Genomic DNA, 1063628 nt, shown 5'->3' with positions numbered 1-1063628 from the left:
GAGACAGGATCCAAACCTGTGTCTATTTAACTCCAAAGCCTATGCTCTTAACCACTTCACTATTACCTCCATCATCTGATATATCCAAATACACGGGTAATAAATTGTGCTGCTGGTCATAACTCAAGTTACAGACATTACAGAAAAATACTACTTTTTATGCAAAAAGAGCATCCTACACAAAAAGAAGGTCAAGCCCAAAAGCCAGTAAAAACATAAATCATTTGATTTACTTTCCCACTTCATAGCTGCTCACAAATAGTAATCATCAAACCTACCATTTGTTGAGCACTTAGTTTACAGCAGGCACCAATCTAAGCTTTTAATCCTCACAACCTTATCATGAGTTACTACTACTATCTGCTTTTAATAGAGTAAAAGAAGGCAGAGAGAGAGGTTAAGTAACACAGCTGAGGGCAAAACCAGGAGACACAAGTGTTTATTCTGATCCACAGTGCCCTAAATAGCATATATTTAGCTTAAACAATCTGGGAAATGAGTCAGACTTCTAAGCCACCACACTTAAAATAGAAAGCCAAAAGGTATGTATGAATTGTACTTTCAAAATAAAATAATACAGGTTGTAATCTCAATAATTTAGTTCTGCTGCCAGAGTTGTTACTAGGATAGTATCTTCATTAATAAAATAATTATAAACAGATTAAAATAATTTTTTGGCCTAGCGCGGTGACTCATGCCTGTAATCCCAGCACTTTTGGGAGGCCTAGGCAGGCAGATCATGAGGTCAGGAGATTGAGACCATCCTGGCTAACACGACGAAACCCCATCTCTACTAAAAAATACAAAAAAAGTAGCCGGGCGTGGTGGCGGGCACCTGTAGTCCCAGCTACTCTGGAGGCTGAGGCAGGAGAATGGTGTGAACCCGGGAGGCAGAGCTAGCAGTGAGCCGAGATCAGGCCACTGCACTCCAGCCTGGGCCGCAGAGCGAGACTTTGTCTCAAAATAAATAAATAAATAAGAATTTTTTATTCACCCATTAAGAGAGATTGTAGGCCAACACAGAGACTCACACCTGTAATCCCAACACTTTGGGAGGCCAAGGCAAGAGGATCAATGGAGCCCAAGTGTTTGAAACCAGCCTAGGCAACATAGTGAGACTCTGTTAAAAAAAAAAAAAAAAATTTCTTTTTAATTAGCTAGGTGTGGTGGCATTCGCCTGTAGTCCCAGCTGCTCAAGAGGCTGAGGAAGGAGAATCACTTGGAGCCCAGAAGCTGAAGGCTTCAGTGAGCTAAGATCTCGCGACTGCACTCCAGCCTGGGCAACAAAGCAAGACCCTTGTCTCTCTCTCTTTTTTTTTCCTTTTTTTGAGGCAGAGTTTCACTCTTGTTGCCCAGGCTGGAGTGCAATGGCATGATCTCGGCTCATGTCAACATCTGCCTCCTGGCTCAGCCTCCCGAGTAGCTGAGATTACAGGCGCCCGCCACCACGCCCAGTTATTTTTTTTTTCTTCTATTTCTAGTAGAGATGAGGGTTTCACCATGTTGGCCAGGCTGGTCTTGAACTCCCGACCTCAGGTGATTCGCCTGCCTTGGCCTCCCAAAGTGTTGGGATTTCAGGCGTGAGCCATCGCGTCCGGCCCCCTTGTCTCTTAAAACAAAAAAAAGAGAGAAATTGTAATTGAGGCCCAAAAGTCTCATTCTAATATAATTATCTAATGATATTTTTCTGTGATATTTTTCTCTTGTAGATGTCAACTACATGCTAGAAAGAATGCTATCTTAATGCAATGTGCAAATTATGTATTTTAGGAAACTACTGGCAAGTTCTTGATTTATTCTAGGCTAAGCAAATAGGCCTGTAGGTGGGAGTGAGCAATATGCACATGGCTTGCTCTCCAGTAGAACATTTCTTGAACTCCATCTTGGGGCATGAGAAAGATAACCAAAGGACTGAAATAGTACAACAGCTGTGATTGCCCCACTACACTCCAGCCTGGGCCGCAGAGTGAAACAACAGGCCAGGCACAGTGGCTCATGCCTGTAATCCCAACACTTTGGGAGGCCGAGGCGGGCAGATTACCTGAGGTTGGGAGTTCAAAATCAGCCTGGCCAACCTGGTGAAACCCCATCTCTACTAAAAATACAAAAATTATCTGGGTGTGGTGGCGGCCACCTGTAATCCCAGCTACTCAGAAGGCTGAGGCAGAGGCTGCAGTGAGTCAAGATTGTGCCACTGCACTCCAGCCTGGGAGACAAGAGCGAAACTCTGTCTCAAAAAAATTAAATTTAATTTAATTTAAAAAATAATAAAAACAACAAACAGAAACAGGCCGGCGTGATGGCGTATACCTTTAATCACCATACTTTGGGATTCTGAGGTGGGTGGATGGCTTGAGCCCAGGAGTTTGAGACTAGCCTGAGCAACATGACAAAACTCAATCTCTACAAAAAAATACAAAAATTAGCTGGGCATGGTGGCATGCATCTGTAGTCCCAGCTATTCAGGAGGCTGAGGTGGGAGGATAGCTTGAGCCAGGGAAGTAAAGGATGCAGTAAGCCATGATCGTGCCACTGCACTCCAGCCTGGGTGGCAGAATGAGACAGTGTCTCAATTAAAAAAAAAAAGAAAGAAATGGAAACAAGTGGAAAAAAAAAAAAAACTAACATAGCTTTGGATGGATGTAGCGCTAGACTCTTAACTCTCCCATGGCATCTTAGCTAGTTTTAGCATCTATAAAATGGGTTTACAATGCTGGCTTATTTGGTACTAAGTCAAATGGGGATGGCTGAATTTTTAAGAGCCTCTAAAGGAATATTTCAATTGAGCATATTATAATTTTTTTGTCTAATGTACTTTTCAGACCATAAAACGCTAAAGGAATCACCTAGGATCTTAAAATATTGCTAAATTGAATAGGTCTGGGGTAGGGCCTGAGAGCCTGAATTTTTTTTTTTTTTTTTTTTTTTTTGAGACGGAGTCTCACTCTGTCGCCCAGGCTGGAGTGCAGTGGCGCGATCTCTGCACACTGCAAGCTCCGCCTCCCGGGTTCACGCCATTCTCCTGCCTCAGCCTCGGGAGTAGCTGGGACTACAGGCGCCCGCTACCACGCCCAGCTAATTTTTTGTATTTTTAGTAGAGACGGGGGTTTCACAGTGTTAGCCAGAATGGCCTCGATCTCCTGACCTCGTGATCCACCCGCCTCGGCCTCCCAAAGTGCTGGGATTACAGGCGTGAGCCACCGCGCCCGGTCGAGAGCCTGCATTTTTAACAGGCTTCAGGCGACATCTATGCTACTGAGAGATTATACTTGGAATACCAAGGGTCTAGATTAGAGGATGTGCGTCTGCACCTATTTGTTCAGATGCAAAATTTTTAAAAAGTTTGACCCACGGGGGGAGATGCTAATGGCTCATCATTCACCAAATGAGTGACCACTATGTGTTAGTCACTGAGGATCAAGATTAAAGATCTTGCCCTGCCCTCATGCAGTTCCCAGTCTCACCAGGAAGCCAGACATTTAGCAGGAAACAAAGCCCTCTGCGGGAGGCTTGCGCTGGTCTTTGGCCCCCAGAGTTCCTGGGGCGCGTGCCCGAGCGCTGTACCGTCCCCTCAGCTGATTGGCTGACAGGATTTCCAGGCCTCAGCCAATGAGGCTCCGGCTTGACCAGTGCCAAGAGCAGCGGTTGTTGGAGTGTAACTGCCATGCTCAGCCGCGATGGCTGGGGCTGCCGGGCGCGTCCAAGGTCGCGCCCTGCGGCGGTTTCCCATCACCCTGCCTGTGGGCGACGTGAGTATCTGCGAGGGTAGAAGCCAGACCCTTTCCTCCCACGTTTAGGTGCCTTCCTCGCCCCTACTCCTGGGTAGAGGAATAACAATATTTCTCGAGGCTTCGGCCCAAGGTCTTAGCCTTGTGATCTAGAATCCGCCATCTGTGAGGTGGGTACTTCCTGTGATTTCAGGGGAAACTGAGACTGGCTAGGCTCACGTGGGAGTAAATGCAGGAGGCTGAATTCCAATCCAGATGCTCTTATTCCCCGAACACTCTTCTTTCCACGCCCGCTTTGGAAACCAGGTTCCTTCTTAGCCGGAGTCTCACAATGCGCAGGTGTATTGGGGGTGAACTTAGGAGACTCTGAAACCCCGATGCTATTTTTAAGTTTTTTTGTTTTTTGTTTTGTTTTGAGACAGGCTGGAGTGCAGTGGCATGATCACGACTCACTGCAGCCTTGAACTCCTGGGATCAAGTGATCCTCCCACCTCAGCCTCAGGAGTAACTGGGACTACAGGCTCACGCCACCACGCCCAGCTGCTTAAAAAAAAAATTTTTTTTTTTTTTTTGGTAAAGACGGGGTCTCCCAATGTTGCCCAGGCTTGCATATTTATTTAGTAGAAGAAAAAACACATGCTAAAATCGTGTACGGGCAGGATAAACACCAAATTTGGCATAGCTGCTGTCTTCCTGGGATGAGTATACGGAGATTATCAATTGGACCTTAGTAATTTTATTTATTAAGTTTTGAGGTGGGAATCTAAGTATTTGTTATATTATACCCTTTCTTGTTTGTCTGAAATACATTTTTAAAAGGGAAACATGGAGCCAAGCACAGCTGCACACACCTGTAGTCCCAGCTACTTGGGAAGCAGAGGCAGGTGAACCTCTTGAACTCAGGAGTTCAAGGATATAGTATGTGCTGTAATGGTGCCTGTGAATAGCCACTGCACTCCAGCCTGGGCAACATAGCAAGACCCTGTCTCTAATTTAAAAAAAACCATGCATATGGAAAATAATTTCAGAGGATAAAGCATACTCAATCCACCCCCACCCTTCTAGAGGCCCTCACCAGGGGCAGCCATGGTTATCAGTTTTGTGTGTATCTTAAGCTTTTTTTTTTTTTTTGAGACAGAGGCTCGCTCTGTTGCCCAGGCTGGAGTGCAGTGGCATGATCTCAGCTCACTGCAACCTCTGCCTCCTGGGTTCAAGCAATTCTCTGCCTCAGCCTCCCAAGTAGCTGGGATTACAGGCACCCACCACCATGCTCAGCTGATTTTTGTATTTTTAGTAGAGACAGAGTTTCACCATCTTGACCAGGCTGATCTTGAACTCCTGACCTCGTGATCCACCACCTTGGCCTCCCAAAGTGCTGGGATTACAGGCATGAGCCACCGCACCTGGCCACATTTTTTTTGTTTTTTAAGAGGCGATGGTTTCACTATGTTGTCCAGGCTGGCTTCGAACTTCTGAGCTCAGGCGATCCTCCAACCTCAGCTTCAGGAGTAGCTGGGACTGCAGACACAGGCCACTGCTCCGGTCTTCTTAGGCATTTTCCATAGTGTATAAAAGCATATATGGGAGCTTGGGGGCTTTTGGGGTGGGGGTTCCTGTTTGTTTTGTACAAGTGAACCTACTATATACGGTCCTGCAACTTGGGCGATGTAATTTTTAACCTCATTAAAATGTTTTGCAAATTTCATTAATCTCTAGCCCTGTGAAACAATATAATTTATCTGGGAAAATATCCCCAGGGTTGCTTCTGAATTGATGAGATGTAGGTCATGGCTACCAAGGTGGTGTTTGCCTTTTTCTTTTTAGCACATCCTCATGTGTAAGGTCAAAAACAAAAAACAAAAACGTCTTCTCCAGTTAACCCTGTGAGAGTGCAGGAAAAAATAATCATAGCAAGTAGAATGTTCTCTGGAACTGCTTTACCCTTTCTCAAAACGTTTTTACTCTTACAGTACTGGTAAAATTCCACAGAGAACCCACCATGGCTTGATTTTTGTTTGTTTGTTTTTATTTATGTATTTATTTGAGACAGAGTCTTGCTCTGTGGTCCAGGCTGGAGTGCAGTGGCATGATCTTGGCTCACTGCAACCTCCACCTCCCGGGTTCAAGCGATTCTCCTGCCTCAGCCTCCTGAGTAGCTGGGACTACAGGCGCCCGCCACCATGCCCGGCTAATTTTTTTTTTCTTTGTATTTTTAGTAGAGATGGGGTTTCACCATGTTAGCGAGGATGTTCTCGATCTCCTTACCTTGTGATCCGCCCACCTTAGCCTCCCAAAGTGCTGGGATTAGAGGTGTGAGCCACCGTGCCCGGCCTTTATTTATTTATTTATTTTTGAGATGGAGTTTCACTCTGTCGCCAGGCTGGAGTGCAGTGGCATCATCTCGGCTCACTGCAACCTTCACCTCCTGGGTTCAAGCGATTCTCCTGCCTCAGCCTCCCAAGTAGCTGGGACTACAGGTGCATGCCACCACACCCAGCTAATTTTTGTATTTTTAGTAGAGACAGGGTTTCACCATGTTGGTCAGGATGGTCTCAATCTCCTGACCTCGTGATCCACCTGCCTTGGCCTCCCAAAGTGCTGGGATTACAGGTGCAAGCCACCGTGCCCAGTCTATTTATTTATTTTTTTTGAGACAGAGTTTCACTCGTCGCCCAGGCTGCAGTGTGATGGCATGATCTCGGCTCACTGCAACATTTGCCTTCCGGGTTCGAGCGATTCTCCTGCCTCAGGCTTACAAGTAGCTGGGATTACAGGTGTGCACCACCATGCTTGGCTAATTTTTGTATTTTTAGTAGAGATAGGGTTTCACCATGTTGGCCAAGCTGGTCTTGATATCCTGACCTCAGGTGATCCACCCACCTCGGCCTCCCAAAGTGCTGGGATTACAGGTGTGAGCCATTGTGCCCGGCCTCATGGCTTGAAATTAACTTATTGTTGTATAATATTGGCAAAATGAAAGAGGTTGGGATTCATTTTTTTCAGATTGTAGAAAAATGCCTAGTTTCTTTCTAGGGAAGTAACAAGGGAAGAGAAGCTTCTTTGATTCTAGTTAGGAGAAAGCAGTTCTTTCATTTAATCCTTATTTTACAACTACTAAAAGCCCAAGATATTTCTTCCTATTTATTTATTTGTTTATGAGGCAGAGTCTTACTCTGTTGCCCAGACTAGAGTGCAGTGACACAAACACTGCTAACTGCAGCCTCAACTTCCTGGGCTCAAGTGATCCTCCCACCTCAGCCTCCCAAGTAGCTGGAACTGCAGGCATGTGCGATGACCCCTGGCTAATTTTTAAATTTTTCTTGTGTAAGGATAAGGCTATGTTGTTGTTTTCAAACTCCTGGATTCAAGCGATCCTCCCACCTCCACCTCCCAAAATGCTAGGATTACACATGTGAGCTACTGTGCCTGGCCAATCCTGGCACTTTGGGAGGTGGAGGTGGGAGGATCACTTGAGCTCAGGAGTTTGAGACCAGCCAGGACAACACAGCAAGATCTGTCTCTATCTTAAAAAAACAAAAGGCCGGGTGCAGTGGCTCACGCCTGTAATCCCAGCACTTTGGGAGGCCAAGGCAGGCGGATCACGAGGTCAGGAGATTGAGACCATCCTGGCCAACATGGTGAAACCCCATCTCTATTAAAAATAGAAAAACTAGCTGGGCATGGTGGCGCATGCTTGTAATCCCAGCTACTTGGGAGGCTGAAGCAAGAGAATTTCTTGAACCCAGGAGGTGGAGGTTGCAGTGAGCCGAAATCGTGCCACTGCACTCCAGCCTGGGCGACAGAGCCAGACTCAATCTCAAAAAACAAACAAAAACCCAAGTGCTGAGATTACAGGCATGAGCCACCACACCTAGCTCTATTTAATTATTTTACTATTTTAATTTTATTTATTTTTTTCCTAGACAGAGTTTTGCTCTGTCACCCAGGCTGGAGTGCAGTGGCCCTGTCATGGCTCACTGCAGCCTAGACCTCCTGGGCTCAAGTGATCCTTCCGCCTCGGCCTCCAGAAGTGCTGGGATTACATGCATGAGCCACCGCACCGTCTGTTTTCTTCCTTTTTAACATTCTCCTGATTCTACAACCCTTACATAGGAGAGCTGCAATTCCTCCTCTTGGGGTACAAATTTATGAGTGCAGGTGCAGTTTTGTTACATGCCTAACAAGATTGCATAGTGGTCAAGTGGACTTTTAACCAAATGGGTTGTCAGGGCTGATTGCCAACATCTGGACATTTTAAATTACCAATCTGAAAAGGGAAACACCTCTGTGCTTGTTTTGCATTTTGGTGACTATTGGTAATGGTTTTCTGTTTTGATATATTCAATCTGTTCAATCTGTATTAGTGCCTACTCTGCCACTGTGTTGGGCGGGAATCTGATTTTGTTCTTTGGTTGGAGATCCAAGTTAACCAGAGCTTAGGCATTTTAAGATAACTACCTCAGCTTGATAGGAAAGCTTGCTCTGCCCGGCGTTGAGGGGTACGGGTCTGAGGGCGACAGAATCGATAGCCTCAAGTGGGCAAAGGGTGGCCAAACAGGAGTGGCCTCCGACGTCACTGTGGCGCGCCGCTTCCGGTCTGCAGCCTTGTGGTGGGGCTGGAGCAGAGCCTGCCGCGAAACCCCGGAGCCCACGATCCCTCGTGCCACCCCTCGAATCCGCCAGCACGAGCGTCCCACCCGCGCCTGGGACCATGGCCACTGACTCATGGGCCCTGGCGGTGGACGAGCAGGAAGCTGCGGCTGAGTCGGTGAGTTGGCTTCAGCCCTAAAAGGGTCAGGGGACTAGTTCTGGTCGGAGACTTGGTCCCTGGGAAAGAATGCTTCCCAGGTTGATTAGAGGCTGGATGGGGTGGCGGGGAGGATAGGGATGGAGCCTGGACCCTGAGCTGGCTTTGTTTACGCAGCCGCCTCCGCGTTACGTAAGCGCAGGTGAGTGCTCCTATCGGTAAAGCGCTCAGCTGCCTGTCTGTCTTCCTGGAACCAGGAAGAATCATAGATTGCACCCATCACCCTAGATTGTGTTTTGTTTGTTTTTAATTGAAATAGAGACATGGTCTTGCTAGGTTGCCCAGGCTGGTCTGGAACTCCTGGCCTCAAGCTATCTTCCTGCCTCGGCCTTTCAAAGCTCCAGGATTACAGGCTGAGCCATTGTTCCTGGCCGCCCCGGTTTGTAATAGTTATTTTAGGTGTCATTCTCCACCTCTACATTCAGAGCTTCTTTGGCTCAGGGACCATGTCTTTGCTCATATTTGTGTGCTTCCTCAGTGATAAGTGATGGACCCAGTAGGTGTGGCAGTCAGCAAATCGTTTCCTCATCGGCTTCACTTTGTTCTTTTTTTCTGGACCTGACACATGGTAAGCAAGAGATGTGTTAAACACTACTGCGTAGAATTAATTTCTCCCACCGAAACACTTTAAATCCTAGTAGGCTTTGAACCTACTTCTGTTAGTACTTATTGCTATGACTTCCTCAAGAATAAGAACCTTGTCTTTTATTTTTATAGCTGATAAAAAATAAGTTGTATATACACATTGTTTAAAGAGTGAAGTTATTTTAAAAACAACGGTTCCCGCCAATTCTTTTCCTCCCCAGAGGCAACTCCTTTTTTTTTTTTGGAGACAGGGTCACACTCTGTTGCCCAGGCTGGGGTGCAGTGGAGTGATCTTGGCTCACTGCAGTCTCTGCCTCCCGGGCTCAAGCCATCCTCCCATTTCAGCCTCCTTAGTAACTGGGACTGTAGTCATGTGCCACTATGCCCAACTACTTTTTGTATTTTTTTTGTAGAGATGGGGACTTGCCATGTTGCCCAGGCTGGTCTCGAACTCCAGCGTGCAAGTGATCCACCTGCCTCAGCCTCCCAAAGTGCTGGGATTACAGGTGTGAGCCACTGCATTCAGCCTCTTTTTTCTGTTTCTTTCTTTCTTTACATATATTTTTTGAGAGAGGGTCTTGCCCTGTCACCCCAGCTGGAGTGCATTGACACCATCTCTTGCCAACTACAACCTCCCCTTCCCAGGCTCAAGTGATCCTCCCACCTCAGCTTCCTGAGTAACCGGGACTACAAGCATGTGCCAACATATGCAGCTAACTTTTTAATTTTTTGTGAAGACGAGGTCTCACTATATTACCCAGGTTGGTCTTGACCTGCTGGGCTCAAGCCATCCTCCCACCTCGGCCTCCCAAAGTGTTGGGATTATAGGCCTGAGCCACTTTGCCTGGCCCTTTACTTTTCTATAAAATTTATTTTACTTGGAATTCTTAATTGCCTTATGTTTATGCTTCATTTTTTTTTCTTAATTATCAATTCAACCCCAAACTGTCTTCCAGTTGTCTAAGTTTATCTCAGGATGCTTAGACTCATCAAGTATTCTATCAATTCCATTTCTCCTAGGCCTTTAAGTCTGCTTCAAATTGGACTAGTTACTCCTGTCTTTAGAGCACAGTTCATATTGGGGGATAGAGGGAACAGGGCAAATTTCCCTTCAGCCTCATTCTGCAGATTCCTTCCTCCTTTCTCTTGTCTTTTGGATCTCTTGGATCCCTTCCTTTCTGTACCCCTACTTTTCCATCTTTCTTGATTTATTCCTTATTTTAGTGCAGCCATCTGTCAGCTTTCTGGAGGTGTATGGGAAGTAAATTACTTTAAGAATATTCCATGTCTTAAAAAATCTAATTTTGCCCTGTAATTTGGATAATAGTTTGGCTGGGTATAGAATTGTAGGTTGAAAATTATTTTCCTGCCAAATTTTAAATGTATTGTTCCATTGCCTTCTAGATTTCTGTATTTGTTGTTGAAATGTTTGAGACCATCCTGATTCTTGATGTGACTTGTTTTCCCCTTTCTAAGCTTGGAGAATCTTCTGTTTGTCTTTAATATTCAGAAAATTTATGGTAATATGTCTTGGTATGGGTGTATTTTCATCCATATTACTGGCCCCTGGGTGTGGGTACTTTCAATCTGAAAAACTCTTGTTCTTCAGTTATGAGAACTTTTCTTGAATAATTTCATTGCTGATTTCTTCTTCTTTGTTTTTTCTTAATTCCCTCTTTTCCAGAACTCACTTTCTCTCTTTCTCTCTCTCTCTTTTTTTTTTTTTTTTTTAAGACAGTGTCTGTCTATGTTGCCCAGTCTGGAGTGCAGTAGCTATTCACAGGCAGAATCATAGTGTACTACAACCTTGAACTTCTGGGTCATAGTGTACTACAACCTTGAACTCCTGGGCTCAAGCGATCCTCCTGCCTCAGCCTCCCTCGTAGCTGGGACTACAGGTGCGCACCACTGCATAGCTTTTCCCAGAACTCTTATTAGAGATGAATGTTGGATCTGTTGGACTGGCCCTTTAATTTTTTTTTTTTTTGAAATGAAGTTTCGCTCTTGTCTGCCAGGCTGGAGTGCAATGGCACGATCTTGGCTCACTGCAACCTCTGCTTCTTGAGTTCAAGCGATTCTCCTGCCTCAGCCTCCCGAGTAGCTGGGATTACAGGCATGTGCCACCATGCCTGGCTACTTTTTGTATTTTTAGTAGAGGTGGGGTTTCACCATGTTGGCCGGGCTGGTCTTGAACTCCTGACCTCAAGTGATCCGCATGCCTCAGCCTCCCAAAGTCCTAGAATTACAGGCGTGAGCCACCACACCTGGCCAGCCCTTTAATTTTTTTAAAAGTCAGGTTTATGGAGGTATAATTTACACAGAGTAAAATTAAACTTTGTTAGTGTACAGTTCTATGAATTTTGACAAAAGCATACAGTTGTGTAACTACCACCACAGGCAACACATAAACCCTCTCTACAAAGAACTACAACTTCTTGTAGTTCACTCCCTCTCCTCACCCTTCTCTGGCAGCTGCTGATATGTTTTCTGTCATTATAGTTTTGCCTTTTCCAACGTGTCATAAAATGGAATCATATATATAATATGTAACCTTTTGAAAAGTCTGGCTTCTTCCACTTAGTATTATGCATTTAGAATTCAACCAAGTTGCATGTATCAGTAGTTCATTCCTTTTTATTGCTGAGTAGAATTCCACTGTGGATATATATACACAGTTTGCTTATTCTTCTATTGATGGACACTTGAGTAATTTTCAGTCTGAGACAATATGAAGAAAGCTACTCTATACATTAAGGTACAGATTTTTGTATGGACATATGTTTGCATTTCTCTTGGGTAAAGTCAATATCAAAGAGTAGGATTTACTGTGTTATGTGGTATGTGTTTAACTTTGTAAGTTATGTGCCCAACTATTTTCCAAAGTGTATCATTCTGCTTTTCCAACAGCAATGGATGAGAGCTTCAACTGCCCCACATCCTTCCCTGCACAGTATTGTCAGTTTCCTTCATTCTAATAGGTACATGCTGGTGTCTCACTGTGGTTTTAACTTATATATCTCCCTAATGACTAATGATGTTGACAATCTTTTCATGTGCTTATTTGCCATGTATGTAACATCTTTGAAGTGGCTTTTCAAACCTTTTGCCCATTTTTAAAGTAGGATTGTTTTTGTTTTTAGTTGGGAAGTTTCTTTATATATTCTGGATAGAAGTTCTGTTTTTTGTTTTTGTTTTTGTTTTTTTTGAGACAGGGTCTCACTCTGTCACCCAGGCTAGAGTCAGGCTAGAGTGCAGTGGCATGATCTTGGCTCACTGAAACCTCCACCTCCTGGGCTCAAGGGATTCTCCCACCCTGTCTCCAGAGTAGCTGGGACCACAGGCATGCGCCACCACATCTGGCTAATGTATGTATTTTTTGTAGAGACAGGGTTTTGCCATATTGTCCAGGCTGGTCTTGGAACACTTGGGTTCAAGCAATCCGCCCACCTGGGCCTCCCAGATTGCTGACATGGATTACAGGCATGATAAGTCCTTTATCGGATATGTTTTGCATATATTCTCTCAAACTACAACTTGTCTTTTTTCAACAGTACTTTTCAAATAATAGACATTTTCAACTTTGATTAACCTAATTTATCAATTTTTGTTTGTTTGTTTGTTTTTGAGATGGAGGCTTGCTCTGTCTCCTGGGCTGGAGTGCAGTGGTGCCATCTCAGCTCACTGCAAGCTCCACCTCTCAGGCTCACGCCATTCTCCTGCCTCAGCCTCCCGAGTAGCTGGGACTACAGGCGCCCACCACCACGCCAGGCTAATTTTTTTTTGTATTTTTAGTAGAGATGGGGTTTCACCATGTTAGCCAGGATGCTCTCGACCTCCCGACCTCGGGATCCGCCCACCTCGGCCTCCCAAAGTGCTGGGATTACAGGCGTGAGCCACCGCGCCCGGCCTAATTTGTCAATTTTTAGATGATTAGTTCTTTTTGTGTTCCAAGATATACACCTTATCCAAGGCCACAAAGATTTTCTCCTGTGTTCTCTAGAAGTCTTATAGTTTTAAATTTTACATTTATGTCTGTAATCCATTTTCCATTTTGAGTTAAATTTTTTCTAATAAGGGGTATGCATTGAGGTTCATCTTTTTTTTTTTTGAGGCGGAGTCTGGCTCTGTCTCCCAGGCTGGAGTGCAGTGGCGCAATCTCAGCTCACTGCAACCCCTCGCCTCCGGGGTTCAAGCAATTCTCCTGCCTCAGCTTCCCTAGTAGCTGGGATTACAGGCACCCACCACTATGCCCAGCTAATTTTTGTATTTTTAGTAGAGACAGGGTTTCACCATATTGGCCAGGCTGGTCTCAAACTGCTGACCTCATGATCTGCCCACCTCGGCCTCCCAAAGTGCTTGATTACAGGCGTGAGCCACCGTGCCTGGCCGAGGTTCATCTGTTCATCTTTTTCACATAGAGATGTCTTTTTTTTTTTTTTTTGAGACAAAGTCTCGCTCTTGTCCCCCAGGTTGGAGTGCAGTGGCGTGATCTCAGCTCACTGCAACCTCCGCCTCCCGGGTTCAAGCGATTCTCCTGCCTTAGTCCCCCGAGTAGCTGGAATTACAGGCGCCTGCCACCAAGCCTGGCTACTTTTGGTATTTTTAGTAGAGACAGGGTTTCACCATGTTGGCCAGGCTGGTCTCAAACCCCTGACCTCAGGTGATCCATCCGCCTTGGCCTCCCAAAGTGCTGGGATTACAGGCGTGAACCACCGCGCCTGGCCAGAGCTGTCTTAATTGTTCCAGCACCATTCGTTTAAAAGTCCTTTGGTTTTCTTTTTTCTTCTGTTTTTCATCTTTGTCTCTTTTTTTTTTTCTTTCTTTCTTTCTATATTTCCTGGGAGATTTTCTCAAGTACTGTCTGGTATATTTCATTTTCACTTCTACTTTCTTATTTTTAATTTCAGGAACTTTTTTCTTCTTCCTTTACTGTTCCTTTTTTACAGACAATACCCTGTACTGCTTTCATGGTCATAATATCCTCATCATTTGGAGGATATTTTTCTTCTTCTCTCTGCTCAGTCTCTGTTTCATGTGAGGCGTGTTTTATCTGTATATTTCAGTGTCTACTTTTTCGTGATGACTGTTTCTCAGATGTCTGTAATCCTTGCTTGGCCACTCATATTTAAGAGTGAGTGACTAAAAAGTTGAGTGGAAGCTGTAAACACATGAGTGGGGCTTGTCTATTCTGACCTTAACTATATATCTTTAGTGGTCTATGTCAGCATCCTGAGAACTTTCCTCCCGGTCTGGCCAGATTTTGCAGAGAGGGATCCTCTAAACTCCTGCCTAGATGGTGGAGGTCTGACTCAGTGTTCTGGAATCTAGGTGGAGGAAAGGGTGAGGGAGGTCTCAGGACCCAGAATACCTGCTTCCACTTAATGCTTCTGTTTTCATTATGGCATCCCCTCCCTTAACTGTGGCCCTTATCCATTTGAGCATTTCTCATGCCTAACCTGGCAGGCATTGTTAACTGAGTAAATGAACTGTGTAGTTTGTTATTTGTTGCAAAGAAACTTTTGATCATTCACTCTCAATATGTAAATATCTATTTATAAATTGCATACTTTACTGTTTTATTAAATATATTATGTACATTGTAAAGCAAATACAAAAGTAATAAAGGCTGAGATAAAAATGAAATAATGCTTTCCTGTGCTTCTGTGTGCTGGCTTCATATTTTTATTAGCCAATATCTCAAGGCACAATATACACTTAGAAAAAAAACACATCATTAGTCAACGTAGAGATAAATATGTGTTTCAAGTAGTTCTGAGAGGTTTTTTTTTTTTAATTATTATTTTTTAAATTTTTATGTATTTATTTTTTGAGACAGAGTCTCACTCTGTCGCCCAGGCTGGAGTACAGTGGCGCAAGCTCGGCTCACTGCAAGCTCCACCTCCTGGGTTCACGCCATTCTCCTGCCTCAGCTTCCCGAGTAGCTGGGACTACAGGCGCCCACCACCATGCCCAGCTAATTTTTCTGTATTTTTTTGGTAGAGATGAGGTTTCACCGTGTTAGCCAGGATGGTCTCGATCTTCTGACCTCGTGATCCGCCCGCCTCAGCCTCCCAAAGTGCTGGGATTACAGGCATGACCCACAGCACCCGGCCTGTTTTTTTTATTTTTTAGTTCTGAGAGTTTTGACTATTTTAACTAACTTCTTGTTAGGTCAGTTTTGTTGTTGTTGTTGTTTGTTGTTGTTGTTTTTTTTGAAATAGAGTCTTACTTTGTCACCCAGGCTGGAATGCAGTGGTGTGTACATGGCTCACTGCACCCTTGACCTCCCAGGCTCATGCAGTCCTCCCACCTCAGCCTTGCAAGTAGCTGGGACTACAGGTGTGCACCGCCACACCTGGCAAATTTTTGTATGTTTTGTAGACATAGGGTTTCACCATGTTGCTCAGGGCAGTCTCAAGTTCCTGAGCTCAAGCTATCACCTGCCTCGGCCTTCCAAAGTGCTGGGATTATAGGCATGAGCCACCGCACCCGGCCATTCAGGTCAGATTAAATTGTCATTGTTTTAACCTATTAATGTGCCTAAGAGGGTTTGTTAGGAGTAGGTAGCTTTGACATTTTCTTTTTGGCTTGAGTTTGCATCATAGAGTTATCTTTTGGATAGAACAGAAACTCATAATAATGAATCCAGTGATAATAAAAACTCAGGTATGAAATTATTAACTCTCGCTGTTTTTAGCAGGCCCAAACTAGCCATTTTATTAACCTTACAACAACAAATTCCTGCATTTTATGAAACAGAATCTTGAGACCCTATTATTATGACATTATGGTGAGATTAAAGTGTACAGTTCACTGATGGTTGATGTATTCAGAAGTGTGTAGCTTATATCACAGTCAATTTTAGAACATTTTCATCACCCCAAAAGGAAACTCTGTACACATTAGCAGTTACTCCCCGTTTCCCTACAAACTCCCCAGCTCTAGGCAATCACTAATCTACTTTCTGTCTCTTTAGATTTGCCTCTTTTAAACATTTCATATAAATGGGAACATACGGTATGTGATCCTTTGTGACTGGCTCCTTTTATTTAGTATAATGAACTAAGGTTCATTAGTTGTAGCATGTATCAGTACTTTATTCCTTATTGTTGCCAAATAATATTCCATTGTGTGGATATACCACATTTTATTTATCCACTTATCAATTTCTGGACATTTGGATTATTTCTACTTTTTAGCTACTATGAATAATACTGCTTTTGATTAATGTACAAGTTTTTGTGTGGACATATAGTTTCAATACTCGGGTATATATCTAGAAGTGGGACTGCTGGATTATATAGTAATTCTGTGTTTAACTTTTGAGAAAGTGCCAGGATGTTTTCCAAAGCAGCTGCATCATTAATCTTTAAGATTAATATTGTCTATGAAATAATATGTTTTTTTATTTTTTATTTTTTGGAGACAAGAGTCTCGCACTGTCTCCCAGGCTGGAGTGCAGTGGCACCATCTCGGCTCACTGCAACCTCTGCCTCCCGGGTTCAAGCGATTCTCATGCCTCAGCTTCCTAAGTAGGTGGGATTACAAGCACGTGCCTCCATGCCCAGCCAATTTTTCATATTTCAGTAGAGATGGGGTTTCATCATGTTGCCCACAGTGGTCTCGAACTCCTGAGCTCAGGCAATCCATCCATCTCGGCCTCCCAAAGTACTAGGATTACAGGCGTAAGCCATCACATCTGGCCATATGTATATATGTGTGTGTGTGTGTGTGTATGTATATATGTGTGTGTGTGTATATATGTGTGTATTTTTTTTAATAGAGATGGGGTCTCATTCTGTCACCCAGGCTGGAATGCAGTGGCAAGATCATAGCACGCTGTAACCTGGAACTCCTGGGCTCAAGCAATCCTCCCACCTCAGCCTCCCTGGTAGCTGGGACTATGGGCACATACCACCATGCCCAGCTAATATATTTATTTATTTTATTTTAAAATTTATTTAAATTTATTATTTATTTATGTATTTATTTTTATTTATTTATTTTTTTTGAGACGGAGTCTCACTCTGCTGCCAAGGCTGGAGTGCAGTGGCACCATGTCGGCACACTGCAACCTCTGTCTCCTGGGTTCAAGTAATTCTCCTGCCTCAGCCTCCTGAGTAGCTGGGATTACAGGCACCCACCACCATGCCCAGCTAGTTTTTATATTTTTAGTAGAGACAGGGTTTCACCATGTTGGCCAGTCTGGTCTCGAACTCCTGACCTCAGGTGATCCACCTGCCTCGGCCTCCCAAAGTGCTGGGATTACAGGCGTGAGCCACCACACCCGGTCTATTTATTTATTTATTTTTAAGACAGAGTCTCACTCTGTTGCCCAGGCTGGAGTGCAATGGTGTGATCTTGGCTCACTGCAACCTCCAACTCCCAGGTTCAAGTGATTCTCCTGCCTCAGCCTCCTGAGTAGCTGGGATTACAGGCATGCGCCACCACACCTGGCTAATTTTTTTATTTTTTTTTAGTAGAGACGGGGTTTTACCATGTTGGTCAGGCTGGTCTCGAACTCCTGACCTCAGGTGATCAGCCTGCCTCAGCCTCCCAAAGCTCTGGGATTACAGGAATGAGCCACCATGCCCAGCCTATTTATTTATTTTTTAGGAGATGGGGTCTCACTATGTTACCCAGGCTTGTCTCGAACTCCATGAGTTCCAAGGATCCTCCCTCCTTGGCCTCCAAAAGTGCTGGGATTCAAGTCACAAGCCACCATGCCCTGTCAATATTTTTATTTTTAATCTTTATAGAGGTGGAGTCTCACTGTGTTGCCCAGGCTTGTCTCAAACTCCTGGCCTCAAGGGAGCCTCCCACTTCAGCCTCCCAAAGTGCTGGGATTACAGGCGTGAGCCACTGTGCCCAGCTGTTTTTTTTTTTTTAAAGTTCTAGGGTGCATGTGCAGGATGTGCATGTTTGTTACATAGGTAAACATGTACCATGGTGGTTTGCTGCACCTATCAACCCATCACCTAAGTATTAAGCCCCACATGTATTAGCTCTTTTTCCTAATGCTGTCCCCCACTGCCCTCCCCCGTTAGTGTATTCTTTATCCTTCAGAATTAGTGAAGGATTTTTACTGCTTTATAATGATTTCTTTTTTGTTGTTTGTTTTTCAGTCGGCTTTCTCCAGTTGAATGGTTTCCTTTTTGTTAATTTGCTTTTTTCTAATCTCTTTAATGTGTTCCCTTTCTTTTTCCTCTTTCCCAACACCAAAGCAGAAAGGGACCAGAAACTTCTTGTCCATTTCCATGAATAGAAATGGGAGGCTGGGCGCGGTGGCTTATGCCTGTAATCCCAGCACTTCGGGAGGCCGAGGCGGGCAGATCACGAGGTCAGGAGATCGAGACCATCCTGGCTAACACGGTGAAACCCCGACTCTACTAAAAATATAAAAAGATAGTCGGGCATGGTGGTGGGCGCCTGTAGTCCCAGCTACTCCGGAGGCTGAGGCAGGAGAATGGCGTGAACCTGGGAGGCAGAGCTTGCAGTGAGCCAAGATCACGCCACTGCACTTCAGCCTGGGCGACAGAGCGAGACTCCATCTCAAAAAACAAAACAAACAAACAAACAAAAAGAAATGGGGCTCCTGGCTGGGTGCAGTGGCTCACGCCTGTAATCCCAGCACTTTGGTAGGCCGAGGCGGGTGGATCACGAGGTTGAGAGTTCGAGACCAGCCTGACCAACATAGTGAAACCCCGTCTCTACTAAAAATTCAAAAATTAGCTGGGCGTAATTGCACACGCCTGTAATCCCAGCTACTTGGGAGGCTGGGGTAGGAGAATTGCTTGAACCCAGGAGGCGGAGGTTGCAGTGGGCCAAGATCGCACCACTGCATTCTAGCCTGGGCGACAGGGCGAGACTCCGTCTCAAAAAAAAAAAAAAAAAAAAAGAGAAATAGAAATGGGGCTCCTCCATTCTCAACAAACCACCAATTAAAACATTTTTTTGTTCTCTCCTCTCTACCCTCCTTCCCCTTTCGCCTGTTCTTGGACTTAGAGGGACAACAGAAATGCGGCCTAATGCGTAGTTCACACTTATAATTCCAGCACTTTGGGAGGCTGAGGCAGGAGGATCGCTTGAGCCCAGGAGCTCAAGACCAGCCTGAGCAACACAGTAAGATCCCAACTCTACAATAAAAGATTAGCTGGGCAGGCTGGGCGCAGTGGCTCATGCCTGTAATCCCAGCACTTTAGGAGGCCAAGGTGGGCGGATCATGAGGTCAAGAGATTGAGACCATCCTGGCCAATGTGGTGAAACCCTGTCTCTACTAAAAATACAAAAATTAGCTGGGCATGGTGGTGCATGCCTGTAGTCTCAGCTACTTGGGAGGCTGAAGCAGGAGAATCGTTTGAACCCAGGAGGCGGAGGTTGCAGTGATCTGAGATAACACCACTGCACTCCATCCTGGCAACAGAGCAAGACTCTGCCTCAAAAAAAAAAAATTAGCTGGACATGGTGGTGAGTGCCTGTAGTCTCAGCTACTTGGGAGGCTAAGGCAGGAGGATTGCCTGAGCCTTAGGAGGTTGAGGCTTCAATGAGCCATGATCATGCCACTGCACCACTCCAGCCTGGCCAACAGAGTGAGACCTCGTCTGCAGAAAAAAAAGAAAGAACCATTAGGTTGTGATTTTCATTTTCTTTTTACTAGATGATGTCTTAGGCCCTGCTTGATATTTTATGATTAGGGTTGGCTTTAGCTTGAAAGGTTACTTACTTACGCCAGACTTTCCATCTATCTAATCCCTGTGCTGGGGTCCAAGACTTACAGATGCTTTCTGACCTTTAAAAAAGTCTTTTTTGGCCAGGTGCGGTGGCTCATGCCTGTAATCCCAGCACTTTGGGAGGCCGAGGCAGGGAGATCACGAGGTCAGGAGATTGAGAACATCCTGGCTAACATGATGAAACCCTGCCTCTACTAAAAATACAAAAAAATTAGCTGGGGGTGGTAGCGGATGCCTGTAGTCCCAGCTACTCCGGAGGCTGAGGCAGGAGAATGGCATGAACCCGGGAGGCGGAGCTTACAGTGAGCTGAGATCAGGCCACTGCACTCCAGCCTGGGCAACAGAGCGAGACTCTGTCTCAAAAAAAAAAAAAAAAGGCTTTTTTGTTTTGTTTTGTTTTTAATAAAAATGTACGACTAGAAAGGCCGGGCGCGGCAGCTCATATCTGTAATCCCAGCACTTTGGGAGGCTGAGGCAGGCGGATCACGAGGTCAGGAGATGAAGACCATCCTGACTAACACCGTGAAACCCCATCTCTTAAAAAAAAAAAATACAAAAAATCAGCCGGGCGTGGTGGCGGGTGCCTGTAGTCCCAGCTGCTCGGGAGGCTGAGGCAGTAGAATGGTGTGAACCCGGAAGGCAGAGCTTGCAGTGAGCTGAGATCGCGCCCCTACACTCCAGTCCAGGTGACAGAGCAAGACTCTGTCTCAAAAAACAAACAAACAAAAAATTTACGACTAGAGCACTTACTTTGCTCTGTACTGCATCCGAAGACCAAAAATAGAAATATGCTACTCTGGGCACATTTCCTGTGGGGTAGCCCTGCTCCTCAAGGAGCAGTAGAAAACGAAATAGGCCCTGTCAGGAAGGTATTTGCATTCTAACAGAGGAGATAAGACCTGCTAGGATATCCCTAATATACAGTATTTGATCAAAGTCTTAGTAATTATTCTTTGAAATGTCTCTTTCCTTTCTATTTCCACTTCAGCCCAGTGGGTATTTTAATTACACAGTGTGCCACAATGCTTCAGGCTGTTCCCAACTACAGTATCAGACACCAGCAAAAGGTGACTTGAATGTGAGGCTGCACATCAGCATACTGTGGTCTTACAGCTCTAACGTATCCTGCAGTATGACTGATTCCTACCCACAGATGCTTTTCTTTTCTTTTCTTTTCTTTTTTTTTTTTTTGTGAGACGGAGTTTCACTCTGTTGCCAGTCTGGGGTGTAGTGGCGTGATCTTGGCTCACTGCAACCTCCGCCTCCTGGGTTCAAGCGATTCTCCTGCCTCAGCCTCCCAAGTAGCTGGGACTACAGGCATGCACCGCCACGCCCAGCTAATTTTTGTATTTTTGGTAGAGACAGGGTTTCACCATGTTGGCCAGGATGGTCTCGATCTCTTGACCTCGTGATCTGCCTGCCTGAGCCTCCCAAAGTGTTGGGATTACAGGCGCGAGCCACCGCACCTGGCTTTACAGATGCTTTTCATCACCATCCTCCCTTCCCAGTGTTCTCCAAAGTATGACTGCATTTTTCAAAATCTCTTTAAATTTCCTCTTGTTTGAAATACGATTTGGAATGGAGCGATTCCCCCCCCCACACACAAAAGAAATATGAGAGAATGACAACTCTAATGATATTCTACAAAGAGAGAAAGTTTATAATCAGGGCATTAAGCAAACTCACAAATTACAATTCTCTCACAGAATTTTAAGTAGAAGGTACAGATTTGGAGCATTTTTTTCCATGGATGTATTTACGGGAAATTTTGTTTATTCTCATCAGACATTTAGTAAACGGAACAACCCAATGAATTGGTCCTAATGAATATACCTTGAGAATGGCTGTTTTATCCCCAGCTTCATTAGGGAGGCTCTGTTGATTCCAAATCTTTTTAAGTGCTTTTCCTGACACTTTCCCCCTCCCCCATATTCTCCATTTAGTTGAGCAACTTGCATCTTAAGGAAGAGAAAATCAAACCAGATACCAATGGTAAGTAACTAATAGCTAGTTTGAAAACAAATGTGATTTCCTTCAGTATTTTTGTTCTGGCATAACAACTGTCTGGAAAAAAAATTGTATTTGTACCAGGCAGGGCATTGGCAGATACTGGTACCATTTGATTTGTAAATCAACAAACTGGATTGTATGACCAAAGTGTTTTTATTTATTTTTTTGTTTCTGTTTACTTTTTAAGAGACAGGGTCTTGCTCTGTTGCCCAGGCTGGAGTGCAGTGGTTCAGTCATGGTTCACTGGAGCTTCAACCTCCCAGACTCAAGTGATCCTCCACCTCAGCCTCCTGAGTAGCTGGGACTACAGGCACAACCCACTACGCCCAACTAATTTTTATTTCTTATTTTTTATTTTTTTGAGACAGAGTCTCGCTCTGTTGCCCAGGCTGGAGTGCAGTGGCTCGATCTCGGCTCACTGCAAGCTCCGCCTCCCGGCTTCACACCATTCTCCTGCCTCAGCCTCCCAGGTAGCTGGGACTACAGGCACCTGCCACCACGCCTGGCTAATGTTTTGTATTTTTAGTAGAGATGGGGTTTCACTGTGTTAGCCAGGATGGTCTCAATCTCCTGACCTCATGATCCACCGGCCTCGGCCTCCCAAAGTGCTGGGATTATAGGTGTGAGCCACTGTGCCCAGGTATTTTTGTTTTTTTATAGAGATGAGGACTCCCTGCGTTGCCCAGGTTGGTTTCTAACTCCTAGGCTCAAGCAGTCCTCCCGCCTCAGCCTCCCAAAGTGCTGGGATTACAGGAGTGAGATATTACACCTGGTTTCAAAGTGTTTTTAATACAAGAATGAGGATTGCACACTGATAGCAAGGGTGTGGGGGGAACAAAGAATGAGGCTACTTAAGTGGGACTAATTATTAACCATCGGACTACATTGACAAAGACTAATTTTTTTCTTAATGTTCTCAATTTGGGATGAGATAGACAAAGTATGAGCAATCTGACAGTTTACCTATCCTAATTATTCTGAAATCATATTTATCCAAAGTTAAGATTTCCATTAAATTATTGTTGATGTACTTAATATTACAGGAAGGAAATGTAACATTTGCCTTTCTCAAAATTCACTTACAATCTTTTTTGTATGATTTTATATAACCACAGTATCATTCGACTATAAATTTATATTAATCAATTTATAGGCCGGGTGTGGTGGCTCACACCTGTAATCCCAGCACTTTGGGAAGCCAAGGCTGGCGGATAACCTGAGGTCAGGAGTTTGAAACCAGCCTGACTAACATGGTGAAACCCCATCTCTACTAAAAATACAAACATTTGCCAGGTGTGGTGGTGCACCCCTGTAATCCCAGCTACTCAGGATACTGAAACAGTGGAATCTCTTGAACCTGGGAGGCAGAGGTTGCAGTGAGCCGAGATCGCACCACTGCACTCCAGGCTGGGTAAGAGTGAGACTGCATCTCAAAAAAAGAAAAAAAAAATTTATTTGCATGAATTTTTTTTGTTGGTCTTACTGCTCATTTGTTATATACATGAATTTTAATGGCATTATTGTGTTCACCTATTGATAAAATACGATTTGCATAGATATTCCTCTGTTGAGCATCAAGGTGGTTTCTGATCACTAATTGCTCTAATCTTTCTATAATATTTAAGAAGTATTGATTCAATGAGGGAAATAACAGGTTTTGAGGTACGGAGAGGAGACCTAGAATAGGAAAGAATATGAGCAACAGAGGCCGGGCACGGTAGCTCACGCCTGTAATCCCAGCACTTTGGGAGGCCAAGGCAGGCGGATCACGAGGTCAAGAGATCAAGACCAGCCTGGCTAACATGGTGAAACCCTGTCTCTACTAAAAATACAAAAAAAATTAGCTGGGCGTGGTGGCGGGTGCCTGTAATCCCAGCTACTTGGGAGGCTGAGGCAAGAGAATGGCGTGAACCTGGGAGGCAGAGCTTGTAGTGAGTTGAGATCGCACCACTGCACTCCAGCCTGGGCGACAGAGCGAGACTCCATCTCAAAAATAAATAAATAATAAATATCTATCTATATATATATATGTGAGCAACAGTGTTTTACACCTTTGTTTATTTAGGGACAATAAAATGTTTTTATCAGCGGCTCGGTTTCCTCATTTATTTTTTGCTCCCCAGGCCTTTACAAAAACTTCTAGTGTCATAGAATTTGAATTGTCCGAACTGTTGGGTATGGGATGCGATTTTGAATGATGGCCGCTTTGTGTCTATAAAGGTGCTGTTGTCAAGACCAATGCCAATGCAGAGAAGACAGATGAAGAAGAGAAAGGTAACACAGCCGTGGAGCTTTATATAATAACAAGCTTCTACATTCTAAGAAAGTGGATTGTTATGAGGCTTCATTTTTATACCCAGTTTGGCTTGACTTTAATAGGCGATACAGTGCTAGCATAAAAGTTCAATATAGGGGCCGGGCACGGTGGCTCACGCCTGTAATCCCAGCACTTTGGGAGGCCGAGGTGGGCAGATCACGAGGTCAGGAGATCGAGACCATCCTGGCTAACACGGTGAAACCCCGTCTCCACTAAAAATACAAAAAAAAAAAAAAAAATTAGCCAGGCATGGTGGCGGATGCCTGTAATCCCAGCTACTTGGGATGCTGAGGCAGAAGAATGGCATGAACCCGGGAAGCAGAGCTTGCCGTGAGCCGAGATCGAGCCACTGCACTCTAGCCTGGGCGAAAGAGCGAGACTCTGTCTCAAAAAAAAAAAAAAAAAAAAAAAGTTCAATATAAATAGTCAGTAGGTGAAGGAGTTCTAATGGTTTACGTTTAGAGAAATTTTACATTTAACAACTGAACAGTTGAATAGGGCATTATAAAAAATTTTCAGTTGCATCTCTATTGTCCAGTAAAATTAAGCTTAATGTTATTTTGACACATTTGACATGGATGACGAGACCAACTTGTCCAATATTAAGGTACAGACTTTGTTAATTCCTGTTTTTTTTTTATTGTTGTGATTGCTACATTAATTACTTTAGGTTTATATATAGTACAAATTGGGGAGTAAATATGTGGGTCTGGATAGGAGGAATAGATAACTGCAGGAAAAGAGGGCTGTTAGAATAGAGTCTGGAAAAGAATATGAGGCCTAAATGGATGATGTATCATAACTTTTTTCTTTAATAAAACTATTTTAATTTATAAGTCAAAACTATGACGTACCTTGAATTTGAATGTTCAGTACATTATTATTTAAAATACAAATGGCAGTTGAATTAGAGTAAACGCCTGGTAGGTTTCAAGGACTTTTTAAAATTCTTTGCTTTCTTTTTCCTGACAGAGGACAGAGCTGCCCAGTCCTTACTCAACAAGCTGATCAGAAGCAACCTTGTTGATAACACAAACCAAGTGGAAGTCCTGCAGCGGGATCCAAACTCCCCTCTGTACTCGGTGAAGTCTTTTGAAGAGCTTCGGCTGTGAGTATTTATTCACCTTCTGACTCTTCCCCTTTGCACTGAAATAGAGATCCTAGGTCTGTTATAGATATCTTTTGACCACAACAGAGCAGTTTTAGCTAACCAAGTTTTTTTTTTTGTTTTTGAGACACAGTCTCACTCTGTTGCCCAGGCTGGAGTGCAGTAGCGCGATCTCGGCTCACTGCAACCTCCACCTCCCGGGTTCAAGTGATTCTCCTGCCTCGGCCTCCCAAGTAGCTGAGATTACAGGTGCACACCACCACGCCTGGCTACTTTTTGTATTTTTAGTAGAGATGGGGTTTCACTATGTTGGCCAGGCTGATCTTGATCTCCTGAACTCATGATCCACTTGCCTCGGCCTCCCAAAGCGCTGAGATTACAGGCATGAGCCACCGCACCCAGCTGCTAACCAAGTTTTATAAAAGAATTTAGCTGGGTGCCGTGGTGCACACCTGTAATCCCAGCACTTTTGGAGGCCAAGGTGAGAGGATCACTTGAGGCCAGGAGTTGCAGACCAGCCTGGGCAACATAGCGAGACCAGACTCCATCTAAAAAATATACATAAATACCGTAGATGCTTTGGGATATTTAGTAAAATTTCCAGATGATGGATAAAAGCTTTAGCTGTACTAACATGTATTCAGTTCACCACAGCTCAATTATTGTTGATTACAAACTATGTGTAGGCCAGGCATAGTGGCTCATGCCTGTAATCCCAGCACTTTGAGAGGCTAAGGCAGGCAGACCACTTGAGGTCAGGAGTTCAAGACCAGCGTGGCCAACATGGTGAAACCCTGTCTCTACTGAAAATACAAAAATTAGTCCAGGCGCGGTGGCTCACGCCTGTAATCCCAGGACTTTGGGAGGCTGAGGCAGGCAGATCACGAGGTCCAGAGATTGAGATCATCCTGGCTAACATGGTGAAACCCCATCTCTACTAAAAATACAAAAAAAATTAGCAGGGCCTGTTGGCGGGCGCCTGTAGTCCCAGGTACTCAGGAGGTTGAGGTAGGAGAATGGCGTGAACCTGGGAGACGGAGGTTGCAGTGAGCCGAGATCGCGCCACTGCACTCCAGCCTGGGTGACAGAGCGAGACTCTGTCTCAAAAAAAAAAAAAAAAAAAAAAAATTAGCGGGGCATGGTGCCATGTACCTGTAATCCCAGCTATTCGGGAGGCTGAGGCATGAGAATTGCTTGAACCCGGAAGGTGGATGTTGCAGTGAGCCGAGACGGCACCTTTGCACTGCAGCCTGGGCAATAGATCGAGACTCTGCTCAAAAACAAACAAACAAAAAACTATGTGTAAACAGTAAAAGAGAAAAATCCTCCAGATATTTTGCTGCTTTCCTCAACCAAAGAGACTGTGACTTTCATCTTTAACTGTTTTTCTAGGAAACCACAGCTTCTCCAAGGAGTCTATGCCATGGGTTTCAATCGTCCATCCAAGATACAAGAGAACGCATTGCCACTGATGCTTGCTGAGCCGTATGTGTCCTATTACAACTCCATTTCCTTTTAGATTTTCTATTTTTGAAAACTATTATTATTTTCACAGGCCAGCAAGGTGGCTTATGCCTATAATCCCAGCAACCTGAGAGGCAAGGCAGGAGGATCATTTCAGGCCAGGAGTTCAAGACCAGCCTGGGCAATGTAGCAAGACCCTGTCTCAACAAAAAAAAAACGTTATAAACGTGGCCAGGCATGGTGGCATGCAGCTGTAGTCCCAGCTACTCAGGAGGCTGAGGCAGGAGGATCACTTGAGCCCAGGAGTTTGAGGTTGCAGTGAACCATGATCATACCATTGTACTCCATTCTGGGCAACAAAGTAAGACCCTGTCTCGAAAGAGAAAAAGAAGAGGCTGAGGCACAAGATTTGCTTGAACCCGGGAGGCAGAGGTTGCAGTGAGCCGAGATCATGTCACTGCACTCCAGCCTGGGTGACAGAGCGAGACTTTGTCTCAAAAAAAAAAAAAAAAAGTCAAGGGGGCCAGGTGCAGTGGCTCATGCCTGTAATCCCAACACTTTGGGAGGCCAAGGCAGGAGGATCTCTTGAGGTCAAGTGTTCGAGACCAGCCTGGCCAACATGATGAAACCCGACTCTACTAAAAAAATACAAAAGTTAGCCAGGTGTCTTGGTGTGCTCCTGTAGTTCCAGCTACTCGGGAAGCTGAGGCACGAGAATCACTTGAACCCCGGAGGTGGAGGCTACAGGGAGCTGAGATCACACCAGTGCACTCCAGCCTGGGCAACAGAGTGAGACTCCATCTCAAAAATGAAAAAAAAAAGAAAAAAAAAGAAAAAAAATCATCTGTAATCTCCCTCTCCCCACATTATTAACATTTTGGAGTGGAGACTTCTAGACTTTTCTCTATGTAAACATATAACTTTTAAAAAAGTTGACATATATGACCGGGGTGGTGGCTCATGCCTATAATCCCAGCACTTTGGGAGGCCGAGGCAGGTGGATCACCTGACGTCAGGAGTTTGAGACCAGGCTGACCAACATGGCAAAACCCTGTCTCTACTAAAAATACAAAAAAAAAATTAGCTGGTGTGGTGGCAGGCGCCTGTAAACCCAGCTACTTGGGAGGCTGAGGCAGGAGAATCGGTTGAACCTGGGAGGCAGGGGTTACAGTGAGCTGAGATCATGCCATTGCACTCCAGCCTGGGCAACAAGAGCAAAACTCCATCTCAAAAAAAAAAAAAAAAAAAAAGTTGACATATGGCCGGGAGCAGTGGCTCATGCCTGTAATCCCAGCACTTTGGGAGGCCTAGGCAGGTGGATCACAAGCTCCGCAGATCGAGACCATCCTGGCTAACACGGTGAAACCCCATCTCTACTAAAAATACAAAAAATTAGCTGGGCGTGGTGGTGGGCGCCTGTGGTCCCAGCTACATGGGAGGCTGAGGCAGGAGAATGGCATGAACCTGGGAGGCAGAGCTTGCAGTGAGCCGAGATCACGCCACTGCACTCCAGCCTGGGCAACAGAGCGAGACTCCATCTCAAACAAACAAAAAAAGGTGACATATAAATAATGTTTTACATGCTGTGTTTTTTAATTATATGATCATCTTCCTATGTTGGTAAATATACATTTATATCGTATATGCACCATGATTTCATTGTATTGATATATAAAAGCTATTGTGTCAAATATAATAGAAGCCAAACAGCTCTAGGAGACATGAATAATACAGTTACTAAGGTGGTTTCCTGGTGCAGGGCATCTCCCACTTTCATAGGCATACAAATCTCATAGACATTTATTAAAATGCAGGGTCTGAATTTAGTAGGTCTAAGTGGGGACTGAGTGTCAACATTTCTAATAAGCTTGCAGGTGATGCTGATGCTGCTGGTTTCAGATCACATTCTGAGTAACAAGATTCTAGAGCATGATGGAATTTTAATACAGATTGATCCTATATTTTATATGATTATATACAATTCTGCATATAATGCTAAATTCTGAATCTCCTTTTTTTTTTTTTTTTTTGTCTAAAAATAGATATTTTAGGGCAAGTGTGGTGGCTCATGCCTGTAATCCCAATACTTTGAGAGGCCGAGGCAGGCAGATCGCTTGAGCCCAGGAGTTCAAGACCAGCCTGGGCAACATGGTGAGACCCTGTCTATACTATAAACATAAAAAAGTAGCCAAGTATGGTGGCATGTGCCTGTAGTCCTAGCTACTAGGGAGGCTGAAGTAGGAGGATAACCTGAGCCCAGAAGATTGAGGCTACAGTGAGCAAAGATTGTGCCACTGCCCTCCAGCCTGAGCAAGAGTGAGACCCTGTCTCAAAAAATCATAAATAAAAATAAAAATAGATATTTTAGGTCTGTATTTTCTCAAAGTTTTTTGTTCTGTGTCATAACAGTGACATTTTCTCCAGATGGATAGTGTCTTTTTTTAAGCTTGGCACTTTGAGCATGCTTAGGGTAAATAAATGGAGTATTTATTACATGGTTTCATACTGATCATTTATATTTGTGGATCTAATATTTTTGTAGATGCTAACTTTTTTTTTTTCTGGGAGATAAGGTCTCACTCTGTCACCTAGGCAGGAGTACAGCAGTGTAGTCATAGCTCACTGCACCCTGAGCACCTGGACATAAGCAATCCTCCTGCCTCAGCCTCCCAGGTAGCTAGGACTACAGGCACGTGCTGCCATGCCTGGCTAAGTTTCTTTATTTAATAGAGATGGGGTCTTGCTATGTTGCCCAGACTGGTCTTAATCTCGTGGCCTCAAGCAATCCTCCCACCTTGGCCTCCCCCAATTTTTTTTTTTTTTGAGACAGGGTCTCACTCTGTTATCCAGGCTAGGTGCACTGGCACCATCTTGGCTTACTGCAACCTCTGCCTCCTGGGCACAAGCAATCCTCCCACCTCGGCCTCCCACCCAAGTAGCTGGGGCCACAGGTGCAAGCCACCATGCCTGGCTAATTTTTATACAATTTTTTTTTTTTTGAGACAGAGTCTCGCTCTGTAGCCCAGGCTGGAGTGCAGTGGCGTGATCTTGGCTCACTGTAACCACCACCTCCCAGGTCCGGGTTCAAGTAATTCTCCTGCCTCAGCCTCCGGAGTAGCTGGGATTACAGGCACGCTCCACCATGCCCAGCTAATTTTTTTTTTTTTTTTGTATTTTTAGTAGAGATGGGGTTTCACCATGTTGGCCAGGCTGGTCTTGAACTCCTGACCTTGTGATCCAGCCGCCTCGGCCTCCCAAAGTGCTGAGATTACAGGCGTGAGCCACCGTGCCCGGCCTAATTTTTATATTTTTATCAGAGACAGAGTTGTGCTATGTTGCTCAGGCTGGTCTCAAACCCCCCAAAGTGTTGGGATTACAGGTATGAGGCACCACACTAGGCTTTTTTTTTTTTTTTTTTTTTTTTTTTGAGACGGAGTTTTGCTCTTGTTGCCCAGGCTGGAGTGCAATGGCGCAATCTCGGCTCACCGCAATCTCTGCCTTCCAGGTTCAAGCGATTCTCCTGCCTCCACCTCCCAAGTAGCTGGGATTACAGGCATGTGCCACCATGCCTGGCTAATTTTGTATTTTTAGTAGAGATGGGGTTTCTCCATGTTAATCAGGCTGGTCTCGAACTCCCAACCTCAGGTGATCCGCCTGCCTCAGCCTCCCAAAGTGCTGGGATCACAGGCGTGAGCCACTGCGCCCGGCCTTCAGGCTTTTTTTTGTTTTGTTTTGGGGTTTTCTTTTGGTGGAGATGGGGTCTTACTTTGTTGCCCAGACTTGTCTTGAACTCCTACGCTCAAGCACGCTTCCCACCTTGCCTTCCCAAAGTGCTAGGGTTACAGGCATGAGCCATTGGGCCTAGCCAAGAAGCTCATTTTTAGATTGACAGTATTAGAAGAGACCAGCATTATTACTAGAATTATCTACTACCTTTCATCATTAACAAATATTTATTGAGTGCCTGTTATATAACAGATACTATGCTAGGCACTTGGATACATTAGTCAACAACGCAGACCAAAATTCCTGCCCACAAGGAGCTTATGTTCTAGTTTGAAATATAGCTAATTCATTTTTATTAAAATATAACAGGTGATAAATTACAAACATTAATGCCACTGAATAGTACACTTAAAAGTGGGTAAAAGGGCAAATTTTATGACATATATTTTTTACTTCAAATAAAAATAAATTTTGGCCAGGCGTGGTGGCTCACGCCTGTAATCCCAGCACTTTGGGAGGCTGAGGCAGGCAGATCATTTGAGGTCAGGAGTTCGAGACCAGGCTGGCCAACATGGTGAAACCCCATCTCTACTAAAAATACAAAAAATTAGCTGGGCATGGTGGCACGTGCCTGTAATCCCAGCTACTCGGGAGGCTGAGGCAAAAGAATCGCTTGAACCTGGGAGGCGAAGGTTGCAGTGAGCTAAGATCGTGCCATTGGACTCCAGCCTGGGCGACAGAGTGAGATTCCGTCTCAAAAAAAAAAAAAAAAAAAATTAATAATAAATTTTGGCCAGGCATAGTGGCTCATGCCTATTATCCCAGCAATTTGGGAGGCCAAGGCAGGCAGATGGCTTGAGCCCAGGAGTTTGAGACCAGCCTGGGCAGCACAGTAAGACCTCATCTGTATTAAAGGGCAAAATTAAAAAAGAAATTAAATATACAACACTTTATTCTAACTACAAGGGGCAACAGATGTTTTGACAGGGAATCTAGATGTTTAAACAGAAATAGAATCAAGAGTTACCGGTGTGGCGGCTGGGCGCAGTGGCTTACAACTGTAATCCCAGGACTCTGGGAGGCTGAAGTGGGCGGATCACTTGAGGTCAGGAGTTCAAGACCAGCCTGGCCAACATGGCAAAACCCATCTCTACAAAAAAAACACAAAAATAGCCATGCATGGTGGTGCATACCAGTCCCAGCTACTCAGGAGGCTGAGGCACCGGAATTGCTTGGAATCCGCACAGTGGCGGTTGCAGTGAACTGAGATCGTGCCACTGAACTCCAGTCTGGGCGACAAAGTGAGACCTTGTCTCAAAAAAAAAAAAAAAAAAAAAAAAAGGCTGGGCGTGGTGGCTCACGACTGTAATCCCAACACTTTGGGAGGCCCAAGGCAAGTGGATCACCTGAGGTCAGCAGTTCACCAGCCTGGCCAACATGGTGAAACCCCATCTCTACTAAAAATACAAAAATTAGCCAGACGTGGTGGCAGGCATCTGTAATCCCAGCTACTCTGGAGGCTGGGGCAGAAGAATTGCTTGAACCCGGGAGGCAGAGGCTGCAGTGAGCTCAGATAGTGCCTTTGCACTCCAGCTCGGCGACAAGAGTGAAACTCCGTTGCAAAAAAAAAAAAAAAAAAAAGTCCCCATAAGGAACAGCTTACTTTTGCCAGATTTTAAAATTCCACCTGTGGCCGGGGGCCCTCCCCACGGTTTCACTTTTAGTTCATGTTTCTTCTGTTTGTTTGTTTTTTTTTTTCCCCTGCCGGAAGACCTCATTTTCCTTGTCCATATCTTTGGCCTGCTGCGGCTGCTCCGTTTTTTGTTTTTTGTTTTTTGAGACAGGGTCTTGCTCTGTCACCAGGGCTGGAGTACAGTGGCGCAGTCTCAGCTCACTGCAGCCTGCAACCTCCACCCTCCACCTCCTGGGCTCAAGAGATCCTCACATGTCAGCCTCCCAGGTAGCTGGGACTTCAGGTATGTACCACCATGTCCAGCTAATGTTTGTATCTTTTGTAGAGAAAGGGTTTCGGTATTTTGCCCAGGCTGGTCTCAAACTCCTAGGCTCAAGAAATCACCCACCTCAACCTCCCGAAGTGCTGAGATTGCAGGCATGAGCCACTGCACCTGACCTTGCCTGCTTTTTTTCTTTTTTCTTTTTTTTTTTTTTTGACACTGAGTCTCGTTCTATCACCCAGGCTGGAGTACAGTGGCGCGATCTCGGCTCACTGCAACCTCTGCCTCGTGGGTTCAAGCGATTCTCCTGCCTCAGCCTCCCAAGGAGCTGGGACTACAGGCGCCCACCACCATGCCTGGCTAATTTTTGTATTTTTAGTAGAGGCAGGGTTTTACCATGTTGGCCAGGCTGGTCTCAAATTCCTGACCTCGAATGATCCACCCACCTCGGCCTCCCAAAGTTCTGGGATTGCAGGCGTGAGCCACCGTGCCTGGACTTGCCTGCTTCTTGAGCTGCTTCAGAGGCTGCTTCTTGCCACCTTCAAGGCAAGACTTGGTTCTTGCCACTCTTACCCCCTACCCTGCTACCAAAACCTACATCTTGTTTTTTTTAGGCATTTCAAGGTAGATTACACTTTTAAATCAAGTGGTTAAGGTAGGATCTCCTGAAGTAGATATCTGGGCAAAGACTTGAAGGAGAGAAGGGAGTTAGCATGTTATCTGGGGACAGTTGTCCCAAGCAGAGCACAGCCAAGGCAGAAGCCCTAAGACAAGAGCATGACTGGCATGTTCTCTGAGCAGTACTGGGGCCCTGTGGTGGAACGAAGCAAGGGAGAGAGAGTAGTAGGAAATGAGAGCTGAGGTGTAATGGGGAGCAGATCATGCAGGACCTGTATGCCATTATGAGGGTTTCAACTTGTACTCTGAATGAAACGAGGAATTATTGGAAGGTCTTTGGGCAGAGAAGTAATGTGAGCTGACTCACATTTTAAGAATCAGTAGGCCAACTGCAGTGACTCACACCTATAATCCCAGCACTTTGGGAGGCTGAGGCAAGAGGATCACTTGAGCCCAGGAGGTTGAGGCTGCAGTGAGCCAAGATTGTGCCACTGCACTCCAGCCTGGTCAACAGAGTGAGACCTAATCTCAAAAAAAAAAAAAAAAGAAGAAGAAGAAGATGTGGAGTGCTTCAAATGCCACCAGAAAATCTTATTTCTATAGTGCCCTGTTCTTGTGAAGCTAGCATATGTAACTCTGCTACATAATCCAAGGTCTCCTATAAATGAATTTTTAATACTCATTTTTTTAAACTTTGTTAACTAAAAGGTTGAGATTTAAGCTCCTAACCAGTTTGTTTCTTGTGCAGCCCACAGAACTTAATTGCCCAATCTCAGTCTGGTACTGGTAAAACAGCTGCCTTCGTGCTGGCCATGCTTAGCCAAGTAGAACCTGCAAATAAATACCCTCAGGTAAGGATTTATGAATTTAGGTTTTCTACTAATGCATAGATAGAAGGGGATTTCCATTTGATGGATTAAAAGACAAGCTATGGGCTGGGTGCAGTGGCTCATGCCTGTAATCCCAGCACTTTGGGAGGCCGAGGTGGGCGGATCACCTGAGGTCAGGAGTTCTAGACCAGCCTGGCCAACATGGTGAAACCCTGCCTCTACTAAAAATAAAAAATTAGCTGGGCCTGGTGGCATGTGCCTGTAATCCCAGCTACTTGGGAAACTGAGGCAAGAGAATCATTTGAACCCAGGAGGCGGAGGTTGCAGTGAGCTGAGATCGCACCATTGCACTCCAGCCTGGGCAAAAAGAACGAAACTCTGTCTCAAAAAAATAAAATAAAAGCCAAGCTATGCATTACTTTTTACACAAACTGAAACTCCTTAAATTGAGCACAAATAATATGGGATATCTTCCAATGGCAATAAAAATCCTGTTTCCTTTTTCCATGGTGTGCCAGTTCTGGGATGCTTCTTACAGGCTTGGCTCCTTTACTTGCAGGAAAACCTGTTTCATCAGCAACTGCCATCCATTAGAAAGTTCTGAGAGCTTTCTGAGTAAACGAAAAGAAAGCTAATGCCAATTGGAACTTTAGATCCTTGCTCATGGGTGGGTTTTTGTATTGCAGTGGCCAGTATCTGTTTTCAAGTGTCTTTACCCAGGCAGAGTTCTGACCCCTAAGAATTCTAGCTTATGACTCTGTAGCTTAAAGAATCAAATGGTGTACATTTTAATGTACATATTCTTTCCTTCAGCTTCAGCTGGAGGAGTGGCTAAGTACTAATGGTAATTCCCCTTTGCAAAAGAGCTATTGTCTTGAATTTGCACTCTGCATTCTTTCCCTGCCAGTGTCTATGTCTCTCCCCAACGTATGAGCTCGCCCTCCAAACAGGAAAAGTGATTGAACAAATGGGCAAATTTTACCCTGAACTGAAGCTAGCTTATGCTGTTCGAGGCAATAAATGTGAGTATGTGAATGTGGTCCTAAATCATCAACCTAATTCTTTTTATTTTGAAATATTTCAAAACCCACCCAATAGTTGAAATAATACAATAAACACATGTATGTTCTCCAGCTAGATTCAAAAACTTAACATTTTGCCATATTTGCTTTACATAAATGTATACATTTTTGTCAAACCATTTGAAAGTAAACTGCAGACATGCACCTCATGAGGACATTCTTTGCCATACCTATGGATACCCTTTTATCACAACCAGGAAAATCAACAGATTTCCTAGAATAACTAATATCCAGTCCATTTTTATTCCTCCCCAGCTGTTCCCAAAGTCTTCCTTTATAGCTGTTTGGTTTTTCGACCAAGATCAAGTTAGCGTTTATACGTTGCGTTTGGTTGTTGTACTTGTTTCTTTCAATCTAGAATTGTCCCCCTACCTTTTTCTCTCCCTATTATATTTAACATTTTGCACAGACCAGACTAGTTGCTTTTCAAATATTCTACATTCTGGCCGGGCGCGGTGGCTCACGCCTGTAATCCCAGCCCTTTGGGAGGCCGAGGCGGGCAGCAGATCACGAGATCAGGAGATTAAAACCATCCTAGCTATCATGGTGAAACCCCGTATCTAATAAAAATACAAAAAAATTAGCCAGGCGTGGTGGTGGGCACCTGTAGTCCCAGCTACTTGGGAGGCTGAGGCAGGAGAATGGTGTGAACCTGGGAGGCGGAGCTTGCAGTGAGCTGAAGTAGCGCCACTGCACTCGAGCCTGGGCGACAGAGCGAGACTCCGTCTCAAAACAAGCAAACAAACAAAAAACAAACAAACAAAAATTCTACATTCTAGATTTGTTTATTTTTATTTATTTATTTTAGAAACAGGGTCTTGCTGTGTCACTCAGGCTGGAGTACAGTGGCATGATCTTGGCTCACTGCAACCTCTGCCCTCCGGGTTCAAGTGATTCTCCTGCCTCAGCCTCCCAAGTAGCTGGGATTACAGGTGCCTGCCACCATGGCTGGCTAATTTTGTATTTTTAGTAGAGATGGGGTTTCACCACGTTGGCCAGGCTGGTCTCAAACTCTTGACCTCAGGTTATCCATCTGCCTCGGCCTCCCAAAGTGCTGAGATTATAGGTGTGAGCCACTGTGCCCAGACTTCTTTCTTTTTTTTTTTTGAGACAGAGTCTCGCCCTGTCGCCCAGGCTGGAGGGCAGTGGCACAGTCTTGGCTCACTGCAAGCTCTGCCTCTGGGGTTCACACCATTCTCCTGCCTCAGCCTCCCGAGTAGCTGGGACTACAGGCGCCCACCACTACGCCCAGCTAATTTTTTGTATTTTTAGTAGAGACGGGGTTTCACTGTGTTAGCCAGGATGGTCTCTATCTGCTGACCTCGTGATCCTCCCGCCTTGGCCTCCCAAAGTGCTGGGATTACAGGCGTGAGCCACTGCGCCTGGCCGCCTTCTTTTTTTTATTTTGAGACAGTTTCGCTAGGTCGCCTAGGCTGGAGTTCTGACTCCAGGCACGAGCCACCGTGCCTGGCCACACCCAGCTAATTTTCTAAAAATTTTTTTTGTAGGCCAAACATGGTGGCTCATGCCTGTAATCCCAGCACTTTAGGAGGCCGAGGTGGGTGGATCACGAGGTCAGGAGATAGAGACCATCCTGGCCAACATGGTGAAACCCCATCTCTACTAAACATAGAAAAATTAGCCAGGTGTGGTGGCATGTGCCTGTCGTCCCAGCTACTCAGGAGGCTGAGGCAGGAGAATCACTTGAACCCGGGAGGTGGAGGTTGCAATGAGCCAAGATCGTGCCACTGCACTCCAGCCTGGGCGATAGAGCAAGACTCTGTCTCAAAACAAAACAAAAAAACAAACAAAATTTTTTTTTTTTTGTAAAGACAGTGTCTTGCTATGTTGCCCAAGCTGGTCTAGAACTCCAAGTCTCAAGCAATCCTCCTGCCTCGTACCCTCAAAGTGATGGGATTACAGGTGTGAGCCACTAGGCCAGGACTGAATTTGTTTAATTGCCTAATTTATTTATCTTCATTAGCAGAATAAAAACCCAGAATGTTTATGGCTATTGACTCTGGGGCTTATTCTGTTAATTATTTTTTGTTACTAATTTTTTCTACACTAGTTTGTTTTACAATTAATATTATTTAAGTAATTTTAAAAGTGTTGTTGGCCGGACATGATGGCTCATACCTGTAATCTCAGCACTTTGGGAGCCCAAGGTGGGTGGATCATTGTAAGGTTAGGAGTTCGAGACCAGCCTGACCAACATGATGAAACCCAGTCTCTACTAAAAATACAAAAATATTAGCTGGGCATGGTGGTGCACACCTGTAATCCCAGCTACTCAGGAGGCTGAGGCAGGAGAATTGCTTGAACCCGGGAGGGGGAGGTTGCAGTGAGCCGAGATCGCACCACTGTACTCCAGCCTGGGCGACAGAATGAGATTCTGTCTCAAAAAAAAAAAAAGTGTTAGAGGTTTGGTTGAGTTTTATGGATCTCTGAAACAAATGTGACCTTATGAAAATCAAGTCTGCATACAGTGTCCTAATGCCAACTTGAGGCCAGTTCTGAAAAGTAAATAATACAGTGAAACTTATTGGGAGATAATCATTTAAAATTTTGCAATTTGTATTCGAATTAGAAGGGTAGAGAATTCTGAATTTTTTTTTTTTTTTTTTTTTTTGAGACAGAGTCTCAGTCTGTTGCCGGGCTGGAGTGCAGTGGCGCGATCTCGGCTCACTGCAACCTCCGCCTCCTGGGTTCAAGCGATTCTCCTGCCCCAGCCTCCCAAATAGCTGAGATTACATGAGCCCACCACCACACCCAGCTAATTTTTGTATTTTTAGTGGAGATAGGGTTTCGCCATGTTGGCCAGGCTGGTCTCGAACTCCTGACCTCAGGTGATCCGCCTGCCTCAGCCTTCCAAAATGCTGGGATTACAGGCATGAGCCACCGTGCCCGGCCCTTTTAGTTATTTTTAAATGTACAATAAATTGTTGACTGTAGTCACCACATTGTGCTATCAAATGCTAGATCTTACTTATTTTAATTGTATTTTTGTACCCATTACCTTTTCAGCATTTTTGTCTGTTATTATGTCCATTAAATACTATAGTGATATCCTAACCTTTCCTTAATATATTAATGCAAACAGCAAAACATTTGCATTAAAATATATAATAGGTTTAGAATTTCTCAGAGAGAAGAGCTGGCTTTGCCTTTGAAATACCCATGGAGGCCGGGCACGGTGGCTCATGCCTGTAATCCCAGCACTTTGGGAGGCCGAGGCAGGTGGATCACCAGGTCAGGAGTTCAAGACCAGCCTGGCCAAGAGAGTGAAACCCACCTCTACTAAAAATACAAAAAAAAAAAAAATTAGCCAGGTACAGTGGCAGGTGCCTGTAATCCTAGCTACTTGGGAGGCTGAGGCAGGAGAATCGCTTGAACCTGGGCAGCAGAGGTTGCAGTGAGTCGAGATCATGCCATTGCACTCCAGCCTGGGCAACAGAGTGAGACTCTGTCTCAAAAAAAAAAAAAGAAAGAAAGAAAGAAATACCCACACATGGAAAACATCTTGGGTCTCCACAGTGGAAAGAGGCCAGAAGATCAGTGAGCAGATTGTCATTGGCACCCCTGGGACCGTGCTGGACTGGTGCTCCAAGCTCAAGTTCATTGATCCCAAGAAAATCAAGGTGTTTGTTCTGGATGAGGCTGATGTCATGATAGCCACTCAGGGCCACCAAGATCAGAGCATCCGCATCCAGAGGTAGGGATCTCGAGGGTGGGGGACTCCTCAGATTCCCCATCTGCAGTGTCTTCTCCCTTCACTTCAGATACCTCCTCTGGCTTCTGCCTGGGTCTTGGCTCTCGTACTCTCAGCAGCATTTGTTTGACGGGCCACTTCCGTGTCAGCGCTGACCACAGTCCCTCCCAGCCTGGGTTGAGAAAGGAGACCTAGGGACTCTTCCCCAACCCCTGTCCCCATCCCAGGCCTGCTGCTCCTCCTCCCCAAGACGCTCCTCTCCCATCAGCCTTCCTGGGCATCTAGACCCTCCCAGCTGGGGAGGCTGTGCTTCTGTCGCTTCCCGGGGCCACCTGGGGCCACCTACCAGGGCCTTCCCTTGCAGGATGCTGCCCAGGAACTGCCAGATGCTGCTTTTCTCTGCCACCTTTGAAGACTCTGTGTGGAAGTTTGCCCAGAAAGTGGTCCCAGACCCAAACGTTATCAAACTGAAGCGTGAGGAAGAGACCCTGGACACCATCAAGCAGTACTATGTCCTGTGCAGCAGCAGAGACGAGAAGTTCCAGGCCTTGTGTAACCTCTACGGGGCCATCACCATTGCTCAAGCCATGATCTTCTGCCATGTGAGTAGCAGCGGCAGTGGCAGGCCTGGCCCTTCCCTCTCAGCCAGCTCCCCACAGGGCTCAGGAGGACTGGATGCCCCTGGGTGCCATGGGAAGAAAGGAAGTGGTTTGTTCTCCTAAGGTTTTAGTGAGTCGTAAGAGGGAGACTTTGATTCCACTTCTTAGTGATTACTTGGAGAAAACCCCAAGTAACAGCCAATGAAATAATTTTTAGATTTTTAAGAATATAAGCTGGGCGGCTGGCACGGTGGCTCATGCCTGTAATCCCTGCACTTTGGGAGGCCAAGGCGGGTGGATCACCTGAGGTCAGGAGATCAAGACCAGCCTGGCCAACATGGTGAAACCCCATCTCTACTAAAAATACAAAAAATTAGCCGTGCATGGTGGTGTGCACCTGTAATCCCAGCTACTCAGGAGGCTGAAGCAGGAGAATCGCTTGAACCCGGGAGGTGGAGGTTGCAGTGAGCTGTGATTGCTCCATTGCACTCCAGCCTGGGTAACAAGAGCGAAACTCTGTCTCAATACAAAAACAAACAAACAAACAAAAAACCAACAACAAAAAAAGAGTATAAGCTGGGCAAGTACCTGTAGTCCCAGCTACTCAAGAGGCTGAGGTTGGAGGATCGCTTGAGCCCAGGAGTTCAGACCAGCATGGGCAACATAGTGAGACCTCATCATTAAAAATATATATATGGCTGGGCACAGTGGCTCACGCCTGTAATCCCAGCCTTTTGAGAGGCTGAGGTGGGGGGATCTTCTTGAGCCCAGGAGTTCAAGACCAGCTTGCACAACACAGCAAGACCCCATCTCTACAAAAATTTTAAAAATTAGCCAGGCGTGGTGGTGCATGCCTGTGGTCCCAGCTGCTTGGGAGGCTCAGATGGGAGGATTGATTGAGCCCAGGAGGTTGAGACTGCAGTGAGCTGTGACTGTGCCACTGCACTCCAGAGTGGGGAAGAGAATGAGATCCTGTCTCAAAAAATTTAAATTTAAAATAAAATTTTAAAATATATATGTTGTTTGTTTGTTTTTGAGATAAGGTCTTGCTCTATCATTCAGGCCAGAATACAGTGGCATGGTCATAGCTCACTGCAGCCTTGGCTCTTGTTACTGGGGCTACAGGTATGTGCCCCATGCATGTCAGCCTAATTTTTATTTTTATTTTTGTAGAGGTGGGGTCTTGCTATGTTGTCCAGGCTGGTCTCAAACTCCTGGCCTCAAGCGATCTTCCAGCCTCAGCCTCCCAAAGCCTAAGACTACAGGCACGAGCCACCATATCTGGCAAGAACATAGACTATTTAGGAATGAAGATCTTTGGCTAAAGCCACACTCTTCCTAGATACAAAACTAACAGCAGTTACGTAACTTATCTAAAAAGAAAAAAATCATATGACTAAAATTCTATTTGAAAGAAAATTTTTTTTTTGAGATGGGTTCTTGCCATGTTGTGCAGGCCAGCCTCGAACTCTTGGGCTCAAGTGTGTAGCTTGGACTACAGGTGTGTACTACCATGCTTCATTGAGAAATTTTAAGCCTAACCTCCTAACTGGATTTAGCAGGGCCTTCATGTATTTTAATCGTGGCAAGCCACTTTTTAGCAGTTGTCTTCCTTTTGTTTTTAACAGGTCTCTTCATAAAAAACAATTCTTTTCACTACAGACTCGCAAAACAGCTAGTTGGCTGGCAGCAGAGCTCTCAAAAGAAGGCCACCAGGTGGCTCTGCTGAGTGGGGAGATGATGGTGGAACAGAGGGCTGCAGTGATCGAGCGCTTCCGAGAGGGCAAAGAGAAGGTTTTGGTGACCACCAACGTGTGTGCCCGCGGTAAGCAGAGGACGTGTCCCACCTGGTCTGCCAGGCTTGGGGTCCCAGGCCCAGTTAGAGCCAGAAATCCTTGTACACAGGGAAGTCGGATGGTCTCAGGGAGATGGGTGGGGTTGGTGACACTATTCCTTTCTAGGAGAGACTGTTTGGATTTCCCTCAGGTGATAAGAACTCCCACAGAAGCCAGGAGTCCTGACTTGGTGGAAGGAAATGTACAGGCATCTGACTGGTAGAGAACGGAGCCTGCTCTTCCAGGGATGCCCATCTCCAGAACATTGTGTCTCCCAGAGGCTTACTGACTGATTTCATAATTTTGTTGGCACCTGCCAAAGTTTTGTTCTTTTCCTCCAGGTTCTGCTGTATGCCTGTATGTGCCCTCTCTTGTACCCAATTCCCAGAGTTGGCCTGTCCCAAATTTATTTATTTATTTTTTTGAGACAGAGTCTCGCTCAATGGCCCAGGCTGGAGTGCAGTGGCACAATCTCAGCTCACTGTAACCTCCGCCTCTTAGGTTTAAGTGATTCTCCCGCCTCAGCCTCCCGAGTAGCTGGGATTACAGGCGCCTGCCACCAAGCCCAGCTAATTTTTGTATTTTCAGTACAGATAGGGTTTTGCAGTGTTGGCCAGGCTAGTCTTGAACTCTTGACCTCAGATGATCTGCCTGCCTCGGCCTCCCAAAGTGCTGGGATTACCGGTATGAGCCACCGCACTCGGCCCTCCAAATTCTTTCCCTTTACCCGAAGTTGGTATGCATTGACTTACCTGTGGACGACAGTGATTTTTGTCTCCTGTCCTTACTTCTCTCTGTCTCCAACTCTCAGGGACTCATTCATCACCTCTCCCTGCACCCCACCCCCTGACCCCTGCTAGTTTGGTTTCTATGCCTGTAGCTTTGCTTTGGGGCATCATCTGAATCTCATACTGCACGGCCTTTCAGATCTGGCTTCCTGCACTCAACGTCATGCACGTCTCTTAGTGCCGTGTTCCCTTAATGCTGAGTCATGCTCCATTGTATGGATGGACCACATGACTGATTTGCCTCCTGTCCTTAGTTCTCTCAGCCTCCAACTCTCCTTCCTGCAGGCATTGATGTTGAACAAGTGTCTGTCGTCATCAACTTTGATCTTCCCGTGGACAAGGACGGGAATCCTGACAATGAGACCTACCTGCACCGGATCGGGCGCACGGGCCGCTTTGGCAAGAGGGGCCTGGCAGTGAACATGGTGGACAGCAAGCACAGCATGAACATCCTGAACAGAATCCAGGAGCATTTTAGTGAGTCCCCGGGAGGGTCCTGTGCCTGGCGCCCTTTGCTAAGTAGGGCGGGGTGGTGAAAGGGGTAGGATCTTCTGTAGCCCCAAGAGAGGCTTTGTCCCTAGCACACTCCCCTCCTTTCTAACCATATGGCAGTTCTCAGGGAGCACACCTGGAGACTTCAGGACCCAGGGACTCCAAGGACAGCTCCCCTGTGACTGGGCTTCGGGGCGTGGGGCTCTGACTGTTGCTGTCAGTGACTAGGGGCCCTGCTGCCCCCTGCTTAGGCACCCGGAGCCTTTGGGGCTGAATGAATGATTGCTGTGGCCCGAGGTGGGGCACATTCCTGGGCAGGGTAGAGACTTGTGTATCTTTCCCCCAGATAAGAAGATAGAAAGATTGGACACAGATGATTTGGACGAGATTGAGAAAATAGCCAACTGAGAAGCTCCACCAGCCACTGATGCCAGCCCTGGCACTGCCCCTGCACAGGAGACAAGTGCGTTCAGGGCACAGGCCCCGACATCACCCCAACGACAACGGCACAAGTAGAGAGAAACTACCTACCTCACTTCAAATTATGTTTGGACTTGACAAAAATGTATGCAAATGATGGGGGATGGTAGAAAAAAATTATTTACACAACCTTGGAAGATTAGGCATGAATACACAGAGATTTACCTTTTGGAAGTTTCATCTTTTAATTTGGCTAGTGTTTCCTTCATGCTAATCTAGATGCTGTGGCTGATTACTTGCCCAGGATCTCCTGTGGCAGCCTCTGCTTGTTCTCTGGCTTGGAGTGGATGGGGCAGCCTCCAGCTCCTGTGGAAGTAATGGAATAGCGGCGGAAAGGGAACACAGAGAGGGAGGCTTCCAGTAAGATAGGTGTGTAAGCCCAGCCATCATGTTTGGAATGGCATGAGGCAGCAGAGGAGGCCTGAGAGCTGCTGCTTTGGACTTGGGGGTGGGACAGCTCATCTGAGTATTGCCAGCCCCCTGTCCTAGTGCCCACAGCAGAAGGGAATTTGTTAAATAAGCATGGACCAAAATGCCAACCTCTCGGTTGTGTATATGGGTTTGTGTCACAGGACTGTGACCTGTTCTCGGTGGGTGCAGTCTGTGTAGAGTGCACATCTGATTATTGGTGGGTCCTGTGCCTGTGCTTAAGCAAGTCCTGTGGAGAAGTCATCATGGAGAATTAGTGGTGGCCCTAGCGTGCCACAAAACCTGGTCTCATGAGCATTTGCAACATCCCTTTTACATCCTTAATATCCCCTTACCCCACAGTAGCCCCAAACAAATGTGATCTGAGGTTTAGATCCTCAGTGAAAATTGTGGTTTCAAGTCTTCATGGCCAGCCTCAAGGCAGTTCTAGATGTGATCAGCAGTAGTCACAAATTCTTGTTTTGTCTCCACACCCAGAAGGCAAGTTTTGTCAGAGCTGGGGAATAATTTCAGATATTTGACATCTTGATTATAAAGGGCTTCTGAACATCTGTGTTTACTGCCTTTGGAATACAAACAGGTGCAACTGAGGGACTAGCTACACTACCACCATTTATCTGTCCAAGGCAAGAGTATAACCAAGGCCTTTGCTCCAGCCTTACTTGGCATCTTTGCGCAAGATAGTCAGAGCAAACAATAGTAATGGACACTTCTCACACCTGGCCAAGGCTGTTGGTACCCACGAAATGACAGCAAAGATGAGAGGAAACTGAATTGCAAGAGCAATATGAAACCCCAACCAAGAGGAGTACTCTGCAGTTCTTTGGCTTTGGTGTAGAGTGGCCACTTTCTCTAGGACCTGGAAGAAGAGTATGATGTGCTAAGAACGATTGTGATCCTAGGTCTTCTTTGTAGGCATCTCCGTATTTAGGCCAGATCTGCCTCCTGGGAAGGGAAGGGGCCAATGTCAGCCTCCAGGTGATTTCTTTAATCTGACATTACAAAGAGACCAACACACTGCCAATTCTACCACATTCCCCTGGTGGGTACTTGACTATGTAGTTTTCTCTATGCTTCTGGTCAACTCTGACACATCTTGGAATTCTTGTAATAAGAAAAGAAATTTTTATACTTTTTTCTCCTTCCCTGAGTCCTGTGGACCAACCCTGAAATACTAAAAACAAGGGCAATAATTAAAGAAGTATAGACTCTTTAGTAGGCCACAGGCAGAGCAGACTCCCACCTTCTCAAGCACATACAACCTCTCTACTGGTGTAGCCCCAAGTCTGAGAAGGAAAGTGGGAAGCGGGGTGCTGCAGACTCTTTGACAGCAGGAGGAATGGGAATCTGGTAGAAGTATAGGTCAACAGTTCTTTTTTTTTTTTTGGAAACGGAGTCTCACTCTGTTGCCCAGGCTGGAGTGCCGTGGCACGACCTCGGCTCACTGTAACTGCTGCCTCCCAGGTTCAAGTGATTCTCCTGCCTCGGCCTCCTAGGACTACAGGTGCACGCCACCGCGCCCAGCTAATTTTTGTATTTTTAGTAGAGATGGGGTTTCACCATGTTGGCCAGGCTGGTCTTGAACTCCTGACCTCAAGTGATCCACCCACCTTGGCCTCCCAAAGTGCCAGGATTACAGGCGTGAGCCACCGCGCCCAGCCAACAGTTATTAATCAGGGGTCTTGGACCTCTAAGAATTCACTGGATGGGTTTCATGGAGTCTATGAAGTATATATGCAGTAGTTTGAGTTTAAATGTATTTTCCTGGCTGGGTGCAGTGGCTCATGCCTGTAATACCAGCACTTTGGTAGGCCTAGGTGGGCAGATCACCTGAGATCGGGAGTTCGAGACCAGCCTGACCCACATGAAGAAACCCTATCTCTACTAAAAATACAAAATTAGCTGGGCTTGGTGGTGCATGCCTATAATCCCAGTTACTTTGGAAGGCCGAACCTGGGAGGTGGAGGTTGCGGTGAGCTGAGATTGCGCTGTTGCACTCCAGCCTGGGCAACGAGAGCAAAAATGTCTCAAAAAACAAAACAAAACAAAAAGGCCCGGCTCAATGACTCACACCTGTAATCCCAGCACTTTGGGAGGCTGAGGCGGGCAGATCACCTGAGGTCAGGAGATCAAGACCAGCCTGGCTAACACAGTGAAACCCCGTCTCTACTAAAAATACAAAAAATTAGCCGGGCGTGGTGGCAGGCGCCTGTATTCCCAGCTACTTGGGAGGCTCAGGCAGGAGAATGGCCAGAACCCAGGAGGCGGAGCTTGCAGTGAGCTGAGATCGCGCCACTGCACTCCAGCCTGGGCAACAGAGCGAGACTCCGTCTCAAAAAACAACAACAACAACAAAACATATTTTCCTGGGGAGACTCCCAAAAGATTATATGTCTTTTAAAAAGGTAAGTCCCACTGTTGTGGATGGTTCTGGAATGTTACCCCAGCGTTACTACAGCTTATATTTCTTCCTTATTCCTTCCATATTCATTCCTGCCAGTGCCTAGCTCCCAGGGCCATAGCTGCGTCTGTGACCTTGTGTAGCCTAGAGCCAACAGTGATGTAAATCTGCACTGAGCTTGGTGAGCTTTGGTCCCTAGGGATTCTTTTACTGATTTTAGTAAGTACCTATATATGAAATGATAGCTGGGTGGGTTGACTCATGCCTGTAATCCCAGCACTTTGGGAGGCTGAGGCAGGAGGACTGCTTGAGCCCAAGAGTTCAAGACCAGCCTAGGTAACAAAGTGAGACCGTGTCTCCACAAAATAATTTTTTTTTAAATTAGCCAGGCATAGTAGTTCATGCCTGGAGTCCCAGCTACTGGGGAGGCTGAGGCAGGCGGATTGCCTGAGCCCAGGAGTTCAAGGCTGCAGTGAGTTACGATTGTGCCGTTGCACTCCAGCCTGGGTGACAGAGCAAGAAAGACTCTGACTCAAAAAAAAGAGAAAAAAACACTGGGTGCAGTGGCTCATGCCTGTAATCCCAGCACTTTGGGATGCCAAGGCAGGCGAATCACCTGAGGTCAGGAGTTTGAGACCAGCCTGGCCAACATGGTGAAACTCTATCTCTACTAAAAATACAAAAATTAGCTGCGTGTGGTGGTGCATGCCTGTAATCCCAGCTACTAGGAAGGCTGAAGCAGGAGAGTTGCTTGAACCTGGGAGGCAGAGGTCGCAGTGAGCCGAGATCTTGCCACTGCACTCCAGCCTGGGCGACGGAGTGAGACTCCTTCTCAAAAAAAAAAAAAAGAAAAAAGAAATGATAAACTGCTCTAGAACAGAGAAACTTGGGAAAAGGAATGTTTGGCCCAGTGGAAAATTCTGGATATATTCATTATCTATAAATAATGCATTTTATTATTTTTCTTGAGTGTCATTCATTGGCTGTATGCATAAGAACTAATTGTTGATATATTCTTTTAATTGAAGATTAACCTGAATTGAGGATTAACATGAAGATTAATTAATAATAATTCATGTTAATTGAACTTAATTATGAAGTTTTCCTATTACCAAGAAATCATTAATGAGTATAAGAAGGAAAGAGCTGGGTGCAGAGTGTCACACCTATAATCCCAGCTACTTGGGAGGCTGAGGCAGGAGGATCACTGGAAGCCAGGAGTTCCAGATCATTCTGGGCAAACAGCGATATGTTGTTTCTTAAAAAGTTTAAAAAAGAAAATTAAGCCAGGCACAGTGGCTCACTCCTGTAATCCCAGCACTTTGAGAGGCCAGGGCAGATGGACTGCTTGAGGCCAAGGGTTTGAGAACAGCCTGGGCAACATAGTGAGACCCCATCTATAAAAAATAAAAAATTATAAAAAAATTAGCCAAGTGTGCTGACGCATGCCTATAGTCCCAGCTACCCAGGAGACTGAGGTGGGAGGATCGCCTGAGCCTGGGGGGTTGAGGCTGCAGTGAGACATGATTCATGCCACTGCACTCCAGCCTGGGCAACAGAGCAAGACCCCATCTCCTGAAAAAGAAGGTAGGAGAAACAGCAGCATGTTTTTGATTGCTGGTATTTGGGTATTTTTGTTTTAACAAGACTAATGTTGTAAAGTTTAACATTCTGTGCATTGGGATTGCCCATGGCTGAGCTCTACAGTCATTCTGAACCGGTGTGGTGGAGGTGCTCACGGTCATACTGGTTGAAGTTTTCTTGAAATATCTCAAGTTTGGTGTCAAGCACTTTATATTTTTCTTGTTGTTGAGATGGAGTCTTGCTCTGTTGCCCAGGCTGTAGTGCAGTGGCGCCATCTCAGCTCTCTGCAACCTCTGCCTCCCAGGCTCAAGCAATTCTTGTGCCTCAGCCTCCTGAGTTACTGGACCACAGGTGCCACCATGCCCGGGTAATTTTTGTATTTTTAGTAGAGATGGGGTTTCACCATGTTGGCCAAGGTCTTGAACTTCTGACCTCAGGTGATCCGCCTGCTGTGTATAGGCGTGAGCCACCATACACGGCTAATTTTTGTATTTTTAGTAGAGACGGGGTTTCACCATGTTCGCCAGACCGGTCTCGAACTCCTGGCCTCAAGCGAGCAACTCACCTCGGCCTCCCAAAGTGCTGGGATTACAAGTGTGAGCCACCATGCCTGGCCAGGTTTGTTAATTTCTATAGCAAGTAGGATTATGCCAGAGGAACAAATTAAATATTTTATTCATTTGATTTTTTTTTAACTTTCCCTACCTTCGAAAAACTCTGACTTTAACATCAATGGAAGGGACAACTTCAGAAAAAGGTGCAGTACCTCTAGTCTCATGGACCGTTCTGCTTAACTCCCCCACACTTCACTATTTCAAGACTTTCACTCACCTCATAATTCCTACCCTATCATCCCCCTCAGGTGTCAGCAAATAAGCTCCTTACTCTAAGAAAATGGCTAACATACAGAAACTCCCTCAACCTTCTGCCACCAGAACTTCCTCCATGAGCACCGGTCCTTCCCTCTCCCTCCTGTTCCAATGAGACATGTATCCCTGTTATCTAAATTTCTCAGCTGAGTGAAATTACTCACACCTAATCTCAGCAACCTCGGGAGGCCAAGGCAGGAGGATCCCTTGAGCCCAGGAGTTTGACACCAGCCTGGGCGACACAGGGAGACCTCATCTTTACAAAAAAAAATTAAAAATTAGCCAGGCATGGTGGCTCATGCCTGTAGTCCCAGCTACTTTGGAGGCTGAGGCAGGAGGATCACTTGACCCCAGGAGTTTGAGGCTGCAGTAAGCCGTGACTGCACCATTGCACTCCAGCTTGGGTAACAAAATGAAACCCTGCCTTAAAAAAAAATATATATATATATATATATATATATATATATATATATATATATGTAAATATGTACATTTTTCTGCCAATCCACCAACTTCCCTCTCCTGGCTTTTAAGAACTTGCTCTGTCAACTATCCCCTTATATTTGCTACCTCTCCCACCCCATCAGCTCTTTCTCATTGATATTTTAACATGTTCATACTTGACCGCTCTTTACAATTCAACCCTCTATTCCTCATCTTTCAGCCTAATATGTCTCCTAATGGCAGAAAGTCTTGTAAGGTTGCTTGTATGCAGAGTCTCATTCCTCATCCCTCTGCAGTCTTGACTTTTGCTCCACGACTCCCCTGAAATAGCCTTCATGAAAGACACTGATGACTTACAGGTCCGAAATCTGAAAACCACTTTTTTTTGAGATGGGGGGGTCTCACTTTGTTGCCCAGGCTGGAGTGCAGTGGCATAGTCACAGCTTACTGCAGCCTTGAACTCCAAGCTCAAGTGATCCTCCTGCCTCAGCCTCCCTAGTAGCTGTGGCTACAGATGCATGCAACCACACTCAGCTTAAAAGCTACATTTTAATCCCTGTTATATTTGCCTTCTCAGCAGCATTTAACTCTATCAACAGTCTCTTTCTCTGGCCACTCTTCTGGGGAGGAAAGTGACGCACACTTTGCTTCCTGGTCTTCTCTCTACCACTTCAGTCTTCTTGGCAGACCTCTCCTTTATTCACCTCCTAAATGGGCCTATTCCTCATGGCTCTATTCTGGGTTCTCTTTCCCTGCCAGAGGCAACACTGTTCATTCCTATGGCTTTATTTGTCTGCTGGTGACACCCAAATCTATACCAAGACCTGATCCTTGAGCTCCAGCGTCATGAAAACGAAAGCACACATGGCACTTGCACTTGGGGTGTCTTCTATGAGTCCCGTCCTCATGTCCAACATTGAACATATGCCACTACCAAGCACTCAAAAAACCCAAGCTCTGCTCTCAGCTTTTCCTCTAACTTCCCCTCACAAGATGGTACTGCAATAGCCTGTTACTCAAGCCAGAAGCCTGGGGTTCATCATGAATCTTCCTGCCCTGCCCTGCTGTCCTTTTATATCAGTTATCCACTGCTGTGTTGCAAATTGCCCCAAAACAATGGCTTAAGACAACAGCCTTTCTCACAATTCTGAGTTGTCTGGAAAGCTCTGCTGGTCTCTCCCAGGCTGGCTGAAGCAGCTGTCTTCCCCCAGCTAGTATCTGGACTCAGCTACGGCTGCTAGGCCTCTCCACGTGGCTTTCGTCTTCACAGGATGGTGGATGGTCTCTGGGCTCCTTCTCTCTTTTTTTTTTCCAGACGGAGTCTCGCTCTGTCGCCCAGGCTGGAGTGCAGTGGCGCGATCTCGGCTCACTGCAACCTCCGCCTCCCCAGTTCAAGTGTTTGTCCTGCCTCAGCCTCCCTAGTAGCTGGGATTACAGGTGCCCACCACCATGCCCAGCTATTTTATTTTATTTTTTTGTATTTTTAGTAGAGACGGGGTTTCATCATGTTGGTCAGGGTGGTCTTGAACTCCTGACCTTGTGATCTGGTCTCTGGGCTCTAAGAGGAAAGAGCAGAAGCTGCAAGGTCTGTTGAGGCCTGGGGTCAGAACTCTCCCAGTGCCACTTTTCTCACATTTTTGGGTGAAGGCTAACTACAGGGCCAGCCCAGATCCCACTGGTGGGGAAATAAACCTCATCTCCTGGTGGGGGAAGCTATGAAGTATCTGTGGCCAGCCTTCATCCTTCATGCCTATAATTCTACCATCTATTTGGTAAAACCAAATGAAATTGCCACAGTTTGGCAATTTTTGGCCTAAGCAGCAGCACTTTTATATGGCTCAATCTAATAATTTTGGCTGGGCGCAGTGGCTCATGCCTATAATCCCAGCACTTTGGAAGGCCAAGGCGGGTGGATCACCTGAAGTCTGGCTCAAGACCAGCCTGGCCAACATAGTGAAACCCCATCTCTATGAAAAATACAAAAATTAGCTGGGCATGATGGCGCATGCCTGTAATCCCAGCTACTCGGGGGGCTGAGGCACAAGAATTGCTTGAACCCGGGAGGTGGAGGTTGCAGTGAGCCAAGATCGCACCACTGCACTCCAGCCTGGGCAACAGAGCAAGACTCTGTCTGAAAAAAAAATTTAATACTTTGGAGTTTGTTTTTTAATTTTAAAGTTTTTTATAGACAGGGGTCTCACTATGTTGCCCAGGGTGGTCTCAAACTCCTGGCCTCAAGTGATCTTTCTGCCTTGGCCTCCCAAAGTGCTGGGATTACACGTGTCAGCCACCCTGTATAGCCTCAATCTAATACTTCCTGAATTCACCCTGGTCTGCACTGCCGTGGTCATCTGGTCTACTACACTAGCTTCCTAGCAGGTGCGTATGCCTCCACTGAGGTTTTCCTGCAGTTCCTTTGTCTCACAGCAGCCAGTAAGATCTCTGCTACCTTTGAGTGTGATTACCCCACTCCTGCTGAAGACTCCCAACTCATTTACATTTTTCCTAAGTGGCATGTGAGGCCCTCCAGATCAGGCACCTACTTAACTCACCTGCTCCATTTGCTTCCCAGCTCATACCCTCTGCTCCACCTCCACTATTGCAGGACTTTCCTCAGATGCTGGGCTATGTCATAGAGAAGTTGGTTGTCCTGTGACTTTTCCTCTCCAGTTTCTCAGATCTTGAGGACCGTATTTTCTCCCCCACTGCACTCTAAAGCAGAAACAAAAATTCAAAGAAACTGCCAGGACTTAAGGGTGAGGTGAAAAGTGTTCACCTCTAGGAGTCCTGCTAACATGGGCATGAGGGAAGAGAGAGGCGGCTAAAAATAGAGTCCTCTGATGCTGCAGAGGACACTCCCCTCCTCCACCCAGAGGCAAATCATCTGTGGCCAGTCTTGTCCCCTTAAGTCCTTCTCCCGCAAAGAGCTCTGGAGACCTGGACACCCTGTGTGGGAAGAGGAGCCTGGAGGGGGAGTCTTGTCGCTCCACCAAGTTGCCCCCAAACAACTTGTGAGCAGAAGCATCCCCCGCCCTTTGTGAGTAAAGTCCTCGTTCCGCCTCTGCTCTTCCATCACTGGGCTGCGAGTCCCGGGCTCTCAACGGAACTCTTTCCTCTTCACTCGGTCCTTCCCTTCCATCTCATTTTTCCTAATCCTTCCTGTTCCCAAGGTAACAATCACTTCTTCGGGAGGGGTTTTTTTTTTTTTTTTTTGAGTCTGAGTCTCACTGTCGCCCAGGCTAGAGTGTAGCAGCATGATCTCGACTCACTGCAACCTCCGCCTCCTGGGTTCAAACGATTCTCCTGCCTCAGCCTCCCGAGTAGCTGGGATTACAGGCGCCTGCCACCATACCCGGCTAATTTCTGTATTTTTAGTAGAGACGGGGGTTTCACCATGTTGGCCAAGCTGGTCTCGAACTCCTGACCTCGGGTGATCCGCCCCCACCTTGGCCTCTCAAGGTGCTAGGATTACAGGTGTGAGCTACCATGCCAGGCATGTTCCTTCATCACAATCTCCCATAGTGCCCTGTACTTCCTGAATCAGCATTATCTTAGGCAACCTCTGAAGGTCTACATAGATTCTCTCATTCACTCCTTACAACAAAGGTGTTGATTCCTATTTTACAGATAAAGAAGCAGGCACAGAGAGGTCTAGTAATTTGGCCCAGTCTGGCTCCAGGGCCCACACTCTTAACCACAAGGGTGTATTTGCCTCATGCTGCTTTTGGGACCCTTGGTTAAACATATGTCCTCACTTCTATTTGAAGTCCAGTAAGGGTAGTGAGTATATCTAACTTAATCACCACTGAATTCCTAGCTGGCAGCAGGGGGGTACTGCAGAGAAAGCTGCCCTGTTAACGTGTGTTAAGAACCAGGTGTGGTGGCTCACACCTATAATCCCAGTACTTTTGGGAGGCCAAGGCAGGAGGATCGCTTGAGGCCAGGAGTTTGAAGTTACAGTAAGCTATGATCACATCATTGTACTCCAGCCTGGGTGACAGGGCAAGGCCCTGTCTCTGTAACAACAACAACAAAAAAAAAAAACAGAAGTGGGCCTGGCTCAGTGGCTCACACCTGTAATCCCAGCACTTTGGGAGGCCAAGGTGGGAGGATGGCTTGAGCCTGGGAATTTGAGGCTGCAGTGAGCTGTTTGTGCCACTGCACTCCAGCTTGAGTGACAGAGCAAGACCCTGTCTCCCCCAACAACAACAACAAAATCCTCACACCCTCCTTTTTAATGGTACAAATAAATTTATTACTACTTGTATTTTTTAAGTTGGATTTTTTTCATTACATGGCTTTGTCTATTACCTATAGTTTACATAGAGTATAACGCAAAGATAGTAGGTATAAAATTTCATGAGTTTTGATAATTGTATACACGTATAATCACTGTTTCAATCAAGATATAGAGCATTTTTGGCTGGTGTGGTGGCTCATGCCTGTAATCCCAGCACTTTGGGAGGCCGAGGCAGGCGGATCACTTGAGGTCAGGAGTTTGAGACCAATGTGGCCAATGTGGCGAAACCCTGTGTCTACTAAAAATGCAAAAAATTAGCCAGGCCTGGTAGCGGACGCCTATAGTCCCAGCTACTCAGGAGGCTGAGACAGGAGAATCGCTTGAACTTGGGAGGTGGAGGTTGCAATGAGCTGAGATTGCGCCACTGCACTCCAGCCTTGGAAATAGAGCAAGACTCCGTCTCAAAAAAAAAAAAAAAAAAAAAAAGATACAGAGCATTTTCATCATCCCTGAAGTTCCCTTGTACCCCTTTCCAGTCAATCCTACTCACCCTATCTCATCCCCAGGCAACCACTGTTCTGACTTCTATCTCTATAGATTAGATATACCTGTTTTGGGCTTATATGAATGGAATCATGCAATATGCACTTTTTGCACCTGGGTTCTTTCACGCAATATAATGTCTATGAGATGTCAAATCTCTCCACTTGATCTTGGCCAAGAGAGCGAGACGCGATGAGATGTCAAATCTCTCATCCATGTTATTGCATGTATTTCATTCCTTTTTATTACTATTTTTTGAGACAGAGTCTTGCTCTGTCACCCAGGCTGGAGTGCAGTGGGGCAATCTTGGCTCCCGCAACCTCCGCCTACCGAGTTCAAGCGATTCTCCTGCCTCAGCCTCTCCTGAGTAGCTGGGATTACAGGCGCACCCCACCACACCTGGCTAATTTTTTTTTTTTTTTGAAACAGGGTCTCCCTCTGTTGCCCAGGCTGGAGTGCAGTGGCGCGATCTCAGCTCACTGCAAGCTCTGCCTCCTGGGTTCACACCATTCTCCTGCCTCAGCCTCCCGAGTAGCTGGGACGACAGGCACCCGCCACCACGCCCAGCTAATTTTGTTTTTGCATTTTTAGTAGAGACGGGTTTCACCGTGTTAGCCAGGCTGGTCTCGATCTCCTGACCTCAGGTGATCCACCTGCCTTGGCCTCCCAAAGTGCTGGGATTATAGGCATGAGCCACTGCACCCGGCCCTAATTTTTGTATTTTTAGTAGAGATGAGGTTTCGCCATGTTGGCCAGGCTGGTCTCGAACTCCTGACCTCAGGTGATCCACCAGCCTTGGCCTCCCAAAGTGCTAGGGTTATAGGCGTGAGCCACCGCCCCCGGCCCTTTTTTTGATTTTTAATCAACATTATTGAAAGGTATAATTTATATACCATAATATTTTAAATACACAAGTTCTCGCACAAAAATTAGCCAGGGGTGGTGGCGAAGTGCTATATTCCCAGCTACTGGGGAGCTGAGGTGCGAGGATCACTTGAGTCTGGGAGATCAAGGCTGCAGTGAGCTGTGAACGTGCCACTGCATTCCAGCCTAGGTGACAGAGCAAGACCCTGTCTCAAAAAACAAACAAAAACAGTTATTCTTCCTTGGGAACTGCTTATAAAAAAGAAAAAGCAGGTCAGCACTGTGGCTCACACCTGTAATCCCAGCACTTTGGGCGGCCCAGGCAGGCAGATCCTTGAGCTCAGGAGTTCAAGGCCAGCCTAGCCAACGTGGTGAAACTCCATCTCTACTAAAAATACAAACATTATCTGGGCGTGGTGGCGTGTGCCTGTAATCCCTGCTGCTTGGGAGGCTGAGGCAGGAGAACCGCTTGAATCCAGGAAGCAGAGGTTGCAGTGAGCCAAGACCCGGCCACTGCACTCCAGCCTGGGTGATATCTGTAAATAATGGTTCCATGAGTTTAGAAATACAAAGTAGCATGAGTTAACAAATTTACACATCTATGTAACCAGGTCCCAATCAAGATACAGAATAATTCTATCGCCCAGGAAGTTCTCTTGTGTCTGGACCAAACATCCTTCTCCACAGGTAAGCTCTGTTAGTTTTTATCACCATAGATTTTATTTGTCCTATTCTTGAATCTCATATAAATAGATTATACATTATGTATTTGGTGGTCCTTCAACATAATGGCCAGGTGTGGTGGCTCATGCCTGTAATCCCAACACTTTGAGAGGCCAAGGCAGGAGGATCTCTGGAGTTAGCAGGAGATCGAAAGCAGCCTGAGCAATATAATGAAGACTCCCGTCTCCGCAAAAAGTTTAAAAACTAGCCAGGAGTGGTGGTGCGGGCCTGTGGGCCCAGCTACCTGGGAGGCTGAGGTGGGAGGTCAAGGGTGCAGTGAGCCGAGATCACACCACTGCATTCCAGCCTGGGCGACACAATGAGACCCTGACTCAAAAAGAAACGAAAAAACGCATTGTGTGTTGTGTTTATTGGATGGTGGAATTATGGGGTTTACGGGTCTTCTGTTGCGTTTTGGTTTTTGTTTTCTTACCTGTTATCGCGTTCCTAACAGTAGAAATTGGCATCATATAGTATTCTCATGGAACTTTCCTTTGTTCAAAGCCCTACAGTTCAGAGACTTACACATTTAATGTGAGATATGACAGGCTTAAAAAGGAACGTTGGGGGCCGGGCGCGGTGGCTCACGCCTGTAATCCCAGCACTTTGGGAGGCTGAGGCGGGAGGATCACAAGGTCAGCAGTTCGAGATCAGCCTGGCCAACATGGTGAAACCCCATCTCTACTAAAAATACAAAAATTAGCCGGGCGTGGTGGCGGGCACCTGTAATCCCAGCTACTCGGGAGGCTGAGGTAGAATAGCTTGAACACGGAGGCGGAGGTTGCAGTGAGTCGAGATCCCGCCACGGCACTCCAGCCTGGGACAGAGCGAGACTCCGTCTCGAAAAAAAATAATAAAATAAATAATAAAATAAATAAAATAAAATAAACGTTGGCTTATTTCAGTGTGAAGTAAGGCAACAAACGGAGGGCTAACGGTTCCACTTCGTAGAGCTCAGACATTTTAAGAAGCGAGGAGGCCGCGTCCCGGAAGGGTGAGCAAAAAGCGCGAGGTTTGCGCACGAAGGGAAAGGCGAGGCCCCAGGAGAGACCTGGCGCCGCGCAGAATGATGATGTCGCACGCCGGGTGGGAACTGACGTCACCTGTGCTCACCGCCGCTTCCGGTCCGCGTGAGGTGCATTCTCGCGCCGGTGGCGAGGTTAGGGTCGGCGTTGAGACGTGGTGCAGCGCATATTTTCACAAGTGGGTCTCCCTTGTCCGGGACTATGGCCACCGACTCGTGGGCCCTGGCGGTGGACGAGCAGGAAGCGGCTGTCAAGTCGGTCAGTAGCTCAGCTCCTGGCGAGGAGGACGTAGCAGGGGCCCAAGCGAAACCTCCCAAAACCACAGGGAGCTCCCCGGGTTGGGGAGGCCCCTGGGCAACGCGCTCCTGGAGTTTGCTGGGGCAGTCACTTGCCCTTGATTTGCTCTTAGAGCTAAAGAGACCAATGTCGAGCTTTTTATCTCCATCTGGGCTGGTTAAGGACTTCATCCTTTGGTAAATCCGCCCCACTATGCATGCTGTCATTCCTCTATTGACCTCCTCGGTGACGATTATAAGGAAAGCCAAGTTTAGATTCTGATTCTCTTTTTCATTACGCGACCGTTCTTCGCATGTTTCTGTACTACTCTGTATTTAACATTTCTTAGATCCATGCTTAACGTGGTTGGTAGTTTGTAGCTCTTTGCAGAATAACAGATTCACTTTTGGATTTAATACCTCAATCTACTGCAGATGTTGGAAGGAGGCACTACAAATTGTTTCATTGATGTGTAAAGTAACGGTTTCATGTACTTGTTCTTTCAGTAATGAATATTCATTCAACTGGAATGTAATTACAGCGTACACTGTGGCTTTCTGTTCTTATATCTAAGACCTAAACTTTAGGTTTGTTTAGTGATAATGGACTGTCTTTTTTTTTCTTGTAGTTGTTTCTCTTTTGAGGCAGAGTTTTGCTCTTGTTGCCCAGGCTGGAGTGCAATGGCGCCATCTCGGCTCACCGCAACCTCAGCCTCCCGGGTTCAAGCGATTCTCCTGCCTCAGCCTCCTGAGTAGCTGGGATTACAGGCATGCGCCACCACGCCCGGCTAATTTTGTATTTTTTGTAGAGACGGGGTTTCTCCATGTTGGTCAGGCTGGTCTCGAACTCCCGACCTCAAGTGATCCGCCCACCTCGGCCTCCCAAAGTGCTGGGATTACAGCCGTGGGTCACCGCGCCCAGCCGGTATGGGGATTTTTGAGAGGGCTATTGACAGAATTAGACAAGGCTGGCAAGGATTTATTGAACTATGGAGAACAGAATATGTTAGAAGTGATGGCTAATAGAAATATCAGTGTAGAAGTTATTCTGATAGCCCCGAGATAGAGGGCCTATGTTGGGCAGTGGAAGTGAAAATTAAGGGATGGGTATAAGATATGAAGGTAGAATGGGTAGGACTTGCTAACATAATAAAGGAGAGAAGGGAGATAAAGCCAAAGGTTTCTGTTTTCAACCTGGATCCTATTGGTATTACTAACGTCCCAATAACAGGAATAGGAAAGTGGGAGGAAGGGCAGATTTGATAGAATGGTGAAGGCAGCCGGGCATGATGGCACCCACCTGTGATCCCAGCACTTTGGGAGGCCGAGGCGGGCAGATCACTCGAGGTCAAGAGTTTGATACCAGCCTGGCCAACATAGTGAAACCCTGTCTCTACTAAAAATACAAAAGTTAGCCAGGTGTGGTAGTGGTCCCCTGTTAATCCCAGCTACTCAGGAGGCTGAGGCACGAGAATTGCTTGAACCTGGGAGGTGGAGGTTGCAGTGAGCCAAAATTACGCCACTGCACTCCAGCCTGGGCTACTGAGTGAGACTCTGTCTTTAAAAAAAAAAAAAAAAAGAAGAAGAATGGTGAAGGCTGGGCACAGTGGCTCACACCTGTAATCCTAGCACTTTGGGAAACTGAGACAGGCAGATCAGTTGAACCCAGGAGTTCAAGACCAGTGTGGGCAACATGGCGAAACCCCATTTCTACAAAAATACAAAAAAAATTAGCTGGGCGAGGTGGTGGTACACTCCTGTAGTCCCAGTTACTCGGGATGCTGAGGTGGGAGGATCACCTGAGCCTAGGGAGGTTGAGGTTGCAGTGAGCTGTGATCACACCACTGCACTCCAGCATGGGTGACAGTGAGACCCTGTTTCAAAAAAACAAAAAAGGGAATGGTGAGTTCAGGTTTGGCTGTTCTGAATTTAAAATAAGGAAACATCTTGGTAAGTACCTGTTGTGGGAGTCCCCAAGAGATGCCAGGTTTGACGATTTGTTAGGAGAACTCACAGGCTCAGTATGTAGTTGTACTCACAACTATGATTTATTATAGTGAAAAGATACAAAGCAAGATTAGTGGAGGAAAAAGGCTCATGGGCTAAGTCCAGAGGAAACCAGGCAAACTTCCAAGTTATCTCCCAATGGAGTCCACAGAGTGTGCTTCATTCTTCCAGTAGCAAATTGTAACAGCACATATGAAGTGGTGTCAGGGAAGCTTGTTAGAGACTCTACTTGAGGCTTTTATTGGGGGCCTGTCATATAGTCACCCTGTGCCCAGCATGTACCAGAATTCCAGACTTCCAGAAGGAATGCAGGTGGTTAGCATAAATTACATGCAACTGTTTTTACAAAGAGTTGAGGCAGACTGACCCCCTCTTATCAGTTCTAGGAATGATGGGAACCTTCCCAAAGTCCAAGTTCCCAGGTGACAGCCAAGGGCCAGCCTTGCAAATAGGCTTTCCTAAGGAGAGCGGTCAGGCCTGCTGTGTTCTCTTCTGCCCGGTAGCCATCAGACATTTGGAAATACAGCCCTGGAGTTCAGGGGAAGGAGCAGGTCAGAGGTATAAAACTGGCAGTTTCCACAGAGAAATTACAAAGCATTATCAAGGGCATGGTCCTTGCACTCTGGAGTTTAAAATCTAGCGTTTAGCATCAGATCTTCTCTGAAAGAGTTACTGAGAATTGGTTTCAAACCTTGTGAAATCTGTGATCCTAACCTAGCTGTGACATGAATATCACAAATATAGGCCTAAACATACTTGTTATCTGGTTCTAAGCATCCAGCTTATCAGAAGGCTGGTATAAATAAAGGCTTCCTAATAGTTGGAGAAGACCTTTTTTTTCACCATGTAGACTTGTGTACCTTCACTTAATAAATGATTCATGGTCTTAGGTTATCATGTGGTTCTGCTCTCTAGTGTAGAGATAACCAATGAAAGTGACAGAAGGTTGGGTGCAGTGACTCACACCTGTAATCCCAGTGCTTTGGGAGGCCAAGGTGGGAGGATTGCTTGAGCCCAGGAGTTCGAGTTTGAGTTCGAGTAGGCATGGTGGTCCACACCTGTGTTCCCAGCTTCTAGGGAGGCTCAGGTGGGAGGATCGCTAGAACCCAGGAGGTTGAGGCCGCAGTGAGCCATGATCGTGCTGCTGTACTCCAGCCTAGGTGACAGAGTGAGACCTTGTCTCAGAAAATAAATAGAAAGAACTTGAGTTGGGAGATGAGCAGAGGTTGAGGTTTTCTGAAACTTTCCCCCCAACGATTATATTTAGTCCACCCCTCCCCTTGTTTTAAGGCTGTTGAAGATATTTGAAATGATGGTTTCACACAGACTTTCAGCAACTCTACTTTGAGGGAACAAACCGACTCCCTGAATACTGGTGCTGAAAGTTTCAGACTAGACTTTTACTAGAAAGTTTTTCTTTTCTTAGGGACCTTCCTTTTATTGGGTCCTTTGCTTAACTCTGTTTTCTTTTATTCCTATTCAGATGACCAATTTGCAGATCAAGGAAGAGAAAGTCAAAGCAGATACCAATGGTGAGTCACTGGTAACTACAAGCTAGAAAAGAGTTCCATGTAGGCCGCTGCTTTGCACTCATAGCTGCATTGTACAAAGAGCTGTCATTTTGTGTAAACTTCAGCTGTTTACAAGCCAGTGAATTAGATTTTGTTACTGAAGGGATATGTCGATTTTCCACATTTTATCCTTTGACTTCTTAAAATTAAGAGTCTCTCTATTGGATTGTACTGCTACTGTTCATTTGATAATATTTTGGCAAATTATTTATTTATTTATTTATTTATTTTGAGACGGAGTCTCGCTCTGTCGCCCAGGCTGGAGTGCAGTGGCACAATCTTGACTCACTGCAAGCTCTGCCTCCTGGGTTCATAACCATTCTCCTGCCTCAGCCTCCCTAGTAGCTGGGACTACAGGCGCTTGCCACCACGCGCTAGTTTTTTTTTTGTATTTTTAGTAGAGATAGGGTTTCGCCGTGTTAGCCAGGATGGTCTTGATCTCCTGTCCTTGTGATCCACCCACCTCAGCCTCCCAAAGTGCTGGGATTACAGGTGTGAGCCACTGTGCCCGGCCTAAATTTTTTATTTTTTATATTAGATTTTTAAAATTTTATTTGAGACAGAGTCTCACTCTGTCATGCAGGCTAGAGTGGAGTGGCGTGATCTTGGCTCACTGCAACCTCTGCCACCCAGGCTCAAGAGATCCTCCCACCTCAGCCTCCCAGGTAGCTGAGACTACAGGCATCCACCACCACACCTGGCTAATTTTTTATATTTTTAGTAGAGGCGGGGCTTTGTCATATTGTCCAGGCTGGTCTTGACCTCCTGAGCTCAAGCGATCTGCCTGCCTCAGCCTCCCACAGTGCTGGGATTACAGGCATGAGTCACTGCACTTGGCCTAATTTTATTATTTATTTATTTATTTTTATTTTTTTTTGAGACAGTCTCACTCTGCCACGCAGGCCGGAGTGCAGTGGTGTGATCTCGGCTTACTGCAAGCTCCGCCTCCCAGGTTCACGCCATTCTTGTGCCTCAGCCTCCCAAGTAGCTGGGACTACAGGCGCCCGCCACCATGCCCAGCTAATTTTTTTTTTGTATTTTTAGTAGAGATAGGGTTTCACCGTGTTAGCCAGGATGGTCTCGATGTCCTGACCTCGTGATCCACCCCGCTTGGCCTCCCAAAGTGCTGGGATTACAGGTGTGAGCCACCATGCCCGGCCAATTTTATTTTATTTTTTTAAATAAAATCCAGATCCTGCATGAGGTAAATTTTTTAACTTTTTGAAAAGTGAATCTGGGTTCAAAACTCAGAAAGTATAATAAAGTACAAGGATTAGGGCCCACCCTAGTGACCTCATCTTAACTACAGCTGTAGCAACCCTATTTCAAAATAAGGTCACATTCTGAGGTACTGGTTAGGACTTGAATATATGAGTTTGAGGTCAGCGGGCCACACACAATTCCGCTCATAACACCATCCTATCCCATAAGTAGCCACTGTTCATGGATTTTTAATATTCTTCCAAAGACTTTAGGCAAAGCAAATATAAGTGTAGATTCTCATATTCTCTCTCTCAACCAAAACGTGGCATGATGTATACAGTACACTTACTTTTTCACTCAACAGTATCCCTTGGCAAACTTTCCATATCAATACATGCAGTTTCATCCATGTCTTTTTTTTTTTTTTTTTTTTTTTTTTTGAGGCAGAGTCTTTCTCTGTCGCCCAGGCTGGAGTGCAGTGGTGCAATCTTGGCTCACTCCAACCTCCGCCTCCCGGGTTCAAGCGATTCTCCTGCCTCGGCTTCCTGAATAGCTGGGATTACAGGTGTCCGCCATCATGCCCAGCTAATTTTTGTATTTTTAGTGGAGATGGGGTTTCACCATGTTGGCCAGGTTGGTCTTGAACTCCTGACCTGATGATCTGCCCGCCTCGGCCTCCCAAAGTGCTGGGATTACAGGCATGAGCCACTGTGCCTGGCCCCTCCTTGTGTTTTATAATTATGTGATACTGCATTGTGTCGATCTACCACGATTTTTTTTTTTTTTTTTTTTGAGATGAAATTTCACTCGTTGCCCAGGCTGGAGTGCAATGATGCGATCTCGGCTCACCGCAACCTCCACCTCCAGGGTTCAAGCGATTCTCCTGCTTCAGCCTTCCAAGTAGCTGGGATTACAGGCATGTGCCACCACGCCTGGCTAATTTTGTGTTTTTTTAGTAGAGATGGGGTTTCTCCATCTTGGTCAGGCTGGTCTCAAACTCCTGACCTCAGGTGATCCGCCCACCTCAGCCTCCCAAAGTGCTGGGATTACAGGCTTGAGCCACCGCATCTGGCTGATATACCATGATTTTTAAAGCAATCATAGATGTTTGGGTGGTCCCATTCTTTTGCTATTATAAATAATGCTTCATGAAATAACCATGAACTTAGCTCTTTTTACATGTATGCAAGTGTCTGTAGGATAAATTCCCCAAAAATGGATTTGCTAGGTCAAAGGATATACATTTGCGATTTTTTCTTTCTTTCTTTTTTTTTTTTTTTTCTTTGAGATGGATTCTCTGTTGCCCAGGCTGGAGTACAGTGGGGGCTCACTGCCACCTCTGCCTGCCAGGTTCAAGCAATTCTTCTGTCTCTGCATCCCGAGTAGCTGGGATTACAGGTGCCTGCCTGCATGCCCAGCTAATTTTTTGTATTTAGTAGAGACAGGGTTTCACCGTATTACCCAGACTGCTCTTGAACTCCTGAGCTCAGGCAATCCGCTCGCTTGGCCTCGCAAAGTGCTAGGATTACAGGCATAAGCCACCACGCCTGGCCTTTTTTTAAAATTTTTTTTAAGACATGATCTTGTAGGTTGGACACAGTGGCTCATGCCTGTAATCCCAGCACTTTGGGAGGCCGAGGCGGGCAGATCATGAGGTCAGCCCTATCAGATTGGCAAATTCTAAAAGTTTGACTATTAATTCTGTGATGAGATTGTAGGGAAACACTCACATTCTTGCTGATGGAAATATTAATTGGTGGCCGGGCACAGCGGCTCATGCCTGTAATTCCAGCACTTTGGGAGGCTGAGGCGGGTGGATCACCTGAGGTCGGGAGTTTGAGACCAGCCTGGCCAATATGGTGAAACCCTGTCTCTACTAAAAATACAAAAATTGCCCGGGCATGGTGGTGCATGCCTGTAGTCCCAGCTACTCGGGAGGCTGAGGCAGAGGAATCATTTGAACCTGGGGGGCAAAGGTTGCAGTGAGCCGAGATCGTGCCACTGCACTCCATCCTGGGCAACAGAGTGAGACTCTGTCTCAAAAAAAAAAAAAAAAAAAAACACAGGCTCTTGCTCTGTCACCCAGGCTGCAGTGCAGTGGCTCAAACTCCTGGGCTCAAGCTGTTCTCCTGCCTCAGCCTCCTGAATAGCTGGGATTATAGGCTAATTTTTTTAATTTTTAGTAGAGACTAGGTCTTGCTATGTTGCCCAGGCTGACATTTGCAATTTTTGTCAGTATTTTCAAAGTCTTTTCCTTAGGTATTATACCAATTAATATTTCTGGGGTTTTTTTTTTTCTTTTTTTGAGACGGAGCTTTGCTCTTTTTGCCCAGGCTGGAGTGCAATGGCGTAATCTCAGCTCACTGCAACCTCCGCCTCCCAGGTTCAAGCGATTCTCCTGCCTCAGCCTTCCCTAATAGCTGGGATTACAGGCATGCGCCACCACACCCAGCTAATTTTGTATTTTTTAGTAGAGACAGGGTTTCTCCATGTTGGTCAGGCTGGTCTCAAACTCCCGACCTCAGGTGATCCACCCGCCTCAGCCTCCCAAAGTGCTGGAATTACAGGCATGAGCCGCTGTGCCCGGCCACCAATTAATATTTCCATCAGCAAGAATGAGAGTGTTTCCCTACAATCTCATCACAGAATTAATAGTCAAACTTTTAGAATTTGCCAATCTGATAGGTAAAAAAATGGTAGACTATGTTTGCTAATAAGGCTGTATTTTAAAGTAGGGCTAGTAAGAGGTAACATATTCTGATCTGTCTGAAATTAGTCAAAATTTCTAGAAATTTAAAATTTTTCACCAGGTATAGTAGTTCATGCCAGTAATCCTAGTGCTTTGGGAGGCCAAGGCAGGAGGATTACTTGAGGCCAGGAATTTGAGAACAGGCTGGGCAACATGGCAAGACTCCATCTCTACGAAAATATTTTTGTTTTAAATTAGCTGGGAATAGTGGTGCATGCCTGTAGTGCTAGCTACTCAGGAGGTTAAGGCAGGAGGATGTGGTGGCATGCACCTGTAGTCCCAGCTAAGTGGGAGCCTGGGGTGGGAGGATCACTTCAGCTCAGGAGGTTGAGGTTGTAGTGAGCTATGATTGCACCACTGCACCTTAGCCTGGGCAACAGAGGGAGACCCTGTCTCAAAAAAAAAAAATGTCTAGAAATAAAAATTCACTAAACATAAAGAAATGCCAACTATTTATATTTTGATTACTTAAAATAACTTTTCAGGCTGGGCGCTGTGGCTCACGCCTGTAATCCCAGCACTGTGGGAGGCCAAGGTGGGCGGATCACTTGATCGAGGTCAGGAGTTCAAGACCATCCTGGCCAACGTGGTGAAACCCCGTCTCTACTAAAATTACATAAATTAGCCAGGCATGGTGGTGCGTGCCTAATCCCAGCTACTCAGGCAGCTGAGGCGGGAGAATTGCTTGAACCCAGGAGGTGGAGGTTGCAGTGAGCCAAGGTTGCGCCATTGCACTCCAGCCTTGGGCTACAAGAGGAAAACTCCGTCTGAAAAATAAAAAAATAAAATAAATTTCAGTGTATTTATTTACATTGTCCCACATTTTTGGTGGTTCTCATATTTGCCTTTCTAATTATGACAATTGTTTTCTTGTGTAGGTATTATCAAAACCAGTACCACTGCCGAGAAAACAGATGAAGAGGAGAAAGGTAACTACTTTTGGATGCCCTTGGCAAGAGACGGTATGACCCAGGGCTTGCCTTCCTGGAGCCAGGGGCACTCCAAGCTACAAGATCCAGGAGATGAGAGGAATCAGAGAAGGAATAGTCAGTGAGAGGAGGAGAACAAAACAAGTCCGAAAGCGGTAGCTCACACCTGTAATCCCAGCACTTTGGGAGGCCGAGGTGGGAGGATTCCTTTGGGCCAGGAGTTCAAGACCAGCCTGGGCAACGTACTGAGACCCCATCTCTACAAAAGATTTCAAAATGAGCTGGGTGTGGTAGCACACACCTGTACTCCCAGCTACTTGGGAGGCTGAGGTGGGATGATTGCCAGAGCCCAGGAATTCTAGACTACAGTGAGCTCTGATTGCTCCACTGCACTCCAGCCTGGGTGACAGCAAGACCCCATCTCTAAAATAAATAAATAGAGACCTATCAGTGTGATGGTTTTTCTCCAGCCGTGCTTGACTGCCCAGGTGCTAGTGTGGAGAGGGAGAAAGAGTGGCTTCATAAGCGTGGGGTTTGCCAGATGAATATGAAGATCTACTGGTTTCTTCCTGACAGAGGACAGAGCTGCCCAGTCCTTACTCAACAAGCTGATCAGAAGCAACCTTGTTGATAACACAAACCAAGTGGAAGTCCTGCAGCGGGATCCAAACTCCCCTCTGTACTCAGTGAAGTCGTTTGAAGAGCTTCGGCTGTGAGTATTCGCTCCTTTCAACAGCTCTTCGTTGCCAGTCTCTCCCCACATAAAACTTAGCATCTCAGAGATTCTTGTGAGAATTTTACTTTTAAGAATTTAGTGTATTTTTTCCTTTTTTTTTTCGAGACAGAGTTTCGCTCCTGTTGCCCAGCCTGGAGTGCAATGGCGTGATCTCAGCTCACTGCAGCCTCTGCCTCCCGGGTTCAAGCGATTCTCCTGCCTCAGCCTCCCAAGTAGCTGGGATTACAGGCGCCCACCACCATGTCAAGCTAATTTTTTGTATTTTTAGTAGAGACGGGGTTTCACCATGTTGGCCAGGCTGGTCTTGAACTCCTGACCTCAGGTGATCTGCCTGCCTCGGCCTCTGAAGGTGCTGGGATTACAGGCGTGAGCCACCGTGCCTGGCTATTTTTTTTCTTTGAAAAGAAGTCACATGAATAAGTCACATGATTCAGAAGTCAAAAAGTATGAAAAAATTTGCAGTATTAATCTCCCACCCTTGTGTCTTGGCTATCCTGTTCTCTTGGTAGGAATTTTTTAATGCTTCAAATTGATTTATCATAGCTAAAAGTCTTATTTCTCTTATACTCTTAGAACTTTCAATAAAATATTGGCTGACAGGTGATTTCTGGATGTCAGGAACATTTCTGATTAGGTAAGCCCTTAAGTGAGAACATGTGCTATTTGATTTTTTTTTACAAAAAAAAAAAAAAAAAGGCCAGGCACAGTGGCTCACACCTGTAATCCCAGCACTTTGGGAGGCCAAGGCAGGCAGATCACAAGGTCAGGAGTTCAAGACCAGCCTGACCAACATGGTGAAACCCTGTCTCCACTAAAAATACAAAACTCAAAACTTAGCCAGGTGTGATGGCACAGGCCTGTAATCTCAGCTACTCAGGAGGCTGAGGCAGGAGATCACTTGAACCTGTGAGGCGGAGGTTGCAGTAAGCCAAGTTCGTGCCACTGCACTCCAGCCTGGGCAACAGAGCGAGACTCTCGCAAAAAAAAAAAAAAAAATATATATATATATATATATATATATGTATATTTAGACTATAGGGTTTACAGTCTTACAGTTTATCTGCTTTTTAAAAAATCTGTCAAATCTGTTTTTGGTTTTCTTTTTTTTTTTTTTTTTTTTTTTTTTGAGACCAAGTCGTGCTCTGTTGCATAGGCTAGAGTGCAGTGGCGTGATCTCAGCTCACCACAACCTCCGCCTCCCAGGTCCAAGCGATTCTCCTGCCTCAGCCTCCCGAGTTAGCTGGGACTACAGGCGTGTGCCACAACACCCAGCTAATTTTTGTATTTTTAGAAGAGACAGGGTTTCACTATGTTGGGCAGGCTGGTCTCGAATTCCTGATCTCATGATCTGCCCGCCTCGGCCTCCCAAAGTGCTGAGATTACAGGCATGACCCACTGTGCCCGGCCTTACGTTTTAGGTTTACTTCAGTAAATTAATAGAGGATTAAGTGTGGATCATTGTGTTATATACATGCCACTGTGCTGGGTGTTACAAGGAACACAAGACCTACTTATTATTCTTGCTGCCTGCCAGGATCACAATCATAGAAAGTAGCTGATGAATAAGAATATGGTGGAATCAATGGATTCTTTGCCTTAGTTCAGCAAAATCTATAGTATGGCCACTATGGACAAATTGAAGCCACATTCCTTCCAGCTATTACCACTGAGAAAGAGACACTTAAAACAAGAAAGCTAACTAGTTGTTAAGTAATCTTGAAGAACAATTTTTTATTTTTATTTTTTATTTCTATTCATTTATTTATTTACTTTTGAGACTGTCTCACTCTGTTGCCCAGGCTGGAGCGCAGTGGCACAATCTTGGCTCACTGCAACCTCTACCTCCCGGGTTCAAGCGATTCTCGTTCCTCAGCCTCTCACGTAGCTGGGATTACAGGCCTGAGCCACCACACCTGGCTAATTTTGGTATTTTTAGTAGAGACAGGGTTTCATCATGTTGGCCAGGCTGGTCTCAAACTCCTGGCCTCAAGCGATCTGCCCGCCTCAACCTCCCAGGCTGCTGGGATTACAGGCATGAGCTACTGCGCCCAGCCTTATTTTTTTTATTTTTAAAAATAGAGATGTGGTGTCGCTGTGTTGGCCAGGTTGCTCTTGAACTCCTGTGGTCAAAGAGTCCTCCTGCCTCAGCCTCCAAAATTGCTAGGATTACAGGTGTGAGCCATTGCACCTGGCCCAATAACTTTTTTTTTTTTTTTTTAAATAGGATGAGGTTTTACCATGTTGCCCAGGCCAGACCAAAAATGTATTTTTAAACAGTTACACTTTAGGTCGGGCACGGTGGCTCACGCCTATAATCACAGCACTTTGGGAGGTCAAGGCAGGTGGATTGCCTGAGGTCAGGAGTTCGAGACCAGACTGGTCAAAATGATGAAACCCCATCTCTACTAAAAATGCAAAAAAATTAGCCGGCTGTAATGGCACATGGCTTGTAGTCCCGGCTACTCAGGAGGCTGAGGTAGGAGAATTGCTTGAACCCAGGAGGCGGAGGTTGCAGTGAGCCGAGATCATGCCGTTGCACTCCAGCCTGGGAGATAAAAGCGAAACTCCTTCTCAAACGGAAATTATGCTTTTCTATGTGTTTTCTCTGTCAAGGACTTTATTCACCAAATCTGTCATCTCCACTTTTATTTTTAAGCTGTATCAGGACAGCTAGACATGTGGTATGATTTCCTTAGAGTGACAGTTTGCTCCTCCAAGTATCAACTGGCTTTTTAAATTTCTTCCATTTAGAAGATGTGAGCTCTCAGTTTAACCACTGATGAATTGTCCTCTGTAAAAGGCAGGTTCTCTCTGATTTAGTTGTTGGTAGGAAAAGGAAACAAAGAATGAAACCAAGATCACCTAATATACTTGGTCTGCTTTGTACCTAAAATATTTGAGTTAATCTGCAAAATCAAAGAAAACTGAGTCAGTGGAAGCTGTTGGATCATTTGAGTCCCAATTAAGTAGTGACTTTGTTTCCTTGGCAACCAAGTCAGAAGCTGCCGAGTGTCACAGCGTTTTCTCCCAAATGGAAGATATGAAAGATTATGTTTTTAAATTTCTTTGTGTCTGAGAACCAACATACGCCAGAGAATTTGCCTTTTAGAGAGCCTGCTAAACTCCAAGGAAGGCTTAGAGAACAGTTGGGTTGCCTTTTCTTTAGAAACAATCTGGTATGATTTTTCTTAAACATCTTGTCAATTTAGAGGTAGCAGAGAGCTGATTGTAAATGCAGTGTAAGAGCAACTTAAATTGATAATTCTTGTGTAGCTGTTTACATAAGAAGTTGGTGTCCAGGTGCGGTGGCTCACGCCTGTAATCCCAGCAGTTTGGGAGGCTAAGGTGAGTGGATCTCTTGAGCTCAGAAGTTCATGACCAGCCTGGGCAACATGGTGAAACCTTATCTCTACAAAAAATAAAAAAAAATTAGCCAGGTGTGGTGGCATGTGCCTGCAGCCCCAGCTACTCAAGGGTGGGAGGATCTCTTGAGGCCTGGGAGGTGTTGGTTGCAGTGAGCCCAGTTCACACAACTGCACTCCAGCCTGGGCGACAGAGTGAGAACGTCTCTCAAAAAGAAGTAGTTAGTGTTTGTCTGTTTATTTTGATTAGACCTAAGTGAATCTGAGCATTTGTAAAGTTTAGTAGGTTAATCGAACCACCTTTATTTACTGTATATCAGCTACTAGAAACTGGCTTCATCAATTTTCTTTTTTTATGGCCGGGCGCTACAGCTCATGCCTGTAATCCTAGCACTTTGGGAGGCCGAGGCAGGTGGATCACCTGAGATTAGGAGTTCAAGACCAGCCTGGCCAACATGGCGAAACCCTGTTTCTACTAAAAATACAAAAATTAGCCAGGTGTGGCAGTATGCACCTGTAATCCTAGCTCCTCAGAAGGCTGAGGTAGGAGACTCACTTGAACCCAGGAGGCAGAGGTTGCAGTGAGCCAAGATCACGCTTATTGCACTCTAGCTTGAGCAACAGAGCAAGACTCCATCTCAAAAAAAAAAAAAATTTTTTTTTCTTTTTTCTTTCTTTCTTTCTTTCTTTTTTTTTTTTTTTAAGAGATGACCTGGCCTTGTTGCCCAGCCCAGAGTGCAGCGGGGCAATCATGGCTCGCTATAGTCTCTAACTCTTAGCCTCAGGCAATCCTCCTGCCTCAATCTCCCAAGTAGCTAGGACTACAGGTGCATGCCACCATGCCCAGCTCATTTTTGTTTTTTGTTTTGTCTTGTTTTGTTTTAGAGACAGGGTCTCACTGTGTTGCCCAGGCCGGTCTTGAACGTCTGGACTCCTCAAGCAGTCGTCCCACCTAGGCCTCCCAAAGTGCTGGGATTACAGGCGTGAGCTACCACGCCCAGCCCATCAATTCCCTTACCTATTGATTGTCTGGAGTATTTGCATAGCTGGCTTTGGAAGGAACATGGAACAAAAGGACTTCTAAATCTTAGCAGTATAGTAAATAGTGTTTATTTTCATTTATTATTTACTTTAGAGTCCCACTCTGTCACCCTGGTTGGAGTGCAGTGGCTCAGTCACAGATCACTGCAGCCTTGACCTCCTGAGCTCAAGTGAGCCTCCCACCTCAGCCTCTTGAGTAGCTGGGACTACAGGTGTGTCCAGCTATTTTTTGTATTTTTTTGTAGAGACGAGGTATCACCATGTTGCCCAGGCTGTTCTCGAACTTCTGGCCTCAAGCAGTTGGCCTGCCTTGACCTCCCAAAGTGCTGAGATTACAGGCATGAGTCACTGTACCTGACCTGTTTTTAGATATATCTTTTATAATTTATGTAATGCTATGAATTAATAACCACCACCCTTGCTGTGTCCAGGGAACACTTGTCTTCCAAGGCCAGCCAGATTTGCGGGTCTGCTGAAAGCATTAATTTCTCTAAGAAAAGAAACCACTCTGTATTTTATGAATTGTAGAATAGTTGCAGATTAAGATTCCTTAGGGAAGGGCGGTAGCTTGGTTTGATTTGGTTTGGTTGTTGACAGTGTTTTCTTAAGGCATAGGAAAATACGTCTGACAGAGGTAGGAGGCATCATTCCTTTCTATAGAAAAAGATAAGATTCTAGGCCTCTAAAACAATTCTAACTTCTAGGCATCTATCCTCTGTCTTCCTGGCTTCCTAGGAAACCACAGCTTCTCCAGGGAGTCTATGCCATGGGCTTCAATCGACCCTCCAAGATACAAGAGAACGCATTACCCATGATGCTTGCTGAACCGTGAGTATGCAGATGAAGCGTATCTCACCCAGTGTGATTAGATCAATCTTCCCCAAACTGCGTTTTTGTGCCTGAGAACAGAAGGGGCTGTTTGGGGCCACGTGTTTCCTCAGGAATACAGCTTAGGCAAGTGCAGAGAGAATCGGATGGAGTTAGCTACAGTTTCTGCCTTTCCCACTTAACAATAGAAACTGATAGAGAAAGGTAGTGCTTTATTCCATGCTATCTTAAAAATTGGGCTTAAGGCCGGGCATGGTGGCTCACTCCTGTAATCCTAGCACTTTGGGAGGCCAAGGCGGGCGGATCACCTGAGGTTAGGAGTTTGAGTCCAGCCTGGCCAACATGGCAAAACCCTGTCTCTACTAAAAATACAAAAATTAGCTGGGCATGGTGGCCCACACCTGTAATCCTAGCACTTTGGGAGGCCAAGGTGGGCGGATTGCCTGAGCTCAGGAATTCGAGACCAGCCTGGGCAACATGGTGAAACCCCATCTTACTAAAATTAAAAAACATATATATATATTATCCAGGCCTGTTGGCATGTGCCTGTAGTCCCAGCTACTCAGGAGGCTAAGGCAGGAGAATTGCTTGAACCCGGGAGGCAGAGGTTGCAGTGAGCCGAGATGGTGCCACTGTACTCTAGCCTGGTGACAGCAAGACCCTGTCTCAAAAAAAAAAAAAACTAAACTAAAAATACAACAATTAGCCTGGCATGGTGGCACGTACCTGTGGTCATGTAGCTGAGGCAGGAGAATTGCTTGAACCCCAGAGGCAGAGGTTGCAGTGAGCCGAGACGTGCCACTGCACTCTAGCCTGGGAAACATAGACTCTGTCTCAAAAAAAAAAAAAAAAAAAAAAAAAAACTGGGTTTAAAATATATTATTTTGATGTGAATGGTGTTGCAGTAAATTCAAAAACAAACAAAATATTCTTTGGAAATTTTTGAGACCTACACAAAGGTGTAAAGAACAATACCAAGAACACCTCTGTAGCCCTATCCTGCCAAGAAAGGAAGCAGGTCCAGTTGATAGTTGAAGCCCCTGAATTCCCCTCCTTCCACATCCTTCTCCCACCCTGACAAGAGTAAGTTCCTTTTGAGACAGGGTCTCATTCTGTTTCCCCATCTAGAGTGCAGTGGTGCAATTATAGCCCACTGCAGCCTCGACCTCCTGGGCTGAATTAATCCTCTCACCTCAGCCTCCGGAGTAGCTGGGACTATAGTCATGTGCCACCATGCCCAGCTGACTTTAAAAAAATTTTTTTGTAGTTTGAGAAGCCGAGGCAGGTGGATCACTTGAGGTCAGGAGTTTGAGACCAGCCTGGCCAACATGGTGAAACCCCGTCTCTACAAAAAATACAAAAAAATTAGCCGGGCTTGGTGGCGCACACCTGTAATCCCAGCTGCTAGGGAGGCTGAGGTGGGAGGATCGCTTGAACCCAGGAAACAGAGGTTGCAATGAGCCAAGATTACACCACTGCACTCCAGCCTGGGCGACAGAGTAAGACTCTGTCTCAAAAAAAAAAAAAAAAAAGTTTGTAGAGACAGGGTATCACTATGTTGCCAGGGCTGGTCTCAAACTCCTGGCCTCAAGTGATTCTCCAGCCTCAGCCTCCCAAAGTGTTGGGATTATAGGCATGTGTTACTGCACCTGGCATATTTATCATTTTTTCTTTTTTGAGATGGAGTCTCCTCTGTCGCCCAGGCTGGAGTGCAGTGGTGCAATCTTGGCTCATTTCAACCTCTGCCTTCCAGGTTCAAGTGATTCTCCTGCCTCAGCCTCCTGAGTAGCTAGGATTACAGGCACACACCACCACACCTGGCTAATTTTTGTATTTTTTTGTCTGTTTGTTCGTTTGTTTTTGGGATGAAGTCTCGCTCTGTTGCCCAGGCTGGAGTGCAATGGCGCGGTCTCAGCTCACCGCAACCTTCGCCTCCCGGGTTCAAGCGATTCTCCTGGCTCAGCTTCCCCAGTAGCTGGGATTACAGGCGCCTGCCACCATGCCTGGCTAATTTTTGTATTTTTAGTAGAGATGGGGTTTTACCACGTTGGCCAGGCTGGTCTCGAACTGCTGACCTCGTGATCTGCCTGCCTCAGCCTCCCAAAGTGCTGGGATTATAGGCGTGAGCCACTGCACCCAGCCTAATTTTTGTATTTTTAATGGAGGTGGGGTTTCACCATGTTGGCCAGGCTGGTGTCGAACTCCTGACCTCAAGTGATCTGCCCACCTTAGTTTATTTATTTATTTATTTATTTATTTATTTATTTTTTTTTTGTGAGATGGAGTCTAGCTCTGTCGCCCAGGCTGGAATGCAGTGGCGCAATGTCCGCTCACTGCAAGCTCCGCCTCCCAGGTTCATGCCATTCTTCTGCCTCAACCTTCCCAGTAGCTGAGACTACAGGTACCTGCCACCACGCCCGGCTAATTTTTTATATTTTTAGTAGAGACGGGGTTTCATTGTGTTAGCCAGGGTGGTCTCGATCTCCTGATCTTGTGATCCGCCCGCCTCGGCCTCCCAAAGTGCTGGGATGACAGGCGTAAGCCATATTTATCTTTTTTAATGACAAACATGCCACCTGTTCCCATGATGCTGGGTCCCATAAAGTGGAATGTAAAAGTTCCCTCTAAAACATCCACCTGACTTAGCATCTTGTCCATAAAACTGGGGAAAGGCACACACAGAAGGAACCAAATTCTGGGAATGCATCATGGCTCAGCCAAAAATATTGCTGGGGACTTGTCTGGGCACAGATCTTACTCTGCACACTTGATTTCCCTGTGCCCCTTGGGGTGCAAAACTGGGGTCCTTTAGCTGTGCTAGAGGCTAGAATGAGAATTTCTTGGTGTGAGCCCATTTAAAATAATCATTTATTTTACAATTTAAGCAGCTTTTTAACAGCGTATAAAAAAATGTATGAAAGTAATTTGTGCTCAATGGAGAAAACCTGGGTAATATAGAGAAGCATGAAGGGGGAAATATGCCTTTCATTCAGAAAGAACATTTTGACATGTTACTGAGTTTCACCAATTTAAGTTTCATTTCTGTTCTTCCTTGATCCAGCCCACAGAATCTGATTGCCCAGTCTCAGTCTGGCACTGGTAAAACAGCTGCCTTTGTCTTAGCCATGCTCAGCCGAGTGGAGCCATCAGACAGATACCCCCAGGTGAGGGCTTGCGGGGCTGGGTGTCCTAGGTTGCCTGCCCTGGGGAGCGCAGTGCCATCTGGTGAGGAGTAACGAGAGGTCTGAAGCTTCTGACACCTTAGGCTGTGGCTCAGGCAGAGCAAGTTCCTACACCAGGCCCTGACCTGGGAGAATGTGCTTGAAAGCAGCAGCTTTAGACCATGGCTTGCAAAGGCCTCTGCCAAGCCAGGGCTACCTGCTGCAGGCTTCAGTCTATAGCTGAAAGGTGGGCCTGGATGGGAGGACATGCTTCCCTGTGCTATTCAAGTGCTAATAACATCAGCATACTGGGTGCCTTCAGGTCTGTTACCAAATGGCTCTCCTAAACTCATCCTTTATGGTTTTTCTGTCAGTGTCTGTGCCTTTCCCCAACATATGAGCTGGCGCTTCAAACAGGAAAAGTGATTGAGCAGATGGGCAAATTTTACCCAGAACTGAAACTTGCCTATGCCGTTCGAGGCAATAAATGTGAGTACGGCAGGCGACAACTGAACAGTGAGCAGGGTAGGGGGTTGGGCGTTTGAATTTTGAAGATGCGATGACCGTATTCAACTTTCTAATTCAGTCTGACCCTGGAGCCTAACTGTGTTGCTCTATTTGAATCTATTTGAATACCTGCTAATTTGTTAACAGTCTTTTTCAGTCTTAAAATAAGATTTTCGGTTGATAAAAAAAAAAAATCCACGCATGGCTCACAGAGTTCTTAATATCTAGAGTTCTTCGCTCAGAAGGTAGAGTTTTGAATTTAGCGTCCAGAGTTCTGGGACCTGCTACCAAAGAGGGATTAACAGGACTGAGGATGGAAGGTTGGGGTCAGCTCCCTTTCTTTAAAAGTAAGCAAAACCAGGTACAGTGGCTCACACCTGCAATCCCAGCCCTTTGGGAGGCCAGGGTGGGAGGACTGCTTGAGCACATGGTTTGAGACCAGCCTGGGCAACACAGTAAGACAAAAAATAAAAAAAAAAAATAGCCAAGCGTGGAAGTGCCAGCTTGTAGTCCCAGCTACGTGGGAGGCTGAGGCAGGAGGATCGCTTGAACCTGTGTGGTCAAAGCTGCAGTGAGCCATGACTGTGTCACCGCCCTCTAGTCTGGGCAACAGAGTGAGACCCTGTCTCAAAATAAATAAATAAATAAATATATAAACATAAAAAGAGTTGGATGATGTTGGATTATAGGAGGAAGAAGAAGGGAGCTGATGCTTATTGAAGGATTGCTGTGTGGGATTTGATCCTGACCACAGTGCACTGAGATAGGTGTCATTCTGCCCACTTCACAGCAGAAGAGACCAAGACTGAGGGGAACACTCATGTGTGTTTTGAAATCTGGAAATAACTTGTTCTCCTAGTCCTAGAAGGATGGGCAGGGCTTTGATTTCCAGAGCTGGCTTTGCCTTTGAAATACCTATGAAAATCACCTGGGTCTCCACAGTGGAAAGAGGCCAGAAGATCAGTGAGCAGATTGTCATTGGCACCCCTGGGACCGTGCTGGACTGGTGCTCCAAGCTCAAGTTCATTGATCCCAAGAAAATCAAGGTGTTTGTTCTGGATGAGGCTGATGTCATGATAGCCACTCAGGGCCACCAAGATCAGAGCATCCGCATCCAGAGGTAGGGATCTCGAGGGTGGGGGACTCCTCAGACTCCCCATCTGCAGTGTCTTCTCCCTTCACTTCAGACGCCTCCTCTGGCTTCTGCCTGGGTCTTGGCTCTCGTTACTCTCAGCAGCATTTGTTTGACGGGCCATTTACATGTCAGCGCTGACCACAGTCCCTCCCAGCCTGGGTTGAGAAAGGAGACCTAGGGACTCTTCCCCAACCCCTGTCCCCATCCCAGGCCTGCTGCTCCTCCTCCCCAAGACGCTCCTCTCCCATCAGCCTTCCTGGGCATCTAGACCCTCCCAGCTGGGGAGGCTGTGCTTCTGTCGCTTCCCGGGGCCACCTGGGGCCACCTACCAGGGCCTTCCCTTGCAGGATGCTGCCCAGGAACTGCCAGATGCTGCTTTTCTCTGCCACCTTTGAAGACTCTGTGTGGAAGTTTGCCCAGAAAGTGGTCCCAGACCCAAACGTTATCAAACTGAAGCGTGAGGAAGAGACCCTGGACACCATCAAGCAGTACTATGTCCTGTGCAGCAGCAGAGACGAGAAGTTCCAGGCCTTGTGTAACCTCTACGGGGCCATCACCATTGCTCAAGCCATGATCTTCTGCCATGTGAGTAGCAGCGGCAGTGGCAGGCCCGGCCCCTCCCTCTCAGCCAGCTCCCCACAGGGCTCAGGAGGACTGGATGCCCCTGAGCGCCATGGGAAGAAGGGAAGTGCTTTCTGAAGATGTAAGAGACAGGCTCTCCTTTAGTGGGGGTAATAGTAGTATCCCAAGGGATACATAGCCTAAAGATAGAGCCCCTGAACTTTATGTCTTATTTGTGGATGATGTATTGTTGCACAACCCAAGAGAATCAACTCATATTTGTAAGAAAAATAAAAAATTCAACAAGATGGCCAGGTGCGGTGGCTCATGCCTGTAATCCCAGCATTTTGGGAGGCCGAGATGGGTGGATCACGAGGTCAGGAGATCAAGACCATCCTGGCTAACACGGTGAAACCCCATCTCTACTAAAAGTACAAAAAATTAGCGCGGCGTGGTGGCGGGCGCTTGTAATCCCAGCTACTCGGGAGGCTGAGGCAGGAGAATGGTCTGAACCCGGGAGGCAGAGCTTTCAGTGAGCCGAGATCACACCACAGCACTCCAGCCTGGCAACAGAGAGAGACTCCGTCTCAAAAAAAAAAAAAGTTCAACAAGATAGTCATAACATTCACACACATAGTTTTCCAGTCTCAAACAGCAAATACTTAGAAAATGGAAGCATAGATCTCATTGATAATAGAAAAAATAAATATTTAAGATCTCTGAAGAAAATGTCAAAATGATTTTAGAATAAAAGAGACACCGGAGCACGGTGGCTCATGCCTGTAATCCTAGCACTTCGGCAGGCCGAGACAGGCGGATCACCTGAGGTCAGGAGTTGGAGACCAGCCTGACCAACATGGAGAAACCTCGTCTCTACTAAAAATACAAAATTAACTGGCTGTGGTGGTGCATGCCTGTAATCCCAGCTACTCGGGAGGCTGAGGCAACAGAATCACTTGAACCCGGGAGGCGGAGATTACAGTGAGCTGAGATCGTGCCCCTGCACCCCAGCCTGGGTGAGAGAGCGAGACTCCGTCTCAAAAAAAAAAAAAAAAGAGGCCAGGCTTAGTGGCTCACGCCTGTAATCCCAACACCTTTGGAGGCCAAGGTAGAAGGATCGCTTCAGCCCAGGAGTTTGAGACCAGCCTGGGCAACATCGGGAGACCCCATTTCTAAAACACTTAAAAAAAATTAGCTGGATGTGGTGGCACACACCTGTAGTCTCAGCTACTCGGAAGACTGAGGTGGGAGGATCCCTTGAGCCCAGGAGTTAGAGGCTGCAGTCAGCTGTGATCACGCCACTGCACTTAGCATGGGTCATAAAGCAACACTCTGTCTCAAAACAAGGAAACATACAATGCAATGATATAGTGATAACAGTAATATATCTCTCAAATATAATCCACGTTCTCCTATCTCCACTTGTGCCAAAAGTATTCTTTTTTTTTTTGAGACCGAGTCTATCTAGCTCTGTCACCCAGGCTGGAGTGCAATGGTGTGATCTCGGCTCACTGCAACCTCCGCCTCCTGGGTTCAAGCAATTCTCCTGCCCCAGCCTCCAGAGTAGCTGGGATTACCAGCGCCCGCCATCATGCCCAGCTAATTTTTGTATTTTTGGTACAGGGGGTTTCACCATGTTGCCCAGGCTTGTCTTGAACTGCTGACCACAGGTGATCCAACTGCCATGGCCTCCCAAAGTACTGGGATTACAGGCATGAGCCACTGCGCCTGATGCCAAAAAATACTATTTTTTTTTTTTTTTTTTTTTTTTAGACGGTCTCACTATCTTGCCCAGGCTAGACTCAAACTCCTGGGCTCAAGCGATTCTCCCACCTCAACCTCCCAAGTAGGTGGGACTCCAGGCACATGGCACTGTGCCCAGCTCATCTTTATTGCTTTTTGTTTTGTTAAATCCAAGAGCCAGTCAAGTTTTGCTTGTTGCATTTAGTTGTCATGTGTCTTAAGACTCCTAAATCTAGAAGAATTTCCTCACCTTTATTTTATTGCCTCTCATGACAATGACATCTTGAAGCATCCAGGGTAGTCTTTTCTTTTTGAGATGTAGTTTTGCTTTTGTTGCCCAGGCTGGAGTGCAGTGGTGCAGTCTCGGTTCACCACAACCTCTGCCTCCCGGGTTCTAGCAATTCTGCCTCAGCCTTCCCAGGTAGCTGGGATTACAGGCATGTGCCACCACACCTGGCTAATTTTGTATTTTTAGTAGAGACAGGGTTTCTCCATATTAGTCAGGCTAGTCTCAAACTTCTGACCTCAGGTGATCCGCCCGCCTCGGCCTCCCAAAGTGCTGGGATTACAGGCGTGAACCACCATGCCCGGCCAATCTGGTTTTTTTTTTTTTTGAAACGGAATCTCGCCTCTTGCCCAGGCTGGAGTGCAATGGCATGATCTTGGCTCACTGCAGCCTCTGCCTCCCGGGTTCAAGCGATTCTCCTCCCTCGGCTTCCTGAGTAGCTGAGATTACATGCACATGCCACCACGCCCAGCTAATTTTTGTATTTTTAGCAGAGACGGGGTTTCACCACGTTGGTCAGGCTTGTGTTGAACTCCTGACCTCGTGATCGGCCCACCTCGGCCTCCCGAAGTGCTGGGATTACAGGCATGAGCCACCGCGCCTGGCCCCCAGGGTAGTCTTTTACTCCTAGGCTCAAGTGATCCTTCAACTTGGTCTCCCAAATTGCTGTGGTTATAGGCGTGAGCCACCGTATCTTGCCCCAGGTTAAATATTTTTGTGGTATAAATTTTCTTTTTTTTTTTTCTTTTCTTCTTTTTTATTTTTGGAGACAGGGTCTTGCTCCGTCACCCAGGCTGGAGTGCAATGGTGCAATCTTGGCTCACCAGCCTCGACCTCTCAGGTTTAAGCGATTCTCCTGCCTCAGCTCCCTCAAGTAGCTGGGACTTATAGGCCTACACCACCATGCCTAGCTAAATTTTTTGTAGAGACAGGTTTGGCCATGTTCCCCAGGCTGGTCTCGAAGTCCTGAGTTCAAGCGATCCACGTGCCTCGTCCTCCCAAAGTGCTAGGAGTACAGGTGTGAGCCACCATGCCCAGCCAGGTACAAATATTTTTGTAAGATTACAACCCAGGTGACATTGTTACTTCCTGTTGCACTATATCGGGTTTACAATTTTAAGAAATTTAGCGTTTAGCTGCTAAGTTTCAGGTACAGTCTTCCAGATCAAAAATATCTTCAGCTGAGCGTGGTGCCTCACACCTGTACTCCCAGCCCTTTGGGAAGCCAAGGCAGGATAATGACTTGAGCCCAGGACTTTTTAGATCACCCTGAGTGACAGCAAGACTGTGTCTCAAAAAGAAAAAATATATACTCAAATACTTTCATTTCTCAATTGTTTTTTTTCTTCCAGACTCGCAAAACAGCTAGTTGGCTGGCAGCAGAGCTCTCAAAAGAAGGCCACCAGGTGGCTCTGCTGAGTGGGGAGATGATGGTGGAGCAGAGGGCTGCGGTGATTGAGCGCTTCCGAGAGGGCAAAGAGAAGGTTTTGGTGACCACCAACGTGTGTGCCCGCGGTGAGCAGAGGACGTGTCCCACCTGGTCTGCTAGGCTCGGGGTCCCAGGCCCAATTAGAGCCAGAAATCCTTGTATACAGGAAAGTCGGATGGTCTCAGGGAGATGGGTGGGGCTGGTGACACTATTCCTTTCTAGGAGAGACTGTTTGGATTTCCCTGAGGTGGTAAGAACTCACACATGCCAGGTGCGGTGGCTCATGCCTGCAATCCCAAGGCAGGAAAATTACTTGAACCCTGGAGACAGAGGTTGCAGTGAGCCGAGAATGTGCTATAGCACTCCATCCTGGGTGACAGAGTGAGACTCTGTCTCCAAAAAAAAAAAGGAAGAGGGCAGGCCCAGTGGCTCACGCCTGTAATCCCAGCACTTTGGGAGGCGGAGGTGGGCGAATCACCTGAGGTCAGGAATTCGAGACCAGCCTGACCAATATGGTGAAACCCCATCTCTACTAAAAATACAAAAATTAGCCAGGCGTGGTGGCATGCGCCTGTAATCCCAGCTACTCAGGAGGCTGAGACAGGAGAATCGCTTGAACCTGGGAGGTGGAGGTTACGGTGAGTGAGATCGTGCCATTGCACTCCAGCCTGGGCAACAAGAGCGAAACTCCGTCTCAAAAATAAAAAAAGAAAGAAAGAAAAGGAACTCCCGCAGAAACCAGTAGTCCTGACTTGGTGGAAGGAAATGTACAGGCATCTGACTGGTAGAGAACAGAGCCTGCTCTTCCAGGGGCGCCCATCTCCAGAACACTGTATCTCCCAGAGGATTACCTACTGATTTCATGATTTTGTTGGCACTTGCCAAAGTTCTCTTCTTTTCCTCTGGGTTCTGTTGCCTGCCTATATGTGCCCTCTCTTGTACCCATAGTTGGCCTGTCCCAAATTCTTTCCCTCTATCCCAAAGTTGGTACGCATTGACCTACCTATGGATGACAGTGATTTCTGTCTCCTGTCCTTAGTCCTCTCAGCCTCCAACTCTCCTTCCTGCAGGCATCGATGTTGAACAAGTGTCTGTCGTCATCAACTTTGATCTTCCCGTGGACAAGGACGGGAATCCTGACAATGAGACCTACCTGCACCGGATCGGGCGCACGGGCCGCTTTGGCAAGAGGGGCCTGGCAGTGAACATGGTGGACAGCAAGCACAGCATGAACATCCTGAACAGAATCCAGGAGCATTTTAGTGAGTCCCGGGGAGGGTCCTGTGCCTGGCGCCCTTTGCTAAGTAGGGCGGGGTGGTGAAAGGGGTAGGATCTTCTGTAGCCCCAAGAGAGGCTCTGTCCCTGGCACACTCCCCTCCTTTCTAACCATATGGCAGTTCTCAGGGAGCACACCTGGAGACTTCAGGACCCTGGGACTCCAAGGACAGCTCCCCTGTGACTGGGCTTCGGGCTCTGACTGTTGCTGTCAGTGACTAGGGGCCCTGCTGCCCCCTGCTTAGGCACCCGGAGCCTTTGGGGCTGAATGAATGATTGCTGTGGCCCGAGGTGGGGCACATTCCTGGGCAGGGTAGAGACTTGTGTATCTTTCCCCCAGATAAGAAGATAGAAAGATTGGACACAGATGATTTGGACGAGATTGAGAAAATAGCCAACTGAGAAGCTCCACCAGCCACTGATGCCAGCCCTGGCACTGCCCCTGCACAGGAGACAAGTGCATTTAGGGCACAGGCCCCGACATCACCCCAAGGACAACGGCAGGAGTAGAGAGAAACTACCTACCTCACTTCAAATTATGTTTGGACTTGACAAAAATAGGTGCAAATGATGGGGGGCAATAGAAGAAAAAATTTGCATTTTGGAGAATTGGGTCCTTTCCCCACTTTTTTAAAGCCACATTCCCCCATCTTTATAATAATCTGGTCACAGTGGTAGTCGCTGGCCCCAGGACCCCCTCCTGATTTTGGCTAGGCATCGTGGAACCAGCTCCAGCCCCTGAAGAAACGATAGATGTGCAGGTTGTGCGGAAGAGGCTGAGTGGAAAATTGTGTGAGCCCCACCGCTGTGCATCGAATGAGGGAAGTGGCAGCAGAGAGGCCAAAGCTGCCCCCTCTCTGTCTCTCCAGTGGACCCTTCACAAGTGTTTCTCCTGCCCTTGGGGCCGTCTTCCTTCTCCTGAAATCCAGAGACTTTCTTGCTCATCCCTTCTCCCTTTCACTTCTGTTCTCTGCTGCAGAAAGCAGACTTGCATATCCCTGATGAGCAGCTCGGCTACTTTTGTAAACTTCAGATTTGGAGAGAAACACGAAAGTCAGTGAATCCTGACCCCTTGAGAGAGAGTGATCTGGCGAGGGCCGATGAAGGGGCTGGGCCTGGTCTTGCCTTCTCTTCTCTCGGTGGCTCCCTCTGCTTAGGCCCCTGGTACTCAGTCACGGCAGCCAGGAGACCCCAGGTGAGTTTCTGAGCGCATACGTAGTTGGTTCTTACCCCCAGGTGTCACACGGGGCCGAGAGCTGAGCAAGAATTTGGAATGGAAGTTATGACCAAGGGAATTATGCTGTTCATTTATAATAGTGGACATTATGGAGAGCTCTGATTCCTACATAATATGAATAAGGATGGATAGGCCGGGCGTGGTGGCTCATGCCTATAATCCCAGCACGTTGGGAGGCTGAGGCGGGCGGATCGGTTGAGCTCAGGAGTTCGGGACCAGCCTGGCCAACGTGATGAAACCCCGTCTCTACCAAAAATAGAAAAAAATATAGCCGGGCGTGGTGGCGCACGCCTGTAGTCCCAGCTACTCGGGAGGCTGAGGTAGGAGGATCGCTTGAGCCTGGTTAGAGGCTGCTGTGAGCTGAAATGGCGCCACTGCACTCCAGCCTGGGTAACAGAGCGAGACCCCGACTCAATAAATAAATAAGGATGGATAAATTATAGCTGTATGCATCATTCATTATGCTAAGACATTTTAAAGTAATTATGAGAAACGCTCTACTAATGATTTGTTTTTATTTGTATTTTTCTGCTTATTAGCAAATATATACTCATTTTAAAAAGGCGTGTGTGTATATAAAGTGAGAGTGCTCTCTATCCCTTCTCTTCTGGGATCCTGATTCCTGGCAGCTTGGTGAATATTCTACCATATTGCCTTTTATTTGCATAAACCCATTTTTCTTTTACAAAAACAGGAACATTCTATTCACACTACTATGCAACCTGCTTTCACTGATCAGCATGTGTTAGACATGTTGACATGTCCAATACACACACATCTTCCTTGCCCTGGAAACACCATCCACCTTCCTTTCCGCGTGTAGCTGTCCCGGCATTTATCTCCTGGTTCCTCTAGTGACAGGCATGGGGGATTTCTAGTACATGGCTGTTATCCACAGTACCACAATGAACATTTTTTTTTCTTTTTTTGAGACAGAGTGTCACTCTGGCCCGGAGTACAGAGGCGTGATCTTGGCCCACTGCAACCTCTGCCTCCCAGCTTCAAGCAGTTCTCTTGCCTCAGCCTCCCAAGTAGCTGGGATTACAGGCACATGCCAGCATGCCCAGCTAATCTTTATATTTTCAGTAGAGATGGGGTTTTGCCATGTTGGCCAGGCTGGTCTCGAACTGACCTCAAGTGGTCTGCCTACCTCTGTCGGCCTCCCAAAGTGCTAGGATTATAGGTGGGTGCCATCACGCCTGGCCGAACATCTTTTTTTTTTTTTTTTGAGACGGAGTCTCACTCTGTCGCCCAGGCTGGAATTCCGTGGCGTGATCTCAGCTCACTGCAACCTCCACCTCCTGGGTTCAAGCGATTCTCCTGCCTCAGCCTCCTGAGTAGCTGGGATTACAGGCACATGCCACCGCACCCAGCTAATTTTCGTATTTTTAGTAGAAACGGGGTTTCACCATGTTGGTCAGACTAGTCTCAAACTCCTGACCTCGTGATCCGCCCACCTCGGTCTCCAAAAGTGCTGGGATTACAGGCGTGAGCTACTGTGCCTGGCCTGAACATCTTTTTAAAAAAGATTTATTGCTTATTTATTTTTGTAGAGATGGGGTCTCACTATGTTGCCCAGTCCAGTCTCAAACTCCTGGGCTAAAGTGATCCTCCTACCTCAACCTCCTAAGTAGTTGGGATTACAGGCATGAGCCCTTGACCCAAACTGAACATCTTTGTTCTCTTTTTTTTTTTTTTTTGAGACCAGCTCTCACTTTGTCACCCAGGCTGGAATACAGTGGCATGATGATCTCGGTTCACTGCAGCCTCGACCCAGTCTCAAGTGACCCTCCTGCCTCACCCCTCCAAGTAGATGGGACTACAGGCCTGCACCACCACACCCGGCTAATTTTTGTATTTTTTTGTAGAGATGGGGTCTCACCATGTTACCGAGGCTGGTTTTGAACTCCTGAGCTTAAGCAATCTGCCCGCCTGGGCCTCCCAAAGTGCTGGGATTACAGGCATGAGCCATTGTGCCCAACCTTATTATTTTTGAGCGTTGGTGAAAATCACTTCAGGATATTATTCCTGGAAGTAGAATTGTTGGGTCAAAGAGTAGGGACATTTAAATTTTTAATTCATTGTCATTTACACTTGCCAAAGGTTTTTACCAATTTATGTTACTGTGATACAAAAATTACGTGCTTGCCAACACTATTATCAATGTTTAAAACTTTGCCAGTCTAAGTGGCAAAAACAGATTATGTCATTGTTTGATTTTGATTTAGTGAGGCTTGGCAAACATTAAGTTTCTTAGAAAATCTTTTCTGTTGGGGAGCTGCCCATTCTTGTCTCACTACATTATTATTATTATTATTGAGACGGAGTTTTGCTCTTGTTGCCCGGGCTGGAGTGCAATGGTACAGTTTTGGCTTACTGCAACCTCTGCCTCTCCGGCTCAAGCGATTCTTCTGCCTCAGCCTCCCAAGTGGGATTACAGGCATTTGCTACCACACTGGGCTAATTTTGTATTTTAGTAGAGATGGGGTTTCTCTATGTTGGTCAGTCTGGTCTTGAACTCCCGACCTCAGGCGAACCGCCCACCTTGGCCTCCCAAAGTGCTGGGATTACAGGCGTGAGCCACTGTGCTGAGCCCTGGCCTGTGTCCTACTCTTTGAAAGGAAGTCATTATGTACATGCAGCCCACACCTCAAGGAAGTTACACGCTCTCCTTGAGGGCAGAGTAGCTACCTACATTAATTATTCAACTCTTCTGCAAGGGAGAATTCTCTCTTCTCCCCCACTGATTAATTTATTCAGTCATGTACAGAGTTTTTATTAGTATTAGACTGGTGATGTACCTTGATCATTTGGTTAAGGTGACTGATAAAAAAATTTTTTTTTTTGTTTTCTGTTTTGAGTTGGAGTCTCACTCTGTTGCCCCGGCTGGACTGCAGTGGCTTGATCTCGACTCACTGCAACCTCTGCCTCCTGAGTTCAAGTGATTCTCCTGCCTCAGCCTCTTGAGTAGCTGAGACTACAGGCACCTGCCACCACACCCAGCTGATTTTTTGTATTTTTAGTGGAGACAGGGTTTCACCATGTTGACCAGGCTGGTCTCAAACTCCTGACCTCATGACCCACCCACCTCGGCCTCCCAAAGTGCTGGGGTTACAGGCGTGAGCCACCGTGCCCGGCCTAAGTGTACTCAAGCCTTAGTTAAGGTTTATTTATTTCTATTTATAGCAAAGACAGCTGAGATGTCAAACTCTTCCCTTTCATGGTCTCCAGTGCGGTGCCCGTGGTAACAGTGTTTCACAGGAAGCACCATGGAGACGCAGCCCAGGGGACTGCCATGGCCCTGCGAAGGGGCAGCGTCTCTTCCCTCTGTGGTCCCCTTTACCCATTCCATGACAAATGGTAGGCAAAAAAAGATATCGCAGGAAGGCCCTCCGTGATTCACTTCATATGTTTATGTATTGGTTGAATTACTTTTGTAATTTTAAAAAAGGAAAGGCAAAGTCATTTTATAGCAAGGCCGGATGGAACTGGGCGCCCTGAGTGCAGATGCCATATGTTTCTTCTGCTTCACAGGCTTCCCTCTGGAGAGAACCAGGCTGCCAGAGAGTCTGTGCTGTTCTCAGCAGCACAAACAGTTGCTAGAGGAAAGGTGTTAATTCCACACTCTGAGGACCAGGCTGGCCCAGATACATACTGCTCCTCGAGCCTCACAGAGGCGGGAGAGGGGGCCTCCTCTTGGATTTTGTGGGTTGGTTGTTACCCAGGCATAGACTTGCTGCAGGAGCTGTGATTTTTTTCACAAAAGTAGTGAGAAGGAGCACTGATTCCTAATTCACACTCAAAAGGGAATACTTTTATTTTTAAAAATATAGTTTCAGTATTTTACCTTCCCTTCGCCTAGCAAGGAATGATGCATCTGACCTTGCCAGACAGTCACAGAAGGTACTTCCTTGTCTGCTGCCTGTGGATGGGTAAAATACTTTTTTTTTTTTTTGAGACGGAGTCTTACTCTGTCGCTCAGGCTGGAGTGCAGTGGCTCAATCTCGGCTCACCACAACTTCCACCTCCCAGGTTCAAGTAATTCTCTGCCTCAGTCTCCCGAGTAGCTGGGATCACAGCCGTCTGCCACTAAGCCTGGCCAATTTTTTGTATTTTTAGTAGAGACGGGGTTTCACCATCTTGGCCAGGCTGGTCTTGAACTCCTGACCTCGTGATTCACCTGCCTCAGCCTCCCAAAATGTTGGGATTATAGGTATGAGCCACCGTGCCTGGCCATAAAATGTTTTAAAAAAAATTTTTAGCTAGGCTCTAGCTGCTCTGGAGGCTGAGGTGGGAGGATCACTTGAATCCAGGAGTTTTTGAGGCTGCAGTGAGCTCTGCACCAGTCTGGGTGACGGGAGACCCTGTCTCTTAAAAAAAAAAAAAAAAAAAAAAAGGTGTGGTGGCTCACGCCTGTAATCCTACCATTTGGGAGGCCAAGGCAGGCGGATCACCTGACGTCAGGAGTTCGAGACCAGCCTGACCAACATGGAGAAACCCCGTCTCTACTAAAAATACAAAATTAGCCGGGTGTGGTAGTGCATGCCTGTAATCCCAGCTACTCAGGAGGCTGAGACAGGAGAATGGTGTGAACCCGGGAGGCGGAGCTTGCAGTGAGCGGACATCGCACCACTGCATTCCAGCCTGGGCAATGGAGCGAGACTCCATCTCAAAAAAAAAAAAAAGAGAGAAAAGCCTCCATCGTGACAAAGGGGTTAAATAAGCAACCAGAGGCTGGGCACGGTGGCTCACACCTGTAATCCCAGCACTTTGGGAGGCCAAGGTGGGCAGATCACGAGGTCAGGAGTTCAAGACCAGCCTGGCCAACATGGTGAAACCCCGTCTCTACTAAAAATACAAAAATTAGCTGGGCATGGTGGTGCGCATCTGTAATCCCAGCTATTTGGGTGGCTGAGGCAGGAGAATCGCTTGAACCCAGGAGGCAGAGGTTGCAGTGAGCCGAGATCATGCCACTGCACTCCAGCCTGGGCAACAGAGCAAAACTCCATCTCAAAAATAAAAAAATATAAGCAACCAGGAATGAAACACACCTGTGGAGGCAGGGAACTCAGGAAATCAAGGAAGAAAAAGGTGTCTAGTAAGTACAAGATGAAACATCACTTACCTAACTTCCCTTCCCACAACGTCACTAAAGCTATGGGAAAGGAATGAAAAAGGTATCAACTCACATGGGCAAATAAAATGGAAACAATAACAGCAATAGACGGGAAATTTAACAAAATATTTGGAACACACCCAAAAAACTGGATGAAAAAGCTCCCATTTTAGCAATAAAGGGAAGTAGAATGATATTTATAGGAGTTTTAAAAATCTATTATGGGCTGGGTGTGGTCAAACATTGGGAGGCCAAAGGGGGTGGATCACCTGAGGTCAGGAGTTCGAGACCAGCCTGGCCAACATGGTGAAACCCCGTCTCTACTAAAAATACAAAAATTAGCTGGGTGTGGTGGCACACCCCTGTAATTCCAGCTACTCGGGAGGTTGAGGTGGGTGAACTTGGGAGGCGGAGGTTGCAGTGAGCCAAGATCGCGCCACTGCACTCCAGCCTGGGTGACAGAGCAAGACTCCATCTCAAAAAAAAAAAAAAAAAAGCCAGGCGCGGTGGCTCACGCCTGTAATCCCAGCACTTTGGGAGGCTGAAGCGGGCAGATCACGAGGTCAGGAGATGGAGACCATCCTGGCTAACAGTGAAACCCCGTCTCTAGTAAAAATACAAAAAAACTGCCGGGCATGGTGGCGGTCGCCTGTAGTCTCAGCTACTCAGGAGACTGAGGCAGGAGAATGGCGTGAACCCGGGAGGCGGAGCTTGCAATGAGCCGAGATCCCACCACTGCACTCCAGCCTGGGTGAGAGTGAGAATCAGTCTCAAAAAAAAAAAAAAAATCGGCCAGGCACACTGGCTCACGCCTGTAATCCCAGCACTTTGGGAGGCCGAGGCGGGCAGATCACCTGAGGTCTGGAGTTCAAGACCAGCCTGACCAACATGGAGAAAACCCGTCTCTACTAAAAATATAAAATTATCCGGGCGTGGTGGTGCATGCCTGTAATCCCAGCTACTCGGGAGGCTGAGGCAGGAGAATCGCTTGAACCCAGGAGGTGGAGGTTGGGATGAGCCGACATCACGCCATTGCACTCCAGCCTGGGTAACAGAACAAGACTCTGTCTCAATAAATAAATAAATTAAATAAAAATGCGGGTTGCCTGTGGCATGGTGGAAATTGGGCTGTGGAGGCACGGCTGTGCCAGAGGGGAAAACCTGACTTAGATGCACTTCCCTGAGAGGTGGGGACAGCCCAGCCTGTGGCCACCCAAATGCATCGGAGCCTGATGGATACCTGGAGACATCATGTTGACAGAGGCCAAAGTGGTTACAGGACAGCAACTGCGAGGAGCTGCTACCAGGAATCCTCTCCAATGAACTCCTCTCCTGGAGGAAACTCAAGAGGCGACAACGAGCTGATCTTTAACCAAAATGCTTGTACCCGCTCAGATTTCAGTGTCTTGGAGCGCAGAGTCCAGGAATGAGGTGCCTCCTGTATAGGTGGGGGAGGGTATCTGGGAGTCATCTCGCCCCTCCCATATCCCCCAACGTTCTCAGCCATTATCAGTCACAGCTACCGTACCAGACCCGCCTTCTTCCATCATGCCCATTTCAGAACAATGAAGGACTAGACAGTTTTTTGTTCCTTTTAATTCAGAAAGGGAAGGAAATAAAAAAACAAAGTGTGTTTAAATTACTATTGCAGAAAAGATCTGGCTGGATGCTGGGACCTACCTCTTCCAGGATGGGGATTCATGATTTAATTTTTTTGAGACAGGGTCTTGCTCTGTCGCCCAGGCTGGAGTGCAGTGGCACAATCTCGGCTCACTGCAACCTTCGCCTCCTGGGTTCAAGGGATTCTCCTGCCTCAGCCTTCCAAGTAGCTGGGATTACAGGTGCGCACCACTGCGCCTGCCTAATTTTTGTATTTTTTTTTTTTTTTTTTTTTGGTAGAGACGAGGTTTCACCATATTGGCCAGGCTGGTGTCCAACTCCTGACCTTAAGTATTAAGTAATCCGCCCGCCTTGGCCTCCCAAAGTGCTGGGATGACAGGTGTGAGCCACCGTACCTGGCGGGATTCATGATTTAAAGCAAAAGAAAAAAAAGAAATAAATTATTCTGCTCAATACTGTTTGGCATAATTGCATTGCTTTTCATCAACACTCAAAACAGCCTCTTCAGGAAGTACTGAGATGGGAGTGGCAAGACTGGCTGAGGCCTAGCTCTCTAAAACGGTGGGGGAGGGGGGAGCGCCCTGAGAGAGGCATTCTACTAACCCCACCCCAATCACCCCTATTTTTACTCTTTCTACTTTCGGAATTGGAAAGAACGACACTCGAGCTAGGTTCCAATATATTAACTTTCAGGGGCCCACTGCCCATCCCAACCCTCCCCTAACAAAGTCCCCTGCCGGTCCCTGTTCCCTCAGCCAGCTGCAGGAACCTACCAACGGTCAGGAAGCTGCCTGGTGGTGTCAACTAAGAAAAGGGGGAGCATTTGCGCCGTCACTGTTGGGGAGGGGGCTCTATTAGTGGTTTGAGAGCTTCACAGAAGCCTTCCCCCTCCTAAACCTCCCCAGCTTCGAAGGGGGAGAATTCCACCAGCAGCCCCGCCAGGGACCTAAGCTGGGTTCAGCCATGCAAGCAGCTTCCAGGTGGAACCCCGGCCGCGAGCTTCCCAGCCCTTCTAGAGCGGGAGATGGAGAGCAGGGTGGAGGCAGGCGGCTTGCGGCGCGCAAGTCTCCTCTTCCCCGGCCGGCTCCCGGCTGCGAGCTCTGCCAGCTCAGAATTTGCAAAGAATCTGCGGTTTGGCCACCCACGGCAGCTTCAGCTTAACCAAAGAATGAGCCCCAGGCAAAGTTACCCCCAGGCAAGAGGCGATGGGTGGAGGAGGAGGTACATGCAGCGGGCAGCCGGGCCCATAGCCAGCCTCCTTCCGCCGTGCAGCCCCCTCCCCAGGGGCCAGAGCCGGCCGAAGACTGGGGGTAGGGACGGAGTCGGGGGGCAGGGGATTTTTTTCCAGAGCAACAGGTAGGCTGGTGAGGAGGCCTCGGGCCCAGGGAGAGGCGCTGAGAAGGCTGCGGGTGAACGGGAGGGTCGAGGGCACACGTGAGTGACAGCACCTTGCACTGAAGGGGACAGGGCTTCCTCGAGCTCTGCCCTGTCCCCTCCACCTGTCCGGAGTTCGGCCCGGGGGCACCCCACCCCGCAGAGGGCGCCACTCCCGGCTTCCTGGAGACGCAGGAAGCCCTGGGGGCGCAGCCATCCCACAGCGCGGCCGAGGTGGGACTGGGGGTCCCGCAGCGACCACTTTTCTTTGGTGGGTCTGCACGCACCTATCCGGGCAGGCGGGGAAAGGGGCCGGGCGGCCACCTCTCTCCTGAGGCCCGCAACGACCGCCCGCTCTCCTCCGGGTCTGGCCAGCTACTAAGACGATCCTCCGCCCGAGGCTGACGGAAGTGTTTCGCCGAGGCCCGCGCCATGCTCTCCTCCTCAGAAAGCGTGAAAGAAAACTCTAACCCAAAGCATGAGGGAGTGGGGATTGAGCGGCCGCTGGCCCGCCCCCGAAGGCCATTGATTGGAGGAGACTGGACACAGCGCCGGAAGTTTTCCTTGAGTCACATGATTGGCTGGGAGAAACAGAAGCTCCGCCCGACCGCAGCGCAGATTGGTGCCAGGCCCGGCCGGTCCCCCAGTCTCGTGATTGGCGGGGCACAGCAGACGCCCCTGGGCTGCAGCATGATTGGTCGCGGGTTGCTGGCCCCGGGTCCCGGGCCGGAGCCCCAGTGCCCGATAGATGGGCCGGAAGGGTCGCGGCGAGGCCCGGCTCAGTTGCCCCGGTAGACTTCGATCTTGCTGGCCTTGGCCAGCATGTCGATGATGTGGGCCTCGAAGTCCGCGTCGTGCACGCCAGTCTTCCGGAACTCGCCCGCGTACCGGTTGTTCTCCCAATAGTGGTGCCAGTTGCCCCGGCTGTCGGCCCCGAACCCGTACACGTTCACCTGCGGGGAAGCGCAGCGGAGCGTCACCCCAGGCGGGGACCTGGAGGATGGCGCGGGGCGGGCTCGGGATGACAGGGAGGAGAGGGGACGGGAGGCCCCGGGGAGATGCAGGAGCCCCCAGGCCTGGCCTAAGGACATGGACTCACATGGGGACACCACCTTCCCTTTGCAGCCCTTGCAAATTCCTCCTTTTTTTTTTTTTTTTTTTTTAATGGAGTACTTTGATCAGCACCACTCAGTGAAGCACTTGCCGGGCCTCAGCTCTGCTCTTCATTGCAAGGCAGCCCTGGCCACTGGTGGAACGGGTTCTCTGAACGACTGAGTTCCATTTTTACACGAAGTAGGCCTGGGGCTCAGAGCTGGTGGGGGCAGTCGTCCAGCTGAAATTCAACTACATACACTCTCCATTCTATTTATGTTTTTTTTTCTTTTCTTTTTCAAGACAGCGTCTCATTCTGTCGCCCAGGCTGGAGTGCAATGCCGCTATCTCGGCTCACTGCAACCTACGCCTCCTGGGTTCAAGCGATTTTCCTGACTCAGCCTCCCGAGTAGCTAAGATTACAGGCGTGCCCCAACACGCCTGGCTAATTTTTTGAACTTTTAGTAGAGATGGGGCTTCACCATGTTGGCCAGGCTGTGAACTCCTGACCTCAAGTAATCCGCCCGCCTCAGCTTCCCAAAGTGCTGGGATTACAGGCGTCAGCCACCGCGCACGGCCAATAACTTTTTAATGAAGAGATTTTGGATTTGGTAGAATCATGAAAGCAGAAACGTTTGGGAAAGGCATATCTATACTTTATAGCCTAGAGATGGGGGAAACCAAGGCCACATGGATTCTGCCTACAGAAGCACATTCCTCTGTTAGCCTGCTAAGACCCGAGAAGGCCTGCACTCCTCTGTTCCATGGGTTCCCACCACCCACATCACGGGCCTACCCACCTCATCACACACATGCAGGGCAAAGAAAAGCACCAGCATCCCCGTGGAAGGGTACCGCCCGTGATGCTCTGTCCACCTGTCGTGGATATACTTGAAGAAGGCTGGGTTGTAGATCTGGACCTGGGAGGAGAAGGGATGACAGGTATATGAGGGGTTTAGGGGCAGAGATTCAGGCTAGACTGAGCAGCTTCTACTTGTCTATGCCTGTCAGAGACCTGTGCATCTGTGTCTCCTGAATCGTGTGGCACCTGCTAGGGTCAGGCATCTCGGCAGATGGGGACCCTGAGGTTCTGCAGGGGAAATGGAACACCTGAGCTACAGGACCAGGCACACAGGCTGGGCCAGCACTGTTTCCACTGAGGTGGGGAAGAAGTGGGGAGCTTACCTTTTCTTTATCCACTCGAAGGAAGGATTTCACTGGGGCGTAGGTGCTGTAAGCAAAAAGAAAGAAAGATAACATTTCAGGCCGGGCGTGGTGGCTCACACCTGTAATCCCAGCACTTTGGGAGGCTGAGGCAGGTGGATCACCTGAGGCCAGGAGTTCGAGGCCAGCCGGATTACCTGAGGCCAGGAGTTTGAGGCCAGCCTGACCAACATAGTGAAACCCCATCTCTACTAAAAAAACAAAAATTAGCTGGGTGTGGTGGAGCACGGCTGTTATCCCAGCTACTTGGGAGGCTGAGGTTTCAGTGCGCCGAGATCACACCACTGCACTCCAGCCTGGGTGACAGAGTGAGACTGTCAAAAAAAAAAGGAAAGGAAAGGAAAGGAGAGGGGTGGGGAGGGGAAGGGAAAGGGAAGGAAGGGAAAGGAGAAAGGAAAAGAAGGGAAAGGAGAAAGGAAAGGAGAAAGGAAGGAGAAAGGAAAGGAGAAAGGAAAGGGAAGAAAAGATAACATTTCAGGTGGCCCCATGGGACCTAGGGATGCCCCCCACACCAGGCCTGAGCAATGTCAGCCCCACAACTTCCAGACTGCTCTGCTTCTGGACTGCTCTCCCGTGGCTTGTTCATCATTGCCATGCCTTACTCTAAAGCCTTCAACGGTCCCCACGGCATCCAAGATAAAATGGGAATGTTTTCAGCAAGCGATGGGGCCTTCCCTAGACCAGCCCCAACCTTCCTCCCCTAGCTCTCTGCTCCATTAGAGGTGGCAATCATCTCAAATCCACCATGTCTCTGCTCTCACCCCTGCCCTTGATCCACTCCCCTCAGGCTTCCCAGACCACACCTCCCTGTAGCCAGCCACGGCCCCCGTAACCTACATGCCCTTCTCTGAGTGTCTATGGTACTTCAACTCTACTGCATCCATTTTAGCCCTCAGGTCTCCCAAACATGAGATAATGAACATCCTAAAGTCAGGAAACTGTAACTCATTACTTTTGTGTTTATAAAATACATGGTGATGATACCCAAAAGGTAGAACACAAACCAAGCATCCTTGAAGGATAAACGGATAAACAAAATGGGTATATCCCTACATTGGCATAGTATTCAGCCTTTAAAAAAAAACAGGAAATTCTGACACATGCTACAACACGGATGAACTATGAGGACATTATGCTAAGTAAAGTCAGTCAGACAAAAGGACAAATACTGTTATGATCCCACTTACATGAGGCATAAAGAATAGTCAAATCAGGGCCGGGTGCGGTGGCTCACGCCTGTAATCCCAGCACTTTGAGAGGCCGAGGGGGCCAGATCACAAGGTCAAGAGATCGAGACCATCCTGGCCAACATGGTAAAACCCTGTCTCTACTAAAAATATAAAAATTAGCTGGGTGTGGTGGCGCACACCTGTAGTCCCAGCTACTTGGGAGACTGAGGCAGGAGAATCGCTTGGACCAGGGAGTCTGAGGTTGCAGTGAGCCGACATTGTGCCACACAGTACTCCAGCCTGGCGACAGAGCGAAACTCTGTCTCAAAAAAAAAAAAAAAAAAAAACAGAATAGTCAAATCAGGCTGAGTGTGGTGGCTCATGCCTGTAATCCCAGCACTTTGAGAGGCCAAGTTGGGCCGATCACCTGAGGTCAGGGGTTCGAGACCAGCCTGGCCATCTGTACTAAAAATACAAAAATTAGCCGGGCATGGTGGCCCATGCCTGTAGTCCCAGCTACTCGGGAGGCTGAGGCACGAGAATCGCTTGAACCCAGGAGGCAGAGGTTGCAGTGAGCCAAGATCATGCCATTGCACTACATGCTGGGCAACAGAGCGAGACTCAGGCTCAAAAACAAACAAACAAACAGGCCGGGTGCGGTGGCTCCTGCCTGTAATCCCAGCACTTTGGGAGGTTGAGGCGGGCAGATCACAAGGTCAGGAGATCGAGACCATCCTAGCTAACACGGTGAAACCCCGTCTCTACTAAAAATACAAAAAATCAGCTGGGTGTGGTGGTGCTTGCCTGTAGTCTCAGTTACTCGGGAGGCTGAGGCAGGAGAATCGCTTGAACCCAGGTTGCAGTGAGCCAAGAAGGCGCCATTGCACTCCAGCCTGGGTGACAGAGTGAGACTCTGTCTCCAAAAACAAACAAACAAACAAACAAAAAAGAATAGTTAAATCATAGAGACAGAAAGTAGAATAAGTTTACCTGGGGTTGAGGGGAGAATGGAGAGTTAGTGTTTAAGGTGTACAGTTTCCATTTGGGATAATGAAAACGTTCTGGAAATAGAGAGTGGTGATGGCTATACAATAATGTGAATATACTTAATGTTACTGAGCTTTACACTTAAAAATAGTTAAAATGGCAAATGTTATATTGTGTATATTTTACCACACAACAAAAATATATGGTGAGACAGAGTAGATTAATGGTTGCCTAGGGCTCGGGGTCGGAGGAGTGGGGGTGATGGCTTAGGGATCCGGGGGTATCTTTAGATTAAAGACCCTTAGAACATGAAAATGTTCCTTTTTTGGTTCTTTTTTTTTTGAGGCAGAGCCCTGCTTTGTTGCCCAGGCTGGAGTGCAGTGGCGTGATCTAAGCTCACTGCAACCTCTGCCTCCCGGGTTCAAGTGATCCGATCCTCCCACCTCATCCTTGAGTGGCTAGGACTACAGGAGCATGCCACCATGTCTGGCTAATTTTTGTATTTTTTGCAGAGACAGAGTTTCGCCATGTTGCCCAAGGTGGTCTCAAACTCTTGGGCTCAAACAATCTACCCTCCTTGGCCTCCTAGAGTGCTGGGATTACAGGTGTGAGCCACTGCACCCAGCAGAACATGAAAATTTTTTTTGTTTTGTTTTGTTTTTTTGAGACGGAATCTCTGTCGTCAGGCTTGAATGCAGTGGCACAATCTCGTCTCACTGTAACCTCTGCCTCCCAGGTTCGAGCGATTCTCCTGCCTCATCCTCCCAAGTAGCTGGGACTACAGACGTGCGCCACCACACCCAGCTAGTTTTTTTTTTTTCTTTCTGAGACGGAGTCTCGCTCTGTCACCCAGGCTGGAGTGCAGTGGCGCGATCTCGGCTCACTGCAAGCTCCGCCTCCCGGGTTCACGCCATTCTCCTGCCTCAGCCTCCCGAGTAGCTGGGACTACAGGTGCCTGCCACCACGCCCGGCTAATTTTTTTTTTTATTCTTTAGTAGAGATGGGGTTTCACGGTGTTAGCCAGGATGGTCTTGATCTCCTTACCTTGTGATCCGCCCGCCTGGTGTCTCAAAGTGCTAGGATTACAGGCGTGACTCACCACACCTGGCCGGCCACACCCAGCTAATTTTTGTATTTTTAGTAGAGACAAGGTTTCACCATGTTGGCCAGGATGGTCTTGATTTCTTGACCTCATGATCGCCCACATTGGCCTCCCAAAGGGCTGGGATTACAGGCATGAACCACCATGCCCGGCCAAAAGTTTTTATTTTTATTTTTTTTTTGAGACAGAGTTTTGCTCTTGTTGCCCAGGCTAGAGTGCAATGGTGTGGTCTTGGCTCACTGCAACCTCCACCTCCCGAGCTCAAGCGATTCTCCTGTCTCAGCATCCTGAGTAGCTGAGATTACAGGCGCATGCCACCATGCCTAGTTAATTGTTTTATTTTTAGTAGAGACGAGGTTTCACCATGTTGGCCAGGCTGGTCTCGAACTCCTGACCTTGTGATCCACCTGCCTTGGCCTCCCAAGGTGCTGGGATTACATGCGTGAGCCGCAGTGCCCGGCCATGAAAATGTTTTAAAATTAATTGTGGGGCCGGGTGTGGTGGCTCATGCCGTATAATCCCAGCACTTCGGGAGGCCAAGGTGAGCAGATCATCTGAGGTCAGAAGTTTGAGACCAGCCTGGCCAACATAGCGAAACCCCATCTCTACTAAAAATACAAAAATTAGCCAGGTCTGTGGTGACACATGCCTGTGATCCCAGCTACTCGGAAGGCCGAGGCAGGATAATCACTTGAACCTGGGAGGTGGAGGTTACAGTGAGCTGAGATTCTGCCACTGCACTCCAGTCTGGGCAACGGAGTGAGACTCCGTTTCAAAAAAAATTAATTGTGGGCCGGATGTGGTGGCTCATGCCTGTAATCTCAACACGATGGGAGCCTGAGGCAGGTGGATCACTTGACGTCAGGAGTTTGAGACCAGCCTGGCCAACATGGCAAAACACCGTCTCTACTAAAAATACAAAAATTAGCCAGGCATGGTGACATGTGCCTGTAATCCCAGCTACTCGGGAGGCTGAGGCACGAGAATCTCTTAAACTCGGGAGGTAGAGGTTTCAGTGAGCCAAGATTGCGCCACTGCACTCCAACCTGGGTAAGAGAGTGAGACTCCATCTCAAAAAAAAATAAAATTAAAAAAAATTAAAATTAATTGTAGTCATGGTTATACAACTCTGAATATATAAGAAGTTACTGGATTGTACACATTAAATAGGTGAGATGTATGGGATATGAATCATATCTTGATAAAGCTGTTAAAAAATATACTTGGTGAACTAGATTTCCCATGGTTCCCGCCTATGATGGGACAACTGCCCCCAAAGCAAGTCCTCAGAAGGCAGAGCTCCCTCAGTCAGGAGCCATCACCCAGAAAGGAGACCAAAACCAGATGGTCTGGCCGGGTGCGGGGCTCACGCCTATAATCCCAGCACTTTGGGAGCCCGAGGTAGCTGGATCATCTGAGATCAGGAGTTCCAGATCAGCCTGACCAACATGAAGAAACCTGTCTCTACTAAAATACAAAATTAGCCGGGCATGGTGGTGCATCCCTATAATCCCAGCTACTCAGGAGGCTGAGGCAAGAGAATCGCTTGAACCCGGGAGGCGGATGTTGCAGTGAGCCAAGATCGCGCCACTGCACCCCGGCCTGGGCAACAAGAGCGAAATTCTGTCTCCAAAAAAAAAAAAAAAAAAACAGATCCTTCCTCATCTTTCCACCATCAATATGCTGTGTCACCACACAGGAGGTGACACGGAGCAAGCTGTGCCTTCAGCTCACCCACCAACTTAGGCCCTCCCTTCTCACCAGCCCCTCTTGGCCAAAATGTTCAATGAAAGGAATCCTACAATCTGGCCCCTAGAAGACTCTGCCCAAGATGGTCCTGTCACCCATATTCTACCCAGGCCAGCAAGAGGCTCACAATCGGATCTGCCCCGTGGACAAGGCGCTGGCGATCCACAGAAGGTCCAGGGCCTTGAAGGGCACCAGCACGAAGCTGACGTTGGCGGGCAGGTTCTTGGCACTCTCAGGGTACATGAAATGGTGGGTGGTTCGGCTGCCAACATCCTGCTCAAAGCCCACGGTTGGCGCCTGATTCATCCTGCAGGGACAAGAGGGTGACATGAGAATCAACTGCCATGGAAACTGGTACAAGATTCTTAGAGGACAGTTCGAAGCCATCCATCAAAAATGCAAACGGGTGTATACTCCAACCTAGCAATTCCATTGCTAGAAATCTGCCCTATAAAAATGGTTACAAAGGTGTGCAAAGATGTGTATGAGGATATTCACTGCAGAATTATTTACAATAGTAACACCAGAATCAATCAAACAGGCCAGGTGTGGTGGCTCACACATGTAATCCAGGCACTTTGGGAGGCCAAGGTGGATGGACTGCTTTGAGGTCAGGAGTTCGAGACCAGCCTTAGCCAACATGGCAAAACTCCACCTTTACTAAAAAAAAAAAAACAAATATAAAATTAGCTGGGCATGGTGGCATGTACCTGTAATCCCAGCAACCTGGGAGACTGAGGCAGGTGATGTGTTTGAACCTGGAGGCAGAGATTGCAGTGAGCCGACATCGCACCACCGCACTCCAGCCTGGGTGACAGAACAAGACTCTTGTCTCCAAAAAAAAAAAAAAAAGGTTGGCCAGGCGCGGTGGCTCACACCTGTAATCCCAGCACTTTGGGAGGCTGAGGCGGGCGGATCACGAGGTCAGGAGATCGAGACCACGGTGAAACCCCATCTCTACAAAAAAAAAAAAAAAAGGTTACTAACATTGGGGGCTTAACTCATTTTTACTGTATACATTTTTATTTATTTACTTTTAATTATTATTAGTTTTGAGACAAGGTCTCACTCTGTCACCCAGGCTGGAGTGCAGTGGTGCTATCTCGGCTCACTGCAATCCCCGCCTCTGCCTCCCAGGTTCAAGCGATTCTCCTGCCTCAGCTTCCCCAGTAGATGGGACTACAAACATGTGCCAGCATTCCCAGGTAAGTTTTTGGTTGAGACGGAGTATCGCCCTGTCGCCCAGGCTGGAGTCCAGTGGTGCAATCTCACCTCACCTCCACCTCCTGGGTTCAAGGGATTCTCCTGCCTCAGCCTCCCAAGTAGCTGGGATTACAGGGGTTAGCCACTACGTCCGGCTAATTTTTTGTATTTTCAGTAGAGACGGGGTTTCACCCTGATAGCCAGGATGGTCTCCATCTACTGACCTCGTGATGCGCCCGCCTCAGCCTCCCAGAGTGCTGGGATTACAGGCGTGAGCCACCGAGCCCAGCCATTTTGTTTGTTTGGGTTTTTTGTTTGTTTGTTTGTTTTTTGAGACGGAGTCTTGCTCTGTCGCCCAGGCTGGAGTGCAGTGTCACAATCTCGGCTCACTGCAAGCTCCGCCTCCTGGGTTCACGCCATTCTCCTGCCTCAGCCTCCCAAGTAGCTGGGACTACAGGCGCCCGCCATCACGCCCGGCTAATTTTTAGCATTTTTAGTAGAGACGGGGTTTCACCGTGTTAGCCAGGATAGTCTCGATCTCCTGACCTCGTGATCCGCCCACCTCAGTCTCCCAAAGTGCTGGGATTACAGGCGTGAGCCACCACGCTCGGCCCTGTTTGTCTTTTAAGTCTCACTCTGTCACCCAGGCTGGAGTGCAGTGGCACCATCATGGCTCACTGCAGCCTCGACCTCCTGGGTTCAATCAATCCTCCAGCTTCAGCCTCCCGAGTAGCTGGGACCACAGGTCTGCATCACCACGCCTGTTTTGTTTTCTGTTTTGTAGAGATAGGGGTCTCACTGCCTTGTCCAGGCTGGTCTCAATCTCCTGAACTCAAGCAACCCTCCTGCCTCAGCCTCCTGAGTAGCCAGAACTACAGGCAGATGACACCAGGCCTGGCCTACTTTTATAATTTTTTAAAGAAACAACTTATAAAGAACAGCCTTCTGCAGCTTCCACCTCACTTGGCTGTTCTGCCCTCCTTCCTATAAGATGGTGAAAGTAAGATAGGAAGTTCAAGCCTTCCCTCAGGCCCTGGGCCGGATGGAAGCCTCTGTCCTGCCACCCACTACCACCCTATTCCTGTCTGCCGCTTTAAGACCCTGTCTGCCCTTCCACTCCAAGGCCAAGAGAAATGCCCCAAGTTCTGACGGTCTGCCCTTGCTATCTTTTTGGTGATGTGCAATGTCCCCTCTCTCCTGCTGCTGTCTGGACAGAGGGGACATTGCTGTGGCTCCTGTCTGGAAACCTTCTCTGTGGGTATAATAAGCCAAGAAGGCTTCCACTTCCTTTCAATTTGTGCAAAATACAAGACAAGTAAAAACCAAAGCTCCCCTTTTTAGTATGCATCTTACGTAACAGGTGAACCAGGTTTAAACACAAACCTGTTGGTCTTTTTTTTTCTGTTATGACTGTTTACAAGCACATTCCTGTCTCACGTGGACCACCTTGTGGAATCATGACTACCAAAGCAGGGTGACCGTCACCTGGCCCTCCACTAGGAACACAGGGAGCCAGGGAAGCAGGGAGCGCAGTCTCTAGGTGGCTCTCCTTGCTTTTTATGCCAGTTCTGTAAAACCAGCACAAACATTCCCTGTCCTTAGAGTGGCTGGCACCAGCTAGCTGGGCTGGGTGAGGACTTGCTGTGTTCCAGGGGCTCCCAAGCTGTCTTCATCAGGGACGGGACTGGGAAGGACCATGGGCTGTGCTGTCCAGGATCCCCTCGCCCTGCCAGTCACATCACTGTGCCCCCTACCTCTCATTTTCCCTTCCCTTGAGGGTCTGGAGGGTGCTTTGGGGTGGGAGGTCTCAAAACCTAGAGAACCTCTGTGTTCCTAACCACTTCCGTTCTAGCTGGCTTCAAGCAGATGCCCAGAATTTCCTCCAGAGAAACTAACATGCTCTGTCTCCAGAACAGGGATCTACTTCCAGCCTCCCTCTCCCAAATTCATGTCCTTCAGTGAACTGCCCCTTTGAGCCTGGTCTTTAGGGTTTAGAGATCCTGTCTCCTAGAAGAGCCAAGAAGTATCCTTCCCACCCCTGAATAACTCTTAATAGCTTGTGGGCTGCTAAACTCCCCATGCAGGTATTGGTGTCCTATGGTCACACTGACACAGTCTGTATCTGCCTCCTGCCAAGCACCCTGGGGCCTGTGAGGAACAGAGCAGTTGGAGAGGAAGCCTTAACAGGGGATGTCAGAGCCAGAAGTGTGTCTCAGCTGCCCAGGGTATGGCAGGGGTAAGCAGGGGGTAGAGGAATTGGGCTGGTGACACAGGCTGGCCGGGGCCTGGGCGGGGCAGGAGCTAGGATCAAGGTATGCTCTTTTTCTTCTCCTTTTTCAAATAGAGATGGGGTTTTGCCATGTTGCCCAAGCTGGTTTCGAGCTCCTGGGCTCAATCAGTTCTCTCGCCTCAGCCTCCCAATGTAGTGGGATTACAGGCGTGAGCCACTGCGCCCAGCCAAGGTGTACACTTGACCTAAGAAACAAACTTCATCTCACCAGAGATGGTGAGGCCAAGAGATCCTGCAGAGCACAGGGCTGCAGCCGGCCCAGGCTGGTTTCTGAAGACCCACCATCTGCCTTCTGCACTGACTTGGCAGCCCGAGCTGTCATGAAGTCCCCATGGGACCTGTCAGCCAGGGTCACCCTGCCTCCAGCGCCTGTGGCTGGCCATGCTGCAGAGCCTGGCCCTCCCTCATTTCCCCATGGTTGGCCAGATACCAGCTTCCAAACATCTGGGAATGAAGGGAGCAAGAGGTCCCAAAATATGTTTCACAGCCTCCGAGGGAAAGGGAAGGAACATGGCACTCTAACAGGGACAAGGTTTTGTTTCAAGGCTCTGATTCATCCTGGAGAAGCCACGCCCTGGAAAGGGGCCAGAGCAGGACGAGGAGGATGAGCTGCATCTCTGGGACTCGGGAACACAGCATTCTAGAAATCTATCTGTCCTTGGCTGCCTCCAGCAGCTAAAGAAGTATTCAGGGACAGGGGCGCAAGTGGGGTGTGTGCCCCCTGGTTAGGACCTGATGTTGGCTGCCTAGTCCCCTTCACTCCTGCATGTATCTGCGGCATGCCTACTGTCTAGCGGGCACTGTTCTTGGAGTTGTGGATGGATCTGCTGGCCAACTGAGGCAAGACCAGCTCAACTGGACTTGAAGTGGTCCACAGGGCTCAGAGAACAAATAGGAGGAGCGAGTGGCAGCGAGGTGGGTGGGGCACAGGTGGATCAGGCCATCATCTCGCTGTAACTCAGCTCAGCCCTCCAGTGGGTCTTGCTTCCAGGGCCATTGGTTCCAAACTTGGATATGTCTACAATTGGAGTCACCCCCAGTGCCATCTGTTGTTTTTGTTTTTGAGATAGGGTCTTGCTCTGTTGCCCAGGCTGGAGTGCAGTGGTGCCATCATAGCTCGCCATAGCCTCAAACTCTTGGGCTCAAACGATCCTCCTGCCTTAGCCTCCCAATTAGCTAGGACTACAGGCTCACACCAGCAAGCCCAGCTTATCCACTGCCATCCAGTTCCTCAGACCAGCAGACGGCCAATTACTACCCAGGTCACCCCTTCCAGAAAGTGATTCTGGGGTCCACTCTATACCACCCCCCTTCCTTACCTGGCCCCTGTGAGGAAGCATCTATAAATTTTTTTTTTTTTTGAGACAGAGTTTCTCTCTTGTTGCCCAGGCTGAAGTGCAATGGCATGATCTTGGCTCACTGCAACCTCCGCCTCCTGGGTTCAAGCGATTCTCCTGCCTCAGCCTCCCGAGTAGCTGGGATTATAGTTACGCACCACCACGCCCAGCTAATTTTTGTATTTTTAGTAGAGACAGGGTTTCACAATGTTGTCCAGGCTGGTCTCGAACTCCCGACCTCAGGTAATCTGCCTGCCTCAGCCTCCTAAAGTGCTGGGATTACAGGCATGAGCCACAGCATGTGCAGCCTTATAAATTTCTTTCTGCAGCCCCACCTGACAGTACCGGCCAGATGACTTAGAGGCAGTCCTTTTGGACCTGCAGGGCTTCCACCCAGGAGCTTCCTGACCATCACTGAGGTGCCTGACCAGTGAAAGCTCAAACTTGATGCAGGTGCTCTGGGCACCTAAGAGCATTGTCCTGGGCTTCCCGAGTGCGCAGAGCTGCATGAAAGTGACAGATGCCTCAATTCCCAACCTGGCCATGGTGTCTGGGGAGGGGAGAGGCCCCTCTAAGACCAGCTCCCATCCCATCTCCCTCCCATTGGGGTATGAGCAGTTGGAGGATATGGATACCCTCAGGTGGCTCCGGGGTCCTGGACAGGGTCCAGTCCAACCTGCTCACCCTCCCACTTGCACCATTTCCCAACATGAGGAAGGTCTTACATGGAATGCTGAATGCCTCCGAGACATATTGCTGCCTTCGTGTTGCTATGGAGACAGCAACAGTTTCTAAGACAAAGCCCTTCCTTCTGCCTCCTGGGAAACCTGGTCTTAACTGCAATGCTCATCCTAAGAGATGCGTGAAAACTGGGCATTGGCAGGAACTCTGTTCTTCAGGCTCTTCCTCTACCAAGGACTTGGGTAGGAGGCATTTCTTGTCCCCAGCCAAGTCAAGGGGGGATGTCAGAAAACACAGGCTCTGGAGCAGAGCAAGCAGCCCACGTTCAGGTCGTGAGCCTGCCCCCTATTCCCTGTTCACGCCCAGGCCTTCATTGCAGAGTCTCGGTCAAGACTGAACGCCCTCCCAACTCTTCTCCCTTCCTCACGGCTGGGCATAGAGGTCTTGGGAATGAATGAGCCCTACAGCAAATACCGAACAGCACCTTTCAGCACCCACATCTGCCTTCTGTGCATCTGCCAGCGAGAATCACCTGCTGTTATGAAGCAGGATGCTAGCTGGGCTTGGGGCCCTCACTCCTTGCCCAGCTGCTGAGGGGACGAGGAGGACAGGGCCGGCTTCTGATGGGAATTTTTGTTTTTGAGACAGGGTCTCAGTCTATTGCCCAGGCTGGAGTGAACTGGTGCAATCATAGCTCACTGTAGCCTCAAACTCCTGGGTTCAAGCAATCCTCCTGCCTCAGCCACCCCAGTAGCTGGAAATACAGACACGCCACAATGCCCAGCTAATCTTTAAAAATTTTTTGTAGACACAGGGTTTCGCCATGTTACCTAGGCTGGTCTCTAACTCCTGGGCTCAAGCGATCCTCCCACCTCAGCTTCTCAAAGCGCTGGAATTACAGGTGTGAGCCACCATGCCCTGCCTCTGATGGGATTTTTCACCAAACATCAGCCAGGAATCTAATGTCAGCTCTTTCCAGAGGAATTCAGAGCCTTGGAAACAGAGTGCAGGCCTCAAGCAAAGCTTAGATTTGGGATTCTGTCTCCCCATCCACCCCAAACAGGTAAAGGAGAGAGCTCCAAGCCTGCTGTGAAAGACTCTGGGAGGCAGGGCCCCACAGCACACCGGTAGCTGGCAGCATGCACCCTGCCAGACAAGGCAGAGGAGGGCAGTCCCCCTCCCGGAGGCCCATCCTGGGCCCACCCTTGGGCTCCACAGGGGCTCACCTCATGATGAAGTTGTGCCCGTCCACGTCCTGCCCATAGCCAGAGCCCCGCAGGTTGCCCGAGTTCCCCACCACGGCACAGCGCCGGCACTGGTGGGGGTCCCGGAAGCGGTAGGGGTTCTCGCCAGGCACTATCTGGAACAGCTTCTCCAGCACCTCATTGGTGTTGTGTGACTTGAACTGGGGCTGCAGCATCTGTGGAAGGGAGGGGAAGATGGGAAACGAGGAAGGGGAGAGGTGTGTGAAGAAGGAGGGGCCCGGGCCTCCCCTCCTGTGCCCTCATTATCCTGTGTCTGGGCACAGGCCTCTTTATCCAGGGCTCTGCCAGGGAACAGGGGTTCTTTCCTCTGGGCAGTGAGGGTCTCTCCCTCTCTCAACGACAGCAAAGTCCCCGGTTGTGAGTGAGTCTCAATGTCCAGAGATTGGGTGCCCTGCTAGTCACAGTTAGCTCTGATGCACTAGAAGGGGCTCAGGGATCAAGGTGCCTTTCACACATTCTCTGGGAACCTGCAGGCCTGGGCCACGGAGCAGAGCAGCCTCCTTCAGGGGATCCTTCCTGGTCAGCCTACAGGGGGCGCCCCCGGCACTCAGGCTGAGGACTGGGGTTGCAGAAGCCACGTCCAGGGTGACAGTCCAGCCACTCCCTGAGCCCCAGGGAAGGGCAGAGAGGCTGATAAATTCTTTCAGAGCCAGAATGGCTGGAATAAAACTGGTGTCCCCTCCTACCAGCGAGACCTGTACCAACCAACTAACGGTCAAAGACCATGAAACGAGGCAGCACCAACCAGATGCTTACAGGCCCAGCAAGTGCCACACAGGAGTGACATGGCAGGTAAGGTCCACAGCCAACAGATCTGAGCCCCGGCAAAGAGAGGCAACTTCAGCCAATTGCTGCCACGTGGGATCATGAGCCCAGAAGGGCCAAAGTTTCCCATTTTTCAAGACACACTGAAAATAAGGATTTCATATGAAACAAGAAAAATGAAATACTCTTTTTTTTTTTTTTTTGAGATAGAGTTTCACTCTTGTCGCCCAGGCTGGAGTGCAATGGCGCGATCTTGGCTCACCGCAACCTCCGCCTCCCGGGTTCAAGGGATTCTCCTGCCTCAGCCTCCCGAGTAGCTGCAATTACAGGCATGCTTCACCACACCCAACTAATTTTGTATTTTTAGTAGATATGGGGTTTCTTCATGTTGGTCAGGCTGGTCTCGAACTCCCGACCTCAGGTGATCCACCGCCTTGGCCTCCCAAGGTGGTGGGATTACTTTTACTCAAAAATAAATTACTTTTACTCAAAGTGCTGGAATTATTTTTACTCAAAAAAAAAAAAACCCACATAAAAATAAAATAAAACATTATGTGGATGGAGCCATAACTTGATGGGTTTGTGGGTGAGCAGGGCCTGCTCAGGGGATGGGAGATTGATCTGTAGAGGGAGCTTGGCTCCAAGATGAGAATTCCTATATAAAAATTAGCCAGGCGTGGTGGCACGTGCCTGTAGTCCCAGCTACTCTGAAGCTGAGGTGGGAGGATTGCTCGAGCCTTGGGGGTCAAGGATGCAGTGAGTCAAGACTGTGGCCACTGCAAAGACAGTGAGAACCTGTATCAAAAAAACGCTGTCACAGTAAGAGCCCACGGGGCTCCTAGTGGCCCCAGCTCTGCAGACCCTGGTCCTCGGGCACTCTTGACAGTCTAGGCTGGAAGGCAGGTTCTGTGACATCATTCTGATAAGCGTGATCACATGAGCTCATCCCTCGCAGCTTGGGAGCCTGCAGGGGCTCAGTGCTGACATGGCTCCACCTATGACATGTGTGGCAACGAGATGGCCTGCAGAGCCTGGGGAGTGACACTCCAGAGCCTTGGGGCAAGGTAGAAGGAATTAAAAGTAGCAGAAAAGTGATGACTGGAAAGATAGGGAGGACCCCCCCAGCCCCACCCCTTCACCTCCCTTAGCCCCTGAGGGTTCTTTTCATTGCTTGTTTTTTTTTAACTCTAGAATCAGACAACACATTATTTCATAAAATAGATTAAGTAGTCCCTGCACGGCTTTTCTTTTTTCTTTTTTTTTTTTTGAGACGGAGTCTCACTTTGTTGCCCAGCTGGAGTGCAATGGTGCAATCTCGGCTCACTGCAACCTCTGCCTCCCAGGTTCAAGCGATTCTCCTGCCTCAGCCTCCTGAGCAGCTGGGATTACAGGCACGCGCCACCATGCCTGGCTAATTTTTTTTTATTTTTAGTAGAGACGGGGTTTCACCACGTTGGTCAGGCTGGTCTCGAACTCCTGACCTCATGATCCGTCCGCCCTGTGCTCTCAAAGTGCTGAGATTACAGGCGTGAGCCACCACGACCGGCCTTCCCTACAAGGCTTTCTTATCCCAGCCCAGTAAAAAGTCTTCTAGCAGTTGTAAAGAACCAAGAAAGGGGCTCTCTTCTCATGGTATTTACAATTATTTTGGCTGGGCATGGTGGCTCACGCCTGTAATCCCAGCACTTTGGGAGGCTGAGGCGGGCAGATCATCTGAGGTCAGGAGTTTGAGATCAGCCTGGCCAACATGGTGAAACCCCGTCTGTACTAAAAATACAAAAAAATTAGCTGAGGGAGGTGGTGCATGCCTGTAATTCCAGCTACTCGGGAGGCTGAGGCAGGAAAATCACTTGAACCTGGGAGGCAGAAGTTACAGTGAGCCGTCACTGTGCCACTGCACTCCAGCCTGGGCGACAGAATGAGACTCCATCTCAAAAAACAAACAAACAAATAAAAAACAATTATTTTGAGCCAATGTTCATAAATTAGGATATTTAGTTTTAAAATCTGGATTTCTAGGTTTTCTTAAAAAAAAAAACAAAAAAACCCAGATCCAGCCTTGTGCAGCAACAACTGCTGGGGCCTAGGGGCGGCTGCCTCCTTCCTCTGGGGCAGGCCCCCCATGGCTGTACTCCTCACTCCCACCTGCTCCCTGTGTCCCTGCTGCCTGCCTGGTCCAGGAGGCATTTCTGGCCTATGCTCGGGTCCTACAGGCACTAGAAAATACTAGCCCCCTCCATCAGGTCAATGCTTGCTCTGCCCTTCAGTAATCTGTGATCCTATAAATGGCTTGGTCAAACAGGCATTTTGTCAAGGCTCTGGGGGCCAGAAATCCAAGAGGGGGCTCTGAGTGGCTCTAAAACTGGGGGACAGATCCCTGGAAGGGAGCAGCAGCTCTTACCATCCACCACCTCTGGACATCGGGTGGAAGATCCATGTTCTCTCGGGTCCAGACGGGGGAAATGTTACCGTCAAAGTGGCTGTCAAACCAGTCGGAGGCACCGGCATCGCCCATGCAGCGGCGACAGGCGCAGCTCTTGCCCGAGAGCCTCTCCTTGCTGAGGCGCTGCAGGCCGGCATAGCCGGGCACCAGCTTCACCCGGTGCGTCCCATCCAGGGCCCCCGAGTCCAGGTAGGGGAGCGTGGCCATGCTGTGGTGCGAGTAGGTGAAGAGTAGGGACATGATGAACACCAGCAGGAAGGCCACGGAGAGGAACCACACCCGCAGGGAGCACTTCATGGTGCCGGCAGGCGGGTGGCGGTCACCGTGGCCACTCTTTTCCCAGCCCGCTGAGGGGCCAGCCACGGCGTAGCCTGCCTATTCTGGCACCACATGCAAAGGACATAGGGTCACGTGCTGCAGCAGGGGACAGTGGCAGGGGTCCCTTGCCATGCCCTCCCTCAATGTAGGGAGAACACACGTTGGCAGGAGTGGCTGTCCTGCCCCTGAGTCAGGCGGGGCCCCTGCTTAGGGCTTCATCGGGTCTCTCCGTCACTAGCTAGGCCACAGAGGCTCTGCCTCTCCTGCCACCCTGGTGAGGGGGAGGTCAGTCCATTGCAGCCCTCTAGTCCCTTGGGATTGCTGGCTGCCAGCTCTAGGGGTCCCCCTCTTTGGCGGCTTGAAATAATCCAGTCTGGAGCAGTCGGGGTCCTTGTGGTTCATGAGCAGACAATGAGGCGGCCCCTCGTTCCCGGCAGCGGGGAAGCCCTAGAACTCCAATCACAACAGAGAGCACATGGACTTCAGGGGACTTGGGTTCCATGCAAGCGTTGTCCCACCTCCTGGCCCAAAACCTCTGCCAGAGGGGAGCCAGACCCCAACCCTGAGAGGACAAAAACAGGAAGCTCTGTGAGTGTGGGAAAACTCCGCTGCAGAGATAGAGATCCTTTCCGCAGTAGGTCTTGCCCTTCTGCTTCCCATCTGAGGTGCTGGTCCCTTCTCCTGGTGGCCCCAGCCCCAGCTGCAGTTGCGTAGGGGTCGCAAAGCTCCTACTGTGACTGTGGGGTCCTCTGGCGCTGGGAACAGCTGCTGTTCAGCGGGGCACTGTGTCCAATACCATCTGGGTCAGGCGAGCTTGTGCTGAGCTCCCCACCAGGGTCCAGGTCTCCTTCCTAATACTCCTGGCCCGGGTTCTGCCCATCCCCACTCCCCCGGGGCCAGCCTATCCTGCTGTTAGCTCACAGTAATCCCCTGGCAGGTTCCCCTTCACATGTCGGGCGCCAGGCTGCCGCAGCACGACCCTAGAATGGCAGAGAGGAGAAATAATGTGCGGATGAATCACACGGGCACCAGGCTTTGTCCCAGCCCCACCCCAAGCCCCAAAGCTAGCAGGAGAGGAGATGCCCACTTAATCAGAGGGTGGACATGACCAAGGGCTCTGCCCTCTAGCTGCACAGATAGCATCATTCTGTGGGACTCCAGGGCCTGGAGGACTAGATTAGCCCAGAGTCTTCACTTCTTAGCCAGAAGGTAAACGAGTCAAGTGATTTTCCCTAAGCCACATGCTTTCAGATTTAGAGAGTTCCTAGCCCAGCTATGTACAGTTAATTTCAGGAGAAAAGTCAGAGAAAACAGCCCAGAGAAGATTCCAGGGGACTATGGACACTGACTGCCCCCCACAGCACTCTCTGGAGCCTGTCAGTACCTGCAGAGGCCTCTCCCAATCAGAAGGGAGGGCTGGCCGGTCTCTGACCGCCCCTCTTCTCTCGACTGTGGATTATCGATGAGGCATTGCTGGGTCCACTCAATGAACCATGAACAGTCCTGTCAGCTCCGCCGTTGGGGGAGAACCTGGCTGTGTCAGGAGGTGTGGTTGCTGGGCTTGGTCCTGCCCCTGGACAGCCCTGAGGGCAGTTGTCTACATCCATCTGTACATTATGGACAAAGTGAATGCCAGGGTCCCTGGTAGCACTGACAGCCTGAGGCCTCATGCTGCCCTTGCAGGCAAGAACAGGGAGAAAAGGCCACTTGTAGGCAGTTTGGGTCTCAGCCATAAGGAAAGGAGCTCGGATCCATGCCAGGCATGAGGGAGCCACACCAGGTGAGAGGAACGCTGAGAAGGGAACCCCTGAGCACTGGCTGTGTGCCGTGGGAATCTTGCAAAGCTGGCTGCCTCGCCTCTCCCCAGCTCCCCTCCAAATCTGCCTAGCGGTGCTGCTGACCTAGCCCCTGGGCCTCTCAGTGCAGCCCTGTTGCCTGTCCTTGTTGAAGTCTCCAGCCCACTTTTGGGGTCTCCTGGCTGCTTCCAGCAGCTGCAGACAAGGCCTCTCAGGCTCTGTGTTCAAGAAACCTAGCTGCCCCTCCATTTGTGGCCACAAAGCCAGCAGGGAATGGAACGAGCATATTGCAGTAAGGACATTATTCTGGGTGGGAAATGATGTTCACAAAAGTAGAAGAACTTACCTAAGGTCACGACGTTGTGAGTGGAGGTGACTTTGGGATAGGCCATGGCACAGAAAGAAGGCTGTGGCCTCCCTGAACTACCCACGGCTCAAGGGTGAGAGGGAAGGAGATGTGGAGTTGGCTTCTCAGGGTCGAAAGTGAAGCCCCGCCCACAGGCCTCATCAGGGCTCCTGGCTCTAATCCACGGAGACCCCAGCAGCACTGGCTCAAAGGTGCTTCTTCCAATGTTCTGCTGTGCCCATTTAGCAGATCCCACTCTAGGCATGGCCTTGGCTGAACAGTCTGTAGATGGGAAGCCAGGTCCTTGTCTCCTCTCATTCTCCCTTTGCCTGCTGCATGCCCAACATCTAAGGACAGAACTCGAGTTCTTTCAGGGTCCCACTCCCAGCTTCCTGTGACCTGAGGAGAGCCAGTCATGAGGCAGGTGGCCCTGGAAGACAGTGACTTTGCAGCTGATGGGAGCGAGAGGTCCTGCCTGGGGAGACCTGTTTTCTGGCTGGGCAGCCCCGCAGTGGCCACTGAAGGCGGGGGCTGGGCAGAGCTGGCACAGGAGGCTTCCAAAGGAAGCAACTCAATCAGGGAAGTCATTAACTCCTTGGGATTCTAGATCAACGCAGGGGGCACCCGAAGGAACTGCACTGCCTGTTGGGGAGGGGAAAATCCCTGGTTTTGACATGTCTGGAAAGAGCAGAGAAGTAGAGCATCTGGCAAAGGCCCTTGCTTTGGGAACCCCAGGTCAAGGTGTTACTGCAAATACAGGATGCTCAGCTTGTTGTGGTGAGGGCAAATGGAGCCATGGGGAGGAGCTAAAAAAAAAATCAAAGGCCCCCAAACACGCACTAAAAATCCCAAAAATGACCTGGCAATGACCCTCTCACAGTTCATTTCTACCTGTGCCCCTCAGCTGCCCACCACGTCATGGGCTTGCTCCCCTTCACAGCTACTCAGATCATTTTGTTAAGCCCATGCACACCTCAATATAAAGAGCTCGGAGGAGGCAGGCCCAATGGCTCATGCCTATAATCCCACCACTTTGGGAGCCTGAGGTGGGTGTATCACCTGAGGTCAGGATTTCAAGACCAGCCTGGCCAACATGGTGAAACCCCATCTCTACTAAAAATACAAAAAATCAGCCAGGCGTTGTGGTGGCCACCTATAATTCCAGCTATGCGAGAGGCTGAGGCAGGAGAATCACTTGAACCCAGGAGGCGGAGGTTGCAGTGCGCCAAGATCACGCCATTGTACTCCAGCCTGGGCGACAAGAGCAAAACTCCGCCTCAAAAAAAAAAAAAAAAAAGACCAGGCATGGTGGCTTACACCTGTAATCCCAGCACTTTGGGAGGCCGAGGCGGGTGGATCACCTGAGGTTGGAAGTTCGAGACCAGCCTGACCAACGTGAAAAAACCCCATCTCTACCAAAAATACAAAATTAGCCGGGCATGGTGGCACATGCCTGTAATCCCACCTACTCGGGAGGCTGAGGCAGGAGAATCGCTTGAACCCAGGAGTGGGAGATCGTGCCAATGCACTCTAGCCTGGGCAACAAGAGCGAAACTCTTTCTCAAAAAAAAAAAAAAAAAAAAAAGAATGGATAAATTGTGGTGCATTTTGTACCATATAGTAAAATGAATGAACTCCGGTTTCAGACATTAACAGGGATGAATATGGCCAAAAAACATTATATCGAGCAAAAAGAGTAGTCATGGATAAATGATCACAGCATGAATCCATGAAAAGCTAAAAAATACGCAAAGCTAAGCAAGACATTTTCTATGCCTCTCTATAAAGATAATAATAGAGAAAATCAAGGAAACAACACAAAATTCAGGGAATTCCTCTGGAGGGGGAAGAGAGGTAGATGAAATAAGGAGGGCTGAAGAGGCCTCAGGAGTACTGGGTACCTTGTAATCCAGGTGGTGGGTACAGAAGTATTTTTTTTTTCTTTTGAGACGGAGTCTTGCTCTGTCACCAGGCTGGAGTGCAGTGGCGTGATCTTGGCTGACTGCAGCCTCCGCCTCCTGGGTTCAAACGATTCTCCTGTCTCAGCCTCCCAAGTAGCTGGGATTACAGGCATGTGCCACCACACCCAGCTAATTTTTTGTATTTTTAGTAGAGATGGGGTTTCACCATGTTGGCCAGGCTGGTCTTTAACTCCTGACCTCAGGTGATCCACCCGCCTCAGCCTCCCAAAGTGCTGGGATTACAGGCATGAGCCACTGCGCCCAGCCATGGAGTATTTCTTATGTTTATTCTTTAAAGAGCACAAATACGATATATACTACTTTGAGTCTATGATGCATTTCGTAGTAAAATCTAAAATGCTTTTAGGTTAAAACATGTTTTATTAAAGCACTACTCTGGCTGTTGCGTAAGACTAGCAGGGAGACCAGAAAGGAACTGTTGCAATATCCCAGGTGGTGGAGGTGGTGATAAATGGCTGGATGTACTCTGAAGGGCTTAACTAGTAGGGTAGTTGGAGGGTACAAGGAGGGGGCCCATGGGGAAGGGAAGAGGGGAGCAGGGTGGGAAGAGGAAGACAGGAATCAGGGAGATATGGAGGCTGTGGCCTGAGCAACCTTGTGGATGGGGCTGTCATTCACTATACAGAAAAGACAGAAAATTAATGGGTTTGGCTGAGAAAAAACAAAAGTTCTGGTTAAATTTAAGATGTCTTTTAGGCCAGCTGTGGTGGCTCATGTCTGTAATCCCAACATTTTGGGAGGCCAAGGCGGGAGGATCACTTGAGGTCAGGAGTTTGAGACCAGCCTGGGCAACACAGCAAGACCCCATCTCCACAAAAAACTAAAAACGTTGGGCATGAAGGCTCATGCCTGTAATCCCAAAACTTTGGGAGGCCGAGGCGGGCGGATCATGAGGTCGGGAGATTGAGACCTTCATGGCCAACATGGCGAAACCCCGTCTCTACTAAAAATACAAAATATTAGCTGGGCGTGGTGGTGGGTGCCTGTAATCCCAGCTACTCGGGAGGCTGAGGCAGGAGAATTGCTTGAACCAGGGAGTCAGAGGTTGTGTGACCTGAGATCGCACCACAGCACTCCAGTCTGGTGACAGAGTGAGACACCGTCTCAAGCAAACAAACAAACAGAAAAGTAAAAACATTAGCTGGGCATGGTGGCAGGTGCCTGTAGTCAGTCCTACCTACTCAGGAGGCTTAGGCATAAGGATCACTTGAGCCCAGGAGTTCAAGGTTGCAGTGAGCCGTGATCATGCCATGGCACTCCAGGATGGGTGACAGAGTGATACCACAACTCGAAAAAAAAAGAAACTTTTTTAGACATCCACATGCAGTTGGAAACAGGCAGTTGAACACACCTGTTTGAAGCTCATGGGTGAGGTCAGAGTTAGAGGGATATATCCGAGAGTCATCAGAGTACAGTTCATTCTTAAAACTACAGGACCAGAAGAAAAGATCTAGGGAGGGTCTACCACAGACAAGAGTAGGCGGCTCAGGACAGAGCCTGGGGTACTCTGCTGTCTGAAAGAGAAGCCAGGAAAGAAACAGCCAATGAGGCAGGGGGAAAAACAGCCCTGCATCTGGGAAGCCAAGAGAAGAAAGTTTCGAGAATGAAGGAGGAATTAACAGTGTCAAGTGTTTGAAAAAGTAAGGTGAGGACTGAGAACTGACCACTGGATGGAGGGCAGTGGTGACCTTCACAATGACTGATCCAGGGGTATTGCGAGGCTCAAGCACAGGAAAAGATGCTCAATGTCATTAATCATCAGGGAAATGCAAATCAAAACCACAATCAGATACCACTTCCTGCCCATCAGGGTGGCTGTAACCAACAAGACAGATAATAAGCAGTGTTAGTGAGGACGCAGAGACATTGGAACCCTCAGACTTTGCTATTGGGAATGTGAAATGGTGCAGTCGCTTTGGGCAACAGTCTGGCAGTTCCTCAAAAGATTAAATATACAGTCACCATAATATATGACTCAGCAATTCCACTTCTAGGTATATACTCAAGAGAAATGAAAACTTAGGTTCACATAAAAACTTGTACACATGGCCGGGCATGGTGGCTCACGCCTGTAATCCCAGCACTTTGGGAGGCCAAGATGGGCAGATCACGAAGTCAAGAGATCAAGACCATCTGGCCAACTTGGTGAAACCCCATCTCTGTTAAAAATACAAAAATTAGCTGGGCATGGCTGGCGTGTGCCTGTAGTCCCAGCTACTCAGGAGGCTGAGGCAGGAGAATCACTTGAACTTGGGAGGCAGAGGTTGCAGTGAGCCGAGATCGCACCACTGCACTCCAGCCTGGCGACAGAGTGAGACTCCATCTCAAAAAAAAAAAAAAAAAAAACAACAACAAAAAACCTCGTACACAAATGATTTATAGCAGCATTATTCATAAGAGTGCCAACATGGAAACAACTCAAAGTTCCATCAACCAATACATAAATAAACAAAATGTGGTATATCCATACAAGGGAGTATTATTCAGATATAAAAAGGAATCAAGTTCTGGTACTGCTACAGCATGGATGAACTTGAAAACCCTGTGCTAAGTGAAAGGAGCCAGGCACAGCCTGGTGCAGTGGCTCACGCCTGTAATCCCAGCACTTTGGGAGGCCAAGGCAGACGGATCACGAGGTCAGGAGATCGAGACCATCCTGGTTAACATGGTGAAACCCCATCTCTACTAAAAACACAAAAAATTAGCCGGGCATGGTGGCAGGAGCCTGTAGTACCAGATACTCGGAAGGCTGAGGCAGGAGAATGGCATGAACCCGGGAGGCGGAGCTTGCGGTGAGCCGAGATTGCGCCACTGCACTCCAGCCTGGGTGACACAGTGAGACTCCGTCTTAAAAAAAAAAAAAAAAAAAAAAAAAAAAAAGGAATAAGGTACAAAAGGCCCCATGCCAGATGATTTATGTAAAATGTACAGAATAGGCAAATCCATAGAGACAGACAGTAGATTACCAGTTGCCAGGGGCTGGAGGATAGAGGAGAATGGGGAATGACTGCCAGTGGGTTGGAGTTTTCTTCTGGGGTGATGTTCCAAAATTGTTTGTGGTGAATAGGTTAAAAGCCACTGACAGCCAGGCGCGGTGGCTCACGCCTGTAATCCCAGCACTTTGGGAGGCCGAGGCAGGTGGATCACGAGGTCAGGAGATCAAGACCATCCTGGCTAACATGGTGAAACCCCGTCTCTACTAAAAACACAAAAAAATTAGCCAGGCATGGTGGCGGGCGCCTGTGGTCCCAGCTACTCAGGAGGCTGAGGCAGGAGAATGGCGTGAACCCGGGAGGCAGAGCTTGCAGTGAGCCGAGATCATGCCACTGCACTCCGGCCTGGGCAACAGAGCGGGACTCCGTCTCAAAAAAAAACAAAAGCCACTGACTTGTATGTTTCAAAGAGATGAACTGCATGGTGTGTGAATTATAGCTCAATAAAGGTGTTACAACAAAAAGAAAGAATGGTGCTGGGTGTGGTGGCTCACACCTGTAATCCCAGCACTCTGGCAGGCCGAGGTGGGCAGATCACCTGGGGTCAGGAGTTCAAGATCGGCCTGGCCAACATGGTGAAACCCCGTCTCTACTAAAAATAACAAAACTTAGCTGTGGGTGGTGGCGGGGCCAACATGGTGAAACCCCATCTCTACTAAAAATAACAAAAATTAGCCGGGGGGTGGTGGCAGAGGCACCTGTAGTCCCAGCTACTAGGGAGGCTGAGGCAGGAGAAATGCTTGAACCCAGGAGGTGGAGGTTGCAATGAGCCGAGATTGTGCCACTGCACTCCAGCCTGGGCTGGAGTAGGGGGCCAGGCACAGTGGCTCACAGCTGTGATCCCAGCACTTTGCGATGCCGAGGGCGGCGGATCTTCTGAGGTTAGGAGTTTGAGACCAGCTTGGCCAACATGGCAAAACCCCATCTCTACTAAAAATACAAAAATTAGCTGGGTGTGGTGGCATGCGCCTGTAATCCCGCTACTTCGGAGGCTGAGGCAGGAGACTCGCTTGAACCTGGGAGGTGGAGTTTGTGGTGAGCCAAGATCGTGCCACCGCACTCCAGCCTGGGTGACAGAGTGAGACTCTGTCTCAAAAAAAAAAAAGGAATGGGATGTAAGAGAGTGGAATGTGGAATGGGATTCAGCTGAGAGATGGTCTAGAATGTGTGTACACTGATGGGAATGAATTATTAGAGAAGAAATTTATGATCCAGGAAAAAGAGGTGAACAGAGGAACAAAGGCCGGGAGCAGCACGAGATAATGGCATCGAGTGTCGTCCTGGACGGGGGCTACCTGTGGGACAGGTGGCAAAGCCGAGCAAGCGGCACAGACAGTGAGGAGTGTCCCTTTATTGTTGGGGTTGGAGATTTACAGAGAGACCAGATGTGAAATAGTCTTCTAAAAGAGAAAGGGAGTAACTAGGGAAATTTAGGAGGTGGCAAGACAACACTATGGCCTTTTTTTTTTTTTTTTATGGAGTCTCACTCGGTTGCCCAGGCTGGAGTGCAGTGGCGCAATATTGGCTCACTGCAACCTCCGCCTCCTGGGTTCAAGCAATTCTCCTGCCCCAGCCTCCCAAGCAGCTGGCACTATAGGCAAGTGCCACCACACCCAGCTAATTTTTGTATTTTCAGCAGAGATGAGGTTTCGCCATGTTGGCTAGGCTGGTCTCGAACTCCTGACCTCAAGTGATCCACCTGCCTCGGCCTCCCCAGGTGCTGGAATTACAGGTGTGAGCCACTGTGCCAATACTACAGTCTTCTAAGAAGTTTGTGGTCACAAATTTGACAAATTTGGGGAGACCATTTATCAATAAATGTCCCCTGAATGGCTGGTCCATGTCCAAGTTGCTGAGGCTGTCCAGAGGAACTGGCAGCCAGGATCCAGAGGTCAGGGACAGCAAGGGCCTTGAAGACCCCGCCTTCCATCCTCAGGAGATGCAGCCAAAGGGCTACTTCCACCTCCCAGTACAAGGAACCTCAAAGGAGACCCTCACCAGCACGCAGGTAAATGGAAGGAAAAAACAAAAGCACCTGATTGAGGAGCAAAGCAAAGAGTGCCCCAAAAGGAGAACAGCAGGGACAGTTTTGGAGGCTGTAGCAGCTTTAGAGCCAATTCTCGGTCAGATCCCAGGAGACAGCCATCAATGACTTAACCTAATGAAGCACAGGATAAGCACCACCTCAGACCAGCACAGCTGAATACAACCTTCTTGGCATGCAGAGAAAAGAAACGTCAAAATAAGGCACTGAGGCTGGGGGGATGGGTGCTGCTTGCCTCTGGGAGGGAGAGGAGAAAGACGAAAGATAAAGCCCCTCTCCACCCACTTACACACAGCCTGAGGACGTGTCCCAAAGCTCATTCTAAAGGCATGAAGCCACAGCCTACTGCTCCAATGGACCGATGCTTTATGAACCTCTGAGCAATGCTTTATGAACCTCTGAGCATTTTCGGGGGATAGCCTCTCATTTAGTATGCGCAGGAGTCCCAGGACCAGCTGAACAAGGTCAGCCAGGCGGAAGTGAAGATGCTGTAACGCCACTCCAGGTCTGATGACTTCAAGCCCAGAGCTCCTTCCACAGCCCCCACTGCCTTCCCAAAGCACTCTTCCACTAACTGGGGTACAACCATCAAAACATTCGCTGTGCCCCAGATCCCTGCCAGCCTAGCAACCCAGAACACTCCCTGCCTCCTGGGTGGGGGGCAGCACCCAAACCAGGCAGAAGGAGCTGGGGCGGGGGGGTGGGGGTTGGCGCAGGTGGCCAGTTACCGAAAGCCCCTCCCTCCCCAACAACTCAAAAGCAGCGAGGCCTGTCCTTGACTTGTCTGAGAATGGGCCGCTTCACTACCCTGCTTGGTTAACTGAGGCCACCCGCACTGCAACACCCTGGTATCAGCCTCTGGCACAGACCCCTCAGTGCTACCCTAGGGACTCAGGCCCTTTCCACTCCGCAGCACCAAACCCTCGGGCAGCCCCTCCCTTCCTGCAGGACATCCAACTTTGACTTTATATCCATCTGAAATCTCAGCTCTGGTACCTCTTGATGCCGCCCAGAGTTTGTAGCCAGAAACCCAGAAGGCAAGAGCTAACACACTTCTTCAAACCAAGAGCATAACTTGGGCTTTCAATGAAGTCCTAGAGAAATAAACTGTCAGTCTTCTCTGGACAAAGATCGAGGCTGCACCCTAACAGCCTCTTCCTGTAGGAGACAGCTCAAAGAAACAAAAAAAAAAAAAAAAAAGAAAAAATAAAGAAACGGCCTCTAAGAGGAGGAAGCTGGGCCCTGAGGCACGGGGAGAGGGTGCGGCAGGGGAGTTGGAGTGAAGGGTCCCTTCAGATCCACCACCTGCTACCTCAGGAGGGAGCCCCACTGTGTTTTGAGTCGGAGTGGGCAGGGGGAAATCCAGTATCTTGCTGTACCTATCTACACTAAGGCATGAAGTAACGTCTAGAAAAACAGTTCTCGGCTGGTTGTGGTGGCTCACACCTATAATCCCAGCACTTTGGGAGACTGAGGCTGGATGATCGCTTCAGTCCAGGGGTTGGAGCCTGGGCAACAGAGTGAGACCTCATCTCTATTTTATGAAAAAAGTTCAAACCATCTGTGTGGGGAAGACCAGGTCTCTCCACATTCTAGCTAGCTTCCCGCCTCTGGCGGCTTTTTTTTTTTGAGACAGAGTTTTGCTCTTATTGCCCAGACTGGAGTGCAATGGCGTGATCTTGGCTCACCGCAACCTCCACTTCCCAGGTTCAAGCAATTCTCCTGCCTCGGCCTCCTGAGTAGCTGGGACTACAGGCATGCGCCACCATGCCTGGCTAATTTTGTATTTTTAGTCGAGATGGGGTTTAACCATGTTGGCCAGGCTGGTCTCGAACTCCCAGCCTCAGGTGTTCCGCCCACCTCCGCCTCCCAAGGTGTTGGGATTACAGGCGTGAGCCACTGCGCCCAGGCTTTTTCCCCCTTTTTGAGACAGGAGCTCACTCTGCTGCCCAGACTGGAATGCCGGTGGTGCAATCACAGTTGACTGTAGACTCGACCACCTGGGCTCAAATGATCCTACCTCAGGCCCCCGAGTAGCTAGGACCATAGGCATACGCCAGCAGACCTAGCTTTTTTTTTTTTTTTTTTTTTCATAAAGACAGGGTCTTGCTATGTTCCCCAGGCTGGACTTGAACTCTCAGACTCCTGCCTCAGCCTCCCAAGTAGCTGGGACTACAGGTATGCACTACTTTTGTTGGTTTTTTTGTTGTTGTAGAGATGATGTCTTGCTATGTTGCCCAGGCTGATCTCCTGTTCTCAAATGATCCTCCCAACGTGGCCTCCCAAAGAGCTGAGATTGCAGGTATGAGCCACCTTGCTCAGTCCTCAGACTTCTTTGCTTTTTATTTCACCTGATGCTGTTGTTGTTTTCAAATAGATGAGTTTAATCCATTTCACTTGGACTTATGTTACTATCTTATTCAGTATTTTGTCTACTATTTTTTCTGTATTTTTTTTTCTTTTCCTGACTTGGGATGACGTATTATCTCCACCCTCACCTTTTTTTTTTTTTTTTTTTTTTGAGACGGAGTCTCACCCTGTCACCCAGGCTGGAGTGCAGTGGCTTGATCTCGGCTCACTGCAAGCTCCGCCTCCCAGGTTTATGCCATTCTCCTGCCTCAGCCTCCCCAGTAGCTGGGACCACAGATGCCCACCACCATGCCCGGCTAATTTTTTTTTGTATTTTTAGTACAGACAGGGCTTCACCATGTTAGCCAGGATGGTCTTGATCTCCTGACCTCGTGATCTGCCTGCCTCGGCCTCCTAAAGTGCTGGGATTACACTTTGGGAGAGCCACCACGCCCGGCCAACCCTCACCACTTTTTTCCCCCTCCTGGTCTGGAAATTATATTACTTTTTTTTTAGTGATTAATCTTATATTGTTAGCTTATGTACATTTTCTTGATGAAGTCTTCAGTTTTTCAGTAATGCCATTCTCTTAACAAGGCAGAAATTTGGTGTGGCTTAACAATAAAATTCTCTATTCTTATTCTTCCTTGGTAATGTGGTCAACAATTCTAGTTTTCCCTTAAAAAAAAAAAAATTAAAAGCCCATTTAGATCCTGTTTTTTTTTTTTGTCTCTGTGTTTTGCCATCTGTAGCAGACACTGTTGGCTGTCTACCAGCGGCCACTCTCTTTTTTGCTTGCCAACAGAATCCTGATTTGTTTGGGCAGCTAAGGACCCAGTCCTGGCAGATGATGCAAGACTGGCCAAAGCCAACCAGCGCCAACCACAGCAAGCCTGTCCCTTTTTCACCAGGAATTGGTTTGAGGATGGACCAGCTCAGGTCAATGAGACCCAAGGGAGTATGTGTTAGGGCCATCTTGGAAAGATTTTCCTTTCCAAATAAGCAGCCGGGCGCAGTGGCTCACGACTGTAATCCCAGCGCTTTGGGAGACTGAGGCAGGCAGATCACCTGAGGTCAGGAGTTCGAGACCAGCCTGGGCAACATGGTGAAACCCCATCTCTACTAAAAATACAAAAATTAGCTGGGCGTGGGGTCAAGTGCTTGTAATTCCAGCTACTCAGGAGGCTAAGGCACAAGAATCACTTGAACCCACGAGGTGGAAGTTGAAGTGGGCGGAGCGGAGATCACACCTTCCAGCCTGGATGACAGTGATTGCAATAAAAAATAAAAATAAAAAAAGCAGCAGCAGCACATGAAGAAAAAGCTTCCTTTCTCCGAGGATCTCTGTGCCTTCCTGCCTGGGATGTTATAGGGTGATGATATAATGTCTGGAGCTATGGCAGCCATCTCACGACCATGAGAGACATCTTGCACCCTCGTATGGCAGAGTAGAAAGATCGAGGGTCCTTCACGTTCCTATGTGAACTACTGCCCCAACTCTGGAACTACTGACCTCCACACTTCTTGTTATAAACTAATCCAGTGTTTTCCAGTTTAAGTCATCGTGGGTTACTCTGCTACTTGCATCCTAATATATTGTTAATAGTTAATTCAGGCCAGGCACGGTGGCTCACACCTGTAATCCCAGCACTTCGGGAGGCTGAGGCAGGCGGATCACCTGACGTTGGGAGTTCGAGAGCAGCCTGACCAACATGGAGAAACCCCGTCTCTACTGAAAATACAAAATTAGCCAGGTGTGGTGGCGGATGTCTGTAATCCCAGCTACTCAGGAGGGTGAGGTGGGAGAATCGCTTGAACCCGGGAGGCAGAGGTTGCCGTGAGCCGAGATCACCCCATTGCACTCCAGCCTGGGCAACAAGAGCGAAACTCTGTCTCAAAAAAAAAAAAAAAAAGTTAATTCAATTTACCAACATAATGCATCCACTTCTGTGCTCACTGTTGGCACCAACAACCTGCTCTTTCTTCAGGGGTTTACTTTTCTTCTTACTGAAGTACATCTGTAACCATTCTTTCAGCAAAGGTCTGTAGGTGATAAAACTGTCTTAGCCTGTCCAAAAATACCTTTATTTTACCTCATTCTTGAATGATAGCTGGCTATGGAATTCCAGGTTGACAAGGAGCTTCTCTAAGACATTCTTCTGTTGTTTTCTGGCATCCAATGTTGATAAGATATTATTTGTGATCTAATTGTCAATTCTTTGAATTCTTTCTTACCTCCAGTAGTTTTTAACTCTCTTGGTCTGGTCAGGTATGGCGGCTCATGCCTGTAATCCCAGCACTTTGGGAGACCACGGTGGGCAGGTTGCTTGAGCCCAGGAGTTTGAGACCAACCTGGGCAACACGACAACACCCTATCTCTACAAAAAATACAAAAATTAGCCGGGCGTGGTGGCATGTTTCTGTAGGCCCAGCTACTCAGGAGGCTGAGGTGGGAGGATCCCCTGAGCCTGGCAGGTCAAGGCCACAGTGAACCGTGATTACGCCACTGCCGCCCAACCTGGCCTCAAAAAGCAAAATAAAGTTATATTATTATCTGCAGTTTGGCTGTATTATATCTAGTGACATATTATTTATCCTGTTTGATGTTCATGCTGTTTTTTCGAATCTGAAATTTCAAGCCATTATCCCTTTAAATATTATTTCTAGGCTGGGCATGGTGGCTCATACCTATAATCCCAGCATTTTTGGAGGCCTAAGCAGGCGGATCACTTGAGCTCAGGAGTTCGAGACCAGCTTAGGCAACATGGCAAAACCGCGTCTCTATAATAAAAAATTAAAAAATTAAGCATGGTAGCGCATGCCTGTGGTCCCAGAAAGTCAAGACGCTAAGGCGAAAGGATGGCTTGAGGCTGGGCACGGTGGCACACACCTGTAATCCCAGTACTTTGGGAGGCGGAGGCAGGTGGATCAGCTGAGATCAGGAGTTCACGACCAGCCCGGCCAACATGGTGAAACCCCGTATCTACTAATAATACAAAAAATAAGCCGGGCCTGGTGGCGGATGCCTGTAATCCTAGCTACTCGGGAGGCTGAGGCAGGAGACTCACTTGAACCTGGGAGGCGGAGGTTGCAGTGAGCTAAGATCGGGCCACTGCACTCCAGCCTGGGCAACAAGAGTGAAACTCTGTCTCAAAAAAAAAAAAAAAAGTTAGCTGGGCATGGTGGCAAGTGCCTACAGCCCTAGCTACTCGGGAAGCTGAGGGGGCAGGATCATTTGAACCAGGGAAGTCAAGGCTGCATTGAGCCATGATCATGCCACTGCACACCAGCCTGGGCAACAGAGTGAGACTCTGTCTCTATAAAAAATAAAAAGCTGGCCGGGCGCGGTGGCTCGCGCCTATAATCCCAGCACTTTGGGAGGCCGAAGTAGCCAGATCACCTGAGGTCAGGAGTTCGAGACCAGCCTGACCAACATGGAGAAACCCGTCTCTACTAAAAATACACAAAAGAAAAAAAAAAAAAAAAAATTAGCCAGGCGTGGTTGCGCATGCCTGTGATCCCAGCTACTCCGGAGGCTGAGGCAGGAGAATTGCTTGAGCCCAGGAAGCGGAGGCTGCAGTGAGCAGAGATCATGCCATTACACTCCAGCCTGGGCAACAAAAGCGAAACTCCATCTCAAAAAAGAAAAAAATAATAAATAAATAAATAAATAAATAAAAGCTTTAGCCCCAGGAAATGGTCAGTAGCAACTTTTCTCAGGCTACTGTCCAGCTGTGGATTCAAGCAATTTCCTAGCTCAATTCCATGCTCCAAATGGAACACTTTATGGCTCTGTTATCCCAAATTTCTGCTTCCAGACTCAGAGACCAGCAGGCCTGCAGCTTCAGCCTGGCTTTCTTCCTTGTGTTCTTGTCTATTTCTCATCCACAGGGGTATTTATCATGTTGAGTGTGGTGGGGGGTAGAAAAGTGGAGGCGTGCATGAATATATTTTTAGAATTTTATCTTTTTATGTATTACTGCTATGTGTTTAGAGTATAAATTTACAGTGCCATCTTGACTGGATGAATTGGATTTAACTATTCGTACCAGGAAACTGGGCATCCCTGCCAATACTAATCTCTTGGGAACAGGTATCAAACCATCTCTAACAAGATTCTTAGAACTCTAGCCAACACAATGAGGGCAGGAGACTGAGATACCCTGGGGTCAACTGAAGAAAGGCCCAGTTGAAACTGCTCTCCCATTCCCACTGCTACCTTCATTCCAGTCCACAGAGGGATAGGGCAGGGCGTGCAGACATGCAAACGGGATCTTTCAGATGTGGCCTGGGCAGGCCTTCACTGACCCAGGTAACACGGGCCTTCAGTCTCTTCCACACCATTTGCCCATTTCAGTCTTTCACCTGACTAGTGAAAACTGCACACTGGCCATACAAACACCCCTGATGGAAGGCCCATCTGACTCTCTTCAAGTCCCCAGTCTGCCAGCACAGGCCCAGCCTGAAGTTCCACTGAAAATCAGAACAATTGATTCAGGAGCCAAATTCTAGTCTAGACTGTTACCAAGCAGCCAAGCAGGTTACTTTTCATTTCCAGGCCAAGATTCTTTTTTTATTTTTGAGATGGAGTCTCACTCTGTCATCCAGGCTGTAGTGCGGTAGTGTGATCTCAGCTCACTGCAACCTCCGCCTCCTGGGTTCAAGTGATACTCCTGACTCAGCCTCCCAAGTAGCTGGGACTACAGGCGCCTGCCACCACGCCCAGATAATTTTTCTATTATTATTTATTTATTTATTTATTTATTTATTTATTTTTTTGAGACGGAGTCTCACTCTGTCACCCAGGCTGGAGTGCAGTGGCACGATCTCGGCTCACTGCAAGCTCCACCTCCCAGGTTCACGCCATTCTCCTGCGTCAGCCTCCCGAGTATCTGGGACTACAGGCGTCCGCCACCAAGCCTGGCTAACTTTTTGTATTTTTTAGTAGAGACGGGGTTTCACCGTGTTAGCCAGGATGGTCTCGATCTCCTTACTTCGTGATCCACCTGCCTCAGCCTCCCAAAGTGCTGGGATTACAGGCATGAGCCACCACGCCCAGCCAATTTTTCTATTATTAGCAGAGATGGGCTTTCGCCATGTTGGCCAGGCTGGTCTCAAACTCCTGACTGTTAGGGATGAGCTGCCCCAGGACCACCCCCCCCCCGCCACAATGCAGCTGACCCTTACCGTGAATACTCTGCAGCTGCATTCCTGAACCCTTATCTAGGCACCACAGCAAGTCACCAAACTTGCTAGATTACAGCCCTCCGGGCGGCACGGGGAAGGTCACAAGAAACGGATAAACCTAAGAGGGATACACCCTCTTGTAAATTCCTATTTTCACAAGATAATATATTGCAAGCTGGTCACGATAGCAAGCTGGTCACGAGAAGATATTCGTAAAGTTAACTGACAAACAACCCCAGGGTGTTTCTCTTTCTCTCTCTCCATCTCCCGGGTTCAAGCGATTCTCCTGCCTCAGCCTCTTGAGTAGCTGGGACTACAGGAGTGTGCCACCACACCTGGCTAACTTTTCTATTTTTAGTAGAGATGGGGTTTCACCATGTTGGCTAGGCTGGTCTCAAATTCCTGACTTCAAGTGATCTACCCACCTCGGCCTCCCAAAGTGCTAGGATTACAGGCGTTGAGCCACCGTGCCCAGCTTCCAAGATTCTTTTTTTTTTTTTTTCTAAGACGGAGTCTCAGTCACCCAGCCTGGAGTGCAGTGGCACAATCTTGGGATCTTGGCTCACCGCAACCTCTGCCTCCCGGGTTCAAGCGATTCTCCTGCCTCAGCCTCCTGAGTAGCTGGGACTACAGGCACGCACCACCACGCCCAGCTAATTTTTGTATTTTTAGTAGAGATGGGGTTTCACCATGTTGCCTAGGCTGGTCTTCAATTTCTGACTTCAAGTGATCCACCCACCTCGGCCTCCCAAAGTGCTGTGATTACAGGAGTGAGCCACCGAGCCCAGCTTCCAAGATTCTTTAACAATCAAAAGGAAGCAATCCTACCTCCACTCTCTTCCTCCCGGATGATCACAGTGTTGGTTACTGCTGACCACCACTGTGATTTCCAGTTTTACCTATTTCTTTCAGCTGCTAATGTATTTCAAAAGCATGAGATGGGGTGCCCTTATTCATGCAGCGAGGTCAAGATCTTAACATAAATAGCATTCAGAGATGCCCAAACCAGGCCTCCCCAGCCTCATCTCTTACCAGACCCTATTCTCTAAGGTTTACAAACTAATTTGGATCCCAAGCCAGAACTGGCCCACATTTATTAAGATTCTACACTGAAACTAAAAAGACATGTATGTGTCTCTCACTTAAAAGAACCCTAAGAACTCTCAGGGTACAGAGACAATGCTATTTAATTCCTCATCTCTGTACCACTGTAGCGCCTAGCACTGTCCTGCATATAGGAGGCATCAATAAATGTTTGCCCAACTGAGTATCATCTCTCTACATAAGCCCAGGGCTATAAAAATCAAAAGAAATGATGGTTATAAAAAATGCTTTGAAACCATTATTATGAATTATATAAGTATGCATATGAAAGTGATAATTATATTCTGCCCCCACTTTTCCATCTCTGACATTCTAGAAGTGAGAGCTTTCTCTAACTTCTCTTGGACCACCCAGAAACATGAGGCCTCAAGTACAAACCAAATTGAGCAAATCCGAGCCTGTGGGAAAGGGGTGTGCATGTAAAGCTGAAGCAGGTGCCTGGACGACGGCAGGGACAGTGGGAGTGTGCTACTCTTAAGGGCCCAGCAACAGACACCCGGCACGGCTGCTGACCTGGAACTCCTGCAGCTCACTCCCCTAAGCACCGCGAGCTGCAGTCCTCCCAGCTGGGGCTTTCCAGATCACTCACCTGTTCACCTCGGCTCAAAGCATCTCCAGATGAACAAAGTGCGTAGAAAAACTTGGATTCACATTGTGGGTTTGCCACTCGTCAGCTACTGACCATGTAACTTCTCTCATGGTCCAGATCTGTGCAATGGGAATAGCACCCATCTCGAAGGGATTCCATGAGGATTATATAAAGGCACACATAAAGCTCCACCTCCATGGCTATGGTCATGGGTTGGGCAGATTGAGGGTCACAGCTCTGCAGGAGCCCCATGGCATCACAAGGAAGGCACAAACCCCTCCCACACAGCACTGACTCTGGCTCCACAGCGCCCCAGCCCCACCCCACCTTCCCAGCCCCCACTTCCCACAGGAACTCTCCTCCCTGGGGCCCCACTCCCAGCAGGCACCGGCCTCCAGGAAGGTTGCGGTTTCAGGGCCAGCCCTACCTTGGTTGATCCTTGCCCCTAGACCCAGCAGAGGATGGTGCGCGTCCATCCTATGGGACACGGCCGTAACCCCTTCCCCAGCCCCCACTTTAGCACACCCTGCAGAGCAGAGGCCTGACCCGAGCTGGCTCTAAACAGCTCCCTGAGGCTTGAGGCCAGACAGCCACAAGCCAGGAGCAAGATTCTAGAATACAAAGCTATTATAATAAGGAGTTTCTCTGCAGGGCCTAAAGCCTCAGACATTAATAGAGGCAGAAGATGAGTCGCAGACCCTGAAGGTAGGAGAGAGGGGGATGAACCCAAGTCTCCAGGGGAGACTTCTGGAGGAAGTGGGAAGTGGGATGAATAAACGGTGGACCAGGGGAAGCCAGAGAGGGTCTGGAGTGTATGGGGTGGCATGGCGTGGCTGGGGGGGGCGGGGGGAATGTTAGAAGTTCATCTCCCAACGCTGCCCTCTGACTGCCTCCAGGGGGCCATTAAACTGGACCACACTACCTCCCGGGGTGAAGGGACTAAAGTGCTGACAGTCCGCTCTGATTTCTTTTAAAGATAGGATTCAGAATGCCAGGTAGCTTGGCTGCTCATCACTGCTTATGATTCTGATCTTGGTCACACCGCAGATGTATAATAAGGAGCCACTGAGGAGCTGTCAGGGTCCTCTTTTTCCTTCTGTACTCGTCTGCATGTCTGGAGTATGCTTTGAATCACAAGAGAAAAACACAAGATGCGTGTGTTCTGCACAGTTATTGACCGACACCAGGCAGTGGCAGCCAGACTGGGAAGAGCCCTCACTGACCCCTTCGCCAAGCCCTTTTTCCTACGGCCTGGTGGGTCCTCTCTGGAAACAATCAGGCCAGCTTCCTGCTCTGTCAATGAGCACAGCAATGGGGCTCCTCTGTTTTGAGGACTTCCTGCAAGCCCTCAGCCTACCACAAAGTCAGGGCTCCTTGGCTTTGACAGCTATCCTTCCTCCAGGAGGGCTGCCCCTTCCAAAGGTATCAGGGGCAGCTGACCTCAGAGACTGGCATCCCAGGGTCCCAACTGGAGGCTTTTCCCTCTGTAAGGAGGCGGAGCTGGTGACAGGAATACTAACCACCAGCGGGGCACTACTGCTGAGGCCAGAGCTGGGGCTTCAAGGAGGAAAAGGCAGGTGCAGTCCTCCACTTACAGCCCCGCTTGGCGAGCAGGACCACGCTCCCTGCCAAACTCATCCTCATTGAAGTGGGCCCTCCTTGACCTTCACAGAACACGGGTCAGTCCACTCCTCCCCAAGCCCTGGCTTCCCCAGATACATAGACACGCTCTAGCCTGGTTGTGGAGGACCAGGTTGGGGGTGAGAGGATTAGAAGAGAACCTCTGTGCACTCTGCTGTCCTCCCTAGAAGAGGGGTGAAACGGAAGCAAAGCGAGCGATTTCTCCAGGTAATCTTCAACCCTCTCCTCCCCCACCCACGCACCTGGGGCAGGAAATCAGCTGGTGGCAACAGAGCCCCCCACACCAGAGGCTTCCTGGAACAACCCCGAGCAAGGGCACACAGCAGGAAGAGGAGACTCCAGGGTAGGGACACAAATGCTCTCCTAAAGAGCCCAACCCGGGCGAGTCGCACAAAGTGGCAGGGAGGGCAGGGCATTCCCTCCCCCTCTCCCAACTCTTGGATGTCAACATCAAGGCTGGACCATGGCGAGGGACTCTGGTCTGGGTCCTACCCTCCCCCACTGTAAGCTCCAGCAGGCTGGCCACCCTGGAAAAGGCTCAGGCCTGCTAGACCCCAGCAGGGGCTGATGGCAAGGGGCTAAGCTAGGGTGCCTGCAAGTCCCACCCATGCATACCAAAGGAAAGAGGAGATATGCTCCGGAACTTCAGGCCACAGTCTTTGCGGCCCAGAGTTGAAGGACTGGACTTAAAAATCCACCATCTATCCCCAGATCCTGTGAGGGATGTGAGAATAGGGGAGAGAATACCAGGAAAGAGGTCACAATCCAACCACGAGCACTGCAAATCCGCAAGACAGGGGCCCAGGCAGCAGGGGAAGTGACTGCTTCAGTGGAAAGGAAAGCTGCAAGACAGTCTGTCACTGCATAGGCACAAAGGCCCTCTGCAAACCAGAGGGCAGCGGCACAGTGACCCGGCTGGCATACTGAAACAGGCTCAGCCCAAAGCTCCAACACACAAGACAAGCTAAGCCCCTGAGAATGCTGTGAGAGCTTCTGGGACATGAGGCCCTGGGTGCAGCAGCCTCGGGTCTCAGAGGCTTCCCTGTCCCAGCCTGGCGGCCAGAGCAGCTCGCTTGCCTCGCTAGTGCTGGCATCACACTCAAAGGTACAGGTGAAAACATGGTTCTTTCTCATCATCAGCCCCAGTCATGGACCTCGCCTCCTCCACCGGGCTGGTATGACCTCTGCCTGTAATCTTTCAGTCCTCCTGCCCAGCCAAGCTACCAAGGTGGGGTGTCTGCCAGAACCACTGGGGCCAGGCAATATGATGACAGCAACAGTCCAGGCTGCAGGTATGGAGGCCTACTTTGTACCAGGCAAATCCCTCCAAAGGGCTCCTATGTTATCAGTGGGGTAGGGACACCACAACTGACCATTTGACCCCCCCTTCCCTTTTTTTTTTTTTTTTTTTGAGATGAAGTTTTGCTCTTTCACCCAAGCTAGAGTGAAATGGCATGATCTCGGTTCACTGCAACCTCTGTCCCCTGGGTTCAAGTGATTCTCCTGCCTCAGCCTACTGAGTAGCTACAATTATAGTCGCCCGCCACTATGCCCGGCTAATTTTTGTATTTTTAGTAGACACAGGGTTTCGCCATGCTGGCCAGGCTGGTCTCGAACTCTTGAACTCTGGTGATCCGCCCACCTCAACCTCCCAAAGTGCTAGGATTACAGGCATGAGCCACCACTCCTGGCCTTGACTCCCTTCTTAATCTATCCGGCCCCCACATTTCCCTGTGAGGCAGTGGTTCTTTTGATTTCTTGGGACTGCAAGTGAACACCTGGAATGAAATGGGCATACTGCGCATGCCAGCAAGCAGCAGCCTGGAGTCTGGAGCCACATCTGGCTCCTGGGCCCCCGCCCAGATGCTAAGCAGGATGCAGAGCTGACACCACAGGGTAGAAACTGAACTTTTTGGCTGGGATCTTATCTATTTCCTTCATTAACATGTGGTGGGACCTTTTTCCACCCCCCACAAACCTAGAACAAACTTTCCCCCAGCCTACCTAAAAAACTTCCATCAACTAGGCCAACTTCTTATCAGTTTCTATTCTTGTGGCCCAGTGGGAGGATGGAACCGGGTGGGGAGACTTCTATAGTTTCTGCCAAGATCAAATGTTGGAGAAAGCCTTTTGTATGGCAGTTCGTGGGCTAAACTGGCCTGAGCAGCATGGCAAGAGGTAGGTCATATTACAAGGCCTACATGGAACAAGGCTGCACTCCTAAAAGGTCCAGTCACATAGGTGCCAATCACCTGGGAGACCTAGGGAAACAGGCATCCCTCCCTCCACCACCACAGCCAAGAGCCCTGGGTAGAGAAGAGGGCAGAACAGAGATCTGACTGCAGGGTGGTCAAGTAGTCTGGAGAGGATTCCTGGTGGCATGGGTCCTACAAGACAACCTAGACAGTGGACAAGCCAGCACTAGGAGGCCAGAGAGCCTGGCAAAAGGGCCTGCAGACGTCTGCTGGCCTTGGAGGTGGTTATCTCCTGAAAGGGGAATAACAGGGCAGGGTCCGAAAGCTTTGGAAACAAACCAGTAACTTGTTCTTTGTGAGCCAGGCTGTTTTTATTCTTTGCACACCCTATCTTTAGCTTTCTTTTGTTCTCCTTTTATATTTAGTAATGTCTTTTGGAAAGGTCAGCCTGTGGCAGCTATGCTCATGGAAACTCAAGGAAGGTGTTTGCATCCATGCTTCTACCAGAAGACTAAAAGGAAGCCATGTCCTCCCACCCAGCCCTCCAGAGTGAAGGTATAGAAACGCAGAGTAAAAGATGGAGGGAACCAGAGGTGGGCCCCTTGCTCAGCTGCTGTGTCCTCTGAACACTTCCTTTCCAACAGGGACCCTGGAAGTTCCAGCTAGGAAGAGAAGTCATTGTGAGCCCACGGCCAGCCTGGTGCCATCTGGTAACTTCCAGCACCAACCCTGCAGGTGGCTTTGGGAAGCATCGCTGTCCTGCACCCTGCTTTTCCCTGTCACTAAGGTTCAGCCCTGGGAGGTGGGCTGGGGAGGACAGTGCCTGAGAGCCCAGCACACACCTGCCTTCATGGTCCCGAGCTCCAGCTGAGCAGTCTTCCTCTTTCCTGAGGAGCCGATGACATGCTGTGACCTACTCAGGCAGGGCCCCTGGTTGCTAGGGAAATCAGTTCACCACCTCTGGAAAGTGGCAATATCGCTGCTGTGAGTAGGCCCAAAGTGGGCCTTTCCCTGGCACCGCCTCTGAGCCTTATCCCTGGGGTGAGAAAAACGAAGGTTGGGGGATGCCAAGGGCCCTCCTCGGTCCCTGCTGCCCATCCTCAAGGACTGACCTACCCTCCTGGATCTGGCCTAAGCTGAGTTATAAGCTCCCTGCCAAGACAACATCCATCGTGCCATGTACTACTGTTGTCAACTTTAGGGGGATGTGGAAAGGAAGGACGCACAGACCTTGGTCCATTACAGTGGCCCCCAGGGAGCTGTCTTTGTTGTCCAGCTTTATGATACAGCTTGGGGTTACACAGGCATCGCCCACATGATGGTGCTATCAGGGACTGGGGATGTGAGGAGGTGGGGCCCAGGGCCCGCTTTCAAGCCCCACCCCTCTTTGAGACAAGGTCTTACTCCAGCCCAGGCTGGAGTGCAGTGCTGGGATCATGGCTCACTGCAGTCTTGGCCTCCTGCCTCAGCCTCAGCCTCCTGAGCAGCTGGGACCACAGGTACACACAACACCGCACCTGACTTCGCTTTCAAGCCCTTTGCCTCCCCATTGTGAGGCTAGGGCATCCCCACCCCATATGTGGTTAACTCATGCCTATGAATTACCATTTTGTTTGTTGTTATTGTTTGTTTTTGTAAAGCTAGGATCTTGCTATGCTGCCCAGGCTGGTCTTGAACTCCTGACCCCAATCCTCCCGTCTCAGCCCCCGAAAGTGCTGGAATTACGGGCCTGAGCCACCAAGCCCAGCCTGCACTAACATTTCACAGGGAATGATGGACCAATGCTGGAGGACCTTGATTCCAGGACTGGCTGTGCTCAATAGCAGAGCAGCTGTGTCTTTGGGCAAATCACACCTCTCTGGGCTGCAGGTCCTCCATTTGTAAAATGAGCACGATAATGCCTACCTACTGACCTCACGCACTCCCTGCAAAGATTAAATGAGCAATGACTGTAGGCTGTGGAGTGCTATATCTCCAAGTAACATTGACTTTCAGCCTCATAGAGAGGAAGGAAACAGGGACGAGAGGTGACACTGCGGCTAAGCCAAAGGGAACAGGTGTGTGTGACATGGGACTGGGGGACCAGTTAGAACCGGCCCCAGGCATAAACAGACAGGGTGCTCTGGGCGCTGAGCAGGAGAGGCAGACAGGTCAGTCTGGGCTGGCAGACAGTTCGGGAGAGAAATGGCTGTCAGCAAACATCTGAAGGGCAAGAGGAAAGACACAGGAGTGAGAGGCTCAGAATGCAAGAGGCATCCAGTCCCAAACTTCACTCCCGAGAACTCAGGAGCTGGTGAGCATTGCCCCAAAGCTCCCAGGCACACTAGCATTTTGCTAATACACACATAACGCCACACCCTCAGAGTCCAAAGCCCTCATAGGGGCAGCCTTGACCTCTGGCCCAGAGACCCCAGCAAAGTGACTCACCTGAGGTAAGAAGCCTGTGTAAGACTGAACTGAGGTCTCCTCTTAAGTCAGAGGCTCAAAGCCCAAAACACGCTGCTGAGCTCTTACTACAACACCCCATTCCTGGCTTTGCCAAGCTGAGTCAAATACCTGTCCCCTCACAAACTGGAAGTGACAGAGAACTGAGTCCAAAAGAGCGCTATTTTTGTTTTTCTGTACCTGAAACTGGCACCACTGTCCTGGGCATTCTCTTCCAAAGGAGGAGACAGAGGGGGAGCACGACTCACCCCAAATCCCTCAACAGAATTGAGAAAACACAGCCACACCAGAGCCATGTCCTCATCCCAGTGCCAGCAAGAAACCGCACAGGAGGGTGGGCATTCAGGAAGCTGACGTCACTGAATGTCTCCATCTCAGACCTTTCCTAACACCAGCTATCACACAGATCTCTCCCCCGGGCCATTAAGAGGAAGGGACCATTTGCCATAAAAATCAACACTTTAGGCTGGGCGCGGTGGCTCACGCCTGTAATCCCAGCACTTTGGGAGGCTGCGTCCGGCAGATCACCTGAGGTCAGGAGTTTGAATCCAGCCTGGCCAACATGGTGAAATCCCGTCTCTACTAAAAATACAAAAAATTAGCTGGGCGTGGTGGCACACGCCAGTCATCCCTGCTACTGGGGAGGCTGAGGCAGGGGAATCGCTTGAACCTGGGAGGCGGAGGCTGCAATGAGCCAAGACCAAGTTACTGCACTCCAACCTGGGTGACAGAGAAAGACTCCATCTCAAAACAAACAAACAAAAAAGTCAGTACTCCATACTGGAAAAAGCCCCCTGCCTGCAATTCAGACAACCTGGGTTCTTGCCTCAGTTCTTCTACCTCCTGGCTTGGGGATCTTGGGCAAATTTCTCAACTTCCACTTCCTGATCTGTAAATGGAATGACTCAATGATTTTTTTTTTTTTTTTTTTTTGAGATGGAGTTTCGCTCTTTTTGCCCAGGCTGGAGTGCAATGGTGTGATCTCGGCTCACCACAACCTCCACCTCCTGGGTTAAAGCGATTCTCCTGGCCGGGTGCGGTGGCTCACGCTTGTAATCCCAGCACTTTAGGAGGCTGAGGCGGGCAGATCACGAGGTCAGGAGATAGAGACCACAGTGAAACCCTGTCTCTACTAAAAATACAAAAAATTAGCCGGGCGTGGTGGCAAGCGCCTGTAGTCCCAGCTACTCAGGAGGCTGAGGCGGGAAAATGGCATGAACTCGGGAGGCAGAGCTTGCAGTGAGCCAAGATCGCGCCACTGCACTCCAGCCTGGGTGACAGAGTGAGACTCCGTCTCAAAAAAACACAACAAAACAAAACAAAAAAAGCCATTCTCCTGCCTCAGCCTCCTGAGTAGCTGGGATCACAGGCATGCGCCATGACGCCCAGCTAATTTTTTTTTTTTTTTCTGTACTTTTAGTAGAGACGGGGTTTCTCCATGTTGGTCAGACTGGTCTCGAACTCCAAACCTCAGGTGATCCACCTGCCTCGGCCTCCCAAAGTGCTGGGATTACAGGTGTGAGCCACTGCGCCCTGCCAAGTAAGTAGCTTTATAAAGTTCTTGGCTGGGCGCAATGGCTAATGCCTATAATCCCAGCACTTTGGGAGGCCAAGGCAGGCGGATCACCTGAGGTTGGGAGTTCGAGACCAGCCTGACCAACATGGAGAAACCCCGTCTCTACTAAAAATACAAAATTAGCTGGGCGTGGTGGTGCATGCCTGTAATCCCAGCTACTCGGGAGGCTGAGACAGGAGAATTGCTTGAACCCGGGAGGTGGAGGTCGTGGTGAGCCGAGATTGTGCCATGGCACTCCAGCCTGGACAATAAGAGCAAAACTCTGTCTCAAAAAAATTAAATAAATAAATAAATAAATAATAAAATAAAGTTCTTGCCAATGAAATGGAAAATGGTTGCACATGGTGTAAGACTGTATCATTTGAACTTCTTTAATTACAGTGGCTAAAAATCCAATTTGAAGTGCTCTTTGATGTAAGGGAAACCTTTAACTCAGGTGCCTGTGGGTATGACTGGCCACATGCAGGGAAAATGATGCCACTCTTGGTTCCCACATGATGGAAGGTGCCTGCTCGTGGCACAGGCCTCCTTCGTCTCAGCATCTCTTTTCAAGATGCCTGCTGGAGTCCTGGGTTCACTCTGATATGGAGTCTGTGTCCAAACCTGGACCAGGCACTGTGGCTGGGTGCATTTGGTGCCCTTATTGGCCAAGCCTGGGTTACAGGGCACAGAGATGGCAGCTGGGGAGAGATGGTTCCCCAAAGACCTGTTGTTAATGTCTTGTATTGAGCTGGGCATGGTGATGCACGCCTGTAGTCCCCACTGCTTGGGAAGCTGAGGTGGAAGGATTGCTTGAACCCAAGAGTTCAAGTACAGCCTGGGCAACATAAAAAAAAAGTGATAGGCCAGGCGCAGCTGCTCACATCTGTAATTCCAGCACTTTAGGAGGCCGAGGTGGACAGATCACCTGAGGTCAGGAGTTCAAGATCAGCCTGGTCACCATGGTGAAAGCCTGTCTCTGATAAAGATACAAAAATTAGCTGGGCGTGGTGATGTGCGCCTGTAGTTCCAGCTACTCAGGAGACTGAGGCAGGAGAATTGTTTGAACCCAGGAGGCAGAGGTTGCAGTGAGCAGAGATCGTGCCACTGCACTCCAGCCTGGGTGACAGAGTGAGACTCCGTCTCAGGACAAAAAAAAAAAACAGTGATATACTGAGGTAGTGCCAGGTACCATTTTGACCCATGGAGACCATGCTTTGCCATAGTTCTACTGCCATTTGTTAATTTACCTTGTTAAAAATTGAACGTTAGAATGTAAAATGGTAATCCAGCTACTCGGGAAGCTGACACAGGAGAATCGCTTGAACCCGAGAGGTGGAAGCTGCAGTGAACCGAGACCACTCCATTCACTCCAGCCTGGGTGGGTAACAAGAGCGAAACTCTGTCTCAAAAAAAAAACTACTTACTTGACATCTGATGCAGAAGGGCTGCCCTGAACCTGCCTCTAAAATCCCTACCCTTGATAAATCGACCCAGCTCAGAGGCCCACAAGGGCAGAAGTGGTCCGGGTACTGACGTTCAGGGATTCCTGGCAGTGGCTCAATTCTGGCCAGGACTGAAGTCCTTCTCCAGCCAGGGAACTGCCCAGACATGCGGATGGTGAGGGAGGCCCTGACTGCATGGCCTTCTGGGGTGGCCTGGAGTAAACACTGCCCACCATCAGAGTCCCCCAACCACAGGGAAGCCTCAGCAGGGGAGGGTGCCATGCCTTTTGCTGTCTAGCCATACCTTGAACCAGCTGAAGTCCTCAGGAAAAAAGAACATGACCGTGAATATAGAATGTAACAGGAAGTTAGGATCCTACGTTCCATTGCTCATCTTGCAATGCATTATGGGGGCCAAAGCCTTTTTTTTTTTGAAACTGAATCTCACTCTGTCGCCCAGGCTGGAGTGCAGTGGCGCGATCTCGGCTCACTGCAACCTCCGCCTCCCAGGTTCAAGCGATTCTCCTGCCTCAGCCTCCTGAGTAGCTGGGACCACAGGTGAATGCCACCACACCCAGCTAATTCTTTATATTTTTCGTAGACACGGGGTTTCACCAGGTTGGCCAGGCTGGTCTTGAACTCCTGACCTCAGGCAATCCGCCTGCCTCGGCCTCCCAAAGTGCTGGGATTACAGGTGTGAGCCACCACACCCGGCCCTCAGAAGTGTTTTTCTTTTTCTTTTTTGAGACAGAGTTTCACTCTTGTTGCCTAGACTGCAGTGCAATGGCGCAATCTCGGCTCACCACAACCTCTGCCTCCCGGGTTCAAGCGATTCTCCTGCCTCAGCCTCCTGAGTAGCTGGGATTACAGGCATGCACCACCATCCCGGCTAATTTTGTATTTTTAGTAGAGACGGGGTTTCTCCATGTTGGTCAGGCTGGTCTTGAACTCCCAACCTCAGGTGATCCACCCACCTCGGCCTCCCAAAGTGTTGGGATTATAGGCGTGAGCCACCGCGCCCGGCCCAAAAGTGTATTTCAACCTTTAAGAATTATCTCTGGATTTTCTTTCTTTCTTTTTTGACAAAGGGTCTCGCTCTGTCGCCCAGGCTGGAGTGCAGTGGCGCAAAAATGGTTCACTGCAGTCTTGACCTCCCAGGCTCCAGCAATCCTCCCACCTCAGCCTCCTGAGTAGCCAGGACCACAGGTATATACCACCATTCCCAGCTACTTTTTAAAATATTTTTTACCGACATGGTCTCCCTATGTTTCCCAGGCTGGTCTTGAACTCCTGGGCTTAGGCAATCCTCTTACCTCAGCATCCCAAAGTGCTGAGATTACAGACACAAGCCACCATACCTGAGCATCTCTGGCTTTTCAAATGGTGACAGTCACGCCCCTGAACACCAGACCCATCTATCCCACTAATTTCTGGATGCTATCCTTTAGACAGTATACCTCAGTAGAGGTATCCAAAAAGTATCTCAAACTCAACTTGCCCCAAACCAAACCCATGCATAATCCAAGCCCCTCAAGCCCCTCAAACCCAGTCTTCTTTTTTTTTTTTTTTTTTTTTTTGAGACTGAATCTCACTCTGTCGCCCAGGCTGGAGTGCAGTGGTGCGATCTCGGCTCACTGCAAGCTCCGCCTCCCAGATTCAAGCCATTCTCCTGCCTCAGCCTCCCAAGTAGCTGGGACTCCAGGCCCCCGCCACCACGCCTGGCTAATTTTTGTATTTTTAGTAGAGATGGGGTTTCACCGTGTTAGCCAGGATGGTCTTGATCTCCTGACCTCGTGATCCACCCGCCTCAGCCTCCCAAAGTGCTGGGATTACAGGCGTGAGCCACTGCACCTGGCCAAACCCAGTATTCTTTCTGTATTCCCAATTTCTGGGAAAGGAACCCCCATCCATCTAAGCCTGAAATGTAAGAGTCATATGTGAGCCCTCCTTCCTCAACCTCTCACAGCCAATCTATTACAAATCTCAACTAATTTTTACCACTGAAATGTCTCTCAGATCTATTTCTCTCTCTGTCTACAACCATCACTCCATCCAAGGAAATGTCATTCTTCACCTCCAGCAGTCCTAACCACTTAAGCCCCAGATCTACTAAACAGACCCCCTTCAACTCCTTCTTCATAGAGTAGCCAAAGTGGTCTTCACATAAGCAAATCTCATCAGATCCCCATCTCTAATTCCTCTCATCGCAACAGCCAGACCTCCCAATGCTCTGGGGTAAAGGCGGAACTCCCCAAAGGCCCCAGGTCTGGCTGGCTGGGCTGCAGGATAACCCTGACACCAAAATGGAACGGAAAGGTCTAGAAGTCACTGCTCTGTCCACAGCCCTGGCACCACTCCTGGGGAGGCTTCAAACTCCTGAGTCAGGCTCAGAATCAGCTCAGTCTTGCCAGGTTTGTCCCCTCCCCCAGTGCACAGCTGACCGCAGATGGGAAAGGGAGCTGGTGGCCAGGCAGGGGAAACCCAGCTGGGCCGAAGCCAGGGGCTGTGTATTTCAGGAGGAGGTGACAGAGTGGCAGCAGCACCAACTCAACTGTCAGTATCTGTGGGGCCAGCTAAGAGAAGGCAGCTATCTGGGATTACAAAACTCAAGGAGTCTATCTCTTCCCTCTTATCAGACTGACCTTTGGCAGCCTTGCAGCCTGTGAACAAACTGCCATTAACAACCCCTCCCCCGCTTCCTGTAAGCACAATTCTTTGTGACCAGCCCAGGACAGCCAGAGGCTGCCAGAAAGCCTGCCCCTTCCTCCCTGCTAGGGTGGGGCTTGGGGCCCATCTCTCCCCAGACCCCTCTATCCTATCCCTCCCTCTTGGACACAATCCAGGAAACCTTATGCTCTGCTCAAACTGGACTTCTCAAGGTCCCCACACGTCCCCTGCCTTCTCAGTTCAGGCCTTTGTATCTTGGTATGTGTGGCCTTTTCCTCACTACCTTCCTCCTCTTCTCTACAGTGAGATCCTACCCAGCCCCTTCCAAGCGGGTTCTCAACTCCTCACAGATCTGCCACGTGGCTGCGTGGCTGACCCAGCGCCTCCCAGGATCAGTCTGATTCCACCTCCCACCCTGGCTTTGGGGAAAAACCTGGCTAGAGCAGAGCACAGGATGTAAACGGGTGGGGGAGAACTTGGCAAATAAAAAAATGGGAATCCTATTAACAGTCACCCCAGGGCCTAAATGGTGGCCAGAGTAAGAAGGGAGGAAAGAGACCAGATGGAGTTTTCTGCCTGAATCCAGGACAGAGCAGGAGTTGGAAGTGGGGGTGAGGAACTACTGGATGCAGGAGAACTGAGCACAGCCCCCTCAGCTGCAGGAGCCTGAGTTCTCCAGGGAGATGCCAGAGCAGGCTGGCTGCTGCTTAACGCATCCAAACAGGTTAGGAGAAAGTTCAAGCCAATTCCCACAGACATCTGGCCCTCATGATGGCCTCCTGGGCCCCCAGTACTACCTCCCCACTCAGGCTGTGGCGGGCTTCTGTCAATCAGGTTGACCAGATGGCTGAAGAATGAATCCCTGAGGCCAGGTGAGGTGGCTCAAGCCTGTAATCCCAGCACTTTGGGAGGCGGAGGTGGGCAGATCACAAGGTCAGGAGATTGAGACCATCCTGGTTAACACGGTGAAACCCCGTCTCTACTAAAAATACAAAAAATTAGCTGGGCGTGGTGGCGGGCACCTGTAGTCCCAGCTACTCAGGAGGCTGAGGCAGGAGAATGGCGTGAACCCGGGAGGCGGAGCTTGCAGTGAGCCGAGATCGCACCACTGCACTCCAGCCTGGGCAACAGAGCAAGACTCTGTCTCAAAAAAAAAAAAAAAAAAGAGTGAATCCCTGAGCAGGGCTTTAAATTCTTTTTTTTTTTTTTTTTTTTTTTTGAGACAGAGTTTCGCTCTTATTGCCCAGGCTGGAGTGAAATGGGGTGATCACGGCTCACTGTAACCTCCACCTCCCGGGTTCAAGTGATTCTCCTGCCTCAGCCTCCCCAGTAGCTGGGATTACAGGCGCCCTCCACCACACCTGGCTAATTTTTTGTATTGTTAGTAGAGATAGGGTTTTGCCATATTGGCCAGGCTGGTCTTGAACTCCTGACCTCAGGTGATCTGCCCGCCTTGGCCTCCCAGGCTTAGAGAGGGGTAATGACTTGCCCCGGGTCACACAGCACCAAAACCCTGTGGGTAGCTAAGGCAGCAAGAATCCTATATGCATTCAACCAGACCAAGCCCTAGACTGTGAAAATCAGCTGCACCCTCATGCCCCCTGAGAATAACAAGCTGCTTTCCCTTGAGGACAGCCAAACAGACCTGCCCTGATGCTCCTGGGCCCTCGGCCAGCCCACGCCTCCACCTGGGCCTCTGGGCTGCCAAAAGAGGGCCAGCAGGCCTCACTTTGTCTGCACAGCATTAGTGGCAGGGTATGCCCAGGGATCCAGGCTGGGCAGGAACTGCCAGGACTGGCAGCATGGGTGGAAGACAATGCCCTCTAAAATACCTGAGCCAGGTCTGAAGGGGCTGAGGAATGCAGACAGCTGGGCACTGCCACTTGAGATTAAAACTCACACTCATTCTAGAAGTCTACCCACTGCTGCTTTAAGGACAAGAGTAAATTGCTTTTCAGGCACTGAGGAAAATCCTTCATCAAACAGCCACCACTGTGATCTTGGGCTGCACCTCCTTGACACAAACTATTGACCTGCTTCCCATGCCACAGCCTCTTCCCGTCTAAGGAAGTACCAGTGTTGGCCCCCTTCACGAGGGGAACCTGAATGGGATCCCCATTCCTCTCCTCACCATCTCCTCCTACCCATGGACCTGGGGTCTCCCCTGAGCCATGCTGGAGGCCCCAGAAACCAGCCAAACACTAAACAGGCCTGGATCCAGGGAAATACTAAGCCCTCTGGGACAGGAAGGAGCAGAGAGAGGGCCAGGCCCCAGAAACTCCCTTGTGGTCTGGCAACCCGAACCCAGGACTCACACTGCTCCCTAGAGCACCCAAGAGAGGTGGGAACCAAGGAGGCCGGGGTTCTCTCCTCTCCCTTTACTTTCCCACACAGCCTCATTCCCTTTGGTTGCTGCCATCTTTTCTTGTGTAGCCTAGGGACTCCACACAGGCCCACAGAAACTTTCACTTCCCCCTGAAACTCAGGTTCCAATTCACTGCCTGCATCAAATCGCTGGTGCTTTGTGTTTAACTGAACTTGGGTAGGAACAAAGGTTGGGGAAACCTGGGCAGGGGAGATTCCATATTCTACTAATGTCCCTTGCAAACAAAAAGGAAGCCTGCGAAGAAGACAGGAAGGAGGGGGCGTGGGGGAGGCAGGCAGCAGGGGGTGGAGAGGTGGGGGTGGCAGGGCGGGGCAATCTCCTGACGTGTGCCTCTCCTCATCTTCCCCTCTTCACTGTCAGCCCTAGTCCCTCTAAGTTCCCTTTAGCCACACAAATATCTTGTTGATTTTTCCACACCAAAGTAGTTCCCTGTAGACCAATTAGCTATTAACATTTGTTGCCAATTTTCTCCCTCCAAAGGCTGCTGACCTGCTGAGGCTGGGGGGCTGCTGCCTGCCAGCAGGGCTAGGACTGCTCAGTCAAGAGAGAAAAGGCAGAGCAGGTCCTTGGGTCATGCCGCAACACCTCAGGGTCCCCTCTCTGCCCCTGGGCCCCGCAATGCCACCTCCCAGGAGGACGGGCCCCTTCACCTAGAAACCAATAGCATCAGAAAGAAGAAGCTGGGTTGTTTTCAACATCTGATACCAGAACTATGTGTGTTGTGTTAATTATCACCAACATGCAAATAAAATTTAGCCAGGTGGGAGGATCACTTGAAGCCAGGAGTTCAAGACCAGCCTGGGAAACACAGCAAAACTCCCATCTCTTTTAAAAAAAAAAAAAAAATTGGCCGGGTGCAGTGGCTCACGTCTGTAATCCCAGCACTTTGGGAGGCCGAGGCGGGCAGATCACGAGGTGAGGAGATCGAGACCATCCTGGCTAATACGGTGAAACCCCGTCTCTACTAAAAATACAAGAAAATTAGCCGGGCGTGGTGGCGGGTGCCTGTAGTCCCAGCTACTCAGGAGGCTGAGGCAGGAGAATGGCATGAACCCAGGAGGCAGAGTTTGCAGTGAGCCGAGATGGCGCCACTGCACTCCAGCCTGGGCAACAGAGCGAGACTCCGTCTTAAAAAATATATATATATATATATATATATGTATATATATATATATATTTTTTTTTAACTTAGCTGGGCACAAAATAGTGTACACCTGTAGTTGCAGCTACTCAGGAAGCTGAGGTGGAAGGACCACTTGAGCCCAAGAGTTCAAGGTTGCAGTGAACTATGACAGCACCACTGTATTCCAGCCTCGGTGACACAGCGAGGCCCCATTTAGCATGATTGGTAAAATTTTTAAAAATTACATTTTTTCCTCTAGATTTACTTTGGCCCTTGTTCACCTTATTGTACATGGTAGTATCCGCTGCATTAATAGATGGTAAAACAGCACACATATTTGAATTGAGGGAAAGTCCTCTTCACTCCAGGAAGATGACCTGCTCTAAGAATCTGCAGGGATAAGGCACCCTTCAGCATAGCTCCTCCTGCCTCCACCCAAGACAACTCTGTTCCCTCCCTCCCACCCATTTCTGCAGCAGGAAACCACCAGGGCTCAGCTAGAAAGCTAGGATTGCCCAAAGCCCAGCCTGTGCCCTGGAACCCTACAAGGTCCACAACGGCAACATGGAAGCTTGACAATATGTTGTAACTACAACAATGATTTATAAATAGCAACAAGAAGTACTCTAAAATGGCTGGTTAGGGACATAGGCAGGGGTCCCTGATGAGCATGGCATAACTGGAGGAAAAAGCCTGATTTCCCCCAGATAGCAGGCAAAGTTCAGACCCCCCTTCCTGCGACATGTCACTTGGAGATGTCTACCCTAATAGCTGAATGAGGACTTATCATTAACAAGCACTCTGAGCAGAGAGGAAGGAAAACTCGGTCTCAGAAAGCAGGGCCAGGCCCTTTAGTTGGTAAGGACTCAGGTGTGTGGGACGGAAGCTGGGACACAGGAACTGAAAGCACAGAAGGGGAAGGAGGAGAAGCCCATCCCGGGCTGCATGTGGAAACAGAAGAGATGCAAAAGCACCCAGCTGGCAGAGAGCCCCAGCTGTGTCCACCACATAGAGAGCCTCTGGGGCTCGGCGGCCCCACCGCCTCAGGGCGAGGCTCCCAACCTCAGGCAGCTCACCAGGATTCCGGGTGTGCGGTCAGCATAAGCACACAGCTCCTCCAAAGCGAGGCCACATCACCTTCTCCTAAACTCTTCCTCCTCCTGACTGCCCCATTTCAGTAAAGGAACTAGCTCTCATCACCAGGCACTGAAACTCCAAGCCCCAGCCCATCAAGTGTCTGCTCCGAAGACAGCTACTTTTGCAAGCTCTCTAGACTCCGTCCCCTCTTTTCCACTTCTACTGCCAAGTGCCGGCCTGCATACCTCACCTGGACTCTATCTAGTTCTCCATCTCCTCCCTCCCTCCTCTCCCTGTCCCCTTATGACCCAGCCGTACCCTGCTGCCAGTTTGCCCTCGGTCTGCTCAGAAACTAGTCAGACTAAAGCCCCCTGCTTCACCACCTGTCAGTTCAAGTCCTTATCCAGCACCTGTCTGGACGGATTTTTTGCAGTGTGTATTTTCTCTCCTGGAGAGTTTTGCTTTTGGATGCAGGGTTGCGAGGGAACTGCCCAACATGCCACCAGCCCTTCCCTGGCCAAGGAAGGGAACAAGGGAACACGGCCCAGGCTGGGCCAACCAGACACTTCCTCCCTCAGATCTGAATCCCAAGCAGTGATGACAAAATGACTGAGCACAGCTGGAGCAGATGCATCCTGGCAACAGCGGTTCCCTGAAGAGACTGGCCTTTGGTTCCTGCTGCACCCACTCCAAGACCCTGGACGGGACCTGGGTCCTGAGTCATCACTCTGATTTTATAGTTCCCACAGCTTTCCAAGGAAGTGCTTTCCTGCCAAAGACAGCCAAGTTGCTGCTTGCAACCAAATAGGATTCCTTACTACTTTCTAAATAAATCCCCTATGCTCTAGAAAAAAGGGACAACTCCCTAAATGTGCCTTGTGATAGCCTTTCTTTGTACCTGTTGGCCTGCACACCCCCTCCAGCCCACAGGCACTGCTTGGAAACCTACCCTTAGAGGCCCATCCCAAATGCCTTTTCTGAGCTCCCTATGGGGATGACTTCGACCTCCTTTAACTGGCCACATTTCCACTGTAGATCTATTGGTGGACTCGTCTTATCCCCCTCCCAGGAACAGCAACTTGGACATTACTGTCTCCTCCACAACACTCAGCACAGTTCTCAGCTCAAAAAGACTCAGACTTGGCCAGGCACAGTGTCTCACACCTATAGTCCCAGCAGTTTGGGAGGCCGAGGCAGGCGGATCACGAGGTCAGGAGTTCGAGACCAGCCTGGCCAACATGGCAAAACCCCGTCTCTAGTAACAATACAAAAATTAGCTGGCTGTGGTGGTGCGTGCCTGTAATCCCAGCTACTCGGGAGGCTGAGGCATGAGAGTCGCTTGAACCCAGGAGTCAGAGGTTGCAGTGAGCCGAGATCACACCACTGTACTCCAGCCTGGCAACAGAACGAGACTCCATCTCAAAAAAAAAAAAAAAATTCAGACTTTTGGGGGCAGACAACCCCAAAGGACAATTAAGATTTGTTGAGCACATCAAGGAGCAGGAACTAAGAGCAGGGGCTGTGCATCAGAAATACATGAGTTTCAACCCCAGATCCTCCTGCTGTCTGTTTGGGCACGTCTGGTAAGTTCTGTAAGTCTCAGTTCTTCATCTACAAAGCAGCGGCAACAACACCCACCTTGCAGTGCTGCTGTGAGGATTCAGTAACACCTGAGAGCATCTAGCACCGTGCCTGGCTGGCAGCAAGCACTCAATGAAGAGCAGCCATAATTCAGGCTATTAGCAGCAACTGGTTTAGCAGCCACTCCGTTGGCACTGGAATCAGGAGTCCCAGGGCCACTGTGTGACCCACAGTGTATCTCTGGGTTCCTCAGTAACCCTACCTGGGTCTGTATCTGCCTTATAAATGTTCCACTGACCTGTAAAACAACAGTTGGAAAATGCTTTGCGAAGCACAATGTAAGTGATGCCTCCTGCATTTCTAAATTTCAAAGACTCCCAGGTATCCTGTCCAGTGTGCAGCCATGGCAGGACTTTACTTGGCAGGCACCCCAACCCACTTGGTTGGGGAAACAGGCACAGGCCAGACGAGGGCCCGGTTCAGCAATTTGCTTCGCTATCTTCACACAGCCACCCTTTTCCAAAGCCATGGCTCCTAAATTTCCTGCTTGGTTGTGGGGCCTTGCTTCAAGTAACCGTGGGGCAGTGTCCCCCCAGTCATTACCAATCCTGGGCAACATCAGAATGAAAGAAAAGCCAAACCAGTACAGCTGCCAGAACAGCCTGGTGGGGAAGTAAGGTGGAAGAGAGTCCCTCTTAAGACTTTACATCTAGCTGGCTGGGCGCAGTGGTTCACGCCTGTAATCCCAGCACTTTCGGAGGCTCCGGCGGGCGGATCACCTGAGGTCAGGAGTTTGAGACCAGCCTGACCAACATGGAGAAACTCCATCTCTACTAAAAATACAAAAAAATTAGATGGGCATGGTGGCGCATGCCTGTAATCCCAGCTACCTGGGAGGCTGAGTCAGGAGAATTACTTGAACCCGGGAGGTGGAGGTTGCGGTGAGCCGACATCGTGCCATTGCATTCCAGCCTGGGCAACAAGAGTGAAACTCTATCTCAAAAAATAAAATAAAAAATAAAATAAATTTTAAAAAAATACAAAAATTAGCCGGGCATGGTGGTGCATGCCTGTAATCCCAGCTATTCCAGAGGCTGAGACAGGAGAATCGCTTGAACCTGGGAGCCAGAGGTTGCAGTGAGCCGAGATCTCGCCATTGCACTCCAGCCTGGGCAACAAGAGGGAAACCCCGTCTCAAAATAAAATAAAATAAAATAAAATAAAATAAAAAAGACTACATCTAGCCGGGCGCAGTCGCTCACGCCTCTAATCCCAACAGTGAGAGGCTGAGGCGGGCAGAGCACCTGAGGTCAGGAGTTCGAGACCAGCCTGGCCAACATGAAGAAACCCCATCTCTACTACAAATACAAAAATCAGCCGGGCATGGTGGCAGATACCTGTAATCCCAGCTACTTGGGAGGCTGAGGCAGGAGAATAGCTTGAACCTGGGAGGCGGAGGTTGCAGTGAGCTGAGATCACACCACTGCACTCCAGCCTGGGTGACAGAGCAAGAATCTATCTCAAAAAAAAAAAAAAAAAAAAAGACATCTGGCCAGGAGCGGTGACTCATGCCTGTAATCCCAGCACTTTGGGAGGCCAAGGCGGGCGGATCACCTGAGGTCAGGAGTTCGAAACCAGTCTGGCAAACATGGGGAAACCCCGTCTCTACTAAAAATACAAAAAGTAGCGGGGTGTCATGGCGTATGCCTGTAATCCTAGGTTCCTGTCACCCCAGGAAGGGGTGGCCAACAAGGCCGAGACAAGAGAATTGCTTGAACCCTGGAGGCAGAGGCTGCAGTGAGCTGAGATCATGCCACTGCACTCCAGCCTGGGCAACAGAGTGAGATTTCGTCTCAAAAAAAAAAAAAAAGACTTCGCATCTGCTTGGATTAATCTCTCAAGCAATTGTGATGACCCCAAACCAGTGGTTCTCAAAGTGTTAGCCCTAGGGAGCTGGAGAGAGATGCAAAATATAGGCTCCACCCAGATTAAACCATAAAACTCTGGAGTCCCCTCACACACACACAATCTGTGCCTTAACCAGCTCTCCAGGGGACTATGACTCTCAGTCAAATGTGAAGAATCCTTCCCTAAACCTGTAACCATGAGACCTTCCGCTGTAATTCATTTACTGAACACCCACTATGTGCTAAGGACCAAGCCAGGTGGTGGTATTTCAGAAAATGAGGACACATTTGAAGAGCATCCACAGTCTAATGAGAGCCTAAATGAAGTATACAAATACTGCCAAAATAACGCAGGATGTGGTATACGACAACGCAAAATAATCCATTTCCCACCCCTCTCCCCAGGCCCTACCCCTCAGGTCTTCTTTTGCCATGAAAAGACATGGAAAAACCAAGCCTCCCCAAATCCCCAATCCTGGTATTGCAGACTCCTTAATCCCAGGTGCCTTCTCGAGAAGAGTGGTCCTTACCCTGAGGCTTGGCCGGAGTAGAAATGCTCCCCTGAGGCCATAGCCAGTGGCTCTCAGAAGCTTGGCTTTATCTGGGATTTGCACTCCAAAAGTTCCCAGGAGCCATCAGCGTGCCACAGCACATCACAACAATGCGCTCCCAGGCAGGGTCACTCCCACAGGCCCCTGCCAGGCTTGCAAGCAAGGGTGCAGAGGCAGACATAAACACCCGCACAGACAGTTGGCCCCCTGGCCTCCCTTCCTCCATTCTCAAGTTACAAGGTTAAAAGCATCCAATTCACAGCCAAGGGGGAGGGCTGGGAAGGGGGTTGCTGAAGCAGTGAACCATCTGGTTCAGATCAAGATTGCTCCCTCAGGAACCCACATAACTCCTAGAGCCTCCTGTCCCTCCTTTCCTCCACACATCCCACTGGGAAACTGGGGATTGGGGTAGAATGGATGACCATCCCCCTCTGCCCCCCCGCAAAAAAAAAATCTGAAGAGGACAAAAAACCTGAATTATACAGGCAAATCTGTGCCACCTCTCTGAGCCCTCGTTCCCTCTAAATCCTGAGTCCCACGACTAAACTTGAGATCACCGCCCACATACTCTGTGCCTTCCTCCACAGAGAGATCGGGGCAGCCAGCAGGCATCCCTCCCTGAAAGGGCAACCCCTCCAAAGTTAGCAGCAGAAGCAAGATGAAGCTTAGGGGTATGGTCTCCCAGACTCCTCTTATGCCACCATCTCTCTAAAAACCAGCGATACCTTCCACCTGAGAGGGGCTTCAGAGCCCACCAGGCAAGGAAGGGGTGGCCAACCAGCTTCCAAACATCCGTCCCAAAGACGAGGCGGGAGTGTGTTACTGGCCAGAGGTCCCAGAGTGCCCTGTACCCCCCTGGAGGCTTTGACTGAAAACAGGGCCCAGGTCCCTGCCTGCCCCCAGCACCTCTCTAGCCCCTTTCTCCAACACCACCTTTGACTCAATCCTCCGCTCCTTTACGCAGCTGTAAAGCAAGAGGCAAGATGGGAGACGGGAGATGGATGCAGTTGGCAAAAGATAAATCGAAAGGCTAACTTGAGCAAGCAAGCAATTGGTGCTGACTCCTCTACAGGCAGAGGGAACCCGGAGTGGGCTATGCGAAGGAGGGAAGGCCAACAGGAGCGGCAGGAAGCTAAGGGGAGACTCAAGTGAGCTCAGCCCAGAGCTGTAGCAGGGGGTGGGAAGTTTGGTCCAGTCACAGGGGAATGACTGGGGGGAAGAAATGACTTCCATTCCAAGGCAGAGAAGGAACAGGAGAGAGGAGAGACGAGGTTCAGACCAGCCTCCACGGGACTGGCGCTTTGGCCAAGCTTCTGGCTTCAGCCGTGCCTCAGTTTCCCCAAAGTAGGAAGGTCGAGCCGTGAGAACAGGGCCACTGAGGATGGTTAGGGAGCAGTGCCAGGTAGGGGAAAGATCACAGGGGAGAGAGGAAAGAGGTGCTGATGGGGCAGACAGGCTCTGGCCAAGAGTGGGGCCGGGGTCTCCCAGGTGGAGCAGAGGCCGGGAGACCCAGGGTTAGCGGTACGAACTAGGGAGTGGACTGGAAGTCGGGACCAGGGCAGAGAGCTCTTCCGAGGGCTGGGGCTGGGGCTGGGGCTGGGGTTGGGGTTGGGGGCTGCCGGCAAAGGAGCGGAGCGGGAGCCCTGGGAGGCTGGGAGCGGCTGGACGTGCAAAGCAGAAGGCGGGGATCCGGAATGAGGCCAACGCGCGCGGACCCCCGCCCACACGAGGGAGCCCGGCGCCCCGACCCGGGGGAAGTTGCCGGGCTGGAACGGGCCGGTCTGGGCCGCTGGGCCGCGCCAGCTGCCCGCGCAGGGGAGGTCTGAGCAGCCGGGGGCCCGGGGCGCTCTGCATCCCGCCCGCCCTCATCCCACCCGCGCACCTCAGTCAGCGCCCGGCGCGGCGCGGGCCATGCTCGCCGCTCCGGCCGCCGCCGCCGCCCGCGCAGAAAGCCGTCGCCGCCGCCGCCGCCGTCGTCCGGACCCGTTAGCTCGCAGCTCTCTCGTCCGCCCGCCGTGGGCTAGTCCCGCCCTTGCCTGGCCCAACCCTCCCCGAGCGCCGCCGCCGCCGCCGCCTCAGCCCGGCCCCTCCCCCCACCCCTGCCCGGCTTGAAGGGAAGGGTGGGGGACAGGGGCGACTGCCCCCACCCCATTCACATCCTCCCCGTCTCTCCCTCCCTCCGCCCCCCGCACGCGCGCCGGCATGCTGGGATATGGAGTCCAGCGGGCGCTGGTTCGCTAGGGGCGCCCCGCATCCAGGACTACATCTCCCAGAAGACAGCGCGCGCATCCCAGGGATTGTGGGCTTTGTAGTTTCGCTAGGGCTCGGGGGGTCCGCCGCGCAGGAGGGGAGACGGAGGGGGATGGGAAGTCTTCATTCTCAGAAGGCCGGGCTCCAGCGGCTGGAGCAGACGGCCCCGAGCCGGGTGGGATACGTGGGTTCCTAGGGAGGTGCACACTAGCCGAGGACGCCTCTCAGATGCTGCTGTGGCCAGCTGCTGACGAGCCCGGCCGGAGGGCACTGTTCCCACTCGCGCTCTCAAAGAGCCGCGACCTGAGGCCAGCTTGGCTTCACGCCCGGGCTCTGAAAGCCCGAGCTGCCGTGGGGCCGCTGCGCCCTGGCCTGAGGGGAGAGAGACCCCATCAGCGGTGCGAGCGGGGGTTTGGCCTCGCTGGACTTTGTGTTCCCCACCTAGGAAAAGAGGAAAAGGGGGCAGAGTGTCTACTGGTTCCTCATCCACCGGGGCATCTCCCCCTTGCAGGCTCTCTCTTAGATGCCCGTAGCTTCCTGCTGTTGCGGGTAAAGTGAATGCATTTTAAATATTTGCCATGTCTTTTATTAGCCTATCCTTTCCCTAACTTCCGCACCTATTTCAAAACCTTTATGAAACTCCAGGTAGACTGCAGTTTCGCCCTCCAACAGGCTGAAGTGAGGCTGAAGTGGTTCTGAATTTTTGGTGTGTATGGGATCCTCTTGGCCAGCTTGTTTAAACGCAGATTGCTGCCCCCACCCTCAGCTTCTGGTTCTTTTAGCTCTAGGGCAGGCCCCAGAATTGGCATTGCTACCCCGTTTCCAGGTGTTGCTCATGCTGCCGGTTACTACCTTGATAACCTGATAACCTCTGCTGTTGGTGTTTGCTGCTAACACACCGGTGTCCTCTTTCAAGGATGGCCCTTGTGTGGGATAATTAATAATGGCCCTGAAGAGCCAAACCCGGAAAGGCAGGGTCCCAGTCTAGTCCCCTTTAGCACAGGAACGCTCTTTGTTTTTGCTCAAGGTCTCACTGTCGCCCAGGCTGGAGTGCAGTGATGTCATCACGACTCACTGCAGCCTCAACCTCCCAGGCTCAAAAGATCTTCCCACCTCAGCCTCCTGAGTAGCTGGGACTACAGGCATGTGCCACCACACCCGGTTAATGTTTGTATTTTTTGTAGAGATGGGGTTTTCCCATGTTGCCCAGGCTGGTCTCAAACTTCTGGGCTCAAGCGAACCTCCTGCCTAAGCCTCCCAAACTGCTGGGATTACACATGTGAGCCACTGTGCTCTGTCAGGAATGTAAATCAGTACGCTTCCTAAAGGAAGATACCACTTGGGCCATCTGCCTGCAGGTGTTCCAGACCTTACCCCTTGAAATTCCCCCTAAAGCTGGGAAGGTTTTTCTCGTGCAAGGTGGGCAGCAGGAGCATGCCTGGTGCTACCTTCCAAGCCATGCATATAAGCCAGGATTTGTGATATCAAACCCCTAGGACAAGGTCAGTTTAGTAGCGTCTGCTACCTCTGGGTGGGCTATGGCATAAGACAGGCTGGGGAAGTGAGAGGTGAGGCAGTAGATTCCTGGCTTGTCAGGTACTGAGAAAGGTTCTCATTCTTTTTGTTTATTTGTTTTCAGACAGAGTCTCGCTACATCGCCCAGGCTGGAATGCAGTGGCATGATCTCGGCTCACTGCAATCTCTGCCTCCAGGGTTCAAGTGATTCCTGTGTGTCAGCCTCCGGAGCAGCAGGGATTATAGGCATGCACCACCACACCTGGCTAATTTTTGTATTTTTAATAGAGACAGGGTTTCACTATGTTGGCCAGGGTGGTCTGGAATTCCTGACCTCAAGTGATATGCCCACCTCGGCCACCCAAAGTGCCAGCACCACACCCAGCCAAGAATGGTTCTCATTTTGACCCAGGTGGGCCCTTCTTACTACCTATTATTCTGCTGTTCTTGCAGCTACAAACTATAGGTTAGTAAGCACCACCCTCAAGCCGGAGGAACCCAGACTCTTCCACCTGTCAGCTGACCAAACTCCTTGACCAAACTCTAGAAAGGCTTCCCCAAGCCCCCTTCTCAACTAGGCCTCAACCTTGGCCCATTAAAAACTACAGACTCTTGGCTGGGCTCAGTGGCTCAAGCTTGTAATCCCGGTGTCAGAGGTGTTTGAACCAGAGCGACTCCATCTTGGATAGGGGCTAAGTAAAATAAGGCCAAGACCTACTGGGCTGTGTTCCCTAAAGGTTAAGGCATTCTTCTTCCTTTTTTTTTTTTTTTTTTTGAGACGGAGTCTCGCTGTGTTGCCCAGGCTGGAGTGTGCAGTGGCGCGATCTCGGCTCACTGCAAGCTCCGCCTCCCAGGTTCACGCCATTCTCCTTCCTCAGCCTCCCGAGTAGCTGGGACTACAGGCACCCACCATGACGCCCGGCTAATTTTTTTGTATTTTTAGTAGAGACGGGGTTTCACCGTGTTAGGATGGTCTCGATCTCCTGACCTCGTGATCCACCCGCCTCGGCCTCCCAAAGTGCTGGGATTACAAGCGTGAGCCACCACGCCTGGCCGGTAAGGTTAAGGCATTCTAAGTTGCAGGATGAGATAGGAGGTCTGCACAAGACACAGGTCACAAAGACCTTGCTGATAAAACAGGTGGCAGTAAAGAAGCTGGCCAAATCCCACCAAAACCAAGACGGTGACGAAAGTAACCTCTGGTCATCCTCGCAGCTCATGATATGCTAATTAGAATGCATTAACATGCTAAGAGACACTCCCACCAGTGCCATGACAGTTCACAAATGACATGGCAACACCCGGAAGTTACCCTATATGGTCTAAAAAGTGGAGGAAGGCTGGGCGAGGTGGCTCACGCCTGTAATCCCAGCACTTTGGGAGGCTGAGGCGGGCGGATCACGAGGTCAGGAGATCGAGACCATCCTGGCTAACACGGTGAAACCCGGTCTCTACTAAAAATACAAAAAAAAAAAATTAGCCAGGGGCGGTGGCGGGCGCCTGTAGTCCCAGCTACTCGGGAGGCTGAGGCAGGAGAATGGCGTGACCTGGGAGGCGGAGCTTGCACTGAGCCGAGATAGCGCCACTGCACTCCAGCCTGGGCTATAGAGCAAGACAACATCTCAAAAAATAAAAAAATTAAAAATTAAAAAATAAAAAGTGGAGAAACCCTTAATTTGGGGAAGTGCCCACCCCTTTCCCAGAAAACTCATGAATAATCCACCCCTTGTTTAGATATACTAAAAAAAATAGGCTGGGCACTGTGGCTCACGTCTGTAACCCCAGCACTTTGGGAGGCTGAGGCAGGTGGATCACATGAGGCCAGGAGTTCAAGACCAGCCTGACCAACATGGCAAAACCCTGTCTCTACCAAAAATGCAAAAATTAGCTGGGTGTGGTAGTGCGTGCCTGTAATCCCAGCTACTTGGGAGGCTGAGGCACGAGAATTGCTTGAACCTGGGAGTTGGAGGTTACAGTGAGCTGAGATCATGCCATTGCACTCCAGCCTGGGCAACAGAGTGAGACTCTGTCTTAAACAAAAAAGGGCCAGGCGTGGTGGCTCACACCTGTAATCCCAGCACTTTGGGAGGCTGAGGCAGGTGGATCATGAGGTCAGGAGTTCAAGACCAGCCTGGCCAAGATGGTGAAACTCTGTCTCTACTAAAAATACAAAAATTAGCCGGGCATGGTGGCAGGCGCCTGTAATCCCAGCTACTCAGGAGGCTGAGGCAGGAGAATAACTTGAATCCGGGGGGATGGAGGTTTCAGTGAGCCAACGTCGCGCCACTGCACTCCAGCCTGGCCGGCAGAGCGAGACTCCGTCTCAAAAACAAACAAACAAACAAACAAACAAAACACCGGCAGACTCTCAACACAAGTGATTTTACCCACCCTCCTCCCTCCACATTAAAAGGCTTCTACAGAGGCCGGTCACAGTGGCTCACGCCTGTAATCGCAGCACTTTAGGAGGCCTAGGCATGTAGATTGTCTGAGCTTAGGAGTTTGAGACCAGCCTAGGCAACGTGGAAAAACCCTGTCTCTCTTTATAAAAAAGAAAAGAAGGCTGGGCGCCATGGCTCACGCCTGTAATCCCAACACTTTGGGAGGCCGAGGCGGGTGGATCACAAGGTCTGGAGTTCAGGGGTGGCCTGAACTCTTCCAGCCTGGCCAAGATGGTGAAACTCTGTCTCTACTGAAAATACAAAAAATTAGCAGGGCGTGGTGGCAGGCGCCTGTAATCCCAGCTACTGGGGAGGCTGAGGCAGAGAATTGCTTGAACCCAGGAGGTGGAGGTTGCAGTGAGCAGAGATTGCACCACTGCACTCCAGCCTGGACAACAGAGCGAGAATCCGTCTCAAAAAAAAAAAAAAGACTTAAACAGTAATATAGTTTCTAACAGCTCAAGGTCACATCCTGGGATGACCCAAACCCACCTTAAAGTGCCTGCCTGAGAAGGCGCACCACTGCCGAAAGAATTGACTGTTCCAGGCGATACCCAATCATAGGCTCCGACTACACTTTCTCAGAGCATTTACTAAAAAGGGCTCACAATTGTGAATTCCTTATCTGATCCTTTGAGATGTGTAAGTATCTTCCACAACTCAAGAGTGTCTTTCTCAAGGACCTGAAAGCCATTCCTTGAATGTCATCATCCTGAAGGATAAGGCCTCTGTCTCCCAGTCTTTGTGGGAGGACAGAATCCTAACTTTGATAATTGCCAGCTAGTGGACAGAGCTGTACATTGACCAATCCTTTGCAATTTTTCATGTCCCTGACTCTACTGAACCCCTGCTTGCCACCTTCCCTACTCCTTCATCCACTTTAAAACACAACTAGGCCAGGAACAGTGGCTCACACGTGTAATCCCAGCATTTTGGAAGGCCGAGGTAGGCGGAGCACTTGAGGTCAGGAGTTCGAGACCAGCCTGGCCAACATGTTGAAAGCCTATCTCTACTAAAAATACAAAACATTAGGGCCGGGCGCAGTGGCTCATGCCTGTAATCCCAGCACTTTGGGAGGCCAAGGCAGGCAGATCATGAGGTCAGGCGATCGAGACCATCCTGGCTAACACGGTGAAACCCCGTCTGTACTAATAATACAAAAAAAATTAGTCGGGCCTGGTGGCGGGCACCTGTAGTCCCAGCTACTCAGGAGGCTGAGGCAGGAGAATGGTGTGAACTCAGGAGGTGGAGCTTGCAGTGAGCTGAGATCACACCACTGCACTCCAGCCTGGACGACAGAGCGAGACTCCGTCTCAAAAAAAAAAAAAAAATACAAAAAATTAGGCAGGTGCAGTGGTGGGTGCCTGTAGTTCCAGCTGCTTGGGCGGCTGACGCAGGAGAATCACTTGAACCTGGGAGGCAGAGGTTGCAATGAGCTGAGGTTGCAATGAGCTGAGATCACACCACTGCACTCCAGCCTGGGCAACAGAGCAAGACTCTGTCACAAAACAAACAAAAAACACAAGTTATCTTGCCAGACTCACTGGCTTGTGCCTGTAATCCCAGCTACTCTAGAGGCCGAAGTGGCAGGATCACATGAGGACAGGAGTTTGAGACCAGCCTGGGCAGCATAACAAGACCCCATCTCTAAAAAATAAATTTAAATTCCCAGTCACTTTTGTACAAATCAAAGTTGGGCCAAGTTCACGCTGGACCCTCTTCCCTATTGCAATAGTATATTACAAATTAAAATCTGTTCTTACCACCTTTTTTTTTTTCTTTTTAGAGACTAGGTTTTGCTGTCTCACCCAGGCTGGAGTGCAGTGGTGTGATCATGGCTCACTGCATCCTCGAACTCCTGGACTCAAGGGATCCTTCCACCTCAGCCTCCCGAGCTGGAACTACTGGCACGCACTACCATGCCCAGCTAATTTTTGTATTTTTAGTAGAGACAGGGTTTCACCTCATTGACCAGGATGGTCTCTATCTGTTGACCTTGTGATCCGCCAGCCTCAGCCTCCCAAAATGCTGGGATTACAGGCATGAGCCACTGCTCTGGGCCTTTTTTTTTTTTTTTTAATGTCTTTTTTGACTGGGCAAGGAGGCTCATGCCTATAATCCCAGCACTTTGGAAGGCTGAGGCAGGCAGATCACTTAAGGTCAGGAGTTTGAGACCAGCCTGGCCAACATTGTGAAACCCTGTCCCTACTAAAAATACATAAGTTAGCCGGACATGGTGGCGGGTGTCTGTAATCCCAGCTACTCGGGAGGCTGAGGCAGGAGAATCACTTGAACCCTGGGGGCAGAGGTTGCCGTGAGCCAAGATCGTGCCACTGCACCCCAGCTTGTGCGACAGCCTGCCTCAGCTTCCAGAGTAGCTGGATTGTGCCACTGCACTCCAGCCTGCATGACAGAGCAAGACCTTGTCTCTCAAAAAATAAAAGAAAATGTACCAAGTAGCTAATAGGAAATGTGCAATCATACAGTACTTGTCCTCTTGTGACCAGCATATTCTACTTAGCATAATGTCCACAAGGTTCATCCATATTGTAGCATATGTCAGAATTTCCTTCCTTTGTAAAGCTGGATAATACTCTATTATATGTACATACCACGTTTTCTTTATTCATTCATCTGTCAATGATGGGTTGTTTGTAGCTCTTGGCTACTTTAAATACTACTGCTACGAACATGAGTGTACAAATATCTCTTTGAGCTCCTGCTTTCAATTGTGTTGTCTATTTTCTTTTTTTCTTCCTTTTTTTTTTTTTTTGAGACAGGGTCTTGTTCTCAATTTTTGCTTCAAAATAATCCAGGTTTGAGGTATAGGTATAGATACAACAAGGTTGGTTAAATTGATAATTATAGAAGAGATGAGGCCACGCATGGTGGCTCACACCCATAATCCCAGGACTTTGGGAGGCCGAAGCAGGCAGATCACTTGAGGTCATGAGTTTGAGACCAGCCTGGCCAACAAGGCGAAACCCTGTCTCTACTAAAAATACAAAAATTAGCCGGGCATAGTGTCACATGGCTGTAATCCCAGCTACTTGTGAGGCTGAGGCAGGAGAATGGCTTGAACCCAGGAGGCAGAGGTTGCAGTGAGCAGAGATCGTACCACTGCACTCCAGCCTGGGCAACAGAATGAGACTCTATCTCCAAAAAAAAAAAAAAAAAAAAAAGAGGGGATGAGTAGTTTCTCTGGGTTAATTAATTATAACAATTTTTCACCTTTGGATATATTTGAAGTTTCCATAATAAAATGATTTTTTGGCTGGGCAAAAACTAATCAGGCGTGGTGATGCATGCCTGTAGTCCCTACTATTTGTGAGGCTGAAGCAGGAGGATCAATTTAGCCCGGGAGGTCCAGGCTGCAGTGAACCATTATTGTGCCACTGTACGCTAGCCTGGGCAACAGATCAAGTGAAATTGCTGGATCATATAGTAATTTTTTTTTTTTGCTCATAATCTTTATTGGAAAACGGACACCAAAATAGATCAGTATCGTATACTTTGCAAAATCAAACATAATTATGAATACATTATCTTGGTAGATGAATTAGAATTGCTAGACTTATGATAAGGCTTTCTGTGAGATAACACAGATTCAGGAAGTGGTGTGGATCACTCCATTTGTGTTGCTTTCCTCTAAGTGAACACCCTCTGTGAGTCTGGGCTTTCCTTCTGTAGGCTGACACTGTTGAACAACCCACACAAAGAACCACTGTCTGAGCATGGCTGAAAACTATGGTAATCATGGGACAATCTCAACATTTTACAACCATAAAATAAGAATTTGGACTTTGAACTAGCCATTTCTTTTATGATTTTTCTTTTCCTCTTCCAAAGACGGATGTAATAAATCTGTAGCCAAAGACTTGATCCTTTCGCAAGCCCTGCCTGTCCAGTCCGGATCTAGTAATTCTAGTGTTTTTTGTTTGTTTGTTTTTTTGAGATGGTGTCTCGCTCTTTTGCCCAGGCTGGAGTGCAATGGTGCAATCTCAGCTCACTGCAACCTCCATCTCCCGGGTTCAAGCGATTCTCCTGCCTCAGCCTCCTGAGTAGCTGGGATTACAGGCACATGCCACCACACCTGGCTAATTTTTGTAGTTTTAGTAGAGATGGGGTTTCACCATATTGGTCAGGCTGGTCTTGAACTCCAGACCTCATGATCCACCTACCTCGGCCTCCCAAAGTGCTGGGATTACAGGCGTGAGCCACCGCGCCTGGCCTTCAATTTTTTTTTTTTTTTTTTTTAGTATGGAACGCTTCATGAATTTGCGTGTCATCCTTGCGCAGGGGTCATACTAATCTTCTCTGTATCGTTCCAATTTTAGTATATGTGCTGCCAAAGCGAGCACTCTAGTGTTAATTTTTTGAAGAGCACCATACTGTTTCCCGTATCTGCTGCACCATTCTCCACTCCCACCAACAGTGGACAGGCTTCCAATTTCTCCACACCTTCACTAACACTTATTTATTTGAGACAGAGTTTCGCTCTTATTGCCCGGCTGGAGTACAATGGCACGATCTCAGTTCACCGCAACCTCCACCTCCTGGGTTCAAGCGATTATCCTGCCTTAGCCTCCCGAGTAGCTGGGATTACAGGCATGCACCACCATGCTCTGCTAATTTTTGCATTTTTAGTAGAGACGGGGTTTCTCGATGTTGGTCAGGCTGGTCTTGAACTCCTGACCTCAGGTGATCCCCCTGCCTCAGCCTCCCAAAGTGCTGGGATTACAGGCGTGAGCCACCGCACCCAGCCTAACACTTGGTATTTTCTCAGAGCATCACTCTTCTTTTTTTTTTTCCCTCTGTACCTCAATGGGATGCAAAGGGAGCATCAAGTTTCCCCTTACCCTTCTCCTTCCCTTTCCTCTCCTTCTCGTTGTCCTTCCTCCTCCTTTTTTTTTTTTTTTTTTTTTGGACAGAATCTTGCTCTTTTGCCCAGGCTGGAGTGCAGTGGTGTGATCTAGGCTCGCTGCAACCTCCGCCTCCCAGGTTCAAGCAATTCTCCTGCCTCAGCCTCCCGAGTAGCTGGGATTACAGGTGCCTGCCACCATGCCCAGCTAATTTTTGTATTTTTAGTAGACACGGGGTTTCACCATGTTGGCCAAGCTGGTCTCGAACTCCTGACCTCGTGATCCGCCCGCCTTGGCCTCCCAAAGTGTTTGGATTACAGGCGTGAGCCACTGTACCTAGCCACATCACTCTTAATAAAACAAATGCAGATGAAAATCACCACACTGAGATATCATTTTTCACATACCGGATTGGCAACAATCAAAAAGCTTGATAACTATCTTGGCAAGAGTGTGGGGCATTCTTATCCACTGCTAGTGTAACTGGAAATCTGTACCACCTAATCCCAAAATTCTGGGATTACAGATGGGAGACACCATGCCCGGCCTTTTTTTTTCTTTTTTAGTTTTCTTCCTCCAGTGCCAAGGAATTGGCTTTTTTGCGGGGTGGGGGGATACAGAGTCTGGCTCTGTCACCCAGGTTGGAGTGCAGTAGCGATATCTCAGCTCACTGCATCGTACGCCTCCCAGGTTCAAGTCATTCTTTTGCCTCAGCCTCCCACGTAGCTGGGATTACAGGCACATGCCACCATGTTCGGCTACTTTTTGTATTTTAAGTAGAGATGGGGTTTCTCCATATCAGCCAGACTGATCTGGAACTCCTGCCCTCAGATGATCTGCCTGCCTCGGCCTCCCAAAATGCTGGGATTACAGGTGTGAGCCACTGCACCTGGCCTGGATTGCATTTTATGCTCCAGAGCTCCCTGTTCAATCAGATTGAGGCAAAATTTAGGTGAACTTACATCTTTACTTGGTTTCTTTCCCTGCCCTATCCTGCTTTCCCCACTCCCCTAGGAAGTCGCTTACACAAGAATTCCTGTCTCAGGCTCTGCATCTAGGGACCCAACCTAAGATATCCCTATGGGCAGTTCTGGCTCCCAGAGGGAATTTCTGCTACCAGTAACAGCCACACATCTCATCAGGGGCCTGAAGATTTCACCTTTTCCAAAAAGTCCTCCCTCCCAGACCTGGACCCTCACATTCTGGCAGTAGGTCATTTGTTTAACAATAAGGAGTTTGGATGCCTACACTGTATTAGGCACTGCGCTAAACCCTTTATGTGCATTAGCTCATGAAACCCTCCCAACAACCTAATTTGGAAATTCTATTTTAATCTCACAGATAAGGAAGTTGGGCTCAAACAGGTTGAGTGTCTTGCTCACACGGTTAGAAAGTGATGAGAGGCCAGGTGTGGTGGCTCACACCAGTAATCCCAGCACTTTTGGAGCCCAAGGTGGGAGGATCGCTTGAGCCAAGGAGTTCAAGACCAGGCTGGAGGCCAAGAGTGGTGGCTCATGCCTATAATCCTAGAATTTTGGGAGGGTGAAGCAGGCAAATCACCTGAGTTCACGAGTTCAAGACCAGCCTGGCCAGCATGATGAAACCCCATCTCTACTAAAAATACAAAAATTAGCCATGTGTTTGGCCAGGCGCGGTGGCTCATGCCTGTAATCCCAGCACTTTGGGAGGCTGAGGCGGGCGGATCATGAGGTCAGGAGATCGAGACCATCCTGGCTAACACGGTGAAACCCCGTCTCTACTAAAAATACAAAAAATTAGCCAGGCGTGGTGGCACGCACTTGTAGTCCCAGCTACTCGGGAGGCTGAGGCAGGAGAATGGCATGAACCCGGGAGGCAGAGCTTGCAGTGAGCCAAGATCATGCCACTGCACTCCAGCCTGGGCGACAGAGTGAGACTCTGCCTAAAAAAAAAAAAAAATTAGCCAAGTGTGGTGGTATGTGCCTGTAATCCTCAGGAGGCTGAGGCAGGAGAATCACTTGAACCCGGGAGGCAGAGGCTGCAGTGAGCCGAGATTGGGCCACTGCACTGCAGCCTGGGAGACACAGCAAGACTCCATCTCAAATAAAATAAAAAAACAAACAAACAAAAAAAACCACAAAAACCCCGCCTGAGCAACGTAGTGAGACCCAGTCTCTATGCTATAAGAAAAAAAATATTGTTTTTAAAGGGCTGAGTGTGGTGGCTCATGCCTGTAATCCCAGTACTTTGGGAAGCCACGGCAGGAGGATTGCTTGAACCCAGCTGTTCGAGACCAGCTTTGGCAACATAGCAAGACCCTGTGTGGTGGCACACACCTATAGTCCCAGCTACTTGGGAGGATCACTTGAGCCCAGGCGTTGGAGGCTGCTGTGAGCCGTGATTGCACCACTGCACTCCAAACTGGGCAACAGAGTGAGACCCTGTCTCAAAAGAGAGAAAAAAAGAAAAAGAAAAAAAAAAAAAAGTGGTGGCAGCTGAGCGGATTTGTCTAAGTTTAATCCTTGGATTTAATCACTAGACTCTGTTTATTTTTTGAGATGGAGTCTCGCCGTGTCACCCAGGCTGGAGTGTAGTGGCATGATCTTGACTCACTGCATCTCCTGCCTCCTGGATTCAAGCAATTCTCCTGCCTCAGCCTCCTGAGTGGCTGGGATTACAGGCACGCGCCAGCACGCCCAGCTAATTTTTGTATTTTTAGTAGAGACAGGGTTTCACCATGTTGGCCAGGCTGGTCTCAAACTCCTGACCTCAAATGATATGCCCGCCTCGGCCTCCCAAAGTACTGGGATTACAGGCATGAGCCACCATGCCCGTCCGACTGTGCTCTATTTTATTGTTATTTTTTTGAGATGGAGTTTCACTCTTGTTGCCAAGGCTGGAATGCAGTGGCATGATCTCGGCTCACTGCAACCTCCGCCACCTGGTTTCAAGCAATTCTCCTGCCTCAGCCTCCCAAGTAGCTGGGATTATAGATGCCCACCACCATGCCCTGCTAAGTTTTTGTATTTTTAGTAGAGATGGGTTTTACGTGTCGGCCAGGCTGGTCTCGAACTCCTGACCTCGTGATCCTACCGCCTCAGCCTCTCAAAGTGCTGGGATTACAGGCATGAGCCACCATGCCTGGGCGACTGTGCTTTATTTTATAACAGTTTGTGTGTATGTGTGTGTAATGGCTCTGTGTACCCCAGATGATGAGGCCATGTACAGATTTTTGGGTCTGCTGTTGCACTGAGGGCTTCATTTTACTAAAAACCTTCCTTGAGTTTCTTTGCTCCTCAGGCAAGGAGATGCCAGAGCAGCCTGGAAGCTACCTCTCCTCTACTAACCATACTGCCCTAGGAGGTAGGGTGGAGCATAAGGCCTCTAAGCTCCTTGGGGGCACATTCTTTTCTTGAGCCCCCACCAAACCTGCAGTTGCAGGCATCCCTACCTCCCACTTCACTGCAGAGCCCAGGACCTGCATTGCTGAGAACAGCAACAGTGAGAGGCAGTTCATCACCTCCCTGGAGGCCTCCTAGGTTCACAAAAGAAACAGCAGGCATTGAAGTGGGAGAAGGAGGATGAGACCTGGGCCAAGTGTAGATGGAGAATGACTCCAGTGGGAGAAGACTGAGGGAAGCAGAGAGTGTGAGGAGAAGGTGGGTGGCGAAAGCTGAGCAGAAGGTTGCTCTTCATTCATTCAACCAATTGGGTTTTTTTTTTTTTTTTTTTTGAAACAGTCTCTCGCTCTGTCGCTCAGGCTGGAGTGCAGTGGTGCAATCCCGGCTCACTGCAACCTCCACCTCCCGGCTTCCAGCGATTCTCCTGCCTCACCCTCCTGAGTAGCTAGGATTACATGCACCCACCACCATGCCCAACTAATTTTTGTATTTTTAGTAGAGAGGGGATTTCACCATGTTGGCCAGGCTGGTCTCAAACTCCTGACCTCAGGTGATCTTCCTGCCTCGGCCTCCCAAAGTGCTGGGATTATAGGTGTGGGCCACCACAACTGGCCAATCAATTGTTTTTAACCACCTACTGTGTCCGGAATTGGTGGGTTCTTGGTCTCACTAACTTCAAGAATGAAGCCGCGGACCCTCCCCGTGAGTGTTACAGCTCTTAAGGTGGTGCGTCTGGAGTTTATTCCTTCTGATGTTCGGATGGGTTTGGAGTTTCTTCTTTCTGGTGGGTTCGTGATCTCCTTGGCTCAGGAGTGAAGCTGCAGACCTTCACAGTGAGTGTTACAGCTCTTAAGGTAGCGCGTCGGGAGTTGTTGGTTCCTCTCGGTGGACTCCTAGTTTTGCATATGCTTCAAGACCAGAAGCTGTAGACCTTCGCGGTAAGCGTTACAGCTCATAAAAGCAGTGTGGACCTAAAGAGTAAGCAGAAGCAAGATTTATTGCAAAGAGCAAAATAACAAGGCCCATACAATGCCACAGGGGATCCTAGCAGGTTGCCACTGCTGGCTCCGCAGCCTGCTTTTATTCTCTTATCTGGCCCCACCCACATCCTGTTGATTGGTAGAGCTGAGTGGTCTGTTTTGACAGGGCGCTGATTGGTGTGTTTACAATCCCTGAGCTAGAGACAAAGGTTCTCCACGTCCCCACCAGATTGGTTAGATACAGAGTATCGACACAAAGGTTCTCCAAGGCCCCACCAGAGTAGCTAGATACAGAGTGTGGATTGGTGCACTCACAAACGCTGAGCTAGACACAGGGTGCTGATTGGTGTGTTTACAAACCTTGAGCTAGATACAGAGTGCCCATTGGTGTATTTACAATCCCTGAGCTAGACATAAAGGTTCTCCACGTCTCCAGCAGACTCAGGAGTCCAGCTGGCTTCACTCAGTGGATCCCGCATTGGGGCTGCAGGTGGAGCTGCCTGCCAGTCCTGCGCCCTGCGCCCGCACTCCTCAGCCTTTGGGTGGTCGATGGGGCTGGGCGCCGTGGAGCAGGGGGCGGCGCTCGTCGGGGAGGCTCTGGCGGCACAGGAGCCCACGGCGTGGCCGGGGAGGCTCAGGCATGGCGGGCTGCAGGTTCGGAGCCCTGCCCCGCGGAGAGGCAGTTAAAGCCCGGCGAGAAATCGAGCGCAGCGCTAGTGGGCCGGCACTGCTGGGGGGCCCAGCACACCCTCTGCAGCCGCTGGTCGGGGTGTTAAGCCCCTCATTGCCCGGGGCTGGCATGGTCGGCCGGCTACTCCGAGTGCGGACCCGCTAAGCCCACACCCACCCGGAACTCGTACTGGCCCGCAAGCACCGCGCACAGCCCCGGTTCCCACCCACGCCTCTCCCTCCACACCTCCCTGCAAGCTGAGGGAGCCGGCTCCGGCCTTGGCCAGCCCAAAAAGGGGCTCCCGCAGTGCAGCGGTGGGCTGAAGGGCTCCTCAAGTGCCGCCAAAGTGGGAGCCCAGGCAGAGGAGGCGCGGAGAGCGAACGAGGGCTGTGAGGACTACCAGCACGCTGTCACCTCTCACTACCATGTCCTCAGCACTGTTCTAAGGCCTGAGGATACAATGGTGAACAAACCAAACATCCTGCTTTAATGGAGCAGGATGGGAATAATGACGGTAATCATAATGGTTAATACTTTTTGAGTATTTACTATGGAGTCAAGCATTTATCCTACCCTCACAACAATCTCAGATATTTGATACTATTATTAACTTACTTATAGATGGTTACACAGAGTTAGAGCAGGGTCCATCTCCATTGTGACTGACCTCAGTGCCTCTCAGCCTCATTATTTTGTAAATTTATTTTTTTTTTAATTTTATTTGTTTTTTGAGACAGAATCTCGCTCTGTCACCCAGGCTGGAGTGCCGTGGCACGATCTCAGCTCAGTGCAATTTCCGCCTCCTGGCTTCAAATGACTCTCCTGATTCAGCTTGCCGAATAACTGAATTACAGGCTCCTGCCACCACGCCTGGCTAATTTTTGTATTTAAAAAATTGGCCATTGGCGGCCGGGCACTGTGGCTCATGCGTGTAATCCCAGCACTTTGGGAGGCCGAGGTGGGCGCATCATGAGGTCAGGAGATCAAGACCATCCTGGCTAACACGGTGAAACCCCGTCTCCACTAAAAGTACAAAAAACTAGCTGGGCGTGGTGGCGGGCGCCTGTAGTCCCAGCTACTCAGGAGGCTGAGGCAGGAGAATGGCATGAACCTGGGAGGCAGAGCTTGCAGTGAGCCGAAATGGTGCTACTGCACTCCAGCCTGGGAGACAGAGTGAGACTCCGTCTCAAAAAAAAAAAAAAAAAAAAAAAAAAAAATTGGCCACTGGCTGGGCACGGTGGCTCACGCTTGTACTCCCAACACTTTGGGAGGCCGAGGCGGGTGGATCACCTGAGGTCAGGAGTTGGAGACCAGCCTGAACATGGTGAAACCCCGTCTCTACTAAAAATACAAAAATTAGCTGGGCGTGGTGGCACATGCTTGTAATCCCAGCTACTCAGGAGGCTGAGGCAAGAGAATCACTTGAACCTGGGAGGCGGAGGTTGCAGTGAGCCGAGATCACACCACTGTACTCCAGCCTGGGCAACAGAGTGAGACTCTGTCTCACAACAACAATAACAAAAAAATTGTCCAGGCTCATCTTGAATTCCTGACCCCGAGTTTTCTGCCTGCCTTGGCCTCCCAAAGTGCTGGGATTACAGGCATGAGCCACTTCATCCGGCCCTAATTTATATATATTTTAGAGACGGGGTCTTGCTATGTTGCTCAGGCTGGTCTCAAACTCCCAAGCTCAAGCCATCCTCCCACCTTGGCCTCCCAAAGTGTTGGGTTTACAGGCGTGAGCACCTGTGCCCGGCTTTAGGCTCCTTATTAACAACAGATTTGGAAAGTACATTCTTGTAAGAAAAATTCAAACAATACAGATAAAGCTCAAGTTCTCCCCGCTTGTCCCCACGCTTAGCAATCTCTCCCTAGCATGCATTCGCTTCCAGCCGTGTTCCTGTGTATTCACACACTATCTGTCCATAAACATTATTTTTTATTTGAGGGGCTTCCCATACATATTGCTCTACAACTTGCTGCTTTTCCCTTAACCTGATGTCCTGAACATCACTCCCTACTGAACATATAGAGCATCTGTCTTGCATGGATGTGCCTAGTTTAGTTTTCCAGTTGTAAACCAAAAAGCACCAGATACTGGTCTCAATCAATTTACAAGTTTATTTTGCCAAAGTTAAGAATGTGTGCACCTGGGAGACAGGTCTGTACCTTTCTCCAAAGATGATTTTGAGGGCTTCAATATTTAAAGGGGAAAGGTCAGATATTGGGGAAAGAGGAATTTTTTTTTTTTTTTTTTTTTTTTTTTTTTAGACAGGGCCTCACTGTGTTGCCCAGGCTGGAGTGCAGTGGTGCAATCTCAGCTCACTGCAACCTCTGCCTCCCGGGTTCAAGCGATTCTCCTGCCTCAGCCTCCCAAGCTGCTGGGACTACAGGTGCGCGCCACCACGCTCAGCTAATTTTTGTATTTTTAGTAGACGGGGTTTCACCATATTGGCCAGGCTGGTCTTCAACTCCCAACCTCGTGATCCACCCGCCTTAGCCTCACCAAAGGGCTGGGACTACAGGTGCGAGCCACCGTGCCTGGCCTGAAAGAGGAAATTTTTTAAAGGCATGGGTAGGTAAGAGGCAAATGGCTGCATTCTTCTGAGTCTTTGATAAGCCTTTCACATGTTAGAGGGGGATAGAGGACTAGTCACTTATGCATTCATCTAGCTCAGTGAATATGCATTTTTACATAAGAAAAAATAAACATAGGGCAGAGGAAGCAATGAGATATGCATTTGTCTCAGGTGAGCTGAGAGATGACTTTCAGTGCTGTCAAAGCCCAGCACCTGTGAAGATAAGCTATCAATTTACATTGTCACTGAAATTCCACACAACTGTTTTAGGGTACAGATTTGGGGGCACACAAGGAATTTCCTAGTGGGCAAATTGTGAGGGCCAGGCCATATCTGGCTTTTTTATCTTTGTAGTTATCTTGTTTAGGAATAAAATGGGAGGTAGGTTTCCCTGATGCAGTTCTCAGCTTGACTTTTCCCTTTGACTTAGTGACTTTGGGGTCCTGAGATTTATTTTCCTTTCACATAGTAACCTAGAGAGAGACACTCAGAGTATTTCCAATTGTCATCTATGACAATCAATGCTGCCATTCACAACTTTCCCAAAAGGTCCGCAGATCCCCTCCCCATTACGGAGTTGGAAAGTTTCTTCCCAAAGGATCCACGTGATGAAACCAGCGCAAACCTTTCCAATTGCAAATCGAATGGCAGCTGCTTCCGCTTGGGCAAAGCATGATTTTTTTTTTCCTCCATCAGTGGATTTTTCTCCAGAGGAAAGCGGAAGCTCCTGGTGCCGTCCAGAAGGGGTTAAAAAAAAAACAAAAACAAAAACAAAACCCAAACCAGAAAACAAACAAAAAAGCTACACATTAACCTGGATCCCGGAGTCCCAGAAAACGGGCCTGTGTCTTTAAGGCGCTTCGGTCCTCTGGGAGTTGTAGTTTCGTGGGTCCTGGAGCGGCCCCGTTCCCATCTCCCTTCTGGATCGCAGCCCCGCTGCCCTTCAGGAAAGCGCTGCCCCGGCCACCCACGCTGGCCTATGCGGTGGCTCCGACCGTGTTTTTTGCCGGACGGGGGCTCGGCCTTTGGGGGGCGCGGAGGTGAAACTACACTTCCCGGAGTGCACCGCGAGGGTCGCGCAGCCTCGCGTTAAAGAGCCCGCTCCGCCGAGCGCCGAGCGCCGGGCGACGGCAGGTACGTCAGTCCGCGAGGGTCCCCGCAGCGCCCCTTGCGCCCCCTCAGCTTTCCGGTGCACCCTCCCTGACTGGGAGCACCGAGTCGACCCGCGGGCCGCCCGGTTCCTGACAGGGAAGGGTCCCCGGGAGCTCTGCGGTGCCCCGGGAGCCCACAGGTGTTTCTACGCTCCCGCGTCCACTTGGCCTGGGTCTTCCAAGGGGAGCCCCGCGACCCGGCTGGTGCGGCCGGACCTGCTGGCAGCTGGGACCGGGAGGGATGCGGGCCTCAGAGGATCCTCACCCTGAGGCAGGTGGGGCCCTGGATGCCGGCGCTGCTCTGATTTTACTTTGAGGCCGCTTCTCCTCTCTCAGTTTACCCGGCCAGGGCTCAGTATTATGCACAAATCTCAATGATGTGCTCTTGGGTAATTTACAAAACGATTTTACTCCCAAGTAACTTCTTTCGGTCTGTTATTTAGAAGGCAGCAAGTCAGAGTCCTCCGTGAGCCTTTTTTTCCTCTTTAAAGTTCTAAAATGTGCAGTCCCTGACCCACCTGTCTTCAAAAGGTTCATATGACGAGTTCTTAGTACTTTATTCTATCTCTGGCTCCCCAACACTATCCCAGTCTTGGACAGCGTGGGGCTGAGGACACTAAAAAATATTTCAACTTGATCTCAGCAGATGAGGCTGTATTGAAAGTGGGTAGAGGCTGGGCGCCAAGGCTCATGCCTGTAATCCCAGCTACTTGGGAGGCCGAGGCGAGGGAATCGCTTGAACTCAGGAGTTGGAGGTTGCAGTGAGCCAAGATCACGCCACTGCACTCCACCCTGGGCGACAGAGCGAGACTACGTCTCAAAAACAAAACAAAACAAACCACCACCACCAACAACAAAAGAACCTTAGGGCCTTAGGGCACACTTTCTCAGGACCTCTTGAGATTGTGTAACTCCAGCAAACTATTAATTAAAAAAAAAAAAAAAAAGGCCGGGCGAGGTGGCTCACGCCTGTAATCCCAGCACTGTGGGAGGCGGAAGCAGGTAGATCACCTATGGTCAGGAGTTTGAGACCAGCGTGGCCAACATGGCAAAACCCCCTCTCTACTAATAATACAAAAATTAGCTGGGCGTGGTGGTGCACGTCTGTAATCCCAGCTACTTGGGAGGGTGAGGCAGGAGAATCACTTTAACCTGGAAGGCGGAGATTGCAGTGAGCCGAGATCGCGCCATTGCACTCCAGCCTGGCGACAGAGGGAGACCCTGTCTCAAAAAAAAAAAAAAAAAAAAAAAAGCCAGGCATGGTGGCTTACACCTGTAATCCCAACACTTAGGAAGGCCAAGGCGGGAGGATTACTTGAGTCTGGGAGTTGTAGGTCAGCCTGGGCAACAAAGGGAGGCCCCATCTCAACAAAAAATAAAAAACTAGCAGGACTCATGCATAGTCCCAGCTACTTGGGAGGCTGGGATGGGAGGATCGCTGGAGCCCGGGAGTTTGAGGCTGCAGTGAGCTGTGATCACATCACTGCGTTCCGCCCTCTGGTGACAGAGCCGGACCCTGTTTCTCAAAAACAAAACAAAACAAAAGCCTAGCCTGCCTGTGCTATTAAAGCAATGGCAAAAGCCAAAATTACTTTTGCACCAACCTAATAGCTATGTTTCTGCTTTTTAAACTACAGTTTTCTTGTCTAGAGCTTCAGTGAGATAAGAACCAATTCTTAGGACTGTTGGGTGGGTCATATGAAGTGACACTGATGTGCCTTTGCCATAGTGCCTGAAAAAGCACTCCATATGTATTAGCTACTTGTATCATTTTACCTTTTGTGTTAATCTCTCAGGGGATGTCCCTCAGCCTTGCTTGATTCCTGAGGCCTTCCCTGATTTTTTTCTTCTTCAGGACAGTCTTTAACTCAGAGAATGTTTGAGAGCTTCCAGTCCTTCCTCCTTCAGGGACAGGTGAAACTCTCCTGCTTCCTTGCCTGGCTGGAAGTATTATCATTCATTGAGCCACTGGTGTGTGCCACATACTTTACATTGTATTTCATGCTGAAAACAGTCCTGGGAGGTTGATGTCTTTGGCCTTAAATTTCAGATTAGGAAACTGAGGCTTAGAGAGGTTAAGTAACTGCTGGGCATGGTGGCTCACGCCTGTAATCCCAGCACTTTGGGAGGCCGAGGCGGGCGGATCCCAAGGTCAGGAGTTTGAGACCAGCCTGGCCAGCATGGTGAAACCCTGTCTCTACTAAAAATACAAAAAATTATCCAGGCTTGGTGGTGCGCGCCTGTAGTCCCAGTTACTCGGAAGGCTGAGGCAGGAGAATGGCTTGAACCTGGGAGGCGGAGGTTGCAGTGAGCCAAGATTGCGCCACTGCACTCCAGCCTGGGTGACAGAGCGAGACTCCATCTTAAAAAAAAAAAAATAGATTAAGTAACTTGCTCAGGATCCTACAGGAAGCAGGAAGAGGTAGAGATGGGGACAGAGCCTTTTGGGACTGATACGCAACCCAGGACTGTTCCTCTGCCCCTGTCATTAGTAAGGGATACTCTCTCCACTCTGGCCATGACCTGTCACCTGCCCATGTCTCTCTATCACTATGCTGAGATGAAGACTGGGCTCAGAACTTCTGGGCCATTGGACTCTCTGGGGCATTTCTTTTTTTTCTTGAGACAGAGTCGCTCTGTTGCCCAGGCTAGAGTGCAGTGGCGTGATCTTGGCTCACTGCAGCCTCCGTCTCCTGGGTTCAAGTGATTCTCCTGCCTCAGCCTCCTGAGTAGCTGGGACTACAAGTGCGCATCACTACACCTGGCTAATTTTTGTACTTTTAAAAGAGATGGGGTTTTGGCATGTTGGCCAGGCTGGCCTTGAACTCCTGAACTCAAGTGATCTGCCCACTTTGGCCTCCCGAAGTGCTGGGATTCCGGATGTGAGCTACCACATCTGGCCATTTCAAGGGTTCCTTCCTTCCTTCCTTCCTTCCTTCCTTCCTTCCTTCCCTCCTTCCCTCCTTCCCTCCTTCCCTCCTTCCCTCCTTCCCTCCTTCCCTCCTTCCCTCCTTCCCTCCTTCCCTCCTTCCCTCCTTCCCTCCTTCCCTCCTTCCCTCCTTCCCTCCTTCCCTCCTTCCTTCCTTCCTTCCTTCCTTCCTTCCTTCCTCAGACAGGGTCTGGCTTTGTTACCCAGGGTGGAATGTATTGGTGCCAGTTTACTGCAACCTCTGTCCCCAGGGCTGAAACAATGCTTCCGCCTCAGCCTCCTGAGTAGCTGTGACTATAGGCACATTCACTGTGCCTGGCTAATTTTTGTATGTGTGTGGTTTTTTTTTTTTTTTTTTGGTAGAGATGGGGTTTGCCATGTTGCTCAGGCTGGTCTCAAACTCCTGAGTTCAAGCCATCCGCCTGTCTTGGCCTCCCAAAGTGCTGGAATTACAGGTGTGAACCACTGCGCCTGGCCTCTTGCTGTCTTTCAGTGCCTTTGCTTGGGACCAGATATCATTATCACTATCACCTGAATAAGGATCCAAAAGACCCAGGTGTGTTGCAACTTTGACTATAGCGTCTCCTGGCCTCTGTGAAGTGGAGATAATAGGAGATAATAATACTTATCTTGCAGGGTCTAAGGGTGTTGTCAAGATAAAAAAATCACAGCACCTTAACTGTGGTCCAGAGTGCTCAGTCCTAGTGGCTATTATTAATTTTTTTCTTTCTTTCTTTTTTTTTTTTTTGAGACAAAGTCTCACTCTGTCACCCAGGCTGGAGTGCAGTGGAACAATCTCTGCTCACTGCAACCACCGCTTCCCAGGTTCAAGCGATTCTCCTGCCTCAGCCTCCTGAGTAGCTGGGATTACAGGCACCCGCCACCATGCCTGGCTAATTTTTGAATTTTTGGTAGAGATGGGGTTTCACCATGTCGGCCAGGCTGGTCTCAAACTCCTGACCTCAGGTGATCCACCCGCCTCGGCCTCCCAAAGTGCTGAGATTATAGGCGTGAGTCACCATGCCTGGCCTATTAATTTTAATTTTATTTTTTTTGAGACGGAATCTCACTCTGTCGCTCAGGCTGGAGTGCAGTGGCGTGATCTTGGCTCACTGCAACCTCCACCTCCCAGGTTCAGCCTCCCGAGTAACTGGGATTACAGGTGCCTGCCACCATGCCTGGCTAATTTTTGTATTTTTAGTAGAGACAGGGTTTACCATGTTGGCGAGGCTGGTCTCGAACTCCTGACCTCAGGTAATCTTCCTGCCTTGGCCTCCCAAAGTGCTGGGATTACAGGCATAAGCCACCATGCCTGGCGTCCTAGTGGCTATTATTACTAAAATCATCCCTCCCTTGTATTTGTTTAGACTTTGTCATAATTATAATAGATAATACATACTGAGCGCTTTACATATATTTCCTCCTTTTGTACTTCAGCTCTACAAAGTAGGTTTATTGCAGTGGTTAAGCAAGTGGACCCTGTAGTGGGGAGCATGAATTTAAAAATTAATTAATTAAATTTAAAAATAAATTAATAAAAAAAAAGGCTGAGGCAGGAGGATTGCTTGAGTCCAGGAGTTTGAGACCAGCTTGGGCAACGTGGCAAGACCCAATCTCTTAAAAAGAAAACAAACAGTGAAAACCTTAGCTAGGCGTGGTGGCGTGTGCCTATGGTCCCAGCTATACAGGAGGCTGAGGTAGCAGGATTGCTTGGGCCTGGGAGGTCGAGGCTGCAGTGAGTTATGATTGCACCACTACACTCCAGTCTGGGTGACAGATTGAGACCCTGTCTTTAAAAAAAAAAAAAAAAGTAAAAAAGACAATAAAAAAAGAGGCCGGGCATGGTGGCTCATTCCCAGCATTTTGGGAAGCCGAGGCAGGTGGATCACCTGAGGTCAAAAGTTTGAGACCAGCCTGGCCAACATGGTGAAACCCTGTCTTTACTAAAAATACAAAAATTAGTCAGGCGTGGTGGCACATGCCTGTAATCCTAGCTACTCGGGAGGCTGAGGCAGGGAGAATTGCTTGAACCCAGGAGGTGGAGATTACAGTGAGCTGAGATTGTACCACTGCACTCCAGCCTGGGGGATACAGTAAGACTCCATCTCAAAAAGAAAAAGAGGTAATAAAATAGATACTCTGGAAAAAAAGTTTAGTTTCAAACTTCACTCTGCCACTTGCTAGCTTTGGCAAGTTACTTCATCTCTCTGTGCCTCATTTCTCCGTCTTTTTTTTTTTTTGTAGAGTCCAGGTCTCTGTATGTTGCCCAGGCTGGTTTCTAACTCTTGGGCTCAAGCGATCCTCCTGACATGGCCTCCCCAAATGCTGGAATTATAGACATGAGCCACCACACCCAGCAGTTTCTTCATCTTTTTTTTTTTTTCGAGATAGATTTTTGCTCTTCTTGCCCGGGCTGGAGTGCAATGGTATGGTCTCGGCTCACTGCAATCTCTGTCTCCCAGGTTGAAGTGATTCTCCTGTCTTAGCCTCCCAAATAGCTGGAATTACAGGCACCCACTACCACACCTGGCTAATTTTTGTATTTTTAATAGAGATGGGGTTTCACCATGTTGGCCAGGCTGGTCTCAAACTCCTGACCTCAGGCAGTCCTGCCCCTGTCTCCCAAAGTGCTTGGATTACAGGCGTGAGCCACCAACCACGTCTAGCCTCTTTTTTTTTTTTTTTTTTTTTTTTTTTGAGACGGTGGCTCGCTCTGTCACCCAGGCTGGAGTGGAGTGCAGTGGCATGATCTCTGCTCACTGCAAGCTCCGCCTCCCGGGTTCATGCCATTCTCTTGCCTCAGCCTCCCGAGTAGCTGGGACTACAGGCACCCGCCACCACGCCCAGCTAATTTTTTGTATTTTTAGTAGAGACGGGGTTTCACTGCATTAGCCAGGATGGTCTCGATCTCCTGACCTTGTGATCCACCCTCCTCAGCCTCCCAAAGTGCTGGGATTACAGGCGTGAGCCACCGTGCCTGGACTTCTTTTTTTTTGAGACAGAATCTCGCTCTGTCGCCCAGGCTGGAGTGCAGTGGTGTGATCTTGGCTCACTGCAACCTTTGCCTCCTGGGTTCAAGTGATTATTCTGACTCAGCCTCCTGAGTAGCTGGGACTACAGGCACGTGCCACCACACCTGGCTAATTTTTGTATTTTTATTAGAGATGGGGTTTCACCATATTGGCCAGGCTGGTCTCGTACTCCTGACCTCGTGATCTGCCCGCCTTGGCCTCCCAAAGTGCTGGGATTACAGATGTGAGCCACTGCGCCCAGGTGGCAGTGCAGTTCTAAGCTGCCTGCCAGAGGAGTCTGGAATTTCACAGGAATAGGTCTGTTTCAGTGTCCCAGCTGTGCTCAGTCACTGGTTGTGAGAAGGTTCTTCAAAGCGTGGCCTCCATGTAAACAAGGTGGGAGATTCAGATCGTAGCAGCTGGGGGCGTCTGTTAGTTACACTCCCTGCTGCAGCTGACCTGAGGGTTAGACGTTCCTACGGCCGTACAGTAAATTGGTGGCAAAGTTGGAGGGAGGGCTTGGTGGGCATCCTGGGAGAAGCCTTCACCCTCAAGTGCCTGGCTGGGATCTCTAGCTGGAATTTCCCCTCTGGATTTCCCTTCTGGGCTGAGTAGGGAATGGAGCAATTTCTGACAGAGGCTTTTCCTGAAGGCGTGGGTGTTGCTGAGTGGTGGTGTCCTGTCAGCCTCTTCTCTTCTGGTGGCAGCAGAGCCTGGCACTGGAATAGCCTGTGGCTGAGCTTCAGGTTTCCTGTCACTTTGGCTGGGGTGTGGGCTGACCACCAGATGTGTGCTCAGGGCGCAGCTCAGCCAGTGGTGAGCAGCTTACTTGCATGGGCTTTTCCCATGCTGAGTTTTGAGGGGTGGAGGGAGGAAATGGGGGTGCTGCTTTGTGGGACAGCAGTGGGAGCCCTGCCAGAGGTGAATGTGTGGGTGCTCCTGGGGGACTCGGTCTCGGGGAGGCCAGGGGCTCAGGAGTCAGATTGGTTTTCCATCTGGCAGGAGTGCTGGCAGGTTGGGGGAGACAGGGGTGGGGGTGAAGCCAAATCTTTGGTCTTGCTTTCCCCCTACTTGCTGAGAGTGCCCTGGAGGAAGATGGCGGGCGGGTAGGGCTGCAGCCCCCGCTGGGCTGGCTGAGACCCCTGGGAAGGGAGGTCTCCAAGTGCCTGCTCCTGCAGCTCTGAGTGCATATGCGCTCCCCACAGCTGCCCCCTTCTCCGGGGAACCCCCATCAGCTTGAGGAGCCTGGGGGGTGGGGTTAGGCATTTGCTCTCGCCTTCCTTTCCCCCGTGCTTTGGGTGGCCCCAACTCTTACCCCATCCTGCTGCCCTCCCTTCCTCCTTCCTGGGCACACTCCCTGGGGAAATCACACCCATCCACATTTTGGAATGTCAGCAGACACGCTGACCACGTGACCCAGCCATCCGCCTTGGTGTCCACCTAGGGAGATGAAATCTTCTGTTCACACGAACCTATCTCCGGAGGTTCATAGCAGGACTATTCACATCTGCCAAAAACTGGAGATGGCCCAGATGCTCTTCAGTGGGTAAATGGAGAAACAGATGCGGCCCATCCATGCGAGGGATCACTGCTCCTCCGAAAAAAGGCTTGGGCCACAGATATGTACAATGACTTGGATACATCTCAGAGGCATCATGTTGGATGAAAGAAGCTAATCTCAAAAGATTATATTCCATTTTATTTGACTTTTTTTTGTTTTGTTTTGTTTTGAGGGTCTTGCTCTGTCAGCCAGGCTGGAGTGCAGTGGAGTGATCATGGCTCACTGCAGCCTTAACCTCCTGGGCTCAAGCAGTCCTCCCGCCTTGGTCTTCCAAAGTGCTGGGATTATAGACGTGAGCCACTACACCTGTCCTGGCCTTTATTTTATTTTAGTTAATTAATTAGAGATAGGGTCTTATTCTGTGACCCAGGCTGGAGTGCAGTGGTACAGTCATAGCCCACTACAGCCATAATCTCCCAGGCTCAAGCAGTCCTCCCACCTTAGCTTCCTGAGTAGCTGGAACTACAGGCACACGCCACCACGCCTGCCTAATTTTTGTATTTGTAGTAGTTAAGAGGTTTTGCCATGTTGGTCAGGCTGGTCTCGAACTCCTGACCTCAGGTGATCTGTCCACCTCGGCCTCCCAAAGTGCTGGAATTACAGATGTAAGCTACTATACCTGGCCTGTTTGACATTTTTTCTTTTATTTATTTATTTTTTTTGAGACGGAGTCTCCCTCTGTCGCCCAGGTTGGAGTGCAGTGGCGCGATCTTGGCCCACTGCAGCCTCCGCCTCCTGGGTTCAAGCGATTCTCCTGCTTCAGCCTCCCGAGTAGCTGGGATTACAGGCATGCCCCGCCACACCCGGCTAATTTTTGTATTTTTAGTAGAGACGGGGTTTCACCATGTTGGCCAGGCTGGTCTCCAACTCCTGACCTCAGGTGATCCCCCCACCTCAGCCTCCCAAAGTGCTAGGATTGCAGGCGTGAGCCTCTGCACCCAGCTGACATTTTCTAAGTTGATGATACTATAGCTTTAGAGAGCAAATCAGTGGTTGTCAGGGCGTAGGCGGGGAGGAGAGGTTGCATGAGGAAGTTTTTTTGAGTGTAGATGGTGATACCAACACGAATCTATACACATGTTAAAATCATAGAATTGTATATAAAATTAATTAATTTTAGTTATGATGGTTTAAAAAATAGTCACATCTACCCATATTGCTGTCTCAGGAAGCCCCTCCGCTTGGCCAGAATGGAGCAGCCGAAGGGAGTTGATTGGACAGTCATCATCCTGACCTGCCAGTACAAGGACAGTGTCCAGGTCTTTCAGAGAGGTAGGGGACTCCCCTTCCCACCTTGCCCCTAATGGAGAACCTCCCTCCCCTTCCTGGCTATGTCCCTCCAACCCCAGGTGCCAGGCCAACCTGGGTTCAAACCCAGATTGCACTTCTCCCTAGCCATGTGACAGCATACGTGGCATGTCATTCCTTGTGCCTTAGTTTTCTCATCTGTAAGATGGGAGTAATATGACTTCTCTCACTAAGTTGGGTGAAGATCTAGTGGCCTCCTACATGGAAAGCTAAGTCAAGGAAGATCAAACACTGATGATCAGTAGGCTTGCTCACGTGCTTTGGGCCAGGGCAGAGAGCTGGGGGGCAGGTCCCAGTGTCTCTTCTGACCCTAGAACTGGAAGTGCGGCAGAAGCGGGAGCAGATCCCTGCTGGGACGCTGTTACTGGCCGTGGAGGACCCAGAGAAGCGTGTGGGCAGCGGAGGAGCCACCCTCAACGCCCTGCTGGTGGCTGCTGAACACCTGAGTGCCCGGGCAGGCTTCACTGTGAGTGCTCACCAGGGCCACCTCCCTGGTCTGTGTCCCTGCTGGAACCAGGTCATTTCTGAGATCCCCAGCTACTCTGGCTCCATCGCCCTGGCCAACTCAGCATTGGTCTCAGTTTTTGTTTCTGTAAATTGGGCGGACTCATCTCTGCCTTGCCGTTCAAGTGAGGGCAGAAGGCAGGGCCAGCTTTTGCAGTGTTTTTAGAGAGTTGGAGCCAATATCTCAAAGTGAGGCTTTCTGGCTTCTCTTGAAACATTCAAAGGTCTTGCTAGCCTGGGCTGTCATCCCCATATGGCAACGAACTGTTCACTGGAACTGAGCTGCGGCTGCCTGCTTTGGGCAGGCCATGTGAGTCAGCATCCCTGCTGGTCCCGTGTCTCCCATGCAACCAGCCACTTCACCCGGTCACCTTGTCTGCATAGCACCTTTGTGTGCAGAGTGAGGGTGAGCACAGACTTGGACATGCTCTGCAGAGGGAGATGGCACCAGCAGGGGAGGGGACCACTGTAGCTGCCATGGTGCTGACTCCCCTAAGTCACCCAGCCAGCCCCCAACTGTTGTTGCCTGTAACCTCCCCTTCAAAACAGACAGCAGAGGCCGGGCGCGGTGGCTCATGCCTTTAATCCCAGCACTTTGGGAGGCCGAGGTGGGTGGATCACCTGAGGTCAGGAGTTGGAGACCAGCCTGACCAACGTGATGAAACCCCGTCTCTACTAAAAATACAAAAATTAGCTGGGCCTGGTTGCACACACCTGTAATCCCAGCTACTCGGGAGGCTGAGGCAGGAGAGTCGCTTGAACCCGGGAGGTGGAGGTTGCAGTGAGCTGAGATCATGCCGTTGCAGTGAGCTGAGATCATGCCATTGCACTCCATTCTGGGCAACAGAGCGAGACTGCATCTCAAAAAAAAAAAAAAAAAAAAATTAAGAGGTAGCCAGGCGTGGCAGTGCACACCTGTAGTCCCAGCTAGTTAAGAGGCTGAGGTGGGAGGCTCGCTTGAGCCCAAGAGACCGAGGCTGCAGTGAGCTGGGATCATACCACTGCACTCCAGACTGGGTGACAGAGTGAGACCCTGTCTCAAAACAACAACAACAACAGCAACAAACCAGCCAGCAAGAAGGTGGCCCAGGTGGAGGGCCCTGGGATCCCTTATCCAGGAGGGACCAGGGCTGCCCCTTGTCTGCCTGTGGCCATTGGTTTGACCTTGCCTTTTGTCCCTTGGGTACCTGAGTGGATTTGTGTTGGAGTCTCTCTCTGGATTCGAGGGTGCCATCCTCCAGGGCATCTGCCTGAGGCCTCTGTTCACAGGGCTTTCCCACTCCTGCAGGTGGTCACATCCGATGTCCTGCACTCGGCCTGGATCCTCATTCTGCACATGGTAAATGAACTTTGGGGCAGGGGCCAAGCAGAAGGCCAGAATCCCAGTTCGTGGAGTTGAGCAGGACTTCAGGGGTGTTCTGCCACTGTGTGTGTGCAAGATGAAATCTGAAAGATTCTAAATGTCCAAAAATTGGGAATTGGCTAAATATATACCACATATTTTCCCAGCAGAATATTAGATTGAAAGGTCCATCTAGGGCCGGGCGCAGTGGCTCATGCCTGTAAATCTCAGCACTTTGGGAGGCCAAGGCGGGAGGATTGCTTGAGCCCAGGAGATCGAGACCAGCCTGGGCAACATGGTGAAACCTCATCTCTATAAGAAATACAAAAATTAGCCGCCATGGTGGTGCACACCTGTAGTCCCAGCTACTCAGGAGGCTGAGGTGGGAGGATCACTTGAGCCTGGGAGGTTGAGGCTGCAGTGAGTTATGATTACACCACTGCACTCCAGCCTGTGTGACCCTTTCTCAAAAAATAAAATTATAGGCTGGGCGCAGTGGCTCACATCTGTAATCTCAGCGCTTTGGGAGGTTGAGGCGGGCAGATCACAAGGTCAGGAGTTTGAGATCAGCCTGGCCAGCATGGTGAAACTCTGTCTTTACTAAAAATACAAAAAATTAGCCAGGCATGGTGGTGCATGCCTGTAGTCCCAGCTACTTGGGAGGCTGAGGCATGAGAATTGCTTGAACCCAGGAGGCGGAGGTTGCAGTGAGCCAAGATCGCGCTACTGCACTACAGCCTGGGCAACAGAGCAAGACTTAGTCTAAAAAATTGCAGTGCAATGCAATGCAATGCAATGCATAATATAAAAATATATTGTAGGAGAAAATATCAAGAGAACATTTTTTATCAGCCCTCCACTGGATGGCTTTCTGCCTGCACAGCTGATGAGGTGGCCTTGGGCTCTGTGCACTGAGGCTTCCTCACCAGCCCCCCGACTTCCAGGGTCGAGACTTCCCCTTTGATGACTGTGGCAGGGCCTTCACCTGCCTCCCCATGGAGAACCCCGAGGGCCCCGTGGAAGCCTTGGTCTGCAACCTGGACTGCCTGCTGGACATCATGACCTATCGGGTGAGGCTGGGTGGTGGCCCGTGGTGCCTCGTCCCAGATAGAGCCACTTCCCTCCCACTGTTCCCCCAGGTATGATCTATGCTGGCTCAGCTGGGAGAAGGAATGGTTTTGAGGGTGCCTAGTGTTAGTTAAGAGCTTCAAGAAGTTAGTTGTGTCTGGGGGCGGTGGCTCATGCCTGTAATTTCAGCACTTTGAGAAGCCAAAGTGGGAGGATCGCTTGAGGCCAAGAGTTCATGACCAGCCTGGGCAACACAGCAAGACCCCATCTCTACAAAAAGATTTTTAAAAAATTACCTGGGCATGATGGCATGCACTTGTAGTCCCAGCTACTCAAGAGGCTGAGGCAGGAAGATCGCTTGAGCCCAGGAGTTTGAGGCTGCAGTGAGCTACGATCGCACTACTGCACTCCAGCCTGGGTGACAGTGAGACCCTGTCGCAATAACAACAAATAAGTTAGTCTTGGTCACATGGGGAAAGTTGTAAACCCAGGTCAGACAGTGGGTGGGGGCAGACCAGGTCTTGGAGGCCCTCGTTACTTCAACAGCACAGTATCCTTGGGCAAGGAGGGGGCAGGTGAAGGGCTGGGCCAGGCACCAGCTGTGTTCTGTCTCCTTCCCCCCACAGCTAGGCCCGGGCTCCCCGCCAGGCGTGTGGGTCTGCAGCACCGACATGCTGCTGTCTGTTCCTGCAAATCCTGGTGAGCCTGAGACTACCTGGGACCGCCTTCCCTCGTCACAGCCACAGCAAGAAGCCTGCTCTGCCCTTCTTGCCCACCCTGCCTCTGGGCCTGCCCTGCTGCCCTATTAGACGGGAAGCTGGAGGGTGTGGAGAATGAAGCCTGGTGGAGGCAGGGCTTCTCCTGCTGTGCTTCAGTCTGTCTGTCTATAGGATGGACAGAATCAGCCCTGCCCCTTCTGTCCCACAGGGCTCTGCGGAAGAACTTTGGGAGAGGAGGGTTGTCATTCTCCCAGGCGAATGTCCATTTGGCTTGGAAACCGTATTTCCCTTTTAGAGGTGCCCAGGTGCCGCAGCCCTGGGCTCTTGCTTCCTCCTGGTGGGGAAATCCGTGCCTTGGGTGGAGGCCCCTGGGAGCCTCCTGACTGCCCCACCCCACAGGGATCAGCTGGGACAGCTTCCGGGGAGCCAGAGTGATCGCCCTCCCAGGGAGCCCGGCCTACGCTCAGAATCATGGCGTCTACCTAACTGACCCCCAGGTAGTGCCCCTGGGGGCAGTGGAGCCGGCTGGGGCAGCCTTCCTCCTGTCAGTGGGCAGCGTCCTCCCTGTCAGTGGGCAACCTCTCATCCTGGATTTCCTCGCATGTTCCTGAATCCAAGGAGTTTCCTCTGTGGCAGTGGCACCGGTGCTCCCTTACTCTCGCCAAAAATACATTTCACACCGACCGCCTGTCCAGTCTCTGTGCCCGGGCTCAGGGCTGCAAAGACCTTTAAAGCCTGCCCTCTGCCATCATGGAGTAGAAATCTCAGGCCCCCCTGAGAATGCCAGCAACTGCCAGCCTTGCATCCTCAGCTTTCCTTTGGAGAATGCCCTTGCTGCCACCTGTGGCTGTGGCCTCCTTCCAGATCCCTTCCTGCTCCCTCCGCTGATTCTGTTTCTCCCTGCACATAGGGCCTTGTTTTGGACATTTACTACCAGGGCACTGAGGCAGAGATTCAGCGGTGTGTCAGGCCTGATGGGCGGGTGCCACTGGTATGGCTGCTGGGCCCAGGTTGTGGGGCTTTGGGGACCTTATGGGACAGGGAGGGAGGGTCTGACTTCCTTCGATTCCTTCTAGAAGCCTCCAGGACAAGCTAGAGCTAGAATCTGAGGACAGGGTAGCCTTGGAATTCAGGGTCTTGTCCTGAGCCAGAAAGCCTAGAACCAGGCGGGCAGGGTGGCTAACGCCTGTAATCCCAGCACTTTAGGAGGCTGAGGCAGGTGGATCAGTTGAGGTCAGGAGTTCGAGACCAGTCTGGGCTACGTGGTGAAACCCTGTCTCTACTAAATACAACAATTAGCTGAGCATGGTGGTGTGTGCCTGTAATCCCAACTACTTGAGAGGTAGAGGCTCGAGAATCGCTTGAACCCAGGAGGCAGAGGTTGCAGTGAACAGAGATCGTGCCACTGCACTTCAGCCAGGGTGACAGAGCGAGACTCTGAATCAATCCCCTGCCCACTGTAAAACAAAACAAAGCAAACCTCAAAAACTCAAACGAAAAAAGAAAGCCTAGAACCAGAATGTGAGCAAGTTAGGGAGTGCGGTTGGGAGGAGGCCTAGAGCCAGACTCCGGGAATGCTTCCATCATGAGGGGCAAGGATTGGAGAGGCATGGAAATCTGGGAGTGGACCATGGCGAGGGTGGAGAACTGGGTTCGGGAGAAGGCCTGACAGTTGAGGGTGTCCCAGAAGGTGTCTTGGTGGGAGCTACCCCAAGTAAGCCTGGAGTCTGGGTGCTGGAGTGGTCAGAAGGTGACACTCCCTGCCTGGTATGGCACTCAGCTTCATGTGGCCCATCTGCATGTGCCCTCCCTGACTTGTACCAGGGCCTGGTCCAGGGCCCTCTGTCTCTGATCCTTTTGGGGTCCCTTCCAGGTCTCTGGGGTTGTCTTCTTCTCTGTGGAGACTGCCGAGCGCCTCCTAGCCACCCACGTGAGCCCGCCCCTGGATGCCTGCACCTACCTAGGCTTGGACTCCGGAGCCCGGCCTGTCCAGGTGACTGGGGGAGGGCAGCTAGGTGGGGCCTGGCTTGGGGGCGAGGCACTGTGTGACCTCAGGCCAGCCACTTCCCCTCTCTGGGGCAGAGTCTCCGCAGACGGGACTGCCCTGGTTCAGCCTCAGAACTTGGGGGCTGAACCCCTGCCATGCCAATAGCTGTGCTTCTTCCCCTTCCCCCAGCTGTCTCTGTTTTTTGACATTCTCCACTGCATGGCTGAGAACGTGACCAGGGAGGACTTCCTGGTTGGGAGGCCCCCAGAGTTGGGGCAAGGCGATGCAGATGTAGCGGGTTATCTGCAGAGCGCCCGGGCCCAGCTGTGGAGGGAGCTTCGCGATCAGCCCCTTACCATGGGTGGGTACTGCCTCTCAGCTCCCTGGGGTGGGGAGACCATGGGAGTGAGGACCCCAAGAATGGAGCTGCTCACTGCACGCTGGGCCAGGCAGCCCAGCACAGGGACTGGGCAGTTCTCCTGTTCTGTGCCAGAGCCCCCCACTGAGCTACCTCCTTCCCCTTCTTGTCTTCCTTTTGTCTCATTCCTGGGCTCTCCCAGCCTGTCCACTTTTGTTTCTGTTTTGTTTGTTTGTTTGTTTTGTTTTTTGAGACGGACTCTCTCTTTGTCGCCCCGGCTAGAGTGAGGTGGTGCGATCTCAGCTCACTGCAACCTCCGCCTCCTGGGTTCAAGCGATTCTCCTGCCTCAGCCTCCTGAGTACCTGGGATAATAGCCATGCATCATCACACTCGGCTAATTTTTCTATTTTTAGTTGGTCAGGCTGGTCTTGAACTCCTGGCCTCAGGTGACCCGCCTGCCTTGGCCTCCCAAAGTGCTGGGCTTACAGGCATGAGCCACCATGCCCGGCCCTAACCTGTCTGCTTTCTTTTTTTTTTTTTGAGACAGAGTATGGCTCTGTTGCCCAGGCTGGAGTGCAGTGGCGTAATTTCGGCTCACTGCAACCTCTGCATCTCAGGTTCAAGCGATTCTCCTGCCTCAGCTGCCTGAGTAGCTGGGATTACAGGTGCGTGGCACCATGCCTGGCTAATTTTTGTATTTTTAGTAAAGACGGGATTTCACCATGTTGGTCAGGCTGGTCTCGAACTCCTGACCTCGTGATCTGCCTGCCTCGGCCTCCCAAAGTGCTGGGATTACAGGCGTGAGCCACTGCGCCCGGCCAACCTGTCTACTTTCTAGCTGTGTTGTGGGGCTTTGGGCAGGTTCCTGACTCAGCTTCCCCTAACAGGCTCATGGCCACACCTGCCCCCATGTGTCTCTGCTGCTGGGAGGCAGCCTGGCCCCTGAGTCGCAGCAGGCATGGGGTTGGGTTCAGTACTTATGTCTTTACAGCCTATGTCTCCAGCGGCAGCTACAGCTACATGACCTCCTCAGCCAGTGAGTTCCTGCTCAGCCTCACACTCCCCGGGGCTCCTGGGGCCCAGATTGTGCACTCCCAGGTGGAGGTGAGACCTCCCTGCCCCTCCGGTGCCTGCTGGTTGCCTGGGGTCAGGTGGGATGTGGATTCCCGGGAAGAAAATAGCCGGCACTTGAAACAGATGACCCGAGTGCAGGTGTTACCCTGGTTTACACATGAAGTGCTGGAGGCTCAGAGAGGCTAAGTAACTTGCCTAAGGCCACAGAGCCAGTAAGTGGCCAACTCAGGATTCTGCATTGAGCTTGCCTGATTGAGAAGCTAAAGGAGACCTTTATTTGGGGTCTGCCTGGGGTGACAGTGGTGGGCCTGGGTCAGTGCCGTGCTGCTGAGGAAGGGGACAGGTAGGGTTCAGAGGTGGCCCCCAGGGTGGCAAGGTTGGGCGTAGTTGGACAGGTGGGATGGAAATAGGTCTCAGGCTGGGGCCAAGGCAGGTCCAGAGAGGAGTCTAGGGTGCTGCAGGGCAGGGGAGCAGTAGGCCTGGACGCTTTGCCCCTGGATGCTTGGCTTGGGAGGAGAGCTGGGGCAGCCCTGGGCCTCGACCCTCATGCTCCTCCTACCTGGCTGCACAGGAGCAGCAGCTCCTGGCGGCCGGGAGCTCTGTGGTCAGCTGCCTGCTGGAGGGCCCTGTCCGGCTGGGTCCTGGGAGCGTCCTGCAGCACTGCCACCTGCGGGTGAGGCCTGAGCGTGTGGGCAGATTGGGGCGAGGGTGCTGGCATCCCGCATGTGTTGGGGGGTGTTGGGTGCCTGCCCACCCAGGATGCCTGCCCTGTCCCCTGCCAGGGCCCCATTCACATAGGTGCTGGCTGCTTGGTGACTGGTCTGGATGCAGCCCACTCCAAGGCCCTGCATGGCCGGGAGCTGCGTGACCTTGTCCTGCAGGGACACCACACGCGGCTACACGGCTCCCTGGGCCATGCCTTCACCCTCGTTGGCCGTCTGGACAGCTGGGAGGTAGGCAGTCACCCTGCATTCCCTCACCCCCATCTTCAGGCTTTGGGGAGCCCAAGGAGTCCTGGCCCCCACCCCACTGCGGGGTTCTCTGAGCACTGGCCCGTGGGACAGGCTGTGAGGAGGGTCGGATGTACGGAGGAGAGGATGAGGGAGGAGATAGGGTGAAGATAGGCTATGAGACCAGCAGAGTCTCCACAGGCCTTTACCTCCCTCCTTGCATCTGCTCTGCCAGGTGGGATGGGTGGGGATTTTATTTTTTTTCTGGAGATAGAGTCTTGCTCTATCACCAAGGCTGGAGTGCAGTGGCCCAATCTCAGCTCACTGCAATCTCTGCCTCCCAGGTTCAAGCGATTCTCCTGCCTCAGCCTCGCGAATAGCTGGGACTACCAGCGTGCACCACCACGCCCAGCTTAGTAGAGATGGGGTTTCGCCGTGCTAGTCTGGTTGGGTGGGGTTGTTTTTTTTTTTTTTTTTTTTTTTTGAGACTCACTCTGTCTCCCAGGCCGGAGTGCAGTGGCGCAATCTTGGCTCACTGCAAGCTCTGCCTCCCGGGTTCACGCCATTTTCCTGCCTCAGCCTCCTGAGTAGCTGGGAGTACAGGCGCCCACCACCACGCCCGGCAAATTTTTTTGTATTTTTTAGTATAGATGGGGTTTCACCGTGTTAGCCAGGATGGTCTCAATCTCCCGACCTCAACTGATCTGCCCGCCTCGGCCTCCCAAAGTGCTGGGATTATAGGTGTGAGCCACCGCGCACGGCTGGGTGGGGGTTTTTATCCTTATTTGACAGGCTAAAGACTGAGGTTCAGAGAGGGAGGTAACCCGCCTTGGGCTGCAGCCTGCTGTGGTGGGCTGGGCCTGGAACCCAGGGTTCTGCTCCAGATTTCAGGCACTTTGGCAGGAGTGTTGGGGCTGCAGGGCTGAAAACAATTTCAGAAATTGCTCCATGGCTGGGTGTAGTAGCTCACGCCTGTAATCTCAACACTCTGGGAGGCCGAGGTGAGAGGCCAGGAGTTCATACCTGCAGTGAGCTGACCACACCACTGCACTCCAGCCTGGGTGGGTCAAGTATGTTCTTTGTCTGTCTTCCTGCCCTCATATGAGCACTTGAGCAGCTCCTGGCCCCCTGTCCTAGTGTCTCTAACCCTTTCCTGTGGCCCCTGCAGCCCTGACTGCTTCTTCCTCTCCCCCAGAGACAGGGGGCAGGCACATATCTCAACGTGCCCTGGAGTGAATTCTTCAAGAGGACAGGTGTTCGGTAAGGTGGACACTCCTAGGGCCTCTGTGGGCCTGGGCAGCTGGGGTGACTGCTGCTCTTTGAGGTGTGTCCCTCCCCTGCCCCAGAGCAGCACGGGCCGTGCTACCATCCAGGGGCCTGGGTGGTTTTGGGCAGCCGGATTCTCTCCAGTACTTTCCCCCGGGCAGCTCCCAGTCTCTGGCTGTGCTGACTTTGGCTTTCTTGTTCAATGGTCTGGGAAAGGATGCCAGGCAGCCTGGCCCCCGACCTGAATTGCCCACTTATGCTACCTCGGAGTCTGTCCTGTCCCCATGAACTGACAGGCGGCTCAGGGCTTGGGGAAGAGACTGGAGCTTTTGCTTCCCTCCTGGGAATGTGCCTTCTCCCCACATCAGAGCCTGGGACCTGTGGGACCCCGACACGCTGCCCGCAGAGTACTGCCTTCCCAGCGCCCGCCTCTTTCCTGTGCTCCACCCCTCGAGGGAGCTGGGACCCCAGGACCTGCTGTGGATGCTGGACCACCAGGAGGATGGGGGCGAGGCCCTGCGAGCCTGGCGAGCCTCCTGGCGCCTGTCCTGGGAGCAGCTGCAGCCGTGCCTGGATCGGGCTGCCACGCTGGCCTCTCGCCGGGACCTGTTCTTCCGCCAGGCCCTGCATAAGGCGCGGCACGTGCTGGAGGCCCAGCAGGACCTCAGCCTGCGCCCGCTGATCTGGGCTGCTGTCCGCGAGGGCTGCCCCAGGCCCCTGCTGGCCACGCTGGACCAGGGTGAGTGTGCAGGCTGGTAGTGCTGCAGAATCAGGCCAGGGGCACCTGCCCTCCCTGTCCTCTGGGCCATCCCCTGAGGGGACTAGGGGACCATGAGGTGCTCAAGCAGGGAAGGGGCATGCTGGAGTCTACTTTTAGGATTCTGGAAGGCCTCATCCTTGTCGGTGGGGTTTGGTCTGAGGTTGAGGCATGTTCATCCCTGTCGGTGGGGTTTGGTCTGAGGTTGAGGCATGTTCATCCCTGTCAGTGGGGTTTGGTCAGAGGTTGAGGCCTGGCAGCTGAGCTCTAGGTCCTGGGCACATCGGCAAACCCTGCGTGTTCTGTACTGGGTGCCAGGATGTGGGTGCAGAGCATGGCGAGGGGACAGAGCCCCCAGGGGACATGGTCATCTCTGCATGAGGTCCCAGGCACACTTCTGGGGGCTCACAGCCTTAGCCTCCTAGGCTGAACCTCATGGAAGGTCCCAGGGACCGTGGACATGAATGGTATTGAAGCCACTCACCCAGAGCCACACGGCTAGCTGGTGGTGAGGCTGAGACCTGAGCCCAGGTGGTTTGAGCCCAGAGCCTGAGCTCTTCACCACTATGGGTGTCCTGGGTGGGGGTGAAGAGACACCTATGGGCTGGGACTGGCAAGACGAGAGGATCGCTGCCAGGCAGAGAGTAGGAGTGCAGTTACAGTCAAAGATACATTGTGGGCAAAAGCCAGGAGGTGTGAGGGGTCTGGCGCATTTAGGGACTGTTGAGTAGCCTCTCGTGGCAGAGGATTTTGAAGACAGGCCTCCTCCCCTGCCACCCCCAACTCCTTGTCCCTCAGTTGCAGCTGGGGCAGGAGACCCTGGCGTGGCAGCACGGGCACTGGCCTGTGTGGCGGATGTCCTGGGCTGCATGGCAGAGGGCCGTGGGGGCTTGCGGAGCGGGCCAGCTGCCAACCCTGAGTGGATGCGGCCCTTCTCATACCTGGAGTGTGGAGACCTGGCAGCGGGCGTGGAGGCGCTTGCCCAGGAGAGGGACAAGTGGCTAAGCAGGTGTGTACTAATGGAGGTCAGATCCCTTGGATAAGCCCCTTGCTGTCTGGGAAGTGGACCCTGATGGAGGAAGCCCAGAGAGAGGTGGGGCTCCCTTGGGTACCCCGGGACAGTCAGGTCCCCAAAGCCAGGCAATCTGCCCCCAGCTTGGGGCTGCATGCCACCATCCCTCCCCCTTCTCTTGGCAGGCCAGCCTTGCTGGTGCGAGCGGCCCGCCACTATGAGGGGGCTGGTCAGATCCTGATCCGCCAGGCTGTGATGTCAGCGCAGCACTTTGTCTCCACAGAGCAGGTGGAACTGCCGGGACCTGGGCAGTGGGTGGTGGCTGAGTGCCCGGCCCGTGTGGATTTCTCTGGTGAGCCCCTTGTGGCAGGTGGGGTTGAGGGTAGCTGCCCCAGAGCCAGGCTGGCAGCTTCTGTGACCAGCTTGAGTCTTGCCACACTGCCATAGGGGGCTGGAGTGACACGCCACCCCTTGCCTATGAGCTTGGCGGGGCTGTGCTGGGCCTGGCTGTGCGAGTGGACGGCCGCCGGCCCATCGGAGCCAGGGCACGCCGCATCCAGGAGCCTGAGCTGTGGCTGGCGGTGGGGCCTCGGCAGGATGAGATGACTGTGAAGATAGTGTGCCGGTGCCTGGCTGACCTGCGGGACTACTGCCAGCCTCATGCCCCAGGTCAGGCACCCTGGGACCTCTGCAGGTGGGGCTGGCCAGCTGGGGGCTCGGGGCAGAAGCTAGAGACTGCAGGCCAGTGGGGTCTGGCCTGAGGGCCAGCCAGTCTGGCTGAGGAGCCTGAAGGGAAGGAAGGGGCTGGGAGTCAACCTGCAAAGATGACACGTGTCCCTGTCTGGGAGCCCAGAGGCCCTTTTGTGGCTTGGGGATGGGGCCAGTACTGCTGCTGGGCTTTTGTCCCACCGGATGAGTCCCGCACTGGGCTGGGAAGTCCAGGGTGGGTGGGTGCCTGCGTCTGCCCTTCGAGACTGAATTCCTTTCTCATGCCTGTCCTTCTGCAGGGGCCCTGCTGAAGGCGGCCTTCATCTGTGCAGGGATTGTGCATGTCCACTCGGAACTCCAGCTGAGTGAGCAGCTGCTCCGCACCTTCGGGGGCGGCTTTGAGCTGCACACCTGGTCTGAGCTGCCCCACGGCTCTGGCCTGGGTGAGCGGGCCCTGCCTCCTGCTACCCACCGACTGTTACAGCCCTCCAGCCTTGCCTGTGATCCCCCTTCCTGGCCTCTGCCCTTAGAGGGAGTCAGGCAGGCCTGGGCAGGGTGGAGGCGTTTCATGTCTGCTCTCTCCTCTCCGCCCCGCAGGCACCAGCAGCATCCTGGCAGGCACTGCCCTGGCTGCCTTGCAGCGAGCCGCAGGCCGGGTGGTGGGCACCGAAGCCCTGATCCACGCAGTGCTGCACCTGGAGCAGGTGCTCACCACTGGTATGTGACTGCCCTGGAGTTGGAGGAGGTCACTGACACTTTCCCAAGGGCCCGCGGGGGGAGTGGGGCTCCCCTGGATTTGCATGTGATTGGCCAACAGCCACAAGACTGTGCTGCTGTTGAAAATACTTTCCTTCTAGTCACTTTGACCTTCTCTGGTCGTTTTCAACCTGAAATGTTCTACCTCCCAACGAGCTGTTTCACAAGCATCTACTGAGTGCCAGATTCTGTGCTGTGCCCTTTTTTTTTTTTTTGAGATGGAGTCTCGCTCTGTCGCCCAGGCTGGAGTGCAGTGGTGCGATCTCAGCTCACTGCAAGCTCTGCCTCCCGGGTTCACGCCATTCTCCTGCCTCAGCCTCCCGAGTAGCTGGGACTACAGGCGCCCGCCACCACGCCCAGCTAATTTTTTTGTATTTTTAGTAGAGACGGGGTTTCACCGTGTTAGCCAGGATGGTCTCGATCTCCTGACCTCATGATCTGCCTGCCTCGGCCTCCCAAAGTGCTGGGATTACAGGCGTGAGCCACCGCGCCCGGCCTGTGCTGTGCCTCTCATGCTTGTTGGAACCAGGTGCTATGCTTCGTGACTGTGCCTTTCCAGGGCTGTGCTGGGGTAGGGCTGGGCAGAGCTGCTTTGGACCTTCCGCCTGTCCTGGCATCGTGCCCTTACTTGAGATATGATCACCTGTGCCCCCGCCCCCACCCCCTGGCCATATGGTGGGACAGCAAGAGCCCAACAATGACTATGATCTAATGAATGTCACCAGCGCCAGGCTTCTCACTCCTCCTGGCCACCGAGCCCCCTGGAACCCATGGCCAGTGTAGAGCAGCTACAGCTTGTCTGGTTTCAGGTCCACCTCAGGGTGTCAGGCCCCGTCTCCAGCACACCCCTGGAAAGAAACTGCTGCAAAGGCCTACTGAAGCCTGACTGTGGTGTTTTCTGTCACTCTGCAGCTCAAGCCTCACATTTCACTGTAGTGACTCATATCCCATAATCGGTAGTCATTAGCAAAAGGAGCAGATGGGGAAGCATTTTCAGTTTTCTTTTGAGGTGTACCATTCAAGTTCTACATTTGGCCAACGGACAACTATTTGTTGAGAACCCACTTTGTGGGGCCCCAGGGATAAAATGAGCAAAAATGGGGTCCCTGCCCTCAAAAGTCCTGTGGTCTCCTGGAGACAGACATTAATCAATAACTACTCAGGTGCATGTGTATTACAAACTGTGCCAAGTGCTTTGAAGCAGAGGGGCACAGTTAAGTCTTGACATTTCAAGACTTAGCCACTTTGCAACTACCAGGTTTTGGCTGCAAAGTTCCAGATGGCTCCTGTCTTTTGCATTTCATACTTTAAACCCTTGCAGGCCCTTCCCTAACTATCAAGGGCCTGTCCCAGAAGCAACTCAAGTTTTGTTATTTTTAATTTTTTTTTATTTTTGAGATGGAGTCTAGCTCTGTCACCCAGATTGGAGTGTAGTGGTGCGATCTCAGCCCACTGCAACCTCTACCTCCCGGGTTCAAGAGATTCTCCTGCCTCAGCCTCCCAAGTAGCTGGGATTACAGGTGCCTGCCACCATGCCCAGCTAATTTTTTGTATTTTTAGTAGAGATGGGGTTTCACTGTGTTGGCCAGGCTCGTCTTGAACTCCTGACCTCATGATCCGCCCGCCTTGGCCTCCCAAAGTGCTGGGATTACAAGCGTGAGCCACCATGCCCGGACTAGTTTTGTTATTTTTATGCAGCTACAAGGAGGAAAATGATACATAGCTTTCATTACTGAAGATGGAAAGATGTGTAAGTTAGATAAGAGAAAAACAGATCCTGATGACCTTCCTTCCAACATAAACCACCTGTCAGAAGACGGTGCAGGGAGACTCAGGCCAAAGGGAAGGTATCTGTCAGCCTCTCCTCTGACTAAAACTCCCCTAGGAGGGGCAGAGGTCAGTGTAAAATATGTATTTTTTGAGACAGAGTCTCACATTGTCACCCAGGCTGGAGTGCAGTGGTGCGATCTCAGCTCACTGCAACCTTTGCCTCAGCCTCCCTAGAAGCTGGGATTACAGGGCATGCACCACCATGCCTGGCTAATTTTTGTATTTTTGGTAGAGACTGGATTTCACCATGTTGGCCAGGTTGGTCTCAAACTCCTGACCTCAAATGATCTGCCCGCCTTAGCCTCCCAAAGTGCTGTGATTACAGGCGTGTGCCACCGTGCCCGGCCATAGTGTAAAATCTTTATTCTTCAATGTGGTTTATCCCAATTCCAATTATACATTAGGTCTAAAACAAAACTCAGGCCCTGGGAATTCCAAGCTTTGCCCTGGAGTGAAGCCCATTCCCTTGCTGGGATTGTTCTGGGGACAGAAGCTGCATAGCTCACTGTCCTGTGGAGTTGAGGGAAGCTATCTTTCCACACTGGTCCCAGCAAGGGGTGCAGGGCCGGGAGCCTAGGCTGGGAGAGTGAAGCTGGGCCAGATAGACTCCAACAGTGACAGTCCCTGGGCTCACAGGAGGTGGCTGGCAGGACCAAGTAGGTGGCCTAATGCCTGGCATCAAGGTGGGGCGCTCCCGGGCTCAGCTGCCACTGAAGGTGGAGGTAGAAGAGGTCACGGTGCCTGAGGGCTTTGTCCAGAAGCTCAATGACCACCTGCTCTTGGTGTACACTGGCAAGACCCGCCTGGCTCGGAACCTGCTGCAGGTGAGCTCTGGCCCCAGCATGAGGGAGGCAGGCAGGGGGCCTGCCGGCTGGGCCTGGGTCCTCACCGCCCCTTCTCCTGCGCCGTCCGCAGGATGTGCTGAGGAGCTGGTATGCCCGACTTCCTGCTGTGGTGCAGAATGCCCACAGCCTGGTGCGGCAAACTGAGGAGTGTGCTGAAGGCTTCCGCCAAGGTGAGGGGCTTCCTCTGGGGGGGTCAGGGCACTGGGAGCGAGTATTCTGTCACTTGTGGGTTTGAGGCCAGGGTCATCTGCAGGCTTGGCACAAGCTCGAGATATTCGGCCTCTGGGAACAGAAGCCTACTGTCTGTCCTCTCCAGGGTCTCACATTTAGGGGAAAGCTACATCTGAGGACAAAATTTTCATGATGGGAAAGGCCCTCCAGCCCTAACAGGAAGCAGAGAGGGGAAGGGACTCAACCCATGGCTGAGTTCCAAGGAAGTCTGAGCTGGGCAGTGTCCCCAGTGTGTGGCGTCACAGCTCCCTAGGTGCCGACTATGCTGGGTGTGGTGTTGGTTGCTTCCTGCACATTGGTCCTCAGGCAGTCCTGGGAAGTGGGTTACTCCCGGCTCCAGCCGGCACTAGAATCTGGCTTCTTTACCATTACACTGGCTCAGCAGCACGTCTTGGCACTTCATGCAATCTCCAGATGGGTGCTGAGTATCTTGGCCCAGGCACGTCACTCCCCTCTGCCCCACCTCAGGAAGCCTGCCTCTGCTGGGCCAGTGCCTGACCTCATACTGGGAGCAGAAGAAGCTCATGGCTCCAGGCTGTGAGCCCCTGACTGTGCGGCGTATGATGGATGTCCTGGCCCCCCACGTGCATGGCCAGAGCCTGGCTGGGGCAGGCGGTGGAGGCTTTCTCTATCTGTTGACCAAGGAGCCACAGCAAAAGGAGGCCTTGGAGGCGGTGCTGGCCAAGACCGAGGTACTGATGGGGCTGGGGTTGGTAAAGAGACCTCTGGGGGCAAGAGACCTGACTGTGGCCCACCAGTTAACCAGGGGCTATATCTGTAAGTCCCCCTGGTCCTGCAGGCCCAGTCCAGCCTCCAGAAGGCCTGAGATTTGTCCAGAGCCTTCTAAATACTTCCTGTCTTGTCCAGGGCCTTGGGAATTACAGCATCCACCTGGTTGAAGTGGACACTCAGGGCCTGAGCCTGAAGCTGCTGGGGACCGAGGCCTCAACCTGTTGCCCTTTCCCATGAAGCTGGCTTCTCTCTGCAACAGGAGAAAACCTGGAGCTACAGTGTCCCCCACCTTCCTTGCCCCATGGGAACCTCCACCTCCTACTCCCCACCCACCTCTGCGAATCTGCTCCCAAAGGGAGCTGACCAGAGCAAGATCTGGGCAAGCAGAGAGTGCCTGGGACAGGACTGTGACCTGGTGGACAGTGGCCTAGGTGTAGCCTCTGTTCCTCCTGGACATAGGAAGGTCCCAAGCTTAGTATCCCACGTGGCCTTTACAAATCCTATGGCTGGCCTTCTCATTCCACAAGGGCCCTGGAAAGGGTTGACAGCCAGCCTTGGCATATGGCTGGGAGTCCCTTAGCAAGGCCAACCCTGAAGAGGCCCTTCGAGACATTCCCTATGGCTTAGAGTTGTAAACTTACACTCAACCCTCATGTGAGCGTGGGAGTGAGGGTGGCGGTCCCTTGCCAAGTTGGTAGCAGTGACCCAGTGATTCACTGCCATCCCAGGCCTTAACTAGCAAAACTACGGAGCGTGCCAAGTGACCTGGTGCCTGTGGGAAGTGGGTTCTCAGGACTGGCATTCTTGGAATAAATTCACTCTGTCCTTGCAGGTGGTCCTCGTAAAGTCACTTTTGCTCCTGCTGGGAGCAGTTCCCACTTCTCTACACCATGGGGAACTGGCCCTGGGGTGATCCAGCTTGTGGTGCTGGGGGCCCAAGAGGGGCACAAGGGTCTGGGACTGGATGGGGGCTCCTGCCATCATGTGGGCCCCGGGCACAGCTGTGTGCTGCACTGTGTGTGGGAGCAGGCTGAGGTCTTGGGTTTTACCTTCCTATTTCAGTGCAACTGATAGACCTGCCCTGCCCCATAGCATCTGGCCCTCCCTGGTAACAGCACACTGGCATCTCTCCAAGGAGTAGCTTTATTCAGGGATCATAAACATCACAGCCTCTCCTCAAAGTCAAGCCTAACTGCTAGGTCCCCAGATGTACCCAAGTTGTCTAGGGCTGGCAGGGGTAGCTTGTTTGCTGTAGTGTTTGAGGGCAAGAGACTGACCATCCATGCAGAAAGCTGGCCTGGGCTGCTCGCTGCCTGCCGTGGCTTTCCTACCTCATTAGGAGCCCGCTTCTCTCGGTGGGGAGATGCTGCCCCCAGAGCATCACCTGGCCAGGTCTGAGGGCAGAGCATGGAGTGGGTCCAGATTTTGTTTCTCTGCTGCCAGCCGTAGAAAGGTCTGGGCTGTCAGATCTCCCCCAAGCCAGACAGCCTCGCTCAGCTCCTTGGCTGGGGCCCCTTAGGGAACAGGCCTGGAAGTGTGATGAGCCAGGTGTGCTCATCCAGGCAGCTACAGGCGCAGCCTCTTGATATCTTCACTGCGGAAGTCTATCCGCAGGGCCAGCACCTGGCGCACTTCAGCAGGGGTGAGGCGCCACGTCAACGGGCCGGAATTGGGTCCCCAGTAATCGAGGATCTCGGTCACCTGTGGGGAAGGACATAGAGACCAGTCAGCAAGGTGGGGTTATTCTGAAAGAGGGCTCTGGCCTCTACCAGGGGCAGAGCAGGGGCACCCGGGAAGGGGAAGGTGTCCTATAGAGCTGGCTGCTGGCAGACATGGTTTAGAGGGAAGTGGCGGGGATCCATCTTTGCCTCTTTCAGTCACCCCTCCCTGGCTGGGCCAAGGGTGCCCCACCTACCCGCTCCAGATTGAGGATGGTGGCCATCTGGGAGAGCCGGGCAAACTTGTCTCGGATGGTCCAGGTGGTCACCGTGGTAAGGTAGGCAATGAGTGACCTCAGCTCCTTGTCAAACTGCAGACCACCCAGCTGCAGGAGAACCCAAGCCCAGTCACTACTTAGGCCTGGCCAAGCAGAACTGGCCTCCAGTTGCCCCCAGAGCTGGGTGGCAAGGCCCGCCAGGCCTCAGGTGGTGCCCTGTGGCTTGTTTGCTCTACAGCTTCAGAAGCCAGAGCAGGACTGGACCCAGACATGCAGGGCCTGTGGGCAGCAGACAGAGGGGATGCAAGTCCTTGGGGGGTGGCATGACATGTCTTCCTCAGAGGAGAAACGAGAGCCGCAGACCCATGACCCCTTTACCTTACCCGGTTAAAGGTGGATTTCAGCACCACTTTCTCCAACTCGACGGCAACAAGGCTAGTCATGAGGCCGGTTAGGCTGTCGTAGATGACCGGGGACAGGCTGGCCTGCACACAGAGGGTTGACATCAGCCAAGCCCCACCTAACTCCTCTGCCTCTATGCTGGAGTCTTAGGTGGTGAGGATAGTAGCGTGAGGCCACGGGGGAGTTTCTATAGGTGAGGGTTGGAAGGGCTTTCAGGGTCCCCAGAAGGAATGTGATGAGACCCTGCAGGCTGCTGGTTTGGGCTGAGGTGGGTAATTCCCTAAGTGGATCCCTAGGGCCCCTGCTCACCTTGAACTCTGCCATTTGCTGCTCCAGGTTAAGGATGAACTGTTGTACCCAAGGGTCGTTGGCCTCATAGTCATTGAATTCTTCCTGTTGTCAGGAAGCAGGGCTGGTCACCATGGGCCTCATAAGAAGTACCATTCACTGCCACCCACCTCTATCCCTCTAAGAAAATAATGTAAAACATTCTTCCTTCCCTGTGCCTTCTGACTCATCTAGTTTAAAACCAGCTCAGACACCCAGGCTGGCAGAAACTGACCAGCAAACAGCCCAGGGCTGTAGCAGTGGCCCACATAACATGGTAAAGTTCCTGGCATTTTATTCCTTCTTGGATCTCTTGTTCTACAGGAATGAAATCACTAGGCCAGGATGAAAAAAAACGCTTCTAAGTCTATCATAGGCGGGGCAAAAAGAGCTCCAATAAGGGAATAAGTTAGGTCAAGGCAAACTCCATGTCTTTCTGACCCCTTCTGACTAGGGACAAACTGTTTCCTGGGAGGAACCTAGTCTTCATGGGTCAGGGTGGGGGAAGTGGGCCTGGGAAGCATGGAAGGTCTAGTCTGTTCAGATGGCTCTGCTCCCTCTAGCTGGGGCTAGGGATGAGGGGTCATCGGGGCTTGATGGCTGCCTGTGGCCAGGCTAACCTCCTCGATGTTGTGGGAGACGGAGAAAAAGCTGTTGATCCAAGGCTGCACCTGTGGCTTGATGGCTGTGCTGTTGAGCTCCGTCAGCCCTTCCTGCACAAGGACAAGGTGGAGACATGTGACACAGAAGGCACGCCTCATCCCTTCCCTCTCTCTTCTCCCCATCCCTTCCCTCTATCCTCTCCCCATCCCTTTCCTCTCTTCTCCCCATCCCTTCTTTCTCTCCTCTCCCCATCCCTTCCTTCTCTCCTCTCCCCATTTCTTCCTTCTCTCCTCTCCCCACCCCTTCCCTCTCCTCTCCCCACCCCTTCCCTCTCCTCTCCCCACTCCTTCCCTCTCTTCTCCCCACCCCATCCCTCTCTTCTCCCCACCCCATCCCTCTTTTCTCCCTACCCCTTCCCTCTCTCCTCTCCCCACCCCATCCCTCTCTTCTCCCCACCCCATCCCTCTTTTCTCCCTACCCCTTCCCTCTCTCCTCTCCCCAACCCATCCCTCTCTCCTCTCCCCACCACATCCCTCTCTCGTCTCCCCACCCCTTCCCTCTCTCCTCTCCCCACCCCATCCCTCTCTCCTCTCCCCACCACATCCCTCTCTCGTCTCCCCACCCCTTCCCTCTCTCCTCTCCCCACCCCTCTCTCATCTCCCCACCCCTTCCCTCTCTCCTCTCCCCACCCCATCCCTCTCTCATCTCCCCACCCCTTCCCTCTCTCCTCTCCCCACCGCATCCCCTTCTCCTCTCCCCATCCCTTCCTTCTCTCCTCTCCCCACCCCATCCCCTTCTCCTCTCCCCATCCCTTCCTTCTCTCCTCTCCCCACCCCATCCTCCTCTCCTCTCCCCATCCCTTCCCTCTCTCCTCTCCCCATCCCTTGACTGCAGGGCGTTCTTCCAGCCCTGAGGCTTTCTGCAGGCCCTGTTGGAGGTTATAACAGAGCTAGTGCTAATGAAAGGAGGAGCCAGGAACATGCCCCTTTCCAGATCTCAGCTGATTCAGGTCCAGGGTAACGATGAGGCCTTGAGACTGTTCTGATAAACTCTCACAAGAGATTTCAGAATGCCCGATGTTAGGCAGCACCTGCGGCTAGGTCAGAACAACCATGTGGCTCCACTTCCTCTGAGCATCTTCTGAGAGCTCTTGTCATTGTGGGGCCAAGTGCAAAGTCTAGAGCACCAGATGTTGGCTTGTCAGTGTGACAACTTCACTGCTGAGAAACCAACAGGGCCTTCAGTCTCAAGGGACCTGCACAACTCCAGGCTCCAGGGCTTGCGTGCTGCTCCCTCACCCGTCCTCCTGGCTTCCTTGCACACGATGAGCCAGCTAACAATCTTCTCAGAGCAACACACAGGCACAGGATTCAGTCAGCAGTTGAACCTGGGGCTTACCTGCAAGAGGTCTCGGAATTTGTTGGACACGGCGGCCAAGTCAGAAAGGCAGCTGTCAAACTTGGCCTGGGCCTGCTCCCCTCCAATGCCCTGGCTGAAGAGCTTGGTGCAGTCACTCTAGGGGAGAACACTGCTGTAAGACCACCGAGCACGCGTGGGCCATGGGAGTGTGAGGAGCCACCAGCCAGTTCTACTCCTCCAGCCAGCTATGGCCTGTCAAGAGCCCGGATGGGTTTCAGAAAACCTGGATTCTATCCTGGTGGTTATCCACTTGGCTCCCACTTCCCCCTCTGTAATATGGGGGTACCAATGTCGGGGAAGTGAGTAAGAAACAGAAATACCAGAAAGTTTTTCCTGTCTTTAGAGTCAGACATTCCTAGGTTCAAGTCCTGGCTCAGTCATGTATTAGTTGAGTGACCCTGGGCAAATGATTTAAAGTTTCTGAGCTTCAATTTTCCTGTCTATAAAATGGGAACACCAATTCCTGCTCCTCATGTATGAGATGAAGCACAACGTGCCTAGCTCAGTGCCTGGCACAGGAGACACTAGCTATTATTGCTATAGTTCCTCCTTTCCCCCCCTTTTATATTTATTTACTTCTTCTTAAATTTTATTTAAATTTACCAAAAAACCACAAAAGTCAGTTTCTGCTTCTTAAATATTTTGGTATGGCTACCAAAGGGGATGGTCAAGATCATAGCTAAGGTTTAAGGGCGTACTGTATACCTGGCTTTGTTCTAAGCATTTCACTTTTACTAAAGTACCAGGCTGGGCGAGGTGGCTCATGCGGGTAATTCTAGCACTTTGGGAGGCCAAGGTGCAAGGACCACTTGCGGCCAGAGTTTAAGAACAGCAGGGAAACATAGTGAGAAGCCGTCTCCACAGAAAATTAAAGAATTAGCTGGATGTAGTGGTGCGCCCCTGCATCCCTAGCTACTCAGGAGGCTGAGGTGAGAGGATCCCTTGAGCCCAAGGGTTCAAGGTTGCAGAGAGCTATGACTGCCACTGCACTCCAGCCCGGGCAGCAGAGTGAGAACAAAGTACCTATTCTACTTAAAAACAAAACAAAATGAAAGCCAAAAAACCCCCACAACTATTGTAAGTTACTTTGACCTTCATAAAAAAAAGTATCTCCTTTATGAAATAGGTAAAATTATTATCCCCATTGTACAGATGAGGAAACTGAGGCACAGAAGTTAATAATTTATTCAAAGCCATGGCAATAAGTCAGGAAAGGCTGAGCATGGTGGCTCACTATTGTAATCCTAGGACTTTGTGAGGCCAAGGTAGGAGGATCGCTGGAGCCCAGGAGCTCAAGACCAGCCTGGGCAACAAAGTGAGACCCTGTCTCTCTCTTTTTTTTTTTTTTTTTTTGAGACAGTCTCACTCTGTCGCCCTGGCTGGAGTGCAGTGGCATGATCTCGGCTCACTGCAACCTCCACCTCCTGGGTTCAAGCGATTCTCGTGCCTCAGCCTCCCGAGTAGCTGGGACTACAGGCGCCTGCCACCACACCCAACTAATTTTTGTATTTTTAGTAGAGACAGGGTTTCACCATGTTGGCCAGGCTGGTCTCGAACTCCTGACCTCAGGTGATCCACCCGCCTCAGCCTCCCAAAGTGCTGGATTTACAGGTGTGAGCCACCGCGCCTGGCAGAGACCCTGTCTTTTAACATAGATAAATCATGGAGCTGGGACTCTAGGCCAGGTATTCTGACTCCAAAAATCCTGTTTTTTTTTTGTTTTGTTTTGTTTTTTTTGAGACAGAGTCTTGCTGTGTCACCCAGGCTGGAGTGCAACGACATGATCTTGGCTGACTGCAACCTCTGTCTCCCGGGTCCAAGTGATTCTCCCACCTCAGCCTCCAGAGTAGCTGGGATTACGGGCACCCACCATCATGCCCAGCTAATTATTGTATTTTTGTAGAGATGGGGTTTCACCATGTTGGCCAGGCTGGTCTTGAACTCCTGACTGCAGGTGATCTGCCCGCCTGAGCCTCCCAAAGTGCTGAGATTACAGGCGTGAACCACCGTGTATGGCCCAGAATGCCTGTTTCTTTTTTTCTTTTGAGACGGAGTCTTGCTCTATAACCCAGGCTGGAGTGCAGTGGCTTGATCTCGGTTCACTGCAAGCTCCGCCTCCTGGGTTCACGCCATTCTCCTGCCTCAGTCTCCCAAGTAGCTGGGACTACAGGCGCCCACCACCACGCTCTGCTAATTTTTTGTATTTTTAGTAGAGATGGGGTTTCACCATGTTAGCCAGGATGGTCTCGATCTCCTGACCTTGTGATCCGCCCACCTTGGCCTCCCAAAGTGCTAGGATTACAGGTGTGAGCCACCGCGCCCAGCCCAGAATGCCTGTTTCTAATCACCACACTACAGCGTAGGTGTAGAGACCTCTCCAGGGGGAACTGCCTGAAACTCATGTTTTGGGTTGCCAGGAGCTGCCGCATTGCTCGTAGCCTCCTTAGAAAGTTCATGCTGTTTTGGCTCCAGAGGGGAAGCAGAGTGGAAGAACTAAGAGGGACTCTTCTAGCAGACAAAGGCCCTTCACTCCCACAGTATTCCTGACACTTACTGTCTTTGAGTAGTCTTGTAACCTTCCCTGTAAGCTGAACGTCATGCCACCTGATCTGCCTATCTCAAAGGGCTGCTGATGGGGCTAAGAAAGAACATCTGTGAAATGCAAATCTAAGGGCAGCTGGGATTTATGGGAATAGGTTTTTCAGCTCTTTTACTTGGCTAATTCTACCAGCTCACTTATGAATTTCTAATATTTCCCCAAATTTTACTTCCAAAACCCAACAGACTCATGTTAAGGATGAGGTCAGAAATAGTCTAAAGTGCCATGACTTACAAACAATGATGTCGGCCGGGCGCCGTGGCTCACGCCACGGCCCAGCACTTTGGGAGGCCGAGGCGGGCAGATCACGAGGTGAAGAGATCAAGACCATCCTGGCCAAAATGGTGAAACCCTGTCTCCACTAAAAAATACAAAAATTAGCTAGGTGTGGTGGCGCACACCTGTAGTCTCAGCTACTTGGGAGCTGAGGCAGGAGAATCGCTTGAATCCGGGAGGTGGAGGTTGCAGTAAGCCGAGACTGCGCCATTGCACTCCAGCCTGGGCAACAAGAGCGAAACTTCATCTCAAAAAAAAAAAAAAAGCCAGGCATGGTGGCTCACACCTGTAATCCCAGCACTATGGGACGCTGAGGTGGGCGGATCGCCTGAGGTCGGGAATTTGAGACCAGCCTAGACAGCATGGTGAAACCTCGTTTCTACTAAAAATACAAAAATCAGCTGGGCATGGTGTCAGGCGCCTGTAATCCCAGCAACTTAGGAAGCTGAGGCAGGAGAATCGCCGAGGTTGCAGTGAGCCAAGATCATGCCACTGCACTACAGCCTGGGCAACAGAGTGAGAATCGGTCTCAAAAAATAAAAATAAAAAATAAAAATAAAAAAAAGACAAGGCCAGGCAAGGTGGTTCATGCCTGTAATCCCAGCACTTTGGGATGCCAAGGCGGGTGGATCACTTGAGGCCAGGAGTTCGAGACCAGCCTGGCCAACATGGCAAAACCCCATCCCTACTAAAAATACAAAAATTAGCTGGGCGTGGTGGCAGGTGCTTATAATCCCAGCTACTCCAGAGCCTGAGGCAGGAGAATCACAGAAGTTGCAGTGAGCTGAGATCGCGCCATTGCACTCTAGCCTGGGCGACAGAGCGAGACTCCGTCTCAAAAAAAAAACCAACAATGATGACAGCCAACTTGTTGAACACATATGATGTGACAGATACTATGTTATGTTGTACAAGTGTTCACTGTGGAGGCAGGGCCCTGGCCTCACTTCTTTCCCAGAGGCTGAGTTTGGGAGTGGGGAAGAACTGGGCCCCTCATTTTCCAATAGTTCACAAAGTGATCCCTCCATGCTGTTATTTTTATTTTGTTAATTTTAAATTTATTTTTACTATTTTTACTTTTTTTTTTCTGTTTTTTTGAGACGGAGTCTTACTCTGTTGCCTAGGCTGGAGTGCAGGTGCAAGATCTCGGCTTGCTGCAACCTCTGCCTCCCAGGTTCAAGCGATTCTCCTGTCTCAGCTTCCTGAGTAGCCAGGATTACAGGTGTGCACCACCACAACCGGCTAATTTTTGTATTTTTAGTAGAGATGGGGTTTCACTATGTTTGCCAGGCTGGTCTCAAACTCCTGACCTCAGGTAATCCACCCGCCTTGGCATCCCAAAGTGCTGGGGTTATAGGTGTGAGCCACCACACCTGGCTATTATTTTTACCTTTTTTTTTCTTTTGAGATGGAGTCTTGCTCTGTTGCCCAGGCTAGAGTGAAGTGGCGTGATCTTGACTCACTGCAACCTCCGCCTCCTGGGTTCAAGCAATTCTCCTGCCTCAGCCTCCTGAGTAGCTGGTATTACAGGCGCCCGCCACCATGCCCAGCTAATTTTTGTATTTTTAGTAGAGACAGGACTTCACCATCTTGGCCAGGCTTGAATGCCTGATCTTGTGATCCACCTGCCTTGGCCTCCCAAAGTGCTGGGATTATAGGCGTGAGCCACTGCGCCCAGCCTATTATTACTTTTTAAGTGATGGGGTCTCATTATGTTGCCCAGGCTGGCCTCGAACTCCTGGCCTCAAGCAATCCTCCTGACTCAGGGTCCCAAGTAGCTGAGACTACAGGCACGAGCCACCCAGCTATTGTTATTTTGAGATGGAGTTTCGCTCTTGTTGCCCAGGCTGGAGTGCAGTGACGCAATCTCAGCTCACTGCAACCTCCACCTCCGGGGTTCAAACAATTCTCCTGCCTCAGCCTCCCGAGTAGCTGGGATTATGGGCACATGTCACCACACCCAGCTAATTTTTTTTTGTATTTTTAGTAGAGACAGGGTTTCATCATGTTGGCCAGACTGGTCTCGAATTCCTGACCTCAGGTGATCCACCTGCCTCGGCCTCCCAAAGTGCTGGGATTATAGGCATGAGCCACCACACCCGGCCCAGCTACTGTTATTTTTAACTGTTAATACAACTAATAAGTACCACTGCATGCCTCTCATGTACTAAGTGGTTCATATTACCACATTCCTCTCATAACAGTCATGTGGCACAGAGGTCATTATCCCTGCTTTATGAATGACAAGACTGAGGTTACAGAACTTTTGCCTAAGGTCACACAGCTGGGCAGTGGTCAAGTGAAGATTTGAACTTGGGGTATCTGGCTTCAAAGCCCAAGCAATTTCCACTATACTCTGCTGCCTTCCTCTAAAAATAACAGCTACTAGCTTTGTATAGGATTAGGAAAACCTTATCTTAATCTCCTACATTTATACAGGGATTTGTCATTTTTATAAGGTGCTTTTGATCCTGATTTTTTTTTTTTTTTTTTGAGACAGAATCTCCCTCTGTCGCCCAGGCTGGAGTGCAGTGGCGTGATCTCGGCTCACTGCAACCTCTGCCTCCCGGGTTCAAGCAGTTCTCTGCCTCAGCTCCCGAGTAGCTGGGATTACAGGCGCCTGCCACCATGGCTGGCTCATTTTTTGTATTTTTAGTAGAGATGGGGTTTCACCATCTTGCCAGGCTGGTCTTGAAGTCCTGACCTCATGATCCACCCGCCTCAGCCTCCCAAAGTGTTAGGATTACAGGCATGAGCCACCTCACCCGGCCTTGATCCTGATTAAAAAAAAAAAAAGTTTTTTTTTTTTTGTAGAGATGAGGTCTCACCATATTGCCCAGGCTGGTCTCAAACTCCTGGCCTCAAGTAATCCTCCTGCCTTGGCCTCCCAAAATGTTGAGCTTACAGGTATGAGCCACTTGGCCTCAATCCTGTTTTTTCATTAGGCTACCCAAGAAACACAAGCTAGGGCTGGATGGAGCTATGCATCTCATTTCGTAGATGAGAGGACTGAGGCTCAGAGGGCTAAGGGACTTGTCCAAGGCCACACGCCAACTATGTGCTGGAAGATCTAATTTGTGTGTTATTTTGAGATAGAGTCTGCTCTGTCGCCCAGGCTGGAGTGCAGTGGCACCATCTCAGCTCACTGCAACCTCTGCCTCCCGGGTTCAAGTGATTCTCCTGCCTCAGTTTCCCAAGCAGCTGGGATTACAGGTGTCTGCCACCATGCCCAGCTAATTTTTGTATTTTTAGTAGAGATGGGGTTTCGCCATGTTGGCTAGGCTGGTCTCGAACTCCTGACCTCAAGTGATCCACCCGCCTTGGCCTCCGAAAGTGCTGGGATTACAGGAATGAGCCACCGTGCCTTGCCTGGAAGATCTAATTTGAATTCTGATCTTCCAACTCCTGAGCTTTTCCCCCTGGTCCAAGGATACCTTGCTATCATGTCAGTCACCAAAGAATCCCCTCAAGTGTGGCTCAATGTCACCAAGATAAGTGTCTTCACCATGATGTTTGTATAGGGCTCTATCTCAACATGGGAAAAGATGGCTGCTGACCACTGATAGGCAATTTCCCTCATACCTCCAGTGTCTTCTTCAGAGTGGAGATGTTTTCACTGCAGACTTCCACGTTGTTCAGAGTCACCTGGGAGATGAGGAAGGAAGAACGTGACTTCCTGCTGACTGTGCCTGCCACCCACTCCAATGCCAGACTGGCTGACAGCTGTGCTCCATGAAGCTCAGAGAAGGGCTGGCTGGAGTTCAGACTTGCGCTAATGAAAACCCACACTGCTACATCTGAGCAGGACGCTCAGATCTTGGATTGGGCAGAATGGGGAAGCAGGCTCACCCTTTCTTCTGTGCCTGATGACAGGGAGCCTAAAGCTATCAGGACCTCAGAGGTAGTGAGCTCAGGTTTCAGGTCTTCTTTTTTTGTTTGTTTGTTTTTTGTTTTTTTGAGACGGAGTCTGGCTCTGTCACCCAGGCTGGACTGCAAGCTCTGCCTCCCGGGTTCATGCCATTCTCCTGCCTCAGCCACCCGAGTAGCTGGGACAACAGGCGCCCGCCACTACGCCAGGCTAATTTTTTGTATTTTTAGTAGAGACGGGGTTTCACCATGTTAGCCAGGATGGTCTTGATCTCCTGACCTCGTGATCTGCCCACCTTGGCCTCCCAAAGTGCTGGGATTACAGGCGTGAGCCACTGCACCCGGCGAGGTTTCAGGTCTTCTTGTACTGTGTTACCTACAGAGCAGAAATGACTCAGGCATACAGGTCCGGGATAAGTTCTGAGGCTCCAAACGGTCAAGCCCCAGGTCAGTGATACAAAGCCTGACATTCATTAAAGAAAAGCTTCCAGAGAGCCTGCCACCTCTGAGGTATTTTCTCATTCTTTATCTCATGGAGTCTGCTAAATACCCCCATAGAACATGTATTATCAAGCCCAGTGCACGGGAGGAAATGAGACTCCTCAGAAGGTAAAATGATTTGGCCAGGCACGGTGGCTCACGCCTGTAATCCCAGCACTTTGGGAGGCCAAGGCGGGTGGATCACCTGAGGTCAGGAGTTCAAGAACAGCCTGGCCAACATGGTGAAACCCTGTCTCTAATAAAAATACACACAAAAAAATTAGCCAGGCGTGGTGGTGCACACCTGTAGTCCCAGCTACCAGGAGGCTGAGGCAGGAGAATCACTTGAACCTGGGAGATGGAGGTTGCAGTGAGCTGAAATTGTGTCACTGCACTCCAGCCTGTATGACAGAGCAAGACTCTGTCTCAAAAAAAAAAAAAAAAAAAAAAAGCTGGGGCAGGGTGGCTCATGCCTGTAATCCCAGCACTTTGGGAGGCCAAAGCAGGTGGATCAAGAGGTCAGGAGTTTGAGACCAGCCTGCCCAACATGGCGAAACCCCGTCTCTACTAAAAATACAAAAAATTAGCCAGGCGTGGTGGCGGGTGCCTGTAATCCCAGCTACTCGGGAGGCTGAGGCAGGAGAATTGCTTGAACTTGGGAGGCGTAGGTTGCAGTGAGCTGAGATCACGCCACTGCACTCTAGCCTCGGTGACAAGAACAAAACTACGTCTCAAAAAAAAAAAAAAAAAAAAAAGTAAAATGATTCACGAAGGTCTGACAGCAACTGATTCAGCAAATATTTACTGAGCACCTGGATGTGCCAGGCACAGTTCTAGGCACTGAGAGAAAGAAATTAACAAAAAAGACATGGTCCACTCCTCACAGAGCTGACATTCCAGATGGGAAGCCAGATAGTAAACAAATGCATTATATAATGCCAGGAAGAATAATAAAGCAGGAAAAGGGACAGACACTCAGAGTGACAAGGCCACAAAGCTGGAGCCAGGCTTAGAATTCGGGTCTCTGAGCTTCCAGATGGATAAACAGGTGGAGGTTCCTGGACAGTGGCCACCTGGGGAGGGCATGGAAGCTCCATACCCCTTCCCCCATACTTTCCCCTATTCATCTCTTCATCTGTATCCTATATAATATCCTTTATAATAAACAAATAAACTAAAAAAATGAATTCAGGTCTCCCTACTCTGGTCCAAAGATGACTTTTTTCATAACACGACTGTCTTACAGACTAGGTGCAGAAATACCAATGATAAAAGTAGCATGGAGGCCAGGCGCAGTGGCTCATGCCTGTAATCACAGCAGTTTGGGAGGCCGATGCGGGCGGATCACCTGAGGTTGGGAGTTCGGGACTAGCCTGACCAACATGGAGAAACCGCGTCTCTACTAAAAAAAATACAAAATTAGCCAGGCGTGGTGGTGCATGCCTGTAATCCCAGCTACTTGGGAGGCTGAGGCAGAAGAATCACTTGAACCCAGGGGGCGGAGGTTGCAGCGAGCCAAGATCGCGCCATTGCACTCCAGCCCGTGCAACAACAGCAAAACTCCGTCTCAAAAAAAAAAAAAAAAGGTAGCATGGGCACGGTGGCTCACACCTGTAATCCCAGCACTTTGGGAGGCTGAGACGGGTGGATCACCTGAGGTCAGGAGTTCGAGACCATCCTGGCCAACATGGCAAAACCCCGTCTCTACTAAAAATACAAAAATTAGTCGGGTGTGGTGGCAGGTGCCTGTAATCCCAGCTACTTGGGGGGCTGAGGCAGGAGAATCGCTTGAACCTATGAGGCGGAGGTTGCAGTGAGCCAAGATCGCGCCATTGCACCCCAGCTGGAGCAACAAGAACGAAACTCCATCTCCAAAAAAAAAAGTAGCATGGGGCAAAATTATTAAGGCACTAATTGCTCTGGCCATTCAGAGGAAAGAACAAACTGTTTTGGTGTAAGGCATTCAAGGAAGGTTCCATGACAGGGTTGGTAGCTGAGCTGAACATAAAAGGGTAGAACATAATTCTGACAGGAGATGAAGGTGAGAACATTTCTCCACCCCCAGCAGCCTCTCTCCAGCACACTGTCCTATTTGATATTTTCTTAATAGTCCTTAGGATTTCCTGACATTCTCTGGTTTATCTATTTCTTGTCTGCATGGATCTAGCCTGTTTTCTTCACCACTGCGTCTCTATACAGCACCGTCTACCTTTCTGCTTGATGGAAATATTCTAACTGCACTGTCTGGTATGGTAGCCCCCAGCCATGTGTGGCTATTGAGCACCTGAAGCATAGCTAGTACAACTCAGGAAGTGGATTTTTAATTTAAATGTAAATTTCAATAGCCACCTGTGGCTGGTGACTACCATGTTGGGCAGTGTAGCTCTAGAACCCAGAACAGTGCCTGATATTTAGAAGTTTCTCAATAAATATTTGTGCAATGAGTAAGAGAGTGAATGAACATATTCTGGAAAGGGGATAATATAAGCAAGTGCAGAATGGCACAAAACCCAAAAAGGTATTTGAGAAATAGCAGAGTCAGTTCACAGACACGTGCAGGGAAGTGGCAGGAGGTAGAGCTGCGAGGGGCAGAGACTGACGGGGACTTGGGTGCTCTGCTGCAGAGTTAGCCCTGTGACCTGTGGACAGTGGGCTGGCACTGAGGATTTTTAAAGCAGGTGAATGCCACATGAGCACAGCTGTGGTTCAGGAATACTCATCTAGAGGCCGTGGGAGGGAGGAAATAGAGGGCCTGGGGATCCCACTGCCTGTAAACTGGTCTGCTGGTGGCATGATGAGGAAGGCAGGGGTGAGGTAAGGAGGAGCCAGTCTTCGAGACATGAGTCAGGAGCTTCAGGATTTCAGGGTAAAAGGAGGATCTCAGAACCCCAGGGGCTGTGATTAGGAAGTCCCTCTCATCTTGCCCAGAGTGCTTCCCTTGTCGGTGTCCTGCAGCCAGTGCTGAAAGTCATGATGCTGACAGTGCTGCTTAGACCACTCTGATTGTGGACAGATAAGCCTAAAGGTCTTTCTTTAATATGCCACAACATGAGGCCTCTAATGTCACAAGTTTCCAAATAACTGTCCTGTCCTGACAGCTGAAGGATGAAGGCCATAAGTGTTTCCAAGGCATTTAAGAGCACCAAGAATAACTGTCATGAGGACTTATGGATTTGAGTTCAAATGGTATTGATTTCAAAGTTTCCCCTGTACTGACAGCCCTAGTAAGCGTGGATTCACTGGGTTTATTCCCTGCCCACAGTGCATGATGTCAGTACATTTGGAGAATTCATCTAGACAGCCAAATGAATCAAGGTGACATAAAAAATAGGCCCTGCAATGGGAGTGATGACATTTTAAATACTTGGTGTCAGGAAAACCAGAAACCTGTCACCAAGCATTTAGCATCGCCTCTCTTTTTGGTCTTATCTTCTGGGGCCTCAAACAATGAAACTGTGTTAATGGGAGGTCCTCACAGAGCGAACATGCACTGGCCGGTTTTGGAGACATGTAGTCAAGTGGTGGAAAACGGAACTGGAAAGGTGGTATGGGTTAGAGTTAGGAGGCTTAAACAAAGACATCTAGCTTTGATGTGGTAGGCAGCAAGCAGCCAATGATTATTTCTGAGCACAGAAATGAAAGTAAGTTCTGTAAAAAAAATCACAAACAAAATAAAAATTTAAGTTGGTTCATGATGTGATGCTGGTTGCTGGGCATTTTGGCAAAGTTCTCCAAAGGTAACAACTTTCACAGGCAACAGTTTTTTGGATCTGATCTTTTTTTGGCAGCAACCATGATATCCTAGATTGACAGAAACCATACACAGGGCAAATATTTTCTATGACAGGAAGAGAGTGGGGCTGCCTAAACAGCTTTCACATTGGATCTGTCTCATAACTAGTTACTATGGGTTCCTCTGCACAGGGCTTGGTAGATATTAGCAAGTTTAGGCTTCTCTCTCTGCAAGTAACAGCTCTGAACTCCTTTGGGGGTCACAGATCCTTTTAAGAATATGATAACCAGGCATGGTAGCTCATGCCTGTAATCCCAACGCTTTGGGAGGCCAAGACAGGTGGATCACTTGAGGTCAGAAGTTCAAGACCAGCCTGGCCAACATGGCGAAACCCAGTCTTTACTAAAAAAAAAAAAAAAAAAAAAAAATTAGCCAGGTATGGTGGCGCATGCCTGTAATCCCAGCTACTCGGGAGGCTAAAGCAGGAGAATCGCTTGAACCTGTGAGGCGGAGGTTGCAGTGAGCCAAGGTCATGCCATTGCACTCCAGCCTGGGGAACAAGAGCAAGACTCCATCTCAAAAAAAAAAAGAATCTGATAAAAGCTAAGGAAGGACCCTGTGACCCAAAAATGCACGTGAACATTTTTGCATCCAACCCCACTTGTGGGCTACAGATGCTACTAGATGTTTCTTTGAGGCTCTGAGCCTCAGGAGTCAAGACTCAGGGTGCGGCCAATGTGGGGGATGGAGCAGAATGGACCTCGGACTGTGCTACTCCCATGCGTGCTAAGACAGCGTGTGCCAGAGAGGCCTGATCTTGAGCTTAGGATTCATTTGTGGTCTCTCTGGCTCATCACAAACTGGTTGTTGCTTTGTACAAATCCTTTCATCCTTCTGTGCTCCTCCTTTCCAAGCTGTCACACAATGGAAGGCTTGCTGCTTTATCACATCTGTCATTCTGGGTAGCAAAGGGCTTTAATAAAGCCTCCTTTCCAAAGGAAGTTGAAAGCCTAAGACATGTGCTAGCAGAGCAGTGATGGCAGGCCCGAAGGACTGGCGCCTGCCCATGCTGCGGGCCTCTCCTCAGAGAAGCAGTCTGGTGGCCTGGCACAGATGGTAGAGCTGGTTCTGTGGCAGATGCAAGCCAAGCTTGGCACTCAGTGGGCTCCTGAGCAGCTGGCCAGTGCTCTGGGGAATGAATGCTAGGTGACAGTTGGACAGCCCAGCCTCTATCGTGGCTCAGGCTGCTCAGAATATGTCCCTGAGTAAGAAATAGTTTCAGAACCTTCTGGGAGGAAATTCCCTTAAAGGAGGAATTTTCCTTCTATATAGACACTGGAGGAAAAGTCTCTAGCTAGAGGCCAATTATACTGTGGCTTAGCAGTGATAGTGTAACCTCTCGAGATAAACCAACCCAGCTCGTGAGCTGTGGGGTACCTACCAGGAAGGACATCTTCGCCTCGTCAGTACTCTCGATGCCTTTTGTGTCAAATTTGCCTTGCTGGAGGCTGCTGTGCATGATGTTCACGGCACTTGTCACCCCGCGCTGGATGTCCTGGAAGGTGGTGGCAGGAAAGCCCATCCGCAGCTTATTACACAGAACATCCCTGGGGGGCAGGATTGCATAGAGGGATTGACAGTGCTCAACTTGGCCACCAGGACAGAAGGGCCAGTCTTCACCACTCTGACCCAGCAGCACAAGGTGCTCTTTTAGGGGGGATAACCAGTCCTTAAGACCACTGTAGGAGACCTGAGGAGCCAGGGTATGAAAGTAACCAGCACCCCGTCAAGGACACTGATGTGACAAGAACATAAAGGGGAGACTGGCCAATCTCTACTGTTTATGAGGCTTTTAGCCATCACCACTGCACTCCCAACAAAGCTGTGCGGCTTAGTGAACGCAGTACCATGTAGGAGTTGAGAACAGGTTTTGAGTCACTCAGTTCTGGATTCCACCACTGACTCCTAAGTGGTGGATCTTTGACGAGGACAGAATCTCCCTAAAGCACAGTTTCTTCATCTATAAAACAGAGCTAACAGTTCCTACTTCATAGGGTTGTTATTAGGACCTCAAAAGCGCAGGAGATTAGCATAGTGCTGGGCCTGTAGCAATGGTACCTATTGGTGGTATTATTCATCTGAACTGCCTGTTCTCTTTCCTACGTCTAAGGGCCCATAGCTCCTTCAGTCTAGTCCAGGGAACAGAAATTTGGCCCATGAGATATATGGCTGACCAACAGCTTCCTGGAGCCAAGGATACTATCTTAGGGATAGGAGCTGATGTCCTGTATAGAACTTAACTAGAATCATGAGGACAAAGGGCAGAAACAAATGGGCCTCAGGAATCAACAGGAAGGGCCTTTCTGCCTAGAAAGGAGAAAGGGAGTCAACTGTACCTGAAGTCAGACTCCAGCTCTGTGGTGGCGAGGTTGATCATGGCACAGAGACAGTCAATGCTGGAGCTGGACAGAGCCCGCCCAATGCACTTCTTAACAATGTAGAAGACATCATCCACCATGCTGGATGTCAACTGGCCCTTCTCATAGGTGTCCAGAGCCACAGCCTACCCAAAAGGCAAAGCCAACACTGAGAGTCCCAGTTGTGCATGTCATGTTCTAGATGATTCTGGGTACACTGGCCCTAGCTCTGCTCCCTTTTCTGTACCTTGTCCATGTTTCTCCCAACATGGCGTGTTCTGGTCATGGATTGGTGTGCATCCTCCTTGTCAAAATAGCTCACTTCCCTATTGATCACTAGGTGAACAAATTAAATATTTCGGGCCTTAGCCCTGCAGAGATCCATTACCTGGGGAGTGTAAGATATCTGCAGAGGCCCTACTTCCCTGAGGCTCCTTACCCACAAACCTTCAGGGAGGTAGGGAACAAGTGGGCTCCCTGAAGAGCTGAGTTGAGCTGTTCTTTTTTAATTCTTGGGAAGGAAGTCCTAGCTGGGTATACAAAGAACACAACGACTCCAAAGATGCTCTCTAAACATACAAAGTGGTACCACTCAATCTGCATGCAAGAGTATTCTCAAAGCAGGACCAAGAAATATGACATGCCTCAGCCATTTCCCTCAGCCTGGCTTCTTGGACCGGAAGCCCCATTTCCAAGAGATGCGTCCTATGTCCTACCTTATTGACAGTCTCCCTCATGAAGTACTCCTCCATGGTAACATATAAGCCAATTAGCTCCTGCATGGTACAGCTCAAAAGGCAGTTATTGAGGAGTTTGTCCAGACACTTCTGGTGCTCTAGGGGACAGCCAAGAAAGGAATACTCATTTTTTTTTCCCCAAGGGAAACAGAGCAACTTTTTTCATTTTTTCAGGTTCCTTTCTAGTCTTTCTTTGAAATATGTACATATTTTACATCGTTATAATCATGATACAGATAGCAATTTTGAATTCTGTTTTAAAAAAGTATATCATAAATATTTTCCATGTTTTCACCTACCTTATTTTTCATAACTATGTGGCATTTCATCAGGTGCATAATCCACATTTTAAAAACTACTTTTTTTATTTTTAACTATTTTTTTTTTTGAGACGGAGTTTCACTCTTGTTGCCCAGGCTGGAGTGCAATGGCGTGATCTTGGCTCACCGCAACCCCTGCCTCCCAGGTTCAAACAATTCTCCTGCCTCAGCCTCCCGAGTAGCTGGGATTACAGGCATGCACCACCACGCCCGGCAAATTTTGTATTTTTAGTAGAGACAGGGTTTCTCCATGTTGAGGTTGGTCTCGAACTCCTGACCTTAGGTGATCCGCCTGCCTCGGCCTCTCAAATTGCTGGGATTACAGGCGTGAACCACCATGCCCGGCCTTATTTTTAACTTTTATGTTGTTTCATGTGAAATTGAGAAAATAACCACTCTATTTTTAGACACCTGGTTATTTCCAAATGTTTTGCCATTACTGGAGATAACAGAATATCACAATAATTGGAGATTATAGTGAATACTTTTGTATGAAAAACTTTTTACTCCTTTTCCATTATTCCCTTAGGATTAATTAATAGGAGTCAAAAGATGTAAGTTTCCATGGCAAAGATAAAAATATATTGGATATAGAATATTTCATTCTCTACACCAGTACTGTCCAGTAGAATTTCTGTGATAATGAAAATATTCTGGTCAGGTGTGGTGGCTCACACCTGTAATCCCAGCACTTTGGGAGGCCAAGGTGGGAGGATCGCTTGGGTCCAGGAGTTTTGAGACCAGCCTGGGCAACACAGCAATACTCTGTCTCTACAAAAAATGAACAAACAACAAGAAAAGAGAAAATATTCCGTATCTGTTATCTGATATAGTAGCCATTAGCCATGTTAGCGATTGAGCACTTGAAATGTGATGAACATAACTTAGGAACTGAATATTTTTTTTTTATTAAATTTTTTTTTCTCAGAATCCAGGTGAGAAAGATGAATTTAAAATTTTATTTAATTGTAATTAAATTTGAATTTGAATTTGAATTCATGAATGGCTACGTATTGGGCAGCACAGCTCTGAATAGTGATAGTCATCATTATTGCTTTTCAGTCTTTTGGCTAAGATCAAGTGATAGTCATCACTGACATTGACAAGCAAACTCCAAATGAGCACACAATTTCCTTTATACACTGATTCTGTAACGCCCCTGCCACATATTATTGGCACAAGCCATGCAGAATGCCACAGATGCTGGGTGGGTCTCAAGTCCCAGCCCAAAGAACCCTGCATATATTTGCCCAGCAGGATTTTTATTTTTTTTAATTTTTTTCCTTTAATTCTTACTTTAGTAGCCAGCAGGAATTAAATGGTCATCTTAAAAACCTAGCGAGTCAATCTGTAAATGAAATGGGACTCTGGCATACCTTTTAAACAATTTATTTATTTATTTATTTTTGAGACAGAGTCTCGCTTGTCACCCAGGCTGGAGTGCAGTGGCGTGATCTTGGCTCACTGCAAGCTCCGCCTCCCGGGTTCACGCCATTCTCCTGCCTCAGCCTCCAGAGTAGCTGGGACTGCAGGCACCCGCCACCACGCCCGGCTAATTTTTTTGTATTTTTAGTAGAGACGGAGTTTCACCACGTTAGCCAGGACGGTCTTGATCTCCTGACCTTGTGATCCGCCTGCCTCGGCCTCCCAAAGTGCTGGGATTACAGGCGTGAGCCACCGCGCCCGACCTAAAAATTTTTTTAAATGTTTATCTTTTATTATTTAATTTAATTTAATTTTTTAGAGATGGGGTTTCACTATGTTGACCAGGCTGGTCTCAAACTCCTAGGCTCAAGCATCCTTCCTCCTCGGCCTCCCAAAGTTTTGGGATTATGCGTGAGCCACCATACCCAGTCAAAATTTTTATCTTTTAATATAGTGACAGGGTCTTGTCGTGTTGCCCAGGCTGGTCTTGAACTCTTGAGCTCAAGCGATTCTCCTGCCTCAGCCTCCCAAAGTGTTGGGATTACAGGTGTGAGCCACTGCACCCAGCCCCCTTTCTTATCAATGTCAATTATTCCTTGAAAAATTGTGACTGGGGGAACTGGGAGACTGAGAGGGATGAGAGGATTCCTGTACATTATATACTCTTTTTTTTTTTTTTTTTTTTGAGACAGAGTCTGGCTCTGTCACCCAGGCTGGAGTGCAGTGGCGTGATCTTGGCCCTATGCCCCCCAGGGTTCAAGCAATTCTCCCGTCTCAACCTCCCGAGTAGCTGGGACTACAGGTGCATTGCACCACGCTCAGCTAATTTTTGTATTTTTAGTAAAGATGGGGTTTCACCATATTGGTCAGGCTGGTCTCGAACTCCTGACCTCCGGTAATCCACCCGCCTCAGTCTCCCAAAGTGCTGGGATTACAGATGTGAGCCACCGTACCTGGCCTATGTACTCCTTAAAAAAAAAAAAAAAAAGAACACTTCATTGAAGTATAATTTATATCCCATAAAATTTAAAACAGGGCACCAGTGTCCTCATCTGTAAAGTGATTAGATGGCCTCAAAGATCTAGTCCAATTCTAAAATCCAGTAAATTTAGATTTCTTCCTGGGAGTCAATTTGCCTACAGACCACCAGGGGCTAATAAGTTCCAATTGTTTCCTTAATAAGAGATTTGTGGCTTAACTATTAAGAAACACTGCCAATTATATCTCAACCCTCCCCAAAAATATGGGAAACATTTTTACCTTGCTTTACTTCCTCTGAGGCCATGGAGTCTCCCACCTCAAAATCAGAGCTAATCCTCTTCTTGAGGAAGCGTAAGTATAGCTCACTGCGGGCATTCATCAGGGTGACCTCAGTCAGGATGGGGTCCAGTTCTCTGAGACACATGGAGCAGAAGGAACAGGACGACAATGGATTACCTTAGACACAAGAGCTACAGGGCAAAGAGAGTCCCAAATTCCCCCTCCCCACTGGGCCCATAAGGAACAGCTCTGCCAGATGGCCCTCCTAGCTCTGCTGGCCCAATTAGAATCAGAGATAGCTGTCAATCACATTTTCCATTTACCTGCTTCACCTAAATCATTCACTCCCTAAAATTCTGCCAGACCTAAATAAAAGGTTGGGAGATGTGTCTTCTTTTCTTTACTTTTTTTTTGAGATGGAGTCTTGCTCTGTTGCCCAGGCTGGAGTGCAGTGGCTCGATCTCAGCTCCCTGCAAGCTCCGCCTCCTGGGTTCACGCCATTTCTCCTGCCTCAGCCTCCTGAGTAGCTGGGACTACAGGTGCCCACCACCATGCCCGGCTAATTTTTTGTATTTTTAGTAGAGACGGGGTTTCACTGTATTAGCGAGGATGGTCTCGATCTCCTGACCTCGTGATCCGCCCGCCTCAACCTCCCAAAGTGCTGGAATTACAGATGTGAGCCACTGCGCCCGGCCTATTTTCTTTTCTTTTTGAGACAGAGTCTTGCTCTGTTGCCCAGGCTGGAGTGCAGTGGTGCAATCTTGGCTCACTGCAACCTCCGCCTCTAGGTTGAAGTGAGTCTCATGCCTTGGCCACATGAGTAGCTGGGATTACGGGAGTGTGCCACCCCACCTGGCAGATTTTTTTTTTTTTTTCAGATTTTTGTATCTTTAGTAGAATTGGGATTTTGCCATGTTGGCTAGGCCAGTCTCGAACTCCTGGCCTCAAGTGATCCTCCTGCCTTGGCCTCTTGAAGTGCTGGGATTACAGGCATGAGCTACAGTGCCTGGCCTCTTTTGTGGTTTGAATAAAGATTACCTATGACCAGGCATGGTGGCTCACGCCTGTAATCCCAACACTTTGGGAGGCTGAGGCGGGCGGATCATGAGGTCAAGAGATCGAGACCATCCCGGCCAACATGGTGAAACCCCATTTCTACTAAAAATACAAAAATTAGCTGGGTGTGGTGGCGCATGCCTGTAGTCCCAGCTACTTGGGAGGCCAAGGCAGGAGAATCGCTTGAACCCGGGAGGCGGAGGTTGCAGTGAGCCAAGATCGCGCCACTGCACTCCAGCCTGGAGACAGAGCAAGACTCCGTCTCAAAAAAAAAAAAAAAAAAAAAAAGAGGCCGGGCGCAGTGGCTCACGCCTGTAATCCCAGCACTTTGGGAGGCTGAGGTGGGCGGATCACCTGAGGTCGGGAGTTCGAGACCAGTCTAACCTAACCAAAACATGGAGAAACCCCGTCTCCACTAAAAATACAAAATAGCCAGGCGTGGTGGCACATGCCTGTGATCCCAGCTACTAGGGAGGCTGAGGCGGGAGAGTCGCTTGAACCCGGGAGACGGAGGTTGCAGTGAGCTGAGATCACGCCATTGCACTCCAGCCTGGGCAACAAGAGTGAAACTCCGTCTTAAAAAAAAAAAAAAAAAAAAAAATTATCAGTGTCTCATGTGAAAGAAAACTCTCCAATCTCTAATTTAGCCCTGGCAGGATGTTAGGAAATACCATTAAACTGCCCTACACCCATTCATTTATCCTGATGAATAGCCAAAATAATCTTGAAAAATACAAAGTTGGAGGAATCCCACTTTCTAATTTCAAAACTAACTACAAAGCCACAGCAATCAAGACTATGTGGTACTGGCATATGAATAGATATATGGATTAATGGAACAGAACTGTGAGTCCAGATGGTTGACTGATTTTCAATGAGCGCTAGGACAATTCAATAAACAACGAAGGGTCTTTTCAGCAAATTGTGCTAGGACAACTGAGATCCACATGAAAAAGAATCAAGTTGAACCCCTACCTCACATAATATAAAAAAATTAACTTCCTTTGCACACTGAAGTCCAAGAGGTCTTTTCTTTCTTTTTTTGTTTTGAGATAGGGTCACTGTCTCCCAGGCTGGAGTACAGTGGCACAATCACAGCTCACTGCAGGCTCAGCTTCCCTGGGATCAGGCAATCCTCCCACCTCAGCCTCCCAAGTAGCTGGGATTATAGACATGTGCCACCATGTCTGGCTAATTTTTGTATTTTTGGTAAAGACGGGGTTTCCCCATGTTGTCCAGGCTGGTCTCAAACTCCTGGGCTCAAGTGATCTGCCCACCTCTGCCTCCCAAAGTGCTGGGGCTACAGGTGTGAGCCACCTTGGCACCTGACCCCAAGACATCTTTACAAACATAAATCTGGTCATATCATATAGTTTCCATACCTCTCAGAATACAAGACTCTGAACAGCCTGACTCTAATGATCTCTCCATATCCACCATTTCAGGCTCTCCTCTACTCTTTGAACTTCAGCTACACTGGCCTTCTTTCAGTTTTTAAAATACACATGACCTTTGCACATGCTTTCCTTGCTCTATCTGGAATACTCCTCACATCTTAAGTCCTACTTACTCTTAAGGTCTCAGATCTAAGGTCATTTCCTCAGGAATTATTTCTTCAACTTTCCCATACTAGGCTACATCTCTTTATGACATGCTGTCCTGCACCCTACACTCAGTATATCACAGTGGCTGACAGCATCCACTCTAGAGTCAGACTGCTTGGATTCCATTTCTCACAGCCATTTTCTAGCTGCATGACCTTGGGCAAGTCATCTGACCTCTCCAGCCTTCAGTTTCTTCCTCTGGAAAATGTTTATGGATTAAATCAGTGATTTTCTACTGAGGGCGATTTTATTCCCAGCTCCCCCATTCCCCTACCCATACCCCCCTGGGGTATTTTAGCATCTAGTGGATAGAGGCCAGGGATGCTGCTAACCATCTTACAATGCGTAGAACAGTCCCCACCTAACAAAAAATTATCCAGTCAAGGCTGGGTGCAGTCGTTCACGACTGTAATCCCACTACTTTGGGAGGCTGAGAGGTTAGGAGTTCAAGACCTGCCTAGACAATATGGTGAAACCCCCTCTCCACTAAAAATATAAAAATTAGCCAGACATAGTGGTGAGTGCCTGTAAGCTCAGCTACTCGGGAGGCAGAGGCACGAGAACTGCTTGATCCTGGGAGGCGGAGATTGCAGTGAGCCGAAATTGAGCCACTGCACTCCAGCCTGGGTGACGGAGTGAGTGAGATTCTATTAAAAAAAAAAAAAAAAAAGAGGCCGGGCACGGTGGCTCACTCCTGTAATCCCAGCACTTGGGAGGCCGAGGCGGGTGGATCACAAGGTCAGGAGTTTGAGACCAGCCTAGCCAAGATGGTGAAACCCCGTCTCTACTAAAAATACAAAAATTAGCCAGGCACACTGGTGGGGCGCCTGTAATCCCAGCTACTTGGGAGGCTGAGGCAGGAGAATTGCTTGAACCCGGGAGGCGTAGGTTGCAGTGAGCCGAGATCATGCCACTGTACTCTAGCTTGGGTGACAGAGCAAGACTGTCTCAAAAAAAAAAAAAAAAATCCAGTCAAAATGCCGTTAGTGCAGAAGTTAAGAAACCTTGGATTAAATGATTTAATATTTGTTAAGTGTTCAGAATAGTGTCTGGCATACAGTTGACATTACATATGTATTAGCTATTGCTATTATCTACTTTATAGACCATAGATGCCACGAAGAAAAAATTATGTTTGCTTGCTCACTTTGCTTGTTGCCATATCAAGGACTAGTATCTGGCACATGTGTACTCAGTAAAACTTTGATTGAATGAATATATTTTATGTTTGGATTTTCTTCTTTTTTTTTTTTTTTTTTTTTTTTTGAGACAGTCTCACTCTGTCACCCAGGCTGGAGTGCAGTGGCACGATCTTGGCTCACTGCAACCTCCACCTCCCGGGTTCACGCCATTCTCCTGCCTCAGCCTCCCAAGTAGCTGGGACTACAGGCACCCGCCAACACGCCCAGCTAATTTTTTGTATTTTTTTTTAGTAGAGACAGGGTTTCACCGCGTTAGCCAGGATGGTCTTGATTTCCTGACCTCGTGATCCACCCGCCTTGGCCTCCCAAAGTGCTAGGATTACAGGCGTGAGCCACCGCGCCCACTGGATTTTCTTCTAAGAAGCACGTTATTTTTATTGTAAAAAAGTAGGCTGGGTGCGGTGGCTCACACCTGTAATCCCAGCACTTTGGGAGGCTGAAGGCAGGCAGATCATGAGGTCAGGAGATCGAGACCATCCTGGCTAACACGGTGAAACCCCGTCTCTACTAAAAATACAAAAAATTAGCCGGGCATGGTGGCGGGCACCTATACTCCCGGCTACTCAGGAGGCTGAGGCAGGAGAATGGCGTGAACCCGGGAGGTGGAGCTTGCAGTGAGCCGAGATAGCGCCACTGCACTTCAGCCTGGGCGAAAGAGTGAGACTCTGTCTCAAAAAAAGAAAATAAATAAAATAAATAAAAGTTTGGCTGGATACAGCGGCTTATGCCTGTAATTCCAGTGCTTTGGGAGGCTGAGGCAGGGGGAATCACTTGAGATCTGGGGTTCAAGACCATCCTGGGCAACATAGCAAGCCCTCATCTCTACAAAAAATTAAAAAATTGGCCGGGTATGGTGGCTCATGCCTGTAATTCCAGCACTTTGGGAGGCCGAGGTGGGTGGATCACCTGAGGTCAGGAGTTTGAGACCAGCCTGGCCAACATGGCAAAACCTCATCTCAGCCGGGTGCGGTGGCTCATGCCTGTAATCCCAGCATTTTGGGAGGCTGAGGTGGGTGGATCATGAGGGTCAGGAGATCGAGACCATCCTGGCTAACACAGTAAAACCCTGTCTCTACTAAAAATACAAAAAAAAAAATTAGCTGGGCATGGTGGTGGGCGACTGTAGTCCCAGCTACACGGGAGGCTGAGGCAGGAGAATGGCGTGAATCCAGGAGGCGGAGCTTGCAGGGAGCCAAGATCGTGCCACTGCACTACAGCCTGGGTGACAGAGCGAGACGCCGTCTAAATAAAAAAAAACCTCATCTCTACTAAAAATACAAAAAAATTAACCGGGCGTGGTGGCACCTGCCTACAGTCCCAGCTACTTGGGAGGCTGAGGCAGGAGAATCGCTAAACCTAGCAGGTGGAGGTTTTCGTGAGTCGATATCACACCATGCCACTGCACTCCAGCCTGGGCAACAGAGCGAGACTGCCTCAAAAAAAAAAAAAAAAAAAAAAAAAAACATTTAGCTGGGAGTGGTGACTGTAATCCTAGCTAGTCAGGAGCTACTCGGGAGGCTGAGGCTGGAGGATCACCTGAGTCCACGAATTGGTGGTTACAGTGTGCTGTGATTGTGTCACTGTACCACTTCACTCCAGCCTGGGAAACAGAGACCCTGTTTCTAATTTAAAAGAAAAAGTAAAAGTTTAAAATTTTAGGATAGTAGTTACCTTTGTGGGAAGGGAAAAGGAGAGTCACTCTGGGGGCTTCAAAAGTGTAGTCATGCTACATAAGAACATTTTGGTCAAAAATGAACTGCTGGGCTGGGCATGGTGGCTCATGCCTGTAATCCCATCACTTTGGGAAGACTTTGGGAGGTGAGAGGATCACTTGAGCCCAGGAGTTCGAGACCAGCCTAGGCAACATGGCAAAACCTCGTCTCTACAAAAAAATACAAAAATTAGCCCAGCATGGTGGTGTACAATATGTGTACACCAGCTACTGATATGTGTCCCAGTTACTCGGGAGGCCGAGGTGGGAGGATTGCTTGAGCCCAGAAGGTCAAGGCTGCAGTGAGCCAGGATCATACCACCGTACTGCAGTCTGGCCTGGGCAACAAAATAAGACCCTATCTCAAAAAAGCAAAAAAAACCCCAAAACAACAACAAAAAAAACTGTATCGGTATACACAAGAGTGTTCCCATAATATTATACCTTTTCTATGTTTCTATGGTACAGTACATAATACTGTACCTCTTCTATGTTTAGATATGTTTAGATATACAAGTACTTACCATCGTGTTATAATTGTCTATGGTATTCAGTATAGTAATATGCCATACAGGTTTATACCCTAGGAGCAATAGTTTGTATCATATAGCCTAGGTGTGTAGTAGGCTAAGTACACCCTACGATGTTGACACATTGGAAATCGTCTAATGATGTATTTCTCAGAATGTACTCCAGTTGTTGGCAGGGTATGGTGGCTCATGCCTATAATCTCAGCATTTTGGGAGGCCGAGGTGGGCGGATCACTTAAGGTCAGGAGTTTGAGACTAACCTGGCCATCATGGCAAAACCCTGTCTCTACTAAAATTAAAAAACTAGCTGGGAATGGTGGTGCACGCCTGTAGTTCCAGCTACTTGGGAGGCTGAGGGAGTAGAATCGCTTGAACCTGGGAGGCAGGGGCTGTAGTGAGCCAAGATAATGCTACTGCACTCCAGCGTGGGTGACAGAGTGAGACTCTGTCTCAAAAAAAAAAAAAAAAAGTATTCCAGTCATTAAATGACACGTGATTGTACTGATTATAATTTATTATTTATTTATTTTTTGAGACAGAGTCTCGCTCTGTAACCCAGGCTGGAGTGCAGTGGTGCAATCTTGGCTCACTGCAACCTCCGCCTCCTGGGTTGAAGTGATTCTCCTGCCTCAGCCTCCCGAGTAGCTGGGACTACAGGCGCGCACCACCATGCCCAGCTAATTTTTGTATTTTTAGTAGAGATGGCGTTTCACCATATTGGCCAGGCTGGTCTCGAACTCCCGACCTTGTGATCCGCCTGCCTTGGTCTCCCAAAGTGCTGGGATTACAGGCGTGAGCCACCGCGCCCGGCTGATTATGATTGATTACACAATTTATTTATATATACTTTTGTTCATATGATACATTGCACTGAAAAATAAGAGTAATTGATAAAATATTTTAAAAACACAGACCACACTGTAACAGAGTAGTCTGAATTATATTACATGATTACCAATTCAAACTCTTGTGGGCTGAAGAAGAGAGAAGGATTATTACCTTGGTTCGATTTTTTCTGTTGTAGAATTTCTCATCAAGTTGTTCTGAACATGCCGGAACTGCAACATACCACAGGAATGAGAATATTCTTCCCCACCCCCACATCTATTGGCCTCTTGCTGGTCACTCCAAACTTTTGGCATACAAGAACATTTAGATTTAGTTTGCTTACCAGGTTTACCTTCCCTTCAAGCCAGCAGTGGGCTTTCAGGATGACAGGCCAAAGATTTGTTTTTGGGTTGGATGCTAATAATACTCACCTCTATTACTGTGCTTAAAAGTCATGCTAATGGTGTTCCAATAGACTACTGTTTATAGTCTCCTAGTCTGGAGTTCTAGAAATACAATTGTATGAGGCCACTCCTATTTCTATGTCGTACTTTTACTTTCTCTGCTCAAAAGAAGGAAAAAATAAAGTTCTGAAAAAGCAAACGTTAAAGAAGGGGAAATTGGAGACAATAACTTGGACACTTAATAGGACCTCAAGAAATAGAATTGTCATTATATCATTAGAGGGCACTGTTGCACATTTTGTGATAGAGAACTGGTTTACTACTTCTGCTGTGTTCTTTTCAGGAAGCTCTTTTTATTTCCGTTTTGGTCTTGAACTGAGGCCATCATCATCTCGACAACACCTCAAGTCCAAAGTAAGCTGGCAATGGGCAAGATGCAGGCCAGTGTGCGCTTAGCATTTATTTTTCTCCTGTCTGCACCTTTTTTTTCACTTTTTCAAACCCTACAATTTATTCTACTCAGTGTTCCTCGCTAAAGCTGCTACCAAACCCCACCTGTAGCTTCCCCTGCTCACCTGCTGGTGGTAGTCCCTTTGCTTGATGAACTTGTCTACCACCTTCTCCACCTGTCTGTCACATTCCACCTGCAGATATTTGATCAGGGTATAGAGTCTCCCTGGCCCATAATAGGTCTCCACTATTGGCTGGTGGGTCTCCACAATGCGGGCAATCCCTAGAAGGGAGGAATCAATAGGGTTATATTCCAAGTATTCTTCCTACAAAATAAACTTGCTCCCATCCAGGACTAACTGAAGGTCTAGCTCAATCCTTTTGGCTGCTTCACTTTCTAAAATGAACACAAATAGGCCTAGTCAATGCTAGGGGTTGCTAGGCAAATATGTTAAATACGTACAGTGCTTGGTACACCAGCAGGCATTTGGTAAGTTACATTGATACTGTTTTCTACAGCAGCATCTTTGGAAATCAGCATCACTCGCTTTCCAGTAATTTATTTTAGGGTTAAATTTATTCTTACAGAGTTTGGGGTTTGAGGGTTAGGCAGGATCAAAACACTGGAGAGACTCTAATCTTTGCTAATCAGGCACTGAATCTGGAAGTTATTTAATTCTCCAATCAATTAATACACAATAAACTACATGATTAAATTAAAGTCATCAGGCTAGAAGGGTGAGAAGAAAGGCTAGGATGCAGGTGTCATATACAGTCTCCAGTCTCTCTAGAGTGGAGAAAGAGGCTCACCTTCAAACAGAAGAGTAAGTGTATCTGCAAAGATGACTGCAGCTCTCCGATCACTCATGTCTGTCCCCAGCACCATGAGCAGATTCTCCTCAGCTTTACTGGCCACCTAAAAAAGGAGAAAACCCACACACATTCCTCAGAAAGGTCACCCTCACACCAGGTATATCTCAGTTTTCCAAAAATCCTCCCATTGGCTTTCTTTTTTTTCACATTTCCCTTGATGTCTGGAAGCCCAGGCAGCACAGAGGAAACTCCCTTGAGAGACAGTCTGAGCATCAGGCAGGACAAGGAAAGTGAGCATGGTGTAGCTCTTCTTCCATTATTTTCTTCTCTTGGAAAATATGGACTGCCATTAGCCAAGGGAGAGAGTCCCCAGTTTCAACAATCTTCTCAAAGGGTAACTTTCTATTATTTTTTAAAATAAGACAGAAACTCACTCTGTTGCCCAGGGTGGAGTACAAGGGAGCCACAGTCATAGTTCACTGTGGCCTTGAACTCCTGGACTCAAGTGATCCTCTCACCTCAGCCTCCTCAGTAGCTGGAACTATAGGCGAGAGCCACCATGCCCGGCTAATTTTTTAAAAATTTCTGTAGAGATGGGGTCCTGCTATGTTGCCCAGACTGGTCTGGAACTCCTGGCCTCAAGCAATCCTCTTGCCTCAGCATCCCAAAGTGTTGGAATTACAGGCGTGAGCCATTATGCCTGGCATGTTATCATTAATAGTGCTTTCTCAAGCACGACAAAACCTGGGTACTGCAGAAGGGACTTTTACTGGATTAAAGGTAGAAGCCATTTCTAGGTCCCAGATGTCAAAGTATACTGATAAAAAAAGTACCATAGAGCAGGTTTCCTTTCTTTTTTTTTTTTTTTTTTGAAATGGAATTTCGCTGGTCGCCCAGGCTGGAGTGCAATGGCACAATCTCGACTCACTGCAACCTCTGCCTCCCCGGCTCAAGCGATTCTCCTGTCTCAGCTTCCCGAGTGGTTGGGCTTACAGGCACCCGCCAACATGCCCGGCTAATTTTTGTATTTTTTAGTAGACACAGGGTTTCACCATGTTGGCCAGGCTGGTCCTGAACTTCTGATCTGAGGTGATCCACCCGCCTCAGCCTCCCAAAGTGCTGGGATTACAGGCGTGAGTCACCGCGCCTGGCCTGTATTTTGTTTTTAATTAACTTTTTAGAATGAGTAAAATGCACACTTAAACATTCCAAAGGAACAAAGGAATATTCAGTGAAAACTGGTTCTTCTTCTACCCTGTGTCTCTTAATTTCCCAATTTTCTTCAGAGGTGACCATTGTTAACCCTTCCAAAAGAAATCCTCTGCTTATATAAATATATCTTGATTGCTAACTCGCTCATTTTAAACAGGAATGACAACATATTGTTTTGTGCCCTGTTTAACAAACCACATGTTACAGAATAAAATATGTCAGCACTTAGGGAACGGTATCATTTTTCTTAACGGCATAATAATGGTCTGATAATTTTTTTGTGGGAGGGGAGTGACACACACAGACATATAACTAAAAAACGGCCAGGTGGGGTGGTAGTCCCAGGACTTTGGGAGGCTGAGGTGGGAGGACTGCTTGAGGCCAGGAGTTCGAGACCAGCCTGGGTAACACAGTGAGACCGTTTCTATAAAAAAAAAAAAAAAAAATTGCAACGCATGGTGGCATGTGCCTGCAGTCTCAACTGCTTGGGAGGCTGAGGCAGGAGGATTGCTTGAGCTTTAAAAGAGTGATTCAGGCTGGGCGTGGTTGCTCACACCTGTAATCCCAGCACTTTGGGAGGCCGAGGTGGGCGGATCACCTGACGTTGGGAGTTCGAGACTAGCCTGACCAACATGGAGAAACCCAGTCTCTACTAAAAATATAAAATTAGCTGGGCGTGGTAGCATATGCCTGTAATCCCAGCTACTCGGGAGGCTGAGGCAGGAGAATAGCTTGAACCAGGGAGGTGGAGGTTGCAGTGAGCTGACATCATGCCATTGTACTCCAGCCTGAGCAACAAGAGTGAAACTCCATCTCAAAAAAAAAAAAAAAAGAGTGATTCAACTTGTCAGAGAACTTGCATTTTAATTTCACATGCTTTCGCCTGGTCTGTTGGAAATGAATGTGCACTGGCAGATGTCTTGGCCATGCCTGGTACACAGTAGGCTGGCAACAGGTGTGTTGAATGAACACATGCATCCAGTCCCGCATGGCTACACAGCAAGGGCAGGAAGCGGAGTCATATCCAGAAGAGAGAAAGTATCCATGGAAACTGGATCCATCCAGTGCCCCAATCTGCAGGCAGACAGCCACACAATTATCCTGCCAAGCAATCAGGGTCCATACCTGCTTGCAAAGGTACTCCGAGAACTTTCTTAATCCCTCCTCATGCAAACCCAGCAGTGGGAAGATCTTGAAGAAGCGCTCCACCTGGGGCAGATCACCTTCCTTGGTGGCAATGGCAAACTTCTCTGCCACAATGGCTTTGAGACGTTGCTCAGCTTCCTGCAGCAATTTCAGGTTGGCATCAATCATGCTCCCTGCTCAACAGGGAGAAAATGAAAATTCAAGTAAAGAATAGTACTGTGGCAGGTCCATGCCACTTTGTGTAATACTATTCATCCAGCAAATACGTATTAAGCACTTACTATGTGCAAGATGCTGTGCTAGTAATATGCATGATTACAAGATGAATCAGCCCTGATCCTACCATCACAGAAGTTAGGATCAGGTAGAAGAGATAGTTTGTGCACAAATCAAGATGATGAAATACAGTACATGATGTGTCATAAGAAAGGTGCCAAAGTCCGGGCACGGTGGCTCATGCCTGTAATCCCAGCACTTTGGAAGGCCGAGATGGCTGAATCACGAGGTCAAGGGATTGAGACCATCCTGGCCAACATGGTGAAACCCTGTCTCTACTAAAAATAGAAAAATTAGCTGGGCATGGTGGCGTGCGCCTGTAGTCCCAGTTACTCAGGAGGCTGAGGCAGAAGAATCCCTTGAACCTGGGTGGCAGAGGTTGCAGTGAGCCAAGATCATGCCACTGCACTCCAGCCTGGCAAAAGAGTGAGACTCCGTCTCAAAAAAAAGAAAGGTGTCAAAAAGTCACATTTCTGGTTAAAGTAATCAGAAAAGGCTTCCTAGAGAAGGTGACATCCCACGTCTCAAAGATGGGCAGGATTCTGATACCTGCACAGGAGAACAAACATTCCAGGCAAAGGGAATGAAATACATGAATAGAAGCAGAAAGATGAAAAGAATATTTGCAGATTATTCCAAGTAGCATATTCCTTGGCATATGGAGGAGCTTGAGAAATACTTGCACAATGAGTGGATGCATAAGTGAATAACATTAAACAAGTCTAGAAGGACAGAGTGTGTAAAGATCATGGAAGATCTAAAATATCAGGCTAAGAATTTCATTTTATGAGTAGGCAATATGGCCAAGTGCAAAGAACCCGCTGGCCAGAGAATCAGTAGATCTGGATTCAGTTCCCTTTTCCATAAAATGGGAATACAGTAGTCTCTTCTTATCTGTAGGGGATCCATTCCAAGACCATTATGGATGCCTGAAACCATCGACAGTACTGAACCTTAAATATACTATGTTTTTTCCTATACATACATACCTACGATAAAGTTTAATTTGTAAATTAGACATAGTAAGAGATTAACAATAATATATAATAAGATATAACAACGTACCATGATAAAGTTATGCAAATGTGGCCTCTCTCTTAAAATATCTTACTGTACTGTACTTACCCTTCTTGTGATGAAGGGACAGACAGGGTGGTACAAGATTTTATCACACTACTTAGAACAGCAAGCAATTTAAAACTAGTAAGATGTTTATTTCTGGAATTTTCCCTTAATATTTTTGGACTAAGGTTGACCATGAATAACTGAAGCTGCAGGTAACTGAAATGGCAGAAAGTGAAACCACACATAGGGGAGACTGCTTTAACAAAGCCTGCCCCAGGATGGTACAGGACCTACGTATGGCCTATTACCAGACAAGAAAACTTCCTGGCTGGGCGCAGTAGCTTACACCTGTAATCCCAGCACTTTGGGAGGCCAAGGCGGGCAGATCACCAGAGATCAGGAGTTCAAGACTACTCTGTCCACATGGTGAAACCCCATCTCTACTAAAAATACAAAAAACATTAGCGAGGTGTGGTGGTGTGCACCTGTAGTCCCAGCTACTCAGGAGGCTGAGGCAGGAGAATCGCTTGAACCCAGAAGGCGGAGGTTGCAGTAAGCCAAGATGGCGCCACTGCACACTATCCTGACAAGAGCAAGACTCCGTCTCAAAAAAAAGAAGAAAAAGAAAAAAGAAAACTTCCTAAAAACTGATGTGTTTTTATTGGTCGAGTCTGCTTACTTCAGATTACAGATGATTTTAACTAAACTAAAAACCAACAGTTTCGGATGCTGACCCTCTTTGCCCTGTCGGCTGAGCTCAATGACCGACTTGTCCAGGCACAAGTAGCGATGAATATGTGCTGCAGCCTGCTCATAATCTTCATTCCTCAAAGCAGTCTGAACTCCATCCATGCAGAACTTCAGGTCCAAGATGTCATCAGCTCTCTGAATGGCCTGATAGAGGCGGTTCTGCAAAAAGATTTGGTACTTAGAAACAATGTCCTATTCTTTCAAAAACACCCCTCAAGAAGGTAGGGAGATTCAGGAGCTGAATCTGATCAACCATATGTCAATAGCAATCTCACAAACACCACCACTACTGTTAACGCAACTGTTATTGATGATGATCAAGACCATTGACAGGTATCATACAATGTTAATAACGTGATCAAATCATTCTCTCTTTTTTTTTAGACAGAGTCTCACTCTGTTACCCAGGCTGGAGTGCAGTGGCGCAATCATGGCTCACTGTAACCTCTGCCTCCCGGGCCTAAGCTATCCTCCCACCTCAGCCTCCCAACTAGCTGGGATTACAGGCATGTGCCACCATGCCTGGCTAGTTTTTGTATTTTTTGTAGAGGCAGGGTTTCACCATGTTTCCCAGGCTGGTCTCAAACTCCTGAGCTCAAGCTATCCGCCTGCCTTGGCTTCCCAAAGTGCTGGGATTACAGGTCTGAGTCACAGAGCCCAACTTTTTTTTTTTTTTTTCTTCTTGAGACAAAGTCTCACTCTGTTGCCCAGGCTAGAGTACAGTGGTGCAATCTTGGCTCACTGCAACCTCTGCCTCCTGGGTTCAAGCAATCCTCCCACCTCAGCCTCCCAAATACCTGGGATTACATGTGCACACAACCACAACCTGCTAATTTTTGTAATTTTTGTAGAGACAAGGTTTTGCCATGTTGCCCAAACCCAGGCTGGCCCTGAACTCTTGAGCTCAAGCAACTCATTCTCCTCGGCCTCCCAAAGTGCTGAGATTACAGGAGTAAGCCAGCACGCCTGGCCTACTTCATTTTCTTACCTAATTGCCCTGGATAGAACCATACAGCCACCAACTCACTACTAAGGTTTTTTTAGAACATGCTTGCGCCAGGCGTGGTGGCTCACGCCTGTAATCCCAGCACTTTGGGAAGCCGAGGTGGGTGGATCACGAGGTCAGGAGTTTGAGACCAGCCTGACCAACATGGTGAAACCCCATTTCTACTAAAAATACAAAAATTAGCCAGGCCTGGTGGCGCATGCCTGTAATCCCAGCTACTCGGGAGGCTGAGACAGGAGAATTGCTTGAACCCGGGAGGTGGAGGTTGCACAAGCTGAGATCAAGCCATTGCACTCCAGCCTGGGCAACAGAGTGAGACTCTGTCTCAAAATCAATCAATCAATCAATCAATCAATAATACATGCTTGCTTGTTCTAGAGACATAGTAAGAGAAGACACCCTTGTCTTGTTCCTCATCTTAGGGGGAAAGAATCACATGTTTCACCAGTAAGTATGATGTTAGCTGAGGGTTGTTTTTTTAAAAAATTTTTTGTAGGACAGGGTCTTACTGTGTTCCAAGGTTTGGTCTCCAACTTCTGGCCTCAAGAGATCCTACTGCTTTGGTCTCCCAAAGTGTTAGGATTGCAGGCATGAGCCACCACACCTGGCCAGCTGTGGTTTTTCACAGATGCTCTTTATCAGGCTGAGAAGTTCCCCTCTATTCCAAATTTGTTGAGTGTTTCTACCACGAAAGGACATTGAATTTTGTTAAATGTTTTCTTCTGAGTCTATGAGGTGATCATGTGTTTTTTGTCCTTTTTTCTATTAATATGGTGTATTATTAGGATGGTGCAAAAGTAATTGCGGTCTTGGCCACTACTTTTAATTGATTTTCAGATGTTAAATCAACCTTGTGTTCCTAGGATAAATTCCACTTGGTCATAGTATATAATCCTCTTTATATATTGCTAGACTTGCTTTACTAGGGTTTTGTTGAGTTAACTTTTTTTTTTTTTTTTTTTGAGACAGAATCTCACTCTGTCGCCCAGGCTGGAGTGCAGAGGCGCCATCTCGGCTCACTGTAAGCTCTGCCTTCTGGGTTCACGCTATTCTCCTGCCTCAGAATCCCGAGTAGCTGGGACTACAGGCGCCTGTCACCACCGGCTAATTTTTTGTATTTTTAGTACAGACGGGGTTTCACGGTGTTAGCCAGGATGGTCTCGATCTCCTGACCTCGTGATCTGTCCGCCTTGGCCTCCCAAAGTGCTGGGACTACAGGCGTGAGCCACCGTGCCCAGCCTTGTTGAGTACCTTTATGTCTATATTCATAAGAGCTACTGGTCTGAAGTTTTCTGTGATATTTTTGTCTGGCTTTGTTATCTCACATTATATTTCTATTGAATGGTGCTCTTCTAATCTCTAATGTGGTAGCTTTTTTTTTTAAATAGAAGCTGGTATTTATTAACTTATTTATTTATTTATTTTTAATTTGCAACTCCACTCTGCAACTCAGGCTGGAGTACAGTGGCATGACCTTGGCTCACTGCAATCTCTGTCTCTTGGGGTTAAGCGATCCTCCTGCCTTAGCCTCCCAAGTAGCTGGAATTACAGGTGTGCATTACCACACCTGGCTAATTTTTGTACTTTTTGGTAGAGACACGGCTTCGCCATGTTGCCTAGGCTGGTCTCAAACTCCTGGACTCAAGCAATTAGCCTGCCTCAATCTCCCAAAGTACTGGGATACAGGTGTGCACCATCATGTCCAGCTAATTTTTGTATTTTTTGTAGAGACGGGGTTTTCCCATGTTGCCCAGGCTGGTTTTGAACTTCTGGGCTCAAGCAATCCTCCTGTTCTGGCCTCCTAAAGTGATGGGATGGTAGGTGTTAGTCACCACGCAAAGCCCCATAGACATTTTGATGTTGTAGTTAGTAGAGGGCAGTAAAGAAGCTATTGGCCAGGCAAGGTGGTTCACACCTGTAATCCCAGCATGTTGGGAGGCCGAGGCGGGCAGATCACCTGAGGTCAGGAGTTTGAGGCCAGCCTGGCTAACATGGCGAAAGGTGGAAGGATAACTTGAGCCCAGGGGTTCAGGACCAGCCCGGGGAACATGGCAAAACCCCATCTCTACAAAAAATACAAAAACTAGCTGGGCATAGTGGTGGATGCCCGTAGTCCTAGCTCCTCAGGAGGCTGAGGTGGGAGAATTGCTTGAGCCCAGGGAGTTGGGGCTGTAGTGAGCTGTCATTGTACCACTGTACTCCAGCCTAGGCGAAAGAGCAAGACCCTGTCTCAAAAAAAAAAAAAAAAAAAAAAAGCTTGATGTATTACCTTGGCCAGGTCAAGCTGACGAACTTTGCTGGACACATTCTCAGCCAGGTTGCAGGTAAAGGTGATCATTCCAGCCAGCTGCTTTGCATCTCCCTCAATCAGCTGCAGATTAGGACTGGAGAAATACATTGTTAGCATACACATAACCATAGGGCAGAGAAGAGATAGAAACTTTTTTTTGCATATGGACACTATGTCTTCTACTTCTTTCATACCTACCTATAACTCTTAGCTCAGTTTGCTCTATACTCAGCTTTTTCTCAAGAACGTTTGACTGTAAACTCAGACCTATACCTGATAAAAAATTAACTCTTCTTTTTTTTTTTTTGAGACGGAGTCTTGCTTTGTCGCCAGGCTGGAGTGCAGTGGCGCAATCTCAGCTCACTGCAACCTCCGCCTCCCGGGTTCAAGCGATTCTCCTGCCTCAGCCTCCTGAGTAGCTGGGACTACAGGTGCGTGCCACCAAGCCCAGATACTTTTTGTATTTGTAGTAGAGACGGGGTTTCACCATGTTGGCCAGGAGATGGTCTTGAACTCCTGACCTTGTGATTCAGCCTCCCAAAGTGCTGGGATTATAGGCGTGAGCTACTGCACCTGGCCAAAATTAACTTCTAAAACCAATAAAGACACACCTAAATAGGTACAGCCAAAGAACTAGAGAACAAATTCTCTCAATTGCTAAGTGAGCATAAGATGCACTAACCAGTACCATGTGAGAGGATGGTGAGATCAAGGAACAATTTTTGTTTTTGTTCGAGACAGGTTCTCACTCTGCCACTCAGGCTAGAATGCAGTGGCACGATCATAGCTCACTGCAGTTTCCAACTTCTGGGCTCAAATGATCCTCCTGTCTTAGCCTCCTGAGTAGCTGAGACTACAGGCGCACACCACCATGCCCAACTAATTTATTTATTTATTTATTTTTACTTTTTGTTTTTGAGACAGGGTCAAAAGTGATCCTCTAGATGAGGCCTCCCACCGTGCTGGAATTACAAGTATGAGCCACTACACGCAGCCAGGGAACAATTTTTATGACTAACAAATATACCCAGTCTGTAAAAATGGTGGTTCTCGGCCGGGCATGGTGGCTTACTCCTGTAATACTAACACTTCGGGAGGCCAGGCGGGCAGATCACTTGAGGTCAGGAGTTTGAGACCAGCCTGGCCAACATGGTGAAACCCTGTCTCTACTAAAAATACAAAAATTAGCTGGGCGTGGTGGCACATGCCTGGAATCCCAGCTACTCGAGAGGCTGAGGCAGGAGAATCGCTTGAACCTGGGAGGCAGAGGTTGCAGTGAGCCGAGATCATGCCACTGCACTCCAGCCTGGGGGACAAAAACGAAGCTCCATCTCAAAAAAAAAAAAAAAGGTGGTTCTCAAACTTGAGCTGTGCATTAGAATCACTTGGTAGGCTTGTCAAAACACATCTTCCTGGACCCCACCCCTAGACTTTCTGATTTTGTAAGTTTGGAGTGGGGCCCTAGGATTTGCATTTCTAACAAGGTGTGATGCTGGTACAACTGGTCCAAGGACTCTTTGAAAACCATCAAACTAATACCCTTAGGTGTTCACTTTATCTTGAGATAATACCCTTTACATTTCAAGCTGAACTGGTGTTTATAACAGAAAGTTTAAAAAATGGTCACTTGTCCAATTGACCCTGTTGGAATTTACATTAGCTTTTGCTGAGATGCACAGACTCACCCCATTCGGTGGAGAGTGACCATCTTACTTTCAATGGTGTTTTGCTGTTCCAAAAGAGCATCCAGCTCTCTCTCCACCACTTTCTGAAACACAGAGAAACATCCTGTCAGCAGAATGATCAGAAGGAACCTTAAGAGTTATCTAATCCAATCACTTAGCTGAAGGGTGAATCTCATTTCCAAGTCCTTTTTTCCTTCCACTATGTTCTCCTTAGACTTTAACAATGCTTCATTTTGCACTTATGTTGCATGATTGTTATCTTACATATATCTTATTCCACCTGGCAGATGAGCACCATAATAGGAAGAAATAAACTTTTAGTCAGTATCATTAGCATAGTGCCTAATACAGGAAGGCATTTAAAATACAATGCCTGGCCAGCACTGGATCCCAAAGTAATCCCAGCTCTTTGGGAGGCCCAGGTGGGTGGATCACCTGAGGTCAGGAGTTCATGACCAGCCTGGCCACATGGTGAAACCCCATCTCTACTAAAAATACAAAATTAGGCTGGGCGCGGCGGCTTACGTCAGTAATCCCAGCACTTTGGGAGGCCAAGGCAGGCGGATCACGAGGTCAGGAGACCGAAACCATCCTGGATAACACGGTGAAACCCTGTCTCTACTAAAAATACAAAAAATTAGCCGGGTGTGGTGGCGGGCGCCTGTAGTCCAAGCTGCTCAGGAGGCTGAGGCAGGAGAATGACATGAACCCGGGGGGGGCGGAGCTTGCAGTGAGCCGAGATCATGCCACTGCACTCCAGCTTGGGCAACAAAGTGAGACTCCGTCTCAAAAACAAAAAACAAAAAACAAAAAACAAAATTAGCTGGGTGTGGTAATCCCAGCTACACAGGAGGCTGAGGTAGGAGAATCACTTGAACCCGGGAGGTGGAGGTTGCAGTGAGCCGAGATCGTGCCATTTCACTCCAACCTGGGTAACAAGAGTGAAACGCTGTCTCAAAAAAAAAAAAAAAAAAGAAAAATACAATGCCTAAACAAAAAACACCACACACATCTTGCTGAAATGAAATTTCCAGTGACAGTTACCAAAATTTTTCTTCTTGGTGCATAGTCAGTAGCCAGGGGTTATAAATATAATTATCTCTCATTCAAGCCATTTATTGTGCAACCTCAATTTATGTAACATTTTTATGCTTCGGTTTTTTCATCTGTAAAACTAGGATAGCAATACCAATCTCACTGGGCTGTTGAATGAGTCAAACAGGAAACCACACAAAGTGCTTAACATGGTATGTGGCATATAGTTCAACAACAGCCATTAAAATTAACCATACATTTTTATTTTTTGCGGGGGCTCAAGTGCTCTTCCTACCTCAGCCCCCCAAATATCTGTGACTATAGGTGTGCACAACCCTGGTCCACTGTTTAATTTTTTTGTAGCCACGAGGTCTCACTATATTGCCCAGGCTGGTCCCCAACTATCTGCTATTGCCCAGGCTGGTCTCCAACTATAGCTCAAGCCAGCTGCCCATCTCAGCCTCCCAAAGAACTGCGATTAGAGGCATGAGCCACTTGTGCCCAGGCAGCTATACTTTTTTTTCTTTTGAGACGAGTTTCGCTCTTTCACCCAGGCTGGAGTGAAGTGGCCTGATCTTGGCTCACTGCAACCTCCCTGCCCTGGGGTTCAAGCGATTTTCATGCCTCTGCCTCCCAATTAGCTGGGATTACAGACGCCCACCATCACACCCGGCTAACTTTTGCATTTTTAGTAGAGACTAACATGGTTTCGCCACGTTGGCCAGGTTGGTCTCGAACTCCTGACCTCGGGTGATCCACCCGCCTCGGCCTCCCAAACTGCTGGTATTACAGGCACGAGCCACCAAGCCCGGCCATATACATTTTTATTAAAATCGTTCTGTAGGTTCCAGAGGAAAACGTCCTCTTGACAGTCATGGAATACAAATACAGTACTTATATCATTTTGTCTGTAAGATTTCCATAATTTTCCACCCAACATATTAAATGACTGAATGAATGCGAGCTTAGGAATGTTAAGATACTAAATTTTTTTTTTTTTTTTTTTTGGGGACAGAGTCTCACTCTGTCGCCCAGGCTGGAGTGCAGTGGTGCGATCTCGGCTCACTGCAAGCTCCTTCTACCTGGTTCACGCCATTCTCCTGCCTCAGCCTCCCGAGTAGCTGGGACTACAGGCGCCCGCCACCACGCCCGGCTAATTTTTTGTATTTTTAGTAGAGACGGGGTTTCACTGTGTTAGCCAGGATGATCTCGATTTCCTGACCTCGTGATCCATCCGCCTCAGCCTCCCAAAGTGCTGGGGTTACAGGAGTGAGCTACCGCGCCCGGCTTTTTTTTTTTTTTTTAAGAGACACAATTTTGCTCTTGTTGCCCAGGCTAGAGTGTAATGGCGCTATCTTGGTTCACTGCAACCTCCGCCTCCTGGGTTCAAGCAATTCTCCTGCCTCAGCCTCCCGAGTAGCTGGGATTACAGGCATGCGTCACCACGCCCGGCTAATTTTGTATTTTCAGTAGTGATGGTTTTCACCATTTTGGTCATGCTGGTCTCGAACTCCTGACTCAGGTGATCCTCCCGTCTTGGCCTCCCAAAGTGCTGGGATGGCAGGCGTGAGCCACCGCGCCCCGCAAGATACTAAATTTTAAAACACATCTTGCTGAGGCCAGACAAAAAAAGCCCCACACACTAAACTAGCCAGGCACGGTGGTGTGCGCCTCTGGTTTCATCGATTCTGATTGCAGCACAACAGCACTCCAGCCTGCGCAACAGAGAGCGGCCCTGTTTCTAAAAATAACAAAAGAAAACAAAAAACACCACACACATCTTGCTGAAAAACGTATCAGAAACTGCTAGAGTTAGTGCAAGTTTATACTTGAAAATACTCAAAGATATCAACGATCACCTCTCCCTCAGGCTGAAACTGCCTTTTGTGCTCAACTTTGCTAGAAGTTTGGTCTGGGAAACAGCTGACAAGCTTAGAGCTTAGATCTCTTTTGACTAGCAAGGAACCCAACTGACATTCGAAAGTGAATTGACAGCATCGAGTTGCCACTGAAAATTAAAGGAGGCAGGAGATAGAACGTTATGAACTGAAAGGAATTGGAGAATAGTCCACACCCCTCATTTGATAAAATATCAAGGGTACCAGAGATGAAGTGACTTGTCCAAGATTAGAGAATTGTGTCTGAGTCTTAAAAGCTCAAACCTCTACAAAGATGTGCATTTGACCAAAACGCTAAAATCACACCCCCAAATCACTCCCCACAAGAGGAAGTCTTAAAACGTTTCAAGAAGTTAATCTGCAAAGGCTTCCCTCTTAAATAACAGGATGAGAGCGTTTCATAATTTGTAAATTAAGCCAATGCAAAAGGGCGCTTATTATTTTGAGAACCAAGCACTTTGGCAAATACTCTCAGACTAACTTTACTCCCGTGGAGAAACTGGTGATCATGGATCAGGGAAATCAACGGGGGTCTAGGGAGGAGAGGCTGCAGATCGCCCAGGTATCAGGGAAGACAAGCTCGGCGCGTCCGACAGCGTGAAAAGAGTTGACAGGACTACTCATATACCCGACTAGCTTCCGCTTCTTTGTTTCCCCGCTTTTTTGTATCCCCCAGCAAGGAGAGTTTCCCACAGCCCGGATTTCCCGACTGAAGGCTCCCACTCTCCCTAGATCCTCCATGAAAAAGAGGAGGCTCGACCCCGCACCTCCTCGCCGCAGAGCCGTTCGTATACAGCCTCCAGCTCCTGCAGCTCTGTCAGGGAGCGAATGAGCTCAGCGGAGATTTCGGAGCAGCGGCCACCTCCCACCCCCTCAGACGGCGGCTGCACCCCTGACAGCTTCGGAGGCGAATCAAGGTCCGCCATCTTGGTCCCCATTCGGCACTTCCGGTCCCGCGAGGCCCCCTCTTCGTTGGCGCCTATTTGGGGCTGCCCACAGAAGTGCCCAATGAACTCTAATGGTTTTTTTTTTAAGTCTACTTCTAAAAACGTATTAATTTTCTATTCTCCTGGAAAAAGCAAAGCAATAAAGCATGTTTAAATAATTTGTAATGCCGTGTGGAAGCAAGACGGAAGCATTTTTTAAAAATTATATATATTCTTCAGGCGCGGATTGGGTGCCTTTTTCCGCCGCGCGCCACCAGAATGTCCCTGTCTTGAGGTCTAATGGCGGACGCCAGTATGTTGGAGTTGGTGGTGGCTTAAGTTTTGAAGGGAGGTAGCATCCGTTGGATATCCACACCATCCTTCTCGCTGCAGGGTAAAAAAACAGCCTGGAGACTTCCCCGGGCCCGGGGAGGCGGAGAGCGGCCATATGGAAGGGGGACCCGAGACTTTGGCGGGGGTCACGGGCAGTCTAGGCCCGAGAGGCTGGGGACCAGGAGGAGGTACCGAGGGATGGTTGAGGCGCCAAAACGGCTTCCTGCAGTTATCTCTCGCTTCCATCCACAGTGTGGGAACGTATTCTATCTCAAAATAGGGCTCGTGGAGATTGCTTTTAACTTCTGGGGACTCTGAGACGGGGGAGGTGTGACAAGCAGCGGGAGGCATGGATGTCTCCCTCTGGGTAGAGTAAATGGTACACCGATGGGAAAATAGAAAGATGGAGCGTGTTAAAAGCGTAAATAACGGAAACAGTCTTTAGAGCCAAGACTCTGGTTTGAATTTGTATTTTGGTAGTTGGGCAACTTGTCTCCTCCTCTGAATCTCTATTTTCTCGTTTGCGTAATGGAGGACAGAGTTTAAATGCGATGATGTTTCCTTGGAGGATGGAGAAGATGCAGTGAGCAATCATACAAGCTTTTTGTAATAATGGTAAACAGACGTGGGGGAAATTTTTTTTGTTTTGTTTTGTTTTTGTGATGGAGTCACAGTCTGTCGCCCAGACTGGAGAGCAGTGGCGCGATCTCGGCTCACTGCATCTCTGCCTCCCGGGTTCCACCGATTCTCTTACCTCAGCCTCCCGAGTAGACTAGCTGGGATTACGGGCGCGTGCCACCACGCTCGGCTAATTTTTCTTCTTTTGAGACGGTGTCTCGCTTTGTCGCCCAGGCTGGAGTGCAGTGGCGCGATCTCTGCTCACTGCAAGCTCCGCTTTCCGGGTTCACGCCATTCTCCTGCCTCAGCCTCCCGAGTAGCTGGAACTACAGGCGCCCGCCACCGCGCCCAGCTAATTTTTTGTATTTTTAGTAGAGACGGGGTTTCACGGTGTTAGCCAGGATGGCCTCGATCTCCTGACCTTGATCCACCTGCCTTGGCCTCCCAAAGTGTTGGGATTACAGGTGTGAGACACCGCGCCCGGCCCAGACGTGGGGGAAGTTTTAAAGCTTACCACATTTATCTGGTATATATTTTTTGTTTGTTTGTTTTGTTTTTGAGACGAAGTCTCGCTGTCGCCCAGGCTGGAGCGCAGCGGCTTGATCTCGGCTTACTGCAGCCTCCTCCTCCTTGGTTCTAGCTATTCTCACGCCTCAGCTTCCCGAGTAGCTGAGATTAAAGGCGTGTGCCACCGCGCCCGGCTAGTTTTTGCATTTTTAGTAGAGGGGTTTTCACTGTTTTGGCCAGGCTGGTCTCAATTCCTGACCTCAATTGACCCATTTGCCTCGGCCTCCCAAAGTGCTGGGATTACAGGCGTGAGCCACCACTGCGCCTGGCCTCGTATATAGTTTTTCTAGTACTGGACTGATCCTCCGAAATGCACCTTCCTCCACGACCCAAAGTTAAGGTGTCGCTGGAGAACCTGAATCCAACTAGATTTGGGAAAAAATGAATTCCAAAGGTTTGTAATGGATTGTATCAGTTATAAGGAAAGGGGAAAGTAGACTGTTTTGATCAGCTACAAAACATGAAAAGTAACTTGCGGGGAGCTGTTCAGGGATTCAGAAGCAGCTCCTAGCTTCCTCTCTTTTGCTTTTTTTGTTGTTTCTCCACTCCCTGGTCTTTCAACATCGGTCCTTTTCGTTCATCTTTTCCTGTGGTCCTAGAACGTTAAACATATACCTTAGTCTATGGGCGGGCGCGGTGGCTCAACGCCTGTAATCCTAGCACTTTGGGAGGCGGAGGCGGGCGGATCACAAAGTCAGGAGATCGAGACCATCCTGGCTAACATGGTGAAACCCCGTCGCTACTAAAAATACAAAAAATTAGCCGGGTGTGGTGGCGGGCGCCAGTTGTCCCAGCTACTCGGGAGCCTGAGGCAGGAGAATGGTGTGAACCCGGGAGGCGGAGCTTGCCGTGAGCCAAGATGGCGCCCCTGCACTCCAGCCTGGGCGACAGATTGAGACGCCTCAAAAAAAAAAAAAAAGATATACCTTAGTCTCAAGTAGAAAATTTTATATCTCTCAGGACCCATTTCTAGCCTGGAGCATTGATCTTGCCACCCTGCTTTTACTCAGCCCAGAAAGTTATTTATAAGGACGTTTACTCATAATTCTCTCTTCTCGTTTAACAATAAAATCAAATATGTATGTTAATTCTATACTAATGACCTTGGATTTCTCAAGGTCCCGTGCTTTTTATTTATTTATTTATTTATTTTTGAGACGAGGTCTCATTCTGTCGCCCAGCCTGGAGTGCAGTGGCATGATGTTGGCTCACCACAACCTCCGCCTCCCAGGTTCAAGCGATTCTCCTGCCTCAGCCTCCCGAGTAGCTGGGACTACAGGCGCACAGCACCATGCCCAGCTAATTTTTGTATTTTTAGTAGAGACGGGGTTTCACTATGTTGGCCAAGCTGGTCTCGAACTCCTGACCTCGTGAGCCACCACGCCCGGTCACATATGTTGTTTCTTAATAGGGCTTGCTCTGCTGGTTCTGCTGTCTTCATCCAGAATTTCCCATACAGAAATGTCTGTTGAAGTAATAGTCTCCCAGCTATTTTTCTGTTTTCTGTTTTCTTAGCTTTCTTGGACTCCGTACTGTTGGTGTAACCAAGGCCTGGAGGTCTGGGTGGCTCAGGTTTCCTGCAACCATGTTTCTGTACAACTTAACCTTGCAGAGAGCCACTGGCATCAGCTTTGCCATTCATGGAAACTTTTCTGGTAAGTTCTCTCGTTACCATCTTTTGAAATTTTAAGTGAATTAATACATATCTTGCTTAGTCTCTTGTGCAGGAAATGTTTTCCATTTATGACGAAACAGTTGTTGGTAGATGTAAACAATTCAAATTATGAGATGAGGTGTTAAGTTCTGGTGCATTATCTGTTACCTATTTCAGATGCATTTCCTAGCTCACAAATTGTGTAATGATTCTTGTCAGGGCACACTTTTCTTGGCTGCTTACCTAGTGCCAAGTCGTGTGCCTATTGCTGTAAGACATACTGAGATGTGTAAGACCTGATCCTTGATCTTGAATTTGACATCAGGTTGGGTAAAAAGAATGTCTGAAGGTGTTTGTCTGGTTATCAGGGAGTAATTTAAATAAAGGGAAGGTTGGACCTTGGTTTGGTGCTTGAAGAGATAGAACTTTTGTATGAGAGAAAAGGGAAAATGCAGTTTAGGTAGGGAGTGCTGTCTGCATAGAAACAGATAATTTGCTTACGTTTACCATGTGGGGAATATTTTTGTAAAGATGGATTAAGGCTAGGTTTGAATTGTGTGAAATTTCAAATATTGGATTAGGAAATACAAAGTTACTGAAAGTGAGGTACTAATGTTTATAAAATAAAAACTTTTTCTTGCCATTTGCAGATTTAACATTTTTGAGTCAATCCAAGTAATGCAGGAGGTTCATGATTGTGTAGAGTAAGACATAATTTTGTTGAGGTTTAACTCTGAATGCTTAATGTGGTACTGAATACTTAATGTGGTACTGAGAGGCAGCCTAACTGACCACACAGCATTCATATTTCATGTTGTTATTTTCTCTGATCCTCATTATGGCTCTTCCTGCGGGTTTGAGGCTTCATTTGGGTAATTTAGTTATTCTTTGCTGCATTTGATTAAGGAAATATGTATATGGGAATTTGGAGATTTGTGACTGACTTCACTATGTAATGCAATGAATCTCAGCTGGAGTTTGGATAGAATTTTTGAAAGCACGTTTTTGTTTTTTGTTTGTTTTGTTTTTGTTTTTGTTTTTTCCTTGAAACAGAGTCCTGCTCTGTCACCCAGGCTGGAGTTCAGTGGTGTGATCTTGGCTCACTGCAACCTCCGCCTCCTGGGTTCAAGCGATTCTCCTGCCTCAGCCTCCTGAGTAGCTGGGATTACATGCGTGCACCACCATGCCCGGCTAATTTTTCATATTTTTAGTAGAGATGAGGTTTCACCATATTGGCCAGGCTGATCTCGAATTCCTGACCTCGTGATCCACCCACCTTAGCCTCCCAAAGTGCTGGGATTACAGGCATGAGCTACTGTGCCCTGCAGAAAGCACATTTTTAATACTAATTTTATCTTTCAAATTCCTTTTCCAATTCAGTCTTCCTTTTTATCTAAAATGATGGAGAAGTTTTCTTTTTTTTTTTTTTTTTGAGACGTAGTCTTGCTGTGTTGCCCAGGCTGGAGTACAGTAGTGCGACCTCGGCTCACTGCAAACTCCGTCTCCCAGGTTCAAGCGATTCTCCTGTGTCAGCCTCTGGAGTAGCTGGGATTATAGGCACGTGCCACCACACCTGGCTAATTTTTGTATTTTTAGTAGAGATGGGATCCCACCATGTTGGCCAGGCTGGTTTCAAACTCCTGACCTCAAGTGATCTCCCTGCCTCAGCCTCCCAAAGTGCTGGGATTACAGGTGCACTGTGCCTGGCCTTTTTTTTTTTTTTTAGAGACGAGATCTTGCTGCGTTTCCCAGGATGGAGTGCAATGGCAGGATTATAACCCACTACATTCTCTGAACTCCTGGGTTCAAACTGTCCTTGCACTGTAGCCTCCCACGTAGCTGGGACTAGAGGCACATGCCACCACACCTGACTAATTTTTTGAGTCGGAGTTTTGCTCTGTTGCCCAGGCCGGAGTGCAGTGGCATAATCTTGGCTCACAGCAACCTCTACCTCCTGGGTTCAAGCGATTCTCCTGCCTTAGCCTCCCGAGTAGCTGGGATTACAGGCATGTGCCACCACGCCTGGCTAATTTTTGTATTTTTAGTAGAGACGGGGTTTCACCATGGTGGCCAGGCTGGGTTCTGGTTGTTTATGATCTTTATTTTTTGGTGATCTAGGAACCAAACAACAAGAAATTGTTGTTTCCCGTGGGAAGATCTTGGAGCTGCTTCGCCCAGACCCCAACACTGGCAAAGTACATACCCTACTCACTGTGGAAGTATTCGGTGTTATCCGGTCACTCATGGCCTTTAGGCTGACAGGTGGCACCAAAGACTACATTGTAGTTGGCAGTGACTCTGGTCGAATTGTTATTTTGGAATACCAACCATCTAAGAATATGTTTGAGAAGATTCACCAAGAAACCTTTGGCAAGAGTGGATGCCGTCGCATCGTTCCTGGCCAGTTCTTAGCTGTGGATCCCAAAGGGCGAGCCGTTATGATTAGTAAGTGATTTACTCTACTTGCTGTATATGCCTAGTTTAGGATAACAATGCTGTGCTCTTGGTGGTGTGCCAGTGCCAGTTAATTACTTATGTGGGTTTGGCATCATGTTTGCATTTACTCTAGGTTTAAAGTTGCATTTCCTTTTTAAAAGAGTTGCATTTTCTTTTAAAACAATGGGAAAAATCTTAACACACCTTTCTACTTCCCATCTAGTTGGAAATGGGTGTTTTTCAATTTCTTTTTCTTTGGCAAAAAGACTACAATGAAATGATCTTATGTTATTAGACAGTGAATATCGTTGCTTTCATCAGCCTGAAGTGATGATTCACATTCATGTCTCTTCTCTGATAAATTCTTGAAGAAAATTTTTGTGTGTCTGATCAGGCCTCTAGAGGGCAGTCATAAATCGTTACATCTATTTCAGAGAATAAGGCTAATGATAATTTTATGAATTACTGTTTTTCAGTATCCTTAAATGTAGGACTCATTAAAAAATTTTGACTAGTTAGTGGGATATTTAAGACCCGTATTAGGAAGAAGGGGGCCACAATGATGCCATTGTCTTTAAAAAAAATTTATTTATTTATTTTTAAGAGATGGGGGTCTCAGCCGGGCACGGTGGCTATTTATCTTTAAAAGAGATGGGGGTCTCAGCCAGGTGCGGTGGCTCACACCTGTAATCCCAGCACTTTGGGAGGCCAAGGTGGGAGGATCACGTGAGGTCAGGAGTTTGAGACCAGCCTGGCCAACATGGTGAAACCCAGTCTCTACCAAAAATACAAAAAATTAGCTGGGTGTGGTGGTGGGTGCCTGTAATCCCAGCTACTTGGGAGGCTGAGGCAGGAGAATCGCTTGAACCCGGGAGGCAAAGGTTGCAGTGAGCCGAGATAGCGCTACTGCACTCCAGCCTGGATGACAGAGTGAGACTGCATCTCAAAAATAAATAAATAAATAAATAAATAAATAAGAGAGAGATGGGGATCTCACAATGCTGCCCAGGATGGTCTTGAATTCCTGGGCTCAAGCAATCCTTCCTTCTGTCTTGGCCTCCCAAAGTGCTGGGATTACAGACTTGAGCCACTGTGCCCAGCTCCACTATTGTCTATTCTTTTTTTTTTTTTTTTAAATGAGGCAGAGTTTCGCACTTGTTGCCCAGGCTGGAGTGCGGTGGTGCGATCTCAGCTCATTGCAACCTTTGCGTCTCAGGTTCAAGCAATTCTCCTGCCGCAGCCTCCCAAGTAGCTGGGATTAGAGGCATGCACCACCACACCTAGCTAATTTTTTGTATTTAGTAGAGACAAGGTTTTACCGTGTTAGTCAGGCTGGTCTTGAACTCCTGACCTCAGGTGATCCACCCACCTCAGCCTCCCAAAGTGCTATTCTGATGATAGAAAACAGAATCCTGAGTTTTTATACTTGTAGAGTTACTGCTGTTAATAATGATTAAAAGAAAAGCATGATGTGACTCTAGCTGTTCTATAAGTCTCTCTTCTCATTATCTGGGAATCTTGTATGTTTTATCTCCTTCAACTACAGGTGCCATTGAGAAACAGAAATTGGTGTATATTTTGAACAGAGATGCTGCAGCCCGACTTACCATTTCATCTCCCCTGGAAGCCCACAAAGCAAACACTTTAGTGTATCATGTAGTTGGAGTAGATGTCGGATTTGAAAATCCAATGTTTGCTTGTCTGGAAATGGATTATGAGGTAATGGGGACCCTGTCTCTTTGCGTTTCTTTCAGTCACCTCAGTGTTTTTTTTTTAAGATTGTTTTCCGGCCGGGCGTGGTGGCTCACGCCTGTAATCCCAGCACTTTGGGAGGCAAGGCTGGCGGATCACGAGGTCAGGAGATCGAGACCATTCTGGCTAACACAGTGAAACCCCGTCTCTACTAAAAATACAAAAAGAAAATAGCCGGGCATCGTGGCGGGCGCCTGTGGTCCAGCTACTCGGGAAGCTGAGGCAGGAGAATGGCGTGAACCCGGGAGGTGGAGCTTGCAGTGAGCCGAGATCTCGCCACTGCACTCCAGCCTGGGCGACAGAGTGAGACTCCATCTCAAAAAAAAAGAAAAGATCGTTTTCTTCCTTGTGCATACCTTTTTTTCTTTTTTTGAGACAGTCTTGCTCTGTTGCCCAGGCTGGGGTGCAGTGGCACAATCTCAGCTCACTGCAACCTCTGCCTCAGCCTCCTGAGTAGCTGGGACTACAGGTGCTGCCACAACGCCCAGCTAATTTTTGTATTTTTAGTAGAGATGGGGTTTCACTATGTTGGCCAGGCTGGTCTTCTGACCCCAGGTGATTGGCCCACCTCAGCCTTCCAGAGTGCTGGGATTATAGGCCTGAGCCACCTCACCCAGGCCCAGCCCCTTATGCATATCTTAATTCTGTCCTGCTAGCAGATCTTCATATTCCAAATGCCTTACTGAAATTCTTTGGAATGCTTCAGAGGTTAACCAACTATTTAATAGTCTTTCTCTGATTTAAGTAATCTCCCTATGGAAACGAGATATTTATTGGGAAAAGCTTCATGAAAAACGTGAAGTTATGTTTAAGGTATTTTTTCACAGAGCATACTATTGTTTTCCTTTAATGGAAGGCAGTATCCTCTAGTAGAGAGCTCCCTGGATCCAGAATTTGGAGATTGCAGTTCTCGTTCTAGCTCTGCCATTATCTTATAGCATAAACTTTGTCAAACTATTTGGCGTCAGCCAGGTGTGGTGGCATGTGCCTGTAGTCCTAGCTGCTTGGGAGCCTGAGGCCCAGGAATTCTAGGCTGCAGTGAGATAAGATTGTACCACTGCAGTCGTGTACAGTGGCTCACGCCTGTAATCCAAGTTTGGGAGGCCGAGGCGGGCGGATCACCTGAGGTCAGGAGTTTGAGACCAGCCTGACCAACATGGAGAAACCCCATCTCTACTAAAAATACAAAATTAGCCAGGCGTGGTGGCACATGCTTGTAATCCCAGCAACTCGGGAGGCTGAGGCAGGAGAATCACTTGAACCTGGGAGGTGGAGGTTGTGGTGAGCTGAGATCGTGCCATTGCACTCCAGCCTGGGCAATGAGCAAAACTCCGTCTCAAAAAAAAAAAAGATCATACCTCTGTGCACTGCAGCCTGGGTGACATAGTGAGAACCTGTCTCTCCAAAAAAAAAAAAAAAAAAAAGAAGACATTTGTGGACTTCTGTTTCCTCATTTGTAAATTGGAGTCCTGATGTCCTTTCCAGATCTTCGATTTTATGCTGATGATTAGTTTTTATGCCACTGTTCTCTGTAGGAAGCAGACAATGATCCAACAGGGGAAGCAGCAGCTAATACCCAGCAGACACTTACTTTCTATGAGCTAGACCTTGGTTTAAATCACGTGGTCCGAAAATACAGTGAACCTTTGGAGGAACACGGCAACTTCCTTATTACAGGTACTTTTCTTTCAGAGCTGCTTTGTACCCTTTTACTTGGTTCATTTTATGCCCAAACCTAATAGGTTTTACTTAAAGGGTTTGGGAATTAATCCATTTGTTGTGAACCTGAATACCTTGTTTATCTTTTGGACAGGTTAGAAGTTCATGTGGTGGAGTGATTTTAAAAAGTGTTGGGGATAAAGACTGCCTAGCTCCTTAATAACTCATATTCTACTGAGGGCAGGGAAGAGAAGTTGAAGGGAGCAGTCAGCTTGGAATATTGATTACTGTTAGTTGCTGTGACAGTTTGGCTGTAGTCAGTCTTTGCCTCTCATTCAAACCTAACTCTTTGAAAAGCCAAACAAAATGGACAGACCCCACAAGATGGAACTTGTGAATTTGAAAACTTAAACAAAATAGAAATATTTTTGAAGACGATTACCAGATTGATCCAAAAATAAATTAAGAACTTCAATAGACCAGCGTTAGAGAAATTGAAGCAGTAGTCCAAAGTCACTCTCCCAAAAGATTGAGGTCCAGGATTTTCAGGAAAGCTTTTATCTTCTTGTTGAGGGACATGTATGTATTCTGTTTTAAAACAAGTTTCTCGGCTGGGCATGGTGGCTCACGCCTATAACCCTAGCACTTTAGGAGGCTGAGGCAGGAGCATCACTTGATCTCAGGAGTTTGAGACCATCCTGGGAAACAAGGTGAGATCTTGTCTCAATGAAAAAGTAAATATTAAAAAAAAAAAGTAAAACAGATTTCTCTAGAGTAGAAAAAGAGTAAATGCTACTGTGCCACTCTCTGAGTCTAGTATGACTACAGTATCAAAACTAGGGATGGACAGTAACAAAAAAAATTTGCAGGCTAGTTCATACGGTTGTAGATAGGAAAAGCTAACATTCCAGCAAATCAGTTTCAGTGTTTTAAATGCACATGGCTAAGTAACGTTTTTGGAGGAGCTAAAAAATGGAAAATATTTTCATGGTTGGAAATCAGTTCACCATTGGAAAATACACGTTGCTAATTGATTATATTAAAAGACTAAAGGAGTACAGCTACATTTGTGGTCATCTGCATTTCAGCAGGCTTGGGGAAAACTGATCTAGTTCTATTTTGAATCATTTGCACTTCAACTGATGTCTAAAATAAGATGCTGTTTGGGGAAGATACTGGAGAATAAAAATAAAGGACAGCACTTACCTTTGTTAATACGTTAAGCAGATGAATTTTTGATCACACATCTCATTACTTGTAACATATTACCATACCTTTCATTTACAAGGGCTTTTTCATTATTTCAACACATTTTTATTGAGCCTTTGCAGTCAGTATGTGCTAAGTCAGTCTGCTGGATCTTGGGACTTCAGTGGTGAAAAATTAGACGTGGTGCTGCCTTTGTGCAAGATTGAGTCTGGTGGTGAATACAGATAAATAACCAAAACAATTACCAGAAACTGTGCCAAATGCCATGACAGTACAGAGAAGAGGTTCCCTAAACAGGGAAAGGAAACGAATGTGTTACAGAAAGCTTGCTGGAGTCTCTAAGCTGAGATCTGAGGGCTAGTTAGAAGTTAGCTGGGTGCAGTTGGAGTGGGAGAGGAAGTTTCAGTTGTAGGCAAAGGGAACAGCATTTACAAAAGCCTAAATACAAGAAATAACATGGTCCATTCAAATAATTAAAAGCTCATTATGATTTAATTATTAAGGGACTGGGGTAGGAGTAGGGGTGGGGTGAAAGCTACTGAAGGATTCTAAGTAGGGAAATAATCTGATAGGTTGACAACCTTAGAAAGATTAATTGCTTACATTTTGGCTAATGAAATGGAGGATATTAAGACTGTAAGGGGGGAGACTGATGAGGACATTAAGAGATACTGGTAGCTGCTAAGGAGGTAGAATCAATAGGGCTTTGGGAGGAGAGAATTGAAGGATTATACTCAGGTGTCTGGTTTGGTCTGTTGATGGTAGTATTCTCTAAGGTGGAGAATCTAGGAGGTGGAGCAGGGTTGGGAAGGAACTTGAGTTTGTTTATGAACATGCTGTTACTTTATTTTATTTTTATTTTATTTATTTACGTTTTTGAGACAGAATCTCGCACTGTTGCCCAGGCTAGAGCACAGTGGCACGATCTTGGCTCACTACAACCTCCACCTCCTGGGTTTAAGCAGTTCTCCTGCCTCAGCCTCCCGAGTAGCTGGGATTACAGGCGCCCACCACCATGCCTGGCTAATTTTTGTAGTTTTAGTAGAGACGGGATTTCACCGTGTTGGCCAGGCTGGTCTCGAACTCCTGACCTCAGGTGATCTGCCTTTGGTCTCCCAAAGTGCTGGGATTACAGGCATGAGCCACCATGCCCGGCCTGAACACACTGTATTTTTAAAATACCGGTGGAAGGTCCATGTCCAGTAGGTGATTTGATGTATTATAGGTCTGAAGATGGGGTCTGAAGATGAGAACTGCATTTGGGCTTGGAGGTAAACATTTGGATATGTTATCCAGGCTGAGACCAAACCTTCCATGTAAACACAAACTATGCTTCATCCTTATCTACCATGAACATAAGGGAGGAGAAACACATGAAATGTTTCTTAGCATCAGGCACATTACCATCATCAAGTTGTGCTGAAAGAGAGGAGGAGTTGAAAGCTGAAGAAATTCATGTCTGAGTCAAAGTCACTGCTAAGTTTTATTTTCTTTCACAGTTCCAGGAGGGTCAGATGGTCCAAGTGGAGTACTGATCTGCTCTGAAAACTATATTACTTACAAGAACTTTGGTGACCAGCCAGATATCCGCTGTCCAATTCCCAGGAGGCGGGTAAGATCTTTGATATAAGAAGAGAGAGATTTGTGTTTAATTTTTGTGATTACAGTGTAGTCTCTTAGTTTGTTACCAATTTAGTTTTTCTGTAAATTAAAAAAAAAAATTCAGTGACCCTGGGGCAGGGACGTAAATGTTGTTTTTAATAAAGCTGGTGAAATATTTTAGTAAAAGCCAAACAAATTCTCTTAGAAAGGGAATTAAAACTAATCTAATTTCTATTTCAGAGGAACCTGTGGACAATTATTAATTTGAAATTCCTGAATGTTTCTAGTTTGGAGAAACCAGGCATATTTGTTAGAGATAGGTTGCCTTTTATTCTATTTGGTTTGTTTTTTTTTTTCCAACATTTTTATTTTGAAAATTCCAACATACAGAAAGTTTAAAAACAATGAACAATGAACTCCCACGTGCCTGTCATTTAGATTAATCCGTTATTAATATTTTGCTACATTTGTTTTTTCTTTCTCATGATATATCCATATACTTTCTAGGCTAAGCAATTTGAAAAGAAGTTACAGGCATTATGATGCCTCACTCCAGTAATCTTCTAAGATAATGGCTCCCGCGAACAAGGACATTTTCCTACATTACCAGATTGCCAATATCATACCCAAGAAATTGTAACATTTTGTGTAGTATAGTTACCTTATGTATAGTTCATATTCATATTTCTCTCATTATCCCAAAAAGTTCCTTTGTAATTGGCCTTTAGTCTCCCTTAGTTTAGGATATTTCCCTCTCGCCTTTTTTTCTTTTTTTTTGAGATGGAGTCTCGCCCTGTTGCCCATGCTGGAGTGCAGTGTTGTGATCTTGGCTCACTGAAACCTCTGCCCCCTGGGTTCAAGTGATTTTCCCACCTCAGCCTCCCATGTAGCCAGGATTACAGGCATGCACTGCCACACCTGGCTAAATTTTTTTTGTATTTTTATTTTTTGTATTTTATTTATTTATTTATTTGAGACGGAGTCTCGCTCTGTCACCCAGGTTAGAGTGTAGTGGTGCGATCTGGGCTCACTGCAAGCTCCACCTCCCGGGTTCACGCCATTCTCCTGCCTCAGCCTCTTGGGTAGCTGGGACTACAGGCGCCCACCACCACGCCTGGCTAATTTTTTTTTTTTTGTATTTTTAGTAGAGATTGGGTTTCACCGTGATCTCAATTTCCTGACCTCGTGATCTGCCCGCCTCGGCCTCCCAAAGTGCTGGGATTACAGGCGTGAGCCACCGCACCCGGCCTTTTTTTTTTTGTATTTTTAATAGAGACGGGGTTTGCCATGTTGGCCATTCTCGTCCCAAACTCCTGACCTCAAGTCATCTGCCTGCCTTGGCCTCTCAAGGTGCTGGGATTACAGGCATGAAGTGCCCTGCCAGTCTGGGCTAATTTTCTTTCTTTTTTTTTTTTTTTAAGATGGTGTTTTGCTCTGTTGTCCAGGCTGGAGTGCAGTGGTGCAATCTTGGCTCACTGCATCCTTGACCTCCCAGTCTCAAGTGATCCTTCCATCTCAGCCTCCCAAGTAGCTGGGACTACAGGCACCTGCTACCATGCCCAGCTAATTTTTATATTTTTAGTAGAGATGGGGTCTCACCATATTGGCCAGGCTGGTATCGAACTCGTGACCTTGTGATCTGCCTGCCTCAGCCTCCCAAAGTGTTGGGATTACAGGCGTGAGCCACTGTGCCTGGCCAGCTAATTCTCTTATAGTCTGTCCCATAGTTTGTTTCCTCATGATTATATTGAGTTTAATATTTCTGATATAATTACTACATAGGGAGTGATGTATAGGTGATACATATTCTCCACTATGTCACACATTGTGTGTACATAATGTTGGTTTATCTGATTGAGACATTAAATTGGTAACTTTGTTAAGGTGGTGCCTGCCCATTGTCTTCATTGTAATGGTATTGTTTCTTTTTTGGTAACTGATAATGGAATTTGATGGTGATCTTTGAGACTAGTGAATATCCCTCTTCCCCGGCGTCTTTTCACCTTGTGGTTTTGGTGTGGATTCTTTGAATCATTTACTGCCATCTCTCCCCTCAATCCCCTGGATTATTTATTTGCTGTTAAATATTTATCTGTTCTGGGGTTGAACTTTAGGATTTAATTTAATGTAATATGTAGTATGTAAGATTCCAGCAATTTTAGAAAACCTTAGAAGAAATTTGGCAAGTTAAATTCTTCTTGTTAAGGGATAGGAAGTCACTAAGTTGATTAGACATTGAGCACCTAACTGTGCCAGGCACTGTATTTGGCTTTGCAATAACAAAGTCTAAAACTTCTTACAGAGTAGAGCTTACTCGGTGGGAGAAATAGAAACTGTTGGAAACGTTAAAAAACGCAAGCCAGGTGCAGTGGTGTGCCTCTGATCCCCAGCTACTTGAGAGGCTGAGGCGGGAGGATCCCTTGAGCCCAGGAGTTAGAGACTAGTCTGGGCAACATAGTGAGACCTTGTCTTTAAAAGAAAAAAAATTCAAAGTCATATCTAAGGAGGTGCCTTTTAGGAATCAGGCATTTGATGTAGAACAGGGAAGTTTGGATGGAGCAGTGTTTCACAGCCTGAAATGATGACTCTTTAAAAAATTTCATGTCTCTTCTCTGACATTTTTCTCTGGAGACAGTTTTTGCCTTATGAATCTGATCAGGCTGTAGAGTGGAATTGGGACTCTTTTGGTTACCCAGATTTTATTAGATATTTATATTAGAATTTTGAGCTGTGGGGTTCCAGTGCTCTGGCTGGCAGGACACTGTGGATCAAAGCTTGTGCCTTTAGGCCTTTAATGTCATTTGTAATCCCTATTGGTAAAGTGCTGAATTCCAGAACTAAGAAGTACCCATTTCTAAGATGTCGATTGTGTTTTTGACTTTGCTAGAATGACCTGGATGACCCTGAAAGAGGAATGATTTTTGTCTGCTCTGCAACCCATAAAACCAAATCGATGTTCTTCTTTTTGGCTCAAACTGAGCAGGGAGATATCTTTAAGATCACTTTGGAGACAGATGAAGATATGGTAAGTAGACCATGGATGGACCAGTATAGCCACTCTATGAGATGAGATAGGCAAGACAGGTAATACTTTACAAGTTAAAAAAATGAGAACTTAGAAAGTAGTTGCCCTTGGAACCAGTATATGAGTATAGATTTTCTCTCTGGTTATCAGATTTTTGGTCTAGTAATCTTACATACAATATAAGAGCGGTAATGCCACTTGTAGTGATTATTTTTAGGTGATAATAATTGGTGTGAAGAAGATAAAGGTCTCTGTTTCTGCTGAAAACTGGTAATAAACATGATCTGTTACTTGTTTTATCCTATGGACGAGCTCTGTGAATTGTTGGGCAATTTCTTAGATAGCTGTTTGGATCAGGAATTGGCAAACATTTTTTTGTAAAGGCCACATAGTAAATACTTGCAGCTTTTGTGAGCTACGTAGTCTCCGTCTCAATTACTCAACTCTGCCATTATAGTACAAGACAGCCACAGCCAGTAATGATTGGCATGACTGGCCCATGAGCCGGAGTTTGTTGACCCCTGGTCAGATATGAAATACAGTATTTTATTTGCTACTCAGCCTGTGCTGTCTTATAATACGGGGCTCACTTCACTTTGTTTGTACACCAGAATGTTTGTTTTCTCACCAGGTTACTGAGATCCGGCTCAAGTATTTTGATACTGTACCCGTTGCTGCTGCCATGTGTGTGCTTAAAACAGGGTTCCTTTTTGTAGCATCAGAATTTGGAAACCAGTGAGTAATCCTTCTGTTACCCTAGTTCACCCTGGTTGGGATAAAAGTTGGCAGCAGAAGCTGGGTGCAGTGGCTCACGCCCATAATCCTAGCACTTTGGGAGGCTGAGGTGGGTGAATCACCTGAGGTAAGGAGTTGGAGACCAGCCTGGCCAACATGGTGAAACCCCATCTCTACCTAAAATACAAAAATTAGCTGGACATGGTGGCGGGCACCTGTAATCCCAGCTACCGGGGAGGCTGAGGCAGGAGAATCACCTGAATCTGGGAGGTGGAGATTGCAGTGAGCTGAGATCACGCCACTGCACTCCAGCCTGGGTAACAAGAGCGAAACTCTCTCTCAAAAAAAAATAGTTGGCAGTAGGAGGGTGCGGCTTTGAGGCTTAGGGAGCTTTTCACAAGAATGTGTTAGTTCTTTCAAAAGAAGTTTGTTCTATCCCTGTAGATTCTTTCTTTTTCTTACCTTCCTTTATTTTAGTGGCTTCAGGCAGTACCTCTGTAGGTATCTCCAGAACTATCTTTAGATTTGATGTCTCTTCTGAGCTTTTTGCTGAATATTTCATCAAATAAATTTTTTTTTTTTTTTTGAAGTGGAGTTTTGCCCTTGTTGCCCAGACTGGAGTGCAATGGTGTGATCTCGGCTCACCGCAACCTCTGCCTCCCAGGTTCAAGCAATTCTCCTGCCTCAGCCTCCTGAGTTGCTGGGATTGCAGGCATGCGTCACCATACCCAGCTCATTTTGTCCTTTTAGTAGAGACAGGGTTTCTCCATGTTGGTCAGGCTGGTCTCGAACTTCCGACCTCAGGTGATCGCCTGCCTCGACCTCCCAAAGTGGTTGGATTACAGGCGTGAGCCACTGCGCCCAGCAGTACTTAAGTATTTCAGTAAGTATTTATTTGATGAAATGGCCAGGCACGGTGGCTCACGCCTGTAATCCAAGCACTTTGGGAGGTTGAGGCGGGCGGATCACCTGAGGTTGGGAGGTTGAGGCGGGCGGATCACCTGAGGTCGGGAGTTCGAGACCAGCCTGACCAACATGGAGAAACCCTGTCTCTACTAAAAGTACTAAATGAGCTGGTCTCAAACCAGCTGGCCAAGCTGGTCTCAAACTCCTGACCTCAAGTGATCCATCCACCTTGGCCTTCCCGAAGTGTTGGGACTACAGGCGTGTGCCACCGTGCCCAGCCGAGCCTTCTTAGCTTTTTGGGGTTTTTTTGGTTGTTTGTTTGTTTAAGACAGAGTCTTACTCTGTTTCCCAGGATGCTGGAGTGCAGGGGTGCAATCTCGGCTCACTGCATCCTCGACCTCCCAGGCTCAAGGTGATCCTTCCATCTCAGCCTCCCAAGTAGCTGGGACTATTAGCAAGGTGCATGCCTGGCTAATATTTGTATTTCTTGTAAAGTCTCAAACTTCTGGGCTTAAGCAATCCAAGCAATCCACCTGCCTCAGTCTCCCAATGTGCTGGGATTACAGGCTTGAGCCATAGCGCCTGGCTGATATTTGTCCCTTTGTGTCTAGCTCATTTTACTTGGCATAATATTTAGAAGATTCATGTTTAAAAAAAAAAAAAGAAAAAGATTCATGTTTTGGTAGCCTATATCAGAACTTCGTTCCTTTTTATGGCGGAATAACTCATTGTATGTACATACTGCATTTTGTTTATCCATTCTGCTGATGTACACTTGGATTGTTTCTACCTTTCACTATTGGGAACAATGCTGTGGTAGATGTTGCTGTGCTAATACCTATTTGATTCCCCATTTTAAATTTTTTTGGGTATATATGTAGGAGTGGAATTACTGGGTCATGGTAATTCTGTGTTTAACTTTTCGAGAAACCACCAAACTTTCTCGTAGCAGCCACACCATTTTACATTCCCAACAGCAGTATATGAGGGTTCCAGTTTCTCCACATCCTTGCCAACTTGTTTTCCACGTTTGTGATTATAGCCATCCTGCTAAGTATGCAGTGGTGGTATGAAGTGGTAGCTCATTGTGGTTTGCCTTTCCCCAGTGATGAGTGATGTTGAGCATCTTTTTGTGTTTATTGGCCATTTGTGTATCTTTGGAGAAATGTCTATTCAAATCCCATTGCCCATTTTTTAAGAGTTGTCTTTTTATTTTTGAGTTCTCTATGTGTTCTGGGTACTAGACCCTTGTCAGAAATATGAATTGCAAATATTTTCTCTCATTTTGTGGGTTGTCATCTTACTTTCTTCCTTTGATGCAAAAAAGTTTTAAATTTTGATAAAGTCCAGTTTATCTATATTTTCTTTGTTGCTTGTGCTATAAATAAAATACTCACTGCACTTCCCAGATCTTTTCCCTGAATTGTTTTGAAACAAATCCTAGCTGTCGTACTTAGTGATAACACCTAAAAATAATAACAATAGTATCTTAATATAATCAAATAGCTTGTGCTTTATGTTGATGCCAGACATTATCGTCAGGCAGAGAACTCGTTACCGAAAGTTTCTCTTCTCTGCTTCTTCCCAGTTACTTATATCAAATTGCACATCTTGGAGATGATGATGAAGAACCTGAGTTTTCATCAGCCATGCCTCTGGAAGAAGGAGACACATTCTTTTTTCAGCCAAGACCACTTAAAAACCTTGTGCTGGTTGATGAGTTGGACAGCCTCTCTCCCATTCTGTTTTGCCAGGTTGGTGGGCCTTTCCAGCCCCTTCCACAATAGATCTAAAGTTAAACTGAGGTCTAGTCTAAGAAATAGCTTTATTAGTATTTCCATGAACTCGCCAGTGTGTAAAGCAGTTAGTGGTAGAAGTTTGAGCATAAAAAACCATTAATAAGTCCTCGGGCTTTTTTTCCCATAATGACAAAACTCACGTTTAATTTAAAAATGCAGATCATATTCCTGTACAGCTTGCAGGGGAGGAAAAAAATCAGACCATACAAGAAGTGAGAAGTAAAAGTCCTCCCCATAATCTTCTCACCTGTCTGCTCCATTGAGCCATATTGCTTGTATTAACACCTTCTTGTGACTGCTTCTAAGTGTTTTCTCTGCATTTACAATCATGTATATGTTTATGTGTTCTATCTTTTTAAAATAAGTGGATTCATATACTCCACAGTATTCTGTGGTTGACCTCTTGTCATGTAACAGTCTACAGATAGCTGTATTTATTTAATTTTACCACAGTTCCTCTTTAAAATAGTTCTGAGACATTGGGATCAGTTGGTAACAGGTAGTTTTGAATCACATTCTCAAGGAGGAACCTGAAGTGGCTCAGAATGGAGTTTGTGTCTCTCATTGCTGGTGCTCAGTTGTGACAGCCAGGAATTTGATCATGTTGCTGCATCCTCAATTGCCAGGGTTTGAGTGACCATTAGGGACCACCTGTGTAGTTAATCACACTTCTGATGGGAGAGGAGTTTGTTCACTGGGTACTGGGGAAACAAGTCAGCATTCAGACAGGTTTAATTAAACCCATCTGAAATTAATTGCTTTGTTCTTCCTTTCTGAGAAACGATTAGTCTTGAGGGCAACAGAAAATAAATGTGACTAATTTCTTTTTTTTTCTTTTTTTTTTGAGATGGAGTCTCGCTCTGTTGCCCAGGCTGGAGTGCAGTGGCGTGATCTCGGCTCACTGCAAGTTCCGCCTCCCAGGTTCACGCCATTCTCCTGCCTTAGCCTCCCTAGTAGCTGGGACTACAAGCGCCCGCCACCATGCCCAGCTAATTTTTTGTATTTTTAGTAGAGACAGGGTTTCACTGTTAACTAGCCAGGATGGTCTCAATATTCTGACCTCGTGATCCGCCTGCCTTGGTCTCCCAAAGTGCTGGGATTATAGGTGTGAGCCACCACGCCCGGCCAAGTGTGACTAATTTCTAATTTGATTTTTAGTGATTTTTTTCACCTTCATTGGAATTTGAATAAATAATGTGTGTAAATAGTTTATTCATCAAGAATAAAATTAGCCAGGCATGGTGGCTCATGCTTGTAATCCCAGCACTTTGGGAGGCCGAGGTGGGCAGATCACCTGAGGTTGGGAGTTTGAGACCAGCCTGACCAACATGGAGAAACCCTGTCTCTACTAAAAGAAATACAAAATTAGCCAGGCGTGGTGGCGCATGCCTGTAATCGCAGCTACTTAGGAGGCCGAGGCAAGAGAATCGCTTGAACTTGGGAGGCAGAGGTTGCGGTGAGCTGAGATCGCACCATTGTACTCCAGCCTGGGTAACAAGAGCGAAACCCCGTCTCAAAAAAAAAAAAAAAAGAAAAAAAAAAGGCCGGTCACGATGGCTCACACCTGTAATCCCAGCACTTTGGGAGGCCGAGGCGGGTAGATGACCTGAGGTCAGGAATTCGAGACTGTCCTGGCCAACACGGTGAAACCCCGTCTCTACTAAAAATATAAAAACTAGCGGGGCATGGTGGTGGGTGCTTGTAATCCCACCTACTTGGGAGGTTGAGGCAGGAGAATCGCTTGAACCCAGGAGATGGAGGTTGCAGTGAGCTTACACAGTGCCACTGTACTCTAACCTCGGTGACAGAGTGAGACTCTGTCTTTAAAAAAATAAAATAAATAAAATGGGAAGTTAAAGTGTGTATAGCAGGGCTTCTTAACATTTCTTTCTGCCATGGATCTTTTTGCTAGCCTAAAGCATCTGGATCCGATCTGAATAATGTTTTACTGTTTTTTGTTTTTTGTTTTTTTTTTAATTTTTTTTTGAGACAAGAATCTCACTCTGTCACCCAGGCTAGAGTGCAGTGGCACAGTTACGACTCACTGTAGCCTCAGCCTCCTGGGCTGAAGCGATTTTCCCGCCTCCGCCTCCTCAGTAGCTGGGACTATAGACACAAGCCACCATACCCAGCTAATGAATGATATTTTTAAATGCATATGAAAATATACATAGAATCAGAATAGCAAAATATTTTTTAAAGTTGTGGAAAACAGATGTGCTTTATTGAGGTTTTATAAATAATAAGATGATACACTTAAAATGGGTGTGTTAATTTTTTTTAGGAGACTGGTGTGATGGCTGTATACCCTCAGTACTCACATGTGCGTCTATGTTACAGTAGACTCCATTGCTCTGCAGAGAGAGTAAAGAATTTTCATTTGAACTGTCCAGTTTGTCAAAACTACAATACAGATCATTCACCTCTTTTCACATATTGATCAACAGATAATTGTATTGGAAAGCAGCTGGATGTCTGGGATACTAGAGAATCAGAGTTGTGTTTGAAAACAGCACTGGAGACATTTTTTCCTCTAATTTTTTCTCTGTGCAGATAGCTGATCTGGCCAATGAAGATACTCCACAGTTGTATGTGGCCTGTGGTAGGGGACCCCGATCATCTCTGAGAGTCCTAAGACATGGACTTGAGGTAAGGTTGCAATTTCTAGATAATCTGCAGGGTTTGGAGGGAAGCACTGACAAAGTAGTTTATGGGTTTACTCTGATGTTGTCAAAGACATAGTTAAGGTGTCTGTGAAAAAGTATGTTCTTTCTCCCTGACTTCCCCGAAGTTTATACTTCAGATTTTCTTTTTTTTTTGTCTCCAAAACAGGGTCTCACTGTGTTGCCCAGGCTGGTGTGCAATGACATGATCTTGGCTCACTGCAGCCTTGACCTCTTGAGCTCAAGTGATTATTCTGCCTCAGCCTCCCAAAGTGTTGATTACAGGTGTAAGCCACTGTGCCCAGCCTGTGCTTTTTTCTATTCCTCAACTTGTTAGCATGATAGCCCACATGGTCACTAGTCATGACATGGAGGCTAGGAAATCTATATGGAATATTTCACTCTCTGTATACATCTAGTCTTAGTTAAATCAACTATATCAATGCTATATATATTTTTGTATCTTATTAAATTTATTCCTTATTACTATATACTCCTAAATAGCATACTTTTTATTTATTTATTCATTTATTTTTGAGATGGGGTCCCACTCTGTCTCCCATGCTGGAGTGCAGTGGCTCCATCATGGCTCACTGCAGCCTTGACCTTCCTGGGATCAGGTGATCCTCCCACCTCAGCCTCCTGAATAACTGGGGACTGCAGGCACGTGCCACAACACCCAGCTAATTTTTGTATTTTTTGTAGAGACAGAGTCTTATCATGTTGCCCTGGCTGGTCTTGACCTCCTGAGGTCAAGCAATCTGCCTGCCTTGGCTTCCCAAAGTGCTGGGATCACAGCCGTGAGCCACCGCACCTGGCCAAGTAGCATAATTTTTAGTGTTTCTGCAGTGTTTCACCAAAGTGGGTAGATCATAATTTATTTAGTGAATCTTTTATTGCTGGACTTTTTAGGTAATGTGGACACTAAAAGTTATCTTCTTGAATCCCATATTCTCTGTGTATCATAGTCCTAATGTTAATGCTTTCTAGTGAGGGCCCTGAACTTGAACTTGTTAGGAATAAAATAAAAAGCTTCCTATAACAGTTTGTTTTGAGCGCTTGGGAATGGCAAGCTGAGCTCTCAAGAGGCCTGCTACCTGTTTCTGTAAATTTTTATTGGAACACGCCCAAGATAATCTGGGTTTTGAATTCTGGCTCTACCACTTAATAGCTATTACTAAGTTTTTGTTTCTTCTGTTAAATGGACTTAATAATGGTACCTGCCATAAAGAATTATGTGAATTAAATGAGTTGATAACAAACAAAGCACTTAGCTTAAGGTATGGCATGAAGTGTTCGATAAATGTTAGCTGTTAACATTGCTGTTTCAGGGAATTTGAAAATGTTTTGTCTCTGCCAAAATATATTCATCAGTTCACCAAAATTTCAATGACTCAGACCCAATTTAGAGCCATAGATCTGGTTTTTGGTTTTTTGTTGTTGTTGTTTTTGTTTTTGTTTTTTTGAGTGCAGTGGTGAGACTTTGCTTCACTGTAGCTTCCAACGCTCAGTCTCAAGCAAGCAGTTCTCCCACCTTAGCTTCTGGAGTAGCTGGGACTACAGGTGTGCGCCATCATGCTTGGCTAATTTATTTATTTATTTTTGGTAGAGACAGGGTCTTGCTATTTTGCCAGGGCTGGTCTTGAACTCCTGGGCTCAAGTGATCCTCCCACTTCACCCTCCCAAATTGTTACGATTACAAGCGTGAGCCACCGCGCCTGGCCCAGAGCCATTGCTCTTGATTCGTTAGTTACTTATTTCTCATTGGATCCTAGTGAGCATATGATGAAAGCTAGTGCTTTACACAAAAAAATGCATATGTGTGGCTGGGCACGGTGGCGCACGCCTGTAATTCCAGCACTTTAGGAGGCTGAAGCAGCTGGATCACCCGAGGTCAGGAGTTCGAGACCAGCCTGGCCAACATGGTGAAACCCCTTCTCTACTAAAACTACAAAAATGAGCCAAGAGTGGTGGTGGGTGTCTGTAATCCCAGCTACTCAGGAGACTAAGGCAGGAGAATAGCTTGAACTGGGAGGTAGAGGTTGCAGTGAGCTGAGATCACGCCACTGTACTCCAGCTTGGGCAGAAGAGTGAGACTGTCTCTAAAAAAAAATGCATATGTGCATTAACAGAAAATTTTTGTATAGTGTAAGAGATAAATGACTCAAGAATCATTTGTTAGTTTCCTGCTACTTCTCTCCCCACTTCAAATCTATAGACAAACCTTTGTTATATATAAAAATATTTTCTGAGGCGGGCAGATCACGAGGTCAGGAGATCGAGACCATCTTGGCTAACACGGTGAAACCCCGTCTCTACTAAAAATACAAAAAGATTAGTCAGGCTTGGTGGCGGGCGCCTGTAGTCCCAGCTACTCAGGAGGCTGAGGCAGGAGAATGGCGTGAACCCGGAAGGTGGAGCTTGCAGTGAGCCGAGATCGCGCCATTGCACTCGAGCCTGGGCGACAGATCGAGACTCCGTCTCAAAAAAAAAAAATTTTTTTTTAAATTGTTGAACGTTGCTTTATTCCTATATGTCTATTTGTTACACCTTGTTGTCTAACTAGATTGTGGTCTCAATTGAGCCAGGGTGACTGACAGTTTTACATTTGGTATAGACTATAGCATAGTTGACAGTTGAATTTTATTGATGATGAAGTTCTTAGGTCTTCTTTCTAATTATACCAGTAAACTACGAAAAGGGCTAGTCTTTCTGTGAATATACATGAGTTCTTCCTATAAGATGTGGGTTACACGTTATATATAAGTGGCTAGTTTATTGTCTCTAGATCATTTAAAAACATTCAATACTTTTAATTTTATAATGATTTTACATTTATAAAAAAATTGCAAAGACAGTACAGAGAGTTCCTGTATAACCTACACCTAGTTTTCCCCTCTAGATCATTTTGAATTTGGCTTAGATGTTTTGTTTACTCTTATGTTTGAGAACCTATAGGACATGTAGAGAATCATTCACTCTTGACTTTAAGGAGCATAAAAATCTAATCAGAAAGACAAAACAGTTAGTGCCCTAAGAGGTGATGACCGATTTCTTTCTTTTTTTTGGAGACGGAGTCTCGCTCAGTCACCCAGGCTGGAGTGCAATGATGCAATCTCAGCTCACTGCAACCTCCGCCTCCCGGGTTCAAGCGATTCTCCCGCCTCAGCCTCCCGAGTAGCTGGGATTACGGCACCCGCCATCATGCCTGGCTAATTTTTATATTTTTGCAGAGACGGGTTTCACCGTGTTGGCCAGCTGGTCTTGAACTCCTGACCTAAGGCGATCCACCCGCCTCGGCATCCCAAAGTGCTGGGATTTCAGGTGTGAGCCACTGGGCCCAGCCGGTGGTGACTGATTTCTATGAGTGCTTATAGAAGGGAGAGGTGACTGCCAGCCAAGGGGATAAGGGAATAATTTTGTTAAAGGAGGTGGCATTTGAATTGGTCCACGTGGGATTTGGCCTTATGGGAGCTGGGGAAAGAAAGGGGATGCTAATTTAGATGGCCTGATTGATTCCCAGTGGTTACTGCTATTCTGAGGATGATCAAGGCATATTGTACTTGAAGGAAAGGGGTATGGTTTTGCCTGCAGCAACTGTACCCTCTCAGACATCCTGTGACTTTTGCTTAAGACTGTCATGGGGATTGCCACTAAGAACCAGCCTGTTTGGTTCTTAGATTCTTCTTTCACTAGGTGGTTTCATCCTTTAAATACAGCATACGTTGTGAACCCTGCCTTTGAGACCTTATTTTTTGATGTGATTGTAAGCAGGTAGCTGAGTTGCATGCTCACTGGATCTGTGACTTCCCTCTTCTCCTGTCAGGTGTCAGAAATGGCTGTTTCTGAGCTACCTGGTAACCCCAACGCTGTCTGGACAGTGCGTCGACACATTGAAGGTAAGCAGCTTTTTCCCAATAGTCAAAATGAGGATCTGGGTGCCATTGACATAGAAGGCTTAAAAGGCTGCGTTCATAATACTTCTGTATCATTTCATTTAGCACCATATACCAGAAACTTCCTGGCCCAACACTGTTTTTGAGGCTCTTCCGTTCAGGATGCCTTCACCTACCATTTCTTTTTGTGCAGGTGGGAAAGGGGGAACATAGGTTGGCTGTTATATTTTAGTACATAAAGGTTTCAAAATCATAGAGCTGTCAAATGTGGTAGTGACTTTATATTCATAAAGGTACTGGTTTCATCTGTAAGAGGTATGATATGAGGGAAAGTTGTGCTTTTTCATTCTTCTTCAACTATATTCTTTTAAATTGTTTTGAAAACACAGTGAAATTGAAGGTGGTGGTCTAGGAATTAAGAGATTTGGGAAAGCTTGTTAGTCAGTCTTGCTAGTGCTTAAGGAAAGCAGAGTGGAATTGAGTGGAATTCGAATTTTAGTGTGAGTAGAAAAGCGGGGATGGAGAAGGAGAAGGGAGTTTGAGCTCCTGGATATAAATGGTCACCTGATCCTAAAACTTTGAAAGTAATAGGAGAATGCCTAGTAGTTACTGCAATAGCAGGGAAGTCTTGTGACAATTGAATTGCAGCCTCATAGAAAGAAAGCTCAGTCTCATTTTTCCCTTGATTCACATTGGAGCTACGTTTTTCTCTTGTTCTCTCAGGAATGTGGGATGGGTGAGTAACATCATCCTTGCCAGCAGACAGGTTTTTCAAGAAAACAGCTGTAATTCTGTCTGATATTTAGATATTCTGCCTGTATGAAACAGATTGAAGGAGTTGGGAGACATGTAGGAGGAAAACAACTTACTATTAGTAGAATACTCATTTTTGTGGATTTAATTTTCATTGTAGGCATTTGAATCATATCCAAGTTGAGTAGAAAGGGAAAATTGTGAATAGGAAACGGGTAGGCTTATAAGCTGAAGAGATAATTATTAGGCACCTGGTTTTATGTGTAGTATCTACATAGAAGTTGGTCCGTGTTGGTGTTTTACTTTGGCTTGGTGGCTTGTTGATATTCATGGCCCTTGAAAGCATTGCCTAGACTGTTTGAATTAGAAACACATTTTAAGATAACCTATTGTGTTCTTTCTTTTTTCCTTTTAACTTTTTAAATAAACTTTTTATTTTAAAACAGATTTAGGGCCAGGTGCGGTGGCTCATGCCTGTAATCCCAGCATATTGGGAGGCCGAGGTGGGCGGATCACCTGAGGTCAGAGTTTGAGACCAGTCTGGCCAACATGGTGAAACCCCGTCTCTACTAAAAATACAAAAATTAGCTGGGCGTGGTGGTGCAGGCCTGTAATCCCAGCTACTTAAGGGGCTGAGGCAGGAGAATCACTTGAACCTGGGAGGCGGAGGTTGCAGTGAGCCGAGATTGCACCACTGCCTTCCAGCCTGGGTGACAGAGCGAGACTCCATCTCAAAAAAAGAGAAAGAAAAGAGATTTAGGTTTACAGAAAAGTTAACTCTCACTTTTATGAAGAAGACAGGAAGTTATAGGGGTTGAGTGTCTCAAGACACAGTCTAGGTAATGGGGACAGAATATCCTGGCTTCTGAATCTCAGCTGAATGCCCATTTTGATTAACTGCAGTGAGATTCTGTGGGTCTTGGTGGTTTCTTTCAGGATAAGTTTAGTTTTTGAGTGCCCACCATGTACTCAGTGATTAAGATAGACTCTGCCTCAGAGCACTTGCCATCTAAAAAAAGAAGACGAGTATACAAAAGTGTTGTGTGTTGTGATGTGGTGAAAGGCACAGGTACATTGCTGGGAGGGGTTAAAGGAGAGGGCATGTGTTTGAAGGTCAGGGCAGGCTCTTTAGAGGGATAGCATTTGCTAACTTAGTGATAGGCAGTTTGTTGCATTATGGAACTTGTAGTTGAACATTTTTCTCCTTTATTAAATGTTAGAAGTCTTGGAAAGGACTATATCCTGCTAAATTTTACCCTTTAGGTACTGTAATTTGGGAGTCACCTATAAATACAGGTCGGGTTCTCTTGGTTCACTCACTTTCCAGATACCCGAAGTTACTATTGAGTGAACATTCCTTCTGCCTGCACATGCAGCAGTCTTCCAGGCAAATACTAACCTTGGCTGGTACTTGGTGATGCACACTACCAATACCAAGCCTTTTTTTCTCTTCCACAGGTGGCTGGTGAAGGTGCTGATCACCACAGGTGTGTACCTACTGCTAGGGTCGATGTGGGGTCTTATAGTTTATCCAAGGAGAGGGACCTGCACAAAATATTGAGGCTGCCCTGATGGTGTCTTTCAGAGGGTAACTTTGCAGTTGGATGTCACTGGGCATAATAGTGCTGCACACCGTCTGCCTGTGCATCAGATGGTCTGAGGCAGGAGTCTGCCTCTCTACTTCCTCCCACAGAATTTGTCATATATGGTTAATTTGCCTTTTACTAAGCTAAAAGAGTCTCTAGCTAGAGAACTTTAGCTTCATACTCTCATAGAGTTGTACATTCCAGGTGTACTGACTGAAAGATCAGGACCGGGAGAAAGCTTTTGAGTATATTCAGGACTTGCTGAAGCAAGATAAGTATCAGATACCCTTGTCTATGAAGTGAGAGGGAGTTACTGGAGCTTCAGGTATCTGGATGGTCGCTCACTTTACCTTTTGGAGTGAGCTGCTGGTTGAGCCTTAAATCCTAAGGCAAGGCAAGTAGAAGAAAAAAGCATTCCCTCCTCTGGGGTCCTTAGCAGTGTTCAGACAGATGGGAGCCCTGTTGAACTGTGACCTAAAGATACAGTCTCATACCCGTATGGATTCTTCATTGAGGTATGAACTATTGTTTTTTCACATGAGACTTGAATTCCTTAGAATGCAGTGTGTATGGTACAGTTCCTAGTCATTTACCTTGACTAAAGCTTGGCTTTGTTCTGAACTCCAGCGTTTTTTTAAAAATAGTGTTTTGGGCTGGGCGCGGTGGCTCACGCCAGCACTTTGGGAGGCTGAGGTGGGTGGATCACCTGAGGTTGGGAATTTGAGACCAACCTGACCAATATGGAGAAACCCTGTCTCTACTAAAAATATAAAATTAGCTGGGTGTGGTGGCACATGCCTGTAATCCTAGCTACTAGAGAGGCTGAGGCAGGAGAATCGCTTGAACCTGGGAGGCGGAGGTTGCAGTGAGCTGAGATTGCGCCATTGTACTCCAGCCTGGGCAACCAGAGCGAAACTCTCTCCAAAAAAAAACTAATAAATTTTTTATAGAATTGGGGTCTTGTTATGTTGCCCAGGCTGGTCTTGAGCTCCTGAACTCAAGTGATCCTCCCTCCCCAGCCTCCCAAAGTGCTTGAACCACCGTGCCCAGCTTGGACTCCAACTTTTAATCTGCAGTCACTCTAGTACATAAGAATTAACCTGCTGCAAGTCCTCTTCACTGTAGAAGGAAGGGGTGGAAGTTACAATGTGCTTGGTATTCACAGGGCAGTGTTTATTTTGAGGAAGTCTGTGATGTAAAGCAGCTTTGAGATGTCGTTGGCTCTCCCACTTGTTGAATTGTCTAGCAAAAGTATGACCCTATTTAAGTTCACTGAGCATTTATTCTCTTATGTTTGAGTAGTCTGAAGTCTTGGTCGAAGGAAAGGCACCCCTCCTCCCTTCTTTGCCCCATTCTCTCCCATGAAAGTCAAAAGTTGTGTGGTCTGTCTTTTGGAAGGTCACCTTTTCCCCTTGGTGAAGATCTGAGAGCAGAAATCCTGGCCAGTTACAGCCTTTTGTTGTTTGGCTTTAATTTGCTTTGACACAGCTTTTAGGGTTATTAGGTTTCAGTAATGAGAACATGGGAAATGATACTGTATTCATATAATATTAAAATTAAACAACTGTTATTTTTACACAACAAAAATTTCCAGTACAAAAACTGAGAACTGGAGTAAAGGTTCCAAACTTGGTGTTATGTAGAGATGGATTTTGGTTTCGTTGAAAGCTACTGAGACATCCATTTCAGAGATAACCATGTCCTTACTTGTTTTATGATAGTGAGTAGTGCTTAGTCTTACAAAGCCATCTTATAAGACGTTCCCAAAGCATTTGATATATGTTGACAGTTCTAGCAAAATAACCAAAAACCAAGTATCTATCTTCTTGTCCTGTATTATTCCTTATGATTTGGAAATTGAACCTTTACTCTGTGGATTCCTGGTCTAACCATTAGAGCATGCCCATTGGGAAAGATCTTTAATCCTTGTTTTTCAGCCACCACGGTAGGTACATATATATGCAATGTTAACTGAAACAAAAGTTTCACAAAACAGTAATTATCCTACTATATATGAAGCAACTTCATAAATTACATTTATTTCTGTTATGAAGTGCCTATTGTGCAACACATTAAATTGATTTTACGTCCTGCTAATAGGGCAGAACACTACTGTAGGCCATGCCAATGATACATCTTTTTTGTTTGTTTTGAGACAGTCTCATTCTGTCACCCAGATTGGAGTGCAGTGGGGCGATCTCGGCTCACTGCAGCCTCCGCCTCCCGGGTTCAGGCAATTCTGCTCAGCCTCCCGAGTAGTTGGAATTACAGGCGCCCACCACCACACCCAGCTAATTTTTGTATTTTATTTTATTTATTTTTTAGTAGAGACGGGGTTTCACCATGTTGGTCAGGCTGGTTTCTAACTCCTGACCTCAGGTGATCTACCCACCTTGGCCTCCCAAAGTGCTGGGATTACAGGCATGAGCCATCATGCCTGGTCGAATGATACATCTTCATTTGACCCCTGCTTCTGTAAAGAATGCTGATTCTGCAGAACTGATCTAGTAACCTTAATCTAGCTGAACCTCATTTGAAGTCATCAGAACCAAAAGTATGCCCTTCATGTGGGTGGGTGGGTGGGTGGACCAGCCCTGTGGCATTGAGCTCTTGACAAGTGCTTAGGCAGACAGGGGTCCTATAGCTGCTGCTGCTAGGAGTGAGGCAGCCACTACATTGTGTGGTGCCTTGTCTTGTTCTGTCCTTTTTTTTTAACCTGATTTCTGGTTAAGGGGGTGTTAAAACAAAAATTCAAATGTAAACTAGGAAAATCTCAACTCTTTTAAAAAATTAGCATGCCTTTAGTCAACATTTATCAAGCTTTATGCCAAACGTACTGGATGGGGACACTTGTAGAAGCTGTTGTATGTTGTAGGGTGAGATACATGGAAAATAGATGGCCTTTATGGGATCTGTAGAAGAAACTTTGAGGGTTTCTGGTATACCTCAAGTCCTCTGACTTCCTTGAGAAACTCATTAGTGTTTATTCAACTACATTTAATTAGAAAAAGCAAATTCTAATAGGATTGCTCATGACCACAGGATTGTTCTGTTTCTAAATAGTGAAAAACCAGAGAGGTCACGGAATAACAATATAAACAACCCCCACCCTCCATTTCCTGGTTATCTAGTTTTCTTACATCATTCCCATTGGGACTAGGATTCTCAGCTTCCAACCCTAGAATGAGTTAGTCTCACAGAGGCTTAAGTAATCTCTATTTTATTCATTAGAGCTTGTGTTCATTTCTACATAAGCTGCTTTTGGAAGAAGTTAGGGGTCTTTCCTAGTTAGAAGGAGTATCTCTTCTTAGGAAGGGGTTGTGTGATTGACAACTGGCACAAATAAATGAAGCTCTAGTTCAGTATGTTCATGTATCAATATTGTAGTATTTAAAATGTCCTCATGTCTCCGATTCTCTTGCTTTGTCCTCTCACTTCTTTAGCAGATGTCTCAAGAAAATGTTGATGAAGCAGAGTATATCTGTAGGCTCTTATGACCCCTAGTTTTCTTCTGGATCATTTTGATCTGTGTGCATGTGTGTGTGTGTATGTGTGTAATAACTACACATAGAAGAACTGCCTTGGAAGGTTTCTGAAGAGAACTCTTAGTGTTTCATTTGGCTTTGTAATTCTAATGAGTTCTTATCTAACCAACTCCCTTCTTTTCTTTTTCAGATGAGTTTGATGCCTACATCATTGTGTCTTTCGTGAATGCCACCCTAGTGTTGTCCATTGGAGAAACTGTAGAAGAAGTGACTGACTCTGGGTTCCTGGGGACCACCCCGACCTTGTCCTGCTCCTTATTAGGAGATGATGCCTTGGTGCAGGTGAGGGTTCTCAGAGCTTACCTACTTGGCCTGCTTTGTTCTTTCTTGGCCTTCATTGTGATGCAGGCTGCTGTGTTCATGTCTCTTCACCCTCACCTTCCAGCAAGCCTTAGGGGTAGGGAACATATGATTTGGGCACATAACATCCCTCTCTGTATTTGCCATTTTTCTGTTACAGAGCCACATCACTGCAGCTTTCATCTCTAATAAAGATCTTTATAAGTGTTTTGTTAATAAGCTTTGAACTTCTTTGAAGTGGACACTGCAAAACATGAACTATTTAAAAGTTGACCTTGCCTGAGGCCTACTAACTCTTTTGTCTTTGATTCAACTGGTGCCTCAAATGCAGTGGCCCCAGGTCTGATTTTAATGACAGATCTGATAGATGTGAGGGTCATTCTGAGTGATGAATCAAATTGTTAAAGTCAGGTTTCTTTCTGTTACTGACTCTAGGTCTATCCAGATGGCATTCGGCACATACGAGCAGACAAGAGAGTCAATGAGTGGAAGACCCCTGGAAAGAAAACAATTGTGAAGTGTGCAGTGAACCAGCGACAAGTGGTGATTGCCCTGACAGGAGGAGAGCTGGTCTATTTCGAGATGGATCCTGTATGTTATTTTATCATTCACTGTGGGACTTATTGTAGGGTCCAGAGGGAAAGATGGGCATTGTAGTCTAGTCATTTAGATGATAGTATGGTGAAATCCTGTCTCTACTAAAAATACAAAAATTAGCTGGGCGTGGTGGCATGCACCTTGTAGTCCTAGCTACTCAGGAGGCTGAGGCAGGAGAATTGCTTGAACCCGGGAGGCAGAGGTTACGGTGAGCTGAGATTGCGCCACTGCACTCCAGCCTGGCGACAGAGCAAGACTCCGTCTCAAAAAAAAAAAAAAAAGCGAGCTGGAGTGACAGTGTTCACAAACCAGTTTGGTCCCTTACAGAGATGGGGAAAAGGGGTAATTTGATGTCTAATTCTAGGTAGAGTTATGAAATCCCCTCTTAGCAGTGAAACACTTGCTCCTCCTGCATTTCACTCTCTACTTTTCCAACAAATATTTGGCATAGATTTAATTTCTGCAGTCTGAATCCATTTCAGAAAACTTCTATATGGAAGGATGTTCAGTACACTTAATTATCTTGCTCTCAGGATGTCTCTAGTGTGGCCAAATTTGTAGCCTGCCTGTACCTTTGGTTGAAATTTCTCTGTCTTTAACCATATTTGAATTCCCTTCACCCAGAATATTCTTGTAAAACACAGACAGTTTTATATATCTCCATTTCCTGAGAACAAAGTTGGCTCAGAAAATTTGTGGCACATTGACCTTGTCAAAGGTCTGTTCATTCTCTTATTGATGGAAGATACTCATTTTGCTTGCTGTGAGCCTGTTAACTTCAGTCTTGAGAACTCAGATAAATTCTTGTCATTTACTATAGTAAGAGGAGTGAGAGGAAACAGAACAAAATACAACAGCCCTCCTTCATTCTCTGGATCCAGGGTTTTGGGGTGAATTGGAGTGTCTAGACCCATCCCTCTGTAGTTTTGACCTCGCTGTGTCTTTCCTCCTATAGTCAGGACAGCTGAATGAGTACACAGAACGGAAGGAGATGTCAGCAGATGTGGTGTGCATGAGTCTGGCCAATGTACCCCCTGGAGAGCAGCGGTCTCGCTTCCTGGCTGTGGGGCTTGTGGACAACACTGTCAGAATCATCTCCCTGGATCCCTCAGTGAGTGACACTCTGAGCTTCAAGGATCATCTGGTTGGAACCTGAGCATCTGGCTCCTGATGTCTATCTCTGAGATCCATTCCTGATGTCTATCTCTGAGATCAGCTGGGTTAGACCCCAGAATCCATACCTGCTGCTTCTCTTGTCATTGCAGTGTGTTTCAGGAGTTTCCTGCTGTGGTTTAAGGATATGATCTGAGACTACAGAAATGTTTCTTTGGCTTAAGCCTCAACTCCCTTTTTTAAGTTAACAACCAAGACTGCATAAATTTGACTTGCTGCAGGACCCTAGGTGACTTTTCAGGAGGTGTGCTTTGCTTAATTACCTTTGCCATTATCTTCTTTGACAAAAGGAGGAAAGCATGATTTTCCCGAAGCTTATTCTGAAATTGGGTGTAACTAATAACTCAGTACTCTCTTAGAACTCACTCCCCGGGTTTTTTCTGTGCATAAGGGAGTACTTTTTCAATCCTAGAAGTAGATTTCTCTGGGTATGTTGTTTTCCTAAAATTGTCATTTTCTGTGTTTTTATGATTTTTCTCTCCCTCTCAGGACTGTTTGCAACCTCTAAGCATGCAGGCTCTCCCAGCCCAGCCTGAGTCCTTGTGTATCGTGGAAATGGGTGGGACTGAGAAGCAGGATGAGCTGGGTGAGAGGGGCTCGATTGGCTTCCTATACCTGAATATTGGGCTACAGGTAAGAGATCCAGAGGCCCACATTGTGGACATTAGGCCTTCTGTACGTTTCACACACTCCTTTGTTTGATAACAGGGATTTTCTCTGCCCATGGTTTCAGATCCTCACCTTATGAAAAGTGAACAGTGTCACTCTGGGTTCCATTTTTCTCAGCTCTTTAATTCGAACAAATCAGGCTGAGAAAGAAATACTTTGATAAAGAGTCTTCACATCTGATAAATGCTGTTTGATAGCTACTCTAAGTCAGAACTGGATGGGTTCCTGAAGGATCAACTGTAGTTCCCACTATTCACTAGTTTCAAAAGCAGCAATGAATACCTCTCAGTTCATAATTGGCTTCATTAGCAATAAAGGACCCCTAAATGTTCCCTGTTGTCAAAGTTGCTGAGCTCTTTGTGCCGTGAAGAAAAGGTGTGCTTTAACGCTAAGATAGTGTCAGGATTCTTGATCATATGCTTTTCATTTTCCTTAATGATTATTGACTCAGACATCTAAGTAATCTAGCCCAGGTACTTTTTGCTTTTTAATTTTACTTCCTAATTTAGAAATCTCAAACATAGCCAGAAGTTAGAGATACTAATACAGTGAACTTCCATGTACCCAGTTTTTTTGGGGGAGGGTTGTTGTTATTTTTTTAGTTTTTTTTCTTTTGTTGGATTTTTATGGGCTGCCACATGGGTTTTCGGTCTATTTTTTTCTTTTTTAGTTTTAACAGCTATCAGCAACATTCTGCTGTTCTTATTTTATCTTTTCCCTGGACTATTTTAAAGCAAATCCAAGATCTATCATTTCATCTATAAATACTTGATAATGTAGTTCCAACAGATGTCTGTTTTTGTAAGATACTAGTATTATCATGCTCAGCAAAATATAACAATAGTTCCTTATTACCATGTTCCAGTTTTCCCTGTTCTTCTTTCCCCCAATGTGGCTTTATAGTTGGTTGTGCTCAGGACCTCAGCATAGCAGTCCACGCTTTTTCCATTTGCTTCATCTTTCTTTTTATGTCTCTTAAACTGTTCTACCCCATTTTGAAGCATTACAAGATCAGATCATTTGTCTTGTAGAATTTCCCACCTTCTGGACTTAATAAAGTCATTCCTTATGTGTTCAAGTTCCTGTATCCTCTGTATCAAGCTGGTGGGTAGAGTTAGACCATGCCGTCCATTAGAAATGTAAGGTGAACTACAGGTGTAATTTAAATTTTCTAGTAGCCACGAATAGGAAAAAAGTAATTTTAATGTTTTTTTTTTTTTTCTTTAAAAAAAAATAGAGGTAGGGTCTCGCTGTGTTGCTCAGACTGGTCTTGAACTCCTGGCCTCAAGTGGTCCTCCTACATTGGCCTCCAAAAGTGCTGGTAGGAATGCAGGCATGAACCACTGTGCCTGGCCAGTTTTAATGTTTTATTAACTCTGTATATCTGAAATCATTCTAACATGTAGTTAATATAAAAATTGCTGAGCTATTTCACCTTTTTTTCTCTCTTTTTTAAACCAAGTCTGAAATCTGGTATTGGCACTTTACACTTAACAGTCTTAGTTCTCTTTAAAATTTTATTTATCTTTATTTTAAAAAAATTTCTTCCTTGACACAGAGTCTTGCTCTGTTGCCCAGGCTGGAGTGCAGTGGTGTGATCTCAGCTCACTGCAGCCTCTGCCTCCTGGGTTCAAGCGATTCTCATGCCTCAGCCTCCTGAGTAGCTGGGTTTATGGTGTGCACCACTACGCCCGGCTAATTTTTCTTGTTTCTAGTAGAGATGGGGTTTTGCCATGTTGCTCAGGCTGGTCTTGAACTCCTGAGCTCAAGCGATCCACCCGCCTTGGCCTCCCAAAGGGCTGGGATTACAGGTGTGAGACACCATGCCTGGTCCTGTCTCAGTTCTGACTAGCCACATGTGGCTTGGGGTAGCTATAGTATCGGACATTGCAGAAGAAGAAGTTGGTTAGATTCAGATTTAATTATTGGGGGAGGGGGACAGGAATACTTAATAGGTGGTGCTGTTTACTCCTGTTGCATCACGTCAGGAGGTGTGTAGTGTCTGGTTGTCCCACTCACAGTGGTGTTGGGATGTTTGTCTGTATCTGTGTTAAAGTTCCCGTCAACCCTTTACTTACAGCTATTACACATATTGCCTAGGTTCATTCTTTCATTAGTGGTTGGAAAATGATTTATTTCTTTTTGGATTTAATTAGTTGGGATTCTAAAGATAAAATTCGCATCATTTCTTTGCTTACTATAAGTACGGTTCATACAGGAAAAGGATAAATACTTTTTTTCCCATTGTTCACCTGTTTTCAGAGTAAGGAGTGAGGGCCACAGCACTCCTTTCAGTGGGGCCCAGTAAAGTGGGTTTTTTGCTGTTTTTTAGAGTAACATTGGTCAGGTGCTGTGGCTCACACCTGTAATCCCAGGGCTTTGCGAGGCTGAGGTGGGTGGATTGCTTGAGCTCAGGAGTTCGAGACTAGCCTGGGCAACATGGCGAAACCTCATTTCCACCAAAAATACAAAAAATAGTTGGGAATGGTGGCTCATGCCTGTAGTCCCAGCTACTTGGGAAGCTGAAGTGGGAGGATTGCTTGAGCCTGGGAGGTGGAGGCTGCAGTGAGCCAAGATTGTGGCACTGTACTCCAGCTTGGGTGACAGAGTGAGAACCTGTCTCAATAAATAAATAAATAAAAATTAAAAAAAATAGAGTAACATCATAAACTTGTGGATTTTTATACATTTGTGCTGAAAACTCCTCTTTTTTTTTTTTAAACAGAGACAGAGTCTCGCTATGTTGGCCAGGTTGGTCTTTAGCTCTTGGCCTCAAGCAGTCGTCCTTCCTTGGCTTCCACAGTGCTGTGATTACAGATGTGAGCCACCTCACCTGGCTTCTTTTTTTTTGAGGGGTGCGGGGGGTGGTAAATTGACTCATTCTAGAAAAGTGGGAATTTCTATTTGAAGTTAGTTCCTTTGTCCTTTTAACATGACCCCACTATTTGTAGGGGTTTCCTTGCCTTGTTGCACAATAAAGTATCCCCACATGTGTCTGGAACATTCTTGCCCATGCCCCAAACTAGTCATTCCTTTTAGGAACCTTGTTCCTTTAAGAGGAAATGCTGTTTAGGGACCATGGTCTTTGTGGTTATTTAATTATTTATTTGAAATATACAGTAGTGAAGAAGGATTTAATATACATGGTAAAAAGAAATATTAAGAAGATATAGTGAAAAATAAGTGTGTTTTTACTTAGTAGATGCTCCATAACTTTGAATGATTAAGTGATTTAGTGAGAGAATGAAATGAATGGCTATCGGATTATTAGGATCTTTTTTAAACGCCCAAGTCATTTCTTTCTATCTGCTCTAATTTCTTATGTGAAGTACCCAAGGGAGAGGTTTTCCCATCATAGCTGATAAACTTCCATCAGGCTTCACCTGCTCCTCTCCTTTTGATTAGAACGGTGTGCTGCTGAGGACTGTCTTGGACCCTGTCACTGGGGATTTGTCTGATACTCGCACTCGGTACCTGGGGTCCCGTCCTGTGAAGCTCTTCCGAGTCCGAATGCAAGGCCAGGAGGCAGTAAGTAATGAAGGTTGGGGACAGGCAACATCTTTGGGATTTTAGTGGCACCATCTGAGAACAATCTTTGCTGTAAGCTTTACTGTCACTAATTTGCCACTCCATCTTGATTGGTTTCCTTCATGTGAGAAGTCCTGAGTTTTCCTAACCTAGAGCTTCCTCATTGGGGCTCCATCGCACCATGTCATGATTTGGTTATAGCTGGGTAGAGATATCGATCCCTTTAGCCCTCTGGCTGGTCAAATAGGGCTGGAAACCTCCCCTCTAGGACACCACTAGCCATGAGAATTCTCAGGTTTTATCCCAGTCTTAGATCAGTGTCACATTTACTACCTAATGTGAAAGAGACTGGGAAACATTGTGTCCTTTGTAGTTAAGAATGTTAGTGTTTCTGGGCACTGTGCTAATTGATTCCATTTAATTCTGTTTTTTGTTGTTTTTTTTTTGAGATGGAGTCTCACTCTGTCGCCCAGGCTGGAATGCAGTGGTGCAAGCTTGGCTCACTGCAACCTCCGCCTCCTGGGTTCAACCAGTTCTCTTTCCTCAGCCTCCCTAGTAGCTGGGATTACAGGCGCATGCCACCATGCCCAGCTAATTTTTGTATTTTTAGTAGAGATGAGGTTTCACTATGTTGGCCAGGTTGGCCTCGAACTCCTGACTTCAGGTGATCCGCCTGCCGTGGCCTCCCAAAGTGCTGGGATTACAGGCATGAGCCACCGCACCTGGCCTTCATTCCATTTAATTCTTGCAGCTGTCCAGCCTTGTGGTACTGTTTTCATTTTACACACGTGGAAGCAGGCTTAGAGAGATGAAATGGTGAGTCTAGATCATATGGCTCGTAGCCCATGCTTTTCACATATGCTAAGCCATAGTGCCTCTCTCTAGCCCTCTTTTTCTTAAGATAGCCTGTTAGATTTCTAGAATATCTTAGGATACTCTGCAGACTGAAATTTGGGGATAGGGCTTTTGTTCAGCTTATACCATATTTGTATTTTTTCCCAAACCTTATTGGAGCTGGGTTTTTTTTTTCCCCTCAGGTATTGGCCATGTCAAGCCGCTCATGGTTGAGCTATTCTTACCAATCTCGCTTCCATCTCACCCCACTGTCTTACGAGACACTGGAATTTGCATCGGGTTTTGCCTCGGAACAGTGTCCCGAGGGCATTGTGGCCATCTCCACCAACACCCTACGGTGAGTGAGTCTCATGTTTGAAGCTCAGCAGGAAGCCTTTCTGCCAAGGGCTCAGACTGGTTCTGCCAGAGTGTTGGAGGAGGCTGTGAAGAGGTGGCAGAGAGCCGACTTCACCATGAAGCTTGTGTGTTGCAATTGAAACCTTCATTTGGCTCAGCATTTTAGTACCGGAGAGCCAAGTTTCGGTGTTTTAGCTTCTGTTAAGACTTTCAAGGCCAAGCTTTCATACAGTCCAATCTTCCTGAGATTTCAGATTTTTGTTTTCTAGCAAAAGGGTATTGCCATTGGATTAGTTTTAGAGCAAGTATTGGATCACTGCATTGATAACCTTTCTTACTCTGTCTTGTCATTTGCGGTATTAAATCTTAAATTTTAACCTATGTATAAGTTATTTAGACCTTTTTCAAGTTGACAAAACTGTTCTTCCTGGTAATATTGATGTGAAGTTTGAGCACTGTATGTAATATTCTTTGCAAGATGGAAAAGAACCTAAAATAATTCAGTCAGTTTGGCTTCCTCAAGTTTTGGGGGGCTTTTAAAATTAAGCCACCAAAGTTGTTCACATCCTGGTTATAACTATTGGCTGTTCATAATGAAACTATGGCCTCTTGATAGATTAATCACTATTGCTTATCAAATGAGCTCCCAAAATTTCTTTGCAACAACTTTCAGGGTCTTTTCATGGTCATTGTCCTTTTTCTTTCCGTCATCTTTGTATTTATCTTCTGCTCCAGCAGAATTGATCTCCCTGCACTGCTCTACATCACTTAATATTTTTTTAATCTCTACCTGTGCTAGAATGCTTCACCCACATACATACCTGCCTGTCAGTGTTCCCCTTGTCTTTTAAGCCAGCCTTGTTGTAGCCTCATCTGTGGCCCCTACCTCCTGAATTGCTATAGATTTAGACAATCCCTACAGATTTTTAGGCTTTCCTAGCAGCAGAACTTACTTCCCCCCAAAACTAAATCAGGGAAGATGACTTATGAGACATAAAAGCAGAGTTCTTGGCAGGCAGTTTATTTTTTTATTTAATTATTTTTATTTTTAAATTTTTTTTTTGAGACAAGGTCTTACTCTGTTGTACAGGTTGGAGTGCAGTGGTGTGATCATGGCTCACTGCAGCCCCAACTTCCTGGGCTCAAGCTATTTCTGCCTCAACCTCCCAAGTACCTGGTGGGACTGTAGGCGCATGCCATCATGCGTGGCTAATTTTTGTGTTCTATTTTATAGAGACAGGATTTCACCTTGGTGCCCAGGCTGGTCTTGAGCTCCTGGGCTCAAGAGATTCTCCCACCTCAGCCTCCCAAGTAGCTGGGACTACAGGCGTGTGCCACCATACTTGGCTTTTTTTTGGTATTTTCAACAGAGTTGGTGTTTCACCATGTTACCCAGGCTTGTCTTGAACTCCTAGCCTTAGGTGATCTGCCTGCTTCGGCCTCCCAAAGTGCTGAGATTACAGGCGTGAGCCACCACACGCAGCCCCTATCTTTTTTAATGTAGAGAATAAACTACAAATAAAACTCCATCATTAGAGATCAGGTAACTATATTTTTCAGAGTACCTGGGTTCTGCTCATTTTGCACATAGTTTGGCTTATGTGTACATCTCTGTCCCATTTGACAGAAATTTGTAGGTCCCTTATTTGCTGTCTCTTGCATTGTCATAGTTTTCCTGAACTGAGGTGATTTTTGTTCACAAAGGTATCCACTTTATTTTATGAAGCACAATCACTACAAATACCATATATGTTTAGGTAATTGCAGTGTTTCACAACAAATTTGGGATTGGGCTCTTTATTATCATTGGAGTGATTAAAAAAAAACTTTTGACAATCGTTTGTGTTTCATTGGTAGGAACTAGAACTGCTGTGAATTGTGGTAGGGTGTTGCCAAATGGGAAGGCCCTTCCTGGATCTCTGTGTCTGCATCGCAGAGTTTTCTAGAGTAGGAGGCTGTTGTTTAATGTTGCCTAATGCCAACGTTAGAGCTCCAGGGATTGACGTGTTTGCTGACTGCTCAAAGTCTATTTCAACACGAATTTCTGGGTCCGAGTGAGTATTAAATAACTGCCTTGCTTTTTTGTCATAGGATTTTGGCATTAGAGAAGCTCGGTGCTGTCTTCAATCAAGTAGCCTTCCCACTGCAGTACACACCCAGGAAATTTGTCATCCACCCTGAGAGTAACAACCTTATTATCATTGAAACGGACCACAATGCCTACACTGAGGCCACGAAAGCTCAGAGAAAGCAGCAGATGGCAGAGGTAATGAGACTAATGTTCAGGGGTTCTATTAAAAGATGTGTGAAATTATGTTGAAAAGTTTAAACTGCCCGGCACTTTGGGAGGCTGAGGTGGGAGGATTGCTTGAGGCCACTAGTTCGAGACCAGCCTGGGCAACATAGCAAAACTGCACCTCTATTAAAAATTTTAAAAGATAGCCTGGTGTGTTGGTGCACTCCTGTAGTCCCAGCTACTTGGGAGGCTGAGGCAGGAGGATCACTTGAGCCCAGGAGTTCAAGACTGCCGTGAGCCATGATCATGCCACTGCATACCAGTGGCACTCTGGACACGAGACTCTATCAAAAGTTTAAACTCCTGTAATTGTTAGTATATTCTTTGTTTTTAAAGATCTAGGCTTTTTTCAGCTTTTTTAAGCAGAGGCCTTTGCCCCAAAGTACTTCATTTTAGAGCCTTTCTTGTAACCCAGGACTATACTCTGACCTCCATTTATTCACAATTAAGTTCCCTCTCTGAAACAGAATTCTCCCGTCCTTGAGCTTCCAAAATAGACTGTATTTCCTTTATTTGGGCCCAAAAGAGACAGCTTTCATGTTCTCCACAACACCAGCTCTTTCTAGAACTCATTGCCTAGCAAAAACCAAATAGCTACAACCACGTAGAACTGTATCCATCCTTAAAGAGTGGAGACAGAGTAGTTTTAGTAAGGGAAATCAGATGGGTTGGATAGAAAAGTGGAGTTTCCGTTGTCATTTTTCTCAAGCCACTAGTCCAATATTTGTCACAGCTATTGTTATTTTTGGTGTTTTCTGCTAATATGTAACTAGCAATGTCTGGATTTCCCTTTCTGATCTTCTGTCTTCCCTAGTCTGTACACCTCTCCCTTTAATAGTCATGTCGGGAAATCCTGGCTGGGATGGCTGACTTTGCTGCTTTATGTATTAAGAACCCCCTGGAGTGTTCTTGCTACCTGTCCTCTTCTCAGCCAGCCCCTACCTCTGAGCACGCCAACTCAGTTACTCATTTTTTTGGGTTTAGGAAATGGTGGAAGCAGCAGGGGAGGATGAGCGGGAGCTGGCCGCAGAGATGGCAGCAGCATTCCTCAATGAAAACCTCCCTGAATCCATCTTTGGAGCTCCCAAGGCTGGCAATGGGCAGTGGGCCTCTGTGATCCGAGTGATGAATCCCATTCAGGGGAACACACTGGACCTTGTCCAGCTGGAACAGAATGAGGCAGCTTTTAGGTAAGCAGCCCAGGACAGTCCAGGGTTTGGCGGGCTGGAACAGGAGCTCTCTGAGTTTTGACTAAGGCCTTACTCTTGCTTCTTATTCTGTGTGTAGTGTGGCTGTGTGCAGGTTTTCCAACACTGGTGAAGACTGGTATGTGCTGGTGGGTGTGGCCAAGGACCTGATACTAAACCCCCGATCTGTGGCAGGGGGCTTCGTCTATACTTACAAGCTTGTGAACAATGGGGAAAAACTGGAGTTTTTGCACAAGGTAGGAATCTGCCAGTGGTTCTCCTAGATTTTAAGTCCCATTGAATTCTCTCACTTTTGCTTATGTTATGGATCAGGTCTTTTGGGGACTAGCTCCTTGATTCCAATCTCTCTCTTACCAGCACATGGAAAATGCTGGGGCCTTCTAGCTGCGGTGATGTTCTTGTGCCTGTGCATTCCACAGGAAGGCTTTGTGCTAACCATCCATAATGGGGAGATAGATGCACATTCAACTGGTCTCTTTCTTACTGTTTTAATAAGCAGGCAACAATTTGTGACCAAAATTCAGCAGTTTAAATAATTAATATTCTGGCTGGGCGCAGTGGCTCATGCCTGTAATCCCAGCACTTTGGGAGGCCGAGGCAGGCAGATCACCTGAGGTCAGGAGTTCGAGACCAGCTCGGCCAACATGGTGAAAGCCTGTCTCTACTAAAAATACAAAAATCAGCCAGGCATGGCGGCATGCACCTGTAATCCCAGCTGTCGGGAGGCTAAGACAGGAGAATCGCTTGAACCCGGGAGGCGGAGGTTGCAGTGAGCCGAGATTGCGCCATTGCACTCTAGCCTGGGTGACAAGAGTGAGACTGTCAAAAAAAAAAAAAAAGATTTAATATTCTTTTCCACCTGCATTCTCTGGGAAGTTACTGTTTAATGGGTACAGAGTTTCAGTTTGGGAAGATGAAAAAAATTCTGGAGGTGATAGTTACACAACAGTAAATGTGCTTAATGCCACTGAAGTGTATACTTAAAAATGATTGGCTGGGCATGGTGTCTCACGCCTGTAATCCCAGCACTTTGGAAGGCCGAGGTGGGCGGGTCACCTGAGCTCAGGAGTTCAAAACCAGTCTGGTCAACGTGGTGAAATCCCATCTCTATTAAAAATAAAAAATCAGCCAGGCATGGTGGTGGGCGCCTGTAACCCTAGCTATTCCAGAGGCTAAGGCAGGAGAATCGCTTGAACCCGGGAGGCAGAGGTTGCAGTGAGCCGAGATTGCGCCACTGCACTCCAGCCTGGGTGACAGAGCGAGACTCTGTCTCAAAAAAAAGAAAAGGATTAAGATGGTAAACTTTATGTTATGACTATTTTACCATAATTTTTAAAATAAAAAGAATATTCTCCTCTCCACACTGAGAGCATGTGGATTCCTTCAACCCTACCATAAGGGGAGTATCCTCTAAGAAATACTTCATAGACCCTTTTGCATATTAAATTTGTCTCTCCTTTACAACTGAGATGTCACTAGGCTGGGTGCAGTGGCTCACGCTTGTAATCCCAGCATTTTGGGAATCTGAGTCGAGCAGGTCACTTGAGCCCAAGAGTTTGAGACCAGCCTGGGCAATGTGGTGAAACTCAGTTTCTACAAAAAATACAGATAATTAGTCAGGCTTGATGGCACATGCCTGTAGTCCCAGCTACTCGGGAGTCTGAGGTGGGAGGATCACCTGAGCCCAGGAAGTCCAGGCTATAGTGAGCCATGATTGCACCTGCCACAGCCCTTCAGCCTGAGCAGTAGTGAGACCCTGTCTCAAAAAAAAAAAAAAAAGTCACTTTTCACTAGCATTTCTTTCCTGTCCCTCCACAAATTACAGTCACTTGGCTACTAAGGCTTCAGTGTTGAAATAACACCAGTTAAACAGAGCACAAGCTCTGGATAGCAGTCGTCTGGTACCAGAACTTCTTGTCACTTACAGCATTGATCCCTCTACTGAGTGAATGCAGCATGCGGGACTTGTTCACCCCAACACCCTGATTCATTAGCAAAATAAGCTTACTGGTGTGTTTCTTAATGATAGGCTCCTGTGGAAGTAGGCATTTCTGGGCAGAGAGGTGGGGCCTGTGTCTGGCTGGCATTTATAATAGCTGTATTACCTGCTTTTCCTCTATAGACTCCTGTGGAAGAGGTCCCTGCTGCTATTGCCCCATTCCAGGGGAGGGTGTTGATTGGTGTGGGGAAGCTGTTGCGTGTCTATGACCTGGGAAAGAAGAAGTTACTCCGAAAATGTGAGAATAAGGTAAGTGTGCTGGCATTGGTGCTGAGATCTAGCTCATGTGTCAAGGGTGGGGGCATTGGTGGGGTGGTGGGCATTGAGTTTTAAAATCTTATCTTTATTAGGACTTGTTGTGTTACCCCAATTCCAGCTTCAGAATTATGCCCTTGTTTTTTTGTTTTTTGGTTTTTGAGACGGAGTCTCGCCCTGTTGCCCAGGCCGGAGTGCAGTGGCGCAATCTTGGCTCACTGCAACCTCTGCCTCCTGGGTTCAAGCGATTCTCCTGCCTCAGCCTCCCAAGTAGCTGGGATTACAGATGCGCGCCACCACGCCTGGCAAATTTTTTGTATCTTTAGTAGAGACAGGGTTTTACCATGTTGGCCAGGCTAGTCTCTTAACTCCTGATCTCATGATCTACCCGCCTTAGTCTCCCAAAGTCCTGGGTTTACAGGCGTGAGCCACCGCACCGGCCCTTGAGTTTTGAGAGGAGCAGGAGTAGAGGGATCTCATTTCTTGACTTACCAAACAAGAACCAGCTTTCTATCTTGCTAGCTTCTATAAGGAAAGTAAATGTGAGAGTTAGGCATATATTTGCACTATATTAAAAGCTATTTGGCTCTTTTTTCCCACCTAGAATTCATTGCTAACTGCTGGTTTTTGGTATTTGCTGTTCTGCTGACCCTACGTATGTCATACGGAAAGCTGGGCTTTCTTTGGGTTCTGAACCCCAAGATTACACCCACCATCACTATTGTCTTTGTTTTTCCCAGCATATTGCCAATTATATCTCTGGGATCCAGACTATTGGACATAGGGTAATTGTATCTGATGTCCAAGAAAGTTTCATCTGGGTTCGCTACAAGCGTAATGAAAACCAGCTTATCATCTTTGCCGATGATACCTACCCCCGATGGGTCACTACAGCCAGCCTCCTGGACTATGACACTGTGGCTGGGGCAGACAAGTTTGGCAACATATGTGTGGTGAGTTGATGTTGTTAACTTGGGTTACAGTGATGTGTAGGAAAGCTGGCTCAGTTTCTTGTGGGTAAAGCCAAGGACGAATCAAATCTGAGAAGTAAAAATGGATATAAAATTCCATCCTACTAAAGCTAACTCTACAAGCAATCTGTTCTTTAAGCCTTCTTACTAGTCTTTTGGATTTTTCTCTGTGGTTTATCTCCCTCCTCCCTATTGAACGTGATTTAATGATAGGTTTAGTTTGAGCTAATGGCTAATATTTCTTTTTACGTTTTATAAGAACTTTGGAATGTCTAGTCTATGTTGTGTGGTTTTGGTTTTACCCTTAGCTGTGTTAAACTCTTGCTCATGGGTCGATTCTTTTGAGTTTCTTGCTCCTCAGACACAGCTCCTGCCCACCAGAGCAGGTGCAGGACACGTGGGCTCAGGCCTCTGTCTAGGCACTGCCCCTGTGGCTGACTTGCAAAGACCTGGCCAGACCTGTTGCTTGGTGACCCAGGTGAGCAGGTCCGGGCCCCAGCAGTGTGACTTCTGTCACTTCCTTGTAGGTGAGGCTCCCACCTAACACCAATGATGAAGTAGATGAGGACCCTACAGGAAACAAAGCCCTATGGGACCGTGGCTTGCTCAATGGGGCCTCCCAGAAGGTAAGACTGCAGAATGGGCCCCAGGGAGAACACTGCTTAGCACTTTTCCTGTTGCCCTCACTGAAGAAATTGCCTTTGGTGAATTATTCATAGTGCACACGACTGTGCTGAGTGCTGTCCATCCACAGTCCTTTCTTACCAATCTGCAAAAAATCTCCTTGGAGAGTAGCGAGTTCCTTAGAGAGAGTCCATTCCCAGTCCTCTGCTCTGAGGTGTGTCCTGGGCTTTACTTTCTCCTGTAGGCATGTGCTGCTTTAATAGAGCATCTCTGGACTTTTGGGCAAATCTGTTTTAGAAGACAAGCCTAGTGATTGCTGTTTTCTATAATTTTCTTTGTGTTTTCCTTTTTTTATGGCAAGCTTGATAAATTTAACAAAATGATTCTTATCGTAAGAAATGATGAACAGTAACTTTAGCATGTTTTATGAGGCATTAAGCTTTAAGTAAATGTGAGAATTTTAAAGTATTTATAGGTTTTAATAATTTTTGGATTTATTGTTTGTTTTTGAGACAAGGTCTCACTCAGTCGCCCGGGCTGGAGTGTGGTGGTACAATCACAGATCACTGCAGCTTCCACCTCCTGGGCTCAAGTGATCCTTCCCCCTCAGCCTCCTGAGTAGCTGGGACTATAGTACATGCCACCAAACCTGGCAGATTTTGTGGGTATGGGTATACGAGACCTCACTGTGTTGCCCAGGCTGGTCTTGAAATCCTGGGCTCAAGCAATCCTCCCACGTTGGCCTCTATAATAATTTTTGGATGTTAATAGATGATGAAATGTGCCTTAGGGAGCACTGCTTGCCCTTGGGAGTCCAGGGAGGCTCCTGAGGGTGCACACAGTCACTAGTCTGTTTGTGACTCACAGGCAGAGGTGATCATGAACTACCATGTCGGGGAGACGGTGCTGTCCTTACAGAAGACCACGCTGATCCCCGGAGGCTCAGAATCACTTGTCTATACCACCTTGTCTGGAGGAATTGGCATCCTTGTGCCATTCACGTCCCATGAGGTGAGAGCGCCCACATTACTCTGGCCTTGACTTTTAAGGTTGTTTCTTGGTGCTGAATCTACCTAAGAGGTCAAATTCATTTGTCCCCACATATAATTAATAATCTTCTGGGAATTATAAAGTGACAGAAGTACTTGGGGAGATAGGAATCTTGATTCCCCCGCACCCAGGGAAGGCCATTTGGTTTTTTTTTTTTGCGACGGAGTCTCACTGTTACCCGGGCTGGAGTGCAGTGGCGCAATCTCAGCTCATTGCAAACTCCACCTCCCAGGTTCACGCCATTTTCCTGCCTCAGCCTCCCGAGTAGCTGGGAATACAGGCGCCCGCCACCACGCCCGGCTAATTTTTTGTATTTTTAGTAGAGATGGGGTTTCACCGTGTTAGCCAGGATGGTCTCGATCTCTTGACCTCGTGATCTGCCTGCCTCAGCCTCCCAAAGTGCTGGGATTACAGGCGTGAGCCACCGCGCCCGGCCGGGCCGTTTGTTGTTATAGTGTCCTAGGGTTTGCTTCAGTCTGATGCGAGTTTACAAGGTTAGCCTGAGCCCAGAGCTTTAGAACTGGACTCCACAGACTAGGATTGCCAGAATTGATGGGATGATCCCTCCTGGGGCACACACTGCCATATGGAATCAACTCTAGGTTTGCCAGAGTTTGGCATGTTTTATTCCAGCCAAGGAAGCTGGGATCAGGAATCTGACCTCACAAACCATTCTTTATGTGTGGCATTCTCTCTTGCACTGCAGACAACATGTGGTCTCCTTTTGGGTTTTAACTATCGTGTTGTAGCAGAAAAACCTGTGATTATCAGAAAGTGATTAGATATTTACCGTGTGTTTGTGTAGTAAAAATGAATGGCTTGTCTGTTCGTTGTGCTTGTGGAAACTCTAGACTAGTTGAAATCACTTCTCAGTGACAGATTTTTTGTTTCTTCTGCCAGGACCATGACTTCTTCCAGCATGTGGAAATGCACCTGCGGTCTGAACATCCCCCTCTCTGTGGGCGGGACCACCTCAGCTTTCGCTCCTACTACTTCCCTGTGAAGGTAGGTTGGGGGAATCTGAGCTGAAAAGGGAGATCTGAGAAAGGAGCAGCACAGGGAGTGGATTGATGGGAATAGTACCAGGGAGGGTGCTCCCCTCAGGGCAGACCACAACCAGAGCAAAGGCTTCACCTGCTTCTGCCAATCTGAACTCTGAGTACCAAGAGTCAACTTAAGATAGTGTTCCTGGATCTACAAGTGGGGTTCAAGTATCGAGTGGAGAATAAAAAGTTTTCCCGGTCTGGGCGTAGTGGCACACATTTGTGGTCCCAGCCAATCGGGAGGCTGAGCCCCAGATTTTGAGAGTGCAGTGAGCTAAGATTATCCCACTGCACTGCAACCTGGATGATAGGGTGAGACCCTGTCTCAAAAACTAAAAAATAAAAACAGCTTTCCCTACAAGTGCTGCTTCAGCATGTGCCATTTTCTTTGGGCATCTCACCATTTTTTTTCTTTCTGCTTTCTCCATATCTTAGAATGTGATTGATGGAGACCTCTGTGAGCAGTTCAATTCCATGGAACCCAACAAACAAAAGAACGTCTCTGAAGAACTGGACCGAACCCCACCTGAGGTGTCCAAGAAACTCGAGGATATCCGGACCCGCTACGCCTTCTGAGCCCTCCTTTCCCCGTGGGGCTTGCCAGAGACTGTGTGTTTTGTTTCCCCCACCACCATCACTGCCACCTGGCTTCTGCCATGTGGCAGGAGGGTGACTGGATAATTAAGACTGCATTATGAAAGTCAACAGCTCTTTACCCTTAGCTCTTCTCCTGGAATGACTGGCTTCCCCTCAAATTGGCACTGAGATTTGCTACACTTCTCCCCACCTGGTACATGATACATGACCCCAGGTTCCAGTGTAGAACCTGAGTCCCCCATTCCCCAAAGCCATCCCTACATTGATATGTCTTGACTCTCCTGTCTACTTTTGCACACACCCTTAATTTTTAATTGGTTTTCTTGTAAATACAGTTTTGTACAATGTTATCTCTGTGGGAGGAAGGAGGCAGGCTGTGGTGGGACTGGGTAGGGTATAGTATCACTCCTGAGTTCCACTGCTCTAGAATCTAACCAGAAATAGAAACCTAGTTTTTAAGGTGACTGGCGTCCATGTGTCTTGTTCTGGAGATGAGGATGTAGGTGGGAGGTTTGAACCCAAGTTAGAGCAGGAAGAACTGAGTAGACTCCTTCCTTCCAGATGCCGACTTGGACTTGCGGCACTCTGTGGCTCCCCACCCCCAGGTCTGTGGTGGTTTCTTTGTTTTTTCCTGGTTCTTTTTGCTGTGCTGATGAAACATGGCCTCAATAACCATGTGTATACCCACCCCTCTTCCCACTGGGTATTGAGGAAGGGTGGCTGATTCTTCCTCCTCTTCTACTCTGAGGATGTTAGTATGGGGATTTTAGCATGAATTCCAGCTGGGGAGTCTTAACAGATGCCCCTTTTACTGATACAGCACCTAAAGAGATCTTTGGCTCCATAGGACCATAGGAAGGGTCAGTACAGAAGAACCTAGATACTGCCCTGCCCCTGAGAACTGTGTATATGTGGGGCCTGTCTGCAGCACCCATCTCAGGTGGGTTCCAGAGGGCCTTTAGGGTATAATGAGAGCCTGTTAGGTGGAAGAGGCCCAGTTCAGAAATGTTCCAGCCCACCCCTGAGAATTCCTCCTGTTTAGTTGTGTGGGAAGCCCTCGTCTTCCAGGCTGTCCTTGCGCCTTGAACCTGGAGAAGTGAGCTCACTGTTCTCAATACTTCATGAATGTAAAACATTCTTTCGTCTGCATGTGCTCAGCCATCTAAATTGAGCAAATGATCTGGTGAGCACTGGGTTAGAATCAGGAATGGTGGAATACAATCTGAACCTCTCAGAGCCCAGAACAGAGGGTTCCTGACACTGTGACACTGTCTCCTGGAACTAAGTATCTCTTGAATCATGACTTGGTTTTAGATCAGTCAAGAGAGACCCAGGTTTTGCCAGGAATCGAATCCCTAAATAACATGCTTTTTTCTCACTTAGCTCATGAATTTGCATAGTAGATAGTAGTTCTGAATTAGATTTTGAAAACCTAATTTCAGGGCTCATTTTTTCCTGTGGCCCTAAATCCATTCTATCAAATTGTGTGATACTGACATGCAGTCATCTGAGGAACTCAGCGTAGATACTTGAGCAGCTCCTCGCCTCTTTTCTAACTCAAGTTTGACTAAAATACATACACTCCGTACAGAAGGTAGGGGGTTATGTAAGAAAGGAAAACCTAATCTATGGAATCAGGAGTTGTCACCACCGAGCTTCCTCTGGAAGTCTGCCCATCAGCTTGCTTGTTCTCTGTTAAGAGGAAGGGCTAGGACAAGGATTTGGGCTTGAATATGTGGAAAGGAATTTTCATAGTTGTTGCTGCAGGACCTACAAAAGTTTAAAATTTGATTGGATGTGACTCAATGACAAGTCCCATCTGTGTAATTGTTAAGGGGACCTGATTGACTCCTGTGGTTTGATTGAGCAACCAGGTAAATAGAGACCTCTCTCCAGCTTTGGCAAAACCCATCAGAGGCTGCTGCAGAACTCAGACAGAGGGATCTGCCCTTGGGTTTGCTTCCATCCTGTTCCATTGCTAAGCCCTTGTGACTTGGATCCTAGGACTGAAAAGTTTTTAGCTGCCTCAGCTTTCCCCTGACCTTACTGGCAGAGGTTCTGCAGATGTTTCCTTTGGAAGATCTCTTGCCAAGAATAGCATTCCTTTGGAGGTGGGGGGTTCTAGTTGGAATGTTGCTTTTCTTGGTTAGTGTAAATGTATTGCTAGTGAGACAGCTGCCGGCGCTGGAAAAGGCTCGTCTCACAGGGAGAGTGCTGGTCCCCAGAATGTGTGCTGTTCCCACGCTGCTGCCTTGCTTGAGCTTGTTAGAGGAAAGCCAGAAAGGCATTCAGATGGGATCAGTCTGGCTTTCAAATTTTTTTTAATTCCTAAGTTCTGTTTTATTTTTTAATTTTTAAAAAAAATTTTTATTAGAGACAGTCTCACTCTCTTGCCTAGCTGGGAGTGCAGTGGAGTGATTATAGCTCACTGAGGCTTGAACTCCTGGGCTCGAGCAATCCACCTCAGCCTCCAGAGTAGGGGAGACTACAGATGTGTGCCACCATACTCAGCTAATTTTTAAACTTTTGTAGAGACAGGGTCTCCCTGTGTTGCCCAGGCTGGTCTCGAACTCCTGACCTCAAACAATCTTCCTGCCTTGGCCTCCCAAAGCACTGGGATTATAGGTGTGAGCCATTGCACCTGGTCATAAATTCTTGTTTTTTTGTTTGTTTGTTTATTAGAGATGGAATCTCTCTCTCTTGACTAGGCTAGAGGGCTGTGGTGCGATCTCAGCCCACTGCAACCTCTATCTCCTGAGCTCAAGCAATCCTCCTTAGCTTCCCAAATAGCTGGAACTACAGGCATGTGCCATCACATCCAGCTAATTTTTGTATTTTTAGTAGAGAAGGTTTTACCATGTTGGACAGGGTGGTCTCGAACTCCTGGCCTAAAGTGGTCCACCCAGCTCAGCCTACCAAAGTGCTGTGATTACAGGCGTGAGCCACCATGCCCAGCCTCTAAATTCTGTTTTTATTCAAAGTAAAAATGACATGTGTTTGAGTCATCCACTTGCTCATTTGCATATGGAATATTGTATGTGAATATTTTATTACACCCTTAAAATTAATTTTCAAGGGCTATATGTAGAGCTCAGAAGAAACATCTCTGCTGCTGAAATCAAACCTGGTCCAAAAAACGTCACAACGGAGGAAAGGAACAGATGGCTCTCGAGGACAAGGTAGGGACTCTTAAAACACCTGCTTGGCCATGGTTGATTGACATTTGAGTGATCTGGTAGCCCAACACGCCCTGTGAAGTTCAGGTGAACTGAAATGGGCAGGTGTAGGCTACACACCAGTCTAAACCAGCACAACCAAGAGTTGTTTCTCTTTTTTTTTCTTTTTCTTTTTTTTCTTTTTTTTTTTTTTTGAGATGAAGTCTTACTCTGTTGCCCAGGCTAGAGTACAGAGGCACAATCTCGGCTCACCACAGCCTCCGCTTCCCGGGTTCGAGCAATTCTCCTGCCTCAGCCTCCCAAGTAGCTGGGACTACAGGCATGCACCACCATGCCTGGCTAATTTTTGTATTTTTAGTAGAGATGGCGTTTCACCATGTTGGCCAGGCTGGTTTCGAACTCGTGACCTCAGGTGATCCACCCACCTTGGTCTCCCAAAGCGCTGGGATTACAGGCGTGAGCCACTGCACTTGGCCAGGAGCTGTTTAAGCCATCAGGAGACATGCTGACCCACTAGAAGAGGCTGCTATGTTCATTTCTTCCACAAACGTTTACTGGGCACCTACCATGAACCACCACCTCCCAGCTCTGTTCTGCACCCAGAGGTTGGAGGAGAGTTTATAACCTGGCAGTCTCTGTCGCTGTGAGGTTGGTGGTGAGGTGAGTCTGCCAGAGGGCCTGCCACCAGTTTCAGAAGAGCCTGCAGCCTGCATCTGATTTCCTCAGCCACAACCTTGGGACTTCAGGAAAAATCAGAAGGTCCCAAGTCTGAAAAATGAAGAGGTGGGGAGTGGGCAGCAGGGGTTTTAGGTCAGGAAATCGTAGGAAACCTGTAGTTGTGGCTCATAATCCCAGTGGGATATTAGAACCCTCTTCATTTGTCAGAACAGATTCCTGGTGTCTGCTCCCAATTATTCACACGGTGGCTCATGCCTGGTAATCCCAGCACTTTGAGCGGCCAGAGGCAGGCAGATTGCTTGAGCCCAGAAGTTTAAGACCAGCCTAGGAAACAGACCCCATCTCTACAAAAAATTCAAAAAGCCGGGCGTGAAGCCCTGTTTTTTAAAAAAAAAAAAAAAAAAAAAAAGAGTCTGCTGGTGATGTCCGGGCATGTGTCTGCTTCACAGTCCAGTGTTATGATCAGTAGCTGTGATGGACAATGAACATTGCTGCTTGTTCAAAATGAAGAAAAAAAATATCAAAGAAAACCAGGTTTGGAAGTTTCAGATTTGGAAAAGGAGCTGGGCCAGCCCATCTGGAATAGCTGAGGGGCCCTGTTAGCCCCACCCTACCCCACCCCACCCCCGTATGCAGCATCTCTGGCGGTGCCCAGAGGCAAGCCCCCTTCAGTTTCCCACCTCTCACTCTGCCTTCCAGAGCCTAGTCAAGTTTTAAATTCCCAGGTCCACTCAGCAGAACTTGCTCCCTTCTGTGACTGCAGTCTCATAATGAAAGGAGAGGTGCTTTCAGTTGGGTCATTTGGTAGCGTTTAGGCTTAGAAGTTACTAATTTGGAGCCGTGAGTATATGTGTATAAGCTAGTAACACGTGATGGTCAAGGGAAGTACTACCATTTCCTGTGGGTTATTAGGGCCTCCAGCTGTTATGAGGACACACTGGGGAATCTCAGCTTTAGGGAGTCGATGTAACTGGAGAAAGGCAATGCTGCCCTCATAAAGCAATCAGAAACGAGATTCCACCTGCCAAATGCCAAGAGGCAGCAAAGTCCATGAAGAGAGCACTGTATACAGAGTCAGATGACCTGGGCTCACTAGCCTCTAAGCATAGTCTTGGTTTCCTGCCTGTAAATTGGTAGAATAAGACTGATTTACTGGGCCTGGCATGGTGGCTCACACCTGTAATCCCAGCACTTTGAGAGGCTGAGGCAGGAGGATCCCTTGAGCCCAGGAGTTTGAGACCAGCCTGGGCAACATGACAAAACCCCATCTCTCCAAAAATATAAAAATTAGCCAGGCATGGTGGTGCACACTTGTAGTCCCAGTAATTAGGGGGCTGAGACAGGAGGATCACTTCAGCCTATGAGTTTGAGGCTGCAGTGAGCTGTGATTGCGCCACTACACTCCAGCCTGGATGACAGGACGAAACCTGTCTCAAAAACACCAAAAAACAAAAACCGGTCTCCTGGGGTCATGGTAGCACAAAGGCACATGACTGAGTGCTCAGGGGTTCTGAGGCTTGTCCGCTGACCTGGGGCTCTGGCCCTGGGAGATCTGGGGGACCTGCTGTCCGATTTGTGATGCTTTGAAAGAAAGGGGCATCATTCCAAGCCAAGAGGCCCCAGAGAGGGCACCGTGGGGTGTTCAGGCTTCTGTGAGGCCCCAGTGAGATCCTGTGGCTGTGCCCCCATCACCTCCACCCACTCTGCCCTCCCACGAGCTGCCCAACGGATGAATCAACGCCTTGGCAGAGTTTTCCAGCAGGGCCTTGCAGAGAGTGTGTGTGACCTGTGTGGCCACTGCCTTGGGGACGGGTGAGGAGTTAGCCTGGAACATTCCAGCGTGGGCATTATTGTCCTATTGCAAGTTCAGGGCAAAACCAGGAATCCAGTTTTGTCGATCCAATTGAGAAAACATTTCATGAACAACTACTTGTGGCATGCATTGGCACTCGGAATAAAGCGCACTATTGTCACTAGGTTGGCATTTCTTTTTCTTCTTTTTTTTTTTGTTTTTTTTATTTTTGAGACCGAGTCTCACTCTGTCGCTCAGGGTGGAGTGCAGTGATCTTGGTTCACTGCAACCTCTGCCTGCCGGGTTCAAGCGATTCTCCTGCCTCAGCCTCCCGAGTAGCTGGGATTACAGGCGCCTGCCACCACGCCCGGCTAATTTTTGTATTTTTAGTAGAGACGGGGTTTCACCATGTTGGCCAGGCTGGTCTCGAACTCCTGATCTCAGATGATCCACCCACCTCGACCTCCCAAAGTGCGGGGATTACAGGCGTGAGCCATCGCATCCAGCCAGGTCACCACTCCAGACTAGGTTGGCTGTGGAAGACTGGGTGTTAATAAGGGGTTCCTAAATCCAGGATTCTGTGCTCACATTCAGTGAAACACTACAGACTCCCCTCTTGGATAGTTTGAGGCTTTGAACACAGCCCTTCTCCTATCCTCCCTCCCCCACTGGCCCATCCCTAATGAATCCAAATGCAGTCTAGTAAAATCAGGAAGCCTGCTATGAAAACTTGACAGACATCCTGAAGATGCCCCTGCAGTTGCCCACTCTGACCCAGGTGAAGGGAGAATGGCTGTACCTTTGGTGATGGTGCTGAGGGAAAGGACCTCAACTCCCGTAAGTGCTGGGTCTGAGGCCACGTGTTACACCAGGACAGGTCCTGTGTCCCTCAGGAAAGCCTGGCTTTGGGGTCAGACCTCAGTAACCAGCTGGGGAATCTTAGGTAAGATTCTCTCTCTCTCTCTCTCAATCTCTCTCTTTTTTTTTTTTTTTCCTAAGAAAAGAGACAAGGTCTTGCTCTGTCATCCAGGCTGGAGTGCAGTGGCTTGGTCATAGCTTAGTGCAGCCTCGACCTCCAGGGCTCAAGTGATCCTCCTGCCTCAGCCTCCCGAGTAGTTATAACTACAGGCATGAGCCACCATGATGCCTGGCTAATTTTTAATAATTTATTTATTTGCAGAGATGGGAATCTTTCTATGTTGCACAGGCTGGTCTCTAACTCCTGGGCTCAAGCCCCAGAAAAGGGGTGAGGAATCTTACCCAAGGCCAGGCACAGTGGCTCAAGCCCCAGAAAAGGGGTGAGGAATCTTACCCAAGGCCAGGCACAGTGGCTCAAGCCTGAAATCCCAGCACTTTGGGAGGCTAAGGCAGGAGGATTCCTTGAGGCCAGCAGTTTGAGACCAGCCTGGGCAACATAGGGAGACATCTGTATCTACAAAAAAAAATAATAATAAAATTTAAAAAAATAAAAATAAAAATTAGCTGGGTGTAGTGGTCCCAGCTACTTGGGAGGCTGAGGTGGGAGGATCGATTGAGCCCAGGAGGTCAAGACCACAGTGGGTTGTGATCGTGCCACTGCACTCTAGCCTGGGCAATAGAGTGAGACATTGTCTAAAAAAAAGGCAAGGCATGCCGGGTCATGCCTGTAATCCCAGCACTTGGGAGGCTGACATGGGCGGATCACCTGAGGTCAGGAGTTCAAGACCAGCCTGGCCGACATGGCGAAACCCCATCTCTACTAAAAATGCAAAATTAGCTGGGCATGGTGGAGCGTGCCTGTAGTCCCTGCTGTGAAACTCCGTCTCAAAAAATAAAAATTAAAATTAAAAAAAAGATTATTCACCTTTTGGAGCTCATGTCTCTTCATCTGTAGACTGGGTAACTCATTGGTGCTCAACAGGGATGATGTATCAGAGAAAGGCCTTTTCTTCCACCTAATGGACCCCCATTCACACACACACACACACACACACACACACACACACACACACACACACTCCAGTCACCACCACATCACTCAGTTTTGTGTTTTGTTTCGTTTTTTTAGAGACAGGATCTCGCTATATTGCCCAGGCTGGAGCACAGTGGTTATTCACAGGTGCAATTGCAGCTCACTGCAGCCTCGAACTCTTGGCCTCAAGAGAGTCTCCTGCCTCAGCTCCCTGAGGCTCATGTCACTACACCCAACTCCCCATCACCTGGCTTTTAGTTTTATGAGACGAAGCTTTTGTCTAGGCCGAGTGTTCTGGAGAGGAGCTGGGGTAGTCCCTTAGAACAGTCCAAGCTGCCTGGGAGCCAGGGCCTGGGTTTGGGGGACTTCTTGTAGTCAACTGGCTGGCGCCCTCAGTCAGAGCAGTCGCCTGGCTGGTCCTCTGGGTTGAAGACTTCCTCCTACTTCACAGTCCAAGGCAGGCGGGGGCCACGTGGCCCTGCCCCGCCCCTGCTGGCTTCGGTTCCTGAGCAGAGCTGCAGTGGCCTGCTTTCCCCGCCCTTCTCATCAGACGGGAAGCCTGGACTGTGGGTTGGGGGCAGCCTCAGCCTCTCCAACCTGGCACCCACTGCCCGTGGCCCTTAGGCACCTGCTTGGGGTCCTGGAGCCCCTTAAGGCCACCAGCAAATCCTAGGAGACCGAGTCTTGGCACGTGAACAGGTAAGAAGGCAGCAGGCTTTCTCTCCTATGCCTGGCTTTCCTCTGCCTCTGACGGCCTGGCTTCCCCACCCCGATTCTGCTGCTGCTTCACTGATCCCAGGAAGAGGGACCTGAGCTAGACTTGACAAAGACAGTCCCAGCCAAGATGCTCTGAAGTATGCCTCAGAGAAGTATGCCTCAGCAGAACTGTCTGCTCTGGGTTTCAATTTTTAACCTTTGCCTTCATCAGCCTTGCAGGAAAAAGCAGATCCACATAACCATAAAGCAAGTCACTTCTCTGTGTGTGCCCTTCAGAGTTTAGTCAATTGACAAACCTACATTCTCAAATGGTTGGCATGGGCCGTGGGGCGCTGCTCCACTATATATTGCCGTAGGTCTTTGGACCTTAATGTACTGTGTGTGTGGACTATCACTTGCATGTATTACTTTATCAAAAATTAATTGACTTGGCCAGGCGCAGTGGCTCACGCCTGTAATCCCAGCACTCTGGGAGGCTGAGGCGAGCGGATCACTTGAGGTCAGGAGTTTGAGACCAGCCTGGCCAACAAGATGAAACCCTGTCTCTACTAAAAATACAAAAGTTAGCCGGGTGTGGTGGTACATGCCTGTAATCCCAGCTACTTGGGAGGCTGAGGCAGGAGACACACTTGAACCCAGGAGGTGGAGGTTGCAGTGAGCCGAGATCACACCACTCCAGCCTGGGTAACAGAGTGAGACTATGTCTCAAAAAAAAAAAAAAAAAAAATTAATTGATTTTAAGTTCTTTAAAGGAAAGAGGCAAAAAAGTCAACGAGCGTGAACCACCGTGCCTGGCCCAGGGCAATTAGGCTTCTTACAGCTCTTTCCTTCCAGGGTTCTGTACAATGTTTCTGAAAGCCACAACTCCCCTTCCCCTGCCCCCAAGGCAATACTGTCCTGTGGCCTTCCCTGACCCAGCCGTAGGAGGGAGAGACATCTCGTCCCAGTTGGGCAGTGTGGCACTTTGACCTTGAGAGAGACTCCATGGAAGTCTGAGAACTATGGCCTCCAGGTGTGGGACAATCCTGGGGCGGTTCTGGGCTCCAGCTGTCATGCATGCTTGCGTGTGAGGGCCACGTCTCATAAGTAAGGGGCAGTGTCCCCTGGGAACTGGGCTGCAACTGGCCTGGGAACCTGCTTCCTGAGCTTCCCAGGGGCTACCTGGACAGCTCCGTCTGTGCATCCCAGCACGCCTGGAAAACAGCCAGGCTTTCCCCTTGGCATCCTTTCCACACTGGGGGATGTGGATGGGTCGAGACTTGCCTATAGCTAGAAAGGTTCAGGTCAAAATGATGAATTGGAAAGGCCAAAGACTTCCAATGTGAACTTCCCAGCAGCCACTGGGAAAAGTCAGCGCTCTGCTGCAGAGCTTTCTGGGGTGCTCATGCCTTTCCCAGCATGAGAAAGTCCACACTCTGGTCAAGACTTCACCACCAAGTCCCAGCTGCCCTTTGGCTTTGTCACCCAGGCATCTTCTCAATTATTCCCTTGCCTCTTTCCCAAGAGCCAGCACTTTGCTGTTTCCTTGTCTTCCTGCTTTCTCTCTCTCTCTCTTTTTTTTTTTTTTTTGAGACAGAGCCTTGGTCTGTCACCGAAGCTAGAGTCCAGTGGCATGATCCTGGCTCACTGCAACCTCTGCCTCCTTGGTTCAAGCGATTCTCCTGCCTCAGCCTCTGGAGTGGCTGGGATTACAGGCTCCTGCCACCACGCCCGGCTAATTTTTGTATTTTTAGTAGAGACAGGGTTTCACCATGTTGGCCAGGCTGGTCTTGAACTCCTGACCTCAGGCAATCTGCCCGCTTTGGTGTCTCAAAGTGCTGGGATTACAGGTGTGAGCCACTGTGCCCAGCCATCTTAATTATTTTTAAGGTTAAGAGAATCCACGTTGTACCACAGATCTCCAGAACTTTTTTCATCTTGCCAAACAGAAACTCTCTATTAAATGACTCCCCAAACTCCCCATTTCCCTACCCCCAACCTCTGGGCACCACCTTTCAGATGTCTGTCTCTATGAGTTTCACTGCTGTAAGTGCCTCATGTAAGTGGAATCATAATCAAACAATATTTGTCTTTTTGTGACTGGCTCATTTCACTTAGCATAATGTCCTCAAGGAGTCTTGCTCTGTCATCCAGGCTTGAGCGCAGTGGCACAAACATGGTTCACTGCAGGCTCAAGCGATCCTCCCGCCTCAGCCTCCCAGGTTGCTGAGACCACAGGCAAGTGCTACCATACCTGGCCAATTAAAAAATAGTTTTTTTGAGGCTGGGCGCGGTGGCTCACGCCTGTAATCCCAGCACTTTGGGAGGCTGAGGCAGATGGATTATGAGGAGATTGAGACCATCCTGGCCAACATGATGAAACCTTGTCTCTACTAAAAATACAAAATTAGCCAGGCCTGGTGGTGCACACCTGTAGTCCCAGCTACTCAGGAGGCTGAGGCAGGAAAATTGCTTGAATCCGGGAGGCAGATGTTGCAGTGAGCTGAGATTGTGCCACTCACTGTACTCCAGCCTGGGTGACAGAGGGAGACTCTGTCTTAAAAAAAAAAAAATTTTTTTTTTTTAGAGACAGGGTCTCCCTATGTTGCACAGGCTCGTCTTGAACTCCTGGGCTTAAGCAGTCCTCCCACTTCAGCCTCCCAAAGTGCTGGGATTACAGGCGTGAGCCACTGCATCCAGCCTCCTTGTTTTTTTTTTTTTTTTTGAGACCGAGTCTCACTCTGTCACCCAGGCTGGAGTGCAGTGGCGCAATCTTGGCTCACTGCAAGCTCCGCCTCCCAGGTTCATGCCATTCTCCTGCCTCAGCCTCCCAAGTAGCTGGGACTACAGGCGCCCACCACCATGCCCGGCTAATTTTTGTATTTTTAGTAGAGACAGCGTTTTACCATGTTAGCCAGGATGGTCTCGATCTCCTGACTTTGTGATCCGCCTGCCTTGGCCTCCCAAAGTGCTGGGATTACAGGCATGAGCCACCGCCCCCAGCCCTGGCCTCCTTGTTTTTAAGACTGAATGAAACCTTATTGTATGTATATACACCATATTTTGTTTATCTATTTACCTGTCAACAGATACTTGGGTTGCTTCCATCTCTTAGCTATTGTGAATAACGCTTCTACAAACATGGGTGTACAAAAATCCCTTCAAGGCCTGGCCTGGTGGCTCACATCTGTAATCCAGCACTTTGGGAAGCCAAGACGGATCACTTGAGTCCAGGAGTTGGAGATCAGCCTGGGCAACATGGAAAGACTTCGTCTATACAAAAGATAACTGGTGGTATGTGTGCCTGTAGTTCCAGCTACTTGGGAGGCTGAGGTGGGAGGATTGCTTGAGCCCTGGAGGTTGAGGCTGCAGTGAGCTGTGTTTGCGCCACTGCACTCCAGCCTGGGTGACAGAGCAAGACCCAGCCTCAAACCAAACCAAACAAAAACAAATGTGTTACCACTCAGAGGAGCCTTAGTCCTAAGGCTCTGCCAACCCCTCCCGTGGTGAGGGGCAGAGTGGCGTGGGGTAGATGTGGGGTAGAGAGAAATGGCAGGCACCGTCCTGGACCTGTCCTCCAGCCTGGCATTGCACATCTGCTGCTCACTGAACGCTCACAGCTCCTTGCAAGGTGCAACTGAGTCTCCCCCATTTTACAGATGAAGAAATCGAGGTTCAGGGAAGTCTCCCAGCTTGCCCACGGTCACGCAGGCGGGAGGTGGCAGTGATGAGATGTGACCCCAGATGGGCTGTGCCCTGATTCACCTGTGGCGGCCACCTGGTTTGGTCACCTTGCTGGAGGGCCCCCTGCTCTCCTGCAAGATAATCCAAGATGTTGCCGGCTCATTTGGGGGCTGCCGAGCTAGCCCTGGGGCCCTGCTCCTGCCTGCATGAGATGGAGGCCCCTCCCAGAATGCTAGCTAGTGTCAGGGTCAAGTAGGTCAAGGGGATCCAGGGGTTGGGGTTAGTCTTGCAACTCTCAGGGGTGGTCTCCTTTGGAGTCACTGCCTCCTCCCTGGCCAGGCCCTGGGTGGAGATCAATGCTGGAGGCCCTAGGGTGGCCACTGAGCCACCCTAGTGACACAGCGAGGATTTGTGGGGATGGGGGCTGCTGAGAGCACCACACAGCTGCAGACAGCGCTGAGTTTTGTTTTTGTTTTTTTCTTTGAGACAGAGCCTCACTCTGTTGCCCAGGCTGGAGTGCAGTGGCGCAATCTGAGCTCACTGCAAGCTCCGCCTCCCGGGTTCACGCCATTCTCCTGTCTCAGCCTCCCGAGTAGCTGGGACTACAGACGCCCGCCACCACACCCAGCTAATTTTTTATATTTTTTTTAGTAGAGACGGGGTTTCACCGTTTTAGCCAGGATGGTCTTGATCTTCTGACCTCATGATCCGCCCGCCTCGGCCTCCCAAAGGGCTGGGATTACAGGTGTGAGCCACTGCGCCCCGCTGACAGTGCTGAGTTTGAATCCCAGCTCTGCCACCTGCCGCCTATAGGACCTTGGCAGAGTCACCATGCCTCTCCAGTCCTACTTTCCTAAGCTTAAAATGGGGAAAAATACACAATCTGCCTACAATACACTACCCCACACCCTTCAGGATGGCTGCTATCAAAAAAAAGAAAGAAAGAAAGAAAGAAAATAGCCGGGCGCAGTGGCTCATGCCTGTAATCTCAGCACTTTGGGAGGCCGAGGCGAGCAGATCACTTGAGGCCAAGAGTTTGAGACCAGCCTGGCAAACAGGGTGAGATCCTGGCTCCACTAAAAATACAAAAATTAGCGGGCTGTGGTGGCACACGCCTGTAGTCCCAGTTACTCAGGAGGCTGAGGAATGAGAATCACTTGAACCCAGGAGATGGAGGTCTCAGTGAGCAGAGGTCGCGCCACTGCACTCTAGCCTGGGTGACAGAGTGAGACCCTGTCTCAGAAACAAACAGAAAGCAATATGTGTTGGTGGGATGCGGAGGAACTGGCACCTTGAGCACTGTTGGTGGGGATGTTAACTGGTGCAGCTGCTGTGGAAACTAGTTTAACTGGTGCAGCTGCTGTGGAAACTCGTTTAGTGGTTCCTGAAAAAATTAACAAATAGAGGCCAGGTGCGGTGGCTCATGCGTGTAATCCCAGCACTTTGGGAGGCTGAGGTGGGTGGATCACCTGAAGGTCAGGAGTTCAAGACCCGAGACCAGCCTGGCCAACATGGCAAAACCCCATACATACTAAAAATACAAAAATTAGCCAGGCGTGGTGGCACATGTCTGTAATCCCAGTTACTCGGGAGGCTGAGGCAGGAGAATCACTTGAACCTGGGAGGTGGAGGTTACATTGAGCTGAGATCACGCCATTTCACTCCAAGCCTGGGTAACAAGAGTGAAACTTCATTTCAAAAAAAAAAAAACATTAAAAATAGAATCACCATACAATCCAGCAATCCCACTTCTGGATATATACCAAAAAGAACTAAAAGCAGAGTCTCAAAGAGATATTTACCCACCCATGTTCATAGCAGCATCAATCATAGTAGCTAAAAGGTAAAAGCAATTCAAGTGTTCATCAACAGATGAATGGAAAAACAAAATGTGCCGTAAATATACACAATGTGGTATGATTCAGCCTTACAAAGGAAGGGAATTCTGACACATGCTACAACGTGAATGAACTTTGAGGAAATCAAGTGAAATTAGCCAGGCACAAAAGATAAATACTGTATGATTCTACTTATGTAACGGAGCCAGAGTAGCCAGGTTCATAGAAACAGAAAGTACAATGTTTCTATGGTGGTTGCCAGGGGCTGGGGGTAGGGAAGGAGGAATGGATATAAAGTTTTGGTTTTATAAGATGAAAAGTTCTGGAAATGGATGGTGGTGATGGTAACACAGTAATATAAATGTATTTAATGCCACTGGAAAAAAAATGCTAGCTGAGAGCAGTGGCAAAAATGCTAGCTGAGCGTGGTGGCGGGCACCTGTAATCCCAGCTACTCAGGAGGCTCAGGCAGGAGAATCGCCTGAACCCGGGAGGTGGAGGTTGCAGTGAGCCAAGGTCACACCATTGCACTCCAGTCTGGGGAACATAGTGAGACTCTGTCACAAAAAAAAAAAAAAAAATAAGAAAAGAAAAAAATGGTTAAGATGGTTAATTTTTTTTTTAACTTTTATTTTAGGTTCAGGGGTACATGTGCAGGTTTGTTACACAGGCAAACTCATGGGGGTTTGTTGTATTTCATCACCCAGGAATTAAGCCCAGTACCCAATAGTTATCTTTTCTGTTCCTCTCCCTCCTCCCACCCTCCACCTTCAGATAGACCCCAGTGTCTGTTGTCCCCTCTATGTGTCCCTGAGTTCTCATCATTTAGCTCCCACTTATAAGTGAGAAAGTGCAGTATTTGGTTTTCTGCTCTGTGCTACTTTGCTGAGAATAATGGCCTCCAGCTCCATCCATGTTCCTATAAAAGACATGATCTCATTCTTTTTTATAGATGTGGTACATTTCACCTTATGTGTTTTTTTACCATGATTTTTTTTTTTTTGAGACAGAGTTTTGCTCTTGTTACCCAGGGTGGAGTCCAGTGGTATGACCTCAGTTCACCGCAACTTCAGCCTCCTGGGTTCAAGTGATTCTCTTGCCTCAGCCTCCCAAGTAGCTGGGATTACAGGTGCCCGCCACCACGCCCAGCTATTTTTTGTATTTTTAGTAGAGATGGGGTTTCACCATGTTGGCCAGGCTGGTCTTGAACTCCTGACCTCAAATGATCCGCCTGCCTCGGCCTCCCAGAGTGTTGGGATTACAGGCGTGAGCCACTGCACCCGGCCTTACCATGATTTTTAAAAACAAAGGAAAAAATAGTAGATCTTTTACAGGGTTCGTGAGGACGGGATGAGGCAACGCATGTGAACTGTGTTATTAGCCTCAGGTCTGTGGGAATACAAGGCTTTCTGCCTTCGGGGAGGTGTTGCTGGAGAGATGGACAGACCCACCCAGGGGACGGGCGTCTGTGTCCCTGTGGAAGTCATTACTCCATTCAGCAGAAGCTGCTCACAGCGGGAGAGGGCTGGGGTTCAGGGAATCCTTCCTGGAGCCGTGATGGGGCCCTGCTTGGGGGATTCCTAGCGTGTGTGGGATGGGCAGATTCCAGACATTGGAAAGTCCCTGGCAGAAAAATCACTCCCACTAAGGGGCAGTTGTAGGGAAGAGATTTGGGCTCACGCTAGAGAACTCATGATCAGATATGTCTGCATGAGGAACAGAGGCTGCTTTGTGGATTGGGGAGCTCCCCATTAGCGGAGGCAGGTAAGGAGGTGCCTGTGCGAGGTGGGGGTGGAGCCAAGGCTGTGTACCTCCGACGCTGTGCACCTCTCTGATGGGACCCAGTCCAGACAAAAATCGTATATAACAAGCCCTTGTAAAGGTGGTGCTCGGGTCAGAGGGAGGGGGCAGCCGGGTGGGAAGGCTTGTCCCAGGTCTAGCCCAATAGCACGGAAGTAGCTGGTGCTGTTTTCACTGGGCCAGGTGCTGTGTTAAGCTGAACAGGCTTGATCTCAAATCCTCACCATAGCCCTGTGTGGTAGGGGCTGTCAACACCTGGGAACCAAGGCTCAGAGGTTAAGTCACCTGCCCAAGGTTAGCCAGCAGCTGGCGTTGCTGGGATTCGAACCCAGGCAGTCCGGCTTGAGCCCTCCATCCTGGGTGGAAGTCTCCCAAACCCATCCCCCAGCAAGCTGGACTCTCCCTGCCCCCGCCCCTGGCAGTCAGTTCCTGGGGTCAGGGGTGCGCTGCCACCCCCACAGTACAGATGTAGCTGCTGTGCCCTCCCCGTCGTCAGTGCGCTGCCCCTCCCTCTGGCTGCCTTCACACTGTCAGCGCTGGCTGCTCTGTGGAGTCAGAGCCAGCCCCAGCCTGCTCGGGTCTCCGGGGTCTCAGGACAGCACTGTGGGGACCATGCCAAGCGAGAATGGGAGAGCCAGGCTCCGTGTCACTCAGTGCCTTCCTTCTCCTGCCATTCAATGAGACACTCCTAATAACTCTCTTGCAGGCCTCTAAGTCTGTCCCATAGCTGTTGAGCTGATTTTGCCTTTTGTGCAACTGTGTTTTCCAACTCAGCTCTCTGGGTGCCAAGACCTTGTCCACATGATTCAATCTGTCCAACTCCAACCTGGCCCCTGATAGGCCATAAATACCATTCCTGATGGCAGTGATCCAGTGCCCTCCTTTGTCCCCAGCTGAGGCAGGATGACCACCACGCTTATAGCTAGGACAGAGGGTGACTCTGGCAGGGACAGCAGTTTATCCAGAATGACCCAGTTAGCCGGGTGTGGTGGCACGTACCTGTAGTCCCAGCTACTCAGGAGGCTGAGGTGGGAGGATCGCTTGAACCCAGGAGGTCGAGGCTTCAGTTAGCCATGATCACACCATTGTACTCCAGCCTGAGTAGTGGAGTGAGATCCTGTCTCTTAAAAAAAAAAAAAAAAAAAAGAATGGCCCTCACCGTCCTCCCACCCCGCCCCTGTTAGCTTGCCTGGCAGTCACCTTGTATGGAGGCACAGGGAGCTGTCATTTACCTCTGTGCCAGGCAGGGTGCTCAGCCCTATACAGGCACCATCTCCCCGGATTCTTACAGGGCCCAGCTGGTGACGTGCAGCTGATATTCCCATACTGCAGATGAGGAAACTGAGGATCAGAGAGGTTAAGTCATGCCTAGGAGCCTGGCTTCTCCCTTCCCCCGGCTGTTGCCCTGAGGCTCGGTGCTGGGGCTGGGCTGGGGCCAGGCTGGGGCCAACGGCAGTGGTGTTTGTGCTCCTTGCTGCTTGGAGGAGCAAAGTGCATTTGATCTTTCTCTTCTCACCACTGTCCTGGGTGGGGGCCCTGGTAGTACTAGGTAGTGGTGAAGAAGCTGCTTAGGGTCTCCTCCAAGGTTCCACAGTGGGAAGGGGCATGGGGGCGGCGGGGAGGTGGTGGTCCTTCTACTCCCCCACCACCTGCTCCAGGTTCATTCTTGTCTCTACCATTCTGGGTCACTCCATAGCCCTCCTCCTGGCTTCCCAGGCCCCAGTAAAGCCATACAATGCATAAAGGCCAGCAGACCTGCTGGCCCGGCTGAGGCTGGGCGGGGGCCAGGCACTTTCCAGTGTCTTCTCACAGGCAGGAAACCTTTGTTGGATGATGTCACTGGAGCGGGTGCCTCCTGTTCTACTCGCCCTCGTTCTTCTCCCCAGTGCACCCCACCCTGACCGCCTCCTGAGGTATAATAGAAGGCCCCTCCTCTTTCTGCCCATGAGAATCAGGTAGCAACATAACTTTTGACTCTCATGCTGCTGTGGGTTCTGGGACCCTTAACCCAACCCTGGAAGGTGTGGCTGTAATCCCCAGAGGAGGAAGCTTGGCAGGCTCAGGGTTCTGAGACTTGAATCCTGGGCTGTCTGCCTGCAAAGCCTATACCAGTTGCTGAATAATTATTTTAAAAATAGCTTTTAAACTTCCTTAAAAAAAATCAGTAGACTTTTACAAAGCAGTTTTATTTATTTATTTATTGGTTTATTTTTTCTTTTTCTTTTTTTGAGATGGAGTCTCACTCTGTCGTCCAGGCTGGAGTACAGTGGCGCGATCTGGGCTCACTGCAGCCTCTGCCTCCTGGGTGCAAGCGATTCTCCTGCCTCAGCCTCCTGAGTAGCTGGGATTACAGGCACATGCCACCATGCCCAGCTAATTTTTGTATTTTTAGTAGAGACGGGGTTTCAGCATGTTGGTCAGGCTGGTCTGGAACTCCTGACTTAATGATCTGCCCGCCTCGGCCTCCCAAAGTACTGGGATTACAGGCGTGAGCCACCGTGCCGGCCCTATTTTTTAAATTTTTCTTAAAAACACAGTTTTATTCTTTTTCTTTTTTTGATAAATAGAGACGGGGTTTCACCATATTGGCCAGGCTGGTCTCGAACTGCTGGCCTCAGGCGATCCTCCTGTGTCAGCCTCCTAAAGTGCTGGGATTACAGGCATGAGCTACTGCGCCTGGCCCTATTGTCCATTTTTTAACTGGGTTGTTTGTTTTCTTATTGTTGAGTTTTAAGAGTTCTTTGTATATTTTAGATTCAAGGTCTTTATCAATATGTCTTTTGCAAATATTTTATCATTTTTCCTAGCAATAGTGTCTTTTGCAGAGCAGAAGCTTTTAATTTTAATAAAGTCTAATGTCAATTTTTTATTTCAAGGATCATGCTTTTGATATATAGAAAAACATCACCAAACCCAAGATCAGCTAGATTTTCTTCCTATGTTATCTTCTAGAAGTTTTATAGTTTTGCATTTTATGTTTAGGTTCAAGTTTCATTTTGAATAAATTTTTGTGAAAGGTCTAAGGTCTAAGGTCAGACCTTGGAATCAAGATTTCTTAGTACCTAGTTTGTTGTTGTTTTTTGAGACAGGATCTCACTCTGTTGTCAAGGCTGGAGTGCAGCGGCATGATTGTGGCTCATAGCAGTCTTGAACTCTGGGCTCAAGTGATCCTCCCACCTCAGCCTCCCGAGTAGCTGGGACTACAGGTGCATGCCACCATGCTGGGCTATTTTTTTTGTATTTTTTTTTTGTGGTGATGGGGTCTTGCTGTGTTGCCCAGCCTGATCTCAGACTCCTGCCCTCAAGCAATCCTCCTGCTTTAGCTTCTTGGAGCACTAGGATCAGAGGTGTGAGCTAGTGTACCTGGCAATATCTAGATTTTTTCTTGCATGTGGATGATCAATCATTCCAGCACCATTTGTTGAAAAGACTATCCTTTTTCCATTGAATTGCCTTTGCTCCTTTGTCAAAGATCAGTTGACTATATTTGTGTGAGTCTATTCTTGGTTCCCTATTGTTCCACTGATCTATTTGTCTGTTCTTTCACCAATACCACACTATCTTGATTGCTATAGCTTTAAGTAAGTCTTGAAGTCAGGGAGTGTCAGTTCTCTAATTCCATTCTTCTTTTTCAGCATTGTGTTGTCCTTCTAGGTCTTTTGCTACTCTGTGTAAACTTTAGAATCACCTTGTAGATATTACAAAATAACTTTCTGGGATTTTTATTGTGTTGCATTGAATCTACAAAGTTGGGGAGAACAAACATCTTAACAATATTGAATCATCCTATCCATGAACATGGAATATCTCTCCATTTATTTAGATCTTCTTTGCTTTCTTTCATCAGGGTTGTATAGTACTCCTCATACAGATCTTGTACATATTTTGTTAGATTTATAGTGAAGAATTTTATTTTTAGGGTGCTAATATAAATGGCATTGTGCTTTCAATTTCAAATAGGTAATATGTGCATACAGTAAAAACATTCAATAGAGAGATATTGGTTTATAGTGAAAAGTGGCTTCCTCTACTTCTCATTCCCTAGGCCTCCATTCATCTATCCAAAGACAGTTACTGATGCCTGGTTCTTATGGGTCCTTCCAAAGATTGTATGTGTATATTCAAGCTCTAATCTAATTCAAGCTCAATATCTAATCCTCACAAGAATTCTGCCTGGCAGGTCTTATTATCTCTGAGGGAGGGTCAAGGGCCCAAAGAGGACTTTCTGGGGAGGACTCTCTTCCTCTTCAAGAGCTCAAGCAGAACACACTGGTCCTGCCAAGATCTAGGGGCAGGGCTGCTACTGCTCAAGGCCAGAGGAAACAGGTTTTGGAAGGGAGGGCTTCTTGCCAAGCCAGTGGGTACAGATGAGGAGGAGGTGAGGAGGAGGCTTTGGGAGGCTGCCAGTCTACTCTGGGCAGATTCATATCAAATATTCTAGGCCTTGGGAAACCCTCATATTTCCAGGTGGCTGCATTTCAATTTATCTCTCTCTCTCTCTTTTTTTTTTTTTTTTTCTGAGACAGAGTCTCCCTCTGTCGCCCAGGCTGGAGTGCAGTGGTGCGATCTCGGCTCACTGCAACCTCTGCCTCCAGGGTTCAAGCAATTCTCCTGCCTCAGGCTCCCAAGTAGCTGGGGTAACAGGCGCCCGCCACCACACCCAACTAATTTTTTTTCTGGTATTTTTAGTAGAGATGGGGTTTTGCCATGTTGGCCAGGTTGGTCTGGAACTCCTGACCTGAGGTGATCCGCCCACCTCGGCCTCCCAAAGTGCTGGGATTACAGGTGTGAGCCACCGTGCCTGGCCTGCATTTCAATTTCTTAGTTCTGTTTCCTCTCTAGTTTTCTTCTCCTTCTTCTTCCTCCTCCTCTAATTCCTTCTCCTTCTTTTTCTTCTTATTCTTCTGAGACAGGATCTCACTCTGTCACCCTGGCTGGAGTACATGACTCACTGCAGCCTTGACCTCCTAGGTTCAATTAATCCTCCTGCCTCAGCCTCTCGTGTAGCTGGACCACAGGTGTGCACCACTGTGCCCTGCTAATTTTTATTTTTAATAGCGATGGGTTCTCACTTTGTTTCCCAGGCTGGTCTTGAACTCCTGGACTCATGTGATCCTCCCACTTCAACCTCCCACAGTGCTGGGATTACAGACATGAGCCACTGCGCCAGGGCTCCTCTCTCGTTTCGTAGGAACATTCTTCTGGGGAGTAGTCTAACCTTGTTTGGCTGACCTCAGGAGAAATGGGATTTGTCTTAGTCTGTTTGGGCTGCCATAAGAAAATCCGGCTGGGCGTGGTGGCTCATGCCTGTAATCCCAGCACTTTGGGAGGCCGAGACAGATGGATTACTTGAGGTCAAGAGTTCGAGACCAGCTGGGCCAACATGGTGAAACCCCATTTCTACTAAAAATAAAAAATTAGCTGGGCATGGTGGTGTGCACCTGTAGTCTCAGCTACTCAGGAGGCTGAGACAGGAGAATTGCTGGAACTTGGGAGGCAGAGGTTGTAGTGAGCTGAGATTGTGCCACTGCACTCCAGCATGGGCGAGACCCCATCTCAAAAAAAAAAAGAGAGAAAGTTGTATAGACTGGGAGGCTTGTAAACAACAGAAGTGTATTGTTCTAGAGCCTGGGAAGACCAAGATCAAGGCGCTGACAGATTCGGTGTCTGGTGTGGGCCCTTGTCCTAGGCGGCTGTCTTTTCCCTGTAGCCTTAGAGGCAGGAGGGGTGAGGGATCTCTCTGGGGTCTCTTTTATAAGGGCACTAAATCCATTCAAAAGGCCCACCATCACGACCTCATCATCTTCCAAAGACTTCACCTTCTAATACCTTCACCTTGAGGTGATGAATTTTGGGGGAGACACAGATATTCAGACTATAGCAGCATTTATTTATGCCAAGACTAAGACTGCCCGGAAAGGTGGCTAGGGCATCTCCAGAGGCACAAAGAGGACCGTGGTCATGACAGGCTGTGATATGGAGCCAGGGAGCGTGAGTTGCTGCAAAGCAGGCATCTGAGTGGCAGATCTGGGCCAAATCAACTTCTCCCCACGTCTTCCTCCCAGGCTGGAGGTGACTGTCTTCCACATGGCGTTGGGCACACTGGCATCCCATTTCCCACCACTGCCTCAGAAACTGGAGCCCCTGAAGCCACGCATATGCCTCTCTGTACCCGTCCCCCACACCCTGCCAAAAATATTTGTGCCCAGTTGCAGTGGGGGTGGAGCGACTGTTGCCTGTGTGTGTCATGCTTATAGTAATGATAGCTTACCACTGACTGCAAATTTCATTCCCTCTTTATTAAAAAAATTGGTTTTTTGTAGAGACAAGGTCTGGCTATGTTGCCCATGCTGGTCTCAAACTTCTGGTCTCAAGTGATTTCCCTTGGCCGCCCAAAGTGCTGGGATTACAGGCATGAGCCACCGCGACCAGCCTCATTTCCATTTTACAGAGGAGGATGTGACTCTGAAGCCAGACCTGTACTTGTACCCACAATACTCCATTGCCTCCACAGGGTCCCAGCACCCAGGGTATAGGCACGCTCAGTAGAGGCCGTCCCCAGCTCAACCTGTTTGTATGTGGATCACTTGAGCAGCTCAGGTGGGTGCCTGCTGCTTAACCCTCCTAGTGAACTGAGCCCCTTCTCCTCCATTGTGCTCTGGGGTAGTTCCCAAGTGGCACTGCTTTGGGCCATTATTGACTTCCTTATTTCCTAGGGGCCCATCTCCTAAAGTGAAGTTACCCCGTCACAGAGTTCAGCCAGTTTTTTAGCTTTTTTTTTTTTTTTGGAGACAGTGTCTTGCTCTGTTGTCCAGGCTGTAGTCCAGTGGCACGATCATGGCTCCCTGTAGCCTTGAGCTCCTGGGCTTAAGCGATACTCCTGCCTCAGCCTCCCATGTAGCTGGGACCACTGGCACATGCCACCATGCCTGGCCAATTATTAATTTTTTCGTAGAGATGGGGGTCTCTCCATGTTGCCCAGGCTGGTCTCGAACTCCTGGGCTCAAGTGATCCTTCTGCCTTGGTCTCCCAAAGTGCTAGGGTTAAAAGTGCTGGGGTTATGAGTGTGAGCCACTGCCTCTAGCCCAGTTTTTTAGTTCTTGTTACAAATTGCCAAGTAAGGACTAATCCAGAAAGACTGGAGTATTTTATCAATGAACATGTTTCAAACATATGTATCTCTTACAAAATGCAGCTGTTTAATTCCTAAAGGCAGAATGTGTTTTCTTACATGATGACGTACACTCTATACAAATGTAAGCAGTGTGTTTTTTAGCCCCTGCATCTATTAAATGGTATCCATTTTGTTGTTAAGGAGCTGATTCTTTATATAGCTGTCCCTCTCCAGAATAGGCCAGGAAATGCCTGGGTGGCCCAGGCCTTGGAGATGCAGTTCTTTTTTTTTGAGATGGAGTTTTGCTCTTGTCGTCCAGGCTGGAGTGCAATGGCGCGATCTTGGCTCACTGTAACCTCTGCCTCCTGAGTTCAAGCTATTCTCCTGCCTCAGCCCTCCAAGTAGCTGGTAGCTGGGATTACAGGTGCCCGCCACCATGTCTGGCTAATTTTTTATATTTTTAGTAGAAACGGGGTTTTGCCATGTTCGCCAGGCTGATCTCAAACTCCTGACCTCAGGTGATCTGCCCTCTTCAGCCTCCCAAAGTGCTGGGATTACAGGCATAAGGCACCGCGCCTGGTTGAAGGGACAGTTCCTTAAAGGGTCTGAGATGCTTCTCCATCTTGGCATGGCTCAAACCGTCTGCCCCCCAGAACTTCTTGCCAGGCCCTTCCAGGCACACCATCCTCCATTAGCGACCTCTTAGAGGTCACCTTCCTATATCACAGGACTTGAGGGAATGGTTGGTGTCCTGGCCTCTAGCTTTTGCCTCCAGTTCACCTTGCATATTAGTATTTCATAAAGTAATGTTTTCCTCAGGCCGCGCCCCTGCTCAAGAACCTGCACTGCTCCTGGTGCTTCTGTCAACTAAAGAAAAAAAAAATCAATCTTTTGGCTGGGCGCAGTGGCTCACACCTGTAATCCCAGCACTTTGGGAGGCCAAGGCTGGTGGATCACCTGAGGTCAAGAGTTTGAGACTAGCCTGGCCAACAGGGTGAAACCCCGACTCTATTAAAAATACAAAAATTAGCCAGGCATGGTGGCGCATACCTATAATCCCAGCTACTTGGGAGGCTGATGTAGGAGAATCGCTTGAACCCAGGACACGGAGGCTCCAGTGAGCCGAGATTGCACCACTGCACTCCAGCCTGGGCGACAGAGTGAAACTCTGTCTCATAAAATTAAAAAAAGAAATCATTCTTTTAAAGAATGAAAATTAGTTTTATTCAGAAGTTTTACTGAGGACGATAGACGGATGCCTGCAGTCCAGGAGCAGTTCTGTCAGACTGCTCTAAGGCAAGTGTTTCAGCTCATAGCTCAAGCATAGGCAGTGGGGGTCCGGAAGATGCAAAATCACATCAGTCCTGCTCAGAAGTTACATAAAGTAGAATCACATCAAGGTTGAGTGTAAGAGTCCATCCGGTTATAGATTAGAGGCATTATCACTAACCTTGTAAGATGTTATCTCATGTTCAGCAAAAGGCAAGGCTAGGGTCATGCATGTTTTAAGGAATATACTGACTCAGGCAAGAGATGGTGGGGGTCAAGTGCTCTATCCTGTTTTGTCTTCAAGCATCTTTCTGGAGAGCTGCACGTTGTCAGAGAGCCAAGGGGCTTTGTGAAATTCTGCTGGCAAGCAGAAATGAGCAAATAGGCCTTCTTAGGTTTATTACTTTGTCTTATACCTGTTATGTCAAGAACTGTCTTTCTTTCTTTCTTTCTTTCTTTCTGTCTGTCTGTCTGTCTTTCTTTCTTTCTTTCTTCTGTTTCTTTCCTTCTTTCTTTCTTTCTTTTCTTTCTTTCTCTCTCTCTTTCTTTCTTTCTTCTTTCTCTCTCTCTTTCTTTCTTTAACAAATTCTCATGGTGAGATCTAGGCTCACTGCAACCTTTGCCACCCGGGTTCAAGCGATTCTCCTGCCTCATCCTCCAAAGTAGCTGTGACTACAGGCGTGTGCCAACACGCCCAGTTAATTTTTGTATTTTTTTTTTTAGTAGAGACGGGGTTTCGCCATGTTGGCCAGGTTGGTCTCAGGTCTCGAACTCCTGACCTTCAGGTGATCGCCCGCCTCGGCAGTCCAAAGTGTGCTGGGATTACAGGAATGAACCACTGCACCCGGCCTTTTTTTTTTTTTTTTTTGGAGACAGGGTCTTGCTTTGTCGCCCAGGATAGAGTATAGTGGTGTGATCACAGCTTACTGAAGCTTCGACCTCCTGGGCCCAAGCAATCCTCCTACTTTAGCCTCCCAAGAAGCTAGAACCATAAGCACACACTACTACACCTGGCCAGGTTTTTAATTTTTAATTTTGTAGAGATGGGGTCTCCCTATGTTGCCCAGGCTGGTCTCAAGTTCCTGGACTCAAGTGATGCTCCCACCTCGGCTTCTCAAAGTGCTGGGATTACAGGTATGAGTCATGGCACCTGACCCTGCTTGGCTTCCAAGTCCCTCTGTAGTCTGGCCTTGTCCTGGCTGTCCAATGTAGAGTCCCCTGACACCCTGACATGGCTTCTCTGTCCCAGACAAGCCCAACTTTCTCCTTGATGTCCTGAGTGTCTGCTATGTGAGCTTCATCTCCATTCTTTGTTCACTTTATCCCCACTTCTCTCTTCCCATGTCTTCTCTCGTTCCTATTTTCCACCCTTCAGCCTCTAGTGTAAGTCTCTACCCCTCTCTACCCCCTGCCACAAAGCCTGCTTGACCACCTTGGTCAACTCTAATCCATCCCTTCTCCAATCACCTCTTTCATTTATTGTCCACACCACAGAGATTAGCCTTGAACTGTTTTGTAGATGTTCTCTGGATTGTCCTTGAAGATCATCAACTACCCTGTGATTTCCATAAAGGCAGAGAACTGAATCCCATGTCTAGGACGGTGCTAGGCACATGGCATCTGCTTACCAAACATTGACAGAACACAGCGCTGCACATGGAACTATTCTGTAAGCCCCAAGCAAGACATGAAATGCACAGTGGGGCTCTTAGTCTTACCACATTCTACTAATTCTAACTTCCCCCTATCTTAGCATCCCCTCTGAAATTAGAATCAATGGTGTATCATAATTTAATTGGCAGTTTCCCCCCATCTTTCTCAATGGTGCATAAAATAATGTGCATTTTACAATCAGTCGTGCATTAGGCTTGACGAAATGAGGTGTAACTGGTTGATATGACAATATGTTGGTAGCTGTTTCTGGCTTGGACGTGGAAAAAAGTATTTGGGAGAAACAGGGGATGCTGGGAGAGATGGGGATGCTGGGAGAAATGAGGAGATGCTAGGAGAAGCAGGGGATGCGGGGAGAAATGAGGGGATGCTAGGAGAAGTAGGGGATGCTGGGAGAAGTCGGAGATGCTGGGAGAAATGAGGAGATGCTGGGAGAAATGAGAAGATGCTGGCAGAAGCAGGGCTGCTGGGAGGAGTAGGGGATGCTGGGAGAAGTAGGGGATGCTGGGAGAAGTAGGGGATGCTAAGAGACGTGGGAGATGCTGGGAGAAGTAGGGGATGAGGGGAGAAGTAGGGGATGCTGGGAGAAGTGAGGGATACTGACAGAGATGGAGAATACTGGGAGAAATAAGGAATGCTGAGAGAAGTGGGGGAATGCTGGGAAAGGAGGTGAGGGTGCCCTACTAGGCCCAGAGTTTCTGAATCACTCTGCATGGATTCAGCATTCCTCCTCTCCATTCTCCTGTCCTCTGTGCATGTGCTGCCTCAGAGACTGACTCTTTATTTATTTATTTAAAAATAATAAGAAAAAAATTGTAGAGACAGGGTCTTGCTATGTTTCACAGGCTGTTCTTGAACTCCTGGCCTCAAGGGATCCTCCCACCTTGGCCTTCCAAAGTGCTGGGATTACAGGTGTGCCCCACCAAGCCTAGCCTGATTCCTTCTTTTTCTTTTTTTGAGACAAAGTCTTGCTCTGTTGCCCAGGCTGGAGTTCAGTGGCACAATCTCAGCTCAGTGCAACCTCTGCCTCCTGGGCTCAAACAATTCTCCCACCTCAGCCTCATGAATAGCTGGTACCACCCTGCCCGGCTATTTTTTTGTATGTTTAGTAGAGACGGGGTTTTGCCATGTTGCCCAGGCTGGTCTTGAACTCCTGACCTCAAGTGATTTGCCTGTCTTGGCCTCCCCAAGTACTGAGATTATAGGCATGAGCCACTGCCATCTGGCCCCAATCCCTTTTTAATCAGAAGCCAGCCTCCTGCTGGGTTTCCCAGCAGCCCCAGGTGGGGTGGGGACAGAGGGAATGAAAGGCTATCTTCCCTTACCTGGGAGGGGCCTTCTCATGGCCCTGGCAGAGCCAAGGATGCCTTTGTCCAGTTGGCTGCCTGGCCGGAGACAAGGACACTGAGCTGCCAGCCCCAGCCCGAGCCCAGACAGAGAGGGCTTCAGGGAGACCGAAGGGCAAGGGCCACACACTTTCCAGCTTTTGAGGAGGTAAAGATGGCAAACCCATCCATGGTGAAGTTGAATTGCTCCTCTCCAGGCCCAGCAGCTCTGGGCTACAGCTGGAGTGGACTGCCCTGACAAGCTCAAGGTAGGGCATGCAGCTCCTGTGTTGAGACTCTGAAGTTGCAGGACTCAGGTCTCCCTGCTCCAGTGCCAGATCCTCATGGTTGCAGTGAGCCGTGGAGGCCAGGTTCCTTTGGCCTCACAATCAGGCTTTTGAGCTGCACAGAATTGCTGGGCTGGGGGAATGTGGTCTCTTCCTTTGCTTTCAAACCATTGCTGGGATGTAGAGTGACAGCAAGAGCAATCTAGATTTCATACTTGCTCCCCAACTTGCCAGCTGCGTGGCTTTAAGAAAAGTTGCCAAACTTTCTGAGCTTTGGTTTCCTTATCTTTAAAATGAGGGTGAGCCGGGAACAGTGGCTCATGCCCGTGGTCCCAGCTACTCAGGAGGCTGAGGTGGAAAGATCACTTGAGCCCTGGAGGTTGAGGCTGCAGTGAGCCGCGATCATGCCACTGCACCCGGGCCTGGGCAACAGAGCCAGACGCTGCCTCAAAAATAAAATAAATTAAAATGAGAGTGAGAATTCCTAGCTTTGGAATTGATGTGTGTGTGTGTGTGTTTGTGTTGGGGGAGGGGTGGTAGCCATAGTAGGGAGGGAGGATTAAATGACATAAAGTGACTAACATTAACTATTAATTAACTAATTAATTAATTTTTAGAGATGAGATTTCCTTATGTTGCCCAGGTTGATCTTGAACTCCTGAGCTCAAGGGATCCTCCTGCTTCAGTCTCCCAAGTGGCTAGGACACTAGGTGTGCACCATGCCCAGCAGATTTTATTATTGTTATTATTCTTATCTTTTTCCTGTAGTTATTTTATTCCAGCGGAGGTAGCCTTAGCTTTGTCCTGGGGGCCACTGCCAGCATGAATCCATGTTTCACGGCCCCCAAACATCCCTGAAATGAGGTAGCACCATCTCTGTGGCCCCCCAACCCCAGCCCTGAGTGGGAGCCCCGGCTGTTTTTCTTTCATTCTATTAGTTTTTCCGTGAGCATCTCCTATGTGGCCACCAGGGAGCTGGGCCCTGTGACTGACATCTGCGCTGTAGTTCCACTGGAGAAAAAAAAGACAAAAAAATCAATGCAAAAACAAGGAAATGTAAGAGACAGTTCTTCTCAGCCAGATGGAAGATTAGATAGTTTGGAGGGAAACACTATAAAACATGTTCAAATTTAGATACAACATAATAAATATACCATTTATTTATTTTTTATTTGTTATTATTTTTTTGAAATGGAGTTTCGCTCTTGTTGCCCAGGCTAGAGTGCAGTGGTGCGATCTCGGCTCACCGCAACCTCCACCTCTCGGATTCAAGCGATTCTCCTGCCTCAGCCTCCTGAGTAGCTGGGACTACAGCCATGGGCCACCACGCCCAGCAAATTTTGTATTTTTAGTAGAGATGGGGTTTCTCACGTTGGTCAGGCTGGTCTCGAACTCCTGACCTCAAGTGACCCACCCGCCTCAGCCTCCCAGAGTGCTAGGGTTACAGGTGTGAGTCACCGTGCCCGGCCTATTTATTTTTTAGTGTCAGGGTCTCACTCTGTCACCCAGGCTGGAATACAGTGGCATGATCTTGGCTCACTGTAGCCTCAATGTCCTGGGCCCAGATGATGATTCTCCCACCTCAGCCTCCTGAACAACTGGGACTACACACAGGTGTGCACCACTGTGCCCAGATAATTTTTAAATTTTTTCTGTAGAGACGGGTTCTCATCATGTTGCCCAGGCTGGTCTTGAACTCCTGGGCTCAAGCAATCCTCCTGCTTCAGCCTCCCAAAGGGCTGTGATTGCAGATGTGCACCACTGCACCTGCCTGATTCTTTCTATTGCTGAGTAGATTCCATCGTATGGACATACCACAATTTTTTCCCTGGTTGATACATGTTAGCAGAGAAGATTTGCCAGCCCTTGACTGTGCCTGCCTGCATTAATTGCTTTAATTAGTGCAGTGAAGCTCTAAGGTGCCTGGAATTCAGTGGGGCTGCTGTTCCAGTGAAGGAGAAATATGTGAAACTATGAATGAATGATTGATTATTTAATTACAGTTGCCCATCGCTTTGGAAGATATAACAGCAAATCCAACCATGAACCGGAATAGCAAAGCCTGTAAGCCAGGCCCTGGGAGGGGCAGGGATGTCCTCCACCAGCATCCTTTGAAGAGCAAGACTTGAACCCAAAATAAAAAAATGTGAGGCCAAACCTGGGAACAAACCTTTGCAAACAGGGCTTGTGTGCCCAAGACTGTACTCACAAGTGGGGACCTCTGCAAACACCCATTTCCCCTACACCACTGGCCCCATCAAATTTGAGGAGGAGTTTCTCAAGTTCCATTTTTCAGATGAGTAAAGTGAGGCCTAGAGTAAGGAAATGATTTGCTCTCTAGGTCCCAAGTCAGGAAGGGGAAACCAAAACCAGGCGTCCAGCAGCCTGTGGGTGTCTGCCTAAGTCCCCACAGCCCATCCTCTGTCTGCCAACACATTTGAAACAAAGATGCTCTGTTCACCAAGAATTCCATTTTCCCCATTGTTCTCCACTAGGGACATTTCTGGGTTAGTCAAAAGAGGGACTGGTTCAGCCCAATCCCTGGCAGTGGATCAGCCGTGCCAGGTCTAGATTGGACTTAAAATGTCAGGAGACAGAAAGGAGTTAGGCAAAGTCCGATAAGGAGCTCCCGGCCTGGGCCCCAGGCACAAAGTGACGTGCAGGATACTTCCAGTAGGCTAAAGGAAGAGCGGGGACCGAGGGCCTGGGGACACAGAAAGGTAGCCCCTTGGAGAGGCTGGCAGCCTCCTGTGGCTCAAGGGATAAAGTCAGAGAGCCTGGGGGTTTGTGTGCATGCGTGTGTGTGCATGTGTGTGTGTGCATGTCTGTGTGTGTCGGGGGTGGTTCTGCTGCTGGTGAGGGAGGAGGCAAGGCCTCTCAGAACCAGGATTAGGCTGGTGGGGGAAGGGAGAAGGGTGTTTTGCTTATTGGAAACAGCAGGTGCAAAGGGGCTGAGGCCAGTCAGTCATCAGGGAGAGAGGTGGGGACTGCAGAGGTGGAGATCTGACTCCCTGGAGATCCTGGGTCTGTGGAGCAAAGGATCCCGAGAGCCTTGCCCTGGGAGAGGGGAAGGCTGTCTGTCCTATGAGAAGAAAGGCTGTTGTGAGTCTCTGAGGACAAGAGGCCCCTCAGGAGGTTGAGAAGAGCCCAGGACCCTCTTCCTTCTCATCAAATGCAAGTGTCCACTTCTATGTGATTCAAATTTTTAAATAACTTTTTATTGTGGTAAATACATACATGAAACATAAAACTTACTATCTTAGCCATTTTTAAGTGTACAATTCAGTCACATCAGTGCATTCACTGTGTTGTGTAATCATCATCGCTATCCAGTTCCAGAACTTTTCATCATCCCAAATGAAACTCTACCCATTAAACAACTCCTCTTCCCTTCTCCCCAGCCCTGGTAACCTCTATGCTGCTTTTTGCCTTTATGAATTAGCCTTTTCTAGATACCTCAGTTTATAAACAATTTAAGAAAACAGCTTATTGAGGTTCTTTTATTATTATTATTTGTTACAATGAGACCTCTTCTCTCTTCTCTTCTCTTCTTTTTTTTCTTTCATGGAGTTTCACTCTTGTTGCCCAGACCAGAGTGCAGCAGCGCAATCTCGGCTCACTGCAACATCTGCCTCCCGGGTTCAAGCGATTTTCCTGCCTCAGCCTCCTGAGTAGCCGGGATTACAGGCGCCCGTCACCACGCCCAGCTAATTTTTTGTGTTTTTAGTAGAGACGGGGTTTCATCATGTTGGCCAGGCTGGTCTCAACCTCCTGACCTCAGGTGATCCACCTGCCTCGGTATCCCAAAGTGCTGGGATTACAGGCGTGAGCCACCGCACCTGGTTTTTTTTTTTTTTTTTTTTTAACAATGCTGAATAAAAGGAGTGATGGCAGACATCACTATCTTGTCCCGTTTTAGAGGAAGAAATTTACATGCAATAAACTGCACAAAAGTGCATACTTGATAACTTTTAAATATGCATATTGGCCAGGCGCAGTGGCTCACGCCTGTAATCCTAGCACGTTGGGAGGCCAAGGCAGATGGATTGCCTGAGCTTGGGAGTTCGAGACCAGCCTGGGCAACATGGCGAAACCCCGTCTCTACTAAAAATACAAAAAATTAGCCAGGCGTGGTGGTGGGTGCCTGTAGTCCCACCTACTTGGGAGGCTGAGGCACGAGAATCACTTGAACCTGGGAGGTGGAGGCTGCATGAGCTGAGATCGCACCACTGCACTCCAGCCTGGGCAACAGAGCAAGACTCTGTCTCAAAAAACAAAAATAAAAATAAATAAATATGTAGATCATAAATCAAGATAGTGAACCTATTAATCACTGCCCAAATTCCCTCAAACCTTCATGTAGTTCCTCCCTCCCGACTCTCCACCCTCAACCAACCACCACCCTCCACCTCCAAACAACCACTGATCTGTCTTCTGTCATTTTAGATTCGTTTGGATTTTCTAGATTTTTTTTTTGAGACAAGATCTCGTTCTGTTGTCCAGGCTGGATTGCAGTGGCTCAGTCATGGCTCACTACAGCCTTAACCTCCTGGGCTTAATTGATCCTTCCACTTCAGCCTCCTGAGTAGCTGTAACCGCAAGTATGTGCCACCATGCCCGGCTAATTTTTGTATTTTTTGTAGAGGCAAGGTCTCACTATGTTGCCCAGGCTGTTTTTGAACTCCTAGGCTCAGATGATCCTCCTGCCCCAGCCTCCTAAAGTGGTGGGGTTACAGGTGTAAGCCATCGTGCCCAGACAGTTCTTTTTATTGCTGAGTAGTATTCTGTTGTATGGACATACTATAATTTTTTTACCCATTCATCTGCTGATGGACATTTAGGTTGTTTCCAGCTTTTGGTGCTAGTCTGTAGACACACAATTGATTTTTGTTATGTCGATCTGGTGTTCTGAAACCTTGCTGAATTCATTTACTAGCTTTACAGTTTTATGGATTCCTTAGGATTTTCTTTTCTTTTCTTTTCTTTTTTTGAGACAGAGTCTCGCTCAGTCGCCCAGGCTGGAGTGCAGTGGCTCGATCTCTGCTCACTGCAAGCTCTACCTCCTGGGTTCACGCTATTCTCCTGCCTCAGCCTCCCGAGTAGCCGGGACTACAGGTGCCCACCACCACACCCAGCAAATTTTTTTGTATTTTTTTAGTAGAGACGGGGTTTCACTGTGTTAGCCAGGATGGTCGTGATCTCCTGACCTCGTGATCCGCCCTCCTTGGCTTCCCAAAGTGCTGGGAGTACAGGCATTGAGCCACCGCACCCGGCTGGATTTTCTATATAGATGATCCTATCATCTGGGAATAAAGATAGTTTTACTTCTTCCTTTCCAATATGCATCCCTCCCCCTTTTTCTGGCCTGATTGCACTGGCTGGAATCTCCAGCACAAAGCTGAATAGAAGGGATTAGAGTGGACATCACTGTCTTGTCTTGATCTTGATCTTGGAGAGCAAGCCTAAGTCTTTCACTGTGTATCCATAATTTTTCGAAGATGCCCCTTTTCAGGTTAAGGAAGTTCCCTTCTCTGCATAATTGGCTGAGTGTTTTTATTGGGGATAAATGTTGGATTTTGTCACAGGCTTTCTGCATCACTGAGATGACCATGTGGTTTTTCTTTTTTTTTTTTTTAATTTTTAATTTTTTGAGACAGAGTCTTGCTCTGTTACCTAGGCTGGAGTGCAGTGGCGTGATCTCGGCTCACTGTAACCTCTGCCTCCTGGGTTCAAGCAATTTTCCTCCTGCCTCAGCCTCCCTAGTTGTTGGGATTACAGGCGAGGGTCACCATGCCTGGCTAATTTTTGTATTTTTAGTAGAGACGGGGTTTTGCCATGTTGGCCAGGCTGGTCCCGAACTCCTGACCTTAGGTGATCTGCCGGCCTCAGCTTCCCAAAGTGCTGGGATTACAGGCGTGAGCCACCTTGCCCGGCCGGTTTTTCTTTTTTTAGTTTGTTAACATGGTGAATTATGATGATTGATTTTCTTTTTTTCTTTTTTTGAGATAGAGTCTTGCTCTGTTGCCCAGGCTGGAGGGCAGTGGTGTGCTCTCAGCTCACTGCAACCTCTGACTCCCGGGTTTAAGCCATTCTCCTGCCTTAGCCTCATTTGTAGCTGGGATTACAGGCATGCACCACCATGCCCAGCTAATTTTTGTATTTTTAGTAGGGTCAGTGTTTCACCATGTTGGCAAGGCTGGTCTTGAACTCCTGACCTCAGCTGATCCACCCGCCTTGGCCTCCCAAAGTGCTGGGATTATGGCTTGAGCCACCATGACCGGCCTTGATTTTCAAATATTAAACTAATTTTTCGTTCCTGAAATTGCATATGGGATTAGGAGATTAGGATACACGGATCTAGGTGCCCCCAGCACATGGTGGGTCTGGTTCCTCAGTAAAACCCAGTTTTGGGCCTGGTCATCTGGTAGAGGGAGGGAGGAGGCACAGATCAAGTGTGGGGAGAGGGCTGACCTCCAGACACTATAGCCTCTGCCGCCAACTCTGAGCAGCACAGGTGAGTCAGCCCAGGTGAGCCTTAGGCCAAGGCCGTGCAGGCGACTGCTTCCCACAGCAGGTTCAGGTGGGGCAGGCTCTGCTGCCTCTCTCTCTTGCCTGGAGAGGCACCTGGGGCTCATCATGGGTTCAGTGCGCAGACTTGCACCTCAGCCTCACGCCTCAGTCTCTGCATCTGGGAAGCTGGGAAGCAGAGCTGGCCCCAGGGAAAGCTCAGGCAGCGAGGAAGGCGGGGTGTGGGGGCGGGTGTTGCCACTCAGACCTGGTTCCAATTGTGCTTCCCTTCTCTGTAAAATGGAGGCAATCATGCCTTCCTTCCATGTGATATGAGCCGATGGTGACAAGCCACTTAAATACATGAGATGAAAGCATAATTCTTTTATTTTTTATTTTTATTTTTTAAAAATTATGTTTATTTATTATTATTTTTTGAGATGGAATCTTGCTCCGTCGCCCAGGCTGAAGTGCAGTGGTGCGATCTCAGCTCACTGCAACCTCCGCCTCCCTGGTTCAAGCAATTCTCCCTGCCTCAGCCTTCCATGTAGCTGGGATTTCAGGTGTGTGCCACCACGCCTACCTAATGTTTGTATATTTAGTAGAGACGGGGTTTCGCCATGTTGGCCAGGATGGTCTTGAACTCCTGACCTCAGGTGATCTGCCCGCTTCTGCTTCCCAAAGTGCTGGGATTACAGGTGTGAGCCACCGCGCTTGGCCTGAAAGTGGGATTCTTGAATCTTATGCCACAGCTCGCAAGCTGTTAAGTCCTGGGACCAGTGCTTTTAATCTCTCAGCCTTAGTCTTCTGTTTGTAAAATGGAGATGATGACACCCGGAGGTGTGGGGCTTCCAGGATAAATTAATGTCACTGTGCAGATCAAGCAACAAGCAAGTGCGTACCAAGTGCATGGCACAGCGCCTGGCACCTGGGAAATGCTGGGGGATATTAGGGGATCTCACAGGTGCCCAGAGACAGGTGCACTGAGGCAGAGACTGTCTGGGACTACAGCCTGGAGGTGTATGGTTGCTCTGAGGGGTAGGGATTTATCCTGCCTTGGTTTCAATTTGCAGAGGCCTGTGCCTGAGTGAGTGATATTACCCATGAGGCCAGTGCTTTCAGCAACCCCATGAGGCTGGCATGGTCACCGTGCCTCTTGCAGGTGCCAGTGGGGAGAGAGAGGCTCAGATCTATAGCTAGAATTGGAACCCAGATGCCTCTGGATGTTTTGAGAGGTTTGCACCATTTAAAATGTGAATGTCAGGCTGGACGTGGTGGCTCATGCCTGTAATCCCAGCACTTTGGGAGGCCAAGGCAGGTGGATCACCTGAGGTCTGGAGTTTGAGACCAGCCTGGCCAACATGGCGAAACCGTCTCTACTAAAAATACAAAAATTAGCCAGGTGTGGTGGCGGGCGTCTGTAATCCCAGCCACTCTGGAGGCTGAGGCAGGAGAATCACTTGAACCTGGGAGGTGGAGGTTGCAGTGAGCCAAGATTGCGCCACTCCACTCCAGCCTGGGCGAAAGAGCGAGACTCTATCTCAGGAAAAAAAAAAAAAGTGAACGTCTTTCCAAGGTAGGAGCTGAGAGAGGGATCTGGGAGAGGAGGGAGGAATCAAAGGGCCAAGAAAACTCTTGGTGGATTCTCTCCTTCATCCCCATCCTAGTCTTGTGCCTGTTTTCCTCCAGCGTCTGGGAGTGCCGAGTGTTCAGTTGACCCAGTTCTCCTTCTCTGCTGGAATTTTGGCATCTGGCCCATGTGTCCAGTTCATTCACTCAGATATGATTTGCCAGAAGTTATAGAGTTTCCTATGTGTCAAGCAGGTGCCAGGCTCTGAGGACACAATGATGACACCAGAACCAGGCTCTGTCCCCAGAGCCTGTGGTCATTCCTGTGGGGAGAACGACACACAACACACAACTGAATGCAGTTAGGATAACGTCGAGTGGCCAGTGCTGTGTGGAAAGTGCCGCAGAGGGAGTGACAGGGGTGGCCTGGTGGCCAGAGAAGGCATCTCTACGGAGGTGATGTTTGAGCTGACAAGAAGAAACCAGCTGGGGAGAAATCTCTTGTGGAATATTCCAGGAAGAGATAAGGCAAAGTCCTCAGGGAGCAGCCGTCGGTGCGGGACAGTGGGTGAAGCTAGGGTGAGGAGGAAGGAGGGGCCCCCTCAAGCCTGCTGGGAAGCCACGGGGAGCAGTTAGGGTTGATTCTGAGGGCAGATTCCAAGATTCTTCTGGAAATGAAAAAACTGCTTGCGTTCTTTCTCCCCCTTCCATCCTTTGTGATTTTGGGGGCTTCTTCTTTCTTTCTTCTTTTTGTTGTTGTTGTTTGAGACAGGGTCTTGCTCTGTGGCCCAGGCTGGAGCACAGTGGCCTAGCACAATCTCAGCTCACTGCAACCTCCACGTCCCTGGTTCAGGCAGTCCTCCCGCCTCAGCCTCCTGAGTAGCTGAGAATACAGGTGCGCACCACCACGCCTGTCTAATTTTTCTGTTTTTAGTAGAGATGGGTTTCTCCATGTTGCCCAGGCTGGTCTTGAACTCCTGTGCTCAGGGGCTTTGTATTTTGAAACACATGTGAGAGGCTCTTGGAACTGGAAGGAAGGGTTGGTGCCCCCAGATTGCCTGAACTCGCTCTTGTATCCACTTCCTAGTTGCTGTGAAGGGGGAGGGGCTGCCAGGTACGGCAGATTCGTGTCCTTCTCCCCGCCACTTTGCTGGAGATACCTGGGAGTTTCTACCATTCTACACCTGCAGGGGGGCCACTGACTGAATTAGGGGTGCAAAAGCCTGACCTCTTTGCCTCAAATAGAACAACGCTGTGGTGGTATTTAAAAATAGCCTTCGGGCTGGGTGCAGTGGCTCACACCTGTAATCCCAGCTCTTTGGGAGGCTGAGGCAGGTGGATCGCTTGAGCTCAGGGGTTTGAGACTAGCCTGGGGCAACATGGTAAGACCCCATATCTACACAAAATTTAAAAAAGTTACCAGCCTGACCAACATGGTGAAACCCCGTTTCTACTAAAAATACAAAAATTAGCTGGGCATGGTGGCAGGCACCTGTAATCCCAGCTATTCCGGAGGCTGAGACAGGAGAATCGCTGGAACCCAAGAGGCAGAGGTTGCAGTGAGCCGAGATCACACCACTGCACTGCAGCCTGGGTGACAGAGCAAGACTCTGTCTTAAATAAATAAATAAATAAATAAATAAATAGCTGGATGTGGTGACAAACACCTGTGGTCCCAGCTCTTCGGGAGGAGCAGGAGGATTGCTTGAGATTGGAGGATTGCCTGAGCCCAGGAGGTCAAGGATGCAGTGAGCCATGATTGCACCTCTGCACTCCAGCCTGGGCAATACAGTGAGACCCTGTGTAAAAATAAAAGATAGCCTTCTGTCTTGAGGTTCCCTCCCTTCATTAATCATGTGAAGCCCAAAGCCTGTCTCAGGCTCTGCTTCCAGGAGAGCCAGCCTCCAACAGGCCGATAGGGGCTGTGTGTTCTGTAGTCTAGAAATTGGGGTTCTGGGATCATGGAACCAGCTGACCCCTGGGGGCTTTTCCTTCCAGCTTTAAGAGTCTCTAAAGCTGCGTGATTTCCTCAAGTCACATAGCAAGTTATTGGCAGAGCCAGGCCCACAAACTACTCACAGCCTGAAGGCACTGGGGGCTGGGGGCTGGGGGCTAGGGGGATCTGCTGGTGAATGGTGAGTATGGTGCAGAGGCCAAGGCCCAAGCTGTGGTTCATCCAAGGCTGTGCTCCCAGATGAAGCTCTGGATCTCAGGTAAGGCCCACTCTGCCGTAATTACTCCAGAGACTTTAGTTTCCTGAATTCTGCTCCCTTTACCTCTGTATTAGAATGATTCACACTAAAGTGTGAAAGATTGTCAGCTCAGAACCCTCCCAGAAGCAATGCATCCTGAAAAGAAAGTGCTTGTTAACCCACATCAATCTCTAATTGAAGGGACTTTTTGACAGGTATAAAGGGAGTTGGAAAAACGCACACAGTGTAAATCTGGAGCCTTTGGGGCTCAGGAGGGATTCCTCAGCTTCCCCACCCCCATTTCTGCTTCTCCCAATTAGAACACATGTTTTTTGTTTGTTTTGAGACAGAGTCTCACTCTATTGCCCAGGGTGGAGTCCAGTGGTACAATCTCAACTCACTGCAACCTCTGCCTCCCCGGTTAAAGCGATTCTCCTGCCTCAGCCTCCCAAGTAGCTGGGATCACCACGCCCAGCTAATTTTTATATGTTTAGTAGAGGCGGGGCTTCACTGTGTTGGCCAGGCTGGTCTCGAACTCCTGACCTCAAATGATCTGCCTGCCTTGGCCTCCCAAAGTGCTGGGATTACAGGCCTGAGCCACTGTGCCCGGCCTCAGACCACATCTGTTGAGAAATGCATGTCGTCTTCTTCAGGTTCCCACAGCAGGGCCGGTCAAAGGGGTGTCACTGGAAGTGAAGGTGACGCAACTGAAAAAATAATTTTGTGAGAAGTGTATTTTTGCAGAGGCTGGTGGTTTGAACTAATCTCCCTGGTAAGTGGTTTATTTCTCCGGAGAGTGAAGGACTGTGCATGATTTAGTAAATTTCCATGCCATGTTCTGAAGGGCTGGCATCCCTTCTTGGCTCAGGCAGGCTTGTAGCGTAGACTGGGGACATGGGGTTGGAGCGGGGCGGTTTCCTGAGGCATGGCGGCCACACTGGATGGGGCCTCACCTGGTCTCCACCCTTACTGTGCAAGTGCCCTTGGCAAGTCACTTACCTTTTCCAAGGCGCAGTTTCCTCATCTGTGAAACAACTGGAGTTGGCTATTCCGGAACCTTGGTACTCAAAGTGTGGTCTGCAGACCAGTGGTATCTGCAGCACCTGGGAGCTTGTCAGAAATGCAGAGTCCAGCCAGGAGTGGTGGCTCACACCTGTAATCCCAACACTTTGGGAGGCTGAGGTAGGTGGATCACCAGAGGTCAGGAGTTCAAAACCAGCCTGGCCAGCACAGTGAAACCCTATCTCTACTAAAAATACAAAAATTAGCCAGGCATGGTGGCGTGCACCTGTAGTCCCAGCTACTTGGGAAGCTGAGGCAGGAGGATTGCTTGAACCTGGGAGGTGGAGGTTGCAGTGAGCTGAGGTTGCGCCACTGTACTCCAGCCTGGGTGACAGAGTGAGACTCTGTCTCAGGAAAAAAAAAAAAAAGAAAGAAAGAAATGCAGAGTCCAGCCAGGCACGGTGGCTCACCCCTGTAATCCCAGTGCTCTGGGAGGCTGAGGCAGGAGGATTGCTTGAGGCCAGGAGTTTGAGACCAGCCTGGGCAATACAACAAGACTTTGTCTCTTAAAAAAAAAAAAATATCCAGGCGTGGTGGTGCACGCCTGTAGCCCCAGCTACTCAGGAGGCTGAGGTGGGAGGACTGTTTGAACCCAGGAGTCTGAGGCTGTTGTGAGCTGTGATCATGCCCCTGCACTCCAGCCTGGGCAATGGAGCAAAACCCTGTCTCAAAAAAAAAAAAAAAAAAAGAAGAAGTGCAGTATCCCAGGCCCTACCCCAGACTTTCTGAGTGAGTCTATATTTTAACAAGATTCCAGGTAATGTGTCTGCATGGCACAGTTTGAGGAACCCTTCTTTGGAGCAGACTCCTCAAATGTGGTCCTTGCACCAGCCCCATCAGTGTCATCTGAGAGACAAAGCATGCTGGAAATGCAAGTTCATGGGCCCCTGACCTACTGAATTGTATGTCTGAGGGAGGGGCCTGGAGCCTGTGTTTTTAACAGTCTCTCCAGGTGGTTCTTAAGCCCGCTGAGGTTTGAGAAGCATGGAAGCTCAGATTCAACAGTGATGGGAGCCGAGGTTTAGCTGTGGTGCAGCTGCTGAACGCGGAACCTGTTTTGTTTTTGTGCTGCTTTCAGAAATGTGCACACACTTGCCTTTCACAGCAATTTCATGATGTTGTTTGTCCTTATCTTTGCTCTGCCTAAGAGATAACTGGGTTTTAAGGGAAGTTATGTGAATTGCCTACACTCTTTCTGTCTCACAGTGTCTTGCAATAGGAATATTCACATAAAACATTTCTGGCAAGTGTCAGTGAGCTATTACAGGTGATAAAACTTCTTGTAAATATTTGTTCCTTGATTATAAATGACAGAGGCTCTGTTGGAACAGGACCTGGGGTAGATCTTGTAGGTCTTGCCCAAGGCTCAGGAGCTGATGAACTGCAACTCCTCTGTTTTACTGCTTAGTATGTTGATTAGAGAATAAACTCATATGGTTTCAACATCATGTAAAATAGAACTATAGCGAAGAGTTTTCTTCCTGCTCCTGTCCCATAACCGGCCTCACCGGGTAACTGTTTTTATTTTATTGGGTCTAATCTAATTAGAGCTGACCCTCAGGAAAACAGAAACTCCTGATGTATGGCTCCCCGTTACCCCCCAAATCTCTGGACTTACAGTGTATGCATTTTTGCAACTTATTTTACTACCCTGACAAAAAGTCCATCGAATTCTAGACTTATTTGGGTTAACAAACATCTTCTTTTAAAGATACACTGGCCAGGTGTGGTGGCTCACGCCTGTAATCCCAGCACCTTGGGAGGCCAAGGTGGGTGGATCAAGAGGTCAAGAGATCGAAACCATTCTGGCTAACATGGTGAAACCCCGTCTCTACTAAAAGTACAAAAATTAGCTGGGCGTGGTGGTGCTCACCTGTAGTCCCAGCTACTCGGGAGGTTGAGGCAGGAGAATTGCTTGAACCTGGGAGGCGGAGGTTGCAGTAAGCCGAGATTGCGCCACTGCACTCCAGCCTGGCAACAGAGCGAGACTCCGTCTCAAAATAAATAAATAAATAAATAAATAAATAAAATAAAGATACACTGTCTCTGAAAGGTGTCTGAGTTGCCAATCTTTCACGCTTTAGTGTGAATTATTCTAATATGTTCACTTTATGCAAATGCAAGCATATACAAATATATAGATATAGATAGATGAAAGTGCCGGGCGCAGTGGCACATGCCTGTAATCTCAGCACTTTGGGAGTCTGAGGTGGGCAAATCACTTGAGCTTAGGAGTTTGAAACCAGCCTGGGCAACACGGTGAAGTCCCATCTCTACCAAAAATACAAAAAATTAGCTGTGTGTGGTGGTGCACACCCGTGGTCTCAGCTACTCGGAAGACTGAGGTGGGAGGATCTCTTGAGCCCAGGCAGTGGAGGTTGTGGCAAGCTGAGATGGCACCACTGCACTCCAGCCTGGGTGACAGATTGAGATCCTGTCTCAATAAAAAACATCCGTCCCCCCTCAAACTCCTTCCACAGATATTTATAGATAAAAGCTTTGCCACCTCTGCTGAACACAGCTTCCAACATAGAAAACACATCATTCAGTGTCTTGCTTGTTTTACTGAATCTATCATGCTGTACTACTGTGTGGTGAACATGCAGGTTATACCATCTGCTATCACAGACGCTGATGAGATGAAAAATCTCATACATGTGGCCTGTTGCAGGTGCATACTGTATATGCAGGATAAATTCCCAGAAACAGTATTGCTAAGTATCTGCATTTGTGATTTGAGAGATATTGCCAATTTCCACTCCATAAGGTTAATACCAATTTGCACTTCCATCAGCTTTGGATGAAAAATTAGTTCGCCCACATCATTGCCAACACATTAAATTGAATTTATATCATTGGATTTTTACCAATCTGATAGGTGAAAAACAGTGACTCAATGTAGTCTTAATTTAAATTTGTTATGAAAAAATTTTAATTTATAATGTGTTTAAGGCCTATGTATTTTTCTATGACCGTCTTACTCATATTGTTTTGCTTATTTTATTTATTTATTTTTTTTGTGAGCAACATGTCTGTTTATTTCACCTGGGTGCAGGCGGGCTGAGTCGGAAAAGAGAGTCAGCAAAGCGTGGTGGATTATCATTAGTTCTTATAGGTTTTGGGATAGGCGGTGAAATTAAGAGCAATGTTTTGCGGGCAGGGGTGGATCTCACACAGTACATTCTCAAGGGTGGGGAGAATTACAAACAACCTGCTTAAGGGTGGGGGAGATTACAAAGTACATTGATCAGTTAGGTGGGGCAGGAACAAATCACAATGGTGGAATGTCATCAGTTAAGGCTATTTTTACTTCTTTTGTGGATCTTCAGTTACTTCAGGCCATCTGGATGTATACGTGCAAGTCACAGGGGATGCGATGGCTTGGCTTGGGCTCAGAGGCCTGACATTCCTGCCGCCTTATATTAATAAGAAAAATCAAAATAGTGTTGAAGTCTTGGGGCGGCAAAAATTTTTGGGGGGTGGTATGGAGAGAGAATGGGCGATGTTTCTCAGGGCTGCTTCAAGCAGGATTAGGGGTGGCGTGGGAACCTAAAGTGGGAGAGATTAAGCTGAAGGAAGATTTTGTGGTAAGGGGTGATATTGTGGGGTTGTTAGAAGAAACATTTGTTGTGTAGAATTATTGGAGATGGCCTGGATACAGTTTTGTATGAATTGAAAAACTAAATGGAATAAGAGAAGGAGAAAAACAGGTATAAAAGGTCGAAGAATTGGGAGGACCTAGGACATCTGATTAGAGAGTGCCTAAGGAGATTCAGCATAGTCCTGCCAGCAAAGATTATTTATTTACTTCAAGAGTTAAGAGTGGCAGTTTGGGGATAGCACGAGGAGATATCAGCTGTGATGGCTTGGAGAAACAGTGTAAACCGGCAGTGTAAACAAGAGCAGGGCATGTATGAGTAGTTGAGAACGGAGAATAGGAGTATGACTAGACAGAAGATAGTAGGGATGACAAGTTTTTTGGGGGCACAGTCTAAGTTGGTCTGGTGTCTGGAACGAGACTGGGGCCTAATAAAAAGGACCGTCTATACAGGAGCTTAAATGGGCTGTACCCTGTAGCATTCCGAAGACAGGCCTGAATTCTGAGAAGGGAAAGTGGTAAAAGTATTGTCCAGTCCTTTTTAAGTTGGTGGCTGAGCTTGGTGAGGTGTGTTTTTAAAAGACCTTTAGTCCATTCTACTTTTCTTGAAGATGGAGGACCGTAAGGGATATAAAGGTTTCACTGAATACTAAGAGCCTGAAAAACTGCTTGGCTGATTTGACTAATAAAGGCTCGTCTGTTATCAGACTGTATTGAGGTGGGAAGGTTAAACTGAGGAATTATGTCTGACAGAAGGGAAGAAATGACTGCGGTGGCCTTCTCAGACCCTGTAGGAAAGGCCTCTACCTATCCAGTGAAAGTATCTACCTAGACTAAGAGGTATTTTAGTTATCTGACTCAGGGCATGTTGAGTAAAGCTAATTTGCCAGTCCTGGGTGGGGCAAATCCTCCAGCTTGATGTGTAGAGAAGGGAGGGGGCCTGAATAATCCCTGAGGAGTAGTAGAATAGCAGATGGAACACTGAGAAGTTATTTCCTTGAGGATAGATTTCCACAATGGAAAGGAAATGAGAGGTTCTAGGAGGTGGGCTAGTGGCTTATACTATAGCACAACCTGCCTTTGCTGGTGTGTGGTGATTAGGCCTGGTGGAACTGCCATCAATAAATCAAGCGTGATCAGGGTGAGGAACAGGAAAGAAGGAAATTTGGGGAAATGGGGTTAATGTCAGGTGGATCTGAGAGATACAGTCATGGGGGTCAGGTGTGGTATCAGGAATAATGTGGGAGGCCGGATTGAAGTCTGGGCCAGGAACAACGGTAATTGTGGGAGACTCAACAAAGAGTGAGTATAGCTGAAGGAGCCGGGAAGCAGAAATTATATGCGTCAGGTATGAGGAAGAAAATAGATTTTGGAAGTTATGAGAAATGTAGAGTGAGTTGAGCATAGTTTGTGATTTTGAGGGCCTCTAAAAGTATTAATGCAGCGGCAGCCGCTGCACGCAGACATGAGGGCTAGGCTAAAACAGTAAGGTCAAGTTGTTTGGACAGAAAGGTTACAGGGTGTGGTCCTGGCTCTTGTGTAAGAATTCTGACCACGCTAACCATGCCTAGGGAGGAAAGGAATTGTTGTTTTGTAGAAGGTGCTGGGGTTTGAGAGATCAGTCGGAGAGGGAGATCACATGTGTTTTTATGAGAATTATGCAGAGATAGGTAACAGATGAGGAAGAAATTTGGGCTTGATTGAAGTAATGGGGGCTGTCTGTGAAGCTTTGCAGCAGTACAGCCTAGGTAATTTGCTGAGCTTGATGGGTGTCAGGGTCAGTCCAAGTGAAAGTGAAGAGAGGCTGGGATTAACGGTGCAAAGGAATAGTAAAGAAAGCATGTTTGAGATATAGAACAGAATAATGGGTTATAGAGGCAGGTATTGAGGATAGGAGAGTATATGGGTTTGGCACCACGGGGTGGATAGGCAAAACAATTTGGTTGATAAGGCATAGATCCTGAACTAACTTGTAAGGCTTGTCTGGTTTTAGGACAGGCAAAATGGGAGAATTGTAAGGAGAGTTTATAGGCTTTAAAAGGCCATGCTGTAGCAGGCGAGTGATAACAGGCTTTAATCTTTTTAAAGCGTGCTGCGGGATGGGATATTGGCATTGAGCGGGGTAAGGGTGATTAGGTTTTAATGAGATGGTAAGGGGTGCATGATCGGTCGGCAAGGAGGGAGTAGAGGTATCTTGTGGGTTAAGGTGGGGGGATACAAGAGGAGGACGCAAAGGAGGCTTTGGATTGGGAAGAAGGGCGGCAATGAGATATAGCTGTAGTCCAGGAATAGTCAGGGAAGCAGATAATTTAGTTAAAGTGTCTCGGCCTAATAAGGGAACTGGGCAGGTGGGGATAATTAAAAGGAGTGCTTAAAAGAGTATTGCCTAAGTTGGCATCAGAGTTGGGGAGTTTTAAGAGGTTTAGAAGCCTGGCCGTCAATACCGACAACAGTTATGGAGGCAAGGGAAACAGGCCCTTGAAAAGAAGGTAATGTGGAGTGGGTAGCCTCCGTATTGATTAAGAAAGGAAAGGGCTTACCTTCCACTGTGAGAGTTACTGGAAGCTCGGCGTCCGTGATGGTCTACGGGGCTTTCGAGGCGATTGGGCAGTGTCAGTCTTCAGCCACCAAGCCGAGAAGATCTGGGAAGGAGTCAGTCAGAGAGGCTTGGGCCAGAGTTCCAGGGGCTCTGGGAGTGGCTGCCAGGTGAGTTGAACAGTCCGATTTTCAGTGGGGTCCCACACAGATGGGACGCGGCTTAGGAGGAATCCCGGGCTGCGGGCATTCCTTGGCCCGGTGGTCAGATTTCCGGCACATGTAGCAAGCTCCTGGGGGAGGAGGTTCTGGAGGAACGCCTGGCCGCTGCGGTTCAGGCGTTTGGAAGTTCTTGTGTGCTGGAGATGTGGCTGGGGTTTGTCTCACAGTGGAGGCAAGGAATTGCAACTGTTTTCTATTATTGTACACCTTGAAGGCGAGGTTAATTAAATCCTGTTGTGGGGTTTCAGGGCTGGAATTTAATTTTTGGAGTTTTATTTAATGTCAGGAGCAGATTGGGTAATAAAATGTATTTTGAGAATAAGATGGCCTTTTGACCTTTTAGGGTCTAGGGCTGTAAAGTGTCTCAGGGTTGCTGCCAAACAAGTCATGAACTGGGCTGGATTTTTATATTTGATGAAAAACAGCCTAAACGCTATCTGATTTGGGATAAAGAAAAAGGAGCATTCACCTTGACTATGCCTTTGGCTCCAGCCACCTTTTTAAGAGTGAATTGCTGGGCAGGTGGGGGAGGGCTAGTCACGGAACGAAACTGTAAGCCGGACCAGGTGTGAGGAGGGGAGGTGATAAAAAGATTACAGGGTGCAGGAGCCGAGGCTGAGGAAGAATTGGGACCTAGCTCGGCCTGGCGAGGAGGGGAGAGGTCAGATAGGTCTGTAGAAAAGGAAGATTAGAAAGACTCAGCAACGCTTGGGGTTGGGACTGAGGGGACAGGCGGGAGGGAAAGAAAGATTTGGTACGAGTTGCATTGGGCACAGAGACTAGGAAGGGACTGATGTGTAAAAGAATGCCTGGACGTCAGGCACCTCAGACCTTCTGCGTATTTTACAACAAGAATTATTTAGATTTTGCAGGATGGAAAAATTCAAAGTGCCATTTTTTGGCTATTTGGAACTACTGTCGAGTTTGTATTGGGATCAAGGGGCATTGCAGAAGAAAAGGCATTTAGGTTTTAGGTCAGGTGTGAGTTGAAGAGGTTTTAAGTTTTTGAGAACACAGGCTAAGGGAGAAGAAGGAGGAATGGAAGGTGGAATCTTACGTATAGTGAAGGAGGCAAGCCCAGAGAAAAGAGTAGAGACACGGAGAAGGGGTGGAGGGTTCTTGCCCTCCAGAAAAGCAGAGAAGGGGTTGGGGCACGGAAATAAGGGATTGGGACACAGAGATAAGAGTTTGGGTGTGGAAATAAGCAATTAGGGGGTTCTTGCCCCCTAGGAAAGTGGGACTTGCTGCTAAGGGTGAAGGAGAAGGGGTTGAGGGGTACTTGCCCCTGCCCCAGGAAAGCGGGACTTGCCGCTAAGGTTGAAGGACCAAGGCAGGCGTCCCTGCATGGTCTGACACCCTTGAAGCGTGGCTGTATAATCAGAGAGGCGTCCCTGCAATGATTAAACACCAAGGGAAGGCTGCCTTCCCAGTCCGTGACTGGCACCGGAGTTTTGGGTCCACGGATAAAACGTGTCTCCTTCGTCTCTCCCAGAAAATGAAAGGAATTGAAATTAAGAGAAGGGAGAGATTGAAGAGTGGAAAGAAGAAAGTGGTTGAGGGACAGTGAGAGAGGTTGGAGAAGAGTAAGAAGGGGCCGCTTACCTGATTTAAAATTGGTGAGATATTCCTTGGGCTGGTCGGTCTGAGGACCTGAGGTCGTAGGTGGATCTTTCTCATGGAGCAGAGAGCAGGAGGACAGGGGATTGATCTCCCAAGGGAGGTCCCCCGATCCGAGTCATGGCACCAAATTTCATGCGCGTCCGTGTGAAGAGACCATCAAACAGGCTTTGTGTGAGCAACATGGCTGTTTATTTCACCTGGGTGCAGGCGGGCTGAGTCCGAAAAGAGAGTCAGTGAAGGGAGATAAGGGCGGGGCCGTTTTATAGGATTTGGGTAGGTAAAGGAAAATTACAGTCAAAGAGGGTTTGTTCTCTGGCGGGCAGGAGTGGGGGTCGCAAGGTGCTCAGTGGGGGTGTTTTTGAGCCAGGATGAGCCAGGAAAAGGACTTTCACAAGGTAATGTCATCACTTAAGGCAAGGACCGGCCATTTACACTTCTTTTGTGGTGGAATGTCATCAGTTAAGGCGGGGAAGGGCATATTCACTTCTTTTGTGATTCTTCAGTTACTTCAGGCCATCTGGGCGTATATACATGCAAGTCACAGGGGATGTGATGGCTTGGCTTGGGCTCAGAGGCCTGACAGGTTTCACTGAATACTAAGAGCCTGAAAAACTGCTTGGCTGATTTGACTAATAAAGGCTGGTCTGTTATCAGACTGTATAGAGGGGGGAAGGCTAAACTGAGGAATTATGTCTGACAGAAGGGAAAAAATGACTGTGGTGGCCTTCTCAGACCCTGTAGGAAAGGCCTTTGCTTATTCAGTGAAAGTGTCTATTTAGACTAAAAGGTATTTTAGTTGTCTGACACAGGGCATGTTGAGTAAAGCTAATTTGCCAGTCCTGGGTGGGGGCAAATCCCTGAGCTTGATGTGTAGGGAAGGGAGGAGGCCTGAATAATCCCTGAGGAGTAGTAGAACAGCAGATGGAACACTGAGAAGTTATTTCCTTGAGGATAGATTTCCACGATGGAAAGGAAATGAGAGGTTCTGAGAGGCGGGCTAGTGGCTTGTACTATAGCATAGCCTGCCTTTGCTGGTGTGTGGCGATTAGGCCTGGTGGAACTGCCATCAATAAGCGTGATCAGGGTGAGGAACAGGAAAGAAGGAAATTTGGGGAAATGGGGTTAATGTCAGGTGGATCAGAGAGATACAGTCATGGGGGTCAGGTGTGGTATCAGGAATAATGTGGGGGGCCAGATTGAAGTCCGGGCCAGGAACAATGGTAATTGTGGGACTTAAAGAGTGAGTACAGCTGAAGGAGCCGGGGAGCAGAAAGTATATGCTTCAGGTATGAGGAAGAAAATAGATTTTGGAAGTTATGAGAAATGCAGAGAGTGAGTTGAGCATAGTTTGCGATTTTGAGGGCCTCTAAAAGTATTAAAGCAGTGGCACCCGCTGTATGCAGACATGAGGGCTAGGCTAAAACACTAAGGTCAAATTGTTTGGACAGGAAGGCTACAGGGTGCGGTCCTGGCTCTTGTATAAGAATTCTGACCGCACTAACCATACCTAGGAAGGAAAGGAGTTGTTTTGTAAGGGATTGAGGTTTGGGGGATTAATCGGACACGAGCAGCAGGGGGAGCACCTGTGTTTTTATGAAGAATTATGCTGAGATAGGTAACAGATGAGGATGAAATTTGGGCTTGATTGAAGTAATGGGGGCTGTCTGTGAAGCCTTGCAGCAGTACAGCCCAGGTAATTTGCTGAGCCTAATGGGTGTCAGGGTCAGTCCAAGTGAAAGCGAAGAGAGGCTGGGATGATGGGAGCAAAGGAATAGTAAAGAAAGCATGCTTGAGATCCAGAACATAATAATGGATTGTGGAGGGAGGTATGGAGGATAGTAGAGTATATGGGTTTGACACCATAGGGTGGATAGGCAAAACAATTTGGTTGATAAGGCTCAGGTCCTGAACTAACTTGTAAGGCTTGTCTGGTTTTAGGACAGGCAAAATGGGGGAATTGTAAGGAGAGTTTATAGGCTTTAAAAGGCCATGCTGTAGCAGGCGAGTGATAACAGGCTTTAATCCTTTCAAAGCATGCTGTGGGATGGGATATTGGCATTGAGCAGGGTAAGGGTGATAAGGTTTTAATGAGATGGTAAGGGGTGCATGATCGGTCGCCAAGGAGGGAGTAGAGGTATCTTATATTTGTGGGTTAAGGTGGGGGAATACAAGAGGAGGACGCAAAGGAGGCTTTGGATTGGGAAGAAGGGTGGCAATGAGATGTAGCTGTAATCCAGGAATAGTCAGGGAAGCAGATAATTTAGTTAAAGTGTCTCGGCCTAATAAGGGAACTGGGCAGGTGGGGATAACTAAAAGGAGTGCTTAAAAGAGTATCATCTAAGTTGGCACCAGAGTTGGGGAGTTTTAAGAGGTTTAGAAGCCTGGCTGTCAATACTCACAACAGTTACGGAGGCAAGGGAAACAGGCCCTTGAAAAGAAGGTAATGTGGAGTGGGTAGCCTCCGTATTGATTAAGGCGACGGACTTACCTTCCACTGTGAGAGTTACTCGAAGCTCGGCGTCTGTGATGGTCTACGGGGCTTTCGAGGTGATCGGGCAGCGTCAGTCTTCAGCCGCTAAGCCGAGAAGGAGTCAGTCAGAGAGCCTTGGGCCAGAGTTCCAGGGGCTCTGGGAGTGGCTGCCAGGTGAGTTGAACAGTCCGATTTTCAGTGGGGTCCCACACAGATGGGACGCGGCTTAGGAGGAATCCCGGGCTGCGGGCATTCCTTGGCCCAGTGGCCAGATTTCTGGCACGTGTAGCAAGCTCCTGGGGGAGGAGGTTCTGGAGGAACGCCTGGCCGCTGCGGTTCAGGCATTTGGAAGTTCTTGTGTGCTGGAGATGTGGCTGGGGTTTGTCTCACAGTGGAGGCAAGGAATTGCAACTGTTTTTCTGTTACTGTACACCTTGAAGGTGAGGTTAATTAAATCCTGTTGTGGGGTTTGAGGGCCGGAATTTAATTTTTGGAGTTTTATTTAATGTCAGGAGCAGATGGGGTAATAAAATGTATTTTGAGAATAAGATGGCCTTTTGACCTTTTAGGGTCTAGGGCTGTAAAGCGTCTCAGGGTTGCTGCCAAACGAGCCATGAACTGGGCTGGATTTTTATATTTGATGAAAAAGAGCCTAAATGCTGTCTGATTTGGGATAAAGAAAAAGGAGCATTAACCTTGACTATGCCTTTAGCTTCAGCCACCTTTTTAAGAATAAATTGCTGGGCAGGTGGGGAAGGGCTAGTCACTGAACGAAACTGTAAGCCAGACAGGGTGTGAGGAGGGGAGGTGATAAAAGGATTATAGGGTGGAGTAGGGGAGGCTGAGGAAGAATTGGGACCTAGCTTGGCCTGGAGAGGAGGGGAGAGGTCAGATGGGTCTGTAGAAAAGGAAGATTAGAAAGACTCAGTGACGCTTGGGGTTGGGACTGAGGGGACAGGCGGGAGGGAAAGAAGATTTGGTACGAGTTGCACTGGGCACAGAGACTAGGAAGGGACTGATGTGTAAAAGAATGCCTGGACGTCAGGCACCTCAGACCATTTGTCTATTTTACAGCAAGAATTATTTAGATTTTGCAGGATGGAAAAATTCAAAGTGCCATTTTTTGGCTATTTGGAACTACTGTTGAGTTTGTATTGGGGTCAAGCAGCATTGCAGAAGAAAATAAGGTTTTTAGGTTTTAGGTCAGGTGTGAGTTGAAGAGGTTTTAAGTTCGTGAGAAGACAGGCTAAGGGAGAAGGAGGAATGGATGGTGGAAGGTTGCCCATAGTGAAGGAGGCAAACCCAGAGAAAAGAGAGCATAGAGATACGGAGGGAAGGGGTTCGGGGGTTCTTACCCTCCAGAAAAGTGGGAAGGGGGGTCGGGGCACGGAAATAAGGGATTGGGGCACAGAAATAAGAGGTTGGGGTGCGGAAATAAGGGATTGGGGGTTCTTGCCCCCTAGAAAAGCAGGACTTGCCACTAAGGGTGAAGGAGAAGGGGTTGAGGGGTACTTGCCCCTTCCCCAGAAAAGTAGAGAAGGGGTAGAGAGGGAGAGAAGGAGTTGGGGAACTTGCCCCTCCCCCAGAAAAGCGGGACTTGCTGCTAAGGGTGAAGGACCAAGGCAGGCGTCCCTGCGTGGTCTGACACCTTTGAAACGTGGGTGAATAATCAGAGAGTTGTCCCTGCAATGATTAAACACCAAGGGAAGGCTGCCTTCCCAGTCTGTGACAGGCGCTGGAGTTTTGGGTCCACGGATAAAACGTGTCTGCTTTGTCTCTCCCAGAAAATGAAAGGAATTGAAATTAAGAGAAGGGAGAGATTGAAGTGTGACGCCAAGATTGAAAGGAGAAAGAGGTTGAGGGATAGTGAGGGAGATTGGAAAAGAGAGTAAAAAGTGGCCACTTACCGGATTGGAAATTGGTGAGATGTTTCTTGGGTTTGTCTGTCTAAGGACCTGAGGTCGTAGGTGGATCTTTCTCACAGAGCAAAGAGCAGGAGGACAGGGGATTGATCTCCCAAGGGAGGTCCCCGGATCCGAGTCACGGCACCGAATTTCATGCGCGTCCATGAGAAGAGACCACCAAACAGGCTTTGTGTGACCAACATGGCTGTTTATTTCACCTGGGTGCAGGTGGGCTGAATCCAAAAAGAGAGTCAGCCTGTTTTGCTTATTTTTAAAATTACATTGTTGGCTTTTTCTTTTTTATTTCTATGAGCTGTTTACATATTAGTGAGATCAGTCTTTTGTGCCTTTGATATAAATTGCATTCAGTTTAGTGTGTCTCTTATTTTATTAATTTTTCGGTTTAGTATATACAAGTTTTTATTTCTATGGAGTCAAATTTATCAGTCTTTTATGGTTTCTGAATGTTTAATCGTAGGTACCAAAACCTTCCCACTTTAAGAAAACACGATGTGTGTGGGTTTGTTTGTTTTTGTTTTTGTTTTTTTGAATCAGAGTTTTGCTTTTGTTGCCCAGGCTGGAATGGAATGGTGCAATCCTGGCTCACTGCAACCTCTGCCTCCCAGGTTCAAGTGATTGTCCTGCCTCAGCCTCCCAAGTAGCTGGGATTACAGGCATGCGCCACCACGCCCGGCTAATTTTGTATTTTTAGTGGAGATGGGGTTTCACCATGTTGATCAGGCTGGTCTCGACTCCTGACCTCAGGTGATCTGCCCGCCTCAGCCTCCCAAAGTGCTGGGATTCCAGGCGTAAGCCACCACACCCGGCCAAAAACATGATGTCGCCTATGTTTTCTTCTATTATTTTATATTCAAATTTTGATCCTTTTGGAATTTATCCTGATGTGTGCTCTGAGGAGTAGGTCTAATTGTATTTTTTCTTCCAGATGACTTTTTTCAGCTAAATTGAGAAGCTATTTTATCATAAGCCATTTATCATGAGCTCTTTTCTCTATATGTATTTGAGTCTATTTCAGAACTTGCTACTCTTTTCCATTAGTTTCTCTTTCTGTTCATGTTCATTCAAGTTCCCACTGTTCTGTTTATTAAGGTTGATAATATTAAAAAATATATATATTTCTTATAGAGACAGGGTCTCCCTATGTTGCCCAGGCTGGTCTTGAACTTCTGGACTCAGGGGATCCTTCTACCTCAGCCTCCCAAAGTGCTGGGATTATAGGCCTGAGCCACTAAGCCTGGCCCTAAAAAATATATTTTAATATATGAAAGGGATGTTCTTCCCCTCATATGTTGAGCTCTTTCAGGCTATTCCTGCTCATTTTTTTCCATTTGAACTTTAAAATCTAGTATCTAATTACACAAACACACAGGAAAGCTGAAGTATAACACACATACAGAAAAGTAAATAAATTGGAAGTATACAGCTTGATGAGCTATCACAAAGTGAACACACCCTTGCAACTATTACCAGCGTGTAGAAGCCCCCCACCAGATCCCCAAACAGTCACTATCCCTCCCTCCCTCCAAAGGTGCATCCCTCCTCTCCCCTCCGATCCCCTCCCCCTCCTTCTCCCCCTTCCCTCCCCTCTTCTTTTTCTTTCTCTTTCTTTGAGACAGGCTTTCTCTCTGTTACCCAGGCTAGAGCACAGTGGTGCTATCTAGGCTCACTGCAGCCTCTGTCTCCCGGACTCAAGCAATCCTCCCAAGTAGCTGGGACTACAGGCACAAGCCAGCATACCTGGGTAATCTTTTTATTTTTTTGTAGAGATGGGATCTCACTATGTTGTCCAAGCTGGTCTCGAGCTCCAGGGCTCAAGAGATCTGCCTACTTCAGATCCCAAAGTGCTGGGGTTGCAGGTGTGAGCCAGTGTGCCTGGCCCTTATTTCTTGTCACAGATTGGTTTTGCTGTGTTTTTTAAAAAAACTTTAAACACATGTATTCTTTTGTATCTGGTTTCTTTTGCTCAACATTTTATTTGTGAGGTTTATTTATCCACATGCCATGAACATTGTAACACATGGCTTTTGGTGCCCATGTATACAGATTTCTGTTGGATATTTACTTACGAAAGAAATTGCTAAGCTGTGGGATATGCACACGTTCAATTTCAGAAAATACTGCCAAACTGTTCTCCAAGTAGATATGTGACAATTTACCTTCCTTCCAGAAATGTCTAAGAATTCCAATTATTCCACATCCTTGCAACACTTGGATTTTTTTGGTCTTTTTAATTTTATTCACTCTTGTGTGTGTGTGTAGTGGTAATTAATTGTGGTTGAGCACCTTATTATATATTTATTGGCCATTTAAATATACTGTCTTGTGAAATGCATTGGGATTGCTTTAAATTTATACATTAACTTCAGAGAATTGGACCTACTTATGATGTTAAATCTTCCCATCCAAGAACACAGTATATCTTTTTCCATTTGTTTAACTCTTCTGTGTCCTTTAGCATTGTTTACAGTTTTTTAGTATATATCTTGCACATTTCTTGATAAGTTTATTTCTAGGTATTTTACATTTTTTGTTGTTATGTAAGTGGTCTCTTTTCTAACTGGCTAGTGTGTGGGTATTTATTTATTTATTTATTTATTTATTTATTTATTTATTTTTTGAGACAGAGTCTTGCTCTGTTGCCCAGGCTGGAATGCAATGGTATGATCTTGGCTCACTGCAACCTCCGGCTCGCGGGTTCAAGCGATTCTCCTACCTCAGCCTCCCAAGCAGCTGGGATTACAGGCACCCGCCACCATGCCTGGCTAATTTTTGTATTTTTAGTAGAGATGGGGTCTCACCTTGTTGACCAAGCTGGTCTTGAACTCCTGACCTTAATTGATCCACCTGCCTTGGCCTCCCAAAGTCCTGGGATTACAGGCATGAGCCATCACACCTGGTCTTTTTTTTTTTTTTTTTTTGAGACAGGGTCTTACTGTGTGCCCAGGCTGAAGTGCAGTGGCTTAATCACAGCTCACTATAGCTTTGAACTCCTGGGTTCAAATGATCCTTCCACCTCGGCCTCCCAAGGAGCTGGGACAACAAGCATGTACCATTGTGTCCAACTAACTTTTGTATTTTTAATGTATAGACAGGGTCTTGGTATGTTGCCCAGGCTGGTCTCAAACTCCTGGCCTCAAGTGATCCTCCCAAAGCACTGAGATTATAGGCATGAGTCACTGTACCTGGCCCCTGGCTATTGTTTATAGTAGTTTGTTAGTTGATTCTCTTGGATGTTCTAGATTTATAATCATCTCATGTACAAGTGGAAATAACTTCACCTCCTCCTATTTAACTCTTGTATCTCTAATTTTGTTTGCTGATGTAATTGCATTGGCTATTACCTTCTGTGTAATGGTAGTGAGCATACTTGTATTGCTTCTTTCTTTAGTGGGAATGCCTCTAGTGATTCTAAGTTATGCAAAATGCTGGCCTTTATCTGAGGTTGAGGTATTTTATCATGTTAGGTAATTATCCATCAATTCCTACTTTTCCTGATTTTTATCTAGCATTTACAGATCTCCAGAACCTACTACAGTTGTCCTTTTGTATACTTGCGGAACTGGTTCCAGAACCCCCCAAAGATACCAAAATCCATGGATGCTCAGGTCCCTTATGTAAAATGGCATAGTATTTGCATATAACCTACTTACACCCTCCCGTGTAATTAAAATTATCTCTAAATTACTTATAATAACTAATACAATGTAGATACTATATAAATAGTTGTTATACTATATTGTTTGGGGAGTAATGACAAGAAAAATGTCTGTACATGTTCAGTACAGAAACAATCATTGTAGACCTCACTACATTTTTTTCTTTTTTTTTTAATTTGAAATGTTTGTGGGTACATAGTAGATATATATATTTATGGGGTACATGAGATATTTTGATACGGGAATTCAATGCTTAATAATCACATGAGTGTACATGGGGTCTCCATTTTCTCAAGCATTTTTATCTTTTGTGTTACGATTCAGTTATACTGTTTCAGTAATTAAAAAATGTACAATTACATTATTGACTCTAGTCACCCTGTTGTGCTATCAAATACTAGCTCTTATTCATTCTGTCTATGTTTTTGTACCAACCAACCATCATTTCCACTTCCTCCCACCCAGCAACAATTCTTCCAGCCTCTGGTAACTGTCCTTCTACTCTCTATCTCCATGAGTTTGTTTTAATTTTTAGCACCCACATACAAGTGAAAACATGTAATGTTTATCTTTCTGTGCCTGGCTTATTTCACTTAACATAATGATGAACTCATGTGGTTACAAATGACAGGATCTCATTCTTTTAATGGCTGAATAGTACTCCATTCTGTATATGTTCTACATTTTCTTTCCTTCTTTCTTTTTAATTTTTTTTGGAGATGGAGTCTCTCTGTCGCACAGGCTGGAATGCACTGACGTGATCCCAGCTTATTGCAACATTTGCCTCCCCAGCGATTCTCCTGCCTCAGCCTCCCGAGTAGCTGGGATTACAGGTGTGCACCACCATGCCTGGCTAATTTTTGTATTTTTAGTAGAGACGAGGTTTCACCATGTTGGGCAGGCTGGTCTCGAATTCCTGACCTCAGGTGATCTGCCAGCGTCGGCCTCCCAAAGTGCTGGGATTACAGGAATGAACCACTGCGCCTGGCCCCTCCCTTCCCCTCCTCTCCCCTCCCCTCTCCTCTCCTTTTCTTTCTTTTTTCTTTTTTTTTTTTTCTGAGGTAGGGTCTCATTCTGTCACCCAGGCATGATCAGTGCAATCATGGCTCACTGCAGCCTCAGTCTCCCAGGCTCAATTGATCCTCCTACCTCAGCTTCCCAAGTAGCTGTGACTACAGGCACACCACCATGCCTGGCTAATTTTTATATTTTTTTTGTAGAGACGGGGTTTTGCCATGTTGCCCAGGCTGGCCTCAAACTCCTGGTTCAAGTGATCCTCTGGTCTCAGTTTTCCAAAGTGTCGAGATTATAGGAGTGAGCCACCAAGCTCGGGTCACATTTTCTTTATTCATCTGCTGATGGGCACTCAGTTTGCTTCCAAATCTTGGCTATTGTGAATAGTGCTGCAATAAACATGGGAGTGCAGATATGTCTTCAATATACTGATTTCCTTTCTTTTGGGTATATACCTGGCAGTGAAGTTGCTGGATCATATAGTAGCCTAAACTACATTTTCAATTTGTGGTTGGTTGAAACTGAAGATGCAAAATCCATGGACACAGAAGACTGACTGTGTTATGTTATATTAAGAAGCTTCCTTATATTGAACCATCCTTGCACTCATGGAATAAAGTCTCTTTGGTTTTTCTAGTGTCTTGTGCCCCCAGCTGGAGAAGCTCCTTTGAGCCAATAGCTACTGTGGACTGTTGTGGACATGGTCTGTGGACATGGACAGGGCCAGTACCCATAGGCCTAAGTCTCCTTTCCTGCAGTAAATTATTGGTTTGATTCTCTTCTGAGAAACCCAGCTCAACGTCCTTTCTGTTGTCAGGGAGAATAGAAATTGGGTTTTCCCACGGAGTTAGAAAAAACTACAGTCTTTTCCAATTTATTCTTGTTTTTATTAACTTTTAAAACAAAACAAAACATATTAAATGTTTTTTTAATATGTTAAAAACAAAACCAAAGAATCTTTATCCTGTTATACTCAGCTTTGTTTATATAATGTTTTGGAGGATGTCCCAATGACCTTTTAGAGTCTCTGGGCTGTTATAAAACTAAACTTGGGACTCACTTCCCTAGTTTTTCTCAAGAAGAGTGGAAAAATAAAAAAGTTAAAATAGTTTTGGCCAGTAACAAAGAAAAACCTTTAGGTTCTTGGTCACTGGAGAATATGGTACTTAATCCCTAGAAGCAGGTATACACTGGGCGGGATAGCCCAGTGGTTAAGACGTTCCCTGCTGTGCAGCTTACTGTTGTGTGTAACCTCAGACAAGTTACCTCATCCCTCTGGTCCTTCATTTGCTCATCAGTAAGAGAAGATAATATTATTGAGCCCAGGAGTTCGAGACCAGCCTGGGTACCATGGCAAAACCCTGTCTCTACAAAAAAAAAATTATAATACAAAAAATTAGCTGAGTGTGCTGTTGTGTACCTGTAATCCCAGCTACTTGGGAGGCTGAGGTGGGAGGATTACCTGAGCCTGGGGAGGTCAAGGCTGCAGTGAGTGGAGATCGTGCCACTGCACTTCAGCCTGGGTGATAGAGTGAGACCCTGTCTCAAAAAAAAAAAAAAAAAAAAAAAAAAGAGAGAGAAGATAATAGTTCCCAACTCCAGCCTTGTTGGGAGGCAATTAGTTAATGCTTGAAAGTTCCTTGGGACATGGTAAGCACCAGTGAATATGGAGGAGCCTGTGGGGATGAGATCATGCTGTAGGGATTGGGCCAGGTGGTCTTAGCATTCAGCGGCCATTTCTGACCTTCGCTGACCCTAATCCTCATGCAGATATCTGCATGGTGTGCTTAGACAAATGACGGGCCTGTTCTCAAGGTCTAGGCTTCTACCATGAAGCAAAATAATGAAGTTAAAAACAAAATCTCCTTTTGTAGGTGTTGAGGCTATAAGAACCAAAGGAATGGAGCTGAAGATTTCTTCAGGTGGGCATTTTGGGGAACACATCTGTGAATGAATGGGAAGAGGAGCTGGGCCAATGCTTTCGGCTCTTGACCAGGTGGTCCTGAGGGCTTAAACTCCAAGGAAGGGAGTGCTCTTATAAGCGGGCCAGTGGCTTTCCAATGGAGCATCTGCAAAGTGGGTCTCTGGGGTGGTGCTGCACAGAGACCATGTGGTGTTTGTGTTTGAGAGAGTGAAGAGGGTATTTCTGCTGTGGGCAGAAGGGACAGTTTTTTTGTGATAGATGAGCAAGAAGGGAGAGCTATGGGAGGGATCTGTCTGGTCAGTGGCCAAGTACTGCCTCTCAAGGTGAATTCAGAGTAGCATTGGGCTGGCTTTCTTTTGGGGGTTTTGTCTTATTTGATGAAGCACGAGCCAGGTTGGAGCCTTTGTCCCAGCTTGCTGTTTCCAACCAGCAATTTTCTATTGTTAAAATTGGAGTATAACTTACTTAAAATAAAATCCTTACTTAAAATGTGTCTTATCAGGACATATTTTTTTTTTTGAAACAGCGTCTCTGTCACCCATGCTGGGGTGCAGAGGCACAACCATGGCTCACTGCAACCTCGATCTCCTGGGCTCAAGTGATCCTCCCACCTTAGCCTCCTTAGCAGCTGAGACCACAGGTGCATGCCACCATGCCTGGCTAATTTTCGTATTTTTAGTAGAGACAGGGTTTCGCCATGTTGCCCAGGCATGTCTCAAACTCCTGAGCTCAAGTGATCTGTCCTCCTTGGCTTCCCAAAGTGCTGGGATTACAAGTGGCCAGACTGTTTTTTTTTTTTCTTTTAAGACAGGGTCTCACTCTGTTGCTCATGCTGGAGTGCAGTGACACGATCATGGCTCACTGCAGCTTTGACCTCCCAGGCTAAAGCGATCCACCTGCCTCAGCCTCCTGAGTAGCTGGGACCACAGGCGAGCACCACCATGCCTGGCTAATTAAAAAAAATTATTATTATTTTTTTCTCTAGAGACGTGGTCTCCCTATGTTGCCCAGTCTGGTTTCAAACTTCAGACCTCAAATGATCCTCCAACCTCGGCCTCCCAAAGTGCTGGGATTCCAGGTGTGAACCATTGTGCCTGGCCAAAATACACAATCTTAAATGTTCAGTTGGGTGGTATAGTAGTTTCCCAGAGCTTCTGTAAGAAAGTACCATATTTGGTTCCTTAAAGCAACAGAAATGTATTCTGTCATAGATCTGGAGGCTAGAAATTCAAGATCAAGGTGTTGGCAAGCCCATGATCTCTGTGAAGGCTCGAGGGGAGGATCTTTTCCTGTCTCTTCCCAGGTTCTGGTGTACAATTCCTGGTGCTGTGTGGCCTGTGGACCTCACTGCAGTTTCTCAATCATCACGTGGTCTTCTCCCTGAGTCTCTCTCTTTTTTTTTTTTTGAGACAGAGTCTGGCACTGTCGCCCAGGCTGGAGTGTGGTGGCGTGATCTTGGCTCACTGCAACCTCCGCCTCCTGGGTTCAAGCGTTTCTGCTGCCTCAGCCTCCTGAGTAGCTGGAATTATAGGCGTGCACCACCACGCCCAGCTAATTTTTGTATTTTTAGTAGAGACAGGGTTTCACCATGTTGGCCAGGCTAGTCTCAAACACCTGACCTCAAGTCATCTGCCCGCCTCGGCCTCCCAAAATGCTGGGATTACAGGCGTGAGCCACCGTGCCCGGCAATCTCTCTCTTCTTATCAGGACACCAGTCATTGGATTGGGCCTACTAATCTGGTATGATCTCACTCTAATTTGACTAATGATGTATGCAAATACTCTGTTTCCAAACAAGGTCATATTCTGAGATTCCAGGTAAGATATGAACTGGGGGCAGGCGGCACTGTTCAACCCAGTACAGATATGTTTTATTGACAATTATATATACCCATGTGACCACCACTCTAACAAAGAAGAGACAGAACATTTCCAGGCTGGGCGCAGTGGCTCATGCCTGTAATCCCAGCACTTTGCAGGGCCAAGGCAGGCAGATCACCTGAGGTCAGGAGTTCGAGACCAGCCTGACCAACAAGGTGAAACCCCATCTCTACTAAAAATACAAAAATTAGCTGGGTGTGGTGGCACGTGTCTATAATCCCAGGTACTCAGGAGGCTGAGGCAGGAGAATTCCTTGAACCCAGGAGGCGGAGGTTGCAGTGAGCCGAGATCGTGTCACTGAACTCCAGCCTGGGCGACAGAGCGAGATTCCGAATCAAAAAAAAAAAAAAAGAAAGAAAATTTCCAAAGTTCCCTAATGCCCCTTTCCAGTCAGATCCTTACCACCACCAGCCACCTGGGATAGCCACAGTTCTGATACCTATCACCATAGATTAGTTTATTGGCCTGTTCTTGCATTCAAATAGCTGGAATTATGTAGTGTGCACGCTTTTGTGTCGGGTTGCTTTTGCTCAAAATAATGTTTTTGAGATTCATCCATGTTGCTGCACAGATCAGCAGTTTGTTCCTTTTAATTTCAGAGTAATATTCCACTGTCGGATTATGGCACAGTTCATACGTCCAGTCTTCTGTTGGCAGATATTTGGATGGTTTTCAGTTTTAGAAGTGCCTATGATTCATAGTATGAATACAGCAGCAATACGCATTCTTGGTCATTCGTCTTATGGCCATAGAGTTTGATTTTTCTAGGTTAAATTCTAGGAGTGGGATTGCTGGGTCAGAGGCTAGGTATGTGTTTAACTTTGTTAGAATCGCCAGTCTTCCGAAATGACAATCCCAGCTTATACTCTCAAGGGTAACGTGGAGGGCCCCATTACCATGCATCCTGAGAACTCAAACAGTGATTTTCTTGGCGACAGATATTTTCTTTGATCCATAGAGGGGATAATCCCTCTGCAGAGGTTTCCATCACAGAGCTGTCAAGCTAAACACCCTCCAGCTGCTGCAGCCTACCCTGCTCGTTTTTGCTTTGTTTTCTTTTGTCTCCTGCTGCTCTCAGGAAGCACAAAGGCCTGTTGGAGGCCCTTTGTCTACTGTCCCAGTACCAGTGTGGATGCTCCACAGTCTGTTCTTGTATTCTTGAGTCCCCTTGCTAGTCACAGGTCACAGGTTGGAGGTCAGGGGTCAGAGGTCGGAAGCTGGAGTCCTTCAGAACATCAGCAGCTTCCTTGAGCAGGAGCTGTTTCCAGTGTTCAAGGGTCCCATTGACTGGTCCCACGCTGGGTTTCTTTCTTGCCTTCTTTCACAATCAAGTAAGTATTTTGCTCACAGACCTCTATTGATAGTGCAAAAACAACAGCAAAAGGGGAAATGATTCAAATATAAAAGAAAAAGCCTACGTTTTTCCAAAACCCATTTTTTTACTATTAGTAATACGAGTGAGTAATTGTAACAATAGCAAATACCAAGATAGCATGTACTTTATGCCAGCTCATGTTCTAAGTCTTCTGTATATAGAAATCCAGTAAATCCTTACATAGCCCTTTGAGGTCAGAATCTCATATCAAGCCCATTTTACAGATGGGGAGGCTGAGGCAAAAGAGGATCCTCACCTTGCCCAAGGCAAGGTGGAGTCAGAGTTTGAATCCAAAAGGTGTAGCTTCAGGGTCTGTATCTTTTTTTTTTTTTTAATTTTTATTTTTGAGACAGAGTCTCGCTCTGTTGCCCAGGTTGGAGTGCAGTGGCATGATCTCAACTCAATGTAGCCTTCACCTCCCAGGTTCAAGTAATTCTCTTGCCTCAGCCTCCTGAGTAGCTGGGATTACAGGTGTGTGCCACCACGCCCAGCTAATTTTTGTGTTTTTAGTAGAGACAGAGCTTCTCCATATTGAGACTGGTGTCAAACACCTGGCCTCAAGTGATCCCCCTGCCTCAGCCTCCCAAAGTGCTGGGATTACAGGTGTGAGCCACTGCGCCAGGCCCAGGGTCTGTATTTTATACCTGCATGTTTTCCTTTGGTTCATTTACAGTCTAGAAACTTAACCACATTTATTTTAAAAGGAAACTTTGTATCACTAGCATAAATGGAAGATCCACATTGCTTGACATAGATAGTAACTGTAAAAAATGAATACTCTGACCTAGTGTCGTGGCTCATGCCTACAATCCCAGCACTTGGGGAGGCTGAGACCAGGAGCTTGAGACCAGCCTGGACAACATAGCAAACCCTGTCTCTCTCTCACACACACACACACACACACACACACACACACACACACACACACACACACAAAATTAGCTGGGCATGATTGAGTGCACCTGTGGTCCTAGCAGTGTGGGAAGATGCCTTGAGCCCAGGAGTTGGAGGCTGCAGTGAGCCTGATTGTGCCACTGCACTCCATCCTTGGCAACAGAGAGAAACCCTGTCTCAAACAAACAAAACAAAACAAAACAAAAAACAAAACAAAACAGAATGAATATGAATACTCTAATATAACAACATAACATGATTCTAAATAGTACCTATTGCCCCTTCCCTATTTTATTTTTTTTTTGAGACGGGGTTTCGTTCTGTCGCCCAGGCTGGAGTACAGTGGCGTAATCTCGGCTCACTGCAAGTTCCGCCTCCCAGGTTCATGCCATTCTCCTGCCTCAGCCTCCCCAGTAGCTGGGACTACAGGCTAATTTTTTGTATTTTTAGTAGAGACGGGGTTTCACTGTGTTAGCCAGGATGGTCTCAATCTCCTGACCTCGTGATCTGCCTGCCTCGGCCTCTCAAAGTGCTGGGATTACAGGTGTGAGCTGCCGTGCCTGGCCGCCCCTTCCCCATTTTTAATTTTTTCAGTTTATTTTTTCTTTTTGCCTCTAGCTTTGCATGGATGATCCTTCCCCATTTTTTAAAGCAGTTTGTGCTTTTGGTGTCATATATAAGAATCAAATCAAAGTTACCAAGATTTTGTCCTAGAAGTTTTAGGTTTTACAATTAATTCTATGGTCCATGTCAAGTTGATTTCTTTTTATTTACTTATTTATTTTTTGAGATGATTTTCTTGTTTGCCAGGCTGGAATGGTGTGATCTCAGCTCACTGCAACCTCTGCCTCTCGGGTTCAAGTAATTCTCCTGCCTCAGCCTCCCCAGCTGGGATTACAGGCATACACCATCAGGCCCGGCTAATTTTATATTTTTAGTAGAGACGGGGTTTGGCCAGGCAGGTCTCAAACTCCTGACCTCAGATGATCTGCCCCCCTCGACCTCCCAAAATGCTGGGATTACAGGTGTGAGCCACCGCGCCTGGCCAAGTTAATTTCTATACGTGGTATGAGATAAGGGTTGAGTTTAATTTTTTATATACATATATAAGGATGTCAGATAGTTTCCCCAGTGTTGATTGAAGAGACTTCTTTCCTCTGTCTTCTTTGAGTCTGACTTTTTTCAGAGACTGGGAGGTTTGATTCTCATAGTTGCTGCAAGGATAAAAAGATATAATTATTTTGCTATGCTCTATTTAAAGCAATCGGCACATGGTCAGCACTCAGTATATACCAGTTCTCAGATTTTGCTAACTGCTTTTCTGTGGTTTGACATTTAGGTGGTTTCCAGGTTTTTTTGTTTTGTTTTGTTTTGTTTTTTGCTTCACGTGTAAACAGAAGTGCAATGGATATCCCAGGCATTCAGCTTTGTTTTCTTCTTTAAAATTATTTTAGAGTATATTTCTGGGTCTTTCTCCATACTACAAATCAGTGTAAAAAGTGGACCCATGCACTCTGCCAGAAGCCATGGGCTGCTTTTGAATTAGCCCTGCTTCCAACCAGAGGGAGCTCTATGGGAGGTTTAAAAACTGGAATCAGGCTGGGTGCGATGGCTCATGCCTGTAACCCCAGCACTTTGGGAGGCCAAGGTAGGAGGACCACTTGAGCCTGGGAGTTCAAGACCAGCCTGGGCAACTTAGCAAGACCTTGTCTCTACAAAAGAACTGTAAAACTTAGCTAGGCATGGTGGTGCACACCTATAGTCCCAGCAACTTGGGAGACCGAGGCAGAAGGATCACTTGAGCCCAGGAGTTTGAGGCAACAGAGTGAAGATCCTATCAAAAAAAAAAAGAAAAAAGAAAAAAAGAAAAGAACTGGAGTCATCCCCTTCCCTGGGGAAACTTTCCTGCCTTCTGACCCCCCCACTCTCTCCCTGGTCCCCTGGTTGGTGGCTTCTTATCCTCCCAATATCTGCATATGCTTTCCCATGATATTTTATACTTATTTATTATTTTTTTGAGAGAAGGCCTTTCTCTGTCACCTGGGCTGGTCTTTCTGTGTCAGCCACGGCTCACTGCAGCTTGGACCTCCCGGGATCAAGCCTCTTGAGTACCTGGGACTGTGGGTATGCCACCACATCTAGCTAATTTAAAAAAATTATTTGTAGAGATTAGGTCTCTCTGTGTTGCCCAGGCTGGTCTCATACTCCTGGGCTCAAGCGATCCTCTTGCCTCAGCCTCCGAAAATGCTGGAATTACAGGTGTGTGCCACTGCACCAGCCCAGTTTGTTTGTTTTTAAACAAATAAACTGGTTTAAGTAAAAAAAGTGAGTGAATGCAGGGAAATCTATCTCCATGTAGGTAGATCTGGCTCAGGGGTGTTGTGGTAGACACCTGGCTCTTAGTTAGGAAATGCTGACTAAGGCGTCGCCCTGTTTTGGTGATTCTGTTGCTTGTAAAGCTGGCATGGATTTTCATGTTTTATTTCACCTGAGAACACTCCAGCTTGGGAGATGCCCTTGGGATATGGTGTGGCACTGAGCTTTCCAGATGTGCTGACATTGATCACAGATAGGTGGCACCCACCAGAAATGTACAGCCCGGATCCAGGAGTGTATTTGATCAAATTCATTCAGATGTCTTTGGGTCATAATGGGAAAATGAACGTCCAGAACCCAGCCAATCTTGTTTGAGAAGCAGGCATTTGAAAACAAATTACACGGGCCTGGAGACTGTCTGATTTCAGGCAGAGGCCAGAAATAGGAGGAAAGCACAATATTGCATTTATATCAGACATCTTGGCAAAGCTGTTGATCTGCTACTGCCTCTGCTTGCCTCATGGGGAAAGGCTTGATCAGAAAGTGAGATGAATTAGAATATCACATTTAGCAGCCCTCAGTGAATTAATGGATCTAGGCATTAAGTGGCATTGCCTGCCAACATCAGCAAAGAGTGGAGTGCAGTTGTCATGTGCCTTCTGTTGAAAGAACACAGCACCGCTTGTATCGTGACAAAGGGCTTGAGCTTGAGCCTGTTCTCACTGCAAACATGCAGAAAGAGAAGACAGAGGAGGCCAGGCGTGGTGACTCACGCCTCTAATCCCAGCACTTAGGGAGGCCGGGGTCGAGGATTGCTTGAGCCCAGGAGTTTGAGACCAGCTTGAGCAACATAGTGAGACCCTGTCTCTACAAAAACTAAAAATAAAAATTAGCCAGGTGTGGTGGTGCATGCCTGTAGTCCGAGCTACTCGGGAGGCTAAGGTGAGAGGATCACTTGAGCCCAAGAGGTAGAGGCTTCAGTGACCTGTGATTACGCCTCTGCACTCCAGCCTGGGTGACAAAGGGAGACCCTGTCTCCGAAAAAAAAAGACAGAGGAACACGTTGAAGTGGACCATGAATCTGCAATCAGGAAACTCTAGGCTGTAGACCAGGGACACTTGTTAAAAGAAAAACTTTAGAAAGAATAAATTTAATAGTTTACTATCATGATCAAGTATTAGGTAGTGTACATAATTGTATGTGCTAGACTTTGTTTTGTTTTCTTTTGTTTTGCTTTGAGACAGGGTCTCACTCTATCACCCAGGCTGGAGTGCAGTGGTGCCATCGTGGCTCACTGCAGCCTTGGCCTCCTGGGCTCAAGCAATTATCCTGCCTTAGCCTTCTGAGTACCTGGGATTACCGGTGCACACCACCATGCCCGGCTAATTTTGTATTTTTTATTATTGTAGAGACAGCGTCTTGCTATATTACCTTGTGTCAACTGTAATCACAGCACTTTGGGAGGCCGAGGTGGGTGGATCACATGAGGCCAGGAGATCAAGAGCAGCCTGGCCAACAAGATGAAACCCTGTCTCTACTAAAAATACAAAAGTTAGCCGGGTGTGGTGGTGCATGCCTGTAATCCCAGCTACTTGGGACGCTGAGGCAGGAGAATCTCTTGAACCCGGGAGGTGGAGGTTGTAGTGAGCCGAGATCTTGCCACTGCACTCCAGCCTGGGTGACAGAGCAAGACTCCGTCTCAAAAAAAAAAAAAAAAAAAAAAAAGTTAGTTTTTAAATATATATATTTCAATCAATTAAAGTTATTTTTAAGTCAGGCCTTTTGAAGTATAGTTGATGTATGGTAAAGCTCATCCTCTTTAAGCATACAGTTGGATAAATTTCAACAAATAATATACCAACACTTCATTCAGGATTTAAAGCATTTCTTTCACCTCCCAAAATTCCCTTGTGCCCCTTCTCAGTCAATCCCCTTCCCCACTCCCCATTTTGGGATATCACTGATATAATTTCTGTCCCTGGAGTTTTGCTTTTTCCAGAAAAGGCTGAATGTACATACAGGGTATATAGGTGTATACTCCTAGGTATATACTCTAGAGAATTGAAAGTGTTGCCTGGGCGTGGTGGCTCACACCTGTAATCCCAGCACGTTGGGAGGCCGAGGCAGGCAGATCACTTGAGGTCAGAAATTTGAGACCAGCCTGGCCAACATGGTGAAATCCTGTCTCTACTAAACATACAAAAAAATCAGCCAGAAGTGGTGGTGCACGCCTGTAATCATAGCTGCTTGGGAGGCTAAGCAGGGGAATCACTTGGACCTGGGAGGCAGAGGTTGCAGTGAGCTGAGATCACACCACTGTACTCAAGCTTGGGCAACAGAGCGAGACTCCATCTCAAAACAACAACAACAACAAGAAAATGTTATGCCTACACAAAAACTTGCACATGGATTTTCATAGCCATATTATTCATAATGGCCAAAAGGTGGAAACAGCCCAAAAGTTCACCAACCAAGGGCACTGTATACTTAAAGAAGGTGAGCTTCACTGTCCATCAATTACACCTCAATAAGCCTGACTTTAAAGTAACTTCAATGGATTGAAATACATAAATTAAAAAAAATTCTTTCCCTCCCTCCCTCCCTCCCTCCCTCCCTCCCTCCCTCCCTCCCTCCCTCCCTCCCTCCCTCCCTCCCTCCCTTCCTCCCTTCCTCCCTTCCTCCCTTCCTCCCCGCCTTTCTTTCTTTTCTTTTTTTTTTTTTACTTTTTGAGATGGAATCTCACTCTGTTGCCAAGGCTGGAGTGCAGTGGCATGATCATGGCCTGTTGCTGCCTCCACCTCCCCAGATTCAAGTGATCTTCCCACCTCAGCCTCCCTAGCAGCTGGGAGTACAGGTGCATGCCTCCTTGTCCGGCTAATTTTTGTATTTTTTGTAGACACAGGGTTTTGCTGTGTTGCCCAGGCTGGTCTTGAACTCCTGGGCTCAAGCAATCCACCCCCCGCAACCTCCCAAAGTGTTGGAATTATAGGCATGAGCCACTGCGCCTGGCCAAAATTAATAATTTCAAAATGATACTAAAAATCCTCATTAGTTATTTTGGAGGAAGCCAGAAAACAATACAATCTGAAATGGACAAAGAAAATGTGGGATATTCATGCAAGGGAGCATTATTTGACAATAAAAAGAGTAAAGTACGGATACATGCTGTGTCTTAGTTTACCTGGCCTTCCATAAAAAAATACCATAGACCGGGTGGCTTAAACAACAGAAATCTGTTTTGTCACCGTTCTCTGGGCTGGAACTTTGAGATCAGGGCACCAGCATGATTGATTTCCGGTGAGGGCTCTTCCCTTGGGTTGCAGATGGCCACCTTCTCACTATGTACTCACATGACCAGTTCTTTGTGTGAGTATGGGAAGAGACAGAGAGAGAGAAAGAGACAGAGAGAGTGAGCGTACTCTGATGTCTTTTTTTTTTTTTTTTTTTTGAGACGGAGTGTCACTCTGTTACCCAGGCTGGAGTGCAGTGGCATGATCTCGGCTCACTGCAAACTTTGCCCTCTGAGTTCAAGCGATTCTCCTGCCTCAACCTCCTGAGTAGCTGGGATTACAGGCACCTGCCACTGCGCCCGCCTAATTTTTATATTTTCAGTGGAGACGGGGTTTCACCATGTTGGTCAGGCTTGTCTTGAACTCCTTACCTTGTGATCCGCCTGCCTTGGCCTCCCAAAGTGCTGGGATTACAGGCGTGAGCCACTGAGCCCGGCCTGATTTCTTTTCTTATAAAGGCATTATCCCACCATAAGGACCCCATCCTTGTGACCTCATCCAAGCCTAATTATCTCCCAAGGCCTCATCTCCAGGAACCACCACATTAGGGGTTACAACTTCAACACATGTATTTTGGAGAGACACAAACATTCAGTTCATAACATGCTACAAAATGAATGAACCCTGAAAACATGCTAAGCGAAAGAAGCCAGACATGAAAGGTCCAGTATTGCATAATCAATCCCATTTATATGAAATGTACAGAATAGGCAAATCCATAGAGACGGAAAGAATATTAGTGGTTGCCAGGGGCTGGGAGGAAGAGGGAATAGGGGGTGACTGCTAATGAGTTCAGAGTTTATTTTGGGGGTGATGAAAATGTTCTGTAATTAAATAATGGTGACTGCTGCACAACTTAGTACACTAAAAACCCACAAAGTTGTACACTTTATTATTTATTATTATTTTTATTTATTTATTTGTTTTTGAGACGGAGTCTCACTCTGTCACCCAGGCGGGAGTGCAGTGGGACTACCTCGGCTCACTGCAACCTCTGCCCCCCGGGTTCAAGTGATTCTCCTGCCTCAGCCTCCTGAGTAGCTGGGATTACAGGTGCGCACCACCACGCCTGGCTAATCTTTTGTATGTTTAGTAGAGATAGGGTTTTGCCATATTGGCCAGGCTGGTCTCGAATTCCTGACCTCAGGTGATCCACCTGCCTTGGCCTCCCAAACTGCAGGGATGACAGGAGTGAGCCACTGCACCTGGCTGTTGCACACTTTATTTATTTATTTTGAGACAGGGTCTTGCTTTGTCACCCATGCTGGAGTGCAGTGGCGTGATCATGGTTCACTGCAGCCTTGACCTCCCTGGCTCAAGTGATCCTCCCATCTCAGCCTCCCAAGTAGCTGGGACCACAGGCCCATGCCACTACACCCACCTAATTAAAAAAATTTTTGTTGGCAGATAGGGGTTCTCACTATGTTGCCCAGGCTGGTCTCAAAGCCCTGGGCTGAAGCGATCCCCCAGCCTTGGCCTCCCAAAGTGCTGGGATTACAAGTGTGAGCCATCACACGCAGCCTGTACACTTTAAAATGGTAAATTTTATGGCATGCAAATTATATATTGATTTTTAAAAAGAAAGAAAAAAGACTTAAGATGCACATCAGAGATTTAAAAAATAACCAGGGAAAATTGAACATGGATTCTATATGAAATCATATTAAAGAGTTATTAATTTGAGGGTTGTGTGATGATAATATTATGATTATATATTTTAAAAATCCCTACATACTGGTGAAATGGCATGTTTGAGATTTGCTTTAAAATATTCCTGGAAAAAAAAATTGGGGGATGAGTGAAGCTGGAATGACAGAAGAGTGATCATTTTTTTCTTTTGTTTTGAGACAGAATCTCGCTCTGTTGCCCCGACTGGAGGGCAGTGGAGCAATCTTGGCTCACTGCAACCTCCGCTTCCTGGGTTGCAGTGATTCTCCTGCCTCAGCCTCCTGAGTAGCTGGGATTACAGGCATGCACCACCACACCTGGCTAATTTTTGTATTTTTAGTAGAGACAGGGTTTCACCATGTTGGCCAGGCTGGTCTCAAAGTCCTGACCTTTTATGGACAACTCTGTGGAAATAACTTTTTTGTTTTTCTATTGGTATTTGAAGTTGTTAGTTTTTTCCCCTTCTCCTTGGAGTTTATTCTGCCTCAACTGATTCACCCGCCTCGGCCTCCCAAAGTGCTGGGATTACAGGTGTGAGACACTGCACCCAGCCAGATTGACAATTTTTGAATCTGAGTAACTGCTATATGAGGGTCTGTTATACTATTCTACCTCATTTCAGTTTGTTTAGACAACTTCCATTATAAAGGAATGAATTTTTTGGGTAGATGGAAATGTTTTGTATCTTGATTATTATAGTAATTACACAGCTCTATAAATGTGCTAAAAATTTTTAGAAATGTATACTGAAAAGGGTAAAATGTAGTATATGTAAATTAGCCCTCAATAAACCTGAAAAAAATCCCCAAACTAATGACAACTAAATGTTCTATATACGTTAGTGTTTGTAGTGATGCTGTAACAGCAGGGGAATTGCCAGGGTGAGGAGGAGGGGGAGGGGGAGGAGGGAGGAGGAAGGAAAAGGAGGAGGGAGGAGGAAAGAGGAGGAAGGAAGAGAAGGAAGTAGGAAGAGGAAGGAGGTGGAAGAGGAGGGAGGAGAAGGAGGAGGAGGGAGGAGGAAGGAGGAAGAGGAGGAGGAAGGAGGAAGAGGAGGAGGAAGGAGGAAGAGGAGGAGGAAGGAGGAGGAGGAAGAAAGAGGAAAAGGAAGGAGGGAGGAGGAAGGAGGAAGAGAAAGAGGGAGTAGGAGGAAGAGGAGGAGGAGGAAGGAGGAAGAGAAGGAAGGAGAAAGGAAGAGGGAAGAGTAGGAAGGAGGAGGGGGAAAGAGGAGGAAGAAGAGGAAGGAGGAAGGAGGAAGAAGAGGAAGGAGGAGGAGGAAGAGAAGGAGGAAGAGGAAGGAGGAAAAGGAGGAAGGACAAGGAAAAGAGCAGCAGCAGGCAGCGACTGGGGCTGAGATTCAGGGTGACTGCATAAGGGATTAACTTGAACAACCCATGTTCTCTCTATAAGGTCCTGCCTGCCTGCTGGGCACCTCTTAGGGTAAGGGCCAACATTCTTTGGTGACACCATGGATCACACAATGAAGAAGATGCCCAAGTCATACCTGCTCTCCCCCGATGGTGTCACTCTGTAGCCATTTTCCCCCACCAGAGGGGAGACAGGGAGGAGGCGAGGGGATGGAAGAGAACTAAATCAGAGACGGAATTCCAGACTGATCTGCAGAGCAGACACAATGGTCCAGACCTTGCAGAGTCCAGAGGGGCAGATGGGAGGACCACGCACACACGCTGAGCCCTGTGTGGGTGTCGAATTTTGGGAGCAGCCACCAGCCCACAGGATTTGAATTCCTGTCACACTTCTTACAAGCTGTATGACCTTGGACAAGTGTCTTAACCTTTCTGGGCCTCAGTTTCCTCATTGATAAACTGAGATTTTGCTTTTCCATGAGATTGTTGTGAGAGATTCAATGAATGTAAAGACCTTAGTCCTGGCCGGGTGCGGTGGCTCACGCCTGTAATCCCAGCACTTTGGGAGGCCAAGACAGCAGATCACTTGAGTCCAGGAGTTTGAGACCAGCCTGGCCAACATGGTGAAACCCCATCTCTACTAAAAATACAAAAATTAGCCAGGCATGGTGGTGCACATCTGTAATCCCAGCTACTTGGGAGGCTGAAGCAGGAGAATTGCTTGAACCCGGGAGGTGGAGGCTGCAGTGAGCCAAAATCACGCCACTGCACTCCAGCCTGGATGACAGAGTCTGAGACTCCGTCTCAAAAAAAATTTTTTTTTCTTAATTTTTTTTTTATTAATAGAACTGAGGTCTTACTATGCTGACCAGGCTGGTCTCGAACTCCTGGGCTCACGCAATCCTCCCACCTTGGCCTCCCAAAGTGCTGGGATTACAGGCATGAGCCATTGCGTCCGGCTTGTTTTCGGAGTGGGAGCTCATCTGCTTTTTTAACCTGTCCTTTAGCCTGAGTCATTCATGGACTCTACCATGGCTCTCGATGTGTGAACTCAAACCACCTGTTCATTCCTTGGTCCTGTTTTTGTTCAGGCCCCAGGCTGCCAGCTGGTGTCATCATAACTCACTCATGGGCCAGGGCCGTTCGGACATCCTGAAGTCATTTCTCACGTGAGCCGTGTCCAGCTGCCAGGGCCGGGTGGTCCTGTGCAGGCCGTGGGTGCGGTGTGCACTGTGGCTGATGGCTGAGTGGCAGCGCTGCTCTTACATAATCAGTTTCTCTCCTCCTTTCTCTTCCTAGAGCCAGATTTCACACTGAGCAGCTGCAGTCGGAGAAATCAGAGAAAGCGTCACCCAGCCCCAGATTCCGAGGGGCCTGCCAGGGACTCTCTCCTCCTGCTCCTTGGAAAGGAAGACCCCGAAAGACCCCCAAGCCACCGGCTCAGACCTGCTTCTGGGCTGCCATGGGACTCGCAGCCACTGCCCCCCGGCTGTCCTCCACGCTGCCGGGCAGATAAGGGCAGCTGCTGCCCTTGGGGCACCTGCTCGCTCCCACAGCCCAGCCACTCCTCCAGGGCCAGCCCTTCCCTGACTCAGTGACCACCTCTGCTGCCCCGAGGCCATGTAGGCCGTGCTTAGGCCTCTGTGGACACACTGCTGGGGACGGCGCCTGAGCTCTCAGGGGGACGAGGAACACCACCATGCCCCGGGGCTTCACCTGGCTGCGCTGTGAGTACTGGGGGGTCCCTAGGGACCTGCATTGGGAGGCCTTGGCCTAGATCCAGGATCTGCCGTAACCATAGCAACCAGGGCATTCTTGCTGGTGAGAAGTTGCGATGCTTCCCAGCCGGACTGCAGACACCCTCTGAGATTCCCACGGCCACCGTCTGCCCTGTCTGCCACTGACTTCAGGCTCTGACGGGCAAGCTGGGTGGGCAGTTCTGGCTGGGCGGGCATGGTCCTCAGGGTGGTCTTAGGTCGGGGCAGGCACTGGGGGTAGGTGGCAGCATCTCACTTTTCCAGGCTTGTGGGTGCTGGGGAGCCCCGGGCGGGCAGCAGCGGCCCAGTCCTGGGTATGGCCGGTGGAGAGGGGCAGGGACTGGTGAAAGTGTCTAGGGACCCAAGACCCACGGCAGAAGAGCAGCCAGGTGCCTGGAGAAGGCAGCCTGTTCCTCTCCAACCCTCCCTCCATAACAGAACAGAATTAAAAAGCAGAAAGATAACACTGTTGGTAAAAAGAAAAATAAGTTGAAATGAGGACAGAAAGGAAAAAAAGGATCTGGAAGCCTCTTATGCCTGCTGGCTGGGAGGCCAGACCAAGATCCCCTCAGTCTCCAAGATTCAGTTCAATTGACTCAAATTCAACACATTTTTCTGGTGCCTCTCACGTGCCCACTGCAGAGTCACTGCCATGACAACAAGGACCTTGCTGTCTCATGCCTCTGTCTCCAACGCCTGGCACAGGGTTGGGTGCTCAGGAACTGTTTGAGGTTCGGGGTATGAGCCTGCGAGGGATTGAAAGAAGAGTTGGGTCCACCCTGGCCCTTGTGGAAATAGACAACAAAGGGTTGGGACATTAAGGATGGGTGGAAGGACCCAGCTGGACCCAGTGTTCTGGAAACCCCTAGGTCATGAGAAGCAGGGGTGCAGCATGGGGGAGGGGCTACTGGAAATGGTCTAGAAGGTGGGGTGGTGTTCACACAGGTAGACCTGGGGTCGTGAGGCCCATGTTCCAGGAAGAGGGGCCAGTGTGAGCAAAGGTTCGGCGGTGGGATGGTGAGGCCAGGCTGGGAGCTGGTTTGGACCCGGCTGGCTGAGGCCTTGAGAACCAAGCAAAGTGTGCCTCCCTCCCCATAGCAGGCAGCCCTGGAGGATTTGAGAGCCCGGCGGGGGTGGAATCGTGATTGGGAGTTCCTCTGCTCTTGAAGATCAGTCTGGTGGTGTTTGTAGGAGTTACTGCTGTCACCGTCTGTGCAGGAGGGAATGAGGGTCATTCTGGAGGTGGAGGTGCGAATGAAAGGCAAGGGATGCTGGGCTGGTGGCTCACGCCTGTGATCCCAGCACTGTGGGAGGCCAAGGCAGGAGGATGGCTTGAGGCCAGGAGTTTGAAACCAGGCTGGGCAGCATAGCGAGACTCCATCTCTAAAAAAAGGAAAATTAGCCAGGTGTGGTGGCATACATCTGTAATCCCAGCTACTCAGGAGGCTGAGGTGGGAGGATCACTTGAGCCCAGGAGGTTGAGGCTGCAGTAGCAAGGATCGCATCAGTGCACCGCAGCCTGGGCAACAGGGTGAGACTGTGTCTTTAAAAAAAAAAAAAAAAAGGAGAAAAGAAAAAGAGAGAAAGAAAAGCAAGGGAGAGGGGAAAAAGCTCCAGGAGGGGTGGGTCTTAGGACCAGGCAAAGACTGGCTGGGGGATGAGGGAGAAGGAGAGCAGCAGATTGAGGTGGGGGCTGGTGCCCAGGGGCTGGGGTGCTGAGGAAGTTGGGCTGCCATAACCAATTAGAAAGCTTCGGGTGGCTTAGAGCAACAGGAATGTATCGTCTCACAGTTCTGGAGACCGGAAGTGTGAGATCAGGGTGCCTGCAGGGCTGCGTTCCCTCCAAAGGTGCTGAGGAGCCTCCCTTGCCTCTTCCAGCTCCTGGTGGCTCCTGGCTTCCTTGGCTTGTGGCCTAGTCACTCAGATCTCCCTCTGTCTTTGCGTGGCCTTTCCCTTTGTGTGTCTCTGTGTCCTCTCCTCTTCTTCCTAGGACACTAGTCACTGGATTTAGGGACCTGCCTAAATCCAGGATGGCCTAATCTTGACATCCTTCATTTAATAATGCCTGTAAGTGGCACAGGACAGGCGAGCCCCCAAGGGGGCTTAGCCTGCAAGGGTTCTTGGCTTTGCCTAGGAGAGAATTCAAGGCAAGCTGGTGGTAGAAGAAAACAGCTTTACTGAAGAGATGTTATAGCTCCGTGCCAGCTCCTGCAGAGCAGGGCTGTGCCAGAGGAAGCGTACTGAGGAGCAGCTCGGGGTCGTTTGCAGTCATATTTATACCCACTTTTAATTGCATGCAGATTAAGGGGCAGTTTATGCAGACATTTCTAGGGAAGGGGTAGTAACTTTTGGGGCATTGGGTCATTGCTATGGAAAGCGGTGGTAACTCCCAGGCGTTGCCATGGCAATGGTAAACTGACATGGCACACTGCTGGGCATGTCTTTTGGAATGCTGCTTCTGCCCCGTCCACCCCTGTTTTCACTAGTCCTCAATTTGGTCCAGTGTCAGGGCTCTGCCTCTGGAGTCGGTCCTACCTCCTACTTCACAAAGACCCCATTTCCAAACAAGGTCACACTCGGGTTCGGGTGAATGTGGATTTGGAGGAGATGCTATTTAACCCACTGCACAGGTTCAGATTTGGTCCCCGGGGCTGGGGGTGACAAGCCTCACTTGTCACTGCACATAGGGTCAACCCAGGGCCAGGGAACCAGGAAGGGAGTACCGTACTCACACAGATCTTTCTTCAGCTTCCTCTTTGTCTTGCAGGTTGTTTTATTATTTTATTTTTATTTTTATTTTTATTTTTTGAGACGGAGTCTCACTCTGTCACCCAGGCTGGAGTGCTGTGGCATGTTCTCAGCTCACTGCATCCTCTGCCTCTTGGGTTCAGATGATTCTTGTGTCTCAGCCTCCCGAGTAGCTGGGACTACAGGCACCTGCCACTGCGCCTGGCTAATTTTTGTATTTTTAGTAGCAATGGGGTTTCACCATGTTGGCCAGACTGGTCTTGAACTCCTGACCTCAGGTGATCCACCCACCTTGGCCTTCCAAAGTGCTGGGATTACAGGTGTGAGCCTCCGTGCCCAGCCTGTCTTGTGGGTTCTTACCTCTGGGCTAAGGCAAGGGCAGGGTGGGTCTCCTGACCAAGGTCAGGGGTGGCACTGGCTGTGGGGTTCCTGGTGTGCAGAGCATGTGGGGGACAGTGGTCTTGAGGGTGGGGCTGTGCTGTCCCTGCCTGGTCCCTGTTTGTTAACCTGTTTCTCTGGGTGGGTGGAGGCAGCAAAAAAAGAAACTTGCCCTTAGCAATGATGTTTGGGCTGCACTCAGAGGAAGGCTGCCCAGTTGGGGGAGAGGCAGATCATCTGTGGACAGGGTTTCCCGGGCAGCTGTGTCCCCACCGTGTCAGGCTGGGAGGCTCAGTGTCACTCCAAGGCACAGTCCCTGCCTTGAGGCCACAGCTGCCGGGTCCCCAGGGCCCCAGAACGGGACACAGAGAAGGGCAGGTGCTGTAGGGTTGGGAGGTGAAGTAGACGGCCAATGGTGATGGCCACACAGGAAAAAAGACCCAGTGTGGACAGAGATACTGATTTTTTTAAAGAAAAGCTGAAATTTTGAATTGTTATGTGAAATCCTTATGGACCAGAGGTGGCCCTCGGGACACCAGCTTGCAACTGTTGCTCTAGGTCTGTGGTTCCAGACCCCCAGCCACAGCTTTACCTGGGACCTTGTTAGAAAGGTAGACTCTCTGCATCCTAGACTGGTTGAGCAGAGACTCTGGGGCAGGCCGGACAACCTGTGCCTTAACGAGCTCTGCAAGGGATGTCAATGTCTGCTCCCATTTCTACTGCTTGAGGCAAATCCCCAAATGCACATATGAAGTTCTCAGCACGCTGGGCTGTGCAGTGTTTAACTGCGTTATGGATTCACATACAGGCTCACGCCTGTAATCCCAGCACTTTGGGAAGCCGAGGTGGGTGGATCACAAGGTCAGGAGTTCAAGACCAGCCTGGCCAACCTGGTGAAACGCCGTCTCTACTAAAAATACAAAAAAAATTAGCCGGATGTGGTGGCGCACACCTGTAATCCCAGGTCATGAGTGAATGGGGAAGGTGGTGCTGGAGACAGAGACCAATGGGGGCTGGTGCAGGAAGGGGAGACCCTGGCGTGGTGATGGGGGGGAGAGAAGAGTCTCTGGGAGGCTTCGAAAGAGGTCTGTGTTGTGAGAGGGTACCTAGCGCAGGGCAAAACATGAGCCCAGGAGGCAGGGATGATCTTGACCTGCAAGGGTAGATGCTAAGCTGAGGGGTTCAGGACTTAGGACAGAAAGTAAGCAGATGTTAAAGGGCCAAACACTGGTTCAGTTCATGTTTATCTGTTCTTCTCACCCAATACTGTATCAGGCACAGGGGAAGAGAGAGAGAGGAAGTGCAAGATAGATTGCAGACTTGCAACTTAGCAAAAAATGTGGGGCTATATGGGGTACAGGGCTTGAGGAGACCTGAGGCTCTGAGCTGAGCAAGGGCACTCCTGGTGGGAGGTCCTGCAGGGACAAAGGCGAGGCAGGAGGCCTGAGCAGGGCAGGTTTGGAGAAGGCAGTGGGGAGGTAGCAAATGGGTGGTGTGGCCCAGACCAGAGGGGCTGCAAGGACAAAGTCTTCCAAGATGCTGGGGAGTGGGGAAAATCCAATCAGTAATTCCTGCTCATAGCTGGGGGTGGCTCAGGGAGGTGACTCAGCCTGCCTGACTGCTTTTGTAAAAAAAAAAAAAAAAAAGAGGATGGTTATTGCTTTTGTCTGTAACAATAATACATATGGATTATAGAATATAAAAAATGTCCTGGGTGGGTGCGGTGGCTTATGCCTGTAATCCCAGCACTTTGGGAGGCTGAGGTGGGTGGATCACGAGGTCAGCAGTTCAAGACCAGCCTGGCCAACCTGGTGAAACCCCGTCTCTACTAAAAATACAAAAAAAATTAGCCGGATGTGGTGGCGCACACCTTGTAATCCCAGCTACTCGGGAGGCTGAGGCAGGAGAATGGCATGAACCCAGGAAGCGGAGGTTGCAGTGAGCCAAGATTGCGCCACGGCACTCCAGCCTGGGCGACAGACCAGGACTCCGTCTCAAAAATAAATAAATAAAAATAAAAATAAATGTCCTGCAAGGCCAAGGCCAGGTGTGGTGGCTCATGCCTGTAATCCCAGCACTTTTGGAGGCCAAGGTGGGAGCATCACTTGAGCGTAGGAGTTCAAAACCAGCCTGGGCAAGACAGCAAGACCTCCTCTCTACAAAAAATTTTAAAAAAAATTAGCTGGGTGTGGTGGTGGCACCTGTAGTACCAGTTACTGGGAGGCTGAGGCAGGAGGATTGCTTGAACCCAGGAGTTTGAGATTGCAGTGAACAATGATGGTGCCGCTGCACTCCAGCCTGGGCGACAGAGCAAGACCCTATTTGAAAAGAAAAACATGAAAAAATCTCCCATAGAGATTTGGTAGTCATGCTATGAACACAGATAGTGTTGAGTCATGCTGTTTTTAAGCTTCACTAAGCATATCTAATTGTTCTCATAGCACAGCCATATCTTTGACAATGTGATTTTTATTGGCTACATGCACTATTATGGAACGTCTAGGCCATTTCCAGATTTTCACTGTTATAAAATAAATGCTGCTCTGTACATCTTTGTTCATAATTTATTGGTTATATCTTTTTTGCTTTTCTTCCAATTTATTCCTAGAAGTGTATTTACTGGGTGAAAGAGTATAGACATTTTTAAGGCTTAGTGGTTTGAAGGGTGCAGATACTATTAAATCCATTAATAACAGAAATTGCTAAATTGCTTTCCAGGACAGCACTTGTCTCACTACTTGGCCAACATCAAGTATTAATTGTTAAAACGAAATGAGCTGGGTGTATGACCGGGCATGGTGGCTCATGCCTGTAAATCCAGCACTTTGGGAGGCAGAGGCAGGGAGATCAACTTGAGGTCAGGAGTTTGAGAACAGCCTGGCCAACATGGTGAAACCCCATCTCTACTAAAAATACAAAATATTGGCCGGGTGTAGTAGCCCCTGCTTGTAATCCCAGCTACTTGGGAGGCTGAGGCCTGAGGCACGAGAATTGCTTGAGCCTGGGAGGTGGAGGTTACGGTGAGCTGAGATTGTGCCACTGTACTCTAGCCTGGGTGACAGAGAAAGATTCTGTCTAAAAAAGAAAAAGCTAGGAAGCTGGGTGTAGTGGCACATGCCTGTCATCCCAGCTACTCAGGAGGCCATGACGGAAGGACCGCTTGACACTAGGAGTTTCAGACAAGCCTGGGCAACATAGCAAAACCCTGTCTCAAAAAAAAAAAAAAAAAAAAAAAAGCCCCAACAACCCAAAACCACAAACACAAAAACTTTTTCATTTGAATAAAATGGGCCAGGCACAGTGGCTCACACCTATAATCCCAGCACTTTGGGAGGCTGAGGCAGGAGAATTGCTTGAGCTCAGGAGTTCGAGGCAAGTCTGGCCAACATGGCGATACCGGGTCTCTACAAAAAATAGAAAAATTAGCAGGCGTAGTAGCGTGCAACTGTAGTCCTAGCTACTCTGGAGGCTGAGGCAGAAGGATCGCTTGAGTCTGGGAGTTCTAGAATGCAATGAGTCTTGATCCCACTACTGCACTCCAGCCAGGGTGACCAAAAAAAAAAAAAAAAAAGAAAAATTATATCTGATTGTTTTAATGTGAATTTATTTATCTAGTTAGTGAGTCTGATATTTTGGGTAGTTGCTGGCCTACTTCTGTTTTATTCTTTCTGCTCTGATGGACTTAACCTTTATTCATATTTGTTGCGAATTCTCTCCTTTTTTTTCTGTTCAGTCACATGGAAATCGTATAGGCTGTTTTTGGAGTCACAGTGACCCCCAGTGGCAAAGGATGGTAATGTTTCAGCGGCTCGTTTGTTGCAGGAAGAGAGGCAGCCAAGTATGAGATCTGCTTAACGTCCTAGAATGACCAGACTGGAAGGCGCTACAGACCCGCTGGCATAGTTAGCTGGGAGGGACACTAAGATCAGATAGAGCAGGAAGGAAAGTGGTGTGGGGCGTGGGTGACTGAAGAGTCATTTGTCAAGTTGAAACCAGAATCCAGGATGATTCGATCTCCTGAATGCCGGGCTGGAAAACCCAGCAACGAGCTTTGAAAACATATCACCCGGACACCAGGGGCAGAGGCTGTCCTGGGCGGGATGTTGTGCCTGCCCCACGGAGCGAGAGAAGCGGGGAGACCAGACGTCGACCCTGAGGCGTGCCTCCTGGGGGGCTCCAGTGGCCGGCATGGGGTGGGTGTGGACTCTCTGCACTGCTCGTGCCTGCCTGACCTTGCTGTTCTGGAGCCAGACCCCAGGGAAAGCATTCCAGATCCCGTGCCCCCCACCACACCTTTCCCATCGGTGCTTGTCACCTATGCAAATGGATGATGGTTGTGCTCGGCTTTGCATGTTGTGGACGGCGTGGATGAGATGGAAGGTGCTCATGTGCTCTTGTCGGGTGTGGTCCACAGATCTTGGGATCTTCCTTGGCGTGGCCTTGGGGAATGAGCCTTTGGAGATGTGGCCCTTGACGCAGAATGAGGAGTGCACCGTCACGGGTTTTCTGCGGGACAAGCTGCAGTACAGGAGCCGACTTCAGTACATGGTAACCACGTGGGCACCAGCTGTGTCCCTGTCCCCGCGTCCCGGGGTTCACCTGGCATAGGCCTCTGGACATTCAGAGCCCTTCTTAGGACCTGTGTCAGTCCTGAGCCGACCATGGCCTGTTTCTCTGCCTTTCTCCGAAACCTACCCATGCACCTGGTCTGCACTTACTGACCCCCCTCCTGCCATCTCCTGGGGCCTCCACCCCTCCTCCTCGATCTCACTTTAATCCCACCTCCACGTTGGCAGTCACCATATGACTCAGGAATGGACACCTGGAGCTCTTTGACGAACCCCAGGCACTTATTAGCCAGGGAGCTAAAGACCTAGAAATCGGAATGTTTGGTTCTTTTTGCAGAGTGGAGATGTCTGTGTGGCTTTATGCATCTTTTTTTTTTTGAGACGGAGTCTTGGTCTGTCACCAGGCTGGAGTGCAGTGGCTCAATCTTGGCTCACTGCAACCTCCACCTCCCCGGTTCAAGTGATTCTCCTGCCTCAGCCTCCCGAGTAGCTGGGACTACAGGTGCGCGCCACCATGCCCAGCTAATTTTTGTAATTTTAGTAGAGACGGGGTTTCACCATGTTAGTCAGGATGGTCTCCATCTCTTGACCTCGTGATCCGCCTGCCTCAGCCTCCCAAAGTGCTGGGATTACAGGCGTGAGCCACTGCGCCCGGCCCTTTTTTTTTTTTTAATTTTTTAACTTTTCCTAAAAATCCTTTTCTTTTCTTTTGAGACAGGGTCTTGCTCTGTTGCCCAGGCTGGAGTGCAGTGGATAATTTCAGCTCACTGCAACCTCCACCTCCAAGGCTCAAATGATCCTCCCCCCTCAGCCTCCCAAGTAGCTGGGACTACAGGCATGCGCCACCATGCCCAGCTAATTAAAACTTTTTTTTGAGTAGAGACAGGGGTTCACCATGTTGCCCAGGGTGGTCTTGAACTCCTGGGCTCAAGCAATATGCCCACCTTGGCCTCCCTAAGTGCTGGGATTATAGGTGTGAGCCACCATGCCTGACCGATGTATCTTTTTAAATTAATTAATTTAATTTTTAGAGACAGGGTGTCACTCTGTTGTCCAGGCTGAAGTGTAGTGGCGGGATTATAGCTCAATGTAAACGTAAACTCCTGCGCTCAAGTGACTGTCTCTCCTCAGCCTCCCAAGGTGCTGGGATTACAGGCGTGAGCCACTGCACCTGGCTTGTGTCTTTTTTATTTTAACAGCTTTACTGAGATATAATTTACATATTTATATATAAAAGACATAATTTACTCATTTAAAGTGCACAACTCAAAGAGTAAAAGTTCACAGAGTTGTGCAACCATCACCATCATAGGTTTTAGAACATTCTCACCCACAAAATAACATGTTTTTCTTGAAGTAACATGTCCTCACTCTTGAGCCTGAAATTTCTGCCTTAACAGGAACTGTGTATTTTGTTTCACCCTCCCTGAGTCCCAGAGGAAAGTGAAGTGTTTCTATCCCAGTTGGGAGCCAGGCATACCTCTCTGCACAGGACCACCTCTGCCATCGAAGGTCTGGGCCCTGAGTTCTCTCCTCCTACATCAAAATTCATCTGGAGGCCGGGCGTGGTGGCTCATACCTATAACCCCAGCACTTTGAGGGGCTTGAGCCCGGGGTTCAAGACCAGCCTGGGCAACATGAAGAAACCCCATCTCTACAAAAAATAAAAAAATCATCTGGGCGTGGTGGCACACACCTGTAGTCCCACCTACTTGGGAGGCTGAGGTGGAAGGATTGCTTGAGCCTGGGAGGTCAAGCCTTCCGTGAGCCATGATGCTGCCCCTGCACTCCATACTGGGTGACAGAGTGAGACTAACTGTTAAAAAAACATCATTTGGGAGGTTGGGGAGCCTGCTGGTCATTTCTACTTCTGGCCTCATAGTTTGTTCTTGTGCCTCTCCAGAAACACTACTTCCCCATCAACTACAAGATCAGTGTGCCTTACGAGGGGGTGTTCAGAATCGCCAACGTCACCAGGCTGGTGAGAATCCCTTCCTGGGCTGGGGGGACCCTGCCTCCTGCGACATCCGGTGGTCCCCAGCCTCAGAGGCGCGCTGGGACTGGCAGGTGGTGCTGCTGGCCTGGGGCCTCTCCTCAGCCCCGAGAGCAGGCTGGCCCTTGGCCCAGGCACATGTTTGTCCACTGTCCACAGCGGACGGCCCACGTCTGCTCCCTATGCAGGGGCAAGTCCCTGGTGAGGGGGTGGTCAGAGCCCAGAGGCCCATGTCTCCCGAGTTGCAGTGACTTCCCTGTTTCCGCAGCAGAGGGCCCAGGTGAGCGAGCGGGAGCTGCGGTATCTGTGGGTCTTGGTGAGTCTCAGTGCCACTGAGTCGGTGCAGGACGTGCTGCTCGAGGGCCACCCATCCTGGAAGTACCTGCAGGAGGTGCAGATGCTGCTGCTGAATGTCCAGCAGGGCCTCACGGTGAGTTGTGCGGAGGAGTGGCAGGTGGGGGTGTGTGTGTGCACACGTGTGTGCATGTGTGTGAGGTGTGGCCAAAGGCTAGTGAGGGAAAGGGTGAATACACGGAAAGATGGGCACAAGCAGAGGGACGTGGGAGAAGTGGGGGAGGGGTGCAGGAAAAGAGGCCTGTGGAAGGAAGAGGCAGCCGTGGTGGTCATGAGAGCCGGGCTCGGGGTGCAGGCGATGCCTCTGAGACTCTGTTCTAGGCTCTGCCTCTCTCCCTCTAGATCCTGGGCAAGTCATCGTACCCTCTTTGTTTCTGCAACACGAGGGTCCTGGAGGTGGGGTAGGGGGAGAGGGGAAGAATGGATGGAGCACAGGGAATGTTTAGGGCAGTAAAACATGCTGCAGGCCGGGCGCGGCGGCTCACGACTGTAATCCCAGCACTTTGGGAGGCCGAGGCGGGTGGGTCACCTAAGGTCAGGAGTTCGAGACCAGCCTGGCCAAATGGTGAAACCCCGTCTCTACTAAAAATACAAAAATAAGCCAGGCCTGGTGGTGGGCACCTGTCATCCCAGCTACTCAGGAGGCTGAGGCAGGAGAATCGCTTGAACCTGGGAGGCAGAGGTTGCAGTGAGCTGAGATTGCACCATGGCACTCCAGCTTGGGCGACAAGAACGAAAAACTCCATCTCGAAACAAAAAACAAAAAACTATGCTGTATAATGCATTCATGGTGTATACATGACATCATGCATTTGTCACAACCCACAGAACTGTACAACAGAGAGTGTGAACCCTAATGTAAATTATGGACTTTAGTTAATTAAAAAAAGAGGTCCCCCATCCCTGCCCCGCTCAGAGAAATTGATCTGAGGCCTCAGGGATATTATCCTCTAAAATGCCTGAGTTGTAGTAAAAAAGGAAGGTGGCGAGATGACCCATGCAGGCCGTGTGTGCTGTGGGACCTCTCCCCGTCCCCACCAGACCTCCTCAGGACTCTGGTGCACACCTGTCCCTGGGATCCACCTGCTGCCCTGCCCAGCCAGCTGCTGACAAGGCCCAGCCTGTGGGGAGAACATCCCAGGCCAACTGTGAGCTTCCGATGGTGAAAGGGCTTAGGGACTAGCACCTGTTTTGCAGCTGCCTGGAGCTTTCCTGGAACCAGACTGGTGGGGAGGCTGTCAATTCTTACAAAGTCAGGAGACCCCTTGATCTGCTTGGTGGCTCTTTTTCTTGTTTATTTCATTTTATTTCTTTTTTATTGTTTTAGAGATGGGGGTCTCGCTATGTTGCCCAGGCTGGTCTTGAACCCCTGGCCTCAAGTGATCTTTCTGCCTCAGCCTCCCAAAGTCCTGGGATTACACCCTGCCTGGCCTCTGTGGTGGCTTTTTTTTTTTTTTGATGTGGAGTCTCACTGTGTCGCCCAGGTGCATTGCAGTGGGGCAATCTTGGCTCACTGCAACCTCCGTCTCCCAGGTTCAAGCAATTCTCCTGCCTCAGCCTCCCAAGTAGCTGGGATTATAGATGCCTGCCACCACACCTGTATTTTTAGTAGAGATGGGGTTCTGCCATGTTGGTTAGGCTGGTCTTGAACTCCTGGCCTCAAGTGATATGCCTCCCTCAGCCTCCCAAAGTGCTGGGATTACAGGTTGAACCACCATGCCTGGCCGTCTCAGTCTTTTCATGGCCTTCTGCCCTGTTTCCATGTCTGTCACCTTTCTCTTACAAGGACATCAGGCATTGGATTTAGGGCCCACCCGAAATCCAGGATGATGTCCTTCTAAGATCCTGAACTTAATTACCTCTGCAAAGAATCTATTTCCAAATAGGGTCACATTCACGGGTACCAAGGGGTAGGACCAAGACAGCTTTTTGGGGGAGGAGAGGGACAATTTGGCCCAGGACACGTTGCCTTGTTGTCGCCCCCTTCCAGAAGATCACCCCCCACGTTTCCCATGATGCTTTCTACAGTGGCCCTGACCTCCTGTTCAGGGACTTGCTTCCCTTGGTGCCACGGTGCACCCCACATGACCCTGTTGTTGCGTATCGTGGAGAGAAACCACCCCAGCTTGAAGCTGGACACCCTGCCCTGTGTATGTGACTTAAGCCTCAGTGTCTCTGTGAGGACCTTCTCTTGTTCCTTGGAGTTGATGGAGATGTCTGCTTCTTGAGGGACAGTTTTCCCCAGGTCAGGGGGTCCTCACGCAGTGGTGGGTGGCCGTGCCTGGGTGCGGTTTGCCCCACTTTCCTCACTGTCCTGGTCTACGCCCTTTACTCATTTATCAAGGATGGAAAAGCGAAGCCTCTGAGTTGTACATGGGTGAGGGGTGGCATCTGGGACCCTCCCCATGCCCACAGGAAGAAGATGGTGAGAAATAGCTATCCAGGCTCATGGTCACAGGAAGTCTGGTCCTTCTTCCGGGGTTTGGGCACCTCCAGGTGACTGGACAGCCCTCACGGCTCTCCTGGGGTGCGGCCCCATCTCGCCACCGCTCCTGACGGTTTCCCCCTTTCCAGGATGTGGAGGTCAGCCCCAAGGTGGAATCCGTGTTGTCCCTCTTGAATGCCCCAGGGCCGAACTTGAAGCTGGTGCGGCCCAAAGCCCTGCTGGACAACTGCTTCCGGGTCATGGAGCTGCTGTACTGCTCCTGCTGTAAGGAGCTCTCAGGGGATGGCGCCTGGGGGTGGGAGGCCAGGCATCTGGGCCCACCCAGGCCAGCTGGCAGAGCTGGCGTCCTCCCGGACATATCCTCTGCTCCCCGGGGCTACAAGCCATTTCTGGAAGCCAGGATGGGCCCTGGGTAGAGTGGGGGACAAGCACATGTGGCTTGGTTTAGTGGGGAGGGTGGTCTTGAACACTGCTGCAGTCTTTTCTTTTTTTTTTTTCCCCCTATCTCTTGCAGGTAAACAAAGCTCCGTCCTAAACTGGCAGGACTGTGAGGTGCCAAGTCCTCAGTCTTGCAGCCCAGAGCCCTCATTGCAGTATGCGGCCACCCAGCTGTACCCTCCGCCCCCGTGGTCCCCCAGCTCCCCGCCTCACTCCACGGGCTCGGTGAGGCCGGTCAGGGCACAGGGCGAGGGCCTCTTGCCCTGAGCACCCTGGATGGTGACTGCGGATAGGGGCAGCCAGACCAGCTCCCACAGGAGTTCAACTGGGTCTGAGACTTCAAGGGGTGATGGTGGGAGCCCCCCTTGGGAGAGGACCCCTGGGAAGGGTGTTTTTCCTTTGAGGGGGATTCTGTGCCACAGCAGGGCTCAGCTTCCTGCCTTCCATAGCTGTCATGGCCTCACCTGGAGCGGAGGGGACCTGGGGACCTGAAGGTGGATGGGGACACAGCTCCTGGCTTCTCCTGGCGCTGCCCTCACTGTCCCCCCGCCTAAAGGGGGTGCTGAGCCTCCTGTGGCCCGCAGCAGTGAGGGCACAGCTGTGGGTTGCAGGGGAGACAGGCAGCACGGCGTGGCCATTCTATGACCCCCCAGCCTGGCAGACTGGGGAGCTGGGGGCAGAGGGCGGTGCCAAGTGCCACATCTTGCCATAGTGGATGCTCTTCCAGTTTCTTTTTTCTATTAAACACCCCACTTCTTTTGGTTTGCTTTACTTTGCATCTTCAGGGGTGAACCTGGCGGGGATGGGAGGTGGCCAAGTGCAGGAAGTGGAGGGGGGCAGGGCTGAGGATGCAGATTTGGAGTGGATGGAGCCTGCCCAAGGGATGTGGAATGAGAGGGATGCCAGGGATGGAGTTCCGGCCCGGCCCGGCCCAGCCCAGCCCAGCCCAGCCCAGCCCAGCCCAGGGGCCTCTGCAAGCCTGGGTTGGGGGAGGCAGTGTTGGGCTGATACCCTGGCTTTGACTCTTGCCATCCTCCCTCCGTCCCTCCGTCCCTCCGTCCCTCCGTCCCTCCGTCCCTCCGTCCCTCCGTCCCTCCGTCCCTCCCTCCCTCCCTCCGTCCCTCCCTCCGTCCCTCCCTCCCTCCCTCCCTCCCTCTGGCTGCCCCCAGGCAGCCCCTAGCAGGGACACATGTGGGACATTTCAGAGACCCAGGTCTGGCCCTGGCACCCACATTGAGATCTGAGAGATCCTCTGGGAACCCCCAGCCTGGCCCCCTGCAGCTGGGATCTGGGGTAGGAAAGGTGAGGTGTGGGGATGGGGTAGGAAGCAGCCAGGCAGAGGCAGGGGTGTTAATTACAGTACACCTTTATTAATACTGGAATCTTCACAGTGCATCTGTTACTTGTAGCAGTGACTATATTTAAATCGGGGAGGATGGTGTGGAGGGGGCGGGGAGGAGAGGAGAATTTTTCCAAAATCTGACAGAAAGAAAAGAAACAAATGGTTCAGATGGGACGGGGGAGGGGGGAAGGGTGAGTAGGAACCAGGAGGGCTGCCTGGGGTGGGGGAATAAATTAAAAAAAGGAACGAGTTAACAACAGCACCAGGAAAGTTACTTCAGTCAAAAGACGCTTTTGAAAAGAATATTTCTCTGTACAAAATGAGAAATTAAACGAACGTAAAGAAGTCCCCCAAACCAAAGTTTGTGATGTGGGATGGTTGGCTCGGATCCCGAGGTGGGTGGGCCTATGAGGTGGTTGCTAAGTCAACGCAAGGGCGGCGGGGGTGGTCTCAGGGATGGACAAGGGGATGGAGTAGAGTATGTACAGCCCCCGGGGCTCACAGGGGAGGGGGACAGCGGAGTTGGTGGGGGCTGTGCCACACTAGCCCCCCCCCTCTGGGAAGCCCCTGCCTCCTTTCCCATCAGGACCTCTGACACCCAGGTCTGCCCACCCACTGCCCCTCACACTATTCCCACCACATCCTGAATCCTGCTCTACCGCCCTGCCTCGGCAGACCCCTGCAGCCCTGGGGAGAATGTGTGGCAGAAATTCCACCAAAGACTCCCCAAATAATTGGTCACCTGCTCTCCTGGCCCCTAAAACCGGGGCTCTGGTGTTGGCCTGAGCTCCACGGGCTGAGTGCTCGGCCAGGCAGTTGTTGAACCTAGTGACTTACTTACAGGGACCATTCTTCATCAGCTCCCTCTGATGGGACTCTGTCCACATCAGGGCCTGCTTGGTGCCCGGACCTACCCAGGAGCTGCCCAGCTCACCGCACAAGAACTCCCAGGAGCTCAAGCCTGGGAGGCTCAGACCCAGCTCCATTCTATCAAGACCAAGGTGCTCCTGACCCCCAGGTAGGACCCTGCCCTGGGGCCACGATGCCCTCTGAGCCCTGCTTTCCCTCCTGACTTGCGGGGCCACCAGGACTCCCTCCGCTCGCCCTAGGCTCACGTGCTTTTACCTGCTGAGACTTGGCGTGACTTGGTGCGTGGGGTGGGGGCAGCCTTGCCCCTACCCCTGCCCCCGCTGCCACCACAAGCCTGGACTACAGTGGGGGCCGTGCTGGGATGGCATCTCCTCTGGCAACAGAGAGTCAAAGCCAATCTTCCCAGACTCGCTCCCCCACCTGGGCTTGCAGCCAGCTCAGACCACAGCAGACAGGCCGGGAGCCTCCCAACCTTATTTTGGCTACGCTCAAGACACTGGAGAGAACAGTAGCTTCCCCGGGGCTCTGGGGGAGCCAAGTCCCTCCCTTCTCATCCTGCCATAGGACCACCAGGCCACTGGGGGGGGGGGGCCCTGTCCCCCAGGCACTCCCAGACACACACCCTGTATCGTCCCCTCACCCCCACACTTAGTCCTCGTCCACAGTCAGCTCCATTTTATTATATTCATAAAATGACCCCACACCCCCTACTGCTCCAGTCACCCCCCAAAAGGTGGCTAAAACTGTGACCCCCAAAGTTAAAAGATTGATGTACCCAATGAGAAGTGGACATCTGAAAACGGTGCCTGTGTGGCTGGTCGGTGACCCCAGGGCCTCCGGCCTCCTGACCCTGCTGCCCTAGTTTCCAAGGAGCTGCTCTGGCCCCCTCCAGCCAGCCTCACGGGGTGGGGGAGGCGAGGGGTGGGAGCCACCACAGGGCCCCCAAGACCCCCCCCCGCCCAAGCAGCCCCTGGTTTCCTCCCTGAGACTCGGCGTGGGCCCTGGAACTCCCTTCCCACACTGGGGGCCTGGCTGCCCAACTCCAACCTGCTGCCCAACTCCAACCTGCCGCCCTGGCCCCCAGCCCCCAGCAGACATCCAGCCCAGCGCGCACCTGGCCCCTCCACAGCCGCCCCGCCTCCTGGAGGGAGAGGGGCCTGGGAGAGGCAGAGAGAAGGCAAGAGGGGAGGAGGGGGCTCAGGCAGGGGAGAGGGGGGCCAGCATTCCAGGAGGAGCTGAGGCAGGACCAGCCCTGGGAGAGGCCGGGATGGTGAAAGGGAGGCCAGCCTGGCCCCTCTGTCATGGGCGGCGGCCCTGGCTCTGGTGCTTATGGGTATGGAAGAGGCAGGGCCCGAGAGGAGGAAGAGGAGGGACCGAAGAGCATAAAACAGACCCCGAACCAGGCCCAGGCCTGCAGGCTCCGTCCTGGCCAGGCTTGCTAAGAAGTCACTTCCTGTTTAAATGCTGGAATCCAAGTGTGGTGTCTTTCCGTAAAGTGGCATGGCCTCTGCCCTGGCTCTGTCCTCTCTCCTGGCTGGGCCTTTGCTCTGAGTGCCTGCGGCTCACAGACCAGGCCACCTGCTCGCACTGGGGCCTGAGAGGATGGGGAGGGTGGCGCCATCATAAGATGCGGGGCGCCGACCTGTCGTTGGTGACGGTCCTGCGGAGCCGGACCCCACGCCGGATGGCCACCAGCATGTCTTCGGCCGGGGGGTCGCTGGTGGCGGCTGGGGGGGGGGTGGGCGTCTCCTCCGTGGGGGTGGCCGACAGAGCAGTGGGGAAGGGGAACTGGCCCTCGCCCAGTGCGTGGGCACCCGCCACCAGCTCCCCCAGCTTCTCCACCAGGCTGTGCCGGTTGGCCGCCAGCTGCTGCTGCTCGTCCTCGGCCCCTGCCCCAGGGTACCCGGCTGCCTCTGGGGATGGGCTGCCCCAGGCTGTGTTGGGCAGGCTGAGCCTCTTTGGGGAGGCCTTGGTGAGGTCCGGTGCCAGGGGTGAGGCGGTCTCGTCGGTATAGAAGACGCACTCCTCACTGCCCGCCCGTGTGGGCCCCATGTAGCCGGGGGAGTCAGGCACCGTGGGCGTCTTCACAGGGACGATGGGCGGCCGGATGGGGATGGGGCCAGCGCTGGACAGGGCGCGGCGCACGGTGGGCTTGGTGGAGGGCGTGCGGCGGATGGTGGCCACGCCGGGGGGTGCGCCCGAGGGCAGGCCAGTGGCCGTGGGCAGCCCCGCGGTGGGCAGCCCCGCGGTGGGCAGCCCCGCGGTGGGCAGCCCTGCAGTGGAGGCTGGGCGCTTGGTCTGGATCAGGCGGCGGTAGTTCTGGGCGATGTTGCTGTTGCGCGGGATGGTGGATGACTTGTCAAACTCGGGCGGGCCCTCGCTGTCCGCATCCCCATTCACGGAGTAGCAGTCGTAGTCGGAGCCTGGGGGCACGGGACACAGTGAGGCCCAGGGCCCAGGTGGCCCCTTGCCCCCAGCCCACCAGGGTGAGCACAGAGGGGGAAGGACGGGGCCCTCCTGGATGGCTAAGTCCCAGCTGTCCCTGGTCCCACCCCAGCCCCGCGGGCCTGCCTTGGGAGGGGATGGTGTCCTCAGAGCAGGAGGGCGTGGTGGTCTGTGTGCTGTAGCCGCTGGAGTACTGCAGCGAGTCCCGGCTGCTCTTCTGGTGCTCCAGGCTCAGGCCGCGCGTCAGCACCATGGCCAGGTCACTGGCTGCAGGGGACACCTCCTCGCCGTGCTGAGGGTGGAAAAGTGCAGGCTGAAGCCTTGCGCCCCCAATCCCCTCTGCCCAAATTCCAGGCAGCCCTGCCAGGTGGTTGGAGCCGGCCCTGAGGCCACTGGCTGGGCCTCCTGGGACTGACCTGGGCGTGAAGGGGGGCCCTGGCCAGCCTACCTTGGCTGCGATGGTGGCAGGGGACATCCGGGGTCGCGGTGCCTCTTCCCCGCTGGGGCCCAGGGTGCCCCCACTGGCGGGGCCTGGCTCTGTGTCTCGCAGGAGCTCCACTCGGTCCTTCCTCCGCTGCAGAGTGGCGCCTGAGGGCTGCTCATGGGAGCCGACCTTGGACCAGTCCTGCAGGGAGGGTGTGGCAGGTCAGGGGGACCACTGGCCCTACCACCTATGGCCCGGGGGCCCCTCACTGTGGCTGAGGCTCAGGGTGTCCAGGGCTATGAGGGGTCTCTGGTTCGCAATCACAGCCAAGGGCAGAGCATGGAGTGTGACTGTGGCCCCTCAGTCCCACCAGGCCCAGGGGTAAGATGTGGCTGTGTGGGCAGTGACTGTAGGAAATGGCCAGGTGGCTTGTCTCTTGGGGACAGGTGCTGTGTGCACGCACCCCTGGCTGAACCCAGGCCCTTTGTGCAGTAATGGCACCAGGTGGGGAGGGCATGGATGGGAGGGGCAGCTGGTGACTGTCCTGGGGCCGGGCTGGGAGCACTGACCGAGGTGGGGGAGCTGCACTCGCTAACGGACTGGCAGGTTTCCGAGGCCTCGGAAGATGCAGAGCTGGAGGACTTCTGCCACGCAGAGACCAGCAGGCGGTTGCAGACAGAGGGGCCGGCAGGCAGCAAGGAGGAGAGGAAAGAACAGTTTTGGTCACAGAGCTGGCATGCAGGGGGGCGGTTCAATTCAGCGCCTTGCCCAGCACCCACCCTCCCTACCCCAGGGCCACGGCCGCTGAGTGTCTGCAGCAGCACACAGCAGCCCAGGGTGCACACGGTGAACGCTGACCCACCTGACAGCCCAGCCCTGCGCATTTTGAAGACTGACCACAGGACTCACTGCTGACGGCCTGGATATGGCCACTGAGGGGAAAAAGAGATACTAACGGCGGCAGCTGGGTGTTTGGTCTGAGCAGTTGGGTTGATGGTGTCACAGTTTCCTCAGACAGGACACGGGGGAAGTGTGAAGCCCCGAGTGCCACGCTGAGCACTGAGCTGAGCTGCCTCTGAGGTCTCTGCATGGATGCAATGAGGGCCGTCGAATTCATAAGCTGAGTGCAGGGAGAAGTTGGGATTGGAGCCATCAGTGCAGTGGTCTTGGGGTGGGATGAGGCCACCAGGCAGCGAGTGCAGTTAGACAAGATTCAAGGGCCAGGCCCGTGGCTGCTGATGCGCATCAGGTGGGAGGGAAGAGGAGAGTCCCGTAAAGGAGAGCAACAGGGAGCGGCTGGAGAAGTGGGAGGAGAACCATGAGCAGGCGATGCCCCAGAAATCAAGAGAGCCTGCTCTGCGGAGAAGGGGGGCAGCTGTGCTGATGCTGCTGGGTGGGGCCATCGGCTTGGGGCACAGGGTGTCCATGGAGACCCCGAGGAGAACTGCTTCCATAGAAGGGGGTGAGGGAAGCCTGTTTTAAAGTGGACTGAAGTACGAAAGGGACACACCTGCTCTGGGCAGTGGGGTGGACTAGGTGTTCTGCGAGGCCCCCCACTCCTAAACAACTACAAAGAATAAAGAAAAAAGCAGGGTAGACACAGGCCCATGAAATCCTGAGCATCTGTGACGGGCAGGGTTCCCTGGGGCAGACGCCAGCTTCAGCACAGCAGTGGGGATGTGGATCACGGTGAGGTGTTGGCCTGGGAATGAGCCAAGTTAAGCCAGGGCAGCCCCCTTCCTCCAGCTCTCTGAATCATTCTGGATTTAGATCCCCAGATTTCCTGCAGATTCGAATGAACCAAGATCACCAAAATAAAAGGAAACCAGGCACCACCTGTGAGGATTTGGAGGAAATAACAAATGCAGACTTTTGGCAATATGACGGTTTAAAGTAAAAAAACTCAATGGAAAGAGTATTTGGAAAACTCAGTGAAAAAGTTCAACACTTGCTCATGAAAAACAATACAAAGACACAAGCTGCTAGAAAGGAAGCTAATCTGATAAAGAATATCTACAAATGCATTGATACTTTTCCCTCTGAGGTTGGGAGAAAGACAAGGATGCCCACTGTCATCACTCCTATTCAGCAGTGGAAATCTAACCAGTGCAATAAAGCAAGGAAAAGAAATAAAAAACAAATGGATTGGAAAGGAAAGAAGGCCAAGTGTGGTGGCTCACACCTGTAATCCCAGCACTTTGGGAGGCTGATGCATAAGGATCACTTGAGCCCAGGAGTTCAAGACCAGCCTAACATAGTGAGACCCCTGACTCTACAAAAAATTAAAAAGTTAGCTAGGTGTGGTGGCACGTGCCTGTGGTCCCAGCTACACAGGAAGCTGAGGCAGGAGGATATCTTGAGCCTAGGAATTCAAGGCTGCAGTGAGCTGTGATCACACCACTGAACTCCTGCACTCCAGTGTGGGTGACAGAGCAAGACTCTGTCTCAAAAAAAAAAAAAAAAAAAAAAATCACTATTTACAAGTAACATAATAGTATATGTAGAATATTAAAAAGAATCTACAAATTATTAGAATTAGTAAGGGATTAACCCTTTAACAAGATTATTAGAACAAAATCCGAAAAAGATCAATCACATTTCTAAATACCAGCAGCTAACAGGAAAACAACACAAAACAAAAAAATAAAACCACCCTAAAACATCAATGTAATTTACAATAACATCAATAAACACCAAATACCTAGGGAAAAAATTCCAATGACAGATATGCAAGATCTTTACACAAAAACTACAGAACAAGCTGGGCATGGTGGCTCACACCTACACTCCCAGCACTTTGGGAGGCCAAGACGGGAGGATCACATGAGGCCACAAGTTTGAGACCAGCCTGGCCAACATGGTGAAACACCGTCTCTACTAAAAATACAGAAATTAGCCTGGCGTGGTGGTACATGTCTATAATTCCAGCTACTCGGGAGGCTGAGGCACGAGAATAGCTTGAACCCAGGAGGCTGAGGTTGCAATGAGCTGAGATAGCGCCACTGCACTCCAGCCTGGGTGACAGAGTGAGACTCTGCCTCAGGAAAAAAACCAAAAAACCAAAAACCTCTAGAAAACATTACTGAGAGGCAGTAAAGCCTAAACAAACAGAGGGATATCTGCAATTCCATTCAAATCCCAGGAGTTTTTTTTTTTTTCCTTTTGGTAGGAACTGACAAGCTGATCCTAAAAGTTACATGGAAATGGAAAGGGCCGAAAATAGACAAAGCAGTACCAAAAAAAAAATAATAATAATAACCAAGCTAGGGGACTTCCATGACCAGATATCAAGATTTTCTATAAAGTCTGGCTGGGTGCAGTGGCTAATGCCTATAATCCCAGCAATTTGGGAGGCTGAGGTGGGTGGATTGCTTGAGAGTAGGAGTTTGAGACCAGCCTGGCCAACATGACAAAACCCCAATACAAAAAATACAAAAAATTAGCTGGCTGTGGTGGTGCACATGTAATCCCAGCTACTCAGGAGGCTGAGGCATGAGAATTGCTTAAGCCTGGGGACAGAGGTTGCAGTGAGCCAATACTGTACCTCTGCACTCCAGCCTGGGGGACAGAGTGAGACTGTATCAAAAAAAAAAAAAAAGACTTTTTATAAATAAGATGGTTACAATAATTAAGATGGTGTGGCATTGGTATAAGGCAGAGAAATCAACAAGTAGGACACAGTGCCAAGTGCAGAAATAGCCACACACCTACAGACACCTGACTGATGATGAAGGCAGCACTGCTGTGCACTGAGGAAAAGAAGATGCTATGCTCCAAATGTCTATGTCTTCCCCCAAATTCCTCTGTTCAAATCTTAACCCCCAAGATAAGGTATTGAGAGGTGATTAGATCATTAGGGTGAAGCCCTCATTAAAGGTTTTAGGGATCTTATAAAAAGAGGTTTAAGGGAGCTAGTTTGCCCCTTCCACCACTGAGGACACAGCAAGAAGGTGACATCTATGAACCACAAAGTGGGTCCTCACCAGACACCGAATCTGCTGGTGTCTTGATCCTGGCCTTCCAGCCTCCAGAGCTGTGAGCGCTACATTTCTGTAGTCTAAGCCACCCAGGTTATGGTATTTTGTTACAGCAGTCCAAATTGACTAAGACAGATTTTTTTTTCAATACACTGTTCTGGGTCAATTGGATATCCATATGAAAAAAAGGACCCCTACCTCACACCACACACACACCACACACTCAATTCCAGATGAGCTGCAGATCTAAAACAAAAGGGCAAAACCAAAAGGCTTTTAGAGGAAAACATCTCTGTGACCTTGCAGTAGGCAAAAATCTCTCAAGCAGGACACAAATAGCACTAACAATTTAAAAATGGATAAACTGGACTATTTTAAAACTAAGAACTTCTGGTCATTAAAAGACCCCCATTAAGACAATAGAAAGGTACCCAATAGAAGGAGAGAAGATATCCGATGAGGAACTTTATCTGCAATACTCAAAAGTTCTATAAATTGGTAAGAAGACGACAGATAATCCAGTAGAAAAATGGGCAAACAATTTAAAAAGGTCCTTCATGAAAGGGAATATTCTAACGGTCTTTAAAGGTATGAAAAGGTATCTGGGTTCAATGGCACACATCTGTAGTCTCAGCTATTCAGGAGGCTGAGGTAGGAGGATTGCTTGAGCCCAAGAGTATGAGGCCAGCCTGGGCAACATAGCAAGACACTATCTATCTCTTAAAGTATGAAAGCTGGGCATGGTGGTTCATGCCTGTAATCCCAGCACTTTGGGAGGCCAAGGTGGGCGGATTACCTGAGGTCATGAGTTCAAGACCAGCCTGGCCAACATGGTGAAACCCCGTCTCTACTAAAAATACAAAAATTAGCCAGGTGTGGTGGCACACGCCTGTAATCCCAGCTACTCGGGAGGCTGAGGCAGGAGAATTGCCTGAGCCCGGGAGGCGGAGGTTGCAGTGAGCTGAGATCATGCCACTGCACTCCAGCCTGGGCAACAGAGTGAGACTCCGTCTCATAAAAAAAAAAAAATATGAAAAGGTGTTCAATCTCATTAGCATTAGAGAAATGCAAATAAAATATACAGGGAACTACTATTACTCTGCACCCACTAGAATGGCTAAAATGAAATCAATATAAAATGCCAAGGGCTGGTGAGGATGTGGAACAGCAATGAACTGTCATAATCTTGGCCAGGTGTGGTAGCTCATGCCTGTAATCCCAGTACTTTGGGAGGCTGAGGGGGGTGGACTGCCTGAGGTCAGGAGTTTGAGACCTGCCTGGCCAACATGGCAAAACCCCATCTCTACTAAAAATACAAAAATTAGCCAGGTGTGGTGGCATGCGCCTGTAATCCCAGCTACTCGGGAGTCTGAGGCAGGACAATCACTTGAACCCCAAGGATGGAGGTTGCAGTGAGCTGAAATTGCACCACTGCACTCCAGCCTGGGCAACAGAGCAAGACTCTGTCTCAAAAACAAAACAAGACACAAAACAAAACACTGTCCTAATCTTGCTAACAGGAGGGTAAATTGGTATGAGCACTTGGCTTACTGTCTGGTAGTACCTATCAAATCTGAAGATGTGCATATCCCATGACTTTGCGATTCTGCTTCTAGGAATGTGCCCCACAGAACTGCATACTAGAATGTTCACAGCAGCACTATTAGCAACATCATAGCCAAAAAACTGGAAACTATGCAAATGTCCATCAAAATGGTTAAATTACATATTCACACAATAGAATGCCATATAGCAATGAGCATGATCTATATTTCTACCTAAAACATGGCTGAATCTCATAAACATAACTGAGCAAAAAGAAGCCAGACATAAAGGATACATACTATATGATTCCATATATACATGTAGAAAGGATAAAAAGGGCAAAACTAGGCCAGGCAGTGTGGCTCATGCCTGAAATCCCAGTGATTTGGGAAGCTGAAGAGGAAGGATTGCTTGAAGGTAGGAGTTCGAGACCAGCCTAGGAAACATAGTGAGACCCCCCCCCCCAATCTCTATAAAAGACAAAATATAAAAATTAGCCAGGCATGATACTGCACACTCGTAGTCCCAGCTAATTGGGAGGCTGAGGCAGGAAGATTGCTTGAACCCAGGAGTTTGAGACTGCACTGAGCAAGGATTGTGCCACTGCACTCCAGCCTGGGTGACAGAGTGAGACCCTGTCTGTCTCAAAAAAAAAAAAAAAAAAAAAAGTCAAAAGTAGTCAGGATAGCAGTTACCCTTGGGTGTGTAGTGACTTAACAGAGCACTGCTGGCTTCAAGAGTGGTGGTTATCCTGCTTATGTTCTTGTTCTCGGTGTGTTTAGAATACCTCAATAAAAAAGTTCCTTGGGCAGGTGTGGCAGGTCATGCCTGTAACCCCAGCACTTGGGAGGCTGGCACAGGTGGATCACTTGAGATTAGGAGTGATCCAACATGGCAAAACCCCGCCTCTGCTAAAAATACAAAAATTAGCTGGGTGTGGTGGCGTGTGCCTGTAATCCCAGCTACTTAGGAGGCTGAGGCAGGGGAATGGCTTGAACCTGGGAGGCAGACGTTGCAGTAGCCAAGATCGCACCATTGCACTCCAGCCTGGGCAATGGAGCGAGAGTCTGTGTCAAAAAAAAAAAAAAAAAGTTCCTGAAAGACTCAATGGTGATGGGTTATAACCCATAGAATAAAAGAAATATTTATGAGTCCATATTGATATAAATTAAAAATTGAATATATAAATAAATGGGGGAGAAGGGACAGATCTTTTTATGGTAGAATCTCAATTAATAAATGTAGGAGAAATGACAGAAATAGAAAGTCACCTATTTTAACAAGCAAGAATCATCAGTGGATGCCAAAATTAGAGAGCAAAAGTACAAGGAGAAACAGGACATTTTCATCCTCTCAAAAGTATCCCTTCACAGGATATTTTATTAATTAAAAAGGGAGAAATAATGACTCCGCAGTGGAGAAACTTGGCACACGCCACCTTAACTAAGGATCAAGGTGAACATCAGCAGTCACACGGCGCAGTGACATTGTGCAGCATTTAGGATGCACTGAGATGGGGACAACCACACTTCTGTGGTACTCTTGCCAAAACTGTATGGCTTCTAATTCTGAATGAAAAGGCATCAGACAAAGCCAGATTTAGAGGCATCCTACAAAACATCTGACCGATATTCTTCAAAAGTATCAAAGTCATGAAAAACAAAGAGGGACAGGTGTGAGAAACTGTCACGAGCTGGAGAAACTGAGGTGACACCAACACGAAACACTATGTAGGGTCCTAGCCAGGGGCAGTGGCTCATGCCTGTAATCCCAGCACTTTGGGAGGCCGAAGTGGGCATATCACCTGAGGTCAGGAATTCGAGACCAGCCTGACCAATACGGTGAAACCCCGTCTCTGCTAAACACAAAAAGTTAGCTGGGCATGGTGGCGCATGCCTGTAATCCCAGCTACTTGGGAGGCTGAGGCAGGAGAATCACTTGAACCTGGGAGGCAGAGGTTGCAGTGAGCCGAGATTGCCCCACTGCACTCCAGCCTGGGTGATAAGAGCAAAACTCAAAAAAAAAAAAAAAAAAAGGAAAAGAGAAAAACCCGGGAACATTATGTAGGGTCCTGAATTGGGTCATGGACCCCTGGACCAGCAGGACAGGAGAGAGAAAACTGGCAAAAATAGAAGACTGTACATTACTTAGTATTATACCAGTGTTAATTTCTTGGTTTTAAAAATGTTTTTGGTGGTTACACAAAGTAAGATGTCAACACTGGGGAGATTCTGGGAAGAGTATATGGGAACTCTACATATTTTACAACTTTTCTACAAGTCTAAAATTATTTCAAAATAAAAAGTTAAAAAAAACCCCAAACAAAAAACCCTCAGTGGGTAGGTTAAATAGCAAAAAAAAAAAAAAAAAAAAAGAAAAAGTCGACTGTAAGATAACACTGAAGAAATGATCCAGAATATATCCGAAGAAACAAGGAGATAGAAAATATGAGCTCAGAGATGCCTAAGATAGAAAGAGAGGGCTGGACATGCATCCAACTGGAATAGAAAGCATCAAAGTGGAAGTAAAGAGATAATGACTGGCTGGGCGCGGTTGCTCACACCTGTAATCCCAGCACTTTGGGAGGCTAAGGCAGGCAGATCCCTTGAGCCCAGGAGTTCAAGACCAGCCTGGGCAACATGGCAAAATGTTGTCTCTACTAAAAATACAAAAATTAGCTGGGCATGGTGGTGCATGCCTATAGTCCCAGCTGCTTCGGAGGGTGAGGTGGGAGGATCGCTTGAGCCTGGCAGGAGGAGGAGGTTGCAGTGAGCCAAGATCGCGCCACTGTGCTCCAGCCTAGGTGACAGAGTAAGATCGTGTCTCAAAACAAAACAAAATGAAATAATGACTGAAAATTCCCAGGACAAATGAAAGACATGAATACCAACAAGGAGAGGTTAAATAAAAATAAATCCACATTGTAGACACGCTGTAGCAAAACTAAAGAGAAGGCCTAAAAGTGCCCAGAGAGAGACTCAGATTCCTCAGAAAGAAGCATCAGTGACTGACAGCTGACTTTCCAACCAATGGTGGAAGCCAGAACACAGCGGAAAAATACCTTCACAGTGTGGATGGAAGACAACTGTCACCCCAGAATAGTGTTCCTGGCAAAACGAACTTTCAAGAAGAGGACAAAATAAAACATGTTTACAGACAAACAAAAACAGCGTTTACAACTACAGATCTATTCTAAAAGAACTTCTAAAAGATGTTTTTTACTTCAGAAAGAAAGAAAATAAGCTTTGGAGGATTTGAGATGCAAGAAAAAAATGACAAGAAATGTGTATTAACATATGGGTAAATCTAAATAAGTACTGTATGTATAAAATAAAGAAATTAAGAAGAAAAATGTCATTTGTGGGTACTGTAAAAAAAAGAGAAAATAATATAGCTTGTAAGTTTGAGAAGGAATGGGTGACAAGTAAAAAAATATATATTAAGGGCCTTGAATTACTCAGGAGGTGGGGTTGTGTTAAGTATGCATATGTAAGATTTCAAGGTAACCTATAAAAGAAAAGAGACAGAATATAACTTACAATCCAGCAGACGGGGAATAAGAGAAAAGAAACAACAAAGTCAAGGGTAGAGACAAGAATTCAGGACAAATAGAAAGAAGAAAGCCAGAAGTCCAAATATGTCAGTAAATACAAAGGGGCTAAAAATGCCAATTAAAAGATAGAGGTTGTCAGATTGGATAAAAAAAGAAAATCTAGGCATTATGCTGCTTACAAGAGACCCATTTAAGATATAAAAATATGTGAATTTAAAAGCAGAGATAGAAAATAATAATAAAAATACTGAACAGAATAAAGGCCTTGGGGGCCTTCAGGCCAGTCTCAACAGCTATAGTAGTCCCGCATGTGGCTTGCCTGATGCTGGCATAAGGCTGCTGCACCCCACCCTGACTGATCCTCCTAATGCCCCCTCACCTGGCTGGTGATGTCTGAAGGCATAGGCGAGGGGGGCTTGGAGTAGGTGGCGTCCTGGGAGACGAAGCCAGAGTCATGGGAGGAAACGCTGGAGAGGCGAGCGGTGGTGGTGGCTGGCTGCGCCAGGCTGCGGTAGCGACAGGTGGAACTGGGTGAGTATGTTTGGGCACCCCCAGGCCATGGGGCTCCGCCACCCTTGGCACTGCTACTGCTGCTGGGGGCACTAGGGGAGTGAAGGAAGAGGGCACAGCAGCCAGACAGGGAGACAGAGGGGTGTGTGTTTGGGGGAGGTTGACAGACGAGGGTGGGGAAAGAGGTGAGGGGCAAAGGAAGGAAAAGACAATGTCAGACTAGGAGGTCCTGAGACCCAGGTGCTACAGAGGAGCTGTGTTCTGGGACGGTGTGGAAGGGGAGGGCCAGAGCAGGGTACCCCCAGCCCCAGTGCGGAGGGGAGCCGTGGTCAGGGAATGCCCAGGGTGAGGCAACCTCTCTGCCTCCTATTCTGCCACTAAGAACAGTTGTCCAGGCCGGGCACAGTGGCTCATGTCTGTAATCCCAGAACTTTGGGAGACCAAGGCGGGTGGATCATTTGAGGACAGGAGTTCAAGACCAGCCTGGAGAACATAGCGAAACCCCATCACCACTAAAAATGCAAAAGTTAGCTGGGCATGGTGGCGCATGCCTGTAATCTCAGCTACTTGGCAGGCTGAGGCACGAGAATCACTTGAACCTGGGAGGCGGAGGTTGCAGTGAGCCAAGATTATGCCACTGCACTCCAGCCTAGGAGAGCAAGGCTCTGTCTTGAAAAAAAAAAAAAGAAACAAGAAACATTTGTCCTGTCTGGGTGTGGTGGCTCACACCTGTCCCAGCACTTTGGGAGTCTGAGGTGGGTGGATTGCTTGAGTCCAGGAATTTGAGACCAGCCTGGGCAATAGGGTGAGACCCTGTCTCTACAAAATATATGAAAATTAGCCAGGCGTGGTGGTGCACACCTGTATTCCCAGCTACTTGGGAAGCTAAGGCAGGAGAATCGCTTGGACCCGGGAGATCGAGGCCACAGTGAGCCATGATTGTGCCACTGCACTCCAGCCTGGGTGACAGAGCGAGACCCTGTCTCACAATGACAACAAAACCCAAAAAACCTATTGGTTTCACCAAAGATCTTAATCTAGATTCCTATATCCTAAAGAATATATCTTTATCACTGAGGCCTCAGCCTCCTGAGTAGCTGGGACTACAGGCACACACCACCATGCCTGGCTAATTTTTTGTATTTTTTAGTAAAGACGGGGTTTCACCGTTTTTACCAGGATGGTCTCAATCTCCTGACCTCGTGATCCGCCTGCCTCGGCCTCCCGAACTGCTGGGATTACAGGCGTGAGCGACTGCCCCCGGCGAGTCCAATCATTTCTAAACCACCTTCTCAAAATCTGGTATTTGTCCTAACTGGATGTCTAGCATATGGTGCTGGTGTGTGTGCGTACAGAGGTCACCTTCCAAGTGGGTCCTGCACCCACCATCACCCTCACCCTCTCCAATCCCTCAAAGGTGTCCAGCCCTCTATGGCTCACACCCTCAGCACAGCAATTCAACCCTTGGGTGGTGTTCCTGGCTAAGCGTGACCCTGAAGCCTCCCAGCCTCTGCCCCTGCTCATGGCTGTCCCCTGCAATCAGCCCCTTCACTGTGGGACGGCCACCCACGCAGGGTCTGAAGAGCCTCTCTCTGAGGTAGTAGCTGATTGCTGTGCCTGGCTTCTCCCAAGCTCTGGATGTCCAGCCAGTGATTCTGGGGAGAGGGGTGCCTGGCAAAGGGGGGCCCCCACCAGCACTTCACTCTGTGCTTACTGTCCTCCCCACCCAAGGAAGCTTGAACCATCAATGTCTCCTCCAAACCCAGCCCCAGTGCCCAGCCAAGGAAAGGCCCCTGATCCTGAGCCTGGCTAATGACTGCGAGATCCTTGGCCTCTCCCCAGATGTGTGAGGCTCCCGGGGCTAGCCTGGGCCAAGGCTCCAAATGCGGCAGCTGCCTCCATGGGAACCAGCTCTTAGGAGCCAGCCAGGCTGGAGTGTCCTATACCTTATGGCCCCAGCACTTGTTTCTAGAAGCCTTCCCATCTCTCCCTGATCTTTGACTCTTACTATGACCCCACACGGTGCTAGGCCTGGCAGAGTCCAGTGGTTAAATGCTGGGACTTCATGTGTCAGTTTCCCCTTCTGTAAAATGGAGATGACACCATTCCTGATACAGCAGTGTTAGGATTCAATGAGAAAAAATGCATAAAGCACTTAGCACAGCACCTGGCACATAGTGGATGCCCCATAAATGAAGCTGCTACTGCCCCTGCTTCCTATTCTGCCAACAAATGCCTGTGCCAGTAGCAGTCTTGGGATGACAGGGCACATTTTCCCTCTACATATGCAAATTCCTCGGATGATGTAAAAGTTGTGAATTTTGAGGCCCTGAAGCAATTTCTGATGCAATTTTGCTGGGAACATCCCCACTTCCTCTTGGGATACTGCCCCCCACACCCCTGGGAACCCCACCCCCACTGACCTGCACATGCTGGACTTCCGGGAGCTGGAGCTGCTGGGTGATGAGGGTGGGGTCTGGTAGGACCAGCTGTAGTCCGAGCCCTTTAGGTCTTTGATTACCTGGACAGGGACATGGATGGGGGTCACTGGAGGCAGCTCCTCAGAGCTAGTAGGGCCAGAGGCCCCCGCACTCTCTTTCTCATTGTGAACCACACCCCAGGAGAAGACCCAGAAATCTGAAGCCCCCTCCCCCAGGCTCCTCCTAATGTGGGGAGCAGGGAGACACCAGAGGACACAGCCTTCTCGGAGCCCCTTCAGCTAACATGTACTGAGTACAGATTCCGAGCCCAGCCTGGGCTGGGCGAGCGTGACCCTGACACCATGGGGTGCAGGTTGCTCCTGCGCCTCCCTGAGTTTGTTTTCTCCTCTTCCTGTCTTAGAGTGGAAGATTCCCTGAGATAACGTGGCAGATGCTGGGCATGCAACAAGTGCCTCTGGAGCGTGCTGCCCGCAGGCTGTGGGACAGGACTGGTCTGAGTGCAGTGGCAGCAGGGCTGGGGTGGGGTGGCCAGGTACGCCTGGGTCTAGGGGAGGGGATGGGGTTTCTGGCCATGAAGGGAGGTGGGGCGTCTCCAGGTTCGGCAGGTGGTCTGCCCACATGGAGCAGGGCAGGCAGACTCTGGGCCTGACTCCATGGATCCAGGACTTCACCCATCTACTCTGAGTCTGAGAACGCTGCTGGCCAGGGCATACCCTCCCCGACCCGGGCAGGTGCTCCGGGATGGCCTGCAGTGGGTGTCAGAAGGGGTCTGGTCTTATGCCCCTAGCTGCCTCCCCCAAATGCCATCCTCTTTTCCCCTTTACTGTTCCCAACCTAGGGCAGCCCATCTCCTCCCTGCCCCTGGCCCTGGCCCTTGGCCAGAGGGCTCCCGCACCTGCTCGCTGGCGGGAGGCAGTTTGTGGGGTTCTGCTGTCAGCACCACCAAGTCGTCGATGATGCCCTGCAGGTGGGTGATCTCTCCCAGCATGGTCAGCTCTCCATTCTGAGGAAGCAGCGAGTCAGACCTGCTGGCCCTATCGCCCACCTGCCCGCCTGCCCAGCGCCCCTGGAGAAGCAGCAGGCCTTGTCGGGCCTCTCCTCTCTCACCCCTCCTCGCTAACCAATGCTGCTTGGGGCTGGTGCAGGTGGGGCCCACACAGCCCAGAGGGCTGGCACGATGGTCTGTCCAGACCAAATCAGTGCATGGTGAGCTATGAGACCTGCCTTTGGGCCAGGGGCATGTGGCCTTGATGCCCCCAGCCAGGGACTGCTGAGAAGTGACCCTTCTTGGAGGTCAGAAGTTCAACCCTGGGCCCAGCCCACCCCTCTGGGGTCTGAGTCCCCAGGAGTCCCACCACCACAGGCTGCAGGAAGGTGATGAAGGTGCAGAAGCGGCCCCGCTCCTCGATCAGCGCCCGGCGCACGGCCTGCTTCTCCGTCTCCTCCAGCAGCAGGTACATGTCGTTGACGTCCTGCAGGGCACTGTCCAGCTGGGGCTGCAGGTCTCCTTTCCCTGGAGGGGTGGGGAGGAGAGGCCTTGCTGGGGATGCCAGCCTGGCTTGCCACACCCACGAATGGGCTCAGACCCTGGTGGTGGCATCTCTCGGCCGTTGGGCTGGGTGTTGCCCTGGGGCCAGGGGACTGCAGAGGGCAGTGAGGACTCTGGGGCTTGTGGAAGGGCTAGTCCCACCAAAGCAGGCAGAGAGGACAGACACACGCACAAGAAAGAGGCCAAAGCTGCAAAGCCACTCTGGATCGGGGCATCTCCGTGGGAGGCTCTTGGCGCCCAGGAGCTCTGCCAACACGGAGACTCGCTGGCCTCCACCTGGGGTACCCTCACTGTCCCGGGATGGCGCCCCTCACCTCACAAGGTCCAGGGAGGTGGGGCAGAAGCGGGACAAGAGAGAGTGTGGGGCTCAGCTGTAGGCCAGGCCACAGGGGGCGGGGGCCAGGAGAGCTAGGGCTGGGCCTTGGAGGCAGGGAAGGGGTCTCAGTGTGGGTCCCCACTCAGCTCAGGGAGCAGAGCACACAGCAACAGCGACACAAGAAGCAGCGAGAAAGAGAGAGGCGAGAGGTTGATGCAGAGGAGATGATGAGATGGCAGGTGAGGAGGTGACAAGTAAGGACGCAGGCCAGCCTGGTGGGGGCGGGGCAGCCAGGGCCTGTGGCCCCCATCCCGCCCTGGCCAACCCCTCCTGGCCTGGCAGACTGACCCAGCAGTGGCCTGGGACTCATCCCTGGCCAGGGGCCCCGGGGGCCCCAGGGGGACTGTGCCCCAGGCCCCTCCCTCGTGGACCGACCGCCTTCCTCGCTTCTCCTTGGCCTGGAGAGGTTCCTTCCAATGGCCCTGAGCTGGGGGAGACAGACAAATGCGACAAGGACGGGAGGAGCAGCTGGAGGGACCGACATTTGACTTACCAAGTAGCTCTACAGGAAGGATGTGGGAGGAGAGGAGGAGAGACAGAGAAAGAAAGAATGTGTGAAAGACGCCGGATGGACAGAGCCACTCCTGGGGCGGGGGTGCCTGGGCCTCCTGCTGCCTCCCATAGGGAGGTTCTGGACCAGGTTTGGGGGGAAGGGCAGCTCCCTCTGTCCCACCCAACAGGTTGGAGGGTCCTGTGTCGGGTTCAGCGCCCCTCTGGCTGGGATGAAGGCTTTGGGGCGCCCCACGGGGCGGTGGGGCTGTGGAGCGGGGCCGTGGGGCTGTGGCTGGGGGGCCGCGCCAGGCACTACCTTTGCGCGCCTTCTTCTGCAGCTTCAGCGTGTCCGACGACTTCTTTTTGATCTCATGCCGGGCTCGTTTGTACTCTGCAGAAGGAGAGTGCGGAGAGCTCTAATGGGGTCCCTGCGGAGTGGGGGGTGGGAAGCCCGGCTCCGCGCCACCCTCACCTTTCGCGTGGTCCTTGTCCAGCTGGTTGGCCGCCTTCTTCCAGTCCTCGATGCGCTCCTGCAGCGGGTTGATGAGGCTCTCCAGCAGTGCGCTGCGGAGGGCGGGCGGGAGCGCAGGTCAGGGCCGGGCTCCCCCGCGACGCCCCGTCCCCCCGCCCCCCTGCCCGCCCGCAGCGCCCACTCACTTGGTGAACTGCCGCAGCTTGGTCTCGATGCTGCGGTGGCGCATGCACATGCGTGTGAGCGCCGAGCCGATGTCCCTCGTGGCCCCTGGCGAGGCAAGCGCGGGGTGGGAAGGGGCCCGCTGGGGCCTGCGCAGTCCCGGCCTCGGGCCAGGAGGGGGCGCCCCGGCCGCGCAGGCGGAGCCCGCAGCCCGCGCCCTGCCCCCGCCGAGCCGCAGTCCCGCCGGCCCTGGGGGATTCGGGGCCTCCTCCATCTCCACCAGCTCTTCCTCCGCCATCCCAGCCGCGCCAGCCTCCTGCGGCGGCCTCCCCTCTCTCCCAGTTGGGAGAGGCCGGCGCCAAAGACCGTTCCAGGAGCCGGCCAAACGACCCTCCAGGTGTGCCCAGATGCAGGTGCGGGAGTGTGAGCACGCCCAGGGCCCGAAGGAGCGGGAGCCCCAGGTCTCTGCCACTCGGACCAGAGGGCAGAGGCCGCGCCAAGCCCAACGGCGCGCTCACCTGACCCTGCGTGCTCTTAGAAGGACACGAGGGCATGAGTGGGAAGAAGCCCTAAGGAGAATCTCCGTGCTGGGGGGTCACATGAACAGCCCACAGCAAAAAGGGAATCCCCGGGGAACACTCCTGTCACTACTTACCCACTCCTGCTTGCATGCCTCTTGTGACGAGGGGCTCACTCTCTCCACAACCAGCCCACTCCACTAAGGAGCAGAACTCAAGGTTCTGGGCTTGGCGTCCCGTCCTTTCCCTGGCCCATCCCCTACTCTTCCTTTCCAGCCTCCAGGCCCACCCTGGGGCAACCCCAACCTCCAGCCACGCGCCTCCCCACCTCGGGTGTTGGTAGCCATGTCAGCCACTTTCTGGAAGGCATCCAGGAAGGCCACAGCAGCCAGCACGGTGGTCCTGGGGAGAGGGACAACGGCATGGATGGTCAGAAGGACAACAGCATGGATGGTCGGTGGTTGGGCGGGGGGGGCCTCTGCCTGCCCCTCCCCTGCTGGGGTGCCCTGGGCCACCTCACCTCAGCTGGGAATGCAGCTTCGTGGCCTTGGAGTTGAAGTCCTCCCAGATGGGGTAGGAGCTCTGCCGGGCAAATGGGAGAGAAAGTGAGCTTCTTGTGGGGCGGTTGCAGGGCTGGACCTGGGCCGGGCTCCCTGCATGCTCCATCCAGACTTGGGGCAGTTTCTAAGACAGCAGCCCTGCCCCATGGAGAGGGTCCTCTCGGAGGGCAGAGGACCAAGGACAGAGCCATCAGCATGAGGAAAGCCTGTCCCTGGGAACGGGCGCCTTTGCCAAGCCCTCCCTCCCTGACATCAGGACATCCACCCTACAGGCTACAGGGGGCCCACATCCTCCCTCAGGGGAAATGGAGCAGGAAGTGGCAGGTCCTGTCCCCTCGGGGTTTCCCAAGGGCCTGGCAGGGGATCTGGGCTGAGCCCAATGAGAGGCATCGTGTCTCCCGGACATGTGCCTAGGACACTGGCACTGACCTGCCCACCAGGGGCAGAGGCACAGTGTGGAGGGTAGGGGGTGGCAGGGCTGAAGGCACACCAGGTGTAGACTGGGGCCTCCGGGGCCCCTGCCCTGTGTCCTGGAAGCTGCCATCCCAGGCCAGCAGCAGTGGCTCCCAGGGCCGAGGAGGCTGTGGCTGCTGCAGGGCCCAGCTAGCCTGCCTGGGACAACCAGGCCCTGGGCTGAATGGGGCCTTGTGCGGCCAACAGAGACACCTTTCTCCACCCCCTGCTCCCCTCCCCTCCTGGGGAAACAGTGTGGCCTTTATCCCAGCCTGGCCCAAGGCTCCAAGTTGGGAGGGGGTTTCCCAATAGGGAGGTCGGGCTCCTGGCCACCGAGTTGTCCAATCTGATTTTGGGGCTTTTCTGGTTAACGCATGCCCCGGGGTCCTGGAGAAACCTCAGCCCTGGCCCAAGGGCCCTGTGGAGGTTTTGCCCCTTGACGGGCAGCCCTGGGCCAGCCAAGCCCCAGCCCACAGGGGCTTCTGACCCTCCCTTCCATGTAGGATGGGGCGTTGGAGGCTGGGGCTTTTCCTGAGGAAAGGGGAAAGCGGAGACCCTGGCCCTCAGGGCCTCAGAGGGAGGCTCTGCCTGGCTGCAACCCAGGAGCAGGCTAGGGCTTGCCCTGCCAGGCTAGGAGAGCTTGCAGAGGTGGGAAGGAGACAGGGCGGCTTAGGGGGCCTCAGAATCTCCCTCCCCTCCCAGCCCAACCAAACCAGTGTCCAGAGAAAGCAAATATTTGCAAAGTCCACAGAGGCTGAAGCAAGAGTGGGTAAGCTGTGGGTGGGCTGTTCCCAAATGGGCACAGCTCAGGGTGAAGGGGCCTGGGAAGCTGTTCCTAGCCGTCCCAAGGAGTGGACTCATGCCACCTATGCCTGGAGTACCCCTTGGGGGTCTTCTAAAAGGGGGCGCTCTCCCCCCGCCTGGACCCCCACCCCCACTCAGCCTTGAAACCTTGCTAAGATCTCCCTTTAGGGAGCAGAGAAGTTGCTAGGGGTAGAGGGGGGTCCAGAGCCAGCTGCCCTGGCACCCAGGAACCTTCTTAGCCCCTGAGCAGCCCTGGGGCAGTCTCAGAGATTAAAGGCTCTCCCCATGGGGAGGGGACAAGATGGGGCGCAGGGGAGGCCAGGCCATTTCCCCTCAGCAGATGGACCTAGATGCCTCAGTCTCTAAGGGCCTGGACCCGCCCCCCTCCCCACGGTAACCACATAAAGGACCCCAGAGACAAAGAGCTTATGTCTTATTTGTTTATATCCGCCTCTTCATGGATAGGTCAATTTCACTGATTAAAAATAAGAGATAGGGCTCCAGCAGCCAGTGCCCCAGGAACAGCATCCTCAGCCTTCACCTGGGACAGGCCCAGGTAAACCTTCCCAACAGCCCCATTTCACCAACAAGGAAACAGAAGCCCGTAGAGGTTAGCTCATTTGCCCACGGCCACAGGGTGGCAGGGTCAGGACCTGATCCCATGTCTGCCTGGTCACTGCACGCCAGGTAGAGGGACTCCCTTACAAAGCAGGGAGACAGGCACTGAACGTCAAGGCTGGGGAGGCAGCAGGGACTGCTGGGATGTGAGAGACACCCAGTTCTGCCCCAAGCACAGTGGCTGCTCTGGAGTAGGGAGGTGAGGGGCTTATCATTAGAGGCGCCCAAGTGGACAGGGATGAGGGGACTCTGTCTCTGTCCCGGCAGTGGCTGTGGTTCAGATGTGGAGTGTGGGTGAGCAATCCAGCCTCCAATCCCAGGGAGTGGGCTTTCCAGGTGCCCCTGGGCAAGGGCCCCCTGTCTGAGCCTCAGTTTCTTCACCTGTAAAATCAGGAGAGGAGGAGCACCTGCCCCACTGGGTCAGTGTGGAAATTGAAGCAGGTGCTGCTCAGCCAGCACTCCTCGCAGCGCCCAGCATGCAGTAAGTGCTCAGTTAACACCAGCTAACAGTACGCAAGCCCTGCCCTCTGCAGGGGCCCCTAGCAGAGGCCTGGCCAGGCCTATGTGTCCAGGTGACACTCCCCACTCTTGAGGGGTGGGTGAAGAGTATGACCCCATTTTCTGGCTGAGCCAGCACTGGGTGGAGGCCCCATTCACCTTGCTGAAGGTGCTGTGCCCAGGCCTATGACCTTTGGCAAGTCTCTGCCCCTCTCTGGGTTTCAGTGGGCAGCCTGACACCAGTGGGCATCTGACCTTGGCCCCCGCTCAGCCCAAGGTCAGGGCCTCCCAGAGGCCCAGGGGAGGGCTTCTGTGGGGCCTGTGGACTCACTGTGGGGTGGCCTCACGGGGCAAGCTCAGTCTCCTCAACCTGGCTGCTGATGGCCGCCCTTCCTCTACGGAGGCCCTGCTGCTCAGGCCACCGAGGGGAAAATCCAGAAGCTGCCCCCCCAAATCCAGGTGGTCAGCTTCCAGGGCCTCATCCCCTTCTCTGCCCCTGGTCATGGCCCCTGAACACATGCCTGTGTCATAGGTAGGGGCGAATCTGTCCTTGGCATCATCCCAGGTGAAGCCTCTCCTGTTTTGCCTCCACATGTCAGCAAATCATGCCCGATGTCTGGCTTGAACCTCTTGCTATGATCTGGGCCCACTTCCTTCTGTCTCATCCCAAAGTTCCTTGCAAATTGGCTGGAGAGGGAGAGAGACTGTCCTGGTCCGCTTCCACGAGCAAAATCTGCTGCTCTCTGCAGTGGTTGCCATGAGGCTGCCAGTGGTGGTGGGTGGTGGGGTGCGGGAAGGCCCATCCGGAGCCAGCTCTGGGATCGGCCAGGGGAGGGTGGTCTGTGTTGCCCAGTCCCTTAACAGGATCCTGGGGCCAGGGCTGTGATGTCCACAGGACAGGCGGGGACTGCTGGGGGCCAGCGGAGGGGCCCAGATGTACAGTTGCAAGAGATGGGGGTCCCAGGGGGAGTGCACCATGAGGGGCAGGGGGTGGGGGGCATCTACAAGCCGCTAACCGGGTAGTCCCAGGCCAGGCTGGCTTCAGGCCTCTTCCGGGGGCAGAGATCTGGCAGCTGTCCCTGGGGCTGTTGTCCTGGCAGCACCGGGAGCCTCGAACTCCAACCTGCCAGCAACCCCCACCCCTCACGGGGCCTGTCCTAGCAGCACTGTACTGGGTGGTGTCACCCCCATCCCTGGCCTGGTGGGATTCTGTGTTGTGCACTTGGAGAATCTGCGCTGGGGTGTGGGGGTGGGGGCCCTTGGGAGATCCTGTGGGGTGCCTCGTTCTTTCCCTTCTCCTCCCAGCCCCCAAATCCTGCCCCTTCATCCTAGGCTAAGGAAAGGGGGCACGGCAGGAGGGCAGGAATACTGGTTCCTGGCCCCCACCCTATCACTGGAGCTGGGCCCTCTCTGCCTAGTCAGCGTAGGGCAGCCCTGCCAAACCCTGGCCTCATTTGGGGAGAGGAACCCACTAATTTTCGCAGGAGGAAAAATGGGGGCTGAGGTCAGGGGAAGGGTCCAATAGTCTCCTTAACGACCTTGAGCCATTTCCAGGCCTCAGTTTCCCCACCTGGTGGGGTGAGGAATGAATGGGTGGTTGGATCCAGCCTGACCTTAAGCAATCCTGGGAGACAGGAAGGGCTCGGAGCTGAGAGCCCAGGGTGGTAATGGGGTAGGAAAAGCGCTCCCTTGGGGTTGCTCCACCGACCCCAGCCTTCATCCCGCCTCCTCCCAAGGTGATGATCAAGGCCTATCCTTGGGATGCAGGGACATTCAGCCTGGAGACCTTGGAGTCCTGGAGCTTCCTGGGGCTGTGGGGGTGGGGCGGGGCTGGGGGACGCAGTCTCACGGTCGGGTGCAGAGGCCTAGGTCGGCGGGGAAGGAGTTAACGGTTCTCCGCTTTATTATTTTTTCCTGCTTTGGCGGTGACAGCATTGTCTGGGCCGTGGGGGAACATGGTGGTGGAAGGGGGCGGAGGCCGGTAAGACCCCGGACTCGTTAAAGGGCCCTAGAGTCGGTCCTGGATCCAAACCCCATTCATGGTTTGGCGGTCTGGGGCGCAGGGAGCCTGCGTGTGCACAGGCTCGGGTCAGGACCCCACGGGGCCACCGCGGGCACCGCACGGACACCCCGACACACGAGCACCCACACCCCCAGACGGGCACCCGGAGACACGGGCGCCCAGCAGACGCAGGCAGGACGCGCTCAGACAAGGACACACAGACACCGCGGCGCGCGGCCACACGAGGCTCGGCCACCCGCCGCCACGCGTCCCCGGGGGGTCCCGCACCCGTCGCCGCGCGCCCGGCCCCGCCGCGCCCCGGTTACCTTCATGTCGTTGACTATGGCCTGGAAGAGCCCGCCTAGGGCGCCGCACTCCTTCTCCGCCGTCTCCATGCTCTGGCTGGGCCGGGCCGCGGCGGCGGCTAGGCGCACGGAGCGCGGGGAGCCGCGCAAGGGAGGGGGCCAGGCCGCGCGGGCGCTCGCTCCGAGGCCGGGCCGGGCCTCCCGCCTCCAGGCTGCGCTCAGCGGCCGGCCGCGCCGCGCTCCGGGGTCGCGGGCCTCCGGCGGGCGGCGCGGGCCATGTCGCAGCGGGGCTGGCGGGCGGCGCGGGGGGCGCGGCGCGGGCAGCTCGCGGCGCAGCCTCGGCGCGGGGACTGACGGCGGCGGTAATCCGAGCCGCCGAGGATCGGGCGTCACGTGGGCGCGGCGGAGGGGGGACCGCGAGGAGGGAGGGAAGGAGGGCGGGCCGCGCGGGAGGGGGCTGTGGGAACGGCCGCGCGGGCGCAGGCCCATTCACGGCCAGAAACCAGGGCTTTGAAATCCGAGGCCGGGCGCTGCCAGACTGGTCCGGCGAGCGGGGCCGACGGGCGCGGGCGCCACCGAGGGTCGGGGGGCGGCGCTGGGGCGGGGCCCGCCCTGCCCACGCAGGAGCGGGACTGGCGGTTGGGCCTCGGCCCCCGGGCAGGGGCTCCACGATCTCTTCTGGCCTTTGGTCTGGGGCGGGGGGCTTCTCGCGCTTCTAAAGACAGGCAGTGGGTACAGTGGCGGGATGGGGTCGGTGCATCGGCTGGATGGGTGGGATACACCGCACACATCAGGGCGCGGGGTATCGTGGAGCCGCCCGCCTTGGGACGTTTCATCGCAGGCACAGACCTTCCTCAAGTTCGCACCCTTCCAAGTTCCTTGGCTCCTTCTCCAAGTGGTGCCGATGCCACCCGGATGGGGTGCCCGAGGCTGGGCATTTGGGGGGCAGTGGTAGTCTCCTGGGCCTTGAACAATCTCCTTCTTCGCGGGTGGGGGCTAATGTCGGACCTGCAGAGCAGAGCTGGACTGTCCTTGGTCTCTGCTGCCTGAGTCCACGGTGGGTGCGATGCACACACGTGCATGGGGTAGCAATGTCAAGCACAGCCTGTCCTGGAGACTCCAGGCAGGGAAACCCACCCTGGGGGGCAGCACGATGGGGGAGCGCACTCTGGGGAAGAGCAGGCACAAGCTCCTTCTCCCCTACTCCATGGGCCGGAGGGAGCCAATTACAAGCTCATTAGGAGACCAAGCCCAGGGTTCCCAAAGCCTGGGGGCAGGTGGTACCACTCCCGGTGAGGAAGGGCTTTCAGCTGCAGCAGTGGTTGGGGCACCTGCCCCTCCCTGGACTGCTCTGGGCTTTTCCTCCCCTTGCCCCGTGATCTGCAAAGTGTTCTGCAGTGTGCATTGCCCTTTCATCCAGGAACTCCTGGGGCTCAGCTCCCATGTCCCCAGTGGGGAACTCCCATTGCCCCAGGGAGTCAGGATGAGAAAGGCAGATTGGGGAAGGCAGGGTTCAGGATTCCAGGGCAGGCAGTGCATGGTGCTCTCTAGGAGGGTGCAGGTTCCAGAGGTGGGGACCTAGGCTCTAGGCCCATGGCTCCACTCAGGTGAGTGCAGGGACCAGGCCCTGGGGCAGCCAGTACTCCTTGAGGCCATCATGAAACCCGATCTCCAGGACAGGGTGAGGCCCCCGGACAGCTGCACGTGTCAGCTGGGAAGGAGCAGGCCGGCTCGGGTTGAGGGTTTTCTGTTATTTCTTTATTGGGGTGGGGGTGGGGTGCATCATTCAGATCTTTGTGCTGGTGCCTACGTGCATACAAGTACACACACACACACATAGGCATGTGTTCACGTATGTATACATATACACACAAGGCCAGAGCTCTAGTGTGCTGGAGGAGGGGCAAGCTCTTTTTCCAAGAGGGTATTAGAAAGAGGTTGATTCCAGAGGATGAGTGGTCTCTGAGGCTATAGCCCCCCACTGGGTGGGCAGCCAGCTCTGTGTGAATGCCAGGGTGCAGCTGACAGCGCTGGAGGCCTGGGGACTGGACTCTCAGAGGAGCTTGGGCAGACACAGCAGCCTCCGGCCCCAACACTGCCCTGGGTTGGCAGGCCCAGCCCTGGTCCTGACAGGCAGGTCCTTGAGCTCCTCGGGAGGGCGTGACGACCCTGAGTGTTTCATAGGACCACTCGGTGGGCCCTCCTCCGTGCCAGGCCTGTCAGAGGACAACCCTCCGGTCCAGGTGGTCCCCACGCCCGCTCCGCTGGTGCCGCACTTCCAGGTGCTTGTTCTGGACCTTCTCAAAGTGCTGCAGCAGCTCTGCGTAGTCGATGCTAGGGGAGTCAGCTCTCTGGGACTTGGGGGCTGCCTTTAGACTGTCTCTGGGAAGAGGGAGCAGAAATGCTCAGTGTCAGGGATCAGCTCACAGGGGGGTTACTGCTGGAGGGCAGTGGGGTCAGAGGCAGAGCCACAGGCTGGTGGGCTCGGCCTCTGGGCGTCTGTCTCAGGCCTGGCAACTCTTCCCTCATGGCCGGCCCCAGAGCTGGGAAGCCCCTGAGCATCCCCCTCTTCCGCAGTTGGTGGGAACAGCTAACACTGCTGCTTGGCTATTGCCCTCGGCCTGTGGGCTGGCGATGGCGCCCAGAGCAGGCATCGCATTGGGAAGCATTTCCTGTTTACGAGTGGCTCCCTTTGGGGTGAAAGCCAGGGCTAGCAGCCAGCCAGGAAGCCAGCTGGGGCCTGGAACAGGGTCTGGGGAGAAGGGGGAGGTGGCAGCTTGGCCCTTTCTCTGAGAGGCAGGGCTAGGACTGGGGAAATGGGAATTGCTGAAGAGCCTCTGCCGGGCCCTCCACTTGGCAGGACATTTGTTTTTGAGTGTTGGGGCCCCAAGGCCTGCAGTCACTCACTGTCCCTGGGAGGAGGAATGCCGGTCTCACCACTGGACATGCCTACAGCTCCTACATTCCTGTTGCTGCCACCCTCTCCAGTTGCTCTGTACAGCAACACAGGTTGTGCACTGCACAGCTAGTGTGCATGATGCTCCCTATAATGGTGCAATGCGGTAGCCTTGCTGTCCCTGTCAAGCCCAGTGCTTAGCTTGCCCCTGGGGATGAGATCCCCTTGGGCTCCTGTCCTGTTCCTACTCACCCTCCAGCAGTGTCTCATGAAATGTTCTGCTCCCTCCCTTTGGCCTCACTGGTTTGGAGGAGCAGATCCATGTGGGCTAGGAAGTATCTGTTTCCAGGCCCTGAGGCCTGGTGGCCCTGGGAAGGGGTCTCAGGAAGACTGTGGGCTGCTCAGCTAAGCAGAGAGTCTTGGGGCCCTTCAAGTTTATGAAAAGATGCCAATCGGCAGGGCCGGGAAGCGGGGTGCAGGCAGTGGCAGAGCACAGGATCTAGACAGACCTGGACCCAACCATAACTCCACCGCTTCCTAGCGGTGTGACTTGAGCACGTGACTGTTTCCTCATCTGCAAAGCGAGGGCTACCTAAGGAGCGGCCCTGGGGTGGCTGCCAAGATGCCTTGACACGATGTGTAAGAGCTTCACCTGGTATCCAGCCCCAGCTTAGGTACCTGGCAGGTGCCACTGTGGCTACAGTTCTGCCCCTCCAACGTGAGGCCAGCCGGGGCCCAGCAGCTTGAGGGTGGAAATAAAGGAGGCCATTTTGGGGGAGACAAAATGGAGCTCCCCCAAAACGAACTCTTGGCCATGAGTTCAGTCCAGCAGGAAGAGTCAACGGCCAGAGCCTGACAGTTGCTTCAGGTGGCCCACCAGCCTGCTGGGCAGGACCGGGGCAGGGGGACTCTTCCCACAGTTGAGATGCCATCTGGGGCCCGGAGGCGGCCTCCTGCACCCCTGCTCAGCTCTGCCTGCCCACACCTGTTCCCTTCCTGCCTCCCTGCTGAAGATGCACCACCAGAAAACATCTTGGACATGTCTACGGCTGCGGCTGCTGCTTTTCTGGGCCTGGCGCTCCTGCCTCCCTAGCGGGGCTCAGCTGACTTTAGTTCAACAAAGATCAAAAGCAGCTGGGCGGGGCCCATTCTAGAGGGCCAGGCTGTGGGCAGTGTTCTAGGCTGTGGTTGCTACTGGGAAGGGACCTCCCAGGCATAGTAACCTTGGGAACCAGGTGCCACTGCTCCAAGAGAGCAGCTTGGACTTCTAAGGAGGCCAAGGGCCACCCCGGAACTTGCAGCCCTAAGTCCAGGGTGTGGCCAGACGCTCCTCTAACCCACTTAGGCCAAGGCCACAGGTGTGACCCTAAAGTGTGTCTTCTGGTGCTGGGCACCCACAGGTCTGTGCGTTGCTCCCCATGACACTCCTGGCAAGCCAAGGCCTTAGGTTAGGGGAGCTTAGGGGCCTTTAGAGAGATGCTTTCAGCACTGGATGGCAAACCCGGGAAGATGGCGTCGGTGTGGCAGGGTTGGTGGGGGTGGGAAGAGTGGGCCACATCTGCTCCCTGGGCCCTTAGGGTGGCAAGAAGTCCTGCTCCCTGTGATGGGCAGACCCTTCCTGGCCTGAGATCTTGGGAGCAGGGCGGGCTGTGTCACCAGGGGTGGGTGACACTGCCTGGGCTGCTGAGCACAGAGGCCAGGCCCGCTCTCCCTGTCCCACCTAATGCAGATGGCTGCTCTCAGGCCCTGCACATCTTCTGTAGGTCCATAACCACCCTCGGGCACCGAGGCTGAGGCCAGCCAGCCCACAGCACAGTGTGGCGAGTCCAGGACTCAGGGCCGGCTCTCACTCTTGCCATCCCACCCATGCACCTGTTGCCAGCTTTTTCTTAGAGGTTCCCTCCTGCCTTACTGAGGAGACAGTCCCTGGGGAGTGGCCCAGAAGCCAGGGGGTGGGGGAGCTGAGGTCCCCAGGGCCTTGATGGCACTTGGAGCACACAGAACCAGGGATGGGCGAGGAGTGTACAAAACTCTCCCAGCTGTTCCCAGCTCCAAGGCCTGCCCCGCAACTCGACACTGTCTGCCAGCTGTCTGCCCCTCCCAGGGCTGGGACTGTCCTCAGCTCCCTTCCCAGGGTGTGAGCCGTCCTCTGGGCCCCACCCTGCAATCTGACCCCTCCCCCAGCTGTTCTGAAGTCCCCTGGCATGCCCACTGCTTCTGTGCCCCTATCTATGGTATCTCTTCCTAGGTCGTTGCAAAGTAAGGCTGGGGGTCCAGGGCATTGAAGGCTAGGGGGTGCCTCACACACCCATTTAGTCCAAATGTGTATTTACTGACCAAGTAACCAAGAACCCAGAGAGGGCACTGGGCTTGCTGGAGGTCACATAGCAAATCCATGGCAGAGCTCACACCAGATCCTACTCTAGGCCTGCAAAGCATCCACTGACCCTCAGAATCTTCTACCCAGAGGCCTCAACCCCTTGGCTCAAGACTTCCCTGACTGACCGTGGGAGATTCTGAGGAAAGCCTCATTTTCCCAGCTTCCCTCTGCAAACTTGTTCTACCCTGGTTTGAGGAGTCTGACTGCTCTGAGCCTCTGCTCCCCTCCGAAGACGAGGAGATCAGCACTCGGAGCCCCGGGAGAGGCTGGGCTGGCTCCCTGGCCAGGAGGACTCCCAGGAAGGCAGGCTGGTTCCCACAGGGAGACTGGAGGTCACAGGGAAGCAGCCCTTCCTGCCTCCTCCCTGCTTCCGGCTGCACCTTCCCCTCCTGGGTGCCTGCCAGGTTGACCCTAACACTATGGGGCGTTGAAGGGCCAAGGCAAAGGCTGGGCCAGCAAGGCCCGGGGTGGCTTCTAGGCCTCTCTCGGAGTCTCTCGGGAGCTGACAGCACTCCGGCCCCAGGAACCCACACATGCGCCCCCGCTCCATGGCTGACCCTGCTCCCCTGGGGACACTGCATCAGGTGCTGTCTTCTGGGGACCACCTGGCAGCACTCTGAGCAGCTGGGGTGGCAACCGGCTCAAGGCCTAGTCCTGCCACTGCAGGGCACTGCCTTCTGGGGAAATGGGGCAGGGAAGGCACGAGCCTGTCTTGGTTGGGGCCACACTTTCTAGGGGTTCAGCCTCTCCAGCTGGCCTGGGGCAGAGAGCCTATCAGGTGCCCCACACTCAGCCACCCGAGGGCCAGTCTGGGTGGGAGGGGCAGTGGGAGCCGATGCCAGCGGTGTGGAGGGCACAGGGCCTCCGGGCAGGCCTGTCTCAAGGCTGCCTGTGTCCATCGCAAAGGCGAGCACCCGAGGCCCTTTGCTGGAGCAAGGCGCCAGGCCTGCTGAGTGGCTCTAACAGCCTGGGAGGGAATTCTAGACACACAGGGCATCTGATGCAAGCTGGGCGCGCTCCATTCAGCGTAAATCTTCTCAGTGGCTCTGCTGGTTTCCATGGCGACCTGACAAGTGAAATTTTCCATCTCGGATGCCAAATGCCTGTGGATGAGGCAAAGCCTCCAAGGGTTACCAAATATAGATGCAGCCCTACAGGCTCTGGGGTAGGGGCCAGCCGTGGGTTCAGGGTGGGAGCCGGCACTCCTCTGACCAGAGGCTGCCAAGCTGGGCCTCTTGGTGGAGAGGTGCCTAGGACCTGTTCCTTCCATGGGCAGGACCTGAGCAGGGGAGCCTTGAGTGTACCCCTGCCTCCCACCCCAACCCGGAAGTGGCTGAGAAGGTCCTAGCAATGATGGGGTCTCCCAGTGACCCAGGGTTGAGCCTCTGCCACAGACAGGGTGGGGAGGGGCTATGTGAGGCCTGGGAGGTGCCCAGAACAGACAGCCACTGGGGCCCCCATCTCTAAGCTGGGGCAGGAACTCCTCCCCGTGCCCGGTGTTTCTCTCCAGGGTCCTCTGTCTGGGTAACTCCAGATGCCCTCAGAGTTTTTAGATTTTGCATAGCCTCACTGAGCTGGACCCTGATTGCCTGGAAGTGTTGCTACTCCTGGCCACCGTGTGAGGGCTCCCAGAATCCCTTGCTCGGTGCTCTGATGTGGACACAAGAGGCCAAGGGGCAAGTGGCTGCGGGGGGGATGGTGGTCACAGTGACAAAAGGGGTGGGATGCTGAAGTGAGGGAGGCCTCAGCAGCCCCTGGCAAGGCCCTTCCTCACCAGGCTCCTCTGGGCCTGTCCCTGCTCAGGGGGCGGGGGCAGCAGTCCCCAGCCGGCACTCACTCGGTCTGCAGCAGCTCAGGGTTGGGCACGCACTGGAGCCGGTGCGAGAGCAGCTGGAAGGCGCTGCTCTGCGGCAGGAGCATGAGCAGGCCGTAGAGGGCCTTGATCAGGTAGGGGTTGTTCTTCACGTCCAGCAGCTGCAGGCGCAGATCTGGGGTAGGCAGAGGGCAGGGGTCAGGGACCTGGCACTGCTCTGGGACACGCCCAGCCCACACTCCCTGCCTCCGACTGGCCAGGACCACCTGGGACTTGGCGCCATGGCACCCACAGCCCAAGGACCCAGCTGTGTGGACCCAGCCAGGTGGCTGTGGCTTCCAGCGAGTCAGGGGCTCCTTCACAGCCAGTCGCGCTGCCCCCGCCTCCCCCAGGAGTGTCCTAGCCGTTTCCATGATCTCATCTTCCTTTCCACCTGCCCACCTGCCTGTCTGATCTTTCCAACAGTCACCTCAGCCCCACAACCCCGAGACACGCTGTGGGGCCTGGTCTGTTTCCCGCCCCCCGCTCAGCTGCCTCCCTGGTGATATGAGGGCTCGGGGCCTGTAGTGTAACATATTCTCCAGTCGGCTCCACACGTGCCAGCACGGGGGAGCTATAAATAGGGTGTGCTGGAGAGAAAGACGGTGGATTAGGACAGCTTTAAGAGAGGGCAGGATGGAAAAACGCTTTTGTGTGTAGCGAGACACACACCAAAGCCCCGGAGCGTCTGGGAGGTGCTTCTGGGGCTCCAGCTCACATGCCAGCCCTGCCACCACCCTGCCAGGGGAAAGAGATGCACCCGGGGGGCTGCCCAGCACTCATTCCAGCCCAAGCTGCAGTACGGACCCCGCTGGTGGCTGGCTATACCACAAGGCAGTCCCAGCTTCCCCAAGGCGCACAGGGGAGGTGGGATTGGAAACGGGCTCACTTTTCTTCTGCGAGCCTCTCCAGGAGAATCACTGGCTTCTACTTCCTTGTGTCCCTAGGCCCAGTCCAAGCATTGTTTGTGGAGGATGTGCCATGTGCTTTGGGAGAGGGACTATGTCACCCCTGGAGCGGCCACACAGGGGGTCCCGCTGACAAAGGGAACCTGAGCACCAGGCCTTAGGGCCAGGGTGTTGGTGAGCAGGGAGCAGAGGAATGGAGGCCTGCTGGCGCCCTCCAGAGGAGACCCCCACCACCACTGTCCTAGGCCTGGCTGCCCAGCAGAAGCGCGAGCCTGTTTCCAGTCCTTTCTTCCCTTTGGGCCTTTGGGAAGTGGGCATTGCCGGTGGCCAGACCAGCCACCTCTAGGATCCAGGCGACTCAGGGCTGGGACGGTGTTGGGCGAGACCAGGGTGTGTTTCTTCTGTTACCCTGCCCCAGCAAAGCCCTGGGCTTGAGGAGAAGGTGCTTGGAGTTCCTCCAGGGTCAGGGAGGGAGGGCAGTCATCCTAGGGATGCTTCTGGAATGCCAAGAATGTACAACTGGAGAGATGAGTCAGGACAGACCAGCAGCAGGAGCAGGGTCTTTTTAGGATCTGACCTCAGGCGGCCGTGTGGGTGCCTGTGTCCCTGGGAGGCCCTCGGGGAAGTGTCACGCTGGGCACACCTGGGACAGGCTTTAGCGCACTCTGCGGAGAGCAGGGTCTCCCCCCTGCTCTTCTGTCTCCAGGGCATCAGTTCCTACGGCACCCTGCTGCTTGATGAGGCTGCCCTTTGAAGGGGGCTCAGGAGGGGATGGGAACGGGTGTTCTTCAGCCCCTGCATTCAATTCAGGCTCCAGGGCTCAGGCTGATGGGCTTAGGCCGGGCGGGTCAGAGACGCTGCCAGAGAGTGGGAGAGGCCGGGTGGCCAGCTTGGCAGGGAAGGTGGCCACCAGCAGAGTGGCCTCCTGGCTTCTCTGCACATTATAAACACATAAGCGTCATTCAAAGTGTGTATGTTGAGGTGCTGAGAGCTGTGCTCGCCCCAGCCAGCTGCCACTTTTGCACATTCAGCCTGGGTGTTACTAAGCAGGCAGCTCCTGCCCACTGGCTCCCAGCAAATGCCAACTCTTCTTTCAGAGAGGTACAGGCATGGCTCTTGGGCCAACAGGAGCACCTGCAGAGGGACTCGGGACCCACAACTTCAGAGAGCCAGAGCAGAGGCAGCAGACCCGGAGGGGTGGCTGGGGACAGCCCAGGGGCCTGGTATCAGCCTTCAAGGGGGTTCTGCTGTCAGCGCTGGCTCATGTCCAGGAGACTCACTGTGAGGGATACAGGCAGGACCCAGGTTCTGATGCCACGTGCCCCAGCCCTGCTCTGGCTGGCCTTGCAGGCCTATCATCCCAGTCTTTTTTTTTTTTTTTTCTGAGGCAGGGTCTTGCTCTGTCGCCCAGGCTGGAGTGCAGTGGTGCAGTCACAGATCACTGTAGTCTCAACCTCCTGGGCTCAAGTGATCCTCCTACCTCAGCCTTCTGAGTAGTGGTGACTATAGGCATGCACTCTCATGCCTGGCTAATTTTTAAAAAATTTTGTGCAGATGAGATCTCACTATGGTGCCCAGGCTGGTCTCGAACTCCTGCCGTTAAGAGATGCTCCAGCCTCAGCCTCCAAAGTGCTGGGATTATAGGTCTCACATTCTCAACATTCCAGAAGCTTCCCTGGGGTGACTGCTCTTCCTCCCTCCCCAGCCAAAAGAGACCAACTGGAGCTTGACTCCACCCACCCCACTCCAGGGCAGCCTTGGACTCATGGCGCGAGGTGTGGTGGGAGGTGGTTCTTACACGTGAAGATGGGGCACTCAATCAGCTGCACCAGCTTGTCCACCTCTGCGAGGAAGTCCACGGTGACCTCCAGGTCCCCACTGGGTGTGCAGTCAAGGAAAGTCTGTCTGCTGGGCCAGCACAGCCCCAGCTCAGAGCACCACATGCCCTCCCCACCTGCACCTGGCTTCCTGTGCGCAGAGCCTGGTTGTGGTGAAGCAGGATTTGGCGCACAAAGGACACCAGGCTCTTCCCTGTTCCTCGCCTTTCTGTCCTAAATGGAACTCCCCTGTTCGGGAGTTCCAGGTTCCACTCTAGCAGCTGTCTCCTCTGCACCCTCCCGGGCTGGGAGAGGCTCTTATCACAGCGCTGCAGCCCGTTGGAGGAGGGCTGGGCAGGAAGGGTTCTCTCCTTTCCCGCCAGCAGGGCTGCAGCAAGCTTGCGGCACTGGGCAGTGGCCTGCCAGTCTCTGGGTGACAGAAGTGGCTGAGAGGAGCAAATCTAGGTTGTAGAAGGGAAGCAGGCACACTGTGGGGAGCCAGGCAGGGCCACACCTAGCCCTCCACGAGGCACCTCCTGGTCCCTTCTTCCTTACTCCCAACTCCTGGCTGGTCATGTTGCCTTCTAAATAGCACTCCAATCCTGGGTTACATGTCAGGCACCCATGGATGGGGCTAGTTTGCTTATTGGTGTTTTAAAAAAAATCTGGCCAGGCGCGGTGGCTCACACCTGTAATCCCAGCACTTTGGGAGGCCGAGATGGGCAGATCGCTTGAGGTCAGGAGTGTGAGACTAGCCTGGCCAACATGGTGAGACCCTGTCTCTACTAAAAATACAAAAATTAGCCGGGCATGGTGGTGAACGCCTGTAATCCCAGCTACCTGGGAGGCTGAGGCAGGAGAATCACTTAAACCCAGGAGGCGGAGGTTGCAATGGGCCAAGATCACCCCACTGCACTCCAGCTTGGGTGACAAAGCAAGACTCCGTCTCAAAAAACAAAACATCTAACTCTGGATGCCTTTTGAGGAGCGCAGTGCTGAGGTGAGAATGGGTGCCTCCTGCTTCTGAGGCCTCTGCCCAGCCTGCTTCTCCCCAGTGTGTCATCCTCAAGCCTGTCGGGCTCTAGCTCTGTGGCCCCCGAAGGCCCACGCCTGGGCTGAAGCCTGCAGACTCACCCAGCCATCCACCCATATTCCCAGCTCCAGGCCTTCTCCCCCACCCCCACACCAGACCCAGGAGGAACTACAATGAGCAGAGGGCAGCCACCTTCTCCCAGGGGCAGGAGCTGGGGTTCTCTCCCACCCCAGCAAGATGGTCCAGCATCACCCGCTGGCACCCGCCGGGCTGGGCCTACTCAGTCCCAATCCCAACCCACAGGGTTTCTCCCGGGCCAGCTCCCCCTCCAAGAGCCCCTCTTTGCTGCCAATCTCGCTCTCCCAAATATGTCCCTCCCCTCCCAGTGTCCTGGCAGCCCTGATGTCACAAGCCCTGAGGCTGAGTGGAGGGGTGGGGACAGGAGCATGGCTCTTGGGCCCGCCTGTTGGGTGGAAAGCGGGCAGCCGGCCCCTTCCTGCCCCTCAGAGGCTCAACCCCAACCACAGTGAGAGGAAGGATACAACTTCTGGATGAGGTCATAGGCGTGCCGGTAGTTCTGGGTGAGGAAGCAGAGGGACACCGTGGTGACTGGGTTGTGGCACCAGGAGCGGTACAGGCAGCAGAACAGGTTCTGGCTCTCCTGTGGGGGAACAGGCATGAGCCGTGAGGACACGCCTGCTCCTTGCCCCTTCCCGGTCCACGTGGGGACCTGAGGGAAGGGCCACAGGTCTAAGTCCCAGGGGCCTTCAGTCGGGGGCAGCCAGAGCCAGCTTAGCACCCCGGCTGTTTGGCAACCCGGCTGGGAATGAGCCGTCACAAAGGAAATGCTGACAGCTCCTCCGCAGACCCTGTCATTACCTCCCAGTCCCAGAGCTGTGTGGTGGCTGCGAGGGCCTGGCTGGGAGTGGCTGTCCTTTGTGCTGGCATGTCTGCCCTTGGCAAAATCACAGTAATTGTCCCCCCTCCCCACCCCAAAGAACTCTGTGGTCCCGGAGCCCCATGGGGCTGGGATGATGATGGGGAGTGGGCAGGGAAGGGAGGAAGCACACTTAAATGCCATCTCCTCCCCACCTCTGCAGTCCACTTCGAACACTTGGAAACCACCCAGGAACCCAGCCCACACTTGGGGGAGCCCTTGCCCCCGAGGAAAATTCTTAAGGCCTCTGTGAATGTCTGGAAGGAACCACAGGAGGGAGGCAGGGCTGTGGCCTGGATCGTGCAGAGCCACTTGGCCCCAGATGCCCCTGGACATGGGCCTGGATATCCCTGAGGCTCCTGGGGAGGGTGTAAGCAGGGTCTGAGCCGGCAGGGGACCTGGGAAATGAAACCCCTGGAGTCCCTGCCTCCAGGATGACGCCTGTCCCTGCACGGCCTCTGCAGCCACCACCCTCAGCCGGGACACGAGAGGTCTGGGACCCGCGTCTCTCCTTGTTCATAGGGGAGTGAGAGTGAGTGAGTGTCCTTTCTGCTCTCTCTGACCAGTCGTTGGTGCATCCCCATCCAAAGCCTGGGACGGATGGGCAACAAACTTGACACCTTGGCTTATGACAGGTGCCTTAGGAGCCAGATGTGCCCAGCTGTGGGAGAGAGGGGCCAAGCCAAGGAGGGCGAGAAGAGCTGTTAACCCCTGATTCGCCAGCAAGGTTATAATCCAGAGGCCTGGCCCTAAGAGGGTGGCACCACCACGCAGGGTGGGCCCACGGCCAGCAGAGCCTCTGTTTTCAAGGGGGCGGTGCCTGGAGTGGGACTGGGGTGTCAACCAATGGAAAAGGCAGGGCTGTTGGGGGGTCAGGGTGGACACGTGGACCCTCCTGCGGGCAGAGACCTCAGTGTGGGTGACGTGACGCACCCATGGTTAGTGCTGCGCAGCCACTCACCCGGGATCCCTATTTCCCAGTGGACCAGGGGAAGTCTCGATTTCAACCCCATCTTCTCCCTGAGAGCCTCCTGGGGCCAGCCGAGGGGCGGGCTCACACAGGGTGTGCCCCCTGGCATGCAGGAGACGCCTGAGGATGGAGTCCCGGACGCAGCCTACCAGGGTCTTCAGGTCCTTCAGCTGGTTCCTTAGCTGGAAGAGCTCTGTGGAGGTCAGCAGGATGGTGTTGAGGGCGTGGACCATGGTCGAGGCGAACTTGAGGTCCTCCTCCCGCAGCAGGATGTCTGCCATCGAGTGGAAGATGTTCTCCGCATTCAGCAGGAGGCACAGCTGCCTGGAGAGCAGGCAGACTGGGGTCAGGGCGCAGGCCGACCTGGAAGCCTCTGTGTCTCAGCCTGGGAGGCCTCCTCTTGGTTTTGCAGCGTCCTGGGGAAACTGCTCTTTCCTGAGGCCGGTGTGGAGCCATGACTCTGAGGCCTGTGGTCGTGGGAGGTCGGGGAAGGGTGGGGGGAATGCCACACCTGCCTCTAGGCCTCCCAGCACTGCCTACCTGGGCCTAGCCACGCCAGGGCGCCCCACGCTATATTAATCTCCTGGCACAAGAGAAACAGCTGGGCCTCCAGCTACCCAAAATAGTTCCTGGGATCCCGTCACCTTCCTGAACTCCCACATGCCTGGGCAATGCCCCCCACCCCAGGCCAAGACACGCCTGTCCCCTGCTGGGCTTTCTTCTCTTGCTAGAACTCATCTTCATCCAGCCAATTCTCCACACATCGGTCACCTGTTTACTGCCCCACTCCTCCTCCTGGAAGCCCCTGAGGTCAGGGATTTGCACTGTTCGGGCTGTACCCTGCGGCCTGGAGCACAGATCCGTGTGGGATCAGCGTTATGACCCTGAGTTTTTTCTTCACTGCACGGATGGTGAAACTCTGGTGAAGTGACTTGACTAAGGTCGCAGAGTCACTTACGGCCAGAGTCACTTAGGGCTCGCTGGTCCCTGGGCCATGACCCCTTTCCCATCTCTTGTCTAGTTAAGAGTCGTTCAGGGCTAAGGATCGGACTCTGTGAAGAGAAGCCTCCCTGTTATACAAAAGGCAAAAAGGGAACCCAGAGGATGAAGAAAAGCAGATTCCTCAGGGTCCCTGGGCCGGATGACACGAGCAGTGAGAAGTGGGTGGTGAGGACAGGCTTGGAGGAATCCGCGCTGCTTTTCCACGTGCCCTTGGAGGCCTGGCCTGCAGGGGAAGGGCACCTGGGCAATGCTTCCCAGCTGGAGTCCCAGGGATTCGGAAGCTTCCCCAAAACAGCATGATGCAGGCAGGATGGGGCATGAGCGGGGTGGCTGGTGAGAGGGTGGTGTGCAGCACTGCGCTTCCTGAGTGCTGGGCTGGCGGCAGCGTGGCACCCCTGCCCACACCACCTTCCGTCTGGGGCTAAGCTCTAGTGCCTGACGCCGCGTCCCGTCTCCAGGGAAGCATCACCACAGTTCCAACACGGCGTCGGAGGCCCCGAGGTCTTGGGTGCTCAGTGACGTGAGCCACATTTCTTGGTGGGAGGCCTGAAACACCTCCATCTCCTCCTAGGTCGCTGGACTCAGCCTCCGCTCCGCATGACCTGGGCCCAGCTTCCCAAATGCCCCTGAATGCCAGCCATGGCTCTGGGGCCAGGCTGGAGAAGATTCCTCCCCACCCCCAGCCCCAAAGCAACCCCAGAGCATTTGGTAACAAAGAGGCCAGACCACAAAGCGCAAACAGTAGGCAGGCCGTTCCAGCCTGCCCCGGCTGGAGCCTGCAGGCCTGGGCAAGAAACCACGAGAAACAGAAACAAGCGGCGCAGGGAGGGGGTGGCGGCCGCACGAGTGAGGGCCGCTTCATCTCCCCGCGCATGCCACCAGGACCCTGCCATGCCGGGGGCTCCCCTGGGGTTAGGTGGGAGGTGAAGGCCTCAGCCTGGTGTCCCCAACTACCAGCGGTGTGATCTCAATGTCTCCGCACAATTTTTCCACCTTAATTAGGGGCAATACCTATCTGTGAAATAGGGGGAAGTTCTCAGAGGGCAGCCTGAGGATGAGGAACAAGCCATGTAAGGCTAGTCCTCTGGGGAGCTGCTGGCTGCAGAGGGAAAGCCCAGCCAGGCAGCCTCAAGCCAAAGGCCAGGAGGTGGTGGCCCTGCTGCAGAGCCCAGACAGTGCTTCCTGGCCCCTCCCGGTCCCCCAACCCCTCCATGAGCCCTGTCTCCATGGCTGTGGGACAGAAATGTTCCAGAAGGGCAGGCACAGGAGGAAGGGGGGCGTTCTGACAAATGGTCACAAGTGCCCGTCGCCGGCAGCTGGTGCCGTCTCCATGACAGAGGCCAACAGCTGAGCCGCTGCCAGGCAGCGCTCTCCAGGGATCCAGGCCGGCAGGCGGGACCTGTGGCAGCAGAGGGCAGGGTGGTGCCCATGTGAGGGCAGGCTGAGGAGGGTGCGGAGGGAGGGACGGAAGAGGGGCTGGTGGTGAGGAGAAGCGGGCACCCAGGCCTCCTGGTGTCCCAGAGAAGCTGGGGAATGCTGACTGTGTTACAGAAGGTCAGGAATAGTGGAGTTTTCTGGAAACTCTTCTCTTGCCACCAGTGATACCACCCTCTCCTGGTTTTCCTCCCACCTCTCCCCCAGGGCTGGGGTAGCCCCTCCGCTCTTCTCTCTCTAGTCTGTGCCTCTTGGTAGTCTGTGGTCCCAATCAGTGACTCCCACACGTGCCCTCCGGCCCTGAGCCCCTGCTGGGCTCTAGATGGAACAGCTGCTTGCCTGGTGGAAGGCCCTGCCTGGCCACCTAGCAGGCATTTCAAACCTTGCTGGGCCACAACCAGCCCTTGGTGTCCCCATAGACTTGCCAACCCCCTCCTCATCTCAGTAAACGGTGGCACTGCCCACCCAGCTGCTCAGGCCCAAACCACGAGTCATCCTGACCCCCAGTCCCTCTGCTGGGTCCACTGGCACGTATGGGGGCCTTACCCTGGGAGCACAACCTACATGGCCACCCTGCCCCACACACCCGCCCCCATGCCTAGGGGGCTGTCAGCATCTCCTGCCTGGTCCATCTCCCCATGTCTCAGGATCTGCCTCCTGCTGCTTCTCCTGCCCCCACAGTCCACCCTCCACACACCAACTGGACAATCCTAAAACAGGCCCATCAGAACATGCCCCTCCCTGCTGGGATTTGCTAGCGGCTTCCTCCTGGATCTGAAACAAACCCAGCCCCTCACCTCGGCCTATAGGGTCTCACACCTCTCGCTGGTTCCTCTCCAGCCTCCCTCTTGCTGTCCCTCCTCCACTCATGGCATTCTAGCCTCTTGGGTTTTTTGGTTCCTGACCTCGCCAAGCCCACGTGGCCCTAGAGGCTCTGCCTGCTCTGCCCTGGCCAGATGGCTTGGCCAGGAATGGCACGTGGCAGGCTCCTCCCAGACATCGAGGCCTGGGCTCCAACCTCAGGTCCTGATGAAGCCTCAGTCTGAAATGCAGGCCCCTCCTACCAGCCCCTTCTAAGAGAAAGTTCTAGTTCTTTCAGGGCACTCATCCCCAAGAAGCAAGGGTCTCCCGAACGGAACGGTAGGTGCACTGACCCTCCACCCCCTCCGCCAGGCCAGCGCATTCTCTCCGTTCATGCCCAGGCAGGCCTTTTTGTGCTGTGCAAACACCAGTGTGTGGAAAACGGCAGTCTGATGTTACATTTTTGCCCTTGTCACCCATCAGGCCAAGCCCTGGCCTGGCTGCCCTGCCCTGCCCAGATCTTGCACTCTCTTGCTGGCTGAAGAGGCCTGGGAAGCCAGCTCATCCCAGGAGACTCTGGAGCACAAGCCTCCTCATGAGGTGTCTCCCTCTGAGTGAGGTGTCTCCCTCTGAGCATTGCTAATTAAAGCACCACAAGAGGGAAAGGGAGAGGAGAGACCGGGAGCAGGCACCACAGAGAGCAGTGCTGAGGCCATGTCATGCTCCAGCCGCTCGCTCAACCACCCTTGCTCCAGGAGGAAGAGCCTGGAGAGGCTGCTCTGGGGCTGACAGCGGAGGGGCCTCCACTGAGGATGACTCCCATCCTACTGCTGGGAAGGAGGTGGGGGCCGCATCCTGCCTGACCCCAGGTCACCCTAGGTTTGGGGAGAAGGAAAACCCAGATCACTGCGTTGCAAAGCCTCAAGAAGACAGTAATAATAGCGGAAGTGTTGGCCAGCTCACGGGGCCCTTACTACAGGCAAGGCTCAGGGCAGAGGATGTGAGAAGTGGGCCCTTGAGTCAGGAAGCTGGGGAGGGAGGAAAGAGGGCCCATTTTCCACTACAGTCCCTAGTCCACACCGGGATCTGTACAGACAGGTGGCCTTGGAGTTCCCACGCACCTGGCACTGGGCTCTGGGTTAGCTCCACTCGCAGTGTCATGCTGAGTCCTCACATAACCTGGGCAGGGTTATCACCCCCACTGCAGAGAAGAGGAATCTGAGGTTCAGAGAGGACCCACAGCTGACCGGAGGAGGAGGAACAGAGTATTCAGACCTAGAAGAATTGACTTCCAGAACCTGAGTTCTTCCTCACCACTCTGCTTCCCCAGTGCCTGCTGTGAGTGGGCACCAGGGGCTGTCCCTGCTCGGCAGAGGCCTGGCAGATGGCTGCCTTGCAGGGCTGCTGCATCATCACTTCTTTGCTGAGCCCCAGCCCAGCTTGAGTTGCCTGCCTGGCTCCCAAGCGCAGCGTCAACAGTGGAGCACAGCTTGCAAGCATTAAACATGTGCCCATATTTTCCAACACCCGCATGAAAACGCTATTCGTCATGAGACAATGGCCTGGAATGTGCTTGGAAACAAGGCAGAGAGCTGGGGTGGGAGGGAACCTGAACAGGGTCTGGGAGGGCATAGGGGACCTCTTGTACCACCCTGGAGACCCACCATGGGGCTGGAGGAGGGCAGGGGTCCACAGGGGAGTGTGTCGAGTCAGTAAGGGGGCCTCTGGTGTATCCCGATGACTCAGGCACAGGCAGGGGGGATGTGGCCAGAAGGCAAGGACACACGCCATTTAGGAAAGGCTCCTCCCTCAGTGGCAATGGAGCTTTTGGCCCAGCAGGGGCTGTGTCACTGGTTGTGTCCTTCACACACAGCCCAGAGGCCCTGTGGACCCAGCTCTGCCTCCCCGTCTTGGGCTGCTGGCTGCCACCTGGACAGCTGCTCCCCCTTTCAGGTCTGGTTTTGTGCTGGGGGCGGGACCAGCTTCTCTTTGGTTTCTCTGCCACATACCCAGGCGCTCTCAAAAGAGCAACCTGCCCTCGGCCTGCTCTGAACTTCCCGGAGCCCAGCAGAGGGGGCGGTCACTTAGCCTTAAGAACTGAGACTACACAGCCTTGCCCATGAACATTCCCTTTGGGGCAGCCTCCCAAGGCCAAGGCTAAGGCTCATGCTGAGACCAGGGTAGGAGAGACGTGGCTCTGCATCCCCCTGCAGCCTTCCCCACTGCTCTGGAGCAGCATCTGCCTGGAGGTGACTGCACCACACCTGCCAGGCTGGTGTGAGCCTTCGTGTCACCGTCCCTCCCATCACTAACACTGGCAAGCATCAGCACACATCAGGTGCCAGCCATGGACAGCCGCAGGCCTCTGTGGGAGATGCTCTCCCAAACCCCTACCTGGCATCCACACACAGCCCCTGCTTCAGGTGAAACCTGGGCCAGGGTGGGCAGGAGGAGTAAGGTGTCAACTGGCTTTGTAGGTGCCGCAGTGTCTGGGTGGCTCTAGACTGGCCAGTCACGCCCTAAGGTCATGTGGTCCAGGCTGGCAGGAGCCCTGCCTCATGGTAACAGAAGGGGCGGTGGGAGAAAGGCATGGATGGGAGCCTGGAGCCTGGCACTGTCTTCTTTGTCCTGTCCTGGGTTGGGGGCAGGGGCCACACACTGCATCTCCTCCAGGGATAAGACAGGTCACTGATTTGGGCAAAGCCAGGCCTTGGTTTGGAGGACAAGACTTCCTGGGGGCTTTACCCCCCAACACCCCTCCTGCCTGGGGCTGTGTGCAGAGCAGCAGAAGAGGGGCTGTGCAAACACTGCTGTCTGAGGGTGCAGCTGGCTGTGGCCAGTGGCCTCTCCCCACCTGGTTAGTTCCTGCAGGCCTGGAGCAGGGCATGAGGAGGGCCAGCTCACAGTGGGAGAGAGGGAGCAGTTCCTTTTAGGACAGACTCATTGTGGGAGCCTGGGGAGGGCAGAGCCTGGCACGTTAGAGGCTAGGGACAGCTGGAGCCCGCTCGGGAGGAGCTGGGGAATGGCTCCTTCGCCAGGTGTCTGTAGGAGCAGAGCCCCGTGCTGCAGGTGAGGCCCAGGAGGGCAGAGGACGGAGCTTGGGTCTCCTTGTGGGGAGTTGACATTCTGGCTCCCTGCCGTGCTCCGCCCTAGGGAAGCTGGACTCTGCCATGTGGCTTCAGGGAAGACATGAAACTTCCCATGATCTCATGTCCCTGCACCCTCTGAAAACAGGACCAGCGAAGTGACCAAGGCCAGAAACACTTCCCCATCCTCACTGTTGGCTGATCCTTCCCAGGTCCCTCTGCTGTTTGCTCGGGATACTTGTGCCGGCTCCCTTTGGGGACCCTCCTCTGGCTCTGGTCACCAAGCAGGGGCATGCTACTGGCCCCCCGCCCCCACCTGCCCAGTGACTGTTAGGACGCTGAGCCATCTGCTGGGGATGGGAACCCATGCACTCACTGGGTGCAGGCTCTGCCCTCCCCACCCCTCCTTCCTTGGGCCTGGCTTCTTAAGAGGGTGACCAAGGCAGCAGCGGATGATGCATCTGACCCGTCGTGGGGGTGTTTTGGGTGAGTGTTCAGCCTGGGAGGAGGAGAGGCCGAGGGCCCAGGAATGCCCTTCTGCCAGCACTGGCCTGCAGGGCCCTTGGTGGACGCAGCCTGCCTCTCTGCCCAGGTGGGCCAACCTGGCGCTCAAGGGCAGGGATGTGGACAGGACATCAGATGAACTCAAGAGAAGTTCATGGGGAAATGGAGACTGAAGCAACCATCCCCTCCCAGGGGCCTCTGACATTCTTGACTATCCCAAACAATAAGCCACCAGCAGCGTGGAAAACAGCTGGCCTGGCGGGGACAGACCCTGGACTCAAACCCTAGAAAGAGACAGCAAGGTTGAGAGATGAGCGTGGAGGCTGGGGGCGCCTGCTCCCGCCCGGCATGCCCTCAGCTGCTCTCTCTACTCCAGCCCTCACTGGCCCCGCAACGCTGCCCTCCCCATGATGAACAGAGGACTCAGAAGAAGCCTCAGCTGGCAAGTTCCAGGAGGGGTGGGTGTACCCCACCTCCTCAGTTTTCCGCTATGCTCCACCTTGTCCACTCTCGCGTGCCATCGATGGGACATCCTTCCCAGTGGAGCCTTGTTGGTGGCCCCATGAGAGGCAAGAGTGTGGGTGATTTTGCTCGGTACCTCCTGTTAGACTAGTTCACACAAGTGGCCTCACTGGATACAGATACAGGAAGGTCTCCTCCTACTGCCCAACCACCCCCTGCAACTACCCTATCGGGTTCTTCATGCCTCTGCTTCTCCAGTCTGGCACCAGGACCCTCTGGTGGTGCTCATCTCCCACCCCAGCAGGTCCAATTCTCTAGCCCCACTGGCCTGGTGGGGAACCTGCCTGCAAGCCCAGCTCTTTGGTCAGAGGGTGTCATGGGGCATGGGGTCAGTGATCGCTGTGCTCCCTGGCAGGCTGTTGGCAGCTCTGGATGGGGATGGGGTTCTTACATGGGTGACTGGGCAGGTAGTCCTGGCTCCAGGTCCCTCAGAGGCTGGGCTGGATGCTGATTCTGAGGACAGTGTGGGCTGGGTGGACTCCACCGGTCTCTCTGCAAGTCGCCTTAGGACTGGGCAAACCAGCAGGAGGGCAACAGGCTTCAGGTGCCTGCTGAGGGCAGGGCATCCTGGCTCAGAGGCCCCTCCCTTCTCCCTATGGCCAGGCCTCCTTCCTTCATTTCCATCCCCAGCTGCCTGTGGCTCACTGACCATGCACAGAGGGGCGAGCCCTTGTTTATTTTCTTTTTTGAGACGGAATCTTGCTCTGTCACCCAGGCTGGAGTGCCATGGTGCGATCTTAGCTCACTGCAACCTCTGCCTCCCGGGTTCAAGCGATTCTCTTGCCTTGGTGGCTGGGATTACAGGCATGTGCCACGATACTAGGCAAATTTTTCTATTTTTAGTAGCGACATGTTGACCAGGCTGGTCTTGAACTCCTGACCTCAAGTGATCCACCCGCCTCGGCCTCCCTAAGTGCTGGGATTACAGGTGTGAACCACCACGCCTGGATAGCCCTTGTTTCTTTTCTACATTGGATGCTGGATGGTGCCCACATCCATCCCCTTCAGTGGTCCAAGGCCAATGGACCCCAGTACTTTCCTAGGAGATACCTGGAGTCTCACAGCCAATAAATCTGAGGTGCAACCTAATATCAAGGCTACAAACTACAGAGAAGGCCTGGACCGCTCCCACCGGAAAAGGGCCTCCTCCTTGCCTTGTTCCTGCCCCACAGCTGGGATCCTTTAGGAATTTAAAGAGAAAGCAGCTTTTGGGTCAGTATAACCTTAGGATAGGGAGAGGAGGGAGTAGCCTCCCATCTCTAGTCCAGAACGCTCCAGAATCTCACTGCATCCTGCCCCTCCCCCTCTGCTCTCTTCCCTTCCAACTCTCTGCTTCCAAGTATGAAAACTGTAAATCTGTTTTATTTATTTCAATCAATCCTCGGCAGTGTGCCCCTCAGGGCAAAGGCAGCCATGGTAACCCTGCCAACTCATGCCTTAAAAATTCATCGTGTTTAATGCAGTCGATGTGTCTGGTACACTTAAAAGTTTCTTGCAGGGAGTGGGGTGGGAGGAGGAGGAGGAGGATGCGGAACTTGTTTTTCTGGGCTTTGTAGGGAGCTGGTGGAAAGGGGATGGAGGGAGGAGGGGCACAGGAAGAGGCCTTCAGTCCTCTTAGCCATCTGTCCCTCTGTGCAAGAGGAGGTGCCATCGGGCTCTGGGAGGTCCCAGACACCTGTGCTGGGCTCATCTAGAGATCTCCATAGAAGGTCTCATCTGGGTGGGAGCTGCCACAGAAAACGAAACAGTCTCACAGAGGCAGCTGAAGCCTCAGCCCCCCAGGATTAGCAGGTCCCCACCCTAAGTTTGGGGCTTGCTCTAGAGAGCAAGTTGACTCCCGCTTTCTGAACTGCCCAGGGTGGAGTCAGATGACCCTTGCTGCCACGGGAGGGGCTCTGCCTTCTCAGAATGGAAGTCATCTTCTACCTTGGCCCATCGGGCTGGCTTGGCCTTTTTTCTTTTTTTTTTTTTTAAGATGGAGTCTCGCTCTGTCATCCAGTGCACTGGTGTGATCTTGGCTCGCTGCAACCTCTGCCTCCTGGGTTCAAGTGATTCTCCTGCCTCAGCCTCCTGAGTAGCTGGGATTACAGGCGCCCGTCACCACACCTGGCTAATTTTTGTATTTTTAGTAGAGACTGGGTTTCACCATGTTGGCCAGGCTGGTCTTGAACTCCTGACCTCAGGTGATCTGCCGCTTTGGCCTTCCAAAATGCTGGGATGACAGGCGTGAGCCACCGCACCTGCCTTGGCCTTATTTTCCATGTGTCTTTTCAGTCTGACCACCCCGTCCCCTGTGTCCATTCACAGGTACTCAAGCCCCCTGTTCTTTCCCAGGACAGCCCTCCCCTGTCTCCTGCCTCACCTGCTGCTAGTTCCCACCAATTTCCTTCCTAAAGTGGTACTTGGCCCCTGGGCCCTCCCTGAGCCCTGGTTCCTTTTCAGCTTACACCACAAGGCCTAGGGCTGGGCCCCTACAGGCAATGGGGGAGATGAATGCTTGTGGGACAGAAAATTAACTTCCAGGAAGGGACAAGGTGGCCTGGGTTACTTTGGCCGTGGGGCTGGGCATGCACATGGAACTGCAGGCCAAGGGGCTTCAGAGTCAGGTGGGTTCTGAACTGTGTTATCAGGGTTCTTGGCGGGTGTCTGGCTCTGGCGGAAGCATTTCACATTCTGCAAGGAGTCCCTGTGAGGGAACTCAGCAGGTGTATGACTCACAATGAGGTCTGCGTTTGTGTCTTAGAAAAGAGGCTGCGCCTTCTATCCCACATAGACACACCCCAGAACACGGCTGGATGCAGGTCAGATGGCGAGGGCTGGGGACAGGCGTGTAACCCTGTGCTGGAGGCTCTGAAGCCGAGATAGCAGGGAGGACCGATGGGGTATCTGCTGAGATAGTGTCTTGGTGTTGGAGAAAAACGCAGTGTGAGGAGGGCAAGGCCGGGGTGAGGAGACAGCTGGGTGCGGGGAGGAGGGGCAAGAGTGCGGCCGGTCTGGCCCCTGCCTGGAGACCATTGTCCCCCAGCCATAAAGCCGTGGCACGGCCGCAGGGACCTTCTTGCATGCTGAATCCTCAGTGCAAATGAAAACAAAGGGACTGGCCACTAAAGGAAATCCTGTTGTCTCCATGATAATCAACTCCAAGAAGTGCTGAGAAGTGCCCAAGCCCTTGGGTCCCTGCTGGGCTCCTGCCCTCTCTTGCCACAGGGATTTCCTCCAAGCTGGAATCACCATTTCCTTCCTAATCCTGGCCACAAATGACAGTACATTAGGAACATCGTGTACATTCAACTCCTCAGCATGGGCCACTTGTGATTTCAGCCCAGAGCCCTTTCTAGCAGAGAATGCCATGTGCGGCACAGATGAGAGGCCTTGCCAAAGACCCCCTCGGTCAGCCTAACCCCAGCACCAAGTACTCACTGCTGCCCACCCACCCCTTTGTCCCCCAACAAGCTCCAGGGCCCACACAGCACAGAGCCTTAGACACACTTTTCCGGGAAGACAGTTTGGACCTCCTGAGCTGCAGAGATCACTGGGGCCTTCTGGTGTGGACTGGAGCGAGTTTCTCCAGAAGCTTCCTGTGGCTCCGGGGCAGCATATCTGTAGCCAGCTCCTTTTACCCCACTCTCCCGCTGGAGCCACCTCTGTGGGTGGATGGCACTGACCACACCTGGCTGGGATGGTGTTGGCCTGTGATCCACACTTAGTTCTACCCTCCTAGGGCAATGGTTTGTCTCCAAGGGTACGAGAGGGAAGCAGGGCCTTGAAACTGCAGCCATAGTTCTGTGGCCTGGACCCAAACTCTGACCCAGTGGAGAAAGTCCACTGGGCTGACTCCAACAGCAGGTTCCCGGAAACCAGTTGGGAGCAGCAGCTCCTGAGTATGGGAGTCAGGCCAGCTACTGCCTGAGGTCCAGGCTGGGGTGATTTTAATATAAAGATTCCTGGTGCCCAGGGAGACATGGCCAAGGCTGGTGCTCTGAACTGGCTGATACATTCCCTGGCTGACACTGCCAGGGAAATGGCCAGGGAAATGGCATCCCTGAACCCTACCTGCCCTGGGGCCTCCTGGGCTCTGCTGGAGAACTGCAGCTGTAACCTTTCTCTCCCTTTGAAGCCCTCTGGGCTTGAACCCTCTAAGCAGGATTTCCTCCTGAGGATGTGCTCAGCTGCCCCCGTGGAGGCCAGCCCTGCCCACGAGGAGGCCGCCACCGCCTGGCACGCTGCTTCCTGGCCCTGCCTGCCCTTGCATGCCCCTGCCACCCGCATGGGACAGGAAGGAACTGAAGCCAAGGACTGGTCCCAGGCCACACAGCCAGGGCCACAGAGGGGCCAGAACTTGGGTTTCTGACCTGGCACTCATGTTCCCATGAACATGTTCCCATGCTCTGTGGCATCTGCAAGGGACACAGACCTCCCTTCCCTGGCTGGCTCCCCTTCCCACCCATTCCCTGCAGCTTGTATGCCCAGGGCAGAGACACCCCTTCACCCTGTGGCATGTGACCTCACACGGGGTCCTCTGAGATTGAGTCTGTCTTGGGACAGGTAATGGAAAGGCATCCCTGCATCTCTGCCATTTTCCCCTGCAAACCGCGGGGGGACTTGTGAGGAATGAGGCGGGTGAGGGACAGCAGTGCTGGGACCCGAGTAAGGTGGCCAGAGCTACTCCGGCCCCAACAATGTCTGGCGACACCCCTTGCCCGTGTTCTGATCACCAAGCTGTTTGTTTTCCTTTACTTCAGGCGACGATTCCCAAACTAGTCCCTTTGTTCCAGGCCAGGGAGCACTCCAGCTGCTGCGTATTCCACAGTTTACAGATGGCGAGCCTCCCCTTCTGCCTCGTCGGTGCTGGACCAAGACACGGAGGCCTCGGCAGGGCCCACACTCGGCCCCTCTGGCCTTGAAGCCACGTGCCCAACTTGGGTCCAGCAGCCCCAGTGTTCATATGGCCATAGCCCCGTGTCAACATTTCCCTCCCCCAAATTATTTAACCAGATGGGCTGTCCTCTTGGTCATGGGCCCTGGGTGATTACAGTGATTCACTAGTCTCTCGTGTTCCCATGGCAACTTTCCTTCAAAGGACCTCCTGCGCTCTGAAGGAGTTCCGGCCAGGGGCTGCCATTCTGGTTTCTGGGGGCACCTTGAGTGCTCTGCCCTGGGCGCCATGCACATGGCTTCAGCTCCACGTCCCTCAGCGGGGAGCCGCTAGCCCCTGTCCCATCAGTGTCCTCGTCCACCCAGAAGGCTGCGCATTTACCCTCTAGAACAAGGAGGGTCCCTCAATCCAGGAATACCCTAACTGAGGGACCCCAGAGCCTGGCTGTATGCATGGACCACGCGCGGGCCTCACCTCCAGGAGGCCCACCATCTGTACTCTCAGCAAGCTTCCGGGGCGGCCAGAGACCTGCTGCCTGCAACTGCCTCACCAGGCCCGATCGCTTCAGGCATGGCGATGCCCTCCTGAGGGAAGGAGGAGACTCTGGCAGGAGTCTGAGAGGATGGGTGGCAGCAGGGCCTGGATCGGCCTTGGAGCTCTAGGCGGAAGGCCCTGACACTTGCCTTCTTGAGGCCCCACCCCCGCCTGTGCAGAGTCTGGGTCCTGGTTTACGTTTCTGCTTGGCATTTCACTGTTTCCCTGCTGGTCTCTACCTTCACGGTCCCGAGCCTGCTGTGCACAGCCCTGGCCTCCTCTGTTCAAACAGAAAGATAAAGAGGTCAGCTCTTGGGCAAGACCTGTGCTTGGACTCTTCCTGGCCTCCTGACAGCCATGTGGCCTGGCCCACCTGCATAGCCCCAGCACCCCGAGAGGAAGCACAGCTCACAGCTGCTGCCCTGGGCACGGGCCATTCCTGCCTTTCTGGCTGTGATTAGGAGCTAGAGCCATGAGTGCCTTTCTTGTCTTCACATCTTTAGTCCAGGGGTTTTGTGAAATTTTATGAACTGAGATGGCTTTCTCTAGGCTTTATAAGTGCCCACTTAAAGAGCACTGAGATAAGTGTCAGGAAACAGGACGAGAAGTTAAACATGAATGCTCACCAGTGGTAACAAAGAGCAAATATCAGAGCAGCCCCACGGCAGCCTCTGAGAGGCCGGTAAAAAGATCAGAGTCTCAAAGGACTGGGAGGATGGAGGTGCCACAGCCGTAGTGGTGGGCCACAGCATGGCTGGGAGGGGGCTCCTTCAGTTATTCTCGGCCAAATGGAAGGGGAGGGGTTCTCCTATTTGTACCCTCCCCCACCCCCTCCCGGGAGGCTGAAAAAATTCCTTTTGTGATCAGCCCTTTTCAGAGAATTTTAAGACGGATGAAATAGGCTTTTCATCCACATGTTCCCTGCCAGCCCAGGAAATCTTCCCTGGATTAAACGCGTGAGAAATAAGAGGGCCGCAGACATGAGGCGTCCTTGGAAGTCACCCGAGGGGACATGTCTTAGTCCTAGCTCTGGGTTACAGGCGAGGCGCCCTATAGCAGAACTTGCGCTGGTGGGCAAGAGGCCTGCTCCCTCCACTCCCCACCAGGATCACGCCACTGCCCCTCTGAGCAAAGACACGAGGTAACCACCGACAGAGAAAGGCGGGTGGACAGATTTAATACTGGGATATGGCAGCCTCCGTGGGGAGGGACAGTGACCCTGAGCCATTGGGCTCAGGCTGGGAGCGTAGAGGCAGTGTCTAGCCGGGCTCAGGATCCGGAGGGAGATGTGTTCTGCACAAAGACAGTGAAGGCGGTGGACCTGGGCAAGCTGCAGAGCTCTCCGAGTCCAGAGACCACTGCTGCCAAACCAGCACCAGACCAAGCCTCATGCTGATAAATGCACAGAAAGGGCTGCAGAAAGAAACACACCAAGCTGAGACCCAGAGGCTACTTCTGAGGGAGGAGGTGGCAGGTGGTCAGGGGTCTTTCCCATTTACTGCTATACCATTCTGCATTATTTCAGTTTTTATTTTATGTGGTTTAATATTTCTAAACAGAAAATAAAGTATTGAGAATCCTCTGTGTGCTTCTCTTGGACTCCTTCTTGGAGAGGGTTGGCGACGGAGCCCACGGGCAGGGCTGGGGAAGGTGCTACCTCCCCAGGGCATGGGTGCTCCAGCCTGGCCACGATAGTGGAGCTTTCCTCTCTAGAGGGGCTGCTGCAGGTTTAACAATGGAAACATGCATTTTACAAATGAGAGGATCAACAGCCGGGAAAAGGTATTTTTAGCTACGGTGGCTCTTTGCTTCAAAGGCGTATGTTTCATCTAAAACCAGGCAAACCTCCTACAAAGTCTGCCTGCTTGCAAGGAGTGATTAGCATAATACAAGCACGAAAAAAGAGGCCTGGCTCCACTTTGAGGCAGGAGTGCCTACTACAGGGGGAGGCTTTCTCCTAAAATAGAATCGCCAGCAGATGAGGAAAGTCTTATCAATGGAGACGAAGCCCCCATCTCCACTTAGAGCAAAAAAGCTACCGTGCGCGAACAGCCTGGCTATGATGGGCGCGCTGCAGCCACCAGCATAGAGCGGGGTCTGAGGATGGAAACGCTGACCACAGTTCCGCCCTGAAGACCACCATTCTGGGTGCTGTTTGAATCACTTTTGCCTCAGGCTCCCACCTTCTTCCAATTAAAGTACAAAGGGTTTCGGGCTGCCTTTCCAGACGTCCTTCCCCTGGGGGTAGGGAAGAGCCCAGTCAAGAATGGCCAGGGGAATGGACGTGGAAGAGGGCAGGCTTGAGGAGACACAGATGATGAAATCTTAGGGAGGCACCTTCCCCAGAGGCCACACCACTGTGAGTCAGATGTCTGCTCCTCTGGGCCCCTCTATCAACCCAGAGCACTTGCCTCCTGGGCTCCCCACTCTCCTGCTCAGGAGCATCTTTGTTTTTGTTTTTGTTTTTTTTTTTTTTGTAGGGATGGGGTCTTGCCATGTTGCCCAGGTTGGTCTTGAACTCCTGGGCTTAAGTGATCCACCCACCTCTGCCTACCAAAGTGCTGGGATTCTGGCGTGAGCCACTACGCCCAGCCTGTGGGCACATATTTGATTGCTATCTTTTCTCTCCTAGAAACCCATTAGCTGGCTGTGGGAAGCCCGAATCTGGGCCTGTGGGCCTGTGTATACGTGGAGAGAGGCTTGAACTCTTCTCCAAACACCACAAAAATGAAACGGAGGCTGTGACCCTCCAGGAGCGGTAACTGCAGATACAAATCTCTGCAGCTGCTGGAAACAGGGCACTCGGCAGCTGCTCCAGTGCCCCTCTCCTGTGGCCTGCTTGCTTACCAGGCCCAGGGCCCATCCTGGGGGCCTGCGACCTTGGGCTGCGGGGGTCGGGGAGGGGGCTGGGGCAGAGAGGTGGCATTTTTGCTCTCTATTTTAGGCATCACTGGCAGGAATGACAGAAGAAACTGGAAGGATCAGTCATCTCTCCATCATCTCTCTCCCCTGAGGATCCCCACAGGGGTAAGATCATAGATGGGTCTTCCTGCGAGGGTCAGGGACTGGGAAATATTCACAGACGGGGCACACAGCTGAAGATCTGAGAAACCAATTACTATGCTACTGGGGGGCCCAGGAGAAGCAGAAACAACTGGACCGGGACAGCCGCTCAGGCTTCAAGGGCAGGAATGGAGGTGACTCCAGGAACCTGTCAACTGTGGGGGCAGGGGGCTTCCGACAGAGGTAGGTGGGGGTCTTCTTCAGGAAAAGGGCTGGAAGGAGGGGCTCAGCTCATGGGAGAGGAAGGAAAAAGCTGACTCTTCTCAGGAAAAATGAGTGGACAAGGAAAGTTGGCCGAGTTCACAGGCACCTGGCATTAGCTGACTGAAGCCAGCGTACCCTGAAGAGCCAAACAAGTCCATGGCAGGGATGTCTGCGGTGTCGAGATGGTTTTAAACTTAGTCCAGATTATCTGCTTAAACTGCCTGTCCTAGCAGCACTGAACCTTCCAGAATGACACAGCAGCAAGAACCCTGGTCAAGCCAGCTTCCTGAGCCGGCTTCCTAACTAGCCTGTGGTGTTTCACGAGACTAATGGCAGAGGAGAGTGTGTAGGGCCACAGCTGTCATGGTGAACAAGTGAGGGTCTCACCACCTGCCCCCACTGGCGAGCCCTGGGCCCCACTTCCCTCCGTCCCACTGGAAGCTCTGTGAGCCAGCCACCTCAGGCACAGCCTGGCACATGCCCACTGCCTATCTGAAGGCCTATCTCAGGGACTTGGGCACCCTCACACAGGGGGAGGAGGTTTTCTGAACCTGCTTCAGCCCTCCACTGGCTCACAGGGTACCTCAGAGGTGAGGCCACCAGGGGCCTCCCAGCCACACTCCAGGTTGCCCAGAGGGTGTGGGGACTGGCCTCTGGGCTTCTGAGCAGACTGCTTGCTGTGTCAGAAACACCTCCCCCACTCCTTCCCCGACCAGTTCCTACTCATCTTTCCTGGCTCAGCTTAGATGTCACGTTTCAGAAGCTTTCCCAGACCCCCCCAACAGGCTGGGCACCCCCTCCCCCACATCTGTTTCACCAAGCATCACCACTCTGCGATGCTATGCTTGCAATCGTGACTAACCCTGGCGGGCAGGGACTAGCTCTGCCCACTGCGGTGTTCCCACTGGTGGGCACTGTGCCAGGCACTGACGGACACCCAGGACAGGGTTGCTCAGTGATACATGGCGCTTCCTGGCTCCCCTGCCTGCCTAGCACAGCAGCAGCGCCCTACCGCCCCCTGGGTGAAACTCTGATCTACCCTTACAGGGAGGGGGCCGAGCCCTTGCTCCTGGCGGTTCCATTCTCAGAGAGGCGAGCACTCTTGCCCGGCCTGACAGCTGTGGCCTAATTTCCAGGGCTATAACCGGGCTCCTTATTTTTACCCACTTGGTATTTTTCATTACTGATGCATGGGAGATGGCCAGGGATTGGGAATGGGGGAGGTGTGGGCTAATGGAAGACGCGTATGCGGTGGAGTCGGGGCTGTCGGGCCAAGGTGAGGGCCTGCAGGCGGGATAGAGAAGGGGTGGGGACAGACCAGACAGATACATGTATTTTTAAATTTTACAAGGGAAAAAGAAAATCCCAAATCCCACCCCCTTGTTTTTCCTCAGTAAGCATTTTCAACAAGGTCACAAATGCGCTGGCTCTATAGATTTTTGGCTCCAAACCACATTTCAGGCAGCCTTTAAAAGCCAATTCTTGGCATAGCTTCAGTGGAGCCTGAGGAGAGGGGAAAACTAGGGCACTTTTATGCTTTCAGAAAACCTCGGATCCAGGTCACAGCTTCCTGGCTCTGCTGACGCTGTGGGGCACCCCCATTCTCACAGGCCTGACCTCAGGACCCCCCTCCACCTCCCCCAGTGTTTTCTTCAGAGCATGGATCACAAGACCAGGTCACCTGTTTCTTCGTTACTTGTCCCTGTGGGCCCCTCCCATGAGGCTGCAGCCCCGGGGGAGGCGTGAGCCATGCCACAGCTGGCATGGGGCCTGGCACATCCCAGGCACTCAGGAATATTTGCGGAATGCCCCTCTGTGTGGAGTGAGTGAATCTTTGACCCCTGTTCCCCAGCCAGGGAGCTCTCTCCTTATGAACTCCCCAGTGCTCTTGTCCAGCCCCTATAAGATGTTCCCATCTCCCTGAAATACCTTCTCCCCGGTCTGTGGAGGCTGGGCCCATGTTGGCCTGGCCCAGGCCCTCCTCCGTACAAAGGCAGCAGGCAGCAAATATTTACAGGAGAAATCAAAGCCTCAGTTTCTTTCTGTATGAAAGAACCCAACTGGCCCATAAGGTCCCTCCTGGCTTCTCCCTGACTGAGACTCTCTGGGACTCTGATCAGTTTTGGCCCTGCGGCTACCCAGGCCTGGGTCACATGTATGGAGACAGGGCCCCAAGCGGGCCCTGCTATGAGGTGCTGGGCCTGCGTCCACTCCCAATTCCACACACGACAAAGGGTAGAAGACCCATCCGCTCTGCCTGCATGGATGCTTCCAGAAATAGTGCTGTTGGCGGAAGGAGGCCACAAAGGAGGAATCAGCTGGAGGCCATACCTGGCCACCACCTCCTCACTGCCTGCTCCCACTGTGGATCTGGAGGGTCACTGGGTCACATATACAGCTTCACCCTCCCACTTTCCTGCAGGAAGGAAGGAGTTGGCTGCTTGGAGGTGAAAAAGTCACTCCCTCAGTTACCCCCATGGTGGCCCTTGGTAGGGCCTGCTTCACACTCCTCCTCTGTGAGCATTTAAACCCAGACCACCAGGTCCACACCATTGTTGGCTCTGCCTCCTGATGTCCATGGCCTTGGATTCTGGTTCCAGAACCATGACGGCCCATGACACCTGCTCCTGTGTCTGAGGGTGGGCACCCGACCCTTTTCAGGGCAATCAGCACCAGCGCACTCTGGCCACACTGATGGGTCCCATGGGACATGAGCCCAGGACAGGTGCTGAAGGCTGGGGTGCCGAGAGGGCCGGAGCGAGCCATCTGGCCACAAAGCGGGTGGCCTGTCCACTAATGGGGCAGATGGAGGAGGAAGAGCCAGCTGTGGCGGGGGAGAGGAGGACTTGAGGACAGGAGGTGGCCTGAGCCTTGAACTTCTAGTTTTAAATGAGCCCATCCTCGCCTCTGCCTGCACACTACCTTTATTTTTCTTTTTTTAAAAAAGTATAGAATGTATTTTCTGGATATAGATCGGCACACTGAATAGTATTGATACCTTTGTTTTTCTTCCTGTAAGGGTGAGAATTGGTTTTCTGCCATGTGCCGTCCAGAGTCCTGACTGCACAGAACTGGACAAGAGCTAGTTGCTGGGTGGGTTGGGGGACAGAAGACGGGAGAGTGCTGGGGTTTGAGTATTCATTTTTTTCTTTTTCTTTTTTTTGAGACAGGGGTCTCACTCTGTCACCCAGGCTGGAGTGCAGTGGCGCAATCTCAGCTCACTGCAACCTCTGCTTAAGCCTCCCTCTCGCCTCAGCTTCCTGAGTAGCTGAGACCACAGGCGCATGCCACCATGCTCAGTTAATTATATTTCTCTTTTTTTGTAGGGCGGCAAGGGTTTCACCATGTTGCTCAGGCTGGTCTTGCACTCCTGGGCTCAAGTGATCTGCCTGCCTTGGCCTCCCAACGTGTGGGGTTACTGGCATGAGCCACCGCGCCCGGCCTTAAGTATTCATCTGAATGACTCTATAACTTTCTCTCTTACTCTTCTCTAGAAACAGGAGAAAGTGAGTCAACCCCAGAACACCTGCGTTCCAGGAGCTGAGCCCGAGGGAGCAGTTGGGCCAAGCCTGGCTCTGTGACCAGCCACTGCTCACCCCGGGAGCTCCTCGGCTCCTCACAGTTATCTACTAGTTGCTTCTGGTACTGAGTGCACAAGTTACTAGGTGCCAGGCTGTCTCCTAAGCACTTTCCATATGCTTCGTCACTCAGTCTCACAGGGATTAGGAGGAGATAGTGATGATCCCCGTCTGCATTTCTCTTTTAAGAAAACTGTGCTTGGGGCTGGGTGCGGTGGCTCATGCCTGTAATCCCAGCACTTTGGGAGGCCAAGGCGGGCGGATCACGGGATCAGGAGATTGAGACCATCCTGGCTAACATGGTGAAACCCTGTCTCTACTAAAAATACAAAAAATTAGCCGGGTGTGGTCGTGGGCGCCTGTAGTCCCAGCTACTCGGGAGGCTGAGGCAGGAGAATGGCATGAACCCAGGAGGCAGAGCTTGCAGTGAGACAAGATTGCGCCACTGCACTCCAGTCTGGGTGACAGAATGAGACTCCTTCTTAAAAAAAAAAAAAGAAAGAAAGAAAACTGTGCTTGGGAAGGCAGCCACATGGCCAGCCCCTGTGGTTCTCCTGGCTCAGCATCTCGTGGGAAGAGTGACCCCTTTCCTTAGGTGTGCTGTTGCTCCCCAACTCCACGTGGGGTTCTGTTAGGGCTGCCACTCACAGCACCCCTCAGCCCCACCTCCCTGCCACTGGCCCTGTCTGGGCCAATCAGAGCTTCCCTCTGGATCATAACTGGCTGGGATGCAATGCCCAGGTGATGTGGTGGCCGTGTCTCTGCCACTTGGAAGAGACCAAAACAGCATGGCTGACCTCAAAGACTACAGAGATCTTGCTGACCCTGGTCTTGGTCTGGATACAGAGGCCAGTGAAGTTCCTTTGCTCATTTTGGTGCCTTTGACCTGGGTTCCTACCACATGCCACCCAAAGGGTGCTGCCCAATACAGTAAGATTAGTGGTTCCCAGCTCCAGGCTGCAGACCACTGCTGGCCTGGCTGCCGCAGAAGCCCCTTGGATTCTGGCAGGTCGGGAGGGCTGGCAGGATGGCTAGGAAACTTTGCTTTTACAAAGCACAAACAGGCTGGACTAGCTGGTTTCCAAGACCCTGTCAAGAATTAAGAAAAAACACCTCTTGATTCCAGGTGGATCATGCTCAGCATCCGCTTACTGGGAATGCGGAACAATCATCACTCAGAAACAGGCGGCTTCATGGGTATGTTTCCATGAGCTCCTAATTCCCCGAAAAAGCATCACAAAACAAAAAAAAATGCTAACTGTAAAGAAAAATTGATTACCTGGACTAGATTAAAAATAAAGAACGTCTGTTCATCAAAGGACATCATTAAGGGAGTGATAAGGCATGCCACAGAATAGGAGAAGATAATGACAGTATATACAACTGAGAAAGACTCAGATTCAGAATATACAAAGGACTTCCACAAATCAATAAGAAAAACACCAAAAACTCAGTGGGAAAATGAGACTTGAACAGACTCGTCACAAAAGAGGATATCCAAAAGGCCACTAAGCTATGAAAAGTTGTTCAACTTCATTAGTCTTTAGGGAAATGCATATTAAAACCACAAGATGATACTACTGTACCCCTAATCAGAATGGCTAAAATCAAAGACTGATGATACCAAGTGTTGGTGAGGACGTGGAACAACTGGAACTCTCCCACAATGCTGACGGGAGTGGAAGCTGGCACAAGCACTTTGGACAGTACCTCCCTAAGCCCATGGTATGTCTGCTTGCCAATCCAGCAATTCCTAGGTATATACCTAATAGAAATGTGTCTATATGCTTATCAAAAGGCACATAAGAAAGCATTATCCATAATAGTGTCAAACCGAAAATAACCCCCATGCCCATCAATACTAGAAGAGATAAATAAATCACGGTATCGTCATACAGAATATTCCATGGAAATGTGAACTACTGTGACATCCAACACAGACGAATCTCACAAACCCAGTGTGGATCCAAAGAAGCCAGGCTTTGTGAAAAGAGCACCAGCTGTACGGTTCCATTTATATGAAGCTCAAAACCAGGCAAGATGAACCTCTTGTGTTGGAGTCAGTACTTGAGGGAGGCGGGGAGGGGCTGTCACTTGCAGGAGACGTGAAAATGACCTCTCTGGTGCTGGAAATGTTCTATTTCTTGATCAGAGGGCTCATTCCCTGGTGTCACAGTTAGTGAAAATTTACAAGAGCACACTCATGATTTGTGCACTTTCAAATAGTATGTTCTTTAAATTTACAGTCACCAAAGACATCCAGGCATCGAGCCTGGAGGGAGTTGAGGCTGCCACACCGCTTTCATCAGGACGAGGAAAGAAGACACATCTGGGGTGCTGAAGCATGTGTTATGTGGTAAGAAAGGGAGAACGCTTCCCGGGCAGACGGCAAGACCAAGCTGAAAACAAGACAGTGTCTCGGGCACGGTGGAGCTTCCAAGGCACCTTCCTCTCTGAAGCAGTGGGAAGGGCTGGGAGTTGTCAAGTTTGGATGACTGTTCTTCCTTCAGAGGGAAAGGAGTGGATATGCAAATAGCAAGCCTGGGGGCAGAAGGGCCCATCTGAGGACACAGGTTTACTGATGACGAGGTGGATGGTGAAACGGAGACACAAGTGCCACAATCAGGTGGAAGAAAATGCTCTCCTGGGGTACTGAGGAGGCCCCGATGGCCCCATGTTGGGGCTATCCGCCCATGTGGTCTGGAGCTGGAGCTCAAGACTGGGGCCGGGGCAGGTCACACCCCTTCTGAGGGAATAAAGAGACACAAAACTTAGCACTTAAGGAAGCAGCTTGCGAAAAAGGAAAGTGAGAGACGGGGCTCAAAACAGACTGGTGGAGGACTAGAAAAAATGAGCGCTGACTTGAGTGCACTTGAATCATCTCAGCTTGGCTTCAAAGAGGCCAAAGTGGATGATGCGAGCCACTGCGATAAGCCAGGGGAAAAACACATCCCTGAGAAGAGGGGGTGACACATGTCCTATTGAGCAAGAGTCAAAAGGGAGATTCAGACCTGGAGAGATGTTCACCGTCAAAGTGCCAGGGAGCTCCTGGGAGAGTATGCCGGCTACAGACCAGAAGTGGGCCAGAATAAGGGACAGGCCGGCATGGTGGGGCTGGGGCCTAGAAGGAAGCCAGAAAGGATGTATAGATTGACTTGGTGCTTCACCTCTGCCTGAGTGGGTGGAGTCAGTGGGAGCCATCCTGGGCAGGGATGAGAGCCCTGGGGATGGGGATGGGAGGAAGGGAAGAGGAGAAACAGGAAGCCGAGGAAGAGGAGGAGAAAGAAGAGGAAGAGGAGGAGGTGGGGAAGGAAAAAGGAGGATGAGGACGAGAAAGACGAGGGGGAGGAAGGAAGAGGAAGCAGAGGAGGAGAAGAAGAGAAGGAAGAGGAGGACAAGGATGGCGTCACATCAGGAGAGGTCTCTGTGGGGATTTTCCTCAGGCTAAATAACCCTGGGTAGGATGGCGACCCCATGGGAGGGCCCGGCTTCTCTCTAATGAGGCTGAGCCCCTGGCTGCCAGGTCTGAGGTCCTGTCCTGGTGTGTGGAGATCAGGAGACGTGGCTCTCGTCTCAGCTCTGTCCCCGTCTGCTGCATGGGACAGCCATTGTGCCTCTCTGGGCTGCAGAATACGAACCCTCCAGGCCCCTCCAGCTGTGGATTGCGGGCTGGCGGATCTGGTGCTGCTCTGCAGACAGGGTTAGGTGAATCCCATGGTGCCAGTCCTGGATAGCACGTGTCCTCTGGGCCTGTGTGATGGTGCTCATGGCAGGCGTGTCCCCCCACATCGGTCTCACCATCAGGCCATCACTCTCTCTTTCCCCACAGCACAGGAGCACAGGACCCCAGGCCCGGTGGAGGGCACCTCAGCTCTGGGGTCTTTGGATGGCTATGCAGTACCCTGCAGATCACCTCCCAATGCCACAGTTGAGAACCTAGGACTGGGGACGAGGGCAGATGCTCAGGTGCCACAGGTGCCTTTAAAAGATGGAACAATGACGAGGACAACGGCAAATGACCCAAGGCCCCCACTCTCCTGGGACTCACTGCATCTGAGCCCTGAACTACAGAAAACTCCCTCATCCACTCAGATCCCAAGAGCCGCTTTGGTGGCCATCCCTGCCTGGGCTATGAAGTGGACTTGGCCCATCCAGGACTCTTCCCCGGGCACTGCATGCTCCCTTGCAGGGTGGCGAGTGCCACCTGAGGCGGAATTCTGTGCCATGGGTCCCCCAGGCCAGGCCCCTCCGAGGGCCACATCACCCCTGCTCAGAGACAGGAGCTCTCTCCTTCCCCATGGAAGAGGTGCCTGGTCTGGGCGGCCTTTCACAAACCGCATGCAGCAGAAACCCTTTTGGGTGTGTTTCTGTGACGGGGCCAGGGTTGTGGGGGTTCTGTGATCTTCGTGACTCTGCTAAATCGCATGCGGAGAGAGAAGGGAGAAGCGCACGGGGCTGTCCAAGGGCAACCCAGGGAAACACGCTGAAAGGACACCGGGACAAGAGAAAGAGCTTCCTGAGAAACGCATTCTACAACGATGGACAAGACACGCTCGGTGTTTAAATACACTGAAGACAAAGGGCACCCACATTTGTCTGTCCTGGCTCAGATGCAGGCAGGGCCCAAGGAGGCAGAGGATGGAAAATGGCTTCTAGGGGCCAGTTCCGAACCTACCACTGTATATGCATTTTTTAATGATACTGACTGACTGCGGTAGCTCATGCCTGTAATCCTAGCACTTTGAGAGGCCAAGACAGGAGGACAGTTTGAGCCCAGGAGTTCAAGACCAGCCTGGGCAACATAGTGAGACCCCATCTCTACAACAAAATAAAAAATGTAGCCAGGTGAGGTGGCTCATGACTGTAATCTCAGCTCTTTGGGAGGCTGGGGTGGGTGGATCACCTGAGGTCAGGAGTTTGAGACCAACCTGGCCAACATGGTGAAACCCCATCTCTACTAAAAACACAAAAATTAGCCAGGCATGGTGGTGCACACCTGTAATTCCAGCTACTCGGGAGGCTGAGGCATGAGAACTGCTTGAACCCGGGGGGTGGAGGTTGCAGTGAGCTGAGATTGCACCACAGCACTTGATTCTGGGTGACTGAGTGAGACCCTGTCTCAAAAGAAAAAAAAAAAAAGATTTACCAAGTACAAGAAAAATGCATAACTGACTTCCTCTTACTCCAAAATAAAAAATAATAGGCATGGTGGTGTGTGCCTATAGTCCCAGCTACTTGAGAGGCTGAGGCAGGAGGTCACAGCGAGGTGAGCCGTGATTGTGCCACTGCACTCCACATAGCCCAGTGACTGGCTATGAAGCCCAGTCACCCTTCATAGCCTGGGTGACTGAGTGAGACCCTGTCTCAAAAAATAAATAAATGATACCACATTATGGTACACATTAGCTACTTGTTAATTAATGAAGCTGCTGGAGTGACCAATGTCAAATCTTTCCAAGTTTCCTGGCATCCTTAGGTGAAGTCTAAATAGTGAGATCCAGAGAATACTGCAGGTCCCATCTAGAAACAACTTCTCAAGCTTCAGAAAGAAATTCATTATCAAGTTCTCAGCCCCTGAAAACTGTTCCTGACCATCACCCTACCAGCCCTGCTGGTTGCCTGAGCTATGGGGCTGGGGGAGGTGATGCTTCTCAGGTGTGCAGACAACAAAGAACATGCTTTTAGTGAAAGACTGGCAAGGGGCCAGCGTGAACCTGATGAGGGGTCTGACCACGTGTGCCGTGTGGTGGCCACCGAGGAGGGGAGCTTTCCCACCAATCTGCTGCCAGGTCCTCCCCTCCATCACAGGGGCTCCTGGAAGTGGGGGTGACCGCTGATTCAGTGGGAGCATGGCTGCTTGGGCTGTGGGGACAGGGGTCACCCTGAAGGACACATGGCCACCTCTTGCCAAGTTCACCTGTGACCTCTAGTCTCCTCCCACCAGCCCTGCTCAAAGCCCAGTGGACCCCGCAAACACCAAGATGCCACCCCTTTGAGGCTCTTGGGCCCCCTAGGCACACTGTGCAGGGCTCCCTCTGGCCAGCATTTCCTCTACTCCCCTCATACCCCAGGTCAGACCTAATTCATCCCAGCCTGGTCTAGCAAGGCCTGCCACATGTGGTATCCATTTTGCAGGAGAAAAGCCATCCCTTGTTACAGGGAGTGCCAGTGTGTATGACACCGTGGGGACTGCTTGGAGGAGGCAGAGCAAGGCCAGGACCACCCCCCACTCCATCTCCAGCCACTTCTGGGTCAACAGGGAACAACCTCCGATGGTTCTGTGAGGTGCAGGGACGCTGGTCATTTTGCCATGGACTAGGGAACAATGGAATGCAGGCTGGGCCAGGCTCTCTGGGCTCCCTGAACTTTGCACCTCACAAGGTCATCTTTTCACCTGGGAAGGCAGCACTCTTTTTCTCCCAACAGTCTTTTCTGTGTGTCAGACTGGGCCTCTTGGGCCTGCTGGGTCCCCCTGCCATTCCCATTGCAAAGGGGTCTCTAATTAGGAGATGAGAAGCCGAGAGCCGGTTGTGTAAAGCGGCTCCTGCTGCACACACTCCTCTGCGTCCCTTGCATGGCGACAAAAACACTTCAGCCCTGGCCCCTGGGCAGGGAACGGCTGTGGAAAGCTCCAGAAGATTCACACAAGGAGCTGGACAGACAACTCAAGCCAGCAAGAAGAGAAGCTTCTGCTGAGAGGGAAGCAGGAAGCTCTGTGGAAGAATTCCTCCTGCCTGTTCAATGTCCTCTCTCCCTCCCCTCAGCTGGGGGCCCAATCGATACGGCTACGGACTTATGAAAGATCAAAACCCATCTGCATTTGAGTAGGGGGATCGGGGCCTCTTCTAGCAAACAGACTTAGGTTGGTGCACATTTGCCACAGCAATTTATTTTTATCCCGAACAAATGAACGCAATCCATTAAAAGGGTGAGAGGAAGAGTGGGGCCGCCTAGAAGCTCTAGCTTGTGAGCTGGGGCCAGAGGCAAACAGGGATCTGGTCTGGCCACTTCACTCTAATTCGCCATCCATTAGCACCAGCACAATGGGCTTCTGGGGGCCCGGCCAATGTCTCCAGGCAGGTGAGGGGGCACGCACAAAGACTCACAGAGTGAGGAGGGGGTCCCGATGCCAAATGGACTCGAGATTCGGCAGCTGCGGGGGATGACAGAGCCTGATGTGGGAGCTGGGCTTGGGAGGGGCGCCAGTGGTGCAGACGGCCGGTGGCCTTGGACACCTTGGTGATTTGGCCCCAGCCAAGGGCCCTGTCCACAGGGCAGAATGCACGAGGCCAGCAAAGTGGAATTTCCCAATTACGGCATGAAAGAGAGTTTCTTCTCAGGCCCTTCCCCCAGGCCCCACAATTAAAAACAAGTCCAGTTTCTAGCGGCTGCCCGGCCCCCCACCCCCTCAGTGACCAATCAGCTCCCCACTCCACCTATTCCCCCTCTTCCCAACACAAGGGCTCTTATGCAAACCCAGGACACTGGGGAGGGGCAGTAGCAGAGGCACATATTAGGGACTGAGCATTTGCTCAGCTGGACAGGCTGCCACGCCTGTCTGTAGCAGAGGTGAGAGGAGGCCCAGAATGAACCGGAAGCCTTGCTGCTGGGCTTCTCTGGGTCAGGATCTCATGAAAGAAGTCCCATGACTGCTTCCTCCTTTCCCTTGTGGGCCCCATCCTCTCCAAATGCCCGCCTCATCTTAGGAGTGCCCTGTTCCCCTGGGAGGTGGCTCGGACCTCATCTACCATTAACTGGGCCGGTTCGGATCAGGCCCTGGCATTCACCACATACAGTGGCTCATTACAGATGCAAGCATTCTCCACCAGTCCTCTCTGCAAGGCGGCAGGGAGGAAGAGGAGGGGAAAAATGCACAGTCGCTGAAGCCAAAGTGCGGCTGGCCGGAGGGCCGTGTTGGCAGGCAGAGCGACTGTCTTCAGACTTGCTCGCTTCCCAGCACAGAAGCAGGCCTTGTAAAGATCACAGCTGTCGGGTCACGCTGGAGTTCATATCACAGTTTATCAAAGAGGCTGGGTTTTCTCCCTCCTCTCCTTTCTACTGAGTATAAGTGGATGGTTCACGGGGAGACAAGGCCTGGGCTTGTTCTGCCTGCATTAGCATGGAGGGTGGGAAGAGGCCGGGGGAAGGCAACGCACACCAACACCTACTCCGGGCAGAGTTGTTTTAGCGGAGCCGGGCCGGGCCGCTGGTGGGTGCCCTGGGCACTGGGGCAACAGGGCCGGTGCACTGGAGCCAGCTCTCGGCACGGAAGGTGCCATGATTTCATCCCCTCAGGGGTGTGGTTCCCCCTCCACAGACCACCCTGGGAAGCACAAGCCCTGTGGGGAGGCTGAACAACAGCCCCGCTTTATCAGACACAGCCAGCACTGGGGCTGAGACATGCGCCATTTATATAACCCCACCACACTATGACATGGCAGGCACTATCATCGCTGTGTCACAGACAAAGCAGAAAGGCCTTGGAAACAGGTCACACAGTTAAAAATGGGAGGAATTGGGGTTTGAGCCCCAAACGAGTGCCTCAGGAGGCTCATCTGCCTTAGTCCTGCAAAGTCCTGTGGAGGGAGTGGGGGTACAGCACCCCACCACACATGTCGCCATCTTCGCTCTATCTGTGAGCTTGGCCTCAACTCCCTGCTGCTAAGGAAAGGGCCTGGAGCCAGAGTAGCTGGCTAAAAAATGAAGGTTTTAAAGCCATTGGCTTCACCTTGACATGCATCTCAACCGTTATGTCCACCAGAAAAGGAGGCTGTGTGGACACCGACAGGAAGTCCAACCCACTCAAGCCTGGCTGGAGCTTGGGTACCCGGTTCTCACCCCCACTGACTCCGACATGGAGGTGTGGCCTGGGAAAGCTGCCTGGGGAAGAGGAAACGCTCCCAGGGTCTTTAGGGAAATCATGCATCTTCCTCAATGCCAAGAACCCCCACCAGATGTGTGTCTTCAAGAACTCCCGATGCCTCTGTCTTTCTATAGCAGCCGCTCCAGGTCCCAGAGCTAAACACACTCCTGCCAAAAGAACAGCTTTTCACTTGCTGGCCAGAAGAATCTCTTTCCTTTCTTTCTCAGTGTGCAATCTTGGAGGCTGAGAAGAACAACTTAGAGTTTGCCTAACAGCTAAAGAGGGGGTTAAGAAATCATTGTGCTCCTCATCAGGCCTGTGGCTTCATGCCAGCATCTGCGGAACCATCGCGATGCCTCTCTTTATTTATTTATTTATTTATTTTTTTGAGACGAAGTCTTGCTCTGTCGCACAGGCTGGAGTGCAGTGGTGCGATCTCGGCTCACTGCAACCTCCGCCTCCTGGGTTCAAGCGATCCTCCTGCCTCAGTCTACCGAGTAGCTGGGATTACAGGCATGTGCCACCATGCCTGGCTAATTTTTATATTTTTAGTAGAGACGGGGTTTTGCTATGTTGGCCAGGCTGGTCTCGAACTCCTGACCTCGTGATCTGCACACCTCGGCCTCCCAAAGTGCTGGGATTACAGGCATGAGCCACTGCACCCAGCCAACGATGCCCCTCTTTAAAGTCATCGCAGGAGAAAAGGAAGTGCAATGGAGAAGCAGGAGGGCAGGTGGATACCCGCCCCCTACCTCAACAAAGCTCTTTGGAAGGGCCTCAGCCCCCCACAGGAGCATGGGGAGGATGGAGGAAGCCACATGTTTGCAGGGCCTTTTCCATGTCAGATGCTGTGTGTGCCCCCAGACTGGGTGGCTGGGCCTGCAACCCTGAGGCTGGTTGACAATGGCTTGGTATGCTGGCAGAGTGGGCAGCAGGTTCCCGAACCAGCTGGGCCAGGTGGCTGTCTGCCAGGATGCACATTGACAGGTGTGGGTGCTGCTTTTGGGGGACAGCAGTCTGGAGAAACCGGGTGAAGGACTAGGAGAGACCCAGTCCTCTGTGAAAGGCCCAGCCACAAGGTTCCTTCCGTCCCGGCCCACTGGGCTTCTAGTGGGGATGCCAATGGCTAAGAGACCTTCTGTGGCTGTGCGGGTGGGAGTGAGGCCTGGAGGCCAGCCTCAATTTCCACTGAGAACCCAGTGTGGTCCATGGCAGGTTTGAGCCCCAGAAGAGCAAGCGATCGCCATACTGAGCCCCTGGAGGGTGGGAAGGGAGGACCCACTGGCCCAGCTCCTGAGCACACTGAGGAGCTGGGCCTCAGGTGGTCCTGGCACACAGGATGTTCAGGGCCTCTCACGGCACCAGGCTCTGCACTCCCACACAGAAGGGACAAAGTGGCGGCTGCTGAATTAGCAGAGTGCAGGAGTTTGCAGCCCAGCTCCTGCCCAGCCCAGTGGGCACGTTACTTCCTCTTATTTTCCCTTCTGCAAAATGACGATTCCCGTGAGCCCAGGAAGCCCAGGAGATGCACTGCAAAGCAAGCAAAGCCTCCCTGGCCTGGAGTCTGCACCTGGGAACATGGCAGTGGGCTGGCCTCCAGCTTCACAGAGCCTCAGGCCCTGAGCGGGTAGGGAGGGCATGCAAGCATGCCCATGGGGCCTGCACTTCTGCTCCATGCAGCCTGGAGATGCTGGTTACTACCCCAAACTCCTTCTCGCCATGCGTCTTGGTCATGTGGGGCTGAGACAGGGTGGAAAACCCACCTCAGCCCAGTTCTCCAGAGGGGACGCTAGCTATAGATTCCTCCTCCAAAGGCCTCTCCCTCCACTGACTCCCTGTAAGTCGTCCAGGCAAGGAGAGCTCATCATGAGTACTGATGCCTCTGCAATTTGGAAAACCACATGATGTTAACTGTCACTCTTGTGGGAACATTCCGCTGCTTTCCTGGTGGGGGGGGGCCTCTTGCACCATAGCTAACCTCTACCTCAATTCCCTACCTGAAACTGGACAACGTGATGGGAAGAAACACCATGGAAATCTTCCTCTTTTGGCCAATGAAGGTTAAGAATCCATTTCTGTCTCTCTGACACGGTGGTTCTCAACTGGGGTGATTCTCCTCCCTAGGGGACCTCTGGCAATGTTTAGAGACATTTCAGACGGTCCCAACTGGGTGAATGCAAGTGCTGCTGGCATCCAGGGGGCAGAGGCCTGGGATGCTGCTGACATCCTACAGGGCGCAGGACAGCTGCCATCCCGAAGAGCTATCCAGCTCCAATGCCAACGGCGCTGAGTTCGAGAAGCCCTGCTCTAGAAGAGCCCAGAGAAGCAAGAGGGTGGTGACAGCCTCCCCACTATCACAGGGGCATCCTTTTGGTGGCCAGACCATCAGAAGCCCTGTCCCCCACTGTGGTCCTGCTCTTTGTCTTTCTGGTCAGGCAGGCCTGTCCTCTCCCACAACTCAATTCTGCGGCCCCATCCCCAGGGTGCCCTCAACTCCACCTCAGCTCCTGAGCTGGCCGGTCACCTCCTGTACGCTCCACTCCCTCAACTCCCCCAGCAGCATTCAGGCTCCTGCAGCGGCTCGCAGCAGACCATCCCCGGGTCTCACCTCCCTCACTGCCTCCTGCCATCTCCCTGCTTGGCTGCTTCCTTTACCTCTCTGGCCCTTCGTCATAGCCTCCTTTTCTGACTTCTCCTTCTTTCCCCAATCATTACAGTCTGGAACACGTAGGGTTCAGCCTCAGACCCCTTCCCTCTCACTCTACCTCTTCTTAAGAACTCCCTAAGAATGAAAGCTCCACAAGTGCAGAACCATCTAGAATGGTCCCTTGCACAGAGTTAGTGTTCAGTAAACATCTGTTGAATGAATGAATGAATGAATGACTATGCCATCAATTTCGAGATTGTATCTTGGGCCTCGGTACCCCCTTGGAGAGCCTGGTACAGCAAACTACTTCTTCAATACCTTCTTTTTGATGTCCCCAAAGTAATTCAAACTCAAACATGCACCCCCTCCTCACTCCCTGCCACTCTTCTGGGGCTCCCACCTCGGGGACTGGCATCACCATCCACCCGCTGCCCAAACCAGAGGCCTGGACACCCTGACACTCCCAGCTCCCTCTCCCCTCACTCTCTCCACATCAGTCACCAGACAAATCTACTTCCTACTCAGTCTCGAATCCTCATTCTCGAATCCGGCTGCAGCTTCCCATCCCCCTCACAAGCTGCCACAGTCTCTGCTTGGACAACAGCCTCCCAGCTGGCTCCACCTCAGCCCCTCCAACCCATTCGCCCCAGCAACAGTTGTCTTTCAAGCCAGAAATCCAGTCACATTGATCCCCTGCTCAAGCCCTGTCAGTGCCTCCGTGCTGACCCCTGAGTAAGGTCTCTGATCCTCACTGTGGCCCACAGGCTGAAGCTGCTTATTAGTTTACAGCAAGATGAGCTCCCCAGGCTCTTTCTTGCCTTGAAGCCCCATACAGCCTAGGCCCCTGCCGGGACTCCTTCAACTCCTGACCCCCAGACCATGGTAGTCGGTAGTCTACTCAGTCCCCAAGCACCCCAGACCACTTTAATAACCCCATCACCCCAGGGGTTCCGATTTCACTCATCAGAGGGAGGCCCAGGCTTTTTTTTTTTTTTTTTTTTTTTGGAGAGAGTCTTGCTCTTTCGCCCAGGCTGGAGTGCAGTGGTGTGATCTCGGCTCACTGCAACGTCCACCTCCCGGGTTCAGGCGATTTGTGTGTCTCAGCCTCTTGAGTAGCTGGGATTACAGGCATGTACCACCACACCTGGCTAATTTTGTATAAGGCATCTTTTTTTAAAGCCTCTCCAGTGATCTAACATGCAGGGCTGAGAACCACGGCTGGACAGCACCTAGGGCCATACAGACTACTCTAGAAATCTCCTCCACCTGGCTTTGGTGTAGAAGCTGGAGGAATTTGTGCCCTGCTCTAGCTTTCACCAGGCTGAGGGTGACACTGGGCCACTCTTCTGCTACTTCTTGGAGCTGAGTTGGAGGCAAAAGACCAGCCCCAGCCATGCTGCTGGTGATGACAGTTCTAGATGCCTCCAGCCTCTGGGGCTGGTGCCCTGGCACTATCCTGGGCTGGGCTCACATGACTCAGGAGCCTGGCTCCACCAAGCCTGGCTAAATCCCGCACTGGGGGCTGGGCCTGGAGCACAGCCCCATGTCCCATGCCATCTGGCTCACCTCCTTTCCTCTCCAAAAGCCTGACAATGGCATTGAATAAGAGGCTATTCCACCTCAGGGGAAGATAGTAACTCAGGAAGCAAAAAATGAATTCAGTTTTGCGGAAAAACATCAACACTGACCTGTCTGTTTCATGTCAGAAGCATCAGCAACTAGTATGAAGGGGCAACCTTCTTCATTTCTTTTAAGAACAGATCCAAAGGTCAGGAAAAGGAGGAGAGAGAAGGGAAAGAGAAGGTGGCTGCTTTGACACTTGAATGGCGTGAAAGTGAAAAGCCGGGGCCGTGGGAGGAAGAGGAGAAAGCGCGCCGCCAAGGCTGACCTGATGATGAAAGGGCCTCTGACCTCCAGGAGCTTCCGTTCGCTGCTGAATCTCTTGAGAAGGTTGATCATGAACTTATAAAAGTAAGAATTCATGGTGGGAGTGGAAGGAGAACATTCTAAGCCTTTGGTACCTGTAGAGAAAGGGATAGAGCCAGCATTTATTCTGATTATGTGTCCACAGGGTGATGAGATCCACACAGAATATAAACAACTATAAATGCCAAAAAGATGTGTGTGTGGGGTGTTATAACAAGATGAGGGAAAATCTCTAATCAAGAGCCATGGAGCAACAGAGAAAAAGGCAAGTCTGCACAAGCAAATACAACTTGGCTTACTGCAAAAATGCCCACTAGTTAAAGTCCTACTCGTAACATGAAAAAAAAAAAATCCCATTACTGTCCACCCTTTCATCCAAGCCTAAACCACTTAGTGAACATCTCATGCGTATAAGACCCTGCTAGGTGCTATGATTTTTTTTAAAAAACAAATTCTACTCATTATCCCAGTAAATGAAATACACTCGAGATCTATTTGGGCCATTAAGGACAAACAAGAAGTCAAAGAGAATAAATGGGTAAGGTACTTGTGTCAGTGAGTCAAGTCATTGTGGCTCAATGGTCAACAAAACTGATGGACCCACACGAGGCAAAAGCCAAGCTCCTTTCCTAATGTGACCTGAGGAAAAGGAATGATGCGCACAGCCACTCGATTACAGACAGCAGACACTGACAAATGTTACACAGTGTTTTAAACTTTACTTTTGAAATCAAAAGTTCTTTCTTCCTCATCCTCAGGCAAAGATGCTCTTTTAGGATAGAACTCTGAAAACTTTCAAAGCCTGAGGTGACTTTCTAACCAGGAGCACAAATGTCTCTGACGCGTGTCCCAGCTAGAAAACACACCGAAGTACAGATACCACCATCCCTTCCAGACCTCCCAGGCACACATGCCCCTTGGTAAAGTACCCAGCACCAAGGGGACAAGGGAAAGGCTGGTGGAATACTTGGATGGTCTGGGGTAGCGTATCTGTATGCCCGTTGGTATCTTCCCTGGACATCCCTTCTAATATATGCCAACCTCCACAGCTCTGTGAAAGGAGTTACCAAGGGATGGAAGGGATCCTCACTCACTGTGCCTGAGGCAGGAATTTTTTTTTTTTTTTTTTTAAGACTGAGTCTTGGTTTGTTGCCCAGGCTGGAGTGCAGTGGTGTGATCTTGGCTCACTGCAACCTCTGCCTCCTGGATTCAAGCTATCCTCTTGTCCCAGCCTCTTGAGTGCTGAGATTACAGGCATGCGCCACCACGCCCAGTTAATTTTTGTAATTTTTTTTTTTTTAGTAGAGGTGGGGTTTCACCATGTTGGCCAAGCTGGTCTCGAACTCCTGACCTCAGGTGATCCACCTGCCTTGGCCTCCCAAAGTGCTGGGATTACAGGTGTGAGCCACCACACCCGGCCCAAGGCAGGACATCTTTAAAAAGAAAACAGCTTTATTGAGATATCATCCATATACCGTAAGGTTAATCCTTCTAAAGTGTGCAATTCAGTAGTTTTCAGGACATTCACAAAGTTGTGCAGCCATCACCACTAATTTCAGAACATTTTTATCAACTCCCAAAAGGAACCCCATACTGATTAGCAGTCATTCACCATTCTCACTTCCATGGCCCCTAGCGATCACTCATCTACCTTCTGTCTCTATGGATTTGCCTATTCTGGATGTTTCCTATAAATAGAACTAAGCAGTAGGTGGCTTCTTTCACTCAGCACGTTTTCAAAGTTCATCTATGTTGTAGTATGTATCAGTTCTGTATTCATTTTTAGGGTTGAATAATATTCCACTTTATATTCCAAAATATGGAATATGGCTATTCTATATTTTGTTTGTCCATTCATCAGCTGGTATTTTCTCCCATTCTGTTGATTTTTTTTTTTTTTGAGACAGGGTGATACTATAGTTTGATTATTTGTCCCCACCCAAATCTCATGTTGAAATTTAATTCCCAGTGTTGGAAGTGGGGCCTGGTGGGAGGTTACTGGATGATGGGGGTGGATTTCTCATGAATGGGTTAGCACCATCCCCTTAGTGTTATCTTTGAGACAGCAAGTTCTGCTGAGATCTGGCTGTTTAAAAGCGTGGGGCACCTTCCTCTTACTCTCTTGCTCCTGCTTTGGCCTCCTCTGCCTGCTGCCCCTTTGCCTTCCACTATGATTGTAAACTTCCTGAGGCCGCCTCAGGAACCAAGCAGATGCTAACACCATGCTTTCTATAAAGCCTGCAGAACTGTAAGCCAATTAAATCTCTTTATAAATTACCTACTCTCAATCAGGTTTTTTTGTTTTTGTTTTTGTTTTTGAGACAGAGTCTTGCTTTGTCTCCCAGGCTTGAGTACAATGGCACGGTCTTGGCTCACTGCAACCTCCGCCTCCCGGGTTCAAGCAATTCTCCTGCATCAGCCTCCCAAGTAGCTGGGACTACAGGCGTGTGCCACCAGACCTGACTAATTTTTTCTATTTTTAGTAGAGGTGGGGTTTCACCATGTTAGCCAGGATGGTCTCGATCTCCTGATCTCGTGATCTGCCTCCCTTGGCCTCCCAAAGTGCTGGGATTACAAGTGTGAGCCACTGCGCCCAGCCATGTATTTTTTTATAGTAATGCAAGAACAGCCTAATAAACAGTGTCTTGCTCTGTTGCCCAGGCTGTAGTGCACTGAAGTGATTACAGTTCACTGCAGCCTCAAACTCCTGGGCTCGAGCAATCCTCCCACCTCAGCCTCTCAAGTAGCTAGGACTACAGGCGTGTGCCATCACACCCAGCTAAATTTTTTCTTTGAGATGGGGTCTCCCTATGTTGCCCAGGCTAGTCTCAAACTCCTGGGCCCAAGTGACCCTTCTGCCTTGGCCTCCCAAAGTGTTGGGATTATAGGTATTAGCCACTGTGCCCAGCCTCTTTTTATTAAAAAAATTTTTTTGAAGCACAAAATTTTTAACTCTGATTAAGCCCAATGTGTCTATTTTTTCTTTGGTTGCTTGTGCCTTTGGTGTCATAGCTATGAAATTACCTAATCTAAGGTCATAAAGATTTGCTGATATATTTTAGGTCTCTGGTCTATTTTGAGTTACTTTTTATATACAGTGTGAGGAAAGGGTCTAAATCCTTTTGCATATGGATATCTAATTGTTCCAGTATAACATGATATCTTAATAGCCAATTCATAGCTACCATTTATTGAGCACCTACTATGTGCTTGACCTGCCTAAACCCTTCACACATAGTATCTAACACCCTAAAAACCAACCAACAAAGAAACAAACAAAAAAAACACTTGAAAAATATGCACCATTACCATTTCCATTATATACACAGAGGAGCTGTGAATTTGGGTAAGGATTATCCAAAGTCACATAGCTGGTGAGTGCTAGAGTTGCTGACCCAGGCAGCTGTTCTTCAGAGCCCATGTCCTTTGCAGCTCTGCCAGGCTGCCTGTCTCTTCGACACTAATGTTCGGACATGTTTAGGGCTCACAGATTAGGAGGTGGTGCCTTGCTATGCAGGAGGGCAGAAGATGGCATAAAGACGGAAACCCAGGTCCTGCCAAGCTGAGACTGAGGATGCGGGAAATGACGCTGTGAAGAGCTATGGAGCCAGCACCTGGCCGCAGCTCTCTGGAAACCCAGGGAGGACACTGGGGGATGCAGAGCGGCCAACAGAGGCATCTGGGACCATCATTTTCCAGGCTGGCCCCTTTCTGGTCCAGAAGTTGCGTGGGAGCCATCACTTTCTCCCTGGACCAGTGAGGAAATGGCCAGGCACAAGCACAAGATAGGCAGGATGTGGAGGATCTGGGAACCAAACTTGGCCAGAAGCATCAGATGTGGCCAGAAGCATCAGATGTTCCCAGAAGCATCAGCCCAAAGCACAAAACAAGAATGTGCAGAACCATCCAGAGTATTCCAAGTGAATCTCACGGAGGCGTCTGGACAGACTGACTGTATTTGATGCCAGCGGGCAGGAAGCAGCAGCAAGACTCTCCTCCCAGGAGCTCCGTCTTTTTTGCTGAGCTCAGACTTCCCGTATGTCCTCTCATGGTCCTTCCGGGGAGATGGCTGGGTCTAGAAAAGGCATTTTTCTGTGCTGTTTTTCCCAGCTGTGAATCACTCTATAAGGGATTCCTTACCAAGAGCCACACCTCCAAACTGTAGCATCCTCAATCCCAAGAACCTCCTAGACAGCTCGCGTGAGCGGCATGAAGGAGCCCTGAGTGAGAAGGCCAGTTCAAGGAAAGGCCTCATTCCACTTCTTGTTTGGACTGCATTGTGCTGGGTCCCTGCCTGAATCAGCCTGGCTTGGGAGGTCCTGAGTGACTCTGGAATGGCAAAGAGTCTCTGCTCCCTGGCCCAAAGGGGCTGTTTGCAGAATCAAGTGTCACATTCTTATAGATCGAGTTACCCCAGGCCCAGCTGGGGGCTGATCTCTAAAGAGGTGGCTGCAGAGACAGCTGTTGAGACAGCCCTGCCTCACTGTTCCCACCCTCAGGAGATGAATTTGGTAGGCCGTGGTGGCCTGGCTGGAGGGCACTGGCTTCATGCTGCCCACACTGGAGGCACCCAGTTCACTGCAAGCTTCTCCCAGGTGCTTGTTTGGAGTGGGGAGAGGTGCGGGGCCGTTCCAGCCTCACAGGGGCAGTAGGAAGCACTGAGCATGGTGTTTAAGCCTCAGTTTCCTCATCTGTAAAGTGAGTGCAGTAAGAGCCCCTATTAAATGAGATAAAAACATGTAATGTGCCGGGTCCGGAGCCTGCCGCACAGTCTGCACTCAATACATGGGGGCTCCTTTTTATTGGCAAGTGTCCCATAGCGCAGAGCACTGCGCAGGGCAGACTGTTCTCATTCTGAGTCTCAGAATGGATGTCTGGGGGCTGGTCTGAAATGTCTGAGTGGGGAGATTTCATTTCTGGCACAAATTCACAGTGCTCTATCAGGATGCTCTGAGGAAGAAGGGGGGCCACCTGTGACCCCCACACATCTGGGGAGGGAGATCAGCCCATCTCTCCGCTGACAGTCTGGCTAAAGATGGCAGAAGAGAAGGGCTGGGCTGCTCTGGACACAACTCTGGTCTCCTTAGCCACAGCCCCTAGTGTGGACCCAAAATGGACTCTCAATGTCCAGGCTGCCCCTTGGACCCTGGAGCTGAGGCCCTTAGTGGAAGGGAGGAGGGCAGTGTCACAGCTGCGAGAAGCCGCAGCAAGCGATTCACATCCTCAGCTGAGTGCAGCTCAGCCCTCACAGTGCTCCCACGGCTTAAAGACTTTCTGCCCTCCCCAAGACAGGGTTGGGAGCCTTGGGAGGGGCTGCATTGAGACCACAGGTTTGAGCAGGGCAGTCTTTTCCCAGCAGGGGAGGTGGGGAAAGGGGCCACACTTGAAGGGGCAGGGAGGGCGGGCTGGACAGGGATGGGAAAGGCCTCAGTGCTTAGCAGGACAGGGTGGGGGCTGCTTGCTCTTTCCCAGCCTCAGTGGCCCCCATCGCCCCCAGCCACTCTGTTGATCTGAGCTGCCCTTTGGCTTGAGATGCTCTCTGAGGCAGGGCTGCAGGCTCAGGAGGAGGAGATGGGTGGAGAGAGAACAAGCTCGCCCCGGGAGGGTGACTACAGGAGAAATGGGCCCCTCAAGTATGCTGATTTCTGCCTCACTGCTGCCTGCTCTTCCGCCCACCTCCGGCTCTGGCTCATCTGCTCTTGTAAGCAGGGTCCTGGGCTGGGTGCTGCAGGCGCATGAGGAAAGTGGGAGCCGGGACAGGGCAGCTCAGGGCACGCCCTCCAACACTGCGCTCCGAGGACCTCAGCGGTTTTACTCAGGGGTGCCACTGAGGCACAGCCCCCTGTAGATGGTGGGCAGCTGCTGCAGCGGGGGGCGAGGGAGAGGGGGGCCCACAACCTGGCTGTGTGTCTCGGGAGACAGGCTCTCTTTGAGGGGCCCAGGAGAGTGGGATTTCCATTCCCCAATACTGCAGAGGGCAGGAGCATGAGGGAGAGCGCCATCCCTCAGCCGAAGGCCGCTGTGCCTTGCATTTCTGGTTTGGGCAAGTGAGGAGCCTGCCAGGCCCTGGCAGGAAGTGCACGTGACCGGCGGCTGGCCAGGGGCACAGAGATGCACTCCACACAGAAACCCAGGCTGGCGGGGTGGGCGGCCGGGGGGCCAGCCCTGCAGATGTTACTAAGTGAAACCTGATGTGGTGACATGAGAATCCACAGAACGTCTCACAAACAACCTGCCCCGGGATGTTTTGGATTGAGTTTTGTGGTTATGACGTGAAGGAACCTCACATGTCAGGATAAAAATAACCCTGGCTTCAGTACATAACGCGAGTTACAGTTCAACAGAACCAGATGTGAAAACGTCAGCCACCCAGTTCAGGCCCAGCAGGGTCCCTGCTCCACTCCGGCCTCCCTCCCTGCTGGGGTTGGGGTCCATGTGCCCGGACAGCCCGTTGTGGGCTCAAGATCTGCTGCCTGGAGGATACAAGGGAAGGGCCAGAGGCCGCTCAGGGGAGGCAGCGCCACCTTCTCCGAGGCCAGCTCCTCTCCTGTGAACCAGGCAGGGCTAAAGAGCATCAAGTCATGCTTGGCACAGGAAGTGGTCCACAGAAGGGGTGGGTGATGGAGAGGCTGGTATGGAACCAAGAGGACAGGGTGGGGAAGGGGCAGTTTCCCCCCAGAATCAAGTGGCTGGGAGAAAGGGAGGCTGAGCAGGGTCTTGGGGGTGTAGAGTCTGCAGAACTGGAGGGGGTGCACAGCTACGTAGACAAAGGCCGCCGCAATGGCACCAACTCGGGAACCCACTCAAGGGGCAATCACTTTCTCATCTGTGGGCCGGCCTGGGTCGGCAGGACAGGAGCGCCGGAGGCATCAATCATAGCCAGGAGACTTTGCAGCTGCTCAGGTCAGAGCGAGAGAGAAGCCGATGGGATGCAGCAGGGCCCAGTGGGGACTTCCAGCTGACGCGGCAGTGGAGAGGTCATATAGCAGTCTGCCACCGGGAAAGAGCTATTGCTGCAGGGTGAGGGCTGGGGCCAAAGGCAGCGAGGAGAGGGTGTGGAGGAAGGCACCCCCTGCTGGTGGAGCAGGGGGGCTGGACTGCTGGGGCTTCCAACTGGACAAGGGAGGGCCTGGAAGCACGGGTATGAGAGGATGTCATTCTGGGCAGCAGTGCCGGGGGCCTCAGGCTCAGGTGATTGGTGCCCCTGCCTTCCATTATTTTAATAAACTTTCAAAAATGGGTACTGACCCTTACTGGGCACCTGGTGCCAGGGATTCCGGGGTAAGTAAACTTGGCCTGTGTGGCCTGCCATGACGCTATTCAAACTGAGCTGATCACACAAATCACCCAGCACTGGGCGACGCTGAGGAGCCTCCGCATGCACTTTCAGCTGGGGGTCTAAGAGGTCACAGCCAGGAGGGAACAGATGTGAACTCCACCACCCACCCAGGCAGCCTGAGATAAGCAAGTGTGTTGGAACAGAGGGGCAGGAGAAGCTGGGATCTCCAGGGAAGCCTCCCATAGGGGCCCTCTGCACCGGCCTGTAATAACTAGGACACAAGCAAAGGCCCCCTTCACATGCAGGGAGCATTTAGCCTAGCCCTTGCCATGTGGGAGCTCAAAGAGCCCCCAGGCACCCCAGCACCTGGTTTATAGAGAGGGAAGAGGTAGCAGTGAGGTAGGACCCTTGTCCGAGGTCACGGGATGGATGGGCAAAGCAGGGCTGTGAACCTAGATCTCTCTGACCCCAGTGCTCGTGATCCCTACTGCTGCTTCCTGAGGCTGGGAGGGGTGAGTGGGAGGAAGGGGCTTCAAGAGAAACAGGTGCTTTCCTGGGGCTGGTGTGGCTGGAGGAAGTGGTGGCGGGCAGCAAAAGACAAGAGATGAGGCATTGCCGTGGCCTGAGGCCAGGAAGGGGTCTCTGAAGTCACTGTGAAGAGAGGAGAGATGCCCCCATCACTGCCAGGTTGTGCCCATGGCCTGGCCCCTCTCCTCCTCCCCTCTGGCTGTGGAAGCTTCCAGTGCTGGCGCAGGTGGGATTCCTGAGTGGGGTGAGGAGTGTGGGCTCTCGGGCCAGGCTCCTGGCCCAAACAAGTGGGGAATGACACAGTGCTGGCCTCTCAGAGCTGCTGTGAGGACCCCAGGGGCTCACCGAAAAAGCCAGCACGCGTGAGTGCTCAGAGCAGGGCAGGGCCTAACGTGACCTCAGCCAGTGCTGGCAGCCACGATGATTGTTGCCGTGATTACTTGGGAAAATGGCTTTCTGGCTTTCTGCTAGAACTTGTTTCTGTCTGGTGACATGAAGATGCTGCTGACATTTGGCTACAATACACTGTCCTGGGCTACAAGGAATGAAACCAAATAAGAACAGGTCATTATCACCCGTTTTTAGAGCCAGGGATAAAAACACCTTGGACCACTGAGCCCCGCAAGGTATACTGACATGAACAGTTTTTTTGTTTTATTTTTTTTGAGATGTAGTCTCGCTCTGTTGCCCAGGCTAGTGTGCAGTGGTGTGATCTCGGCTCTCTGCAACCTCCACCTGCTGGGTTCAAGCGATTCTCCTGCCTCAGCCTGCCGAGTAGCTGGGATTACAGGCACGCACCACTACGCCCAGCTAAATTTTGTATTTTCAGTAGAGACAGGGTTTCACCATGCTGGCCAGGCTGGTCTCAAACTCCTGACCTCAGGTGATCCATCTGCCTTAGCCTCCCAAAGTGCTGGGACTATAGGAGTGAGCCAACGTGGCTTACGACATGAAGAGTTTTATCCCAGCAGCATTGGGCCCCGTGGCAGGCAAAGTCAGGGAAAACTGGGTTTTAGGGGCAAACGTCAGTCCTAGGGTGACCTTTGGCCTCAGACTGACACATTACTGTGCATGGCTAAGGATCCTAAAGGCTGATTGGGTCTCCCCAGGCCTGGCTGCACCCTCTCTGGCAGCATAGATGTCCAGGCCCCGGGAGGAAAGGCATGTCTCTGACAAAGGGCTCATCCCAGAGGCCTCCTCTGTCCTTTGAAGTTTTTTGCACAGGCTCAGGGTACGGCGGGCCCACAGGCCTGTCTGACATCCCTGTCCCCAGAGCCAGCAGGACCTCCGCAGACTCCCCTGAGTGGAGACAGGAAATACAAAAGGAGGAGACACAGGAGATCCCAGGGGTGGGAGACAGGAAAGTGTGGTGTCCCTCAGCCAGCTTCCCTCACAGCTGCCCGCCCAGGCTGCTCCCCATCCTGTTTGCCCCCAGGCCACTCTCTCCCCGATTCTGGGGCTCTGCACAGGTGAGGAATGAGGGAGGCAGGGTGGGAAAAGCCTCTGCCTTCACTGCTCTGCGAGGGAGGGAGAGATGTTTATGCAAGGCCAGGCGAGAGGAAAATCCCATGTGGGCGACTCTGCCTCGGGGGGCCCTGGCAACCATGGCTGTGGTGCATTAGGCCAACACGGCAGCTACCCAGGCATGTGATGGACTTGCTTCTCCACTGCTGCGTGTGATCCGCACCATGTGGTTCCCTACAGATGCCACCGACTTCACCTTTGCTAGGCTCCCTGCCTCCGAGGCTTTCCAGACAGTCCCTTTGTGCCTTTGGGGCAATCTCCCCTACAGGGACACAGCACTGCTGCCTCCAAGTTCTCCAAGTTCTCAGGGCTGCGCCCTGGAGAGCCAGAGGCAGGCAGAATCCAAACAGGAAGAGGGTATGGCTTCACAGCCTTGTCCATGTGCATGGCCAGATGGAAACAGACAGAAAGAGCCCCTTGCATGCCTGAGAAGCAGTCTGGGAAGGAGCAGCTTGCGGAGGGATGAATGTGCACTTCCTGCATGCCTTCTGACCTCAGCACCACCCCACACATCCTCAGTGCCTGGCACGTGCCCTCCCGGGGCAGCGGAGGTGGGGGTGCGGGGAGGCAGGGCACACTCTGGCTCCCCTGGCTGTTCTCTTACTGGTTTAAGCTGACCTTTTAAAATCATGGCCCCATTTGTAAAATCTGATGCCAGCTGTGGACACGCGCATGTGCACACACATGGATCTGCTTGGAGCCTTGAGGCCCACACGTGAGTCTCAGGTTAAGAGCTCCTGGCCCAGAGAGTTGTGGATTCTCCTTCCTCAGCCCCCACTTCTCCTTGGCTGTGGATTCTTGAAGCAAGAAGTGTGACTGGCTGCAGGCACTTCCTTGGTGTTCTTTCCAGGATGGAGTTTCTTCCCATCTGGCATGCTTTGCTGCTGTTCTATGAATTCCGAGTGAGTCCCTGGCTGATGTGAGCTAATCTGACAGCCTCGGTGAGTTGGGGCAAGAGTCTCTACTGCCATAGCCTCGTTCATGGCCTGCCTATCTTGGCATGGCCAGGAGCTGGGGTTCAGAGTGCCCTGCCATATAGTGCCCCTGGCCCTGCTGCCCAAGCAGCGCAAAGGGCTTGATGCTGCAGGGCCCACCAGGGACCCCCTGGGTCAGGTTCTGCTCCCCCAGGGCACACATCCTACTCCCTCCAGCCCAGGCTGCCCTCGGCAGTCTCCTGGTCCTCCTTCCATGAGCAGGAGCCTAAATCACAGTCATCAGCTTCTCTGTGCCCGGGAGGAAGAGATAAAACATAGGGAAGACAGGTCACAGAGGGCCTGGGAGGCCTGGGTGTCCTGGCCCTGTCACAAGGCTGTGCTGCCTTCAAGTTCTCTGCTGCTGCCACTTTGAGGAGGAGAGAAGAGGCTGTGGCGCCTGCTTCCTGGGGAGGGAGAGCCGAGGGTGCACCCCCAGGGATCCTCTGCCCAGGCCTCCTCCCTGCAGGATGCCTCCTCTTGGCTGCTGCCCGTCTTCCGGTCAGTTCTTGCTGCTCCTCCCCACCCGACCCTCCCTTCCTAAGGAAGAGATATCCTTTTCTCTCTTCCTTTCCTACCCCCTTTGCTGGGCCCCCACACTCCACCTCTGGCATTCCTGCCATCTGTCCCAAGGACTTAAGGTTGGCCCCCATGTACTGACTTGGGGACACAGGATGGAGAATGGACTCATTTGCCGAGGGACAGAGGGTGGGAGTCCCAGCAGGGGTCCCAGGGTCAGGATGTGGGAACCACTTCCCCGACCACGGCCACTGACTGCCTAGAACTGGGCTCCTGGGCAAGGCCCCACATGGGCCTTCTATGACTTGACCTGGCATGTCCCGGGGCACAGGCAGCCCTGCAGGTCTCTGGCCGCCCCTTGAACTTCTCAGGCACTGGGCCTGGTCTTAGGGCCAAAAAGGGCTGGGGCGCCTCCCACTGAGGCCAAGGAAGTACTCTCAGGCTGGGACCAGCCCGGCTGGGCTGTGGCGGGAGGCTGAGGCTGTAAGGCCCCTAAACCTTTATGACACGTGAGGCTGCATCAAAGTGAGAGGTGAAGGCAGCTGGACTTCCTCGGTCTAGTGGGGACTTGGAGAACTTTTCTGTCTAGCTAGAGGATTGTAAACACACCAATCAGTGCTCTGTGTCTAGCTAAATGCACCAATCAGCACTCTGTAAAAACACTAGCTAAAGGACTGTAAATGCACCAATCAGCACTCTGTAAAAACGCACCAATCAGCACTGTGTGTCTAAAGGATTGTAAACACACCAATCAGCACTCTGTAAAAACGCACCAATCAGCACTCTGTGTCTAGCTAAAGGATTGTAAACGCACCAATCAGCACTCTGTAAAAACGCACCAATCAGCACTCTGTGTCTAGCTAAAGGATTGTAAACGCACCAATCAGCACTCTATAAAAATGCACCAATCAGCACTCTGCGTCTAGCTAAAGGATTGTAAACGTACCAATCAGTACTCTGTAAAATGGACTAATCAGCACTCTGCAAAATGGACCAATCAGCAGGACGTGAGTGGGGCCAAAAAAGGGAATAAAAGCTGGCCACCCGAGCCAGCAGTGGCAACCCTCTCGGGTCCTCTTCCACGCTGTGGAAGCTTTGTTCTTTTGTTCTTCACAATAAATCTTGCTGCTGCTCACTCTTTGAGTCCGCACCACTTTAACAGCTGTAACACTTGCCGCAAAGGTCCGTGGCTTCATTCTTGAAGTCAGCAAGACCACGAACCCACCGGAAGGAAGAAACTCCGGACACATCTGAACATCTGAAGAACCAAACTCCGGACACACCATCTTTAAGAGCTGTAACACTCACTGTGAAGGTCCGTAGCTTCACTCTTGAAGTCAGCGAAACCAAGAACCCACCAGAAGGAATAAATTCCGGACACAAAAGCATGGGCCAACTAGGAGCCCTGTGTGGATGTCCAGAGGGGCGCAATGGACAGAGACCCCCATGGAGACACCTGAGATTCACTGGGAACTTTACTACCAAACGTGTCCTCAGGCATTTTCCAGAACTGCATCGCCAGAGGGAAGTGGCGTCTGCCGAGGCCTAGGGAGAAGAGCTGGCCTGCCGTCTGGAAGGGACCGAGGGGCGAGTGCTGGGGGTGCTACGGCCACCTTTACTTCCAAGGACTGCCCAGAAACAGCCTGTGTGAATGACGCCATCTCCTGCCTGGGCTGCCTGCCACGTGCAGTGCTATTTTTAGCTTCTCAGAGAGGAAGGGAATGGCCACCTAGTCTTCCACCTGTTAGACCCCAAGACCGAAGCCCCTGGATTCCAGACTGGAGAGATGCTGCCTAGGCAGAGAGACCAGCAGCCGACCCAGATGGTTTTATGTTTAGCCAATGGCTCAAAAGCATCAAAGGTGCAGGGAGATGCAGAGGAAGTCCTGTGAGGGTCTCTGGAGGCTGCTAGAGGACTAGGGCTGCCTGCCTCTGGGCGGTCTTGAGGTGGGAGATCGCCAGTAGCAACCCACAGACCCCTCACACCCTGGCAGAGCTCCACAGCTCCTGAGCAACAACCCAAAGGACCGCCATGGTCCAGCCTAAGACCCGGCACTGGCACTAAGGCCCCTGAGGCTAGAACCTTCAGGAGAAGACTTACCGGAGGTGTTCAGTAGGCCGGCTCTGCCAGGGGTGGGCACCTGGAGCTCTGAGTGGCTGGCCTGGAGGTCAGGGCCATCGAGGGGGCCTGGGTCATCCGTCTGGCCTGCGGGGGAGGAAGCGATTTCTGCCAGCACCTCCAGGTCCTTCAGGATCACCTGGGGAGAGAAGCGGGGCAGGAGGGATGAGCTCTCCGCTGAGAGCTGTGCTGACCTGGGCAGAGGTGCGGTTGGTGGCACACAGCCACCTGCAGGGGTGGGAGGGGTCTGCAGATGACAGCAGGCTGGGAAGAGCCACTAAGGCCACAGCTGGGGCATGCTCAGAAAAGTGAAACAAAGGATCCAGAATGAAGGGAACACAGACTACAGTGAATGGGGCCTCTGGAGGAAGGAAACTGGAATCTGAGGTTCGGCGAGTCAGCTTCCCCACGATCCCTCTCTCGGGTCCCTTGAACAGGGCTCTGAGGGTCCCCAGGAGTCCCAGGACTCAGGAAGCAGGGTGTTATCTGCACAGTGTGCACTTCAAGGCCCGCAGGCTGCGCAAGGCTCCCAAAGTGCCCTCCAGACCATGTTCTATTGTGTGCGGTAGCCACGGCCCCACCCACCATTGGGCCACAGAACAGCTGCTTCTGCAGAGGTGACACCAGGCCACTGCAGACCCTAAAGGGCCCTCCACATTTGGCGTGCTACTCTGGTCTCCAAGGTAAAGGACTTCCTAGTGTCCAGACATGTCAGGTGGTCCTCGGTGGCTCTAAAGTGTCCCTGCACAGATGTGGGTGGGGTGAGGCCCCAGCCTGACCACCTGCCTGCTGAGTTCTTCCGAGACAGAGGCAGAGTGGGGCGTGGGACCAGTGCTGAGTGTGAGCGCAGGTCAGCACTGTGTCACAATGTCCCCAGGGCTGCTCTACAGCCCCCGTATCCTTAGAAGCTGCCTCTCCTCGCACAGCACCCATCTTTGCCTGGCACCAAGAGCTGGCAGGGCGGCAAAGTCCAGCCCACCACTCTGCTGCAATGGGCAATAGGGAGAGGGGCCATGGACCTGCCCTGCTGGGAGGGACTTCAGTGTGTGTGTGTGTGTGTGTGTGTGTGCGCTTGTGTGCATGCACCTGCCCCAGGGGCTGCTGAGGCTTCCTGGCCACCTTCTGCTGGCTGTGTTTATCCTGCAGGGAACTCCTCACACTGCAGGTGGTCGCCTGCTCTTTCTGCCCCTCACTCCTCTCTTGCTCTGGGCTAGGGACTATGCCTGTCCCCCCAAACGGTGTATCTCCAGGACTGCCCCTGCGCCCAGCAGATGCCCAACAAACATCAGTTGACTGGGTGCTTGCCTGTGCCTCTTCCTGGGCTACTCTGAGCCCAGGCCAAGAATAACGACGGCAACCGGGGCTTCAGCCCTGGACCAGGGAAAGTGGGACAGAGCCTGATGGGCAGGGCCATGTGGGCCAGGACCGGCCAGGTGGCTGGAATACGGGAATACAAGATAAGGTTAGCACTGTAGGGCTCCTACTGAGGGATTAAAATGTTGTGGAATTAGACGGGGGTAATGGTTGCAAAAAGCTTGTGAGTCTATTAAAAGCCAGTGAATTCTATGCTTCAAAAGGGCAAATTTTATCTAGAAAACAAAAAAGATAAGGCCTACCCCCTCAAAAGCCATTCCTGTCAATGCAAACACAGTGCCAGTGCCTCCCCCACACTGCCCAATTGTCACTTCTCCTCCTGGTTCCTCTAGGCCAGCCCTGGCACACCTGGCCGGGAACCCCTTTGCTTGCTCACCCATTCCCGCCCCCTCAGTCTTCAAACAGTGTCACGTGTTGGCACGCAATCTCCCAGCCTCATCCAGGCAGGAGCTGGCACTCGCTCACACAGACTCACTCTCACAGACTCCCCTCCTACTGTCCAATTCTGTCCTTCCCTTCATCCCTCTCCCACTCATGGAGACTGGGATGTCTGTGGGCCCCTGGGACCCTGCTCTGTGCCAGCGGCTGCGTTGGGTTCTGGGGCTGTAAAGGTGAGTCACAGCCACCCCTGCCCGTGGCCTGGCACACAGAGTGGAGAGCTGATGAATCCACGTGGCTGAGACACATGGCTGCCACACAGCCCAGTCATATGGCAGGAGCAAGGGGTGCCCCTGCACCCAGGCCAGGAGCCGGGGAGCCCTGGGTGGGTCTCAGCCTAGAAGTAGGGAGGGCCGAGGCCTCTGCTTCCACTGAGGACAGAGCCTCCAGGGATTCTTTGCTTCAGCCACAGAAGAAAGACACAGGGCGGAGGGCAGGATGGGGAAGTGGCACAGCAATGAATGACGCCGCGGTCCTGCCCGATTCAGCCCCTGCACACCTGCCACGGCAGGATGTACAAAGGCCATGCACACCAATGCTTGCTGGACTGTCCAAGCACGGCCAGGGAGGGGACCTGAGACCAGGAAATGGAGGTGGGGGGAGGGTGGGGGAATGACTCATCCAAAATTAAACAGTGAGGCAAGAGTCAAGCCAACAGCTCCTCAAACAGTTACCCAGAGAGCTGCCATAGGTATACTCCCACTCCTAGGCAGTTACCAAGAGAACTGCAAACGTCTGTGCACATCAAACTTATATATAAATGCTCACAGCGGCATTTTTCCTAATAGCTACAAAATGGAAATAACCCAAAGGCCCTGCAGTGGAGACAAGAAGAAATGGAAGGTGGCACATCCACACCAGGGAATATTATTTGGTAATAAAAAGAAATGAAGTACCTGCTACACGTGGATGAACCTTGAAAACACCTGCCGAGAAGCCAGCCACAAAGTCCACATCCTGTATGATGACTCCATTAACAGGCAAATCCACAGAGACAGAGGGTGGATTTGTGGTCGCCAGGCGCGTGGGGAGGGAGGCATGGGGAGTGACTCCTAATGGGTGCAGGGTACATACAGGGCTTCTTTCTGGGGTCATGAAAATGTTCTGGAATTAGTACTGATGGTTGTATAATCTTGCGAAAAATACTAAAAGTTACTCTATGGTATACTTTTAAAGTATACAATAGAGTCGTTTTTATGAATTTTATGGTATGTGAATTGTACAAAAAAAGGGGGGGGGCCAAAACCCTAAATCAGCAACCTAATTCCTAACCCATTTGCTCTTGCTCTGCCCACAGCCCGAGGTGGTGGGGTCTCACCCACTCCCTGGTGTCTCTTGCCTGATCCAGGGGAGAGGCGGAGCACGGTGAGGAGACCTGTGTCTCTTTACATCACTTTGCCCCCTCGCCCCCATGCTGCCCATCCCACCCAGGTCTGTCTGCACAGGGGGACAGAGGCACATGCCTCTGGGCAGCCAACACTGGTGGCCACGTGCAGCAGGGGAGGAAAGTGAGGAGAAAGTGTGATCCAGCGGGGTGGCTGGGTCCAGGCCAGCACTCGGCAAGATCCCTGTGCCATGGGGACAAACTGATTCATGCTGGGTATCCGGCAGGTACCTACTTCCCTGTCAGAAAAGAGGCCTGGAAAAAGCCACCGAGAGGCCTGGCCTGTGCAAGGTTGTCTCCACCCCTCGAGTGGCTCCAGGGCCAGAGGAGCAGGCTGTCCTCGCTCCCGGCCACAATGAATGCCCTCACTTGTCACCAGTCTCACCTCACAGGATACACACAAGGGAACTGAGACTTGGACAGTCACCTGCTCAAGGTAACAGTGAGTCCACCTCAAACCCAGCTCTGGTCCCCAAACCTGAGCCTGCTGATAACACTACACAGGGTGCTGTGGTCAGACAGTCCTGACATCCAATCCTGACCCTGGACCAGTTAACTTCAACCACACAATGCTCCCTCTCCAGACAGCTGCTGAGCAGCTGCTGTGGGCTAGTCCTGTGCTGGGTATAAGAGACACAAGGCCAGACAGGTCAGGCTCTGCCTTCAGTGAGGTCATGGACTCCCGGAGGAGTCAGGCGGTGAGCATTTACTGATAATACAGGGCGGGTGCCAGGGACCCAGTGATGATGCCTGGGGGGGAGCCAGGAGGCTCTGGAAGTAGTTGAGCATGAGTTGGCCAAGGGAGTAAGAAGGGAGAGAATGGCATTCAAAGTACTCTCTTACCTAGCATAAGCCATTCATGGATGCAGAACCACGTGGCACATTCCAGGAAACTAGGCTTTGGGGCCAGCTCCAGAGTGGGGAATGGGGCCAGAGGTGAGGGTATGGCCAGAAATCAGGCCAAAGTGGTAGGCAGGGCCAGATCTTCAAGAGCTCATGACACAAGGCCAGGTGCGGTGGCTCATGCCTGTAATCCCAGCACTTTGGGAGACCGAGGCAGGCAGATCACTTGACGTCAGGAATTCAAGACCAGCCTGGCCAACATGGTGAAACCCCCTCTCTCCTAAAAATACAAAAATTAGTTGGTGCGGTGGTGCGAATCTGTAATCCTAGCTACTCGGGAGGCTGAGGCAGGAGAATTGCTTGAGCAGAGGCTGTAGTGAGCTGAGATCGCACTACTTCACTCCGGTCTGGGCAATAGAGTGAGACTCTGTCTCAAAAACAAAACAAAACAAAAAAACAAAACCATAAACCAAAAAAGAGCTCATGACACAAAGAAGTCTGAACTTCATTTTGCAGAGGATGGGAGCCTCAGTTTCCCTATATGCGCAATGGAGATTTGACCTTGCCAGGCTGTTGTGAAGATTACAAGAGATACTTGATGTGCAAAGCACGAAAAGCGGGCACACAAGAAAGGCTGGCTCACCACTTCCATTCCAAGATTTCTGGTCCCACAGCTGAGCTGTTCCCTGGCCCAGGCTTAGTGACTGAGCGTGGACAGCAGTGCCCACACCAAGGGCTTCCAACACCGCTTTCTCCCCTGCAGAGAATGTGCTTAGCCCACCTCAGTACTACTGCCTCCCACCCCACTGCAGAGCACAGCCAGCAAAGCTGCATATTTTACATTTTCAATTCTCTTATTTTAGAAAGTTTAACACCAAATGGCAAATGAATGCAAATTACACTTCAATTGCACAATTAAAGCCGGAAATGTTGTCTACAGGTTCGTTCAGTAATCCCAGCCACTCCTCTTGTGCTTACATATCATAGGATTTGTCTCTGGTCCCCAGAGGCTGGCAAAAAGCCCACAGCCCTGCCTGGGACAACACTGTGTGCGCTTGTGCGCACAGACACACACACACAGCACCCCTCCAGCACCTTAAATAAAGCAGGACCCCGAAACAGCATCCCCATCCCCATCTTCCCTCAGTCTCCTAGAGGTGAGGAGAAGGGGCCACCCAGATGGAGGGCAAGGAATGGCTTGAGGTGGGGCCTGGGGTGTGGGGAGCCGGCTGATACCCGGCTTCTGTGCCCCTCCAGTCCGGCTGCTGCTTCGCTCCCAGTTGCTAGCAAACCTGACTCAGCCCAGGGGGTGACCTTGAGGCTCTGGAGCACCAATCTCGATGCACACCTTGGCCAGGACTCTGCCTCTGCCTGGGGTGGAAGAGAGGCCCTGGTGAGAGGAAGGCCCTGGGAGGCAACCTCAACAGGGGGCCTGGGTCCCAGCAACAGAGACCGTGGGGAGCTGCTCTTCCAGCTGCACCTGGCTTTGAGCCTCTGTGCTGGGCCAGAGTTTTGGTGCTCTAGCCACCTGGAGACCCTGCAACCCTTGGTGTATAGGTAGAAACCTCCGGAGGAGAAGGCGATCTCAGTGGCCGGGCTTACTGTGCGCCCCTCTCAAGGCCTGGAGGAAAGGCCCCAGAGCTAAGGACACGCTTCTAGGCCACTCCTGCCTCAGCTTCCAGGAAAACAGACCTAGTCCTCCTTCCAGTGAGCAGGCTGGCTGGGCCTGTAGTCCTGGCTCTGACGATGAGAAAAGGCTCAAAGAAAGCGGGAGGAAGCCACACCAATTAGTATGCGCTACACAGCTTTTTTGCAAAATGAATATAAAACACTTGTGCTTTCTTTTTGTGTGAGAGAAAGAAGGGAGGAAAGAGAGGGAGGGAGGAAGGACAAGAAAGCAATATTCTGCAGGAGCAGGAGCGCCTGCCGTTACCATGGTGACAGGCGGGGGTGGGGAAGGCCCATCAGCTGGCCCCTGGTTTTGGAGTGGAGTGAGCTGGCCATTGGTGGAGTGAAAGGGTCAGGGTTGGTGGCACCTGGGTGTGGGCAGCATCTCACAAAGCAGCTCTGGAGGGGGTGCTCAGGGCGAGGGGAGAGGGCTTCTTGCCTTCCACGGTGGTGACTTTACACCAGCAAAGGGCATATTTCAATGTGGGAGGAGGGTGAGTGTCTGGGTGGGGCCACCACAGGCTGTCGCCCCAGTGCATTCTAGCAGGTGAAGTCTAGTCTCTCCGGGATGGTGGCTGCTCCTTCTCTTCTCTGATTGGTCCATCCAGGCCCTCACTGTCCCAACACCTGGTCCCAGACCAGCCCTAGGAGACCTCGGTGTGGAAGGCTCCCAGCTCTCACTCTCCCCAGGGTGCCGCGGCAGCTCCTTTACCATCCTGGGAACAGCTGGGGACTGGACACCATATTTGCAAGGTCAAGTGTCGAGGCTGGGAGGCTCGTTCTCACCTCCCACCAAGATTCCTGAACATAAAGTCCCAGGGCGAGGCACTCAGTCTCAACTGAATAAATACTTGCTGACCTGCAGCGCTGGACAGGAAATGGAAGATGGATGGCTCTGAGCAGCTCCTGCCAAGGAGGATGGACGGAGAGGCCGCCCACTTCACTCTACCCACTTATCCTTAAGAAACTTGGTCAAACGTTCACACAGGCCATTGGTCGGCTGATGAGCCCTAGGAGTCAACTGACTCAGCCTTCTAGCTACTGAAGAGGGAACCCTTCTTGTGTTGACAGGAAATCCCCAAGCTGGGCCCTCTCCAGGCCTGGCCAGGAAGAAGCTGCAAGAATGTTTCCGACGGACACACTTGGTACTGGCGGGGAGAGGTGAATTCAGGCTAAAGGCCTTGGAAGCTGAGGTCTGGCCAGTGCAGGCCACTGCCAAAGGCTATCTGATGCCTCTGCCTGGAGCGGTCAGGTCACAGGGCCTTGCCTGAAATCTGGGTCAGGTCCAGCAGCTACTTCTTCTGAGGTGGAGCTGATGTGAAGTACACAGGCCCCGAGGGCAGGTATTCCTGGAAAACCTTGGGGTCTTCTGCTCCCCTCCAAGCAGGAGCCTGGCCCCTTCCTTCGTGAGGGGTGCAGGCTGGCTGGCCAAGCCTCTTCAGTCCCTGACCACATATGGAATGGCTCTTGTTGCCCTGGTTTAGGGGCATTAGCCAGAGAGCTCACCCTAGGAAGCCGGGCTGCTGTACCCAGGAAGGGTCCCCTGGGGGAGCCACAGGAAGGACAGTAGGGCTTCCACTGCTGAGAGCATGGAAGAAGGCATTGGCACCAGCTGGCACCGGGGCCAGAGGCCTCCGCCCTGGACACAAAGTAAACATGAGCTGCAGAAGGCAGCAATCGGGCCCTGGCCCTGGCCTGGGAAAGGGGTGGCATCCTGAGAAACGCCCTGGTCTGCACGGGGTCACAGCAGCCCTGCCTTCTGCAACAAGGGAGGAAAGTGTTGCCTAAAAGAACGCTTAGCTTTGGTGGTGGGAAAGAAGCACTACTTAGGCCTAGACCCATTTTATTTCCCATTGAGAAAACTGCCTTGATAGAAAACGTTTTGTCTTAGTAAAGCAAAAGCAACCTAAAAAAAAATCATAAATCTTAGTTTGTGTTGCGTGACTTTGAACACAAACCCTGGGGGATGAGGACAGCATTCTGTGTTTAAACATTTTGCCACCTTTCCTTCAGTGTCCAGCACTGTGCCACATATGCCAGAGGCCAGCGCCTAACGCTGACTGTTAGGTTCCACTGATTAACAGTGACAGCACTATTAGTGCCAGCACTGGGTCTGGCAGCTGAGAACACTCTAGCGGCCATTCCTCTTAGGGTAAAGGAGAAAAGAAAGGCCAGCCTCAGGTAAGACACCTTTGAGACCAGATCCCTGATCTCCGTCTTCTCTCCCACCCATTCCAAGGTCTCCCCTCCTTCCAGCTGATTCCAGCCATTGCTCACTTGCACCATCCTGGGCCCTGACCCAGAGGGTACATTCTCAGGGTTATAAATTCTCTCCATGAGCTGGGCAGGGAACGGGGTGGTGCCTGCTGCACTGAAGGCAGCACGAGAGTGGTGCCCACTCATACCCGCTATGGCTCCGTTACCAGGAGATGAGCCTAGGGGCCACGGCAGCCAGGAGAAGGCTCCTGCCTCCCTCCAGGGCCCCGCTTCATTGTGGTTTACTTGCAAGCTATGCACAGTCCCCGAGCGAAGGATGCAGGCTCTACCCCATAGGCCTCGCTTCCAATCTGCTGTGGGAGGGCCCAATGCAGCAGGACAGGCCCCAGATGTGGGGCACGTCCAAGGAGATGAGCTCCTCATCCAACCAAACTCTTATTTGTTCACTTTCTCAGAGGACGCTTCTGAGCACCTACTGTGGGCTGAACGGACTGTCCTCACAGAACTCCCAGCCAACAGGCCACGATGGAGAGGGATTAGGGCTAGGAGAGGGTCTGAGTGGACGGGGGGACATAAAGACACAGAGGGAACCTGGCCCAGCCTTGATGTGCAGGAGGAGGGGGTGTGTGTGTGTGTGTGTGTGTGTGTGTGTGTGTGTGTCAGACAGATGGACAGATAAACAAGGCTTCATGGAGCATATAAGTGAGATCTGGCCCAAGTTACTTAACTTCTACAGTTTCCTCTTAGGGGAAATGGGGAAAATTAGAGAACCTACCCTCACAGGGTTGTCTGATCGTGAAGATGAACTAAGATCACTCACAAGGGGCAGAGCGCAGGGTGTGGAACAGAGCAAGTCAGTGTGAAAATGGTGGGTCTCATTAGCAGTGGGGGGACGGTCCCAGTCCTCTACATCTCTGGGCTCACCTGGGCTCACCCAGGCTCACCCAAGCTCCTGCCCAGTCTGTGGGCCTTGTGACTTGCCAACAGGGAGGTGCCTGGGAAATCCAGCTGATTCAGCCTTGGCCATCTCCAGAGGAGGAAAAATCAACACATGACTTGCAAGAAATTTTGGCTTCTGAGGATGCAGGAACGCTAAGTGGGGTGAAAACCGGGGGCCCTGGCTTGGCTGCCTCGCCTAGGGCTGCATGGAGAGGGCACCAGGGCTGAGAGCTGGGGGTATATGGCCTACAGTCTCTAAGCAAGATCTCATGCTGGTCTGTATCTGTGCTCCCAACTAGAGATGTGCACCAAACCCACTGGGAAGCATGTGAAAAATACCAGCCCCTGGGCACCCAGGCTCTGCTTGAGGGACGACTGAGGAAGGCCGGGAGTGAGGCCCAAGCAGCTGGATTTTAAAAGCTCCAGGGAATTCTGGTGACAGTCCTGGTTTAGATGGCTCTGCTGTGTGGCTTGAGCCGGGGCTGGATAGTGTGCTCAGTCCTGCAGGCAACTCGCCCTGCAGCTTGGCTCTAGGAGGTATGAGTGAGAGCGCCCATTCCTGCCTCAGGGAAAGGCTGGCTGGGCTGGCTCCTCTTTGTGGGGTTCCTCCTACCCCAGAGGCCCTGCCGCTGGGAGAGCCGCCTCCCTTTCCACCATGCTTCTCAGCCCAACCTCTGCCTTCACCAGGAGCTAGGCAGCACCCTCCTGGCCCCCAATCCATTCATACCAGTTACTGTGCCCAGCTCTGGGTCCTCACTGGTCCATCTGCCCAGGGCAAGGAACATGGAGAGGTAAATACTCAAGCCCTCCTGGCACACAGTCCTGTCTTCCCTGGAAGGAGGTGGCAAGGCTGGCCGCAGTTACTCTGGGTCCCCCTGTGCTCTGGGGTGGCTGCTGTGGGCACTGACACCACAAGGTGGGAACATCTGGAAGAATGAGGGGTGGGTAGAGGCCCTCTCAGTGGGTACAGTTCTGGGACTGTTACCTTGCCATTCCCCTGTCTTCCCTAGCAACGATTTGCTGCCAAGCCTCATTTTAGAAGACCACAGTCCTCTCTGAACCCCCAGCAGTGGCTGCCGGTACCTCTGCTGGGCCTGGGGCCTAGCTGTCCCCGAAGAGGAAGGCTCAGGGCCGTGGCTGGAGTCTAGCTGCTTTGCTAGCTGGCGGTGGCCCTTCTCCCTGGCCCATGACTCCCTCTCACTTGTTCTCAGAAGCCCCCAAAAGAAGCTGCAGGGACAGCCGCGGGGAGAGGGGACAGAGGGCAGTGTCCCCTGCCCATGGCAGGGCCAGGGGAGGGTGCCTCAGGAAGAGGGTCCCCGGGCCATCAGTGCCCACCCAGCTCCTCTCCCCTGCAGGCTGGGCTCTTGCAAGAGGAGTCAAGTTCTTTGGGCACCGACAAGGCACCCCTCCATTCTCTGGGCTGAGGCTGTATCTTACTGTGTGATCTGATTTTAAAGATATCTGTGGAATTGAGGTGGGGGTGGAGGGGTGTTTTTGTTTGTTTTGGAGAGTGGATGGAATGAAAATTGGAGGGAAGTGAACACTGAGGCAAGAATCTGAGGAGGAAAAACAAGTACTGTTCTTACGGAAGACTGTCCGCTTCTGAGCAGGCAGCATTAGTATTCCAGGGAGTGGAGTCAGGACCACACAGATTCAGGGCTGGAAGGGATCTCAGACCATCCAGTCCAACCCCAGTACCCTGGGAAGAAAACCGAGGTGAGGCGGTGTCATGTGACCTGCCTGGTCCCGTGGAGAGCCGGGCAGCGTGGGGACAGAGGCTGGCCCTCCTGATCTGCACCCAGGCGGCTTCTACACCACCCTGCAGCAGGCCTGGCCACCGGCCTCAGCGCTTCTGGGAGAAGGTCAGCCAGGTGGAAGATGGAGAGGGCTTCTGGACTGAGCCCTGGAGGGGGGCTAGGGGCCACCAGGTCAGTGAGCAGCCAGGGACAGCCCATGGGGCCTGGGAAGGAAGGTGCAGGAGAATGAGGTCAAAGTTAAATGCACAGAGGGAGAAGGTGCATTTAGAACTGAAGGTCAGCCAAGGACAAAACCCTATGGGGTCAGCGGAGGGCCTGGGCCTGGATAAGGCAGTGCCTCCACCCTGGGCCGGGTCCCTGCTCTGCAGTGAGGTGACACCTTGTGTGAGGTTTTCGATGCTCTGGAATCAGACAGATTTGACTGTCAATTCTGGCTGCTGACAGTGTGACCTTAGGCAAGTGATCCTTCTCACACCTCGGGATAACTGAGATCACTCCTGGACCACCATGTGGATTCATTAAGACACAGATGCAATGCACTCAGAATGGGGCACAAGACCCGCAGACTTCAGCTGGGGCCCTCTCCTCCTCCTAGTCTCCTCCCACTGATACGAGGGGTTGACACATGACCCACCACGGTTCCTAAAGAAAGCTGCAGCGGGGGTGGTGGAGGGGCCGTCATTGGCTCTCTAAGCTGCCCTCAAATGAAGGGGCCTCTACTTTAGTGGAAGCCCCCATTTTGGGGTAGACACTGAGGGATGGCAGTAACAGCTCCTCTCTTTGGGGGACGGGAGAGAGCAGCCCCAGCCACCTGGGAACCTAGGGGCACTCTGCTTCCTCCCACCATTCCTCACAGCACAGCTCTGGGGTTTGGGGCTTCCCCCAGGTGGGACCCCAGGCCAAAGTCCCTGTCATCAAGAATTAAATCCCTTTAAAGCAGGCAGATGAGCCCTGGGACCCAGCTGGCCAACCCACCTGACCACGGTGACAAGGACTGCTTGGGAAGGATAAGGTAAGGGAGTACATCTGTGGACCGGATGGCATGAGGCTGGAGAAAGAAAGGGGCACGCTGGGCTGATACACAGGGCTGCTTCTGCCCTGAGGCAGGAAGCCAGGCAGCCTCACCCCAGCTCTGCTCTGCTCTGCTCTGGGCTGGGCTGAGGCTCCAGGCAGGCGTGGCAGCAGCAATGGCACTGCCAGCCCAAGTTGGGCCGTTCCTCTGGGCTCCTAGGCAAGCCCCGATCTGCTTCTCTTTCTGGCAACTCGGCCTGGCCCCAGTGAGTGCTCTCCTTTCAGATCTCTGAACCTCCTGAGTTTTTCCGATCCATTTCTCCTGGGACCTGCACCATGAAAACAAATGAACTCTCCCCTTCCTCCCCTACCAAAGCAAATCGCACCTTAAAATACAGTCTAGGGCATGGCAGGGGGTGCTTCCCAGCGCCTACCCTGCTGGTGAGGGGCTGAGAAGCCCAAGACCAAGGAGGGCTGGATAGGGCATCTGCCACCAGTGAAGAGCCCCTCAAGGCGTCCCATTCCTCTCCCCTCAGGACTCAGCAGAGGCTGGGACAGCCCTTGCGGTTCTACCCCATGGGTCAGGCACTTCTGCTACCTGTCTTCAACCCAGGTACCACTGGGTTGGGGAGGCACCGGGCCACCTTGGACTGGGTACATCGCTGTACCCATGGTGTACCTTACGAAACTTACAACAAAAGCTCCTTTTCAGATGCCCTTACACCACTCCCTAGACCCTGCCCCCTACCATCCTTTCCTCCTGAGTCATGGCCGTGCCGCAGTGGGTGTGATGGGTGGCCCATGTTCTTCATGCAGTGAGTGGGTTCCCGAACTAGAAACGCTACCACTGCCATGAATACTGTCCTCAGAATCCTACTTTCCAATTTTTCCAGAAAGGTGGTTCTCATTTCTTTTCTTTGCATCTACACCAGTCACAAAAGCCACAAACTCCCATCAGCAATTTTTCTGTTACTCTGAAGCTACGGGAGGGGGAAGAGAGGAGTTCCTCCTGGGTTGAGACTCTTCTCCAAAGTGTTAAGGACGCCCCGGCTCTGAGATGCTGGGAAGACTCTGGGGAGACTTTCTCTGTAGGCCCAACTGCAAAGAAAACAGTTCATGATGGTGACTGAGCCCAGCAGGGCATGCCTTCTCGATCTCAAAGGTTTTGCTTTTGTGGCTGTGGAGGCTCCAATGCAGGTCCTCTGCTGACGACGCCATTTCTCTTCCTCTCCCTGGACTCAGGGCGGCCAGCTGGAGCCCTTCCGCCTGCGAGTCGGGGAAGTGGCGCTGTGAACCTGCTGACAATGGGGCTCTAATGAGTAGGGCTCATGCTGAATGCAGCCTTGCTCCTGCTCTGGGCAGCCTCAGCCCAGGAGTGCTGGGGAAGCTGGAGAAGGGAAGACGGGAGGGGAGACAAATGCACAGAAGGCCAGTCCTGTGGCCCACTGTGTCCTTGTCTGCCTTTCTATGACCTCAAAATGGAACTCAAGTCCCTCAAACACCCCTGAGGTCCTCCGGCCTCTAGAGACAGGCAGGAAAACAGAGAGCAGCTTCTGTCCCGGGTTTTGCTGCTGAAGCAGAAGCAGGGAGGACCCGGAACAGATGCAGAGCCCATTGCCTTGATCTCAATGTGCATCTCCAGGCCCTTTACAGAAATGACCTCCTGCATCGGAGGAGCTACTGCTTATCGTGGGTTTATGTGTGCTGGGTCCCGAGGGGAGCATTTGACATTCATGATCTCATTTCATCCTTATAACAAACCTGGGAGCAAGCTTCCATTATTATTTTCTGTTTACAAACAAGGAACCTAAAGCTCAGAGAGGCTAGGTTACCAACCATCAAGTGGCAGAGCCCAAGGTGGACTCCTAGACTTCCTGAACCCAAAGCCCACGCTCTTAACCACCAGGCCTCAGTGTCACCTGGGTAGAGAAGGAAGAACCAGAGAGGGAAGTCATTCAGAATCACATCAAAATTACAAAACACTGAGAGTACTCATCATAAGTGAATAAAACCTACAAAAAAAGACTCTAAAGCACTACTGAAGGACATCAAGATGGCTCACAGGACTGAGAAAGAGCCTGGCTCCTGGGTGGGGGAGTTCACCACAGCGAGACGCCAAGTTCCCCCAACATACTTGTAACGACAGACAGGTCATTACAATGGGCCAGGGTCTGGGTGAGGGGGTTACGCTTTCTCTTTAAACACGCCTATGAGGCTGGTGTAGACATCATTATCCCCTTTTCACAGGCCCAGGGAGGGTAAACTCCTTGGCCAGGGTCCCCGGTAAGGAAGGTTTAGAGCTAGGATTCAAGCCAGGGTCATGGCCACCTGTCTGGGACGTTCATGTTCACTCACAGGGGAATAGACATCCTTCCAGGATTTTCTGGAGACTGTGATCACCCTGAGAGTTCCAAAAGCAGGCTGGGAGGCAGCTGTGCCTAGGAGTTGTGGACTACCTGAGGTCCCACCATCGGGACCATGGAGAGGGCCCCCATCCCGTGGATATTCACAGGTGGGGGTATGGCCATCTTACAGGCAGAACTCACTCAGGCAGCATGGCGGCTGCCCAGCTGCCAGGCAGCCAACAACTGGCATCTTCTGGGCAGGGGAAGCAGCAGTCTCACCTCCCAGACAGGGACCCAGCAGGATGCAGTGAGCACGCACCCTGCATTCTGCACTGTGGAAATCAGGGTCACATTTTCACTTAAAAAACAATCAGATCTCTAGCTATGGGAGGATTTCTACTCCAGTGCCAGGAATATTAATTTGACACCTGCAAATTCTTTTTGACAAAAGGAATTTTCAGATAACGTCTGCAAGGAGCAGGTGGTGCTGAGGAAACAGCCACTTATCTTGAATAATGGGAAGGCAGAGACAACTGAGGATGCCAGAAGGTGGAGACTAACGAGGTGTCACTCGGTGGAACTGAGGAACAATGGCAGACGAGACACCCCAGCGAGGCCACGCACCCGTGGGACTGACAGAGATGGTGGTGGCAGCAGAGCTGGGTCTCTGAGGCTCTGCTGCGCCAGCTCTTGCATCACCAACACCTGAGCACACTGTCCCCTGCGAGCAGTGGCTCTCAGCGAGAGGGAGGAGCATGTGGGTTTATCACAACCATCCTGGGAGAGCAAGACATTTGCAACACAGATGACAAAGTGAATGTCCCAAATACACAAAGAGCTGCTACAGATCAATAAGAAAAGTGGACGAAGGATCTGGGGGCTGAAGGGGGAGCTTTTTCAAAGTACACATACCAGCTGGGCATAGTGGCTCATGCCTGTAATCCCAGCACTTCGGGAGGCCAAGGCAAGCAGATCACTTGAGGTCAGGAGTTCAAGACCAGCCTGGCCAACGTGGTGAAAGCCCGTCTCTACTAAAAATGCAAAAAGTTAGTCAGGTGTGGTGGTACATGCCTGTAATCCCAGATACTTGGGAGGCTGAGGCAGGAGGACTGCTTGAACCCCGGAGGTGGAGGTTGCAGTGAGCCGACATCACACCACCGCACTCTAGCCTGGGCGAGAGTGAGATTCCATGTCAAAAAAACAAACAAACAAAAACAAAAAACTCACAAAAACAACAAAAAACACATACACCTCTCCATACTCTCCACGCTCAAGAACTTCTGGAACAAGACCACAAAACCTTCCCCTGATGAAATCCTGAGGAAATGAGGAGGAAGATACAACCACACACAAGCTCGCCTCCTGCTGCTGACATGGGCTGGGAGCATGCTGGGTGAGACTCAGGCCTGGTGAGGAAGCGATTAAGGGCCCAAGCTTTGGTGCCAAACAGATCTGGCTCTGGGTTTGGGCTCTACCACCTCCTAGCTGTGTGCAGGTCACGTGACCTCCTCAGGCCATAGTTTTTAGAAATGCAAAATGGAAGTAAGACGACTCCCCCCAGAGAACCATCGTGAGGGTTCTACAGACACAAGTGAAGGGTCTAGCGCGATTCCTCCCATGGTAATGACTTCCTACAGTTAAGAATCTTCCACGACAACCTGTGCCGCGGGGCTGCCTAGCTGGAAGTGAGAGCCTTCGCAGCGAGCACTGAGGTTAACTTCCATGAGTGAGGACTTTGGTAGGAGAGGACCTGCCTGTCTGGCTGTGTTCCTGCTTAACCTAACAAGCTTTCATAGTCTTGAATCCCAGAGAGCTCCAATTCGAGATCAGGGCTGTTTGGAAATATTTGAAAAATCCTGAGAGGGCACTTTCTAGATATCCTAGAAAGGAAGTTTCAGGAGAAGATGGGCTTTGTCTTGTTCATGGTTGTCTTCCCATTGCCAAGTACACAGTACACCCTCAGGCCCACCAAAGATTAAGCAGGGGACACTTAGGAATGTGATTCTGGAAAGCAACCGGATGGGGTAAGATCAGGACTCATCACTAATGATTAAGGTCCCCAAATCCCTCCTCTAGAGAGAAGGGGAAGCAGAGGCTCTTCACTGCTGTTATGGTACCCCTCAACTGTCCCCAACTGTCCCCCAGAGCAGTTTCCACGCCCTCCCCAGTGCAGGCCCACAAGACGTGCCCCAAAGCCCTGACAACATTTGGCACTTCAGCAAATCGAGTTTCCACAGCCACAGCCTGAACAGCGCTGTTTAATGGACTGCATCTCCGCCTGCTCTCTTTAAATGCGCACACACAAAAACCAATTTCAAGCACAGAAAGCTGGATGGGATTAAACAACTCAGTTTAAAGGACTGAAAACTCAGCTGCTTCCAGTGAAGTCCTAGGGAAGGAACCAATCAGCAAAGTTCTGCTCTTCTTTTTTGTATTGAAATGAGGGCTGTGACTGTGCAGTGAGTCACTCCCAACTCGCAGGCAGAACGGGGCCAAGTCCACCTGGGCCTCGCGCTGCAGGGGGTGGTGCGTGGAGAGAGGGGGGGTGTGTGTGTGTGTGTGTGTGTGCGCGCGCGCGCGCGCATGGGGGCGGGGGGGTAGGCAGGAGAGGCCAAGGGCATACTCACAGACCATCTGTTTTGGATTTTTCTGGTAATACAGAAAACCTCAGAGGACCTAGAGGTTGATACCTGCCTGTCCATTTCTCTCTTCAGCCCAGGTTCGGGAAAGCAAATTCAGGCTGCAGGACAGCTGCCCCGGCCCCCCACAAGCCTGGCACCAGCCCAGGGAAGACTGAGGAGCCTCACTCCATGGGGACTGGTGAGCAATAGCCCTCTCCCATTCCCCCCACCCAGCCTCATCCACTCTCTGCAGTGTGGGCAGGTCTGTTGATTCACGAGCTGGCTGCCTCATGGAGATACAGCTCTGCCTACAGCTCACAGTGCCTTGGCGCTCAGAAGAGGAAAGTGGGCTGAGGCTCAGCTTGGACCGTCAGCATCTGAGATGCAGCCTGAAGAGCTGGTATGGATGGAGGGATGGGATGCTGCCGTGCAATGGGCACGCGCAGCTGCAAACCCTGCCGCTTGGCTGGGAGGCAGGGGAACCCGGTAAAGGAACACCACGCAATGGGCATGGCTGAGAATGGAGTGTGGAAAGGTGTGTGTGGCTGGGGCAGACTCCTGCCCAGATGACAGGAAGAGCCAGGGGCCCCCTCCACCTCCCAGGCCAGCCTCTGTACTCCAGCTCTCTCAGAGGGCTCACTCCTGCTGCCTGGGATCTGGGTCAGCCTCTCCCTCTGCACCAGCAGCTCTTGGTGGCCCCAAAAAGGCAAAGCTTAAGGGTCCAATTTCAAACTAGAGGTCATAATGGAGTCCAGCTGAAATGAGTAACACAACCAACGCTAACTGAGCGTGCAGCAGGGGCCCGGCCCAGTGCTTAGCATTTTACATGGATCATTTCCCTCTCACATCCCCCTATGGTTACTGCCCTCATTGAACAGAGGAAAACTGAGATGCTGAGATGCAGAGATACTAAGTGTCTTGCCTTTGGGCAGCCTCACTCCAAGCCAAGCTCCCCGCCTGTCCTGTGCTGCCTCCCTCACTGACACTCTGCCCCAGCTGCTCCAGAAGGGACTACAGAAGAGTCCTCACTCCTAAAGTGAGTTTTTTTTTTGTTTTTGTTTTTGTTTTTTTGAGACAGGGTCTCACTCTGTCGCCCAAGCTGGAGTGCAGTGGCACGATCTCTGCTCACTGCAACTTCTGCCTCCTGGGTTCAAGCAATTCTCCCACCTCAACCTCCTGAGCAGCTGGGAGTACAGGCATGCACCACCACGCCTGGCTAATTTTTGTATTTTGAGTAGAGACGGAGTTTCACCATGTTGGCCAGGCTAGTCTCGAACTCCTGGCCTCAAGTGATCCACCCACCTTGGCCTCCCAGAGTGCTGGAAAAACAGGTGTGAGCCACTGCACCTGGCCCCAAAGTGAGTATTAAACACAGCTTTACCTCTAGGAAGGATGCACTGTACCAAAATAAGCATATCTCAGTCACTAACAAGGGGAGGCAGGGCAGCCGATGTTCCATAAGTACGGGTGGCGTTGGTGACCTACCTCATCCGATTCATCCGATAACGTCTGCAGTAGGATGGGAAAGAGGCTGTCCGTGTGCCGGAACATCTGGAGAGCAGAGAAGCAGGGGTGCCCGTGAGTGCTCCCTTTGCCCCGGGACTGTGTGCAGTGCAGTGTCCCGCTGGTGTGCACGGACCCACTGGTCTGCACGGACCACTTCCCTCCCCGACACAATGAGGGCTCCTCGCAGCACCTGTCACTTCTCTGCCGGCCAGGGTTTCCCTAGAAGGGCAATGACCAAAATGCTACCAACTATGGGCAGGCCCTGGAAAACCAAGGTGGACCCAGAAGAGGCCCCTGGCTTGGAGGGGCCCGGGGCTCACCTTCCGAGGAGTTTTGATGTAGAGGTGGTAGAGCCACTTGAGAACTGCAATCCTGGTCATCATCCCAATGGCCGTGTCACTGAGGTGGCAGTTTAGGACCTGCACGATCCCGTCGAGGTGAAGGGTCACTGGGGCTCTTTCAGTGCTGTGGGTAAGATCGGGAGGGAGAGCAGAGGTGAAGCCCACCATAGCCCTCTCCCATGGAGTCATGGCACCACCCTGGGCCTGCACATCCTGAGTCACACACTGCTAACCACCGTCAAGGGGGATCGGGGGTCAGGGATAACCTGATCCCACACATCCTTGCTGGTCTCCCACCATCCCAGCTCAGCCCAGCCCAGGGGTTTGAAGGGGGCTTCTCTCTCTCCCTTTCCAAAGAAGTTTGGAGCTTGCTGCTGGGCTGGAACCATGATAACCATGTTTTGGGGGACGAGGACCAGTCTGCTGGGCTCCCACTCACTTTTCCTTTTCTTTCTCCAGCACCAGCCTGGCTTGCACAGGAGGAGAAACCCTCTCCCAGTCACTGAGCTGACCTGACCAGGCTCAAGGCATTAAGTTCAGACCCTTTCTTGGAAAAACAAAACCACCAGGTCTGGACTGTATGAGGGAAGGTCCCGATAACAACTGTTGACCTCCGCCAGGCCCTTCACTGGCCATCTGAAGGATGTTTCTCAAGTGAGGTCAGGGATCGAGGCTTGTCATTGTGCCTTGCCACTGCACCAGGGCACTCAGCACATTTGGCCTAGGAGAGACACCCTTGAGAGTTGTGACCAAAATGCGCTCCTTTGAGTTGGGGAAGGGGTAACACAGCCTCTGCCTATGAGAAACGGATATTGTTCAGGAGGTACTTTTGTTCTGGTGGGCACAGGAAGCCCCCTGGCTTCTGCGGACTGAAGTCCTGCGGGTCCCCAAAGTTCTGCTAAGCAGCCTGTGGGATGGCGGGTGCTGCTGGGAGGCTTGAGTTGGTTTTTTGCCCAAAGCACTGCTCCCTGGCACAGGCTGGGTTTTCAAGGTGGGGGCAGCATGGGTAGAAAAACCTTGGGATATCGGGGAGGGGCTCCCTTCCTACCGAGGCACTACACTGTACTTCCCAAACGGTGCCAACAGGTGCAGGCGAGGGGTTGCATTTCCTAAGGACCTGGGCCAGCAGATCAGTCCCCTGCCGGTATAAAACCGTCTCTTCGTGGCATTTCTAGGCTGCTCAATTATTCATTTGCATCAGGAACTGATGGCTGTGCCTTCCTCACTCGCCTGCAGCCTCTCTGAAGCTCATTTGATGTGAATCCCTAAAGGGCACGATTCTGCGCTCTGTAATTGCTAAGAGGAATTGCTATTTAATATGGTTTGATGATCCCCATGGTGCACATTTCAGGGGCAAGAGTGGGCACATCTATCCTCTGGTGGCCAGGAGCTCCGGGCATGTGATACAGCCACAGAGCCTGGAACTGAGTCTCTGGGCGGGTGGCCACTGTGATATCCCTAGCGGTCACGTGGCTGGAAGTTCCTGGTGTCTTCTGAGGATATCGAAACACTTAAATCTTTGCTAGCCTGAGACAGACGGGGACAGTACTGTGCAGGTAGAGGAGTCTAGGGCGGTAAACACTGGCCCCGTCAATCTCTTAATCAGTTTCTCTCAAGTCCACTGTCCCGCAGAAATACAACGCAAGTCACAGATATAATTTTACATCTTCCAGTTTTCAATTAAAAAGGAGAAACAGGTGAAATGAATTTCAATGCTGTTTTAATTGACCCAATGTATCTAAAATATTAGCATCTCAACATGTAATCAATATAACAGTGAATGTAAACATTCCCAACAAAATCTATTCTCTTTTGTGTCCTAAGCCTTTGGGACCTGGCGTGCATTTCACCGTTACGGTGCACCTCGGTTCAGAGTAGCCAACAGGCACTCAGTAGCCACATGGCTGCCGCAGAGGCCCACACAACAGTCCACGCCAGGACTTTCTGAGTGTTTCCTTGTCATCTCTGGCAGTTTCCTAGCCACTCCCTTAGCTGACGGCCAGCATTTACTGTTTTATCTCCCATTCCCTCTTTTTCCCGTCCTGCAGAGCTCCTTCCCTTGCATTCTGTTCCACACACTTTTTGGGCTGGAAGAATCCCCTGGCTAGAGAAGCTCATGTCCTGGTGGTGGAAGAGATGCCGCCCTACAGCCCAAGGCCTTATGCAAAGCAGGTGAACAGAAGCCACCCCCACCCCAACCTGGTCTTTCCTGACCCTGTGAGCCCCAAAGTCTGTAGTGAGCCCCCTTCCATCAGAAGCCACAGGGACATGTAGGCTGCCAGGGTCCAGGGTGTCACGAGGACCCCGTGCCTGGCAAATCACTGTGACAAGCTTGGCTGAAACAGTACCCCCTGGGAGGAAGGCCTTGTTTTTCCTTGTTTCCCTGGGATCCTTGGAACTGCTCTGGAGCTGCTGGTGAGGAGGAGGGCGGTGCCGTGACCAGGTCCCCTACTCCACTGGCATGGGGCAGGATCAGTGGTGTGTGTGAGCCCCTGGGGGGAATAACAGCTCTGATAACAATGGCAGCCATGATGGTTGTGAAAAGTGAAAGCTCTCCTGGGCGCTTTCCTACACAGCCTCATGTCACTCCTTAAAAAGCCCTATGGCCTAAAGCATGCCACTTCCATTTCGGAGAAGAGGGAACTGAAGCACACAGATAGGAAGTCACCTGGCCAAGATTACACGGCCAGGGAATGGTGGGGCCGCACTTTGGATCCGATCAGTCTGACTCCAGAATAATCTCACCCGCCACACGGCACAGCCTTCTGACCAGGGCAGCAGGCTCAGAGAGAGTCCCTGGTGGCATCGCCTCCACTGTATCCTGGGAGGGGCAGCAGAACGGCAGCTCCAGTGTGGACCAGCCCCTCTGCACCCAGGGGATACCTGGCAGCTCCAGGTGTCCGTGGAAGGAGGTTAGCACACATTTTTCAGTGTAATTTTGTATCAGAAGGGTAGACAGTGGCTCACACCTGAAATCCCAGCACTTTGGGAGGCCGAGGCAGGAGGATGATTTGAGGCCATGAGTTTGAGACCAGCTTGGGCAACACAGCAAGACCCTGTCTCTGTGAAAAATTTTAAAAATTAGCTGGGTGTGGTGGTACATTCCTATGGTCCCAGCCACTCGGGAGGCTGAAGTGGGAGGATTATAAGATCCCAGCTGCTGCCAGCTCCTAGCTGTCAGCTCACCTATGGTGAGCTATGACTGTGTCACTGTACTCCAGCCTGGGTGACAGAGCAAGACCCTGTCCCAAAAGGAAAAAAAAAAAAAAAAAGAAAATCAAGGGGAGGCAGAGGACACGGGGGAAGCCTGGTGCTCCCCACCGGTGCACTAAGAATCCAAAAGGGCCAAGATGTCAGGCTGGATGGCCCCTCGGCAAGCTGAGCTCTGTGGCTCACAGTGGCCCTAAGATGCTGCTGGCCAGCCTGTGGGGCCTCTCCTGCAAGTGGTGCTGTGTCAGGGCCAAAGAACGGCAGCATATCACGGAGCTGGTATGTGAACTGGCAGCATTTCGTGTATTAACATTCTCCAACTTTCTCCACAGCAAACACCTGAACACAGCGAACCTGAAGGTATAGGGCATCTTCAGGCTGCTACTGAGGCAGTCCTGCCGCACTCAACCCAGAACCTCATCACTGAAAGGAACCTCACGGTTCAGGTAACACAATCCTTCAAGGTACGGATGAGCAAGCCCAGGTCCAGAGGCAGTACGGGACCCATCTGACATGTACCAAGCAGTCATTCCCTGGGCTGGAGACACTCTCCCTGGGCTTTTCTTCCCTTGCCTGGCTGGAGGTGGAGGTCATGGGAAGCAGGTGGACCCTAGAGGACCAGGCAGACTGATCTTAGTGCCTGGGAAAGGGAGGGTCAAGATCCCAGCTGCTGTCGGCTCCCAGCTGCTCTGCTGGGCAGGGTTGGCTGCTGCTGCTGAGCTCTGCGCATGCTCAGCAGGGGAACTGGGGCTCTGGGACCCTGCACTCTTCCTAGAGGGCACACTGCATGATGTGCTCAGTTTCCCAGCTGCTGGGCCGGAGCCTGAGAGGTAGCACCCTGCTGTCGTGGCTTACCTTACCCATCAAGAACAGAGGGAGCTCACTCAGTTTAAAATACATTTCTGCATCAGTTCCAAAAAGTCTAGACGAGTCACTCCTGGGGGCTTCTGAGTTATTTCAAGGTGTCTGCAAAATTCCATTTTCATGGAGCATTTTCTCATAAAGCATCTTATAATGAATGTCTTACACATACGCGTACTACAGTTTCCAAATGCATGGCGCTGCTGTGACTATTAAAATATAGATTTACTGAATAATGCTTCTGATATTACCAATAAATAATAATAAGTTCCAGTTGTTCTCTCGGGGAGACAGCATTTCATTTCTGTAACGTCTAACTTTTTACGGTGTTCGGGTTACATCTCTAATCAAATCAGAAGAAAGGTAAATCTAAAAATAGAATTGCTTCTGAAATTGAACTTGCTCTTTAAAATACAGATAATTATAAATTTTTTCAATCAGCAGAGGCTACAAGCTGGGAAATACTGATTTCTAGAACTTTCTGCCTGCTTATTTACAGGGCAGCTAGCTACACCAGGAGAGCTGGTGTCACTGAAGACATCATGACCCTTGGCAACAGCCTGAGCCTCATAGTGGGGACTTCATACAACACCTGTTTGAGAACTCCTAAATCAAATGAGTTAGGGAGGCCAACTGCAAAAGTGGAACTCTCCAACTGCAACTAATAAAGTTAAATGCACGGGCTCTGGAGTCAGACAGATCTAGCTTGAATTCCAGCTTGGCTACTAATTAGTTGAGTGACTCTGGGCAAGAAGTTAACCTCTCTGGGTCTGTTTCCTCATTTGTAAGATGGGGATAATAACAAGGTTCTTGTACTAACAATTGTAGCTAAAGTGTGTAAAGTGCTTTCTGCGGCCCAGGCACCATGTTATGTTCTTTACATACTTAAAAAGCTTTTAAAAATTATTATTATTATTATTGAGACAGGGTCTTGCTCTGTCACCCAGGCTGGAGTGCAGTGGTGCAATCATGACTCACTGCACCCTCAAGCTCCGGGGCTCAACTGATCCTTCCACCTCAGCCTCCTAAGCAGTGGGAACTACAGGAATGTGCCACCACACCCAGCTCATTTTTGTATGTTTTGTAGAAACAGGTTTTCACCATGTTGCCCTGGACTGGTCTCTAACTCCTGGGCTCAAGCAACCAGCCTGCCTTGGCCTCCCAAAGTGCTGGGACTACAGGCGTGAGCCACTGTGCCTGGCTGTTCTTTACATACTTTAACTCATTGAAGCCCCATATCCCTTTGAGGTCAGTACTATCATTACACTGAGTTTAAAGATGAGGAAACTGAGGCGGGGGAAATCACGCTACTTGACCAAGGCCACAGCCAGGCATGCTGGAGTTAGGGCATGAATCCAGGCAGTTGGCTCCACCAGGCAGAGCAGTCACGAGAGAGAACACACCCAGTGGAGACATTTCTCTCTTAACCCTTTCCTCAGCTGGCAAGCATGCTTCCTCCATCCGGGTTCCTTCACGTTCCACTTCTCCCTGGGGAGTCCAATTTTCCACCTCCCATGTATTTCCCATGCTCTGGAGGGTGGAGGAACCCAGACCTACAGCCACCTCACCACCTGCTGCTTTTCCAGGTGGCATTCTTCCATGGCTAAGCCTGGGGCCACCAGGGGCTTCCCGAGTATCGCAGGAAGAGGGGAGATGAGGGAGGGGGAAGACAGCTTCTGCTCTCAGGTTTAGTCAGTTAATTCTCCCTGTGTTTCGGTCCAAGTGAGAAATCTTTTATAAAAAATCTGGGATGCAAGGATTGCTTCCATGGTGATCCTTGAACCCCTGAAAGTGAATTCAGAATTTCATGTGGATGTGCATTTTTTTGGTGTGTGTGTGACAGAGTCTCGCTCTGTCACCCAGGCTAGAGTGCAGTGGCGCGATCTCGGCTCACTGAAACCTCCGCCTCCCAGGTTCAAGCAATTCTCCTGCTTCAGCCTCCCAAGTAGCTAGGAGTACAGGTAAGTGCCACCACGCCTGGCTTTTTTTTTTTTTTTTAATTTTTATTTTTAGTAGAGATAGGGTTTCACTATGTTGGCCAGGCTGATCTCGAACTCCTGACCTCAGGTGATCCACCTGCCTTGGCCTCCCAAAATGCTGGGATTATAAGCGTGAGCCACCGTGCCCAGCTGTGGATGTACATTTTTTTTGGAAGAGGGTCCATAGCTTTCATCAGGCTCTCCAAGGGTCAATGGCCACTCAGAGGCACAGGACTGCCACCACTATGGCAGTTTCCAGCCAGGTGGGAATGCCTTTCTGCCGTGGGAGGAGTCTCCAGTCTGGCCACCACCCTGGGCAGACCTGAACTGAGTGAAACTGGTGGCCTCACGTGGTGCCTTGGGCAAGCGGCGCAGCTGAAGAATCACAGGGTGGGTCTGGCTACCTGGCAACTCTGCACGATCCCATCCGTGTCCAAGCTCAGTCTCACTGTGTCAATACCCGCTGTGGGAAGAAGGTGGTGGGCTGGAGCCCGGGCATGTTGGCTCTGGTTTTACAACTCTGAAGGTGCCCAGCTCTTGAGCACAGCTGGTGACACTGACTGTGCAGCTGCCATGTGGGGACCTCTGTCACCAAAAGTCAGGAAGCACTAGATCATTTGTTCTTGTTTGGTTTTTTAGGTAGGATGGTTTGGATTTTAGGTAGGATTTGGCATTGGCTCCTGAATGACAAGTATAAACCAAAACCCTGGTCCAGTCTAGCAGTTCCTGGCCTTGGCACAAGAACTGAGGGCTCCTGTAGGCTCATCCCAGCCGACAGTAGCGCAGTCTCCCCAGCGAGGCAGCGGACAGCGGTGCCCCTCTGCAGCCCATGGCTTAAGCCTACCTCTGCCTTCTCCTAGATCTCCCCGACCTCCCCCTCAATCCCCATAGCCCAGATTACAGAGACAAGTCTACAACAGGCTTTTGGCTGCCAGAGGGAGGCTTTTAAATCCCAGATCAGATCCTGCCATTCCCACTTGTGACACTGTCTCCACAGCCTCCAGCGCAAAAGCTAAGCCCTCTGCAGGATACACAAGTCCTCGTATGTCTGTCCAGACCGTTCCCCGAGTTCCAGGACCCAGTACCTGAGTCTGCCTCCCCCCTTCTCCTGGGATGCTCAGAGCCACCTGGAACGAGCTCTTGACCACCCCACCCACACCTGCTCCTCCTTCCAGCCCTGGTGTGCAAATGACACTAGGATAGCGGGGGTCTGGCTCACACCAAATTTCTAGAAGGCAGTCTTTCCCTCACCTCTCTCCTGCCTACCCCATCCCACCCATCAGTGAGTCCTGTGGTTCTCAACACAGAGCTCAAACCCACCCAACTTTCTCCACATGCTGCTCCTCCCCAGCCTGAGCCCCCATCCCCTCTGATGGGGACAACGGTGACAGCTCCCTAGCAGGTCTGCATCCACCGGGCCCCTCCTAGATCCACTGTCCACAGAGCAGCCCCATTCTTCCTCCCTTCTCGTCCCTACCATGAAAGTAATACTACTGACCCCACGGGACTCAGACAAAGCTGAAGGATCCGACGTAAAGGTTTAGCACTGCGCTGGGGCCCTGGAAGCCTGGCTATGTTGACTGGCATTAGCTGTTATTCCCAGCCAGTCTTCTCATTGCCTGGGCTCAGGCACCATGGCCCTCCCTTTCTGGTAACTTCACCCCTCACATCAATCACTCCTCTTTCCAGAAACTTCCTGGCTACTTCTCTGCCTCACCACTGGAGTAAATGAATGAAGGTCAGGGACACATTCAGGGGCCAGCTCTTATTTTGGAGCCTACAGGGGTGAGAACAGGCAGGTGCACTGGAACACGTGGCAGCTATGTGAAAACGAGAGAATGGCAACATTCGCTGATCTCCTCCATCAACGTAGGGGGCTCCTAGTGGTACATTTCATAATCGGCTGCACCTGCGTGCTTGGAAAACATGCTCAGGGTGCTGAGGGATGAGGATAAGTTCACAAATGACATCGACGAGGGAAGAACCCTAGCTAGGGGTCTGGGGGGAAGAGCCTCTTGGGGTAGAGTGCACACTTTCTCTTCATGAGTGATTGGCTCTCCCAGGGTCCAGGTTCACTGTCAAGTTCAGGGGAAAGAAACCCCTGTAGGAGACCCACCATCCACTCTAGCCCCAGAGATGCCAAGGTCACCCAAAGAAAAAGTGACATGGGGCAAGTCCAGGGGACTCAGACCAGGGCAGAACCGTTACAGTACCTTCCGTACCTTCCGCGGGGAGTCCCTTCACCTTGCAGGGAGTATGGAGGGAGCCCTAAGGAAGAGAATTATTTTGCTGCCTGGTCTGCACTGCCCCCATGTGGAAGACTGCGCCATTACAGCTGACCTGGGCGCACAGGAGACGACAGCTCCTGGGGCCGGTGATTTATCCTTAATCTTGGACATGATTCATGACTGCCCATGCTCAGGCTGTCCTTGAACAGACTTCCCCTTGTGGGTCTTGTTGGCCCCCCATCATCCTGGACAAACAGACAGCGCTGAGTCAAGGCAACTGTGTCTCACTGCAGTCACCATGTATTAGCTGTACTTTTATTATTATAACTTGCGTTTACTGACCTCCAATAGCTTAATTTTTTTTTAATATTTAAAAATAAGTAAGAACAATCCATTTTCTTTCATTCCTTTTTTTTTTTTTTTTAAAGACATGGTCTCACTCTGTTATCCAGGCTAGAGTGCAGTGGTGTGATCTCAGCTCACTTCAACCTCTGGCTCAAGTGATCCTCCCACCTCAGCCTCCCCAAGTAGCTGGGACTACAGGCACACGCCACCAGGCCCAGATAATTTTTTGTATTTTCAGTAAAAACAGGGTCTCGCCATGTTGCCCAGACTGGTCTTAAACTCCTGAGCTCAAGCGATCTGCCTGCCTCGGCCTCCCCAAGTGCTGGGATTAGAGGCATAAGCCACCATGTCTGGCCCCCAGTGGCTTCTAATCCGCCCTATCTATCCATCAAGCCTGGGTGGGGTGGGCTTTCTCAGTGTCCTTCAGATTCCTTCATCAATTAACTCTTTTGTGTACAAGGGTGTCCCAAAAGCGCAGCCGCGAGTAGAATTTGCCTTGGGTCATTGCTGTAGTCTCCCGCATCCAGGAAAGATCTAGGCCGCTCGCTTTCCACAAACCTTCTGGCTGAAACAAGCCACTTACCTGGCTGCAGTGAAGACACTGATGCCGCTACTGAAGCTGGAGTCACAGGAACCATCTGGACCTCCTGGGAGAGGAAGAGGAACAAGGGGTCATGAAAGGCTGTTGGCGCTCTTGAATAAACAAGACCCCTGTGACAAGCACACACAGAACTCTCCAGAGCCCCATACCTTGATTCAGGCTCTTCAAAAGGACCATGGCTCTGGAGCCCTGAGGACCCAACCAACGCCCAGTCATTCTCGATAGTCCCCAAGCTTGTAAGTCTGTAGTCACAGTGATCTCACAAGGAGGGGACACCAGTGCTAAACACATCTGGCAAATCTCAGAAGGGATCACTGGCCTGAGGGGAATGGATGTTTAAAATGACAGATAATACCCAGCATCCTTAGCTATCAGGAAAATGCAAATCCAAACCACAAGATACTACTGTACACCCATCAGGATGGCTAAAATAAAAGACAGATAATAGCAAGTGTTGATGAGAATGTGGAGAAACTGGAACCCTCGTACATTGCTGGTGGGAATGTAAAATGGTGCAAGCTGCTTTGGAAAACAGTCTGGCCATTCCTCCAAAGGCTAAACATAGTCACCACATGACTCAGCAGCTCCACTCCTAGGTATATACCAAAGAGAAATGAAAACTTATGGACACATGAAACCTTGTACATCAATCATGTTCACATCAGCATTATCTACAATAGCCAAAAAGCAGAAGCAACCCAAATACCTATCAACAGATGAATGGATAAATGAGGTGTGGTATAGCCATACAATGGACTATTATTTGGCAATAAAAAGGGATGAAGTACTGATGCACGCCATAAAAATGAACTTTAAAAACATTGTGTTAAGTGAAAGAAGCCAGTCATAAAAGACTACATATTGTATCCCTTTCTCGAAAGTGTTTAGAACAGGCAAACCTATGGAGACGGAAAATGGACTGGAGGTTGCCTAGGACTGGAGGAGACGGGGGAATAGGGTATAATGGCTAATGGATTCTTTCAAGGGCATGGAAAATATTCTAAAATTGATTGTGGTGATGGTTACATAACCCTGTGAATCTACAAAGTCACTGAATTGTACACTTGATGTTGGGTGAATTGTGTGGTACATGAATTCTATCTCAATAAAGGGCTTAAAAAATGACTTTGGGGAAAGGACTGTGACTACACTGTGTCTGCGCCCGAGTCTTCCTCCAAGTGGCCAACTCAATACCTGTCTTAGTATTTAACTTACCATCATATAACCCAGGGTAGAAAAGCATCTACCTGGCATCGACTACTTCTTTTTCCCAGTTAAGGAATAACCTTTAAATTCCAACTTTTTTCTTTTGGCATCTAATCAAGTTTCCTAAAGAGCCAAGATGTTCTAGATCTGGAAAGCTGGATCCTGTTCCGCCTTCAGTCCCCGTCTAGGCACTGGCCACAGCTCTCACTGCACTGAGGAGGGAAGAGGGGGCTGGCAGTCCTGCAGTGCTTGGGGTGGGAGGTGCTATGGGAAAAAATTCCAGACTCCTGATACTAATTTTTTGTAGTTGTGAAATAATTTTAGATGTACAGAAAAGTTGCAAAAAGAGTAAAGAATTCTTTTTATACCCTTTAGCCAGCTGTCCCTAATGCTAACATTGTACATACCCATAGTTCAATTATCTTTTTTTTTTTTTTTGAGATAGAGTCTTGGCTCTGTTGCCCAGGCTGGAGTGTAGTGGCACAACCTTGACTCACTGCAATCTTTGCCTCCTGCACTCAAGAGACTGAGCCTACCTCAGCTTCCAGGGTAGCTGGGACTATAGGCACGTACCATTAAGCCCGGATAGTTTTGTGTTTTTTTTTTGTATTTTCAGTAGAGATGGGGTTTTGTCGTGTTACCCAGGCTGGTTACAAACTCCTGGGCTCAAGTGATCCACCCACCTCAGCCTCCCAAAGTGCTGGGATTACAGGCGTGAGCCACCATGCCCGGCTCCATAGTTCAATGATCAAACCCAGAAGGTTAACATCGATACACTACCATTAACTAAATGATTACCCTAATTTGAACATCACGAGTTTTTCCATTCCTGGCCTTTTGTTCCAGGATCTCACACTGCATTTAGCTAAACTGTCTTCTTTGTCTCCTCCAATCTGTTGCAGCCCCTCAATCTGTGTGTCTTTCATAAACTTGACACTTTTGAAGCGCTGGTCACTCTGCAGAATGTCTCCCCGTTTGGGTTGGTCTCACGTTTTCTCACGAGTAAGGAGTTGCGCATCTTTGGAGGAATGTCACGGAAGTGCTGCGCCTCAGTGCACCCTATCGGGGGAACGTGTTGTCTGTTAGCCTCATTACTGGTGACGTTAACCTCATCGCCTGACGCACAGTGTCTGCTGGGTTTCTCCCCTGTAAGGTTACTGTTTTTCTGTTTGTAATTAATAAATAACTTGGGGGAAGATACTTAAGATTGGAAAAATATTCTGTTTTCCCTCAAAATGTCCCCAGTGATTGACCGCAGCACTCAGGGCTGGAGCTTGCCTATAACAAATATTACTGTGGAATTTGCCTGATGGTGATTTCTGTCTCCCCTTTTCCTCCATTATTGACTAAAATTTTCTTTTCTCTTTCTCCCCCTCTCCCCTCTCCCCTCCCTCCCTTCCTTCCTTTTTTTTTTTTTTTTTTTTGATACAGTTTGACTCTGTCACCCAGGATGAAGTGCAATGGCATGATCTTGGCTTACTGCAACCTCCGCCTCCCGGGTTCAAATGATTCTCATGCCTCAGCTTCCCAAGTAGCTGAGATTACAGTGGCGCGCCACCATGCCTGGCTAATTTTTTTTTGTATTACTAGTAGAGATAGGGTTTCACCATGTTGGCCAGGCTGGTGTCAAACTCCTGACCTCACGTGATTGACCCACCTCAGCCTCTGAAAGTGCTGGGATTACAGGCGTGAGCCACCATGCCCAGCGTATTGACTGAAGTTTTCTGTAAGGAAGAGCTGTCCCTTCTCCACCATTAATCAATTCAATTATTTATGTCATTATGGACTCCTGGATATTGATATTATTCCATGGGTTACAAATCAAAATGATCATTATTTATATTGTTGTTCAAGTGATACCAGCCTTGGCCTCTTAAAAGTTTTAAATTATACAAGTAAAATATATCCTCATTCTAAAATTTTCAAACACAAAGCAAAACCTCTTTCTCTCCTTAATCTTCAATCTTACTTTTCTCTACCTGCCCATCACCGCTCCCCGGGGTAGGCAAGTCTCTTGCGCTGGCTTGTGCTGTCCTACTTCTTATTTTGTAAACATAAATGGGATCACAAAACTTATTTTCTGCAACTTGCATCTTTCACTCTGTCCTATGGCTTAGAGCAGTGCTATTCTAGGTGCGGGCCATAGACCTTTTCTCCTAGTAAAGGGGGCCTTTATTTCCATGTCTGTACTGCTGCCTGCCCCCTGTAGACCCAGGACGCAGCTCAGAGGGGACAGGGGCAGCTGTGGCAGGGGGCTGGGCCCGCTCAGATGCTCGTCCTCCTAGTGCCAAGGCCCAGGCAGCCTGGTGTCTGTCTGATGGACCAGGGCCTGGGGAAAAGTGAGGAAAAGCTGGGGAAAGCTGGGCAGGATAGACTGGAACAGCAGCCAGGACTCCATGCCCCTGGAGGGCATCTTTTAGAAATACCCACATTTATAGATGAAATAATGTGGCATCAGAAATTGGTCTCAAATTAATTTAGATTGTCTCCTGATTTTCACTCTTACATCTCTCCTGTGCTTTCATGCAGGGTGGGACTGCTGAGGGGAAGGATTGGGCACTTCTTATTTTAACAGGTATTGTCCTTTAGGTTCTACCAATTTATGTGTATTTCCAAATTGGAAGAGCAGTTACCCCTTCTAAAGCCTTTCTTCACCTGTACAATGGGGGTAATGACAGTACCTATACCCTAAGCTTGCTATGACAATGAATGAGCTAACATTTGTTAGGTGTTTAAAATGACACCCACCATATCATAAGAACTATTGTAGCATTTTTTGTTTGTTTTTTAGAAATGGGGTCTCATTCTGTCCCCCAGGCTGTAGTGGCGTGATCATGGCTCACTGCAGCCTCGAGCTCCTGGGCTCAGCAGATCCTCCTGCCTCAGTCTCCCAAGTAGCTGTGACTAAAGGTGTGTGCCACCTCACCCAGCTAATTTTTTAAAATTATTATTTTTGTAGAGACAGGGTCTCTCACTTTGTTGCCCAGGCTGGTCTCAAACTCCTGGCTTTAAGCAATCCTCCCGCCTCAGCCTCCCAAAGTATTGGGATTACAGGCATGAGCCACTGCACCTGGCCCATTTGTTACATAAAGGATTAATGGCCCTGTCATGGACTTTCACATTTTTCTTCCATTTCTTTCTTCTGACTTAAAGGAGCTCTTTCTTGTGTTTGGATACTAACTCTTTAATGACAAAATACATTGCAAATATCTTCTCCCAGTCTGGGCCTTGCCTTGTAACTTTTAACCTTTTTTCAGTTACACCAATTTTATTTTGTTTTGAGATGGGGTCTCGCTATATTGCCCAGGCTGGACTTAAATTCCTGGGCTCAAGGGATCCTTGTACCTCAGCAAATTGAGTAGCTGGGATTAAAGATACGCACCACCACACCAGCTTCAGTTTTTAATTTAAATATGGTTTGTTTCAATTTTTTCTTTTTTTTTTTTTAATAATTTTTGCTTGTGGGTCTTGTTTAAAAAATTCTACCAGGTTTTTTTTTTTTTTTTTTTTTTTTGAGATGGAGTCTTGCTCTGTTGCCTATGCTGCAGTGGTGTGATCTCGGCTCACTGCAACCTCTGCCTTCCAGGTTCAAGCAATTCTCCTGCCTCAGCTTCCCAAGTAGCTTGGACTATAGGCATGCACCACCATGACTGGCTAATTTTTTGTATTTTTAGTAGAGATGGGGTTCCACCATGCTGGCCAGGCTGGTCTCAAACTCCTGACCTCGTGATCCGCCCACCTCAGCCTCCCAAAGTGCTGGGATTACAGGTGTGAGCCACCGCGTCTGGCCCCTAATTTTTGTATTTTTAGTAGAGACGGGGTTTCACCATGTTGGCCGGGCTGGTCTCGAACTCTTGACCTCAAATGATCCGCCTGCCTTAGCCTCCCAAAGTGCTGGAATTACAGGCATGAGTCACCATGCCCAGCCATAAACATGTATTAAAACAACACTGAAGCACCCGTTAGTGTTTGTCATGTGCTAAGTGATTTACATGCAAAAATTTTGTCTGAAACACACAACCACACTATAGGTTAGGTATTACTATTGTTACCCTACTTAACAAATAAGAAATCTGAGGCTCAGAAAGGGCAGGCAGCTGTCTGAGGGGAACAGATATAAAGTCAGCAGAGCCAGGACTCATAGGCAGGTTGTTCAGACCCCAGAAGCTCTGCTGCCATTCCTGAGACAATCAGGACACGTCCTGGAGGGGACCAGGCTGGACACGCAAAGTGCCATAAGAGCTCAGAACCAGGGAAATGGCACTGTGCTGTGGATGGCCCCAAGTGGCAGGCCAAGGGGGAGTCGGAGCAAGTGAAGAGGCACAGATGAGGGGCTGCCCTGACTGGAGGTCCTGTGGTTAGAGGAGGAGGGAGAAGATGCGGAGGTGGGGCAGGGGTGCAAATATGCACACACACAAAGGTTCTTGCCCGGAGGTGTGCCATGAGGAACGTGGTGCTGTCGGCGGATCAACACAAGTAAACAAAGAAGGCCAGGCAGGAGGTCCTGTCTCCAGCCAGGTGGACCAGAGTGGGAACAGAGGGAGCAGAGAGGGAAGAGTGAGCAGGAGAGGCTGTGATGAACTTGTCCCCGACCAGCGAAGCTATCTCTGTCCTGCGGCTGGCAGGGACTGTCTCCTGGGCACCTTGGTAAAAGACTGGTGATTAGTTAGTTACAAGCTAAGCAGGGCTAAGAGTGGATGTAAAGGCGCCAAATTAGCTCTTACCATCTCTGGGAACTAGTACAAAGTGAGCTTTTCATCTGCTGAAATGCTGTTTACGAGGCAGTAAAATCCAGAGCCAAGAGGCATGAATGTATCGTGGTTAGGGTAATACTCTTCTGGGCAAGCAGCTGTGTGAAAAAATGCTTAGGAAAACCATCTAAAAAGGTAGATAGGCTGCACTGGCCGGGAATCAAACCCGGGCCTCCCGCGTGGCAGGCGAGAATTCTACCACTGAACCACCAATGCTCCAGCTGGCAGAGATGTTTTTAGTTGAGGCCACGACCCACAGGATGGAGTGGTTCCTTTCTAGCGGGCTTGACTTCTTGCCACATAAGCAGAAAGGTGGCAGGGGCTGTTGGGTTCTAATTTAGAGGAATAGGCACTGACTTTTTTTTTTTTAAATTGAGATATAATTCATATAACATTTCACATAACAAAAATTTCACCATTTTCAAGTGTTCAACTAGGTAGTTTTTAGTACATTCACAAAGTTGCGCACCCATCACCTCTATTTAATTCTAGAACATCTCCATAACCCCAAAAAGAAACCGGGCATCTGTAAGCAGTCAGTCCCAATTCTCCTTTTCTTCAAACCCAGGCAACTGTTACTCTATTTTCTGACTATGGATTAAGAGGCACTGTGAACTTCAAACAAACAGAGCAGAAGGTGAAGCTGTGTAAGTTCTATGATCTTAACTACGTATATATATTAAAAACTGGAAAAAATACATCAAAATTTGAACATTCATTGTCTCTTGGGGATAGTCTTGTTTCTTTGCATTTTTCTCTACTTTCCAAATTTTCTAAAATTAGAATTAGAAAACAAAAATCAAACACTCATATTTCAGTGAGAGGTCACAAAATATGTATCCCCGAGTCTTCTAGTTTCTCCCAGTAAAAAAAGCTCCTCCCTTTGAAGGCCCGCACTAGCTTATCCCTCCAAGTTAACTTATTTCTCCAAGTTTTCTTTTTCCAGGAGCTGCCAAAAAGCTTTCCGCTGCTGCATTGGCCGGGAATCGAACCCGGGCCTCCCGCGTGGCAGGCGAGAATTCTACCACTGAACCACCAATGCTCCAGCTGAGTGCTGTTCTGCCTCCAGCTGTTTTGTTGCTCCGATTCACAGTGGTGATGGCACAGCTGTAACCTGACACCTGAGATGGGTCCAGCATGGACAGCTGCTGGATTTTACCAGCCAAACCCATGGGAGGAGGTGGGGCATGCATGCTTGACATTCTGCTCAGCTGTTCAAAAGAGAAGTCCATGAATGGCAATGGGAGAATGCTCAGCAATTCTTTTGGCTCCTGTGGGCAGGTTCCAGACCTTACTCTGTTATCCTTAAAGATCTGAGTAGGCTTAGTCTTCCCTATAAAAAATTTCTTGACAAATTAGCTGAAACTGTCATTCACTTGTTTCTCTTGTTTTATGGCCTTGTGGGTTATTCTACTGAATGCTGTGATTTCTTTTACCACTGGTTGATTTGTCTTGTTTTGCTGTCTTGCCTCCTTGACTAGACTGTAAGCCTCTGGAGCACAAGGACTTTGTCTGGTAAACACAACTTGATGTATAACAGATGTTTGCTAAATGTTAGATTTGTAATAAATGGAATTTAACTGGAAAAAAAAAAGATCTGAGTAGGTTATATCTCAGTTTACTCTCTGGCTGCTTCGGCAAAGGAGGACATCACCCCAAAGCTGATCAGTGACCTCTTGGTGAGGACAGAGACCCAAGAAATATGAAAGCATCAGGGTTCTAGATTACATCTGGAGTCAAATTCCAGATGCCAGTCAGCATAAATGTGGTTTCTTTTTTCTTTTTTTTTTTTTTGAGATAGGGTCTTTCTCTGTTGCCTAGGTTGGAATACAGCGGTGTGATCATAGCTCACTGCAACTTCTGCCTCCTGGGCTCAAGTGATCCTCCCGCTTCAGCCTCCTGAGGAGCTGGGACTATAGGCGTGCACCACCATACCTGGCTAATTTTTGTAATTTTTTTTTTTTTTTTTTGGTAGAGATGGGGTTTTGCCATGTTGCCCAGGCTGGTCTCAAACTCCTGAGTTCATGCAGATTGCCTCAGACTCCCAAAGTGCTGGGATTACCCAGCCCGGCCATAAATGTGGTTTCTTATAATGCAGTTTTCTTTACCTTACAGGTAAACAAGAAAATTATGTTAGAGGAGTCTGAAAGGAGAGCAGAGCAACTTCACTTTTTAAAGGCACTTATTTGGGCAAGAGAATTTTCAAGTACAGAATAAATCAAAGCTAGAGCTTTCTTAACCCTCCCACCCTGAGAATGACCCGCATGGTAAAGGCAGCCAGGCTTCTTGGTGGCTGGATGTCTACGGCCAAGAATCAAGTGCCCCCTGAATCCTGGTACTCCTCCCATGCTCCAAACCTTCCTGCCCTGAAAACAACTCTTTCCCGTGAATCCAGGAAAAAGATGAAGGAAAGGCTTCATGGTCTTTGAGGCAGGAAGGGTTAAGATCATGGCTGCTGGAGACAGCCTGCCTGGGTTCCAATCTGGTTCCAGTCTTCACTAGCTGCGAGTGTGTGGCCATGGTACTCAGCTTCTCTGTGTCCTGTCTGCAGAATGGGGGAGAACCACTGCTGCCACTGCGCTGGGTTGCTGCTACAATTATGTGAGTGACATACATAAAGTAGTCCTGGTTGCTTAAGTGAGGCCCCAAGGCAACTCCTATGACATCTGGCTCCCTGGGCCCCCGACAGGAGGTGAGGGGTAGGGACGGAGTCCACTCACCACTGGCTGTGCCCTCCTGCTTTGGCAGGGCATCGTCAGGGGTGGGCTCTGCCTGCCTCTGCCCAGGTCTCAGCTCATCCGGCTCGTCGTCCTCGGGGGTGACCAGCTTCATCAGGCTCTGGTTGCACACGTTGGCCACTTCTTTGATGCCTGAGTCCACTGATGTAAGGAGCGTGATCTGGTTTGGATGCCTGTCTCTCTAAATCTCTTGCTGAAATGTGATTCCCAGTGTTGGAGGTGGGGCCTGGTGGGAGGGGTTTCGGTCATTGCGGTGGATCCCTCACGAATGGCTTGGTGCCCTCCCCATGGTACTGAGCGAGTTGAGTGAGTTCTTGCTCTATTATTATTCATGAGGGGGCTCGTTCTTTCAAAAAGCCTCCCACCTCTCTTGCTCCCTCTCTTGCCATGTGACCTGCTGGCTTCCTCTTCGCCTCTGCCATGACTAAAAGCTTCCTGAGGCCTCACCAGAAGCCAAGCAGATGCTGGCACCATGCCTCCTGTACAGTCTGCAGAACCGGGAGCTGAAGCAACCTCTTTTCTTTATAAATTACCCAGCCTCAGGTATTCCTTTATAGCAACGCAAAATGGGTTAATATAGAGTGGTCCCAGCCGGGGGAGGCTTCTCTGAACCTCGTATTCCTAGTCTGGAGCTCAGTCGTCTCAGGGCTACGTTAGGCAGACAGGCTGTCCGAACTGAGCCCCTGCTCTCCTTGTCATACTGGTGCCCCTGTGAAATGCGCCTATTTCTTCTCTTAGGACCCCTTCCTAAACCCTCCCACCAACAGGATCTCCCCAGCCCAAGGTGGGGCAGTATGAACTCAGAGGGTTGGAACTTTGGGGCCCCCGAGAGCTGCTCCAGATCTGCAAGTAACCAGGCAAGGTGTGGGGACAGCCAGCATCAGCCCCAGGTCCCTGGCTTTCCTAATCCACGTTTGGCTCCATCTCTTTTTCCCGAGCTGCTAGGGACTATGGAAGTGTGATGGATCCTAAGAGAGCCCCCAGCCCCCAGTGCAGGGTCCCTCAACTTCATAATCCCTTTGGGGCTTCTCTCAATTATTCTCTCCCAAAGCAAAGGATACTTTTCTTGCGGTCATCGTAGGCCAGGCAGGGCAAGACAGCAGTCAGGATCCCGGAGGAGTAAGGCAGCATGACGCGGCCCGCCAGCTGGATGAACTCCCGCATCCAGCACATGGCTGTCAGCTGGATGAGGTCATCTGGAAGGGGAATCAGGGGGTTCAGAGGGGCCAGCACGCGCAGCCCGAGTGCTCCCTCCCACCCATACACGTGGGATGGGGCTGGCGGCCTGTGGAACCCAAGCGCCTGACGGCTTCCAGCCTCACCAATGCTCTACTACCTGTGTGCTTTGCCTTCCAAAGGTGGAGACACAGGCTGGGACGGAGCAACAATCCTGTGCTAGACTGTAAGGGCAGCCGCATCCCTGCCCCTCTGCACTGGGACTCTGCTCCTCCTCTCATCAAGAGTGGAATTAACTTCTCCACCCCTTGAATCTGGGCTGGCCTTGCTTCCTTGGCCAATGAGACGTGGTGGAAGTGATGATGTGGCTGGATCAAGCCTAGGCCTCAACAGGCCTTGCTCACTTCTACTGTCTGTCTTGGAATCCCACTGATGCCATATGAGCATGCCCAGGCTAGCCTGCTGGACGATGAGACATGTGGTCCAGCTGCCCCCATGGTCCCGGCATGACATGAGCCAGACAACTGCCAGACATAAGTGAGGCCACTGTGGCCCATCCACCCCAGCAACCCTACAGTTAACAGCAGGTACTTGATTGAGCCTAGCCAAGCCTGGCCCAGGTGAGTGGAACCACTCAGGTGACCCACAGACTTATGATAAGTGACTGTTGTTTTAGGGAATGACGTTTTGTGGTGGTTTGATACTCAGCAGAAGTGAACAGATACATAATCCCAAGCTCCAAGCATTTCAAGTCTCAGGGCTAAGGCCAAGTTCACCAGTAAGGAAACCTCCAGATCTTACTCCACACAGGCCACACACACCAGGTGAAAGGACCTCTGTGTCTCTGTGGTGACAGAACCCAGACCTCCCTCTGTGAGACCCAGCACTCCACCTCTCCCAGGGCCCACTGTCACACTGGCTAATATTCCTACCAGGAATCTCCCCTGCCCCCTCACTGAAGCTGAGATGGTGAAAGGGGCTTCTGCGGAGGTGGCAGTGGCAGTAGCAGTGGCAGCCGTGGCTGTGGGCCCTCCCCCAATACTCACCCGTGGTCTGGCAGTGGATCACCAGGATGTTGGCCATCTCAGCAAACTTCACACTGGAGGGGTTCTTCTTAATTTCTTTTAAGAATTCTCCAAGAACAACCTCACACCTATGAACAAGAACAGGAAAGTGGAAACAGCGAGGGTCAGCCAGGGCTGGAGGAGCCTCAAACCAGCCCCATTTCCGTGCTGGGTCAGCCACCCAGAGGGCGGCTTGGCTTTTGGACTTGTCAGGTGATCATTTTCAGATGCTGGGGGTTGATGGGCTCTTGGCTCCTCAAAGCGGGAAGCACAAGAGCCAGGAAGAAGAGGTGATTTCCTGCCCTCCTGCCGCGGCCTCTCTGTGGGCATGCAGCGCATGGGCACAGCTGGGGGTGGCAGCAGGCAGCAGCTTCCTGCCCCTTACTCCACTCACATTTTGCGAATCTCTTTGCCATTGTCGCCCAGGATCTGGAAGAGTCCATCCAGGATCTCCGGCAGGTAATCCAGCAGGTTAATGTCTGGCACCGACTCCAGAACCAGGATCTGACCAGGGGAAGGGAACAGGAGGGGAAGTCAGCTCCAGAACCCTGTTTCCTGCTCACCAAGCCTCTGGGACTGGGCTGTAGGAAGGGGACCCTGCTGAGACAGCATTTCCCTGCAGTGCAGGTGTCCCATGCGGGAGGAAGGTGCTGGCAAGGACAGCCAGCATTTTTTGTTTAATGTGCAGGGGAATGGCAATTTGACTCTAAGGAAATTCGGATGCCCAGGGGAGAAGGGGATGGATGGGGAAGGACAGAAAAGGCTAGAAAAAGTGAGATTGCTGGAAGTAGCACTGCTGGCTTTAAAGGAAACTCGGGTGTTTTCTGGGACAAGGAAAGAACTGGACTCCCTTCCAGGGCAACAAGAACCTGATCCCTTCAGGGCCAACATGGTGGGTTTCGGGGGCAAAGCTGAATAAGGTGTTTTTGAATTATCAGGTGTTAATGGCTATTCGAGGGAGAACATGGAGGGTTCCTATAGCCAAAGGGCCTGACAAGGGTGTGCTAGAGAGCAGATTTTCCAAACTGGAGGCTGGAGAAACGGTGTCCGGCCAGGCCTTACCCAGGAGATGATGAACTGCCGGGCATACTGGTTGTTGGAGTAAATCCTCTCTCGCAACAAGGGGATGAAGCTCACCAGGTCAAACTTGTTGCTCTCAGTCACAATGTCCTGTAGATCAGAGGAAAGTGAGCTGCCGAGAGCCCGAGACCAGGGCTGCCTGACCTCGCTGAATCACTTGCCCAGGGCTGGCTCCAGCGCTCAGGCGGCCACCAAGGAAAATGGCCGATCCTGAGCTAGGCATAAGAGGTCTCTGGAGTATTCATCCTGTTCCAGTCCACGGGATACGAAAAACGGGTAGATTGAAAGCAGGAATCAAAGTCGAGAGAACCAACTGAATGGCAAGACCCTACTCTCTGTGGTCTGGATGGAATGCCCAGGCCCCTGCTGTCAGGGCCAGAGTGGTGTGGAAAGTGACAGGCAAGCTTCTTTGCTCTAGGTGGCGGCAACAAAAGGGGACATTTTGGGTGATGGCACAGTTCTGTATTTGATAGTGGTGATTGAGCTCTATATTCTTGTCATAGAACTGCACACCAGGGAGTACATGTACATTTAAAATATAGTTTAAATTCAAGAAGAACATTCCCAATGACAGAATTTCTAAGCTTTACAGACAGACGGGAGAAACAGATTGTAGAAATAAAAGTGGGGACAAAGTACAAATACCTTTAAAAGGCGGTCTAGGAGCTCAGATCCGCTTTTCACATTGGGGTCTGGGTCGGCCGCCAGCTACAAGAGGCACAGACAGGGGAGGGACACAGAGGCGAGGGTCACGGTTGGATGCAAGACCAGGGATTTCCTGCAAATCCGCAGCCGAGGCCTTGGTGCAGCCCGGAACATCTAGCAGGAACATCACCCTTTCGGTGAACACATTTGAGAAAGGCTGGGAAAGTGGGAGTGGGTACAGTGGAGTTGGCTGAGGAGCAGATTCAGGAAATATCCTTCTGTTCAGGGACTTCTCCCATGACCCGCTGGGGTTCCTGTTCCCTGTTGCGACTGGGTCACGGGGTTGCTTCCCATCAGCCTTCCCCAGGGGTTTCCAATCTTAAAGCGCTGGGTCCTCGTTCCACTCCTCGAGGAGGGGACAGGGTAGCTGCGAGGCTGATACTCTAGAAACTTCCGTGGCATTCTGCAGGGGCAGCAGCATTGCAGGGCTGCTCCGTGCCTGGGAGGGGAACTCCACCAGGCTGCAAGAGGCACGGAGGAGAGCATGAGCTTTTTCTAGGGCACTTATGAGCTAGACTAAGTGCAGCCCTCCCTAAAAGGAAAGTATGGTCTGGACGATGGCGTCAGCATCATCCCCTTCTACCAGCGAGGCGAGTGTTTCACAGACTATCAGCTTCTTCCCTCTGCTGTGTGGCAGACTGATACTTATATTAAATGCAATCAAAATGAATTAAAAGAGAAATGAAAAAAGCTATAAATGCAAGTCCATTAAAAATGATTAGATTCAACAGACAGTAAGTGTCCCTTGCAGCCACATGCTTGTTTGCTCTGCTTGCATCTGGGAAAAGGGGTCCAAGGTTCCAGAAGGTCAAGTGAGGTGGGTGAACCAAGCGCAGCTCAGTGAGGAGGAGGAGGAGGGCGGTTACCTTGCTCAGCCCGTCAAAGAGCACGTTGAAGTGGGGCAGCACAGCGCCCCGGGCCACCTTGACGATGTTGTAGAGGGCCTCGCAGGCATAGTAGCGCAGCCTGCTGTCTGCATCATTGAAGCAGGTCAGCACTGGCTCGATCAGCTCCTTCAGGTAGAGCCCTGAGTCCTGCAAGGGGGCAGGAGGAGGAGAAGACAGATCAGAATGGGTTGGAGCCCAGGCCCTGCAGCCTGCAGTGCCAGCTGACATCCCAGCTCCCTTGAAGGTGCTCAGGCCTTTGTGTGAGGGCTGGGCTCAAAGACCCTTCCCAAGCCTGCTTCCCAGGAGAGGGCCCATGCCTAGGGGACCAGGCTGCAAGGCCGCAAAGCCAGCCTTGCTGGTCTCAGGTGTGGACAGAGTGGTAATAAAACATAGGTCTGCAATGCCCTACTGGGTCTTGACAGGGAAGGCATCGGGATGGCTTGGTCAGCGTCAAGGCCAGGACTGGTATGTCTGTCCCTTGGGTGAAAGGCCCACCTTGCCCAGTGCGATGGAGCAGGCGGCCAGGCCGATGAGGCCCCCTTTCCGGCTGTGGGGGTGCTGAGACAGGGCAAACTCCTGGGACAGGGTCTGGATCACATGCTTGATTTGCACGGTATTGTTCTGGGCCACGAACTCCCGGACCAGCCTGGAGAGAGAGGAGAGAGGGGCTGTGGGAATCAGGCTACCTCTGCTGTGGCCTCCAGGGCCTGGGGCGGCAATGAGGAAGGGAGATGACCTGTTTGGAAAGAGGAAATGGGAGACAGGCGTCTCAGGGCAGGTCTCAGTTCTGTTGCTGGCTGAGTCATCGTTGCTTCCCTATTCTGGGTCTCAGTTTCCCTTTGTGTACAATGGAATAAGGAACAGTGGTGCTATCTCACTTCTGGGAATCTGAGAGAATGCAAATCAATGTGTCACTGGGGACCAAAAAAGTGCAATGCATTATCAGTTGATCAACTGTCTTTATTCAACACTTACTCAGCTTTCCACTCGTGCATCTCAGAAATTCTCTGCGTCTGAGCAACTATTTCCAGGGACGTTGCTGGGACACATAGCTGAATCAGGCCCCAGTGTAATGGGTAAGATCCACATGCCAACAAATAATTGTAGCAAAGTGGCACCAGTGATATCACAGAAGCAAGAAAATGCAATGGGCTCAGTCTCCTCGGGCCGTCCAGGAGGGCTACAGGGAGGTGCCAGCTAAGTCAGATCTTAAAAACAGTAACAGGCACTTTCCAGGTAAAGAAAGGAAGGCAGAGCACCTCGGGCATAGGGAACAGCCTGGCCAAGGCCACGCAAGCTGACATGGCACATCTGGGACAGGATGAGGGCTCCAGCGTGTGGAAGGAGTGGCTAGAGACAGGTAAAGAAAAGATGAGGCGGTGAAAGTTTTCCAGCAAGGGATGACACGCTCAGCCCCATGTTCCAACTGGACATCTCTGGTGGTGGCTTGGAGAAGCTGGGCTGGGGCAGGCATGGGTTTGATGGGAGACTGATGCCGGGGATGTTTAGGAGAACACTGTAGCTATGGGGTAAGGAGGTCCTGAAATGTGACTGAGGCAGTGGGAAAGAGCAGCAGGGACTGTTTCTAGAATTAAATGGAAAAGCACTAATAGCTGATATAAGAGGAGAGAGGAGGGTAGGGTAGATGGTGCCCCCAGGTGTCTCCCTGGACAGTGATGTTGACAGGGAGAGGAGCAGGTTGGAGGGAGGCTGCCTTCGTGGGAGGGAGGGGCTGCTGGTCACCCAGGGAGGATGACTCCCAAGGCAGGCCCTGCCCTGACTGGAGGAGCTGAGGGAGGCCTGGCTCCACAACAGACTAGTCTGTTTTCAGAGCCCCATGGACACAAAGGCCAGGCCTCTGCCCTCCCAAATCTCACATGGCATGTGGTGGCAGGAGTGCCCCAGATCACTGATGGAGGAGAGGCAGCTGGGGTGGTCAGGGGAGTTTTCCTGGAAGTGGGATGGAGCCGGATCTTCAAGGAGGCAGAAGGGAAAGACACAGGCCTTCCTGGCAAAAGGAACTCTGTTAGCAGAGGTGAGGATGCGGAAGTAGCCAACCTTGTCTGGGGCCCCAGAGAACAGTACAGCAGCGGGATGGGCTGCTGGTGGTAACTGGGGAATCTCCAGTTAGAAGAATAGATTTCATGTACCAGGGAGCTGGGCATATGAAAGACTGTCTTAAGGAGCCTGGAGATGCTTGTGAAATGAGGACAGGAAGCGTGAGGGATGACACTGGTGGAGCCACTGAAGGTGGAAAAAGGGCAGTCTAGAGACCTCAGACTTTAAAAAGTAACGCAGGCACTCTCTCTCCTTGCTTTGCATCAAATCATGGCAGGTATCTTGCTCACCTGTTCCACAAATGGGGTCTCAAGTTGACTTGAAGAATTTTAAGAACAGTCATGTCCAAAAGGTGTCCATTAGTCTGTGTGGTTCCAGCTCAGGAGCTTTCTAATAGTTAGAGCTAGGACTTTCTAGTAATTAAAACCAAATGTGCTGTCCTGTGAGACAGCGAGCACTCTGGCAAAAAGGCTGTTCAAAGAGGGACCGGGCAGTGGTTCGGTAAAGATTTAATACAGCCAATCATATGGAGCACCTATCATGCGCCAGGCACTGTTCACGCAAGAGGTGACAAAATAGGTCTCGCTCTGGGCTGGTGGACGTTGGAGAGGAGATGGGTGCTTCAGGAAGGAGCTGTACAAGTGGCCTGTGAGTTGCCCCTTGCTTTCGTCTTTATGGGACTGGGACTGTGGATGAACCCAGGGCCTCTGGATAGAATGTGAACTCCAGTTCATAGGCCTCAACTCTCAAAACTGCGTACTAAGGCCTGGCAAGGATGGTTCTACATCAACTTGTTTGGTCTCCCAAACTGGACAAACCAGCCAGGTGAGACCCAATCATCTGGCAGAGTGCCTAAGTATTGACAGACACAGCCCCTTGCCAAAAGCCCTGCAGATGCTCTACCAAACAGCTAGAGCATTGGTGGTTCAGTGGTAGAATTCTCGCCTGCCATGCGGGCGGCCGGGGTTGGATTCCTGGCCAATGCAATGCAGTGTTGCTTTTTCTGCCTTTTGCTGGCCAGTTTTCCTCACAGAGAGATCCTGCTAGAGGAGCCAGTCAGTCTCTCCAACTACACCAGACCTGCAGCAGCCAAGGGTGCCCACAAATCTGGAACCACACTTCCCTGCTAAGTGCACACATGAGAGCTGCTGGGTTCTCCAGAGAAACACTCACTATGGCTGTGGAGCCATGAACTTGATGCCTTCACCTTAAGGGGACTCCTGTTGTGCTGTCCTCAGCCTTGGCCAGTCTTCCGCAGGAAGCTGGCATGAAACCTGAGAACAGTAACACAGTTTAACACAAGACTAAACGCAGAATGCGGTGGGAGGACTCAAACAGTAACAGTTTAACACAAGACTAAACGCAGAATGCGGTGGGAGGACTCAAACAGCAACACAGTTTAACACAAGACTAAACACAGAAGGCGGTGGGAGGACTCAAACATCAGAGGGGGAAAAAGCCCCCCAAAGTTTTAATATACTTTTGCTACCAAGAAAGACTCAAGCTCTAGTTTCTGTCACAAGGTCTGAAGGCAAATCAACTGGACACGTACACCCTCCTGCTTCCTGCCTTCTCCCTCCTGCTCTGCAGCCTGAGTGTTCCATTCTTGCAACTGTGCTGATGTGGCAGCATCAGAGACTGGCTTCATATTCTGTTAATCAACTTATATGCAAGGAGGCCCAGGAATGGGGTTAAAGGGAGGTGCGCACACAGCTGCTCACATCTGGGGCATTGGTGGTTCAGTGGTAGAATTCTCGCCTGCCACGCGGGAGGCCCGGGTTCGATTCCCGGCCAATGCAGCAGACCTTTTCTTTTAATCCTAAGAGACTGAATTTGAGATTTCACACTGCCTAAAGAATTTATAAATCCACTCTGAGAACTGAGAATGACTTGTTTCTAGTTGGATTTCAAATGCCTTTGATGAAAACACTTATTTTCCTAAATTCTGCGAAGATCTAGAACCTGGTCTCCTTGTTCTTGAAGAATCCAGGATGTGGGATGCACCTAGGCCCGCTAAAGCAGCTGTGCCTCCCCACGCCTGCCCAGGAAGCCAGGACATGTTTCCGCTTGGTACAAGTTACAGCGGAACTCCCACTAGGAGTGGGAGTGGGGACATCCTCGAGGCTTCAGCAAGGGGTCCAAAGGAAAGCCAACCTGCACGGCAGCGAAGGCCACCCTGGAGCCACCACCTCTCCTGTCTCCTTGTTTCAGGTCGCAAACATTCCCCGAGCAACTGGAGAGGAGACTCCTCCTGTGCGATGGCCAGTGGATGAGAGCTATTCCCTGCCCCCAAGGAGCTCTCTGCCAGCGTGGGAAGAGGAGGAAAGAAGAGAGGGCTTAAGGAATACTGTGCAAACAGAAAAAACACTTGGTAAGAAGAGCATGAGGTGACTCGGGGCAGGCCAGAAAGAGAACGACCCGTGTCTGCCGGGCAGGGATGTACTAGGGCTCTATAAGGGTCAGCATTGTAGACGGGTTTTGAAGGATGAGTAGATGTTCGTTCTGGAGCTGGTTAGGATGAGGCTGAACAAAGGCTCAGAGGAAGGAGGAGCAGGCATTTGGTTTGGCAGAAAGAAAAGCCACAGGTGGAGGGGAAGTAGGTGACAGGGTTGGAAAAGCTGCTCCCAGTCATGCAGCATGGGACCCTGGACACTTGGCAAAGGGACTGGCATTTAGCCCCGGTGGATGTGAGGAGCTGCAGAAGACCATGAGCTCGCGCGTGATGTGAACTTTAGGAAGGGCAGTCTGCACCAGTGGGTGGTATGGGTTTGAATGGCACTTAGGAAGCTTTGAAGAGTACGAGGAAAGTGGCTCTGATGTCGGAGTGACAGCCTGCAAAAGTAACAGGGCCTCCTGAGGGAGGCAAGGGGGATTTCTGTGCTGGGCATTCCCTCCCCACCCCCTCACCTTTGCAAAGAGCAAACGTCTTCTTGCTTGGCACCAGCCGGAAGGCCTCCCCCACCAGAGTCCTACTAGGACTCAATTCAGAGCACCCCAGGCCACTACAAAAATGACAGCCCATTCAGGCCCTGTGGCCCCAGGAACTCCAAGTTTCTACTGTTTCCGCCCCTGCACTTAAGGGTAGAATATTCTTCATCTCCAGGAAAACAGGCGTCAGGCAGACAAACAATGGCTGGAGGGAAAACCATGGAACACGTCCTTACCAATATGTCAGTCTGGAGAGCACCGGGCCTGGGGTCAACCCCTGGGCCACCGGCAGGAAGAATCTGTTCCACGAATCAAGCCTACCCTCCTTATCTGACACTTGGGGCAAGCAAAACAGGGCCAGGCCGACCTCTGACCTCTGCAGCCTTCCTGCCGGGCTCCCAGCACAGGCTTCTACTCCAGCCAGGCCTGCCTTCTTACTGCGCCCTGCCTGGCCCATGCTGCACCTCCCATCTGCCCACTCTCTAGAAAAGCTCCTGGTCCCTTAAACATTCTACCCAGCCCTCAAAGTTCAGCTCAAATCCCACCCCCTGCCTTTCCTGATGATCCCACGAAGTGAGCGCAGAAGGACTCAGGACCCCTCATTCTGTGCCCAGCAACATGCTGTCGAATGTCAGCAGGTAAATTCCTTCTAATTCCTTCTCAGGCGTGATTCCTACCTCCACAACTTTTTTTTTCCCTTTGAGACAGAGTCTCGCTCTGTTGCCCAGGCTGGAGTGCAGTGGTGCGATCTCGGCTCACTGCAGCCTCTGCCTCTCAGGTTCAAGCGATCCTCCTGCCTCAACCTCCTGAGTAGCTGGAGTCACAGGCACCTGCCATCACGCCTGGCTAATTTTTTCTATTTTTAGTAGAGACGGGGTTTCACCATGTTGGCCAGGCTGGTCTCGAGCTCCTGGCCTCCAGTGATCCGCCCACCTTGGCCTCGTAAGTGCTGGGATTATAGGCATGAGCCACCATGCCTGGACCCTCCACAACTTCTTGATAAAGTCCTTGAGGACTGGCACCATGTGTCTGCATCTCTAGCACTAGGCCTCTCTCTGAGTTCAGAACTTTGAGTGCAGTAGGTGGGGAAACACTTGTCAAGACAGGCAGGGGTGACAGGCAGCTTGAGCTGCGGGGAAAACCTGGGCAAGACCCCACACTGCCATATTGGTGACATGGGAGTGCTTTGCAAACCCAAACCTAACCTGCTGGGTTAATCAATACTGCATTTGGACGGTCCTCACCCTCTACTCTTATAGTCCAGGTTAGCAGGAGCAAAGGGCACCATTACTAGGACCCAAAAATGCACACCAAGAAGGGCTCAGGTCACCAGAGCTGTGGCTGCTGGCCGGGGAAAGGTGCACAGCCTTGGATGACGCCTGAAGGACAGCTGAAGGCGTCCTCTAACCCCTCGCTAGGTGCTCCAGAACTGCCCTAGTCAGCCAGCCTGTGGTGTGGTCTCTACTTCACAGGGCAAGTGCAGAGACAAAAAAAGCAACTACAAGGGGAAGCAGAGTAAGTGCAGTTGAAAACCTGGGCAGCCCCAGTTCCAGGTTTAGTGTCTCTTCAAAAGACCACACTATCCCTCCTTTCATCTACAGGTTGGGAGCCAGAGGTGGGGGATCTGAGGCTGAACTAGTTTTGAAGTTAGTATCTGGCCCAGAAACTCTCACGATCACAAATCCCTGGAGACCTTCACTAATGTGAAGGGCATGGACATCGCTGTCTTATACACCAGAGCAGGGAATCCACTTCTGCCTGGTTTCCTCCAAAAAGTGCTAAAGAACCCTGTGGAGAGGTGTCCTCTAGAGGCTGCTCAGAGCCTGGGTTCTCAGCTGGCCAGTGGCATTGCAGGATGGCAGGAACACCCATTCCCCAGAAGATACAAGCCCCAAGGGGGGCCAACATCAAGCTCTTGACGCCACCCTCAATGTCTCAAAGACTGCCACACCGACTACCTGACAGGAGAAGCAGCCACGGACACTGCAAGACACATCTGGACTTTCATGAGCCAAGGGAGAGCCTGGAGCCATCCAGCACAGCCACAGGACCCCTTAGCTTAACTCTGTACCACAGCACGGTGACAGTCGCAGGAGACTGTCACAGGTCACACGAGGACTACTGAGTTGACCACTTCCTAAGCACTCACACTCTGCTGAGTATTCCAGGGGTCAGTTATTCCCGACGATACCTCCTGCTGTAGCTATTATTATTTTACTCCCATCTTCCAGATCTGAAACAGTTGTAGAGAAATCAAGCCCCTTTCCTAGGGTCACAAAAGGTCTGAACCCTTGACATCTACCAAGTCCATATCCCTTCAACTATGTCACAGTCCCTCCCTCCCATCTCCCTAAGCCACTTCAGCTGCAAACCAATTGCACCCAATTACAGATGGCAATTCCCTTGTGCAGAACTAAGGCCCCCAAGTGAAACGCAGCTTTCTCTATACACTTTCACACAGTGCTCGGTCACCGCCAAGGCATTCCTTCCATACACAGGGAGTACAGAGGAGGTGCCTACTTGAGATGCTTTGAAATAAGGCTCTAGCGCTGGTCTTCTGTGAACGCAGGACAGAGTGAGTAACCATCAGCTGAGTACTTACTATTTGCCAGGCAACGTGCTGCATGTTTACATACAGGGTCTAACTGAAACCTTAAAACAAGCCACTGAGTTAAGTACCATTACACCCATTTTACAGTTTGTGGAAACTGAGGCTCAGAGAAGTTAAGAAATATACACAAAGTCATGCAAGTTGTAGATGATGGATCTAAAAATCAAATCTAGGCTTTTCTAACCCCAAGATCTAAAATCTTATCCACTATATTAGACTAGCCCCTCCCCAAATAGCACAGCTACCACCAGCTGGGTGCCCACTGTGTGCCAGGCACATGATTTCATTTAACTCCAATCCCATGTCATTTGGTGATGGCCCTATGTCCCAACCTCTGTCCTAGGTGGCAGAGGTTTTAGCCACTGAACTCAGGTTCCCATGTGTTCAGAGGGAACATCCTCAGCTGTAGGTGGGTTAATCATGACAATGACTTTACAGGGCTTTTAGAGAATTAAATTAGGTAACTGCATTCTGTGCTCTGTACTGCACATGCTCAAATAACAGTATTAGTGCAAAGTCAGAATCAGAGACAAGCTGTGATCTTATACATAGCACACGAGGTTGTGCTCATTCCATAAATGTTGGCTGGGCACCCACCAACCAACCTAGGTTGGACCTAGGAATGAACTGATTAGAAATGAGCAGATATGACGTAGGAATGAGCATGTACTGAGCATATAGTGGATCCAACCAGTGGAAAAAACTACAAAGGAGAAGCAAGAGTCACTGACAGCAGGAGGCTTGTTTTGATCTCGGGTGACAGTAGTTGTGACTACTGAATAAGTGCTTCCCTCAGACTGTAACAAAACAGCACTAATTTAAATATTGGGACACAATTCACATACCATAAATTCACTCTTTTAGAGTGTAGGTGTCAGCAGCCTTTTGTATATTCACGAAGCTGTGCAACCATCACCACCGTCAATTGTAGAACATTTTTTTACCATCCCCAAAAGAAACCCTGCACCCACTGGCAGTCACTCCCCATTCCCCCGCGCCCTAGGCAAGCCCGAGTCTACTTTCTGTTTCTATAGATTTGCCTATTCTGGCCATTTTATATAAATAGAATCACACAATATGTGGCCTTTTATGGTTGGCTTCTTTCACTTAGCATAATGTTTTCAAGGGGCTTTTTTTTAAAATAAGAAAACTGAGGCACAAAGAGGTTAAATCAGAGATCACAAACTCAAATGCCCACACGGGCCAGGCAGGAGATATGGGGGAAGCCCAGGAGGTAAAACAGGCTCTGGTTAATCTGCCAACAGGTGGCAAAGCTCCCGACGATTTGCTTTGCAGGAATGCGGGCCCCCAAAGCCACATCTCCCAAGTCCGTAAGATAATCCAGAAACCTGAATTTCACCGTGAAATTTCTCAATTTAAAATACTTTGTGATCCAGGCCAAACCAAACAGGTCTGCGTGTAGGTCACAGCCCCCAGGGGCCAGCCTGTGACCCCGGAATTAAACAATTTAAACAGGGTCCCACTGCTGATAAACAGCCAAGCTGGGTGGAATTCTGACCTGCACTCCAAAAATTACCTTGAGCCACTGGGTAATAAATACAGTTATGTGCCACATAAGGACATTTTGGTCAACAACAGACTGCATATTCCACAGTGGTCCCGTAAGATGATAATGTTATATTTTTACTATACTATTTCTATGTTCAGATATATTGGGGTACACACATACCACTGTGTTACAATTGCCTAAGTATTCAGCAGTCACATGCTGTGCAGGTTTGTAGACTAGGGACAGTAGGCTCTACCATATAGCCTAGTGTGTGGCAGACTGCACCATCTAGGTTTGTGTGAGTAACTCTATGTTGTTCACACAATGATGAAACTGCCCAACAACACACTTCTCAGAATGCATCCCCCTAAGCCGGGTGCAGTGGCTCATGCCTGTAATCCCAGCACTTTGGGAGGCTGAGGCGGGTGGATCACGAGGTCAGGAGATCGAGACTATCCTGCCTAACATGGTGAAACCCCATCCTTACTAAAAATTAAAAACAACAACAACAAAAAAAAACCAAGCAAAAAAATTAGCCAGGCGTTGTGGTGGGCGCCTGTAGTCCCAGCTACTAGGGAGGCTGAGGCAGGAGAATGGCGTGAACCCGAGAGGCGGAGTTTGCAGTGAGCCGTGAGATCACACCACTGGACTCCAGCCTGGGCGACAGAGCGAGACTCTGTCTAAAAAAAAAAGAATGCATCCCTCTGAAGCGATGCATGACTCTGGCACCTTCCCCACAGAGGTGGTAGGCTCCGAAGAACCAGGTCAACCTTCACCTGTTCAACTTTCACCTGTTCACAGAGCTCCAGGGACTCACCTCCCCCACAGCCAGCAGGCAGGGAGGCGTGATTCAGGAGCTCTGCTCCCAGCAGCCCTCCCTGGGGCTTTGGGCTCTCAGGGGGCATGGCCTGGGCCACCTAGCAGGACAGTTACATTTGCTGGCTTTGAACTCAAAGTTCAAAGACAAGATCAGGTGCGTTCAGGGAGGTAGGACCACAGATGGAACTCAAAGCTCAGGACCACTAGAGACTTGACCACGAGTGGCGCTGTCTCTCCCAGCCAGCAATGAGACAGTGGGGGCCCTGCCTCCATGATGCCTGGCAGAGTGAGCACCCACCACACTGATCAGAGTGCCTGCTAGCATTTCTCCCCCACATTAGACTCTTCTGGGAAGACAGCCTGGCATCTTCCCACTCTTTTCATTACGACTGATCAATGACTATATTAAAATTGAAAACCCACAAAACCAGCAACAGCCATGATAAAAATCCTAACCTGACTGCCTTATCCTATAGGAAATTGTGTGGTCCTGTGGGAATAAGGTTGTAGGGGCAAAAGTTCTCCAGAACTTTGTACAGCTGGATCCCAACACTTAGACAGTTAGTGTGGTCACTTAACACCACACTGGTGGTCTTAAGATTCTGGATCTGGGGGTCCTTCAGTTGAGGCAAGCATCCATCTCTGCATTTTTAGTGTCTGAGAGGCCTGTCATCATGATACAATCCCCTCTTATTAGTGGTTTTAATGCCTCACTGGAACACCATAGGCAGGACTGGCTCTGTCACCTGAGCTCTGGAGAACTGAAAGTGGCAGCTAAAACCACTGTGGAGAATTTCAAGTATCAAATTCCTTTTATTATAAGTATGTCCCCTTTCTGGTAGGGAAAACCAGTCATGCAGTGGGGACGTCTTCTGAGACACATGAACCTGAGTTTTCTTGCTAGGTTCTAGCTGTGAAACCACGGGAAGATTACTTAACCTCAAGGAGCCTGTTTCCTCATCTGTGAAACAGGGTAACACCACCACGCCCATAGGGCAGCGATGCAAAATAAATGAGATGAGGGGTATACGATGGCCAAACCAAAGGAAGCTTTTCTATATCCTCCCAACCATCCAAAATGGGGCAGACAGCACTTTATATACGTGCACTCCCAGGCTTCACTATGATCACTGTGATGGACTGAACAGTCCCCCAACCCCCAGATTCATAGATTGAAGTTCTGATCCACAGTGTGACTGGATTTGGAGAGAGGGCCTATAAGGAAGTAATTAAGGTTAAAAGAGGTCCTAAGGGTGGGGCCCTTGATTCCACAGGATCAGTGTCCTCATAAAAGGAGACACCAGGCTGGGGCAGTGGCTCTTGCCTGTAATCCCAGCACTTTGGGAGGCTGCAGTGGGAGGATTGTTTCAGCCTAGGAGTTCAAGACCAGCCTGGGCAACATAGTGAGACCCCCATCTCTATAAAATAAATTAAAAAATTAAAAAAATTCAAGAACAACGCATTTGTTACTATGGGTCTTACTGAGCTAAAATCAAGATGTTGGCAGGCTATGTTATTTTGTGACGCTCTAGGGGAAAATCCACTTTCTTGCCAGCTTCTAGAGGCTGCCAGCATTCCTTGGCTGGTGGTTCCCTTCCATCTTCAAAGCCAGTGATGATCTGGGTAAGTTTTCTCACATCACATCACTCTGACACTGACTCTTCTGGTTAGGGTTACATTGGACCCACCTCGATAATACAGGATAATCTCTCTATTTTTAAGGTTAGTGATTAGCAACCTTAATTCCCCCTTGCTGTGTAACATAACATATTCACAGGCTCCAGGGATTAGCATGGCGCAAACATAGGAGGCTATCATTCTCCCTACCAAAAAGTGGTAACAGCAGTACTGACAGAGGACAACTATGTGATATACGTATGTTAGAAATAATTAGGGCAATTACATAACAACTCTCTCTCTATGTATACAGTTTGTAACAATTACAATGTGCCCACTACTACACTAAATACTTGATATGGTTTGGATCTGTGTCCCCACCAAATCTCTTGTTGAACTGTAGTTCCCAGTGTTGGAGATGGGGCCTGGTGGAGGTGGCTGGATCATGGGGGTGGATTTCTCCCATGATGATGAATGGCCTAGCACCATCTTCTTGGTGCTGTTCTTGTGATAGTGAGTGAGTTCTCAAGAGATCTGGTTGTTTGAAAGTGTGCAGCACCTCCCTGCTCACCCTCTTTTGCTCCTGCTCCCGCCATGTGGGACGCCTTGCTCCCTCTTTGCCCTCCATCATGATTGGAAGCATCCTGAGGCCCCGCCAGAAGCAGAAGCCGCTATGCTTTCTGTACAGCTTGCAGAACCGTGAGCCAAATAAATCTCTTTTCTTTATAAATTACCCAGTCTCAGGTATTTGTTTATAGCAGAGTAAGAACAGACTAACACAGCACTTTACAACATTAGCTCAAACAACTCTATGCATATTATTATTATTCTCATTTTACAGATGAAGAAATTGAGGCACAGAGGTTAATTAGCTTGCTCAGGGTCACCTATCCAGTAAATGGGAGCTTGAACCCCAGTTCCAGAGCCTGCTCTTAAACACCATGCCACGCAGCCTCTCAGGAAATAGGGTATCTTAAAGGGGCAACTTACCTAAGAACAGGACTAAGCACTTTCATTTAGGGAGCACATGAACTGACTCATTTACACTACATAGATAAGTGCCAATATTCGGACTCTTCTTTTATTGGGCATCTGCAGTCTGATTAATGAGAGATTAATTAATAGTCTGTGTTTGCTGAGGGTCACTTTGACCAGGCCAAATGAAGAATATATTAAAACATACAATATCCTATGTGTACCTGACACATAGAAAGTGCTCAGACAAGCAAAATGCTGGTGCTGGTGAAGCACAGATAAGTAAGTCAGTATCTATCTCTAAGCAATTTGTGAAGCATATGTTCTGAGGAAGGCATTGAACTAACCAGCCATTCTTCATTCTAAGCATGACTGGAGAAGGCTGGAAACAGATGAGAGGGTCTTTGAGGCCAGTGCTTCTCAAACTTTAAGGTGCACACAAATCACCCAGGGATCTTGTTAAAATGCAGATTCTGATTCCATAGGTCTGGAGCAAAGCTGCAGAGCCTCTAACAAGCTCCCAGGTGATCCTGATGCTGCTGTCTGCAGGCCACGCTTTTGGGCAGCAAGGTCCTGAGCCTGCAATGTTATTTCCCCACCGAAAATGTACAGTCATTCATTTATTCGGACACCAGCTGTCAAGTGCTGCCAGGCTAAGTGCTAAGGATAAATAAAACAGATACATAAACAGAACTCTCTGCTCTTAAGGAGTTCACAGTCAAGGCACTGCTGAGTTTCTCTAAATTCCACAAATCAAGGGCAATGTCCAATACAAAATGAACTCAATCAAAGACAAAACCCTTACAGAACTGTGTGCAGAGTGAGAACAGATACACAGGTTGCGCTGGAAGCAACAATAATGTTGAGATGAATACCTCTCTCTTCAAGGACTCAACAGATGACTCAAGCTACAATAAAACCGGATATTCCTGAGAAGCAGAGTGGGTGAGGGACAAAACTAGGTGTCAAGGCAACTTCAAAGCCAACAAAACCCCATGGACACGGAATCATGCCTATATATCATCTCTGGGTCCCTCTATTCAGTATGACAATGTGCAATAAGACTTGCTAGCATTCGTGAGAGTCAGGCATAAACAAAAAGCTATATAAAAGGAGCAGTCAAGAAAGTGGTGTCTGATGAGAGAAGGAGCTAGATGGTTGTGGACATACTGAGTATGAGAGCTGAATGGAGGCAGGGTGGGGGATTTCTTATCAAGGTCCGAACCCTTTAGTTTAGGAGGAAACTAAAATCCAAAGCAACATTTGATTTGGATTGCAAGCAGCAGTTGTCAACCGGGGCAATTTTGCTCCTTCAGGGGACATTTAGCAATGTCTGAAGACATTTTTGATTGTTACAACGGATGGAGCGCTACTGGCATCCAGTGGGAAGAGGTCAGAGACGCTGTTAAAAATCCTGCAAGGCACAGGACAGCCCACTACAACCAAAAATCATCTGCCCCAAAATGTGAATGGTGCAGAGGCTGAGAAACCCTGAGTTAAGGAATTTGCCCCAGGTTAACGAATGAATGTCACACCACGGAATAGATTAGAGCAGTCCAATAGAGCATTCTGCAATGATGGAAACAGTCTATAATCTGTGCTGCCCTATATAGTAGCCAATAGCTACATGTGGCTATTGAACACTTGAAATACGGGTAGTGTGACTGAGAAACTAAAGTTTAATCTTTAATAATTTAAATGTATAATAGCTACGCACGGCCAAGGGCTACTCTACTGGACAGAACAGAACTACAATTCACCTTTTCTGACTCGCAGATTGGTATTCTTCCAGTTTCACAGCCTGCTTCTTTCCAATTTTCTGAAATCACTCACTCACTTGACTTTAACACTAAAATGTGACTGGGAAAAAACCCACAAAAGTAAAATAATACTGCAGAAAAAAAATAAATAAAACATCCCCAGTTAAACTTTCGCTGTTTTGTACATTGGGAAATAAAGTAAAATATCAGATCATTGTTACACATACATGTAACAAGACTGCAGAAGCAAGAAAGGTCAAATTATTTCTACTTCCACTTGCAGGGAAGGGTGTTATAACACAGATAAAACAAACAACTCTCTGAGCCTTGAGATCACGAGTTTTCCGACCTGATTTCTCTACTTGGTCACTAACAATCTCCTTCACTTCTCAGAAGCTGGGTAAGAAACCAGGCTGGTCAGCATCACCTGCAAATTCTCCGGCTTCTGACTTCTCTCTCACCACAGAGACAACTCTCTGATTTGCTGGTTTGGGTGGCACCGCACCGAAGACTCACCATGTGCCATGCACTGTGCAAAGCACTACCCATACATGATGTCACTTCATTCTCACTGCAGCCCTTTGTGGCACCGGGAGGTTAAAAAGCTGGGACCAAATCACACAGCTAGTCAGGAGTAAAGCAGGGACTCCCAGATATGGCTCCCAATCTGCTCTTAAACACTGCGCTAAGGTAAGGGCCTAAAACCTGCGAAAGTAACCCTGGCTGGGAAGGCGTGAGGAGTCCCCCTGGGGAGCAGAGCAGTCAGGGGCTGCATAGCCAGGGAGGGGTCCTGGCGGCTCTTACTTCTCGATCTCCAGCGCTGCCACCTTCCGCTTTTCGTACAGCTTGTCATTGAGGGCGCGCACGATGTTAGGCGTGAGCGGCGCGAAATCCTTCTCGGGGTTCATGGTGGCAGCTGGGGGAGCCTCGCGACTCCTTAGCCCGCGGCTGCCGGGGCCGCGCCGGGGCCAGGGGAGTCTGTGGCTCCGCTCTGCCCCCGGCGCCGGCGCATGGACCACGCCGCTCTAGGCTTGCCTGCCACGCTCCGCCGCCTCGCCCTGGAACCCGGGCCCGGACCCCGCTCCAGCACACCTGACCCTGGCCGCTTAACAACTCCCGCCCGGCACTAGCGGGACTCACGAGACAGCGGCCATGTTACTCGAGTCACATGACTCTACAGCACTTCCGCCTTCCGTCGCGAGGACCCGCCCCTCGCCAGCCACGCCCCCACCGCAGGCCGCAGGTGGATTGGCCACGCCCTCGGAAGGCTCCACCCACACTGCGCACACTATCGCGCTGCGCTCCAGGTAGCTGGAGTGTGGTTTGAGACGTGCTTAATGGGTGTGTAGCTCACGCCCAATTGATGGCACGTGGTGGGCTTCTGTAGACGTTCGTAAGACCGAATGGGTTCTTGGAGTCGGATTCACTTAACATAATTTATTCAATAGTCACCGAATTCACTAGTTCATTGAGTAGTCGGTCACTTACCAATTTCCTAGATGCAGACGTTTCCCTAACTGCAGTAACACTGTCATCACTTTCACCATATTTTAGCCACTTGTATTATCTATTTAATGTTTTCCTCAAATCAACTCACTTTAAAAAATACCTTAAATCTCTTTTAGCTTTGCTTATGCCCTAAAACCATGAGTTTGAATAGGTATATTTTTTCTAAGACACGTCAAAATAAATTCTCAGTTAAAAATGGCACTACCTGTCTACCACCTAAGATCTCAGGTACCACCAGTGTCTGTCACTCCACCATTTGGGGGTGTGTTTACCATGCTCTGATGCCTAGGAGGGCTGGTTACAGACAGAGAGAAAGGCCCCAGATCTGCTGAGTGCGGGTCTCTAGATAGGTCCCCTGGAAAGCAGCCCCTTCAGCTGCTTCGGGAATCACATTACATGGTGAGACAGAAATCCCAACTATGTGGCAAAATATTTAAAAGCAATTTATGGCCGGAGTGTGGTAAACATGCAGTTAACAGGGAGGTGCATCAGCCTTTCCTATCATAAGCTTTCAGAGTGAACAGGGACTTAGGACAAGGGCTAGATTACAGTGGAGTTCAAAGAATAACAGTTTCAGAATGCATGGTGATACTTTTCTTTAATGAATGAAAAGTGCATATATAGGCCTTATAACAGTCTTGAAAATGGAGTATTTTCCTCAACAGAAACAGGGACACAATGAGTAAAGGACAAAGGTAGGCAGAATTCTAGGATGACCTCCAATATTCCCACCCCTTCGTGTTCATGCCCTGTATTATACCCTCTTTCAGTGTGAACGACTTGTAAATATGATGGGCTATGCATCACTCACATGATTATATTATGTAATATCGCAGAAGAGATTTTGCAGATGTAATTAAGGTCCCTAATCAGCAGACATTGAATTAATAAAAAGAGAGATTAACTTGAGTGGGCCTGACTGAATCAAGTGAGTACTTAAAAGAGATTAGAAGAAATTTGAAGTGGAAGAGAGACTCTCCTGTAAGGACTTTAGTCATATGCCCACAAAGGAATGAATTTTGCCAACACATTGAGGGTCCTTGGAAGCAGATCTTTCCCTAGTTGAGCCTCCTGATGAGGATGCAGCTGGCCAGCACCTTGATTTCAGCCTTGTGGAACCCTGAGCTGAGAATCCAGTTCACACTGGGCTCTCAACCCATGGAAACTGTGAGATAATAAATTTGTGTTGTTTTGCTCTCCTAGTTTTGTGGTAATTTGTTATGCAGCTATAGAAAATGAATACAAAGGCTAATCCAAAACTCTGCAAGTCATGGATATATCACGTCTAGAAAAAGCCATAAAAAATGTATTCTCCTATACTGGTGGGGTTTTCATAGTTGTTAAAATCTTTGCTGACACAATCCTATGAATGAAGGTAGGTGCGCTAACAAGTAGTAGTAGTACTGCCAAGGACATCTCCAAATGTCTTGCAAAGTTTGGTTTTAGGATTTTGATGATGGTTGATGAAAAACACTGAAAAAACGTAAATCAATGGGAATGATTTGGTTCTATTTCTCCAATGTGTGTGCATTTCCACGGGACCCATATCTAATATATTTCATGTTTCTTTTGCTTTTTGGTTTGGCTTTTTCTTAGAGGTGAACTGAATTTCCCAAGGGTAATGATACAATTTTTAATAATTCAAAACAATAAGGATTTTTTTTTTTTTACCAGAAGTATTCTTTTCTCCTGAAATTATATTCTGGCTCAGGTTGCTAAGTAACCAGTTTTTTATTCAAGGCCCAGACCAATGCCTACCTTTAGGTCAGAAGTTCCTAGGAAGAAGTGGTTCTTTTCTCTAATATCTTGAAAAATGCCAACTAGGTAAGATTATTTATGCATAATTGAGCTAGCAGTGGTGGTAAAAATAAAGCCCAAAGGCTACCCTTGCCTTCCACCCTTGTTCCTCTTCTCTGACCTGTGACCATTCCTGTTGAAACTCTTCTAGACTAGGGGATAACTGATGTGCCTGACTGCATACTAGTCATCATTTCACAGTTACAGTTCATCTGCATCTGTGTGATGCTTGGTTGTCATGCTAGAACTTGTAATAGTTCTGTAACAACTATTCATAATAGCTATTACAAGTATGTAAAAGTTATGACATAACTTGTAGCAAGAGGCTGCTGATGACATTGTAAGAAATTGTACCAAAATCTTGAACTGTGCAAAGCAGTTTCTCCAACAGCAATGTAATTGTAGCTGGAGTTTCAGGGCAACAGGGTTTAAGGTATTAGGTAGAGGTCTTGAAATGTGGCAGGCCCTCACCAATGTTACAGTATTGTCACCTCTGACTTGAGGCTCCTAAAGAAGTGGTTAGACTTAGCATGCCACACTCACTGGGGGCCCAGTGTGGAACGAGGCCAGGGAGCCTCATTCCCATGGTATTCTGTGCACAGTGCTCCTTGGAGTTCTGCCACACAGCTACCCTGACATTTTCTGAACATCCCCCAGTTAGAAGTCTCCTGGTCTGCTTTGCTGAGAATGGATTCTCCAATGTAACTTCCACAAGCATGTGTTGGAAGGGTTATTTTCATCAAGCCTGCTGTTAAGCTACTTTGCCATTCCAAATTTGCTAATATAAGACTATTTTGTTATTGTTTGAGGCTAAGGAAGCACAAGAAAAACCTAAAGGGAAGAAATGCACCCAATCTCAAACCAGCCTGGAAGAGGGTTCACACTGGGGCAGGATCTGAGCTTGGCTCTTGGTCCCAGGGAGAAGGAACTTCCTCCTCTCTCAGGGGCTAGGAGGATTTGGACCCTAGACTCAGTGGTGTTATAGGACCAACACGTTTGTGTGCCCACTGTGCAGTAACAGACCAATGCACAGAGACAGTGGGGATGCAGCAGAGAAAGTGATGATCAAAGGTCACTGAGTGATGAGATGGGAGGATACCCTCAAATCCATCTCCCGGAAGAGTTCTGGGCTGGGGTTTTTAAGGGGATCCTGGAGGGTGAAGGACTGAAAAACCAGGTGACTGATTGGTTGGGTAAGATGGATGAAATCATCAGGATGTGGAAACTGCATTCTTTGGTGAATCAGCTTCTCGTGAGGTCCTTCAGATCAGCTGATGTCAGTTGTTTCACTGGTACACAGGACCAAGAATAAATATCTCAAACGGAAAACTTAACGTTTCCTAATGTTCAAGTTGTTATCTCCAGAGCATTGAGGGGAACTATGATCTTTAGCAGGGTCTACGTGATTCTGAAACAGCAGGCACCAAACAGCTATGAGGAAGCAGGTCTGAGCGCAGGCTGATCTAGTGATTAATGCTGAGTGTGCTGCAACCTGGGTTCGTTTTTGTTTCTCCCCCTCCCTTCTCCCTGATCAATTTTATAAAATGTATATGGACAGCTTCAGTGGCTTGGGGAAGCACTGGAACAGGTCTGAAGTTGGGGGAGTTGCCCCTAGCCACCCGAAGGCTGGCTATAAGCCATGCTAGGGCTGGTGGCATGTTAGCCAAGATTTCACACAGCTTCTTCCACCTTTTCTTTAGTCTTAGGGATCACTTGGTGTACCACATTGACCATTACTGAAAAAGTACACCCTTTTGAAGAGTAGGGTGAGGAACCAATTGCTTCCCTTCTCCTAACCTATACCTCTGGTGAATAGGTGGAAGGAGGCACATTTTGGGGAGGGTTAATTTCATCAACTAGGTCCTATGCAGATTTGGTAAGACTTCTCAGGACTGTAATGAAAGAGTTATGGCTGTGGGTTTGGCAAATGTCAAGTTTTGCCAGGTACCTTAAAGTAGCACTCTCAGCTGCAATGTGCATGCAAATCGCCTGGAGGTCCATGAAAATGCAGATTCTGATTCAACAGGTCTAGGGTGGGGCCTGAGGGCCTGCCTTTCTAACAAATTCCCAGGTGATGCTGATGCTGCAGGTCCATAGGCCACTCCGAATAACCAGGAGGCTCGAGGCTTTAGAGTCGTGGTTCTCACAGTCTGATTGGTCTCACCAACGAGCATCACCAAGAACTGGTTAGAAATGCAGATTCTCAAGCCCCACCCAAATCTCCTAGATCGGACTTCCTGAGGGTGGGGCTCAGCAATCTGTTTTAGTAAGCCCTCCAGGGGATGCTGATGTATACTAATATTTCAGAAGCACTGACTTTATACAGATGCTGTATATTTGCAAGTCATCACTCTTGCTCATTGATCTTAGCATCCTCTCAGATTATTGGTCAGAGCGATCTTTGCTCACTTAACCATTGCGAAAATCTGTCATCTGGTTGTCTTTAGACCTATCAGTAGTGTCTTTAGAGGTTATAAGAATAAATTGTCTATTAAGTATGGCAGTCCTCCTCATCTATGGCTTCAGTTACCTGTGGTCAACTGTGGAATGAAAATATTTAATGAAAAATTCCAGAAATAAACAATTCATACTTTTTAAATGGCATGCTGTTCTGAATAGCTTGAGGAAATCTCATGCCATCCCACTCCATCCTGCTCAGGATGTGAACCCTCGTCTAGCGTATGCATGCTGTAGACACAACCTACTTGATAGTCACTGAGTAGATGACTTGGGGTTAGCAGGTCAACTGTCATGGGATCGCAATGCTTGTGTTCAAGGAAACCTTATTTAGTTTAATAATGGCCCCAAAGCACATGGGTAGTGATGCTGGCATATTATTATAATTATTCCATTTTATTATTATTGTTGTTAATCTCTTACTGTGCCTAATTTATAAATTAATCAAAGGTATGTATGTAAAGGAAAATACCACAGTATATGGAGTGTTCAGTACTATCTGTGGTTTCAGGCATCTACTGGGCACCTTGGAATGTATCCCCTGAGGATGAAGGAGGACTATTGTAAAGGTCTGTGTTTATAGACATTCTAGAAAAAGCTTTTTTGGTCCTAGAGTATACTGGGCTAGGGTTGTGGGGAGGTACAGAAGAAGTAGAAGAGTCTCCCTCCATGAAAGCCACCTCTGACAGGTATAAGGGCTTGCTAAAAGATTGCCGGGCCACACCCACAGACTTTTGATTCAGTCGATCTGACATGGGGACTGAGAGTTTGGATTTTTAATAAATTCCCAGGTGATAGTACTGCTGCTGGCCCAGGGACCATTTTTGAGACCCACTTCTTTACGGCATTCATTCCCAAGACGCCATCTTCTTCCAGTCTCCTGCCCCTCTTGTAGGAGGGCTGTGGGGGATGAGTGTGGGGAGCAGGTAGAGGCAGGGGGACCCTCCATCAGAGGTGTATGTCTGCAGAAGCAAACCCATGCCAGGGCCAGACTTTAACCATCTGCTATACAAGTTAAATATATATAATAAAGATGCCCACACCCCTCTCCAGACCAATTACATCAGATGGGGACTGGGCACGTTCAGAGTGAGAGTTAGGTGGTCCTGATATGCAGATGGGTTGAGAATCCCTGCTCTCCTGCTGAATGCTATCCAAGGCGGGGTGTGTGTGTGTGGTGGGGGGAGCTGGGATCTCTATTAGCCTTTCTCCAGGGCCTAGACTTCAGTGAGAACTTTCTGTGTAGGGCAGATGTGGGATTCAGACACTGATGGTATAAAAGCCAAGAGAAAAAGTGATGAGAGTGTCCCTGGATTGCCCTAATGTTATCTGCTCATCCCTTTGAAAATATTTATTTGGCTTTTATGTGAAAGCAGAATAAAATGCCACATCAAAATAGTCATGTCTAAGGGCTTTTTAAACCATTTTGGATTTTAAAAAGAAACTGCAGTACCCAGCGTCACGCATTGCTAAGTGTTGTAGAGTAGAAGGTCATTAGTGTGATACCTGTGCCTTCTTGATAAAAATGGGAATTATTACAAAGTACTTGAGCTTTGGGGCTATGTCAAGAAACTCAATTTAGGGACTTACAAGGATTCAGTTGTCTAAAATATAGAGCTGTTGTGTGTAGTTATAATGTTTAATATGGAATAGATATTTCATATCTATATTTGGAAAACACATAATAGGGAAATCACTGCCCTATAATTGTATGAGAAGAATAAAAACAGTTCCTTTAGAATTCTTATTGTTTTCTCTATTCTTTTTCAGGCTAAGACAATGCATAGCTTTTGGTTGATACAGGTAACCCTGGTTACCACTAAAGGGTGATCCCCTTCAGATAATAAACCCATTTAACTCCAGTTTCACTCCCTTCACCAGGAGGGCAGCTCACAGTCAGCTTGGTGGTGATGGGGGTTTTGCTGCCAGATGGGTTTCCTTCAAAGGAGACTGTGATGTTGTTGACCTTCTTGGGCCGCACAGACTCTCCAGCGCGAATGGTGAAGGCTGGGTTATCCACGATGATGGAGAAGGTCACCATGTGATAGAAGACATTCTTGAAGGGGATGATTATGCTGTACCCGGCTCGGATCGAGAAGGGACCTTGGGGCTTGGGAGGCAGAGCCATTCCAAAGAGGGGGATGATATACTCTCCACCTGCAAGCGATGATAGGATCAGGATGCCCTTGGTCTCACCCAGGTGGCTGGGCTCGAATAAGACTTCCACACTGGCTTCAGTGCCTCCCTGGCCTCCTGGGGCTGCATTAATGAGTTTTTCTGCATGGAAGTCTGTACAGTCGGTCTGAAAGGGGAACAAACAAACTCAGCTCACGTGAGATCCTGATGAAGAGCACACCAGGAGCTCAAGTCTACCCCAGCCCCTCCACTCCTGGACATCAAGCAACTATGTCTATGTGAGACTGGGAATGTTATAAAGTTGTGTCCTTATAACTCCCTTGTAGGGTAGGTATTACTAATTATTATTTCTATTTTGCTACAAAGAAACAAAGGCAAAGAGATGTTAATAATGTGTACTGAGACACACAGCCACATTATGTCAATAGGGCAGTCATGGATGCTGATCCCCTATATTCGGTTCTTTCCTTCCATGCACATGGAAGACCAAACATTCTGGTTCCTTGCAGATGGGTGGTGCTAGTTCCAGACAACTAGCTGTGAGCAGAAGTGAAAGGTGTCACTTCCATGCTAGAGCCTTTCATTGCCAATTTAACTCTTGTCAGGGTGCTTTCACCGCTCTAATACTGTACTGGAAATATTTGAGATGGTGCTTGAATCCCAAGGGACTGAGATGAGCAGGGTCCCCTGCTGGCCTCTCTGGAAAATTGCTCAAATGAGAAACAAGCCTTCATCTTAAGCCCCTGTGATTGCTACTGCACCTAACCTAGCATCTCTTGGCTGATACAACTGATAAAGAGCCTCTGCCTCTTGGCTACAGCCACAAGATCTCTGATTTTACCTGGGTATGTGACTGCCCAGTACAAAAGCTACCTTTCCTAGCTCCTTTGTTGATAGGTGTGGTCCTGTGAAGTTTTGTTCCATGGAATATTAGTAGAGGTGATATATACAACTGTCCCCTCTTCCCTTGTAGCTGGCTGGAATGTGGATGTCCTGATAAACTATCTTGGCCCACGTGGACCAAAGCAGCTCCCTTCAGAGGGCAGAGCATCGGGACAGAAAGTGTCTGGGTGCCTGGTGTCAGCGAGCTGCCATTCCAGCTCAAACTGCTTATGCCCAGACTGTTATTTGTGAGAGAAACCGACATCTAACTTGCTGTTATTTGTGGTTTCTGTTTTTTAGAATTTTATTTTATTTTTTTAAATAGAGATGAGGTCTCGCTATGTTGCCCAGGCTGGTCTTCAACTCCTGGCTATAGCGATCTTCCCACCTGAGCCTCCCAAAGTGCTAGGATTGCAGATGTGAACCACTGTGTCTAGCTTTGGGTTTCTGTTTTAGTAGTTGAACCTATATTCCAACTGATGTAACAGCTAATGTATATGGAGCACTTACTATAGGCTAGGCTCTAAGAAAATGGCTTTAGATACATATTTAAAATCCTTATAGCAATCCTGCAAGGTTGGGGGTATTATCCCCATTTATAAATAAGCTTAGAGAGCTTAAGCAAATTATTCATACAAAGAGTAAGTGGTGAAGCCAGGACTCAAACCCATGTCTGTTTGATTCCACAGCCAATACCATGACTACTAAGCTATACTGTCTCCCTCTGTGGATCACTGGGCGTGCTGTGTGAAACAAAACTCCCCTACACTCCATCACAGCTTGTTAAGACAGAAAGTCTATAAGGGAAGAACCCAGGCCTGGTGCTGTTTGTTTCTAGCTGGGAGTTTCCAGGCTAGATTCAGGCGTCTGAGGCAGCTGTCACCATGACAACGAAGCACCTGAGTCTCTCTGAGTCTCACATTCATGCTCCCTGTGTCTCCTCTCATTGTTTTTGAACCCAGCGTTCATGTGAGGGAAGGGCAGAAGGTAGAGCAGGGGCCACTCACCCTGCAGTAGTATTCTGTCCTCTGCCGTGTGTAATTGATGAACTTCACAAGGATGATTTGGCTGCTGCCAAGGACAGTCTGGAAGTGAACGGGCTTTTCCGGAAGTGCTGGCGTGGCTTTCAGATAGAGCTCATACTGGTAGTAACCCAAGTCAGTGTTGTGCAAAGTTAGTCTTCCGAAGGTTTCTCCAGCTTTCAGGGGCTGGAATTCAAATGAGAACGTGCCCTGGAAGAGAAAACAGAGGATCCTGTCATGCTGAAAGGCTAATTCATCACCTGCCACCTAGAGAACTGACCAAGGCTCCATAGCAGGTTGGGGGCAGAAATAGTGCACATGATCATGCTGTTCTTGCTCCTGGGGAACCTCTGTCCAAACCAGCCCACCCTCTCTCCCCTGTACCTCTCCTAGCTTTCTCTAGTTCAGGTGATTCTATATCTGGGATCTCTATGAATCTAAGTGCAGGTGTTGGACCGTCTCCTGAGAAGCGCACATAGGGAGATGTGGAGATGGGTGAGTGCTGCCAGTAGGAGGGCTGAAGCTTAGGCAGCTCCTTCTTTGCTCATGGCCAATCTCAGAACAGCGTCCTGGGTTCTGCCATCCTCCATTATTACCCATGGCGAAACAAAGCAAGAACAGAAAGCATTTCTTATATAGCAAAACAAGGGAAACAATTCGAATGTATTATTAGTAGAAGATTAGTTAAACAAATTATGGTTTTCTTATTTCAGTGGAATATTGTGTAGCCACTAGAAAGGATGAGGTAGAGCGGGGCCTGGTGCGGTGGCTCATGCCTGTAATCCTAGCACTTTGGGAGGCTGAGGCGGGTGGATCACAAGGTCAGGAGTTCGAAACCAGGCTGACCAACATGGTGAAACCCCATTTCTAAAAAAAACACAAAAATTAGCTGGGCGCAGTGGTGCGCGCCTGTAGTCCCAGCTACTCAGGAGGCTGAGGCAGGAGAATCGCTTGAACCCGGGAAGGAGAGGTTGCAGTGAGCCAAGATCGTGTCACTCTAGTCCACAGCCTGGGCAACAGAGTGAGACTCCATCTCAAAAAAAAAAAAACCAGAGGTGTAGAGCAATACACATCGAAATGAAACGTGTTGATGTTGATGATATTTTAAGTGGAAGAAAGCAGGTTCCAGAAATGCATATATAGTATGAGCTCTTTTTTGTGAAGAATATGTCTATGGATGTATAGAAAGAGACTGTAAGAATATATACCACACTATTACCAGTAGTTACGTTAGGGTGGGAAAATGGGATTCTGGAGACTTATTTTCAATTTCATATACTTTTATATAGGTAAAATTTGGTTTTACTATGAGTAAGTATTTAAAAAAATAACTAGTTCTTATTGAAAAATATCAGAGGCTGGGCTCAGTGGCTCACACCTGTGCTTTGGGTGAGTGAGGCAGGAAGATCACTTGAGCCCAGGAGTTTGAGACCAGCCTGGGCAGCATAGCGAGAGCCTGTTTCTACAAAAAAAAAAAAAAAAAAAATTAGCTGAGTGTAGCAGCACACACCTGTAGTCCTAGCTACTCAGGAGGCTGAGGCAGGAGGAGTCCTTGATTGTAGGAGTTTAAGGCTGCAGGGAGCTATGATCATACCACTGCACTCCAGCCTGGAAGACGCAGTGAGACCCCATCTCTAAAAAAGTTTTTTAAAAAAGAAAAATATCAGAATAAAAAGAGGATATCGCTGAAGTTATAGTTGTTTAACAAAAAAGAATATAGTATAAGAATTTAGATAATTTTACCACAATTTAAAAACTAGATAAAATAGACATGTGTATAAACAAATATAACCTATAAAAACAGACCTCACTTTGGGAGGCCGAGGCAGGTGGATCACCTGAGATTGGGAGTTTGAGACCAGCCTGACCAACATGGAGAAACCCCGTCTCTACTAAAAATACAAAATCAGCTGGGCGTGGTGGCGCATGCCTGTGATCTTAGCTACTCGGGAGGCTGAGGCAGGAGAATTGCTTGAACTCGGGAGGCGGAGGTTGTGGTGAGCCGAGATCACGCCATTGCACTCCAGCCTGGGCCACAAGAGCAAAACTCCATCTTGGGGAAAAAAAAAATCAGACCCAAGAACATATAGAAAATCCACTTAGTTCTATTAATATAACCGCTAGAGAAATGTAATCAATAGTAAAAAAAATCCTTAAAGAAATTCAGGTTCATAAATGTTTACTCGTAAGTTATACCAGACAATCAAGGATGAAAGAATACTAGTATTCCACAAATTCTTTCAGAGAAAAGACTAAGAGGGAACCCGTTCCAACCAGCATAAAGTTGATACCAAAATCCAACAATAATAGGAGAAAGAAAAATTGGATGCCAGTCTTTCTCCTGAACATAGTGAATTTTAGAAGATGGTTGGGTACAAAGTCATTATACAGAATAAATGAATTGTAGCCAGGTGTGGTGGCTCACGCCTGTAATCCCAGCACTTTGGGAGGCTGAGGCAGGAGGATCACTTGAGGCCAGGAGTTCAAGACCAGCCTGGCCAACATGGTGAAACCCTGTCTCTACTAAAAATACAAAAATAGCCATGCATGGTGGCACATATCTGTAATCCCACCTACTCAGGAGGTTGAGGCATGAGAATCGCTTGAACCCGGGAGCTGGAGGTTGCAGTGAGCCTGATCACACCACTGCATTTCAGCCTGGGTGACAAAGCGAGACTCTGTCACAAACAAACAAACCCGAAATAAGTGAATTGTAAAAGATGATGGGGTACAAAATCAATATACAAAAATCAATTATATTTCTATATTCTTACAACAAATAATGAAATTTTAAAAAGATACTATTTGTAATAGCATCAAAATGTATAAAACCTAGAAATAAGCCTAATAAAAGATGAATAAAGTCTCTACATAGAAAACCAAATAAATGCTATTGAGAGAAATTAAAAAGGACTTAAATAAGTGGAGATTTGCTCATGGATTGGAAATCTCAATATTGTAAAGATATTAATTTTCCTTCTGATAGACAGGCCCAAGATGGTCCTCAATAATCCCCACCTCTGGGGATTCCCAGCCTCGTGTAGTCTTCTCCCATATGATACCAGGGGCTGACCTGTGTGACCACCGGCATATGGCAGAAAAGATGGCATGTCACTTCTGAGATTAAATGATGAAAGACTGTGGCTTCTATTCTTTTTTTTTTTTTTTGAGACAGAGTCTCGCTCTGTCACCCAGGCTGGGATGCAGTGTTGCCATCTCGGCTCACTGCAATCTCTGCTTCCCAGGTTCAAGCGATTCACTTGCCTCACCCTCCTGAGTAGCTAGGAATACAGGCACATGCCACCATGGCCGGCTAATTTTTGTATTTTTAGTAGAAATGGGGTTTCACTATGTTGGCCAGACTGGTCTCGAACTCCTGACCTTGTGATCCGCCTGCCTCGGCCTCCCACAGTGCTGGGATTACAGGTGTGAGCCACCGCGCCCGGCCTGTGGCTTCTATTCTTGTGCACTCTTTCTCTTAGATCTCTCATCCTAGGGGAAGTGAGCGAGCTGCCATGTTGAAAGCAGCTCTAGGGAGAGGCCCGCATAGTGAGGAACTGAAGCCTCCAGCCAACAGCCAGCAGGGAGCTAAGGCCTTTCCAGCAACCACACGAGTGAGTTTGGAGACAGAAAATCTAGCCCCAGTCATGCTTCGAGATGACTAGCGTCCTGGCTGACAACCTGATTCCAGTCTCCTGAGAGACCCTGAGCCCAAACCACCTGGCCAAGGTGCTGCTCTTAAATCCTGATCCTCAGAAACTGCGCAGACAGTAAATGTCTGTTGTTTTAAGTTGCTAAGTTTTGGTTCATTTGTTACAGATCAACAAATAACTAATATATTCTCAAAATAATCTATAGATTCAATGTAATCCAAATCAAAATCCCAACAGGTTATTTTTCTTTTCTTTTTATTTTTTATTGAGGAACTTGACAAGCTGATTTCAAAATTGATATGTAAATGTAAAGGGCCAAGAATAGCTAAGATACTCCAGCAGAACAACAATATAAGAGGTTACTAAGTCTCAACATAAAGCTGGAATAATTGCTTGCTTTACCAGACATCAAACCTTACTCTAAGTAGGTAGTAATTAGGATGCTCTGATATTGGCACAAATTCAGTAATTAGATCATTATGATATCATAGAAAAGCTAGAACAGACCCATGCATAGATGAACTTGATTTATTTCATAAACGGCCCTGCAGAGCAGTGGGGGAAAAGATGGCCTTTTAAGTAAAAACAGTATGAGACAATTTATATCCATTTGGAAAAAAAGAAAACTTGACTTCTGCTCACATATGAAAGCAATTTCAGGCTTTAGGCAAGATGATTGCAGCAGCGTAGTTTGGTATCTCCCCAAATCTCCCCACGAAATGCACAGATCTACTAGGTTAACAGCAGCAAGAACACATGGCCACGATTTATAACAAAACTCAGTGAAAAGGTAACCCCTCAAATCCCAAAATACTAGTGGGTAGGACCAAATTACTAACAGCTAGCAGATGGATGCGGTATCAGCCACTATAGAGGAAAAGCAGGAGGAAGGCAAAACAGCATCAGTCTCGAGAGCCCAAGAACCCAGAATCGCCTCTGAATTGGGGGCTCTCATGCAACCTGGAAAACTTTTCTTCCCTTGACATTGCATGAACAGGCAAAACCTGGAAAACCCGATAGGACAATTTGACAATAGCAGCCTAAGCTGGAGGAATATTTCGGGCTCCAGTTTATAGTTAATTGCAAAAACTGTTGCGATAAGATTGGACAATATGGGGCAGTATAGGCCATTTGAATGCACAAAACCAAGTGACTGAAGCTCCTTTCTAAGATAAAACTCCTGCACTGAGAGAAATTTATGAAAGTAGAATCTATTTGACCACAACAGAGACACTAGGGGTAAAGGAAAGATAGAGCTCAGAAAAAGGTGGGGATGAGAGCAGAGAAAATAAATCTTAAAAGCATAAGGCTGTATTTGAAAAAAAAATCAACATTTTGCAGTTACAACAGAGGAGAGAGCCTTAGATAAACAGGTTACCTTCTCCTTCCAAGAGTATGGAAAAACCTAACATGAGCAATGGAAAAGGAGGATGGTACAATTATACACAAAGTTATCATCTTAAAAAAGTGAATGTGAGTGAGTAACAATGAAGACAAGATGGGAAGAGATATCTACAAAACAAAAGAGAAAAAGAAAACAGAACACCCCAGATAACGAGAAAGCACAGGGGGGAATATAAACTTGACTATGTCAGTATATTAAATACAAATAATATAAATACTCCAGTGAAAAGTAAAGATTGCTAGGATGGATTAAAAAAACAAATCTGGCTGGACGTGGTGGCTCACACCTGTAACTCTTGGGCTCAAGCAATCCACCCGCCTTGGCACGTTGGGAAGCTGAGGTGGGTGGATTGCTTGAGCCGGGGAGTTTGAGATGAGCCTACAAAAAAATATAAAAATTAGCCAGGTATGGTGACACGCACCTGTAGTGCCAGCTACTCGGGAGGCTGAGTTGGGAGGATCACCTGAGCCTGGGGAGGTTGAAGCTACAGTGAGCTGTGATCACCCACTGCACTCCAGCCTGGGTGTCAGAGTGAGACCCTGTCTCAATCCCCTCTCCACCCCCTTCTCTTAAAATCTATCTCATCTATATGCTGTTTATAAAAGACACATTTAAATTATAAGGGCACAGAAAGGTTGAAAGTATGACAATTAAAACATACACTATGCAAATACTAACAAGAAGAAAGTTGTATTAATAGCCGACAAAATGATCTTCAAGGCAAAATCATTAGTAGAGACAAAGAAGATCACTTCGTAATGAAAACAGTTTCAAGTTACCAGAAAAATACTATCATTTTTACTTTACCAAAATATAGTTCAAAGTATATGAAGCAAAACATGACAAACTACAAGAAGAAACAAACAGATCCACAATCATAGTGATATACTTTAATGTATTCTCTTAACTGATTAAAAAAAAAAAAGCAGACAAAAATGTCAGTAAGAATACAGGAAATTGAACCCGGCTGCGCACAGTGGCTCACGCCTGTAATCCCAGTAGCACTTTCGGAGGCTGAGGTGGGCAGATCATGTGAGGTAAGGAGTTTCAGGTGAGCCTGGCCAACATGGCAAAACCCCATCTGTACTAAAAATATAAAAATTAGCAGGGCGTAGTGGTGTGCGCCTGTAATCCCAGCTACTCGGGAGGCTGAGGCAAGAGCATTGCTTGAACCTGGGAGGCAGAGGCTGCAGTGAGCTGAGATTGCGCCACTGCACTCCAGCTGACTGAGTGAGACTCTGTCTCAAAAATAAACCTCAAAATGGCAAACGCATCCTTTTAAAAAATAGATGGAGGATAAACAACAACAACAACAACAACAAAAAACCACCCCACAGAACCACACACTGGGCCATAAAAACAAGTCTAAACACATTCTAGAGAACTGAAATAATATAGAATATGTTCTCAGATCACAACGTAATTTAAAAAATAACTAGAAAAATCCACATGTTCAGAAATTAAGAAACTCTTCTAATAACCATTAGTTGAAAAAGAAGTATTAATCACAAAAATTAGAACCTTTTTGAACTGAATAAAAAACACTACCATCACAATTTGTATAACTGCTAAAGCAGTACTTAGATATTTATAATTTTAAATGTATAGCTTGGAAAATCAAGAAGACTAGAAGTCAAAGCACTAAGCCTTCATCTTAGAAATTAAATAAGCCCCCAGTATCCCAAAGGAAGCAGAAGGAAGGAAATAATAAAGACAAGAGCAGAAATCAAGTAACCAGAAAGCAAGCATACAATAGAGTCACAATGGAGACAAAAGATGCATTTTGGAAAGAAACCTCTGGTAAGACTAAGAAACAGAGAGAAGGCACAATAACCAATATTAGAAATGAAAAAGCGACGTCACATTACAAAGGTAATATGACATTAACAACTTTATACCAACATTTTAATATATGGATGCAATGAACATGGTCTTATTACTGATGCAAGAAGAAACAGAAAATCTAAGTAGTCCAATAACCCATTAAAGGAATTGAATAGTAGTAGACAAATAAGTAGCAGACAATCTCTCCCACCTCCACACATACAAAAACCCACTAGGCCTAGGTGGCTTCATCTGTGAGTTCAAGAAAGACGTAATTTCAATCTTTTGTAAACTCACAGAATCCAGAAAGTGAGAAAATGCCTGACTCTATATGGCTTGCAAAACTTTGATATGCAAACTGGACAGAGACAGTACGAGAGAGGAAAACGGTGGTCTAAGCTCACTCATGAACACAGATGCAGATCTCCTATATATAATATTACCCAACTGAAATCAATCTGTTTGTAAAAAGGGAAATTAAGTCCACGAGGAGTTAGCAGTTTATCAGATTAGTAACCTTAAAAAACCCGACAATACCAAGGGTTGGTGAAGACGTTGAACATTAGGAACTCTCATCACTAATTGGCAATTACCTACTAAAGTGAAAGCTATGCACACTCTATGACCTGTGGTTCTACTCCTAGGCATATGCTGTGGAACAACGTATGCCTATGCGCATTGGGAGGATACATGTACCAGGAGATCCATGGCCACATTTTTCAGGATAACTAGACATTGAAACCAACACAAATGACCAGCCACTGAAGAAGGAAGTCGGCTGGAGCTGGAGTGAGGGGAACTCATCAGGTGGGCTGAAGGTGGAAAAACAGAAGAGATTTGATAGAATCTGGACAGTGAGAGTTTGGAGAGATAACCAGATAAAAAGACTCCAAAGAAAGTTCCTCTCCCTGCCAGTTCACAATTCTGTAATTCCAGCCATGCCCTCCTAACCACTGTCAAAGTTTTCTTGTGCTCCTTCCTGAAGTAGTGTGTGTGTGCGCACACTATTACATACCTTGTTTTCCTTTTCACCACACCTATTCTATACTATTTTATTTTATTATTTTATTTTATTTTATTTTATATTATTTTGAGATAGAGTCTTACTCTGTTGCCCAGGCTGCAGTGCAGTGGCACAATCTCGGCTCACTGCAGCATCCACCTCCCGGGTTCAAGCAATTCTTCTGCCTCAGCCTCCTGAGTAGCTGGGATTACAGGCGCCCACCACCATGCTGGGCTAATTTTTGTATTTTTAGTAGAGATGGGGTTTCACCATGTTAGCCAGGCTAGTCTCAAACTCCTGACCTCAAGTGATCTGCCCTCCCTGGCCTCCCAAAGCGGTGGGATTATAGGTGTGAGCCACTGCGCCTGGACTCTATACTACTTTTATAATTAAGAAAAAACAAGAAAAATAGTTTTAGCTGGAACAAAGAAAACAAACAAATCACAGAGACAAGGTTCGTAAGAGAGAATTCCAAACGATGTGCCCAAGCTCCTATGAGGACTTTAGCAACAAGAAAAGGAACATGAGGGTGATTGTCCCATCCCCTGCCTTCCTGACCACTGTCAGGGCTGGCCCACCCTCTGGGGATGCAGAGTGTGGATCCAGAGATCTCATGGGTGGAAGCCACTCTCACAGCTCTCAGGGAGCCCCCGACAGCCAAGGGGCCGTACCTCGGAGTTGGCAGGCACCACAAACTGGGAGGGCAGGGTGATGTCGGGCATCCGGCATTCCGTGGAGAAGGTCACCGAGTAGGGCAGAGGGTTCTCCAACTTGATGGAGGCTGACGCAACTTGCCGGACTGGGGTCACCATCTCGATGGTTTTGTTGATGCCTGAAGGGATGACCCTGAAACTCACATTGTAGTACAAGAACTCATTTGTCACCTCGTTTCGGAAGATCACCTGCATTCACGGGGAGAGAGGGAGGAAGGAGGGAAGAGTAGGGGTGAGCCGAGGGTCCTCTGCACATTTTCAGAGGCTCCTTCTCTTTTTTAGCATTGTTTGGCACATGAAGCACAGGTACCAGGCTGACAGGACCCTCGCAGCCTACCCGGATCCCTGCCAGCCAGACTTTCTAGTTAGGGATTCCGGCTCCTCCCAGATGAGAGATTATTAAATAGCCTGGGCTTGCTTTAGAAGAGGCTAGATAGAGCAGGACTGTCCAACGCCAGCACTTCCCTGGTGGGGACAGCTGGCCGGCTCTGGAAAACAAGCGAGACCTTTGAGGTACGTTTCAATGGGCTTTCTTTCTTTCTTTCTTTCTTTCTTTCTTTCTTTCTTTCTTTCTTTCTTTCTTTCTTTCTTTCTTTCTTTCTTTCTTTCTTTCTTTCTTTCTTTCTTTCTTTCTTTCTTTCTTTCTTTCTTTCTTTCTTTCTTTCTTTCTTTCTTTCTTTCTTTCTTTCTTTCTTTCTTTCTTTCTTTCTTTCTTTCTTTCTTTCTTTCTTTCTTTCTTTCTTTCTTTCTTTCTTTCTTTCTTTCTTTCTTTCTTTCTTTCTTTCTTTCTTTCTTTCTTTCTTTCTTTCTCTTTTGAGAGGGAGTCTCACTCTGTTGCCCAGGCTGGAGTGCAATGGCATGACTCGGCTCACTGCAACTCCCACCTTCCGGGTTCAAGTGATTCTCCTGCATCAGCCTCACAAGTAGCTGGGATTACAGGCGCCTGCCACCATGCCTGGCTAATTTTTGCAGTTTTAGTAGAGACGGGGTTTCATCATGTTGGCCAGGCTGGTCCTGAACTCCTGACCTCGAGTGATCTGTCCGTGTTGGCCTCCCAAAGTGCTAGGATTATAGGTGTGAGCCACTGTGCCTGGCCACAATGGGCTTTCTTCCTATTCCTGTTGCTGCTGGGATAGTTTAAAAACAACAATAGCATCTGACACTTAATTAATGATTATTGTATGCCAGGCAATAAATAGAAATGCTTAATTAGTTAATTCACACAATTCGTAGGAACTGTTATTATGCCACTTAACCTTTTTAAATTAAATTAAATTAAATTTAATTTAATTTAATTTTTATTTTATAAAGATGAGGGAACTGAGGCTTAGCAAACTCAAGTATCTTGCCCAAGGTCACACGTAAAGAAGAGTCAGGACCAAGATTTGAACCCAGGTTAGACTGACTCCAGAGCTCACACTTGTTAACGACACTATACTGTCCCTTCACCCCTGCAACGGACTTCTTGTGCTGCTCACCTCTTTAAGTTCTTTTCCCTGGTGACTGATAATGTTCAGCATCTTCTCGTGTTTTTATTGGTCATTCACATAGCTGCTTTTATGCAATAGGGTCTATTCAAGTGGTTTGTCCTTTGTAACATATTGGGTTGTTTTATCTTATTAGGAGTTAATAGTTCTTTATATAGTCTGGCTTTTTACTTTCAACTTCTTTGTGTCTTGAAGAGCTTCTAACATTCCCTTTTTTTTTTTTTTTGAGATGGAGTCTTGCTCTGTCACCCAGCCTGGAGTGCAGTGGCGCCATCTCAGCTCACTGCAAGCTCTGCCTCCCGGGTTCACACCATTCTCCTGCCTCAGCCTCCCAAGCAGCTAGGACTACAGGCGTCCGCCATCACGCCTGACTAATTTTTTTTTTTTTTTGTATTTTTAGTAGAGACGGGGTTTCACCGTGTTAGTCAGGATGGTCTCTATCTCCTGACCTCGTGATCCGCCCGCCTTGGCCTCCCAAAGTGCTGAGTTTACAGGCTTGAGCCACCGCGCCTGGCCTTCGCTCCCTGTCTTTTAATTGGAGTGTTTAGCGTTTTACATTTAAAGTGATTTTTTTTTCTTTTTTTTTTTTTTTGAGATGGAGTCTCGCTCTGTCGCCCAGGCTGGAGTGCAGTGGCGCAATCTTGGCTCCCGGCAAGCTCCCCATCCTGGGTTCACGTCATTCTCCTGCTTCAGCCTCCCAAGTAGCTGGGACTACAGGCACCCACCACCGCGCCTGGCTAATTTTTTTGTGTTTTTAGTAGAGATGGGGTTTCACTATGGTCTCGATCTCCTGACCTTGTGATCTGCTCGCCTCGGCCTCCCAAAGTACTGGGATTACAGGTGTGAGCCACCGCGCCGGGCCTAAAGTGACTGTTTATATGTTTGGCCCGAAGTCTGCTTCCTTGCTAGTTATTTTCCACTTGTCCCTTTTATTTTTCATTTTTCTGTTGTTACTTTCCTGCTTTCGTTTGGATTGATACACAATCTTTTGGCATATATTTTACTTCCTCTACTGGCTTCTTAGTCATATTTTAAAACATATTTTTTTTTTTGAGATGGAGTCTTACTCTGTCACCCAGGTTGGAGTGCAGTGGTGCGATCTCAGCTCACTGCAACCTCCACCTCCTGGGTTCAAGTGACTCTCCAGCCTCAGCCTCCCGAGTAGCTGAGATTACAGGCATGTGCCACCACGCCTGCCTAATTTTTGTATTTTTAGTAGAGACGGGGTTTCACCACATTGGCCAGGCGGGTCTTGAACTCCTGATCTCAGTTGATCCGCCTGCCTCAGCCTCCCAAAGTGCTGGGATTACAGGTGTGAGCCACTGCACCTGGCCTTTAAAACAATGTTTAGTGGTTGTTCCAGAGCTAAAAATGAATCCTTATCAACATTTATTAAATGTTAATATTTTATCACTTCCCACTTGACAATGGATGCTTCCTGGTCCCTACCTCACACTTAATAATAACCTTGCCTTAGCATCACTTCATTTGCCTGTCCACCCCATCTTTTGTGCTTTTGTTATCATATCTTTTATTTCTATATACATAAGAACATCCACCTTAGAATGTTATTATATTTGTTATAAACTGTCAGTAATCTTTTAAGAAATCCAAGAAAAAACCCTCCAAATATATATTTTGCATTTCCCTAGGTATTGACCATTTCTAGAGCCCCTCTTTTCTTCTTGCAGACTGGAGTTCCCATCTGGTACCATTTCCCTTCAGACTGAAGAAGATCTATTAACATGTTTTGCAGTAATGTAAATCTGCTGACAATGAATGTTCTCAGGTTCTTTTATATGAAAATGTCTATTTCACTCTCAGTTTTAAAGGACATTTTTAGTGGATAAAGAATTTTTAGATGGACTGTTTCCTTTCCTTTCAGCGCTTTACAGATAGCTTCCATTATTTCCTAGGTGAAGCCAGAACTCTAGGATAGCCATTGTTATCGCTGTCCCTCTCTCTGTAATATGTATTTTTTCCCCCTGGCTGCTTTAAGCTTTTCTCTTTATCTTTGTTTTTTGGCAGTTTGAAAATGAAACGATGCCTGATGTGTACAGGCATAGTTTTCTTTGTATTTCTCCTGCTTGAAGTTTGCCAAGTTTCTTGGATCTATAGTTTTTTTAAAAAAACTAATTTTTAAAAAAATATCCAATTAGGAAAATATCAGTAATTATTTTTTCAAATACAGCCACACCTCCATTGATTGCACTTCACTTTATTGTACATTGCGGATATTGCATTTTTAAAAATAAATTGAAGTTTGTGACAACCCTGTGTTGAACAAGTCTATTAGTACCATTTTTCCAACAGCATGTGCTCACTTTGTATCTCCGTGTCACATTTAGGTAATTCATATTTGAACATTTTCCATTATTTTTATTTTTCATAAATATGGGGTCTGACTGTGTTTCCCAGGCTGGTCTTGAACTCCTGACTTCAAGCAATTCTCCTGCCTTGGTCTCTCAAAGTGTTGGGATTATGGGCATGAGCCACCATGCCTGGTTGTTTCATTTTTTTGATATCTGTTATGATGATCTGTGATCAGTGATTCTGGATATTGATATAGCTTGGCTTTGTGTCCCCACCCAAATCTCATCTTGAATTGTAATCCCCACATGTCAAGGGAGAGACCTGGTGGGAGGTGATTGGATCATGGGGGTGATTTCCCCCATGCTGTTCTCATGACAGTGAGTGAGTTCTCAGGACATCTGATGGTTTTATAAGGGGCTCTTCCTGTTTGCTCACCACTCTCTCTTGCCTGCCACCATGTGAGATGTGCCTCTTCCCCTTTTGTCATGATTGTAAGTCTCCTGAGGCCTCCCCAGCCCTGTGGAACTGTGAGTTAATTAAACCTCTTTTCTTTAGAAATTACCCAGTCTTCGGTATGCTTTATAGCAGTGTGAAAATGGACTAATATAAATGTTACTATTGTAATTGTTTTGGGGTGCTATAAACTGTGCCATACAAGATGGTGAACTTAATCAGTAAATGTTGTGTGTGTTTGGACTGCTCCACTGCCTGCCTATTCCCTCATCTCTATCCCTTCCTCGGGCCTCCCTATTCCTTGAGACATAACAACATTGAAATTAGGCAAATTAATAACCCTATAATGGCATCTAAGTTAAAGTGAAAGGAAGTGTCACATGGCTCTCACTTTAAGTCAAAAGCTAGAAATGATTAAGCTTAGTGAGGAAAACGTGTCAAAACCCGAGGTAGGCAGAAATCTAGGCCTCGTGCACCAAACACTTAGCCAAATGAAGAATGCAAAGGAAAAGTTCTTAAAGGAAATTAAAAGAGCTACTCCAGTGAACTCACCAATAATAATAATTATATAATAAGAATTATTGCTGATATGGATAAAGCGTTAGTGGTCTGGATAGAAAATCAAACGAGTTATAGCATTCCCTTAAGCCAAAGCCTAATCCAGAACAAGGATCTAACTCTCTTGAATTCTATGAAGGCTGAAGAAGTAAGGAAACTGCAGAAAAAAGTTTGAAGCCAGCAGATGTTGGTTCATAAGGTTTATGTAAAGAAGCTGTTGCCATAACATAAAAATATAAGGTGAAGCAGCAGGTGCTGACGTAGATGCTGCAGCAAGTTATCCAAAAGATCTAGCTAAGATAATTGTTAAAGGTAGCTACACTAAACGACAGATTTTCAATGCAGATAAGCCAGCTTTCTATTGGAAGAAGATGTCATTTAGGACTTTCATAGCTAGAGAAGAGAAATCAATGCCTGGCTTCAAAGTTTCAAAGGACAGGCTGACTCTTGTTCAGGGCAAATGCACCTGGTGACTTTCAGTTGAAGCCAATGCTCACTGACTATTCTGAAAATCTTAAGGCCTTTAAGAATTATGTTAAATCTACTCTGCCTATGCTCTAGAAATGGAACAACAAATCCTGGATGACAGCACATCTGATTTCTAATTACAGGGTGGCTTACTGAATATTTTAAGCCCACTGTTGAGACCTACTGCTCAGAAAATAGATTCCTTTCAAAATATTACTTCTCTTTAATAATGCACCTGGACACCCAGGAGCTCTGATGGAACTGTACAGGAGATGAATGTTGTTTTCATGCCTGCTATTCTGCAGCCCACAGATGAAGGAGTCATTTTGACTTTCAAGTCTTGTTATTTAAGAAATACATTTCATAGGGCAATAGTTGCCATAGATAATGATTCTTCTGATGGGTCTGGGCAAGGTAAACTGAAAACCTTCTGGAAAGGATTTGCCATTCTAGATGCCATTAAGAACATCTGTGATTCACTGGAGAAGGTCAAACCCTCATGTATGCCTTTGAGGAGTTCAAGACTTCAGTAACTTGAGAAGTAGAGGAAGTAAACTGTAGATGTAGCAGAAATAGCAAGAGAACTAGAATTAGAGGTGGAGCTTGAAGATATGACTGAATTGCTACAATCTCATTATAAAACTTGAATGAATGTTGAGTTGCTTCTTATGGATGAGCAAAGGAAGTGGTTTCTCAAGATGGGATTTATTCATGGTGAAGATGCCATGAACATTGTTGAAATGACAACAAAGGATTTAGAATATTCACAAACTTAATTGATAAAGCAGCAGCAGGATTTGAGAGGACTGACTCCGATTTTGGAAGAAGTTATATTGTGGGTAAAATGCTTTCAAACAGCATCACATGTTACAGAGTAATTTTTCATGAAAGGAAGAGTTAATTTATATGGCAAATTTCATTGTTGTCTAATTTTAGGAAATTGCCACAGTCACCCCCACCTTCAGTAACCACCACCCTGATCAGTCAGCAGCCATCAACATCGAGGCAAGACCCTCCACCAGCATAAAGATTATGACTCACTGAAGGCTCAGATGATCATTAGGATTTTTAAGCAAATAAGTAATTTATAATTCAGGTATGTACGTTACTTTTAAAGACCTAATGTTATTGTACACTTAATAGACTACAGTACAATGTAAACATAACCTTTATATGTACCAGGAAACAAAAAATATTGTGACTCACTTTATTGCAATATTAGCTTTGTCATGGTGGCCTGGAACCGAACCCACAGTATTTCTGAGGTATGTCTGTAATTTAATTTTCTGCCTCATTCACATTCTCTCTCATTCTCTTCTTCCCAGAGAATGTTATGTTATGTTTAGAACAGTTGCTGTGAAGTCTGCCTGCTAAATCCAACATCTGGCCCGTCTTGGAGTCAGTTTCCATTGACTTCTTTTTTTCTTGACTATGGATCCCATTTTTCTGATTCTCCACAGGTCTAGTAATTTTTATTTGTGTACTGGACAATGCTGATGATCATTGTAGAGATTCTGGATTCTGTTGTCTTCCTTTTAACAGTGTTGATTTTGTTGTAGGAGGTAGTTGAATCACTGACTTAAATTTGTGTGGGTTTGGTTTTATGCTTTGTTAGAGCACATCCGTGTAAAGCTCAAGGTATTTATCAGGACCTTCTGACTTGCTGGGATTCAATCTCCAGATTTTGTCCTCCCTGTAGAACTTGCAGGTGCTTAGTTTTAGGCTATTTTAAAGGGCTGATAAAGAGAAGGCCTTATACTAAGGGAATGGCCCTTTCTCCTAAGTCTTTCTTCTGGCTTTTCTAGTATTTTAGCTGGGTTCTCAGGATTTTAATGAGGTATTAATGCAATCTCTTTACTTTGGCTGGGCCAGACCTCTAATGTTCCCCAGCACTGATTAACACATAGTATTGCTATTCCTTTATCAACCACATAGCAGCTGCTCCCTGGTAAATCTCATGTTGTCTCACCCTGCACATGTGCAACTCTTAGCCAAGGATAGTGAAGGGAACGCTCATGCTGTCTTCTGACCTGTCCTCTTTACTCATGCACTGGTCCCTTCTCTCTGGTGTCCTACCCTGTAGAGACTAGCCTTTTTGAATGTCCCAAACTCTGATTTCTGCCTCCTCAGCTCCTTGGCGGCTGCTGTGCTTTGCTTGGACTCTAGCTCACTGAATTGTAGTCAGGAAATTGTCCTTAGGCAGAGAACCAGGATAATCATGGGGATTCGTCATGAGTTTTCCTTCCTTTTCGAGGATTGCAGTATTGTGCTGCCTGTTGTCCAATGCCTGAGAAAAGTTGCCTCAGAGATTTTGTTGAGTTTTATATGTTTTTTTTTAATAGTGGGAGGAGTATAAAATGGAGTATTATAATCATTATAACCAGAAGCAGAAATGCTTTTTATTCTTTGAAAAATGTTTGTTATTATTTTTAATTTCAATATGTATTACTGTAAGGAGACTGGTGATTTGGGTTCACTCTGTCATTTTTACTCCAAAGTCTTTTCACTTATATTTTTACATATCTTTATTTTGTTTAAATCTACAGTTTATGAATATCTCTATTCTCTTCCTACTCTTCTCTCTGAATGAGAAACCTTCTCTTATTTCCCCCATTCAATTCCTCCAGAATGAGGAAATGCTTCTCATTGCCTTATTTTATTCTTCCCCTTGCTATTTTCTATGTTCAGGTCATATGAAATATTTATCTTAGATTGTCTTTCAACAATTGTTTAAAATTACCTATCAATTTAATTTTGATTATTTGCTTATTATATCCTTGTACTTTCCTCTTTGATTCACTTTTTTTTTTTTTTGAGACAGGGTCTTGCTCTGTTGCCCAGGCTGGAGTGCAGTGGTGTGATCTCGGCTCACTGCAACCTCTGCCTCCTGGGTTCAAGCAATTCTCTTGCCTCAATATGGGGTTTCACCATGTTGGCTAGGCTGGTCTTGAACTCCTAACCTCAAGTGATCCACCCACCTCAGCCTCCCAAAGTGCTGGAATTACAGGCATGAGCCACTGCACATGGCTCACTTACTTATTTTTTAAGGTTTCTAATTCAGAAAGTTTTAATTTTGTATTTATTTTCAGATAGAATTTGTGCATATGGGTGGGTTACTTTTTTTTTTTCTTTTTTTTGAGACACAGTTTTGTTCTGTTGCCCAGGTGGAGTGCAGTGGTGTCACCTCGGCTCACTGCAGCCTCAATCTCCTGGGCTCAATCAGTCCTCCTACCTCAGCCTCCTGAGTAGCTGGGACTATAGGTGCGTGCCAGCCCACCTTGGCCTCCCAAAGTGTTGGGATTACAGACGTGAGCCACTGTGCCTGGCCCTGGGTCAGTTACTTTGAGTCCCTGCATGTCCAAGTTTTGCTGTCATAAGAGTTTTGTCTGGAAAAAGAGTTCTAGATTGACAATCATTCTCACTCTGAAATTTGGATAGCTTATTCCATTATCTTCTTGTATTTAGTGTTGCCACAAGAAGTCTTATGTTACCATGATTATTAGTTCCTTTTATTTCCTCTAGAATCATTTAGGACTTTCTCTTTCATCCCGGTTTTCTGAAACGTTGCTCTAATGTATTTAGATGTGAGTATTTTTTTCATTCACCCTGTTTGGCAACTTGATGGACCCATTCGATTAGAAGACTTGATCTTCTTAAAAAGCCCTGGAAATATTTCTTCAGTTATTTTGTTGAATACTTTCTTCCTTCCAGTATCTTGTTTCTCTTTCAGGAGCTCCCATTACATATATATTAGAACTTCTTGATTTATACATTGTCTCATATTTCCTTTCATTCTGTTTTTGAAACAGCTTTATTGAGATATAACTCACATACCATACAATCCCTCATTTAAAGTGTTCTATTTAGTGGTTTGCAGTATATTCACAAGGCAGCGTAGCCATCACCACAATAAACTTTAGAACATTTTCATAATCCCTAAAACCCTATAACCATTAAGTCACTCCCCTTTTCCCCAACCCATCCTCTCCAGCCCTTGGTACCATGAATCGACTTTCTGTTTCTGTAGATTGGCTTATTCTTCAAATTTCATACACCCGGAATCATACAATATGTGAATGGCTTCTTTCACCTATATTTCAAAGCATACATTCACTTTCATTTCAAATCATACATTTGTTACTGGCTTCATTCACTTAGCATAATGTTTTATAGCAGGTATCAATATTTTATTTCCATTTCTTTTTATTGTCAAATTCCATTCTATTTATACACTTACCAGTTCATCGAAATTTGGGTTGTCTCTACGTTTTGGCTCTTATAAATAATGCTGCTATGAATATTTGTGTATAGATCTTTGTGTGCACATATGTTTTCATTTCTCTAGGGTATTACCTAGGAGTTAAATTGGTGAATCATATGGTAACTCTATGTTTAACCATTTGAGGAACTGCCAGACTGTTTTCCAGGGCAGCTGCACCATGTTATACTCCCACCTGCAGTGTATGAGGGTCCCAATTTCTCCACATCCTTGCTGATGCTTGTTATTATTTCATTTCATTCCATTTCTTTGTCCTCAGGGGCTAAGGTCTGGTGATATTACTCAGCTCCATCTTGTAACTTATTAGTAATCTCCATTATAAAGTCCATCCCTCCTGCATGGTTTTCTAAATATTTTATTTTTCATTTCTAGAGTCTCTAATTGATTCTTTTTCACAATAGCTTATCCTTATTTCATGAGTATGATTTTCTCCCTTTGGGGATATAAATAATATTCACTTAAAGTTTTCTGTTTGCTTTAATAACTCTTTCTTTTCAGAGGTGATTTACTCATTTATTGAGTAGGTGTTTCTATTTTATGGTAACTTTTTTTAGATGTTTCATGATGTCTTGTTTTGAGGTTCTCTTAAAATCTTGTCTGTCTGTGAATGCTGATCTGATGAGATGTGATTGGAGCATCCTACTCAGTTATTGTAGAAAAGGAGATCTCACACTGCTGGATGCGTCTTGCCAGCATTTCTCTCTCTCTCTCTCTCTCTCTCTCTCTCTCTCTCTCTCTCTCTCTGTGTGTGTGTTCCTAGATACTTTTTTCTTTTTCTTTTTACTTTAAAATGTTTCCCCAAGTGATTCTATCCCACATCTTAGCTCCAAATGCTATCTATAAATGAAAAATTCCCAAATGTTATCTTTAGTCCCGGCCTCTCCCATGAGCTACAGATCCACACATGCTCCTTTTCTTCAAAGCACTTATCTCATTTTGTAATTATACATCCATAGTGCAATTATTTGAGCAATGCCCATCTCTCTCCACTAGACTGTGTGTTCTGTGAGAACAGAGATTGTGCCTATTCAGGTCGCTGATGTGTTACCAGCCATCAGTATAGTACATGGCATATGTGCTCAACAGATACTTGTTAAACCACTGAATGAATGAGGTGAAACAACTCATGTGTGAGAGACCCTGTGATGTCTTGGAGCAGTGACTATGGGGGCCATCTTTACTTGCTAACACCAGGATCAAACTCAGGGCCAAATGTCCTGAGTTCCAGGGTGGTGCCTTTGCTATGTAGATACCTTTGCAGTGTACGTTCCCTCCTTGTGGGAAAAGAAGTTCAGCTTATAGTCTTTCTTAGAGCCAGACAGTACATCAATGTAATCAAGGCCCTTCATAGTGATGCTTAGGTCCGGCTTCTCTGGTTTCAGTATTTCCACGATGACCCGGAATCTGGGGCATCATAGGAGAACACAAGAGGGGAGAGGAAATGAGACCGTTAACCCATAGGAAAAAAGGAGAAGTGCCAGCTGTACTCTTGATTTTATGGGAAGTGCATGGCTCCAGGGTTCTAGTCTTCACCCTGTCACTAACAATAATGGGAACTGCCATTTACTGGCCACCTATTATGTGCCAGGGACTGAGTGAGTGGCCTGTGTGTTACAGGCATTAATCCTTGCAGTATCTGTAGGAGGTATTAATACATATCACTATCATGTCCACATCACTAAATAGAGGCCAAGAGAAGGAAGATAAGATGCTCCAAGAGAAGGAAGGTAAGATGACTGGTTACTGGCAGAACCAGGATTCAAATTTAGGTCAGGCCTTTACCCACTATGCTAAGCAGGAAGCCTTCAGTACATTGTGCCTGGTCTCCCAGTCTAGAGTTCCTTCTCTGTAAAAGAAGGGGACCATGCTTGTTGGCCTTGAGCTTTCCTGGTGCCCGATTTCCACTCTGCTCCTACTGCAAGGACAAGATCCAAGGACTTGCTTCTCTGGCCAGTGGCTTAGGTGATAACACAGAACACTCAGCAATAACAGTGGTAATTATCATTATGATAATAACAGCTAACATTTATCAAATGGTTATTTTGTGCCAGGAGACTTACAAGTAACTAAGCACAGAAAAGAGAATCTCGCTAGAGGCTTAGTGTTCAGGAAATGCCTGGTCACATCAGGGAACTTTGTCTCTAACTCCTTGAGCCCCTCAACATCCTCTAGAGGTCCTAAGTAGGGGAAGGACCAGGCTAGATGGTGAAAGTCCTCCTTTCATCTCCCCACCCAGCCCCCTAGCCCCACCCCCTTACCTCTGGGGCTTGTTCAGCCAGTTGGTGACTGGCAGAAGCTCAGTGTAGGGGGTCTTACATGGCACTTCACGATAGATATTGGCTACAGCTTTGGGGAGCTCAGAAGTCCCATGCAGAGCATACAGCCAGCCGGTCCCATCTGGGAGGGGGAAGAAGAGGGTGCCCTAAGGAGAAGAAGGATGTGATCAGAATGACACACAGCATTCTTTACTAGGTACTTATTGGACACGTAGAGACCCAGGATTAATGGAGGATAATGGAGGCTCTGGAAAGAAACATAATACTTTGGAAGACATCTTGGTGATATAGTTCAGGAGATAGAAAAATGTTCATATGTATCCGAGCCAGGAATCCTATCCCAGAGAGCCTATTGAAGAAAAATCCCTCCAAAGAAAAAAGTTATGCATATATATAAGAACCATTTATAATGTTGATGAAAATTTGTAGATAAACATTCAACAAATGGGACTGTAAAACAAATTGTGGAATTCTCATTCAGTGAAATATCGGGCAGTTATTAAAAATATATTATCATAAAGACCGCATAGTTAAATAGAAAAATGCTACTGCTATACTGTAAAGTGAAAACAAACTGAATGTAAGATTGGGTATGTTATGATGATAGTTATGGCTGTATCTGAATAAGGATTGGTAGTGAAGATAGAAAAGAAAAGTTCATTTTTTAATAGGGTGGAATATTGTGGCCACTTTTTTTTGTTTTGTTACAGTCACCATTATGTTATTTATGCAATTAAGTGAAACATTAATTACTTGATGCTTGGTCTGCACTCCAATTCAGAACTGAGCCCCTGGCTCTACGAGAATCCCTGTACATTAAAATAAAAAATGAAAAAAGGAAGCCAAAGCTTGATAATCTGCACAATTCCCAAATCCTCACTATTCCAACATGATCTGGGTGTTCCCCACCTAACATTCTCTGAGCTCTCAGCTTCCAAAGTGTTTTTTAATTTAATTTTTATTTTTTTGAGATGGAGTCTCACTCTGTTGCCCAGGCTGGAGTGCAATGGCATGATCTTGGCTCACTGAAACCTCTGCCTCCTGGGTTCAAGCAATTCTCCTGCCTCAGCCTCCCAAGTAGCTGGGATTACAGGTGTGCACCACCATGCCTGGCTAATTTTTGTATTTTTAGTAGAGACAGGGTTTCACCTTGTTGGCCAGGCTGGTCTTGAACTCCTGACCTCAGGTGATCCACCCTCCTCAGCCTCCCAAAGTGCTGGGATTACAGGCATGAGCCACCACGCCCAGCCCCAAAGTGTCTTTTAACCTCATTCACACAGTGCCACCTTCAACTATGCCAGGAAACCAATGGGGGTGGGGGGACCTCAGCCTACCTGGTGCTTGCGGTTCTCCAAGTTCATGGTGAGGGGCCTGTAGGTGATCTCATAGGGCTTGTTTTGCTGGTGGGCCTCCAGGGTGATGAACTCAGGCCCCTCCCAGTGCTCGCCCTCAAAGATGGGGTGCAGATTCCAGGTCTGGTTGGTGCGGTTTGACAGCAGGATGGTCTGTGTGTGCTTGGAGCGCACCTGGCACGTGAAATTCACTACCTGGAAGAAAGCAGGCACCTCATCTTCCATGGCACTTCCCCCTGGTCTGTCTCCAGGGCCAGAGGTACAGAATGTGCGCTGGGGAAGACTGACTTTGACAGTGCTTCCCATCATGAGTTTCAGTGGGTCCGTTTCTTTTTCTTTCATTCACTCAACACATACTTACGGGTACCTTCTATGTGCTAGGCACTGTTCTTGGTGGTAGAGATGTAGCAATGAACGAAATAACAAAAATCTCTGCCCTTGAGCTGAGATTCTAGTAGGGGGAGACAGACACACAAGTGGAATGTAGAGCGTGCAGGATAGAAATAAGTGCCAAGGGGAAAGACAAAGTAGAGGGGGTGCCAGATTGGGAGTGGGTTTGAGTTTTTACACAGTGTGATCAGGAAGGGCCTAACTGAGCATATGTATTTGATTAAAGACCAAGAAGGATGAAGCAGGGGAGACCTGGGGAAGAGCCTGAGTGAGCCTGAGTGTAACTGGCAGAGGAAATGCCAGTTACAAAGCTCCTGGTTTTGACAAAAGGCAGGCAGGCCAGTGTGGCAAATGTGAAGTGAGTGAGGGGGAGATAAAGTGACAGGGGACAGCACGCAGGGTCTTGGAGTCATGGTAGACACTTTTTTTTTTTTTTTTAGTTGAAAAAGGAGGACTTACGAGTATTTTGAGTAGAGTGACCTGATCTGATCTATGCTCTAACAGAACTGCTCTAGATGCTTAGAGGTGACAGAGAAAGAGAGATTAACTAGAAGACACTTGCAATAGGCCAGGTGGGGGATGACGGTGGCTTAGGTGGCACTGGTAGCACTGGGGATGGTGGAAAGTGGGTATATTCCAGTTGTACTTGGAAGAGCCAATAGCATTTACTTCTGTATGGTATGTTGGGTATAGGTGGAAGAAGGCTCAAGAATGACACCCAAGTTTTTAGTCTGAGCAATGAGCAGAATGGAGATGCCCTTTACTGATGTGGGATTGACTGTGGGAGGAGCAGGTTTCAGTGAGAGATCGGGAGCTCAGGTTTCATACATGTTAAATTTGAGATGCCTATTCGTCAAGCAGGAAGTAGAATTTAGAAATCTGGGGTTCAAGGGAAGAGTCCAGGCTGGAGATAAAGATTTGGGAGTTGTCAGTAGAGCAATTTCATTGTTGTTATTACTGTTGTTGTTTTATACAGATAGGGTCTCACTATGTTGTCCAGGCTGGTCTTGAACTCCTGAGCTCAAGCGATCCTCCTGCTTCAGCCTCCCAAAGTGCTGGGATTACAGGCACGAACTACTGTGTCCAGCCTAACAGTGTTTTTTTTTTAGGCCAAGAAACTGGCTGAAATCAACAAGAAATGATGGTATGTAGAAGAAAGAAGGAATCTAAGGACTAGTTCTTGACTGACAAACTCCAATGTTAAGAAGAATCAGAAGGCCAGGCTTGGTGGCTCATGCCTGAAATCCCAGCACTTTGGGAGGCCAAGGTGAGTGGATCACCTGAGGTCAGGAGTTTGAGACCAACCCGGCCAACATGGCAAAACCCTGTCTCTACTAAAAATATAAAAATTAGCTAGGCGTGATGGTGGGGGCCTGTAATTCCAGCTACTTAGGAGCTGAGTTAGGAGAATTGCTTGAATCTGGGAGGCAGAGGTTGCAGTGAGCCGAGATCATGCCACTGCACTCCAGCCTGGGGAACAGAGTGAGACTCTGTCTCAGAAAAAAACAAAAACAAAAAAAACAGAAACAAACAGAAGATGAGAAGGAGAAGCCGGTGAGTAGGAAGAAACCCAGGAGAGAGTGGTGTGCTGGAGCCAAGTGAAGGAAGTGTTTGCAGGAGGAGGAACGGGTTTATGGTGTCAAATGCTCCCTATAGTTAAAGAAAGAACTGGCTATTGGATTGGTATTGGCATAAAGATGGTCAAATAGATCAATAGATGAGAACAGAACCCACATATATATGATCAATTGATTCTCATTTACAATCAATGACAAAGGTGCCAAGGCAATTCAGTAGAGAAAAGAGTCTTTTCAACAAGTGGTACTAGAATAATTGGATATCCATGTACAAAAAATTTTTGATCCATATCTCACACTATATACAGAAATTAACTCCGAATAGACTAAAGACCTAAACACAAAACTTATATTCGGAATATATAAAGAGCTCTCGAAACTTTAATAAGAAGACCAACGACCTAATTAAAAATAAACAGAAGATTTGAACAGACACTTTAACTAAGACAATACAGGGCTGGCAAATAAGTACTTGAAAAGTTGCTTAACATCATTAGTCATTAGGAAAATAAAGCCTCCATGAGATACCTCTACATACTGATTAGAATGGCTGAAATTTAAAACAACTGACTATCAACTGTTGACGAGGATGTGAAGTAAGTGGAGATGTCAGACATTGCTGGTGGCATTGTAAAAGGACACAACCGCTTTGGAAAATAGTTTGGCAGTTTCTTACAAAGGTAAACATACGCCTACCACATGACCCAGCCATTCCACAACTAGGTATTTATCCAAGAGAAATGAAAGCATATGTTCCTGCTGAGACTTATAAATACAAGTTCATAGCATACTGTATGATTCCATTCATATAACATTCTTTAACAAAATTATAGACAGGAAGATTGGGTGTCATTTCTACCATAAGCAGTGTTGCTAGGTAACACAGCTGATGGTTCAGTTAGGTTCCCAGGAACAAGGCTAGCAGAGGGATATACCAAGGCCATTTTTTTTTTAAACCATAGAAAAGGAGAAAGGTGTTAATGCTTTACTCATAGATCTTAGAATGTGATCTAGCCAGGGATGTCAAAGCAGGCTTCCTTGAGAATGTAATGTTTCAGATGAGAGCTGAAGAATGGAAAGGAATAAACCAAATGAAGAGGGGAGAATGAATATTCCAGCAGTGGAAACGGTGTATTCACAGGCCTCATGGAGGGAGGGGGCAGGCCTGCATGTTTGAAGGAGGCCTGGCTGAGTTCACTTGCTGGGGTCACTCCTGCCACTGGGCCACCCCGGGCAGCACCTACTAACCTCTTTTACTGCAGGTGGTCCCACGCAGACTCCAGACAGGGTTAGGCTCAGAGGACTGCCTCCCTGGATGTAGCAGAGAATGTTTTTACAAAGGCTCTCCTTTCCCACCTCGGTGGGATGGTAGGTCACTTCAAAAGAAACCTCCATGCCTGAGGTAATATAGCCTTCTTCTGGGCTAATGGAGAAATGAGGCTCAAATTTTTTGATGTCCCATTTAAACCTTTTCCAAGACAAAAGAAGACAAGAAAGAGAGTTTATGGATGTTGTAAGGGTGTCCTCAATGCTACTGAGAACAAGAGACTGCCTGGGCTGAGGTTCACCTCCCTTGAGTCTATCCTAGCACCTAGGAGGAGAAAGATCTGCCAGACAGAGCAGAAGCACTGGGGAATGTGGGCTAAGGTCACTTCCTGGGTAGGTGGACTTGGTTCCTTTGCAGAGCTGAGCCAAGGGCAGGAAGTGGCTGCATCTTATTATCCATGAGTGACACATCAGGGAACATATGCAAGAACACACATACACATGTGTCGTGTACTTAAGGTCATACAGCTAGGAAGTGGCTGGGCTAGGACAGAAATCCTTCTGGGACTGTGGTCTTAACTGTTCCCTGCACTGCTTCTTGGTTCAGATCCCGGGGGATGGCGACAATCCCTTCCTGTGAGAGTTGCCTCTGTTCTGGGTGGCACTGGTATCCCATGGTCCTGTGTGGTCCTCCCTCTGTGGTTGGGCACTCGCTTATCTGTGAAATGGGTAGGTAGCAGTCTTGGTCTCATAGAACTGTAGTTGGATTAAATGATGTGTGCCATGTCAAGGCAGGAAACAGGCATGGACTAAATATCTTCTGTTATCTCAACTGTAGTAATCATAGTAGCAGCAATCACCCCAGTGAGGCCACTGCTGTCACATCTTGAGGGAAGTAGGGGGATGTAAAAGGGAGAGGACAGAAGTAAAAAGTGACTGCACTTGCAGAACAAGTCCAGGGCAGATACAGGGATAGGAGCCTCTGGGGCAGCCTCAGGGTGGGAGACACCGCTCCCTTACCTTGCACCCACATCGCCTGTGTTCAACATGAGGATGCGACGCGTGGCTTGCGTCTGATACACCACGGGTCCAAAGGGAATATGTTCCTGGTCCAGTGAGATCTCCAGGGCCTGGCAGCAGCCGCTAAGGAGGAAGAGGGGGCGCAGGAGCCCCATGCATTCCATGAACACTTCCTCAGAGAAGGGAGGGACACGCTTCTTCGGGGCAAAGATGACTTCCAGTTTACAGACTTCTTTGGGCTTCAGTGCGATGTTGTGGAAGGGCGCCAGGGTGAGGACCTGAATGAAATAGCACCCAGAGTCAGCAGCTGAGGGTGGGAGGCCCTTAAGGCCTCGGTTCCTGGAGGTCTTGCTGCTGCGATTGGAACAGGGGTCAGATCTCACTCCTGCTCTCCCATCAGCTGTGTATGCTTTGGTAAATGACTTCAACTTTCTGTGACTTACTCTATGTTGAAGATTAAGATCATCTCTATAAAATTTGTAGCACATAATAGATATTTAATAAGTATCATTTCCCTTTCCTGACCCTTTCCTAACTTATTCTGTGTACTTCCTTCTTTCTTCCTCCTCCCCGATACAGGAAATAGTAATGGGAAATAAGAAACACTTAGAGCTCTGGCATTTCTCAAGGAGTGTTCCCTGACTCAGTTTCCCTGTGTGGTTGTTAAAATGCAGATTCTGGTTGGGTGCCGTGGCTCACGCCTGTAATCCCAGCACTTTGGGAGGCCGAGGCAGGTGGATCACTTGAGGTCAGGAGTTCGACAACAGCCTGGCCAACATGGCGAAACCCCGTCTCTACTAAAAATACAAAAATTAGCCGGGCTTCGTGGTTCATGCCTGCAGTCCCAGCTACTCAGGAGGCTGAGGCAGGAGAATCACTTGAACCCAGGAGGTGGAGATTGCAGTGAGCTGAGATCACACCAGTGCACTCCAGCCTGGTCGACAGAGTGAGACTCCGACTCAAAAAAAACCAAACAAACATATATATGTGTGTGTGTGTATATATATACACACACACATATATATACACACACATATATGTATATATATACACACATATATGTATATATATACACACATATATGTATATATATACACACATATATGTGTATATATATATACACACACACATATATATACACACACACACACATATATATGTTTTTTTTTTTTTTGAGATGGAGCCTTGCTGTGTTGCCCAGGCTGGAGTGCCGTGGCGCGATCTCGACTCACTGCAACCTCCGCCTCCTGGGTTCAAACAATTGTCTGCCGCAGTCTCCTGAATAGCTGGGATTACAGGCACCCGCCACCATACCTGGCTAATTTTTTGTATTTTTAGTAGAGACGGGGTTTCACCATCTTGGCCAGGCTAGTCTTGAACTCCTGGCCTTGTGATCCACCTGCCTCAGCCTCCCAAAGTGTTGGGATTACAGGCGTGAGCCACTATGCCCAGCCTAGGAATGTATCTTAAGCACAGAGTCATGGATGCACAAAGGCTTAAGGAGAAACACCTGAAATGAACGAAAATAGAGAACTGGGCTGTCTACACAATGGAGATGTAAATAAACAAATGACAATGAATGACATGGAAAATGAAATGAAAATGCAAAATGAAAATAATGTTCGTTTTCACAAAAACAGTATGGGACTAGTGCACCCTGTAAAGCCCTATACTGTTTTTGTGAAAATGAACAGAGGGAGCACAGGGAAGGCTCTTAGAATGGTCTGGCACATTACAGATGCACAAGAAATGTGAGCTGCTAGCGTTGCCAGCATGGCCATCCTCATCATCAGGGAGCATGAAGGGGCCGCTAGGAGCCCCTCTGAGCACCAACCTTGGGTTCCTGGAGTTCTGGAATTGTGAACAGAATGGACTGATTAAATGTGAGCTGGGCCAGGCTGTTGTTCATGATGGAAACTGTTCTTTTCACAACCTGCCCTGGTAGGACAGCTCCCAACTTCACAATCCTGTTGGCTGGATCTAGGACTAAAATCTGTGGGACAAGAAAGAGTAGGAAGAAGAGTTCATTAGTTAAAGGGAAAAATAAACATTATATGTCTACTCTGGTGAGGCAAGGGTGGTTCCTTCTCTTTCTGTGCCCTCACTTCTTCATATTGGGTGGGCATCTGCCTACTCAATAAGCATTTAAGTGCCTCAAGTGCCCAGTGAACTCCTCATCACACAATTATACAAGTACAACTGGGTTAAAATATACGTAGGAAAATCTCAGGGCACCTTGAGAGCATATTACATGGGGCTGAAACTAGGCTAGGGGGCTCAGGGGGCCTTTCCGAAGATGGCATGTATACATCGAGAGCTAAAGAAAGGTATGAGCTAGTCAGTTTGAGCCAGAGTGAGTGTGGAATTGGGGAACAACCTAAGGCAGGGAGACAACCTGTGGCCAGGCCCTGAGCCAGAGGGAGTGGCCCAGTGAAGGCCTGAGGCTGGGAGCTAGGACCTGAGAAGATGACTTCAGAGAGGTGGCCAGGTCTTGCAAGGCCTTTTAGGCCATTGCTGAGTGAGAAGTGGGAGAACTGGGCTTCATTCTGGGAGCAATGGGAAGTCAGTGAAGTATGGAGTGTTTGTGAGAGAGCTCTGGCTTCTTTACGGAGACTGGGCTTGAAGAGGGCAAGAAAGAAAGCAGGAGGGAGAGATGATGGTGGTTGGACTAGAACAGTGGCAGTAGAGGCAGAGAAAAGTAGTTATGCTTCCAAGTCCTCAGGTAAGACACTGATTAAAATGGTGTCTGGGTCAGGCCAGGGCCACGCTGAGCCTGCCCTCCAGAATGGCACTGACCCACAATGAGCAGCACCCACTGGTCACTGTCATGGTCAGTCATTAAATTGCACCCCTCCACCCAACTATATTTAAACCTAGCCCACATGTTTCCATTTTGTCTAAAAAGGCAAGAGAGTCTGTCCCACCAGTCATGAGCTCTTGGATGTCTGAGAACATGTGTAAGTCACTTCTGCATCTTCCCAAAATATCCAATACATAATGGGTGCTAAATGAACAAGTGAAAGACCAATAGGAAAATGAATGAATCAATGGCATCAGAAGTGACCTTGTCTCTAGCTTGGGTCCAGACACATTAGCTGGTAATGTCCTGTTGCTCCTATGGCTTGATGGGAAGGCTGCCAGGAATACACCCCTCCCCTGGTTGCTGAAATATGCTATGCATTCCTGAAAGTCTTGGAAGGATTTTAATCTTCCAAAACCTTCTATTAAAATACAGATAATCCCATCAGACAAGCACCTTACACATTTACTAGACACAAGAAGGAAATGAATGAGCAGCAGAATATGACCATTCCCTTTCTATCCAGAGTGCCTGGGTAAAAGAAATGCCTTGAACCAAATATCATCCAGGGATCTGTGGCTGGCTGGAGAATGCTAATCAATGGGGTGTTAAGGAAAGATGTCCCATCACTGAAACACATGTCTGTGTACATTGCTTAAAAATGTTAAAAAAAAATGTTATCTATTAAACCTGAAAACAAACATGCCCTGATGCAGGAGGAAAAGGATATACTTGGGGTGCTGAGTCTGAAAGTCTCAAATTTCTCCAAGAAAAAGAATATTTCTCTAGTGTCTGTGATTACCTGTATCCTTTGATACAGTAAAGTTTGGTATTGAATAAGATCTATGATTCAGTGAGTCTGATCTGGTGATTTGCCCCTTTGTGTTATTAGGAACATCATCTCAGTGGGACTCGCTGACCTACAATAGAGCAGCCTGGGGCAGAGAAGCAGAGGGGCTGGAAGGGTGAAGGGGTTCTGGGGGGCAAAGAAGGATAAGGGTAGAAAGGAGGGTGCCACACCTGAAGGCCTCCCGACTGTCTGTTACCTTCATTTCGGTACCCTTCCCTTTGATTTCGACTGTTTGTTGTGAGAGCCCATTGATTTCAAAGGGAATAAGTTCTTGATAGTTGATACTTTCTCGAGGATAAAAAGTTATCGGAATCTCCAATGTGTTTCTTGGCTTTACCACATCAACACGGCAGTTCACCTCGAGGTGAGTGGTGTTGGTGTACAGACAATCTATGCTGCAGAAAATCAAGAGGAAGAGGCGTAAGCTCCAAGAAGTCTGACCCAGAGGGGCAGATGCTGTCTCCTTGTCTCTTTGGGCTGCACACTGATGGGTTTCCTGCCCTGCTGTCCTAGAGCCACAGAAGTCATTTAAGAGCTAGAAGGGAGCTCAGCAATGACCCAGCCCATGCTCTCTTAGGCACAACCAAGTTGCTCCAAGTCACATCCTGAGATCCTGGCTGAACTGGGTTTCAAACTCAAGGCTCATCACCCTTTGCCCAATATTCTTCACTCTACTGATTCTGTATTTCTTTCTTTCTTTCTTTCTTTTTTTTGGAGACAGAGTCTCACTCTGTCACCCAGGCTGGAGTGCAGTGGCATGATCTCAACTCACTGCAACCTCCACCTCCCAGGTTCAAGTGATTCTCTTGTCTCAGCCTCCTGAGTAGCTGGGATTATAGGTGCATGCCACTGTGCCCAACTAATTTTTGTATTTTTAGTAGATGCAGGGTTTCACCATGTTGGCCAGGCTGATCTTGAACTTCTGACCTCAGGTGATCCACCCACCTCGACCTCCCAAAGTGCTGGGATTACAGGCCACCGCGCCCAGCCTGATTCTCGATTTCTTGATAATGAATCTCATGGTTTTCTACACGAGAGTTTTGTACCCTCTCATAAGAAGGAAGTGCTTCCAGAAGTAATTAGGTAACAAAGCACAGTAGGGAGGAGTATATGTTCTAGAGTCAGGCAGAGAGGAGTCTGGATCCAGGCTCTATCACTAATTACCCAAATGATCTCTGAAGAGTTATGTGGCCCACTTGGGTCTCTGTTTTCTTATCTGTAAAATGGGGGTAATGATAACTATTTCTTAGGGCTGTTGTGAGGATTAAATGAGATTAAGTGACTGAAACAGTCATTAAATAGGGCACAGAGGAAATATTCCATAAAGTGAGCTATTATTATTATGACTAATTGTTCAACCAGAAGGGATCTTAAAAGATCATGTCCACCCTACTCCACATGTGGGTAGGAAGGCACCTAGGCCTTTTCATTACAACCTCTCCTTGTCTGCCTTACAGTCTGTAGAGAAGGAGTCTAGCTAGGCCAACATATAGAGCTCAATGCCTTAAGCAAAGTAAGACTGAGATTACATCAAATCATGCAAGAAGTATAGATAGATAAGATTTAAAATTAGTATTTAAAATTACATGACACACTTATAATTTAATATTCAGGGTACTAATAATAATCATAACAGCAGCAGCAGCAGCTAACAATAACTGGGCATTTCTTATGTTCCAGGCAGTGTTCTAAGCACTGTTCCTAGGTGAACTAATGTAATCATCCTAATAGTCTTATATAGACGGTATTATTATGACTACCATTTCAGGCAAGGAGACAGAGGCATAGAGAGTTTTAAAAATTTGCCCAAGGTCACACAACTAGGGAAGAGTTGAAATTTGAACTTAGATCTGTGCTAGCCAATATGGTGGCCACTAGACACATGTGGTTATTAAAATTAAAATTAACATTAATTAAAATAAAATAAAAAATCAGTTCTTTAGTTTCGCTAGCCACATTTTAAGTGCTCTGAAGCCACATTCAGCTATAGGCCACCATATTGGACAATGCAAAAATACAACATTTTCATCATGATGGAAAGTTCTCTAAAGTACTGATAGATAGCTTTGAGTAAACACAGGTCTTTGGGCCAGCCTTTGGAGATTCTATCTCATTAGGTCTTGAATGGGGCTCAGAACCTTGGACTAGAACATCCCACACAGGGATGGTGCCGAGAGGCTGGATTTGAATCAGAAAGCTTAGGCTCAGTACAGGTCTGCTATTTACTGCAAAGCCACTGGCCTGACAAATTTACCTTTTAACTCTTCAAACCTCAGTTTCCAAGTCTATTGCACGACAAGATAAATGGAAGTCATAAAACCTCTCATTAGGTCATTTGGCATTGCTCTACATACTTCACAAAGAGGATTTTTAGCAGGGTAGCTTGTGGCTATCCAAGTATTAGTGTTAGTTATGGGGACAGGGACCTAGGATTCATAGCCACTTTTGTTTGACTCTTTCCCATAATCATTTTTTTTTTTTTTTTGTCTTGGCAGGGCTTCACCTGTGTGGAATCTGTAGGACCCACAAGCAGCTAGAGAATCATCTGGAGGCTCTGGGAAGCCTGCTTACCTCATAGGTGTTTCTTCCTTGTTGGTAATTACCAGGGTTTGTTTGTATGGGGGCATCCCAGCTTGATAGATAAAGCAGGTCCCAAAGTTGTAGCTGGTGAAGGAGAAATGGATAGCTGGGCTCACAGCACAGCCTGAGATGCTGCACATAAATGTTGGACCATGGCTGATCTGTGAGGAGGAAATGGCAGGGGGACCATGATTAGGAGAAGTAGGAGGAGAGGGCTCTTAAGTCCTCAGGTGAAGCAGGAAAGCAGTTGGTGCTTTAACAAATACAGGTCTCAGGGTGCCATTTCCAGAGATTCCGATTCAGTAGGTTAGAAGTTTGTGTATTGAAGAAAAGTTCCTCTGTAATCAGGCCCTACACTGCCTGCCACTTTGCTCTTGCAGCAATGATTCAGCTTGAAGGCTCAGGGGTATACCAGGCACTGCTAGTTACTACCCAATATCCGCTCCCCATGGCTTCCTTCCTAGCAGGACTCTGATTGGATGCCCATGTGCCTAGGTGCAAATGCTTCATTTTACACCTTCCTTTGAAGCTCAGGATGGCCATCAGACATAGTTCCAGTCATTGAGATGTAAACAGAAGAGGACAAGAGGGTGTTCTATCTTGAATAAAGAGGCAAAGCCTTTCTGGGGAAGTTCTTTGCCTTCACACTCTTCCCCTTTCTTTTCACTCTGGAATGCAGATATAGGATGTCAGGTAGAATGGTCATCTTGTGACCAGGAGATGACAAGAAGGAGAACAAGGCTAATATGCCAAGGATGAAAGAGTGGAAAGATGGAAAGAGCACAGGTCATCATCTGGACTCTCAATCACAAGGTAATATGTGACTCATTGGTACATGAAGTTAATTTGCTCTTCACAAACTCCTCATAACGTGAATTTTCATAAATTGATAATTGATTTCAAATAAATTATCTATTATTCATTCTAAGCATCATTAGAATAAACATTATTAGAATAAACGTAGAATAAACATTCATTTTAAACATTATTAGAATAAGTCAGCAGTCATTGGTACAAGCTATCATAAACAACTTTATACATTTAAAAACATTTTCTTATTCAAAGCTTTTATTTTTCTTTTCTTTCAACTTTTAAGTTCAGGGGTACATGTGCAGGATATGCAGGTTTGTTACATAGATAAATGTCCAAGGCTTTTAAAGTGTTTACATTTTGTGGCTGATTCAATGAAAAGGATGTAAATTTATCATCTTCAACTCTTCTGCCAACCAGAGTAGAAAGATCTTGTAACATGTTACGTTTCTGTTTGCTCTAAGAAATGTAAGTTCTGAAAAAGTTCTCAAAAGGAATAGGTCCCTTCTGAAGCCACAAACCGGGCTTTTCTCAGAGAAGATGGCTGCAACTTTGCTGCTGAGTTCCAGGCCAAGAAAACAGTGGAGCTTCCTGAACTCTCAATGACCAGTGATGCACCTTGGATTTTTTCATGGCTTGAATGTTTGTCTCCTCCAAAACTCATGCTGAAATTTAATTGCCATTGTGATGGTATTGGGAAGTGGGACCTTTAAGAAGTGATTGGTCATGAGGGCTTGCCCTCATGAATGGACTAATGCCATCACCGTAGGAGCGCGTTTGCTATGGCAGGAATAAGTTCACTCCTTCTTGCTCTCTCTCTCTGTCTCTCTCTTCCTCCTGCCCCATCCCCGAACTTTCTTCCCCTAACCATTGCCCTTTCATCATGTGATGCCATCTGCCATGTTATGATGCAGCCATAAGGCCCTCACCAGATGCTGGCAACTTGATATTGAACTTCCCAGGGTCCAGAACCATGATCCTAAACATTTCTATTCCTTATAAATTACCCAGTCTCAGGTATTCTGTTATAGAAGTGCAAAACAGATGAAGACAGGTTCCAGTGGTTTTACACCCATCTTTCTATCAATCACCTTCTTCCTGAGGATTTGATAAAGATGATGTGTTAGGCTGGGCATCCCAAATTTCTTTCCATTGTGGTTGAAGAACATACTTTGCATGATTTCAATCCTTTTAATTTATTGAGGTATGTTTTATGGCCTAATATCTGGTCAATCCTGGACAATGTTCCATGTTCACTTGAAAAGAATGTCTATTCTCCTGCTGTTAGATGAAATGTTCTGTATATGTCTGTTAGGCCTAGAGCTTTCATAGTGCTATTCAAGTCTTCTTATTTCCTTGCTGACCTTCTGTCTAGTTATATCTGTTGTTTAAAACTAGGTACTGAAATCTCCAACTATGATTGTTGAATTGTTTATTTCTTCCTTCAATTCTGTCAGTTTTGTTTCATGTATTTTGGGACTCTGTTGTTACATGCATGTTTATAATTGCTATGTCTTCTTGATGGAGTGATTCCTTTATCATTATAAAATATCTTTATCTCTAGGAATAATTTTCAATCATTGAAAAATGTCTTTATCTATCGCTAGGAATAGTTTTTGTCTGTAAGTCTATTTTGTTTGACATTAGCATAGGTACCCTAGCTCTTGTTGGTTACTATTTAAATGCTATATGTTTTTCTATTGTTTTACTTTAAATCTATTTGTGTCTTTGAATCCAAAGTGAGTCTCTTGTAGTAGACAGCACATAGTTGGATCATGATTTTTCCCATTATTCTGCCAATTTTTATCTTTCTATTGAAGGGTTTAACTCATTTAAATTTAATCTAATTACTGATAAGGTAAAATTTATGTCTTTTTTCTATTTGCTTTCTATATATCATGTCTTTTAAAAAAAATTACTAGTCAATTATGTCTTTTTTATTCTTCTATTCCTCCATTACTGCCTTCTTTTGTGTTAAATAGATATTTTCTAGTGTACCATTTAAATTCCCTTGCCATTTGTTTTACTATATTCTTTTGAGTTGTTGTATTAGTCGTTGCAAGGAAGATTACAATTAACATCTACATTTAAAACAATCTAGTTTGAGTTAATAACAACTTAATTTCAATAATAGGCAAAACTTTTGCTCTTATATAGCTCTGTTACTTCCTCTTTCTTTGCGCTATTACCACACAAATTGCGTCTTTATATAAGGCCCACTAATACAGATTTATAGTTATTGCTATATGCAGTTGTCTTTTAAATCAGATAGAAAAAGTTATAAATAAAAATACATTTATACTGATTTTATATAACCTATGCAGTTACCTTTACTGGTGATCTATATTTCTTCATGTGGATTTGAGTTATCCTTTAGTGTCCTTTCTTTTCAGTCTGAAGGATTCCCTTTATTATTTCTTGTAGGCCAGTCTGTTAGTGATGAATTCTTTCAGGTTTTATTTATCTGAGAGTGTCCTGGTTTATCCTTCATTTTTAAATTGTTCCCCAAAATTGGCAGAATAATGGGAACTATTTAGAAATAGTTTTACTAGATATAAAATTCCTTGTTGATAATTTTTTTTTCCAGCACCACACTGTCTTCAGGCCTCCAAAGTTTCTAATGAGAAACCAGCCATTAATCCTTCTGCCTTCCAGATGATCTGTCTTTGTCTTTCAACAGTTTGGTAATGATGTGTCTAGGTGTGGATTTTTTGAGTTTATCCTACTCAGAATTCAGCTTTCTGGATATTTAATTGTTTTCATTAAATTTGGGAAGTTTTAGGGTGTTATTTCTTGAAATATTTTTTCTCTTATTTTCTCTCTTCTCTCCTTCTGAGATTCCCATTACATGTATTTTGCTATGCTTGATAATCTCTTATGGGAATCTGAACTTCTGTTCATTTTTCTTCATGCTTTTTTCTTTTTGTTCTTCATATTAGATAATCTCAATTGCTCCATCTTCAAGTTTGCTGATTTTTTCTTTTTCTTTTCAACAATTTTATCCCATCTGCCACAGCTGATTTTCTTTTACCATAACAAATCTGCTACTGAGCCCCTGTTGTGAATGTTTTCATTTCAGCGATTATGTTTTTCAACTCCAAAATGTATATTTTTATAATTTCTATATCTTTATTGATATTCTCTATTTGGTGAGACATTGTTCTCATACTTTGCTTTAGTTATCTAGACATGGTGTCCTATAGTTCTTTGAACATATTTTAAATAGATGATTTCAAGTATTTGTCTATTAAGTCCAACATCTGGGCTCCCTCAGAGACAATTTCTATTCATTGCTTTTTTCCCCGTATATGAGTTATATGTTCTTGTTTCTTTTCATGGCTCATATTTTTTTAGTCGGAAACTGGAGATTTAAAATAATAAATGTGGCAACTGTGAAAATCAGATCCTCCCTCCCCCAGGGTTGGTTACTGTTGTTACTCTTAGTTTGTTTAGTAACTTTTTCAGTAAAGTCTATATTCTTATTTATGCATGGCCAATAAAGTTTCTGCTCAGTTAGTTTAGTGGTCAGCTTATGACTGAACAGAGATTTCCTTAAATGCCTGGAACCAATAAGTCTCCCAGCTTTTGCTGAGGGGCTGTGTGTGTGTGGCAGGACATGCCTTTGACACTCAGGCAGGCAGTTGCCAATTCTGCTTTATCTTTCCCGGGACCCAAAGGTTAGTCAGAGGTAAGAGCTTAGGGCCTTCTCAGGTCTTTCCTGAGCAGTAACAGAGCCTGGAGGTACACACATCTTACACATGCATGGCTGTCTAGATTCCAGGGAATATGTTGAAGCTTTTCAGAGCCCCCCATGAATATCTTCTTCCCAGTCTCTCCTTTTAAATTTTTTTTATTGTTATGAATATTTTATTTTATTTTATTTTATTTATTTATTTTTTTTATTGATCATTCTTGGGTGTTTCTCACAGAGGGGGATTTGGCAGGGTCATAGGACAATAGTGGAGGGAAGGTCAGCAGATAAACCAATGAACAAAGGTCTCTGGTTTTCCTAGGCAGAGGACCCTGCGGCCTTCCGCAGTGTTTGTGTCCCTGGGTACTTGAGATTAGGGAGTGGTGATGACTCTTAACGAGCATGCTGCCTTCAAGCATCTGTTTAACAAAGCACATCTTCCACCGCACTTAATCCATTTAACCCTGAGTGGACACAGCACATGTTTCAGAGAGCACAGGGTTGGGGGTAAGGTGACAGATCAACAGGATCCCAAGGCAGAAGAATTTTTCTTAGTACAGAACAAAATGAAAAGTCTCCCATGTCTACTTCTTTCCACACAGACACGGCAACCATCCGATTTCTCAATCTTTTCCCCACCTTTGCCCCCTTTCTATTCCACAAAACCGCAGTTGTCATCATGGCCCGTTCTCAATGAGCTGTTGGGTACACCTCCCAGATGGGGTGGTGGCCGGGCAGAGGGGCTCCTCACTTCCCAGTAGGGGCGGCTGGGCAGAGGCGCCCCTCACCTCCCGGACAGGGCGGCTGGCCGGGCGGGGGGCTGACCCCCCACCTCCCTCCCGGATGGAGTGGCTGGCCGGGCGGGGTCTGACCCCCCCACCTCCCTCCCGGATGGAGCGGCTGGCCGGGCAGAGGGGCTCCTCACTTCCCAGTAGGGCGGCTGGGCAGAGGCGCCCCTCACCTCCCGGATGGGGTGGCTGGCCGGGCAGGGGGCTGACCCCCCCACCTCCCTGCTGGACGGGGCGGCTGGCCGGGTGGGGGGCTGACCCCCCCACCTCCCTCCTGGACGGGGCGGCTGGCCGGGCGGGGGGCTGACCCCCCCCACCTCCCTCCCGGATGGGGTGGCTGGCCAGGCAGAGGGGCTCCTCACTTCCCAGTAGGGGCGGCCGGGCAGAGGCGCCCCTCACCTCCCAGACGAGGCGACTGGCCGGGCGGGGGGCTGACCCCCTCACCTCCCTCCCAGATGGGGCGGCTGGCCGGGCGGGGGGCTGACCCCCCCACTTCCCTCCTGGACTGGGCGGCTGGCCGGGCGGGGGGCTGACCCCCCGACCTCCCTCCCGGATGGGGTGGCTGGCCGGGCGGGGTCTGACCCCCCCACCTCCCTCCCGGACAGAGTGGCTGGCCAGGCAGAGGGGCTCCTCACTTCCCAGTAGGGGTGGCTGGGCAGAGGCGCCCCTCACCTCCCGGATGGGGCGGCTGGCCGGGCCGGGGGCTGACCCCCCACCTCCCTCCCGGACAGGGCGGCTGGCCAGGCTGGGGGCTGAACCCCCCACCTCCCTCCCGGATGGGGCGGCTGGCTGGGCGGGGGGCTGACCCCCCCCACCTCCCTCCTGGATGGGGCGGCTGGCTGGGCGGGGTCTTACCCCCCCACCTCCCTCCCGGACGGAGCGGCTGGCCGGGCAGAGGGGCTCCTCACTTCCCAGTAAGGGCGGCTGGGCAGAGGCGCCCCTCACCTCCCGGATGGGGCGGCTGGCCGGGCGGGGGGCTGACCCCCCAACCTTCCTCCCGGATGGGGTGGCTGGCCTGGCGGGGGCTGACCCCCACCTCCCTCCCGGACGGGGTGGCTGCCGGGCGGAGACGCTCCTCACTTCCCAGACGGGGTGGCTGCCGGGCGGAGGGGCTTCTCACTTCTCAGACGGGGCAGCTGCTGGGCGGAGGGGCTCCTCACTTCTCAGACAGGGCGGTTGCCAGGCGGAGGGTCTCCTCCCTTCTCAGACGGGGCGGCTGGGCAGAGACGCTCCTCACCTCCCAGACGGGGTCGCGGCCGGGCAGAGGCGCTCCTCACATCCCAGACGGGGCGGTGAGGCAAAGGCGCTCCCCACATCTCAGACGATGGGCGGCCGGGCAGAGACGCTCCTCACTTCCTAGATGGGATGGCAGCCGGGAAGAGGCGCTCCTCACTTCCTAGATGGGATGGCGGCCGGGCAGAGACGCTCCTCACTTTCCAGACTGGGCAGCCAGGCAGAGGGGCTCCTCATGTCCCAGACGATAGGCAGCCAGGCAGAGACGCTCCTCCCTTCCCAGACGGGGTGGCGGCCAGGCAGAGGCTGCAATCTCAGCACTTTGGGAGGCCAAGGCAGGCGGCTGGGAGGTGGAGGTTGCAGCGAGCCGAGACCACGCCACTGCACCCCAGCCTGGGCACCATTGAGCACTCTATTTTTTTTTTTTTTTTTTGAGACGGGGTCTCACTCTGTCGCCCAGGCTGGAGTGCAATGGCACGATCTTGGCTCGCTGCAACCTTCGTCTCCCAGGTTCATGCGATTCACCATGTTGGCCAGGCTGGTCTGGAACTCATGACCTCAGGTGATCCACCAGCCTCGGCCTCCCAAAGTGCTGGGATTTCAGGCATAAGCCCTCCTTTTAAATTTTTAAATGAACTTCTTGTTTGCTCCTAAGGTCAATGCTCCCTCAGTCAGCTGCAGTGTTAAACAATTACAACTGATTGATTTTGAGCAAGCCTGGAGTCAGGTCAAATAAAAGCTATCCCTATGAGGGGGGTTCCACTGAACTTCTAGACAGGTCAAATAGTGACAATTCTTTTAGAATGGGGGCTTTTGGGGAGTTGCAATCTGTTCTACCTCCTCCAGGGTCTGATGATTGCTGACTTTCACTTTGATTGCCGAATTGTTGGTTTTCAAGGCTACTGCAGAGCTGGGATGAGGGAGGAGCGAGAGAATAGGGCAAATCAAAATACCACAAAGCTCACTGCCTTTATGGGTATTCAGTCATTTTTCTTGAATAAATACTCCTAGAATTGTTGCAAGCCTATTATTAATTTTCAGAGTTCTGAAAAAGTTGATTTCGAAAATTTTTTCCAGTGGTCTCATTGCTATTGAAAAGCAGCATTTTGGATGTCCTTCTCTGCCATTCCTGCTGACATCACCATTCTTTTTTTTTCATTCAATAATTCATCTTAGAAAATGTTGTACATATACTTTCCCTGCCCCATCTATCACTTTTATTTATTTTAGTGGGTGAATGTATTGCAATATAATTGCTTTTCAATCCATACTTACTCCCCAGGCACCTAACCATTGTTGAAGCCTTTGTACTAGACATTGTGAGGCTGTGTCCAACACAGCTACCCTCTAGGAGCTTCTGGACACATGGAGAAGACAAAGAACACACAAGAGAATTAACCTGCCAAGGCAGCATGCTGAGAGTACTTTTGGAGTTTGGACAATGTTAAATGGACTGACCTTGATTATGAGTTCCAGGTCTGTCAAGACACACTTCTTTAATGGTTGAAAAGACAGGGTGGCATGTACACTCTGTCCTACATCCACAGTGCTGTCGATGGGTGAAAATTCCAAGTACTGCAGCAAGGTTTTGGAGCCACACAGCTGTGCCTGGAAGCTGAAGGTGAACTTTCCAGTGTTGATAAAGTTGAATTCACACTGGACACATTCATTTAACTCCACCTAGGAGACAGAGAACAGAGCAATGAATGCAAACCATAGTTCCCTTGTCTGGGGTCAGCATTTGTAACATGTTGATGAAAAATATCCTTTGGGAAATAAGGATGGCAGATGATGTTGGTGATTTGACTATCTTTAGCTTAATGGAGTCAGATATTCCAGCAGGAGCTACTAAGTGTTGGGGTTCTTTCAATATCTCATGGAGCAAAGTGGCAATTTAGTTCTTAGACCTTTGTTGGTAGTCAAATATCCTTCCTGTATGTTTAACACAAGCACTCTTCTCCCCACCATCTCTCCACCCCCCTGAAAATAAAATAAGAAAAGCATTCACATCATATCTACATACATTCTGGGGATAGAGCTGCTCTTGGAGTGTTTCTGTTTTCCTGGTCTCTCTGGCATTTGAAGCAGAAAGACTCAGCTCATATTCATTTTTACTACTTTCCCCAGTCAGAATGGAAGCTGAGATAGATAGCAAGGTCTTCTTACACCTTTACCTCATAGAAGTTGATGATGTTAGTCTGGTTGGGAGTCAACAGAGTGATGGAGCCTGTCCTGTCCTTGCACTTGATCTCTGCATTCATAGTATAGCCCTCGGCCTTGACATTTAATTTCACAGGGTGGACTTTCTTTTCCACATTGCAGATCAAATTAAAGTTCACATCTCCTTCCTGCTTTGGTGTGAAGAAAATATCAATTGGGAACCTGGTTGGGGAACAAAACAGCAGATTACCTGACTAGGCCAACTTGTCAAAACCTTAAAAAATATGAGCCTACTGAATTAGCAGATTCATTATGAGGAAAAGGAAACTCCAAATTATGATGACATTTTAAGATTTGTGGCTATAGTAACCAAAACAGCGTGGTACTGGCATAAAAACAGACACACAGACTAATGGAAAAAGATAGAGATCCCAGAAATAAAGCCACACACCTACAATCATCTGATCTTTGAAAAAGTCAACAAAAATAAGCAATGAGGAAAGGATTCCCTAGTCAATAAATGATGCTGGGATAGCTGGCTAGCCATAAGCCAGAAGAATAATATAGGAACCTTACTTTTCACCATATACAAATATTAACTCAAGATGGATCAAAGATTTAAATGTAAGACCTCAAACTATATGAAAACTAGAAGAAAACCTAGAAAACACCATTGTAGACATCAGCCTTGGGAAAGAATTTATGACTGAGTCTTCAAAAGCACTTGCAATAAAAACAAAAATCGACAAGTGGGACCCAATTAATCCTGCAAAAAAAAAAAAAAAAAAGGAGTAAGAAAGGAAAAAAGCTGCTGCATAGCAAAAGAAACTACAAACAGAGAAAAAATGCAACCTACAGAATGGGAGGAATTATTCAGAAACTATGCATCTCACACAGGTCTAATATCCAGAATCTCTAAAGAACTTAAACAATTGAACAAGCAAAAAACAAGTAACGCCATTAAAAAATGGGCAAAAGACATGAATAGACACTTCTCAAAAGGAAACAGAAAAGTGGCCAACAAACATATAAAGAAATGCTTCACATTACTAATCATCAGAGAAATGCAAGTCAAAACCACAATGAGATAACATCTCACACCAGTCAGAATGGCTATGATTAAGAAATAAAAAACAACAGATCCTGGCGAGGCTGCAGAGAAAAGGGAACACTTATACACTATTGGTGGGAATGTAAACTCGTTCTGCCACTGTGGAAAGCAGTTTGGAGATTTCTCTAAGAACTTAAAACAGAACTATCATTCAACACAGCAATCTCATTACAAAAAACAAAGCAATCTCATAAAAAACAAAACAAAACCAAAAAACCAAAAAACCCAAAGTCATTCTACCAAAAAGACAACATGCACTCTCATGTTCATTGCAGCACTATTCACAATAGCAAAGACATGGAATCAATCTAGGTGCCTATCAACTGTAGACTGGATAAAGAAAGTGTGGTACATATACACCATAGAATACTACACAGCCACAAAAAGAATGAGGTAATTCTTTGCTGCAACATGGATGCAGCTGGAGGCCATTATCCTAAGCAAATTAATGCAGGAACAGAAAACGAAATACCTCATGTTCTTATTTATAAGTTGCAGCTAAACATCAGGTACACATGGACGTAAAGATGGCAACAATAGAAGCTGGGGATTACTAGGGGGAGGGGAGGAAGGGAGGCAAGAGTTGAAAAACTAACGATTGGGTACTAAGCTCAGTACCTGGGTGATGGGACCATGTGTACCCCAAACCTATACAGTAAATCCAGTAGCAAACCTGCATGCATATCCCTTGAAACTAAAATAAAAGTTGAAAAAACCCCACAAAACTTTGACGTAAGTCTCATACCTTATAAGTTAATAAAAAAGGGGTTACAGACTGAAATGTAAAGCTACACAACTTACGGAAAAAATAATGGAAGGACATTTTCTGAATCTAGGGCTATTCGGAGATATAGAACAGACACTAAAAGGACAGTCCATAAAAGGACAAATAGATAATTTGGACTTCATCAAGAATAAAAGGTTTTGCTCTGTGAATGACCTTGTTAAGAAGAGCAAAAGACAAGCTACAGATTGGGAGAAGATATTTGCAGATCAGGTATCCACCAAAGGAGCACTACCTAAACATGTAAAGAACTCTCAAAAATCAACAATAAAAAACAAACAGGCTGAGCAGGAAACTGGGAAGAGACATGAAGAGACATTTCACTGAGGAGGATCCATAGAAGGAAAACAAGCACATATGTGTTGTATGAAGGGAGAGAAGGTTAGCACTTCCCTTGACAATGATGGAAGAGGCCCTCAGGCCTGACAACACACATACAGAAAATAAGCACATGTAAAGATGTCCGACATTATTAGTCATTAGGAAAATGCTAATTAAAACTACAATGAGATATCATTACACATCTATCAGAAAAGCTAAAATAAAAAATTGTTGCCGGTTGCAGTGGCTCATTCCTGTAATCCCAGCACTTTGGGAAGCCAAGGTGGGTGGATCACTTGAGGTCAGGAGCTCGAGACCAGCCTGGCCAACATGGTGAAACCCCGTCTCTACTAAAAAAAAAAAAAAAAAAATTAGCCGAGCATAGTGGTGCGTGCCTGTAGCCCTAGCTACTCGGGAGGCTGAGGCAAGAGAATTGCTTGAACCTGGGAGGCGGGGGTTGCAGTGAGCCAAGATCACACCACTGCACTCCAGCCTGGGCAACAGAGCGAGACTCTGTCTAAAAATAGTAATAAAAAAATTGTGACACCACTAAATTTTGGTGATGTTGTGGAGATTCTGGAACATTCAGAGATAACTGGTGGAATGTAAAATGGTTCAGCCAGTCTGGAAAGCATTTTCACAGTTTTTTCTTTTCTTTTTTTTTTCTGGAAACATGCCATTATCGTATGTCCATTAATTGCACTCTTGCTCATTTTCCCCAGTGACATGAAGACACAAAAAATCTGTACATGAAAGTTTATAGTAGCTTTATTCATAACAGCCCAAACCAGGAACAATCCAGATGTCCTCCAATGGGTGAATAGTTCAACTAACTGTGGTGCATCCCTACTATGGAATGGTAGCCAGTCATAAAAAGGAAGAAACTCTCAAAACTACCTGGATGTATGTCGGAGAATTATGAGTGAAAAAAGCCAATCACAAAAGGAATGTATGTGTCTGTGAATACAACATTCCTGAAATGACAAAATGATAGACACAGAGGAAAGTATTGGATTCCAGAGGGTGAGGAGGTGTTGCTTGGGGGAAGGGAAAGGGTGTGGCAACAAAAGGGTCACATGAGGAATCCTGCGGCAAGGGATCTGTTCTGTGTCTTGACTCGTCAATGTCAATACCAGGTTGTGACATTTTACTGAAGCTTTGCAAGATGTCACCCTTGGGAGAAATTTGGTAAACAGTACAGAGTTATCTTTGTCTTATTTCTTCTTCTTTCTTTCTTTTCTTTTTTTTTGAGACAAAGTCTTGCTCTGGAGTTCAGTGAGGTAATCTTGGCTCACTGCAACCTCTGCCTCCCGGGTTCAAGCGATTCTCCTGCCTCAGCCTCCCAAGTAGCTGGGATTACAGGAATGTGCCACCACGCCTGGCTAATGTTTGTAGTTTTAGTAAAGACGGGGTTTCACCATGTTGGCCAGGCTAGTCTCGAACTCCTGACCTCAGGTGATCCACCCGCCTTGACCTCCCAAAGTGCTGGGATTACAGGTGTAAGCCACCACGCCCGGCAGTCTTTCTATTATTTCTTACAACTACATGTGAATTTACAATTACTTCAAATTTTTAAATTTTATTATTAGTTTTTGAGAGAGTCTCACTCCATTGTCCAAGCTGGAGTGCAGTGGTGCAATCTCAGCTCACTGCAACCTCTGCCTCCTGGGTTCAAGTGATTCTCATGCCTCAGCCTCCCAAGTAGCTGGGATTACAGGTGTGTGCCACCACACCCGGCTAATTATTGTATTTATTTATTAATTTTTTTTTTTTGAGAGGGAGTATCGCTCTTGTCACCCTGGCCAGAGTGCAGTGGTGCGATCTCAGCTCATTGCAACCTATGCCTCCCGGGTTCAAGCGATTCTGCTGCCTCAGTCTCTCGAGTAGCTGGGATTACAGGCGCCCGCCAACACGCCTGGCTAATTTTGGTATTTTTAGTAGAGATGGGGTTTCACCATGTTGGCCAGGCTGGTCTCAAACTCCTGACCTCAAGTGATTCGCCTGCCTCAGCCTCCCAAAGTGCTGGGATTATAGGCATGAGCCACCATGCCTGGCCTGAAAATTAAATGTTTAATTGAAAAAGAGACTTGCCAGGCAAGCCTGAACATTGCACTGTGGATTCACATATACAGTGAATATAGCAAGGAAAAGAATACAAAGAGAAAATATTGAGATAAAGGGCTTAGAATTCTCAATGCTCCATATTCATCAGGAAAACAGATATCAGGGAGTAAGTAGGATGGAGATGGAATTGTTATGATCTAATCTTAGAGTTGAAAGCAATTATATAAATGGGGCACTGTAAGCACTGGCAGGCTTGGGGTCCTGGGCATGTCAGGAGGATGCAAACAAAATGAGACCTTCATTTTTGTTTACCTGGACAGTGGTGGGATCCAGCCTTCCATGGGACATACAAGCAGGCTGTTGCTGAAACCTTCAGAATAGCGGGAGTTGTCCTGGAAGGAAAAATCGAACCCCTGCTCCTCCTTGTTGATGATCTGCACAGTCTCCCTGGCTTCTCTGCCTGAGGAGGAAACACCAGCCCTTAGTGGGGGCCTCCTGACTGCCTGCTGGAGTCTCTCAGCAGACACCGCTTCACAGGCAAGACATTTAGAAGACATTCCCCAACCTCTTCCGCCTTTGTCTACCTCTCTTCTTTCCTTTTCCTCTACAAGTCACCTTCCTTCTTTCGGGGATTCCATGTCTTTCTTCATCAGTTGCCTGCTTCTGCTGAGTGGCTCCTCTGCCCTGGCCACAGCTCTCCTGGGATTCTGGTGACATCGTTTTCTTCCCTTGCTCCTTTAGACCCAAGAATTGTAATGCCTTCCTGAATTTGTTAATGGGGGCTTCACTCTCCTTGGTTGACCCCCTTAACTGCCCATGTATCTGTAAATAATTCTTGCATCGAATTCTTTGAAAATAGACCTTTGGTATTGGCATGAGTTTCCTGCCCAGGGCTCTGACTAATACATTTTCTCTCACTATCATCTTACGCTTTCCTCTTGGCTATTAGACCATTCATTTTCCCACATAAACTTTAGAATCATTTTATCCAATTCTCTCCCCTTCCAATTCTTTTGGGATTTGGTTGACAGATTTAGCAAATAATTTTTTGGTATAAATATGTCCCGAGCAATATTTGGACATACTCAAAATTATTAATTGCTATTTGAAATTAAAATTTATGCATCCTGTATTTTATCTGGCAACCCTAGTTGGGATTCTAATTGGAACTTGATTAAATTTGCATTTAATTTTAGGAGAACTAACAAATGATCAGATCTTGTTTGGGGGATTTTAATCAGATTTGATAGTTTTCTTCATGTAGGTCTTTTCTTGTGCATGTCTTATTACATTTATCCTTAGCTATTTTATAGGTTTTGCCAGTACCAAGTGGATGTTTTCTTTGGTTTTCTGTTTCTAGGTGCTAGTGCTAAAAAAGAAGACACTATTTTTGCATATTTGTCTTGCATCTGCCCATCTTACCGCATTATTCTGTTGAGTCTAGTAGTTTGTTTTGCTTTTTCTCTAGAGCCTCTTGTGGTTTTATGTGTATAAAATCATCAGTAAAAGCAAAACAAGATGATTTTATCCCTTTTTTCCCCAATGTTTATGCAAATTATTTAATTTTCTTGTTTTGTCATATTTGCTAAAGTCTCTAAGCAAGTGTTCAATAATAAGGGTGATAATGAACACCCTTACCTAATTCCTCATTTTAATTGAAGCAGTTTTAGTCATTTATTACAGGATCATATCTGCCTCTTGATTTTGGTTAACCTTTTTTTCCATCAATGTCCATTTTGCTATTAGAGTTTTTGTTGGGAATGTCTGCTAAATTTTGGCAATGCCTTTTCAGTGTATATTAACATGATCACATGGTTGTTCTTCTTTAATCTATTGATGTAATGATTACATTGAAACATACCACTGTTGAATTCCTGGATTAAACTCTGTCTCACTGTTGTTATTCTTATGCTACATTGCTTATTTGTTCAAAATCTTAATAAATGCCATAATTCCCCCTCCCACCTAATTATGTGTATCGGTAAAATACACATCCAGCAGTTAACACTGCTTTCCTTTGGAGTGGAAAGAGAAAGATGAGACAGGATGAATGTGGAGAGATTAAACTTTTTCTTATGCAACACCACATTGGTGGATTTACTATAAAGAATATTATGTTATAAATACAAATCTAACATATTATTAAAAAATACACTGGCTTTAGTTGTATTTTATAGACACAGCAGAGATGTCACAACCATGGGAAAGATACATGGGGTTATAAGGGACATGACAATTACTTCGTTTCACCTTCCCACTGCCTCCTGGCCTTCCTTATTCTCCCTACCCTGCTGTCCTCTTCTCTAAAGCACTTATTACCATCTGACATGGTGTATAGTTTCCTTATGTTTCTTTTGGTAGCCTGTTTCTTATTTCTAGAATGTAAGCATCAGGAAGGTACGGACTTTGGGCTTTATCCATTAGTGTAATCCCAGCCCATAGAAAAGTACCGAGGGCATTCTACAGACTCAGTGATATTTGTTGAACCAAATAAATGCATGAAAGGATGAGAGAGAAATCTGACCACTGTGGCACAGACCAAGAAGCATACAGATACCCCCCATAATCTGGGGGCAAATGCAAGAAGGATGGGCCAACTTGAGGCTCTAGAAATAAACAGTCAGCCCATGCCTTAAAGGAATCTGCCAAGTAGGATCTTTAACAAGGCTCCTAAATTTCCTTAAGCTATTAATTGTAGGTTTAAAAGATACTTGGTGGAAATTAGATTGAGCAGTAAATATTTTGTGGCCTTTTAAAAACTGATTGAGACCCTCTGATATGCTTCTGGAAGGGACCAGGAGAGGTTTCTTTTTTTTTTTTTTGAGACGGAGTCTCGCTCTGTCGCCCAGGCTGGAGTGCAGTGGCGCGATCTAGGCTCACTGCAAGCTCCGCCTCCCGGGTTCACGCCATTCTCCTGCCTCAGCCTCCCGAGTAGCTGGGACTACAGGCGCCCGCTACCACGCCCGGCTAATTTTTTGTATTTTTAGTAGAGACGGGGTTTCACCGTGTTAGCCAGGATGGTCTCGATCTCCTGACCTCGTGATCCACCCGCCTCGGCCTCCCAAAGTGCTGGGATTACAGGCGTGAGCCACCGCGCCCGGCCCGAGAGGTTTCTTATGCAAGGCTGCTCCCAGAGCTCTTGATGACCTTGCCCAGATCATGCCAACTCTAAATACATACCATCAGGACAGCCTTACCAATGAGGAGAGAGCTGAAGTTGAGGTGTGACTTGTTCAGAGAGATGAGAGGTTCGGTAGTTTTGCCTACCAGCAGGAAAGGGACTGTGATGTTGTGCTCGGGAATTAGGAAGGTCCATGATGACTCAGTGATGCCCAGATGGAAAGGTGTGAACTGGAACACGATCTAAGAAGACAATTTGGAACAGAGTGGTAAAAGACACTTCTGTATGCTTAGTCCACATGTCCCTGGAGACTTGTCAGCACGAGGGTCATGAGAGTTGATGTTACCAGGCTATTGCTACCTTTCTATAGTCCATGTAAGGGCATGTAGGTGTGGCTGTACCAGAAACGTCAATGTCTATCTGACCTGCCCACATGTCCTTCTAAGGGAGTCTCCCCCATCCACAGCTTCTGCTGGCTAAGCTGTCGTGTTTTGTGCCATGTCTTTGGATGGCATGGCTGTGCCATAGCTGACTGGACCAAAGAGTTGGTACCCATTCCAAGGAAAGACAATCCCCATACTTGTCAATAGCTGGGCACACAGCCAAAGACAATATGATTAACCGGGCCAGCCAGATTTCTCTCTCAGAAGTTTGAAATTAGAAAATGAGTGGCCAGGCCAGCTGGCAGTGGAGCTGATGGTGAAAGGTACCATGCAGGTGAGCTGGGCCATGGCATGCCATAACCAACTAGCTAAGTGATATTACAAAGTAACTGAAGAATAAATCAATCAATCAAGAGTGAAGAAACTGGTCAGTGGAGAGAGAATGGAGTAGATGGGAAGAGAGAAGCAGGCAGTCCCAGGAGGAAAGTCCAACCTCAAAAGCTACTCCTGGTTCTCTCTGTCTCTTTTTTGAGCTAACCTGAGTGAGTCTCTTTGCAATCAATCAACCAGGACTGAATGAAAGAATAATGGCATTTGGCCAAAAAAGAACCACACAGGTTAACATGCATGGTCTATACCACTGCCAGGACAATGTGGGCAGGTGCTCTGGAGGTGTGTCGCCTCAATGATATGACTGTCACTTAAAGACCAGCATGACTTTGGATGACAGATTTTGGAACTTGCCTCTTGGAACCGAGCTCACATTTGAAACATTTCTGGGCTGAAGTGGGGGCCATGATCCAGGTAGGATTGTCTCTATGGTGGACCCAGCTCCTGGACCTTGTCACATTTAACTAGATGGCCTGGGTACTGACATTATGCAGAGGTCAAAACCAGGTGAAGAGTCTACAAATATGTTTTGTTTGGTTTGGGAATTGTTAAAAAAAAAAAAAAATTGAACTAGCTACCAGCATGTAAAATAGGGCTTCACATAGAACTTTGGAATTTTGGTCAGGCGCAGTGGCTCACACCTGTAATCCCAGCACTTTGGGAGGCCGAGACGGGCAGATCACGAGGTCAGGAGATTGAGACCATCCTGGCTAACACGGTGAAACACTGTCTCTACTAAAAATACAAAAAATTAGCTGGGCGTGGTGGCGGGCGCCTGTAGTCCCAGCTACTCGGAAGGCTGAGTCAGGAGAATAGCGTGAACCCAGGAGGCGGAGCATATAGTGAGCCGAGATCGCGCCACTGCACTCCAGCCTGGGGGACAGAGCAAGACTCCGTCTCAAAAACAAAAACGAAAAAAAAGAAATTTGGAATTTTGTATTTTCCACAGTTTGGGTGAGTTGGCCCCCTTGGCCCCCATTGTCTGCAAAGTGGTCATCTACCAGAGAAGCCCTGTGGCCAGTGGCCCTGGTACCCCGTATTACCCACAAATGTCTCCTTGGCCCACTCTATTCACTTGTGTGACCCTCCTGAGGGCACAGGAATTCATAATTTTTGTTTCACGGATTTATTTCTGTCTTCAAGATTCTCTGCAACTGGCTGGACATGGGGCTCACAGATCCGTTTTGGCCAGCAAGTCTGTATTTCTTTAATTCTGCTCCATATCATTTGTGTAAACATTTAGGATGAAGCCATGGGACATGGCTCCACTCTACTTTGCCCTTTGCCTAACCAAGTAAAAACACATCGTGTCCTTTCACCATTTTTGGTCCTTTTGACAAAGATAACTTTTTATGCTACTCTATAAGTCCCAGGGTCCCCAGGCATTTGTGTCCAGTTACCTTTTGCTGCTTAAATGTTCTGTTTTTAAAAATTGCAAATATTAGAGCTCTCTGCTTCTCCATGGCTAGCCAAGAGAGCTCAGGTCTGTCTTGTCATCAGCATTGCCCAATGCATATGGCAGCCATTCACTAAATACTTGTTGATTGATGCACTACACCCTCAGGCAGTTCTTCCTGTCTATGGCACACTTTCTACACAGCAATGGCTAGAGTGATCTAAGCCTTGGGTTGAGTGGTTCTCATCTGCACATACCTCGGCTTTCTTTTCAGGGTGGATGAAGCCCTTTTCTGTAAGGCATGTGAATGCTGCAGGGTTCTGGAGACTTTCAATTTCTTCAGAGATCCAGCAGAAGGAGTAGGTGCTATTGGTTGGGTTTAGGATGGTAAAGGTCCTGGCCAGGGTGGGGAGAATTGACAGAAGAGAGTGGGACAGGGGATTGAGGATTAAGAGAAATTTCTTAGAACCTGGCCCTAACCCAGTCCCCCATCTGGGAAGCAGAACTGTTCAGAGCACTTTGTTACTGTGGAAATGAAAACTCCATCTCCTCTAGCGATCCACAGTCAGGGTAGGGTTCTGGACTTTGGAATAACAATGCTGCCAAGGGCACAACTGTGCCAATGATCCTCTGTGGTTAAGGAGGTGGTCAGGGATTATACTTTTGTGTCTTCCATATTTTCCTCAGTGGCAAAACTAAGGAGACAGAATTCAGCTTTCTTAACGTAACAGTTCTCAAAAGTCAAACCTCTAAAACTCAGGTCAAACCCCAGGATATCAAGCCTGCTTATAGGAATAGACCTAGCTCATCTATCTGAATTCTTTTAGAGTTCTTTAGGACCGATGTGAATTCAATCAATGTAAACCTAAGCAACTCACCGGAGATTCTTCCCTCCTATGCCCACAGTGGTGAACTCAATCACCCGGGTGTTTGGATCCAGAGCTCCCCCACTGGACCCTCGGAGCTCTGGGTTGCGCTGATGGCCGCTTATGTAGTCCGAGTCTTTCAGATCAAAATGGCAGATGGGCAAGGTGCTCCGCCCTTTTGCTACCAGGACCGGACCTTGCTCTCCAGGTGGCAGGTTGGGAATCCTGAGAGGATAAGGTTATTTTTATTTGTTTTATTTAGTCATCAGTTGTTGCTTTCTTAGTTGGTTGGAAATGAATATTATATCCACCAGAATGTGAGCTCTATGGGAGCAGAGGCTGGGTCTGTCTTGGTCAATAGCATCACTCAGTGCCTTGAATGCATGACTGGGCTGAGCATAAGCAGCCTGAATTTGGCTCCTTCTGTGTACCTAAGTATGGCCGCAGGTTACTTCCCCCATCAATGTTGAGAAAATATTCCTGCTGCAAAATGAGCACAGTCTTACCCTCTGGTCTCTCTCATAGGCATTTAGTGGGATATGGAAAGTGACCTGGAAATCCTAAAAAAGTATCCTGAGCTCCTCGGAAAAGGTGAACTGGATATGAGCAGATGCTCAGCTCCAGGACCAAGCTGAGGTGGCCTAGGTGTGGGAGGGGTCTCAGTGGTATGACTGCAGGAGGTCAAGGAGGCCCCAGCAGCTCACTTAGGTCTCTGCCACCCTAGGCCACAGCTCACAGGATTTTTCTGTAAGGCGATTGTACTCCTTCAAGCTTTCCTGGGAGCAAGTACCTCATCAGGGACTTTCATTGTCAGATGTCATTGGGTTAGCTTTTCTCTCACTGCTATGTACCAGGTCCACCAACTCCACCACCGCCACCACTACCACCTAATGTTTATCGTGCTTATTGTGTGCCAGGCACTGTTGTAAGCACTTTATTTGAATTAACTCATTTAACTTTCCCAACAATTCCACCAGCTGGGTATTATATTTACATTTTATGTATGAGGAAACTGTGTCTCAGAGAAGGTACAAGAAAGCTTTCCTAAGTTCATGCTTGCACAAGGACTGAAACCCACCTGGCTGTCACCAGTCTGTTGCTCAGTGGAATCCTACATGCAGCTGGGAAGGGGAAAGTAAGCAGGGGGAAGCATCTGGAGAGGTTGATGAGCAGGACAAAGACCATATTCTCCTTGTTCTCTAAAGGGTGGACCCTTTAGATCCTTCCAAAAGGAAAAGGGATAATTTGGGGCTGTGCAGGGATCTAGGGCCAGAAAGGATGGTGGCAGTGGTTGGACAGAAAAGGGGATAAGAGCCACAGAGCTTTGTGCCTGCCAAGAAGGGTGTTGTGGCGAGCACATTTTCTTACTGGCAGAAAAGGTTGCTCTCGAAGTCTCCAATGTCCAACGGGGAGAATTTTACTTTGAACTTCTGAATCTTCCCCACCAGCACGATTCCCGAAGAGGGCTCCACAGAGAAGGGCTGTGGGGAACCCTCGGCCCAGTGGTCCATGGTGCTGTCCAGGGTGCTGCCTGTGTGCATCGTGCCCTGACTAAGCTGATCTTTTTGAGCTGAACCTGGGGACAGAGAGGGAGTGGGTGATATTCTGCATTTGCAGTGAGAGGCAGGTGGAAGGGAGCCCACTTACAGGTCCTTAGGGGCCCTCTGCGGATATGGTGGATATGGACTCACCTTTTGTAGCAGCTGTACTTAACCTTGGGTACTAGAGGTAGGGAATTGCTCATATAGCTTACAGGAGACTCATGAAAAATGTTTCTATTTATTCCATAGGGTTTTCAAATTTGTTTCCTTTTGGTTCAAGCGGGTGGGTCAAGAAGATGTTTGTGCCCTAGAATAATGCGCTGTGAACATATTTTTTTGAGAATCATTGTTCTAAAGTAGGGGTTTACAATCTGGGGACCCATGGATAAGGGCCCATTCAAAAGGTCTGTGCATCTCCAAAGTTGAAATAACAATAATAATAATAATAATAATGATAGCAACTTGCCTACCAAGTGTTGGTTCCTTTTCTAGTGCTTCATATGTACCAACTGAGAACTTGGGCATGGGTGTGTATCTTCCTGGGAAAATGATTCATAACTTTCAAAAGTTTCTCCAAGGGATCTATAATCTCCCACAAGGTTAAGACCTAAGAGACAAGATTCCTAGTTATCTTGAGATGGGGCATTGGCTTAGTGCAGGGACAGAGTTCAGACTCCAGGAGGGTGGAGGTAAGTTTTGGAGTCCCTCAGGCCCATTTGGCTCTACAGACACCACAAGGTCTCTGCTTTGCTTTTCTTTAGCTACTTAGGAGACCCTCTGAGCAGTGCTGGCCTCTCCATGAACAAGGCTCTTCTAACTGGTGACTCAGGCCAGGCCCTGGGTTTTACTTGTCATTGAATTTACCTTGGTGATCTGGTTTTGCAAAGCTGACTGCCTTTGAGGTATCTTCTGAGACCCAGCTGAATTCCAGCTGCACACGTCCTGAATTAATCACATCGAACCTGCAAATCGATCAGGGAGCAGATTTGAGAAATGTGCTGCAGGTGGTTTTGGTCCTGGCTGCATGTCATCTATACTGTACTTAACCTTTTGAAGTCATGTCACTTTGTTTCTTAAATATTTTTTAAAAGGCACATTTTAAGTAATTTTATTAGAAATCATGCATATGATATACTCGAACAAGAAAATATATAGTGATTAAAAGTAAAAATATAAAAAATATTTAGCACTTAAAAGTATTTTGCATTCTTCCAACACCCTGTGCAGCAAGCTCTCAGCATGCATTGCAGTAATCCTAAACCCCCCCATGAGAGAGGAAACAAAATCTATTTCACAAGACAGCACCTCCCTCAGGAACAAATTCTATAGGCCCTCCCTTTCTGAATCACCTCCCATCAGAAACAGTGTCCCTGGCTGGGCAGGGTGGCTCACACCTGTAATCCCAGCACTTTGGGAGGCCAAGGCAGACAGCTCACTTGAGGCCAAGAATTTGAGACCAGCCTGGCCAACATGGTGAAACCCCATCTCTACTAAAAATATAAAAATTAGCCAGGTGTGGTGGCACATGCCTGCAGTCCCAACTACTCAGCTACTCAGGAGGCTGAGGCACGAGAATCGTTTGAACCCAGGAGATGGAGGTTGCAGTGAGCTGAGATCATGCCACTGGGCCACAGAGCGAGACTCTGTCGAAAGAAAAGAAAAGAAAAGAAAAGAAAGGAAGGAAGTCCCTGTGATCAGAAGCCATTTGACCCCTGCCTGTGACCCCTTTCCTGACTGAGGCACAGATTTGAATTTTAGTTACTTCAAACTCAAATTCTAAATCAGCAGAGGCTTTTCCTGCCTCAAATTTTCCTGCTTTAAGACAAGAACAGGGCTGGGTGCGGTGGCTCATGCCTGAAATCCCAGCACTTTGAGAGGCCAGGGCAAGGTGGATCACCTGAGGTCAGGAGTTCGAGACCAGCTTGGCCAACATAGTGAAACTCTGTCTCTTCTAAAAATACAAAAATTAGCTTGGCGTGGTGGCGTGCACCTATAGTCCCAGCTACTCGGGAGGCTAAGGCAGGAGAATCACTTGAACCCAGAAGGTGGAGGTTGCAGTGAGCTGAGATCGCACCATTGCACTCCAGCCTGGGTGACAGAGCAAGACTCCGGCTCAAAAAAAAAAAAAAAAAAAAAAAAAAAAAAAGAACAGGGAGGCAGAGTTTTTTTCTGGGATCACTATTAAACTTGATCACAGTTAACAGTAGAAAGATGAAACCTTGGTACAAGAAAAAGAGAATGATGATGAAATAAATCCACATGCCCTTCCTGGTTTTAGGGGAATAGTAAGAGTTAGGAGTTTGGGTGAGGAGTAGGTCTACAGTGGGATGTAGAGATTAGATTTCCACTCTCTAGTCCAGGTAGACAGACCATCTAGTTTCACCTGAAATCAAGTGCTTTGACCACAGTGGCTTGTGTTTATTTTGTAAATTTATGAGCACTTGTATTTATTCTAAAGATAATTTTTATAAAGTGAAGAAATCTCAGTGGCACAGAGTACTTTTTATAAAAAGAGTTCTCAGTTTAGGGGTTGGCAAACTTTTCTAAAGGGCCAGATAGTAAGTTTTTTGTCTTTGTGTCCCATACGGTCTCTGCAATGACTCAGCTCTGCCTTTGTAGTAGGAACGCAGCCACAGATAGGTCATAAATGAATGGGCATAGCTGCATGCCAGCAAAACTTTATCTACAAAAACAGGCTACAGGCCACAGTTTGCTGACCCCTGCTTTAGGTGAAATGATCATCAGCAGAAGATCACATTTCCTGACATTTATCTTTTGGTTCTATCGTAATTTGCAAAGATGTTTAGAATTCAACAAATGCACGATGAGTTGAATGAGCTAATTACTAACTTGTATGCAGTAGAAATGTCAGTGGCTTACATTTTTGTCCTTGTATGTGTTGCACATGTTGCTCTCTCTGCCTAGAGAGAGCCCTTCATTCTCGCTTCTTCACTTGGCTACCCCTATTCTCACTTCTTTCACTCTCACTTTGTTCTCACTTCTTTACTTGGTTACCTCCTATCTGTCCTCTAAAGTTCAGCTGGGGAACTACCTTGTCCAGGAAGCCTTCCTTGACTCTCTTGATCTGCTTTAAACACCCCTTTGCTTCATGCACATGACATCATGCTGTAATGAAAAATTCTCCTGTTTCTATCTGTCCCCCGGCTGCCACCCTCAGATTATGAGCTCTTTGAAGGCAGGGCCCATGGCATCCTTGAGTCCCTGTGTCTGAATGTGGGTGAAGGGTTAACATAACCTTTTCTCCTTCTCAAAGATGAATTTGACTCTGAAATAGCTTTCTAGGTCTGTTCCCCTGGAGACTTGATAAGGGAGGAATGTCAGTTGTATTATTAGGTGACATTGTTTATACTAAAAATGGCCCCGATGAGTAAATGACATGTGGACTGGGAGGAACTATGACCACCTAGAGGGAAGCCATAGCTGTGGGGTTCTCTGAGTGTAGTGACTCTTGTAACTGGGCATATTGTCTGCAGGGACCCCAGAAGATATATCTGCAGAGTGGTTAGGAGAAATGGTGGTCTTTTGGGTCTGGGCTTCTAAGCTTAGATGGACCCTATACCCACCAGTGTGGATATTGTCTGGGTTACCACTTGGTGCATGGGCAAAAAGAACAGATCCTGGGTGGCTGTGTAGACTGCTGCAAGGACTGCTCCCACTAAAGTGGATTGCCTGATGCCGCCCTCCTGGTGTACTACATTTCCTGGCCTATATCTTGATTTCAAGTGTGAATTTCAATAGCTCTGTGGGCCTGAATGTTTCATTGGACCTAAGACAACACTCTGGTGCATGCCACACAGATACGATGCCTAGTAGATGCTGCTGTAGATAATAGACATTTGATGAGTGAGTGAGTGAATGATGGAATGAAAGAGCTTTCCATCTAGTGTCATGAGACTTTTGATGACTCACTCAAACACTCGGGTCTGGTAAACCAAGGTTTCCTTAAAGCGCACATCTCTTGCTTGGCAATGGTATGAAGCGAAATCCACATTGGCACTGATTTGAAGCTGCAGTTCTTGGTAGTTTTCTTCTAGTACTGAGTGAGCAGGTTCCGGATCCGTCTCTATCACCTGTAACAAAGGCAGCTGTGTCCTCAGAGATGCAGAGCACAGGGACAGAAAAACTGACAATGGAAGAGAATAGAGAGACCAGAAACATTCTAGGCATATATAAAATTTAGGTACACTATGTGACAATAAAGTCCTGGCAGATCACTAGGGAACAGACAGGCTAAATGAAAAAGGGATCTAGTAAGATTAGTCATCTAGATGAAAAATATGAAATTGGATCCTTGCTTCACAACATACATAAAATCCAGGTGGGCCAAGAGCTGAAATATCAAAAAAACAAAAGTCTTAAAAATATATAAGTGAACATCTTTCCGGGAGGAAAGAGTTTTAAAAATAAGACACAAAAAGTAATACATATAAAAGAAGGGATTAATAAACTTGATGATATTCAAATTAATAACAGAAAAGATAAACTAGGCCAGGCATGGTGGCTCACGCCTATAATCCCAGCACTTTGGGAGGCCGAGGTGGGTGGATCACTTGAGGCTAGGAGTTTGAGACCAGCCTGGCCAACATGGTGAAACCCTGTCTCTGCTAAAAGTACAAAAGTTAGCCGGGTGTGGTGGTGCATGCTTGTAATCCCAGCTACTTGGGAGGCTGGGGCATGAGACTCTCTTGAACCTAGGAGGTGGAGGTTGCAGTGAGCCGAGATTGTGTCACTGTATTCTGGCCTGGGCGAAAGAGCAAAACTCTGTCCCCCTCAAAAAAAAAAAAAAAAAAAAAAAAGATAAACTATAAATTTGGTAAGGATATTTGCAGACAAATAATACGAACAGAAGAGTTTATAAAAAATAAAACAACTCACACAAAGTATAAGTATCATAATTGAAAAATGAGCAAAAGGCACGAAAAGGCATTCCTGCAAGGGATAACTTGTATGACTAGTAATCATATGAAAAAATACTCAGCCTTATTTGTGATCAGAGATCAGGACAATGCAAAATAGGCTCATAATGAGACCATTTCCCATTCATTCAAATGATAAAAATCAAGAAGTCTGACAATACCAAGTGTTGGAGAGGACATGGATCAATAAGCTCTCTGCTGTAGGAGTATAAATTGGTACAGCTACTCTGGAAAATACTGGGGGATTATCTTGGCAAGTTGAACATTCATATATCCAATGAGTCAGCAATTCCACTTCTAGGAATATAAACTCTAACAAATGAACACCATGTGAATAATACATCTGTGATAGCAAAACCCCAAATAATTTTCAAAAGGAGAAGGGAGAAATCATAATGGAATTTTATGTAGAAGTGAAATGGATACACTACAGCCACATGCAACAATATGGATGATCACATACAATAACATTTTTTAAAAGTTAAAACTACAACTAACAATATATGTTTTATTTTTATTTTTTGAGAAAGAGTCTCACACTGTGTATTCCAGGTTGGAGTACAGTGGTGCAATCATGGCCCACTGCAGCCTTGACCTCCCAGAGCTCAGATGATCCTCTCACCTCAGCCTCCTGAGTAGCTGGGACTATAGGCATGCACCATCACGCCCAGCTAATTTTTGGTAGAGATGGGATTTCACCATGTTGCCCAGGTTGGTCTCAAACTCCTGGGCTCAAGCAATCTGCTTGCCTCAGCCTCCCAAAGTTTTGGGATTACAGGCATGAGCCACTGTGCCTGGCCTGATATACCTTTTAGTGTGCATAGATTAAAAAAAGAACAAAAAACAAAAACCAAGGGAGTAAACAAGTCAAGTCAAGATAGTGATTACTTCTAGGATGGAGGCAGAGGGTGGAATGGCTGAGAATTACACAGGTAGTCAATATTCTACTTCCCGTGTTGGGTGTGGGTTTGTCTCTGTGTATTATATTGTTTTTAAAAAAACTAACCAAGGAATGAATAAAAGAAGGGCACACATGGACCAAAGATGAGATCCTGTCATGAACCAAAGATTATTACAAATGTGATTCTGGACACCTGAGGGAAAAGGGAAACAACCAAAAGATTAGCATTGACATTTTTGAAGAAGGAAAAGGTGGGAGGACTTGCTCAACTGCTTATCAAGACTTAAGCTAAAGGTCTACCAGTGAAGATGTGTGGTATGTGTAGCATTGATGGCAGGCAGCATGTGTAGAAGTTTAGTTTGTCACTTTTGGAATCAAGGTCAAGTAGAATGGGAACCTTTTCTTTTTTCTGTGAAAAAAGGAAATGATGAGGGACTTGAGACCAGTAGGAATCCAAGCATGGAGGCCTGGTCAGATTGGTGCTTGATGTCCCCACTTACTTTTCGTTTTGTAGTGAAAGTCCCAGGCATGTTTCTGGGTACGTCCACCCACTTGACTGTGTGCATGTGGTCATCCCAGTCGGGGACCTGGTCTGCAGGGAGCTGGAACATAATCCTGGAGAGCTTGCACCTGATCCGCATATTCTTTAGGTTGATGGGTACATCTGACTTCATGGTCACCACTATGTCCTTGGCACACCCAGGGTGGAGGTGGCCCATCTAGGGAAGAGCCTGGTATTAGTATTTTTGAGAATCCAATCTTGAGGACTCTTGATACCTGCTGGTGATATTCTAGAGAAGGGAAGGAGCCAAAGGTCTTGGCAAAAAATGCATCAGTTAAGCCTGTGTATGTAGACAGAATTAAATATGTACAAGAGGATCTTAGGTAGAAACATAATAATAATAACAAGAACAACTAATATTTATCAAATGTACTTGCTTCAGGCACTATTCTAAACCTTTACACAATTCTACGAATCCCTACAACAACCCTATGAGGGGTACAGCTATTATTCTTATTTTATAGACAATGAAACTTGTAACTTGGTTGAGGTCATTAATTTTTGAGGAGTTGGATTCAGACCCAGGCAATCTGGCTCCAAATGCCATACTCTTAATCAATATGATCTATACAAATTATGGACGGAGGAATACAGTACACTAGCAGTTCTCCAAAGGTGTTCTGGTGACCTTGGGATCCCCAAGACCTTTTCAGGGGATAAATGAGGTCAAGACTATTTTCATAGTAATATGAAGATGTTATTTGACTTTTTCACTCTCATTTTCTCATAAGTGTACAATGGAGTTTTCTAGAGGTTATGTGATATATGGTGATATGGTCTGGCTGTGTCTCCACCCAAATCTCATCTTGAACTGTAGATCCTATAATCCCCACATGTTGTGGGAGGGACCTGGTGGGAGATAATTGAATCATGGGGGCAGTTTTCCCCATACTGTTCTTGTGGTAGTGAATAAGTCTCACAAAATCTGATGGTTTTATAAGGGGTTTCCCCTTTTGCTTGACTCCCATTTTTCTCTCTTGTCTGCTACCATGTAAAATGTGCCTTTTGCCTTCTGCCATGATTGTGAGGCATCCCCAGCTATGTGGAACTGTGAGTCCATTAGCCTCTTTATAAATTACCCAGTCTCGGGTATGTCTTTATCAGCAACGTGAAAATGAACAAATATAGTAAATTGGTACTGGTATAGTGAGTGGGGCACTGCTGTAAAGATACCTGAAAATGTGGAAGTGACTTTGGAACTGGGTAACAGGCAGAGGTTGGAACTGTTTGGAGGGCTCAGGAGAAGACAGGAAAATGTGGGAAAGTTTGGAACTTCTTAGAGACTTGTTGAATGGCTTTGACCAAAACGCTGATGATATGGACAATGAAATCCAGGCTGAGATGGTCTCAGATGGAGATGAGAAACTTGTTGGGAACTGGAGCAAAGGTGACTCTTGCTATGTTTTAGCAAAGAGACTGGTGGCATTTGGCCTTGCCCTAGAGATCTGTGGAACTTTGAACTTGAGGGAGATGATTTAGGTTATCTGGCATAAAAAAATTTCTAAGCAGCAAGACGTTCAAGAGGTTCCTTGGGTGCTCTTAAAAGCATTCAGTTTTAAAAGGGAAACAGAGCATAAAAGTTCAGAAAACTTTCAGCCTGATGATAGAAAAGAAAAACCCATTTTCTGAGGAGAAATTCAAGCGGGCTTCAGAAGTTTGCAAAAGTAGTGAGGAGCCAAATGTTAATGGCCAAAACAATGGGGAAAATGTCTCTAGGGCATGTCAGAGACCTTTGTGGCAGCCCCTCCCATCACAGACCCAGAGGCCTGGGAGGAGAAAATGGTTTTGTGGGTGGCCCAGGGACCCCCCTGCTGTGTGCAGCCTAAGGATGTAGAGCTCTGCATCCCAGCCACTCTGGTCATGGCTAAAAGGGGCCAAGGTGTGGCTCAGGACATGGCTGCAGAGGGTGCAAGCCCCAAGACTTGGCAGCTTCCATGTGGTGTTGAGCCTGTGGGTGCATAGAAGTCAAGAATTGAGGTTGGGAACCTCCACTGTGCCCAGCCTCTCTTCCTTCTTTGATTAAGGCTTTGGTAATAAAAATAATGCACAAAAGCAGATTACCCTATTATATTATACTGTGTTTGTTTCTTCACAGGCAAAATGCAGATAATAGTAGTATCTATGGCTGGGCACAGTGGCTCATGCCTATAATCCCAGCATTTTGGGAGGCCGAGGCAGGTGGATTGCTTGAGCTCAGGAGTTTGAGACCAGACTGGACAACACGGTGAAACCTGTCTCTGCCAAAAATACAAAAAAATTAGCCAGGTGTGGTGGTGTGCATCTGTTGTCCCAGCTACTTGGGGGGCTGAGGTGGGAGAATCACTTGATCTTGGGAAGTGGAGGTTGCAATGAGCCAAGATTGTGACACTGCACTCCATCCTGGGTGACCGAGTGAGACTATCTCAACAAACAAACAAAAACAAAAAAAAGTAGTATCTGCCTTATAGCATTGTTCAGAGGATTAACCATGGTCTTAGAACTATTTTTGGCATATAGTAACCACTCAATTTACAAATAAAGTGGTATACCAGCTCTATTCAGGGTTGGATTTGGACCATGACGAAACGGAATGGTCAGGGTCCTAATGAACTTTACATCACTCCAAAAAGCAAAATTTATCCCTAATAGCGCTCAAAGATTTAAAGATGACAAAGTCCCCAATGCCTTTGCTCCATCCCCCTTGAATACTGTGCTTGAGCAGACTCACTGGCTGTGTGTCAACAGAGCAGGAGGCAGTGAAGACACTGGGGTGTGCCAGTGCTCTGGGAACTCAGAAATGAACTATCTACAAAAAGCAACCACTGGCCAGAGGCAACGATCTGCTAGAACGTTATCCTAGGCCTTGTTCAATGTCAAGCTTTAGTCAGCAATTCAAAAAAAAATGTGTGCTGTGGAGATGCTAAATGAAGAGGTTAGAAAATTCCAGGTAAAACAAAATTAACAAGGTTTTAACATGCCAAAGAGAACCAGGAATATTTAAGGAAGGATGGAGCTTGGAACATTTTCTAAATCTCACTTGTCCACAGAACCCATCACCCCCATTCTAGCTTTTGGCGAAGCATTTTGAAGGACTGATACTCTAAAGGACACACACTTAGGAGGACACAGCTCCACAATCTGGGATAGGAAGACTAGGACCTGTATTCATCTATACAGGCCTCCACAGGGCCCCTTGACAGCAGCCTAGCAACAGTTTTGGTCAACTTCATTCTCCGTCTTCCCCTCTTAACCAGGAGAGACATGAACAGTGTTCTTTGCTACTAGGTATGAGTGAGGGATGATTCCTGGGCTGTCTCTCAGCTTGAGATGCATTAATTCCATTCCATGCATCCACGGGAAAGGGCTGACAATCAGTCTGGGGTTGGCTTAGGACTAAGGGATTCCAAAAAATGATGAATGACTTTTATTTACCTGTGGGGAGAAAGCAATTGTAGCTGAAACAGGCCATTCAAACCGTATCAAGTTCACTTGGCTGTGATTTGTGACTGTGAAGCTCGCATTATAGCTGTGTCCAATGTGGCAGTCCCCAAATTGGATGTGGTCCACCAGAGCAGCTAGGGATTAGAAGCAGAAGGCTGTGAGTCCTCCCTGGCCTCCACTGAGGGCCTGCTTCCTTAAGGAGGCATAGTGCTTCACTCACATGCAGTCCTTCCATCCTTGGATGGCTATATTTGAAAAACCTAGAATCTCTGAGTAACAAGATTTCTATCCTCAAGGAATCTATCTATCCACCCATCCATCCATCTATCCACCCATCCATCCATCCATCATCATCCACCCACCCATCCATCCATCCATCATCCACCCACCCATCATCTACCCATCCATCATCTATCTATCCATCCATCCCTCTCATCCATCCATTATCCACCCATCCATCATCCACCTATCCATCACTCACCTATCCACCCATCCATCCATCATCCATCCATCCTCCACCATCCACCCTCCCCCATCCTGCCATCATCCATCCACCCACCCATCCAGCCATCATCCACCCACCCACCCATCATCCATCCACCCTCGCATCCATCCATCATCCACCCATCCACCATCCGCCTATCCACCCATCCATCATCTCCCTACCCACCCATCCATCCATCCATCCATTATCCACCCTCCCATCCATCCATCATCCACCTGCTCACTCACTCAACCATCCATCATCCACCCATCCATCATCCATCCATCCATGCATCCATCCATATATCCATCCATCATCCACCCACCCATCCATCCATCCATCATCCACCCATCCATCCATTAATTCATCTATCATCTACCTACCCACTCACCCATCATCCACCTACCCACTCACCTATCTACCCATCATCATCCACCCATCCATCCATCATCTACTCATCCATGCATGCATGCATGTATCCGTCCATCCATTCATCTATCATCTACCCATCCATCCCTCTATCCCTTCATCCATCCATCCATCATCCATTCACCCACCTTAGCCCTCACCTCCATTTGTACAAGAGAAAACATAGGTCCCCAACTCTATTTGTTTGGTGAGAAAATATTATAAAGGATTGGGATTGCCAGATAAAATATAGGAGTCCTGGTTAAATTTGAATTACAGATAAGAAATGAATAATTTTTAGGATAAGTATGTCCCATGCCATGTTTGGGATATACATGTACTAAAAATTATTCATAGTCTAACCAAAATTCCAATTTATTGAGGAGTCTTGTATTCTGATTTGCTAACTCTGGCAATCCTATTATGGGCATGAAATCTGAGTTCTGAACTTAGATTCACTGCTGGCTCCTGCTTGAGCCTTGGTAAGAGAGATGTCACCCTGTAGCCTCAAACAGGGCTGAAACACCAGGTATATGAGGAGTGTTGATTTCAACCCATGTTGTGTAGACCACCTAACGGTACATTCCAGGACTTTAATTAAGCTTCTAGGTAAACTATGGGACTCTGTTTATAACTCACTTTTTAGCAACCAACCACATAATTAGGGCGCTTAACCAATGCCTTCTGATGATAACAATTTGATGATAAATTTTTCCAATCCCCAAAAATGTCAACTAAATGAAGCTTTAGTGCTTGATAGATTGCAGCACAACATGTCTTAAGCTTTAGTATAAAAACACGTCACCTGGGGCCTTGTTAAAATGTGGATTCTGATTCAGTAGGGCAGGGGGGTCTGAAACCCCCATTTCTAACAAGCTCCCAGGTGATGCTGATGCCATAGGATCTCAAACTGCTCATTGAGTAGTGGGGCTGTGCAGAGTGATGTTCTAGAAGTGCCCAAACCTATACTCTCTCTAATAAACAGACAATGCCAACACAAGCCAGCTAATAAATGCAGACAGGAAAAACTGCAAGGCATTTATTTGCTTATTAGTTGAACCAGAATTTGAATATCAAACTATAAGCTCCTTAAGAGTAGAGACTTCCTTGTTAATTTTGAAACTCCAGGGATCAGCATGCCTGGAACATGTACTTGGTGATCAATACATATTCATCGAGTGAACACATGAATAAATGGAAGGATGGATGCCATGACTGAGCCAGGCATGCCAGAGCATAGAGTAATGAAGAGGAGAGTCAGTCCTAAATTCTCAGGGAGCTAACCAACCTGTTATTTAAATTTACTCTCATTTAAAACAAATGACCCAGTAGCCAACACTTGCCAACACTTCACTGCTGTTTCTCCCACCTGCCGCCAAGTCTTCCATATCATTGTCCTCGATGATCTCTGTGAACTCAGAGATACTTATGTCTTCCTGGCTGGTGGGGGCCACCAGCCCATGGATGTTGTCCAAGGTGATGTCATCCTCATAGCCCTCTCCCACCATGTGGATGGAGGTCTCCTCATATTGGTTGTTGATCACTGACAAGTGGATGATACCTCTCATCCTCCCAACCTTCTGGGAGTGGAAAACGACATCAAATTCAGCTGTATCTCCAGGAGAAACAACCAAGGAGGCTGTGTGAGCTTTCTTTGCTGCAAAGAGAAGAGAGAAGATATGATTTAGAACTAGTTTCAAGAAATGTGTATCTATAAAGACCCCTGTTGAAGGGAAAGTAACCCTAGAATGGGAACGAGCCTTAGCTAGAGGCCAGTGGTGACGAGACTGGGCATTCCCCTCTGGCTGGGCCTTGAGTGGTCCCCTAATGAAGCAGCTACTGAGATCCATTGCCCTCTAGAAGCACCCTCCCCACACTTACCTTTTACATGTGGTTTGTTTTCCTCTGTGATGTAGATGTACGCGGTGGTGGGCCTCCCTTTCAGGGAGAAGACTCCTAGCTCATCCTGCAGGTCAACATGCAGCTGGCAGAAGGAAAGCAGGGATGAGTGCTAGGCTTACAGGCTGCTCATGGGCTTTGAGTCTGGGGTGAGATACTGTGCTGTGTTTGGGGCAGGACCCCAAAAAGGTATTATGCCTAGTATTCACTTTTTTGAATTTCTTATTAAGAGAGATAAATAATAAATATTAGACCTGGAGAGGACAGAAGAACATTCAGTCAGATCAGCCCTTGATATCTGAGTGAGGAACTGGAGGTCCAAGGAGTATGCAGAACTTTCCAGATCATGTAGGTAGTGTCAAAATGTGGTTGCCAACACCTCTGTCATTAACAGAGGCAGTTATAAAATATACGCTAGGCTAATAAAATGCAAATGAATACTTGTAATTCTATAAGGGCCTGCATTAATGTCAATTCCTAAAAACCAGTATCTCCTAGGTGCTATGCATTAGTTTAGTTGCCTGATAGTGTCATGTTGAGCATCCTACCACGATAAGAGAAAAAACAAGGTGGTCATTTGACCTACTTGGAGAAAGTGGTGGTTTCTGGCCCATTATAAGGAAGATAAGACTAAAGCCATGCATCTGATTTCGGATATGAGACATCAGCAGGCATTGAAGACAGTAATGCTGGCACCATCATGAAAAAGATTGAATAATATAAAATATGAGGCATGGAGAAGGCAGAAATAGTGATATCACACGGGAAGCTTCTGAGATAAAAAATTATGTATTTAGAAACAACTTTAATAAGAAACTATATGGAAGAATTATATGTAAGAATATTGACATAAAAGATCTAAATAAATGGGTGGAAATCCTAAATGTTCCTGGTGGAGAGTCTAAATACTCCGCAAGCAGAAATCCTACCAGATTCAGAGGCTTCCCGATGGGATTTTTAAAGGAACGTTATAAAATAATTATAAAGCTTATTTGAGAGATTAATAGGTGAAAATTGTTAAGAAAAATGGCAAAAACAGGGAATGGGTGGATAGGAATTCACTGAACTAGATGCTAAAACATATTATAAAGCCACAATAATGGAAACGATGCAGGGTAATGGTAAACTAGGTAACCTGAGCTCAAGGCAACAACAATTGCCAGACTAAATATATAAAAAAAATTTTTTTTAAAGCATAACAGAGCTATGAAGAGAATGAGGAGTAAATAGACCAGGATCTGTGAGAGTATAGAAATCCAGCACGGTCAGTCTCACTTTCTGGGCAGTTTTTGTCCGCCCAGAGCATTTGCCAGTCAGGAAAAGGTAGACAGGAGGCTTGTCTGCACATTTTTTTTTTTTTAAATTTTGATATGGAATCTCACTCTGTCACCCAGGCCGGAGCGCAGTGGTGAAATCTTGGCTCACTGCAACCTTTGTCTCCCGGGTTCTGGCAATTCTCCTGCCTCAGCCTCCAGAGTAGCTAGGATTACAGGCGCGAGTCACCATGCCCAGCTAATTTTTGTATGTTTTTAGTAAAGATGGGATTTTACCAGGTTGTCCAGGCTGGTCTCAAAATCCTGATCTGCCCACCTCAGCCTCCCAAGTTGCTGGGATTACAGGCGTTGTCTGTACTTTTTATGGTCTTTTGGTGCTAAGAGGGCAAAAGTTCAAGGCCTGTGGAAGGTGACAATGCTTTCTTCTGGGCTGGGACCTCATAAGATGAAAGGTGAGCTGGATATAAACCAGCTTTCCCAAGGGTGGCAATCCTGCTCTGAGTCATCTGGGTAATCCAGAAAATCTCAAACCCTAACACTGGCTTAAAGTGATCCTGAATTTCTAGTGCCCCCAAGTGTTGGGCAGAAGCAAATGAAAATTGCCTCTGAAGAAAAATATGATCCTTAGTTTAATGATTTCTAAATAACTTTTACAATATAATACCCAACACATGAACAGAAGATAACCAGGCACATGAGGAGGCAGGGCAACATGGGCAAAGATGAGTAGAAATAGTAGAAAAAGATGAGTAGAAATACCAGAAAGAGCCACAATGACTGTGGATTTTGGAATTATCTGGTATAGACTGTAAAATGCCTATGATTACTGTGTTCAAGAAATAAAAGTCATGTCTGACAGTTTCAGCTAGAAACTAGAAACAGTAAACATGAATTATTCAGATTTTTAAAACAGCCTAATAGAAATTCTAAGACTGAAAAATATAATAACTTAAGGACTTAATGGAAACTTTAACAGTAGATTCAATACAGCTAAAGGGAGAGTTAATAAACTGAAGACAGGTCAAAAGAAATTATGCAGAATGAAGCCCAGAGGAAAAGTGAGTGGAAAATATAGTGAGACTAGAGACACAGAAGATATAGTGAGAAGGTCTTCTATATATTTAATTATCATCCCAGAAGTAGAGATTAGAGAGAATGAAATAGAAACAATATTTAAAGACATGTCTAGAAATTTTCCAAAATTGACTTAATTTTAATCCACAGAATCAAGAAGTCTAGTGAATTCTAACAAGGATAAATTAAAAGAACTCCACACCTGGACATATCATAGTAAAACTGTAGAAAACAAAGTGAAAATGTAAAAGGCAGTCAGAAAAAAAGAATGCCTTAAAGTAGCAGTCCCCAACCTTTTTGGCACCAGCAACTGGTTTCATGGAAGACAATTTTTCCATGGACCAGGCAATGGGGAATGGTTTTGGGTTGAAACTGTTCCACTTCAGATAATCAGGCATTAGATTCTTATAAGGAGCACGCAGCCTAGATCCCTCACACATGCAGTTCAAAATAGGGTTTGCACTCCTATGAGAATCTAATGCCACTGCTGATCTGAGAGGAAGGGAGCTCAGGTGGTAATGTGAGTGATGGGGTGTGGCTGTAAATACAGATGAGCTTTTGCTCATGAGTCTGTGGCCTGGGGGTTGGGGACCCCTGTCTTAAAACATTTTAGGCTTATAGCTGACAACTCAGCAGTTAACAACGGAAACCGGAATACATTGGAATAATATCTCCCATTTGCTGAAAGAAAACAACTGCCAAACCAGAACTCTATAGCCAGTAAAAACGATGTTTAAAATGAAGGAGAAATAGAGACTTCACCACCAGCAGACCCCCATTAAGGAAATACTGAAGAGTATTCTTCAGTTGGTAGGAAAAGGGTCTAAGATGGTGATACAGTTTGGCTGTGTCCCCATCCAAGTCTCATCTTGAATTGTAGCTCCCATAACTCCCACGTGTTGTGGGAGGGACCTGGTGGGAGGTAAATGAATCATGGGGGCGGGTCTTTCCCAGGCTGTTCTCGTGATAGTGAATAAGTCTCACAAGATCTGATGGTTTTATAAATGGGAGTTCCCCTGCACAAGCTCTCTTGCCTGCCACCACGTAAGACATGTTTTTCTCCTCCTTTGCCTTCCACTGTGATAGTGAGGCCTCCCCAGCCATGTGGAACTGTGAGTCCTATTTTTTCTTTATAAATTACCCAGTCTCAGGTATGTCTTTATTGGTAGCATGAGAACTGACAAATACAGATGGGAAATTGGAGACCCAGGAATAAAGAGCAATAAAAATGATTAATAAATGAGTAAACCTAAATGGGCCATAAATGTATAAACAATAACAACAACAGCAGCAAGAACAATAGTGGCAATGTCTTGTAGGGTTTAAAATATTTAGAGAATCCCAAGCCTTCCACAAGTTGCTCCATTACTGTATCCTTTCATTTTTATCTTCCTTGCTCTTCTACCTATACCTATGCTCTCATGAAGCTGGGTGCTTACTAGCTCCTGTAGTAGTGTGCACGTTTTGTTTTGTTTTGTTTTTTGGCTTCTGCATCTTTGAAGCTTTCCCTCTATTTCTGGTTTGCATGGACTGCCAAATGCCCACTGAAGGCACTGCTGAAACCCAACTCCTACAATGAGCCCTGTTCAAATGTCATTTACAGTGAATTTTCCCTTCATTGTCTAGATGGGAATAGATCTTTTTCAAAAGTCCTACAGTCCCTTGTAGAGCACAATACATCACGTTTTGTAAAATAAAACCATAATTTAATCATTGAATCAAAATACATTTGAATGCTGTATTTTTCACCCCTACTGAAGTTTCTTTTATCATCTTATCCTCATTGCAAATGCAATGTTCATTACAGAAAACAATTAAAAAAATAAAGAAGATATTAAGAACACCCATAATCCTACCCACTCAGCTTGGTGCACATCACTGCACACTACCTTGGACAGTAGTTAATGATATATTGTGGAATCTGGTTTCTTACTTTCCTTGAGGACAAATGTCATGCCAGATTCCCCTCTGCATGTCCCTGACACATAGGTTAATGTATGTGGATCAACAGAGAAGTCCTCATACATTAGGCATGGCAGAGGCCCCAGTGGCAGAAGTGTAACTTCTGGATTCTTCTCCCTTTCAGCCTCATGCTTCACCCTCGAGTATTACCTGGGCAGGGAGGACACCATTGTTCTTGAGGATGAGAGGCAGCTTCTCTGAATGACCAAGGAGAAGCCTCTTAAAGAGGAGCAAGGGGTTTCCATATTGGTTATGAAGAACTGGCCGCACAACCGTCACTCGAGGGAGGTTCCCCTCACCAGCGATGTCAAATACGAGGCCTCGGCTCTTGGCCAGGGTGCTGTAGGGGACAGGAAGATTGTAGCCTGTCAGCCTGGCATGGTGGGAATGACACTCCCTACAGAGTGTGGCCTGCAGCCCTGCTGCAGGAGAGGGAGCTGGGAGCTGGGAGCTGGTACCTGGGCAAGCCATCCAAGGTAGCCTCAAAGATGCACTGGTAGTTCTGCATGATCTGCGGGGTGAAGGACACCGTGGCAAAGGCATGGGAATGACTGGCAATGCACATCTTGCTGGGTTCCACTTCAAAAATGTCGACGATGCGGGCAAAGGGCTGGTGATGCGGGCAGAGACCAGAGTGTGTCAGTGCCTTTGTATTCTCACCAGGCTTACTCCTTATTTTCAGGAGTCCCCCACCTCTCATCTAAGTGCTGTGGTGGACATGCTCCACTGCCTGCAGGGTGAGGGGCTCTGGAGGGAACAGCCTGGGACCCACCCCTGAATGATGCCTGGCTAGATTTGGCTAGACCTATGATTTTTGACTCAAATTGATGAACTAAGCCAGGAATCCAGATATTCTCCCAGCTACCCCACCCCTGTCAACTAAATTGGGATGCCCAAAGATTGGTGTTGGTTGGTTTTTAAATTCTTTCTGTGATAGGATCTTGCTCTGTCACTCATGTTGGAGTGCAGTGGCATGATCATGGTTCACTGCAGCCTCGACCTCCTGGACCCAGGCAATCCTCCCACCTCAGCCTCCCGAGTAGCTGGGACTACAGGAGTGTGCCACTATGCCCAGCTAATTTTTTTTTTTGTACATATGGGGTTTCATCATGTTTCCCAGGCTGGTCTCAAACTCCTGGGCTCAAGTAATCTGCCTGCCTCGGCCTCCCATAGTGCTGGGATTACAGGTGTAAGCCGCCGGGCCGGTGCTGGTTGTTAAAATGTGGAGCTGAGCTGGGAGCTGGCTGAATCACATGCAAGATGAGAAAGCTGGATGAGAGAATGGAGCAGTGGAAACCCTGTGAGAGAGACATGTGGCTCTTGAGAGATGGACAGAGCATCCACTGGTCTTCTAAAGGGCGGACTTCAGGTGATGGTGCCAGTCCCAAGGAGTCCCGGCCACGTGATGTGTTCTGACCTGTGCCTGAGGTGTCTGATTCACTGCAGTAAGCCTTGCTTTGTCTGGGCTAATCTGAGAGGGTTTCTGCTCCTTGTAACTCCAAGAGCCTTGGCTAGAACAACCTCCCACAGCACTTTATCTGTTCCCAACTTGTGGCAGTGTTTTGGGACTGTAGGGAGCCCTGGCATGGCCTTAAAAGGATTTTTCATTCTCATGGGAAGTAGGTGGGATTCAAGACTGACTATTCCCTCTTGTTCTTAAACCGAGGGCACTCAGGTTTCTCTTTGCTTTTTCCAAAGGATAGCCTTCAAGTCTGCAAACTAGGGTGGAGGAGAACATGTGATATCTGCAAATCCTCTTATAAAGTCTCTCTTTAGAAATAAGACTTGTGGCTGGGTGTGGTGGCTCACTCTTGTAATCCTAGCACTTTGGGAGGCTGAGGCGGGAGGATCGCTTGAGCCCAGGAGTTCGAGACCAACCTGGCCAACATGGTGAAACCCTGTCTCTACAAAAAATACAAAAACTAGCCAAGCATGATGGTGCATGCCTGTAGTCCCAGCTACTCAGGAGGCTGAGGTGGGAGGATCACTTGAGCCCAGGAAGTCGAGGCTGCAGTGAGCCATGATGGCGCCATTGCACTCCAGCCTGGGCAACGAGAGTGAGACTGTCTCAAAAAAAAAAAAAAAAAAATCAGTCTTCCTCACTTTTTATGTTTCTAGTACAGAAGAGGAAGAAAGCTGCCCCTTAGTATCCCAAATAAGATTAGAGAATAGGCCGGGTGCGGTGGCTCATGCCCATAACCCCAGCACTTTGGGAGGCCGAGGCGGGTGGATCACGAGGTCAGGAGATCGTGACCATCCTGGCTAACACGGTGAAACCCCGTCTCTACTAAAAATACAAAAAATTAGCCGGGCATGGTGGTGGGTGCCTGTAGTCCCAGCTACTTGGGAGGCTGAGGCAGGAGAATGGCGTGAACCTGGGAGGCAGAGCTTGCAGTGAGCTGAGATTGTGCCACTGCACTCCAGCCTGGGCGACAGAGCAAGACTCCGTCTCAAAAAAAAAAAAAAAAAAAAAAAAAAAATCAGAGAATAATGACTGGGAGTCACCAGGGCCTGAAGGAAGTCATAAAACGGATTATGTAATCTCCCCAACCATACCTCTCTGCATTGACATTCCCCAGGAATGCACGCTCCATATGTAGCTCTAGGCTGATACCAGCACCCTTGGTGACCTCCCCACCACCCTCAACTGTGAACAATGCCAGCTCTGGGGCCTGAGGACCTCCTGGGCCCAGATTCTATTTTCAGGCAGAGAACTGAAGCAGCCGTCATAAAACTAGAGTATTTGCCGCACATTGGATTGGAAATTAAGGGTGACGGAAACCCATTGATTAAGACCTCTCTTGGTATCCTGAATTTTCTGTTCTGCTGTGAAAAAAAGTATGATCTGACTCAGAGAGAAAAGGCAGTTTCGAGCCTGGCAGCCCCCTGAGATGGGCAATTATTTCATCTTGTATGTGGATGAAGCTTGGCTTTAAGCCCAGCCCTATATTCTCAGGCTCCGGGACCTAGGGGAAGGATTTAGCTTTTTAAGCCTCAGTTTCCCTAACTGTAGAATCGGGATAATAATACAAAGTCGGAAGAGTTGTTGTGAGGGCAAAAGGAGGCAGTAAATATAAATCACTTAGCACAGTGCTTGTCACATGGGAAGGGCTAAAACATGCTCATCATTTCACCTTATCCTCAGAATCTGATGCCCCCAAATCTCCCTTACCAGCAGAATATGCAGCTGGAGGTAGGCCTGTCTGGAGCTGGCACTCACCTTAGCCTCTCCCCACCATGCTTTGTCTATTTTAGGCACATAGTGAGCATTCAATGGAGGAATGCGGTTTGCTCGTCCATGCGTACTTATCACAAAGGTACCCGGAGGAGACACACACTGGGACAAATGTATCACCACTGGCCTAGGGGAAAGCCCCCGGTTACTTCACATAACTTCCAGCAGGGCCAGATAATTTCCACTCACGCATACAGGCTCCAGAGCAGAGGATGCTGAGAGCCGTTTTTCCAGCTTTATGTGAACCACGCTGGGCCAGGGGCCATTGGGAGCGTCTTACCTTATTGGAGATAGGCCTGACTACAATGTTGACATCACAGGTGATCTTTCCCACGTTGCTGATCTTGAAACGAGCCTTGGCTTGGCGGCCCACCAGGACATTGCAGAAGATGAACTTGTTCTCATCCTCGACGAACAGCCCCCCGCTCTCTATGGTCTGCAGGATGTGGTGCAGGTTGGCACTGGTACATATCTGGTGCTCTTCAAATATCAAGGCATTGTTTTCGGTCACGAAGGCTGGGGAGTGAAGGGGAGACTATGAGATGCTGCCTGATTGCTGGATTCCCGCTCTGTGATTCCTAATTTGGAACTCTGGATTCTCACAAAGGAGAATTGTGGAGGACACATAGGGGAAGTCATGCAAGGGGGTGTGAGGGATGGGAAACATTCTGTCTTGTCTTCCTCTTTTGTACAGTCCTTGCTGGTTGCCACACTCCAGTGAGCGTTTTTCTCCCAATGGTAAGATCCAAGATCTGGGGTGTGCTATGGAGGGAAGGAGGCAACTGGCCCACTATGCTTCAAGGCTCCAGGGATCCTATCGTCAAAGCATGAGGCATTCTCTTTGCACCTCATCTGCCCTCCTGCTGGGTTACAGATTTTGCATGCTCAGTAACTGAACATTGTTCTCTGTGGACATGTTGCCCACCGGGAGTGGCCTGGCCATGAGCGGGACTCAGTGCTCCTGGGTCCTGTGCCACAGCCCATCCCATCATGATTCTCAGATAACACTATTCATCTGGGAATCCAGGACCAGCCTGCTGGGAGTGTGAAGCTGCACCTCCTCCCTTAGGTATATGCCCTGGAAAAATACAACTGAAGACACTAGAGGAAGTTCTAGGACCCCGAAGGAAGCATCCCAGCCATGTCTGCCAGAAATCTTTGGAAAAACTTGCAAGAAAGAAGGTAGAAGTGTTACAGATGAAGGTCTTTTATTTATGTATTTGTTTTTTTGAGACAGACTCTCACTCTGTTGTGGAGTACAGTGGCGTGATCTCGGCTCACTGCAAACTCCACCTCCTGGGTTCAAATGCCTCCTGAGTAGCTGGGATTACAGGCATGTGCCACCACACCCAGCTAATTTTTTGTATTTTTAGTAGAGACGGGGTTTTGCCATGTTGGCCAGGCTGGTCTCAAACTCCTGACCTTAGGTGATCTGCCCGCCTTGGCCTCCCAAAGTGCTGGGATCACAAGCGTGAGCCACTGCACCAGGTCTCAGATGAACATCTTTTAAGTGGTGCTGTCCAATGTGAGTGGTCAGTACCTGGTAGACAGGCTTCAGCTAGCAAAGTGTAAGGAATGCCGGCAGGGTGGACTGCAGGGTCTCGGCCGGAGATATCGATGGCTATAAACTCCTCACACTTTCCCATGGGGTCAGCCACACAGTCAACGTTGATGACCTGCTGTCCTCCGGAAGGAATGGAGCCAAACCCAGGGTACACGGTGAACATGCCATGGGCGAAGCGGGCCTGCAGGACAAGGGTGGGAGGGATAGGAGGCTTGGAGGCAGAGTGAGTGACAGCCAGACTATGGGGGCTGTTAGACGGTGTGGAGAGGGGGAGGGACATGTGGGGCTTCTTCTCACAGGCACTCTCTGGGCCCTCTTTCCTCTCCTCCTGGAGGGACAGAGGGCCAGGGATGGGAAGGGGGTCTTCAGTGATAGGTTGCTCTCTCAGTGCTTCCTTCTATGCAAATTCGTTTAGACCAATCATGTTTGAACTAAGGGTTTAAAGGAACAGATAGACTCCACATCATATAGCACTTATTCAGCTGGGCATCTTGAAGCAGAGGGGTGCAGAATGGCGTAGTGGGTGAGGTTATGGGCCTTTGAGTGACACACACTTGGGTTTGAATCCCAGCCCTGCTAAATATTGACTGTTTGACCTTAAACAAATGACTTCTCTGAGTCTCAGTTTATTTATCTATAAAATGGGGCTAAAGCCCCGACCCCAGAGATTGCTGGAGGTTTAAATGAAAGAACAGGTGTGAAGCATGTAGCATAGCATCTGGTATGGAATTAGTGCTAAAACAAAACAAAACAAAACAGGATGTTGGTGCAATCCTTAGATGTCCCGGCTCTTCTCTCTCCTGCTTGTAGTTTTCCAGATGACCGTAGAATGTGCTGACAGTGCAGTGGCCTGAGATAAGGGAAGGGTCTGGAACAGCCCAGGCTCTGTTCTCATCCTTCCTAGAACAGAATGTCCTGCAGTGCTTCAGCTCAGAGATCCACATTTCCTCTGGAGCACAAAATCCAGGGCAGAATGCTTTTGGTGTGCTTCAGCTGCAGTGTGAAGTGGGGCATGCATTGACAGGACTTCATCTATCCAAGGCAGCTTTCTTGAGCCTTGGGGGACCAGCTGTCCATGAATATGAGTCTTCTGTTGGTTCTTGCTACCTATCCGTGAGTGATAACTTGCTTTGTGTGACTTGTGTGAGTGTTCTGCTGCACTGGACTCATACTCTGGCAGTTGGATTTGTGCAAAACCTCTGGCAGCTGGGGTTTGTGAAGGACATCCTGCCAGATCTAGGAACCACAGCAGAAATCAGTGCTGAGTCTAGTGGCACTCTTCACACAGGCATCTGTGTGGATGCAGCCCCTAGCATTGTGCAGTGTGACTGCACAGACATACACGGAAGCTGCTATTAACTGACTTGGTCACTATTTACAGAATACCTACTATGTGCTAGGAGATGTCCTGGGCACTGGTGATTCCCAGATAAACCATCCTGACAGAAGAGAAGGTTGAAGAATAGTAGAAAATGGCATGATGTTGTCTCAAAGGAGCAAGGTCATAGTGAGGGCAAAGAACAGCTGAAATGAGTGGAACTGAGGCAGCAGAAAGCTAGAAGAGATGGAAGCAGTCAGAGAAAGAGGTCTTGGAAATCAAGGATTCAGAAGCACCTCAGTTTCTTGTGATGTAAGATCCAGGCTCTGACCATTAAAATAAGTTGCCAATGTAGAGGAGAGGATAAGTTCATTGCAACTGAAAGGCAGAGTGCTGGAGAGGCTGTTTCACTGAAGGCTGAGAAGATATGGTAGGCAAAGAAGGAAAAAAAATCTGTAGAACAGATGAGAGTTATAGAAACATATGTAGAAAATTATGTTTGTTAATGAAATAGAAGCCTTTGCTTGACAAGTGGAAACCACTTGAAAAGACATAAAAACCAACATGTAGAAAACCCAGTTCACTTCAATCAATAATTATTGCTGTTCATAGAGTGCAGAATACCTGCTTCTCTCATTGCCTTCAATGCAGAGGTGGTGGCTGGAGTTGCAGAGGCCACCTTGCAACCATGAGGGAAAGGCCAAGAGAATCACAAGCAACAATAAACTATTAAACCAAGATCAGCAATTGCCTACCCCATTTAAATATGCCATATTTGTTTAAACCACTAATGTTGGATTTTCTGCTATCTGCAGCCAAACGTGATTCTGATACACAAATCAAGCACCTCCTCCTCTGTGAAGCCTTCAATGACTCTTCACAGCTACCTGGAACAGCAAGACTTCGTTCTTCAATTTTTCTAGAGTCTATCCATGTACATGCACCTCAATTATAGTACATGCACCTCAATTATAGTATTTACCATCTTGCTTAACAACTGCTCATTCACCTGCTTTTTATAAAGAATTCCTATTGTCTGTCTTCAAGTTCACTGATTCTTTCCCCGCTCTGTCTAAAATATTTCCTCTACATCCATTTAAAACCATATCAGACAGTATTATATAGTTTTGCTTCCATTGACAAACATAATTTAGAAAACCCAGGAAGAGAAGTAAGGTCTACTGAATTTACCTACATTATTGCTTACCATGTTTTTTTCTTCCTTGTTGATGTCCCATGATTTTATCTTCTGTTATTTACTTTCTGTTTTGAGAACTTCCTTTAGCCATTCTTATAGGGTAAGTCTACTGGTGACAAATTCTTTTAGCTTTGTTTCATTTGAGAAAGTCGATTTTCCATTTATCCCTGAGAAATATTTTTGCTGGATATAAGATTCTGGGTTCACAGTTATTGGTTCTCTACACTTGAAAATATTGTGCCACTTTCTTTTGGGTCTCTATGGTTTTTGTAAGAAATCTGCTTTCATTCAAGGTTCATTTCTCTCAATGTGTTCAAGATTTTTTTTTCTTTTCTTTAATTTTCGGAAGTTTGACTATGATGTGTGTTGGTAAGGATTTCTTTTGGTTTCTCCTATTTGGGTTTGCTCAGATTCTTGAGTCTGTAGGTTTACATCTTTTGCCAAATTTGAAAAGTTTTCTGTCATTATTCCTTTGAGTATATTTTCAGTCCCACCCTCTTTTGTAACTCTTTCTGGAACTCCAATGACAAGAGCATTAGATCTTTTGTTATGGTTCCACAGATCCCTGAGCATCTATTCATTTTTTCTCATTAGACTTAAATAGACTTTCAAGGGACTCAAAACAGAGTCTACTTTCTCTCTTTTGTTTAGACTGGGCAGAATAATGGCCTCCGAAAGATGTCCACATCCTAATCTCTGGAACCTGTGAATATGTTACCTTATACAGCAAAAGGACTTGGTTGACATGATTACATTAAGAACCTTGTGATGAGGAGATTATTCTGGATTATAATGGGCCCAATGTAATCACAAGGGTCCTTAGAAATGGAAGAGAGTTAGAAGGAGATATGACTATGGAGGAGGTTGGAGTAATGTGATGTGAGAAGGATTCGATCCTCTGTTGCTGGCTTTGAGGATGATAGAAGGGGACTACAAGCCAAGGAATGTGGGCTGCCTCCAGAAGCTAAAAAAACAATGAAAAGGATTCTTTCCTGGTGTCTCCAGAAAAGAATACAGCCCTTCCAACACCTTGATTTTAGCACTTCTGACCTACAGAACTATAAGATAAAAAATGTGTAATACTTTAAGCTTCTAAATTTGAGGTAATTTGTTGTGAGAACAATAAGAAACAAACACAGGAATCCCTATTGTCTGTCTTCAAGTTCACTGATTCTTTTCTTTTCTTTTCTTTTTTGAGGTGGAGTCTCACTCTGTTGCCCCAGGTGGAGTGCAGTGGTGCGATCTCAGCTCACTGCAAACTCTGCCTCCCGGGTTCATGCCATTCTCCTGCCTCAGCCTCTCGAGTAGCTGGGACTACAGGCACCTGCCACCACGCCCAGCTATTTTTTTGTATTTTTAGTAGAGACAGGGTTTCACTGTGTTATCCAGGATGGTCTCGATCCCCTTACCTCGTGATCCGCCTGCCTCGGCCTCCCAAAGTGCTGGGATTACAGGCACGAGCCACCGCACCTGGCCCAAGTTCACTGATTCTTTTCCTCTGTTCCCTCTGTGTTGTTGAGCCCATCCATTGAGTTCTAAATTTGTTTATTTATCTTCAATTCCAGAATCTCCATTTGCTTCTTCTCTACATCTTCTGTCTTTGCTGAGACATACGATTTTAAAAATTTTCCAAGCATGCTTATAATTGCTCATTGAAACATTTTCAGATAATTCTAACACCTCTCTCATCTCAGTGTTGTCATCTAGCATTTATCTATTTTCCTTCAGTTTCAATTCTTCCTGGTTCTTGGTATGATGAGTGATTTTCAACTGAAACCTGGACATTTTGGGTGTTATGCTATGAGACTTGGGATCTGATTTAAATCTTCTGTTTGGGCTGGCTTTCTTTTGGCACTGCCCTGGCAGGGGAAGGTAGTACACTGCCTTGCTACTGCCAGATGGGGGCAGTAGTCCAGATTCCCCACTCAGACCCATCATTCCTGCTGGGCAGGGGTGGGCGTCCCAGCTCTCCACTAGTCCTCAACTGATACGTGCCTGGTGGGGATTGGTGAGTGCCTGTTACTATTCTGTTGATGCCATGGGAGATGGAGGGGTCCTCTGACACCATTCCAGCAGGAGACGGGGGAATGTCTCATTACCACTAGGTTGGGGTGGACGTCATGGTTCCCCATGTGGTATCTCCACAAACAGCACAGGAGGTGGTGGGGGACACTTGTTACCACCCATGGGAATGAAAGTCTTGGCTTTGTATTCGACCTTCTCCGACGCCACCCTGGCAAGGGGGTGGGGCACCTCAAGACAGCTTGGAGAGGGTGGAGTCTAGACTCTCTATTTGGCCTTTGCTAGCAGAGGTGGCGTGGGGCCAAATATTTTTCTTTGGTGTTGGCTGTGGTAGAACAGTTATTATATAGAAGTTTTCTGTCTTTCTAGGTTAACTGTTGTCTTTTGGTTACTGTCTAGAGGTTTTCTGTCTTTCTAGGGGCAACCTAGAAAGGCAGAAAGAAAGTAGGAGTAGGCTTCTGTTGGGGCTTTCTTTTTGTCTGTGTCTGTTGATGTTTTAGGGTTGCTGGCTGCTTCAGCACCCAGTCTGGGAGATATGAGGCAAAAAGAAAACTTGGGAACTCACCACCTTGATCTTCCTTGGGTCCCAAAGTCCCTGGGGCTGGTCTGGTTTCTTCTCTCTACCTTTCAGAGTCTGAAGTCTGTTTTATACATGATGCCCAGGGTTTTTAGTTGTACTTAGTTGGGAAGAATAGGGAAAAGTACATCTAGTTGATCTTGCCAGAAGCAGAAATCCTTGAATCTCCTTTTATTTAAGCCTGTTTGAATGGGCTTCTCTTTCTTATAAGCAAATTATTCTTGATTAAAATACATATGAAGAGTAGAAACAATTTTAAGGCAGTGGCAAGCCAATGAAGGTTTTAAAGCAAAAGAGGATATCCAAATTAAAGGTCATAACATCTTAGCTTAAAATGAAAGTGACATTTCAGTATAATTATTTCATATTCCTGCCATGATGGATTCAAATCCTGTTATCCTAGGGAGGTATTTGGTGTCAAGAGCTAATTGGGAGTTGGCCTTACTGGGTATCTGTAAGAACAGGGAAGAGGACACGCACCTGGCCTGTGGTGGTTACTTCTTTCTGAATCGTGTCAGAGAACTTGGCTGCTCTGGAAGAGCCAGTTTTGTAGAAGCTCTCACTTTCTCGGGATCTTGCATGTCTGACGTGGCTGGCTCTGATTAAAGAAGCAAGAGTATACCCTTAGATTGTGGGGTCGGGGGTAACATTAGACACCACCTGTCTGTTTTCTTGCAAGGGCCCTTCTCCCAGGAATGGGGGAAGGGGCCCTTCTTTGCCCAAGAGGACACTGGAGTGGCATAGTTAGCTAGTTAATCACTGACCAAACTCATTTAGCAACTGTAAGGAAACTAGGCGGTAATTATACTTATTAAATATGATTTATAGGGACACCGAAAATTACTGCAAGAAGATAGTAAGTTTTAAATGCCTACTTGAGTTCACTGGAAAGCAGTGTGCAGAAAATTACTTGTGGATGTCAAATGTTTTACTTAATCTGATTTTAAAAAATGAAATGGCAAATAAATTAAGCTCTTTTCTGTATCTTCACATTTATAGTTGTGATGTTTTTAAGGTTTAGTATAAGCAGTAGTTCAAATATAGGTCTTGGTAGTTGTCCACTTGCCTTGAAACTAGTTTATCCAATAATTAGTTTGCCTAGAGACCAGTTCACCTAAAATAGTCAAATGTACCTGAAATGCATCTTAAACTTTTGAGAATTTTATATATTCAAGCATTCACTTGCTTAATGACCAGAACACCTGAAGTTCAACCCCCTTTCGTGTGTTTTGTATGAACTTGTGCATGCTAAAATAAAAAATAAATAAAAACCAATGTAAAGCAAAACAGAATTAAGTCATAATCATTATAGACATTACATTGTTATAAATTGTAAAAAAATTCAGTTGAAATTAAACTAGGAAGAAAGAGACTTTACACAATTCAACTCTACATTTTAAAAAATGTTCAAATTTTGTCAAAACAGAAAAGAATAGCTACAGAAATATAAAACAACTACAATGTAAAGCCATACATCTTATTTAAAAGAATTAACTAGAAAGTCAAAATTAAATCAGAAGTGCCTCAGGAATCGGTAAAAACCATCCTTAATTTGCCCGAAAAAGAGTATGGCAGCCCAGTAGAAGCCAAAAGCACTCAAAAGACAAATTGTTTTGGGTGAATTGATTGACAGCCTCCTTTTGAAGAACATGGAATTTTGCTGTTGGAACAACTATTAAGGTAGCTTTGTGACGGTGTCTTCATGGGGAGAAGGCAATAATAGTAACAGGCAATAACAATAATAGTCCCTGGTAGGCTGAAGGCATCACCGCACTTCCTCTCTTCCACGCTTCCAGAGCAGCCCCACCATGAAGCACTGCTACGATTTCTTTTGATTTAGCTTCCTATGATAATAATTTCTTGGCGTTGTACAGAATGACACATAGGACAATGATCTAACAAGTCCTTCAGCATGCCAGAAGCACCAGGACAACAGACAAAATTCCAGGCATAAGACTGTGTTTGTTCAACTAAAATTTATGATATATTCTACAGGAAATCTATGAAACCTGGAGTCAGAAGATGTGGGCTCACACCAAGATCTACTGGTGATTTCGTGTATAATATTTTTAAAAAAATTTTTTATTTTTTATTCTTTTGAGACGGAGTCTCGTTCTGTCGCCCAAACTGGAGTGCAGTGGCGCGATCTCGGCTCACTGCAACCTCCGCCTCTCAGGTTCAAGCGATTCTCCTGCCTCAGCCTCCCGAGTAGCTGGGATTACAGGCATGTGCCACCACACTCGGCTAATTTTTGTACTGTTAGTAGAGATGGGGTTTCACCACATTGGCCAGGCTGGTCTCGACCTCCTGATCTCAGGTGATCTGCCCGCCTTGGCCTCCCAAAGCGCTGCGATTACAGGTGTGAGCCACTGCGCCCAGCTTTTGTGCATAATCTAAATGAGCCATTTCTAAATCTTACTGATCTCACCCACAAAACGGGATTGGGTGAATTTAAGTATGATATACGAAAGCTCTTTATAAAATATAAAGCATAAATTAAAGAGGGAATGGAATGAGTTAAGTAAATATTTGTCTTACGCTTTCTTTTGATGAATGGGGCTCTCCCCTGTCAGCTTATAAAGGGCGAACTTGAAGTCAGTAACACCTTGATTTTCTATGGTGAAGGTGGTGCTTTTACGAGTGCCACAGATCAAAGCTCCAAAGTTGATGACAGAGGAGGGGGTGATGTTGTATTTGGAATATACTGCATTTGCGGAAAACTTAATTGGGATGCTGGCAATGATCTCACCTCCTTCTGAAATATTGGGCTCAATAATCTAAAATGGGAAGAAGAATGAGCAAGTCAGCCACTGCTGTAGCTACAGAATTCCCATGATTATCTGCCCCATTCCCTATTTTCATCATTGACATGACGCCATGTTCTTTATTTCACTGTCTTTGTATTATTGCAAACACTAAAACAGAGTTTACTGTGTACCAGCCAAGGGTCAACATAGCCAACTTTTCCTCATGTTTTCAGTTCCCTGCTCATCCTTTGCACTTGATGATGGGACTCAGCTTCCCTGCCTCTGATGCTCCCCAAAGACCTGGGGGCACATTTCCTCACTGGATCTAATTCTGATGACTTTGCCTGATAGTTAGGACAGAACCCCGGTGTATCCTATCTGGTTGCCACCCAGGCCAGCCTTCCCCTTTTCTCCCTGGAGCATGGATTAGGTCATGTATCCTTCTTTGAAACAGGAGTCCTACGATCCTGCCATTGAGGCAGCCCCTCCCTTTGGAGCTCTCTTACCTGACAGCGCAGAACAGGCTGGTGCTCAATCTTCACTTCCTTTTTTGCATGGAAGAAAACTTGGACATTTGTGGGTTTTTCTGTTGGGGTCAGTGTACCCTTTTTGGGTTGGACTGAGATCATGGAATTTATATTAGGTGTTGAAATCCCTACAGAGTCCACGGAAAAGCTGAAAGACAAGAATAAAAAGTCAGCCTAGGTCATTATCCCGGGAACTCAAGATCCGAGAGAGGAGACTCTAGATGGTTGAGTGCCTGCTGTGTTTCCAGCCCTGTTTAGCCACTACGTCCGGCAGAGTCCACTGTGCTTTGTACATCGTGATCGCCTCTCCTTAGCCAGGATTGACCAGGCTAGGAATTGATGCTTACGGCAAAGACAGGCATACTCTATCCCATGGTCAAGAGAGCCCATTGCAGGAGATCTCTGTCCAACAGGGACATTGGATACTGAAAAAGGACCAACTAAATTAATTCTCTCTTTCTCTGTTTGTGTCTGTCTGGCTTTCAGCACATGCAGAGCGAACAGTGACACAGAAACCAGAGAACCTGGGGAGAGAGACAGCAGGGAGGGGGCAGGGGTCCTGTAACAGAGGTACTAGGGAGGGAAGCCCATGGCCTACTGGAGGTGAGGCAAGAACCACAGGAAGAAGCTGGCTCATGAGACCGACAGAGGGACTGCTGTAGGCTCAAGATGTATCCCACCTAGGCAGAGGTGGGATGCCCGGAGTTGCTGTGGGGCTCTGAATGTCACCGCCATGCTCCAGGAGACCCTGGCTGCCCAATTACTTGCACCCCTGTGCTTCCTTGCTTCCCTGCACATTCTTTCAACAAACCCTCTATCACCTGTTCCAACCTGAGAGTGACTCCATTCCATGCAACCTCAAAGAGCACAGCTAATGCCCCTGTCTTAATCTAAAAGAAAACTCACCAACAGGCAAGATTCCACTTAGCACTAGTTCCAAACTGACAAGGGAAAAGTCTCTTTGTCATCTGTGAATTCTTGGGGAATTCCATGGAATGAAAAGTGTGGGCACTGCCATGAAGGGCTGTGTGGCCCTGTCTGAGGGGTGTTTCCCTCCCTCCTCCCGTGTGCCACCCTTTCCTTGCTGAGGAGCCTCCCTGATTTTGTGTTACTTTTTTTTTTCTTTTCTTTTCTTTTCTTTTTTTTTTTTTTTGAGACAGGGTCTCGCTCTGTTGCTGAGGCTGGAGTGCAGTGGCACGATCACGGCTCACTGCAGCCTTGACCTCTCTGGGCTCAAGCGATCCTCCCATTCCAGTCTCCCAAGTAGATGGGACTACAAGTGATATGACCACCATGCCTAGCTAACTTTTTTTGTATTTTGTAGAGGCAGGGGGGTCTTGCCACTTTGCTCAGGCTGGTCTCGAACTCCTGGGCTCAAGCAATCTGCCTGCCTTGGCCTCCTACAGTACTGGGATTACAGGCATGAGCCATCACACCCAGCCTCTGTGTTTCATTTTTTATCTCAGGGGATGAGCACAAGCCAGAGCTCTATTCTACCAAGCTACTATTTGGATTGTACAATATCATGATTCTTAGAATGTAATGAAAAAGGAAAGCCCTTTCTTCACATGAAATCTGCTGAAGAAGGTCTCCTTGTAAAGCAGATAAGAGCTGGCAGAAGGCAGGACAGCTTGAGGCCAGGTCGCCCATCTCCAGTCTCTCCCTCCACCCTGGGACCTCTTCTCACCCCTAGAATCTCCCCCTCCCGGCCTCTTCCCCTAAGTCTCTTCCTCCATTCCCAGACACCTATGGTTCCAACTGGCCAGGTACATCCGGGCCACTTAAAGGCCCCTGTTAAGCTGCAGAGTTGAGAGCAGTGTGAGAATCTCTGCTCCCTTAGCAGGTGGAATTCCATTCTTTTGAAGCCAAGGGAGGCAAAAAAGCAGAGACGGTTCTTATGATTTCCTTGACTGACTGATAAGTTTCCCAGACACACTCTTCCCCACGGTGGACTTGACGGCCGCAAACCCTATGGGATTCAGGTTACCTGAACACGATCTCATATTTCCCCACATTCCTCCCCACGGCAGACTTGATGGCCTTACATCTGATGGGATTCCAGTTACCTGAACGCGATCTCATATTTCCCACGGTTCTTCAATTGCAGGGGCTGCTTCGCCTCCTCTGTGACCCTGACAATCCCAAAATCCAGTCCCCCTTCAGCTCCTGCAGAGACCAGGGGCCAGGGCAGAGAGGGGTGAATGGGCATGAGAGTGGGAAGCAGGGGAAGTGCCTGTTGAAATTCACATGGAAAACACATGGTGACAGTTTAAGAGAATTTGTTTTCTGAAAGTACTGTGGCTAGAAAAGCCTCTTATAATTGAATCTGGGCAAACAAACAACAGATGCTGCTCTTGATGCACTCTACAGGGCTGGTCCCTCTGGATTCCCTCCATCCTAGGATCATTGCCTTTCAAGTCTACCATCAGCTAAAACTTTCAGTATTTAAAAAAGTCTTGCATAAAGTTGGGATATTACACATATATTTATGTTGTTTTACTTAGTATTACTTCATAAGCATTTCCCCCAAATAATTAAAAACTCCTCATAAGTGTGTTCTTTGTGGCTGCATAATATCCCACGATATGGTGGTTCCATAATTCATGATATTATTCCTACAATACTATTATTTCATTATTGATGGGCATTTAGGTTTTTCCAACTTTTCATTGTTATAAAAAATGCTGCAATAAAAGATCTTTGTACATGAGACTCATGACATCTAAACACGTGGCTCTAACATTCTATGAGTTTTGCTGAGGAGACCTCTTGGGGAAAGGAGGGAAATGCAGAGCTGTAGGCTAAAGGGAGAGCTGAAACTCGGGTGTTAGGGCAGTGCAGGGACAGATAACAGCCTCAGCCCCACCTCCCAATTCCTGGAATCTGTGAGTATGCTACCTTACATGGCACAGGGGAATTAAAGAAGCAGATGGAATTAATTCACTGACCTACAAATACAGAGATTAATTTGGAATATCTTGGTCAGCTCAATATAATCACAAGGGGGCTTAAGAGCAAAAGAGGAAGGCAGGGTGGGAGAACCAGAGAAAAGGCAACGTGAGATGGAGTTGGCCCAACCTTGCTGTCTTTGAATGTGGAGGAAGGGGACCATGTGGGCGGCCTCTAGGAGTTGGAAACGGTATGGAAATGGATTCTCCCCCAGAGCTTCCAGAAGGGAAGGCAGCCCTGCTGACACCTTGATTTTAGCCCAGTGAGACCCATTTTGCACTTGTGACTTCCAGAACTGTAGGGCAATATGTTTGTGTTGTTTTAAGCCAGAAAGCTTATGGGGACATTTTATGGCAGTGACAGAAAACTAATACAGGAAAGAGGAGAGGTGTTTACTGTAAATGACTGCTCTGAAAAGAGCTCTGCAAATTTTACATCTATGACCACCCGCTTTCTACCTCTGGTTGGAGAAATTACGATTTGTAGTCATGTTGCTAATATCACTCTGGGGCTCACATTATTATTTATTAAAATTGCCCCACCCCCAATCCCTGCAATACTAACAACACACTAGCCTTTCTCTACACAGAAATACACTATACAAAAGACCCAACTTCCAAACACCCTGTCCTTGAAGGGCCCAACAGACCTTTGGGGAAGGTGATGTCCAAGGCGATGTCGTATGCCTCTGCAAAGACCATGATATTTTCAATCTGAACAACACCAAGAAGATTTTCTGCATCTAAAACCTGGCAGGGAAAGGGAAATTCTTCAGTAAAAGCAAGACCTATAGGCGCTTGGAGCCTGAAACATGTAATATCCTAAAGGGGATACGGCAGGGAACGTTTTGAAGTGTATTCCCCTGTAGGTATTTTATCTTCGCCAAGCATTTGGTAGGATTTGTGCTCCTCTTAATACTCTGGGGAATGCTGGTATAAAGAATACAAGAATGGGGAAAAGGGACTGACTTTTTTATTGTTGCTACATTACTGAAGTTTGGGCTTGGGGTAGACATTACAGGAAAGTGGTTTTCTTTTTTGAGGCAGGCTCTCACTCTGTCACCCAGGCTGGAGTGCAGTGGCGCAATCTCGGCTCACTGCAGCCTCGACCTCCCGGGCTCAAGCCATCCTCCCATCTCAGCCTCCCGAGTAGCTGGGACTACAGGAGTGCATCATCATGCTCGGCTAATTTTTGTATTGTTTTTTATAGAGATGGGGTTTCACCATGTTGCCTAGGCTGGTCTTGAACTCTTGAACTCAAACAATCCTCCCGTCTCAGCCTCCAAAAGTGTTGGGGTTATAGATGTGAGCCATCATGCCCAACTGTTTTTTTTTTTTTTTTTAACTTCTAAATCAAATGAACCTAGTGAGCACTGCCCTGACAGTTGAAATGGAAAACCTTTATGCTCCAGGTCATCCTTGCTCTACTCATTTTATAAATTTGAATCATTCTGTTCTTTGTTTGTGGCTCAGCCTGTGGGGAAAGTGCTAGACTTTTCGTAGAAAGCAAGTGTTTAATGTTTGGAAATACCCAATGTTTTATTTCTGTGAATATCGTGGACCCCTCTGTTGTCATGCCTGGGGATGGTCTCTCCCTCATTGTTCTCTGGCACCTCTAAACTGCTGCAGCTGTCAGCCTGACCTGATTGCTGACTCTTTTTTTCCCTCTTCTTTATATGTACATATATTTTATTTTGATAGCTTTTGGGGGTACAAACGGTTAGACTGACAACCCACAGAATGGCAGAAAATATTTGCAAACTATGCATCTGACAAAGGACTAATATCCAGAATATACAAGGAACTCAATCAAATCAACAAAAAAATCCCCAAATAATCCCATCAAAAAGTGGGTAAATGACATAAACCAACTGTTGCCTCTTGAGGCTAACTAGGAGGCGGTAAAGGGTCCATCTGTCCAGAACTGGGGGGCAGTGGGGGAAGCTCTCCTGGGTCTGCTCTGGGGAGTCCACCTCTGTTTCTGCTCCAGTTGAAAGCCCAAGCCACCCACTCCCTATTGCATGTGCTTTGGGTGCCAGGAGGAAATTTGCAGCTGTCACCAAACTCAAGTTTTAATTCAGAATTTCCATCTTCTCTTTCATTAGATGCTTGCCAATGTTTCACAGAGCAAACTGGACCGACTTGAGTTTCGCCTTCTTTCTCTGACTGCTTGCCCTCTGACAGATGACAAGATGGGCTGACAGGATGTGTGTAGTGCCTCCCTCTTGAGGGATGCCAAGTGCCTGGAGCCTTCTATTTCTTGGCTTCCCCAGGGTGGGTCGGAGGCAGTGGGGAGGCTGAATTTTGAATTGAGGAAAATAAGAAGGACAATTGAAGAGTTATACAGATGAAATAAAACAAGTTCACCAAAGGCTTTCAAAAGGGACTGGAGATGAAGGCATTTCCTTCTGTGGATGTGGAAGTGAATATAAGTTCACTTTGCGGGGCTCTACGGAGGTCCACGCTGCTTTGTTCAGAGCCCTAATCAGGCTGCTGTTTGGCTGGGACACATGGAGATGGTCACAACAGTCGTGAAAATACAAAAACGTGGCCGGTTGCAGTGGCTCACGCCTGTAATCCCAGCACTTTGGGAGGACAAGGGGGGCAGATCGCTTGAGCTCAGGAGTTTGGGACCTGCCTGGGCAACATGGCAAGACCTCATCTCTACAAAAAATACAAAAATTAGCTGGGTGTGGTGGTGCACGCCTGTGGTCCTAGCTACTCAGGAGGCTGAGGTGGGAGGATCGCTTGAGCCCAGGAGGTGGAAGTTGCAGTGAGCTGAGATTGCACCATTGCACTCCAGCCTGAGCAACAGAGTGAGACCCTGTGTCAAGAAAAATACAACAAAATAATAATAAAAACAAAAACCTTTCTGTACCAGTTGGTAAGCAGCTGTCATGATGACCTCTCCAATATCCCCTTGCTGCCTGCCTCCTGTGCATCCCCACCACAGGAACCCCTGGACTCCCCATGATCCAGCAACTAAAGGACGAAGCTGGCACAGCTGTGGGACTCCAGGCCCTACACCAGCCAGGGGTCTGGGTACCTGGTGCAGAGCCCTGTGCCTGTGCAGAGGCTGGTGCTAAAAGCGTTGACCAGAACCTCTGGGCTTCTACACATTCATGGAGTGAATGAATCTATCAATATCTGTTTTCAGCCCTTTCAGTGAAGGGCTGTCATTGATAAGGGATAAGAGAGATTAGATCCACTGAGTGGCCCCAAAAGGTAGAAACATGATTCATGCATGTAATTGACAGGAAGAATTCTGAGCTCAACCCAAAGAAGAATTGACAGACCTGTTTAAAGGGAGAACAGGCTGCTTTAAGCGGTAGTGGTAAATTTTCTGTTCCAGGAAGCATTCAAAGAGAAGCTGGGATGATCCCTTGAATGTCAAAGAATCAGTTCAAGTATTTTTTTTTTTTTTTTGAGACAGAGTCTTGCTCTCTTGCCCAGGCTGGAGTGCAGTGGTGCGATCTTGGCTCATTGCAACCTCCGCCTCCAGGGTTCAAGTGATTCTCCTGCCTCAGCCTCCCGAGTAGCTGGGGTTACAGGCGTGCGCCACCACATCCGGCTAATTTTTGTAATTTGTAATTTTTGTAATTTTGTATTTTTGTATTTAGAGGCGCAATTTCACCATGTTGGCCAGGCTGGTCTTGAACTCCTGACCTCAAGTGATCTACCCACCTAGGCCTCCCAAAATGATGGGATTACAGGCGTTAGCCACCATGCCCGGCCTAGTTCAAGTACTAAAACTCAATGGCATTCATTCATTCATTAGATTCTGCTGAGTGCCTACTTCATCCAATCCCATGCTAGACACTGGGAATATGATGGTATGGGGGGTTGAACTGTGGTCCCCCAAAAAGTATGTCTACTTCTTAACTCCTGGAGCCTGTGAATATGACCTTATTTGGAAAAAAGGGTATTTGTGGATTTAATTAAGTCAAAGATCTAGAGATGAGATCGTCTTAGATTATCTGAGTGTGCCTTAAATCCAATGATAAATATTCTTATAAGAGACAGAAGAGAAGACACAGACAGAAGAGGTGTTGTGATGATGACAGAGGCAGAGACTGGAGTGATGCAGCCACAAGCTGAGAACACTCGCAGGAGACCCCAGAAGCTGAAGGGGAGAGAGAGGAAGGGTTCTTCCCTGGAGCCTTCAGAGAGAGCATGGCCCTGCCGGCACCTTGATTTTGGACATCTCGCCTCCAGAACGGTGAGAGAGGAATGTCTGTTTTTTAGTCACCCAGTATACGCTAATTTGTTGTAGTAGCCTTGGGGAACTAAGACAGATGTTAAGTCAGGTGAGATCCTGCCCGGATGCAGTTCATATAAGAAAGTAAAGAAAGAAGCAGGATAATGTTAGGAAAAGGTGGTGCTCTGAAGGATGGAAGACGGGGCGGGTTATTGCACATAAGAGGGATTCTCTCAAAGGGATGATTAGAGAAGCCCAGTTGAAACAGCAATGCTGGGGGACCCTAAAGCTGGAGCCTAAGGGCAGATTCCCAGCAGGGTTGCAACAAGGTCAGCGGCTTGAGCCAAGAAAGAGCCAAGACAGTGCGTGGGAGCCAATGATTGAGGGCAAGGGTGGAGCAAGTTGCGATGTGGAGGCAGGCATTGTCTCAGAGGCAGGTGAGGACCCCGGGCTTTATTCCTACTGCAGTGGGAAGCCAGGAGAGTGCGTTAGGTGGGGCATAACCTGTCTGAATGACATTGTAAAGATCCCTCTGGACACTGTGGCGAATGCCAACAGGGAAGCCAGTTAGGAAACCTCTGTAGAAGTCCAGGTGAGAGAAGCTGCAGGTGGCCTGGACAAGGTGGTGGCAACAGCGAGGAGAAAGAAGTGGATGGGAAAGATACATCGGGAGGCACCATGCCTGTAATCCCAGCACTTTGGGAGGCCGAGGCAGGAGGATCACTTGAGGTCAGGAGTTTGAGGCCAGCCTGGCCAACATGGTGAAACCCCGTCTCTACTAAAAATACAAAAAGTTAGCTGGGTGTAGTGGCGCGTGCCTGTAGTCCCAGCTACTCTGGAGGCTGAGGCAGGAGAATTGCTTGAACCCTGGAGGTGGAGGTTGCAGTAAGCCGAGATCACGCCACTGCACTCCAGCCAGGGTGACAGAGCGAGACTCCATCTCAAAAAAAAAAAAAAAAAAAGATACATTGGGAGGTAAAATTAGCAACCTTTGTTGGAGGCCTGCGTTGGAAGGGAGGCCATTAAGAAAAGGGGGAATTAAGGCTGATCCCCAGGCGTCTGTTGGGAGCAACAAGGTGGAGGGTGACATTTCCCCAGATAGGAATCCGACAGGTGACTGGGTTTAGGAGTATGAAATCAGGACTCTGATGCTTACCTAGGTATAGCAACACCATTTGTTCATTTGTTCATTAATTAATTAATTCATTCATTCATTTATTTGTTCCTTCCTTCCACATTGATTGCTCTGTTCCTGGCACTGGGGAATCAGCCATAAGCAATATTGCCTCTATGGAGCTTGCAGTTGTGTGCACAGCAAGAGATTGTGGACTGGGGATATCAGAAGGGGATCAGATAGGAGCATGTAACAGGGAGACCTCTGTGTGTGTGTGTGTGTGTGTGTGTGTGTGTGTGTGTGTGTGTGTGTGTACATGTTTTCATAACCAAGTCTGTGGATGTGTGAAGCCTCACCTCCAACCGAATAGCCTTCTTGATGTTGACAGGCTTGGTGGGCTGAAAGTACAGGTGCAGGCCGTACTCAGCCTCAGGGGGGATGGTCCCCTGCATCAGGGATACAGTGAAATCATCACCCAAGTGCTCCAGGCTGGTGATCCGCCAGGCCACAGGCAGGAGCGTAACATTGCGGAGAAGAACTACCCTGGATTCCTGTCTGCAGAGACAAAAGGAAAGTTGCAATTTCATTTCAAATTTTGTAGTTTCATATGTTTTTTTTTTAACTTTTGTTTTAGGTTCAGGGGTTCATGTGCAGGTTTGTTGTATAGGTAAACTCATGTCATGGGGGTTTGCTGTACAGATTATTCCATCACCCAGGTCCTAAGCCTAGTACCCAATAGTTATTTTTTCTCCTCTTCTCCCTCCTCCCACCCTCCACCCACAAGCATCCTCAAGTGTCTGTTGCTCCCCATTTTGTGCCCACTGGTTCTCATCACTTAGCTCCCACTTCTAAGTGAGAACATGGGGTATTTGGTTTTCCGTTCCTGCATTAGTTTGCTAAGGATAATGGCCATAATCCTTAGCATATAGTTTTTTTTTCTTTCTTTCTTTCTTTCTTTTTTTTTGGAGATGGAGTCTTGCTCTGTCATCCAGTCTGGAGTGCAGTGGTGTGATCTCGGCTCACTGCAACCTCTGCCTCCCAGGCTCAAGCAATTCTCCTGCCTCAGCCTCCTGAGTAGCTGGGATTATAGGCACCCGCCACCATGCCTGGCTAATTTTTGTATTTTTAGTACAGACGGGGTTTCACTGTGTTAGCCAGGCTGGTCTTGAACTCCTGACCTCGTGATCTGCCCGTCTCGGCCTCCCAAAGTTCTGGGATTATAGGCGTGAGCCACTGCACCCGGCCAAGCATATGATTTTTAAAAATTGCAGTTTCTCTTTCATGTGTGGGTGCTGAACAACATTTCTTAACCCTTTTTTGAATTGTTTTATTTAGGTCTACCATATTTTTACTTTGTGTTTCATTGAAAAAAAAATTCACATATAAGCAGACCCACCCAGTTCAAACCTGCATTGTTCAAAGGTCAACCGTATTTTCCTTTAGCACATTAAAAATGCCATTCTATTGTCTTCCAGCTTCCTTTGTTACTGATGAAGCGTCAGTCATATTGTATTTCATTTTATCCTGGCTGCTTTCAAGATTTTCTCTTAATTTCTGCTTTTAAGTAGTTGGACTAAACTTTGACTTAATGTGTTGACTTAATGTGTTATTTCTTGGTTATTAATCTATTATATAACATAGGTGGAGTTGATATTATTAACCCCAGATGACCTATAAAAAACCTGAAACATCCAGGCACAGTGGCTCAGCCTGTAATCCCAGCACTTCAGGAGGTTGGGATGGGTGAATTACCGGAGCTCAGGAGTTGAGACCAGCCTGGGCAACATGGCAAAACCCTGTCTCTACTAAAAAAAAAAATACAAAAAGTTAGCTGGGTGTGGTGGCACATGCCCACCCATAATCCCAGCTACTCAGGAGGCTGAGGCAGGAGAATCGCTTGAATCTGGGAGGCAGAGGTTGCAGCAAGCCGAGATCGCACCACTGTACTCCAGCCTGGGCGACAGAGTGAGACTCTGTCTCGAAACAAAAAAAATCCCTGAAGCTTAGAGAGGTTAATTGATGGCCCCGAAGTCACAGATTTAGTGGTAAGACTTGGGCTATAACTATATTTATCCAGCTTAAGGTTTGCTAAGCTTCTTGGAACTATAAGTTTTTGCTTTTTCACCAAATTTGGGAAAGTTCCATCTACTCTTTAAATATATATATATATATATATATATATATATATTTTTTTTTTTTTTTTTTTTTTGGTCCCACTCTCTCTCTTTTCCTTCTGGGACTCCAATCACAAATATGTTAGTTAGACTGCTTGATGTTGTCCCACTATTTACTGGGGTTCTGCTCATTTTTACCAATATTTTTCTCTCTATGCTTTTTTTTTTTTTTTGAGACAAGGTTTCACTCTATCACCCAGGCTAGAGTGTAGTGGCATGATCATGACTCACTGGAGGTAAGAAAAAGCACTTTTGGTTACTTCAGTTATTACTTAGTTCTTTAATTAGTATTTATCAGGAAATGGGGCTGGTGGTGGTGATTAAAGAATGCAGGACATGTATCATAACAATATTCTCTCCCAGAAGCCCCAGAAATAAACATTTTTCTATTTAGAATAATAATACCAATTCCAGTAATAATTCCAATTAATGAATATGTAAGTTCTAGTTTCGGTCTAATGTTCTGCTTCTACTCTAACTTCTAGAGCAAAGATTCTTAACCTCTTGGGCAATAGACTGCTTTGAGAATCTGAAGAAAGCTGGCCCTTCTGCAGAAACACAGACATACGCATATTTTGGTAGTTGATCTTAGGGGGGTCCTTGGCCCTGCTGAAGTTCATCCACTGAACCCAAGTTAACAATCTGTTAATTAAATAGGTTTACTAACCATCCTGGTTTGCATAGGACCAAGGAGTTTCCCAGGGTGCAGAACTTTCAGTGCTAAAACCAGGAGAGTCTGGAGTAAATCAGGATGAGTTGGTTACCCTAGAACTAAACGCTCTTTAAATTCCCTTCCAGTCCTGACATGATCTAGAACTCTGACCTGTGCAGCAAGAGCCGGTCAAAATGTAATTGCCTGGGTTCCAGCTCTAGTTCCGGGCGGACCCCCTGGCAGCTTAATTGGAAGATGGCTGGCTCTGGGTTGTCATTGATGCAGCAGACAATGCTGTCTTCAAAGACACCAACTGAAGTAGGGTAGGCCCATACGTTTAATATCTGATGGAAGGAAAAGTCAAAAGAAAGTACATTTACACCAAGGATGCCAAGGCCTCAGATTTCCCAAGAAAGCCTTGCCCTGGTGACTTGTGTCCACATGACCGTACCTGCTTCTCATTGGGTTTCAGGACCATGGTGTTGGGTTCCAGGAAGTACGTGTTTGCTTTGACATCATTCTGAAAATAGAAGGATGCCTCCACCACCATTAAGGAAGTGTTCAGGATTGTCAGCGTCTCCATGTTGCCTGGGAATAAGGATGACTTGTACCTGGGGATGAACAAGAATGGGGTTAAGGGTATGAAGACTGAATGAGAATGCAGGTGGAAAAGAAGGCTGTGATGAGAAAGGTAATTCAGAGGGACAGTGTGGCTGCATGGAGGCAGTGGCATGGTGGCTAAGAACATGAGATCTGTAGTTGTGCAGACTTGCCTTTGAGAATAAATGCTACACTGTGACTTGACTCCCTCAAGCCTTGGTCTCCTTATCTCTAAAATGAGGTGATAATACCACTTAGGACTGCTGAGTAGGAAGTGAGATCACACATCTAAAGCTCTCAGGACAGCTGTGGATAGCAAATGCCCAGTGAATGTTAGCTATGATTATTGCAAAGAATTCTGAGAAATATGTAGATCTATCCTTACACCTGCTTATATCCCTGAGAGAGATTATCACTTGAGTAATTTATTTATTTATTTATTTTTTTGTGAGGGAGTTTCGTTCTTGTTGCCCAAGTTGGAGTGCAGTGGCGCAATCTCAGCTCACTGCAACCTCCACCTCCTGGGTTCAAGCAATTCTCCTGCTTCAGCCTCCCAAGTAGCTGGGATTACAGGAGCATGCCACCACACCTGGCTAACTTTTTGTATTTTTAGTAGAAATGGGGTTTCACCATGTTAGCCAGGCTGGTCTCGAACTGCTGACCTCAGATGATCCGCCTGCCTGGGCCTCCCAAAGTGCTGGGATTACAGGCATGAGCCACCGTGCCCGGCCTCACTTGAGTAATTTTTTATTTCACATCTGTTTTAGAGATGACCTCATTCACCTCCTTCTCCCAAACCCTCAGAGAATGTTACTGTTCTGACATGAATTCATTTGGCCTTGTTCACTGTTAGGAGGCAGTTTCTGTTCCTTAGTACCTTAAGGAGAGATCTGCAGAGTTGAGCACTGTGGGCACTGAGGGAGACTCAGTTAATAGTAACTGAGCGAAGCAAACCAGAAGGCCCAAGGGAAAAAGAGGCACATCATCAGAGGTCACGGCACAGGCTAGGAAAGCAGAAACACTCTGAAAAAGGTTTTAGATAGGCCATGATGGAGGATGAAAGGAGAGAGAATGACAGAGACCAAATGAGAGTCAGAGAAACAGAGAACACTCCATATGAATATCTGCCAAAGGGGTGCCGCCTTCTCACTTAACCGCTAATCACTTCCATCCGGCACTGTGCTAAAGGCTCCAGGTGCGTTACCCAGTTCAGTTCTCACGAATTTGTTGCTTTCCCATTTTGCAGATGAGGACACTGAGGCTCAGCACGGTTTAAAATAATAAGTGAACAGGCTTGGCACAGTGGCTCACGCCTGTAATCCAGCACTTTGAGAGGCTGAGGTGGGCAGATTGCTTGAGCTCGGAGTTCGAGACCAGCCTGGGCAACATGGTGAAACCCCATCTCTACAAAAATTAGCCAGGTGCGGTTGCACACACCTGTAGTCCCAGCTACTGGGGAGGCAGAGGTGGGAGGACTGCTTGAGCCTGGGAGCTCAAGGCTGCAGTGAGCTGAGATTGCACCACTGCATTCCAGCCTGGGTGACGGAGTAAGACCCTATCTTAAAAAAAAAAAAAAAAAGACAAGAAAAGAAAAGAATGAGTGAATAATACCCAGTTGTACTGGAACTTATTTTGGATTACCATAGTCACTGTCCTTCCCACATCAGTGTCATCTGGCCCAACATCCTGGTTAATTCCAATGCTGCCCCAAACATGTGCCTCTTTGAACAACCATCATTTCCCTGACTCCCACTCCCAGACTGTTCTGTACCTCATGTCCATCAACCTGACCATACTTTTCCCTCCTAAGCCCTCCTGTCGGGCTTTGAAGATCTCCATCATCAGCAAATTCCCTTCACCTTCAATTTTTAATCCAGCATCTCAGGGAATAAAGTGGAGGTAATAAGGGAATGGAGGACAAAGATGGCCCATAAGCTGCACCGAGAAAGCCCAGAAATTAACACCCTCTACTTAGCACAAGAAACATTGTATTGAATGAAGACATGGTGGAGACCTTGGTTCCAGTTTTGGTTTCACTCCCTGCCTATATGATAAGAAATTTGTATATAACTGAAAAAAACTAGTATCGCTAAGAATGGCTGATCATCAGTCTCATCTGTGGGTCCCCAATTCTGCCTAAAAATCTCCGTCTGTTTCTCTAACATGCTCCCTCTCCTACTTTCCACAAAAACTGTTTTTCATACCCCCTCTATTTCCTCAAGATTTTAAACTTTCGCCACTCCCCTCACTTGCAAGGGATGACCACACATCATTTGTCAAGGAGAAAAAGACATGATTGCGTAGGAGTCTCCTCACCCTTCCAATCAAATTGTAAACCTACCTTCTGCAATGCCATCTCGCCTTTCTCCCCGTTGGCATGCAGTGACAGTCCCTCTTCCTGGCACAAGCCAGCCTCCCCACATCCCACTGTGTTGTCTCAAGGAGCTATGCCATTGACGGCCCTTCCCGTCTCCTGAAATTCCAACCTCTTCCTTCCATTTCCTCTCGGCATGCAAGCCTCATAAGAATAACAGCGCACGAACAGCCTGCCCTGCACTCCAGGCTTTCCTCCCATCTCCCTTCAGAGCCAAGCTTCTCCAAAGAGTTATCTTCTTCACATCTGACTTCTCACTTCACTTTGCTTGGGCACAGAACTCTTGCTAAGGCCCCTAGTGACCTCCATGTTGTTGAACCCTGTGGACATCTATGCCCTCATCCTTCTGCCCTCTCCTCAGTATTCAATGTAGCAACCATGTCCTCTCTTCATGGCTCCATAACACTGGTCTTTTTGGTTTCCCCAATAGCGCTAGCTCTCTTTCTCATCTCCTGGCTCCTCCTTTTGTGCATATTGGAGTTATTCAGGGCTTCTTTTCTTCTTACCTGTACAGTCCTCTCTCAGGCAATCTCATCTACGTCTGTGGCTTTTGTTGCCTTGAAGAGTGATCTCTCCTTTGAGAACCAAAGCTGTATAACCTATTCTCTGCTTCATGTAACTACAGAAATATCTTCCCAGCCTCTTAAACTGAACATAAGCTAAAGCAAACTCTTGATCCTACCCTGATCAAGCCTGAAACCTCTCCTAGGCTTTCCCATATGGGAACATGGCACCCTCATTCCTCTGGGTGTCCAGCAGGGAGTTGGGACACAAGAACCCAGTTCTCCTGATTTGTGGTTGGGGCTAAGAGAGGCAGCATTAGTAAAAGCTACATCTATGTACACAGGAATCCTACTTGCACTGTTCATGAGCCCAACCCAGCAGTCTGAAATCTGCTTTAAAATAATGGAACACTTACTTATCTCTTGATTTTCCACAAAGTAGTGGCCCAAAGTAGTACGTCTCCGTGCTCATAACATACTTCTTAAAGATGACCTCATTTGTCTTCATGTCCATCTTCCGCTGAGGAAATACCACTCTGAACACAGGAGAGGAAAAGGTGAGAGGCTGCCTGAACAGAAGTTTGATGCTGCCACGTGATGTTTACATAAACCCAATATTCCCTGCTCAACACGGGATCCGGGCATCTGGAGACAGAGTGACTCTTCTTTGTCCCAGCTCCTTCCCACCACCAGAGAAGACAGTATGAAATGAACTTGAAAAAAAAGACTCCCAGTGGTGTCTTCTATAATGAGGAGCGGTGACAGAGCTGAGTCAGATATTCTGTCCCAGTGCACCCAGCTGAAAACATTCCTGAGAATCCCTATGGAAAATTGGTTCTGGGAGATATGAATTAGCTTCTGAGTCCCTTGGTCTAATATGGCCAGTTGCTCAGCCAGGTGCTTTTCTGTAGTGTAGGAGCTCTACAGTGGTGTTCAGTAGCTTGGAAAAATTTCACCCATGCAGAGTCACACATGGTTTCTATACTACAGGATAGAACTGCTTTAAATTTGCTTAATAGTTAAATAAGCAAACTAATTTGCCAAAGGAAGACTTTTTTCCTCCCCCTTTGCACCTATGATCATTCTCTTTATTGCAGTCTGGGAATCCTGGTAGTATCATGTCCTCCCTGTGGCTCTTGGTCAATATTCAAGACATGGAAGCTGATACGACAAGAGGGGCTGGGGTGCTGCCCCAGCTCCATGTTATGGTAAGAGCCACCTTGTTCAAAATGCCATGGAGGAAAATGAAAACACATCTGTCAACCTTTTCTTTTAAAATGAAACACACTTACTTTGGGTCTTGGCAAATGTATGGGTAAGTGCAGATGCCTCGGCAGTAGAGCTGGTACTGGCAGCAAGTTCCTAGGATCTCAAAGTTAAAGGTTTGGTCAAAGTTCCCAAACTCATCAGAAGAGAAGTGCACCTGCAACGTTACCTCGCCATTGGCTGGCACGATCCACCGGAAGTGATTCAGTCTGCAAATGACCACACAGGTTTGTAAAGTGAGAGTGCTCCCCTCTGGCCAACAGCAGACAGGAGAGCTGCCTGGAAGTCCTGTCCTGTTGGGGTAGGCATGGTGGCCCCTGGAGCCCCACAGGCAGGACAGCTCTGTTCCCCTCCAGTGCTGTGACAGTCACACCCTCAATGTGGGCTTTGGCCCAGATTCCCCTCCCTGGGTTGCTGGAAGGCCCACCTGGTGAATTTCTCCTGGGAGTGCTGCCCGTTGAAGTTGTCCAGGTCTGTATCTGACAGCTGGGAAATGGTTCCAGCAGGTTCCCCAGAAAGGACCTTCCTGTTTAAGGCCATGTGACGCTTGTCTTTCTGAGTCTCGAAGACTTGGTCTATCTTTTCTTTCATTTTCTGTTTGCCCCCCTTAGATGAGCTGGTCTGCTCCTCTTGAGCCTTAATTAAAAACGAGCATGAGGTCTTAAATATTCACTTTTTGTACACACAAACAGAAGACAGAGATGGCCACATGTCTGTCATCTGGGGAGATGGTGCTGCAGGGTCAGGAAGGCTAGAGCAGGGCAGGGTCTAGTCTTGGGTAGTGACAAGACCAGTGCATTCCTTGGCACCCTAGTCCCTCAGAAGGAGGATGAAACCCTAGAGAAAGCTGGAAGCTGGAGGGTGTGCGTGGAACTCAAGTCTTAGCTCCTGGCAGAACCCACAATGGACAGCGGGGCTTGTAGCCTTCTTGGTACCACTAAGCCAGTTATCCCCATCTGCTTGATGTCTACTTCCTAATACTTTGTTGGCATATACCCCTCACCACCAGCTCTCTCTCCTTCTCTTTATTCTTAGAATTATACATGAAAAGAAAATCTTACTGTTTTGGGAGAGGTAGAGATAAACATGTGTTTAATCTGCTGTGTTTAATAAGAAGTTCCCATTTTTCTAGTGGTATTTTCATGTTTCCTGATCAAAAAAAATTTTTTGCCTTTAATTTATTTATCATTTCCACCATCTTTTAAAAAAGAAAACTTTAAGAGTTGAAGGCCTGGTACAGTAATAACTAGTTTTAACAGTTGCCACTTTTTCTCCTGAGCCATTTGAAGATACCTTGCAGACATGATGACTCCTTGCCTCTAAATACACCTCCTCAAGAAAGGACTTTCTCCTGCAATCCTGCACAATACTGTCATCACACCTAAGAAAATGAACAATAATTCCACACTATCGTTCTGGCACACAGTCTATATTAAAATTTTCCTATTTGTCTCAGGCATGTCTTTTTTTTTTTTTTTTTGAGATAGAGTCTCGCTTTGTCGCCCAGGCTGGAGTGCAGTGGTGCCATCTCAGCTCACTGCAAGCTCCGCCTCCTGGGTTCACGCCATTTTCTTGCCTCAGCCTCCGAAGTAGCTGGGACTACAGGCGCCCGCCACCACGCCCGACTAATTTTGTGTATTTTTAGTAGAGACGGGGTTTCACCATGTTAGCCAGGATGGTCTCGATCTCCTGACCTCGCGATCCACCTGCCTCAGCCTCCCAAAGTGCTGGGATTACAGGCGTGAGCCACCGCGCCTGGCCTCAGGCATGTCTTTATTTATAGACATTTTTTCCCAAATAAGTATTAATCAAAGTTCCTATATTGTGTTTTGTTATGTTTCTTTTTTAATTTTTTATTATTTTTCTATTTTTTATAGGTTATTGGGGTACAGGTGGTATTTGGTTACATGAGTAAGTTTTCTGGTGGCAATTTGTGAGATTTTGGTGCACCCATCACCCAAGCAGTATACACTGCACCCTATTTGTAGTCTTTTATCTCTTGCCCTCTCCCACCCTTCCCCCCAAGTCCCCAAAGTCCATTGTATCATTCTTATGCCTTTGTGTCCCCATAGCTTGGCTACCACATATCAGTGAGAACATACGATGTTTCCCATTCCTGAGTTACTTCACTTAGAATAATAGTCTCTGATATCATTCAGGTAGCTGTGAATGCCGTTAATTCATTCCTTCTTATGGCTGAGTAGTATTCCTTTGTGTATATATATACCACAGTTTCTTTATCCACTTGTTGACTGATGGGCATTTGGGATGGTTCCACCATTTTGCAATTGTGAATTCTGCTGCTATAAACATGTGTGTGCAAGTATCTTTTTCGTATAATGACTTCTTTTCCTCTGGGTAGATATGCAGTATCTAGATCCAGATCTGCTGGATCAAATTGCAGTTCTACTTTTAGTTCTTTAAGGAATGTCCACATTGTTTTCCATAGTGGTTGTACTAGTTTACATTCCTATCAGCAGTGTAGAAGGGTGTTTCTTGATGCACCGCATCCATGCCAACAGTTACTGTTTTTATTTATTTATTTATTTTTTATTTTTTGATTATGGTCATTCTTGCGGGAGTAAGGTGGTATCACATTGTGGTTTTGATTTGCATTTCCCTGATCATTAGTGATGTTGAGCATTTTTTCATATGCTTGTTGGCCATTTGTATATCTTCTTTTGTGAATTGTCTATTCATGTCTTTAGCCCACTTTTTGATGGGATTATTTGTTTTTTTCTTGCTGATTTGTTTCAGTTCATTGTAGATTCTGGATATTAGTCCTTTGTCAGATGTACAGATTGTGAAGATTTTCTCCCACTCTGTAGGTTGTCTGTTTACTCTGCTGACTACTACCTTTGCCATGCAAAAGTTCTTTAGTTTAATTAAGTTCCAGCTAATTATCTTTGTTTTTATTGCATTTGCTTTTGGGTTCTTGGTGATGAAATCCTTGCCTACGCCAATGTCTAGAAGGGTTTTTCCAATGTTATCTTCTAGAATTTTTATAGTTTCAGGTCTTAGATTTAAGTCCTTAATCCATCTTGAGTTGATTTTTGTATAAGGTGAGAGATGAGGATCCAGTTTCATTCTCCTACATGTGGCTAGCCAATTATCCCAGCACTATTTGTTGAAAAGGATGTCCTTTCCCCACTTTATGTTTTTGTTTGCTTTGTCGAAGACCAGTTGGCTGTAAGTATTTGGGTTTCTTTCTGGGTTCTCTATTCTGTTCCATTGGTCTATATGCCTATTTTTAGATCAGTAACATGCTGTTTTGGTGACTATGGCCTTATAGTATAGTTTGAAATCAGGTAGTGTGATGCCTCCAGATTTGTTCTTTTTGCTTAGTCTTGCTTTGGCTATGTGGGCTCTTTTTTGGTTCCATATGAATTTTATAATTTTTTCCTAATTCTGTGAAGAATGATGGTGGTATTTTGATGGAAATTGCGTTGAATTTGTAGATTGCTTTTGGCAGTATGGTCATTTTCACAATATTGATTCTACCCATCCATGAGCATGAGATGTTTCCATTTGTTTGTGTCATCTATGATTTCTTTCAGCAGTGTTTTGTAGTTTTCCTTGCAGAGGTCTTTCACCTCCTTGGTTAGGTATATTCCTAAGTATTTTATTTGTTTTTTTGCAGCTATTGTAAAAGAGGTTGAGTTATTGATTTGATTCTCTGCTTGGTCATTGTTGGTGTATAGAAGAGCTACTGATTTGTGTACATTAATTTTGTATCCAGAAACTGCTGAATTCTTTTGTCAGTTCTAGGATCTTTCTAGGGAGTCTTCAGGGTTTTCAAAGTAAATGACCACGTCATCAGCAAACAGTGAGAGTTTGACTTCCTCTTTGCCGATTTGGATACCCTTTATTTCTCTCTCTTGTCTGATTGTTATGGCGAGGATTTCCAGTACAATGTTGAAGAGGAGTGATGAGAGTGGGCATCCTTGTCTTGTTCCAGTCCTTGGAGGGAACACTTTCAACTTTTCCTCATTCAGTATTATGTTGGCTTTGGGTTTGTCACAGATGGCTTTTTTTTACATTGAGGTGTGTTCCTTGTGTGCTGATTTTGCGAGAGTTTTAATCATAAAGGGATGTTGGATTTTGTCAAAGGCTTTTTCTGCATCTATTGAAATGATCATGTGATTTTTGTTTTTAATTCTGTTAATGTGGTATATCACATTTATTGACTTGCATATGTTAAACCATCCCTGAATCCCTGGTATGAAACCCACTTGATCATTGTGGATTAACTTTTTGATATGCTGTTGGATTTGATTAGCTAAATGTTAAGGATTTTGGTTAGCTAAATGTTAAGGATTTTAGCATCTATGTTCATCAGGCATATCGGCCTGCAGTTTTCTTTTTTTGGTTGTGTCCCTTCCTGGTTTTGGAATTAGGGTGATGCTGGCTTCGTAGAATGAATTAGGGAGGGTTCCCTCTTTCTCTATCTTGTGGAATAGGGTCAATAGGATGGGTATCCATTCTTCTTTGAATGTCTGGTAGAATTCTGCTGTGAATCCATGTGGTCCTGGACTTTTTTTTGGTGGTAATTTTTAAATTACCATTTCAATCTCACTGCTTGTTACTGGTCAGTTCAGGGTATCTAGTTCTTCCTGATTTAAGCTAGGAGGTTGTATTTTTCCAGGAGTTTATCCATCTCTTCCAGGTTTCCTAGTTTGTGAGTGTAAAGGTGTTCATAGTAGCCTTGAATGATCTTTTGTATTTCTGTGGTGTCAGTTGTAATATCTCCTGTTTGTTTCTTATTGAGGTTATTTGGATTTTTCTCTCTTCTTTTCTTGGTTAGTCTTGCTAATGGTCTATCAATTTTATTTATCTTTTCAAAGAACTAGCTTTTTGTTTCATTTATCTTTCGTATTGCTTTTTTTTTTGTTTCAATTTCATTTAGTTCTGCTCTGATCTTGGTTATTTCCTTTCTTCTGCTGGGTTTGGGTTTGATTTGTTCTTGTTTCTCTAGTTCCTTGAGGTGTGACCTTAGATTGGCAGTTAGTGCTCTTTCAGTCTTTTTGATGCGGGCATTTAGGGCTATGAACTTTCTGCTTAGCATCACCTTTGCTGTATCCCAGAGATTTTGATAGGTTGTGTCATTCAGTTCTATGAAGTTTTAAATTTCCATCTTGATTTTGTTTTTGACCCAGTGATCATTCGGGAGCAGGTTATTTAATTTTCATGTATTTGCATGGCTTTGAAGGTTCCTTCTGGAGTTGATTTCAGTTTTATTCCACTGTGGTCTGAGAGAGTGCTTGATATAATTTCAATTTTCTTAAATTTATTGAGGCTCATTTTGCGGCCTATCATATGGTCTATGTTGGAGAAAGTTCCATGAACTGTTGAGTAGCATGTGTATTCTGTGGCTGTTGGATGGAATGTTCTGTATGTATCTGTTAAGTCCATTTGTTCCAAGGTATAGTTTAAATTCATGTTTCTTTGTTGACTTTCTGTCTTGATGGCCTGTCTTGTGCTGTCAGTGGAGTACTGAAGTCCCCCACTATTATTGTGTTGCTGTCTATCTCATTTCTTAGGTCTATTAGTAATTGTTTTATAAATTTGGGAGCTCCAGTGTTAGGTGCATCTGTGTTTAGGACTGTGGTATTTTCTGGTTGGACAGGGCTTTTACCATTATATAATGTCCCTCTTTGTCTTTTTAAACTGCTGTTGCTTTAAAGCTCATTTTGTCTGATATAAGAATAGCTGTCCCTGCTCTCTTTTGGTGTCCATTTGCATGAAAACCTTTTTCCACCCTTTTACTTTATGTGAGTCCTTATATGTTAGGTGAGTCTCTTGAAGGCAGCAGATAGTTGGTTGGTGAATTCTTATCCATTCTGCAGTTCTGTATCTTTTAAGTAAAGCATTTAGGCATTTACATTCAATGTTAGTATTGAGATGTGAGGTACCATTCCATTAATTGTGCTATTTGTTGCCTGTGTACCTTGGTTTTTTGCTTTTTTGTTTTTTTTTTAATTGTATTTTTGTTTTATAGGTCCTGTGAGGTTTATGCTTTAAAGAAGTTCTGTTTTGATGTGTTTCCAGGATTTGTTTCAAGATTTAGAGCTCCTTTTAGCAGTTCTTATAATACTGGCATGGTAGTGGCAAATTCTCTCAGCATTTGTTTGTCTGAAAAAGACTGTATCTTTCCTTCACATACGATGCTTAGTTTTGCTGGATACAAAATTCTTGGCTGATACTTCTTTTGTTTGAGGAGTCTGAAGATAGGGCCCCAATCCCTTCTATCTTGTAGGGTTTCTGCTGAGAAATCTGCTGTTAATCTGATAGGTTTTCCTTTGATGATTATGTTGTTTTTGTCTCACAGCTCTTAAGATTCTTTCCTTCGTCTTAACTTTAAATAAGCTGATGACAATGTGCCTAAGTGATGATCTTTCTGTGATGAATTTTCCAGGTGTTCTTTGTGCTTCTTGTATTTGGATGTCTAGGTCTCTAGCAAGGCTGGGGAAGTTTTCCTCGATTATTCCCCCAGATATGTTTTCCAAACTTTTAGATTTCTCTTCTTCCTCAGGAACACTGATTATTCTTAGGTTTGGTCATTTAACATAATCCCAGACTTCTTGGAGGCTTTGTTCATATTTTCTTATTCTTTTTTCTTTGTCTTTGTTGGATTGGGTTAATTAGAAGACCTTGTCTTTGAGCTCTGAATTTCTTTCTTCTACTTGTTCAATTCTATTGTTGAGACTTTCCAGAGCATTTTGCATTTCTCTAAGTGTGTTCAATATTTCCTCCAGTTTTGATTGTTTTTTATTTACACTGTGTATTTCATTGAATATTTCTCCCTTCACTTCTTCTATCATTTTTTGGATTTCCTGGAACTAGGCTTCACCTTTCTCTGGTTACTCTCTGATTGGCTTAATAACTAACCTCCTGAATTCTTTTTCAGGTAAATCAGGGATTTCTTCTTGGTTTGAATCCATTGCTAGTGAGCTACTGTGATTTTGGGGGGCTACTAAAGGGCCTTGTTTTGTCATATTATCAGAGTTGGTTTTCTGGTTCCTTCTCATTTGGGTAGGCTCTGTCAGAGGGAAAGTCTATGGCTGAAGGCTGTTGTTCAGATTCTTTTGTCCCACAGGGTGTTCCCTTGATGTAGTATGCTCCCCCTTTTCCTATGGATGTGGCTTCCTGAGAGCCGAGCTGTGCTGATGGTTACCTCTCTTCTGGGTCTAGCCACCCAGCAAGTCTACCAGGCTCTGGGCTTGTGCGGGGGTTGTCTGCACAGAGTCCTGTGATGTGAAACATCTATGGGTCTCTCAGTCATGGACACCAGCACCTCTTCTGGTGGAGGTGGCAGGGGGGTGAAATGAACTCTGTGAGGATTCTTAGCTTTGGTGGTTTAATGCTCTATTTCTGTGCTGGTTGGCTTCCTGATGGGAGGTGGCACTTTCCAGAGACCATCAGCTGTGGTAATATGGAGAGGAAGGAACCAGTGGTGGGTAGTGCCCTAGAACTCCCAAGAATATATGCTGTTTGTGTTCAGGTACCAGGGTGGGTAGGGAAGGACCATCAGTTGGGGACAGGGCTAGGCATGTCTGAGCTCAGACTCTCTTTGGGCTGGTCTTGCTGTGGCTGCTGTGGAGGATGGGGGTGAGGTTCCTAGGTCAATGGAGTTATGTACCTAGGAGGATTATGCCTCCCTCTGCTGAGTTGTGCAGGTTGTCAGGGAAGTGGGCAAAAGCCAGCAGTTACAGGCCTCACCCAGCTCCCATGCAATCCAAAGGGCTGGTCTTACTCCCACCATGCCCCCACCAACAGCATTGAGTCTGTTTCCAGGCAGTGGGCAAGCAGGGCTGAGAACTTGCCCCAGGCTACCCACCTCCCAGCTGTGAAAGCAAGTATGGCTTTAGTTCTTCCCCTGCCTGTGGAGTCTGCATGCTGGATTTGTGCCCTTCCCAGAGTCCTGGCCAGGAGGCTTCTCATCCAGTTCAAATTGTTACAAAGTTCAGCTGGAGACTTCCTTCTCCCTGTGGCATTTTCCCTGGGCCTCTGGCTGTCCTCCTGAAAGATCCCTGTGATGCCAGACAGGAATGGCCTGCTTGGGGACCTAGGGAGCTCCCAGGGCCTTTCCTGCTGCTTCCTCTACCCCTGTATTTTGCTCAACTCTCTAAATTGACTCAGCTCCAGGTAAGGTTGGAATCTTCTCCTTTAAACTAGACCTTCAGTTTCCCCAGTTGGGGTGTGTATCCAGGGGCGGAGGATCTTCCTTTCCCACTTCTGCAGTTTGGGCACTCACAGTATTTGGGGTGTCTCCTGGGTCCTGCAGGAGCAGTCTGCTGCTTGCTTCAGAGGGTCTGTGGTTCCCTTCAGGTTTCTTGATTTATTCCTGCAGTTGTTCTGGAGCTAAAATTCACAATGCGAGACTTGCTGCTCTGTCCACCCGAGTTGGAGTTGCATCTAGTCCTGCCTCCTGTCTGCCATGATCTGTTATGTTTCTTTAGTATCTTTCAATCTAGACCCTCCTGCCCCCTCTCCCAATCACACTGCCTTTTTAGAGAGACCAGATTTGTGTTCTTACAAAATACCCCATAGTCTGAATTCTTCTGAGCATTCTTACGTGCCATTTCTTTTTCTTTTCTTTTTCTCTTTCTCTCTTTTTCCTTCCTTCCTTGCTTCCTTCCTTTGTTTTTCTTTCTTTCTTTCCCCTCTCTCTCTTCTATTCCTTCCGTCTTTCTTTTCTTTTTCTTTTGAGACAGGATCTCACTCTATTGCCCAGGCTGGAGTGCAGTGGTGCCATCTCAACTCACTATAACTCTGACTCCAGGGCTCAAGCGATCCTCCCACCTCAGCCTCCTGAGTAGCTGGGACTACAGGTGCATGCCACCATGCCCGGCTAATTTTTGTATTTTTTGTAGAGATGGGGTTTCACCATATTCCCAGGGTGGTCTCAAACATCTGGGCTCAAGCAATCTGCCCACCTCAACCTCCCAAAGTGTGGGGATTACAGGCGTGAGCCACAGTGCCCAGCCGGCTGATTTTCAAAATAAGGGGTTGATGGCAAGTTTTTCTTCTTTATCTTTTCAATTTGAAATTTCACCAGGGACTGTCTGCTTGGGTGAGGCATGCCCACTGACGCTACTGATCTCAGATGTTGATTTCCTTCTTACTTGTAAACTGAGGTTTGGGGTAGTCTCTATCCCCAATTTACATGTAAGCAGGACTTATAGGTGAAGTTACGAGCTCTCTTTGCTGATGTGCATGGTTTATAGAAGGCTGTGTGCAGAGATTCAAATTGTGGGCCACCCTTCTCCTCTGGGAATAAAAAAACCTTCTATAATTTTAAATATACACACTTGCTGCATATTATTGGTTAAATTTATTTTTCTTGTGATTTATTCTATTAATTGCATATATTTTCTTCTATTTCTGCACAATTTTATTTTGATTATTTATATTTTAACCCAGCTGGAATGTATTTTACTGTATTGTGTCACAAACAGTGACTTTACCCCAAACATCCAATCTTCCCATCCTAATTTCTTTAATAATTTATCCTTTCTGCAGTGGCGCATGTCTCCTTAACTTGTGTGTGTTGATTCTTATATTCTTACACACTATGCGAATCACCTTAGCTTCAAAACACATTTTTATGTTTTAAAAAAGATTAGATAGCTTTTTAAGAGTGCTAGTTTTGCTTATTTTCTTATTGTGGATGTGCTGCAGAGTAACTTGACAAGTTCCCTAAACCCTCCAATGGGGACTGCAAAGGTTGTTAGGTGAGAATCAATCATTATCCGTTTCCTCTTAGGAGGTAGGACAAGTCAGAGCCAGGGAAGGTGCAGTTCAGGGATGCTCACATGAGGTTTTCAGGTAGGATCCCCAACGAGTCAAGGGAAAATAACCCAGTGAGCAGAACACCTCATGCCAGGCTCCATTTTTGGTCTGGTGGAGGGTAACCTTCTCTCCCTGCCCCCTGAAGTCCTGCCAAGGTTAGGAGAATAAACTGCTCCTGTGTTACCTTTGTAGTGTTTGTGGTGGCCAAAAAGTCTGATTCTATTTCCATTTCTTTTTTTTCATCCAGAGATATATCTTCGGATGGTGGGATCACAAATACAAAATGCTCCAGGTCGTCTGTCATGGTCAAAGGTGGCCGCTTCACCGGGTAGGAGACGATTGAGAATAAGGCAGGAGGCGGGATGGGTGGTCCGGAGGAACCCAGACCCAAGATGTCTAGGATCTAAAGGAAAGGCCCATTGTGAATTTCCTGTGCAAAACCCTATGCCTCTCTTACCATAGCCTTTGTTACACTTTATGGCAATTGTTTAATTGTCTGCCTTTGCAACTGGGCTGTAAACTCCATTAGGATGGTTAGCAGGTGGATATGGCACACAGCCTAGCACATAGCAGGCAATCAATAAATCTCTGTTTAATATGAAGAGGCCAGCTCTTAACGTTCTAATATCTAGAGTACAGAGTTTTTCCATCTATTTTCAGATTCCATGTTAATTTTTCTTTTTGCATTAAATGTTCCTTCCTTCCAAGGTGAAAGAAAGTTGGGATAGGAGCAAGTCAAATGCAGCAAAGAAAATAATAAAGCAAAGGTTCTGGGACTGGGGATGAGAATGGGAATGAAGAGAGAAGTGAAAAATAACCTGAGAGAGAAAACATTTATTCCTCCAGCATTTTCCCATCCTGCTCTCATATATAATGAATGAGCAATTTCCAGAGCAAATGGTTTGAAAATTTAACAGCTACTTCCTGCCTCAGAATAAGCATGTTGCCTCTAGACTAATAGCCATTATCACAACAGTAAAGGTTACAGCCCACCTGAGGGCCCAGCCTGTGGACCACTGGGCCTGTGAGGCCCAGCAAGTAACTAAATATCTTCATGTAATCCTGTGCTTCTCATCCTGTGTGTCAAGGAGCTAAAGGCATTTCCTGACAAATACGCAGCTGAGTTAACTCCCAGGATTTAGAATGTCTATGAAGAAAGGCAAGAATGATTTGTAGCAATTGTTGAATTACCAGAGCCAGGGAGTTCTTCAAGCAGCAGTCTAACCTATGATTTGGAAGGTGGAGAGTATAAAACAAGGCAAGAAGATGTTCTTGTTATAGTCCTTTTTTTAAAAAAAAACATTTCCAGGGAAAAAATCACAATTCCTTAGCTAAGGCTGGCCTGAGGTGAAACTGGGAAGGGCGTAGAGCTGATGTTGTGTGTCCCCCAGCAGTCCTTCCCGCCTGTGGTGCCACCCGGGACCACTGTGGCAAGGCTTCTACTGTGGGCCGCGGCACATGGAAGTCACATGGATTGCAGGGATGACTCTGATCCTCCCGTCATCCCTGACCTGCCACATATCCCTCCCAGGCTCTAGTCTCTACTTTTAAAAGTTGACTCATGCCTGTAATCCCAGCACTTTGGGAGGCTGAGGCTGATCATTTAAGGTCAGGAGTTTAAGACCAGCCTGACCAACATGGTGAAACCCTGTCTCTACTAAAGATACAAAAAAATTAGCTAGTCGTGCTAGTGCATGCCTATAGTCCCAGCTACTTAGGAGGCTGAGGCAGGAGAATCGCTTGAACACCAGAGGCAGAGGTTGCAGTGAGCTGATATTGTGCCACTGCACTCCAGCCTGGGCAACAGAGTGAGACTCCATCTCAAAAAAAAAAAAAAGAAAAAGAAAAAAAGAAAAAAAGTTGCATCTAGTTTGTCATGAACGAAACCAGAGGGCAGCAAACTGTGGTGCCCTGGCTGAATCTGGCCTGCTACTTTTTCTAAATAAACTTGAATTGGAACACGGCCATGCCCATTCATTTACATGTTGCTGGTGGTCACTTTTACCCTCTGAAGGCCAAGTGGAGTAGTTTTGATAGAAGTGGTATCACCCGCAGCCTAAAATGCTTACTTTCTGGTCCTTTACAGAAAAAACCTGTCCCTGGAGAAAAGGCTATAATAAGCCTCTCCTCCAAACTGCTAGCAAAGGTGGCTTTTGGATACACAATACTTTTGTTTATAGGAAAGAAGAGCTGTCTTATAGGATAATTTCTGTCACTGTGGGAGGTCTGTGGGAAGATTTTGGAGTGGATGGGTCTCCTGCTTCACCCCAAAGCCTCACCTGCCTTGCCATTCTGTAGCACCCATATTATCAATATTAAAAACCAACCATTACAGGTGGCTTCCCATAAGGTTGGATGGACTAATCTAGATGTGTGACATTTCCTACGAATTTTTTCTTGCCAAGTAGAAAAGGTCCTTTAGTCATTATTGTCTTAATTCCAAGGGAGCATCAGAGATGCATGCAATTGAGGGGATATGGGTTTCAGGTAGGGAGAAGCACCCCTGATGATCTTAGCACAGCGCCTGCTGCCTGACTTGAGACTTCCCCACCCTGGAGGAGAGTCCATACCTGCTCTCCTTTGGGAAGCTTGTCGCTCTCTAGGGCCTGCTTCCAGCTCAAGCCTTCAAAGTCTGGTGTCTGGATGTTAAGGAAGGGTACGCCCAGGTCCTTCTCCTTCTTCCCTTCGTGGTCCTCCTCCCCTTCCCCCTCCCAGTCGCTCCGCTCCTCCAGGGCTCGCAGCTTCTCCAGGCGCTCCCGCTCCGCCTTCTCCCTCTCCAGGCGCTCCTTCTCCGTGCGCTCCTTCTCCAGGCGCTCTCTCTCCCGGTCCTTGCGGCCCCTGCGCCCACCCGAGGGGACCTGGCGCTGGTCGTCGGGCTCATGGGGCGCTTCCTCCATCCCTGCAGGAGGCAGCTGGACTCCTTGCTTCCGGTCCCAGTACATGAGGATGTTCTGGACATCCTTCAGTGTCAATTCGTAGGCCTTAAACTTCTGGGCCAGTTGCTTGTCGGGGTCCTTTGAGATGTCCCCTTCACTGTCCTCTTGGTCCTGGACAAGAGGAAGCCCATGTATGCTGACATCGCCCATGTTCCTTTTCTTCTTATTTAGCTCTTCCTTCTCAGACATTGTTTGTTCCCTAACAGATATTTTCCTTTCGATTGTCTCCATCTTGACATCCACTTTGGTGAGCGGAGGAACCTAGAAGGCATGACACAGAAAAGATGCGTCAAACAGTTTTTTACGGGGTAGTAAATTGCCTAAGGAGGAGCAAAAGGACATTTTGTCTCATGAGAAGGTCTCCGAGGATCTGGGCACCTCCTCTGCACGCTAAGATTGTGCCTGGGAATCATCTTGGGGGTTTTAATCTAAATATCTATTCCATGGTCCTTCTCTGTTTGAGATCTGGCTGGGTCCTGGCATTGTGCATTTTGGAAAAGGTGCAGAGTGACTTTGATGTGTACTCCTGGTTGAGAGCTGCTGTTCTGCAGGATCAAGGGGAAAAGACTAGCAGATGCAAGCCATATGCACCTGCCTCAGGTGCCCTGGGATAGGCCACAGCGTGTAGTGGTCCAATCCCAGCTGCACTGCTTGGTAGCTGTGACCCTGGGAGAGGACTCAGCCTCTCTCTGCCTCATCTGTAAAACGGAGATAGCAACATTAATACCTACTCCAGAGGACTCCTGAAGATTAAATGTGTGAATGCACGTAAAAAGCTTACAACAGTGCCTTTTCAGTTATTAAAACCACACACGTATTGTATACAATGGATATTGTTGGGAACAAATGGGGGTTTAGAATTTGGCTGCACCTCAGGCTTTTAAAATATGTATTTATTTAATGCTCTGAGCATAGAGAAACCAACTTTATTCTTTTTCTTACTGCACTTTTAAACTTGTTTTGTGGACTCTGATTTTCTCCTCCCCTGGATGAAATCCTCGGGTAGGCTCCATCGTTTTTTGGGTCATTCTTTGATGATATTATGCAAAGTCCATTCCAGTCTAGTGACTGCTATCTGCAGTGCAGCCAGTGTCTCCCTTTCCAGGTCTAGCTCTCCTCCTCTGTAAGTTCAGGCCAGCATCAGGCTTGGAGACATGAACGACCAGGGGCTGGCTTTTCCCCTCATCTTGCTGCCCTTCCTCCTTCTTTGCTTCTCCATCTCCAACACAGCCTGGGGAGGCAGCAACACTGCAGGCTGGCACGGTGCCTCATGTGGGGGAGGCAGGGACTTGGCTCCTACTCCTTCACGCTCTGCCAAGACACCTGGGTTTGCACGGAAGATGGGGCCCAGTGAGGGAAGGACTTGTACTTGCAAGACTGTGGGAGCCCAGCGTAGAGCGGCTGGAGGCTAACAGTAAACTATGAAGAATATGGACAATTTTAACAACATGATTAATGGACTTGGGCAAATAGATGCAGAAAGAAAATACACACACTATTCAAACACATGTGGAACATTTACAGAAACCAGTCACCGATGAGGCCAAACAGCAAGGCTCCACAGATGCAAAAGATCAATATGACATAGAGCATGTACTCTGCGGATAGTTATCAAAATCAGGACTAAAAAGAGAAGGCAAAATGAAGCTGTTCATTTGGAAATTAGAAAATATACTTGGAAATAATTCATGGATTAAAGAAGCAGCCATAAAGGAGAGTAGAAAATATTTAGAATTGAACAATGAAAACACTGAATATCAACAAATGAGGACTATATCTAAAACAATGTTTGGAAGTTTATATGTCTTTAAATGCTTTTATAACCTATTTTTTTTTTTTTTTTTTTTTTTAGACAAGCTGGAGTGTAGTGGTATGATCACAGCTTACTGTGGCCTCAATTTTCTGGGCTCGGTAATTCTCCCACCTCAGCCTCCCAAGTAGCTTGGGACTACAGGCATGCGCCACCATGCCTGGCTAATTTTTAATTTTTTTGTAGAGACACGGTTTTGCCATGTTGCCCAGGCTGGTCTTGAACCCCTGAGTTCAAGTGATCTGCCTGTCTCAGCCTCCCAAAGTGTTGGGATTAGAGGCATAAGCCACTATGCCTGGCCCCTTTTATAACTTTTCATAAATTGCAAAAGAAAAACGATTGAAAATTAATAAGATAAGCATCACTTCAAGAAGTTAGAAAAAGAACGGAATAATAACACAAATAAAGTAGAAAGAAGGGGCCAGGCATGGTGGCTTACACCTGTAATCCCAGCGCTTTGGGAGGCCGAGGTGGGCAGATCACCTGAGGTCAGGAGTTCTAGACCAGCCTGGCCAACATGACGAAAGCCCATTTCTACTAAAAACACAAAAATTAGCCAGGCATGGTGGTGGGCACCTGTAATCTCAGCTACTTGGGAGGGTGAGGCAGGAGAATTGCTTGAACCCGGGAGGTGGAGGTTGCAGTAAGCTGAGATTGCACCATTGCACTCCAGCCTCGGCAACAAGAGTGAAACTCCATCTCCAAAAAAAAAAAAAAAGAAAGAAGGATATTATTAAAAAATAAGAACAGGCCAGGCATGGTGGCTCAAGCCTGTAATCCCAGCACTTTGGGAGGCCGAGGTGGGCGGATCACGAGGTCAGGAGATCTAGACCATCCTGGCTAACACGGTGAAACCCTGTCTCTACTAAAAAATACAAAAAAAAAAAAAAAAAAAAATTAGCTGGGTGTGGTGGCAGGTGCCTGTAGTCCCAGCTACTCGGGAGGCTGAAGCAGGAGAATGGCATGAACCCGGGAGGGAGAGCTTGCAGTGAGCCGAGATCATGCCACTGCACTCCAGCCTGGGCGACAGAGCAAGACTCTGTCTCAAAAAAAAAAAAAAAAAAAAGAACAGAAACTAATGAAACAGAAAACATAAAATGAAGATAATCCACAAAGGCAAAAGTTGTTTCTTTGGAAAGATAATAAAAATGACAAACTTCTAGTAAGGTTGATTGAGAAAAAACAAAGAGAAAGGTACAAATAAACAACATGTGAAATGTCCGAGAGGACATAATAGAAATAATACAAGAATAACAGAAATAATGGAAGAGGTTAAAAAGATAGTAAGACAAAACCATTAATTTCCTCATGCCAATAAATGTGAAAATCTGATAAAAAATTAATACTTTTTCAGAAATCATGAATGACCAAATTAACTCGGAAAGCAAAAGGTAAAAGCTGAATAAACATTTAAGCCCCAAACAAACTGATTCAATAATGTAATATGTAACCCACTGTGTGGTCCTACCAAAGAAGAAAAAGAAATACAATCATGTCAATGGATGCAGAAAAATCACTTGATAAAATTCCACACCCACAAGTAGAAAATCTTTACAAAACGTTTTGAAAACCTATGTGTCTGAAAGCACTGGAGAGCCACAAAGGCAGTCATGAGCTGCAGGCTAAGATCTGGGAGAGGAAACAAATATAGAGAAGTGGGCCCAGCATTTGGGGCTGCTCTTCCCTCAAGGGTATTTGTAGCTGACAGTGTGGTTGAGAAGCTGAGCAAAACTTCTGACAGACTCATGGGGCTGGGGTTCAAAAATTAAGACTCCAGGCCTGCCAAGGAAAAGAGGTCCTGGTAAATCCCCTGGCCTTTGGGTTAGGTCTCCGAAAGGCTCCATATTAGGAATAAGGGTCAACCTGTCCTTTGCAGGGACATGGATGGAGCTGGAAGGCTATTATCCTCAGCAAACTAATGCAGGAACAGAAAACCAAATATTACGTGTTCTCCCTTATAAGTGGGAGCTGAATGATGAGGACACATGGACACATGGGTCAGGGGACAATACACACTGTGGTCTGTCAGGGGTTGGGGGGCAGGACGAGGGAGAGCATCAGGAAGAATAGTTAATAAACGCTGGGCTTAACATCTAGGTGATGGGATGATCTGTGCAGCAAACCATGGCGGCAAACGTTTACCTATGTAACAAACCTGCACATCCTGCACGTGTACCCCCGTACTTAAAATAACAGTGGAAAAAAGAAAAAGAAAAAGAAAAAAAAAGGTCCACCTGAAATAGCCCCACCCTCCCAGGGACTGAAGCTCAGTTTAAAATGATCTCAGTCCTGATTGAGTCAAGGTTTCTAGTGCTCCTAGCCTAGCTGACTGCCAGCATCAAACAGTGATTCTCTCTGGAGGGAGACAATATCTTCCAGAGCCTCAAAACGTTTTTTCTGTTCAATATCTGGCCCTTGATAAAAACCTGGGGTGGGCATGGTGGCTCATGCCTGTAATCTCAGCAGTTTGGGAGGCTGAGATGGGAGGATTGCTTGAGGCCAGCAGTCCTAGACCAGCCTGGGCAAGCAGGACCCCTATCTTTAAAAAAACACTTGGCATCTTTCTACATATGGCTAGCCAGTTTTCCCAGCACCATTTATTAAATAGGGAATCCTTTCCCCATTGCTTGTTTTTCTCAGGTTTGTCAACTGGATCCCTTCCTTACACCTTATACAAAAATCAATTCAAGATGGATTAAAGACTTCAATGTTAGACCTAAAACCATAAAAACCCTAGGAGAAAACCTAGGCATTACCATTCAGGACATAGGCATGGGCAAGGGCTTCATGTCTAAAACACCAAAAGCAATGGCAACAAAAGCCAAAATTGACAAATGGGATCTAATTAAACTAAAGAGCTTCTGCACAGCAAAAGAAACTACCATCAGGGTGAACAGGCAACCTACAAAATGGGAGAAAATTTTCGCAACCTACTCATCTGACAAAGGGCAAATATCCAGAATCTACAATGAACTCAAACAAATTTACAAGAAAAAAACAAACAACCCCATAAAAAGTGGGCGAAGGACATGAACAGACACTTCTCAAAAGAAGACATTTATGCAGCCAAAAAACACATGAAAAAATGCTCACCATCACTGGCCATCAGAGAAATGCAAATCAAAACCACAATGAGATACCATCTCACACCAGTTAGAATGGCAATCATTCAAAAGTCAGGAAACAACAGGTGCTGGAGAGGATGTGGAGAAATAGGAACACTTTTACACTGTTGGTGGGACGGTAAACTAGTTCAACCATTGTGGAAGTCAGTGTGGCGATTCCTCAGGGATCTAGAACTAGAAATACCATTTGACCCAGCCATCCCATTACTGGGTATATACCCAAAGGACTATAAATCATGCTGCTATAAAGACACATGCACACGTATGTTTATTGCGGCACTATTCACAATAGCAAAGACTTGGAACCAACCCAAATGTCCAATGATAGACTGGATTAAGAAAATGTGGCACATAGACACCATGGAATACTATGCAGCCATAAAAAATGATGAGCTCATGTCCTTTGTAGGGACATGGATGAAATTGGAAATCATCATTCTCAGTAAACTATCACAAGGACAAAAAACCAAACACCGCATGTTCTCACTCATAGGTGGGAATTGAACAATGAGAACACATGGACACAGGAAGGGGAACCTCACACTCTGGGGACTGTTGTGGGGTTGGGGGAGAGGGGAGGGATAGCATTAGGAGATATACCTAATGCTAAATGACGAGTTAATGGGTGCAGCACACCAGCATGGCACAGGTATACATATGTAACTAACCTGCACATTGTACACATGTACCCTAAAACTTAAAGTATAATAATAAAAAAAAATACTTGGCATCTAAAGAGACAAAACCATGCGACCATAAAGCAAGAGCAAAAGACAGACAGGAGACCAGACTGCTGGGGATCTATGCATGGCACTATAAGACAAGGACTTTAAAACATATTTAATATGCTGAGGGAATTAAGACACTATTGAGAAGTGAGAATTTTAAAGATAACTAGAAATAGTAAGAAAAGAATTAATGGCTTTTTAATGCAATAACAAAATGAAAAACTGAAAGGAAGTTTGAATAGCAGGTTAGACCTCACTGAAAAAAAGACAGTGAACTAGACCATATGTCAGAAGAAAATATTCAGTATAAAGAGAGGACAAAAGTATGTAGAACATAGAAAAAGCACAACGGACATATATTACTGTGAAAGGTTTGCAAAAAGGCCTAGCACATTTATGATTGGAATCCTAGACGGAGAGGAGAGAAAGAATGGAGAAGAAATCTGGAAGAGTTAGTGGCTAATGGTTCCCAGCCCACATATTCAAGAATCACTATAAACCCCAAGTAGGATAAAATACAAAGAAAACCACACCTAGGCAAATCATAGTAAATTACTGAATGAAGACTCGACATCTTAAAGGTGTTGAGACCTTAAAAACAAAGAGAAACATCTTAAAGGCAGTTAGAGTCAGAATGAGGTAGGAGGCGGGGCTCAGACACTGGACCAGATTGAGGACTCGCTAAAACAGGGTGGGGGTGGAAACAGCTTTCCAATCAGACATGCCCACCAGTGTGCCATGTCAATATATCATTGCCATGGCAACACCCAGGAGTTACCACCCCTTTCATGGCAATGACTCAATGACCCAAAAGACCTCTTCCCTAGAAATTTCTGCTATACTGCCCCTTCATCTGCATGCAATTACAGTCGTATAAATATGACTGTAAACTGTCCTGGGCTGCTACTCTCTGCCTACAGGGTAGCCCTGCTGGGCAGGAGCAGTCAAAGTGCTGGGCAGGAGCAGTCACAGAACGATCACACTGCCTCCTCAATAAAGCTGTTTTCTTCCACCTCCAGCTTGCCCTTGAATACTTTCCTGGGCAAAGCCAAGAACCCTCCGGGCTAAGCCTCACTGTGGGGCTCACCTGCCCTGCATCAAGGCTAACACAGAAGGAGCACAATCATGCTGACAGCCAACATCTCAACAGCCACATGGAAGACAAAGATAGAAAAATAATATCATCAAAGTGCTGAAGAAAAATGGCTGGCAACCTAGAGGCCTGCCTAGAAAAAAACACCCTTGAAACATCAAGGTGAAGTAAAGACATTTCGGACAAGCAAAACTTGAGTAATTTGTTGCCAAAGAACCTGTACCTAAAAAAAAACAAAAAAACAAAAAAAAAAACAAACACCCAGGAATGTTCTTTAGGTAAAAGAAAACAGACACAAGAGATGTAGAAAGGAGTTAAAGAGTGTTTAGGAGGGTGCTGAGAAATGCATATTGATAAATATTGATAAATGGGCATTTAGGTAAAAATAAATGCAAATTGATTGTTTTAATCGATAATGTTTGTGCATTAAAAAATATATAGTGAGAATTCAAATACATAACTACATTAGCATATAATTTAGAAGAGGGTAGCACTTTGGGAGGCCGAGGCGGGTGGACTGCTTGAGCCCGGGAGTTTGAGAACAGCTTGGGCAACATGGCAAAACCACATTTCTACAAAAAAATTAGCCAGACGTGGTGGTGCACGCCTGCAGTCCCAGCTACTCGGGAGGCTGAGGTGGGAGGATCACCTGAGCCTGGGGGAGATCAAGGCTGCAGTGAGTGGTGATCACGCCAAGCACTCCAGCACCTGGGTGATGGAGACAGACCCTGCCTAAAAAAAAACAAAAAACAAAAAACAGGGTCAAAGGGTCCATGTGGTTAAATGAAGTTAAATTATTCTAAGACTCTTGCATCTTCAACAGAAACACTTGAAGGTGATGGCTGAGGAAAATAAGACTCTTTTTAGTCTATTAACACACTATTTAGTCAAGTGATTACATGGATCAAATTTCCACTAGGCTTTGTTCAATTGTACTTTAGTAAATAACAGCCAATACAAAAGAAACCATTGATCCAAAATATAAACATAAAGGTAAACTTTCTTTTTAAGGAATAACATTTGGGAGAAATTTGCTTTTATAGATTTGGAGTAAGAAATTATGGCTGGCAAGGGCTTATTTGAGGGAGGAAGGCAAATTGAGAGGGATGGAATTGGGTTTAAGATTGAGCTGGAGGATAGAGAGGAAGATTTTTGACAGAAAAGAGAAAGAAGAAGGAAGCAAAGGAAAGTTCAAAGTAGAAACAAGGACGATGGCCAGATGCAAGGCTTTCTTCTTCTTCAGTGAGAAATCATCATCCATTTGTTTAAAACAGGATTATTTTTGTTGGGCGCGGTGGCTCATGCCTGTAATCCCAGCACTTTGGGAGGCCAAGGCAGGTGGATCACCTGAGGTCAGGAGTTTGAGACCAGGCTGATCAACATGGTGAAACCTTGTCTCTACTAAAAATACAAAAATTAGCTGGGCGTGGTGGTGCATGCCTGTAATCCCAGCTACTCGGGAGGCTGAGGCAGGAGAATAGCTTGAACCTGGGAGGTAGAGGTTGCAGTGAGCAGAGATTGTGCCATTGCACCCCAGCCTGGGCGACAAGAGTGAAACTCCATCTGAAGAAACAAAACAAAACAAAACAACAACAACGAGGATCAGATTTAGTTGAAGTGCACTTTTTTGGTTAGATTTCTGAAACAAAAATTTTAAGAGATAACAGGCTTTTCAAGAGGACAGAGAAGACTGGAGCAGGAAGGGAACTTAGAGATCATCTAGGGATGAGATAAGGAAACTTTGGCCCAGAGGGTATATGACAAATTCATAGCTTCACAGATTAGTCTTTGAGTTTCCAGACTGACAGGTGTATTTCTCACTTCCTTTCCTGTCTCCCATTATAGCTGGTTCTGTGATGTTTTTTTCTTTTCCAACATCCCTTTATTTTCCCATCCTTGATTCTTGCTCTGTGCAATACCTCTTCCTCCAGGAGCAAGCAGATTCAGAACTGACCAGTCACAGAATGGCATCCCCCTGGCCAAGGGGACTGGTTCAGAGCAGGCACATGGCACTCTCCAGTGAGAGTGAAAGCCAGCACTGTGGCCAAAATGGTGTTTAACGAAGCACTCCTTTCCAGCTGGGTTTGGATTTAGGCGAATCTAAGCCAGAACTTTCGGGGGCTCTCACGTGGAGGGCATCAGTCAGAGACTGGAACCAGCACAGGTGAGCCAAGAGATGCAGGCAAAGAACTCTGCATGGGGGTTTATGGTTCTCATGCGTGGGAATGAACAACCAGCAAACTGATTGTCCCATACATAACAGCTACAGACTGAATGAAATAGAAATATAACTACCTGAGAGCTCTAGAGACTAAAAACAAATTAGGCAGTTTTTAAAGGGGCTGTTGAAACTCGGAATAAGAGAGTTGCATAAAGTAAGTCCTCTTCCTCCTTTTTCGTGGCTTTACACTGAAGATAGTCATGGCAGTGTAGTGGCTGGTGGCCACACCACAATAGAAAAAACCACCAACCGGGCTGGGCACAGTGGCTCACGCCTGTAATCCCAGCACTTTCAGAGGCCGAGGTAGGAGGGTCACCTGAGGTCAGGAGTTCCACACCATCTTGGCCAACATGGCGAAACCCCGTCTCTACTAAAAATACAAAAATTAGCCGGGCATGGTGGCACACGTCTGCAGTCCCAGCTACTTGGGAGGCTGAGGCAGGAGAATGGCTTGAACCTGGGAGGCGGAGGTTGCAGTGAGCCAAGATTGAGCCACTGCACTCCAGCCTAGGCAACTGAGTGAGACTCTGTCTCAAAAGAAAAAAAAAAGAAAAACCCACCAACCTTCATTCTAGAGGAGCCATAGAAAGAAGTCCTGGAGCATTCAGAGCCTCCAGAGAGTGAAGGGGAAACCCCAGAAAGGAGAGAGAGCCAAAGAAGAGGAACCCCGCATTTTCTGTATAAGCAGCCTAAATCTCTGGCTGGCTGACTCTTGAACTATGTGTGTGTGGGGCAAACTGGAAGCAATTTGTAATTAAGGTCTAAGGAACGGAACTGACATCTTAGTCACTGACCACTGCAGATGCAAAAGACCAAAACTTGATCCAACCAAGATTAATTGTCTGTTAAACCTAAAATATCAACATTCTTTGGAGAATTATAATACAATACAGAGTCTGCAACATAACATTAAAAAATTCCAGGATGTGATACAAAATTACGTGTCATATGAAGAGTCAGGAAACTGTGACAAATTCTCAAAGGAAAAGACAGTCAACTATGCCAACCCTGAGATGACTCAGATGGAGGAACTGTCAGACAAGAACTATATGCAGCTATTATAACTATGATCAGTAAGGCAGAAGGAAATCCAAGCAGATAAATTGAAAAATTTAAAAAGAACCAAGTGGAAATTTTAGAAGTGAAAAATACAGTATCTGAAATAAGAATTCAGGAAGGAACAAGCCATGAATTTTCATACATGTGAGCAAATAAATTTTTTTTAACGTTTTTTGAATTGGGTTTTCTGTCTCTCTTTCTTCTGTTTTTTTTTTTTTTTTTTTTTTTTAATACAGGGTCTTGCTGTGTTGTCCAGGCTGGATTCAAATTCCTGAGCTCATGCAGTCCTCCTGTTTCAGCCTCCTGAGTGGCTGGGACTACAGGTGCACACCACCACAGATGGCCTGAATTGAGTCTTCTATTTCTTGCAGTTTAAAGATTCCTGACAATATATCCACTTGAGACTGTGCTTTTGCTAACGTTAGTGTTGGCTGCTAGGCAACTGCTTAGAGCCTTGCTACTCAGAGTGTGACCCAAGAGCCAGCAGCATGAATGTGACCTGGGACTTGTTAGAAATATAGTCTCATGCCCCAGCCCAGACCTATGGAATCGGAACCTCTCTGCATATTAACAGGATCCCTAGGTGATTTGCGTGCATATTCAGATTTGAAAAGCTGATATAGGGAAAATCAGAATCACCAGCAGATTTCATTTTATAGGATAAACAGTTAAAGAGCAGTAGGCTATTAGATGGAAGGAAATCTTCCGATTAGAAAGGTAAAAACAGGCTGGGTGTGGTGGCTCCTGCCTGTAATCCCAGCACTTTGGGAGGCCAAGGTGGATGGATCACTTGAGGTCAGGAGTTCAAGACCAGCCTGGCCAATATGGTGAAATCCTGTCTCTACAAAAAATACTAAAATTAGCCAAGCATGGTGGTGGGTGCCTATAATCCCAGCTACTTGGGAAGCTGAGACAGGAGAAGCGCTTGAACCCAGGAGGTGGAGGTTGCGGCCGAGATCCCACCACTGCACTATAGCCTGGGCGACAGAGCGAGACTTGTATCAAAAAAAAAAAAAAAAAAAAAAAAAAAGGTAAAAACAATCCACAAAATAAAAAAAAAAAATGATTGGCCAGGCGCAGTGGCTCACACCTGTAATCCCAGCACTTTGGGAGGCTGAGGTGGGTGGATCACCTGAGGTCAGGAGTTCGAGACCAGCCTAGCCAACATGGTGAAAGCCTGTCTCTACTAAAAATATAAAAATTAGCCGAGTGTGGTGGCGGGCGCCTGTAATCCCAGCTACCCGGGACGCTGAGGCAGGAGAATCACTTGAACATGGGAAGCGGAGGTTGCAGTGAGCCGAGATCAAGCCACTGCATTCCAGCTTAGATGACAGAGCAAGATTCTGTCTCAAAAAATAAAGAAATAAAAAATAAACAAAAACATACCCACACATAAAACAAATATTTTTGAGCACCTTTCTGCCAGGTGGGAGACTCATTAAGTGATCAAAACAGACAAAAGCCTCAGCCTTCATGAGGCTTATATTTTGCAGGGGCAGGTAGGCAGACAAAATCACATAAAAATCTATGGTATGTGAGATGGTGATGAGTGCTAAGAAGACAGGGAAGGGGCTAAGAAGTGGGGTTTTTTTTTTGTTGTTGGTTTTCGTTTGTTTTGTTTTTGCTTTTGTCTTATTCAATTTTAAATAGAGTGGCCAGGGAAGGCCTTGCTGGGATGTTTAAATAAAATCCTGAAGAGGAGTTCAGTGGCCAACCAGCATGTTTTTTTTTAAAGGTTCACCTCATTAACAATTCAAGAAATGCAAATCCAAGCAATAAAAATATTCAGTTGTTCACCCATCGAATCTAATCAGCAAGGATTAAAAGGAATGCTAAAACCTATAGCCTGTGAGGTCAGGGGTAAAATACACACCTTTCAACCCTGGAATGACATGTTTAGAAATGTATCCTAAGGAAGTAAGCATGGATATGTGCAAAGATTCCGCTCTAAGTGAGACACTTTTGGTCTCTCCACTATGATTTCCTTCCATGGATATTAAACTAATTTGGCAACAAGCAAGAAAAACAGAAAAATACACTTTATGTTTCTGCAAACTGTGTCCTCTTCCCCATCCTGTTTCCAGAACCAGAAAACCAGGGGGTGTGATAATGGAATTACCATGTAGCTACACAGTACCACAGCAAAGACGGGTGAGACAGCTGGGGACGGGGAAGAAAGGAGAGCCCTAGTCTGGGACGGGCTTGAGAACAATTTAGGAGGGGGACTCCCTCACAGGGCTCCTGGTTGGTCACGGGGTGAAGGTGCAGAAGTGACAGGGTCAGGGTGACTCTGGGATTTGGGCCTGGGAGCTGAAAGAAGGGTTGGGGAGGAATATAGGGCCAGGAAGAGTTCTGGAAGAAAGGCAGCATAGATGATGAGCTTGGTGTGGGCCGTGTTGAGTTACCAGTGTCCGAGGGACAACCTGAAGAAGTGTCAGGAGCCATGGATGGACTAAGGACTTGGGAGGCAGTGCAAGAACCAGGAAAAGGAGTGCCTGCTTTGGAGTTGGACAAATTGGGCCTGCCTCCACTGCCTTCTGGCCATGTGACCTTGGGTGCATCACTTAACTGTGCTGCATTCCAGCTTCCTCATCTCCAAAATGATGGTGATGATCATATCTCCCTCAGCGGGTGTTGTGGAGACTGGAGGTAGATGGTGATGGGATCTATTCACAGTTCCCAGCAGGGAGTGTCACATAGCAGGAATTCAGCACACAGTAGCTATTAGTTGTTAAAACATTGGTTTAGCTCTTTTTCATGTGGCTCCTGCCTTTCTCTCCTCCCTCTTTTGGGCTGTCCCTCTGCCTGGAATGCCCTTCACTTCGCTTTGGAATTTGCAAGCTTTTCCTGACTCCCCTCCTCTCTTCCTCCAACCCATTATGTATGATCAGGTAGCACTGAAGTCACGCATGGGATGGGGGTCAGCCTTAGACCAAGCAGGAAGAGACAAAGGCTGACGCTGGAAACCTGCAGAGTGACTAAGGATGGATGGAGGCGGGTCCAGAAAGAAACCAGGGAGAAGGAGGAAAGCCAGAAAGGGCGGACGAGGATGCTAGGAAAGAAGAGCGATCCAAGGAGGGTACGATCCACAGTGTGAAGCTCATGGAGGAGGACGTCAAGCAAGCCAAGGCCTAACCCATGCCCATTAGATCTGGAAATGGAGAGGCTGGAGCCTTGGATTCGAGGGAGTGGTGGAGACAGGAATCAGGGTAGGAAACGGGGAGGCAGAAATGAGGGGTGACGAGGCAAAGCCAGCAAGTGGAGACAAGCATGAAGGGAAGGAGAGAAATGGGGTGCTCGTCGGGGGCAGCAGGGTTGAAGAAAACTTTTTTTTTTTTTCATTTTAAAGGTGGGTGATTCTGGAGAACATCTTCAAAGCCTGTGAGAAGAGCTGAAGCCAGAGCAGAGAGGAAAACAGGTGTGCTGACAGTCCAAGACATAGAGCAGTCCTTTTGATGAGGAAGCAGGAAGGTCTTTAGTCATTCCCTTTCACCTTGGCACTCCCCCTGGAATTTTCTTTCACTTCCTGAGAATGCATCTAGTCTCAGCAGTTTTTCTTCAGCTTAAGTGTTTTCAGACCAGGCAACCGCATTAGTCCAAGAGTCTCAAGAAGTCCCCCCAGGGAACATGATTGATTGTGTTTTGTACTAAGCTCAAGTGATACACAAGCCTGTCTCCAAATGGATGACTGTCATAAGGTCCTTATCACCTCCATCCAAGGTCAGCAGAGCACATACAAAAGTACCTGCCCTGAATCTGGTAGTGGGGTCTGGGGTCGGGGGCTGGGGGTGGGTGGTCAGGTGACAGCAACTTGAACTGAGACTAAAATAGGAAAATCCACATGCTCCTACTTAAAACAGATTCCAGATGGAGACACCAATGATGGAGTCAGTGGATATAATTTGAGGTTAATTGTGCTGCAAATAGTCTTTCTTTTAATGATGAATGAAATGTAGTCTTTTAAAAGTAAGCTTGGTAAGATAACTTCTGCATAGATTATCCTGAACTTATGCCACATAAGAAATTGACTTTGTTTAATGGCAAAAATAATGGCTGAAACACACAGGTACACAAATTCTCCCTGCTGGCTTCATGTACAAAATCACTGGGGAGAGGCAGGGATCAATCCTGGTAATTTTTTCTTAGGGACCCCCTTTTGTTCTCAGCCTGAGATGTCATAGATTTCCTTCAGGTCAGTATCAGGCATCCCAAATCTGTGCCTAGTTCTGTATGCTTAGATCCTGCTCCTTCCTGAGCACTCCCTGGTTGAGACCCCTGCACACTAATTTCTCTGCCCAGCCACTGTCACTGTCTTTCACTCACCTACTTGGACCAGTCTGTACCCTGTCTGGAGACTGGTTATAGCTTCACCCTCAGGACTCGTGGCTGCCCACACCAGCTGGTCACAACCTTCAGCCAGGATCACCACTCTGGGGGCTCCTCTAGCCACTCTGCCCTTCCAGTGCCACAGGGAGCAGGGAGGTGACTGCTGTGCTTGGCAGGCTGATAAACTACTGGCACTTGCCTGCGAGGATAGGCTCATGCCGAAACATCTCCTTGACGGTTGCCAAGGGTATGCTCCTGATTGGACACATGGGCTCACTGGCTTTGTGGCTTCCTGGGAACACATCTTTAATAGTAGCCTATTTGGCACCATCCTGGGCCCTGCAGGGGGCAGTGGAAGGAGCAAGGGCTGTGGCCAGACCCAACTGGGTGAGGACCTGGATCTGCATCTTCATATCTCTGAACCTCACACGGTGAGAGGATTATGTATGACACAGGCACAGCACTTCACATACAATCAACATTCAACAAACGTTGGTCCCTTTCCTCCTGCCTTCTGCCCCACCACAAAATCCCAACATGATCAGGCTAATTTCCTGGAAGGGGAATGCACCAGGCTGCCCTCTGCTTCTGTCTCCCGGCAAGGAGTAAGTGAGGCTGTTACCTGCTTGTTTGCCGCTTGAGATTTCTTCATGGGGGGCTCCTCCTTAATGGGTCCCTGCTTTCCTTTTTTGACCCTCCGTTTCAGCTCATCCTCTTCCTTTTGTCGCTCCAGCTCCTGCTGTAGCTTCTTTTCTTGCATTTCCTTTGCCAGCTTCTCCTGCTCCCTTCATCAAACCAGGCAGAGAAAAAACAGTTCAGGGGACCCCATGCCTCGCCCCTCTGCTGCCTGGGATTTCCAGGTGGAGGGACATTGGGCAGAGCTTTTCTTGGGCATAAAAGGAAAGAACAAAGTAAGCTGGATATGTGGAAGGAAAGGAGAAAGGAAGAGAAGGAAAGAAAGAAACAATGACTACCATCTATGAATGGTCATTCATCAAGACTCTGATTTATTGAAACTCAACTAGGAGGAACTCTCCATTAATCTGTATTTTGAGTCCAATCTCCTCTCATGGGAGAGTGAGAAAAAGGCTGAAAATAAGCTTGATATTAGCACTTAAAAAAAGCAACTTTCAAAGATTGTTCTGGTATTAGTGCAGATGAGGCCCGCCTCCCATAGCTGAGCATGTTTGCTGTTCAGAAAATAAGAATTTTTTTTTTTTTGACAGAGTCTCGCTCTGTCACCCAGGCTGGAGTGCAGTGGTGTGATCAACTCACTGCAACCTCCACCTCCCGGGTTCAAGCGATTCTCCTGCCTAAGCCTCCTGAGTAGCTAGGATTACAGGTGTGCACCAACATGCCCGGCTAACTTGTATTTTTAGTAGAGACGGGGTTTCGCCATGTTGGCCAGGCTGGTCTCGAACTCATGACCTCAGGTGATCCTCCTACCTTGACCTCCCAAAGTGCTAGTATTACAGGCATGAGCCACTGCGCCCAGCCAGAAACGGTATTTTCAAAGCAGTTTCTATGGTGGCTAGCTCAGAGCCATGGTGCTCAGTCTGAAAGCCGTGTTCCCCTCCTCCACCCTCTCTTTCCCTTTCCGCTGTCATTCAACTGCTCCTGCCCCTGCTGCTGACAGCAGAGAGTGGACCAAAGCCAAGCACCAAGCACAAACAAGTGAGGGAATGGTACTTCTGAAAATAGTTAACCCAGCTATTTTCATCCAGGAATTCCTAATTGTTTCCGGTTGCCATGGCTCTCTGCCCACTGAAGCAAACTCATTTACTTCATGCTGTGTGTGTGTGCGTGTGTGTGTGTGTGTGTGTGTGGTGTGACACAAACAAGTTGTTGCTGCACTTTGAGAATCAAATTTGCATTTTCCAAGTCCACCATGAGATGAATGCCTGAAAGCAACAGCCCTGGTGAAAAACGAGTTTCCTCTAAAATCTCAAAGCAAGGCTTTCTGTAACTCTGGAGGACTGGGCATTTCTATAGTGGACCATACCACAGAAAGATCAGGGCACACCCGGCTGGGCGCTGTGGCTCACGCCTGTAATCTCAGCACACTGGGAGGCTGAGGCAGGCAGATCACCTGATCCCAGGAGTTCAGTTCGAGACCAGCCTGGCCAACATGATGAAAACCCGTCTCTACTAAAAATACAAAAAAATTGGCCGGGCATGGTGGTACATGCCTGTAATCCTAGCTACTTGGGAGAGTGAGGCAGGAGAATTGCTTGAACCCAGGAGGTGGAGGTTGCAGTGAACTGAGATTGTGCCACTCAAGGCGTGATGGAGGAACTCCAGCCTGGATGACAGAGCAAGAGTCTGTCTCAAAAAAAAAAAAAAAAAAAAAAAAAGATTAGGACATACTGTAGCGGCAGGGAGGGCGAAAGCTGTTTCAGGTCAGTGGAAGAAGTGTGGAGCTGGAGGAGAGAACAGGGTAAATAGTAGGTGAGTATCTAGGCTCTGTACCTCCAGCGCCTGAAATCCCAGGGAGGAGGTAGGAAATAGAACCACTGCCCCCCACCCCATCCCTGCAATCTTTGAAGATCTGAGGGCAGAAAGGACACATGTCCCACTGTTCCCATCCCTCTGAGATAGCCCGAGGTGACAGTCCTAAGTATCCCGGGCACTAGGAGGCATCGGGGGATTGAGTAGTTTCTGTGTGGTTCCCAGTGAGGGGCAGAGAAAGTGGCTGAGGGTGCTGGCTTGTGAGCCTGCCCACAGTCCCAGGATTGAGGATCTGCCCAGGCTGAGGATCCCATGGCAGCTAGACCTCAGGGGATGGGCAGCACCACCCAAGGCCAAGAAGGGGACCCAGGCAGGGGGAGGAAGGGCTGAGATTTGGGGAGCAGTCACTATGCCCAGGTCAAGAGAGTGGACCCTGGATCACCAGCTGTGGACACTGAAGCACCGAGGCAGTGAGCACAGAGGCTGATAAGCCACACGCGGGGGTGCTGGTCAGGGGGGGCCAGCAGGGGCCCCAGGGCAGCACAGAGGCCAGTGGCCCCTCTCCCAGGGCCACCCATGACATTACAGCCTGGTCCCAAATGCCCGCCAGTGAGAAGTAAGGAGAGTGGGAGAAACCCTGAATGGTGCAGCAGCCAGCACCCTCGATGGGCGGGATGCATCTTTCTGCTCCTTGCAGGTCACCTTCCAGGGCCTTCTGCAGCTCCTGCTGCCTGCCTGGAAGATGGCTTGGGCTCACACCCCGGTCCTGGTCACTCTTTGGGGACGGTCCCGGGGGAATGGCTTCTGCTCTGGCCAGCCCTTGGACCTGACCTCTTCTTCCACTCGCGGAGAGCCTGCTGAATCCCCCGATCGAATGTGAGTTTCTCCTCCTCAGTCAGGGCATCATATTCTTCCTCATCCATGTTTTGGAGACGCTCCTTCTCTTTCTCAAGAGCTTCCTTGTGCTTGCGTTCTGTGAGGGGAACAGAGACGGGAAGGTGAGGAAAAGTCCTTCCCAGTCTCGCCAGCAGCCTAAGCAGGCGGAGTAGGGTCTTAGTGTGGGGCAGCTGGTGCGGCGCCTGGTCTGCCTCATCCCTGGTTGCAGGGGTGGGGGGGGTCCCTTCATCCATGCACTTCCACATTTGGGCTCTGTCTGCAGGTGGCTGAACAGTGGCCCCCAAAGATGCCCATATCAGATTACTCAGAACCTGTGACTGTGTTGTCTTCCATAGCAGAGGGACTCTGCAGATGTGATTAAATTTAAGGATCTTGAGGTGTGCAGATTATTTTGGGGGGCCCAGTCTAATTATAAGGGTCCTTTCGAGGGATGCAGGAGAGTCAGTCAGAGATGGTGATGATGTGATAGTAGGAGCAGGGGTCAGAGGGCTGCAAGGAAGGGGCCAGGAGCCAAGGAGTGCAGAAGGCCTCTAGAAGCCAGAAAAGACAAGAAAAAGGGGCTACCTAACAGCCAAAAAAGGAACGTGGCCCTGCTGAGAAAAGTCCGGAGCAATGACCAGGCATCCCTCAGCAGTCATCAAGCCTCCAGCTGCCTCGTTTTCCAGAAAGTTCATTTCTCCATAATGATCCACTTGAAAATAATTACCACTTCTCATTTTCCCCGTTATCTTTGGAATGAAATTTCTCCTGGTTAAATTGTGGGCTCTTCTCCCCGAAATCATCTGCATTTGAAATGTCCTAAGGTAGCATACCATCATACTACTATTACATTAAAATCTCATGTTTGTTAACATGTATGAACATGCCAGGCACTGGGGAAGGCACTTTACATGATCGCTTATTTAATCTCCACGACAGCCCTATGAGGGAGGAGTTATCATTCTTATCTGTGATTACCCCTTAATAAGTGGCAGGGAAAGATGTTAGGACTTCTGACCCCGGAAGTGTAAGACAATACATTTCTATGTTGTGTTAAGTAACCAAGTTTGTGGTTGCTATGGTGTAAATGTTTGTGGCCCCTCGAAATTCCTATGTTGAAACTGAATTCCCCAAGGGGATGGTATTAAGAAGGGCCTTAGGGAGGTGACTAGGTCACAAGGATAGAGTCCTCATGGCTGGGATTAGTGTCCTTATAAGAGGCCTGAGGGAGCTTGTTTCAGGACTTAGTGAGAAGATGCTTTCTGTGACCAGAAGGTGACACTGTTTCTGTTGGCACCTTGATCTTGGACTTGCCAGCCTCCAGAACTGTGAGAAATAAATGTCTGTTGTTGATAAGCGACCCAATCTATGGAATTTTGTTATGGCAGTCTGAAAAGACTAAGACAGTGGTCATTTGTCACAGCAATGATAGAAGACTCATATACCACCCACTGACTTGACTCATTATGAGCATATGCCACTAACGGGTTCATGGTTACAGGGCCATTTGCACACCAAGGGAAATTCCCTGCCCTGCCCTACGGATTCCAGGTCTAGGCATGTGATTCACACTTAGGACAAAGGCACCAGCTCCTTCCTCACACCTCCCTAGCACAGCATTCTCACCGTCATCCTCGCAAGTTTGAGCTGTGGACTCAGACACCTGCATTTGAGCTCCTTCCCGGCCACTTATCAAGAGATAATCACAGATAAGAATAATAACATACGGCCGTTGTAGAGATTAAATAAGCGATCATGTAAAGCGTTTTCCCCAGTGCCTGGCATGTTCATAGATGTTCGACAAACATGAGATTTTAGTGTAATAATAGTGTGACCGTATACCATCTTAGGACATTTCAATTTAGATGATTTAGGGGAGAGGAGCCCACAGTTTAACTGGGAGAAATTTCATTCTGAAGATAAGCGGGAAAAGGAGAAGTGGTAATTATTTTCAAGTGGATCAGTATGGAGAAATGAGCTTTCTGGAAATCTAGGCAGCTGGAGGCTGGATGACTGCTGAGGGATGCCTGGTCACTGCTCCAGATTTTTCTCAGGATGAGACTATAAAGAAGCTGACTTTGAGTTCTGTTCAAGGACTTAGACAGCCCAGTGTTTGTAAGTATTTCCTTAATTGGAAAAGCATTATGATTTGAGTAGGTAGTGTTAGAAGGGAGCGGTAAGCCAGAGTGAGGAAGGGCAGTCGTGTGGCTGGAGCCGAAGCTCCTGGGAGGTGGGGCTCTGACTCCCGTGGACAGCGCCACCAGCCTCTGTCCTTCAACCCCTGCCCTGGGGGGCCAAGATTTGCTGGGGCTGCTTCTGACTACATTGGGAACTTAAGCTAACATTACTTGTGTGTGTGTGTACCTATCTTTCAATCAAACCTTTCAGTTATTAAATTTTTTCTCAGGCCATTGGTATAAAGATAGGAAAAGCAAAGGGTTTAGAATTACATGCACCCGGTTCTCCTACTAATTGGCAATGTGATTTGGCACAAGACTTTTGCTATCTCTGAGCTACATTCTCCTTTAGTGTAAAATGGGGACAAGATTCACAGGGTAATTGTGAGGATTAAATGTTCCAAAGTATACAAAATGTCTGCTACGGTGCCTGGTGTGCAGCAGGCTAAGGTGTAAATGTTTTGGAAAATGTATTAGCACCGTGAGTTTTATGAGAAATGCACAGTTGGCTTAAACAAAACCAACAAGGAAATCAGTTGCCTGAGTCAGGATGGGACCCATAATGGCTGTAATTGCAGAAAGGATGGAGGGGTACAGTGTGATGGGAGGGAAGCAGGAATGCACCTGCTGTCAGCAGAGCGTTCATTATAGAACTTCCCAGCCGGCCACTCGCGTCCCAGTTCCCTCCTAGCAAAGCAGAAATACAACTCCTGGCCACCTTACAGGGCAGAGGTGAGGCGCCAACGGAATAGCAAATGTCAAAGTTTCACTTAAGCCCAATGGAAAGGTAGGAGGCCTTGCCTTCTTGCTCCTTTTTGGCTTTCTCCTGGGCCTTCATGGCTGCGTAATCCTGGGCCATGTTGAGAATGTATATATGCTCCCGGCTGCCAATGGCCTTCAGCAGGCAGAGAAGGGCAGCTGCAGCATTCGGAGCAAAGAGAGTGTCGAGGCCATCAAACACCACTCCTCGGTAGCAGTCACTCAGCTGAAACCAGAGAGAGCAAAGACAGTTACTATGGCCACAACCTCATTTGTTCTGTTTATGCTTTTACTGGGGCTGCAAAGGGTTCTGCAGACCTACTGGGCCCCAATGCAAATACCATGCCTTTCTGCTTGCTAAATCCAAGGTGCTGTCATAAAATAAAAGAAAAGAATAAAAATGTTTAATCAGCCAGTCTTTTTTTTTTTTTTTTTTTTTTTGAGACAGAGTCTCCCTCGGTCACTCCAGCGCCCAGGCTGGAGTGCAGTGGTGCAATCTCGGCTCACTGCAACCTCTGTCTCCCGGGTTCAGGTGATTCTCCTGCCTCAGCCTCCCAAGTAGCTGGGATTACAGGTGCCCACCACCAGGCCCGGCTAATTTTTGTATTTTTAGTAGAGACAGGGTTTCACCATGTTGACCAGATTAGTCTCGAACTCCTGACCTCAGGTGATCCACCTGCCTCGGCCTCCCAAAGTGCTGGAATTACAGGCATGAGCCACTGCGCCCAGCCAGATGGTCTTTATTACAATAATAAGGGTTTATTCTGTCTGTAGAAATAAATGAACAAACAAAAATGTTAAAGGGCCGATCTGGGAAGATCCATGAGGTACACAAAAATGAGATGGAAAGGGAAAGATGCTCCCAAGCACAGAGTCACAGGCAGCAGGGGCAGCAGCTGGGCCTTTTGTATTTTTCTTATTAGTCTTACTGCCTTGGAGCGTAATGATTTTGGTAACAGTAACCATTGAAGAACAGCCTCTGCCTTACTCAGTGTTACTCAAAGTGTAGCCCATAGACTGGCCACCAGTGAATGAGCGTTAGGTTTTTGATGAGACAAGAAGCTTGTGTCAGAATGTAAATGACCTGTATCACTAAACACACTATTTGGTTCAGCTGGCAACTGAACAGGTACCGTGGCCACATCATTCCTTCTCTGCAGCTAAACTTTGTAGCAAGACTTTGTTGATGAAAGAAGCCCTGTAAGCTCCATGTGTCATCAGTGACCAGCACTTTGAGTAGCACAGCTCCACTGGCTTACTTCGGGGTCTTACCAGTGTTTCTCAGCCTTTACTCTGGGTATCTAAAACATTGGCACACTTATGGGAACACCTTGTTCAAATCAGTTGAAAGTGATGTACCTTTAATGTAGTAGCAGTGCAAATCTTAACATAAAAACTTTCTTGTGATGATATTCCTCGTCTTCTGGGAACGTCAAGTTAATTTTGTTGTATTTAAATCTGCAATTAATATTGTGGCCCTAGTTGAAAACACAAAGCAAACACCCAGCTCCAGGACCTGGTAAGCAATGTAGCTGTGTCTGCAAACCATGAGCAGAAACAGGCTTAAGTGATACCCTCCTCAATCCTGCTGATCTTATTTTCTTGTCTTTAACTGTAGAGTTCTTATGGGAAAAAAATTAAAAATTAGAAAGAGTGTTACTGTTTTTCTGACTTTAAAAGCAATATGTCATTGTAAAATAATTCAGAAATGTATAAAGAAGACTAAAATTCTATAATCCTGCTACCTAAACATAACCATGGTTAACATGTATTTAAAAAGTTTTTACTATATGTGTAGTATACATTTCTAAATATTTATATAGAATGTTATTATATTTTAACCAGTATTTCCTAGTTAACTTCTTTTTCACTTAATAACATTGAAAATGTGTTTTTGAAGCCACTAACATAGCTCCAAATTCTAACTTTTAGAATGGCTCCACATTGTAATTTTTAACACATCACTCTGTTTCTGGTCATTAAAAAAACTTTTGTGTAGTCTTCTGCTCTCTGGTCCTTTAAGAAGGTGAATGGCTTCAGGCTGTAGACTGGGCCAGGGTCAGGGGTTGACAACAGCTGTCAAAAAGACAAGCAAATGACTGCCTTCTGGGCTGCCGAGCTGCCGTGGGTGGCTGATGGCCCAGAACCTCTGTCCAGGGTGTGGGGATGGTGCGTGAATGCCAAGCCCTGCAGCTCTGTGCAGGTGGCATGGACCCACCTGTATCCGCTCTGCCAGGATCTGCACGAGAAGTTCATCCGGGAGCACACAGCTCATCAGCCCGGTCTCGCCTCCGACACTGGGACTAACACTGAGCCGGCGGTGGAGGGGCCCCGGCGGGAGAGGGCTGGAAGAAATCTGTTGAGTGGGAGAAGGATCAGGAGTCAGAATCTGGCCTTGTATCTCAACAACTCCTACACTTACCAGCCACAGGACCTTGGGAAGATCACATAATCTGTCATTTCCTCATCTGTACAATGGGAATTGCATTATAAAATGGAAGGATCCTGTCTTCCTTAAAGAACCACTGTAAGTTTCAAGTGGGAATAGCATGGAAGGTACGTTGTTTGTGTACTGAACTGCACGCAGCTTTTCATTCATTCGATAATTATTCACTGAGCACCTATCTTGCGCCAGGCATGCTTAGGTACTAGGGATATAACAACAAACAATGGCGCTGCCCCCAGGCATTCCAATGCAATCCACCATTGCATTCCAATGGAAGAGAGAGAAAAGGCCACCTTCCTTCACAAATCAATACAATTTCAGAAAGTGATGAGTGCTAGGAAGGAAATAACTAGGTAAGGGAATAAGGAACCATAACAGGGTTGGGGAAAGACTATGTAGAGAGGATGCTCATGTTACCTGGGTTACGTGAAAGAATGAGACAAGATCTTGGGAGCAGAGCCTTTCTGGGAGTGGACAGCAAGCTCTTTCAACACAAGTGTGCTCAGGGAATCTGGGGGGCACATGGAGCCCAGTGGGGCTGGAACTGAGTGAGCAATGGGGAAGACAGTCAGGCTGAAGGTTAAAGACACCACACCGCCAGGACCAGAATACGCAGGGCCTTGTAGGCCATGGTCAGCAATTTGTATTTTATTCCAAGTATTATGGGAAGTTGGTGTGTTTCAGCAGACAAATAATCTGATTTATATTTATATTTATTTTATTATATTTTTGAGATGGAGTCTCACTCTGTTGCCCAGGCTGGAGTGCAATGGTGCCATCTTGGCTCACTGCAACCTCCGCCTCTCGGGTTTAAGTGATTCTCCTGCCTCAGTCTCCCGAGTAGCTGGAATTACAGGTGTGCACCACCATGCCTTGCTAATTTTTGTATTTTTAGTAGAGACAGGGTTTCGCCATGTTGGCTAGGCTGGTCTCGAACTCCTGACCTCAGGTGATCTGCCTGCCTCGGCCTCCCAAAGTGCTGGGATTACAGGCATGAGCCATTGCACCCAGCCTGATTTTTATTTTTAAAAGACCACCCTACCCGTCACATGAGGTGACATGAGTGGAAACAGGAAGATGTCACTGTGGTCAGGGCAGGAGATGATGGCAACACGGATGAGGATGGTGGTGGTGACTGAGACGAAAATGGTGGTGGCGAGAAGTGGCTCATACAGGATATGTTTTGGAAGTAGGGCCAGTAGGACTTCGGATGGAACATAAAGAAAGAGTCACCAAAACATGATTCTTTGAGTTTTGACCTTAGCAACCTGGAAAATGGTGAAATTATTTACTAAGAAACGAAAGTGGGAGAAGAACAATTTTTGGGGAGCAGTGGAAGCAAGAATCACTTTTTGGATATAAACATTTTGAGATGCCTCTAAGCCCTTCGAGAGAGATTGAAAGGATACATGAACCTGCACTCGGGAAGAAATTAGAGCTGGCAATAGAATTTCGGGAGTCATAAGCATGTTAAAGGTATTTAAATATTTAAGTAATGCAACTGAGTGAGATCGCCTGCAAAGACAATGTAGGAAACAAAAAGGAGAGTAGTAGAAGACTTTGTCTCAGCCTACTCCAATGACTAGGAATTTGGAGATTGAGAAGCTGGAGAAGTAGAGGAAGGAGTTGCTAATGAGGTAGAAGGGAAGGTGGAGGAGTGTGGTGTCTGAAAGCCACACGAAGAAAGCGTTTCCAAGAGGAGGGGGTGATCAGCTGCCAAGAAGTCATGTGAGATGAAGACAGAAAACTGACCTCTGTATTTGTCCAGGTGAAGACTGCCAAGGACCTTGAGAAGAGCAGCCATGGAATGGTGGGGACAAAGGCCCCACTGGAAGCAGTGAAACAGAGGATGGGGGTGGGTGTGAGGACGAGGAGGCAGGCAATGCGGCAATTCTTTGGAGGAACAGCAGAGGAGGGGAGCTGAGAGAGGAGGTAATAGGCGGAGGGGGATGTGGGGTCACGGGAAAGCATTTTTAATGATGGGAATAATAATACAGCATGCATAGATGCTGACAGAAGTAGAGTAGGGGAAAAATGGGAGAGAGGGGACAACTGCAGGAATTTAGCCATTGGATAAGAGAAGGGGTGGGGCCGGGTGCCCATGTGCAGGGATCAGCCCTGGGTGAAGGCAGGGCAGACACTCAGCTGTCGAGAAGGCACAGCCCTGTGTGTGGATGGAGGCTGCTGGAAGACTTGGTGGCCGGAAGATGAGGTCATTGTCTTCTGATTGCTGCAGCTTTCTTGGTGAAATCAGAATAGAGATCATCGGCTGAGAATGAGGAAGAGGAAAATATTTTGGAGGCCAGGAGAGTGATGAGAGCAATAAAGCAGTCATCTTGAATAGATGCAGGGCTGAGCCAGACCAAAGGGCCCATTGGAGACCTGTGGTCTTAAATTTAAATTAAGATCCTTCAGGAGAGGTGAGAGTCTTCCCCAGCTATGCTCAGCTGGTCTGCATGGAGTAGGTGGAGGATTAGGTTTGCCAGGGTTGAAGCTTTGCTTGAGAGTGTGGTGAAGGGCAAGTTGCAAGGGGGTGCTATGGTGGCAGACCGTGGCATCCAGACTGGATAGGGAGGGCACAAGGTGGGTGCTAGGTAGTGAGGATGAGGACTGGAGGTTTCGATGGGGCCAGGTGCTTACCAGAGTTAGTCATCTGTAAAGTGAGAAGATGGCTATGGGAAAGCAGGATTGTGATAGAGACATCTTGGAGTTTATGGGTAGTGATGAACAATGTCTAGGATGTGGTCAGGGAGGTGAGTAGCTGAGGAGGCCATGAAATTGAGAAGCAAGAGTGTTGGATTAAATATCATTCAAAAGATCAGGATTGTGATTTTTGTACATTGATTTTGTATCCTGAGACTTTGCTGAAGTTGCTTATCAGCTTAAGGAGATTTTGGGCTGAGACAGTGGGGTTTTCTAGATATAAAATCATGTCGTCTACAAACAGGGACAATTTGACTTCCTCTTTTCCTAATTGAATACCCTTTATTTCCTTCTCCTGCCTAATTGCCCTGGCCAGAACTTCCAACACTATGTTGAATAGGAGCGGTGAGAGACGGCATCTCTGTCTTGTGCCAGTTTTCAAAGGGAATGCTTCCAGTTTTTGCCCATTCAGTATGCTATTGGCTGTGGGTTTGTCATAGATAGCTCTTATTATTTTGAGATACGTCCCATCAATACCTAATTTATTGAGAGTTTTTAGCATGAAGGGTTGTTGAATTTTGTCAAAGGCCTTTTCTGCATCTATTGAGATAATCATGTGGTTTTTGTCTTTGGTTCTGTTTATATGCTGGATTACATTTATTGATTTGCGTATATTGAACCAGCCTTGCATCCCAGGGATGAAGCCCACTTGATCATGGTGGAAAAGCTTTTTGATGTGCTGCTGGATTCGGTTTGCCAGTATTTTATTAAGGATTTTTGCATCAATGTTCATCAAGGATATTGGTCTAAAATTCTCTTTTTTGGTTGTTTCTCTGCCTGGCTTTGGTATCAGGATGATGCTGGCCTCATAAAATGAGTTAGGGAGGATTCCCTCTTTTTCTATTGATTGGAATAGTTTCAGAAGGAATGGTACCAGTTCCTCCTTATACCTCTGGTAGCATTCTTATACACCAATAACAGACAAACAGAGAGCCAAATCATGAGTGAACTCCCATTCACAATTGCTTCAAAGAGAATAAAATACCTAGGAATCCACCTTACAAGGGACGTGAAGGACCTCTTCAGGGAGAACTACAAACCACTGCTCAATGAAATTAAAGAGGATACAAACAAATGGAAGAACATTCCATGCTCATGGGCAGGAAGAATCAATATAGTGAAAATGACCATACTGCCCAAGGTAATTTATAGATTCAATGCCATCCCCATCAAGCTACCAATGACTTTCTTCACAGAATTGGAAAAAACTACTTTAAAGTTCATATGGAACCAAAAAAGAGCCCGCATCACCAAGTCAATCCGAAGCCAAAAGAACAAAGCTGGAGGCATCATGCTACCTGACTTCAAACTATACTACAAGGCTACAGTAACCAAAACAGCATGGTACTGGTACCAAAACAGAGATATAGATCAATGGAACAGAACAGAGCCCTCAGAAATAACGCCGCATATCTACAACTATCTGATCTTTGACAAACCTGAGAAAAACAAGCAACGGGGAAAGGATTCCCTATTTAATAAATGGTGCTGGGAAAACTGGCTAGCCATATGTAGAAAGCTGAAACTGGATCCCTTCCTTACACCTTATACAAAAATCAATTCAAGATGGATTAAAGACTTCAATGTTAGACCTAAAACCATAAAAACCCTAGAAAAAAACCTAGGCATTACCATTCAGGACATAGGCATGGGCAAGGACTTCATATCTAAAACACCAAAAGCAATGGCAACAAAAGCCAAAATTGACAAATGGGATCTAATTAAACTAAAGAGCTTCTGCACAGCAAAAGAAACTACCATCAGAGTGAACAGGCAATCTACAAAATGGGAGAAAATTTTTGCAACCTACTCATCTGACAAAGGGCTAATATCCAGAATCTACAATGAACTCAAACAAATTTACAAGAAAAAAACAAACAACCCCATCAAAAAGTGGGCGAAGGACATGAACAGACACTTCTCAAAAGAAGACATTTATGCAGCCAAAAAACACATGAAAAAATGCTCACCATCACTGGCCATCAGAGAAATGCAAATCAAAACCACAATGAGATATCATCTCACACCAGTTAGAATGGCAATCATTAAAAAGTCAGGAAACAACAGGTGCTGGAGAGGATGTGGAGAAATAGGAACACTTTTACACTGTTGGTGGGACTGTAAACTAGTTCAACCATTGTGGAAGTCAGTGTGGCGATTCCTCAGGGATCTAGAATTAGACATACCATTTGACCCAGCCATCCCATTACTGGGTATATACCCAAAGGACTATAAATCATGCTGCTATAAAGACACATGGACACGTATGTTTATTGCGGCACTATTCACAATAGCAAAGACTTGGAACCAACCCAAATGTCCAACAATGATAGACTGGATTAAGAAAATGTGGCACATAGACACCATGGAATACTATGCAGCCATAAAAAATGATGAGTTCATAACCTTTGTAGGGACATGGATGAAATTGGAAATCATCATTCTCAGTAAACTATCACAAGAACAAAAAAACAAACACCGCATATTCTCACTCATAGGTGGGAACTGAACAATGAAAACACATGGACACAGGAAGGGGAACATCACACTCTGGGGACTGTTGTGGGGTGGGGGGAGGGGGGAGGGATAGCACTGGGAGATATACCTAATGCTAGATGACGAGTTAGTGGGTGCAGCACACCAGCATGGCACAGGTATACATATGTAACTAACCTGCACATTGTGCACATGTACCCTAAAACTTAAAGTATAATAATAATAAAAACAAAAACAAAAACAAAAAAAACAAAAGATCGGGATTTCTAACTGGTGCTTTCCTGGATAGAGGTGATTTATAAATAAATGAGCTTATGGGCCACATCTTCATTATATAATATACTTACACATTTTTTCCCATTTGCAACATGACTGAAATATCAGTCATTGGAAAACTCATGCTTTATGAGAGCTTCAAGAAGACCAATCGCCATCTCCCTGGGTAAGTGCTTTCACAGGGGGACTCTGTTGTCCAGATCATTTGAGTCTTGTCACACTGGGGCAGTGCAGGCAGCCACATATGGGGTCTATGAGCTCTGATTTCTACTGTGATCTTTAGGTTACCTTACTGAAAGGAGTTTGGAGTCAGAATTGGGATGTTCTACTGCCTTTGAAGAATTCTAAAAAGCTTTATTTCCCTGTTCAGATGGACAGAACAAAACCAAAGGAAATGAGTCTTGATAACACCCTATATGGTAACAGAGAAACAAGTTTTAGTTCATCCATAAACGTTTGGGTAAAGAACACTATACTGGATCCTGGAAAAGAGGGTGAAAAGGATAGTGCTCCATAAGAAAATGAATCAATGGTTTCTGTTTTCACGGTGTCAGAAGAACGTAAGACTGAAGTGACAATCAGATATCACCTGGCACAAATTCAGCCCTGTGGGCTGTTCCATCCAACCTGCAGGTCTCCTCTCCCTTGAAGACCTTTGCCTCTGCTCCATCCTCTTACCTGATCTAACTTGAGGGCCTCCTCTCCTACAAGAACCTACATCGTTAATTTTATTTTTTTATGTACTTTTTTTGAGACAGAGTCTTACTCTGTTGCCTAGGCTGGAGTGCAGTGGTGCCATCTTGGCTCACTGCAACCTCCACCTTCTGGGTTCAAGTGATTCTCGTGCTTCAGCCTCTTGAGAAGCTGGGATTACAGGTGTGCACCACTAAGCCCAGCTAATTTTTTTATTTTTTATTTTTAGTAGAGACGGGGTTTCATCACGTTGGCCAGGCTGGCCTTGAACTCCTGGCCTAAAGTGATCCACCCACCTCAGCCTCCCGAAGTGCTGGGATTACAGGTGTGAGCCACTGCACCCGGCCTAACGACCTACATCTTTATTCCACCCACCTGCTCTATCCAATACACAGGTCTCATTTCCCATGAAGACCTACAACTCTTCTCCATCCATCTGCTCTTCCCAGTGGATGGGCCTCCTCTCCTACCAGTACTTTCACTTCTGCTCCATCCACCTCCCCCACTGTCCCTATAGCACTCTCAGGCTATAACGAGATCCACCCTTAACCCTTCCTGTTTCTCCCATTCTATGTTCTCTTCTTAATTCCTTCTCTACTGAGGCTGGGCTTCCCATACTGATGGCACCCTCAGCTCTCTTGCCCCTCGTTATAAGAGCACACCCCCTCTCCTCAATGATGACATTCTTCTCTCTCCACTCCTGAATGGGAGCTGCCAGGTCCACTTAGAGAAATCTTGCCAGGTGTGGTGGTTCATGCCTGTAATCCTAGTGCTTTGGGAGGCAGAGGCAGAGCCAGGAGGATTGCTTGAGGCCAAGAGTTCAAGACCAGCCTGGGCAACACAGCGAGATCCCATCCCTACAAAAATTTAAAAAATTAGCCAGGCATGGTGGGACATACCTGTAGTCTCAGCTACTTGGGAGGCTGGGGTGGAAGGATTGCTTGAGCCCAGGAGTTCAAGGCCGCAGTGAACAAAGACTGTGCCACTGTACTCCAGCCTGGGTGACACAGTGAGACCCTGACTCTAGGGAAAAGAGACAGAGAGAGAGAGAGAGAGAGAGAGAGAGAAACTTCACAACTATGAAGTTATAGTTTCCAGTCTTGGTTGGGCCATGATCATTCCCAACTATTTATTCCTTGTCCATCACCAATTTCTGCTTCTATACACCATAGTGGAAGCAGTGCTCTGCCACTCCCCTCAAGCATGCTCTGCAGCCCCAGCCTCCTTGTTGCTTCCTTCAAAAGACCATGCCTCCTACATGCATTACAGCACCATTCAACAAGGCCTTCTCCAACCTCCATTCTCCACTTGGCTTCTCCCACCCTTAGCTGTGTCTGTTTTTTACCTTTACTGACCCCAAAGGAAGCCGGTTCTCTTCTCCTTTAATTGTGCTGAATTCTGCCCTTCCTACTACCTCCCAAGATCTCATTCCCTCTTGAGTGGATCGCCACATGACACTTCTCCAGGGGCTCCATTCTTTACAGACCTGCTTCTACTTCTTTTCTGGGAATGGACTCTCCTGACCCTGGCTTTGCCCCTCTACTACTCTCTCATTTTTTCCCCTTCACTTTCAAACATCATAAAAGCCTACACTCACTTGATTTCACTTCTCCACCTACAACTCACTACTCACTGCACCCACTGTCTCTGGCTTCAGCAGCACCGGCCAGTCGGCTGAGACTGCTAAGTTCCTTGGCGCATTGCTCAAATGCTGCAACTTCTTTCTGACGTTCCAGGACTCCCACTGCAGCCCTCCCACAACTTAGATTAATGGTTTCATCTTTAACTTCCTTTAGAATTTAGGTTGAGCCATAGGAAATTGCTGTTATGGAGTTCTAAAAGGATTGAATTTTGGCAATTTTCTGTGGCTCAGCCTAATTCCCTTTTCACACTTCTTTTGTAACTAATTTCACTTTATTGCAAATGTTTGCAAATGTGGTTATCTCCTTCATCAGACTCTTAGTGCAGGGATTCTGCTTTCTTTATTTGCACTTTGCCAGTGCCTACAGCATAAAAGATGCTTGCTGAGCACCAGCTGGGTGAATGCCCCTTTCAGAAGGAGGGGCGCAGGGACAGCGCTCAGGCTGGCCTGGTAAGAACACTGCAGGGATGAAGAGCACTGATCTGGCTGCAGGATGCTGGGGAGGAGGAAGATCCCAGCCCTCCTGCGGTAGAGCCCTGATTTGTACCTGTGGTGTTTCAGACTGGTGTGAGTGATGCTGCTTCTGTGACCCGGAGCCATGGCTGTCTGCCTTGCTTTTGGTGATCACCACGCTCCCACGAACACTCTTTCCAGGTTTAATTTCCGGGGCCACCAGAGTCATCTCGGAGGCTAACTTGCCCAAGGTGTCAGTGCTCAGTCGTCCTTGCCCTATGACGTTTTGACCCACAGCTGCCTCCTGGGCTATAAGGAGAGGGTGAATTTTTATTAAAAGTCACCTTAGAATCACAAAAAATGACAGTGGGGATGGCACTCTGAAGTCCGTTCTGTCCAATAGACATATAATGTGAACCACATATGTATGTAATTTAAACATTTCTAGTTGCCACATTAAAAAGGTAAAAATTAATTTTAGTGACATATTTTAACCCAATATATACAAAATGTGATCATTTTAACATGTAATGTATAAAAATTGCTACTGTGTTATTTCCAAGTCTTTTCTTTATATCACATCTTCAGGGTTCCCATGGGTGCTGTACATTCACCGCACACCTCTGTTTGGACCAGCTGGGTTCACGTGCTCAGCAGCCCCCAGGGCCAGTGGCTACTGTATGGCACAGGCAGGTTCGGGTTCACTGCCACCACTTCATTCCAGCCTACCAACTCCACAGTGACAACAGATGCAGGAGAGATGTGAGGGCCTAACCCCTCCATTGCAAAGGCTCTATCCAAAGACCCCAGGGACCTCCCAACTGGGAAATTCAGCCACCTTCTACTCAGGGCTCATTCTATTTGGGCTTCCGGCAGTCTCTAATTCTGTTCATTTCTTGATTCAATGAATCCTTTATGAATCTTTATTATGTGTCAACTATGCCAGGCATTCTTCCAGGTGCTGGGACTACAGTGGGGAAAATTAACACAAGCCCCTGCCTCCAGAGCTTACATGGGGTCGGGGCAGACAATAAAGGAGGTAGATCAGTATTAGGTTAGCTAGACAAGTGGGCTGTGAGATTAGGCCAGCAGGAAGGCTCCCTGTCCAGCAGGGCTCTGAGGGACGTGAAACTCCTCCTCGCTTCTCCCTTTCCTAAGGCTCTGGGGCCCTTTCCTTGACTTCCCTGACAGTCCCTGTGACCCTGGCTCTGCTGTCTCTGCTTCCCGGCTTCCCCATGACCCCTCCTGAAATGTAGGTGTTCCCCATGGTCCTAACCTGCCTCATCCAGCAAACATTCCTCCTGGCTCATTCTGGGCTTTTCTGGCTGCTTCATCTACCCTAGTGGTTTCATGGAGAAAGACTCTCCCAGCTGTGTCTCTAACTTGATGTTATTTTCTCAGACCAGGAACTCAAATTCACCCTTAGGCACAGGACATAAACATGGCTCCACAGATCACTATGAAATGTAGACTATTTCACAGAAAAGGAAATAAAAAATTTAAGAGAACCAGCATTAGGGCAAAGCCAGAGGTTCTCACTAAAGAGCTATTTCTCTTATCTTCCCAGCAAAGAATCTTCCATTTCCCTAAGTGTCCCACGCAGAGGTATTGAGGGGAGAGGACAACCCTGAAAGTCCCAGCCAGTTTTATCAACTAGCAGGCTGGAAGCCTTCTTGGGATGACGTCATGCCATGGGCACTGACATAGGAATACTTCCCCTCTAAGCAGGCGCTCTGCTTGGTGTTTAGTATATTTTCCCATCAAGCAGCTGCTCGCCTGCCTTGAAGGTCCTCAAATAACCTGATGGAGCCAGAATTCTCAACTTTTTGTAGGAAGGTCACACCAGACCTCCCCACTATGGGATTCCAAAACTCAATTCAGGCTAGGCACAGTGGCTCAATCTTGTAATCCCAGCACTTTGGGAGGATTGCTTGAGGCCAGGAGTTTGAGACCAGCCTGGACAACATAGCGAGACCCTAAAAATTAGCCAGGCATGGTGGTGCATGTCTGTAATCCCAGCTACTCTGGAGGCGAATGTGGGAGGATCGCTTGAGCCCAGGAAGCTGCAGTGAGCTATGATGGTGCCACTGTACTCCAGCTTGGGTGACAGAGAGATACCTTGTCTCAAAAAAAAAAAAAAAAAGAAAGAAAGAAAGAAAGAAAACAACCCCCCTCCCCCAAACCCAACCCAATTTATTTTCTTCTCCAGCAAACTTTTTCTTCCTCCTGTGTTCCCTATCTAGGTACATGACATCACTCTCTCCTGGTTTCTGTGGCTAGGAAGCTGGGCGTGGCCATCTTGAATCCCTCTTACTCCTTCAATTCTCCACCATGCAGGTGGCTGTCGGGTTGGCCGGCCCAGGCCCATTTGTCTGCAGCTTCACTATCGCTTCCTTTACATGATAGTCAAGGGCTACCTTCTTATTGTGATTTTCTGATCATTTCTCCATACTGTGAAACTGTCCCAATAGCTCTTTTCCTTGAACATAAAACTCAAATTCCTAATCTTGGCATTCAAGGTCAACAATGATTGGCCTCAACCTGCCTTCCCACCCCTAATTTATGACCAGTTTCCCTGCTTTTTTGGTCTTGAATGTCCTTGTCCCCATCTTTGCCTACTAATATTCTCTTGCTTCTTCAAACCCATTTCCTTGAAAACTTCCCAAATCACCCTTGTTGGAACCCATTCATCCCAAAGTCGCTCTTTCAAAGAAGCTGGTATTTCTGTTGCAAAATTATTTTCCTCTGCTCTGAGTGATGGCATGTCTGCTTCCCCCACCAGGTGTCAGACTTCCAAAGGTGTGGGCTGTGTCTTATTCATTGTCCTGGTCCCCACAGTGGCAAGAGCACGCTGGCATTGGGCAGGGCAGGAGACCCAGGAATGCTTCGTGAAGAGAATTCTCCTCTGGGCTATGAAGTTGGCAGCATGCTGTAGGGCAGACTTCAACCAGGCTGTGGGAGGAGAGCTCAGTGGGGCACAGAGAAGATGGGTGTTGCCAGTGGGGGTGTTGGTGACTTGACCACAAAAACCCAAGAGAATGGGCTCTTACCAGCCTCCTCTCCTTCCTTCATGGACTGCTCTATGGCAGCCCTGATGCAGAGCTCACGGGCCCGGATCCCTGGGATGTTGTTGCTGTTGGCCACAGCTTCCAGCACAATGGAGTCGATGCTCAGGCAGGCTGCGTTGTAGTACTTGGCCACGCTAACGGCGTTGGCTGACTTTCCTATTAAAAAGACCAGGGGGTTGAATTTCATGGTGCTCATTTGCTCAGTGTCCCAGAGAGAAAAGGGCTCAAGAGCAGAGGTCCCTGCAAAGTGATCTCTCTGAGTGCTCTGCCTCCTTCCCATGTGGCTGGAGGTGTTAGCAGCAAAGAGAAGGAAGACCTCAGCCTGGAGTCAGGGCTGTGGGTCTGATTCTAACCCTGCCACTGATGCGTGCGTGCTGTGGCAATCTGCATCCTCGCTGGGTTTTCCCTCAGTTTAAAAAACAGATTCTTTTTTTCTTTTTTTTTGAGATGGAGTCTCACTCTGTCACCCAGGCTGGAGTGCAGTGGTGAGATCTCAGCTCACTGTAACCTCCGCCTCCTGGTTTCAAGTGATTCTCCTGCCTCAGCCTCCCAAGTAGCTGGGATTACAGGCACCCACCACTATATCTGGTTAATTTTTTGTATTTTTAGTAGAGATGGGATTTCACCATGTTGGCCAGGCTGGTCTCGAACTCCTAACCTCAAATGATCCACCTGCCTTGGCCTCCCAAAGTGCTGGGATTACAGGTGTCAGCCACTGCACAGGGTCTGTTTAAGAAACAGGTTCTATCAGATGATCTTTAAAATACTTTGTAGTTCCTCCTGTCTCTGATTCTAATAGGAAAACTTTTTTATTTTAAAGAATAACTTGTGTTGATTTCTTTTCTCATTTCAAGGTACTTTCATTACAAAAAAAAAAAGCAGACAATTCAGATATAACAGACAAGAGAAAAGAAAAAAAAATCCATCATCCACTCATTCAGGGATAGTACAGTTAGCCTATGGTCGCTAAGTACACATGTAACTGTTATTTCTTATTTAAAAAAACAGGTTATGTGGTAGGCTGAATAATGGCTCCTCCAAAGATTTCCACCTGCAAATATGTTACCTTTTAGGGTAAAAGAGACTTTGCAGATGTGATTAATTTACAGATCTTGATATGGGGGGTTAGCCTGGATTATCCAACCGGGTGCAATCGGTCCCCATGAGAGGAGAGCAGGAGGGTTGGAGTCAGAGCATGTCAATCAACCATGGAAGTAGCAGGAGAGACTGGGAGATGCTATGCTGATGGCTGGGAAGGAGGAGGAAGGAGCCAGGAACCAAGGGTTGCAGGCAACATTTCTAGAAGCTAGAAGAGACAAGGAAACAGATTGTCCCCCAGATCCTCCAAGAAGGAACACAGCCATGCTCACCCATTTTAGACTTCTGTCCTCCAGACCTATGAGAGTATAAATTTGCATTATGTGAAGCCATGAAGTCTGTGGTCACTTGTTATAGTAGCAACGGGACACTAATACTAACTACACACCGTGAGTATGGCACCCTTTCTCATGTAAAATGATATATCATGAACAACTTTCCATTAATTCAATACACTTGTATGACACTGTTTTTATTTTGGTAAAATATACATAACAGTTGTCACTTAAATCATTTATAAGTATATGGTTTAGTGGTTCTAAGTACATTCACACTGCTGTGCCCCCATCACCACCATCCACCTACAGAATGTTGTCATCTTCCCGAACTGAAACTCTGTACCCATTAAACTATAACTCCCCAGTACCCACCACCCTCCCAGCCCCTTGGAAACCATCATTCTGTTTCTCTTTCTAGCTCTATGAATTTGACCAGTCTGGGTACCTCATCTAAGCGGAGTCATACAGTGTTTGTCCTTTTGTGACTGTCCTATTTCACCTTGCATAAGGTCCTCAAGGTTCTTCCGTGTTGTAGCATGTGTCAGAATTTCCTTCCTATTTTTTTTTTTTTTTTGAGATGGAGTCTTGCCCTGTAGCCCAGGCTGGAGTGCAATGGCACGATCTTGGCTCACTGCAACCTCCGCCTCCCGGGTTCAAATGATTCTCCTGCCTCAGCCTCCTAAGTAGCTGGGATTACAGGCGCCTGCTACCATGCCCGGCTAATTTTTGTATTTTTAGTAGAGACAGGGTTTCACCATGTTGGCCAGGCTGGTCTTGAACTCCTGACTTCATGATCTACCCACCTCAGCCTCCCAAAACGCTGGGATTACAGGCGTGAGCCACCACACCCTGTCCATTTCCTTCCTTGTCAAGGCTGAATAGCATTGCGTCATACCATATTTTGTTTTTTCCATTCAGCCACTGATGGCCATTTGGATTGTTTCCACCTTTTGGCTATTGTGATTAATGCTGCTATGAACATGGGTGTACAAGACACTGTTTTTAATGGCAATAAAATTCACCATATAAATGTACTGTGGCCTGATCAACCAGTCCCCCATATTGAATGTTGTAATTGCTCCCGAGTTTCGATTACAGCATACAGTGCTGCAGTGAACATTCAAGCAGTTCATCTTGTCCACATCATTAATTATTTTTCCTAAGAAAATTTTAGAAGTAACATTGTCAGGTCAGAGTCTGCACATATATTTCTTTCTCTTTTTAAATAATTTAATGTCTTGGATTTTTTTCTCTAATATTTTAATATTTTTAAATTACGGAAAGAATACAATTCAAACAATTCAGAGATGTATACGTTCCAAATGAGGTGTCTTCCCTCTCCTTCTTAATCCCCTCTCTGAGGTCAGCAATTTAACAGTTTGGGGATAATCCTTAAGTATATGGATTATAAACAAAAGAGTCTCTTACTGCCTTCAAAAGTTGTATGTTCTAACTTCACCATAAACAAAAGGGGAAAAATAACTTATATTGATCAGTCTGATTTTGACATAGGCTGTTAAGCTGTTCTTCATGAAGATTCTGTGAAAGCTGTAAGGTTCCATAAAAATGTCATGCTTGTTATTACTGTAGTTCACACTCTAATAGGCTTTTCACCTGCAGATGAGAAGTGACTGAGCCTCCACTAGAACAGGGCTGGTGGCTCTTTCCAGGTCAGTGCCTTTTTGGTGTTAACTCTCCAGCTGTCTGCAGTTTCTATGGATCCATCAACCATCCTTCCGACATTCCTTTTAGTGCAACACTAAAATGGCCTGAGCCTCTGCAGGTGTGTTTGTGTAGGGGGTCTTCAAAACATTTCCAGTTACGTTCTTACTTGCCTTGTTTGATTTCTGCCTGTTGCCCACACATCTGGCCTTCTACTTTTTAGGTCCTGGTTTACAACTTCTCAAGGAAAGGTTCTTCAAAGGAAGGGGTAATGAATTGTGACATTTTTAGATTCCTGGACCTCTCAGTGATTAGAACATCAAAAATGCTCCATAAATGTTGTCTGTATGAATGAATGATAGTAATTGGGTCAGAACAAGATTTCATGGCCCTTCGTCAAGTAAGCTGAAGCTAAGAGAGGTGGCAGGGCATCCTCCCAATATCCCTCTGCTCTGCCGCTTTCTAACTGGGTGACCTTGGGCAGATGTCCTTGAATTTCTCTGAACCTTAGCTTCCCAAAAGGTAGGGGAAGTCAAATTCTCTTTTCTGAGTGGTTACGAAGTTTAAATAGACAAATGGATGGGAAGGAGCTCTGTGAACTGCAAATTACTATACAAATAAGATTTTTTTTTTTCCCAATGTAGGTGATTCTGCTCCTTTGGGTTTATGGTGAAGTTAGCACATGTAATTTTGGAGGTAATAAAGGATTCTTGTTAAAAAATCCTTTCTTTATCAAGGGCTCACCCCTTGACTGGTTTATGGTTAGGAAAATATTCCTTGAGAATATTTAGCATGTGATGGAAGTTTCTCTTCAATGAGGATTCACACTGCAGGTATGGTTATAATTGTGAATGCCAATAGTCATCATAGTAATAATAATGATAACATCAACAGCTTTTCGTTTGAGTATTTACTATGTGCCAAGTATTGAGATAAACATTTTATATAAATGTTCTCATTAAATTCTCATGACTACCCTATAAAATAGATAGCATTAATACCACTTTACGGACAGGGAAACTGAGCACAGACAATTTAGTTAATTTTCCCAAAGGCACACAGCTATTAATGTATATTCACTACCCTATGCAGTTCCTCAAATAAAGTCATTAGTATTTGCCATGACCACACAGCTGATGTTGCCACTCTGGAAGCCGCAGAGTTTACAGAGAAGACATGGCACTGCTGGTCTTAACCTCCCCTCAGAATTGTTGCCTACCTGACAAGGGTGTCCCGTGAATGATAATGGCGATGCCTTTCCGGTTCTTGGCCAGGCGGCCTTCTGCAGAAATGTCAATGCCCAGGTGGCGAGCGATTGCTTTGCTCACTGGGTTGTTTTCCACCTCTCCAACTTCCTCCATGGAGTGGCTGTCAATGCTCTGAAGCTTGTCAGCTACAAATTTAAAATATATGTGTGTGCACACATGGCATGCATGCTACACAGCCGGAATTTACATGGGTACTGACGGAAATGGGAATGGATATTTCTTTTTAAATGCTGTTTTTTTTAAATGGCAAATATTGCAGCAGTCCCCACTTGTAGTGTACAAGAAGGCCCTTTTGGGCTAATAATTTGTTTATAGCTACTAAAATAAAAAAACGGATTTTTTGACCCCACTTTCATTTTGGGGAATCTCTCTTGCTGAAAAGTAGAAAGGACATTTGTGTGGAGAGGAGGATGGCTTACAGTGCAAAATATTAGAAACCAGTGAAATCTGCAGCATTAAGGGAAATGGCTGAATAAATGATGGTAAATTCATATTATAGAACCAATACACAGCAGCTATTAAAATGATGACCTCGGTATCACAGACTAGTCAACTATAGCCCACAGGCCAAATCTGTCCTGCTGCTTGTTTTCGTAAATCAAGTTGTATTGGAACATAGCCACGTCCTTTGATTACATATTGTCTTTGTCATCACAGCCACCCTCCAAAGGCAGGGTTGAGTAGTTTCGGCAGAGACTGTATAGCCTTCAAAGCCCCAAATATTTACTATCTGGCCTTTTATGGGAAAAGTTTGCCAAACCTTGATTTATCAAATGCATTGGCCTAGAGGAACGTCTAGAAAAAAGCAAGCTGCAGGATCATATGTGTATTAATTGTAGGGTAGTGGGCAGCCAGATACATATAGTCATCCCAAATACATTCAGTGTTTTAATAACAAAACTAGGATGACACTCTGAATTTTGCTCTGTAACTTGCTTTTCACATAATATATCTTGGACATCTTTCCATTTACTTAAATACAGGTCTAGCTCATTCTGTTTTTCTTTTTTTTCTTGAGATGGCATCTCGCTCTGTTGCCAGGCTAGAGTGCAATGGCACAATCTTGGCTCACTGCAACCTCTGCCTCCTGGGTTCAAGTGATTCTCCTGCCTCAGCCTCCCAAGTAGCTGGGACTACAGGCATGTGCCACCATGCCCGGCTAATTTTTTGTATTTTTAGTACAGACAGGGTTTCATCGTGTTAGCCAGGATGGCCTCGAACTCCTGACCTCATGATCCGCCTGCCTTGGCCTCCCAAAGTGCTGGAATTACAGGCGTGAGCCACCTTGCCCGGCCTAGCTCATTCTTTTTAAATAGCTGCTAAATAACTCCCACTGTATGGCTTTGTCACAATTTCACTAGTTCCCTACTGGTGGGCATTTAGATGGTTTTCATGTTTTTTCATCCTAAGCATTGTGGTATGCTTTCTTCTCCGTGGGATGTCCAGGGTCAGCCCTGGAGGAGCCCAGGCATGGGGAGCAGAGTCAGGGTGTATGGGGTGGGGAGGGCTGCTCGGAGAGACCAGGAACCACTTGGGGGCCCATCAACATAGCCAGGGTGGATTAAATATGAGGCATGGAGCCAGAAATTTCTGTCTTTAATCTCAGTTTTGCCATTACATGTTCCTGACTTCATTTACTCACCTGGTTGATGAGGGCTATGAATGATGACTTAGCTCCCTAAAGATCTCCTGAGCCTCACCCATGATTCCTATTCTGGGGGTGGGCACAGGACAAGGTTGCTTATGCCTTATCATGGTTTATAATGACCAGCAAATGGCCCCCATGAACCCAGTTTCACTGAATCTAATTTTCTGAATATGGTTCCAACATCTTGTAAAACTTGGGGAAAATAAATGCCAGAAAATGGGGCCATAATGCTGGGAGGTCAAGAGAAGAGCTCTCTAATGGCCCAACTCGGGGGACACTGGGGAGAATGTCCCCCATCCCCATAATGTTTCTCTAAATACCTCCCAGTCTGCCGGAATCTTAGCAGGAAAGATTCAGGCCTTCATTTAGTCTAGTTGAAACACAAATTACTGTGCCAAGAATGTATTATATGCTAAGCTCATCAGCCAACTCTCAAGCTTGTATCCTACTGTGAGTGGCAGATCAGAGCTTCTCCGGAGGGCAGCTGTGGTGGGCAGGGCAGGATGGGCTAGGAGCCATACTAGGAGGCTTGGAGAAAGTGACAAGGTACTGAATATTGTCTTCCTATTTCTGCTTGGAGAGAACTAGTATCAAAACATTAAAATGCTCGGTTACTTTGGAAAATGATTTTTTCCAGGCTTTCCTCATCCTCCTCTTCCTCTAGGTAGGTTTTGGACTCGACCAACAGGGCGTGCCATTCTTCCAGGTTGGATGTGACAGAGACCCCTCGGCTCAGCGATGTCCTCTTCGTGCTATTGGAGGTTCCCTGATCTGATGAGGTTATATCTTCCTCTTCTGCCAGGTAGCAAAGGATGAAAACACCAGGGGAAGAGTTGGGAGGGGGACAAGGGAGATGGAGGCAGAAAAGGAAAAAAAAAGATGAAGAAGAGATTCACCATACGGGCTCCCATCACCCTGGACCATTCAACCCAAATAAACAAGAACTGCAGTCAGTCGGCTATTCCTCAGTCTCTCTGTGCACAGTGTTTCTACATTTTAACATTTGTTTAGCAACTAAAATTATACATTTGCTTAGAAAATGTGGAAAACTCAGAAGAGCCAAAAATGATGGAATTCAGCTACAAAAAGAGTTGGAGATAGACAAAGAAATGGTGACAGAGAAATTGTACCAAATTTTATCATACCAGCACAGGAGAGCTGCAACCTCTCAGATTTTTAATTTTTAATTGTTTGAAACTAAGCTTGGGGTTATATTGTACATACTGATGTGTAGCCTGCTTTCCCTTTTAATTTATCATGACCATTTCCTGTGTCATTGTTAGGGACAGCTATCCTTTCGTTGGCCCAACACCCTCCTCATTGATTGCCCATTGTTCTATAGCATTTCAGGGGTGCAATGGGCTGTGACTGTATGAGGTGATCCCCCTCTACTACAGGGCAAGACATTCCCTTTGTCACACAAGGTAGAAATTGAGCCTGAGGGGTTGCAGCTCTCTCATGAATGGTGGTCCTGTGACTTGGGGCTGTGGGCCTTCCCTGGAAGGAAGGGAAGCAGAGAAGGATGATCTATAGCGTGAGAGCAGAGCGAGTAGACAAAGCTCATCAGAGAGGCACTGGTGAGAAGCAGGGAGTGTGCCTTTCTGGGTTCCCTCTGCACCCACTGATCCTGGCTTAGATCACCTTCCATTGGGCCAGATGGGTAAGGGAGCCCGCAATCATGGTGTGTGAGGACAAGGGGAGCACCAAGGCCTTCTCTGCCTTTGGGAGGTCCTTTGTACATTGCAGCCCTTGCCGCCCTGCCTTGGGCTGCTGGGCAGTCTCTCTGATGGTGTGTCTCTCCTCACACTCTCTTCATGACTGTGAGCTCTCAAAGGTAGGGATTCGTTGCGTTTTCTGATTTTTTTTCCCCCGGCACTTTTTTCACTAATTTTTTTTTCCCACCACTTTAGCTCAGTGCTTGCAACACAGTGGGTCCTTGTGATGGGCTTAATGGTGTCCTTTCCCAATTCATATGTGGAAGTCCTAACACCCGAGTATCTCAGAATGTGACTGCATTTGGAGATAGGACCTTTGAAAAGGTAATTAAGGTAAGATGAGGTCACATGGGTGGGTGCCAATCCAGTAGGACTGGTGTCCTTATGAGGAGAGGAGATTAGGACACAGACACACACAGAAGGAAGACCAGGTGAAGACACAGGGAGAAGACAGCCAACTGCAAGATGGGATTCAGAAGAAAGCAACCCTGCTGCCACTCAGCCTTGGACTTCTAGCCTTCAGATTTGGGAGAAAAGAAACTTCTGTTGGTTAGGCCACCCAGTGTGTGGTATTTGCAATGGCAGCCCTAGCAAACTCAAGGAACGTGACTAGGAGACGGGGTGGGTGGCAGCTGTCTTCTCTCATCTTCTCCTTTTAAGCCAAACTAGTGGTCTCTGATTAGCTTCTATTTCCTGGACAATGAGACAGGTCCAAGGGCAGGAAAAATAACTTCATTCAATCCATTAATGCATTCACTCACATAGCACCCATTTATTGGGCACTATTGGGTCTACTGCTGTTCCATGCACTAGTTTTACACATGGGGAATATTTGATCAATGCCTTTACGGGGACTTCTTGGCTAGTGGTGGAGGCAGTGTGAAGAAAATAATTACTTGTATGACTGTTACACAGATGAAAGCAAGTAAAAACAAGGTGGGTACATTTCTAGGATGAGGTTACAGAGAAGCAGGAAAGAGAAGATGCATCCTCATAAGTGACACAGTCCCACAAGTCAGCGAGGAACCTTTATGGCCAAGCACACAAGAGCCCCTGGGCAGATGATGGGATAACTCAGGGGTGGTGGGCCAGAAAGGGCACAATTCTGAGAGCACAGGACAGCTCTGCGATTGGAGTTTGGCCTGAGGACTATGGAGGGGCTCGTCTTCTGCTTGTGTGAATGCCCACCCCCTGCTTTTAGGACACCAGTTTCTACCTTGTGTGACACATTACTTTGCCTTACCTAGGTCTACCCATAGGAAGCAGTGGTTACCATCATGGACTCTGGAGTCAGAGAGCCCTGGGCTGGAATCCTGATTCTGCCACTTAAAACTGTGGACGTGGCCTCTCTGCGCTTCAGTTTCTCATCTGTACGTCCAAAGCCCTCAACATGGCATCCAGCAAGTGTTCTTCCATCTGTATTAGCTGTTTTTAGGTCATACTACCCCAATTGGGCCCTAGTGACAGCAGAATGTGTTCCAGCCTCTGCATCCATAAAATGGGGATAACGCGACCCATTTTGTAAGGGTTAGAAATAAAATACACAAGGCAGGCAGCACCTGCCTGGCACCTGGCAGGTACTCAGAAACAGGTGGGTCCCAGGGCAGGGGTAATTCAGAGGGGCAAAGGCAATGGTTAGCACGAGGTGTTCTCCACGTTGAGTTCTCACCATTCTCCTGTGCCAGATTCTCCAGATATTTTGCCCTCATCTGCTCCTCTTTTGACTTCTTTATCTCTTTGAAGTACTCGTACAGTTCTGGGGGCAGCTTCTCCCCAGGGTTGCGGGGAGGCAGCAGCAGGGTGTTGTAGGAATCATAGCCCTTCAGCTTCCGCAAGATCTGCTCGAGGGGAGAAAGGGAATCCTGTTGGTCTCACTAGAAATCTCCCTGCAGCTCTAAGTGGGTCTGCTCACTGATTTTATAAAACTCCTGCTCCTGCCTGAGGCTGAGACTTGTACAAATACTTTCTGGATTTCAAAGAGTGGGGCCCTTTGGAGAGGTGTCAGAAGTAGGGCTGAGCTCTAAGCCTGTGGGGATACACGATCTTTATTTTGCTCCATTTCAGCCTGGGCATTTCACCTGTGGAAATATGTTTTCTTCTTGTTTTAAAACTAATATACACTCTTTTCCTTTTTTCCCCATGACAAAATTTCAGAACTCCATTATCTACCTTGAGTGACAATTCATTCTTAAACAATATTGTGGTTAGCAATTTTACATTAAGCAAGGGTGTGGTCTCATAAACAGAGGATCCAGGGGAAAAAAAGGAGGTAAAATAGTATTAAGTACGTGTATGTGTGCACATGTGTGTGAATGTGTATTAGGGCTGCCAGATAAAATACAAGATGCCTAGTTAAATTTGAGTTTCAGATAAACAATGAATAACTTTTTAGTATAAATATGTCCAGTGTAATATTTGAGACATACTAAAAAATATTTGTTATTTATCTGAAATTCAAATTTAACTAGACAGCCTGTATTTTTTTCTCCTAAATCTGGCAATCCTAGTGTGTATGTGTATTTATAAGACACAGCAAAATTAAGTTTTAAAAAGCATTTACTTCTTCTACAACCTGATTTATTGGTATCAAAAATCTGTTTTGTTAGGTAACCCTTCTTCAGGATCCCCATTTTTAGTTATTTGAACACCACTGCTAATAAGCTCCATGTAAATATTTGAACACCACTGCTAATAAGCTCCATGTAAAATAAGATCCATGTAAATTTTAGAATTTATATGGAAGGGCAAAATTAAAGCATTAATGAAAAGGAATAAAAGAAGGGTATTGCCCTACCAGATGACAAGCCTTATCAGGAAGCTGTAGTAATAGACAGAGTGGCAATGATGCTGGGAAAGACACATTGACCACTGAAATAGAAGAGAAAGCTCAGAATTGACCCATTTATTTATGGAACTGTGATAAAGCATAGAGATGGCATAGAGAATCCGTGGGCAAAGGAGGCAATATGCCAAAGACTGGCTGATACAGGGCACAAAGGCCTGGCAAACAAGCAGCAACTGGGGCAACTCCAAAGGGCCAACCCAGCCCCAGAGCTTCCTGTGCGATTAGCTGAAGTCTCCATTGCCATCTCATCACAGTTCATCCCCCTCCGCCCAACTCTGCTGTCCTATTCTTCACAGATGTTCCTGAGAGTGCCCCCAAGAAACCTCCCACATGCAAATCTCAAGTCTTAGATTGTGCTTTCCACAGAGCCTGACTCTTGATAGAAGGTGCTGTGCCAACAGAAGCCACTAAGGATCTCATAAATTCCTAATGAAAAGACTCTCCCCAAAGGGGCAGATTCCCATTCTGAGAAAAACTTCTGGGAGCAGACTGCAAACTAAGCAGGGTATCAACACTGGAAGTAAAGAAGACAGAAGATTCAAAGGCTGAGTGGGGGAGGGTCCAGAGGAAGCAGAACCCCCACTCAGCTAAGCCACCTTCAAATTTCTGACCCACAGAAAGCACGAGATGACAAATGTTTATTGTTTTAAGTTGGTAAGTTTGGGGCTAATTTGTTATGCAGCAAAAGATAACAAATACAGCGTTGGGCTTCATGGACAGGAATACCTTATGAGGAAACAATGGAGCAACATATTTAAAATAGTCAAGTGAAGAAAATGTAAGCCAAGAATATTGTATCTGATCTTCAAAAGTCACAGATAAATGGTTACGAATGTTTGAATACTCAGAGAATATCATTCCCATGATCCCTGCCTGAGAAATCCACCAGAGAATGAACTGTAGACAACCCAGAAGTGACTGGAGAAGCTCCACTGTAAGGATTGGTGTTGGGAATTCAATATGTCTTAGTGTAAAACTAAGACTCCATGATGGAAATTAAGTCCTGATACCTTAATACTATAAGCTCTGACAATATAGATAAAATACAAGTAGGAAATATGGGGGAAGGGTACATGAGATGACTACTCAGCTGGTATTAACTGGAAATAAAATCATTTTAAATTAGAGGATGGAAAGGGGAGAAGGAAAAAGAGATTACTAGCTAATTTTAATATTGCTCACAAGAGGGAATTAAGAGGCCGTTTCAAAGAGCAGGGCACTAAGGTTATTAGACAAAGGTGTAGCTCAAGGTAGGGCAGCAGGGTGGGAGCATGAGATGTGGATTTGGGGGAGCTGCTGGAACACAGCACAGAGGCCTCACCATGCTTATGGATAATAGGACTCAGTAGCCTTACTGTTAGTAGGAATATTGATATTACTATTTTGAAGCTATTTTATTAATTTACTTATTTTATTTTGAGACAGCGTCTCACTCTGTCACCCAGGCTGGAGTGCAGTGGTATGATCTTGGTTTACTGCAGCCTCGACCTCCCAGGCTCAACTGAACTCCCACCTCAGCCCCTCGAGTAGCTGGAACTATAAGCATGTGTCACCATGTCCAGCTAAATTATTTTGTTGTTTTTTTTTTTTTTTGAGACAGAGTCTCGCTCTGTCGCCCAGGCTGGAGTGCAGTGGCGCGATCACAGCTCACTGCAACCTCCGCCTCCTGGGTTCATGCCATTCCCCCGCCTCAGCCTCCTGAGTAGCTGGGACTACAGGTGCCTTCCACCACACCTGGCTAATTTTTTTTTTTTTTGTATTTTTTAGTAGACACGGGGTTTCACCGTGTTAGCCAGGATGGTCTCAATCTCCTGACCTTGTGATCCACCCGCCTTGGCCTCCCAAAGAATTTTGTAGAGATAGGGTTTGGCTATGTTGCCCAGGCTGGGCTCAAACTCAATCCTCAAGTAATCCTCCTGCCTTGGCCTCCCAAAATGCTAGGATTATAGGTGTGTAAACTGTGCCTGGCTAAATGTATATTTTATAAGATAAATTGATAAGTAAGTTTATATCCATGATTTTCAAGAGAAAGCAGAAACAAATGTATCATTGAAGAATTTAGATAAAATCCTATAATCTTAAATTGGAATTTGAAACATCATTATGTGTTATGATTTTTTTCCCCTCTTAAAAATCACATTTCCTAATTCTATTTACTAAAAAGACCTAGAAAGTCACAATCCAGTGGTCCAGACTGTGATCTCTAAATGCTATTTCATACTAAAAGGAACAAGGGCTCCTTGGAGAAATGATTGACTCCAGGTCTGGGCAGGAAATGAACCCGTCGAGTCTGGGACATCTTAGGAGTGTCCTCCCTGCCAGTGGGTAACAAGACTTCACCTCCCCCCAAATCTGTCAGTAAAGCCCATGTAGGGAGCCTGGACTTCCACGTCCATCTGGTGGTACAGAAATGCCCCTCCTCCCCTCTGCTGGGGTGGTGTCAGCTGAGGTCTAGTGGGAGTCAGAACTTTTGTCATTACCCAGTGGTCCTGGGTAGTACGGCTACCCCTCTATTTTTCCATGCAGAGTCAGTGGAATCCGTGTGGAGAGTAGTAACAAGGCACTCCTGCCCCTCCCAGCCAGGAAGGTATCAATGGAGGCCTTGCGGAGAGCCAGAAATACCACTCCTGCCCAGCAGTAATGAAGAGCTCCTCCTACTGTTTGTCAAAGAAGGCCAAGGAGGGAACCTAGACTATTACCTGCATCTGGCAGTAAGAAGGCAGTGCCCCCTTCTCCTTGCCCAAGTCATTTCAGAAAAGGCCAGTTAAAACAAAATTTAAATAAGGTCCAGAGTCTCATAACATAATACCAAAAACGCCCAGGTTTTAACTAAAAATCCTTCATCATAGTAACAACCAGGAAAACTTCAGCTTGAATGACAAAAGAAAATGAATAGATATCAACTTCAAGGTAATAGTGATATTAGTTATCTTTCAAAGATTCTAAAGCAGCCATCATTGTAATGCTTTAGTGAACAATTATGAACATACTTGAAGTAAATAAAAAAAAGAAAGTCTTAGCAAAGAAACACAAGATATAAAAAAGAACCAAATGAAAATTTTAGAACGTAAAAATATAGTTACCAAAATAAAAACTCAATATGTGGGCAGAATGAAATGGATGGAGAAGAAAATCAGCGAACTTGAAGATAAAATAATAGAAATTACTTACTCTGGATAACAGAGAAAATAGACTTAAAAAAAAGAAAAGAGCCTCAAAGAACTGTAAAACTGTAACAAAACAAAATATGAGTGTCATTTGAGCCCTGGAAGGAGAGTAGAAAGCGCATGAGGCTGAAAAAGGTACTTGAATAATGCCTGAAAATTTTCCAAGTTGGAAAGAAGATAAAGATCAACAGATTCAAGAAACTCAGCAAATCCCAAAATCAATAAACCAAAGAAATTTATGCCAAGACACATTATAGTCAAACTTCTGTAAACTAAGACACAGAAAAATTCCTGAAAGCAGTGAGAGAGAGAAGAAATCTTCCCTACAGAGGAAAAAAAATAATTCAAATGACATTGGATTTCTCATTAGACCATGGAGGCCAGAAGAAAGTGGCATATATTTCAAGGGATGAAAGAACTGTCCGCTCAGAATTCTATATCCAGTGAGCAAATCCTTCAAAGATGAGAGGGGAAGTCAAGGCATTCTCAGATGAAGGAAAACTAAGAAATTTCTATCAGCAGGCATACCCTAACAACAGAGCTAAAGGTAGCTCTCTAAACAGAAAGTTAATAATAAAAGAAGAAATCTTGGCGTATCAGAAAGGAAGAAAGAACAGAAAGAGTAAAAAGAGAGACAAATATAATACATTTTCTCTTTCCTCTGGGGTCTTCAAATGTATGTTTGACAGTTGAAACAATAATTATAGTGCTAGCTAATATAAGAAAAATATTTAAGACAGTTATATTAAAAATTGGAAGGCTGAAGGGAGTTAAATGGAGGAAAGTTTTCTAAATTACACTAGAACTGCTAAAATGTCAATACCAGTGATTGACATTTAATCATTGACAGTCAATGATTATAATGTTATGTATAGATAATGTAATACCTACAGCAATAACTAAAGGAGCTATACAAAGAGATACACCCAAAAAACACTCTGGGTAAATAAAAATGGAATTTTAAATAATGTTGAAGCAACTGATAGGAAAGTAGGAAAAAGTAAACAAAAAATTCCTGAAAGCAAAAAATTCCAAAAAACAATAAAACATGCAATGGCAGACTTAAGTCCTGAAATAGCAATAACTACACTAAATGTAAACTAAATATATCAACTAAAGTCTAAATATATCAACTAAAGTTAGAGACTGACAGCATATTTTTAAAAATGACCCAATTACATGCTGTCTACAAATAACTCAACTTCAAATACAATGATATTGACAAGTTGCTATATACGGTTCTTTACTGTTGGAATTTTAACCATGAACATGCATTAGCTTTTCAATTAGTTGCTTAAAATGTATAGGATTTTACTCAGGTCAAGGGAAGTAGGTCAGAAAAGGCTATAGGGAAGTAATCACTAAATTGACAAGGAAGAATTCAAGGGGAAAAAGATGGGAAAGGCCAGGAGGATGTTATTGCATGCAGAGAAAAGAGCATGAGTACATAGCAGGGTCCAGCACGTGTAGAAAAACAGTTTGGTTTGACCTCTGCTCACCTTTTCTTCTATGAGATACTGCTGATCAAATTCTAAGGAATAAAACTCAATGGGGAAGTTGCAGGGATTCTTCACTATCACCTCGGCCTCGTCTCCAGGTGCACAAAGTAGCAGTGGCCCCAGATCCAGGACTGAAGGACTAAATTCCAGGCGTGGCTCTAGACCTTGCCCACGTGCCAGCAGGGTAAGCTTTTGAGCACTCTGGGCAATCTGAAACACCAGGGTTTGGCTGTAGAATTTCTGGAAAACATAAAAACAAAACAAGCATCTGAATTTATTTCCATTACATGTCATGTAAAACAAAACACCGCTGAGGGGAAAAAACTTATCTATTTAGATGAAGGGAGAAAACTTATTATAAAATTGCATAAGAGTAATTTATATTACCGAATTAACATAAGTACTGGGTATTTAGCATGCCAAGCATTGTACCAAGTGCTAGATATCAAATAAATTCTGGGTATCTAGCATTCTAGCACTTGTATCAAGTGCTTCATCGTTTGTAGCAAGCCCTCTGAGTATCACTTTCACATCCCTCAAATCTTCCAGTGTGCTCAGACTTCCAGCTGCCACTGTCTGCATCTCTGGGCCTGAAGGTTCTCATTTCATGGACCCTTCTGTCCATGGGCAGGGGAGGGCAGGGCAAAAATGCCAGGGAAATGATACCACCTGGAATTAGTTATTAAGCAATGACTCTGGGGATTTAGGTAAAAAGACCCCAGCTCCCTTGCTCCTGAGGAGTGATGATTCTGAAGTGTGTACTTTGTGTATTTTCCCAGAGTTTGGCAGAATGCCAGAGCTGGGGCATTCAGTTCATCAGATACAATCACAACCAGATGCTGGTTAATAGTGATATCATAACTACTCACATGTTTTCTCAAAATGGTACCCAAATCTACATTGCATCCCATAGTTCCTAGTCTGATTTCACTGGGGAACCTATTAAACATGCAGATCCTCAGATTCCATCCCTAGAAATCCTGACTCTGTAGGGGCAGAGTAAGGCTGGGATTCAGCATTTTTAACCAGATGCCTAGGTTATTCTGGTATAGCTGGACTTGTGGCTTGGTTTGAGAGGAAATTACGCAAATCACAATCTGAAGACCTCCTATCTTAGCTTGAAGGGGAAAAAGCAAATGGATGGAATGTATACAGACATACACACAGAAATATCTATTTCTGGACACAAAAAGATAAATTACTGGCTAAGAAGGGTTTCTCTATAGTTATGGGCTTAGTACCTTATGATTCAAACTTCTGTATTTTAATTGCTCCTTATGGAAATCTTTCTAAAACATTTCATTCATTTTCTTGAACATGTTATCATGCCTAAGAATTGTTGGTGTGGATGTCACTGATTTCTTGGTGCTGCTGATGTTGATGATGATGCAGATATATGGATCGTATGGGTTGCAGGGCTAACCAATTCCTTGTATACAGCTAATAAATTTCTCTCTTAATTGGTGGAAACATTTTACTAACTTTGACCAATTCCAACTCAACATTCATGAAACTGCTTGAACAAATCTATTTTTTTTACTATATTTCCCTCATTAAGAAATGGAAAAAAAATCCACAATCTTGAGTAAACCCTTTGAAAATTTTAAGACTCTTTAAGAATGACAAACATATTACTAATTTTCTTTTAAATGGACTGGGAAGATTTTGATAATGATAAAAACATGGGTTTTATTTTAGAATGAGATAGGAAGTCATTTGCTTTTTCTCTTTCTCACTGAAGGGGCTTAAGCATTTCCTCAAAGCGATTACAAGGAAAATGGGAGTTAACCATAGCTCTTCTATAAAACACAAATCAATTTTTCTTTTAAAATAACAGAATAGAGAAAAATATATTTCCCAAGTGCCTTAGGCTTTGAATAAAAGTCTTTACAGTGCAACCTCTTGAGATTCTCTGGTTCGAGGATTTTATTAATTTTATTATGTTCCTGGTCAGAAGTAGCTTTGAGTTGATTATGTTCACAAAAGAAACATTTATGAGGCTCCGGGAGGCCATCTACTGGGACGTACTTTTCACGGCTACTGATGATTATAGTTAATAGTTATTGACAGATTTACTTACATAGAGCAGCACACTGTGTACTTTATTCAATACTATGCATTTAATCTTCAAAATGACCTCAGGAGGTAGTCATTACAGGTTGACAATAAGTTATCTGAAACCCAGGGGCCAGATACTTTCAAATTCAGATTTTTCAAATAGTAAACACAGTGCATATACCCTATGTTACCTAATACCCTCAGCAGGGTCTGGGGCAGGTCCCCTGTAATCAAACACATTAACAGTTGTTGGCAATGTTTGACTCTGAAAACTAAGTGGTACAAATAAAGGTTAAATGGTGTCATGTCAGTTCAGATGAGATTTGTCTGCCAAATGAGTTTTAGTGCGAAGCTTATGAAATCTCAAACCCCCCAACCCCGGTTTTGGATCTTACTGGGTTTCAGAATTTCAATAAGGACTTCTGATATGCAACATTACTATTTTTTCTTTTATCTATGAGTGAACTGAGACTGAATGAGGCTAAGTAATTTCCTCAAAGACACACAGCATGTAAGTGTGCAGAGGCAGAAGGCTACTAACCCAGGCCTTCTGATAAAAACTGATGTGTTAGTCCGATGATTCCAGACCACCAGGCCACACAGCTCCTATGTGAACCAGAAGTGCTTGAGGTGCCATATTCAGAAAAGCAAGGCACAGGTCACTCGAAGCTTCCCTTGAGACCCAAACAAGCATGGACTTTGAGTAAAGCTCAAAGAGGTCCAGAGAATCTAAATGAAGCCACATTTCTTTAAAGCTCACCTCTTCTTTTGGCATGAATTTCACTTGCACGTTGGACTTCTCACCAGGATCCAAGACTCCAGAAATGGGCTGGATTTCGAAGATCCGTGTCTTTGGCTTTAATTCAGCACGTAGTTTCTGTCTTAAGTACTTCGGCATGTGTTTCTCCAGCTGGTTTATAAATATTAGAGAATTAGATCATCTTCTATGGGAAATGAGCTCATTCACCTTCCACTCACACAACCCACATTTCCTGAGTACCTCTCAGGTGTCGGGGAATGTGTAGATACCAGAGGTGCAAAGATGAATAAGACATTCCACCCGACAGCATGGCCTGATAGGACCTCAAGCGCTGGGCTAAGGGCCCAGGTTTTATTCAGGAGGCAATGGTTGCCACTGAAAGTCTTTGAGCAGGAGATTGAAATGATGAGCGCCAAGACCTAGAGTTACAAATCTGGCTGCAATGGAGATGGAGAAAGGAGGGCCAATGGGCCACAGCTCATTTACCTTGTCAACAGGCTTTTGGCTCTGGACGAACCATTCACAAGGGACTTGGAGATGATTGGAAAGCTGAATAGTTTCCACCAGGCACTGTCCACACTGAATTGTGGCAAAGTCCACTTTTCCATGAGAGAGAGTCATGGTTGGAATGGTCACCTTGGCTTGGAGACAGATGTGAACTGTTGGCCCTCCAACCACCTAGAGAGGGTATAAACTGCAGTTATCATGTGTCATGGGGTTGGGGAAAGGAAGAATCATGGCTCTGACATAATAACTGGATTATCCCAGGGGCCATCAGCAAGCAGAGCTGGAAACCTGCAGGTCCGGGTGGGCCCAGCGGTGCCTTGTACCTTGATGGGCAGAATGACTTCTTTGCTTCCAACAGGAAGATTGGCCCCCTGTGGGTCAAATCTCACTTCAAATATTTCCGTTTCACAATGAGGCAGATTCTTTACACGATCTAGCTCAGTACTGAATCCTGGACCAAGACAAAAAAAATTTTCTTCATGGAAAAGAGAAACAGCAAACAAGAGCTGCTCTAGAGAAAGCCCCCACTGGGTCAGAATGACTGCTCAAAGCATCACTGAATAGCCCAAGAATCCTTTTAGCTGATCCCAGCGGCACAAATGCTGCTCCAGGAGGACAGTACTGATGGGTTCCTTGCGAGAAATGACCAAGTGCAATAGGAAAGAGTCTCCCCAGCCTGGGTACCTGTCTCATGAAGGACACGCTTGTCTGCATGGAATGACACTGGAAAGTGACTGGTGTTGATGATCTTGATGATGTGGGTTCGGACTTCGCCAAGGATGATGTAGCCAAAGTCCAGGATGTACTCTGGTAGCTGGATTCTGAAATGGTTAATAGACCTTACTAGTCACTTTCAAACCTGGAAGCCTACTTTTCCAAAAGTGAGTGAGTCTGATTTTTTTTTTCTACCTCCTGTGCACAGTTTTATTCTCCAGAGTGGAGAACAACCAATGGCTACCCAAATGGAGACTAGAAACAACGTTAACTCCCCCAGAGATTCACACCACTGTTTTGGCCATTATCTCAGAACATGTTCAGCATGGGCCCTTATGGACCTGAAGTGAAGCCTGTCCATTAGACATAGCTGTAATGTTCTCACTCTAAGAGGCAGAAACCTGCCCAGTTGGCTTGATGCTAGGGGATGGCGGATAAGTGAGGAGAGTGGATTTCATCGCGAGATGATCAGCCAGTGTTTCAGGGAGTGTGCTGCATGAGGCAGCACTGCTTGCTCTGCTACACTCTGAAACAAGCACAGCACAGAAAGGCAGTCACTGGAAACCACTCACTTGGCCAGTTTGCGGCGACTCCGATGGCTGAAGCAGGGGTCATCCATAGGATCAGGGGTGGTTGTTTTCTGATGTTCTAGGACATAGCTTTGGACTATAAGTCTTTCTACCTCCATCTGGAGATGAGCACTTACCTGAAGCAAGAGGGAAGAGCAAATCAGCAAATTCTTTAGGAACATGCATTCTCAACAGGGACAATATCACCCCTAAAGAGGCAAAAATTAGTTCTTGGAGGGTGGTGGAAAATATCTTAAATATTACAATGGTTTGCGGCCCCCAAAGAGCCACAGAACATAAACAGATACATGGTATGTTTAAAGCATTACATTTTTCCTGGGAAGGGCGTGGGGAGGGTAAGCAAATCGGTATATCCACACCATGGAATACTCAGCAGTAAAAGGGAATGAATTATTGAGGTGCATAACTTGAATGGATTACAAGGGCATTATGTGGAATGAAAAAAGCCAATCTCAAAAGGCGATGTGCTGTATGATTCCATTTATATAATATTCTTGAAATAACAAAAGGCTCAAGATGGAGAACAGATGAGTGGCTGCCAGAGGTAAGGGACAGGGAGAGAGGGGTGGATGTGGTTATAACCTGAGCACATGTAAGGCCAAACACAAATGGAAAATGAGGCTTAGTTCTCCTTGTTGAAAATAAGGGAAGAGACTTCTCTTCCTCCCCTTAGAGTATTTAGTTTAGAACATTTGTAATTTTAAGTTCTTTGAAATGTTACCGCTTTGAAATGTAGATAAATCTTTTTAAAAGTGAAATAAGCCTCTTGCCAGCTTTAGGACCCAGAAGTGTCTTTCTCAAGGACCTGGGAACCATCTCTTTGACACGTAATCAACAAGAAAGGTGAAGTCCCTACTTCCAGTTTCTGTGAGAGGATGGGAGCCTAGCTTCCATGGGGCCCTGCTAGAAAGACAAGTTTGTTTTTCCTTTGGATAAAGCCAATTAGCTAACACAGTTGGTCACCTCAATTACCATGTTGATTTAGGATAAACTATGTGTGACAAGTGATGGTGTCAAGTCCTCTTACTTGAGACTAGCTATTTTTTACTCTGAGAACAGGAATGAAAAGGCTTGGATCTGGTTGGCTCTATAGGAGGGGCAGACTTCCTTCTGTCTTTGCAATCTCTCAGCAGATTGCCTGTGATGGGCATCACATTCTGGTTTAATGCTTATTCAATAATAAAATTGTTTTCTTTCTCTTCTACCTTTGTGGATAGATTTTCTGGGTTGGAGGGAGATTTTGTTTTTAATTTTATTTCCCCAAGAAGCACGAGTAATCTTGGTGGTAATGGAATAGTTCTGGATCTTAATTGCGGTGGTGGGTTCACAAATCTACATGTGATAAAATTGCACAGAACTACACCACACACATACACGCATGCATGTAAAAGTGGTGAAATCTGAATAAGCTCTGTGGCTTGTACAAATGTCAATTTCATGGATTTGATGTTGTACTATAGTTATACGAGACGTTACTGCTGGGAAAACCCTTTTTTTTCAATTCCCTGTAAATATATTATTTCAAAATAAAAAGTTAAAAAGTATATGTCAAACTATTCAAGGAGATTCCATTTTGTATATAATAAATAAAAATATTTCATGGGGAATATTAGGAAAAAAGGTCTAAAATGGATTTTTAGGGAGTGATAATGGAAAAGGTTGAGAAATACTGTTTGAAAAGGGCTAATCCTTAAGTCTAAGGCCCAGCAGGGAAGGTTAATGTGTGCCATGGCCCACAGTGAGGCACAGGAGGTGAGAGTGGAAGTGTGACAAACTGGGAGAGGAGCAGTGTCTGCTGACAGCCTTCCCAGTTGTCTGGATTCTAGAGCAGCAAAGCCAACTCTGTGCTTGGCTCCTGAGCCATGAGTGGTCCACCCTGCCCTACTCAAGGGAACCAGCTTGGCTCTGCACGTACCATCATATTCACAGAAACCCCACCCCACTGCTCTCCTAGGCTTTGATAAGGTGCAGCCTGGGAACCCAATAAGCAGGTGGAGACACATCATTGCTTCCAGTGGGCAGCCCGGGGCTGGCAGGAGAAGGCAGAGGCTAAGGGCACCATCTTAGCAGCCGGGCAGGCCTGGATTCAAATCCTAGCTCTGTGCTTGCCTTGGGACATGCACTTCACTTCTGTAAAACTAAAATTTAGATGACAGCGGCACCATTCTCCCCCCACCCTCATTGTGGGAGGATTTAACAAGATAACAGTACAGGTTAACAGTATGGCACAGGCTTAGTATAAGAGTCCAATAAGATCTTAGTAACGAGATGAGGGGCCATGCTGCTCCATCAATAAGAAATAAAGGCTGTTAGAAATGCCAGAAAAAGCTCTCCCTCTCCCTCTCCCTCTCCCCACGGTCTCCCTCTCCCTCTCTTTCCACGGTCTCCCTCTGATGCCGAGCCGAAGCTGGACGGTACTGCTGCCATCTCGGCTCACTGCAACCTCCCTGCCTGATTCTCCTGCCTCAGCCTGCCGAGTGCCTGCGATTGCAGGCGCGCGCCACCACGCCTGACTGGTTTTCGTATTTTTTTGGTGGAGATGGGGTTTCGCTGTGTTGGCCGGGCTGGTCTCCAGCTCCTAACTGCGAGTGATCCACCAGCCTCGGCCTCCCGAGGTGCCAGGATTGCAGACGGAGTCTCGTTCACTCAGTGCTCAATGGTGCCCAGGCTGGAGTGCAGTGGCGTGATCTCGGCTCGCTACAACCTCCACCTCCCAGCAGCCTGCCTTGGCCTCCCAAAGTGCCGAGATTGCAGCCTCTGCCCGGCCGCCACCCCATCTGGGAAGTGAGGAGCGTCTCTGCCCGGCCGCCCATCGTCTGGGATGTGAGGAGCCCCTCTGCCTGGCTGCCTAGTCTGGAAAGTGAGGAGCGTCTCTGCCCGGCCGCCATCCCATCTAGGAAGTGAGGAGCGCCTCTTCCCGGCCGCCATCCCATCTGGGAAGTGAGAAGCATCTCTGCCCGGCCGCCCATTGTCTGAGATGTGGGGAGCAACTCTGCCCTGCCGCCCCGTCTGGGATGTGAGGAGCGTCTCTGCCCGGCCGCCCCGTCTGAGAAGTGAGGAGACCCTCTGCCTGGCAACCGCCCCGTCTGAGAAGTGAGGAGCCCCTCCGCCCGGCAGCCGCCCGGTCTGAGAAGTGAGGAGCCCCTCCGCCCAGCAGCCACCCCGTCTGGGAAGTGAGGAGCGTCTCTGCCCGGCAGCCACCTCGTCTGGGAGGGAGGTGGGGGGGTCAGCCCCCCGCCCGGCCAGCCGCCCCGTCTGGGAGGGAGGTGGGGGGGTCAGTCTCCCGCCCGGCCAGCCGCCCCGTCCGGGAGGTGAGGGGCACCTCTGCCCGGCCGCCCCTACTGGGAAGTGAGGAGCCCCTCTGCCCGGCCAGCCACCCCATCCGGGAGGGAGGTGGGGGGGTCAGCCCCCCGCCCGGCCAGCCGCCCCGTCCGGGAGGTGAGGGGCGCCTCTGCCCAGCCACCCCTACTGGGAAGTGAGGAGCCCCTCTGCCCGGCCACCACCCCGTCTGGGAGGTGTACCCAACAGCTCGTTGAGAATGGGCCATGATGACAATGGCAGTTTTGTGGAATAGAAAGGGGGGAAAGGTGGGGAAAAGATTGAGAAATCGGATGGTTGCTGTGTCTGTGTAGAAAGAGGTAGACATGGGAGACTTTTCATTTTGTTCTGTACTAAGAAAAATTCTTCTGCCTTGGGATCCTGTAGATCTGTGACCTTACCCCCAACCCTGTGCTCTCTGAAACATGTGCTGTATCCACTCAGGGTTGAATGGATTAAAGGTGGTGCAAGATGTGCTTTGTTAAACAGATGCTTGAAGGCAGCATGCTCCTTAAGAGTCATCACCACTCCCTAATCTCAAGTACCCAGGGACACAAACACTGCGGAAGGCCACAGGGTCCTCTGCCTAGGAAAACCAGAGACCTTTGTTCACTTGTTTATCTGCTGACCTTCCCTCCACTATTGTCCTGTGACCCTGCCAAATCCCCCTCTGTGAGAAACACCCAAGAATGATCAATTAAAAAAAAAAAAAAAAAAAAAAGAAATGCCAGAAAAAACAAATGAGCTGCACAAGAAAAAAAAAAAAAAGAGTCCAATAAATGGTAACTGATGTTATTAATTATGATCATCCTTGGTGCTAAGGTTCACTTTTAGCATCTTGTACTTGAACCAGCTTTCTGCAAAACAAATAATACCCGGTGGGCTTTGGTGCTTCCAGTCTCCCCCATGACACCTTTCTCCCCCACATTAGAGCCCCCTCTTAACCAACCTAAGGGCTCTCTAGCCACATATATGATTCTTCCTTAGAACAATATTCGCAAGCACATTTGCATTTGGAAAGAACAGCATGGGGGATGGCAGCTGTCAGGGTCAGGAACAGACTTTTAAAACAGGACTTTCAGCGGTGATGAGGGAGGATATATTGGGATTTTGTCTTCCTATCCCAGCCTTTATTTACAAGCTGAGAAGCTCTCTCCTCCAGAGACCCTGGCTTGGCTCCCACCTCTGTGGCACCACATGCTCCTGACTTTTCCAGAATCTTTTGGCCACCCCTCTCCCCCACTCAGATGCTGGGGTATTTTGGGGCTACATTCTGAATCTGCCTTTTTTCCTGCTCACTAGACATAATTCCTAGGGAATCTCCCCATTTCCTGTGATTGCAATGATCATCTGATGACTCTCAAGTCACCTTCTCCAACCTCTCTCTCCCCGAGGTGCCCAGCGGTGGCTCCGGTTCCCTACTGGCTGCTCTACGCAGATGATGCACAGAAATCTCACATTCGGTAGCCACGGGAAGCAGCTGAACTCCTTTCCCTTCCCTCCCCTCCCACCAAGACCTCGCTTCTCCTCCTGAGTTGCCTGTCTCAGTCCCCCTCCTTACCTCGTCATCCAAGCAAGAGTTAGAGGTCCCCTCCACCCCATGCCCATATCCAATCAATCCCTAAGTCTTGACCATTCCACTTCTGGAATATTCCTTGAACCCACCCAGTTCGCCCTGTCCCCACTGTCATCACCATTGCTTACAGCACCACCATCTCTCACCTAGAATTACTCCATCAGCTTAAAAAAATTGTAGAGATGGAGTTTCACCACGTTGTCCAGGCTGGTCTCAAATTCCTGGCCTCAGGCCATCCTTGGCTTCCCAAAGTACTGGGATTACAGGAACGGGCCACTGCACCTGGCCCTCCGTCAGCTTCTAAAAAAACTGATCTCTCGAATCTACTCTCATCATCCCCAAGTTCCTGTCCCCTCAAAGCTCCACATGGCAGCCAGAGGGATCTCTTAAAGATGGAAAGTCGATTGGGCCACACCTCTCGTTGCCCTCAGGATGAAGTCCAAAAACCTTAATAGATCAGCCATCTGATACCTCACCTCCTGGGCTCATCTTGCCTCTCCTAGCTTCCTGATTCTTTGCCTTATCTCTGTCTTTCTCCTTTCTGTACCTCAGAGACCATGTCCTTGCCCCTGGGCTTCTGCACACAGTGCCCTTCTGCGCACACACCCCACACACTGTGCACACAGTGCCCTCTGCACACAACTCCTATGCACTCTACACGCACCACCCTCCTGCACAGGCGTCCCATGCAGGCTGGAGCTGTCTTACCTCAGCAGGCTCGTCTTCTGGCACTTCCTCAGTTATTATGTCAAAGTGATCGAGCGTTTCACATTTGTTATACTCTTTGTCTGTGTTTTTCCTGGCTTGATTCAAGAACATTTCATACTTTTCATTTGCTGTACCAGGGTGGGGAGTGGGGGTTGGAAGGAGAGCAGAATCAGGAAGGTCAGAAAAATATGAATAATGTCGCAAACACAGACCCTCAGCTCCTGGTAAAGTGGGAAGGGAAGTGGACTTTTGGATACTTCGTCTGCCCTGCTTTCCCTGCTTCAGAGGGTGAGGTGATTTGAGAGTTGAATCTGTATTAGAGACCTCACTGAGTTGAATGAGATTATGCTTTAGTGAAGGACTGGCTGGTTCTCCAGAACTTGAAGTTAGTTACATTCGAAGCCACTCATAGGGTGACCCACTTGATCCTGGCTTGCTTGGGGTTTTCTTGGTTCTAGCACTTAAACCCCTACACCCTGGAGCTCTCCCAGTGCTGGACAAACCCAGACAGCCGGTCACCCTTTAAGTCCCTTTTTATGTTTATTAAATCTCAATTAACAAAAGATATGTTTGGGTCAAGTTGTTTTAATTAACACTAAATATGCCACATTATCCTGAATCAGGGAGGGTAGGTAATCGGTGGAGAGATTCCCACCCGAATTTACCACTACGCCAGTGCAAATTCAAATACTTTGAAAGGCAAAGGTAGGAAAGTCATTTAAAATGCCCACTATAGGCCAGGTGTGGTGGCTCACGCCTGTAATCCTAGCACTTTGGGAGGTTGAGGGCGGGTAGATTGCCTGAGCTCAGGAGTTCAAGACCAGCCTGGGCAACATGGCAAAACCCCGTCTCTACAAAAAATTAGCTGGGCATGGTGGTGTGTGGCTGTAATCCCAGCTACTGGGGAGCCTGAGGCATGAGAATCGCTTGAGCCCTGGAGGTGGAGGTTGCAGTGAGCTGAGACCCCGTCACTGAACTCCAGCCTGGGTGACAGAGCAAGACTCTGTATCAAAAAAAAAAAAAAAGCCTATTATAAAACAATAGGAAATGCTGTGAGTGTAGTGAACTGGAGAACAGAAGACCCAACTAATGGTGTTCAAATTTAAATTATTTTAAAGCCCTTACTGGCCAAACCATGTCTACTGCCCTGATGAGGCCAGCTGGGTGCCCAGTTTCAACCGTATGGCAAAGGTTTTCCTTCCTGAAATTATATATGGAGCTGGAGTAACCCTCATCTGGCTGGAACTCTAGATACAAGAGTGTAACATGGTCTTAGCATTAGTGACATTTATTGCCAGGCATTGTGGCTCAACACCTGTAATCTTAGTGCTTTGGCAGGCTGAGATGGGAGGATCACTTGAGACCAGGAATGCAAGACTAGCCTGGGTAACAAAGTGAGATCCTATCTTAAAAAAAAAAAAATTAAAAAATTAGCCAGGCATGGCAGTGCACATCTTTAGTCCCAGCTACTCAAGAAGCTGAAGCGGGAGGATCCCTTGAGCCTAAGAGTTAAGATTACAGTGAGCTCTGATTGCACCACTGTATTTCAGCCTGGGTAACAGAGCAAGACCTTTTTAAAATAGAGACAGTGTCTTGCATATATATAAATATAAATATAAATGCAAGTTTTCAGGGAGCAGACAATTAGAACAGGAGAGTTAGTAACTTCAGGGAATGGGGTAACAGGAAAGGCTGGGTGGGAGGACTTAGTCTGAAGCTTTTTAGGGAAAGTAGATTTCAAGGAGCTTGAATAGAGATTCATAAAGAGTGAGAGGTTTCCCTGATCCATCGTCCTGTACCTGACGTCAGGAAGAAAGAGGCAGAGACAGTCTATGGCTAAAAGGGCTGCTCAGCTGAGGTTCGGAATCTGCCAAGACAGAAATATTCTGGTACAAAAGGATAGTCCTGGGGGCCAGATGTAACTGGGAAATGTAAGTGGGAAGACAATTATTCAAGTCTAATTTAGCCTTCACCCTGTGTAATGCCAAAATAAGGGCTCAGAATCTGTGTCCGCCCTTCTGTGCAGTTTATACTTTGAGAATTCTACTCCTGGAAGCTCATTGGCTCTTACCTTCCCAGTGGCATCTAGGAGAATGTCACAGGGAAAGGACAGCTCGGGGAAAGACTGGGGCCAGAAGGAAAGTGCATGGGGGGAGGAAAAGCTTTTGGAGGTAAATTTCCTGATCCCTCTGTCAGTAATTCAATAATGGCCAAATTGGCCAGGGTTCTTCATTTGGGGCTGCCATAGACGATTTCTTGTCTCAGTAAACTCAGGTCACCAATTTGGCAATTGCAGAATAACGTGGAAGAGAACCACAGGGGATTTCTAAGCAAATAAAGTAAGTAGCCAGCAATCTTCCAATAAGCAAAGCTAAAATGCTTGTTTTGTCCCCAGTGGGGAACTACTCCAGTGTGAAGTAGTACCTGTGAGGTTCCTGGGGAGATCGAGGCAGATTTGGGGAAAGATTCCCTCTCCGCTCAGAGTGATATTTTCTGGGTCCAGGTGGGCGATCTGTATCTGGAAACTCCTTTTAAAGACCTCAGGTACTCCAGGTAGGTAGTAAACTTTTAATACCTGCTCTTGATGTGAACTGATAAAGCCCTATGCGGTAGAAAGACCAGAAAAGGGAAAACGAATGTGCTACAGTACAGGTTCAACTCATTAAATTACTTAAAACAACAACAACAATGACAAAGTAAACCTAAAAAAAGAAGGAAAGGAGTAAGAGATTTAATGAAATGAGTGCAAAGAAACAGAAGAGGTTCATAAATCCACAAACTGGTTCTTTGAAAAAAGACAAATAAAATACACAAAACTGGCAAGACTGATTAAGAAGATAAGGAGAAAAGTCACCAAAAACGTAAAAAGAAAAATGGTTCGGCCGGGCGTGGTGGCTCACGCCTGTAATCCCAGCACTTTGGGAGGCTGAGGTGGGTGGATCACGAGGTCAGGAGATCGAGACTATCCTGGCTAACATGGTAAAACCCCGTCTCTGCTAAAAATACAAAAAATTAGCCAGGCATGGTGGCGGGCACCTGTAGTCCCAGCTACTCGGGAGGCTGAGGCAGAAGAATGGCGTGAACCTGGGAGGCGGAGCTTGCAGTGAGCCGAGATCGCGCCACTGCACTCCAACCTGAGTGACAGAGCGAGACTCCGTCTCAAAAAAAAAAAAAGAAAAAGAAAAATCGTTCATAAATATATAGTAAAATAGTACATAAATCATATACAATTATGAGAAAACTTTACGTCAATATATTAAAACATTTTTGTGAAATTAACAATTTCCTAGAAAAATATGAATAACAAAACTCAAAAACCTTAGAGTGATCTGTATCCTATACAGAAGCTGAAAAATGAAGACAATTACCCTGACAAAGGAATATATGGCATTGGAAGCAAGTTCTGCTACTCCTTCAAAAACAGATAATCACTTCAGTTTATGAGCCATTCAGGAAATAGAAGAGAGAGAAATGCCTATTTATTTATTCTGATATCCAAACTGATCAAATGCAGCATGAAGAAGAAAATTTATGAACCAATGATCACTTAACAAAGGTGCAAAAATTGTAAGTAAAATGTTAGCTGAGTGAATCCAGCAATATACATATATATATATATATTTAAATGCAGATGGTAGCATATAGAGTGTTTTTCGTCTTCCTTTTCTTTTCATTTTACCTAACAATATATTTTACGATTAATTCAATATTAGTACATCTAGAGCTGCTCCATCCTTTTTAGTTGCTACATATTATTCCATTACATAGTTTTAATATATTTTTAAAAACTAGTTTCCTACTGATAGACATTTAGTTTGTTTCTGGTCTTTTGCTATTGCCATTACAGATTATATAGGAAATAATCTTATAAACACATCATTTTGCAAATGTGGGAACGTGTATGTAGAATAAATTCTTAGAAATGAAATTTCTAGGTCAAAGTGTAATTTTGATAGATAAGGCCAAATTATTCTCTATAGAGTTGTTATCAATTTACAATAACTGCAGCAATGTAAATTCAAATGCTTAAAAATCTTTAGGAAAAGGGCAAGGAAAACATAGCAATTATGATAAAAAGATGGAATAGAAGGAAAACACTGAGTAAATTTAAAAAATAGACAAAATACGATGAAAGAAATAATAGCAAGCATTTCAGTTTTGCTAATCATAAGAATGTGTTAAATGTTCCTATTGAAACTTAAGGACTCTCAGAGAAGATTAAAAAATAAAATCCAAATAAGTATGTTTTATGAATGATAAGCCTAAAACAAAATGAAATAAGACTATGGGCAAATTATGTAAGGCAAAAAGAAAGCAGCAATCACAATATTAAGACCAAACAAAGGGGAATTCAAAGAAGAGCATTCAAAGGGAACAAGAAGGCAATTGAAGGTAGACAGAACACACAGTCCATGATGAACACTTAATAGTCACGAGATCTTCTGTGTCAACACAGAAACGAAAGGGTATAAACAAAAAGGTGTATGTATTTGTAGAAAACAATAGAGAAATGGACAAAAGTTTTATATACCACTCTTGAGTCTTAGAAAAATTAAACAGAAAAAGATATAGAAGATTTTAATGTTATAATTATTTGGGTTAATTTAGTAGGGAATCCAGATATGATAATCTGGATTCTATAGCCCAGGTAACATTATTTTCAAACATTTATTAGTATTAAAAATTACTTTAGGTCACTAAAATATATTAATAAATTCACTAAGTAGGAATTTAGAGGGCCATATTATCTGATCATGATTCAAAAAAACCTCAATATTAGTAACAATATAAGTAACAAAAGCAAAAATCATAATCATTTGGAAATTAAAAAAAGAAAAATATATTTTAAATTACACTTGTAAGTAAAACTATAATTTAAGACAACTTAGAAAATAATGAAAATCATAATAGTAAATATTAACATGTATAAAACACACAAAAATTGTCATCTACTTTTTTATCTGTAATTTTCTTAAAATATAAGGGGTAAGGCTAAAGGTGTCCTTAGGCAAATGAATAGTCTTACATTTTTTCATTATTAACTAAGAAAAACAATAAAAGTAGGCATTCAAGTCACGAAGTTAGAGAAACAAAACACAAGAGTGAATTTGGGCTGGGCGAGATGGGGCTCACGCCTGTAATCCCAGCACTTTGGGATGCCAAGGCAGGCAGACACCTTGAGTTCAGGAGTTCAAGACCAGCCTGGGCAACATGGCAAGACCCTGTCTCTAAAAAACAAAAAATAAATAAATAAAATAAACAATAAATACAAAAATTAGCTGGGTGTGGTGGTGCATGCCTGTGGTCCCAGCTATGTGGGAGGCTAAGGTGGGAGGATTGCTTGAGCCCAGGAGGCAGCGGTTGCAGTGAGTCGAGGTCTGCACTCCAGTCTAGGTGACAGAGCCAGACCTGGTCTTAAAAAAAAAAAAAAAAAAGTGAATTCGAAAAATTAGCTAAGATAAATTGGGAAAAAAAACCAAAAGGGGAGTTGACCTAACAGATATTAAGATGTATTTCTAAAGCCATAGCAGCTAAAATAGTACAGTATTAATGTAGGGACAAACAGAGCAATGAAGAATAAAGAGACCAGCAGTAAACCCAAATATGTGAGATGATTTAGGGGAAGAACAGACTTTATCATCAAAGATGATGGTGCTCATTATCTTTGGATTTACAAGATTATGAATAATTACACTTTAAAAATATTTTCCTTTTTTTATAACAATTATGTGCTATTTTCATAATGAGAAAAATTCAACAAATGTTCCTTAAAACTGGTAGATCAACGTAATATGAACAAGGAACCACTTTCTCTGTTTGCTTCTGAAACCAGTTTGGCTCAGCGCAGTCTGCTAGTGTTTTCACACCTGCTGAAGTCAGTGGAGAGGAAGCCCTCGGGAATTACAAGGGCAGCGTGAAGACATCGGTGGAAATAAATTAGTCTCATTATCATGGAAAAAAAAAATCCATGGGTTGCATCTGTCTTGTTGATTGCTGTATCCCTGGTGCCTGGAAACTGGTTACTGTGGGACTAAATAAATACTTGTTTAATAAATGAGCGAAGTGGCTTGGATTTATTTTTTTTTTCCTGCTTCTGAGAGTTCTTTAGTTTTAATAAAAAGAAAAAATCACACTTGTAATCCTGGTCGTGAATACTCACCTGCATCTGAGTGGGGCTCATAAGTTTGAATTCGGGCCCCTCCCACCATTTACTTACAGACACAGGCAGGATTAGTGGCACTCCAGGGAGAAGGGTGTCTGGAGAAGACTGGTGGTCAGTCAGAACCTTGAACTCAAAGCCAACTTTCCCCATGTTCGTCAGCGTGATATCCCTCTCTGTGACATGTTCAAACAGCTTGAGAAGAGAAGGAGAAGAGTGACTCCATCTTGGGATGCGGCTTTGATAGTGACAAAGGTGCAGAAACATGCCTCATGGATAAGGGTGTGACAGCTCCTGATATAAATACTGGTCAGTCTACATCTCAGCATCACAACAAATGCCTACTGGGGCACTAGACTCTGGAAACCTGGCTCTTAGTTCTTCTAAGAACCGATTTAGTTTAGGTATGGCTGTGGGGCTGAGCATTTCACCTTCCTGGGTCTCAGTTTTTTCACTACAGGAACTTGTAATAGAGAATCTTAAAGTAAGCTTTCTACATTAAAAAGATTTGCCTAGTATTCCATGGTGTATATGTGCCACATTTTCTTAATCCAGTCTATCATTGTTGGACATTTGGGTTGGTTCCAAGTCTTTGCTATTGTGAACAGTGAGAAAGTAAGCTCGTAAGGCCCCAGCGAGATGCAGCCATAAAAAATGATGAGTTCATGTCTTTGTAGGGACATGGATGAAGCTGGAAACCATCATTCTCTGCAAACTATCGCAAGGACAAAAAAACCAAACACCGCATGTTCTCACTCATAGGTGGGAATTGAACAATGAGAACACTTGGACACAGGAAGGGGAACATCACACACCAGGGCCTGTTGTGGGGTCGGAGGGAGGGGGGAGGGATAGCATTAGGCGATATACCTAATGTAAATGACAAGTTAATGGGTGCAGCACACCAACATGGCACATGTATACATATGCAACAAACCTGCACGTTGTGTACATATACCCTAGAACTTAAAGTATAATAAAAAGAATTAAAATAAATAAATTTAAAAAAAAAGATTTGCCTTCTGGATTCTGTCCTGTAAGAAAAACAAAAGATTTGAGTTTAGAATGTTCTAGAATGAACTTTTCCATTCAAATGGAGAACCATGGGTGTAACAGGCCAGTCATGTTCTTTTTCCTGGAATTTTGCTAACATAATTCACCAGCTGGGTTAGCAGGCCCAATAACCACAAACAGCCCACTTTGGGGGTCCTTAGGAAAAGCCAGGGTGAGGTCTGACTGCTTCAAAGACTATACTCAGAGATGAGCCGAAACCAAGTGCCCAAAGGACCCTGGAGACGATGAAGGAAAGAGAATTCTATTTGGTCAGCATCATGGAGATGGTCTCAGTAGGTGTTGGGTGAATCAGATTTTAGGCACAATCTTTGATCTATAAACACATATGCATGCACACAATTCAGTAATGATACTTGCAGGAGCTATGTAATGGAGAGTCAATCCTCATTGAAATTTGGTAGGAGATATGGTCTCCGAGTGCATAACACAAAATCTGATTGGGAAGAGAACGTGTACTGATGGAATTAATTGACAATTATTCCAAAACAAAAATGGGAAAGTATATTATATTATGGCAAAGACTATCATTAAGTGCCAAGGGAATGTAAAGTAAAAGATAACCCTAGAAGGAGCTGAGCTGGGTCTTATAGGATGTAAAGGTTTGGGCTTGGCAGAGTGGAGGATGAGAGGGATAAGGTAAGACAAAGTGTAGCTGCATGAAGCACTGGGGTGCACTGGGGCCGGTGGGTAGACCAGCTTGGCCACAGTGAAATGTATGGACTACAAGAGGGAATTATGGGAAGTGAAACTTCCAGTGTAAAGATCACCAGTTAATAGAGAGGCTTAGGATAGCCTCACCCAGGTGAGGAATGGGCTCTGACCCAAAGGAACTCATGACAATTGACAGCCAACTCTGACCCAGCACAGCACTGACCAGATGCTTTAAGCAATGACAACTCCTGGTGGGATGGGCTTGCTACTCCGTTCCCACCTTATAGATGAGGGACACTGAGGCTTGGAGAGGTGATGTGCCCAAGGTAATGCAGTCGGGAGGAAGTAAAACTGGAATAGGAAGAGGAAGTAAATCCGGAATACAAAGAGGAAGTAGAACCGGAATACGAAACCATGCTCTTTGGTCAATATCACATTGCTTTGCCAAATGCTGCTGGGATTAATTGGTCAGGGACTGACAGGATGACAACACCATTTTGGAAAATGTCGCTGGACTTACTGAATCAGAATCTGCACTTGAACAAAACTCCCAGGTGATTCATAGGCACATTACAGTGTGGGAGGAACTGCTGTAATAATTTAGGCATGGCTTGATGAGACCCTGTAATGTGATATCAGTGGCAATGGGAAGAGAAAACTGACTCAGAGAGGGACGCTGGTGATGAGTCAGCAAACCCTGGAGGCTTAGAAGGATGTGGAGAGGTGAAGGAGAGAGTGCAGCAGAAAAGCCTTGGAGATTGTGAACCCAAGGGTGGAGAAAATGGTAATGCTATTGAAAGAAATGCAGAAGTTGGAACAGGCTCCTGGATTGAAAGGGAAGAAGTGACCTTGAGCATCTAACATGCTGAGTTTCAGGAGACGATAAGAAAAGCAAGTGTAAGTATCTGGCAAACAGTTGGCAGCAGGAGGATGGTCAGGGTTAGGGAGGCTGATGGGAGATCAAGGACGGGGTGATGGCGAGACTATGATGATTGGGGTTCAGGAGAGATTTGTTTAAGATGCTTAAGACAAAACCAGAAAATCTCTACCCGATAGTTTGTGATACCTGTAATCCGTAGTGAATATCCTTGGTGTCAAAGGAATAGTTGACCAGGGATGCCTCTCCCTTCAGTGTTATTTCGTAGGTGGGTCCTTCTTCCACTTCACACAGAGCTTTAGCTTGTGCAATGATGTTAGCGTGTCCATAGAAGGTGAACGATATTTGGTGGCTACTGTGTGGCTGCAACACTCCAAACAGGGGCAAAATATCAAACACCTGCAGAGAAAGTCATTCTGTAAGAGAGCAGCTGTTGGGATGAATGCCTGCCAAGGATAAGTGAAAGTTATATCAATTTACACATTAATTCCAGTCTTTAACTCATTTGATAGAAGGTAGCCCAGCACCCTGAAAACACATAATGGTAATGATGGTAACAGTGCTCTGGTGAGATTTAAGTTTCTAATGTGGGGCAGCTGCTCAGTTAGAAAGTAAAGTTAGTGTCTGATAAGGTCAGGACTCACACGGTGTCACTTACTTCTTCTATCCCAATGGAAAGCATCTCATTCTGTTCACAGGTCTGTAGGGATTCCTGATCCTCCACCTGGCTCTGGCTTGAGTATATTCTTTCTATTTCAGTAGAGCTAACTTTTATTTCCTAGAAATTAAAGATGTGAGGAAAAGCTGGCAAGCATTCAAAATGGATCATCAATTGACAGAAAAATAAAGTATGTTGTATATGATTATAAAAATAGTACATTTTTTCCCAGGGAGATAATTGAGCAAGTGACTATAATGTACATACGAGGATGTTTACTGCAGCATTATTTATAACAGCAAAACTTTGGAAGCCAACTCAGTGCCCATCAATAGGGGGTCACTTTAAATGAAGTGTGTGTGGTACACCTATCCATGAAGGATAATGCATGTATATTTATGGATAGGGATGATGTGCACAACGTATTATTGAGTGAAAAGCAGCTCTATTCATGTAAAATTACATATGCCTCATGTGTCTGAAGGTGTGTGTGTGTAAATTCCTTCAGAGATTTGCATTGGCAAATAGAAATATCTGGGAGGTTGTTTGCTAAGAATTTCGTAGCATTTTTCTCAGTGGGGTAGAAAGAAGATGGGAATTTTGAGGATGTTTGCTTTAATTTTTCTGTATTCTTGAGTTTATATGTACACATATGTACATATATATGTACATACATATTTTATTTTTGAGACAAGATGTCTGTCTCTGTCACCCAGGCTGGAATGCAGTGGCATGATCAGAGCTCACTGCAGCCTTGAATGCCTGGGCTCAAGTGACCTTCCCACCTCAGCCTCCCTAAAGTAGCCAGGACTGCAGGCGTGCACCACCACACCCTGGAGTCTCGTTATGTTGCCCAGGCTGGTCTTGAACTCGTGGCCTCAAGCCATCCTCCTGCCTTGGCTCCCAAAGTACTGGGGTTACAGGCGTGAACCACTGTTTCTGGCCTATTCTTGAGTTTTCTATGACACGCATCTTTGAAAATAGAAAAAGAAGAATTAATATTTAAAAGACAAATATTTTATATACTCACACATACTCATTCTAAAAAATTTTTTAAATATAGAAAGCTCCAAGGAAAGAAATAAAAGTCCATCTCAGGTTATACTGTAGATAAATATTATTATATGTATGTGTGTATATATAGTGTATTATGTGTGCATATATATTTGTATTCTGATTTTTCAGTTGACCTAATATGAGTGCCATCTTCCCATATGACTGAATATTCTTCACAAACATCACTTAAAGTATTTTAGAAAGTTGATTGTACATGATACAAATTTAAAATATTCAAAAGGATATATGGTAAAAAGATTAAAAAAAGACTTCTATCCCTACAGTTCTCCGGTTCTCCCCTCCTGAGGTACCCACTGTCCAGTTTCCTATATGTTGAATTTAGTTATTCCTCTTCATTCAGCTGATATTTACTGGAGACTTACTAAGAACCAGTTCTATATCCTGAGGATATGACGATGAACAAAACAGAAAAAAAATTCCTGCCCTCATGAAGATTAAATTCCAGAGATATTCCATGCACAAGCAAAGATATCTATGTAACTGTTTGAGAGGTAACACAGTAGCTAAGAGCAAGCAAGATGGTCAAGTCTTCCAGCTCCACTGCTTGATGGACGTGTCCCTGCATTGGTAAAATGGGGAAAGATAGTGGTACCCACCTCACAGGGGTGTTGGGAAAAGTAAAAGAGTTAATGTAAAAAATTGCTTAGCTGGGGGCGATGGCTCATGGCTGTAATCCCAGGACTTTGGGAGGCTGAGGCAGGTGGATTGCCTGAGCTCAGATGTTCAAGACCACCCCGGGCAACATGGTGAAACCCTGTCTCTACTGAAATACAAAAATTAGCCAGGCATGATGGCAAGTGCCTGTAATCCCAGCTATTTGGGAGGCTGAAGCAAGAGAATTGCTTGAACCCAGGAGGTGGAGGTTGCAGTGGGTCAAGATGGTACCACTTCACTCTGGCCTGGGCAACAGAGTGAGACTCTGCCTCAAAAAAAAAAAAAAAAAAAAAAGCTTAGGTCAGTGCTCAGTTAAGTGTTGGTTGCTTTCATAGACTTTTTTCTTTATACAAATGGTAGCACACAGTGTACTTTGTTTTGCACTGGGTATTTTTTCTTAATATATCAAAGATTGTGCCAAATTAGTATGTAGAGAACTTTCTCATTTTTAAAAAAGAATTTCATAGTATTGCCTTGTGCAGATGTAATTTAGTTTATTCAGACGGTCTCCTATTGGTGGAATTAAGTTGTTTCCAATATTTCTTGCTTTTACAAACAAAGCTGCAGTGTACAAGGATGGTTACACGCTTTATGCAAGTGCAGAGGTGTATCTGGAGGATAATTTCTAGAAGGGGGACAATGCATTTTAAATTTTGATCTACTTGCAAAGTTGTATGTTATAGGGGTTATGCCAATTCATACTCCTACCCACACCATAGGAAAATCCCACTCAACACTATTTTAAAAGATTGCATCACATCATGGACATACAGTAATTTATCTTTCTTTTTTTTTTTTCATTTTTTGCTGTTTCTAAAATGTTGTAACAAGCATCTTTGTATGCACATCTTTGTATCTCCAATCGTTTACTTAGGCCATCATTCTAGAAGGAGAATTTAAGGGTATTAATTTTTAAGCCCCCTTTGTTTTTGCTACAGAATTATTAAGAAAATATTTTTCCTTTAGTATCCTCTATCTAGGGTGTAGGAACATCACAAGTGTAGGCTCTCACTGAGTGTTGGCTCTGGGGTGTTTGGCTGGGAAGAAATGTGGGTAAAGCTGTACGGCTTTGTCCCAATTAAACCCAAGCATTGTACTGGCCACTCTGCTCCTGATTCTGCCTTTGTTTTATGGGAAGGACCCTTGACCTGCCTACCCTCCCCATGGAAAGGACACCGTACATCTGAGATCACACTGGAAGCTTTCGTTTTTCTTAGTTCTTTTTCTTCAGGCCTGGCATCTTCATCCACAAGGACAGTCCTAGGAAGTTTAATGAAATGCAGAGATTCACTCAATGGGCTGTCATCGCCACACAGTCTCAGGTGCATAACAGCCCTGTCTTCCTCTTCTCCCTCTACCACACCCCCAAACGTAAGGGGGATTCTCAATCAAGGGACACCTTTCTCAAGAGGTCAGCTGGTCATGGCCATGTTGCCCTATGCCCCCAAACATGTGGTCTAGGCCACTGAACTGGTCAATTTTTCACGGGGCTCAACCCTTTTTTACTGGCCCACCAAGCCCATGTTCAACTTACAAAAAGTCCTAGGAAGCTCTAGCAATTCTTCAGACAATGTGGGTGTTCTATGTGCTCAATGCTGTTTCCCTATTTATTGGAGCATTTTATTGTGAGGACATAATGTTTGGTGAATTGATATATCCTTTCCTGCTTGCTACCCTGGACCCAATCCTGACTGTAGACCTTGGACATACAGAGAGGACAATATGATAGGAAGGGCTCAGTCCCCCAGGACTCATGATGGTACCCTCTCCCTATCCCAGATGTCTAGTCTGCGGCCTACACATAGAAGACATTTATTAAACTGTTGACTGGGGACTGGATGAATGAACCAATGAGGGATGAGTATTGAGAATGTAAGTCCGTGTAAAGAAAAGAAAAGCTACTACAAAAAATCTATGTTGGCTTTGCACTTACTTAACAAAATCATTTAAATCCATCTCGGGGGACTCTACTGTAACTAGGATTGCTGGTGGGCTGGCAGCCTCTGAGGTTGCTGGGATGGACTCCATCTGGGACAGTGGGGCACTGTAGGGCTTCTTCGGCAATGTCACAAACCTACCAAAGCATGGGACAGGGAATAGGGGGAGACAGGAGACATCAGTTTTTGCAAATCAGTGTTCAGTGGGCTCTCAGTTTCTAAGGCCAAACTCCAAATCCTAGACCAGGCAGATCTAGTAGGGACCACCCTACACCCTCCCTTGAACTTGCCTTCTTCAAATCTCAGCTAAAGTTTCACTTGCTCTTAAAAAGTTTTCTGACTACCAGTCTAGGCCCAGCTTCTTTCCTCTGAGTGTCCATAGCCCCCTGGGCTTCCCCTTTCACACTTATTTTTACCATCCCTGTTAGATGTGGACTCGCTGAGGACTGGTATCCAATATGGTGTCTAATCCAGTGCCTGGCCTGGAATAAGTAGTTGGCATGGTCATGAATGAATGAGCCACTGGGGATCCTGCTCCTAGCTCACCGGAAAGCAGGGCTAAGACTCAGCTGAGGCCTGGGAAGCACTCTCTGTTAGGGGCCTGGAAGTGCAGGCTCGGGTTTCTTACATGACCTTGCCTCCTACAATGTGACCTCAGTGCCTTGCTCGCCACACCCTAGTCCTGGTCCCACCAATGAGCTGTGCTGCCACTCAAGTTCTCTGAGCAGAGGAACCCAGGGGAAAAGCAACTGTACCGGCTGGTGCTGAAGCCCATATGTCCAGGTTCCACTGATTAAAAAGGCCTTTGGATGTCACAAAGGCCAAGGTTGTGGGGTCACCCCCATTCTTCCTGTTTCCCCTTGCTGCATGGCTTTTTCTGGACCCCTCTCTGACCCTCCCCAACCTATCTCAAGCCCTTGATGTTAATTTCAATCTATTTCACTTATATACTCATTCTGGCCCCATCTGTACTCAGAGGCTCAGCACAAATGTCATCTATTATGTGAAGCTCCCACCACTGGCCTATCTTCCCACCGGAAGAAATTCTCCCTCCCTTGGAAGCTTCAGAGCATTTCATCTGCATCTCTTTTAGGACACTGTCCACTCTAACCATGTCCTAGAGTATCATTTCCTAAATTTCAGGGATCCTAGAGTATCATTTCCTAAATTTCAGGGATCCCACTACCATCTTCGTGATTTGTAAGCACACAGTTTGATGAGTTGTATACACATCTGTGGAACTATCACCACATTAATAAACAGAATGTTTCCATCATCCTAAAAAGTTGCTTTGTGCAAACACTCATCTGCTTAATATCACTAGAGATTAATTTGCCCACACTTTCATAGAAATGAAATTGGAAACATGCACAAATTTGTGTCTGACTTCCTCTGTTTGGCATGATGTTTTTGAGATTTGTCCATGTTGTTGCATGGAGCAATGATTCTGTTCTTTCTTTGGAGCAGTATTCCATAGTGTGGATGTTTTCCCATCTTTTTGTTGATGGACACCTTTACTATTTCTAGCTTTTAGATACTATGAATCAAGTTGCTATGAACATCTGTGTACAAGTCTTTTTGTAGACATATGTTTTCATTCTTCTTGGGTAAATTCCTTGGAAGCGAATTGCTGGGTTGTATGGTATATGTATATTTAACATTACAAGAAACTGCCAACCAGTTTTCCAAAATTGTTGTACCACTTTACGCTACCACCTGCATTGTATGAGAGTTCTCGTTGGTCTGCATTCTCATCCACACTTGGTATTTAGTCTTTTATATTTTAGCCATTCAAATGAGCATACGGTGATATCACATTGTGGTATTCATTAATAGGCTTATTTTAAAGGAAAATTCTATGTCATTTACTATATAATATAGTAAATGATATAGTCTATGTCTATTTCATTTACTATAAATGAAAACACAGGATTATCTAGCATATTTAGAAAAATCAACACAATGGAAAAAAATCAATGTAATTATTTTCTTGCCTGGTGAAGGCTCTGAGCTGAGCTCTGGTTGCTCTTTTTAAGAAGGGAAAACACTGGGCTGGCATGATCTTGGCTGGGCTTATCACTGTATGGAAGGAGGATCCACGGTGTCCCCTCTTTACATACCCTATTGCACAGGGTCTTATACATACAGCCCAAGCTCAACAGATGTTTGGTTGATTGAATGAATGGATGGATGCATGGATGGATGGATGGATGGATGGATGGATGGATGGATGGGTGTGTGGAATGTTGAATGAGAACAGTTGAATAGCATAGAGGGTAATCTGACTATTCTGCACCTTGTCTGTCAACCTGGGATAAAGAGTGGGGATGGGAAAGCATGGAGAATTCACAGAGTATGGAAAAGCTCTTTTCATTTTTGGCCTGAGCTTCCATTTGACTTGTTCCAGACCAGATGTCTCTAGCTGACTTTACCTCTGGCTGAAACCACTCCATTAGGGGCAGAGAATGCATGTTGGGCTGGGTGCTAACAAATCTCCCGGGAAGCTCGTTAAAATAAAGATTCCTGAACCTTGTCCTCTGACAGATTACAATTCAGCAGGTCTCAGGAGTTAGATTTTTAACAGCCTTCCCAGGCAATTCTAATGGGTAGCCAGATTTAGGAGCTGCCGTGGGTAGGAATGGCAGCATGACAGCTGAGGATGGAGCTGATAATTAATATGGGGCTATCACTGCAGCCTTAACAGCTAGGGACAGTGAAAATCAGCCGAGGACAATTCTGAACACTTATGAAATCACTCCAGGTCAGCAGAGACGCCTGGCGAGGCTTTGCCGGCTCGCTGCCCCACATAATAGCACTCACCCATCCAGCCTTTGCACCCCTGTGGGATGTGCTGCATAAAGAGAAAACAAATGGGAATTTCTGTAATGGAAAAATACAAAGCTGTAGAGGGTCTTCATACCTGAGGAAAAACAACACCTCAGTTGACAATGCTACCTGGACAATTGGGAAGTAAGAGGTCTTTCTGGAAATCAATAGAGGAAGGCAGAGCCGCCCTCCCTGCTTGCCCCCTGAGCCACAGGAGACAGTGAAACATTTACTGTAATGAGGACTTTACGTTATTAAAACCAGAAAACCTGCTCCAAAATATTGAAATAGAATGCTGGTAGAGTTTTTTTGGATCAGATTTCCTTTTACCCTCAGGAACAGGTGATTACTTTCCTGGTATGCTGACCCAAACAGGAGTAGATTCAGTTATTTTTAAAAGGGAGTGCATAGCAAACAAGAACAATCGATACTGTTCCAATTCCAGAGCTCCCCGTATCAGAATCATGAGAGAAGCCAGGAAAGAAATGTTCCCTGTAGCTGCCAGAGAATCACATGCATGTCAGACACCCGCTCATCAGCAGCACTGGCTTTGGGGGCAGTGGTTTCCCTCCTCATGTTTTATTTTCAACTCTTGGGGAAGGATCACCACAGTCTTTTGTGCTACAAAGTTAAAAAAAAAATCCACCATACTTCTTTCCTGTCCTTTCTTCACTGGAAGCAGTGTGGTGCTAAAATAAAACCCTGATGAACAAGCTTGTATTTCAGTTAATGTTCTGTGTTGCAGCTTCCGTGATCTTTGCAGATGGGATGGTGGATGCTGGACACCCATTGAAGTCTGCGCAGTGTAGTCTTGTGGGAAAAGGTGGCAGGGGTGGGCAGCCCGGCAGGAGACACATTGATTTCTAATTCATTGATTAATTAGACTTGGCTTCTGGGAGTGTCCACTACAAAGGATGAAATCAGCTGGACAAGAAGGGCCTGCATATGCTGTTTAATATTTTTTTAAAACTGATGACTGCAGCAGATGCTGCCAGTGCACTTCATTAGGGTGATGCCCCCAGGTGCTGTGGGTGTGGCTGTACCTTCCTCTGGAGCATTGCCCTGGCCTGATGGGAGATGTCTCACTCACCCTGAGCTGCCTTCCCTCTCATTAGGGTATGACTTATAGGAAGGAGTGACTGATAGGGCTGGCAGCTATGAGAGCCCAGCCTCCTTGTCTCTGAGTGGGACAAACTGTGATGTAATTTACACTCCAAAGCTCCCCACGGGATCAGGCAGAGGTGAGACTTCTGAAATCACATCTTCCCCTAGTTTTCTTCTGGCCCTATCTTGCTTCCCTTAATTTCTTATAGTTCTCCTGAGAGCCCTCCCTCAATAAATCACCTCAAGAACCACACTCTCGGGCTCTCCTAGGGAATCCACTACAGTGTTGTAGGATTCTAAAGATGAGAAACCCAACCCTTGCTTCAAGGAGCTAAGAGGCCAGTGGATCAGAGTCAGAGCCACAGGAGTGGCTGTGCTTTAGGGTACAAGTGTTCCAGCAGGGAGCCAGGCAGTGCACAGGGGTTCTGAGCATGGCTGTGGGGTCAGAGGGCTTGGGTTTGAATTCCAGCTTCCCCACTTGTGCACTATGGGGCCTGGGGGCTGTGTTAGTAAGAGAACCCTCCGCATCTGATTGCTGTGAGCCATAGTTCACATAATGAGCCCCATGGTGCCAGGGTCATAGCAAATGTCCAATGAATGTGAGCTGCTCTTGTGTGGGGTTGGTGAGGATTACCATCATTTTTGGAATTCAAATGAGGGAGGTACTAACTCTTCTTGGATGCATACAGAAGTCTTCATGGAGGAGGATATGGTCTAACTATGCCTGGGAGAAAGAATGGAAGAAGAGTGGGGGAAACGTGCCTGCAAAGCAGCGGTCCCCAACCTTTTTGGCACCAGGGACTGGTTTCATGGAAGACAATTTTTCCATGGACTGGGTCGGGTGGTGGGGGGATGGTTTCAGGATGATTCAAGCACATTACACTTATTGTGCACTTTATTTCTATTATTATTACATTGTAATATATGATGAAACAATTATACAACTCACCATCATGTAGAATCAGTGGGAGCCCTGAGCTTGTTTTCCTGCAACTAGATGGTCCCATCAGGGGGTGATGGGAGACAGTGACAGATCATCAGGCATTAGATCCTCATAAGAAGCATGCAACCGGGATCCCTTACATGTGCAGTTCACAATAGGGTTTGTGCTCCTGTGAGAATCTAATGCCGCTGGATACCTGACAGGAGGAAGAGCTCAGGTAGTAATGCGAGTGGTGGGGAGTGGCTGTAAATACAGATGAAGCTTCGCTTGCTCACCCGCCACTCACCTTCTGCCGTGTGGCTCAGTTCCTAACAGGCCACAAACTGGTACTGTTCCTTGGGGAGTTGAGAACCCCTGCTGTAAAGGAAATAGGATTCCCCAGGGACAGGGAAGAAGTCTGTTGTGGGAGCAGCGTATGTGTAGGTGCCAAACGGAAGCAGGTGATGGTGATGACAATGATGATGCAGAATACAGAAGCAATGAGGTGGGGCCAGTGATGGTCAGCAGTGGGAGCAGGCATGACAGGAAGGGGGATAGTAGCCATGGGGACTAGCACTGACCCCAGCAGTCACTTTGACTGCTCTCATGCACCTCTTCCTCCTGGCAGTGAGCAGTTAACATCTACCTAATCTTTAAGCATTAGCTTAGATGTTACTTTCACCGGAACATCTTCCCTGACCCCCAGGTCCAGGTTCAGGGGTCATCTCCATGCTTCTACATCCCACACTGTAATTTACTCATCAGCAGGGGCAGAAGCCATGTCTGTCTGTCTCACCACGGTCTCCAGCACTGGGCACCATACCAAGCTTAGAGTCAAGCCTAACATTTGTTGAATGAAATTCTAGTCAAGAGTACTGTAGTTAACTCCCTGTAGTAAAAAGGGTTATAAAGATCTTGTTTTGCTCAAATGTTATATCAGATGGTCTACTATTTGTAAAAAAGTAATCTGTCCAATTCCAGTAAGCACAACTGTTTGTAATACAACTTTGCTTCTCCTCCCATCAACAGATGGAGTCTATTTTCTTCAGGCCTTGCATCTGGGCTTGGCTTGACTCCTTTGGCCAATGAGGCATTCAAAAATGTGATGCAAACGGCAACTTGAAAACTACCTAGGCAATTCACAGATTCATGAGAACTAACACATATTTTCTGTTTAGACAATTATGTTTCGGGTATTTTGTTGCGTGATGAAAGCTAACATATACAGATTGGTTTTATTCTCCCTAGCACAGTGCCCTGCACAATTACCCTCAATAAACAACTACAGAATGAACAAGTGGAATGAAAACATTTCAAGTATATGGAAAGAAAATGTCAATATTCTTAGTGGTGCAAGCTGGTCATCACCCTTATAAATCACTGATATCAAAATGAGAAAATGATCCACAGTAGCCACTGGTGCCTTGCATGGTCAGAGGTCCAGTTATGAGAGCATCCAGCACTTCAAAGGTCTGAGTGTGCGCTAGTGGCCTCTGTGAATTAATTTCATTGCTGAGATTATTTTCTCCTGCAGTTCCAATCTCATATTTCCATTGTTCCTAATTTATAATCTAATGCAAACCATGCATCTTTACTTGTCAGATCTTATCAAGTGGCTTCCCAAATTCCTATTCTTGCTCTCAGCTATCTAACTTTGCTTTTCTCATTTTGTAAACCCCCTGCCTCTCATCCATCCTTCCTTCCTTCCTCCGACTCTACACATCGCAAATCTGCTCCAGATTAGGCAAGCCCCTGACTGCTGTTTCTAAAGGGAGCAGATTATAATATTGCTTTAAATTATATTAAAAGTGGGCATATTTCTAAGCCCCTCTGGGTGCAGACACAAAGTCCCTGCCATGTTTCCATATTTATTGTCTAGATTTGTGGTCCTACACTTGCTGATCATCCTACATTGGGAAGCAAATGACAGATGGAAACAGATGGGCTGGCCCAGTGCCTTCTCTAGCGGCATGGTCTAGCTCTGCCACGTGAGAAGGGGAAGCCAACTAAAGACATGTCTCTATTATGGAAAGCAGCCTCCCCTAGCCCTCTGACATTATTATACCACAGAATACTTCCAACTGGTCATGTGTGCTAAGGTAGAAACTGACGAGAGATCGCTGAGAGGCTGAAACTCAAGTTACTCAGAGCTTAGGAGATGAAAACCATCTTTTTAAAAGGTTCTCAAAAGGAGTTGCAATTGGAGCCTCTAGAACAGTGGTTCTCAGTGTTGGCTGGCCATTGGGATCTTTCATGGACCCTTAAGAAAGACTGAAGCCTGAATCCCAACCATAGAGATTCTGGTTTACTTGGCTTCAATCTATTTGAAACTTCCCAAGGTGATTCTAATGTGCATTCATGGCTGAGAACCACTGACCTAGAAGATGGTACTGAGAAGGTCATGAATAGTGGTAAAGCAACTGTATCAAGTAAGAGCCCCAATTAAGTAACTGCAGCTGACCTTATCATCACTATTCCCTACCAGGAACTATGAAGCACTTGATAAGCACTGCCTAATTTAATCTTCACAACAGATTGAGGAGGAAGCCATTATGATTATCCTGTCTTCAGATGACAAAACTGAGGCTCAGAGGACAGGTGAATGGCTGCGTTAGACCCACACCAAAGCTCATGCTCTTAGTGACTTTGCTGGAGAGTCTAGCCAATCCACAGGTGAGGGTTTCTCCTGGGTCCCTTCATGTCATGCCATACCCAGGGCAGCGACTCCCAAAGCAGGTCTTCTCATTCCAAAAGTAACTGGAACCCACAACGTAAGGAATATACAATGTGTTGTCTAGAACCTTTGGAAGAAGAGGAACCCATTCTGATTGTAATCTGAATGAGCAAAAGCAAGACACCATTGACCTTGCCCTTGAAGTAACTTTGCAGAAACAGTTTTGCTGTCAGGTGAGTAGTGGAGGAATGTGCCCAGAATCTACCTCGAAGCTCTCTAGTCTAGATGGATTTCTGTGTAAAAAGGCCACTTCTATAAAGCTCCAGAAGGTGTCCCCACTGCTACATGATCTTAGAAAGGCTGCCAAACAGGCTGTGAAATCTCCCTTATCAGCTTCATAGCTCTTTAGAAATACTTTCAAAACAGGTTGGTTTTTAAAGTCAATTTCTTTTAATGTCTGGCTTTCAGTAGATTGTAGCTAGCTTTGGGAGGATTTTAATTAATATGAACATGTAGACCAACCAAATGAGCCCTTTTTACGAACATCACTCCATGAACCAAGCGGACACAACCCTGACTTAGGTTCAGATATGTACTGATAGTTTCCGCTGATTTCATTAGAAGCTGGCTTAGCTCACATTGAATCTCTGGAAGTCTGATGCCCTCCTCTGATACTGGAAACATCGGGAAAATGCCTTAAAAAGAATGAAGCTATAATAAGGTGACTAGAGTTCTATAACAACACAAAAGCAGGAGAAAAAGTTTTATAACACTCACAATTGAAATGAAAAACAGTCCAATTCAGTTACCTATGGGGTAATGGATATGGTAACTCAGGAAATGAGACTAAGCTGAATTGCAAATAGAAGTAGACTGTATGGGCCCTAACATGGAGATAGCTTCAAATAGAAGTAGACTGTATGGGCCCCAACATGGAGATAGCTTTTAAGTTAAATATAAAGAGAGCTAAAGGCCTACCCCCGCTCCATAAGTTTCCCTGTGCTTGGCCCTGAGTCACTTGCAGGTCGACTACAAAGGCAGGAAACTTGTCTCTGGAAGCTCAGATTTCAGAGATGGCAGACAGTCCTCTCATTAGCCTCAGTGGGTAATTTGACCCCCCGGTCAGATAAATTAGCTGACCCACCGCAGCAGAAGAGGAGATTCTAGATGAACAGGCTATAGGAGGCCTGGATGATGAAGGCCCTGGGAAGGTTCTGGGGACACCAGAGATGGAGTGTAAAGTGGTCTACTGCTCTCAGGGGACTTCAAATTTACTAACAGTATCGTATTTGTAATGGGGATCATGAGTGCGGACATTGATTATGCTTCTCAAACTATGTATCTATGTTACAAATACTTTTGCACATACAATGTAGTTTCATAATAAAATCATTGCTGACCTTCTGCAGGGGCAGTTTCAGTCAAGTGAGGAGCCAGTTTAAATTGGGTTGGGGAATGAATGGAGGCAACTAGGGTACTCTGTTTTCTTCCATTGCCTGGTAGAGAGTTGGTAATTAATGCAAGAGGATTAAGAGAAGGGCTTTCTAAGAGGTGAAGCACTTGTGCTGTAGGCAAAGGAATGGGAAGCTTGAAGATACTGAAAGTGAGAGGAGATTATTGCTAGAGAGGAGAACAGACAGAAAGCTTGGCCTGGAAAGGCAATAGATGCTTTTTTTCTGTACAGTCACTCTCTGCATCCGTGGGTACCGCATCCAGTGATTCAACCAACCAGGAATCAAAAACTTCTGAGAAAAGAAAAATGACAAAACCCAACAATACAACAATTAAAAAAAACACATAAAAAATGAATACAATACTGCAACTATTTACATAGATTTACATGAGCTATTATGGGTAATCTAGAGTCTACAGGAGGGTGTTGGAAGGCTATAGGCAAATAGAACACCATTTTATATAAGAGACTTGAGCATCTGTGGATTTTGGTATTCTCAAGGGCCCCAACCTTCAGTGGATACCTGAAAGACAACTGTAGATTTGAAAACATTCATGTATTTCTAAAAAGTGAAAGGCTCATTTTCCTCTTGAGTCACAGGGAAGGAAATGGGGTGGTGAAAGCAACAGCTCAAAGAAAAGTAATCTCAGGTTGGTCTGCAGCCAGGGGAGACCAGAGGGAAGAAAGCCACCAGCAGAGTGAGGTAGGGAGCCTGGAGGGAGGATTCCTGGGAAAGATGATGAAAGGCAAGGCAGATCCAGGAAACACTGTGGAGGAAATGCTGGTGGAAACACTTGGTATGATCATATTTAATTTTGTCCAATCTGGTGGGTATGTAATGGTGTCTAGTTGTAAATGTTTTAATTTTCATTTACAAGATTACTAATGAGGTGGAACATCTTTTTATTCTTTATTGGCCATTCATATCTGTTCTTCTGTGAAATACCTGCTCATTCTTCTCTCCTGGGTTTTAGTTGAATTCTGTCTTTTCCTTCAAGGGCATTATTTATGTAGTATGTAGACTGATCATCTGCAGGTGGTTTGTATGCCAAAACTGCTCTCTGTTGGTGCCTTGTCTTTGCACTCTTTTAATGGTATCTCTTGATGCAGAAAGTTCTCAAATTCAACATAGAGATTACGGATAGTTTCACTATGATTTTGTGCTTTTTGTATCTTGTTTAAGAAATTCTGAGGCTAGGCAAGGTGGCTGACACCTGTAATCCCAGTACTTTGGGAGCCCAAGGTAGGAGGATTGCCTGAGGCTGGGAGTTTGAGACCAGCCTTGGCAACATAATGAGACCCCCATCTCTACAAAAAATTTACAAAGAGCATTAGCCAGGTGTGGTGGTGTGTGTCTGTCATCCCAGCTAGTTGGAGGGCTGAGGCAGGAGAATCACTTGAGCCCAGGAGTTTGAGGTTGCAGTGGGCCATGATCATGTCACCACATTCCAGCCTGGACAGCAAAGTGAGACCCTGTCTGTTAAAAAAAAAAAAATTCTTCCTTATTCAGAGTCAGAGATCATCAAAGCATTACCCTACATTTTCTTCAAATTAAAAAACTTGACTTACACTTTTCACGTTTGTATCTTTAACCCATTTGGAATTAATTTTTTTTTTTTGAGATAGAGTCTCACTCTATTGCCCAGGCTGGAGTGCAGTGACACAATTTCGGCTCACTGCAACCTTTGCCTCCTGGGTTCAAGCAATTCTCCTGCCTCAGCCTCCCAAGTAGCTGGGATTACAGGCACATGCCACCATGCCCGGTTAATTTTTGTATTTTTAGTAGAGATGGAGTTTCACCATGTTGGCCAGGCTGGTCTCAAACTCCTGACCTTGTGTAACCTGCCTTGGCCTCCCAAAGTGCTGGGATTACAGGTGTGATTTTGTATAGTGTGAGTTTAAGGATCTGTTTATGCCTTTTTCTATATAGATGACATATTGTTTCTGGATCATTTACTGAATAGGCCATCCCTTCTCCTTTATTCAAATATTTCAATTTTGTCATGTTTCCATACATGTAAGGGCCTGTTTCTGGGGTCTTTGTTCTGTTCCTTTATTCTATTTGCCTATCTGTGCACAAATACCACACATTAAACTTTATTATATTTTTACAATAAGGCTTGATATCTAGGAGCTTGGCTAGTCTTATCCCTCTTCTATATAAAGTTTAGGATCAACCTGTCAGGATTCTGATTGGAAGTACATTTAAACTATAGATCATTCTGGGGAAAAATGACATCTTTACTGAACTGAGCCTTTTAAATCAATGAAACAAGTATGTCTCACCATTTATTTAGGTCTTATTTAATGACTTTAAATAAAATTATCATTTATCCATAAATATTGTGTTTTTATGTTACATTTATTTCTAAGTACTTTTTTTTTTTACTGCATTCTATTTTCTAGTTGTTGCTGCTATACAGAAATGCAATTGAGGTTGGGTGTGTTGGCTCATGCCTGTAAGCAATCCCAGCACTTTGGGAGGCTGAGGTGGGTGGATCACCTGAGGTCAGCAGTTTGAGACCAGCCTGACCAACATGGTAAAACCCTGTCTCTATTAAAAATACAAAATTAGCTGGGCGTGGTGGCAGGCACCTGTAATCCCAGCTACTCAGGAGGTTGAGGCAGGAGAATTGCTAGAACCCAGGAGGCGGAGGCTGCAGTGAGCCAAGATCGCACCATTGCACTCCAGCCCAGGGGACAGGGCGAGACTCCATCTCAAAAAAAAAAATGCAATTGAATTTTATAACTTTATATCAATCCATCCTCCTCACTCGATTCTTTCATTAATTCTAGTAATTTGTCTGTTGATTATTTTGCGTTTTCCATGTAGATAATAATTACATGACTTTTGTTTCTTCCTTTCCAAATCTAGTCTCTTTTATTTACTTTCCTATCTTCCTACACTGGCTAGGATCTTTAGTAAATTGTTGAATAGAAATGGAACTCTTGGCTAGGTGCGGTGACTCACGCCTGTAATCCCAGCACTTTGGGAGGCTGAGGTGGGCAGATCACCTGAGGTCAGGAGTTCAGGACCAGCCTGACCAACATGGAGAAATCCCATCTCTACTGAAAATACAAAATTAGCCAGGTACAGTGGCGCATGCCTGTAATCTCAGCTACTCAGGAGGCTGAGGCAGGAGAATCACTTGAACCTGGGAGGCGGAGGTTGTAGTGAGCCGAGATCATGCCATTGCACTCCATCCTGGGCAACAAGAGCGAAACTCCATTTCAAAAAAAAAAAAAAAAAAAGGAACTCTTGTCTTATTTTTGATTTTTAAAGGAAATGACTTTAACATGTCTTCATATTTTAAAAAGTTATCCTTGATCAGGTTAAGGAATTTTCACATGAATAGTTGTTTGGTTCTACTGAAATTTTTCCTGGATTTATTGAGATGATCATATGTTTTTTCTTCTTTAATGGGGTAGTATAGTAAATTGAATCACCGGATTTTGTAATGTTAAACCAACCTTGCATTCCTGGAATAAACTCAACCTCATTATATCTTATCTTTTTATGCTTTGCTGGATTCAGTTTGTTAAGATTTTGGTGAATGTTTTACATTTATATTTTTGAATTAATGAGTGTGAAATGGCCTGAAATCTTTATGTCTGTGACCTGGTTTAATGGGTTTTGGTATAAAAATTAAGTTAGTTTTATAAAATAAATTGGGTAATATTGTCTTTTATATTTTTCTCTGAAAAGAGTTTAAGTTTGAAATAATTTATTTCTTAAATCATTGGATGAACTCTTCTGTATCTATCAGGACTTAGTGGGTTCTTAAAAATGGAGATATTTGAAACTATTTCTTTAATGGTTATAAGACCATTTAGATTTCTTTTTTTATAAAAGTCAGTTTTGGCAAGTTGTATTTTTCTAAGAATTTGTCCATTTTATCTAAGGCTATTCAGAAGTATGTTTTAAAATGTCTAAGCCTGTGTTTTTGTTTACTTGTTTGTTTCTTGTTATCTATTTGCTATTGATTTCTGACAGAACAGATTCTTTGTTGAGATCTGCTTTAAGCCCTAGTATACAGTAATTTTTCATAACTGTAGCATGGGGCCAGAAGATTTTTTTTAGTGCAGTGTTCTACATATGTCAATTACAGTAAGCCTATTAAATGCATTCAAATTGTCTATAATAGAGTTGTTTGCTAGAACTTTAAGCAATGATAGAAATATTCTCTATCTGTGCTGTCCAATACATAGCCACTAGCCACATGTGGCCAACTAGTACTTGAGAGGTAATTTGGTTTAGATGAGGTCATGAGGGTGAGACCAGCCTCACGGAATTAGTGCCCTTATAAGAAGGGACACCAGAGTGTTCTCTCTCTCCTTTTGCTATATGATCACATGGTGAGAAGGTGGCTGTCTACAAGTCAGGAGGATAGCCTTCATCAGAACTTGACTATGCTGGCACTGTGATCTCAGACTACCAGTCTCCAGAACTGAGAAATAAATATCTCTTGTTTAAGTCACACACTCTATGATATTTTGTTACGGCAGCCTGAGCTCAGTAATATAGTATAATACATTACACTTAAGTGTAGAAATTTCAACATTGCTTTGTGACTTAATGTAATTCTTAAATAGTAATTAGGCATCAGCTAACTCAGCCCTAGCTACAGATGTGAGGGTTCCTTGGAGGAAGCCCAGGAACTAATGGGGCTGGGAAGAAGGAGAAAGAAGGACTCCTTTACACTTTCTTTCACTCAGCATGTCTGTTCTGAAGTGATTTACATAAAAAGTGTTCTGCTGTAAAAAGCCTGAACACAACTGTGTTAAATAATACATATATATGTTTGTGTGTCTATTTGAGAATTTGCTTTATAGCAAACCTGATTAATTTATATATCATACGTAATACACCTATTATATTTAATTATAATTATACATGTATTTCAAGTCTATTTAAATAAGTGATATTCCTTCTCAAGGAGCAAAGTAAACCTATAGATCTTAGATATTTGATATTGCCCCTCCCTCAATGGCAGTGAACCAAACTGTAGGAATGATGTCTAGAAGAAAAAACAATTCCACCCCTATGACATGGGGCTGAACTTGAATTTCCAAACCTGTTAATAGAAGGACAGAGTCAGAGGTTTCAAGCCCTTCGGAACAGATGCAGGATGGCTTCTCCAAGAGCTACCTACTTCCTCCCCTAAAGGATGGTCAGTTAGAAGCTGGTGATGAACCTGTGGGCAGAATCCCATGGCAAGGCAACAGCCCCACAGGAACAGTCTACCCAGTCTGTGGCAACAAGTAGGGAATATTGCCCTCCTGTGATGGTATCGTGGCCTCAAAAGAGAGGGTCAATGGGAAAGAGCAGCAGGAAGCAGGCTTTGCTGCCAACATGCTCCCTGGTGGGGCCTCACCCAGTTAAGGCAAAAACTAAGAGGATCCCTGAGGTTCCTGGTAACTCTGGTATGGAGCCAGCCAGGCCAAGGAAATCCTCAGTTCCTGCCTGAATCAGGAACCACTGGCTATCACAGGCAGTTGGGGTATGATTATCACTAAAAATCCCCTGTAGGGCACAGTCTCAGGATGAGAGCTCCCACCTCTAGCAGCTGTCACATGTTGATTCAGGGACTCAGGATAAGGCTGGGAGCCACCACCCAGAGGATCCTTCCCTCCACCCTGCACTCAGCCCTCTAGGGGCAGCAGGCGTCTCTTCACCCTGCTGGGACTGATCATCTAGCCCACCCCAGCAGACCCCGTCAGTATTCCCACCAGATTTCTTCACTGGGTAATATTTGCAAGGCTGAGGAGTAGAGGGCAAAGTGCTGAACTGTGGAACAAACAGTAGCTGTGGATTTTTATGAACCTCTTGTTTCCTCGTTCAGCTTATAAACTCTTGATGGGAAAAGACTGTGCTTCCTACTTATCCTCACCCCACCCCTTTCTCTCCCTCTCTCCCTGTCTCTTCCCTCCCTCCCTCCCTCCCTTCCTCTATCCCTCTCTTCTCTCCTTCTTGCCCTTTTCCCTGCCTCCCTCCCTCCCTTCCTTCCTTCCTTCCTTCCTTCCCATTTTTATCTAGTGCTTATTTACTTCACTGTGCTGCCCTTCCCTTATTTGTAAAATCACAATAATAACAGTGTTTCCTAAACAGCTGCCATGTAAATCAGCTTACTGAGAATATGAAGTGAAGCCATCTTTGGAAATGTCTGGCACACAGTCACTGCTTATCCACCCACCTTGTGCCCCATGAACGGTTTCCATGTTTGTCTTTGGGGGCTCATCAATTCCATGCACAGCAATAAGTCTTATTTATCTTTGTAGTCCCCATCACATATAGCACAATGTTCAGGTAGAGTGTTCAGAGAAGGTTCGTTTAAACATAAAATAGATATATAGTAATAAGATATACAGAAAAATTGGGCTTTGATATGTCAGTAGAAGACAGTGGTTAAAACAGGGGCTTTGCAGTCAGTGCAGAAATGGGGTCTTGGACTTCTCAAAAGAAGATATAGCAGTGACCAAGAAATACGAAAAAACGTTCATTGTCACTAATAATCAGAGAAATGCAAATCAAAACCACAATGAGATAATGTCTCATACCAGTCAGAATGGCGATTATTAAAAAAATAACACGCTGGTGAGGCAGAGGAAAAAAGGGAATGCTTATACATTGTTGGTGGGAATATAAATTACTTCAGCCATTGTGAAAGCAGTTTGGAGACTTCCCAAATAACTTAAAACAGGGCTACCATTTGACCCAGCAATTCCATTACTAGGTACAAACCCAAAGGAATATAAATTATTCTACCAAAAAGACACATGCACACATGCACTTATATGTTCATTGCAGTGCTAGTCACAATAGCAAAGACATGGAGTCAATCCAGGTGCCCATCAACAAAGGATTGGATAAAGAAAATGTGGTACATAAACACCATGAGTACTATGCAGCCATAAATCATACAGCAACATGGATGCAGCTGGAAGCCATAATCCTACATGAATTAATGCAGGAACAGAAAACCGAATACTACATGTTCTCACTTATAAGTGGGAGCTAAACACTGAGCACACATGGACATGAACAGGGGAACAACAGACACTATGAACTACTAGAGGGGGTAATAAGGGAGTGAGGCATGGGTTGAAAAACTACCTGTTGAGTAGTATGCTCAGTACCTGGGTGACGGGATCCATACCCCAAACTTTAGCCTCATGCAATATTGCCATGTAACAAATCTGCACATGTATCCCCTGAATTTAAAATCAAAGTTGAAATGATTAACAAAAACAAATGGGGTCTGGGATCTGCTGTGTGGGCTCAGGTGCCTGGATCCCTAAAAGCGGGTATTCATCCTCACTCTCTGGGGTTGCTGTATGACATGTAATGAGTTAGAATGATGCCTGGCACATGGTGGGTAGTCAATCATAGTTACTGCTATTGGTCAAGATTACGGCAGCTTCCTTTCATTGCTCCCAATAGCTCCATGTTGAAGATTTGGCCATATACATCTGTCTACAGGAAATATTTCCTACTTGGACATATTCTTTGTGGTCTGGAAAGCTGTTAAAAGAGATTTTCCCAATGTAAAGATGTGAATTGTTCACACTGTACCGATGGTCTTACTCTAAAGCTTCAAAAATAGGCAGGTTGCCTTTCATACAGAAAACGGGAAGGTGCCTGCACAGCTGGTGCTTAGGGCTGCATGTTGACGGGGCTATTCTGGGAATGAAGTCTGGTTGTGAGTTGCTTTTCCACAGTGCCTGAGGAGTAAACCAGCTTATCAGGTCTCAGGGCATTGGTAAGGTGGTCTTGTTCCTCAAATACCCTTCCACGCAGGTGGTACCTAATTTCACAATTAGATGTCCATCTCTTTGGCTTAGGACTAGCAAGAGAAATGCAATGAGCCTGATCAGTCACGAAGGTGGAATCTTTGTTCTTTGCTGCCCAGCATCCATTCTCCCTTTCTTTGGTCAGGTACCTTCCATTTCCCTCTGTGAACTAGCCTATCTCTGACATTCAGCCTGGCTCAGGAGTAGCAGTGAGTTCCCCAGACCATAGTTGAGGGACACAGGATTCAACCAGTGCCAGTGAGTTACAGCAAAAAATTTCCTAGGACTCTACTTCCTCCCACTAGACTTGAACCTGGCATATGAAGAGCTGGAGCTGCTGAGTCATCTTGCAACCATGTGCGTATAGGACCCGACTGAGAATGGAGGTAATATGGCAGAGGGAAGAGCCAAGGGATGATGGAAGAGACACTAGATGCAGGTGATGTTATTCAAGTCCTGGATCAAACTGTGCCTGAAGCCTGAACCTAGACTTTCCAGATGCATGAACCAACAAATTCTGTTTTTCTTTTCTTTTTTTTTTTTTGTAAGTTTGAGTCAGGATTACTGTTGCTTACAACCAAAGCTTCTAATGATATGGTCATTAATAGAGGATCCATTTTTAAAGAGAGTAAAGGGAGCACAAGAACTCAATGCCAGTAATGTTGGAGGCTCTGAATAGGTTGGATAAGGGACATCCTCAAGATGTCCATGTTTGAATCCCTGGAACCTGTGAATGTTACCTTATATGGCAAAAGGGACTTTGCAGATGTGATTAAGTTGAGGATCTAGAGAAGGGGTGATTATCCTGGAGTATATGAGTCAGCCCAGTGATCTAACCACAGGTGCCCTTATATGAGGGAGGCAGAGGGCCATGTTCCTCCAGAGAGGGGAGAAGGGGATGGTATGCAGTCAGCTTTGAAGGTGGTGGAAGGGCCAGAGACTAGGAATGCAAAGAGTGAAAGGAACAAAGCTCTGGAATTCAGCAAAGGCAGGGGATTTTCCCTGCAGCTTCCGGAGGGAGCAGAGGGAGAGTGGCCCTGTCCATACCTTGGTTCTGGCCCAGTGAAACTGATTTCAGACTTCCGGCCTCCAGAATGGGAAGAGAAGAGATCTGTGTTGTTCTAATACCCCCAGCTTGTGGTGACCTGTTACAGCAGCCACAGGAAGTTGCTAGGGGGAGGGACCCATTCCCATTGGGTTCACTCTTGGGGCTGTAAGTCTGTCATCCTAGCTCAGACACAGCAGGGAGAGAGTCGGGGAAGAAAGGGGGCTGAGGGGGCAGAAAATAGGCTGTGGCCCCTGATTCTGTTTCCCCTTCATGACCTTTTTGCCCCCTCCTCAGGCCTGTCTTCCCTCTGGCCCCAGGGCTAAATGCTTACTTTTGGCTCCAATCCAAACTTTTCCCTGGGAGGTGAAAAAGAAAAACGCAAATACTTGAGCTCACAGCGTTCTGAGAGGTACAAAGCTGGTGAGGAAGACAGGATGTTTATGGAAGGGACAAAAGCTTAGATCAGTGAGAGGTACCTGCGGCCCTTGGACCCTGTGAGACCTCCCCACATCCTGAAATGGCCTCAGACTGATTGTGGGAGAAAATATCTCAAAGCTGCCTCTGGGGTACTCAAATATGGCCTGGTATCAACATCAGAGAGGCATCCATCTCCTCAATTTCTTCAATAACAAAGAGGCCTTAGCATCCTCACCACATTCCTCTGTGGAAGGCACGATTATTAACCTCCTTCATTTCACACAAGAGCCGAGGCTCAGGGAGGCTCAGCCACCCAGCAGGGTCACATGGGGCAGGTGGCTGAGCCAAAGTCTGACTCGGACACCAGCACCCTGAGCTACCCAGGGACAGCTGTGGTTTAAGGGTACTTAGTGCCTGCCCTTGTGGGATTCAATAAAGTAATGCTTATTCTGAAAGAAAAAATAATCACATTTCCCCTAAACATTTTTATTTTCTTATTGGGCCCTTGGGCAGAACAAGGAACTGCCTCTAAGCCAAGGTCTGGGCTTATCTGGCTGCAGGGAGGAGTGATAGGTAGGGAGGGGAGGCCTGCCTGGCCCTGGCCCCCTTAAGCCACACACAGGCCACGGCGAAGCTTGGCTAAAGCCTGGCTTTGGCCTTGATGAAAGCAGCCTGGTATAAGAAAAGGATTTTCTATCATTTGTTGGAAGTAAAAGGAATCTGGGTCCATCTGTGGTTGTCTAAGGACCCTAGAGCTCCTACAGGAGGACCCGTAGGAGCCCTTATAGGATTCCGGGGCTGCTTCACTTAGCAGCATTTGGTACAAAGGAAGAGACCCTTAGAGAACCTAAAAACAGCCACCAATTTGGGAGTGCTTGGCATGTCTCAGGGACATATGCATGTTAAGATACACTTCATTTAATCCTCACAGCAACTCTTTTAGACTACCATTTTACAGGTAAGTCAACTGCGGCACAAGGTCACATGGCTAGGAGGAGCACAGCGCTTGGATTCTAACCAGCCACATCTGATTCGGCAGCCCAGGACCCCAACTACCACTAACACACCACATCTTAGAAAAGTTCCACTTTTGGGCCAGGAACAGTGGCTCACACTTGTAATCCTAGCACTTCGGGAGACTGAGGTAGGAGGATCACTTGAGCCTAGGAGATTGAGACTAGCCTGGGAAACATAGAAAGACCCTGTCTCTACAAAACAAACAAACAAACAAAAAACAACAACAAAAAAAACAGAAATTAGCCAGGTATAATGGTGCACGCCTGTAGTCTCAGCTACAGTAGTCCTTGGCTTGTGCCCAGGAGTTTAAGGGTGTGGTGAACCAAGATTGTGCCACTGCACTCCAGCCTGGGTGACAGAGTGAGACTTTGTTTAAAAAAAAAAATCTACTTTTGAAGCAACAGAAATTGAGGAATGATGAAGACATAGATGGAAGCATCCAGAAAATGAGGCTCTTTCTCCAGCCTCCTTCCAGGCCTTCCACCCTCCTCTTCCAATCTCCATATTGGCTGGCTGGCGCTCATCATAGAAAAATCAGTGTGAGAATAACATGTTCCTTTGCTGCAGGACTTGGCTCCCTTTAGGCCCTTGTATTCGATTTATTTATAATCTGATTCAGAAACGAAGAGCCAAAGCTGTCCGTGGAGACCACTTGGCCCACATGCTCTAAGTTCTAGTGCGGCCTCAGCTTCCCCGCTCTGAGACTGGGCAGAGATGCCAGCCAAGCCAGAGGCTGCTCGGCTCCCTGACGGTTGGCTCTCTAGTCTGGCCTCTTAAAGGTAAAAGCTGGTTCAAGTGCACCGTTTCCTTGTGCTTCTCTTTCACACAGGTGCCATGAAGCATTGTGTTGTTATCAAGCTGATCAGTTAGACTGAAGAGATGGACCTAATAAAAGGGTGGCTCCTGCAGCGACAGCTGTGTGGTCATGAATGGCCAGCCCCGGCACTTCATGCCAGCTTTCTCATTACATGCAGATGTGGGAGGGGGAGAGACCACCATCCACCATGGTTGACCCAGGTTCCTGTCACGGGCACAAACTCACAGGCTTCAAAGGCAATGGCTGCCTTTTCCTCTTACCGAGGACTTATTTAGCATGCTTGTCCATTTTACTTCTTTCTTTGTTCTTAGATGTGACATGAGGGCCAACTTGGGGGAAAAAATGTGTGCTCAAACAAGAGGGATGCTTTAAATAGATGAGTGAGAATTGCCTACAAAGTCACATGCACACATGTGCATGCACACGCACCGCAGATGTACATGTGTTGTGAAGGAACATGAGAGTGTCTAGGCGACCTCAGACCTACCTAATAAAAGAAAAAGAAAACCCTCTGTTACACTTCTGTTTCTTTTACTAACTGTAAGGCTTAGAAGAATCCTAACTGGATAAGAAAGGTTAGTGTTCGTGTATATCTGATAAAAGTGACCTTTAGCCAGAGTGGTTTATGTTTTTCAGACGTCCTACACAGAGACAGTCTGTCTGGAAACCAGGTGGCTTTTTTTTTTTTCTTTTTTTTTTTGGTCTATTCTAGGTGACATTTATGCCTGGAACCTTTCTCTTTGGCGGGTGCCAGGAAGCTGAGAGAGAGGAATCTCAAGCTAGGTATGAAATGATCTCCTTCTCTCTACAAATACCCAGGTGGGAGCAGCTGATTCACCAAGAAACATCCTTTGAGGATGTACTCTGTGCTGGGGACTGTGCTGGGCTCTGGGGCTCCAGAGGTGATAGGGCAGGTGTGCTTGCTGGCCTCACAGGGATTAAGAGATGCTGGGAAGATGGACACTGAGCCATAAGCAGAGGCGTGATGTGAATCACCAAGGAGATGGGAGTACCAATGTCCATGACAGGGGATTTGGCCTAAGGATGGATCTTGGAAAAGGCTTCCCTGCAGAAGGATGGTGAAGCTGAAGTCTGAAGAAGGGGAAGGGACAGCTAGGTGGGGCTGGGGAGGAGCTTCCAGCAAAGAAGGGGGCAGTTGGACAGGAACAGCACTGGGCAGGACAGAGGCCGGTGTGTTGGGTAAACAGAAAGGTCAGTGCCAGAAGCACAGAGCAAATCTGGAGAGGAACGCAGGGACCAGCACATGCTGAGCCTTGCAGAATAGAGTGAGTGCTCTGTACTTTATTCCAAGAAGCACAGGTAGTTACTAAAGGCTTAACGCCAGGGCAGTGGCATGGCTACTGAGGGGAGTAGGAGCTGTGGTGCATGCGTAGAAGCAGAAAGCCCAGGTAGGGCTGTGACCACAGTAACAGGCAATGGTGGCTTGAGCCAGGGTAACAGCAGTGGAAATGGGAATGAGGTTTTCAGAAGGCAGAATAGGTAGAAGTTGGTGGTGGATTTGATAGGGTGGGTGGGGTTAGAGAGAGGAAGAAATCCTAATGCCTCCCAGGAGAGCAGTGATGTCATTTACTGGGACAGGGTGCCCTGGAGGAGAGTCTGGGGGTGAGCAGGGAGGGAACAGAGCTTATGTGGAACACGCTAGGCATAAATCACCTGGGAGGCATCGAAGGGATGTCCAAGAGGAGACGTCAAGAAGGCAACAGACTTGGAACTCAGCAGAGGGGGCTTGGTGAAGACAGGCACTGGGAAGCCTTAGCAAAAGAAGCTGACTGGAGCTATGGGGGTGCATCAATTTCCAGGAAGAGGAGAAAGCCTAGGATGGAGCCCTCCATCCTTCTACTCCAGTGGAGTTGTTGCTGGCAGAGAACTGAGAAGTTGTTGAGGGGACAAGAGGAAAATCAGGAGAATACGGTGTTCTGCAAGGCGAGAAAGGAATGTATTTCAGGAAGGTGGGGTTGGTCGCTGTGCTGAATGCTGCTAAGCGTTACCTTTCTGCAAAAACCTTTGTCACCTTCTTGATTACAAATCCCACCACTGCCTCCAAGAAAGAGCGTTAATTCCTTCTGGAATATCAGGTCTCTCACACACTTCTGCCAACATACCTCTCCAGACTCACCTCCCACAACTTCTCCCACCCAGTGAGGTCTGCCCACCAGCCACGCTGACGTACCCTCCGCCAACATCATGGTAGAAGCGTGTCATTTGCTCTCCAGCATCGATTCTCCCTCTGTCAGTTTTTGTTTGGTGACCCCATTCCCACCCCCTCCAGTCCATCTGGTTCTGAGATCATGATCCACAGCCTTTGGTGGTGGGCATGTGACCAGGTCAACCATGATGAGTGCATCACCCTCCCCTGACAGTGACTGATGAGGAGTGGGGACAGAAATGTGACTCAGTTAGTTTGATCGGAGTGAATCTCCTGGAAGTTGTGGGAGAAAGACCTCATATTGTTTTCCAGTGGATCGGAGTGTAAAAGGACATGGCCCCAGCAGTGCTGGCAGCCACTGGGTGATTAGGAGAGAAAAGCTAATCTGGGAATGAGGTTAACACAAGAAACTGAGCAGAGCTGAGAGACAGAGAACCTGGCTCCAATGATGACATTGTATGATCCTTGCTTTAAGCCAGGCCAGAAGCCAAAGCGAATCTGGAATTTTGAGTCGTGAAAACCAGTGAATTTCCTTTCCTTTAATTTTTGCTTAGGGTCAGGTTTTCAATGACTTGCAATAGAGTGAACCCATGAATTCTAACTAATAGATACATGCTATTCCTGTTACTCAGAATGTCTTCCTGCCTCTCCATCTGGAATATTTAACTGTGGCTCCTCAATGCAGCCTTTTCTGACTTCTCTGGGCACAGGCCTCCCACCCACAGAGCCCAGCATGGCCACATGTCCATTTTGGTACATGTCTGCTTTCTCCACTAGCCTGAGGACAAGGGTCACGTCTTGTTCACTTTTATAGTGCTGATTCCTCAATATGTGGCTCACAATAATCACTTATCAAATGTTTTCTGACTGACTCTCTGATTGAGTAAATGAATGAACAAACAAGTTATAAGCAGAGGCTCAATATTAAGAGATAGGAAGATGCTGAAGAAAGAGAAAAACAGTTAAATAAATGCTTAAACCAATGAAAAATTAAGTGTATCATCTTCAGTAGTGGCCAAGTACATTTTCAAAAGTTCATCACTTTAATTATGAAAGTAGCCTCTCAAAAATAAAAAAATAAATGAAGCATGTCCTTGCTCCCAGATGGAATAAACTCATTTAGCTATGTTACATCAGAATCACTTCAGAAAATCTGGTATTTGAAGTGCATTAGGTCGGGTTGGCTGATTTTTCCATAATTATATTAAATGTTCACCATCTACAGAATTTCATTCCAAACCCAAACAGTCCCTGGCACTTAATGAGCAGACTCCAATGCTCAGGCCCAGGACCGGCTGCTGGCTTCAGTGCTTCGCTAGGTCATTGTTAGATGTCTACGGAAAACATTCAGAGCGAGCCATCGTTACCGTGGTAACAAGTGCAGGAGAGAAGAGGGTGACTGTCATACATAAGATGAGGATTATGGACAGGAAGCACTGACAAGCCCCTAAGGAAACAACATGAGGTTTCCTCAGTTAAGAATGGCCGTCCAATATTCACATGCCAACAACTGAGAGTCACAACATCCAATAAGGAAATATACAAAGCCCATTAGTTCTGGTTGCCAACTAAGAAGAAAATGCAGCAATCGCTGCCTCCCACTATTTTATAATTATGTGTATGTCTATACATATACATAAATGAACCAGAACAGAAACCCATTGGAATATGTACAACAGGCAACATGGAGCTCAGTGCTACACATACTCAATGTAGGGTCCTACTCAGTCTGTGCTTTGAGTTTGAAATGCTTTTCAAGAAAATTCTGCAGCAACAAAACCAAAAGTAAACAAGTATGACCACATCAAACTAAAAAGCTTCTGCGCAGCAAAGGAAAGAATAGAGTGAAAATTCAACCTATGGAAAGGGAGAAAATATTTGCAAACCATATATCTGATAAGGGGTTAATCTCCAAAATACATAAGAACTCCAACTCAATAGCAAAAAACCACTAATACCTAATTTAAAAATGGGCTAAGGACTTAAATAGACATTTCTCCAGAGAAGATCTACAAATGACAACAGGTATAGAAAATATGCTCAATGTCATTAAATATCAGGGAAATTCAAATAAAAACCCCAATGAGATATCACCTCATACCTGTTAGGACGGCAGTTACTAAAGAAACAATAGACAAGTGTTGGTGAGGATGCGGAGAAACTGAAACCCTGGTGCACTGTTACTGGGAATGCAAAATGGTGCAGCCACTGTGAAAAACAGTATGGAAGTTCCTTAAAAAACTAAAAATAAAGCTACCATGTGATTCTGCAATCCCACTTCTGGGTATTTATCCAAGAATTGAAATCAGAATCTCAAAGTGATATTAGCACTCTCATGTTCATTGCAGCAATATTCACAATAGCCAAGATGTAGAAAAAAGCTAAATGTCCATCAACAGGTGGATGGATAAAGAAAATTTGTTATATACATACAAGGGGCTAGAATTTTGTTCAAACTTAAAAAAGAAGGAAATTCTGCAATATGTAATGACATGGATGAACCTTGAGGACATTATGCTCAATGAAATAAGCCAGTCACAGGAAGATACTGCATGACGTGGTTTGGCTCTCTGTCCTCATCCAAATCTCATCTCAAAATGTGTTCCCCACATGCTGAGGGAGGGACCTGATGAGAGGTGATTGGATCACGCAGGTGGTTTCCCCCATGCTGTTCTCGTGATTGTGAGTGAGTTCTCATGAGATCTGATGGTTTAAAAAGTGTTTGGCAGGGCTGGGTACGGTGGCCCACACCTGTAATCCCAGCACCTTGGCAGGCCGAGGCGGGCGGATTACCTGAGGTCAAGAGTTCGAGACCAGCCTGGCCAACATGGTGAAACCCCATCTCTACTAAAAATACAAAAAAAAAAAAAAATTGCCAGGCGTGGTGGCAGGCACCTGTAATCCCAGCTACTTGGGAGGCTGAGGCAGGGGAATCGCTTGAACCTGGGAGGCAGAGGTTGCAGTGAGCCCAGATAGTGCCATTGCACTCCAGCCTGGGCGACAAGAGCAAAACTCTGTCTCAAAAAAAAAAAAAAAAAAAAAAAGTGTTTGGCAGTTCCCCTCTCACTTGCTGTCTCTCCTGCCATCATGAAAGATATGCCTTGCTTCCCCTTCACCTTCTGCCGTGGTTGTAAATTTCCTGAGGCCTCCCCAGCTGTGTAGAACTGTGAGTCAATTAAAACTTTTTTCTTCATAAATTACTCATTCTCAGGCAGTTCTTTATAACAGTGTGAAAAAGACTAATATACTGCATGATTCCACTTATATGAGGTAGTTAAAATAGTTAAATTAATAAAATCAAAGAGTAGAATGGTGGTTGCGGGGGCTGGGGAGAAAGGAGAATGGGCAACAGGCATAAAGTTTCAGTGCAGCAAGATAAGTTCTAGAAATCTGGTTTACTTATAGTCAATAATACTGTATTGTACACTTAAAAATTTGTTAAGTTGTATATATATTACCACAATAAAATAATAATTTAAACAATTCTACAAAGACTTTATTTTTTAGTGATGAATTTCTAATGATCTTATCACTAGACTCAAAATTAAAGTGGGCTTATGGATATTGCTTTGTTAATTCGGTGGTGATTGGGACTTCCAAAGATGTTTTATCTATGTTTCCTGTTAGGAAATCGAGGATGGATCGTGATTGTAAGCTCCTTATTAATTCTGTCAATAATTAGTTGTCAAAACGGAAAATATTCATGAATGGCCAGTACATGGAATACAGAAAACCCCATGAAAAGCCTGAAAGAGAAAACAAATGAAAAGCAGAGTTCTGTGCTGGGGGTACCTTATCTGATTTTCCTCATCATTCACCAAGAAGAACCAGCGAAACTTCACAACCAACGGGCTGCAGTTGGTGATGGTAACGTAGCGAATGAGCTCAGTATCGTTCAGGATGCAGCCAAAATCCAGCTCCATTGTCTCAAAGCTGAGGTTGGGGTAATGCACTTCTCCGCGCAGGTCCAGGCTGTCTATCTGAGGGTGTTCGACATACTTAATTGCTAGAATTTCTTCTGCCACCCAGTTGTTCAGATCGTTTCTGTAGGAAGGGTCAAACTTGATCAGCAGGTTTTTTTCTTCATCAGTTTCCAGTTTAATAGGCTACAAACAAGATAATGGGGAAATTACTAACTTTTGTACTATGCATTTCCACGCTGGTACATGAAACAGGACAGCCAGGTATTTACACATACACATTACATGTATTTATGCACACACAGATACATGCATATTTGTGCATACACATATAAACACACATATTAGTATGAAAAACATACACATACACATTCATATGTAAACAGCTAGTACATCTAAGTATAGACACTTACGTATATGGATACACATTTTATTAGTTGAAAATGAAAGCATGGAAAATCTGGAATTATTTAAAGGAAGAGATTTTGATAAGTGTTGTGTGGGGTTATAAGAATTGAGGAGTTGTAAAGGAAAAGTCTACAATGAATAACTATTATAAAATATTCTTAACTAAAAATAAATTTCGTTGTGAAATGCCCTTAGGCAAGTGGGAAAAATTCTTTGCTTAAGAAATTTTTAAAAGGGTTTTCTAAAGCACTGGGGAGTGGGGGTGGGGGTGGGGGGCTCTGTAGAGAGTGACCCAGAAAGGGACAGATTAGGTAATTTAATTTCTTTTCTAATGTCAGCAATCCTAACTTTTAAGCACAGTGTCATCCACTTTCTGCTGCTTTCTATTCAACTTAAAATGACAGTCCAGAGCTGAACAGCGTTTGTTCAGTACATTTTATTTGTTCTTTTCTGTCTTTGATTCCAATCCCTATGTGTTCCTTGATGCCAGTGTCTGCAGTAACACCTTCCTGTAGAAAGGCTGGCTATGAGTTGGCTTTTTTAGGCATTGCTCAATTCCCACATTTAATGGGCATGAAAGCCACCTCGTGGTTTTGCAGCAAGTGCCCTAAGGCAGTTGGGAAGAATGGACACAGGAATGAATCTGTTTTCAGTGCACCTCATCTTTCCACTGGGCTTAAACGATTCTGGTATTTAACTGTGCATTTAATGACATGATTAGATGGTTTCGGTTGATAAAGCCACTCACCTGATTCAACAGTCAGAGAGAGAGTAATGACTCTTCAGCATTGGCCTAATCCCAGCTGAAAGCCAGGCCAGCCACTTGGCCTTTAATCTTACCACTGGCACAAGGGGCTGGGCATAAGTTAGGACCCACCCTTGTAGATCATGGCATCTGTAGCACTCGGTATCGCCATGCTTGGTGATTAAATGTTTTGAAGATTGACTTAACTTTTTTTTTTCCAGGAAAATGACATTATTGTTTTGTAGAAATGATACAAAAATCTACATTATATATAAAAGCACAAAGAAGAAACAAGAAATTTATCCCAAATTTCACAATACATTATTTCTCAGAGTTACCATTTGGTAGATGTTAGTCCAGACGTGAGAGAGGAATAATAGGATTTTACAAAAATGGAATTAGACTACATTATTTTCTAAAAAACACCATATTTGAATTTTTTCTCAAAAAAGACTTGAAGAAATGTTTCATATACAAGGGATATTAATTCCTAAGATTAAAGGCTCTGGAGCCAGAGTAGTTAGGTCCAAATCCTGGTTCTGCCACTTACTAGCTGTGAGACCTTGGGCAAAATACTGGGCCTCAGTTTCTCCATCTGATTTACCACTCATTTTAAATTTTCTGTAGTCTTCCTGTTTGCTTCCTGGATCCTTTACATCTTTCTGAGCTGAAGTTGGGTGGTGTATCATTACTCTTCTCTTCCTTTATCACACCCCGCCCCACCCCAGACAGCTTGCCAGAACAGCCCCCTGTTAAGGTACCTCAGGAGTTGCCGGCAGCAGGGATTTATCAGTCTCACATATAAAGAAGGGTCCAGATGTTGACAGCAACAAGTTCACGGGCAGGGTGGAAATGTTCTTTATGGCCAAGGGCTGGTAATCAGGTTTCAGGATACTGTTAGGTTTCTGCAAAAACAGAAAAAGAGGAAAAAAGAGGAAACAAATCAACTTATGGTAAATACAGTAAGCTTTTAGCAACAAGTCTCAGGTTCATTGTTTAGAACAAATTTAGCAATCTTTCTTTTTCTTTGTGTGTGTGTGTGTATATATATATGCATATATACGTAGACGTATACATACATTTTTCTCCCTTGTAGAACTTTAGATTAATCATGTGGAGGCCGGGCGCAGAGGCTCATGCCTGTAATCCCAGCACTTTGGGAGGCCGAGGCCAGTGGATTACTTGAGGTCAGGAGTTTGAGACCAGCCTGGCCAACATGGTGAAACCCCGTCTCTACTAAAAATACAAAAATTAGCCAGTCATGGTGGCAGGCACCTGTAATCCCAGCTACTTGGGAGGCTGAGGCATGAAGATCACTTGAACCCAGGAGGCAGAGGTGGCACTGAGTCGAGATCACACCACTGTACTCCAGCCTGGGTGATAGAGTAGGACTCAGTCTCAAGGAAAAAAAAAAAAGATAAATCATGTGGAATGATGTATAGTGGACTACTGAAAAGTGGACCTACATCACCCAGACAACACAGATTAGATTTTTTTACCCCCTTGGTGCCTAATTGAGAAAACCTACAGAAGCCATGCTTCTGGATAGAACTATTATTATAGGGCCTTCCACAGTGTCATAAGACAAAGTCTAAAAAGTTAGTTATATTTTATGCATAAATATAGCTATCATTATAATGAATAAAACATTTTTCCCTTGTATAATATTTTTCCAGGCTTAAAATACCTGATTTGCCTATATCTTGTTATACTGACAAATGATCAGACCTATTTCCTGTAAACTTTTCCTGATAATACCAGGATAGTTGATTTAGAAGTATCTTTTTACTCTGTTAGATACATTAGATTTAATTTTTCTTTTTTTTTTTTTTTGAGACAGAGTCTTGCTCTGTCACCCAGGCTGGAATGCAGTGGTGTGATCTCAGCTCACTGCAACCTCTGCCTCTCGAGTACAAGTGATTCTCTTGCCTCAGCCTCCCAAGTAGCTGGGATTACAGGCACGTGCCACCATGCCCAGCTAATTTTTGTATTTTTTGTAGAGATGGGGTTTCACTATGTTGGCCAGGATGGTCTCGATATCTTGACCTCATGATCCACCCGCCTCAGCCTCCCAAAGTGCTGGGATTACAGGTGTGAGCCACCGCGCCCGGCCCAGATTTAATTTTTCAACTAGAGAAGGCATCGGAAATGAATCTCGAGTTGAGAGTTTCTGGCCAGACTGGCTTTTTCTCATTCTGATGTTGGGGCCCACATTATTTCTTGTATTCCCTAGAAAGAGGGTTCTTTAGTATCATCAGGGGGTGACCAGGAGCCTCAATCTTTGGCCTCCAAAAAGAACCTCCCTCCAATCATCCCCTGGGTCTTCTGACAACTCTAGTCTGTCTTTCCTAGGCCTCCTTGTTTTCATTTGCCTTTTCTCTTTGTGCCAATGTCAGTTAAGCCCTCCTAATTTCATACTTTGATATGACTCTGTCTTCCAGTTCTATGCCTAGCACAGTCTTCCTTCCATTGTGGTTCCTGGGTGAGCTCAGGTGACCAGTGTCCCTTGGCTCGAGCCTCATGCCTTGGTTGTACTCTATGAGTCTCCCTGTGCACTCCCAGGGTGACTTTAGGGATTAGGTCTGGAGTTTACCATGAGATACCAGCCTTTGTTTCCCTCCCTCTAATATGGGGTAGCATGGAAGCGGACTCACCTTGCCTCTGAGGGTTGTATACTATGGTTTAGGGAGGGATGAAGCAGTACTCTGGGCCCTACTAAGGCTGCATGGAGAACTGTCCACCCAGTGACCTTCCCTGAAGGCTGCTGTGTCACTGCAGATGGCTTTGAAGTACAGAAGCCACACTTGGTTGGTTTTGGCAAGAGGCCATTTAGAGGCTACTGATGAGAAGGAGTCAAGCACAGAGAGGCCATTCTATTTTAAAATGACCCCTTCTCTTTGAGTTGTTCGTCTCCCCAAATATCAGCAGACAGAATGTGCTGCTGGAACTTCATGAAGAAAAGTGGCTGCTAGTTTCAATTGACCTTTTCAATCCCACAGAGATGTGGTTTCATCTCCGTGGCTTATGAATGGTACGATAGTTATAAAGTAGACCAAATCTGAGGAAACAGCTATAGAAAAATTCTTCCCATAGACAGGGTTGGTACCATTATATTCTAAAGTACCAAATCAGATCCACTGCCCTTGAGCTGAAATCAGGGAGACAGAACAGATAATTGGATGTTATACAATTAAATCTGAATACTGAGACCTAACAAGTCTCTTGCATATGCTGGGTAATGAAGTTGCATTTCTTCATTGTCCCTGTTGTGGATTAAATGTGAGCAGGAAATGAAAATGAAAAACACAGTAATAGGACAGATTTCAAACTTCTCATCTTTGTGGGGAAGGAGAGAAGGGTGGAAAAAAATAAGCAGGGAACTGTGGCTCAATTCACTTTTTGATTGAATAAGAAGTTACTGCCATATTCCAAATATGTACATATTTTAATCTAGTAATAAATTCAAACAGTAGACATTTAAATAAAAACATCCCCCCCCCAAAAGGCATAAGGATATAAAGAGAAGAAAAAGAGCACTACCCACACATTTTTATTAGTGTTTATGGGCTTAGAGAAATCTAATAAGAAACTAGGCTGCATATTTAACATATATTACGTCTTGCCCAGAATAGCTATTCAATAAATATTCACTGAGTTTTCTCCCAGTAATGGCATTCAGGGAAAATACAATGCCACCAACTTCAGTGCAGCTGTTGCCAATAAATATCTTTCCTGATTACTTAAAAATGAAGAATTTAAAATAGAGCAATAAAGCTTAATAACTGTAGCAGGAACTCTTGTCGTATTTTCCTTTTACATGTCTCATGGAGCTTGTTGGCTTCGGGTTTAGCTTGGGTTTCAGTGACGGGAAGCTAAACTAACAATGTCCACCTTCCCCACTCATCTATTAAGCCAAGCCATGGATATTTTATTTTATTTTATTTTAAGTCCTGGGATACATGTGCAGAACGTGCAGGTTTGTTATATGGGTATACATGTGCCATGGTGGTTTGCTGCGCCTATCAACCCATCATCTAGGTTTTAAGCCCCACATGCATTAGGTATTTGTCCTAATGCTCTCCCTCCTCTTGCCCCTGACCCCACGACAGGCCCCAGTGTGTGATGTTCCCCTCCCTGTGTCCACGTATTCTCACTGTTCAACTCTTACTTATGAGTGAGAACACGCAGTGTTTGGTTTTCTGTTCCTGTGTAAGTTTCCTGAGACTGATAAACAATGGTCTTTGCTGTGTCTTTTCTGCTTATATATTGTAGGTGACCGATACACCTGCTCAAAAGTTACTTGTTGATTTGAATTGAACTTGTACCTCTCACCTCTCCTACTGGACCACAAGCTGTTTTTTTCATCTCCTAGCAGAACATCTTTCCCATGGTGATAATCAACAGATACTAATTTGTTTTAATGAACAAAATATGATGGAATCCACTACCAAAATAAATGGTCTTGAACATTCTTCTGCAAACCTCCAGGTAATGAAAGGAACCCCAGTTGATACCTCATGACTGGTTAGGCACTGCCACACCCAATGTTTTTGTGTGACAGCAAAGATCACACTGTGGGGCAGTGACTTACTTAATGCTTGGTCTTCCCAGCAGGCTGTGAAATTTATCAGGGAGGACTGTTCTCACTGTTGTATCTCTAGCCCCCAACACTGTGCCTAGCACATGATAGGCCTTAATAAACATTCCATTCAGCGGCCAGCATGATGGTTTCAGTGAATCTGACCATGTCACTCCCTTCCTGGAAGCCCTCCAATGGCCATCCAGAACAAAACCCAAAGTTCAGATAATGCCTTCCAGGCAGACTGCACGTCTTCAGATGGACTTTTGCCATCCTTGGCACATTCTCTGTCCAAGGTGGCCTTTCCTAACTCGAGCCCTTTGTGTGAGCTAGTCCCTCTGCCTACAATTCTCTCCCCCTCCCTTGTCACCAGACTAGCTTCTATTTTTACTTATAGTCTCAACTTGAGGCACTTGCTCAAGAAAGCCATTCATGACCACATGGACGAACAAAATCATGTCTCCTAATACATGCCCTCCCAGCACCTTGCACCTCTTCTTAATAGCAATGTTTATAATGGTGACTTCAACAATTAAATTTTAATAATTTGTTTAAAGTCAACCAGCTTAGCTTTGGTTATGTTTGTCTGGTTCACTAGATTTCCAGTACCAGCTCAATCCCCAACTCAGAACAGACATTCCTTACATGTCTTGAATGGTAATTAATTTTGGATGGAAGCCTATCTAGGGGCAGGTCAAGCCTATTGTGATATCTCCTCCACCCCATCTCTTCACTATCCTGACCCCCCGCCCTGAGCAGCAGCCACTACCTTCTCTCCCTTGTCCCCTGACTCTGACATTTACTGTCTACCCTTATGTAGAGCCATTTAAGTTAAAGAGTGTGAATCTAATACTTTAAGTTGATTATTCTCCAGCTTAACCTGTATCTCAGTTTGCTCGTGTGCATCACATCACACATCATTTCCTCGTGTGATAACAGAACCTGCTGCATACGGTTGTTGTGAGGGACTACTGGGTAAATGTACGTAATGAACATGGCTCCATGTCTAGCACGTACTAATCAATCAGTGGTAGATACTCTTACTGATAATTATAATTATCAATAATTCTACTCCAATCCTTCCTCTGCCTTGGGTTTATTTTACCTGATTAAAGTAAGATGATTGACTAAAATGCATATTCAGTGCACTGGAATACCACTTCCTTAGGTCTTAGACATCAGGAATGATGGAAATAGAATTTCCACAGCAACTTACATGTCAAAGGATTGTAGGTTTAGATTCAGAATTTTTAGTTGAATGTGTACTGGCCTCTGAAGCTTAAAAAACATGGGCTGAGTAATGGGTGGAAAAGGATGCCCATTAATTCAGCTTTCAAAATGAAAATGTAAACATGCTGACCCTAGTCGAAGCACCCAGCCCTCGCCAGCACACCTCACTGACCTTCTCCAGTCGGTAGATGAGCTGCTTGGTGGAGAGCTGGATGAGAGGTGCGACGAACTCACAGGTGATGTTCACAGCCATCACCAAGCTCTTCCCCTTCTGTGCCCCGATGATGGCGTGGCACACCAGCTTCTCTTTCACTATCTGCCAATGAGATAAGCCAGCATTTGGAGAAAAACTATAACTTAATACTTACTCAGAATACTTATTTACCCACTGAGAGAAAATGGATTTCTGACTACCTGCCTGGGGACACAAGGAAGAGCACACTTTTCTGAACAGCACGTTTCAGGGACTGCTCTTTGTCACATGATTATGTTTTTGTTAGTTACACATGGCCTTGATGGATTCTGTATTTATTTCTGACTGCCCTGAGGCAGTTGATTTACATTCAGTTCTATATACATATGTATAGTTATATTATGATTATGCATTAGGAGCTGTGTTGGGTGCTGGGAGTAAAAACATTGATGAACAAGACAGATAAAATCTTTCATGGGGCTTATAGTTCAAAGGTGGTTATATGATTTCTTAATAAACTATTGAAAACTGTAGTTGGAAAGTTTTTGTCTTTTTCTTCCTTTTTTTTTTTTTCAGATGGCGTTTGCTCTTGTCGCCCAGGCTGGAGTGCAATGGTGCAATCTCAGCTCACTGCAACCTCTGCCTCCCCGGTTCAAGCAATTCTCCTGCCTCAGCCTCCCAAGTAGCTGCGATTACAGGCATGTGCCACCACGCCTGGCTAATTTTGTATTTTTAGTAGACACGGGGTTTCTCCATGTTGGTCAGGCTGGTCTCGAACTCCCAACCACAGGTGACCCACCCACCTCGGCCTCCCAAAGTGCTGGGATTACAGGCGTGAGCCACCGTGCCCGGCCAAATTTTTGCCTTTTATACTTAAACATTTAAAAATCATGCATTAGGAATTAATATTTCTTTGGACTCAAAAAGCCTAGATTTTTATAAAGCAGAAAGGATCAAAAGTGAATTTACAGCATGAATAGGTTATATAGAAGAGTGCTCAGGTTAGGGATGTTAATGCATTCCAGTCTCTTCTCAATTATGTAGCATGATTTAGAAGAACATTTGGGGATGCTTTTAATAAAGCTTAAGCTGAGTTTAGTCCCCCAGCAGCTCAGAATTAATGCCTTCAAAAATATGGACAACTCTTGATAACCACATCATAAATATGCTCTTCCAACAGCTGTCAGTGTCTTGAGATAAGGGCCTGTGTTCTATTCATCTTTACATCCTCAGTGCCTAGCACAGTATTTGTCACATGGTATACACACAATAAAAGTTGGCTGATCACCTGAATAACAGAGAGAAGGAACACATTACCTTTTCCACAATGAGAGATAACCCCCCCTTTTGTTGAACTGAGGATGCGTTTTACCTGAAAATGCTCTATGAAGAAATAATCTAATGAAATAAAGTGGAATCTGTGACCTTAGAGAAGCTAAGCAAGGGACTAGCTTTCCAGCTGTGTCTACTGGGAGACAAAGTTCTTTTTGCTTCCTATTTAATGTGGGGAAAAGGCAGTATCACCTCCAAATTTGGCAACACAAGCAGGATCTTAAGCAAGCATCATTTCTCATCTACAAGGTCTGCATTTTGTCGGGAGGGAGAGACTCTTAAGTGACTTTGAAAGCCTTTCCTTTAGGTTTTTAATGGTTTCCACACTCTGTGAGAGAATAGGGATAAAGAAACACACATGATTTGGATCTACTGAAATATTTTACGTAGAGTGTATGGAGATCATGTAAATAAAAGCAGGGAATCAGAGTTGCTGAAGATAAATGTGGCTCTTTTATTAATGCATAAAAAGAAGATGTGTTGAAATGTGAGTTGCAGTCAGGCTGGAAAGAAAGGAACAGGGATGTCCCAATACCTGAATAGGAGAGGCAGCCCAGAGTGTCGATATAAACACCCTTTTTGAATGAATATTAAATTCATCCTGCTAAGTGTTAATAGGAGAATTTGCTTTGGCTAAAAACTGGGTGTTTTTCTACCAGAGACTTGCTGGCTGGTCACTGTGGACCCTGGGCATGAGAACCTCCTTTAAGATTGGGTTCACAGGAGCTACAGAAACAAATCGAAGACTGAGCAGAGCTGCACCCCGAAAGCAACGGATGCTACCATGGTAACTCAGGATTGTACACAATCCTTGAGAAACCATATCCCTCCTCAGATAAATGTCAAGGGACTTTCCTAAGAAATAGATACAGTAGAGATTTATTTAGGAAAAAACAATAGCTTCCAAATGTGCTGTCCCCTTACCCTGGGAGTAGCAGAATAGCCTTCGAGTATCACATCAATTGCCTGGCCTGGGTACAGCTCCATGCTGGCGGGGTGGAGATGAAACACGGGGCTCTGTGGATCCCTGGGCTCCTGAGAGCCACTGGGCTGGGGTTGGACATGAGCATGTCCCTTCTTAACCCGGCCCTTCTTACTCAGCTTGGCCTGGGGTCGGAAGCTATCATTCATCCAGAACAACTGTTGGATCCGACGTCCCTTGTTGATCAACTTAAAGTGGTAATAGTGGGTATCCAGGCTGGAAAAGACGAGGCAGGTGTTGAGAGGATTCCATTTAGGGATGTTCTGTTCAGCTCTACACCCTTGGGATTTACTCTTCTGGAAGTATTTAAAATGGTGAGCAACAATATAAGACTTTTTTTTTTTTTTAATGTAGGAAGACTAAGTCACGATGCCACTAGGAACTAACACAGCGTTGGCATCACCAGGTAAGGGGCTGTGGAAAATCTCCACTCCCCGTAAGTCTTCCCCAGCAGGCCCCACACACTGCAGGACACACACAGTTCATGTGAAAAGCAATCCCATTTAGAAAAATAGCTCTGAGGAGTGAAAGGAAAGCAAAATACCTACTGGAGGAGAAGTGAGTTTCAAGCTGTGCTGAGAAAATTACTAGTGACTGAGTGGAATGTCCCATAATGATGGGCTCAATTTGAAGGAAGCTTTGAAGAAAAACCATGCATATTCTCTAAGCTTTAACAGAGGCCAGGGGGACTGCAATGGGCCAGAACACCACCGGGATTGGTCACCCATCTCAGACTAATGTGCTTTAAAGATGTTGCAATTTCATGTATTCATTTGTTCATCATGCATTCACATATTCCACAAATATTTACTAAGAACGTCCCGACTGCCTGGCTATTTGCTAAAAAAAACCTGGGATTTCTAAGATCTTGGATATGGTTCAAATGTGTTTTTGTTTGGGATTTTTTTTTTCCCCCACAGGCTTACTTTAAAATATTTTCTTAGGGAAAAACTCATCTCGGGACTGTTTTTTATTTTTTAAATTTTACTAGGCTTTGAGGTTTCATCCCATCTGTTCCTCCTTAGGAAATGACATCATGCCTGGTAAGTTGAACCATGAAATAAACAATCAGAAGGAAGATTTGCTAGTTGTCAGGTATAACCATTTCTAGCTACATATGTTGTGAATCTGTGTCCACGGGGCACGCTCAAGGGAGCTTCTTTACTTGGTAGTTTATGGCTAACAGCAGGCTTTTGGGGGAAATAATAAACAACATATACTGTTTATAAAAACCATATACTGTTTATAAAAAACACATACTGTTTATAAAGACTAGGCAGGATGTCTGCTACTTATTCACAGTATATCTTTCAATCATCACAGCAATCCAGTCATGATAAGTATATTTACTACCATTTTATAGATCAAGAAATGGAAGCTCTGAAAACCTAAGGGAGTTGTCTAAAAATATGCAATTAGAAGCGGCAGCGTATGGCTATTTCTTTAGACCAGACGTTGGCAAACTTTTTCTTTAAAGGGCTAAATAACAAATATTTTAGGCTTTTTGGGCCACACGGTCTCTGTAACAGCTACTCAACTTACCCTTGTAGTGTGAAAGCAGCCATAGACAATATGTTAAGAAATGGGCATGGCTGTGTTCCAATAAAACTTTATTTACAAAAGCAGGCAGAGGGTTGTAGTTTACCCAGCCCTGCTTTTGACAATTCTTCTGGAGACTGCAGGCATAGTGATTTTATGTCAAAAAGTTTAGGCAGAGGGCAAATTAGCAACTAAAGCTATAGTTTGCTTTTATATTCATAGAAAACTGTTAGCTAACCCTCCAATTCCATATGTCAGAATATCCTTTGAAGGCTACTTGACACTATTTGTAGATTTAAAAGAACATGTAATTAGGTCTGGTTTGCCACATATTGTTTTCTACAATTGTATTTGAGTGCACGAAAAGAAATTTGAAACTAGAAGCACTGGTATGCAATGACAAACTACCCTCGCTTACGGCCAATAGACAGGCAGAGAGGACAATCCTTATATTTAGTCGACTTGAAAAATATAATTGGATACTTGTCTAAAAGCATGCAATTCAACCATGTGACTTGCTTTTTACTTAATTTTCTACTAGTTTATGGTATTTTCAATCAAGTCCCATATTTTGTAGATGGAGCAGAGGGAAGGATTCTGGGGAGGGCTCCTAACTGATTAATGTCAGTCACATCTCCAAGCACAGCATATATGACTTGATTTCAGGGCCTGTGAGCCCAGAAGGCAGGGGGAATACCTTCTGAGATCTGTTCACAGTACTGCAACAGATAAGTTCAAATTCAACTGGCCCCCAAGAGCCAACTAGTGATGGCGACATGACTCTCCTGAGGAATCAAGAATCCCCACACATAACCTCTACACTTAGCACTCAAACCTCATATATATATTTATTTATTTATTTAATTTGAGATGAAGTCTTGCTCTGTTGCCCATGCTGGAGTTGCAGTGGTGTGATCCTGGTTCACTGTAGCCTCAACCTCCCGGGTACAAGCAATCCTCTCACCTCAGCCTCCCAAGTAGGTAGGACAACAGGCATGTGACATCATGCGAGGCTAATTTTTTTATTTTGTAGAGATGGGGGGTCTCCCTATGTTGCCCAGGCTGGTCTCCAATTCCTGGGCTCAAGCAATCCTCCCATCTCAGCCTCCCAAAGTAAAGTGCTGGGATCATAGGCATAAACCACTGCTCCCAGCCCAAACCTTATATATGTGTGTGTATACATATATATGTGTGTGTGTATATGTATATGTGTGTGTTGTTCTTCTTTTCTTTCTTTCTTTTTTTTTTTAAGACAGGGTCTCACTCTGTCACCCAGGCTGGAGTGCAGTGGTACGACCTTGGCTCACTGCAACCTCTGCCTCTTGGGCTCAAGTGATTCTCCCACCTCAGCCTCCTGAGTAGCTGGGACTACACGCACCCGCCACCATGCCCAGAATTTTTTGTACTTTTGTAGAGATGGGGTTTTACCATGTTGTCCAGGCTGGTCTTGAATTCCTGAACTCAAGTGATCCTCCTGCCTTGGCCTCCCAAACTGCTAGGATTATAGGCGTGGGCTACTGTGCCTGGTCCAAACCTGATTTTTATGTCCACATTTAGATTGTTCTGCTCAGAGGTGTCTATACTGTACCACAGCTTATTTAGATATTTAGACCCTCTAGCTTTTCCTGGGTAATCAGGCAAAGCCAATGGAAACCATCTCAGTTGTCGGTACTATGGGAGTCAAGTAGAGGACATAAGCTTTGCAAAAGCTGCTAGTGACCGGGCACGGTGGCTCATGCCTGTAATCCCAGCACTTTGGGAGGCCGAGGCAGGTGGATCATGAGGTCAGGAGATCGAGACCATCCTGGCTAACATGGTGAAACCCCTTCTCTACTAAAAATACAAAAAATTAGCCGGGCGTGGTGGTGGGCACCTGTAGTCCCAGCTACTTGGGAGGCTGAGGCAGGAGAATGGCGTGAACCCGGGAGGCGGAGCTTGCAGTGAGCAGAGATCGCACCGCTGCACTCCAGCCTAGGCCACAGAGCAAGACTCCGTCTCAAAAAAAAAAAAAAAAAAAAAGCTGCTGGCTCTGCAATAGCTGATAAAATACACTTGCAATAAATTTTTACCTTCCTAGGTATGTTCTGCTTAGGTTACCACTAAGCTGTATCTGTATTTTCTACATTTGTGGAGAGGGATTAACAGTGTATTGGAATCAAAGAGGAGAAATTACGGTTGAGAGTCTAAATTAATCACAGAGTAGCCAGTTTGAGAAAAGAATGCATTTCCTACAAACCATATTCTTCTCGCATGTAGAGGGACACGGATTAGAGAATGCAACCAAGTTATGGCTAGAAAATGTCTTCTTGTTGCTGACATACACATCAGGAGGTGGAAGAGTGAGGATGGGAAAGGAGAGGGACTGAGGTGGCTAGTTTTAATTACTTAAAATAATTTTCTAAAGTAGAGGTGATGCTCAGCATATGTAACATATGTGATATCTATAAAAATTGGTCCATGAGATTTCCTTACCTAAAATGTGCCCCCAAATTGAGTTCTGGAGCAAAGGGCTTATCTGAAACAATAGTGGAACCAGTTCCGGAAGCCTGAACAGGAATCCGATAGGTACTGCTATTTTCAATGTCCAAAATAACACAGTCTTTGAATGTCAGTGTGTCATTCAGGTTGGCGGTCAGTGCCAGTTGAACATCAGTTTCTGGAGGAACCATGCCTTCATTGGGTTCAATCGTCCAAAGGGATTTTTTGTGTGCCTGCAACACAAGAGTACAAGTTAACAGGGAAGATATTCTTGGCTTTTCGTTCTATAGATGTCAAAGCCCTCTACACTTCAAATGGGTGGCATTGTGGAATTCAACATCAGAGACAAACATTATTTTTTGAATTAAAGCAGCTGGATGTTTGTTGGTTTTCCTTTTTTTCAAAAAGCAATCTGATTCTGAAGAGCAAACCTACGATTTTACTTTTGAATTCTTTGTGAAGATTCTTTACATCTCTTTCCCAAGATAACAGTCCAATTCTCAAACAAGCTTATAATTATTATCTACTATAATCTCCAGATTCTGAGATACCAACAGAAGGCACAATATTCTTTATGGAGTTTGAAATTTTTATTTTTTATTCTTATTTATTTTTCCTTTTTGTTTTTTTTTTTTTTTGGAGTTTGAAATTTTTAAAAGAAACGTTTTTCAAATGCAAAATTTCTAGTGTTATAGTGAGGATGAACCAATTTCATTAATACAATATAAGAAGTCATCTGGATTTCTACTAATTTATAATAATTAATAATTAGCCTCATCAGAATTTCATTAGCTAAAATTGCAAACTTATTTTGAAATACAGACATGTGTTACTTAATGACAGGGAAACATTCTAAGAAATGTGTCATTAGGTGATTTCGTTGCTGTGCGAACATTGTAGAGCGAGACAGTGGAGTCTACTACACACCTAGGCTATACGGTATAACCTGTTGCTCCTAGGCTGAAAACCCGTGCAGCATGTTTCTGTACTGAATACTGTAGGCAACTATAACACAGTAGTATTTGTATTTCTGTCTCTGTTTCTGAGCCTCATCTGCATTTTCTCTTTGTTGTTTTCTGTGCTTCATTTTTGATCCTTTCTTTTGAGCTCTCTTCCAATTCACTAGCTCTCTCTTCAGCTATGTGTAATATGCTATTAAACACATCTATTCTCTCCTTAATTTTGATTTCTGTATTTTTGAATTCAGGTGTTGGTATTTTTGATTTTTATAAGGTTTTCATCTTTTGACAACTTTTATAATTCTGACTATGACATTCAACTTACTAGCTACTACAACTAATAATTAGGGACCACTCCTCCTAGCCCCTCCAAGTCTTCTACAAATTTAATGAGCAAATTGTTTTTGGACTTTTCAAGTAAATATACCAAATACATATTCAATGGCTCTGAGGTCCAGGTGTTGTGGGAAATACATAAACACCCCGAGGAGCTGACAGCAATGACATTAGTGAGACCAATATTTCAACAACAAAAATGGAATTCAGAAGGAGGCCAGAGTGAAACTACTTCAGGGGAATCTAAAGAACAAGAGCAAAGGATGTTGAAACCCTTTGAATGTCTGACAAATGTACCACACACATTTTCTTTTCCCTCCAAATATGAAATTGGGCTTAATTATCAGGTGATGTGATTCCTAATTATATTGCACTGTATTATTAATACTATTAAAATTCTAATTTGTTTAATTGCCTATATAAACAATTATCTCAAAGTTAATAAAAAGCATCAAAGAAAAAACATCCTTTTGAATGAGGTCATGTCCTTTGCAGGGACATGGATGGAACTGGAAGCCATTATCCCCAGCAAACAAACACAGGAACATAAAACCAAACACTACATGTTCTCACTCATAAGTGGGAGCTGAACAATGAGAACACATGGACACAGGGAGGGGAACATCACACACCAGGGCGTGTCAGGGGTCGGGGGGCAGGGGGGCGGAGAGCATCAGGAAAAATAGCTAATGCATGCTGGGTTTAATACTTAGATGGTAGGTTGATAGGTGCAGCAAACTACCATGGCACACGTTTACCTATGCAACAAACCTGCACATCCTGCACAAGTACCCTAGAACTTAAAAGAAAATAAATCATTTCCCCATTTTAATTGCTTTGTCATTTAGATCAATTATGAAAGTCCTGTTTTATTTTGGGAAAGACATTACTCAGAAGTACTTATGTGGATTAATCTTTATAGAAAATATTTAGTTATTACCAATATGCACTGAGAAAAAGCTGCAAAAGAAGAGATGTGGAGAGTATTTAGATGCTTCCAGGATAATAACTGAGAGGAAAAGCCACACTCTCCAGTTCATCAGAAAAGAGTTTGATTATTCCTTCATGAATCTTCCTTGTGAATCTCCCAGGAAGCTTCATGAAGCTCCCTGAGTTTGGTACCGCAGAAGAAGCCCTCCAAAGTAACGCATACAGTAGAAAACAATGGATTTGAAAACAAATGCAAATTTTACTATTTGAGCGGGGCTCTAGAGGACATTCCAGTCTAAGATTATCCTTTCATTTAATTCTATGATATACTTCTTCTAGCAAAAGGAGAAAAAAGAGAAATGTAAAAACACATGTAGCTCTATGGGGGCTCAGGTACAATGGACTGGAAACCTCCTGACAAACTTAGGTCAGAGTTGCACTGATGATCTCTGTAAGTGACATAAACGTACATTGCAGATTGCAAGCAAGAGTTAGAGATTTCAGCCAGGCAGAATCTCACAGGGTGGCAGTGCCTTGGAATGTCACCAAAATCCTGGTCTGGCGCCACTGCAGATTAAAAAAATAGATTCAGTCAGTGGGCCCGATGGTCACTCTCTTAGGAATAGGCTCACAGGTACTTAAATAAGGAAAATCTAATATTTAAAGCAAAATGTCAATTTCCCAATTTATAATTAAGGACAAATGTAAGACAGAGCAGAAAGCTAGTTATATTTCTTCCTGGTTTGAAAATCTACATGGGAAATAAGTAAATTGCATTTTAAAATTTAAATGAATTAAATAAAGGAAAGAAGAACATTTTTCAAGGTTTTAAATTGTATATAAATGAGGATGTAGATGAATGATAATGAGGAAATTTTAATTTTTGGTATTAATGGAAACTATAGATATAACTCTAAGTCAAGAGTCCTATTATTACTCATAATCTTCAAATATGGAAAATCCCAAAAAGACATAGAAATAGAAAAAAAAAAACAATTAAACATTAAATACCACACTAGATAAAGTAGGACCTGGATGGAGATGTTTGTATCATTGTCTGTATTCAAAGGATGCGCATGAAAAAAATGCTGAATCTTGCAAGAGGCATCTATTTTTCAAAATTTTCTCGATAACTTTCCTATTCGTAGTAACTTGGTTCTAGTAGAGTACTAAAATAATCAGAAAACAGTAAACAAAGTCTCTGTCTCTCCAGAGCATTAATCTGTATTTGTTTATAATTTTGTATTAAAATATTAGTAAAAGATAATAATCCTATTAAATTTAATTTTCAGGACTGTATCTCAATTATTATTGCCAAGAGAAACTATAAGGATTGAATGTTACAATGTTCTATCCATACTTAGGTTCAAAGAAATAATTTCTGATGCATCTTCCTAATTTATCAAAAGAAACATTTTAACAGCCTTAAAGTGACAACACTAAAATCCTCTAAGACATTAATCATAGAAAATGACATAAAATATGTTCTAAAAGAGCTATAAGTGCAAATTCAATTTTCTATAGACATTTTAAAATGGATCAAGGTAGCTTCATTTCATCTTGAATTTATATTACAGTAGATAGGAATCTTTGACTTTTATCATTTTCAGTTGGCATACACAATCAAAGCAATACATGGAAATGGATTTCTCATGCTTGAGTAACCAGACGTTCTCCTTTCTTAGAACTGTTTTCCCTACTTGCTGTTTTGAAATTCTAGGCTATTATTTTAGATAAGTTTATGGTAGCTTTACAACAGAAAGACCCCTGATGCTCAATGGCTTTATACAACAGAAGCTTTTTTTGGGCCCACACGAATTCCAACTGGTGACAGGTGTGAGGATGGGCTTCTGCTCCATTTAGTCATCCAAGGGTCTCTACTAAACGGATTCTGACATATTTAACTCTTGGTTTCTAAGATATCCATATTGACATCCAGCTGGCCAGTAAGAGAAGAAAGAGAAAGGAGGGTTGTGTGCTAGGATTTTATGCACCATGCCTGGAAGTGGTGCACATCACTTCTGTTCACTTCCACTGGCCAGAACTGAGTCAATGCAGCCTAACCCCAATGGAGGTTAGGAAATGTAGTCTAGCCCTGGGTCTACAGTAAAGAGAGTTGAGTGTGCCAAGCTGCTAGCTGCTCTCTGCCAAAGTCTCCTTGTTGGTTCACTTTACTGCCACATCCTCATATCTTCCCCCAACTCTCCCAGATCTCAGATTTTGAAAGGTGAAGAGCTTACTCCATCAGAACACAGATCCTATGGGAATTGCCTTTCAGATCCTATGGGAACTGCAGGCTTAAATTTCACATCCATCTGCTTTTAGGACAAATGGAGGGGCAGCTAGAGAGAAACTAAGAAAGTTCTGGGCAAGAAGATCTCACTTTGTTGACCCTTCTTCCCAAATTGGTGGCCTGTTAGCATCCTACACAGCTTTGCTCATTTATGAGACTCAGCTTACAACGAAAACATAAACCAATGCCATTTTTGTCGTTTTATCAAAAAGCAAAATGCCTTGCAGAGAGAGTACTGTCAATGTCATCTTTCCTATTCCAATCATTTGTTTTCCTCCTCTAGCTGGTAGCACAGGCCAATCCTCTGTTCACGATGAAGTGAGGGTGTCATCAGCATAAGTGCTCTTTCAAGTCAGGGGACATTAGTTTTCAATGGATGTGTACCATTTCTCTTCTGTTTCCTGCTGACACAGGTTGGCTCTTCTGGAAAGACCTGAAGTTGTTCTTCAGGGCTGAATTGGTGAGTTTTCTGATGAAGCTTATTAATCAATGCTTGGCATAAAACCAGACAGCAAAATATATCATAGAATGCAAGACAAAGACACATTAAAATGCCAGATGTTAAGGCACTGGACTGCTCTTACCTTACACGAGTCAGCCTCGAAACTACTCTATCATCCTTGTGTCTCTTTGGTGGTTGACTTTTAGGGCTATCCTTTGCTTTTAGGGAGGGCTTGGTCATTGTGATATTTCCTGTTATTAAATGGAAAATTTGACTAAAAAAGGAAAGGATGAATGATAATCATCATAGCTATGGAGGGCATTTTGTAACTCTTTCAAAACCACAATATGGCAAAATAGCAGCTGACAGAAATAGGGTGGGAGGGAGGGCGCTGAAGGAAAGGGATGTGGGTTTGAGTCCCTGCTCTGCTGCTTTCCAGCTGTGGAACTTTGGGGATGTCTCCTAACTATGTATGCCTGGTCTCAGGTTTCTCATCTGTAGCTCAGGATATTGACTGTACCTTCCATATAGAGCTGTGGGGACGGATGAGTGAGAGAGTGCAGGTAAAATCTCAGCACAATGTTGGGCACAAAGCAAGTCCTCAAGAACGAAAGCTATCGTCATCATTTTCCCCAAATCTGAAATGCCCCACGTGACATACAATTATCAGCTCAAAACAGAAAACAAAGATGGATGCTAAGGAAGCATTTAACATACAAGACTCTTGCCAGAAAAGGAGCGGCTATGGGGTTGTGATAGGCAGAATTCTAAGTTGGCCCCCAGGATCTCCACCTCTTGGAGCACGATTATCCTCCCCCAGTTACTTAGTCAAACACAAATCCAGGTGTTGCTGTGAAGGGATTTAGCACATGTAGGTAAGGTCCCAAATCAGCTGACTTTCAGATAGGGAGATTATCCTCAGCGGTCGTGACTTAACCAGACTATACTCTTCCTGGTGAAAAGATTCCAAGCATAGAGGGCCTATGGGAGGGGCCACATGGCAAGGAACAGCGGCTCCAAAGTGGCTGAAAGCAGTCCCTGACCGAGGGCCAAGAAAAAAACTGAGGGACTCTGTCATTCAACTGCAAGGAAAAAAATTCTGCCAATGACCTGGGGGGCCCAGTAGTGGATCTTTCCCTCACCAAGACTCCCGAAAGGAATGCAGCTCGGCTAACCTTGATCTCAGCCTCTTGAGATCCTAAGGAGAGAATCCAGCCTGACTACGGCTGGACCCCTTACCCACGGAAACTGAGATCATAAGTTAGCATTGCCTTAAGCCGCTATATTTGTGATAATTTGTTACCCAGCAAGAGAAACCTAATACAGGGTTCCATCTATTTGTTCCAAAGATGATAAAAAATGAGCCTTCCTAAGCTTTCCATGAAAATGTCAGCCATAGCTGCCTTTGCTTTTTCTGCAGTCTGGGGCCAGAAAGCCAGAGTCGTTTGAGCAGCTCGTAAACAACATGTACAGGAGGTATGTGCATGCCTGCAGGGAATATGACTGTGCGAAAGATGGAATATTTGCGATCTTTTGTAATTCAGAATTCCGTGACCACTGGTGATGAGTGTTAAGCCCTCCCCTCTGAGGTTTCATATATCTAAGGATAACATTTGCCTTTTATTTGACAATACGGCAGCAGCACACTTATGCAGTGCTGAGCTCCCAAGGTAAAGCAGCCAGAGCTTTATAGGTTTCCTTATTGTGTGTTTAATATTTGCCACAAAAGGCAGAAGTGAACACCATTGTTTGCACATGTCACCGCAACAATCACCGGGAGTGTGGCTAATAACTAGGAAGCTTGAAGAAAATAGCACTGTGCACTTTTCTTCCAAATAACTCATTTGCCAGTTGAAATCTGCAAGAATCTCCTTCCATGAAATAAAGAGAGCAAATAACAATAGGAAGCAATGTGCAGAGTGAGGGATTTCTTTGGAGTTACACTATTATCTCAGCAGATGACCAGCACTATGTGGAACAAGAACAATGAAGGGTCACCAAGGCATTTCTCTTTTTTAAAAAAAATTTCTTTTGAGAAGAAGTCTCACTCTGTCACCCAGGCTAGAGTGCAGTGGCGCCATCTCGGACCACTGCAACCTCCGCCTCCTAGGTCCAAGCAATTCTCCTGCCTCAGCCTCCAGAGTAGCTGGGATTACAGGCATGTGCCGCCATGCCTGGCTTATTTTTATATTTTTTGTAGGGACAGGGTTTCATCCTGTTGGCCAGGCTGATCTGTAACTCCTGACCTCAAGTGAACTGCCCATCTCAGCCTCCCAAAGTGCTGGGATTACAGGCCCTTTCTCCTGTTCGTCTTCTAAATGGGGTCTCTGGTCACATAGTTCTTTTCCCCGAAGTGAGTCACTTTGCTGCTTAAGAAAGTTAACTGAAAATTAGGAGATGAGATGCAGAAGAAATGGTGTAGAGCTTTACACGGGAGGCAATTTAAGGTCATAATCAGAAGTGTGGGCTTGAGAGTCTCATAACCTGGTAGTCAACTATGGACTCTGCCATTCATAGCCAAGTGACCTTGCACTAATTTTAAAATCTAGGTTTCGGTTTCCTTTTATGTTAAATGTTAACTTGAAGATAAAATAAAAGGGTGCTAAGCATCTAGCACCTCGTCTATCATAGATTACATGCTCAGTCAGTGGTGATCATTACTAACGTTATTTTCCAAACTTCCCATCCAGTTCTCCTTCCTGCTGGTACCCTCCCCAGTCTACACTGTTGACAGTGATAGGGACGGGGGGCAGAGGAATTCTAGAAAAGGGTGGGTCCCTGGCGAAACCCTACCTTTAAGCTGAAAAGCCGGAACCTGTGGCCCAAAGTGAGAACTTATATCTCTGTTTTCCCACTTGAATGTTGCCTTTCCCTTAACCACCCATGGCCCCACCCCATGCCCCAGCCTGTGCCTATAAAGACTCCAGACTCAGCCAGCAGAGAGGAGAGGCAGCTGGATGTTGGGGATTACAGAGGGGACACTTTGATGGCATAACTTCAGAGAAGAAGCTGGCTGCAGATGGCCGGACTTCAGGGGAAGATCACCTACCTGCCTCATCTCCTTTTCAGCTCCCTTTCCCCCTGAGAGCCACTTTCATCGGCAATTAAATCTCCCACATTTACCATCCTTAAATTTGTTCATGTGACCTCATTTTTCCTGGCTGCAGGACCAGAGCTCGGGATCCCTGAGTGCAGATACAAAAGGCTGTCACACTGGCCCTTTGCCCTCATTGGCAGAGGGCAGCTGCCCCATGGGACAAGGCAAAGGGCCCACTGAGCTGTTAACACCTAAGGTGTCCACAGACGGCAGAGCTAAAACAGCACTGTAACACACCCTCTGGGGCTTCAGGGATTGCAGGCACTGCCCCCGCCCACCGCCACCAAGATGCTGCCACAGGGCTTGCATGTAGTTTGCTCCTGCTGGCACCCAGGAGTGCTCACTCTGGCTCCTGCACCCACTCACCTGTTCACTCCCACCTGTGAGGGGTGGAGTGCAGCAGGTCCCAGTAAGTGGAGTTTGATCTTGCTGGTGCCGATGTGGTTGGCTGGTTTCAGCACTCATGCATTCCAGTTCCCACCTCATTCGCTTGCGTGCTCCCTCCAGCAAGGTGTTGAGAGCAGCAGCAGAGTAAGGGACACACTCCCTTCGTGAGTCCCATGAAGGGGTCAGGGAAATATCCTGCTTCAACAGGTTTATCTTTCAGTGATCTGATCCTGCTGCTCTCCTGCTGGGGATTCTGCATGGCTCTCCAGTGTCTGGATCAGAGGCACTGAGTCTTTTTATCCTCTTTGAGAAAGCCAGGAACCCCTTCATCAAAAAATGCACATACCCCACCCCGCCCCACCCCCACACACAGCTTTACATACAAGTTCCAGAGCTCAGGGATCCCAGTTTTTTCTGTTTGATCCATACGTGGACTCACTTTTTATATCTGGGGAATCCATGATTTTGTGTGAATCTCGGTAGGAGGCAGGCTCTCACTGCCATTTGAGAAGTCACCCAGACTCTCTGCAAACATGGCGGCCCACAATCCAGACTGGTGTACCAGATGAGCTTCTGGTCTGGAGGATCTACTCCCAAATCTTCATAAGACTTAGGGCCCCACTGCATTTTCTAGGCTTAGTTTCCGGGACACCAGGTCATTTACCTTTCCCAAGTGTCCCAAGTGTCATCTGCATTTAAATATGCTGCTCTCAGAAAGCGTATCCCCATTTCTCTGCTTTTTTTCTCCTTGGCCTTCAAGTCTCCACTCAAATGTTCCGACCCACGAAAAACTTAAATCTGACAGAAGAATGAATCACGTCCTCCTCTGCGCTTCACATTATAACCCAGCTGTATTGTTTGTATATTTGTTTCTTTTATGAGATTATAAACTCTTTGAAGAAGGAAACTATTTTTTTTACCCTTTATCTCTCCCCTTAGTACCAGGTATAGGAAAAGGGCTCAAAAGTAGTATTTATTTGTTGGTCAGTAAATATATGGAAGGTGTCCAGCCTCACCAGTAAGCCAAATAAACACAAACTTAAATAACAACAAAATATTTTTTCATCTGTCAGACTTGGCCGAAAAAATCCACAAAAATGTTAGCAAGAATCTAGGAGTGATATTTTCCAACACTGCTAGAGGGTAGGACATAAACTGTACAAGTTCTCTGGGACAGAATTCACAAGATGTATCAAGACTTTTAGTTACATACATGTCATTTGACCCAGCAACTGCATTTCTAGAAATTTAGTCAAAGAAAACAATTACAGATGTCAGCAAAATTAAGACACAAGCATTGCTTATAGTAGTAAAAAACTGGGAACAATCTATCAGTAGGGGATTAGTTAAATCAACTGTGGTAGAGTCAAATGATGCAATAAAACTAGCCAGTAAAAATGACCTGTAGACGAATATTCATTAATAATTCATATTAAGTGACTACAATACATTGTTGAGTGAAAATAACTGGTAACAAAATAGTATTGTCCCATGGGAGGGAGTAGGAATACAGACAGACCACACACACCATAAAAAATTCAGAAGATACACACCAAAAATTTAATAGTGGTTATCTGCATGATGTGATGACAAGTGATTTTTTTTGTTATCTTTAACTTCTGTTTGTTCTATAAAGATAATGTTACTTGTGTAACAAGGAGACACACATATATATTTATTGAATAAATAACTCAACTTAAAAGGATATGGTCACTCTTTTTAGAGCTCACTTAATTTTAACTTTATTTGCTCTCTTGCTGCAGTCTCATTCCCAGTTTGTTTCTTAGAAGCTTTTAAAAAAATAAATAATACATGTAGACAGTGTAACATTCAAATGGATTCAAAGGGTGAAGAGTTTTTCTTCTGCCAGTGCATGGTCACTAGTTACCATCCCCAGAGGTAGCCATTGTTACAGTTTTCTAAGGATCCTTCCAGATATACTTTATGATCAATATTTGCATACGTTTTTTCTTACATAAATGGTGCAATACTCTACAGACTGTTTTGCACTGTGATTTAAATTTTTAAAGTTTGTATCAAAGGTATACATACACACAATTTCAAAAGCCAAATGGTTCTGGAAAAGTTATATTGTAAAAAGCAGCAGCCCTTGGAATCCACTCTCCCATCTTCCCCATTGCACGAATCCTTGCCTGTCAACACAGTCCACCACTGTCAGTTCTTTTAGCCTTTGCTTTTTGGATTTGCCTCTATATTGCTAAGTACTCTACTGCTACTTCTTAAGTTTTCAGTTTGCACATTATTCATTTATTTTTCCCCATGGTAAATAATAATAGCTTTTTTCTTGCCCACTCTCCATGTCTCTCTTTCTCTCTCTCTTTCACTTTCTTCTCTTCATCCTCCCAATATAGTTAACATTTACTTTTTGGTGAGATAGATATTTGCATTTGCACCATCATGAGTATGCAAACACTAAACTCAGCTGAGCTATAAAAAAATGGCCTATGACGACGTTTCCTTTCTTATACAACGTTCAGGTTCCCAGGAATTGTTTTCATGTGGTTTTCATGTATCTATCATGGACATCACATTCATCACAAACTCATCCCCAAACTCTCAACCAAAGAGGCAAATTGTCTCTCAATACTTTCAGAAGCATCTTCTACACAGGTTCCATCTTCTTGGAGACAAATCTCTCCTGGAGCTGCCTGTTCTCCAACTCCCATCTGGACAGGCTGCCCTCTGGGCCTGCAATGTGGCTGGCATCCTAGGACTGGCAGGCAGCAATATCCTGTGCACCCCTCAGCATTCTCTCCTGTGTTTGAGCCCCTGTTTGCTGAATCCGTGCCTTCCTAACTGTGGTACAGCACTCTTCAGCGGCCTCCTGACAAAAGGTATGTGGAGTGTAAATTTTTTGAGATTTTTTATATCTGAAATGTATTTTATCCCCAGATTTTGTTAGTCTTTTGGCTAGATGATGAATTTAAGATTAGGATTTATTTTCCTTCAGAAAGTAATTTTTTTTTTCCTCTAGTGTTTCTGTCAAGAAGTCTGATGCCACTCTGGTTCATAATTTTTTTGGTTTTGACCATGATTTTTTTTTAATCTGGAAGTTTCTGCAGCCTTCTCTTTGTGTCCAGTGTTCTGGAACTTAGTTATGGTGTGCCTCGACATGGGCCTGTTTCCATCCACCGTGCAGCATATTTGATGAACCTTCTCCATAAATTCCTTTCCTCTGTTCTGAAAACATTCCTTCAATTATTTCTTGGGTAACTTTTTCATCTGCATTTAAGAATCTGCTCTTTTGCAGCACATATTGCGTCTTAGAACTCCTGAACAAACTGCCTAATTTTCTCGTCTTTCTCCTAATCTTTTTCTTCTTTTTCTACTTTCTGATAGTTCCTCAATTTTATTTTCCAGATATTCTATCAAATTTTAAACTTCTGGCATTATATTTTTAGTATCTATGAGCTTACTTTTGTTCTTGTTCTTTTAAAAATATCATTCTGCTCTTGTTCATGGATACAAAGTCATCTTTACTTTCCTGAGATTTTTAATTATCATTTTGTTTTATTTTAAACTTTCTTCTTGTATTGTATTTATTTTCTCCAAGTTCTCATTTTTATGTTTTTGGTTTCTTTCTTCTGCATTACAGGTTTTCTTGGTGGAGCCTGGTTAAGTATTTATGTTTAAGAGTAAAGCACTAAGGCTGAGTGCAGTGGCTCATGCCTGTAATCCCAGCACTTTGGGAGGCCAAGGTGGGAGGATTATTTCAGCCCAGGAGCTCAAGACCAGCCTGGGTAAAATAGTGAGACCTCATCTAAAAAAAAAAGAAAGAAAGAAAGAAAGAAAGAGAGAGAGGAAGAGGGAGAGGTGGAGAGAGAGAGAGAAAAAGAGAGAGAGAGAAAGCAAGCAAGCAAGCAAGCAAGGAAGCCTGCCTGCCTCTGTGTGCTTGGGTGCCAGCCCACCAAAGGCCACCAGACATTTTAGATGCCCAACTAACAGTTTATTTCTGCCCTTCCTTGTGGCTGGTCAAATTGCCCACAGAAGAACCTTCCAATTTTCTGGCCATATTCTGAGAATTGGGGGAGAAGGGCGCTAGAATTGTACCTTTCAGTGTGAAGACTTTTTTGTAGTTCATTTGTTTTCATAATGGTATCCTGCCCTCAGCAGTGTCTGTGAAATCAGCTCTCAGTTTAATATTATTCCTTTTAAGGGAAAAAACCTTTTTTCCCTGATGCTTTAAGATTTACTCTTTGGTCTTCAGCATCTTTACAAGAATGTGCCTAGATGTGGTTTTGTGGTTTTATCTTGCCTGGTTTTCATAATGCATTTTGATAGCTTGGTCTCAGCCTTTATCTATTCTTCCTCATCTCGCCTCTTCTCTGGTAACTCCAGTAACCATACCCCCCATGTTTGTTTGCTTTATCATCTATTCTGTATTTCTCATCCTTTTATCTCTGCAGGTTTCATTTTGGGTAGTTTCTTCAGACCTATCTTTGACTTCCAGAAGACTCTACTCATCTGGGTCTAATATACAGTTTAATCCATCTATTGAGTCTTTAATTTCAATCATATTTTTCAGGTCTATAATTCTCATTTGTTCTTTTTTATAGTCTCCAGAACGCCATCGCATTTCTAAAATTTACTTTTTATTTCATTGAACATATTGAGCATATTTTAGTTTTCTACTAAGTTGTCTTGTCTCCTTATATGCCTGGTTATTTTAAGACTAACTATTGGATATTGTATATACAAATTGTAGAGGTATTTTGAGGCCTAGAATAAAGTTTTCTTCTTCCAGTGATGATATAGGTTTGCTTCTGGGAAAGCTGTTGGGGGAACTAGAATTTCCATCTTTCAGGCAGAGATTGGCATGATTTGAATTGAGGGTCTGTTCTAGTTTATCCTTGTTCCTAGTGTGCATCCTTTCAGAGTCCCAACCAAAAGTCCAGACATTTTACCAGAGCCCATCCTCTTCTAATTTTTATCTCCCTAGCCTGACTTGACTCCAATTTTTATCTCCCTGGACATGTAGGTCTTTAGAAAGCTACTTTTAACTTTTCAATGTCTTCTGGAGACATATAGGAAAAGCAGTCCTAAATGCTGGGCGTACATCTCTTGGTTTTTTCCTTTTGTGTTGTCACTAGCTTTGTTGCTCCCCAGTTTCTCAAACTCATGATTTTCTCATTTTGTCCAGCTTTTCTCCTTGTTCTTAGAGGGAAATAGTTTGGAATGACAGATTAAATAGAAAGGCCTTGAACCCTGATGTGCTAAGAGTCCCTTTTGGTCAAGCAATTGTTCTACTGCTTGATTTCTCTATTTGTTGAAAAAGTAGTCTGTAAAAATTATGAGGTTAATGGACTTTATTTGTTGAAAAAGTAGTCTGTAAAAATTATGAGGTTAATGGACTTTGATTATTAGGGAGGCAAGTATATCTAATTCACATTGTTTTCAAGTAATATGTACCAATAATCTTTTAGGTTACTAGCTTAGCATCCTTGAACAAAGACCATCATCTTTTGAGAGTCATCACCTTCGCAAGACTCAGTGAAAGGTGTCAGATCAAATGCAAGGCATGATGGTTAAAATAAAAGGAAAGATGGTTAAATAAAAGGAAACAGGACAGCTCCTGAGCACACAGGCATGATTTACACAGTGCTAGGAAGCATCTTTACAAACAAGTAAGCTTCAAGATAGAAAATCAGAAAGCTAATGGACCTAAATTTTCTAAATAGCAAATTATTTCTTAATAAACCCATTTTCTTTGTTATGGAAGGACATATGTACACTCATCAATACAGATGTTTTATATTTTATAAGATGGCTTCACTGTCAAAAATTAAGAGAAACAAGTCAAGAGTATGGAAAAGACAGCATTAGAGCTCCCATTTCACAGACATCTGTACTATGTGGATCAGTTTGTTCTAAACCTTAAGGCCTCTCTGAGTGTCCCTTATTTCTTTTCCTTTTCCTTATCTGAGAAAAATAAAAGACCTTCAAATGTAGTGTCACAAAAAGTTATGTCTTTTCACAAGCCATTTCACTTGGCTCTTTTTGTCTGTCAACATTAATAATCAAAGCTACCATTTGTTGAATGCTTTTTTTCAACAGGTACTTTTTACATATATTTGCATATTTAATCTCCTAAATGCCATTATTAGTTCCATTTAAAGAGAAGGAACCAAAGGCTCAGAAAGGTTAAATAACTTGCCTAGAGTTAGTGAATGCAGAACCAGGACAATTTCAGATCTGTCTGAAAACAACATCCTCACTTTTGATGGTACAGTATACTATCTCAGTACTCATACACTGAATAACTGCTTGTTGAATGACTACATATGTAAGGCAACTGTGCATGGCACATGATCATGTCTGCCCTCATATAATGTTGCCCTTCCCTCCCGGATGCATCCCAATTCAATGTCCTAACACCCCAGAGGGAGATTTTTTCCTTCCAAAGCACAAAACTTATTGTTGCATGCAATTTCATTGCAACTGACATTAAAAGAAGACATACTCCAGGTGCCATCCTAAAAAGAGTTTTGTAATGTCACATACACTTCTTCAGTCTCTGTCCTTTCGTTTGTGACAGGGAAGAGAAAACGAAACAGAGGTAGAATAAAATTTTTTCCTTGATAAACATCATATAATCTAGATGGATGTGTGTAGGGGATTTAATATCATTAATAAATCTCTATACTATGCTACTTAATGTATTTCTTCTTGTTTTTGTTCATTACATAAAAACATTTATTTGATTTTGTACTGGCTTAATGTTGAATATGACTGTATACTATCAGTGCACAAAACAGGAAGAGTCAATGCTTTAGTTGATAATGACCATGACAGCCATCTCTTTTTTTTTTTTTTTTTTTTTTATTTTTTATTTTTCTTTTTTATTGATCATTCTTGGGTGTTTCTCGCAGAGGGGGATTTGGCAGGGTCACAGGACAATAGTGGAGGGAAGGTCAGCAGATAAACAAGTGAACAAAGGTCTCTGGTTTTCCTAGGCAGAGGACCCTGCGGCCTTCCGCAGTGTTTGTGTCCCTGGGTACTTGAGATTAGGGAGTGGTGATGACTCTTAACGAACATGCTGCCTTCAAGCATCTGTTTAACAAAGCACATCTTGCACCGCCCTTAATCCATTCAACCCTGAGTGGATACAGCACATGTTTCAGAGAGCACAGGGTTGGGGGTAAGGTCACAGATCTACAGGATCCCAAGGCAGAAGAATTTTTCTTAGTACAGAACAAAATGAAAAGTCTCCCATGTCTACCTCTTTCTACACAGACACGGCAACCATCCGATTTCTCAATCTTTTCCCCACCTTTCCCCCCTTTCTATTCCACAAAACCGCCATTGTCTTCATGGCCCGTTCTCAATGAGCTGTTGAGTACACCTCCCAGATGGGGTGGTGGCCGGGCAGAGGAGCTCCTCACTTCCCAGTAGGGGCGGCCGGGCAGAAGCGCCCCTCACCTCCCGGACGGGACGGGACAGCCATCTCTTAAAAGGGACATAAATCGGGTTGATGATGCTGGTAATGGGGAAGAAACATAAATTTTTATGGGGGAGAGAAGGTGGGATTTAAATAAAACCCACAACAGATCCATAAAAGGAAGTTTTACCTTAATTTCCTTTTGTAATGATAGGTGCTAGCTGTATAATTTAGTTAGAAAAAATATTTTTAAAAAACTAATTAAGAGCTGAGATAGACAAAATGAAGATGGACAGGCTTGCAAGGAATGCAGGAGACCAAGGTATTTTCCTTTTGTCTTCTGAACAGCCCTTAGTGACAAGGAAACCAAACTCCCTCCTTTAATTTTGGCTTCATATTATTCTCAGATGAATCATATTCAATCAGTAGAGCTTTCATTCTAAATTCAAGGAAGGTGCTGACCCATCATGTTAAGTAACACTCCATCAATAGCTTTCTTTCTCTCAGTGTGGTTTATAATCAATATAAACTGCTGGAATCTATCTTTTGGGTTTTACATTAAGCTTTGGCAAAATGAAAAAGGTCTCAGGTGGGGTTGGGGGTGGGGGTGAGGGGCTCACAGCTCTCTGTTAAGCACAAACCTTTGCTTCTGGAAGTCTCTTAATACTATTATTACTGTTATCACTGTTATCCTCTTTGGCACTAAACGGGTCACTTCAGATGGCTCAGGAAGAACCCAATCCATTTTGGAATGACCATGACTTTTATGTGGCAAAAGAATAGATGCCCACCAAGATAAACTAGAATTTTCTTCTCTTCTTATTCCCTTATTCCAGTCAGTTTCTTTTTTAAATGATATATTTTTCCTTTTTATTTGACATGTAATAATTGTGCATATTTATGGAGTACAGAGTGATACTTTGATACATGTATACAATGTGCAATGATCAAATCAGGGTAATTAGCATATCCAGCTCCTCAAACATTTATCATTCTTTGGGTTGACAACATTCACGTTCTAGCTATTTGAAAATATACAATACAATATTGTTAACCAGTCACCCCACAGTGCTACAGAACACTAGAGCTTATTCCTCTTATCTAGTTGTAATTTTGTATCTGTTAACCAACCTCTCCTTTCTCCACCTCCCCTCTACCCTTCTTATCCTCTGTGGCCACAATTTTACTCTCTACTTCTATGATCTCAATTTTCTTTTAGCTCCCACATATGAGTGAGAACATGTGGTATTTATCTTTCTGTGCCTGGCTTATTTCACTTAATGTAATATCCTCCAGGCTCATCTATGCTGCTGGAATTAACAAGATCTCATTTCTTTTTATGCCTGAGTAGTATTATGCTGTATATATATATCACATTTTCTTTATCCATTCATCTGTTGATGGACACTTAGGTTGGTTCCACATCTTGGCTTTTGTGAGTAGTGCTGCAGTAAGAATGTGGGTGCAGCCATCTCTACAACACTGATCTCCTTCCCTGTGGATAAGTACCCAGTAGTGGGATTGCTGGATCATAGGATAGTTCTATTTTTAGTTTTTTGAGCAGTCTCCATATTATTTTCAATAGTAGCTGTACTAATTTACATTCCTACTAACAGTGGATAAAAGCTCACTTTTCTCAGCATTATTGCCAGTATTTGCTATTTTTTGTCCTTTTAATAATAGACATCCTAACTGGGGTGAGATGCTATCTCACTGTTTTGATATGCATGTGAGTTTCTTTTATAGATGTTTCACTATTAAGGCAAAGATAAAAAATGTAGGAACAGAAAACCAAATACCACATGTAAGTGGGAGCTAAACATTGAGTAGGCATGGACACAAAGAAGGGAACAAAAGATTCTGGAACCTACTTGAGGTGGAAGGTGGAAGGAGAGAGACGGTCAAAAAACTATCTATTGGGTATTATTTTATTACCTGGGTGACAAAATAATCTGTACACCAAATCCCCACGACACATAATTTTCCTATATAACAAACCGGCACATGTACCCCTGAATCTAAAGTAAAAGTTAAAAAAAGAACTCTGCTCTCTTATGCCAACTGAAAACACATTTTACCATCCTTTTGTAAGTGTTCATGTGATAATACCCAAAACACTAAAAAGTAGTTAAGAGGGCTGACTATAAACCAACGAGTTGAAGCTTTAAAACATGTCCCTTACATAGAAAAAGAGGCGCAATTTTGAAAAAATGAAAAACTAGGTATAGCTTTACTCCAAACCAAGATAAACATCATATGGGCCACAAGTAGAACAGAAACAATAGAGAGGCCTGAACCTACAGACCTACTGGGCTCTAGGTTCTGAAACCAGTAAAGGCAGCTTGAGAAAGAAAAACAGGAACGAAAATGATCCTGCAGGAAGCAAGGAATGAGGCCTAATGTTCCCTGCTAAGACAGCCTCCCGGCATTTGAAAGAAGGCTGAACAAAGTTGTGATGTTCCTGAAGCTATACCTTATACACAGACTGTGCCAGTGGTGGTGGACGTGGTGGTGTTAAAGTAGAGACTGCTATGTAGACAAACCTGAGGCCAAGCCACTGGCCACTGCAGTGACTCAATCTGTGATTTCCCCAACATCCCCATGGGAGGAGAAGCCCAAATTTGATTCTGGATTAGTGGTCACTGTCTAGGCTGAAGACAAATGTAAAAATGCTAGAAAAGAAGGTGTGAGCACTGAGAAGGAGAAAGAAACATCCCCCATATCAGATTGATTTATAATTTAAAATTCCAAATGCTCAGAAGAACAGCTGCAAACAATCAGGTAATGAATTCATTCTGGAACAATCAATAGTGCAAACTGAAATTGATTAGAAAATGCACCCGAGATTCTTAAAGAGATACAGAATAGGAGAATATACATAAAACAAAGATTGTGAAACCACAGCAGTGAGGTAAGACTCAAGAATAAGCGGCTATAACCAATTACAAATCTTGGAATTGAAAAATATAGTCATTAAAATTAAACTGCCAATGTAAATAGATGGAATAAACTTTAGACTTGCCAAAATCAGACAGAATTTGCAAATTGAAACATACTGAAGAGGCAACAGAGAGAGATGAAGAGGTGAAAAATATATATGAGAAGTAAAATAAAAACAGACATGTAGGATAGTACAAGAATATATATATATTATATATATAATATATATATATAATATACACACACTGGTTGGGGTGTGTGTGTGTGTGTGGGTGTGTGTGAGTGGGTGTGTGTGTGTGTGTTTTCTTAATGAAGGTAACAGAAAGAATGTCAGAGAAGAAACATTTGAAGAGATAATGGCTGAGACATTCCGGAATTTAAGGCTCAAATCCTCTGATATATTAAAGAGAAAATTTAAGAAAATCAAGGATAAAAACATAGTCTTAAGAGCAACTAGTGAGAAAAGACAAGTTACTTATAAAGGAACAATAATCAGACTAACAGCAAAATTTTTACCACCAACAATTAATGCCAGAGGTCAATCTTCAAAGAGTTGAAAGAAAAGAGAAAAACCATCAAATAGAATCATATGCTCAGCTAAACTAAGCATCATAAACTACGGATCTCTAGCATTAGAAAGACATAATTTAGTAGAAAGAAACATAACCACAAAAAAGCACAGAAATACAAGAAATAAAACAAGAAAAAAATCAACCAACTATTTTGGTAACTAGTGAGTGATACAGAATAGACTCATAGCCCCAAAATTCCTCTGTGCTCTGCCTATTTATCCATCCCTCCCACTAATCCCTGGCAACCACTGATCTTTTTACTGTCTCCATAGTTTTGCCTTTTCTAGAACGTCATACAATTGGAATCATACATATGTAGCCTTTTCAGGTTGGCTTCTTTCAGTTGGTAATATGCATTTAAGTTTCCTCCATGTTTTTTAGCATTTAAAATCATAAGACAATATTTGGAATAATTTTTTACCAATACATTTGCAAACTTTGATAAAATTAAAAATTCTAGAAAAATTTAAATCTGAATAGTCATTATAGAAAATGATTCATTAGTTACAATTTCCATACATTTCCATGCATCTCCTAACATCCATAGACACACCACGATCCTGAGACTAAATGGTTTTATCATTAAGCAATAGATCCTACTTTATATAATGATTATATAAGATCTTTTCCAAGGATTAAAAAAAGAGGTAAGGATAACTCACATTCTAAGAATGCAGTATTTTTGGTATCAAAACCAGAGAAATGCAACATAAAAAAAAGTAAAACAACAAATGCAAAAATATAATATGATAGCAATCATATCAACAGCATACTCAAATAATAGTATATTATAATTGGTTGGATTCATCCTAGGAATGTAAAAGTGATTCACAACCAGAGAATCTGTTAATTTAATTTGTTATATTAACAGATAAGGAAAAAAATCATATAATCATCTGGATAGATACAGGAAATGCATTACATTTCAGCACGTGTTAATGATAACAAATAAGAAAGGATTAGAACTTTCTTAATGTGACATAGGTGTTTACCAAAAACCTATAAGAGATGTTATGCTTAAAATGAAACATTTGGCCGGGCGCAGTGGCTCACACCTGTAATCCCAGCACTTTGGGAGGCCGAGGCAGATGGACCACGAGGTCAGGAGATCGAGACCATCCTGGCTCACACGGTGAGACCCCGTCTCTACTAAAAATACAAAATATTAGCCGGACATGGTGGCGGGCGCCTGTAGTCCCAGCTACTCGGGAGGCTGAGGCAGGAGAATGGCATGAACCCAGGAGGCGGAGCTTGCAGTGAGCTGAGATCACGCTACTGCACTCCAGCCTGGGCGACAGAGCGAGACTCTGTCTCAAAAAAAAAAACAAAAAAACAAAAAAAAAAGAAACATTTGAGGCTTTTTCATTAATGTGAGGAATAAGAGCGTCTACTCTAACCTCTACTATTCAGCATTGCATTGAAAAGCCTATCTAATGCAATGAGTCAGGAAAAAGCAGCAAAGAATTAAGGATTGAAAAGGAAGCTTGCAGATAAAAGTCTACGAACAGAATTAATGAAGAGATGTGTGGCAAAATTGAAAGCTGATACAAGAAAATTCAATAGTGCTCCTATAAATTATTATCTAGTTAGAAAATTCAATGCAAAAAGGTACCATTCACCAAAAGGAACTTAGGAGAGATGACAAAGGAAGTGTAAGACCTTTATGAAGAAAATTATAAGCCTTAATTAAAGGATATAAAAGAAATCCCAGTAGATATTCATAGTAAAGCTCCAGTGTTTATTTTCTAGGTATGCAAATTTGAGCTACTTATTTATCATCCCTGTGCCTCAATTTCCACATTGGTAAAATAGACATAATAATAAAATCTACCTAATCAAGTTGTTGAGGATCATGTAAAATAATACATACAAAAGGACTTAGAACAGTGCCTGATACATAACAAGTGTTATTGTTATCGTTAAGCTGTAGCTTTTAAGACAGTAAGGGTAGTGACACTGAGATAGATAAATGGAATATAACAGAAAGCTCAGAAACCCACCTAGGCACATACTAAGTCTGAAGTATAACAGAGGAAGCAATATCAATGCATGAAAAAAGGAAAGAGTATGCAAGAACTGGTGATAGGACGAATGGCTTTCTTCATGAAAAAAATAGACTTTACTTGCATTAGATAAAAAAATAAACTTAGCTGGATTAAAGACATGAAAAATAGGAGTCTAAAACTATTCAAATAGAAGGACAGGGATTGATTTCCTAAACCACACACAGAAAACAGTTATGGCTGGCCGCAGTGGCTCACACGTGTAATCCCAGCACTGGCTGAGGCGGGTGGATTACTTGAACCCAAGAGTTTGAGACCAGCCAAGGCAACATGGTGAAACCCCATCTCTACAAAAATTACAAAACTTAGCAGGGCGTGGTGGCGTGTGCCTGTAGTCCCAGCTACTTGGTGGCTGAGGTGGGAGGATGGTTTGAATCTGGGAGGTGGAAGGCTGCAGTGCGCTGTGATTGTGCCACTGCACTCCAGCCTGGGTGACAGAGTAAGAACCTGAAAAAAAAAGACAGTAAGAAAAGAACGAAACAAAGAAAGAAAGAGAAAGAAGGAAAGAAAGAAAGAAAAGGGATACAGTGAAGAAAATGATTCATAAAATTGACATCAAAACTAAAAACATCTTTAAAAAATCCAAAACTTCATTACAAAGAAAGGGCTAGTATCCACAATATATAACATCTATAAATAAATAATTGATAATAGATAATTGACAGAAGAGGACACCCGAATGAAAATTCTCAATCTCAATAGTAATAAGGGATATACAAATTAAAACTACATAAGATATCATTTCATGTTCAGACTGGCAAGAACTTGAGTTGGACCATACTAAGTTTTAGCCACTACATAAATAGATACCTCAAACACTCCTGGAAGGGCACATTGATATAATCACTTTGGAGAGTAATTTGGCAACATCTAATGAGGTTGAAAATGTACCTATCTGAAGAGTCAACAAATTCCACTCCTAGATATACTCCCTATTTGTATATACCCAAAAACTCTTGCCTATGTACACAAGGAGACAAGTATTCTGTTCACTGCAGCATTGTTATAATAACCCAATTGTCAACAAGTAGGCAAAGAAATAAACATAATAAATGGTAAATGGAGTATCCACAGCAATTAAAATGAAATAACTAGATATATAGGCATTAACATGGATAGATGTTGGAAACATAATTTTGAGCCTGAAAAATAAGTTGCAGAATGTCACATACAGTGATATGATTTATATACATTTTAGAAGCAACAACATGCCACAATATAGTATTTATGAATGCATATAACATATATTATGTAATAAATATAAAAACATGGTTTGGACACACATCAAATTCATGATACGGTTGCCTATGGGCAGAGAGAAAGGACATAGGACTGGCAAGGAGAATCTATGGAACTCCATAGACATTAACATTAATATATGATTTCTTTAAGTAAAAGATCTGAGGTAAATAAATGTGGGGAAAGATTAACATGTGTTAATTTCTGTATCAAGTATATCTCTTGATTTTTTTCTGTATTAAAATATGTTTCATATACATAGTGTCTGACCTCCAGAATTAAATACTTCTATGGTAGAACAGACAGAAAATAGACTAAAATGTAGAGAAGCTGAGTGATGGCTGACTTTTATCATGCAACCTTGGCCAGTTCTCTTAACCAAGAGAATCTCGGTTATCTGATCTGCTGAATGAGGACACTGCAAACCTTAAGGGGAGTGGGTATGTGTTGAGAACACAGCACGTGCTAGGCATGAATCACATTAACACAAGAGTTGGGCTGTGAGCTAAAAACTAAATAGTATATTGTAAATTCATCTTAGGAAACAAAGCTACTATTTTGTAAAACCCATCAGAAACAAAAAGAATATAAAGAAGCTTAACAACTGTAGTTGCTGCCTGATTCATGCACATTTCTTTCCTTTTTCCTTATGCCTTTTTCCTCATCATTTCCCTCCACAGATGTAACAACTTAGAGGGCAGAGCTAATCTACTCATTGAAGCCTGAGAAACAGCCCATTCTATCTCCTCTTCACACACATTGTGGGGTGGAATAGCTTAATGATGTCATCTGTCAAAAGGCCCTGGAGTCATATTGTTTGTCTATTAGAAATGTCTGTAGCATGGAATCTTCTAATACAGTCAATTCCCCAAGGAGAAGACAGAGTTCCAGATCTACAGTGAGCCCCAGTATGCAGGGGTGATGCAGTGTACAAGGCATAGCTGCAGTTTTCTACGGACCAGTTGCTATAAGAAGTTTAAAATGAGCTCTCCGGTAATAGCCACAATTTTCACTCTCTCTGAAAATGGATAGAGTCCAGCACTGACAATCTCCCTTGATGTTAAATGCCTGCCAGCCAATTTCTTTCTGTTTGTCTATTTCTTTTGTTAAAGTAGGGGACACAACTTTGAATTTTAAACTTCTACTAGCTGTATAGTGAAGAATTTTTACACACATTTACATACATAACTAAATGCTCTATGTTATACTACAAAGGATAAAAAAGAAAGTGAAAAAGTAAATTATGTGTCTTTATTTCAGATATACAATTGAAGGCATTTTGGTTGGCGGAAAAATGGCATTGTGGAGATAATTTATATATGTACATTTCAACACCCCTCTGCATAAAATGAAGTACATACAGTCATATTCTGTACTTCAGAAACACTCCTTAATTTCTTCTCCTGCCCTTTTAACAAATCCTACTCCTCTAGGTGTGTCTACCTTAAAGGGCCATTTATGAACATGAAACCGTGCTCCTTTCACCATTTCCAAGTCCATTTTCATAATCACTGATGGGGTAAAGTTAGGCGGTTCATTAGCGCAGAGGAAAAGAGAAGGAATTTGAAAGTCAGACCACTGGGGCCAGAACCAGGCCTGCCACTTACAAGTTGTGGCGATTAACTTAACCTATTTCTACCTAGTTAAAATGGGAATAATAACAGTATTTTCTCACAGAATTGTAGAAAATGAAATACTGTATATAAAGTGGCAAATAGAATGAAATAGATGTTAGTCAGAATTAACTTAGTGTCACCATATTGCCATCATTATAATTGTTAAGCCAGCTGCTACGTGCTGGAAAGTCAGTGCAGAGACTACTGTCATTTAAAGGAGACAGACACATCAACAAATACATACAGAAAGGGGGTCCCTATTTAAATGAGGAAATAACCCAGTGGCTGAGGGTCTGAAGGAGCTTTGAAAGCCCAATAATTCTCCCTTGCTGCCATATCACTGTGTATGGCTGTGGCAAGTGATGAAGAAAAATAAACGTTTTAAAAGAACCATGCTTGGATGAGGCATCTGAATTCCTGTTTCCTGGATCCAGGAATTCTAAGTATCTCATTACAATGGCCTTTCTCTGCAGATCACGGAGGCAGAAGGCCACTACAAAGATGTCTTGGTGCCATCTGAGTCCCAAGGTGTCACTGACATCTGGACCCAAGGTTTGAGCTAAAGGTAGCCAAGGCTGAATTAGAGCCAAGAGCAAAAAGAAAATGATTCCAGATGCTTCCAAACAACTGCCGAGCAAGGCACTTCCTCTGCCTAGCAAGGGGCACCCATTAAAAGGAGGCATCTGTCCTCCAGCCCAGTGCTGAGGTCCCTAGGGCCCTGGGGCACTGCTGCATCCTCACCCTTATTTCCGCTGCTCATAGGGAGGGGAAAGTCTCTCTTCCTGATAGAGCTCCCTGCATACAAGCAGAGTGCGCATTCTCCTGTCAACAGGACCTTTCCATTCTCCGTTCCCACATTCTGAGATTTTTTTTTTTTTTTTAACTCCTTCAAACCAGAGGTGCCTTATTTGATTGTTCCAAAGAAGTCAGCCTGCTGGGAACTGTTGGTGGAGGCTGATATTCCAGGCGCAGGCATTCCAAAGCAAAGGAGAGTCTACTGTTCCAGGTCACAGAACATTCTTCCTTGTACTAATCAACTTTTTTTACACTGAAAATAAATTAAGTTTTAATAGAATATAAAAAATATAATCTTCACTGTTTCTTCATTCCATACTATATGAAGAAGTCCCAGGTGTTTTTAAAAATCATTTTTTTGTATAGTATTTGTTTCTGAGGAATTCCAAATTGCTCTAAGTGTCATTTATCTTCCAATATCACTATGGAGGTAGGCTTCGGCTTCCCATCTCCTGACCCCTCTGGCTGATAACAAACAGATGTTTCTTGCGAAGGGTAAATCTAATCACAGTGGTGCTGTGCTGTGTGGCCGCACATGAGGCTGAGTGTGACAGATGGCTGACAGTGAGTGCCACATCTGGGAAGGGCTGACATTCACCCTATGGCCAAAAGAGGACAGAGAATGGCCCCTCCTGTCACAGCATCCAACAAGAAAAGAGAAGAACTTCCAGCACCTGAATTTGTAATAGGCTTGGGGAATAAACTATTAATTGAAGCTCTCTCCTAATGCTTAGTAATTCCTGTAAGAATGCATTTGAAGGTTTGGTACTGTACATCAAGTTGAAATTTTTCAGTTTCCTTCCACTGTACTTAATTTCAAATTAGCATAGTTCAATTTTTATAACGTTAATACATATCATATTTACTAGGACATCCAACAAAAATCTCGGCTGAAATAAGCGTTTAATTTTCCCCTGTGAGAACTACCTGAAGTTGAAACCACTTTTCTTTTCTTCTTTTGTTTTTTTTTGAGATGGAGTTTCGCTCTGTCACCCAGGCTGGAGTGCAGTGGTATGATCTCGGCTCACTGGACAGAGATTGACTCTTCCTCTCCCAGCATCAACTCGGTACTGAACCAGGAAGCAACACTTCCTAAGCAGTACCCTGTGCTTTCTACCAAACACATCAATTAACTAATTGGATAAAGACTAGTAAAAATGTCTTTTCTATAGGATTTTTCTTTAAACATTATGAAACAATATTCTTTACATGAGATCCACACAGTGCTAGAGCACGATTGGAGTTGTGTGAAAACTTCTATTAAAAAGACCAGTGACCATATGTGAATGTGGCTGCCTTCATAATGAGTAAAGATAAATGATAATAAAAATAAATAATGATGATAAATGGCTGCTAACTGGGACCAATGTCTCTGGTGAGCTGTCACAAGTCAGCAGAAAATGCCATTCCTTAAATTTTATGAAATTAATAATACTTGATTATTCAGAAATATCTGACAAATGCTGAAACTAAATGTTAGTTCTCATCCAAATGCAATAATTTGACGATAGGCAGAGGGCTATACAATTAAACATTTTATATTTAAATTTAGAAAACTATTTCTAAAATCAAGAATACTTCCAATTATTGAATTAGAAATTCCTACAAAATGGGAGAAAATTTTCGCAACCTACTCATCTGACAAAGGGCTAATATCCAGAATCTACAATGAACTCAAACAAATTTACAAGAAAAAAACAACCCCATCAAAAAGTGGGCGAAGGACATGAACAGACACTTCTCAAAAGAAGACATTTATGCAGCCAAAAAACACATGAAAAAATGCTCATCATCACTGGCCATCAGAGAAATGCAAATCAAAACCACAATGAGATACCATCTCACACCAGTTAGAATGGCAATCATTAAAAAGTCAGGAAACAACAGGTGCTGGAGAGGATGTGGAGAAATAGGAACACTTTTACACTGTTGGTGGGACGGTAAACTAGTTCAACCATTGTGGAAGTCAGTGTGGCGATTCCTCAGGGATCTAGAACTAGAAATACCATTTGACCCAGCCATCCCATTACTGGGTATATACCCAAAGGACTATAAATCATGCTGCTATAAAGACACATGCACACGTATGTTTATTGCGGCATTATTCACAATAGCAAAGACTTGGAACCAACCCAAATGTCCAACAATAATAGACTGGATTAAGAAAATGTGGCACATATACACCATGGAATACTATGCAGCCATAAAAAATGATGAGTTCATGTCCTTTGTAGGGACGTGGATGAAATTGGAAATCATCATTCTCAGTAAACTATCGAAGAACAAAAAAACAAACACCGCATATTCTCACTCATAGGTGGGAATTGAACAATGAAAACACATGGACACAGGAAGGGGAACATCACACTCTGGGGACTGTGGTGGGGTGGGGGGAGGGGGGAGGGATAGCACTGGGAGATATACCTAATGCTAGATGACGAGTTAGTGGGTGCAGCACACCATGGCACATGTATACATATGTAACTAACCTGCACAATGTGCACATGTACCCTAAAACTTAAAGTATAATTAAAAAAATAAATAAATAAAATAAAATTTAAAAAAAAAAGAAATTCCTAAACTCTACAAAACCCCCACCATTTCATGTCTGTTCTTGTGCAAAAATAAAATAAAAATTAGCTTATAGAAGACTAGCAGGTCTAAATGTCATTATGAAATACAGTTGACCCTTGAACAACATGAGTTTGAACTGCATCAGTCCACTTTTATGTGGATTTTCTTCCACCTCTGCCACCGATGGGACAGTAAGATCAACCCCTTCTCTCCCTCCTCCTCCTCAGTCTACTTAATGTGAAGATGATGAGGATGAAGATCTTTATGATGATTACCTGCACTTAATGACTAAGTATGTTTTTGCTTCCTTATGATTTTCTTAATAACCTTTCTTTTCTCTAGCTTACTTTATTGTAAGATACAGTATGTGATACATATAACATAGAAAATATGCATTAATCGACTGTTATTGGAAAGGCTTCTGGTCAACAGTAGGCTGTTAGCAGATAAGTTTTTGAGAGGTCAAAAGTTGTATGTTTCTTTTGCTGTGCTGAAGCTCTTTAGTTTAATTAGGACCCATTTGTCAATTTTTGTTTTTGTTGTAATTTCTTTTAGAATCTTTGTCATAAAATCTTTGCTAGGGTCCATGTGCAGAATGGTATTTTCTAGGTTATCTTCCAGGATTTTTATAGTTTTAGGTTTTACATGTAAGTCTTTCATCCATCTTATTTTTGCATATGGTGTGAGGAAGGGGTCTAGTTTCAATCTCCTGCATATGACTAGCCAGTTATGCAAATGCCATTTATTGACTAGAGAATCTTTTCCCCATTGCTTTTGTCAACTTTGTCAAAGATAAGATGGTTGTAAGCTGTGTGGCATTATTTCTGGGCTCTCTATTCTGTTGCATTGGTCTATGTGTCTGGAATGAAATCATGTCCTTTGCAGCAACATGGATGGAGCTGGAGGCCATTATCCTAAGCAAATTAACACAGGAACAGAAAACCAAATGTCACACAAAGAAGGGAACAAGAGACACTGGGGCCTACTTGAGGGTGAAGGATGGGAGGAAGAGAGAATATAAAAACTACCTATTGGATACTATGCTTATTACCTGTGTGATAAAATAATCTGCACACCAAACCTGTGACATACAATTTACCTGTGTAACAAACCTGCACATGTACCTCCTGAAACTAAAATAAAAGTTTAAAAAAAAGTTATATGTGAATTTTCAACTGCATGGGGGTTTGGTGTCCCTAATCCTCACATTGTTCAAGGGTCAACTGTACATAGAAATGAGACAAATCCATTTCTAAACCCATTTTACATCTATTTTGTATCTGTCTTTGCTGTTCACTTTAATTTCTGTTTTTGGTGAATACTCTCCTGTATTTCATACATCCTCACAAACTACCTTAAAATATTGCTAGAAGGAAGAGAGGAAAAAAATAGAATAAACACACCAACATATGTATAGCCAAAAGGACTCAAATTAAAGGGAGCACTTCTAGTTAAAGAGACATCTAAAAAGTGTTTTTTTGAGGGCTGGGGCTGGGCTTAGGTACAGTTCAGTAGGGGAGCCTGTTGACCTCCGAAGCATCTTCCTGAACTGGGATTCTATTGACTGTACTTGCCTGTTTACCAAAAGACATGCACACTGTGTTTCTTAATCAACAAAAAGTATTATAATAGGCATCCCTTGAGCTAAGGCGTCCCTTAATCAACAAAATTATTAATTGATGCATACATTATTATGTTAATGTATTATAATAAAGAAGAATTGGGGATGGGAATGACGTGGTTTAATACAACAACATAACCATGCAAATCTCTGCTTCTGGTGATCATTTTCAAAGACATGTTGCAAAAATAGGGCCATTGCCTGTAAGCCAAAGCTGTGTTTCATCATGTCCCATGACTTACCATGTGTGCCTGGAAAAATGCGGGAATGAAGGACTGGTTGCATAGGTTGAGAATCCTGGAAGAGTCTTTTAGGACGTAGATATTCCCGAAGTCCACTTGATTGGGATGGACGTAGATAACTGGGCCTTCTCCAGCGCTCTTTAAGTGACATACCTGAGTTCCGCCAGAGAGAAAGAACACAGGAACAGCTGGAAATGGCTAGCCACTTTTAGCCATTCCTTCAATAAAAAGCAAGGGCAAAAGAGGATGCTTATGAGAACTGGCACCCCTTCCCACTGGTGTGCTGTGGTCTCGGGAACACAGCGAGGGCCATGCTGGTCAGACCTGTGAATCCAGCCTGGATTTCCTCCCCGGAAAGAATGAGCAGCTTCCCCAGGTCAGCCCAGAGCCATGCATTGAGGGGAAACCAGAATCTGGGTCCCCTGCATCCCACACAGCACTCCAGCCTCAACGACACTTAGTACGGGGTTAAGGGTCAGCACTTCAAAGTCAGATGTGGCTGGGTTTGAGTTCTAGTTCTGTTGCTTTACAAGTGGTGTGGCAGGGCAGGGCCACTGTACATAGTTGTGAGGGTTGGAGATTGAAATCCACTTTGCTCTACTCTCTTCTTCCTGTCCCCGGAGCCAGGCACTGTGTCTGCCTGAGGAAGGTGGCCCTTTTCTTTCACAAAGTTCTGGCTGCTCAGCAAGCTACCCTCTCATGGGCTGCATCTGTGCATGGGGGTAGGACAGCAGCACAGTGAGCCTCGTGGGGGACCTGAACTGGTGGCATGTTTTGGGGTTGGCCTGCCTTGGTGATGCTGCTTTATAAGTTAAGTGGCTTATTTACGGCATCTTATATGGAAGAGATAAAAGCAAAATCCTAGTGTTTTACGCTGTCTAAGCAATCAGAGTCACAACAAAGAAACGTAAGGTGACATCACTAGTTCCCAAGTAAACCACATGTCTAGGAATACAGAGCCTGTTGGGCAACCTCCTGTAGGATTCGATGTTTATCCTTCAACTCAGCCTAAGCAGTGGAGAGCTTTCCATGAATCCCTCTTCCTCTTCCTCTTGGAGAGAGACTATTTCTCTTAACAGCTTGAGTAGGCTGATGGCACATTAGCTTGAGTAGGCTAATATGAGCCATGAGTCAAGTCAATATACAAGAAAAGCTCAGGTGAGCAGTGAAGGAAACTGATCTCCCAGCCTACAGGTGACAAACCAGTGATACCCAAACCCAGCTTTGCACCAGGAACAACCAAGGAGCTTATTAAAAATACAGATGTGCTGGCTCCCGTACAGATGTGCTGGCTTCCTCCCCTCAGAGTTTCTGATTTAAAAGGACTGGAGAGGGGTCAGGCATGTGTGACAGTGTGTGTGTGTGTGTGTGTGTGTGTGTGTGTGTGTGTGTGTGTGTCAGAGAGAGAGAGAGAGAGAGAAACTCCTGGTATCCTGTTAGGTTTAAGGATGATTGCTATAAAACACCGCTTCTGTTAGATGTAGCCATAAACAGATTCTGTAAAGTCACATAGCACCGGTATTTTACCATTGCAGAGTAAAAACATAAAACCCTACAACTCCAAGCAACTGGGGTGTATGTGAATACGGTGTGGGCCTCAAATGAGAAAGCTCAAAATGTTTGAGAAGAAGCACAGCAATTTCAATTGCAGTTCTGAAAATGGACTCTCACCAAAGGGGGGTCCTGGCTCCCAAAGACTGAGATGTAAACCGTGGATCTGTGTTCTCCAGTGACCTGGGTCTCCAGGACCAGTGGTATGTGGATGGTGCTGCTTGGGGAGATGACCCCACTGGGGGTGGGGCTGGAAAACAGCACAGTAGGCACCTCCTCACACACCTGGGGGAGAGAAAACCAGAGGGGTAAGGACAGCACAGCATGGAACAAATAGCGTATTTGCTTATTTTGAAGTGTTTTCCTGAGTCCATAGAGGTGTTTTAGAAATGTCTTATTATTCAAGCAAGTAAATAGGGATGAGCACCCCAATTCGGCCAAAAGGAAGTTTGGTTAAGTGGGATGTGCATGAGGCCCAAAATTCAAAGTGCCCAGCACAGCAAGATGCAGAATTATCCGCAACACAAATAAGTTCAGGGCAACAGCTTTCCACTTTCCTTAGGAAAAGGAAAAGGTCCACTTTCCACTTTCCAAGTTCCTTAACCTGGCCCTCTGCACCCTCACGCATCATCCCCACTCCCTTGCCCTTTGTGCTCCATCAATAGAGGCTGCTGGTGTTTCCTGAATCCATGATGCTGCTTCTGACCTCCAGTCCTTTGCACTTGTGGTGACTCCTCCTAGAACGCCCATACCCGTCAACCCATCTGGCACACTCATCCTGAATTCTCCCTCTGTTCCTCAAGGGCCCTAGGGTGGGAACCTTTCCTCTGTCCCCAGGGAGTATCCTGTGCAGTCCTTTTCCACAGCATGCACTGGACAGCACCATGCCACCTGCATTTCCCGCTGACAACTTCTTAGCATACAGCTGGGCCTCTCCTCTCTACATGACCACTTTCTGACCCAAAGCATATGCTCAGTTTTTAAAGTGAGGAATGAATGAATGAATGAACAACTGTCCAGTATTGACCAATTTGTGTTTCTCAGAACCCTGTTCTGCACCATATTACCAGCTTTTATGCATCAAGAACGCAAATAAAATTTTTAAAATGCTACTATATAACTCTGGGAACCATTTCTCAGAGCCTCTGCTGCTGGGGAGGACGACAGAGCATGCAGGTGTCACCTGCCTGGGGTACGCCACAGTCTCTCTGCATCTGGTCTGGCCTAACATGGCCCAGTCTAACTCCTCCCTGTGCCGCAGTGCTCCGCCGAGCCTTATGACAGCCTGAGGTCGGACTGATCTCTTTACCTAGGTTTTGGTATCTTGTTTATTATGGATTTTTTGGAATTAATTTTGATTTCTTACAATATGTAATGGAAATACTAAGTATCTTGAGTGTTTGGCTTCCCCTTAAATTTTGTGCCCAAGGCAAGTGCCTCATCCTATGCCCAGTCCTGCTGTGCAGAAACAATTTCCCCTGACCCCAGATGCACACTCTACTCTGAGTTCTTGAAATGATCATGCACTGTGCAGGGCTGGCCTGGCCTGCTGTGGAGCATCTGAGTGTTAGACCTTGTCTCCTGTCACCCTAACCCTTGGCTTCTAGTTCTGTCTCAGAGAAACCCATAGAACCATTCTATTTCTCTCTTACGTAACAGCCCCGTGACTTGTGAAAGGTAGCTGTGTTATCCTAGCTAATTCTATTCTGTTTCAGATTAAACACACATATGATTGGATTTGCAGATGCCATGGATTGCCATTTTGGTTACTGTGAACATGGTGCTTTTTCTTCTTCAAGTTTCCATTAGAAAAATACAATGACAACATCTGAAGACAAAATTCTGGCTGTGTTCTGACCAGGAGCTATCACCTTCCTTTACCTAAAGGTGGTAATTCTCTGCGGCAGCCTAAACTTGCCTTGGTTCTGTGGCCTCCATATTGCTGTTTTAACTCCCATTGATCTTGTAGCCAACTAAACCCCCATATGACATTTTTGCATACATTTTAGTTAGAATATTGTACTTCTATAACTGAGTTTTATACCCAAATGCATTCTTGGTAAACTGCATCTCAGTAGTAACCTTCCATTACTCTAATCTGTACAGATTTTTAAAAAATTGTTTATCCATCTGTGTTTAACTCCTTAGTCTCCCACTTAGCTGGGTGTAGTGGCATATGGACAGACACATTTCATAAAACATGAAGAGATAATTCCTCCTTTCTTATTCCTGTATTGTCTCTAGCTTTCTGGTCCAACAAATCTACTTATAAATATTGCATTACTTACTGATGCCATTCAACTCACAGCCATGGACATAATGAAAACTCCTAGCTCATTTCCCATGCATGGTTAGTTCACAGGCAATTATTTGCAGGTGCAATTCTGCATGTTGGCTTAATTGACACTTTCCCTTGTTTATCAAGGGTAATTTCTCTGGGAAATTAACAACGGTTTACACCTGCAGCTGCTCAGGCATGCAGCTAGCAATCCAACTGTGACTTTATAACCCGATCCTTAGACTATCTAAGGGTTAAAAATCAGCATTACTTAAGGTCATGTGTTCAGGAATGTGGCACTTCAGAGGGATTTCTCTTTCTCATCAAGGGAACTCAACGGAAGAATAATTAATACTGAAGAAGGAGAAAGGAACTCACCTGAGGCTGGACCTCATAGAATCCTGGGAGGTCATCTTGATTGGCAAGCTGGAGTGTTTTCTCATACGGGTACTTCAGGAAGCAGTGCCCAAAGTCCACCTCTGTATTGACCAGATGGAGGGCAGGTACAACACACCTGCTCGGAGGAGCCCATCACACAATTCAAAACAGAGAGCTTGTTTACATACAGAAAACGCAGAGCCCCAAGTGAGATACATTTGTCAGTGTCACATAGTAGTTTTTCTCTAATAACCACATTAGTCACTTTCAAAGCTTCTCTCCTCCTCTCTTCCCTGTCTCTTGGCCCCCAGTCACCACTTTTTAATCAAAAAAGGACTAGAAGCAGAACTCCTTGAAGAGCTGTCTGGTGGGTAATGACTCACATTTCCATTGTTTTATATATTTGGCCTTCTTTGGGCAAGGGGTCCCCATCGCGCAAGATCCTTAGGGTAGTGAATCTGTTTCCATGCCAAACAGGGCCAATGCCACCAGCATGTGGTCCTAACTAGCTGTGACACTTTGGACCAGTCAGAAAGCCCCCCAAGGACTAGCGACAGCTCACATCATCTAAATAACAATAATAATGCTAATTCCTATGCAGAACAGCTGTCTTGGATGCAGAGGCTCAGGTGGCTGCTTGGTCCAGAACTGGCACTGTGACGGGGTTGTCACTGTGCCAACATGGCAGGGGTGAGGTGGGGGGAGAGGGAGGGAGGGTTGTATGCAGAAAAGAGGGGAGTTGAAGCCCTGTGTTTACCATTGGTCTGTTATTAGGTGACTTGGATTTTATTTGCCGTCTGTGACTTTCAATGTCTATCCTACCCTTTGTCATTGCTTCAGTATAGTGCAATGGTGAAGAGTACCAGCTTTTGAATTTGCAGAGCCAGCTTCAAAGACTGACCTTACTAAGTACAACCTGTGTAACCTTGGGCAAGCTGCTTTCTGTCTCAGAGTCCCATTTCTCTCATAGGTAAAATGAGGATAATTCTAGGGATTGATATTGGCATTATAAACTCTTCTTAGGGTGCTGGAAGGGCATAGCCCAGCACCAGGTAAGTGCCCAGTAAAAGGGAGTGAGCCTGTGGCAGAATCATGGCAAGCTGTCACTGCTGGCTCTCTGGAGAGAGTTACTTGAGGCTGCAGTTCTAAAAGCAATTCTTCTGTTAAGAGTCAGTGAGTAGTTCCTACAGATTACACCAAAAATAAGGACATGAAAGAGCCTTTCTTTAATCGCAAAGTTTGTGATTTTGCATGAGTGTTCATTTCTAGCTGGAATGGAAGTTGTCTGTTGACCCAGTGACTTTCTTAAAGCTAATCCTTTACTACCTGAAATACTGTGACTGAGAGGGCTTATACTACTTGACTTGGGTCACAGAATATAAGTAGAAAACTCATAGCCTCTTTAGACCTTTTTTTTTTAAATTTAGAATTTCCTATCGATAGCTGTAGGGAAAGGGGCTAGAAAGTATCTGAATAAGCCTGCATAGACAAGAAATGCAGGACTAGACTGAAAGGCAAATCTGGGCATAGAAAGGACCACATTAGGGTTTTTACTGTTTGTAAACAAAGGAAAAAATAAGTCTTGAAGGAATACTAAGTAGGTCACAGTGGGAACCCTAATTTAAGTTATTTCCGCACTGCTATTTATCTTCATCCAAGCCCAAGACACGTGAAATAGTGTCAGTTACTAACTCCCCACCAACCAGCACATCTGCCCCATCTTTAAAGTGTATGTCTTCCTAAGATTCACAAGAGATCAGAATTCCAGAGATTGACATATTAGCATGATTATCAGTTTTCCTAAGTCATTTTCTCTATTTCCTATACATAGCATTTGCATACATACAACTTAAAGTCCCAGATCTGGACACTGATTGCTTTGGGAAGAGTGTGGCCCCAGGATTTTATTTGGGATCACATCATCATTAGTCGATGACACCACCATCCTCATCAGCAGTACTGCAATGACTGTAGCTTGGTCAAAAAGACACAGTCAACAAATGGCTGAGCCAGGATTTTAACCCAGCTGCCTCTCTCAAAAAGAGAGAGGAGTTGGAGATGGTTCTGAGGAGTATACATTGTTAAAGATGAGCCTCATCTTGGGGGCCCACTCCTAGCCTGAAATTCAAGTCACAGCAACAGTGTCCCGGGGCAGGGACCTCTTGGCTCTATGGATCTTCCACTGCAGGACTGACAGCATCACCTTCCTATTGCATAACTCTGGAGCACTATGTTGAAAGATGAAAATAAAAACGAGCAGCTCTTCACCTCTTCCTGCTAAAACCTTTCTGGTTACATACTTTGAAAGTCAAACCCATTAGAGAGGGTCTGACCCGTTTCTTCACTATTCTTAGGATTCTCTGCCTAAACTCTACAAAACACACACACTTCTTATCTCCACCAAAGGTGCTTTAGAAACATTTGCTGCTTTGTCATTTGAATGTCAGATTCAACTTCCCTTCCCAGGAAGGCAGGACAAACTCAGTGTGCTTGGGTTGGCAGGCCAGCTGCCTTCTGGGAGGCAGCCCATTACTGGAGGCTCGGGGGCGACTCAGGAGAAGAGCAAGCTGGGGAGCAATACCTTGCTGTAATTAAGAGCGCCAGCACCTCTTCTCCGATGCCCTCCACGTCCACCACGAGTGCCAGCTCGTATTTCTGTACAGTGTTGGAGCATAATGTCACCTGGAAAGAAAAAGGTGACAAGTTGGTCTTCGAAAAAGCACGTTCTCTCTACACGGGGGAGGGGAGCCTCCGGAGGACTACGCTGATCAGAGTGGTTTCTAAGTGCTTTCGCTGATCAGAGTGGTTTCTAAGTGCTTTATGGATATATAGCATTTTACATTTTTAGTTGAACAAGTTACATTGTGGGGTCAGGGCATGCTGAGTGTTTTCAAAGGCCAGGGTAGAAACCAAATGGCTGTTAGTACAATGGCTTTGCTCATTTCTGAGGAGGTTTTGTCAAAGAAGTCACATACCTGCATAAGGGGAAAAATGAGCATGAACGATGAGCAATATCGAACCAACTTTAATTACTGCAATTTAAATTGTTCCCTACCTCTGGGCTATATGAATTATGAAAATGTAATATACTAGTAAAACACTATAGCACAAGTTCTCTTACAGTAAAATAAATGGAAATAACCATGTCAGTTCCAGAAAATGGTGTAAGTAATCAGTCTGCTTTACCAAAATCTTGCCCCCACCATCCCACATTCTTTATTAAAGCAGAAAATAGAAAGTTCCAAAGAAAGGTCTATTTGAGGACAATAGAACATGGTCAAACCATAAACAGATTTCAGAACTCATTGGTACTTAGATTTCAATTCCAGCAAGTTGGAGTTAAGCACTAATGAATTGCACAGACAATTCATTTAAGAAGTTTAGCAGTTGCTAGGAGAGATTGAGGGTCAAGGGAGGCTCTTGGGGGGCTCAGAACATTTTACCCTGTGTTTTTATTTCCTGCTGTGAAGCTGTACATTTAGGCTTTCAGAAGCCTTGTTACGATTTTTAATTGCTTCAAAATTATATGTACTGGAAGAGATAGTTTCAAGTCTAGAAAACAGCTTCTGGCATGAGTTAAGGCTTTTCTATCTATAAATTATGCATCTGGTACTAATTAAAATGTTTTCAGTTGCAGAGGGAATCACTGGATGCAAATTTGAGTCCACACAGACCTGGCTGAAGTGCAGATCAGGAGGGAAAACTGGAGCTTGGAGAAAGCTTTTCCAAATATAAAGGAAAAATAAAGTGAAGATGAAGTCATTGATTTGGAAAGAAACAGAGAATCCTAGTGTGACTGTAACCCCTTGTTTACGTATCTGGGCTGTGGCTAGAAGGAAGAACAAGTGGTTTTGGCAGAAGGCTGCTAGCAAGACACTGTGTCTTTTAAAATCTTCCTGAGATATCTGGGAAGCAACAACAACAACAAACAACAACAGCAGAAGAAAAGAGGGAAGACAGTTAAGGGTGAAATAATTCCACTGGTGGCACTGTGAGGCGATAACCAAGGCAAAGCACTATCCTGATTGCAGACAAAACATGGAAGGATGAGTATTCCTCAGGATGAGGAAGCTGAATTCTCATGGCTTTTCCTGCAGAACTCAAGATAAGACACTGTTAGTGATATCACATCCACATCCACCATGAATGAAGCCTGGATTCGGATTACAAAGCTGAATAAACCAGTTATCATCTTTGGCATAAGTGTGGCTATTTATTGGTATCTAAAGGATCTGAGTCTGAAGGAAAGATAAACCTAAGTATCAATAAGTTGTGAAATCTGTTTATATTAGTACCGCTGGGAGTACTGTCTGGATAGCAGTGGCTTCACTAGAAATGCCTAGAACCCACTCTTCTGGTGAAGGCAATGCATCTAGATTAAGGTAAAGCCACTGGCACAGTGCCCATTGCTTTGCCCAATGTATTTGTGTCTGATTTATTTCCTTATAGGCCCACGTTTCCCTGTAAATTGACAGGCACCCCCTCCTGCTGACACTGGACATACTAGAGCAAACCCTAGATGAGGGCCCATGGCTATTTTGAAGGCTCAGCTGCTTAGCTGTGTGTGCAGGAAGGCCATGCACTTTACCCTGATAGCAGCAAATCCCTGGGGGCGAATGGTGCCACAGTCAGGAGTGATGGTGAATTCTTTTGGTTTCATTGAGGATATTTCTTCCTTGGTCCAAGACGGTCTTTTGTAGTCCACATGCTGCTCACAATATGAAATGCTTTTATGGCCAAGGCCATCCCCAGGGATACGCAGTTTGTAAGTCATGGGGATCAAAGAGGTATTATTGAGGGAACATATCAAGGTATGAGGAAACCCTGGAAAACAAAATATGATGTGAGAAATAAAAGCCCCCCCAACACCTCCCTTGACCCTCAATCTCCCCTAGAAACTGCTAAGCTTCTTGAATGAACTGTCTGTGCTATTCATTACTACTTAACTCCAACTTGCCCTAAATATTATTTTTATTGTTTCATTCCATCAATAAATACATTTTCATTCATTAATGTATCTATTTTTTCATTTATGCATTCACTTAGTGAATATTTACTATGCATTTACAATGTGGGAGATTAAACACCACATATAAAACAAGCCCCTTGATTGCCACTCAGGCCCTTCCAGGGAGGCAGCCTCTGTTAGTAGTTTGCTGAGTAGTCTTGCAGAAGTATATTTTGCATTTATTTCTTACACAAAAATATACATTTTTACATTGAATCATGCTTGCTGTTTTTATTTGCCAGTGTGTGAAAGAAAAAGCCTGCATGGTTTTGCCCGCTGGGTGACCCAGAGCTTGCCAAGACATATTAGAGTGTGTCCTAGACCTGTCTGGGTATCACGCTCTTAGGGCTGATGACACAGTATCAAAAAATAGCCTTTCCCAAGAGAGACTTTACAAACTGCTTTAGAGCCAGCCAGAGACTAACACCTGGCTTTTACCTCTCTTAGACAAAGCTGCTTTGTCATCGTATCCAGCTTCGTTCCGTGAGACTCCTCTCTTAAGAGATGTGGACCTTTCTTGCTTGGCAAGCAATACACTAAGCTCTGATTTTCTTTCTTTTCTTTCTTTCTTTCTCTCTCCTTCCTTCCTTCCTTCCTTCCTTCCTTCCTCCCTCCTTCCTTCCTTCCTTTCTTTTTTTTTTTTTTTTTGAGACAGAGTCTTGCTCTGTCACCCAGGCTGGAGTGCAGTGGTACAATCTTAACTCACCTCAACCTCCACCTCCCAGGTTCAAGTGATTCTCCTGCCTCAGCCTCCTGAGTAGCTGGGATTACAGGTGTGCACCACCATGCACCACCACGCCCATCCAATTTTTGTATTTTTAGTAGAGACGGGGTTTCACCATGTTGGCCAGGCTGCTCTTGAACTCTTGACCTCAGGTGATCCACCTGCCTTGGCCTCCCAAAGTGCTGGGATTACAGGTGTGAGCAACAGTGCCCGGCCACTAAACTCTGATTTTCGATTCCCTAGGCAGCTATTGTATCTGATACCACTTTCAGAACAAGAAGAATAATCTATAGACACAGGAGAACAAAAATACATATTTCTACTGGATGGAAATGCTACTCTTCTACCTTGAACTCTGCTGTAATAAAATGTACTTGGTCTCTTGGAGTAATGACTGTTGCTGTCGGGGCTATTTTGAGTTGATCTACTTCTGCCTCATGTCTCAGCTTTTGTCTACACATTAGGCCATTGGAGGAAACACATTCATGTATCCTTTGTGATAACACACCTGCCAACCTACTTGGAAGATATCTTTCATGGAAAAAGAACTGTGAGATTGAGTGCACTTGAAGGGTTATTCTTGGAAATTCCAGAGGAACTGCTTGGAAGGCAGCTTCACAATCATGCTACATGTGACTTTCCTGGACTTACCAAATAATGACTCTGGAAACTGTAGATGGCTTAGCCTTATTTGATCTGACCATTTATGAGTTAGACGATCTGTGAATGTGGAGCGTATTATGGAAAGTGGGTATTATAAAGATTCATGTGGTCTTCCAAACCATTGCCCAGACTGCTTCCTTAAAGCCAGAACTTTTTCACAGAATAAAGCCAATTATGACCTCCTAGTTACAACAATTTCTTGTACTAGTACCTGTAATATCCCATATTGCTTGTCAAGAAGCCTAAAGGAAGGGGATGCTGATTTGTTAAAGACTGAAGGTCATTAATAAGAATGTTACTCCTAGGTTTCTAGTTGCAACCAATCCTAATACTATTCTATCTACAGTTCCACCTGAATGCAAGTACTTTACAGTTGTAGACCTCTATGCTCCCTTTTATAGGGTCTAGTAGATAAAAAGTCAATATTTATTTGCCTTCTCTTCAAATAATTAACAACACAATTGCACAGAATGTCTCAAGGATTCACAGAGGCACCTGATCTTTCTCCCAATACTTGTATAATGTTTTAAAACACAACATTCTCAAGAGATTCAATTCTCCTTCAAGATGCTTATTTTCACCTGACCTAAAAAGCTCCTAAGAAGACTAGCAGAAACTAGCAGCGGAAGATCACAAGGCTGTAAAGGAAAAATTACAGTTCTTTAAAAATATGGTATATTATTTGGAACATGACGTCTCTACTAGAGAAAGGACCCTATCTAATGAGAGTATTAAATTGATTCATCAACACGCAGGACAAAATGCTAAATTATAATTGAGAGACTGGGGAATTCATGGAATATTTTAGACAATGGATTCTTTATTTTTCTAGTAAAGTAAAAATCTCCACAAAGCAAAGGGAACTGTGTTGGCAGATCATTATGCAAATCAGGTGGCATTTTTGTCATTGGCCATAGAAATAATTCAGAATATGGGAATCAATAAGCACATATATCCAACTCATTTTGGACATAGAAAATTTAGCCTCAGATTCAGAAAACAAACGTTGCCTAAAATTGGGAACCTCTGTTCATTCCACTGGTCTCTGGAATACCAACTATGCCCCCAAATCTAAGTGGTCTTTGACAAAAATGTTTTATCATACATAAAACATCACCACCATAGAAGAGAGGAAATAATCTCTGAATAAGAATCAATGGGAAAATCTCTCCTCTGTAGCTGGGGATGTGGCTGGCTCCTGCCTCCCATCCTGATACCATATCCAGAAACATTGTACAAGTGGGATGTGAGTCTCTGGAATATATGTGGATTAGGCCCAGCTCACAAAGTTCAGAATATGTGCTTGTAACTGTAAATTCTTTGGATGGGTTTGAGCCTTTCTGTACAGAAAGACCACTGCTGTGACTGTGACTAAGAAATTGTAGACTATAATTTTCCCACCTGGGGAATGTTACCTTACACTACAAGAGTTAAAAAGAATTTTATAGTGCGTTAGCCCTTTGATAAAAAATTTCACAATCTTTGGGAAATGTAGAGCATAAAAATAGTATTACTGATCTTAAGTTGGCCCAGTTCTCTGAGGTTCTGAGTTCCTTGATGAAGAGTTTTACCTTTAGCTCTGATGGCCATCAGATATGATTAGCTCCCTCTGTAACTCATAGACTATTCACTTTATGAAATAATAACTAGAAGATCCATGTGATTACAAGTATTTCATCAATTTGGGTCAACCTTGCTTCATGCAGACATAACAAAATATTGTGAGAACCAGTTCATCTATAAGTTTAAAAAGTCTTCCCTAAAATACCACCCTCAGAAGCCCTCCCCTCTTTCTAACTGAAGAATGAGTACCCTGAAAAATACACCAATGAAGATCTTCTTCAGAGCCTTCTAACAACTGACCTTGCAGTTAAATTATGAGGTGGACCTCTGAGGAAAAAGATGCCCATAGAAGCTAAATTATTGGCTGAAGACGTGTTGAAAAATACTCTCACTGGGGATCTTAAGTAGAGGTTTTCTAAAAAAACAGAAAAAACCTTCAGAAGCAGATGACCTTCAGAAATAGACTGCTATTTCAAGTCCCTCAGAACAAGCAGACTTTACCCACAGTAGATAGCTTCTGCTCAAGACTGATGGGATGAGATTTTGTTAGATGCCTGACGTTACTGATTCTCACACTCTCCCTTGCGTGCTTTTGTTTTTCATCATTTTGCCATATTAATCCTTGTTTCTTATCTTAAGGTTATACAATTTTGATACACTCTGTGATGGCTCCCTTACTGTTATTGACAACTTGTTTTGGGCATGCTTTGCTCACACCTACTATGATCTCTTCTGCCAACCCTTCTAAGATCATTCTGTGATCATTACAATCCGGTTTTGCTTCCGACTCCTTACTTTACACCCTCCGAAGGTCAACTTAGATATTTCTCCTTCAGCTACATACTGCCAGTTTATATCAGTGCCATAGAAGAGACACCGGTAATGCATCTTTCGATGCTTTATTTGAACAACTCTGTCCCCAAATCCCAGACAGGTTATCATATTTTGCAATAACTTCTCTGTCCACATTATTCAATGGCCGAGTTCAATAAATGCTTGGAGGTTTTCAAACTCCTTATTCTCATTCAACACATCCTTGTATCTCCTGAAAAATAGTGGGTTTGCAGATATTTACCTGGGCCTTTAGTGTATCAGCTAGCATGCCAGTTGTTACTTGGTCCATTTATTCTTTAACCCATCCAAGGATTCATCTATGCCTCAATGTTCCTTCAAGGACAATCACCACCCAATTCTATTATCTGACTCTCTCATGCTACTGCAGCTGTAGTCAACAGAACTAATTATTTCTGGGTAGGTCATCCAACATCCAATCCTACCATCAAAAATCTTTATAGCCATAGAAATTTTAGAAACCAACATATAGTACTATTACCCACCACCCATCTATCACAACATCATCAATTCCAACAGTCCCTGATGCAAAATCCATATCTTCACCACCAAGCAAATAAATGCCACATCTCCAACACTAATCTATAACAGACTCCTTTTTAGGAATGGAACTTAGTGTCAATACAGGGATAATACTGTCAACTTTAGTTAGCTTAATGTATTCCCCACTATATTAGCCTCTGCAAACCTTTTTAAACCCCACATAATATGTCCATCATTCTGAAATAACTAAAATATTCCTCCAATTCTTGGCTTATTCCTGGAATGATCAGTTTCACTTTTGCATCAGGAACTATATGCATCCCTATTAGTCTTTCATTCCTGAGCTAATAACAAGCTTATGCTCATCTGTCTCATTAACGCCTCCCTACTTGCATATGTGGGGTAATAATTAGAAAGTTTCAAATGTGGCCAGGCACGGTGGCTCACACCTGTAATCCCAGCACATGGGAGGCAGAGGCAGGTGGATCACCTGAGGTCAGGAGTTCGAGACCAGCCTGGCCAACATGGTGAAACCCCGTCTCTACAAAGAATATTAAAAAATTAGCCAGGTGTGGTGGTATGCACCTGTAATCCCAGCTACTCGGGAGGCTGAGGCAGGAGAATTGCTTGCTCCAGAGGCGGAGATTGCAATGAGCCAACATGGTGCCACTGCACTCCAGCCTGGGCAACAGAGACTCTGTCTCAAAACAAAACAAAACAAAACACACCCAAAAAAAAAAAGAAAAGAAAAGAAAAGAAAGTTTCAAATGCCTCTCCACATCCTCCAGTGCTACCATGCTTCTTTGTGAAGAGTCTATTTGATGAGAGACCAATCCACCTGGGGAAATAATGGTACTTTGTTGGAGTCATGAGGCTTAAATTGTGGGGGTCATATAATTGGAAATTAACACAAAATTGCCCCTCGCTTTGGCTGATGCAGTACAGACTCCAGAAGCAAAGCAAAGTAGCCTAAACCCACTGACCCATGTGGTTTTGAAAACCAGATCGCCTTAGATTTCCTGTTGGCAAGCCCAAAAGGGATGATATTGCTGACATTTCCTGCCACAATACAGAGAAGATTAAAGAATTTATAGCATTCATAGCTAAACTAAAAGAAAAGATAATTTGGGTTTTGAAGGTGGATTAAGTTGGTTTTTGAGATAAGTTTCCATGTCTCAGGTTTGGGAAATCTTGGGGGTCATGGTTCTGCAGTGTCTTCTGGCCTCTTGCATAGCTGCCATATCATCAAATGGTTCAATAAGATATTATACAACAAAAGAAAAGTAAATTGTTTCTAATTTTCGGCTAAGCTAATTACCAAAACTTTCAGCTGAACCAACTATGAGGAACAGCTGTTGATTTTTATTTCTATAGCTCAAGGAAACTATGGATAAATTACCCAATGATAATCTTTCCTGCGTCCTAATAAAGGGGGCCCAAATGGAAGATGGTTAAGGGAAAAACCTATCTAACCTTGGAGCATGCGTACCTGGTTTCGTGTGAGCCAGAGCTCCCTAACATCAAAAATCCCATTCTAGATCTGATGGAGAATAATGTTATCAGTGTCATTGTTTTGAGGATGAATAAGAGCCTTTAAATTGACACACAGGTTATTCTTTAAATGGACACACAGGTTATTTTCTTATTTGGCATACAGCACATAGGAAAAGGAGGCGATGATATGAGAGTTCTGGCAAACAGGAAGAGGAAGTGGAAAGGCTACTCCTTTTGTCTCAGTTGAGTATGGGAAGGGGAAGAATAACAGAGTGGCCACATGTGTACATCATGGCATCTGCCTTACAGGCCAGAATCTCAGGGATAGGGTGGCTAAATAGGTTGAGGGGATGTTGGAAGCAAAGGGACTTCTGCCTGGCTTTCTTGTTGGGAATCTCAGAGCAGACCACTTCACAGAATATTCTCATACCTGCCTGGGGCAGCTAACTCAGGATAAAAATGGTATGCTTACGCTGAAAGGGAATCAGTACTTGAGGATCTCTCAGTTCCTGTGTGGCTGGAGAAGGACCCAGGCATTACACATGGATACATGGCACCCTTCCTCCCACTCATGGTTCTGGAAGGTAGTTGGGTTGAGAACAGTGAACTTGCCATGGGTCTGCAACAGGGCTGCCATAGCAAAAGGCCAGGCAACCATACCTCAATGGCTATGAAGGGAGAAGAGAGATTAGCTTTACACTGTCCAACGGAAATACAATGCAAAACACAAATAGGTGACATTAATTTTAACAACATAGTGCATTTAACCCAACATGTCAGAAATATTATTTCAACATGTAATCAATAGTATTTTACACTTACAGCACATCTCAGTGTGCTCAGTAGCTTCATGGGGGAAGCACAGGTCTAGCTCTAGGGAGAATGGAGTCAGTGGAAGCCAAGTCAGTGTTGGCTCTGCTGGAGCTGAAAGGACAAGCCATCAGTGTTCCCACAATACCTCAGGGGAAATGGGCGCCACGGGTAAGTGGTTAGCTAGATGAGGCACCCCCAGGCCAGTGCCTCAGTGCCCCCCAACTCCTGCCATGCTTGCTTGGTAGTGTGGGAACACATGAGAAATACTAGTTGGGTTATAAAAAAATACTTAAATTTTCTTCACAAAAAACATCTAAGATGATTGAGATTAAGCATCTTTTAATATGTCTTTCATAGACCTTCTATTCTGTTTAAACACTTACCAATTCATACATGTCTATTCATCTATTTGCCAATTTTTCTATTGGATAATTTCACTTTTCCTCATGAATTAGCAGGAGTTAGTTTCATGTATTCTGAAGGTTCATGTATTCTGATTTTAATACTTTGCCTATTATTTATGTTGCAAGCATTGTCTTTTTACTGTGTTCATGAAATCTTTTTGTTTGGAAATTTGCTTAATGTTAGGGAGCCACACTTACTAACCTTTTTCTTTATGGCTTTTGCATTGGGCATCTTGTTTAAGACCTTCACACTTGCTAGCATATAAACATAACCACCTATATTTTCTCCTGATATTTTAAAAAGTTTGTTTTTCATTGTTAGCTGTTTAATAGATCTGAGATTTTTTTCTGTGAAAGATGTGAGGTAAAAGTCTAACTTTTCTATTATTTCCAATGGATAACAAATTGTTTCTTTGCCTTTTATGAAGCAGCCCATGCCTCCACTGATCTGAAATTTCACATTGAGCATGTGTAAATTCCCCTGTGGTCATGGCTTTGTTTCTATTAGTCTATTTGCCTATGCTTTAAAGTACATTATAATATCTGATAAAGTCCACAGTCACTGGTCTTTGTTTCAAAAATTTATTGGCTCTTTCTGTGAATTTTTCCCCAGGGAATTAACCAATTATCTTCTTCCTGTAGTGTCTGCACATTTATTGTTAGGTTATTTTATAGTTTTATATTCTTAAATGATATTTTTCTATTATATTTTCTAGTTAATCATTGCTGATATATTTAAAAATCTACTTTTTAATAATATTTTGCTTGAATATCTTGCTAAACTCTTATTAGTTCTAATGCCTTGTCAGTTAATTACCACAGTTTTTCTAGGTAGAGAATAATACATTCTATAAACCATGATAGTTTTGTTTTTTTCTTTTCAACTACTTATCTTTTATTTCCTTTTATTTTCTTATCACAATGGTTTGGACCTCAAGGACAATGTTATATGATAGCTTGAGAAGAGTTTTTTGTTTTTTGTTTTTTTTTGTCTCTGAAAATGAATCAGAATGCTTTCAACATTAAATTGTAATATCCCAGTCCCCAGAATAGTGTCTAGAACATAGCTAAACTAATATTACTAAATATACGTTACTAAATGAATAAAGGTCCCCATTAAATACATTTTCCCACTGTAGGTTTTTTCTATTTTTCATTCATCATATTAAGGAATTTCCCTCCTACTCCTAGTTTTCTAAGAATTTTTATTTCTCATTATGAATGAGTGTTGGATTCTGTGGAATATTTTTCTCAGCATGAACTGAGATGATATAAATTGTGGTAAATTACATGAATGGATTTCCTGTTACTAAACCATTTTTGGATTTCTGGGATAAATTCTACTTGGTCATGATGTAATTTTAAAAATGCCTCTCTATGCATGTGATTTGCTAATGCTTTAAAATCAATGTTCATAAGAGAGATGGGTCTATATTTTTCTTTTCTTGTGTTGTTTTACTGTGAATATATTTGTCTCCTAAAACGAGTTAATAGCTTTCTACATTTTTCTGTGATGTGAGATACATCCATTTCTTCACCATTTGGTAGAACTCACTTGTAAAGCTGTTTGACCTAGCGTCTTTTCTTCAGGGGTAGATATTTGACTTCTTTTTCAGTATATTCTATGATTATTTTTCTATTCAGGTTTTCTACTCCTTGCGGTAATTTTAATAACATATGTTTTCCCCCAACTCATCCATTTCTCCTATTTTTTAAAGAAGTTGTATATAGCATTCTCTTATCTGTTTTTACTGCCTTAAATATCTGCAATTGTATTTCTTTCCTGGTTCCTAATAAGAGTTATGAGGGTTTTTTTGTTGTTTATTTGTTTTTTAGAGACAGGGTCTTGCTCTTTTGCCTAGGCTAGATTGCAGTGGTGCAATCACAGCTCACTGCAGCCTCCAACTCCTGGGCTCAAGAGATCCTCCTGCTTCAGCCTCTTAGGTAGCTGGGGCGACAGGTACGTACCACTACACTCAGCTGATTGTTTTGGTTTTTTGTAGAGATGGGGTCTTGCTATGTTGCCTGGGCTGGTCTTGAACTCCTGGGCTCAAGCAATCCTCCCGCCTCGCCCTCCCAAAGTGGCGGGATTATAGATGTGAGCCACTATGCCTGGCTGATTCTTAATTGATGTTGCCCAGATTTGCTAAGTTACAGCAAAATTGCTGGTTATCTCCCACTATCCTTTTCCTTCTTCAGGAAGTAATGAAATCCCTAAGTTTTGGTTGTGAATGTGGCCAACAAGAATGAGGCTGTATTTCCTAGCCTTATGTGCAGCTTGGTTGTGGCCACACAACTAAGTACTCACCAATGGGATATAACCATATGTGGCATGTACAACTTCTAGGAAGTGTCCTTAAAAGGAAGGGGTGTACTCTTTTCCTGTCTCTTCCTCCTTTCTGCTGGCTGGAATGTGAGTATGACGGCTAAGGTTAGGGCAGAAAACTTGACCAAGACATAGAAGCTACATGCTACCTATGATGGAGTTACAGAATTGAAAGAGCATCCAGTTGCACACTATAAGGACAAATGTTTTTCTTCAGTTTAGAAATTCTCAGCCGCCATCTCTTCAAATATTGCTCTTTGGCCATTTTCATTCTTTCTCCATCTAGCATTTCTGTTAGATACAAGTTAGAACTTTTAAACCTTTAAACTTAGAACTTGTATCTATTAGATACAAGTTAGTTAGTTAGTTAGAACTTTTAAATCTTACTTTCCATGTCCCTTTATTTCCCTTTCATGTAGTCTAACTCTTTTGCTTTCAGTGCTACATTCTGGATGAATTTCTCAACATTAGTTACTTGTCAATATATAAGTTTTATGCCTGACTGTCAGTGTTTGGGGTGCTCAAGTGGAGAAGACTTCTAGATAAAAGAGTTTTAGATATTCTTGGAGCTCAATAATGGGCTTACCACTGGTATATAGCATTTACATTAACATTTCAGAGCTGAACTATAGAGTAGATTCCAAACAATGAATCAGTATAAGATTTCTTGGCAGTAACTGACTTGGGATGGTTATGTGGACTCTGTTTTCTTATGCAGGGCAATCAGATATAGGGCACATGTTCTGAATGTCCTTGTGCTGGACTTCCTATTCCAGTGCTGTGGAACGGGGGTTCTTTGTAAACCTTCCTCCTTCCACGTAGAGAAAAGGAATCCTATTCAATTTCTAATTTAAAAAGGAAAATTACTCACCAAAGGAAACATCACCAAAGTGCAGAGCTGGAACATTAAAATGGAAGGTAGGTCCAATGACACAGCCTCTGGAAGGAGGAATACAAGGTGGGGGAGAGGGAGAGAATCCAGTGAATCAGAGTCACAATCAGGAAGTAGGGCAAGGATAAGTACAAAAACCATACCTTGACTTTATGTCAATTATAGTATCCAGGATTTAAAGAAATGATGACATGATGGTCTATCACAGTGGTTCTTAAAATTCTTTTTCATGATTCAAACCATGGGTTTTGACAAACAATGCTGTGGTTAACTTATTATCTTATTTCTACCAATGAATAGGTGAGAGGCAGAGCAGATAGATCACCAAACAAGGGCACAAAATGTTGTTATTTTGAATGAGACACATATCATGTAAAGTTATTAATGTGTCAAGAAATAAAAATTATAGGTCTAAACATGTAATACACATCAAAGACTATCATTGATACTAGTAATCCCTGTCCATGCTTTCATATAAACTGTTCCAATTCCACTCTTACCACTGTGACATTCCTACCACTGTGACATTCACTCACTGTGATGTTGGCCAGCCACTTTATCTCTATCAGCTTCTGTTTCTCTTCCTCGTGTATAAAAGAGAGGACTGGACTAGGTGACACTGAATGACTCTTTACTCTAAATGTTGGTCTATTTCTCTCTCAGTGTAAAGCTTTATGATCTTGGAGAGATGCTGTAGCTTAAAATAAATAATAGAGAGATTCTATGACTTCTAGCTTAGAAGGTATTGTAGGTAGAATAATGGCTCCCAGAGATATCTATGTCCTAATTCCCAGAACCTATGAATATATTAGGTTACATGGCAAAGAGGAATTAAGGTAGCAGATGGAATTAGGGTTGCTAATTAACTGAATTTAAGATGAGGAGATTATCCTGTCTTATCCTAGTAGGCCCACTGTAATCACAAGGGTGATTTTAAAAATAGAGGAAAGAGACAGAAGAGGAGGTCAGAGTGCTGCAATCTGAGAACTCAACCTGGCTTTGAACACAGAAGAAGGAAACTTTGAACACAGAAGAAGGAATCCAGGAATGTGAGCAGCCTCAGAAAGCCAAAAAAGGTTAGGAAATGGGTTCCCCTCTAGAGCCTTCAGAAGGAAACACAGCCCTGCCAACACTGATTTTAGCCTAGTTAGACCTGCATTAAGTCTATAAAACTGTAAAATATTAAGTATGTGTTGTTTGAAGCTACTAAATTTGTGATAATTTGTTACAACAGCAAAAGAAAACTATTCAGTTATCTTGTTTACCTTCAGAGCAATAATATTTTTCTCCATGATCCATGTAAAGACATGGATTGGTGCCTTAGTGATACTTCCGGTTGCTTCAGCTCTGACTATAATGTGATGAGAGGTTGTTGTAAGCCTGGGAGGAATGGCCACAGCAAAGACTCACTGCAACAAGTTTCAGGTCTAACTTTCTCATGAGCATTTATTATATCTCATGCTAACGATCTGAAGTGATTTTAAAGGGAGTGGTTGGGACTCAGCCTGGAATTGGGATCCAGTTGAGAATGAAGTCAACAAACAGGCCGACAGGCTATATGCTTCACTTGAAAAAAAGCTTTTAGGGACCAAAGTAACAAATAGATCAAAAGTGTCTGACATGCGCAAGATGCTAAAGAAAGTAGGAAAGAAGTTTAAAAAATTTACACAAAGCAGACATTTAATCAATGCAGAAGTTTAAACAACCAGAGATACATGACACTTGTTCAAAGGCACATGTAACTGAGGGAATTGTGGCTGAACCATCCCATCTGGACTTAAGATATGGTCACATTAATTCTCACAGGGATTCAGAATGTTAGGACAATCTATGCCAAGGTTGTACCATAAATCACTGCAGGGGTCTGTTAAAACTATAATTTGAAAGACAAGAGAGAGAATGATTCAATTATTACAATATGTAAGTGAGACAAGTTGAATACAAAATGTATCTGTGCTATGGTTCAAACTTTATAAAATCACATACATAAAAATAGGAGGGAAGAAAATTGCTTGTGGGTAATTTAAAAAATCACACTAATTTTACAGTGTTGTTTATCCAACCACTGAAAATATTGTGTTATATAACTGGAAGAGTAAACAGAAAGAGAGAAAGTATAATATTTGTTATGATCTTTCAAGGCACACTAGCTAAAATACTAGCTTATGCAGTACTGAGAAATGAGTACCTGGCAATAAAAAAGTAAGAAACAAAATTCCAGAACCTACGATATTAACTTTATAGACATTTCCTGGGCTACGAGGCCCAAGAAAGTATTTCTGACAAAGTAAAATAACAAGTCAAGTCAGTGTTAATGTGTGGAGCTGAGAACAGATGATGTATTATACATGCATTTTTACCCTTTATGAATAGACATTTATTCATGACACTAGATTTTTAACAGGTTTTCAAAATTATTGTTAGTGGTTTGAAATGCTACAAACCACTAACAATGCAACACTATCGGACAAATGAAACACTGAGCTTTAAAGGAAGTGAACTGAGGAGGAAATTTATGTAAGTCTATTTCTCTTAGCAATTGATCATGAGTTTGGTGATAAATCCCCATAAAGATTCTTTCCATAGTCAGGTTTGTTGAAGGAAACTAGAAATGAACATCCAAAATCAAGAAGTGGCATGTGAATTTTGGTAAATGGAAATGTCCAGAAGATAGAACAAGAGGCTTACCCTGCACAGAGCAGGTGGAGTACTAACTAGTCCAAGTTCACTTGTGAGCAGATTCCTGGGAGATCCCTAAATCCTATTATTCCCAATGGAAAACCCAAGTACACCTTAACCTATTTAGACATTGCAAGTGACATGCATGACTACTCTGGGATCTTTAGGAGAACAGATCAGAGATTTAAAAAATTCACCCAGGAAATTACAGAAGTATTATTCACTATTACAGCCTCCTGGAATTTCTTTTTAAATGACAGCTTCATTGAGATATAATTCACACATCATACAATTCACACATTTAAAGTGTACAAATCAATGTTTTTTGTATATTCACAAATATATGCAACCATCACTACAGTCAATTTGAGAACATTTTTATCACCTCAAAAAGAAACCTCATGCCCTTTAGCTGTCACCCACTATCCTGCACCCTCCAGCCCTAAGCAACCACTAATCTACCTCAGATCTATATAGATTTGCCTACTTTAACCATTTCATATAAATGGAATCATGTAATGTGGTCTTTTGTGACTGGGTTCTTTCATAATGTTTTCAAGGTTCATAATGGATGAACCTTATTTTCAAGGTTTATAATGGTGTCATTATGGCTGAACCTTGAAATCATTATGACAAGTGAAAGAAGCTAGTCACAAAAGACCGTAGTAGCAAGGTTCATTCATGCTACCATGTTGTAGCATCTATCAGTGCTTCATTTTTTTTCATTCCTTTTTATGGTCAAATAGCATTCCACTGTATAGATATAACACATTTCATTTATCTTTGGCTACTATGAATGATACTGTTATAAACATTCATGTACAAGTTTTTGTGTGGATATATGCTTTCATTCCTCTTGGGTATATACCTAGGAGTGGAATTGCTGGTCATATGGTAACTCAGTGTTTACCTGTTTGAGGTGCTGATAAATCATCTTCTAAAGTGGCTGCCATGTCTTACATTCCTAATTACCAGTGTATGGGAGTTCTCATTCCTCCACCTTTTCACCAATACTTACAGTAGTTCCTTATCTGTAGTTTTGATTTTCTGTTGTTTCAGTTACTTATGGTCAACACGGTCCAAAAATATTAAATAAAAAATTTCCAGAAACCAATCAGTCATACATTGTTAAGTGCCTGTCACTTTGCGTAGTGTGATGAAGTCTTGTGTCATCCACTCTCTGTCCAGCCGAGGTCATGAGTCACCCTTTTGTCCAGTGTATCGATGCTGCATATGCTACCCGCTCTTTAGTCACTTAGTAGCTGTCTTGGTTATCAGATCAACTGCCACAGTATTGCAGTGCTTGTGTCTGAGTAACCCTAATTTTACTTTTGCGCTTTGGGGCCTAAAAATGCAGATAAAGGGAAACTACTGTATTTTCCATTTTAAGATTATAGCCATCCAAGTGAGTGTGAAGTAGTATCTCATTGTGGGGTTTTGATTTATATCTCCCTGAGGATTAATGATATTGACAGTCTTTTCATGTGTTATTGGCCTCTTGTATATCTTCTTTGAGAAATGTCTGCTTAAACGCTTTGTCCATTTTTAAATTGAATTATTTATTGAGTTATAATTGTCCAATAATTTATTGTCCCTTATCAGATATATGAGTTGCACATACTTTCTCCCATTGTGAAGGTTGTCTTTTCACTTTCTTGACAGTATCCCCTTTGAAGCACAAACTTTTTTACATTCTGATGAAGTCTAATTTATTTATTTTTTCTTTGGTTGCTTGTGCTTAGATGCTGATTATCTGAAAACTATTGCTTATTTGGTTTTTGGATATGGATATTTAACCCTATTTTTTTTGTTTGTTTGTTTTTGAGACAGAGTCTCACTCTGTCACCCAGGCTGCAGTGCAGTGGCACAATCTCCGCTCACTGCAATCTCCGCCTCCTGGGTTCAAGTGATTCTCCTGCCTCAGCCTCTCAAGTAGCTGGAATTACAGGCATGCATCACCATGCCCAGTTAATTTTTTTGTATTTTTAGTAGAGACAGGGTTTCACCATATTGGCCAGGCTGGTCTCGAACTCCTGGCCTCAGGTAATCTGCCTGCCTCAGCCTCCCAAAGTGCTGAGATTACAGGCATGAGCCACCACACCGGGCCTATCCATATGTTGTCTTCTAACAGTTTTATAGTTTCAGCCCTTACATTTCAGTCTTTGATCCACGTAGAGGCAGTTCCCTTCTACTCCTAGTTTGTTACTTTTTTTTTTAATCATAAAAGGGTGCTAAATTTTGGCAAATGCTTTTTCTGTGTTTACTGAAATAATCATGTGGTTTTTGTCCTTTATTCTATTAATATGTTGTATTACATTGATTGATTTTCTTATGTTAAGCCAACCTTTCATCATTCAGGATAAATCCCACTTCGTCATGGGGTATAATCCTTTCCACATGTTGCTGGATTTGGTTTGCTAGTATTTTGTCAAAGATTTTTGGGTCTAAATCCATAAAGGTTATGGGTTTTTAGCTTTCTTTTCTTGTAATGTTTTCATTTGGTTTTGGTATCAGGGTAATACTGGCCTCATAAAATGAGTTGAAAAGTGTTCCCACCTTCTTATTTTTTGGAAGAGTTTGTGAAAGATTTATGACAATTCTTCATTAAACATTCAGTAGAAATTACCAGTGAAGCCACTTGATCTTGTTTTTTGTTTGTTTGTTTTTTTGTTGGAATGTATTACAGGTCTATTCAGATTTTCTATTTCTTCTTGAGTCAGTTTTGGTAGTTCGTGTCTTTCTAGGAATTTGTTCATATCATCTACATTATCTAATTTTTGGCATACAATTGTTCATAGCATTATCCACGAATCCTTTTAATTTCTGTAAGGTTGGTAGTAATGTCCTTTCTTTTATTCCTGTTGGATAGAGTGTGCTGTAGATGTCTGTTAGGTCTAGGTGGTTTATAGTGTTCAACTCTTCTATTTCCTTTGTGATCTTCTGCTTAGTTTTTTATTATTGAAAGTGGGGTATTGACATCCCCTACTATTTTGCTGAATTGTCTATTTCTCCCTTCAATTCTGTCTGTCTGCACTTCACATATTTTGGTGCTCTGTTATTAGATGTGTGTTTATAATTGCCATATCTTTTTGATGAATTCACTATCTTATCATTGTAAAATGCCCTTCTTTGTCTTGAGTAACAATTTTTATTTTAAAGTCTATTTTGTCTGATATAACATAGACTCTCCAGCTTTCTTTTGGTACTGTTTGCATGGTGTATATATTTCCATCCTTTTGGTTTCAACCTATTCATATCTTTAAATCTAAAGTGTGGTTATCTTGTAAAAAGCATATAGATACAAGATAGATATCTTGTAAAAAGCAAAAAGATATAGATTTTTGGCGGGGTTGTTTGTTTTGTTCTAATCCATTCTGCCATTCTCTAACTTTTAATTGAAGTATTTAATACATTGACATTTTAATGTAATTGTTGATAGGGCAGGACTCATGCTACTTATTTTCTGTATGTCTCATGTCTTTTCTGTTCCTCTATTCCTCCATTACTGCCTTTCTTTGTGTTAAATGGATATTTTCTACCCTTTTGAATTCCTTTGTTATTTCTTTTACTGTATTTTTAAGTTTCTTCAGGGAATAGTTTAAAGAATGGGCAATCCTGAATTTGGGTAAATAATTCAGAGTCAAAAGTGAGGGCAGTAGTATTCATGCATCAGGAATGTCTAACAAACCCAAATACATGAGTTCTTGCACCTAATATACAACCTTGCTTGAAGGAGGTACTCAATAAGAGTTTATTTAACAAATATTCAAAATACATATTTATTCCTAAAAGGGGTAGCTATGTATGTTGATGGTAAGACACAGTATTATTAGGCCTGAACTTAAAATAGGGAATGGCCAGGTGAAATTGGGATGGGCTTTCTTATTAAACTTGAGGGGCAGTTAGCCTTCCTTGGCTAGCACTTTCCCTTTCTTTCATCTACCTGAAAAGTAAAACTGCTCCTTTAATATCCTATACTTTCCTTCCTACAGATAGGGCCATTATTCCTTCTATCTTAAATGTTTTTAGAGCAGAGCTTAAAGGTTTTATCTTTGCTGCTTATGTATGAAGGCTTGCTTATGATACTGGATGTTGTCAAGGGTGCTTATGACTCAGAGCAATACTTCCTGATGCCCAGTAGTCAGCTTCCAAGAGTTGATCTGCTGGATCTTATCAAAGGCCCTCATGGGACTAGAGGAGCCGCGAATTGGAGACAAGGTTATATTCACAAGTTTGTTCTTCCTACTTCTTCAGAGAACCACCCTTCACTGCTTGTCATGAGAGATGAGATGTTATGAAGGTAGGAAGTGGGCTGAAGTTCATATAAATGAAAGTGTATTCCCACCCTTCTCATGTTGTATACATACCCAAAGGATGTTAACCATGGGCTGGGATAAGCACGGCACACATTCGTGAAGAGTCAATGTTATTCAAATATTTGGAAAACAACCCTCATTTTTCTCTTATAACAAACACACAGGTATTATGGAAGAGAACGTAAATGCCTTGTGAATGTTTCAGATAAGTCTTGAGACTTAAAAATAAAAAAGATTATGATTGTGACAGGCTGCTTTGGTCATGCCATAGAACCCTTGAGGCACACACGTTCACTCTCCTTAGTTGTTGGGGGTTGTATGACTTTGCTAGGGCTGCCATAACAAAGTACCCTAGACTGGGTGGCTTAAACAACAGAAGTTTATTTCTGTTGCTGTCAGAAGTGTTGGTGATTGCAGGGTTATTTTTTTCTGAGGGTCTCTCGCTTCAGCTTCTCTTTATTTTTTCACATGGCCCTTTTCTATGTGTATGTCTGTGTCCTAATGTCCTCTCCTTATAAGGACATCAATCATATTGGATTAAAGCCCACCCATCTGACCTCATTTTGCCTTAATTACCTCTTTAAAGGCTCTATGTCCAAGAAGAGTTACATTCCGAGGCACTGGGTGTTAGGACTTCAACATATAAATTCTGCGGGAAACAATTCAGTGCATAACAGGGACACTGAGGTGCAAGAGTTGAGAATAAATAGTAATCACCTTTCAGCTAATCTTGAGATTCTGAATGTATAGTATATATCATGAGATCAGTACATTTTCCTTGGATCCTTCAGGTCATATGTCTCTATCTCTTTTCTATGTTATCCCCAGGGCTTGCCCCAAGGGAGACCTCAGCTTGTAGATGGAGGGAGGTCTTGCTAGCAGTTACCAGAATAAGAGAAACTGCCATGGTAATTAACAACCTGCTGCTGTGGGAATCCACATAGAGTCAGAGCAATGTGTTTACAATGCTTGGAGACATAATAGTGAGATCATGTAAGTAATTTCCTTAAAATAAGAACAAAAGACAAAAGTTTAGAGAAACTGTGATAATGGCCAAAGCTTAGCCCAGATGATTTTATTCAGGTGTTACTGTAATAACTTATTTTCTCTAAACATCCTAAGACATAGAGAGTAGCTAGAAGCTAGTTTAATGTCTAAATCCTTATTTTATAAGACTATAACTTGTAGAAAAACTAGATCCCCAAACAGCATCTGTATCTATAATAACTTATACATGTTCACTAGGGAAACACTGATGGAAATTTAACACACTCTATTATGCTGATGTGTTCATATCAACAAAGATAGTCATCAGCATCCAAGACAGGATCTACTTAAAAAGCTAAAAAGGCAATAGGTTAAAACTTCTGTTAGTTTCTACATTCATTATAAATGTACCTTACCTAATGGTCAGTTTCACAGGCTCAGGTGACCCATTGACATTGACCAGGAACTCTTCTTCAAAGTTTCCCAGGATGGTAGAGCTGAAGGAGATCTGGATAGCTTGGACTCCACTTGGTTCAATGATGCCTTCCTTGGGACTGAAAACAAAGCAGGCCCCCAAAGCTGAAGTTGGAGGGGTCATGTTGAAGAGAGCATCGATGCTGCCTTTGTTGTACAGTATCGCCTATATCAATAAAAGGCAAGAATGTGAAGGTCAATGGGCCTCTGACCTATTTTCATATAAGCATGTGTCTGTACTGTTTAACAGCAACAAAGGGAAAGTTGCAGAATTAGAACCAAAGAAGAACACTCAGGGACAAATGAACAGTCTGATGCCTTGAGTGTTTGAAGATAGAACTCCCAAACCAGAAAGTAATTTTACATTTTTAGTCTCCTCTTTAACATGAAATTAGTCATATATATTATGCTTGTGCTATAAAGACTGATCATAATCACATATACTGATGAAGAGCCTTAAAATATTCCCTTTTTTGCTACTCTGTATAAAGTAACCAAGGGAAAGTAAGTATTTCTCTTATACGCATGAGAAGGCTGAGGTTAAGCAGCATACTTAAAAATAAAAAGCAAGTTAGAATAGCAGAGTGAGAATTACCTAAACCTATGTTTATAATGTAGCTTGAAGAATGTAAATGAGACATCACTGTGGATCCCAGATGACAAGGGTTCTCTTTGTTGTGCTATCAGATTTCATCCTATTGAGATATTTTCATCTCAGATTCTACTGGATGGATGATTGTTTTGAGATTCTTATGCAAGCAACTGTTTTACTATAGAAAAGTTGTACTCCTATATTCTAGTGTTCTGGAAGCATGTTATTGCCCATATGTGGTTGCACACTGGGTTTAGTGTGTGCATGTAAAGAGCTCATGCCTGAGCTCCTTCATGCACACTTGTGACATTAGGCGTCCTACATGGCAGGCCTCAGTCTACTGTCCCTACAATTCTTGTGCACGAACCTTCACTACAGCCATGTTGTTCTATCCTGGCTTCCAAAGACACCACCTCTGATCCTTGCCAATGCTGTCCTTACACCTAGAGGGTGAACAGCATGTTTTCCTGATTTATATAGGAACCACCCTCAACCTACACATAAGGCTTTGGAGGACAAAGAGCATGAGAGATCTCAAAGAAACTTTCAGAAGGTTAGCAGGCAAATGTGACGTGTGTCAGGAATGCGGAAGCTGAGGGAGGAGGATTCCCGGAAGAAGTCAGATGCAGACAGAGGTCAGGAGAGTAAGTTTGGAGCAAAGGTTACAGACATTATTTTTAGTTAGAGATTATTGTCATCCCTGACCTTGAGGAAGAGAGTAATTCTAGTGGGGCATGACTGCAGAATCCAGAGGACAAATATTTAGGGAATTGAGTGGGTGTACAGGAAATAGTAGCTGACTATTTTAGATTCCTGTTTTGAGAAGATGAGTGGTGAAAGGTGAGAATGGGAGTGGCAAGACTGTGGGGAGGTACTGTGGAGGAGACAGCATATTTATAATAAATGAGATAATGCATATTCAGTGCTCAGCCTAGAGGAAACACTCACCAAAGTGCTGCCTGTTGTTGTTGTAAGAGAAGAGAGCTTGGTAACTAAGGGAATGGGGTCTGAGTGGAGGCAGAGGAGGATGAGTTCAGGGGCTCAGGTTGCAGGGAAGAGGGCATCCAGAATATATGATGGAGAGAAAGAGTCGGCAGCAGAGGCAGAGCAGAGGAAGACAGCCTCTTCTGCCAAGAGAAGACGGACAATGCACCAAAATAGAAGCATAAATAATTGCTGCTTGCTATTTTATTCATCTTTTTATGTTTCTTTCGCATCTCCCTCATTCTAAGGTCCCTGGTAGCAGGAACCAGGCTTCACCCTTCATTCCGTTTAAAGAGACCATGTAGAAAAGTGATTATGGCCAGCGACTCTGAAGCCAAACTGCCTGGGTTCAAATCTCAGCTTTGCCATTGACTTACTAGCTCTGTAACCTTGGACAATCTACTTAGTTTCTCTGTGTTCCAGTTTCCCCATGTGTAAAATGTAAGTACTACTAACTTCTCATATTGCTGTAAAATTAAATTTATTAATTTATGTAATTTTTAGAATAGTGCTTGGCAAATAGTGCTTAAAAATGACAGAGACTGTTGTTATGTTTTCATTTGTTTGTTTGTTTTTTGTTTTTTAAGAGACAGGGTCTGGGTCTGTTGTCCAGGCTGGAGTGCAGTGGCGCCATCATAGCTCACTGTACCCTTGAACTCCTAGGCTCAAGTGATCGTCCTGCCTCTGCCTTCTGAGTAGCTGGGGCTATAGGTATGTGCCACCACACCCAACTAATTTTTGTGGGGTTTTTTTTGTAGAGATGGGGTCTTTCTGTATTGCCCAGGCTGGTCTTGAACTCCTGGGCTCAAGTGATCCTTCCACCTCAGCCTCCCAAAGCACTGGAATTACAGACATGAGCCACCACACATAGTCAGTGACTGCTATTTATATCCCCAGTGCCTATTAGAATGGGTTTAAATTTTACCTGTGCTTAAGAAGTGACTAGTACGTACTAGTGGTAACATGAAGGCAAATTGAAGGCATTAGTGGTAACTTGGAGGACCCTGTTCTTCTCTTTCAGAAGATGCATGCATTGCCTTTTAGTTTTTTTGGTTAGCAGAAATGTTTTGCCCATATTTTCTGTATGGTGAGAATTCCTCCATTTTTAAGAATATGACATCATTCTTCTCCTCCTGAGAAATAAGCACCTACTTACGAATACAGAAACCAGCAATAGTTTTGGGACACAATTCAGAGGCCTTTTGATTACTGATAATACTCTTTCCCTTGAGGTCTAGCTCCTTGGAGAGAAGAAAATTTATAATCAAACTTTGCCTCTCATTTGTTTTCCTTCTTAATTACACTGGGGAATAGGGTATACTCTTGGGGTTAATGGTTTATTCTTTATGTATCTGCTATTGTTCAGCAATGACTAAGGGCAATAGCTAGTTATTCAAATTTGTCTCAAGTAGGTAATGCAATAAATTGAAACAGAGATGCAATGAAGCATCAGCATTAAATATGCAGACAGTGCAAAATATTCCCATAAGAAGCACCTTACCGTGTCCTTCTCTGCCACTGCACAGCTCTCCAAACTGTCCAGTCTGATGCATCACCTCATTGAACACTTATTTAACTGGCTGTGGTTTGCTTTACTATTAAAATTAGGGAGGGTGGGAAGTGGTGGCCTCAAGTACACTTCTGCTAAATTTACATTCAGGGAAACCCTATCCATTTTGCATCAGAACTAAAGCTTCTTTTCTGATGTGGCACTCATAAGTTCAGTCTGTAAGATACAGGAAATTCACACTGGATGAATTACAGACAAAATATCAGTTTAATGAGAACTACTGGACTTTTTTTCCTTCTCCCCAAGTGACCTCTCAAATGCAATCCAGGACAGTATGGGATATAGCTGTGTCACTTGTCATTTCACGACAGCCATGCGACTGACTTCTTCATTTACACAGGGTTCCTATGCATAGTCCACCTCAGTGTGACATTACCATCTCTGTTTACCTTCTGCATCATCCCATTTAGGCCACAGTTACTTTGTGAATGTGGGGGATGCAGGGTACTGTCCCCACACCAGGTTAGGCTGGGCTAAGAGCCAAGTGGTTTGGAGGCTGGGTTTACCCGAGGTGAGAGGTTGGGATGCTGAGAACCTGAAGGGTTGAGAGGCCAGCAAAGGCCTTCTTTTCCCAGAACAGGAGAGAGAGCCCTAGTCCCCCAGGACTCACTAACATTACATGCTGCAGGACCCTGCCAAGTTACTTAACTACCCTGGCATTCAGGTTTGCCGTTCCTTGAATGCACTTCCTCTTTTACTGTGCATACAGCTAATGGAATATGAATGTAAGTGAAATGTGCTACCATCTATAAAAATATCATATACGTTCCCCCATGCCCTTTCCCCTTCCACAATCTTGTAGACCACGTGGTAGGGGTGGCCAAGCATGAGACGTTCCAGCTTCTCTGCTGGAAGAGAGCACCTGCTCACTAGAAACCTTTGTTTTGGACTTTATGTAAGGTGTAAAAGAAACTTCTAGCATATTTGAGACATTATGTATTTTTGTATTTGTTTGTTACAATATCTAGCACTACCTTAACTTCTCTAAGACTCAGTTTACCCAGCTATGAAATGGAAATAGTTAATCGTACCTCACAAATAGTTCTCACAAATAGGTTTTTATTGTTTTGGGGTGGTTTTTGTTTTTTGTTTTTTGTTTTTTTTGAGACAGAGTCTCACTCTGTTGCCCAGGCTGGAGTGCAGTGGCGCGATCTTGGCTCACTGTAACCTCCACCTCCTGAGTTCAAGTGATTCTCCTGCTTCAGTCTTCCAAGTAGTTGGGATTACAGGTGCCTGCCAACATGCCCTGGTAATTTTTGTATTTTTAGTAGTGATTGAATTTCACCATATTGGCCAGGCTGGTCTTGAACTCCTGACCTCAAGTGATCCACTGCTTTGGCCTCCCAAAGTGCTAGGATACAAATTGGGTTTTTGTGAGGACTAAATGAATGACTGAAGGTCAAAGCACTAGCACTGTGCTCAACACACATTAAGGGAGATGTGTATGATATTAACTACTACACGATCCACATTTCTCATATGCAAAATAGATGTAATAAAGCCTAACTTTCACAATTTGGTAAGGATTAGAAATCACACACACACACACACACACATAGACATGCACACACAATAAAGTATGAATCTGAATCTGGCACCTATTTGTCACTCATTAAATAATTGTTTAAAATACCTCTATAAAAATACAAACATATACAATGAAGGAACTTTCCCAAAATGAAGTTTCAAGGGTTATAGTCTGATGTAATGTAAAAAATGTGCCCTAGATACAAATTTAGTGATGGGGAGACACTGAAGTAAACACTGATCCTGAATAACTCATGCATACATCCTGTAAAATTTCATTTTCTAATTAATTGGAAAGATAAAGCAGGAAAGACTCTTCCAGAAACTGATTGGTTTTTAAAACATGGATTGGAGACTAGTGCATTAAGAGAAAATTCTGAAGTGTGAAAACAGCTATGCTCATTAGGACGTTCTAGAAAATGTAAAAGGTTATCTATCCTCTGATCTGTGGAATTTATGTTGTCAGAGAACAAGCACTAAACAGATGGGGAGATGTATTTATGAGTTTTCCCTTTGCAATCTACAAAACAATGAGGATACAACCAGTGAAACTATGGCTTTGATGCTTTTTATCTTTTACTAAAGTGAAGGAGGGCTAATGAAGATAAAAAAGTTGTTCCCCTCATGATGGCCAGGCAGGAGGAGGAAGAATCTGAGCACTCCAGGGTCTCAACAAGGATGAGTAACGGCGAATAAATGTGATTGCATACTCTTTCCATCAAATAAAAACATATAAGATAAAACAAACCCCAAAAGCCAAGTACTGTTTGAAGTATCAACGAACAACTCTAGTGCTTACCTCATAACAATGTGCAGATCCAGTGAAAACTTTCCCAATATCCAGCAATTCAAAGTTGAAGTGAATCTTAGGTCCCATGCCTTCCCCTTTGATTCGGAGGGGCAGACGGATTTCTCGGCCTAGAAAAACAATTCAGACTTTATCATCCAAATGGTGCTTCATTTACCCCAAATCATGTTCCCTCATGTACGTTACCAATATAAATAATCAAAATTATTAAATAGCTCCCTGCATTGCACCGAGGGAACTGCAATTTAACTAACGCTGAAGATTCATCCTATATGGGAGCCAATCATAATCCTGAATGCCAAAATCCTGACTGCCGAAATTGTGAAAGACCAAAATCCCAAAGATATAATTCTGGAAAAACAAAAGACATTCTTTACAATATATTTATTTACATTTTAAAGAGGGATTTACTTGAGAAACATATAAAAACACAACAGAACACTTCAAAGGCCACTTTATGCAATAAAATAGGCAATAATAGAATGCATATTTTTGCAAGCATAAACACAGGTAGACTAACAACAGTCACATGGGTATAACAGTTATGAGCATACAAGCTTTATTTATAAAGGAATAGGTGAAAAAGGGCAAAGTACAAATGCATGTCATTATGGTTGGTAACTGCAGACACCCAGCTTTATAACTGTGATCACCTGAAATACCATATGAACAACTTAAGTCTTTTGAGAAGATGGATCAAAAACCATGATGGGTCACCCCCACTTAGGCAGTTTCCCAAAGAGCTGAGATCTCCAGAAATTTTACCTCTCACAAATTCAGATGTACAAAAAGACTATCTCTTCATGTATTGAGGAAGTGTCAGCATTTTTACGTACACACACAATGCTTACGCACAAAGGCAACGTCGTGATAATGCACTTGCATGGAGTCAAATTTCTATGTCCAAAGCAGCAGAGGAAAAGTCTGTCCCAGCTCTCAGAGACAAACCAATGTGCCTTCTGTATTTGTTCTCTCCCAAGTCCCTGGCTGGTTGGATGGGGCCTGTCAGCATTGAGGGCAGATTTTCCCCATCAAGTCCACTCAGACTTACACACAAATCTCCTCTGGAAACACTCACAGATATACCCAAAATTATGCTTTACCAGGTTTCCACCAGTTTTTACTGGTCAAGTTGACATCTAAAATGAAGTCCACAAGCCCATCCCTTGTCAACCTGGCACCCATGTGTTAAACCATACTAAATTTCCCAGTAAAGACAAGGTAATAGTTCCACCTAACATGGTACAATCAGCATAATGCAACTATCCTGTGTGCAGCTGAAAACACACTAATCCCTTCCCTAGACTTTGGTTTTCAGGATTTCAACATTTGGGATTTTAATCTTTCAGGACTGTGATTTTTGGGATTTTAGACACCAGGGATGTTAGACTTTAGGGATTTTGATCCTTAGGGGTTTTGATCTTTCAGGAACTCAAGATTTGGGATTATGGCATTTTAAATTGTGTCTTTTGGTATTGTGATCCAAATATTTTAAGAAAATAAGAATACTGCTAGTTTCTTATCTTTAGGGAGCAGACTGTATTGCAATTTACATTTTAGCAGGAAAAAAATTAAAAATTTTAACCCAATTCTTAACATTATTCCAAAGTTTCTTACAAAGAAAAGTAATTCTAAATCAGAGAAGGGTGACCATTGATTGATGCTTCTCATAAAATGAGAGCCAACCTGGGGCTCCAAGGGACATTATTCACATTGATCTTCCTTAGATTTAGGAAGATCCAGAATATTAGGGATCTGAGTCTAGGGATCTTACCCGATGCTTACTTTTGCTGAATTTCTTCCATGTAGAGATAATGAAATGCACTTAACAATATCCGTTATAACAATTCTACAATGAACTCACGGTCAATACAGAGCACACAACCTTTGAAGTACTGACTGGTTTTGTTCCCCCTTTTTAAAATGAAACTATCTTTGTTCGATAATACGTGATCATTACAAAATTTAAAGAGAATATGAATAAAATTATCTTATAATTGCATCATCCAAAGATAACTACTGTTAACATTTTGGTGCCTATCCTTTTATATTTAATTGTATCACAATACTGCTAATGCAAACGGGAATGTATACTATGTTATTTTGCAACCTGCTTTTTTCATTTAATAATACCTTTGGAACATTTTAACATATCATTAACATATCATACCTAAAGATCTCCCTTATTCTTCTTAATGGTTATATGGTCCACTGTTGGGAGGCAAATATGTTTAAAACTCTTACTGGACATTTAAGTGGCTTCCAACCTTTCATTACAATTTGTAGTGTAATTACTATCATCGAACATGTATCCGTGAACAATTTTTCCATATTTTCTTCCAGCACTTTGAAGATATTATAGCTTTCCACTGTTTCTGTTGAGAGGACAGCTCATACTCTTATTGCTCAATTGAAACAATCTATCTTGTCTTCTGATAGATTTAATTTTTATGCACACATATTTATTTTTGTCTTTAGCTTTCAGTGATTTTACTATAATGTTCCTAGGCATGGTTGCATTTATCCTTTCAGGGGCTTGTAGCACTTATTGAATATGTGAATAAATGTCTTTCATCAATTCTGAAAAATTTTGAGTCAATATCTTTTCAAATATTGTTTCTTCTCCACTTTTCACCTCTGTCTTTTGTGTGTGTGTGTGTGTGTGTTCTTTTTCTATATTTTGTCTCTGCATGCTTCAGTATTTTCAGATATTTTATTTGATTTATCTAATTTCCACTTTACAAAATCTCTCTGGCTATACCTAACAAGCGGTTAAATTCATCCACTGAGTTTTTAATTTGTTATTATAACTTCTTAGTTCTAGACTTTTCATTAGAATGTTTCTAGTTTTCAGATCTCTGCTTAATTTTGATAAAAACATTTTTAAAATCTGTGTCTGATAATTCTATGATCTGGTTCTCCTGGGTTTGTTTCTATTGTTTACTCTGGTTTTCTATCAGATTGTCTTACCTCCTCATGTGCTTGGTCATTTTTTGATTGAGTGCTGATCAGTATATATAAAAGTTATAGACATAATTTAAAGCCATAAGAAGATAACTCCCTCCGGCTTCTAGCTGGTGACTGGGGGGCATTAGTAATCCCAGACAACCTAATTTAGCTGTTCTCAGCTAAGGTTTTGTGAGAGAATTAAGCCCTGCAGCAAATCATTTGAGTGATTATTTTCTCAACTCTCCCAAGAAGGGTAGGTAGCTAGCATCATCCTAGGTACAACAGAGATAAATTAATTCCTCATAAACAATAGACACCTTAGAACGTTAGGGATTAATTATCTTCTGGATCTCCAGTGGAAAACTGTTTGAAATTAAACCAATAACAACAATGATTCAAAGCTGAACTTCAGTCTCTTTGAGGACTGGCCCATTTCTAATTCACTGGGTCCTACTCTAAAGTCTGGGGGATTAGATTACTAGGGCCTTTCCTCCTGGGACATACCACGGACTTTTGTTTTCTTCTTTAACCTTACTTATCTTTTTAGCCTCTCTGCAGTTTTTACCAAAAAGGCAGTGTCTTTAAGGATAAAGTGGCCCCCAAAGTCTGATGGTCTTGATTTCCTTCTCTTGGATCTTGGCCCCATGTTCCAGTAGTTCTCTCTTGCCTTAAAAAACAGACTCTAAAAAATATTTTGCCTTGCTTTCCTAGGTGTTCTTAGAGAGAAAGAGTTAATTCAAATTACCCAGCTTATCATTTATGAAACATTTCCAGAACAAAGGGATGCACATTTGACATTGTGACAGCTGTAGCCATACTGCTCTCAAGAATGGTTGTGCTAATTCCACACAAACATCTGTAGTATTTACGGGTTCTTTCTCTCCACATTCTCCCCAGCAGTGGGGATATCACCACTTTGAAAATCTTTGATAGTTCGATGGTTTTCCTTAAATGTATACCATATAATTTCAAGTTCTCTAAGGAAAGAGGATATATTTGTTCTGTATGGACATTTTGAATGTTCAAAATACTTTTGATGCTTTGTTGATGTAGTTTTCAGTATTACAGAAAGTATGCTTAGAACAGCCAAGTGATATTTCTAATTCATTATCATCATTTTAACGCCTTGTGACATTTTATGTTCCACTGTCTTCTGTTGCTGTTTAGCTTTTGTATCTTTAATGCTTTTTCCCCATGAATGTCCGTTAAAGACAGAATACTTGTCCTTTTGTTCCTTCTAGTGCTTGGCAACACAGTGGTCATTAGACAAGCATTACTTTGATTATAAGAAGCAAAAGCCATACTTAGGATGACTGATTTATTCAAAGGGTTCCCCTGCTCCATCCGATCCCTGGAAAAGAGGTTCCTCTAAAGATCAGGTGTTAGCTGTGGCAATACTCTAAACTATAGATAAAACTTTCCTTTTTTTTTTTTTTTTGAGACGGAGTCTCGCTCTGTCACCCAGGCTGGAGTGCAGTGGCACGATCTCGGCTCACTGCAAGCTCTGCCTCCTAGGTTCACGCCATTCTCCTGCCTCAGCCTCCCGAGTAGCTGGGACTACAGACACCCGCCACCACGCCCGGCTAATATTTTTGTATTTTTAGTAGAAACGGGGTTTCACTGTGTTAGCCAGGATGGTCTCGATCTCCTGACCTCATGATCCGCCCGCCTCAGCCTCCCAAAGTGCTGGGATTACAGGCGTGAGCCACCGCGCCCGGCCAATAAAACTTTCAAAGGGCCCAAACTGCATTACCCTACTCTATTATTTTTGAGGTCTAGACTATTGGGAATAATTTACACTCTTTGGTCAAGAGAAAAGTATTTTGATTGAGATCCAACTTTCAGAATGGCAAAGAAAGAGAACTGCAAATATATCATGGAATAAACTGCAGGACTATTTATAACTGTCAGGCCTAAAACTTTCTCCATCTGTTACCTTGACTGCCTTTTTTTAAAAAAAAAAAAAAAAAAGGAGATATGTTGTAATAAAGTAGTGAGCCAATGTTTCTTTGGTAGTTATTAATTACTTCAAAGGAGTTTGTCTTATTTGTTGCTAGCCACTCCCCTCACCCAGAACAGGAGTACAAGTAATGCCCAGCCTTGAGTTTCTAAGTGTTAGTATAAATTTTAGGGTCACATTACAAATGCTACTTTTCCACAAGATTTTCTAAGCAGATATTTTTCTTGTCTTGGCAAAAGGCAGCAAGAGATACAAGCATGGAGGAACTAGTAAACTTTAAGGGCAGACTCCTTATTAAAAGACCAAAATATTTTAAAACATAGAGCAGTCCTCATCTATGACTGCAGCGTTCTGATTTCACACATGAGAAGTAGGGAGATGCACTACAGAACCCCTTTAATGACCCTGAAGTCCCCAAATGCAACAGATCCCATTGCATTATGTACCAGGAAATGCAAACCATGGGCTTTCAAAAACTTTCCATCTGCTATGGTCTGAATGTTAGCGTCCCCTGAACCCCAAGTTCATATGTTGAAATCTTAACTCCCAAGATGATGGCATTAAGACGTGAGGCCTTTAGGAGGTGATATGATCATGAGGGTGTAGCCCTTAAGAATGGGATTAGTGCCTTATAAAAGCTGCCTCAGCAAGCTCGTCTGCACCTTCCACCATCTGCTGGTGCCTTGATCTTGGAATCTCCAGCCTCCAGAATTGTGTTGGATAAATTTCTGTTTTTCATAAACCACCAAGTCTATGGCATTTTATTATAGCAGCCTGAACAGACTAAAATACCATCTAAGATATCCTAGATGTTCCATATTATACTTGAGTTCCATTCCTGTGCAGTAAGAAAAAATTCAGAGGAAAAAAGTATAAATAGAAGAATAAACAGACATTATTCACTCATATTAAGACTGTCAACCTGGAAAATAAAAAAGAATTTATAAATAAATTTTTAAAATTAATAAGAGAGGGACTGTGTATGATGGCTCATGCCTGTAATCCTAGTGCTTTGAGAGGACAAGGTAGGAGGAACAATTGAGGCCAGGAGTTCAAGATCAGCCTGGGCAACATAGCAAGACCTCGTCTCTACAACTTTTTAAAAAAGTTAGCCAGGCATCATGGAGTGAGCCTGTAGTCCCAGCTATTTGGGAGGCTGAGGCAAGAGGATCACTTGAGCCCAGGAGTTCAAGGCTGCAGTGAGCTATGATCACATCACTTCCACTCCAGCCTGGGCAACAGAGCAAGAAGTGGTCTCAAAAAATAAATAAAATAAAATAAACAAGAGAGTAAGATTCAGGATTAGCAAACATTTACGAAGGTCAACTGTATTTCTATATCCAGCAACAGTCAGAAAAATTTAGTTTTCAAGGTTCTATTTATAATAGCAACAAAAATATAAAGTACGTAAAAATAAATCAACAAAACATACTTGAAACCTTCAAAGCAAAAGTTGTAAAACTTTATGGGAAGACATTAACAAGGATTTAAATAAATGAATGAATAAATAGAGAACTAGACTATATTCTTGAAAAGGAAGATTCAATGTCATCGAGAGTGTCCATTTTTTCCCAACAGATTTATATCTATAAATTCAATGTACTGCTAAACAAAACGCCAGCAGGTAGAATTTGGTGGAGTGTGGTGGGTTGATTTTAAAATTTAAATGGAAAATCAAAGGGCCAATAAAAAGAAGACATGCCGAAGGAAAAACAAATTGGGAGAACTTGCCCTTTCATAGACTCAAATCTAGTGGAAAGCTACTGTAATTAAGATAGTGTGGTACTGGGGCAGAAAGTGCAAAATGACAAAGGAAACAGAAGAGAAACTCAGAATAGATGCACAAATACATGTGAATTTGATTTATATCAGAGTAGGTGTTGAATATCAGTGAGGAAAGATGGCTACATAGTGTGGGGAGCTAAATCAGCTGATATCCACATGGGATCTGTGGTAGGCTGAATAATGGCCTCCAAAGATATTTACATTCTCACTCCTGAATCTAAATATTGCCTTATATGGCAAAAGGGTGAATGTTGCCTTATATGTCAAAAGAGGTAATTAAATTAATAATTTAGACATGGGGAGATTATCCTAGACTATCTTCGTGGGCCCTAATATAATCACAAATGTCCTTAAGAGGAAAGCAGAGGGAAGCTTGACACAGAAGATGAAAAGACAATGCAATGATGCAACCAGATTAGAGTGATGCAACCACAAGCCATGGAATGCTGGCAACTTTAAAAGCTGGAAAAAGGAACAAATTTTTCCCAGGAATCTCCAAAAGGAACCAGCCCTGTTGACACCTGATTTTAGCTCAGTGAAACTGATTTCAGACTTCTGAATTCCAGAACTGTAAGAGAATAAATGTGTGTTGTTTTAAGTCACTAAGTAACTCGTAACTTGTTTCAGCAGCAATAACAAACTGACACAGAGTCCCTCCCATCTACTCTACACAAAAGTCAACTCAAGTTGGATCAATGTGATGGTAAACTATGAAACTTTTTAGAAAGAAATATAGAATGATCTCTTTACCAACTTGGTGTAGACAAAGGGATTTTAACAATAAAAGTGAGCAAATTATAAAATAAAAGATTATCAAATGCAATTACATTAAAACTCTTGTTCACTAAAATCACCTTAATGAGAGTGAACAGACAAGACACAAACTGGGAGAAGATATTTGCAGGACATATCAAGCCAGTTACATCCCAAATACATCAAAAGCCCCTATGAATCAACAATACAAAGACAACACAATAGAAAAATGGGCAAAGGCCAAATACGAATTTCACAGGAGATGAAACACAAATGGCCAGTCAATATAACATGCTATTTTCATTAACATAATGAAATTCATAATTGCAGAAATATTAATCAAAGCCACAGTGAGATTCCATTTCACAACTAGCGGAGGAGCAAAATTTTAAAAGTTGATCAATACTAAGAGAAGTCAAGGTTATGGAGTAAGGTTATAGGCACATCTCCTGCAGGTAGGAAAGTAGACTGGCACAACCCCTTTGGAGAAGTCTGATTACCTAGTAAATCTGAGTGTATACATCCTGTATGTCCTGGAGTTGCCACTCCTGGGGATATATCCTAGAAAAATTTGGCACCATGTACCTGAAAACATGTTCAAGAATGTTCATAAGAGCATTATTCTCAATAGCATAACAGCATTAAGTTAGAAACAACACAAATGTCCAACTGGATAGGAATTTTTATATATTCAAATAATAGAATATTAACTGTTAAACTAGAGTCTCATGCATGACATGAGTGAATCTCAGAAAAACAAATATAGTATGATAATATTTATGTAAAGTTTAAAACATGCAAAAATAAGTTATATATTGTTATGGGTTATACCCACATATGGCTAAAAAGCAGTATGAAGAAAACCAAGGAAATGATTAACTGACTACACAAAATTTTAAATGGATAGTTACCTCTCTGCAGGAAACAGAAGGACACAGATATTCTAAAATATGGTAGAGTCCCATTTCTTAATGTGGGTGACAGGTTCACAGTTGTTTATCTTACTATTATTCCTTATACCTTAACTATATAATACAAATATTATTTTGTGTAATTTCAATATAAATTTTAAAAACACAAAACTTGCTGAAATGTTAACTAATACATTTTGTTGTGTGTTTGTGTGCACAAAATTGTTTATTATATGGGTATTTCTTGGAACCCCAAAGCTCATTATCAGAATTTTCACATTTAATAATAATATGATGTAAGTTGTTTTACCTAAATTCATTATCTAAATGAAAACAATATTATAAGTATGATATGAATGTATGCATGTGCCAGCAAAAACATTTATGTTTGCTTGAGTTTCAGCAGTAAAATGTATTGTGTGTTACAGCCCGACCTTCAGCTGTTCTGACAAGACAGATTTGTTTCGTGCTTTCCTCGTTTAAAATGTGTTATGCATTATCAGCTCATCTTCCCACAATTTCCCTGATGGTTTAGTCTTTCATGGGTCCTAGAGTTTGTTTCTGCCAGGTACTGAGGGCAACTACCAACCAGGGAATAATTTAAACAAAATCTTTAGATCCTAGACTTTTAGAATCTTTAATACTTATTTTATTGTTTGTATTACAGTTCATGTTTACAGCAGTGCAGAAAGAAAATGTAATTCATGTCTAAAATTGTACAGTATCTTTACATGCTACAAACCAATACACCCATTTATATACTTACTTATTTAAGCATTATAGAGGTAATTTGAATATTTTAAATGCCTTGTGTTATACAGGAATCTTTGATGAGTTGTTATATAGGTATTCTAAAATGTTTTAGAAAAACTGGATAGAGTTTCTGGATGGGCTGGGAACCTGACTGTTTCTGAGAGTTACAAGAATGGAATATGGGTTGCACTATTTCAGCGGAACCATGTCTTTATGGGGTAGTGTGGTACAGGACAGGGATCAGGACTGTCACAACCTAGAATTCAAATCTTGGATTAAGAAGCCCCACAGACAACTCACCTAAATTCTCTAAGCTTTAGCCTTCTCATCTGTAAAATAAAGAGAATAATTCCAGCCTACCTTACTGAATTATTGAGACACAAATAAGATTAATCTGCAAGTGTCTTTGTGTTTATATACAAATGCGTTCATATACTATAATGTGAACATAAAATTATTATGTAAATTTGATTTATGAGAGAGCTGATGTTGAATATCAGTGAGAAAAGATGGATCATTTAGTGTAAAGAGCTAAAACAGCTGGAAATCCACATGAGATCTATGGCAGGCTGAATAATGGCCTCCAAAGATATTCACATTCTCATTCCTGAATCTGTAAATATTACCTTATAAGTCAAAAGATGTGATTAAGAGTTTTGAAATGGGGAGATTATCCTGGATTATCTTGATTATGGTAGCTTAAAAATCATCTTGAACTCTGGTAGTAGGAGTCCTTTCATTTTATTCTTCTTTTCCAAAGTTGTTTCAGCTATTCTAGGTTGTTTGCATTTCCATGTGAATTTTAGAATCAGCTTGTCAATTTCTACAAAAAAACCATCTTGGATTTTAATTTTGATTTCAATTAAATCTATAGATGAATTTGGGGGAGAAATGGCATTAAGATGTCATTAAGATATTATTGAATAGCCATATTGAATTTACCAATCTATGAACAAGCTATAGTTTTCTATTTGTTTAGGTCTTTAATTTCTCTCATTAATCTTTCATAGTTTTCAGTATATGGGTCTTATATACATTTTGTCAAATTTATCTCTAATTATTTTATATTTCTCAATGTTATTGTAAGTGATACTGCCTTTTAAAATTTCAGTCCTCTATATAGATCTCATATCCTGCAACCTTGTACTAGTTACTACACTTACTTTGTAGTCTTTGCTTAAAATGAATATTCTCCAGCATCGTCTCCACAGGTTTTGATTCAATAAAACATATATAAAACCCAATAATCTACATTCTTAATGAGTAGCCAGGGGGATTCTGATACAGATTCTCTAAGGACATTACTTTGAGAAAGATATGAAAATTAATAACATTAACTTCTGATGGTATGTCCAAGTTAACTGATGCAGCCCATTCTTCCACCCAAAATACAAAAAAAATAGAATTGATTAAAAACATGGCAAATAAATATTTTTAATGCTTTTCCAGGTTCAAAATAAAGGAAAGAAAATAACAGGTTCTAGAAATAAAAAGGGAACTCAGCTAGCATAGTAAACTAGTGAGATGACCCAAAGAAGGCCCAGAGATGTGTAGAGTAGATACAGGACTTATGGTTTAGTGGGTCCAGTTATACCCTCACAGAGAGAGGACACAGCCTTGTTCCCATCTGGGAATGGAGAATTAAACTAAGATTCTAGCATAAATCCAGGACCGTAGAAAAACTACCTCTTTTCACAAAGGCAACTAGAATAATTCTACTCATTGGTCTAGGGAAGCAGTGATGAAGCCTGTCTTCTACTTAGAATTCTGAATAGGAGGGAGAGCCTCCTATGATAAATCAAAATCCCATGTACATATATAATATCGAAATTTAGACTATCTGATAGGTGCAAGAATCAGAAGCTGAGAAAATAAAAAATCACAGGACCCTTGGCAGAAGAAATAAAAATCTGCTCTGAGGGAATAGTTTCATAACTCGGTACCCAAGCTAAAATTGAGTTCATAATACAAACATTTCAAGCCATCTGAAGAAACAATCTAGTAGGAGGAAAATCAGTGATTACTACAAACATGTGAGCTGGTATCCTAAGAGTTTGAGGTAATAAAAAAAAGTCTCATATAGCATTCTTAAAATCTTTGAAGAGATAAATGAAGAAATAGAAAGCATAATGAAGGAATAAAATATGAAAATATTCAAACTATATATAACTTCTAAAAATAAAAAGCCAAGTCAATGAATTAAAAACTGAACAGATGAATACACTGAAGAGTAGATATAGCTGAAGAAAGAATTAGTCAACTAGAAGAAAGATCTTAGAAAAATACCCAGAATACATCATAGTGAGACCAGAAATGTGCAGAGACGTTTAAGAGACATGGTAATTCCACGGGAAACACATATATCTAAAAAAAAAAATTCCAAAAGGAGAAATTTGAGATAAGAGGAAAACAACATTGGAGAGATGCTGAGTAACCAATATGTAGCATATTACTTACTTATTACCCTGAAAACTCAAAAGTGTTTTCAATGATTGGGGTGATTTTCTTTTTAATAAATCTAATTCAATCTCCATTCTTTAATTCAATTAAGATAAAAATCAGAAGCCCTGAATTGTCTTTAAAATTCAAAATTTTCCCTTTTATGACTCACAGAAAGCAAATGGACAATGAGGTTTCATCTTAATTGGATCTCTGAAGGAAGTGGGAGCATCTGGAATCATTTCCACCATGCTGCTTTTCTGCATTTGACTCCGTTACCTAGCAATGCATTTCACAATGTTACCTAGCAATGCATTTCACAGTTTAAATTAGAGAGTATTACTTCTTTTTGAAGTTCCCATATGCTGATCCAAACCAAATATATGTAGCTTCCCTTTGCATTTTTTTAAAAAGGTAATCTTCCTGATAAAGTTAGGTATTTCCACATTCCATTAGAAAGTCAAAATAGATGAAAGATCAGTTTCAAGAGCCAGATCAAACCATCAGCAAGTCTTTATAAATATCTAGCATACAGATTTAACTATTTCTAAGAAAACAGAATGACTTAAAATGCAGAAAAATTATTCAGTTTCAGATTAATGGAAAGGCTTTTCATGATGTTATATTTGCCATAACATGCTTAGGGTGCTTCAGTGACTGCCAACTGTACTCAGCAGAAAGTCCAATGTCCTTAGGCTGGCATCCAAGGGCAGCCCTTTATGAATGGATCCTACCTACTACTCTAGCTTTCAGCTTCATTTTCCTTCCCTCTCTCTCTCTCTCTCTCTCAATCTCCATAGCAGTCACACACTAAGAACTTGCAATTCTTTGCCACTTCATGTTCTTGCTATGTATTTTCACATAATGCTTCTTTATGTATTTTCACAAAGTATTTCCCTGACTTACATGCCCAGCCTTTGTTTATGTTTTTACGTGCTTAACAAATACTTCAAGGGTCACTTTCTCTGGAAAGCTTTCCTTGACATCCCAAGCCTGAGCTGTGTACCCTGTATCCGCTTCTATAATAATAATCAACTTCTATAGTAGCAGTGCACTATAACTGTTGGCTATGTGTCAGTTTCCTCCACTGAATTCTATGCTTTCTCAGGGCAGGAACTATGCTTTTGTACCTCTTTCTACTCATGGTGCCTAGATATCAAAAGCTTTCAAAAGAAAAGAGGATTGCAGTTGGAGACGTGGGTTAAATCTCATGCATCCTCAGAGGCCTCCCTTATGACCAGTAGCCTTCCCTGTTATTTCCTGTCTCTGAACATATATTTACATAATGGAACACTGTACAACAATGAAAATGAAATACAACTAGAGCAAAAGTAGCAACATAGATGAGACATGTAGGCTCATTTCAGATATGTACATTTCAAAACAGGCATTACTAAATTGTATTGTTTAGAGATACATACATTGGGTAAAAACTATACATGAAAGCAATTGCAACAAAAGCAAAAATTGACAAATGATATCTAATTAAGACTTGGAACCAACCCAAATGTCCAACAATGATAGACTGGATTAAGAAAATGTGGCACATATAAACTACGGAATACTATGCAGCCATAAAAAATGATGAGTTCATGTCCTTTGTAGGGACATGGATGAAGCTGGAAACCATCATTCTCAGCAAACTATCACAAGGACAAAAAACCAAACACTGCATGTTCTCACTCATAGGTGGGAATTGAACAATGAGAACACATGGACACAGGAAGAAGAACATCACACACTGGGGCCTGTTGTGGGGTGGGGGGAGGGAAAGCATTAGGAGATATACCTAATGTTAAATGACGAGTTAATGGGTGCAGCCCACCAACATGGCACATGTATACATATGTAACAAACCTGCACGTTGTGCACATGTACCCTAGCACTTAAAGCATAATAAAAAACAAGTAAAATTAAATTTAAAAAAAAAAGCTTAAGAGCTTCTGCACAGCAAAAGAAACTATGGGCAGACTAAAGAGGCAAAACCCACAGAATGGGAAAAAATATTTGCAAACTATGCATCTGACAAAGATTTAAAATCCAGCATCTATAAGGAACTTAAACCAATTTATAAGAAAAAAACAAACAATCCTATTAAAAAGTGGGCAAAAAAATGAACAAATACTTTTCAAAAGAAGACATATATGTGGCCAACAAGCATATGAAAAAAAGCTCAATATCACTGATCATTAGAGAAATGGAAGTCAAAACCACAATGAGATATCATCTCATATAGTCAGAATGGCTATTACTAAAAAGTCAAAAATAACATGCTGGTGAGGTTGTAAAGAAAAGGGAACACTTATACACTGTTGGTGGGAGTGTAAATTAGTTCAACCATTATGGAAAGCAGTGTGGTGATTCTTCAAAGAACAAAAAATAGAACTACCATTCGACCCAGCAATACCATTACTGGGTATAAACCCAAAAGGATATAAATTGTTCTACCATGAAAACATGCATGTATATGTTCATTGCAGCACTAGTCACAATAGCAAAGATGGAATCAACTTAAAAGCCCATCAATGGTAGACTGGATAAAGAAAATGTGATACATATACACTACAAAATACTACGCAGCCATAAAAAAGAATGAGATCATGTCCTCTGCAGGAATGTGGATGAAGCTGGAGGCCATCATCCCTAGCAAACTAATGCAGAAACAGAAAAACAAAATACTGCATATTCTCACTTATAAGTGGGAGCTAAATGATGAGAACACACGGACACAAAGAGGGGAACAACAGACACTGGGGCCTAGTGGAGGGTGGAGGGTGAGAGGAGGAAGAGGATCAGGAAAAATAACTATTGGGTACTAGGCTTAGAACCTGTGTGACAAAAATCTGTACAACAAAAACAAAACTTCACACGTACCCCTGAACCTAAAAGTTAATTTTTTGTTTAAATCATAAGCAAAAAACCAAAAACAAAAAACAACAACAAAAAAAGCAAGGATATGATGGTCATCAAGAACAGAATGGTGGTGATTTCAGGGGAGGCTGCAGTGAGAGGAGTATGATTGGGAAGGAACACACTGAGGCTTCTAGGGGCTGAAAATATTCTATTATTGATCTCGGTGGCAATAACATAGTGCTTGCCTTATAATAATTTGTTATAATGTACCGGTATGTGTATAAGTTTCCAATTGTTGCTACAAGAAACTGTCACAAACTTAGTGGCTTACTGCACAAATGTATTATCTGAAAGTTCTGGACGTCAAAAGTCCAAAGTGATCTGATCGCTGTACATTATGCATATTGAAACATCACTATGTACCCCATGAATATGTATGGTTATTATTTGTCAATTAAAAAAAATTTTTTAAGATGAAAATACACAACTAGAAACAAAGTCCAAAGTGGGTCTCACTGGGCTAAAATCAACATATTCCCAGGGCTGCATTCCTTCCTGGAGACCCTGGGGTAGGGGGAATTCATTTTCTTGCATTTTCCAGTTTCTGGAGGCTCCCTGAATTCCTTACCTTGTCCATCTTTACTGCCTGGGAATGACTGGTTGAGACTTTCTCATATCACAGACCTCTGACACTGAGACCAATCCTTCTGCCTACTTCTTGGGCATTTATGGACCCTTGTGATTATACTGAGCCACCAACATGATGCAGGATAGTCTCCCTATCTTAAAGTCAGCTCATTAGTAACTTTAATTGCATCTGCTGCCTTGATTCGTCTTTGCCATTTAATGTAACATGTCCCCAGATTCTGGGGGTCACGACCTGGACATCTTTGGGAGGCCACTTCTGTGCTTACCACTAAATGTATTATGTAATTTCTGAATCTGCATTCTATTCAATAATGACACAAGGTTAAAAATTAAATTGCAGTATGTAAATGCAAAGGGTTCCTATGCAATCATGAAAAGAATGACATCTTTTATTTAGTATTGTATATAATCCCTGGGAAATATTTTAAAAGCAATGTTAAAACCATTATGTAAAGTATACTGTCGTTTACGCAAAACGACATGAGGTGGAAAGAATTATTTATATGTATTTGCTTCTACATGCCACGTATATCTTAAAGCAAAGGAAAACAAAACAAAACAAGGGAAGGAGATTTTTTATCTGTCTAACAAGTATTTCTTAGTGACCTAAGACCAAGAGGTTTTACCAACTCATTGAAGATAATAGTAAGGAATCATCAACAGCTCTTGAAAAGACACAGAGAATTGCACAGAATTTACAGGGAAGATAATATGGAATTACTATGTAAGCAAAGCTCTTCCCTGGCAAGCATATCTTTTAATAATCCACTAACAAAATAAAGAAGAATGTCATGCAGATGGAAAATTATACTATTCGGCTTACCCAGGATGTGAATTCTGTGGGAGAATTCAGAATTACAAACAAAACAATAGGGAAATCTCACTTGTTGTGTAATGGTTGGGAACCTCCTGGAGAGTAGCCAACCCCTTGGAATAAGGCCAAGCACAACGTCCACAGGGAGCTGCAGATGGGAGGGAGGTCCCACCACCTGTGGCACAGGGGCCACTGGAGCATTTCCAGCCCATGTCTGACACTGCTGTGCTAACATTTCCTCTAGACCTATTAGGTTGTCCATTGTAGGTGATGCTCGTCTGCAGGATGGAGACAGACCTATGTCAATCCAAAAACTCCTAGTCCATTCTGCATTCATTCTGGGGACGTCTGGAGAATTCTACATTCACATGCAAGGGAGAGGTCAAATCAAAACAGGATTCACTTAGTCATTTTTTTCCAGTTATTTGCTTATTCATTTAATCAACATTTATTGAGTAGCTTTATTTTCTTGGTGCTAGCAGCGTAAGATATACAGGATGAGTCCTGTATGTATGTGTGTATATATATATTATATTATATATAATTATGATATACATAATATATAATAGATATAAAAAATATATGTAATAAATAAATATAATAAAAATATATAAATTTATATATAAATAAAAGTTATATATTTATATATATTTTATATATATTTTTATATATAAATAAAATAAAATGCATATAATATATTTTTATATATCTTTATATATAATATATTTATATATAATTATAAATATATAAATAATATAATATATAAATATATAATATATTTATATATAATTATAAATATATAAATAATATAATATATAAATATATATAAACATATATAAATATATATATAATATATATATTTCATATATATATCAATATATCAATTTCCAAAACAGGCAAAACTATACTATTTTGCTTAGGGATGAATATGTAGGTGGCAAAATTATACATGAAAGCAAGGAAACAACTATCATAAAAGTCAAGGTGATGGTTATATCGAGGGAAGGTGAGGGAAACTTCATTGGGAGAAGACACACACCTGGGGGAGGTGCAGGGTAGCACAGGCTTGGGTCAGGGAGCCCATACTTCTGCACATTCCTAGACTGCCTGAGCCTCTTTTACACAGAAAAAAGTGACTGCATAGATATGGACCGAAAACAGCAGGGTGTGGCAGAATAGGGGAATTGTTGCACTTGAAGGATGCAAATGATGTGCATTCTTGCTGACAGTGCACTCTTATACTCTCCCCCCAGGTTTAAAACAAACACAGCAGCCATACTTTCCTGGGAAACCTAGATATAAAACAGCAGAGGTAAGCAGCACTAGCTACCATCAACGTGAAAGCCATTTTCTCATTCTTACATACGAATGAATGACCATGGACCAGAAGGCATTGGAAGGAACCCCATGAATGCATGAAAGACAAACAGCTGAAAATTATGGGCAATTCAGAGAACATAAGATTTATTTTTTAAGAAACGAAAGTTCAAATGATTATCCCCAGATCAATGAGAAGAAGTTGCATCCATAAACAAACAGTTATGAAACAGGAATAGAGGACAAAAGAGGTCTTGAAAATTAAAAATATTATTGCAGAAATGAAAGATCGCTAGGAAGTATTCAGAAAAAAACTGAGCTGAGTCTCTTGCAAAGCAATTGGCAAATGCTAAAGTTCAGTGCTTGACCTTGACCACAAAGAAGAAAACTTTCCAAGTTTTTGAGTAACACCTGCTTGTACCTCTGCAAGAAAGTTCCAAAATGGAAGATGCCCGGAAACCACTGTGGCAAAATGCTTTCTTGAATCTGTTCAAGACAGGCAAGGAAATTCCTGGATAACAACTGTTCATTCAGGAGGTGACTGATCTGAATTAAAATAAGAAGGTGATAGGCTCTGATCAGTATCTTCAAAGAGAAGAAGAGAATGAATTATAAAATTAGATAGGAGTGAAGAAATAAGGAATTAGAAACCACAGGGGGGAATCAAAAGCTGTACAAAAGAGTCAGTTAAGAAGTAAACTAAAATGAGGCATAGTTGTGAGTAACTGATAAATTGGTAAAAAAAGAACATACTTGATATGGACCTTAGGGACATTCTTTGAGTGACTAGGAACCAGAGCACTGAACAAACAGGTTAAAATGTAATCCCAGAACCTATTTGGCTCTGCAGTGTATAATATTTATGTAAGAAGAAGACTTAACAGTGGTTATCAATAATGATTATGTAAAAATGGAATAGCTCACAGAGGTTAGAGGGAGAAGGCTAGTGGACTAGTCGGGGATAACCTAGTTATAGGCACCAAAATCCTTACACATCAAGAGATAATGTAAAGTTGATGGAACAAAAAATACAGGCTTAAGTGTATTATTTAAGGCTATAAATAAACCTCATAAGATAAAATAAAACAATTGGGTTGTCAGGGGCTGAGGTTGGGGGACAGGATTGTCTGCAAAGAAGCATAGGGAACTTTATGGGGTGATCTCAGATACACATTTCCACATCTTGATTTTGGTGGTTATATGACTATTTAGGTTTGTCAAAATTCACAGAACCATGCTCCAAACAATGATGAATTTCACTGCATGTAAATCCTAACTCAGTAAACTTAGGAAGGGGAAAAACCTAGGAACAGAAAAGTGAACTAAACCCTCATCTTTCATACTGGGGCGTCAAAAGAAAATGTACGAAGTTAATAAATCCACCAAAAGCAACATAAGCATAGAGCTGGCAAGGGAAACCACCATCACAAGAAACAGCCAAAAGAACTTTTTGGAAGTAGCAGTGGTGACACAGACTAACATTTAGCTTCATAATTTTACTATCTACATGTTTTACTTATTTATTGGCAATGGCATTTAAACACAATTCTGAAACATTTTTAAAATGCAGAAAGGTTTCCAGAGTAGTACAAGAACTTCTATTAAATATCTATCCCATGCCCAATAATGTCCTTTATAGCAAAGGGCCCAATCCAGGATCACATTTTGCACCCAATTACCATGTCTCTCTAGTCTCCTTCAACCTGGAACAGTTCTTTGGGATTTCTTGACTTTCATGATCTTGATTTTTTTTTTTTTTTTTTTTTGAGACAGGGTCTCACTCTGTCACCCAGGCTGGTGTGCCGTGGTGCAATCACAGCTCACTGCAGCCTCAAACTTCTGGGCTTAAGTGATCCTCCCACTTTAGCCTACTGAGTAGCTAGGACTACAGGCATGTGCCACCACACTTGATTAAGTTTTTAATTTTTTGTAGAGATGGGGTCTCACTATGTTTCCCAGGACCATCTTGAATTCCTGGACTCAAGAAATCCTCTCACATCAGCCTCCCAAAGTGCTGGGATTATAGCCGGAAGTCACCGTGCCTGGCCGTCACAACCTTGATATTTTTAAAGATTACAGGCTGGTCATTTAATTTTGTTCTTCAATTTGGGATTGCCTGATGTTTCCTCCTGATTAGATCCAATTTAGGTATCTTGGCCCTGATATCATAGAAGGGATGCTGTGTTCTCACTGCATCCTGGCATGTGATCTGAGAGGTTGATTTGCTGTATTATTACTGGGATAAACCAAGATAGCATCTCCCAGGCTTCTTCACTGCAAAGTTAGTTTTCTTCCCTTTATAAAAAGTATTTTGAGGAAAGATGTTTTGAGACTATTCCATGCCCTACTTTCACCCATTTTCTTAAGATCCACTGACGCTTTTACCTGAATTGGTTATTGCAATGATGATTGCCAAGTAGTACATTAAATGGATTCACAGATTCCTATTTATTCAATGGATTATAATAATCTATTAGTATCATTATTTTGATTCTTGACTCATTCCAAATGTGGTCAGTGGGAGTTTCTTTGCTGTCTTCTGTGTCACTTCGACATGTGCCTATCATTCTTTGAGCATTTCCTTACTGTCTAGCAAAGGAGATAATCCAGGCTCATCTTATTCTTTCCCTACCTTGGTCCTGGAGTTAACCAGTTCCTTTCACTAAAGAGTGGCATTTAGAAACCAAGCTTTGGGTGATCGGTGTGCTCACTGCTATAGAGTCTCAAAGCTTCCAGGACTTCTCAATGGACCTAGCTAGGAAATACACATATGCATGTACACATGCATATACACACATTTACATGTATATTTATTTTTATATCTATCTATACATGTCAGTATGAACTCAACAACTCTGAGTTCACATTGACAACTCTAATTCCATTCCAATTTCAAAGGGTTTGGCTTCACCCTATTTTCCATGTTTGTATCTCCTTCCTCCAAGAGTGAGAAACACTGGCTCCCATCATCCTCAATGTATTTACTTTTCTGCTTAATTCCCTGTATGTATCAAATCTCCTGATGTCATCATCAGGTTGCCATCCCACCTGTGCACCCTCCTGGTTGCTCTGGCCTCTGACAGGCTGCCTTCCCATCCCACTTGGAATTATTTTGGTAAAACTTAAAAAGAAAAAAATTAGTAACCAAATACTATAAAAGGAACAAAAAAGGAGATTGTGGGAATTGGTCATAAGCAATATTTTTACTGCTCTAAGAGCCATGGTCCCTGATATGGTTAGGTTTTGTGTCCCCACTCAAATCTCATCTTGAATTATAATTCCCATAATTCCCACGTGTCAAGGGAAAGACTATGTGGAGGTAACTGAATCATGGGGGCAGTTTCCCCCTTGTTGTTTTTGTGATAGTGAGTGAGTTTTCACGAGATCTGATGGTTTTATAAGGGGCTCTTTCCTCCTTTACTCGGCACTTCTCCCTCCTGCTGCCTTGTGAAGAAGGTGCCTTGCTTCCTCTTTGCCTTTCACCATGATTGTAAGTTTCCTGAGGTCTCCCCAGTCGTGCTGATCTGTGAGTCAATTAAACCTCTTTCCTTTATCAATTACCCAGTCTCGGGCAGTTATTATCAGCAGTATGAAAATGGACTAATACAGTTTCCATTTCCTCCACATGCCACCACAATTGTAAAGCACTTTAAAGTTTGATCTGTTATAGGAAGAAGTGAGAGGGGCATAGCTTGGCTTCATAATTCCCCTAATCAATATAATCAATATCATGTACCGCCCATGGCATGATCCCACATGCACATGTGCACACACACACACACTCAGGCACCACACTTCATGCTCTGGGTGCCTGGTAACCTGAGTTTACCACTTGGAGGAGGTCACTACCTAAAATGTCGCAGTAAATGGTCTGTTGATAGAGCTTGGCTTCTAGTGGGTTAAAGTACACGGTGATTTCAGCTGATGAGTTGGGCCAGACATCACCTTCCTGAAAAACATGAAAGAATCATTAAAAAACAATATGACAAAAGAAAGACACTGCTTGTAAGTGTTATTACATTAAAACTCCACGAAATTTTTTTTTCATAAAATTGTATATGTTTAAGGTATACAACATGTTTTGATATATATTTGTATAGTGAAATGATTACTGCAGTCAAGGAAATTAACACATCTATCTCCTCACATAGTTAACTTGTGTGTGTGTGGTGAGAGCACCTGGTCTGTCTACTCTCTTAGCAAGTGCCCAACATATCATACATTATTATTAACTATAGTCACCATGCACTACATTAGGTCTCCAGAACTTATAACTACAAGTTTGTACCCTTTGACCAACATCTCCCCATTTCCGCCCCCAACCCCACCCTCTGATGCCTGGTAACCACCAATCTCTTACCAAACTGTTTCTATGAGTTAGACCTTTTTTTTTTTTTTTTTTTTTTAAAGATTTCACACACATATAAGTGAGATCATGTGGTATTTGTCTTTCTGTGTCTGGCTTATTTCACTTAGCACAATGTCTCCAGATTCATCCATGTAGTCACAAGTGGCAGGAACTCTTTCTTAGTAAGAGTGAATAATATTCCATTGTATGTACACACTTCTTTTTTCATTCTTCTGTCGCTGGACACTTAGGTTGCTTCCACAGCTTGGCCATTGTGAATAATGCTGCAATGAACATGGGGGTGCAGAGCTCTCTTCGAGATCCTGATTTCATTTCCTTTGGGGATATACCCAGATGAGGGATTGTGGGATCACATGACAGTTCTATTTATGATTTTTTGAGGAATCTCTATACTGTTTTCCATAATGTCCGTACCAATCTACAGTCCCACCAACAGTGTACAAGCGTTCAATTCCAGGAAACTTAAAGAGAACATTTTTCTAATAAGTACAAGAAAGCATTCTTTCACCAGCAGATAGTAAATGTATACTTCTTGATAACTTATGAGGTGGTACAAGTTGGAAACAAACTTCAAAGATAACTTCAGTGAATTTATGAACATATAATGAGTTACTAAAGGAAACTAGGGTGTATAAGACATTTTAAAATTAAATGTGTATTCAGTGGCTATTCACTCTTTGCCCAATGTGTTCCCAGTACCGGGGCTTCAGAGAAGCAGAAAGGTGTGGGCCGTGACTGCAGGGAACTCATACCTTAGTGGGATGATAAACATGTATACAAACATTTAACAGTATATGAGGTAAGTGCTGTGTCTATATAAATACAGCCCAGAGGGGTCACAGAGGAAGAAGTACTTGACTTCCTTGCTGGAGGCACCACATTCTTAACTTTTGAGGTGACAGCATAAGGAAACACTCTTACTCTACAAAAACATAGCAATGGCCCAAGGTAGAACAATAGCTTGATCAAACCCTGCTTCTACTCCAGTGTGGCATTTCTCCCTTTAATTGGAACTACCAAAAAGTCATAATCAGGAAACCAAGTTTTAAAATGGTAATGCAAAATGCAATGTATCAGAATCTCCTCGTTAGGTATACTTTGATTAGTATTTTTAACTATGTAATCTGCGGCCTCTTCATTAGCTTCTCAAGGCTGTAAAAAGAGATGCTGATAGCACTTGCCTCAAAGGGGTTCCTAAGGTCTGACAAAGTCATGCAGGTCAAACACTTTGCCCCATGCTCAGTCAGAACTCAGTAAATAACTGACTACTATGATCGATGTTATTTTTGTGCTACTTAGAAGGACTAAGATGAAAGTATTGAAAAGGGGAAAAGACGTGTGTGTTTTTTGTATGATTTTTGTAAATAGGGCCAAGTGAGCATAAACAATCAACCCATCCAGAAATCTATAAACAGTCCCGCCAGCTAAATAGAAAACTAAGGAAAGACAACTTGATAAATAATTAGGCTCCAGCTCCAGACAGTCCCTGGTGCATTCTCTATTTGCAGTCTGGCTAGAAAGAACATACTTCTGGAATAAAGAATTTCGAAAAGAACAAAATGGTTTCAAAATGCAGATATCAAACAAGAGGGAGAAAATAAAAATCTAGAGCCAATTTGGGTTTATTAATTAACACAATCAGTCTTATCAGTATACTTTGCAGGCAGTGTCTTTCCTAACTTCAGAATGAAGGAGGCACAAGGGCTTAAGGGGGAGCAGAGAGGGCTGTAAATATTATGCAGGTATGATACCTCGGGCCATTGCTCTGTTTTTATAGAGTAAGAATGTTTCCTTATGCTGTCACCTCAAAAGTTAGAAACGTGGTGCCTCCACCAAGGAAGTCAAGTACTTCTTCCTCCGTGACCCCCTCTGGGCTGTATTTATATAGACACAGCACTTACTGTAAAATGTTTGTATATATGTTTATCATCCCACTAAGGTATGAGTTCTCTGCAGTCATGGCCCACACCTTTCTGCTTCTCTGAAGCCCTGGTACTGGGAATGCATTGGGCAGACAGTGAATAGTCACTCAATGTACATTTTAAAATGTCGTATACATCCTAGTTTCCTTTAGATCTCACATCCCCAGATCAGCCTGTGAGAATGAAGGTTCCATAAGGGTAGCTGCCGTTCTACCCCCACCCAAACCAGAGTAAGCCATCCCTGGTTTGGGTAGGGGCAGAACAGCAACTACCCTCAGGGAAGCTTCATTCTTCATGGCTCTTAGTAGGTGCTCAATAAATATTTGTTGAATCTGCAATATCTACTCAGTTTGCACACTGTGTAGTCAGTAGCAGATACCTATTCATCTCTGCAACCTACTTCTACCATTTTCTCTTCATCCAGAACCTCAAAAGTCACACAACTGTAAAGCCAAAAGAGACCTATGAGAGCATATGAGGAACAGAGAAGTCCTAAGCACTTTGATGTATTTAGGCATTTCACTGTGGCACCTTTCCAATCTTGAAATAAGTATCTGTTTTCTTCTGATAAATGATAAATATCTGGCCCCTTTTGATTGGTGGGGGTTTTAGTGATATGCAGTGTTAGAAACACTCATGGCTAGACTCAACTGGCAAGGCCAGGCAGATGAGGCAGCTCAGCCAATCAGTGGTGTATCAGTAGTTATCTCATCTCAGGACTACTGAAATCCTGGGCTTCTTACTCACCCATGACACAAACATATTCCTTTGGTGCGTTAATACTCTGCTGTGTTTGGGTAAACAGAATGGACACCGCTAACCTGCTCCTACACAAATGGAATGACCAAAGGGCCAGGGGCTATCTTAGATCCTGAGAGAACCCAGGCTAGAGAAGTCTCACCAGAATTGTAGGAAGTGGCCCCCACTGGAAATCACATAAGCTCAGTGCATGTGGGCAAGTCAGGGTCTTATGGTTTGAAGTGGACCAGGAATGCTTTCAAAAGTATGATCCCAGCAATCCAGGGTCCATGTGCAGAAGAGGGTAACACACTTCAGTTTCTCTCAGAACACTCTTGGACTGCCATCATCAAAGAGGTCTGATTAGCAGAACTGGAGGGATGGGAGTGAGTGGTGATAGACACACTCCAGAGAGGTGACTGGAATCTCTCCAGAGGAGGAAGCGTTGACATTCAGAAGCCATCAGTGAGAGATCATCTGATGTGGAGGCTCCTGGGAGATGGAGAAGCCTTTCTGCTTGGTGAGAAGACCAGCACAAAGAAATCCGAATCGACAGGGTTCAGACTGAGCAAATGGAGCTGTGGGCTCAGTGCTTACTTATTGTGGGCTGCAGCTGTCTTACTCTGCCTGTGACATCCACTTGTAACTTGCAGCCTTCACTGAGCCCGAGAGATAAAGGAAGGACAAACCCTATTTATTCTAAACTCCTCTCCTGGGCTTGGAGCAGGTACCGTGTATTAAGACGGTTGTGTGTACCTGAAAACAGCGTGCTCATTCGGTTTCCTCTCACAGAAGGATGCTTTCAATGTGATTTCATTTGAAGGAGTAAGGAACATGCAGGATATTTCTACTTTTCAGTTGGGATTTAAGTAAAAGAGAAAGAACTTCTATTTCCTTATAGCAAAAACTCAATATAGCATTTTCTATCAAATGGGAGAGCAAACCTCAGAAATAGGTAACAAGCCTCAACTTTAGACCCCACTTCCAGTTTCACGTCTTTGAAAGATTTCATATGACTTCTTTAACACTTCTGAAATTAAATTCCATGTCATTTATGTCTCTGAAAAAAAAACTTTCTTTCTTTATTACTCAGTTCTAACATTTCTGAAAATCAAAACATGCAGAAATTTCCTTCCTGGCTCTGACATCAATATCCCTTCTTCCCAGTTCTACAAAACCTGCCTCATCACACGGATCCGCGTCCCCCATTCTGCGAGCCTTCTACATGTGACCCCTCTCCCATGACTGCCCATTTTCCTGCTCCAAATGAGAGGTTGAGTACATAGGATTGAATCTGTAAGTGACTATGACCTTCTTTGTTGAAAAGAATTGTCAAAATGGCCTTCAGTTATACTGTAATTATCTTCCTTCTTGGTCTTAATGTTTTCTTTCAGATTCGCAATGAGTAAAGTAATTGCATTTTACTTATTAATAAAGTGACCTACTAGAAAAAAATCAACTTTAAATTTTCAAGCCTAAAGCTAATTCCCATATTGCGATTTTTGCCCAAATTATTAAATATCTCTGGACACGGAATTTCATGCTTCCTTCTGGAACAAGAATAAACAACCAAGTGACTCGATGGCCACAGTTCTGAGACTTTCTGAAAGCTGTCTATGAACAAACAGCCACTGGTTTGTGATAGATGATAAATATGATCATGAGAAAGGTGTCATTTAAAAGTGTTCACCTTTTAAAAATTATATCAGCAATACTTAAAGGGGATCTTTAAAAAAAACTCCCTTGAAAATCCTTAAACAAACATCTTTTTTAAAAATTGCCTTCCTTCCCCTCTATTACCCCTCTACCTCCTTTCCTTCGTTTCTCCCTTCCTTCCTTCCTTCCTTGAAAGATTATTTCTTACAAATCTTGTCCCCCTCCCAAAAAAAAAAACCAAAGTGCAAGAACAGAGACTTATATACATATGTAATTTTCCTGGTTTATCTAAAAAGTAGTTTACGACTCAACTTTTACATTTATCAAATAAAATGGTTATGTTCTAGTTCCCAACTTACATTTAGAAGAATGATCCACGTTTGCCCACTCAAATGCTATGCTTTCCAATCATACTCTCTAATCTGACAAGACAAATGTATTTAACTACAAATCATAATATACGTAACCACCCACTGAGAGCTCATGTTCCACACTGTGTAAAGTGCTTATACACATTAACTAGTTCAATCACTACCACCTTGTGAAGTAGTATTATTACTTTAAAGATGAGAAAATCAAGGCAAAAAGAAGTATCTTACCCAAAGCCAGACCAATAGTTTAAGTAGCAGAGCTAAGATTCTGTAATAATTTTTTCCCTGACTTCTCTAAACCCACTGCAATTACAAAAAGAGTCAGGCCTCAACTTCTTCACAATATCATAAAAAAGGCCAGAAGAAGTTGAAAAATACTACAACTCAAGCAGGCTTCGTGAGACCTGGTGTTCCTGTCTGGAAAACATAGCACGGCCCCCTGCATGCTTGTATCCTTCCAGTTACTTCTGGAAGGTGACTCATGGGAGGTTCCTTTGGATGACAAAGTCAACATTAGTACATTGCAGCTCTTGAGAAATGCATGGTGGATCTGTATCAAGCTATCCTGGTGTGGTGCAGGTCAGGGTCCAGTCAGCTCACAGCAGCGGGGGTGAATAATGATGTCAAGAGTAACTATAATAGGTGATGAATTCTACCATGTTTCACCCAAGTGGAAATGTTCTTCACCACAAAAACAAATATTTTCAGCTATCTTATAGTTTTCCTTAAAATATTAGAAAAATATCAACATAAAGAATTTCTCTTGGGAAATGAAAACATGCTCTAAAAGCCACATTTCTATCAAAGAATAAGCAAAAAAACCCATAGATTATAGAAGCTATAATCCATTTCATTACCCACAACTGCTCGTCTAGATCCTTCCAGATCAATAAGAGAAATCATGGCTCTCTATAACGTCACCCAGGGCAAACAGCAGTTGTCTCAAAGAGGAACAGAAAAATAGACAGAAGCTAAAAAACTGAAGCCAAACCATCTTAGTTATCACTGACAGAAAAGTTCAAATTGACACATGACATGCAAAGAGATTTTTCTGCTTCATTATTTTCCTGGGACAAGAAACTATGAATCAAGTTAAGTTATGATTCTCAAAATAATGACCATAAAAGTTTCTAAGAGAGGGCTCTAAGATTTCACCTTCTGTCAGAGGAAGCTTCACAAAAGGAGTATTCTATCTTGATCTCACCTCCAACCCAAATACAGTGAAAAGTGCACAGAGGTTCTATAGAGCGGAGGTAGTTGTGTGTGATGTTCATGCCTTTCTCTGGAGAGAACAGAACTGTGTCTTGTCTAGCAGGGAAGGTTGTTAAGTTATTTAATGAGCCCCGAGGAACCATGCTGTTTCTAAGGCTTCCCCAGGCCTCCTGCCACCTATACTGGTTCTCCAATACAACAGCGAATGTACCAATTGGAAAAAGTGTCGCTGAGCACAAGGATCCGAAAGGATGATCCTGATAAACAAAGGCTGAGGAGTGGGAAAACCACACTGATGGAGAAGCTGTGACTTGTCAAGGCCAGTTTGCTCTCAGCAGATTCCTGTCCTTCTTTCTCCTTTCTGGCTTCCATTTCCAAAGAGTCAGCTTCCACATGTTTGCAATGTGACTCAAGGCTATAATGGTAGGAGAAGTGGAAGGAGTGTGTAGTGAAAAGCTGAGTCTTTCTTCTCTGCTAGCCATCTGGACTTCCACCCAACCTGGTTCTGCTGAGCTCACATGCTATGCCCGCTTGGGAAAAATAAAGTAAACTAAATTTGAGCTGTGCTCTCAAAGTCTGAATTGCTGGAACAGCATGTTTTCTGCAGGCTTAGATGACGACAAAGCATGGTTTACTATTACTTATATGGTAATAAAGAAATTATCAGGTTTCTCTCTCTTTTTAAGGCTTAGTTAAATTAAGCTTAAGCTTCCCTAGGGATACCAAATGAAGTTTTCTTTGATCGAGGAGACACTTGCTAACAGAAGCAGAAATGTTCCCCTGCTCGCTGATGTCCGTCAATCAGCTAGGAGCAGTTTAGGTAAATACCTTTAAATTCTCAGACCTTTCTTTTTGGGAAAATATCAAGGGTTCAGTATTCAGAAAATTGCTGCATCTTCAAAGCATGACCTCAGCCAGCAGCATCAGGGTTCAGATACAAGGCCAGCACATTTGTGCTGCCATTCCTCAAATGACTCCTCGATGCCCATGGAAAGCAAAAGCTTGATTCTCTCTTTCTGCCCTATGATACTCTCAGCTTTTCAATTCTCAGGACTGTTTTTTATCTTTGAATCTCTCCCTCTCAGGTTACCCAAGAGACCCAAGCAGAGAAAATAACAGAATGAGACTGTCAACATTCTGTAAAGCCAGAGTCCATCCAATACAAATAGGATATTATATTTCTGAAAGTAGCCAATTACACTTGATTTTCTGGAAGGCACAAAACATGCATAACAGAACTTCAACTTGGCAGTTCTTTTCCAAAGGGGAAAAAAACCCATATGGAAATAGGTGGCTTGAGAATGATCAGTATTCTACAGAACCCAGTACCTTCCCTAGGTAAGGAACAAATGGAAAAATTTAGTCTAATGAAAAACTTGACAGAAACAATGATAACACATCCCATGCTTTAATGACTAGAAAAACAATTCTTCGGATGCTTCAACAATATAAATAAACTATCAAGTAAAGATTTTTAAAAATTCCTCCCAGCCCTCTGTACTGGACTGTCTTCTGCCTGTGGTCACTCTGTGATATGGTTTGGCTGTGTCCCCACCCAAATCTCAACTTGAATTGTGCTCCCATAATTACCACATGTTGTGGGAGGGACCTGGTGGGAGATAATTGAATCATAGGGGTGGTTTCCCCCATACTGTTCTCATGGTAGTGAGTAAGTCTCATGAGATCTGATGGTTTTATAATGGGAAACCCCTTTCACTTGGTTCTCATTCTTTCTTGTCTGCCACCATGTAAGACATGCCTTTCACCATCTGCCATGATTATGAGGCCTCCCCAGCCACATGGAACTGTGAGTCCATTAAACCTCTTTCCTTTCTAAATTACCCAGTCTCAGATGTGTCTTTATCACCAGCGTGAGAACAGATTAATATTCTCTGGGTCATTACTCCCTTTCTCCACCAATGAACACCTCTGGGGTCTCTCAAAAGACAAACTCCCACCTCTGAGCCCTGGAGCAGCTACCAGCCTCCGTCTGTTCGATCACAAGGAAGAGAGGGAACCAAGCAGCCCTGGTACTGTGCAGTGACATCAATGCCCAGGATGCCCAACACTAACTCCTCAAGGCTTGAGCAATGGACCCTACAGCCTTGTTAAATGATGAGCATGATGAGAAGGTGACGGAAGGGACACAACCTGCGGCCACATGGTTGGCAGGTGGTAAGACAGAGGAAGGACTTGCAGTTCGAAAGTTTTGAGTCTGTCATTCTTATAGTATTGAGTCAAACTGCTTTTCACATGATACTATTCACAAGATTTTATTTAAATTCAAACCAATCATCGCCTCTTGGCAACTTAGGGACAGGGTCTAATCTCTTGATCTTGAATCTCCTTGCTTTAAATTGAAAGAGCCTCTGAAACAGGAACAATGCTTCCATAAAATACTTGATATGCAGGGAACACAACCAGGACTAAACTAACCTTTTGTTTTCCCTGATGCATTTGAAGATGTGAGATAGATAGATATAGGTCTGAGAAAATAAGCCTGTTTCTTATTTCTTTCCAGACCTTGAGGTAATAGTTTTAGTTTTTCTTTTTAAGTTTATCTCATTTGAACACAGTGTCTTTCCTCAGTGGTCAGGAGCTGAAGAGTCCATCAGAAAGCAAGGTGGTCTCTAAGCCTCTTCATCACCCTTTTCTTTTCTTTTTACTTTTTGAGCAGAGTATCAATTAGAGATTGATTATTAGATTAGCAGGAAACACTGCTTGGTTCCAATCTCCTCTGCTTCTACTGTGAACTCAACTCATACCAACAAGCTAATTAAAATGAATCACACCCTAAGAAATAACCAATCACCGATGCATAGGTCCACTCTCAGAAATTAAGTAGTAGCCACTTAGCACAACTGACCTGAGAGTAAGCAAGATTCAGAAGAGACCTTCAGAAGCAAATGGTGCTGAACATATAGTAGACAAATATGTAAGCCATGACAGGCTGTCAGCTGGCCAGCACGCCTCCTGATGGCTTCTCTGTGAAGTCACAGCCTCTCCTCTCTCTGCAGAGCCTCTAAATGTGAGGGCCTGGAAGCCCTCTTCAGCCCTCTGCAATTTCCTTTTCGCTCTGCTCTTAAGAGTTTTCACCTGCTTTTCATGGCTTCAGTGAAGATCTCCACAGCACACTCACAAATCTTGCTTCCAGTCCTGAATCCCCTCCCACAAATTTTAGTCCTGCATTTGCCAAATTTTTTGGATATCTATAGTCATCTCAAATTCAACATGTTCAGAGCCAAACTCATCATCATTTATTCATTTAAATTTGTTCATTCATTCATTCGTTTATTAGCACTGGCCACAAATGAGGATAAGGACCTCCCTGACCTCAAGAAGCTCAGAGTCTGATCCTAAATTGGAGAGTCAGAATTTGTAGATCAAAAAGGATCAATGTGACTTAACTGCAATACCCTGTTTGTGTACAAGGCAACTGAAGCCATGGAAGATCAAATGGCTTGTTTAAGCTTATATTGCTATTGGCAAAGCTAGCAGTTAAACTGAGGACTCCTGACTTGCTCCTTTCTATCAAAGACATCATAATTCTCCCAATATCTTCCGCACAGCTTTGGAGAAACACAAATGAAATTCCTCACAATGTCTCACCTCACCATCAACAGCCAGTTGATCAAAAAGCACTTTAGTGTCTTTCTTTTGAACATCTTGGATTTCTGCCATTTCCTTCCTTTCTGACCACCCCTGGGCTGTTCCAGGTCAGCAGCACCCTCATGCATCACCCAACCTTGCCTGCAGAGATGGTCAGTCTCTCTGACCCTTCCTGCACCGGGCATTTCCACTATCTGACCTGCACCACCCATCTCACCCTCTGTCTGTGTCCACGTTCCACAGAACATGGACCCCAGTGGATGCTCTGTGGAGGGGGAGTCTGTGGTCATAGGGAAATGCTGCTTGCACTCCAATGCTTGGAGAGTCACCTTCTCTTGAACCAGTATTTCTTAAGCTTATTTGACCACAGAACTCCCTCTTTGCAAGGAACGCACATGACCACCCCCTAGATCCAGTGTTTCTGCAAAAGCATGGTGGGAGATGGCAGCCTGCAGTCTAAAGCACAGTGGGTTGGTCAGGTAGCTCCTTCCCTAATGGTCTGTTTTTGTAATGTTCCCAATTGGAAACATTCTCCAACATTGCTTGAAGTCAAGTGTTCATGTAGGGAAAGAAGGTTGGAGATGCGTGTCGAGGCTGAAACTTCTGTCACGTCAGAGGACTATCCAGGGCTCAAGTGAGCAAAGGGATCTCCACATACAATGGGTTAGATCAAGATGAGGACCAAAAATGTAAATAGGTCAAGACCAGAGACATGGAAAGGTCAGGAAGGAATCATTGGTGCACGCAGCCAGGTGGCTGAGCTGGGCTGAGGCAGGGAAGAGCTGTCAGTCGTGGTAATCTTAGATGTACTGGTAAGGTCCACATGGTCCAAGTCTCTTCCCAGCTGCAGTGGAGATCGAGGCTGATGACTGCTCCTCCTGAGGATGGGTGGCCCTGGGACCACAACATGGCCAGTCAGGAGGGGGCTGGGGGTAGGCCACTAGTGAGTCCTGCCCATTTCTATTTCAGAAGCAGGAAAAACGGAATTGCCTAGGATATGTTTCTTTGTTTTTGTAATTTTCCCAATTGGAAACATTCTCTGTCTCCTTTTCCACTTAATTAAATCTTACCCTTCCTCCAATCTTCAGTTCAGATCTCATTTCTTCTAAAAATCCTTTCCCAACTCACTCATCTGAGACTACTGTAGCATTTATTTACCTGAATCAGAAAACCAAAATTTCAACAGTAAAAAGCACCCTTGGCTTGCATTTGTGCCAAGAAGTCTGTGAAATGGTAGAATTTTCCCATTAAATACCTTTAAAAGTAATGTATAAGGTAAGATTATAGTACTTTCACAAATGAGAACTGTATTTATATAAAACTTTCAGGAACTATAGTTTTTAAGTAAGGAGATTTAACATAAATAAAGAATTCATTATAACTGATATTGAGTTCTGCTGTTTTGACCAGAATAACTTTGGGAAAACTAGGAAAGTTTCATGCCTTCATTTTCACTTTGCAAAAATTGTCAACCAGCTAATGAATACCATTATGAGAAGAAAGACTAAATAGCACAGGAGGAAAACAAAATCATGATAGATTCCATAAAGACCATTTATATTGGAAGTGAATATTTCTGCCTATTTCTGGCATCACCTCCCCCCCGACAATACAAATAAAATTAGTCTCATTTGCTTAAAAATTATCATTTTGGTACCATTTCTGTGTATTACTAAAACGTTTCTCTTCCTAAGGATAAAAAAAGGCTTCGTGACAAGAATGCTTAATTCAGTTCCCACTTGGAATTCAAAAACTATCATATTAGATGCCATATTTTAACATACATACATCTCCTTCATTGAACTGTGGGTTATGGAAGGAAACATAAGGAGAAGCTCATTGGAGGTAATTCCAGTGTTCCTACTTCTGAAATAGAAATGGGCAGGACTTACCTATGGCTTATCCCTGGCCTCCTCCTGACCACCATGTTGTGGTCCCAGGGCTGCCCAGGGGGAGCAGTCATCAGCCTGGATGTCCAGTGCAGCTGGGAACAGTCTTGGACCGCATGAACCTTACCAGTATGTTTAAGATTAGCACAACTGACGGCTCTTCCCTGCCTCAGCCCAGCTCAGCCACCTGCTTGCATGCACCAATCAATAATCTCTTCTTGACCTTTTCCATATCTCTGGGCTTGACCTATTTTCACTTTTGGTCCTCATCTTGATCTAACCCATTATATTTGGAGATCCCTTTGCTCACTTGAGCCCTAGATAGTCCTCTGACATAACAAAAGTCTCAGCCTTGGCACACATCTTCCAACCTTCTTTCCCTACGTGAACCCTTGACTTCAAGAAACTAGTCTACTCATAGAGCCTTGGGTGAACCATGCCATGCACATCGACAATTTCATTCTCCGAAAGGCCTGTCCTGTGAGACTCAGGCCCAGATTCTTCTCTCAAGAAGCCTTCTCCAACTTCTTTGCCTATGAAAATCACCTCAGCCTCTGAACTAGAATACCTTACTGTCTTCTCCAGTGACTCACATAGCCGGCCCCAGAAAAGTGTCCCAGAGGATGTCTCCAAGGGAAAAGCTCCCTCTTGGAGATTAACAACACACATTAGCATATTAAAGACTTTCCAAAGTCTTATAACCAAGAAACCTTTCAAACAATATTGACTCTCACATTTCTCAAACGTACTTAGCCATGGAGCTCCTTTTCCATGTTATATCCTTTAACAACAATTTAGAAGTGCAGATGGAAGGAAAATGAGCCTGCATAAGTCAATGGCATTTCTCACAAGTGACCTTGTATTCTAAAGTGTCCTCGTGTCCATGTCTCTTCTGTATCTGATTTAAATGGCAACAATTCGGCAGCGCTAACAAGCTGCGGGCTTCCTCACCTCCTATTGCTGTTTTTTTTGTTTGTTTTTTGTTTTTTGTTTTTTGAGATGGAGTCTCCTTTGTCGCCCAGGCTGGAGTACAATGGTGCAATCTCGGCTCACTGCAAGCTCCGTCTCCTGGGTTCACGCCATTCTCCTGCCTCAGCCTTCCTATCGCTGTTTTGATCCTCATATCACTCTCTGCCTGGTGGGAGTGAGCTAATACACAGGAAGCCTGTAGTACAGCACCTAGCATACAGTAAATAACAAAGCTGCTATTTCTTTGATTTGGGGGCAGTAGGGAGAAAGAGTGCTTAAGAGTTTAGTCTGTGGAATCAGACAGATCCCATTCTAATTCTGGCACAGCTCTCACTAGAAAGACTACGAGGTCAAGGATCATGTCTGTTTTGTCCATCAATGTCTGGTACACACACAGTGCCTGATACAGGCCATGCAGTCAATGAGTATTCAATGAATGAATGAAAGACAAAGCAGGTCTCAACCCAGGTGATTTTGCCCAACAGAGCATATTTGGCGGTGTACAGAGATAGTTTTGGCTGTCACACTAGCATCTAGTGGGTAAAAGTAAGGATGTTTTGCATGAAACATCCTACAATGTATAGGACAAAGAATGACCCAGCCCCAAATGTCAACAGTGCCAGGGTTGAGAAGTCCTGCTGTACAGTCAGGCCAAACAGGGATGGATTTCTAACCACTGACCCCAGCTGTTAGGCCTTGAGCAAGTCACAAAATTTCTGTCTTAATTTCCTCATCTGTTGAATGGGATTCTAATGGGATCTTGTATTGTACACTTGTAAGCTAATACATATTCAAATGAGAAGAACTGCATAATCCCTAGGAAGTGGTTAACACAGTGACTGGTGCATGGAAATTGTGACCTATATATGTGTCCCATGACATTCTTACCATTACCTTCTATATAATGTCTCACAGTGATGGTGAGTTTCTTCAGGTGGACTCTTCACTCTCTTGCAACTCACTGTCTCAATCCCCAAGTGAGCGCTCTTATCAAAGCAAGCCTGTGCTCCCACTTACATTTCCTGTATGGTCAGCTTTTATTTATATGCTCACCAGGGGCTCCACAGTGAAAACGTTATTGAAGAACAGCTTGCTGTCTCCCTGCACCAGCCTCCTCTGATTCGCAAAGGTTCGGGACAGAACAGAAAGATGTTCTCGGAGTAAAGGATCAGTAATGCACTCTTCAAAAAACTCATCAGTCTCATCCTTCTCCTCTTTGATCAGATCATCACAGACCCTAAAGAAAACAGGCAATGTGAGATTCATGTGGGTACTCCCATGAAGAACTTTGTAAAGGGCTTCCCTCTAGTACCTCCTCCTGGAAATGTCCTCAGCCACCACCCTGGGGTGGTCCCTCCTTGCCCTGAGTCTGTAACCTGCTGCCCTTGCACTCAGTCCTCAAACCTCTCAGAGCCTCTGTTTGCTCATCTTCAACCACCTTCTTTAAGAGATCCTCCCTGGATTCCTTTCCTATTCAATACTCATTGCTTTACTCCTGAGCCCTTATGTATATCTGGACAAATATTTTCTTTCAGGTAATCGTGTTTTCCAGGCTGCTTTTTAAATATTTAACATCTATTCTGCCCCTCACATGGCAAGGACAATTTTGTTCCTTTTAAATTTGCTTAGCTTTAATTCTTTCTTAGCTGTTAGTTACCTGGAGCATAGGACCTGGGGCCGGCAGGGACTAGGTTTGCATACTAATTCTGTGATCTGTTTACTAGCTCTGTGACTTTGGCAGTTCCCTGATTCCTCTAAGCCTCAGTGCCTTCTCCTTCTAGAGACCATAGGAGCTGCTCCATCAGAAAGATGTGTTGAGGGTTAAATGTAATCAAGGCTCTAGTGCAGTTCCTGGGACAAAGCTGGCAACTCCATATATACCGGTTTTCTCCCTCTGTCAACCATAGGCAATCACCAAGCTGTCAGCTTACAAAATGCTCAAGCTATGCCTTAAGGCACCTCCTTTTCTCTCTTTTTCTAGCTTTTAATATCCATCGTGATAAGAGAGAACAGCAGCTTTCCCCAATCCTCCACTCATTGCCCCTACCAGGGCTATGTTCACATTTCTCCTGAACTTTGCAGACTGAATTTTATCTCCTTCCAGGACATACGACCATATTCCCATCATTGTACTGGTATTACCAGGGGTGAGAGACAAATTATTTAGCAACATAAGTGCTGAGTGGGAGCCTAGGATCACTGAATTCCTGTCCCAGTTCCAACTCCTGTCAGTATTGTCAAATAACTCTTTTTAAATAACGTATGTGTTCAGGGTGCTTTGATCACACACTGCAAAAAGAAGTCAAAGAAATGGGCTCGGTGTGTTCTGGTTCCAAGGAAGAAAGCATCTTGTGCTTGATTTTTATTGCCAGGTAGGAGGCAGTGTCCAAGGTGACTGGCAGCATTCCTTCCACACTGCTGGGCACGGCAGGGCAAATTAAAGACAGCTCAGTTTGCAGAAAGAAAGGAATCCATTTCTTTTTTATTTCATATTTTTGTTATCTGATACTGATCTGGAAAACTTACAGATTATATACCCTTAGAAACCAAAAAATTCCACTTGCAGGAATAAATCCTTAAAAACAATCATGGATATAAACAAAGACACAGCTACAAAGATGTCCATTAAAGTGCTGGAATGATACCAGATCAAGTGAGTAAATTTGATGTAAGATAATGAAGCACTGGTTGAACAAAAATGGGAATCATGAACATTACATTTATTGGGTACCTGTCAAACTTTGCACATGCATCATATAATTTAACACTCATAACTACCGGAAGGGTCATTAGCATTATAAGCATCATTCCCACTATATAGATGATGAAACTGAGGCTTAGAAAGGTTAAGTAACTTGCCCCAGATCACATAGCTGAAAGATAGCCTGGACTTCAGGGTCTTTGGAGGTTTGAATCCCCTGGTGCTAACCAATATGCACACTGCCTCCCAGGAATCCAGGGAATATTAGGGAATAATAAGCAGCCAGTAAAGTGGTATTAAATGGAATATTTAACATCATTTTCAAATGTCTGAAATGTTTTAAGGTGAAAAACAAAGTGGCAAAATGTAACATATACAATAATCCCACTTTTGTAATAAAAAAGCAAAAGAAAAATACATACTTATTAGGGAAAAAATACAGACTTAGACATACCAAAATATTGACTGTGGTTTCCCTGGTTGGAAGGATTAGAATGGATTTTTGCCCTCATCTTTGTGCTTAATATTTTCTAAATTTTATTAGTGCACAATGTATTTCTTTTTAAACCAGAAAACAAGTCATTTAAGAAATCAAATGTTAATTAATTCTCAGGCTGAGGCACTAAGATTTTGACCTGGTTGCCTAACATGCCTGCATTGGCATGAGCCTGTGGATGCCACCCCTGGAAGAGTGCACAGGTGGAATGTGGGGGTGACACAATGTGGTCTGGTCTGCAGAAGGTGGAGGCAATGGATTAGATATACACATAGCAACATGAATGGATCTTAAGCACACAACCTCGTGAGAAAAAGGAGAAAATGGAATACAAAATATGACTTCTCTCTGTCTCTCCCCCAAGACAATATACATTTTGAAAGAACAGATTCATATAAAAAGATAGACACATTAACATATTAGAATGGCATCTTTGGGGGAATTAACAGGAGTGGGGTGTGGGGATGTAAGAGAATTTTTGTATAAACCCTAGGGAAGGAAAAGGGCCTCTAAACATAACTGAGATTAAGTTTATTATGACACAGGTGGTAGGCTCAAAGCCCAATTAAAACTGATTTATCTAAGGAAACATGTCATTTCCTCCATCTGCACATTATAGAATAAATCCATGCTGACCACTCTGAGGGGCTCCATTGAGAATTGTAGGAGCTCTTGTACAGAGCAAATCTAGAATTAGAGCTGACTGCTATTGAGAAAATGGCTGTGACCTTGCTGGGGAAATGGGGAGAAAAATCCTTAAAGCCCATGCCAAGTCTCTGAATACAGTGAACGTGATAAGAATGAGTATGAAAGAATCTTGCAGAATGTTTTAAAATCCCTCAGGACAAGGTTGAGGAAGCAAGGAGGGATGAATGCAGCCTCCATTTCTGAAGAGATTAATTTCTCTGCAAGTCTCAGGAAAACATCAAAAGAAAGAAAGAAAGGTGATCTTTTAAAGGTCCCTATACATCTGATTATCAAGTTAAAAAAAAATTTTAAAGTACAGAACTTCTTCCTACGGGGAGGAATGTCATTGCCCAAGTGTGTAGCATGGGAACAACCCTCTGTCCCCAAACCTGGACATGTGTCCTAAGGTTTTTAGCAATACTTTGAGGTAGGTGTGGAGGAAGGCCAAACGGTAAACTGCTGGAAACGAATAGGTATTCCTGGGGCTGAAATTCCTCCACTGCAAGAAGAGATATCCAAGTCTTTGCTCATCAAGATACAAGAGGACAAGAAACCTTCATGGCTACAACGGGACTTGAGTGTATCTGTTGAAGCTATTAGCATTATTGAAGCGACCTTAGAGCAACTTTCAGCCCCTGGAGATGAATGCCACAGGACATGCTTTAAGCCATGTTAAAATGCTAGAAAAACAGTGGACAGGCTCTTCACTCTGACCTGAAAGTTTACCAGAAGATAAATCTTTTAACTATAGAGGTTGCTGAAGGAGGGGGAACAAAGGAAGAAGGTGCACCCCATTATGAGCAAGAGAGTGAGACATCAAGAGAATAACGCCTGATTCAGCTCTGCAGGCCTTGCTGGGGTGCTCAAGAGAGGATTCACCCCATTCGCTAAAGATCTCGCTGCTGCTTTTCAGGGATGGGCGGGTCTCTGCCCATAAGCAAGCTACCAAAGAACATTCTGCTTTCTTGACCCCTGATGTGTGGCCTGGGACACGATCTGAGAATTTGTGACATGGAGGAGGAGGGGCCTAAACTCACAGCAAGAGCACCACTGCCCTGTCCAGAAAGCAGGAGTTAAATGTTTAGTAAAGGGCAAACTTGTCTGTACTTGCCTTCCTTTCCAAGAGGTTGGGCATTTCATGACAGTTACTTCAAGGACAAGAATTCACGGCTTATAATAGGAAAGTTGTTTGCTTTCTTATTATTATGCTTGGGCTGTATCGAGGAACAATGGAGAGAAGAGCAAGAAGTGCCACCCTGGTGCAACAAGAGATCAGCATGACTGGTATCCTTTTTCCCTCTTGGCCAAGCTCCTGGCACTCAGGAGAGAGGTGGGAGGAAGAGAAGGGACAGCACGTCGTAGACTCTTTACCGAGATAAAACAATACAGTTTCAAGAAACAGGAGTTCTGGGCCTGTATGTCACACAGAGTGAAAGTCGTGGTATTCTTATGTATATGAAGCCACTTTTCAAGTCTATTAGTTAAAAGAGGGTCATGATTCTAGATGATAAAATCAGGCTTCCAATCATGGTTATAAAAATGCTATCCTATATTTTTCCCCTTGTTACAAAGAAGTTGCCAGAAGAAATAATAGAAAGAGCAAGGGAGATAGTAAAAGAAAATGATGCAAGAGAAAGGGAAGAATAAAAGACAATATTAAAGAGATAGGGGTGTGAGTGTCAGGGGAGGTGAAGTGGGGAAAAAACTAAAATCAATGCCCATCCACTGTGGCTGAATTATATTCTCTATAGTTTAGCATCTCTGATAACCATTGGTTTAAATTTTTTTAGAGTTTAACTGCTGAAATTAACGTCCTTACATAGTTTTTGGTATTGGCATGGCATCAATCACATATTATCCATATAGCCAAACACACAGACATGGCTGAAATTAAAGCTGGCTTTCCCTCTTACAATGGGTACTCACTCTCCACAAAGGGTTATGCCCATAGGACAAGAATGATACTGAAACACTACTTTGCTATTTTACTTTCTTTACTTGGATCTCCTTTCCAACTTTCCCTTCAAGCATGTTGGGCCATTTTGATCGCTGGTGAGCACATGTGAGTCGGGGAACCAGGGCAAAGGAAGCAGTACTGGATCCTTTTCCTTGTGCCTTTTAAAACCACAGATATTTCTATGCCATAAAGCCAGAGGAAGATTTTAGGCATAAGTGGTTTTTCTTTCCTCATTTTTTAAAAGATGGCACAGTGGCAATTCAGTGATTAAAGCTCATTGTCTGAATGACAAAGCTTCTGGCCCACTGTGTCCTGTCATTGTCGTGGCTTCTGATTCAATTAGGGACTGCACACTGGGGGGGTTCTTCCTGGTTTCCACGGACCTAAGACTTATATTTTTATCACATATGAACTTGGTTTTAAACAAAGCTTTGAAGCTTCCCAGGGCTAATCTTTAATGAAAATGGAAAGGCAAATAAAAAAGGCTGAAATAAATTCCAATGAAAGCAGCAAAAGTGTTAATTCAGGGAGGTTGGAAGGAGATAAAAATGAAAATGGAGCTTAAAAGAGGCAAGCATGGATTCAGTAAAAAGAAATCTTCAAAATTTAACAGTGATGAGATTAGCTACAACAGTTTGGTTTTACATTTTATTAATTTTCTCCACTGCCTGAAGTGCCATTTTTAAAAGCGTAATATTAAAGATACCAATAAGAAATCATTATTAACTTATATAGCTTGCAGGGACTGGAGCAATGCTACTAAAACCAAGAATATAAAAGCCATTATATCTAAGCCCTTCTTTTTCCTCAATCTTCATATTTTCTACAAGTATCTTTTCACTGAAAAAAATTCCACATTGATGCCAATCCAAAATGGATTATTTTTAGGAACTCTTTATAAAAGCTGATCAACCTGGCTGGGCATAGTGGCTCACGCTTGTAATCCCAACATTTTGAGAGGGTGAGGCAGGCAGATCATGAGGTCAAGGAGCTTGAGACCAGCCTGGCCAACATATTGAAACCCCATGTCTCTACTAAAAGTACAAAAAATTAGCCGGTCGTGGTGGTGGGTGCCTGTAATCCTAGCTACTCAGGAGGCTGAGGCAGGAGAATTGCTTGAACCCAGGAGGCAGAGGTTGTAGTGAGCTGAGATCGCGCCACTGCACACCAGCCCTGGTGACAGTACGAGACTCCATCTCAAAACAAAAACAAAAACAAAACAAAAAAAAAACCTGATCAACCTAGTTAGGGTTATGAAAAGTAATACAGACAGGTAGACTTGTTTTGAAAGAATAGTGAAGAATGATAGGTTTTGTCTTCAAAATCTAGGCATTCCATTACTGCTAAACTATAACCAGGTTACATCAACTCAGGATGGACATTCTGTTCCACATAGCTCAGCTCAGATCGTTCAAATGAGCAACTTCAAAAGAGGATCTTACACCAGAACCAAGTTAGAAAAATGTGACATTGGTTGAGTTGGCTAAAAATGTAGTACAAAATTCACTGATTTTTCATAATAACTGAGTTTTACATTCCCCCCTCCAAATTACTGCATATAGGTGATTTTTGTTACAGACCTATATTTTTCTCTGTCCTCTTCTTGCTGGGTAGCAAATACCTTCCACAGGAAATGGGCAATGATATTACTGCGATTGTGAATGGTTATAGTTCGCTGATTGGCCAGAGATATGTAGGTTTTCTCGATGGTCAAGGAATTCTTATCCAGCCTTATATTCATGTCTATGGCAGCTCCATAGAGAGATACAAACACCTTTTCACCTAGGAATTAACAAAGTACAAACACACTTCAAGATTTATTCTAAAATTACACACCTAGGCTATCTTTTTTTCAAGATGAAGTTAGGCAAAATAGCATAAGCATCAGGATTTCATTCTTTCCACTGTACCCCCATCAGTTCAGAGATGAGATATGATCAGAAAACAAATATTATGCTTGGTGCAGTTATAGAAAAATCAAGCTATCTTGCCTGGTCATTGTAAGAAATATATAAAATATGTATTGTTGTTGTGGGCACTCCAAAACTTTTTCTTTTTTGTAAATAGCTTTCAATCCTACAGCCTGACCAGGAGGGCAATCGAGTTATAGAATTTTACTCTATGCCTCATCTTTAGCTCATGCATGAGCTTGATTTGTCATTCTTAAAAATGCTTGTACCAACTATACTTAAGAAGAGCTGCTCAATATGAGAGAATTTAAGTCCATTTGAGAACAGTGATCAGGAGGGAAAATTCAGTAACTTCAAAAATAGAAAACTGACTACTTAAAAGAAACCACATCCCTAAACAGCGATTAAAACAAAACAAAACAAAAGAAACACACACACACATACACACACACACACACCCCTGACATGTCTGGATAGTGGCCACATAAAAAGAAAACAAAAATAGACAAAAATTGTACTAAAAATTTAAAAATTTTAAATATTAGGAATATCTTTATTCAGTATAGCAATTTAAGCCCTTGACTTTATTCAGGATGCACCAATTACCTTGATGCTTAGTATATAAGTGAGTTTTCAAGAAGACACAAACCTATAAACTATATTTGATTTGATCTCTGCAATGTCACAGCAGGTGCATTACTCTGACATCATATAGAAAAAATAAATATCGAAATACCATGAATGTTTTGTTGATTTATGTTGCTAAAGTTTTAAAGCATCATTACTTACATCTTATTTTTTAGCAAACATTTCTGCTCCATTCACTGTTGTATGAACCAGTCATTCAGGAAATCAACAACCCTTTATACATTTTAAATGTTCTTTAGGCTCAATAACTTTGGATGCAGAAAAAACTTTCCCCAAAGAAAGAAAAAGTAAGCATCTAGGCATTTGACTTTAAAATTTTTATTTCAAAAACTTATATAGAGAGTCAAAATTTCAAGTACTATAAAAGCAAATACAATGAAACTAAAAAATATATTTCTCCCCTTCACCTAACTCCAGGTCTGATTTTTAGAGGTAAGAACTGTCAATATTTTCATGCACATCCTTTCCAAAAAAAAGGTATGCACTCTTGTCAACTTTTAAACTTTCTTTGAGTGAAATGTAACAATCTGGTAAGTGAAAACTCATTGTTACTTTAATTGGAATATCCTTAATTATGGATGGTGTTGAACACCTTTTCATAAATTAATTGGCTTAAACCAAAGAGAAAACCCCTCCTCCAAATAAGTTAATACTCAAAGAACTATGCCTTCTGCTGGTTGTGGTGGCTCATGCATGTAATCCCAGCACTTCAGGAGGCCGAGGCAGGCAGATCACCCGAGGTCGGGAGTTCAAGACCAGCCTCATCCACATGGAGAAACTCCATCTCTACTAAAAAATACAAAATTAGCTGGGCATGGTGGCGCATGCCTGTAGTCCCAGCTACTCAGGCGGCTGAGGCAGGAGAATCACTTGAACCCGGGAGGCGGAGGTTGTGGTGAGCCAAGATCGTCCCATTGCACTCTACCCTGGGCAACAAGAGCAAAACTCTGTCTCAAAAAAAGAAAGAAAAAAAAAAAAAAAGAACTATGCCTTCAAGATGAGGGTGAACTGGAAGCAGATTAGCCTTAGTGCAGAGTTGAATATCATGCTGGAATTGCCTATGTCTTGCAAATAACTTCAAACCTTGAATTTGATAATTATTGACTGGTTAGACACTTGGTGAAAGAAACTCAATTTTTTGGGGGGGGAAAGGTACTTGCATCCAAAGTTTCAAAATTTTCAACATTGTTTAAAAAGCACATAACCAAAACATAATGATGCAATGCAAGGAAATAAAACTCCATGTGTTGGAACCAGCAGGTACAAGAAAAATGCAAATAGGCCCACAAAAATATCAGACACTAGGAATCATCAGATAGAAACTATGAACTAATTATACATACTATGTTTAAAGAAACAAATGGATTGCTGAAGCCATATGTAGGAAATAGAAAATCAATAGGATCTTTAAAAATTTTGAAAAAAGCCACACTCCAGGACTTACAGAAATAAAATAGTCTAAATTAGAAAAAACTCAAAATAAATATTTAATAAAATAATTTTATTATTTTTCATGACAAATTAGTGAAATGGGAGGTAGTTCAGAAAACACAAAAGGCAATATGAAGAAATAAGAATATATGAAAAATACAGTGGATAAGATACAAGGAAGATAAAGTTAGAAGGTCTAAAAGTATTGAATTGGAAACTCTCAGAAGGAGAGGAAAGAGATAATGAAGCAAAGACAGTATTTCAAAAGATGATGGCTAAGAATTTTGTTTGGAATTAAAGACATCAGTTCACAGTTCAAAAGGCCAGTGGAAGTCAAATTGGATAAATTTTTTAAAAATCAGACCTAAATATATTGCAGTGAAACTGAAGAAAACCAAAGACAAACAAAAAATCCTGAAAGCAGCCTGAGGAAAAAAACATTATTTTTAAAGTTTCCACACTTGGAATTACACCTAACTTTTGAACTGAAACAATGGAAACTAAAAAATAATGGAATGATATCTTCAATATGACGAAGGTGAAAACAATGCCATTCAAGAGTTCTACACAAATTTTCCAGCTTTTTTTTGTCTGCAAATATCTTTCTTTTGTCTTCACTTTTAAAGAATACTTTAAAAGTGGTATAAATTTGCATTGTTTTCTTTCAGTGCTTCAACAGTGCCATTTGACTGTCTTCCAGCTTCCATAATTTCAGCAGAAAATTTTGCCATCAGTATTCTTAGTGTTCCTGTTAAGGTAATGTATCTTTTTTCTCTGGGTACTTTTATAATGTGCTCTTTGCTTCAGATTTCAGCCATTTAACCATAATATGCCTAAGTTTGGTTTTCTTTGTACTTGTACCACCACAGGCTTGCTCAGTGTTTATAAACCTCTGGATTAAGGTCATGTATCATTTCTGGAAAATTCTCAGCCATTATTGCTTAAAATATTTTCTACTCCATTCTTCCTCCTCCACTTTTGAGACTCCAGTTACATGTATGTTGACCTTCTGACTGTGTACCACTTGGCTGTTCTATTTTTTCCCCATTCTTTCCTATTTCTCTCTGTGCTTCCATTTGGGTATTTTCTATTGACCTGTCTTCAGGTTCACTAATTCTATCTTTTGCAGTATCCATTTTGCTGCTAAAGTCATACCATTAGTTCTTAATTTCCAACACTTTATTTTTCAGTATAACATTGTTATTAAAATCTGATAAAGATATAACAATGATATAGGCCAATCTATAGGCCAATTGCACTTGTGAATAACAATGTAAAATTTCTGAATAAAAATAGCTAATCATTATATATCAGCACATTAAAGGAATGATACTTCATAACCAAGTGGAATTTATTCCAGAAATGCAATAATGTCCCACTACTAGAAATCTGTTTATGTAGCAATAGATCTAAGGGAAAAAAATGGTATGATCCTCACTGATGCTGAAAAAGAATTTGACAAAACTCAAAACGCATTTTAAAAACATCTATAAAATAGAAATTGATAGAATTAAAATATAGTAAAGTCTCGGTAATTAAAATATTAATAGCATGGTAGCAGTGCATGAAGAGACAGATCAGTGGAATAGAATGAAGTCAAAACAGACCCAAATGCACACTGGAATTTAGTATATTATAAAGGCAGTATCTCAAATCATTGGTATAAAGACATATTTGTAAAAAAAAAAAAAAAAAGTATTGTTAGGACAACTTCATAGCCATATGAAAAAACATACCTCATATCTTATATCAGAATAAATGTCAAGTGAGTCAAATATTTAAATGTTCAATATGAAGCCATATATATAAAACAATATAAATGAGAATTTCTTCATAACTTTAGAGAGGGAAAAGTTTTCTAACTATGACTCAAAATCCAGATCCCTCTAAAAAACTAAGAAATTTGATTACCTAAAAATGAAAAAGAAACTCATTCAAAAGAAATAAATACATGACCCATCCAAAAACTTGACTGTAAAAGGGATACAGGACCTCTAAGAAACATGTACAGCTGCAAGATAGCACTAGTAATAAAAGAAATATAAAATATCATTTCATGACCATCAAATTAACAAACAAAAATCAAACAGTTTTATAATATCGTTTTAGCAATATATTGGCAAGAATATGGAAAAAGAATTTTTGTATACTTCTGATGAAAGTATAAATTGCCACAACTTGACAAGCCAATTTAGTGTCCAGTAAAGCTCAGGATAATTTTGCCCTACACCCCAGCAATTGCACTTGTAGGTATTTATCCTAAAGGAAAATCTCACACAGCTGCCCAAGAAGACACTGCACGAAGCTGCTCAATGCAACACTGTTTTTAGAAGCAAAGAAGTAAATATTCAATTTTCACATACTGGAATGTGGCACATTCATTAAAATGAATCAGAGTAATGTGTATCTACGTGTTTAAATATTTAAAACAACATTGAATGAAAAAAGCAAGTTGGAGAATTTTATGTACAGTATGATACCATTTATGCGAACTTTAAAACTGCTCAAGACAATACTATATATTGTTTATGGATAAGTAAATATGTAGGAATAGCATTAAAATGCACCCAGTAAAGCTCCTCTGAGGAGCAAGATATGGGAATTAGATCAGAAAAGGGTAACAAAGTGGCTTCAGGTCTGTAATCAGTTTGATTATCCAAAAAAAATAAAACCTCTAGAAAGAAATGTGTACGGCAAAAGGTTGAGATGTGTTACATGTAACAGGTGTTGATTATATTATTCTCTGTGTTTTTGTGGTTATCTGAAATATGTCGTTGTTTAAAAAAATAATCAAAGGGAATAAAAGATCCAAGGGCTTATTTCATGCAACCTAGGGGTCAGAGAGACTAATGTCATTAATTTGAGCTGCTCACTGCAAAAGTCTTCCTTCCCAGAAATATAGCAAAAGCTATTTTTTTTCAAGAACCATCCAATATTGATTTTTTTCACCACTATCTTCCAAAACTCATCAGCTCCACAAAGTGAAGGAAGCAATAACTCTTCTCTTATCCCCAAAGCTGTTGAAGTATTTGGTTTTTATAATACCTACTTTTATAGAGACAACCTGAAAAAGGTTCCCCAACCCTTAGCTACTTTGAAGTGGTTGGAAGTGGTGTCATGTCTCCAGGAATGGATGGGGAAGCTGTTCCTCAACATTAGCATTCTTTGTGTCCTTGGAGGACCTGTTCCCGCACTGGTGCCTTTTTGGTTTCCGGAGTTGCATGCTGCAATCATTGTAGATAGGCTTAGGAACAATCTTTTACTACATCCCAATACAGACATATTTTGTGGAAGGTCTCACTATCTCTTGCCAGGTTTGCTACCATCAATCAAGTAAAAACAAATAAGAACAAAACTAATTTTACAAAAATGAATGTGAAGGTAACTATATATATAATACACTTCATACTATGGTTTCAGTACTCTCAGACAACAGAGGACACTAAGTTAAATTTGTGGGTGGAGCCATAGATTTTCCAGGGAACTAACAAGTTGATGGAAAGTTTTTCATCACTTGGTGACAACAGGGTCAAATTCACTACGGTAGTGCATTGCTGAACCGAACTTCTTTGGAAGTGCTCTTTGTTCAGGAAACTTAAGCAACTTGATGGCTCACCTGGCATGTCAGTGGCAATGCCAAAACCGGTATTCTCAGTCTGCACAGAAGGCAGTGTGAAATGCAGAAAGTGTACTGGCCTCAGGGGGTCCCAAAGACCTGGGTTCAAATTCCAGCTTTACTGAGCTGTAAAGTCATTTAACGTCTCTGGGCTTCAGTTTACTTATCACTAAAATGAAGGGAGTTAAAGAAACGTCCCTTTAAATACTAACACCTGCTAATTTGCAAGTCTTCACTTGCTATGAACTTATGGAAACCTTATCTCACTTCCCTAAACATTTAAAGCCCTGACAATCACAGTGTCTTAACTTCTGCTACTTCCTATTCTAAGCTATGGAATAAGAAACAAAGAAAAGAAAACAAGGTCAAGTAATGTTTCCATTGCTTCTAAAGCCATGTTAAAACATTTGCTTCTTTTACAATACCTCTGTTTGGCTAGATTTTCTAGTTATAACAGCACACATTTATAATTAATAATAATCCCACCATTGAAACAAAGTGATGCGGTTAAGTCTGCATAGATATTAATAGATTCAGATAGATATTATTTAGCATTTTCAACTGCAAAGCAGCAACACTGCAGTCAATTACTGACTATATTATATTTTGGTATGCCTCTATTGGCCTTTATGAGGAAAAAAAGAAAAATTCTTTATGGTTTTAGAAAGCTTACTAGAGTAAAATATGTAAATTACTATAAAGCTGCCATGTGAAGCACTAATATTATGACTGTGTGTATATTTAATAATAACACACCATCACACCTTTGGGGAAAAAGGTTACTTGCCAACTGCTGACTCCTAAAGTATCTCCTCTTCAGTAAGAGACATAATACTTTAAAAAACGCTGAATACGTGCATCAACTCTATTTCCTGAGTATGCCAATGGTTAATGTCACTTCTAAGGTGAGAAGAGTAACCTCATCAGGCATTGAAGAAGAAACCCCCTACACTACTATTTCTGGTACTCATTCTAGTAAGCAAAGTTTCAATACAAATATCTTTTTTCTTTTTCTTTTTTTTATTATGTTCAAATGTCTTTTTTGAAATGCTGTTCTGAATAGTAATATCTCCTTGAATCCTGTGATTATATTAATTTCTCAAGACTCAGTTGAAAAGTGCAAAACTTCAGCAATTAACCATTTGTTTGTCTCTTCAGAGGCAAATGATACTTCCAGTTATTTGTTTGGTTTTGGATTTGGTTTTGGTTTGGTTTTGTTGTTATCAATGTAGCCTTGAGTAATTGTATTTTTAATCTCTTCTGGAGGGATGAGTTTATAAAAGGTATCACCTTGCATCAGTTCTTTCTCAATTTTAGACTATAATAAAAAAGATAATTAAATCATTTCTCAGGTAAAATCAACTGCTTAAACAAACTTGATTTTACTATACGCAGGCACCCACAGGGAGAAAGAAGAAAAGAGAAAGGAGGGGAGAATTCTGGTTCAGAAAAACATTAATGGGTAAAATATTAGATATTGCTGAAACTTTTTTATGCTCAACCTCCTTAATTGCTAGAGCACTGGTTCAAACTCTGGTTGTCAGAAAAAGCAAAGAAATCTCCTAACTTCATTTAATCAAGAATATATTCAGCGGAGGGCCAGAAACGGAAGGAACAAATGCCACTGTTAGGAACGTGATTGAGTACTTCCTGCTGAGGAGTGTCAATGCTGCTCCTTCTGGAACATTGTTTTAGGAATTATAAAGAAAAGACTCATCAACAGCCCATGTTAAATTTCCTTCCCCAAATAAATTCATATTTCAAACAGCTGCAGAAAGTTCAATCGGATGCTTATTTAATGAAATGAAAAGCCAATGATCATGGCTGCTTGGAAAAGCTTCATGATTAATTGTGTTTAGGCAGTTATTAGCATTTTTCACTAATGAAAGGTTATGGATTCTGGTCATTAACAACCCACAATAAAGATTGAAAGCATATTCTTAGCAGCAGTTCATTTCATGTAAGGAAAAATGCTATAAGACAGTTTACCTCTGCAATCTTCAGAATATGACTTTATTCATTCACCAAAGGTGACATCAGAACCTCAGGGGGTAGAAACCAACTTTTCTATGAATGATTAATTTTTTTTTTTTTTTTGAGATGGAGTCTAGCTCTGTCGCCAGGCTGGAGTGTAGTGGCACAATCTTGCCTCACTGTAACCTCCGACTCCCTGGTTCAAGAAATTCTCTTGCCTCAGCCTCCCAAGTAGCTGGAATTACAGGCACACGCCATCACACCCAGCTAATTTTTGTATTTTTAGTAGAGATGGGGTTTCACCATGTTGGCCAGGATGGTCTCGATCTTCTGACCTTGTGATCTGCCTGCCTTGGCCTCCCGATTACAGGCGTGAGTCACCACCCCTGGCTGAATGATTAAATTTTAATACACAAATATTTATTGTGGTTCAACCTATCTTTCCTTTAGCACAGCAGTATATATGTAAGTATGGGTGTCATTCCAAATGCTTACATAAAAGTAAAATTGAGATCCAGGGAGGCTGGCAAAATGCAGCCGCATTTCAAAGGCAGCACACCAAGAGAGCACAAATGCACACAGAGTTATATGGGAGATGAGACGATCTGCTATAGTGAAAGAACACTGCCCAGGAGGTAAGAGGCTGAGTCTGGCTTCTAACTGGGCTTCTATTTGGGCTTCTGATTAGTTCTGTGACCTTGGGTGAGCCACTTAATTTCTTAGGGCTTTAGTTTCTCTATCTGTAAAATCTAAGGGTTAGATGAGGTTATCACTGAAGTCGTCACTCAAGTTTTGATTCTATTGAGCTATAAGCACTCTAAATCAGCTGAACTCAAAACTCAACAAATAGCGTTTTTTGAAATTATACCCCAAAATATGTAGAGTTGTTTATTTATAAATTATACCCATATGCTAGATTGCTCATGTGTCAAATGTATTAAAAATACCCCCAAATGTTTAAAAGAATGAGATAAAGATGAAATAAACAATTATTTTAAAGATAATGTATTTACTATTTTTACCAACAATTATTTTATTAAGAGAAAAAGGGTTGACTATGCTTCATTCTTTTTCAAACTCCTGATTTAAAATCTTGTGATACAGTGACCCAAATCTAATTCTAAGGCCACATTTATTCTGACACTTCGTTTCAGCAACTAACATAAGCAAAATCAACAAGGATATAAGACATAAGATGTATGCAAAATCAACAAAAATATGGAGATCCAGACAGAAAAAAAAATGTATCACTGACCATATTTATTAGCAGGCATATGTTTCTTCAGTTTCATCCACTATCAGTACCAGTAACACAATGGTTTTTGCTGAAATTCAGCTAATAATTTTACCATAATGGGAACAATTACTTAATAGTCAAACAGGAGGTTCAAATATATCTATAATTGCATTTAACATAAAATGACTGAATAGTACAATTAAAAGACAAAGATTTTCGGACCGGATTTAATAATCAGCCTCATTGGTGATGCTTCCAAATGTCATACTTTAAATGTGAGGAAGGTTGAAAGTGAAAGGATAAACAGATTGTACTATGTCCACACTAATCAAAAGAAAGCTTCTATGTTGTATAAATATCAGATCGAGTAGACTTTAGTGTCATAAATCTTACTAAAGATTGAGACATTTTATAATAAAATGGTTAATTCAACAGGAAGTTATAATAATCCTACATGTGTATACGTCAAGTATCACGGCCTCGAAATATATAAAATGAAAATTATTAGCACCAAAAAAGAGGAACACCTAAGTTGTAGTTGTGGATTTTAATGACATCTTCTAATAACTGATACAACAAGGAGACAAAACGTTAGTAAAGATATAGATTGAATGGCATCATTATTAACAAATTTGACCTAATTGACATTTATGGAAGGTGTACCCTTTTGAAGCGTACAGGGAACATTTACCAAAATGGAACATATTTTGGGTCATAATGTAAGTCTCAACTAATTTCAAGGCCTGAAATCATATAGAACTTGCTTTCTGTCACTGGTAGGATTAAACAAGAAATCAATAACAAAAAGAGACCTAGAAAATTCCCTAATGTTTGAATATTAATCAACACATTGCTAAATAGCCCATGTGTCAAAAAAGAAATAAAAATGTAAATTCTAAAATATTTTCAATCAAGTGTTAAAAACAAAATATGTAAAAACATATGGGCTGAAGATTGAGTCAATTTTAGAGGAAAATGTATTGTCTTAAATGCATGTATTATAAAAGAAGAAAGGCTGAACATCAATATTCTGAGCATCCCTGTTAAGATCTAGAAAAATCATAACAAATCAAACCTAAAGAAAGTAGAAGGCCTGAAAAAATGAAGAGGTGAAATCAATGAAATTGAGAAGTGAACAATAAAAATAATCAACTAAGAGTTGGTTCTTTGAATAAACTAAAAAAAACTGATAAACCCCTAACAATATAGATCAAGAAAAAAAAAAAAAGAGGAGGATACAAATTACCAATAAGAAAAGAGGAGATATCACCAAGGATCCTATAGCAAACAATGATTAAGAAGGGTTCTGAACAACTTTATGCCAAAATTTTAAGATTTTAGATTAAATGGAAAAGTTTATTGAAAAAGTTTAACAGAATCAATCATTAAAAAGCTGCCCCCCTTTTAAAAAGTGAGGTTAAACAAATGGCTTAAAGAATAAAATTTTCAATTATTTAAGGAAGAAATAACATGACTCTCTAAAACAATTTCTCTAGAGAATTAAAAAGAGAGAACAATTCCCAACTTGTTTTATGAGACCAATTTGTTTTGTTCTGACAAGGGCATTACATGAACAGAAAATTACAGGCCAATCTTTCTCATTAATTTGGATGCCAAATTCTTGAACAAAATATTAGCAAATATAATCCAATGATGTATTAAAATGATAATATACAAACTTGAGTTTATCCCAGAACACAGCAGGAATCTAGCATTTCAAAATCAACCATCGCATTAGAAGAATAAAGGTGAAATAATGTATAATCATGTCAACAAATGCAGAGTATTTGAAAAAATTAAACATCTATTCAAGATTAAAAGTCTTAGAAACCTAGAGATAGAAGGAAATTTTTTTAACCTGATAGAGTCTCCACTAAAAACCTATAGCAAACATCATACTAAATGATGAAATACTGAGCACTTCTCTTCTGAGACTGAGAACAAGAGAAAGATATTTGCTGTCATTACTTCCAATGCACAGCATACTAATGTCTAGCCTGTGGAAGAAAGAATAAGAAATGAAGAGCATAAGGATTGAACAAAATAAAAACTATTATTATCTGCAGATGACCTGTTTGTGTATATACAAAATCCAAAATCATCTACAGATAAGTCAGAAGTAAATTTAGCAAAGTCTGCAGATAAAAGCTCAATATACAAAACTTAACTGTAGTTTAATAAAGCCACATAAATTTAGAAAATAAGCTTGGGAAAAAATACCACACTAGCTATAAAATTAAAATAGATAAACTGTACTTCATCAAAATTAAATTGCTCTGCTAATAAAAAGACATTAAGAAAATTAATTTTTCACTGTGAGAAAATATTCACAATAATTATTTCTGAAAGACTTATATAAAGAATATATATCTATATTTCTTTTTCTTTTTTAAGATGGAGTCTCACTCTGTCACCCAGGCTGGAGTGCAATGGCTTGGTCTCAGCTCACTGCAACCTCTGCCTCCCGGGTTCAAGCTATTCTCCCGCCTCAGCTTCCTGATTAGCTGGGACTACAGGTGCATGCCACCACACCCGGCTAATTTTTGTAGTTTTAGTAGAGATGGGATTTCACTATGTTGGCCAGGCTGGTCTTGAACTCCTGACCTCGTGATCCATTCACCTTGGCCTCCCAAAGTGCTGGGATTACAGGCCACCATGCCCGGCCAAGAATATATTTTTTAAAACTACAAGTCAACAACAAAATGATAAACTACCCCATAAAGAATGGGCAAAAGACTTAAACATGTACTTCAGAAAAAAAGACATCAAAATAGGCAAAAGCACATGAAAAGACACTCAACATCATTCATTATTAGAAAAATGCAAATTAAAACCAAAATAAGGTACCACTTTATACCGAGTAGAATGGCTAAAATTAAAAGACTGACGTCACCAAGAGTTGATGAGAATGTGGAATTTCATACCTTCATTGCTGGTGGGAATATAAATAAAATGGTTCAACCACTTTAGAAAACCATTTGGAAGTTTCTTACAAAGTTAAGCATATGATGACTATATCACTCAGCAATTCTACTTTTAAATATTTACCCAAGAGAAATAAAAACATATGTATATCTGCACACACACACACACGCACACACACACGATGTGTACAAGAATGGTTATTTTATTTTTTATTTTTTATTTTTGGAGATGGAGTCTCGCTCTGTTGCCCAGGCTGGAGTGCAGTAGTGCGATCTCTGCTCACTATAACCTCCGCCTCCCGGGTTCAAGCAATTCTCCTGCCTCAGCCTCCTGAGTGGCTGGGACCACAGGCACATGCCGCCATGCCTGCCTAATTTTTTTCTATTTTAGTACAGACATGGTTTCACCACGTTGCCCAGGCTGGTCTCAAACTCCTGAGCTCAGGCAATTCGCCTGCCTTGGCCTCCCAAAGAATGGTTACTAAAGCTTTACTCATAATAGCCCAAAACTTCAAAAATCCATATTTACATTAATAGGGGAATGAATAAATTATATGTAACCATACAGTAGAATACTTCTTAGCAATAAAAAGGGAGTTACTGCCGTACACAAGGACATGGATAAATCTCAAAAACATTATGTTCAGGGAAAGAAACAAGACACAGAAGAGTAGATACTATATGAGTGCATTTATTTGAAGTCCAAGAAGAAGGAAAATTAATATAGGGTGATAGAAATCAGAGCCTCTAGGTGGAGGATGGAGGGGTTGCCTGGGAATCAGCATGAGGCAGTGGCTGTTCTGTCTCTTGAATTGGGCAGTGGGTACATAGGTAGATAACTTGTCAAAACTTATCAAACTGTATATGCTCTGTGCATTTTATATTTAAATTATACCTCAATAAAAATACAATAAAAAACCACTTATACTAACATCAAAAACCACTGAATGCTTACAAATCAATAATTAAAGAACAAGTGAAGAAAGGACTTGAATAGGAATAGATCTAATGAAAATATTCAAGGCTTCTACATAGAAAACTACTGCTGAGAAAAAGTAAAGAAAACCAAATACATGGAAGGATAAACTATGTTTATAACACGATGGAGAGACAGGACTATAAAGTAGTAGGAAAGAAGGAACTAGTCTATAAATAATAATGAACAATGTGAAAAAGGCATACACTGGAGTCACTTTCAGGCAGCCAATGAAACTAGGGACTTCATCAAAATACTTGAGAAAATATTTTTATTTGTTTTATTTATTAATTAATTTATTTTTAGAGACAGACTCTCGCTCTGTTGCCCAGGCTGGAGTATAGTGGCAGGATCACCACAGCCTTGACTCCCAGGCTCAAGCAATCCTCCCACCTCATCTTCCCAAGTAGCTGGGACCACAGGCATGCACCACCACACCCAGCTAATTTGTGTTTATTTTTGTAAAGACGAAGTCTGGCTGTGTTGCCCAGGCTGGTCTCAAACTCCTGGGCTCAAGCAATGCTCCTGCTGTAGCCTCTTAAAATGTTGGAATTACAGGTGTGAGCCACCGCAGTCGGCTGAGAAAGTATTTTTACAAATACTTTTAAATTGATCACTAACCTGATAGGACAATAAGGACATCAATGTGAAGACAAGCATACCAAGAAATAGTCTAGTGCCAAGGCTAGCCTTTGCCCTAATGGCTTTTGTGAACCTTCGGATTTCTGCTTTAAAGATTGCATTATGTGCCGAGGACAGCAGATAAAGTTCAGGGCCTGCCCAGAGTTGGAATTTCAAATCCAAAAATCACAAAACACAAAAAGACATAAGATACCCTGGTTGAAAACCAGCAGAAACAATAAACAGCAAACTAAGTAAGTAGACTTAATTTGAATTATCAGATACAAAATATAAAAAAACCACATTTAATATATTTAAGAAATCAAAGGGAAACTTGAAAAATAAAAGAGGGGAGAGCAGTCAGATTTGATAAGAACTAAATAAAACTTCCAGAAATAAAAACAATAATAATAATTAAAAAGTTAAAACTCAGCAGGTGAGACTTCACTGAAGAGGGGATTATTGAATGGAATAATGAATAAAAAGAAAGTATCCAGATCAGTCTACAAAGGAAAAGAAATGGAAAATATAGAGGTAAAAATCAATGAATAACAGTGCAATAATAGATTAAGTATTGGAATAAGAGTATTCCATATTCCAGAACAAGACAGAAAACAGCAAATAATGCATATGGGGAAACAATGACACACGGCCTCTACATCACACATACACAAAAATTAAATAAAAGATGAGGCATTAACCTAAAGACAGGAGCTAAAACTATAACCCTTCCAGAAGTAAACATGGGAGATTATATTCATGATCTTGCAGAAGGCAAAGATTTCCTAGCACGGAGGCAAAAAGTGTTAATCTTGTAAGAAAAGAAAACTGATAACATGGATTTTGTCAAAATTCAAACTCGCTGCTTATTAAGAAATATTATCAAGGAAATGAAAAGGCAAGCTACAGACTTGGAGAAAATATTAATAATACATATATCTGACAAATGACTAGTATTTAGAATACTGAGTAATAAAAGGTACTTACAAATTAATAACAAAAGAATAAGCAAAGAAAGGTCTTGAACAGACACTTAAAAAGATAAATGAATGGCCAGTAAGCACCTGAGAAGGCACGCAACATCATTAATCATTAGGGACATGAAAATTAAAACCACTGATAGACATCACTTTACACCACTAGTATGTCTAAAATTGACAAAACAGCACTACATGTTGGTGAGGATGTGAAGCAACTAGAACTCTCATGCCTTGCTGGTGGGAATGTAAAATGACACAACTATCTTGGAAAACTGATGCCCCAATGTGTTATGAGCTGTGCTTTCAGCCTTCTACCCTTTGGTTATATGGGTCAAACGTTCCCCCTTTTCTTAAGCTAGTTTCTCTTGCTAGCAGCCAGCGAGTGTGGCTAAAACTAATAGACAAAACAGATAGACCACATCACTGGCTGGTCTGTGGCATTGTTCTGCTGAGCAATGTGGAGCTAGGGCCACTTAACCATGGGACCTAAGGCAAGGGCTTGAGTCGTCCTGCTCAAATACACGTCCACAAAGCCAGCAACTCTGAACTACACTCTAGATGCCTTGTGCTGCTCCCTCTCTGGGTGTACCTTCAAGTTTCTATCTACACACAGATCACCCCAATCTACCAGTGTGACTTCCAGGGATGGGTTCTTTCCTGAGCCCTGCATTCCTCAAGTTTTCAAGCATCAATGACACCAGTTAGGTTGGATTTCTATCTGACTCCACATCATTTCTGTGGGTTCTTCATCTTGTGGATCTTAGCTTACTCTTTCCCCGGCTGTGCGCCTCTGTTTTCTCCCTACAACGCCATTCTGCAGATAATCTGGGTCAATCAACATGAATGGGTGAAGCAGAAGTGAGAAGGAAATGAGAAAAAGCATAAAATAATAAATGGCAATGTAAAATATTAATTTGGAAGCCAACTTTGGAGACTGCATAATGTACATGCCATCTACATGACCATAAATTAAATATTTGCAACAATGTGTAATTTTCATGATTATGGAGGGTGTGGCCTTCAAGAAAATACTAGTGGCAACAGAGACAGTCCTATATTCCTGTAAGATGTTACGTAGGATATTTGCACGTTCTAAGGATTAAAGTAACCGGATCTTAATAGACTAGTGGGCACATATCAGAACATTCTGAATTGGGGTTTACATTTTTAAAATGTTAGACAAATATCACAATAAGTCAAATGGAAAACCCACGGGGCATTAAATTACCTGCAAATTTTAATATACAGACAACCTCAATCCACCAGTGTGGCTCCTGGGGATGGGCTCCTTCCTGAGTCCTGTATTCCTCAGGCTTTCAAGCACTGGGGACACCAGTTAGGGGGATTTCTGACTCCACATCATTTCTACTGGAGGCATTCATTTTTTTTTTTTATCTTGTGGATCTTAGCTTACTCAAATGTAGCCAAAATAACCATTTCCTATTCAGCTTTATCATATTTCCCATCTGACCTTTTCAAATTTTTTTAAATTGATTTTATTATTATTTATTTATTTTTAATTTCAGTGGTTTTTTGGAGGAACAGGTGGTGTTTAGTTACATGAATAAGTTCTTTCGTAGTGATTTCTGAGATTTTGGTGCACCCATCTCCTGAGCAGTGTACACTGTACTCAGTGTGTAGTCTTTTATCCCTCACCCTCCTCCTGCCCTCTCCCCCAAGTCTGCAAAATCCATTGTATCATTCTTATGCCTTTGCATCCTCGTAGCTTGGTTCTCACTTATGAGTGAGAACATTCTCATCTGACCTTTCTTAATATGTAGAACTTTTAACAAAGAATACTGCATACCTGTGTCATAACACACGATAAGTCTTCCACTGTGATCGCCCACACTCTGTGGCTCAAACTCCACTTCCAGTTGCATGGACTCTCCCACATTAAGAGTTCCAACAGCTGGTTCTATAGAGAAAGGCCTGCAACACACAGAGAGGCACATCATCAGAGCATATTTCTGACTAGTGTGAGACGGGGAGGAAAGGAGACAGGAGTTCTAGTTCTGCAGACAGCTCAGACCCAGCACTGCAATTTCATAATCCAGAAGTGAAGTAGACTTTTGCTACTTAATGTGAAAGAACTTTAGTTTTAATGTTAAAATGACAGCATTAGATTAGCAAGCGTAAGGGCAACTTAAACAATGCAACAATATTCTTGTTTGTGTCCTTGCCATTCAGCCCTGCTTTTAACATTCATTGAGTATCCCTGCTGGGCTCAGGCACTCAAGTTAGGGTGACTGCAAATGAATAAAATCCAGCCTTTGTCCTCAAACACTGAGATTGCTGTAAGGAACAGACTTAAAATATGTATGCAAATATTGTCATTTTCAAAAGAACAGTGCCTTCAAAGGGATAAAAATCGAGTTTTGTGAGAGTTCACAGGAGAGAGGGCATCATAGTGGAAAAATATATCTGAGCCCCAAAAGGAAAGGGATAGCACCCTCACTCGCCTTAGGATAATTCAGGACAGATGAACAGAGGGTCTATATTAAAAGGGTGGGAGGGGTGTAGAGGAACTACAGGAGATGATGCAATAGCCCAGGTGGTAACAGTAGCGCTGCCACAAAAGAGCCATGGAGAGAAGGCATGGTTTTTAAAACCGCAAAGAGAGGCTTAAGAGAAGGCTGCCTTATGGGGAGCAAGGAGACGTAGCCAAGGGAGACAGCAGCCCAGGTGGTCTCCCAGGGAAGACAATGGGGAAAAAATATCCTGACTTCACATCCCCTCCCATCTCATTGTCTACCAGACCCTCACTGGGTGAACACAACCAGAGCCAGAAATGCGAGTCGAGGGCTGTTGACCCAGGCTGTAGAAGCCAGCCTCCGGGGCTAGAGCAAACTGAAGAAGGGTGGAGAGTGCATTTGAAAAGGCAAACTGAGGACAAATTCTGTGTCTTGAAAATATAATTTGGGATGCAGACATTGTGGGGAGTGAGGGTTGATTTGGAAACAGGAAATAGTTTAATTGTTTTGGAAGAGAATAGTAAGAGGGAAGCTGGATCTGATGGTGAAATACCTTAAATAACTTAGAGAGTTCTTCCTAAATAGGAAACCCAGCCCATGTAATTATTTTCATGGTCCATTTCACTTCTTTAAATTGCTAGTTTTTCAAAGTAATGTGTTGTGTAATGCATCTGGCAGACGGAGCTGTTTCTGATTATTTACTTCGATCACAACAGTTCTTAGAGTTGTCATTCCTTAAATCTTCCCTTAGATGATGAACTCAGTTTCAGAAAATCTAAGCTTTCGGCTATAAGGATACAGAGTTTATGTCAGGGGTAGCACTGGGTGGCATCTGAGAGTATTACTACAGGACCTCAGGTGCTCCCTACTGTGAGCAATTGGTTATTTTCTCTGGTACTTTCTACTTGATCTCCTCTCTTTTCTTTTTTTAAGTTTAAAAAAAAATTTACTTTTTGTGGGTACATAGTAGGTATATGTATTTATGGGGTACGTGAGATGTTTTGATACAGGCATGCACTGTGAAGTAATCCCATCATGGAGAATGCATATCCATCCCCTCAAGCATTTGTCCTTTGTGTTACAAACAATACAATTACACTCTTTTAGCTATTTTAAAATGTAAGTTATTGACTATAGTAACCTTGTTGTGCTATCAAATAGTCTTACTCATTTTTTCTAACTATTTTTTAATACCCACTAACCTTCCCCAACTCCCCACCCAACCCCCACTACCCTTCCCACCTCCAGTAACCATTCTACTCTCTATGTCCGTGAGTTCAATTGTTTTGATTTTTAGATCCCATGAATAAGTGGATCTCCTCTCCTTTCACTTCCTGATTTTCCTGCTTCCTTTCCTTTTTCCTGTCCCCATACCTGTAGCACTGATCCACCAGTGAACCCCAGGCATTGCTGCAGAGGCACTCTGGGGCAGTGGTTACTAGCCTGACCTCTGGAGCCAACCGAATGAGTTCAAAACCCAGCTCTGCCACAACCTTGGGCAAGTCACCTAACCTTCAGTTTCCTTATCTGTAAAAGGAGGGTAATGATAGCACCTACTTCATATGGTTATAGTGAGGATTAAAGGGGTTGATACAGGTCAAGTGCTTAGAATAATGCCTGGCACAAAGGAAATGCTATACAAGTGTTTATTATTCTTTTTGTTATGGCTATTTTTATCTCCCTCACTGGCAGCCTCTAGATGCTGTGTGATGAATCTGTGGATGTGTTTGGGTGTTTCAATGAGTTCAAGCTTTTATCATTCCCCCCTCACTCCTTCACACTGCTCTACAGAGAGTGTAAAAAACACACACAGGTCATAACACATCAATCTCTTGTTCAAACACCTTCAGCGGTCCTCATCACCTGTGCAATCAAGTTCAAACTCCTAGGCATTTCAGGTCCCACACAATCTGCTCCCAGTAGGTTTTTGCATTTTCATTACACACATACATCTGTCCAAATATCCTATACACCTGTCATGTTCCAAGGCAGTGCTGGGGTGGGATGGGAGGCAGGCTTTAGTCTCTTCACCCACAACCTCCCCCAGCACTGCACCTGCTTTCTCTTCCCACCAGATTGTGGCCCCCACATAGACAATCGGAACTGCTAGGATCACATCAGGTGACTTGCCATTTCCCACATGCCATACTCCTTCTGAAGCCACCTCTCACAGCCCAGACTCAAAGTCACCTCTTAAATAGAATCTTTCCTGATTCTCCCTTTTGTGAATAGTATCTCTTTCCTCTCAGAGACTATAACTTCCCTTTTAGTTTTTACAGTGGTTTACTTTGTACTTGAGTTGGTTTTCATGCCTGCCTCTCTCAATAGCTAGAAACTCTTGAGAAGAGAGGGAAGGGAAAACACAATCACGAGTCACCCCATACATGGTTCTTTACTCAGGAGCCTCTCAGAAGAGGTTCTTAATTGAATTACAATAAACTCTTAAAGGTAAATAAAAATATTTGTAATCAACTATCAGTGTTTATGACATCGTGGTGGAATGAGAAGGAGCAAACCTTCAGTAGAATCTGTGCCTTGTGGGAAGTGACGGTGAGTCTCCCAGTCTCAAAGTTTCTTCCTTCCTTATGGCCTCAGTGAGAATCGGAAGAAGTGAGAACTGGGCCCAGTTTCCCAGCTTTAGGAACAACACCACCATATTTACTTCTATCCTTTGCCTCCCTACTTCCTAATATTTTTCTTCCTGCATTGTACTTTCATTTTATTTTCAAATATTTCTTGGTAGCAAAAGAATAGTTTTAAAATGAATTGGATATTATTATATTGCAGTACCTAAACTATTAATAATTTTTACAGAAAAAGTGATACTAGTATCCCATCTGTACGACCTCCAGGAATCCAAGTTCCATGGAATGGTAAGGGTTACTTTGCCTTTGTGCTAATCGTTGGGTTTAGGTTACACAAACTTCTTCAGTAGTTATAATCACCTGGGATTGCCATTGCTACTTACAGCTGCCTAATAGATGTTAATTGGGTAGAGTGTGTTAAGTTCTGGTGGTTACACATTGTCTATAATTTGATTTTGTACTTCATTTTACTAAAATGCAGACAGGCTGAACGGGCTAGAAAATATCAAGTATCAGAAAATGCTCTTACAAAGAAGTAAAAGGTGTTGTTCTTCAAGGGTATAAGGATGGTTCAGTCTAACAAAATATTTGGTTTTGATATCATATCTTGATTAATACCAAATAATTATGGAGGGAGTTTGGCTTTGTGAAAAATCATGAGCCATGAGAAAGATTTGAGTTTTTGTTCCATCAATTATGAGTTCTTCTTAAGAACTAAAACCATCCAAATGATTCAATATTTTAGCAGAAGACTAAATATGGATCCTACAATATTAAATATTGAATATAATATTAGTATTTATTCTTCAGATGATCTTTCTTGTTTAATTCCTTACTTGAGTTTTTAGATTTTGAAATTGCTTCTTAATCCTCTCTATTTCACCTTCCAATGTTAATCCTACTTTAATCATCAAAGTTATTGTGATACCTACTAGAGTTTTAGGTCAAATTTAACAATAATTGCTTATGTTCTCTGTACATTTTATAGCCCATTGCAGCCTCTTTTATTAGTGTAAAATTATTATGCTTATTTTATAGCAGTTGGAGAATGTGTTTTATTTTATTTTATTGTAGAGGTCTATAGTTGTAGTTTTGCCTTTGTGATATATTGTTGGTTAGGCATCTTATAAACATTTATTGGGTGTTTATTTATTCTAGACAGATGCTGGGGACATACAAATGAAAAGAGTTAGATACAATCCTTCCATTTGAGAAGCTCACATTCGAATAAGGGTAACAGACATGCAAAGAAAGTTTTAGTTTTTGTGATTTATAAGAACCTAAGCATTTTATAAACTTAACCACTAATAAAATCATTATTTCAACGAGAAAAGGATGATCTGTTTTTTTAAACAATTTCCTGTGGGACATTATTTCTAGCTGTATATTGACACTAAAAGTGGGAGGACCATGGGCTTTTGACTCCAAATTCTCAGACTATATCCACTGCTCTACCATGTCTATTAACAACCATATTAACTGAAGAACACTGTCTAGGAACAGAAACATCTGTGTGGTTTTTAGAACGGATCCTTGTCAGGGGATCTCCTTAGAGATTCTAACTCAATATGATGTGACCACAAATTCAACCACATTCTTTCTCATTGAAGCCATCAGCGTTCTCAGTTGCAAACAACAGAAGCCAGCTGTGGCCAATTTAAACAGAAAAGGGACTGACTGGAAGGACTTGAGGCAACTCACAGAATCAATGATAGTTGAAAAACATGCATTTTGTGGAGAAAACATAAAGCCATTATTTCATGAAGAGTCTAAACAGGAAAACAAAAATATTTGCAAACAGGGAATTTGAGAGACTTGGTTACACAGAAGATGGGAGAGGTGAGAACTCCAACTGAAGAAGGTGAGACAGCTCCGAGATTCATAACAGCGGTAAGCTTTTTCCACCCCTGGACTGGAAGCAAAAGGAGAGGAGGAAGTGTTATCAAATCCTGGGGACCAGGGTCACCTGGCAGAAGTTAGAACCGTGGCAGGCCAGCCTGACAGTGGCTAGAACCATGGAGGAGGTGCAGTGGTGGCTGGGGACTCTGCTGAAGACAAAGAGGGAAGAGGCTTCTTCCTTCTTCCTACTCTCCAGTCTCCTGCTAGTGTCCCTGACTGGTCAAACCTAGCTGGAATCTGGCTGAGCCAGGAGGCTAGGAAGGCTCAGGAAGCCCCACAGGGACACTGAGCAGCGCAGGGGAATGGTGAGACATGTACCTGAGGGCAAACAAGCCCAGAGCTAGCCCATGTTTGCACGAATCCAGGTTTTGATGTTAACTTACTGGGGGAGTTTGGGTAAGTCATTTAACTCCTCAGGCTTTACTCCCTTCACAGTAAAATGGCAATGCTGGGCCAGCATATCTACTGTTGACAAATCCTGGCCAGTCCCTGAGTTGCCTCCCATTTTACCTTAGAATTGTTTCTACATTAGGAAAACATAATTCATATTCATAGGTAGATGGATAGAAAGATTTTAGATTTTTTTTGCAACTTCACACTATTAAATCTGTGAAGTGATTTTTGCTTCACATTTACATGAATCTGAAATATACGAAATTGCCATTTTGGGGTGGTTTTTTTCAAATTCAGCCAAACAGCGCAGGAAGATATGTTCCCGCACTTGCATATCCACCTTAGGTAGATTCTTTTTTTCATAGAAAAAAAAAATACCATTGTAACAGTTTTTAATGCGTATTGTGAATGGTGGTTGTGGGAGACCATTTTTTCAATTGAAAAAGATGGTTTTTTTTTTTTTTTTTTTTTTGAGACATGGTTTTTCTCTGTCACCCAGGCTGGAGTGCAGTGGCATGATCATGGCTCACTGCAACCTCGAGCTCCTGGGCTCAACCAATCCTCTTACCTTGGCCTCCCAAGTAGCTGGAACTGCAGGTATGGACCACTACACCCAGCTTATTTTTTTGTTTTTTGTATTTTTTGTAGAGATGGGGTTTTACCATGTTGCCCAAGCTGGTCTCAAACTCCTGGGCTCAAGTGCTCCACTCGCCTTGGCCTCCCAAAGTGCTGAAATTACAGGCATAAGCCACCATGCCAGGCCAAGATGGGTTATTTCTAATTCATGGGAAGCCAGCTGAACAACCTGTTTCCTTCTCCTCCATCAAAATATGTGAGGTTTGCCATGAGACAACAAACAAGGCCTGTAGAGAATTTATGACCAATGTCTGGAGACACTGAGTTCCAAAAGAACTTTTCCTTTGCCTTTAGTGGTTGATTTATTTAAGGTGGTTTAGAATCTTGCTTCTACCTAGAATGCAGAAAGCTGGAAAGAATGTTTCTTTTACCCTAACCATAAGAAAAAGTGAGATAAATAACAAAATCACAACCTTTCTTGTGCCTGTCAGAGAGCGGAGGTAGCACATCAAATAGCCTGAAATCTAAAGACAGACCAACCCATTTCCCCCGAGGGGGATGGGATATGCACATACGGTTTAGACTGTGGCTTTCGCCTGTGGCAGGCAGAACTTTCCTGCAAGCAGAAGAAAAAGTGAAAGAGGATAGAACAAAAAAAAAATTTGGAGAGATAATAGCTGAGATTTTCCAAAATTAATGAAAGATTCAGGAAGCTCAGAGAACCTCAAGCAAAATTAAAACCCAAACCAAGCAAAAGCAAAACAAAATCCTTAAAACAAAAAGCAAAACATAAACAAAACTTACACCTAGACACATCATTTCCAAACTGCAAAAACCAAATAAATCAGCAAGTAGCCCAAGAAAAAGAGACAATTACATACAGAGGAACAAAGATAAGAATCACAGCAGACTTCTCATTAGAAAAATGTAAGTCAAAGGACAATTGAGTGACATATTTAAAGTACTGAGGAAAAAAATCTATATATAATTGTTGGCCCAGAATTCTATATGGTGAAAAAAAAATCTTCCAAAAATGAAGGAAAAATAAACACTTTTTTCCAGATAAACAAAAACAGGGAATTTACAGTAGACTTGTGCTACAAGACATATTAAAGGTAGTTTTAAGCCAGGAGAAATAGGATATCAGACAGAAATGTGGATCTACACGAAATAGTTCAGAGAGAGTGATTCACCTAGAGTACTTGGAGAAATAAACACAAATTCCCTCCCAAAGGATGTGCCCTCAACTGGCAATATGGCAGTGCTGCTACCTACAGTATGGCAAAGTGGGTCACTTGATAACCCTCCCACCAGAAAATACCTAGAAAGACTGGATAAAAGATAATGTAAATAAATGCATAACTGAGCATGCACAAAAATAAGAAAAACTCATACCATTCCAAAACAAAGAGGAAGCTAAGAACCACAGCAGTAAGCCACTGAGCTAATGATAGGTCTGCCCTGGGTTCCCAGTAGCCCAGAAGCCTGGGTTTTTAATAGCCCTGCTGGAGCAGGAGACAAGGCCTCACAATGGTCAAGTTAGGGGACTGGTACCAGATCCCCGTATAAACCTGAGAAATGTGAAGGACTCCCCAAACACACTCCCATCAGCAAAAGAAAAAGTGTGTATCTGAGTTTTTAATTAAAGGAACAAAGTTTCTCTAGGACATTCATAACTTGAACTTGTGTCGTATGAAGGTGTGGGATTTGCATATGAGCTATCAGTCCAGGAACTCCTAAGGCAGGAAATTACCAAAAGAGTACTCCATGGTAGCCTAACTTTTGGGAATCAAGTAGAAGCAAATTCTAATCCCTTTTGGACAAATGAGTCATTAAGTCAGCAAAGGATGCCACAGATAATGCCCTTCTGAAAGAGAACTTAAATCCAGTATATACACACTACTTTTTAAAAACAGAACTTAAATCCAGTATATACATACCACTTTTTATAGAAAAGAACTTGAACCCCTGCTTCCTGTCTTCCCAAGCTGGTTGTTCTTTTTAAGACCCCACTGGTCAGCCACTTGCTCTCATGCCCCAAAACAAATCCTTCTTTCCCATCTTATAAGAGAGGTCCTTGAGAGATGGGGTTGTTTCATCATTCTTATACCAGCAGTCCCCAACCTTTTTGGCACCAGAGACTAGTTTCATGGAAGGCAATTTTTCCACAGATTGGGGGTGGGGTGGATATTTTCAGGATGATTCAAGCGCATTACATTTATTGCACACATTATTTCTATCTTATCACATTGTAATATATAATGAAATGATTACACAACTCACCATAATGTAGATCAGTGGAAGCCCTGAGCTTGTTTTCCTGCAACTAGACGTTCCCATCTGGGGGTGATGGGAGACAGTGACAGATCACTGGGCATTAGGAGCATGCAACCTAGATATCTCTTACACGCACAGTTCACAATAGGGTGTGTGCTCCTATGAGAATCTAATGCCGCGGCTGATCTGACAGAAGGCGGAGCTCAGGCGGTAACACAAGTGATGGGGAGCAGCTGTAAATACAGATAAAGCTTTGCTCTCTTGTCCACCACTCACCTCCTGCTGTGCAGCCTGATTCCTAAAAGGCCACGGACTGGACCGGTACCAGTCCATGGCCCGGGGGTTGGGGACACCTGCTTTATACTGTCCCATGGTGTCTACACTGTGGTTAGTCCACAAATACTCAGATTAAAATCCAGCTCTATCACTTACTAGCTCTGTGCTCTTCAGGAAATGATGTGACCTCTCTATCCCTCAGTTTTCTCATCCTCCAAAGCCAGCAACAGCAGATTGAGTCCCTCTCACAGCTCACCACGCTGAACTCTTCTGCTTCCTTCTTCTATTTTTAAAAGCCCTTGTTGGTTACATTGGGCTCATCCAGTGAATCCAGGATTATCTCCCAATTTTTAACATTAGCTGATCAGCAAATTTAATTATATCTGCAATATTAATTCCCCTTTGCCATACAACATGATACAGTCACAGGTTCTGGGGATTAGGATATGGACATGTCTGGAGAGCCATCATTCTGTCTACCACACTGGTCATAGCTCATTTGAAGGAAAAAGAAAAGAGCAAACACCGATTATATAGCACTTGATATATACCAGCAGTTTCTGTTGATTATCCCAACAACCTTATGAAGTGGCTGGTATACTTTTCCCCATTTTTCAGAGAAGAAAACTGAGGGCCATGAGCCAAGGAATGTGGGCGGCCCCTAGAAACTGGAAAAGGCAAAGAAATGTACTCTCCCCTCAAGCCTCCAGAAAGGAATGCAGCCCTGCTCTCACTTTGATTTTAGCCCAGTGCAACTCCTGACCCACTGAAAAGTAAGATAATAAATTTGTGTTGTTTTAAGCTACTGAGTTTGTGACAATTTGTTACAATGGCAACAGAAAACTAATCAAGCCAGTTATAAAAATTCTCAGTCAAGACAAATTTATTTCTATATTCTCATGGGCCATTCTCTGTACTAAAAGAAGGACTTTTATCCAGCATTTTGAAGAACCAAAAAGAGGATTTAGTATAATATGGATATAAGATATTAAACCTTGAATTTTTGTTTCCTCTGAGGATGAAGAGGAAGTCTACCCTACATCAGTGAGGTCTCCCAGCTTTGCAACTGAAGATTGTAACAAGCAATTCCACCCCCCAATGTTATGGTAGCAAATTACTTGAGCTGACTAGATTTAGCTATAATCAATCAAAAACAAGAGCTAAAGGCATGCATACCTACAAGTTTTGATGTGAAATACAGCATTTTTGTTGCCAATGTTTCGTACCAGCAGAATCTTCTGGGTGCTGTATTTGACAGGACAAGTGGAAAAATTCAGCTTGTCAGGAAAATCGAGAATGGCTCGTGCCCCTCTAGCTTTGATGGGTACAATAAACTTTTCTCTTTCAGTAACACAGGTCAACGTATGGGCGTAATCCTACAAGGGAAGGGTATGATCATTATTTGTGGAAAAAGCAACATGGTCACGATAACTGTTCAAGAAAAGGGTCGATGAGAGGCATTTTGCAAAACAACTTTTAGTATAGTTCCATGAAAACATCTTAAAACAATTACAGAAGTACTTTCAAATGAGATTGTCTTTTCTGAGAGAGAGAGAGAGAGAGAGAGAACAGATCTAGTGTTAAAACCTACAGCTGGTAGAGAAGCTATGCTTCATGTGTCTGTCAGGCAATAGGGAGGTAGGATGAAGGTCAGTGGAAGGCCAGGCCCATTTCTCCTGTAGATCCAAGAAGATTCACAACAGTTCCCTCAGGTCCTCCTTCCAAACCCTAGTTCTCCTTCAAGCCCATGTATTAGAATGATGTTTCTTTTTCTTTTTCTTTTTTTTTTTTTTTTGAGACAGAGTCTCGCTCTGTCGCCCAGGCTGGAGTGCAGTGGCGCAATCTCTGCTCACTACAAGCTCCGCCTCCCGGGTTCACGCCATTCTCCTGCCTCAGCCTCCCGAGTAGCTGGGACTAGAGGCACCCGCCACCACGCCCGGCTAATTTTTTGTATTTTTAGTAGAGACGGGGTTTCACCATATTAGCCAGGATGGGTCTCGATATCCTGACCTCGTGATCCGCCTGCCTCGGCCTCCCAAAGTGCTGGGATTACAGGCGTGAGCCACCGTGCCCGGCCGATGTTTCTAACTAATGGCCTCTTTCTGCCTATACTCTTTGCAATGTGACTTCGCAGCTCCTCCATCAAGTAATGAGTCTCCATTCCACTTGCTTTCAGCAATACAAGGTGGCCGAAGTTATGCTATGCCAGTTTCAAGCTGAGACCTCAAGAAGCTTTGGGTCTACCCAGTCTTGTTCTTGGAACCCTGCCAATGGCATGTGAACAAGCCTGGTCCAGCCTACTGCAGGATGTGCACCTGGATGCTCCAACCAAGACCATGCTAGACCAGCCTAGAGCCAGCTGATCCCCAGATATGTAAGCCCAGCCACAATAAGCAGAGTTCCCTACCTGATGAGAGGGCCCAGGCAACACCAGAAAAACCACCCAGCTGAACCACAGTCTTGTGAGCAATAATAAGTGCTTTATTATTTTAAGCCACTAAATGTGGGATTGTTTGTAATCATACAGAACTAGCTAACTGATGCGTAAGTCAGTTGAAACCTCACTTCTTGCACAAAGCCATTTCTGACCATTCCAAATAAAAATGCTGAGGCCCTAGGCATCTCTCTTCCCCAGTCATGAGTTTAAATGCAACAGAAATGCTGAATAAAGTCACTCTTTATGCCATCTCATAAGATAGAAATAGAATATTTGCCTGCAATGTAGCAAAGAAAAAGTTAAAAGAAGTCACCATAAAAGGTATCTGATATCTAAAAAAAGCTTTGTTTTCCTTCATTTTCTCATCCTTTTATAGTGTGTTTTAGCTGCAAGGCAGTCTTGATTAATGAAAAGTCATTTTGAACAGAAATTTCCTTTTGGTAACCATGTGATAAACAGTAGTAAGTGGTGGAGGTTTTAAAAAAAGCTCTTTTTGGGCTTTGGACATAGAATAAGAATGGGACCATCTGGCATACAAATTGGCATAGAGGGCTGGCCACATACTCAACCTCATGAAGCCACAGGACAAGCATAAAGCAGTGGCATCCCCAGTTTATTCATTCAACTATGTTCATTAAGTGCCCAGGTGCCAGCACGGCACTGTGCTAGGTCTAGGAATACAACCAATTAGGAAATGCAGACATGGTCACGGTCCTCCTCCAGCTCACATCAGGATGGAGGAGACAATGAACAGATGAATAAAGGATATGTAATGTACAGTGCAACTCACATATAAATAAATATAAAGCTAAAACTGCCAGGAATGCTCACAAATAGCCTTTACGCCTGTAGTTCTATCTGTCCCCTTGGGCTCCAAACTCATAACCAGCTGCCCAGTCAGCATCTCATTGGATATAAACTTATGTCCCAAACCAAAGCTCCTGATGAATGTCACTGCCTGCTACTGTGCATAAAGATTTCTGCTGAGGGCCAGGAATGGAGGCAAAACAGCTTCAGCCCAAAGGGGGAACCTTTTTCTAGTACCCACAAAGGCTCCACAAAGACAGCTAAGGTCTGACCCTCTCTCCAACTGCAGGATCTCTCCAGCGGTCTGGCTTTAGAACCCTGAAATGAGGCATCCTTTCATGCTCTATTTCTCAATTTCTTGATACAATCCATAGGATCTACCTTCAAAATATATCCAAACTGCAATCACTCTTCACCACCTCCACCCCCGCCACCCTGGTCCTAGCCACTCCAATCTTTCCCAGGCTAACAGGACTTTTTATTTCAACCGTTGCTCTCCTAAAGTCTATTTTCCACCCAAGGGTCAGAGGGACCCAGTAAAAATGTAAGTCGGCTCAGGCTGCTTCTCTGCTGAAAAGTACCTAGGCTGGGCTGGCGCACTTGCGAAGGTCCCGTGGCCTGGTGCGCCCATCGTTTCTCTGGCCACATCTCCTCCTCTCCCCTGGTTCCCCCTGCAGCCACAGGTTTCCCCTTCAGAGCCTTTGCACATGATGTTCTCTCCTTCCCTCTACTTATTCATGGTGCTCACCCCCTCACCTCTTCAGTGCTTGGCACAGCGATCCACTGTCTCCCCGAGGCTTCCCCTGACTGCCCTATTTTCAATGGAACTCTCCCTCTCCTGCCCCATCACTCCCTTACCTTCTGTCCAGCTTTAGTCTTGCCCAGAGCCATCTAGTATATCGTATATTCTACCTCCCCAGTGAGTGTAGTGCATGTCTCCCCCGTATTTCCATGTCAAGAGGGATTTGCCCATCTTCTTGCCTTCTGTATACCCAGTACCTAGAACAGAGCCTAGTATCTAGCAACTATTCAACAAATACTTCCCGAAGGAAGGAAAGTCGGTAACGGAACATTTGGTAGTGATGAGTGACGGGAAATAAATCATGATATGGGGACAGAGAGTCTGGAGAGCTCTTTTACATGGGGGGGGGGGGCGCGGTCAGGAAAGGCCTCTATGAGGAGGTGACACTTCAGCAGAGACATGAGTGACAAATGAAGCCATGTGGATGGATGGCTGTCTGGGGGAAGTGTGATTTGGAACCTGTGGCCAGAGGGGAACAAGGGAAGGAGTGTGGTTAGACACATGGCCAACAGGTTGTGGCGGCCAGATCCCAGAGATCTTGTAAGCCATTGTTAGGACGTGAGAGGGCTGAAGGCATTCCCAAGGCTGAAAGCTGATCTTGATGTAACCTGAGTAACGTTTTAGAAAAAGCGCTGGCTGCTATGTGGGCCACGGACTGCAGCGGGAAGAGGGAGGCCAGTTAGGAAGCCACTGCTATAGTCCAGGCATGAGATGACACAGATGTGGACTTGTGTGGGCAAGTACTTAGCCTAGCATTTAGCAAGTAGTAAGTACTCAATAAATGTTAACTGTCCTTATCAGACTTTTGTATTAAGTACAATTTGTGTAAGGCATATAGAAAAAATTCAACATATGTTTACTCTTGTTGGTAGGGAGCCATCTAGCCATCTATATACTGATAAGGATAATAATAATAGAACAAGATAATTTCAGAAAGTGATGAGGGCTTTGAAGAAAATAAAGCACAGGAAAGTGATAATATCGGATGGGGTTGATTTAGGTTAGAATAACTAAAGAGGTCTTCCTGAGGAGGTGACCTTCGGATGGGGACCTGAACAGCAAAAGGAGCCAGTTGGGTGAGATCTAGGAACAGAGTGCTCCTGCCAAGGGGAACTGCAAACATACAAGTCCTAAGGCAGGAGTGAGTCATAAAAAGGAATAAATAGGATTCAAGAAATTGATTAAAACTGGGTTGCTAGTATATTTTTAAATAACTTAAAGAATGTAACTGGATTGTGTGTAACTCAAAGGATAAATGCTTGAGGGGATGAAACCCCATTCTCCATGAAGTGCTTATTTCACATTGCATGCTTACATCAAAACATCTCATGTACCCCATAAATATATATATCTACTGTGTACCCACAAAAATACTTTTTATTTAAAATATATTTTTTAAAATGGCTGGGCGTGGTGGCTCAAGTCTATAATCCCAGCATTTTGAGAGGCTGAGGCAGGTGGATCACTTCAGGCCAGGAGTTCAAGACCAGCCTCGCCAACATGGCAAAACCCAGCCTCTATAAAAATTAGCTGGGCATGGTGGCTCACACCTGTAGTCTCAGCTACTCAGTAAGCTGAGGCAGAGAACTGCTTGAACCCGGGAGATGGAGGCTGCAGTGAGCCGAGATCGCACCACTGCACCCCAGCCTGGGCGACAGAGTGAGACTCTGTCTCAAAAAAATTAATAAATAAATAAAATAAAAACAAAAATAAAAATAAAATTTTAAAAATTGAGTTGTTAGACTCTTAGCTCTGCAATTGATTCTGGTTTCCAGATGGTAATGCCAGACTCAAAACTTATGCTATCTAGACATGAGGAAGCACAAATTGCACTAAGCACACTTGATCTTAGAAAACCCCACATAATTCAACAATGCAACAGCCTAGTCTGATTACTACAGAATCCTAAAGAGATAAGTACTATTTTCGCTTTTTCTTAGGCAATCAAATCCAGCCAGCACATGTTTTGTTGGGAATTATAAACTGAAAAGCCCCTGGCACATGTGGAGACTGAGCATTAACTGAGGCGTTGAGGGCTAGAACAAAAGATGCTGCTGAATCCAGGATAAGAGGAGATCCTGAAGTGTTTGTCTCATTTTATTCTATACTCACATATCCGCTGCCTTGTTCTAGAAGGAATTAAAGGCAGCTGTAAATAGTTTAGGAGGCTAATTGAAATACTGAAAGAGATGTTTTCAGACCTTTTCAAGTTCCCAAATGAGGAAGGTTTGAAGTTTGATTTGCATTATACATTTTTTCATAATCAATTCACACACCCATAAAAGAATATAAGGTTCTTTAAACAAGTCCCTTAAAATGTATTCCAATCTCTGAAGTTATGCACTTAATATGACTATATTAGATCATACATCATTATATATTGCTCTGCTGGCTTACAATTAATTCAGATGTTATGACTAGGGAGGCTCTGATGGCCTGCAGGCTTAAGCAATCACTTCAGTTGATGAACTGAACACCCAGCCTCACAAACCTGCTTTCCTCCTCTGTTCCCTATCTCTGTAAATGACACCACCATTTGACCAGTTGTTAGCCAAAATCCTACAGTTCAAACTAGGTGCATTTCTTTCTCGTATCATCAGTCCATCAGTAAATCCTGGCAGCTGTACAATAAAAGTATACATCCGGCTGGGCACAGTGGCTCATGCCTGTAATCTCAGCGCTTTGGGAGGCTGAGGTGGGTGGATCGCCTGAGGTCAGGAGTTCGGGACCAGCCTGGCCAACATAGTGAAACCCCACCTCTACTAAAAATACAAAAAATTAGTTGGGCGTGGTGGCAGGTGCCTATAATGCCAGCTACTTGGGAGGCTGAGGCAGGAGAATAGCTTGAACCCAGGAGGCGGAGGTTGCAGTGAGCAGAGATCACACCATTGCACTCCAGCCTAGGCAACAAGAGCAAAACTCTGCTTCAAAAAAAAAAAAAAAAAAAAAGTATACATCCTTACTCCTCCTACTTCTCATCACCTTCACTGTCACCACCCTCATCCAAACTTCCTTATCTTTTACCTGAACTACTATAGTAGCCTCTGCCCCCTGTATGCATCAGGGATCAGTCAGCTACGTTATAAAAGGAAAAAGAGCAAAATCAGAGCAGTTTACACTAGGCAGAAGTTTATTTATCTTATACAAAGAAGTCCAGAGGTAGGTAGGCCAGGTCGGTAGGGTGGCTCAACAGTGTCATCAGAGACTCAAATTCCTAAATTCCTGCTCTACCATTCTAGCATGCAGTTCCCATCCTCGATGTCACCCTGTGGGGCAGAGTAATTCCTGGGACCCAACTCTTTCATAGCCAAGCTGCAGGGCAGAAGGAGGAGGGCAGAAGGGACAGGTCACCTCCTGCTGTTGTCAGCTCTCTTCAACCAGGTGCCTTGGAGTCCTACTCACATCTCATTGGCCGACACTTACATGCAGCTGTAAAGGAGGCTGGGAAATGTAATTTCTTATTTCAGGCAGAAATGTCCAATCAAAATTTGTGGTTCTCCCTGTACACTGATGATGGGAATGTAAATTAGTACAGCCATTATGGAAGACAATATGGCAGTTCATCAAAAAATTAAAAATAGAACTACCATATGATCTAGCAATTCCACTTCTGGGTATATATCCAAAGGAAATGAAATCAGTATGTGGAAGAGCTACCTGAACCCCCATGTTCACTGCAGCACTGTTCACGATAGCCAACATGTTGAATCAACCCAAGTGTCCATCAATGGATGAACATACAAAGAAAATGTAGGCTGGGCACAGTGGCTCATGCCTGTAATCCTAGTACTTTGGGAGGCTAAGATGGGCAGATCACTTGAGCTCAGGAGTTCGAGACCAGCCTGGACAACGTGGAGAAACCCCATCTCTACTAAAAATAAAATTTAAAAAAATTAGCTGGGCATGGTGGCAGGTGCCTATAATCCTAGCTACCAGGGAGGCTGAGGTGGGAGGATTGTTTGAGCCTGGGAGGTAGAGGCTGCAGTGAGCTGAGATTGCCCCACTGCACTCCAGCCTGGGCAACAGAGTGAGACTCTGTTAAAAAGAAAAAGAAAAGAAAATGTGGCATATATATACAATGGAATACTATGTAATCTTAAAAAAGAAGGAAATTCCATCATTTGTGACAACATGGATGAAACTGAGGCAATTATGCTAAGTAAAATAAGCCAGGCAAAAGAGGTACAAATACTACATGATCTGACTTATATGTGGAATCTAAAACAGTCAAATGCATAGAAGCAGAGAGTAGAACAGTGATTCCCAGGGGCTGGGGTTGGAGAATTGGGGGATGCTGGTCAGAGGGTACAAAATTTCAGTTAGACAAGGAGAAGTTCAGGAGACCTATTATACAACATGGTTAATAACCATGTATTGTAAAATTGAAAATTGCTAAGAAAGCAGATTTTAAATGTTCTCACTACAAAAAAAATTATAAGTATGTGAGGTAATGTATATATTAATTAGATAATGTATATATTAATTAGCTTTATTTAGCCATTCCAATGTGTATATTAAAACCTCATGTTGAACACCACAAATATATACAATTTTTGTCAATTACAAATAATTATTTTTTTAAATTGTGGTTCTCTTACCAATGAGGAAAGAGAAAATGAATGTCAAGGGGAGGCTACTAGCAGTGATGCCTCACGTGGCCCTGCTTCAGCCTATTCTCTACTTGGCAGCCAGAGTGGTCCCAAAATGTAAGTCAGATTGTGTCATCCCTAATCACAACCCATCAGGCTGGATAAAAGGAGAGGATCAAGCATTTCTCCTATCTTTCCTGAATGGACTATACCTCAGGGGAGCTGAAAAGCTGGTGAGGGAAAGTTTTGGTTTTGTTGTTGTTATTGTTTTTAGAATAATTCCAACCAGTAAGTGCAAAATAAATTATGGAATTAGAAACTTAACCCTCAGTGATGTAGGGAATGATCTTTATTGGATCATTACAAAAACAAAACAAAACATAACAGACATTTTGTGCCTCTTGATATAATGCACTAGGAAGTACCACATCACCTGTGAAGGATTCTTGATCAAAAAGAAAAAATTGAATCTAATCAAGGCTATAGATCTAACTATCAGTTACAGGCAACAGGCAGCAAGGGGCCATTCTAAACAATGTGATAGGAATGCAATCAGCAAACCTTGTTTGGATCTTGATTTAAGAAAACCAACTTTAAAAAAAAACAAACTTTTTCTTAATTGTGAACCATTGTTGCACTTGGTATGCAATGGTTTTTTTAAAAACCAACTTCTTAAAGTTGGTTTTCTTAAATCAAGATCCAAACTACTGACTGGATATGTAATGATATTAAGGAGTGACTGTGGTTTTTTAGGCACAATCATGGTACTGTGGTTATGCTAACTTTTAAAAAGGCCCTTATCTTTAAGAGAAAAATCACAAAATATTTACAGATGAAATTACATGCTGTATGGGACTTGCTTCAAAATCTACTGGGGGAAGGGGCAGGACAGATGAAGCCAGACTGGTCATGCGCTGAGATTTGAAAAGGTGGGTGATGACAGCAGAAAGTAGAAAGACACTCTGCTGTTCTTTCTACTTCATATGAGGAAAAGAAAGCCTTCCATAATAAAAATATTTGAAGTACTTTATGGTGGCTTCCTATCCCACTTTGCATGGCTTCTAAGATCCTTCATGAGCTCACCTGCTGGAATCTCATTTCCTACCATGTTTCCAACAGCTTCCTCTGCTCCAGCCCCACTGGCCTTCTCGTACTTTCCCGAGCTGGCTGCCAAGCGTGTTTCTGCCACAAGGCCTTTGCACTTGCTGTTCCCGCTCCTAGACAGCCCTTCCCTCAGATATTTGCATGGCTTAAATTAGTTATCTTAAGTTAGCCGAAATGTCACCTCAACAGGAGAGCCTTCCCTTGACTTTCCTATCAGAGAAGTCTTCCTTGACCTTACTTTTGAAAGAAAGCAGAGCCCTTATCATTCCCTACCCCCTACTATGTCAATTCCTGACATTAAATTATATATATTTGTTTGTTTGTTTGCTTATTCATTGTGAAATGTAAGCTCCATGAAGGCTAAAGCTTGTTCTATTCTCCATTGGATCTGGCTCAGAAAACTGGGCCTGGCACTGAGTAAATGAAATAATATTATTCATTTGTAATCTTTTCTGGGTACTACACTATCAGGAGTTTTTATAAAGAAATTTCCTAAAATCCTTGTTAGCCCTATTATCAAATTACATTTATGAAGTCCATAAAGCTAAAAAGTATGGATGTGACTATCTGGAAATATGAAACAAAATAAAGAGAAACTCTTTTTAGAGAAGACTTCCTAGACATCTTACTGTTAATTGAAGTGACAAAGAAGAAAGTTAATATCTAATATATTCATGACACAAAAAGATAATTGAGCCCTTTTTACATGCTGTTCTCATCTGCAGGCCAACCTCAAGTCAAAGAAACTTCTTTATATTTTCTTAGATTAACTTTTACTTACTTATCTCACTCCACAAATATTTACTGCACCCTTTCTATGTATCAGGCCCTGTGCCAGGTACTGGGGCTACAGGGGTGATCCAGATAGAACTGGGGAGGGCGAATTTCAGGCAGGAGGAAAACAAAATCCTGATCCTTATTTTTGCCAACAAAAGTCATTGATTGTGGACAATTTTATGATACTGACATTTAAATTCAAATTGCTGGCAATATAGTTTTATTATTATTGTATACATAGATAACATAGAACATGTTAACATTTTCTATTCTTTTTGGGCTATGGTTTTTAAATTTCATAGTGACAAACTGGAAAAACCATTTTGAGAACAAATTAGACATTTTCTTAAACCATAACTGAGCCACCCAGTTGCACCACTGCATGCTTTCTTCAAAGCTTGCTGCCTTTTCCGTATGACAACACATTGCAAACAGATGCTTTCTTAAGTCCAAGGAAGTACTTTGTTTTGCTTTCCCACAAAAGCCTAATATTTTTCTTTCTCATTTTAATGGTAAAGATACAAATTTAAGAGGTCAAGAAAAATGTCAGGCTCTAGAATTTTATAGTGTTATTTTATGATGACACTGGCTATTACATTTCTACAGTATATGATAGGTACACTAGGATTATTACATTAATAACATATCCAATCATTTTTTTTAAAAGTCTGAGTGAGGAGAGAGAAGGAAAGCCAAAGTAAATTTGCTGCACCTGTTATCTGGGCATTTGGCATTCTTAACAAGTTCCATCCCTAGGCAGCCAGATTAATAGATGATGGGCGGGAGGGAAATGTAAATTGCATTATCATCTTCGACATGCTAATATACATGGGTACTGAAAATCCAATTGAAAGAGGGCTGGCTTAACTGTGGCATGCTGCAATTTACATATCTTACCATCCAGATGTGAGGAGAGTAAATGAGAATGGAGAGTGCTCAGATCAGCAGGGGATAAGAAAGAAAAAAGCATGTACTTTGGCTATCAATTTGGCCAAGTGAAGAAACAGTGACACTTGGTGAAATGAATGACTTTTATTTTTCCTAAAATAAATCTGGCTCTAGTCACTCGTTGGCTGCATTCTGGAGCAGCCCGAAAGACAGCATGCCTAACCCTAGCAGGTCATTCTGCGCACTGCCCTGGGGAAATGATGTTTCTAAGGAAGACTTTCCAACAGTGAAAGCGAATGTAGATAACTGACTACGCCATCATCAGTGCTAGCTAGCCAGCAAAATAAGAAAACAACTCTGTCTTTTGAAATAAATTATATAGTTTAGAGCCAAGTCCAACACAAGATCTTAATGTCTCCAAAATTGGACAGCTGAATTTCTCATAGGTAAACATTATCCTCACTATGTCTCCTCAAACATGCATTCAGCTTTTGATAACTTTCAAACATTTAGAAGTAACAGTATAACAACATTTAACTTAGTTAATTTTTTTAATTAGGGGTTTCCCAATAAACATGCAATGCTGGATAAGTGGAACGGTAAGAAGGAATAAAAGAGCTGAGAGTAAGATAAGCAGCTACAAAACACAGTGAAGCAATAATCCTCACCAGAAATGTTAGCATTTCATATTTATAAACTACATAGCAACATATTTTAAATACATTTCAACTATTTCTTTGCAGGATAAACAGTAATAAAATCTCTCTCTTCTTCTAGCTTTTGATTATGGAAAATTTAAAACATGCACAAAGAAGACAGACTAGCATGACAAACCCCCAATGTACCCATCACTCAAATTCAACAACTCTTAACATTCTATCATTCTGGTTCCCTCTATACCTCTATCCACTCCCTCCCCCTTCTATTGTTATACAGGATTTTTAGCTAAAATTTATGTATATACTGAAAAGCACAAATATAAATGTTTTGACAAATGAATTCAGCCACATAATCCTCATGCCAATATAGAACATTCCATCTCCAGAAAGTCTCGTGTATCCCTTTTTCAGTCAGATGAGGTACAGATACAACGATACTTATCCAACAGAAGACCTATTTTCTCCAGCACAGAAAAAAACTAAGGAAAGCCACCTCCTCAAATCCAGCATGCTTTGTATTTCAAGCTGCACAAAGGATTATAATCAGCTTCCTACAAAAATGACGGTGTAGGAATCTCACACCCACAGTAAATCCAGACCCTGTTCTCCCCACAGACAATATTCAGATATAGAGCCTCCAGAAAAAATGAGGACTTCAACAATATGCAACAAAAAGCCCTACATCTGGAGTTATTTATCTTTTTATTTATTTCAGTAGAACCTCAAACAAAATTGTAGTTTCCTAAACACAACCTAACATATAAATGGTAATACTATAAAGTGGCAAAATTATAGCAATGGTATTATTATAACGGAATTTTTAACCACTCACCACAAGGAGTACATACTTAACAAACCACATTAAATTCTCTATCCTTGCTCTCCAGAAAAGTAGTAACAACAGCAATAGTAGAGGGAATACTGGTAATGATATTGACAGCAGCCGATAGGTACTAGCGGTGGAAAAGCAAGGACTCCAAGCTAGTTCTGTCTGACTCCACTGTGCTCTACTGACTCCAACCATAAGAGTGCAACACAGATAAGCATGCCTGCTATTAACATGATACACAGCCTGCATTTTGTTCTGCATATTTAAGACTTGTTCTCCGTCCTCACTCCTTCAATCATGCTGGTAAAACTCTTCTCCTCCTCCTAAGTCCCCATTTAGGCCCACAGAGAACAAAACCTGACCAACAATTCTACTCCCTGGAGAAGGGGTGGGGAGGAAGCCTCCACCCTCAGGCCCCCATACCTGCTCCTTCTCTCCTAGAAGGAACTGGAATTTCCATGACTGAGGAGAGTGAGATTGGGCTCCATTCCCCTCCCCACCACTGCAGTGGTACTGAGAGAAAATGGCCTCCTTTTTGACTGCAGGCTCTTCTTAGACTGCCTGTGAGCTGATGGGGGTGAGCAGGCCAGGCAGGCCTCTGCTCTCAGCTCTAGCTTTACCATTACTGAGGCTGAAACTATGATATTATCTCTATGTTTGAGTCTTGGATCTCTTTTGCAAACTAGTTAGAATCTGGGGAGGAAAGTCATAACCAATTAAGGCCCGAAACTTCCTAGAAGCCAAAATCTTTAACCTTTGTCTCAGCATTCCTCTCGTGACTACCACCGCCTATACTACCATCAATGACAGCACCACCACCATCTACACCACCATCACCACCACCATCTACACCACCACCACCCACCAACTCTACAAATACTAACATCACCACTACCACCATCAGTGACAATACCACCACCATCTACACCACCACCACCACTACCACTATCAATGACAACAATATTACCACCAACTACACTACCATACTACTAATACCAATACCATCTACACACACCAGCACCATCACCCACCAATACCCACCAACACTACTAATAGTAACAACACCAGTACCAACATCAATAACACCACCACTACCATCTATACCATCACCACCATCAATGACAACAATACCACCACCATCTATACTACCAACACCAACACTACCACCACTACCCACCACCCTCCAGCACTACCACCAATACCACCACCAACAACAACACAAATGTCAATACCAAGACCACCACCAATACCACCACCACCACCACCACCACCACCACCGCCAGCACCACCAGCACTACCGCCTCTGTAAATATTCAGAATTGAACTGCAATCTGCCAGTACAAATGTCCAATTTCTTGCCATTCCTGGTATTACCTTGTTCTCCTCTGGAGTAAAGAGGATTCGGAATACGGAAGGCACTCCAGGAGCCACTTTGTGGCCAGTATCTTTGGGGCTGATTACTTTAAAGTAAGGCGAACTTTCTTCCACAACTTTCACCAACCTTGGAATCTGCAGGGAAACACATGATGATGAACATCGTGCATGTGAAAAAGCAGAGTTAAACACAGACTGAAATCCATCAACTACTTACTAGACGTGTGACCTTGGTCAGGTCTGAACTTCAGTCTTCTCAACTATAAAAGGAGATGATAGTACTTATCTTTATCCCATACAAAGTAAGCACCCAATACCTTCTAGCTTTCATTTTTATTAACATTATTATTCTTAGTTATTTTTATTATTATTACAAGTCTTTGTTCATTTTAAAATTAAATCATTTAAAAGTGACTATCAGCCAGGCGCAGTGGCTCACCCCTGTTATCCCAGCATTTTGGGAGGCCGAGGCAGGCGGATCACGAGGTCAGGAGATCAAGACCATCCTGACTAATACAGTGAAACCTCATCTCTACTAAAAATACAAAAAATTAGCCGGGTGTGGTAGCATGCGCCTGTAGTCCCAGCTACTGGGGAGGCTGAGGCAGGAGAATCACTTGAACCCAGGAGACAGAGGTTCCAGTGAGCCGAGATCGGGCCACTGCACTCCAGCCTGGGAGCAAAGAGCAAGACTCTGTCTCAAAAACAAACAAACAAAAAAAAGTGACTATCTTCAAGGGCTCTTTAATCAGCTAAAACCTCACCCACATAGTGGAGTTAAGCTGGATTTCCCAACATTTGAGCATTTGAGAACTGCTCTGAGAGAAGTCACACTTCCTGCACCCCTTCAATGGCCCATCTATAGCACATTATATGCCACCTCATCCTCACCATAATCTTTGAGCTTCATTTTGACTCCCATGCTACAGACACTTGCCCACAGTGGTACAGCTCCACCAAGCAAAGGTGCTGGGAGTCAAGTCCCAGCCAAACTCCACCCCACCTCTCCATGGGATGGTCCTGAGTAAACACCACAAAGCAAGAGCAAAGAGCAGCAGGATATCCCCCAGAGCAGTCTCAGAGCAGCTCCCAACAGCTCCATTCTTTTAAAGTCTTATTCTTCTGCTGGAATCTGAACCCAGATTAGTCTGACTCTGGAGTGTGGGTCCTTATCATTTTAACCCAATTAAAATCACAAGTGTTCTGGCTTATTCTCATCCTCTGTGTCTGAGGGACGGAGACACAAAAGTAATAACCTGACAGGCTCTATCTTTTGTACCCCACGACAGTGAGGAAGCAAATAAAAGGTGAACAGCACAGAAGGCATTTCTCAGGGCCCCAAATCTCTCCCCATGGTTCTTTATGAAACTGTGAACTAAAGAAGCAGAGGAGCAGGGTCACATCAGCCACCTGGCATGAGGGTCCTGGAGTCACCAGAGGACAAGCCTGCCTCGCCTGGAGAGAACTGTCTGCCTCTTGGTAGCTGGACGTTCCTAGGATGGGACCCTCTTTCCATGTGGCCAGCACTCTGGCTGCATCTTATCAAGAGATGTTGGTTATCCATGAGAACTGAGTGTCTGGCAGACAAAACTCACACGTGTCCTTTACCCCGACTTGCTATTAAACAACCACTGATGACCATTTCTTGTTTAAGGTCAGAGAGGATGCTTTGGACTGTACCACTTTAGTAGGCTAAAAATACCTCAGCAAGAGTCAAAAAGTAATATAGGGCCGGGCGCGGTGGCTCACGCCTGTAATCCCAGCACTTTGGGAGGCCGAGGCGGGCGGATCACGAGGTCAGGAGATCGAGACCATCCTGGCTAACACGGTGAAACCCCGTCTCTACTAAAAATACAAAAAATTAGCCGGGCGTGGTAGCGGGCGCCTGTAGTCCCAGCTACTCGGGAGGCTGAGGCAGGAGAATGGCGTGAACCCGGGAGGCGGAGCTTGCAGTGAGCCGAGATCGCGCCACTGCACTCCAGCCTGGGCGACAGAGCGAGACTCCGTCTCAAAAAAAAAAAAAAAAAAAAAAAAAAAAGTAATATAGAAAGGGATAAGAGAGTCAGAAGTGAGAACTGAACTGCATGAAAAGATAGAGCCCTAATGTCTGTGCAATGCACCTCTTCTTGAGGTCTAGGAACACAATCTTGTGTACCTCCAGTTCTTTTCCTTCCCTTTCATTTCTGACCCATGAGCTTCTCTTACTAATGCTACTGCAGAAAAGAATGAAACAGACCATTTTCTCCAGAGTCTGGCTTTGCTGTCACTAAATCACCCCACTGATCTCTGCAAGGCATCGCTGATTCCCTTAATGAGCTGCTGTACCAAATATAACTGCAAGTCCATTTGCTTTGGATTCTTGCATAGTCTTTACTTAATTTCTATTTTGTCTTATAGCTAGAATTTTTTGTCTCCACATTCTTAGACCCCTGAAAGTATTCCTCCTTGTCTTTATACCCAGATTTCCCATCTCTCCAATGCCTTCCTCCCCATCTGATTACTTTTCACACTCAAGTATGCTTCATGCTGAACTTCTGCATTACTTTCTTTCATTATTGTTAAGTGTCAAGAAACTCTTCAGGCATTTAATATCTTTTCTTGAAATAAACCCTAATTTATCTCTAAAGAAAAAGTCATAAGGCTGAAAAAGAAATCTTCCATTACAATTGCAAAGAGACAAGACATAGACAGTGAGAGAAGCCTTCAAAACTGACTGTAGACAAACTTTGAAGGCTATCTTCTATAGAAAGAAGAAGACAGAAAAAAAGGAAAGGGACCTACATTTTTTAGAAGTGAAAAGAAGGCTTTTAAAAAGGTACAATTTGCAGACTATAAATGCATTGTAAAATAGAAATATAAATGCTCGGCCAGGCACGGTGGCTCACGCCTATAATCCCAGCACTTTGGGAGACCGAAGTGGGTGGATCACCTGAGTTCAGGAGCTTGAGAGCAGCCTGACCAACATGGAGAAACCCTGTTTCTACTAAAAATACAAAATTAGTTGCGTGTGGTGGCGCATGCCTGTAGTCCCAGCTACTGGGGAGGCCGAGGCAGGAGAATCGCTTGAACCCAGGAGGCGGAGGTTGCAGTGAGCCGAGATTATACCATTGCACTCCAGCCTGGGCAACAAGAGTGAAACTCTGTCTCAAAAAAAAATATATATATATATATGTATATATATACACACACACACATACATATATATATATACACACATACATATATATATGCTCAACAATTGCAATTCTCATGAGTAGAGTTTATATCTTGAATTGGGGAAATGATGTCTCTAAGGAAGACTACATAAACATTAATAGTAATTTCCCTATCTTAAATAAAAACCTAGCCCAATTTGTCATACATAAGAACCCCGTGACATTCATCTGGTCAATCCTTTAATCAACAAAAGTTAGTGCACATGTTGGGAGTTCACTACGTGTTAGGCACTGGTTAGGACTCAACATATAGCAACAAACAGACACAGCCTTGTCGTCATTAAGTTTATAATCAAAGAACATGTTTTCATACTATTTTCCTAAGTCTATCAAATTAAAGAACTTATCAAAGATTCCTCAAGATCTCATTTTACTTTAACCCATTCTCATATATCCTGGAAGAGTTCACCCACCCCAGTGAACATACTCACTTTGTCATTGTTCCTCAAAATCAGTGGAACTTCATAGACTTCACAGGGAGTGTAGTTCTGAAATATAATTTCTGATGGAAAGGGCTGGAATAATGCCTGATCCAGGTCAATTCCTGAAAACTTCAGTTGAAAGAGTAAATTATTGTTATAGTCACACATTGACAAAAATGACTGGGGAAGATAAGAAAATACTACGTAGACCTGTGGATATTAAAACTAAACATGGGAAATATTCAAAAAGAAATCCATACCCAAGTACATCATTGTAAAAGCACTAAAACACAGGACAAAAGAATGTGTAAAAGAAACTGGAGGGAAAAATAGAATATTTAACTTTCAAGGAGCAAAAACACATTTTTTTTTTGTATTGTGTTGTATTGTAGAAAAATACAATAAAAATGTATCAAAACTGGCACAAGAAGAAACAGAACATCTGAATAGTTCTAAAACTGTTACAGAAATTATATCTGTAAACAAACCCTTTTACAGAGAAAATTTCAAACCCAGATAGCTTTACAAGCAAATTCTACCAAACATAAAAGAAACAACTCAAGTATTATAGAAACTGTCCCAAAGAAAAGAAAAACAAAAAAATGAAATGTCTCCCAACTCAGTCTATAACGTTAGCATAACCTCCTTTATATATCTGAGAAAGACACTAAGGGAAAAGAAAACTATAGGCCAGTCTCATTCATAAACCATAGACAGATAGACAGATAGATGAAAGAAAGAGAGAGAAAAAAAATTTGCAAACTGAAACTGAAACTGGCACTATATAAAAATGATAACACATCATGACCAAGTTGGGTTCATCTCAGAAATTCGAGGTTGTTTTAGTACTAGAAATCAAACAAGAAGAAACAAAACTGTCATTTTCCCCAGGCAAAGTAATTGCTTATTTCAAAAATTCAAAATAACCTACAAATAAATCATTCTAATAATTCTTTTATTAGAATTAATAAGTGATTTATCAAGGTCATTGAGTACAAGGTCAACATACCAAAACCAATTCTATTTTTAGGTACTAGCAATGAACATTTAGGAAATGAAATTTATAAGCAATATTACTTAAAATAGTATCCTAAAATGTAAAACACATAGAAACAAATCCAATGAAAGATGTATAAGACCTTTATCCAGAAACTAAAAACATTATTGTTTTAAGGAATTAAGGAAGACCTTAACTGAAATTAAGGAAGACCTAACTGAATGCAGGAATATACTATTTTCATAAATTAAAAGAAATTTTTTCAGGATGTCAAATACTCCCCAAATTTATCTGAAAATTCAATGCAATACATTAAAAAAAAATCCCAGCAGTTTTTTTTTTTTGAAAAAAAAAGCTGACTGAATTTATATGGAAATGCAAAGGACCAAGAATAGACAAGATACATTTGAAGAACAAGATAGGAGGATTTGCTGTATCAGGTAGCACAACATGATAATTATATTATTACATATCATATACTGTTACTTACCACAGTAATGATAATGAGATATTAGCACAAGATTTATCAGAAAAATAAATGTACCAGATTAGAAAGCCCCCAAACCAATTATTAAATATATGGTCACTTGATTTATGACAAAGGTAACACAGCTAATCTACTTCTCACATCTTAGGTTAGTTTTCTTGATTATATAAGTGGAATAATACAGTATATACTCTTTAATTTCTGGCTAATTGAATTTCTGCCATTAAGCAATCAGTCTTAACTACATCATTTCACCATAAGCTCAAAGAGCATAATGGAAAAAAAAAGTCAAAGAGCACAAAGCAAATATTTAAGAATGTAAAGAAGTGAGCAGTTAGGAGAGATTAAAAATTCATGTCTTCATTCAATAAATATTGAGTTTCCAACATGTGCCACATTCTTTTTTGTATGCTGAATATAGTGAACAAAGCCAAAAAAGCCCTAACCTCATGAAGTTGACATTCTTGAAGCTCAAGCGATCATACAAAAAATATAGAAATACAGAACATAAAGTCAGGTAGTGAAAAGGCCGTGAAAAAAAGCTAAAGCAGGACAAGGAGATGGCAGACTGGGAGGTGGCTGCTCTTTTAGATAGGCAGTCAAGAGAAGGCCTCTCTGAGATGACTTCTAAGTAGAGGTCTGAAGCAAGTCACGCTAAGATTTTAGAATAGCACTCCAGTTAGAAGGGAAAGCAAGTGCAAAGTCCTTCAGGTGGAAATTACCTTTGAGTGTCTGAAGAGCAGCATAGGGAAGATTCACTGAGAAGAGACTGAGAGGGAGAAGAGTAGAAGGCAAAGAGGTCCGTGAGGAAGGCAGGACTAGATGGTACAGGACCTTGGAGGTTTTGGCACTGAGTTTAGATTTTATTATGTGAGTAATGGGAAGTCACTGGATGGTTTTAAACATGGAAGTAACATGTTCTGATCTACATTTTAAAAAAACATTCTTACTGCTTTGTGATAATGGGGGCAGGGGGAGAACGAGATGGAAACAGGGAGGCAATTTTGATATTCTAGATAATGGTGGCTTAAACTGGAATGGTGGTGGAGAACATGGTGAGAAGCAGTATGATTAAAGACACATTTGTGAAGGCAGAATTCATAGCACTTATCATTGGATCATAAGATGTAAAATAGAGAGGCATCAGGAATACAACTCCAAAGTGTTTGGTCTAGGAAAACATATAAGTGGGGGTATGAAAAGCAGGAAGAAAGAGACAAAGAGGAAAGATCAGGCTTTTAGAGATGGAATGTAAAGCTACAATTAGATCTTAAATATATTAAGTTTGAGCTGCCAACCATACATTAAGCTGACTATATGATCCAGAGTTCAGGGGATAGACAGTGGCAGGAGATATAAATATAAAAGTAAACAACAAAAAGTAGAATTTAAAGCCTTTTTTCCTAGAAGAAGTCACCTAAGTTGTGAGTTCACAAGAGAAAGAAGTTCAAGTACCAAGTACTGGGAGCTCTAATATTTAGTGATCAGAAATGAGTGAATAATCCAACAAATAAGATAAGCAAAAATCAACCAGTGAAAAGTAGAAAGAAAATCAAATGAGTATGCCATGTCAGATACAAGTGAATAAAAGGGTACAAAAAAGAGATGCTCACTGTATCAAATGCTATGAGACAACATGGAAGCAATATGTTCTGATTTACATTTAAAAAATTACTTTTACTGCTTTGTGATAATGGGGGCAGAGGGAGAATGAGATGGAAATAGGAAGGCTATGTCAGTATTCTAGATAATGGTGGCTTAAACTGGAATGGTGGTGGAGGAAGTGGTGAGAAGCGGGATGATTAAAGAGGTCTGTTGAACCAGGTCTGGTCTGGTAAACAATGAAGCATAAAGGAAATATATACATAACTCAAAGTAAAGGACACAGAGGATAGCCTAATGAATGTAATGACAATGCAATGGAAATGAACAGAAAGTTAAAAATGAATGAGAGAGGAAATGCAAGCTGTAGAAGGGCAGACAAAGAAGGTCCAACATACTCATCGCTGAAAAATGATATGAAAAAAATACTTGATAATTCAAGAAAAACTTTCTAAAAATAAAATAAAGGCCCACAGTACCTCAGGAAAAATGTAGTGTATCCTAATACTGAACTTTAAATAATAACAAACAATCTTTGGGCACATGGGCTAAAAGATTAACTTATAGGGGGAGAAATCAGGCTGGCTTCCGACTTCTACATACCATCATTTAGAGTCAGAAGGTCATAGGGAAAATGCCTGCAAAGCTGTTATGAAAATTTGTGGCCCAAGAATTTCATAAGTAACAAATCTGCAGTTCAGTATAAAGGCAAGACACAAATATTATCAAACACATAAAACAAAGAAATACAGTCTTCATAAGCTCTTATTGAAGAAATTAGTAGATGACTGCCACCCATCTAAGAGATAAATGATTAAATTTCAGCATATAAATTAAAAATAACCAACTGAATTAAAGAGAAGAGGAAAGTGTAAAGTATCTGATTTCCTCATCCTTTATAGGAGAGTCAAAACACATTAAAATACACTAGTAGTACACATGAAAAACTCCTCATAGCCTGTTACGTGTTATGCTTTCAGAAAAGAGGAAATGGTCCTTAATTAGAAGAAATGTCTTGGAAAAGACCATGTTCCCTCCACTCAAATTTGGAGAGTGGTTGTGGGAAACAGACAAAACAATAAAAAGCTAGCAATGCTCAGAACAGTGAAGTTTATGCATATCCTAGACAAAGGAAGCAATGGTGTAGCAGTAACAGCAGACAAGCCTCAAAGACTCATTCTTCATGAGGAACATAACATTGAAAAACTCTCAGGAATTTTCAGAGGAAAATTCTGAGGAACTCTTTGAGAAGAGGTTAATCTGCCCAGCAGCCCAACTATTGGAGGTTCATACCATAATTTGTGCATTAAAAGTAAAGGATATAATTTAAGAAATTAATTAAAAAATAGGAAACCAGACCTTCTATAATCACATGCTCCTAAAGCCTGGAAGGTATGGTTTACATTAGAATATAGAAACATGATAAAATCACTATTCTTTAGAGACAAAAGGATATGTCTGTTACTGGAAATGAGCCAGAATAGACAACGAATGCCTACTTTAATTAACAATTCCAACTCCTTCTTTTCTAGTGGGCAGCTCAGATAAGGAGAGATTACTTGTTACACTAAGACAATAACTTAATTGGGTTTGAATAATATAATTCTTAGAATTACTCCTAACCTGTGTAAACTATAGCGTCAAATAGTATTCAGAAGTAGCTAAGAAAGAAGTATAACTAGTCAAAAGTTATTTTAAAAGAGGTTTGCACTTGCAGTCTTCACCATACCAAATCACAGATATGAAGACATTCAGAGTCAGAAAAGGAGGATTGAAAACAAACCCAATAAAGGATTAGGTAGCCAAGAAACAAATTTTACTTATTGTTCTGGAATTTTGGTGCTGTGCCAGGGCCCACTTTATATGCGAGTACGACAGAGAGCAGCTACCTTCTGATGTGTTGTTTCCCCCATATCTAAGAGTTCGATGATCTGTGGTCGGCACATCAAACGTGTTTTTGCCAGTCTCTGCTCGGTGGTCAGGGACATTTCCTTCAGGAACTCTGAGGGTGTAAGCTAGAATGTAAAACAATAAGAACCAAAGACTCATAAGTGGTTATACTGAAAAAGTGTTTTCATAAGTACCAGTAATGAATAATTTGTGTTTGCAGCTTTCAGGATAATTCTGGAATGCCACTAAGTTCCCTTATAAAATATTTAAAATAAGTAAATTATATAAGAGAAGTACCCACGCACTTTTGAGGTCTTTGCACGGTAATTGAAAATGACATGTGTTTGCTGTTTCCTTATGATTTTGAAGGAATCACACAAAAGAACCTGAGAGAAAAAAGTCAAGAAATTGCACAGGAATATGTCCAAAGAGCTTAACATTTATGCTCAGAAGAGGCATCTGTGCATAAAACTCTCAGTTTGTAAAGTCACTCAAGGGCTTCAAAAACCAGGAGTTTGAAATACCTCTATTTCTCAACTAACATTACAATATGCAAACAAAGCTTTTGGGTGTTTAACTATGATATGATGTTAGAGAGAAATCTTATAAAATTGCAAAGATCTAGGAAGTGTGACTACATCACTTAGGAATGAGTTTGAACTTTAGAGACATCACAAGGGTGCATTTAGACCTCGCTTTGAAAGAGCTCTGAGCTAATCAGCAGATCCCACAGCCAGTCACATTCACACACCCCAGTAAGAACACAAAATGCTTTTACCCTTTCCAATGTTATGAGAAAAAAAAAGTAACCTAGCATTTAAATAAAACTAACCCAACAAGGGATTAGTTACCCAGAACCAATGTTATTGTGGTTCTAGAATGTTCCTACTATATATGCAGGGAGAGTATGATCATTGGCAGCTACATAATGCTTAAGTATATGCCAAGATTTTTACAAAACATTTGAGGGTATATAACTTAGCTGCTTTATGTTGCCTTGGGTTAAACACAATGTACTTTAAAAATGCTTATTTTTCTACAAATTTTATTTCTGTGATTGAATCCATTTAAATGAAGGTATATTTCTAATACAGCTTTCAACTTGGTTAAGATCTTTTTGATTGGAACCCAGATAAGAATAATAAAATGTTAAGACGTGTCAGCTATATTGTGATTTAAATTAAAATAATTAGGTCTTAAAAGCAAAATGCCAGGAGTTTCTTTAAATATGTACCAACAACCATCACAAAAGAGAATAATGATTGATTTTATTTCTCTAATTGGAATGTAACTTAAGATTAGTTTTTAAAATGTAGTGAATACTATCCCTGGCACTATACATTTTTACTAATATTTTCTACAGCATGTGGTTCATAAATTATCACCAATCATTATAAATAATTAAAGCTATAAATATGTTTTATTTTAAAGAACAGGAAAAATACCTATTTTTCTTAAATACCACTTAGTCATTATTTTAATGCTCTGTGTTCTATAAATATACAAACAAAAATTACTCTTGCCAATCAGCAGGTAGTAAATAATTAGGTTGAATCCTATGAAATTCTGATATTTGACTGTTTTTGAACTAAACAAATGACAGTTTGTCATGGTGCTACCTAATATTTAGAAAATCTTAATAGTTCATTTGTGAAGTCTCACTTCAACTGATTAGTTTAAGCAAATCAAGCCTCTACTTTGAAGTATGTATGCAATTTCAAAACTTCTCAGGCTTTAAAAGGTATCTACACTCTGCAGAAAGCTACCATTATAACTAAATTGATATTAATCAGTCAGTAATTCTGTTTGGCATTCTGAGAATGCCAAGTAGCAACTGTCATTCTCCTAAGGAGATTGCATTAAGTATTTTACATATTAATTCCCGGATACATTACCATTCGGTTTACTTCTTCTTCTGTAACCACCTTTGGACTCAGGGGTGGCAAAACCTTGCTTTGAAATCCTTTGAACATATTGACCAATCCCATCTGAACAGCCCCCATGGACTCCTCAAGTCTTCTACTTGTCATTTTTAGTAATTTTTTTTTCTCACCTAAGAGTGAAACAAAAATGTCTTAGAACAAATACAGTTAATTCCTGAATACAGGTCACAATTTTTTTTAAGCTTTTTCAAATACAGGAAGGTTTAGAAAATACTGATCTTCCAAAATCCAAATGCTTGGAACAAATATCTCAACAAAGGATTCTATTCCATATAACTAGATTTATCCTTCTCCCAAGATCTGGAATCCATTTTAGACAAAATAAGGGATTCTAGACTAAGCTCAGGAAGACATGGAAATACAAGTTACTTCTACATTTTGCCCCTTTTATCTTCCCAATGAGAAAAACAAACACTGCCCAATAAACATACTAAATAGTTTGATAATTTATCTACATATTTGAAAGCGCTCTCTTACGAGAATCGACCCTTCAAACAGAATAAACACAAGGTTACAGGGCTTCACAGCTGGACAGAGATTCAAAATAGCATGAGATAAGACAGGCAAAGGAAATTTCTGGGGAAAGTTTTAAAGCTTATAGTCATAAATAAGCCAGTGAATAGCCACCCAATATCTCTGAATCAAAGAAATATGGCATCTCCCTTTTGCATATTCTTGCTCAGACTTCTGGTAGAACACTTGCAACTTCAGAAAACCATCTATGACTAGGTAGGGATTTCTATTTTTATTGATAGCAGGCTAGGTTATCCAATCATTGTGCTAAAAAAGAGAACTAAAAATTATTGATAAAATATCAAATTAAAAACCCTAAAACCATTAAAAACAAACAAACAAACAAACAAAAAAAAACCTCACAAGACAGTAAGGAAGTACCAGACCAAGACATAGGAGGAAGAGCTGTATAAAGGAAAGTAGATTTGAAGGAAAATGTAATAAGGCACACTGAAATAAAGCAGTAAAACACCCAAGGAAATGAATATGAAATTTTAAAAAAGGAAAAAGGGGTCATTACGGCAGAAAGCCTCTAAGATGGCAATCAATGAAACAGAAGACAGTCAAGGAAGATCCACCATGCTATAATTGGAGCTCCTGAAGAAGAGAATAAAGTAATGGAATGAAACTAATATTGCCCTACCTTTGGACAAGCTGATAAGAAAGCTCAGGTGTTCCTTCCTTTGGTTCCAGTGGAAAGTTCAAACAACACAAGGCCCAGACTGCATAAGAACTATTATTATAGCCCCACCCTTAACCACAATAAAAGCCAAACCAGTATCTTTTCCCTATTCTCAAGTTATTTATTTTTTTTAAATACTTCTTCCCAAGAAGAGGATTTCTATCTTTTTCCCCCTGCCCTAGGTTTTTGCTATGTTGACCAGGCTGGTCTTGAACACCTAGGCTCAAGCAATCCTCCAACCTAGGCCTCCCAAGCAGCTGGCACTACTGGATTCAAGCTATTTTTCAACCTGTTTGGAAGCCTGCCCTGCTCTCACAGAAAGCCTCATTATGTGAACCATAACCTTTTCATATCTTCTAGGTGCATGAGTGGCATCACCAATCTTGACATCCAAACCAAATTTTGGTTGGGGAGCCCATTCTATCACAGCTGGGTAGTGACAACAACAGAAGCAATAAAAAAGCAACGATTGTGGTCTTGATTTTAAGACAGATTTTTAAAAAATCATTAACAACACAAAGAAGAATATTTTAGAGTGTGAAACACCATAATTCAAAATGATGATATAACAGTTATTATTATCTATGCACCAAAATAGCACAAAAACCATCCATATAAAGCAGAAATTATGGGAGATGCAAGGAAAAACAAATACACAAATAACAGGAGATTTTAATAAACTACTCTTAGTAAGACCTGTTAGGTGGACAAAAAATAAGTAAGACCATAAAAGATTTGAATGACATAACACATTAAATAGGTTTAGGAATATGTATCAAACACTACATCCTAGTAATGGAAAATATGCCTCCTCAATAGCAAATAGAATGGTGACAAAAATTTGGTTATATATTAAAAGTATAATACCAAAGAAAATACCAGTGGTTCTATAATCTAGAAATATTAGAAGCAACAGTCTGATCATAATACAACAAAGCTAGAAACTTAAAAAACAAAACAAAGAAACAGGAAGGTCCATTCTCCTGGAAATTTTAAAGTCTTCTATTAAAGGACAACAAAGTAAAAATTCATGAAAGGAAGAAACTACATTATCCTTTTTGATTATATGATTACAGTTACAAAGAGCTAAAAATATGGTGTTATAAAATATCTAGCAAAGTTACATATGCATGTACATCTGACTCAGCAATCCCTATTCTAGGAATCTATCCAAATGATACACTAGCTAAAATATGAAACGATACATAAACCAGTAACAGTGGTTACCTACAGAAGGAGTAAAGGAACAGGGTAGAGGAGATAGGAATGAAAGAGAGATTTCTCTGAATGTACCTCACTATATAGTGTTGATTTTGAACCATGTAAGTGTTTTACATATCAAAAATGAAAAAAGAAACGGGAAAATCAATTCTTAAAAATAAAAAAGAAACTGAAACAAATGAACCTTGCTGTACATCCAGCTGGTGTCATAACCACAGAGAGAAAACAATTATTCCAACCAACCTTAAAACATAATATTTTTGGCTGGGCGCAGTGGCTCACACCCGTAATCTCAGCACTTTGGGAGGCCGAGGCAGGTGGATCACGCGGTCAGGAGATTGAGACCATCCTGGCTAACACAGTGAAACCCTGCCTCTACTAAAAATACAAAAAATTAGCTAGGCATAGTGGCACGTGCCTGTAGTCCCAACTACTCAGGAGGCTGAGGCAGGAGAATCACTTGAACCTGAGGAGTGGAGGTTGCAGTGAGCCGTGATGGTGCCACTACACTCTAGCCTGGGCAACACAGCAAGACTCTGCCTCAAAAAAAAAAAAAAAACAACAACAATATTTTGACTGTATTCTCAATGAGATATGCTGTCAAAACACAGAGAAGAGCCGAGAAATCTTATCATTTATCCAGTAGTCTTGCTGTTGGTCATGATATTAGTAATAATATTTTTAAAACAAATAAGTAGCTACATCAATATAGTTAGGAACCAAGCATTTCAGTATTTTTAAAAGTATAAATGAAGAAAAGTTTTTATATTAAGAAACCCTATAATCTTAACATTTAAATTGAAAATAAATACAAGCTTGCAATGATTTTCTCTTTTTAAATAATCTGCCCACTGAAAAAGCCCATAAGCAATGAAAGTCCGGTGGCAATGACAGCGCAGAGACCTGGATTGTAGTATTCAAACACCATTTACCACTAAAAGAAATCACAACTCCTTGGAGAAATGGGTAATTTGAGGACAAGGGTACAAAATGTATACAGTGAACTTGGCACATTGTCTCATACCATAAAACAAGAACGTTATCAAGAGCTACCAGGGTTGTCAGGGATCCAGAGCAACTTGAAAGCATTCCCATTAACCAAAGATGAGACAATTTGAGCATAAAAAAAAAAAAAGTCGGCAATAGATTCGTTCTTTTAAATCTAAATTTAAATGATACTTTAAAAAAATAATTGGTCACCTTTGGAAGTTGCTAAAGCACCAAACTAATTATTTTGGAAATAATAAAAGGAAAGAACCATTTATTTTGCACTATTTTAGTATAAATTGCATTGTTGGTTAACCAAATAGTTGATGAAAGAAAATTACTCTTTATAAAAGAATTCCAACTAATAAATGCAGAAAAATCACAGAAAAATAATTACCATTTTGCAGCCCCTAATGAAATGAAGGATCTTCAGTGCTAAAATAATTAGGTAAGATGTTGCTGAAGAACCTGACAATGGCTCAATCAGGCTGACAACACCGGAGTCCTCTAAATTAATCTTAACACTAAAAGAGTAAAACACAGGCATTATGTGCCTCCTGATGTGACGCAGTACACAGCACCACTTATGTAGTGTTATTGACACAAATCTAAGCCTCTGACCTACCAGCCCAATTGCAGGAGATAGAGGGAAAGGAGGAACGTGTATGTTCTGTAAGAATACAATTAATCTAAATCCAGGATGTGAAAAATGTTATAGGAAAATGACTCAGTTTATTCACAATAAACATAGCATGAAAGAGAGTGGAGCAGGAGAGAAGGGTGAGAAGGAGAAAAGAAGGGAAGGAGAGAGAGAAGTTACGAATTAAAAGAGTCTTACACCAACCAAATACAAGAGTAGACCTTGTTTGGATTATGATTTTAAAAACTGAATAATGGATGATATAAAATAATTACTGCTCATCAGATTAAACATTTTTATTTTAAATTCATTAACTAATACTCCTATCAAACTATACCCATTCCAAAAAATTAGTGTTGCTATTGTTGTTGTTATTTGCTAAGTATGTCAATAAACATAAAATAGTTTTTAAAATCATTGTTTGTTTTGTTGAGAAGGATAACAGCATTATGGGTCTGATTTTTTGTAAAAGTTATTACCTGATATTTAGTGAATTATTTACAGGTAAAAATAAATATTGTCTGAGATATACTTTAAAATACTACAGGAAAAAATGCACGTGTTTGCATTTACCTAGGTAACAAACCTGTGTATCCTGGACATGTACCCCAGAACTTAAAAAAAAAAATTGAAAAATTTAAGAAAAGGCTGTTATAACCAGCAAAACCCTAACACTGGTCAATCCAGCTGTTCCAGTCCTCTACCACACCCAGGCTGTTAGGACTGCCAGAGAAAACCACACAGCAGCCTAGACTAACAACCTTGCAAATTCAGTGTCTGCAGCCTCTGCTGGGCCCCTTAGACCACCTCATCTGTTTCCTTTATTAGCTCTCTTCCCGGCAGCTATTTCTCTTCCTGCCATTCTAGAGGGTTTATCCCACTCAGATCTCTTCTGATTTCCAGCTCCACCGACCCAGCTGCCTACAAGATGCTTCCACTTAGGGTGTCCACAGGCACCTCAAGCTCAGCATGTTCCCCCAGCTCTGCTTTCTCCTATATTCCCTCTGTGAATGAATTATCATTCACACAATTGCCCATATCCCAAGTGTAGGCATCACCTATGACTTCTCTTTCCTCAAATTAACCATATAATACATACTTGTGGACTACTTACTATGTGCCTGACAATGTTCCAAGCATTATATGTTTTAGTTACTTTAATCCCCACAGCAACCCTAGATGAAGGTATTATTACCCTTCCCATATCACAGATAAGGAAACTGAGGCACAGAGGAGGTAAGTAACCTGCCCCAGTTCACACAGTAGCAAAGCATAGAGCCCGGAATAGAACCAGTCATTATGGTCCCAGAGTCCACACTTTTGATCATGACATGATTCTGCCCTCACCTTGCTTGTAACTCTACCTCCTTAGTATCTCACAAATTCACCACTGTTTTCCATCCCTGCTGCCCCTCCTTCGTTAATGTCACTACCACATCTTGCCTGGGTAACTGCAACACCTAACTGACCTATCCAACTCCAGAATCATGCCTTTCCCATACCCCAGCCATTCTCCACGCTGCAGCCACAGTGACCTTTCCAAAGGGAAAATTTGGTCATGCCATTTCTCTGCCTAAAATCGTTTCGTCCGGAACACTCTCCACGCTCCTTAGCATGCTGTTCATCCCCGGAATTTGCCTATCTTACACTTGATGCTCTACCAGCAGTTCAGAATGTGTCCTGTGCTCACACACCGCAGACTCACATGTAACACCAGGAATGCCTTTCTTGCTCTCCCACCCCATGGCAGCTAATTCCCATTTGTCTTTCCAGATTCAGCTGTCACCTCTTTCAGAAAGCTGTGAATGACTCCCAAGGCTGCCCCTTCCTTATGATCTCACAGGTCCTCGTGCTCACTCCTATCATGGTTATTGATCTATCTCTCTCCCTCACCGGACTCTTAAGTTTTTTGAGGACAGGAACTTTGTCTTTTTCATCACTGTATTCCCAGCACCCTGTACATGGCCTCATACATATACTAATCTAATAAATGTGGTTAATTAATTAATTAATCCATCCATCATAATGACTTTTCCCAAATCTCCAAATATGCCAGCCTATTTCATACCTCTAACAGGCTCATCCTTTCCTCTCACATCCTGATCCCCATCTGCCTAGCAAACTTCTGTTCATCCTACAAAACCCATCTCAAGAATCTGCAGAAGGAAGGCTTTCTCTAGCGCACTCGAGGAGTGCCATAACTGTCCTTTGCATATGCCCCTCTAATTAAATGCATCAAATACATTGCATTGTAATTATTTGCTTACAAGCCTGTTTCTAACTCCAGAATGTAAGCTTCTTGCCTATAGGGATCATGTGTAATTGGCACATACAAGGAGTTCAGTAAATAATTGTTGAATGAATATTAAATTGCATTTATTAAAAGAGAATTTTCACTAGGCCAAAACACTTCTCAGAGGAACTATTTCGCTCATTTGGTTTGTTTTTCTTAATTTAAAATGTCAGTCTTTGGCTCCTTCCAATGTTTCTACTTAACAGAGTCCAGGTTAAGTAAGAGTTCAGTATCTGTGATGTAATGTCTTCTTTCAGAGAATATTAAAAAGAAAAGTTAGAAAAATATATTCTCAGCTAACTCTTAGGAAGGAGAACCAGATAGAATAGGGTTTGCCATTAAAGCTCTGTCTTTATAGATTTGCACTACTGAATTCTAAAAGACAGAAAAAAAAAAAAGAAACGTTTTAGAGTAGACATCCTTAGGCACAAAATTCCTTTTCTGTAGGGAATTGAGTTCTGTTCACCTCTAGGAACTCATAAGGAGCTGAGTCTAAAAGAGTTCAAATTTAGAGTAGACTGCAGCCTTGTAAAGCAGAATCTCATAATGTATATTATTAAATTAGTGAATGCTTCCAGATGCTGCAGGGACGTGTATGTGTCACATTAATAACTATCATGATCACCATAATCATACCCTCACCCCCATCTCTATCATCTCTCTTTGCTTTTTCTTTATCTTAAATGTCTCAAAAAACTCATTTCCTATACTTTTTTTTCTGCCATCTTCTATTCCCAAGCCCCTCCCTTCTTTGCAGAAAAGCCAGCAAAAGTTTTTTTGCTCCCAGTTAAATCTTTGAACAAGTTAAAATCCTTTCTACCCAATACACAACATGTAAAATGTAAACAAATCCCAAAGAACTTTAATGTCAAACACTGCCTCTTCTATTTACACATGCGTTACAGTAGCCCAGATCCTTTAACACACTTAAATAAATATAAACATTGCTTGATAAAAATGTTTTCCCCCAGTTTTAAAAAAATAATTTTTGGGCCGGGTGCGGTGGCTCGCGCCTGTAATCCCAGCACTTTGGGAGGCTGAAGCGGGTGGATCACAAGGTCAGGAGATCGAGACCATCATGGCAAATGTGGTTAAACCCCATCTCTACTAAAAATACAAAAATTAGCTGGGCGTGGTGGCACGGGCCTGTAATCCCAGCTACTCAGGGGGCTGAGGCAGGAGAATCGCTTGAACCAGGGAGGCGGAGGTTGCAGTGAGCCAAGATCGCACCACTGCACTCCAGCCCAGCAACAGAGTGAGACTCCATCCCAAAAATAAAATAAAATAATTTTTGTTTTCCTCTCAGAAAGAGCTGTTAGCAGTAATAAACCAAAACTCTGAGAAACTTATTTCCACTAAGACCAAAGGCTTGGGGTCATCAGACCTAGGTTTAAATCTTCTTTAGCCTCAGTTTCCTCACTAAATAATGGAGATAACAATAAAAAGAGTGAGCCTACTCTAACAATTACCTATTGGCATCTAACAAATTGCCCCAAAACTTAATGTTAAAAACAACAATAATAAACACTACTTATTTATTATAGTTTCCATGATTCAAGAATTCAAAAGAAGTTTGGCTACGTGATTCTGGCTTGGAGTCTCTCATGAGATTGTAGTCAAAGATACAGCCAGGTCTACAGTCATCTGAAGGGTTGACTAAGGTTGGAGAATCCACTTCCAAGATGGCTTATGACCAGCAAATTGGTTCTGACTGTTGGTGGGAGGACTCAGTTCCTCCTCTCACAAGTCCTTTAACATGGCTGCTTGAGTGTCCTCAAAGCATGATGACTGGCTACCTCCAGGGTAAGCAAGCCAAGAGACGATGGGAGAAGCTACAGTGTTCTTTTTGACCCAGAAGTCACACACTGTCACTTGCACAACATCTATTAGTCACACAGATCAGCCCTATTCAATGTGAAATAGGCCACACATTTACATGAATGTAAATACCAGAAAGTGATAATAACTTGGAGCCATCTTGGAATCCATCTATCACATCCATCTCATGCATTTATTAAGAAGATTAAATGAGATAATGTTTGTAAAGTACTTCACTTTGCACAGTGCCTGGCATGTAATTGTTACTGGTGTTATTATTAGCAGAAAGTTTGGTTTAAAAAAAAAAAGAAAAGAAAAAACTAAAGCGAAAGGAATTCTATGCAATTAACTTTGCTTTCTGGAAGTAAATGTGAATGCATAAAACTGTTCACATGTCTTCAACTTTGGCTTCTGCTACAGTGAGGGCAAGGGCTACTATACTCTGGAATGTTGATAAATATTATTTTTACCCCCAAACACCATTTTCACAAGAAAATATCAAATTAAAAACAAGGAAAATACTCAAATACCATATGACTTTGGTTGTCAGTGGGGGGTTTTCTAGGCATTCACTGAGTATAAGGATTAATTTTCACTTTTTAATCCTGCTTCATCTTCTAGCTTTCTACTGTCTCTAAAGCTGTTATGTGCTATGGTTTTCTATTTATTTGATCTTTTTAAAACTGGATTATTTCAGGTTTTATAGGTTTCACATTGGCCTCTGCTCTCTTCCCCTTGAAAAGCTTCTTAAAAACAATCTGTCTCTGCAGGATATGTGCCTTCTTATATCTTAGGGAGATAAAAGAAAGACAGATTCCATTAAGAATTCACTTATTTGACCCATGTTAAAGAAAAGGATAATGCAGATGTATAATGAAAAGGAGTTTTTCCAAAGCCTCAAATTACAAAATGAACTGCTTCTCCATAGGAAAGTATCAGGTACTGGAAACTTGTTCAAACTGTAGAAGTTTCCAGGTCAGACACAGGCAAAGAAAAAAATCAAATAGCCAACTAAGGACCATGTAGGAAGAAGGAAAAAACAGAAACAGAGAAAGGTATGGTTGCAAAAAGTGCTTATTATTTGTGAGCCCCAATTTACATCATTTTCATGACTCATACCAAGAATCTACAAGTATTATAGTTTCAAAACAGACTACTTTTGTCACAAGGAAATTCAATTATCTTATTTTTCAATTTAATAAGTAGTAGATGTGATAGGCAATTTTATGTGTCAACTTGACTGGGACACGAGATGCCCAGATATCCAGCTAAACATTATTTCTGGGCATGTCTATCTAGATGTTTCTGGAAGAGATTAGCATTTGAATCAATGGGCTGTGTAAAGTTCATTGCCATCCCCAATATGAGTGAGCAGCATCCAATTAACTGAGTGCCTCAATAGAACAAAAAGTTGGAGGAAGGGAGGATTTACCCTCCCTGCCTGACTGCTTGAGCTGAGATATCAATCTCTTGCCCTCAGTGCTCACGGTTCTCAGGCCTACAGATGCAAACTGGAATCTACACCATTGGCTCTCCAGCTCTCAGGCCTTCAAACCACACCGTCAGCTTTCCTGGATCTTCACCTTGCAGACAGTATATTTGTTAGGGGAGTTTGAATCAGGGTAACTCCATGCTGAATAGGGGCTAGGTAAAATGAGGCTGAGACCTCCTAGGCTTCATTCCCAGCCAGTTAGGCATTCTAAGTCACAGGACGAGATAGAAGGTCAGCACAAGATACAGGTCATAAAGACCTTGCTGATAAAACAGGCTGCAGTAAATAAAGCCAGCTAAAACCCACCAAAACCAAGATGGTGATGAGAGTGACCTGTGGTTGTCCTCACTGCTACACTTCCACCAGTGCCATGAAAGTTTACAAATGCCATGTCAATGTCAGGATGTTACCCTATATGGTCTAAAAAGGGGAGGCATGAATAATCCACCCCTTGTTTAGCATATAATCAATAAATAAACATAAAAATGGGTAACCAGCAGCCCTCAGGGGTGCTCTGCCTATAGGGTAGCCATTCTTTATCCCTTTACTTTCCTAATAAGCTTGCTTTCACTTTATTCTGTGGACTTGACCTGAATTCTTTCTTGTGTGAAATCCAAGAACCCTCTCTTGGGGTCTGGATTGGGACCCCTTTCCAAAAACATATTGTGGGACTTCTCAGCCTCCATAATCCCACAAATCAATACCTTATCGTAAATGTCTTCCTAGATACAGATATAAACACAGATATGGATATGCTATTTGTTCTGTTTCCCTAGAAAACCCTGACTTAAAATAGTACAGTATCTACTATATGCAAAGAACTATGTTAATTAATTCTAAATAAAAACATATTGTTTTTGAGGAGTAAAGACGAAACTCAGTGATACGGTTACTAGCATATGGTAATAAGCACCTAGAAATCCAACAGAATTTTGACCTTGACTCTGCATATCTGCCAACATTCAGGCTTGGTTCACATCTCTAAGTGAAAAGCATTGTTACAGTTTGATTGAGCAGGTGATAAATTTTAATTTCAGTTTCAATGAGGTAGATAAGAGATAAAGTGATATCACCTTTTAAAAGATTTTATTGTGAAATATAATGTGCATACAGAAAAGTGCCTCACATAAAGAATTATTACAAAGTGAACACCTGTATAATAATCACCGAGGTTAAGAAACAGAGCACTGCCAACACCCCAGAAGACCCCTCTCACCCGTAGACGCTCTCTCCCCATTAAAGGTAACCACTATCCTCACTTTTTGTAGACATCACTTTCCTTGATTTGATTCTCTTTTTTTGTTTGTTTGTTTGTTTGTTTGAGACAGAGTCTTACCCACCCCGGCTGGGGTGCAGTGGTGCAATCTTGGCTCACTGCAACCTCCACCTCCCAGGTTCATGCAATTCTCATGCCTCAGCCTCCCGACTAGCTGGGATTACAGGCATCTGCCACCATACCTAGCTAATTTTTGTATTTTTAGTGGAGATGGGGTTTCACCATGTTGGCCAGCTGGTCTCAAACTCCTGACCTCAAGTGATCTGCCCGCCTCAGTCTCCCAAAGTGCTGGGATTACAGGCGTGAGCCACAGAGCCCAGCCCCTTAATTCTCTTTTATGACTTAAGCATGCATCCCTAAATATTAGAGTTTTGCCTGGCTTTTAATATCTAGATGAATGGAATCACATATTATGTACGTTTTGTGTCTAGATTATTTAACTGTAATGTATCTATTTTATTACATACAGCTGTAGTCCATTTTGTGTATAATAATCCACCATTTGAATTTACTGCAATTTATTTATCCATTCTACCACCAATTAACATTTGGGTTGTTTCCAACTTGAGGTTGTTTCCTATTATTCTATGATGCTATGAACATTTTTGCAAATGTCTTTCCATGCACAAAGGTAATCAGAGTCTATATCTAGGAAAGAAACTGCTGGATCATAGAGTATGTGCAGGATAGGCTCTCTGTGTGGTCTTGGACTGACTCTGTCCTCCCCCATCTCTTGCTTGTAGTTGTGAAGAATAACTGTAGAATATGCTAGGAATGCAACATCCTGAGATGGAAAGGGAATGGCTGGAACTCTCTGGGCTCTGTTCTACTACCCCCCCGCCAGAACAGGATGTCTTTCAATGCTTTAGACCAGTGAGTCATATTATTCCAGGGTATAAAAACCAGGGAGGGCTACTTTCCAGGGTCCCTCAGCTGTGGTGCAAAGTGAGACTCCATCTGCCTTGGGATGGAGATGATATTTCCTGAGACTTGGGGGACTGGATTGCAATGAATCCTGGGTTTCTGGGTTCCTGGGTTTCTGCTGTCCCTTGTAATAAACTCACTTCATGTGATCTGTTGTATGTGAGTGTTCTGTCTTAACAAACTCAGACAAGTTGGTAATCGGTGCACAGTGAATCTCCTTCATAGTATGCATATCTTAAGCTATAGTAGTTGAGACTGAATAGTTTTCCAAAGTGGTTGTACCTATTTATACTCCCATCAGCAGTATATGAGAGATCTGGTTGCCATCCAAACTTGCAAGCACTTGTTATTGACAATCTTAATTTTAGCTATCTGGTGGATGTGTCATGATAGCTCATTGTGGTTTTAATTTGCATTTCCCTGATTACTAATGAGACGGCATATCTTTTCATACATTTGTTGGTCATTTGGATCTCCTCTTTTGTGAAAAGCCTTGTGAAGTGTTCAAGTCTCTTGGCTTTTTTCTATTAGGTTATCTTTTTCTTACTGATGTGCAGAAGTCCTTTAAATATTTTAAATAGAAGCCCTTTGTCAGTTAAATGTTTTTACAAATATCTTTTCCCACTCTACAGCTTGTTTTTGCATTTCAAATGGCTTCATGGGCCTACTTCCAGTTTATCCCTACTCCTTTGAAGCAGCCCTTTGAAATAGAAACCCAAAGAGATGGGGGTTCACTAGGCTCCCTCTATCCTTGGCAGGCTCTGGTCATCAATCCCTGTTGCATTAGCCCCAAAAGGCTGCCCATCCACTTAAGTCTCACAGCTCTTCCTTGAAATTTTCATGTGCTCTCAGGGAAAGAAGGGGCTCCAATTTTGGGGTTCACCTCCCTGGGCCTCTACCCTCCCCTAGACTTGGCCTGGTAATCCTTCACCATCTTGTAAGCCTTCTAAAGCTTTGAAGCAAGCTTTGGTTTATAATCTGTCCAGCCTTTCTAGTCACCTTCAGGAGGGGGGTGGGCCTGAATTACCTAGCCTACCATTATCAGAAGCAGAAATCTCTCATTCATAACGTGAAGATGGTATACAGGGACAGATATTAATCTATGCCTAAAGAACTTTCCAATTCAGAAAAGGAATTTTTTTTTAAAAATTTGAAGACAAAATGGCAAATTGAATGAAGCACAATACAAGTGTCAGAGGCGTGTGAACCAGAGCAACTCCATCTTGAGTAGGAGCTGGGTAAAATGAGGCTGAGACCTACTGGGCTGCATTCTCAGACAGTTAAGGCAGTCTAAGTCACATGATGAGACAGGAGGTCAGCACAAGATACAGGTCATAAAGACCTTGCTAATAAAACAGTTTGCAGTAAAGAAGCCGGCTAAAGCCCACCAAAACCAAGATGGCCACGAGAATGACCTCTGGTCGTCTTCACTGCTACACTCCCAACAGCGCCATGACAGTTTAAAAATGCCATGACAACATCAGGAAGTTACCGTATATGGTCTAAAAAGGGGAGGCATGAATAATCTGCCCCTTGTTTAGCATATCATCAAAGAAATAACCCATAAAAATGGGCAACCAGCAGCCCTCGGGGCTGCTCTGTCTATGGAGTAGCCATTCTTTTATTCCTTTACTTTACTAATAAACTTGCTTTCAGTTTACTCTATGGACTTGCCCTGAATTCCTTCTTGCACAAGATCCCAGAACCCTCTCTTGGGGTCTGGATCGGGACCCCTTTCCAGTAACACAGGAAGTGCCCAGGACTAGTAAAAGTCTACTGAGAGCATGGCTTAGGTTTCTGAAATTAACCTGGATCATCCATTCATGCCACCTAATCCAAGACTTGTACAGCTGAAGTCTTGCCATCTTGATTGCTTCATTTTAGGTATCAGGCTGAGATACAATTCCTGTTACCTGAGATGGACATTTAGTATATCAACACTGAATGGCTGAATTACAGTGGCCAAAAGTGAATTTTTTATTTATCTACCAAGCAAGAAAGGGCACATTTTCCAGACTCTTCTCACTTGAAGAACACAAAAGAACAATACATGTTTTTGAAAATACATTAAAATTGAGGTTCTCTGAACTTTATCAAATTCAAGCCTGGGCTACTGATCTTCTTTCAGAAAGAGTCTTGATCCATGCATGGATCTAGACTGGGAAACTCACTATCATGAACACCCTCAGACACCCTGGGGAAAGGCAAAGTACTTATCTCTGAAACATCCAGCCTCTCGTTCCAAGTCCATTAACCCAATTGGTATACTCTCTCCCTCCTCTGTCTGGGCTCTCCCTGTTTCCTTTGATCAAACTGTTTAAGGGTAAAATGCCTGGAACTTTCTTCTTCCATCCTGTTCCCTTGTCCATGCTTAGACTCACCCCACAGATCTCAGCTGAAACAGCACTTAATCTAGAAATCCTTTCTCTGAAGGCTTTCTAGACCCTTGACCTCTCTGACATCCCCTTCTTATATGTCCTCACAGCAATGCACTTTTCACATAAGATATAAATATGTAACTAAATTTTTATGTCTTCCTTCCCTACCAGAGAGCAAGCTTCAGGAGGTCAGAGATCTCAACCAGCTTGTTCATTGCTGTTATACATGCCTTGCATAGTGATTGGCATAGAGTCAATAAATATTTGTTGAATGACTGGATTGACAGCTGAATCACTGATCTGTTCATTACATTTTCCTTCTCAAAGATATCTTCATTTAAAAAAAGAATAATTTGGCAGATATTTATTGGTTTTTACTATCCTGCATCCATCCCCCCAATCTCTTGCTGGAAACAATGTCATGGGTTTCCCTAAGGAAACCCCTCACTCCAATCCAGGAGTGGCCTATCCCAGTATTGCACCTCCCTAGCTATATGGTTCAGAACACAGCACATGACCCAAGCCAAGCCCACCAAAGCCAATGAGGCTTAATTCTGATTTTGGGGTGAACTGCTGCAAGAGAGGCAATGCTTTCTTTGTATTGAGGTGCTGAAATCGGGATTTGAGCCTGAAGCTGCTGGCAGCCATTTTGCCCCTAGGAGGGGAGAGGCTGTCTGAGAACAAAGCCACACAAATGACAGCAGTGCCAACAGACTGACTTCTTAGGCCATCATTTGAATTCTTAGATCCAGCCACGAACTTTTGAGTCATCTGAGCCAGTCAATGTTTTTTGACACAAGTGTCATCTGAGCTGTATGCTGTGACCATAGTATCTTGACAAAGTGAATTCCTTATAAATAATTGCAGTCCATCTATTATTTGTAATGTATCATTGCATGAATAACTTGAATAACCATCTAGACTGTAACTTGCAAAAGCAGTTTTTGATGGTCTTTCTCAATTTGTCAAATATGCTAATTTAAACATGGCAGACAAGCTATTTTAAAGCCATGTTTGCCTTACTAAAATATAATAACTTCTATCTTATATGCCTTTGATTCTGTCAACACCAGAGTCTGAAAGACTGGTAGGATTTCAGGAGCACACAGTGAGAACACCTTTTGTTACTACAGCCATCACACATGACGAATGTTCATTTGGAGAATTTGCTTCAACTATTACAGACACATGCATGGTATGTGCATGTGTATACACACCACTTAAGCTAATCTATTTTATAAGATTCTTATGAATGCTATGCAATTCATATTATTTTCATTGCAGCAAATTCTTAAACAAATACACATTTGTTTACACATTTGCTACAATGAAGAACGGGTATTGAAATTACCATTTATTATAACTAAAATTCCTTACTTTGGATGCAACTATCAAATCAATGAAGGCTTATTCATATTTTAATGTAAACAAGAGATGTAATGGCCCTCTTTTGCTTGTTTAACAATAAATAAATAAGCTGCAGTCTACCATTTCTTAGTGACTTCTTTATGAAAGAAATCTAAGCAACAGAAATCCTGAGCATATTAATTTCTTTTCCTAACACCTGCAACAATCCATCCTTTCATCCAGTTGTTGTACCAGTTTTTCTAATCTATAGAATTTTCTAACATGAGAAAATGTCTTCTCATATGCATATATAATGAATTTAGTAGATCATTTTCTCAAACCTATTTATCTTGCTTGGATTCAAGTTTGTGTTTTCAATTAAAAATACTCTTTAACTGCTCCTAACCCTTTTAAACAATCTATTAAAATATTTCTTTTGGCTATCCAGTGTAATTCCCTCTCCCTTGTCCCTCCCCTACTCTCCTTCTGGTAAGAACCCACTGCCCTCTCCAGAGAGGTAGGCAGACATAGCCAATCATAGTATCCTATACTCTTCTGCTCTGATTGGTCTTGGGGGTGTACATGTGACCCTAACAATGCCTGTCATAATCCTTCCCTTGAATGATGGCTAGATTTTGGGAAAGAGAAGTTATTTCTTTGGGCTTGCTGGGCCAAAAATGAATTTAAAGGTATTGGTAGCCTCATCACATGGAGAAGTCCTTCTGTAGAGCAAAGCCAAGTATATAAAAGCAGAGATGTGAGCAGGGTGGATAGATGCATAGATGGATGGAAGGAGGTAAGAAAGATGAATACAAGTGAATCATAGCAGACATTGAGAGCAGTTCCAAACTTTGAGACCCTGATGTCTGTGGTTCATCTTTTGATCCTGTGAACCATCCTAGTGTCCTAACTAAACGGACTAATAAATTTATTATTTTGATTAAGCTGTATTGAAGCAAGTTTCTGTCACTTGAAATCTAGCATTCTCTATGACAATTACTATATTTGTAGGCATCATACATTTACCTAAAATTTATTCCTGGAGTTTATTAGGAAGATTTGCAAATAACCACTATGCAATGGTATGAATTGCTATTTCCAAGCAAGTTAAAAATGCCTCATTTCTATTAGAATAGGAGAGAATAAGCTTATACTTTTTGTACCTATATATAATATATAGACTAATTAATCTGTGCCAAGGACAGTTAAGTATGCTTTACAATGCCTGGAAATTCAGGAATTAAGAAAAATTGCTGGATCTCTGGATTAGGTAACCCAGGACAGGTAATTCCATACACAAATTATTCTATTCTTATGAAGCTCACATTTGAATATGACCAGCACATACCATGTCTTTGCAGAGGCTCATATGGGTCCAAAGAATTCCGGTCATCCAGAATGTGTGAGTCCAGAACAGATAATAGAAAATAGTTCCCCAGCACATTGGGAGGCCGAGGTGGGCAGATCACTTGAGCTCAGGAGTTTAAGACCAGCCTGCGAAATATGGTGAAACCCCATCTCCACAAAAAATACCAAGATTAGCTGCGCATGGTGGTGCACACCTTTAGTCCCGGCTACTTGGGAGACTGAAGTGGGAGGATGGCTTGAGCCTGAGAAGCAGAGGTTGCAGTGAGCTGGGATCGTGCCACTGCACTCCAGCCTGGGTGACAGAGTCAGACTCTGTCTCAAAAAAGAAAAGAAAATATTTCATTATCAGGTTCTAAAGATTGGAAAACTGACACATTTTACATGCATTTTCTCCAAGTGCTAACAATGTGAGTTATTTTTGCAAACATTATTAAACATATTAATAGTTTGCAAACATTATTAAAAATTGATCTTGTTTGTTAACCAAATTCTGACAAAAAAGTAACACCTGGGAATCAGATTTCCCTTCACAGAAAAATGCTTAGAATTCTTTTAATAAAGCCAGCTATACACAGAAGAGCAAACTTGGATTTACTCATTGACACTTCCATGGCTCCAACTGAAATCAGTAGAGAAAGGGACCAGTGCTTTCATCAATCTCCACCAGCCATTAGGGATGTGGCAATTTCCAGAAGCAAGTGAACAGCAAGCTAGTTTGACCCTTCTCGATTGAGTGCTTTCAACATTGATCACTGGCTCTTACATCCTTACTAGCAGATACTTGTTAAATGCTGCATGTCTACCTTTTATTAAAATGTCAAATGTAATTCTTTTAATTCATATTGGATGGGTGTCATAACAGAATTCAGTAATGAAAACCAATGACAGAGATTGGTTACATAATGTAACACTGTACTTGAGCTGTCTGGCATATAACAGGGCCATTTTTCTTCTTTCAGTTATCACGTTGGTAAATATTGAGAGGAAATTCTTAGTGTGCTGCTTTCACAGGGTTTGGCCAGATCAATACCCATTAACAGCATGAAAAATATCTGTTTCCACTCTATATCTCTAACAAGGAAAACAATAAGATATTCTTCTAAAAGTGAAGAGGACTTCCACTTCTAGTAATGGCAACTAACAGTTGAACCAACCATCCATGTAAACACAATGAAAAGCTCTAGGTGAAAAAAAAATTAATCTCCTTAAAGAGCTGTCAAGATAGTAAATGATTACCAGACCAAACAATAAAAGAAATCAAGCACCACAGAAGTAAGCAAAGCCCTAGAACACCATAGTCACTTCTGCCCTTAGGGCATTTGCTGATCCAGAAAAATCTGGGCCTTGGTTTTGGTGGCCTTACCAGCCAATGAGATAGAAGTCGGACGCTACAATGGCAGACTAGAAGGAGCTCATGTGTGCCACTCTCAGAGAGGGAACAAAAAGGCCAATGAATACAGACCCTACATAGTGATCATCTGAGAAACCACATTGGGATGCATCAGGGCAACAGGGGAAAACAGAGAATAGAGAGGAGCAAAGCTGGGCACCAGCCTGTCTGGGCTCAGCGTGGAGCCAGGAGAGGCTCTCCAACACGGGAAAGGGGAAGTGAGTGAGAACCCCTGGGGGATTCATGCTCTCTACAGAGGCCTGTGCAAGACTGGGAATGAGAGAATCATCCTGTCCCCCTGAAACCCATCTCCAACACTTATAGAATGAGGCAGAGAGCCACCCCAGCATTTTGCAGGGGTAATTCCGAGTCCAAGGGGACCCCCACAAGCCTTGGGCCCCAGAGCAGACCAGCACCAGTGCCACAGCTCCAACAGAGGCCACAGTTGTAGTTCCGAGGAGCACCAACATTGTTCTGCCACTGCTTGCCTGCCAGGGCTCAGTGTCAGCTTCTGGCCCACCTCCAGCCTGAAATTGGCTGGCCACCTCTCCTACCCTGCCATTGATAGCCAGCTACGCAACACTTGCTGGAGCCTCCAGCTCAGTGGTTTCATTTTTGCGTGAACTCAGCTGGAGGGCACAGCCTCCTGTTGTCACAGGAAGACCCTACCCGCCCCTGCCACTGGTAGCCAAGTGGACAACTAAGTAGAGCTTCTAGCCCAGCAGCCTTGCTTCTGTGTGAACTCAGCTAAAGAGCACAGCCTCCTGTTGTCCTGGAGAGCAGAGCATGTGACCCTACTGACCTCAACCACTGATAACCAGGCAGACAACACCTGCTAGAGCTTCTAGCCCTGCAGCCCTATGTCTCCCTGAATTTGCTGAGAGGTGCAGCCTCCTATTGCTTTGGAAACACCCAGACAGTAGGGCTGGCAATCCTACCCACCCCAAAGGCCCATAGCCAGATGGGCCACACCCACTAGAGTTTCCAACTCAGCAGTCCCATTTCCACCTGAACTCTGTGGGTGGACACAACCCTGTGTTTCCCCAGGAAGCACATGAACAGCAGATTAGGGCTGACCTGGCAAGGACATGTCTTGTTGGCCAACTGCAGCCCCAGCCTGAGGGAGCCCTGTAGACCAGAATATCCAACAAAAGAAAGCAGACACAGAGACAGTAATAGGAGGAGGCTCCTCTAAGACCCAGAAGACTAGAATCGAAGCCAGTCAATCAAACTTGCCTTATACAATCAAACATTCAAAGGCATCAAAGAAAATAAAAATCAAAACAATCCATCCAAAAGGACAAAGACTGAAGGAACATTGGCCCACACAGCTGAGAGAGAACCAACGCAAGAACTCCAGCAACTCAAAAAGTCAGAGTGTCTTCTTTCCTCCCAACCACACTAGTTCTCCAGCAAGGGTTCTTAACCAGGCTGAGATGGCTGAAATGACAGAAATAGAATTCAGAATATGGATAGAAACTAAGATCATCAAGATTCAGGAGAATGTTGAAACCCAATCCAAGGAAGCTAAGAATCATAATAAAACAATACAGAGCTGACACACAAAATAGCCAGTATAGAAAAGAATGTAACTGACCTGATAGAGCTGAAAAACACATTACAACAATTTCATAAAGCAATCACAAGTATTAACAGCAACACAGACTAGGCTGAGGAAAGACTCTCAGAGCTTGAAGACTGACTTTCTGAAATATAACAGTCAGATAAGAATAAAGAAAACAGAATAAAAATGAATGAACAAAACCTCCAAGAAATATGGGATTATGGAAAGAGACCAAATCTATGACTCACTGGTGTCCATGAAAGAGACTGGGAGAAAGGAAGCAACCTGGAAAATGTGTTTCAGGATACCATCCATGAAAACTTCCCCAACCTAGCTAGAGAGGCCAACATTCAAATTCAGAAAACGCAGAGAACCTCCAAAAGACACTTCACAAGAAGATCATCCCTAAGACACATAATCATGAGCCCTCCAAGGTTGAAATGAAGGAAAAAATGTTAAAGGCAGCTAGAGATAAAGGACAGGTCACCTACAAAGGGGAAACCCATCAGACTAACAGCATATTTCTCAGCAGAAACCCTATAAGCCAGAAGAGATTGGGGGTCTATATTCAACATTCTTAAAGAAAAGAAATTCAAACCAAAAATTTCATATCTGCTCAAACTAAACTTCATAAGCAAAGGAGAAATAAGACCCTTTTCAGACAAGCAAATGCTGACAGAATTTGTTACTATCACAACTGCCTTACAAGAGCTCCTGAAAGAAGCAGTCAATATAGAAAGACCATTACCAGCCATTACAATAACACTCTAAGCTACACAAACCAGTGAGACTATAAAGCAACCACACAAACAAGTCTTCATAATAACCAGCTAACAATATGATAACAGAATCAAATCCACACATATCAATACTAACCTTGAATGTAAGTGGGCTTGATGCCCCAGTTAAAAGGCACAGAGTGGCAAGCTGAATGAAGAAGCAAGACCCAATGGTATGCTGTCTTCAAGAGACCCATCTCACATGCAATGACACCCATAGGCTTGAAGTCAAGGGATGGAGAAAAATCTACTAAGCAAATGGAAACAAAAAAAAAGCAGAGGTTGCAATACTAATTTCAGACAAAACAGACTTTAAACCAACAAAGATCAAAAAGGACAAAGTAGGGCATTACATAATGATGAAAGGTTTAATTTAACAAGAAGACCTAACTACCCTAAATCTATATGCAGCCAACACAGGTGCACCCAGATTCATAAAGCAAGTTTTTAGAGATCTATGAATAGGCTTAGTTTCACAAACAATAATAGTTAGAGATTTCAATACCCTACTGACAGCATTAGACAGATAAGGCAGAAAATTAACAAAGAAAGTCAGGACCTAAACTCAACACTAGATCAAATGGACCTAGTACACAGCTACAGAACTCTCTGCCCAAAGACAACAGAATATACATTCTTTTCATCACCACATGGTACATATTCTAAAATTGACCATGCAATCTGACATAAAACAATCCTCAGCAAACACACAAAAAAACGAAATCATACTGACCACATTCTCAGACAACAGCACAATATAAATAGAAATCAAAGCCAAGAAAGTCACTCAAAACCATACAACTGTATGAAAGTTAAACAACCTGCTGCCAAATGAGTCTTGGGTAAATAATGAAATCAAGAAGTTATTTGAAACTAATGAGAACAAAGACACAACATGCCAGAATCTCTGGGAAACAGCTAAGGCAGTGTTAAGAGGGAAATTTATAGCACTAAATGCCCACATCAAAAAGTTAGAAAGATCTCAAATTAACAACCTAACATCACAATTAGAACTAAAGAAGCAAGAGCAAACCAACCCCAAAGCTAGCAGGAGACAAGAAGTAACCAAAATCAGAGCTGAACTGAAGGAGATAGAGATATTAAAAAAATACAAAAGATAAACAAATCCAGAGGTTTATTTTTTGAAACAATTAATAAGATAGATAGACCACCAGCTAGAAGAATGAAGAAGAAAAGAGAGAAGATCCAAATAAACACAATGAGAAATGACAAAGGGGATATTACCACTGACCCCACAGAAATACAAACAACCATCAGAGACTCCTTTATGCATACAAATTAGAAAATCTAGAAGAAATGGATAAATTTCTGGATACATACATCCTCCCAAGACTGAATCAGGGAGAAACTGAATCCCTAAACAGACTAATAACAAGCTCTGAAATTGAATCAGTAAAAAATAGCCTACAAACCAAAGAAAGCCCAGGACCAGACAGATTCACAGCCAAATTCTGCCAGATGTACAAAGAAGAATGGGTACCATTCCTACTGAAACTATTCCAAACAATTGAAGGGGAGGGAGTCATCTCCAACTCATTCTATGAGGCCAGCATCATCCTGATACCAAAACATGGCAGAGATAAAACAAAAAAAGAAAATGTCAGGCCAATATTCTAGATAAGCATAGATGAAAAATCCTCAGCAAAATACTAGCAAACTGAATCCAGTAGCACATCAAAAAACTAATCTACCACCATCTAGTAGGCTTTATCCCCATGATGCAAGGTTGGTTCAACATATGCAAATCAATAAATGTGATTCATCACATAAACAGAACTAAAGACAAAAACCACATGATTATCTCAATAGATGAAGAAAAGGCTTTCAGTAAAATTCAACATCCCTTCATGTTGAAAACCATCACTAAACTAGGCATTGAAGGAACATACCTCAAAATAATGAGAGCTGTGCATGACAAACTCAGAGCCAACATCATACTGAATGGGCAAAAGCTGGAAGCATTCCCTTGAAACCTGGAACAAGACAAAGGATGCCCACTCTCACCACTTCCAGTACTGGAAGTCCTGGCCAGAGCAATCAGGCAAGAGAAAGAAATAAAAGGCATCAAAATAGGAAGAGAGGAAGTCAAACTATCCCTGTTTGCAGATGACATAATTCTGTATCTAGAAAACCCCACGGTCTCTGCCCCAAAGCTCCGTGAGCTGATAAGCAACTTCAGCAAAGTTTTGGGATACTAAATCAATTTACAAAAATCAGTAGCATTCATATACACTAACGGCATCCAAGCCAAGATCCAAATCAGGAATGCAATCCCATTAACAATTACCACAAAAACAAAACAATACCTAGGAGCACAGCTAACCAGGGAGGTGAAAATCTCTATAATGACAATTACAAAACACTGTTCAAAGAAATCAGAGACAACACAAACAAATGGAAGGATATTACATGCTCATGGGTAGAAAGAAGAAATATCATTAAAGGGGCCATACTGCCCAAAGCAATTTATAGATTCAGTGCTATTTCTATCATACTAGCGGTAATTAAAACATTCTTCACGGAACTAGAAAAAACTAATGTTTATATACTTCTGGTGGGAGAGTAAATTAGCTCAACCATTCTAGAAATCAGTGTGGCAATTCCTCAAAGAACTGAAAACAGAACTACCATTCAACCTAGCAATCCCACTACTGAGTATGGTCCCAAAGGAATACAAATCATTCTACCATAAAGACACATGCACATGTATGTTCACTGCAGCACTAATCACAATAGCAAAGACATGGATCAACCTAAATGCTCATCAATGGTAGACTCAATAAAGAAAATATGGTATATATAGACCATGGAATACCATGCAGCCATAAAAAAGAATGAGATCATGTCCTTTGCAGGAACATGGATGGAACGTTAGACCATTATGCTCAGCAAACTAACACAGGAACAGAAAACCAGATACCGTCTGTTCTCACTTATAAGAGCTAAATAACAAGAACACATGGACAGAAGGAGGGGAACAACAGACATTGTGCCTACTTGAGGGAGGAGGGTGGGAGGAGTGAGAGGTTCAGAAAAAAAAAAGCTATCAGGTACTATGCTTAGAACCAGGGTGATGAAATAATCTGTACATTCAACCCCCAAATCACGAGTTTCTTATATAACAAGCCACACATGTACCCCTGAACCTAAAATAAAAGTTAAGATATTTAAAAAAACAAATTGTCTATGAATGCCAGGTATGTCAGCATGTCATTAATTTCTATCTATAATTAGACTAAAATTTCACTCATTTAGATGAAATGAAAAATCTTTATTAGTAAAACCTTTGTTACTTGGCCCTACAGAATAATAAATGCAACTGTATTGATTTCAAAAAAAATTTCTTATTGTTAGTAGTCATATTAATATAATAATTTTTTACAAATTTACGTATATTATATGATAAAGCAAATAATATGTTGTCAGTTAGCACCAAGGTATAATCTGTAAAAGGGATAAATATAAAATAAAACAAGTTAATAAAAATCATATAACATGACATAAGAAATATTACACACACACAGAGAGAGATAGAAGTCAATGATCAGAGCCTGCAAAAGATGGGAAGTATGAGGAACCTTCTCTACCTTAGACTGGGACCCAAAATTAAAGCTGGCCACTGCATTACCATCTCTAGCAAGTCATAAAACCTGTCGTGGTGCTGAGCAGAAAAAGAGAATAAAAAGAAAGAGGAAAAATACCCAAAAAGTTGAGGTAAATTCTGACTCAAATTTGCAGCCCAGGTCCACATCACTTAAACTGTCCAGAGAACTTCAAGCCATGAGCTAGGCTTGGGGTAGTCCCAGACTAAAAGATGCTGAGGTACCTGGTAAATATAAATCTCCCCTAGAGGGACCGGGTACAGTGACTCACACCTGTAATCCCAGCACTTTGGGAGGCCAAGGCGGGCGGATCACGAGGTCAGGAGATCGAGACCATCCTGGCTAACAAGGTGAAATCCCGTCTCTACTAAAAATACAAAAAACATTAGCCGGGCATGGTGGGGGGCACCTGTAGTCCCAGCTACTGGGGAGGCTGAGGCAGGAGAATGGCTTGAACCCGGGAGGCGGAGTTTGCAGTGAGCCAAGATTGCGCCACTGCACTCCAGCCTGGGCGACAGAGTGAGACTCCATCTCAAAAAAAAAAAAAAAAAAATCTCCCCTGGAGGAAGGCACCATCATTCAAGACCACAAAGAATAAGAATACCTACAGATAATATTTCAAGGACAGTGAGGAACACATAGTAAGAAATAAACAAACACACAAGAAAATAAGACACCATGAGCAAAAATTTGCAGAAACTAAAGATAGCAGAAATACCATGAAAGGCTTCACATAGGGGAATTATTAGATACAGATTACAAAAAAACCATGTTTAATATGTTTGAAGTACTAACATACAAGCTTGATGATATCTGCAAGGCACAGGAATCTAAGAAAAAATGATACAGCAATTCTGTAAAACAACTGGACTCTTCAAAAACGTCAATGTGCTGAAAAACAAAAATCAACAACAATCAGAAGAAGTCAAAGGGCAACTGTTCTGCACCAAAAAAGACTGTAAAAATTCAACAACTTAATGCAGCATATGATCTTTGACGGGATCCTTGAAAAATTGTTAAAAACACTATAGTGGACATTATTGAAAAATCAGAAAAATATGAATATGGATTGTAAATTAGATAATACTGTTTCCATTTTAAATTTGTAGGCTGTGATAACAGTATTGTGGTTATGCAAGAGAATGTTCTTGGTCTTAGGAGATACCAGCTAATGTATATAAGGGATAAGTGTCATGATATCTCCCTTACCTAAGTCATAAACTTACTTTCAAATGATTCAAGAAAGAGAAAGAGAACCACGAGCAAATGTGGCAGAATGTTAACAAGGAATGACTCTAATTAAAGGGTATATGGGTTTTCATTGTACTATTATTTCAAGTTTTCTTTAGGTATGAAATCGTTTAAACAAAATGTTATAGGGGTAAGTTGTATAGAAGATTTGAAAAGGATTCAAATATAACATCCAGCAATAAAAGATAAAATAATGGAATTTAGATATTCCATGTAAGTAAATAGTATATTTTAAATGGCTGAAGAGAAAAATTACTAAAGTAGAAAATAGATCAGAAGGATTATGCAGGACAGTACATGGAGGGACAAAAAGATAAAAAAAATAAACAAGAAACATGGAGGACAAAGATCTGATATCATTGAAGGCTTGAGTGAAGTAAGAGAAGAGAGATAATGAGTCAGAGGCAACATCTAACAAATAACAACTGATAATTTACCGAAGTGTTGAAAACAACCAAAATGAAGATTCAAGAAGCTCAAAAAGTCTCAAACTAGATAAACGGGGAAAAAAGTCGTATCTAGACTCATCCTAGTGAGGGTGAAGAAAACCAAAAATAAGGAGAAAATTACTAAAGGAGCCAGTAAAAAAATAATCTCCAAATGAGACATGGTTAGATTGGGAGCTAACTTCTCAATAGATTGGAAGCCAGAAGACAGTAGGATGATGCATTCAAATGTAGTGAAAGGAAAAACTGTCATCTTTTAATTCTAAAACCAGGAAAAATATGTCCCAAGAATAAGGGCAAATAAAAGACAATTTAAGACAAACAAACCTGGGGGATTCACCTTGGCAGACTCTCAATAAAGAAAAATCTAAAGGATGCAATTCAGGCAAAACGAAAGTGATCCCAAATGGAAAAATCTAAGAGGCAAGAAGAAATGGCGGGGGAAACATGGTCAACAGTGAAGTGATTTAAAATGAACATGAGTGCTGTCATGAATTTAAAAAATAATAATAGCGTTTATAATATTAACAGTAAAAATAGGCTTTAAATAGATTTTAACGTAAACAATATCAACATTTAAGTCAGGAGGTGGGTACACGGAGTTAAAGAGTTCTGAGATCTCTCTAATGTCCAGGAGAAATAGGACAGTTTTTATTAACTTAGTTAAGTATACATACATGTTGGATTCTTAAGGAAGTACTAAATTAATAGAATGAGAATGACAATGCCCAAACTAGAAGAGGGAAAAACTGAATATTAAAAAGAATACTAATCCAGCAATAATATATTGAAATATGTTGAATTTTAACCAAGAATGTAAAGTTATATTAACATTAGCAAAACAATGTAGTTCAACATTCAACAAAAATTATATATAGCCTCAACAGATGCAGAAAAAGAATATGATAAAATTCAAAGCCATTTATGATTTTTAAAAGTTATTAGCAAATTAAAAATAGAAGTAACTTCCCCAAACTAATAATGCATATCTACAATGTATAAAAATCTACAGCAGGCATAATGCTTAATCAATAAACATTGAAAAATTTTACTTGATATCAAGAACAAGATCCTTATCTATTAATACCCATTATCACCATTCCAATCAACAGAAATTTAAGGTCCTATCTAATGCTGGAAGACAAAAAAGACTCAAGAAAAGGACAAAACAAAACTCAAATTTTTAGCAGATAATATGAATATATAACGTTTTTAGAAAATCCAAAAAGCTGACATAAATTATTAGAATCAATAGGTTTAGCAATATTGCTAAATATAAAATAAATATATCCTAAAATTGCATTTCTATATACTCAAAAAAGTTTTTAAAAAATCAACCTAACAGTTAATTACAATACCATAAAAAGTTCAAATTCCTAGGGCTATACCACAGATGAAATGATAATACATTATTAAGATTCAAGATGACCTAAGTAATAAAGAGATATACCACACTCATTGGTTAGAAAATTCAGTATTGTAAAAGGTATTTTTCCAGATCAAACTGGAAATGGAACTTCAAATAAATCAAAACTTGAAAAAATTTAGTCCTCAAAAAAACAGAATTTTAGATGAGACTTGACATGCTGAGTCTAAGATTTTTATGAGAATGAAAAGGGCCAAGAATAACAAAGATTATATTGAAGAAGAACAAATTAAATTATTGGAGGATTTTTGTACCCAACCTCACATCCTTTAGGCCCACCAATAGCTTCCCACAGTGTAAGTTGGAAGCACCCTCTCAGCTGCACTGCATTATTTCACTTTTTCTGTCCTTGGTTTATCTGACAGGAACCTCCTAGTGCTCACACATATGCAGCCTGGAAGTGTGAAGGACATATTCCTTGACCAGTGGGAGACAGACAGAAATTAGTGCGTAAAAGCTACATTCTTCTATTCTTTGGGCAGACAATTTTGAGGTACATCCTATAAGGCTCTTCAGAGGGTCCCAGTGGGACAAAACCTCAGTTGTCCATGTTGATAGCCAACTTAAGAACACAGCCTTAAACTGCTTTTATTTCCTTCCCTGCCTCATTCTTTCAGTCCCTCACTCCTCCCCCGCAATCACTTAGCAAAAATAAACTACCAACACTCAAGTCGTAGACTCAGGCTCTGTCTCCTTGGCAGAGATCCAGGATAAGATAATGGAGAGATCTGCTCTATCAGACATCAACACTTATTATAAAACCAAGTCTGGGGCAGGAAATAGACAAGATGAGCCTGAAACACCTGGTCATGCCTGAAAGCAAGGAAACTATCACAGACTGTACAATCAATTCATCAATCAAATAACATAGAGGCCAACTTGCAGGGTTCTCCCATTGGCCAAAGACAGGATAAAACTAATTAGTCACCTTTAGAGGTCACTAGAGTACCAATTCATTATTCTGAAGAAGGAAGGAAAGAAGGGAGGAAGGGAGAAAGGGAGAAACGGAGAAAGGAGGAAGAAAGGGAGGAAGGAAGGGGGAAGGAAGGAGGGAGGGAAGGAGGAAGGGAGGAGAATTCATGCCTTTCTTGTATAAAATGTATTTCATGGTAGCAAAATAGTAAATGAGAAAAAGTTCTTTAAAGAAAAATTCTAGCTGATGAATGAATGTACAAGAAATATGATAGCACTATTTGAAAATCATCACACTGCCACTCCTACTGAAAGGATTTAAGCTCTTATGCTAAAACTTTGGGGCGAAATCTTGATGGGGAACATTATAATCAATCAATCTGGCTGACAACACGTAAATCCTGTAATCAATCTTAATGCCATTAAAAAAAAAAAATACTAGCCAGGTGTGGTGGCTCATGCCTGTGATCCCAGCACTTTGGGAGGCCAAGGCAAGAGGATCACTTGAGCCCAGGAGTTTGAAACACCATATAAAAAATAAAAGGACAAGTCTCAAAATGGGAAAAGGTACTTGTGACACATAACCAACAAAACTACTGTACCAGAATATTTAAAGAACTCCTACAAAACAATATTTAAAAAAAAACCAGACAATCCAATAGGGGAAAAAAGCAAAAGAACAGGCTGTTTACACTAGAGAATATCTAAATGGCTAATAAATATATGAAACATGCCCAAACTAATAAAAAACCAGGGAAATGCAATTAAAACCACAAGATGCCCCTACACATGTACTAGATAGGCAAAATCTGAGTCTGATAATTCTGAATATTGGCTCCTCTGTGTTGTAATGGGAAATGCCAAGCACTTGCTGGTCGGGCTGTAACTACGTAAAACAACTTCAGAAAACATATTCCATCATCTAGTAAACTTAAAGATACGTATGTTCTATGACCCAGCAGTTTTACCCTGGTAGACAGTCCAGAGAAATGTATGCACATGCTACAGAGATACGAGTAAGACTGTTCATAGCAGTGTTATTCATAATAGTGGAATATTGGAAACAACCCAAGTTTTTATTGATAGCATATAGAAAAAATTGCTATATTCCTATAATACAATATCACAAATCAATAAAGATGATCTAAACAGAGACCAACAATATGGATGAATTTTACATCAAGTTGAGGGGAGAAAAGCAACATGAAACATGAATACATACAGTGTGATTCAATTTATATAAAGTACAGACAAAGGAAAAACTGAACTACATTTCTAGGAATGTATACAAAATGGCAAAACTATATTAGAACCCAAGAATGACTGTAAAGGTCAGGATAGCAGTTACCTCTGAGGTGGGGAAGAGGAGGGCTATGATGGAGAAGGATTCCAGGATACCCACATCCTAATCCTTGCCCAGGTGGTGGTTATACATCTGTTCCCTTTATTTGTTAAATGGTAACAATGTGTTTCATACGTTTACGTTTATGTTCTATTCCACAACTAAAATTCTAAGGAGAGTTCATTTTGAAAATTAAATATTTCTTAAAATTTGGAAAGCATCTTTGAAATTCTGCAACCCAGTTTTTCCCAGGGTAGCATCACCTGAGGATCACCTAGTCCTACCCTAGAGATTCTGATTCAGTCAATCTACAGTCGGTCCTGGGCATCGGTATTTTCAAATAGGTCGCCTAAGTTTGGGAAGTGCTTAGCCGAGTCCAGACTCCATGGGTGGTTAAGGCATTTGCCCTGTGCTTCCCAACCCCACCACAAGGCTCTCTCCACTGTATCAGTGAGGACTAGACATCCCTTGCCTTTGGGCTCAACTCTTGTCCTACAAAAGAGTTTTACAGCCAGCAGGCTCACAGGTTTGGCACAGGAACTGATAGCAGTAGGTACCTTTTGGACAGGTTCCTGTAAGTCTCCAGTTAAATGATGCTTTCTATCCAGCAAACTTGCATTGACTGTTAATTTAACCTACATAAAATTTAAGGTTCTCCTTTCCAGTATTCTGCTGTTCTTCTCTCAAATAGTCCATCCAATAGATCATAAGAATAATGTACAACTATTGGCAAAAATGATTTTGAACTGACTTATGCACAAATTTACCCCCATTTTAAGTCTCGATGATGCCCCAAGTTGTCGTTCAGACAAGTTCATGAATACAGGTACCTCTACATTGATGGACCTTTCTCCAGAATGAGGAGCCAAAATCATCTGAATTAAGTAGAGATCTCATTTGTCCTTGACTCATGATAATGTCTGTGCTACAGTCCTGCATTAATTACTTTGCCCAAGTAGAAATACACTATCCATATAAGAATTTCACTTCTGAACAAAACAAAATAAAAATCCACGAGTGGTGACCTCAAAATGAACTGGTTAAATTTAAGGACTCATTTTTAAAGGTCAATGTCCTTTTGCTGCAAATACAGTTCCTATGCAGATGAGAAGTTGAACCTGACCTATGGAGCCGAGCATAATTAGCCAGCTGCACCCTCATAATAAGGTGCAGATGGTTAATTGCACCAGCAAATAACTGCTTACTTGTGGGCACAAAAGCCTGTACCTAAAATCATTGAAAGTATACTTGGGACTATTTATGCTCATGGCAAACAAAACACATTTCCAAGGTTTCATCTGCGAACAGATCACAGCCAGCTCCAAATTCCTGCTTTGCGGGAGAGCCATTCACGCTGCTGAGGTCTGGTCCAAGAGAGGGACCACTGGCCACAAAGCCACATATCAACTGGTGAAATATTTCTTGGGGTGCTGAATCGTTGTTGAAAAATCTCCTGAATTTGTTGTAATAGGGATGAGGGGATCAGTCAATAAGGTGAGACTTTGGTTTCCCTAGAACGCAAAGTAAATTCTGTATTCTTTTGATTACAAACTCTGAAATGATTTTTTCATAAACAAACATCTCATCATTAGTTTTCTGAATAAGAAAAAAAAAAGACCAATTTTCCTGTGCCCTTGAGGAATTTCATGCACTAGCCAAGCTCCTAGAATTTCGCAAGCTGTATTAGATTCAACACACCCAGTGGTTGTTAGCGACTGTTCCAAAGATCTACTCTAAAACATATTCTATTAATCCCAATGTGGTAAGAATAAGATATGGGGAGAAAACAGAGAAGGGATAACTACTCCATAAAACCCATGTTTGGAAGTCCTCAGCCAGCTGCAAAGCTTTCAGCTGGGCAAGAGGTCAAGATGACAGGGCTGGGGAGCAGAATACTAATCTACTGGAATCCACACAGAACCTTTCTTCTGAAGAACCCCCTGGGTTACGTGATTCTATTCAGTTTAATTGTATACTGGGGAGGAGGAAAAGCTATTTGTCATGGTTTTAATTGCTAAGAACACACTATCTTTTTCAGAACCATCTGTTTAATTGTAATTACAAACAGCGATGTAAAAACGCAAATGATTAACAAGTACAAAATTCCCTACTAATAACAGTTTTAACATAACAAGCCATATTGTGAAAGAGTATGTTGCCTTTTCCCTCCCTGCAATATTTCATGATTTGGCAACTGACAACCCACCATTTTTTACAGAATCTCATTCTGGTAGAGCTAAAGGTATTAATTAGTATTCTTAGAGTACATCCTCCTGTTATTGCTTTTTATTAAATCGTAATTCCCTCTAGGAGCAAAAGGATTATATCAGAAATGAAATGCATAAGGCCCCTTTGTTTCCATCTCCCACCAAAATCTTTGAGGTTTCATATGATACACATCATCTATAATTAATTACCAGGCATATTCCAAAGCACTGCAAGACTACTTTTGGCTTCATAAACACAAATTTCTGCTTTCCTGGTTTTCAAATATGCTTCCCACACTGTCATTATTTTAAAAGCCATGAGTACTGGTAATTGTTTTCAGACATCAATAAAAATAGCTTAACCTTGAAATTTATTTTAATTAGGGATTTTTTCAAAGCCACTGCTGCAAATTTGGGTGGATTGTTTATAATAAAAATGAGCATCAACAACATAGTTGTACAGAACATAGAATTAGGCAAAGTTGTTTAACTTAGGCTCATAATAGCAGTTTAAAGAAATAAAAACAGACACAGATACAGTCAGATCATAATGTTATTACAGCAACTTTACATTCAGGACATTTTAGATAGCTTATTAAAGCAAGAAGACGCCATTTTAAAAAAATAAGGGGCGGATTTATGCATTGCCAGTGAAATTACAAGAGATTGCTTTTTCTAGTCATTTCACACTAATTTTTCTTTAAAGTCAACCAAGTTGACTTTTTGGTATTAAGAGGAAGACCACCACTTTAAGAATATAGGATTTAGTATAGGATTTGGTATTCATATTAAGATGAATATCACCCCTTTAAGAATATAGGATCTAACATAGGATATGCTGGTTTATTTGAACCAATACTTTCTAACAAGCCTTTCTATCAAGCACAGAACACTTTTTAAAAGTCCACTTTTCCTCCATACCACCTCAAGGGATAAATATGACCCTTTAAAAAAATCAGATAACTAAAACACTTTGAATCCAAATAAATTGAAAGATTGCACAGTTTTTCAAATTAAATTGCATTAGAGGCATTTTATGATATGTCAATTTTCCTCACCTGAAACCCTTCCAGCAATAATCCTACAATTATTTTTGCCTTATTCCAAGCCCCCATCCCTCTCAAACGACATTTTGTATGAAGAGCAGCCAAATGCTAAGTGCTTCTGCAGTGTTAATGAGGAAACAGATCTTGGAAGAAATTATTTGAAAGAAAAAGTTTGCCCTCAGGAATGAGTTGTCCTTTCACTTTTAATGATGGTAACTGTGGTTCAGCATATTTCGGTCCATTGCGTTCTGAAATGTACTCATCCCAAACCAGTGATCTTTAACCTTTGTGGTCCAGGTCCTACTGGAAATCTGATGATGGCTATGAACACTATCCCCCAGAAGATTAACATAAACATAAAATCTGAGGGCTGACACATCCAGGGTCAAGAATCTATTACACAGATCCCGAATGTGTACCAATTAAAACATGGTTTCAATACTAACAGGCTATGAGTTTCTTTCAAACCTGATGAGCGTTTTCATGTTCTAAATGTTTCTGCTGCTAAAGTGAAGAAACATTCTCAAAACTATTCTTAAAGCCTGTGAAACTATATAACTACTAAGGGGTAATAACTTCCTTCTACTTTGTGATTGCATAAATCATTCTCACACACAAGCCAGAAGTATTCCTTCCCCCAAATAACTCTAATTTGGCCTTGTATACAAGACATAAAATGAAATACCAACTTACAAGTATCATTTTCTAAGAGCTTCTGACATGCATTCATTGTCACATCTTTAGATATAATATAGAATAAAATACACACTTCACATAAAAAGAAAATATTTAAGTCACTAGTCTGCATGTATATATTCTTCAGCTGGCATTTGCTAAACCTGAATTTTTCCATCTTTGTCACACATGTATACAGCGAATACATCCAGGTTTCACGAAAGATTTACTCTGATGCTCTCAATAAATGATTCAATACAAAAATTATTAAGAATAGTTACCTCTGGGGAACCAGACTAGGGGAGAGAGTGGAGTAATGAGAAGCCTTTCATGTTTACGTTTCTAAGGTATTTAATTTTTTACAAGGAGTATGTAAATGACTGTGCTAAAAATTAAGATTACAAAGTAATACATTGTTTTCTAATATAGGTTATGCTGGCTTGTTTGAACCAACTCTCCTGCTGAAAACAACTAAAAATGCTGGCTAAAATATTTTTTCAGCTTCTCAAAAGCATCAAAAAGCTAACAAGACCATAAGGAATTATCTAGCCAACATCTAACTGAAAACAGGAACCAAGAAAGGTAAGTGGAGCACTGAAACAAATTTGGTAGGAGATAATCCTCTAGACAAGGACACCCTGAGCTCTGCTTGTGGCTGCCTGGTAGGGCTTCCAGGAAAGGTCAACACCCAGGACCCATCAAAGGTGGGGAGACTGATAGGAGACTCCACTCCAAAGGTGTACACTTTCAACGTTTGGGTCAAAAATAAAGCCTTCCTATCCCACCATTCCCAGCTGAATGCAGGGGACGATTCCTTGGCACCTAACAGAGAGAGAGGTATAAAGAAAAAAAAAAAAACCCTGAAAGGTTAGAATAACAGCCAACTCTCTTAGAGATGTACAGCCCAAATTCATTATCACCCGTGAGCTCCAAAAGCCTCAAAGTGTGATTTTTACTTTAAAATAAGCCTGGACAGGTAGTTCCCTGAGGTACCTAACAGAGGCAAATGCAAACCCTCTCTGATGATCCTCCTTCTCTGAGGACCTCTCTGAGGTCCTCCTTCATTTTAGTCATCAAACACTTCCCATAAATAATTTTCCAAGGACGATAAGCAGCTCTTGGTCAAAATAAACAAGCATACTAAGAGAGTGGGAAAAGCACCCTGAACAAGAACCAGCAAAAACATCCTGTAGGAAAAGAAATTCAAGAAATGAAAATTAAAATAATTAAAATTAAAACTCAATGAATAGAATATCTAATTCTAAGAAGAATGTATTTGATAGCATCTACTTCAACAATTAGAAAATAAAATAGATAAATTACAAAAAGCATATACTTTAAGATATTAGAGAGGTATAGAAGAAATATAGTGTTAAATCAAGTTTAGCCTAAAGCTGCCTCCTTACATATTTTAAGTTTGGCCTAAAGGTTTCTCTGTACATTGTGAACTATAACCTAAATGAAGCTGTAAACAGACCATAGCCTACTCTTGTGCCAATCACTGAGTTTTGGCCAAAGGTGGCCAACTTTTCAAACCGTGTTCAAATAAGGCAAGCAATGAGCTGTAACTAATCTGGCTATTTTTGTACCTCATTTCCATTTTCTGTACATCACTTTCTTTTTTCAATCCACAAATCATCTTCTACCACATGGCTCCGCTGGAGTCTTTCTGAGCCTACTCTGGCTCAAGAGGCTGCCCACAGCACACCAAAAGGATAACACATCATGATCAAGTGGGTTTCATCCCAGGAATGCAGGGATGGTTTAATATACACAAGTCAATAAATGTGATATATCACATAAACAAAATTAAAAACAAAAACCATAGATTATCTCAGTAGATGAAGAAAAAGCATTTGAAAAAATCCAGCATCCCTTTATGGTAAAAACCCTCAACAAAATAAGCATAGAAGGGACTTATCTCAAAATAATAAAAGCCATATACAACAAACCCACAGCCAACATCATACTGAATGCGGAAAAGTTGAAAGCCTTCCCTGTGAGAACTAGAACAAGACAAGGATGCCCACTTTCACCACTTTTATTTGACATAATACTGGAAGTCCCAGTCAGAGCAACCAGCAAGAGAAAAAAATAAAGGGCATCCAAATTGGAAAAGAAGTCAAACTGTCACTGTTTGCCAGTTATATGATTATATACCTAGAAAACCCTAAAGACTCATCCAAAAGGCTCCTAGATCTGATGAACGAATTCAGTAAAGTCTGAGGTTACAAAATTAATGTACACAAATCAGTAGCACTGCTATACACCAACAACAACCATGCTGAGAATCAAATCAAGAGCTCAATCTCTTTTACAACAGCTGCAAAAAAATAAAATAAAATAAAATACATATGAATATACTTAACCAAGTAGGGGAAAGACCCCTACGAGGAAAACTAAAAAGCACTGCTGAAATAAATAATAGATGACACAAACAAATGGATACACATCCTATGCTCACGAATGGGAAGAATCAACATTGTGAAAATGACCATACTACCCAAAGCGATTCCCATCAAAATACCAACATCATTCTTCACAGAACTACAACAAACAATTCTAAAATTCACATGGAACCAAAAAAGAGCTCACAAAGCTAAAGCAATACTAAGCAAAAAGAACAAATCTAGAGGCATCACATTACAATACTTCAAATTATACTACAAGGTTATAGTTACCAAAACAGCATGGTACTGGTATAAAAATGGGCACATAGACCAATAGAACAGAACAGACAACCCAAAAATAAAGCCAAATAATTACAGCCAACTGATATTTGACAAAGCATATAAAGACATAAATTGGAGAAAGGACACCCTATGCAATAATGGTGCTGGGAAAACTGGCAAGCCACATGTAGAAGAATGAAACTGGGTCCCCATTTCTTACCTTATAAAAAACATTAACTCCCAATGGATCAAAGACTTAAATCTAAGACATGAAACCATAAAAATCCTAGAAGATAACATTGGAAAAACTCTTCTGGCATTGGCTTAGGCAGAAATTCAGGACTAAGACCCTAAACGCAAATGTGACAAAAACAAAAACAAATAAATGGGTCCTAATTAAACTAAAAAGCTTCTGCAAAGCAAAAGAAATAATAAGAAGAGTAAACAGACAACCCACAGGGTGGGAGAAAGTATTTGCAAGCTATGCATCCAACAAAGGACTAGCATCCGGAATCTACAAGGAGCTCAAACAAATAAGCAAGAAAAAAAAAACAAATAATCCCTTCAAAAAGTGAGCTAAAACATGAAGAGACATTTCTCAAAAGAAAATATACAAACAGCCAACAAATATGAAAAAATGCTCATCAGTAGTTGTCAGGGAAATGCAAATTAAAACCACAATGAGATACCACCTTACTCTTGCAAGAACGGCCATAATTAAAAAGTCAAAAAACAATAGATGTTGGTTGGGATGTGGTGAAAAGGGAATACTTCTACACTACTGGTGGGAATGCAAATTAGTACAACCACTAAAAGTAGATCTACCATTTCATCCAGCAATCCCACTACTGGGTATCTACCCAAAGGAAAAGAAGTCATTATATGAAAAAGACACATTCACATGCATGTTTACAGCAACACAATTTGCAATTGCAAAGATATGGAACCAACCTAAGTGCCCATTGATCAACAGGTGGATAAAGAAAATGTAAAATGTGTATACCATGGAATACTACTCAACCATAAGGAGGGACAAAATAATGTCTTTTGCAGCAACTTGGATGCAGCTGGAGGCCATTATTCTAAGTGAAGTAACCCAGGAGTGAAAAACCAAATACCATACGTTCTCCCTTATAAGTGGGAGCTAAGCTATGAGATGCAAAGACATACAGAGTGATGAAATTTGGGAACTCAGTTGGGGAAGTCAGAAGTAGGGTAAGGGATAAAAGACTACATATTGGGTATAGTGTACACTGCTCAGGTGACAGGTGCACTGAAATCTCAGAATTCACCACTAAAGAACTCATCCATGTAACGAAAAACCACTTGTACTTCAAAAATGATTGAAATATAAAATTATTTAAAAAGAGGCTGCTCAATTTGCAAATTGTTCTTTGCTCTGAAATGATTCATGAATCATTCTTTAATTAAATTAAACTCTGTTAAATTTAATTTGGCTAAGGTTTTTCTTTTAACAATGGACTACAAGAACTAAAATTTCAGAAGGGAAATGGCCTCTCATCAATGAGTTGAAGTTACTGGTCATGTTTTTCTCTGGGGACATTTGCTAATTCTAGGCACAGGGAGACAATCCAGCTTGGCTCAGGCAGAGGATTCTTAAGGTAAGAGGAGGCACCAACAGAATAGCTGATGGTTGTAAAATCTGGCAAGACGAACAGGAACCTAAAAAGCGAGGGCCAGATTCCCCTACGGGTGATTTTCTGAGAAGTGGAACAGCATGAGAGCTCTGAAGTTGAATGAGAAAGAGTGTAGGGTTCTCCGTTCCCCACTACTTTCTTTCTGTGTCCTGACTGCTCTGTAATCTATCCAGTTGCAGGTTTTTTGTAGCAGACTTGAGCCCAAACCTGGGCCTGGAACATTCCTAGGCACTGATAAAGGTATCTAGGTTGCTGCCCACAACACTGAAAAAGAAACTAGCCCTGGCCCTGAGCCAAATTCCTTAAACTCTCACCCTGACCCCCTCACTGCAGTCATACCTAGGTAGAACACCTGTTTTCTCTTGCTGTTCATTTTGAGGACTGCTGCAGCACTCTGTAAGTTTCCCCAATAAATGCTTTGGATTGACCACTCTGGCATTTAGTCTTTCCTTCTTTCTTTGGAATCCCAACCGGCCCCATCTCTGGACAGTTTGGGGCACTCCCTTGTGGGGAATCTCCTGCCATCATTTTCGGGGTGATTCTGGCCATAGGCATTGTGGGATGAAACACAGAGTGAAATCTGCTATAGTCTCTTGGTGCTTAGAACTTGAGGTTCAGAAAGAAGGAGGAGGGGCTTGCAACAAACACAACACAGTTCTCCCCGCCAAGACATTTGAATGAGGTTTAACATTTGATTGGGTATGAAACAAGGAATGAACAACTGGAAACTGAAAATTTTAAAACAGTATCATATACAATAGCATCAAAAAACATAAAATAAAAACAGAGCTAACAAAACATGTGCAAAAGTTGCATGTTAAAAATTATAAAACATCATTGAGAGAAATTAAAGAGGACTAAATCAAAGGAGGTATACCATGTTCATAAATTGGAAGATTCAGTATTGCTAAGATGCCAATTCTCCCCAAATTAATCTATACTCCAATGAAATCTAATCAAAATGCCAGCAGATATTTTTGGAGATGTTAACCTTTAATTCTAAAGTTTGTATGGAAAGGTAAAGGAACCAATGTTGCCAATTCAATTTTGAAAAATAAGAACAAAGTAGAAGGACTCAAACTACCAGATTTCAAAATTCACTGTAAAGTTATCAAGAAATCGATTTTATGCTGTTAAAATGACTGGCAGTTCATTCGAGAAACAAAAATTATTCATATTTTTCTGGAATATTCTGTTACATTGATAAATCAGAAACATGTATTCACACATACATGGTCAATTGATTTTTGACAAAGGTGCCAAGGTAAGTGGAGAGAGGAGAGTCTCTTTAACAAATGGGGTTGGAACATTCAGCATTATGAAAAAAAACACCTCAACTCTTGCCTGACGTCATACATAAAAATTAACTCAAAACTCATCAAAGACCTACATGTGAAACCCAAAGCTATGAAAGTCTGAGAAAAAAACATTGAGGAAAATCTTGTTACCTCGTGTTAGGCCAAAGGTTTTTAGATATCACACAAAACATAAAAGAAAAAATTAGTAAGATTAGACTTCATCAAAACTTTTGACTTCAAAGACATTATGAAGAAAATTGAAACCAGCCCAATTTCCTCACAGAACTGATGTTTATGGTCTTTTTAAATAAACAGAAATTGGCCCTCTTGGTCTTAAGCCTGAAACTTACATTTATCTTATCTGAGTTCCTTTCTTAAAAAACTGACGCTCGGGCCTCCCAGATAGTATAAAGGAACTGAAACTCACCAGATCACCGCATCCAGACAGTGAGAGACCAGATTCCTCTTCCTTACCCCTCCCTAATTCCTGTTTTCTACATTCTTTCCCTGGTATTTAAATCTCCAATTTTAGTCAGTTAGTGAGACAATTTGAGACTATCTCCCATCTCCACAGCTGCAGCACCCAAATAAAGCCTTCTTCCCTGGCAGTACTCTTTGTTCCAGTGATTGGATTTCTGTGCTGTAAACAATGAGATCTAGATCAAACCCCTGGCATTTCAGTAACAAAATGTTTTAAAAAGGAAAGATGTGTCACATACTGGGAGAAATTATTCGCAAATTAAATATCTGACTTTTGTCATATATATATGTATATATATATGTGTATGTGTGTGTGTGTGTGTGTGTGTGTGTGTGTGTGTGTGTATGAATGATATGGGCAAAAGATACAAACAGAAACTTCACCAAGTTCACCAAACTTCTTCACCAAAGATATAATAACAAGTAAGCATGTTATTCAACATCATTAATCACCAGGAAATGCAAATTAAAAGCAGAATGAGATACCACTACACAGCTATAAGAATAAAGTGTATTCAACTAGAAAAAGAGGAAGTCAAATTGTCCCTGTTTGCAGATGACATGATTGTATATCTAGGAAACCCCATCTTCTCAGGCCAAAATCTCCTTAAGCTGATAAGCAACTTCAGCAAACTCTCAGGATACAAAATCAATGTGCAAAAATCACAAGCATTCTTATACACCAATAACAGACAAACAGAGAGCCAAATCATGAGTGAACTCCCATTCACAATTGCTTCAAAGAGAATAAAATACCTAGGAATCCACCTTACAAGGGATGTGAAGGAACTCTTCAAGGAGAACTACAAACCACTGCTCAACGAAATAAAAGAGGACACAAATGGAAGAACATTCCATGCTCATGGATAGGAATAATCAATATCGTGAAAATGGCCATACTGCCCAAGGTAATTTATAGATTCAGTGCCATCCCCATCAAGCTACCAATGACTTTATTCACAGAATTGGAAAAAACTGCTTTAAAGTTCATATGGAACCAAAAAAGAGCCTGCAGTGCCAAGACAATCCTAAGCCAAAAGAACAAAGCCGGAGGCATCATGCTACCTGACTTCAAACTATACTACAAGGCTACAGTAACCAAAACAGCATGGCACTGGTACCAAAACAGAGATATAGACCAATGGAACAGAACGGAGCCCTCAGAAATAATACCACACATCTACAACCATCTCATCTTTGACAAACCTGACAAAAACAAGCGATGGGGAAAGGATTCCCTATTTAATAAATGGTGCTGGGAAAACTGGCTAGCCATATGTAGAAAGCTGAAACTGGATCCCTTCCTTACACCTTATACAAAAATTAATTCAAGATGGATTAAAGACTTACATGTTAGACCTAAAACCATAAAAACCCTAGAAGAAAACCTAGGCAATACCATTCAGGACATAGGCATGGGCAAGGACTTCATGTCTAAAACACCAAAAGCAATGGCAACAAAAGGTCAAAACTGACAAATGGGATCTAATTAAACTAAAGAGCTTCTGCACAGCAAAAGAAACTACCAGAGTTAACAGGCAATCTACAGAATGGGAGAAAATTTTTGCAATCTACTCATCTGACAAAGGGCTAATATCCAGAACCTACAAAGAACTCAATCAAATTTACAAGAAAAAAACAAACCCATCAGAAAGTGGGCAAAGGATATGAACAGACACTTCTCAAAAGAAGACATTTATGCAGCCAACAGACACATGAAAAAATGCTCATCATCACTGGCCATCAGAGAAATGCAAATCAAAACCACAATAAGATACCATCTCACACCAGTTAGAATGGCAATTAAAAAGTCAGGAAACAACAGGTGCTGGAGAGGATGTGGAGAAATAGGAACACTTTTACACTGTTGGTGGGACTGTAAACTAGTTCAACCATTGTGGAAGACAGTGTGGCAATTCCCCAAGGATCTAGAATTAGAAATACCATTTGACCCAGCCATCCCATTACTGGGTATATGCCCAAAGGATTATAAATAATGCTGCTATAAAGACACATGCACACATATGTTTATTGCGGCACTATTCACAATAGCAAAGACTTGGAACCAACCCAAATGTCCATCAACGATAGACTGAGTTAAGAAAATGTGGCACATATATACCATGGAATACTATGCAGCCATAAAAAAGGATGAGTTCATGTCCTTCGTAGGGACATGGATGAAGCTGGAAACCATCATTCTCAGCAAACTATCACAAGGACAAAAAACCAAACACCACATGTTCTCACTCATAGGTGGGCAACGAACAATGAGAACACTTGGACACAGGAAGGGGAACATCACACACCGGGGCCTGTTGTGGGGTGGGGGGAGGGGGGAGGGATAGCATTTGGAGATATACCTAATGTAAATGACTAGTTAATGGGTGCAGCACACCAATATGGCACATGTATACATATGTAACAAACCTGCACGTTGTGCACATATACCCTAGAACTTAAAGGAGAATAAAAATATATACATATAAAAAAAAGATCACCTGCTAACAAGGTTGCAATTTGGCAGTTTCTTGTAAAATTAATACTTACCATATAACCTATCAATCCTACTCCCAGGTATTTATCAAAATAATAACATATGTCCATACAAATACCTGTATGGGAATATTTATAACAGTTTTACTTATTAATAATTACCAAATACTGGAAGCAATCCTAATGTCCATCAGCTGATGGTACATCCATTCAACAGAATAGTACGCAGCAATGAAAAGAAATGAGCTACTGTTACATACAACAACATGGTTAAATCTCAAAAGCAATAGGCTAAGTATAACAAGCCAGACAAAAAGTGCTATGTATGTTATAATTTCATTTATGTGACGTTCTGGATAACGCAGAATCAGAAAACAGATCATTTCATTAGTTGCTATGGGCTGGAAGTGGGGAAGGGGCATTGACTACAATGAGGTACAAGAGATACTTTCTGAGCTAATGGAATCATTCTACATACTTATTGCAGTAAGTACATGATATGGTTTGGCTGTGTCCCCATCCAAATATCATCTTGAATTATAACTCCCATAATCCCCACGTGTCATGGGAGGGACCCCATGGTGGGTAACTTAATCATGGGGGTGGGTTTTCCTGGGTTGTTCTCATGATAGTGACTGAGTCTGACGAGATTTGATGGTTTTATAAAGGGGAGGTTCCCCTGCACATGCTCTCTTGCCTGCCGCCATATAAGACACGACTTTGCTCCTCCTTTGCCTTCCACCATGATTGTGAGGCCTCCCCAGCCAAGTGGAACTGTGAGTCAATTAAACCTCTTTTCTTTGTAATTAGCCTCAGATATGTCTTTATTAGCAGAATGATAACAGATTAATACAGTACAGAACTTTATATTTTCAAAACTCTTGGAACTGTACACCTAAAAGAGGTGAATTTTACCGTTTTCCCAGGTAAGACGGGAAATGATTCGTCCAAGGCCTGGGGCTAATTCGAAGTTGGAAGCGAGGCAGCACCTCAGGCCTTCTGCCCTTCAGGCTACCTGTCTGGCAGGGGAATCCCAAGAACAAAAATCCGAGGTCCCGTAACTTTCATGGGAGTGAGAAGTGGCTAGGGAAGGCTGAGGAGGGGAGGGGTCTGGAAAGTCTGGAGAACGCCTGGGACGCAGGGCGAGGACGAAAAGAGGGGACGCCCGGGTTAGCCCCCATGTCCCTCACACTTTGACCCCACAATCTCTGCGAGGACCTCTGACCTTGGTGCACTCCGGGTCCCACGTTTATTCTACCTCCATTCCCCGCCAAGACCCCGCGTCCAACTCACAGACCCCGCCGCCGCTGAGGGGCTCCATACCCAGCTTGAAGCCGCCCGCGCTCTTCCTGCGCCGCCCGAGCTGTTGCCGTCCGTTGCCACGGTAACCACGGAGCCGCACAGCCTAGCAAGCCGCGCGATGATTGGAGGAGGCAAGCGTCTATAGCAACCACCGCCCCAGCTGCTAGGTGCAAAAGAATTTGGTTTCCAAGGATTCTTCGGACACCACCTCTCCCCAAAGCCACACTTCGCCAGGCCTAGTTCTTTAAAGATGCTTCGTGCATTATCTCATTGAACACCTGCCTCCTGCCTCCCAGTGTTGCTGTGGAAATCTCTTATCTCTACAGGAATTTTTAACCTGTGGTCCTTTGACCTCTTCAGGAGGTCCACGAACCCCCTTAAGTTATAAGCAAAAATTTGTGGCCATTTACCCGGTCAGATGGTCCATAGCTGTAGATTCTCAAAGGAGCTGGAACCAAAACTCAGGTTGCCCCATGCCCGAGACGGCGCAAGAGTATAAATCCCACATCCATTAACCCCATCTTCCTTCTCAGAGAAACCAGACAAATAGAGTGTGGTTCTTCCTAGACTTCATTTACATTTATTCAAATCATGACTTGAGACATCTCCCAAATGCTTTAACTCTTGACCTTCAGTCATTCATTCATTTAATAAATATCTATTGATCACTAATTGTGGGTCATATATTTGTCATAGGGACACTTTTCTCAGCATTGAAAGATAGCAATTGTCAAGGCAATTTCATAGAAGCATAAACAAGATCATTTCAGGTTGTGGTACTAAACAAAATGTCAGGATGTGATAGAAGTGTCAAGGGTGATGAGCCCAGTAGACAGGTGGTTAGGGAGGGTGTCTTTGAGGAGACAGTTGCGTTTGAGCTGAGACATGGGAAGATACCAGCTATAGAAGAGCAAGGGAGAGGGTGGGCAGCACAAGAAAAAGGAATAGAAAGTTACAGGCAGAAATGAGTTTGGAGAATTCGAGAAAATGAAAAGTCAATGTGGCTGCCTCAAAAAGACACACTCAGATTGCCCTTCCCTGGCTCTTCACAATACTGTCTCCTTCTCCTCCGTACTTCCTTGCTCTGTCCTCCATCACACTCTCTCATGTCACCTTATTTATTTCCTTCAAAGCTCTTGTAACTTTTTCCTGTCTGTGAGCTCCATGAGAACAGAGACTGTGTCTCCCTTATAGTATCCCCAGCACCTAAAATAGTAACTGGCCTGGCGTGGACACTAAATAAATATTTGTTGATTGCATGAATCTACACATCACAATACTAAGAACTGTGGTTGACTGGGAGATAAAACAGATAACAAGATGAAGATGCTTCCTCCTTTGTGAAGCTTAAATGCTTGTGGAATAATTTAATTACAAACTATGTGGGCCAACTAATTGCGTGCAGAATTGAATGATTTAGACTGTAAGTGCTGTGGGGAGACATTGAAGGATTCCTTTGGTAATTTCTTCATTCTTTCAATTATATTTCAGTTCAATTTCACAATATTGAATGCCTACTCTATGCCAAACACTGTTGTTTATAACAATGAACAAGACAGACACCAACTTTGCCTACAGAACTTACAGTCTACTGCTGTACTACTGCTCCACTACAGTTGCCTCTCATCATTTATGGCTATCGACCACTGAATGTGTAGCTGGTCCTAAATGGAATGTGGAGTAAGTGTAGACTCCAAATTTCAAAGACCTAGTGCAAAACAAGAATGTAGAATATCTCATTAGTATTTTTAAATTGATTTCATATTGAAATGATAATGCTTCAGATATATTATGTTAAATAAGATATATTATTAAAACTCATTTCCCCTGTTTTTTTCTTTTTTTAAATCTGGCTGCTAGAAAGTGTTAAATTACATATGCACCTTGTATTATATTGCTAGTGGACTGTGCTGGTCTAGTGGGAGCTTAATGCTATTTGAATAAACAAGTGAAATCTCATTACAGATGTTAAAATAGACATTTTGGTAGAGGCATGATAAATAGCAAATTTCAAATAAAGAACATAGATGAAGAATTTAGAAGTAAAACAAGTTAGGCAACTCTTAAATCTTCCGCACACTGAGTGTATAAAAGAGTCAGGAGAAGGCCGGGTGCAGTGGCTCACGCCTGTAATCCGAACACTTTGGGAGGCTGAGGCGGGTGGATCACCTGAGGTCAGGAGTTCAAGACCAGCCTGGCCAACATGATGAAACCCCATTTCTACTAAAAATATAAAAAATTAGCTGGGCATGGTGGCGGGGGGGGGGGGGGGGGGCGGTGCCTGTAATCCCAGCTACTTAGGAGGATGAGGCAGGAGAATAGCTTGAATCCAGGAGGCGGAGGTTGCAGTGAGCCAAGATCACGCCATTGCACTCCATCCTGGGTGACAAGAGCGAAACACCGTCTCAAAAAAAAGGGGGGTAGGGGCCAGGAGTGGGGGATTTAAGAGGATTTCTAAAGAAGATCTTCATGAAGGATTTCTTCAAAAAGAGCTGAGCTGTAAGTCCCACCTCCAAATCTCCAGTCAAAAGAAACGGGCTTTGAGGAAGCCACTGGGTGTTTAATATGTGGCATCTACAGTTCAGAGGGCACAGTGGGCTTGTGTCTGAATCCTACCTGGAAATGCTAAAAAGGGCAAGAGATATGCTCACTAGTCAGCAGTCAGCGGTGCAAAGAAGAACTGCTTGGTTAGGAACAACCCTCCTTTTCCCCTAGGATTTACAGATAAAAGATGTGTGAGTGCTTTCTATGAAGGAGATGAAGTTCATTCAAGAGAGATTGTACAGGGTCATTTTAGACCCTTTCCATCTCTTAGATAAAGAGGTTTCAGAAAAGGAAAACTGAGTGCTATGGTTTGAAAGTGTCCCCTCCAAATTCATGTGTTGAAATTCAGTGGCCAATGTGATACTATTAACAGGTGAAGCCTTAAAGAGGTGATTAGGTCATGAGGGCTCCTCCCGCATGTATGGGGTTAATGACCTTATAAAAGGGCTTGATGGAGGGAGTTCATGCCTCTTACTCTTCTGCCTTCTGCCATGTGAAGACACAGTGTTCCTCCCCTCTAGAGGATGCAGCATTCAAGGTGCCATCTTGGAAGCAGAGACTGCCCACTCACCAAACAACAAACCTGTTGTTGCCTTGATCTTGGACTTCCCAGCCTCCAGAACCATGAAAAATAAATTTCTGTTCTTTATAAATCACCCAGTCTTGGGTATTTTCTTACACCAGCACAAACTGACTAACATACTGAGGGTATCGCTAGTTACCCAGGGGTCAAGAAAAAGGAAAGAACCAGCCAAAAGAAAGATGCCCCAGTAAGAGAACTGCAGGATATGGATTTCCAGCAACGAGGGTAAGTTATCTTGAAAGACTCTTGAAAATGCCCCACCAGAGGATGTATCAGCTTAATCACAGCAGTATCAGACAAGTAAAAACTTTCTTATTGTCCTTTCCTCTCCTCCACCCGTGCCCCAATGCCAGAGAGGCCAGGAAAGAGTTCTCCAGCTGAGGGTACAGGTGTAGAGATGTCAATGAACCCACGAAAAGGCAACAAAAAGGAGAGAAGAAGGTGGCTATGCTTCCATTCTCCAACTGTAGGTCTCTTGTCTGCAGCAGGCCTAAAATAAAATAGGAGAGAAGCTGCAACTTTTTAACAGTTTTGATTATCACCTTAGACAGAACATTTGAGCAATTGTATTGAGGCTGTGTTTTAACACCTACAAAGGTCCATAAAAGTCTCAGCATCTAACTGAGTTTACCCACAGGCAGGGAAATAATTGGCCACACAGAGGAAATTTAAAGAGAGACTAGAAGACAATTATTAAGTTGCTTTATGACTGCCACCCACAAGTCATGCTTGTTTGGCTCAAGGGCTTCCTAAAAATACAAAATAGGCTATAAATAAAGACAGAAACATGTATTCATCTTGAAGTATACAGAACAGTAGAATATGTATAAAGTTAAATATTAAAGTGCATATTATTTCAGGGAGGAATATGGATTATCTAAAGTCACATAGCACCTGCACCTCAGACCTAAGACCAGTGTTTAATCTCCCATCCCCAAGGGGTTAGGGGTGCTGAGGCTGCAAAAACCAGTGGCCAGCAGCTATGGGGTTGCTCCTCTGAGGCTGTTCACAGCAACTCCCCAATGATAGAAGGCTGGTATGTTCTTAGTGCCAGATAGACAGGCAGACAGGCATGCAGCCTTCCCAGGAAAAGCAACACAAAAACAAAAAAGCCACTCAGCTAGAAATGGATAGCCCACTGAAGGTTAATTATACTATTAGAAAGTAAATCAGATTTGAAAATCTTTTTTTGTTGTTAACTTACATTTCCCCTAAATTAAAGAGGCTAACTGAAAGGATGAAGACTTCTCCATTCTTAATGAGAGATGTCTGACTCCTAAGGAACAACATACTTGGATTGAGTTGGAGAGATGAGGCCAGTGCTTTGTCTTTTCTAAGGTGTGAGCAGATAACTGAGTCAATGAGCAGTGAAAACTGAACTACTTCAGACTTCAGAATGGTAAAGGAAGCTGGTTATGCTGAGGGCCCCAAGCCTCTGACTTACCCAGGCAGAGGACGGTCCTGGGCAAGAACATGGGTGGCAGATATCAAGAAATCATAGACTCATCATTGTAAAACACCTTAGAGATCAACGTGTATAAAACTCTTAGAACATGGTAATTGTTCAATACATGTGCAGTAATTTTTCTGACTATTAGGAGATGACTCAAATTCTGCCACTTACTGCCTGTGTAGAGTTTTCTACTTAACATCCCTGTGTTGCAGTTCCCACTTCTGCAAAACAGGGGCAACTACCATATAAGGTTCTTGAAGATTAAATAAGATGATAACGGCTGGGCATGGTGGCTCACACCTGTAATCCTAGCACTTTGGGAGGCTGAGGCAGGCGGATGGCTTGAGCTCAGGGGTTCAAGACCAGCCTGGGAAACATGGCAAAACTCCATCTCTACAAAAAAATACAAAGATTAGCCGGGTGTGGTGGTGCATACCTATAGTCCCAGCTACTTGGGAGGCTTAGGTGGAAGGATTGCTTGAGCCCAGGCGGTAGAAGTTTCAGTGAGCCAAGATCATGCCACTGCACTCCAGCCTGGGCAACAGAGCCAGACCCTGCCTCAATCAATCAATAAGATAACACAAACCAAAGTCTTAATAAATGAAAGCTGTCATTATTATTAATAATCATTATTCTTCAGTCCAGTCTTCTATCTCTTTGACATCACCCCAAATAGTCACTCAACTTCTGTTAAAACTTCTGCTCTTAATTCTTTTATTTATTAAGCAAGCATTGACAGAGAACCTGCTAAGCACTAGACCCTGTGTTAGGTACTGAGAATACCAAGATGAACAAGACACAGTCCCTGAACTCAAGGGCCTCCTGGTCTTTTTTTAGGATGCTTACTTCTTACACTTTCTCAAATCTAAGATCAAGCACCAGGCTGCTCCATTTTTGAACCACTAAAATTTTTAGAAACTTCTTCCTAAATTAACTCAGAATGTGACTCCCAATAAAACATCTAATTATTCTTATATAGGATGGTCTTTCAAGTTCAAAAACCATCCATCACAGCCCTTTGTTTTTTGGGGTAAACTTCCTAAGCATCTTCAGCAGCTTCTCATGTGATATGATTTCTGGCAATATTATGTCTAGAAACAACTTCTGTTTTGTGTAAAACAAAAAAAAATTTTGCTCATCCTCTTTTTGTGAGTAGCCACTATCAGAATTTTCTGTTAATGTTTGTGTGGCATTAATTACAGTCTTAAGAAGACTGAAGGTTTACCAACTTCCCTACTTGTCCAGCTGTTCTATTTTGTCTTAGTCAAGTTGTTATAAATTACAGAAACCCACTCAAACCAGCAAATAGAAAAATTTGCTGAAAAATTCAAGTAAATTGTGGAACCTGAAAATGGCTGGGCTTCCTGAGAGACTCATACTAAGAACTAGAAAGTTAAACAGAAACAAAGCAGAGCCTGTCTCTTGGTCTCTCTTTGCTCTCAAATGTCCCTTTATTCTTGCTTCTCTCTCCACATCACTTTTCTCCTTCACCTTAGACCTGTGTTTCTCTACTTCTCTACCTAAATCTTGCGAAATAGTCATCCCAGTCCCCCACATATCTGTCTTCTCACATGCATCTCTAAGTATAGTGGATTGAACAGTGGCCCCAAGAAAGATGTCTACAGCCTGATACCAAGACTGAATGTTCCTTTATTCAGAAAATGGGTCTTTGCAGATGTAATTAAGATAAGGATCTTGAGATGAGATCACTCTGAATTACTTACTTTGTGGGCCCTAAATCCAATGACCTTGTAAGAGACAGAATAGGAGAAGACAAAAACATAATAAGGACGAAGCAATGTGATCACAGAGTCAGAGATTGGAGCAGTGCAGCCACAGAAGCCAAGGAACACCAACAGCCAGAAGAAGCTGGAAGAGGCAAGGAAGTGACGCAGGGCAGGCAAGCCCAAAACTGGGGCTTAGCCCAGGAGGGTTCTTGGCTTCACCCAGGGAAGAATTCAAGGGTAAGGAAGTGGTGTTAGACAGCAACTTTCACTGAAGTAGCGGTGTTCAGCAAAGGTACTTTGCTTGCAGAGCAGGACTACCCCATAGGCAGTGTGGCCAGAGTAGCAGCTCCAGGGCAGTTCTGCAGTCATAGTTATACCCACTGTAAATTATATGCAAATTAAGGGGCAGGTTATGCAAAAATTTCTAGAAAAAGGGTGGTAACTTCAGATCATTGGTTTGTTGCCATGGAAAGGGGCAGTAACTTACAGGTGTTGCCATGGCAAGGGTAAACTGACATGGCACACTGATGGGCAAGTCTTATGGAAAGTTGCTTCTGTGTCCCTGTTTTAGCTAGTCTTCCATTTTTTTCTGGTGTCCAAGCACCACCCCCAGAGTGGAGTCCTGCCTCCAGAGTTGAGTCTGGCCTTCTATCTCAGGAGGGCTTTCCCCTAGAGCTTCCAGAGGGAGTACGGCCATGCTGACACATAAAGTATGGACTTCTGGCCTCCAGAACTATCAGAGAATAAATTTCTGTTGTTTGAACCACTCAGTCTGTGGTCATTTCCTGAAGCAACCATAGAAAACTCAAACAAGTCTTAACTGCAGATTCTTAGGAGAGAATCTGATTGGTTTAGGCTGACTCAAATGCAACAGATCCCTTGGTCCAATTATCTTCTGCCAGAGAGCTGAGTCTCATGAGATTAATATGACTGCCAGGGCCCAGTCCTATGTGGAGGATGGGTGTCATTCTCGAGAAAGTGGAGGTGGAGCTAAGAGCTACCTACTGCATTGGAGTTGGCCAGTCACCCAGGTCCAAACTCCATTTCCCAAACTTCTTTCCTCCATCTCCATATCCTGTTCATTCAGGATTTTTGGACCAGTTCTCCCTGCCTCCAACTTTTCACTTGTAAATATTTTTCAAATTTTCCCTTCTTTTTAACTCCTCTGCCACTGCTCTACCTCGCACCAGCATTGTACCTTGCCTTGCTCCCCTGCCAGTTTTCAAACTGCACTGGGCACCTGAGGGTGTACAGTGAACTCAAAGGAGTGTCTCAGGATGTTTTTGATTTTCAAGGGAATCACAGCAACATTTGTCAGATACCATACAAACTACTAACTTGAGGTAGTTCACAGTTTCAAAATTAGGTTATTATATTTCTTCCAGTGACATCAAATCTCTTCAAAGCTAGGTTTCTAGCAATGGCTGTGATGAAAGGCAAGCACCCCTAAAAAATCAGTGTGGAACAAGAAATGAGAGTGATGGTGTCTGATCAAATTCCAAGGCATGAGACTGTGCAGTGTCCAACAGGCACTAAATTGTTTGTATATAAATTCTTACTAAGCTATTTCTACCTGACTACTTCATAAATGGAACTGTTAGTTCTTTCTTTTGGCCCAGAGATTTTGTGAAACAATTACTAAGACACTAAAAACATTACTCACCTTTTCTTCCTTATTTTATTGAGAGTAGGAGATGAAACTGACTCCCATTTTAAGGGTAAGCCATGTATAACCCATCATTAATGCCCCCTGAGAAAGAAGATTAGCTGGACTCTTCTGAAAAGAATGACTTCCTGAGATCATTTGCTGTGTCACTTAGAAAATACACTTTTTCTTTGCTTCCTCTTGTGGGAACATCTAATATGTTCAAGTCAATTCAAAAAGCACGTATGGAACATTTACTGGGTAGCTTAGAATAAAAAACACGAGACTCAGGGGAAACAGAAGTTGGAGACTCAGTTCTACTGTCGATTAACCTTATGCCCTGAGGCTAGCTACTTCACCTCTCTGAACTTCAGTTTTTGCAGCTATTAAAGGGTATGTTTAATCATTAAAAGATGTTATTGATGAATCTACTATATGCTCAGGACTCAACAGAGTACTCAATCATTTTCTTTTCATTATCCTAAGGAGACTTTTAAAATATTTTTGTCCTCATTATGTCCCAAATGCTGATACCATGTATACACTATATACCTATTTGTGTGCTGTATTTGTGCTTTATACATGAAAAAGTAATATATACAACTATTATGGAGCCATAATAATTAAATTTTTTTCAGACAGAGTCTCACTCTGTTGCCCAGGCTGGAGTGCAGTGGCATGATCTTGGCTCACTGCAATCTCTGCCTCCTGGGTTCAAGCGATTCTCTAGCCTCAGCCTCCCGAGTAGCTGGGACCACAGGAGCATGCCAACACCCTTGGCTAATTTTTGCATTTTTTGTAGAGACGGGGTTTTGCCATGTTGCCCAGGCTGGCCTCGAACTCCTGAGCTCAAAGTGATCCACCTGCCTTGGCCTTTCAAAGTGCTGGGATTACAGGTGTGAGCCACTGCAGCCAGCCAAAAATTTTAAAAACATTTTTTTAAAAAAGAGGAGGATGTTTTTGGCCCCTCAAGAACCAACTTTTGCCCCTTTGAGGGTGCTATTGCCCCCGCTGATAACGCACATCCTAAGGAGACAAAGTAGGCAAAATTTCTGTCCTCACAAAGTTTATATTCTAAGGTGAGAAGCTGGATAATAAGTCAAATATCAGAGAGTGAAAAATGCAATGAAATAGTAAAATAAGGTGCTATGATGCAGAGTGACTGGGGGATGGAAGCTCAAGGCCTCTCTGAAGTAACCCCAGTGGTAAGGTCTGAATGAGGAGTTAAGGGTCAGCAAGGGGGAGCCTCACAGACCAGGAGCCCCCAGCATAGAGCCTCCTTGCTGAGCAGGAGCTTGAGGAGCGAGGACAGGAAGGCAGAGGCCAGTGGGCGCAAGGTGACACAATCCCCCATGGGGCGTTTTGAAGACTTTGTAAACGACAGACTGCTAAATGAATGGGAGGGGTTATTAGGCACAAGACACTTCTTTTAGGCACAAGACACTTCTCTTAGGCAAGTAGGAGCAGAAAATGACTAAGCTCTGGCCCCAGAGGTCAAAAAGAGTTGTCTTTAGAAAACAGCTAAAGAGGTTGAATTCTGGGAGAAGGTGAACACAACCGAAGACATCAGATATCTAGATATCTAGACAGAACTAGAAGAGAGAGAAATGTTAGAAGTAAAGAAATGATATCTAACATTTCTGAAGTGCTTACTAGATGGGTCTGTGCTAAGAGCTTTATGCTCACGAATCCTCACAACCTCATGGGGTTATTCTCTTCATTTCACAAATGAAGAACTAAGGCTCAGAAAGCATACATGACTTACCTCAAATCACCCAGGTTTTAAGAGGCAGGACTTAGGTCTGTCCGACTCACATCTAATCTCTTAATCAAGATAACACAACCTCCAGTTTCTCCCAACACCATCTGTTCTTTGTTGCACTCCATCCTTCCACACCCACCCCTCTGCTATCAATGATTTATGTTCATTCAATCTGTAGAACTGGACTTATCCTGCTAGAACATCAGACTCAAGTTTAACAATGAAAAGACTAATTATAATACTCCCACAAGGGCCTAGGAACAGGAGCTATGGGTACCATGTTTAATTACCCAGCCTCTTGCTTACAGAGGGAAAATATATCTTACTTTATGTCCTATTAGTCAATATGGACTATGTCTGGTTGGAAGAAAGTTTAAAAGCAGATTTTATTCCACTTTGGACTTCCTAAAAATGCAAATCTAAGGACTGCCAACAAGAGTATACTGCCAGAGATTAACTGTCAAGAGGACAGCCAGAGAGAAACACTTGTCAAAAGGAGACACCAGACACTTACTGTGTCTGATGTGGCCCTGGGACAAAATGTAAAGAGCAGTAGACACGAACATCCAGGATCCTGGATTGATTCATGCTGTGACCGTGCCATAGGGTTCTGGAACTGGAAGCACCTGGCTGAGAAGACCTAAGGTTAAAAGAGAGTGGAACTAGAAGCTAGGCTGTCAAAAATTCTTCCAATCAAGGTTCAGGTGTGTACAAATGCAGCAAGAGGATTTGATCTTTCCAACACCCAGGCAAAGGCAAAGTTGTTTTCTGTTAGGAAAATACTTGATACTGTAGTACATACAATTAGAGATGCACTATCCTTTTCCCCCCCAGAATTATATAAGCTTCAAACCCTCCAAAATCTGAATTAGCCCCTGGATAGAATTTATAATCAAGGGGAGAGGAGGCACACAGACATGCAAATATTAATAGACAATATATTGCAGAATGAATAACATTGTGATAACCCACAAAAACATTCAATAGGCCAGGCGCAGTGACTCTTGTCTGTAATCCCAGCACTTTGGGAGGCTGAGGCAGGTGGATTGCTTGAGGCCAGGGGTTCAAGACCAGCCTGGCCAACATGGCGAAACCCTGTCTCTACAAAAAATACAAAAATTAACCAAGTGTAATTGTGCATGCCTGTAATCCCAGCTTCTTGGGAAGCTGAGGTGCGAGAATTGTTTGAATCTGGGAGGCAGAGGTTGCAGTGAGCCAAGATTGCATCACTGCATTCCAGCCTGGGCGACAGAACAAGACCCTGTCTCAAAAAAATAAAAAATAAAAATCAGTAAACACAAGAGTGGTTAAGAAAGGAAAGACCATGGTTGGCTGGAGTTATCAGGAAGACTTCAGGGGAGGTTGAACTTGAAATGGCCATTGAGGTGGCCACCAGTAAAATTGTGATTCACTTCCAAAATGTTCTCTGACTGATTCATCAAATATTATATTCGATTTTAGTTTTAGAGCAGATTGTGCCAACTACTGTGAGGCCACTGAAAGCCCTCAGCCCCCTCCATTTATTTACTTGACATCTTCGGTGCTATTCAGCGAGCACTTTCTCCATACCAGGCACTGAGGACTGATGGTGAACAAGTTAGAGCTCACCAGCACAGAGGAAAGAAGGGGTGAGGCTTTCAGATTTGCAGGGAGAGTGTCACATATCTGTAAGCAGCTCATCAGGCTCACCCATGGTGAAGATGACAATTTCAGATAAAATTTAATCTTACAGACAAGAACAAAAGTCTGGAAAGCAAAAACAAACAAGCAAACAAAAAACATTAAGCACTGCACAAAGGGGAAATTCATGATGGGCTACTGCTTTGAGTCTAGAGGGAAGTGGTTGAGACATATCTGCTTCACTTTTCTTTTTCTGGAAAACTGAGGAAGGATTTGTGAAATGCCCAGACAAGATGACCTAGACGAGAAGAAGGAAATGTTTGAGCCTATGTAAGAATTTTCCTCTGATAATTACGGTATCCCTGTTACAGAAATAGAGAGGAAGATGCGAGAACTCGTTCCTTCATTCATGTGAGCAAACATCCCCAGATACTGGGCATTCAAGGCCATATCAGATATGCCACATACCTGTGTGGGCACAGAGAGGAAAATCCTCACTTATGTATTATCCAGCTAGACTAGATCTGAAGGGGGACAGTCTCTATAATAGCACCTTGGCCACACTTCCTGAGAAATTCATCCTTATTTCCATCCCATTTATAGCTGTCATCATAAAGTAGGTCATCCTTACAACTCACTTTGGGAAGTAATGCAGGGCAAGTGAGGTTAGTTCCAGTTTAAAGGTGGAGAAACAGGATCAAGGACTTGACCAAATCCCAGCATTATTTAGTAGGGGAACACAGAATGGCATTTGCAGTTCACAGGTCCAAAGGCCAGCCTACTCCACATTTTCTTATCTTTAAATAACACTTCACGCCCAGGAAAGCCTCGAGGCCACAGGAGGACTCTAACAGCCTGATTAGTGGAGCTGCTTATAACTTATTGGACACAGCCCTGTCCCACACGAGGCTGAGCACCAGGCCTGTCTTTTAAGTGGAACCCAATGGGAGTCCCAAGACTCTTGGTCTTCCCTCATTAACAGAAAAGAGAAATAGTTAAGAAAAGTCACTAGGGAAAGAGTCATCAAGAACTGAGATGAAAAGATGAGCAAAGCACTCTAGAGAAAGATTCATTTCCTGAGTCACTCTCCACAACTGAATTAAAGGGACCAGGCCACACTGATGGGCAAAGGCAACAGCAAGTGTGGGAGTGTTCTGTTCTGGGAGATTGCACTCACTCCTGCACAAACAGGCACACTGTGGGTTCTGGTCCGTCTTCAGCCTAGAGGAAAAGGAAGAAGAATCACAATACATAATTTCTTTTCTGTGGGCCTTTATGGTTTATGAAAGCACATTTTGAAAAGTTTAAGGTTTCTGTAGGTACCTCAAGGGGAAATCCTGGGTTATCAGAGGAATCTTTCATTCATTTATTCATCCAGCCAGTGTTATTTGAATATTTCTGGGTCCAGATGCTGTAAAAGGCACTGAGAATACAAAGATTATTAAGAGATAGGCCCTGCCCCAAAAGCCATGTTGTAATGGAAGGAGTCCTAGACCTTCAAGTCCTGCTCTGCTAGTTACTAACCAAGTCATTTCAGGCACATCGCTTGTCCTCTCTGAATATTAGTTCTGAAGTCTATGAAATAAGTCTAATCATACCTGCCTTTCCCATTCGAAAGTGTTTGTAAGTTCGAGGGAGGTCATGGACATGAAGGCATTTTATAAACTACAAAGTTCCCACCTGGCAATCTTGCCCTGTGCTGACAGAGGGATGCATGGCTGTCTGCAGATTCATTATCCAGATGTGGTGACAATCATGTGGGGGCCAGAAATTGGCTGACACGGAGTCAGTGATCTTTCATAAATGGACTGGGATGGATATTAGGAGGAAACAAGAAAGTCAAACTTAAAAGCACCCCATTACCCTCATCCTCCCAATAAGACCAAGCCTGAGGCTTTGATGAGTCGTCAGGCCTCTGGCCTCATTAGAAAAGCAGATGGATATATCAGAGGGGTTAATGGCAGCCAGTGATGACCGTGATCTGATTTAGTCCTAGCTCTTGACCCTCCAGAGATGATGATGACTTTGAAAACTGAAGGACTGACTTTTGGTGGGGAATGAACAAGGCAAAATGTAAAATTATGTTATGATTTAAAAAAAAAAAGAAAAAGAACCCCCCCATACAGGAATAGAACAAAAAAAAGGAGAAACAAAAATTAAAACAGAATAATAGCAATGTTGCAGACTGTTTGTTAAATATTGCCTACCTGCACTAAGAAAAGTAGTCATGCCGCGAATAAAACAGCAAAAAAAAAAAAAAGAAAGAAAGAAAAAAAAGCATTTCAAAATATTCTTAGTGGTTCCATTAATGAGGGCAAAATTGAAGTCTAGTGGAAGAACATAGTGGCTGACGTGTGTGTGTGTGTGTGCACGCGCACGCACGCCCATGCTCATGCATACCTCTTGAGAGCCGAGGTAAAGATGAGGACACAAACCTAAATCCACATAAAGTGGAATACAGGCCATGTTTTTCTGCGTGTTCTTCGTCTTTCTGACCAATTTGGTCTATATCAATGTCTGCACCCTGCCACAAAACCCTTAATAAACAGTCTTAACTTACGCTACTGGCAACTGTAACTGCCAGAGTTATCAAGAGCCATGGAAGACTGAAACCTTCTCTACCATGAATAAATGGGACTCCCAAAGAGGGTGACAATACCAGTGGTTTGGTTACAGCTGCTGCTTGTATCAGATGATCCATGGATGTTTTCCTACCCCAGAATAACAGTTTTTGTTCCTCTCTCAGAAATGAGTTTGGTTATTAGCTCAGGAAATGAAACAGTTTCCAAATCAGTGGTGACTATTTCTGCACAGTCTCTGCCTTTTCCCATAGCACAGCTTCATTGAGCTGGTAACAGCTCAGTCTTCATAAATATGTAAAGACAGCATTCATCTTCCTGATTAATTAATCCAGTAACTGATCCAAGCTCTTGCCTATGAGTGCTCTTGGACCCATGGCTCCTATTCTCTCCACTCTGGTTTCCCCACCTGGGTCAGCCCTTCTCTTCATCTATTGTTGGGCAGCGTATAACAAAAGGGGTCCCTGGTCTAGACTGTGCCCACGTTCTCCAGCAGGCTGCCTATGAGAATTTCACAAATTCCTCATGCACTTTTAAATTTTAATAACGAAGATTGTGGATTTATGTGAATAGCGACAGATGGAATTTGAAAGCCAATTAATTTTGTCATTAAAGTATAATATAGGACAGCCGTATTACACAATCAAGCATGATGAATTATTTTTACATCCTGTGACATAGACAACTGGCTATCCCATGAAAGAAGGAATTCAATTTGCATTTAAATGCCATTCCCAGAATGTGACAGAGGCTCTCTGCATTATATCAGTTTCAAGAAGTTGAGGTTTGGCCAATTAATTTTAAGAAGTGTTTGTGATTGAAGTGCAAAAATGAATGGAGAAGTCAATACCTCAATGAAGGATCTTGTGAATGGCCCTCAGCCAGGGGAACCAGCCGTGCTGTGCAGGGGATTCCTGACCCACAGCAACCAGGAGATAAAAGGTGCTCTTGTTTTAAGCCACTAAAAAAGAAAAAATGAGTTGGGATCTTGTTGAACATCCACACACACACTTCTGGGCAAGTATATTTTCTCCTTACCATCTTCTCAGCTTTTCTAAACTTGATACAAACGATGCAGCAAGTGGGCAGGGTGTGTTCACCACCCTTTGGGCCATGGGTACCTGGAGAGAGATATGCATCCCCAGTGAGGTCTACACATTGTACACGCATGTGCATGTATGCACACACACAAATATACACACAGTTTCATTAACTCTTCTGGAGAAAACAATTTAAGAAAATGCCAACTTCTTTTTCAGCTAATTAAATGCCTATAGCCCATTAATTATAGATTAAGGGAACTAGTGTTTACCACAAAGTCATTTGGAGCTAGCATCTGAAGAGGTTGAATTCCATACTGAGAAGTTGGAACATTATTCTGTATGTGACAGAAAACCATTCTAAGATTTATGAAGATGGAGTTGGTATTAAACCACTAGTAAGTTGAAACTACTAAGAAGAATAAAATGGAGAGGTAGGGAAGTGGAACCTGGCAAACCAGTTGGGGCTATGGTAATCATTTATGGAAAAAATAATACGGGGTTAACCAGAGGCAGTATGGATAAGAGAAGGGGGGGAATGTGGAAGCTCTGGGGCAATGGCTTCTTAGAAATTGACTAGGTGGATGGAGGATGGAGAAGAAAGAGTAGATGCAATTTCTAGCCTTCATGACTGTGTGTGTGATGAGGCCATTAATAGAAACAGCAACTATAGGAGGAAACACAGGTTTGAGGAAGAGGGAAAAACGATCATACTCTCACTTTTTAAACAACTTGCTTACTCCTTTGATATGATGGGATGACAATACTACTTTACCTCTATGATCTTCCTCCCCCAAACCCATAACCCCAGTTTAATTATGTGAAAAACAACAGAAACGGTCCAATAGAGGGGCACCCTATAATACCCTTGACCAGAACCCCTTAAAACTGTCAAGGTCAGCAAGAAAAGTCGGAGAAACTGTCAGACGAGAGAGGAGCCAAGGGGGACAGGATGGCTGAATGCAATGTGGGACCCTGGAGGGGATCCTTGAATAGAGAAGGTCAGATATTAAGTAAAAACTAAGGAAATCTGAATACATTGTAAACTTTAATTAATAATAATGCATCAGTATTGGTTCATTAATTGCAACAAATGTATCATAGTAATGTAAAATGTTAATAATAGGAGAAACTGGAGAGTGGGGTTTGGGGAGAACCTATGAGAACTCTGTAAAAACCCCCTTATAAAGAGGGGCGGGAGGCTTGCTTACTAAAGTTTTGTTTGTTTGGTTAGTTGATATTTTTTTCTTTTTGGGGACAAAGTCTTGCTCTGTTGCCCAGGCTGGAGTGCAGTGGCACCATCACAGCTCACTGCAGCCTTGATCTCCCAGGCACAAGTCATCCTCCCGCCGCGGCCTCCTGAGTTGCTGGGACTACAGGTGCATGCCACCACGTCTGAATAATTTTAACATTTTTCTGTGGCGATGTGGTCTCACTGTGTTTCCCAGGTTGGCCTCAACTGGTCCTCCTGCCTTGTCCTCCCAAACTGCTGGGATTATACGTGTGAGCCCCCATTCCCGGCCATTTTAAAAACTTTTGTGGCCGGGCGTGGTGGCTCATGCCTGTAATCCCAGCACTTTGGGAGGCCGAAGTGGGTGGATCATGAGGTAAGGAGTTCAAGACCAGCCTAGCCAAGATGGTGAAACCCTGTCTCTACTAAAAATACAAAAATTAGCTGGGCATGGTGGTATGCACCTGTAATCCCAGCTATTAGGGAGGCTGAGGCAGAGAATTGCTTGAACCCAGGAGGCGGAGGTTGCAGTGACCCAAGATCACGCCTCTGCACTCCAGCCTGGGGTACAGAGCAAGACTCCGTCTAAAAACAAACAAACAAACAAACAAAAAACACCTTTTGCTATCGGTAACCCATCATGGGAGTTGGGGGACACCGATTAAATAAGCTCTTGTTCCCCATGTGCAATTACTCCATTACAGATTAGACCACATCACTGATAACAACCACCTACCTGGATGAGAAAGCTGAGATGGCCGAAAGCAACTCGTTGCCTTGCGTAAAAGCTACAGTTTCTTGTACTGATGTTGAAATGGCCAGAAGGGGCATGTATGAGTGACGTAGTCATGTGACTGCAGAGGGGAAAGCCAGCCTGAGAAGGACATATTTTTTTCAATGGCCGAGTTGGAGCTGCAAAGGTACTATGAATTCATACTTCAAAACTGTGCCTTTGAGTTTGTTTGCTTGTTTGTTCTCTGTGTGTATGTGTGTGTGTGTGTAGATGAGGTCTCACTATGTTGCCCAGGCTAGTCTCAAACTCTGGGGCTCAAGCAATCTTCCTGCCTTAGCCTCCCAAAGTGTTGGGATTACAGACAGGCATGAGCCACTGCACCCTGTGTGCGTGGCAGGGGGAGGGGGTGAGTGGCTGGGTGGGCGTGTGATTGCTGGGCCTTTGGATTTCATCCAGCAAACACTCACCTCCTGGGCAAGCTGGGTACTGTTAGATATTAGGGATATGAGGATAAATGTGTGAATGCGCCATGTCTGCTGCCCATAAGGAGCTCACAGTCTACTCTACAGACAGGATGGCGAATAATTACAGTACATTGCTAGAGCCAGGATGTTCTGTGTTAAAAAGAAAAAGAGTGTTTTGCAAGTGCTAAGACAGGAACAATGAACTCTACCCAGGAGGGTGGTGAGAGAAGGCAACACCAAAGAAAAAGCTTGTGAACTGGGCCTCCAAAAATAAGTAGGTTCTTGCCATGTTGAGTGGGAAAGGTACTGTAGGCAGATGATTCAACATTTGCAAAACACAAAGACATTCAACAACATCATGTGCTTGGGTAAGTGGCAGCTGGAGCATCCGGCAAGGGATTCACAACCTGGGAGCTGTGAGAAAGGTCTATTAGGGAGAAGAAGGGCTGAAATCAGGGAGACCAGGTAGGAGGCTACTGTCTAATTAAGGCTGGAGAGGATGAAGCTCTACAATCATGGGATAATGTTAAAAGATGCCCTCACTCCTACCTTCTCATTTCTCCACCAACACATTCAAGCCAAACAAACTTGAGTCCCCAAAGGCCTCTGCTCTTGGCAATGCAGGAAGGCCTAGCATCTGTTTCTTGAGCAGCAGAAGCCAGATGTTGGCAGGGCCCAGACTTCTTATTCGAGAGCCCCAAGGTACAGGCCCGTGCCCATTCCAGAGCTCACTGGGGAATTCCACGCACATGCCCACCATATGCTAGGTAACTTTTTCTCTCCAGCACAAGTCCTCTCTGTTCTGCCTGCTAGAAGGGGCCCTTTCTAGCAGGCAGAACTGCTAGAAAGCAGCTTTTCCAGGAGCACTTCGACATAGCTTCCAATTTTGAAGCTGAGAAGCTGTAGAGAGGACTGTTTAACAGTCTTTTTTGTTTCCAAGAAGACATAGACAGCGCCATGGACATGCCCGTTTCCTCCTCTCTTGAAAACAGTGAAGAAAACCTATGGCAGAGAGTTTGCTCAGAAGCCAGGTGGCCTCATGAAACCTCAAGTGTTTAGCCTCAAATCTCCATTGTTGTTGTCAAGGGACAGCTCGAGGAACTCAAGCCCTGTGATCTGGTACGATGGTTCCTGTTGGCACTGTGGCCCCATGGCTTTGCTGTCCTATTGGTGCTGAGAAGAGCCAGGTAGCGGGATGGGGAAGCCTTACTTTGAATCCTGGCTCTATCACACACTAGATGCAGAGAGGTAGCTAAGGTCATACAACCTCAGATGACTGACTTTACCTCTCTGCATCTGTTTTCCCTTTTGTAGAAATGGGCATGTTGACAGAACCCACTGCAAAGGGCTGTTGTGAGGATTAAACCTTATGCTCTAAGTAATGTTAATATACAAAGCCTAACACATGGTAGTCAAAGTTAGCTGATAGATGCCTTCTGCAAAGTCAGCCTGCACTACTTCTACCCCCCACACACATACCAAACACAGGCTGCTTGTATGAGTAGAGGCCTAGGGGGCAGTGGTGCATCCTGGTGAAGGGTTGGAATTCAATAGCCAGGGTTTGAATCCTAGCTACTGCACTTCCCAGTTTACAAATGAGGAATCCAGAGCCCTCACTACCATTTTTGCTCATACCAAACAGCTTAATTTTTTCTGTGCCCTCTTTTGTAGCTCCTATAGTCAGGCCTTCCTATTTCTACCTCTGGGGGACCTGCATGCAAAGCTTAATTCCTTTATGGATTTCTGCAAAATATTCACTCTCACTATGCATTTAATGAAGTAAGCAGCTTCCCTTATCAGTAAAATGGGAGTAATCATAGGAACTGCTTCATAGGGTTACTATAAGGAGTAAGTGAGACTCACCCATAGTGTCACGTGTAGTTAGAGTTCATTCATTCTCATTGCTATGTAATAGTTCATGTTACAAATAGAGTATTATTTATTAATCCATTCTACTGTTGATGAAGATTGGGACTGTTTCCAGTTTGGAGCTATTACAAATAGTGGTGCTATGAAAATTCTTGTACTCATCTTTTGGTGAACATACATTTACAATTTCTGGATCAGAGGTATCAGCTTTAGTGGATACTGCCAGCAAGTTTTCCAAAGTGGTTGTTCCCATTTAAATCCAAACTAGCAGTGTATGAGAATTCAGTTGCTCCACATCTTTACCAACACTTAGTATTTTTCTGATGTTTTCACTTTAGCCATTCTAGTGCATCTGTAGAGCTATCATATTGTGGTTGCAATTCGCATTTCCCTGGTGACCAATCAAGTTGAACATCTTTTCATGTGTGGACTAAACACAGTGTTGGCACACAGTTAGCATTCAACAAATGTTAGCTATTATCATTAGTACTGTTGTTCTCTGATCAGTGAAACTCAGCTTTTTCTAATGGGGACATGGGCAGAGACTTGGGGAAGGTTTTCAAATGTTAAACTTTCTTGGCCTACCATTATCATCCATGTGTGCGTTTCCCTATGCCTCCCTCTTCTCCTGGTTTATTTCTCTGTAAATAACACACATCGCCTCTCCCAGAGTGCAGACATGCTGAATAATAGGAAGCGAAAGCCAGGTGAAACTTCTGACCGGCACCCCAAACAGGTTCCCCCGCTTCACAGATGTGTCACCTCCAAGAGAAGCAGAAAGGATCCTCCCCTAGAAACCGCCTGGAATCTCATCTATCTGGCCCCACTCCCTCTAGCTTCTTCCTGATGAATGGCTTTGACAACTTTCTCATTATTAGGGCCTCTTATCCAAGTCTGACTTGAATCTTTAATGCCTTCTGTTAGGAAAGATGCATCACTTGATTTTTAGGATGCACACACAATTCCCCTTGCAGAGCCAGTATCCTGAGGGGTTCATTAATGCACCAAACCATGGACCTCTGAGGAAAATTCCTTGTCCCCAAAACAAGAAGACAGTTAAGCTGTACCCTCAGTTTAGCTCCCACTGGTAAACTCCATGAGAAAAGAAAATAACCAGCATTGTGTAATTGGGGGTGGAGTTACATCTTACAGAATCTTTGTGAAAGGGAGAAAAGGAAGCCAGCTTAATAATTCCCAAACTAGGTCAAAAATTTATATCCATGTGTATATAAAATAGTCTTCATTATCTTTTGTAATAAACATGATTTTATTATCTCAGTCACTGGGTTAAGAATTCCTTTTAGTGAGACCCAACTTTGTTGGGAAGACTTCTTGGTATAATCTCCTCATGAAATAAAACGTGAGGACCCCTGCTACCAGGGACCTTGGGGGGCAGGAATACTCCAGATAAGATAGAGAACAAATTTCCTGATTGCAACAAAGATTGAAGGGAGGAGAAAGAAAAAGAGGAATAGTGAGAAATGGAATGGATGATTAAAGGCTGTTCAGTGGAATCTGCGACCCCCTTAAGTCTCCTAGAAAGCTGCTTACTTCGTTAAATGCAGAGTGAGAGTGAATCCTTTGCAAAAACCCATGAAGGAATTCAACTTTGCATGCAGGTCCCCCAGAGGTAGAATTTAAGAAAGCCTGAATACGGGAGCCACAAAGAAGGGGGCAAAAAAAAATTAAGCTGTTCAGAATGAGCAAAAATAGTGGTGAGGGCTCTGGATTCAGATAAGCTCAGGGTGACCAACTTGTCACAGTTTGTCCAGGATTTTTCCAGTGTTAGCCTTGAGAGTCTCACAACTCAGGAAACCCCTCTGTCCCAGGCAGATTTTAGCCAGAATGTACAATTGAAGGTTTGAGTTTTATCTAAATTTCTTAGGACCAAGGACGTCCAGTTGATAACTGAATTATAATTAAAATGGCACCTAGACTGTTCAACTTTTGGTTTCTGGGTTTGACAACGTTTGACACACGAACATATATACAGAAACACAAATACCAAAAGTACATGCTCAGATGTTAGGTGCGTCATGACAAGTGAAATCCCCCTCCTGGTCCAGAATTTCAGTTTCACCACAGTTTACTTAAGAGTTTTCTTTCCTTTGTGCATTGAGAAGGAGCCATGGCTTTGCCAGTTCCTGTCCAAACCCCCCAACTCAGCAGCCTTTCCATGGAAAGACATTCCTTCTGACCTTGATTCTTTTGAGAGAGAAAGAATAAATAGCAAGAGGCAGGCCAGGCACAATGGTTCACGCCTGTATTGCCAGGACTTTGGGAGGCCGAGGCAGGCAGATCATTTGGGGTCAGGAGTTCAAGACCAGCCTGGCCAACATGGCGAAACCCTGTCCCTGCTAAAAATACAAAATTAGCCGGCCTGATGGTACGCACCTGTAATCCCAGCTACTCAGGAGGCTGAAGCACGAGAATCACTTGAACCTGAGAGGTGGAGGTTGCAGTGAGTCAAGATTGGGCAACTGCACTCCATCCTGGGCGATAGAGCAAGACTCTGTCTCAAAAAATAAAAAAAGTAAAAAATTGCAAGAGGCTCCTTTCCCAGACTCATTACCTCCCTTCCATTTTTCTCCCTCTGCCATTCTTCCCCTACCTCATTTGCATGCAATGTGGAAGAACTGATCTAGGGAAGATTTGTGTGCTTTCAAGATACTGGGTCCACTGAGATCAGCTACAATTAAATTATGTCTTCAATATGTTTAACTCAGACTCTGGATTTTTGTAGTCCTAGAAACCAGTAGAAATAAATTTATTAAGAATGTGATCTCATCACTAAACATTCACTCAGCCCATTGACTCCCAAATTAGAGGACACATTTCAGGGATTGGGTCAGAATTCTATTTTCAGTTAGAATAAGGGGTTAGAATAAGGCAGTATAACCTAGGTGTGCTTTACAGAAAGACATGCCTGGATTTCAGTTCACACCTGGCAGTATGGGCTTGGGCGTATTCCCTATCAATGAGGTATATGATTGAAAGGAATCAAGGATTCAGGCCTGAAGAATTAAGTAACCCACTGAGATGGTGAAGGCTATAGGTAGAGCAGGTTGAGGATGAAAGATCAAAAGTTCAGCATAGGATATGTTAAGGAGAGAGTCCTAAGCTGAAAATAGAAGTTTGGGAGTCACTGATATATCAGTGGTATTCAAAGCTATGACCAGATGAGATCACTAAGGAAGTGACAGCAGAGAGAGAAATGTCTGTATGGCCATGGCTGTGCTACCTAGGATGAAGTTTGCTGGCCAATATTCCCTCCATAGCCTCTCTACCTACGTTCAATGGATCCATCACAGCAGAAGGCTCAGTGCACGTTCATGGGGAGGCAGTAGGTGCAGGACAAGGAATCTCAGGTTTGGAGACAGAAGAGGGCCTGGAGGGCCAGACACGGTGGTTATGCCTGTAATCCCAGTGCTTTGGGAGGCCAAGGCAGGCAGATCACTTGAGGTCAGGAATTCAAGACCAGCCTGGCCAACATGACAAAGCCCCATCTCTACCAAAAAAAAAAAAAAAATATATATATATATATATATGCGTGTGTGTGTATATGTATATATATGTGTATATACACATAAATATATACACATATATATATACACACATATATATATGTATAAATTAGCCAGGCATGGTAGCGTGTGCCTGTAATCCCAACTACTCAGGAGACTGAGGCATGAGAATTGCTTGAACCCAGGAGGTGGAGGCTGCAGTAAGCAGAGATTGAGCCACCGTGCTCCAGCCTGGGCAACAGAGTGAGACTCTGCCTCAAAAAAAAAAAAAAAAAAAAAAAAAAAATGGAGAAGAGGGCCTGGAGCTTAGCTCAGCTCTGCTGCTTCTGGGCTCTGGGCTATGTTATTTTGGGAAAATCACTTAATCTCAGTGAGCTTCAATTTCTTCACCTGTAAATTGGAGATAACATTGCCTCCCTCAATGACTGCTCGTTCGGACAGCTATAACAAAATACCATGGACTGCGCGGCTTACACAACAAACATCTATTTTTCATAGTCATGGAGGTTGGGAAGTCCAAGACCAAAGTTACAGCAGGTTTGGTGTCTGGTGGGGGCCCACTTCTTGGTTCATAGATGTCCATCTTCTCACTGGGGTGAGGGAACTCTCTGAGGTTTCTTTCACAAGGGCATTAATCCCATTTATAAGGCTCCACTCTCATAACTTAATCACCTTCCAAAGGACCCTCCTCCTAATACCACTCCTAATACCACCATCTCAACCTATTAATTTGGAGGGTGAGTGGGACACAAACATTCAGTCCATAACACTCCCTTACAGAATACCTGTCAGTGTTAAATAAATTGAACAAAAATACTTTGTAAAATACCTTACACTTTACACTTCAGTTATCATTTATCCCATATAATTTCTGATAATTTCAGGGAGAAAATGCTTTAGTGATTAGATGTAAAGTTTAGGACATTATCTACCAATGTTTAAAATTCCTATACCATACCCTTCGACGCAGCCATTCCAACTCTCCTACAGATACAGTTGTACATGTATAAAGATAAATGTGCTAGACATTGGTAATAATAATGAGAAATTGGAAACAATATGTATCAGCAATGGACTGAGTAAATAAGCCATATATATGCACACTGTGGAATACCAGTTGTTAAACGTAATGAGAAAATGTACGTATACTGACATGAAAAGATGCCCAGGATATTTATTTAAAGTAATAATAAGCAAGTTGCAGGTGTATATATGGCATGATCCCATTTCTATGTATTTATATTACACATTTGGATGCATGCACACCAAAAAGACCGAAGGCCATGCATGACACTGGAGAACAGTCACTAGGGTCTCTATGTGTGTCACTTACCTCTGGGGAAAGTGACTGGTGTTGCAGAGAATTACTTTCACTTCCTCCTTTATATGCTTAGGAATTCTTTGAATTTGTGTAACAAACAAAATATATTTAAAGACATACCACAAACCAATCCCTGAGCCCTGAGATTCTTAAGAGGATGGGGGCACCAGGAACATAAATCATACTACCAGGCCAGAAAACAATGTCTCGGTTGGGTTCCCAACTATATTTCAATTCTGCAAGCCACAGCTGTGCTTCCCACCAACCCAGGCGCTAACACAACAGCAGCAGTCCAGAAAGGGGAAAACATAGGCCCTAGAGTAGGGCCACTTTGGGTAGGAAAAAAAAGTGCAAATGTATTCTGAAAGCAGATGGTGTCTGGAAGAGAAAGTGTGTTTGGCAACAAGAAGGGAATCACAGGGGAAGGAGAGAAAAGCAGTAAAAGAGAGACAGCCAAAGGAGGTGGTAATTAAGTGCAAAGCTGAAGATTTCCAAGGGATTTTTCAGCATTGGCAAGAGTCGGGCCTCTGGACAATTCTGTGGAAGTGTGTAGAGATTGTTTTTCATTTCTTTTCTTTATTAAAAGTATTCCACTAGAACAGTGCCTCTGAACCATGATATTCTGACAAGAGTTTGTTAGCAATGCTCCAAGTATTAAAGTTTTCCAATAATTTACTTTTCTTTATAAAGAGGAGCTGAGGTTGGCTGTCTCCTTGCTGCCATTCTGATATGCTTCCTAGGGTGGGAGACAAAGCCACAGCCAGCCAGGGTTGAGCGAGTTGTGTACAACCCACACACTATTTGTCTCACCACCTCCTGACACTGTCACTCTTCTCCGGGCTCTGGAGCTTCCTGTGGGGTCATTGTCTGTAACAGACAAGAGTCACACCCTTCTCAACCCTTTTACAGCATTAACCTAGGCACAAGCGTCTGAACTGTCCAATAACAAAGAGATTAATTGATGGATTGTTTTGTACCAAATTGCTTGCTGCCACAGCTGCTCAAAATGTTAATAAGCACTGCTGAACTATGGCCGCTCCAGCAGGGAACAGCTGTAGAGGCTAGAGGCCAGCTCCCCTGCCCAGTGAGGGACAGATGTCCTTATGTCTATATCGGCCCCTGTGCTCAAACCAGCAACAGTTCACAGACAGGATTATGAAAGATAGGTTTTGCATTTGGTCCTAAGTAATCTTTTAATGTCACATAACCTGAACCAAAGCCAAGAATACATTATGACAGTACAAATTATCAACTCTATCTTTGGGATAAGATGTATATTATGCACTAAACTCAAGGTCAGGAGACAAGTCTTCTACTCCAGACATATCAAAGCCTTTCTGGGTCTTATAAAATGGGGCTTGTGATTCAAGTTTACTTTCAACAGGAAGCTTTTGGTTTAAATGAGCTCAAACGTTGCATGTAAAGCGCTGAGACTTCAGATACTTGTAAAATAAGCTCAAGTTTAATCTCACATTATATATATATAATGTATAATAAGCTCAAGTTTAATCTCACATTTTATATCTATACATACGTGTGTATGTATGTGTGTGTGTGTATATATAGATATGGAATAATAAATTAGATAGTCCTTTCTATATTCCACCTGTATCTCACTTACCCCACTTGAAGGTAGAGTTCACTTGTAAATATGTCAGCTGCCTCTCTCAGATAAGGACTTCTTTTTTTTTTAACATGACTACAATGACTTTGTCACGTATAACAAAATTAACAAGTCCTTGATATCATCTAATTCTCAGTTCATATAAACTTCCCGCAACTCTCTCAAAATGTGTTTTTACAATTGGTTCATTTGAACCAGAATACACACAAGGTTCACTCATTGCATTACACACACACACACACTCACACACACTCATACACACTTACATATTTTTCTCTAGTTCTATCCACTAGGAGTGTAAAAGGGGCTGGGAGCAATAATGCCCTAATGGTAATGACACCTGATCTTGGTTTCTAAATACTATTCTTTACTAAAAGGAATCAGAAGTCCTTGGAGAAATGTCTGTTTCAAGAGTTGGAGTAAAGAGAACACCAGATATGCCTGAACATGCTGAGCCAGAAAGCAAGGATGCACTCATGCACTCAAAGAAAGATGGGGTGTGCCAAGTGGACACAGAAGCCAGATTGATGGAGGGCTGACATTTCTAATCTGAGAAATGTGAGCGTCAAAATCAATGATGATAGTAACAAATTATCTACAACTCATTGAATAAAATGAGAATCCAGGAGTCCTACTGATATAAATAAATGAATAAAATGAATGTTTGACGAGGAACAGGATATTTAAATATTTTCAAAGTATCTCCTCATAAAATACTTGTTAGTTACAAAGAGAAGAGAAACTTCACAGTGAAGAAGGCTGACAGGAACTGCCTTAATCAAGTGATCAAAGTGAACCTCATCAGAGATGGGACACACCAAAACAATGTTTCATGGGATAATAAGATGCAAAAGGAACAACACAGCTTCAGTTCTGTGATATTCCTTCCAAAATTGCACGACCTGAATCTCATCACAAGGAAGCATCAAACAAATCCAAGTTGAAGGACAGTCTACAAAGTAACTGACCTGTAATCATCAAAAGTGCCAAGGTCATGAAAGTCAGAGATTAAGAAACTATTCCAGAATGAAAAAGACTAAAGAAACTTAGGAAATAAATGCACCACATGATTGCAAGAAAAGGATCCTTTTGCTACAAAGGATGTTATTGGAACAACTGGCTTAACAGTGTTAAATTTCCTAATTTTACTGATTGGACCATGGTTATCTAAGAGTGTCCTTGTTTGTAGGAAATGCACACTGAAGTGTTCAGGAGTGATGGGCATCAGGTTGGTAACTGACTCTCAAATGGCCCAGGAGGAAAAAAGTAGTTTCTTATGCTCTACCCTGACATCTTCAGTAACTTTCAAAATCAGAAAAAGAAAAAATACAAATACAAATACAAAGAACAACTTGCCTCATCAGCTATTTTTCCCTGAACAGAGTTCATATAGAAAAAAACAGAATAAATTCTTGATTCTGAACCTTCATTAATTTCCAGAGTAATGAGTTGGTACCATAGAAATTTAGAATGACAGTTTCTAACGTATCATAATGAGCTCAGATATTTTTATGTTTGATATGCTTCAGTCAATTGCAGTGATTATTCTTTTTGATTCTCGTAATTGTTCCTGTTCCATTCACCACAACTCTGGCAGTCAATGGTTTTCTTCCTTCCTGAACATAACAAAAGGTTCCAGGTTCATCATTTACATTTCCTACCCCAAACCTGGAATCAATTTTTAGACCTTGAATTCAGAGGAGAATTCCTTCCCTTTTAAATGAACGTAATTAATTCCTCTTTAAAAAAATAGATGGGCATGTTGGCTCACACCTGTAGTCTCAGCTACTCTGGGAGGATTGCTTGAGCCCAGAAGTTCAAGGTCAGCCTGGTAAACAAAGCAATAGGGAGAAAAAAATTCAGAACACTGCATTTTCTCAACTCCCTTGAAATTTGTTCCTTTTTTTCCCCTCAAATGTCTGGCTAGTTTTGGACTCCTTCCAAGAGGAATGGCACACAGAAAAGAGCTTACTCCAAGTCAGACTCTGTGGGCATGACAACCTGCTTCTTAGTGTAGGGAGAAGCTGGTAGAGGAGGACTAATCTAATCCTTTTATAAACTCCCTTGAATCAGAAATGACAGACAGTGATTAAATTTTGTAACTTTTCTCATTGCAAGCACTGAGAGACGGATCAGTGGGTTGACTTGTCTGTTTTATTTCTTCAGTAAAAAACATGTACAAGTAGTAAGCAGGTCAATTTTCAGAAGCCTCTCATCCTAAAACGAGAGCTGGCCAGTGTTGCATTGTTCATCCCAGCCTCCCAGTGATCAAGTGAGGTCTTCATTATTTTGATGGAAGGAAGGAGAAAACAAAATCCACTCACTGATGCTAGAGAGAATTCATTCACTCATTCACGCACCCATTTAATTGAGAATCCACTACGCGCTGTTCTTAGTACTGAGGATATGCAGCGAACACAAAGAATAAACTCCTTCCTTTGTGGAGTTTACTTTCTAATGGAGGAAATAGACCATAGCAAGATAGATAAGTAAATTATAAAGTGCAGGAAAAACAAAGCATAAAAGGGCAATGTAAGAGAGAAACAATTTTAAATAAAAGGTTTCGGGATGGCTCCCACTAAAAAGGCGACATTTGAACAAACACTTGGAGGAGGTGACAGAGTAAGCCATGTGGTTTTTTAGAGGCAGAGAGTTCCAGGCAGAGGAAACAGCTTGTGTGAAGATCTTGACGTGTGAAAGTGCTTTGAATATTTGTGAAATTGTAAGGAAGCTGCTGTGGCTGGATGGCTCGTGCAAGGTGAAGAGAGAAGGCCAAAGACAGAATGTGAGGGCTGGGGACACAAAGCACCTAGCGCCTTGTAGGCCATTTTAAGGACTTGGACTTTTGCTCCAAGTGACATGGAAATTTGTCTCTGGTTTTTGAACAGAGGAATGACTTTACCCAACTTATTTTTCAATGAGATCACTTTGGCTGCTGTGTTGGGTATAGAATGAAAGGGAGCAAGACAGACACAAAGACACCATTAGAAAGCTATTGTAATGGTCTATGGGAGGTGATGGTTGCTAAGAAAGGGCAATAGCAGTGAAGGAGGTGAAAAGTTGTCACACTATCAATAACTTTTAAAAGTAGAGCCAACAGGATTTGCTGAAAGACTAGATACAGGAGCAAAAGGAAGAGAGGAGTCAAGGGTAATCCTTAGAGTTTTGGCCTGAGCAATTTGAAGGGCAGAGGTTCCATCCACTGACATGGTGAAGAATGTGAGAAAAGCAGGTTTTGGGGAGGTTGCTCAAGAGCTCAGTTTTGGACAAGGTAGGTTGGAGATGTCTACCAAACAGCCAAACGGAGATGCCAAGTAGGTGATTGAATATACAGTTCTGGAGTTCAGGAGAATGGTCTAGTCTGGAGACATATATTTGGCCATTGTTGTAGGCAGAACAATGTCCTCCCAAAAGATGTTCATGGGCCAATCCTCAGAACCTGTGAATATATTTCCTTACACGGCAACAAAAGGACTTTGCCAATGTGATTAAAGGATGGACCTTGAGATGGGTGATTATCCTGGATTCTCTGGGCAGGCCCAGTGGAATCAAATGGGTCCTTACAAGCAGAGAACTCTTCCTGCTGTGGCCAAAGAAGGCTCCAAGAGATAAGATTTTGTGGGCTTTGAAAATAAAGGAAGGTAGCCACAAGCTCAGAAATGCAGGAAGCATCTGGAAGCTGAAAAAGGCAAGGAAACAAATTCTTCCCTAGAACCTCTAGAAAGGAAGGCAGCCCCACTGACAGGTTGATTTCAGCCCAGTGAGACCCATGTCAAACATCTGACCTAAAAACTGTAAGGTGAATTCATGTTGTTTTAAGCTGCTATAGAAAATTAATGCCAACATCATCAATATAGAGATGATATTTAAATCCATAAGAGACAGAAGGGAGACGATGTCTTGGGACTGAGCCTTGGGGTATTTGAATGTTAAGTCGGGGAAATGAGGACCCAACAGAGATGACTGAGAAGCAGTGGACACAAGATAGGAGGCAAACAGGAGAAAATGGTGCTCTAGAGGTCAAGACAAGAATCTGTGTCACATGCTGCTACATGGTTAAGTAAGATGGGGATCAAATTAGGAAACAAGACAGAACAGGGAGAGCATATGTGCTTAGGCCAGCTGCTATAGAGAAGGAAGAATGTGGACCCTGGTACTTACTACAGGAGAGACAGGCAGGGTGCAGTGGCTCATACCTATAATCCCAGCACTCTGGAAGGCTGAGATCATGGGAGGATCACCTGAGTCCAGGAGTTCAAAACCAGACTGGGCAACACAGTAAGACCCTCATCTTTACAAAAAATACAAAAATTAGCTGGGAGTGGTGGCACACACCTATAGTCTCAGCTACTCACGAGGCTGAGATGAGATGATTGCTTGAGCCTGGAGGTTGAGGCTGCAATGAGCTGTGATTGCACCACTGCACACCAGCCTGAGCAATGGAGGGAGACCTTGTCTCAAAACAAAACAAAACTAAACAAAGCAAAAACTTACAGAAGAAACACATGAATGGCACCCACTCAGAGTGCAGACTTTTTCATACAGAGGGACTCTGGTCACTAGGAAACTTGGCCCAACTAGAATACTGGAATATTTGCAATCATATTGGCACTCCTTCCCTTTGGGGAGGGAGGGTATGAAAGTCAGCAGTACAGAGGAAAGAAGAGGAAAGAGGAACAGAATGAACTTTCAACTTTCTTTTACATCATTGCCTTTCCTTTTACCACCCAACATAGTCTTAGCCCTCCAAGGCCATTACTTGTTAAATAGCACATTCCCTAACCCCAGGGGAGTTAACATAATAGCTCAAGACCAGAATATCGTTTTCTCTTAAAGAAAATATGACCAGCCGGGCACGGTGGCTCACGCCTGTAATCCCAGCACTTTGGGAGGCCGAGGCGGGTGAATCACGAGGTCAGGAGTTCAAGACCAGCCTGGACAAGATGGCGAAACCCCGTCTCTACTAAAAATACAAAAATTAGCCCGGCATGGTGGCAGGCTCCTGTAATCCCAGCTACTGGGGAGGCTGCGGCAGAGAATTGCTTGAACACGGGAGGTGGAGGTTGCAGTGAGCCGAGATTGTGCCACTGCACTCCAGCCTGGGTGACAGAGCAAGATTCTGTTTAAAAAAAAGAAAAAAAGAAAAAAGGAAAAGAAAATATGACCTCATCAAAATTAAAATACACAACCTTCCAGTACCTGGCATTTTATATCAACCACAGCTTCAGACAATGTTTTGTTTTGCCTTCCTTCACCTCAAAACTCAAGTTAGCTGATCATCTCTAAGAGACTGATTGAAGTCAGGTGAGGAGAACCCTTGTGACTTCAGACAAATATAGCCCTTATCACACTGTCTCATACTGAGCTGTAGTTATTTGTATACTTGTTCATCTTCTTCACCAGACTTGAAGTCCTCTGAGAGGGGAGACTGTGCCCTTTCATCACTGAATTACAAGAACAATAATTCCTGAACTTCCCATTCATTGAACTTGTCATACAAGTCAGACATGGTGCTAATTGCTTTCAGGCATTTAATTGTCAGGCAACTCTGTGAGATGGGCATTATTTATTCCATTTTGCAGGAAGGTTAAGAAATTTACATAATAGTCATATTAAATTGGAGAGTGACAGAGCAGTCCAATGCCCAAATCTGTGCTGAATGATGGCCCCACAAAGATGTCCACATCCTCGTTCCTGGAACCCATGAACGCTACTTAATATGGAAAATTGGACTTTGCAGATGTGATTAAATTAAGGATTTTTGAGATGGGAAGTTTATTCTGGATTATCCAACTTGGCTCAATGTAATCACAGGGGTCCTTCTGAGAGGGAGGCAGGAAGTCAGGTTGAGTAAGAGGAGATGCGAAGAGAGAAGCAAAAGTTGAAGGGATGATGAAGGAGCCATGAGCCAAGGAATGCAGATGGTCTCAAGAAGCCGCAAAAGACCAGGAAACAGATTCTTCCCTAGAACCTCCAGAAAGGAACAGAAATAGCCCTGCTAACATCTTGATTTTGGATTTCCGGACTTCAGAACAGTAAGATAAGAAATTTGTGTTGTTTTAAGCCACTGAGTTCATGGGAATTTGTTACAGCATCCATAGGAAACAGACGCAGTGCTCTTTGCCTCTGTCATTCTGTGATCCTTACACCCCAGGACCTAAGGCAGTGCCGGACATGCAGAGCACTCCATGAATGTTTGCTAAGTGAAGTGCTGAAGGAGGAGGAGATTCTCCTCTAAGCCTTCTCCTGCCTGGCACAACCTAAACTCCTGACCAAGAGAATCCAGCCCACCCCAGAAAGAGGCAGGAAGGAGCAGCCCAGGTAAATCTGAGTTGATATGTCTTTTCCTTATTGCTAAGTTGGATGGATTAGCTAATTATAGTCTGAACCGTGTTTTGTGTCAGTCATTGCACCCCTGGAAGACATGACAAAATATAAACCTAATTTACAGCTGTGATTTAGAGCTCCAGGGCTGGAGGTAGGTCAAAGAAAGAGAATTATCTATTTTTATATCAACAACTTAGGACATTTTTTCCATTTTCTACAGCACTGCATTAAGCATCACAAATGATCCAGTTGAAATTATAAGCAGTTAGTAAAAAGATGAGCAGAGATCATATTTCACAATCGAATTCCTTTATAAAAGTATTTCATGGCAAATTGGAGAAACAAATACACACATATATATGTAATGCAAATAACTACCTTCTCCTTTCTCTGAAACCATCCTTGCCTGTCCTTTAAACAAGGAAGGTAATATTTTCTATGTCAATATTCATAAGGGTAAAGTTTTCCAAATTAATAAAATCAATATGTCAGAGGCATTCAAGCCAGAGCGACTCCATCTTGAATAGGGGCTGGGTAAAATGAGGCTGAGACCTGCTGGGCTGTATTCCCAGGAGGTGAGGCATTCTTAGTCACAGGATGAGACTGGGGATTGGCACAAGATGCAGGTCACAAAGACCTCACTGATAAAACAAGATGTGGTAAAGAAGCCGGCCAAAACCCACCAAAATCAAGAGGGGGACAAAAGTGACCTCTGGCTATCCTCACTGCTTATTTTATGTTAATTATAATGCATCAGCATGCTAAAAGACACTCCCACCAGCACCATGACAGTTTACAAATGCCATGGCAACATTGGGAAGTTACCCTATATGGTCTAAAATGGGAAGAATCCTCAGTTCTGGGAATCCCCGCCCCTTTCTTGGAAAACTCATGAATAATCCACCCCTTATTTAGCATATGATCAAGAAATAAACATAAAAATGCCAACCCGCTTTTTATGGAGCAGCCATTCTTTTGCTTCTTTACTTCCCTAATAAACTTGCTTTCACTTTACTCTATGGACTCCCCCAGAACTCTTTATTGCAAAAGATCCAAGAACCCTTTCTTGGGGGTCTAGATTGGGACTGCTTTCCAGTAAGAAATACACCCCATAGCTTAGGGGCTTAAGAAATGAAGCTGCTTTGGAAACCTGAAAATTATTTAGATTTCACAAATGACTCATGATGCCATGGAGAGTTATTTCCCTTTTGGCATCCTGGTTTCTCTAGTCAGTGAAAATCCTACACTTACAAAGTAGAAAGTTCAAAACAGTTTCTGATCTTTTAAACACACGTACTATATAAGCACAAAGATAGTTACAACCCCAACTAAAAACAATCATTTAGAACTGAATCTCAAATTCATATGTTTGTAGTTCATAATCTATCTGTAGTTGACCAAGAAGGTAAAATAAATTATTGGGTAGATGTAAGCTAAGATCAGTCATTGCCCTTAGTCTAGAACTTCTGATTAGATTGGTAACTCCCATGGCATTCCCCCAAGGCTCTAAGTGGTCCTGAGTAGCTTTAGAATCTGAATAAATCACACATACTAGGGATCCATCGAGACCACTAGAAACTCAATTTATTTGTGACCTGAGGCAGGATTTTATTGCTTCTCAGATTAACAGTTAAAAACGTTTTGCTTTTCTGCCTCAGGGGTATTCGTTTGATGTATGAGGCAGGGAGATTATTAAATCTTTGCTACCTTCCAAAGATGTAAATTAAACCACAGCACCTCCTTAGCCACTTTCCCTGAATGAACTGCTTATTTATTAACTTGTCACTCTTGCATGCTCATCAAAACAACCACACCTATGATTAATTATTCCTGTTTATTTAAGGGTGCTTGTCATTCTAACTTTTTGCGGACAGGATATTTACAAAGTCTCCTGATTTCTTTGCAGAACTGTGGCATGAAGACTTTTAAAGGACTAATCATTTCTATGGATATATTTTAAAAGAACAGTGGCATGAATGTAACTATATCTTGTTCTATTCATTTTAAATAAAGCTGCCCTTCATTTTGGCTTCCCTTGCCTGGTCATGAACATCACATTGGCTGATTTTGTCCATCTGGACATCTCCAAAAGACTTTGAAGAGGTTCGACATTAAATGGTCCAACATAAACTCTAAAGTTATTTTTTCAATTTTGTCACTCACAATTCAATTCAATGTAGACAGTATTTATTTATCTTCTATGTGGCAAGCAGCAAATATGGATTTGTTCATTCATTCCTTCATACAATATTTATTTAATGTATTTTATCTGCCAGTAATGGCAGTAGGCATATTGTTCACTGTTCAAAACAGTGAACAGTCCTTTCCTCCACTGGATTTACAGCCTTGTTACTACCCTTCCCAAGGCATTTGTCTCTACATATTATGAGCAGGAGATAATAAAACGACAATGAGAACCTGGATAAAAGGGAAGAAAAGCACAGCGTTCTCCCTCTGAAGTTTGCACAGAATACACAGTAAGTTGAGTCAGGTTTAAGAAGACATCTGCAAGGCTCTTCCCCCATCCTGGTCCAGAGTGGGTCTGCAGGACTGAACTGCATTGAAACTATGGCATTTCACCTCTTTCTGTTCTCCTTGACCTGCCATATCATAGATCATCTGGTTTACTGAATAATCACTGAACCAAAAAGTTTTCAAATGAATTTTGGAGGCACAGCTGCCTAGCCTCTGCCACAAGAAAAAAATCACCTTACTAGTTTAAATGGTTGAATAATCATCTTTTTTTTTTTTTTTAAGATATAGGTTCCTGATCATATCCTTGTCTCTCTTTAAAAGTTTTTATTTTCTTGGGAGGCCAAGGGAGGAGGATCACTTGAGGCCAGACGTTCAAGACCAGCCTGGTCAACATATCAAGATCCCGTATCTACGAAATGTAAAAAATTAGCCAGGTATGGCAGTGCACATCTGTAGTCCTAGCTACTCGGGAGGCTAAAGCAGGAGGATCGCATGAGCCCAGGAATTCAATGCTGCAGTGAGCTGTGATCGTGCCACTGCACTCCAGCCAGGGCGATAGAGTGAGACTTTGTCTCAAAACAGAAAGTTTTATTATGGAAATTGTCAAACAGAAAACAATTAAGATAATAAGATAATGAATCCCCAAATACCTATCACCTAGCTTCAGTGATTATCAAAATTTTGCTGTTCTTGTCTTTACCTACCACCTTTCTCTCTCCCTTCACTTTTCTTTTTGTGTTTGAGTATTTTAAAATAAACCTCTAGCTGGACATGGTGACTCACGCCTGTAATCCCAACACTTTGGGAGGCTGAGGGGGGTGGATCACCTGAGGTCGGTACTTTGAGACCAGCCTGACCAAAATGAAGAAACCCCGTCTCTATTAAAAATACAAAATTAGCCAGGCGTGGTGGCGCATGCCTGTAATCCCAGCTACTCGGGAGGCTGAGGCAGGAGAATTGCCTGAAGCCAGGAGGCAGAGCTTGCAGTGAGCCAAGATCGCGCCATTGCACTCCAGTCTGGGCAACAAAAGTGAAACTCTGTCTCAAAAAAACAAACAAAAAGAAACCTCTGCTATCATACCATTAAACCTCCAAATCCATTAGAACGTATCTCTAACAAAAAATAAGATTTTAATAACATAACTATAATATCATTGCAATATCTAACAAAATAATAACATTACTTTAATACCTTGTAATCCCTAGCCCAAGTTCGAATGCGCCTGATTCTCTAAAAAAAAATCCTTTTGGATTGAAATAGGATCCAAACAAGGTCTACACATTAGATTTGGCTGATATGTCTTTCACTTACACCTGTTCTCTCCATGTCCTTTTGAATATCACCAAAATGATCTTCAATATTTGATTTTTATCCAGGATAACTAAATCTGTCCAAACCTAACATATGCTGCTGGTGAAACCTCATTATGTAATATTTTTCAAGGACAAACTACCAAAAGAAAAGGTGATCATACAAGTTATCATGCAAACAGACAAACTGAGTGAAAAGTGAGTGCTGTTAATAATTATACTGGTGTAAACCAGGACGAACAGTCACCCTATGAATAGAAGATATTAGGGGTAAAAAGGAGGATCAGGTTTCTGGTTTCAACTCTGGAGCTGGGGAGCTGGAAAAGAACTAGAAAGAATACCTCTCCCACCCTTAAAATTAATAAAAAAAATAAGTTGAATGAACTTCAAGTTAACAACTTTTCTTGGATCCATCAAAGAGTTGAAGAAACAACTAGTTTATTTGAAGAATCACCAACTAGCCCAAAATCAAAGGAAAGAGAAGTGCCTACAGGAAAAGTCAGATGCAAGCATTTGTTTACGTGGGGCAGTTGAACACCCAGAAGAACTGTGAAGAAACTGGTGGAATCTGAGTATTGGCAGGTGACAGAATATGGCCTCAGATACAAAGAGAGTTTACACCACTCACAGGCTTCTCTCTACAGGCCCTAGTGGGTGCTCATAAACAATGATGGCAGCAGTGCTGAGAAGACATGCTTAGGGGAGGGGAGAAGCAGTTGTTGCAGGAAGGGCGTGGATACCTGCCCAGATCCTTCTTCCCTATCTCCCCTGTTAAAACAAAAGCAATACAAGAAAACCCAACAACTTCACCTAGAGTGGGGAATAAGAGCAACAAGCACTATTGCCCTTAGAGCACTCCTGAATACCAACTGCAGCTTTAGGAAGGAAATTGTTAAAAAAAAAAAAAAAATCCTCCACACCTCAGGGAGGAGCAGGAGTATATGCTGGGCTCAGAACTATCACTGGGGAGAAACAGAAGCATGAAAAAGGTCACACTCCTGAGACCCAGAGACACAGTATCCACTCAACACTGAGGCTTAGTCAGAACAACAGGGAACACTTCCTTCACCTGCCACCACCAGAGCAAGAAGCATCACACAGCAACAGCAGATGACTGCTGAGAGGGCCCAGAGAGAAGCAAGGACATGGAGAGAAACTCTCTGGGGTCACTGCATAAGGAGAAAGTGTAAGGCTAAGGGTAGGCCCAACATTGAGAAAAGTCTATTCAGTGGGTAAACCAGCCTTGCTCCTAATACAACATTTTATTAGAAGAATTTGAAGTCTCTGGTACACTGAGGATAGCCCTATGAACAACAAACCCCCAAAGCCACCTCAACGCCTGTCTAGGTTGATTCACATTCCACACTAAAAATCTAGAAAAAGAGGCCAGGCACGGTGGCTCACGCCTGTAATCCTAGCACTTTGGGAGGCCAAGGTGGGTGGATAGCCTGAGGTCAGGAGTTCAAGACCAGCCTGGCCAACATAGTGAAACCCTGTCTCTACTAAAAAATATATAAAAAATTAGCTGGGCGTGGTCGTGGGCGCCTGTAATCCCAGCTACTAGGGAGGCTGAGGCAGAAGAATCGCTTGAACCTAGGAGGCAATGGTTGCAGTGAGCCAAGATAGTGCCATTTCACTCCAGCCTGGGCAACAAGAGTGAAACTCCATCTCAAAAAAAAAAAAAAAAATCTAGAAAAGGAAAAAATGTACCCCATTTGCAGGCATAAAAACTATTTACCTCTATCAGTGCTGTCCAGTGTTCAATAAAAAAGTAAATAAAGTACGTGGTATATAAAACAAAAACAAAAATAAAAAGCCCCACAATGCCAAGAGACAAAGCAATCAACGGAACCAGACTCATATATGACACAGATATCAGAACTATTAGATAAGGAATTTAAAATAGCTATAAATATATTGAAGTGTCCAGTGAAAGAACTGGACAACACGCATTGTCAGATGGGTAATTTCAGTAGAGATAATGAGAACTGTAAGAAAAAAATCTAATGATGCTGTTAAAAGTGAAAAACGCAGTAAAAGATCAAGACCAAGTGACATCAAGACTGTCACTGACAGGCTCATCAGTAGACTTGACAGTGCTAAGGGGAGAATTGGTGAACTTGAAATCATCCAACCTGAAAGAGAATAAAGAGTAAAAAATAAAAACAGCACCAAAGTGTTTTTATTTGGTGCTGTTTTTATTTTATATAGGACAATATATTTTATATAGGACAATATAAAATATTTATATATTTTATATAGGACAATATAAAATGATCTAACAGATGTATAGCTAGAATTCCAGAAGGAAAAAAGAGACAGAAATGAGGTAGCATAAATATAAGAAGGGATAATGCCTGAGAATTTCCAACATTAATGACATACATTGAACTACAGATCCAAAACAACAACCAAGATAAATACCAAGCCAGAGATAGACATATCATATTCAGGTTCTGAAAACACAAAACAAAGTCTTGAAGGAAACCAGCAGGGGTAAAAAAGACACATTAACACAGAGAAATAAACAGCCCATCTTATTAGAAAGCATGCAAGTCGGAAGACAATAGAGTAACATTTTCAAAGGACTAAAAGAAAAAATAGTGTCAATACAGAATTCCCTACCTGGTGAAAATATCTTTCAAAAATAAATGATAAAAAGACTTTCTTAGAAAAAAAAACTAATTAAATTAACTGTCATCAGGACTAAACCATAAAAATTTAAAAGAATATTCTTCAGAAAAGAGGAATTTGATACCAGATACATACATTTAGATGAAGAAACAAATAATGCTAGATATGGCATAAATAAAAATAACAATTTTGCTTTTATCAGTTTTAATTGCTCTGAAAAGGAACAATTTAAGCAAAAAAAGTGGAACTATATTGTGCCTTGTAGCATACATAGAAGTAACATAGGAGACAAAAATAGCACAAAGAATGAGACAGACTGATTGGAAACATGAGTATAAGGACCTCATAGCACACATAGGAGTATAATATTACTTGAGGGTAGACTTTGATTAATGTGTTATATTGTAACTACTAAAAACTTTTTAAGAGCTATAGGTAGTAAGTCAATACTATAGATAAATAGATGAAATAATAAAAACTGCTCACTTAACCCAAAAAAGGCAGAAAAAATGAAACATAAAGAATTTATAGAAAACAGGTAGCAAGACAGATTTTAATCCAATATCAGTATTCACATTAAATGCAAGCAGTTAAAACATCAATTGAAAGGAAGATTTTCAGATTAGATTAAAAAGCAACCGTATGCTGTCTACAAGAAACCCACTTTAAATATTTTGAAAATGAAAACTAAACACATGAGATGCCGCTAAAACCATGCTTAGAAGAAAATTCATTGCATACAGTGCTTATATTTAAAAAGAAGAAAGATCTCAAGAAACTAGACAAAGAAGAGCAAATAAAATCCAAAACAAGCAGAAAGGAGATTTTAAAATACAGCAGAAATCAATAAAATTGGGACAAAGTACACAAAAATAAATAAAACCAAAACCTGTGTTTTTAAAGAGATCAATAAAGTTGATAAAAACCCTAGCCAGATGGAGAAGGAGGAGGAGGAGGAAGAGGAGGAGGAGGAAGGGAGGGAGGGGGAGAAAGAAAGAGGAAAAAGAAAGAGACAGAGAGAGAGGAAGGAAGGAAAGAAAGAAAGAGGGAGGGAGGGAGGGACGGAAAGAAAGGAAAGAAAGGAAGGGAGGGAGGGAGGAAGGAAGGAAGGAAAAAAAGGAAGGAAGGAAGGAGAAAAAGGAGAAGGAGAAAACTGAAATTACGAATTTCAGGAGTTAAAAAGAGGATGTCACTACAGATGCCACAGATATTAATAAGATAAAAGAATAGTATGAAAGACTCAATGCCCATAAATGTAAAAACTTGCATGATATGGAGCAATTCCCTGAATGATATCAACTACCAAAACTCACTTAACAAGTCAACCAGGACAGTTGTATATCGATTAAAGAAATGAAATTTGTAGTTAAAAACCTTCTAACAAACAGAAATTCCAGTCCCAGATGGTTTCACTAGAGAATTATACCAAACACTTAAGAAAGAAAAATCAATTCTACAGAATTTTTTCCAGAAAAATAGAAGAAAAGAGAATGCTTCCCAGAAAATAGAAGAAAAGAGAACACTTCCCAAAGCATTTTATGAGGCCAGCATTACTCTGATGCCAAAACCAGACATTACAAGAAAAGAAAACTGCAGACCAATATTTATTATGAACATAGATATCAAAATTCTCCAAGAAATTTATCAAATCAAATCCAGAAATATATGAAAGAGATAAGCCAAGTGGAGTTTATCCCAGGAATACAAAGCAGATTCAACATTCAAAAATTAGCCAATACAGCTGGGTGCAGTGGCCTCACGCTTGTAATCCCAGTGCTTTGGGAAGCCAACAGGGAGGATGGTTTGAGCCCAAGAGTTCAAGACCAGCCTGGACAACATAGTGAGACCCTCATCTCTACCAAAAAAAAAGTTGTTTTTTAATCAGCCAATATAATTCACCATCTTAACAGTCTAAAGAAGAAAAACCACATGGTCACCTCTACAGTTACAGAAAAGGCATTTGACAAAATTCAACATCCATTCATGTGTTTTCTTTTAATCTCAACAAAATAGGAATAGAAGGAAACTTTCTTAGTAGGATGAAGGACTTTTACTGAAAAACCCTACATCTAATACCATAATTATAAAAGACCATTTCTTCCTAAGATTAGGACTAAGGCAAGGAAGTACTTCCTTACAGCACTCCTACTCAACATCATAGTGGAAGTCCTAGCTAGAGCAAAAAGGCAAGAAAATGAAATAAAAAGCAGAGAGAGTGGAATAGAAGAAATAATAAGTACACAAATGAACGACTCAAACTAAGAAAAACAAAACCAGATTCTGTGTTACAGAATGGTGATGGTTGGGGAAGGTGAATGGGGCTAGGGCTTAGGTGATCTGTGAAAGTCTTTCTGAGAAGATGATATTTGAGCTGAAATTTTAAGGATAGAGTAAAGCCAGCCATGAAAAAAAAATTACACACACACACAATGAATTTGTATGTTATGATCTATCCAGGATTTCTTACATCCTAAACTAACAGCTTCAGAACTCACTCCTCACTGCCTCTCTCTAAGTTCTCCAATTGCAAAAGACTCTGATCAGCTGAAATCATCTCTTGGTCTTACATTCCAGAGAGCTGACCAAACTTGGTCCAATCAACTGATAAGGGAGAGGGTGGGCTGGAAGGTAAGAAGGTCACAAGGTTTAAGCAACAGGAATTAGGCAGGCAAATCTTAAAAGGTGATGGGGAGCAGTTTAGCGATTATTGACACTTCTCTGCAGGAACAAAATTAATAAGCCTCTATCCTTATGTAAAAACTAATTGACCAATAAATTCCAAATATTGAAAATTGATAAATCCAGATGAAGGATGTAAGACAGTCATTGTACAATTCTTGCATGTTTTCTGTAGGTTTCAAATTTTTCAAAAAATAAAGTTGGAGGGAAAAAAACCTGCATATCTTGAATTATACATTCTTGAATACATGTTACAGATGACATAATTTGGAACTCTTTGTGAGTCAAAGCAACTTTAAACAAAATACAAAGATTAGAAAACAACTTACCTGTATACTATTGCATTCCTGGTCTTTGAAATCCTAGTTAAAATTCCTCTGCTAACTATCAGAGTCTCCAAAATTCACCCCCTTAATTGCAGAGTTTACAGAAAAAAAAAAAGTCTTTAACATTATCTGCCATTTCAATAGGACAAGGGCAGAAATAATATTTAAGTAAGCAAAGTACAGTGTAACTCTGGAAGTCTAGTTAATGAAACCTTGGAAATTAAAAAGCATAATTACTTGCCCCTTATTCTGCTAATTGATTTAGGAACCAGAAATACAATAATACAGCTATTTCACACAGAGACCTATTTAGCCTGAAATGAACTCCAAGTTTTCTGTACCACCTCAATTTTCATAAGAGATTTAATCAACATTAGCAGAAATATGCATATTCTTAAAACTGACGTGCTTAGGCATTAGTAACTATGTTCAAATACCACAGGTTCTTTGGTGACTAATTCGTGACTACTAGGCCAGGTGTGAACTACATTAATAAAACCACTTTCATTACTGTAATTAAATTTAAGTATAGAGAAGCTAAAAACAAATACTGTTCTAAAATACCTCTGCATTTATAGTGGAGTAGCTTGTATAGGTTTAACTCTCTCTAGCAGATAATAATTATAACTCTGAATGAAATGTTTTTTTGAAAACAGTTATTTGAAGGCACTGGAGAGAGACAGACCAAAAGGTGGCAGAAACTAGAGGGGAGTTGACCTCTAAACTAAGGTAACTAAGATGGAGGAATATTTGTATTTCAAAGGCTTTTTGCTTAAGGATACTCTCTAGTCTGTTCCCCATAGGGAGGCTAAAATGCAAGCAGAAATCTGTAATCCTATTGGCTTACTGAGTCAGATAATACAGTTGAGGTCTCCAATAGTAGCTGAAATGGGGGGAATCCCAATAAGAAGGAGGTTAAAGAAATAGGAGTTCTAAAATCTCTCTATATTTTCTACCCAATCTTTGACCAACCTTTGAACTACAAATACACAGAGAAGACTATGAGGCTGCCAGCAAATGACAACAGCTGGAAAGGCTGAAAAAACTAAGCAGAACTTTCAGGGGCTGCCCAAAACATGTGAGTAGTCTGGAATTTGAGCCAGCCAAGTTAACTGCCCATCAGAACAAAAATCCACACTCTTCAGAGTAATACAAGAGATTCAGAAATTATCACAACATATCACCCACAATGTCTGGTGGCCAAAACAATTACTAGACATGTGAGGGTACATTGTAATCCACAGTTAAGAGAAAAACCAGTCAATAAAATCTGACCCTAAGAGGACCCAATTGCTAGAATTAGTAGAAAAGAAGTTTAAAGTCACTATTATAAGTAGGTTAAAAGACTTAAAGAAAAATATGATCATATGATATGAACATATGGAGGATATCAGCAGAAAAATAGAAACTATAAAAGAGAATCAAATGGGAATCACAGAACTGAAAACTAAAACACCTGAGATGAAAAATTTTCTAGATGGAATTAACAGATTGAAGATGGCAGAAAAAAGAATCAGTAAATCAAGGCTAGTAATGTCATGGAGAAACTTGGCAGACAACATCTTAACCAAGTGATCAAAGTTAACATTACTAACATTGGGAAAAAACCAACATCCTGTGCCTCCTGACATGATGCACTGAAAAGGAAATACTATCAGTTTTATGGGGTTTTGCCAAAAATCTATAACTTGAATCAAAATACGAGGAAACATAAAGCAAATGCAAATTGAGGGCCAATATATAAAATAACTGACCTAAACACTTTGAAAATTCCAAGGCCAAGAAGACAAAGATTGGCTGAGAAATTCTTCCAGATTCAAATAGACTAAACAGACATAAAAACCAATACAATGAATGACCATGGATCAGATCTGGACTAGGGACAGAGGGGCAGAGGAGCTATAAAGAACATTAATTAGACACTTACTGAAATTTGAATATGGACTATGGATTAGATAATAGTACTACATCAATGTTAAATAGTCTGACTTTGATCATTACACTGTGGTTATATAAGAGAATATCCTTGTTTTTAGAAAATGTATAACTAGGTATTTAAGGGGGCAAAATGTCTCCAAGTTACTCTCGAATGGTTCAGATAATAAAATTATATGCACCCACAGAATGATAAATCAAATAGGGAAAAATGTAAACAACTGATGAATCTTGATAGAGGACACGTGGGAGTTCCTTGTACTATTCTTGCAATTCTTCTGTTCATTTTGAAATTATACTGAACTAAATAAGGTGCCAAACACTACTACACCCTATTGGAAGTCTGACACATGACTACTTGGAGTGTAGATTAGTATACTACTGTGGAAAACTGTTGGTAGTATCTACTAGCCACTTGATAATTTAGCAATTCCACTTCTAGGTATATACCTGTCATGGTCTAAATTGTGTCTGCCAAAAATTCGTATGTTGAACTGCTAACCCCAGTACCACAGAATGTGACCTTATTTGGAAATAGAGTTGTTGCAAATGTAGATAGCTGGTGTCCTTATGAAAAGGGGGAATTTGAACCCAGAAGCACTTACATAGGGAAAATTCCCTGTGAAAACTGGAGTTACGCTACTGCAAGTCAAAGCTGTCCCAGAAGCTAAGAGAGAAGCCTGGAACAGATCCTTCCCTAGTGCCTTCAGAGTGAGGACAGGCCTGGCTAACATCTTCATCCTGGAGTTCTGGCCACCAAAACCGTGAGATAATAAATTTCTGTTGTTTAAGTCACTTAGTTTGTGGTACTTTGTTATAGCAGCCCCAGATAATTAATCCAATATCCAACAGAAATGCATTCATATGAGCATCAAATGGTATATAGAAGAATGTTTATAGCAGCCCAAACTGAAAATATCCCAAGTATCAGGCAATAGTAGAATAAATAAGTTATATATTTATATAATGGAATCCTATACATGAAACAACATAAATTAATCTCACAAACATAATGAGTGAAAGAAGCCAGACATAGACGAGGTAAAAGAAAAGAGAAGGTTCAGATACTGGTGAGGGAGAGAACCAGGGAAGACATAGCTTAAAAAGCACTATAAAGGTGGCTACACACAGAGGGCATATTTTAAAATCTTTTAAAGTAACACTAAAGGAGAAAGCCCTGAAAATACTGTGCTAGGAAAGCTATCTATTTTGGTCCACTTCCACTATCACACAGGAACCTAAAACTTCCTAAAAGTTCAGGAAAATGCATCTCATTTAAACAAGAGCCATAGAAAATGATTGTAATTAAACATATATATAGTGATATTGCAAGGAAAAGGCAGAAAATGATATGAGAAACATACCCCAAAGGAAGCACACTAAGAAAAGTCACAAGATGTGAACCCGGGAGGCGGAGCTTGCAGTGAGCCGAGATCGCGCCACCACACTCCAGCCTGGGTGACAGCGTGAGACCCCATCTCAAAAAAAAAAAAAAAAAAAAAAGTCACAAGATGGATTTAAGTGATATTAAAGAAGAAAACAGAAGCTCTAAAAGAACAACATAAATTAAAATAGAAAAATACAGTTTACATGATTAGTCAGCAGGAAGATTAAAAAAAATAGAGCTCAGTAATGTTAAATCAAGTTTAGCCTGAAGCTGCCACCTTACATATTTTAAGTTCAGCCTAAAGGTTTCTCTGTACATCATGAGCTATAACAAGTGGAGGTATAAACAGATCATAGCTTACACTTGTGCCAGTCACCGAGTTTTGGCCAATCAAATGTAGCCAACTGTTTGAACCCTGTTCAAATAAGGCAAATGCCAATCTGTAACCAATCCAGCTGTTTCTGTACCTCACTTCTGTTTTCTGTATATCACTTTCCTTTTTCTATCTATAAATCTTCTTCCACCACATGGCTGCACTGGAGTCTCTAAGCCTACTCTGGCTCAGGAGGCTGCCCAATTCACAAATTGTCTATTGCTGAATTAAATGCCTTTAAATTTAATTCAGCTGAAGTTTTTCTTTCATCAGTAAGGAAATAAGAAGAAACCAATTACTTCACATATGAATGTTAAACATAAGAGCTAACATACATAATGGAAAACAGTAACAGAAATAGAAAAAGGAAATTAAAAATCAAACAAAAATAAAAAGATAAAAAATAATTTAAGAGAAAGTAATAGATACAGAAGACAGGTGCTAATATACAACATACATTAACAGCAGTCCCTAAACAAGGCAATCAAAGAAATAATGTAATTAAAACAATTAATTATATTAACAGAATTAAAGAGAATATGTTCATATCCACTGATTTAAAAAATGGAAACATTTAAACAAACATTTGTTTTTTAAAAACTCCAAAAACTAGGAAAACCTCCTTAATAAAAATAGTAAACTAAAAAATCAGCACCTAATGGGGAAACACTAGAGTAACAGTTCTAAAAGTGTGGCCCATGGACCTTTTCAAGAGTCTGTGAGATCAAAAACTATTTTCATGGTAAAACTGAGACAGGAGATCAGCAGGACTTGTGTTCCCAGCACCTGACTCAGCAAAGAAACCAGCGAAAACCAAGATGGTGACTACAGCAACCTCTAGTTGCCCTCATTGCTCATTATATGCTAATTATAATTAATTTGCATGCTAAAAGACACTCCTACCAGTGGCTTGACAGATTACAAATGCCATGGCAACCCCTAGAAGTTACCTTATGTGGTTTAAAAGGGGAGGAATCGTTGGTTCCAGGAACTCCCCAGCTCTTTTCCAGAAAAGTCATGAATAAACTGCCCCTTACGTAGCATATAGTCAAGGAATAGCCATATATACTGCTAGCCAGCAATCCACAGGGCTGCTGCTGCTGTCTGTTGTTCAAATAAACTTGCTTTGGTTTTGCTCTGTTGGTTCACGCATGAATTATTTCCTGTGTGAAGCCAAGAACCCTCCTGGGCTGAGCCCCAATTTTGGGGTTTGCCTGCATTGAAACTAAGACATTATGCATCTTTTCACAATGTCAGTAGTTGCACTGATGGTGCAAAGCAGTGGTGAGCAAAACTGCTGTTGCCTTAGCACAAATCAAGGCAGGGCACCAAACTATACTAGTAGGCATTGTATTCTTCATCATACATGCTCATAATGGGGGTCAGAGGGAGCCATTTTTACTTAAGAATGTCCTTGATGAAGTAGCAAAAAATATTAATTGTATTAAGTCTTGCTCTTAAGAGTACATGACTTTAATAATATTGAAGAAATGGAAAGTTGTGTACACATAAAGCTCTTGCTGCACCCCAAAGTAGAACGAGTGTCTCCAGGAAAAGCATTTGTGTAACTGAGTTGCAAAGTCAAATGGTGCATTTTTCATGAAATACCATTTTTACTGGAAAGAAAAACTGGCAAACGATAGTTATTGAGACTTGAGTATTTGGCAGATATTTTCTCAAAAATGAATAAAGTAAGCAACGCTTCAAGGAAAACAACTGTCAGTATTGTTTGACATGATAAAATTTGAGCATTCAAGGAAAAATTAGAATTTTATAAAACATGTGTCCATCACTCTGAGCTTGACAGCTTCCCAATACTTAGATTTGTTTGATGAGATCAGTGGTGATGTTTTAAAATGTAATTTTTTGCATAATGTATAATCAAATGTGTCAACATTTGCATGATCTGCATAACTCAGTGAACCAATATTTTTCAAATGACAAATTCATGGTGTTAAAAAAACCACATATGGGTAAATGATCCATTCAAAGTACAAGACAGATCAATGGATTTTAGTGTAAGAGTCGAAAAAATTCATAATATAGCTTGATTCTTCATTGCAACCAATGTTTAAGAAACTATTACCTGCCAAATTTTGATGTAACATCAAAAAAATCCATAATTACCTTAAAGGTTATTAAAATACTCCTCCCTTTCCCAACTTCATATCTATATGAGGCCATATTTTCTTAAATATTTCAACCAAAACAATGTATTCCGACAGATTGTAGAATCAGATGAGAATCCAGCTGTCTCCTATTATAAAGACAAAAATTATTCGCAAGAATGTAAATATCACATTTCTCACTACATTTTGTTTTGAAAGATATTTTTCATAAAAAATTATGACATGCAATAGTTTTATCATTGTTATATTAACATTAATAAAATTTGTCTCAGTTATTAATCTGACATGAATTATATCAACAGATATAACTCTCAAACAAAAGCTCTTTGGGTTCCTTGATAATTATTGAGAGACTAAATTTTGAGGCCCAACATTTTGAGATCCACTGCACTATAGCCACTAAAATCAGGGGGATGTGAGCCCTGGGAAGAAAATATACACAATGAAACAGGTGCATATTATGCCAGAATGTGTGAAAGCTATCAGACTGTTGAATTACATTTTAAAAAATGACACAGGCATCAACATGAAGGAGCCCTTCCCCTACCCACCCAAGCCAAATTTGAGTAATTTGAACATCAAGTAAGAATAGTCATAATTGATTAAAATGTATCCAGTATACAACCAACCATGAGTTCCTAGAGAGTTTAAAAACAACCACAACCACAACAACGAAATCTCATTGGTCACCTTTCAAGGTTGGTAAGATACAAACTTATCTTTCTGAAAATTGATAAAGGTTAAAGAAATTAAACATCTGTCCAGCTTTTCCTAAACTACTTCAGAAAAAAAATAGTTGATGAATTCATCTTCATTAAAGTTCAGTTAATACAGAAGGAACCTGGTTAGGAAAACACTGCTTGCAACCCTTAATAAATAGAGCTAGTATCAATATTCAGTGGATGCTAAACCTATTAAGTGAAAGATAGAAAATTTAATTGATGGATCAGGTTGACAATATCTAAACTGATTAACCTTAATATCACTGAGGGAAGCAGCTAGCCATTTTGTGCTTGTGAAGTGATGAAAAGAAAGTACACACCGCCCTCACGAACTATTCTTGCAAAAAGCAATCAATTCTGCAAATCTACCTACCAATCTATGGGAAATCTGTGGCATAGAAATGCAATTAAAAAGTAATCACAAATAACTAATCAGCCAAATTCAGATTATAAAAAAGGTTACAGGATGAATAACCAGTTCTTCAGCCATTTAAATGGCATGGCCAACAAAATGTTGGGGCTGGGCTCGGGGACAGGGACTAAATCGATTAAGAGAGACCTCAGAGACATCAAATAAACAGAAGAACCTTATTTGGCTCCTTATCTGAAAGGAAACAACAACAACAACAACAACAATAAAAAGGTATTTCTGAGACAACCTGGAAAATAGGCATTGGGTGATATTGAAAATGGGTATTAAACATGGACTGGGTATTGGGTGATATTGTTAGGTGTGGTAAATTGCTTATCTGTGAAAGATATGTATTTGTATGTCTGTATGTATTTAGAGGTATGTATTTCATGAATTTAAAATACTCCAAGAAAAAAAGTGGAGGGTGAAACAAGTTCAGTAAAATGCTGATAGTTACGAAAACTGGGTGCAGGTACATGGGGTGAGGGTGGGGGTTGTTATATCATTTTAATTTTGTGTATGTCTGAAGGTTTTCTATAATAAAAACAAAATCAAATAGCATTCTGTAGAAACCTATATTGATGATATAGCATACAAAATAAGTACATATCATATACTTATTCACAATGAGCACGTGCTTGAATTTATAATCCTAAAAAAAAGAAAATGAAAAAAGACATAACAACGTAAGATCACTCAAAGTAATGCTGAATCTGAATGATGCAAGCAAGTTAAGTGCAATAGCTCCACAAAGATTAACATTACTGTAGTTGCAGGCATATTGTTTACCCTATTAAAAAGAAATCCACTCAAAAATATTTCTGCTTGTTTTCAATTTTCCCAGCTATTCTATTATAGATACAGATTTTTCAATCCTGGGATTCAATGGAAACAAAATAGAAACTCTCAAAAGTAGACAGAAAAAACACATCTGTCTTGCCCAGTAAAATAATTTGGTGTTGAAGCACAATCTTAAATAGCAAAAAAATGCAGAAACACATAAAATATGTTTATCAGCAAAGATCAGTATAATATTTCAAGGTAATGAACACAAATAGTTTAAAGAAAAATCTTTACAAACGTTTTCCTTAAATCACAACAATCCAAGCCGTAAATTAAAATATGGCCACAATATTAATACTACATGTCCCATAATAAGCTAAACTGATGTGCTGCACTTGGTATGAACATAGAATGATCACACCTAGTTGATATGGCTCTGAAAAGACACAAAGATCAAGATCTCAAAAAATTCTGAGAAATATTATCATGGATACAATTTGTAAATGAGTACACAACCTACATGTGAAACAAGCAGATTGGACTAAAATTTTCAGTTGAGTGAAATTAGACCGCTCAGCCACACTATCACCCACAGGCTGGGTTGAGTGAAATTAAATGCTAACTATGCTTAATGACAGATAATTTTTAAATCTTTTCACTAATAATGCACTTTCATGTATCTGTGGTCATAAAGAAGCTTCACCTCCTCCCAAATCATTCCAGCATAAACTTATAGTTATCAAAACTAACTTATTTGCATTTCTGTTTTGGCCAACAAAGAAAAAGCAAATATTAAACAGACAATAAGAGAATAAGGAGGCAGGGGAGAACTCATGATTCAAGGCCTGCAATTTTATATAAACTAAAAAATGCATTAGAGGCTCAAAATAATAACAACCCATATACATCTATTGAGGATTATTCTTTTAATTGCATGTCCTAAAACATACCTACATACTATGAGTTACCATACGTAGTATCAAGCTTTGAGTTTACTTGCTACTTGGCCCATTAGGCCAACCCTAAAAAATGCTTACCATTGAAATGGAAATTCATTTTCTATTTCAATATTGAATTTGAAATATTCATATTTTGTTCCATATTGAAATTTTTGCCTTGTATTGAGTTCTGCTCCTAAGATCAGTCCGAAATGTTTTATCCAGTTTTTTTTTAAAGGTGTGGGAAGCCTATTATAAAATAATTGAGTCTCTCTTTTCAGTGTCAACTATGTAGTAAACAAATTTGCAGCCAGGTCTTGCATATCTGTCCCATCTCGATATAATAATTTGTCATCATTTTAAGAGTATAATACTTACACTAAGTGTATGTTTTGTTCAAATTAAACAGATTACAAAGGAAACAATTTGATGTTTGTTTTTTAATAGATATTACAAATTAAAAATCTCAAAACCTGTGGAAAAAAGTTTTTAAGAACAGTCTACCTTGGTAAAACATGCATACTCTCACCTCTTCCTGTCTTCTTCTACTTTTCCATTCATCTTTTGAATAGCATTTTTCCTCTCCTTTCTCTTAGAGAGAAATTCATATAAATCATTAGTACCTGTCATCTATTAATATATCCAGTTCAATCTGAACCTTCCTCAAGTCATGCCTAACCTCTAAAGCAATTTGAATCCAATGAATCAGATGAGCAATTGATTCCAAAACCCATGTTAAAAAGCAAAATACATTTGAGAATACTTCAGTGTTATATATTCCAGTACAGATTAGTGTCAACAAAACACTAAGCATTCAATACTTATTTGAAGGGCTTAAAGACAGTAATAATGCTAGAATCTGGACCCATGCCTTCAACTTCATTCTTATCAAATAGTTAAAATAAGTAAAAAATAAGCGGCATTATTAGTATATTGAATCCCACTTAGCAAGGCATAAAGACTATTAAGTGCAAAACGGTTTTCCAAGAGTGTTTTTTTTTTTTTCCTCCTGGTAATCAACCTTCTGTCAGACTTCCATCATCATACAACTGGAATTGCTTCCATAGAGTCACCAGTAGGAAATCAGATTTCTTTCAAAAATCTACTTCCAGGCCTCCACACACTCCTCTTCCAATCCCCCTTAAGTATTCAATTTCTTTCCTGAAGTAGGCCTTCCATAAATATTACAATATTAAGGACTAAATTTTAATGAATGCAAATCAGAGAAAATGAAAGAACATTAACTATCATTCAAAACTCCCTTTAAAAATGTCTGTTTCCAACTTATATTTTTAACTTCTCCCATAATTCCATTTAAAAAAGATGAACACAAAATCTCTCTAGTAATGACTTTATTCATGAATCTATAATGGAATTCAAAATAGCAAAGAACATGAAAATTTTCAGATTAATATTTATTAACCAAATGCATCAGAAAATACATCTATTTTCACATATCAAAAGTGCCTAAAATGCATGTGAGAATATAAATATTCTCCACTTTGTGGAACTTCAAGATAATGAAAAATTGCTTAATACACTTTGCCACAAAAACTCATTACACTGCAAATACAGAAGAAATAAAATAACTCATTACATTGCAGATACAAAAGAAATCAAATGTAACTGGCAAAATAACCATTTCATGGCTAATCTTTTGGTAAAGTGCTATTTTCACACTGAAAAAAAGAAATTAGAAAAGATTAAAAATTTTAAATTCTGAACCATCATTCTGAAAGTCTGAAGCGTTTTCTTTAGTATTCACTATGTTCATCACATTCATGTGTTCCCAACATGAGACTAAACACTATCTCAAAATCTTAAAAAATCTTTCCATTCACAGATTATTTCCTGGAAGTTAAAAATTATTACATCATTGCTAAATGAAGCTTTTCACAATACAGGCGTGTATTAGATACAACAAATAATTTTTCATTGTTCTAAACATGATCTTTGGTTTAAAGCTGTCCCGTTATATTTTTATAGTTGGATGGTGTGGTCAGTAAAAGATTCATACAACAGCATACTAGTTTTATTTGAGCCATATAAGAAAATAGGGTCAATCACCTAAGGGCAATGAATGGCATGTTATCAAGAATCTGGTGAGATGAATTCCCTGAAATTCATAACTGATGTGTTAACGGAAATCAGTGTTGCTGAACAGTGATTTACCCATTTCCTTTCCTCAATTACCTCTCTCAATTCATTAACAACATTAACCAATGAGAGGAAATTAGTTGGAAAATTCACTAACAGCATTAGCCACTAAGAGGAAATCGGCTGGAAAAAAAAACTAATCTGAACAAAGGTACACCGATGCAAATCTTAAGCAGATTAAGTAAGAACAACTAAATGGCATAGGTAAGCATGGCTGTGGCCACCCATACACATACACACACCTCATAGAGTGTGAATATCTATCATTGCATAGATTCCACCACGTGGAAGAGCTCTATGCCTGTGGGTGTATATACCCTCGAGATCAGAATGGATGGTTTTCCAGAATTAATGAGACTTTGAATGATGCAAATGTTGGCCTTTCCCCAAAATAAAAGGTTTTTAAATTAATAGAGCAACAGGATGCAAATACTGGGCAAATTATAAGAAGTCATAAAGTTGAATCTCAGAAAGAATATGTTCAGTTTTGTAACTGAAGGCTGTTGATAATTTCTTCTCTCTCTCTTTGAATAATGAAATGCAAATGCCTTTTCGCAATAGCAGCATTCAAATCCCACAAAAAATCAAGCAGGGCCCCCTTAAGGAGTACCTCCATTGGCACAAACTGTAAAACCTGCTGGGGTGAGTCAGAGTTGAGTAAAGTGCTCAACAATTCATTCACACTCTGCAAATATTGGAAAACTGGATTTGGAAGGTCCTGATAACCAACACATAGCAGGACTGCGCAGGTCCTCAGGGGATCAGAGGATGTGGGACAAACAAAAGTGATGAATCTAAAACAACTGTGGAGTACAAAGATCAAACCAGCCATAAATCTTGTGAAGCAAGAAAGTACAGGCAAAATCATAACATCTCCTGTATGAAGCTCCCGCAATGAATGTAGAAGGCAGTCCAAAAATAAACGCTGGTAAGTTGGATCTCCATCATGAAGCAATGAACAGCTAAAAGTTGTGAGTTCAGCTGATTCTAGGAGTCGAACTTCCAACGGTATATGCATTTTGATATTATGGAGAGTCGAAAAGCCCACCAGCAGGCACTTTATTTGATTGCTGGGTTCTACAACCTGCTCATCCTGAAGGCACTCAGTAAGGCTACACAACTCGGAAAATATCAGTTCTTCAGAAAAAACATGACAAGAACAAGAATACTGCTGTTTTGGCCTAAACTTGGAATCCAAATTAAAAGCTCCTCCTAATGACTTTTCAATTGCTTCATTAAGAGTTTTTAAAATTTCACCATTGCAAAAAGGAGAACATTTTACCTTTGGCAGTTTCTTTCCCTCCAAAATATGCCATAAGTGACACTCAAGATTGGAAGCTGTTCCTTCTAAAATAGAACTCTGCCCAGGATGATATACACCATGTTCTTCAGCCCAACTATTAAAGTATCCTTTGGCTACTTTATCTTTCCATGAAAGGGCTTCTAGCATCTTCCTTTCATTATAAGTTTTAAAATATTTGTTCCTCTGCCCAAACCATTTTGTATTTGTACTACAACCAATACTAGATTTTTTTACTAGCCAATTATTTCTGGAAAGATGTTTCAGTTGAAATTTTTGCATAAAATATTGTATAGCACAATCCCTTAAATTATTCAGCTTTTCTTGTTCCGCCTTTCCCATGCACTCAAATAGACGAATGTTTTCAGAAATAGTCTCTAGCTGATATTTATGAAAGAACACACAACATTCTTCATGTCTCTTAAGAAAAGAATCAGGAATCACATGATGGGGAAAAAGGGCTTTCCTTTTCATTTCAGTCCCAAAATTCAAGGTCATCTTAGATAACAGAGGATGGATGGCCTCTCTCCCCTTATAGTGGAGGCAAACCACATAGACTTCGGAGTTTCCTGCCTTGCTAGTAGCAGGTTTGAAAACATGGACTTGGTCAAAACAACAGTTTAGCAGGTACATCAAGTTTATGGAACAATGTTCGAACATAGTAAACATCTTTAGAACAAAAGAGCCACCATTTCCGAGAGTGGTCAGAGCAGTGACAACTTCACAGTAATGCAAAGAAGAAACTAAAGCTTCTTGTTCACCTGGGTTTCCTTGGCAATCAAAACTCCCATCTGCAGTGACCAAGTGAACAGTAGCCATGCTGCTTATGAAATTCTGAAGTCCAGTCAAGAATTTCAGGGTCATGATATCACCAGTGTTATCTGGACCAAAGTACCACCAGTGCAAGGTATTTGCAATAAGCCGGTCATCCATAATCATCATGAGGTCGTCATTTGCTTCATGGTATGGATTCAGAGTATTCGCTACCCAACTCCAATGACAAGGAAACCGATGGGATTTTAAGTAGTGGTTGAGACTAGCTATAAAAGCTCCTGGAGCTTCACAAAGGTGTAGCGAATTCAGTTTTCCATTCTGAAAAGCTTCCTGTGGAATAAGTGGAAAGCTGCACAAAATCTCATGGAACTTACACCATGCTTGAGTACAAAGTTCAGCATTCACAGATTTTCTAACATGAGAAATGATTTTCCCTGCTTTATTAGTGAAAGCAGTGTGCTCATGCCACTCATCCAGTTTCTTATCACTTAGTAGGTTTTTTACTTCATTTAGGGAGTTCTTCAAATCAAGAAATGCATTAAATTCAGTGTGGTCACAGGTGAAAATCTCACTGGGATCTGGTAACTGCCACTCATTATTAAGTGGCTTGCCATAAGAAAAGTTCTTGGCAAAGAGTTCAAAAATGTCAGCAAGAATATCTGGGCTGAATGACGCGGCACTTGCTAGCTGCTGAACTTGTGTCTTTCTGCACTTACTCATTTTCAAAACAAATTAAAATCTAGGAAGAGAAAACACATAATTAAATGAATCAAATTTATTAGTGAGCGAAATCTCATGAGCAGCAAATACGATCACACTCATGACAAACTCCATAAAATGGGAAGGCTAAAGTCAGCATACTCTGTTATTTAACCAAGTAATTTGGAATAATGAAAAAGGCTTTGATATCCAAGACCTGGGTTCAAGTTCCAGCTCTGCTAATTATGGCTTAATAAGCACCCTTGGGCAAATTCCATCTCTTGGATTTGGTTTCTTCTCATTAAAAAAAAAAAAAAAGCGTATCATTTTTTTAAGAAGAAGATAAAACATACTAGCATATAAAAAACATATAACAAAGCATAATCATCAGTGAATGACAGCTCTGATTATCATAGTAACCCATCTAACTCTTCCCCAAAGTTCTTGCCCTACCAATGACTGTGACAACACCTACATGACCTCAAACAAATCCATCCTTAGAGATTCATCCCTGGACATGACCTTTGTTCAAGCTCTAACATGTGACTTTTCGTTTTTTTTTTTTAGTTCCCGTCATACTTTACCTCCTTCAGGGAGAGGATCATGCACCTGAACCCAGTACTGATCCTGCCACAAGCCACTTACCTCCCTAGTAGGATTGTTGAATACATCCTCTGTCCAGATTTCATTCTCTAAGACAGGCACTTTGGTGGTACCAATCACCTATACAGGTCATCAACTAACGTTCATCATCATACTGCTTGTAAACTGTGCTGTACTTGAGTGGTTAGCCTTTTTCTGCTTGATGCTGAAAGTGACCAACTGTTTACCCGGTATGTCTCAAACTATAGATTCCTGGCTTTCATATGGTTCAGACAGCTCCACACTTCCACCATAACATATCATTATTTCTTCTAGCCACTAAAACTTAACACTTGGATAGCAGAATTTTATACTGAAGAAATATACGTATTGAATATACAAATTACAAATAGTCACTCTACATACTCTGGCAGTCAACACTGCCCAAGAAACCAGAAACAAAGAAACCTCTTCCTTCTGAAGAGGAAAAAGGATATGAGAAGTATGGCTTAATGGCATAGTTTTGGAAAAGTTACAAATGCCAGCAGGGAGAGCAATGAATATTACATGGTACCTGTTAGTGCAATGTTAATCAATAGATGCTTTAGTTCACAAATTCTGCACTTATTTAGCATACACAATGCATTCTACAAATGATTTTCAAAAAAATCTAAATTTGTTAAATATGAAAAAATTGGCAATCAAATCATCACTCCAGAAAAGCAGATGTTCAAGGACAAAATGAGAAACAAAGGGAACTACTGCTGTAATACATACAATAATATTCAGATGATGTTTCTTTTAGCATTTACTTTGTACTGTTCTTTTAGCACACTTTTTTCATTCTTTCTTATTTTGTTTAAATTATTTGCAAGTCTACTCTACCAGTTTGTAATTTCCTTGAAGTAACAGGTGTCTTCTTAGTCATTTGTTTGCCACGGTATATTTATATTTAAAAAAAGTTTTTTTTTGAGACAGGGTCTCACTCTGCTACCCAGGCTGGAGTGCAGTGGCACAGGTCATATAGCTCCCTGCAGCCTTGACCTCTTCCCAGGCTCAAAGGATCCTCCCACCTCAGCCTCCAAAGGAGCTGGGACTACAGACATGCACCACCACACCCAGTTAGTTAAAAAAAAAAAATTGTGGAGATGGGGTCTTGCTCTGTTGCCCAGGCTGGTCTCAAAATCCTGGGCTCAAGCAATCCCTCCAACTCGGCCTTCCAAGGTGCTGGGATTACAGGTGTCAGCCACTATGGCTGTTTTTTGTTTGTTTCTTTTTTACTGGTAGAGCTATATTTAGACAAATTTCTAAAGGAAGACAAAATTGAGGTGTTTCCACATTCACTAAAATCTTAAATAAGGGCAAATAAAAGTTTTTTTTCAACAAGCTCCTCTGTCTTAATTCGCATTGTGCTTGCTGGAAACTACAGCCATGTTTAGATCTCACCTATACTCTATTTTGGAAAAAGTCTAATTTTAATCATTAACTTCACATACTAATTAATGGCTGTAGTTAAGCTGTGAAACCTTACCTAAGCTAATAGGAAATTACCTTCACATGAGGACAACTTAAGTGATTCAGACACTCCACCGTTCTGACTATACTTTTGCTGTGTTGCCACCTAATTTTTATTACTACTCCCTTACTCACTACTCGAGCCAAACAGGCCTTTCTGCTGTTCACTGAAGACACCAAGCACATTCCAAGCCAAAAGTCTTTCTGCATTGGTGGTCCCTCTGCCTGGAATGCTCTTTCCCCAGCTGTCAGCACAGCTAACTCCTTCACCTCCTTCCAATATTTGCTCAAATGTCATTTTCTCAGTGAAGCCTACCTAAGATTGCATCTTGCATTCCCCATGCCTCTTACCTCGCTGTATTTTTTTCCTATGGTACTCATGTACTTCCAACCTATAACTTCTTTTTGTTTACTGTTTATTATTTGTCTTCCCCAAACTAGAATGTAAGCTCCACAGGACAGAGATCTTTGTTTTGTTTACACATAGACCATTCCAAGAAGTTGGACATTGCCTGGTACACAGTAAGCACTCAGTATTACTGAATAAATGAGTGGATATCATACTTAGCACAAAAGGCATCTCTCTCTTCAGGTTCTGAATATGAGTCATTAATAGTGCACCTCAACTTCACTCCAGCACTTAAATGCATGACTTAAAAAAAAAAAAAAAAAAAAAGCATGTGGCTTACAGGGTGTGTGGAAAAATTTTCCAGTATATGATCCTCTGAGCCTTTCATTAAACAGTCCTTTGAGCTTTGTGACATCATAATTCTGCTAAGTGGGTCGCTATTACCATTCTCATATTGCAAACTCAAGTAGGCAGTTATGTAGCCCCCGCCCAAATTCGTGAACCCAAAACAAAACCCACAAGATCTCATCAACAGTTTTTACCTCACAGCTGACACTTATAAATGAGTTCCAAGTGCTTCCGCCAACTCCTCCTACCAGCAACTGTGAAAACAACGGCCAGTGAGTATCCAGGGCTGACTTTGGGCCGGGCACCCCATATCTCATTTCATCTAGTGAAGTAAGTCCCAAACCCCACTCCAGAGGCCCGGTCCCTGACCTGGAGGAAACTCAGTCCCAGCCCCTGGCTCACCCGCTGGGAAGTCGAAGGAGGGCCCGGAATCGTACCCAGGCCTGGATTACCTTCGCCCACGCCCACCTGGGCCCCAGTGTCTGGAGAGGCTGCACTTTACTCTCTCGAGGAAGCCATTCTGCACTTCCGCTCTCGGGGCTGCTTCCCGGGATGGTCCCTCCCTTTGGGTCCGCGGCGCCTCCAGCCACAAGGCAGGGAGATGGTGCGCCGGACTCGGGGGGAGGCTGTCCGGACCCGCCCTCGCGGCACCGGGAAGCCAGTCCCACCTCCGGGCCCCGCAGCCGCGAATGCCGGCAGACAGGGACCAGGAGGCACGCAAGTCCCACTGCGCACGCGCCCTGTAGGCCGGGCCGGAGTCACGTGCGCCAACGTTACGCACGCCGGCGACTCTCGCCTCGCCTAGGCCTCCGCTCCCTAGGTTTTGCTTCGCGGAGTACAGAAGCTGGGAGGCGCCAGCCTCCCGCCCCCGGCCACTATGGCAACGGAAGCGGCGCGCGCAGGCGGAGCGTTCTTTGGCTCCGTCCCGAAGAGGGGTGAAAGGGAGAGGGACGGGGAGGCGAAGGGGAGGGGGAGTGGGAGGGGGAGGGAGGGAAGGGACGGGGCAAACCTGTCTGTCAGGACGTGCTGGTTCCGCTCACTGGCTGCTGGCCCCAAGGGCTTTCAGACGCTTCTGGACAGTTGTTACTTCCTGTACAGACTGGGTTAAAACTGCAGCTCAAAAGACGATAGGTTAAAAGCCAAACTAGGGAACTGCAAGATAAGATTGTTTATATATACATGACATAATATATATTAATTATGTTGCTTAATAAGCCAATAAGAAAAAGGCCAACAACCCCAGAAGGAAAATGAGCAAATATTAGAACAGGCCTCCCAAAAAACAAAAAAGTCAAACAAATAGCCACTAAGGATATACAAAACTGTTTAAACTATTAATAGACAAGAATGGAAATGAAAACAGTAAGTTTTCTTTTTACTCGGTTTAGCAAAGATGTAAAACCTTGGTAATGACCACTGTTGGTGTGACTATGGGGAAACAGGTTTACATCTGTGGATGGAAGAAAAACGTTATTAGAAACCTTACGGAAGGCAAACTTTATTTATTTGTTTGTTTACTGAAACAAGGTCTCACCCTCACCCAGGCTGGTGTGCAGTGGCTCGATCTCGGCTCACTGCAGCCTCAACTCCCCCGGGCTCACGCGATCCTCCTAGAGAGATGGCATCTCCCTATCTTAGGCTGGTCTGGAACTCCTGGACTCAAGCGATCCGTTGGTCTCGGCCACCCAAAGTGCTGGGATTACAGGCATGAGCCAAGCCGCCTAGCCAAGAAGGCAAACGTTGAAAAGAGACATGCACTTTGGCTGGGCGCAGTGGCTCACGCCTGTAATCCCAGCACTTTGAGAGGCCGAGGCGAGCGGATCACGAGGTCAGGAGTCCGAGACCAGCCTGACCAACATAGTGAAACCCCGTCTCTACTAATAATACAAAAAATTAGCCAGGCGTGGTGGCGGGCGCCTGTAATCCTAGCTACTTGGGAGGCTGAGGCAGGAGAATCGCTTGAACCCGGGAGGCGGAGGTTGGAGCGAGCCGAGATCGCACCACTGCACACCAGCCCGGGCGACAGTGCGAGACTCTGTCTCGGAAAAAAAAGAGGACATGCATTTTAACCCGGCAATTCCTCCTCCTCGCAGTTTATCCTTAGGAGATAATTAAACAGCTGGCACTCACTTTAGACAAAACGTTCATTTCAGCATCTCAATAACATAGCCAAATGGAAATACTCTAAATGTCTACTTTAAGAGAATTAATTAAATTATTACAGTACATCTATATAATGCACATATATGCATTATATGCAGCCATTAATAGGCTGTATGTGTCAACAGTATTGCACGAAAATAGAAGAATATTAGAATTATGTGTAGAGTTTTTAACCATTTGTGTAAATAGATATATAGACATAAATGTAAAATTCATTTTTTACAAGTCTTCCAGAACATGGACCAATGGAGAAAAGATTATATTTTCACAAAATAGTGGTAGGTCATTTGTGTCTCTCCATGCAAAAAAAAATTGTATTTGGACCCTCCTCACATCATAAACAAAAATACATTTCATTTGGATTGTCAGTCTGTATTTTAAAAGTTAATAAGAAAACATAAGAGAACATCTTTGCAACCTTGAAGTAGTCAAAAAGTTTATAACAGGACACAAAATACTAATCATAAAGGAAAAATGTATAAATTGAACTATATTAAAACTAAAAATATCTATTCAAAAGACACCATTCAGAGTGAAAAGGCAACCTACAGAGTGGGAGAAGATGTGTGTGTGTGTGTGTGTGTATGTGTATATATACAGTAGAAAAATGGACAGAGGCTGGCTGTGGTGGCTCATGCCTGTAATCCCAGCACTTCGGGAGGCCGAGGTGAGCAGATCACTTGAGGTCAGGAGTTAGAGACCAGCCTGGACAACATGGCGAAACCCCATCTCTACTAAAAATATTTTTAAAAATTAGCCGGGCTTGGTGGTGGGCACCTATAAACCCAGCTACTCTGGAGGCTGAGGCAGGAGAATCTCTTGAACCTGGGAGGCAGAGGTTGTAGTCAGCCAAGATCGCACCACTGCACTCCAGCCTAGATGACAGAGTGAGACTCTGTCTCAAAAAAAACACAACAACAACAAAAAAAAAAAGAAAAATGGACAGACACTTCAAAAAGATATATCCAAAAGGCCTATAAACATATGAAAACGTGTTAAACCTCATTAGTGTTTGGGAAAATGCAAACCAAAACCACAATAAGATACCATTACACACCCACCAGAATGGCTAAAATGACAAAGACTGAAAACGTGTTAGGGAAGATGGAGAGAAACCACTGAAAAACTGTTTGAAAGAAAATGATCTTCCAGACTCACTGGTTGGTTGCCTTTTCTTCTTCTTCTTTTTTTTTTTAATATTTCAGTTTTTTGAGGTGTACATATATACAGTGAAATGCTCAGATCATAAGTGTTCTATTCAACTACTTTTGACAAATGCCTATTAAATATTCCAGAAAGTACCCTTGTGCTCCATCCCAATCCATCTCCCACCTTCAAGAAGCACCCACCCATCTGTTTTCTGTTGTCATAGTTTAGTTCTACCTATTCCAGAATTTTATATAAATTCAATCATTACAGCTTATGCCTTTTTGTTTCCAGCCCCTTTAGATTCAGTTAAATATTTATCCATGCTGTTGTATGTGTCTAGTATTTCCCTTAACATATAAAACAGAGCTCTGAGTGAGCATTGAGTGAACAGCATCGGACTTGGTGGAGACAAGAGGAATGTTCTTTTTTATTATTATTATACTTTAAGTTCTAGGGTACATGTGCACAACATGCCAGTTTGTTACATATTTATACATGTGCCATGTTGGTGTGCTGCACCCATTAACTCGTCATTTGCATTAGGTATATCTCCCAATGCTATCCTTCCCCCTCCCCCCACCCCACAACAGGCTCCAGTGTGTGATGTTCCCCATCCTGTGTCCAAGTGTTCTCATTGTTCAATTCCCACCTATGAGTGAGAACATGCGGTGTTTGGTTTTCTATCCTTGCGATAGTTTGCTCAGAATGACGGTTTCTGGAATGTTCTTGTAGTTTATATGTTTGATCTGTTTGTCTGATTCAGTGGAACACCACACAGCATTGGTATTGACTATTATACAATCTTAAATTGTTCCTATTCTTTGTCACTTGGTGTTCCATTTAGTCTCTTCTTGCTGCATGGAATGGACCACTGGTTAAAGGCAGCAAAGACAGTGCTCCTAAGGGAACACTAATGTTGAAATCCAGAAGTTGATAAGAATTTTGAACCTGATAATTCTTTCAGTTTCTCTTAAGAGCTTCATTAGATCTCTTTCCTTCTTCCTTTTTCTTTTCTCTTCTTTCTTTCTCTTTCTTTCTTTCTTTTTCTTTTCTTTCTTCTTTCTTTCTTCCTTTTCCCTCCCTCCCTCCCTCCCTCCCTCCCTTCCTTCCTTGAGACAGGGTCTTGCTCTGTTGCCCAGGCTGGAGTGCAGTGGCACCACCATAGCTCACTGCCACGTCAAACTCCTGGGCTCAAGGGATGGTCTCACTTGGGCCTCCCAAAGTGCTGAGATTCCAGGCATGAGCCACCGCACCCAGCCCTTCACTAGATCTTTGTATAGCATTCTGATCGAAATTTTCACACAGCACTTATGCTATCAAAACACAATGTTAAGAGAAAATATAGTAAAAACTATAACCAATTCGTGTGTTATACTATTGGGTAGAACATCTACATTGTGGTATTTGTGGGAAAGTGCTTGTAAGCAGCAGCCTGAATCTTTTTTCTTAGTATTTAGAAGCAAAAGTTATGAAAACAAATTAATTGATCTGTAAGGATAAATACAAGAATTCTAAACATCAGGTCAGGAAAGCAGTTTTTGTCTACTTTTAATGCTGTAACACACAATTAAACTTCACTTTGTGCATTATACATTCAGTACTAAAATTCAATGTGAAATGTCTTTCTTAAAATTTATTTCTCAGTAATTCATGTTTTTCTTTCTTACATAGTGAATTTCAAGTTAACTAAACAGTGTGAGTCACTAAGTTGGGGAAAACTCAAAGTGTATTTTATATGTTATAAATATCATTAAAAATTATGTTTGGGAGCGCGCGCGGGCGCGTGCGGGAGGGGGCGGGTGGGGAAGGATCGCAGGCGAGATTACGAGGGAGGCTTGCGCGCCCGCCCCCGCCCTGGCCCCCAGTGCCCACCCGGTCGGCCCGGCACAGCCATGATCAAGGCGATCCTAATCTTCAACAACCACGGGAAGCCGCGGCTCTCCAAGTTCTACCAGCCCTACAGTGAAGATACACAACAGCAAATCATCAGGGAGACTTTCCATCTGGTATCTAAGAGAGATGAAAATGTTTGTAATTTCCTAGAAGGAGGATTATTAATTGGAGGATCTGACAACAAACTGATTTATAGACATTATGCAACGTTATATTTTGTCTTCTGTGTGGATTCTTCAGAAAGTGAACTTGGCATTTTAGATCTAATTCAAGTATTTGTGGAAACATTAGACAAATGTTTTGAAAATGTCTGTGAGCTGGATTTGATTTTCCATGTAGACAAGGTTCACAATATTCTTGCAGAAATGGTGATGGCGGGAATGGTATTGGAGACAAATATGAATGAGATTGTTACACAAATTGATGCACAAAATAAGCTGGAAAAATCTGAGGCTGGCTTAGCAGGAGCTCTAGCCCGTGCTGTATCAGCTGTAAAGAATATGAATCTTCCTGAGATCCCAAGAAATATTAACACTGGTGACATCAGTATAAAAGTGCCAAACCTGCCCTCTTTTAAATAAAAATGTAAAAAGGCCACTCCCAGGTAAAATCCAGGGGAAAGAGTCATCTAAGTTTACCATGCAGTTGTTTACCAAAAATAGAGGAGGAGAGTCTTAACTTTTGCTCTTGGATTTAAGTCAAGGTACTGTATAGAAGTTGTGTAAAATCAGTATGAAAGTTCAATGTTGCTGTTCTTGCTCAGTGATTTTAAAGAAATTGAGTAGTTCCTATGTGATTTTTTTTTCTTTTCTAAACTGCATTCCTGTGCCCACCTACGGCATGCCTCTATGTATTGGCTACTACAGTGTTTTAAAAAGTGTTTCAGATATTTCTCTAATTATGTACAACCTAAAATGTTGGTGTTTTGTATGGATCACAAGTGCAGCATTCCTTAATTCCTTCTGCTATATGTCACACAATTGTTATTTAAAGAACCAAGTATGTATTGCATGAAAACATTATGACCTTTTTCTCTTAGTTTAAATAAACTCCAAGGTAACTGGACTTCTAAAAAAAAAAAGATGATGTTTAAGATTAATCTTAAAATAAGATTTATAATACAGTCATTAATAATATGCTGACCCAAAATACATTTTTACTTAAAATAGTTTTTTATGGACTGAATGGTGCCCCCCCCAACCGGATGCTTCTGTTGAAGTTCTAACTCCTGAATGGATTTGGAGCTAGGGCCTTAAAGGAGGTAATTAAGGTTACAAAGATTCTAAGGGTGGCACCCTAACCTGACAGGGTGGCACCCTAACCTGACAGGGTGGCGCCCTAACCTGATAGGACTGATGCCCTTATAAAAAGAGGAACAGACACCAGAAATCTCAATCTCTCTCTCTCTCTCTCTCTGTCTCCACACACACACACCGAGGAAAGGCCATGTGAGGACACAGCAAGAAGACAGCTGTCTGCAAGCCAGGAAGAGAAGCCTCACTAGAAACCAGCCCTGCCAGCACTTTGATCTTTGATCTTGGACTTATAGCCCCTAGAACTGTGAGAAAATAAACTTCTGTTGTTTAAGTCACTGTGTCTTGCAATATTTTGTTATGGCAGCCAAGGTAGACTAATACACACTTCTTTATTTTCTTTCATGCAAAAATGACCAATAGACTCTTGAAGAAAAAATTGTTAAGAGTTTAATAGAGAATGTATATTGCACCTAATGTAGATAACAGGTTGATGGGTGCAGCAAACCACCGTGGCACATATATACCTATGTAACAAACCTGCATATTCTGCTTTATGTATCTCAAAACATAAAGTATAGTAATAATAATAAAAAGAACAGAAAAAAAGAGAGAGAATGTGTATTGCTATGAGATGGGCTCAGACATTTAAAAATATTGGGAAACACTGATACGTGGAAGAAGAATGCAATATATGGCCCTCCCTTGAAGAGTTTATCATTTCATTGCAGACACAAGATGTTTAAAAATAAATAGCATTTTAAAAAAATAATGAAAGCATGGGCACCAGGCGCGGTGGCTCACGCCTGTAATTCCAGCACTTTAGGAGGCTGAGGCAGGCAGATCACAAGGTCAGGAGATCAAGACCATCCTGGCTAACATGGTGATGTTACTAAAAATACAAAAAAATTAGCCAGGTGTGGTGGCGGGTGCCTGTAGTCCCAGCTCTAGGGAGGCTGAGGCAGGAGGATGGCATGAACCCAGGAGGTGGAACTTGCAGTGAACCAAGATTGCACCACTGCACTCCAGCCTGGGTGACAGAGCGAGACTCCGTGTCACAAAAAAAAAAAAAAAAGAAAGCATGGGCTGGGTGTGGTGGCTTATGCCTGTAATCCCAGCATTCTGGGAGGCCAAGGCGGGCAGACTGCTTGAGTCCAGGAGTTTGAGACCAGCCTAGGCAACATAGTGAAACCCCGTCTCTACTGAAAAACAAAAAATTAATCTGGCGTGGTGGTGTGCACCTGTAATCTCAGCTACAAGGGAGGCTGAGGTGGATCACCTGAGCCCAGGAGGTTGAGGATGCAGTGAGCTGAGATCACACCACTGCACTCTAGCCAGTGCAACAGAGTGAGACCCTGTCTCAAAATAATAATAAAGAAAGTACAGGGATTTATTGCAAAGTGAATAGCATTTATACAAGTAAGTGCTATATTGTGTGGTACAAGTTAAGTGTTGTAGGAGTCTAAAGAATGTGAAGTTAGTAGGAAAAATATAGGAAAAGACTAGGGAAAAAGGAACTTTAATTTCTGTTCTTTTAAGGGTGAAGTTACGTGGGGAAGGGGAGTGCCAGCCTAGCTCAGGAAAATAATGAGTGAAAAAACAGGCAAGAGGACAGGTAATGTAGATTTGCAGAAAAGGGATGGAAAGTTAATACGTTTAAATGCTAAATAGGTGGCTTAGGTGCTATATATAGTGTCTTAGCTTGGGCTGTGTATTAGTCTGTTCTCATGCTGCTAATACAGACATACCTGAGACTGGGTAATTTATAAAGGAAAGAGGTTTAATGGACTCACAGTTCCACATGCCTGGGGAGGCCTCACAATCATGGCAGAAGGCAAAGGAGAAGCAAAGGCACATCTTACATGGCAGTAGGCAAGAGAACTTGTGCAAGGGAACTCCCCTTTATAAAACCATCAGATCTCATGAGACTTATTTACTATCATGAGAACAGCATGGGAAAAACCTGCCCCCCATAATTAAATTACCTCCCACCAGCTCTCTCCCACAACATGTGGGGATTATTACTTTAAGAGTTAAAGAAAGAGGAAAGAAATATGAAACAAGGCTTAACAGTCAAAGGCAGGTTTATTTTAGAGAAAAAACCTGAGGGGGCTTCTGGCTGATTTTGGTCAGGAGCACTTTCTCTTACCGACTAAAAGTATAAATTGGTTTTAGGGTGAGCAGGTTTATCACAAGCTTGGATGTTTCTTTAGGGGTGGGGGGAGAAGTTTATGGTGGGGTTGGAATGTTTCTGTTATCTTGGGCTGACATCTTCCTGGCCAGAGGGGAGTTATCTGAGGCTGGCATCTTCCTGGCCAGAGGGGGCTTATCTTGGGGCTAGCATGTTTCTGATCAGGGAGGAGTTTGGAATGTTTCTGGTCAGAGATGTTATTTGTGGTTTATGTTCATGCTGACCTTAGCCATTAGGCTGATGCCCTTTGGATTTAGGCGGTTGTTGATTAAGGTGAATTTTTAAATGACGGTCCTTGTCCAAGATGGCGATACTCCTGCTCTGTCCATTACAATTCAAAGTGAGATTTGGGTGGGGACACGGAACCAAACCATATCAGGCTGTTACAACAAATACCAGAGAGTGTGGCTTAAACATCAGAAATTTGTTTTCTCAAGTGGGAGATTAGAAGTTCGAGATTGAGGCTCTCTTACTGGCTTGCAGATGGCCAGCTTCTTGCTGTATTCTCACATGGTGGAGAGAAAGCAAGCTCTCTTGTCTCTTCTTCAAGAAGGGCACTAATCCCATCATGAGGACCACATCCCCCTGGCTTCACCTAAACCTAATTACCTCCCAAAGGCCCCATTTCCAAATACCATCACACTGGGGATTAGGGAATTTGGGAGGGTGGTGGGATTCAGTCTTTAGCAGGTATTGAGGAACCAGAGTACAGAAGACCATGGAAGGCAGACTGAGGCACCAGATCTGCTGCAATAAGAAATGGTCAAGAGGGAAAGAAATAACTAAGATTGGTTCTTACAGAGTTAGGAACAGTCGTGGCATAGTCAAATGGAAATATCCATAGGGGAGTTGGAAATCAATGGGTGGCTAAAGTTCAGGTGAGAAAACTGAACTGAGGTAACACTCAGCCTGTGGATTTTCAAGTACCTACTTTATTATTATTCATTATTAGCAATCATTATGATACTTAATTTAGTAGTGGAATCACTACCCAAAATTGTTAAAGCACTAGCCCTGGGGACTCTCACTTTTCATAGTTTGCCTAACACTGTGGGAGGCTGGGATCAACATGACTTTTTATTTTGAATAGGGAAGGGCATCAGCTCTGGCATCTCAATGCCTGGGTTAAAATCACCACCTACCCTGGGCTAGGAAGACACCTCTGTCCACTAGGTTGTATTGAAGATTACCAAATAAATGTAAAGTGCTTAGAACAGATTCTTGCACTTCGCTGGTATCTGACAAATGTTAGCTGCTCCAAAAAAAAAGTCCGTTCTTTTTTGGAAGATAAGGTGCTAAATTCAGACCCTCCATGAAGAGTTTTCTCTCTTCTGCTATTTCCTTTTATATTCAAAATCCTTAATAGAGCAGAAGAGGAAAGGGGAGGGGAGAGACTAAGAAGAAAAAAGGGAAAAAAGAGAAAACAATTGAGACCAAATGATTTCATATCTGCTACAGAGAAGCTGTCGGATATATCTGCTTTCTGTCTTCAACAATTTGGACAGGTTTCAAAGAATAGAAAGAAGACAGGCTATAAAATGAATGAACACATGAATCAACACAAAGGCATTTCAAAAACATAGTATGGAATGATAAAGGCAAGCTGCAGAACAATTTTACGTTGCCTTAGCATTTTTGTAATGTTTAAAAACATGTGAAACAATTCTGTTTAGTGTTCATTTATATAAATATAGTAAAAATATAAAGACGTGGATGAAGAGGATACACACCACCCTCTGAAGAGTGGTAACCTCCAGGGAGAAGGAGAGAATTCAGGATGGGAAGAAGGCATAAAATGAACACCAACTGTATCTGTAATAATTGTATTCTTTTCATTAATCTCTGATGCAATGGCAAAATGCTAGTACAGATGGCCCTCTGTATCTCTGGCTTCTACATCTGTGGATTCTGCCAATCACAGAAATATTTTGAGGAAAAAATCTATGTGGCATCTGTAGTGAACATGTACAGACTCTTTTTCTTATCATTATTCCCTAAACAATACAGCATAGCAACTAGTTGCACAGTATTTACATCGTATTAGGTATTACAAGTAATCTAGAGATAACTGAAAGTATATGGAAGGAAGTGCATTGGTTATATGCAAATACTCCACTATTTTATATAAAGGACTTGAGCATCCATGGATTTTGGTATGCTGGTAGGGAGGTCCTGAAACAAATCCCTCATGGATACTGAGGGATGCCTACTTTTAAAATCTAGGTAGTGAATACATGGGTGTTATACTTTTCTCTTTACTGAATGTTTGAAATATTTCCTTAAAATGTTAAACATAATAAAGGGGACTATCTGCCCCATTCCTAAATCCATTCAATCTCCCGTACATTTTAGAAATTCCTTATTTGCTCAGTTAAATTACATGTAGGAATGATTTCCAGGGATGAGTATGCATCCTAGACTCAATTTGAAAAGAGTATAATGAATTTATTAAAGATCAGTTATGTATTTGTGTTACATTTACATTGCCAAAATATATTCCAGATTCCAAAACATCTAGGTTGAATGTCACACATATTATCATGCCATTGTTAGGTTTTTATTTTGTTTAATTTTATTAATAATCAATAGTAATAGTAATACCACATTTTAAGGCAGGGGTGCTTTGTACTTTACAAACTGCTTGGGTATGCATTAAGACAGGGGATAACACATTACTGGGTATATACCCAAAGGATTATAAATCATGCCGCTATAAAGACACATGCACATGTATGTTTATTGCGGCACTATTCACAATAGCAAAGACTTGGAGCCAAGCCAAATGTCCAACAATGATAGACTAGATTAAGAAAATGTGGCACATATATACCATGGAATACTATGCAGCCATAAAGAATGATGAGTTTGTGTCCTTTGTAGGGACATGGATGAAGCTGGAAACCATCATTCTCAGCAAACTATCACAAGGACAAAAAACCAAACACCACATGTTCTCACTCATAGGTGGGAATTGAACAATGAGAACACATGGACACAGGAAGGGGAACATCACACACTGGGGCCTGTTGTGGGGTGGGGGGAGTGGGGAGGGATAGCATTAGGAGATATACCTAATGTTAAATGACGAGATAATGGGTGCAGCACACCAACATGGCACATGTATACATATGTAACAAACCTGCACGTTGTGCACATATACCCTAAAACTTAAAGTATAATTTAAAAAAAAGAAAATGTGCTTAAGAAGGCAGTAGCTGAAAATGGAAAGAAAGAAAAACACTGTTTGCCATCTTCAAAGAGTTTGATCAATGCTAAATTAAATAATGGAAAATCAAGTGCAAAATTTTTATCAAATACAACCAGTAGCATTTTTACAGAGTTTTTTTTTTTGTAATGGGAAATTCAAAAACATAGATTCTAAAAACTAAAAAAAAAAAAAAAAAAAAAAAAAAAGACGGGATAAAAAATAAGATAGATTTCATTTCAGGGGCCAACTCCAACTGATTGGTGGTGGCTGCCCAGAAAGCTCTGTTGAGACACATTGTGAAGCCACATCTGGACTCAGCAGGGAGGGCAATGATCAGCTAGGGAGGTGTGTCAAGGGCAGAGTGATAGAGTGGTATCCTATGTGTGTCCCATTGATATTTCACCTACTAGTTGTATAACCCTGGGCTAGGAAGACATCCCCCTCCCACCAGCTTGTATTGAGGATTACCAAATGAATGTAAAGTACTTAGAACAGATTCTTGCACTTAGCCAGTATCTGATAAATGTTAGGCTCTGGAAAAATGTCTGTTCTTTTTTGGAAGATAGGGTGCTATAGTTCTAAAATCAACCAGGAACACGTTCCTTGTTCTCCTTCTACCTCTCTCACTGCTCCTTCTCAGTCTCCCTTCCCTTAGCCCTTCTATCTTAGTGCTTTCCAGAATTCTTCCTCTTTGATTCTCTTTGATCTTTACTTGTGCCACACTAATCACTGACTGGCTTCATTCTCAACCATAGCAACCTCATATGCCAATGATTCCTTCCCAGCCCCATCCAAGCCAGGTAAAATGCCTCCCCTTCATCTGCATAGCATGCACATAGCATTGGACTCTAAGTATTCCAACTATTTGTTTATCCATCTATCTCTGCTACTAGACCATGGGCTTTCAAAGGACAAGGCTAGATCTTATTGATCTCTGCACTCCCAGCTTCTGGCACATAGTAGCAATCAATCAATATTTGTGAAATGAAAGACTGATTTAATGAATGGTGTCCTTATTTTGCAGAAAAGGAAACAGACTCAGAAGTTGGATTTTTCTGAAGCTTGCCTTTTCTCCAAAACCTTCCCATCTTTCCTATAGAACAGGGATTGACAAAAATTCTCTGTAAAGGGCCGATAGTAAAACTTCTGTCTTTGCAGATCATAAGGTCTCTGTCACAACCACTCAACTCTGATGTAACTGTAAGGCAGCCATAGACAATGTGTTAACAGGTGGGTGTGGCTGAATTGCAATCAAACTTTATCGCAAAAACAGGCAGTGGGCTGGATTTGGCCGGTGGATCCTTATTTGTGGAAGCTTGCTGTAGAAGATGATAAATAGACACTCTTGCATGTCTAGTTTCTTTTTCTTTGTTGAACATTCTCTTGTTACCTAGCAAAAGCGGCTCAATGCTCAGTGTGTTAGAAGCCAATACTATGATACTGGGTGTTTGAGAAGAGAATGGCTTTTATTACAAGTTGGCAAATGAGAAGAGAGGAGTCCAGCTCAAATCTGTCTCCCTGTGCTGGCTTCAAGGCAGTAATTGCATTAGAAACTGTTTGGGAGTGGATTCTGGGATTAGCCGCCGGTGATTGGTGGAAGGAAAGGGGAGGTCTGGAAGGTCCTTGGGCATGCACAGTTAATGCTTTATACTTCCTGATGGGAAAGTATGCAGCGGAAATTCAGGCTATGATGTCAGCAAGCTCAGTCCATTGCCATATTGGTTCCAACTGATTTCAGATAGTTTTATTATTTCATAAGTGGAGGAAGTTTCAGAGTTCTTTCTCCTCTCCTCCCCTCCTCCCCTCCTTTTTCCTCCCCTGCCTTCCTCTCCCCACCCTTCCCTGCCTTCCTCTCCCCACTCTCCCCTCTCTCCATCTCTCTTTTTCTCCTGGAAACCTTCCATCAACGTTTAGTCATGCATAGCTCTACCATCTTGAAAGTAAGTCTCTCCTCCTCCAATTGTTGCCCTTTCTCTCGCTCTACCTCCTTCACAGTCAAAAGTTCTTGATAGGGTTCTGTGTTCACTGTCTCCAGTTCATCATTCCAATAATTTCTCAACTAATGACAAATCTCCTTCTCTTCCATTATATTCCTGAAACGTTCTCCTTGAAGATCCCAAATAACTTCCTATGGTGCTACATCCAACTTAGAATTCTTTGCTCTTTACTAAATCTCTGGCACTCATCAACCCTATTGAAATGAAACATTCTCTTCCGTGGTTCTGGTGACAACATGATCTCCTGATTTTACTCCTGTGGTCATTCTCCTTTAGGCTTCTTTGTTGGCTTTGTAGACCTACAAAGAAGCCTACAGAAGAATGACCATAGGAGGAAACCATGCCCCCAACACTCTGAAGATACAGATTTTTAACAACTAACTCTGCCTATTTGTTAAAAAACTGTATCTTCAGGGTTCTCTGCTAGGCCCTTGACTCTTAGTCTACATACTCCCCTAGGACATATCATCTCATCTCTAGGCTTTTTTTTTTTTTTTTTGAGACAGGGTCTGGTTCTGTCACCCAGGCTGGAGTGCAGTGGCTCGATCTCACCTTATTGCAACCTCCGCCTCCCAGGCTCAAGCGACCCCTCTTCAACCTCAGTCTTCCAAGTAGCTGAGACTACACGTGCACGCCACCATGCCCAGCTAATTTTTGTATTTTTTGTAGAGACAGGGTTTCGCCATATTGCCCAGGCTGCTCTTGAACTCCTAAGCTCGATACCCCTGCCTTGGCCCCCCAAAGTGCTAGGATTACAGCATAAATCACTTCACTGGGCCATCTCTAGGCAATTTTAAATCTAATGATGATCCTCAAGTTTATTTTTCCAACCCAGAGCTCATTACTGAGGCTAGAATCAGCTGGCCAATTGCCTAACAGAATTAGAAATCACCCCTCTTAATCTTACTCACCACATCCAGTTCCATCTTGAAAAAATAATTATCTTGGCCGGGCGCGGTGGCTCACACCTGTAATCTCAGCACTTTGGGAGGCCGAGGAGGGTGAATCATGAGGTCAGGAGATTGAGACCATCCTGGCTAACAGTGAAACCCGTCTCTACTGAAAATACAAAAAATTAGCTGGGCGTGGTGGCAGGCGCCTGTAGCCCCAGCTACTCGGGAGGCTGAGGCAGGAGAATGGCGTGAACCCAGGAGGTGGAGCTTACAGTGAGCCAAGATAGTGCCACTGCACTCCAGCCTGGGCGACAGGGCAAGACTCCATCTCAAAAAAAAAAAAAAAAAAATTATCTCAACCCCACCACCCCAGCCAGCTTTCACCTATTTATCTGCCCCATTTGCAGCAAAACTTCTTGAAAAACTTGTCTATATTTACTGCTCCAATTCCTCTCCAACTCTTTCTCTTAAACTCCCTCCAAGCCGGCTTTCAACTCGACAGCTCCAGCTCCACTGAAACACTCTTGTCAAAGTCGCCCATGACTTCTGCATTGCTAAAAACAGTGGATAAGCCTCAGATCTCATCTTACTTTGATCTTTCAGCCACAGTTGACACAGCTGATAGCATTTCTGCTTGATACCCGTCCTTCACTTGGCCTTCCAGATACCACCCTCTTCTGGTTTTCTTCCTTCCTCACTGACTTTCCACCTCAGTCTTCTTTGCTCATTCCTCCTCCTCTTCCTGATTTCTTAATACTGGAGTGAACAAAGACTTATTCCTTGGCCTTCTTCTCTACACCCTTTGAGTGATCTCATCCACTCTCAAGCCTTAAATACCACCTGTATGTCTATGACTCCCAAATGTGTATCTTCATCCCAGACCTGTCTTCCAACTTCTAGTCTCTTAGATCCAACTCCCTATTCAACATCTCCACTGGGATGCCTCGTAAGCTTCTCAAATGGAGTTAAAATTGAATTTCAGTTCCAAACACCTCTTCCACCCATAGCCTCCCACAGTCAACTGTTTGGGACTGGAATGAGATGGTAACTCATTCTCCAAGTTGTGCAAATGCAAATCTTTTTATCATCGTATATAAAAGTTGATTCCCTTTGAATCCTTTAGTAAAAGGACTCTATGGTTTTTCCATTTATGCTTTTTTCAAGAGGGTTCATAGATGCCAAGTTTAAATAGGGCAAGTTTAAAATGTCTCCTATTGGCCAGGCATGGTGGCTCACACCTACAATCCCAGCACTTTGGGAGGCCGTGGTGGGAGGATAGCTTAAGCTCAGGAGTTTGAGACCAGCCTGGGCAACATAGTGAGACCTCATCTCTACAAAAAATAAACAAAATTAAACAGGCATGGTGGTACGTGCCTGTAGTCCCGGCTACTCAGGAGGTTGAGGTGAGAATATTGCTTGAGCCCTGGAGGTCAAGGCTGCGATGAGCTATGAACATGCCACTGCATTCTAGCCTGGATGACAGAGCGAGACTCTGCCTTAAAAAATAAAAATAAATGTCTCCTATTGCCTTTATCCCCAAAGGACATTTATACTTTCTTTCCCCCACAGGTTTGCAGAAGTTGCTCCAAGATTGCCTGGGAATGAGTGTTGCATTCATTCTTCTTTCTTTGGCTTCTCCGTTTGTCTTTTGGTTTGTTGAATTTCATCACTGAAGTATTTGGGTTTTGTTTGGTTTTGATTTTGGCTCTTGTCTTATTGAATTCATGTTTTTAACAATTTCCTCTGCAGCTTGAGGCAATTGCAAGAAACTTTTCCTAGGTTCCTTGGGTTATTGTTTCTTGCAGTCTCTCCTCTGTTTTATGCCTGCCATGCTTATTTAAGTCTTTGCTTTCATTGTATTCTTCTGCAAAATGCTTGCTTAGTAACCATATTGCTTCTTTTCATCTTGCTCATGCTTCAAGCAGACAGCTCTGTCCAGTTCTTCTTTTGGCTCTGACAAAAAGAAGAGTAATTATCAGTGAAACCCTCCCAACCTTACCTGGGGTCTTTTTTCCCTTCCAGATACTATTTTAATGCCAGGGACAGGAACTTGGAAAAAGCTTGGCAAACTTTCTGCAGCCTTTGGTATAGTACTGGGCTTACCCTCTCTTCTAAGGTTTTGGTAATGTCCAGTTTGGGGTACTCCCTTTCTCCCTCTTCTCATGGAGTGGGAGTATTCTCAGACTTCAGATCAGTCCCTGGATTCAGCACGGGGTCCTGGGAGATGGTAACACTTTGGGGCTTTTCCTGGCTCAACTTGTATTGAGCCAGGAAATACTGAAACCACACATAGGAGCCTCTGCACTTAGGAAGATTTCTTTGACTTTTTTCTAAGCCCCCTATTCCCAACTTTGTCTGCTTCTATCCAAATCGGGGGTATTTGGTGAGAATTTTCAAGGTTTTGTGACTCACTTACTTTTGTATCATTCTGTAGGAAGAGGGGCTACATTAAGTCACACTAAAATCTCCTGCTTTTCTTCTTGTTGGATACTTTTCAGTTTATAGCAAGAGGATCGCCTCTTTCCTTGTCTAGTTGTTACTGGTAATTTTTTTAATTGGTTTATTTCATTGAGGATTGGAGGAGGGTGATTCTGGAAGCAAAAACAAATATCGATAGATAGATAGATAGATAGATATAGATAGATAGATAGATAGATAGATAGATAGATAGATAGACAGACAGACAGACAGACAGATAGATATACCGTCAATTTTTTTCTAGCATCCTTAGGGGCAGGGTTGGGGTGAGGGAGATGAAATGCAGTGACCCCCACCAGACCCCAGAAGCACCCAGCTTCATGGCAGAGACAGTCTGTCCTCAGGGGGCTTGGCATTTTTTTTGTAAAGGGTACCTGCCCACCATACTTCTCATTCAATCTTTCTGCTGCCCTTTGTTTTCTCAGCAAGGAGTAATGCTGCTTTTCACACAGAAAGGGCTTCTACTGTGCCTGACCTTAAGACAGGAAAAGTAGGGGAGCTAAGGAAGCTACCTACACCGCCCTCACCCCCAGTAGCCAGGCTCAGGAAGGAAGAGGCACAGCGGTGTGAATGGATGGAGAAGAGGAGGCCGGTAGGCTGAGCCCCTGGCTCCTGGAACGAACACACAGCCATGGCAGGTAGGAAATCTGGGCTCCAACAGTGGCCTTGGGCTGGAGCAGTGAAAGGATGAAGGTGAGGTGGGATTGGGGATCTGCAAATCTAGCCTCTCTCACTACTAAACAAGGTTTACAGCTCCCAGTGGTAGAAAGACCACATCTCAAGGAGGAATGAAAACACAGGAACTGAGCATTTGTGCTTGGAATTAATAAGCAAATCCCATCAAACCCTTGACATCATGGATTTTGGCCTCAGAAGGCAGAAACCTTGAAAGTTCCAGTGACAACCCCTGTGCCCCTCAACTTCAGGCTCGTCTCTGTGGTGGATTGCCACCTGCACAGCGCCCTGGCATTTCCATGCACAAAATAATTGGCTGCAGAAAGTTGTCAGATGCCTTGCTGTGGGAGGAAACTACCAAATTTTATTCCATCAACTCAAATTGTTTTTTTATATTTCAAATCTGAGAGCACTGGTTCAATTTCTATTTGTCTTCTCCATGATATGCAATTGTCCTTTGCTGTATGACCAAAATGAGTTAAATGAAAATAGCTCTGTATATTTAGTAGTTAAATAGCCATTTGCTTCAAGATTTTTGGATATTTTATGTTTCTTTCCATATCATTTCTGTAAAGAGCATAAAATTCTCCAGATTTCTTTGAAGATGGCACTGAGGCACCAATGACCCAAATATGTAGGGTTAGAAGAGCTGTGACAGCTCACTAACAATAGCTAAACTTTATTGATATTGCTAATATTCATTTTAATTAGTCAATATTAATTTACCTAAACTAAGTGGAAGCACTGGGTTTATATTATCTCATTTAGTCCTCACAGCAACCATATTGTTATTATTATCTCTATTTTACAGAGGAGAATGTGGCTTGAATAGGTTCCATGACTTGTACAAGACCACAGCTGGTACATGATGAAGCAAGGACAAGACACGGGCATCTGACCTCAAGAGTTTCTCCAATCATGAAATACCTGTATGAGTTATCTATTGCTGCATAACAAATTGCCCCAATATTTAGTAGCTTAGGAGCAGGATTGCTGGAATGGTGGGATAAAACTTAGTGGCTTAAAACAACATCTGTTATCTCACAGTTTCTGTGGGTCAGGAATCTGTGCATGGCTTAGCAGGGTGACTCTACCTCACGGTCTCTCATGAGGCTACTATCAAGGTGACAGGCAAGGCTGCAGCCATCTCAAGGCTGGACTGGGGAAGGGTCCACTCCCAATCTCTCTCTTTGGTTGTTAGCAGGATTTAGTCCCTCACTGGCACTAGGCCAGAGGCCACCCTCTGTCCCTTGCCACATGGACCTCTCCCCAGGGCACACACAGCAGCTTGCTTTCTCAGAGCAAGTGAACAAGAAGAACCAGAGAGAAAGAGCATGCAAAATGGAAGTCATGGTCTTTTGTAACCTAATTTTGGAAGTGACAGCTCCTTACTATTGGCAGAGTTGATTCATTAGAAGTGAGCCACCACGTCCAGCCCTTACTCAAGGGGTAGTGATTACACAGAGGTGTCGATACCAGTAGGTCGGGATCATTGGGAGGCATTTCAGAAGCCGCCTACCACCGCGCCTTTCTCAGACAACTGCCCGCCCCATCACTCCCAGGGGCAGGCTAAATGGTGTGCTTGTGTTCTGTGACTGTGACCACCCCCCACCCCGCCCCTAGCCACAGCTGACTGGACCAGAGATGGACACCTGATCCAACCTAGGCCAATTAGATTCTCTCCCTCAGGAATTCTGAATTGCAATTCAGAGACCCTGGTTGGTTTCTGCTAGAGGTCTGAAATGAAATAATTGGGAGCTTTGGGACAGCCATTTTCTGCTGTGTTCAAAAATAAGTAGAGATGGCTGGATAGGAGTGTGAGAGAGAGAGAGAGGCATAGAGACAGAGAGGATGGTTGTGGTTCCTCCCCTGGGTTTGGAAAGGTACAATAAAAACTAGGTTTCTGTCACATGCAACCAGCGGTGATATTTCCATTTTTTTGAATCAGTAATTTTGCCCCAGGAGAGATTTTGAATTGAAGTATATAGTATATGTTACTTTTTTAACTAAAGGAAAAACAGAATATATATATATATATATATATGCAATGATAATTCTTTTTTCAAAGCTTTAGATGAATTAATGTTAACATTTAACAACCAATAAGGTCCAAATACCAACCAATCCAGAAGGAGCTCACCATAAATAGGTGGTGTGGTCCCACTGCTGAGTGCTGGGTACCCACCAGCTGTCTGCCATCTCAAGGCCACTGCAATCTGGCCTCGACCACACTGCAGCCCGAAGGCAGGCAGGCTGGGGAAAGATGGGGCTTAAGAACCTCAGATCACCAGCAGTGAGTCACAGTGGCGTAGCACAGAAACCTCTGTATGATTGCAGATTTGCTCTGTAACCCACTGGGGTGTCAGTATCTGTGGCAGACAACTCACAGTGGAGGCTTTCGAGACAATGTCCAGTGCTTTTCTGGTTCACTCACTGTGATTCCCGGAAGAACACACACCAGTATCCTACAGAGGGATGAAAAGCCTACATCTGATATGAGTGAGAAGAGGCTGGAAAGAGCCACCTCTGGGTGGTGGGATTTAAGAAACTTGCCACTTCCTCTAAAACAGGACCTGCAACCTGGGTCTGTGGATAGTAAAGCCCTTGATCTTTTTTTTTTTTTAACTATACTTTAAGTTCTAGGGTACATGTGCACAACGTGCAGATTTGTTACATATGTATACATGTGCCATGTTGGTGTGCTGCACCCATTAACTCGTCATTTACATTAGGTATGTCTCCTAATGCTATGCCTCCCCACTCCCCCAACCCCATAACAGGCCCGGGTGTGTGATGTTCCCCTTCCTGTGTGAACAATGAGTCCAAGTGTTCTCAATGTTCAATTCCCACCTATGAGTGAGAACATGTGGTGTTTGGTTTTTTGTCCTTGCGATAGTTTGCTGAGAATGATGGTTTCTAGCCTCATCCATGTCCCTACAAAGGACATGAACTCATCCTTTTTTATGGCTGCATAGTATTCCATGGTGTATATATGCCATATTTACTTAATCCAGTCTATCGCTGATGGACATTTGGGTTGGTTCCAAGTCTTTGCTATTGTGAATAGTGCCGCAATAAACATACGTGTGCGTGTGTCTTTATAGCAGCATGATTTATAGTCCTTTGGGCATATACCCAGTAATGGGATGGCTGGGTCAAATGGTATTTCTAGTTCTAGACCCTTGAGGAATCGCCACACTGTCTCCCACAATGGTTGAACTAGTTTACAGTCCCACCAACAGTGTAAAAGTGTTCCTATTTCTCCACATCCTCTCCAGCACCTGTTGTTTCCTGACTTTTTAATGATTGCCATTCTAACTGGTGTGAGGTGGTATTTTATTGTGGTTTTGACTTGCATTTCTCTGATGGCCAGTGATGATGAGCATTTTTTCATGTGTCTGTTGGCTGCATAAATATCTCTTTTGAGAAGTGTCTGTTCATATCCTTCACCCACTTCTTGATGGGGTTGTTTTTTTTCTTGTAAATTTGATTGAGTTCTTTGTAGATTCTGGATATTACCCTTTCTCAGATGAGTAGATTGCAAAAATTTTCTCCCATTCTGTAGATTGCCTGTTAACTCTGGTAGTTTCTTTTGCTGTGCAGAAGCTCTTTAGTTTAATTAGATCCCATTTGTCAATTTTGACCTTTTGTTGCCATTGCTTTTGGTGTTTTAGACATGAAGTCCTTGCCCATGCCTATGTCCTGAATGGTATTGCCTAGGTTTTCTTCTAGGGTTTTTATGGTTTTAGGTCTAACATGTAAGTCTTTAATCCATCTTGAATTAATTTTTGTATAAGGTGTAAGGAAGGGATCCAGTTTCAGCTTTCTACATATGGCTAGCCAGTTTTCCCAGCACCATTTATTAAATAGGGAATCCTTTCCCCATCACTTGTTTTTGTCAGGTTTGTCAAAGATGAGATGGTTGTAGATGTGTGGTATTATTTCTGAGGGATATTATTATTTCCATTGGTCTATATCTCTGTTTTGGTACCAGTGCCATCCTGTTTTGGTTACTGTAGCCTTGTAGTATAGTTTGAAGTCAGGTAGCATGATGCCTCCGGCTTTGTTCTTTTGGCTTAGGATTGTCTTGGCAATGCAGGCTCTTTTTTGGTTCCATATGAACTTTAAAGTAGTTTTTTCCAATTCTGTGAAGAAAGTCATTCGTAGCTTGATGGGGATAGCACTGAATCTATAAATTACCTTGGACAGTATGGCCATTTTCACGATACTGATTATTCCTATCCATGAGCATGGAATGTTCTTCTCTTTGTTTGTGTCCTCTTTTATTTCGTTGAGCAGTGGTTTGTAGTTCTCCTTGAAGAGGTCCTTCACATCCCTTGTAAGTTGGATTCCTAGGTATTTTATTCTCTTTGAAGCAATTGTGAGTGGGAGTTCACTCATGATTTGGCTCTCTGTTTGTCTGTTATTGGTGTATAAGACTGCTTGTGATATTTGCACATTGATTTTGTATCCTGAGAGTTTGCTGAAGTTGCTTATCAGCTTAAGGAGATTTTGGCCTGAGACGATGGGGTTTTCTAAATATATAATCATGTCATCTGCAAACAGGGACAATTTGACTTCCTCTTTTCCTAATTGAATATCCTTTATTTCTTTCTCTTGCCTGATTGCCCTGGCCAGAACTTCCAACACTATGTTGAATAGGAGTGGTGAGAGATGGCATCCCTGTCTTGTGCCAGTTTTCAAAGGGAATGCTTCCAGTTTTTGCCCATTCAGTATGATATTGGCTGTGGGTTTGTCATAAATAGCTCTTATTATTTTGATATATGTCCCATCAATACCTAATTTATTGAGAGTTTTTAGCATGAAGGGCTGTTGAATTTTATCAAAGGCCTTTTCTGCACCTATTGAGATAATCATGTGGTTTTTGTCATTGGTTCTGTTTATATGCTGGATTACGTTTATTGATTTGCATATGTTGAACCAGCCTTGCATCCCAGGGATGAAGCCCACTTGATCGTGGTGGATAAGCTTTTTGATGTGCTGCTGGATTTGGCTTGCCAGTATTTTATTGAGGATTTTTGCATCAATGTTCATCAGGGATATTGGTCTAAAATTCTCTTTTTTTGTCGTGTCTCTGCCAGGCTTTGGTATCAGGATGATGCTGGCCTCATAAAATGAGTTAGGGAGGATTCCCTCTTTTTCTATTGATTGGAATAGTTTCAGAAGGAATGGTACCAGCTCCTCCTTGTACCTCTGATAGAATTCGGCTGTGAATCCATCTGGTCTTGGACTTTTTTTGGTTGGTAGGTTCTTAATTATTGCCTCAATTTCAGAACCTGTTATTGGTCTATTCAGAGATTCAACTTCTTCCTGGTTTAGTCTTGGGAGGGTGTAAATGTCCAGGAATTTACCCATTTCTTCTAGATTTTCTAGTTTACTTGCGTAGAAGTATATATAGTATTCTCTGATGTTAGTTTGTAATTCTGTGGGATCGGTGGTGATATCCCCTTTATCATTTTTTATTGCATCTATTTGATTCTTCTCTCTTTTCTTCTTTATTAGTCTTGCTAGCAGTCTATCAATTTCATTGATCTTTTCAAAAAACCACCTCCTGGATTCATTGGTTTGTTGAAGGGTTTTTTGTGTCTCTATCTCCTTCAGTTCTGCTCTGATCTTAGTTATTTCTTGCCTTCTGATAGCTTTTGAATGTGTTTGCTCTTGCTTCTCTAGTTCTTTTAATTGTGATGTTAGGGTGTCAATTTTAGATCTTTCCTGCTTTCTCTTGTGGGCATTTAGTGCTATAAATTTCCCTCTACACACTGCTTTAAATGTGTCCCAGAGATTCTGGTATGTTGTGTCTTTGTTCTCATTGGTTTCAAAGAACATCTTTATTTCTACCTTCATTTCGTTATGTACCCAGTAGTCATTCAGGACCAGGTTGTTCAGTTTCCATGTAGTTGAGCAGTTTTGAGTGAGTTTCTTAATCCTGAGTTCTAGTTTGATTGCACTGTGGTCTGAGAGACAGTTTGTTATAATTTCTGTTCTTTACATTTGCTGAGGAGAGCTTTACTTCCAACTATGTGGTCAATTTTGGAATAAGTGCAATGTGGTGCTGAGAAGAATGTATATTCTATTGATTTGGGGTGGAGAGTTCTGTAGATGTCTATTAGGTCTGCTTGGTGCAGAGGTGAGTTCAATCCATAATTATCAGATTCACCAAAGTTGAAATGAAGGAAAAAATGTTAAGGGCAGCCAGAGAGAAAGGTCGGGTTACCCACAAAGGGAAGCCCATCAGACTAACAGCAGATCTCTTGGCAGAAACTCTGCAGGTCAGAAGAGAGTGGGGGCCAATATTCAACATTCTTAAAGAAAGGAATTTTCAACCCAGAATTTCATATCCAGCCAAACTAAGCTTCAAAAGTGAAGGAGAAATAAAATCCTTTACAGACAAGCAAATGCTGAGAGATTTTGTCGCCACCAGGCCCACCCTACAAGAGTTCCTGAAGGAAGCACTAAACATGGAGAGGAATAACTGGTACCAGCCACTGCAAAAACATGCCAATTGTAAAGAGCATTGAGGCTAGGAAGAAACTGCATCAACTAATGAGCAAAATAACCAGCTAACATCATAATGACACGATCAAATTCACACATAACAATATTAACCTTAAGTGTAAAAGGGCTAAATTCTCCAATTAAAAGATGCAGACTGGCAAATTGGATAGAGTCAAGACCGATCAGTGTGCTGTATTCAGGAAACCCATCTCATGTGCAGAGACACACATAGGCTCAAAATAAAGGGATGGAGGAAGACCTACCAAGCAAATGGAAAACAAAAAAAGGCAGGGGTTGCAATCCTAGTCTCTGATAAAACAGACTTTAAGCCAACAAAGATCAAGAGAGACAAAGAAGGCCATTACATAATGGTAAAGGGATCAATTCAACAAGAAGAGCTAACTATCCTAAATATATATGCACCCAATACAGGAGCACCCAGATTCATAAAGCAAGTCCTTAGATACTTACAAAGAGACTTAGACTCCCACACAATAATAATGGAAGACTTTAACACCCCACTGTCAACATTAGACAGATCAATGAGACAGAAAGTTAAAAAGTATATCCAGGAAAATCCCTTGATCTTATGTGCAACATCCACAAGCATGTAGCTAACACCAGATAGGACAGGACAGGAATCCAAAGACAGAACCAAGATAAGACAAAAAAGTGGAAGAGCCAGTGTTTGGGGAGAGGGTCAAGTTTATTTTTACCTTTTTTTTTTTTTTTTTTAAATTAACTGAGAATCAACAAAATCAGTGAGTGTTCACACAGCATAATTCTGTCCGGGAAAGAGGAGTTGACACAGCATTCCTCTGTAAACTGGAGAATTTCTCCATGACTCCTATCTGCTCCCCAGTTTCTCTTCTCCATGAGGAATAAACACCATGTACAATCTGAAAGCTGGTAAGGGACTGATCCTTGAAGTGTCATCCTGAATTTGAATTAAACCTAAGTCTAGTTTCCTTTTGAGATCTCCTGATGAGTTAAACCTTTACACAAGAGCTACCTAGTCGGATGATTTTTTTCTCACCTGAGCTATTGTGGATAATTGCTCTGCTTCCTTGTTCAACAAAATATAAGGTAAATCATTACCACTCACAACCCGAAGAGATTTATGCCATCGTCTAACAGAAGAGCACAGTGTGCACGTTTCTTTTCTAAGAAAATAAAGTTGACCTCAATGCAACGAAGTGGAGTTTGATTTTCATAATTATAAGTCATAACTCACAATTCAAATTTTTTTGAATCAGCATTTTTGCCCTAGGAGAAATTTTGGATTCAGGTATATAGTATACGTTACCTTTTTAATTAAAGAAAGAAGGAAATATGTATATGTGTTGGAATATATATATATAGCAACATGTATGTTACTTTTTTAATTAAAGAAAGAAGGAAATATATATATATATACACACATACATATACAATATATATGTAATTGTAATTCTTCTTTTTTCATAGCTTTAAATGCATTAATTGCAAAATTCTATCCTGGATTATCAACTGGATCTGCAGCAAACACATGGTGGTGTGTAGAGATGTTCTTTGAAGATTTAATTCATCACTATTAATAAAAATGTTTAACCTTTACAGAGTGCTTACTATGAGCCAGGCACCATGCTAAACACTCTACATAGATTATCCCATGTAATTCCCCCCACTATTCTTCCCATCAACTATTATCATCCCCACTTTGCAGAAGAAGAGATCGAGGCATACAGCAGTTCCCAAATTTGGTCAAAGGTGGAGCAGGCATTTGGAATCAGGACTGTCTTATTCCAGTGTTTACTCTGAATCATCATGCACTTATCATTAAACTTGAGACTTTAAAAATATCACTACTGACTTAAGTATTTAGTAATATAGCTAATACGTTGGTCACTTTTCAGATAGTCCTACCCAGCATTTCCCCCCTCCTTCAATGAAACGCTGTAAAACTTTAAGTAGTGGATCATTAGCTATGCTGTGAAACAGACTCTCAAAAGTAAGTGGCATCAAACAATAAGTATTTATGATTGTTCCCAAGTCGGTATGGGTCAGCTGAGAAGTTCTTCTGGTGGCAGGTGGACCTACTCATGTACCTGGGTCAGCTGTAGTCAGGTGGCAGTTCTGCTGATGTTAGCTGGGCTCTCCCACATGACTGGAAGTCCAGTGTCTGAGCCTGGTCCAATAATAACCTCAGTTAGGAAACTGGACTCGCTCTGCTCCATGTCATTCTCATCCTCCACTAGGCTAGCCTGGGCTTTTCCCTACAGTGGTGGCAATGTTTCAAGAGCAAGCAAGAGAGAACAGAAGAGTTCAAGGATACTGGAAGCCAGGCTTGAAACTATCACAGAGTCCCTTTAGCCAAAGTCACTTTGGCATTCTATTGGCCAAAGCAAGACCCAAGTCCAGTTTGGACTCAGAGTGGGCAGAGACTAGAAGGTCCCATAGCAAAGGGTAGCTACAAGCAGGCATTAACCAAGACCATCAATATAATCAATCTTTCACACAGAGTAGCTATGAAAACAGTCAGTTTCTTATTTTGATACTAATAGCAATATTGATTGAATGCAGAGTATGTGCAGGACTCCATCAAAACTGCTCTGTGAGATCAACACTGTTACAATCACCCCTCATATGAGAGGAAACCAAGGTTTAAAGAGATGGAGGAAGGCACTCATAGTCTCACACTCCTGTACGGAGGATGTAGTCTTAGCTTTCACTGGCTCGGTCCGGCCACCGAGCCCTGATCCAGGAGCACTGGTGACGTATTTTCTTAACAAGCACAAAGAAAGATTTCTTCCCACCTTGTCCCAAGTGTGTCTTCAAAGGATATATAGTCCTTTGACTTTTCATCCTTTCCGTGGAGGGCCTGATGAAATTGACGGTACCCCAGAGTCCATGCCTCTGAACAAGCCCCTTCTCAATTTATTACTTTGGCAGCTCTTGCTCTAATTCCAACGTGTGTGTGCAGTGCCCCTGGGGGTAGAAGAGCCTTCTCTGCAATGAAAAACAATGTAACCCTGGGCTGTTGACTTTCATGTCCCCTAAGTGTATGGGAAGAAAGAACGGGGGCTAGGGACCAGGCGCCTCTCTGGGTCTCTGTTTCTTCATCTGCAAAATGTTCGATATTTAACCTGGCCCCATCTCTCATAGAATATCTGGGAGGACCCAAGAAGGCAATGGGTATGAGCATGCTTTGCAAAGATAAAAGGTAGGCGGCTGAGCAGAGGGAGCAAGGAAGCGAAATAGAAGAAGAGACAAGAGAGGGAAGAGTAGAATCCTGGAGGCGAGAAAGGGAAAAGGTAGAGTCTTCTACTCAGAGCCTGCACAGCTAGGCGCAGTTTTACGTTGCATGAACTTTTTCCCCAGACCCTCCTGTGGAAAGCAGACAGCCCCTCACTCACAAGTAATATGTTGGCTACACTGCCCCCTGCTGATCATTATGTGTAACAGCACAGATGCCGACAGCCAGTTGAAATAATGAGCTTGGGTTTCCGAGACCAGCAGAGGCTGCAAGGGGGTGAGAGGCTGGTGGTCTTTGAGACCACACATATACCAAGGAACCTATGAGGACTTCTGCCTGACCAGTCCCAAAGCCACTTATTAGCCCTAAGTTCAATGAAACTCCCCCTCCTCCACTTTCCTTTTTCTTTTGCCCCAGGGAGCCAGAGAATCAGCGTTTTCCCTTTCTTTCAGGCATTGCTGCCATATCCATTCTACAAACTGTGGCTGTTACATGGGACCCAGCTTCTCCGTTTTTCCATCCTTTGCAAAGACAAAGTTCAGGGGTCATATTTCTTTCCCGAGTTTTATTATAATACTAATCACCATGGGAACACGGGGAGGGGAAAGGATGCAAGATAGTAAACATTGCAATCACATCACAAAAGTTCTAGAATCTCGTTAGGTCATTGGATTTTTGTCTTGGTTCCGAATCTAGAGTGTCTGGCTCTCCCTGAAATGTTACCTGAAAATGAAAGCCTTAAATATTTTTCTCTTTGTTTTTATGCCTGAGGAGGGACCTCTGTAAACAATTTCCCTAACCACCACCTGACATGAAGCTCGATCCCCAGGACTCACTTCCTCCCTTCTCCTCCTCTTGTTCTGAGGATGAAGCTGTGGCAGTTACTCAGTTGCCCCCTAGACAAAGCAGAGTTTCCAAGGGGGACACACCCAAAACTAGGGAACACTAGCAGAGACGGATCACTTGCATACTTCCTCCCAGCTCACCTGGAATCCAAATGAGTAAGAAGTTCATCTGGCCTCAAGAAAACAATATCTTCAAACAAATGTCTCTTGAGCCCCTGCTCTGGGCTGAGCATTTCAGTTACCCAGAAGATGAAGGGAGGAGCTTCTTTGCATTATAGTCTAAAATGTGGCTCATATTCACATGGTGTGACTAAACAGCAATGACAGTATTTGCTAAATGCTTCCTATGTGCCAAACACCATTCTAAACTCTGTGCATATGTTAAATCAATGAGTCTATGAAGCATAATCTACTCTTCTTCTTCTTCCTAGTTTATAGATGAGGAAATAAAGGCAATGAGAAGTTAATGAAGTGATTCACCCAAGGTCACAGGGTTCATAAGCAAGACAGCTGGGATTTGAATGCAGGCTTTCTGGCTCCAATACCCACCTGCATGACCACCCTGCTATCTGCCCCTCACTACAACTAGTGAGACTGGTCTTTGAGGCTTATGGGTTCTGGGACAGTCTAGGTTGTAGCCCCACCCTGCCACTCTGTCACTTGATATCTGTGTAAACATGGGAAACACACTTAAATTCTTGAGGCTTCAGTTTCCTCATCTGTAAAATAGAAAGAATAGATTCCACCTCAGAGAATTATGACAAATATTAAATAAAATGGTGCTTAGAAAGCAGTCAATTAAAGTGATGCCTATAAAGGATCTGGCAAACACTAAGCACTTAATAAATATTAACTACTCTTTTATTTGATATTTTTTAACTTCACTGAATTCATTTGTTGTTGGAGGAAACCTGAATTTTTACCCTAGGATCTGCCAGTAAGTCACTATACGATTGAGGATTTATCTCTCATTTAGATCATAGCATAGCCTCTTACCTATACTTTTCCCATGCCAACCCCAATGGACTAGTTTCTTCTTGGACAGCTAGAGTAATCTTTAAAAAATAAATACATCACTTTACTTCCCTGCTTAAAGCTTTCCAGTGGTTTCCCATTGCACAAAGAATGAAACCCAAAATGCTTGGCCTGATTTACACAGCTATACCTGACACAACCATTGCCCATACCTGACACAGCCACTGTCTCTCTCCTCCCCATTCCTCACTATGATCCAGGCAAACCGGCTTTCTGATTTGAATTTAGCAACTTATTCCTACCTTGTGATATTTACCAGAGAGGCAGCCAGAAAATCCTTCACCTTGAACTCTCCAAGCCTGGCTCCTTCTTGTCAGAGCTCAAATCAGATATCATTACTTGTCGAGGCGTGTTCCCTTATTCTTGTGTCCATCCCTTGCTTTATCTTCTCCACAGTATTCACCACTGTCTGAAACTATGCTACTCATTTATTTATCAACTGGTTTTCTCTTCTGTGTCATTCTACCAGAATGCAAACTACATAAGAATAAAGAGTGTGGTTAGGAGAACCTTTTTAGTTGTGATATTGTAGTCCATGAGTTCAGTGCCTGGCATCTAGGAGATCTTCAATACATAGATGTTGAATAAATGGAGGAGTTTATTAGCTCAAGACTCATTTATGAAACACAGTAACTTGGATACAGTAATATTGAAATTTCTTTCTGGCTCTAAATTCCAAGAATCTTAAGGCATTTTGGGGTCCTAAGCCAACAGAGAGATGAGAGAAAGGTCTGGATTGTGGAATCCTAGGACATGCTATTGATAATATTTACCAGATATGAGAACAAAGCTGTAGCCATCTGCCATGTTACTGAAAAAAGATACATTTTGTCCAAATGTCCCCAAAATTTATCTCACTGTAATATTTCACAAGTCTCTCTTAGGTTTAACTTTCTCACTTCTTTATAGCTCTGTGATCACATCTCATTACAAGCATAAAGGCACTGTCAGAAAAGATGGTTGTGATCAACTAACTGGCTGATGTGAACTTTGCCCCAAATCCAGAGATGTTTGTTGACTCTCAGAGTTCCCATAAGTATTTCTCTTGAGAATGTTCCATCATATACCACCCAGGAACAATGAAAAGTTTCTAGATGAATCTGGAATTTATTGAAAATATTTGCACTATGAGTATCACTTGGGTACTTACTCACATCATTTTTTCATTAATGAATTCAACAAACATGTATTCAACACCTACCGTAAAAAGTCAAAGGGTGATCAAAAGAGATATCAATACCTACTCTTATAGTGTATCAATTAATCGAACACCAAAATTATGTGTTACTTGTCAACCATGATAAAGATGATGGTAAAATAGTCTCAGGAAAAAAAGTATAGATTATTATCTTGTATAGTAGCTAAGAGAATGCAGGTTTAAAGAGCAGAATAGTATTTTTTTATGAGAAAAAAAGGGTAAGAAGTATTAACCCACAGTGTTAGTGGAATTCAGAATAGCTTTCCACACTCACCCTGTTTGAAACCACCCTCTTCTGAGCCTTGGCTTGTTTATGGGGTTCTAATTAGCATGTTTGATTAGAAGTCAAGGAATCATGGAGAGCTGAGCCTCTCATTTCTACACAGAGAAAACTGGCTTCCTTAAAATTCTGATGTAACCATGTGCTGGCCTCCAGTACACCCATTAATTTCTGTTTATCCCTGAGGAAAGCAAGGAGGAGTTTGCAGAAACAGAAGAAAAGAACAGAAAGAGAAAGGTAAAGCCTCAGGCAATACACAAAGATCCATAATAAGCAGTTCTGGAAGGAATGAGATTGCATCAGCTTCAATAGCAGATGAGCCTTGTCTTATTTTTCTTTGCTCATCTGACCAGGTACTCCATAAATGTCAGAAGGAGGATGAGAAGAAGTAAACACGTTGTTATAAAAGAAGAAGGGGGCCATTTGGTTCGTGTCAGTTGTCTGGATTGTAAAATATTGCAATGCCCAGCTGACCTTGAGAAAGCTTGCACTGGTATACTATTGACCATTTAAGTAGCTATATTAAACTCTCTGGTTTAAGCTAGAGAGTGTATTTATGGGGATTGCAAATATAGGTGCTCTTTGAACACACGTGCTCTCTTCCTGCTTTCTTGAATTGGCTGTGTTCTAGTTGGCTGAATTTGCTCTAAATCAACATATAGGCATGTGGAAGGTACATTTGCTGCTATGGAGGGTCTGCTGTGTTTAGCTATCCTCCAAAACATAAGGGAAGCATTTCTCCAGATGGCAGTGTGCTTGGAGTTCAGAGGAATGTGTTTTTGGCCATCAGCAAGGCTCAGTCATCAGTGTTGGCCAGTCACCCACACTCAGCATCACGTGCAGTTGTGCACTCTGACAATCCACCAGCAGCTCTGGGCCCTGGGGTGAGTACTGTTATTTGGACAGAAAACTAAGACCTTCTGTCAAAAGTAAATACTGTGCACTGGTATTGATCTAAATTATTCAGCCTGCATACCTACATATATTAAGGAGAAGATTTTACTAAAATGTTTGAAGGCAGAAGAGGCCTGGACTTAAATCTCCACTCCACTCTATGCAACTGTGTAATTTCAAGGAAGTTATACAATCTCCTTGAGCATCAAATTATTTATCTGGAAAATGAGGATGAGAATGGTGCCTACCTCTTATGAATGAGGTGATCATAAGAATTAAAAGAGATACTATATGCAAAGTGCATGGGACTGTGGCTGACTGCTAGCAAGTCACACACTTGCACACAATTCTGCATTGATATATCCAGCACTGTAGACAGAGAATATATTCTAGGATGGGCAAAAGAAAAATCTAAGCATAAAAGTGCATCTTTCTCAAAAGGCCTTAGGATTTTTTTCTTATGTACCAAGTCAATTTAGTGGGCAGAAATCAGCACTGTGGACAGCTCCATTAATTGCAAATGGGGCGGGTGGTGCTGGCTTTAAAATTAGACCATCAGTGTTTTTTTGCTTTTGTTTTTTGTTTGTTTGTTTGTTTGTTTGTTTGTTTTTGAGATGGAGTCTCACTCTGTCGCCCAGGCTGGAGTGCAGTGGCGTGATCTTGGCTCACTGCAAGCTGCGCCTCCCAGGTTCAAGAAATTCTCCTGCCTCAGCCTCCCGAGTAGCTGGGACTTACAGGTGCCCGCCACCATGCCCGGCTAATTTGTTTGTATTTTTAGTAGAGATGGGGTTTCACCGTGTTAGCCAGGATGGTCTACATCTCCTGACCTCGTGATCCGCCCGTCTCGGCCTCCCAAAGTGCTAGGATTACAGGCGTGAGCCACTGCACCCGGCTATATCAGTGTTCTTAAAATTGTGGGCCTATGCAAAATCAATACTAAAGGGCTGTGAGCAGCACTTTAAAAATAAAATAAAGAAGGAAAGAATGAAATAAAAATGTATAGTGTATTTGCACATAGTCAGGGTAAGTATTGTTTGATGAACCTACTATCTTGTTCTGTTTTTTTTGTTGTTGTTGTTATTGTTTGGTGTCTGTGTGTGTGTGTGTGTGTGTGTGTGTGTGTGTGTTCAGTGAAGACAAAAGTTGGGAGACCACTGATCTATTAGATCACTTTTCTCTAGAAAAATCCATTCTCAAACTATTTCCGGCTGGACTGTTTGGTCTCTGCCTCTGATTAAAGTTGTACGTGTCATTTCTCCTGGTCTAGCCACAGTAAATAAAGCAGTCCCAATGGCCCGGCAAATTACATCTCTGGGGAGCTTAGGCTAGTACCCTAAATGTCAAACACCTGAGTCAAAAATTCAGTCAGACATCTGGGACTTGATCTACTTGATGCTAAAGAATAAACTGAAATATTTTTCTCCAGAAAATTTATAAATTAGGGAATTTTCACTAGAAGTTGGCTCTCTCACTGTTGGGCATCAATAAAACTGCTTATGAATTGAAGAGGCCTCTACAGAGTCACTTTTTTTTTTTTTTGAGACAGAGTCTCACTCTCTCACCCAGGCTGGAGTGCAATGGTGTGATCTTGGCTCACTGCAACCTCCTCCACCTCCCAGGTTCTAGCGATTCTCCTGCCTCAGCCTCCTGAGTAGTTGGGATTACAGGTGCCCACCACTATGCCTGGCTAATTTTTGTATTTTTAGTAAATACCGGGTTTCACCATATTGGTCATGCTGGTCTCGATCTCCTGACCTCATGATCCGCCCGCCTCAGCCTCCCAAAGTGCTGGGATTATGGGCACACAGGCATAAGCCACCGCACCCAGCCTACAGAGTCACTTTCTGCCTTAGAACATCAATCTGTGTAACCATCAACCCAAGACAGATACTGGGAAGTTTGTCTTGGTCTCTGACTCCAGAAAAGGCTCCTAGAAAGTATCTCACCAAAGATCTCACAAGTTACTCAATGAGAGGGCTGGGACTCACAGAAAAATATCCTGCTCATTAAATCTCTCGTGTGTGTGTGTGTGTGTTTTCCCTATACTAAGCTCAGAGTTGAACAAAGGCAAAATGAGAATTTTTCATTCCAGGTACAATGATCCTTCTCATTAAATATACAAGCGTAGTTAGTATAATTGTGTAATAAGGACATATGTAACAATTGAGAGAAAAAGACACTTCTTTCTCATAAATGGTTAGGGCATAAATATTGCCAACATTTTTCAATGATTATTTATGGCAAAACTCATCTTTCCATCCCACAATTACTCTACTGATTAGCAAGGGACCTATGTTTTTCTCCCCCATATCTGAAAAGGCAATGTATTTGGATATGTGTTGCCTTTTGACCACCCAGCATCCACTTCTATCTTCTAAAAACACTCCTATTTCCTTTGAAAATGTGCCTCTTCTCTTTGGGATACAAGCATTCACGTCTTTCCTTTTGCCACTCAAGGTGTGTCCTTTTGACCACAGCCTTCAGCAGTCAGACCCTCCTTCCCTAGAATTTTATTCATGAGCAGAGGGCCAAAGAGACTAACCCTGGTGGGGTCAATTCCTGACCAGCATCCATGTTCTAATTAGCTGGGGACTCCAGCACTGTTGCTCTCCAGATTGGCCTTAGTTCTGCCCTGTCGCCAGCCTGGTTCTTCAGCCTTCAAAAAAAAAAAATCTGTGAGCTCTCAGTTCCTTCCATTGAATTCCCTTGTGCTTAAATTAATTTGAATCTGTTTCTATTGCCTGCCACTAAGGGGGGTATTCAAAATATTGAAAAACGATTCCATCTGAACCAGATGCACTAAGCAATTAGAACAGGTGTCAGCCATGGATCTGGTGTGACTGTGCTGGTGGGTCTTGGCTAAAGATCAGCCCAGTTTACAGCCAAAGAAGCACAACAAAAACCCAGGCCAAAACACCCCAGCATTCGTGACCCACAGAAATAATCTCACTTAGAAGGAATCACAGGGATGGGGACCTTTGCCAGGCTCAGAATAGAGATTTAAACAATGTCAAGTCAATGAATGAATTAATGAACTAACAGTTCCCCAGAAAAAGACATAGGAGAATAGTAAATCTGACCTGCCACCTATAGATAATCCAGAGCTGGGCATACTCTTCTTTCCTTACAGAAGGATTTAGCCTAATGTATTCTGCTAGTGAACTGCAAGACAAGTGCAATTAATACATAGATAAACATTGATAAAATGATAATAATGATGTGACATTATCACACTTTTTTGTTACCTCCTGTTTATGGCAAACAATATTGGTTTTTGATTAATGGTAATGAGATAAATTTTCTTTTTCTTTTTTTTTGAGACAGAGTCTCACACTGTCGCCCAGGCTAGAGTGCAATGGCATGATCTCGGCTCACTGCAACCTCCGCCTTCCAGGTTCAAGCAATTCTCCTGCCTCAGCCTCCTGAGTAGCTGGGATTACAGGCATGTGCCACCATGCCCAGCTAATTTTTGTAGTTTTAGTAGAGATGTGGTTTCACCATGTTGGTAAGGCTGGTCTTGAGCTCCTGACCTTGTGATCTGCCTGCCTTGGCCTCCCAAAGTGCTGGGATTACAAGCATGAGCCACTGCATGCATCCAGCCTCTTTTTTTTTTTTTTTTTTTTTTTTTTTTTTGAGACAGTCTCACTCTGTCACCAAGGCTGGAGTGCAGTGGCATGATCTCAGCTCACTGCAACCTCCACCTCCGAGGCTTAAGTGATTCTCGTGCCTCAGCCTTCCGAGTAGCTATAACTACAGACATATGCCACCACGCATGGCTCGTTTTTGTAATTTTAGTAGAGACAGGTTTTCTCCATGTTGGCCAGGCTGGTCTTGAAATCCTGACCTGAAGTGATCCGCCCACCTTGGCCTTCCAAAGTGCTGGGATTACAGGCATGAGCCATTGCACCTGGCCATTTTCCTTATAAAATACATTATTTGCGTGAAAATGTGGGTGCATTTTTTACAATTATGCAAATAAGAGTGCAGGTGGTATAAAGATATAGTAAGAGTCATTCCAGCAGCATAAGAACACCTGATATTTAAGAAACACTGTATAACACATAGTAGACAAAGAATCTAAACTCAAGACGAGGACTTGAACCTTGGCTTCTTCTCAGGCCTTCCAAAATAGCCTCCCCTTTTCTCTCTCTGCCTCTGTCTCTACATCCACTAAACAGGGATGACAATGCTAGCAGTATTCACATAATTGTTATGAAGGGCAGCACCTAAGCACAGCCACAGCCTGGTATAGAAAACCCAGCGATGATAGCAAACTGAGATCCTGAGTCCCTCACACATGGTCTGCTGAGCAGCTGTTGATGCTTGCATGTTTTAGACAGTTTTGCCTTGGGCTGGATTCCACTCAGTGACCTAGACATGAAAGACTGTGTGTGTTCCAGTTCCAAATTTCTGAGCTATGTTTCCTATTCCTTTGCTTCTACTGTTCATGTAAAAGTACACTCCAAAATACCAAAGGGGTTTCCTGTAATAAATTCCTTTCAGTTTTCATAAGCAAGATGGCTTTTAAAATGAAAGGAACATTCACGTAGCTGAATGTAAGTTTACGCACACATTCATTATGCACACTTTAGTCATCTTACTAGGTAAAAGGCATATTTCAGAGAAATTATTTTTAAGGGCTGATATTAGGACTAAAGTTCCAATCCTGACTTTGTTTAACAGACCAAAAAGCAACAAGATGTTAAATGGGAACTGTCATGCTTTATCTAACCAAGTGAAGTGCTATACAGCAGAAATTGTAAACTGACAGCCCACAGATTGGATCAGACCCATAGAAGAGGAAGTGTGGAACGGCAGGCAGGAGAGGATTTATTAAAATAAATTGCCCAAATCTTAAAATTGGGAGTTCTCACATGAAAGTGTTAATCTCCATCTTCTTGTGACAAAATGTAAATACCTGATAACACTGGGCTCAGGACCACAGTCAGCTCGATTTGAGACATGACTGTCCCCTTTGGGTGGCCACGTACTTTCCAGGTGGCCGCAGACCCCACCTACCTCTGTTGTGCTATGCCCAACCTCTTTGCCTTCCTTATATTACCAGCCGGAGACCAGAGAATGGTAAAAGGTCACTGTTACTTCCCATCGTGGAATTGGCTACATCTGTCCAAACATACTCAATGTGGAAATGGTAACTTTCACAAGGGCAAGCATAGACCTGCCGCTTGTGTATGTATCTCTTTGTCTATTTTATTTTCCATTATATCCCCTGCATCTCACACATATCAGGTACTTAATATAATTCTGGGATAGACGAATGGAGAAGGGACACATGGGAAGGAGGGAGAAGAAGGTAGATAAAAAGATCTTGGGCCCCTCATCGGAGAGGGGAACATGTGGAACACTTCAAAGTCATCAGACACCACTGCCTTGTTAGTGTGGCTCTGGAGAAGTACGGGGGCCCCAAAGCCCAGCCAAAGAAAGGGTTATTACCGCATGTTATATCCACTGTCCTAAAGACTCTTTTTCCTGAAGAGGAAAGAAGCAAATGAAGGAAAGAGAAAAGAGAATTCCCCAAAGATTTTTTTTTTTTTTTAAGAGCACATTGGCTAAGACCATGGACATCGCTGTCAGAACAATCTGGATTTGAATCTTGGTTCTGTTTGATCTTGGCTAATTTGTTTTACCTCTTTGGGCCTCAGTTTTCTAATATTTAAAATGGGATAATGCTTGCTTTGCAGAATTTGTGTGGGTATTTAATGAGATGATTCATATAAAGCACTTAGCAGAGTGAAGGCAAATAGTAACATCTTAAAACACATTGTAATTACTGTCACCTCTTTTTACTGAAACATCAGTTTTTTTATTCTCCACTGGATTATTCCCATAAGAAGAAAACACATTGCAATAGCTCCTGTTTTAAAATATATATATATAAATTAAAAATCCATCTCTTGATTCACATCCCTTTCCAGATACCACCCCATTTCTTTGCTCTTTTTTAGAATAAAACTTCTCCAAATAAAAGTTATTCAAACTCATTGTCTCTAGATCCTCTCTTGCCATTCTCATTTGAAGCTGTCAGGCTTTTATCTCTACTACTTCCCTAAAAGAGCCCTGGTTAGGATCACCACGGATGTTGCCATGACAAAATCCACTGATCAATTCTCAGTTTTCGTTTCCCTTGATCATAGACTCCGATGATCCCTCGCTCTCTTTCCTGAAAATCTTTCTTCACTTGGCTTCTGGAATCCACTCACCTTATCTCACTGGCCACTCCTGAACCTCCTTTGCTCACTCATCATCTTGCAATTGATAATTGTTTTCTAATTACTAGAAAATTTTATCCAGTCTTATGACTTTATTGCCATTTTCATTATAATGACTCTCAAATGTTTATCTCCAGCCCAGACCCTTCCCTGAACTCCAGCCCTCTCTATAGAACTGCCACTTGTGTATATATATCTACTTGCATGTCAAGTGAGAGGGTTTAGCTTAATATTACCAAAATGGAACTCTTGGATTAGAAACAACAGCATCCCAGTAGCAATAAGGGAAAACCTGGCATCTGTACCCTGTACCTTGGTTTCAAATATCATTTTCCAATAAAAGGAACCAGGGTTCCTTAAAGAAATGGCTGATTCTAGGGCTGAGGCAGAAAATAAAAAGGACCAGCCTTGAGCACATTCTGGTGCCCAAAAGTATGGAAGTGCAACACACACACACACACATGTGGGATGTCAAAAAGACCTAAAGGCTGGGCACGGTGGCTCACGTCTGCAATCCCAGCACTTTGGGAGGCTGAGGTGGGAGAATCACTTAAGTCCAGGAGTTTGAGACCAACCTGGGCAACATAGCAAGACCTGTCTCTACAAAAAAAAAAAAAAAAAATACAAAAGTACAAAAATTAACCAAGTGTGATGGCATGCACCTGTAGTCCTAGATACTCAGAAGGCTAAGGCGTGAGGATCACTTGAGCCTGGGAGGTCGAGGTTGCAATGAGCCAAGATATGCTACTGTACTCCAGCCTGGCCAGCAGACTGAGACCCCATCTCAGAAAAACAAAAACAAAAACAAACAAACAGAAAAAGACCTAGGAGTCAAAGGAAAGCGCTCCCAATGGTCAAAGCTGTAACAATTTCAGCAATGAAATAAAGTAGTATTGGACTATAACCCAAGGTATAAAATAAAAGTCTATGAGTCCATACTCATATAAATGATTAAATAAGTAAGTAAATGGAGACCAGATGAATGCAGAAGAATTCCAAATAATGTATGTAGATACTCCACCACCAAGGAGGTAGAGTATCTACATTCCTTAAGTGTAGGCTGTTCATAAGGACTTCCTCTCAAAGAGTACAGCATGGAAAAGGGTTAAAACTGTAACTTTACCGTAGAAAAACCTGAAAAATACTACCTTATCCAGATGCTGAAGATCAACACCAACAGGATAAGTCATGTTGACAGTACGCACCCTTGATATGATGTGATGAGAAGGACACCATACCTCTGGGGTCTTCCTCCCAAAAACCCATAACACCAGTCTAATCACGATAAAAAAAAAAAAAAGGCCAGGCACGGTGCCTCACGCCTGTAATCCCAGCACTTTGGGAGGCCGAGGTGGGTGGATCACAAGGTCAGGAGATCGAGACCATCCTGGCTAACACGGTGAAACCCCATCTCTACTAAAAAAATACAAAATAATTAGGCGGGTGTGGTGGCGGGCACCTGTAGTCCCAGCTACTCGGGAGGCTGAGGCAGGAGAATGGCGTGAACCCAGGAGGCGGAGCTTGCAGTGAGCCGAGATCGCGCCACTGTACTCCAGCCTGGGTGACAGAGCGAGACTCTGTCTCAAAACAAAAACAAAAACAAAAACAAAAAAAATCACTGGACAAATCCTAATTGAGGGATACTCTACAAAATAGCTGATTGGCACTCCTCAAAACTGTCAAGGTCATCAAAGACAACGAAAGTCCGAGAAACGGTCACAGCCAAGAGGAGCCTAAGGTGACGTGATGAGTAATGGAATATGGTATCCTGGATGGGATCCTAGAATGAAAAAGGAACACTCGGTAAAAACTAAGGACATCTGGATAATGTATGGACTTCAGTTATTAATAAGTCCATCGATATTGGTTCACTAACTGTGACAAATGTATATTAATATATATTAAGAATAGGGGAAATTGAGTGTGAGATATATGGAAACTCTGTATTACTGTCACAATGTTTATGTAAATCTAAAACTTTCCTAAAACTAAAAGGTTGTAAAATATTAAACTCCTTCTACAATAAAATGCAGTCTTTCCCATCTCAATAAATGCGAACTCCATTCTTCCAGTTGCTCAGGTCAAAACTTTTGGAGTCATCTTTGGCTGCATTCTCTTTTTTACACTCTGTATCCAACATCCAAACATACTCCCATCTCAGGGCTTTCCACCTTATGATCTCTCTGCCTGAAATTCTTTCTCCCCAGATGATCACATAGCCTCTTCCTTCATATCCTTCAAATGTCAACTTCAACACCGAGGCCTTTCCTGATTGTGCCTGTAAAATAAGAGAACACTCCACCACAGTATGACCCATCCCCCTCAAACTGTCCTACTGTTCACAGAATTTATCATCATGACAAAGAAAAAGCAGTCCCTGACAGCCAAGAGCTTGCCTGACACCTTCAACTAGGCTGGGGTGTTCTCCTGTTGAACATAAACAACTTCACAGAACAAGATCAGACAAGACCCCTCTGTGTCCATGATGGATCAAAACAAAAACAAGACCACTCCATAATCATGTTTGAACATAGACAAAAACATGAGCATTGTCCAAAACACAGCAGCGATCAAGCATCCTGATATTCTGCTAATAGGAGTGACTGCTGCTGCTTCACCAACAATAGATTTGGCCTTGCTCTGTTCGCCTCGCCTTCTAGATGAGAATTGTTGAGGTACTGTGATAGGCAGAAGAGTGCCCCTCCGAAGATGTTCACAGCCTAATCCCAAGAACTTGTGAATATGTCACTTTATATGGCAAAAGGGGATTTGCAGATGTGACCAAGTTGAAGATTTTTAGAAGGGGAGATTATTCAGAATTATCCAGGTGGGCCCAATGTAATCACAATGGCTCTTGTAAGAGGAAGACAGTCGGGTTGGAGTCAGTGAAGGAGATATGACAACACCATGCTGCTGGCTTTGAAGATTAAGGAAGATGCCATAAGCCAAGGAATGCATGTGGCATCCAGAGCTGGGAATGGCAAGAAGACAGGTTCTCCCCTGGAGCCTCCAGGGGAGAAGAACCAGACCTGCTGGCACCTTCATTTTAACCCAATGAATCTGATTTTGGACTTCCTCCAGAACTGTAAGATAATTTTTTGCTGTTCTAAGCTACTAGGTTTATGATGTTTCATAATGGCAGCAGTCAGAAACTAATACAGATACCCAGATACAGAATGACCCCTGCTTCCTGGAAGCATCCAATCTGGAGCAAAGAACCACTTCCTTGAATCCTCCCCCAAATCACCCAACACAACTCCAAGCCCTATCATTATTTCTTCCTAACATCTCACTAAGAGATATTCTACAAAATAGCTGATTGGCACTCCTTAAAACTGTCAAGGTCATCAAAGACAAGGAAAGTCCGAGAAACGGTCACAGCCAAGAAGACCCTAAGGAGACGTGAGGACTAATGAACTATGGTATCCTGGATGAGATCCTAGAATGAAAAAGGAACACTAGGTAAAAACTAAGGACATCTGGATAATGCAGCTCCCCAGCATACATTCTCTCTCACTGCCAAGAGCCAATAAAGGCAACTTCGCTCAATTACAGGTATAATCCCATTGCTCTTTGGCTGTAGGGCATTGACAACCTTCTGGTGTTCCAAATATTTAACTGTTTATTTTCTGTCTAACCCAGCACTGCATTCCCCAAGCCTGGATCACCATAAATATATAATAAATAATAAGTCAATCTTTCAATAATAAATCAGTATTATTAAGGATCCTGAGGCAAGTATGATGAAATAGAAGTGTTTTAGGACTGTACCTCAGGTAAGCTAAGCCAGCCAATCCAACTTATGGCAGGTGAATGTTTATTTCCTGAAATTTTAAAGGAAAATAAGTGTTTTGAGTCATAGAAGGGTTTTATCAATCTTTCTTTTCTTAGTGAAGTTCCACAAGTACAGTTCTGGCCTTGGCAAAATGGGAAAAGGTGAGGTCTACACTGTAGCCAGGAGAGCCTGGCTGGATGCAGGGGTGGGAGTGGACAGAAAAGAATGATCCAGGGAGCTACTGTCACGGTGATGTCATAGTAACCATTACTGTGATCTCTTTACCAAGTGCCAGGCACTCTTCACGTGCATTGTCTCGGGCAACCTGTAAACAGCCGAAGAGTTAGATAAAATTGCTGCCTCATTCTACTAATGAGAAAAAGTGAGTCTCCAAAAGATGTTTGCCTAAGGTCATGTAGCTAACAGGTGGCAGAGTCTGGATGTGAACCTAGATCTGTCAGATGCTAAAGCTTGACTATCCTGCTACAGCAACCAGAGCCCAAGAAACCCACCTACGATGGGGCAGGGGTGGAGTAACAGGTCAGTGCTCAGGAGGCACAGTGCTGGGAACACCTAGGTGCTAGTTTTTTGAGCTCACACTTTTCTAAACTCCTGTGCAGCTGATGATTAAATGTGAGTTCTCAGAGTTCCCTGAAGAACTTCCTGGCTCTAAAGTCTTTAGTTACAGAGACAATTTATTCATATATTCATTCAATCAATGTTTATTCATGGAGTACCTAGGATGTGCCAGCACTGAGACAGGGTACAAGGCCCTCTACCAAATTATTTACAACTGGAAAATATTCCCCATAGGTCTGGTTTACCATGGTTCAGCCTGGAGATCCAGGAGTGAACAAGATGATGATAAGATTCCCTTCCAGCTTTGGGTCTAATGATCCTGGGTGCTCCTGAAACTGCTCAGGTGGTCAGTGAGTGCCCCCCTGGTAATTTCTGCCCGGAATGATTGACAGGAGAGACAACAAGTTCCTGGGCTGCGTTTCACCCCAGTGGCCGATGCGTCTGAAATGCCTGCAGTTCTCAGCTCTTGAACAGAACTGAGGAGTCTTGAAAGAGGCCATGGCATGCCCTGTGGGGTCTCCAGGCAGCTTTGATAGGCCCAGTTGGCATTTGCTATAAAAACTTATTAAATCCAGGCCTTTCTTCTGCAACTGAGACCCCAGGACAGCTGCCCCTGACAAACAATAAAGAAGAGCTATCGAAGTCACATCATGGGCTGGAACCAGAAAAAAAAAAATAATAAAAAAAATAAAAAATAAAAAACACTTGTCTGGTCCTGGCAGAATAATGACTTCATCTGATGCTGCTTTTCCACAGGGGCCACTGCAGGGGCCATCCTGGAGGGAGTCACAATGCAGGAGGACAGTGGCAAGTTCAAGAGCTACTGCAGCCGGGGAACAGCAGGACAGCAGCACGTTCAAGGGCTCTTGCAGCAGGACATAGCAGGGAAAGGCCTCCCTGAGTCTAACCAATTTACTCCTATTGATTTTCAGATCAGAGGGGTTCAGCTCACAAATCAAAAGATGCTTTTCCCTCTCTGCCGCTAAATCTGCAGCCTCTCCCAGACACCTCACAAATTCTGCTTTGATCTTGATTAGCCTGGATGCTTCTAGGTTGGAAACGGTATGGAGGAGGCAGAGATCTAAAGGTAATCTGGGCTGCACCAGTCAGCCTGGCATGAACTGGTGCATGTACGTGTGCTCACAGGTCCTGGGCAATGAGGCCGGGCAGCCCAGTGGTGAGAGGTCTGGGAGCTGGGTTCTGATGTGGGCATCCTCACCCACTTGTTTATAACCTTTCACACTTAAACTCCCTAGGCTCTTTTTCTCAATTGTCAAATGGAAATAAGAGCCACTCTAGCCTTATGGCTAAGGAACTGGAGCTTCAGAATCAAACAGAACTGGGTTCAACTCCCACCTATGTCCTGTGTTACCTCAGGCAAGTCACATCACCTCTCTGAGCCTCCATTCCTTCATCTGAAAAATGAGCTTCCAGCAATTCTGGCCTCTCAGAGTCATTGTGAGAATGACTCAAGATGATGCACATAGAAGTATTTAGCACTTGAATGGCTTCTAGCAAGATCAGGAAGTATTTAGCACTTGAATGGCTTCTAGCAAGATCAGGAAACGCCACCTATTACTACTAAATGGGGCTTTGGTAAGAATAAAACAGAATCATGTGTGTAAAGTGCTTTGAAAAGTACAAAGGACTGAAAAGACTCTGAAGGCTTCTGGAAATCAGTCTACCACATTTTGGAGCTGGGGTTAGGAAAGACCCTTGGAAGGGGATCCAAAGAAAGACACTCCAGAGCAAGATATATAGGAGGCCCAAGGACACTCTGCAGTGCAGGGCAGGCCACTTTCTGGGGCTCCAGGTGTTTTCTATATGATTGTGATCTTGATGCTCCCCACCTCACCCCACTGTCACCCCCCAAAATTCCCATTGTATACAATTCCTTTTACAGGTGAGAGTCATGCTGGTAACACCGCCTGTCATCAGAGCCTTCCAGCTCTGGCAAGGACTGCTTGTTGCTATGCCAACAACCATTCTCACCTTCCTCTTTTATAAAACGATGCCAGTTGTATTTAAGCAGCAATAATTCCCAGATTCTGTTGAATCTAGGTATGGCCAGGTGACTATGTTGTGGCCAACAAGATGTAACTAGAAGTGTTTATGGAGCTTTTACAAAAACTCTTTGAAAAGAAAGTTATTTCTCCCCCTTTTCCCCCTTTATGACCAGACCTACAGCGTGGCATGGATATCCACTGGCCGGCGCACCAGAAGCCATGTTAGACTAAGAGGTGACTCAGGATGGCCATGCACTGGAGGTAGCAAAGCAGAGAGAAAGGATTCTGCCTGATGACAGCCTACAGCCTACAACCTCCATTACCAGGCCTGGGCCAATCACCTCTGGACTTTTTCTACATGAGAGAATAAACCATTATATGTTTAAATCTGTATTGTTTCCAGCTTTTATATGGCAGGAAGAAGTCTTACTAACTTCAACTGTTTAAAATTCTGTTCAGAGGCCTAGTGCCTAGTAGGTTATTCCCAGCCTGAGCCCTGAGCTGAGACTCATTACTAATGGCTTTCAAATCAGTGGGAAGCAAGTTTGGAAATGTGTTCATCATTGTTACTGGTAAATATTGATTAAGATTCCACCCACGCCTTGGAGGCAGGAGGTGGTGTTAGCTTCTCTGCTAAGGTTTTATAACACAGAAATCTTCAAGTAGAGAAGTACTCTCTCCTATCCCAATTGGAAGAACCAAGGAGAATTTCATGGGGGTTTTATTTTGGGGGCTAGGTCTTAAACAATGATTAGAATTTCCATCAGCATGGGAACACTTCCAAACTTGTTATAAGGCCAGCGTCATCTGATATCAAAGCCATAGGCACTACAGAAAAAAAAAAAAACATAGATCAATATCCCTGATGAACATGGATGCAAAAATCTTCAGCAAAATATTAGCAAACCAAATTTGACAATACATTAAAAGGATTATATACCACAACTAAGTGGGATTTATTTCTGGGATGCAAGGATGCTTCATCATATGCAAATCAACCAGTGTGATATACAACATTAACAAATGAGATAAAACCCCATGATTATTGATGCAGAAAGAGCTTGTGACAAAATTCAACACGTAATTTATAATAGAAATTGTCACTAAATTAGACACAGAAGGAACTTATCTCAGCACAATATATATTCATATATGAACAACCAATAGCTAACATCATATGGTGAAAGACTGAGAGCTTTTCCCCTAAGATCTGGAACATGACAAGGATGCTACTTTCACCACTTCCATTCAATGTAGTTCTGGACATGCTAGGCCCAGCAATTAGGCAAGAAAAAAAAAGTCATCCAAATCAAAAGGAAGAAGTAAAACTATCCCTGTTTGCATACTTCATGATCTTATATATAGAAAACCCTAAAAGACTTCATAAAAATTGTTAGAACTAATTAATCAAAGTTTCAGGATATAAAAAATCATTAGAAACAAATTCAGCAAAGTTACAGGATATAAAATCAACATACAAAAATCAGTTGTGTTTCTAAACACTAACAACAAATTATACTAAATGAAAATATGAAAACAATTCCAATTACGACAGCACCAAAAAGAATAAAATAGGAATAAACTTAATCAAGAAAGTAAAAGACCTGTACCCTAAAAACTATAAAACACTAATAAGAGAAATTAAAGACATCCCATGTTCATGGATTGGAAGAGTTAATAATGTTAAAGTGGTCATACTATCTGAAGTTACTTATAGACTCAATGTAATCCCTACTAAAATCCCATTGACATGTTTGTAGAAATACAAAAAGCAATTCTAAAATTTATATGAAATCACAAAAGACCCCAAATAGCCAAAGCAATTTTGAGCAAAAAGAACAAAGCTGGAGGCATCATACGTTCTGGTTTCAAAAAATATTACAAAACTACAATAATCAAAACAACATGGTACTGGCATAAAAACAGACATATAGACCAATTGAATAGAATAGAGAGCCCAGAAATAAACCCATGCATATGTGGTTAACATATCTTTGACAAGGGTGCCAAGAACACACAATGGGGAAATGTTAGTCTCTTCAATAAGTGATGCTGGGAAAACTGGGTATCAACATACAAAAGAATGAAATTGAACCCTTATCTTACACTATACAAAAAAATCAACTCAAAATGGATTAAACACTTAAATGTAAGACCTGAAACCTTAAAACTTCTAGAAGAAAAACATAGAGGGAAATATTCCTGATTTTGACCTTAGTAATAATTTCTTGGATATGACAAGAAGCACAGACAACAAATGTAAATATAGAAAAGTGGGATTACATCAAACCAAAAGCTCTGCACACCAAAGCAAACAATCAACAAAATGAAAAGGCAATGTACAAAATGCGCAAAAATACTTGTAAACTGTGTATCTGACAAAGAGCTAATACTCAAAACATATAACTCCTACAACTCAGTAGCAAAAAACAAAACAAAGAACTCAATTAAAAAGTGAACAAAGAAACTGAATAGACTTTTCTCCAAAGAAGATATACAAAAAGCCAATAGATGTAATGTAAAGGTGCTCAACATCAGTAATCATCGGGGAATGCAAATCAAAACTACAATGAAATATGACCTCACACTTGTTAGGAAGTCTATCATCAAAATAAACAAATAACAAATATTGGTGAGGTTGTGCAGAAAAGGGAACCCTTGTACATGGTTTATGGGAATGTAAATTGGTGCAGTCACTACAAGAAACAATACGGGTTTTTCTCAAATATTAAAACTAGAACTACCATATGATCCAGAAATCTTACTTCTGGTATACATCCAAAGAAAATAAAATCAGAATGTTGAAGAGATATCTGCACTCCCATTTTCATTGTGGCATTATTCACAATAGCAAAGGCATGGAAACAACCTAAATGTCCAATGACAGATGAATGGATAAAGAAAATGTTTTATATATATATATATATATATATATATATATATATATATATATATATATAATATCACTCAACCTTAAAAAGAAGGAAATTCTGCCATTTGGGAAAACATGAATGAACCTGGAGGGCACTATGCTAAGTGAAATAAGACAAAAACAGAAGGACAAATACTTACATGATGGACAACCACTTACACGATCAGTCTAAAACAGTCAAACTCATGGAAACAGAGAGTAAAAAATAGTGGTTACCAGGGGATAGGGGGAGGAGGAAATGAGGAGATATTAGTCAAAGGGCATAAAGTTTCAGTTATACAAGACGAACAAGTCCAAGGAACCTACTATCCAGCAGTGTCTACAGTTAACATGTACTGTACTGTGTACTTTAAAATCCACTAAGAAGATAGATCTTACGTTAACTGTATTTATCACAATAATAATAATAATTAATAGTGTGGGAAAATTTGGGTTTTTTTAAAAAAAGAATTTCTTTTAAAAAAATGTAGTACTTTTAATATAGCCAATTGATTCTCACAGAATTCTTTCTAATTTTTTTCATCAACTTTTATTTTAAGTTCTGGGGTACATGTGCAAGATGTGCAGGTTTGTTACCTAGGTAAGCGAGTGCCATGGTGGTTTACTGTGCAGATCAACCCATCACCTATGTATTAAGCCCAGCATCCATTAGCTATTCTTCCTGATGCTCTCCCTCCCCCGACTCCCCTGACAGGCCCCAGTGTGTGTTGTTTCCCCTACGTGTGTCCATGCTTTCTCATCCTTCAGCTCCCACTTACAAGTGAGAACATGCAGTGTTTGGTTTTCTGTTCCTGTGTTAGTCTGCTGAGAATAACAGCTTCCAGCTTCATCCATGTTTCTGCAAAGGACAGAATCTCATTCCTTTTTATGGCTACATAGTATTCCATGGTGTATATGTGCCACATTTTCTTTATCCGGTCTATCGCTGATGGGCATTTGGATTGATTCCATGTCTTTGCTATTGTGCATAGTGATACAATGAACATATATGTGCATGTATCTTTATAATAGAATGATTATATTCCTTTGGGTATATACCCAGTAATGGGATTGCTGGGTCAAATGGTGTTTCTGTTTCTAGATCTTTAAGAAATCGCCACAATGTCTTCCAAATGGTTGAAGTAATTTACACTCCAACCAACAGTGTAAAAGTGTTCCTTTTTCTCTACAACCTCACCAGCATCTGTTGTTTCTTGACTTTTTAATAATCGCCATTCTGACTGGCATGAGATGGTATCTCATTGTGGTTTTGATTTGTATTTCTCTAATGATCAGTACACCAACAACAGGCATGCAGAGCGCCAGATCATGAATGAACTCCTATTCACAATTGCTACAAAGAGAATAAAATACCTAGGAATACAGCTAACAAGGGAAGTCAAGGACCTCTTCAAGGAGAACTACAAACCATTGTTCAAGGAAATCAGAGAGGACACAAACAAATGGAAAAACATTCCATGCTCATGGATATGAAGAATCAATATCATGAAAATGGCCATATTGCCCAAAGTAATTTATATATTCAATGCTATTCCCATTAAACTACCATTGACATTCTTCACAGAATTAGAAAAAAAAAAACTTTTAAAATTCATATGGAACCAAAAAAGAACCCATATAGCCAAGACAATCCTAAACAAAAAGAACAAAGCTGGAAGCATCACGCTACCCATTTTCAAACTACTCTACAAGGCTACAGTAACCAACATAGTGTGGTACTGGTACAAAAACAGACATATAGACCAGTGGAATAGAATAGAGAACTCAGAAGTTAGACTGCACACCTACAACCAAATGACCATTAACAAACCTGACAAAAACAAGTAATGGGGAGATAATTTCCTATTTAATAAATGGTGCTGGGAACTGGATAGCCATATGCAGAAAACTGAAACTGAACCCCTTCCTTATGCCTTATACAAAAATTAACTCAAGATGGATTAAAGACTAAAATGTGAAAACCAAAACTATAAAAACCCTAGAAGAAAATCTAGGCAATACCATTCAGGACATAGGCATGGGCAAAGTTTTCATGACAAAAACGCCAAAAGCAATTGCAACAAAAGCAAAAACTGACAAATGGGATCTGATTAAACTAAAGAGCTTCTGCACAGCAAAAGAAACTATCATCAGAGTGAACAGACAACCTTGCCAACTATCCATCTGACAAAGGTCTAATATCCAGAGTCTACAAAGAACTTAAACACATTTACAAGAAAAAACAAACAACCCCATTAAAAAATGGCCAAAGGACATGAAAGGACACTTCTCAAAAGAAGACATTCATGCAGCCAACAAACATATGGAAAAAAGCTCAGCATCATTGATAATTAGAAAAAAAGAATTTCAACCAGCAAAAAGGGGTAAGGAGACCAGACAAAGCACCAGAACAGGCAAATAATCAATTTTGGAGTAAGATGGAGTAGCATGAGTTACAGACAGCTTCGGATGTTGTACCAGATTATTCAGGCATTATTATGTAGAATTGTACCTCTGAGAAATTCAATAAGGGATCATTACTTTTTTAAAAAAATGATTTCAAGTCATAATTGCTAAGAACTACAGTCACAATTGCATAAAAATATATAGACTATAAATAGCTATACACATATAATATAGAGATTTCATATATATAGTACACATAAGTTTTTTAAAAGATTGCAGTGAGTTAAAAATGGTTAACACTGATTGAAGATTTCTGGGTGTTCTTCATTCATTAGTTCTTTTTATCCCCATGACAACCCTTTAAAACAAGTATTGTTATTATCCTTATTTTGCAGACAAGAACTGCAGTAACTTGCCCACGTTCTCACATTTAGTAAGAGGCAGTGCCAGGATTTGAAAATTGCCTGGGTCTGTTAAACTCCAAAGTCCATCTCCTTAACCACCAAGCCCAACTCCTTACAAAACGATTCATACCAACATGTCAACAGTGGTTACTTATAGGTGGAGCGATCATAGGGAACTATTTTCTATTTTGTACTATTTTGTATCCTTTCCTAATTTTCTACAAGCAAGGTATATTACTTTATATTTATATTGTGAAACATACCACATTTAGAAAGCAAGCATAAAGCATAAATTTATAGCTTAATATACCATAGAATAAACCCCATGGAACCATCGTCTATATCAGCACCCCAGGAGCCCTGTCTGATCACAGCTCCCTCCCACGTAAAGATAACTGTTCTCACTGCCAAGTCGTCATGCCCTTGTCTTCCTTTAAAATCACCATCTAATCATGTATCTCAAAAAAATGTAGGTTAATTCTGCTCATTTTGAATATTATATAAATGGAATATCATCGTCTGTGTTCTGTTGGGTCTGACACCTTTCTCTCAACATTATGTTTTTTAAGAATGTTATTTTCCTAATATAAAAAAATTCATTAGTGTTATAAAATATTTTAAATCTGGAATCACACAACGACCTCCTCAACCTGACTCAGTTGACACCTTCCCAGCTGTTACCTTCTAAGCAGGACCAATCCACCTTAAAACTAGAATTTGTTTCCTTTAAAAGTCATGGCCAGAGAAAAGAGGGGTCAGGACCCATAACTGGCCCCCCTTTCCTGCTTGGGCCAGCTTGCCTTCCACCAAGCCAGCTCAGCCACCTGCCTGAAAGTGGATTATTCAATTCACTGCCACATTTTCTGAATCACTACTTAACTCACCAATCATGGGTTTCTCTGCCCAGGGGGCACTATGACCTTTGGTGCAGAGGGAAGTGGCTGTGCTCCTTGGAGCTGCCTGCCTTCTTTCTTGGTGGACAACCCAAAATGCTTTCAACTTGAGGGTCTACAAAATGCACTCCCCACTTTCTTCTCTTCCTCCCTCTCCTCCTCCTCCTTTTCTTCTCTTTCTACAAGAAATTTTTTTTTGATGGAAATTTTCAAACATACACTAAATTACAGAGAATAGTATAATGAACCCCCATGTAACCTCAACAATGATCAACACATTACATCCTTTTTTCTCCTACACACCCACCCAATTATCCCCCATGCCTACTGGATTATTATTTTCCAACTTTTATTTTAGATTCAGGGGGTGCCTGTGCATGCATGGGTTTAATGCACCATGCTGAGGTTTGGGCTATAAATGATCTCATCACTCAGGTACTGAGCATAGTACCCAACAGTTAGTTTTTCAACCCTGTAATTTTCCCTCCCCCATTTTTGAGTTGCCAGTATCTACTGTTGCCATCTTTATGTCCATGAGCACCCAGTGCTTAGCTCCCACTTATAAGTGAGAACATGTAGTATTTGGTTTTCAGCCCCCGCATTAATTTGCTTAGGATAGTGGCCTCCAGCTCCATCCATGTTGCTGTAAAGGACATGATTTCATTCTTTTTTATGGCTGTGTCGTATTCCATGGTGTATATGTGCCACATTTTCTTCATTCAGTCTGCCATTGATGGGCACCTAGGTTGAGGCCATGTCTTTGCTATTGTGAGCAGTACTGCAATGAACATTGCAGTGAGTGCATGTGTCTTTTTAGTAGAATGATTTGTTTCTTTTGGATACATACCCAATAATGGGACTGCTGGGCTGAATGGTAGTTCTATTTTAAGTCCTTTGAGAAATCTTTGTACTGCTTTCCACTGTGACGTTCCCACCAACAGTCTCACCAACATCTGTGGGGTTTTGTTTTTTTTCTTTCTTTGACTTTATTATAATAGCTATTCTGATTGGTGTGATAGGGTATCTTATTGTGGTTTTGATTTTCGTTTCTCTGATGATTAGTGATGTGAAGTATTTTTTCATGTGTTTGTTGGTTGCTTGCATGTCTTCTTTTGAGAAGTGTCTGTTCATGTCTTTTGCCCATTTTTTAACGGGCCCTACTAAATTATTTTGAAACAAATCCAAGGTGTGTCATTTGTGAATATGTCAGTATATATCTTAAAAATATAATGTATCACTTTAAGAACATATCCAAAATACAATTCTCATAATTCCTTAATTTCATCAAATATCAAATTGGCCTTCAATTTTTCTCCATCATTTTATAAATGTTTCTATATAGTTGTTGTATTCAAATCAAGTCCAAAATGAAGTCTACACATTGCATTTTGTTCAAACATCCTACTTTTGTGAGAAATGGTATTTGGAGACTATAAACTGGATTCTGGATTTCTCATCGCTATAGAGTTGGTCACTGCTTCTAGGACTTCTTGGGTTTACAGAACTAGAAAATACAAACTGTGTGTATGTGTGTGTTTGTGTGTGTATGTTTAAAACAGAAGCTACAGTGTAAGTTTAAGCAGATATTTCTAATTCAAAATTTAAATTACAGAACTTTTACTTGAACTCTTTAATTTTATATTTGCATCTCTTTCATGCTGAAAATCTTGGTTTCTAATTACATCATTATCTACTTGCTTTATTTTACTATATGTCTGTGTGTGTGAAATAGTCTTGGAATAATAATATTAATGTTATTTCCAATGATATTTTTACTGACAATAGTTGATTTTTAGTTCTTTTGTCCTCAGAATGTATTTCACTTCATATGCACAGTTAAATTACTGTGTTTTAAAAGTCATTTGAAATTATCTCTGTTTGTGTGCCTCCAACTGGACACACAATTAGGTTCGCTTGTTTCACATTTCTTTTGGGGTTCAGGGATTGTTATTTTCATTTTTGAGTTAATTATGTTTTGTAATCATGGGAGTCAAATTTGCAGAAAAGGTACATTCCAGGCCAGGCACAGTGGCTCACGCCTGTAATCCCAGCACTTTGGGAGGCTGAGGCAGGTGGATCACCTGAGGTCAGGAGTTCGAGACCAACTTCACCAACATGGTGAAACCCCCCATCTCTACTAAAATACAAAAATAAGCTGGATGTTGTGGCGCACACCTGTAATCCCAGCTACTCAGGAGGCTGAGGCAGGAGAATCGCTTGAACCCAGGAAGCAGAGGTTGCAGTAAGCCGAGATCACACCATTGCTCTCCAGCCTGGGCAACAGAATGAGACTCTGTCTCGAAAAAAAAAAAAAAAAAGGGTACTTTCCAAGAAGTCTAGCCTCTGTCCCTGTTCCCTTCACCTGTTCCTTCCCTCTCCGATAGATAACTAGTTTTTCAAAAATTATTATTATTATCATTATATCATCTGCTAACAGATATAAATATAAATAACATATAATAAATATAAATAAAATATAAACATATGAACGAAAAGAATGCTTTTCCAAATGGCAAAGAAAGGTTTCTGCTTTTAAACAGTAATCACGAAATGCTTTTAAGTGAACAGCATTGCTATGTTTCTTTTAAGATCTTTCCTCTGAATAATTTCTGAGTGTTCAGAGTCATTTACAAAAAGAGATAGGATTTACCTATTTAATGGATAAGGAAATAGGAAAAGAGAAAGAAATTTTCACAAAAGCACAGAGCAAATTCAGCCAAGATTCCGACTAGCTACTTTGCAGGCACTGATCCATCCAACAGCTAGCATGGGCCAGCCCCAACCTGCAGATACTCTGATTCTCTACGTCTGAAGTGGGGCCCAAGCACCTGTTTTGGCAAAGCTTCCCAGGTGATTCTGAGCAGCAGTCTGGTGGACAAATCACTAGTATAAGCCAGTGACACCCAAGCAGGCCTCTTTTGGAGAATCTCAAGGCAGCTTGTTGTTGTGGGAGCAAATCTTGCATCCAAGACTGAGGACTGCAAGAAACATGACCATATTTTTCTTTACTACAATTTAACCTGTTCTGATCTCTCATTGCACCAGAAAACAGATGCCAAATCTTGGCCAAAGTGATGACCCCCAACACCACTTCCCCACATACGCTTCTAAGTTCCCAGGAGCGTTGAGGGGTGGGGGTACAGGGAGATCTGATTCAGCCATCACCTCAGCCACCCTCATTGCTGGGTCTCACAGAAGGCTGCTAAGTCATGGCTCATTCTGGCCATGGGGTCATTCAGTTTCCGCAGCTCCCTGGCCAGCTCTGATGCCATATCCATAGCACTGAACTCATCCCACCAGGCTACACCCTCAGAGGCCCTGACTGTTTAGATTGGATTTACCATACAACCCTTTCTTTTTCTGGAGCTCCACCCAGGAAACGGGAAATGAGTCACCATGACTCTTAGATTCCACAAACTGACCTGAGGACTTTTGCCATATCCACCTGCTCTAACCTGGATTTGACCCAGGGAGCAAAGTGCAGGATCCTCTTCTCAATGAACCACTAACTTCTATACACTTGTTGCTTCTCCTTTCTACAGCCCAAGGAAACTTTATGTAGACTGGGCTAAAGTATCCTTGTTCTTAATTGGCCAATATCTCTCATTCTTTTTATTATATGTTATTTATATTTATATCTGTTAGTAGATGACATAATAATAATAATAACGCTACCAATAATCTATGCTACCAGTTCCTTTTGTTCCCCTTAAGGCCAGGATTTTGTATGCAAAATCTTGGAAGCATCACCCTTTTCCTTTGTTACCACATCCCTTACCAGGTCTACCATGTTGTGCAATTTCAGGAAGTATTGTGCACAAAGCCTGGGTGGACTTATTCAGTGCACAACCTGAACAGCTGTATGGGTATGCACAGCTGTATGTGCTGCAGAAATGTTGACCACATAGCCACACACTCTGAATGGGGAAAATAAATTCCACTGGGGAAATAACATTAGTTAGTGCTTCAAAAGCATTGTCCTGCCACTTAATAAAGCTCCAGATAGGGAGTCTGGAGGGTCATTTGGATGTTTGGAGCAAAATATTAGAAGTGAAAGTGACCTTCCTCTCCTCGTTTTTCTGTACCTCCTTGCCAATCTTATCACCTTGGTATACCAAAGAAAATCTCAGCCTGCCTCATCTGAGCCCCAAACAACCTGGGATCCAAGAGGATAAGCTGGAAATACCACAAATATGACCCATGAAAGCACTTAAGACCCCTGCCCAGAGAGAGGAAAGCACTGAGCGTTGGCATCATGGGGCACTTGAGCAAAGTCAGTTCTCATTGATGAGCTTCCAAACACCAGAATAATTCAAAAAGAGCCTCTTCAAAGATACCTGGTCTCTTGTCTGTCCCCAGTCCCCACGTTCTAAAAATCAGCCAGTTACCATGGCAGCTGCTGTCCAATCAAAACGTTCCCATTTATAGAAACTGGCTGAAAACATTTGAATCTGATGGGGTCTGTTGCTGAGCAGAGGATGTCACTCCCCCAGACACAAAGGATGCTTTATCCAGAAACCATGGATAGCGCCTGGCCTGAGAGAGAGAGACTCCAGGTCCTGCCACCAATGCACTACGAACAGGCATCCCACCCAGAAAACGTTCCTGCTGACACTGGTAGGGCCTATGTCATCATCATCCATTCATTCACTAGATAACATCAAGCACCTTCTCTGTGTCGAGCAAGGTACTGAGGTTAAATGGTGACGAATGCTGTGTTCCCGTGGTCACCAAGGCAATTTTGATGAGGAAGCTGATAAAAAAGCAGACAATGGCAACCCGGTGTGATTTAAATAATAATAATAATAAAATAAAAACCATGAGAGCAGATGTGTGGGAACTGTGGAGTCACCTGCCCAGGCATGGGGTCAAGGGTGTTTTCCTGGTGAAACCTGAGTCTTGAGGGCTGAGCAGGTGTTAGCTGGGATGGGGTGAGGAGTGCATAGGAAGGAGGAAAGGGCCCCGGGCAAAGGCACGTATGAAAAAGCCCAGACAGGGAGAAGAGCATTCCATCCAAGTTACCTCAAGAGTAGCTCGGTTGGCCGGGCACAGTGGCTCATTCCTGTAATCCCAGCACTTTGGGAGGCCAAGGCAGGCGGATGACGAGGTCAGAAGTTCGAGACCAGCCTGACCAACATGGTAAAATCTCGTCTCCACTAAAATACAAAAATTAGCCAGGCGTGGTGGCTCACGCCTGTAATCTCAGCTACTCAGGAGGCTGAGGCAGGAGAATCACTTGAACCCAGGAGACAGAGGTTGCAGTGAGCCAAGACTGCGCCATTGCATTCCAGCCTGGGCGATGGAGTGAGACTCCATCTCAAAGGAAGAAAAAAAAAAAAGAGTAGCTCAGTCACTGGCTCAGAATGAATGATGAAGGCAAAGACAAGAAGAATTGCAGCTCAAGAGGAACGCTGGGACAGAAAAAGGAAGGTCCCTCGCTTCTCTGCGGGCGTCTGGTTGCCTGGCTTCCATTTAAAGTGGAACAGCCCAGGAAGAGATTAGTTGAGAAGTAGCTAAGAGGAGGTTCTGTGTTTTGAGGGAGAAGGGGTAGTATCCTCAAGAAGAAAGGAACTAAGAGGGTAAGGGGTGGGGCACCGTGGCCACAGCCCCCCATTGCCTATTCAACCACGAGCTGGAGAAGCAATCAAACAGGACATCCCCCGCCCTCCCACCTCCTGTCTGCTCAGAGCATCTCTGCTGCCTAGATCTACAGGATCATGCCATGGCAACTTCCAGATCATTCCATCCAGCCCTTCTAGGGGATGAATAACAGTTTATTGCACATGAACCCAGGAGTGGCACTGTGCTCAGTACTTCCCATGCAAAATCCATTCATTTCTAAAATCATGTTTGAGAGTGAGCATAGTGGCTAACGCCTTTAATCCCAGCAATTTGGGAGGCTGAAGTGGGAAGGACTGCTTGAGCCCAGAAGTTTGAAGACAGCCTGGGCAACATGGTGAAACCCTGTGTCTACAAAAAATTAAAAATTAGCCAGGAGTAGTGGTGCCTGCCTGTGGTCCCAGCTACTCAGGAGGCTGAGGTGGGAGGATCACTTGAGCCTAGGAGGTTGAGGCTGCAGTGAGCCATGATTGCACCACTGCACTCCAGCCTGGGTGACAAAATGAGACCCTGTCTTGAAAAAAAAACAAAAACTTAGGCCCAGGCACAGTGGCTTACACTTGTAATCCCAGCACTTTGGCAGGCCAAGGTGGGTGGATCACTTGAGGCCGGGAGTTCGAGACTCAAAACTGGCGAAACCCCATCTCTATTGGCCAGGCATGGTGGTGCTCGCCTATAATCCCAGCTACCGGGGAGACCGAGGCATGAGAATCGTTTGAACCCAGGACACGGAGGCTGCAGTGAGCTGAGATCATGCCACTACCCTCCAGCTTGGGCAACAGAGCAAGACCCGTTCTCAAAAAAAAAAAGAAAAAGAAGAAGAAGAAGAAGAAGAAGAAGAAAAAGAAGAAGAAGAAGAAGAGAAAGAAAAAAATCAGAGAATGATGGCTTTGTAGCCAGCTTAAAGAGTAACTAAACTTCTTCAACAGGGGTCTCTGGATGGGGATGGAGGGGGAGAACGCAACTACCAAATTGAACATCGTAGGAAATTATATTGATAGAGTCTTTGTGAGTGTGGAAAGTATTAGCAATAGGTACAGAGAAAACAAAGCAGATATTTAGTATTTAGTTGCTCCAGGGAAAAAAAAATTAAAGTCATGTTTGAGCACCTTCTATGCAACAGGCAATATAATTCAGATACTGGTGACATGGCCCTAGAAAAAAATAAACTCCTTGTCCTCAAGGAACTTATATTCTTGGGAAGGGAGGGATAGACAAAACCAAATAGATACGTAAGATGACAAGAGATCACAACTAGTCTAAGAAAAATAAAGCCCAGTAAAGTAATTGAGAATGATGGCAAGGGAAGAGGGTCAGAAAAGGGGTGATCTGAGCTGAGACCTGAGTGAGGGGAGGGAGAGAGCTACATGGAATCTGGAGGAAGAAGGTGTCACACTGTGGGAGCAGCAAGTGCAAAGGTCCTGTGGCAGACAAGCCGCTGCCATGTTGCGTTGGTGAGGCTGGGGAGTAGGGACAAGGTGAGAGCTGGAGGACCAGGTCGGAGATGGGCCAGGCGGTCACATCAACCTCATAGCAACACGACAGGGTGGGGTACTGTTGTTCCCATAGTACAGATGAAGAAACTGAGGTTAAGGAATATGCCCAGGGTCCCAAACCTTTGCTAGGCAGAGCTGGGATTCAAACCCAGCCACTTGATCTTTAATCATGTGCCTCTAATTATTTCCTTAGAGTGTCTGTGCCAAGGAGCTATGGATAACTTAGAACAGATCAATAAGATTCCAACCTCCCGCAAAGTTCCCCTAAATCCCAGCAACTCCACACCTAAAAATGTAAGAAGATCTTCAGGAACTTGAACAAAGATTTAGCTACTTTGTTTATAATAGCAAAATGACTGGAAACAACAGCTTCTCCTTAATAATAGGCAACTGGAAAATAAAGTTATAATACACACATGCAAAGGATGAATCATGTATGGTCATTTTAAAAGACATTGTAGAAGAGTGTGCAACAACATGGAAAGATGGTCAAAATACGTCATTGAAACTAAGCAATACATACAGTACAATCTCATTTTTTGTAATAAATAATATGTAAATGTATGCAGAGGCAAAAGACTGGAAAAAAATAAACGAAAATGTTAAAAACGGCTAACCCAAGGAGTGGGATTGTGGGTGGTACATCTTGGTTTTGCTTAGCAATATTTTCTACAATGAATATAAATTATTTTTGCCCAGCCTGGGCAACATGGCAAAACCCCCTCTCTACAAAAAATATGAAAAACTTAGCCAGGCATGGTGGCAAGCACCTGTAGTCCCAGCTACTTGGGAGGCTGAGGTGGGAGGATTGCTTGAGCCTGGGATGTCAAGGCTGCAGTAAGCCATGATCACATCACTGCATTTCAGCCTGGATGACAGAGCAAGACCCTGTCTCAAAAATAAATAAATAAATGATTTTTGCAAAGAAAAAATTTGCATGTGCACATGAACACACACACATGTGCACACACACAGTTCACCAGAAAGCTTTCCAGGTTGGCCGGCCACTGGGCACAGGGGACCTGAGCTCCTCTACGCCCCCATCCTACGCTCCAACGTGTGCAGCAAATGAGGTTCTGCACATCACCATTAAAGTCCCATTCAGGTTGGAGACCCCTATAATGAGGCAGCTCCCTGGCCAGAGCTGGATAATTTAGGACATACTGGTAGCCTCACCTCCCTTCTCAACAAAGACTTCACGATGCAAAGCTGGGGCTTGGGAGGGTGCAGGATCGCAGCAGAAGCTTCGGTGGCACATCAGCAGGAGTGCCAGAGCTTCAGGGTAATTAGCGCTAGACTTGTCAAAGGGCCTGGTGCTATTTTTAAAATCTTTCCAACACATTTGGTTTCATAAAGGATTCCAGGAGTTCTCAGTCCACCCAGTGCTCTAGGAAGGCAAATGAACCAATTAATAATTTAGTGGAAATCACCCAGAGCTTTAGGGGAAGATGCGTTCACCCCCTCATATATTTGCTACCCTTCCTTCTAATTAAGCCAATCAGAACTTTCTCACCTGCAGCATTGTTTCTTTCATCATTGGAGACACCTGGAGCCACTCACGGACCAGAGTGTACTAAACCCCTGCTGCAGGTGGCATTTCAGCAGAGGAGCTTCAGAGCCAATCTGTTGGCCCTGCTGCTCACCAGTGTGTGACCTTGGGTGGGCTATTTCACCTTTAGAGCCCTAAGCTTCCAGGGGTGTTGTCTTCAGTCAAAGGTCAGCAATCTATGGCCCTCAGACTCAATCTGGCCCACCTCTTCTTTCTATAAATAAAGTTTTATTGGAACACAGCCATGCAGATTCATTTACATATGGCTGCTTTTGTGCTACAGAGTTGAGTAGTTGTGACAGAGAGTACATGGCCCACAAAGCCTAGAATATACATATACTATATATGTGTGTGTGTGTGTATATATATATATATATATGTATATACATATATATACATATATATATATGGAGAGAGTGAGAGAGGAGACAGAGAGAGAGAGAGAAAGATTTAGGGTCTTACGCTGTTGCCCAGGTGGAGTGCAGGGCATATTCATGACTCACTGCAGCCTTGACCTCCTGGGCTCAAGCAATCCTCCCACCTCAGCCTCCCAAGTAGCTGGGATTACAGGCACATGCCACCACACCCAGCTAATTTTTGTATTTTTTAGTAGAGATGGTTTTGCCATGTTGCCCAGGCTGGTCTCGAACTCCTGGGCTCAAGCGATCTGCCCACCTTGGCCTCCCAAAGTCGTGGGATTACAGGTGTGAGCCACCGTGCCAGGTGTAGAATATTATCCGGCCCTTTACCAAAAAAGTTTGCCAACCCTGCCTTAGATCAGATCCCCAGAAGCAGAGCTTGAGATGAGGATTTGGGTATAAACGACTTACCAAGCAAGTGCGACCAGGAGACGCCAAGGAGAAAGCAAGGGAGGCAGGACAGTGAAGGAAAAGAGGCCACCAAAGGTGTGATATCAGGCAAAGTCCTGCCCCAGCCTGCTCCTGTGGGAGACCTTCTGGGTCCCGTGCAGGTGAAGTGACTCAGGCAGGCCCTGAAGAGGCAGCAGGTGTGAGGTGGGAGGAGCAAAAGCCACGGAAGCTCAGTGGGGAGGCCCAGAACGTGTAACGGGGATTGCAGGGGATCCGGGCAGAGCTCTGATGGGCTGGCCTCAGCTGTTAATCACTCCTCCAATTTATGACGCTTTTACAGGGACAAGGCCTTGGGCCAACATACATTCCCTTGTTTACTCCTTGCCACAGCCTTAGGGGTGGGAAGTATCTGAGGCCCACTTTGCAGCTGGGAATGAAATGAGATCACCCAGACAAAGTACTCAGCCCAGCACCAACCCCATAGAAAGCACTCACTAAGAGGAAGCTGGATGTGTCTGGAAGCTGGTCGTGTACTGAGTTTGGGGTCACAGGGGTCATTGGGGAATCTAGCATGTAACTAGCAGGAACTTCTAACAGAGCCCTAGTCAGTCATCCTATCGGGGAGGTCAGAGAAGGAGGCTCTGGGGAATCTTGAAGGAGGGGTGAGAGTTGCCAAGTTGGGGAAAGAGCTTTTTCCAACACAGGTCACAGCCACACAAAAGCTAGGCGGTGGGAAACAATGGGCACATTCCGGCAGCCTCGAGGAGCTCCGTGGAGGTGGAGTGAAGACTGAGAGGGGTGGTAGGGGGAGATGAGGCCGGGAGGAGGAGAGTACACCCTCAGGGATGGAGAGCCAACAAAGATTCTAAACGAGGAGTTCTGCAGTGAGACTGGCATTTTGGAACAATCGTCCCGGTTTTGGTTGAGAGCACAACTTAGAGAACAGAGGCTAGAGGTGGCAGGCTGGAGTGACAGCCTACTGCAGCTGTCCAGCCAATTAAGCCCTGTAGGAAGAATGGCTGATGCCGCAGTCTATGCGATGCTGAACAGCGGTAGCCAGGCTGACCTGGCCCCAATCTCCGGCTGTGACTGACCTTCAGATGCAGGCAGCAGAGGGAAGAGGACAAAAGTGCACCGCTGGGGAAAGGCAAGCAGCTGGCACCCAGGGCACCAAAGACCCGCACAGTGAGCATCAAGGCCAGCAAGGGCACGAAGCCAGCTGTCACCTGTCCTCCGGGCCAAGCCAAGGGGGGCTGGCCTCCTGGCCACCTCCTTGGGGGAGCAGTACCCCCATTGTCATGACTTGTTCACAGATTCCCAGACCTCCCAGTGCTATCAACGGAGGCTTGTACTAGAGGTTGATTTATTTGTTATTTTTTTAATTGTGCATTTTTATGGATTTAGGGATACAAGTGAAATTGTGTTAATGGAAATATTGCATAGTGGTAAAGTTTGCCTTTTTGTGTACTCATCACTCTATTTGCTTTTTTTCGATTTCTGATTCTTTTTTTTTAGAGACAGGGTCTCATTCTGTTGCCCAGGTTGGAGTGCAGTGGTGCAATCATAGCTCACTGCAGCCTCGAACCCCTGGGCTCAAGCGATCCTCTGCCTTAGCCTCCTGAGTGACTGCGACTATGGGTGTGCACCATCACGCCTAGTTCGTTTAAAAAAATGTTTGTGTAAAGTTGGAGTCTTGCTATGTTGCCTAGGCTGGTCTTTAACTCCTGCCCTCAAGGGATGCTCTTGCCTCGGCCTTCCAAAGAGCTGAGATTACGGACACGAGCTCCCATGCCCAGCCCATAGAAGCTTAGAGTTCACATCAAGAAGGAAGGCACCTTTTCTAACCTGCCCTTAGAGGTTCTGGGAGTCAATAATGTGGCTTGCATACTACCCATTCCCAGATGGTTCATCCCCACAGAATCTACTTCTCTATTTCCTTTGGTCCTGGGCCCTGAAGCATCCAAGCTTCCACCCTTTATAATTACAAATCACTCTCCCTCTGTGTGTGTGTGTGTTGCACATGTGCACGCACACATGTACAATCAGATACATTCCACAGTTCCTCAAATGCCACCACTGAAAGATTTATTCCTATAGTCCAACCTCCTGGGAGAAGGAGGGTGCAATACATGAAGTCACCAACACCTTAGTGCAAATTTATTAATCAGATACTTCCCTCTGCATCAGCCAGATGTTAAGAAAATACCAATGATTCGAAGAGAAAGCTTACTGAAAAGGGATGGAATTTTTGGCAGGGGTGGGGAGAGAGGGGACCGTAGGCAGGAGGGATGTGACTTTCCTTTCCACCCAATCTTGGTCAGCCCAATGCTCTTAGTCAGGAGTCAGCAAACTTCATCTGAAAATGGCCAGATAGTAAATGCTTTCAGCTTTGCAAGCCATAGAGTCTGTTGCAACCACTCAGCCTGCCATCGTAGCACAAAAGTGGCCAGAAACAATAAGCAAAGGGATGAGGGCAGCTGTGTTCCAAAACAACTTTATTTATGGACACTGCAATTTGGATTTCATATAATGTTCACAAAGTATTATTCCTCTTTTGATTTTTTCCAGCCATTTACAAATGCAAAAGCCATTCTTAGCTTGCAGACCACACACACACATACACATACACACACACACACACACACACACGAGGTGGCTGGATCTGCCTGTGAGCCCTGACCCCTTTCCCATCTTGTTGAGATGCCCTCTCCCTAAGGACAAGCTGTCGGTCTTTCTTTGCTGGGTGCCATCCTTGCCTTCCCTTCTCCAGGCCTAGAGGGAAAAAAAGTGGCTCCTTGTTCTGTGTGCTTTGTCCACAATCCCTGGGGATCTGCTTTCAAGTGTGGAGGTGATGACAGGGTGACAAATGGCAGGCGTGCAGGCAAGCCACTGGCGGTGGGCTGCCGCAGAACAGTGGCCGTAGGGTTCACACCAGTTGACTGAGAAGTGAGCCCAGGTGGGCTCCATCTGCCTGCCACTCCCCAGCCCACATCCCATGCATCAGGCCTCATCAGGTCCATCTGCCACACTTCTGGGACACTCTTCAGGCACCTCTCACGAATCCAAAGAGTATTTGTTGTCATCATTACCACCTGACTTTACACATATCATTCCCATTAATAAAAATACAATACTCACTTCTTACTGAGTACTTAGTCTGTGCCAGGCGAGAGCTAAGCTCTCTGGCTCGTATTCACTAAGTGTGCCAGGCGAGAGCTAAGCTCTCTGGCTCGTATTCACTAAGTGGGCCAGGCTCCGTATGAAGTGCTTTGCACGCAACCAGTGCGCTCAGGCACCTACGGCTCCAGTGCTATTATTAACTTCATTTCATGGATGAGAAAACGGAGGCCAGAGAAGCTCACAACACCCAAGGTCACAGAGCTGGGCGGGTCTGTGTGTGACTCTAAAGCCAGGTTCTTTGTCACCGGGCACCCCCGCCTCTCCCTGTCTGACAGCCATTCTGCAAGACTGTATTAGGATTCCAGGTCTTTGGATGCAGAAATAGAAACTCTGAGAAGTCAAAGTGTTAGTCCAAGTTCATACAGTGGATAAAGGGTGGTGTGAGAATGCTTTGTTGGCATGCCACTGATGTGGAGAGATGAAGGGGCACCTGCCTGTATGTGAAAATGCATGTTTCTGGAAGCTTCAGAAACTTGGGTTCTAAATGAAGGGTTAGGGCTTCAACAAGTGGTGAGAGACAAATTTTAGCCTGAGAGAATGTCTTGGGTCTGTTGGAAAAGTCTTGTGCAGTTGTGTTATCATAGAAGGGCTCTAAAGTATGTAAAGAGACATAGGAGAAGGCTGGGCAAGGAAGAAGTAGAGGTGCAGGTTCTGCTGAAGTCTGGCCCCAGCCGGATCCCATGGGGAGCTCTGGGGCGTGAAGGGTACTGCAGGGTTTCCCCACCTCAAGGCAAGGCGCTCAGCCTCTATACCTCTTATATATCAGTAATTGGCTATGGACTGTCCCATGGTTGGGGTGGGAGCAGCTCCTCTGTGCAAGGTGACAATTCTCCGGAGAATGGTCCAGGTCTGAGCCTTGGCACCCAACACCCACAGCAGCCGGGGAATGGTGCACGATTGTCAGAGGGGATCTTGGCAGGTATCATTGGCATCTACTGTGAGTGGGAGACCCAGGAGACCCAGGTGTCACTAACTGGCTCTGCAGTCCCTCAAAAATCACTATGCCTTTCTCCTTCCTACCCTCCGCCTCTGTCTTCCTCTCTTCCCTCTTGATCTTCTACCTGGTGGGCTGAGCTGGGCCCAGGCTTCTGGCTCTCGTATCAGACCATCGGCAATGACGGCCAATCTGCAGACTCCAGGAAGCACCCCAATTTGGCTTCTTCCGGGCTCGGCCTGCTCACCACTTGCCCCCTCCTGTGGCCTGCCTGTCAGGGGATTCCCACTGACGTGCTCAGGAAGGCAGCTCAGGGAGCAGCTATGAGGCAGGCAGCTCCTCCTGACCAGACGGTGCCGAGGCCCCCAGCAGGGCAAGCAGCTGCCCTCCGGACGGCAGCCCAAGTGGGCTTGCTGCCAGGCACTTGCTTAACAGGAGCTGAGCTCTCCCGGTGCGTGCAAGGGGTCATTTCTAGAGCTTCCAGAAGGGTCTCGACTCTATACACAGAAACATCCTTTTCCACTCCTGTGATCTTCATTCAGTCTTTCATTCATTCAACAATTATCTCGGCTGGGCACGGTGGCTCATGCCTGTAATCCCAGCACTTTGAGAGGCCGAGGCAGGCCGATCACAAGGTCAAGAGATCAAGACCATCCTGG

The 1063628-nt window shown here is 45.4% G+C and overlaps 12 protein-coding genes, 3 long non-coding RNA genes, 6 other non-coding genes and 1 pseudogene across 52 annotated transcripts; 10 read left to right on the top strand and 12 right to left on the bottom strand.

Annotated features, from left to right (window-relative positions):
- Positions 1-3607: 3607 nt before the first annotated feature.
- Positions 3608-43035, top strand: LOC100984626 (ATP-dependent RNA helicase DDX19B). 9 transcript variants are annotated; one of them, XM_055099088.2, is made up of 12 exons: positions 3608-3749; positions 21794-21842; positions 24081-24134; positions 25150-25285; positions 26678-26770; positions 33797-33899; positions 34786-34900; positions 38498-38675; positions 39037-39274; positions 40934-41096; positions 42180-42371; positions 42733-43035. In XM_055099088.2, exons 1-12 carry the CDS (start codon positions 3678-3680, stop codon positions 42792-42794), a joined length of 1455 nt encoding a protein of 484 aa, XP_054955063.1. In that variant the 5' UTR covers positions 3608-3677; the 3' UTR covers positions 42795-43035. The 9 variants fall into 9 exon arrangements, with proteins under 9 accessions (XP_054955063.1, XP_054955065.1, XP_054955067.1 ...); XM_003811056.6 differs by lacking the exon at positions 3608-3749 and adding an exon at positions 8320-8496; XM_055099090.2 differs by lacking the exon at positions 26678-26770.
- Positions 43036-43048: 13 nt separating this feature from the next.
- On the bottom strand, positions 43049-55887 carry LOC103784885 (uncharacterized). The gene is made up of 3 exons (XR_004666927.3): positions 55397-55887; positions 51146-51305; positions 43049-43172 (listed from the first exon to the last, which is right to left on the bottom strand). It is a non-coding gene; the product is annotated as an uncharacterized LOC103784885 (long non-coding RNA).
- Positions 55888-56039: 152 nt separating this feature from the next.
- On the top strand, positions 56040-82587 carry DDX19A (DEAD-box helicase 19A). Its single transcript, XM_003829470.6, has 12 exons — positions 56040-56246; positions 59754-59802; positions 64672-64722; positions 65299-65434; positions 70597-70689; positions 73751-73853; positions 74225-74339; positions 75300-75477; positions 75840-76077; positions 79435-79597; positions 80582-80773; positions 81127-82587. Exons 1-12 carry the CDS (start codon positions 56190-56192, stop codon positions 81186-81188), a joined length of 1437 nt encoding a protein of 478 aa, XP_003829518.3. The 5' UTR covers positions 56040-56189; the 3' UTR covers positions 81189-82587.
- Positions 82588-85819: 3232 nt separating this feature from the next.
- ST3GAL2 (ST3 beta-galactoside alpha-2,3-sialyltransferase 2) lies at positions 85820-148765 on the bottom strand. 5 transcript variants are annotated; one of them, XM_063597741.1, is made up of 8 exons: positions 148604-148762; positions 126149-126267; positions 107399-108738; positions 104194-104387; positions 97584-97763; positions 92411-92456; positions 92026-92145; positions 89005-91086 (listed from the first exon to the last, which is right to left on the bottom strand). In XM_063597741.1, the coding sequence occupies exons 3-8, from the start codon at positions 107735-107737 to the stop codon at positions 90913-90915; spliced, it is 1053 nt and encodes a 350-aa protein (XP_063453811.1). In that variant the 5' UTR covers positions 107738-108738; positions 126149-126267; positions 148604-148762; the 3' UTR covers positions 89005-90912. The 5 variants fall into 5 exon arrangements, with proteins under 5 accessions (XP_034796555.1, XP_063453811.1, XP_034796557.1 ...); XM_034940666.3 differs by lacking the exon at positions 126149-126267 and adding an exon at positions 109143-109365; XM_055099095.2 differs by lacking the exons at positions 126149-126267; positions 148604-148762 and adding exons at positions 109143-109365; positions 111802-111985.
- Positions 148766-156742: 7977 nt separating this feature from the next.
- LOC134729311 (uncharacterized) lies at positions 156743-166300 on the bottom strand. Its single transcript, XR_010110293.1, has 2 exons — positions 166213-166300; positions 156743-162140 (listed from the first exon to the last, which is right to left on the bottom strand). It is a non-coding gene; the product is annotated as an uncharacterized LOC134729311 (long non-coding RNA).
- On the bottom strand, positions 157182-157288 carry LOC112437500 (U6 spliceosomal RNA). Its single transcript, XR_003026098.3, has one exon. It is a non-coding gene; the product is annotated as a U6 spliceosomal RNA (small nuclear RNA).
- On the top strand, positions 165857-192329 carry FCSK (fucose kinase). Of its 5 annotated transcripts, none has more exons than XM_034940658.3 (24): positions 165871-166532; positions 175219-175322; positions 175673-175824; positions 177151-177201; positions 178149-178274; positions 178899-178971; positions 179391-179488; positions 179902-179982; positions 180865-180984; positions 181144-181339; positions 182329-182441; positions 182983-183084; positions 183194-183364; positions 184557-184621; positions 184996-185366; positions 186183-186393; positions 186582-186748; positions 186844-187065; positions 187404-187547; positions 187702-187821; positions 190327-190514; positions 190606-190705; positions 191235-191458; positions 191634-192329. In XM_034940658.3, the coding sequence occupies exons 2-24, from the start codon at positions 175241-175243 to the stop codon at positions 191733-191735; spliced, it is 3279 nt and encodes a 1092-aa protein (XP_034796549.3). In that variant the 5' UTR covers positions 165871-166532; positions 175219-175240; the 3' UTR covers positions 191736-192329. The 5 variants fall into 5 exon arrangements, with proteins under 5 accessions (XP_034796550.3, XP_034796551.3, XP_034796549.3 ...); XM_003829471.4 differs by having other exon boundaries at positions 165873-166532; positions 181168-181339; XM_055099280.2 differs by having other exon boundaries at positions 166519-166824; positions 181168-181339.
- Positions 192330-192623: 294 nt separating this feature from the next.
- On the bottom strand, positions 192624-235237 carry COG4 (component of oligomeric golgi complex 4). The gene is made up of 19 exons (XM_003829473.5): positions 235028-235237; positions 231328-231410; positions 229622-229736; positions 226331-226505; positions 224235-224428; positions 221895-222000; positions 221210-221367; positions 220402-220460; positions 213300-213433; positions 210274-210392; positions 209537-209703; positions 208582-208747; positions 202643-202705; positions 196165-196281; positions 194784-194876; positions 194146-194229; positions 193818-193919; positions 193414-193542; positions 192624-193199 (listed from the first exon to the last, which is right to left on the bottom strand). Exons 1-19 carry the CDS (start codon positions 235196-235198, stop codon positions 193065-193067), a joined length of 2370 nt encoding a protein of 789 aa, XP_003829521.1. The 5' UTR covers positions 235199-235237; the 3' UTR covers positions 192624-193064.
- On the top strand, positions 235231-283889 carry SF3B3 (splicing factor 3b subunit 3). 2 transcript variants are annotated; one of them, XM_003829475.5, is made up of 26 exons: positions 235231-235580; positions 238220-238359; positions 240477-240803; positions 242341-242513; positions 244082-244223; positions 246914-247026; positions 249904-250041; positions 250673-250776; positions 253271-253436; positions 256035-256130; positions 259971-260043; positions 266055-266206; positions 266660-266815; positions 267777-267932; positions 268484-268627; positions 272069-272191; positions 273229-273383; positions 275474-275648; positions 276663-276868; positions 276966-277122; positions 279009-279134; positions 279881-280093; positions 280639-280737; positions 281603-281746; positions 282686-282790; positions 283264-283889. In XM_003829475.5, exons 2-26 carry the CDS (start codon positions 238290-238292, stop codon positions 283402-283404), a joined length of 3654 nt encoding a protein of 1217 aa, XP_003829523.3. In that variant the 5' UTR covers positions 235231-235580; positions 238220-238289; the 3' UTR covers positions 283405-283889. The 2 variants fall into 2 exon arrangements, with proteins under 2 accessions (XP_003829523.3, XP_054955254.1); XM_055099279.1 differs by having other exon boundaries at positions 235448-235580; positions 253271-253440; positions 256039-256130.
- Positions 241113-241192, top strand: LOC112437470 (small nucleolar RNA SNORD111). The gene has a single exon (XR_003026074.1). It is a non-coding gene; the product is annotated as a small nucleolar RNA SNORD111 (small nucleolar RNA).
- On the top strand, positions 249586-249679 carry LOC112437469 (small nucleolar RNA SNORD111). The gene has a single exon (XR_003026073.1). It is a non-coding gene; the product is annotated as a small nucleolar RNA SNORD111 (small nucleolar RNA).
- A 7623-nt stretch (positions 283890-291512) lies between the features above and the next one.
- On the top strand, positions 291513-369233 carry IL34 (interleukin 34). 5 transcript variants are annotated; one of them, XM_055099285.2, is made up of 7 exons: positions 291513-291721; positions 355089-355516; positions 363087-363220; positions 365144-365221; positions 365502-365663; positions 368162-368297; positions 368548-369233. In XM_055099285.2, the coding sequence occupies exons 2-7, from the start codon at positions 355489-355491 to the stop codon at positions 368736-368738; spliced, it is 729 nt and encodes a 242-aa protein (XP_054955260.1). In that variant the 5' UTR covers positions 291513-291721; positions 355089-355488; the 3' UTR covers positions 368739-369233. The 5 variants fall into 5 exon arrangements, with proteins under 5 accessions (XP_054955260.1, XP_057155970.1, XP_057155971.1 ...); XM_057299987.2 differs by having other exon boundaries at positions 291528-291721; positions 365505-365663; XM_057299988.2 differs by lacking the exon at positions 291513-291721 and adding an exon at positions 298743-299004 and having other exon boundaries at positions 365505-365663.
- On the bottom strand, positions 325131-328967 carry LOC129394090 (uncharacterized). The gene is made up of 2 exons (XR_008621302.2): positions 328175-328967; positions 325131-325452 (listed from the first exon to the last, which is right to left on the bottom strand). It is a non-coding gene; the product is annotated as an uncharacterized LOC129394090 (long non-coding RNA).
- Positions 369234-369819: 586 nt separating the features above from the next.
- Positions 369820-394635, bottom strand: MTSS2 (MTSS I-BAR domain containing 2). 6 transcript variants are annotated; one of them, XM_063597738.1, is made up of 15 exons: positions 394409-394635; positions 389668-389729; positions 389476-389549; positions 388653-388737; positions 388468-388559; positions 388312-388386; positions 386934-387091; positions 386474-386581; positions 385561-385658; positions 383007-383229; positions 374122-374196; positions 373577-373753; positions 373255-373420; positions 372958-373106; positions 369820-372927 (listed from the first exon to the last, which is right to left on the bottom strand). In XM_063597738.1, exons 1-15 carry the CDS (start codon positions 394475-394477, stop codon positions 372304-372306), a joined length of 2235 nt encoding a protein of 744 aa, XP_063453808.1. In that variant the 5' UTR covers positions 394478-394635; the 3' UTR covers positions 369820-372303. The 6 variants fall into 6 exon arrangements, with proteins under 6 accessions (XP_063453808.1, XP_054955258.2, XP_063453809.1 ...); XM_055099283.2 differs by adding an exon at positions 392602-392767 and having other exon boundaries at positions 369820-373106; positions 394409-394548; XM_063597739.1 differs by adding an exon at positions 392602-392767 and having other exon boundaries at positions 369820-373106; positions 383007-383133; positions 394409-394548.
- A 1488-nt stretch (positions 394636-396123) lies between these two features.
- Positions 396124-509910, bottom strand: VAC14 (VAC14 component of PIKFYVE complex). The gene is made up of 19 exons (XM_003829478.6): positions 509517-509910; positions 494930-495080; positions 494414-494581; positions 493488-493550; positions 492825-492932; positions 492157-492266; positions 491745-491851; positions 490584-490718; positions 489505-489654; positions 480810-480873; positions 471583-471727; positions 471242-471307; positions 453142-453298; positions 440183-440315; positions 407330-407504; positions 405816-405934; positions 404222-404301; positions 401501-401651; positions 396124-396769 (listed from the first exon to the last, which is right to left on the bottom strand). The coding sequence occupies exons 1-19, from the start codon at positions 509618-509620 to the stop codon at positions 396607-396609; spliced, it is 2349 nt and encodes a 782-aa protein (XP_003829526.3). The 5' UTR covers positions 509621-509910; the 3' UTR covers positions 396124-396606.
- Positions 486930-487000, bottom strand: TRNAG-GCC (transfer RNA glycine (anticodon GCC)). The gene has a single exon. It is a non-coding gene; the product is annotated as a tRNA-Gly (tRNA).
- On the bottom strand, positions 487756-487826 carry TRNAG-GCC (transfer RNA glycine (anticodon GCC)). Its single transcript has one exon. It is a non-coding gene; the product is annotated as a tRNA-Gly (tRNA).
- TRNAG-GCC (transfer RNA glycine (anticodon GCC)) lies at positions 498221-498291 on the top strand. Its single transcript has one exon. It is a non-coding gene; the product is annotated as a tRNA-Gly (tRNA).
- A 900-nt stretch (positions 509911-510810) lies between the features above and the next one.
- On the bottom strand, positions 510811-940740 carry HYDIN (HYDIN axonemal central pair apparatus protein). The gene is made up of 86 exons (XM_063597736.1): positions 940393-940740; positions 896848-897005; positions 894952-895077; positions 889986-890105; positions 886340-886474; positions 873250-873449; positions 863401-863525; positions 846857-847058; positions 840489-840672; positions 826550-826649; positions 805510-805628; positions 799980-800203; positions 791561-791628; positions 780948-781183; positions 778941-779041; positions 776360-776495; positions 773824-773988; positions 772153-772305; positions 742642-742880; positions 738573-738846; positions 736296-736439; positions 731076-731219; positions 729034-729347; positions 703002-703142; positions 702250-702328; positions 699338-699457; positions 698869-699078; positions 696135-696272; positions 692342-692519; positions 689918-690045; positions 684298-684431; positions 683696-683832; positions 683335-683462; positions 682991-683182; positions 682505-682654; positions 679687-679926; positions 673845-674013; positions 671076-671255; positions 668764-668937; positions 664489-664662; positions 661533-661747; positions 652948-653085; positions 650772-650955; positions 647749-647890; positions 645092-645254; positions 629742-630368; positions 627356-627574; positions 617807-618015; positions 617406-617588; positions 616530-616649; positions 613088-613247; positions 612808-612980; positions 610167-610365; positions 605149-605248; positions 603617-603716; positions 601530-601698; positions 600815-601053; positions 598757-598874; positions 593138-593342; positions 591878-592113; positions 588821-588972; positions 588513-588702; positions 584035-584137; positions 583523-583810; positions 581253-581395; positions 577780-577998; positions 575372-575532; positions 572306-572403; positions 571269-571476; positions 569913-570125; positions 569292-569430; positions 566942-567107; positions 564057-564204; positions 559479-559686; positions 558763-558984; positions 550774-550943; positions 548399-548597; positions 546387-546545; positions 544553-544830; positions 543515-543734; positions 540282-540494; positions 538930-539093; positions 537925-538075; positions 527072-527302; positions 518501-518725; positions 510811-516777 (listed from the first exon to the last, which is right to left on the bottom strand). Exons 1-86 carry the CDS (start codon positions 940418-940420, stop codon positions 516295-516297), a joined length of 15417 nt encoding a protein of 5138 aa, XP_063453806.1. The 5' UTR covers positions 940421-940740; the 3' UTR covers positions 510811-516294.
- LOC112437471 (U6atac minor spliceosomal RNA) lies at positions 561719-561835 on the top strand (annotated as a pseudogene).
- Positions 940741-991888: 51148 nt separating the features above from the next.
- Positions 991889-999162, bottom strand: CMTR2 (cap methyltransferase 2). 6 transcript variants are annotated; one of them, XM_003829480.7, is made up of 3 exons: positions 998678-999162; positions 998470-998529; positions 991889-995521 (listed from the first exon to the last, which is right to left on the bottom strand). In XM_003829480.7, exon 3 carries the CDS (start codon positions 995500-995502, stop codon positions 993190-993192), a length of 2313 nt encoding a protein of 770 aa, XP_003829528.1. In that variant the 5' UTR covers positions 995503-995521; positions 998470-998529; positions 998678-999162; the 3' UTR covers positions 991889-993189. The 6 variants fall into 6 exon arrangements, with proteins under 6 accessions (XP_003829528.1, XP_057156009.1, XP_054956043.1 ...); XM_057300026.2 differs by having other exon boundaries at positions 998728-999162; XM_055100068.2 differs by having other exon boundaries at positions 998744-999162.
- A 3280-nt stretch (positions 999163-1002442) lies between these two features.
- Positions 1002443-1004564, top strand: LOC100970529 (AP-3 complex subunit sigma-1-like). Its single transcript, XM_034940648.3, has one exon. It carries the CDS (start codon positions 1003480-1003482, stop codon positions 1004059-1004061), a length of 582 nt encoding a protein of 193 aa, XP_034796539.1. The 5' UTR covers positions 1002443-1003479; the 3' UTR covers positions 1004062-1004564.
- The last annotated feature ends 59064 nt before the right edge of the window (positions 1004565-1063628 follow it).

The sequence above is a fragment of the Pan paniscus genome, chromosome 18, assembly GCF_029289425.2.
Source record: "Pan paniscus chromosome 18, NHGRI_mPanPan1-v2.0_pri, whole genome shotgun sequence".
NCBI classification, from domain to species: domain Eukaryota; kingdom Metazoa; phylum Chordata; class Mammalia; order Primates; family Hominidae; genus Pan; species Pan paniscus.
The sequence above is the reverse complement of the archived record's forward strand: the minus strand, read 5'-3'. Positions and strand labels throughout refer to the sequence as shown.

What these genes read in the sequence shown, in the direction of transcription:
- LOC100984626 (XM_055099088.2), top strand. Translation starts at nt 3,678, where the DNA reads ATGGCTGGGGCTGCCGGGCGCGTCCAAGGTCGCGCCCTGCGGCGGTTT. An exon ending in TCTTTTGAAGAGCTTCGGCT is followed by an intron (nt 25,286 to 26,677) that starts GTGAGTATTTAT and finishes CTGTTTTTCTAG; the next exon opens with GAAACCACAGCTTCTCCAAG. An exon ending in CTGCAAATAAATACCCTCAG is followed by an intron (nt 33,900 to 34,785) that starts GTAAGGATTTAT and finishes TTTCCCTGCCAG; the next exon opens with TGTCTATGTCTCTCCCCAAC.
- DDX19A (XM_003829470.6), top strand. Translation starts at nt 56,190, where the DNA reads ATGGCCACCGACTCGTGGGCCCTGGCGGTGGACGAGCAGGAAGCGGCT. An exon ending in AAGCCATGATCTTCTGCCAT is followed by an intron (nt 76,078 to 79,434) that starts GTGAGTAGCAGC and finishes TTTTTCTTCCAG; the next exon opens with ACTCGCAAAACAGCTAGTTG. An exon ending in CACCAACGTGTGTGCCCGCG is followed by an intron (nt 79,598 to 80,581) that starts GTGAGCAGAGGA and finishes TCCTTCCTGCAG; the next exon opens with GCATCGATGTTGAACAAGTG.
- ST3GAL2 (XM_034940664.3), bottom strand. Translation starts at nt 107,737, where the DNA reads ATGAAGTGCTCCCTGCGGGTGTGGTTCCTCTCCGTGGCCTTCCTGCTG. An exon ending in ATGTCCAGAGGTGGTGGATG is followed by an intron (nt 104,388 to 107,398) that starts GTAAGAGCTGCT and finishes TCCCTTCCACAG; the next exon opens with ATGCTGCAGCCCCAGTTCAA. An exon ending in GGGCACAACTTCATCATGAG is followed by an intron (nt 97,764 to 104,193) that starts GTGAGCCCCTGT and finishes TTGTCCCTGCAG; the next exon opens with GATGAATCAGGCGCCAACCG.
- FCSK (XM_034940658.3), top strand. Translation starts at nt 175,241, where the DNA reads ATGGAGCAGCCGAAGGGAGTTGATTGGACAGTCATCATCCTGACCTGC. An exon ending in GCCGTCTGGACAGCTGGGAG is followed by an intron (nt 183,365 to 184,556) that starts GTAGGCAGTCAC and finishes CCTCTCCCCCAG; the next exon opens with AGACAGGGGGCAGGCACATA. An exon ending in TGCTGAAGGCTTCCGCCAAG is followed by an intron (nt 190,706 to 191,234) that starts GTGAGGGGCTTC and finishes GCCCCACCTCAG; the next exon opens with GAAGCCTGCCTCTGCTGGGC.
- COG4 (XM_003829473.5), bottom strand. Translation starts at nt 235,198, where the DNA reads ATGGGGACCAAGATGGCGGACCTTGATTCGCCTCCGAAGCTGTCAGGG. An exon ending in GTCACTCTCCACCGAATGGG is followed by an intron (nt 229,737 to 231,327) that starts GTGAGTCTGTGC and finishes GTATTTCTCCAG; the next exon opens with TCCTAATCTGCAGCTGATTG. An exon ending in CGGAGTACCTTTGCAAGCAG is followed by an intron (nt 222,001 to 224,234) that starts GTATGGACCCTG and finishes CTCCTTTTTTAG; the next exon opens with GTGGCCAGTAAAGCTGAGGA.
- SF3B3 (XM_003829475.5), top strand. Translation starts at nt 238,290, where the DNA reads ATGTTTCTGTACAACTTAACCTTGCAGAGAGCCACTGGCATCAGCTTT. An exon ending in CGGCAACTTCCTTATTACAG is followed by an intron (nt 244,224 to 246,913) that starts GTACTTTTCTTT and finishes TTTCTTTCACAG; the next exon opens with TTCCAGGAGGGTCAGATGGT. An exon ending in AGTGCGTCGACACATTGAAG is followed by an intron (nt 260,044 to 266,054) that starts GTAAGCAGCTTT and finishes TTTCTTTTTCAG; the next exon opens with ATGAGTTTGATGCCTACATC.
- IL34 (XM_055099285.2), top strand. Translation starts at nt 355,489, where the DNA reads ATGCCCCGGGGCTTCACCTGGCTGCGCT. An exon ending in GGGCTTCACCTGGCTGCGCT is followed by an intron (nt 355,517 to 363,086) that starts GTGAGTACTGGG and finishes TGTGGTCCACAG; the next exon opens with ATCTTGGGATCTTCCTTGGC. An exon ending in GGAGCCGACTTCAGTACATG is followed by an intron (nt 363,221 to 365,143) that starts GTAACCACGTGG and finishes GTGCCTCTCCAG; the next exon opens with AAACACTACTTCCCCATCAA.
- MTSS2 (XM_055099283.2), bottom strand. Translation starts at nt 392,745, where the DNA reads ATGAGACAGAAGGAAGTGGGCCCAGATCATAGCAAGAGGTTCAAGCCA. An exon ending in GCAGAAGAAGGCGCGCAAAG is followed by an intron (nt 387,092 to 388,311) that starts GTAGTGCCTGGC and finishes CCACCCCTCCAG; the next exon opens with GGAAAGGAGACCTGCAGCCC. An exon ending in CCTTCCTGCAGCCTGTGGTG is followed by an intron (nt 386,582 to 386,933) that starts GTGGGACTCCTG and finishes CTGCTTCCTCAG; the next exon opens with AATGGAGAGCTGACCATGCT.
- VAC14 (XM_003829478.6), bottom strand. Translation starts at nt 509,620, where the DNA reads ATGAACCCCGAGAAGGATTTCGCGCCGCTCACGCCTAACATCGTGCGC. An exon ending in GCTCCATCGCACTGGGCAAG is followed by an intron (nt 494,582 to 494,929) that starts GTGGGCCTTTCA and finishes GCCCCCTTGCAG; the next exon opens with GACTCAGGGCTCTACCTGAA. An exon ending in TGAAGGACCTGAAGACCCTG is followed by an intron (nt 405,935 to 407,329) that starts GTAGGCTGCGTC and finishes GTTCCCCCACAG; the next exon opens with GAGAGCCAGAACCTGTTCTG.
- HYDIN (XM_063597736.1), bottom strand. Translation starts at nt 940,420, where the DNA reads ATGGAGCCCCTCAGCGGCGGCGGGGTCT. An exon ending in TCATCTACCGACTGGAGAAG is followed by an intron (nt 731,220 to 736,295) that starts GTCAGTGAGGTG and finishes CTGTTTTTGCAG; the next exon opens with AAACCTAACAGTATCCTGAA. An exon ending in AAACAAACCACATGTAAAAG is followed by an intron (nt 583,811 to 584,034) that starts GTAAGTGTGGGG and finishes TTCTCTTTGCAG; the next exon opens with CAAAGAAAGCTCACACAGCC.
- CMTR2 (XM_003829480.7), bottom strand. Translation starts at nt 995,502, where the DNA reads ATGAGTAAGTGCAGAAAGACACAAGTTCAGCAGCTAGCAAGTGCCGCG.
- LOC100970529 (XM_034940648.3), top strand. Translation starts at nt 1,003,480, where the DNA reads ATGATCAAGGCGATCCTAATCTTCAACAACCACGGGAAGCCGCGGCTC.